The 962,163-nt window shown below is 40.2% G+C and overlaps 18 protein-coding genes and 5 long non-coding RNA genes across 74 annotated transcripts; 16 read left to right on the top strand and 7 right to left on the bottom strand.

Annotated features, from left to right (window-relative positions):
• Nucleotides 1-18,233: 18,233 nt before the first annotated feature.
• GTF2H1 (general transcription factor IIH subunit 1) lies at nt 18,234-39,460 on the bottom strand. Its single transcript, XM_048948429.1, has 15 exons — nt 39,353-39,460; nt 35,759-35,927; nt 33,696-33,888; nt 31,153-31,315; nt 29,750-29,843; nt 28,940-29,089; nt 27,889-27,968; nt 26,548-26,678; nt 24,765-24,852; nt 23,409-23,497; nt 22,531-22,648; nt 21,600-21,690; nt 20,100-20,215; nt 19,262-19,354; nt 18,234-18,698 (listed from the first exon to the last, which is right to left on the bottom strand). Exons 2-15 carry the CDS (start codon nt 35,910-35,912, stop codon nt 18,612-18,614), a joined length of 1,647 nt encoding a protein of 548 aa, XP_048804386.1. The 5' UTR covers nt 35,913-35,927; nt 39,353-39,460; the 3' UTR covers nt 18,234-18,611.
• Nucleotides 39,461-39,989: 529 nt separating this feature from the next.
• HPS5 (HPS5 biogenesis of lysosomal organelles complex 2 subunit 2) lies at nt 39,990-59,055 on the top strand. Its single transcript, XM_048948418.1, has 22 exons — nt 39,990-40,249; nt 40,638-40,748; nt 41,607-41,671; nt 42,276-42,468; nt 43,625-43,758; nt 45,060-45,275; nt 45,563-45,634; nt 45,724-45,812; nt 46,543-46,721; nt 46,936-47,094; nt 48,213-48,372; nt 50,308-50,431; nt 52,079-52,225; nt 52,951-53,025; nt 53,557-54,158; nt 55,224-55,347; nt 55,554-55,709; nt 56,177-56,296; nt 56,619-56,732; nt 57,067-57,173; nt 57,643-57,931; nt 58,351-59,055. The coding sequence occupies exons 1-22, from the start codon at nt 40,118-40,120 to the stop codon at nt 58,409-58,411; spliced, it is 3,429 nt and encodes a 1,142-aa protein (XP_048804375.1). The 5' UTR covers nt 39,990-40,117; the 3' UTR covers nt 58,412-59,055.
• A 3,063-nt stretch (nt 59,056-62,118) lies between these two features.
• On the top strand, nt 62,119-65,475 carry LOC125694779 (serum amyloid A protein-like). Its single transcript, XM_048948460.1, has 4 exons — nt 62,119-63,762; nt 64,068-64,197; nt 64,923-65,061; nt 65,267-65,475. The coding sequence occupies exons 2-4, from the start codon at nt 64,095-64,097 to the stop codon at nt 65,406-65,408; spliced, it is 384 nt and encodes a 127-aa protein (XP_048804417.1). The 5' UTR covers nt 62,119-63,762; nt 64,068-64,094; the 3' UTR covers nt 65,409-65,475.
• Nucleotides 65,476-65,600: 125 nt separating this feature from the next.
• Nucleotides 65,601-75,191, top strand: SAAL1 (serum amyloid A like 1). Of its 2 annotated transcripts, none has more exons than XM_048948439.1 (12): nt 65,601-65,770; nt 65,962-66,051; nt 67,563-67,646; nt 68,256-68,335; nt 68,727-68,786; nt 69,054-69,169; nt 70,237-70,420; nt 70,508-70,590; nt 70,727-70,915; nt 71,931-72,127; nt 72,886-72,978; nt 73,525-75,191. In XM_048948439.1, the coding sequence occupies exons 1-12, from the start codon at nt 65,657-65,659 to the stop codon at nt 73,615-73,617; spliced, it is 1,383 nt and encodes a 460-aa protein (XP_048804396.1). In that variant the 5' UTR covers nt 65,601-65,656; the 3' UTR covers nt 73,618-75,191. The 2 variants fall into 2 exon arrangements, with proteins under 2 accessions (XP_048804396.1, XP_048804395.1); XM_048948438.1 differs by having other exon boundaries at nt 65,962-66,075; nt 73,525-75,190.
• A 1,792-nt stretch (nt 75,192-76,983) lies between these two features.
• TPH1 (tryptophan hydroxylase 1) lies at nt 76,984-99,351 on the top strand. 4 transcript variants are annotated; one of them, XM_048948436.1, is made up of 11 exons: nt 76,984-77,291; nt 88,064-88,201; nt 89,138-89,321; nt 90,760-90,860; nt 91,536-91,603; nt 93,123-93,319; nt 93,813-93,948; nt 94,420-94,546; nt 95,594-95,689; nt 96,231-96,364; nt 96,657-99,351. In XM_048948436.1, exons 2-11 carry the CDS (start codon nt 88,082-88,084, stop codon nt 96,829-96,831), a joined length of 1,338 nt encoding a protein of 445 aa, XP_048804393.1. In that variant the 5' UTR covers nt 76,984-77,291; nt 88,064-88,081; the 3' UTR covers nt 96,832-99,351. The 4 variants fall into 4 exon arrangements, with proteins under 4 accessions (XP_048804393.1, XP_048804392.1, XP_048804394.1 ...); XM_048948435.1 differs by lacking the exon at nt 76,984-77,291 and adding an exon at nt 86,394-86,549; XM_048948437.1 differs by lacking the exon at nt 76,984-77,291 and adding an exon at nt 86,791-86,901 and having other exon boundaries at nt 96,999-99,351.
• A 101-nt stretch (nt 99,352-99,452) lies between these two features.
• On the top strand, nt 99,453-236,200 carry SERGEF (secretion regulating guanine nucleotide exchange factor). Of its 15 annotated transcripts, XR_007377700.1 has the most exons (13): nt 99,783-100,108; nt 100,481-100,619; nt 101,277-101,432; nt 101,742-101,836; nt 103,252-103,312; nt 103,628-103,741; nt 104,037-104,099; nt 106,947-107,105; nt 132,500-132,660; nt 172,605-172,641; nt 220,172-220,255; nt 226,752-227,987; nt 232,350-236,200. XR_007377700.1 is itself a non-coding variant. In XM_048948442.1 (12 exons), exons 1-12 carry the CDS (start codon nt 99,545-99,547, stop codon nt 226,940-226,942), a joined length of 1,284 nt encoding a protein of 427 aa, XP_048804399.1. In that variant the 5' UTR covers nt 99,453-99,544; the 3' UTR covers nt 226,943-231,254. The 15 variants fall into 15 exon arrangements, 13 of the variants coding, with proteins under 13 accessions (XP_048804399.1, XP_048804410.1, XP_048804407.1 ...); XM_048948442.1 differs by lacking the exons at nt 99,783-100,108; nt 232,350-236,200 and adding an exon at nt 99,453-99,568 and having other exon boundaries at nt 226,752-231,254; XM_048948447.1 differs by lacking the exons at nt 220,172-220,255; nt 226,752-227,987; nt 232,350-236,200 and adding exons at nt 178,676-178,730; nt 180,126-180,972 and having other exon boundaries at nt 99,781-100,108.
• KCNC1 (potassium voltage-gated channel subfamily C member 1) lies at nt 220,262-336,577 on the bottom strand. Of its 7 annotated transcripts, none has more exons than XM_048948419.1 (4): nt 335,855-336,577; nt 253,980-254,913; nt 239,586-239,774; nt 236,447-237,575 (listed from the first exon to the last, which is right to left on the bottom strand). In XM_048948419.1, the coding sequence occupies exons 1-4, from the start codon at nt 336,422-336,424 to the stop codon at nt 237,439-237,441; spliced, it is 1,830 nt and encodes a 609-aa protein (XP_048804376.1). In that variant the 5' UTR covers nt 336,425-336,577; the 3' UTR covers nt 236,447-237,438. The 7 variants fall into 7 exon arrangements, with proteins under 7 accessions (XP_048804379.1, XP_048804381.1, XP_048804383.1 ...); XM_048948421.1 differs by having other exon boundaries at nt 236,447-237,042; XM_048948420.1 differs by having other exon boundaries at nt 236,447-236,754.
• On the top strand, nt 260,878-265,959 carry LOC125694784 (uncharacterized). Its single transcript, XR_007377716.1, has 3 exons — nt 260,878-260,979; nt 263,565-263,622; nt 265,817-265,959. It is a non-coding gene; the product is annotated as an uncharacterized LOC125694784 (long non-coding RNA).
• Nucleotides 314,913-336,088, top strand: LOC125694783 (uncharacterized). Its single transcript, XR_007377715.1, has 5 exons — nt 314,913-315,278; nt 324,493-324,574; nt 334,258-334,440; nt 335,568-335,650; nt 335,981-336,088. It is a non-coding gene; the product is annotated as an uncharacterized LOC125694783 (long non-coding RNA).
• LOC125694782 (uncharacterized) lies at nt 336,263-355,266 on the top strand. Its single transcript, XR_007377714.1, has 6 exons — nt 336,263-336,358; nt 339,845-339,978; nt 345,988-346,196; nt 348,102-348,257; nt 351,284-351,489; nt 355,164-355,266. It is a non-coding gene; the product is annotated as an uncharacterized LOC125694782 (long non-coding RNA).
• On the bottom strand, nt 352,758-355,979 carry MYOD1 (myogenic differentiation 1). Its single transcript, XM_048948456.1, has 3 exons — nt 355,247-355,979; nt 354,020-354,098; nt 352,758-353,423 (listed from the first exon to the last, which is right to left on the bottom strand). Exons 1-3 carry the CDS (start codon nt 355,805-355,807, stop codon nt 353,161-353,163), a joined length of 903 nt encoding a protein of 300 aa, XP_048804413.1. The 5' UTR covers nt 355,808-355,979; the 3' UTR covers nt 352,758-353,160.
• LOC125694780 (uncharacterized) lies at nt 355,691-399,587 on the top strand. Of its 10 annotated transcripts, none has more exons than XR_007377710.1 (10): nt 356,134-356,210; nt 356,776-356,843; nt 358,799-358,890; nt 358,993-359,186; nt 361,881-362,078; nt 363,276-363,340; nt 373,768-373,863; nt 378,422-379,462; nt 393,477-396,559; nt 399,211-399,587. It is a non-coding gene; the product is annotated as an uncharacterized LOC125694780 (long non-coding RNA). The 10 variants fall into 10 exon arrangements; XR_007377712.1 differs by lacking the exon at nt 399,211-399,587 and having other exon boundaries at nt 393,477-393,573; nt 396,160-397,882; XR_007377706.1 differs by lacking the exon at nt 399,211-399,587 and having other exon boundaries at nt 393,477-393,573; nt 394,299-397,882.
• On the bottom strand, nt 359,731-363,811 carry LOC125694777 (ferritin light chain-like). The gene is made up of 3 exons (XM_048948457.1): nt 363,503-363,811; nt 361,800-361,946; nt 359,731-361,526 (listed from the first exon to the last, which is right to left on the bottom strand). The coding sequence occupies exons 1-3, from the start codon at nt 363,683-363,685 to the stop codon at nt 361,014-361,016; spliced, it is 843 nt and encodes a 280-aa protein (XP_048804414.1). The 5' UTR covers nt 363,686-363,811; the 3' UTR covers nt 359,731-361,013.
• A 282-nt stretch (nt 399,588-399,869) lies between the features above and the next one.
• On the bottom strand, nt 399,870-446,797 carry LOC125694781 (uncharacterized). Its single transcript, XR_007377713.1, has 7 exons — nt 446,697-446,797; nt 429,036-429,158; nt 427,347-427,450; nt 419,854-419,969; nt 417,473-417,544; nt 402,684-402,899; nt 399,870-402,083 (listed from the first exon to the last, which is right to left on the bottom strand). It is a non-coding gene; the product is annotated as an uncharacterized LOC125694781 (long non-coding RNA).
• A 1,487-nt stretch (nt 446,798-448,284) lies between these two features.
• On the bottom strand, nt 448,285-541,598 carry OTOG (otogelin). Of its 6 annotated transcripts, none has more exons than XM_048948410.1 (56): nt 541,495-541,598; nt 541,358-541,418; nt 541,222-541,276; nt 539,645-539,735; nt 533,201-533,293; nt 532,836-532,990; nt 532,357-532,475; nt 531,850-532,055; nt 529,854-529,984; nt 528,959-529,065; nt 527,999-528,108; nt 527,095-527,220; nt 525,936-526,044; nt 525,479-525,525; nt 524,399-524,544; nt 517,245-517,377; nt 516,139-516,316; nt 514,617-514,741; nt 513,636-513,848; nt 512,062-512,227; nt 511,632-511,706; nt 510,281-510,324; nt 509,552-509,705; nt 503,370-503,477; nt 499,269-499,407; nt 498,878-499,039; nt 497,742-497,888; nt 496,483-496,602; nt 495,601-495,717; nt 494,885-495,041; nt 493,809-493,835; nt 491,927-492,094; nt 489,747-490,025; nt 481,402-481,513; nt 480,456-480,535; nt 475,888-479,405; nt 475,129-475,297; nt 474,078-474,214; nt 472,573-472,662; nt 471,999-472,182; nt 469,005-469,225; nt 467,920-468,058; nt 465,761-465,955; nt 464,985-465,197; nt 464,008-464,112; nt 463,605-463,715; nt 462,238-462,339; nt 461,682-461,780; nt 460,886-460,926; nt 459,712-459,787; nt 458,594-458,772; nt 457,305-457,409; nt 456,722-456,841; nt 455,871-455,916; nt 451,081-451,160; nt 448,286-449,831 (listed from the first exon to the last, which is right to left on the bottom strand). In XM_048948410.1, exons 1-56 carry the CDS (start codon nt 541,544-541,546, stop codon nt 449,631-449,633), a joined length of 10,443 nt encoding a protein of 3,480 aa, XP_048804367.1. In that variant the 5' UTR covers nt 541,547-541,598; the 3' UTR covers nt 448,286-449,630. The 6 variants fall into 6 exon arrangements, with proteins under 6 accessions (XP_048804374.1, XP_048804367.1, XP_048804372.1 ...); XM_048948411.1 differs by having other exon boundaries at nt 448,287-449,831; nt 498,908-499,039; XM_048948414.1 differs by lacking the exons at nt 448,286-449,831; nt 451,081-451,160 and adding an exon at nt 451,746-451,960.
• A 2,775-nt stretch (nt 541,599-544,373) lies between these two features.
• LOC125694768 (harmonin-like) lies at nt 544,374-589,197 on the top strand. 2 transcript variants are annotated; one of them, XM_048948428.1, is made up of 21 exons: nt 544,374-544,505; nt 548,064-548,131; nt 549,633-549,776; nt 550,291-550,429; nt 557,137-557,245; nt 557,345-557,369; nt 558,088-558,145; nt 558,859-558,962; nt 560,163-560,247; nt 560,635-560,694; nt 560,873-560,929; nt 562,636-562,778; nt 563,373-563,438; nt 565,180-565,304; nt 568,042-568,115; nt 583,095-583,136; nt 583,436-583,489; nt 583,610-583,709; nt 585,264-585,373; nt 586,078-586,133; nt 587,838-589,197. In XM_048948428.1, the coding sequence occupies exons 1-21, from the start codon at nt 544,470-544,472 to the stop codon at nt 587,848-587,850; spliced, it is 1,668 nt and encodes a 555-aa protein (XP_048804385.1). In that variant the 5' UTR covers nt 544,374-544,469; the 3' UTR covers nt 587,851-589,197. The 2 variants fall into 2 exon arrangements, with proteins under 2 accessions (XP_048804385.1, XP_048804384.1); XM_048948427.1 differs by having other exon boundaries at nt 568,039-568,115.
• On the top strand, nt 568,122-575,589 carry LOC125694778 (harmonin-like). The gene is made up of 3 exons (XM_048948458.1): nt 568,122-571,337; nt 571,718-571,834; nt 573,812-575,589. The coding sequence occupies exons 1-3, from the start codon at nt 571,251-571,253 to the stop codon at nt 574,211-574,213; spliced, it is 606 nt and encodes a 201-aa protein (XP_048804415.1). The 5' UTR covers nt 568,122-571,250; the 3' UTR covers nt 574,214-575,589.
• Nucleotides 589,198-602,940: 13,743 nt separating the features above from the next.
• On the top strand, nt 602,941-669,883 carry ABCC8 (ATP binding cassette subfamily C member 8). Of its 3 annotated transcripts, XM_048947911.1 has the most exons (40): nt 602,941-603,194; nt 603,982-604,123; nt 606,304-606,425; nt 611,032-611,198; nt 613,185-613,427; nt 614,241-614,429; nt 620,976-621,140; nt 622,833-622,988; nt 625,868-626,002; nt 627,435-627,597; nt 629,211-629,251; nt 629,558-629,703; nt 633,943-634,045; nt 634,264-634,374; nt 636,049-636,124; nt 636,214-636,319; nt 640,160-640,195; nt 641,459-641,494; nt 644,448-644,546; nt 645,416-645,500; nt 646,415-646,495; nt 647,609-647,746; nt 650,085-650,210; nt 650,688-650,787; nt 651,413-651,660; nt 652,730-652,890; nt 654,032-654,101; nt 654,682-654,839; nt 656,364-656,456; nt 659,818-659,920; nt 661,109-661,222; nt 661,839-661,959; nt 662,122-662,252; nt 662,944-663,022; nt 663,890-663,998; nt 665,534-665,637; nt 666,214-666,347; nt 666,599-666,655; nt 667,681-667,743; nt 669,571-669,883. In XM_048947911.1, exons 1-40 carry the CDS (start codon nt 602,999-603,001, stop codon nt 669,706-669,708), a joined length of 4,845 nt encoding a protein of 1,614 aa, XP_048803868.1. In that variant the 5' UTR covers nt 602,941-602,998; the 3' UTR covers nt 669,709-669,883. The 3 variants fall into 3 exon arrangements, with proteins under 3 accessions (XP_048803868.1, XP_048803869.1, XP_048803870.1); XM_048947912.1 differs by lacking the exon at nt 666,599-666,655; XM_048947913.1 differs by lacking the exons at nt 661,109-661,222; nt 661,839-661,959; nt 662,122-662,252; ... (5 more) ...; nt 667,681-667,743; nt 669,571-669,883 and adding an exon at nt 660,017-661,101.
• Nucleotides 669,884-673,836: 3,953 nt separating this feature from the next.
• On the top strand, nt 673,837-682,084 carry KCNJ11 (potassium inwardly rectifying channel subfamily J member 11). The gene has a single exon (XM_048947915.1). It carries the CDS (start codon nt 673,903-673,905, stop codon nt 675,094-675,096), a length of 1,194 nt encoding a protein of 397 aa, XP_048803872.1. The 5' UTR covers nt 673,837-673,902; the 3' UTR covers nt 675,097-682,084.
• Nucleotides 682,085-688,826: 6,742 nt separating this feature from the next.
• Nucleotides 688,827-717,389, bottom strand: NUCB2 (nucleobindin 2). The gene is made up of 13 exons (XM_048947799.1): nt 717,217-717,389; nt 708,476-708,619; nt 707,038-707,145; nt 705,622-705,748; nt 702,449-702,552; nt 700,654-700,839; nt 699,945-700,035; nt 698,432-698,490; nt 696,779-696,871; nt 695,693-695,782; nt 694,971-695,141; nt 694,564-694,645; nt 688,827-692,658 (listed from the first exon to the last, which is right to left on the bottom strand). The coding sequence occupies exons 2-13, from the start codon at nt 708,617-708,619 to the stop codon at nt 692,546-692,548; spliced, it is 1,368 nt and encodes a 455-aa protein (XP_048803756.1). The 5' UTR covers nt 717,217-717,389; the 3' UTR covers nt 688,827-692,545.
• A 4,126-nt stretch (nt 717,390-721,515) lies between these two features.
• Nucleotides 721,516-782,331, top strand: PIK3C2A (phosphatidylinositol-4-phosphate 3-kinase catalytic subunit type 2 alpha). Of its 4 annotated transcripts, none has more exons than XM_048947771.1 (33): nt 721,516-721,614; nt 745,443-746,617; nt 752,024-752,130; nt 753,731-753,888; nt 756,633-756,753; nt 757,387-757,498; nt 758,044-758,123; nt 758,224-758,287; nt 760,785-760,928; nt 762,569-762,611; nt 762,699-762,912; nt 762,991-763,113; nt 764,758-764,925; nt 767,220-767,328; nt 768,042-768,184; nt 768,791-768,979; nt 769,059-769,152; nt 769,409-769,503; nt 769,823-770,003; nt 770,406-770,510; nt 771,481-771,573; nt 772,321-772,450; nt 773,959-774,095; nt 774,808-774,977; nt 775,326-775,482; nt 776,033-776,142; nt 776,734-776,941; nt 777,866-777,990; nt 778,370-778,487; nt 778,585-778,666; nt 779,126-779,235; nt 779,482-779,607; nt 780,141-782,331. In XM_048947771.1, the coding sequence occupies exons 2-33, from the start codon at nt 745,508-745,510 to the stop codon at nt 780,321-780,323; spliced, it is 5,109 nt and encodes a 1,702-aa protein (XP_048803728.1). In that variant the 5' UTR covers nt 721,516-721,614; nt 745,443-745,507; the 3' UTR covers nt 780,324-782,331. The 4 variants fall into 4 exon arrangements, with proteins under 4 accessions (XP_048803728.1, XP_048803731.1, XP_048803727.1 ...); XM_048947774.1 differs by lacking the exon at nt 721,516-721,614 and adding an exon at nt 733,991-734,118 and having other exon boundaries at nt 752,030-752,130; XM_048947770.1 differs by lacking the exon at nt 721,516-721,614 and adding an exon at nt 733,991-734,118.
• A 136-nt stretch (nt 782,332-782,467) lies between these two features.
• RPS13 (ribosomal protein S13) lies at nt 782,468-786,324 on the top strand. The gene is made up of 6 exons (XM_048947801.1): nt 782,468-782,564; nt 782,883-782,931; nt 784,172-784,250; nt 785,008-785,177; nt 785,586-785,686; nt 786,244-786,324. The coding sequence occupies exons 1-6, from the start codon at nt 782,542-782,544 to the stop codon at nt 786,275-786,277; spliced, it is 456 nt and encodes a 151-aa protein (XP_048803758.1). The 5' UTR covers nt 782,468-782,541; the 3' UTR covers nt 786,278-786,324.
• A 3,767-nt stretch (nt 786,325-790,091) lies between these two features.
• Nucleotides 790,092-961,570, top strand: PLEKHA7 (pleckstrin homology domain containing A7). 8 transcript variants are annotated; one of them, XM_048947776.1, is made up of 28 exons: nt 822,750-822,876; nt 822,971-823,047; nt 823,142-823,199; nt 899,076-899,159; nt 907,100-907,211; nt 911,817-911,921; nt 913,570-913,642; nt 914,830-914,930; nt 921,139-921,317; nt 923,283-923,768; nt 928,872-929,391; nt 931,412-931,498; nt 933,777-933,830; nt 939,348-939,416; nt 939,579-939,659; nt 940,866-941,015; nt 942,792-942,893; nt 946,457-946,565; nt 947,610-947,848; nt 948,531-948,719; nt 948,971-949,088; nt 949,924-950,003; nt 950,406-950,606; nt 953,685-953,843; nt 954,678-954,811; nt 955,572-955,714; nt 958,308-958,416; nt 960,037-961,570. In XM_048947776.1, the coding sequence occupies exons 1-27, from the start codon at nt 822,794-822,796 to the stop codon at nt 958,403-958,405; spliced, it is 3,891 nt and encodes a 1,296-aa protein (XP_048803733.1). In that variant the 5' UTR covers nt 822,750-822,793; the 3' UTR covers nt 958,406-958,416; nt 960,037-961,570. The 8 variants fall into 8 exon arrangements, with proteins under 8 accessions (XP_048803739.1, XP_048803733.1, XP_048803735.1 ...); XM_048947778.1 differs by having other exon boundaries at nt 921,199-921,317; nt 958,308-961,570; XM_048947777.1 differs by having other exon boundaries at nt 947,610-947,845; nt 958,308-961,570.
• Nucleotides 961,571-962,163: the final 593 nt, after the last annotated feature.

Here is a 962,163-nt window from a genome sequence, read left to right as displayed (position 1 = left end):
CATGCAGAACAAAAGGCAGCCGTAGCATGTAGCTGTGCTGTTCTGTATTACGTGGGGTTCGCTGAGCACCTTGTTCCGTCAGCAGTCTCAAAGGCAGATTAGGAAGTTAAGTTCTGCATCCTAGGAATTCACATTGATGCTGTGTGTGCATGGGCGTGAACATCTCATCTAGACATCAGCATTACACAACACTGTAAGTGTTAGTGTCTGGAAGGACAGAAAACAAACAACTGACAGAAAAACACCAATAAACGTTTTCTCTCAATAAAAAATTTGGCTTCCAAAGATTCTGAATGTAAGATAAGACAAGGCTGGCTGGATAGGGTACATTAAATATGTAACTAGCATAGATCAAATGGTACTTTTCACAGAATCACAGAATCACAGAATTGTTACTACTGTCATGGTGAAACCAAAGTTTTTAAGATAAAAATGTTGGTATGGTAGGACTGTTCTAATTCTGTGGCTCAGGCAAATAAAATTGGATTTGGTTTTTGGGGCATAGGCTCTAGTAAAATCTTCACTTGCTTGTGTTTGTGCTGCTTGTTACTGAGAACAGAACTGAGACCAAATCTCCATTATTTATAACATAGGGTAACTTATAGCATCAGGTTCCTCTTAGCTGTCTAGTGCCTATTCAAATACCAGAGGGCCTACAGTTGGTCAGAGCAAGCTGACTAGGATGTTTCAGTACCATTATGGTCCCAATTTGTCTTCAGTGATGGTCAGCAGATAGAAGCCTTGTTGTGTTAAAAATGAGTTACAGGTTTTAATATGCTAGTGTTAACTAGCCTGGCTTATAAAAATGTGAAGGTTGCAAATGCCAAATTTTTCTTTTTATGTGTCCTTTATGATCTTAGGAGCAGCAGTGGAAGCTCAGGAGGTGAGCAGTCATCTGGCATGATTGACAGACTCATGAAAAGAAAAACACAGAATGAGATGAGCAAATGAAAAGTATCGTTCTTGCACGTGGAAGATGGAGGCAAGGTTTGTTGTGATTTATTTTTAAGTGACTGACTTTGACTGTAGGGATGGGGTCAATTTTCCTTGCTTGTATACATAAGGAATTTTATTCTTCCTGTTATTTTTTCACTGTTACCTTCCATTGCAGTAGTGGGAAGTGCTGAAGCTAGAGTGGTGAAAATGTTTGAAATGTGTTTCCAGGGAAGATTATCCCTTCCTCAGCTTTATTTGAACTGTCCTAAGAAAACTAAAAGCTGAAGGATGAGTTTCACTTTGGCTTGCACTCACAGGTATCACTACACATAACTGATTAGCCACAGTCTGAACACCACTGGGTCCCTCTTCCCACGTTTCCATGCATTCATGTTACAATAAGGGCGCTGCTATTGCAGAGATCTCCTGTTTTGCTGCTTCTCTTTCTTTGCACTGTCATTGTGGCAAATGGGTGGGGTGGGGGGATGTGCTAGCTGATGCAATTCTCATTTCCGGGTGTTTTATACATCTGTATTTCTGCAGCCTACTATCTGTAAGTGTGCACTAGGGCAAAATATATGGAGACCTGTGTAAATAATTGTCATTTTCTGAAGATTTTATTTCCCCAGTGTCCTGTTGTTGGACCTTTTTTTGTTTTTTAAATTGCAGTCTGGTTTCTAGCTGATGTTTCAATACTCAGAACTTCCAAGTTTCATCAGTTATTCCGTTCACCCAACAGGGCTATTTATGTTTGCTAGCACAAGGGCAAAGGATTACGCATTCTATATAAAGCTAAAGAAAACGTTTTTTCTTGTAGCAGTTTCCCAAACTGTCACTGGGCAAAACAGAATACATGACTGTCTTGCTCTCTAAAGGACGGAATTTACTCATGGAAGCATGAGTCACTGTGCAGAATTCTTCAAGCCAAATCCATCCTTTTACATAATTGAATATTTACTCATTTGCTTAGGAGCTGCAGGAAATGGGACGCTCAGATAAACCACATGATCAGAGAGCAGAGTAAGGGCAGCCTGGTGGGTAGGAGTCCTTACTCAGTCTTTGCCTAACAAAGTCGCCAGGAAGTCTCAGCTGGTTCAGCACCTGCCTTCCACTGATTGTCAGAAGAGCGTAAGCCTTAACGCATCCTCACTGCTGCCTTCTAAACTGGCAGTAGCAAAACTCCTTCTGTTTCTCATGCTGTTTTTGAGTGCCTGGCAGGTTGCAGTAAGTGGAGACTTTCTATAAATTACAGTAAGGAGCCAGTAAGGGATATGAGAGGAGGGCTGCAGACTGCTGCCACTGCAGCTTGCCAATTCCAGAGGGCAGGCAGGTTCAGCAGCAAAAGGTCAGAGGCATGTCCCTATATTCCATCTGGAGCAGAGGTCTCCTTGCCTTTATTTTAATATTCATATTCTGCAGCTGTCAGTTTTGATTTTCCCAGGATCCTTCTCAGTACATCCCATGCCAGCATGATGGCTAGCTCAGGGTAAAGAGCTGTGGAGTCCTGTAAAGGCAATTTTTTTTTCCACTGGTTCTTGCCATTTGGGACACAATGCACTTAATGGGACAGTGTTGGTCTCCCCTCCGACGAAGAACATACGTCATTTGTTATTCCTTCCATAAGAGGGATGACAGCAAAGAAGATGATAATGGACCCTTCAAGGAACACATGAACAGGCTTGAGTGTTCTGTGGGCTTAGTGTGAGCCAATGAATAAAAGCAAGCTAAGTGACAGCAGAGTAAGTCTCATCACAGTATTCTCTTTCTCAAAGATACTTTCCAGCATTCCAGATTTTGCATATCTGATTGACCCTGGACACATTCAGAATTACAGCAGGTTATACATTCTCTCCCATGCAAATATGACTATGGCAGAACTCTCATTTCTATGAAACAAAATGCCAAGTTATCCTATTGGAAACTTGGCATCTGGTAGTTGAAGATACTGGGCCATATGACCAGTGTAGAAAACTGAGAATCCGTCTGAATATTACACACATACAGGCATGATGGAGAGACTTGCTGCCCTACCAGCCCTCCAGAAACTGCACAAGCAAAACGTGAACTCATCCCTTTCTCTCTTTAATCTGTTTAGGAGACAGTAGCATCATAGTCAGGACTCTTCAGCAGCATAAAGTTGGATGGGCAAGGAAGTCCTAGACAACAAAAATAGTTTGTTCCATGTTTTCCTGAGGGACACGCTTTAGTACGGAGGATGCTTCTCCTCAAAGCTTTTGCTTCAGACATCAGTGCTATAAAATTACAAAATTATAAAAATACAACTTTTACAGCTCATAGTGGTTTCTGGAGCTTGTAATACATGGCTTAGTTCCTGTAACTCTTTGTGGATCCTGGTAAATAAAATCCAGTTCTGTACCTGGAGTAGAAAAGCTAGAGAACAGGACATAATCACCTTCTGGTTTTGTACATTTTCCAGCAGATGTGGAAAATGTGTGTGCCTACAAATGACTACACAATAAATGATTATTCATTCCCTGGGAAGGGCTATGGGAGAAGAAAGATGAAGCTTAACTTACAGTTCAGCAAACTTATCAATAGAATGGAGCCAGGCAACCAGCTGCCTTCATTTCAGTCCCCCACACCTGAGGCTCTTTAAAAGAGCTGCAGCTGGGCTGGCTCAGCCCTAGGATGATAGCAGTCCTGGGGGGCGGCTGCGGCTTGTGTTACAGAGTTGAACTCTTCTGCTGTTCTGAGATGGGAGAAATGACTTCACTGTCTCTGCATAAGGTACTCTTTTATGTCTTTTTTTTTTTTTTTTTTTTTTTTTTTGTGGTGGTTGTTGTTGGTCTCTCTGTGGGTGAACGCAGCCCTGCGGGCAGATGGTGGAAGGTAGGTACTGTACTGAGAGGTTATGGGGTAGGGTTCTTAAATACCATCTATATCATATGTACTCCCAGCAGAATGTGCTGCTAGAGTGGAAATAGAACAAGGCTCCAGAAGATCTGTTAGGTTATCTTTTAAGGAGTTCTGCTTCCCAGGCTTTCATGTTTTGTTGTTTAATTTTATTTTATAAGCAGAAGGTAGCTAAAAGAAAGAAAGACACACAACTTTTTCTTAACGACCAAGTTCTCCTAGCTTACATTACCTGTTAGAAGTTTACCCCATCATCTAGGTATGTTGTAGTTCTATGTTAGCTGACTGCCATAGGTATTATGTGGTCTGTGCTTTCCTCACAGGAGTTTTTGCTGTATACCTCATTCTTTTTACAGCAAAGATAGGTGTGTGCTCTGAGGTTCTGCTGTGCCTCAGGTAGAGGTTCAAAGTGTGGTGTGGTGTGGCAGTAAGAGGGGGCTGATTTGTGGTTATTTTCAAGATGGTCATAAATTTTTCCATAGACTTTTTTTCTTCTTCTTCTTTTTTTTTTTTTTTTTAATTTCAAACCTCCCTAATTCTTAATTGAAACATGATATGCTGCATGATGACTCAGTACTGAAGGTCTAAAATATGGCAGTGTTGTCAAAGGAAGATGAGACTGAATAGTGAGAGGTGCAACCTGTGTGGCTGAAGAGCACTGACTGGTCTTTTGACTCTGTTTCCTTACATGATGACAGAGGCTTTTTTAATGTCCTCCAGGCAGGTACCAGCAGCTCTGGCAGTGGCACAGCATTGTGCAGACATGCAATGGCTCTCCTTAGCAAAAAGCTTGCTAACTGAAGAGGTAAAACAAAGCTGAGAAGTGGAATTGGAACCACAGAAGGGCAAAATGGTTCCTAAACGTGCCTCTAGTGTTAGCACACTGGATATTTTCAGGAATGTTATGTGAATATTGACCCATAGTCCTATCAATTTGTTTTTTTCTTTTTATATGCGCTTAAATTTTTAACAGGCAATGAAGTCTTGCTGCTTGCATACAGGCTGCTAACAAATCATTTCTACGTCACTGTGCTGAGCCTGAAGTTGCTGGTTTGTGGTGCCTTGATTCATGTGTTTAGATGGAACTTCACAAATATTTAGCAAATATTTGCAGGGCATAGTCCTGTTGTTTTGCACTCTGTAAGTTTTTCTTAAAGAGGAGGGTGTTACAAAAGACAGTGGGTGCCTGATTTTGAGCTGCTGCAGAAGCAGTCTTGATGCTTGCAGAATGTGTTGTTTCTCTAGCTTGGGCCTAATGGTAAAAGGATCAGCCTGTGTCCTGGGTGTGGCAAATGCATGGTATGCCACTCCTCACTGATTCTCTCCAACCTTGTGGTTTTTCTCATACTTCTATCCAGACTCAGCTGTATTTGTAGACCCTGTGTCGCTCTGGCCCTAAGCAGCAGTATCTCAGTGCAGGTGCCCTTTTAAAATGCATCAGTTTGATGGAAAAGAAAATGTGAGAGACTGGAAGATAGGATTGTGATTTCTGTGAAGTGTGTGTTTGCGAGAGTTCAGTTTCTGAATACTGTACCCCCTGAACACTCCCTACCTACTACTTTCTTCTTATCCCTTTTTTCTAATTGTGTGTCACTTCTGTTCCTACAGTCTGTGCATGATTCATGGTGTATTTGTGGAAGACCTTTGATATTTAATGCTCTGATGCTAGAAGGGGAAAGATACTGGCATGCGTGGTCTTTTGCTTATTGTGTGAGAGTGAACAATTTTTGCAGAGCAACAGGGATGTGCAGTTCCCTCGGAGCTTGTCTTTGCCCCATGAAAGCTGTAAACTGGTCTCTGGGGTGGTGGGCTTCACCCATTTCTTCTCTCGGCCTCCAGGCTGAAGTATTTGTGGGCAGTGCAATGAGAGTCAGGCAGGAAAACTTCAGCATTAGAATTTGTGAGATGAGAGGTGGAGCAGAGCCTGGGTCTCTGGTGGCCAGGGTGTGATGTGATGCATTTACATGTTAGACACAAGGAGCTGTGTCTGCTGTATCTCATGGAATAGCTTTCTGTGTGTTTGACTGCTGCCAGTCCAGAGTTCTTTCATTTTTCATCTTATCAGCTGTTTGTGCCCCCAGCGTTACGAGGAAGAAAAATCTCTCTCATTCTGCAGCTTGTAGAACTTAACAGTCTTTCTATCCCAGATTTGGTCCTGAGAAGTGAAAGCTGAAGGTACTCTATGCGTTTTTAGGATCTTCTAGGTGAAAGATACGTCCTTACTCTCTTCTTTCTGTTTGTACATGCCTAGCAGTAATGTTGTGCATTCTTTGACCAATAATCTGTCTTGCATCCCCTGTTAAAATATGTTCTCTTGCAAGCAGAACACTTGGAGATCTGGAGTCAATAGGATATTATGTTAGGGGATGATTTTTTTATTTTTTCTTTTTAGAGCAAAGACAAACCAAAAATCCCTCAGTAGCGTTCAATATCTTTTAGGGAAAGGTTACGGACAGCCAGTTAATTCGGTGTGTGACCTCAGTAAGAGTTCTTAAGCAGTAAGAGTAGCCAAAAATAGCTCCGTGAAGGTTGGGAAAGGCTTTTTTTCTGCATATGGGAACACTTTCCTGAAACATCTATACGGTAAGCAAACAAGAATGGCTAGAAAGAAAAAAGAGAATGAAGGAAGTCGGGGCCTATTTAATGTGTTCTTTATTCAAATAAACCTGTAGGAACTGCTGTTTGCCTTGAGGGTTTTTCTGCATGTGAAGGGGAGAAAGTCTGTGTTAACCTCCAACCCACGCTTCAAATATGGCTGGCCAAATAAAAGATGGATTTGAGCTGTCGATAGATGAACAACAGCAAGGGGGACCCTTATGTTTTAAAATGGAGCCATAGGCTTGTGTCCAAGTGATTATTAAGCTCCTGACTGACCCTGGAGTAGGAAAGAAAACTCAGCTTGTCAGACCAAATGTTCTCTTTCTTTTGATGTGTGCATGCTGAAACAGAGTTTACGAGAAGCTTTCATAGCAAATTCCAAAGTCACCACAAAGCACTTTAATTATTGAATAGGCAAGAGCTAACACAGCTGGGAAGGGCTCTGTATTTCTCTGCGTTAATCCCCTACTTCCCGCCCCCTTCTGTCCAAGTCCCCTTGGTTAATCAGGTTATGTTCGCCCTATTTCTTTCCAGGAGCAAGCAGAATGCAGCATCAGTTGAGAGGGAGGATAGAAAGGAGGAGAAGGGCACTCTGAAAGCAAGAGTGGGTTGAGGATGCTCCAGAAATGAAGGCTTCCCTCTGGCAGTGCTCCCAAGATCACAGCAGGATGGCTGCGGGATGTCTCTGACCTGTCGCACTGACATGTTTTATCTTCCCTCCCAGACTGTGCGCCAAAGGGCAGTGACTTTGCCTTTTGTGCTCAGCCTGGATGCATTAGTGGTCTCTGCAATCAGCAGCACCCCCCTCCCCAAGCACTCATTTGGGAGCCTGTAGGAGGCTGAGTCCGTGGGGGAGCATGCTCTGCCTGACATTTGCCTGAAACACAGTGGTTAATCCTGGGGGGAGGCTGGAGGTCGTTTCAGCACAGACAAAAGCCGTGTGTGCTGAACGCCTCTGCGCAGTGACGCTTTCTGCACTCATCCTCTTGAACACTTGGCTGCAAGCCACAGAAAAATAGCACAGATGGATCTACTGCAGTGATAGATAGGGAAACAGGGAGCCTGCATGCACACAGCCAGAATCGTTCACCTGCTGTGTTCTTGTGCTGGCAAGCCTGGGCCCTCTTTGTGTCGTGGATCCTGGAGATCAGCCTTGAGGTTTGCAGGGTCCTCAGAGTGGATTGCGTGCCTTGGAAATGCCCTCATCTCCATCTATAATGGGCAGTGCCCACCTTGAGACTGGGGGGGGATTGAGAATCAAAGCACTTTGGTGACTTGTGTATAGAATCAAACTTGTAGCTGAAATCTTTCCTGAAATGTGATTTTTTTTTTTTTTTTTTTTGATGTCTGGATCTGGACAAGCAACTCTATTTAATCAGTTTTACTGGGGGAACCAGGTGCAGTGACTTGTGTTTTTTGGGGGGCAGGATGTAGATCTGCAGGTCTGCTTCTGCGTTCTGTCGTGGGATTGAATTTATCCAAAAGCTCAAAATCAAACCCTTCTAGACTAAGAATCTCCAGGGAGGTTTTGCATAACCCTGCTTCTCTAATGCTCTGCTCCTGGCTCAGGACCAAGTGAATGTCTCAGTTTTGCCAGGAAGTGCCACGCCATGCAAGCACGCCTAATTCAGTCTTGTGTGCCAGTTTCCTTGCTCAGATCTCGTGGTGCACTATTCCACTGAGACGCAGGTATCTGTGAGAAGAGATGGTTTTTTTAGCAGCCTTTTTTGTTAACAGTGTGGATAAAAAGTGTTTTCATAGCTTGAAGCCAGGTGAATGCTAAAACATTCGTTTAAAAGCAGAAGCACTGGCAAATGCAGACTTGCACCAGTGATTTCTGGTTCTGGGATGTGATTTTACATGTTTCTGACCATGCAACAAAATGAATTGCATGCCCATGTGAAGGAAGGGTGACAGGAAATGAACCACCAGGAATGGTTTTTTGCCTGAGAAGGGCTATGGAGAAAAAAAAAGCAAGGTCTATCAAGCCATGTGCTGCTGTGGAGCCAGGCCTTGCAGGTGCCTACAAGCCATGTGGAGATTGCAGAGCCCTGCTCCCACTGCACAGCTCTTGCTGCTTTTTCACAGGTCAGAAACTATTTTACTTTTTAATTAGTACTGTTTTCTCTTTCAACAAAGTTCCAAGACTCCAGAAGATGGAGCTTTAGGCAAAGCCACAGGATTTTTTCAGACAAGGCAGCACTGAAAGGAAACTGAAAAGCAGAAACCTTGGTGGACAAAGTGGGCCAGGAGGCGCTGGAATAGTGGCTCTGTTGTTTAAGTTGTGCAGTAGCTGGTGGATATGGCTGCATGTCCCAGGGAAATGTGTGTTACAGAGGCATGGCTCACGGCATGTGCAGCAACCCAGTCATGAGGTAATGACTGGACCAGTGGGAGAGGCATGCGAGCTATATAGGTTGGTAAGTCATTAAAAAAGCAAACAAATTAAAAGTCAACGTTACGTTTTATACTTTAGCTGCTATTATTTGGTTGTAGATGAGAAAGAACTTGGAGGCTTGGGGATTAATAATTGTGATTTGGTTTTACTTGCTGATAATTTTGATGGGGCAGTGGCTCTACTGCCTACAAGCAATTATGTATTTAACCATTTAAGATATTGGGTATCTTATCCTTTGAAGGTCTAATAATGTGGAAAGCATTGGTACAAAACACCTGTTGAAGTCAGGGTGCTGAAAAAGAAATGTTTAGAAACATTAACTGGCAGCATGAATAGATTTGGCACTGTGTTCTGCTGGGTGTCCATGGGGCTGGAGCTAACTGACTACTATTAGTTGGATAATTCTAATATAAATCCTTTTTTTCCTATGCTTTTCTGCTGGACATGAGGCATTCAATTAGGGTCTTGAGAAATAAAAAGCTAATATTTTACTATGTAACTCATGGTATTAATGTCTATTCTTGTGTCTAGTTGGAGGTATCCTGCAGAGAGAAGGTTCTTGGAGGTTGGGGTTTCTTGCCTGGACAGCCAACATTTCCTTTAAACATGAGTCTTTTTAATCTGTTGCACGGTGTTTTCTTGAAGCTCTTTGTCTCCTGATTGACTTACTGTAGAAACCTCAGGCAGAGTGGTAAGCTGTTTGGTTCATGATCTTGAACCTGTGTGTGAAAGTTGTTAGATGCCTAATATTGGCTGATTCATGAAACAGCTGGATGCCTTTCTGGTAAGATGTAAGTGATTTGCTTTTGATAAAGGAGCTCTGAAAAATTCTTGGTCTCAAATGGAGGCAAAGTACTTTTCATGTGATTTCTATTCTTTTAAGATACAGCATCTCCTGGTTTCTGTGAAACATCATAGCTGCTATCTCCATTGATAAAGAAATGTCAAAAGAAAATTGATTTTCCAGCTAATACTGAGGTACCTGAAAATGCTTCTATGTCAGTCCCATAATTGGACCAAATATATTGTTAAATGCCTCCTGGATAAGCAGTTGTGCAAGGTGTTCAATAAGGAAATTGGTTTGAACTTTGTGCAGACACTTGTTCCTGCTATTATTACATGCAGATAAATCAGGGAAAAAAACAACATAATTGAATGTACGGAGTCCGATGGTTGATCTTACTGTGTGATGGAGTGGTTCCAAGCATGCACAGAAATATTGCAAAGTTAAAGATCTGCCTTGGCAGTTCCTCTGTAAAGCATATAATGCTAATAATAAGCCTGAAGGTGGTTCTAAGAGATGCTCTAGAAGATTATCCTTGGTGCAGCAGTGGCACTTTCACTGCAGCTCCTTCTGTGGGAAGAGCTGAAATGGATGTCTGTTCCCCTGAAACAAGGTTTTAAGCATTGTGGCTTTGGCAATTCCCCTAAGCACATTTAGGTCCTCACATTGCAAGTAGAAGCTAAACACTTGCTCTTCTTGAGACTTCTCGCCCATCTCACAATTAGCCTGTGAGGGGTGACAGACATAAATCCTGCAGAGGAGCCATCTTCCATGAGGCTGAGAAAGAGCTCTGTCTGACAAGGCGTTTGCCTTGATCGGTATTCCTCCTCCTCATCTCATCCCCTTTGTCTGCTATTGGGTATCCTGAGGTATGATTTGGAAGTAAGTGAAGATTTAAAATAATAATAATAATAAAACAAACCCTTAGCCATTCCCTCTGAGGCATTTTGCTGTAAAACAAACCTCCGGCAGTGACCTAGATCCACTGAAGTTTTCATTTAGTTAGATCCCATCTTGCATATAATGCAAAATAAAAATAAAAGAACAGTCTGCATTTGGGAGAAATCATCCAATTTGGGGTTGAATTTGGTAATAGTCTATTTAAAAAAAAAAAAAAAGTAGGGTGCTGACTACAGACAGCTGAAGAGCTCTTTACTGCTACCTTCCTTTTGATTGCATAAGTATGCTGAATAGCTGATGGCAAGCTTGAGAAATGGCATATCATATTTTGCAATGTCTTTTTGTTTGTTTTTTTTCTCCTGACACTATTGTTTGGTAGATGTGGATTCCAGCTTAGCTGGACAGACTGAGTGTGTGTGATTTGGGTCCTGTGCTGCCCATTTGGACGTTGACTCCTGCCAGGTGGGATCCAAAGGAGGGCTGCCCTTGGGGCTTCTGAAGAACCTGAATATATTGTAGTTGTGCTGAATCCTGTGGGAATCAGGTGCTGAAATTCTTTGTTGCAAACTGTGCCAGGCAGTGGGAGAGCTGCATGGGGCCCAGTGTCTGCAGCTCACACAACAGTGCAGCTGTCTGATTGCAGTGCCATCGGTCCTCTGTCGCTGCCTGGAGGCCTCCCTTATGCACAGTCTTTTTAAATAGAGCAGAGTTGCTGTTGCAGTAATGAAACTGAGAGCAATGTGAAATATTTATCCAGGTTATTTGGGGGGGGGGGGGGGGGGGGTTGAAAGTGAGTTATTTCAGCTACTCTATGTCCTGGTGTTGCTGCGCAGAACACACTGAGACAGAAATTGCCCTGTTAGTGCTGGGATGAGAAAGCAGAAATGGGGCTGAGTGGTGAGACCTTGTGGCTGGGGGCCCTGACCTTTGTTTTAGGCTGATCTTTTAGAACAATCAACCACAGACGGACTCTAGCAGTACTTCCTGCTGCTGAGAATTCCACAGGGCTGTGACTGCCCAGCCCTGCCTGCATTATTGAGCCCTGAGCAATAAATGGGGCAGATATTGAACAAGCGGCTGATACTAAGGAACTGACTGATCTGCTGCGTGTCTAACACCTGGGAGATTTGCATTAAGAGTTCATTCCTGGTGGGAGTAAAATGCTCCTGTAGGTTCATTAAGTGCCACATCTCATAGCTGAGCTGTGTAGTGAAGCACTGTGTGCCTGAAAGGCGTCTGATCCTAGCATCAAAGTCTGATTTCAAATAGATCAACATCCCGTAGTGAAAAAAGAGGCATGTTTGGGAGAGAGCAATAATGAACTTCAATTTGGGCGGCAGCACAAACACCAGGGCAGCAGGGTGGTGTTCCTGGCATGCTGTGTCCCCAGGCTGAGCAGCTGCTGTCCATGTTGGAGTGCTGCGGTGTGCTGGTGAGGGATGTGCTCTGAATTGGGGCAGGGAGGGAGCAGAAAACATCAGTGTTTGAACACAGTTTCTGTGTTATGCTGTCTCCATTAGGATTTGATGGGAATCTGACTAGGAGGGAAGCAAAACTGCATGCTGCTTCTGCTCAGTGCTGTGAGCTCTATTCCTTGTTTCCATGATGTTTCATGGGAAGAGCATTGGACAGTCTTGGTTAGAAGCACGAAGCATGATGCTCCTCTTGTCCTGTGATTTCCATTTTAGCCTTGGAGAGGAACAAGCTGTTGGAAAACCAGCCACTGTATTGTAATGAGCGGCAGCTTCACAATCACTACTTTATCTAGTGAAAGGCTGCCTGCTCACTATCAGGTTTACTGATGCTGAGACAGTCGTATCTGATGCTTGAGTCGGCGAAGGTTTCTTGGAGCAGCAGGGCAATCTGCAGCCCTTGTGCCTGGGTGAGCACCGTACCTCCAAACCTCCCTCGCAGAAGCCATATCCAAGCTGCTGACAGGCTGCTTGAGGGGCTGGTATGTGCTACAGCATCTCTGCCCATGCGTGCTGCAGATCCTCAGAAGCAGGAGCTGCACACACAAGTGCCAGTGCTGCAGTGCTCACGCTGTACCCTGCAGCATCTGTGGAAATGCAGGGAGGGGCTGTGTGTCAGATGAGCATCACTCACCCCTCCTACTTGCGTGTCTGCCTGCCTCCCTGGAAGTGTGCTATTTCTGAATGTAGGCCAGTGCTTCATAAGCCTGTGTCATTGTTTGTTTGTGTACAGCAAACAGCTGCAGGCCAGGGGGCTTGGTTTTGCACTCAAATGGCATCCTGTGGTAGACTTGCTGAGAAGTAGCTTTGCTCAGTGAGAGGGGTGCATCTGGCAGGTCTCCAAACATAATTGGCCACTGACCCGTATGAAGGCTGTGCTGTTCCATGGGTCACCCTTCCTTCCAGGAAGGCTGCAGAGAAGCTGGCTGCCTCTTCTGCATCTCCTCCAGACTTTGCACGTTGAGATAAAGAGTGTGAAATACAGGAGAGAAGGATTGCGTCTGTAGGGATTCCTTGTGAAAAATGACTCTTGCGTTGCTAAATAGTGATATCCCCATACTTATAGCTGAACAGGCATTTGTTTAAGGCTTGGATCCCAGCTCTCACAGTTGGTTCTTGTTCCATCACTCCAGTGTGTTGGTGTAAAGCAGTGCCAATCACCTAAGAATGGCTATTACAAAACGTAGTAGTAATTCCTGTGTTAGTCTTTGGACTGTGGTGTGTTTGCTTTTGTTGAGATAAGTTGGCCTGAAACTTGAACACAGGAAGTTCTGTACTAACATACAGAAGAACTTTCTTAACAGTAGGGGTGACAGAGCACTGGAACAAGTTGCCCAGAGAGGTTGTGGAGTCTCCTTCTAAGGAGGTATTCAAGACACGTGTGGACATCTACTCCGTGTGAAGTGTTGGAGGGTGCCTGCTTTGTCTCATGTCCAGATGCCCGTGCTACAGTGCTGTAAAGAAAGTGCATTTCTCACAGTGCCATGCTCTGTATGCTCCATTCTTGCAAAGCAGGATGCTTGGTGCTCACCAGCTGTGACGTGCGTTGGTAGAACTAAACAGCAAATCTTTGCCCCTGCCGCGTGCACACAGCCAACCTGATGGCACCATCCCTCCCCATCTGCTGCTGGCTCACTGGATGATCAGCTCGTGACTGCAAGGGGAGGAGAGCATGGTGCCTGCATATGTGGCAGGCAGGGGACTGTGGCTTGGCTATGCCCAGGCCCAGGGGTTGTCAGTTACAGAGCACGTGACTTTACAACTTGGTGCTAATTTCTGTAATTTATTATCAGCAGAAGTTGGGCAAAGGTAAAAATGGGAGGAGTCCCTAATGGAAAGTGTGTACTGTGGACTGCGGTGTCAGAGTTGTCAATTCTGATCACAGGATGTGCCATGTGTCCAATGAAACTGTTATCAGCTCTCCCTTACCTGGCTACTCCAGTCAGCTGGAGTTGGGAAGGTTGTAGCCTGGGGCAGGAGGAAGGAAACTTGCTGTGCTTCATGCTGCAGTGGGGATGCAAGTCCCCTGAGGCACCACTCCTTGTGCAATGCTGAGGAGCAGCCCCTTCACCTGAAACCTGCTGAACTGGCTAGTATCTGGAGTGATGGAGTGTATTTGGATCTTGTTTTAGCAGAAGCTATAGCCTCAAAATGCTTCCATCCTTCCCTCTCATCTCTGAAATCTGTGGTCGGAGACCTGTCAAACTGGTGTGGACTGGTAGTCATAGGGCAGAAAAGACAACGAGCATTGCTAAAGGCAGGGCACTTTCCCTTGCTGTTTAAGGATTGAAATGCATAGCTGTGGGTGCAGTTGACCCTGTGTGGTTTTTGGAGGGGATGGGGATGGTTGTTGTGTGAGAAAGGTAGCAGCTAAGGACATGTGGGCTGGGAGGATGCCAGCAAAGAGCTTCAGCCTCAGCTGTGTTCTTCTGTCTTTCACATCACTGCCTTACCATGACACTGTGCAGTTCAGTCATCCTAAACCTGCCTTGTGTCATTTGAAGGGGTGCAAAGGTAAGAGCCTCTGTACGCATTTGAGCTCTGACTGCCTGCAGGGTGCCTGCTGCATTGGCTCTACAGCCCTGGTCCATGGCAGGGAGGGCTCTGGGTGCTTTGTGAGCACTGTGCTGTCTGTCTGCCCTGCTGCTGACATGTTTGGCCCTTCTGCAGCAGATGAGAGCCCATGGGAGCCTTGACATGGTATTTTCTGTTTAGGTTGTTAGCAAGGAGAATGGTGATTTGCCTTGTTTGCAGTGTTTCATACGAGGGCTATTTTCTGGAAGTGATGTGTTCGGAGGTAGCCGAGGGAAATGCAGTGTCTTGAAAAAGATGGAGGAAATAGACAATCTAAAGGTTCCCCAGCTTTTTAACCTCTACTGCAGGAGCACGTCTGCCATTATCTGTTAGAGTTTATGGACAAACACCTCTGTAGATCCTCTGATGTCTGACTGCTGTCAAAAACTGAAGTTGCTGTGTTCTATTTCTATCAATCACCATCTTTTACTGTGTGGTTAGAGCCTGGAATCAGGTTAAGAACTGTCTCACCTCTGAAACTGTGCTTCAGACTGGGCTCCAAAGCCCCTTCACATGCTGCCTGCGGGTAGTGGGACATTTGAGTAAGGTTTTACCTTGAGAGAGACAGGAGAGGTAATGGGAAACTCAGACTTTCTTGCTGTCACCTCTGCTGCTTGCAGAAGTGACTTTCTGGATGAAGTGCTGTTTGAGAGATCTGGTAAAGGATAAGGTGTGCTTTCTAGCTAATAACAATACCTCAGGATAGAAGCTGTAAGGATGTAGTTACAGCATAAATATGGGACAATGCAGCTGTAAAAGCACCTTATTGCAAGGGGGAGGGAGGAAGTAAGTCGCACGGTGCTTTGCCTCGCTGGGAAGTTGAAGGTCACCGTCTAGAGAGCTGCTCTGAGCATGCAGGCAGCTACTCGTAGGAATGGCTCCAGGGAAACAATTTCACTTCCTTCCCTTGGCTGTTGCAGAGTTCTTGTTGAGAGAAAAAGTGCAGTATTTTTGTGGTGTGTCCAAGTATTTTCATTGCTTAAATTTACGGGCTGCAGATAAGCTAAGCCAGACTTGTGTTAATATCTGCTTCAAGTTATCCTCTGTTATTAGGAAAGCTTGGATGCGAATGGCTGACAAAGCAGCCTGTGAGCATTCCTGGAACAACAGCTGCTACATCGATATAAGGAACAAGCAGAATATTAATCCATGGAGCCTTGTCTGCTTTTTGTGATCAGTAACGGGCACAGCTGTAGAGAATAATGGTGTAGATTCCTCATGAGGCAGAAGTTCTCAACCTCTGAAAATGAAACAACTTAAGAGGAAATGTATTATAACTGTTTTGCTCCTGATATGCTCTACCAGCACGAGGGGGTGGCTGAGCTAGTGCTATGCACTGTTCTATTTCAATTTAGGCCTGAATAGACTGGGGTTTAACAGGACATCAGAAAATACACAGCCTAAGCACTAGAGAAGACTTCAGAATTCAGTAGGGTTTATTCTACAAATCTTAGATCAATGCCAATGTACAAGTTTTATGAATTCTCATTAAAAATACAAGTCAGTATAAAGATTCCAATAGTAATATAACGCATGATGATTCTGTTTCAAAACTTAAGGAATGAATCTAGGATTTGGACCATGCTACAGAGAAGGGGAGCGCTATGTAGAAGAAAGGATATTCAGTTTACCTCCCTTAGTTCAGGAGGGGCCTGTGCCTTATTGCCACAATACCTGAAAAAGCAGTATGAGTGCATAGCAGCCTTGCCTGTGCAGTCTCTAGGCAAAACTGTTGAATTCACTATCTTCCTCCTCTCCTCCCACCCCCACAGTTCTAGTAATTAAGATACATTTTGATAGCCTGACATCATGCCAATAACTTAAAGCTATAGCAATACTATCCCCCATCACGACTGCAAACAGCCTTCTGAACTGTAACGTCATCTTGTGATGCACTGAAACTTCCTGCACTGTGCTCAGCGTTTTGTTCAGTGTTCCAGGAACGCTAAATAGTGATTCAGTTCAAAGGTGAATTATTTCTGAATATAGAACTGTCTGATTTTAAAATGAAATAATTATTGCAAAGCCTCAGTGCAGCTGAATACTCACATCTGGTCGTAGCTTCAGGCAAAGTTAGAACACAAATCGGATATTTTTTGTATTCTTCTGATAATGATGAAAGCAATGATAGCTTTCACAATATAGCTGAAATTTGGCCACAATATTTCTAGATCAAATACTTTGAAATGGGAGGGAGGGGAACAAAACTACCCTTTCTTTCTGTGAACTGCCTGCACTTTTAAGAGTATCAGGCTTAATAAAGCCCTACTCTAAGCCTAGATTTTACACACACTATCTACAAGAGGTAACCTTGACGAGATGTGCACCTCTTCCCCTCATGCATCCATTTATTCCCAGTAACACTTTCACCGTGTCAAAAAAAGTGTGTCCCTCTTGCAGAGCCATTGCTTCTTGTAGCAAACCACATTACGTCACAGAGCAGGTATCATGCATCTATCTGCAGAAGCAGACCAGGAAACTGGGCTTAACAATACGCATACACTTCCAGACAGAATTTGGTGCAGACAGTGACATTTAACTGAAACTCAGCTTTTATCAAAATAGTAGCATAATACAAAAATCCAAGAACACCGGAAACAAGGAAGCTGCCGCCTTCCACGCGCCGGTTAAAGAAAAGCCCCTCTTGCATAAATGGAGCAGCAGCACAGAACAAGCACAGACTTGGCTATACAAATACATCTGCAACAATCCTCCACTTGGCATCATACGGTAATGTTTTAACATCATACCAGTGATGGCAGAACCCAGTATTAAGTCATTATGCAAGCTAGTGGAGATTTCTTCTGTCTTACTCTGCTGTGCTTGCTTTAAATAAGTATTGTCATTCTGATTTGTCTTTGTAAATGCATCTTATACTCTAACAGTCACATTTAGTTAGAAGTAAAAAAAAAAATTCAGTAGCCTGTACTGAGCATTAGTACAGTCAGGATGACAGCAAAATACAAGGATGTCATTAAACTGCATATATTATAGAAAACAGGTTCACTTTGCATTTGAGTCACGTTTAATACAAGACAAGTTGGTTTGAACGGTGAACTGGTTCTATTTGGAACAAAGTATGGCACAGCTTCCCAATATTTATGCACATTTTGTAAATAACATTTTTTCTTTGCCATGATTATCGATTCGCCAGAAACAGTGTAACAGTCAAATGGGGAGAGTGAAGGAAAACAGATTTAGGAGAAGAAATTCAAAACAAGAAGTCTAATGATTGAAAATAAGTGACTTTTGTAAGAAACTTTATTTAATTTCATTTAAAAAAAAAAGTATTCTTTCCTCAGAACAAATGCCACCTTAAAAAAAAAAAAAAACAAAAACCAAAAGATTGCAGTAGCACACACTTGCACTCAGAGGAAAACATGCAAAACGGATGGCTGAAAAAGTTTTGCGTAAAAATCCAAGATCTCAGGTGAGAGTTTGCCCCCATGTGCCTTTAGGGGCCCCAGATCATGAACAGCTTTCAGTGCAATGTTTCTTGCTTCCAATTGAGGGGGGAAACATGGCAGTAGCTCATCTGTGGACAGCTACGCTCTCCTGGATGGTTGAAGTAAAACCAGTCTCAGCTCTGTTTTAAAATAGCACTGTTAAATGGTTGCGGAAGATACAAACAATTCAACAAAAATGTCAGAATCCAGTGAAAACATTTTGATTTCTACCCTGTGCCATACATTTCTTTAAAAAAAAAAAAAAAAAAAATTAGACAAAAACAGATTTTATTAATACGCCCTCTTTAAATTTTTTATTTCTGAAAGCAGCTCTTAATGCAAATCAAAAGCAGTTCCTGAGTAACTGCAGTAAACAGTGTCTTTTAAATAGTTTTGCGCCTCAGCTCTTCTGTTTTGGTTCGCTCTTGTTCTTCTCCCTAGTTTTCAAGTTTAATCTCAGTTCTTTTTTTTTTCTTTTTCCAAAAAATGTGCAAGTTCAGTTAGCATCTTTTCCAGAAGTCCATAGGTTGCAGGTCTTCCTGCAACAACTATAAGATCTGCACATGTGCTAGGTTGTACTCCTATCCCTATTGCAGATTTTTGTTCTCAAACCTGTACAGCATGCACTCTCACGTCTTCTTCAGCATACGCCGGGACTGCCACGTGTGGAACTTATTGTAGGCTGTCTGCAGCATCTCTTCTATATGACTTATCAACTGAAAGATTAAGAGGGAAAAGGAAGTAAATGTCACAGCTACTGGAGAATATATCACCCTCCCTTTGCTCAAACATACTGTTGGATTACTCCCTTCATTCACTAGAAGTGATTTCACTAAGATCAAGGGGGTGTGCCAGATTAACAGAGAAAGGACTTTGAAGCTCTACTGTGAAGTCTGTGTTGAGGGGGTAATTCACAGTGACTAAGCTGTGAAGGTTCAGGGAAACAGCACTTGGTTGTGCTGTTTTCCACTGTTTAGGCTATGACCACTTCAAACCTGGAATGGTGGGAGACTGTTTCGAAGTAGCTGAAGTCCTAAGTCATGACAGAAGTAGAAAATGAAACATGACTTCTGCCTTCTGCTGGGTAATCTATTATTAAGCAGTGTAAAAAAGGAAAGTCAGAGAATAGTTAATTATGTAACTAATTTCTCTCTGCCAGTTTCCTAGTAAACAAATTTAAGATGACCCAGAATAAGAAGCAAACAAAGCCACCGTCCTTTGATAATTATGATTCACATCAGTAACATGCACCATTGTAATTAGAGTATTTTTCCCTTACATTTGTGCTTAAATACTGTCTCCGAATCTTTTCTTGGAATGGGCAGAGCTTTGTAAGCTGAAATCTTTCCAAGTTGCTCCTCATTTTCACAACCTGAAAGAAAGGAACCAATCTTGTAATCATTTGCACAAAACACTTTGTAAGTAATTCTGGGGCATGCTTGAAATATGTATGGTTCAAGGAAGAAAAATTCCTAAGTCATCTGTCTCCAACTTAAAAATTGAGTCCATGTTTGTTTTTGAGGCAAGTGCAATGTGCCTGAAAATGCAGCGTAGCAATGTCATCATTATTTGTCAGCAAGTAAAACAGATAAGATGTTAACAAAAACACCCTTTTTGCTTCAAGCAAAGACTGTACTGTGAGTTTTCTGGTCGCATTTTGCAGCAGAAAAATCTAAGATGAAGGCACTCTGTTCTTAGAAACAGTACAGATTTTGAAGCTGAGTAACTTTACAGTGGATGGAAGGATAAGGAAGATTTCCTGTAAGCATTACTGTGGCAGTTATGTCTTAGAGTAGAAGAAGGGGGGGGCTGTAGTTTGTATTTTAAATTGGCAGTGTTAAATCTGTGGCTGGCATACAGCTGACAATTATGTTAGAAACTAGTGAACAGCCAACTCTCCTACTGGGGGTTAAGAGGTACGCAGATGATTGTAGCAAGTAACACCAGCAGAACTGCTGATAAATGTAATGTTTTATATTGTTTTGTGACCTTTAGCTCTAAGGATGAGTAAGTGCTCACTTAACACCTGTGCGTTAGCTCTAGGTTTCACGTTAATGACAGTCATCTTAAACCATATCTGGCCATATCATAACCAGAGTCACACGAGGAGACCTTACCTTTTCTTCTAGGAATGGTGTGTTAACAGGAAAGCAGGACCAGAAGTGTCTTAGCAGTTCCCCTACTGCCACATACAAATGTTTTAATTCAGACTGAATTTCATTTGGCACCATCTCTGCAAAAGGAAAAAAAGGTTTTTCTGTATCACTCAAAACTATGATACATAAAGTGAGAAGGTAAGGCTAATGGAGGAGCAATGTAATACACATTTCTGATTAGAATCACAGAAAGACTGGCTGGGAGGGAACTTTTGAGGTGCTTCACACCTGAAGGAGGTGTGCCAGCAGTACTGGATCAGGTCAGCTGCTTATTTATGGCTAGCATGTGTGGAGGCTTGTATATTACTCAGGCAGATGTATGCCAGGCAAAGGATGGACATCGTGCTTTAATCCAGAACTAGTAAATGGGGCAGCACGGACAGTTCTATTCTAAGTCTAATATTAAATGGACTGTACAGCAGATAATGCAAGCTAGTGTAATTTTTTTTTTCCCTCTCTCACTGGCAATGAGAAAACAATAATGACACTTGTCAGGTACAACACATAAAGGAATAAGGAACTATCTTTCAAACAGTGTCTTAAAGTAAAAATGGTAACATGGTTCAAAAACAGGGAGGGTACCACAACCCTAAAAAAAGAAACAACAAAAAAAAACAACCCACAGTCATCGAGAATGACAGGAGCAGTCACCTCAACAGTCCAAGGGGAACTCTAGGATAAGGCTGTTAAAAGAAAAGGTGGTCTGGGTTGAAGGGGAATGTCAGCTGGGGAGGGTAAGAAAGCTTTGTTACTGCTTGATGACTCCACTTATTACCACTGGGAATGCATACTTTTTCAGCTGTCTGAATAGTCTTTGCTATCCTTCAGATCAAGTACAAAACAGGGAAACTATTCTAAACCCTGCCTTGTGAGAGCAGAAATTCATCTACTGTGAGATGAAAGGGAAAGGAACTCAAGGTGGCATAAATGTGACAGTGGGGGATGGAGTAGTTGGGTGGAGATAGGAGGAGGATGGGTTGCTTGTTTGTCCTTGCACTCCACAGGTAGGTCATCCTTTCAGCAAGCTGTAGATTCTAATTCAGGCTGCAAAAGTTCCACTAGTTCAAAACTCCTATCTACAGTACGCTTCCTTAGAGTTCTCTCAAAGTATGGCATTATTAAAATATAGAGAAAAACAAAATAAAAATGCTGTACACACAAAACCCATCAACTGTATGAGGACTCGGTACTGGGTGCATCCTTTCTCACTTGCTCTGTGAAGTTCTGTCACCTACTTGCCACAGCACAGTTTTAGCCAGCGCCGCCTCTTAGTTGGGCTGCTTTGCTTTTTTTGCTGTTTTTGCTTTGCTTTTGTTTCTTTAACCAGTGTTATTCCAGTTACAGTCCACCTTCTAAAATTTCATGTATCAGTGTAACATACTCTAAACGGGAGATAAAACTGCAAACTGCTCTGTAATGTAATAAGAAGTGATTGAAGTATTACATATCTCAAATCCTTACGGTTTATGGCTTGCTGTGTTCCACCCTGCATAAGTGCTCCTCCAGGTGACAGGACTGCAATTGTGCTAGTAGCATCACCACTTGAAAGAACCTGAAAGCAAAGAGGGAACAAATTTTTGCATTAAAATGCCTTAAAAATAAATCACAGGTTAGCTCTAACTGTGGAGATGCAACTGGGGACATACAATAGAAATCCTGATGAAGAGCTTACTGTACTGCAGAATTAAATGCAAGCATTCACTCATTTTTCAGAGAAAGCTCCCCAGTTAATGAACACATCTTTACCTAGTATGTGAACTGGCTGTGCAAAATGAGATGAAGTTGATCGCTACAATACAGATTGTGGCAACTCAGCCACAATTGTGGCTGCTTCTCCTAGGGCCAAATGTGGGTTTATGAAGAGGGGAAGTTCAGTTACTGGCTGGTGAGGATCAGCTGGTGGCTCTGCTGCCCTCCAGTTGCCAGGAAAGAGTGCAGCCCAAGGAAAAGCAGGTCCTGCACTTAAATGCCTTCTGGGACAACGACCCATTTAGTTATATACTGCATACAATGACTTAGGGCCATTACCTCCTGAAGTTCAGAGGGTGGGATCAGTAATATTTGCCAGTACTTCAAGTCAGCTATCCTGTATTTTATTTTATTACTTTATGCTTTCACCATTACTTCAAAAGAAGATGGTAACAGTAGAATATAACTGAATATCAGAAATGCTGCTTTTTTCAGTTCTTTCCTTTTGTTCATGTTTAGATCTTAAACACAATATTTGAAAAGGTACCCCATCTGAAGTTGTAAAATAAGCTTGACATTAAACTATTTGAGATAACAAAGTTTATGTTGAACAATTTAAACTCCAGTAGTCAAGAGACAAAAAAACTATATAGAAAGAAGATGCTAACATCAAGAAAGGAACTTCTGGAAAATTCTTACATACCTGAGTTAGATTGGGTACATATGCTTCCATTTCTTGCCTAATACTATGAAAAGAATTAATTATATCCTGACTGGTTGCATATTGCTGTGATTGAATTGGAGTTGGACCATGATAATACCTGTGAGGTGAGATAAGGAGAGAAGTATATTGATAGGAGTGTTCATAAAATGGACACCAAAATCAGTGGACAGTAGAAATGTTTCCAATTTGGGATGCTTTGCAACTGCTGACGTTGCTACCTAAACCCTACTTACTGACATAAAACATAAAATGCAGTGCCACATGGCAAGAGGGAAGGGTACGGCAGCAATAGAGGCTGCAATTTCTATCAGTGAATCTGCAAGCAAGCTCATGAAAAGCTCTGCCATCCACTGTGCTCAATTTTGGGAACAGCGTTGTAGCAAAGGACTTCACACCAATTTGAACCTCAGACAAAGGAAGTAACGTGTATGTTTTAATTGGTTGTCTTTCTTGTGGCATCTGTCCTTCTCTATGGTTCTCAAGCTTAATGGTCTAGAAAACAAGAGGACAATTACTAGAACAGTAACAGACCAGTGACCAGCTCAAACTATTCCCATGCTGCTTGTTTTGCTTGGAACTGTAAATGTACACATCACATTCATTTCTCTACTATAAGCTGCAGCAAAGTGCTGAACTGTGACAATCAGTCTCTTAAAACTTAAATAGAAATTACATGTCAAAGCCTTCCCAGCAGGTTTATAGAAACTCGCTGAAAAGCGAAATGAAATCAAAATACGAATTTAAATGGAAGTGCTTGGCTGAGTAGCACACTGGGAACTACATCTCCTGATTCTTAAGTCATAACAGACTTGCCCTATCAAATATACTGAAATAGCCAGCATTTACTGTGAACTTACCTGTCAGATTTCTTTAAATTTAGTGCAATAGTTTTAGTGCTATTATTCATTGCTAAATCTTCATATTCAATGGATTCCTGTAGTTTCACCTACAATAAGCCAAAAAAATTATAGACATTATTAATAACACAATTTGATGAGTTTGGTGTTATTTTTTTTTTCTCACTTCAGATTTTTTTTGAGTGAAAGGTTTAGACACACCTTAATGAAACAGAATTACCTGGAACAGTTTGTGTCTACCTTCCTGAGGGAGGTGTGACCAACGCTGTTTAACGTGTACAGTTTTCTACATGTTAGTCTTGGCATTACTGCTTTTTCTGTAGATTGTCACCAAAACTTGCAGTCCCTGCTACTCCCGGGAAGTGTTCTGCTATACATACACCATTCTTTGTTTTCTCTACTTAAGTCATTTACCTCTATGTAAACAGAAATAGTAATAACTTAATTGCTGGAGTCCAGGAGTATAGGACTGATGCAGCAATAATTATCCAAGCTGTTTGGTGACAACAGAGCTAGAGCATTAGTGGTGAGAGGTAACAGGACAGCGTCAATGGACTTCAAAGAATGAGAAACCTGCCTTTAGAGCCTCCTACTATTATGCTCTTTTCTCATTCCTCTCATCATCATGCTTGTTCCAAGGCTGGTATGTTTATCCTTCTAACTAAAACTAATTTTCTTGTAAGTCAAAGCTGTTGCCTTCTTCAACATTTAACATGTGTTCTACGCTCTTTTCTTAGCAATATATGAAGGCTTTGAGTCAACCTATTTCAACTGTCAATTCTAGCAAGGATTATTGAATCTCTGCAGCAATTACAGTATTTTCTCTCCACTTTGTGAGTTGCTCTGGTCGTTCCAAAACAGGCTGGTGCTCTATTTCTGTGCACTGTGCATCATCACTCTTTGTTTAACCTTCCTCCAGTTTCTAACCTTGAGATGAAGGCTGCTATGTGTCAGTTCAGTCATTCTCTATACATTTGATAGGTTAATATTGACTCTCAAACACCCTACTCCTTTCAAATGGATGTTTTCTACAACTGTTCAGGCAAACAGCAAAAATACAACTGCACAGTATGGAAAAAAATACTTATGTCTAATCAGAATTATGCTGGAAACTTTTGCTTTCAGGGGGCCCTTCTAAACAGATCAACAGCACAATACTTCAAGGTGTAGTATGTGTCTACTAACAGATGTTCTTATTCTCAAAGCTTCTCATTGGCCCTTAGTTATTTAGCTTAGAAGCATACAGAATAACAAGTATTGTTTTAGGTGCTTCTTAAAACACATAATAAACCTTCAGCAATGTTTTAAGAGACAACATCCAATTTCTTTCAACTAGAATGGCATCTAACTTTATACCTTTTTCATTGGTGGCTGAAAGAAATCTGAATCCCTGGAGTTTCCATCCGTACTGCTGGTCTCACTGTAATGGTCATTTTGTGCTTCTCTTAAAATAGAGAAACAGCATTAAGAAGAATTCACCTTACAGGAAATTTAATACACAAGCTAGAGACAAAGTAAATTTATGTTTCAAAAATGCTTATACTGTACACCAGCTTCCCCCCCTTGTGTCTTCTCTGGAAGAAGTTTATGTAGATAAATGGAACCAACACCTCAAATAATGCTTTGTCCAGGAGGAAACTAAGCAGCAGGGAGTTTCTCCCTTCCTGCAGAAATAGTGGCTTGCCAACAGTGCAAGTGGGATGTGGCAAAATCATGCAAATCAAATGATTTGCATATGTACTTACGCCTATCACACACTAGCAGGGCTATGGGAGCGTTGAGAATCTGCTGTTTCAGAATAAATATTACTTTTTTTTTTCCTCTCAAAACTGAGGAGTAGAGACATGTATTATCCAAAAGAGATTATCTGAGATCCACTGTTCCATTTGGAAAATACGAGCATGTTGTCAGAGAGCTCAGCTATACAGAAGTATTTGAGATCTCTCACATGTAAGGTCTGTAGGACCTGGATACAGTAGTAATCTATTTAGGTGGTTGTCTGTAAACTAGCTGTACAGCAGACCTCACATCAAACCCAATTCACCCCCCCCCCTTTTTTTTTTTTTTTTTTTTTTTTTTTTTTTTTTTTTTGAGTTTCACCTGTGGATTTTACTATAAACATATGTAACCAGACAAGACACTTTTTTTGGTTGTTGTCTTAATTTCAGTTGGGAAAGAAGTATTCAGAATGTCTGGTATGACACTGTTTTTAGTTCTAGGACAAAAACAATGTTGGTAACAGTGATGTTTATATTTGCTGCTAAGCAGTATTGTAGAGCCAAGGCCATTCTCAGCAATGAGCCTAAGGAGCTGGGAGGAAACAATTAGGACAGCTGACTTAAACTGGCCCAAGGGATATTCCATACCTTATGACATCACGTGGAAGGAGAGTTGAAGAGGGTTCATCTGCCTCTCTTCTGATGCTCAGGGGGCTAGGTGGGCATTGGTTTGGGGGGTGGTGAGCAATTGCTTGTGTACCACTAGTTGTATACATTTATATGTATTTCTCATAACTATTTCCCTCAACTCTATCTCAGTAAATAGTTTTATCTCAATCCACAAGTTCTGTTTTTTTTCCCCCTGGTCCTGTCTCCTATGCTACTGGGAAGGGGGAAAGTGTGCAAACAACTGTGTGTGTGGTGCTCAGCCACCTGCTGGGTTAAACTACAGCAGTCAGTCAGGGACAGGATGTTACCCCAGGTAAACCTTTAATTTGATCCACACAAGTTACATTGATGTTTTTACTTCCTCATTTGCCTTCTCCCATGCAACCTGCTATAGGAAGCCACAACAGATCCACTCCTGCAAGGTGGCAGGAGGAGACCCTGAATCAAATCTTCTCCTTGATGCAGCCTTCAGCAGGGATAAAGAGCCAGAAACATCCTTTCCATTTTTTTCTTTTATGTTTGTAGAGTAGGAGAGCAACTCAGCTAAAAATAGCACCTGTCATCTCAGACAGATCTGAAGAACTTTACAGAAAGTAAAATAGAACCTAATAGTACTTATATTTCCAGAACATAATAGTTCATTCATAAAAATTACAGGAAAGGGCTGGATGAGTAACAGCAGATGTATTTTCCTTCTGGAAATTCTTTAATTTGTTAAAAATACTTAGCTTTTAGGCAACATTGAAACTTACTGTTTTCTGAGGCCAGCTGCAAGGACCATGGCACTATGATGATTAAAGCGTTTTATAATGGCAGCATTGCTACTTTCTCTAGCAGTTTTTGAGGCATTTGATGTAGAGGCCACAGGAGCAACACCATAGCCCTATAAAGAGAATAACACTGGTTACCTCCTGAACCTAGGAGACCGTTCTGTTTTCCAGTGAGTCAGGAAGCCATGCCATCTCCTCTGAGTTTTATTGGTACTGTATCATCACCTGAAGCATTTTCTTACCTTCCCCTGCCCATGACTCCCAGGTGCTTTGGGGAAAAAACCTCCAGAGATTATTTTATTCTGCTAACTCATGGCAGTTCAGAGGTATCTTAAGAAGAACAAATAAATCTCAAAAGTATGTTTTATAGGACTATAATCTGCTGTAAATTAAAACTAGCTTAAAAAGGAAACCACCTGTACTAAACAGACACTGATAGCAAGTGAGAAGTAGCAACTGATTTATGGACTCTTTTACACTTTGTGGAACACCAGCAGCCTCCAGGCTAAGCGTCAGGAAGATGTGATAGCACTGGGGGTTCAAGAAACCTCAAGCCTTAATGCTGGCAGCATTCCCCAGTTACCAAGTGGCTGAAAGCCATTCACTTTAATCTGTACTCGGTTTCATGCTTGCAATTAACCAGCATCAAATGCAAAATACAGCAGTTTGTACAGCACTTCAAACATGCATATTCTCGACTCCTATTCTAGTTTTAGAGTGATAGCTCTGTACAGCTCAAGGAAGAAAAAGAACCTTTTGAAACAAAGCACTATTATTAATTATAACTCAAAGATTTAATTAATCAGCTGCAGAAAAATCAGTATTTCATATTGTGGTACATTATAAAAATTGTTTTAGTTTATACTTAAAGGCAGGTAACTTCAATTTAGGATATTTTTTGCAAAATACAATTTGGATAAAATTCTATACAGCATGCATAAAATTAAGCAGAATGCAACAGCAACACTCAAAGTAAGGAGAAAGGCTAAAACTTTTTTTTCCCCGTTTTGCGTTACTTTTCTGCATGTGGCCCCAGGTTCTAAAAGTTAGGAAGAAGCCAGAGAGAATCTGCTAGGGATAGGAAAAAAAAGCCATACTAAGTGAAAGAACTCACTTTGAAAAGCAAGAGGTGCTGCAGTATACCCAGCACATTAACACAGGCAGTTGGGCACAGGCTTCCTCACACGCATACAGCTGTGTAAACATTGAGTACTGAACAAGTGCAGCAGCCTTTGAAGTGACGTGTTTTAGAAACAGCATTTGTAGTAATTTGAACAGGAAGGACCCAATTTCCCCTTAAATTTGTTTTTAGCAACTACTTACTTCATCTAATGTTCTGTCTTCCAAAGCTGTTAAATCTATCATAGGGTTTTTCACTCCTTGAGACACCATTGCTTTTAACCCTGTATGGGAGCAGCAGAAAAAAAAAACCACCACAAATGTGTGGAATTATTAGATTGTTATTTAACCTTTAAAAATCAATATGCTCAAATATCACCGATTAAATCTTTCAACCCTTTATAAAGTTCCCTTTAAAATAAGCAATAAACTTGGAAAATTGTTGTAAGAGACCAGCCTCCTAATTACAACAGCTCTCATCAACTTCTGCTCATCACTGTACACTGTTCTGTATTAAAATGGAGGATGCTTTAGTATCAGTTGTTAGTAGAAACTTTTCTTTTTGAATTTGGCACCGTATTGCTTTGGGTAGAATGGTAACTTAAGATAGCTTTTCCTTGTGAAAGGTTGTGGATTCCTAGTAGAATCCATACCCTGTCAGAATTCTAACACATACTAAGGAATGGCATTAAGTGATCTTACCTCTTCATATGTCTGTATGATTAAGTAACTTTACAGATTAGATATCATCTGACTTAAGTTTCTCTTAAAAAGGTGGACAGAATAGGAACGGCAACTCCTCTGGAAAATATGGACAGGATCCACATGTTTCTGTTGCTAATCACTCCATTTATTATAAAAGCTGTACCAGCTGTAAGTTGTGCACAACCACAAAAGGAAGGTTTATGTAAACCGATTTATTCCATAGTAACTGATGGCTGAGCATAACTGAACTGTCACGATGGTAAGTTACTGGAATTTATCACTAATTTATTGTTGCATGGGCTGTGATAAAGGGTATGTCTTGCACTAGCACATGCCCATTTATTTCGAGGAATGCATTTGTAGTCAGGCTAAGAATAGCAAAGCTACAGACAATTTCCAGTCACGATCTCTGCCTCTCCCTTCAACAAGATGTCAATGGACATAAGAAAACACAGACTTCACCTTTGCAAGGTTTACTGGCTGTTGATCTTGCTCTGTGCTCTGTAAGACTGCTAACAGCCTACTGCAGCAACTGAGTGCCAAAGCTTACCTTTCTCATCCAGTTTGGCACATTCAGCAAAGAGGTCTTTTGAGCCTGTGTTGAGTCTGTCCCGGTGGAAATAATGAGACTGAAAAAATCGTGTCCAGAATTCCCTTTCTGTCATGTTATGTGGAACATTTTCTGCATATTTCATTTTCACTGTGAACAAACAAGTAATGATTACAAGGTGTTCTGCAAATCTTCATACAGCATTTTATTTTAGTATTTTCTTACTTGCTTCCTAGCTTTGTCTGGTGCTATCGTCATTCATGCCAGCTAAGTGTAAGGGAATGCAGAGGTTAAACACCAGCTATGCTATACTCTTCTATGCTCTGCTATGCTACCTAATGCTCTGAAAAGAAATGCATATCACAAATTTGAATACTCCAATTTAAACACTCACACAAGAAGTCTTATTTGACAGACTTCTAGTTATTCTCAAGATGGATCTAGCATTTTTAACCTACTGCCCAAATGAACCAGTGTCAGTGTCCAGTGTATTGGAAGGGAAGGGTGAAAATCACTCTTCCCCTCCAAAGAATTGAAATCCACGATACTCTGTACTGAGAGCCAAATCTCCACTTACAATTAAAAAGAAAAGTAGGTGGACAAATTAAAATCCTTTTGAAATGAAAACTCAATTTCATTAGCTGAAACGTATTTTAGCACATGCTTCTTCCCATCTCTCCTCAAATTAAGGAAACTTGGTAGGGAAAAATCATCCAGTTCTTTATACTTCAAGGCTTTGACTTCCTGCAGTAAAGTGGTAATAAGCAAATCTCACGTGAATGTATTTGTAAAGCAATGCACTACTCTTACCTGCAGGATATGTTCGAAATATGGATTCAATGATATCTGAAGTCAAATTGTACCTCAGACCATTGCAGCCATCTGTTTGAGGTCGTACGTCAGCCTAAGAAAAAGCACACGGGGAGGAGAAACAGCTTAAGTCTGAATATCTTCTGTAAGAGGAGAAGGAAAAGAAAATACTGGCATTCTGCAGTCAAATTCTGCTGTAGATAAATAATCTTCTTCCTACAATAATCCATAGCATATTTGATCATAAATAGATATTTACAGAACACAAAAGTGTGCATTAATTACTTTATTATACTTACTACCTAAGGGATGATTCAAGGAGACTAAATTTTAAAGATGAAAGCAAAAACTATCGAGAGGTAGTTAGTTTAATATATCCAAGTAAAAATAGGCATATGTACTGTGTATGCCTAATCTTTTGGTGTTTACTCAACAATTCATCTAGTGAAGAATCAGTAATATTTTATGGCTGTTATTCCTCTTCTTATATATTAAAAGCATCTCAGTACAAATGATAAATAACACTGAACTTGAAAACTGCCTTAGCTAGAACCTGCAACTTGGAGTTATCTCTTTAGGAATTTGTGGAGCAAGTAAGCACAGTCACATTCTCTGTAAGAGGAGAAAGCAGGTGCTGACATATTCTGGCTTTTTTCTTTTTTTCAGCATGCTCAAATTCTTGTTATTTAGGGGGGAAAAGTGAGTGTATAGCAGGTATGTCAAAAAACAATTCCCATCTCCTCCTTTCCACCCAAACCTCTGCTGTGTGCACAAGTCATTACAGAGACAGAAATGGGATGTCTGTTAACAAATTGTTATCTGTATGAGTTCTGTGTAAAAACATTGGCCTGTGGGAGGAATGTGAAGACTGTATCTGGGTTATAGTGTCTTAAGTTGTATTGAGATTCTACATGGGGTAATGTAACTGTGAGCTGGGGGAAGAGATGGAACAAGCTTTCAGATGTACAAGTTGGGTCTCTGAGCAGCTGAAAGCATGTGCCAGATTAAATAAAAACACAAACATGGGGAAAAAATAAGACCGTTTGTGTGGGACTCTTTGCAGCTTCACTTATGCAGGTGGACACTGCAAGAGATGCTTTTTAATTTATTGCATTAAGACACCAATCTAGTGACTAAACTTGTCTTTTTTTCCTATTATATGAAAGATGGAACAGCAGTTTAAACAGCACCTGTGTGTTACATCTTTAAGTTAAATCTGAGCAAGCTAAATCAATACAGTTTTGAGGTTGCAGATATGCACAATACCTTTACATTTTTTCCTCCTTGATGCTTGAGGTACCAGGAAAGAACATTCAAGTATATAGGAATAAAGTACAGGAGCAGAACTCTCACTTCCCCATTTTGTTTGCTCTAAAATGCTTTCAATGAGAGGTTCAACATACCAGAAATGCTGCAGAGATGCCCACATCCTGCTTACTAGGTGCTGCAGAATTATCCCCTGCATTCAGGCTTAAACGGTTGGCCCAGAATTCTTCAGCACTGATTACTTGGCTCACAACAAGGTCTTTATAGAGCTGAAACAAAACAGGATCTTCTTGCAGCATTCTGGTAAAAGAATGTATTGAATAGAATTGAAATGCTGCAGGATAAATCGCTAGGATTTCCATAGCTAATATGAGTTCACAACAGGAACAGAAACTAACTTTTCTTTTAAAAATGCTGTGTTTCTTAACAAGAATGTGTAACCAACCAACCTCAATAATGATATTTGTCTCAAAAGAACAAAGAAAGGGTTCAAAATCTTTCAGGGGTAGCATTAAATGCTAGAAAAAGTAACGCCTAGGAAAGCATTAAGGTGGGATTAATGTCTTGTCCTTCAATACGGTGAAGCACGTGTCTTTGCATGCCCTGGACTGCAGTCTTCTGAACCGCAAAAGCAAAATTAATTTTCCTGAACTTGAATAACAAAGGTCATATGGTAGAAAAAGGGGATTGGGACACTGCCCAATTCTTGATTAAAATCTTAAAATTTGGTACCTACAGTTCTCTATTCTAGCACAAGAGTACAGATTACAAAGTATGCATGATACCTTAAGATGGCATCTTACTGTGAGGTCTTCTGGCTATTTCTGTTGGTGACATCGCTTAACTTTCACGTGCAGCACAAGTGCTGCAGAAACATTCAGTATTGCTGCCTCCATCCACCAGGGGATAATATTTACAAAAGCTACAATCCAAATGACAACTACCATCCTTACTGTCCAAAATGCAAACAATGTATGGATCAGAAACTTCAGCTGATTCGTGTGCTTCTTTTCATGAAGCTGCATACCCAATGTGAAGCCCAGCAGATTATTTACTGGGATCCATGTATACGTATGGACAGTTAGGCAAAAATCTCAACAAGCTTAAGCATGTTTCTCAGGATATTGATTGTGAACAAAAAATAAACAATGAGGAGTCTTATGAATACACAGAACATACTATGTAGACGTGGGAAGAATGGTAATGGTAATGGTAATGGAAATGGTAGCTTTCTAGGACAAAACGTGCCTGGTGTGTTTTCGCACTGTTACTCTTCCTATTCAATTTTTCTTCTTTGAAGTACAGATTAGTGACAATGACTACAAGTTAGAGCAGCAAACAGTAGTCTGTTCAATTTGAAATAGCTCATTAGATGTTGGAGTTTTCATACACACCTCACCCCTTTCTATCAATAAATGGAGAAAGTGCCAAAGGGACTCGGAATGCAGAACCCTTCCAGAATAGGTTGAGACTTTGGGCCTCATCTGTTCCAAACTAAGCAGTAAAGTCCTATTACTGGACTTGGGATACAACTGTCAAATGCACAGACTGCATACAGAGACTCTGCCTCTTGTGCTTCCACTTTTCTCTAACTAGAAAAGCTTTTAATGCCAGAAGATAAAATACTATAAAGCTCCATTTAGGGGTGCAAGGACTCAGAGCTGAGGCTGTACAACTACTCACTATTATCACTGTCACAGAAAAGGAAGGAGCAATAAAGAAACTGTTTGGTAATAGTGCCAAAGCAGTTTGCACTGCTGTAGATGCTGACTGTCCCAGCAGTACTGAAAACAACAAAATAACTCATATCTATTAGAGCTACTACACAAGGGCTCTTGCCTGTGTAAAGATTTCCCTTTGTGAAGATTTAATCTGCCTGGTGAAGCAATATTCCTATTTTCTAGAAAAAAAAAAATCCAAAACATTTAACTTTGCTGTAGCTTTGAACTAACCTGTCTTTGAAAATGGAAGCTAGCGGGTGGAGGATTCACATGAGATGCCAGTGAAACTCATCTGGAGTGGCAGAGAGAAGTATGTCCTATGCCCACAAGGACCAGTTTGAAATGAGCATTTCAAAGGTATCTTAAAAGCCCTTCTGGGAAAATGACTTGGTTCCTGAAACTCTTTTCTTCACATTTATTTTAGAATAAACATCCTGTAGGCCAAATAATAAACTACTGCATATCAACTGAGATGCATGAAAAAAACAACAAAAACAATAATTTAGTGGAGTTCACAAGATACCAGGACAGAAGATTCATCCGGGCAGGCAGGGAGGAAGGAGTGATTAGGGTACACAGGGAGGGTGGGGGCTAGGGGGGAAGGAAGGCAACAAATTCTGGCGAAAAAAAAGTGCATAAGTGCTTGCAGCTTATTAAACTGGTAAGTATGTACTCAGGAATGCTGAAGAGACAGACTGCCACTTGGGTGCTTTTATCTCATTCAGGTATGAAAGGCTGATTGCCTTCACACCTTGAGAACGTGCCATTGAGAATGCAGGGACAGTCTCAACATGTTACAGTTATATAAACCCTGAGGACTGAAACTGAAAGTGGAAAGATTTTCACTAATACAACATCACTAATGATGCTGCAATACAACTTTACAGCTGATGGCAGAAACACACTATGGTTAAATAAGAACTAAGAAATAAGAAAAGCAGCTTTCAGATTCCCTTTACCTGTTCTTCTCCTCAAGTTCTTTATTAGCTTTCCTCTTGAATTTGGGCAAGAGTTGTTGAAGAAGGTCTTTTACCGCATCTCGCTCCTTCACTGCTGTGCTTTCGTTGGAGAAGTGAAAGTTGGTTGTGTCCCCTGCATGCAATACTAGCTGAAGCTGAATTTTAGCTTTACCTTCTGGACTGATTTTCTGGCCTAGATTGCACAGAGAGTATTAATTAGCAAAAGACAGCAAGCTTATAGTGGAAAGTCTCTTCCCTAGAGTATTTGGTTATAAGCAAATATCCACATCCTCCAATTAAATATCATTACTGTGTGTGTGAACTCCAGCCATGCAAGTAGAACATCGTCTTCCCCTTAAATTAGTATCACTGCTGCACAGTCAGCCCAAAACATGGGACATTGCCACCAGCAGCCCATCGCTCAGTATCCTTCCACCAAACCTCAGGAGCCTAGATTCATCTCTGCATTCTCTACATTCTCTGTTGGGTAAGCCAGTCACCTGGAGGCTTCAAGCTGGTACAAGTCCAGGCTGCTGCTACTGAGAGGTGACAGCCTCATGTCCCCTCTCCACCCCTTCCTGCTGCCTCTCTTGTCCTGGTGTTAATGTTTGTACAGTAACCAAAGCCAAAGAAGTGATCCACTGAGAAGCATCCCCTTTTGTTTTTCCAGCTGGATCAGTTTCCACAGAAGAACAGTACTAAGAAAGCAGGGTGGGGTAACAGGATGCTGACAGCAAAAGCATGCTGGTTTCAAGTGGTTTGCTAAGCAGTTAGCCACAGGTATTCCTAAAAGGTGATCCCAATGCCTCCAAGGTGCTGCTACACCCTAATGACTCATAAGGAAAACTGGACTTCTGCTTCCTTTTCTGTAACTAGAGGGAGAAGAGGCTGGAACAACTGTGCTTATGGATTGTAAACAACTGCATTTATGGATACTGCCTTCAACAGAGCACTGCGAACAGCACTGACCTAACTTCCAATCTTGTGCCCTTTCTGTAGTGCAACTAGGAGAATGGAAACGAGTGTCACTACTGAACAAATGCCCCCCTCCCTCCATCCCATTTTTCTTTTTTGGATTGTAAAAAGACATAAAAAAACACCTTTCATTTAAGTCATAAGGACTTCTTTGCCTGCACGCTTCAACATCTAATATATAAGCTACTTACACATAAGCTAAGTAGCTGGATAAAGCCTTCACAAAACTGAACATAATGAGTGAACATACTATTTAACTTATCACAAGTATATTTCAGAAAACAGCAACTTAGACTTGATTTACTGCATCCACTTTTGTTCATGCTGCAGTACCTGCATATTACTTCTGACAGCAATGCTCACTAAGGCTGAACCAAGCGATGCACACAACATGCTTCATTCCTTTTTTGGCATTGCAACACATGGAACATTCGTACTAATTGGAGCCAGAAAAACAGCATATAGACATTTACTGTTCAGTTGTGACTTGCAAGAACTGTGCAGCAGCAAATGCTTCTTTGGTAAATTACTGTCAGGCCAAATTACAGATGCTAGCACTTCTGAAGTTATGGTCAGCTGGGTGAAAATATAAGCCACGTTCATTTTATAAGCAGATTGGAACAGCCTTAGACACATAGCTTAAAAGACTTAATAGACCAGCTTAGCAGTTTCTGTGTTAGGTTTGAAAATCCTATACTGTTCCTCAACCCTCCTTCCACCCTTCCCTCCACAAGCATATGGCATAGATGATTTGCAGAGTACAGAAGGTCTGCTTGTGTTGAGGGACATGGTCTAGTGGGAGCTATTGGTAATAGGTGAACGGTTGGACTGGATGATCTTTTAGGTCTTTTTCAACCTTGGTGATTCTATGATTCTATGCTGTCACATCCTTAACAAACCAATAATCATTCACTATGGTCCTGATCACTGCTGCTTTATAGAACAACCCAGCCAAAGCTCCAGATCCTTGCAACCTTCCCAAACAACATATCAGTGTATTAAGGCAAAATGCTTTGGGTTGTATGTCAACATTTCTTGAAATAGTACTCACTGAAGTACCTACTGAAATAGGGAATGTCTTCACTTACATTTTATGTCTGCATACATGTGGCTGACTGTGAAGCGGTCTTTGCCTTCGGGTGCCCACGCTATCCTCTCAGCCATAAGGTACAGAGCTCCATCCTGCTTCTTCTGGCGGACCTTCTTTACAATCAGTAACACTTCTTCTGATGACGTTGCCATCGTGGCTACAAGGAGCTACCAAAACATACAGTAGAACTAATTATTATCATTATTTGCTGTAATTCTTTCACTTTTCTTGTCAAGGCACTATGGCTTGTATGTACTTGTTAATGCCCACATCATTTTTGAACCATTCCAGACAGACATGCTCCCCACTGACAACACAATTAGCAAATCTATTTTAACTGAATACTGCCAGCTATTTAAATAATTCATGTAATTACATAGCTGACACTGCTTGTGCTCCAATAAAAGACCCCCCAAACCTTACACTGATAACCAAGTTTTAATATTTCTTTACTATTCTTTGCAGATCAGGAAGAAAAAAAAAAAACAAAGCTATGCAGAAACACAAACTGCAGATCTCCTCCGGCATTTGGCAGCGATTCCCTCAGCATGAGCAGCAGATGCTAAATCATTTCAGAAGAGGGAGGGATACAAGGTATGTGAAAAATCATGGATTTTCAGTTCTCTGCACTAAAGATAGCGCAGCTGGGTGACAGCCCTGCTCTTACCGCAGTGCTTTTTGCTGAGGGCTTCAACAATATTCTGTACATTTAATGTCGGCTGGGCAGTTCCCTACCCCTCTCCCCCTGAACACCAAGGGATAAAATGCTGTATCTGCTTCAAAAGAATGGGATTTTTCACCTGTCTCACATCCAGAAGCCTATTAATACTTGCTGTAACATTTCCAGCAGTCATTATCCCTTGCTCTTTACAGCTTCACCCTACAGCTTCAAATTTCTCAAGAGAATGAGTGCACCATAAGTATGTCCAGCAGATTCTATCAACATATTGTTGCACGCCCATCAAAAAATGACATCTTTGTTGAAAATGTTTTGTCTGTCCAATTAACATATTTTGTACACCATGAACTTTCCTGCTGAAACACAGAACAGTATTTTCAAAAGCCAGTATGTTTTGTGGGTTTTAAGAGTACCTCTCGTATTTTCTGGTGCCTGCATTGTACAGCACATACAGCTTATCACACCAATATTACCCAGCACAGAATGATGCCTCTGAACATTTAAAATCAGAGGTGGGGGCATGCGGGGTTTTTATTTTTGAGATTTGGCTCTGACAGCTCGTATAGCAGCACAGCATTCTCCTCAGTACTGCAAGCCCATCATCAGAACGTGTTACGTAAAATAGCGTATGGAAAGCTTTTGTGGTGAATGGATCCTGCACTTCAGTTTCACCCCTCTGTGGCATCTATCAGCTGAAGCCTCACCCAACACTTCAACAGTGCAGATCTGACTGTGGGGGTTCCTATCCACACCACTGCAGCAGCAACCACAACAGGCCGTGCCACGCTGAGCAGCCCTGCTAATGCTGCTTTCTCAAGGAAAACCACATGGCATCATTTCACAACAGCTTCTCAGCACAATCCATTACAGTCTCCCCAACAGCACTATTATCCTTCAGTGTTATTTGTGCTCCCGTATTTTCTATCGTGGTCTCTGGTCTCCCATCAGCACCTCATCCTTACCAGAAAGAGACAGCTGCCCACATGTTCCAACAGACCAGAAACCTCCATATATGCAAGACTGAGGATTTTCACTTCTTTCTGCCTTTACTCTGCAGTCCTTCAAGGATGTTATTATCAAATGCAAAAGAGACAAAGCCACAGAATGCAAAGGAATTTAAACTGCACAGAACAGAAAGAGAAGCATTTGGGGCTCACTGTGCTGAGTGCCTTGCTTTTGTACTGTGCTATTTCACCCACCTACAAGCAGCCTTTTTTGCTGCGGCACAGAGCAACCAGCAGCAATTTCTCGCTGATAGCCGCAGTGCTGCCAGCACCATGCCTGCAGCATGCAGGCAGTGAGCACAGATCCCACAAGTGGCTCCTTCTGCCTGCTGGGATGGCATGGAGGGCATACACTCATACTTATCATTGTCATGCTCTCTTTCTCATGCAGCAACTAATAGTGGCAGCAGGATCATAAAACTCACAAGCACAGCCAGCATCACACAAAATGCAGAAAGCCACCAGCTGTCTTTTGAACAATGTATCAGTAAAAAAAAAAAAAGGAACAATAATCAGGATTTAGTGAAGCTACCATCTTTCACTAATGCAAACAAGATGGCTTCTCTTGTTACAAGAAGTACCAGTACAATTCTAAAATAGAATCTCACCCAGCTGTGAGAGCAGCACGAGGACACTCCTAGCTGCTGCTGAGAGGAAGGCCATGTCCTCACACAGCACGCTGTCTTCTTTTCTTTATTCAGACCTTAGGTACATTGTGGAGGTTAAAGCCCTCAGTGAGCTGCTCCTGCCTGCCTGCCTCATCATCATCATATCTGTGCTTGATCACTGTTCTGGAGCTTCCAGTAATTGGTGCTGCAGTTCGTGGCAGTGCTGCTCCAAGAAGCAAGGACTGCAATGTGCACAGGAGAAATTCTGCTATTTTGCAGCTCTAATAGCAATTTTAGTCTGCTGCTGAAGACAGCAGCATTGGAGTCATTCAACTGCGAATTTCAGAAGATGTTTCTTTGGTTTAAAGCATCTTCCTGAATAGGATAACCAGGCACAGGTTATTCCAAGTTCTCCAGTGACAGAATTTTTAAAGTGCTGGTTAACGGCTGGGAAGATGACAGGGATCAGGCAGCAGGCCTAATGCCCGGCTCCTATTTGTCATCGTGCCTGTCTGGGCTGGCACTGTTGGCTGCAGCCTGCAACGGGCAGGGTCTGTGCTGGAGCAAAGTACGAGGTGCTGGCTGCTGACCACCTACAGCCACTCCTCCCCAACTCTGGAAGGAGGACCACCTGAAAACGCCATCACATTCCAACAGCGAGCTTTCCTCTAACACACAGCCTCTCCCTAACCACCGCTGCATCTCACAGCTCACTTCTGAGAGCTCTCCAGTACCGCCGTCGCGCTCGGGTTCTGAGCAGGAATAAAAGCAACCCTCAGGGCTGTTACTGGCCCCGCTGGGGATGTGCTTGGAGTGGTAATCAGCCGGGGCAGGCCTGGGGTCGGCCCCGCTACCGCGATCAGCTCCCTCAGGGCCGGTACCCGGCAGTGCCGAGGGCCCACGCCGCGCCGCAGACGCGAGGCCGGGGAGTCGGGAGGCCGGAGTCGCGGTCACGTAGGCCGGGCTCTCTGCGGGGCATCAACACGGTGGCTCTACCGCAGGGCTCGGCCCGCAGCACCGGGAGTGCCATGCCAGGGGGCTCCGGGCCGGGCCGCCTTTGTGCAGGGGCTGCCGCGGTGCCGGGCCCGGCCCGAGCGGAGAAGGCGGCCAAGGGAGCCCCGGGACGGACGGGCCATAGGCCACGGCGCAACCCGCCGGGCCGGGCTCGCTGCCCACGGACCTCCAGGCGTTATCCCCAGTAAGGGCTGCTCGGGGCCCGGGGCGGCGCGGCGGATCGGCCTCGCTACCCTCACCGGCACCCGCAGTGCCCGCCGCCGCCTCTCGCGCGCCGCGCCGCTTACCGTGGGGCGGGAGCTGCTCCGGGCGGACGGGCGGGCGGGCGCTGCGGGCCGCGGGAGGCCGGGCCGGGCCCGGGGCGGTGCGGGCGCTAAGGGGGTCGGGCCGCCGCCGCCGCCGCTGGGGCCATGGGGCGGGCAGGGGCGGACACGTGACCGGAATGGGCCGCGAGGCACCGGCAGGGCGGGGGAGGCCGCGTCACGTGACGAGGACGCAGGCCGCCGATGCGCGTCCTCCGCGATCACGTGGCCGCTCCCCCCTCCCCCGCCGGCCCCCCTTCACGCTCACGTGACGGCCCCTCCCCCGCCGCCATGACAGTGAGGCGGAGGGGGGAGCACCCGGGGGCTCGGCCGCGCCGCCGCCCCCCCGCCCCATCCCGCCGCGCCCGCCTCTCCCCCCCTTGCCGCCGTCACCCGGCCCCGCCGTTCGCGGGCGTCGCTCGTCCCCCGCCGTGGGGCCCGATGGTTCCGCCGCTCCGCTCCCAGGTCGGCGCCGCCGCGCTGCGGGGGAGGGGCCTCCCCTCGGCATCGGCCCGCGGCGGGAGGGGGCGCCGCGCGTCAGCGTCACGTGGCCGGGCCAGGCGGGCGCGCGTGACGCAGCTTCCTGCCGCGCGCCCAGCGTGACGCAGCGGGCGGCGGCCCCGAGCGGCTCGCCCCGCCCCCTCCGCGGGTCACGTGCCGCGAGGCGGTGGCTGTTGACCGCTGGCTGCTGGTTGCGGCGGTGCGTGTTTGCAGGGCGCCTGGCCGTGCGCCGCTGTAACCCTGCGCACCATGGCTTCGGTGCCGGCTGCACCCACGGCACTGCCCGCAGCCGTGCCGGAGTCCTATAGCCATGTGCTGGCGGAGCTGGAGTGCTTAGACCCGCTGCTGTCTGCGCTGCGGCTGGACTCCGCTCGGTTGAAGGTGTGTGATGAGCGGTTTGCTTTTAGTTTTAGTTAATTTGCGTGTTTCCTTGCGTGGGTTGTTGTTTTAACTAAGCTCCACGCGTAATCCCTTTCGGTGTGTGCCATGCTCCCGTGTGTGGGTGCTGCAGCAGATGAGGAAGTGAAGGCAGAGCCCTGCTCCGAGCGTGTGTTTGTTGTGTCCTCGTAGGACAAAAACATGTCTTCTGCAGTTCCGTTAAGTCTCTAAGAACACCATTTTAATTCCCTGTTGGCTGTGCTGACAGCGTTTCACGAGCAGCATGCAAAGTTGGCAAGTGGTGGACTCTGAAAATAGAGCTATAATAGAAACAAAAGGTGCCTCTTGTAGCTCTTGCTCAGGTTCTGCGTTGTGCCCTTGTCTCTTGCAGTGCACGTGCATCACCGTGTCAAAGAAGTGGCTTGCTCTCGGCACCTCAGGAGGAGGGCTGAACCTTATCCAGAAAGATGGTTGGAAGCAGAGGCTTTTCCTTACTCATAAGGTATGGGGCCTTGGGCAGCCTGGTCTAATTTAATGTAGAGGCCCTGCATGAGGCAGGGGGGTTGGAGACTCATGATCCTTGAGGTCCCTTCCAACCCAAGCCATCCTGTGATACTGTGATTCTGTAACGTCCTGCACCAAATCAACCTGGGGAAACAGGCCTGGGGGAGGTGTGCTTTCAGCTTGTTGAGCTGTCTAAACGAGGTGAGATTTCATAGTGCTGCGTTGTGAAAAAGGCTGTGGTGCTGAGGTGTTGGCACAGTGTGCGGTGTAACAGTTTGCGTGGGGTTTGAAAGAGGTGGTTTGAGGGGCAGACTAGGTCCAGTTAACAGCAGCCTCAAAGTCACCTGAATATATAAGAGCTAGAGAGAAACCATTCAGTGTGACACCAGAACAGCTGACACATAGATAACATTGCTGTTTGGGTACCAGAATGTTAACTCTCTGGCTAAGTAAAGAAAAAGCAAGCTAGCATGCTTTTTTTATTTTCTGAAAGAAGTCAAGAAAGGGGGATTGCTATTTCTACATCTGGATTCTGTTTTCTGGGTTGCCCGCTCTGTAACATGGGTGCAGTCATCTTTTAGGATCAAGAACATCTCGCTTAATTCTGGCAAAGCAATGCCTGCACGTACAGAAAGGGGCTGCTTTTAAGTTTCCACATTAGAGGATGATATATGGTTGGTTTTAGAGAAAGCTCGCTGTGTGCAGACAAAATCCAAAGAAAAGCACCTGCACCACACCAGAGCAGTAGCAGCTGTTGGCTTTAATCTGTGTTATTTCATAGAGATAAAAGTTGTGGCCTGGTGGAGGTAGTACAAGAACATCTCTCGTTTGCACTCACTGCTGTATTTGCTTTCAGGAGGGTGCCATTTCCCGAGTTGCATGTTGTCTACACGATGAAGACTATGTTGCTGTTGCCACCAGGTGAGCAATATACTTACAAACCTGAATGCTGGCTCAGCGTTGTGAAGTAACTTCTAAATTTCAGATTAATGTCTATTGAGAACTTGAAGGGAGAGGGGGCAAGGTAGGAAACTAACTGGTAGATGCCTCAACAGAATAAATCTCAAGAGTAATTATTTTAAGAAGAAATTGTTCTTCTGTAACAGAATACCTATTTGAGAGCTAATACACGTGAAGATATGATGGTAAATGTTCTTCTGAGTCCATTCAGCCTTGGAAGAAAGATCTTTATTGACTTTATTGACTTGTCACAGTGAAATTTGTAGCTGGTACCGTTTACATTGTTTAAAATGTGAATATGCACTTTTCCTCAAGCTTAGCATCCTTGTTGGCAATGCCAGTCAGTATAAGAGGAGCCAACCAGAGCTGCTACTGCTGGGTAGCACAAGGAAGGACATTTCACTTCTTGAGAGGGTGCAGTCTCTAATGTAGCCAGATCTGAGGGGGGCTTCTTGTATGGGTTTCCCATTTATTTGGTGTAAGACATTTTTATCACTGTTAAAGTGCTGAATGCCTGCCTCTACAAGATTTATTCTCAACTTGTGTTTTCTTTTAAATTTTACAGCCAGGGGCTTGTGGTAGTGTGGGAGCTGAATCAGGAACGTCGTGGGAAGCCAGAACGGATATATGTTTCCTCTGAACATAAGGGCAGAAAAGTTACAGCTCTGTGTTGGGATACAGCTGCCCTCCGTGTTTTCGTAGGAGATCATGTAGGGAAAGTATCAGCCATCAAAATTAACACATCCAAACAAGGGAAGGTAAGGCATTGCTTACTTTCTTTGAGATTGAGAGGTTCCTGAGGACGTGGGTGAGTTTCTTTGTTTAAGTGATACAGAACTGAGGAAAACTTCCAGTAGCTGTGTCTGCTGGGATGAAAAACAGTCTCATAACAGTGGAAGTGATGACTTGTAAATTTGCTACCCTTGCTTTAGCCAAGTTTGTAACTCAGCAGAAAATGATTTTGAATCTAGAGCATTAAAAACTCTGTATGATTTAGCAATACAAAGAAACAGTGGGTTCCAGCAGGCTTTTCCAGAAGTTCTGACCTAAGTTTGTCCAGACTTCAGGGATTGAGCAAATCCACAGTGTGTCTTAAATGAGTTTGCTATGATCAAGGTAGAGCACAGTCTTGTAGAATTCCCTCCAGGTAGGATAGAGCAACATCTGGTTGTGCCTATTAAGACTGCTGAGTCTCAAGTGTAATGCAGTTCGTTCAGAACAAGGAGTCTATGCATTCCAAACAAAGATGACAGCATGTAGCTGTCAGATATAGAGACAGTCCACTAGAAAATGGGAGAGCAATTCCCAGTAGTTTCTTATGAATGAGAATGCTGTCTATGACTCTGTTCTGCCACCTATGCAAACTGGGAGACTTGTGTAACATGGAGCATTTGGATAGTTTGGTGCAGAGTAATTAAAAAAAAAAAAAGTGTGTTGATATGAACCACCAAAATCTGGTGGAAGTTGTTTGTTCTTGTTTTGCATTCAGTAATCCCTTAGTTGTCTCATAAGACTGTTAGCTGAAAGTACCCGTGAGTGGAATTGAAACAATTGACAGAAGTGCAGAAAGCTTACAGAGGAATAAAGAAACCTCTTAGTGTTACAAAAGCCATGCTCTTTTCATCAACAAATATCAGGATGCAATGGGATAAGATGATCTTTTTTTCTGAAGACTTCAGTAATGATCTTGGGAAGAGGATAATTTGAACTTAGGTATCTCTGAGCAATAGAACCTTGTTCTCTAAAGGGAGAGAAGAGAGGAACTACACTGACTCACTTTGTCTTGTGCTTTCTGTTCATAGTATACATGAGCCTTTTCTGAATTTTGCAATTTTTAACCTCAAATAGTCTTTACACTAAACTGATGCTCAATCTGTTGTTTTTCCTTTTTGTTTTTTCTTTTTTTAATCACAGGCTGCTGCTACTTTTGTGATGTTTCCTGTTCAGATTATAACCACCGTAGATTCTCGGGTTGTTCAGCTGGATTATTTGGATGGAAGATTGCTCATATCTTCACTTACCCGCACTTATTTATGTGATACTGAGAGGCAAGTTATTTTTTCTTTGTAAAATATTGAGATCTCCAGAGTCATGCAGGATTGCTACAGCTGGGAGGAGGTTCTGGAGATTATTTACTTTCACTTCCCTGCTTCAAGCACAGTTTAGTAGAACAGATTGCGTGAGACTGTTTCGTGAGGTTTTGAACATCTTCAGGAGTGGACACTCCACAAGTTTTCAGGGCAGCCTTTGCTCACAGTTTGCCACTCTCATCAGAGGTTTTTCTTATGTTGAAATGGCATTTCCTATATTTTAGTCTGTGCCTGTTTCCTCTTGTCCTCTTGTGTGCTGTCTGGGTACCACTGAGAACTGCCTGGCTCTGCTTGCTGTACTGTTTTAACCCAGGCTGGGGTACTTATACACATGGATAAGGTCAGATAAGATGTGCATGTCTCCATCGGCTTTCCTATTCCAGGTCGAGCAGGCCCAGCTCTCAGGCTCTTCTCAGGTGGTGGGTGCTGTAATCCCATCATCATCTTTGTAGCCCTTCGCTGGACTTGCTCCAGTATGTCCACGACTCTCCTGTACTGGGGAGCCCACATCTGACCCCAGCACCCCAGATATGTATGAGCAGTGTTGAGCATTGCTAGCTTGTGCTTAGCTTGTGCACCATGACCACACATCCTTCCCTAGAAAGCTGCTCTGCAGCCAGCTGGTGCTGTTTATCTAACCCATGCTTCCTTGGCTTCTCTGTAAAGATGTTGTGGGAGTCAGTGTCAGAAGCCTTCCTGAAGTCAAGATACACACCTGCTTTCCCCTAATGTAACAAGGCAGTCATTCTTTTGCAAAAGGCTGTTAGCGTGATTTTCCTTTCATAAGCCTGTGCTTACTATTTGTAATCTGCTTCTTATCTTTCCCATGCTTGGAAGTGATTTCTGGGATCATTTGCAACATTGCCTTCCCAGGGATCTAGCTCAGGTTGTCAGGCTAGTTCCACAGATCCTCCCTTTTGCCTTTCTCAGAGCTACATTTGCTTTCTGCCATTAACAGGAACCTCCCCTGGTTGTTATGACTAAACTCAGATGGATTGACCACAGAAGTTGTCTTCAGCATTTGCAGAATAAAGAGGCTTATGATCTGAGCACTTACATAAATTAATAAATATTTCTGTACCTGGTCTTTTATAAATTTCATGCAGACTTTAGTGTATTCATTGCAGAACTAAAGCAAAAACAAAATGAAAAATACCATAGCAGTAATTAATTTTTCACTCTTTTATATTTGAAAAATAAGACGAGATTAATGAGAGCCTTTATTAATGCAGCCTTAACAAATGCATTTTCTCCAAAAGAGAGAAGTTCTGGAAAATTGGTAACAAAGAGAGAGATGGAGAATTTGGAGCGTGTTTCTTCCCTGCTGGAAAAAGCAGTGGGAATCAGCAGCCATTAATATACTGTGCCCGGCCTGGCTCGAGGATGTGGGAGGTGAACTTTGATGGGGAAGTGCAGAGCACACATCAGTTCAAGCAGCTGCTCTCATCTCCGCCTCTCCCTGTTGTTTCTCTCAGGTAATGTGTGTGTGTGTGTGTGCTGTTGGTGATAAAGCAGCGTGGGGCTTCTAGGCCCCCTGAGAACTCCCAGTGGATTCAGATGTTAATCCTAGCTGCCCTATTACTATGTCCCCCTGTAATAATGGAACTTGATTACTAAATTAAAAATTCCAAAGCCTTGGTTCTGTAGGTGTCTGTGTAACTGCAACAGGTTAAGCCAGCTTTGGGTTTGAAGAGCTGAGGCTATATTATGAATGTGGTGCTGTTGTAGTTAGGCCTTGTAACACAATAATTTTTCTTTATAGGACAGATCCTCATTACACTAGTTCCATCTGCTCTGCACAATCTTTGTCTTTCTCCAAGCTACTATATTTGACGTGAGTATTTTTCAGCACAGCTTCCTGTTGATGAAGTAGTGTACTACCACAGTTAACTTTTGGCTGAGTAACATCTGCTTTGCTTGCAGTGAGCATTATTTGTTGACCTGGACAGAAAGAGGCGTTTATATCTTTATTCCCCAAAGTGTTCAAGTCTTGCTGTGGAGTGAAGTAAAAGGTAAACTTTAAGAGTCTTAGTTCTGTAATATTATCTCTTACGTTTGTCACTTATGAAGTCCTTGTCTAACACAGAACCTTTTCGAGCTCTGTTTCTGCAGCTGGATTGCAGAATGTTTATTAGAAAACTCATTTTCTTGTCATCTGTCAGCTATATCCTTGAATAGTAACCTTCTCCCTACCCCTTCCCGCCAACCTTCCCTCCATACTTAGGAGGACCAAAACCTGGTGTAAGCTGATCATACAGCACAGTAATCAAATGCTACAAGGTAATAGCCACATCTCCATAGTTCTTCCTCATTTCTGTTTATTCTTAGACCTCCTGTGGAGGAGGGCAATCTGCAGAAAGGTCAGAGTGTTCCTTCTCCTAGCAAATGTTTTTGTTCTTTTTTTCAAAGCTGATCATGGTGCATTTCTCTCGTGTGCTCATTCTGCCTTGATTTAGTTTTTTATCCTTCTTCAGAGGTAAAAGAAAACTAAATAGAATCCAGCCTTTCTAGCTCCCTTCTAGAAATGGAGCTCAGGAAAGTTTTGGTATTTCTGCTTTATAGCTGTTAAATTCTAGTGTAGCACTCTTAAATGCTAGTTCCTCACACCACTTGTGCTGCAGTGTATTCGACTTTTGCATCCGCTCAGGTGGGAAATAAGTTTTCAGCTTCCTTCAAGAATAAAAGGGAATCCTGGCTGACGGTTTCAGACTCTTAGATGCTTTTGTGTGTCTGGTTTTTCAGATATTCAGGACATAGCAGTTCACAAGAATGAGTTGTTTTGTCTGCATACAAATGGAAAAGTTGCACGCTTTTCCCTTCTGCTGGTGGACCGCTGCATAGAGCGCCTGATGAGAAGAGGGTTCTGGACTCTTGCTGCTAGGGTCTGTTGTCTCTTCCAAAATTCAGTTATTTCCTGCAGGGTGAGTAAATACCTCTTGAAGTATGCAGTGTAACTCCAGTGTTTCCAGTCCCTCTCTTCTGTTAAGTTCTGAAATTGATATTTTTGAAGTTTTTTAAAAGTCTGCTGGGCGTTATACATTTAGTATGAAAGTGAGCCTGTTTATATGAGCCTTTTTGATTTTTTTAAGTAGACATTAGAAATAATAATGCTTCTGCTTTACTGTGTATTTTTAGGCAAGAAAAAATTTGCCTCTCGAAAAGTTGGAGCACCTGAAGTCTCAGCTGGATGCTTCAGCCCAGCAGGATCTCATCTCTCATCTGGAAGAACTCATCTTGAAGTTGGAACCTCTGGACTCTGCATGCAGCAGTAGGAGGAGCAGCATTTCATCTCATGTAAGTGCACTGTTAGTGCTCAAAATGTTACCCAGAAGCCTTATCTTCATGGCTTATAGCCATCTCGTTGCTCACTTTGAAGATGAGGCTTTCAGTTTTACTGTATCTACTGTGCATGATAATGCTACTTTCTAAACTTAACTGGTGTAGAGAGGTATGGAATACTACTGGATTTCTTTAAGCTCTTGTATTTCTACCTTCTTTCTGTATTATTTTATGACTAGTGGCTGAGATGTGAACAAAGATTGATACAAAGAAGGCTTTCTCTACAGCTGAATTTTGTATCTTACAGTGTTTCAGTGAAGGTCATCTCAATTGTAACTAGTCTCCTCTGGTGAAAGCAGTATATGTGAATACTGAGAACTATCCTAGCTCTGTTTAAAAAAAAATTGTCTGGCTTCATGAAGCTGAAGCAGAAAGGTCTGTAGAGAAATATGCTTGATTTTTTTTTTTTAACATTGTCTCATACATTTAGCTGCTTGATATTGACTTGGGTGCCCAGAAGCTTTTCAAGAAAAAGGATGTATTCCCTAATTAATACAACCTGAGTTGTATGAGTTGTTTTCACTCTGAGTGTTTAAGAAGTGAAGCTTGAAAAACAGTAATGTAAAGGGGAAACAAGTTTAGGTTTGTTTTGTTTTGTTTCTTTTTCCATTAGCAAATAAGAAAGTCTGTGTAATTTCACTGGATGCAAGCCAAAGGATGTATGTATGTCCTGGAAGCAGGCAGTGTTGGAGGCTCTTTAGTTGTGCTACCTGGGCATGGTTAAACAGTAAAAAGAATACAGACTCCTATGTACGTGACGCAACAGCCAAGATGGCTTTGTCTCATAGTCTTGTGCTAAATACACTGGTTGTTCTGCAGCCTACTTTCCTAAGAGCAATTGCAATGCTCTTGGTAAAGTCTCTGGACTTACATACTTAGTAGCATGTGTTTACTTATCCATTCTGGATATGCCAGAAATAAGACATTGCATGTGTCTTTCCCAGATAGTGAATGATGAAGTACTGTGAGGTTGTTTATGTGGAGATTGTTTTGTTTTGTTTTTTAATTTGTTGCAGGATGTTTAACGAGAAAGTACAACTCAAAAAATGTCCAACTCTTCTCTTGTCTGACAGGAGAGCTTCAGTGTCTTGGACTCTGGAATATACCGTGTTATCAGCCGGAGGGGCAGTCAGTCAGATGACGATTCGTGTTCTCTCCACAGTCAAACATTATCAGAAGATGAGAGACTTAAAGAATTTCATGCACACCAGGAGGATGAGCAGGTGGAACTTGGTAATGTTTTTTAATGCAAATATGTTCTTCGGACGCAGTACTTATGTATTCTACAAGAATTTGATTATTTTTCTCTCTGCTTTTATTTTCCACTCTCAAGTCATCCATCAATCTGATTTGATCAGTCATCCCGCTTTCTAGTCAAGCTCTTTCTTGAAACATTGGAATGTTGCCTCCTCAGAGTGGAGAACTTGAAAAGCAAACAGAGAAAGAAAGCAAAAGGCGCAGAGCATTTCCCAGACTAGAATTTCATACTTATTTTCCACCTCTGTGTACAGTTCAGCATAAATGCTAAGATTATACTGGCTGACAATGAAGGTGTTGATTGAGTTTTGGATGAGATTTGTTTTCTGTCCCTATCTTTCCGGTAATTTCAGCTCCAGGAAATTATTTGTTAATCTTGTCTCTGGGATTCTTTCTTCAGAATTAGCTGTAGGCTTAGGAGAGGAATATTAGCTTTCTTGCAGGCTTTCATTTGTAAGGGGGATTGCCTGTTAGATACCTGTATGTTGTTATGGGAATTATATAATAGTTCATAACTAACATTTAGACTATTCAGGGACCTTCTTTTCATTTCTTACCAAATATCTGTGACTGGATGAAAGGTCAAGTGAGACAATGTATGTTCTCTTCCGGTAAAAATCTACCCTTAGCTGTTCCAGAGTTGTTGTTTGAGGAGGGAGACAACGTAAGTGCTTTGCTGGGGAAAAAACCATGGTGGGTACAGAGGGAATGGGGATTTTTACATCTCTGTCAGTAATGTAGTCCTGCTGAGTGGATTATTTCATGTTTGTACTTTTAAGTTTACGTTGGCCTTCTTAACCATCTTCACCATGAAAATGAGAAGTGAGAAAATATGCAGGAAGCCCATCATTTCTGATGTTAAAACTCTAAAATGAACAGTTGTAGTTTTTGAACGTTGGGAGTAAAAATTGTTGTGTGTGTTCAACAAGTGATAGCAAATTTACTGATTATTTCAGGATAGAAAGATTCTAGATGCCTATTGAAGCATATGTCCCTCATTTGGTATTTAAGAGAAGCAGACTTAATGAATAACTCTGTTTTCTTGCTGCAGTGATGCTGGTTTCCCTGGTCACATTTACGTAAGATATCATAAGCTTTTAGATTATTAACTTGCATGATGAACAAAGTGGCCTTTTAGGCACAATCGGTTATGATCTTCAGGCACTACTTAGAAGGCCTGTGAATTCTAATGGAATTTCTGTAACAGTATAGCATGTTTTCTGCTCAACACTGCAGGTAGTTCTGACTAGTTCTGAGTTGCACAAGTGTTCTTTTTTCTTCATTTTAATCACTTAAATGTGCAGCTTGTTCGTAACAGGAAATGACTAATCAAAACACATTGTAGATACTAGTAGGTGTATAGGAGTGAAAGGGAAATGATCAGTGGTTCTGTATTTCCTGTGGTTCTTATCAAAAGTCAGTGTCTTTAGTCATGTTTTGAAATTGCGTCAAACAGAAGAGTGATTTAGACCATAGCCATGGCTCATGGTGTTATGTTCATGCATTATTTAGCTTTTAGGAAATAGGACAATGTGAATTGGTACATATCACAATTTTCCTAACTGCTTAAATAATTACTGGTGCATTAAATCAAGTTTTTTGTCCTCTAAATGACCTGTAAGCCTATGTTTTGTGGCAGTAGTTTTCAGGCAGTTGTCATCATAGCTTGCCTTGCTGTAGAGCCAAAAGAGCATTAACAAAGCAGGCCTGCAAGGTTCAAAGTTAATAATAAAACGTTTGTTGAGACCACGTAGCATTTTTGTTTCCTTGGAATCATCACCATGAAACACTAAAAAGTATGGAAGTATCTTATGTAATTTATGTAGTAAGGAAATACTTGTGTTTGTTTCACTGTTTCGTTTTTTGCCAGGCTTCTCTTTCATGTTTCTTTGTTTCAATTCCATTTGTTAGACAGTGCATCTCATGCATCTGTGACGATTGAGGCTGACCGGAGTGAAACATTTCTCCCATTCAGCATTCCTTTATCATTTCGTTCCCCATCTCCTCTCGTCTCTCTCCAAGCTGTCAAAGAAAGGTAAAACTTGCAGGACGTTCACTCATCCATTACATCTTTCCCTTTTCTGTCCTTTGAATTTGTAACATTGTCTCCTATAGTTCATATTCTGTTCTGTAAAAATGTGGCATCTGACATGAAAGGCTTGAGATGCAGTCTAATTTGCTAAGTTACTTAATTGGCGTCAAGAGGAAAGCTTTAATTTGTGAAGAACTGCTGTGAACTTCAGTGGAGCTAAGATTTTGACCTTTAGATTTTTAAATATCTAAGAATGATTAACATTGTCTTGTAAACTGTGCTTGTTTTTTGCACTTGAAACAAATTTACTAAATGCTGCTTTGAAATTCAGCTTTGCTGGTAGTTGGATTTCTGAGGAATCAGAGAAGGCTTCTTCTAGGCTGTTATGGACAGAAGTTAAAATATGTAATTGATGCTAGATACTGTCAGAACACACAAGATATACTGTGTAGCCTACCACCTTCCTCTCCTCACATAGGCACCTTTCAGTAAATCTAGTTAATTTCCCAAGTGTTCATGGAATAATGGTAGCTTATACTTTGTTTTGTGTAGAAATCAATTTGCTTTTAAAAAGCTCATTATAAAATGGGAAGCAGATGGTGTTAAATACATAACTTAAAGAGTTATTTTCAGATGTGTATGTTTCTTACTCAAAATGTTTCTGGTCCATAATGATGGGCTGAGAAATGGCATAGCTCTCCCATGATTACTAGGTATGTGAAATATATTCTGCAACAAAAGACTGATCTGATATCAGTAGTAAGAGGATCTCAGAAGAACATTCAGATGTACGTGCACTGCTTTGAATTCCTTCAAAACCATGAGCAGTTCTTAAGAGATCAAGTACAAGCAATTATTGATAATATTTAGAACTGAACTTTCAAGTACCAGCTATATTCTACTCATGATTTAAGCACTATCATATTTTACAGTTTCCCTGTAATTCTTCACATACGTTTAAAGTCCAGTCTTTTGTTTGAAGCCTTTCTCTCGTATGCAGGAACATCTAGCTTTAGCTATTCCTTGGTATAATAAAAGATGCCACATTCTCTGAGTGCAAGTAAAAGGGTTGGCTTGGTTGGCTTGTTGGTTTGTTTGTTTGTTAGTCTTTAATGTCCTAAGCTAGTCAGAAAGCAAAAGGCTGAGTTCTCAGCTCTTGGTGACCAGGTTTTCTTTGTGGCAGTGGATTTCTGTATTCTTGTTGAGATTTCTCCTGACGTATCTGAATGGATAGGAACCGATGGCGTGATAAGAATATTTTTAATGAGCTTTATAATCTGAAAAATTAACTTCTGAGTACTGCAAAACCATTTATCACCACCAGAGGACCATAAGCTCCTAATGATGCCTTATCAGCCCTAGAGTGAAATGTCACCAATCTGTGTCTGTTGGTGTACAAATGCATGTCAAAATCTAAGTGCTAAATGTTAGTATGTGACTCTTCTTCAAGCAGCAAAACCCCCCAAGTCTTATATATGGAATTGCAAATGAAGTATGAATTCTGAGCAGTTTCTCAGTGATTTTTGATCCTTTTTCAAGAGTTGTTCAGGCTATAAAGATTTCTGAAAGTATGGTTTATCTAGAAAGAAATTGCTTGATTCTTTCAGATGTGAACTTTCAGTTTCAAATGTTTGAACTTCTGACTTCCAGTGTTTCCAGCTTTGTACGCAAAACTACTGAAAAGATTGGCACACTTCATGTGAGTCCTGATAGCAGAGGGAAACAAGAGGCAAAGGATGATGAGCAGCAGCAGGAGGTGTCTGTTAATCTGGTAGCATGTCCACAGGAAGAAAAGGAGTAAGTGCAAAACCTCATTTTCTTAGCAATTGTATTTGCTGGATGTTCTGAGGATAGCAAATCTAAAGAAAACCTACCTTTTGAGCTGAATGGGGAGCTTGCTGTGTTTCCAGCTGCTGTCATTACTCCAGTGGCTTTCACTGATTCTCCTGACTTTGAAGCTGATTCAGTCTATGAATGAGTCTGGATGTTGTGGGGACTGCACAGAGCTGTGACGAGCAAGAATGCAGTGTATTCAGCAACTCTTAGGTAGTGGTTCTGTGATGCCCATCATAGCCACGGATACGAGTCCAGCAATTTTATATCCTCTCTTTCCTGAGCAGAGAGTAAATTCTTTTTTGCCCTTAAAACTTTTTTTTTTTTTTTAATTCTGTCTATAAAATGTCTGCCTTAATGTTTGTCCAATTAAAACAGGGCTAAATTTTTTCATGTTCAGGTGATTTGCTAATTTCACCAAACCTTCATATGGTGACGCAGTTGTTTTTATTTAGCATCATCAGAAATCAACTATAGTTAGAGCAGAAGTTTTAATAAAGGCTACAGGCGTGTTATTAGTGGTTGTTCTTGATGTCCAGTATGTTGATAATTCCTATTGAGCTTCTTTAGAAATAAATGTTCCATTTTCTTAATAATGAGATTCATGTCATCTCTTGACAAATCTGAGGAAAATGCTCATGATAATTGTATATACATCATTTAAGACTTAAATTAATGTGTTTTTCTAGATCAGAATTGCAGACCCACCAGCTTCCAGAGGAGGATCATCTAAAAGATCTTAAGGATGCAACAGCAAAAGCTATGTAAGCTAAGAAAAATGTGATGTTTAGATACATTGGGTTTTAGTAGAAAAATGACTTTTTAATTATGTATGAAAGAATAATGTTGTAAATGTCTTCTAATGTTACCTTTGTTTTAGCTAGTGATTTGTTACCCCTATTTAAAACCAAGCAGAATGCTATGAGCTAGCTTAAGACAAAAGGATAGCAGTGAAATAACTTTATCCTAACTGCAAGCAAACCAAAAATAAAAATGGTAAAAAGCATAGGAAAAAAATGGAAAAATAAAAAACCAAAAAACAACACTCAAACCCCATAGCTAACAAACAAAAACCAATTCCAAAAGGAAGCTTGGGGAAGTAGTAATGATATACTAAAATCAAACATACATGGCGTGATTAGCCTAAATTCCATCTGATTCAACTGGAACCACAAGAACAGCTACTGGCTACACGTCAAGTTTTGGAGTATACTTAAGAGTTACACAAAACAGATAATATTTCACTTCTGACCTCTTAGAGCTGTCAAGTAACTTAGCAGCTTTCTGTTCTACAGAGCCAAACTGCAGGATCCCCTGGTTTTGTTAGAACCGCAGTGTATGAAAAGGGCTTTACAGGAGTGGCTTGTCTTTCTGGAAGAAAAATTTGGCAGCAAAGAGCATTCTGCTTCCTCTGTTCAGAAGAGCAAGACTGTATGTGCTGAAGAACAGAGGGAAGTCCTGGAGGAAAACCTGCAAGGAAATCCAAATGGTGGAGACCTGGCAGGCAAAGAACCAGGTTGCATAGAGGAAGACTGCACTGAAAACAAAGATGAAACCTGTGAAAGTCAAACCATGCATGAAAATGGTACTGATTTGAAGGGACTTCTGGATGGCTGCTTTCAGGTGTCCCCTCCATGTGACTTAGAACCAGATGTTCACAAAGATCTGACTGAGTTGACAACGCTGTGCTTTGAACTGCGTGTATTTTCATGTAGGAATGGTGATGCAGAGGAAAGCTCTGATCCAAGTCTGCCCCCAGCAGCTTCATGGACCTTTGCTTGTAGATTTATACAAAACTACTTCTTTCTTCTGGATTTAAAAAGACTAAAGCGGTGTATTATAACCATGTACACCAGCAGCCCTAATGTATGGGAAACATACATTACAGGATTGAAAGGTAACTAATGAAGGCTTTGTTACTAATAAACTCAGAGCAGGGTTTTGTCTGGGAGGAAAGAGGGGAGGAATAACACTCAAAGGTACATCCATGTGTTTCTTCTTTTCCTTCTGTGTTACAGTGTGATGTGGGGGAAGGGAAGGTTGATTGGTGGGTGGAAGTTTTTGTTCTGTTTTGAGGTGGTTTGTGTGTTTTTCCTTGTTGGCTCCTAGGAGAGACTGTTCCTGCCTTCTCTTTGCAATTCCACAGGAACTGCTTTTGAACTTTCAGCTTAGATGGAGTTTGTTGGTTAAAAACTGTTATAGTTTCAGAACTGCTCTACTTAGAACCAAGTATGTATTCTTCAGTAAGCAGAATAATGTAATTGGAATCAAATGTAAATGGTAATAGGCAAAAGGTGGGAGATGAGGCTTCCATGTTTGCACTGGCAATTGATGATTTGACTTGTCATTAATGTGAAACAAAACTGAATGGTTCTATGCAAGTGAGTGGCTTGTGATCACTTCACACTTTTTTTCTGCAAAAATTCTTTAGTCTCATTGAATTCACACTTCCCGATAATGTTGGAAACCAGAACTATGCCTGTTGTCTGTATTCAGCTGCTGCTTTGTGTGTTCTCTTGTAAGAGTGAAGTAGTTTCAGCATTGATTTGGAACTAGCAGAGATTAGTCAAGGAACATAACATTTGATGGTTGGTATCTTCTTCTGGGCTCCTGGGAATTAGTTCAATATTTGCATTTCTGTGAGAGCCTTACAGATAAAAGTGATGGATGCGTTCCTAGTTTATCCTCAGTGGGACTTGTGTCTGTGGGCTAATACCCATGTTCCATCACAAACAACATTTGTGTTGAGCTCTGCTTTCTGTGACATCAGTGACCAAACTGAAGCTTTTATTTATTAATAGAAGCAAATTGTTGTATATTGAAAAAATGCAGATCTGTGTTTTATCTAACAGTGCGCATATATATATATATATATATATATATATATATATATATATATATATATATAAAACTTCCCTACTCTTATCAGTGGCTGTGTAAGACGTGCACTCATTTATTTCAGAGCTAACGTGTCACAGTCCAGTGACTTTGGCAATGGAAAATGAAGATATGTTGAAAATACTGAAACAGCTGCATGACTTGGGGCCTTGGGATGATAGCCCTCTGTTGCTGGTACATGCTCAAAGGTTTGTAGCTAAGTCTTCCTTTCCCTTATCCTCCGTGCTGTTAAATGAGAGCTTTTCACTTAACGTTTTGCAGAGCATTCTGGGAATCTTTTTATGAAGATCACCTTTCAGTGCTGTCTTGAATTTGAAAGATCTTTGCAAGTCAATAATGTTGCTGTTTGGCACTGAGAATCGTTGTTGTTTTTCTTCTCTCTCTCTCTCTGTAGACTTTATGAAAAATTTGGAGAAACAGCTCTTCGGCCCTTGACCAAGTTCTACCCTTCTATTGTGCCTTCTGATATCAAGCAGCTTTGCAGGAATAATCCAGCTCACTTCTTAGCATATTTGGATAGCCTTTTGAAGTCAGTGCCAGAGGATACAAGGTAAGTGGAATGCAGAATCTCTTAATCTGTATCTTTTGTCATGTAGCTGTGGGGTTTTTTATTTGTTTGTTTTCAGCTGTTTCTGTATCTCTGATGTTCTCAAGCATTAGATGCCTGTTCATTCTGCCAGATTTAGTTGCTTTCTCAAACTGGGTTTTGTTAGCTTAGGTGCTAATTTTGGCAGTTTTTATGAATGATGCTTTGAATAAAATGGCTTTGTTTCTGTGCCTGCAGTTCAGTCTACTGAGTGTGTGGGGGGGAGGGGGGGGGGGGGGAGAATGCAACCTGTAACCCATCAGCTTGTTTTCCTGTGGTTCCCCTCAGTTCCTACAAATAGAAAACATTCTAGATCTTTCCATATTTAATTTCATATCATGGTGATCTTCTTGTCCAAATGCAATTTCTCATATTTCTATATGGCCAGTGGGCTTAAAAACAGTATTTTTCCTACATGCTTTGTTTTCTAGGTCATCTCTCCTTAGATCTCTTCTGCAGCCAGAATCAGTACGACTGGATTGGTTGTGCTTGGCGGTTTCTCACGATGCACCACAAAGGGCAAACACTGTAGATGCAGAAGGAAATCCCAGGTAAATTAGGATTTGCCCTGGGTCATGAGTGCAACAGAAAGCTGCTCTCTGGGCTTTTGGCTTAAGTTCTATATGGAAGTTATGATGTCAGTGAATCCTTGGAGCATTTTGCATGTTGCAGAATTGAGCAGAAGCAACGAAAGGACTAAATAACGTTGTCCATAATGCTTTAGAGAATGACTGCTCTTAGTGAAACACAGTGAGACACTGTCTCTCATTTGTTTCCCTTCTGTTGTGTGATACATCTGATTTTTCTCATAGAGAAAACAGAAGTTTTTGAAGAAAACATTAATGGATATAAACAGATTTTCTTATCTTCTAGGCCACGGTCGCATTTGTTTACGTGGGGATACAGCCAACTCATTCTGCTTTTGATTAAACTCCCAGCTGATTTTGTTACAAAAGAGAAGATGGCTGATGTTTGTAAATCACACGGGTGAGACAAAAAACTTCATACTTATACTCTGACCCTGAAAAGAGACAAATGAAAACCACCTGTCTGCTCCTTCCACAAACGCATTTGATTGAACAGTGTTCTATCCCTCTTTTACTATCTACCCCTAACCCTCTTTTGAGGGTGAATTTTAAGAGTCCAACTCGATGCACCATGTACCCATTTTGGATGGGTGGTATTGCTGCACTGGGTAGTATTGCTGCTGGCATTCAGGAAATTCAGTCGCTTCCATCTTTTTAAGTGAATGCTTTACTGTTGTTGACTGCAGTTCAGACTGAAAATTTGATTCCTGAAAATCTTTACTCTCCTATTTAAGATTTTGGCCCGGATATCTTTTTCTCTGCCTGGAGCTGGATAGAAGAAAAGAAGCCTTTACTAATATTGCTCATTTGGATGATTTGAACCTGTTGAATGAAGAAGATGGTTAGTGAATCTTAAGCAATATGAATGTTTTTCTGCAATATTGCAACTGCCCTTAGTCTTTACTGATCAAGTTTGTCACAACTGTTGTTTCTGTTTTTTTTTTTTCAGTAAGTGTTTTGGAAACAGTTCCACTAGCTGAGTGTACTGCAGCATATTTGAAAAACATAAATGGCTGTTATGTTCTTAAAGATGGACAAAACAATTATTTGCTTTTTGACTCAAAAAAAGCCTTAAATAGTGAAGCATTGCAAAACTTAGCATGTAATTCAGCACTGAATTTTTACACAGAGTCAGTCAAGGCAGTACGCTTCTGTACAAAATTTCTTCACTTATAATGCTGATTTTTCTTACGTCTCCAAAGGGAGAACAGAGTAGCTTATGTTCTTTTAAACTATAGACATGTTTAAAGCAGTAGGCTTGTAACAAACTGTGCTTTGCAAGTAATGTAACAAACTCATTTTGCATCCAGGTTCGATTCCAGAGACCACAGAAGAATGGAAGTTTCTTCTGCATCTTGCACAAAATCACAGCAGTGCTTTCCACAACGATGGCCCACAGAATGGAGAAGCTGTCAGCAACAGTGGTAGCCCTAGCTGGCCAAATTGCATCACTGTGGAAAATGTAGCTCTTTTATTAGCCAAGGCCATTGGCCCAAATCGTGCCTTGCCTCTGCTACAAGAGTGTGGCTTGATGCTAGAATCGTCTGAAAGATTTACTGGTGTCTGTGAGATATTGAAAATTGCTGAGAAAAGGCAAAGGTAAGATGATGCATCAGTGGAAGATCTGTGTATGCACACCATTTATTTGAGATCTTCGTGCTTTAAACTTTGTAGTTAACAGATTAAAAAAAAAATACTTCACTCTTGTATTGAATTCTTGACTTTAAAACTCAGCTGAAAGTTTTACCTCTTGAGAACTGCGTGTTGTGCAATATAGGCACCTTAAAAGGGGGGAAAAGAGGGGAAGTAGGAAACTAGATATACATGAGGAAGATTCTCTGAAGATGTCTGTCTTGCTGAGCCCTGCTGCTTGCCTTCAAAGAAGGCATGTGTGTTGCTGTCACCTCTGAAGTGTAATGGCATTTCTGATGAACTTTGCTTTATGAAGCAGAAGTGTTGTTCTTTCTGTTGTTAGCTTCTTTTTGTACTGTTTAACTTTTCCTTTGCTTTTATTGCAGAGCCCTGATTCTGTCCATGTTGGACAAGTGTGACCGGTTCTTGTGGTCTCAGCAAGCATAGAGATGGCTGGGAAAGCTTTGGGAACTGTAATGATTGTATGTTCAAGTGCCTCTGAAACTCACAGGCTCTTAAAGAAGTGAGCTTCTCTCAAAAGATTTGATTGTATTGAGCCAGTGTCCATCTGGCAGCTATCTGACTGGAAGCCATTCACAGTTCTTCCTTCTTCCTTTGGAGATGAATTTTGCACTCTAAAACTTAAAAACAATCCAGTGTCTATTTCACAATTGAGCTGGTGTATTTCTGGGATGAAAATTTATTTTCTGAGTCTGTACAACCTTAGTGTTAAGATTATGAATCCCCCAAAATCAGGTTCTGATGTATAAAACTATTTTTTGTTGTTCGTTTGCAAACATGAGAAGCTGTTTCTGAGAAACACCCAAGCATGTCATTTTTTGTTTTCCTGTAAATTGTGTTGATATTTTTCAGAACGGATAATAGTACTGATTGATAGCACTTACATTAATTCACTGTTGAACTGTAAGATATTTCTAAATTGCCCACAGCTGTTTGCAAAATGCGACTGTAGGTTTCAGCTGTGCTATTTCAATAAAGCTCAGGACAACAGTATTCCCCAATGCATTTTGACCTTTAGAAAGCAAAAACACCTCACCTTACTTGAACCCTGGAAAAAAAAAAAAAAGAAACAGCCCTGAACATTTAAAGTATTGTTCAATTGATGCCATCAAGCAGGAAGTCTTTTTGAATATCAGCTAGAATATGAATATGAAGGCTTATAAAATCACCTGGGTTTAATTTCACATCTACAGAATTTAGTTTGTATGAACATGGTTTCTGCACTAAATACATATTTGAACAGATCTTGGTGTAGGTCACTGGTTTTGGCCCTTCTCTCTGTGACGTTCTCACCCTTTTAGCAGAAGGTTGCAGTCAGCAGCTGATGTTTGCAAAAATCAGTTGAACGATGAATTAACGCATGCATTGGCACTGAGTTCTAATCCTTCCGAATCCATAACGTCAGTAAATGATTTCAAAATATTTATGAAGATCTAGGAATAATCTTATCTGTATTTGCAGCTCTTATACTGTTGGGAAATAATGCTTTTATTTTCATCAAGATAGGACTGTAGTAATACAGCTTTCAGATGGTCTGACTTTTTCATCTCAGTTGCAGGAAAGACTACTGTGAGGAGTTTATTTCACTAGAGGATATGAAGCTACAGATAGAGAGTTAGTAGCAGGCTTTCATCTCTTAATAACGTTGCTTGTGGAAAAAAGGTACTGCTAAAAAAGAAAAGTTAAGAAGTTTTCAGTTCTATGTTTTGACGTTGGAAACAGCCCAAATCCTTCTGTCAGAAACACCCCACACCCTCATGTTACACTATGGTAAGACTGTTAGAATAGAACCCAGGCACTTGCAGTGTAGGGAGGTTAAATAGGTCACGTTCTCCTACCTGCCAAGTGAATGTGCTGCTACCTCAGTGGCTTAACTGTTTCTTGCAGTGTGTCATATCTTCAGCTGAGTGCTCTTGCTGCCCTTAACAGGGAATTTTGCTGATTTCATAACAATGAAGCTGCCTTATTTCTGGACTTAACTGCTTTGCTTTGTTCTGTGTACATTGTATACATAATCTCTTTTTTGCTTCTGTGAAGTTTTTGTGCACTTCAGTACTGGTGAGGGCTGGGGTGTAGATTTTTTTTTTTCTTTTTTTAACAATAAATCATAACTTTACATTTAAAGTTTTTGGGTTTTTTTTTTCCTTAACTTTGTGTTGGAGTAGTCATGCAGCTAACATAATGGGAAGCATTTGTTAAAATCTGGTGCCTGAAGTCCTGATGACTTCAGTGAACTTGTCAGTAAAGAGTTCATTCTTGAAGAAAAGTTAAACACAATGTGAAATAGTTTCATGTCTAGAATTCAGTTGTACAGCACAATGCCATCATCAGAAGGCTCCCTGAGGGATGCCATCTACCACCTCTCATCAACCAGTCAAGCATACTTCACTCATGGTTTGAGCCTGCCTGCACTGAAACAGATGGGCTGTGGTTCCTCTCTTGTTTTGCTGGCTGTTGGTAGCAAGGACCCTGAAGAAGCAGAAATGAATAACGGGGCTTTGCATAGAGCAACTTGAAGTAGAAGTCCTTAACCTGCCTCAAAATGCAACTTCACTGTTAGAATCATCAGAAACCTACTGGTAAATGAGGTTTATTAAAGATAAACATATTTATGTGTGCAATCTGTATCTTACAAAATTAGGAAGCTTGCAATCGTTCTGCAAGCCTGGCACCAATGCTAGCAAGTATTGCGCAGAGCAGCATTACAAAAAAGAAAAAAAAAAGTGTATTTTTGTTTGGGTAAGCTAAGACAAAGTCGTCTTACTTCCCAGAAGATAGAAAAACAGCATTTGCTGCTGTGCCTGGGCTGGGAATTCACCTTACATTTCCCATTCAGAGGCTTACTGACTTAGATTGCAAAATACCTAGGTTGCGAAATGACTGCATTTACAGATATTGAAAATTGAAGGCCAGTTTGAGGGGTAGAGCTTCCAAATTATGCTTTTGTCTTAATTGTACCAGAGCACCCAAAGTCAGAAGACAGTCTTAGGTAAGTTAAATGTACCTAGCATACAGGCAGGAATATTCCACCCTTCTTTCCTCCGTGGCAGCTTGCTCATGTCTTTGTGCAAAGGTAGCAGTTGTTGGCTGCAGCTTGCTTCTGTGGGCCAAGGGCTGTGACTGGGAAAGCAATGCTTTCCAGGCAGTCAGGAATAAGCAGTTCACAGTCTAAAGTTCCAGGCCAGTTCGTATCTTGTTGCAGTTATCCTCATGTTTTTGCCACTTTCAGAAAACAGTGGTTTGATGAGAATGTGAAATATCAGACCAGGTCTGAAAACTCAGAAATGCCTTCGGTGCTCCAGAAAGTTCCTTAGGTCAGTACTGTGGGTGCCTCTCAGGTTCTGCTGAGTTCTATCCAAGTTCAAAGGAATCATTTTTCAGCAGGGACTTGATTTAAATTAAAACTGAAGAGGAGACAGAGGGGACAGCTTGCAGCCAGCAGACAAGGAATTTGGGCTGATAAGTGCTGAAAGGTGTTTAAGTCATCTGTAGGATTTAAACACAATTGTAATAAAACAGCACTGCAGTCCCTACAGTAGCTAAGGTGTATGTTAGGTATGAGGTTTGTGGATGGCACAGGCAAGTCTGCCTCATGGCTTTTGCAAAGTTTTCCTTTCTGCATTAGGATATAGATTCTCCTCATCTCAAGTTGTTCTATTCAGAGCTTATGTCCTTCTGCTCCAGGCCTGTCTCTGCAAAGTGTCTCTCACTCCTTTAAGTTTTTGTTTGGAGTCAGAGATGTCCAAGGAAAAGAAGATGGTTGCTGGTATTTTATTAGCCCTGTTTGTTACTGCACCTCTTTTACCTCATGCTCCAGCACTTCAGCCACTTATTAAGTGACAGAATTGTGAATGGGACAGCTACACATACTTGTTCTGCACATATAAAGGAACTCTGTAGTTGTTAAATCACATATGAGACTGTGTAAAGGGAGGCATTCTGCGTGTTCTGTCCAGAGCCTTCTGCAGAGGAATCATGTTGGTTGTTGATCAAGGGAAGCAGGCGTCAAGCACTTTTTGACCTGATGCAAACACAAAAGGAGGATATTGGGTGCTCAAGGTGTGAACCACACCAACAGGGCTTGATGGTTATTAATGTGCTAATCTTACAGCTGAGCAGAGGTTTGGCTATATGGTTTTGAATTTCCCCTTCATTAAAACATTTGTTTCTGCATTACTCTCCTTCCTAGCCTGCTGGGACTCCACTGAGCAACTGTGGAAGCAGGATGGCTCGTGCTCCTTAAGAGGAGTCTGTGGGAGCAAGCAAAGGAAGAATGAGCTTTCTCTGTGGCAGCATGAGAATGCACTGTTTTAAAGTGCTGCCAAGAAGGATATAGGAGCATGCAGTGGAGTTATGTTCTGTCATCTCGGATCCATCTTGTCACCCCAACACCTAGCAGTTCCTGCAGCATTTCTGGTAATGCCAGTGACCATTCCCTGTTGTGGTTTCATGCATTGGCTAGCTAAGGTCCACCGTGCTGCTCCCTTGTTCTGCATCCTCAGAAAGACAGAAGAAACTATGAAAAAAGCTCCTGGATTGAGAAAAGGACAGAGAGCTCACTCGGCCACTGTCACAGGGAGAACAGACTCAGTGCAAGGGAGATTAATGTAATTTATTGCCTATTGCTAGCAAACTAGAGCAGTGAGAACTAAAAAGCAAATTAAAATTGCCTTCCTACCTGCCTCCAACCCTCTTCTACCCTACTCCCTTTGAGCTGCACAGGGGAGCAGGGGCTGTGGACGATCCATAACGCTTTGTCTCTGCTGCTCCTCCGTGGTTGCTCTTTGCCCCTGCTCCAACATGGGGTCCCTCCCACAGGATGCCATGCTTCCCAAACTGATCCTGCGTTGGCCTCCCACGGGCTGCAGCTCTTCAAGCACTGCTCCAAAATGGCTCAGTACCATGGGGTGTGGGTCCCCTAAGGGAGCAGTTACCCCAGCCCTCCTGTCCCACCATGGGCTCCTTTCCACACACTGCTGCTCCTGCAGGGTCTCTCCATGCAGAGGCCTGCAGTAGAGCAGGAGGACAGCCTGCTCTACTGCAGGCCTCTCCTGGGCTGCAGGGAACTTTTGATCTGTCCTGCACCTTCTGTCCTCCTCCTGCCCTGACTCTGGTGGCTGCAGGGCTGCTTCTCTCACGTTTCTCACTCTTCTCCCAGTTGATTTTGTGCAGCTTTTTTTTCCCTTCAGTCTGCTCTCCCAGAGGTATGCTCAGTGTCACTCATGGTTCAGCTCTGCCCAGCAGCAAGTTCCTTTTGGAGCAGCTGGAGTTGGCTTTAATCTGACATGGGGCAGCTGCTCACAGAAGCCATCCCTATAGCCCCCTAATACCAAAACCTGGCCATACAAACCAAGCTTGTATGCTCGTGCTAAGGCACAGACCCAATCTTGTACTTCAAGATGAAGGCAGATGATCAGGCAGCTTCTCCTCTGAGCTCACTCTAGCATAAGAGCCAAAAAACTGAAGTCAGCCACAACATTTCAAACACTTCAGTCTTTGTGGAAGTTTCTCAATCTGCTTGCTATGAGGAGCAAATTTCCTGTGAAAACAAAGTACTGTACACTTTACAAAAAATTGTGTAACAGATTCATGAACTTTTAGACAGGACAAGGGCAATTCTGTGTTGAAAGTGGGCTGGTACTGGGAAATTCCCAGCCCTGGGTGTCCTTTTCAATTTCCTCTTTTCTGGGCTTTAAATCCCTTATAAATACCCTTTCTGAAAGCAGACAAGACGGGCTTCACTTCACCTGGCCTCCTGGCTTTGCCTTTCTGCAGTGGTGAGTGATACTCTGAATTTATGTGATGCATGCACTGTTTTTGGTATTTGGGAATGGGACTGATGTTTTAGCATGTGGGACTTCTCTGCTCTCATGGAAGAAGCAGCAGGGAATGCTAAAATGCAGATTTCTCCTGTGTGTCTGCCTTTGTTGAGGAGTCCTATGCTGAGCTCTTAGGCAGGCTCTGGGGTGGCTGCGTGAATGCTCCTGCAGCTGCCTGGGCACAGCTTTGGATGTGATGAATGTTAGGCCAGAAATCTCTAAGAGGTGCTCTAGAACTGCTAATCTCTCTTAATTTCTTACAGCTCTGTGTCAGGTTTGGGCAGGGAACCATGAGGCTCTGTATCTTCTTCGTGTTGCTCTCCATTGTTCTATATGCAAGTGCTGACAACCCATTCTCCAGGGGTTTCAAGTTTATAAAGGATGCAGCTGGAGGTAAGTTGTTCCATCATCACTGGTCTTCCTCTCAGGACCCAATCCCTGAGCACAGGCTACGTGCAGTCCTCCAGTCAAGGAGGTCTGTAGCTCCACATAAGGGACCCTGTTGGTCTCTGCTTTTGGGAGAGGACCTTGATCAGCCTCCACAGGCCCTTTCAGTTGGCATCTCCCACTGGAAGGCCCATTTGGACAAGTGCCTCTGTGCTCCTTGGGTCTTTCCAAGCACAGCACAAAGAATATGGCAGGCCTGGGCTCAAGCTCAGGGACACCCCTGCAGCTGAAAAAGGATTGCAGGAATAGGCACGTGCTCTTGGAGCGCTTTTTGTGGACCAAGTGGGTGCACAAACCCTCTACTGCTAAAGTCTCAGAATAAAGCTGGTCCCTTCTCTAATGCACACTACAGATCTAAATTGTCACTGCCAGCTTGCTTTGAGACAGAACTCCTCCAGCCCTTGAAGCATCAGAGCCAAGCAAAGCCTCCTCCATGTCTCCATGAAATTCTCCACAAGGAGTCCCTTTTCTTCTGCTTTGCTAACCTTCCCTCCTTTAGTAGAGGTTGATTAGAGAGGTTTTTCTGTGGAGTCCCTGGGACACACGGGGATCCCTGGGGACACGTGGGGCTTTCTGGCCCAGCAGCAGCCACGGGCTTCTGGCTGAAACAGTTGCTTGGCTGCTGCTGGAACGGGACATCAAAGTTGATGTCACCTCGTTCTGTCCTCCAGGCACACAGGATATGTGGAGAGCATACCGGGACATGCGTGATGCAAACTACATTGGTGCTGACAAGTATTTCCACGCTCGTGGCAATTACGATGCTGCCCGGCGAGGACCCGGTGGTGCTTGGGCAGCCAAAACGATCAGGTAACGGCATCCATCTCGTTAACAGGGAGTAAGTAGGGATCCAGGCGCCCCAGTCGGAGCGAAATCCTTCTCGGTACACACAAAGCTCTGCATCCAGAAGGGGAATGGAGGGAATGTTGTTCCAGGAGGGAGGGAGCCGGCACGGGGCAGGACCGCGGCTGGCAGCGGGGTCGGTGCCGGCGGTTCAGGCGTGCTGTCCTTGCAGCGATGCCCGGGAGCTCTGGCAGAGCGGTATAAGCGGCAGAGGCGCGGAGGACACCCGGCTCGACCAAGAGGCCAACGCATGGGGCAGAAGAGGCGGTGATCCCAACCGCTACAGGCCCGCAGGCCTTCCCAAGAAATATTGAACTTGCTCCGTTCCCCTGTTCCCCCTCCCTCGTGCAGACCAATAAAGAAGCTGCTGCGTTTCCAGGACTCGCTGTCATCTGCTTTATCTTGCGTTCGAGCGTCTTCTCCGGGGACGGGAGGGAGGCGAGGTGGACTCGGAGCCCCGGCCGGCAGGTGGCGCTGTGGGGGCGCCGTGGGGCGCCGTGAGCGCAGGCGCCGCTCTGGCCGCCGTCTCGTTGGTGCCGGTGAGGCGGCGGGGCCCGGCGCCATGGATCGCAACCCATCGCCGCCCTCCAGCGAGGCGGAGGAGGAGGGCGACGCGGTGGGCAGCACGGTGTACAGCAAGCATTGGCTCTTCAGCATCCTCACGCGCCTCATCGAGGTGCGGAGCGTGGGGCGGGGCGAGGGTTGAGGCGCGCGGCTCCGGAGTGGGCAGCGCGTGAGGGCCGTGAGCGGGCCCGCTGCCGTGACCGGGAGCCGTCAGCCCGCTGCGAGGGCGGGACACGCCGCTCCTTGGGCTTCTGGCGGTTCTTCGTCCTTCTCGTGGCCTTTAACCCCCCGCCCCCCTTCCAGCTCATCAGCCCCGAGAAATCCGAGCCCAGCGGGAACCCCGAGGGGATCCAGACGGAGCTGGATGAGGAGATGGAGAACGACATCTGCAAGGTGTGGGACATGTCCATGGATGAGGTAGGAGCTGGGCGGTGCGGTCGCACTTCTGCCGTGTTACCGCTGCCCTTAGTTTTATCCGTCTGAAGTCTTGTGGGAAAGAGTTGAGTGGAGGTGCGGGCTGAAGGTGTTTCAGGCGGTTCCGCCCCTCTGCTTCGGCTGGCAGCGTCCTCGGAGTCTCCCAGCAGAGCAGGTGAGGTGCCCGGCACCGAGGAAACAACGCAACAACACCTTTGTTGGTAGGAATTCAGAAGCCGTGTCAGAATGATGCATGCTGTGAACTTTCGAACGTTCTTGCGTATTTCATAGTTGTGAATGAAGTATGCTATGAGATAAAAAGAGAACATGGTGGTTTATTATTGTTAATGCAGCAAGTAGGAAAAAAAAATATTTTGAGGATGAAAGATATAAAATCAGAGACAGGAATGGCATAACAATAAAAAGTTTACTGAGAATACTGTAGGGAAGGAAAATAAATAGTACTTATAATCCAGGAGGCGATGTCGTTTCTTTTCTTGTGTGTTAAGGTTTCTGCCCGTCTGACCTGTCTCATTGCCTCATTGCCTTAAGCTGTGGAGACACAAATGCTTTTCAGGGCTTTAGTGTATGCCAAATCAAAGATACTTCAATTGTAGAAGTGGATGAAGTGTAATAGGAGATGGGAAGGAACAGAGGGGAGACCTGTGCTGATTCTCCTTCCCAAGAACCAGATTATGTAAACTCTCCTTCCAGGGTCTGGCGCAGTTGGGACTGTTTGTCTAAAATTTACTGCAACTTCTTGTATGTTTTCTGCATTGAATAATTCAGAGTCACTAAGATTAATCCCTACCGTTTCAGTATCTTGTAAAATGTTCTTCCATGGTACTGTACAAACAGGAGGAGAATCAACTCTTTGAAAGGGTTGATAACTGCAGGACAAGGGGAAATGGTTTTAAGTGGAGGGAGGGAAGATTTAGGTTGGATGTCAGGGGGAAGTTCTTTACAGAGAGAGTGGTGAGGTGCTGGAACAGGCTGCCCAGAGAGGTTGTGGATGCCCCGTCCCTGGAGGTGTTCAAGGCCAGGTTGGATGGGGCCCTGGGCAGCCTGGTCTGGTATTGAATGTGGAGGTTGGTGGTTCTGCATGTGGCAGGGGGGTTGGAGATTCACAATCCTTGAGGTCCCTTCCAACCCTGGCTATTCTGTGATTCTGTGAGGAGACTCAGTGCTCTCTTCAGATAGAACAAATGCTTTGTGTGCTTCTGAGCCCAGCAGCAATATGGAAAAGCCTTCTGTCAGTCCTGGCTTCTGGCCCCCTACTGTGATCTGCCTGAGCTGCCCCCCAGGCATCCCTCCGGTCGTGCCTTGGCTCAGCTGGCAGCAGCAGGGTTTATTCACACAACAAGATAAATACCTCATTTTTTGTAGCGAGTCATTGATGCAGTCGTTGATCTGTGAGAAAAGGTTCGATTTGTGTTCTGAAATTGTAAAATGGGTAGGTTCATTTGCTCTGTCGTTCATTTTCTCCGCAGGACGTTGCTTTGTTTCTTCAGGAGTTCAATGCCCCTGATATATTCATGGGAGTTTTTGCCAAATCCAAATGTCCTCGTCTGACTGTAAGTATGGGCTGTCAAAAACTGGCCTGTACTAATAGTAACAGCAGACACCTCTGTGCCAGCATTCCTAAACAGCTCCCACCTCCCACTGCGCTTTTGAAGAACGAGGAGAAAACACAATTTAATTTTAGGATGCTTTTTAGCACGGTGTCTTCAGTATGGTCCAGTTAGCAGCTATTTTGGTGATGATGAAGCTGATACACATCATTACTAATGGTATCAAGCCTATTATATGGCTCATCTGTAGAGGGGGAAATAAGAGTATATTGTTGTCCCTAGGGCTCTGTTATTGCTTTAATAATAGCAATGCTAGTCTAACTTCCAAACAATGTATATGTGCCTTGCAAGCGAACTTCTATTTCAAGGTATATTTGCTTTTATGAAGTGCCTGAACTGTGCTAAATATCTGAACAGTACTTGTTGTGTACTTCAGTCTAGCCTAACAACATCCCTTAGGAAATCTGTACCTATCTAGACATTGCTAAGTCAGAAGTATTTGAAAGCCAAACTGGAAAGCAGCTTTGAACCTTTCTTATGTCTTGTGGCTGTGGAAATAAAATTGTGAACTGTGTTGCAGATATTTCACTGTACTGTGCATTGACTTTTCAGGAGATCTGTGTGGGAATACTGGGCAATATGGCCTGTTTCCAAGACATATGCATGTCCATTAGTAAAGATGAGAATCTCGGGTAGGTGTGTGTGTACTTTATACATGCTAAGTACTGCTTCTATGAGCTCTCACATTGTATACTACAAAAGGAACTAAATTTCCTTGCACTGCCTTTGTTCACACATCTTTGACAAACCCTTAGTGGTTGGAAAGTGTTCAGTGAAGATGAAATGAATGCCCACTTGATGTTATTGATGTAATGTTTTATAGCCACTTGTCAAACTCTCGCATTTTCAATCTCTGAGCCTGGCAATCTTGAAGCACCGGTGATGCATGCATTGTAAGGAAGAGCTAGTTTTAATCATAGTGCACTGCTGCAGCTATGAAATTAAGTTTGGAATGTATGTTTTTAAAAAGGCATTAAAAGTTTTTTTTTCTTAATATTTTTATCTTGGATTTTCTACTTAAAGCCAGGTGTTACTGCAACGTTTGTGTGATTCAGACTCTCCAACTCTCCTGGAAACAAGCAGGTAGGACATCTCAGAAATTAACATATCCTTAGTGTAATTCTGCTCTGTTCTGAGGTCCTGGGAAAAAGATTGGCAAGCGGGCTCATAATTTTAATGTCTTCCCATCCTATCCTTTTGTCATTTCCACTTTATTCTGGAATTGATTTTCTGTGGCTCGGTTCCTGTCTTCTGTCACTTCATGCTTGTTATGTTGGATTTACACTTGTACAGCTAAGATCAGTGATCTGGCTTCTGATCTGTTACAATCTCTGGGCAATTTCTGCCTAGGCTGTTGCTGACTTGCCTCTCCCAACCTGAGGTGGCCAACATTTGGGTTGAGAGGATCCGAGACAGCCCTTCAGTGTATGACTGTGTTTGCTTTATCATGTCAAGCTCTACAAATGGTGAGTTGCCACTGAGAATGAATGTTTTGCATTCATGTTTTGCAGAAAAGATAAGAACTGCACTATGCAATTACAAAGCCACATGTTTTCGTTTGGGAGTATGAGATTTCTTCATCTTTAAAGGAAGCCTCCTGAATTCGAAAGACACCAACATAAATCTGTCCCTCCTTTGCAGGATTTATAAATACACATATATAAACTGAATCACAGAATGGCCAGGGTTGGAAGGGACCTCAAGGATCATGAATCTCCAACCCTCCTGCCACACACAGGGCCACCAACCTCCCCATCTAATACTAGACCAGGCTGCCCAGGGCCCCATCCAACCTGGCCTCAAACACCTCCAGGGACGGGGCATCCACAGCCTCTCTGGGCAGCCTGTTCCAGCACCTCACCACTCTCTCTGTAAAGAACTTCACCCTGACATCCAACCTAGATCTTCCTTCCCTCAACTTAAAACCATTTCCCCTTGTCCTGCAGTTATCAACCCTTTCAAAGAGTTGATTCCCCTCCCCTCTGTAGGCTCCCTTTAGGTACTGAAAGGCTGCAATGAGGTCACCCTGCAGCCTTCTTGTGCATGTACAGGACTCCAGCTAATTTAGCTTTTAGAATTTGAAAAATGCCAACTTCATGTTGTTTTTTTGTTTGTTTTTGATGACTCAGAAGTCATGCTTGTTCCCACTGGAATCCCAGATCTACCCGAGTAAAATGGAGGTGAGCAGGCAAAAAATACATTTTTAGGGACAAATTTTGTCATGTTTTATGTCAGAAGCAGAGGTTTTGACTTCTCAGAAACCTGAAGTCCCTTTACCAAAAAAAGATCCTACTTTATAAATGGCATGATGGGGTATAATGTATCAGTGGGCTTTCCAGCAGTCCCTATCTATCAAGCTTTTCACCTCATTTGTGCCACAAAAAGCACACGAGCGTAGCAACCCTTAGGAGATAATGAATGAAACAGATTATTTCTGCACTTAATTTATTTGGATACTTTTGTGTGTTAGCATTTTGTGAACTAATTTCTGCTCTTTATTTGCTTGATTTTTGGTTTCTTCTTTTTTGTGCAGTTGAATTGCTGGTAAAAGTGGGCGAAGTGGTGGACAAACTCTTTGATCTGGATGAGGAGGTGATGTTAAACTGGATTAAAAGTGGCACTTGTCAGCCTGTGGGACCATCTACAGATGACTCCCCTGAAGAGCTTCCAGACTTTAAAATTGTGCCTTGTATACTTGAAGCAGCCAAACAAGTCCGGTATGTGAGAGTTCTGTCTGGATTTGTAACCCTGTGTGTTAGCTTGGTAATCTAATCTGGCTTTGTTTCTTCTTTTGTTCTATGTAGCTCAGATAGCCCAGAAGGACTTGATGTTTATATGCATATCTTGCAGCTCCTCACTACAGTGGATGAGGGCATACAGGCTATTGGTAAGACACTTGAATTGCTGCATATCATGGGACTAAGAATGCAAGTAACTTCCAGCTCATCAGATGTTGAGTGAGAAGAAAAACAGTTAGCGTGCCCAGATTAAATCTGATGGGTTCTCTTTGTTTCTTTTTCAAGTGCAGGCTCCTGATGGAGGAAAAGAGACCTGGACTTTACTTTATGACCTCATTTGCCACGAGCTCTGCCAGCCAGATGATCCGCCAATCATTGTGCAGGAGCAGAAGACTGTATTGGCCTCTGTTCTGTCCGTGCTGTCTGCCATATTTGCTTCACAGACAGAACAGGAATACATCAAGATGAGGAAAAGCAAGTCATGCATTTTTGTTGTTGTTCCTTTTGCTATTTTAATGCTGTTACAGTTGAACTGATGGAGTGAAAGATGGTTAATTAATTGCTGTTTAGTAATAGGTCAGTTCAGAACGTGTAACTCAGATGCATGTTTGAATGCAGTAAGGCTCCTCAGTGGCAAATCTGAAAATCACAGGTAGTTCAAAATTCAGGTCCTGGATACCTTTGAACAGTTGTGGCATTAGAATCTGTACATTCTCTTCAGCCTTCTCCACTGGCCAAGTGCATGAGAATTGCAGAATTTGTCTTTGCTAAAATAAGAGGTCTTGCTAGTCTTTTTTCTCAAGAGGGGGAAATTCTGTACTTGAATCCATTTAATCACTTGTAACTTTTCAGTCCATCGAGAAGTCTTTAGAATTAAAAGGCTTCTTTGGGAATGTGAGTCAGCATCACCTGTAGCAGAAAGAGGTTTTGCCAGTTTTGTTTATCAAATGGGATTATCATGGTGCAAATTTAACATACAAGCTTCTTTTTTTCCCTTCTAAAGGTGCTAAGTGAGGTCTGGCTGTCATTAGGTTTGCTTGTAGTTTGGTACAGCAGAGAGATGAAAGACATAAGAGAATGGCACAGAGGGCTCCAGTCCTCACCATCCCTGCCACTTCTGCAGACAGACCTACACAGAGAGTGTTCTCAGGAGCTCAGAAGTGGGTTTGGTACACTATTGCTCACAGGGCTCTAGAAATAATTAGGCTTGCTTTAGGTTACCGTAGAGAAACACTTTCTTCTATTCCCTACCATTACTGTAAAATGCTAATAGATCCAGGTTAGCTTGCAGTAAAGAATGACTTGGATTTTAAGTTGTTCCACTTGTTTTTTTTTTGAAACGTTTGATTAAAAGCCATAACAATGTCAGAATACACATTCCTATGGCCTTTCTGTAAAATCTTCCCATCTGCCTCAGAATTGAAATTCCTTGAAAGAATTAGGAAAAAAATTAGTGTTAAACTTTCCCTTTTTTGTTCTCTTATATTAGATATGCCTCTGATTGGGAGCTTGATTCGTATCTTACAATACATGGAGGGCTGTGGGAAGAGATCTGTTGATAACTCAAAGGAATCTGAACAAGAAGAAACTGGAAAGGCTGAACTAAAGGAGGAAGATTTTCATTTGAAAATTCTGAAGGATATTTGTTGTGAATTACTTTCCAATATGTTTCAAGAACTGACCAAGGTAAGAATCATTTAAGTTCTGCTGATAGATAGAGAAGGCTCCTGGGAGACCTCATTGTGGCCTTCCAGTACTTGAAGGGAGCATATAAACAGGAGGGGGAGCAGCTGTTTGCAAGGGTGGATAGAGATAGGACAAGGGGGAATGGTCTTAAACTGAGACAGGGGAGGTTTAGGTTAGATTTTAGGAGGAAGTTTTTCACACAGAGGGTGGTGAGGCACTGGAACAGATTGCCAAGGAGGCTGTGGATGCCCCATCCCTGGAGGCATTCAAGGCCAGGCTGGATGTGGCTCTGGGCAGCCTGGTCTGCTGACTGGCAAGCCTGCACACAGCAGGGGGTTGGAACTGGGTGGCCTTTTCAACCCAGGCCATTCTGTGATTCTATGATTCTGTTTTAATGGGATGTTTTTCTGAGCAAGTGAAACGGCATTCTGGAAGTTCATTAGAGAACTGATCAGAAAGTCTGTAATGTGTGTCAGATAGCAGAGACACGTGTTTTCTGAGGGGTGTGCCCTTGGGCCAAGACTTCTTTACTATAGGAGCCTTCATTCAGAAGAAGGGACTTGTGTAAGGTGTGAGTTTTCTCACCTTATTGTATTAATGTTTGGTACTCTCAGAACTCTTCAAGTCCTACTTGCTTGTGGTTGTTTCACTTGTTCTGTGAATGAAGTACATCCTTAAGCCACTGTGTACACAGCTGTGTGTTTTTCTTTGACAGCCACTCAGGATATACTAGTTACACTTCTCATTTAATTTTCTAGGAAAATACATTAGAAGGACTAAACCAGGGACATCTAAATGAACAGACGTGTTCCTGTGCGTTCCAGAACCTCTTGCCCCTGTATTTCACATCAGTGAGTATGTGGTAAAGCATATAAGATAGCTTGAAAAATACTGCTCTTGGAAGTCCTTTGAGGATCAGGTGTAGAATAGAGGTTGGACAGGATTGCTCAGGCACAGGTAATGCACCACTTCAGGCAGTCTCATCCTCTATCTTATGGCTTTCTTCAGCCAGAGCTTTGCCTAGGTCACCAGCTAGGCAAAGGGTCAAACTGTGCTGGAATGAAAGAAGGACTGCAAAGGTCTGCCTGCTGGGAATCTGCCCTGGATATTCTTACAGAATAATCATAATGTTTGGTATTGTTTTCATGTAGGAAACTTCTCTTTATCTACTTTTAAACAATAAAATAACAGCCACCTGAAGCTGTGGAGCTGAGGAGGGAAGGCATTTACAATGGAACATTTTTTCATTATTCTTTATAATAGCTACTGCTGGCTGCTGTTGGTAGGAAGATACAGCAGTAGAAAGACTCTTAAACCTAATATGAGAGTTGTGGTCCATGCAAGCGGGCTTCTTCTTATTCTTTTGTGTACATTTGTGCTTGCAATTGTATTTCCAGGTGGAGAGCTTCCTGGAAGTCCTGCGTGAGGCTGATGGAACGCTTGCTGAAAATCTAGAAAAACGTTTCCCAAGCCTGAAGGTCCCCACCTAAAAGAGAACATGAAATACTTTTCCTTTTTTGGAAGGAAGATTTTTTTTGACTGTTTGTTACAGTGTTTCAGAAATCAGTTTTTCAGTACATGTGGAAGAATGGGGCAACTTCCTTACCAGCAGGTGGCTTTTAAGAAATGTAGCCCTGATTGAGTAAGGTATTACCTGGTCTGCATGGTGAAGGAAATTATTTGGAGTTTGGTTCTGCATCTTCCATCCTGTTTGCTCTGGTGACGAAAGACTGTTCACTTCTTGTTGCTCCTGTGCAAAATAGTGTTGTTTGAATAACTCTTGGTCCTGTGCTTTTCAAGTTACGTTGAATCAGCAAAATGAATTAAACACACAGGAGTTGTTCCTGACGTGATGCTGGCATTTTCCAAGTTGCTGCTGGCAGCAGAAAAATGAACTAATGGGAAGTCTCAGATGTCTTTTGGCCAAGCGTTTTCATGCACCTGATGAAAATAGAGTTAAATTACACAGCAAAGGGTTGTTTTTTCTTCTTACAACAGTACCTTGAACAGCTATAGTAACAAATGTTTCATCCTGCACCTTCAGAATCTTTGTGTCTGATACTGAAGCCTCTTTTGCACTACAGCGCTGAGTCCTGACATGCAGGCCCCATGCATTTCAAAGGATTGAGAATGTGCTTTCCAAAGATGTGTGCTGCAGCTTCCAGCCACAGCAGCCAGTTACCTGGAGTTAATGATGTAGGTTTGGTTTAATCCTTGGCATACTTGCCAACTTTTTGCTTTTTGAAAGTGATCTGTACTTCATTTTGGGAAGACAACACCTATCACGGTTCTTTCCTTGTTTGTGTGTTTTATGAGTCCTCTGAGAAGGACATCAGAAATGCCTTGTGAGCCTGGCTTTTCAAGGAGTTAAGGTGTTAGATCACTTGCAGTCAGTGAATTCAGTGTACAGAGTCTTCTAAGAACCATGCTTTTAATTACTTTCTCTTTAAACTACGTTTCCTTTTCACATTCCTGCATGCAGAGCAGCTAACATTCTGTGTCTGCGTGAGCAGCACATCAGCTTCAGGTGTTTCAGTAAATAGGAGGAGAAAACAATTGGTCTTCATCAGATTTGGGGTGTAAAGAGAACTAGAAACCAGAGCACAGAGAATAACAGTACCACTGTACACACATTACCCAACACTTCAGGTTTTTATAGGCTTTTAAGTATTGTGCTGGGCCATGTTTTGTTTGCCCCAAGTTTCACGTACATGTGGCAAATACAGTATCTGTGTATGCATATGGACTTGTCATCCAAACTTCAAGTTTTAAAAAAGAAAAAAAAAAAGCAAAAAGCACATTTCAATCTTTTCTTTGGACTGCCAGCAACTTCTGAATTGTTGGTGTGGGGTTTGGAGTTAAAGAGTCTGATTTGTGTTACCAAAAAGAAGTGCAGTGGTTTCTATGAATTTTTATATGCTGTGTTTATTGGAGAAAACTGGTAACTGTGAATAGGATGACAACATTTTTCATACTACTTTGACAGTTTTGGGATATTTTCTTAAACCTTCAGATTTGTAATAAAGTTTCTTTTTTAAAAAAAGAAATCCGTACGCTCCTCTTCATTCCAGGTATCAAATGAATTCATTGCCTGGGCTGCTGGAAACATCCGTTACTCTCTTAAACATGTCCTTTGTAAGGAGCAAAGTGGAACCTCCTCATCCCGTCATTGTCCTGTAAAATATGTTGTTCTTCCTTGGATGCTCACTTTAACCATCTCTTGCTGTCTTTGCTTGGCCATTCTCATGGTCTGGAAGTCAGTGCCTCTCACCCACTTGCTGGCTTGGCTGAATTAGTTCATCCCCAAACACATTGTACGTATCTTCATGTATCTTCACAATAGCCCACCACCAACTTGTTTGCAGCATTTTCCTGATGGGGTTGCCTAAGTTGGATAATAGCCTGTCAAGTAGTAGGACAAATGGGTGGTTTCCATGAATGGCAAACCAGCTGGGTCCTATCCTCTTCCACATGGTGGAAGGAACTGTAGAAGTAGGTTCATCAGCCTTGCTTCTGCAGAATATAAATTCAAATACGTTGGCATTTTTATCCTTTCTGAACTTAATGGAAGGAGACTTTAGTCATTTACCCCACCAAACAGCTGTTCTTGTGTAAGCTGTGCTGTGTGGGTGAGGCAGAGCTGTCTTTAACTGAAAGAAGTTGATGCCAAATTGTTCGTGAGGGAAATGTGCAATGTTTTTGTCGTTCAGACAGGTGTGGAAGAAACTTTGTGACATCAGGTGAGTGATGTATCTGCAACGGTGCCCATGTATTACAGCATCTTGCCAGCAGGGATCTCTCTGTGCTTGTGCTTCATGAACATAACATGCCTGTTCATTTTCTTCCCTCCGTCCTACCCATCCTTTGACACTCTGTCAAGTCAGGACTCGCTGAGCTTGCTGCTTCAGAATGGCTTTATCTGTAAAATCAGGAGAGTGGCTTTCTTGCAAACCAAAGACCGGATTCATCCTCAGTGCCTTCTGCAGAGCTCCAGACAACAAGTGGCTGTATGAAGCATTGAACTAAAGTAACAGGAACTTGGTCCTGCTTAGGCTGAGCTGCATGTGAGTTGTGGTATGAGAACACCTAGAAAATTGACGTAGAAATTGGACCACAAGGCTTGCAATATTGGTGTAATAATTTCACTCAGAGATAGGAGTATTGGTGGTATTTTTGACTCCTGTTTTGTGTCCATCTGGTATCTTAGTCCCACACAGCAATGTGCTCCTGGTGGGGCAACGCCACATATATCCAAAGAAATCTGGTGTGTGGGGAAGAAAACTGATAAGAAATGCTTAATCTGCTCCCTTCATGGTGTGAGGAGATTGTTGCTGCTGAGACAGTATTTTTGTCTCAGACCTTTCATTTCTGATAACCTAAACCATGAAACATAATATGCTGATAATTTCCATGCTTCTCCATATCCATGTCAGTCTGCTTTCTTAATTTTCTTTCATTACATGTTTAGTTCATGTATTCTTATAACTGCTAGGTAATTCCTTTTTCTCTGAGATTGTGTGTTGTTAGCATTAATTGGGCATAACTACCTTTGATTATAACTAAGCCAAGCACACACGAAATGTTCCAAATATTTGTATGTCAATCACATTCGTAGTTAGATATTGATGTGGAAAAAGTATGCTACCTTGGCTGTGTTCTTGTATATTTTTTTTGTTTGTGTGTGTTTTCTTTTTATATCTTGAAAATCCATACTCTTTCCCACTAGTTCCTTGCTCTTTATGGAGGTAGAGTTATGAAGGCAGCAGCATCTCCATGATACTTTCACTCTATTTTTGTTGTTTTGTCTCCTAGTCATGGCAATTCCATAGTGCATCCTTTGTTTTCCAAAGAAAATTAAATAGTGTCAATTTTTCCTTTTTAATGTCTGCTGTTTACTTAATTTTTTGTTCTAGATGATGATGAAATTCATGTGCTCAGCTGAACTCATTGATAAAGGACAAGCCTACGTCACCTGGGACGAGGAGCAGCCAGCTGTAATGTTATACAATTTCTCCAAAATCCTTCATGTGCAGGCAAAAAAAGAAAAAGGCATTGAGCAGCTGCTTATTCACTCCCCAGTCACAGTGCTGTGCATCAGCCATGCAGTTAGTGCCCATCACTTGGAGCTGACAAGGCGTGTACTAAGTGAACCTGACATTGCAAGGTTGGTAAAATAAGCCAGGTTATTTCCAACAGCTATCAGTGAAGGTCTTGCAATGGGAAATACTGTTCCTATTCCTTCTTGCCTCCCCAGTTCAATGATTCATCTCTTACCTTTTGTTGTTGTTGTTGTTGTTAGCAGGGAGCTAACATCTGAGATTGATAAGAGAAAAGATGTGCTTCTGAATGCTTGTGAAGAAAATGAACAATTGCAGGAAAAAAAGCTGCTGGGCTTCTTTCTGCTTTCTTTCTTCCAGTTCAGATCTCAGAAATTAGCTGTCACAATTCTGGGCAGCAGCAAACTCTGAGAACTGAGTTCTGTACAGACACCAATGCAAACAAGATTGCTTGAAAAAGAGACTGTGCTAGGTGAAGTGAGGCAATAACACTAGAAAAACTGATGAGGAAGGAGAGAGGATGTAAAACAGGAAAAAAACTGTAAGAATTATAACAAAGGGGAGAAATACCAACTGGTTGTGATGTTGAAAGAGGAAAGTATTATCAGCAGTATTGTTAGGATTCTAGATTTGCCCAGGCAGAATATCTAATGTGTGATCGCCCATTGAAAAGGTCTCATGTTGATCACATTTTGTGTTTTTGAAGTTGAATCTCTTTTGTAGTTTTTTCTACTTGCATGGCAGTGAGACAAGTTAAAGGTGGAGACCACACAGCAGGTGGGCAAGCTAATGTTGCTTGTTTTCCCCCAGTTTTGCTGACTGGCTGCAGCACAGAGGTGCAGAGCCCTCCATGATGGAGGGGAGGTGGTTTCTGCTGTTTTTTCCCCCTGCATAGCACTGGCCTTGCACATGCCTGAAGTGAGTTGCTAAGCAGAGCCCTGTAGGGATAGTGGTTGTGTTGCACTCAGCTCTGAGCAGAGCAGAATGGGTTTGAATAACTAGCTGGGTATCAAAGAGTAAGGACCTGTATTTAATTGAGGAGAACTAAAACCTGCTCTATCTAACTAAAACCTACCTCTATCACCACTCACTCCAAGTACAGATCTACAATTTTGAATGTGACTTCAGCAATTTGACATGGCACAAATTGAAAACGGTGTGACTATTACATTCTACAGGGCTTAAAATGAAAGCCTGAATCTCTTACATTTATGATAGTTTCTCTGTGCATGTAGTGTATGTTTGATAAGGGACTGCAGGTTTGCTCCTGTCATTACTGATGTCCCACGTAGTTGGCACTCACCTACTTCCTGCCCCTTCATCCATAGTCCCAAGAAACCTTAGGAAAGCGAAGGTGCTTTGACATTGTCCTGCATTGCAATGATAGCTGTCATTTATTCTGTGCTTCAGGTTAAGCAAGCTCCATTTTAATTTTGCACTGAGCTTATATCAACATTACTTACGTTGTCGTGCGCGCTGTTTTTGGTGGCAACCCTGTTTAAAGCAGCTGTAAGTTTAATGAGCTGTCTGTTAACCTTTCATAGAAAGGAAGTGCTTCTGTCGCTTACTCTAATGAAATCATAAAAATCATTTCCTGTCTCCAGCTGTAGCCCAGTCCTCCTATCTTCTGTCAATAGGAGGATATTGAGACGTACAGGAAAATACACACACGTTGATCCCAGTATGCAGTATAGTCTCGGTGTTGTATTTTAGTGCAGCAAATTGTAATTAGCCATGATGTCAGTGGCTTTTATTTTCCATTATGAGTTCTCTGTATTGCGCAAACTCTTTCATTCAACATGAAAGAGTTTCCTCATCAATCAGGTGGGAAGGCTGGGTGCAAGTGCTGTGTTTGTCCTGACCTGATTCCATGAGCTGAGAGAGTAGAAAAGAAGGAAAAACACTTCAGGTTAAGTGGGAAAAGGCCAAACTGCAAAATATCTCTATTTTGTCATTTGGGATGAGGCCACTAGAATGAGTGAATGGAAGGAGGTAAAAGAGTGGATAGAAACAGTGGGAGCAAAGGAAAGGAGAAAAATGAATGGTGAAAACTGGGAAGAGCAAGAGAAGATGTGAGCTTTGTGGGTTCTCTTGGTGGAATATGTAAGAAGGGGAAAACGAAAAAGAAACATGGCTTAATTGCCTGTGAGCTATAAAATGGTGCAGATCCAAGCAAGGTCTTCAAAGCCCCCAAAACACATTGGCTCTGAGTGATGGAGCTGTTTGTGGGAGGAAATCCCAAACCCAAATGAAGGGGTGATTTCTCCTTTTGCTAGAGCTCAGTGTTACACCAGTTGCTCTCTCGCAGTTACAAGAGTAGCAACAGACTGAAAATAACCCCGGGCTGCTCCACAGCGGTCAGCTTCTGCTTTGGAAGAGCACTTAACACTGCAGTGTGTTCAGGTGGTGGACTTGGTGGGTTTTTTTTGGTCCACGGTCTGAAGTTTGAGAGAGCATTTTTGGAAGAACCTGCTGAGTGCAGTATGGCATGAAGTGGTTGGTTGCCCTTACAGGGAAAGGCACCGCAGTCGTGACTTCCAGTCGTTCTGCCGATCCCCACGTTTACTCAGACTTAAAAGAAGTAAACTTAATTACATTAAACAAAGCATTTTCTTTGCAAACATGCTCTGGTCCCTCTTGCCTCTACTGAGAGATAACAAAAGGCTTATGAGTAACAGCTGCTGTCCTTTTTTTTGACCTGTTGCAGGAGGCTGGCAGGACCGTGCACAGGTGTAGTATGTTCACGGGATCAGAGGAAGAGCCCATGGGGGTGTTTGAAACTGGGTTTTTTGAATGTAAATCTCTACAGTAAGTTGGCAAAAGCATAAAGCCATCAAGGTGTCAGTGGTGCCTGTTGCAGGTCAAGATGATTTTGAATAACAGCAGAGATGTTGGAGCTGGAGCCTTATCAGAACAGACGAAAGCACTTCCATCACCTGCTTGTTGTTTTCAGCTCAAATGATGTAGCATGTATCAATGCAGGTGTTATTTATAGTCCAATTTACCAGCAAATCTCTGACAACTGCCTTCATCATATGAGTTTTCAGGTAGATTTGGACCTGCCTATCAGGAAATTCGTTCTAGACTGTACTTTTGTGTGTTAATAAAGAAGAAATGGGTAAGGTGAAAAAGGCAAGGAATACCAAATCTGATGGCCTTTGTGCTCTAATTCTGCTGTATGTTCTAATTAGCCTACTAATTCAGTTACTAAGTTTACAACAAAGATTATAAAACACAATTTGTTCTGGGCTGAAAAACAGATATACAAACAAGCAAATGCTCTGACCATGGAATTTGCCAGATAGTAAAAACTATTAATGAACTTTTTCCCCATCTTTCTCTTCTCAAAGTCAGTGCTTTCTTTGTCCCTCTCTAGTTCTCTTCCATTTAATACCTAGAGGTAATGTGAATAGGTGAGAGGTTCAGTGTTCATCAGGCCACTAACTGTACTTCTGCAAATTGCACCAAGCCCTGCTTGCACAGATGCAGCTTTGTTCGATCTCCACAAACTTGTCCTGATTTACACTGGCATCCTCCTGTCAGTGTTCATGGTTACGTGTCTGATCACAATTTACCACCCTAATCTTTTATCCATTATCCTGCTTACTCTTTAGCTAATGCTTTTAGCTTTGAATATTCTTTTAATGCCATATTTCTCTGAAACAGAATTGTGCCCAAGTGTTACTAAAAGCAAAGCTTTCTAATCAGGCAGATGAAGCTCATTAGTGTTGTGTTTTCAAAAAACCTTTCTTTGATGCAAACTAATTAATTTTTACCCACTGCAAAATCGTCTTAACTGTAATGGGAGCTTAAATCTAATAAGATAAAAGAAACTCTGATGGAAAAAACAGCTGTTGTGAGAACAGGGTGCGACAAACAGCTTTTGCTAATCTTGGAAATGATGATCTGCCTTGCAGCTCCAAGGCTGAACGTTCTGCAATTGCCTGTGTTTACAGTCCCTACAGGAAATTGATGGTTTTACATTGCTTGCTGTTTTTCATCCTTACAGCAGAAGGTGACTATGAATTAATTCACTTTGTTTGTGCTGACCAGTGGTCAGTGTTAGAGTTTAGACAAAACTGCACCTCCATAGTTTGTTCTGCTGTGTGAATATGAGGATTTCAGAGGCTGGGGAGGGAGCTAAAGCCTCTGTGCTGAGAACAATCCTCCAAGCTCGTTTCACTTCAAAACATAAATGGAGGACCATAAACAATTGGCTTGCAAGTAGAAATCTGGACTCATCCTCAGTTTCTGATAGTCTGATCATTTTTAGCAAGGAGGCAAAGTGCAAAATTATTTCAGCAGTCAGAACTAACATCTGTTTGGTTGGACCTTAGAGTAGACTCCTGATTTTCCTTGGCCATGCTATGTTTAAGATGTATGAAATATGTTGAATGCTTCTTTATGCTGTGACAAATCTAATGTGAGACAAACTTCCCAGATGAATATGAATACAGTAGAGGCTGAATGCTGGTGCACGCTCTTGGTAAGCCTCTGTTGTCAGAAGAGCCTGAAGAGCTCCTTTTCTCTTTTCTGAGTGGATCAAAGCCTGCTGAATCGCTTTCTGAGCTGTGCTTACTCATATCATTAGGAGGTACAAAGCTTCCTCCTTTGTTAGCTTTTTCCACCTCACTTTGAATGCAAAATATTCTGCTGTTATACTAATTAGGCCAACTGGCTGAGGTTAACAAACACTCAGTTGCTTCTCTTATCATCATCCTTATTTGTGCATTTGACTATTTCACTTGGGGTTTGCCTGTGATGTGAAAGAATTGGATAATTCTGGAGGGCTTTTAGTAGCAATGATGAAATAGTAGAGCCTGAGTCACATTGCAGACAAGCTGTGCTGGCCTTGACCCTCACTGGTCCAGCTTGGCCTCAGACCTGCCTTGTCACCACCACAGGACTCTCTGGAGATCTGCTGGTGGCACTCAGTTGCTGTGCCCTGAGTCTGCCCTGCTCCCTTGCACAGGTACAGGGCACTGCCCACCCACCTGCTGTGAGCAGTCCTAAATGGTGCTGTAGAAGGGGTGTGGATGTGTGAGCCTTAACCATCCAGCTGACCATTGGTCACGTGCACCAGCAGGGAAGAATTGGTGCTACCCACAAGCAGAACGGTACTTATAATGCTCAGGTCATGCTGCTGGAAACGCAGTATTTACCCATCCTCTCTAAGCTATGTGCAGAGTTGCAGTACATAGGTCGATGTGCCAAATTTCCCTCTTGGCTTTCCCCAGCCCTGGCTCATGGCTGTGGTTGGACTGAAGCTGTTTGCTATAATAAAAATGGGAATTTTTGCTGACTTGCACTCTCCCAGAGATCTGTCACTCCCTGCACGTTTAACCTGAGGTCGCTTGGCCAACAATGAGCAGATTTAAAAAACCAAACAACAAAAGCAGCATAGAGAGCTCTTTCAGGATTTTGGTTCCCCATCAGACAACAGTTGTGTTTGAAAAAGAAGATTAGTGATAACATTCACTGGTGAAAGCATGGCAGAACCTGGTTTCTCCCCTGCCCCAAAGAGCATCCTAACTAGCTGATGGGAGAATCCCCCTGTTGAAAGCTGAGGCTTTTAGATCTGTGCATTTTCAGACAAAATTGAAAAGTTTTTTGATTTTGTATCTGTTGAACTCCCAGTCATGGAAAAAAAAATATCTGAAACATAATGATAAGTTTTCTCTTTTTAGTCAAAGGTTGGGATACTGAGGATCAGATCAGAAAGTGAATGGAAATGAGTGCTGCTGGTTAGGTGTTGTTATGATCCATGCTTTGTGAAGATGAAAATCAAGTAGAAGAAAATGAGTTAGATTTTCAGGCACCAGGACATGACAGCATCTATAAAACAAGAGCAGAATATGAAGATGTGTAAAAGCTGAACTGAAAAGAAATGACTCCTTCCAGCACTTGAAAGGAGATTATAATTAGGAGGAGGAAGAACAACTTTTCACATGGTCTGATAGAGATAGGACAAGGGGGAGTGGCTTTAAGCTAAGAAAGGGGAGATTGAGGTTAGATGTCAGGAGTAAATTCTTTCCTCAGATGGCAGTGAGGCACAGGCTGCCAGGGAGGCTGTGGATGCCCATCCCTGAAGGGTTGGATGCCCCTTCAAAGCCAGGCTGGATGGGGCCTGAGCAGCCTGAGCTGGTGGGGGCAACCCTGCCCACAGCAAGGGGGCTGGGACAGGCTGGGGCTGAAAGGTCCCTTCCAACCCAAACCACTTTATCATTCTGTGACTGGTGGACATCTTCAGGAAATGACTGAACTCCCTCTCTTCATTATTAGTTCTGGCAAATTTAGGACTTTTTAAATAGTTTCAGAGGAATGCATGATGATGTTCATCTTCACTCTTCCCTGTGACTTCCATAGTGCTTGCCAAAATGCTCTGTGATTCTTGGATATGACTTGTTAATTAATGGAAAGACAGAGGGTTGTGATTAGAATGTGTTTTGGCTTTTTTTTTTTTTTTTTTCCTGGGGAAGGTAATTATGATAAGGGCAGACTTAGTATTAAATCGCATTAAACCTGTTTTGTTCAGGGATTTAAAACTTTATACCTTTCTCAGAAAAAGGTATAAAGTGGCCACATTGCCTCAGGCAAATGCTCTGGTTGGAAAGGGAGATGGCTGGACCAGTGAAGCCCAGAGGATGGCTGAAGATGTTTCTATCCCAGCAGTGATGCTGTAGAATTACCACCTTGGAGATTAGAGCACTTTCTCCTGCCAGTCAGGGAGAAGGGGTAATTCACACTGGTGACCTTGATGGGATTGAGCCTTAGGGCTCACTGATTCTCTCCTTCAGTGCTGCAGCATCCAAGCTGTTAATCCCATTTTTCAGCAGAAGATTAACATCTGCAGCTCATTTCTCTTCTGATTTTCCTTGGCTCTTGCCACATCAGTTATGATGAGTGGTTTTGTTGAACAAAATCACCCTCTCATTCTGCCTCTCTCTTTCCCCTAGCACTGGAGCATTCAGGAACCCCTGTGCTGCATTGGGGTTTTTGTTTTCTTTCTTTGTTTTAATCTCCATAGACCACCTCTCTCCCAGGGTTGGTGAATGGAAAGCTTGTCCTGTGTCTGGAAAGATGTAACAGCTGAGATGAGCCCCTATTTATTTTACCTATGCCCTATGGAGAGCTCTTCCCCGTGGGAGGAAAGGAGATGTGGCACTGAAGGTTTATGTTGGTCCGTTTCACAGAACAGCAAAAAAAGGAAAGTCTCTTTACTATCAAGGGCAAAGTCTGGATGTGCGACAGCCTCTCTTAACTCTTATCAGCCTAAATGTTTCCCTATGCATTTATCTACAACTGCGTTCCTGGAGCTATTTCCATGAAGTGCCAAGAAGGCATGGGACTTCTCTCTCTGCCACCCCCTCTCACTTGGAGCCAGAGGCTGCTGAGGAAAGGAGGACTCATTTAACAGGAGGAATTACGAGCGGATAATGTAATTGAAAGCCAGCTCTTGGAGCATTCACGGTTGCTCGGTGCCAGTGTGACAGGTCTCATGGCAGCCCTGCTTGACAAAACGTTGCCTTGCAAAACGGTGATGAGCTTGACCCACTTCTGAGCAGGGTCAGACCTGCACTTGATCCTCAGGTGCCGATTATCTGTCTGGAGGGCTTTGCATGTATGAGAGGCTGTATGTGAGAAATCTCTGGTGGGCTTAAAAAAACGAAAATAAAAATCACAGTATTGCCTTCTGCTGTGACACAAGGAGAGGGCTGTTTCCCTGTGCCCCAAGTTCTCTTTGTCCTCCCCAATTCCTTCCTGCTGCAGGGTCCCTCAAGGATTCTAACATCCTGCTGAGAGCCTGTGGCCTCTCTCCGTGTCAGTGCTCCTGTTCAGCAGCTCCTGTTCAGCTCTATGCCAGTTCGGATGCTTTCTGGGTCACTCTTTACCTCCTAGGGTGAGATGGGCAGCACTGCAAATGTGGTAATATTCTTTGCGCTGCACTCTACGCTTACCTGCTGGTGGCTTTGCTGTGCCATGTTGTTCTTCTCTGTCGTGGGGGCCAAGGCTACTGTTCTGACATAGTAGGTTATGCTGCTGGCTTTGGAGTGAAACACAGTTCTCATCCCAAGCGATCTGTGCGTGCACAGGACCTGGAAGCCAATTGTGGAGAGCAGAGCAGGCTCCAGTGAGCACCCAGTGAGGGCAGGCTATAATTGAGTCAGTTCATGCTGCACGCTTCTGCCTTTTCAGATCGTAGAGCATCAGCTGTGGTCAGTGAGGGCTTCTTGCTCAACCAGTGAGCTGAGTTTAATCAGTTCCACGAGATTCTGGGTGCCCAGGTTATCTTTTTATGTAATGAGCTGTTTTCATGTTAGGTTAAATTTCCTTGGCTGTTGCTGTGCTGCTTGCCTTGAAGCAGCTGTTGGAGAAAAAAGCACAGTTAAAGCGGTCTGAACTCAACTGTCTTCTGACAGTTCTGAGGAAATGAGAACTGTATTTTGTGTTTTCTTTGGAAATACTATGAGGGATGAGCTCAGCATTTTGATAGACAAGAAAACAGGGGCAACGGAGCTGGCTGCTGTCAGGGAGCACCCAGCCAGTAAAAGATGCTCACCTGCATCTGCAGGGCTACCCAGGGCGTAATGCCAGCAAGTCACAGCAGAGCGATGCCGGTCCTTGTTGCCGTGTGTGATGGGTCAGGGAGAGCCAGTGGAGCAGTCATCTATCAGAAGCACCTTCCTGAGCCTTGTTTGTAGTTTCATGATGAATGTCATATCTCATACGTTTAAGATTCTGCATAAAGGTGATACGAACTGTTTGCTTTTTGAGTCAGCTTGTATGATGGGGAGAGCTGTTCAGCGAGCAAGAAGGGAAACGTCTGGTGTAGAGCTAAGACATAAAGAAAATGCAGTACTGTGTGCTGTATGAAAAGGAAAATCAAGGCACCCGGTCATGAAATGTATCCTGTTCCCAGCTGGAATAGGTTGGCTTTTCCAGCTTCATTGCAACTTAGGGCCGTGCTCATTCAGTCCTGCAGTGTTGGAGGGCTGCACCCCTAAAGCCTCTGAGGGGTTTCGCTCCCGGGGAGCGCTTTGCCTTCAGCTGAGTAGCGCAAATCCCCTCGTTCCACGTCTGACCCGAGAGCAAACAGCGGGCACGGGCGCAAGCGGGTTGCGATGAGGGAGTGGGAGAGGAAGGAGGGAAAAACCACGGCGGGCTCCCGCTGCCCTCGCCGGGCGGCCCGTCCCGCCCCCGCCTCCTCCTCCGCCCCGCGCGGGGGGATTAGGGCCGGCTCTCCCCTCCATAAAGCGGCCGCCCGGCCGGCCCTGCCCATCCCGTCGCAGGGCGCCATGCAGGCCGTGCCCCGGCGCGGCGGTTCTCTGGAGGGGGCGCCGTGCCCGCGGGAGGCCGGCGAGCAGGTGAGCTGCGCGGGGCGGGCGGGCCGTGCTGCCCTGGGACGGAGGTCCGAGCGGGGCTGGGGGTGGCCCTTGCTTCTGGAGGAGACAGGGGAGAGGCAGACGCGTCGGAACGGGTCGGCGGTACGGCACGTGGAGGAAAAAAATGAAACGGGCAACAAAAAACAGCTGGGCAAAGGCTTGGGTCTCTTGTCAGAACAAAACTCCTGCGAAGATCTTCGGTGCGGCTGAAAAACGCGCCTGTAAGGTGATGCTGAGTTGCAGCCACCTGTAGGGTCACATGTCTTCATCCTTCTCTGCTAGGAAGGGTGTGAGGAGTGCAGCGAGAAAGCAGCCAGCTGCGTCAGGAGTACGGGTAATGGCAATCTGTGACAAATACCCGTTTAGAAGGTGTTCTGGTGTTCAGCTTTCAGATCTGCAATGTACTTTCCTTTAGACAGGTGCTTTTGGGTAATTTTAAATGTTGGATACCTACCGATACAAAGAACTGAGCTGCAGCACGTAATGCTAAGTATCCATCCTATGGGGAGTGATGTTTTCCTGGGGAGGAAAGGGAAGAGATTGCTATGGGCTTCAGGAGGAGCAGTTTTTATCCAGAAAGCACTTAATAGCTTTTTGAACTTGAAAGGCCCCCTTTGTGTGCTTTCATGAAGGCAAGTCATGTTGATGCCAGGTCAGTTAATATAGCACAATAATGATTCCTCGCCACCATACCCTCCTAAGGGCTGGCAAGTGATGGCACACGAAGGCAGGGTGTCAGGCATGATTAGAGCTCAGTTACTGATAGGGAATATAGTGAAACTGGAGGAGTTGCTTTTGCGTTCGCATTTGCTCTGGTCCTGCACCAACATGGTTGCTGCATTAATGCAGACCTGTTAGAAGTCCGTTCTTGTACTAAAAGCCAAAGATTAATGCTGGTTTAGGGCTAAAGGTGCAAATGATGTGCATCTGGCATGGCAGGCATCTGAATTTCTCTTCTGCAATTTGTTGAAATTTATGTTAGAGGTCACTGGTAGAATTTAGTGTAAGGATACTCTGCGTGGTGGTGTGTTTTATTTGTTTGCCTCTTAGAAATGTTGCTTAATAAATGATGTCACCCGACCCTAAGCACAAAGTTAAACTACTAAAATATAAAATAAGAACACACGTTTTCAGTACGTGTGGTTTGTCCCAGCTGTGCACCTTGTAACGTTACCTGCAGCTATACTAGATCTCATGAGCTGAAGGCAGTGATCCTGAGTGTGGAATCAAACCACCCTGCTTTTTATAAATCATGTCGAATAATTAGCCCCATGGTTTATGCCTTCAAAATCCACTGTGTATTTATGATGGGCACTTCATTGCTTCTACAGCAGCAGCATCCAAGTGGGGTTAGGTTTAAACAAAGAGCAGTGTCTGCACTTGGGCAAAGCTAATAACCCATGTATTGTGGGGTTTTGGTTTTTTCTTTTCTGCCTGGAGTAGCCCTGCTCAGCGCCTATTCCTTGTGATTCAGATCCTTGTTTGTTTACATGTAGCTAAGTAAGTCCAACTACATGATGATTGAAGATAATAAAGAGAACAAAGACCACGTGCCTGAAAGGGGAAGAACTGCCATCATTTTTTCCTTGAAGAATGAAGTCGGAGGCCTTGTTAAAGCTCTAAAACTCTTTCAGGTATGCAATAATTATATTTCTATAACGGATCTACTTTTTGTTTATTATTTTAAAGGTAGGTTTGGCACACAGTGGAATTAATTACATCCGTTTATTAAGGATGTGATTCCTAACGTGCCTCCCGCTTTGCACCCAAAATTATCCACAAACGTACACATATGCCTCAGAAGTTGGATGCTGGCTTAATGTCTTAAAAACTCTTCTGCACTTACAAAAAATTGGAACAGATTCCTCTTGTTCCTTCACGAAAAAGGATTGCACTCATTGTTTCTGCTGCATATAAGAAGTGGACGTGCTGATGATACACACCTGGGGTGCTGATGAGCTGCCTGCAGTGCTGCTGTCACTCTGCCTGGCTGGACTGAAGGTGGCAGAGGTAGTGCAGCAGTCCCACTGTGCTCCTTTCCTTGCTGTCCTGCAGGGAATGTGGCACTATCACTGTGCTGTCATTTGGCCCTGAGCCTGGGGGTTGCTGCATGATCCTGGTGTAAGACGTATGATTAAATCGTTTTTTAATAAAAGAAAAGTGAAGTTCATGTCTGGAAAATGACTGCTTTAAAATCCTTTGCTTGTGAGATAATTCCATGGCAATGTGATTGGCACTGTTGTGGATTTCCCTAGACCAAGTCACTGATCAGCTTCCTATGGGCAGGATGAAAGAAAAAAGGTCTGTGAAATTAAACATCCTTAGTGTGTTTCTCTTCAATGAAATGAAACCAAAATAACTCAAAGTCTTTCATTTTCTTTGGAATAGGTGGCTTTTTAAAAATCAGTTTCACCACTAGCAAAAACCAGGCTACTACCAGGAGAGCCAATTAACTAAAATACCTTCACGTAGATGGTGAATATGCTGTGTCAGCAGAATACTTTTGTTTTTAAAGAATGAAATTTAGATTTTAGTCGTTCTGCTTGAAAACATTACCTCTTACAAAACAGGAAAAGCATGTGAACCTGGTGCACATCGAGTCACGGAAATCCAAGAGACGAAATTCAGAGTTTGAAATCTTTGTTGACTGTGACAGTAATAGAGAACAACTGAATGAGATCTTCCAGCTCCTCAAATCCCACGTCAGCATCGTCTCTATGAACCCAGCAGAACATTTCAATGTGCAGGAAGATGGTAAGTACAGAGGGCAGCGCTGGTAAAGAGAAGGCATTACTGCTCTTCTCAGTGTGCTAATTTGAAACCTTTTTACTTTGTCTGTATGTGCACATGCATAGTGCTATGGGTAGCTGTCAGGTTTGTATTTCTGTGCCATCGCTGCATGGTTTGGTTGACAGGAGCAGGGCTTTGTTGCCTGGTGTCTTCTAGAAGAGCTGGCTGTTTGGCCATCTGCTCTCCTGGCTTTTCTCAGCACAGTATAACTGCTCTAAGTGGGGGTCCCTGCACCAGCAGAGACTGATGCAGGCCACTGTGATGTTGCCACATTCAGGCGGAGTCTGACTGAGGGCTGGGCTGGTGCTCCATGACATCAGAGGTGGCATACTGATATACACCAGTTAAATTCAGGTACTGGACGGTGTGGGAGAGGGGTTCTGCCATTTCCTCATGCAGTTCTTGACTTAAATACTTTTTTTTAAACGTTTTTCATAATACGTGGTTGCTTATATCAGTGTGAAAGAGAAGGTGGCTTCTCCAAAGTAATTGGAGATGCTTCAAATCTTGTTCATATTTGCTCTCTCAGAACTCGGGGCAGCACAAAATGACTGTCATATTTTTCTCAGCCACCATGCTTGGCACAGGCTAGTAGGCATGGAAAGGGAAGATCTGGTGTCTGCTGGGTAAAAGTTTCTTATTCTAGCTCTAGGAAAGGAGAATCTCAATCTGAACAATTTCCCCATCCTTACTAAGGAAACTGAGGAGCATTAGGAGAGAAAAAAATCCTTTGGTAGTTACAGTGTATTAGCAGCCGTGCCAAGAGCTTGTTAAAAGCTTTTTGCCTAAAAACCAAAACAACACCAAAAATCGCCTCCAAAGAAATGAACCCCCAAAATCCTCAGTAGTGAAATTAATTATGCATCTCTCTGAGGCTACATGGCTGAAGCTGCCTCCTTCTTTTCCTCTTCCCTCTGTAAAGCCTGATGTTTCTGGAGCACATAAGCACCGAGCAGCGTTTCTTGCCAGTGAAGCAGGATGGGAGGACTCTAACCTTCTCCACTCTGTCCAAGGAAAATCAGTTCTCTTACTCCTTTACGTGCTTTGTGCCCTGGAAGGCTGTGCACAAGGTGGCCTTTGCTCCGTGGCAGCCATTAGCTGCTGCTCTAACATTAATACTAACAACAGTCAGGGCCACTGAGAACCCATATTAACTGTTTCCTCCCCAAATCTTCTGATTTGGAGTATGCTGTGCAGTCTGTGGGCAAACTGGCAGTGACAGAGGAGGAAGTATGAACTGGAGGCTGGTGCCAGATAGGCAGCAGGCTCCCTTGTCCTGTTTGTAACCCTTTTAATTTATAGATTTTGCCTGTAACCGCCATAGCCAGACTTGAAAGTAGCATTTCCTCCGTCAGCACGCTTGGCATTATTAATAACCTTGTGGATTCCATGCGTTCCGTAGAGATGGAGAACATTCCCTGGTATCCAAAGAAGATCTCAGATTTGGATAAGTGTGCAAACCGAGTGCTGATGTACGGGTCCGATTTGGATGCTGACCATCCAGTAAGTATCTTACCCCTTCCATGCACAACGCTCAGTGAAAAGTACATTGTGGAACTTGCTTTTAAAACATGAAGCGTTTCCTCCTCTCTCTTGTTCCCTCCGCAGTGTCTCTGGGGGTCTAAGAACCTTCTCGTGGGGGTTTCATGTCCTTTCCTAGTTCAGGCAAGGCTGATACTGAATGTGGCTCCTATGCCTTTCTGTGAAGCTTGCTCATGTAGAGGACTGGGGCTGGGCCCTGAGCGGTCACATAAGTACAAAAACAAAATGCTGTTGTGAGACAGGCTTGGTTTTTCCTCTCTATTTCTTCCTTACTACAGGTGGAGCAAACTAATTAGAATTTGCACAGTACAAATGGACAATTTCTTTCGTAATTTGAAATAAGCAAGAAAGTGACCAAGTTTGTGTATGTACTAACGTGACTAAAAGGAGCCTTGTCTTCTGAATATATACTGCATGCATAAAACCACTGATGTTTGCTTTGAATTGACATATTTGCTTATTTTACAGTTAATAAACATTTCGATCTACAGCTATGAGGTTCCTCTCCATCTTATATAGTATACTTTAATATTTACCACTGAAGAACTTTCAAGTATCTTGCTTTAAATTAACTTATATACTACAGCTTGAAAACCCATTTAACTTTGCTTTTTCTTTCCTCCTTGCTCTCCCCAGGGTTTCAAAGACAATGTCTATCGTAAGAGGCGAAAGTATTTTGCAGACTTGGCTATGAACTACAAGCAGTAAGTTCAACTTCTTCCAGCGAAAGCCATCTAGGTGCTTTGAAATAGCAACAGAGTGGACTGCTACATGTTACCTGGGCTCAGATCTCACTGAGATATACTTGTCTCAGGAATCAGAGCTAGAAGGATAAAGTGAAGGGAGATTTAATGCAAGATTTAAAGGTTGATCTAGGTAATGCAAGATTAAAAGGTAGATCTAGGCCACCTTACAGCTTCCTGGGTCTCTAGTCAGTCTGAGAATCAGCTCATGGCTGCATGGGCATTGTGGTATCTGTGGCAGCACTAATCCCCAAATGGGCAGCAATGTCAGCATGGGCTTCCTGCAGTGGGGTGTGTTAAGGCACTGGGTTCTCTCCCCCCTTTTCTGGAAATGGGTGCAGCAAAGGAAGGGAGGGGGCAGCACATCTACACAGCTGTCTGTCCAGGACATGCATACGCTGCCAGGGCTGATCTCCTTTGCAAAGGAGAGGAAGGGGAGGAAAAGTTGCTAGACAGCCCATTGACCACTGAGTTATAAACTCTCTGGGCAAATGTTAATACTTGAGTTTTATTTCCTGGTTTAGAATAGAGCATGCGATGCGTAGATAAGAATTCTGTGAAATGGAATTCAAAGAGCTGCTGTCTTTAGAGATTCTGCTTGGGGGAGGGAGCTCTTAAAGCTGGAGGAGTTTCATAGCCCAGCGCTAAACATTTTTTTCTGAACATGTTTTTTGCATTACTGTTGCCTGTGTGAATATTGACACCAAATTCCTCAACTGGGAATGACTTAGAAATGGCAGATATCTAGAGCTTCATGGCTCTCTGTGTTCATGCAGCTGGCCACCACAGCATGCAGGCAGTTACTGCAGATGTGTTGTTAACAGAGCTTTTTTTGGGAAAGCAGCAGCCGTGCTGGTTATCTAGCTGGCAGTGGAGGCAATGTATGACACTCCAGTTGCTTTCAGCAGCCTTCAAATCACAGCCTTGCTCTAATCTACTTTAATCAAGATCCTAAGGGTTGATTAGGATGGACCACAGTCAATATGTTCAGGCAGACACTTGTCTCCTCTGCATGGCAGCATGATTTTTACCTAACATGCATGTTTAGTTTCTTCCACTTATTGTGCTGCTAATTTAGGGGATTATCTTTTCCTAAAATAAATAAAAAAGATAGTGGAAAGTTACTGTATACAGACAGAGAGATACTACAAGGAAGAAGATGTGTTCCCAGCTCCCAAAACAAAAGATTTTGCAGTTACTGTTTGAACACTTAAGAAACTATTTACACAACTGAAACTTTCAGACCCCCGTGAAATCAATGCAAGGATTGCTATCTGTTGATTTAGGTGGAAGAGTGAGCAGGCCTAAAAGTTCTCCAGGGCACAGACCTGATCTTACCCACGTACTTGACAGTGTAATGAAATCTTAAGCTTGACCAGCTGTCCCAGCCATATGAATGTTGAACAATAATAGTAAGTAAATGAGTCATCCTTATAAGCCATTTACCAAGGAATGTCCCTTTGTCCTCATCTCCTTGTAGTGGTGACCCAATTCCCAAGATTGAATTCACAGAGGAGGAGATCAAGACTTGGGGGACTGTGTACCGAGAGCTTAACAAGCTTTACCCAACTCATGCCTGCAGAGAGTACCTTAAAAACTTGCCGTTGCTCACCAAATACTGTGGGTACAGGGAAGACAATATCCCCCAGCTGGAAGATGTGTCCCGGTTCCTGAAAGGTAGGGTATTAGTTAGGAGAAGAACTCAAGTCCATTGCAAATCACACTGTTACTATGTGGGCACAAAAAAAAATGATTCTTGGTTTTGGCTGGGAAACCTAAAAGCAAAATGTTTGCTTGTATTTGTTCTGGTCATTTAAGAGGCTTTTTGGCCTCTCTGTTTTTAATGTATTATGTCGTGAATATATGCAGTGATGGTTTGGGGGGCCATGCTAACTCTAAAGAGACTTAGGACTGGTTAAAGTGATACCTAACTGTATTCTGTTGGTTGTAGGCATGAAATCTTAAGAAATCCACCTACGCAGAGGTAGGGACACTTCTACTGAATGTTGGCCATCCTCAAGATTAGGCCTAAATTTTCTAGTCATGCCTATTTTTCTCATGTGCTCTTAAGCCAAAGTAGTGATGTGGATCTTACCCCGTTTGTAGCAGAGATGGGAACATTATGGACTTCTACTTTAAACTAACATATTTTTTCTCCACTCCTTTTTAGAGCGCACAGGTTTCACCATTCGCCCTGTTGCTGGGTATCTGTCACCCAGAGACTTCTTGGCAGGATTAGCATTCAGAGTTTTTCACTGCACTCAGTATGTTAGACACAGCTCAGACCCTCTCTACACACCAGAGCCGTGAGTAGAATGAAACGTGTGTTTCTGAGTATTGCTACCCAATACCAAGCTACTTAAAATCTGTTCAAGAATACCAGCAAGAAAACTTATTTTCAAAGGTGCTGAAGACTTCAGTCTTTGCACTGAATGTAGTGATGTTTTAGCATATTTAAGTGCCACCTTCATAAGCATGGGATTTTCAGAAGGAGAGCATGTTATTGGAAGACTCTTGTAGTTGTCATCGTGGGCAGTTTAAAGTTCATTTGGAACTGTGTTCTTAATATTAGACACCTTCATCTGCAAACTGGAGCAGCTGTACTTTTGTAGAAATGGTGTGATGTGCTTTTAGCTAAACCTGATTTGATACTTCTTTGTATTTGGGATATTGTTCAGATAATGAAGTTTCACACAAGACGCTGTTTAGTGGTGCTACTTTTTCTCTCCATCACAAAGAAAGATGAGTTTTCTTTTTTTTTTCCCCCTCTTTTCCAGTGATACCTGCCATGAGCTCCTAGGCCACGTCCCTCTTTTGGCTGAACCCAGTTTTGCTCAGTTCTCCCAGGAAATTGGTCTTGCATCACTTGGGGCATCAGATGAGGCTGTCCAAAAACTGGCAACAGTGAGTGTTTCAGTGCCCAGTGATCCCACTTAAAGCTTGGCGCTTCATTCAGCTGATCCCTCTAGCTCTAATTAATTTGGGGATTAATTTCAACATTAGCTGCAGCAGCTGCTAGACTTGAGTCTTAGCTTTAGAGCATAGAACAAGTTTCCATGCTAGGAAAAAAATACATTTTAAGAAAGATGTGACAGGTATTTTTCTTACTTCACTTAGGTCAAGTAAGTATGCAACTTCTAGGGGTAGATAACTTCTTCCAGCTTGAAATTCTGTGGTCTGTTTCCTCCAGAAAATATCTTTCTACTTCTGAGAACATAGATTAGATATAAAAACACTGAACTGTTACTTCAGTGTGTAAAATGAATTGAAATGTTGTGTTTTCACTGAATGTGAAACTAGCATTCGGTACATTTCAGCCAAGAAATTCAAATAAATAATGCAAACTCATCTTAGTTCTGGGATAACAGTTTCTTGATACATTGACAGAAATACTGAAAGGTGAAAAGTTTACATGAAAAATAATTGATTCCAGTTACAAAAGAACTGCCAGTCACAGCTAGTGGTAAAGCTTCTGCTACCTTTAATGAGACCAGAAGTAAAGCATCTAAGAAAATGGCATTCCTTGCCACATACCTGCAGGAGTCCTGAACATCAGGAAACTGAACATCTTTAACATTTTAGACCACTAAGGAACAACCTGTATTGGATTGATGCTTTCAATTGTTGAGGTCCTGTCTATCTAATGTTTCTTTTAAGCCGAATCTCTCAGGTCATTACAGTGCTTCTCAAAACAGATTAAATTGCCACATTTCTACTGGGATGAGCAGCTTCTGTCCCAGCTATGTCATCAGACTTTCTTATTAGAAACATATAATCCTGTGGTTCTTCTCTCTTCTATTTAGGTTCCCTTCGCTTTAGATATCTGAGAACGATAGCCAAGTAATGACTTGCAGGTGTTTGATACTTCCTGAGAGTAGAAGGGCCCCCATCCAGTTCACCACAAAACCTTTGCTGAAGGATAAATTTATTTTACTCCCTTCTCTGTTTCAGTGCTACTTTTTCACTGTAGAGTTTGGCCTGTGCAAGCAAGAGGGGCAGCTAAGAGTTTATGGGGCTGGCTTGCTCTCTTCTATTAGTGAGCTCAAGGTAAGAATATCCACTGCTTACTTCCCTCTTTACTTGGCTCATACTTGAGTATTTTTGTCACTGTTCTGCCATGTTTATTTATCAGGTATAATTCTTTAAAATATTTATTCTGAAAATACCTACTGTGGGGATGACTTCTAGGTGAGTTCACTGGGGTTAGTCACAGGGCAGTGTGCTTTTGGGTATGTGCTGAGCAGCTCCTGTGCCCTTCTGAGGAAGCAGAATGGATGATTGATGTATGTTCAGTTCCAAGTAACCTGTTGTCAGAAAAAGACTCCACTGTTTTAACCAGATTCTGAAAATATTGTTCTTGTTTAAAAGCAGCTTTGACCCGTATTGGCAGAACACAATCCTTTAGAGATAACGTTTGTTATGCTTAAGCCATTGTTCAGCTGCAGACATGTTTTAAGAGGCAATGCACTAAATATGGTCTCACCTCATCTTTTTTTTTATTCACTTTTTAATCTGTATCATCTTCCTTGTGGATTCTTTTGGTGGCGATATTCCTCTGGCACGTGATAACACATGATGTGTTACTTAGCACTCGCTCTCTGGCAGTGCCAAAGTCAAGCCTTTTGATCCAAAGATCACCTGCAAGCAAGAATGCCTCATTACAACTTTCCAGGAGGTTTACTTTGTTTCTGAAAGCTTTGAAGAAGCAAAGGAGAAGATGAGGTACGCTTTTTCTTGACTTCCTGTGTTTCTCAGAGGCAGCACCAGATCCTTTCATTCTTATCACAATTTTATAATAACCTTTTATGGGGCTGGAAAGCTGAGTTTAATATTTAATTGGTCTCCCATGTACTGGATGGGAGAGATGATGAACTTCGTAGTAATTATAATGATCATTAAGAAAGTAAGTGATCTGAAAAGTCATTACTGATACTGACTGCACACAGAGGATACATTTGTCTTCTGGTTAAACTTCCTCTTTATTTTTTATTTTTTATTTTTTTTGCTTTAATAGAGAGTTTGCAAAAACCATCAAACGTCCATTTGGCGTGAAGTACAATCCATATACTCAAAGTGTGCAGATCCTGAAAGACACCAAGAGCATTGCCAGTGTGGTGAACGAGCTGCGTCATGAGCTGGACATTGTCAGCGATGCCCTCAGCAAGATGGGCAAGCAGCTGGAAGTTTAACATTCCCATCATTCGTGTTGTGCGCTCAGCAACTCTTTCTTTTCCCCACTTGTCTCTTTCTAGGCACGTAACGTCTTGTATGCAGAACTTTCCTTTACTAATGGAAGAGTGAATAGCCCGTAAAGATAATCACTTTAACTCACTTTAACTTATTTTTCTGTTTAAAGTCCCTTACAGAATGTATTTCCTTCACCTCCATTCCCTGCGGATAAAGTCCTGGTGTTGCCTTGGAGAAGCTAGCAGAGGAAGAGAGAAATCACTAGGCTGGAGCAAACTGTGGATCAGGGCTAGGATCAGATGCTTCAGAGAGTGGCTCATGAGGCAATTGTAGAACAATTTGGCACAGGGAAATGTCTTTCTGATGCTAGTAGCCTATGCTGCTAATTTTGCAGTAGTGTAGACCTCATAACATAGAAGCTATAGTAATCAGTGCTTCTTTGTGCTATTAAGTTTAAATATTCCGGTTCAGAACTTGAATGATTACAGCTCAGGTACCGGGACACAAATATCTGGAAGTTTGTTATGACAAAATGGAGGGGTCATATCTCCCTTTCATAGGGATCATTCTTGCTCCCAAAGAGTTGCAGCTGTACTGAGTGGCCTGTTTCTAGTAAAACACAGAGGTACAGAGCTATTATGTGAAAGCCTAACTGATTATTTCAGGAGATTTTTCTGTCACCTCAAAGAGTTTGGAGTTTTGTTGCTGTCCATGGTGTTACACCTGAGGGAAGACACTAAGGAAATACCATTTGCCTTTTCCCTCGCTGAATAAATGTAGCCAGGATTATAGCAAGCCATCAGGTTCTGACTTAGCACAAAGCCTAAAACCATTTCAGCATTACAGTCCTATATCCAAAGTAGTTTCACAGGACTAAGAGAAGCCCAGTGCTAAAGTAACACCAGAATTTAAAATAAGGGTCAAAGTTTGTAGTCTTGTAGACATCCCATTGGTTGCTTTATTAGCCTTGCAAACTGCATGAAGATAAATTTAGCTTCTTCCTTGCTAGGCCTGAACACTTGTATTCCCCATCAAGCAAATAAGTGAAAGGTAGAAATATCTGATGGAAATCTCCATCCCTGGAGGCATCCAAGGCTAGGTTGGATGGGACCCTGGGCATTATAATCTGGTGGGTGGTGACTCTGCAGGGGATTAGAAGTGGGTGGTCTTTAAGGTACCTTCCAACCCAATCCATTCTGTGACTGTGATCTTGTGGCTATAAACACAAATATTTATACTTTCAGCTATGAGATTTTATTCTAAAGAACTCTTTATGAATGTTGGGAAGCGGTGTCCTGCTGAATTGTCTGTATAGCATAGCAGTAAAGTTGCCTGATTTCAGGACTGCATATTTCCAAGCATCCTGTAGAGCTGTATGGAGCTGTGCTGTCTGCTGTTGCTGCCAACCCTGTCTATGAAGTTAATTTATGTATGTAGACGGTGTAATAAATTTGAATTGATGATTTGTGAAGTGCAGGGTATATTTAATAACATGCTAGACCCTGGTTCTCCATATGTGGTTCTTACAAGAAAATCCAGCTTGCAACTGTGGAGGTCGCTGGAAAAATTAACTGGAATCTTAAATACGCTGGTCCAAGTCCTTTGGGAATCGGAAAGGACTTTCAAGAACCTCTGCTCTTGGCCCTGCCCTTGTTTCATATGCCTTCTCATAAGCTGCATCTGCTTTGTAAGCCATCTTTCCAAATACATTCACTATTTAAATCCAGTCTAGATAATTCTCCTATGACTTTATTAATCCACCATTGCTATTATTTTTTTTTCTAAGAGCCTTTTGGATGCATGAAAACGTGGTCTACAGCTTACATTACACTTTTAAATATATGTTAGGAACTTCCTCATTCTGAAGAAGAAACCTTCTGTTTCAAGTAGTAAGGGAAGATGTATTGTCTGCTTCTGTGCTAACGACGACCATTCAGCTGCATTTTAAAAACGATGAGGTTGTTACAGTGTTGGAATACAGGTCTGTGTTACTTGAAATCTTTCAGCTACACTGTGAGCGGCAGACCTCACACCTGCTGCATTAGCACGGCTACTGCTGGGGAGAAAACAAAACAGGAATGGTGTCTTTATTTGCATCACTGTAACAAAACATGGCAGCGATGTGCTGCCAGCAATGTAGGGCAGGTGCGTTTTCGCGTTGTTAACAACACATACCTTCAGCTTCATACATCCAACCCTTCTGGCTAGGTAGAGTATTAACAATTTACATATTTTAAACTGTTATGGAGGCTTTTTAGTCAACTAAGTAAACGTGTACCATCCTGCTGGAAATGGGTAGAACAGGTAGAATTTTCCTTCACCACTTCAGCAATAAACACAAACCATTGTGACTGAAGCTGCGTGTTTTATACTGTGACAAGGGGTTTTCTGCACCCGTGCCTTCATTCTCTTGCAAACTGCTTCAGTGAGAAGCGATTTGTCTTCTCCCTTCTAAAGGTTTCCTCGTCTTTCCGCTGAGGTCTGCGTGACCGGCCGCGGTGCCCAGCCGGGCTGTCTGGATGCAGGCGGGTTACTTCGGGCTCCGCGTGAGCAGCACGCAGCCACGACGCCACCAAGCCCTTCCAGGCGCGGCAGCCCAACTGAAGGCGCTGCCTCTCCGACCGCCTCCGGGCGGGCGTCCACGCTGAGCCGCGGCCTCGCCCCGTCCCGCCCCGCCTCTTCCTCCCCGGCCGCGGCGAGAAGGGCGCGAGCCCCATGGAGGCGGTGCTCCGCGCGTGGGTAGGTGGGCGCGAGGGCTGCGCGCGGCCGTCGGCCCGCCCTGCGGCCGCGAGATGGCGGCGGGAGGAGGGAGAGGGCGGGCGCTGTGCGGCTCCTCCGGCCGGGCGGCGTGCTGCGGGTCTGCCCGGCCTTTGGCACGAGCGGCGTGAGGACGGGCTTTCGAGCCTTCTAGGGCGGGTAAACAGACGGGCTCTAACAGCCGATGCCCGCTGGTTTGCTGCTTGTGAGGCGGGAGGAGAGCAGCGCGCTGTGCTGCGGGCAACTGCTGCCGTTCCGTGCCTCGTCCTGAGGGCGCGCGGAGGCCGCACGTGTCGGACCTTCTGAGGAGAGTTAGGTGTCTGCCACGCCAGCCAGCGCCGAGAGCAGCCCCTGCCTGGGATCGGGGCAAGTTCACCGCCGTGCCGCGTGTGTAAAAGCGTGCCGGCACGTTCTTGTTTTGCCCGCTGTAAAGTAGAAGAATCACTTAATGATGAATAAGTGCGTCTGCTTTGCTGCTTTATGTTCCCAGACGATGCAGCGTGTCGTTCTCACCTCATTTTGGTGCGTTACGCTGGCGCAAACAGCACCATTAGCACTGAACAGGTGGCTCTCATTTGTAAGGAGGTGTTCAGCCTTGCCAGGTGTTAGCCTGCAGTCGGTCTTAGCAAGCATATTCCTGTATAGAACAGTGATCTATGGGCTGCAAGGGTGGCCTTAGTGGCAGCAGATCTGGGACGGCCCTGCTCTGTAGTTCTGAGCGCCTGTGTGATGGCTGTAAGAGTGAAGATTGTCCTTTGGGGGATTTTTGGGAGCGGGTAGTGTCAGGTTAACCCGTGCCATGTTCCCGATCAACCCGGTGGTGCAGGAGGAGAGCTGCATGCATCTCTTGTTAACTTTTTTTTCCCCATGTTATTTGTGTGTGTGTGTTTGAAGGGTGCAAACAGCTACGGACAACTTGGCCTTGGTCATAAAGAGGATGTGCTGGTACCTCAGACACTGAAAGATGTTTCCTGCAAATGTCAAGACATCAGGAGCATCACTGGAGGAGGAGGACATTCTGCAGTTATCACTGGTAAGATCATTGCTCTTGCAAGGAGTGCGTGACTTGAACAGCCAGGAGAAAATGTCTTTCCTTTCTGGTGCGGTGCTGCCACCTATATGCTGCTTCTGTGTCTGAGCAAGTTTCAATTCTTAGTTGTAAAACAGGCTCCCCCTGGGCTTATCAACTTAATACTTCGGAGAAATTCCTTTGTTTACTCATCTTCTGTGTCTGTTTAATGACCTTGTGAGGCTAATTTCTAAACCCGTTTGACAGAATAGCTTTTAATACAAAACCGTTACTTGTCCTCTGTTGAGGATGAGGAGGGAAGAAGTCAAATGGAATGTTATTCAATCTGAAGAAGATAAGGAAGAGGAAATAGCATCTGGTCTTCAGAGGGTTCTGCTGTATGCCATAGTTAACTATGGGAACAAAGGGATATGAGCAGGTGTGAATGGTATGAAATTCTCCTGAAAACAGGTTCTTGTTTTGCTATATGGGCTGTCCTCCTTGGCTCTTGACATCTGTGCTTACTCAAAAGATGTTTCTGGTTCATCAGAAGTAGCTGTCTCTGTGCGATTCAGTGTATTAAATGACACATCATTACTGTCTTTGTTGCAGGATCTCATTGCATATGTGCTTCTCTGTGAATTGAGCATGATTTTGTTGCTTTTTTTTTAATTATTTCAGGTGCTGGAGAACTCTTTGTATGTGGCCATAACAAAGAAGGGCAGTTGGGATTGAATCACACAGAAAATGTGCTCTGTTTCACACTGTGCGCTGCCCTGTCTGGCTTCTGTGTGCAAGAAGTGGCCTGTGGCTGGGATTTTACAATCATACTGGGAGGTAAGCCCATCTTTGGAGGAGTTGGGGGAGTATGGGAGTGTGGAGAGCACGCTGACAGTTCACATTGCTGTTGTTTGTGCACTCACAGGTTTTAAGCTGCTTGAAAGCTATTGTGCGTGAGCTTCAGATCTTAACTAATCATTATGCTGTAAAATCAGAAGTCTGTGGCCTCAGAGACCTGAGAAGGGGAGATGTTAGGTTTTTTTTTTTTTTCCAGTTATTTCACTGTTTTTTTGCCTACTGTAATGTTACAATACTTTGCTTTTACTCAAAGATACACTGATCACTCTCTAATGCTTTCTTTTGCAGGAGATGGCCTTGTTCTGTCCTGTGGGTCTAATGCTTTTGGGCAACTAGGAGTTCCTCAAATTTCAGGCCCGTGCTTGATTCCACAAAAGATCGAGGTAAGGATTTAAAAGGAACTGCTCTATAGCTCTGTGCATTCTGTTGCTTACAGCATTGACAAGGTCTGGTGACCTCAGTGAGCTTTTGAGCTTGACTCTTCAACTGTTTTAAAGGAGTCCATCTGATGAAGTAAATTTACTGAGTAGACAACCAGTGATGGTCTTTGACCCAGAAATGAAATGCTACAGTTGCTTTCTTTTGTTATGTGAGGGAGCTGCCCACTTACAACAGAAAGTTGTCTTTGTCCTTAGAGCTGAGGATGTTTCATGTAACACATCTTGATTACATCTGCAGAATGCCTGTTCAGGTGTTGTAAAGTGATGCTAAAGCTACCAAAACCACAGAAGTTTACTTCAGCTGCAGTTTTACCTTGAGTCTGTAAGAGACCAGATAGGTTATACGCCTGCAGGCTGTTCCTACCTTTGCTATACCTCATTCAACATTTGTGACTAACAATTTGAAGGGTGGAACATATAGAACAAAATAGGCCAGCAATAATCCCCCCTTGGAAAAAAAAAACTGTGTCCAAGTTGAACAAAATTAGTTCTGTCAACGAGCTTCCAAGGAAATAGGATGGAGAGTTAGCTAACAGTTTCTCTCTTGTCCAGTACCTTCAACTGTAAGTGCTAAAGGCAACAGAGCTGGTGCTGCTCCTGTAGGTTGTGTGGAGATCTGTGGTGATACCTGGAGGTGAGGCACCACTGTGGGTAGGGAGCTCCGAAGGTAGCCTCAAACTGTTTGCATTAAAATGCTTTAAGTGGTAAGAACTGAGACTTCCATACCAAAAAAAGCTTCTTTAGTGTTGGCTGTAAGCCTAACAGTGTAAATAAATTTCTCATGGGAATTCTAATTAATCCCTAATTTACACTGTAGCTTCTTACTTGAAGAATGCTAATGAAGTGCTTTTACATCCTCTTCGTGTAACGCAAGTGAGAGCAGAAAGCACTCTCAGACAGGAACAGTAGCCTCGTGGTCTATGCCAGTCACTGCTCTGTTGTGATTTTTGGATTTTGTGACAGTCTGGTTATTGTAGAGAAGGAAGGACAGCTATTGGTCCTCTAGTGAATAGGGCTTTCCTCACCTGATGCAGGAAGCAACAAGGGTACAGAACATCACTCCAGTGTAGTGCCTCAAAAATGGTGGCAGTGACAGTGTGGATCATTCATTCATCTGAAATATTTTCTTTTGCTTTGTGTCCTTTTAAGTGCTCGGATGGAAGTGAAGCATGGCTGACAAAAGTTAATAGGAACATCTTCTAAAAACAAACAGTAATACATTGGTGTGCATTGTGATGTGCAGGCTGGAATCGAGGGCTATTTTCACTGTGCCCCACAAATGTGTTCAGCATATTCTGCTTTTTAGAGGCAAAAATATGCTAAACCTTTTTTCTTCTTTTTTTTCTTTACTCGAGCAGTCCCTCAAAGAGAAAGTAGTGGGTATTGCTGCAGGACTGAGACATGCCCTTGCTGCTACAGGTAAATATGTTATTGTTTTCTCATTTCTGGAACACATGAAGAGCACTTTTAATGTGTTTTAATGACCTAGATGGGGTGGAAAAATTAAAAAAAAGGGTGAATTTTAGCTACTATTTATACTTGTGCAATGAGACTGTAGTTGTTGTCTAGAAGGATAACCCTGGTAAAGTTTGGTTTTGGCATAAAGAACATGCAAAGCATAATTCGAGTCAGTGAAAATGAAAGTGCTTTTAAAACTAATTAATTATTCAGTTGAGTTAAGTGATTTTATTGGTGGTGATTGTGTTTTAATCTCTGTGTGTTCACTTTGGGAAGAGAGTGGTTTGGTGTTTCAGTGGGGAACTGGCATGGCATCTCGGGCAAGGCGTGCACACCAGGGGAAAAGCCTCCCTCTGTTCTGGACTGCAAAGGAACCCTGTGAAATAAAAGGTAATCCTGGAGTCTGACTTCTTTGTCGAGGTGATAGAGCTGAAATATATTTTGCAGTGATATGTAATGTTTCTTTTTATGAAGCTGCTTGGTGTTATAAGTATGGAGCATCTGAAACAGAATCTGTACAAATTCATAATTCACAGGGAACAATGATACTGAGTCTTTTAGCATCTGTGACCCAGAAGCAGGGGTTTTCATTATAAAATTCATTATCATACAATCATACACTGATATAACTTCATGGCTGTGCACAAAATGATATCTTTTGTTTATAAGACTAATTTTTCCTTAGGCCTGGAAGATGTGAAGGCGAAGAGAGTTGCCGCAGGCTCCTACCATTGTGTGTCTCTTACAGGTAGGCCCTAGGTGTAGGTATAGAAGTCCTTGTCTCAACATATAAGGGGGTTCTGTGCTTTGGAAGTGTCTGTCAGCTTTGGCTTGGCTGATCAGTGTGTTGTGGCATAATGCTGGTTAGCCATCCTGTAGTGGTTTTGGATTCTGGGAGCTTCCATCTTAATAAGACCTGGATTCGCTGTGTTCTTTGTATTTTATTCATGGGGTCGGGTATGACACAGCCCTTAGAAATAAGCAAGGCTCTGGGCTCTTAGTGGTTAGAAACTGCAGAGATTTGTGAAAGCACTTGGTTGCATAGATTTCTGCAGCAGTGGTGCTGCATCAGGTGACCGAATGGATGAGCCCTGGCCTGAGTGCAACCCTTTGCCAATGGGAAGGAGTGTTATGGGGCTGTGTTGTGGAAGGCTGCTGTGGCTGTCTTCCTGCAACTGGAAAGTTGGCTGTGCTGTGCATGAGCAAGAGGTCTTGTTGGCTCTGCAGTAACAGCGTGCACACACCTGTGTGAGGTGGTGTAAGAGCTCCAAGCATATTAAAAGCAGTGGGAAATTGCTTTATCACTTAGACATTTGCATAACTTAGGGCATTTGTTCCTTACCCAGTGCTCCTGCTCTGGGTGCTAAGTATCTGGTTGTGCAAGTGTAAGAAAAGTTATTTATTTATTTTTATTTCTTGGCAGACCAAGAGATGGGGAAAGAGAATAGCTTTGCATCTGTAAACTTACAGTTCTAAAATGTGGGAAGTGTATTGAACTGTATGAAAACAAATCTTTACAGAACTTCAGGAGTTCTTTGCAAATATGCAGCCATCTGGTACCTCTGCCATCATCAAATGGAGTGCTGCAGAGCCTGCTTACACTTATGCAGAGATGGAATTGCATGGGGAAACGTTAGATGTGAATTACACTGAGTTCTGAGATGCAAAGTCTGTATGTGATTAGTGAAGAACTGGCAGGACAAATAGAATCTGCTTTAGCTAATTAGCACTTTCTGTGTGTTTAGAGTGAGCAGATCATTGTTTCATGTGGTTTTTTTTTTGGTTTTTTTTTTTTTTTGAGAGCAATCTATTTGGCAACAGGGCAACCACATCTAACAAAGTAGGTGTCGAAGCTTTCAATGATATGCTGGTATTGCTGCCCTTCCACCTGCATTAGCTTCTAAGGATGCTTATTTAAGTTACTGTAGAGTGTGCTATTTATTAAGTGAGCATCACTGCAGATTTTTTTTCTAGGAATTTCCTGCTGAGCAATGCAGTTCTCTTGGGCTCTGTCCCACGAGCCACCTGCTGGTAGGACACTGAACAACAGTCAGCGGGAGGCTTTTGATACAAGGGTTGAAGTGTATTGTTGCAAACGTTAATTTTTCTTTTTATCAATAAATAAAGGGGGCAGGGGGATCTGAATGACACTTTGTGTTGGAGATTTCAATCTCCAGACTTTCTTGGCCTGTGAACGTGTACTTGGTGTGTGCATGACTTCTCTTGCTTGTGCAGAATGAACTGACTTCAGGAGGCCTGGCACAGCTCGTGTTCTGCTTATTACAGGTTATGTTTTTTTTAATATGGAGGTCTAGAACCTGAGCTGAATCATTTCATGCTGAAAAGATTGGATTAATGATAAGTAGTATCTGCAGAAGGACTCATCTGAACACTTACCTCATTACTGTCAATTGGCTGTTAGGCTGTGAGCATCTCCAACTCATATTGGGGAGCCACACGAAGCAAATGCATGTTTCTGTAAATATAATTATCCCTGTGGGTGGAATCCTGGAGTGTGTACTTGCATAAATGCTTCTTCTGCAAAGGGAGTGGGGGAAGACAGTTACTTACAGAAGTCTCTTAGTAGTTGTGTAGTAGTGCTTTCAGACATGATAATACTTTGATTTTGCTTTGTGATGGGTAGTACCTGCTTTACCTACCTGTTCTTAGCTGTGTATCATATTCCTTTAGGAAGTGACTGAGCAGGATGGGGTAGGGAGCATTAGACCATCCCTGCTTTTGAGGATTTACTGAATATGCTCAAGCTGAATTCAGCAGCAGAGTTACAAGTGGAGCTGGGAGCCTGTAGCTCCTGTAAAGAGACTGGGAGACTGTTCAAGTTTCCCAAGCTCTTGAGGGGAGTTGTGTTATTTGCTGCTCTTCAGGTTATCTACTGGGCTGAGTCTAAGCTTTGGGCTGGAGGTAAAAGCTGGCCTGCAAGGACAGAGTGGGCAGAGAGGGAGTGCTCAGTGAATGACCTCAAAATACTTAAAGCTTTTTCTCTAAGATATTTTCTACTTTACTTAGCTCTCTTATAAAACTTTGCCTTTGCTGTAAAGGTGAGCCTTTGCTGAGCCTCTGATTGATCACCTGAGGTGAGCAATGAGTCAGCCCTAGGAGCACAGGTGAAGGCAATTCTCCTGTGCTGCTGGAAGGGGTGGAGCCTGGCTGCACCTCTCCCAGACCCATTTAAGGGCAGACCACAAATAGGGAAGGATCTCTTCTCGAGATCCACTCCACTGGAGTTTCCCATACGAGCCCAGGGTAGGGTAGGGTAGGGTGAGTGCACCTATCATTTCTGTTTCCTGCTTTGGTGTAATAACATCGTAGCCAAGCTCTCTGTTATACCATAAGATCTGTATATTCATTAATTGTACACTGCTATACCGTAACATTGGTATATTCATTAATTGTTCACTGGTTTAGCATTGAATGGGGTGGTTGGTGGCCCTGCATGTGGCAGGGGGGTTTGGAGATTTGTGATTATTGAGGTCCCTTCCAACCATGGCCATTCTGTGAGCTGAGTCAAGTAATGTATCTGGTGTTGTTCTGTGTGTGTCACTTTCAGCTTATTTTACTTCCTTATCGACTGCAGGTGAAGGACACCTCTATGTCTGGGGTAGCAACAAACATGGGCAGCTGGTGAGCAAAGAGATATTTCTTGTTGAGCCCAAGAAGATCGACACTCAGTTTTTCTCACATGAAAAGATTGGAGCAGTTTGGAGTGGTTGGACTCACTTGGTGGCGCAGACAGGTAGGATGTGTAAAAAGCAGCCAGATGTGGCAGCAGATCTGCAAATAGCCTACACTGCATGCAAACTGTGATCTTACTAGTATTAACTGAACACAGGAATGAGGGAGAGGGAGAAGACAATCCTGAACAAGTGTTTGCCTGAAAGGCATGGAGGGGGTCATAAGTAACCAGGGAATGGTTCATACCTGAGTCTTAGCTGAGGATCTAAAGATCTACCAGTGCACAGTTGTGCTAATCGTGTTATACTACAAGATTGAGCGTACCTTCTAGTGCTGCCCTTGCTCTTTTGTAGTAGGGTGCTTAAAATTGAATAAAATAATGTGTTCAGAAGAGAAACAAACTGAGCTGGTTTAGAGTGCCTTGCTTCTGTGGTCAAACATGGAAAGTGTTTAGAAAAGATAAGTAAAAGGAGACCTTGTTAGTTTGAAAAGTGTTATCCTAAGATGAAATGACTTTGCTGTGCATGTTTGGCTGTACCTTCCTGGGAAAAGAAAATGTGAAAGATTGCTGCATGCAGAAGACTTATAGGGTTGGATTCTTTCGTAGAAATAGATAAGGAATGCTGTGTACTGATGACATCCATGTAAAATGATGATTGATCTGATGAAGGTCATTAAAATGCATTTGCATTGCTGCTCTGTTGTGAAATACAAAGGTGGAAGAGAAAGGTAAAGCATCTGAAACTGTTTTGCTGTTACCATATGTGAATAGTATGTGCATATGTGCAGTATCTGTACTGAGGTATGAGAGTTAAGATGATCAAAAGGATTATTATATTATAAAACAAGAAGAGCAGCCAGAGTTAGATTTGCAGGTGTTACATTTGTTTTAGCTTGTGCAGACTGCCAGGTAAGGAAATGAAGAACAGATGGAAACATTTTTCTTAGAGCTGTGTCGGAGATTTAAGAGGATCTGGTCTGTCAGGATATAACCAGTTCATTAAAAACCTACAGAGGGGACACAGATCTGTTGTTATTACTGGATTCTGTAGTTATGGATACTGGTTCAAGGAGTCCTTGGTCACTGTGTGCTCAAACGTCACAGTGTGCTGAAGTGTGGTATTAAATTGGCGCTGTAAATAATGACATGGTCACACAGTGATGTCCTTGCTCTGGGAGAGAACTGCCTGTTTTAATTACAGTGTATTGTGAACTCTTGGTGGTAGGACTTGAAGAGATGCGATGCATGACTGGAAAAACAAATTGGTTAATCATTCTGTTTCATGGTGTTCGTTGCTTGACATCAAAGTACGTGAGAGAAGTGCTATGTGAAAGGCATTGCTCTTCCTGTCCTCTCAGCTGTTTGAAAGCTTTGAATGCTGATTTCTTTATTTTTTTTTTTCAGAGGATGCATACTGAAAATTTCTTAGCTGGAATCAATGCAATGTACTGCTTGGAAGCATTTCAGGCAGATAGGAATTTCTCTCAAAATGCATGATTCTTGATAATTAATGTCACTCTCACAGGAATAGAAATGGTGGAAGAAGTGGCATTGGTCAGGACAAGGTCTTGTCAACATGGTTTGCCTGGCTTCATTATTCCTTATAATAATGTATATCCATGAAATAAAACTTCCCCAAGATTTTTAGAAACTGCAGTGTTTCACTTATTTATCCATGGCCATTACAGAACTGAAGGGAATATTCTAGTAGGTGGTTTTAAGATGGGGAGGGGGCAATTCTGCTGACTGACTAGCAGAGGTACTTTTTTTTTTTGGTAAATGTTTGAAAGGGGTTTAAATGAGCTGGCTTGACGTCTGCATCAGAACTGGCCAAGTGGTGTAGTGCTGTAAGTTATTGCTGTATTTCGAATTTTAAATCTCTTTGGAAGTCAACGGACCTGAGTCTTAAATTATTTGGAATAAGGTTTTGAATGGCCTTTGGCAGCATCCAGACACAAATCAGAACCTTATGGGACTTCCAAAGGTTGCTCATCTGCCAGATGTAGTGTAAGCTAAGCACTTAACTTGCTGAAAAATCACTAATTGCTTACAGATAAACTTGCAGTTCTCTGAGTAACTGGAAATGCAGCCCAATCGAATGCTTCTCCCTGTGTGTCATTTTCCCTCCGTTATTTTTACTGCATCCTAGCAAAAGAGGAAATGGTGCTCCAGTTTGCTGCTGCTGAAGTTGCATAAAGCAGTGCTCTCCAAACGACTTTGATCACAAATCCCTATCAGTAAGAAAAAAAAAAACAACAACACAAAGCAGCAAAACTTTTTGCTTGTGCACCTCCACTCCAAGTGTACTTACTATTTGAGAGTATGCATTACTTTTACTACTGGAGCGTACTATGCAAATAATATACATAGAGGTAGAAATTAAGGGATGAATAAGAAGATGAAATGCTATTGAAAGCACTATGTAAAATACTACTTTCGATGTTTGAAATATTCATTTGTAAATTCACAAGTGTTGCCATTTCAAAATGGCTCTTGGATCTTTATGTGCAGGGTGAGCAGCGCTTGCCTGCACAACCGTGGAGCACTGAAATGGTTCAGTGTGATGGTAGAAGCAACCATCTGGAGGAGCAGTGGCAGTTGTAGTGGGTGCTGTGGATTAATACTTCTAAAGCAAGTCTGAGCAAGTTACCAACTTATCAGGCAAGAAAGAACATTTCCTAAACACTTTCTTCTTTAAGTTCTCCCTATGATGTAGACCATCCTCTTTTAAAAAGACTTGCTTTATTTTTTCTTTCAAACTATTGCCAAAATTTTTCATTGTGACTTAAAACAAAACACACAAAAAGCTTTTTTAAATTTTTTTTTATCTATTTCTTCCCTGCTACGTCCTTATGAGTTCAGCTGCTCCTGAAATCACTCAAATGCATGCATCTCTTTTAATATGCTATCTTCTATCTCATTCAGCAGCTGTGTTGAATATTCTGTTTCCAGTCCATCCTTCCTTCCTTCCAATGTCCTTAGAGTCTGGTAAACTCTCTCTTCTGTTGTCTCTATCATGAAGTAGGTCAGTTTCAAGAAGTTAATTCCTGAGATAGGAATTGCTTGACTCAAGGAATTTAAGGAGCATTTTCATAGCGTGCTGTGTTGTTCATCATCAATAGGATGGGATCATCATCAATAGAATAGGATCCTTAACTGATCCTATTCAGATCCAGTTCTTTTTAATCATAGAGTAGAGGTCTCTTTTGGACTTTTTCTGTTGCAAACTTACTTTAAAGTAACTCAGAATCCTTCCAAGTAGCTCCTACCCTTTACTGGTTCCCAAGGACGTACACAACTAGACATACTAGACCTTCATAGAACCACTTCAAAATAAGTTGCTGTTGTAATTGCTCTGTGAAATGGTCCTGGTCAGTGGTAGTTGGTCCAAAAAGATTAAGAAACTGTGCTTGTTTTTTATCAGGTATCTGATGATAAGATAAGACACTAGCAAGCACATTAGTTTATTCCTTTTTTGCTGCATGAATGCTTGTATCAAGTGACTTTCAAGGTGCGCGTTTCCATTATGGCAGCACTGTTAATGCTGCTTGGGTGAAGGATGGACCAGATGCATTCTTCTGACTTTGGACTCTGAGTGCAAGTGTTTCTCTTTACAGCTGACTGCTCTGTAATATGGTTTATTTCTTTCCCAAAGCACTGCTTTATGGCACAAGGAACACCAGTGCCATGTATTTGATACTGTTTTGAAGAACAGTCAGCTCTTTGCTTATCTTCTTAACAATGTCTACTTTAATTTGTGGTCCTTCTCTGATTGATAGACGCTTTGAATGTAGCAGCTGAAAGAGAGGCTTATCACAAAAGTTATTTATAAGAGAGTTAAGTTGTAGCTTGTAATGCTGAAGGTTCCAAAGTAGGGAATTTGGAAAAATATAGAACTGATGTGAGTTGGAGGCAAACCTAATAACAGCAAGAAAAGACCTTTAAAGACTGAAAGGTGAATCATCAACTCGTTTCAAAACAAGCGACTTCCTTTTTAACTCTGAGATCTTGTTAATAGGCCTTCTTAAGCTGCCCTGTTCTGTTATCTAAGTGTTCAGAATATGTTCTCTAGGTTATTTTTCATGTGACAGCACACGGAATGGTGGTCTGCTAGAGTTCACGTAAAGAATTCCAAACTCTTTCTCCCAGAAGGAGTTGCCTTAAGAATGCAGTTAGAATGATCTATCTGCTTCCTATCTGAAACTGCCAGTGGCTAAAAAGTCTTGGCAGAGCATACTTCAGACCCCTTCAGGTAGCCTGAATAATGTCTGGAATCCTTATTCTAAATGCGCATCTGAGTTTGTGCTCCTGCAAACCTCCCTTGATCTGACGTCATTTAGTCTGCATGAAAGCCCTGGGGTGGTCTCACAGGCTAGTGACCTACATGGTAAAACAAGCTTATCTTCTGTTTTTCTGAAGCAAATGAGAATGCATCCAAAGACTGAGAACAGGCTGATGGAATGTTTCTAATCGGAGGCTAGAAGAAGGGGCTTCGTGCTCTGTTTGCACTTGGGCTTTCTGCAGTCAGTAAGCAGCTCTCCAGCCTTGCTGTAAGCGGTGCAGTGGATGGAGCTGCAGCCAGGTGAGGTGTGCGGGCGCTGCTCTGTGGTACCGAGCAGTGCGGTGTCAGCCCGCTAGAGGGCCTCTCCAGATTTCTTTTGAATCAAGGCTCTGCTGCCTTCCTGCTGCTGGAAAGCATACATCTTTGCCTTGAAATTTTCAGCAGCTCCCTGAGAGCAAATCCTGACTTTTGTATTTTATTTTTTGCACCTTATCTGCTATACCAATAAGGCATCTGTTGTATGAGGACTCTTTTGTCCTGTTAGCTGCTATAGAGTGTTCTGCCAAAAGGAACTGCAGTTGGGAAATGACATTTTTGAACAGTGAATAGTTTAGAGATCTTGTTGCAGTCGTCTGAGTTTGAGCTCTGGTGTTCTAGAGACTGTGTTTGTTTAAAACTAAGTCAAAATGCTGATATTGCTATTATCCCTATGAAAAACGATAACGACAAAACCCCTTTCTTATTTTCCTTCTGCTTTTTAAGATCTTTTAGTGGCTGTACCTAAGAGGTGGTCTGGGTCTTTGTCTTGGTGGTTAGTGATAATACAGCAGTGCTGCTCTAAGGATCATTTGGAGTGATTGCCTTTGCTAAAGCAGCACCACACACAGCAAGGTGTGTTTACTTTCAGCACTGAAGAAATGGAATGCCAGAGTGTGTATTTACAGGCTGGTCATCAGATATATGTTCTGAATTTAGCTTGTTTAGATGGAAGAGCAAAATTAGTGCTGTTTCCAGCTATGTCAGTTTGGCCAGTAGGATGTCATGGGGCATAATCTGGTGGGGTAAGCTGTTGATTTTCTGAGCCATATAAGGATGTTGTGTATTAATTTTTATGCACGCTTGCACTTTCATATACTAATTTGCCTTGTATATATATTCATGTATGTTAGTTGAGGACTGGTCTACAAGGCTGAGAATTGGTGGATTTTCAGTTTTGAGAATAAACGTATCTGTTTGTGACCCCAAGAGGACTTGAATGTTAATGTTAGCTATCTTTTGATCTCTGGAATAATGTGACAGGTTAGATTCCTTCCTTTTTTAGATAAAGCACATAAGGAAAGGAGGAAAGGGATAAGGAATACTCTGCAATCTTTGGGTCTCCCTATGATGCTTTGTTGAGGGATGTGAGTAGTGGGCACGGTGGTGATGGGTTGACTGTTGGACTAGAAAATCTAAGTAGTCTTTTCCAACCTTAATGATTCTACAGCTCTGATGCTTGATGGTTTTTGTTTTTTTTCTTTCCACTTGCTTCAAATGATGGGAGAGTTTGTGATTATTTGCTGCCTGTGAGAAAGCAGGAAGGATTTTATGTCCATCTTCAAAGTGGCTTCCTTACGGGTAGATCTCATGTTCTGACTGATAATGATATTTCTGGTTACATTAAGTGTTTTTGGCTGGCAAGTTTTCAAACTTGAGGGCAAACCCTGAAGGTCCTGTATTTGATTATATAGGCTGCAGCATGAAGAGAGGAATGAAAGAAACACAGAAGCTTGGGAACCAAAATTCAGAGATAAAAACTTTGCAGTAAATATGGGTTCTGTGGGTAACTTACAGTATGCAGTAACAGGATTGGAGGTTCAAGGTGCATATAGGAATTGCCTTATTTCTTGCACTGTTTTCAAAGCTGCCTCCTTGCTCCATCGCCAATTTTTCACTGCTGTTTCAACTTAGGTAATTATTATTTTTAGGAGAAGCTTATATAAGCTGCTGAAGCAAAGGTTAATGGGAAGCATGCAACCTGTAACTCAGGAAGCCAGTTCTGGGCTGGAAGCCAGCTGAGAACCAGATCTTGGGGGGGGCCTGGGGTCAAATTGATGTCAGGGCTGCACCTTCTGTGGGTGCACTGAGAATTGAAATGTCTGGGAGTGCACATACATAGAAATGAACACTTACTCAGCATTGTGTGGGCACGTAAGATTTACATGTGTAAAGAGGTGTACTGACAAACTGAATTGACAAGATGTTTGTTATACTTCAACTTTTTGTGTGTGGAGTTCACCTTCTGAATTGGATTCATTTTATCTTTTCCAGTAGACACATGTAACTAAACTCTGCAAAATGTGGGCATAAATTATTATACTCTGAATATCTGTGGCAATTTACCATTTGTTTTCTGTGGCCACATCTATAGAGTTTTTTTTTTAAAAGTAATTTACGTTTTAGCAGACAGTTCCATTCCAGTTGCAAATCATCCCATTAATGCAAAAGCTTTGAGAAAGATGCAGTAAAGCTAATGAATTGAATCAAAATCCTGCCATTTTGAAAACTGTGAAGGTGAATGTCCAGATGTGCCACTATGTGGTCTTCAGCCATGTCCTTTGGTAATCCTGAATTGGGCTCCCAAAAGATTGCTTTTTGTTGTTGCAATTTTGATCATCTTTTGCCTTGCTTCCAGGAACAACCTGGTTTTCATGAATTGAGGACATTTATTGGCATCAATATTTAGAGGTGATTGGGAAAACTGAATGAAAACAGAAAGCATCAATGACTTACGGGAACTGATGTTTTCCATTCCTGAAATCACTTTTCTTGCTACTTGCTTGGCTATGGGCCAGTCTGCATCTCTGCAGCCCCAGTGCTGTGAATTCTGGGAGGGTTTGAATGTACAGGTTCAGCCAGTGTTTCCTGCAGAAGGAGGAAAAAAACAAAACAAAATGACGACAAAAACCCAGAAGACCTGAGCTGGTGACCTGAAGAGCCACATTCATCAGACATTGAAGGAGTTTATCACATTGTTATCTATTTTTGGGGTTTTGATGGGAATTCATTCATCGGGCTGCATAGAAATGAATTTTGTAGACTGTTTATATGTGGAAGATTTCTGCATGTGAGATGCAAAAGCCAAATGATACAACTTGTCTTTGGGGAAGGGTGGCAGGGGGTTGCATCTTGTGAGGGCCGCTGTAGAGCTTTGTTCCTGTAACTGCCAATTTGCTGGAGAGTCTTGGGGAAGCTCTGCTGGCAACAAATAGATCACAGTAAACCTTGGATCTCCAGTGTTTGCACTCGTGAGGCACAGCAGGTCTTGTTTCCAACAGCTATGTCTCAGCAGCACAACAGGAGCTTTCTATTACATCCCACTCTCTGTCTCTGCCCCTCTTGTTTAGTTCTGTCTGACAACACAAGCGTGCGTCTTGCATGTATTTTTTTTCCTGTTCTTTAACAGGAACTAAGTAAACAGGACCTTTAAGTTGTATCTTGCTTATGCAGCCAATCGCTTTTTCTTGCTTTATAATATCAAGCTGTTGCTACCAAGTTAATGAGTTTCTAACACACTGAACATTAAAACATTCTGGATTTTATTTTCAGAACTGTATGAATTTGAGTTCAAGTTTCCTACAAATAGGTAGAAAGGATTGGCATTTTCTTTGACTCCATGCCATGAACTGGCATCATTCCTTGGCTTCATTTTTAAACTTGTAGCTAGGGTAAGTCTATGTGTATCTGTGTATTGTTGCATCTATTTGTACTGCTCCCTGACTTCTACATGACTTTGGTAAAACATTTGAAGAAATTCTTTTTATGAATCAAGGAGCAGGCCTGGTTCAATGTGAACTGAAAGTTGTCTCTGAAATCATACCCTATCAAGTGTTCAGTTTTTCATATATTCTGTTTTCTCCATAGATATTTAGTAACGATCTTCTGAGTGATTTGTGATATCTCTTTGGTAATTATCCCTCTTTTGCTCCTCTTTGTTCTTAGTAATTTTCAATTGGTACATTAAGTAGTTATGCATACCATACACTCATAGTATGGCTTGGATTGTAGGGGACCTTAAGGATCACTGGGTTCCAACTCCCTGCATGAGAGAGTTGCCAGTCACCAGCTCAGGCTGCCCAGAGCCCCATCCAGCCTGGCCTTGAGCACCTCCAGGGGTGGAACATCTGTAGCTTCACTGGGCAGCCTGTGCCAGTGCCTCGCTGCCTCTGAGTAAAGAATTTCTTCCTAACAGCTAATCCAAACTCCCCTCTTTTAGTTTAAAACCATTATTCCTTGTTCTATCACTAGCAGACTGTGTAAAATGTTGGATCTCCCTCTTGTTTTGTGATTTCCTTTTAAGTAGTGGAAGGCTGAAATGAGATCTCCCTAGATCCCCTTTTCTTCTCTGAGCTGAACCAGCCCACCTCCCTAAGCTAAAGGAGAGGTGCTCCAGCACTGTGATCATTTTTGTGTCCCTCCTCTGGACCCAGCAGCTTTCTTGTGCTGTGGACCCCTGACCTGAACGCAGTACTCCAGAAGGGACCTCACAGGGGGTGAAGTAGAGCCCGACATCTCCCTCTCCCTGCTTTCCACCCCTCTTTCCCTTGTAAATTATCTTACGAGTATATTGGCAAATGGAGATTTAGGTGGCTTATGGAGAGTAGGATTTAAATGGATTTTAGTTAAATGTACTTCACAATAAATGACAAAGGGTGGTTTTTTTTTTTTTTTTTTTTTAACAAGAATTGTAAAACTGGAAGAAATAACTGTGATCATGTTTGCTCACTTATGTGTATGGCAGCCTATAGAATTCCTTTCCCACAGTAGAAGGGAAAGATACAACATGGAGCTTTTCTGGCCAGGTTATCTTGGCCATGACTTCCTCCTGCTTGCTTACGCCTGTCCAGGTGCATTTTACTAAATACTGTGTGACTGGATGAGCTTAGAGGGCGATTCAGTTCCTGTTCAGCAGAACACTTCAGGGCTTTTTTAACAGAGATTTTATGTGGGAAGAAGGGCTCCATTATATTCAGTTTCTCTCCTCTTTTTTTTTTTTTTTCCCTTGCCATATCATCTTTTTTGCTGTTGGAAATGATGATTGTTGTGCACCTAGCAATGTGAATGTCTGCCCTGGCTTGGAAGAACTTTGATCTTAAAAAGCTTTCAGAAAAATGAACCTGTAAAGTGTAGATGTGGTATAGATTTTGTTTAGCTCATTAGAGTGTAAGATAAATTTTTTTTCTCCCTTTTTGTTCATTTCCTTTGCTTTCTGTGGTTGGATTGCTGCAGTTTATGGCTAGCCATATATTTTGCAAACATAATAAACAAGGTCAGTTACATTAGCAAGCATGTGGAAGGTTATGAGTAAGAAGGTTCTAATGGGATCTTGCTGACAGCACAGACTCTGTATGAAGCAAAGAACCTCCTGATCCCTCATTCTTTGAAAACAGACTCAGTTGTTCACCCACAATGGCAATGATTTGTGTGACAGTGGCTTTGGATATTCCCTGCCATTTCAATTTGAAAATAAGACACAATCTCTTCCTGGTTGTGATATCTGAGCCGTATCTGGGCATCATGTCTGCTGAAAGATTTTACCTGGGCTCTCAGCAGCAGTGGCTTCCTTTTGTCTCAAAAATAAAACCTTGATGAGCTGATTGCCTATAAGAAACTGTAAATGTGGTCTTCCTTGTGTTGTCTATATCCTGAGTCAATGTCAAGAAGAGTTGTGGTTTTGGAGGGCTCAGAAGAGCAGTTTATTGGTTCCAAGTTATTTCTTTGGATTTCTTTCTCTTATTCTTTTTAATTAATGCAAATTAAACTGTTGAAATTGCGGTGATAACTGTCTTGGAAACACCTCCCATCTTACAGCTATTGTCTAATCAGGGTACAAAGGTGATATTAAGTTCTACTCAGAAGAGGAAGAATTTAGCTGTAAACGTCTCTGTCTTTCTGGTTCTTCTGCATGTTTGTGGCTGAAGTTATTGCCACTGCCTGAGCCACTTGTGATTTTGTTATACTGTCCTATTTTTTGTGTGTGTGTGTGTGTGTTAAACCACACATGTATCATAGACATTGCTTCAATCACATTATACTGATGTCTGCCAATTCACCTATATGAAGCTGAAAAGAAGTGAAGGCAGGAGAACTTGCTGCCCTATTGATTTCCATCAAACTGCTCCCAAGTTCCTTCTCCACTATATTTTTAGAGAAAGATCCAAATGTGGAGTAAGTAACTTACAAGATCACTATTTGTCATTCTGGTAGGTGGAACAAGAGGCAGTAACAACCTGAGTCTCTGCCTGCCAGCCTCACAGCTTTCACAGAATCACAGAATGGCCGGGGTTGGAAGGGACCTCAAGGATCATGAATCTCCAACCCTCCTGCCACATGCAGGGCCACCAACCTCCCCATTTAATACTAGACCAGGCTGCCCAGGGCCCCATCCAACCTGGCCTTGAACACCTCCAGGGACGGGGCATCCGCAACCTCTATGGGCAGCCTATGCCAGCACAATTCAGCTGTTTGAATTCAGCTTCCAGACTTCATGTGTTGTGGCTTCCACCATGACACCTCTTCATTAGGCTCTGTCACTCAGGAGTGAGCACAGATAGGAAGGCTGGTTTGGAGGATTCTTTCCTACATCCCCTTTCAGCTGAGAGGCATAGGACACTCCTGTCAGACTGGTATTGTGGTCTGTAGAATGGAGATCATGTTGATTGTCATTGGATTCTGAGTCTTTCTGCTTCTCATTGCTACTGAAGCCTGTTCTGTGATTGGGAAAATCTGGAATCAAGTGACCTTCATAGGGGTATTTATGTCTGCAGTCCAGGGAAGCAAAGTGAGGAATAAGCTGGGGTAGCTTAGTTTGGTTGGATTGTGTCTTGGTGTTAAGACCACTTAGGTGGAGGCTTGTTACTTTATAGGTGGTCCAGTTCTGGCTTATCCTGTTTGGCCTTGTGCAAACTACTTTGGGAAATGTATGGGAATGGAAGCTGTGCAGCTTTTAAAATCTGGCTTTACCTTGGTGCCTAGGTGTTTAGTTCAGCTTAAGCTTGACTGATGCTTATTGTTTCACTTTCATTTTAACTCATTCATACTTAAGTTGCTATAAATTGAAGTTGAAGCTTTGCACAGAGGTGAAAAGAAAGACCATAGACCAGAGAAACCTCAATTGTTGTATGGAAAAATTTGGTAGGTGAATTATGTAATGCAGACAAATCAGTGTTGTCAGCCCTCATCACATTTAACTAGAAATACACTGTGCCTTATTTGACCTGGCTGCTGATCTTTCTGGGCAAAAGAATGGCAGTTTTATTTTGAGCATTTAATGTTATCACATCACATGACATAGTTGCATATAGCAGAGCAATGACAGAATTGTCTGAAGTTTCAGCAACTCAAAGCCCTTAGTAGAGCAAAGCACTGATGTGAAGCAAACGAATGGTAAGAATGTGCACTGAAGAAATTATGTGAAGTAGGAGTGCTTTGCACCCACCATTCATGAAACAATAATGTGAAAGCTGAAACCAGTCATTACGTAACAGCAAAACTAATCTGCATGACATATGTTTTCCAGACATGATGTGTATTTATTCTGCCTTGTTGGTCTCTGAGCTGTGTGTGCAAGAGAGATGGCTGTTATATTTCAATGTAACTCATTTAAAGCTGTGCATTTGTAATGTTTTTGTTGATAAGCTCCACTGCTGGAAGGAACTGCCTACGTGTACACAATCTGTACATACATGTGCATTGATCTAGAGATTTCATTTAACCTTAGTAGCATCTTAAGACTTGCTAAATACTTGTTTTCCTAACCTTTTAAATGACACTTTTTGTATGGTGTAATTAATTATGCAGGGTTAACACTCACTAATGAATCTTATTATTTGAGCATAGGTAATGTGCTTTTTAAAAGCTTAGTGAGAATTGAGTGTTCCTGAAAAGCAGTGTCTTCTGGGACTTCTTTTTCCTAAGAAACAGAACAAAAACAAAGCAAGGATAGAGGAAAAAAAAAACACACACACACACACACACACACACACACACACACACACACACACAAAAACAACAAAAAAAACACCAAACAAAAATCCTAACCATCTGGCTTCTTTTTTTCATGATTACCTTCAAGTACTTTTCAAATAGTGGATCTGAGGTAAGCTCTGATTGAGTCCAGGAGATATATTAGCAGCTATGAATTTTGAGTACTGCCTTTGTGGTCGTGTAGGATGTTTTCTTTCCCCTTCTTTGCTACTTAGCAGATGCACATCTGATAGGCAGGTATAGCTGCTCCTTCCGTTTGGTAGCCAGACTGGTGACTTTTCTTGTTTGAATTACTCCAGCTGTGAGGAGCCATGAAATAATCTAACGTAAGCCCAACATGAAAAAATTAAGTCAGACTTTTTTTGGAGGGAGTAACCATGCTTGTATGAATGCTGGGAATGACTTTGTGCTGCTACAGCATGAAGTTGTGCTGATGTACGTATGAACACATAGATGTTTTCTAGTACTTGGGGGTTTGTTTTTTGTGCATTTGCATGCATGCAGCTGGATTTGAGTGCCTTGAAAATAGCATGACTGATGTTTATGTTCTAGCACTCAAGTCTTGTACATATACAAGTCTGATTAGCAACTGATAGCCATCAGTATTTCTTGTATTTCTTATGTCTCTTAAGCAAAGTCAGTTTTCTTTCTACTATTTTCCATGCTGCTCTGTGCCTTGATTTCCTTAAATTAAAAGATGGAGTTCTTTTTTAATACAACCCATGAAAAAAAGTCACGTTGCTTTTCTTATAAATACTGCTGAAATCCAAGCCTTATGATTAACTTGTGCTGTATGGTAGGGATGTGTACTGGTTTTGCTGACCTGGAGTTATGTTGATCTCCAGAGCAGTTTTCATTTGGCAGTATATTTCAGGCACTCGTTTTTTATAATTATATGCATGTAAGCACAAATAGGATACTGCAGGATTAATGTGCTACTCTGAGAAGTTTGCAGCCAGAAGATGAGGAGAGCCAAACCAACAACCTGAGGTCATCCCTGGTTCAAGAATAGGCTGGACACTGAATGTGCCTGCTCAGAGGCATGATCCAGGGCCAGCCCCCAGCTGCTGTGCAGCAAGCTCTGGTTGGTGAGCGAGGCTCAGTCTCAGTGGCATGAAGAATAAACACATCTCTTACCCCAAGGAAAAATTTGAAGGGGACTTTGCAGACTATGACAGTTGCACACTTGTGTTTTTGAAGAGCTCTTTTGTATAATAACAGGAAAAAGAGATGTCCAGTTTGTGTCATGGCAGTTGAAACTCAGATGGGATTTCATCTGTTTTTTTGTGGTTCGTATTTGAACATCAGCACGAAGATTAAGCATGTGTATTCTGTGCAGATCCCAAACAGCTGAGATTGAGGATTTGGGGATGCTCTGATAGATTGAAGAGCCTGTTTGGGTCAAGTCTATTTTTTTCTTTTCCTGTTTCAAGTCCAGGCTTTCTCTCTGGTTGTAAGCTCTTGTATGGAAATTTCCACGCATGTTTATTTCAGCATTTCTGCTGTTGACCATCTCTCCTTGCAGTAGGTAGGCAGAGACTTGAAATGCTGTAGGAAGTTGTTCTCACGCATGACCTTACTTGAATCTTAGCAGCTGAGGAGGTATTTGGAACTGAAGCTTGTTAAAATTGCGTGCCATGGACAACTCCGTGGGGAAACAATTGCATCAGTACAGAACAATGATACAGAAAATCCCCAAACAAAAATGCTTTCAAAAGAGGGGAATAGGAAGTAGCACCAATGGCTGTATACTGATTTTCTGTAAGACAGTGGCTCGTTTGACCTGCTATATGGGAAAGCATTTTGATTTCCTCCATGCAAAGCTTCTATCATCACTGCTTTGATAAGCCAGTATCACTCAGGCTTCAGTTTCTCCAAATAGATTACTTCATAATTATATGGCAGGTTTTTGGAGCTTTCATTCTGTTCTATTTTTCTAAGATAATCTTGATGTAACAGCAATTTTATTTGTGTCTCTTGTGACCATCTCTTGGTCTTGACCACAAGCAGCCTGATGTAGGCTATACTGTTGTTTAATAAATTGGTTGTTTTCATTTATTGATGAAAGGATGCTTTCTACTACAAGAAACTATACACTGTCATTACTGGTGCTGACAAGGAGGTGGAAGCTTGCTTTACAGTGACTTGAAGTTTTTGTTCTCAAAATTGAGCACATAAATCCAAGTCCAAGTGAAATACAGGATTCACGTGCATGATTTCAAATTTGCAGTCCAAGTGCTTTTATAAAATCAGCTGCTAATAATTTCTTCATCTTCTGAGAGAATAAAGTCTCTATCTGGAGGAAGGAAAAAACATTTTATTGCCAGCTGCTTTTTTGGGGACTTGTCTGTCTAATGCTATAGGGAGCACAGTATGTACTGAGAGTAAATGGTAACAGAGAAAAGTTTACTTTGTTCTGGGGGCTGGAGGAAGACCTGGATGATACTAAGAAGGTACTAGCATCTGATTCATGCAGATTAGAAGCCATGGGAAGGGGATATTATGTACGCAATGTCACTTTATTATAAGAAAAATGGTACAAAACCTGCTAAAGACAGGTCGATTCAGGGTCAGTGCCTTTTATCAGCTTTGCTAAATTCTTTTTCTAATGAACATAAGAAACCTTGTTTTTCTTTAGTTAAAAAAAAAAAAATCCAACAAAACATTACATTTACAAAAATTCAGGAAAAATATATACAGAAACACATTTAGGAGTATGTTTTCCTACTTACTTCTTGCATCCCAAAATATTAAGCAAACTGAAAATCATTTTGTTCTCATGTTTCTGCCTTCATAATTTGACCTTTTCAACAGCTGTTGGTTGTTATGTAGGAGTTTGCCTGTGCATAAATGTTTTCTTTCAGGCTTGTGCCTGCTGCTGATGCAACTGATTGAAGCTGAAGCATTTGGTTTGAAAGAAAATGGACAAAAAAAAACTGCCGGAAGAGAAGGGCAAGCTTGTGGGGAGGACATAAAGGTGGCAGCGTGGATTACCAGTCATTCATCTGTTTTGAAGAATCATCTTGACAAGTCACGCAATACAAAGGAGGATGTTAAATGCTGTTGTGCTTGTCTCTTCTTGCTTGCTCATTTAGTTGAAGATTAAAAACTCAACCAAACGAGCCCAAACCACTGTGGGCATACACACAAGCAGAAGCTGATAGTTGAGATCTGTAACAAACTGTGTCCAACTTAAGAATCTAGGATAGTTATTTAAAAACTTTGCAATCCACCAGAGCTGGAGCAGTGTTCATCCAAATCAGGTCACCCCATGCCCTTGGGATTCAAGTCCCTGCAGTGAGCTAATCCTGTGTAGGCACAAATTTGACATGTAAAATGGCTTTCAGAGTGTCTGATTTTTATTTATATTTTTATTTATTTATTTGAACTTTTTACTTCAAAGCAATGACTCTTCCCCACCTGGCCAGCTGCTTTAGGGCAGGAGAGAGCTCAGGGTATCATTAAAAGCTGTCCAATCTCATTGCGTTCTGCGAAGCGTGAATGTGACGGTACTGCTTCTTTCAATCAACATCCTTTTTAATGTCAAAGAAAAGAAGGCCACGAAGAGCCGAGAGCTTTCTGTTGCTTTTATTTTCATTGTTGTTCCTTTTGTGCTCCTGAGGAGATGTGTTATGTTATTTCTCCCCTCTTGCTTTCAAACATGCAGCTCTCTTGTTAACGGGCAGCACAGCTTGTGAGTTCTTACATCTTTATGTACGTGGTAATCCTGAAACACAGATATGCTGGCACTGCAAACAATCACTGATTATGTAGGTATCCAAATTAAACCTCGCTAGTATTGTTCCCCCTTTGCAGCAAGTGGCAGATTTCTATACGAGGGGCTTGCATTGCATTCGTTGTATTTATGGGTTGAAACATCTCTAATGCTAAACTTCCAGATCTAAACTTCTTCCTCTTCTGCTCCGTGTCCTATGGCTCGGGGATGTTGGATACATCTCCTGGACAGTCTTTTAATGTATCAATTGTGTAGAGTTAGAGGTCCGAGTTGCAACAAGAATGTGCGAGTTAAAGGATATTGCTAGCTGGATTGCGAGTTCTGATAGGTGATGGTGATTTTTAGGGGCATAAATGGTATTTATAAATACTTGCACCATTATGCAGACGTTTACACCTTTTCCCCCTCTCTCCTTGCAGTCTCCTTGACGCTAGGCATCTTGACCACATGTAACTTAGGGTAGAACCTGTTTTTTTTTTTTGGTTTTTTTTTTTTTTCCCTGTGCTCTTAAACTCTTTTGTGGGTGAGGAAAAAATGGGGATAGTATCCTGGAGGGAATACATCACCTCATTACTCATTATTCGTCTCTTGACTTCAAAGGACACAAATTCTGCTTCCCATCCATTTTTAGACTGCTTTGTTCCTCCTGTCAGTGACAGTGCTGCAGTTACAGCTGCTCACTGCATGAGGTGAGCAGCCCACTCTGTCTTAGTGGTTGCTGTTGTAATGGTTCAGACTCTGAACTAGCAGGGTGATCTTCTGGGAGGGCTCTGAAGGTGCTATTGTTGGCTTTGTGATAGTTTTCTATTTTGTTTTGTACTTAATTTCTTAAGAACGACACACAATTAGGGTTGAATTCCATTGCATATCAAACTCAGCTGCTTCTGGGAACGGTTAAGAAGTTTAAAACCCCTTAGGAGGGTGCAGGATTGATCATTTAAAACTGTTTTCATAATGCTACCTATTTCTTTGTAGATATTGTGACTTTTCTAACGCTACAGAATCATGCATGTCTGAGGGTTGTTATGTACTCAAATCAATGTGCAAAACTTGTGAATATTTGCTCTTGGGAGTGTGTGCTGTGAGCAATGTGAAGAAAGCCTGCTGTTCCTGCAGACTGTCATTCCAGGTTTTTTTTTGTGATGTTTCTGTGTCTGTCTCTCCACAGCATGCCCTTGAGTTTTTTGACAAGGTAAATATTAGCACTTAGAATTTAATTGCCTTCGCTTTGTTGATCTCTTTTAGACAGATGTCTGTTCTTTCCTAGATAGACTCAGGTGGTAATGGGATATTGAGAGGAGTAGGCCTATGTGGGTTCTCCAAATAAGGCAGATTTGTAAATGTTTGCAATATTGGGGCTTTAGGTAACGCTTCTTATAAAATGATGTGGAAAAGATGGCTGTACTGCATTTTGTAATGTCTGAATAACATTTTCTGTAGCACTGTACCATGTTAACTCTAGTGAAATAGGACGTGGACCATACCTGTAAAGTGATGAACATCTGAGCAGTCCGCTTACAGAGAATAAGCAGGAAACAAGACTCAAGAAAATCACTGTGTGTGAATGAAAGCATCTGCATTGTGTTTTTCAAAGTGCTGTTCAGAAATAATTGAACGTCTTTAGAAAGAAATACCTATTCACTTTTCTGTGACACGTTAGGGGAGCAGATGTTGGACTGCAGCAGCAAGGAGATTCCAGGTTAGGGAGGCCTGTATGCAAGAAAGCATATAACAGTGCAGAAGTGCATGGAGATATAAATATAGAACGTCAGTAAAGGAGTATGACTCATACTGCTGTAGTAGCACAGTGCTGAATTTATTTGCAGAAGTACAGAACAAAAACCCTATGGTATACTATGATGCATTTGCAGATAGTTTTCCATAGCTGGTTAATGTTTTATGCATCTTGTTTTTTTAGAGACGTTGCTAAATTGTGCTTTGATTTTCTTTTTTTTCTTTTTTTTCTTCTTTTTGCTTTGGCTTTGTGTTTAGATGAAGAGTTAAGTCCTTTATTGAACCTTGAATGCAGCAGATCTGTTTGCTGGGTAGAGATGAGTTAGATTTGTTTTTAATCATGTAACTAAATTTAGCCAGCAATCTGCATTTTAAGGCATTGCTATTAAAAGTCTAAAAGTGAGATATGCATCGTAGTTTGAATTTAAAATGAGCCAGAGGCACAGCTGGTGAGGCAGTCATGACTCTAATCATGAGTGGAGAGAATTGAGAAGGGAATTTTCTCATCTTGCAGATGAATGCAAAGTGGGAAAAGTGCTCCAACACCTCCCCTGCCCCCCACCCTGCTTTCTTAGCTTTGGTTCATCATTTCATGGACCTGGTCTGGTAATAGATGGCCTCCCCTTCTTTTTTGAACCAGGATCATATATCTGCTTAGTATCAACTACATGTACACAATTTTAAGATCTACTAAATTTCCTGTTGTAATTTTTCTTCCAGCTTAGAGCTTCATGCGATATTTCATGTTTCCAGTTTCTCTAAAAGCAAAACAGCTTTTATCCCAGCTAAAGCCCAAACCCAGGGGCAAGACTTAGCGAGTGTCTGGAGTGTCTTGGAATATTCCATACTTGAAAGATATTTTTTTTCCAATTTTTCAAAGCAGTGAGGCATGCAATTAAGTATGTAAATAATCATATTAACTAAATATTGCCCATCTTGATACATAACTTGGTGTAATTAGGGAAGCTTTCCCTTTTTAGCTTCCATATCTTTTTAATGAATGAAAATGAAAGCAGTTCACGTTTTTAATGGCGTTGATAGTCCTGATGATGGTGGATCTATTGGTAAATTTAGTATGCCATGTGAAACTGAGTTACCTCCAGCCTATCATAGAGTATCAAACTGACTTAGAAGGGCAGTGCCTTCTCACTACTTGCCATTGTCTTCTCTAAGAGAAAGTCACACATCCTAATGGCACTGCCTGCCTAGCAGAGTGTTTGCCATTACACTACATTATTAGGAGTCACTGGATGCTTAGTATTTTGATATTTCCAGGAGATTCTGAGGGCAGCTGGATGTTATTTTCTTATGCTGTTTAGATCCGTGTCATGTATTATAGTTCCTTCTGGTTTGTAGAATTTTCTTTCATAAATACATAATTGTCTTCTTGGCTGATTTTTCTCCTGTTTCCTTTTAATTTTTATTAGTATTTTGGGCAATAGAGGTGGGTCACAAAGAGAAGCCATTTGTTTGCTATGAGCCACTGGTTCTAGTGGTGTGAAACCCATTAGATGTCTTTTTTGTTTGTTTTGCTTTCACACCTGGTTCATTTGGTCATCAGGCTTGGGGATATCTTATGCAGCTGAGAGTGGCAGCAGTTTTTGACCCACTTAAAGCACATAAGTTTGACAAAGTATCCATAGCTGCTGCAGGAACACTGGTGATGCTTTTACGGTTCTCTTCCATTGGCATTTGTTTGCTGGCCTCTCGTTGCAGTTTTAATCCTACTTATAGGTTGCTTGCAAGCCTGGAAGCCCTCTTGAGCTGCTGCATGTTGAAGGCTCTTCTGAAGAGCCTGAAGAGGCATGTGGACTCTTCTGAACTAGAAGCATATTACAGCCTGTGACTGCAGAAGGTTGAAAATGCCAGTTGTCCTATCTGGAGGTTTCTATTGCTGACAACTCTTGGAGTGTGCTTCCTATTCTGTTGAATTTTTCTGACAGAAGAGGCACGACCTCAGCATCACATACAGATTTGTGCTTTCGCGATGTTTTTAATAGCTGCTTTAAATCAAAATAGAAAAAAAAAACACCCAGCAATGAAATAGGTTATTATGTAAAGATGCAGAAGGCTCTATGGAGGTCACGTAGAAAGGTTTGTTAAGGGGTTTGGGCAGCTCTGTTGTACTGGACTCCTGTGTAAGAGCATAAAGGGGCCGTGGAAACCTTTGTCAGTTCTGCTAATCCTGCACTGTCCCAGAACCTTGCACAGTACAGTGTTGTAGGTGCAGTAGTGTTGCCAGATTTCCAGCTGCTGAAAACAGAATGGTTAGAGGGTAAATGATTGTCCTGAAGAATGGCAGAGGTGTGTAGCTGTGGGACGATGGTTGACTTGCTCTCTGTGCTCCTTATAAATGCCAGTTTTAAATAGATGTTGCTGTGAATTTTCATGAGAAAGCAGACATTGGGAATTTAATATAGAAGATCCTATTTCAGATCTGAATGAGATTACGCATTCAGCATGGATATCCAGGCTTCATTTGCAAAGTAATTGTTAATATAACCGTGACTTAAGATAGCCTAGATGAACTCTTTCATCTTGTATTTATGAAAGCCTAGTTCCAAGCTTGTCTGCGTACTGAAGAGAGGCTTCAAGGAGATAATACTACTGCAATCATGGTATCATCTTAAAAGAGAAAAATTGATAGAAAGATTAATCAATGTGTGAAAAGGCGTAAATTTTAATGTCCCTGTCCGCTTGTTGCTTAACAGTGAAACCAAGCTGTTTCTAAAACAAAAAGGCTTTTTCCAAATATAAATACTTGGTGAAAAAATATCTATGGCTGAGGAGGCTAAGAAAGTGCCAGATGACATAATCTGCAGTCTCGGCAGCACCATAGAGCACAGTAAGAGACAGGCAGGCAGGAAGCAACTAGAGGTGCTTTATGCAAGGTTGCTGGATTTGCAAAATTCTCAGGATTGTAAACTTGTAATCTTGAGGCTGTTTTTAACTGTGTATGCTTTGTCGTAGTGTAAGGATAGAAGGCTGAACTGAGGAAAACACAGAGGAGCCTTTCTGATGCTGGATTTCCAGTGAATACTATCACACCTTCATGGTGAGGCCAATAGAATGAAATTCAAGACCAAGTGCCAGGTCCTGCACTTTAATCACAACCACCCCATATGATGCTGCAGGCTTGGGGCAGAATGGCTGGAAAGCTACATGGAGGAAAAGGACTTGGGGGTGTTGGTCAACTCTTGGCTGAACATGAGCCAGCAGTGTGCCCGGGTGGCCAAGAAGGCCAATGGCATTGTGGCTTGTATCAAATGGTGTTGCCAGCAGGAGCAGGGAGGTGGTCATCCCTCTGTACTCAGCCCTGGTGTGAGGCTGCAACTGGAGTACTGTGTTCTGTTTTGGGCTCCTCACTATAAGAAAGACTTCAAGGCCTAGGAGCATTTCCAGAGATGGGCAACGAAGCTGGTGAAGGGAGGCTGTGGCAAAGTGGTGTATGGCCTCTTTTCCCAGGTAACAGTGATAGGGCTAGAGGAAAGGCCTCAAGTTGCACCAGGGGAGATTCAGATTGAATGTTAGGAAGAATGTATTCTCAAAAAGAGTGGTCAGCTTTGAAACAGGCTGCCCAGGGGATTGTTGTAGTCACTGTCCTTGAAGGTGTTAAAGGGTAGATGTCATACTTAGGAGCATGACCTAGTAGGCAATATTGGTGATAGGTAGGCGGTTGGACTGGATGATCCTAAGAGGTCTTCTCCAACCTTAATGATTCTATGATTTTTTTGTGAAAAAAGAGAGAGTCGTGATAGTGTCTTCTGAGGTGATGCTGATCTTCACTGTTGAGGATTTAAAGAACCTTTTGGAATCGAGGCCCGTGTGCTCAGAACACGGCAAGATCAAGGTCTTAGGAAGCATCATTAGTATCTTCCAAGAACTGCCGATGTAGTATGCGTCTTTCTTTCACACAAGCTGAAGAAATTCCTCCTGCCTTTTATTCTTTCACTGTATGGAGTCTGGTACAAAATACCTTTTTCTGGTGCCTCAGCCACTTCCATGGTTGATGTACTCTGTCCAGTTGACTCATCACTGTGTATGTTTTCTCGACTTCTAATTAAAATCTGTTCTATTCTAATATTAGACCAACGTTCCTTGTTGTATCACCCTTCATTCTTAAGTAATTCATCCTGCAGCCTCCTTACTCTGTATGACTAATGTCTTTCTCAAATATTCTTAGAACATTTTAAAATACCATCTATATTATAAGCAGCACAGTAGCAATACCTCTCATTACAGTTGCTTAACACTTTCTGTCATAACTCAATGCTTTCTTTCGCTTAGGATTTTGAGAAGACTTTAACCTTCTTGGCTGGAATTTTCCACGCATTGGTGTTTGCCTCAGCCTGAAATTTCCACTTGTGATTGAAATTTTCTTGTTGGTCTGTTAGCTAAAAATGTAATTGGCATTTTGTAGAGGAGGCACTTCTAAATCAGCTTCTATTAGGTTCTCTCACAGAAAAGATATTTTGGGGTTCGTGGGAACTAAAGGAGGAGTTGGCTTTTTGGGCCAACTTTTAATCTCTTCTTAAAACAAACAAAAAAATCACCTGGTTTAAAATTTAAGGTTGATATTATCTGTGTTTGCCTACCAATAACCACCTGAAACTTGTTTCCCTTAGTTGCAAAATGGAAAAAAGTGAAATTAGTTATTTCTGCTTGTGAACAGTGAGACTGCTAAAGGCTGTTTGGTGTTGAATGTGTAAGTATTTCTATGCTGCTTTTCCAGTTAAAGAGAACAGAATCTGGGCATTGGAGGTGTTCTGCTGTAGCTAAGCCCTACTACTGTCTGTTTTCAATCCTTCTGATACACTCATGTTCTTTATTTCCACCAAATTTGCTGGAATAATTTGCAATAATAATAACGAACACACTTCAAAGCCATTGTAAGGTTGTGGAGGAGTAAAATCATGAGCATTGTACTGTTTCCAGGCCTGTTATTTATATTTCAACTTATTTGAAAGTTTAATGTAGTGCCTCAAAAATTGATTGAATAATAGAATTGCAGTAAACCTGAAGGGCACCGATACGTAAATAATAGTAGAAGGAAAAAAAAAACAAAACAAAACCAAACATACAGCATGTAGAGATGGTGGGTAAAGGAGCTTTTTCTAGTCTTCATTGCTGATAAAAGCATAATAAACAGCTGATGGCAGCTGTAGTTAGATGCTATCGACTGGTCACCTACAAGGCAGGAAAATAATTCTCTCAATGAATAACTGGTCAGATGTATCTTGGAGTTTTAGTTTGCCTTCATCCAGATCCATGAACACTAGCAGTGGGTATGAATTTAGACAAGGCAGTGCTCTGATGTGAGCATGCCCAGGATCCGTACTGTTACCTGAGTGGTTGGGGCTTCTCTGAGTATCTGGGTCCAGATGGAACACACAATTTGCATTTGGGGAAAAAAGTCAGACTGGACAGGACTCTTTCCTGTGTCCGAGGCAGTGCTACCATTGGTCTGGGAGAATCTGGATGTGTCATCACATATCCTGCTCACCTTTCTGGAGGCCTTGTGGGTTGCTGACGTCTGTCTCTCTTGCACTTGATGTGTTTGGCTTCTGAGGGTTGAAATGCTTGAAGTTGAATTACAGGTCAATGCAGCAGTGTCTGGGTAGGGCTTGAGAGCCTGTGGCGTGTTAATGATCTAACTAGATGCTACAAAAACTCTTTCTGGGTTTATCCTCCATAAAAATCAGCTTGAGTTCCTGGAGTTGATACAAAGTAGAGCAGCCTGCCTGCACATTTCTAGTCTGCTCACAGACTTCTTCATAGGTGCAGTAATCTGGTGTGATGTAAAAGCCCGAGACTTAATCTGCGTTTAGGTTTGCTGCAGAACATATTGACACAGGAGCTTTCCTGCAACACTTTTGCAGCTGCAGACGTTTTTAGCAGAGATCCATACAAACTATAAAATAAATATCGTACCCACAAAATAAGCATATACATTTTTTAAGCTACAAACTGTTTCCTCCAAGTTTTAAAGCATGCTGGTGTTCTATCAATGAAACCTTCTAGTGCTTTAACCTAACAAAACAAAACCTGTGTATTAAAAGACCTTTCTTGGGTTGAAAGCAGTGTGTGATTGGTTTCAGCTTCTCCCTAAGTGCTAGAGAGCCTCCAAAGGCAAAAAAGCTTTATGCCCTTGAAAGAAAAGGACAACTAATTTTATCCCTTAATTATTTCAGGGAAGGCGTTATCAGTGAGCTGAGAGAATGAATCTGAAAAACTGTTTGAAAGATCTGAGTGAAAGATACCACTACCAGCAGATTTGCAAGGAAGATGGATATACTTCATGTACATTTCTACAAAGTCAGAGATTTCCAGTTTGAAATGTGTTACCAGCTTAAATACCCCAAACCAGCAGTGCCTAGCTTTGTTCCCTCTGAGATGGTATAACAGCACCCAAAAAAGCCAGAGCTGTTCAGGTTTCCTGAGCTTTGTGTTAGGGCATATTAAGGAAACCCTCGGCTCTGTGTGATGTGTCTTCACTGAAGGGCAATGGTAGAAGTGAGTGTTAGAGCTGCTTTGCTTGACTTCTCACAGATTTCACACCAGGGGGTTGGAACTAGATGATCTTTGAGGACCCTTCCAACCCAAGCCACTCTGTGATTCTATGATTTGAGGAAAATTAAAATTGTTCAGCTTGTGACTTGAGGAATTGTGTTCTCAGGAGAAGTTTGAGGCTTAGCTAAAGTAAACGTGGAATTCAGGGTCAGTGCAGGCTTCCTTCTGGGCTGTGATGGGATTGCTGCTTCTAGTAAAAACCCACTTAAGAGCATATTGTTTATATTGTGTATATATAACTTTTTAAATTGGAAGCCGTGGAAGGAGAGCTTTCACCAACTTCCTTGCAAATGCACTTATGTCATTAAGGAAAAAAAAAGCTTGCACCTAGCATGTTCTTTCAAAATAGGAATGGAAGGTAAGAAGCATTACTTTATGAATGCTGTTTATTTTCTAGGATGGACTTTGGGGTGTCAGTCCTGCAGCAGTGAAACCCTTTGTAATGTGGGGAGAAGGATGATCTAAATGCTGCTGATTTCATTTAAAACTGCCTTGGTAAAAATGTGATTCCTGTGAGAACAAACTGTTGTATTTGCAGTGCTTAATGATGACTGTGGTGGAGTTCCTCACTAATCAGCTGCTGCCCTGAGGGCTATAACTTTGCTAGCAGGAGTTATGACAGAAGGTATCCTGACTTCTATCAGGAAAACAAACCATATGTTAAATACAGGACATAGGATGGATATTTCTATGGCAAATACTGAGAATAGAAAACAATCTTTTGTGCTTCAAAAACAGCTGTTTTGTGTGTGCTTCTGTGAAGCTAAAAAACAGCATCCTTTATACAAACAAATTATGTGTGTTGCATGCAGTATATACAAGTTAAGCAGCTTCACTGAAGTGGTTTCATTTGCAGCCCAGGCCACCACACAGCTGGCATTCTGCTGGAAAGTTAATGAAGTTGGAGAAACTGTGTGGAAGTGCAACTCAATTCATCTTTAGTTTTAATATAATTTTTCTTGTGCTCCCAGAAGCAAATAAGTTTCCACTAGGTTTTTGAAGCTTTAGGTAAGATGCATTAGAAAGTGGTGTTCTAGCTTTGAATTGGTATCCAGATGTTCCAGGAACCTAGTGAATAAGTAATCTCGAAATGTGCTTTGTTTTTAGAAACTGGGAAGGTATTCACCTGGGGCAGAGCAGACTACGGACAGCTTGGAAGACATGCAGTGGTTCCTGATGGGCAGGAGACGTGCACAGCATCTGAACAATCTGTGAAGCTGTTTTGTAACATTCCTATTTCCTTGTCTTGCCTAAATGGAGCATCTCAGGTAATGAAGAAATTACCATTTTTCCAGGTTTTTCTTGGGTGCATTAAGATAATCAGAACAATTTCCTAATAGAAACCTTTCAAATGCTGCAGCACAAGCCCTTGTTCCTCTTCCTGTAAGCTCAGAACTTAATGATTCAATTACTTCAAATTTCATAAAAGACTTTTGCATTAAGAAGCTGATTTTCTCTTGTTTGAACCAGATGCCAAGTTCTTTCACATATAAATGCATACTGGAGATAGCTGCAGCTTTGAAGTCTCACAGCTGGGGTGGGACCTTGCCCAGGTGTGGCGCTACTTCTTGCTGAAGCCCTCTGTAACAATTTAGCCAATGGCTGTTCTCTAGCTGATAAATTATACTGCAGCTTCTGTCTCAGGTTGACTAAGCAAGAATGAAGATTTCTCTACTTCATAACATCCTTGAGCTGTATTGGAGGGTTTCTTTTTTTTTGTATGACTGAGAAAATCACAGACGCAAAGATGGTGGGAAAGTGAATGTTGCTTAGGAACTCAAAAGTTGTTTGCTGTAGTCTGACAAATCATGCAACCCATACTGCCTGCAAACCGTATTCTTGGCTTGTTAGTGTCTGAGAAGCAGCATGTGGCAATTGGCCTGCTGGATGGCAATGTACAGGTCCCTGTGGCAGTCAGAATGCAAGGAATAAGTACAGGTTGAGGTCTTCAGCTGCAGTGCATGCACTGCTGCTCTGCCTTCAGGTTGTGTCTTGCAGCAGGACTTCAGCTAGCAGAGTCAGCCTCAGCCCTTTCCTGTCATCAGCGTTCTGCAGATGTGTGCACTCGGATGAGAAGTGGAACCTTAGAGCATAGGATATGCGTTGACAAATAATTTGTGTGGTTGGTGTTGACTCCACTGAGTCTCAAGCAGCAGTCTAACTTATTTTGAGAATGGCATCCTTGCTTTTATTGTTGGATAGCTATAGGAACACCACCGTTAAACCTGTTTTGTGCTGCTTTTCATTTGAGCTTTGGGCAATGCCTGAAGGAGTTCTCTTGTCCCTTGTACAGTACAAAGCCATGGCAGCTGTAGTTTTTGCCAGGGGAACTTAAGCTTGACAGGACGAGTGGTCCATGAAGGTGAAGGAAGGAGATGCAATCAGAAACGTTCTTTGAAAAGAAAGAGTAAAAACAACATCTCATCTTCATTCTGCTGCCCTCAGCGCTGTTCCTCCTTATACACCTGTGAGAGACTTGATTTGAGTGATTAGCAATGGCAGTGTTCTGGAGCAGGCATCATTCTTTGCAGAGCTAACAGCACGAAGATGATTTAAGAAGAGTGTGATCAAGAGCTAGCATCATTTGTACGCTGAGAGGATCTGCATTGATGGGAAAAGGAACAAACAGATAAGAGCCTAAATCACTTCACTTCAAGGTTACAAAATAATGCCAGAGTTAGAATTTATACCTAAAACTGTGTTAAGTTGCAGTGTTTATACTATGTAGTGTGTGAGCTGGTGTTGTTTTGTTTATTTTTTTTGCACACAAACTATCCTTTTTTCTATTTGTCATCATATAGAGACGAGGTTTGATTTGAGTTAAAATGGACACAGAGAGGATGAGTTCTTTTCCATGCTTACTGTGAATTATCAACTCCAACATGCACTTTGTTAAAGAGGACCAATTTAATAGCTGACACTTACAACTAATGATTTTTAATGATTGAACAGAAATTTTGAACCGTGTTTTAGTCCATTGATTCCCTTTGAACTTGTGTTAATACTGCTAAAGCCAAAGTGGAGAAACTGATGTAGAAATTAGAGGAGAGTATAAAAGGCACGCTAGTTTAAGTCTACTGTGCTGTCCTTGAGATAACCTGTGCTGTGACTTGTCTTCATACCCTCACCAAGGACTGGGGAGTCTCTCTTCTTTGTGCTGAAATGAGTATAATCTCTGTATCTGCAGTCTGTCTACCTTTCCAAAATTGAATTTTGAAGTGTTGTGGAAGACTGTTTTCACTGAGTTTGACTTCATCTCACAAATTCGTTTGGAAACGTTGACCTTGGAAATACAAGTGGATTTTTTTGTTTGTTTTTCATCCAAAACAATGGAAGAACAAAAGCCTGCACTTAAGATGATTATCTGCTAATCAGCTTTAAGTGTGCATGAACATCAGGCTCCTGTAGTCTCCTGCCTTTAACTTCCTGAAATAAGAGTCTGCGGGCCGATTTATTGTTTTTCTCTTAGTGCTTTTGTGCAAAACCGCCATGGAATAGGATGAGACACGGAGAAGGAACTTGGGGCTGTAGCAGAATCAGTTGTGTGAGGCATTATGCATGCAGTGCTCTTATGTTGTGGGGCGTCCTTGATTGGACCTCTTCAGAACATCTGACTCATCTGCTGCCTGATGTGCATTCACAGCCACTGCTCTTCAGATGAAAGAAGAATTAAATACGAATGGCCTGAAATATGATGAGCCTCTGTATTTAGCAAATGCTACAAAGACCTGGCTTAATGTTTCCTCCTTGTCAAAATGCTTTTCCAGGCCAATTTGATATTTTTGGTTTTAATAGCTATCATTTTACTGTTTGGGGTATGTTCAGCATGTCATTCACGTTGCAGCAAGCATTTGCTGCAGCAGTAAACAAATGAGAAGAAATCATCCTGCAGTGCTGAACATTTCTCACTAAATTGGATGGAAGGGAAGTCTACTGTCATTTTGGATATGCAGCACGGTTCATATGCAGCCGTGCTCTCATTATACCCTTTCTGTAATTAAAGAAAGCTGTGCTGGATTACAGCTGAGGACTGAGATCTCCAGTTTCAGTTAGGAAACTACAAAAACTTGTATTGCTGTCGTTTTTGGATACCTGAGTTCTTGGACTTAATTCCCTGCTCAGTTTCACAGTCACCAAGCCTGACTCTTGGCAGTGATGACTGAAGGGGGGCCAGTTGTGTCAGGGAACAAAAAGAAGCCATTGGCGTGTGGCAGCCTGTACCTGCCTTGCTTTTGCTGACTCTGCTGTGGTTTTGTGGTGAAAATTGCTTAAAAAAAATCTAGTCAGTGTTAAGACAAAGCCTGTGTAAGCAACAGCTCTGGAAGGGGGCTGTCCTAAATGCAGAAATCCTCTTCTGCCTTGCTAGAGTTCTTTCAGTAGCTGCCTTGTCCATCTATGAGAAGCCTAAGTAGAAAGGCTGCAGTGTAAAGATTATCATAGTATGAGCTAAGTCAGGTCTGACCCAGGGTATGGATGTTTTCCATAATGTTTTCCAAATCTATGTGAAATTATGGTTTGAAGCAAGAGGTTGGTGGAAAATGCCCTAAAGCATGCAGTTTTTCATTCTCAATTTGTCATTAAAACTGTTACAGAGAAGGGATTAACAAATCAATGCAGGCTCAAACGAGAGAAAATCAATAAGAAACTGTAGTGAACTGGAACAAAGCTATCAATTTGCAGCATTCTCTGCAAAGAAATCTCATCAGTATCTTCTTTTAAGGATGGAAAAATAATGTTAAAATGATTATTGGGGGTTAGATGAGTTCTAGTTTACCCGCCTGACCCTAGAACTTCAGGTCAAAAACCTGCTGGGTGTAAATAGTAATATTTCTTTTGTCTGTTGCATTGATGAATTGCTGGTTGGTTCTGTAACAGAGGAATCTTTTCATAAAAACAGCAACAAAAACCAACCTACTCCGAGAGTATTACTCTTAGAAGTTGGATGGAGCGCTCTCTTTGTTTACTCTTTTGTGTTAGTAGAAGTGATTTCACTAGTTCTTTTATTCTGCCTTGTTTTCTTAAAAAGAAATCCTGCAAAATAAAAGCCAACAACAACAAAAACCAAGTGTTACTTCATAAAAGTTTCTCTTTACTGGATTGTATGTATTACATAGCTGAAAAGAAAGGGTAGTCCTGGGCTGCTGGGTAGCGTGCAACAAATGGCTGAGGTGAGGGGGGTCCTGGTGGCTGTGACACTGCTTGTTCCTCTGCATGTTCCTCGGGGCTTTGCCAAGTCACTTGTCACTGTGGGGCCATAACCTCACTGAGCCAATGCTGTTCTGGCCAGCCTGCAGGCTGTTTCTGCTTGCTTTTAATTTCAGGATTTGAGATTTGATTTGAACTCAGGTCACACTAGTGATGGCTTTGCTTTTCATTTGTCTGATGTTTGCAGCTTTTGCTTATCGTTGCGGCATTGAAGCTGTGAGCCCTGCTGGTCTTGCTAGCCTTTGTGCTTATTCTGTAAGCTGCTGTAATGCTATTGCTTAAAGGAGGGTTCAGAAGAGGGAGAAGCTCGTGTTTCTTCTGTAATGCTTACAGCTGTTGCTATGCCATGTCAGTACCTTGGCACACAGTAGGTTTCAAACACCAAATTCACTAGGCAGCCTGCTAAATGGCAGGTGTCTGTCTGTTCTTTCACCTGGTACTTCATCTCCTTTGCCTCACTTCTAATTGAAATTGAAGTCATCCAATGCAGAAGCGATATCTGAACTCGGTGCTTGCTTTTAGAGTCTAGCATATTCCATGTCTCTGCCCCAGCAATCAACCAGTGCAGCTTGTTTGTGAGAGGAGGGAGAAGTGAAAGCAAAAATTATGCCTCTAATCTCATGAGGAAAGAAGTGGTAACGTGTCTCCTGCTTTAAACCATGGTGAAGGGTTTGTTTTTGGTCTCCTGGCAGCTGATAGCAGAGGTGTCACTAAATTCAGAGGCTATGGCATGTAATCAGATAGCAGCAAAGATTGCTAAGACCTGTGCTCCTGTTGCTGATGCCTTGGAGGATAGTCTGTCACAGAAGAAGCAAATAAAAACTCTAATGAGAAACTTTTGTTTTATTATACAGGAGAAAAAGGTGATAGTTCCTCAGTGGTATGTATCTGATAATGCCACCTCCAGTGTTTTATCACTTCAGCTCCAAATCCCATCTGTCCTTCTGTCTCCAGGTGTATAGCTAATAGAACTGATCCCTTCTTGGCAACAACTGTATAGGGAGCCTGTGAGGAGCTCTTAAAATGCGTTTGTTTACCAGAATATTTGCCACAGTGTTTGTGTTCTTTAGTGTTAGATGGACAAGCATTACCTTGCCAGTTCCTACGTACAGTTACTTCAGTGGAAATCCTTTTTCTCCATCTTATTTAACCTGTCCAAGGTTTACCTGCAGCTTCTGCTGTCAGTTCCTTTCACGCTTTGGAAGTGTGAAGTCACTCAAAACCTTGAAAACCTGAAACCTTGGTTTATTTCTATAGGAAGGGGAAAAAAAAAAGAACAAGCTGGGCTCTGCTGGACCTTGATGGAGATTGAGGGGGAAGGACTGAAAGCCATCTAACAAACTTTGTCTAACAGATTTAAGCCGCTTTAAGTCAGAACTATTTGATTGGTTGCTGTAACAAGATATATTGCAAGTGTACATAAGGATGCGATTCCTTTATTGCTTCTGTGTATGCCACAATGAATGCTTATAACTTTGCTTTTTGTACAGGTGAAAGCATGGGATATATTTTTAATTCTTGAGTCCTTTGCCCTTCATGTCTTTCCTGTTCACTCTCCAATTTCTTGTGGCACTTCTATTTTCTTCTCTGTGTGGAAGAAAATCCTTTTTATTCAGTAGTTTCAGGAAAGGGCTTTCTGATTTAAACCCACAAAAGTAAATTCCAGAAATAATGAACAGTGAATTGATCTTTTTTTTTTTTCCCACCCTGCCTTTTTTCTTAGCTGTTGCCCAATTTTTATGACTTAACCACTACAAAGAACTGATGAAGGCATCTCTGTTTTTTTAAAGATGCATTACTCATTGTGGTAATGGATTTAAAATGGCAAAATGGAGTACCCTTTCTTAGAGCAAATATATGAAACTTAGATGATAATTGGGTTAATGTTATTAAAAAAACAAACACGCAACCCTTTTCCAAACGCATCCTTCATGACTTCTGGGAGTAGTGAAGAGAACTTTTCACTGTTTTCAGAGCAAATAAGAACAGAAAGTGAATAGAAAGCATTACAAGGCTTTTAATTATCATAGATGTTTCAGTTTTTGGTTAAATGCATTTCTTCCTTGCCATGAAACCAATGTTGGTTGGTAGGTGGCTCTTCCTCCGGGGCATGTCACTGCAGTGGCTTTCTGTTCTGCTCACTGGATTGTACTGCTGAGGCTGACAGCTGCTGCAGCAGCAGAAGTTCCTCACCTGTCTGCGTATGATCCTGCTGAGCTACATCTACTGCTCTCTGTGGCTCTACATGAGCCCTGCTGTTGTCCCTTCCTCAGGGGGAAGAAATAGTGTTGGTGTGGTAAGGTCAACAGTTCAGACATTTGACCAATGTCTTCTCACAACTTATTGAAAGCTAACTGTGAGAAATGTAAGTGGAATGAATGTGTTTGCTGGAGACGAGTGCCTTCTTCTCAATTTGACATCTTCCACTGTTATCAAATATGTTAAATTTCTACAAAATCCATTTCTTAAAAATCTGGTCCAATTTGCAGTTCATTGTACATCCACAACTAGTGAAGATGTTTTGGGTCCTGACCTAGTCAGTGTTAGACTTCTGCACCTTAAATTTATGGAGTAAAAGTGTTTCTGAACTTGTCTGGGAGGCATTACAGTAATTTCCAACTGCTGGGTTTCATGCACTGAATCATCGGTAGCCGGTGATAAGAAACAGCCTGCCTTAGTACAATATATCATATGTAAGGGATTCTGCTGTGGATTTATGAGACAAATCTGTGTTTCTCAGATCTTGTAGTTAAAGGAATTGGCAAAAGGCCATTTTTTCACCTGGAGTGGTCTGTGTTGATTGCTATGAAGAACTGGTTCTTCATGTCTTAAGAACTCTTAAGTACTCTTCTGATCCTGCCCTTTGCTTCATGTTCCTGAGTGGGTTGTTGGACTAAGAGAACATTCATTAAAATAATTCTTATTTCCTGCAGTAATATGGGGATGCAGGAGCTTAAGTCTTACTTATGATCTGATTTTGAGCTAGTAGTTGTCAACTTGTCTTTGGAAAATTCAAACTTTGTCGTATTTGAACAGATTATTTTGAAACCGCATGCCAGTTTCTTAAGAGCGTGAAGATTGATTTCTGCTTCTAAGCGAATCTGATGTTTTCATTGGGAATGCAAATCATGTGGGTTGTGGTGGGAGGGGATGTTCTTAAGTCTTCATGAAAGAAAAATTCACAATCTCTTTTTTTGTGGTTTCGTGACATCTGTTGTGTTTTTTATTCTTAATTCTGTTTTGAAAGGACACAAAATCTTAGGCTTATTGTATCATGGGGAAATAGAAGAAACCTTAAACAAGGAAATGGAGATCTGTGATGACCGTCACTTTTTAAGTTTTGTTGTGCATCTCTAAGAGCTTTTCCAATTTCATACTGCTTATTCTATGTAGTATTTGTTTCTGGGATCTCTGCTACACAAAACCGATGTTAATAAAAATGTAGGGATGTGCAGAATTGTACTTACGTGGTTAGGTGTAAATAGAAACATGAAATGGGATGTGGTGTGAGTTCCATGTCTTTTAATCTTTCAGAGAGTGAGACTGCATCAGCTTTCTCTTTGAATCCTTTGGCTGAGAGAGGAACAGCTTGCCTTCTCTTCTTTTGTTATTTCTGGGCTGAGCGCTCAACTGTGATAGTTTGAGAAAACAGGACCAAGTTCTGAAAACCTTTAATTCACATTAGATAGATGTGATTTGTTGTGATGCACTTGTATGTTTATACACTCACTAAGAGAAACAACTCAAGCTTGGATCCATCTGTCTTTCTTGCTTATTTTCTTCTGTATTCAGTGCTGTATGTTGGCTGATGTTCAGGGAGAAAATGATTCAGAAACATTAAAACAATTGGAATGGTTTCGTTAACTTCCTATTACGTTTGAGCTAAAAAATGAATCTGTGAATCCCAGATTGGATCTTCAATCAGACTATTTTAATGCCATTCAGTTATTTTTAATTAAATTCCTAGTAAGGCAGATGTCAGAAGTAGTAAAAACACAAGTGTGTTGTTAAATGCAATTTAGTTGAAGTATAGTTGAAGAGGAATACTTGGATTTTAGAGAAGCGGTGTAAGAAAACCCACAGTTGTGTTCCATTTGTCTGAGTCGTGCCTCCCAACAATTCAGGTAATTTGCTTTCACTCGTAATTGATGTAGCAAAGATCTCTGGTGCAGGACCGCAGTCATTACACGGGACTTAGCTGATGCTTCCTGTGAGGTATTTTGTTCCTGAGTGCTTTCCCCTGTGCCTTTCTCTTGCTCTCTTGCCCAGGAGAGTTGTAGTTCCTGTTCAGACCTACTGAGAGCCATCTGGTGCAGCACCTGAACAAGCCTGGCACACAGCTCCCATTTGTCATAGTGCTGGGCCCAGCACCTGGGAGAGATGGGCTGCAGACACAGCTGTTTTGTGTTCGCAAAAATATGTTTGGTCATAAACCTTTTCATACTTCAGTGCATTATTTTGGAAAAAGTTTTGGGAAAAGCAGAACTAAAACTGCAGATAAACAGGGATGCTTGGCGCTTCGAAATTAGCAGGGCCACATTTTCCATACTCTGTGCATCCTCCTTCCTTCGCACTGTTTTTGATGAGAGAAGGAACTCATTCTGCAGAAACCCAAAGGTGTACTTTTTCCTTTTTCCTTTTTCCTCACTCATCTATTTTTCAGCCAAGGGCAGTACCTCAAGGTGAGTTGCAGTGGGGCTTTGTTTGCCCTGGATCAGCATCAGACTTTTCAGCTGTTTCAGAGCAGACCTGCCTGGTCTTTAAATAATCTTTTCCTTCCTCTGGCAGTGTAGCAGCATATTTCCCCTGCTCCCCACAGGCAGATCACTGAAATGAATAGAAGGCTTAAGGTGGTCAATAATTGTATTCTACACCTCTGCTACGTGTAGAAAAATCCCTGAATGCTTCTCTCCTGTCTTTGTAAGTGACTTCAAGCCTTGCATTGCTGGATGGAGACAAGTGAAGATTTTTAGACCAGCACCTTGAGCACATTGCCAGTGATAGCAGGGCAAACTGCCTGAGCCTGGAAGAGCAGGAGGAATGCACCAGTGGTTTTAGGTGACTAAGCAAAACTCTTTTATTAGCCAAGTCTGCAGTTAGCCCAACTGCATCTAGAAGCTGCAGAGAACCCATACTGCTTCTCTTGTTTTGTTGCCGTGCTAAAACCTGAAAGCATTCTGTCCCTGCCTTCTGCCCCGAGTCACATCCCCATAGGTAGGAAGTGCAAAATACCTGTGTGGGTGAGCTGTCTTTGAACAACAGCCTTGTTCAAAGTGTGCCTTAAGGAAACAGCCAACAAAAGTGAGAGAGCAAAACACAGATGGTTAGATAAGAGCAAGCCTCGGTACTTGGGTCTCTGATGGCCAGAGTAGAATAAAAGGGAAAAGAAAAAGAAAATCAGCAAGCATTCCAGTGTGTAGATAATCTTCTGTATAGAATCCTTTGGTATGTATTTGCACACAACACAACTCTGTTGTGATCTTGACTTAGAGATCTGAAATGCTGCAGGAGTTTCTGGATCAAGTTCAGTGTTGCTGGAAGGGCACACTTTGGTCAGTGGAGGGCTTCACAGCATCCAGCAGAGCTGTCATACAATCACTCAGTGTCTGGTGGCTGTCATATTTCAATATGTGAGATGCATTAGGCAGTGAAGATAATGATCATCTGTGAGAGGCTGGATGCATACGTTAAGGCAAGTTGCTCTTGACGGAACTGTAATAATTTGAAAACAATTTTTTTTTTTTTTTTTTTTTTTTAATCTTGAAAACCTGAAACTTTGTTTTTTGATACCAAATGCAAATAGCAAGACTGGAGACCCATTTTAGGCAATCCTTTGCTTTGAAGCCAGCTTCACAATTATGTTGTAGCTTCAAGTGTTCAGAAGTATTCTGTAAATGCTCTTGGATAACAACGTTTCTGTTGTCATTTGACAAACATCCGGTTTTACATTCACTGTGCAGAGCGTGCTTGATTAGTCCAGTTGATTTCAGATGTAAGGGAAAACTGAAGGTGATTAAGCATAGCAGGTTTTGGCACAGTGCAAGTGTTTTAAAAGGATTAAACTTATAAGCAAGAATAAGTATATTGTTTTGGTCATTTAGGTACAAGTGAGTGAATTGTCTAAACTTGTTTGATGAAAGAGTTGGTGAGAGAAGTGAAAGTTTGTTGCCAAGTCCTTTCTGATTTTTAGCGCAACAGAAGAGCGCAAGAATGAAGATGGTTTAAAATGTGTTGCCACATTGCTGTGCCCGTCTTGTTACAGCTCACAGTTCATGAGGTATAGTGCAGATTATTAGTTGATGTTCAAGCTGACATGAAATTTTCTGTATTGGATTTGAAAAATCTTCTGGAGTTGGTCCAGGGAGTTATGCATTCCAGTTAACGACTAGAAATGAAATTATGTCTAAATGACTTTCTGTGATATCTAAGTCACTGGAATGTATGTTATCATAGTGACTGAAAAATTATTTAATCATTTCAGAGAGCTTTATTTCAGTTAATGCAGGCCTCTTTTTCATTCTAATACTGATTTGGTCTCTGATCTATTGGATTCATAAGTATTTGAAATTTGAATTTTCTATGACCTCTGTCATGTTAATGTGTCCTTAACGCTTGGGAAGTGTAATTTATTCTTGTGAAGATTTGTGCAGTAATAGTACGTAAATCCTTGGAGAAAAGTGAACTTTATCAGCAATGTTGTGAACCTGAATCGGTATATTTTAATGTTGCTGAAGCTTCTCTGCGTTCTACTTTAACTCTGTTTGCTAAAATTTACTGAAGTAGTTTGCCATTCAGGTGGGAAACTTCCAGGTCTGCTCTTTAAACTGTAGGAAGCTTACTCTGCTGTTGGATAGTAGTGGTGGTCTTGGAAATACGAGTTGTTCTGAGTAAGTATTTAGCCCTTTTTTTAAACATTTTCTTCAACCGGGAACTAATTAGTGAAAATCTCACAAGTAAGATTTATTCAGCAAGGAGAAGAGAAGATTTCTGGGGCATGCAGTAGTTGCCTGCCAGTGCCTATGAGGATGTTCTTCAAGAAGCAGAGTCAGTTGAGAGGCAGAGAAACAGAGGGTACAATCTGGAACAAAAGCCTGTACTCAATGCAAGGAAAACCTTTTTCACCACAAGGATGATCATGCAGTGGTGCCCAGGGACGTTGTACTGTTTTCATTCTTAGAGATTTACGAGACCAACCTGGACCAAGCCCAGACAGTGTGGTCAGACCTAATAACTGACTTGCCTGTGAGCAAATTGGTTTAGAAACCTCCTGAGGTCCCGTCAAACCTGAATTATCCTGTTATCTATCCTCAAAAGTTGTTTGTACACATGTTCAAAATTCAGAAATACGAAGCTTCTGTCCCGTGCTGTAAGATAGCAAGCTGTCAGAGAAATGGTTTTTCATATTATTTAAATGCAAAGGGCGTTGCTCGGATAAGTTCAGGTTGCAGAAGCGATGCTTCTTACTGGGAAGGCAACCAAGGAGAGAAGGGGAAGTTAAAGAAATCAGGCTGGTTTTTTTTTTTTCCTCCTGTCAGCTGTAATACACATATTGGGTGCAGAAAAACGCATAGAAAAATTATGTAAGCAGTTCAGAGCTCTCAATGTGCCCCTTTGGATAAAATAAGGTATTCATATTACTCTGTGATAGGGTAGAAGCTGGCATTTGTTATACTGGCTCGTGGAGATGGAGGCTGTAACTGAAATAGCAGCTTGGAAAAAAAAAAAGCTTCATGGTTCAGTGGGTCTTCGTTGTTATTTTGTTTTAACCCAGCAGCTCTAACATTAGCTGTCCTCTTTGTTCTTACTCTTTTTATTGTCCAAAGTCTGCAAAGCAGAAAACGTGTCAAGGAGCTGTGTTAAACTATCTGTACATTCACGGAAAGTCAGAGCCCTCGATGGGGATGCTTGAAATGATTGTTTGCTTTTCAGAGTTTGTTCTGCCGTTTCTCTAGTTGCGTGCTCTTCTTCAGCATAAATTGCTCTTTGGTTGTATCAAATTAAGCATCTCTAGCTTACGCTGACAGATTTGATCTCATTGTGTAAGTTTTTTTGTGTGTGTGTCTATGCCCTTCTCATAGTCCCTGTTTTGAGTATTAATAGGTGCCCAGTCTGAATGATGGATACACTATTGAAATTAGTTGACTAAAAGCACAGCCTCTGCTCTTCAGAAAATTAAAAAGCCTGATGTCTGCAAGGTTGTGTTCTTCTACAAGGGTAAACAGGAAGCCGAAAGGAGACCGCATTGTTCAGAGGTGACACCGAAGCGGCTGTCATCATTAAAATGTTCCTTGGAAAAGACATGCCCAGATGCATGAGAATCAATCTTGAATGTTTCTTCTCAGTTACAGTATTACTCATCTGGAATCATGCGTGCTGCCTGCAGTTCTTTTTAGGGATCCTCACTTGTCTGAAGAAGTTCCTTTAATTTTTATTCTTAGCCTGGTGTATACAAACCTCTAAGCACAAAGCTAGTTTTTTTCATCTCAGTTAACTCGACATACTAAGTTGGCTTAGTATCCTCAAACAGCTCTGCTGCATGGCTTTTGTTTTTTCTATTTTTTGTATAGTTATGCCTGAACTTTCTACTTCAGGTTTGAATTTAATGCTTCACAGTAATTCTGTGGAAAAACACAATTCTGACTTTACTTTTGCAACATGCAAGACAACTACAAGGAATCTCTTCTGTTTTGTGTAAGAGCAGCATCACTGCCATAGCTTTGGTTTTGGCATGAACTCACTGGTATTTAAAGAGCCCTGTATTCACAAATCACTCAAAGCAGTGGTCTCCTTCTAAGAGCTGCCTCGGCTTTCCTGATTACATAGCATGTAGTTGGTATTTATTTCCCTGAAATTTCCACCTGGAGAAGACAATAAGGAAGGGAATTGCACTTGACAATTTTTTATGGTGGGTAAAGCATTTCTGTGAAGGGTTTGGGTACCTACTGCAAATGGAGGTTGGAAAGTCTGACTACAATAGAATTCATGCTCTAGAAGGCTACAAAATAAAGCCCGAGGAGCCCAAGTGTGATAATTGGCACAGATCATTGGTGTTGGGCAGTAGAATATAATTTTCTTGGAGTTCTTGGTAACAGTTCGAAGTAAGATGTCTTTTATTTGTATTCTCACAGTGACTTGGAGTATCTGTGTAGAATCTTGGGCTAGCTGGTACACAGAGGGAATTAAAAAAAGCAAAACTATTTCTCAAGGACTTTGTGGCCTGTATAGTATAAGAGATGCTTGCATGCAGGACACAGAAAGTAAACAATAGCAGTACCGTTTAGCATGCTTTGTATGTGAACCTCTTTCTGTAGGTATCCTAACAGCAGCAAAAACTCAGGAGGAGAGATGAGATGTTTGTAGTTTGGAAGGCTTTTTCAAAAATTTAAATAAAACAGTAATAATGAGAGGCTCCAAAATTGCCATCTTTCCATAGTCCAGTGCTATGAAGGATGTCTCTCACAGATTTGCAGGCTTCCCAAAGTTGTGCTGCCTTCAGAACTCCAGAGGGCTAATGCACTTACTAACATAATTGAGAAGGTTCCACCCCAAATTAAAGTGTGTTTAGGAACTGTGAGGTGGGCAAAGGAGAAGCAGTACTACATTGGCAATCACACTAGTGATATGAAAGCTGCGAAACACAAATTATTCTTATAGAGAGGGGAGGTTTTGGTGGCTAACATTGCGACCTGATTTCACATTGTTTGGAGCAGGCAGAAATCTTGAAATGCTGAACTTTGCAGAGTTGTGGATATCTCTGCAACGTATGTAAGGTGCCTTTGATGAAATGTATAATGTTGATCTATCTGGCAGAATTTACAAACTTTTCTGGTGCTGACAAAACTGATTCTTTCATGCTCCAAGGTGAAGGCTGAAGATAAGTACCTCAGTGTATGATGAGCAGCCTGTGCATTAGATGTTGTCAAGGGCTCTTGAGTTATACATGCCTGAAATTTCTATGCCAGACTGCTTTTGAGGTATGATGTGCCAAAACAGAGTTGGAATATTTAGAAAATGGTATTGCATTTTTTGTTCTTTCTGTGACAGTACTGAGCAGACCTGTCTCCTGTTATCCCCCCAGACCTCCTTGAATCTAATGCCTAGTAAGTGTGGATACAGAAGAAAGAAATAATTGGAGGAACTGTTTTGTTTCCTGTCCTCTAAATGCTTGCATGTCTGAGTTAATTTTCCTCACTGCAGCAGTAGCACTTTGCAGCTTTGCAGAAGCGCTCTGTGGCAGTGAGTTTGCCTAGCAGCCTGCTTTCAAGCCTGCAGCTGGACTTGTTTAATAGCATTTAATAGCAAAATTCTGCTAAAAATGATCAGGACGCAAGGACATGGGCGTTTTTGATGCTGCTGTTCCAGAAAAGGATGACGAGTTAGGAAAAGGGCAGCTTTTCCAGTGACAGCTTTACTAGAAGCTATGTCTATTAAAAAAACAACTTCTCCAGAGGGGACTTCTTTAGAAACCCACGTAACTTTTCTGCTGAATTGCATGCTAAGAGTCTGTTCCCATCAGGGAGTACTGGATGGCAAATTTTTGCTCTCCTGGTTTGACTGTCAGTGAGTCCTGCTCAGCTGTGTATGTGGCTGACAGGGTAATAAAATTAGACAGCTTTCTACCATGCTGTCCTCTGCCAGAAGCTGAGAAATGAAACAGAAATCACATCGTAAGAATAAGCACAGCACTTTGACTTCTTACTAAGTAATTTCCCCCCCAGATCTGACACACCTGGTGGGGGTAGCCAAGATGTGTTGCACGAATATGGCATGAGTCCATTCCTGGAGGGCTGCAAATTCCTTCTCAAATGAGAAGGCTGGTTTGCAGCATTGCAGAAATGAAAAGCATGATTTAAATTGTAGAGTCAGCTTAGAGGCAGAGCATTGGCCTTCCAGAAAAGTTATCAACTCATCCACTGAGAGACTAAAGACCAAATTAACTAAACAGACCTTCTTGAAGTGGTAGCATTTGGTTTTGACAACTAACGTAGATATCAAGCACCTTGTGTGCTTTGTATTGTGTTACTGGTCAAATGCTATTTCTTATACAAGTAGCATCCCAGTGCTTGGCCGATCCTAGGAGAAAGAAACCTGGAATGTAAGGGGTGTTGTCATTGCCTCACCACCGGTTCTCCTCACTTCCTTAAAAAAAGGAAATGACTCGGCAAGCTACAAAAGCCCTTCTAAGATATGTGGGGTTTTTGTGCTGTGTTCTTCTAAAGATGCCATCACCTGCCATTGGAAATCTGCAAATAGCACATGCATACCGCTCAGCTTTCTGGATGATGTCTTCCCCATGGCTGCTACTGGCACCCCAAGCAGCTGATCTGGCACCAGCCTGGATGCTGTGCTAAGCAGCCACCCCTGTGACTGCACTGCAGATATTTGCAGGGCTTTGCTGGAGGCGTCGGCCTCTGCAGCCCAGAGTTGGAGGGTGCACAAGTTGAATAAAGTTGTGCTTGGGCTGCAGTTTTTGCTCTGCGCCTCCGAGAGCACCAAAATTAAATCTCTTACCTCAAAAAGCCATGGAGAACCAAAATTGGATGAGAAAGCGAACAACCTAATACAATCTGAGAACACTGATATTAAGAGAACTGTAAGAAATAGCATTTTATGTCTCTAAACTATTTATAGTGTAGTCATGATGTCTCCAAAGAGAGCAATGCTATATCACCAACATTTGATAGCGGTGCTCTGAGCAGAGAGCAGAATGCAAGACAGTACAGATGGCTGACAGACTGCAGCAAATTCCAGCTAATGAAGAAATGCAGTATGTTTGTTTACGTGCAAGTTGAAACAGTTGGCTATTAAAATAGGCTTTGAATCCAGTTTTGAGCTGTGTAAACATGGATCGCCCTTACGTAACTAATATTAACATACGTTTTTGCATTTTAGAAGTGCTTCCCCTTCAACTGTATTGCTGCAGTTTGGTAACTTGGCTGTTCTGTACTCAATGAGCTTCAGCCCATGTGCAAATTAATGCTGCAAGAAACAAAAGCAGTTTATTGAGAGAATTTATGTGTGGCCTCAAATCATGAATCTATATCCATGAGGTGCAGGTTTTATGATTACTTTCTGGGGAAGAGATACAGTTTTGGTAAATTTTGCAGCACCCTGGACACATAATTCAAACAAAGGAAACAATGAGGAGCTCAACTACTTGAGCCCTTGATTAGGCTGTAATTTTGCTAGCAGTTCAAGTTGTGAATCATTGCCGAGTTTGAGCAGTGGGTTTCAGATCATAGTAGTTGTCCCTCAGCATTCTTTAAAGAGTGGCGTTTCTGAGCCAGCAGAACTGCTGTTATTTAATATCGGTGCAGTGGTGCTGTACAGTAAGAATACTGCAATCTCTTGTGTATCAGAGAGAGACAGACACGGAAGGAATAAAATGAGGAATTATTGGTACACGCTTTTCTGTAATGTATTTCCAAAGTACCTGATTTGCTTGTCAGCGTATTTCTGAGAATAAGTTCGTCTTACTAGGGCAGCATTCACCTCATTTGCTATCGTGTTTAGAAGTATTTACCTTATATTTTAGAGAGCTGTTAAAATTCTGGAGCATGTTTCACAAAGATGTTTCAAATGTAACTTTCTTGCTGCTTGTTTTCCTTGCTGATGGGTATTTAGAAACATTCACTGGTAAGCATCATTTCTAAATGCAAATGTAGCTTGCTCTTCTGCAGCAGGCAAGCCATCAGCTGTGCTCCAGTTGGCCACAGTGGGAGTGGGACCTGGAGCCGTCTGCTGGGGGAAAAGCAGTAAATAAGATGGGTTGATGTTTTTGTTTACCATAACATTCAAAGTCTTACAGTGCAAATGATGTGGCGCGTTATCAATGTATTTTATGATGGCAGAAGTTGGGAGAAATCACTTTTGTTTCCTTTAAGAGCGTGGATGTGGTTGTCTATGCAAATGGTAATCCTCGTGTGTGGATTGTATACATAGACCAAAGCATCCTCTCTTGGATATATACACATGTACGTGCATGTAGTTTATGTTCATGAGGTGGGTTTTTCCTCTTCGCAGATTGTAGTTTGATGGACAGTTGCTGATTCATGGAGGAAAGCAACCCTCCTGCCAAGATCTGGAAATCTGCCATGGTGCTGAATGATCTGAGATCCCACTCCCATGGGCATGTGCCCATTTGCAAATGAACCAAGAGTCAGCATACTAAACACAGTAATATTGAAATCAACCATTGAAACTAATGCTTCTTGCTGTGGTTTTCTTCTTAGTCTGACTCCATGCTGCAGGACTAAGAGGGAATTTAATGCTTGCTTCTTAGGTTACATCCCCTGAAGTTCTTTCTTGATTTGCCTGGTATTTATTAGTTACATAGCTTTCTGTGTGAACCAGAATCCATTCAATTTTTACAGTTGAAATTGTTTACCAGATATTCAGGTAGGAACAATTCAGATACATTCTTGGATTCCTAGAGAGTTGTTGTTTGATTAAAAAACAACAACAAAGAAACAATAACAAACACTTTAGAGAAGGAAATATAGCAGGGGTCAATAAATGTTCGGATGCTCATGTTGAGAATATCCAAATTGGCAGGGGAAAAGGAAGCAAACGTCTGTATTGTCTCTTGAAAAGATGTAAACTTTCATGCTCAAAGGTATAAAGTTATGGACCCTGAGAATAAACTTGTAAGTTTATTCTGTGGCTGTCTGCTGAGAGTTTCTGCTGTGTGCCTGTGAAACAACTGTCACTGAAGTGGACTGATCCAATATAGCAATTCCTTTCCTCTTTCTGTCCTCCCGAGCTTCACCATGTATCCTCTGTATTGTCTGCAGGAATTGAGTAGGCATGAGATTAGAGAAGTGGCTTGCTGAGGTCTAGGTTTAGTTTTGTGCCTGTGGTTCAGTAAAAGCTATTTGAAGTGTAGAATTTTATCTGGGAACAATTGTTCATTCTGCTTTGCCACAATTTTTGCCCCGGACTCCCTGAAGCATGATCCTACCAACTCTTTATTAAGCAACAAAGCATCAAAATAATCTCTTCGTTTTGCTGTTGGGACTTTTGCATGAGTAGCAGCAAAGAGACTGCATACCCTCAAATAACTGTTGTTTGCAGGTTTGAGCTGGGATAGATTTGCATCTACCTTGTTATGTCCTGCATTATTCCTGCCTGCTTGTGCAGTATTACACATAAAGCACTCCAGGAGAAGGGGTGTGCACCATCTGGCCCCAGGCTGAGCATTCCAGTGAAAGATGTGGTCTGTTTGTCACTGGTGGTGTCACAGGCCACAGGCAGGTAAAAGGTAAAATCTGCAGTAGATTGACAGCATTGAGTTTCTTCCGTGCCTGCTCTACTAAAGATGTTGCTTTATGTAAGCTATGCTCCTTGCAGAGTTCCTAGTCATAAAAATGCAAGTCTGGATTCTGTCTTCCATTTGAAGATTAGAGGTCGTCCATGGGTCAAGGTAATGAGTGATGAAATATAATTACCTTGTACATTATTATAATGACTCATATATTTATAGGTGCCTGTGGTATGAAATTTGGATGAATTGCACATTCTGATAGATGTTTAATTTTGTTTTCTCCTGCTGTTGGCTGGCATCACCCCATTTAATGGATAATCAGACTAGTTGCTGCAGAGATCTTTACATAAGCACTTTGGGGTCCGTTTTTGGGAATCTGTAGTTGATTCAGTAAATTAGTGTGATTACAATAGTGCAAATAAAAAACAGTGTTGGTTTGTGTGGCATGTGCCAAGCTACAAGAATTTTTTAGCAATATTTCTTATTCCTCTGCAAAACTGGCTGTATTGTATATGAATAAACTCCAGCAAGGTATTGAATTTGTGATTGTCCATCAAGTACCCTGGGGCTGCTTTGTGAATGCTTGTCCCCCAGGCTCTCTCCCTTGCATAATACCCTCGATAAATGATCTACTCCTGCAATCCATTCACTGCTCCAGAATGTCTGTCTCAGATACACCATTTGATGTTTAACCGTACACCATTAATGTTCTTCTTAAAACTTTTTGAATTCACTGTTTCTAATCCTAAGATTACTGATTCAAAATCCTTTGGTGTAACTGTTTTGAGTAATTCTCAATGCATGTTTCTGATGAGGAGGGGAGTTCTGCAAGTACAAAAATATTCCACTGACTTGAAACAGCATTGTGTCAAAGAGAAGGATGGTGAGACCCTTACACATCTTGTGTTTCAGTGCCTTTACATGAAAAATGCTATCACCGCGTGTGTACGGCCTGCTTGCATTGGCTCCATTCACTACAGGAGTCTGCAGCTAACCCGGGTGCACAAGAAGGAAGCATAGACATGTATTATTGTAATGAACTGCCATAAAATGTATGGGCTGGGAAAATGAATTTTTTAGCTGAGGTCTGGGTTACAGCCATTGGTTAGATTATTTCCCTCTGGAAGAAGGAAGATTACTGCTTCTTTTCTGCACATATGTAGAATGTGGTCGGCCTTCAGTTACTTGGTCTCAGTGATTTAAAAAAAAATAATAGTAAAAATCAGATCTTCTGAATCAGAACTGTCCTCCTTGATGTGAAGTGCATGTCCTGAAACAAATTTTACCTTGATCCATGAATATTCAAGTAAAACCTGAAGTTAATTGCAGGTGATAGTATCTGAGGGAGGAATTTTGTTCTAGCACATGTAAGAAGATAACTCTAATAGCTGTGCTGAGGTTTAATTTACAGGTCAACTGGACTTTGAGGTGTGGAGCCCTTCTCTGGAGAAATAAATGACTGTGGGAGGAACTGTGGCAGGTGTTAAGTGGCGCAAGTTATAAGATCAATGAGCTAACCCAGAGCAAAGGTACTAGCTCTAATAGCTTTCTCCCTTCACAGACCCTGGGGAGAAAAGATCTTTTGCATTTACTTCATGCCTAGTAGATTTAAAAGAAAAAGGTACCTTTTAAATCTCAGGGGAGCACTTTGTAGTTGTTGTTGCATTTGACATAAGTTTATGAAAATGCCTTCAGTTTAATTAGGCTTTATTGATACAGTACTTTTCCACTGGATTTACTAGGCGCTTGTGAATGTGTTGTAACGAACTGCACTGCAGGCTGCAGTATCTGATTGTCATGCCAGGAGCATCACTAGCGTAGAGCTAAATAGAGATTGGTGAGGAAAGTGGGTCAGGAAGCAGGCCTACTGTACCTGCAGGGACTGCAGAGCACAGCAGCAGCGAAGCCGAGCGGCCACAGCATGGCACTGTCCTACAGAGCATCGGGAGCAGGAGAGCTGGCACAGCTGGGAGCCTTTCTTCCTCTCCTCTCCCCACAAGCCCTACTCCCAATGCATGTACTTGTTTTGCAGCGTGGTTTTGCAGTGCCCTTTTTATTCTTTCATTCTACTCATAAAAATGTCCACAAACATATTCTTTTACCTGAGAAAATCAAAGCCACCCTGCCCTATGAGTCAGGATGCTTGCTGTTTTGCGTGAGACAGTTGCATGGTGTTGAGGATTCTGAGGCTCTTTCATACAGCATTCAGATGCAGAGGAGAAAACATATAGCATGTTGCTCCATAGGCCTTGGTTTGAAAGTTTGAGCAGGCTTTTCTGAGCATGTTTTGCTTCACTTGCAATTCTCATCCTGCTGGAGGTGACATTCAGAATAAAATTACAGTACACACAAAAATGAAGCATCTCAAGTGAGCAGTGAGACCTGCCAAAATTACCTGAAAAAATGGGAACTACTTAGATTGAATGATAAACACTGAAGAAAAGCAGTGAAACCCCCACAAGAGTGTCAGTAAGGATTTTTGCTTGAGTTTAAGAGGAAATGGTGAAATGAACCATATAAGATCATTTCAGAGTTCTGTTTCTTCTGCTGCCTCTGTTTTTCTCCATGGAGCTCAAAACAGTCAGTTTGGGAAGAATTCTGGTATATGATAGATTCCTTTGCGTCCTGACTGTAAGAGAGAAGCTAATGCAGGGGAAAATAAACTTCAGAAAAAAATTCTATTTTTCTTAGGCATAATTATTTTAACTGTATTCGACTTATGTCAAAAGAAATATCTTTCATTTTGTTTTCTTCTTGTGTTTTGCTTGAGATGTTAAACTGCAGAATTGGAAGAAAAGCCAGAAAAGCAGTTGTCTGTTTTTTAGTTGGGAAAAGATCATACCGAAAAAAGAATGTCTTTTAGGAATGTTTTGAAATATGGATCTATTTCTTAATACAGAAGAAGGAAGGCGATTCATTTCAGAGGCCTTCAGACTTATGTGCCAAGTCCCCCAAGGTTCTTATGTCCTTAGCTTCCATCGAAGCAAGGCTAAACTGGTGGAGGTTGGAAGTCTAAACATTTGTTAAGGGGAAGGATTGCCACCAATTAGGTTAAAAAAAAAACAAAAAACAAAATGGGGGTTGAGGGGGGAGGAGGAGCAGAGAAGGAAATAATTGAACTGCTGCCCCATCTTAAACTTTGGATCTCAGGTGATGAAGAAGGAGATGGGATGCCCACACCAGTTCTGGGTGTAGAATCGCAAAGCGATGTTAGAAGTGCTGGATGCCATCATGCTGAGGAAAGGTTGTACCACCCATCCACACAGGCCTCCTGGTATACAACAGGGCAGTGATGGGTGTGTGAATTGCCTTTATGAAATAAATACAGCATCAGAATGCTGTTGGTTTATTGCTCAGACCCCTTCCTTACTGTGTAGTGTCAAAAGCAAAATGTCCTAAAAAGGACAGGTTCCATTGCTATCTTGGGCTGGATCCTGTGTGTGGCAACTGATAGTTGCTTAGCGAGGCGGGGAATGCAGTCTTGAATCTACTTGGGTTCATTTTTGCTTGAATTGTTGTGTAGAAAAGTAATACATTGATATTGGTACAGTATGAAGAAAAGGTGATTGATCATGGTATTGTGATGTGCCTAGGACTTGTTTGCCTTTTCTGCCAGCAACTCTTTCTCTTGGTGGTGATGTAGACAGTTTAGAGAACTGAAAATTTCAGAAGTCTAGCAGTGTTAGTTTTATGTTTAAGCCTGAGAGTAGTTTTGCAGTGATCTACTTGGCTGGAGGTATTTAAGGGACATATGAATGTGATGCTGAGGGACAAGGTACAGTGATGGGATGTGGTAGATGATGTTGATTTGATGATCTTCAAGTTCTTTTCCAACCTACGTGATTCTGTGACTGTGATTCTATGGGTTCAGCAGAGTACAGAACACACGAGCTTCCTTTCCAGCCATGGTCACAGCAGATAAACCCTGTGAACCCTTCAGTGGCAATGACCGAAGTGGGCAGCCCCACACAGTACTGTTGCTGTTCAGCTGCTCAGGGAATTGAAATGTTCTTGTGGTGGACATTCTGCCCTGTTCTCACCTATTGCATTAAACAGCTTTTTCTAATCTGTCCAGTTTTGCATTTGTACAGTGCTGTAAGCTATTCCAGCTCACAGACCTTGAAAAAGCAAACAAACACAGAAGAAAGCAAGAATGTGCTGATGGTAGCAATGACAGGATTCCCTGGCTTCCATAGTAAAATGACTTCACTTCCAGAATATAACTTGCAGCATCCACCATAGGCTGTAGGCAGAATTGCATGGTACTTTACATGCTATCTGTGCTCAAAAGTTGTTGCTAAGCACTCAAGACTTTTAGTCTCTATTTTGCCTTTAATCACGGATATAGAGCTTAATGTGGTAACTGAAGAAGGTGATATATGGGTCACTTCGTGAACTCTGGCTGCGTGTTCCATCTTGAACCTTGGTTAAATGCTTTCAAACAGAACTTTTCAGCTTAGAATAGCAAAGTTGTAATGAAAGGATCCTGGACATTGCCACATTCATGCAATATGTTGTGACAGTTGAGATAGGAATGAGCAGGTAGTGGCTCAAATTTTTAGAACTGTGGCATAGATCATATTCCTCTGCGTTGTTTTAGATTCCTAAAAAAGCCAGTCTTTAAAGATGCTACTTGTCTTGCAATTTCCACTTAACATTTATAAAAGTAGGCTGCTGAGCTGCTAGATATGTTATTTAACAGTGTTAAATTTTAATCAGACCTCATTAAAAAAAAAAAAAAAAAGTTTTATTCTTTGGCTGCTTGTCTGGAAAGAATAGAGATCCCTTGGCAATACTGCAGGCAGACCTGTAGATGGATTTTTGTAAGTTTTTTTTTGAGGTCTCCTGAGGACAGATGTGATTTTTTTTTTTTTTTTTTTTTTTTTTCCTTCTCTCTTTTCTTCATTTTAAGTTCTCCAGGCTTTCCTTGGAGTTGAAATAACGTGTTCAGTCCTGACAGCTGATGAGCATCACCTGTAAGGAGAGATGCTGTCCTACTCTCTGACTTCAGCCCAGAAGAATTGTACTGGCTGAGCTGAAGCTTGAAACTGTATGGCATCCCTCAGTAACTGTATTTGGGGCTTCTAAATCCCATTTCCCAATTCTAAAGCTGACAGCCTGTATGGACAGCCTAGTTTCTATGAAGTGTGCTCCATGGCACTGAGATGATATAGATAGCAAGATTATGAAGAAGTGTAAGAATGAATGTGTGGATAGGCCCTTCTGATTGCTAAGAGAAGTGCTCTGAATAGATTTCTATGTATAAGAGTGTCACAAGCAGTTCTTCGAGAATTTCCTTCTGGAGATAGATAAACTTTCTGATTTAATAAGTTTAATTAGATTTTGCAAATCCCTTCCTTATTTTTGGTATTATAGTAAAACAAACAAACAAACCAAAAACAAAAAAAAGCCAACAGCATGTTTCAAAAAGTGCATCTTATTTTTAATCTGTTTAAAAAAGACACAACTCCATACATTCAGCTTAATAACTCTCTTTCATATTGAAAATATAGTATTAGTGCTTTAAAACCCACCAACCACCAACTTGAAAAATCCGCATTAAAAACAAGAACGGCCTCAGGAAATTTTGCATCAGTAAGAATTCAGAGATCTAAACTTTTGTTCTCTGTAAAAGCTTGTAATAAGAGTACTCACTCGTAGCACTGCATTGGCCGAGAATATCTTGAAATAAGCTAACCCTATCTACTAATGAAGATTCTAGTGTTCCAGTGCTTCAGATGGCTTTCACAGGTAGTGGGATATTTGCATTGTGATTTTCTCTGCGTTGTTGGAATACATTTTTTCTTTCTGCCTATTATGCTGTCAATTCTGATTCCTTGACTCCGGAGTCCTTAATATCCTTATTGTTATTTTAAATTCTTACCCTTGTGCTCAACCCTGATGCTATAAATATATGAGTAGGAGTGGCAGACTTGTGCTGTAAACTAAAATTTGTCCTCCTTGTATTTTACTTTTAGAATGTGAGTTAAGGTGATGTGAGAACTCTGAATTAGGCTAGATGTAGAATTTCCAGACAGTCTTAAGTCTTAGTCAGGAGTTAAGTGAGGAGAAAGGAAATCTATCTACTTGTTTTCATCTCCTGGAAGAAGTGAATTGCTAATATACTCAGATGTAAATGCAGTAGGTAACTTAATATATACAAATCCCTTGTTTTGTGATTTTGCATTTACTTTTAATAGTCTGCAGTGTTTGAAATGGGGTAAAGCTCTTTCTTTGCTTCCTGCTGGAGATCACAACAGTCCTTTCAGATTGAATTCCTTCTGCAGAGGTACTGGTAAATAGAGATCTATCTTTCTCCTTCACAGATTTCATTTAGAATTCTCTAACTTGCAGTGGAAGGAACACTGTACATAACAAGAGGCTATCTTCTTTCCTTTCTCACAGCCCCGTCAAGAGTTAGTTTCTTCCTACATACAGTCTTTTGCTTTGCCTCTGTAGAATATTGTTTGTTAAAGATGTCTTCCATTGTAAGAGATAGCTTATCTCCATTATAAGCTTAAATTCAAAGACTCAGTTACAGTTGTTCCTTTTGTCTTACGCTTGTGTGTTCTTCCACAGGTAAAGTTAATATCTGTTTTGCATTTTTCTTTATTAAAATGAGATCATGAAATCTGAAGATTTTCTACAGCTCATCAAAATTAATGATTTTTTTTTTTTCCCCCCAAAACAGTCAAGAATTAGATTTATAATTGGGTCTCTGCAAACCTGAGTAGCAGATAATTTCTGGAGTGCCTGTCTTCTAGTGAAGCCTGAAATGTTCTTTTCTAATGAAGCTATCTGTTATGGTGTGACAGCCATTTGGTTGGAGCTATATATATTCAACTGATGCTGAAATTATCTATTGTTTGTCATAACAGTGTGTTCTTGGAAAACATTTTATATATGGCAAGACGAGTTTAGTAACAGCCCCATTTATTTTGGCTAGTTGTGGTTCTTGACCAAATTTCTTCATTCTGTTAGCAATTGTTCAGTGGTTCTGACTTGGCTTTCTCTTGGGCAGGAGGTTACTTTTGAAAAACCTGAAAAGGCCAGTTTGAAACTTGCTCCTTGCTGAAGAAGATGTGGTAAAGCGTCTTATGGATGGTCGCTAATATTTTGTAGAAGCCTTTATTTGAATTTTTACTCTTTTTGGGAGTAGCAATTGATCACAAATTATTTGTGTAACAAAATTTTTCTTGCATCTCAAGGAAAAAAGCACGTTTCTTCATCTGAAAAAGCTGGGGAGACCAAACGAGGCAAGGTGATCACTGGTGAGGGTTAAGCTTTCCAGTTCTTCAGGTGATCTTATGACCAAAATTTTTGAAGACTCATGCTACACCATGTATTCTCACTGCCTTTTTTATGTGTTCATCAACCAACAAGTGTGTGTAAATAAAAAGAAGCAGCTTAGATATTTTCTGCTTTTATTTTTAATTTTTCATTTGTGATATTTATCGAGGTGACAATGTGTATGGAAAACTTAAGTCTCCCCTTGCAGAAGAAGGAGAAGAGGTAACGGCCTCAAGTTGTGCCAGGGAGGTTCAAGATGAATAAGGGAAAAATTCTTCTTAGAGTGGTGATGCATAGGATCAGGCTTCCCAGGGAGATGGTGGAGTTACTACCCTTGAGTATTCAAGAGCTGTGGAGATTGGGCACTGAGGATATGGCTCAGGTGTGGATGGGCCGGAGGTTGGACTTGGTGATCTTAGTGGCCTTGTCCAACCTTAATGATTCTATGATAAAATCTGGCGCAGATATATTTAGCTGTTTATTTGATGCTAGCAATTGTGAAGAAAACAACCCCATGGCTTCGTGAGAAATGATGGCAGCATTGCTGGTTGAGGTGCCAGCAGGCTGCTGCTGCCAGATGGTATGCTGGGAGTTTAGAATGCCTGCTGCCCCGGCAGACTTGTACAGTGTTTTTCTTAATCCTTTGCTGTGGCTGGGCCTCACTTCTTGCAAGCATGTCCAAGGTAGATGCGATGTGCTGTCTGACCAATGCTGCTCACTGTGCTAAGTGACAATCCTTGGTAGAAAGCAATGTTGTTGCCAGGGAAACTGCCTGGCTGCACTGTGCCCAGCAGCTGGGTCATGTTGCACTGAGGGAAAGGATTGCCTGCCCAATTCCCTTCCCTGTTTTGGTGGCTTTGAGGGCAACTGAGGCTTGCAAGGTCTCCCCCTAGTTGTCAGTGTGCTCACTAGCACAGGCGTGTTGTTCAAACCTGAACAACATGCTGAGAAGGGCAGTGAAGTGGCTGTGCGCGGCCACCTGCTCTATGGTGCTGGTTCTGCAACTTGATAGGGTGCTGGGGTTTTTCGTCAGGCAGGATCTGTGTCTCCTGTTTTACCTGTGTTTTTCCCTCCCCTTCTTCTTTCCTTACCTATGTGTGAAATGTGTGCCAGTGTTCTGTTCTGGCCGTGTGTTAGTGGCAGATGGCTGAGGGGAACCAGTGCTGTGCATTTTAAAGAGACCTGAGCAGCAGCAAAACAATTCATTGATGTGAACATGAAGTGTAAAATAATTTTCCACCATTTATGTAAAGAGTCTCAGGCTGCTGAAATGCGTGTCAGTGAGCATTCCCTGTCCCCCTTAGCAGCCCCTTTCTGTGGGAACAAGCAGGTGCAGGAAGGCAAGCCCTCTTGCTACAGCTCACCATACGTCTTCCTTGTGAGTGAACCTCCAAGCACCAGCTGTTTTGGTCTGATGGGGAGCTTTTGCCTTCCCTTGGTTGACAGGGATCACACAAGTTCTTTATGAATCAGGAAAGCCCCCGTTTTGCTTCCGGCTGCTGGGTTAATATTGCTGAATGCTAGAATAAGGCTGTGCGTTTTTATCTGTAGGTTAGCTGAGTGAGAGAGTGAAGGTGAAGTGAGGGGATGGAAGTGACGTGCCAAACAATGAACTGTGCTTGGACAGCATCTGAACAGAAGCCAGGGAAATAATTTTAATGCATTGCCTAGCTACTCATTTTTTCCCCTCCAAAAAACTCTTTTGTTATCCAAGTGTATTTTTAGTTTTTTTTTTAATGTGGTCAACATTTCATTCATGCTTGTGTTGAATACATTGTTCCTTTGGTTTTCGAGAGACTGATGCCTGCAGAGAGGGAAACCATTTCCTTAATTGCTGAGGCTGAGGTGAATGTTATTACCCTCGGTGCTGACCTGAAAGAACCTTTTCCTTCAGGCAGTCTCATGAACAATTTAGCCTTTGATGTTTCTTAGCTCCCATTGAGTCAGAGAGGAGCCTGTGAAGAAAAGCACGTAAAAAATTGTTCCTTTAAAAGTAATTCTAAGTATAATTTGTGCATTCGTTAAATCAGTTGTAGATTGATGTTTGTGTTAAAATTAGCAGCGTTTTCAGAAACCTCCAGAACAGAAACTTAGCTTCTAATTATGGGCTTCTGTATATTCCTAATAATGGTAAACTTAAGGATATATGCTAAATATTTTCCTCTGTATGGGTAAATTAGCAGTTGTAGTCTGGTTTCTTCTGCATACAAGATTTCTTGGTCTTAAATGAGGAATTGGAAAAGAATATAGAAACAATATATATGGAGTTTTAAAAAACCTGATGATTTTTCCGAGGTGGGAACGGAAAAGAAATACATTGCATGAACATTCCTTTCAGCTTTAGCAGATCTCCTCCTCATTGCAGAATACAGTGTAATATCAAGCATCAGACATCCAGAATATTTTACTCCCTTAGTTTCAGTTAAGGTGATCTCAAACACACACAGACACACAGTATGTTTTTATTTGGTCTTTTTGCTCCAGTTGCTTAGCTTAGTTTTTCTTGTGGGCTGGAGAATGTAAGAAAGAATGTAAGATGTCCTTTTTGTAAGAATTCTGATATGTGCACATAGGAAAACAAAACAAAATATGAGATGGCAGAGCTGAAAGGAGAAAATGAATAGAAAATTTAAAAGTAGTCTAGAAAAAAGAAGTGTGTAATATTTTGTTTGTATGACACTTGCAGATGCTTTGCTTCATCTCACACAAATCATATGAAGAATTCAGCAACGAGTGAGTGGCGAAAGCTTTCCTGCATCTACACTGAGTGATGCTCAGCAGCTGAGTTAGAAAGTTTTGATTCTCTGATCTAGAGAGTGAGTTATTTCTCTCATACAGTAGTACTGTGAAATTCTCTTCTCAGAAACCGGAATGAGTTGCAGGCTCTTTTGTGGAGACAGTAGGTGGGGTGGGGAAAGCTTTACTACAACAAAAATAGATACATGCTTTATGCAAAGTTGGTAATGTTGTGACGTTTAGAAATCTCTGGTTTGAAAAGAAAACAATGTGTTAAAATCTAAAAGGAATTTAGTCGGCTTATGAATAATGGAACATTCAAAGTAGGATTGTCTATTTCATCTGAATATTTCTCAGGTTATGTAGCTGTAAACACATCATGAGTAACCAAGCTCCTCCTTATCCAGTCTCTTCTTTAGGATTTCAGTACTGCACCTTGGGACTGGTGCTCTTTAACACCTTTATCAGTGACATCAATGATGGAATCGAATGCACCCTCAGCAAGTTTGCTGACGACACCAAGCTGAGTGGTGTGGTTGATAGGATAGAAGGAAGAGATGCCATTCAGAGGGACCTCGACAGGCTGGGAAGGTCAGCCTGGGTGAACCTGATGAGGCTGAGAGAGCTGGGCTTGTTCAGCCTGGAGAAAAAAAGGCAGTGGGGTGACCTCATTGCAGCCTTTCAGTACCTAAAGGGAGCCTACAAACAGGAGGGGAATCAACTGTGTGAAAGGGTAGATAACTGCAGAACAAGGGGAAATGGTTTTCAGTTGAGGAGGGGAAGATTTAGGTTGGATGTCAGGGTGAAATTCTTTACAGAGAGAGTGGTGAGGTGCTGGAACAGGCTGCCTAGGGAGGTTGTGGATGCCCCGTCCTTGGAGGTGTTCAAGGCCAGATTGGATGGGGCCCTGGGCAGCCTGGTCTAGTATTAAATGGGGAGGTTGGTGGCCCTGCATGTGGCAGGCGGGCTTGGAAGATTCATGGTCCTTGAGGTCCCTTCCAACCCTGGCCATTCTGTGATTCTGTGAAAAGCAAGGGAGCTACCTTTAATTAATTTTGGCCAGATAATAAAGTGTACTTTAGAACACTTCAGCTATTTTTGTGGTGAAATCTGCTACAGAAGATACTAATCCAGTATATGGAAACAGCTTAAAATTGTTGTATTGTTCCTCTTATCCATGGTGCTTGAGTGTGTCTGGAGTCACTGGAAGCAACACACTTCAATTCCCATAGCTGCCTGAAATTGTAGTAGCAGGGCAGCCATGCATGTGCCACCTCTGTTACAGGCAAGTAGCTTGTATTGGAGAGGCTGGGCAAAAGAGTGTTATAGCCTGTGAGGATCAGTAGAGGTTGAAGAGAAGTTGCCTTCAACCTTCTGCTCTGTGTCCAAAGGTATGTTGGTCTGAGAGCTCTAAAGTCAAAACAGCAACAGCTTTGGCAGTTGGCAAGCTGACTCTCATGTTTGAAAATGAAAGCAATGTACCTAGGCACGAGTACACATGCTTCAGTTCATTCTCAGGAGTGGTTTTTAATCTTTCCTGAACTGTGACTTTCATCGTGAGAGTAAAGCTTTCTTGAAGTTGATGGCCTCAGAACTCAGGACAGATGGGGTAGATTTTAGTTGTCATACATCTATGTTTCAGCTTTATCAGGTCTCAAAATGTCCACAAAAAGGTTTCATTATTGTTATTCCTGTTAGCTGTGTCACATATGTCACTTCAGGTTGAATGAGTTCACTGGATTTCTGAAAGATTCTGATACAGGGAGAAGTGCTGCTTCTGACTTCGGTCTGAGGCGAGGTGCCATTTCAAATTACAAATGGGTGATAAGTGGGTGTGTTTTGTAATTAGTTGTGAAATCTGGTGGGCTGCTGACTGGAATATATCCTGTAGTACTTCTCATCTGTTGCGAAAATGCTGCTGCTTGAATAAAATATGAAAACTCCATTCTTCAGTTATTGTAATTTTTATTCTAGTGGCATGGACTGTGGAATCAGATGGAGTTGAAATAAATAAAAAAATACATTATTTAAGTGACATTTTATAAATTGAAAAAGACAATAGGTCTTGTAAAGGCATTTCTGATCACATTTCCCAGTAATTTTCTGGATATGTTAAAGAAAGTGTTTTTGTCTTCAAAAGTTGAAGTATTGAAGTAAAGACAATTGAGCATGGAAGCCTGGCGGCATGCATGTGTGGAAACATGGTGATTGTACTCCTGAGCTGAGCAGTGGGAAGATAGATGAGCTAATGCAGGAAGACATTGATAGCATGTCCTCCTGTCCTCCCTACCTTGCTCATGTTAGCCCTGTCACTTGTAGTCTCAGGTATATATCAAAGGATAAAGCACTATTCTTTAGGCCATAGTACAACAGAATATTTCGGTACAAAAACTTATGGAAAAAGTTGCATGCTTGGAATGTCGATTTGGTTACGGTTTATTTGGGAAGAATTGAGTAGGTTTGTAGGAGCAGAAGGGGCATTTTAAAATAAAAAACTGCACTACCTATTCCTCAGTCATTAAAAAGATAAAAGTAAGAGGTCTTGTATCCTTATGGGGAGGAAGGCCTTTCCATTCCCTGGAAGGGAGGCATCAGCAGCAGCCTGTTGTGAGCCACAACACCACAGGATGACCAGCCCCATCTGACAGGCAGGAAAAGTTTCCAACTAACTGACCAACCAGTGAATCCTTCAGCTTGTGAGATGAGGCTCTTCTCTAGGCATACTCTGCTCCCAGAGCACTTGGATCATCTAGCAAACTTTGAAGCTGAGCAGGCTGCTACTTCCTCTCTTTTAGTAAAACAAGAGAAGTAAAGGTTATTTGAAACCAAAGCACTAGTACCTGAGTGAAGGGATTGTGCATCAAAGGTAGAGTAGAATGAAAGGGGAAAAAGCAGTGGATAATGTGTGGGTATCGTGGGGGGAGAGACAGTATAGATAGAAACATTTTACAGCTTGGCAGCTGCTAAGTCGCAAACTGTGGAGGGAATGTGTGGTCTTAAAGACCAACCCATCTGAGGCAAATGGATAGCTCTCCTGAATGAGAAAAACTGGGAGTTCTGTTGGTGGGCTCCCCAGCCTGACTGATGCTGACCGGCTGCAGTGTGCTTTCCAGCCCAGAGTGTGTTCTGACCTTAACTCTGGTAGAGCAGCAGAAAGGCTCTGTGAGTTGTTTTTTTTGTTTTCTATTTACTTTAGTACACCCATTTTTCTCGTGCTGGCGTAAGGCTTTCTGACAGCATGCTCTGGCAGTAGTCATAGCAAAAATGTTCAAGTTGAAACTTTGAAAGCTTAATGATAATTCAGCTTCTTAATAAATGCCTTTTTATCAGCTCTGTAGAATTGCTTCACTTTTTTTGTTTCTCCCCTCATTTTCTCTCTAGTCTCTTCGAGTCTTTCTAAAGAGTATACTTATTTATCTGCAAGAGGTTTTCTATTCATCTTTGATTGTGGTCTTAGCAAGTTTGTATTTATTTCCAGTAAGTTTGCTTCAGGGAACAGTACTGTTACTAAGAGCTGCAGAAACAGACAGTCAACAGTCACAAGTAGACAGAGTTACATGACACCCTGAAGGCATCAGCGCCGTTTGTGTGGAGAGGTAAAGGAGTGGACAGTCAGCAAAATTCATGGCTTGATGTGTTTGTACAAAGTAAAGCCTTGTGGAAGCTGCATGCCTTTAGCTCTGCTGGAAAATAAATGAACCAAGAGAACTCACTCCACATTCAGTTACTTGGTATATGAAAAACTTTTTCCCTTTATTTGTTTTCTTATATTTTAAGAGGAAATCTTATTGTGCTGATTTTTTTTTTTTTAAACTACAAAGTTGATCATTACATTTACAATTGTGTGAGAGTGAGTGAGAGTGGTGCTAGAAGTGAGGCAAAGTCTTGCATTCCTGAACAAGTGATGGATGATGTACTAGATAATGTATTTCCCAAAAGCATTGGGTCCAATGATGCAAACTTCAAATGGTGTTACACCATTTGGTGGTCCTGTATTTCCAGTAACCTGCTCACTTCTTTCAAAGAACGTTCGATGCTTTGGAGATTAAATAGTTTTTTATTCTCTTTGGTGAGAATATGTTTGTGCACAGGCAGTCTGTGCAAGCAGCAGTGCTTACTGAAGTCATTAGAACTGGCAGCAAGATGAGAGGACTGTCTGGTTCTGCTTGAGAGCTCCCTTAATCATTTAACAATTTATCTGAAAATTAGGCCTCCCACATCCTAATGTTGTGTGGTGAGGAACCAAGATGTTGACAATGCTGTAATAAATTTGGACTTATTGCTGGAAGAAGCAAAAAAGCTTTAGAATGAGAGTAGCGTTCCTTCTTGTTGATGATATTCTCCTGCTAATACTTTAATGCTGCCTGGTGTTCAGGATGCAGCTTTTAAGGAAGAATATCGTAGGTGAAAATAATATAAAAGAAGCAGATACTGTAAGGAGGTTTGAGGAGAAACGCACACTAGAAAAAGGAAGGTGACAGAGCCATGCAGCCTCACCTCACATTAGTGAGGCCGCTTCTTTTCAGGCAGTGTGGTTGGCAGGGCTGGCCAGGGGGCAGCTGCTGGCATAAGATGTGTGGCCCCAGCTATAGCAATGCTGCTCTCCAGTAACGGGATCTTCTAAGGGACTGTGTCTGTCTGTTCTGAACACCCAAATGAAATATTCAAAGTGAATTGTTTGAAGGTATGAATTTCAGGAAAAGTGTTATTTTTTCCTTTTAGTTCTACAAAAATGCAGGATTCCTTGCTGTTTGCAGGCTGTGAGTGCCAAAGTCTCTGCGTTTTTTTAATGTAGAAGAATGGTAATGAGTATTGCTATGGCTAGGGAAGAGCAGAGTTCCCACAATTTGTGCATTTGATTTCTTGGTGATTGTAGGCAGCTTCACTGACATATTCCAGGAAATACTCCAAATGAATTCAAAATGGTGGACTGTGAAATGTGGGGCCAAAATTGTTTCCAAGAACTTCAAACTGCAGATATGCATCCACAAAAACACATTGGAAGTAGTTGTTTAAGTAAAATTTGGTATTTTGTCATCAAATAGTGCTTGCCATTGTGCCTTGTATTCTAAGCACATATAAAGTTGTGTAATGATACGGATTTGGACAGTGTTTGCCTGCAGCTGTTGTTTAGTAGTAGAACCATTCATTTCAGTAAGGTCACAGTACTAGAAGTGCACACATTCAAGTAGATAACAATGATATTTACATGCTGTAATGATTTTTGATTTTTTTTTTGCTGTTTGCCAGTAATGGCATATGAGGAAAAGACAGACACCAAGTTGTTTTTGGTATATGTTGCATGCTTGACCTGAAAACTTCAGGTGGTCAGTTGTTAACTACTTGTGGTTAACTACTTGTGGTTAACTACTTGTGGTTAACTACTTGTGGTTAACTACTTGTGGTTAACTACTTGTGGTTAACTACTTGTGGTTAACTACTTGTGGTTAACTACTTGTGGTTAACTACTTGTGGTTAACTACTTGTGGTTAACTACTTGTTAAACTACTTGTGCTTAACTGCTTGTTCTCCATTCTTGGCTTCTTTTGTTTCATCTGTAAGGTGTTGTTTGTGAACTCAATAATGAGTAAACTAGTAGTCTCCAAAGCAAGCATCAAACACCTTGTAAGAAGCTGTTCTTTGAGCTTCATTTAGGCTATGAGGGAGGGACACTGAGACTGTAAGGAGCAAGGAAGCAATTGTGTGAATGAAACAATCTAAAAATCATTCTGAGAAAAATGGTGGTGAAGTTCCCTTGGGTAAAACTGTATATCTGGTGAAGATCCTGTTCCACTAGCTCTATTTGGATGCGCATACAGGTATCTGTATGAGTGAAGATTTTGGCCTTGTGGAGTTTTGCACTGCACAGAGATGTGGGAAGATGTACGTGATAGCAGTCAGGACTGATGTGCTTGGGAATTTTTTTTTTATCAGTCTGAAGTGATATTTTTAATTTTCACAAAATAACAAAGATTGAAGGGATTGTGTTGCAGGAAACAAAGAGGGATTAACTGACCATGACTTGATACCTTTTATAAGGGTAAGGATACCTGTGCAAGGATGAGCAAAAATTCATTGGTGACTCAGGTCTTGATTGCTATAAAGGGAAAATTTTGATGGACTTAAAGAAGCTTAGAGGGGCTGAGAGGTGCAGGGGTGAGGCAGCCTGGTTTTCCAGGATTGAAAGTGCTGATGCTTTCTGAGCCCCAGTCATAGAATCATAAAATAAGTTAGGCTGGAAGGGACCTTAAAGCTCCTGTAGTTGCAACTCCCTGCTGTGGGCATGGCTGCCACCCAGCAGCTCAGGCTGCCCAGGACCTCATCAAACCTGGCCTTGATCTCCTCCACGTATAGGGCATCCACAGCTTCTCTGGGCAGCCTGTGCCAGCGTCTCACCAATCACTGAGTAAAGCATCAAGGATGGAAGGGAACTGTTAGAAGGAAGATATAAGAGCTAATTAAAAAGTCTTCAGACACTGGAGAAGAGCCAGCTGACCTTACTGACTTGTAAAGATTTTTATCACACTTCTCTTGGCTGCATTTCTGCCATTGTGCTCAACTCTAATCCCACAGGGCATTCCTACTGGGATCTCAGCAGCTTTTTGATTATCCTACTGTTATCTGATGATGAGGGTTTTTTGGTGGTGGACATGGATTTTGCTTTGCCTTGACGTCTCAATCCATCCCCCCTCCCTTTAAATAAGCAGTATTTAATTCATTTTCTCAACATGAGCATGCTTGCCTCACAAGTAGACCCTACGGGTGCACATGGGGGGATGGTGTGATGTGAAGATTCAGTGGAAATGTTTTGACAGTTGAAGTTTTTCTTTCTTCCTTTTAATTTTGTGATTTCTGTACTTGATCTCTGTAATGATAGCTTTATGTGGGACTTAAGTAAAACTAAGAACCTTTTTTTTTTTTCCTTTTGCCTTGAAATTGTAACTGTTTCCATCTCCTACAAGCGCCTGATATCTAAGCTGCACCAAGTGAATCAGAAGTGCACTTGGGTCCTGTTACCCCCAAGAACCTGCTCCTGGATTTACGGTGCTCAGTGAGTGAGTGCATACCACAGTTTGGCACGTCTGGTTCATGTCAGCGGTGTGTGTGCAGGGACTTAAATCTGTGTGATTTAAGGCATGGAGGATGTAAAAGCAAGATCTTGGGGTTGGTCAGCTGGCTTTTTGGAAGCTATGAGATGTTTGGAAGGGCAGGATATTGACCAAATTGAGGTGAGGCTCTGAAACAGTAGATGGAAAAGCAATGGAAATGCTGCACTTTTCATTTTGTATCTTGAGTACAAGTGAAGGCAGGTTTGGAATTAATTTCAGGCAGGGAACATATAAACCACAGGTCTAGCACTCTAAAGAGTTTTAAATCTTTATTTTGAAGGCTTACTGTATCCTGCTGATGTCTTGATCTTCCTGTGGCAGAAGAGCTGTAGGTCATATTTGTCTGGGAGAAGGTAGTTTTCTTTTGGGCCCCTGTGCACTGTTTAAATTGTGAATTTTCTTGCTGTTATGGGATTTTATAATATATATTATATATTATTTACACATAAAATATGTTTTAGTGTCATTGTAACCAAACAACAACAAAAAAAATTATCCTAAATAGATTATTAGAGGGATGGAAAATGCCAAGTGAGCTGTAAGTCACTGAGCTGTAGGACATTTTCAATTGATACAGCCAACAGAAGTTTGGTGTGCTGTTCTAGGTGAGGTCATACTGGTTTGCTGCTAATGTGCTGTATTATGCTGCACTTAGCCTTGTTCTCGCCAAGGATTGTGAAGAGGTTAGTGAGCTGCTCTTATCAATCAGGAGTCAAATGATCCAGAAGAGGAACACAGAGTTCCTAGTGAAGGATCATTGCAAGCAGGACAGTTTGGCTAATTAGCTTTCTTTTATTTTCTTTTTTTTTTTTTTTTTTACATCACTAGAATTCTGCATATCAATATAACCTAGGCAGTGTACAAATCATTGTAACAATCCATTAATCAAGGGCATGGAAGAACAGTGCTGAGGGAAGGATCCCTCTGTGTTACATAAGTATCGGGCTGCAGGCTCTCAGTCACCTCATCTCCTTCCCTTAGGACTTCTCATCCCAAGAGGAATAAAATGAGCCACCTTATGGAGCTGACAATTTCTTTGCAGTGAAATTTATCAGAAGGCATGGGGTGCCATGCTGAAGGCCTATACAGAACCGCTGGGTAAAAGTACTTAAGTGCACACGTTCCTAATGGCTTTCTTCCCCAGCTCCTTTCTCTCTTGAGTTTCGTGCACTTAGAAGTTGGAAATGATACTGGCTAAAATCTGAATGCAGCTTCTTAAATACTGTATCCTCATTCTGCCTTAGAAACTGACTTTGTATGTCTTGCTCTTCCCTTGGAGAATTGATGGAGGCCTCCCTAACTTTGAATATTCTGGGAAATAATTACCCTGCAGGGAATTAACCTGCACTGTTAGGGCACTGAACCAAAAGTAGCCTGGAGATGCTTTTGTTGTTTCAGATAAGTATCCTGATGCTGACTCCTGTGTATTTTCACAGTCCCCTCTGGGAGCTCAGCTCCCTTCCCCTTCCTTTCAGCCCCTGTTCTGGTGTCCTGCTCCTTCCCCTTGGCTGCAGCATGAGGCAGCTTTGCCTGCACTTCTGCCTTGATCCTTTCCTGATGGGGGTGGCACAGTGGATCCTCACCCTGAGCTCTGGGAGTACATACAGAAGAACACAACAGCCTTGTATCAAAGTGCCACTCTGAATCTTGACTTTAATACTGTTTTGTTTTGCTGTAGTACTTAGAAAAGGCTACAGAAAGATGCTGTTGTTTTGCCTAGGTTAGAGGTCACTGTTACAAGGTCTCTGCTCACTGCTCAGGCAGCTAAAGGTCTGAGACAGTAAAATGCTGGGCCCTTGGTTGCTCCTGATTTATCTGTATGGAGGGATGCATCTTAACTATGACCATTGCTAGGCAGAAAATGGCTTGCTAACATATAACACGGGAAGAAACACACAATTTATGTATAGTTGAAAGGACATGGATTATGAGGGAGGGTTCTGGGTGAGATGGTCTCTGAGCATTCTTTGCCTGCCTCACAGGTGTTTGTGAAGTGTTTTGAGATCATGTATACAGATCACAATATCCTCATGCAAATTTTTGTCTCTGTGGAGGAGAAATCTTAATATGGGTTGTTACTGGGCTGAGGGGTTGTCCATGTTCTTTAGGCTCCCGGAATGCCTCATTCACTAGCAGTCTCTCCAATTTGGCTGTAAGACTAGTGATTTTTTTTCAATTAAAACAGAATGTAAAAGTATCGTCCAATTAGAAAGCAATGGTGTGTTTGTAAGTATCCTTGAACGTATTTATCTGTCCGCTGGGAGCACGCAGATGTCTGCTGGAATTTCTCTGCAGCACACTGGGGGTGGGGACAGAAAAGAAGTAGCCAGAAAATCACTGTTGCTGCAGTAAATACCAGGCTTCTCCTAGTGACCTGTGCTGACTGCAGAGCTTATTACATCTGATACAAGCATAAAACATCAACTCGACAGTGCTGTTCTCTGGCTGCCCTGCATCTGTACCAGCAGACTGTTCTTGGCTGATTGTTGTGGGTGGTCATGAAGAAAAGGTGCCACGTTTTAAAGCCTATTATTATGCTAAAAAAAAAAAAAAATCTGCAAGGCAGCACTGCTCAGTAAGCAGCAGCAGCCTTGGTTCACCTCCGTCTCTGAGGCTGAAGCCAGAGGCACGCTGTCGTAGCGAGCAGTGTGGCTGCTGGTGAGAGTGCTGCTACCCAGAGCTGACTGCAGTGTCCTTCGTCTGTGTTGTCTGTCTGGGGTTCCTATGGCATTGGTCTGCGTTGTCTGGTGGTGATGTTCTGCCACAAAGTGGAGATGCTCTGTGTGAATCACAGTGAGCTCCTTTCTGGGTCACGGTGCTGCTGTATGTGGTGCCCACAGCCCCAGCTCTGGGTACAGAGGTGAAGCAGGGCACTGCCTTCATCAGCCTGCAGTTGTGCCTGGTTCCAGGTTGAAATGCAGTGTTTCTGAAGGGGGCAGTAAGGTAGAGCCAGCCCGAGCAACTCTTTTGTCTCAAAGTTTTCTGGATTGGTGCTTGTGTTCAGCTATTTCCAGAGGAATTTAGCTGAGATGGGTTTATTTGCAGCTATCAGAACTGATGGTTTACTTCACTAGCAGCAGCTTCAGAATCCTCACATTTCAGCTCTGGATGAAGGCACAGGATTTGCTCTTTGCTGGGAAGCCATCATCTGTGTTTCCATGGCATCAGCCTCGAGCGAAGAGCAGCAGGGAGGGCAGTGCTGCGGAGCATGGTGAGAAGTGGTGTGTTTTCCAGTCAGGGCATAGGGCTCTGCCTGCCTCAGTACTGCTGGGTGAATGGCTTTATGCTACCCTGCTCAAGATTGCAAAGACTTTGCTTTTTCTGCTGCCTTTTCTTGATTTTTCTGGAGATGGGGCCGTCACACACCTGCATTACACTTGCAGCTCCATCTTCCCAAGTGATTTGATTTCTTGGCTCAGCACCTCCAGCCTAATGAGACTGGTTTACCTTCCTAGTATGCTGCATGAAGCTGGCACTAAGCAGTGCATCACAGCTGTGGTGCAGGTGCATAGTAGTGGCTGCAGCATTCATTTCTTATGTGATCACTTGAGACAATCTGTGTGCCAGCTTTGGCTTTTTTCCAGCTGGCACTCAAGAACAAGGAGCTGAGTACAAGTTTGGTGAATTTCTATGGGTACTTGTATGGGTTTATGTTATGCAGATTCTATGGTGATCACTGTAGTTTCACTGGTAGTACAATCTATAAAGTTACGCATGTGTAAAATGGTATATAATTTAGATGACAAGAACTCTGTAACTTAATATATACTTCTATTTTGTATTTTTATCACTGCAAATCTACTTTCAAGAAATAGAATATACTTTTTTTTCTTCCAGCTTGGTAATATGTGATTGGCAGCTAGATGCAAGGCAATGAACAGGATATAGATGTAAAGAAAAAAACCTTGAGGGTGCTCTGTAGAATAAGGTGATGTCATTATTATGTCAGACATCTGTGTCAGCACTGGCACTGCAAAAGAGCCTGATGGGAGGGAGAACCCCTGCAGCAGGGCAGTGGCTGCCCCCTAGGTGTTTGTGTTACCATCATTTGTGATGGATCTGAGAGAAAGCTCAGCAAACGAGACTGCAGGATGTGTGCTAAAGCAGCTTAAACATCTGATGTCTTCACGGCATTTCTTTGTTGTCTTCATTGTTTACCACGATGAACCTGTGCAGTTGTACAGGAATCATATGAAAAACAGTGTGGATGACAGAAATGGAGCTCTTCATCGCCCATTTGATTCCCAACTGCCTCTGCATACCTCTCATCTTGCTAAGGCTCAATCTGTATCCCTGCCATCCCTCCAATAGCCTTGTTGAATGCTTTTGCAGGCTTGTGTCCAGCTTAGCTCTCAAAGATTGAAATGTGACTATGTCTTGAAAATAAAGTCTTTTTACAAAAAAAAAACAAGCATGCTGCCTGTCCCTGCGCCCCCAAGTGGGACATATAATGAAATTTCCTTTAAAACTGAGTCATTTCAACCTTGATTTTGCATCCTACAAACAGTAGTTGTTTGTTTTAGGTTAATTTTTAATTTCCTGTCATAATTGTGGTTGTCTTCATACTGATAAGGAGAATCTCTTTCATTCATTCATACTTCTTTTTCAGATCGCATGTGGCTCTGAGCATAATCTGGCAGTAGTTGGTAAGTAGCTTGATTTTATATCAATTCTGTCACCTTTTTTTCATTTATAAGTAGCACAAGATGCAAGAAGAATGTACACATCAAACATATTGAGTGAGTAAGGGCGTTGTGCAAACCAGCTGGGAGAAGGAAAGCAGTGTATAGGTGGGGAGAAAGGAGGAGAAATCTGTAGCCTGACTGGTGCTGATGAAAATAATGCCCTTGTTGACCAGCCACTGTAATGAGAGAGAGAGAAAAAGAGAGAGGGGGAGGGAGAGAGGAGGATTGGTTGATGTAACAGCAAAATACATTCTCAGTTTGCTGTTAGAATGGAGCCATTGTAACAATTCAAACCACAGATTTGGGGTAGCATCTAAGCTTGAAGCTTGTCAAAAGTATCTTTGTTTAACAGGGAAATTTTCAGTGAAAAAAATCCTGAGTCTTTTGTTCTTTTAAGCTTGGAAAGTCTTTGGTGTTTTGATCAATGCTTGGTAGGTTCTTTAGTAGACCGTATTATAATGCTGCTGTAGTGACAATGGTAAAACTATTAGGAAGCTAATGTTACTGAAAGAACTGAATTTTGTATACTAATTCAACAGATTCTTGCTTTCATGTGAGGAGTTGATAACTGAAGCTTGGTAGTGATTGCTATTGTTTATATTTACATGTTAAAAAAAAAAAGCTCTTAACTGTGGATTTTCAGATATGTAATAAAGGTCAGCATAACCATCCTGGTTAACAGGATGAGAGAGACAGAGGAATGCTGTGCTAATCAGAGCTGATAATGAAACCAGCATTAACCATCAATTTCAGTCAGCATCCATGTGGACATTGCTGATTGCCATCACTGATGTATTAAGGTGCTAAAGGAAGAATATCCTGTATTTTCCTGAGTGCAATATGACAGGTCTGCAAAAACTGGCTATTTGGTAGGAGACCTGCATTTCATATCCTGATTTGTTTTGGTTCGGTTATTGTCAGCTTCATTAAGTGGACACTGAAGGGTTTTCCTGTATACATAATATGTAATTTTCTAATAATGACTCTAAAATTCAACCCTACATCAAACTTCTTAAAGTTCTACTTAATTTATACGACAGGCTTAAAGAAAAGTTTTTTCCTTTGTCTCCCCACTGGTTCAGTGTCACTTGCATCTCTTAATTTTCAAGTTGGTGCTTCTGAATGTCAAATGAAGAGCAATCTGAAGAATTGCGTTGTGTTTCTTGCTGAACTGATGAAGTGAAGTGTACTGCTTGCAGATTCCTCCAGTGTGTGAAAGCCAAGCTCTGAGTTTGGACAACCTTCTCTCTCCTTGTGTTCTTTTAAGCTTCCTACCTTTTAGGCTAAAATCTCTGGGGAAAAAATGGATAGAGGAGAGAAATTGTAGAAGTAAGGTATGTTAAAGTAGGATTTCCAAACACACAATCATATCATATACCGTTTAAAGCTTTGCCCTACTTCCATAGAATTCAGTGGGAAAATTATCAGTCCTAGAAGCTGGTCATTTTTATTCTAAGAACAATGGAAATACATTACTTTTTTGAACTAAAGTACTATTATACATTTTATTTTTGAATTGAACTTTTGTACAGGCTTTTAAAAGCTTGACTTTTTAGAACACTTTATAGTAGGATTTCTCCATTGCGTGTCACTCTTCATTAAAAGCAGTTAGCTGTTTTACACACAGCTTTCATTAAGTACTTCTATTTTACTGTACTGTTTCATAGTAACCTATCATTCAAGCAGCGTTTATTTACAACAACTGTATAATAAGTTTCTCTTTTAATTGGTAATGCTTGAGTGATAGACTTTTAGACTGAAATAACTTTCAGATTCAATATGAAAGGCAAACCAAAATGCACACCTTTAATATTAGAATATTCAAACTGAGATTTCTGGTTGCATATACAGATGTTTGTACCTACTTTGTTGTCTTGCCTTTTAATCAGAAGCACTTTAAAGATGGAGCAGCTAGATTTGTCATTCATTTCACAAATACTGAATCTGTGCTCCAGTCATCTTGCTGGAGACATGAACAGATTTGTGGGGCTTAGCTAGCAGGTGATTTTTCTCGTGTTACCTTATATAGTTTATATCCAGTTTGTTCAGTTATTTAATTTTCTTTTCTTGCTTCCTCTTACTGAAAGAGCAAAATGTGTTTGTTGTCTTCATTGTAATGGCACCAAGTCCTTTTTCATGGGTAAATGGAAAGAAATTTGGTTTTCATTTGATCACAAGGTTAATGTTGTAGAAGGGGTGAGGTATGTGTCTATTATTTATAAATGTATTGAATAGATTGATCTGGATAACTCAATGAATTATAGAATTAACAGAATTATAAGTAATGCTTACAACTGAAGAAATTAATACCTTTTCATGTGCTAACTTTCAATGAAAACACTTGTTTGGAGTTGTCTTGGGATTTGAGTATCTGAAAGTATTGTGACTTTTTACATGAAAAGGAAAATCCCTACTTAATATGACAGAATCTTGCACTTCTCATTTCAGTCAAGGATTAATCATCGTAGGATCCAGCCTATTTTTGGTAGAGAATATATCTATTTAACAAATTTTGGGCAACATCTCACATATGAAAAACATCTGATGCTGAGAACTGCCCAGGTACTCAGGATGAGAAAAGCTGGCTATTCAGCCTGAGTTTCATAGCTGCACTCTGCAGCACTTAATGTCATGATATTAAGACAGTGATTGAAACGTGGTGTGAAATCGAATCACAGTGACAAAGCTGAGTGCTTTCAGGTTTGGGAATCTATGGTGTTTTCAAGAATGGAAAAGTAGAAGAAAGAAGGTTTGATTCTTATCCTGAAAGCATGTGGTTAAAAATTCTATTTATGGGGAAGATTCTTACCAGGTTCCTCCTACTTGCCCCCACTATGAATAGATCTTCCTTTTCAAAAAAAAAAACAAGAAAAGATTTTTTTAAATTGATGAGAATAAAATATGCTTTAAGAGAACACTTAACGTGCCACATATGGCTCATCCCTTGCTGCTACTTAAATAATAAAGCCATACAAATAGCCATATGAATGTACAGCTGCTATAAAAACAGGCATGTATTGACTATAACCACAGAGCACAGGACAGGATTCCTCCATGAAACCCCCCAGATGCAGATGTGCTATTTTAATAAAAATTAAACCCATACATTTTATTTAGTCTTCCTTGAAGTAATTACAAGAACGGTGCTTCTCTATCTGGCTTCCAAAAATCTGCTGAAATATAATGTATCCATTTTTGGTCATCTTTTCAATCATTTTCTCACCTTTATAACATATTAAGAGTCTTTTAAAAGAAAGCTGCTGGAGGATGTGTGGGGAGAACTTCTTGTTTTAAAAACAGAAAACACAACTTTAAAAGCTTACTAGCTGGTTTGTGCACGATTTCAGTAGTGCAGTGCCTGGTACCACGTCTGCTCGGTGATTTTTCTGCTAACATAATGGGTGACTTGGGGATTTAAAGTGTTTTTCTGTGAAACTGACATGAATTCTTCAGGTAAGTTTTTTCTAGTAAGGCATCTTGAAAAGTGTTGGGAATCGTGGCTGCCTGAAATGGCTAGCATGACTTTTCCTGGCATTTTCGCACTCAGCGTGGTGAACTCTGTTTTTCTCTGAGGGTTATATTGTTTTCTTTCTTGGAGACTTCAAAACACTTTTAAAACTACTTCTCAACTTCCTTGTAAATAAGAGCCTTTCAGAAAAGGTTCAGATTTTTCTACTGTAGCCACGCTTGCTGTATTTCAGAGCATGTGTTCTATTTCAGAATTGTCTTATCTGTGACTTACATGCAAACACTGCTGCAGATACCCTGACAGGGGTGTTCACGTTCCTCTGAAGCTGCAAGATGTCATTTTGGAGTGCACAGCAATACTAAGTTTTTATAGAATAACACTCTTCATCAAGGGAACTTGAGGAAAAAAATATATCTCCTCTCAAGTGGCAGGTAGTGCTTCAAATCCCCTGGAGTAAAGTGTGTAGTATCTTTAGAGAGACCAAAAGCAGTTAATGCATCGGCTGTTAATGTTTGCTTCTTATGTCGTTATGCTGGAAGAACATAACAGTTATGGACTGGAAAACAGATGTGATCAAAATGACAAACTCAAACTGGTTGGGAACTGGTGATAAGCATCCTGAAGTGGTCACGGAAGTGGTGGCATCCTGCATGCTTTGCTCACATTCTTTGGAATGAGAAAGCTGAAGGGTTCTTTTGTTGGAGCCCCTGCCTCGTTATTAACAAGGTCAATAACAAAAACAATAATTAACATTATTTAGTGAAGTTCTGTGAGTCCAACTAAATTATTGTAAAGAGAATCAGTGGAAGAAGCACTGTAACAGACTGTGAAAGGCGTGCTTCTATGACAGAGCGAGAACCAATTGGGAGAGGCTGCTGGGCAGATCTTTGCTGTGGTGGCAGCATTATTTAGATGTTCACAGCAGCCCTCTGAAGCAGCAGATGTAGTCATTCGGTCCCAGGGGTGCTCAGCATGCTGTCACAAAGAGAAAATCATAAATTGTCTCTTTTCATATTGGCATAGCGTTTGGAGGAAACTGCAGCATACACAGCGGAGGGCACTGGTGTTCAGCAAGGAGCCTCAGTCTGATCCTCTATTGCTTTATTTATTATGCATGAAAAATCCCAGTGCAGCCAGGGTCTCTATTGTAAGGATTCCTGGCAGAGCAGCATGGAATCATGTTGCAGCATGCTGTCTCTGCACTGCTGCACTAATCTCATTCTCTCCTTATTAAAGGGCACCTGGCAGGACTTTGAGTAACCATCGCTGTTGTCGTTTTCATGGGGGTTATATGTCAGCCTTCTAAATTTGCTCCCTGGCAGAGAGAATGAATTTTGCGTGTCACTTGTCTGTTAATGTGACTTTAACTGTTAAAATAGCTCCTTGAGATACAGACTGCCTTGGTACCATTTGTTGTCAAAAGCTGCCATGCTTCTGTAATTACCTGAGTACCGCAGTTCTGCTGTTGCATTTAGATTCTGTGAGCCTAAAGAGAGCTGTTCAAATATCTTTTACTTGATGATACTTTTTCACAGCGTATTTCATAATTCAGGTCAATGAATTGTTTTCTGGTAGGAAAGAAGCTCAAAAGCAATTTGAAATGTTTGATTTCTTGTTACTTTTAGCAAGTTACACTCATGAGTCTGATTCCCTAATCTCCTGGAGCTTCTTTTCCAAGGTTAATGGTAAACCAAGCTGCCAGCTATTTCATTAATTTGTGGGCATAGGTGATGAGGAGAGAAGTGTGGAGATTTACTGACTTGAGCATCTGGAAAAGCACTTGGACGAGACTAAAGAAAGTTTTGTATCTACTAAATTGTCTGAAGTCAGTGGACACAGCGACTGACCATAGGCAAGGGAGGATGCTTTGCTGCAAAAACTAACTAGATTCACCAGATAAAATGGACTCAGGCTGCAAGAAAATTCTAGAGCTTAGAACAAGACCTGCCTGCACTGCATCTTCAGTTGTCTGAATTAAAGCCTGTGTTTGAGAGCTGCCACCTGCTTCAGGCTTTGTCATTCCGGTGCTCCATGATTTGGGGCAGTCTGACTCAGCAGGAAGCTTTGTTCGCCTCCCTCTCTTCTCTGTGTGTCTTGTCAATTTCAGTTGTGAAATCTTAAGAAGAAAAGCTGCCTCTGATTGTATTTTAGTATTACCTACCATAACAGCATCTGATTTTTTTTCTTTTTTTAATACTGCAGTATAACTAATAATACTTGGAATCAATTTCCCTCAGAGAGACAGTTTTAAAATATGATTAATCTCTGTTTGTATGTTTCTATCTTAATTTATATCAGTTGGCATATAAACAGGTAATAATGCAGTGCTTGTCACATTGCTTACAGAATGATTTCCTGTAGTTACCAGGTACAGGTTCAGAAAAGAAAAAGCCATTATTTTTTTCTGTGTGCAAAGCTCCCAGTTGTAAAAGGCCTTCACTGAACCTCACGTATGATCCTGGTGCTAGCTCACAGTTTGTGTAGAGTTAAGTTCTTGTGCAGTGGCTGTCATTACGCTTCTTGCAGGACACTGTGCCACATCCATGGGGATAACTGTGCTTCATCAAGAACCCTGTAAGAGGTAAGCATGCAATGTTAACCTCTAGTGACAGTTAAAATCAGCCAGCTGCTATGAGTAGCAGTTAGGCAAGGTAATTATCATGAGAAGCTTGGAAACAACCAGCAAATGTTAGGCACGAATTTCATCGAAGCAGAATGAGGGAAGCCCTTTCTTATAGGTATTGGTGAACAGGAATGGTTGTTCCTCCTGATTTTTGAAAATGATGGAGAATCAGGAGAGAAGGAGCCACAGTACAGATACATGCAATCCTTCCTCAGTCAGAGGGTTCGGAGGATTGATATAAGTATTTAGAAAGCAAATTAGATTTCATTATATTTGTTCACTCAGAGGCTTTTAAGTGCAGCAATTACTTTAAAATAGAATAAAAATATATCCAGCATATCCAAGGCATATTTATCTTAATTTTTAAGGAAGCAAATGGGAGTAACAAAAAGTCACCCTTCGCACTGAAGAAAGATTTAAGAGTTTGTTATTTATAAAATGGAATGAGGGAAAGAATTAATGTCTAGCTTCAGGGAGTTATCTAGAGCATGCAGGGGGAATGCTCACTGAACGCTGAAGTAAAAGCATGAGGCCAGCAGAACGGTTGAAGGCTTCAGAACTGAGTGACACACAAGTGAACTGTACTGATAATTCCAGGCTGTGTGTGCAGCAACCTTAGCGATTAGGCTGCTGCCTGCATGTTTGCATGTACTCACTGGCCAGATCCTTTATGGAGCACTATGAGTATTTTCTGTCAGTGCACCCACCAATGTATGTGACCTAGGTCTGAGAGACGTTGCTGTATGAATGCATAGCAAGGCTGGTGATGAACAGAGCTGCTCCTGGGATAGGACATGTGTCTCTGACACAGCTTACAAAGCTGGTTGTAATTGCACAGGATTAAATGCATGTCTCAAAGCATGGTCTTGTATAGCAAGGTGGACAGGGAATTGTTTCTCCAGCTTTCCACAACAAGGGTAGATTCTTCGTCTGTTCCTGCTTTGGGAGATAGGACTTCGAACTTAAATGTACTGGAAATTGTAGCAGAGAAAATCCAGAAGTACTAGTTGGCAAACATGATTGTTTTATTAACAATGCAGCTCTTCTACAAAAAAAAAAAACAACACCATTCAAGTCTGCAAGCCTGGAGCAAACTTTCAGGGTAAAAGTACAGCATTTTGATTAAATCTGATTGGCTCTAGTGAGGTATCTCCTAGATGATTAGAACAGAAAAGTCAAATCAGTGCTGAAAAGTAAAGGGTAACTTTCACAATTAGGCCAACTTGACTTTTTTTTTTTTAAACTTGTTTCATTCAAATGCTTCTTTATCTGCGGGAGTTAACAAAGTAATTGAAATTCAAAATGCTTTTGAGACTCTTTTCTCTGTTGTCCTTTTTCCTCTCCTTTTTGCAGAGTCTCTCAGGAGCATCCAGGCTAAACCATGACTTATTTTTGAAAAGTATTTTTGGGTTGTTGGATTTATTTAAACAGTGAGAAGGTGAGGACAGACAGCTACAATCAATGGGACATTAAGAGACATTTAGCACAACACGTGTAACATTTTTTGTGGAACCACGAGAAAGATTGATATGTTTATGTGAGTCAAGCAAATTAAAAGGGAATCAGGTCAAGTGCGCTAGTTGTTTATGGCACAGCTCAAACATAAGTGTAGCAAGCAAGAAGCTGAATGAAGTGAGAGACTGCTGCTACTTCAGAAGTTCTTGGTGCCTATCAATCATTGAGGAGCAACTGCCTGTATTGTATATGACATTTATGTGATACATCTATCCTTGCTGAAGATGGTAGCTGTCAGTGTTCTTAAAAAACAAAAACAACAGAAAAAACCATCCTCAAACCCTACTGATTTTTAAAATAGTATGACAAGTCCTCTTCTATAGATTCCCAGTACAGATAGGGACATTTTCCACAGCGTAGTAAGTGTTCTGGCCTAAGTCTCCTTTCCTCTACAAATCTCATGGATTAATTACCTTGAAAAGATGATACGTGATGTATTGATTTTTGGCTTGAACATAACTTACATATATTACAGCACTTATTTGCTAAATGGAATGTTTTCTAGGAAGGCATTCACATGATGCCAAGAGTTCATGTTTCAGCTTTGCTTGCTTGTCCTTCCTCTTAGTGCAGATTTAGCATCTTCCTATATCCCTACTGTGTAGCCTTGTGTTGGAAAAAAATTCCTAGGTTGCTATAAAATTATTATGATGGGAAACATTAGCCTAAGGCAGTAGGTGAAAGAGATGAAACTCCTGCATCAACTGATACAGAGACACAAAATTGCGCTTACAACTCTGCTCCTACAGATTGCTAATACTCACTTGCTCTGAGTGTGAGGGAGCCTAGCAGATATATTTGCTATTTCTAAACCTTTTTTTTTTTTTTTTCCTAAAATATCTTCAGCTGGCTCACACAATGATCTGCCATAGTGAAATTTCTAATCCTTCTACCAGCCACAAGAGTGACATCTGATGTTCTTTATGACCTTTCCTTCGGGCTTTTCAGACCCAGGCTCTGCTGAGGAACTTTGCAAAATACAGCAGATTCTCCTTTTTTGGTATTATATGACCTCTGGTACTAGTGACTTCAAAATCCATGAGCTATTCTCAAATCTCCTCTTACCTTATAAAAGTGAGTTAGGCTGTTCTCTATTCCCCGGTGTACTGCTACCAGTGAGACTTTCTGTAATGCAAGACAATCTTTTTCTGATGAGTGAAGGACATGCATGGCTAGAAGACTTCAGTTTCTATTTTCTCAGTGAGGAAGAACTTCTGTCACTCAAATTTTGAACCTGATGAGCTTGTTCTTTTTACCATGTGAATCATATTTTGAACACCTGCTTAATAGAACTTGACTTTTTTTTTCTGTTAAGGTACAGCATTAATTGCCTTCTCCTCCTTTAGGTGTTTTGTTAATGGTGTTCAAAATGTTTAGACTGTCATGATCTTAGTGGCAAATCTGAGTTGCCAAGAGACAGAACATGGAAGCAGATACTTTACTATAGACGTAGAAGATATTCTTTTAGAGGTCGCCTTCTCTGTGCTTTTGATTTTCAGTGACACCAGCTGCTGTCTTGCTGAGTTGAGACATCTCAGAAAATGGGCAGGATGACAAGCAACACAAATCCATGTAATATTTCAGTTCTGTGTAAGGAGCTCACTTGGTTTGAAAGGTACATTTGCTTTGGCTTACAACTTCCTTTATGTCTTTTTCCTTAAGCTGTTCCTCTTGTACTGTTTTTTCAGTTCTGAACATTTCAAGGTTGTCTTTTTAAATCGAGTGAGATGAAAGGTGCATCTCTTAAGGCTTTCCAACCCATTGTAGTTCTAAATGAACACATGGGAAAATCACTGTGAGATGTGCTGATGGAAAAAGACATACATATGCGCAAGGGGGCAAGGACAGTTTTGTAATGTAGCTGCTGAATTTGGTTGTATTAACCAGGAAGTTGGTAGCTGTTGCTTTTGCCAACGTGTGTATTTTTGGGTGATACTGATGTAATAGGTGCTTACTTGAACCCTCAAAATTGTTCCCTAGCTTTGATAAGACTAATTCGTACTTTGGTACTGTTCCTGCTGATGAAATACAGTAGATCAAAGCTGTGACCTTTACTTTGAGGAGAGTTGTGTAACTGAGCCCCCCAGATGGGATTATTTTAGAAATCAGTTGCACATGAATTCCTATGTTTCTGTTCTATGTTGAACAGGTACAGCAAATTTAGAGCACTCAGTGAGGCAGGCTCACTGCAGGGGCAGTTTTGGCTTTTTCCTAGAAGTAGAAGTTCGTATTTGGGGAAGAAAATTAGCAATTTTATTCCTCTCTTTTGTAGAGAGGAGGAGAAAAGTCTCACTAGTCACTGTATCCTTCCATGAGTTGCTGGACAGCTCTGTCACGGTCTCATTTGTGATCACTGAATGTGACTTCAGCCTCCTCTGTTACAGGATATTTTGGTTGGTAGTGAAAGGATTTGTACTTGATGCAGCCCTTAGGCATGCTCACTTAACCTGGAGCTTTCCTTCAGTCCCAGCAGTACAGTTGTACAAAAAAGCAGCAGGCAGGCAGAAGGCAGTTGCAGGTGTCCCAAAGATAAAAGCATAGTTCTCAGTTTACAGTATTTTTGGGGGGGTTCATCTTACCAGTTGTAATCTTAAAGTTCGCATGAAACTTTTCTATTGACCTGAAAGAGGAAAAAAAGAAATCAGAGTTTGATGCCCTTTCTATTCTAACATTCACCTTATTTTAAGCTTTTTTTTTGGCCCTAATACTCATTTCACCACCTACTGGTTAAAGGAGGCACGAATCCAAATTTGTTCTGCTTATATCCAAGTCTTGTGGCATTTGCAGTTTGTAACAGGAGTGGAAGGATGGTTTGCTGTCTCTGTGATGACACTGAGTCTTCCTCAGTCTCCCCAGGACACTGCTGGTCAAACTGACTGCCATGCAAGATTCTTCATAACTAAATTCTGGATACCCTAAAACAAGAAAGGTGAAATACTACCATATATCCTGTGTAGGTTTGCTTTGCTGAGTAAAGTGGCAGCCAGTTTTTTTTCTTTTTAAAGCACTGTAGTAAAGTAACCTTGTTCTGTTGACAAGTTCAGCATGAGTCTTGTGTAATATTTCTCTGTCTGCTTTGGGTCCTCCTCCTTCTCCCATCTGCCACCTTCTCACTCTAAAGAAAGGAAACTTCATTCTGTCAAAGCAAAGTGCCAGTGAAAAATGAGAAAGGGCTTTTAAGAGCAGGTTTTGGATGAGGCCGTTCACTGAAATCAAAACAAATTTGTGTAGTCACAGCTCTCTCTCTATAGCTGTGCTCTGAATATCTAGCAAAAGTTAAAGGCTAACATGTGGTAAAACATGGTCTCTCCAGTGAGGGATATTGAATTGAAAAAAGGAGGCAGGCAGGCAGAATTGTTCACTGAGGTCCCAGTTGCCTTTGGTTCCCTTGGCTGGTGCTTGATGCTAGCATGTTCCTTGTAAGGAAAGCAGTGTACATGCCAGATAAGTAGAGATTTCCCAGCAAGCAAATTAAAGGACAGAAAACAAATGAGCTCTTTTTTCTCTGACTAATAAGGGTAACTAGCTGAAGTATCATAATTAAAGTGGATGATCCATTTTGGAGTATACGCAGTACCTCATGTTGAAGTATCCTACTTCAGAGGCTGCCTATTTCCATACATTGTGAACTTGTTCTTTGTGAAGCTGTCACTTTCTAACTTTTAGAATTGTTTCCCTTTGCAAGATATCTTCTGCTTCTGCCTTGATGCTGGCTTGCAAATTCAGTGTGAGCAATTAAAGCCTAAGAACAAAAAAGCTGTAATCATTACAAAAACTTTGTGCATTCATTCGCGTCTCCAGGGCTGGAGCTGAAACCTGACAATTGTGTTGAGTGGCAGTGAATATGCTGAGTTTCATCCTAATCCCTTAGAAACATATGTCCACAATTGATCTTCTCGTATGCTTCTCATTGGAGAATTTTAGAGCTGTTTTTAGATCTGTAGCTAAGTAAAAGACTTTAGTCTCTGGCACGTGCAAATTGTCCATCCTTGTCAGTGAACCTGTTACTTCAGGACAGCTGCACCAGAGGAGAAGGGAGATATCTAAGATACAAGTGACACAAACTGGACCAGAATGCTTATACCTTAGGGGACTTTTCAACTTAAGTCAAAATTTCCCTTCTACTCTGAATACATAGCAAGTAGATCTCAGTGAGTGATCCTGCTTATTTCTGACCTGTTTTAGACATGCTTCTACTATTCAAAATATGATATTTAAATGTAGTGAGGGAACAGAAAAGATAAAATCTATTATATTGATCAGGATGTCCTCTCAGAAGTGGCAAGTTTTCAGCAGTCTGTGCTATGTTGTGGTCCAAATGTCAAAGAGCATGCAGGTCCATGTAATCCCAGCTATGAGCTGTGTTTATGTTAATGTAATTTCATGCTTACAGCTTGTATTTGTGGTTTCGGCTTGGGCTGAGCAGCCCTTGCACTGGGTTAGCTCAGCACAGCACTGGGGCTGTTACTGCAGGCTGCAGAGCAGCAGGGAGCTTCCACTTCACTGTCCTAGCTGCCCTGGTAGGGGTCCAGTGATGATGGAGCACCTTGTCTCTGTGGCCACTCCTCAGCCATGTAAGAACTGTTCCAGCCTTTTTCTCAAATGTAATCACAGAATCACAGAATTGTAGGGGTTGGAAGGGACCTCCAGAGATCATGGAGTCCAACCCCCCTGCCAAAGCAGGTTCCCTACAGCAGGTCACACAGGTAGGCATCCAGGCAGGTCTTGAACATCTCCAGAGAAGGAGACTCCACCACCTCCCTGGGCAGCCTGTTCCAGTGCTCCGTCACCTCACTGTAAAGAAGTTCTTGCGCGTATTTGTAATGACTTGTAAGGACAGTTAAATGTACCTGTGAGTGTGTAGGTGTACTGATGCTTTTCTGCTGGTTTAGCAGCGTTTAATTCTGTATCTTTTGGGAATATGTTGATGCAAAGGCTTCCAGAGTTACCTTTCATAATCAGATGGAGAAGGTTGGCTATTTTCCTGTCTCTGAATGCCAGGTAGCCTTTCAGTGAACCTGACTCTTCCTGAGGTATGTGTTCCCTTTCATACAGTGATGGAAAGCAGTAGTAGCTCAGAAATGATTTGGAAATTTCAATCTTTGTGCCAAGGATATATGAGACCTGGCTTTCTCCAGGAGGCAGATGCGACCTTGGGTTAACCAAGGTCTGACTACATGGCTAATTAGTAATAGAGAAAAATCTGACAGATGAGTCTAATGCGTCTAATCAGTGTGTTAGAAACTTCCCAAGTTTCTCCTTGGGAAATAGTTCCCTTGAAACATGTAGCTACATAGCTACTACTGGTGTTTTATGAATGAGGCAGGTGGATTCCAGAGCGGCCTTTATACACATCTTCTATGTCTGGTTCACAGAATAAGAATGATATAGGCGATGTAACAGGATAAACATATATGAAATGTAGATCATTCAGCTTTCAGATAAAACATAATTTCTCATTCTTGTAGAAGGCTCCTTTTCTCTGAACTGAAAGTATCTTGTGTAAATGTTGGGATTTGCCAGGCTTTTAGCAAAAGCAGAATAGAAAATTCAGCAGTAATACTATTTCATTTCATATTAAATGTATCTTTCTGAAGTCATGAGGAATCAAGGATGACGTATAGTTTTGATATGTGATAAAATAGTAACATTTGTTTAGGGTGAGAAGCAATATTGAAGAGTTGACAGTGCTACTTTAAATGATGGCTCTGCTAGTAGTTAACAAGTAATTCATCCTGGAGAGCCATATAAGCTTATTTTGTCATGACTAGTCAGATTTGCTGTGTAAAATTAAAAGGAGTGTCATTTTCATGTTCCTATTTTAGAACGTTCCGTATTCTGCCTTTATAATTTTGTCCATTTCCTCATTAGTGTTCCTTTCAGAGCCCAAACATGCCAACAGTGACACCATTATCAGCCCTGAATAAGTGAACCAACATTCTCGTTTTCAGTGATGTTTTGCTTATGACAGCTATTCTTAATTTTGCAGCTGCTGAAGACTACGGAAATATGTACAGGCTGATGAGATGGTTTTGCAACTGATGGTTTGACATCTCTATCACGCAGCTACTTTGCAAGTATTTTTTTAGGTGTTAGGAAATGTGGGGTTTCCAAAGGGTCTCTTCACTGCAGTGATGCTTTCTGGGGACAGGGTGAGCAAGTGTGAGGCAGAGCAGTAATATCGGATAGAGGTATTCTGCTGGTTTAGTATTTGCATGCAGGCGTTCAAAAGGGAGTATGAGATGGTAACTAATTACTTTATCACCAAGTGTGATGGTGAACTGCCTGCCTCCTGCACTTTCTGTGTATTCTGAGCAGTGCTAGTTCCAGAGGCTCATCTAGCTGGAGGATATTTCTTTCCTTGAAAAAGTAGCATGACTTCTTGGCCACGAGGAGCATCTCCATGTTCAGCTCAACCCCAACTGATTTTTTTTAGAACTGACTTCCCAGCTCAAAATGCAAGATCAATGCAGAACCCTACAGTGATGCAGTGACCTGTGCTTGGTTTTACGTGGGCTTTGGAACTGGTGAGCTTAGGAGTCTACCACTTGCAAAAGTGACCAAGGATGGAAGGCACAATGAGATGCAGGTGTTAAAATACTCATGTGTTGCTTCACTTACCTTGAGTGCTTGTTCAGGTTCCAAGAATGTTTTTTTTTTGTCTTTGTGCCAGTATTTCTCTATAATTCACTGTGATAAAAGTTAAGATTTGGCAGTTAATTTAATTAGTACCTCTGAGTGGTGTGGGCTTAACAGATGGTTGGTAACAGTCCTACATTTTCTTGGATGCTGAAACACAAAAGACTTGATTTTTGGAACTCCCCGCAGTCAGAAGAGAGTGACATGCAGAACCCAACCTGAATGATGAGCTGGTTGAAGTTTTTAATAATAAACTGCAGAGTTATGTGCTGAATTAGATTTTGAAAAGCCTTAGTTTCATGTTGTTTTTGATCTTTAGCACAAAATAGTTTACATGTTTCCTATTCTTCCCCCACAAAACTTTGTAAAGTTGATGGATATGTGCTTCCATAGCACTATTAAATATGTTTTAATATATTCAGGTACTTGGAAAGCTGAACGGATTTCATTTTAATAATCCAAGTACGGGTAGGTCTCGGAAGACCTTTGAGCTTCATGACCTATATTTTGATGTGGTTTTTTTTTCTTTTTGCAAGCAAAGGGTTTGCAAATTTATATTCTGACTTGTGGAATATGACATTAACCATGATCAAGAAGGCTTGGATACTTCCAAGCTGCTGATTGTATGATTAATTAGGTAGTTAAATACTTAGGCAAATAGTCTCTTGGCTATGTACTGCCGTCGTGGAAAAACTGCAAATGGCTGATTTTCATCTGCACTGAGCATTGTTGCTCAAGTATGATTGTTAATTGTTGTGCTGATCCTAATTTATCTGATAATCTTGTTAGTCATCTGGCATGTTACACAATCTCACATGACCTCAGAGTATTTTGATAGTATCTCTGAGAATATCTTGTTCCTATAAATGGAATTTCTAATAGAGGAAGTTGCTATACAACAGAGACATTACAGGGAAAATTCAGAGAATGAAGTAATGTATCTTTCAAGCGGGTTGACTGCATTAAAAGTGCTCCAACTTAACTCTTTTTTGTTTTCATAACAAATACAAAGGCAAGTAATGCTGTGGCATCTCAGAGGAGCTAAAGGTCTGATGGAACATCATGTTGAGAGGAGTCATTATTTCCGCTAGCTAAAGCTGCGAAACATGCTTATTCTCATTAAAAGTAATGAGGACTCCCTGTCTTGATTCTGTAAGTAACTTAACATCCCTCTCTCTTTCATTCTGTTGGGGAAAAAAAAGTTTAAGAACAACTGTTCTCATGCTAGACAGGCCTGTGCTCTGTGACTTGATGCTGCTGAAGTGAGTAATGCATTTTGAACGACCATGTATAAACAGAGTAACTGCATCTTAACCTAGTAGTCAGAAATGAATATAGTTTTATCCCATGATAAAAAAAAAATCTGGAGCACGTGGTTATTGGAGATGCATGTACAGGTGGCACTGCAGTGAGTATTCTGTGAAGTGAGTGAGAAGTTGTACCTTGGCTGACAGGACTGGTGCCTTCTCGCATCTCTGAGCAGAACTGAGATACCTTTGATAAGAGGCTGTGTACTTCTCCTTGTAGTAACAGGCAATGTGCATTTCAGCTCATCGTTATCAGGTGGGGAGGATATGAATGTCAAGCACAAGTTTTGACCCACTGTGCCCTTGGCATCTCAGTAAATGGCACCAGCAGAACCTCATGCAGAACCAAGAGTTTTGTCCCCTGAAAACAAGGGAATTTCTCAGTCATAAAAGCCCAGATTGACAGATCTGGGCAGCATTAGTAGAGACGGAAGTGAGAAACTTGTTTTAGTAACCACATAACAAGGAAGTTAGTTTAATGAGGCCGCACATTGTTTCAGTGGTTCTGCTCTGTGTGCATCTGTGGTTCCCACCAGAATTTGCTGTGGTTTAAGCAGAAAACTGACATGAAGTGCATCTGTTGTCTTTGATCTTTTGTGTTTTTTTTTTTGGGTGGTAGGGGGGCTGTGTTTGTTTATAATCAAGAAGCTATTGGAGAAATGAAGATATGATAATAGCCCAGGGGCTGTAAGTCATATTGCTAATGTTAGTCACATTCTGTCGATGTCAAATAACGTAGCAAGGGCATAGTGTATTCTATGTATTTATTTAGCATTATGCATAAAGTGGTTAGTAATACCTACCTCAGTCTTCTGCTTCAGGATCCTGTAGTAAGTTCTTGCTTTGTTAAATTCATGCTTTCTTCCTTCTCCCTCTTTTAAATAGCACTGTGTTTGTTGGGTCCGAATTTACCAGCTTTCTTTGTGTTGTGATAATCGTTAGGTGCTTTGGATTGACAATTACAAATGCAGTGTTACAAATAAAGGCAGTCTTTAGAAAGAAGATGTGTTGAACTTGGAACATTCTGACTTACTGCCTCTTGTCTCATGCTTTCCTAGACTTGTCGTAATGAAAGGACTTAATGAGAGAGACTTGGCTGTTGTTCCTGCTGTTTTTTTTCTGGTTGTTTTTTTTTTTTTTTTTTTTGTCAATAAATATCATTAGGGCTGCTATTCCATTGCTGATTTAAAAAAAAAAAAAAAAAAAAAAATGAATACCTTTGAAAACATATTTTGCAAAATAGGCTACTGGAGAACATATTGCAAACATGAACAAAAGGGAAGCTGCACCAAGCAGTTATGTTTGTATTCAAATTGCAGTATAAATAATTGGATTTGGGCTTAAACTGCATTGCAGAGAAACATACTTCACTTAACATGGAAAATGATTTGTTTCTTTCTGTCAAAATGAGAAGACTGGCTGCATCTTTGGCAGTGAATAAGTCAACCTACTTAGTGTTTTGTGTGTAGGCAGCATGCAGTTCCATGAGATTGCAGTGGGCAATGAAGCAGCAGAATTCAATTTGCAGCAATGACCTAAGAGGGACTATTTTTAGTAATAAAATAGGTCAGGGGACGTGGCAGTGCAAACTGATAAATGAATAGTTTTCCCCTTCACTTCTGGGGATTTTTTGCTCCAGACTAGCAGCTCTGTGATGAGGGGAAAATGAGATTTGATGCTGTCACATGATCAGTGTTAGAATTCTTCTGTTGTGAAGCAATCTCAGGAAAAGCTCCTCATTTTATTTTAGTGGTAAAATATTAGAATTATTTTGCTTAGGGATTCATGGAAGCAGAGCAGGCTAGAGAGCTGGGTGTTCTGAACCCACCCCTTAGAATTGGTCTTATTACTGTTGGAAACATTGTGTTGTGGTGCTGGCCATGTGACAAGCAGTTTCTGCTTTTCTCTACTAGCTCTTCTTATGTGTTGTTTTTTTTAATTTGTTTCATTACCACTTAGCATGAGTTCCAGAGTCCTCCTGCAGTGTCAGAGATGAGGAACTGCTTTACTCTGTACCTTTGGGTAATTTCAAAGAAGCGTGCAAAGGATCTGATTGCCCAGTAGTTCTTGTGTAACAGAGCAGTGTGAGTCTACAGTATAATCTATTGCATTTCCATACTCATTTTTTTCTGAAATTGCAATTCAGTGCAGATGAAAGCACTTTTTGTTAGCTTATATACACTGACAAACTATTTCATTAGTAATTAGCGGCATGGAAGAGTCCCTGGAAGCTCTAGGCATCAAGCAGAGCATGTTGATTCCACATAAACAGCAGAAATACCAGAGTTAGGCTTGATCCTAAAGATTGATTTTCTCCTCAGAAAAAAATAAAATGAAAAAAATAAAAATAAAAATAAAAATGAGATCTCCAGTGCTTCCTGCAGCTCATTCTCTATCAGGGTGTCACTTCTCATAACAAAGTACAGTTCCAGGATGCTCTGGCTGTTGCTGAAGCTGTCTCCAGGAACCAGTGAGCCCTGGTGAGGTGTGCTGGGCTGCCCAACTCTCCTGCTTCGGAACTGAGCAGATAGCCCTCCAGAGGCTACTTACTGCTCTGTGAATGTACAGGCCTGCACTGGTTCTCGTGTATCTATTCCTGCCTTACACTGTGTCCTCACTGGTGTGGCTGTATGATTTAGGGTGGCATGCCCTTAAATTTTTCCCTTACCATCATCTCCCATCCTTGCAAGATGTTTTTAATATTCAGACCTGTCTGGTGAGGGCTGTGAAGAAGCACTGTTCAGCAGTGTTCTGATAGTTCTTAAAATTTCATGGATAATATCACTTTGATAAGGAAGCCATATTAGATATTGATCGCTGGCAGAAAAATTTTAAGCCCTGTCTGACCTCAATGCCTTTTTTTTTAAGATGCCTTTTTTAAAAAAAATGGCAAGTTCTGTATTATCTTTTAGTATCAAAAAGTGATTAAACAGCTTAATAATATGTGTATCTACTTGCTGCGTTTTCCTACAGTCGAGATCTGTTTTTGTACTGCAAATAAACACTGCATGCCTCAGCTATCAAGTGGCTTTTTGATGGTTATTTGAGATTAGTTTCAAAAGTACAAATTCCAGTGGGATCAAAACAGTGGAGAATGTCTCAGGAACACTAAAAATTTGAGGAGGCTTTTAGTCACATTCCATAATTAGTGTCATGTAATGTGCTTCTAAGGGAGATCTTTTGCTGTCCTGCATCTTCCTTTGATCTGAAGGGGACAGCAATTCTTTTTTTTTTGTTAACCTTGTTTTGCAAAAGAAAATTCAACAGTAGCATTGCATATTAGTTTAGTTCTTTTGTCTTTCTGCCCATCCAACTTGTGGTGGGTTTCATGGCACCTCACCGTCTGTGTATTTGGGGGATATGGAGCTTGAGGGGCACTGTCTGTCAATACAGCAGTGGGAGATCTGGTGGAGAAGTCAGCCCTTTCTTGATAGCACTCAGTGTATCTTCAGATTGAGTCTAATTTCAGTCTCTTTCTTTCCAGATCAGTGTAAGTAGAGTTTTAGTTTTGGATCATCTGGCCACAGCACGATCTTGCAGATCTCATTCCAGGTGCTGGTGTTTAGGTAATGTGAGGCCTCCATCATTTGCTTATGGTATGTAGTCTTCTCTGGGGGGTTAAGGGGAGTGATTTGATGCTTTTCATCAATATTATCCCATGTATATCAGTAGTAAAATTGTAGTCTGACCTTTCCAAGCTGTTGGAAGAGGGTGGCTGTGGGCCCATGGTGTGGGATAAGTGATACTGGGAGTGTGAGAAGACCTGCAAAATTAATATGCTAGCAGGAAAATACAAAATGCATCCATGTTCTTCCTTCAGGCTCGGCTGCTTCTCAAGGCGTTGTGTTGTTGCCTGTCACTCTGAGGTGTATTGCCTCAAGGAGGCAACTTGTTTGAGAAGGCAGACAAGCAGCAATGTGTGGCTACAGGAGTAGCCAACTGTGTCCTCTGTACCAAACCACAGTGTCCTGAGGCGATCCTTGTAACTGATGCTTCTTGCTGTGCCTAAGCTGGGAAATTTAGTGGTGAACTCTGAGGCAAGTGTGGGTGGATTTGCTGATCATAAGTTATTCAGAAAACAGTTGCATATTGTGTAACTTAGTGCCTGCAGAGCAGGCTGGTTGCGGTGGGGTGACCACTGTTAGGGTCAGAAAACATACAGGGCAAACCCTACTGCAGCAGCAAGTGCATTGGCTTGCTCAACACTAGCAGTCATTGTTCAGGGATCTGTTCTATATTTTATCTCAGTTAATGAGTTTTCAGGGCTTTGTCCAGCATATGTGAAGCTGCTTGTGCATGCATAACTTCTGGTTTTCTTTGCTGGTTCTGTTGATTCACGCTCTATTTTAAGACACCTGAAAAAAGTTATTTCAAATTCTGTACATATGTCTTCAGTGCACGATCCATGTCAATAATACCACAGGCAAGATTTTTAAAGAAGCACTGAGGTGCTGTGTTTGCATTGAGGCCTGTTTTTTCTCCCTTGATGTTTGGATTTGCACACCCCAGAGTGTACCTGCTCCACATGATTTTAAGCTCAGGTACAGATGGGTTTGTGAGCCTTCTAGATGTACTTCCCGGGCTTCTTGGGGCAGACATGCCTTTTATTTTCTCCTATGTTTGTTCAGGGCTGCATGTGGCAAGATCTTGGTTCACATTTGAATTTGTAAATGCTGACGCAACAGTGATAAATGTGACTAAGTGTGGACTTGCAACTTGATTGCAGCAGTGCCAGCACAGGTGGAAGCTAAGCTTTGCAAGTTTGGCCCAGAAATGGTCTATCAATTATGAATGAGAGCACACGTGTTTTGTTGCAGGCAGGGAGGGTTTTGGATATTGTTGAAATTATTTGGGAGGAAGAAAATTGGTTTTATTCCCAGGTTTGGAGGTGACTTGAAAGGATTTATGTCAGATTAAAGATCTTGATGTGCAGAGACTTTGATTAATAGGTTCACTCAGGAATCATAACTGCAATAATTGTAATTGGAGGCAGGTTTTTGATTAAGAGTCACCTTGTAGGGTCTCTCCTGACTGCTGTCCTTCAGGAAGTGGAAACTGGAAGAGCAATTTGTGACTTTCTGTTACCAAGCTGGCACTAGAAAATGGCAGTAGCTAGACCCTGCTGTTAGAAAAGGCCTGGAGAATCAGCACAGCACTTTGTGCTCAGTTGGTTCTGGTTTAAGTCACAGGTGCGTAGAAGTTGCATCCAAAAGGGAAAAAGCTTTTTTTTTAATTAAAAAAAAAAAAAAAAGAAAGAAAGAAAAAACCCTAAGATTTCAGCATGAAGAAGTGTGATGGCAATGAGGTGGCCAGGGAGCGTTGGACAGCTTTGTCCTTCAGTGACACTTCTGAAGTTTTATGTCATGGATTTTGCCTTTTCCATCTAAAATTGATAGTGTGTTTCTGGGAAGAGTGCACAGAGCTCCTCTGAAAAGTTTGGTGGAGCAAGTGTAGGGATGTTCCTTCTTATTTCTTTTCTTTTTTTGTGCAAAATAGGTGAGGGAGCTACTGGAATGCAGAAGAGATGGGCTATGGGGCATTTACAGCGGAAAGAAAAAAGACATCTGATTGTTCTTTGGCCTTCAGTCAAGCAGCTGTTTCTTAATATTCCCTTGCTGAGGGCTTTGTCAGAGTTACTTTTAATGTCCATTGTTGAGTGTAATATTGAATAGTAGGTGAAAACTTTCAAAGTGTCTTTGACAAATTTTGAAGATGGCATCTATAACCCAAGGGCCCCTCCTGTCCCAGGTGGAAAGGGAACGTGTGAGCATCAGGCAGTGATGGCTTTCTGAATGCCTGATCTGTTTGTACCAAGTTCCTACCCTCAAAGGGAAGAGTTGAGATCCTTTCTGGAAATCTGAAGTTAATAGTACAGTAATAACTTGCTGACTTACTGAATATTCAGTCTTTTTTTGACCCAGAAAATAAATCCGATATTAATTTCCTTCAGAATTAGAAACCTGGAAAGAACAATATGTTCTTAAGCAGTATCACTGAATGACATTTAAATTTTAAATAACTTTATTCTGTAAGTGGTTAAGAATTGCAGAAATAACCAATTGGTAATACAGGCCTTGAGCAAAGTACAATATAAGAAGCACTGAAAACTGTTTCTCTGCATGATTAAGAGAGTCTGGTTTGCTGTTTTGATTTAGTGACTGGCTGAATAAATTCATTAACTGTGTATAACTGCTTTTACTTCTGGGTGGTCATTCTTCATTACAGATTTCATTACTGGATGAGGTTTTCCTAGGGATGTTCTTATCATCCATAGTTAAATACATGGAAACATTAAGGAGGCTCAGCACCTCCTTTTTACATTGGTATTTTTCATGGCGTGGTTTTTACAAACTGCAGAAAAATTCTCTTAGATTGCAAAAACCTAGGTTTTATCTATCTGTGGCCATTACTTGGACTAAAAAAGAAAATATTGAAATACTTGCCATGTTCCTTGTTACATTTTTTTTCTAAATAGTGGTGTGGGACTGGAAGACTCTTTTTTTACCTGGATGGTGAAGGATGAGCAGAGACTTGTTTTTGAAACACTGCGGAAATACGTAAAACACTTGACATTCAAGTGCTTCTGTGTCTGCATTTGTAGAATGAGAGGTCATGATATCCAGATCAATGTGAGTAAGAATATAAATATAGCATTTGCAAGAAATCAAATGGCGTAGGAGAGATCCTGAATGTCTTGGCTTGTTGTTGGAACACTTTTATAGGAAAGACTCATTTCCTGGACAGCTTGCAAACAGTATGGTCTGCAAATGCCTCTCTTCGAGGATCTCTATCAGAGCTGTGTGGAGTAGAAACACTTACTAAAGGTGCTGTTGTGTGGGTATGGTCATCCCCTGGAGGCTGCAGGGCAGGAGTACTGTGACCTGGCTGGAGGGCAGCAGTCCCTGGAAGGCCACTATGTCTGTGAGAACACCAGTGTAGAAACTAGTGTTAGGAATCTAGTGCTTTCTTAGGGGTGTTCCTGAAAGTGAGAAGAAAAGAGCATTGAGAAATTCTCAGGTTTGCTTTTTTCTTTTCTTTTTTTTTTTCTTTCCCTAGCCCGCATCTTCAGGTCATGTGTCTACAAGTAGAACATAGAGCTGTAAAAGACTGCAAGATGAGGACGATGTCATCCCTTCTCTCCCCCTCAGTTTTGGCTTTTGCTGACCCCTGTTTTGCGCTTGTATAGCAGACGGGGTAGGTGAATCCCCAAGTCAGCTTTGTGGCAGTGGAGGCTACTGTGATGTTCTGATAAATCAGTTCTTGCCGTGGGCTCTGACACTTCTAATATTACTTTGTTTTCTGTGAGAACAAGCTTTGCCTGTGTGATACCAACAAAAAATAGAAAAAGGGGAGTTTTGCGAGAAAAGAAACATATGGACATGATAGGCAGGGGCCTGAGTAGGAAGCATTGGTCCTGCTTGCGGCAATGAGAGGCAGGCACTGCTTCCATTTCGTGTCAGCCAGTGGTAGCTCCTAATCCCATGTGTGTGACTTGCTTTTTCTCTGCTTTCACCTCACAGAAACATATCTGCAATGTCAAACTCTTATTTACATCTTATTTACTGGATTCCAAAACTGAAATAATGGTCTGTGCTCCATGGTCTATTGCTCTGTGGATACAGAATGCAGAGAGCTGTCTGGTGAAATACAATTATACCACGTACATGTGGATAGTTTATTAAGCAGATGCAGGAATAAATCATGTAGCAGTAAATTCAAGATTTCTGTATTACTTTGTTTCAAAAGTCTTCATTTTGATCATTTGTATTATTTATAAACTGTATTTCAGAAAGATTAAATAAGCTTTATCTTGGTAATCATATACTTTGAGAGTGAAATGTAGCAAAAGACACAAAGGATGAAACTGATCTGAATGTAGCTGATAAATAAAGAGGCGGTGCCATCCTATTTTTATCCTGAGTTTAATCCCGTTCCAGAGTTAGGTAAGTGACCTTCACTCCATAATTTGAGAGGCAAACTAATTTTGACAGGGGTGGGAATGAATCTCTCTGGCGTAGGACTCATCAGAGTGAGTCTGAGTCAAAAGCAGTTGCCCTCTTGGCAAATAGGCTTAACAAGAAAACTTAGCTGAATGGATGAGCCTTGACAATGAGTTGGCCTTGACAGTTCAGGAATTTAGTCTGTTGTGGGTGATGAAGGCTGAGAATGGAAAGCTGCTTCTGGGGTCGTATTTAGCATGCACGGCAGAGTGTGTGTATACATGTAATTGTGTCATGTATGTGTGCATGTCCTTTAAAGAGGGCTCAGCTCTTATTTTGGTTTTCTTCTTTTTTTCCTGGTATTTCTGTGGCTGTGGCTTCATTTTAGCTAAATACTCTTCAGTACCTGCAGAATACTTTTGCACTTCTCTGTCTAGCCTGAGATGAGATTTTTTCCTTGCAGCATATGAGGCCCCTGTTGCCTCCTGACGCCTCTGGCCTGTGGTAGTGCTGCACAAGGGGCAGGTGTCCTTGCTGCACGCCAGCTGCTTCCTCTTTTACTGAGGCCTCTGGCTGCTCATTTGCCGATACGTGCTTTTATGGCTGGTTAAGGCAAATAGGAGAAAATGGCTTTCAGTCCTGGAAGACAGAATATGAGAAAGTTAGACACATTCATCATTTTCTGCAGCTCAGACTTGATATGACCTCACTTACCCTCAGCAGGGAAAAGCCCCATTTCATGCTTGTTACTTCCCACTCTTGTCCTAATAACTGCCTCCACTCCCTGCAGGATATAAGCCACCTTCTTCACAACTCAAGAGCACGGATTTTTATCTCAGTTCTAGGCAGTGTATTTGCACAGTGAGGAATGTGTATTCATTAGGGACATCTCCAAAGCCCAAACATCCTCAGGGATATCAGATCCCTCAGCCAGAATCTGGTGAGTCAGCACTAAAGATAGCAGAAGTTTTGTTATTTTCTTTTCTACGCTGAATCTGCAGTGTGTCACTACAGACATTTCTCTACTGTGAGGTTTTGATGTCAGTTGCTTGTTTTTTTTCCTTCTAATATTTATTCAGTTTGGAACTGTGTCATGGTTTCTATAATTTTAGACTGCTTCTGAGGGTTTTTTCTTTAAATCATCATAGTCGGGGAACTGCAGAAATGGTAGAGATTCAGGCCTTGGCATAACATCTTGCTTCCAGGCTGTGCGATGACATCAGGAGAGCTGCACCCCCTCAAAGTCAGTGTACTGTGAGGAGAGAGATGATATGGAAAAATGGGACAGATTCTCTTCACAACTGCCAAAATCAGTGGCAGAACGGGACTTTCAAAAGTATCTGCCATATAAGGAATAGTTTTGGAGCTATTTCAGATTGTTTCTGGCTAACTTAGCACCTAATCCTGTGTGAGAAAAGGAGAGAGACTGGGCTCAACTTCAATTCCTGTGCAGAGAGGGGTAATTTAATGACAGTTTGCTTTGTATCTGTGGGAGGTAAGCCAGATTTATCATGTTACCTTTTTTTTGACTTGAGGTTTCTTCTGTGTTTTCTCTTCTTACACTCCAATAAAAGTACCCTTTATTTAAATAGAACAAGCAAACAAAAAAGCAACCTTCCCTCCATGTTGCAAACGAGACGTTTTAAAAAGGAGAACTCATATTTCTGTTCCTTCCGTTCCTTTGTTGCAATGCTGTATATTTTTTCGCATAGGAAGAAGAACAGAGAGGTCACCTGTTGTGTGGTCTTGCAGGCTTTGTGATTTACTGGATTTCTCTCTGGGAAAAGTGCTGATGATAGGGTCTGTCCCATCCACAGGCGGGTAGGAATGCAAAGCCCCATGCTAACTGCTCCAGGAGGGCTGGGTTACAGCCAGGACTGCTTTGTGGTATGGCCAGGATGGTGACTGCCTGCAAGACAAGATCAGAATCAGTGCTTACGCTGTGTTCCCTAAGCTCTAGACAGAGCTTGCGTTATCTCAGGAGCTTATGCACAGCGACAGGAAGATCAGAGAGATGAGGAAACGGGAAGAGTTGAGACCGTTGCCTAAAATCACCTTAAATTTTTTAGTGTTGAAAGGGTCCAGTGATGAGAACAAAAATATGAACAGTTCCTGCAGTGACCATTTGTAAGAGTCTCTGCATTAGTACAGGCAGGTCTGAGGCCTGTATGAAGTTTGTCCACAAACAATGAGTGAAGTCAAACCATGGTGTATCCCCAGCCTGAGCCAGCTCTTTCTGCACTCATGTTGTATTTCAGTGTGTAACAATTAAAGCTTTGTCTTCCCACATACTTTGGATTTTTTTTAAACTGGAATTGGAACATGCTTTCTGATGACTTGGTTATAGATTCCCCCATGCAATTTCCATGAAGACTTCAATGCTTAAAGGCCTGTTCAGGCCTCTGTGGTTAAGTTAGCAGTTAACAGTCAGCACAAGGGTTTGCTGAGCAGCAAAGCACTTCCAACGTCTGCAGATGACAGCAGCAATTGATATCACTTGGGTCAGAACAGTCAGACTAGTGAACAGAAGCCTATCCCTCAACTAATGCACTCAGCTTGATCAAATGGGGTACTTACTGCCAACAGCATTTAAAAATGGATGATGAAGATTTAATGCAATGTGGTCTTCCACTCTGTCTTGCAAATGTTTTGAGAGTAAAGAAGATTAGAATTGTTTTTGAGTCAGCTGAAATAAGCAACAGTTCCTTGAATTGGCAAAAGCTCAGTGTCTGAGATATGACACAGGACAATAACAATGAAATATCCCAAATTAATATTTGCAGGAGTGTCTGCTCAGAACTTGTTCTCAGTCTTACAATTGATTTTCTCTATGTGAATGTAAATATTTTAAACTATCGCTTAATTTTCCTACCAGTCTTGAATCTAAAGCTGAGCTGCATTTCCTACACTTGGCCTCTTGGGATCTCAACAACCACAGCATATTAATGATCACCATTGTGCTGGGACTTGCCTCTTCTCTCTTATGCTGCTCCTTCTCAAGCGGCTTCTGTTTTGTCCAACAAGTTGGTAGTTTGGAACCAACCAGTGCAAGCTCCTAGAGATACATCCTAGCTTTTTACAAACCTTGAGTTACCTAGTATGGTCTGAATGTTGCTGTATATCCAGGAAAAAAAAACCTTCTTAATTGAAGATAATGACTTTAACTGGATGAGAATAACAAGAAAACAAAATAATAATGACTCATGCTAACGGTATGAGGAGCTCCCTGTTTACAAGCTTCGTTTGGCTCACTTTATTCCTTCAGTGTTCACAGCAGTGACTGCTAATGGTTTTTGGAAGTCCTCAGGTCTTGGTTACCTGAGATAGTAATAATGGGCAATGGAGGTCCCTGATTCCAGAGGGCAGGAAGGGCCTGTCCTAAAGCTGCGGTTTCTTACCCACCAAACTGAGCATCAGGAGTAGCTAGGTAACTTTGAAAATACTCACTTGACCATAGCTCTATGTTCTGAACTCACTTCAGGCATCTTTGTGTGCGCATGTGGATCAATGAATGCAAGTCATACCTGTGCCTGTGTGTACACTGCTGAACCATCATTATCCCTCATGGAGATGAACCTGTTTGTTTTCTAGCATGACTTTATTCTAGTCTGCTTTTCTGTTAGTTTCTGTATGTCAATTTTCCAAGAAGGAGAAAGGCAGTAGTGTGATTGTTTTCACTGGCTTTTTTTTTTTTTTTTTTAATAAGAGATTTCTTTTTTTAGTAACTGTTTCAGACACAGGTTGGAAGTAAAACTTGCTATCTCAGGCTCATCAGAGAACCAAGGCCAACAGAAGTAATTACTAAATTCCTGAGCTTCAAGTTTTAGAGAAATGGCCAAAGTTAGCACGAGAGCTGATGGGAAACCTGCTGTTTGACTTGGAGTGATGCAGCATGCTTCCTTGTGATGCTCCCAGCCTGTATTACTGACAAGCAGATGAGAACATGGGAGTCTTCCTGGCTCAGAAGGAGAAGCGCTGTGAGATAGGGTGAGCAGGAGAGCAAGGGGCACAGCCCTGTTCCTGGTGCTTCCCATCACTGCAAGGGGAGAAGTCGTCCTGGCGTCACCAGGGCTTGTAAGGCTTTGTCAGAATCAGAAAGGAATAATGGGGCTTAGTACCACCAGGCACTGTCAGTTCTTCCTGCCATTTCTTCTGTGTTTCTTTTTACCAGATGTCGCCAGAGTTTTGGCTTGTGATCCAGAATCCTGGAGGATCCCAGCTGTTGTTAGGATTGGGTCAAATGGAGGACTGGGGTGCCAAGTGTCTGTCACTGCTCAGGTGTGGAGATGATGTCTCCATTTAGCAATCATCCTTATTCATTAATGGCTGGAGCTGAAATTCTTGGCTTTAGCATGGACAGCATAGTGAAAAACTGAAATTTCCCTCACTCTTTAATAAACAAGAAGTAATTCCTTAAATGCTAAGCTATTTTTCTTCCTTTTTTGGGAAGGTTACCATTTCCTATTTACTCAGACTGGCTTCTGGCCTGCACGTGTGGCACCTTGCTGGATTGCTGTACATTTTTACAAGACCAACAGCGTTTCCTCTGCTTGGAAAGTGTAAATCATTATGTGCACAGCAGGACTGTTCAGAGATGGTCTGCTAACCTCCAACTCAATAGGTTACTTTTTTTCTTTAGCTTTTATGTCTTGGTTATCTGCTTTTAAGCAAAGTAGTGTTGTTTTAGACCCTCCCATTTCCCCTTTGGAAATCTGATTGACCTAGAGGGCCCTGAACAGTGGGCCACCTGGGCTGTAATTGCCTGCATTCAGAAATACAGTTGCATTTGTCATATCCAGCCAGCCCTACTTTCTCTGGTAGTTTTCCTTTCCTTGCACTGTCTCTTCAGGTTTGCTATCATCAAGAGTTTTGAAAATATATTCATGTTTCAGACTTAAATATGAACTCCATTTAATTAAGATAACATCATCAGGATAATTAAACTTCCTAAGATGGAGCAAGTAAGCCCTTGTGATTCACAGGCTGTGCCTTGTGACTTTGTGCTGCGCTGGATACCTTCACACGTGTGCCAGCAGTGTGGAGAGGCTCTCTGATGTGCACTGGCCAAAGCTGCAACTTCACGAGATAGGGGCAAGTGTCCTGAGAGTCCTGCAGAATCCTCTTCTTAGGAACGTGCTCCAGGATCTGACCAGAAATTCACTTCCTAAGGAAGTGTGGTTTTGGCTTGTCTGTAGACAGTGTTTTTGCTTAGGAGCTCTTTGGGACAGCATCTTCTCACCATGCTGCTGATGTCTCTGTCACTGCTGTACTGTAAGTGGTGGGACGTAGCAGGACATGGGTATGGCCGTGTGCAAGAGCTGCCTGCACTTGCATTATAGCACTTAGGGCAGCCCTCTGCTCTGCATTGCAGTCCCATGGAACTTTGAGGCAGATTTGGAGGGTTACCTTGAATACTCAGGCCTTGTAGTGCATGAGAGGTTGGGGTGGCATCTGTCTCTTTGATTGAAGAGATATTTCCATAACCAGGGTAAAACTTGGCTGGATGGGAGATAGCTTTCCTGGGGCTGCTGTCAGCTCTGAGCTGAAGACTTAAATGCCATTATTTTCCATGCTGATTGTCAGAAAAATGACATCTGTGTGAGCTGTGTGGGTTCCTCCTCCCTTAAAAAGCTCTTAGCATACCTCAATTTCGAGGTCAGTGAGGGATCCCATGTAAATGGAAGTAGAGCTACTTTGTACGCCATCCAGAAAGAGGTTTGCTCCTGACAACCTTTGAACCAACGTATTAAAAGAAGTATTCCTCCTTTGTAACTAATCATATAGGAAAGAGAGTTTGACTAGTAAATGTGTTTTTATGAGGGTACTTTTCCTTCTACCTCATAATCTATGCAGATGAAAATTATTCTTTCCATGAAGTACTTCTTGAAATCATTTTCTTCAGAAATAAGGGTAGATTTGGTCTGTGGCTTAAAAATTAATATTTTATACTTGAATAAATGATTACATAAGGAAATGAAAAGACTGACAACATCTTTTTTTCTGCTAATAAATACTGTGGCTAAGGATTGGCTGATTAAAAAATTTCTGTCATTTAAGTCCAAAGGCTCATTCACATACGTTGGCCATAGAAGAAGCAGACAAATGGATGTTTTGCATATGTGGATCAAATGTTTCTGGAATTCTTGATTTAACAGACATACAGATAAAGCAGAACTGAGCCAAGGCAAAATTGCTGAGTGCTATGCTTTTTTTTTTTTTTAAACTTATGACTCATTAAATTGAGGATGAATCTATGCTACAACTATCTTAATATTAATGTGAATGTTTCAGAAGAGGGCTTTCATGACAGACAGTGGAAATACATCTCTGCCTAATCCTGAAGCAGGTTCTTCTTTCCTTCCTTATAGCAGTGGCAGAGAAGCCATAAAGGAAATGGAACTAGCACAGCATACCTTGTTTTTCAGTTAGGGGGTTCAGCCTTGTGCTTCCGAGTCCTCTGCACGTTTTGTTCATTTTCCACTGGACAGAAGCCTGCCTGCTCAGGTGCTGTGTGAGCCCATTCCTTCTGTATGGCTCTGTCGTGCCCTGGGAGACACTGAATGAGCAAGAGCAGCCTTGCTTGCAGCAGCCCTGTTGTGTTACTTGTTTGTGAAGCACTTCCAGCTGGGGACAGAAAGTGCTGTGCGCTATCATTCAGCTGCGTTTGTTCTAAATAACTCTAACACTGCTGTGTGCTTTCCTTGCAGATGAGTAGAACATCTTTCAGTAGGCTGAGGGGTACCTGGACTGGGGAGTAACCACTCTGAGTAAACTCTTCTGCTCCAGCTCTTTTCTTTGCTGTGCTATTTAAATGCGAAGGAAGGTTGTTGTTGAATTAGGATTCTTGTTTGGAGCTGATATGTAGAAGTGCAGAGAGTTTTAGATGAGTAGTGATTAACTTGCAAAATGTAGCTGTGATATTTGTGGTTAAGGAGCTGTGATTTGCTAGCATTCTTTTTTGCCCCTTTCCACGAGGAAACCAGTCTCAGCAGCAGAGCTGAACTGGGGCTGAGACTGAAACCCTCACTGTGCTGCAGCTTTTTCAGTGTGATCCATTCACTTCCACTTGATGAGCTTCTGAGTAATCCTGGTGTACTCTGTAATGTGCTGTGCAGGGCTCCCTCGATGCCTTTGAGGCGGAGACAAGCTCCGTAGTACTTCCAAAGCTGTGCTGATGAAGTCAACACAGTGGCTTTATTGGAGTCACCTGAACAGAGGTGTTTCCAAGCAGCAGGTATAAGGTCAGAATATGAGCACATTCTGAGCTCTTATAAGCAGAGACTTGAGCTGATAGCTACTGAACAGAAAGATTGTAATTTATTTTTTTTGCAGTGAAAGGCAGTAACTTTCTTCCTGAACCCTTTGGGAAGGGCTGGGAGGTGTCAGCACCTTCCTGCAGCAACTGGTCAGCTCTGGCTGCATGTACTTGGCCTGTGTATGGGGCACTGGTGTTATGTGAGGGCAGGGAACATGCATGTGTGTGCAGTGTGCTTCACACCAGGGGTCAGTGCTAGGATGGGGATGTGATGGAAGAGAAGAGCTTTCCATGAAGATGCTCCCCCAAGCTGAGCAAACGCCACCTTGTGTACTTCGCAGCTGAGGCTTAAAATAGAGATAATAAATTGATCCGTGTTTTGTTTTGTTTTTAAGCTGGTTTTCGGTTTCCAGATTGGCTTTTAAGTATCTTGTTGCTATGGAGAACGAGCGACTCTCTGCTATGCAGTGGGTGCAGAGAGCAGCGCTCCTCGCAGCATGGTGCTGTGCTGCTTTGCCATCCTGCAGCTTTTTTCCCCAGGAAAATACGGCTGTGACTGGTGTGCTGCTGTTTGATCTTGTCTGCATTTGTGATTGATTTCTTCCTCCCGTGCCCTTTATGGATGTCTTTTCACCATCTCTGATCTTACTTTATCTCCCCTGCCTTTTTTCTCAATGAGGGCTTCCTTCGCTTCCAAATGGAAATGAAACTTAGCAAAGCCTTATCTTCTCTCTCCCAGATTTTATTTTTTTTTGCAATATTTACGGTCACAGAGAGATGCCAGATTTGCAGTAGGCATGGGAAAATATTTTGTAACCGATGCATCATCTCTCTGTACATAATTTTTTGAAGTGCAAGAGGCCAGGATTGTGATGCAGTATGTACAGCAGAGACAAAGGGCTTTTCTTTGCAGTGACAGAAGGCGTCTGCCAGTGAGCTCCCACCGCAGTGCAGCGGGCACAGCGACAGGCATGTCAAGAGCTGTGCATATCATGTCAGACGTGGCTCTGTCCCATGTCATCTCTCTGGCTTGGGCTTGTCCCTGCCAGGCAGTGACAGTGCAATTGCTCATGTGCCCTTCCCAGTGCGTAGGGATGTCTGAGGGGCAGAGAGGAGAAGGGGCAGAGCAGTGGCAGGGAACGTATGGACTGACGTCCCCTTGGATGTCAAGGGGAGCAGCGTGTTTTTTCAGTGCTGTTGTCAGAGCCTTGGAGACAGAGCTTCAGGTGCATTTCTGGGCTTGAATTACTGAGTGCTTTGTTTGTACTCCTTGCCTCCCCTGCTGCCAGTAACTGCATGGCTGGTTAGGGGGAAAAAAAATGAATGGCATTTGCATTGAAGATGCAGAAATGAGCAGGGAAAACTTGGAACAAACCAGAGGAAATGCTGTGAAAGCAAATTCACTTCTTTTGCTGGTGGTTGCTTGCTAGCTAGAGACTGATCCCATGATTGTGAAAGGGTTCAGCTCCCACTGGGGCTCTGAAGAGAACAGGCCGCTTTTTCGAGGCCATCTGCTGAGCTTGTGGGTGCTGCTCATTTCTGGAGATCTATGAAATGCAAAAACTTTGTCTGCTTGTTCATCAATGAGAATGCCATGTGCGTGCTGGATTGACCCCAATTTTTCTCTTGGTTTCTTCTTAATTTACTGTATTAAATTGAATTTGTCTCTGTTTTCTGAATTATCTCTGATCCCCTGCAGTGAGCAGAAAGCCTGCTCATCTCCTGCTGCTGCTCTCGGCTGATTCTGTGTTGTTCAACTTCTCTTTGCTCATCTCCAGCCAGGGAAATCTTAACTGTGAGGTTGCTCTGGCTGCCTCTTGTCCTTCAGGGCCTATATTTGCTTGAACATTCTGAGCATAGCCATGAAAGCAGTCCCAAAAAGAAGGCTCAGGTTTGCTGTAGAAAGGGAAGTTGGGAGAGTGGCAGCAGTGCCTGTGGTGTGGACTGGTGCTTGGGATGTGATGGATCCCAAGGTGCTCAGAAGCCCTGCAGGGACACTGCTCCATGAGGGAAATAATTGGTAGTGTTCTAGTAGCCTCTAGGTTAACAGAGGGAGCCTCTAGGTCACAGGAAAGCTCTGCTGTCAGGAGAAGCTCAGAGAGCTGGGGCTGTTCAGCCTGGAGAAGAGGCTCATGGGGATCTCCTCCCATGGATACCTGCAGGAAGGAGGCATGGAGGATGGAGCCAGGCTCTGTTCAGTGGTGCCTGCTGCCAGGACATGAGGTGGTGGGCACAAAGTGGAGCACAGGAGGTTCCCTCTGAACACCAGGCAGCATTGCTGTGCTGTGCAGGTACCAGAACACTGCTGGCTGCCCACTGGCTGTGGAATTTCCTCCTTGGGGATGTCTAAAAGCTGCCTGGATGTGGGACTGGGCACCTTGCTCTGGGTGTCTGTGCTGGAGCAGGGGCCGAGCCAGAGGGATGCAGAGGACCCTACCCACTTGAACCTGTCTGTGGTTCTGTAAGATCAGACTGTATGAGCTGTCTGTTAGCATGGTCTGCTTAGGAGCTGAGAGTTCAGTGATTAGAATATAGAACTTGGTGAAAAATTTGGAGGCTTTTCCAGGATTATCTGCTTATGTCTCCATGCCGACACTTCTGTATATTGCTGAGTTACTTATTTTGGGGGGGGAAACAAGGTTCTCATTACTGAAGCAGTTATGTTTGGTGATCCCTCCAAGGAGCTGAGTCAGCTGCTCCGGTCTTTTTGCATGGCTGGAAATGGAGGAGGAGAAAGAGAAGAAGGCTACTCAGTTCAGCTGGCAAATAGTAGTTGCTAGAAAAGGAACTGCATGTCTAAGAAGATTTTCATTCTGATTTTATGCACAGATGCTCTGGAACTGACATTAGGGAAATAGGTGCGTATATACTTAGCATAAATACAATTGTTGTATTTCTGCAAAAGCAGAAATGTGCTTATCTGCTGAGGCAAGTGTTGAAATGTAAATGCTCATCATCTCTGCTGGCAAGATGAGCCAAAGTGTGAGGCTGAAGGTTGTCAGGCCTTCTTACTCCTGGGAAACCAACTGAGATAAGATTTCCAGATAGAACTCTAAAATGTCAGAAAATACATAGATATGGAGATTTTCTAAAATCTTGTAAGGTAAATAGGATACTGTACTGAGCAATAACTATTTGATAAATCCGTGCTCTCATTTAAAGATGTGTATATGAAATGTACATCTGTGTATGAAGGAGCTAGTAGGTTATCCCCATTGAGTTTGTTCCTTTTCCCATTTAAAATGGGAAATGTTTGTTACTGTGTGTAGCAGGTATTGCTTCCAAGTCCTTCGCCATGACTACATATGTAGTGATCACGTGCTGGTACAATGATCATTAGAAAAGCTTTTTTCTCAGGATCCAGACCTGAGCAGTGTGGTCATGAAGGGAGTACTGTGTTGCTTAAAGCCTTGAGGACAGCCGGATGCCAAGATTAGAGCTCTTCCACACACTTTAAGTATCACAGAATGGCTTATGTTGGAAGGGACCTTACAGATCGTCTAGTTCCAAGCTCCTGCCATGAACAGAGTTGCCACCTAGTAGATCAAGCGGCCCAGGGCTCCATCTAACCTGGCCTTGAATGCCTCCACAATTTCTCTGGGCAGCTGTGCCAGTGCCAAGTAGGCCCAGTAAGCTGGAAAAAGCAAACTAAATTCTACAACACAGCAAAGCTCTGGATCGTCTCTCCTTGAGAGCCCTGAAGGTGACCCATCCAGCATTCACAATGATTTCAGTTCCTGGTCAGCTCAGGCAATACTTAGCTCACTGTCCTGAGCAAAGGGCAGATTTTAACAAGGAGTGTTACGTCTCCATTTTTCTTTTCTTTCTCTCCACATAAACTCATTCTTGCCAACTCATGCAGTAGGAGACAGTTGTGAACTTGCAGGTTTGTAAAATTTTATACATTTGCTAAACAATTGCGGCGTGAGCAGCAGCAGTCTCATCACAGGTGGGAAGCCCACAGCTGGGGAAAGAAGGGAAGGAAAAGCCCTTGAAGGATGATCTTTTCATGGTTCTTTGCTGATACGCTTGTGAGGCCGTAACCTGATGGCTCAGCAGCTTGCGGGCTGGTTCCTCACTCCGTAGTCTGTGTCAGCAGGGTGTTTAATATGACAGTGCTTTTTGTGATCCGAGCTGCTGACTTCTGGGACTGCCGAGCAGATGGTGGCTACGTGAGAACACATGTAAGTGGCTGACACTGTAGATCTTGTTTTCCCCAGTTGTCGCACTGTTTGAGATGCAATGTTTAAGATCAGGGTCAGTGTAAGGATTTCATTCCTTAGGAAAAAAAGTAGGGGAGGGGAAAAAACACCCCCAGACCAAACCTGAATAGTTTGATACCTCCTAGTTCTGATAACCTGAGCTATAGGAGTTTTCCCGAATCTTCCTGTTCAATAGCTCTGCCAAACTTCAGAGAAGACTAAAATAACACTACAGAGTAAGTTTCCTGCATAGTGTGTTATGGTGCTGTTGCAAAATTCAAGCATGTAAGTAAGTGTGAATCTGGTTTCAAAATGATACTTTGAAAGAAAATGAGGGCAAAGATTCCCTAATATCTGTAGATAAAAGCATTTGCTGTTTCTTATGATTTCCACCAAGGACAAAGAAAAATGATGGTATGGTGTCCCCTCATGATCACTTGAAAGCTGCAGAGTACTGTTGGATTCCCCTTTGGCAATCTTGTCAGACTCGAGTGACTGAAACGTGTCAAATTCTAATAGGCAGAAACAGAACCTGAAGTCAGAGTGTGCTGTCTGCTTTCTTGAGAGATGGATCTCGTGTGCTCTTAAAAAATAATAATTCTGAAAACCCAACCCTCTTTGGAAAGGATACAACTTGGGAACTGGCTGGCTAATGCACAGCATTTTGTTTTTGCAGAGTCACATTGGTTTTCTCAGTAAAGAACAAAGATTGCTAGCTGTCGAGAAATGCTTAGAGGAGGGAAAGTGAGATTCTACAGGCTTGGAAACATGGGAAACTTGGTTGGGACCAGCAAACATGGAACTGTATATGTGTGAAGGAGCTGAAGTATCACGACTGGAAGGAAATCTTTCTGAGGAAGTGAGGCTGGGGGCACTGCGCTCCAAATGTCACAGTGTCATTCTCTGCTTTCTGTAAGCTGTTTCCAAAATTTTCTGTTGGAAAGCCACAGCTAGCACTGTTGTATCTGAAGCATTTATTTTGATGTTGTGACTGTAACCGCTCAGGAAAGAGCTGCTGCCTGAATGGAAGGACATATGAAAACCACATTGGTAGCCAGTGCAGATGTCTAGGGAGCAACCAGCCCCTTAAGAACCATGGGGAGTGAAGCTGTCCTATGAACCCTCTGAGCCAAGGGGAACTGTATATCTGCTTTTTATTGCAAAAGGGCTAAATTAGTATGCTCAGCAAAATGCATAGGGAGTGGGTTGTATTTTGCCCTGCAGATATAACTAAATAATTGAATAATGACATTTCAGGCTTTTTTTCATAGTTGGAGAAGGAGCACTACCCATGTACTGTGTGTGCTGAGCCTGTCCAGACAGCTCACGATAGTCCCAACTGCTGTCCCCAGTAAGAGAGGCCTCCTACGAGGAGGTGGTTAAACAGTGCTGGTGTTGTATGACAGGAGTTTTGTAATGTGAGTAAATATCATCTGCTTAGCTGTGAGCAAATAAATCCTTTTAAATATCACGGCAGTAGGTTCCTTGGGGAAGAAACAAATGCATTGGAAATGAAAGCAACTGGAAAACATTGTAGCCTTTAAACAGAAATCTGGATTTTATCTTTTTTTTTTGTTATTTTTGTCTTCTCTTGAAAAATGCAGGCTTCACAGGTGCTGTATCAGATTTATTCAAATACAAAAATAGAGCTCTATAGGGTGAAAATGAAAACAACTTGAGTTCGAGTAAGTTTATAGATAAATGCATTCCATCAAGAATAGGGTGTTTATTCTGTAGAGCTTTGATGGAATATGTTCTTATAAGCCCAAGTTAAAGAAGACTTCTAAAGGTAAATTATCCTGAATTAGCATTCATCTGGTATTGTATGTTCTAAAACAAAATAGTACTGGAAAGCAGACATCTGAGTGTGCTAAGCATTGGCAAGGTGGGCACAGTACGATTGCTTATTTCCTTGGAAATGTACTGGCCTGGAAGGTTCAGGATTTTTCCATTATGTTAATACTCCTTGGCCGTCTTGGTGTTCAGCAATCTTCTGTTGCGTGCTGCTATGCGGTGCCTACACAGTGGGATCCTGGTTTTCTGGAGGGCTGGGCCTGCAACTATTAAGTCTTGATATTAATTACAAAGCCAGGAAAAGGAAATTGCAGTGGTGTTCCTCTTCTCGGAGGAAATCAGTGTATCTGATATTTAATTTAAAAATAACGAGCACCTTAAACATCTTGTGCAGCTGAGCAGAAGGTTTGAGGCGAGGTTTTTTCTAGAAAACTTGAAGGCCAAATATGCCAGCAGGTAGGGGCCACCCATGTTCCTGCAAGCACTGGCATTTTCTGGGAGAAGTGTGGGAAATCATCCTGTTTCTAAGTCTCTGAAGCTGAAAGCAGTGGTTTGTGTCCTCTTGTAAAGGGTATGTTGTTCCTCTTGTCACTTGTATCACCTGTGACATCGGCCTTTATCGTATTCTGCTGCAGTTAGTTGGCTTGGGGGCTGCTTTTCTTTGTGCCAGAATGGACCACTGAAGTCCTTCTGGCAGCAATATTGAAGCTGAGATAAATACAATACACTTTAGTGGGAATCAATTGAAAATATAAAGAGTCGTTCATGATGTGTGAATGCATTAAAAATTATGTATATCTTTTGTTTACAGTATGGATTCTTTGTCTTCTCTGCTTTACCTTACCGTTCTATGGCTGAGAATACAAATCATAACAGTTTATTAGTGTGCTCTGATATTCTTATCGTTGCACTTCGTTACTTATAGTGACTGAGCTAATAGACTAGAAAAGAGAGTAACAAAGTTTTGCTTATCATTTTCCCAGTGTAATAACAAGTAGATTTACTGACATAGTTAGCTGTACAGTTAATTGATGGCTGCATGTTTGGAGGCAAATTCTCTGTTATTGTAATGGTGGAAACAAATGGAATTTTGCCAGCAAACAGCTTGGCCTGTTTTCTGTTGGCTGCCTGGAAATGTGTTTTTACTTCCTCAGCCACAGTGTCTTGAAATATCTGTCTGCAGGTAAATCATGTTAAGATGGAAACTCATTTCTAGGAAATAGCGCATGTTTAGGGGTGCTGGCGAGGGATCACTTCAGTGCTGGGCTGACTGTCACATTGCTCAAGGGTGTATTCCTGGTCACGGGCCATCAGTTGCTAGTGATGGATTTGCTTGATTTGGCTGTTTGTTGTGTGCTTTTGTTTTGCTTTAAGTGGAGGTACAGTGCATCAATAAATAAATCAAAGCGCAGATTCCTACATGCACAAAACTTCAATTCAGGAAGCCGGTGTCTATTGCTGGGTGGAATGATTGTTTTGAGTAGCTGAACTAGATAAGCACATGTTGACATTTCTGTTTGTGCATAAATTCATTCTTAATGTTACATGGCATAACTGGATACAGGGAACATTAAAAGAGCTTGACACTGTCTGAACTGAGATTGTGGTGTCAAGCAGGAGGTGAAATTCACTTCATTCTAATCATTGATTAAAATTTTATTAGCAGGCCTTAAAGGCGGTGGTGGGGCAGCTCTTCAGGGATGAGCAGCCTAAACATTTGCCTTCCTGTTTCCATGGCAGCACATCATTTTCATCCTTTCAAGGCAGCAGAGATTGATCACGTTGTGTACTGCAGGGGTATTGCATTCAGAAGAGCTGCATTAACAGTGCGGCTGCTTTCCCTAAACCTTGCTATTAAATATAGCTATTTTAGATGATTGTTAGAATAAAGTGGTTGGGACAATTGTGCTTTTTTTGAGAAGGAAATTGGGGCAGTGGAGTTGAAAACAGGGGAATAATCAGCATGGGGGGAAACAATTGGTGTGACCGTGTTAATGCTCCTCCTCAATGAGGTGAGACTCTAGCAGCAATAGTTCTCAGGCCGATGGTTACTGCTAAAATGTGTGGAAGTGTTTTTGATCTGTATTGTATGGGACTGGAGTAAAGCTGAAAACTATGAATGGTGGTCATTGGCGAGAACCAGTTTTCCAGCCCAGTGGATCTTAGCCTTGGAAACACACTTGCAGGTGACGTTTTCCAGCTCAGCATCATCCATTTGGTAGCTTTCCAGGATACTTGAAGCCACCTCAAACTGTGGCATATTCATATTTTGCTGTGAACTCAACTCTGCTTGCTTGGTTTGGGGATGTTGAACTTGTCCATCAAGTCATAGATTTCTAAGACTGGGGCAGAGCATCCCAGTGCTGTGTTCACACAGGTCTCAGCTCCTGGGAGTGCAGAAAACTCCTTGTAAAAGTGCATCATTTCAGTAATGAGAAATCTCTCTTAGAAGGGTGCTTCTTTTGTCTTGCCTGAGAGACATGAATAATTCAATACGTCCCTATGCAAATTATTCCATGAAAAAACGTGCATGTGCCTGATTTTTCTCTCTCCATTTGTGTAGTGTCAGTTTCCCAGTGCTGAAGCTTTGTCAAATACAGCAATGTGCTAAAGTGTCTCCGGAGCCAATCGCAGCCATGTCTTCTCTTTTGGCATTGTGGAGGCTTCAATTACTTCTGAAACTGTGAATTTTAAAATGCTATTTTAGTGTTATCACTATAGAGGGAAAGTAGCAAATTGCCACAGGGGAAGTAGTTAAGCAATGCACGAAGATGCAGATCTCCACAATATTTTCCTTTGGCCTTTGGGATGTTTCATTTTGTGTTTCTCCGTTTGTATAAATTTTTTCATGAGGCTCTGTGAGACACGTCGAGCACTGCCGATAAAAATGGAGAGCGTTCACAGCAGCTGTTGCTATAGTGATGTGGTGCAGCCCTTTGCCTGCTGCTCAGAAAGCAAAACCACCTGCAATTCCTTAGATCCTTTATTGGCAGAGAGAAATTGAAAGAGATGGTGCTGATGTGCAGGTACCGCACAGATTCTGTGTTGCTCTGAAATCATTGCAGCTAACGTTGTATTTGTGCACAGATCTGCAGAAATGCTTTGTGGATGGGAAGAGGACAGAGACGGAACTGGACGCCGTGGTGGGCAAATGAGGTCGCTCACAGCACATAGAAGACAAGGGAGTGGTGCGGTTGATACGGTGGAAGGAAGGGATGCCATTCAGAGGGACCTCGACAGGCTGGAGGGCTGGGCTCGGGTGAACCTGATGAGGTTCAACACGGCAAAGTGTAGGGTTTTGCATTTGGGCCGGAAGAACCCCAGGCACCTGTACAGGCTGGGAGGAGTGGTCCTTGAGAGCAGCTCGGCAGAGAAGGACCTGGGGGTCCTGATGGACGAGAGACTGAATATGAGCCAGCAGTGCGCTCTGGCAGCTCGAAAGGCAAATGGGATCCTGGGCTCCATCAGGAGAGGGGTGGCCAGCAGGGACAGGGAGGTGATTGTCCCTCTCTACTCGGCTCTTGTGAGGCCCCACCTGGAGTACTGTGTCCAGGTGTGGAGCCCTCAGTACAAGAAAGACATAGAGATTTTGGAAAGGGTCCAGAGGAGGGCGACTAAGATGATCAGGGGGCTGGAGCACCTCCCCTATGAGGACAGGCTGAGGGAGTTGGGCTTGTTCAGCCTGGAGAAGAGAAGGCTGCGGGGTGACCTCATTGCAGCCTATCAATACCTGAAGGGAACCTACACCCAGGAGGGGAGTAAACTCTTCAAAAGGGCTGACAATAGCAGGACTAGGGGAAATGGTTTTAAGTTGAAGGAGGGAAGATTTAGGTTGGATGTTAGGGGGAAGTTCTTTACAAGGAGAGTGGTTAGGCCCTGGAACGGGCAGCCCAGGGAGGTTGTGGATGCCCCGTCCTTGGACGTGTTTAAGGCCAGGTTGGACGGGGTCCTGGGCAACCTGATCTGAATGTGTATGTTTGGTGGCCCTGCTAGGCAAGGGGGTTGGAACTACATGATCCTTGAGGTCCCTTCCAACCCGGGTGATTCTGTGATTCTGTGATAAATACCAAACTGAACTAAAAGCAGAAGAGGAGCTAAGTGCTTTTTAAAGCCTGCTAAGTTTTAATCCTCCGTACAGATACAAATGTTGTGCTCACAGAGTGCTGCTGCTAGTCTGGTGCTGGAATTCAGTGCTCAATCCTCAGGGTCTGACTAGTGCAGGTGTGGAAATGAATATTGACTCTTAGGAGCAGATTTTTGTCTTTGTCAGGTCATACATTCAGAAGCCTAAAATGTCCTTTAACGTGGCTTGTCTGTACCAAACTTAGTAACTCAGTTCTGCTTTTCCTATGCATTATTTTCTTTTTTCTATAAGGCCATGAAATGTAGAGTTTGGTATGAGATAATGCTACAAACCATTGGCTTTATAATGTACCCTGGGTTTGACAAATGTCCCTGGACTGCAGACGAGGAAACAAAAGCACTGAGGAGCATTCTCCTACAGAATCGCTCCATAAAGCAGGCCTATAAAGGGCATCTTTACCTTCATGATTCCCTTCTGGTTCTTTTTGTGACTGAATGAAGTAGGACAGGTTTATTTCGTATCAGTCACCATGTGAGAAAGGACAGTTAAGTAAGTGCATGATGTCTCATCTCATGTTAAATTTGAATGTTCATTTTTTCAAGTATGTTCCAAATATACAGATGAGCCAAGATTCCAGGACCCAGTAACACCTCTGCAGGGTTTTTATTCACTTTAAGTTCCAGACATGAAGAAAAACAAATATCTAATCCCATGGATGAATAAATAAAACAGAATTCTTTTACAGTTGCTTCATTATTATTTTCATTACTAACATCCATGGGCTCATGGCGAGATCACACCATGTTGTAGAGGAGGTGGTGAAAGATGCTCTGTGGCCTAAAACCTAAAAAGGCAGCAATATGAGTAGCTAAAATAGTCCAGACCAGGTGGGAAAATGTAGAAGCAGCACTTAGTGAATTGCCTGGGACTCGAGCAATTTTGCCATGCTCAGCGACTTAGTCCCCTGGTATCTGCTTCCTCTTGTGATGGTTTCTACCATTCACTGGGAAAATCTGACTGATCCCTTCAGAGCTCATGGGGGGATTATGTTTTGGCTTTCTGAGGCAGAATTCTCCATATATTATGAGAAGGTTTAGAGTCACAGGGCTAAGAGGTGCAGGGCTTTAGGGAGAGAAACTGATAGCTGAAAATGAAGGAATTAGTCATGAGTCAGGTTTCTGCTCTGAGCTGAAGGCAGCCCTTTTTCTCATAGCTTCTTTTCTCATTTCAAGGGGAAGCGATTGGTCCCCTTGCTGTTTCCATCAAGGCTTGCCTTTGCTGCTGAAATCCTGTTTAGAACTTTGCATTTGACAAACTGGGGAAGCAATGTTGAACCCAGCCTGCAGCAGAGCTGGTGCCTAATTGCATTACCAGAGAAAATCAGTCACACACCCTTGGGACTTGGGTCTGGGACCTGGGTCAGGCTGACGTGGATGCACTGGGCTTGCCTGTGGCTGAAGGGTTGAGGTCAGTATCAGGTAATCAAATGAAATCCTCAGAAGTTGAATTATGATGCGAAGTCGTCATCTTTCAGTTGTTCTCTGGAGAGCCAAAAAGATTCTTGGTAGCAAAAGTGTCTGAAAAGCATCTCTTGGAGACAGCAAGAAAGATTTTTGCCAGTGGAAGCACCAGGAGCTTTCTAAAACAAACACAAACCCTGCTCCCCACAACCTCAGCTCTGGGGAAGAAAGAAAAGAATGTGTTGTGAGAACTAATTAATTAGAAGGATCTCCTGCAAAATTTGTGAAAAGCTCTGCCTTTCATGTTGAAAAGTAAACATTTAGCTCAATCAGCAGCCTTTCAGCAGGGCGCCTTGCCTCACAGAGAAGGTGTTGAAAATCAGAGCTGCTGACATTAATGGAACCATATTTCAGCACAACGATGTAAAGACAGTTCTAAACAGTAAAGTGCTGCAAGTTAAAGTCAGCCCTGTTTCCTAAGCAGTTACTGAAATGTAGTGCCTTACCTCTAAGTTTATTCTGCATATGCAGATACTAGGAACAAACCTGATCTAGATACAGATATCCTTTATTCACATATGCAAAGTCTGTATTTCAGTGTAGGCATTCTGTAGGGCCTGCCAGTGGTAATTCTTTGGGGAGAGTTTTAAAATGCTGACACACACACAAAAAAGGGAGAGGCTCTCTTTTAGGGTAAGATAGCATATCTAAGTGTTTAAATGGTTTGGGAATGGGCCGTATCTGTTAAAGATTTCTGCAAAATTGATTTGACACTTGAAAATCTTAGTACTTGTGTCTCCTATCCCTGAGTATATTTAAGAAACCAGCAGTCAAGAGAAGCGGCATCTTGGTTTACCCATGATTGGACAGGTCTGTCAATAAGTGGTCGTGTAGAATAAGGATATCTTGGTTACTCTGTATGGTGTTTTCTTTACTATTTGGGGGATCTTAAGTTATCACGAGACTTTTGAAGTGGTGCCAAAAACAAACAAAAGCTTCCTGAGACACCTCAGCATTGTCTGACATTTGTCCTTTTCTGGCTGGTTGTTCTCTTTTCCAACATCGTAAAGAGTGAATCAAGCTTCTTACATAGACACATGGCAAGTTAGTGACAACTACGTTGTATAGCATTCATTTATTTCTATACTATATGCAAAGTGCATGTATATCATGTCAGGCCTTCTTTGCTGCCAACTGAAGCTTGCTGTTTTCACCAAGAGTATGGTTTCCAGTTCAGCTTATTGTCTATATGGCTGATCCTACCTTGAGATTAACCTACATAAGTTGCAGAGGGAAAGGGAAGAAGTTGGCTTTCTTTGTGGACACGAGAAAGAGCAGCGAGGCCAATTATGGAGATGCTCTATTTCCAGTGTTTCCATTTCCTCTCAAGACAGGAGAAAAAAGCTTTGAATTGTTTGTATGGTCAAATATTCTTGTCATAGTTTGTTGTTGTTCTGAAGAATACTTTGTTACCCCAGATTTCTGGCAGAGAAAGTCCTTCCAAAATGGTGCCAGATATTCCTGTCCTGACTCCAGCTGGTTTCCTCTTCACCCTGAGGTTATGCAGTGGATTGGATGGGACAATGCCAAAGAGTGTCTTAGGGGCTCAGCTTGCATTCTCTGTTCTGATCCTCTGACCTTCTGGAGCTGGCATGGAGCCTGTGGATCCTTCTGCCCATCAGCTGTCTTTACTGTCATTATGCCAAAGACATTTTATTTTCCATCCTCAGATGCCTGCACCTGATGTATAAATGCTGTTTTTGATGTGGCTCTTCTGCCAGGGTCCAGAAAATGGTGCTACAGCAGAACTTTCAGAAAACATCTCTGCAGTATTACAGACAGGAGAGTTTCATTTCAGGATGCTTTTCAGCTCTTGCCTTCTTCCAAAGACCAGCTCTGCTTGCTCCCTCTACTTAAGGAGCAGTTCCCAGTTCAGAATCCAGGTGTCTGTAACACTTGTGGAAGCAAAGAGAAGAACAAAGAGGAGGCTCGGGAGAGCTTATTGCTCTCTATACCTACCTGAAGGGAGGTTGTAGTAAGCTCTTCTCTCATGCAACTGGTGACAGGACTAGAGGGAATGGCTTAAAGCTGCACCAGGGGAGATTTAGGCTGGACGTTAGGAAATACTACTTCTCTGAAAGAGTGGTCAGGCACTGGAATGGGCTGCCCAGGGAGGTGCTGGAGTCACCGACCCTGGAGGTGTTCAAGGAACGTTTGGATTTTGTGTTGAGGGACATGGTTTAGTGAGAACTATTGGTGGTAGGTGGATGGTTGGACTGGATGATCTTGTAGGTCTTTTCCAATCCTGGTGTTTCTGTGATTCTGTGAAAGCATTGAGGTGTACCTAGAATGCACTTTGAGCCTTCTGCAACAGAGATATTTGTCCTTCCTAACCACAGTAACTCAAATGGTGCCATTTGCACATTTCATCACAAATTCTCTGACGTTTCTTTCCCAATATTGCTTACCTTCAAGAGAAGGCTGGAAAGAAGTGGTGCAAAAAGGAAGCACATGTATGGACTTGGGATTTGCAGAGGAGGCTGAAGGGAGCACTGCAAGGACAAATATGGAGAAGCTGCTCTGTGATGGTGGTGCTGCTCAGCTAAGTGGCAAAAGTTTAGTCCTGTGTTTTTCTGAGACACTTTTTTTGCCAACTCAATATTGAAGCTCCTTTGCTTTTCTTTTAAATAAGAATAATGGATTTGAAATTAAATAGTTTAGTGGATAAAAGTAGCTGAAACACAATGTAATTCATAAAGAATATGAAAAGGTGAAAGTTGGTAAGCTGTGCTTGTCATCTTGCCCAGAGTCTCTGTTGTTCACCAGAAAAACAAGCATGTCAAAATTGGTGTTAATGCAACTGGTCTAGGCTTTGCTTTTAATGGATACGGATGGCAGAACATTTCCCTTGCTTAATATCAGCAAGCAATTCCCCTGGACTTCACTCAGCAGTCATATATGGAATTGAAGTGATGTTTGGAGAAACAGATCCAATCCTGCCTCCTGGGCACTTTCTTTTTTGAAGCTGTCTGCTTTGATTCTCTTGCTGAGCATTTTTAATTCTTATGGTGTGATGCTCATTTTTTGCCCACCATACCTGAGATAGCCTATTCTCCCACTACTACATCTGCTATTGATCATTTGCTTAGGTTTTCCAGAACGCTTAATTGGATTTCAAATACTGCTTGAAAACTACAGCAGAAAAGTAGTGGCTGTATTCTTAGGTTTCTGGTCTTCCGAGCTATTGGTTACTTGGAAAAGGAAAGAGTTTGTGTGTCTTCTCTGATAAATAATATCTGACATAATTTGCTTGCCTGAATGATACGGCTGAAGCCTCTAAACTTTCGTTATCTCTTAAGGAATTGAATGAGCTAGAACACTTGGGTTCTGCTTTAGAGAAAGTTTTTTGCTGAAAACTCGCTGATTTCAGAGCAGCCAAACCATGTGGATGGGATTTAGGGTGCAGTTTGTGGTGAGATTGCTTTGTAGGATTTTATTATTGGGTTTTTATTTGTTTTGTAAGGTGTTTTTCTTCGATTTCTGTTTTACCTGCAATTGGAAGTTAACAGAAGCACAGCCCAGCAGAGCCAATCTAGGGTAAAAAAGACCAAACCATTGTGCTCTATCTGTGTCTAAACAAATGCAGCTTATTTTTGGTGCACGCACTTGAAGTAAACCACTTAAGCTCTATGAAGTCTGAATCATGGGATTTTTTCTTTTTCTTTTTTTTTTTTTTGCTTGCTTGGTTTCATCTCTTTTCATAACTCTGTCAAAGTCACTCTCTGTTTCCTTCTTTGAAAGGGATGTGATTAGTTCTCAAGACTGTGTTGTGTGAGGGAAATGATGGTTTTAAGTGGCAGCAGAGTGAACATCCTAGTGTTAAGACTGTCTTAAGTCATTTACTTTTTGCTCATTTTAGGTGCCTAAGTGACCCAGCTGTTGTTTTGCTTCTGAGTAGATCCTGAGTTAACCCCTTCAGACACCCAGCATGATGGCTAGTTTAAGAATCCCCATAACAGCAGACACAAAAACGGAGACAGGCAAGGCACATGGTCTGTAAGAGATTTATTAGATGTGCACTTGCACTACAGTACAGTGTGGTATAGGCACGTCTGAACCAGATACAAGTAGCCTAAATCAAGAACAACAGTGCAGCACAAAAAAGTAATCCACAAATCCTGCCCAGAATGGAAGGTAAATCAGCTCGTCCTGAATCCCTTTTTTCCAGCTATGCTATAGCTTGCACCAAGCTAGGTATTTTAAAGCTCTCACATGTACACATGCACTGCAGTGCTATCACTGTTGAAACTGCAGTGCCTGCTCTTGCAGGGAACTATTATCTGAGCCGTTGTGCTATGCTAACATTGCAGCTTGAAACTCTGTCAAAGTAAGGTAACCTAATAATTTAACTGCTGGGTTTTAATTGCTTCTATAAGGTGAGGTTTCCATAGCTGTGAGCAAATCTGCCAGTACAATCAGTACGGAGGGAACTGAGAAACTCAATGCCTGCTTCTTTCCTCAACTTTGCTCTTGTGTTTCTAACACTTCTGCCCATGACTTCTGGACTTCACCTCAAAGTCCAGTCCACCTGTTAAGCATGGGAAAAAAAAAGAAAAGCCCTCGCTTTAATATCTGCAAGCAGTTGTTTAATCTTCGCTCAGCAGTAACACACATTCATATGTGTCTTGTAGCTAGACCAAAATGCAGCCTTGCAGTTAAAGGAAAATGAAAGGGGATACGTCCAAACTAAAGCCCATTTAAGCACAAAGCTATTCTACAGAAGATGGCCAGAAGGTTTATGTGTGTCACCTCTTGGTTCTGAGTTACAGAGAATTGCATTCTCCAGAAAAGGACATGTTCAGAAACAAATCCCAGAACCAAATATTCTCTTTTATTGGTGCAAACAGCCCTTCAGGGAAAGGGAGTAGCAGTCAGACAAGAAGAAATTGGAGATAAATGTCTTTTTACCTTCTGTTTTATCATACTTATTTTTTATAAGTTGCCAAGGGCTGACAGCCTAACATGCATGATCTCCTTAAAATGACAGGCTTGTAACTAGACTGGGGTGTGGTACAAAGAGCTGCTTTCTAAAAACCACAAAGTGCCAAATCATTTCCAAAATGCTCTTCTACCTAGCTCTTCTTGCTTGAGGAGAGGATTCCTAAGAGACCCCAACGTGATCTCTTCTAATTTCAACCAACAGATAAGGAAGCACCGTTTCACTTTCACGCTGCTGCTCACCTTGCTGTCTGTAACTTCTGCCTTCCTGGTTTACACTGTGTACACAGTAAGTTGCATGTGGCTGTAGCACAAGTTGAAGGGCTTGTCAGAGTCTTGCATGTGTTCATCTCTGTACTTCTCATTATCTGTTACTTTTCCTAGGCTGTGCTGAAGATGGCCTTCAGTTCCTTCAGTTCTCGGTCTTGGCTGTAGTGTTCTAGGCTGTAGTGTTCTAGGTCAGAGCAAGTTGCAGCTGTCCCTTCCTTTTCTTTGAATAATCATTTATTTCTGTTTAAAGCATATATAAATTTGACACAGGAATGTGTTATGCCCATGTTGGCACAAATGGCTGTGGCACCATGTGGTCTGGGGCACTTAAATGACTCGTCACTTCTTGGTGTGTTTTGACATATTGCTTCGGCTGTTTTACTTTCCATGGGCATCCTCTTACTAAGCATTTAGTAACAGGCATTTTTCATTTGTTTTTCTTGACGTCACACAGAAATAGTCATGGGACTGCAGCCCCTGTCTCAGTGCTGAGGCCACGATTGCCTAGTGCTGGTCATACAGAGAGCACTGACACATGTCATGCCTATCAGTCTGAGAAGCAGGGATGGAAGCTGTGGGTAGGAACGTCACTGCCACACCTGATGTTCCGATGGAGCAGACAGCAGTGCTGCATTCAGAGCCTTATGACAAATCTCCTCACTGACAACTTTACGAGGTGTTCTTGTCCTATGCTGTGAGAGCAAAATGTAAAGATTCATCTTCTACAGGTGTAAAAAGCAAGCATCTTTAATGCTTATTCCTCTCTGCACTGCAGCAGTTTCATGTATGATATAATCCTCATGTATTGTCAGTGGGCCAGATACATTCAGCCTCGCACAGAGTCGTGAGTCCGCATTTTGTTCGGTGTTGAGGTGGAGATGCATTCCTGCTGGAAGGAATTGAAATGTTTGAGTAATACCAAAAGGAAAACCCTGTGCAGCACCCGTGAGCCTTAGTCATAAGAAGTACCACTGGCGTTTGCCTGTGAAAACAGAAATGTGAACAATTAATGCTTGCAATAGATTCACCTTTTTGCTACCTACTCACAGCAAAGCAAACACCTCCCTCTTGCAGAACTTCAGTTCTTGCACAAAAACTGATAATGTGGAAACGCAAGGAATCTAAAGTTACAAGTACATTGTTTTTAAATCCTAGAATGTAATTTTATGCATTTCTTCAGCTTTTTGTTTTCAGAATGGCAATGCATAACTGTGAAGGAGAAAATAAAATCCCTTGTGAACTAGAACTGTGATGGACCTAGGCCAGGGCTTGTCTGGTATAATGCGGAAGGATTCTTTTCAGTAGATGCATGCTAATTTGTGCAGTGAGCCACTGAGCTACTGCTTTCTTTTGCTCTGTAAAAACAAAGAAATCTCCGTTCCTGTTGTGTATTAGCAAGATGCCTCTACCACTAGTGAGTGGGCTTACTTATTTGTCTGATGCATAAAAACAGTGTATAGGCAAATGGCATCACATTTGTATGAGAATACAGTTTTTTATTTTTTATTTTTATAAGGGCTATTGTTGCTTTGTCTTTCCCTGTTTCTCTACAGAGGAATGGATACTGGTGCTGAAGGAGAAGCTATAAACTGGGCTTTACCATTTCAAGTGAAATTTGCATTAGATGTGTATCCTTCTATCCATGTGGTGCTTGCTGCAGATGTGTGCTGTGAGCCCCTGCTGGGAAGCTGTCCTCCTTAGGTGCCAGGCTCAGCCAGGGTGCTTGACATGACGGCAGCTGACTTGTCACTTGGGTACCACTATGCTGGGGAGAGAATGAGTGATCTTGGTCTGCTGTCTGGGAGGGACACTGGGGATACTAACTGTCTGGAGGCCAACTTGGAAGTCAGCATGTCTCTAGCAACTTGAGTTCATACTTGATATCAAGACATGTTTTTTCTTATCTGCACTTCAAGTGAGAGCTGCAGTGCCCATGGGTTTGCTCTAACTTTCAGTGAAGTCAGGTGCATGTTTCTGAGCATCATGGTCCTGAGAAACTTCAACAGCAGTTGGTGAGGCTGCCTGGAGGCCATGCCAACTCACTTCTTGAGAGGTGGGTGTGAGTGCAGCTCTGCAAGGAAGCGGGTGCTGCATAGCACGGGGCTGCTTCCTACTTTGGGAGGTGACATCAAATGCCTTAGAGTCACATTGTCTTATATTCCACTTACTAAACTTAGCCTGTTACAAGACTTTGCAGAATGTTTGGAGTGTTCTTGTAGTTACTTCTATGTTTCCATGTCTTTCTGCAGAAAAGAGTTGATGGTAACTGTTTCTTATGTTTTAAAATTGCAAATGTTTTCCTCTAATGATGGAATAACTCTTGCTAACGAAAATGCAGAAGCGGTAGAGATATTTCTATACTTGTATTTTGCATGATAATCCTGGATACTAGGTATCATGAAAACATAGGAAGACTTTTTATTTCTTTGTATTTTACCACTTCTTAGGGGAGATACAGTCTCAATCCTTTGTATATTACATTGTGCCTTGTGAGGTTTAAAGCGTTTTCTAGTAGTCAGAAGGGGTGGCTGATACAATGCATTTTGTTCTTGGTTCTGCCCTGGTTCTGTTTGAAGTTCTCAGATTTGCTCCTAGCAAATTGCCAGTCTCTTGCCAACTATAACTTTATCTGTGACCATCTGTAGAGTAGCACTGATTGAAAGTTAAGAGAATATTTTTTGAAATGTTGGAGTACTGCTAAGAGCGCAGAGCTTATATAATAGAGCGATGCTAAAATACTTTGATGTATCCTTAATATGCAAATTTGTCTGCTGAATACCTTAGTTCAAGATACTTGAGCTGTCTTTAAAGCCAGCTTCCTTCTGTGTATGTGTGGCTGGAAGAGTGGGAGCGGGTGCACAGAGAAAGAAAAGAAAGAGGCTTTTAAAGATCTCACTGGTTGGTCTCCAGGGCACAGTGGGTTAGAAGCAGACAGGTTGCAGCCTGAAACTAGGCAGCAGCAGTGTTTGTAGACCTCTTGTTTCCAAGGGATTTTACTTTACCTTCAGACTCATTGCAAGATGTGATTTGTCATAACCTATCTTCAGCTGTTTAAAATGATCTGCCTGGCCTAAGACAATTGGTTGGTATCCTTCTGTAATCACCAGAGTGAGATAAATTTGCTTTTGACATCGGTGTTTAGGTAAGATGAATTGCCTCCATTGACTATTAAAGAAGACTTGAGGGTACCTATCGCTAAATCACTTGTCTTGTAGGTGGTTGAAATGCACTGAAATCTCATTCAAAGCTGCTTATTTCCTAGCATTCAGTCTTCTCATCTGAAGAACGGAGTAGTTGGTTTTAAGGAGCGAATTAAACCTCCACTGCCCCAGAATCCCATCCAAGATACTGCAGATTGTTTTTAACTAAGAGTGCATCCCTCCAGCTGAATCAAGCTGTGGATTGCAGCTGTCACTGAAGTTACACTGAGAAAAGCCTGGTAGTCATTGCTGCAACCTTTTCTTGCCATCATGACCTAGGCTGACAAACTTGTAGGTTTTTATCAGTAATAAACTGAACAGAAAGAATTGAAAATGCTTGAACTGCATTTAGGTTAGCCCTGAGGCTGGTCAAGCAGTTGGACTTGGTGAAAGTAGGTCCCTTCCAAATGAATTCTTCTGTTCTGAGCAGGAAACATTTGCCATCCCCAGCCTTCTCATAGTTCCCCCCCATCAAACTAAAATAAAATAAAATAAAACAAAACGTGTGTGTATGGGAAGAAAAAGGAATTAAAATGAAACTGGCTTCCTTTGGCCAGAGGATAACCATTAGTTCCCTTTAATGAAGGCATTGAGCTCTGCATCTATTCCTTCTATGTAGTTTTTTTTTAGTAAGTGCTTCATTATTTTTGGTCTTCACTGGATTCAGCTTCTGTGCCAGTGAATCCCAAATCTGCACATTCCCTCCCAGCCAGTGCCCCATGGCCATGTTGCTGGCCCTCCTGCATGGTTCGTTAATGAGAGGGCAAAAAATGCCCTCAGTGTGTTCTCTGCACATTCTCTGACAGAAATCTAGCAGCTGGCCTCATTGTGCCCAAACCTTTCAGAACATTTTCCCCAGGCAGATGTAGGTATCTAAGGTATTGCACACCTTCCTTTTTGTGCCAGAAAGACTCTCTGCCTTTTAGCTTTTTGGGAAATGTGACTCAATGTTGATGAGAGCCCTCTTTGTGCCTTGTTATTCTATATCTGTCAGCTCCCCCCTCGGCCCTTCAGGATCTTGCCTGGCTCCCCATATATCTGTGTGTGGCCTTTCATAAATCCTAGTTACTCTGCATGTATGCCCTATTGCCAGCTTTCCCTCTCAGCCTGTCTCAGTTAACATGAAGCTTGCTGGAGCTGGATGCAGGGATGCATTTGTTGCACTTTTTGCATGCTGGGAGAATGCTTGGAGAGTAGTATAGAAGATTCAGTGTTTCTGACTCTGGCAGATATTCTTGTGGGTGGTTTTCTTAGCTTGTAAATTTTTTAAGAAGATGTTTAGGTCTGTTTCTCAATTCAAGAGACTAGTATCTGTTTCTTAATATATTTATTATATCATAAATACCTTGTTGAGCAGTTTGTAATTGAAGGTGAACAAAATTTTTGATTTCCTTTCTTTTGTCCTGTTGGAATAAGATGAAAAAAAACCCCACAACCATTCAGATGCAGTGAGTCCCCATACCAGCAAATCAGCGCACTGCATTTTAGTCATTGTACTAATTGCTAGTGGCCTCGTCACAAAAGGCTTACTATAGTCATCTTGTTAATGTAAGAGCATGTTACATTCCCTTTTCATTAAATTTGGAAGTCTTCCCACTCTCATTAGGCTTATTCTGCAGGATCCATGTTTTAGCAACTGTGCAAAAGAATGCTTTTCCTTACATGCAGATGGTTTTGAGCTTGACAATTTCCCTGAATAATTTTTATGTGATGAGCTTTAGTCTCTTTGTTAATGATGACTTTTTGCTGCTTGTTAATATCTACATAAATATTTCTACCTGGTGCCTTAATAAAAATAAAAGCGTTAACCTCTTAGATGTTCTATTCAGTGGTTGTTACGTGTGATCTGCTGCATTCTTCTTGGTACATTTCTACAGCATGTGCATTTGTGCTGTATGTTCAGCTGTTGATATTGCACATGCATGCTACTGAGAGAATTTGGAGCCTTCTAGGATGAGAACTACCATTTCTGGATGAGGTGAGCTGTATTTAGCTCACTGTGGCATTCTAGCAGTGTTTTGCAGTAGTCTATTTCCTCAAAGAGCATCAAGAAAATAAAAGCTCTTCTTTAACTCTATCTGATTTTAGTAACATTTACAAATAGTTACAGAAGAGAACTTTTGATAGAGTAATATGTAGAGACACAGGATGAGAGTGGAGTTTGGAGGAGAGTATACCTTTGGAGCAATTGGTTTGCCAATTTTGGAAAGTAAAATGATTTCAGAATTGTGACTGAGATTAAATTTGGTGAATTCTGGCTTTTTTTCTGATCTTTTGTACTCCAGAGTGGCGCTTCACGCTGTCATACCTGCTGCATATCAGAAATTACACTGGCATCAGGAACATCACTCTCTTACAGCATGGATTCCTTTTTCTTTACAGAAATTCACAGGCAATTCTGTGATGGATGAATAAGGAAAAGGAAGTTGGGAAGAAATATCCCTTGTTAATAAAAGAAGACAGGGGTTTGTTTGTTTTTTCTTCTTATGCTAGCTATTTATGGGACAGAATTTACATGTTGTGCTTTAAGAAAGAGTACTGTAGGATAATATTAATGCATGGACCATGATTTGGGATATAAAAGAGGAGATAAAAAAAGGATAATGAAGGAAAATAAGGATAATAACAGCAGTATAGTAGTACCAAAGCAAACAGAAGAGGTGTGCTGCTCGCAAGTAAGGCATGTTGTCCATGTAAAGGAAAAGGTGAGATTTCATTCCTACTCGCTTGAAAGCAGCAATGAACTATTGTTTTTCTGCCTCATGGCCCTTGTCCCTCAATCTTACAGGCCGTGCTGTGTGAATTAAAGTCACTAAGTTCAGTTTGTGCTACCAAATTTTGCTTACAAAAGTGAACTTGAAAGGTAGGAATCCCATTTCAGGAAGGGTTATTAAAATACTGAGTGATTCCTGTGGGCACTGGATAAATATTGAACAGTGTATTTACTAAGTGATTTTCAAAAGTCTTTATTCTTTTAATCTCTTATGCTATTATAATATGAAGTGATAAAGAATAACACATTGTTTTATTGTTATATTTTTATATTGTTTATTTTTTAATATTTAATTATTAAATTAAATATTTTATTTTTAAAATAAACTTTTTTAAAAAGTTTATTTTTAAATATTTAATATTTATATATTATAAACAATATATTGTTTATTTATTTCAGGAGAACGAGAACATTTTTTTCTCGCCTAAGCAGAATTTATTAGAATCTAGCCAGAAGACAATATGGCTAGTCCTTCTCCTTAAACTAGTAAAAAACTGTTGTAGTTTTTGTCTTTATTCAGTGTTTTGTATCTTCTCTTCTAGGTGGCTGTTGCTTCTCTTGGGGATGGAACGAACATGGGATGTGTGGTGACGGCACAGAAGCAAACATTCATGTACCAAAGCCAGTGAAAGCTGTTGGTTACGCAGAACAGATCTTAATTGGATGTGGGGCAGGACACTCCTTGGCTCTTTGTCAAAACTCCACGTTAGACTCAGGACACCAGAAATCTTAGCAACATGGATGTGGATGGACGTCGTTGGGTTGCGTAGCTCAGAAGTTCTTCAAGAAGATTGCCTGAGATTAACATGGCAGCTGGAAAGTGTGGAAGTTTGTTCCCAAACTATAAGAAAAGAGCGTGCTTAGAACAGCATGGGAAAAATAAAAATCAAACAGTTATTTTAAAAAATTATGTCATGGGTTCTTTGTACAGGAATTGACTTTCTTACCCACAGATAGAATGATGTTTTGCCTTGACGCAATATTGAAGAAAGAATGACTTTTTAAGAAGTCTTTGAGGAGGAAACTGCCTGTCTAATCACTTATCATTAGTGTAAAAATTCAGTCTAAAGTAAAAAAAAGATTGAGGAAACAGTGTGAGAAGGTGGAAACATGGGGCCAGCTCTGGTCTTTTATTATTGTATCTGTATGTCACGATGAGCATGTGTTGCACCTGCCAGCTTTTATTGAAGTTTTGAACTCCCAGCATCTTAAGAAATCCAGTTGAAAAGAGAAATGCCAGTGAACATAAATAGAGGCATATGCACATTTTAAACAGAAGATCAGAATTTTGAAAAAGTAGATATGATTTAGAAGACTGGCAAAAGGAGAAAATGAGGCCCTTCTGAAATAAGCTACGTGTTGATTAAACTGAGAGGAACAGCGTTTCTGAGGAATTATCTTCTGTGCCAGACATCCATTCAATATATATTCACAGGGCTGCAGATCCACACAAATTATTATTAACTTGAAAATTAAACCTAAAGTTCTTGAAGCTACTGATAGGAAAGAGAATCTTCTGAGAGCCCTTGGAAACAACAGAAGAGGTCTTGTCAAAGAGCGTAAGTCAGTTGTAGCTGCTGAGGACAGTTTGATCCAACATAGCTGATGTATTTGTAGCTGCAGCTGAATAGGAAGGCTTCCAAATACAAACAGAAACTTTTTACAAGTTCTCTAGCTTAAAAGGCAGACCAGAATGCTCCTGGTAGCGTCAGCTCTCACATCAGCTTGGCAGTCCATCTGAGATTCTGATCAGAGAGTGCCCACAATACTAGCCCCAGGTGAGTGCTGGGTAGAGAAACATATGCCTTACACTGATTGTGGTGAGAGAAAAGTGTAAGTTGTCTTCAGATACTATTAACTGCCTATGGTGAGCAGAATTTTGGAAGCTATTTATAAAACTCTTCCACGCAAATGCAGTGGATGCCATTAAACTAGATGTTTACCACCCACGATAGTTAAATTTGCTGTGGTATTTGATGTATGTCAAGTTCTAAATATAGGGAGTAGTACTGTGTGGTAAACACACCTTTTAATGAGAACTACTGTTACTAAACAGTGGTTTAATTTTTAAATGAGGGTTTGCCAGGGAGGAGGCTTTATAGAATTGCAAAGTACTAAGAGAAGGGCTGTTAGAAAATAGGATGGCAAAACTGTATTGACCCGTCAGCTAACTCACAAGGGGGAGGGAGGTATATGGGCTCTGAGGTTTTTTCTCCTTGCTCTTTCAGTGGTTACAGTTCATGGCCTCATTTTCAGATGTTTTGTCTTTCTGTTCAGTGGAGAAGAAATTTGTAGTAATAAGCTGGTTATATCTGCATTGCAGATACTGAAGGAAACTGTTAGAATAACAGAATGGGACCAACTGCAAAAAGTGCAAAATTGAATCTTCCACTCTGTGCAAGATTTAATCTTCCATTTTCTCATCTCTATCGGTTGTGGTTCTTCACAGTAATACCCTGTTCTAGACTGCTACTTCAGACGCTTTTTACTTCTCTGACCAGGCTGCTATTTATTGACTCCTCAGTACTATTTTCTGCCTAAAACAACCTCTCTGATACACGCACTGAACAGTTGCTCATGCTTTTTAGGCAGTTTCATCTGGAGTTCCTTCTTTCATTTTCCTCTGATCTGTGCACTGAATAAACATTATCTTGTTTCAGTGGGAAGTATGCTGAGAATAATTTTGTTCATTGGTTAATGATAGCTAGTATGTGACCCACAGGCCCTAGGTTTTGCTGTATTAGGCATGTTTTGGTTGAGTAAGCTGTTGGTGCAGTCCCTTTCAGAGGAATCTAACTAATGTAACAAATAAATGGGACGTGGTTATTTGAACTGGTCATTCTTTCATGCTTGCCTTTGGAAACGTGAAGAATGTTTTGATATTTTAAAGAAGAAAGTGTCTGTTTATTTGTTCCTGGTCCTGTTCTTGAGTTTCATGTTGCCTGTGTTGTTAATCTTTTCAAAGGAGGGGAGCTGCATTTTCTCTGTTTCTTTCTCTTGCCTATATATATTGAAAATGCTGGGAAGTAATATCTTGTCTTGAGAACTTGATGTACTACATACATCCTTTGCAGTTAGTCGGGATCTCAAGATGCTGCTGTAGTACAAAGAATGAATGACAGCTCATTGTAGACTCTACGTGGTTGAATGTGGAAAGAGAAAAAGTTATTCATTCAGAAACGAATGCTATGTTTTGTATGTCAGCATGCTTTGTTTGCAGAATAAAACATTGTACGGTATCAGCAGAGTCTTTCTGCCCTAAGGAAGGGAGCACACAGTGGAAGGCTTTCAGTCAAGCAAAGAAATGCTCTTTGTTGCTGCTGCTCAGGAGATATTGCTGATCGGTGTCCCAGAGAAGGTCAGTCTTTGCAAAGCAAAATGCAGAGCCAGCATGCTACACTAATGTTTCTGCAGTGCAAAGAGGATGTGTTTATGCAGGTCTTTAGTGCTAAACAAGCTTTTTTCTTAAGCAAGATATGTTCAGATGCAAATAAGTTAACAAGGTTTGTAATATTTTCCCAGTGTGTAACACTGGAAGAAGGCAAGAAGTGTCTGTTTAGCCATTCTCTCTTCCCTTCTCATGCCAATGAGGTGTGTGTGTGAGGAGATGGATGAAGTTTTGAACTCTTTGCCCTCAGACCAGAGAGATCTTAGGCTTTTGGGCAGAGGAGGCGAAGGAAGCTGCTGTACGTATTTCTCTTGTTTGAAGCCATAGGGCATCTGCAGTTGCTACACAACCAACCTCCATGTGAACCTGTGCAAGACACTTCTGTGCCATTTTAAAAAATGCTGCAAGTAGGAAGATGCTTGGTTCAGAAGTTTCTTTCTCTTGGAGGATTTGTTTAGGCCACTTAGCAGTCACTAAGTTACTTGACTTTGTGTAGTCCCTTGATTGACTTTATGCTTTTCTGCTTGGAATGTGCTTTGGTTTTGTTTTATCTGACATTTTGGAGACATAAGACTTTAAGTTGGGGATGGAAAACGGAGGAAGGAGGTAAGTTTGGATGTACAGAAGAAAGGAGACTGTGGACAAACATTTAAATGAGTGGCAGTAGAAAAAGCCTAGCATAGTCGGGTAAAGCAGGTGAAGGGAGGGCAGGAATTCAAAATGAAGGCCCTGTACAGCATTCATACTGGTGTGATGCAAGTAAGCTGAGGTACAAACACAAGCTGTTCTGCTTTCTGGATGTTATAGCTCTCCCTCTCTCATTGTTTGTTAAGAACATGAATTTTAGACTTGCTGTGAGCTTTTGTTCTTGCACATAAGGCATCTTGAAATTTCCAGTTCTCTTCAGTTGAAACGGTATCATGTGTTCTCACCTTCCAGTCTTGGAAATCTTTAATTCAGACCTGTGAGACCTGCCCAGCACATAAGCTAATCTTTTCTACTTTTCCACTAAATCCCACAAATTCTGGGTCAAACTTTTACCTGACTTTTGCGAGACTTCAAGTCAGTTTCATCGTCAAGATGATGGCAGATCTTTCTCGTTATATTGTGGTTATGATTTCACTAAAAAGCCCTCTCCATATGGCAAGCCTCATGCATTTTCTCTTAACTAGATAGTGTCTTTTAAAAGGCTCTAAATTTCTTCACCAGTTTTTAGTGCTTTTGTTATTTACTATCAGCTTATAGTTGAGAGCAGCTGAAAAGGGAAGAAAAATACTTAAGAAGCAAATGTATGACTTGCTTCCCAAAGGCTAGAAATGGCAGATAATCATCTGGTGTGGTTTAAAAATATGTACAGTAGAGAATGGGCTTTATGCCAGACTGATAGAAGACTACAGCTGATTCAAAAAATAACTGGAGATTGGAACTTTAGACATATCAAACTCTTAATTTATTTCCAAAAATAACCATGGAAGTACATGCTTTGTTCTTTTTATAATAGCTGTTGTGTTTTTCTTAATTCCTGATAAATGCTGTCATCTTGCTCTGTGTTAGAAAGAACGATTTAATAGTCCTAAAATGAAATGGTTAGTTATGGAAGTGGCCCAAAAATATAACAATAAAGGGAGGTGTTTTCCATTTGCACCTCAGAATTTGATGGAAGAAACTGGGTAGGTAAAGCTGCTGTTGTTATTTTGTAACCCTGCTAGTCAGCTATTCAGTGAACCAAAGGACATTTTCAGCTGTTTGCTAGCTTTGTTCACGGATTCATCTTTCACTCATTTCTGCATTCGCCCAATTTTAATGCAGAGGCAGTTTTTATTCATTTCTGCCTCTGTGGAACATTGAAAGAAAATATGCGACAGAGTACTTGGCAGTGAAGATGGTCTTTGAGTATTGAAACTGTGACCTGGATGGACCTTGTGCTGTGTTATGGGAGAGGGGGGAAACATGTATTTGCAGAGTTATGGGGAAGATGTTATTCAGCTTAGTTAGCATCAAGAGCAACAAAGTAATTCCTGAATGAAAGCTGGCCATGGAGATGAACATTTATTTTTTGAAACTTCAGGCATTTTTGGTTTGCAACTTGTTGGATTTTGATTCATTTTCAGGCAAGCCTTTGCAGGTTGGAAACGCCTAAGTCCAATTCCTGTGTTTGTGAGCCTCTCAATTTTCATCTTTCTCCTCTATTTCCAGACTGCTTTGTCTATAGACCAACTTGTTACTCATACACAGCACAGTCTGTATGATGACAGTTCCCTGATCATCATAATTTAAGTGAATATGAACACTTTGCTGAAAGACTGTTTTTACTGTATTATTATTATTATTATTGTTATTATCATTTGAAAGTAGAATCAAGAATTGGGAGATTTTTCATGTTCTGAAATGATTTTTTTTTTCTTTTGCTTCAAATGACAAATGAGTTTAGCTTTTGTTTTGTTTGTACTGATTTGAATGCATGAAGACTTGTGGTACTTAAATTAGGGCAGCAGAGGGGTTGCCAATCAGTAATGAAGATGCTCTGTCATTTTAACTGTGTGGGTGCTTAATCATTTTCCATAATAATACTTTGCTTTAAAGTACTAAAGGAAAGGAATCCCTGTAAGAGCACTGTGTTCTTCTGCAGACCAGGAAGCATGGTGTCTCTTACATAATCTAGTTGCTGCTCTCCTCTGATGCCTTAATTCTGAGTACGTAATTATGAAAAACTATTTCTACTTAAATTCTGCTTTTCATCTTTTGTCCTCAGAACACTTTAAAAAGAGGCAACATGGTAGAAACAGGAGATGAGGCACAAAAAATTGACAAGTCCCAGCCAAGGTAACTCAGCATGTCTACAGCAGAACCAAGAATAAAATTCCAGTCTTATGATGCCCAGGCCAGGGCTCTGCTTCAGGCCAGCGGTCCTTGAAGTCTATAGGTCAGCCTCGTGCTCCTACTTATCTCCTTGCTTTCTTCATCCTCCCCACTACCCCCACGGCTGGTTCTTCACATACTCCCAACCCTGCTGTTTGCTCACCCCACTCTTTAGACCAGTCCTGTGTCCTTCTATTCTCCCTGCACCACTATCTTCCTGCCATCCCTTCCTCTTTCCATAGCTGTTGGTGTCACATTGGCACAGCTGAGCTGCATGCCTGCAGCCATGTGTGCCCTCAGCGGTAACTGTGCCAATATGACAGCAACGCTCTGCCTGTGGCTGACTGACAAACCCCATGGCGAGCAGTAGAGAAGCCAGTAAAGCCTTGGAGCACATGCTCTTTGTATGGAGATGTTTGGGCCCTAAGTACTTGCATACAGTTTTGGGAGAGTTGAGGTCTGGAAGCCTGGCCTGCTCAGCCAGGGCCAGGAAACTCATCTTCCTGTGTTTTATGTGATAAGCAAAGCAAGTCAAGAGCTACAGTTCCTGGATGTACTTTGTAATTTGAGGCTGAACTTTAATTTAAATATCGCTCTTGATCACAAACAAGCATTCATATTCCCATGAAAGAGAAAGGGTGCACCTACACTCCTAGATGAGTGCAGAAGCTTTGGGGCTTCTGAACAGACAGGTGTTTTATGCCCAAACTCAAATAAATGAGTGACTTAAAAATAACCTACGTAATTGAAGCACATCTTCACGAAATGAAGTTAGTTTCTGGGAGTGCAGAGGCAAAGTTGTTCTCAGCGTATAAATGGAAAGCAGAGCGGGGTGCTGCTGCGCTTTGAAACCACGCAGAGGATATGCAAAGTGGCAGGCTAATAACTCTGCTTGGGATTGCCTCAGGATATCTTTCATAAGCGGCTCAGATCTCAGTTTCCTTGTGAGCGTCCTTGCCTTAGTCCTGCTCGCTCTCTGTTGTATTTCATTCTTCTCATTTGTCCTAGCAGACATTTGTTTCAGTGATGTATTTTCTTCTTGGACCTGAAACTTTAGGGAGAAAGAAGGCAATTTATGTGAAGAATCACTTTATCCAGATTAATGACTGCTGCACGTGACTGTTACCACTGTGGTAGTAGCTGGGTTCTTTGTTGGAGTCGGGGAGCAGAAACCACTCTTCAGGTCCATGCTGTCTAAAGTGGCAGCTGTGGAGAGTGCTTTGCACAGCTGGGTTGCCCAGGAAAAGAAGGGCACAGGGCTGCACATGTTTGGGGTGAGCTGCCTGTGATAGACAGCAGCCCATGTTGAGTGCCAGTTGGAGGAAGCAGTAGTATTGAGGCAGGCTCAGCTGGTTGGCTGTCCATTGCTGGGAGATGAGGTTCCAGGGGAAGAAACCCGGATGTTCACTTTCAGCAGGAAAGGGGCAGAGTTCAGCTCAGCTGCTGACTGTGCTACTGTTTTTACCTTGGCTGACATTAGAAGCATTTGGTGGCATTATTGCAAGTGTGAGGCCAGAATTCAGCCACGCATCTTAATTCTTTTATTAAAATATATACCCCCTGTGATGGGAGTGAGCATGTTTGAAGAGTTTAATGTTCTAATAACCCAGAAAACCTCTTTGAATGTAAAGCAGCTTGTATGCTGTGTTAAGTTTCTCACTAAACTCAGTGTCAGGATTTGGTGCAGCAGATCCTACTGAATGTAGGATTATACATCAACTATACATCAACTTTCCAGTTGTTGGTGCTGCTTCTATAGTGCAAGGGGAAGCAGTAGGGTCTTAAGCTGCAGAGCATCACTTGAGGAGCACCAGGTAGGAAGTGCCATTGAGTTTCTGAAGGGTTTACAGGGAGTGCCTGAAGGCACAGATACCTTGAATTAGAAAAAGGAATACTGAAAGGAAAATGGGGCTGGTAGATGTGGTAGCGCAAAAAGTAGCGCAGAATTACAGTTGCCTTAGGCCACGTGTACCCAACCTGTTCATTATAGCTAAAGCTCATATATATGCAAAGCACTGCAGAAGGGGAAGACCTATGTGGGATTTACAAGGCTGAATTGTTCATGTTCCTTATTATGGTAATGGAGCAGTCTTCACACAAGGCCCTTGAGTTCTAGCATTAAATAAAAAATGTGGGAAATCTATTTCTGTCTTCTTAATATGCTATAAGAGGGAAAGTTGTTCATTAGACAACTTTTGGATCCTGGATTAACCTGGATCTTGTCTCTGAAGGTAAGAAAATTGTCCGTTCATTGGCTGTGAAAAACAGCTTAACGACAGTAGGAGAAAAATACTTCTTAGGAGAGGGGATAGTTGACTGAAGTAGAAATTGAGTACGTACTGTTAGAAAGCTTCTTTGCAGTCCTTCATCTAATTATGTTCTAGTTCACATCATCAGCCTTTCTCCTGTTCCTAAAACACAGCTGGAGGTCTCCTTCATTCTTCTTTTGTAGCAGTTTTATGAAGACAAAGTCCAGCTGCAGTTGGTTTTTGTTGTTGTTGCTTATGGTTCAGCACTTACCGGAGCCATGAGAGTTTCTTGTGTTTTTATTTCATTTTAATCTCTACTTTCTCCAAGCTTTAGGGACGCTGTTCCATTTTCATTCACTTCCGCAGCCCCAGGTGTCATAGCTTCTGTCTGAAAGGTTTCTAACTCTTTCAAAGAGCTTCATGTGAGGATAAAGATGGATGTATCCTTCCTTCAAGAAAGTGCTTCTCCAAAATGTTGTTGACGCATAGTCCATAGCTGCCATTTCCAGGATCTAAAGTGAAACCCAATCCTATTGTGTTTCTTGGTTCTTACTGCTGCATGTTTTGTGTAGCAAATAAAGCACTACTTGGGCACCTGGATTTCTTTCAGGGTTTTGTATCAGGTGGACTGCTGTGGCTCAATAAAGAACAAGGGAAGGATGAGGTCCAAGAAAGTAAGAAACTGAATTCATTTCATCAGCTAAAAAGACAAACTTTTATTATTCTTGGGGAGGGAAAAGGAAGATACCTAGATAATTATAGAGCTTTTTAATCTTTCCTCATAAAATTACTAATGATGTGGATTCTTCAGACATTGGTTGTATCAAGTGTTTGCAGGCTTCATTTATTATCTACTAACCCAAGTTAGCGTTTTAGAACCAAAGCAATACCAAGCTTTTCTCCTACAGTTCTGTTGAGAACACTGTATTTATTCAAGGTTTTAGAAGCAAGTCTCTGGAAACCCCTGATCACTTCTGAAAAGGATTCCCTTTAACACTATACAGCAGGCACTGAAACCATGATACAAAATTTATTTCATGCTAGAATTGTTTTGCATAACATTGTGCATGCATTTTTACTCAGTACTAAATTGCATACAATGCTGTTGTCTTGTTTCTTAAACTTTGAGACAATTTATACTTGAGTATTTTCCTGATTTTTGTACTATAAGTCCCAGTTTTAAAATAACACCTTTTTCTTTTTAAAAATTCATACTGATTACTTAATATGAACAATTTATGAAGGGTCTTTACGTTGGATCTATACATCAATAAAATACAACATAACCAGAGCTGGAAAATTAAATCTAGACCAGCTGTTACTGTCAGGTCCGAAGGAAGATCCCATGTGTCACAAGCATGCCAACAAAAACAGACAGAAAATAGTTTCTTATTTTTATACACATCTAGGATTAAAAGTTCTTGATTTCCATGTCGGTGTGATGATCTGTGAAGGCGTGGTCAATATGACCCATGACTGCCTGATTGCACTTTTTAAAACCATTACTCAGTATCTCGTATACAAAAAGAAGCGATCCATAGCAAAGAAATGTACAGTTTTGTTTTACATTTTGGCTACAACAATGTATGTAAAAGTAAAGAGCTTTGAAAGAAAATATATAACTTTGCTTTTTTTTTTTTTTTTCTCTCCTTAAAGTTAATCATACATTTGCAGTGTTTCTTGCTTTTTTTTTTATTTTATTTTTTTAATTTTTGTCTTCATGCAATTCATGCTATGGAACAAAAAAAAAAAAAAAAAAAAAAAAAAGACTAAGGAAAAAAAAAAAAAGAGATCTTCTACAGTTTTGTTACGTTTTGGCCGTAGAAAAAGCCTGCATCTCTAGTACAACTCCAGAACCACGAAGAATCATCCATAAAACCTGCATGGAGCGAGTTAACTTTGTCCAAATGAGAAGGTCTTCTATGCCTGCACAGTTCCACACAGATGTTTATTTGCCATCAATGTTCATCTCCATCTTGCCTTGTCAGGTCACTCTGACTGCCTCTGTTGGCATATATTTAGCAATGACTGGACTTTCTTTGCAAAGATCTGCATGTAAAGAATACAATCAGTACTTGAGCTTCTTCCCTGTGCTTTTCACATCAAGCTCGGCATCTTAGTTTTAAAGGAAGGAGGAAAAGGTGAAATAGCTACATGCAGAGGCAGCCATATTCTTCTTCAACAGGGTTTTTTTTTCCATGCAGTCAGCCAGACTGAGACCTCTCTACAGTGTGTCTGAGTATTGCTTTCAGCTTAAGATAGGCGCCCATGCAACGTTTCATCCTACTGTGCTTGTTTGCTCAAACTCTTGCAGGGTTCCTATGGCTCAAAAATATCCTGAGAAAAGCAAAATCTTCCATCGTTGGCATGTTTCAGCATCGACTATATGCCTAACCCATTCCATACCGAGCCAGTAGATCCGCCATTAGCCACAATAAGCATAGACTAGCACGATGCACCAGGAAGGAAGCTATCTGGTGCATCTACCCTTCATCCTATGTACTGATACCATGCAGCACATTATGGCCCACCAGTACCACGTGAATGGCCTGCCTACTGTCATCTGAGTGCAATTTAGGAGTGTTGTCACCTAGCATCAGTAGTAACACCATTCCCAGCAGGTGCTACTGTGAGACATTGCATCTTCAGACTTAGTCACCTGGATTATATGCAACATAGCATAGGCTAATTGAAAATAAAGCTTTTTAGACCATTCTCTGCTACTGATCCATGCTACAAAATAGATGGGATGGGAGACCAAGAGCGTCTCACTGGACTAGGAGAGCTGTAGGGCGCAGACACTGAGGATAATCCTATCGCTTTTCCACTTATGCCAGCTATGCTGTTAAGGCTCCGTGACATTTCGTAACCTTCATTTAAAAGAAAAATGCAAAGTACAGCATTGGATCAATGACAGAATGGACTAAGAATGAGGTCAACATTGTAGCCAGTTCAATAGCAACTGCATGCACAGACATGCTAGAGTAGTATCGCTTGCAACTTGACTCGCGTGGCCACTGAAGTAAAGAGTAAGTTTAAATAAAAAACAAGAAAAAATCGTTTTTCAAGGATAGTCAGGCTGTGTAATTGATCCTACAGGCAGCGATGTGGTTGTACCCTAAAACAAAGTCAGTAGGAGGGGGATTTTTGATGTCTCAAACATACACTCACGCATACCATTCCCTGTCACCTCATGCATTTTGACTTCAGGCAGAATTTAGACTTCTGGTAGCTTTGGGGAAGGAGGACAAGAGAGAGAAAGGGAGGGAAAAAATAAAAAGGCAGCAATCCATGTAATTTACTTTGTTGCTATAGAGATACTACTCCTTTGTTTTCAGCATTAAAAAAAAAAAAAAGAAAACAAAATTGCATGCTTTTTTTTCCCCTCCCCACCCCCCGCCTTTGTCAGACATGCACGTAAACAGCTCAGCAAGTGTACGGAGAGTTGCACAAACTATGGGTGAAATTCTGTTGGAACAACAATTAAGATGCTCTCAACGTGTTTCAAACAGGCCAACAATATGCTGACGTATATTACTCTTTAGCCAACCAGCCTCTGTTTCATTCAGTAACGAGAGGCAGTTGCAGTGCATCGTGAAAACCATACATTCCTCATCCCAAAGGATGTGCCATTTGGAGTGTTCCCCTGATCCACTGGAACCACCCAAACTCGCCCAGGCTGAATGAACGCGGCCAATGCTTATCCAATACAGAATCAAGTAAAACACTTTGCTACAAAGGTAAATTTAAGAGGTTATACTTTCACATGAAAGTGTTGTGGTCCAACTATATCTTTGTTGATGATAAGCTTTAAACTTAGAAATACATACACTATCTATAACTGGCATTTACTATAACTATTGCCCATCATACAATGGCACATGGGAATTCTATACTCCATACTCAGCGTATGGTTACGTCGTACAATCTTTGAAGTTTTAAAATATTGACTGTATCATATACTATATACAGTACACCAGTGATAAACACTGATTTGAAGAGACAGACCTTTCCAATTTCCCCATTTCTTACTGACTTTTATGCATATGCATGTCATTCTTATTTTGGTTTGTACGGTTTCTTCAGCTTAAGTAACTTAAACAAAACTTAGCCTGTTTTAAGAAGGGAAGGTATTTTTTTCATTCAGTTTGACTTCTTGCCACTATATGAATGATTCTGGCCATAATGAAACTAAAATGAAATGACTCCTGAGAGATCTGTAGCTGTCAGAAGTCAGAGAAACTAACTAGTAATGATTTATTTATGAAAAGAAAGTGATTTTAGGTGAATGATTTTGCGATTGAAGACACCTGTGCTAACAGATGTTCTTATGTGCTTCTCTTCCTCTACTGAGCAAAACAGCGGTGAAGATCCAAATAATTTCCCTTAGTGCTCTGTTAAGGTAGCCGAATAATCATTTGATGTTTCTTGAGGATCTTTTGCTTCTGCATTTTAACTTTTTTTTGCCTGCTACCTCCCAGGTATTTGCTCCTCAGAGTCTGTAAAATCTGTGAGCTTTTAAAGTGGCAAACTTTTGTTGCTGTCAAATGCTAACTGGCCTCTCCTTAAAGAATGGGCTAATTTGAGGGCACTGTAGAGCGCTCTCCACTGAAGCTCACTGCACTGAAGCTTACTGCACCGATTAGGGTGGAAGTCTCAGCTGTCTAGCATAACTGCAAGGGGTAGTTACAGCTCTTCAGGCTTTTCTTTCTGAAAGAAATAGGTTAGAAACTCCAAATGCAGACATCAAGTGGTGGTTTCCAGCCCAAACGTGCATCTCTACAGCAAGCGCACTATTGCGTGCTAGAGCTATAGCTGACTTGTTCTTATTCGTTTAAAACGGTTGCTAACTACATAGTTACAGGACCCCAGCTACATACCCTTTCTTATTCCTCCATCAGGCGGGCAGGGATATTCCCCGGTTGATAAGAGGAAGCAGGGTCCATATCTCTCCCGAGTGCCAGAGCGGGTAAAGGGCAGGCCCTCATCAGGCGTAATAGCCTGGTCTATGTGGGGACAGTCTTCGTTTGCCAGCGCCGCCTTGGCCACCTCACCATTCAGTTTCGAATCTTCAAACATATAAGCAGAAGGCTATTGAAACACTATGCACTGTTTATTAGTTCCAGCTGCAAATTAAGGGGTCACAGCTAATGAGTTCTATAGCGACACTATAAAAGGTAGCACGTCTGTCCTAGACACTGCGTTCGTGTGCACTGCACCAAAATAAAATAAAGTCTGTTAAGTGGGAGGAGAAACAAAACGTGATCGCGTTAGGTGTGACAGCCGCCGCCTGTACTTCCGCATAGAGGGGCAGTTTCGGAAACGGGCCTGCAGTGGTTCCTAGTCCTGCGAGCAGAAGACCACGGTTAGAGATCGGATCATGTGCTTGCATGACGACAGATGGTGCATGAATGACCTGCTCGTCATGAAGCCTTCTGTTGCTCAGAGCTTGGGAGAGGCAGTGGACTGTGAGTTGTGTTTGTGCATTTGAGTATATTCTGTTTATGCTGATTTATGCCTTTGTGCAATATTCCCAGGGGGAAAAATCCTTGCTTTTTCCCTCCCTCAATTTACCCCAGGTGTTTGAAATATTATTTCTGATATCAGTTGTGCAGAATGGCTGTACACGTTTTAGACACACAGAGTACATTATGTATGGGAATAAGACAGCAGAACGTGGATTTGAAAAAAAAAAATCAATTTTCTGATGTTCTCATCTGAAACATGCACAGTATTTGCAATGCCAGCACGGGACACTACATATAAAAAACACTACAGCAGGCCATGAATTTAGAAAATGGATGGAGTCAAATTTATGCTTGGCTGTAAATAATGAAAATAGGTTGTCAGATTTGCCCATTTTGCTCCACACATTCCCATGAAGATAGACTGAGAAGAGTACGTTTTCTCTGTGTGACTTGTATGATATTTGTAAAACAATTCAAAGTGCTATTTACTGTAGGATTTACTTTAGAGTTTAAAGTGCAATTTGGTACATTGAGAATATACTCGAAATATGGCACAGCTCAATAAGAGTATTTTGGTGGAAGGGAGGAAAAAGCAGTCCAAGTGTGCTTTCTGAAGTTTTCCAAATGCTGAGACCCAGTAACTGTAGGCAGCATCCTAAACCTTGGTTGCACAATGCTTATTAACTAGAGACTGTAAGGCAATGGGTGGTCCTGCAAGTCTTTAGAGAAAGATAAAGTCAATAAGTAAACTTAATTCCAGTGCCTCTTCTAGATTTACATACTGTCTCATTCTGAATGCTACATGATACTGTTATTTATTTTTCAGTGACTTTGAAGCCAAGTAATAATACAAGACCAAAAGAGAAACGGCATTAGGTGGGGTTCAGAGATACAATTCCTCTGTGTCAGATGGACAAGACAGATGAATAAGAGGCAAAAGCCTTTTCAGACAACGGTTGAGCACACACACACACACAGATGTATACAGCATGTGCTATATACATCCATCCCTGTGTCACTAATTGCATTCTATGCATTTACTTTTATTTGGATGTCACTGGTTTGTCACTACAGAGAAAGAAATAGGCTGTTCTGCATATCTCACCTCTGCCTCCTTTCTTCTCCATTTAGACTTAGCCAATTATTTCCCCATAGAGAGGTAGCAACATTTTCTGTCTCTCAATATATCTCAATATATTTTAAAAACCTGAAAAAAGCTATGGGGGCATTCTGTTGTTTGTAGATGTTTGCAATGAACTGCAATTCCTTTCTGTTTGTAAGACTGGTATTAAGTACTACTATCAGCACGAAAGCCTGGCACAGCTGCCATGGTAACCGTGACACTACAGGTACCGAACTGTTGCTTTTAATATCACATAACTGTGTTTTGGGAGAACTGCTGGCCTTTCGGGGAAGAGCAAAGCACTGGGCTTCTTCATAAGCTTCGACTGCTACAGGCAGGTAGCTCTAATCCTACAAGGAACGAGGCACTGACATCTCTGAAATCCCCGCTGCCACATTTGAGCCTGGGTTTGTAAACTAAGTGGTTAGTGATGGAACGGACACTGGTCTGTTTCTGGAGCTCAAAACACCTCTGAGAAGCCTGGCTATGGGTCACACAGCTTGCTAATAGCAGCCATCGGTCCTTATGGAAGCAGCTTTCTGGCTCTATTGTGCTCACTGACAAGAAAGTTGACCTTGAAATTTATTTCTTAAGATGTGTCATACATTCCTAGCAACCTGAGCTGTAAGCTGCTCTAGTAGCCTCCTCAGGGCTCTTTAACGCTGATGAATTTTTCTGTGTGTTTGCTGCTGAAAGTCTGCAACCTTTTTGTTTTAGTTCTGTTGAATAGAAAGAGAACAAAGTAGCTGGCGATGTGCACAAATCATTAAGCTGAACCTCAAACATCCCTGGGGTTATTCCATGCATGGGCTGTGCCCTAGGGACCAAATTCTGGACAGCCCTGGTCATCTTCAAGAGCAGTTTTTCAGAGTACTTAGGAAAGAGTTAAACTACCAGCACGGAAAGCTGTGCGTGTAAGCAGATGTTGATAGAGTAGCTTTGTTCCAAACCACTCTCTGCAGCACCTAAATCAGTAAAGGCTAGACTCAGGAATCACATGATGCCTAATAACTTATCCAAATAGAGAAAACCTCTCTGATGTCATCTGTCAACAGTGAGAAGTTTTCATTGCTTTCATTAGCAGACCCACATGCTGAACAGTTTCACGTATTAAGTCTAAAGATGGAATGAAATTATATTATTTAGGTTGATTTCTTAAGTTTTGATTTGTTCTTTCCAAGATTGACCTGGGCTTTGACAGGACTGTAGACAAGGCAAAGATCCTGAAATAATTACTGTCTGGTGACTATTGGCAGAGTTATACCAATGACAGCAACTTCTAGGCACTTAAAATTGCAGACACTTGATTGTGCCCTACCAGATTTACAAGTCTTTCCATCCCCGTTATCAGAATTGAATCTAGGCTTGTATAACATTTTTGTAGGCTTGTTTAACCTTTTTCCTCTTTGTATCATATACTGTTCCGTGATGAAAAGCTAGTGTTATCATCTCTGTTTTACAGATGGGTAAAACTACCCTGCAGTGAAACGACAAGCCCATTGCTATGTAAGAAGTTATTTACAACAAAATCTTCTGACTCGCAGCATGGAACCTTATCTCCATAATCATCCTATCTGCGAATACCTAGTTAACTGCACCAGCTTAAAACATTCTCCTGCAGAGATTTGGCTTAGAGGCTGAAGAAAGTGTTCAGCAGATCTCCCAGGTGTGTAGTTCGTTTCACAGCTACATTTGTATGGTTTCCACTTGATTATTTTTTTTAACCTCCTCCTTCCTGTTTTCTCAGCCTCCATTTGCAGAAAACTACAGTTGAAATGCCTCAGTTATTTTCAAGCAGACAAAGAATTTTAAATTGGGGGGTGTTCTGAAAAAGACTTAGGGTATCTTCTTGTGCTTAATGTGGGAGAAGCTCTGGAGAGATCATCCACGCACTAGTGCACAACTTGTCTCTTTGCTCTCTCTTTGCTCATAGCATTGGTTACAAACAATTCCAAATGCACCAATTACAACTAGTAGATTATCACAGTCACCTTACTGGCTTTACTTAACTGGTTTTGTGAATCGCTCCAGGTTTACTGGCATTGTGCTAAAGAAGATAGGGCCTTCACAGGCTCAGATCAGAAACTCAGCAATTAGATAGATTTGTTTTCTTCGGCCCCACTAGGTCACTAGCAATCTCTTCCAGAAGGAAACAGACTGTCTTCCTCCTAGCCACCCTTGTTTAAGGATTAAAAGTGACAGGAACCCAGGCTGAGTATTTACAACTTCCCTGAGCAGCCTTTTGCCATCTCACAACGACTCAGGAGACTTGAAGGGCCTGCAGGGAAGGGGATTGATGCACAGGAAGGAGGTAGGAGCAGTTAAGTGAAAAACCAGTGCTAAAACTGTGAAAGCTGCTTGAAAGATGAAGATCTGTTTACTAGGGAAACATTATGTAACTGAAGTTACATTCCATCCCACCATCTTATGTAGACCTAAAAATGAATCTATACTTAGTGAGATATCAACTGTGCTCTTATAGCCCTGATCCCAATCCTGGTTTTCAGTCTATGGATAAGCTCATTCCTGATCAATTGAGAGTGTTTTGTTACTCATTTGCAGCTTGAGCATCTGCCCAATTTCAACCCACATCACTCTGCATGGCTCCTAACATTCAGTAGCTGCCAGAAGTCTCTCATGAAGAAGAATCTGTGAGGTCCCTGTCAGCAGAGACCTTTAATCCAACTGGATCTCTGAAGAAAGCAATGTTATATTGTCCATTTAATGAGTTAATTACTCTCTTGTTTTTCAGTCTTTTTACACTTTTCTGATGGTATCAAAGGACTTTTAATGTGGCAAACATTAACGATGTCATACTATACTGAAGATGGCATACTTGGAATGATGGCCTTTCCTGTCTCAGGCTAACAGAATAATATAGGAAAAGGGACGACATGGCAAAGGTGAGGTTGGAGAACTGTTGTGCTCTAGATTTTCTCAGCTACAAGGCTTTTCACTGGAAGTACACAATAGAGTAGTTACGAGGCTGCTACAGCTGCTGATGGAGAACAGAAAATTTCCAAGCTATCTTTACTGCTGTAGACAAAATGTGAAGATTTTATGTTCCTTTTTTGCATCCTGCTTCTGTAGTGCAACTTTTGCCTGATATTTCTAGGCTGAGCATATATGATTACGATGAAACTCAGGGTGTGAATGCAACTTTCCAGAAACATTTACTCTAATCTGTGGTGCAATGAAGAGCTACTGAGAAACTCCCCATTGATTTTATTTCTCTCTGCGATGTTGTGTAGAAAGACAGTAACCACAGCTCAATTCCCTGTTCTCTCAAGTCTCCTTAACTCAGATTTCACCCCTGTGATATCAAGTTGTTTCTCTTTTGGCTGCCTGGATAGTAGTAACAGGCCATTAATATTCATTGGCCTCTCAACAGTTGCATCAGTATAAGTCATTTTATTTTTCTCTAAAACTGGACTCCATCTAAACTTTTTCACAGGTTAAGGGAGGCTCAGAACATAATAGCCAATTAGGAAACAAAGAAGCTGCAGACTGAGAAAAATAAGCGTTTCTTGAATTAGTATTTCTCTATAGTGATTTCTGAGTTAACATGGAATTTATTAGCATCCAAGAAGACAATTAGAAGCAATAGATTTGATTCTCTCCCTCTAGGAAATTGCCAGAGATGTCTATCACCTATTTTTTACTGTTCTTCTAAAGTATTGTTTGTGTAACTGGGGGAGATTGTAACAAAATACCTTGGTCAGGACCTGATTCAGCAAAATAACAATTATCCTTGTGTGTCAGATCATTTTTGGCTGCAGAAATCAATTTTTATGGGCTCCAGAGTCTCATGAAGGATTAAGAAACATGGATCCCATGGGTAGAGGCTCATTTTTGTTGTTGTTAAAGCAGGTCCTTAGAGTGAAAGGGATATAACTTTATTAAATTATAAAAAAGAATTATGAAGAAGATATAGTAAACCACAGACAAAGGATGATGAAATGATGGCTTGGACAGTATGGAAGGAAGTATAGCATAGAGGAGAACAGTGAATATATGGATATAAGCCTCTGAAAATGAATAATGATGCATCAATGTGGGCATCATTGGTTTTCAAAATGACACTGAAAAAAATCCTAAATTGGTAGGCTTGGGAATTTTTCTACATTTTTTTTTTCCATGCAGACTATCTGAAAAAAAAAAAGAAAGTAATTTAACTAAGTAGTTCTGTTGTCATACCAAGTACTTACTCTTTGCATTAATACCTTGCATCAGGTTTTGTGTCACAACCTCAATGAAGTTACCTATAGTCTGTGACATTCCTTGTTCTTTTGCATTTAATAACTGTATTGTAATCTCCTCGGCTGCCCAACATGGAGCTCAGGTTGATGGGAATTGGAGGAAAGCTTCACAGAATAAAAAGTGACAGTCTGTAACATACACAAGTTGCAAGCAACGCACAGTAATAACAAATGTTAACAAACAGAGTGAAAGAGGGAAAGAGAAAAAAGAGAGAGAGAAAAGGTGAAGAACATGTAAAAGAATTAATAGATTCCTATATAACAACTCGATTTAGTTATCCCAATATTCTAAGGCCATTAAAATGCAAAAATGTTTGTTAGTTCTAGGTATCTTTATTAAGGTTTCCTGATTTTTAAATTACTGCAGTTTTTGAAAGTTACTAGGAAGCTCTTCTGAGTAGCTTTCACACTGATGGACTTTACACTGGCACAAACGAGAGCAGAGTTTAATACGCTACATGTATACGCAGAGGCCTTCCGACCCAACCTACCTCTTCAGCATTTACTCACCACCTTGTTGACCTGGGTTCCTCCAGGAAGCCGTGTCCCCCAGGAAAGGCACTCCAGTGACAGTGCTGACCACCTCTCCCAGAACTAACTGACCAACATAGTAACATCACTCCCAGAGAGTATCAAATTTGAGAGGCACTACATCTTGAAGTGAGGTGACAGTATGTTGGCTGCCTACCTACCGGTATGCTGGAGGAAATACAGGAGCTCTAATTAAGTAGATCCAGTGCATTTCGCCATTACAGATTTAGTAATGGATATGTGCTTAATGCAGTACTGATAACTGTTTCTCCTGGAAATGCTGCAGTGCAAAGAGCTCTGGAAGATCCCTCCTACTTGTATCCTGACCCTTCTGTGGATTCACTTGCACTCATTCTGGCCTTCTGAGAACCCCATCAACAGCAAATTCTGTAGTCCTCGACAGGTCAGGTACAGGTTGTAGTTGAGTGAGGAATGCTACACTCTTATAACACCGCCCTGACTGAAGAATACAGTATGATGATCTGTACAGTATGGAGGGTGTCTGAGACATGGAACATGGATGAATACAGTGAACAGTGACAGTGAGAATGGAGGAATGGTGGATTGTTTGTTAGTTCAGCTTTTTTCTCATAAACAGACAAGCAAATAGCCAATGGAGAAAATGTCCATTAGGTACAGAGTAAGAGGGATATAAGATAGTGGGCTGGGCACAGCACTATCATATCATACCCTAGGCCCTTTTTTCCCCTGTTCTTTTGTAATAATGGATACCCCATCTGACTAGCGCTATTGCAGCAAAAATGCCTTTTGTTGTATCTATCCTACAAATATCATTCATACTTAATCCAGCAGGAGGGAGAGATGCCAAGAGTACTTCTTTCATATCCCAGGATTGCATTTGGCAGTGGACGGCATGGAAGCTATGGTGGCAGGCACATGTGTTTGAAAGGGCACTCGAGAAAGATGGTTTACCACATTTACAGCTGCCTCACACTGGAGGATTGGCACTGGCTAGGCTTATTTGACTGGAGTGTTTGTTTCTATTTTCCCATCACTAAAAGTGTCTCGTGTGCTCATTAAATTATTAAGGCATGAAAAGTCCAAAGATTTATTATTTAGTTCTTGGATTGTTTTTCAGCTCAGTATAGTCCTGCTAGTCCCCATAATTATGTCTGACTGTGGCCGGGCCACAGGGGACTGTTTAATAAGATTCTCCTTTTTATTTTATTTTAATTTTTATTTTATTTTATTTTATTTTTTTTGGTTTCTCACACAGTGCCAGAGAAATGTGTCTAAGTATCTGCTATGGGAAACAACAGCGAAAGGACAGCAGTGCTGAAGGAAATCCCCAGACTCCTCTGCTGGCAGAGGGACAGAAGCCAGTTTAGAGCTGCAAGGGGCTCTTTTTACTTTCTCATTAATTACTTGTACTGCTCTGGGGCTTTGTCCAAACCTTCCTCATTAGGGATTTGGCTGTGGCTACTGCACACTTTCATTTAACTCACTGGATGGCAAAACTCTTCAGCCATTGTGGACTTGGCATGCACGTGGACCCAAAAAAAAGAAACCTGAAGTTTTGTACTTGAGTTCATTGCTCTTCCTTTTTGCTTTCAATAGATATGGTACAGAGACTGATATTCCTACTCAAATCCTAATGTAAACAAGCATGCGGTACAAGTGACAGCCACTGATTTTATCTCTACAGGAAATGATAAATGAATAATTGTGCAAGAAAATATTACATTGTATTGGTTATAATTTCTGCATTGTGTGTGATCCACAGCAGTGAGATTGCAGAAATGTTACTTGGTGAGCAAGAAAAAAGTCCAAATTATTTTCACCTATCTGTAGGCACTTAACTGAAGTTAAGTTAGAGCTGCAGTCACCTGAGATCAATTGTTGAGAAAACCACCTCTGGAGAGCAGTTCAGGTCATAAATGAGTAAATTACTCTCTGAGACTCCTAATTCTTCCTTCAACATATGGGGGGACCTCAGGCAAGTGCATTTTAATCTAAAAAAGAAGAACTGAGCATTATTACTTTTGAGTTGTTAACATTTCTGTGTTAGATCTTGAGGACCAGCCCCCATCTTCAGTAATGTTAAGATGTAATCACTGCCTCATTTGCTATTTGGAATGATGAATTCTGATGTTCTAAAGGCCAAACAGATTAAGTACAAGGAGGAAAGAAAAGCATCTTCCTGCTATCTTATATTCACTGCCTTTTTGCATATTTGGTGTGCAATGTATACAAACATCAAAGCTATCTGAGCTGAAACAGACCTAAACTCTTTGCAGTTACACTGCTATCTACAGTCCTTCCTACAGAGATGGTCAAAGACTTTATGACACAAAATCTAGCAACCTTTTTTTTTTCCTGTGGATGGAAGGACCACCGCAGTGACTGCATACCTATGCTTCAACAATGGTTTGCTATCCATAAAAAAAAAACAACACTGAAGTTCACAGTCTACAGCTATATGATAAGCAGCATAATAGGCCCGTGACAAGATCTGCCAAGACTCCCCAGCTCCCACTGAGCACTGGCACTGGAATTACAATGCTCAGCACACTTCTGACGTTAGAACCAATGCTTTGCACAAAAAATACAGGTTATTTAGGTTACAGTGACAGAAGGGAAGAAAAAGGAAACCCTGAGAAAAGAGCAGTGCTTCCAGAAGACATGACTGATAAAACTGAAATACTCCGCATTATTTCTTTTAAAAGAAATCAGCTCTATCTCAGTAAATTGCATTGAAATGGTAATTTATAATGTCACAGCTTGCTCCCATTCGTCTGCCCATGGGGTACAATGAAGTCACTATAGCAGTGTTTTTCCTCTCTGTCAGGAGTAAGATGGCCTTAACTATTCAGACAGCAGGATAGTTATGGAGTGGGTTCTGGAAAAAGTTTGAGGGGCAGGGAACTAAAACAACTGCAGAAGTTTTTCCAAAGCTAAAGATACATTAGTAAGAATAGATATTTTTCACTTCCTCTTAGAATTCCTGAATTCTAATAATATGTCTCCAAAATTTTTCAAGCTATGCAATAAAGCAGGAAATTTTGCTATCGGTACACTGTGAAAAAGTTACCAAATGTGTCTGCACAACACATTTGTATAAAGATACAGTATTCTTGGAGTACAGTTTATGTGAAGCTGTGTGCAGAATTGATCAGAGAGATGACAAGTTCTTATTTTGGCTATGTTAAAATTAACATAAGCATTTTGTGTGCAGATGTTTTAAATATACATACAGAAATAATAAAAGGCTGGGATTGGCTTCTTAGCAAAACCCAAATAACCTTCATCTCTGGTTGTGTATTACGGATACATTTTTAAGATCATTACTCTGTGGCACTAGAGAGTGTGCAGACATCAAATGAAGTTATAATTCCATTCATATTTTAATTTCTTTTCAGTGTTGGAAAACGACTTTCATTTCTTCATCTACGTCACCTTTGAGATGTAACTGTGCAGACAGCCTATACTTCAGGTAAGTGCACAGCTCACAGAAGAGAGAGCCTTAAGAGCTAAGTAACGTTTTCATAGCAAAACTTTCAATATTTGTTTTGTGTGTTTTAAGGTTTTCTTACAAACTTGTACCTTGAAGTCAGTTTGTATTTACTGAGATAAATTACTTAGAATCTGTAGGATGGTGTGTGGTTTGAAGCAGAAATCATGGAGTTTGGCTGTTGGAGTCTGTCTTCTTCTGCTTTGTTTCTATTTGAAGTTAATTTTGCCTTCCCCTTCCCCTCTTCTTATTTTGCTTTGTTATGAAGATGAAAGACACTGCAGTACAGGGCACTATGGTTGTGACTGCTGCCCAGTAGTTACATTCTACTAACAGCTTTGTCACAGACCTTTCATATGATCTTGCTCAGTTAAATTACACCCTGTATAAAATGAAAATACTGGAATCATAAAATATCCCAATTTTGAAATCCACAAAGTCCCCTGATTCCAAATCTTGGCTCCATGCAGGATCATGGAAAATTCAAACCCTATGTCTGACAGTATTGTCCAAGTGCTCCTTGAACAACAGCAGCTCGGGGTCGTGTCCACTGCCTTGGGCAGCCTGTTCCATGCCCACAGCCCTCTGGTGCAGAACCTTTCCCTAACCTCTATCTGCCCCTTCCCTGACACAGCTCCATGCTGTTCCCTTAGGTCCTGTTGCTGTCACACAGAGCAGGGCTCAGGCTGCCATGAGGCCTCCCCTCAGCTCCTCTGCTCTGGGCTGTGACAACCAGGGGACTTCAACTGCTCCTCATACGTCTTGCCCTGCAGACCCTTCAGCATCTTTGTAGCCCTCCTTTGGACACTAAAGATATCCAAAGATGAAGATCTGCTCCTTTGTGCTGTCATAGGCCCAGTTCCTCCTGGCACTATATAAACATTATCTTGAGAATTTAAGGACACCAGAAGCTATCTTGGAGAACATTTTTTTTATAGGGGTAATCTTTGCTTTCTTAATGCTACTGGTGAGGGCCTCTGAAATGCCTTTCCTCCCCTTCTGCTGCTCTCCCACCTGCCCACTGGCAGGAAGGGATAAAGTGGAGAGCAGGGAGAGTTGTTGCAGACAGGGAAGGGTGTGATAGAGCTCTTTGTGAAATTAAAACCAAGAGCAGTTATTTAAAGATACCTCCTGCCAGATGTAGATTACACAGGACTGGGCTGCTGAGAGTGTTGGGGTCTATTTAAAAATTCAATTCAAACCTACCCTAATTTCAATTCAAAACATCTTTGCTTTGCATGCAAATCACCATAGCATCATTGGCAGCAGCTGTGCAGCCGCTGGGCAAAGTTCTGCTCTTTGCATGTCTGTGCCAGGAAAGTGCTCCTTAGCCTGTGAGGAGGCACTGGGGTATGGCTGTGCAGAGCTCTGCATAGAGACCCCTTGGCCCTGTGTGTATGGACTGAGAACAGCTGTGAACTACTGACCGAGTACGGATGGGGGCATTTGGCTGTGAAGAGGTAATGATACATGGAACTATTTCATACTCATCATTGTTTTGTGAAGAATTTAATAATTCCACCAAAAATAATATATGGAATTAGTAACTTCATGTGATGCCTCTTACTCTTGAGCAGGTAAATAGGCCTTTTTATGAGTCTGAATAGTGTAATTAGATATACATAGTATGGCTGTATATCACGTAGACACCGCCACACCGAACATTTCCTGTTAAAAATTACAAAAAATATCTTGAGCAACTCAGCATTATTTCAGAAGCATTAGGTCTGAAGGACCCATTCTGAGTACCTAGCATGATGCTAACTGGTTGCCTACAGCTAGGTGGGGTTAACTAATGCAAATATTCTACAGTAAGGGGAGCATCACTACTTGCAAGTCTCTGTTTTTATATGATGTGCGGTTATAGTTTCAAGAACAAGTTAGAGCCTATGAAAGCTTCATATACATAAAGTGAACCTCGACATCCAAGGCAGTGCAGATCTTGTTTTAACAGTTAGTTCTGATCTTATTATTTTGCAATTATCTCTTGCACACATATAGATCTTTCCTTGTGAGAAAGCTGAGAGATGCAGGCAATATTTTTTGCTGCTAGTGGTGCATAATAATTATCAGAAACAGGTCTTCAGCAACAGTGTTACCAAGTCCATTTTGTTAGCTGAAATACAAGTGTGCTTTGTTACTTCTCAAAATGTATATGCTTGTACACATGTATAAAAATAGCCTCTTCTAATTAATTATTGCAGAAATAGATAAGTTGCTGTTACTATCAATATTTCATGGATATCGTGGTAACAGCTGATTTTAGAGCACTGGTGGTGGCAAAACAGTTCCACATTGAACCAAAATAACATGTATTCTCAGGATACCAGTGTGGATTTGCATTGAACTTGTAGAATTCTTAGTCCTCTAGTTCCCAGAGATGACCAGGATATGTAATGGAAGGAACTTTATAAAGAAAAGGATTTCTGAGAAGGTCACTCTGTAGCTGTTTGCTAAAGTACTCAGAAGTGAGATGTCTTACACACTTTACGAGAGGGTGGTTGGCATATTGCTTGTGGTAGAAAATGCACCATATTGTCTGTGCACTCTATCCCTCTTGATACATGATGCCACATGGGCATCACTTACGAGGAAGTTTGCTGCTTGGACATGACTCGTGATAAGCATTTGCAACCTGAAGGGAATGGATGATTAAACCATACGCTTATGCACCAAAGATACAATAGGAAAGAGACAGTCTATCAGTCACGTGAATTGTGATTGGCCTGTTGCAATGGAATAGTCTTTAACAAAAAAAAAAACCAAAAAAAAACCAAAAAGAAAGCTCTTTACCTTCTGAATGGATTTTACACAGTTGCACAAAAGGAAAAAGACAAAAGAAGAGAGAAAAGTTCCCACCAGCTCTTCCCCTCCAAAATTAGCATTGGCATAGGTGAAGTTATACACAAAGGAAAGTCTCACTTTCTTTGTGCTTCTCACAATGACATCAACATGCATGGCTATGAGATGACAAGAAAATACCTCACTCAGGATGAGTAACAAATTAGAATTTTCTTCAAAGTAAAAGAAATGATAACACAAGACCATCATAGGTATACTCTAGCTCTTTCCAAACATCCCTTGTCTAGATGTCAGTTAAAATCACTTGATTGGAGATCTGTTTTATCTAATGCAACACAGGGGAATATTCTGAATAGGCTGTAAAATGTCTACTATGCAACTCTGTTGGGACATCTGCCAAAAATGCAGTTGGCTTTGTTTTTGACATTATTATCTACTTTGAAATTACTCCATAGAATAAATAGTGATATTCCGTGGGTAGAGGTAGATTATGGGGTTGAAACAATCAAATTGGAGCCCCGTAACTTTATGTGCTATAGGAGGATTCTCATAAAACTGAGATATTCCCATAATTAACCACTAGCCATGGGATATTATAATATATTCCATGGTGACTAGTATTTTTTTCATTTCCCTCCCCCCTGGTAGAATTAGTATGATTAATTTTGCTCTGGTTTCACCTATTGCTGACATAAATCAGTATAATTAAAAGTAAAAATACCATAATATGAGGCAATCACTGTTCAGGTCAAACCAGCCAGTAATGACCAGTCAGACCTTTTCCAGTCAGCCTCTGCCGCTAGGTTGAGAGCTGTAACTCACCAACCCAAAAAAGGAGTGTGGTTTAGAAAATGTAGTTCAAAACTCTTCATAGTTCTAAATGCTAATTTCTAGTGGAATATTATAGAATAACTGGTTAACATGCCATGGAATAAACATCCTTACATCTAGTCTTGTCTCAGAATGAGTCATTTTGTATTAGTGTCAAGAATTTGAGCTGTTGTTCTACTTTGCAGTTAATCATCAGAAAGAGACGGATCGTCTCATGAATATGCATGATGGTATAGTTGTCCCTTCAACTTACTAGGCACCTAGTTTCTGTAATGAGATGTACAATATCTGCCATTTAAAACAGCTGAAAGGTCCCAATTGGGAACAAATGAGAAAGCATCTGGCTGTTTCGAATTCCAGCCCTGTTTTGTCAGAGAACTCTGTAATTGCTGAGTACTTGGCTCCTACTCTGCTCTATGAAGCATTCAGCTCTCAGGAGCCTCTGAGATGCATTACACAGTCCAGCAAAATAGCTGTAGAACTCTCAAAATTCTTCCACTAGATGTAACAGCTCTTCAAAATATCTTGAGACTTGTATGCCCTTAACCAGGACCAAAGTTTAGGCTCCTAGAGCGTGCTCTCATGCTTAGTTTTGCTGATCAGCCTCCACTTGTACCATTTGTCCCTGCAACCTAGATTTCACACATATTATTCACTGTGTGATGGTGGGACTAGAATGGATAAATGTGCTACCCATTGCTCTAAGAAAGCAGTCTGGCTGAATCTTAAATCACTACGCGGGATGGAGGTTAACGGTCAGATGGACATTCCTCTAAGAGGTTTCCTACCTGCTCTGTTAATTTCTAAAATTTCTTCTTGGGCCAGTGGGCAAGTGTCGCTCTGAGTACTGTGGTGTGGAGAGTTTACGACAGATTTACAATAATTGGGGGATCCCAGCTGGGGTGGCCTCGGGATATGCTTCTTTTTTTTCTTTGGTAGCTTCTGCTTAGCCATAGCTAAGGAGTAATACATTCCGAAATTGTTCACAATGACAGGGACAGGCATGGCAATGGTCAGCACGCCAGCGAGAGCGCAGAGGGCCCCCACCAGCATGCCTGACCAAGTCTGAGGATACATGTCTCCGTAGCCCAGGGTCGTCATGGTGACAACAGCCCACCAGAAGCCGATGGGGATGTTTTTAAAGTGTGTGTGTTCACTGGCACTAGGGTCATTTGGTTTAGCACCTATTCTCTCGGCATAATAGATCATCGTGGCAAAGATTAAGACGCCCAATGCCAGAAATATGATGAGCAGCAAGAATTCGTTTGTGCTGGCACGGAGGGTGTGTCCCAAGACCCGCAACCCAACGAAGTGGCGGGTCAGCTTGAAAATTCGCAGGATTCGCACGAAACGGACTACACGGAGGAAGCCCAGGACATCCTTAGCAGCTTTGGAAGACAGGCCACTGAGTCCAACCTCTAGATAGAAAGGCAGTATGGCCACAAAGTCAATGATGTTCAAAGAGTTTTTGATAAATTCCACCTTGTTTGGGCAGAAAGTGACTCTCATCAAGAACTCAAATGTAAACCAGACCACACAGACACCTTCGATGTAGGTGAGGAAGGCTTCGGTCTCTGCTTCCCTGTAGTGCCGCACCTGGGTGTCATTCCCGATGAATTCAGTTTCTGTCTTGTTCACAATGGGGTTAAATCTCTCGTGGGTCTCGAGGCAGAAGGTGGTGATGGAGACCAGAATGAAGAAGAGGGAGGCAAATGCCACGTACTGTGAAAAGAAAGATACGAGAGAAATGTTAAGCAGTAAGTTAAGCACAGAAGCTTTGATTCTGACAAAAAAGAGAGACAAGAGCTGTGCTAGAACTGAAGATTATACCAAGCCTTCTTCCTCTGGACTGAAGATGCCAAGTCTCACCAGCAAAGATAGCTTGACATTCAAACTTGGAGGGAAACCAGTACACAAGTACATGCTGATGTCCATTCCTCTACAGATAGTGCTTCAGTGTGAGTATGAATTTAAGCAAGCATTTGAATCTCAGAGCTTTCTTTGGTATTTCAGTTTAAGAACATAGTTAAATTGTACCTGCCTAAACTGAGTCTTTCAGGTCTTAAAGATAGTGAACACCTCCCAGGACAGTGGTCATGCAGGAGTCCTTTCATGGCACTGTGTCGGAGGTATGGTGGCTGCCTCTTGCTCCCAGCCAGGTGAGAGCTGTGGCACTTCAGATTCCTCAGTAAGGTGCTGGTAAATGCAAATGGCAGTCTCAGGTGGCCTCCACAGTAAGGATCAGAGTCTGGTTTGGCATTGTTAGGTTATATTACTAAATCCTAGGGACAGATCAAGGAACAGGCACTTACCAAACCAAGCTTTCCTGCAGTACACATGACTTCAGTTTGGTTAACCAAGTTATGCTGAAGGTGGAAGCAGCCCCCAAAGTCAGTGAATGTTTTTCTAAGAATTATTTGCTTTTTCTGCTTCAGCTCCTGCTCTCCTCATCTTAAAGGAGATCCCTTGGTTATATTCCATAGTAACTGAGGGGAACAGTCAGGATGAAATTAGCAACTCTAACGACCACACTTTCTCTGCTCAATTCTCCTTTAATAGATCAAGTAGATCACTGTATAAACACGAAGAACTATATAAATTAAAATATTATTTAAATACTCTCGTAGTATTCCATTAATTGTACTGTCCCTTTTTTAGTAGTGTAGCCAGAGCAGAGGTTAAAAAGAGCTAGTTTCTTTTAATTGTCTGCTGCCAGTAAATGCAAAGCAATAATCTGAAACAAATCACTGCCAAAGGAATAGAATAGTTAAAAATAACTTCTGCTTCATGCTACCAATGCTCTCCTGCAATCAAGAAGTTCCTCCTGTCTGCTCTTTTAGGTAGACATAGTACAAAACTGCACTTGACCTTCCCTATTAGCAAACAAAGTCAAAAGCAAGTATTTGCCAAGTTTAAGGTAAACTGTTTAATAGAGAGAGATCACAGAATTATTTAGGTTGGAAGGGTCCTCTGTAGGTCATTTGGGACAACTTCAAAGTTGGACCCAGGCATGCCTGGGGCCTTGTCTGATCCTGAGTATCTCCATAGCTGGGGCAGCCTGTGCCAGTATTTAAGCAGTATGAGCAAATAAGCTTGGAAGGATACAGAAGCAAACAGGCTTTTCTCCATTTTCAATCCAGCCTTACTTCCAAACAGATGAGAAACTTACCCACTGTCACAGATACAAAACCAAGTACCTTCCCTTGCATCAGTCTACCAGAGCATTCTTATGTAATGGTCCAATGTACATGTTAATACGTGCTAAAATCACAGCTTCATATGGTAGTCTAGGAAGATAAGCAAGCTAGAGGTTAGGGAACGTAAGAAGTAGGACTGCTGGTATCTTTTTATTGGATTGTCCTATTAGGGAAATTTCTCGAGGCAAAGTGTCTTCATCTGTAAAATAGGTTAAAAAATGATAAGTTGTGGTATGTGCTTTGTGATCCTAGGTAAACAGCTCCTATATGTTATAGAATCATAGGATCCTTAGAGTTGGAAGGGACCTTTAAAGGTCATCTAGTCCAACTCTCCTGCAATGAACAGGGATATGCACAGCTGAATCAGGTTGCCCAGTTTTCATTTTTTTGTTACTGACTTCACCAATTCTCAACAGTCTTTCTGAAAAATAAGTCAAAGAGTCTTTTGAGTGGTCAAAGTCAGTTTGTGCATGATATTGTTAATGTTCAGAGCATAATTAAGCAAGGGTTTGTTACCCAATTTTCTGAGTATCAGTAAAACAAGAACCAAAAAACATTTTTCAACAAGAATTCAGGAATATGTTCCCAGCAGCCTTGGAGCATGGCTGCTCCATTTCAGCCTGGAGCAGATTTTTACTGTAGAGTTTTGGAGCCTTGAGAATTCAGGATGCAGAAGGAAATGCTGACACTTCATTAAACCAGGTAGCACTCGCCGATAAGAAGCAGAGAGGGGAATTGAACCATTTTGCATTTTAAGGGATCTGTGAAAAGGCCCTTTTATGCTGACTCAAAAATGTGATTCTTCTCATATATGAATACATCTCCCGAGTGAGTTTTTCCTGCTTAGGATAACTGTCAGGCTGCTCTTTCACATCAACTGTGTTAAAAAGTGCTGTTTTTCTGCAGTGAAGGGAAGAAATGACCAATTCTGACAGGATATTTAAATTCTCTGCAGTGGTACATGCCAGTAGTGTTATCAGTAGAGAACATCACAACCATCCTCTCTCTTGCTGTTAGCTGTGAGCGTTCTCTTTGGTTTCTGAGGGGAATTGAAAACTTTTAGTCTCCGGTTCAGCAGAGCAGGGAAGTATCTGTTGAATGAGCATGAATGGTTCTGTCTGTATTTAAGAACATGCAGAGTTCCTTCACGCATACAGGTGTGTTCTTAAATGCTTTGCTTCTTTGGAGCTGTAGGTCTGCTTTCAAGATTTCATAAAATTGACTCCAAGCAATGTTACTGACAAGATGGATCTCAATTTCGTATTTTTTTTCACTGTCAAATTACTATCTAATCATAAAGCCTACTTTGTGTTTGAGAAGAAAAAATACTCCTAAGCCATTCCACGCTTCAGTACTGAAAGGCCCTTGATTTTAAATGTAACAATTATACCAATGTGTCCCAATGAGTATTTTTACATCTTGCCACGTCTAGAATGTGCCTTGTGCTGTCTACATTTCACAGCTCTGGAAGATATTTAAAACCTTCCTGGACACTTTCCTGTGCAGGGAGCCTGCTTTACAGAGGGGTTGGACTAGTTGATCTCCAAAGGTCCCTTCTAAACCCTATTGTTCTGTGATGCCGTGATTCTGTGAAATTTATAGCTTCTGTAGTGTATGGTTGTTTTGTACAAGCAAATTACAGTACTTCAGCAATGTACAGTCATCCAGAAATATCCTCGAGATATAGCAGCTCAGTGGTCAGGGAAGCAGATGTGCCCTGTAAGCCGCAAAGGAGACAATTGTTTTGTGACAACATTTTGGTAACGTAACATAGATTTTTTGCAGAAGGCTCCTGCCTCCATTGCCACAGGGCCACTCATAAGATGGAAACTGGTGTTCGGTGCTCTTCCTACCAAGGTATCCCACAAAAGGGACTTTAAAAAGACCAGAAAATTCTACTAAACTGCACACAGAGCAACTACTGAGCAGCCTCTTAATAAACGTCCCATTAGAGTTTCCCAGTCCTTTGGCTGATCCAAAGAAGTGCAGAAGTGAATGAGAACCACACCTGATAGTTCATTCACTGGCACCCACCTCTGGTGCATTTACCCACGATTGGATTTAGAAATTTGGAAGCCTTCTGTAAATGAATGTGTAATATATAATTGGCATAAAAATATATTAATGATATATCATTATCCATCTATCAAAAAACTAAAATCAGCTATCATGCCTAACATGATAGCTAGTCAGATCCAGAGATGAGCAAAGCTGGTAAAATCTAGTGAAGATTTTGGACTTTTATCTGTTTTCTGTCTTGGAAAATAAGGCTACCTCTTTATATCAGTAATAACAGCCCAAACCCAGATTGATTCAGTGGATTGTTCTAGTGATATTTAGTGTTTCTTAATCTTCCTTCTGCTTACATTTTACAACAGAATCTCTCAGAATCTCTAGGACCAGAATCTGCTGGGGTAAAAGAGTGATGTCATGTGCTATTGAGTTACATAATGGCAGCTAAAATGTTCTATAATTAAAGAAAATACCGTGGTAATGTGTTTGAAGTGATCAAAACTCTTTTATCTGCTTTGACACATGTGAATGATTCCTACTTAGCCCGGAGATGGTGCTTCCATTGCTTTTTCTGTCTTTAATACCAACAAAGAAAATTCTCAGATTGTCCAGAATGGCAGAAACCATATGAGAAGGCAGAAAGACTTTTAAAGGGATGTTTTGATTAAAATGTAAATTATGTTAAAATGCCTTCATTATGAAGAGAAAAAAAATTACACTTCTGCATAATTTCTGCTAATAGAGGTTCTATTTTTCAACAAGGCTATTTTGAAACATGCTAAAATGCATCATGCCCATAAAGTGGAGAATTTCACCATCTAATTTATATTGCAGCTTTAAACTGAAAGGGGAGACTTAGATTAGATGTCAGGAGGGAATTTTTCCCTGAGAGGATGATGAGGTGCTGGCACAGGCTGCTCGGAGAAGCTGTGGATGCCATCTCTGGAGGTGTTTTAGGCTAGGTTGGATGAAGTTCTGGGCAGTCTGAGCTGGTGCCTGATTTAGTGGGTGGTAACCCTGCCCGTGGCAGGGGCTTGAAGCTAGATGATCTCTTAAGTCCCTTTCAACCCAAGCTGTTCTATGATAAAAAAGCATACATACATATATGTATGTACATACATATACATATCATACATACATATGTGTGTATTTCTATATGGCCTGCTTCTCCACTGCCATATATCTAGCCCAGCCATCTTTGTCAGTGCCATGTGAATAGGAAGTTAGTTCATATATAGTAGTGTTTCACACCTGCTTTGCATTGCTGTGAAAGGTGCAAGATAACAGAATCAGATCTAGCCTCTCATGATCAGCCGGTATATTTCCATTCATTGTGGAAAGGAAACGGATGGATAAAAAACACGGATAAAGGTTGTAATACACGAGGATTATGAGACCAGGTTGATTCAGGAAAAAGTCTGAGGACTGGACCAGGTAGTATTAAATACCTAAGTGTGACTGCCTGCTTCTGAGAATCACCTTTTAAAACAGTACTTCATCTTGCATTTCTGAGACAGTTCTTATCTTGAAGATAATAGCCCACTAGAATTCATTAATATAGTGCCTGGAATTACCAGGTTTCAATGCAGAATAGGCAGTGAAGGCTGGTGTTTAAAACACTGGGAGAGAAATTAAATGATTGAGTCTCTTTTCCAGCATCTGGCTCATTTCTTGCCTTCAAGTATGTATTCCTGAATCTTTTGTACCATTGCTTATCTACTTTTTAAAAGTGAAACAGCAAACATCCTGGAGCTTGGCTTTGTCTGCTGTTTGACAGTAGCTTGATGTCCACTCAGTGTGCATGGAGACCTGTGAAGGGAAGCCTTGACTGAGTCCTTTGTAATAGAGACACTGCTCTTGGACCATAGGCAAGAGAAGTTGGTGGTGGCAGCAGGAGCCCTGCTTTTGCAAGTCAAGTTTCAGTTACCACAGAGTCTGTTTTCTAGGAAACAGCTACAAAACACACCATTCATTACTCATTCTAGAGTACGTGTTCAGTGTGAGTTGGTAGAAACTGCGCACTGCAGATGGGGACTCTTCTCCTTTGATACTGCTCAGAAACATATAACAATTCTGGCTAAAGCTAGAGAGGAGAAAAGGAACAGATGACACTCACAGGAGGTTTGCCAGACTTTGCAACTGCAAACAGAAGTATTTTCTAAAAAGTGATTCTTAATCCCTCTCATGTTGCAGGGAAATTCATAAAATTCTACCCTATCCTACCTCTGAATGAAAGACAGAGGAAGATAGCATTTTGCTTTAACTACAAGCATCAGAACATTTTCGATAGAAGTGGCACCTTGACTTTCTGCTACTCTATTCTGGTGAGTTATGGTTTTAGTGACAAAAATACTTAACCTACTAGATCATAATTATCCTGGTCCTGTTGAATATACAAAGCACAGGAGCTAAGAAGTTGTCTTCTTAGTATGAACAGGGCCTCTGAGCATGAAGTTCTCCCACAAGAGAACCAAGGACTTTGCAAGACTAAAATGGGAGCAGAAAACATTCTGATAATAAATCTTCATCTCCAAAGGAGGAATGGTGGAGCCATTAGTGCTGCAGTGCTTGCATAAATGTAAGTTATGACACTATTGAGATCCTACATGCTTCATTTTTCTATTTTTTTTTTTCTCTCAACTGAAAAGAATCCCAGGTCTGGTAACTCATGAGCTTGTTTTCTATAAAGCATCAGTATTCATCTATTTAAAGTTTGTGTCTGGAACTCCTGTTAAGCCTGCTTGAAGTTGCCAACTTTTGCCTGTCTGTGACATGAATCACTGAGCTGAGCTTTGCCTTTCTAACTTACTTTTAAAACTATATTTTAACCACTATTCACTCAAAACTTAGCTCAGATATTAACAAAATTTATAACTATAGAGAAATCTTTTTGTCACAGCTCAGCCAAAGCTTGAGTTAAATGAAAGCTACTTGAACTTTATAACATCTCTGTAATCTGTCAAGACTGATTCTCCAGCCTCACTTAGAGATATGGATCCTGATTCAAGCAAATGATTCATTCTGAATATCTAAGTAATTTTGCTGAATTTTTGAAAGAAATACTGAATCTGTATGACTGATGAAATAACTAAATGTGGGCACACGATACTAGCAACCTGCTAGTGCTTTGAAAGTGAGCAAAAGCAAGGACTTTGTCAAAAAAGCCACTTGGGCAACATTTCCTTAATACTAATCCTAATATAAGATGTGTGCAGGTCTTCTGAGTGACAATTATGAAATTGAAAGTGTTTGAAAGGGGGAAAATCCATTTGAAGGTGTGAAATAAGTACACAAGGGCACAATCAGATGTAGCTGCCAAGCCTTTGTCTCTGAAGGGACAGGTGACCACCTTAGCAGTCCATCTGTCTGTCTTTCTTCTGACAGTGGTATAATAAGGACAATCAATACAGCTCACTTCTGTGAACACACTGGTTCAATCATGAGGTTGTTCAAAGTCGTGCATCTTAGCTGAGGCTAATGAAAGAAGTAAGACTTCTTACAGATAAACTTACAGATAAACAGAGCTTGCTCTGGAGTCAGATAAACTGCTAGTCCAACTAGCAGCTCATGGATGAAATGATTATGTAATGTCCCCCAAAAATATGTGACATCTTGCAGAAAAATCTTGGAACGCTTACTGGCATGCAGACATGAAACAGCATATTAAAAAAAATGTGCAGTCATCTGTGGAAAATATGCTTAAGTTATTCGGTGTTGACATTGCAATAAGTAAATGAGAAGCAGATCTCTCAAATGTTAGTCCTAGCAGGCAGCCATGTGCTTTGAGAAGGTAGTTACAGGGATAAGCAAGACTGAATCAGAACTGGAAGTGTAGTACGTGCAGTATTTCTCTGTAGCCACATGGCCAGCCAGCTGGTCACCAGGCAAAGTTTGGAATGGTTCTTTGTAGGTCACAGGCAAGTTTTCCAGTCTTATTTAGGATAGATTCAATCTTGTGATTTAGTAGGAGCACCATGCATGGTCAACGCAGGGATGTGAGTTTATTTTGTAAGCTTTCTTGCTAGCTGCCTAGTCTGGCTAGGGAGAACTGTATAGAGATAGTATGGCGGGAGTGAGAAATGTTTCATATTGCTCAGCAACAGCTCAGTGCGAAATTGTCATCTTAACACGTATGGATTCCTTATCCAAAAGTGCCCCAAGAATTCTGCACCTAAGTATATGGGACACTGCAGAAAGAGCTGCTAGTGTTGAAAGGAAATGTTGCATTTCTTCAAGGGACTGCAGAAACTTATATTTTTGAAGGGACCTCCAAATGTTATCTGGCCATGTCCTTGTCCCAAAGCTGTCTTTGTTCATTGTCTAAAGATAGCTAAATTGGCTGTTGTTAAGGACCTTCAGTGGTGAATATTCCAAACATTCTGCAAGAAATTTAGCCCAGTACTTCACTATATTTTATCTGTAATTATTCCTTCCTAATGCCTAACATAAATCATCTCTGCTACATTTTAAGCGTGTTTGCTTTTGTCTTATCTGTCACAGACAGCTATGGATTTGGAAATTTGTAGATGTTTTCCTTTTTTTCTAAGCTAAGAGCCACAAAACATTCAAATTTTTCACGAGTCCTAGACTTATGTTCTCATATTCTCATACTTTGCTGCATAAAATCAATATAATTATTAATCTCATTTTCAGATGATGCTACAGACATTTATGCTGTCAGTTCTGTCAAATGTTCTAGAATTAAAGAAACTGAGAAGTCATTTAATCTCTCATACACTGGAGCATGACGAATGAAACTAGGCAACTTTTTCTGCAACTGCTCATTATTACTAGGTTTTTCAGTCTTTTCTGTTAGGCAACTTTGTACACTATGTGCTAGGCACAATTTCTGTTCTTAGCTGAAGAGTTTTGTAGCGATGACTGGTGGCAGTGTCAGGAGTTATGATTTTCAGGATCTTGCCTCACTACCTTTGTACTAGATGCTATTTTATCTCTTAAGAATATCACACTTCCTTCCTCTCTAACTCGCTGCCAGTCCTTCGTTGTAGGAAGAGCCATTTCTTATGCAACTCCTTAACGAGAGGGGAATTCCTGACCAGAGCTTGGCAGAATGCAACTGGGAAAACTCAAAGATTTTGCAAAATATGCTTAGTTCTAAGGTTTCCTATGGCTTAGGAGTTGTTTTTGTCTTTCTTCTTCCAGACTGAATAGAAATTGCATGTGCTCATGCTTATGATCCTGCGCAGCCAGATTAAGCTAGGTATGTATCTGCCTAAGACTCACGTTTGGAATTCAAAAGTGTGAAAATAGATGATTGGTTGACAAGTCTTACTCTCATACAAGCATGCACAAGAACTCTTCAGTTGTTAACTCAGGAATCCCTTCTACTTACATTTTTGCTACAGCTTCTGCACTGTGACTTGCCTAAGAGTGGCTAAATTCATACACTCACGATTCTAAGAAGTACAGCCTCTCTCAAACCTACATCTCATTACTGGGGTGCAGGAGGCTTTCAAAGCACAGATGAAATAGTTCTGTAGCCTCTCAGGCCCACCTCAAGTGAGTGCTGATTCACCAACATCAGATGTACAAGGAATATACACTCAAGGAATGAAATTTTTACAAGTGTGGAGCAGGCAGAATGCCTGTTGGTCTTTAACTCCATAGAAAGAGCACACCCGATTTACTTATTTTTTACAAGAAGAAACACTCCAATGTGTGAAATTGCCAAGTGCAAAACTCCACAAGGAGACACTTGAAATATGCAGTGAGTCCTTGCTCTGAATACAGAACACTCTAACATAATAAACAAGGCAGTCTTTACTTCCTGTAGATTTTAAGCCAAGATGTTTGGAGTATGTGCCAGATTGTGCTTGCATTTAGACAGCGATGCTTTTGCTTCAAGACAAATTAGAATAAGCAGCTCTCAGATCTTTAAAATGTGGCTAGGCTGGCTACATAACCACCCTTGAACAAGGTGTGAAATCTACCTGCTTGTCTTCTGTGAGCAGACTGATAGGCTCATTCAGTAGGATACTGATGGTTCCTATGTAAGACTAAGGGGAAGATTCAGAAAATATCAGCATACAGAGGTGAGCAGAACCTGCACAGGTGAAGTCCCTACTTCATTTTCTTCCCCAAAGCAATACTGTAGCAAAAATAGTTGTAAAATTCCTTGATGGAGGCACAGACCAAGCTTTTTCATATCTGACCATGGATTTTTGCAACACCAATTTCTGACTGCTCCACAAGAGATATTCCAGAGTTTTAAATTCAAGGAGTGGATGAGTTTTTTACCATCTGAGCATTCAGCTGAGCACATCAGAACTGAAGCACTCAAAATAACTCATCACTGAAGACCGAAAGCTCTGAGTGCCACAAAATGTTAAGCTCAGGATTTCCTGTTTTCACTGTAGTTTATATGGAAAGACATGGTAGGTAAAGTAGTCCTTGAAAAGCTAGGCTTCTTAGCAAAATGGATGGCAACTAGATGTCCAAACCCAGACATTTCAGTGATTATTTCATGTTAGATAAATTCACGTTGTTTGGTGAAAACCTTTCTCATCAATTTTATTTTCTAGATTATGCTTACCAGTGCATTCTAGACTCTTTTGTTGTAATGTCCTACAACTTATTCATATTATAGTTACAATCATATGTAGTATGTGCTGTAAATATTATGCTATTATATATATATAAAGTCTTATTTGCTAAAACACAGAGAAATATGCTAACTGTGTGTTTATACATAGGTCACTCTGAAAGTAATGCCAACTATTTATTTCCATGGAAATAACAACACATACAAAGAGCACAATAGCAGTATGTGAATGTTAACGGGTGCCATTTTTTCCATGTGGAGGAATTCAATTCCACACCTTTGCTTCATCCACACTTCCATGTCAGACACCATTTTGTCAGACTCCCCTTCTGCTGCCATCTGTCACACAAGAAAACATAACAGAATATAGGTGGGAAGGTTCAACCTCTACTGCCATACCATCAACATCTGCCTCTTAAGTTATAGGCTGATACAACAAAATAAGAGGCATTACTTTTGGAGAGCCCTTGTATGTTAAGTATCTAATGCCTGTCTCAAGAACTCTGGCGATGCCTGGCTGTAGCACACAGAAGGCCTGTTCTCTCCTCTGTGCACAGCCCTGCAGTAGCAGTAATTACTAGAAGAGTCCTTAGGTTTAAGAGAACCCTCTAAATGGGAAGGACATGCTACCCAGAGGAAGACAGAAGCCATTTGGGGGGACCAGAGACCTTATGGAAATGTACCTGCTATCATGAAATCACTACAGCCTCAAATTTGTACTATGACTTTTCTGTCACTGTGTTTCCTGGGCTTTTCCTCTTCTAAACAGAGAGAGGAAGGACTTGTTTCCTTGACTTCTATGTTCTATGCTACCTCTCTTTCTGTCAGACACAGCCCCTCTCTTCCCTTCCAGGTATGCCAGGGCTGTACCTCCCAAGCAAGGGCAACTTGCTGGAAACACTGCTCTCTGGAATGAGGCTTCACCAAGAGGACAGACCTGGGGCCAGACAGGGTGATTGCCCTCCTTACTGCCAGCACTCTTGATGCAGCATGGACTTCCAGGTATTTGCTTACTAGAGAGACATGGGCACTATGGATAGGAGGTGGCATCTGCTACCTGAGTGCAAGTTGATGTGTGAAGTGTAGTTGTGTGAAACCATCTGATTCCTGCTCCAAAATCTGACCACGAGTCCTCTGCAGTACAAACTTTTGTCTCGGCTTTTCCTGCTGAGGCAGTTAATAGTTTCATTTTATGGTGTTCTGCTTCACTTGTTCCCAGGAACAAGTTAGACTTGTGATAGCTTCCTACCTGCAGAACCCTCTTCTGCTGTGTTTTCATATTTATCAGGGAATGAAGGTGTTACGGTGATGATATCTGGTATTTCATCACCCTCTTTTGTCAGCATCAATTCTTCTGTCTCTTTGAAGTGGAGAGTTTTCATGCTGATGTTTCTGGGGCTTAGCTCTGAAATGTGCTGGAAGTAAACAGCTGGAGCCAGTAAGGTGGCCATTTTATGCTAGTTTGCAGCTTTGTCATTTTGTCACGTGGTCAAGTGGTGAAGCACTTTGATTCCCAGGTAGATTTCATTTTTCTCACTTCTCATAAGAAATGGCTCATTTTCTTTGTGGTAAGGTTCAGATGCATATATGATATTTAGAGAAAGACATATTTATTTTTTTTCCCAACAGTGAGCACCTCAGTCTGTTTTAAGTATCCTAGGGTGTTTTCTCAAAGTCTCTGAATAATGTTTAGACCCTTGCCTTAAGATGTTATTGCTTTTGTAGGTGAAAAACAAGGAAAATATCCTTTTGCTATACACCTTGATGGCACTAGTTAGGTTTCCTATTTTTCAGGATGTTCTGATAATTTTTCTTAGCTTAGGCAACACATCACATTTCAAAGATGCCTTTGAGAATTTCAATTTGCCTACGTAGAAAGAATTATTTTGAGCTTGGCACTGAAACTTTAGTAGGTTTTTGATTTTGCCCACAAAGCTACTACAGCTTCTGAAATACTACAGTGAGTAATGTGCCTAAGACATTCAGTCATTAAAGACATACTGCAGCCATAGAGAACTTCAGGAAGAAACCAGCCAGAACCCAAGCTGACACGGTCACCTGCTTTTCAAGGAGCACTGATGAGAAATGTGTAAAACCCGTGATACTAACCCAGCTATGGGGTATGTGCAATGACTCTCCTCTGAGCATTAGTAACTGTGTTAGCAGCTGTGAAATTCTTGTAGAGAAAAGATTTCTAGGGGTATTACAGCACTGTGGATTAATCCTGTGGTATGGTTGACCTGCTTGCAGCAGTTCAGAAGGTTTTCCAACAGTCCTTTGCAGGTAACTGCTGTAAGAGCTACTGTCTTGTCTGGTGCTGAGTTAAGGACCGCTCTCCATTAACTCCTATAGTCAGGGCTTTTTGGCTGGGACTGTAAAAGGCTTCTGAGAGAGGGAGGCCTTTCAACACTTACTGTGAGGTACATTGCATAAGCAACAAGAAAACGCTTCTACTTAAAATAATGTCTTGTGCATTCAATGTTAAATTAAACCATTGAAAGTATTAGAAAAGGAATACAAGATAAGTCATAGCCTGAACCCAGAGCTTTCTACATGAGATGAAAGGAATTTGCAGTGTTTTGAGAAGTATGCCAGCTGTGTTATGCAACTGTTTAGCTTGTGTCCTGCAGTATGCCGAACATCTTGGGGGATAATAGGATTCATTCTCTCATCTTTTACTGTTTGCTGCATTCTGGCTGTACCAGCTGTGGTCTATTTGCTTGTTTTTGGTTTATTCAAGCACATGAGCAGGTACGATGTGAACCACAGCTGAAGAACCAACTTAGTTTACGAATGCTATCCTCTGCCATAAGGGAAACATTCTTTATTTGGAATAGCTCTGTTTGGAGTATCGTGCATTTACCTGTGCTACAAAGATACTGCATAACATTGTGCAACCCTTTATACCTTGAAAGTGCTGTTGAAATGTTAATTTAAAAATCAGTCTGCAACCATTTTGTAAGACAAAACAAGTAGATTCTGTTTCTGTTTTACAGGGAAGGTGACTGGGGGGCTCAGAGGTTACGGGAGATGTTTCTCAAGTACATTGTTTTAATTTTGACTGCACAGCTACCAGTAATAATGTCTCTGGTTGGGGCAAAATCGAGGGATGCCTTTCAGAGCATATGCCTTGAAACCCAGAATTTGAAAAAAGAATGATTGTGCTTGAATTGTTTGAGATGCAAAGAGCGCCTGTTGTTTGGGTACATGGTGGTTTGTTTCCTTGTGGCACACAGGCTGAGTCAGGTAATGATTTGCAGCAGAAACATTTGCTGGCTCTTCACGTGGCCCTGTGGCTGAGGACATCTGCACTTGGCACACCTGTTGTCTCCAGCAGGAGCTGATGCAGTACTGAGTTGTTTCCCTGCTGAAGCCACAGAAGTGAACTGCAGGGTGCCGGGCTGGGCAGGTCCACAGGTCAGCTCCAGGGCTGTTGGCTTTGAGGTGCTTTGTAAGCTGTTGAGCTACTTTACGCACTTAATTTTACAAACCTAAGTGTCTTTTAAAATGACTGATGCACTGTACTATTTATGAATTATTCACTTTGCTCTTATCTTCACCAACTGGATTTCTTTTCCCCTATCAATATATCTAGGCTTTTTCCACTCTTGGCTTTTCCTCATTCACTGTTTGGAAAATGACTCTTCTGTCCAAAACAGGTAATTCACATTACTGTTGGCTATAAATCTACACTGGAGAAGCCCTAGCCCCTTGCCAAAGCTCCCCCTGCAGTCCTACAGTCTCTAAATGAAGCCTTCCATACTAATGGCCTAGAACTACCAAGTAAGTTCTGCTAAAAATTTGCTAATGAATTAAATCAATACAGTTTGGAATGAGTTCCATCTCAAACAATCAATACAGGCTCAGTGATGTATAACAGGCAGGCAGGTAAATTTCTCTAAATAAACTTACAATTGATTTTATTTTTAAAACCAAATCAGGACATTTGTATTCTTATCAAATAAGATCAACTACAATTCATGCAAATAAGCATACTCCTAGATGTGTATTTCTCAATACTAGTAGTCACTGTTTAGCTCATTAACTTTTGTTTCGGGGATAATTGCATGATTGCTTGGTCGTGGTTTGCATATTGTTAAAACAGGTCATGTTTATTCAGGAATTCCCCTTGTTAGATTGTTCTCACTAATAGCTGGTGATAGCATCTGGTAGTTAATGGATCCTTATGGTCTGCATAACTCAGTGCAGGGGATGGGACTGGCTCACACACCTGTGTCCAAGAGTAGATCTGCAGCGAGGGCCAGGAGGTGCCTTCTGAACCTGCAGTGCTGCTTAGAATGGGTGCAGCAGGGCTATGCACTGCGCTTCCCTATGTCCTGTCTCTCCTCTCTGTCCAGACACACAAAGGAAGAAGTGCCCTTGTAGTAGAATGAGCTGTCAATGCTTTTTTTTGTCTCAGTGGAATGTTATGCTGATACTCTATGCTGCCTGATGCTCAGCAGAAGGTGGCCCTGTTGGGATGTGCACCTGTGGTTATCAAAGCCACACGTGCGCAGAGGCAGCTCAGATCTGGATGAAGTGTGGCTCTGACACTGAGCCCAAGACTGCATGAACTGCTGTTCCTCATCTGCCAACTTGGAGGTGTTTGTCCCGCACAGATGACTTGTTCAGAGACACGGGGTGAGCAGGTCACTGGGAAGGGAGCAAACTATCTCCCTTCAAAAATGTGGGCAGTGTTTATAGCTGTGTTGTTTCAATAATTATGCAAAAGCTTAGAGTCTGAAATCGAATAAGGTCAATCCCCACAGCGGGGGGTTGGAAATAGATGATCTTTAAGGTCTCTTCCAACCCAAGCCATTCTACGATTCTACAATTGTAAGTTATTGAAGAGCTGAGTTGTTTGAACAGTGGTGTCAGCAATGCTGCAAGATCACGTGATGGACCAGCACAGAACTGATATGAACAACTTGCATAGAGAGTTCTCAAAAGCAAATGGAGAGAGATTAAAAATGGAAGCTACCATTGTTTTGTTCTTTGCCTTTTTCTTAACCTTCAAGTGGCTTCTCAGCTCAGTCACCCATAGTTCCTTCAGGTGCAGGGGACTGACTAGACTAAGATGTCTTTAAAAACCCATAAATATTTAGCCAGATGTCATAGGACTTAATGTAGCCATTAAAGATGCTTGGCTTATTTTCTCTGTGCGACATAAGCTTTCCTGTGAGTATGATGTTACAGTACTCTCAGTGTCCTTGTGTAATGGCTATTAGTGTGAGTCATTGCTGCTTACTCAGAAAATCCTGTTCATTCTTTTCTTCACATGCATACAAAACTCCCATTAGTACCAAAGATGAACAAATCTGTTAATAGGTGCTGCTTTAACCTGGGTCTCTGGCATATCAGATGAGTCACCGCTCTTACAAATCTTGAAATCTAGAAGTGATAAAAGGTGTATTTTATACTTCCTGCTGCAGCTGGGAGGCCTTTCCAGGGTTATTTAGAGGATTATGTGAGATGAACATCTCTTCCTTTGAGGCAGAATTCCAGAGTGGAATGTTTTGTAGCCTCACCACCTTTTTTCAACCATCAATTCCTGTTTATGTGCCACTTTGTTTTGCTCTCGTTTTCCTTCTTCTGTCAAGTGCCCTTCAGGTCACTGCGTACTGTTCTGTTATCTTTTCACTAAGTGCTCAGCAAATCTGGATATATTGAACTCGTTCAGTCTCCTTAGTCTCAGTTCCAGCCTGCAGAGATCTTCTGGTTTTAACCACAATACCATAAGAAATAAAGAAGGGGAATGCAGAAATCTCTTCAAAGCTCAATTTAAATTGGAATATTTTTCATTCGAATATTAACCCTTTCCCTGATATTTCTGTTGAAGCTTAAATGTGGTTGAAGGGGATGATCTGACATCACAAACAGGCATGTGTAAGTTGATAGCATGTTATGAGGATTTTACTTTTGAATACTGTGGTTAAAAAATCTAATTAGTCTGCCGGTTTGTCTGCCTCTCAAAGCTACTCAACAAGCAGCTCAAGTACAAGATGTTCTTGTCTGCTGCAAACTGACAGATCTGCTGCACTTCCCCAGCCCTCCCCATTGCCTGCCAGACAGGGATCTGTATGGAGATAGCTGAGCTGCCTGAACATAAAGAGTATCTCAGCTGATTCAGTGGCACATGGGTGCAAGAAGTATTGTGCAGTGCATTTGTTAGTGTCATGCCCTTATCAGTGGACTTGAATTCCTGGCTGGCTCTCTGAGGTTGAATATTTTTCAACAACGACTAGGGGGCTTCTCTTTCCATCTCTCATCAAAATTAATGGAAGCCAGGTGGCTGGACTTTCCACTCTGGGCTTTGAAAATGCCAGCTGACACTGTTACATAAGAGATTTGGGAATTGCTTGCTTTCATTGATCCCATGGGGCAGGGAACCCTGTAAGTGAGCTGCTCAGTTAAGGCAGGGGTAAGGCAGAAGATAATTGGGTCAAAGATGGGCATGCAGAGAGGTGTTCCTTATTTTGTAACACCTGCTTTATTTTCCACTTCCTCTTGTAGTGGAAGGTGGTATGTCTGCAGTTATGAAAATGAGAGGTTAACTGTTGCTCTCCTGCTGGAAGGCACACTGGGGATTCCTTCTGCTCCTGACACAATTAATTTCATTAACTCGTTTTTCTAAGGTATAAAGGGCGCTTGGGTTGACTCTTCAGGCAACAGTCTTATAGGCAGAAATTTAGATCAAGCCTCTGTTTCACCATAACTTGATAGCATTTGGCAGAAGTGTTGGGACAGAAAACAGCACAGAAAAATACAGCCTCTGGGCAGTGGTGAAGTATGGTGGCAATGGGAGCTGGAAAACATCTTGCCTTGTTTTACTATACTTGGGTGAACTCAGTCTGCAGTGCAGCCAGTCTGTGCTTGGCATTGCCATGGCTGCCTTATTTTGACCTTCTAAACCCTTTCTCTTCCTTTGATGTTATTTTAAAATGTGCAGTCAGCTTCTGTGTTGTGGGATCCCTTTCTCCTCTGGGCTTTCAAACAATGAAAGGAGAGGGATATTTCTTCCTAAGTCCTTCTGCCATTTCAAAAAGAGGAATAAACTGGAGCCTTCTGAGAAGACAGCAAGTTTTTCTTACAACACCAGGGACATATATTGCTGTATTAAAAGGAAGAAAAAATAAATTGCTGATACAAAACTAGTCTGTGTCTTGGAAGACAAAATCTTTTTGTTCTCACCCACTCTGAAGAAGATTACTATTGTGAGGAAGCAAAGAAAGATAAAATGGGGAGAAGGTGGTGTGTCTAAATGGTTCATAGTGGGTAGTTTAAAATAAGACTTCTCTTTTATTCTAGCAAATTGATTGACAGAAGCTGTTGTTAGATTATCTGGCAGCCTTTTTTCCAACGTGTGCTGCAGCACAAATACTGAGTTCTCTAAATTGCCCTCAACAGGAGCTTCACCAGTACTGCAGTGACTGTGTCTCTTGAGAGGCTGCCTGCTTTAGCTTCCAGCTGCCTGGTTTGGCTAGGCACAGCAGCACAGCACAAGCCTGCCAGCTGCTTGGCAAGAGGATTTAATACCTCATCCGTGGCCAAAGTGTAAGGAGTAATTTACTCACAAGAGCAAGTTCTGTAAGGGAATGAGGTATTTGTATAGGTTGAGTGCAAGGCTGTGCTTTCAGTGTCTTGCTTCTTGCTGCCAGTCTTCCTTTTCCTTTTTCTGGGATTTCATCCTGTAAAGCTGAAGTGAGGAGCAGCATGCATAAAGCAGGGAAGGAGCACGTGAAGAAAACAAGGAAACATGACATTGCATTAATTAGCTCTCTGCTGCTTGGCACCAAATACATACTGGGAGCAACAAGAGCAATACTGAAAAGAGGAGCAGGTAGCTGAACTGAGGAAGAAAAACTTGTAATGTTTCTTCTCCCCAAATTAGCAAAGTCAGACTAGAAATGACAACCTGTTCTGCTGCACTGGGGAAAGGACAAAAAAATGAAATCTAATTACTATGGATATAATTGGCTCGGAAAGAGATTGACAATATAGAAAAAGTATTAAAAGAAAATCTTCACCCTAATCGCCTCACAAGCCATGTTTCATGTGGTAACCTAGGACATGCCATTGCAATTACAGAGATCGTCTGCAGCCAGGTTTGTGCCTGATGGCACCTGCAGCACTGGCTGGGATGCCCTGAGCTGTTCCTCAGCCTTCCTCCTCTGCAGTGCCCCAGCGAAGGACACAGCTGGCTCTCCCTTCACACCCCTCGCCCTCAGTTGCTCCAGCTGTTCCCTTCACCACAGAATTAGATCAGACACTTTTATGCCTTTTCTGTTTGCAAGTGGCACGTTAATTTTCAGGCAGCTAAAAACCTTCTGTGCAAGGTATGCTCCTGGCAGTTTTTGATGTTAATGATGTAGAGGATCTCAGATGTACGAGGCTGCCTACCACGTGTCAGAAGGTAGTGGCCTTTTTCATCTATTATGATGAGCTTTGTAGCTTTTAAGTGTGTGTGAGGTGTATGTTTTTGGTTTTTTTTTTTGTGATAAGAACATCAATGCAACTAAACTACACTAAAATTATAGAAAAATGCATAATGATTGGAAACCAGTGAATTAGTGAAAGTTTCTACTACTGCTTGTGAAAGCTTTTCAGACTAGCGTTAGGTTTTGGTATTTAGCTGATCATCTCTGAAAACCAGTTTTTCAGAGCAGCATACGCAGCAGAAGCCACTCCACTGGCTGTTGGGCCATTTTCCTGCTGGCACTGACCGTTTGGCTCTTGCTGTTGGTTTCTGGACCTGGAAGAAGATGTAGTGAGGCAGCATGATTCCTGAGTAAAAGCCCAATACGATGCACTGAGTCTGAAATTTTGATAGCTGTGTGTATTGATTTTTATATTAGTGATTCTTTTTACTTTCTCTCTCATTTCACAGTTAGATAGGCTCTGATCCAGCAAACAGAGCTGCTCCCAAACCTCAGTCTGGTGGAACCTACTTTCACAGTGGAGTCAAGCTGCAGAGCTCGCCTCAGTTCCATTACCTGCATCTGCGGGTTTTTGAACTTGTCTAAGGAGGAAAGAAAGAGATAGTTGGAAAAAAGAGAAGAAATGGTCAGTGTCCTGCTTCTCCTTCCATACCAACCAATAGCAAAGAGTAGTAGCTTTGTGTTAAGTAGTTTTTCCCATATCTTCAAATGACTTACGAAAGAGGTAGGCTAGTATTAATTTCCCACTTGCAGACGGGGAGAACTTTGCAACAAGGATGAAACTCTTGGTTTTTTTTCTCCAGTGAAATGCACGTTATCATAGGAGCTAAATAAATACAACTCTAGACTTAGCATGGAACACAGATATGGTAAAAGTGTCCCTGGAGAGCTGGTATTGCTTTTAAGCTATGGTGGCAGTGAGCATTAAGGCTTGACTAAACATTCATTAAGTCTGTTTCTTTGAAAGTTGTGTTAAATGTGGAACAGGAGCCAGCCAACTCCTGATGTAGCAGAGCACTGTGACTTATGATGCTTCTATTCATTTACTGCATTAACAATACAACGGCAAAAAGAAAATGCAAATGTTAGTCAGCAATGGCTTTACCTTGTTCAACATGACTTGAATCTAAGACTGTTTAGAAAACCAAGGTTTGTAGTCCATCTTATTCTGTTCTTAAACAAGAACATTTTCCCACTACTTCAAAGATGTTGTGTCTCCAAAAAAAAGGATATTGCTTGACGGCTTATTTTTCCCCTGATTCATTAATTAAAGAACTAGTGAAACCGGTAAATGAAATGGGCTTCATTTCACAATGTCATTTTCAGACTTGTAACTTATTTAAAAGAACATAACATAGTTGAATAATGAAGTTGGTTGAGACATCACTTTCATTAGCTGATGGGTTGTTTTTTTTAATCCTTGGTATGACTAAATGCAGCAGTTTTTGGGAAAGTACTTTATTATATTTGAGGCTGCATTCAGGCTATGCCTCTCAACCATAGGTTTAAAATTATATACATGTGTTTTTTATCTCCCCAATGTCCACATCAGACCAAATTGTGGTAACGAAGGAGGTTAGTGAGATAACAGAAATATCACAATTGAAGGTAATGAGCCCCTTGGGAAATCAATTCCTGAGTAGCTATTACAGAGCAGTGAGACTGCTGGGAGAGCAAGGACAAACTGTACATGCATATGATGTACTTTTCAAGTCTGCTCACTGTTTTTATTTGGGGAAAATTCATATAAATTCTGCTTGCATGTGGCATACAGAATAGGTCTAGTGGAAAAAGTAGGACTTCGCAGACTGGATGGATGATCACAATTTTCTTGGCAGGCTGTCCTTTTAACTTGAGCATCAAGATATTCATAATAGACTTCTTTGTCACAGAAAGTTATATTTACAAAATAGTGCATGCATTTTTTTAATTTTTTTTTTTTTAACCTGGGACAAGAAGCCATTCTTTCTAAAGTGGCCAAAGGAAGAACACAGGTTATAGAGTTTGTCTGCTCGTGTACGCCCCAGAGGAGATGACTTTACTCTGAAGCAACTTTCCTGAATGTCTTAAGAACCTTGTTAAAGAGTAAGGAGCTAGTGACTCTTTGGATTCAGTGCTCCAATTGCAAGACTATTATTTTGGTCATATTTTCCTTCTTTCAGAGAGAACATCCAGCTATGCCAGAATCATGCTGTGGCTGAAATTGGTAGATATTCTGTGACTTGTTTCAGTGAGTGGAAAATTCAGCTTCTGGTGTCTGTGGAGCAGTAAATTGCATGATCTGTCCAAAGCTGTTTGCAGTCACTAGATTAGTTGTGAACCTTTCATTTTCAAGCCAGACTCATAAAAACTCAGTCTAGAGCTTTTTCCTTTCTCAGTTTCTTGTCATGAATTTGATTTTGAGCTTGTCGTGGATGGAAAAGTTCACCTTTTCTACTTGTAATGGATTAACTATGTTTCGTAGCAGGTGTTGAAGTGATACCAAAACTCTGAATTGCTGGGTTTGATGGAGAAACATCTTTGCCTGATGTACTGGGTGCATGTAGGTGATGAGTGAAAAGGTTGGGTATTTCATCTGGGATAAACCTATGCTCCATAATAGAACCAGTGCTCTTCCATCTGCGAATACAACAGAGAACACTAGAGACCTGCTGAAATGGAAGTTTGCTATCCTGTGAGGACAGAACTAGTGGATATTGTTAGCTAGTAGTTTGAGTTGGATAATGAGATAACAGAAATATCCTTCTAACCCACTACCCAAACCTAGAAGTTTGATCAGTTCTGTCTCTGAAGAGCACCTGTGAAACACCTGGACGAGAACATAAATAAAGCTTTCTCCCCTTCACTGCAGCCCAAAATACTGGTCCCTCATGCAGGGGAATACCTATCCTTTAAACTAGACTAGGTTCCTGACTCAAGTGGTGTGGGTCTCCTGAGGGCAGAACATGATGTCCCATACTTATGAGGGACTGCCAAGAAATAGCATCAGTGATGCAGGCAGTGAGATTCCTGGGCACGCTCAGGGCTGGCTAGAGCCAGCGATAAGGAGGAAAGCAGCCAGTTCCCGGTAGGAGGGAGGTGAGAGATTGGCACTTGTTTATTTTATTTTTTTTATTTTTTGTTGGGAGAGAAAGAGGCTGAGTTAAGGCAAAAATACATATAGAGTAAGTGCTAAGCAAATATCACGTCAAAATCCATACATCAAGTTGACATTATTGGCTTCAGCTTCAAATATTGGGTTGCATGTGTTCATAGGTCTGTGCAGTAAAGATACCTGTATCTTCCTCTGTCACCCTTCATTTTATGCTCAACTATATGTTCTTGAGAACACAGGCCCTGCAACAGCAGGGTTATTGTGTCAGTGCAGCAAGTATGGTTATGCATGCAAAGTCCAAGGCTTTTTCCTTTATTATTTTTATTATTATTATTATTATTCCTTTATTAGGTTACAGTTGGTATTATTTTCTTCCTAGCCAAAATGAGAGCATTTGACAGCAGGTAGCAAAAGGCAGAAACATCATTGCTAATACTTTGCCTGTGTGCTGATCATTTCAAGAAACTAGCAGAAATATCCAGACTTAATAGCTCTCTCTGAACTCATGTATACTTTTTAAGTTATGAAGCATCAGGAAAACAGCCTGCACTGATCTCTCACCCAATCTGATGAAAGTCACCCTTTGTAGCTGTTATATGGAGCAGTCCTGTGTTTTTTCAGCATGCTGTACCTTTGTTAATCCTTGATAAATTGGAATTGGAGATGGTGGGGAGGAGGGGTCACTGGAACAGCTGCAAGTTGTACGCACAAAAATGAATACTTGACAGTGGAAGCAGCAGCCTCTAAACAATCCTCAGACTCTGGTTCTCAACAAAGAGGTTCAGCCTCCTCTCACCTGATCCCCACCTTCTCATGCTGAATGCCTTCTGCCTGACATCATCCACCTTCTGCCATCCACCTTAAGGGAGTTGTTGGCGTGGCACACTGATGTTGCACAACGATGCGAAAAGTTCTGTATTAGCTAAATAGCTGTGTGACTCCATTTGACAAAAATGCTCTCCTTAATTTTCCTTGAAGCTGCAGCAGAATTTCCAGTGAAGCAGAGTTCAGCAGGGGAGTGCAGAGAGGGGCTCAGTGCACAATTTAAATGATATCTGTGCAGCACATATCATCACTTTTGAGGTTGTAGTGGATGGGGCAGCAGAAGAAGGTGGGCTATCTGTGAATGTGCTGTAGAGCACTGGGTATACACAGGTGAACTGGAGTGTAGATAAGTGATGGGACATATCCCATTTGCTCTTTTGTTCTTCGTATAGCTAGGAAAACTGCATTATCTTTTTATGTGAGTTCTGTGTTTATTTTCAGTTCAGCTTCTTGACAGGAGAATAAGCACAGTGGCTGGAGTGTGTTTTGCTCAGGGCTGTGTAATTCTGAACCATGACAAACGCATTCAGGCACTGTGGTGTGTACACCGATGGCCTGCATGCCATGCTCATGTTGCTCTTTGAGAAGCTGCTTTCTGCTGCTAAGCTAAGGGATGTGTGACAATACAAAAAAAGAAAAAAGCCTTTTCATATGTAATAAGGCAATGAGCAAGTCCAATAAAATGGGAAGTGAACTCAGCAAATGATGGAGTAGTAAAAATAAAGCGATCTAGCATGCTAAAAAATCCACAGTAAACAAATTGCCACCTGGTAGGTGTAGTGAGAGGTCTTCCATGTTTGCACTGATTTTTCTCTTCCTTCTCATTTTTCTGCAGTTAATTATGGTGTGGTGCACCCATAGCAGGCTGTTTAGGTGGCATAATAGTATTTAGGTGGCACAATAGTACGATGGAGCGGGTTAGTTTTACCTGAGGATGTTTAGAGATGGAGATTTTATTTTTCTGGGAGTTTTTGTGCACAATGTGAAGTGTAAACAGTTTTTATGCAGTCCATTAACAAAAAAAACGAACAAAAATAACCACCAGAGCTTTCATCCTTTCTGCCTTTTTGAGGACTGACCAGATGCTTCAAGAGCATTATAAGGTATCACGCAGTAAAGCTGCTCAGCATCTCAGTGCTTCCTATGCTCAAAGCAATTTGCATGGATTTAAGTGGCTATTGATGAACTGATTTAGAGCCTTAAGCATAGACAACTAGATAACTTAATAATTGCAAAACGTCTCTGGACTATGTACTATCCCAGACAAGCTGCAAAACTGGCTATCCCAAAAAGTTAACATCTCAAAGATCAGTATTTGCAGAAATCACAGAAAGTGAAGTGTTAGCATGCCTTACAGTGTCTGCAGCGAAAACCACCCTGAGCTTTAATGTCCCTGAGTGTTAATGTCACCTCTTGCAAATCTAGAAGCTCTGAAAGACCCACAATGGGCATCTTGTGGGCACTTGCCTGCATAATTTACAGTGTTTCTATAATTGCAATGTTTCTTCCTCCAAGCTGGACTCTTGAAACATGCACAAAGTACTGCAGAAGTGCAAACTGTGAACTGTTTGTAAGTTATTTTCTGGCTTGCAGGAGGAGTCATCTTAGCAGGAGCCTGTAAGTGTTGCTTATCCTGTTGAGATTCCATTTCCTGGACCCTTAGAGTTGGAATTGCTTTTATAAACCAGCCATTTTTCTCAGCTAGTGCTGCTGCATTATTAATGTGCTTGCCTTGCTACAGGAAGGTATTTTTCAATATGGCATGAAGTTTAGGTGATGAGCTTTCATGACTTTTTTTGCACCATAAGCACCTGCTACTAGCTGCCTTTTTAAGGTTTTATGTTTAATCTTGAAATTTACATCATCTGCTAGAACATAGTCTTGATAAATGAGCTACTACAAGTGCCCCGTTGATTAGGCTGCTCAAGCATGGTATCAGCTGCATATGTACTGCAAGGTGCTGCACTCCACGTGTGCCTCCCTGACTTTAAATTAAACTTGCCCTCCAGTTTTTCCAGAAAAGAAATTAAGACTAAGTACGTTAAGACTATTGCTAATATCAAGGGCAGATTTCCTTTGTTATTGATTAAGTAGTTACTGTTACTAGATGCACATGGCCACAAACCCTGACAAATCATTTCTAGCTGAAATGAGCTGAAAGAAATAAAAGTCCAGAGGAGTTCCAAGAGGTGGCATGCTTGCATAGCAGGAGGTTAATGGCAGAACCTGCAGGTCTGCTGACCTTCCAGGCAAGAAGGTGAGGCGTCTGGACTGCTTTCAGTTAACAGAAGTTACACAATTGCTGTAACCTTGTTATTAAAGTAGGATTTAATCTGAGATAACGTGCCTTTTTGTGCAGAAAGGAGGGAGAGTTATAAATTATAATCTCTTGCATTATACTCTGCCTCCTCTCCATGGATTTTGAAGCACTCGACAGATTAATTAAGGCATGCAACTCTCATAGGAGATCTGTAGTGCATGAAAAGCTATTGACTTACTGTACCCTAATGAGTTTTGAATGTCATCTGAGTGACTCTAGGTGACAGGGAGTGCCCTTAATCTGTTGCCAATGCAAAGAAGGGTTCAGTGGTATAAATCCACTGGAGTTAATTTAAATCATGACAGTGGATATTAATGATTAAGCCGTAGTAATGTAAAGGTTTGGAGGCATGTTTGGATACTTGTTGCGGTGCAACTGTCCTCTGCCGGAGGAAGATGAACGGCTGTGTAAACAGAGCTTGTCTCCAATTTGAATCTGGCCAAATTTTGAGGTTGTACCCAGAACACTAGGGGGTACTCTTGGCTTTTTTTACTGCATTGGGAGCTCAGGTTTTGCTGCTCCCAGTTGTTAGGGATGAGTCATTCAGAAAATTCTGACTTTGTCCAAATTTACAGGTGGTGACAGTGCCAGAAATAGAATACAGATTTGAGGGTGTTATCTGCAGGAGCTAGGATTTTCCTAAGTGAACCAAAGTACAGGGGGAACCCAGCACTCTTCCCGAGCGAATGGAATGAGACCTGCAATTTCCAAGGATTCCTTGCAAAAAGCTGACTTTGTATTCCTTTATAAGATACAAATGGATGCATTCAGGTTTTTAGAAATAATTACTGGAGTCTAATTTGAGGAGCCAATCATTCATTTCATTCCTCTATACCTGCTCTTGCCTTCTGTGGCAGACTACGAACAGCTACTTCTCGGATGTCATTTTCTTAAGGGTCTGTGAGAAAAGTGGGCCAGCAGTAGCAATAGCAGACAAACATCAGACATCCTCTGTGGTACGCAGTGAAAGACTGCATGACCTACCAACATGGGTTTCCCGTGAAAGGACACCTGCTGGGGACTGGAAAAAAGAAGCTCGATTAGCCTGGGTAGTGATGACGATCAGCACTCCTGGGAGCTGTGCCTGTGCATTAGAGGGAGAGTGTCTTAAGGTCTCCAGAGCTGTCAGGAAGGAGGCATCAGGGCGCCCAGGCAAGCAGAATGCACAGAAGGGGATCTGCAGGGTTGCTGCTCTGCCATAACGGTTGACTTGAGTTGTCAGTTTGGGGTAATGTGATGTATGCATTTAAAAAAATAATAATAAAAAAAAGAGGCCATAACAAAAAAAAAAAAAGAAAAAAAGAAAAAAAAAACAAAACCTCCGTAAAACCACTGTCAGGAGCAAATTCTAATCTTTAATCCTTGAACACAATATGTGACAGAACTATTTATATTTTTCATGCCATCCTGTCCGCCCCTGGCTCATGACCCCTTCTTTCCTGTCCCCTTGCTGTGCCTGTTGAGAGCAGCACTCCCAACTGGCTTGCATCTGTCAGGTTTTCCTGTCCTGGACTGCCCCTTCCCTTTCTGCCATTTGGTTGAGTTTTGATCCAGGGCAGTTGGAAGCCTTGCCTTCACATGCTGCTTCAACAATGCCAGGGACATAAGCTATGCTGCAGGCTTAGGGTGTGATCCAAAGCCATTTGGGCTTTTGGATCCTGTCTTTTGTTTTAAAAACTGGCAGCAAGGCTGGGGACTCTGTGCTGAGCAAGCTTGGCTTCAGGTCACCAATCTATTTGTTTTTACAAAGTACATGTAGCTGTGATGGCAGTAATCTCTCAAGCATTTTAGCCTCGTCAAGGAGAATTCTCTCCCCTCACATCCTTTATCTTAACAAATTGTGCATTGCAAGGGTGAAAATCAATTAGTATCCAAATTGTATCCTAGCTAATGTGACTGCTTCAGAAGGTAGAAGAAAAGAAGCAGCAAAACAGAGATGGTGGAAGCCTCATCCTTGGAGACGCTCAAGGTGAGGCTGAATGGGGTTCTGAGCACCTGATGTAGCTGTAGGTGTCCCTGTTCATTACAAAGGACTTGGGTCTAGATGGCCTTCAAGGGTCCCTTCCAACTCAAATGATTCTATAAAAGCAGGAGCCTGCTACTCTGGGATGTTAGAGAGAGCCCTCCAAGCTTGCCATTCCCTTGCCTTCCTCTGGTGACTGCCTGATGGCAGTCCTTTTCTCAATTCCCTTCACTTTTGTTTATTAGAAAATGGTTCTGTCTTCTATTATTTCAAAATATGGCCACTAGCCTTTCTTGGGATTTTCCAGGTGCTTCCCAAAGAGGAGAGATCTCATTGCTTTAGGATTGGAAGCCAAACCACGGAGCTCTGATATGTAGCCTCTGCACCTTGTCCCTATGTTTCTGCCCTTCCTTTCTGCACTGAGCTCACTGACATCCATAGGAGATAGAGCTATATTAACAGGGCTTCTGCAGATTTCAAATGTTTCCTGCAGCCTGTCACTAAGCATTAGCAATTTGCAGTGGAGTGATCTGGGGTTGGCCATGTTTTTGAAACAGCTCTGAGAGTATCCTAAGTTCCAGCAGCAGGAGGAGATGGTGGTGCCATTTCCCTTTGTCCCCTAAATCCAGGCAGCTGCTACTGTTCGTGTTTTTTCTTCAGGACAGACAGAAGGGCCTCCTTCTTCTCGATCATGTTTAATCAGTGGAAGAAAAAACATAGACTGGGCAACCTCTGGCTTGGTCCAGGAATTCTGCAGTGAGGCTTTCTGCTGCATTTCTGCAACTTTCTAAAAATGTTTCTCCATTATGATTTGCAGTAATTTCTCCTTCTCCTCAGACTTTTGTAGAGATCTGCTGATGATAGCAGATTGTGCAGTAGTTGGGAAAATGATCTTCCCTCCCATTCCTTCCCACTCTTGTCTTTTTTTTAATTCCAAAAGCTAGCTTAACAAAGGCCTCCAAATCTGAGTTACTTGAGGGAGAACTGAAGGGAATCAGTCATCTATTTTATTACGTAGTAAGACTGTTCCATTTTCCTCGCTTATTATTTAAAGCCTAAAAATAACTAAATATTTAAAATATTAAAGAAAAAAAAAAAAAAGCCAAACAAAAAAATGAACACAAACCTTTAAACCAGATCATGAAAGTATCACTGATAGGTGCTTGGCATGGACTATCTGTATTAAACAGAGATAACAAATCAGAATGAAGAGGAAAAAGTAATTGCTTTCATTTGTCTATGCTATTCATATCAGTGTTGGAAATTAATACATTTTACAGGATTTGGAAGGCTTTCAAAAGCCAGAATTGCAGCGGGATCATCCTTATAGCAATATCTCAAAACAGCTGCTACTAGAGAGTGGATGAAGAATGCAAAGTATGTTTTCTGATTAGTTTTGTGTTTATTTCTGTTCTATCCAACCAGTTCTCATATTCCATCTCAGCATTAAAAACTTCCTCAGGTTGATAAGGGCAGAACTGAGCTATTACTTATCTACAGAACACATTTTGGACTTAAACTGTTCTTCTCTCCTATATTTATAGCAACTCTTTTCACATAATTAGCAGATCTGTTCCATTTTAGGAGTGGATTTTCATATTCAGTGCCTAAAGCTGTTGCAGGGGAATACGAACATACCCAAAACTGATGCTTGCTCAGGCAGAACGAGGACTTGACTGTTCAGCTATTCGTTTGCATTTTCAGCTCCCAAGCAAGCAGAGGTACTATTTTTACATGTAAAAATGAGTCTGGTATATTTAAACAATAAAGGAACATGTAAGATCAGCACCAGAAATTAAATTCTTCACTTCACATTGTTGACAACCATATGTGTCATTGAAAATCGACCAGCAATGCTGCATGGCAGGCGTTTCCATTTCTAGCAAAATGCTCGTATAGTAGAAGACTATCTATAAAATCACTGTGCTGTAGTATGTATAAAAGACCAAGAGCAATGCACTGGATTTCATGTACAGCAAGATGAGGCACCCAAATGACAGAAGGAATATGTGCAGCATTTGCAAAAATTTGAGGTTCACCTCACCTTGGATCGTCATATTGAGCACACACAACAAATAAAGACTTTTCCAGCTTGTGGCCAAAACATTTCAACTGCTGATAAGGCAGAATGCACCTCACTTCAGTATGCCAACTAGGGACTGTGCAAATCATTTTAGATCTAATTGCCTTTTTAGTACATGTTTAAATTCATTCTTCACATTATGAAGCTATCCTCTCTGGTAGTGTGTTGTCTACCTCCACAGGTATATTTGTACAGTATTTGACCAATGCAGATTCTATTTTGAAAATTTAAGCACTTTTTTTTTTTTTTTTTAACTTTGGAAAACTCCTTATTTGTTTTTAAGCATTTTTAAAAATTATTTTCATTGACACACATCAAAGAGTTTGCTGAAAAGTATATATTACTTCTATGCATGTTTTCCATTGAAAATTAGAACGGTTCTTTTGCTATGAAACCAAAGGTAGGAAAGTCAGCATTCATTGTTGTGGTGTTTCCTTTTCTGACTGAAGTAATCCTTACATTGTTTTTCTAATTTTTAGCTGTCACGTATGACAGTTTTAACACCGACTCAGTGTGTGGGGTATCTTCAAGTGACACCAATGTTTTCATGGCGAAATGTTTTTTTCCCCCTCTCTCACTGTTCATATTCTAGAACTTGGCTCTTTCTTGCACAGAGGTACAGATACCCTTTATTTGTTATCCTCTTCCCTTCCTTATACTTTCCTCGGCTCCTTCTGGTCTCCTGGCTCCTTCTGCCAGTCCCCTGGGTCTGCTAATCCTAGTCTTGCTTTCCCTCAGCGCTCCCGGTCAGCCTTGCCCGCCTTCTCTCTGTTCTGAGCAAGCACTGCAGCAAAAGCTGCCCCTGCTGCTTAATTTAAGGTTCAGCAGTGCTGTGATTTCACCTGGCTTTCAACACCTAGTTAACACTCTGCTAAACGTTTCAGAACATGTAATGTAAAGCTGGTGCTGACAATACCTAAATGCCTTTCTAATTAGGAGACACGTGCTACGCTGAATTTGATAGTAAATATGTAACCTTCATGTTTTAGTAGGTATGTTACATTCTACGCTAACACGAACAATTCAAGCTAGCATTGATAACTTTCATCTTAACTGACTGGTTTAATTCTTACATTTTGGAATAGATTTTGAAGTCCTTATGTGGTATCATTGTTAGTATATGCATAGGGAGGTTGTGTTTCAAAAGCCATTTTGCTTCTCAGGAATTTGACTTGGTTGGTCTCCAGAATGACTGCAGTGACCTTGGTAATGAACCTTCCTAGAACACTGGCAGTGGGTTCTTTCGACAAGAAAACAAACTTGAAGTCATGCCCTTTCCTTCTTCCCCAGATTACTCATCTACTCAGGAAAGATACTGAGGCACCAGCCAGGTACCATTTCCAGAAGATATTTTTTATTTTTTTTTTAAATATTGGAAGTCTAAAGACAGAAATAAGTCCAATACGTGGTCCATTTGTTTAGAGTTGCCGAAGATTGGATACTGAACTGTGAAAAGACAAATATTTACTGATGTATTTTGTCTCTCATTCTCGCATGTTAAATATGTGGTTCAAGTGGAAACAGACTTTCTGGCTCTTGGTCTTGTGATTTAATGACGAGATCCTTGAATTATGTTTCCTTGAAATACGTAGAGATTTATTTATATCAATGCCTGCACATCTGCTTCTACATACCTGAGAAACTTAGCAATGTTCCACTGTTAGATAAATCTGGGATGGTGATCGTTTACCTTCTGTATTTTTCTTTGGATCAAAAATTATTTTTAAGATGTCAAAACCTTCTAAAAAGCTCTCTGTTCACTCTTAAACATGAGACAGATCTCTGTTACGTAGAATTCCACAGTGTTTTTTTTTTTTTACTGACCTACGCTTAGGTACCATAATGCCCCATAAGGCTGTCATAAATTCATGAGACAATGTACAGTGTCATTTTCCATGCTATGCTCCTCCTCACTCCCAGATCCACTTCCCTGCAAAAGCTTCTAATAGAGTAAGTACCCAGAATCAGTCAAAGTGCTTGGCCAAGACTCTGATGATGTCAAAGTTTTTTCACAGCTCTGCAACAAACTTCCTTCTGGTGGTGTTTAACTTAGTCTTTTTTAGTAATTGTAGGTAAAATATGATTCATAGTACTTCCATTTTTTTGATAGCTTTTGACAGTCCTGCTAAGACTGTAAACTAGATATGGTCTGTTTCTTCTACTGTACTATACTCAGAACTGTACCTGTCATCTCAGGAAACTGGAGAAGGCACTGTTAGCATTGAAAGCAGAAGCTATTGGGATTGCCATGGCAATAAAATGCCTCAGCCATGTCTCTCAGGGCAGGTAGGTTTGTGCCCTAGGTAAGGTCAATTGCAAAGTAGGAGAATATCAAGGGGAAATCTCTGTTACATGTTGATGAATTGTATACTGAGAAGTTGTTTACATCTAAAGCTCTTTGTTACGCTTTCATGATATAGTATATCATCCCTCAAAAATATAGTCCAGACCTTCCTAGTTTTCAGCACTTTGAGTTTTTAGGACAAACGCTCCTGTAAATTAAGATCAGCTGAAGAGGATAGTTTAGGTCTGCTTTTGGCAACAGAATTTCAGAAAGAGCTCAAGGCTTCCTTCTAGCAAGAAGGGAAATATGGCCAAGATTTGTGATTGTGCTGTCATCACTTGTATGTGGACAGTTTCTATAATGCTGATTGGAATGTGGCTTGCTTCCATTTCATCGTAAAGGAGAATCAATAACAATCAGTAAGTGTTAGTGTTCACAAGCATCTTAAGGTTGTTTGTTTGTTTGTTTGCATACTGAATGACTAGGAAAGAAGACTATTACAAAAAAGAATAACAGCCATCTCCATCAGACTGCCCATCTTTCTTGGACTGGTTGTAGATGTTCTTTGTTTGAAGGAGGAAAAAAAAAAAGGCAACAAAACCCCACAAAAAAATCACAGAAATGCAACCTCCAAGAAACACATTAATATAACATGGACCTATGGTAGGTAATGTGATTTTTTTCCCATTTAATTTTAGAAAATTACTTGTATAGTAGTGGGAAATAGACCCAAGAGATAAGATAAAGGTGCTCAAAGAACAACTACATCAGTCTCCAGCATAGGTTTTGAGTACTTTCGCCTCCTTCCTGTCTTTTCACTTTTCTATCATGTCTGTGACTTCAGTATGATACTTTGACCTACTGTGGGTCTATAGTGTATGGTTTTGAACAGAATTGTTTTATTTAGATAATGAGGCATCTGGATGAACAACAGCTGCAATTTTTGTTACTATCTGCAGACTGCAATAATGAAAGAATGTCTTCCCCGGTGTTAAAATCAACCTAACTTCACTTTCTTAGTCTATCACAATAATTTAAACCAGGGCAAAAGGCTTCTCCTCTTTCACTTTCTGTCACAAAATTGACTGAGTGCTCAGATAAGTCGCTAAGTTCCTCATTTGATTCTTGAAGTTAAGATAATGGTTTCAAGGAGGGAGGAATGTGTCTTGTATATTGTATTGTCTTGCTCTTTTTCACCTATCTCTGTAAAGTGCAATATTTTCTCCTAATTAACTCGGTTTAATTCCTGCACTAGAAGCTGTTGATTAGATAATCAAAATCATACATTTCATTAATGAAAGAAGTGCAAACACAAGTTTTTGCAACTGTAGCAACCAGGAGGCTGTCCTGATGTAGAGGGATTCCAGTGCATTAACTTAAGTTTATCGTTCCTTTTTTTTTTTTTTCAATTAGAAGATCATCTGTCCATGAAGACTCTGATAGAACAGTCAAAATGTAGGAGATCAAAGCTATAATTGTATTAATTATTATTAATTATGCATTAATACACCATGTAAGCATGGTGTATTTTGTATCTTACATTAACATGAACTACTGCAAATGGACTTGTACTTCTAAAGAGAGAATTCTACCTGCTGTAGTTGTCTCTACTTAGATTGCACTGCAAATTATCTTTTTCCAGAGACTGATAAATTGAAGACACACAGGCTTTTTGTTGAAAAGCGAGGGAGGGCACCCAGAGATTTCTTTGGAAGAAAAAAAAGGGGGAATTCTTGGCCAAGGAAATTCAAACTGTTCTAGTTAAAAACATGAGGTGGAAAGCAGGGGTAGAGAAAAAGGACTTGAGAGGTCAAGAGCAAAGATGAGGAGCTTAGGCGAAACTGAGAATAGGCAGAGATCTGAGCTGCAGTCAGAGAAGTCTGTGCAGAGTGTAGCATACTCAAGAGGAGAATCCAAGGTAAGCTTCAATTTAATATTGACAGTTGTCAGTGCTAAGCAAAGGCAGCTAAATGTATAGTGCAGAAGTAAAGGGATTGAAGCAGTAGAATGGGACTCTTCAAAAAATTTTTTTTTATGTTGAAGAAGGAAAAGGAGTCATAGAATCACATAATGGCTTGGGTTGGAAGGGACTTCAGGGATCAAGAGTGGAAGACTGCAATGAAAAGTTTAAATGACAACAAGGCATGGGAACAGGTACTGCGTTGCTGGAGGATGGGAGAGAGAAGGTGATATCTGTGTTGTGGCAGATTCAGAATAAGAGCACTGGAGGGATATTTGGAATAAAATTTAAAAGGAGAAGTTGGCCAACACAACCGAGTATGTCTTGGGCATGGTTGGAAATGGCCATGTTTGTGCATAGATCTAGGGGATAAATAGGAAAAAGTAAGTTTAGGAAGCAAAGCTAATATGTTCCTTGAGGTTCTTGGAAAATTTTCACTGATTATCCTAATCATTTGCATATAGGTACAGCTATGCATAAAGCAGAGGAGAGTGCAGAAGGAGGAAGAAAAGGCCAACAATAAAAGTTTCAGCAAGTTAAAAACAGAGTGGGGGAGGATGGAATGAGGATACAGAAGGAACAAAAATCAAAATATGTAACAGCACTGTTATTTCAATAGAGGTGGAAGACTTTGGAGTTGTATATCTTTTCTAGATGTAATCATCTTCACATAGAAGTGAGCTAGCAAGGTACAAAATTATTGTAAGTGATTCTAAATTGTGATTAACATGACAGACTGATTATATTTGATGGTGTTGATTATGGCTGTTAAAATAATTTTTCTCTGATGAAAAAAATACATCCTCATAGATTAATTGCAAGTATCCAAAATGTAGATTTATCAAATTGCATATGCCTTCTGCTTAAAAGTTCTCTCCTAAGTGTGAGGGGGAGTGGGGGAACAAACAGATGCAAAACATAATTGTTTGTTACAGAGTGCTTTGAAGGAACTCTCTTCTGGAGAACTTAGTTTGACAACATCCTCCTTGCTCCTCACTGAAGCAATATTAGGCTACAGATCATTCAAAGGAAAAATTCTGCTATCATTTTGAATAGTTCACAGTGAGTCTTTGGTTGTTTTATTGGAGAAAATAAGAAATGTTACTTGTTGTTGTGGAGCAGATTGTTCCTGTAATAAAAGGCTATAGCTGCATTGCCAGTGACACCAAGCTCTTGACTTAATGGACCCCATCATCTTCCTCATCTGCCAGATAACTCTATGCTCACTGGTTTCTCCATCACATAGGTTCTAGTGATAAGCTGTGAGCTGCATGGTTTGTCCCTAGTGGGAATCTGATCATTCCCAGCTGGAAAGCTCTGAGTTCTGTGTTTGACTGGTCTGCCAATGGAAAATCTCCTTTTCTCTTCAGGTCTGGAGCCTTGTTTTGCTAGGAACCATCCCAGCATGGTATCTAGATGCAATCCCTATCCTCAGAGAGTTTAGGTCAAAACATAGGGCAGGGACGATGTTTGGGAGTGTGAGAAAGGGATGACCCGACAGTGGTAAAACATCAAGATAGCTGCTAAGATTACAACTGAGATTTTCTTTAAAAAGGAAAACAAGCAATTTTAATATTTTTCTGCACTCAAATATCCTCATTTATTCTTTACTGCCTTTTTTCAAGCGTTGCCACATGTCATGAACACTGATTCCTGGAGTGCAAGTTTGGTCAGAGAGATCAAATTAAATTCTTATTATTAGGCATTCAGTATAATTAACTGTAAGTTTTTTAGTCCAAAATGAAATATTAATTATAAAACTTAGCGCGCATGGGTAATGATCAGCTAAGGAGCTATTAATTAGCATCCTGTACCAGGTCTGGAGCTTTGCCATGTCTTGGACAATGTTCTTGACAGCTTTGCATATTTCTTTTTTTTAAAATTTAAAACATGTGGACTTCTGTTGAGAGGTGTCCAGAATAAAAAGCTTTAAATTGAACCTAACTATACGGTTGCAGCTGCTATTTCTCCCAGGAAAGTATACAGTAGAATTCAGTTGTCATTCGCAGAAGAAAATTTCACACAAATCGCTGCAATTTTCCTGTATGAACCAAGAACTTGAGTTTAATGAAGGCAATCCTTGATGGAAGCTATTACCTTCTAATGTTTTCTGCCAGGTGTATTATTGTCAAACAACGAATGTGCATTTTTTTAGTTAAAGGCTTCTCTTTTTAGGTGAGGTTATGCGTGGTTGTATCGGAGATTTTTCATAGAACTATGATTTGTGTTGCACGTGTCTTTAACTCTTTGCAAGTAAATTAAATCTATTCAGAGTTTGAAAAACCAGTGCTATTTTGCAGTGGTATTTGATGTGTTCATTCCGACTGAAACTATCATTTTGAAAGGCCAGGAACATCCCTATTGAAAAGTGATTAAAAATATATTTATAGGTTGTACCCTACATGTTGCCTCTGTGGCCCTCTTTCAATTCCAAACTACCTGCAGATAAAATCTCACTCAAACTTTACAGTAGATGAAATGTTGGGAAGGGCAGAGAGGAGAGAGAGAAGTGAAATGCTTCTGGGGGTCTACACTGAAACACTGTTAGGTCTACAACCAAGTACAAAGTCTGGAGAAGGTGGTGCCATTTCTGCCTGTGTTGAGTGAGCACTTGTTGAAGTCAGTGTTAGTGTTGGTGTTGGTCTAGCACCTAAACAAATCACTCATGCTACAGAAGGTCTGACTTTGTCCCATAGCCATGAAAGTCTATTCTGTTTGATAGGAGGAGCTAGAAAGGAGAGAACGAGGGAAAACAAAAGAAGACGAGGAAATGATGACTTAAATGAAAGTTGGGGCAAATGTTTCTTTGGGCAGAAAAATAAATGCCCTAAATGGACTAAAAAATAAAAATTTATATTTTTGTAGTTTGCATGCTACGTGATGATGTTAACAGGAGGCTGGAGAGAACAGAAAGCATTCCCGAGTTTCCCTGTAACTGTTCTTCATACATGAATGTTTCCCCTTGTGATTTTCAAAGTCTAGAGTATTGTGTGTGTGTATGGGAACTGCTGAGTCACAGCCTGAACCTCTGATTGATCACCTGAGGTGAGCCATCAGCCAGCCAGAGGAGCACAGGTGAAGGCAATTCACCTGTGCTGCCGGAAGGGGTGGAGCCAGGCTCTAACCCTCCCAGACCTATTTAAGAGCTGGCTACCAGTGGGGAAGGATCTCTTCTGGAGATTGCCTCTACTGGTGTCTTGTGGGTGAGCCCAGGATAGGGGTAAGCCTTCTATTTATTCTCTTTTGTTATCATAGTCTACTTTGCCTAACTCTCTTGTTTATTTTGTGGTTACAACATCCTAATATTCTTTGATTATACGGTGTGTATCTGATTTTAAAATGGTAAGTGTACCCAAGTGACTTAGTCTGAGGGCATTTTCAGCCAGATTTGAGTTATATTTGTTAGAATATCTGTGGGATTTGAAGTCTCTTGCTTTTTGATAAAGTCAACTTTGGTTCGTCCGGTACTAGTGCTTCTAGAAAACATTTTAAATCTTTTCAGGACTACTTTTCTTTCCCAAGTTGCCATAATTTATCCACAAATTTCTTTAAATGAAAAAGAATTTTATCTGGATATGGTTAGAATTTTCTAGCACCTAGAAATGACCTGAGGCTGCAGAAGATATGTTTTATTTGGATTAATCTGTTTCCATTGAGTAGCAAACCTGGGCAGCAGGCACTGAGTGGGCTTCTGTCCCTTCAATTACTGCCTTGGCAGTTAGCTCTGTTGAGACCTCTGGAGTGTGAGAACAGAATTTAAAAGTACCTCAGAGATTTCCTTCACTATTTTTCTTCTACCTCCTGCATTCAAGATCTCTAATTCTTTTTAAGCTTTCTATCTAGCTTGATAAACTCCTTTGAGCCATAAGTTAGTACATGCAGAGGATTATCTAAAGCCATGAAGTATCTAGATCTTTAGTTTCCTGGAGGCTTCTGCTCCACCTTTTCCTTCCATGTGAGTATTGACATGTTGTATTTCATGTGTGGAAGGGCACTTTCAAGGCTATGGGTCAATTCTTTCTCATTAACTTGTAGCCAAAATATTTTTTTGAAAAAGTTCTGTTGGATTTCACAACAAAACTTGTAGCAAGTTATACTCTCGCTATGCTGCTGAATGACAAGGATCTGCTCCTGTAGAAGACTGAAGGCTCCGTAGTTACCATCAACTTTTTCCAATTGTTGCTAAAGAGAGCTGCCTGCATAATTGTGTTTGGTAGAAGTGCTGACAATCTGTGACTCTTCTTGGAACGAATTGGAACAAAAAAGGCATGGCAACTCTGCTACTTGGGTGCAGGCACCTTAAATATTTCTCCATTTAAAGACATTGTTAAGATCTTTCATTTATAATATTGCTTTTTGCTTAGATGCTAAATTAAGTGATGTGAGAAGGTGAAAGGTCTCCCAAATACTTGTTAAGATCTATGTTATTTTGCATATCCTGTTTTTTGAGTACAGTTGATATAATAGGTTGCAGGCTACAAGGGAAACTGTCCAGATTTCTAAACAATTAGGACTTCCATGGGCAGCAAAATCCCTCCCATAAATTCAATGGACCTAAAGATGAATAGTAATTAGAAGAAAGTACGTGCCAGACACTCAGCTGGTGGAAATGGAAATCACTCTCTTCCCTGCAGTGCTGCCAGGTTCACTTGCATCAGATCAGAGTCTGACCAAACGTCCTGGAAGACAGTGCAATTCATATAGAAAATCGGTATATGGGAGTCTGAACTTCAGGACAAGAGAATACTAAATCTGGCAGGAAAGCTGCCCTGAGAACTTCATCAGAAATGGTTCCATTGCCATAATCATGCATCTGAACCATCCAGAACACATCACGATGTACAATAAATGACTAATCACTGGTAGCAGGCTAGGGAGAAGTAATGAGTAGTGCTGAGGATATGGTTAAATAGCACTTTTTCTCTGCCTATTGGTTCACGTTAATATTATACATCTATCTTCTAAGATTATATTACCTGAACTAATAGGTACTGTTTTCCCAATCCGTGTTCACAAGCAGCCTGTTCTTTGTGTTTTCTGAGGCAGACCTGAGACTGTCAAATGTTTGCTAATAGAAGAGTTAATTTTGGAATGCAGGGTAGGTGTTTGTAACATCTGTGCATTCCCCTGACTAATGTCTCGTTGTCAGCTGATTCTCTGTAGACTTTGCCTACTTGCCTACTTGTGCCCTACAGAACTGGCTGGGCAGACACATCTCAGGAGGAAATAGAACTTGGCTGCCTATTCCATGAATTCTCTTTGATGTTACTGAAGTAACTTCAGGAGGAAATCGCTGTGTGTTTCTTGTTCTCCCTGCACTGAAATTCTGTGCCATCCATGTAGGGAAGGAAGGCCATTGCTTCAGTCAGGCAGAGCTTAATTCTGAAAAGTTGCCTTTGGTTTGAAGATTCAGTCTGAAATGCTGTGGCTTACTGAATCATCTTAAACACCATCAGCTGCCCCTCTCCAGTGCAGAGAATGTTAGACTATACAGCTGGTTACCAGCTGCAGGCAGGCTGTTATTCATAGATTGTGCTGGTCCTCTGTCTGTGCTGAGATTTGTGAGCTTGAGTTCAGAAGTCGACTTCAGTTGACTTAAAATGTAAGGGATAGTTATGGGTAACTGACACTTAAAGCTTTGAACGTTACTATTTCACTGGAGTTCTGATTATGAAAGTTATTTCCATACTCCTCGCTAGATATTTTTTGCAAGGGATGGAATAGACTGTGTGAAGTCTACTCTTCTGGCTTCAAGTATTATCCCATTTGTTCCTGTAGCTAAGCAGCTTTGTCATTTAACTTTTGCAACTTTTAACAGTGAAATCTATTTCCTTTCTAATGGGTTCTTTCCTAGCAGTTGAGCCAACAATTTAATGGAAAACTTTGCTGCTTTTCAGTGGACAAATCAGTTCTGCACAAGCTCTGTAAACAGCAGCCTATTTCTGATGCATTTCCTCTGGGCTTTGGTTATGTGACATCCTGACATCCATAAGACCACTTCCATTCTGTAGCATGGACTATAAATCTTGGAGACAGGAGTGGTTTGGGCTGTACAATGACTTTGCAGGATGGAATTAGGAAAAGCTGTGATGCTACTTCCTATGCTGAAGGTAATGCTGAGCTTTGTGGAGGCTTCTTGTAACCAGCTTTAAACTGAAGAGTTAATGCTTCCTTCCTGTCACTTCCCTTTCCTTTACAAGCCTCTCTTCCAGTGCTCCTGCACCTCTGGAGCTGTCATCCCCTGAGCATCTCTAGTATCTGCTGGAAATGCATAAATTTTTACTCTAGTTATCCCTTGTCACTTATCAATTGACTTCATAAATGAACTGGTCTGTAGATATCATGATCACGTATTTCATCTAGTGATGCTTTAAGGGATGCCTTAAAGGTTGCCTAAAATATGAAGTAAAAAGAAATGGAAGAAATGATTACTGAAAGTCATGTTATGAACAGTAAACCCAGTATAGATACAAGTTTGAGTCTGAGAGACTGCTCAGTGAAGACTTGGGCAGGGATTAGATGGAAAGCTTGGCCTAAACTCTTTGAGGGTTCCTAGGCATTGCTTCATGTGTCTTCCACTGAAAATAGCACGGAGCAATTATATTCTGCAGTGCTTTGGAAATCTTGCCTTGAAATTCTGCCCCAGAGTGATATAAAAGCTTTCAGGCAGCAGAGAGCCTGAATTTGTGATCTGTACGCCACTGAATTATTGAAGAGGGTGGCAAATTGTTTGCCTGGGTATAGTGGCAGTCCACAGTCAATAGGGAATTTGGAAACAGGTGATAAGGCTTCAAAAGAAGGCTTTGATGTAGAAAAGTGAGTTGTTCTTTGCTTTAGTTACAGTTAGTGTTAAAGCATGCTGTAGAAATGGCAGTGCTGTCTGGGGGTAAAGCTGCTGGTATAGCAGGAGGGCTGACTTGAGGGATCTATTTAATTCCTCACTGATCTGACCCAATAGATCATCTCACTGTTTGTCTGCTCCGCTTTGTCTTTTGTATGTCAGCTTACAAATGTAAAGACTGCCTTTGGCTGGTGTTTGTGCAGCCTACCAGAACAGGTTGCCAACCTTGCTTGTGGCCTGTAGACCTTTCTATGCCTAAAATAACAGTCTTGACATTATTCTTGTCCTGGGTAGTTGCATTACCGCATTGAGAATAACGTAAGACTCCAGTTGCTTCACAACTACTGATAATGGTGTTTATAATACAAGGAGTATGTGAAACTGTAAAACTTCTCTCTGTAGAAAATTGCCTAATTTAGAGTGCCTGCATTAGTGGATTCAATGTACAGGTTGTTATCAGGCAGGTTTTTATGAGATTTGTAGGCCCTGATGCTTCTGTGACGCATTTGGTGGGATTCAATTCTTAATTTAATCTGATTAAAACTTTGAAATAATCACTGTGAAGTTAAAAAGAAGAAAGCAGTGCATATATGCCTTTTTGTTCTCCCATTTTGCAGAACTTCTAAAGAAAGGCACTTGAAAAATGTTAGCATTTGCAAATATTATGAGAGATCTCTTGCATTTTCATGTAACCGTGCTGTTAGTGGAAATAGGGGATGAGTAATTCATCATGTGCCCCTTGCTTTGATATGGATTGGCTAGGCCCTAGATTTATGTAGTCTATTTTCAAATACTGTTGTGGTCTTGAGAGGATAAAAGAAAGTTTGTGAATGGAAGAGATACCAGCACCCTTTCCAGTGTGTGAACAAAATTGTCTCAAAAAATAATTGAGAATCTGGTGAGGAAAGGCCATTTCTACAGAAAGAGAGTCCTGCAGAATTTACCTAATAATTGAATACTCCTTTCGTCCTCAACCGATATATTAGAGATTTGTCTTTTACTTAATAGAAACGTTCCCAAATATGATTTGCTGGTGGCTTTCACACGACTTTGCTTTGGCTTTATTATGACTTTTTCATATGGCTTTGCTTTTGCTGTAAGGGTTATTTTATCTAGATTTCTAACTAGCACTGCAGCAAAGTGTTTACTCTGTGTTAAATATCCCAGTTTAAATGGTAGCAATAGGCCTGAAAGCTTTCTTTAGAAGATTGTACAACCAGTTCTAGCTGCATGCTCTTTAAAGTAAAAGTAGATGGTAGTGCAGAGTGATGAATTCTGAAAATGCAAATCTTGGCTTAAATTTTTAAGCCAAGAAATTAAATTAAGAAATACAGAGAAACTTTGATTCCCTCTCCCCATCCAAAGCTCTTGAATCCAGCCGTTCTCACAGAAGTCTCTTTCAAATGTTTCCACTCATTCAGTGGGTGCTGAACACTTCAGAAAATCAGGTCAGTTCCATAGGTTTCCGAATACAGATTTAGGATCCTAAATATAAGCTTGTTATTTAAAAAAAAAAAATAGGGAAGGTTTTCTTTATATAGATTGTAAAGCCACAATCAGATCCACTTGACTTATTCTATTTCCAGCTCTTATGAAGATCAACAACAATTACATTTAGTTCTTTCTTTATATGTAAAATTGTCCTTCCTTGCAGGTGAGTGGGTGTGATTCTCCAAGTCCCTCTGGTTATTTGCCTCTCCTTGCTAACAAAGTAAGCTATTTTTTTCACTCCTAGCAAACTGGAGAGTGCTTGAATTTCCTCAGCTCTGCTTAGCTTCAGAAAAGCTGTACCTTCCTTCCAGATCAAGGTCTTAACCTTACAAGGTCTCAAGCTTACCCAGGTCGTTTCTGAGGTTTATCCTTTCTGAGATCCCTAAGAGGGAATATGCATTTCTTACCCTTTCTTTCAAGGTACTCAACTAAAACCAAAGTTCAGTAGCAGAATTTGTGGCCCTTTTCCAGCCCTGCTCCAAAAGCAGCTACTGGCATTTTCTCTATCCCAAACCTAACTCCAGGTATCAACTTGGGCTGAGCCGAGAAATACCAGAAAGGTCTGGAGAAAGAACTTCTTAAAAGACAGTGTTTCCAGCAGCTGCTCTGAGGTCTGCCCCTTTCCAGCCCTACTTCTGCTGCAGACCTTTGCTTTATCTCTATGATTCATACTTGAGAGAAAAACTGCAATTGCCATAAAGTGTGATATAGTTCCAGCAATCTATTTTAATTCTTGAAGTAACTATTTACTCTTGGATGAGGACCCCAGGGAGAGCTTTATCCTAAACAGACAAAGTGATTGTGAATAGCACAGTAGTCTATGAAAGGCCATGCAGAGAATATATAGTTAACATGCAGCATACTTAATCTCTTTACTATCAAGACAATGTTTTCTCCTGAGCTGCTTTCACAACACTGAATTTTTGCTTTTATGTAGGAGGGCTAAAACAGACTATTAAGAATGTCCATCTTTTCTGTACTGCCTTTTATCCTAAAGCTTCTATCTGCAAGAATTCTTTTGCCATAAATCAGCGTATTTCTAAAGCTACTCTGGTTTAACTCAAACAAGAATCCAACTCTCAAATATGAAAGCTATACACAACACAGGTACATAAAATACAAAAATGAGTTTGGCTCACCTCTGGAATGAAAGGGAATGAACATGGAGTATGTTTATCGACAGAAAGTATGGACTGAAAGTGTGCTCCACATCTAAACAAAACTGCTGGAGGAGCTGCAGTGAGCGCTGTATGGTTGTGATCACCCTATGGGAATCTGGCATGAGCGCAGACACTGTGTTATGTGCTTTGGAAAGTATACAGCTGATAGCTGGATGCTGAGGGCCATCTGGGAGTTTACCAGGCAGAAAGGAATGGTGTGCTGGCACAGAGCTCATGCACCTGTTACTGTACTTACTGACCCACTGCTTTTCAGTGCAGAGGGAATTTGGAGAACAAGGGTGTGTGCAATGATGGCCCTGTCAGTGCAGAGAGAGTGGTCTGTAGATCTCACTTTGTGCTGCAGAAGTTTTCTTTCCTGAGGGTGACCAGCCCTGAGAATCAGATGCAGAAATTCCTCTCCCCTGTGACTGCAGGAGGGCCAATATCACTGCAGTGAGTAAGCTACCCTGAGGCCTTTATCAATAGCAAATGACTGTTTCCTCCCTCATCAGTTCCGAAAAGGAGCACCTTGGAGAGAGGCAGGCTTCAAACAACAAACTAGACAGAGCTCGAGGCTGGGTGTGAAGCTGGGACTCTGGAACAGAGTCTACTGGCAAAGCAGTGCAGCAAAATCTATTGCTGTGCCAAACTTCCGACAATTAAAATTTCATTGTCACGTATCGCAGATTCCACCTCTTAATCTTCCAAATAGGAGGTTTTTCCAAAAAACTGAATTTCTCTCCTTGCTGTCTGTGGGTCTGGAAGACTTAAAACGGAATTAATCATTTTCAGATGAGTTTTCACTGAATGCAAGTCAGCAGCGTTTCCATAACTGTTTTACAGAGACACGTGCCTCTTGAAATCACTTCACAAAGAAATACACTTTATGATTTTGAAAAGAGAATGCGTTTGTCTATTGCCTCACACTATTCCTAATAATGGAGGAACAAAATAATATTCTTACCAAAAACAATTAATGAGCAGTCTTAGAGTTGAGGGTTAGCTGATGATTTCTTCTCATTTCCAGCTCCACAGTCCTGGACTGAAGTATGGTGTGAGTGAGGGGAGGAGAGGTCTTCTGCCTACGTTTGAGCCCTGGGGGTAGACCTGGGAAGTGGCAGTCAGAGCTCGGCAGGCATCCTTGCTTCTTGCACCCCTTTGCACAAAGCATAGCTGTGTAGTGGTGGTGGTGGGTCTGTCTTTCTGGACTAGGTGGTAGCATTTGGGAATTTTCCATTGAGATAGATTTCAGTTAATTAAATTTGCATGTTCTGGAACATCTGATTTTTATTCCCTTTTGTATTATCTCAGAAAACTTCAATTCAGTTGAAGTATTTTAATCTTCTCTTAGAGAAACAGCAATTGAAGTTATAGCACTTGTGATCTGTTCAAAATGAATCAGACTTCATATGGTAGAAGTTCAGTGCTTGGTGGGAATTCTGCTGCTTCCTTTGACTCTTGCTTTTACAGTCTACTTAGAGCACTCACATTGTTTTTCCCATGATACAGAACAATCTCCTTCTAACTGTTCCATGAGTTGCTATAATCCATATTAATTTTCCCCTAATTTGGGGCAAATTAAAATTGCTGTGTGCCAGCTTTACCAGACTCCTTTGTATTCTGGGAGAGGAGGACATGCCCTAAATCTCCACCATGGTAAGTACCTTCATTTAGATCTTTAGCATTGTAGTAGCGAATATGGCTTACTAAGATTTGTTTTTTGCTCTCAAATTAGTGGTAGAAATGACCTTCAAATGCTACTTAGTTCATGGTTAGACTTGTGTTGCTCTGCATTCACTTTTTAGCAGTATCCCCCGTTGCACCCCTGCAATGCAGAGGGAGAAGCAAAGAGGAGCACTGAAAGCAGGAACACTTTTCTGCCGGAGGTATTTTCTTCCTCAAGCTTTTCCTCCAGCACTGTGTAAGCATGCCCTTGGTACTAGTATGGGTGGTGGCTGTGGCAGAAGGACCGGTCACAGCAGCACACAGACCGCTGCTGTTGGTGCGTGATGGGTGGGTTTGCTGCCATGTGATATGGCATAGCCAGCAGCCAGCCTGCAAATAGCTAGAGGTTGAGAGTCTGTACAGCTGTTCTGAAGAAAAGATGGCATTGGAAACTTAAGCCAAGTGGGTAATGGGCAAACAAGTTTTATCAAAAATACCTGCACAATTATTTCCTTACTATTTTAATGTAGCTGTGTTTTATTGGGTTGCAATCTCCATCAACTCCCCCAGTCTAGCAGTCTTCAGCATTCTTGTGGTCCTAACAGTACAGGAGCTGAGCTGCAAAAAAGCCACTGTAAATTCAGAAATTAATCATTTCATAGGAATAGAGAATGCATCTATTTTCCCAGTAAATGTTTGACTTCTTGATAAGCATATGATCTATTCTTATCTTACTGTCCTCACCTTTACCTTGATGCTTTTGCCTCACCCTTGTTTAGCTGTATGGTGAGCTTCTGCAACTCACATATTGAGATGGGACTACAGCCTTTCATGGGTAAAGCTGCTTCTTGATTGTAACCACAGGAAACAACCCTGTAATTCCTATGAGGCATATCTCATTACTGGAGAAAATGAGTCAGGGATGTTCCTCCCCAGACTTAAAAGGTAAAAATTACAACTGATCCGGAGAGCAGAATGAGAACACCTCTCAGATATCTCTCCTATCTCAAAGGCAGGCTAAAACCAAATGCTGTTGACAAACCAGTGGTTTTTACCAGTTCCCCTGTTCCAAAGGGAGGTTATTCCTTTAAATCTCAACTCTGCCACTGAGTTTCTAACAAGTTGTAATCTCCTTTTAATAATAACATTGGTTTAATATGTCTTATTAGTTTCACAGGCTCTAGTCGCTAATTTAAACGTTTGAAAACAATTTAAGAATTTCAGCAGAATAATTTAACATAAATTGAGTTTTATGTTCATTGTGCTTGCACAGTGAGTACGCCCCTTCTCCCTTTCCTCTCTCACCCCAGTACTAGCATTTTTAAAAGGACAAGAAAGCCACAATAAAAATATCTAAATGAAAAGAATCACTTAAGTAGGGCCCAGCCAAATAAATTAACAATAAAATTGAGTTACATGCCCTGAACTTTCTTCCCCTCAGAAAATGTTTCTAACCCAAGTTAACCTCTCCCCATCAGCTCCATCTGCATCTGTGTGAAAGCTACATTATGTTCTTCTCCTTTGTAGTGTTTGATCTACGGATTCTTTTTTGCATTTTAAAACTGCTCCCAATTTCAGCTTCAAGTTTATGATGTTATTAACGACAAGTGCTCTGTGCAGGGTACATCTTTAATGATTGTCTTTCAAAGCAGTCTTTTCGCTTGTATCAAACTCTTTGACATCATAATGTTTTGAGGTTTTTTTTTTTTTTAAGGATTGTTTCCAGTTGGAGAATTGCTCTGAATGTTAGATGAAAGAAGGAGCTGCTTGAAGGACAAAGCAAACTCCTTTTTCCTTCATATCAGTTAAGGATCAGTCATCAGAAGCTCTTCTCCATTAGCAATCTGCGTCATAAGAAAGCAAATTAGGATAGCAATAGTAATTGTATTAGATTCTTTGAAGTTACAATATTCCATAGCAACTTCACAACCAGTCTAGTTTCAGCGGCATTGATCTGTCAGAAATAAAGTGACTACCTCTAATTCAGTGGGGATGCTCTCTCAGAGAGGAGCAATTATATTAAATAGTACAACACGCACCCAACTTTCTAATGTTATCTTTCTTCAGTCCACCTGTGCTGGTAGGTTTTGTGTGCGTGCACTTGTGTGGAGGAAAACTAGCTACTGATCAAATGATCACATTAATTTGAACTCTCCACAAATGGAGAAAGATGTTCTCTACTCTAATGCCTAAGGGGCAATGTTAGACTTTGCAAACAGCCACAGCGTACGTAGTGGCCTCTACCTGAGCAGAACTGGGAAGAAAACTGTGCCTTTACAGTCTGACATTTTCCACAGTCATACTCTGTCCCCACTTCCCCGCTGTTCCCTGGTTATCTAAGTCAAAAGAAGAATTCCTTCAAATTTCCAAAGGGGTTGGAGTTGGATATGTGGATGGAACAGAATGCATCTCCAGAGTAGGTGAGTGAGGATGAGAGTGGTGAGGTGCTGGCACAGCTTCCCAGAGAAGCTGTGGTACCCTATCTCTGTGAAAGCTCGAGGTCAGGCTGGATGGGGCCCTGGGCAGCTGAGCTGGTGGGGGGTAGCCATGCCCATGGCAGGGGTAGAACTGAGTGGGCTCTGAGGTCCATTCCAGCTCAAGCCATTCTGTGATCCTATGAATAGCAAACTGTAGATTCTAAACTACCTTTTCCTGCAGAAGAGACACTTGCCACCTTTTTTTTGGCCATCAGTCAAAAACTTCAGTTCCAACTCATTTGTACAGTCCACTACATTAATGCGTGGGGTGATACCAGCACGCGTCCTTGTCCTCATCTGTGAATGTCAAGATCAGGAAAGCAGGGAGGAACTTCTCTATTGCTCATGTGTCTGTGCCAACATACTGGACTGGCCCATGATTCTCTGATTTTAATGAGACTGGAACTCAGCCCAGACTCAGCCACTGCAGTGAATTCAGATGATCTTTCCTGTGCAGATTTTATTTTCTGTACCCAGGAAAGTAGTTTCAATTGCATCCAGCCATTTGACAGAATAATTTTATTCACATGAAAACTTTCTCCAAGCAGTTCTGTATGGATGTGGAGACACCCAAATGGGTCCTAAGCTAAAACCTGCTATCTGAACAATACTGAATTTCAGCAGTTCAAAACTGGAGCTGAGCTTTTTGACCAGCAAGTTTTCTATTGGAAGTCTAACAGATCTTCATCTGTTCTTAAAAGCAGTGGACAACGTACTGTTAGTCCTCTTATTCCTCTCAGTTTTAGGATTCTTAAAGAATAACTGGGCACTAATTTTTTTCCCTTTCAGTGCCTGTGTGAACTTCTGTTATTGCATTTCAGGCTCCTGCTGTTTTCCATTCAGGTTGCATCCTGTGAGCAGCATTTGGAGCACAGAGTGAAAACATGTAATGACCTGACAGCAGTGGCTCAGTACCAAATAGAAATTCTAGGGCATAAATGAAGAACATTGCATTAGCCCATTCAGTGTTGAGCTTAGTGAGCTAGTACAATGTAGGAGAACGAGGAGGGAAAGCTATCTCATTTCTAATTAAAAAGAAATTCATAGCAAACACCGGAAGCATAAGGCTGGATTGAGAAACTACAAAATATTTCTTCAGTAATGGCTTTGTTTGATTATGTTGGCAGAGTTGAAATCAAATTCCAAGTCACTTTGTTTTTGCTTTTATCAAGGCAGCTCTAGCTGTACTGGAACTGTAATGAGCAGTTGTTAGGTAATCCTGGGTTCATACTGAGACCTTGCTCCCAGAATGATAACCAATTATTTCTCACCATGAAGACTGATAAATAAAATCTGAGGACTGTAGTCTTAGTTTGGGTTGGAGTTAGGTTTTGGTTTGATTTTTCTTTTTTTTTTTTTTGTTATTGTTTCAGTTGTTCACTGTATCGTGTTTGTCACAGTTTCCACCAGCAGATCTATTTCAGATGTTTTCAGCAAAGTAAAGAGGTGCAGAGTTCTTCCAGAAGATAACTACTTGATTAACTGTCACTAACACACAAGCATGTGTCCAGCAGAGCTCTCATAATGCTTGGTTAAAGACTGCCCCTCATTTCAGCAAGTTTCGTGTCAGTTCTGATGTGCAGTTGTATCAGACCAACCATTCAGTGAAATTATGGGGCTGGTAATCTTGCTTCTGCTTTCCCTTTTTTTTTTTTTTCTTTTTTCTTTTTTAATACCACACTTGGTTTGTAAAAACACAGTCATTGGTGTGTGGGGCAGGGTACGCTTGTCTCTCAGTGTTGGCAATCATTGCACTAACAAGCTGCCACCTTTCTGCATTCTGTGCATACCACAATCTGCATTGATAAAATCCTCATGTGAAGTCTAGTTTTAGCCCTGTTTTAGTGGGCTTTGTTCATGCTTAAATCCATAGGAAACTTTTATTGTTTAAAGTGCTTAAATGCACTACCTGCTTTAATCATGGGCAAGTTACAGGGGTTAGTTATCTCCATTTTTTTTTAAAGCAAGGAAATCAAAAACAAATGAAAATATCCAGTATTTCTAATTCTGTTCACTTCCAAGTGATGTATGTGAGAGCTGGAGGCAGTCACGGTCAGGATTACAGCTGCTATCTACCTACCAGCAGCTCATGGGAAACTGTTTGCCAAAGGTGGTGAGATCTGTCTTCCCTTATCCCCTTTTTTCCTGTGTTAGAAGTTCTTCCTTTGTAAAAGCACGTAAGATATTGCTTAATTTTTGCACTTGGAATACAGTCCCTGAATTCCTGGCCAAGCAGAACATCATATGTATGTTTTGTTCATTGTACTGAAGTCACAAGGAAGACTACCTGCGTACTCTCAAGGCTGGCATGTACCTGCCATCAAGACATATGAAAGATCTGTATTTGTTTAGCTCTACTGCTGTTTAATAATTAGAGGCTTTGTACATTTTAATTTACCTGGACTTTTGCAAATCTTGTGTCACTTGGTGGTGATTGGTCCATTGCTACCCTAATTTTCACTAGCTGATTTATTTTGCGCTGTGTAGCAACACAGATTATGTCAGTTTACTGGACTTGTGTTTTGCACTAAACTTGGAATGACTATATTTCTATTTTAAACTCTAGTTAGAAATACTTCTGTTGCATTTGTTTTTCTCATTCTTGCACAGAATTGCTTTAATAGTCAGTGAAATTTCATGAGGAGACTTCATAGGATCAAGGCCAGGTTGGCTGGGGCTTTGAGCAGCCTGATCTAGTGGAAGGTGTCCATGCCCATGGCAGGAGATGTATACTGTGTTGTCTCTGTCCAGTTCTTTGAGGATCTCTTCCAACTCTGACCCTTCTATAACTGTATGATCTGCCTGTTACATAGCCTGGTTTCTGCACTACAGAGAGGATAGACTTTAACAGTTAGGGTTTTTTTTTTTTAATTTTATTGACAAGACAATGGTATTTCTTTATCATCCTTTACACAGAGTATTTGAATAACTGACATTCTAAGTGGTACTGAGAAAAACAATATGTTTTGATATGTGTTCTTTGGTTTTTTATTTGTTTGACAGGTTCTGAGCTCTCAAGTTCTGGCCATCTCAGCTGCCTAACTTCAGAGCCATTTACTCTGAAAGGAGTATTTAAGCAATTAAGTTAAGGATGTGTTTAAAGGCATTGTTGGTTTAAGATGAAAATGGTCAGCAGCTGTTAGAAACAAGTCCTTAAGCCTTTATTAGAATGCATAATTAATCTCCAGACTTGATGAGAAGGGAAATAATAATTGGGTTATTTCCTGCCAGCTCTTAAGTGGCTTCATTTTGTCTAAATCAAAGTAATTAAAAGAGACTAAAAATGTAAAGTTTATGCAGAAGAGAACTGCATCTAGGCAATTCTGGTCTGCCATGTGAATGGATTTCAAGTAGAATAGCATTCTTTCTGAAAGCAAGAAAATATTACCGGTCGGGTATTTTTTCTAATCCTCTTTGGATCAAGTGGTTGTCATTGCTGTTTCTTTTGAATGGCAGGTTTCAAGCTTCCTACAGATGCTGGATTTGAGGTTCTCCTCTCTTTTTTTTTTTTTTTTTCCCCAAAATTAAAGTGATGAGGTAAAAATAACTACTGAAGAAAGGATGACTGCTAAGGCCAATCGAGTTAATGCATAGTTAACATTAGAGTTAAGACACAATCATGGATTTACAGTGGTTGAGTTGACTTGTACACCCCACTCCTCACGTTGTCCCTCCTCCATGGTTGGTTATCTAGAGAATCTCCGTATGTCCTTAAGGCAAGCCTTCCTTCTCCTTAACAGCCCTGTCAGTAAGTCCTTAATGTTAAGCAGAAAGGATTGCTTTGGTTGTGCTTGGGAAGTAATTGACTAAAGATATGAAGTAATGATGTTGTATTAAATCATGTATCGTGTTTAAACAGCACTTGTATGACACTGAAGGGAAAGAATGGAGATGGAAAGACATTCAAAGCCTATCTATGGTTTATGATATCCGGTGCACTGTTTAAAAAGGTTTACATCTAATGGTTTGGCAAGGCAGGAACACTTTGCAAATAATGCTTTGTGGAGTAAGGGTTGGCATTCTCCCAGAACCAATGGAGAGAAACTAAGCTTATATTTTAGTTTTTACAATTGGTTAAAAGCAATAAATGTGCAACAATGTTATTGCATTTCAGTGAGTTTTAGAGTGTGATAATAGATAGGAATCATCTTATATGCCCAACCAGTAACACCACTACTTCTGCACCTGAGAATAAGCAGATAAGTGGTGCTGGCCACCACTTCTGTACTGAAGATGAGGATGAACTCTTCATTGTCTGTGAAAGCTATTGATCAGAGTTCCTGGCCTGCTGATAGCTTGGGATTATCACATTGTCATGAAGCCATACTATCCTGCAGTCCTTACACACATTTAGAAACTAGCCTTAAAGCAAGAAGTATAAAATGAAATTCTGGTCCATTTTCCAATACCATACTCAGATGGCTCTGACTTCAGTGAAAGCTATTCTTTACTGTAGGCCTTTTGAACAGAGAAAAATAAAATGAAGATGGTGTGAAACCCTCTCTCTTCATTGCAACATGACAAAGGAATACATTGCCTTTGAAATCAGGAGTGCAGAATGGGATGCCACTTCAGGGAACATTTCCTTTAATTTGGCTTCTTGGACTTTAAAGATGCCCGTTGTTGTTTGGCTAAAAATGGACCTATTTTTCAAAGCTGTTGACCATCTTCCCATCTTCCTGGGTCAGAAAATGATCTTAAATACCTGTCACTAGTTCTTTAATGAGAGAAGGATCCCACTCCCGGGCTTTTCTCCTTTAACTAATGTCACAGAGCCTGAGGAGAACAGACACATCTTTCAGAATTTACAGGATTATTTGCAATAAGGAGGAATTGCAGGAAATGGGGTGGGTTACTGTGAGACACAAGGCTGGAGAGATGGAGCAGAACTGGGCCACAGGATGTCGGCTTTGTGTGGCTCTTGGTGAGGGATGGGCTGATGGCTGGAGGCACTTGGATCCGGGGAAGGTGGCACCTGGGCCTTTTGCAAGTACCCAGCATAATGCTTTTTCCTGTGAACCTAAAGCTGGGCAGGCTGAGAACTGCAGAACTTGAAGGCTGCTCCCAAAGAGCCGGGGGTCAACTCTTACTTAGATCACCAGCACATAATTCTCCTTTTCATTCCGAAAACTGCTTCAATTACATTGTTTCCTATTTCTGGGCCCTTGTCCAGCTAGGCAAATAAAAACCATGAATTAATTCTTAAGAGCAAGTAACTTTGATGTCCGGTTCACATGGCTTCAAGTTATTTGAGTTCTTTGCTTGATTGGGGTCATTTCCCAGCCCCTATCCACTAATTAGCGCAACTGCTTAGCAAAGATATTTCCCATGACTTAGTGGTAAGTCGCCTCTTTATATTTCCCTTTTAACATTCCCAAACTGATTTATTTTCAAAGATCACTACCAATTAGCACTAATCTTCCTGTGGACACTGTCAGACTTTCAATATTTTGTCTTGCTTATGGACTGCATTGAAGTTATGTTAGTTTTAGAACTACAGAACAAGGGATGCAAGGTTGTGGGATTTTTATTTCTTTTTTTTTTTTTTCTAGCATCACAGTTATGTATCTTTAATAAAGACTCTTTGGTACTGGAGATATTTCACAGGGTCAGAGAACTCTAGTTATTTCATTAAAATGAAATAGAGAGTTGAGATAAGTCATTAAGTAGCCTGTAAATCCCCACTCTTGCATGCAGACTTTCTTCCACAGTGATTTATACTAAGCTTAGCATAATCTCTTTAGAACTGTAAGTACAGTAAATAAGAGCAAATTTCACATTACAGTAGAGCTTTTGGATTGAAGCTAGAATTATGCTCAGACTAAGTCTGAGCAGCTCTGTTATGGATTCTCTGGCAGTAAGATAAAAGAAGGGAAGGAGTGGGGAGATTAGTGGTTTGGTTTTGATCTCTTGGGACTTCCATAAATCAGTAAGCCAATCTAAAATTAACATAGTAGCAGTGGTAATAGCAATGTGAGAATGTACTCAGATCCATTATCTCCTAATTCCAGTCAGTATGGAAGGGCTGAGACTGTAGTATTTTCTCAAATCGCTGTGAAATGCATTGTTGCTTTTTCAGTTTTCGTTCATACCCAGCTGGTCCAGCTGACACATCACTATTCATTCCTCCATACTTGTCTGCCTGCTTGGCTTTCCAACTGCCTTAAATATTCAGAGCATTTGTGCAGTACTGCAGAGTGGCAACTGTAAAATAACAGTGATGTCCTGGTGGCAGTGAATTTGCTTTCCGCTTTCTTTTTTCCCAAAACATTGCCACCTGTTAGACTCAAATTAAGAAAAGTCTTCCTCCAGTTTCTTTCCCATTGGTATCAAAAAATCATTGCTAACATGAAGATTTCACTCCTTCGCAAAGTAAGGTCTGAAATTTGCTCCATGATCTCCATGGCAAAATGGTTAACACTGAGCTTAATGTCACAGCCTCATTTAGATGCTCTGCAGTTTTGGAGCAATAACATACACAGAAAGGTCTAAAAAATGTTTCATTTCTGTTGTGTTTTTGTTAGATGATCCTTCTGAGAGTTAATCTGAGTTCAGCATCCTGTTTATCCTTGTTGCTGTAGAACACTGCGTCATGTTTTTCTACCTTGCCCCAACAATAATTAATTGTTCGTGGGAAATTGGATTGAATTGGAAAAATAATTATTTTGTTCCTCTTCATGTACAGTTAAATATTTTTTTTCTAACTATCTCAGAGTCCATTATGTTTTTTTGGTTTTTTTTAATGAAGTTTTCAGTAGGCACCAGCCTGGAGCTGTTGAGTGAGCAAGTCCCATCCATGAGGGTATGATAGCCATCACAAGCAAGTCTCACTCCTGTTCATCTAGGTGCTCCCCCAGTGGTGGGCATTATCTGTTGTTTGTTCTGCAGCTGGACAACTGGCTCACTGGCCTATAGTTCCCCAGGACTTCTTTTCTATCTTTGTTAAAAATGGGAAGGATATTTCCCTCTTTACAGTCCTTGGGGACTGCGTCTGACAGCCACGACTTTTCAAATATAATGGAGAGTGTCTTGGCAACCACATTAGGCTGTTCCTTCAGTACCCTGGGCTTCATATCATCATGCCCTATAGACCTTGCACATGTTCAGTCTTGTGAGGTGGTCTTGGACTTGTTCTGTCTCTTACAGTGGAAGGGATTTTGCTTCCCTGATCCCCACCTCGAGGGATTCTCCTGGCAAGTAAATAAAATATTTCCTGCTGTCCTATGGGCTACTTCATTTTCTTCCAGCAGTTCATATAGCTGAAAAACAACCACCACCATCACCATGATGTATTGACTTGATTTTCCATTAAAATTAATTGCTTCCTGTTTGATGAATGGTGATAAATTATGACCTTTGAAGTGTGCCGTGGTCTCAAGTATACTTAGAGCTCTTAGCTTTTGTTTGAAAAAGTTTGATGGATATCTGCAAGTCATTGCTTCACAGAGGCGACACAGGGAAGTAAGATTTCAGTTGTAAAGCACCACTAGAAGTGAACAGCCTGGCTGGTAACTCTTAACCGTAAGTTTAAGTGACGTTAGCTAACAGGCTGTGTATATGAAAGCACCACTTTTCTCCTACTCTAGTTAGCACCTCATCAAGATCTGGTGACTGTTTTATTTCCTTTCATCCTAGAAAATCTGAACTCAGCATGTAAAATCCACGCAAAATCAAATACGTGGTCTGGAATGCTGCCATTATGTTTAGTTAACTGAGGGAGCTCACATTTGACTTGAACACAAATGAAAAAACTGCACCTGATGTTTGAACGTGTCCTTTTGTGCTCACCCTGCTCAAAAGAACACGGTTGTGATTTCTTTCTACTGTAAACTGTAAGAAAATTACTTTGACAAACAAATTCAGTTGTCTTTTTTTTTTTTTAACATCTGGCCTGTTGTTTGTTGTCTCATGGCTTACTTCAACCCATCCAGCAAATTCTGTCTGCCTGCACATTTTCTGGTTGTCCTAAAGTGGTCTAAAGTATTTGCAGCTCTACATCACCCATTGCTATTAGTTCCTGCAGCTCCTGTCACTTTAATCTTCTTCTGTGTATTTACTTTTTAGAAATTAAACCACTTGTTTTGTTGTGTTTCTTTGTACTCCTTCTCAATCTCTTTTTTTTTTTTAATATTCTTTTTCAAATTCTGCAAAGCACTTTAGAAAACACTAGTTAAAGAGTCCATGCCAAATAAATTGACTGAGTTATTTTTTTTTAAATAGGGCAAAGTATTCAGAAGGCGAAAATCTATTTTGTTAACCATCCAGTTTTGTGTTTCAGTTGTTTCACTTTCTGACTCTTTCTCTAGTGTTGCTGAAAGCTCTGCATGCAGACGAAGGGGAATGTGTGAATGGGGAGCATGATATATCTCTAATGAGACAAATCTCTTTAAGTGTCAGAGTAGTAACATCTTACCCCCTCCTCTAATTTCCAGGATCTCTGGATGTTTTAGGAGAAAGTCAAGCCTCTTCTGCCTGAAATCAGTGGCCTCTTTCATGTTAGAGAAACTGTATGGCTGATCCCTGTGCAATGTGCAGTAAGACTACTGGGTTAAGTGCATGTTTGGGCAGGGAGCAGATGAGGGGAAATCTGCATGCAGCACATCAAATTATTATTTAAACAATTCTGGCAGAATCTGTCAAGGAAAGCAAGATAAATCAGGGTGAAGGCAAAAACAATTGTGTAAGGTAGTTTATACAAAGCGGTTGCCATTATAAATAATAGAGCAAAAAGGCATCCTCTGGAAACTTTCCAATTCATTTTTACCAGTTCAGCCTTAAACAACTGACAATTCTGTAGTACTTCGTGTTCTCACTCATTGCTCTTCCTTGCTGTGGAAATCTCCCCAGGTCCTCTTGCTTCGGTTTGGGTTGTAAATCTAGATCTTTTTCTCCTCTCTTGTTTGTTTGTTTTTGTTTTGCATCCCACATCTTAGGACTTAATCACTAAGGCTATGCTCTTTATATAGATCTCTTGGCATCCAAGGCTTGCTTCTAGCCATAACCCTACCGGCTAAACAGAAACGTGAAACCTTGATCGTTAATATATTGTTCTTCTGATCATCTTTGTTTCCCAAAAAGTGTTGCCTAAGCCAGAAGCAGAAGACAAGGCTGCACTCCGACCAGTGCCCTTCCATATGTGCAGAAAAGATGGACTGCATGCATTTAGAACACCTGAGGTGCTCGTTTATTATTGACCTTACTGTTCTGCCTAAATAAGCATGGGGTACCCCCACGTGCCCTAGCATCCTCCTCAGCAGACCTGGATGAGCAGAAGCCTGAAGCAGTCTCATGTTTTTTCATGGTGACTTCCAAGCACGTGAGAAATGGACTGTGATAGTGGTGGCAGCAGCCTGCGCCTGGCTGGCACTGGTCTGAGGACCTTTCTTCTTATAGCGCTCTGATGATACTTGAAAGACTTGGAGGATTTTAGGCTGATGATATATTGTCTTCTTCATAAATCACAGGAAATCATGAAGATCATCTGCCTTTTCCTTAAAAAGTAGGCTGCTAAGTGATTCTGAACAAAACCATAAAAGATATTGGCACCAACTTGTCATTCAGTTTAGGAGCTATGTCTGATGGCCCAAATTCACTTGGCCAGACAGATCACTGCCAACTGCTGTATTTAGTATCAGTGCAACATAAAAGTCTTGCTGTCCTAGACATCTGTCAATACCAAATGAATTGTTTGGTTGAGTATGGAGAGCAGAATACAGGTGAGCTGCTGTTCCCATTGCAGTAGATAATGAAATGTTTACAGATCTACAAGGTCAGTGTAATTAATATCTGGGGATGTCATGGGTTTCAAACCATGTCAACCCATGACATATTGAAATACTCACTAGTAACTTGAAATGCTTGATCATTTTGCACATAACTTGCATCTTCTTTCTGCTTGCAGGAGGATAGTAGTCTGATTTGTTAGGTCCAAGGAATGGCATAGATATTATCACGTTTTTAATTCTAGAGTAAATATTAGCTGATCATAATTTAAAGGCTGTTACCTCATAAGCCAAAGGGTAGATGACGGTTTATGTACTGAAGCAATGAGATGTATTTACCCTGGATAAAAGCTGGGAATGATGTTTCTCTAGATACGATGAAATGATGGCCAAATAAATAGAAAACCTGTAGTTAGCTTGCAAATTACATTCATTTTCATTAAAAAAAAAAAAAAAAATTGCATTACCTACAGTAAAATGAGAGTTAGCAATTTGTACAAGAATGGTTATTCATCTTTTGTCTTCTTTGTTTAGAAAATGTCAACTATTGAAGTTGTTCTACAATTAAAAAACTTAATCAGAGGATCATTCTTCAAACGGAGAAATCCATAATGGGATTTGTTATTAGCTTAGATACCTGCCCCTCTTGAAATCATTCTTTATTATTTAAATTTGGGAAACTTGGGTTATCCTGTACTTTTAGAATGCTTTAAAGCCCTCATTCAGTATCCATCAGGTGCCTTAAGCATTGCCTTAGAGCATCCAACAGGTAAAATATGTCCTCAAAATCACAGCCTGAACTAGGCAGTTCTCTTCTTTGTTCCGAATCAGGGCTCCAGTTGCCTTCAAATGCAGTTTTTTTTCTAAAAATGATGAGGAGGAAGAGGCCTAAACAGAAAGCTGGGTTTGGCCCATGTTTGGTGTTCTGAGCCTAATGAGGGAGGTTACACGATAGTGCTGTGAGACCAAGGAGAAGGAACAGTGAGGAGTGAAGGCTACACTGACACATGGCAGCTGTGTAATTTCAATTGGTTGAAACAGAGTTAATCCATGGGGGCTCCGTTAGCTTGGCCTTTAGGACTTTGCTTTTTTCCTCTCTTTTGCACTGCTCAGGTGGTATGAGAATGGCTCTGGGTGACTTGAGGCTGTTCCCAGTGGAGCAGCTGTTGAGCTGGATGAGGAGGGTTGTTGTGGCCACCTCTCTTGATGCAAAGCTGCACAGACTACAGTATGCTAGCAGCTCAGTAGCAGTCCTGCTGCTGATAGGCTGACATCATGGTGACAAAACAGGCAAGAGGTGACAGGAATAGCTCATGCCCATTGTGAAAGGAAATGCTAAAAGCCAAAGAGCAACACTGCCTAGGAGGACTCCCTTGTGAAAAGCAACACAAGGTCCACCTCTGCTCAGAAACTGAGGTAATATAATATTAAAGAACGTGCTGTACCAGCTGGAAATGCAGCTGTAGCACTGTTCAAGCTGAATGTCGCAGAACGAACTGGAAACCTCCGTTATGGCACCCCAGCTTACAGGGACTGCAGCTGGCAGTTGTGTGAAGTTGACTCTACTGTGGTATGATCTCACAGCAGAACAACTGGATGCTTCAAGCACAGTATCTTGTGCTAACACTGTTTGATTCTGGCCATGTAACCCTTATACACAGTGATGTCCATAAATAGCTCCATCTTACTTCTGCAAGCATCAATCAGCCATTGACTACAAAGGATTTGGGCTTCCAAGCAGTTAGTATATGTCGGAATATTTTTATGGGATGTTTAATATTGCTACTACCCGTTAGGTAAGAAAATAATTTAGTTAATACTGTGGTTATGGCAGCCTGAAATCTCTGTGGAAGAGCCCTCTTGAGATCTGGACTGTAAGAATGGGATAACTGCCTCATTTTTAAGCAGCTGTCTCCTAGCCAACACAAACACATTTCATAAAGCATATGTGGACTGTGAGAAGCTGGTAGGAAACTAGTTCAGGAGTTTCCATTCCTGCAACTTGTTTGTCTTCCATTCTTCTGGTATTTTCATGACTAAACAAACTGCTCTAGATGCCTTAGTTTCTATTCAATGGAACTTCAGTACTCTGCAAGAATTTAGTAAACTGGAATCTCGGCTTGGTGCTTGAGAATTTGCTTCCATTTTGAGAATGTGTTTCTAGAGAAGTAGGGTGTGAGTAAATGTGGGTAGTGAAAGAAATGGCACCAACCATTGCAGTCTTGATTTCTGAAGGCATTTCCTGAGTTATTTTAAAGGTCTTGCGTATGGCTGCTGGAATCTTAACTCAGAATATGAATTGTCTTTTTAAATGAAAGATATTCAGCCTAGTCTTCCTCAGCACTTCATTTCAGTCACTGAAAGTGCTTACACAGTGCTGGTGCTCTGACCTGAGCTCGCTCCTGAGATTAATGTTTATCAATATCTTCCAAGCAAACAGAATAAAAAAAAGCTTTACCTGCTCTAATTTCCATTTCATGTCAGCTTCTATTTGTTTTGGTTAGCTCATGTATGTTAATACACGTATATATTTTTATACTTTATGCTTTTATATTTAGTAGCTTCTGATTTTCATTGAGAGATTTTCCTCTGATTTTCTAGGCTGGATTAAAGATTGAATTTTGACTATATGGACAAAAATCAAATGGGTTTTATCCTAAATTAGAAGCTGCATTTACGTACTGGCAAAGGATGGCACATAAAATACGTCACATAGGACATTTAGTCAGTGACTTCCAAAATACAAGTAATAAATATCATAGACATTAACAATTGCATTCCAGAAAATGAACATTAAGTGAATAAAAAATGTACGTATGTAAGACATAGCCAAAGGTAGCCTTTGCTTACATGCTAGCAGTTCACAGTGATTTCTGTGCCACCACTTCTTGCTCTCTGCAGTCAGTCGTTACCACAGAAACTGCAACAACACATGGCACTGGGCGAGATAAAGCTCCTTCATTAAGAAAGTCAATCATAGGCAGACAAATTCTCTCCATCTTATTGCTGCCATTTGAAGGAGGTAAAACACCTGGTATGTCACAGTCTCATTGCAGATGAGCCTCTGGTAAGGAAATATTTTCAGTTATGCCCATTTGAACACCTTGGACAATACTAGTTTTACAGAAATCTTGTCTTTGTGCTGCTGTTGGATTGGAAAGAGCCCCACAAGGTAGAGCTTGAATGGAGCATGGAATAATCAGGACAGAATTAGCCACCACCTCCAGATATTCTTTTATAAATTAAGTGAAATATGCTTTGATTTTTTTTTTTTCCAGAGGGACTAAATAAATATGCATTCAAACACTCTTGAGCTGGTCACTACTGAATGATCTGAGCTCAGAGTTTCTGTGAGAGCACTGATGGAGGTGGAAAGGAGCAGATTCATCTTTGTCTGTTTCCTTAAGGCAGAACAAGAGGTTGGTTATGGATTGAAAAGCCATTGGATTCAAAGGAATTTGCTGCAGCAGAAGCTGAAGTCAGGCTATATCTCCATTAAAGTACAAGGGTGGGCAGGGACTTCTCTGCCTTTACTTTCCCTAGAACCAGCTGGCTTTAAGGAACAGGGAAGAGGTGACCATGAATGATTAACCTGATGTACTCAAGACTCTTAAGAAAGGAAAAGAACAAACTTTCCTGCTCACTAACTCAAATACCCTTTTCCTTTGATGTGAGAACCTATCTTTAGGCTTTGGCTGGAGCCACATCAAGTAAGAATGGACTTTCTATGGCAATCCCTGTGGGCTCTGCCATCCTCACAGGATCTCTAAGCAGGAGCACCATGAAGAGACAGAGAGGCAAAGGCTTTCCAGAGCTGTGATAATAATCTTTGTTGTGCAGGAATGGCTCTCTACAGGATTAGACTGTATTATCATTTGTATTTCTGGTGCTTGCTGGCTTCCCTCATCTATCTGTAGGAAATAAAATTTGTCCTGAAGGATCTGTGAGATTCCAGTGTGCATGCTATGTGGGACGGAGCTGTGCCACTGAGGGTGAGTAGTCTCGAGGTGTGTATGTATTTGGTTTTGCCACTGAGATATTAGGGATCAGTGAAGTCAGAAGTAGCTTCGAGAGCCTGGTACTTTTCCTTGTTTCTCTAAGGAAGCAGAAAAGCAGACTCTCACTGTCAGGAGGGAGAAATGACTGTTCTCACCATCGTCTCACCGTTTGCTATCCTGTGAAATGCTGATGCTCTTTGTTTTGAGAAATGGATTTGAAGTATCTCAACTTGTTTTTTAGGAAAATACTTTGCTAGACTGTATAGGCCACACTCAGCATGATAAACTTACATGGATACCAACAACTTTAGGTAGAGCTGTAATCCTGAGCTGCTCTAGACCTCTGTCTGGCATTGTTGTATAGCTTTAAATGAAGACACTGCCATCAATCAGCCTGTCACCTACCTCACTACCCACTTCTATTAAATGATTTCACTATCAGCTAAGATGGAGCACACCAGTGAGTGGCATATTATAAGTGTCTAGAGAGATTAGATACTGAAATGAGACGGATAACATCCAGGCTGCTGCACTGGGATCCATGAGCTCCCGTTATTGTGGCTGCTAACACATCCTGCTTCAGTTGGATAAAACCTACAGCTTTGCTTCTGCATTCGGTCTCTTTAAAAGTGGGTGCATGCTGAAGGTGTGTAAAACCAACCTCCTGAGAAAGCTACAATTGCATATAGTATATAAGCAATATGGTATCTAATGCTTTGAAGATAATACAGAAGCACTTTACACCATGTGCTTGACTTCATCAGATGCCTTACAAGCATTCAGCTGTGCTCTGAGCCTCTCTGTGTTCAGTTTCTCTAACCAGAAGCTTCTGAATGTGTTTTCCTTTTAGGATGGTCTTTGCTAAAAGATGACTTTAAAAATAATAATTAAAGTACCTAACAACTGCTAATAACCTAGTAATAACTGCTTGACTAAGAAAGCTGAAAGCAGAATTCTGATGAAGCGTAAGACGGTGGCCGTCTTTGAGGAGAACGTCCATCACCCAGGGAAGCTGGTTTTGATAGGCTGTAGTATGGGATTTAAAATTGGATACACAGGTATTAATGTATTGTCTTACATTTTTGTCTTATTATGATGGGAAACTGTTCTGCTGAGAAAAAGGTACAGAATATAGGCAATAAAAAAACAGCTTCAGGTCATGAATGAGCAGTGGCATTTAAACACCTATTTCCATTGGTGTTATCCTATGCATGCAGATGGGCACAAACTTAGGATCAAACAAAAAGAAATCCAGAATAATTAGAGGACTCTGATACAGGAAGTCAATAGTTTTACCTCACATGGGTCTGTATTACACAACTACTTTATGAATGCTAGAGAAACGTGTGAGGATCAGTTAATAATCAACTAGTCATACCTATTTAAAAAAAAAACTTGGCTGTTATCAGTTCATCTTTTCTGGCAGTAAGAGGAGTACGGGAATTCTGTAAAATTCCCAATAAGTTTCCTAAATTAAAACATGGAGTGGCTTAAGCTCCAAGAGGTTAATTCTAAAGGATCTATTTTCTATAGAAATACATCTTTTCTAGTCCCTATCAATGCATTGTTAGTGCAGAACAATGCCATATTTGTAGGTTTAAAAAAAAAAAGTGTTTCTCAGTTTAAATACACGCGCACACATCTATATACAGGTATGCAGATGAATGTAAATTAAGGTTCTTTTGCTTATATTAATTACCATTGAAAAAAACTCAGTCTTCTCAGTTCAGTGAGCAACCATAGCTTGACCTTGTTCTTTATCAGCACCTTTGGCTGTTTCAGTAAACAAATATGAAATTCAGGGCAATAAAGTGATAAAAGCTGTGGTATGTGTTCCCTCTACCTTGAGTGGAAATAGTTGCAAAGTAGAAATTTCAGCCCTGACGAGATGACAGGTGAGAATTTGAGCTCAGCTATACGAGCACATACAGGGTGATAGGGTCAATTATTGAACAAAATACAACTTCAGGAGAAGAGGTGAGCTGAAGAGCTTACTGTGGTCAGAAAGCCATTGCCCAAATTTCAGTTTAGCAAGGAGCCTGACTCTAATGTTCCATATGTGATGGCTGAATTCAGCTGGCTAATTAAAATAACTTTGTGTTCTATAAACACTGCAAGCAGAAACTGGGATACGAAGAAAAAATTTCACAGGGGATTTAAAACGGGTCCCTTAAGCAATCCCGTGTGCAGGCTGCTGAAGGAAGGAAAGGTGGTCTGGTGCTATTTAGCATCCGTTTTGATTAAGTAGGAAATCTCTGACTGTGATTGAAACTCTGCCAAGTGTCCCCTGAGGATCAGAGTGAAAAATGAGAATTTCAGCCTGTTGGTGACAGCTTAAAACCAAAGAGGGCAAGAAAGGTGGCAAGGGCAGCTGCTGTGCTGCTGCCACCCAGGGGTGAAATGTTCCTGTGCTGCCCTCGGGGGAGGGTGGTTCTCCCCCAGTGGTGTCCTCAAGCATGACTAGATCTGTGAACTAACATGGTTGTAGCTATTACTTTCATTGCAAGAGAAAAATACCTTTCCTCTCTCCTTTCATAAGGTGAGTCTGCCTTGGTCTTTCTCGTGGAGATCAAGCTGCCCAGCAGCTCTCTGCATCCTCGCTGTGATGGGAGGGGACTGGGCAGCCCTATGTCCCAGCCTGCACCTTTGTGGCACTAGCTGAATCTAATAAGATGCTTGTTTATTTTCTAGAGAAAAACAGAGTATTCAGGTAAGCCCAAGGTAGCATGGAAGATGCCAGGTTGCCTGGAAGTTACTCAGTCTTGTCTGACATTCTCAGTGAGAAGAATCACTGGATTTTAGAGCAGTGCTCTTTCAAACTAAGCACAAGAGATTCTCATGAATTTAGTATTCTTGCTTTTGACCTGCTGAAGAAATAGTCTTCAAAATCTTGCCGGTTATCTGCAGGATGGTTCAGAGTCCATCTTGTCCTGCTAATAAATAGTAATTTCAGTGCCAACATCAGCAGAGGCAACTGGATGCTCCTGCAGGGCTTACCTGGTATTATTTCAGAACAGAATCTTTGCTTTAGGGCTTTAACTCCTGCTGACTCTCTGAAATGTAGCTACGGTGCTGCTGTACTACCTGAAAAATCTTGTCATATGGATAATTTCAGGCTATCAGCAGAAAAGAAAAAAACAAAACAGGCAAAGAGACAGTACAAAGAATGGGTTAAATCACAGACTTCCTACCTCGTTGGTATTCCTGGGTAATAATCCACCTACGGTGACTCTACACCGTGGGCAGAAAATGCCTACCTCTTTTAAAACATAATTTATGCACTCCTTTGCCTTTTGAAAAGGATAGACACCAGCCAGATAGAAGACTGCTCTGCTGCATTAGGGCTCAAAATTAACCATCAAAATGTGTGCCTGAGGCGCAAGTTAATTTGCGGAATCATAAATGTTACACACAGACATTTGTGTATATGTTTAAAATGTTTGTGGCTATGTCCCTTTAGCAAATAGCATATTTTTCCAGTCTGTGCTACAAGGACAGAGATGCATATGTTGTTAACCTGGCACAACACAAAGTCTGCTACAAACTGATTCACCCAGTGGATTTCCTTCTGCAAGAGCTGCGTGCTGTGAGGCAGTGTCTCCTGTGTGAATCAAAGTGCCCTTGACTTGATCTGCAGTAAGCAGGAAGGAAGGTGCCTGGTATTTTTTTTCTCTGATGCAGCAGTGGCAACTGAGGAGGCTGAAAATATGAAGGAGACTTGAAAGGAATTTTATTCCTTTAAATTTTTTCTTAGGGAAAATAATGTTTTTAGGCTTAGACATGAAGGAACTGCTTGTTGAGAAGTTTCTGCTCATGGGTGCCTTCAAAGTAAAATTCAGAGCTAGAAAATTCTGTGGTGGTTGCATAAGTATTGAAATTACAGCATTGCTGAAGCCTGAAAAGCAAGCAATTGACTGGGGAACATATTTCTAATATAATTTCTTTCTGACCTTTTTTTTTTTGTTTTTTTTTTTTTGTTTCACTCTGAGTTTTGATTAACTTCACATTAATTTTAATCAGTGAACACTGGAGAAGAAAGTTTATTATTTTGTTAAACTTCCAGCAGCTTTCCCTCATTCTTCCATATAGAAAATGAGTTATTTTCCAACACCTTCAGAGACAGATCTAGAAAACAAACAGGGAGGTCAGATTTGCCAGTTTTGATCCCTTGAATAAGACAACCAGGATAAGGGCAATTACAGTCCATCATTGTATCTCATACTGAAAAATCAAATAGTGAGTTAGAATGAACTCTTTTAAATCAATGCAGTTCTTTTGAAGAACACAATGTTCCCTGAGCAGTACCAGACCCCTAGGCATTTGCTGCTTGCCTACAAGACTTACTGGGCTATCACTGGGAGGAGGTCCTGCGCACCTCTAACACTCTGTGGTCTGCGTATCTCCAAAGGAGATGTGCAACTCTTGTGTTGTCTGCTTCACTCCTTGAGTCTTCTGGGGAATAGCTACATTACTGCTTGTTCCAGCATGCTGCAAGTGACAGAAAAGGTCCAAGTGTCATTCCTCTGTGTCCCTCTTGACTGCTTTGCCTCTCATCTTGATCTGTAGCAGTACCTCTACCACCTCCAGCTGAATGTTTCCTCAGGAAGCTATTAGTTTATCCTCAGTATCTGTCTGCTGCCTTCGTGTCAGAGGGCACATAATACTAAAGATTTTCCCAGAGATAAGACCGCCCCAGCTGAGAAAAATGTATCTGATCCCACTGTGCTTTTTGCCTTCTTGCAATTGCTCAGGGAGTATCAGCGTATGTCAGCCTTCAGTGTGCACATCATCTGCTCTGACATCTCATTCTATAGGGTGTTGGGCTTCTTGGAAGAGACCCACTCTGCTTAGATGCTGCCCTCAGCTCTTACTAAGTTTGCCTGTTCTGAGAAGGATATGTGTTTTCCAGCAGTGGGCAAGATGAAAGTCAAGGGCTCATCCCATTGCCACTTCCTCCTTCAGTTTGAGATCTCTGCTCAGATTGCAAAGGTTATGAAAGTAAGAGGTTAATTCACTTTGACTGTTTTCTGGCTTTATGAGGTTCCTACAAACTGGGGCCAGTTAAAATGTGGGGTGTGAGCTTGAATTCTGTATGCTTTGTTTTGGAATATTAACTTGGGGGTGTATGTATTCTATTTTTGAACTCTATCATTACCTAAATATTATTTAGTAGTCAACAGTGTCAGTAATCTGCTAAGAGCATCCTGCATTAATTTTTCATCTGACAGAGCAAAAAGAATCTTCTGAATTTTTAACTGTTGGCATAAGTTTTGTAGATATGGCCTTAAATTGTCCGAAATTCTACTTTCTTGAATCATTAAAGCTTTTCTTTCTCATTTTTCATCAATCTTATTGAGGAATGCTGAATAATCAGAACAGAGCAAAGATAAGATTACCTTCTGGTCCGCCTGATTTATTTTGATAAGAACTTTCTTTTGAGAAAATCTTTCTGCTGTCAAAACGATGTCCTTGCATCACCTGCTTAAAGCAAACACGATCTGAAAATTCATAAAACTTTATCTCCAATTTACAGCGTATACATCAGGATACCCAGAAAAGGTAGATAAATAATGTTCTATTATCTTGATTATAGCTGAAAAATCACTTTCAGGAAGCTGGGAGTAGTCAGAGGTCACTTCTGAAGTCAGATCAAGACTTGGGGCATTCCTATGTCTCCTATGTGAGATGGTACTGCTGCTCTACGCTACCATGCCTCTTCCCTGTTGTTTCCATTGCTGTACCTGTCACTGAACCCTAGGCATTTCATATTGGAGTCCTCAGTGAACAGACTTATAAGAAGCCACGTTTTTTCATTAGACAGCATATATCCTCAGTTAAAGACTTGCCTGTTTATTCCATGCCTTCTTCTTGAGTAATGTGTGTTAAGGGCCGAGGACTGCTAACTGTCCCTAGATTTAATTTGCCATGAGAATCATCCCTGGAATAATACTTATGGGGTTAGACACTGACATTTGCCTCCTTTGGTCTGACAGGGCAAGAGATTATGGCTCCTTCTCATGTCCATGAGTACCCTATATAGTTATTATGCCAGGTTTTTTGTTTTCTTTTGTTTTGTTTTCCTACTGAAATCCCATAATCCCATTTGGTGTTGGATCACAGCTGAAAAGGAGTGAGTATGTGTGCATGTGTGCGTGGTGGTGGCCATAATGCTTGTGCAGGACTCCTAAGAGGAAAAGCTGTTTTGGCCAGGTTGGAAAGGTGACGCCTCTGCTGGTAGAGCTCTTAAAGAGATGAAATTGACTTTCTTTTTTTCATTTCTTTCTGCCAAGCTCTTGTGCCAGCTGTCAACATGTTTGACCTTCACATGCCACAGTAAAAAATGAGTGTATCAGAACACACTGTCCAAAATCCTCAAATGTCCTTACAGCAAAGACTTCTCCCGTGCAAGCACTGGTAATAATACACGAGGTTTTTCTCTGTGGAGCCTAACCCTTTTTTTATTCATTGGCAAGTTTGCAACAGCAAAATGTGCTCTTTTGACCACAAAATCTATTACTGCAAATTCCCTTCTTCCTGGCCTCTTGAGAGGGTTGCTTTCTTGCTTGTGGCACATGCAGAATGTAATGGCATATTGCTGTCATTAGAATTACTCTGATTAGGTCATTCTCACCTTGCTGAAAAAGAAGGGGGGATTTGTTGTTAGTTAACACAGTTTGAGATTTCATGCTCATGACTGTCTCGTTCCTCTGCCAGTAGGCAGGTAATCTGTCATCCTGCTTTCCCATTCCAGTGTCCCAGCGCTGTTCTTCGGCAGAGAACATTGAAGAGCAGGACTTCCCCATCCTCACAGTCATCTGTTCTTCTAATTCTAAAGCCTGTCTTCTTGTTGCTTTGTCCCGTTTCCTACATTTTCCTCCTTACTGCTTACACTGGACCTGCAATTTTCTGTACTTCTGCTTCAACACAATGTCTTTTGAATGTCTGCTGATGAGTGCTGTTCCTCCTGCATAAGCCTGTGCTCTCTGTGCTGCTGGTCAGTTATCCAGTGACAAACATTGCCTAAAAACATAATTGGTGCCGCAGACTCTGGGTGAAAGGGGCACAGCCAGAAGGACAAGATGTTGATCCCTCTAAAGGGAGAGCAATTTTGTATCCAGAAAGACCTACAGAAATTCAAAGCCAGGCAGAGAATCGTGTGATGAAAGTTCACAAGCGAGCACTTATCTTCCTGATCTACATAGAAGCCTGTGTTTTTCTCAACTGATTTGCAAACAAATAAGAAAAGCACACCTCAAACAGGCTAAAGGACTGCAAGCAAAACACATGGAATGAAATTCAGAAATAACAACACAAAGGAAATTAGAAAGAGAGATCCTTTTTTCTTAGTTTGTTAGTTATTAAAAAGAGGATTATACCCTAAGCTGCAAGTCAGTGGTGACTACTTTTAACTAGTAGAGTTTGTCATTGGAGCTAATGGCTTGGCTTGGGAGTGTTTCTGTGGCCTGTGGGCATTTTAATAGCAGGCCTGTGGCGAGGACTTACAGTGAGCACTAACAGGGATTTTGCAGCTTGATGGCTTCATGTCATCTGGAATTTGTTCTTGATTACAGCTCGCATCACAGGCAGCACAGGTAATGAATGAGAAGATTCATTTTCCATCCGTATCCAAATCTTTATTGCTTTTACAGCTTCTGGTCTCCACTAAACTTGGTACAGGGCTTGGGAAGGTATTTTCTGCTTATAAATCATCTACTGAGTTTTTCCTGAAGATCTTTCTCAGCCTTGTGCCATCTGTGTACATTGCAGCTCTTTTAGAGAAATCTTCACACCAAACTTCTGCTGTATCTGGACAAAGTTGTGCCCAGCCACGAAGCAGAAATCTTGTTTTTTTTTCTTTTGCTCAAGTTGTCAAAATGGAAGCTGGGGATGCCACAGAAAAAGGGATTTCTACTAGAAGTTTTGCAGCTATGAGAACTGGTGACATGCCCACAGCCACTGCAAGTGGAAATCGCCTGCTAGGCTGGCAGAAACCTCCTGGGCTCCTGGGATGAAGAACACAAACAGGATATCATGGTGGCTAAAAAAAGAGCTGCTGTCCCTCACGCTCATGTCTAGGATCTCTGCTTACATTGGCCATAGTTCTCACACCTGTAAACACATACATCTTCCTGCTAAAATAAATTTAGGACTGTCTTGCCAAAAAGAGAGAAGATTAAAATCCTTGATGGCTTGAACTGGACCTTGCCACTGAAGTCAAGAGCTAGTTAACTTTATGTTTGCAAGGAATGCCATAAAATCAAAGACAGCTGTGTATGCTGCTCCCACCATACAGCTACTGAGAAATACTACTTGAATGAAGGAAGTGCAGAAGGCTACTTCATGCAGATGATTATATATACAACATAGGCTGAAATGGTTTTCTTGTAGTACACACAGACAATAAGAGAACAACAAACACAGCTCCACACTTTCCAGCTTTGGCTCATATTTGTGCCACTGTTCTCAGCAAGGTTCTTTTGCATCTACATTAGCCGTAGTTCCCAGTTTCTCCCTTTCTAATAATCTAAGAGACAAGATGACAGAACAGATTAGAAAAATGCCTATAAATAATACCGTACATAAAGTGGCATTTACCCACTGAGTCTTAAATCTCTTTCCCTGATTTGGTTCTATTTTTAAAAACTTCATCTTACTTGACACTGACAATGATTCATATAAATATTAAGTATTCATTTTTAGTCCATTGCACATAAGTGAAGCTAAACTGTAATGTTCTTTGGAGTTTTACCCTGCAGGTCTTTCCTTAGGTCTGGGAAATGGGACAGGCAGATTCCTTTAGAGAATACTTTGCAATGTGACTTTATGGCCATACATTAAATGGGGTAAATGTGGTGGTTTTAAAGTGTTCAATGATGTTCACATTTCAAAATCTTTTCTTCTTATTTTGTTTTTCTTCATCGGGGTATAAAAATAAGGTGTTATACTGAATTAAATCCTAAATCCAAACGCTGTGGATTAAAACATCATTTCTTATTTATTCCTCTTTTTGGTGCCGTGGTTACATACAACAATTCTTACGATTGCATTTATTCTTTTGCTATATCTTGTTTTAATTAAATCATTTTTTAAGATGTTTTATTGTGCCAATGTTTTGCTCTTTTGACTGCATAACAAAGCTACTGAAGCACCGATTTGTTTTTCCGATATTTGTCACTTTTGAATTCTATCCCAATTGTTTCTATTATAGCAGGAGAAGATTTGATAAAGTGTTGCAAAACTGAAGAACTGCCTCTGCTTCATGAGAGCACTTTCCAAGACTCCTATACAAGGTAAGTTACAGTAGGAAGAGACTTAACAATCTACCTTTCATAGTTTCCACTAAGATTTTGGACTGGTTTTGTGCGTATCTTGAAGGCAGTGAATGTAATAGCAGGAATGCTTATTGATCACTTATTTCCATGTTATTTGTTTATGCCAGACCTAAGGCGTATGTGCTGTAAAAGGCACTAACCTTGCAAAGACTGGTTCCAGTGCTTTTCCAAGTTAAGCTTATCCTGGCAGTAGTTGAATTGAGATTGCTTTTCTTCAGTGCACTTTGAAACATTCAAAAGTAATAAAATGCGAAAGATCAATATCAGTTTAAATGAAAAGAATGTTTATGTTAAAATATTGATGAAAACGCAGCCTTCGGAGATTTTGAGAATACTTGTATTTACATGGCATGACTGCAAGGTGACTGATAGCCCTGGGAAATACAGGTCTGTTCAGAACAAATTATGCAATGTGTCCTTACGCACACTTGGGAGCTCGCATTCCAGCGTGGCAGAGCTGCCTTGGCTCTGGGTAACAATAGTCCCCTCTGTGTCCATTGAGATGATACTTTTTTGTACATTTTGTACCTTCGTTCTCCATCGAGACTGTGCAGAGACCCCTAAAGCTCACTGTGGAGCCACCTGATGACATTTGGTCACTTCGTAACAGGCACTAACTCTGAACTAGCGAGAAATTGAATATAAAGAACCACAAAACTTAAGCTGAGCGGTCTCTAGCAACATTACTACCTGTATCTGTTATCTGCTGTTAACCTTGCTGAAGTCAGCATAGAATATATAGAATTATCACATGAGACAGCTTCTTAGTTCCATATTTCTGGGAAATGCTGCTCTGTCACGTACCCACCGTATTATTTTGTGAATTCCTCAAGCTGTACAAGCTACCAATTTCACTGTCTGGATGATGCAGTTTTCTAAGTCAGGAAGTCTCTTGAGCAGAGACAGATGAAAATATGAAACCCCGCAGTTATAGAAATTTACTGAACTTCAAATTTCATATTCCTAGCAAAAAAAAAAAAAAAAAGACCCTCCATAAACCCTCCATAGCCTCTGGATTACTCTGTAAGGGAAACATGCACACAGACTGGTATCCTAGTGTTTTCAGCACATTTCTGAAAGCAGCTTATATTCTGTATGTAGTTGGCGTGCTCAAGTACATTTAAAGGACTGTGCCTGTTAGTGACAAAAAGTTGTCAGCATTAGTGAGACTGGGATAGAAGGTAGCTATTAGCAGTACTAAGGTAATTTTGGGCACATGCAGAAGCAGTACTGTAGGCAACTGGTAAGTTTTAATGTGCATCTGAAAAAATTAAGTCTGCAGGGCTTGTGCTTGGAGAATTGTAAATTAGAACTCAGATGGCTACATCCTTTCACAAGTATGGCTTTGGAAGTAAGGATGCAGGAACTAAGTGCTAAGTCCCCATGATGCAGGAGGGATGAAGGTGCCACCCCCTGCTGTCCTTGCACTGGTTGGTACATCTCATATGCACACTGTACTCTGAGAAGGATCCTAGCTTTAGGTGTTCTCCCCCACTAGTCCATGTTCATTTGGGAAACTATCTAAGCATAGTACAAAATCCTTCCACATATGGTTATTGATAACTTGGTGTTTTTATGGCAATAGCATCTCGAGGTCTCAGTGGAAATTAGAAGCCTATTGTGCTAGTTACTGCAACGCATGCATTGTAAGGGGAAGCCAAAGAATGCAAGTAACCCAGGAAAAGTTCTCCTATTTTAAAAATGGTGTACTAAGACTCAATGTCTTGTGAAGTAAAGTTCATAGAAGGTGAGGTGGGCTGAGACATAACCAAATGATGTGGATTAATGAGCTAATACCAAGTGCTGTTTGTGTGTTTGTGCCTCACTGCAAATGTTCCTCCACTGAGCTACATGAGTGAGGCCTTCCCTCGTACAGCCGGTGTGCTGTAAATGCTAGCCAAAACCCCAGAGTGGTTTCTTCAGAACTAACAGGCACAATCACACAGGGCACATACATAATGACTTTAGTTAGAACTGCTAACAAATGCTCTCTTGATAATCTGCATTAATTCAATTGCTTGCAATCATCTCAATCATCTGTCCAAATCTGTTGTTTTTTTTTCCTTTTAATTTGCTTTCTAATAAACTCACACCATGTAGCTCTGTGTATATTTCTGTTTAAATGAGATCTTGAAAGTGCAGTGTGGGGGCATGTCTGCATGAGCACCAAAGATGCCCTATCAGAACAAAGGTTTACCCTGTTGTCCTATCCCAGATATCTTTTGAAGACAGTCAGTGTGCTGGTTAGGAGTTATGATAGCTGACGATTATATACGTGTGAAGGTAAATATGTGCTTTGGAGTTGAAGACATGATAGAAATGCTCCCGAAATTCAAACATTTGCTTTCAGTCTGTGTCACACTGACTCAAAGTAAAATGGGCTTTTCTTAGTGAAGCAGGTTCTCCAAAAGATGTTTTTTTTTTTCTTCTTTGCAACAGCAAATGCACTTTTGCAGTATTGATTTCCTGCTGCATAGACATAACTAACATTTTAGGAGATCTATACATGATTAAAATTTACCTTAGGTCTTTTAATAAAATCACTAGCACCTTTGGGACTCCTTGGCAGGATGAACACTGAACTCTTATCAGCTGAACGCATTATTTCAGCATTGCTTAAGCAACGTTTGGATAAAAGTTAGCTGCTACCTCCCTTTCCTCTCAGACAACAACAACAAAAACAAGAGCAATTGACTCAATCTGGTAATGGTTGAGTTGTAGTATAGTTAGGTTGTTAGGTTTGTCCTGACAAGTGCTCTACCGAAAGAACTTGAGTTAAAATAGTTCTGCAGTATGCAGGACACATTGCCAAGAAGTGCTAAGATGTATTGTCACTAGGTTTCTTGCAAAACTCCACACTACGAGCAACGGGGAGATCCGTGCTAAGAAAAGAAAGCGGAACAGCACAATGTGGCTGATATGTTGTTTTGTTTTTGGAGTAGAGATCAAAGCCTGCTGTGAAGATGAGTCCTTTTGCCTTTAGTGTTGAGGCAGTTTCACAACTGTCCTTGTCCTGAAAAGTTTCGGCACAGACAAGGGTCTCTGGCTGGATCCCATTAACATCAGTGGTAGCTGTGTTCATGTCCCCACACAGTGGGGTTGGATTTGGCTGAAGGTCTCTTAGCTCCTCATTTGTGTCCTTCTCTGCTATAGACATGACCTCCAATCCACTGGAGGTTGTAGGTGCTCAGCATTTTTAGAGATTTCTCCTTATACATTTTCCTGAAGTCTGTTATAAATTCAGAACGTTCTGACTGAAGTTTTTCATTTAATTTGTGACCAGACAAATCACAACACTGGCCTCCACCATTCATACCTGTCAATTGCTCTGGCATAATGAAGACAGTGCAAGAATCCAAGGTGAAAAACAGAATAGGGTTAATGGAATGAGTTTTTCAAAGTGAAATCTGCAGCTGAATTTCTGATGCATGTGAAATAATAAGCAACCTGATCTGACTAGATCTTTCTGTATTTAACTGGGGTAATAAAGGTAATGCTTCAGAGGGCAAAGATGGACAGGATTAGGGATTCTGCTGCAGTAGAACGAGCTGTTATTCTGTTGGTGTATTTCTGTGCACGTTTTGGCGTGTGCGTGTCTGTGTGTGTGAATGCTGAGTAGATGATACAGGAAACTGAGTAAAGAAGATGTATTCAGTTTGGTTGTGCAGACCAAAATGCCTGATGTAGCTCATATTTGTCTCTGGGAAATCCTAAGACTCAGTAGGACTAGGCTTTGCCTTTTGTTATTTAAAAGCAAGCAATCCATCTCCCTTCTTTTTAAAAGGGGCATTCTTTCCCAGGTTTTCAAATAAGAATGCAGTTGGATATTTTAAACTGTTTTGCATTGTCAAGACACCAGGATGGTCTCCACTGAGCTTTTCCTCAATGTAAATCTAGCAGTGCTGAGGTTTGCAGCTGCTTCTGAAGTATCAACATAATTACATAAGTGCATGCCAGCAGCCAGTGCCTGTGCTGGTGGATCATGTGCAGCACACACATTGCTGGCTGTCCGCAGCGCACTGAAAGCAGAGATTTATTGCATTTACAAAGAGCCATTACAGTGCAATTTTAACTTACTGTCATTAAAGGGTCTTACATCATAAGCAATCGCTGTAAAAAGCCTCGGACTGAGATTTATTCTTCATTTTTATAGCATGATTTATTAGAGCCCCCATTATATCTTATAATTCATATCTGAAGGAAATAAAAATCAATTAGGACCTGGCCCTTTCACCTTCACCCGTGCTGGGTAGTGCCTTGAGCTCAGCCTGAAGGAAACGGGGACATTCCTGGAGTAAGGGATTGCTATGAGACGAAGACTACAGACAGCCCAATCTGGGTCCTTACTGAGCACAGGAGAGAAATGCACAAATTATCTGAGAAATGACAGCGCTTTGTTGATCTTCTGGGGAGAGGGGGTGGTTCTCCATAGCTTGAGAGATATTGCTGATTTCATGCGATCCTAGCACTGTACCTCCTGGGTACCATTTGGAGTGAATCACATATTTATATAACGCAGCATTCAGCAGAGAAAACCCAGTCAGCCTTCTAATACTGTTCTTTCCTCAGATCAAATTCAGCATATAGCATCTAAGCTAATTGCAATACAGTTGCAAAGATCTCAAAATGGCTGTTCTGTTAGTGTGATTCCACAAGAATGCACTGAAATTTCTTTAAATCAAGCCTATACAAAATGGAAACTCAGCTTTGCCATCTGTATTTGCATGAGAAAGGATTACTTACTTGATTATCAATTAGGGCTCAATTTTTCAATCTGAATACCCCTCTTGCCCTTCTTATTATGAAATACAGCACTTGGATATGATTTGATTGAGTATTAATTGAAGTCATGTGGCTTGAATGGGGATGTATTCTATAGCCCTTTGCAGTGAAAAATGCCATTAAGATTATGAAGAGCTCTGTCGATATCAGAGCTCAGTGTTTAGATGCAATGTGCTAAAGATTCTCAGGACTTTAAATGATTATGAAAATACATATTTAAATACGTACATTCCTAATAAATTGCTAACATCTATCACACCTCAGTGCTCTGGAATGGAAATACGCAATCCATTTATTAAAAAGGCAGTACGCTGCAATTAATCTGTTGTCTTGAACCACACTGCAGGAAGATGCAGTTCTATCCTTGAAGCTGCTGGAAATGCTGGCACTGAATTTCAGCAACAGTAAGGCTGCTCCCTCTCTGCTGATTTGCTACCATCTCTCCTTATGTTAAAAGAAAGGCAGTATGTATAGACTGTACTGAAGTAGTACCATAAATATACACAGATCAGTCACGTATTTTAAAAAAGCTAAAAAGATGAGTATCACTCAATGCTAGACCATACAAAATAAGGAAAAACAAATTAGGAAAATAATTTTCCTAGGCATAGTCTAATGCATCACATTTTTGTGAGCTGTTCTAAAATAGAAATATTATAAATGATCCAGAGATCTTTTTATCCTTTGACTCGTGATGCACCAACACAGAATACGGTATTTTGTTGCCTTTCATTCCTAACCAAAACCAAAACAGCAAATGTCAGGAGAAGGGCAAGGAAAATAACTGAAGACACATAGGGATGGATTAAAGACGGAAGAGCCCAAATACCATCCTGAAACCGGTCGCTGAATTCGCATCCATTTCAGTGGCACTGAGGTTACATTTCTAGAAGTATTTTGGGATTGTTTAGTTCTGAAGTCCTTCCTCATATGGAAGTCCCACTCAGCACTGTGGGAGGTGGTGGTGATAGGAAGGCATATATATGTGTATGCATATGATTGTATGATCCATGCAATCTTAGCCTTGGCTAAATCGAGTAAATTTTGTAACCTAGAAACATTATAATTAAGTAAGATTTAAAAAAATATTATGAAAATGGCAACAGATGCCGTTCTTTTTTAAGGTTTCAAAATAATAGAAATAAAATTGGAAATGGGCAAATGGATTAGAAAACAACCCTTCCATGAATTAGAACTGCTAAGCATGCACTACGCAGCCAGAAATTTGTCAGGTGGATAACATCATCCCTCTAATCTCCCTGTGAGGTTGTGACTTCAAAGACTGTCAGACTTTGCGGGCAGACATCACATCTTCCTGTGTGTTTCTGAACAACTTGAACCAAAGAAGTCATGATTCTGCACAGCTGCCACGATCAGTTTTTTTCTTCTTGGCGGTGGCTTTACAATTTATTACTTCTGAAGCCAGAGGAACAATTCACAGGAGTTATTTGTGAGTGTGCTTGTTCCCACCTTGGCTAACTCAGCAGGGACAGAGCCTGGGAGGTGGCCAATGCTTTCCAGCTGGGATGGCAGAGGCTGCTTTGGACAGCATGCAGAGGAGCCAATACCCGGCTTCCTCATGGGTTATGTAAGGATCTGTAGTAGCTTTCCCCTCGATGGGAGAAAATAGGAACAAGATGGGATTTTAGGAGCTGTGTTAATAATGAATGACAGAATGGTGGTTAATAGATGTCTATCTGTAATTCCATTATACTACAAGCGCAGGGGAAACTTCATTTTATGCAGGATTCTCATTTTTGCAGAGCTGTAATGCAGCGTGCAGTTAAAATTAGGCTGTCTGGTTAATTGTCAGTGTGCAGTGAGAATCGCTTCAGTGCAGGATTAGACATGCCTCTGCAGGGAAGCTTTGCAGAAGGGCCCAGGGAGGGACAGCAGCTCCACCGGGGCCCCTTGGAAGAACCCCCCTAGGAGAGGGGTGCCTGTGGGGAGGGGAGGTGGGGAGAGGATCTCCTCTTCCTCCCTATCTGCTCACATGTAGTGGGACCACCTGAGGCACCTGTTCCTGGAATATCCCTAGGCTGTCCTGTGGGACAGCAGAAGGAGAAGGTCTCCTTGTGCAGTGATGCTCTCCTGAGCTTGGCCAGGTTAAAGGATGAGCAGGAATATCCCCATAGCCTCTCAGCACCAAGACAGTACAGTTGTCAGGAGCTGGGACCCGTAAGCCTTTCTCATACCTACAGGATGTATTCGGTACAGAGAAATGATCAGAACAAGGTGGAAGCACTCTAGAACATTCAAAAGAAAGCTGGAAGAAGTCCCTGGGACCACCCTTTTCTCATCTCTTCCCTGCTATCCTTTTACTACCTCCTTCCTTGTGTCAGAAATTTATCTTTCAGAAATCCCCTGCCGAGGAAAGCAGGTTTGCAAAGGGAGAGAGGAGGGAAGAGTGAGTGATGTTTGCCATAAGCCTCTCTTCCTCCAGATCAGAGCCATATAGCGTATGCCAGAATGGCAAGTCAAGCTGTTGAGGACTTTCCATGGGACCCCAACCAGCTTTTGTTTAAGAACAGTTCAAGTGTTTATTTGGAAGGACTGCAAAGCTTTCCTTAGGATCCATTAATGAAGCTTAACTCTCCAATCTGAACGTGAGCACTGACATGGAATCTCAGCTGAGAGCTCCAAATTCCCAACCACTGACTAACCTAGCAGCTGTGCTTGAACACCAGCACCATCTTATCCTGCTGGGAAGGAGGAGGAAGGGGGCAGAGATGTTACATACATGCTGGCCAGATTCCCTCTGAAGTCAGTGGGAGCTTTGCTTGTGTACGAACAGCGTGCCCAGATGTAAAAATGAAGGAGACAGGGTGCTAGGAAAATATTTTCCATGCACTGTGTGTGTGCAGAGCAGCCTGCGACATCTAATGAGTGCAGAAGGCAGGAACTATTACAACATAACTCTCAGATACTCTGCTCCAGTGTTTGTGCAGCTTTCTGTGCAGCTCTGAGCAGGGTTTTCCTTTTGCATCTACTTGCAGAAAATAAATTCTCAAAGTTGCCTGAAGATGTGAAAAGATTTCTATTAAGCTTTGAAGAAATGGCTCACCAGTTTGGGTGCCTGGAATGTGAGGCAGCACTCGGCTGCCTAAGGAGATACTTTGGAAAATCTACCTGGAAGCTCACCTGTCTGCATGCGTACCTGGTGTCTTTGTAAAGCTGATCTTTTCCACCACCTTATCTGCTGTTCTGTTCTGACCTCCAGGTACCTGCCTTGGCCTCTGTTACCTAAAACATGGAGCCTTTCTGTTATGGAGAAGCGCATTACGCTTTACTAAGATGGGCATCTGAGGCAAGGTGTGATGTGAAACAAGCCACCTTCTCATAAGATTTGGAAGCCCATGCAGCAGTTTTATTGCGTTTGATCTTTTTAGAAAGAACTATATTAAGAAATTAGTATTTAGAAAACATGAATGTAATTAAACCCAGCCAGTACAAACTGCTAGTAACTGGGATCTCATGCTTTGCTGAAGTTTGTGAACAGACAAAATGTGCAGTTAGCTGATTTTGCCTGCAACACATAAGTGCTCTTCCCTTCTCCCCTGGCCACCTACGTCAAGATCTACAATGAGATCAGATATTTAGTATGAGATGGATGCTGGTGAGGCAAGGTAGTTGTAGGTTCTTGTATTTGTAAACAGTGTTCATCACAGGCCTCCAGGAATGGCTAGGTTTGAGTAAATGCTGAGCCTTCCACAAACAGTTCCTGAATGTTCATTGCATTCATGTGCCCCATATAGTCCAGAGAAATCTTGTTTTCTGCAGGGTTTCACTTAACATTCATGTATCACGTTCCTAGTACTAGTACTTGCCCAAGTGTAATAGTATAAGGATTATGTAAATCAGTGCTTATATTAAGATGTTACTCAGACGTACTGTTTGGTGTCCAGTATGTATGTTTACAGTAATCATCACTATTACAGGTCTAAGACGTATTAGGATGACAAATTTTGTGATGTAAACTTTTGACAAAATGGCAGTGTGAATCTAAATCTTTGCAAAGCTAGGATACAGTTAGCAAATGAAAGCAGCGTACACAATTGTAAGGGAGGCAGCATCATTTGTTGCCTGGCTATACTAAGGATTGCTTTAATATACCATTCACTTGTTAATGATGCTATCAATTATTTTACTGTAAATTAGCTATTGTGAGCTTGAGATCTTTTTGCAGTGTGTGTCATTAGGTTACAGGAGCATAAATCAGACTCCCATCTCTTTTTACATCCATAACCATAACGTATGGCTTTTATTAGAAAATGTTAAGTGTCTTTTAATGTCTTCTTAATGGACAGTGTGTGCATGTGTTGATGATGAAAGCCATCTTCCTTCATACAAAATATTAATGCATAGAGCCTGTGTCTCCATAGATACAAGGTAAGGAATGGTATTTAACCTATGAAATATTCAGTATATACATTAAGTTCAGAATTTGTATTTTCTATAGTTAACAATCCTTTAGGGAAGGAAGGAGTTAAAGGGAAATCAGGGCTTGAATTCTACCGCGTATGCATATGTAACTGTGAATAAATGATATGGCAACCACTGGAAAAAAAAATCTGTCTATAAAATGCCTGTTTCTAAATGGAAATACCCCATCCCCATAGAGAATTAGGAAATGGGATTTATATCCTCTTAGGATTCCAGCCTGTAGATCACAAAGAAAGACTCATTATCAGTTATATATTCTGCCCTCTAAACTAAAATACTGGAATGCTTCCAAGAAAAACGGTGTTTTAGTCTCTGTAGCCTTTTCATTGGAGCAGCTTTATCCATTTAGCCTTTGGACCATTCCACAACATCTTGGACAAGAACACTGCTTTGACCTGAGATCTATTTACCGACAGATTCCTGGCCACCAGAGATCTGCTCTTCAAATTAACGCCTGCTAATGTTGGGCTTGATTAAAGGAAGCTAATGAAGCCATTTGAAGGATGCCCTCCAGCCTTCCCTCTCTGTGTCCATGTTCCCTTGGCAGAAATCGGGGATTTGAAAGCTGCAATTCAACAGCATCATCCTTTCATGTTGTGGTAAATATTTTATTATTCCTTTACCCTCCATGCTGTTTAAAAGAATTCATTTAAAATATTCACTTCTTTGTTCAAGGAGGAAACCTCCAAAGGGTATGCAAACAAGAACGTTTAGAAATGCACCAAGATGTAAGTGCAGGCTCTGCTCCAGCTTTTCCCATTCATTCAGGCTGCAGACCTGGCGGCTCCCTGATGGAGATCTCTGCTCAGCTCAGCAGCCTTCAGCAGCTGCTGTGCCCCCCCATTCATGTCCAGGCAGCTTCCCTATCTCTGTGCCCTGTGTTTCCACTTCTTCCCTCCATCCATCCTGTTTGCTCCTTAATCTGCTGACTCCTTTGATCCTCCTCAGGAACAATGTTTATCCTCCCACACTGAAGCACCAACCGTCACCATGGAGGGCCAGCAGCAATTTTATACCTCCATAAAGGTACGTTTAGGAGAGAAGTGACACCTGTCCAAGCTGATGCCTTTCTGAAGGCACTGTCCTCCACCTATCCCTCCTGCTTACCAAGACAGATGCCTTAGGGGTTAATCCTGCTCTCCTTCTCTGAACTTGATCTTTTCTTTACATTTGACTGCACATGCAGAATCAGGCCCTATTCAATGTCACCATTCCCATATGTAAAAGCACCAAGGCACTCCTTAGAGGAGTTGGGTGCCTATTTAGGGCCATCTTTATTGCCATCTATGTGGTGAACCGATGTGTGCATTCCCTTTCCAAAACTGCTGGCACTGGGAGGGAGAGGTTGGCCTTTGGTAGCCAGGTGAGAAGCCTCCCAGACAGCGTCCCTTCACCATGAATGAACCCTCTCCTCTGATTAATACTTTGCATTTCCCTCAAGGGAAAAGACAGAGTGGGGAGGTAAGTGAGCAACTGAATTATCCATTCTCGGAGAAGCAGGATCATAAATATTTAACATGATACGTATGAGAAAAGAGAAGGGAACAGACAGCCTCTCCAGTCCAAGCTAAGCAGCTCTCCAAGCTCCCTGTTTCCATGATCCCTTTTCCATCTCATACAGGAAGAGGGCTGGAGTAGATGCCTCTCTGCTGGGGCATAGCTGACTGTGGAAGCCTGTGTATGGAGGGAAATACCTGGTGTAACAGAGATCTCCGTCCTCCCACAGGACTGCCTGGCCTATGAATGGGACCTGCCCCATGCTGTGTATTACTAGGAGCCCGCTGGAGAACAAGGGTCTCAGAAGCTCACGTAAGTACATGAGCTCATGCCATGGCATCCAGTTGGGCCCCACACATGGGACTTTCTTGAGAGTGTGGCCTGCATCCCCAGGCCCTGTGCACAGTTGTTGGGATGCCTGCTCTACTCTGCCTGTGGCACTAAGCCTGGTGGCACCGGGCAGAGGTGGGACCGAGGGGAGAAGCGTTTTGTGAGGGTGCTGGTTGCGTAGCTTACCCTTGCATATCTGGAGGAGTAGGGGTCCTCAAAGAGCGCCCAGATGCGAGGCTGCCACCGTCTCCAGAAGCCTCCAGACCTGCCATCCGGAGAGTCACTGAGTGCGAGGCGTTTTGTCATCTCCAGCTCCTCTTCGCCATCACCAGAGTCTCCGGTGCCATCTATGTCTCCGTCCTCGGCGCTGCTATCCAGGGGCGCCCCACCAAAGCTGTCCAGAGCCTCTTCGGCGTCGCGGTGCTGCCGGTAGGTCATCCAGCAGCAGGGCTCCACGTCGGTCTCATCGATGCCCCAGAAGGCCAGCTCCTCCTCGTACAGGGGCCCGCACACGTCGGCGGGGCAGTGCAGCTTGCCGGTACGGTAGTAATTCAGGATGTGGGCGAAGACGCCCGGGTGCCGGTCGAAGAAAAACTCATCCGTGCGGGGGTCATAGTCGAAGTGGCTGTGGGCATCGGGCTCGGCGATCCAGGCCAGCCGCGTGCCGGGCAGGGTGCGCAGGGTGCTGCGGTAAGTCTGGTGCCTAGTCCCTCCCACGTTGATCACGATGCGGTCGCTCTCGTCGCCCTGGCCCATCTCGTCTCTTATCAGGCATGTCGCAGCCTCATCCAAGCGAGCACGGAGGGCGGCGAGCCCGCGAGGGGACGGCTGCTCGGCGGCAGGCGCTGCGAAGCCGAGCCCCGCTCCGGGTCAGGGCCCCGCGCCCGCTCGGCGCCCGCGGCCGGGGACTGCCGGGGCCGCGCCGCCGTCGGCTCAGTCAGGGGCGCGGGGGCCGCGGAGGCTGGGGCCGCGGCGGTGGGGCGGGAAGGGGCGGCGGGGACATGCTCCGGGAGCTGCGGAGGCTGGGGAGCGGGGACGGGGCGGAGGGGGAGGTCCCTGCCGGTTGGATGTGGCCAAGACACCCAGGAGGGAGGGAGGGGAAAAAAAGAAATACTAAGGAAAAAAGAAAAATCGCGGCAGCGGCGGTGCCCTCCGGCGCGCGGCAGTGGGGCTGCGGGGTCGGAGCCGGCGGCAGCCGGGGGCGGCGGGGCTGCGCCCGCCCCGCCTGGCGGGGGCGGAGGGGCCCCGCTGGTGCTGAACGGACAGCGCCGCGCCGCCGCTTCCTCCTCCTGCGCTCCTCGCCGTGCCGAGCGCGCTGCCTGGCCGGGGTCGGGGCCGGTGCGGGCGGCGGGGACCCGCGACGCCGCCGCCGCTCCTCCCGCTGCCGCCGCCGCTCTCCGGCGGCTCGGTGCAGCCCGCCCGCTCGCTCGCGCAGGCGCGCCGCTCCCGCCCGCCGCCGCGCGCCGGGTCCTAATGCCGGCCGCGCCCCGAGGGCGCCGCGCCCGCTCCCCCCCGCCCCCCCCCCACGGCGAGAATCCGGAGCTGCCCGCCAGCGGGAGCGGTGCCCCGTGCCCCCGTCTCAGAGCCCGCCCGAGTGGCGTCTCCGGGACGGCTCCGGCGGCGCTGGGGTGAATCCCCGCCGCTCACCTTCGGGCAAAGCTGCAAAACCCCTCGTCTGCCCTGGTACGTGTCCCGTGCGGTGTGCAGGGGAAGGAGACGGGCGTGGCAGCAGCTTGGGTGCTGAGGGAAGCGTTGCAGGAGCTGTGGCAGGATACACCGGAGAGGCCTGAATGCCTGCTTCCCCTGCGTGAATGGCAACAGGTTGGTTACGAGGCTGGCGGGACAGAAGGAAGGCCAGAGGAGCTGGATGTTTGTCTGCCTGAACTGTGGGAAAAGAGCACGGAAATCTGAAGCACGGTGAAGTTAAGGAACGTGAGGCTGAACCAATGCAATGCTGTACCGCAGCCACCCTCAGCTGCTGACAGAGCCTCCAAGAAGAGCGGCCAGGCAGCAGCTGAGTGCTGGGGTTGAACATGAAAGACTGAGGTACAGGGAGGGGTCTGAGAAGCCCCAGCACAGAAAGGCCATCCAAAGTCCTTGAGAGTTGGCAGAAGGAAAGCATAGCATGAGAGGAGAGCGGTGAGCTCGAACCTGAAATTTGGAAAGAGAAAGGAAATGGAGATTGTAGTTTGTTGATAAAATGATGGTAATTGTTTTATAGTCCCACTCACCTATTGTTTCTTATGGTGATGGATCCAGGGGCCAAGGGGAAGCAGAGCAGGGCAGGTTCTGAGGGCCATGGGGGTTAATCCAGAAGAGATTTGAGGTCCACTCCCAGCCCTTTAGTCTTGCCTTCCATTACCCATATCAGCATTTCCTCTGTAGGAACATCAGTGTTGAGCTCTCAGGTGGCGGTGAGGATGAAAAGAGCCCCTTGCAGCTTCTGGCACTGCATCTTCCTCTCTGCCTGGGCATTGGCAGGAGCGTGCTGCAGGACCTCAGAAGAACCTGAAAGCGTGCGTTAAGAAATTGGAAGTTTGCTCAAAGGCGGTTTTCATGGGCTCAGGTGGGGAGGCCACGCTTAAGTGACCTGCGAGGTTTCTTTGAAGATACAAAGGCTGCAATTGATAAAGGAGAGTTGGCAGTCGCAGATGAGCAGGGTATTTCAAAAAGAGAGTGAGAAGGCTCCAAATCATAGATCTGTGGGTGAGGGGAAGCAGAGGATTGGAGCAAGACAGCTGCAAAAACAGGAAACTGTCTTAAAAGAATACATTGGAAACATAAGTTTGTGTTTATACATTATTTTCATGGGGAAAATGAAAGATAGCATCATTTCCAAAGCTTATATTGCAGTTTGGGAGGTGAAGTATCAGAAAATAAGATCTTTATTAAACAAGGAACGTAGACAGTAACATCATATTGACAAAAAAAACTTTGCTGCCAGGAGCCTGCCTGGTAGCAATATAAAATTCTGGTTTTGTTTAACAAAATATTTTTCCATGGATATAAAGGTTTGGACTACAACAGATAAAAGAAACCAAATCATTTTCAAAGATTGTCAAATTTAGGGATAACATGTTTTCCACAGAGGCTTGTTCAATACCAAACTGCATCGTGGCACTCCTGGCTCCTCTCACCCCACTGAACCATAATGGTGCTGCAACCATTCCTTGCTCTGTCTCATTCTACCAGCCTCCACCTGCTGGGATGCTGAAGGATCTCCCCTAACTCTGCAGTGTTTTCCAGGGCTGTAATGAGGTTCTGTAATCCAGTGTGTACACGAGATGAACATATGTATATATTTGTCACAGTCAGGCATTCGGCCTTTTCAGTTTCAATAGCAGTGGCTCCTCTTCTCTGCTTTCAGACTTGTGTTACAGACGATGCACTCGCTTGTGGAAGCAGCATCACCCATATAGCTCCACTGACTTCAATTAAAGAATGAATGAAAGAGTAAAAGTTTGGGTTTCATGTCAACCACCTGAAAAAAGTCCTCTGTGTATCCCTGTTGGGTGTTTTCTCTACCCAGGAAAAAGAAGTTGTGCAGGGAGGACTTTATAGGAAGGTGGATATGCATGTCCAGGAATCACCTTATTTTTCTCTTCTAGTTCTTGTCATATTTAAGTTAAATTAGCAGTTAAGCTTACTAAGATTTACTTGCTAAAAAGGAACGAAAACAGTTTTAAGAGCACTGGGAGACCTGTGTGGGAGGCACGGATTTGGTAGATTGAGCAAGGAGATCACAGTCTGGAAAAGGATTCTGGTAAAACAGCAGCAGGAGGAGGTAATGTTATCATAAATTCCCAAATGATGTTGGCCTCAGAATTGTGTTTTATTTCCCTAGCTGATACTGGTGACAGATTTTGATGGTCATCTGCCTCGAGCTGTGGCTAACCAAAGCCTGGTGTGAGTAGGAGAAAAACAGCTGTAGAGTTCAGAAAGACTTTTCAATGTGAGAGGCTGGAGCTGCACAGCTGCTGTTCAGGAGAGAATATATGTGCTTTGAGCAGCCCTATTAAAGTCACTGGGAGTGCTTACAACCTTAGCTGTTCATCTGAATCAACGCTTTCAGTGGTGACAGTGGAAATACAGCTTTGAGCCATGGATCTGTTTTATTTTTCAAACTCCTATGCAAAAGATCATCTGTCCCCTTACTAATTTTATCCTTTGTGTTAGGTCACCCTACTGCCTCCTGTGTTGTGATGATACAGGCAGAGGAAGTCTTTCTTTCACCTCTGTCTCTGGAGTCCTGACATCACCTTTGCTGACCTATGCTTCAGCATCCCCAGGGTAACAGGATACAATGAAAGGTAGGTTGTCTTCCAGAAAGAAGTCTCTACCTAATAATGCAGCTGAGAATTTCAGTGATTTCTAATCATATCTCCAAAGGGGTTGAAGGAGTTTTCTTTTCAGTGGATGGGGGGGATGACTGAGCATTTATTCCCTAATATGTCTGTATTTAGTAAGTATTCACCTTTGAGCAAAATTATAGCTTTGTTTTCTTTGATAGATCAAAATTTTAGAATGCTGTGTAGGCACGAGAAACACACAGGGAAGCTTTGCTTTATGCTTTGGTACTTTCCGAGTATAACAGTGTCTCATTTTGCATACCTGAGAGTACCTGAGGTACTTAACAAGGACATACCAACAGTAGTGATAAGTAATGAAACACTCACTCCTTAAATTTAAGCCTGCCATTCAGAGTTCATCAACCAGTTTGTACTCAAAGACACAGCTTCTTATAAAAACTTATTGACCAATTCTAAGAAAAGTGACAATATAAAGAGGGAAAAGAGACATTTATAAAACCTATGACTTTATGTACAACTACGAATACATCTGGAGAGCACATTTAAAATGTTTTAAAGCTGGGGGAAGCTGAGAGGGAGAGATTTATTTCTGAGAGTTATAATCTCAAAACAAAAAGCAGCCAGGGTTGGAGCACCGATTTTGCAATGGTCGAATGCTATAACTCAGTCTGTGCTGTCTTGTATTAAATTCATGACAATTCAACAGTATTCCAATGCAGTTCTTTATCAGTTCTAGATTACATCATGCTGTGAATTGCTGTCTGTTAATATTGATCTTTGTAAATCATTTGGAATCAAATGGAAAGCTGTGATGCACTTCAACATGCAATGTACTCACTCTGTCCTTGAAACTGATTTAAAAACAAAGCTGCACTTGCAAAGATGGTATTACTTTTCTGCAAGGTGAGATTTACCCTTTTGGACTATCAATAGTTGGATGAAAGCCTTCCATGGAAAAAAAATGAGAATGAGGGAGAAAATAATTTGTTGTTGCTTGATGTTGACTGAGGGAGACACAGAGGTGCCGCATGCCTGAAGGGCTCACATCACAGTCACAAAGCCTGATTCAAAAGAAGTCATCCTGCTTTTAGTCACAGAAATAGAAGCTGCACAGATTAAATGCTAGCCCCTGCACACTTACCTTGCTAAGTTTGGGCATTTTTTTTTCCCCTTTCTTCACAGAAGCACAGAATTATAGAGGTTGGAAGGAACCTCGGGAGATCATTTAGTCCAAACCCCTCTGCTAATGGTTCCCTACAGTAGGTTGCATAGGGAAGAATCCAGAGGAATTTTGAGTATCTCCAGAGATGGAATCTCCACAACAACCTCTCTGGGCAGCTTGTTCCAGTGCTTTGGAGGTTATTTTCATATGGTTACTTAAATTTTGCTTAAATATGTACTTCGTTTTTATCTGTGTTCTTCAAATATCGCTTGGCTTTGCTGTGAGCTGAGAACTATTTGCTGTGCTGCACCTGCTGACTGCATTTTGTTCTCTATCCGTTTGTACTGGGCTGCATTCGATTGTGAGTGAAGGTTGTTTCAAGAATCCCTTTAGGATCCTTAACAAAGAGTTCCAGTATAGAAATATCAGTATTGAACAGATGCATATCAAACTGTGAGACAAATGAAAATTGTCCTGGGAAAAAAAAAAAAAAAAAAAAAGAAGAAAGTAATATCATGTTATGTTAGAGATCATCACAGGTCTTTACTCGTTCCGTTAACTTAGTGGAGTTCCCACCTGCAATGATCTGATTTCACTGAAAGTTCCTGGGAGGTGAAACTGAGTAAATTGATGTGAGATTGCGCATGCACACAAGGCAAGGTGGCAGCAATGTTCTGCTTTCTGAAGGCCTGGGATGCTGTCCAGACCCTATTTCTCATAGGGAGAGAGCGCAGCAGTGAACACTAAAAATGGCTATAATCTGCCTGAGAGCCAGCACCTGCCTGAAAGCAGCACGTAAGTGGGCTGGGCTAGGCACTGTGCTGCTCTTGGAGCATGTATTAACCTCAAATGATTTTCATGATATACTTTACTCAAGACCATAGTAAAAGTGTCAGGATTTATCTTATATGAACATTCCCTAACATAGAAATCATCAAGAAATTATGGAGCAAAATCACAGCAAAAATCTGCTTTCAGTAACTGAAATAAGGCATGCAGCTTTGCTAATGTGATGCTTTGTTCTATGAAGGGTATAGATTAGTCTCTGTCTTCCTGATGCTGATCTAGGAGAGATCCAACAAAACAAGCAGCTGGTGATGAGGAAAAGTCAACTTACAATATTGGAAGATTCGTGTCAGCGAAAACACGCTTATAGAAGCTGCTAAATGTGTGTTACTAGGAGCTGAGTGCAGGAATCCTGAAGGCTCTAAATCTGCATGTTCAAAAGAGTAAATGCATGCACGTAGAGCTGAACTGTGTATCTCCTACCACGTGCTACCACTGCAGTTCCAAAAGTGGCTAGTGATTTGGCTTTGCTTTATTTGTAGTTGATCTGTTCTGGGGGGGGAGTCCTATGAGGTCCTTGACTTTCTGAGATTGACCTAATCAACTTTTTTTTTTCCTTCTGAAAATGAAAGTCTGCTAATGCTGGGTGACGTTTCTAAAATCTTAGCCAACTTGCAGGTGCATGAACACAGCAACAGGCACAAACCCATCACACAGACTATTTGCAGAATACAGAACAGGAGGCACTGGTCTTTTCTTGAGCAAAGTGTGCCGTTCTCAGTGCCTCAAGTACATCCTTTTCATTTGACCACATGCATGCAAAAATGAGGGTCTCTTTCTAATGGAAGAGGACAGAACATGTTGCATTATGCACAAAACACATGCTTGCCTAACAGCTGACTATTTCTCTAATACATCAAAATAATTAGAACATTTCTTTCTCTGTTTTTAAATTGAAATGGGAGGTTTACTTTTGTTGAATGATTCACTTTTCACAACTGTTATTATTTCTCAAGCTTACACTGAGTCTGCAGCAGCAACTGAAATGTTCTCAGACAAACAAGAAGGAAAATAGCCTGTAAATCTTTATTGGTATAAATGGTTCATAAAGCTGGGTGTTGAAAGGTAAGCGTAGTTGAAATAAATCTAAGCAGTGCTGACTCCAACGTTTAAAGCATTGGTTAAATCTCTTGATTAACCCAGGTCCTCACTTTTTGACATGGATCAATAATTTTGAGATGTCTCTGCTTTTCTCTGGCTTTGTGATTATTTATGTGGGCAGTGCCATGAAATATGATGTTTAATCCTGTTGAAGTAATTCTTACATGCTGCATATGGTTGTAGTTCAATAATTGGCACTAGGGGTAAAATGGACTGTGTTTCTTTTGTAAGTAAACAGGATTTATACAATACAAGTGCGAGTAAATGGAAAGCAAAATCCACCTTCTAACACAAATCTTCAGCCAGCTGTTGGGCATGCACATTTCCTGATTTTTGTTTGTTTTTGAACCTGTGGCTCAGCACTACCAGCAGTCTATTGTTCCAATGAGAGCTAGATCAGAGCTAATAGTGCCAGGATGTATTGTAGCTTTGTGCTCCAGGGAACAGGAAGATGCTCTACCCATAGGTTCCTGGCTGTGGGAAAAAGCCTTCTCTAGGAATCGCAGTGCAGAAGGGCCGTACTGGCCCAGCAGATAGTGGCTGATGTTCCTGCTAGCACACAAGATTTTCAGCAGGTCTGTATTTAAATGGTTGGCTTACTAAGCACAGTGCTATGCTTGTTCCTAAGACACGGCTTGTTTAGTCATTGTTTACTCATGGAATGATTCATGGGTGGGTTCTGCCAGGCTTTGCAGATGGACTCCCTGCCTGTAGGTATCGTTGAAGTAAAGGGTTAGGGAATAACAGGGAAGCAAAGAAATATCATGGTGGCACAAGGTGCTCAGAGTTGACCAACAAGAATTCAGAAGTGCATCCTCCTAATTTAGGCTCTGTTCTCGTGGGAAGCTGGACCTTTCTGTGCTTTTAGGATGGATGCCTGTCCTGCAACAGAGCCTGCAGGAGCATACTTACTGGCTTTCCTATGAAGGGATGAGAGAAAAGGGGTACCCAGTTTGCAAATCCATAAGGGCCAGTCTTCTGTGAAATTTTCCAGCCTGTAATTAAAAACAAAACATATTTCTACAGGTTATTTTAAAGTTGTTCTCCAGCTTACAGACATCCAGCCTATTTAAAACATAGAGAAAAATATTGCTTCCTAAAATTAATGTCAAAGTGTTTTAGCCTTTTATTTGGTTTATTATGTTAATCCCCTTAAGATCCCTTCAGCAGATTAAGAGATCTCATGCAGAAGTACTCAGTGGTGCTGTGCTTCTGTAGCTCAGTTTGACTATCGCATAAAACAAGCAGAGAAATACATCCTGAAAGGAACAGTGCATCCCAGAAAAGGTGGTGTGGGAATTCAATGAAATTACGGTCCATTCCCCTGAGTGTATGTTTATACAGTTGTTAGCAGGTGTATTTGTCCATACGTACAAAAATGTGTATAATACTCATTGGGACAAAACCTGGATGAGTACCTTTTTCAGCTTCATTTCCACATTATCTCTTATCCTAGTGATTATTTCCCCCCCATCCTCACTAAGTCTGAGTAAGAACTGCAGAACGTGTCTAATTTTTTTAGAGGTATTTTGAAGTAGTTTGAAAGAAAAAATCTTTAGACATAAAGGCTTTCATTTTTTGCCACACACAGCAAAAGTCCAAGAGGTTTGAAGAGCATTTAATCCAGTTGGAAATCAGGCTAGGGATGGTATATCAAATATGAATTAAAACTTTCAGTGTTGCAAACATAAAGCTAACAACCTTAGCTTAAAAAAAAAAAAAAAAAAAAAAAAAAAGTACAGTCTTTTAATTCACTCCAGCCAATAAACAGTCCATAGACAGCAAGTTAACAAGCAATAAGTAGTGATAGGAAAACTTCACAGATGAGTCCTATGTAGCTAGACATCTGCTCAGCCAACAAAGATTTCCAAAAGATCAGCTGCGTGTCTGGAAATGTAACCACTGGTGTCTAAAATAGAAGATAGGGAAGCAGAAGTTGTTTATTTGTTGGGTTTGTTTGTTGGTTGTTTTTTGTTGGTTTTTTTCTTTCCCATATTGTATGCTGTACCAGAAGAAAAAAGAAAGGAGGCAAAATCCAACCAACCAACAGACGAACAAACAAACATACCAGAGCCCCATGTAATGGTGGTGGTCAAGAATTGCTTGAAAGGCATATGCCTTAAGTCACAACAAAGCAAAGATATGTCAAAGTTATTTTGCTTTAGCTACAAAACATACATGCAGGAACACTACATACCTAGGAGGTATGAGGGTTAAATGAACTGATCAATCTTTCCTGTCTATCCAATAACTTGCATTTAAAAGAGGGAGCATTATTTTGTCATTCATTTCTGAGATACAGAAATTTTTTTCATCATTGATGTGCAGCAGAATTCTGAATTCTGGCTGCAAAAAGATGCCAGAGAGCAGATGAGGCAAAATGACAGATTCAGGTAAAACATGAGCAGGCAGCTCACAACAAGTAATGCAGTGCGTGCCAGTCCTGCTCTTCCCTGGAGATGGGGCAGAAATGCCTCAGAAAGAACAGATGGAAACAGCTGCCAACAGATGAACACTGGAAAGGATTCAAGCCACAGTACTTGCTGCAACTCGGGAGTTAGAGGCCTGAGCTTACCATGACAGGTATTAAGATTGTGAACCAGGCAGCTGTCGGTCAATCCTTGGATATGAGACCAGAAAAAGCTGTTACAGAATGAAATCCATCTACAAGACATTCTCCAGGATCTTTGTAATTCCAGTATGAAAAAGTAAAGTACGTCTCTAACCACAGTGGTCCAGAACAAATTTGTCAAACTGAATTCCTTCATGCTCCCAGACAAAACAGATCTGAGCTGTTGGGTCTGTAAAGTCTTGCTTACACTTCTGCATGGAGAGTTCAGGTGGATTGCATTTAAGTAATAGGAGCTTGCAATTTTTTAATCTGGTTGTCTTTCTTACAGAAGAGGATACCAAGAGAGACGTTGGAAAACTGAGCCCTGATGACCTTTGTCAGCACTTGAACCAAACAGTGCTTTCAGTAGAACAGCGTCTTCCTCTTTCGTGCCCAGGATGAAGTCAAAGCCCCCCACAGGAGCCTGTAATGCTTATAAGTGAGTTTTGCCTGGATGGAAGCAAGCCACCAGAGCTTATTTCTCAGAGAAGTCCTATGGTAAGAGGCTTCTTTAATCTGTGGTTGTACATAGTACTAAAATTAAAAGAACACTGCTAATGTATTTTTTGTGAATATGCTTGTGCCATAATTCATTCACTCAACGCAGTGGTTTCTCTTGACCTTGAGATAAGATTTAACAGGTGGCAAAAAGATAAATTTAGGAAATCCAGTGACGTAATGCTGATAATTTTATGTTGTCTTGCATATTTTCTAGCACACCATGAAGAATAAATAAATTGCAGAAGCTGAAGTGTCCTTGGCAAACAAACAAACAAAATAGCACCCTGTGATATTTTTACCTTTGCTTCTCCTCACCAAACACACTGCTCACTCCCACAGAGCTTGAAATATTAACCCAGCACGTTAATTTATTTCTTCCAGAGTTGCCCTGGCTGTTGGATTTAACCTCTCTCTTGGGAGTACTTCTAAACCAAATGGCTGACTCCATCTCTAGCTTTGTTAATTAAGCACATTACTTTGTTTCTTTTTTCACATTGTTTAATGTAATTGGCATTTGTGCAGCTTTTTAAAGCCATGTTTGGGCCTACATTTTGTACAGCTGGCTCTGATCTGCAAGCTATTTCAAGTGTTTAGTTCTCTACAAGACCGCCTTCGGAGTGCAGAACATCTGTGCTAAGTACATCCCATGCTTCCTTTCCAAAATGAAGGAAATGACTGGTGTGACACATGTTCTGCCCTGTGTACATTTGTATTTCTATGGCATTACACTTGTAATGGGAACATTGAATGTTCTGTTTGAGAAAGAGAACTTCATCTACAAGCTGCTGTGATAATGTTTGCCTATACTGTAGTCTTTGTCCCAATCACCTTTATGCAACTCATGGGGACATGTTACCATATAGACACAAAAGCCTGTGGTTTTTCACATGTAAGTGAATCTTGCAAGTCATGAATTCCTTCAGATAAGGGTACCAAAGTTGTGTCAACTGGCAAGAAAGACTGATGGAGTTACACTAGACAGACATCCAGCTCATTAATTTCAGTTGTCTTGGCATGAGAAGATATTCTGTACCTGAATTGAAGAAGTATATATAAAAATTTAGGAAAAAAATAGATCCGTGCATTGGAGAAATGGTCTCTCTCTCTTTTTTTTATACAAATGCTGCCCTCCAGTGGTCTGGAAAAAAAAAAAAACAGCACACCAAACAACAACTGATAAACACAGCGCTTATTGATTGCAGGAATGTAATTTCTGCTCACATTGTAGCAAGTAGAAAAGAATTGTACCTCTCAGTATCACTTGGATTGTCTAGGCTCCAGCCTCAGGAAACCCACACGTGGCATAAGGCAAGGTGAAGGCAGTTGTAACAGCAGGGTATTGCTTTACCAGTATAGGCCTACTGGCTCTCTTCTGTGAATGATCAGCTGAAAATAAATTCTTTCTCATTAATGGCAGAATCGTAATGCTCTGCTACTCAATGACAGTCAAAACTGCTGACTTCAAATAGAACCACATGTGAGGAAATAGTTATGAGTTGAACGAACAGGTTTCAGAGAGCATTTGTTCCCAAACGTTTGGATTTTCTGAACAAAAGCAGCCTGGCTGGCAGTCAGTCAGAGACAGTGCAGCACTCAGTGGCTGTCAGTCAACCAAGGGGACCATTCTATCCTCCCAGAATATGAATCCTGATGCAGAGTATAAATCCTATTGAGCCACACGTAAAGCACAAGTCATTCAGATTTTGTCTTTCAAATATGGCAAGCAGCATTACGATTGTTTTAGGAAAGCGTCAATGTGAAGGAATGTTGCATGACCAAAGTGTAAGGTAGATGATCTCTAGGTGTATTGCCTCCACACTTCCTTGCATGGCTTGAAATGTTCTTTCCAAACCAAATGTGAGACCATTTCTCACTATGTCCTGTTCTACACTTCCATTTTAGGTGGAGGTGGCTGCATGCCAGGAAATTCACACCCTGCTGAAGGACTCCTCCACCAGAGAATGGCACTGCAATCCTTCTGCCACCTCCTGCTCTTGTGCACGTGCCTTCTGTTATGTAAACAGTCTCCCCCAGCACTTCTGACATCTCTACTGTGCAGTGAGTTCAAACCTTTTCTCTTTCCTTTTGTCTTCTTTTTCACATAAATAAACCAAATGAAAATAGGCTGCTTTCCCCAAATTTGTGCATTAATAGACAAAAACCTAGCTATTCCTTCAATTTTTCACTCTCTCTCCTTAGAAGGCTCTTAGGTAATGAAATACTTGACTTTTTCCAACATGTTTTTCCTGGTTTATGGGGCTTCAGGTGCTGAATGAAGGCTGTGACTGTTTTTGCTGTTTCCCCACCTATTGATTACCTGTTACTGAAAAGATGAGAAAACAGAACGTTGAACTCACCGAAAGGGATTTCGGAAATAACTGCAATTTGCACTGTGTCCAGCAGATGCTGCTGTTGGACAAAGAAAACCAAACAGCTCAAGGTCAGTTTCAGTGGGTTAGGGAGAACCTGTGCTTCGGAGGACTTTCGCAGTTCCAGGTTGTTATTCAGCCCCTCAGGTCTGGTTCGTAGAGACTGGGAGACCCATCTCACAACCATGTGTTTGCAATATTAGGTGACTGTGCTGAGCCCCAGAACTCTGAATAATTCAATCTGATTCCAAGCAAAAAAAATAAATACAAAAAAAAAAAACAAAAAAAAAAACAACCAAAGCACCAAACCCACTGCCATTACAGCCTCCCTCCCTCTCTCTGATGAAGTGGGTTATTGGTTGTCAGTTTTTAATGCATTTTCATGTAAGTAATGGAAAGCTTCACTTCACAGGCAGCATTTTCCTTCCTGTTGATGAATATAGGATTATTTGTTGAGTCTTATCTGATGTTGATAAGACCCATGAGGAAGATAAGTTGGTGCTGTTTTAGAAAGAAATGTGAGCTTAGTGTCATGCCAACTGTATTACTGGGAAGACCCTGAGGTTTTTTGTAACTCTGTGGTTATAGGGTAGATCAGCATTCATTAACTTATATTGTTCAGATGTTATTCAGAAGTGTCTACATATGTGAAAGTTTTATTTCTGGGTCTTGCCCATAGGGATGTCTCTAGGCTCCTTCTGCTGGCTCAGATAGCTTTGTCAGACATTGCTAACTCCTGGTGAGACCTTGGTGGGAAAAGGCAAAGGAGGCTCTTCTGTATGACACTAGGGCTCATTTCGTGCCATTAGCCCTGAATCTCAGCTATTGACTGTCAAACCACAAGTTTCTACTCAATAACATTCCCAGGTGTACAACAGGCTCTGCACAGGCCATTGAGGGAAGGTCTTGGCTGTGGAAGAGATTTACAGGAAAGCACATGATCCAAAGGTTCACCTTTGGATGATGTTCTTCTGGAGATGTTAATACCAATTCTGTGAGTAGAATGAGCCAGCTCTCCCCTTTGCAATATTTGACCCTTTGAAATATCTCTGCAAAATGCAATCTGTAAAATGAAAACTCCCATCCCTTCCACATTCAGCAATGCCTATCATGTCTTTGAAATAGCAAGTCATTCTAAAAGAGCAGCACTGATACAAGGCAATTGCCCACTTTGTATTTATTTAATAGTGTTAGATACAGAAGATAAAATATTTTAATATTTTTTTCACATTCAGAACAGCTGCTTTCCTTTAATTATTAGTAGTTTGCTGACTTTTCCTTGGAGGTGGCCTTCCATAGGAAATGCCAGACAGCTCTAAAACCTTCACTGAAAAGTTTTCCACCCACGTTCCGTCTGGCTCTGTCCTGTCTTGTCAAATCAACTTGGATAAATGAGGACTCAGGCTTGCAGAGTCCTCAGTTCTCCCCAAGCTCTGTGTGTCAGTACAGTTGTCCAGATTCAGTCCTTTTTGGTCTTTCCCATCCTGCAGCACATTGATTCAGAATTATACTATAAGTTGATGACTTCAGAGTGTGTGTAGTGCACACTTGTGTGTTCCCGTAGGTCAAGCTAGACTGCAGTCTGTCTTGCAGGATGATCCCTACATGATCCTAACTGGGATGATAATGGATCCCAATTAAGGAAGCAACATTTGCAAATGTTGGGTCAGCCTTGTGCCCATTCTCTGCTCTGCCTGTGTCCCATGTCACCACCAAAACAAAGCTCTGAGTCCAAATGATGTCCAACTTTGAGATGTTTCCACGTTGGCAGGGCTGTATTAGCAATGTGCCATCCCCTTGATGCATGGAGTAACTTCAGACATTTATTTTAAATATATCACCTTAGAAACAGACATGAGAAAATGCACACATTTTCTTAAGTTGAAAAATAAATACAGCTGTAATCTAAAGGTATGTTTATCAGCACTGATGCCCCTTGGCCTTACTCCAGTGGATTTCTCTCACTGACATCAGTGGGAAAAAGATGGGCTCTGCACAGTAAATCTAGGAATACTTTTTTCTTCTTTATCCATCCATCTATTTTGGGATGTGCTAAATGCTTGCTCTCTGTTGTAACATTAACATCAGTATGTGGAAACTTGGGTTGCTAAAATAAATCAGTGAAATGCAATATACATGACTTCACATAGAACTGCATGTACATTGTTGAGCACAAGCACTCTGTGTCCGCTGTGCCATGCCAGCTGGACCCAGGGTGCTTCCTATTGTACCCCATGGGGTCCCAGATTGAGGCAGGGGTGAGCTTTGTGCTTCTTAGTTGGATCTTCTTAGTTCCTGACTCTGGAAAATATTTCTTGATTGCATTACTGTGCCTGTACGTTTGAATTCATGACACTTTCACCAGCCCCAGAGCACAGGGATGGCAAGGTCTATAGTACTTCTCAGTAGTGTCTTTTCCATATGGGCCTGATTGTTCACTGGAGGCAATGGAATTATCATCTATATGGGAAGCTCTGATTTGCAGGGATCTGACTGTGTTTCTTTAGTTTTTGTGAGTCAATGACACTGCCTCCAATCAGACTAAAGTGGGACTTTTTTCTGATCTTAGCAGTTGCTCCTGATTCATGCTAGTGCGAATTAGAACACTGAAATTCATTTAATTCTTATTTTTAGGGGGAAAAAATGAATGTAAATAAGGGGAATAAAAAAGGGAAAAGCTGAACTTTTACAAGCTGGACTGTTTTCTGCCCACAGCGAAGCCAACAGGAGACTCTTACAAAGCTGGATGTTGGTTAAGGTGCCGAGAGGGCAGCCCTGCCCCAGCCTCTCTGACCAGCCAAGCCTGGTGTGCCCGCACAGCAGCCCTGTGTCCTCTGTGCCCCCATTCGTCATCCACTGTGGTCACCGCCGCATGCACGATGGAGCTCATGAGTTGTTCCTTCCTTCTTCCTGTTGAAGAGGTACAAGCTGCACTAATTCCTTCAGTAATAGTCACCTAAGGGGGAATACAGTGACTGATCTGTCATCAAATGCTCAGAGCTGATGATGGTATCTGTTGTTTATTTGTTTGGCTGTTCTTTTCTCTGTGAAGTTTAAACAAGAGCCATAAGTCACAGGGATATGACAAGGATCAGGTTGTTGTGTGTGGGCTCCAGCAACTGTCCAAATGTACAGATACACCCTGATACTTGCTTATCAATGGCAATCTACTCAGAGCTTCATGTTTTTCAGTTTTGTGGCAAGCTTGCAAGGTTACATATATACACTGAATGAAACATACCCCACCGGTTATTTTTAGAGAGGCTCTAAACAAGAAGCAAATCCCTGGAGCAGTGCTGCCAGAGATGCTTAAAGTTCAAATCCAAATTAAAACTGCCAATCTTGGGCTTAAATTCCAACCTGAACTTGAGGAAAACTGTGATCTGTACCTTGAACTTTGTGACAGAAAGCGACTTCTAAGTGTTTTCTAATGCCTGAGTGTATATGAATATGGTAAAGTCACCTAAAACTAGATCTTACATGGAAAATCTGAATATTTGGGAATGTAGTTCCTGATCTTGCAAAATATTGTCGTAAGGCTTTAATTCATAGTAGCTGCAATGGAATCTGGAGAGTTTAATTTATTAGGACTCCCACCTCTATTACAGCTTTGTAAGCTCTCATCATATAATTGTGAGGTAAATGTGCTTATTTACCTCACAGACCTTCTTAGTGAAGACCACTGATGTGTAAGACTTGGTTTAGAAATCACTAGGATACCACAGGAAGAAAGCCAACCCCTTTTCAGCAATGTCTTTGCACAAGTTAACTGAAAGTGGCGCAGCTGAAGCAAGCACTTGATTTCTTTGCTGAATCAGAGCCTGTGTCTTCTTCCTGCCAAGGCAGCGATCTTAACACCATTCCTAAATGCACCAGTAACTCTAGAAGCTCTAATGAAAGTCAAGATAATGCCACAGATTTTATAAATAAGGGTCTTTATTTAGAATACTGTTGAAGACATTCTTGGCAATCACATCGTATAAATATATAAAGTTAAAGTTTGGCACAACAAACCAAGCAACATTAAATATATATATTTTTATTTTTTCCTATGTTTGTTTTTAATTTTAGCTTTCATTTTTTTCCCTTTTTCTTCTGTTTTTCTGTTCTTTTTTCTTTTTTCCTTTTTTCTTTTTTTTTTTCTTTCTTTTTTTTTTTTTTTTTTTTTTTTTTTGCAAAGCAACTCTTATTTACAATTATACAAAAAGTTTTATAAAAAGTGGTCCACAACCTTATTTTGGCCAGAACAGGGGTAATAAGAAGAAGGATCTGTCACGCCACTGCTGTTGTAGATTTCTTTTTTCCTCCGTATTCAAGAGCCAGGTTCCTATTCTCCAAAGCCCAAATTTAACATTGGCCATTTCCCCGTATGCGCTTTTATCTCTAGACATATTAAATAACTTTAGTTTAGCAACCAATAAATAACTAAGTGTATTCTGTAGTAGTACAGGTTTGAAAACTTACAGAAGGAATTTTGCATGATATTTTAAAACTGAAACAAGTCTTGAAGTCCCTTCTGCTTTAGAAGGCAAGTCTTGGAGCTTGGTTGAATGGAGCAATTTGTTCTCGGCACAGTCCGGCTGGACCTGCCTTTATAGCACTTGGTAAATCGGATTGCTGCTGCTGCTGCTGCTGCTGCTGTCCTGGGGAAGCGGGGTGCAGTTGGTGGGGGAAGGAATCTGGGCTCCACTGTCATTCAGGCTTGCTCCTTCCTGGGGGGAACAGGGACTCCCTTCAGCAACAGCTTCAGCTGGAGGCAGTATTGGACAGGTGGAGTTGTCTGTGGAAATCCTCTCCACAATGCTTGAGAGGCAGTCGAGGCTGGAAACAACGGAACTCTTCCCATGCTTTGGGTCTAAAAACAAAGAGAAATGTGATCCATTTATCCACTGTGTACTTAAATTGTAAGATGTAGATCTTTCATAAAACCCCAGCAAGCGGCTGAAGTATGTGTCTGAGAGCATGCAAAACATCAGAGGAAATGAGTATGAGTGAAGGGTGCCAGCTGTCAGGAAAGGAATTGTAATCTGTGAAACAGAGGAGAGACCCAAGTGAAACACGCTGCTACTCAGGGAGGGTGGATTCAGTCTTCAGAAAGGGAATGGGAGATTGGAATTCTGTCAAGCATCTCTCCAGTTTGGATTAATGATACCTGGTTAGAACAGGTATTAGGCTTCATGCAAAATGGGGTTAAGACTAAAAATCAGTCGCAGAGAGGGGTGTATACCTAGATGCTCTATTTGCAAAACAGGAAATGCAGCTCTAACATATCCCCTATACTTGCAAATACATTTACATGAAATCCAGTGCTTCTGCCAGCATCAGCAGCTCATTGGCTGGACAGTCAGGCTCCTTCTCCAGCCTGGCTAAGTGATTGGGGACAGAGAAGGCCACTGGCTGTCCCCATCCTCCATGCTTCACACAGCCATATTCTCAACAGCAGATACTCACCATTTGGTGATTCCGCGTAGTAGCTGCTGTCGTAGCTGTTTCTCCTGCGAGAGCTGCAAGGCGGCCCACTGTACTCCATCTAGAAAGGAGAATAATCTGAGTGAGGCTGGGGGACTGCCTATTCCACAGGTCCAGGAGCCATCTGATTTTGTATTTCAGTGGCTAATCTGTGCCATCACTCTCAGCCAAAATGCTGTCACATTTGTGTCATAGAATGAAGCAGACAGAATTAACTAAAAAAAAGGAATGGATTTACACTAGAATATTTATGTGTCGTGTTCGTACCAAAGCAAAATTACCACCATCGCTATGACTGACGCTGTGGTTTTATCAGAGATGAGGTTTTCCAGCAGTCTCATGTATGCCTGTGGTCAGTTTAGAAAAGGCAACTCAAGAGAGGAAGGGATTCTTTTGATCTAACTTTGAAAGAGTTTCCCAAACATGAGAAAGCCACTTTTCCTCTGAGAAAGCCACTACTCTACCTTCGGATTTCTTTCAGTTTGTCTTCCTACTCTGGTTTTATAAAGAAAAACCGCTAAACCCTGACCAATATATTTGTGGTCAGTATGTGAATCTACAATGAAAAGGCTATATTTTGAAGAGGGGACATTTGTAACTCTCTCCCATCTGCCAACTATTTCACAGTCCCAAGTACTCAGCTCAGTGATTATTATCTCCACTAGAAAACAGAAAAAAATCCCAGAAGTGCCCTTGTGGTCCCGTTCTCCGCAGCAGCCCTGCAGCCACCCTTGTCCTCTCCCCATAACCCAAAGCTCTAAGCCTGGGCTCTTTTTTCTGCTGCCAGTAAATGTCTGCACAGGGATCAAGTGAGAGGAAAGCTGGCCTTCTTCATGAGGGTCAAGGAAAACAACTCCCGCTACTTGGGCCATCCTCTTGTTATCCTGATGAATGACAGAAAACAAACCTTAGACTTGATCGGTTGCCCTGCGTGTTTTCCTCTGCAATTCCCACACCCAAGGGGAGCTGCCTCACTGCTGTCCTTCGAGGAACAGACAGCAGAGCATGAAATCAAAGGTGCCCAGGGGCCATGTGCTCCCAGGCAACCTCCAACAGAGCTCCCAGGCACACAGGGACTGCCTAACCTTCCTCCCAGGAACCTAACAGATTTCCTTTCTCTTCCCAGAGACCTGGCGTGTGGGGACCCTGCCTCCCTCTGCTGCTGGACTACAAGGAGGAAGGACCTCATCTCCTGCCCAGGGCACTCACCATGCCATCGGAGCAGTTGGAGCGAGGGCTGGAGGCATCTGACTCTCCGCTGTAGTGCTCCAGCACCGGGTAGTACGCATCCTCCTGCTCGCGCAGCAGGGCCTGTAGGCTCTCGATGTAGCGGATGGCGTTGCGCAGGATCTCCACCTTGGGCAGGCGCTGGTTGGGATTGGTGGAGGTGCAGCGCTTGAGGGTCTCGAAGGCCTCGTTGACCTTGCTGAGCCGCCGCCGCTCCCTCATGGTGGCGGCTTTGCGGCGGTCGGCGTTGGTGGTCTTCCTCTTGCAGGCCTTGCACGCCCACAGCAGGCAGCGGCCGGCCTGGTGGTGCCCGCTGGGCGCCCGCACATGTTCCTCCTCGTGCGGGTGCCCGTGGTGGTGCCCATGGTGGTGCGGGTGCTCCTCGGGCTTCAGCAGCCCACCCACGTGCACCAGCCGGGGGTCCAGGTCCTCGAAGAAGTGCATGTCCGACGTGTTGAAGCATGGGTCATCGTAGAAGTCGTCGGCAGCTGTGAAGGAGCAGAGGGAGCCCTCCGTCATCTCCATGGGGCCCAGTAAGTCCATGGGGGCGATTGGGAGCGGAGCGGGGCAGGACGGCGGTCGGGGGGCACGGGGGTCCCGAGGGCGGCTGTACGAGGCAGGCACGGAGCGGGGCCGTCGCACCCTGAGCCAGGCGAGGCTACCGGTGCGGGTCGCTGCCGCCACCACCACTACCACCAATACGGACCCCTTTACAGCCGCGCCGCCCCGGGAGCACCGCTCGGGGCCGTATTTATGCCGGAGCCCCCGGCGGGCCGGGGCGGGGCGCGGCGGGGCGGGGAGGGGGCCGCGGCTGACGGAGCCCCCGGAGCCTCGGCCCCCTGCGGGGTGGGGAGGGGGAGCCGCGCGCGGCGGCACGGCTCGGGCCGAGCGGCCCGCGGTTGCCGGAGTCCCGCGCCTCGCCCGGCGGGACGGCCGCGGCCGCGCGGTAACTGAGGGGGCGTCCGCGGCGGAGCCGGGGCGGCGGGGCGAGAGCGGCGACGGGGTCGGGGCTGCGGCGCGGCGCGGCCGCCTGTAGGGGGGAGTAGCGGCTCGCGGCCATCGGCGGAGCTCGGCGAAGCGGAGGGAAGGGGAGCGAACCGCCCCGTCGGAGCTGCGGGAAAAGGCTCCGGGCCCGTCCGGCGGCTCGCGGAGCCCTGCGCCCTTCGCCCCGCAGCGAGGCGACGGGGCTGCTGCCGCGTGCCTTCCGTCGGCGGCCGGGCGCGAGACGCCGGGCGGGAGCTGTTCTGTCAGAACCGCAGTGCAGCGCCCGCAGGACGGGCCCCGGAGCCGCGAGGTGTCGGGCGGGGCTCGGGCGCGGCTATCGGAGCTCGGGCTGAGGCGCGGGGCTGAGCGGGAGGGCGAGCCTTGTCCGAGCGCGCTGCGGGCACGGCGACTGCGGGAAGCGCGTGGCTCCTCAGCTGAGCCTGCGGCCGTGTCTCTGCAGTGACACACCTGAGTTACAGTAAGTGACTCTTTGCGCCTCGGCTCACGTGTGTACATCTGCGTTTCAGGTTTCTCTTTGAGCTCGAGACTCAGTTTACCTTAATTCCAAAGCCGTTGAAGAGATTGACGTCGCTTTGTGAGTAGTGTTGTGCTGCACGTGTAACGGCGCTGCGGCCCTATTGCTTGTGCAATACGGCTGTGTTGCTTCGGGCTGATAGGCATGGCGGTCGGGGATGTGGAAGAGCAGGACGGCTTTGGTAATGTCTCTTAAGGCTGCTTAAGGCTTAAACCCAGAGTCTGGGTTTGGAATATCACTTAAGCTGGGAAGTTTGGGTCTTTCTCCAATACAGAAGTACTGCAGCAGTTCAGCTGTGTGATTTCATTAACTTTATGATTCAGGGAGTTATGGATTCCACGGGCTAAAATTAGCCTCCGTTCTGCAGTTATAAGTGCTGGTGACATTCCTACTCCTTTAAAATCAAAGGCAAAGCTCCCCCTGCAGCAAAGCTGAGAGCATCTCAGAAGGTGACAGAGCATCAGTTGGCGGTCGGGCCCGTGGTCCCCACGCCTGTGGCAGCTCAGATGGGTTGTCACTATGCTGGGTTCTTCTGCTGTTCTATCATTCAATTTTTTGCAAAAATTCCCAATCTTCAGCCCTCATTTTCTACTTACTTACGTGTTTTGAAGTACAGAGATAAGAATTGTTAGTCACATTCTGTCATTACCCCAAAGATCAATTTTTTTTTTTAAAGTAGATGTTTTGGACTCTGTACAAGTTTGTTCTTTCACTGTATCCAGTGCTGAAAAACAATCCACCCCAAGGAGAGCAGCTATTAATCAGCCCTACACATGCAGAAGTGTATCTCCCAGCTGTTCTGAGGCAGAGCAGCAAGCTCATGAAAACACTCCACTGTTATTGTAGAGGCTCTTTGATACGGAAGGAGAGAACAGAATGTTTGTTTTAACCTTTACAGAACAGCTAAAGTAAAAATAATTTGTATTCAAAACAATGTTTTGTATACAGTAAGACAAAACAAGTAAAAATGATAAATAGTTGTATGGTTTAACAGCTGTGCATTGGTTGTCAAGCATTGGTGCTGGCCTTGCTGATCCACTCAAAACACGGAAACTTTCCTCAGATCATTGGTTTAATTTGTGGAAATGCTAATTTTGCTAATATTTACCTAAAGCTACAGCATAATCTGTCACTGTGAGTGTGCATCTAGGTTGTATCTGACCCCAGGACACCAGGAAAAGGCATTTGAGGACTGGCACGCGTAGTGGTTAATTTGGGCAGAGTGGTAACAGATGGTGAGACTTGGACAGGCAATACTGAGAGACTGCCAGTAATTGCCTATGAATGCTCGTAAGTGCATGAGCTCACCTAAGTGGAAAAGTCAGGAGAAAGCCATGACCAGCTGGTGAATTCTGCTCAGGATTGTCTTGCAGTGAAGCTGCCCTTGAGCAGCTTCAACCTGCTTTAACAGGGGTTAGACTAGATCATCTCCCCTGGCCTTCTGGCCTCTATGATTCTGTGAGGATGCATTCCCTGCTGCTGGCACCAAAAGTCCAGTTATCTTTCTAATATTTTGCCCAAGGATAGGTTTGTCCAAAAAGATGTTGTGGGCCAGAAAAAAGCAAAGAACAGTATTCCAAGATGCTCTTCTCAATGTTGTGTGGCCAGAGTGGAGAAGAGGAAGGATATGCCATGATCTTCTCCAAGAGACTTGAAGTGAATTCCACACTCTGGTTGCAGACAGCAGCAAGCTCCCTTTCCCTACAACCACAGGAATTTCTTACGGCAGCATTTGGAAATACACCGCTTTTGATTCCTGTTTGGAAGCCTCTGTTGCTGTAACACATAATTTTAAGCAAAGAATAGGTCTCTTCAGAGCTTCCAGTTTGAATGCTATATTTACTGCAGTGATGCTTCTGTGGCTATACTGGATTATTTGGGCTTGGCTTTGCAAGAACAGATACAGAGTGCATGTATGACCGAGCGTTCAGCAGAGGAAGAGTATCTGTACAGCTGCTCTAAATGCTGTTGACCTTATACCTGTTTTACTCTGACCCTTCATCTCATTTTCACAGGGCATGGTTGAAACAAAGCTGAGAAAAGAGCGGCAGGTTGTACTTCCTGCACTGCGAAGCATGGAGAGGATCATCCTGTACACAGCAGACAGGTACTGATGACAAAGAGATCACAGGCACATGTGCCTCACAGCCTTGTCACATGAACAAGAAAAGCTTTGGTTATCTACGGTACCTGATTTTTTCTTTTTCAGAAGATACACTGGGAAAACAGCTGGCTGTGAGATTACCTAAAAAGAATTGTCTCTTTGGGCAGAATCTGGAAGGTATTTCAGAAGAGAAAGGCCTAAAATCTGAAAGAGTACTGGCATGTTTGGCTACAAAGATAATGAGAGAAGAGCCTCTGAGAAGCACGACCGACAATATTTCAGGGAAGAAGCAGCAGCAAGTAAGTCTCACATTGAAAAGTTTAAGTGTTGGGCTCCTTGTTCTGTTGGAATTCATTTAAGATCTTCAGTACTTGAAACTGATGCCTGTATTGTAGGTTAACAACTCTTAAAGGAGACCGCTGTATATCAAACGTTGCCTACTAGCCATGGAGTTTATAACTCAACTAGCAGTTTTGGTCTGTTCATACTTAGTGAGCTATGTATTAATACTGAGAAGGACGAATTCCATTGCTCTTATTCATGTTGAGTTGCAGTCAGTGGAACTAATTGTTGAATAAGGTATGCTCAGCGTGAGGGTGGGTTTTGGAATCTAGCCCAGATGGAAATATCTGCTGAACTACTGCTGTGTTTGAGAGCAGCCACCCCAAACAGATGAATCCAGCATGTTGCTAAAAGCATTTCAAACCATTCTTGTGGCACAATGCAGTATTTTTACTGGAGAATACAGGAGATGTTTTAAATTTTCCCAACTAAAAGAAGAAAAAAAAAGTTGAGTCATTGTACTAGAAAGATGAGGAAAGCATCAATGCTGTAATCATCTGCCTTGTGTTGCAACACTAACAGAAATTAAGTGGTCTACACAGCTTTACAGCAATGGGTACTTAACTGCAGCTGTGTAAGGGAGTCAAAGCATTTACTGGGAGTGTTTCATTGTGCTTTTTTTCACCTTACTACAGTCTTCTAGCATTTATTTTCATTCTGTGGTCTATTGCTTTCATCTTTAAATTCATCCGTGCAACCTTCTCAATCAGTTACTGGTGTTGTTTCATGTACGTATGCAAAAATCTCTTGGAAAGTACTGTCATGCTTATAATATAAAATGAGGAATACAATGCAAATGCAAAGTACCATTTTTTAATATGGAACTGAATTTATTGTCAAACATTATAGGAACATTGTTTGCAGCATTACATAAAACTAAGAATCTTTCAAGGAAGCAAACCCCAAATGCATAAAATGTGGTATGTAAAAAAAAAAAAACAAACAATTCACAACCTAGCTGCAAACAGCTGATCTAGCCAGCTGCTCTTCCTAGGTGACCTTGGTAGCCAGTATAGTGAAAGAGAGGCACTCCTGTAGGAGGTGAATGGAAGGAATTTAGAATCACAGAATATCCAGGGTTGGTAAAGATCCATGAGGATCATCGAGTCCAACTCCTGACTCCACACAGGACAATGTAAGAGTTAAGCCATGTGCCTAAGAGCATTGGTCTTATTCCTGCTGTGGAGGAAGTATTTGCATCCTTCATCTTGGAGAAGTATACAACTATAGAAACAGCTGGGTTGTAAGTAAATTAATTGGACTATTTATTTTAACTGCTACTATGATAGAAATAAGCAAATAAAACCTTGCCTTAAAGCAAGTCTTTTAAAAAGTCCATTACATTGTGTTAGTATGCTAATATAAAATTTCTAATATAAAATCTGATAATATAAAACTAAATCTTTGAGTTTCCTCCCATATAGACATTTCTTTTTACTAAAGTTTTTTGTTGTTGTTTTTAATAAAAGTTGCATATACTGCTAACATAATTTGCATTAGCTAACCCTATTAAGACAGAAGAGGTCTAGAAGCTTTTGGTTTCTAGGAAGAATTGCATAGGTAAAAATGCAATGAATGCTTATCAATTTCGGTAACTAGCAACCTTGCTGTCATTTAAACAAGACAATGGAATGGGCAGGATTTTGAGCTGTGGCTCAAATGAGAACAAGGGACAGGGTGTAAAGAGGGGGAAGTGAAAAAGCATCGAGTCCCCCGAGTTCTAGTCTCCAGGCCACTCTTCTCTGTGCAGGTCTGCCTTCAGAGCTGGACCACAACGATAAGAGCTACAGCATTAAAGTACCTCCCTCCCGTTTCATTTTTGCTCCCATCCCATCGCTATTACACTGTGGCAGTGTGGCAGTGCAGTGTATGGTTGCATATATTGGCCCTATGCTGTTCCTGTGCTGGGAAAATTCTTTCTGTGGTCGCTTCAGACCCTCTGAAGCTCCTGCACACTGCTGGAGAGGCGGACAGGGGCTGCACTGCTGACTAGACTCTGGCTCTATGCCTGTTCTGAACTCTTTCTGCAACCGGTCCATAAAGAAATCCCCAAGACTATTTCTGCCATCTTGGGAACAATCAAGCCTGCGAGCATTGGTCAGGAGATCTCCCATCATCTTGATCTTCTGGATTTTGGGCCCAATAAATTGTTTCTTGATAGTGCTTGCACTATGAGGGTCTTCATTTTCAATGCTTATGGCATAAAGCTCTTCAAAGTATCGCGTCAGAGTTTTCCACTGCATCATAGCTAGTTCCAGAGCTTTCACCAAACCAACAGCATAGTCATAATTTGGTTTCTAGAAACAAAGACAGAATTACATTTATTTAGAAGAACAGCTCATCTTTCCATACTCACTGTTTCCCTGCAGCTTCCTATCAAGAAGTCACATTAGGATTTAAAACTCCTAGTCTGGAGCATTTCTTTTTAGGATTTTATAACTCCTAGAAAATTAAACCTGGAAATCTAAGGGGATGAATGCAGAGATCTGAAGTACCAACAATATAATGCAAGAAATTAGAGTAACTACTGCTTATTGCAAGTGCTTGAAAGCTCATTCCTTGCTACACACCTGGATGGTTTTAGAACAGTAATGGCCTCCTCTTTCTTGCTGATACTTCATCAAAGCTTCTGCGGCTTTTATCTCTTCCAGAGCTTGATGCAGGAAGAACTTCGAAACATTTGGTAGAGCCACGTGTGACTGATCAAAATATTCACCCTAAAAAAAAAACAAAAAAAAACCCACACCACACAGATTGTTAAGATTTGCTAGAATCCGGGAGATTTTTCCAATGGGACTTTATCTACCCACAATCACTTTGAAGACCTTCATCCAAATTTCTACAATACAGTAAGTTTGGTGTCTTTACTAAAAAGTCTGTTTACTTCTATTACAAATCCCTCTGGCTTTTAATTCTAGAGAGGTAACTGTAATACTGATATAGTACTGTTGTTTGTCTCCAATACTGATGTTCTTTCTTGTTGGCAGAGATCCTTGGAATACAAATAAATTTCAAGGCATAATCCCAGAACAGGGAACATAGGTGAAAAATAAGCTTTCAAAACTATTAAGATGAGGCAAGTGCAAAAGAGAACAAGCACAGTTTTGCATCTTCAACTAGTTCCAACACCCCTTGCCATAGGCAGGGCTGCCTTCACAAGCTTAGACTTCCCGGGACCCCATCCAACCTTGAATGCCTCCAGGAATGGGGCATCTGTGGCTAGCCTGGGCAGCCTGTGCCAGGCCCACACCACCTCCGAAGCTTCTTCCTAGCACCTAGCCTAATTTTCCCCTCTTTTGGTTTAAAGCCACACCTCCTTGTTCTACCACTACCAAACTGTGTAAAAAGCCAGTCCTCTCTCTCTCTGTATGTTCCCTTCAAGTACTGTAAGGCTGCAACAAGGTCTCCCCAGAGGCTTCTCTTCTCCAAGCTGAATAAGCCCAACTCTGTCAGCCTTTCTTCATAGGAGAGGGGCTTCAGTGGAACTGAGGGAATTACAATGTTGTGATCTACTAGTTCCCTAAGCATGCATATGCAGTACAGCACAGCTTTTGCCTCTTGGATGGGCTCTGGACTGGAGCTCTGTTATATGCTTATAGTCTAGGAGGGATACAGGACAAATGCGTGCCCTAATTCTGGAGGCACACCAGGCCAGCTGGATGGGGCTCCGGGCAGCCTGAGCTGGCAGGGGGCAGCCCTGCCCATGGCAGGCAGTTGGGGCTGGGTGGGCTCCCATTTAAGCCATTCTGTGCTTCTATGATTTCATAGGTTTTTCTGCTTCTTCCTATCCTGCTCGCCTTGTTCTGTTGCTGTGTGTAAATACAAAGTAAATGCTTCATCTGTGTTGTTCATCTCTTTAAAAAAACTTGCAGAAAAGTTATGCATGCAAGACAGTGTTTTGTTACTGTGATAACCAGCTGGGATGCCCCAACCTGTGCATGGCAATAAAGCTTCTGAGAGCAGGGCCACGCTGGAATGCTGCATTAACAACCCCCGTTGCGGTAACGAGCCTTGTCCTGCGCTCACTTTCACCTTGCTGTTCACAGAAGCAATGAGATTCCATATTTTGTAGCCACAGAAGGAAAGTTACCATGCCTGCTTAACCGCTCAGGTAAATATTTTATGTACATAATTAACTACTTATAGGATGTTAACGTTTTCAAGTTTTTTTTTTATTTAATTTATCCACCGTCTGTTCTTAACTGAGCAGCACCCACCCCACGCCCCTACCAGCCACCAGGGTCACCCACCCCCGGCCCTCCCGCCGCCTTACCAGCGCCTGCAGGCTGTAGGCGAGCTCCAGCAGGGCGCCGGTCACACCGCACAGGCCCTCCTCCACGGCAGCCGGGAAGTTCTGCCTCACGCGGCTGCCGGGCACCGGGCGGTGCACCGAGCAGGCGGGCAGCGTGAAGCGGGGCCGCTTGGAGCGCGGCTCGGCCATAGTGGGCTCCGCCATGGGGCAGCCGCGCCGCCGCGCCGCCCCGGCTGATATAGCGGCGGGCACCTGGGCCGCACCTCGCCTCCGCCCGCCTCCCGCCCGACCGGGGGAGGAGGGAGCCGCGGCGCCGCCATTTCCTGCGTGCCCGTGGGCGGCGCGCCCTGAGCCCTGCAGGGTCACGTCAGGTGCGTTAGCGGCGCTGCTCTGTTTGCATGGTGGCCCCAAAGCTAGGCTCCTTCAGCCGCCATGTCACGGAGGTGCAGCTCCGCGTGCTGTTCTTTGAGCGTTTGCTTTCAACGCATAGAAGCCGCTGGAGTGGAAATGTGGCCCAACGCCCTGCAGATGGGATAACTTTCACGTGGGATCTTGTGCTGAATCAGCTCAACCATGCGTGCTGCTTTGTGCGATGTATTCTAGCGGCTCGTTCTGCTCCCTCGCAGACCTGTTCTGAGGATTAAGGGCAGCCATGTTAGCCTGTTCCACGCTGTAATTGTAATTGGGTTCGACTGCCTGAGAGCTGGTGGTACGGGTGTGAGAGCTGCTCTGCAGAAACCTGCCTATTTCCACTTTGGTGCCTCCATCTTCCCTCCATCTTCTGCAGTACTCTGCCCTCGTTGTTTAATGTAACTAATCATATTTTAGTGCTTAGAATCACAGAATGGCTTGGGTTGGTGGGGATCTTAAAGCCCACCCAGATTGGACAGCTATGGATTTGATGGGTGGACTGTTTAATGGACAAGGAACTGGCTGTGACATTGTACCTGGAGAGTGGTGGTCAATGGTTCACTGTCCAGGTGGAGATCAATGACAAGTGCCAGTGCCTCAGGTCAGTGCTGTGACCATTGCTGTTCTTCAGCAATGACATCAACAGTGGGATTGAGTGCTCTCAGAAAGTTAGCGGATGACACTAAGCTTTGTGGTTCTGTGGTTCAGTGGACATGCCTAAGGGATGGGTGCTGTTCAGGAGAACCTAGACAGGCTCAAGCAGTGGGCCCAGGCGTGAACCTCATGAGGTTCAACAAAGCCAAAGACAAGGTCTTGGCTTTGGACATGGTGGTGCTGGTGGACAGCAAGCTGGATGTGAGCCAACAGTGTGGCCTTGCAGTGCAGAAAGCCAACTGTATTCTGGGCTGCATCAAAAAGAGCGTGGTCAGAAAGGCAAAGGAGGTGATCCTGCCCCTCTACTATGCGCTGGTGAGACCTCACCTGGAATACTGCATCCAGATGTGGAGTCCTCAGTACAGGAGAGATATGGACCTCTTAGAGCGTGTCCAGAGGAGGGCCACAAAAATGATCCAAGAGGTGGAACACCTCTATAAGGTTCCCTAAGAGGACAGGCTGAGAGAGATGGGGCTGTTCAGCCTGGAGAAGAGGCTCATGGGGATCTCCTCCTGTGGATACCTTCAGGAGATACCTGGGGAGACTTGAGAGCAACCTTTTAGTGTCTAAAGAAGGTCTGTAAGAAAGAAGAGGAACAGACTCTTTAGCAGCATCTGTTGTGATAAGACAAGGGGAAATGGTTTCAAGCTAGAAGAGAGGAGATTTAGACTGGTATTTAGGTAGGGTATTGAGACACTGGAATAGGTTGCCCCAAGAGCTGTTGGATGCCCTGCCCCTGGAGACATTGAAGGTCAGGCTAGGTGGGGCTCTGAGCTGTAGGTGTCCCTATTCATTGCAGGGAAGTTGGATTAGATGGCCTTTAAGGGTCCTTCCCAACTCAAGTGATTCTATGATTCTATAATATCAAGTGTGAAATCAGAATTAAAAGCCAATTAGTACCTCTGGAGAAACTTGTAGTTTATTTTGTTTGGTGGGCCTTTAATGTTCAATTTCTGAGCATAGTAGACTTGATCGCATGCTGTCTTTTGGAAGTTCGTATCTTAAGTTATCGCATGGCAGTGACACAAAGACATTTTTAAGGCCATATAGGAAGCATGGGCCTGCTCTGACTCACTCCAGAATTCCTTAATTCCAGTTATTCCTTAACTCCTTTTTTTTTTTTTTTTCATGAGAACACCGTTTGGTTTGTTTTCCATTCTGCATCGAACTAAAGGAAACACATGCCATTTCTACTGCAATTGTATTTGTTATGGAGAAAATCCATACAATGTAACATAGGGGTTCTTGCTACACAGGGTGAGATGGTGTCACTGATAGTATCTGGATGGTGGACAATACCATCTGTTCCAAAGACATGTGATCTCAAATCTTGGTTTTTAAGTAATGCTGTATTCTAGGAGACAAATGCTTTGTTCAATTTCTTAGTTAGTTACAACATTGCAGCATGGTCTTTAATAAGGGCAACTGTCTGCTATCTGGTGGGGGCTTTTAAGGTAGAGGAACTGCTGGTCAATTGCACTAACCATGAGGGGAAGGCTTCAGGTATTTCTTTCAAACTCTATGCTTTAGAAAAGTTATTAGTCACTTGAGACAAGTGTCCATATATTACTTTCGTACAAGTGAATCAGCTTCAGAACTTTATTCCCACGTGTCCTGAAGTATGAAGATGCCATACAAGAATCCTGAACGAACAGACACCGACGGTGTGGTGGGGATGGATGCTGAGGGAGAGAAGAGCAGATAGTTCTGTGCAAGCCATTGCACACAAGGACTCTGTAAACAGGATTGGTGACAAGACTGGCCCTCCTTATCCCCAAAATCCAGGATTATTTAAATGTGTTACGTTAGGCACATGCCTCAGTTTATTTCTATGATTTGGGATGATATTGACACAGCACATTTTAAAGCGCTCAAAGTGGTATGCCAGAGTGGGAGCCCAAGCAACCACAGCATGGTATGCAGGAGTGCAGTTCATGTTCCAGAAAAAGAAGCTCTCATACAACACACCCCTCCTATGAATTTGTTGGCTGAGAGTAGCAGAGAAGACAGAGTTATTGTCAAAAGGCTTCAGCAGTCACCTGAAAATATTTTTCTGCTGCGAGTGCTTTGCAAATATTTAATTGTATCTGGCTGCTTTCTGCCTTGATTCTCTGTCATTTGAAGTTGTACTTTGGAGATCGCATTGTATGTTCTGTAACCACAGGTAGCAAAAATTGTGGCTGTTGCTTCTGTCCAGCCACCATCTGTTAGCTGCTTTATAGCTGTGTGCTTTGTAAGTGATCTATCAAATGCCACCAAATATTTTTCATATGTGATCATTCTGTGCCCATCAATAGCAATAATGAAGATTGAAGGCTACATGAACAAAAAGCTGTAAATAAATGTGTGATATGTATGCCTGTAAATTAGCCTTCTTCATTCATAATTTTATTTCATAATTAAGTGAAACCTAAGCTCTCTGGCAGGAAATGGAGAATGATTCATATGAACACCCGTGAATTCATAATCTCTTCTATTGGACATGAAGTCACTTTACCCATTTATCCATATGCTTTGCTACGCTCAACAGGTGCTTCATTTCACTGTTTTGTCTGATCCCACTCTGTTTTATTTCCCGTTTTCCATGGAAGAAAAGCCAGCAAGACTTCTGAGTTCTTTGCTTTTTTGTTCTGTATGACTCATAGAGTTAAAAAAGCAGCCTGAAATCTGGGCTTTCTTAAAAATGGTCTTACAGTCATCAACAAAACGTGGGGTGGCCCTGGGATGACTGTAGCCCTGTGACTGAGCTGTGAGTTGGTCATTCTGGGATATATTTTCTACTTTTGTGTCTCCGAGCAAATGTGAAGTGTTCAGAAAGGTCTGCTTTGCTGTAATGGTGTGAAATCAGTATGCTTTAGCGATACAAGGTAAGAGCTTCTCAAAAGTACAAGCTAGAATGTAGTTCCTCTGAAGTATCTTGATGTCAAACAGAGCAGACAGGAGCCTATTTTGGGGGCTCGTATGTGCTGGACATTACTGTGTGACTGTGCAGTATCTACTATTTATGTATACCATTTACTAAGGCCAGATATCACACTGAAATCCTGTATGCAACTATTTGGATTCATTTTGAAGTCATTTTTTAAGTGTATTTTTCTGGAGCTTGCCTCAAATACTCCAAAGCTTTGTTTTTGTTGCTTTCCTTTTCTAGAGAATTTTCTTCCGTTTTCTTCTGTTCACCGATGCTTTTCCATATGCAAACCATATTGCAGTGCTAGAAGTCAGCTGAGGTGTGCAAGCATGTTTTTCAGTTGTCATGGAATGTCTTGCTGACCATCATCTAGTTTTCCCACTTGGCAACAGTAGCAGAATAAACTTGTGACACTGTTTGCAGCTGTGATGTAAGCTTTATCTTGGTTAGTTTTGTTCCATGGTTTTCTTTTTACTTAAGCCTGCATCACGTGAGTATGGAGAATTTGGCTGATCCATCTTTCTTCTTCTGCAATGAAGTTCTTTTGTAAAGAACTTTCAAACACTGGATAATTGAAACCACTGTGTTATTTAGAGAAATCTTTGCTGATTAAAATTGTCCTTATCTTTAACCTTGTGTATTGGAGCAGGTCTAGAAGGGCTTCCTAATTCATGCAGCTTCCTCTTTGCAGTACCTAAGTGAGGCTCTCTGTAATTAATGCTGTCTTTTCCCTTCCTGCTTAAGAGTGTACTTCAGGTAGCCTGGAGCGGAGATGAGGCAGCCCTAGCTTGTCTCTGGCAGGCTAAGCACGGGCCTTGTTGGAACCTCTGTGACTGTGCATGCTCATAGGCTCCTTAATGCTGGCTTCTCTGGTAAAACTGCACTGCAGACACTACTAATTTGTGGCCACCAGCTGTATAGCTCCAGTTTCTCTTAAGCACATGTCGCTCTTTCCAAAGTAGAGTTACTTTTTGGCAATTTACCTACACCAAGTTTCATCTCCAGTCACTCCTCCTCTGAGATACTGCAATTGTTATTTCAAGTTATATTTTAAAAAGCATTGGACAGCAGACTTGAGGCTTGTGAGTGCGATCTGTCCATGGTACATTGTAATTCCAGTCACTTTTTGGAGGATGGAGCTACTGGGTCTTAGAGCTGGAGCAAGTATAAAGGGATTCTGAGGAATTTCTAAAAACATGTGGTGTGCCCCAGGCAATGCATTACATAAGGGGTTTGTGCAATCCCCAACTGCCTGGAGTCTCTCACGGTTTGTAGCCCTTCCCCTTCTTGTTCTGCTTTTCTTTGCACAGATACGAATAAGAATCTGTGCTTGTTTTCAGACAAATGAGAAAATAAGACTTGACGTTTTGGAAGAGGCACTGCCCTTTTCTGGTACAGTTTGTGCCACTGAAGTCAGTGACTGCAGGTAATGCCTTCCAGGCAGTGTGAACTCTAGTAGGTGCACTCTATGCTCAGCAGCCCTTGAAAGAGCATCAGACATCTTTGAGATGAGCATGAGCAGATGCACTCTGTACTTGTTCACAGAGTTTGAGACTGCAGTAATATTTGCCAGTAGTAAACAACATCTTCTGATGAAAGTCCAGGAACCCTTTATTGTCTTGCTGCTCTATGTCACTGACAATCAATGTTCGTAGAGTTCCTGCTGGTACCAAGAGCACCTGCTTCCAAAATGCAGGTACTCCAGGGAGTTGAATGGTTTGACTGATGCCCTTTACTGTTTGACTAAAGAGGGAAGGCATTGAGGCCACAGTTGTGGAGAGAGGTGTGCAAGATGTTGCAGGTGTTTGCATTCACCAAAAAGTTGAGAGCGAGCCATATTCACAGTTTTTATTTGGGGAAAAGCCTTCTGAAAGTTTCTATGAAGCTGAGCTTCTTTTTTTTCTTTCTTTCTTTTTTAACTTTAAAGTGTACTTTCATCAGGTAAATGTTTTAAATTTGGGATTCATATGGGTTTGGATCAGAGCAGCCCTGTGGAGAGAGACTTGGGGGTCTTGATGGACAGAAAGCTGGATGTGAGCCAGCACTGTACTCATGCAGCCTGGAAGGCCAACCGTATCCTGAGCTGCATCAATGGAGGGGTGGCAGCAGCAAGAGGGAGAAGATTGTCCCCCTCTATTCTGCCCTTGTGAGGCCCCATCTGGCCTCACATTCAGGCCTGGAGGCTGCAGCACAAGAAAGACATGGAGCTGTTGGAGTGTATTCAGAGAAGGGTCACAAAGCTGATCAAAGGGCTGGAGCACCTCTGCTGTGAAAATTTGAGCTGAGGGCTTGTTCAGCTTGGAGAAGAGAATGCTCCGGGGGCACCTCATTGCTGCCTTCCAGTACATGAAAGGAGCATACAAGCAGAAGGGGAACCAGCTTTTTACATGGTCTGATAGTGACAGGACAAGGTGGAATGGCTTAAAACTAAAGAGATGAGATTTAGGTTAGACATTAGTTTGACATTAGACAATATGTTTTTTGCTCAAAGTGGTGAGGCCCTGGCACAGCTGTGGATACCCCATCCCTGGAGGTATACAAGGTCAGGCTGGATGGGGCCCTGGGCAGCCTGAGCTGGTGGCACAACCACCACAGCAGGGGGGGTTGGAGCTAGATGATCTTTAGGGTCCCTTCCATCCCAAGCCATTCTATGATTCTATGATTTTATGATTTAGTGGAGGTGAGTCAGACAAAACAGAAGTGGATAACTTCCTTCAAACATCTGACCTTAAAGACTGTGCTAAACTCCAGTGAAGTGAAGGTGTAGATCATTAGGATATTTATTTCCCTATCACATTTTGCCTAATTTTAATGATTTTCAATATATTATAAGGTTCTTACAGTGATAGGTGTTAGATTGTTGTCTGTTTGTGGCAAATCCTTCTGTGCAGCTCAGGCAGATTGATTTTGATTTCATTATCTTTGTGCAGAGGACCTGTTGATTTGGGCGTTAGCCTGATTTCCTCGTAATTATGAGATATAACATAGGGTGGATCTGGCTCATCTCACTTAAGGCAGCCAGCAACATTAACTGGTAACTCTTGGAAAGTTACTCTGGTCTGTAGGACTTTGTGGCATTGCCCACAGCGATGCGCTCAAGGGCTTTCCTTCTTGATTTTTAAACCACTAGCTCCCATTGCTATCGTTTGTGTAATTCAGAAATTACTGTGCTGAGCATTTAACGCTCTCACAGAACGGTTTGTTCTCCGCTTGAAATCCCACATACCAAGCGCCTGCCTGAGGCAAAGACAAAAATCTTAGCTTTGATACTCCAAAATGGGCTGCGTAAATCCTGTGCAGCTGGTCTGCGTAAAATGTGCCCAGTGACAGCACGCCACGGAGAGGATTGGAAGGGTTCCTCTTTCTGGGTCTCTCGGATGCTGGTAGGGTCTTACTGCTTGTGCTGTGCAAGGCAGTGACAGAGCGGTATCAGAGTGCTCAGTGTTCAGGGTGTGATCACATGCAGCTCCCTCAGGCATATGTGTGGACAAAACAGATGCATAACTGGGCCATGTTGCCTTCTTTTGTATATTTAGATATGCTTTGATATTTTCCAACTTTGGAGCTGTGGTTAAAGCCTCAAAGGGAATCCAGGAGTCCACAGCAGCTGAGCCTGTGTTTCTAGCACAGGGCGTTCCTGCCGTGCTGTGAGTGTGGTGAGCAAATGGTGTCAGTGATCATGAACTGCAGTGTTTGTCAACTCAGATTCTCTGAGTCTTATTTAAATGTGAAAGCCAACACAGTAGCACTGATACTTGTGCGTATTTGTGGTGAGGTCAATGACTGTTTGGATTTGAGATTGTTTTTTCTGCCTGTGCCATTCTGGCCACCAGCTCTGCTCCTTGAACTGACTCTACTTTGCTTCTTTCTGTAATATAATCCAGCTGGGACGTGGTCCCAAGTGGAAAGTGACTCAAACCAATCAAACCTCAGAAGGTCACAAATGAAAAGAGATGCAGTTCAGGGAAATAAATGTTAGAATACAAAGTTAGGCAAGTTGTGACTGGTGAATATGAGCAGCTTGTAGCAAGGCTGTGTTTTCCCCTAACAGTGCATTGAAGCACTTTGGAAAGCCTACTTTTGCTCATGTTTTATGGACTGCTCCTGGCAGTGTCCTGCAAGGCTACCTGTGTGAGTCTTGCTCTGTGCTCAGGCTGGAGAGAGCTCCCTGGTTCTCCTGAAACAGGCACTGGGGTCACTGCCAGGAGTGAGACCAAATGTGTGAAACTGTTGTGTAGAGCTCGGTGTGGCAGCACTCAGGAAGGAGAAATCATGGAGGCTTTCGTTAACCCAAACCAATCGTAAGGTGCTGAGAGTACAAAAAGGGATTTGTACACGTTGCTTCATAAATCAGCTTCTGGCAAAAAAAGATAAGAAGAAAATTTTCTTTGGAGCCAGCTGAGCCAATAACTGCTTCTGGCAGGATTCCTGCATGCTTTCCAGATCATTTTGTCATGGCCATTGATTGAAATAAAACACTGGGCACATGGACCACTGGCCAGAGCAAGTATGTGGCCATTGTTGTGATGCCTGGGCTGACAGACTTCTCTTAAGGGGCTCCGAGGGATTTTGTCTGATGTGTCCCAGAATGGGATCGTCCATGTTTCTGTGGAAGGATGCTCGTGGTCTACAATCTGTGATGCAAACAGGACTGAGAGACACGTCTTGTGAGGCAGCAGTAAGGCCGTGGTAAATGGCAGAGGGAGGGTAGTGAAGTTTGCCATGTGTAGCTTGTGACTTGTAGCTGTTTGCTTTGAAGCAGGAGACAGGAAGATTTTCTTTCCTTTTTAAAGGAAGATCGGTGCAGAGCAAAGATAGGTGAAAAGTTCCGAGGAAAACTAAACAGAGAGGCAGCACTAAGAGCAGGCCAGATCTTTCACTGGTGTATATGAGCATTACTCATACAACTTAAAGAGAGTACATGATTGAACTGAGCATGTACCAGCTGAGGACCTGGCCCATAATGTTCTTTATAAAGATCTGATTCCTCCCCAAATAGTTTTTCCCTCTCTCTTCAAAGAGGCACCTGTTGTTGGAGGAGCTGGTGATGATACTGGATTAGCGTACATGCGGTCAGCCCGCTTGGCCTCGGCCCTTTGGACCCAAAATGAACTCCAGCTGCTGTGCCCGGAGCAGGTGCTTCATCCAGCCTGAGCAGCTGTTTGAATGCACAGTGTCCTGGCCAATAGGCGGGGTGAGTCCTCTGAACTACCAGGGGAAGAGCTGGTCAGCAGGAGGCAAGGAAAAGGCACTGTGCCGCAGAGTTGTGCTTCTTATACCCAGCGTTCAGCAGGGAGACAGTGTTCCAGCATATCATGGTGGAAATGGGAAACAGTGGCTGGCATTCTGCATGCAACATGCCTGCATGACCCAGTGATGGATGCTGGTTCCCAAAATGAGAGACCAGCAGGACCCTGACAAATGCTGGATCTGTAAGATGCTGAATCTGTCTTGTCAGTTATGTGGCCTTGTGTGAGACTGCTGCTGGCATCTAACAGTTATTCAGTGTTTACAGCCATTGGTTCAAAGCTTTAAAAGCTGCCTGGCAGAGGTGAGATAGGTGCAGAGCAGCATGCAGGGTGATACCTGTGAGGTGTGACAGCCAAAACCAGCAGCAAGGGAAGATGATAAAAGCAGAGGGAAATGGGTTAAGATGCAGCCACAGGAGTGCAGGGGACTGTGCCAGGTCAGTGGAGGGTGAGGAGACGTGTGGGCATTCAGAGATAGGGAAGGTTGGAAGGCAGCAGCCAGAGTTTGAGGAAGGAGTATAGAAAGGCAATGCCAAAGGTAGAGCAGTGGTAACCTGGGGAAGGCTAGACTGAAGGGAGCAGGGCAAGGATGCATGTTTCTTCTTTCTACATTGCATATGGTTTTGGTCAGATCCTATCAGCCTGGCTTCTCATTCTGCGTGCCTCTGCTAATTGCTCAAGCAAGCTCTCAGTGAACTCCCATATTTCATTTTTCATTACAGTGTGGCGCAAACCCAGGAGAAAAACATGAATATTAGAGGCCTTTCTTTGTCAGGAAATGGGATTTCCGCAGGTGCTCAGTTGCAAATACTGTGCATGCTTCTAAGGCTTGGCATATGGCATTGCTGAATCCTGATTCAGGATGCAAGAATGTCTCGTGGCCCCTGCCATGTAAACTGTTGTCCGCCCATGTTTGGAAGTCAGCCCTCAGTGATGGCACTAGACAAGTATGGGTGAAATGAGCAGCTTGACTTCAGCACGGAGCAAGACTTGTTGAACACTGTAAGTACAGATGGCCCAATTCACATTTTGAATAATGAATATTTTGTCTTTTTGTGCAGCTAGTGGTAAGAAGTTCTACAGCCCTTCTTCAGCTCCTTTCTGCCATCCCAGGATTTGAAAGAGTGATGAAGTATTTCATCCCTTCACAGGATTGGGTAAGCTTAGTAACTGTAATGTTCATATGGAATTACATACTAAAACTCCAGATAGCCAGATGCATTGATTTAAGATCATCTATGTGGTTGCAGGGAAATTATTGCCATTTTATTTTACTTACCACTTGGATTAGTTAGGTTATCCAGCTGACTTCAGTTTGCTCTTTTGAACTAAAAACTGCTTGTCCTGCTACAGACCTGTACAGTTTCTTTCCCAGTGTAGTTCTTCTACAGGTATTCCTCCTGTATTTATTGCTTCCACATTAAAATTAGAAGCTTAGAGAAATAACGTCAAAAGCTGGCTCTCTCTACATGAAAGAAGTACTAAAGGCTTTTAGAAAAATAGATGCATTAGAAATAGGTGGTATCTGCTCATTCTGTGCTCACAGCTTTTGGGCCTGTCACTGGAAAGAAACGCTGTGTGACTCTTAAAAGTGCATGAGGTCCATGGAGAAGGCAGCCATTCTCCTGTTTATCATCCCTGTGTTTTAACCACTGCAGGCTTATAGTGGGGAACAGTAGTTCCCCACTGTCTCCTTATCTGCCCAGTGGCATGGCTGGGTGCTACACACCCCCAGTACTTCTTCACTGGGGATGGAGTGGTAAGTGTTCCCCAGCTTTCTTGCACTGTGGTATTAACTCAGCAAAGTGGAAGTTCAACTTTCTACTCCTTTTAGTGTAGTAAATATGAAAAAAAGCTCCCCACCAAAAAGACCCACACCAAATGCCATTCTCAGAGCAGCCTGATCTGCATTTAAATATGGCAGTACATATAATCTCACTTCCCAGAGATTTTTAACCACTTCAATTGTGGGTAGGATTTTTTTGAGCACCTTCCCGATGCTGATTTAAATGGAATTAACTTTGAAGATCTGAGCTGGTGTGAGGAACAGAGTGAAGCATTTTAGATGTCATAACTTATTAATTGCTGGATTAAGACGAAGGAAGAAAAGAGATTTTTAGCAGCCCTCCGTGTTTTGGGCATCTGGAAGACAGAGTGTTTGACGTCATGTGAGACCTATGTTATGCTGCTGAGGAATTTGCAATTCAAGATCAAAAATACTGTAAGTGCCCTTTTACCATACAGCCGACAATTAGTTTGCTGCCAGTAAGAAAAACAATCATTAAGTGGTAAGTGAAAGTAGTATCAGAAATGGACTCTGACAGAGTGGCAACATACAGTTAGGCTGAGGGACATTCTTCACACCTGCTGTGGTGCATAACAGTAGCTGGCTGAGTTAACCCATGGCTCTACAAGCAGAGCATTGTGCTGTGACACAGCCTGGACAGCGATTGAATTACACACCGATTAGGTCCTGGGCTTCTCTCTGTCAGTGTGGACAATGAAGAATCAGAGAAGTGGACATGAGAGCTTTAGCAGGCCTTGTGCTCTCGCAGGGAGGAGGATTAGTTTGTAAATGGTAAATTGTGTTGGGGCCAGCAGTCGTAAAACTGAGCTCTGCCCTTCTGCTGCCTCAAAGGCACAGGCTTTGCAGAAAACCCCTTCTCCCCCCTGCTTCGACCGCCTGCTGTGATCTGGGGAGGGGTGGACATGTAGACTCTGCTCCTCCTTTTCTCTCCCAAAGAAGGCAGAAGGTGCTGGTGCATTCATATGAACTTTGCCCATCACTGTCTCTTTCTGTCTTCTGTTAAAAAGGGCATGGGATTAAACAAATCAGTCTTCTGCCATTTCCACATGGTTGCAGAAGTTTGTGATTTACCTCTCTTACTGAGGTGCTGCTGGCTTGTTTACTGCCTGGTGATGGTGTCCCTAAGAGCTGATTTAACCCAAAGTATATCCTTATTCAGGAGGTCTACGACAGGTTGAAGCGTTGCAAGCGTTGCATCCTTTCCCTCTTGTTATCTGGTCCCACGTGACTGCAGAGCCTGTGCTGTGCTCTTAGCTCACCCTGCAAATGCTTCTTGCAGTGGAAGTAAGACTTCACATGTGATAACAATATTATTTGGGTTTATTCTTGCTTTGATTCCACTGGGACCAGTTGCTCTACACACAGGTGTTAAAGGTGGCAAATCCTCTTACATCCTCTTCCACTTTTCGTTGAAAAGTTTATGGCACATCAACCGCTTTGTTTTTTTTTGGAGAGGCTGAGCTTTTATTGTTTTAAGAAAAGCAGGTTAAACACAAACAGGAGAAACAACTGCATCACATGTTGTGGTTGGGAGTGCAGAGCATTTGCGTTCCATCTGATCTTGTGCTTCCACTCCCTGCACATACTGAATGCAACAGCTACTGGCACAAGTGTAAGCACAGAGATGGGCAGGAGTAGTTTGCAGTGCCAGACATTTTCCTTACGGGATCATCCAGTTTTCTGGAACCAAAGATTTCCCTATGGTAAAGCTGACATCTTAAAGGATTGTAGGAGGTAGAAGGATGTGACTGCACTTGACCTGAACTCGGTCTGTGATTCTGCAGCTATCTTGAAGTTTGCCAGTGAATAATGAAGTATATGATAAATGAAAATATGACTAATTAATCTGCAATCACAAAAAAAAAAAAAAGTCTAAAAAATCCTGTCTTTCTTTAAAAATCCTTACCTTTCAAATAAGCTGAATGCCTATTGACCCTGTATCATCACAGTGAAATTCAACAGGGATGTTCTTGCTAGCGGACTAAGAATACAGATCTGATTGCATATGTGGAAAACTATTTTCTTCTGGTATTCTTTGCTACTGTAATAAACCATACTATCTCTCCCTCTAGACTTTATCTCACCTGTTTATAGTGTTGGCATTTTTCTTTTTCAAGCTGGGAAGCAAGTAATACCAAAATACTGTAAGATTGTAAACGGGGCTTTCTGGTTATGTCATTTAAAAATAATTCTTTGTGTTCTCTAGTTGGAACTGAGAAAAAAAAACAAACATATTTCATATTCTTAAAAGCAGTAGCAGATTTACTGTAATGCACCAGTTCAGAGCAATTTGTTCATATACTGCAAGTTCCAGAAAACCCCTCAAATTCTTTCAGCTATCTAATAGATGGGAAATTACCAGTACCTCCCAAAAGGTGCTAACAACTGTGTGTGATATGTAGAAGTTGGCTTGGGTTGGTTGATTTTCCTTTTTCCTTTTTTTTTTTTTTTTTAAAGCTCAATAAAAAGTCATACATGGGATGAATTCAGCTGTTGTTCAACACAGTCAGTAGGGATTGCTTATGGTTCGCTTTCAAAAACAGAGAAATAGAGAAAAACAGAGAATTATTCTAAGTAGCCACTGTTTTGTTCAAATTTCGAAGGTATGTTATTTCGAAGGTATGTTTTAAAGAAAAACAATGAAAAATAGTCATTCAGTAGTGCTGGTACAGGATTGACAAAGGTTAACACCGCTGACATCATGCTGGAACTGCATAGCATTTTGTCAGTGGTTATTAATGCTCTGCTGCTGGGAGACAGACAGTGCCAGCTGCCAGTTGGTGTGATGCTTCTCTGTGGGTGCGCCTCAGCCTCTGCTCCAAAAGGCTGTGAGTGTCTGAGGATCTGCTCCCTGCCTAGTCATCACTGCTCTGGCACAGGAGTAGAGGAGATGGTGCTACTGAGCCATGTTCAGAAGGCACAGATGACTTGTGTTACTCAGATGTTCAAGACTAAAGACCTTTGGAAGGAAATAAACCTGGAAGTTCAGACAAACGTGAGAATTGTGTCATCAGACTTGGAGGAGAAGCCTATGTTATTTAAGAGTGCCTTAGAGTTTTGGACACCAGAGGAAAGAAGTCAGAAATGGTATGGAGTGAAGGAGAAAAGCCCTTGGGAGGAAGGAGGAGGAACTTTGTAATGGCAGAATGATGTTGAATGTGGAACAATTAATGATCTTTGACTACACCGTATTCATTATACATCCAGATTTGTAGGTTTAGCTCACTCACTTGGGGCTAGCTATTACTTTGTGTGATACCTTTCAATTACATCCACCATAAGGGAATGAAACAGATATGTAAAGGTGCAATACGTCAGTGTAGCATATCAAATTGAGAAAGGCATTTTTAGCAGTCTGTACCAAGCACAGGTTTAAGCCAATGTTAGATTATTCCTTAAGGATATTGTTATTATGACAAATCTGAAAGGAGCTAAAAGCATTTCAGTAGATGAAAAAAAAGGAAGCTTTTATTTCCTTTGCACAGCCTGGAACCAAAGCAGGATGGTCAGCTTACACAGCCCTGCTTCATACCATGCAAGCACACTGGTCAGTGTCAGCAGAATGCTCAAAGCTGTGAGTACAGAGGGACCAGCTCATCAGGCTGCTCCACATCTGTAAATGCTGAAGTATGCTAGGACTAGGGAAAGATCTGGCTGCATCCATCTAATGGGCACCAGCAGGGTGCAGTTTTTTTGTTTTTTTTTTTTTTTTTGCTCCTGTTTGGTTTCTGTAGAACAGATTTGTCGTAGATTTAAAATGCTGTGTATGTATGTTCCTACTAAAGCCCTCGCAGTGCTAACTCAGATCATGAGATTTTGAAGGAATCATTTGCGCACCAGTGATTTTTCTTAAGATAATTACGCCACTTAAATGGTAAACTAACATATGTCATCTGCATTATTTCCAGTTTATACCTCAAAAGAAGCAGGTATTTCATATGGCAATGCAGGGTCATGGAGGAGTTGACAGCACTGGAATTGAAACAAGGTATTTCAAAAAGACTGTGACTCTCTGAAGTGTGGACATTGAGAGGCAGCCCCTCTTGGTTTTGACTTTGACGCTGGCCCTGATTTGAGCAGGAGGTTGGACTAAAGGACATCTCAGCTTCAATTATTTTGTACTCGGAAAGGAAACAGTCTCCTAATTCTGGTTCAAATAATTTTATTAAGCTCCTGTGAAATCCATCCAACCTAGGTTTTATGTTACAGTTTTCACGTGGATTTTTATGTCTTTATTTACCATCTGAGGATCAGCATTATGGAGAAGATCGCAACTGTAGTTCTCGTAGAGGAATATGTAAAGGAAAAACACGAATAATACACTGAGATTGTCCAGCTGTGAAAGGCCTGATGGTCCAAGGACACTGTGATGACAACTGCAGTGCCACACAGTCTATTGTATTCTCTTTGGTACTAAGATAAAAAACAAAACACATCATTGCCTACAGGTCTTTTCTAAAAGAGAGATGAACATTTGAGTGCAAGAACCTCAAGTTCAGGAACACAATTCAATTTTTAGTTTTGCACACCAATAAATTATTAGAATTAAATGGAAAAATCCATGTAATCTGCACGTGCTTACCAATTATCTAGCTTGATACCCAAACAGTGACTTGTATGGACAACTTCGGGCAGTTTTACACAAGCAGTCTATAATCAGTTGCCTAATCCTCACTGCATCATCCCACACCAAACCAGCAGGAGCAGCAGCCGAAGAAGAGCAGTTATTCCCCTCCACACAGCACCTGAGAGATGGCATCTGAAGCATCATGGTCTTACTGGTGCAAGATAGATATTGTTGTGCTGGAACAGGCCACCAGAGCGAAGAGGGGCTGGGGCACACGCAACACCCAGAGCTGGGCCTGTTCAGCCTGGAAGAGAAGGCAGAGCAGACATCTTGTCTACCACTGCCTACAGCCACTTGCTGTGGGGTGGGGGAGTACATGGAGGTAAGGGCTGGGCTTGGACAGAGGGAGAGGGAACAAACCCACCCCAGTGGAGCAAGGGAATTTCCAGCTGGGTGCTTGACAAAAGTACTCCTCAGAGCATGCTAGGCTTTGGAGCAGGAGCCCAGAGAGGAGGTGGAATCATTTTAATGGTAGTTAATTAAAATAACTCATTGTACTTTCCAATAGCCCAAAGTTTTTTGGATAATTACAAAAATGTATCGTAAAAAATCACCTAACTCCAAACATGACTTTTTTGAAGAGCAGCTGAGAGAAAAAAAGACTGGAATTCTGTATTTCTTCAAGAAACAAGCTCTTGCTCATTGACCTCTTAGCATTTGATTACTCTTGTTCTCTGCTGGTAAATAACATTTGCAAGGTCTCAGTTGCAGACCAGGCTTTCCATTTGCAATTAGTATCTCTGGGGACCAAACAAAAGCAGAATGAACCCACAGAAGCCCCTGCTCTCTCAGCACAGCTGGGGTAGCACACTTTAGAGCCAAGCAGCCCCCACCACCTGGTATGTTTCATTGATCCTCAAGTTTTTTAGAAGTTATCCTCTTGTTCCCAGGAGAATATTATGGGGCAATCATCAAGCTTGTATTTTGTATCCTTACCTCTTAGGTTTATTATGTGATAAGTAATACTAGCATCAGAAAAAGAGAAAAGTAGCAGAAGTTAAAGAACTCCGGTAGCAAAACTAGCTGCAGGTGGCTCCTTTTCTTCTTTCCTAGCTGTGTCACTGATGAGGTTCACCTGAGCTCCAGCCCGAGCAGCCGCCTGATGCCTTGCGTCTGGTTGCTTGCGTGGAGCCCAGCACAGACCTCTGGGTTCTGTGGTGTGTGCAGGTCTGAGCATTGGGCCCAGCACTGCCCCACCCAGCTACACAGCTGCAGGCACTTAGGCTTGATGGCTGTAGGGATAAAGGCATGGCAGCTTCCTCGGCAGGACAGAGCAAGGCTAGCCCTGGTGGAAGGGAGCTGGCTTGAAATCAGCATCTAAAAGGTATGTTCTAAAGCAATAAATGGTGGGTGCAGGGTTATTCTGGTGGGTACAAAGTCAGTATGGTCTCAGGGACTGCTGCTTCAAGTTGTTGCTGGGTGGGGGACTGTATGTTGAGCTGAACTGTCGGTGTGTTGCCCCTAGTGTAGGGGGCTCCTGTTTTGTGTTGGTTTGTGTTTGTTTTTTTTTTCCCAGAGAGGATAGTATTTGTGGGTCTTTTATTACAACAGGAATAGTAAAGACAATAAGCGTTCATTTGTGTGCTTGCTGTGTAGAGACTGATAACTGACTCAATCTAGGAGAACGGTAGCGTAAGCCTTACCTAAATGAGCTGGTTTTAGAGTCCTGTATGCTTTTCCCAAGGACAAATCTTTCTTAAACATCATCTAAAACTTCATTTAAATTTCATGAGCTTTAGCATGAGAAAGGAAAACAAGTTTTCTGCCCCTCCTCATAAAGTGCACTCTCCTGTAGTTTTGTAGCAGGCATGTTAATTTGGCCTGGGCTCCTGGGTGAACTGTGGTGTTGAGTTCCTCCTAATTGAAGGTGCAAGCTTCAGCTGTGAACAAGCTGCAGAACTGTTCACACTATGAAGGAAATGCAGAAAATTCTTCTCCACACCTTCAGCTCTCAATGAAGAGTGCCTGCACAGGAGGGTCAGGCCCAAGGCTGGGAATGGGGCTGGCTGCTGGGTGGTGCCCCAGAATTGGTTTTTTTGGTTTTTTTTTTTTTTTTGAGGGCTGCAGGAGAGCAGGTGGGGTTTGACTGCAGATTTCACCTTGAAAACAGCTCTAAGGAACTTTGCTTTTTCATGTACTTGTTATACATAATGCAGTTGTGTGCAGTTAACAAACGTACAGTTAGAAGAGTGGTGTGGATAAATGGTATTTAACAGGTTTAGAGTATGAAAGATTACCATGGTGAAAAGAGACAATCAAAGATAAATGAAATGCTCACCCATGTCCTAGACTTACAGTAGAAAACTCCAAAGGAAGGGATCTCCAGAAAGAGATGCTTCCCCATGGCAGTCAGCCCTTAAATGGGGTCTAGGAGAGGTGCAGCCAGGCTCCACCCCTTCCAGTCAACAGGTGAATTGCCTTCACCTGTGCTCCTAGGGCTGACCCAGTCCTTGCCTCAGGTGATCAGTCAGTGGTTCAGGCCGTGACTCAACAGTTCCCATACAGGGAGGAAGTGGAGGAATCTTTGTAAGTAGTTGGACAGAGTATCCAGAAGCAGTGTGTGTACGGGGCTTAAAGAATGGTGTAACAAGTCAAGCTTGTGGCTGAGCACAACCATCCCAGGCTCTGAATCTGCATATGTGCTGCCATCAAGCTGTAGAACAATGTCCATAAGGATGGTTTAGGATCTTGGTCTCTCATGTTTAAGAAGGAGGGTGGCTTTCTCCTTTAGACTGCTTTTCACTTTAAAAATAGAGGGCAAGTTCCCCTGCCGCAGCCTGGTGGGGCTGAGCCGCACATCAGGCTGATCTGTGAGCTCAGAGCACATCTGATCCCTGCAGCAGTGCTGGCTGCCCGGCCCTGGGCTCCACCTGAGTAACTACATTGTGCTCGTCAATCAGGGCTGGCCATTCCTCCCTGACAGTTCCCCGGTGCCCTACTGTGCCGGGCCTGCACTCGCCATCAGCGCCTTACACAAACATGTCCTGCTTTAAAGCAGGGCCACGTGGGGAACAAGCAGCTTGCTGCCACGGAGAGGCCACACAAATTCAAGTAGGGGAAAGGAAGAGCCCTTGATCTCTGTCCTTGCCAGGCACCTGTGGGAGGGAAACAGCTCGTGCTAGATCACATTCCTTTTTATGTGGAATAGTCAAATGTGCATATGGTAGATACCTTGAGATGAGTTCTGGGCTGCTCTCACCCCTCCCCAGCCCTTCTGCCTGTGCTCCCAGGTGTTAGGAGCCTGCCCCAGCCCCTGGTGATGCCACCTGCGTGCTCTGTTCAGGAGCAGTGACCCTTCTGAGAGTCACTTGTGTAATCCTGTAAGATGCTCAATGGAGAAGCTGATAGAGTAAAGCATTTCTGCAGATGCTTAATTTTCACTAAGTGGGCCTTTTATGTGGCTAGGTGCTTAAAGTTAAGCATGTGCTTAAGTGCTTTCTTGGATCAGGGCCCAGTGCCTGTAGCTGGGGTGCCCTGATGCTCTCAAGTAACCAGTAGTGCTCGGTACCCCTGGTGAACCCCCGGGCTGGGGGCTACTGACAGAGCTGTGACTGATGAGTGCTGGGTGCTAAGTGTTAGGCAGTCTCACGGTAATGAGCCCATGAGGTTTGGCTGTGCTGTGAGCTTTGTGCTTTACCAGGGACTAGCTGAAGATTATTCTTGTGTGAAGACTTGACAGAAACATGTTGTTTATGTTGACTTCAGACTAGCTTTTATAGGATACTTTCTCTTCGGTTCAAGAACATGTGCTGCGGTATCTTCAGCTCTGATCCCAGTACCTTCCTGTTACACTGCTGGGAGGAAGTGAGCCTGTGCAGGGAGCAATTGTGATGCTAAAAACAACCTACTGGGGGCTCTTGTGGGTCAGCATTACAGTTACAGATAACTGATAACTGTCAGGTCTGATATGTACTGAAAACATGAAAGCACTGAGCAACTGCTGGGTTGGGGACATTGGGTCCCCTGACTGAGCTGCTTCCCCCAGTGGTTCTTCTGTGCCTGCCTGGGGCTGAGGCACACTGTGGGGTGTCCTGAGTTGAGCACAGCTGGTGCTGCTGGGGTCCAGAGGTCACTGCAGGAAAAGCAGATAGAGTTGTGTTTTCTGCCACTGCTATGCCACATCAAAATGGTCAGGTGTTTGTTTTACAATGGATCTGTCAAGCTGTTTGCCTCTACTACAGCAAACATGAGATTGCTTTTAGCTCAGTTTAAGTATTATGCAAATGATCATCACAGAATGGTTTGGGCTGGAAGGGACCTTAAGCCCATCCAGCCCCAACCTTGCAGTGGGCAAGGCTGCCTTGTACCAGCTCAGGCTGCCCAGGGCCCTATCCAGTCTGGCCTTGAGCATCTCCATGTGGCATTCACAGCTTCTGGGGGCTTACCACTCCCTGAGTGAAGAGTTTCTGACTTCTGATCTAATTCCTCCCTTCTTTTAGTTTAAAGACACTCCCCCTTGTCTTGTCTCCCTCCTCTTTGTAAGCTCCCTTTAAGTAGTGTCCTCCAAACCAAAGTGTGAAGTGGAATGGTGTTGGGCAGGGGATGCAGCTGGTTAGAAACATGCTGAAGTAAGAGTGAAAACTGGTTGGAAAGCATAGGGATTTGATGCTTTCCGTAGCTCCTTGTTTTTGTGACTTTCTGAATTCCTTTTTATTGTGAATTACTTGTTAATTTTTTTTTTTTTTAATTCTTGGTTTGACCATAGCTGTGACCAAAGAGAGGAATGCATTTGACAAGTGCAATAAAGCAACTGTTCCATATTTATGGCAAGTGCTGTGCTCATGCTATTAATTCAGATTGTCTGGATTCTTACAAAACTGAGTAGTGTAGGATTACCTGCCTCACTGGAACACAGTTGAAATGGATCACACTGCAAAGCAGCACACGTCTCCCTACCAACTTTTAGAGGAAAATGTGATAGTAGGGCAGGAGTGCATCTCCAGCGCACAACTGGTTTAGATGCACTTTGTGTCCAGCTATGGTTGGAAACATTTGGAGAGAAGTAATACAAGAATGCCATTAGCAAAGTGCAAAGAGGCCAACAAGAAGCAGTGCTTGGGGTGGTGGTTCTAACTGTGATAAAGGTGTCTTCAAAAGTACATTTTGTTGCTGCGCTGTAAACAAGCAACAAAGACATGAATGAGTGACTGAAGCAGTCAGTCCTTGCTAAAGGGGAGAAGTCCCAAAGTTGCAGGAAAGCTCTTGCAGAGGCAGGGAGGGCTGCTACCCCACAGCACTTGGGTTGAGGTGAGTTCAGTGAATTTTAGTACTGCAATGAAAAGCTGTTTTGTTGTCAGTGTCTCCTGCCAGGGGAGCAGCTTGCTCTCCCACTTGATCTTGGTGTTCATGGCAATGTCTCACTGCTGCTGGTCACACACTGAAGTAACTGCTGAGGAGCTGTTGCACTTATCCACAATGACTTATTTAATTGGAGTGCTTAGGATTGAATTTGACCTTCATTCAGGTCTCAGCAAGCCTCGCTGTCCCAGACAGGCTTCTGTTATCAAACCCTTGTTTGGGAAATGCTCCTCGCTGCTCACCTCCTCAGTGACACTGGGATCACCAAGTGGGACTTCTCTCCATTCCTGTGAAATTAATTTTGGAGTGGTGCTGATCACTGAATGAGCAAATATAGCTGGGAAGTTGATGCAAGATATCTTGTGGCAACTGTCTCCTAGTAACAAACACCACGTTTATTAAAATTATTAGAATTTTTTACTTTTTATCACTTCAGTACCATGGTATTAGCTTGGGCCATAAGCAGTATCAGAAAACAAATCTATAGTCACTCAGTAGGCATGAATCTGAGGCTGCCAGCAGGGTGAGCGGTACACAATGGTACACATCAACCTGAGGGTATCATTTACCATGGAATCATATAATGGCCTGGGTTGAAAAGAACCACAGTGATCACCTAGTTCCAACCCCCTGCTATGATCGCCAGGCACCAGACCAGGCTGCCCAGAGCCACATCCAGCCTGGCCTTGAATGCCTCCAGGGATGGGGCACCCACAACCTCCTTGGGCAACCTGTTCCAGTGTGTCACCACCTTTTGTGTGGGAAAACTTCCTCCTAATATCTAATCTAAACCTCCCCTGTCTCAGTTTAAAACCATTCCCACTTGTCCTATACTATCCACCCTTGTAAATAGCAGTTCCCCCTCCTCTTTATATGCTCCCTTCAAGGCCACAATAGGTGTCCCTGGAGCCTTCACCATCTGCCATTGGGTTTCATCATGCACATGAAGCAGGCTTGTTTCCTGGGTTTTGAACTTGCATCCTCTCTGCTGGAATGTTCCTACCGGTAGGCAGCATCCAAGTGGTTGCTTCTAAAGAAAATTTTCTTCAAGGACTTCAGAGAGGGTTGAACAGGAAGAGCACAGCAGCATCATGCTTGTGTAGCCTTCCTCCATGTGGACTTGCTGACTGCCCCGTGGAGCCCAGGACGTGCAGCATGTTGCTTGCTATACACTGTTCTACAGCTAATGCCAACTACAGCCCCGTGTGCTGTGCACTAATCCCTTCCCCCTCATGCATTATTTCCTAGCGCGGCATTAGCGAACTGCACGCTGATCCGCTGTTACTTCATGGATTTAGAACATAATCTGCGGGCCCTCGATGATGTAAAACAGTAACTATTGGTTTAAGTACGGGCGGCGCCATCCTGCCTGCGCGGCGCTGGGTGTGGGCGCCCTGCCAGCCTGCCTGCTGCCATGGGCTGCGAGCGGAGCGTGCTGCGCGCCGAGCTGAGCCCGGCACAATCAAGCAGGAACGATGACAGACGGGAAGAGGCTGCTCTATGGGCTGCTCTGTTTGGCCATAACATCAGCTCTGGAGACGGTACTGTCTGGAGGACTAAGAGTTTCTTTCCGCACTCCTGCCTTGCGCCTGCAGCTGCCTCTCTTGGGGCAGGCAAGAAGGAAGGGGCATTTGGGAGGTCTTCCAGGCGCCCGTCAGAGTGCCTTGGTATGAAAGTTCTGAGTCTTTATACCTGTTCTCTTGTTTCAAACCTTGTCAAATAACACTGGACTGAATGTATTTCTTCTTGCTTTGCTTCCCCCCTCTTCAAGCAGCAGAAATGCTGCATACCTGCCTCTGGAACTGCCCTTCTCGGTGGGTTTTCAAAGGGACAAGTTTGTGCTACTCATATGGAAGCATCTGCCTACAGAATAAATCATAATACAGCTCAGAGTGTTATGGAAAAGATGGGAGATAAAGGTTGCCTATGAATACCATTAGTACTAATATAAGCACGGCATTAACGCAGCCAAAGGTATGGAGAATGTGCTGATTCTGTGAGAAGCTGTGATACCATCCTGCTTAGTGCATTATTTTTCCTCCTGTGTGCAGAGAACAGCCCAACGTGTTCTGTGGCCCAAGGTGTGCTGTGACTTGAATGTTAATATCTTGTCACTGGCTCTAGATTCAGGCTTTTAAAAAGCAGTTATAAAACAAACATAATACCTATCCTCAAAATGGGCATTTATTAGCAAAGCAGGCACCTCTTCAACTGAACTTCAGCTCCTTATCAGCCTGGAGGTACTTCTCTGCCCCTTTGGCTTACATGGCCAAATCTTGGATTTTTCTTCCTGAAACCTTGTGTCTGGAGCATCTGAGCTGGCTACAGCGTGGCTGTGCTGGAGGTGAGGCACCCGGCCTGATTTTAATGTGGTCAGCCCAGGTTCCTTGCTAAAGCTGCTGCCTTCCCAAGGGGCGGAAGCAAGCCTTGCAGGTGGAGGTTTGCAATCCTGGTGCTTGTCCAGGAAACAGAGATGACTCTTAACATTTCCTCCCCATGTACTGTGGTCTTTAACTGGTTGAATTAGGAGGTGAGATGAATAATAAATGCGATTTATTTAGCTACAGATCATTAAACATGGCTCTCTAATTTCTGCCAGAGCTGCCTGTTAGGATGGGTGTGAGCAGCATTTCCCATGTTGGCTGCTCAGGTGTGCTCTTCCTTTCCCTGCAGGCTATAAGTAGCAGGAAATAAATGCCTGCTCTGCTCACAGTGGGTCTCCAGCCTGTGCTGTGGAGTGGTGTTATCTCTGAGTATATGCAATAGGTTTGGCAAAGTAGGAAGTGAGATAACGTAAAGCAATGCATACTGTCTCTGAGTGTACAGCTACCTCCCTTTTCCCCATTATCTGAACTGTGGGCCACCATCCAGGAATTGTGCAGATTGCTCCGATGAAGAAGCTTCCCACCAAACTGACTTGTGTGCATTATTTCAGCCCGAGAAATATGAGCTCTGCTTCTGGCTTACTGGGAAAGGTGGGGAGGTGTACAATTGGAATGTCAGAAAGAGAAGATGCATAAAACGATGGAATTCCAAGGGCAGAACAATCGTGTCACTCTGAACTTTGTATATTTTCATCAGTATCATAATACTAACGTGGTTTGATTCATCCTCTCTGCCCTCCCATGCCTTATGCACTTGATAACAAGATGTTTGTTCCACCAACAACGCAGTGTTAACTGAGGGTACAGCATTACTCACAGCAGAAACATGGCTGTTATGTGCAAACAGTGTTCTGCCAAGGTCAGTTTGTGGGGGCTGTAGTGAAACTGTTTCCTAAACTGTGAACACGATCCTTGGTGCTCAGCCTCCTGGAATGCATGCTGGTGCCTCCTCCCACAAGCCCCTCAGCAACACACTATCCTGCCTGAGCTCTTCCTGCCCACATTGCTCCTGTGAGACCCAACAGAAAGAGCAGCCTGCACCAAAGTGAGGTATCCAAGTGCGTTCTCATCATCACATCACTTGAAGCAGTGCTTACATCATCTTTTCTTTGTGTGAAACGACCCTTTACAGCCACTTAATGCCACTCCTTGATGCTAACAGGGAACCAGTTGGATTTCATGGCATGCAAGTCATTAATTGGTGAAAACCATGGAGCTTTATGCACTGCTTTTAGACAACACAGCCGCTGTCTGTGTAAAAACATAGAGCTGTGGAAGAGCTGTGGGCATGTAGATGGCTGCTGTAGTGCGCTATAGGAATTGTCTGTGAGCTCAATTGACCAGAGTGAGCCACAGTGATGGAGGTGCTGGTCTTTCATGGGAGGACTTGCTAGGCCTGTCTTAGGTGGCAGTCTTAGCATAAGATGAGCTAATCCCCTGGCTACAGGCCAGGTGAAGGTAGAGATACATGCTGAACTGGAAGGAAGCCTTCCTGGTGAGCCAGACCCTCTTGGACTCATTGCTTCCCTGCCTCCTCGCTTTCTTCAAGGCACTCAACTTTTGCCTGTGCTGCACAGGATCCTTGTTCAGACTTCAAAACCTAAGGGACATTTGGCTCTGGAATTTCTGGGCTTTCAAAATGTGCCTTACAGACCTGAATCCTGGTTAGCTATGCTCTGAGTGAGGGCTTGAGGATGAAACCTTTGTGGGAGTTTCGATTGCTCAGTTTCCATTGTCATGAACAGATGCATTCCTTGAGCAGAAATAGTGGTTCATTTCAGGCCTGTGAGGAGAAGGTGCTGCCCTAACTCCTTCAACTTGAAGACTTGGATCTCTGCCGCAGTGTTTCAACTCTTAGAAAACATGTACAGTGCTGTACAGCTTCCCTTTACTTTCATCAGAATCAGCTGCCTCTACTCTGGGTCAGTCACAGAGAACCAAAACTAGTATCTGAATAAACAGCCCATTCATTTGAGGACTCTTATTCCCAGCACTAGGATCCGGAACACAACCTGGGCAGACAGCTAATGAGAACACCAGAGCTGTGAGACTCTGGAGGTGGGGCAGAGAAGAAAACAGAACAAACACTTTCTTGTGGCTTGGGGTGAAGGAGATTCAACCAAAGGTTAATTGCTGTCTACACTAAAATGCTGTGAAGTATTGCTGCATGGTGTCATACAGCTGCTTCGTTCCAGCACAGAGGTGTCTGTTTCAATGGTGGGTGGCATGAGCCAATATCCTTTTCTTAGCTGCATGGGGGTGTTGTGAGGTCTCTTGCAACTTCCAAAAAGTCTCCTAAAGCTTTGGTACTGTTTAGGATGTCACCGCATGGAAGCGGGCAGTGAGCAAAGCCTCTAAGTGAGTTACCCCTCTGTCCCCTTGTTTCTCCCTCATGGGCAGAAATGTGACGATAATTAAGGAGTAGCATTGTGGTTTAACCTGGCAGCAGCTGAACACCACACAGCCCTTTGCTCATTCCCCCCCCCCCCCCCCCCCTCGTCTTTCACCAGATGAAGGAGGGAATTGAGAGGGAGTGGGGAAGGGAAGGTAGTAGAACTCATAGGTTAAGATAAAACCTTTACTAGAACAGAAAAGATAGAAATAACAGTAACAATAATAACAATTATATATACACAAAACAAGTGAAGCACAAAACAGTTGCTTGCCGACTGATACCCAACCAGACCCCAAGCAGCAGCTGCCTCCAGACCAATCCCCCTCAGTTTTTAGAGTCACAGAACTGTAGGGGTTGGAAGGGACCTTAGTCCAGCTCACTACTGAAGTAGTTTCCCTCCAGGTTCTCTACATAGGTTGCACAGGAAACAAAGCAGGTTTTGAGCATCAGTGGAGGAAGAGACTACACAACCTCTCTGGCCAGCTATTACAGCTGGAAAGAATATCATTGAGAAAGGGGAAGAAGCAAACAGAGAAGAAATACTCACCCATATTTGACGATTCAGGCTTACAGTGGAGACTCCACAAAGGAGGAATCTCCAGAAAGAGACCCTTCCCCTGTGGCAGTCAGCCCTTAAATGGGGTCTAGGAGAGGTGCAGCCAGGCTCCACCCCTTCCAGTCAACAGGTGAATTGCCTTCACCTGTGCTCCCAGGGCTGACCCAGTCCTTGCCTCAGGTGATCAATCAGTGGTTCAGGCTGTGACTCAACAGTTCCCATACACCAGCTTGTTCCAATGCTCTGTCAACTTCAAAGTAAAGTTCTTTCTCATATTCAGATGGAACTTCCTGTGTTCCAGTTTGTGCCCATTGCCCCTTGTCCTGTTGCAGAGTACTGCTGAAAAGGGCCTGGCCCCATCCATTAGACTCCTGTACATAGCTTTTTGTCACATGATTCCATATGGTATGGAATATCCCTTTGGCCAGTTTAGGTCACCTGTCCTGTTTGGTCCCCTGCCAACTACCTTTCGCAGTCATGAACAATCTGTGCAGTATTGTCCATAGTCAAATCCACCCATCAGTCTCAAGCCCATCACTATGTTGCATCTCTTCCTTGATGGCCTGAAGTGTCATGGGCCCACCGATGTAGTAATAGTTGTGTTTCCTGTTCAGATATACTTGAGCAGTTTTAATCATAGCAGCCTGATCCACCTGCTGGTTGTTTTGATTTTTGGTGGTACAACTCAGGTACGTGAGCATCTACACAATGTACCTTTACAACCATGTTCTCTTCATGGGCAGCAATATATCTCCATACTGCAGCAACCCAGATGCCTGGGTTTGCCTCTGCACTGCCAGTTGTTGTGCTTGCATTGCTGTAACCACCCCTGTAGGACATTTGCCACCAGCCACAAGTCAGAGGTAGAGCGCTGGCTGCTTCTTTTGTTCTGCAATGCCTGAAGCCACCTGGATGGCCTCCACTTCTGCAACTTGGCTCGATTCACCCTTTCCTTTAGTAGCTTCTGCAACTCATCATGTAGGACTCCGTACAGCAGCCTTCCACCACCAGCGCTTTCCCACAATGCAACAGGACTCATCAGTGAACAAGACATATTTCTTCTCATTCTCTGGCAGTTTATTTTATAGAGGAGCCTCTTCAGCACTCATCACCTCATCACTCCTGTCTGGGATTCCCTATTCAAGCCTGTTGTGTGATCAGTGCAACCCACCTACTCCACATAGCACCAGTCACAGACCCACTGGAGGTTGTAATCTGCTACTCCTTTGACTTCTGTCCATGTGTGACCCCATCTGCTATGCAGCTTTCATACTGCACGTGACTAAAAGCAATACAATTTTGCCCTGAATTAGGGCTGTTGTGACATCTCGGATGTCCCCTGCTGCTTTGTGGCTCTCTCACAAACCACATCAGCTCACTGTTGTACGTGGGATTTGAGATCATTACCTGCTTTTCCTAGCTAGTTTAAGACTTTCTGTAATTGGATTTTGCTGATTAAGCAGTGCCTGGTCCGGATGCAAGAGAGGGAAGGTTTGATATTTGTGTAAATCGGACTGTAGGTGAAAACAGATGTTCCAGTAATCAAACAGCTGTTCCTCTAATACCAATGTTCCTAGCTCAGGACTACAAGGCTGAGCTCCAGCTCTGCCATAAAGCTGCATGGTGGGGAGGACACATTGTGCTGCAATGGGGGAGGGCTTCCATTCCTCCTGCCCTCATTCAGGGGCTGTGACTGCTTTCTGCCATGGGGTTTGTTGTGGCTGCTTCCAAGAGCCATTGTGGGAGCTGCCTGCCTGAGGATGGCTGAGCCCCTCAGGCAGCTGCTACAGCACCTGATGCTGTGGGCAGGGGGCCTCCCTCTGCCTGCGGTGGGGAGCAATAGCAGGATTTCTTAGACCTTTTGAGTGTTCTTGTCTAGTCAAGATAGCTTTACCAACTTTGGCTCTAGCTTTCACTTGTTCCTGATAAAGTATCATAGACTACCGTATGAAACATCATAACCTTTAACTTAGTTATTGGAAGTATTTTGCAGCAGAGTATCAGTATTTTGTTAGTTTTGTAACTAGCAAGAGATGTTACTTTGAAGAATAGCCCTTCTGCCATGAAATAATGTGGTCTTAGTGCCCCTGCAGTGGTTGAAACTCTGCCTTGAACAAAGCACTACAAACATTCCCTAGCAGAACTCCAGTTTGATAATGGTGCACCACAGCTGGTTCATTTCTCTGGTCTTGCATGCTCTTTCCTGTTGAAACTGGGTGCCTATACAGGAACCACCTGGCCTACCTCTGTGCTATTGACTTCTGCTCAAGCAAGCGCTTGTTAAATTAATGTTGGCTCTTGACAGCCCTTTTTCATGTCCAGCTCAGGTAAGACAGCTCTTTGCTGTGATCCTTATGCTGGGTGACAGGATGCTCTGGGACAGCCCGGGGGGTTGGAGCCACGTCTCTTCCCATCTCCATCGCACACAGCTGCCTGCAGTGCCTGCTGGTTCCACCCGGGTGCAAGCAGCCAAGTGCAGATTTGCCTTCTGGCCTTGCAGAGGAGCTGGGGCTGTCTTGTTGGTGGCATGAGTGGCCACTGAAACTTCAGTAGGGCTTTGGAGGAGGGTGTGTTGCGACAGCAGTTCCGTGACTCTGTCAGCAACATGTTAGCTGGGTTGAATTCATTGCTCAGTGCTCAGAGGTGTGCTTTGAAGTGAGCTGTAGTGCTTTTGTGCAACAGGACTTGCTCTGTATTCCCAAACTGAACCATCAAGTGCCATCACTGGTGTCCCGGATCTCAGCAGGAAACTAAGTGAGAAATCTGAAGGACTGTGCAAGGTGTGAGAGCTCCATAGTGTCTGCAGTCTTCTACAGATATTTTGTGGGAAACAAATCTTTACCTTTAGTAATACTATTAAATTCACTTCCTACAAACCTGCTTTCAACTCTTTAGCTAACTCATACTGGAAATAATTGGACACACCTAAAAAAATATTGTGGTGGAATTTTGCTATGTACTGCAATGTTCTCTTCAGGTCACCCTGTTAGATAACTCTCTTAACAGCAGTTGGGTAACAGCACCTCCTCTTCAAGTGAGCTTTCCTTTCTAAGCTTTAAAGACACTGGCTGTTCTCTAAAACTCCCATAAAGTAATGTTTGTGGGGTTTATAATCCCTCACACGTAACACCAGGCTGCTGCTCAGGACGTGCTCAGAGCTCTCACTGGGGCTGTTACCCATGATATGGACCTCAGAACCTCTGCTCCTCTTCTTGGGGAGGCCAGGAGGATAATGAAAGTCCTGCCTGGTTTGACTGCAGTCTTCTGATACAGAGACCATGGTGGTCAGCTCACGTTTATGCTCTTCCCATCATGTCCAGAGCCGCAGTGTTTCAAAGCAGTACTTTACTATTCCAGTTGCAGCTCTTGCCCTGGTGCCCACAGCGTGGAAGGCACTGCCAGGAGGGTTCAGTGTTCTCATCCTTAGGGATGAGAAATTAGGGATTGCTGAATATTGACTTTGTGCTTTAGGGGCCTCAATTATGTACGCCAGTGCCTGTTCTGTGTTGTGGGTGTCTGTCAGCTTGTCCCAAGCTGTAAGGAGACGAGCCTCTGCTTTGGGGTCCTTCTAGTTTGCAAGAGACCTAACGGGAGAGTGCCAGTCTGTTCCCTGATTATTTTATAAAGGCAGTCAAGATCAAAGCACAGAGCTGCCTGCTAAGCAGGGTCAGAAAAAAATCTTTGCACTATTTTCCTCTCCAAGGCTGTGGTGTCTGCAGAATGACCGTGTCTTTGAAGCGAGTGCAAGAAGCTGAGGCACCTGGAGACTGCAGCTGGGTGTGACATGGGAGTGATGCCAAGTAAGTTCATGTCCTTAGGTGTAAGTGCAGTGAGTGGAAGAGCAAGAGCTGGGCAGCAGACATGAAAACTTGGCAGCTTGCTGCCCTTGGGCTCATCTCTAACGAGCCTGGATTGGTGCTATGTATGGGAGCTGCTGTTTCCCAGGATGAGACTCTGGGGATTGGGTTTTCTCATCTCCCTCTTTAAAAGTTCATGCTTAAAATTGTCCTGATTAGAAAGAGCCAGCAGAAAATGAGGGCAATAAGCATAAGTGGTGAAACCTCAACTTCCGGTTATGGGTTTCCTAAATTTTTATTTATTTAGTTATTTCAGTGACTCTTAGGGAAGTGGTTCTAGTTTGGAGCCCTCTTTCTAGAGAAGTTCATGCTTGTGTGTAATTAACGTTCCTGTCAGCTTGACCGCCATCCTGGAAAACAGGTGTAGAGCTGCTATAAGTAGCAAGGAGCCTCATGCTTGCAGGGAGTTCCTCACAAACTCTAAATTACAGTTTTGCTTCCTGTGCCACGACCTCAGGGCCCTGACCTGCAACTGCAGCATATTCTCTGTGACTAACAGCTGTAATTCCCTAATTATCATGCTCCATTCTCCTGCCGTGTTGTAGATTTTGTTACCAAGGGAGCAAGCGATGTTTCCTCATTCCTATCCTTGCTCTGCACACTTCCAACTGTTTTAAATCTGCCATTTGATGCAGCCCGTAAAGTCAAATGCCTGTCTCTTGTTTCAGATGCTCATTGTCTCCAGAACATATGATGTGTCTATGCGCTGGGGAGGAGGGCAAAGCAAACCTTCTGGCCTTTCTTTTAGTGAAGGCTGATGCCTTGTAGTGCTCATCCCAGGTTCGAGTACCTTTAGTAGCTGCAGTGCTTTGGTGCAAAATCCTAGACTAAACGTGGCCTTGCACTCAGCTTGCTCAGTGGTCACTGCTTCATTAGACTGACTAACAGAGCTTCTGTAGATGCTGGGAAAGAAAGGTGCATGTAAAGCTCTGAAAGCTCTGGCTGTGTGTGTGGTGTAATGGGGTGGTGTGCCACTGCCTGACATAATACTGGGGGAAACAGGTCTCTTTCAGTTAGCCTTGAAGTGGTCAGGCAGTTGGACTGGAAGATCTTCCGAAGGTCTCTTCCAATGGAACTATTCCAGTCTAATCTCTATTCTAAATAATAAACCAGCTGTGTATGCCTTAGGCTTCACTGGTGTCTGTCCTTCTCCTGAAAGGATGCTTGCAGGCTGGCTTCTGTTCCCACCATGGCCATGCCCAAGACAGATGTACAACTTGTTTTTGCCCTTGGTAGGTGTGGTGATGAGCAGGAAACCTTTCCAAGGGTTTGTCCTCCAGCAAATGGTATTTTCTACCTTGCTCCAGAAATATTGTCTAAATTGTGACAGAAATGTTGCAAAAATGTCGCAGGGTAAAAACTACTGATTACGTGGATTTGCTGCGTGCCTTCAGTCGTTATGCAAAGATGGAGGAAGTTGTTGCTTTCTCTGGCCTTTCTCTGGCTTTTGGCAGTTATATTTTCAATAACTGAGCCTTGAAAATTGATATGGGGGGGGGGGGAGGGGTGTGAGGGGACTACTTACTGTTCTCAGAAAGACCCTGTCAGATGAAATGTAGCTGTGCAAAGGAAAAACTCTTTAGACAATAAAACAAGTAGCATTGAACTGAGATACGATCTTTAAGGTCTTTAAGATCTTTTCCAACCTGAGCAATTCTATGATTCTATGATCATGGTTTTACCTTCAGCCCTCCTTAGGGGCTTTGTGCATGAGCTGGGGACCTGGAGAGCAGGGCTCAAGCACGCACTCCTGAGATGCTCAGACCATGGTGTGCTAGTGGAAAGAGCTTGCCGCCTCGATGATGGTGGTGGCAGCTTAGCAGGTGTTGGGATTTCATGGCGCTGTAGTGTGATGTGCTGGAAGATGCTGTGGTAATGATTAAGCTGTCAAATACATGCTGGATACAATGTCAGAGCAAAATTGCAGGTTTTGATGCAGTCTCGTTGTTGTTTAAAAGGGGGTTGACTGCTTCTGTGGGTAAAGTTCTGTTTTGCTTTGGTCACTCTAAAAATGTACTATGGTTCTAAGTGGTTGAATATAAAAAGCTGTGGAAGAAACGTAGCCTAACGGAGTCAGCATATTGCATCCTTATCTGCAATGGCTGTACTTCATACATGGCAGCACTCACCCTGTGATGTCATGTTGTAACTGGTTTGGGGTCTGGTGGTGGTATTCAGTGCACCCTTCTATAGCAGTAAGGCACAAAGGTTGCTGGGAGTTGGCAGTGAAAGGCAGCAGTTTGCAGTGGGTTTGGTACTCACCAATGAAGGGGAGAGAGGCAAGAGAGTGTGAACGTGCTATGCAGTATATTTGTATTGCGTTTGTAAAGCATGTGTTATTTGTGCTATTTGGATGTTGTGTATCTCACGCGTGGCACAGCCCTGAGGTGGTACAGATGTGCTGTGTGTGTCCTGTTTGTGGGGTTTGTGTGTGGCCACTGCAGGCCTGTGTGATGCATTAACTTCTTTCTTGTTCTGTCTTCCTCTGGTCCTGTGGTCTCTGTCCTGTTGCCACTGTCCCCTCGGCAGCCCTCTCCCCTGAGCACGTGTGGAAGAGGCTGAGGCACAGAGCTGCTGGCTCCTGTGGCTGCCTGGCTGTGCTGCTTGTCCTCCAGCAGCCGGAATGGTGTTTACTGTCCCCGAGCAGCTGGCTCTTTGGCGCTGGCATCCATGCACTCTGGGCGTGCTCTGACAGATTTCATCCAGCTCGCTGCTGACTGGTGCAGTGCGTCGTCATATCCTTGCTGCAGCTGTTTGGGGATGAAGAAGCCCCTGTTGGGGTGCCAGCCAGTCTGACTGCTTTGCAACAGGACACTGCCAGGATCCCTGGTGGCTTTTTGGAAGACTGGACTTTTGTCGTGTGTCCCCACCCCCTACCATTGTACCACACAGCCACACGGAGCTGAGAGTCCTCAGTGAATCCACTGAGGTAAGGCCCTACCCTGCAAATGCCTTATCCAAGCACGTGAGCACTTGTTTTTGCACAGTGTGACCTACGCTCTCAGCCATAATCCTGAAACCTATGCTACTTTTGTACAACATGCCAGTGTTGTGCTGAAACTGGAGCAAACTGCAGGAGCACGCATAGACCTGTCAAGAGTTTGGTGAGCAGGAGCTCAGCTGTAGAGAATACTGGGTTGGGGTTGCCTTGTCCAGAGAACAGCACGATGGCAGCACGTCTGCCAAAGCCAGAAGAAGGGTAATGGCTGGAGTCTTCCATCACTAGAACAACCAGGATGTTAGATGCAGCAAGTTACCCAGAAGCCAGCTGCACAGCAGTCACTCTACTCCCAGTGTGTGGAGGCCATTGCTGCTTGCTGGTCACTTACTTATGTCAGAGAAATAATATTTTTTAAGAATAACAAGCAGAATTTACTCTGCTCTGTAAATAGTTTTATAATAGCAATAAACCTGATAACTAGATAGTTAACTGGTTAACCTGATAGCTAGCAGGAGGAGAAGTCTGAAAACATCTCAGTTAAGAGCCAAGAACCTCAGTGGTGCTTTGGCTCCTCACTTGCTTGGCTATTTGTCCATTGACTCTCTGGTTCCTACAATAGAACAACAGTTGATGAAAACACAAGGCCACATCTTTGGGAAGCACTCAGTTTTGTCACAAGAGTCACAAACTCTGTTGCTGGTGCAGAATGAAGACCTTTATTGCAGATGCTCACAACCTTTTTTACCCACACAAAAACCCCTTGGTCACAAGTATATGAGCCTTGTGCATGTTTGCATCTGGTGCAAGTAGCTACCAAGCTTCTTTGCTCATATGCAAGGTCTTTAGTTCATGTCTTTCTTTGTCCCACATCCCCCCCTTCTTTATTAGTTTGAACAATAAGCAGGTGGTTGATAACCTTGTTAATATAAAGAATATATACCATTAAACATGCAAAAACCAAAAAACACAATAATCCCCATCACCTTTCCAACCCACGGTCCCAAACCTTGATACCACCCCTCAAACTAAACCCATGAGTTTTCAAACGTAGCTTCTGCCCCACAAACCAAAAATTTTTTGAGGTAGTTGTTGCATTGCTCGATGCTGAGAGACTGGCTGCACTATCCACAGTCCAGTTGCCTCCATAGGCTTCAGTTGGGAAAATACCCAGAAGGTTGTTATGGATCTGAAGAAGCAGCAGCAGATGCTGATGGTTCAGTCAAACAGGGCTTTATGACTCTGGCTGGAACCCATCGTGGTCCAACACCTGTGGAAACACAGGTATAACCTCTTCCTCCACCTCCCCCCCCCTTTTTTTTTTTTCCAAGGATGGGAAAATCTATTATTAAATCACTGAAATTACACCTTCAGAACCAGAATTATGAAAGCCAGGCAGGTGCAGGTAAGATATACAGTTGTAAATATACACATTACATTCCTAAATGCCAGAAGATATTCAGCCTGTCAAGTTGGATTATACAACCAAATACGAGAAAGCTTCCTGCATTGCCAATGTTCACCTTGAATATCTGCTTCTAGTCAATCTCTGATCCTTTTTGTAAAGAAGAGAATCTTTGGATTCCCACAAGTATCCCATAATGTTTTCTTTTAACAGAAAGAAAAAAGAGATCTGTTTATAAGTGAAAGATTGCTTCTCTTGTAAGAGAGACTATACTTCCTACTGTAGAAAATAACAGCTTTAAAATCAGGAACCTGTTTACTGAAGTGTCTTTCACATCTGCAAGGCAATGTATTTTCACCACTTTCAGCTGTGCATTTGACTGAGTATCAGAGGAATTCAGACATAGCACGGTTTTCAAACATACTTCCAATGTTGTTGGGCCTTCTCAATCTGCATACCATCATCTTTTATCTTAGAATTTCCTGGAGCATTTGAGCAACTGCTACAACAGGTAAAAGGTTCAGAAAAATACACTGCATCAATGCTAACAGCCGGAATGAGCGAGGGTCCAAACACAAGCACATGTCTCAGCAACAACTTCCCACAGCTCCAGCTCCCACAAGCTGACCATGAGCACCACTTCAGCGTGGTGCTTCTGCAAAATAATTTCCATTATTTGGCAAACCGCCTCCTGCACCTTTGTTATACTTCTTCCTATTGTTTCCGTTGCTCACCTCCATCATGCAGAAGTGATTCTGGCTGTGCTGCCTCATCCAGCAGCTTTTGGGTCCAGCTTCTTTCAGTGGCCCTAATTCCTTGCCACTGGTCAGCTTGACAGCTGATGATCTCCTGAGGCTGACCAATACAGGGTCCCTGTTTGGGTGTCATTTGTAGCAGGAGAGTCACAGTCTCAGTTGCTGGTGCAGAACGAAGAACTTCATTGCAGGTGCTCACAGCCACGGCCTCCTGCTGTTTACATCTGCTGTAAGTAGCTACCAAGCTTGTTTACTCATTTGCAAGTTCTGTTACTAACGTCTTTCTTTGTCCCACACTCAGTGCTTTCAGTCCCATCACCTCACCCTCGCAGTGTGGCCTTATGCCATGGTGACATTGGAAGACAAGAGGCCGCAGGCAGAGGGAGGTGATCGTCCCCTCTTAGGGGGGAAGATCTTAGGTGAAAGAAAACAAACGCATGACATCATGCTGAGTCTGGAAGTAACTACTGTTTAATTTACAGAGCACCTCTTTCAATGTGTTGCACACTTAAAATACACAACAAAGCCAAAGCCACCGCTGTTACAGTTACACCTCACTTACACAGCAAGATGAACCTGGTGGCTACAACCTCCTTGCCTCCAGTACAGCCTTTCAGAGGTCTTTCAGTGCTTCACCGTACACTGGATAAAAATGATGAGGGCTACTGAGCACTTGCAGAAGGGATTTCTTCAGCAAAAGTCAGGTAAGCTGCAAAGCACTGACTGTTGGGTCAAAGCATCTTCTGTGCTTATTGGACACACTGTGGGCATTTCCAAACCAGGCAAGGCAGGCAAGTGTTGGGTTACTCAATATATGCATAGCCCTGTGTCTATGCAAATGCTTTAAAATTATGGAGACTATATATATATATCTATATATCTATATATATATATATATATATATACACACGTGTGTGTGTGTGTATGTATGTATAAAAATACATAATATCTTTGAGGTACTAAAAAATACAATTACATGCTATAGTAAACATAGGTATTTTTCTTTTTAATTGTTCTTATTTTGTATTTTATTAATTTTAATATTTCTATTTTTGTTGTTTTTATCTCTGTTTTTTTTGCTATTTATTATTGTTTCTTTTTTGTTTGCTACTGTATATTGCTTTCTATTTTTATTGCTCTGTTTCGGTTTTTTTTTAATTTTTATAATATCTTATTCTTTATTTTTTATCTTTTTATTATTTATTTTTTGTTGTTTTTATTATTTTTGTTGTTTAGAACCACAGATTCATAGAAAGGCCTGGGTTGAAAAGGACCACAATGCTCATCCAGTTCCAACCCCCTGCTATGTGCAGAGTCGCCAACCACCAGACCAGGCTGCCCAGAGCCACATCCAGCCTGGCCTTGAATGCCTCCAGGGATGGGGCATCCACAGCCTCCTTGGGCAACTTGTTCCAGGGCTTCACCACCCTCTGTGTGAAAAACTTCCTCCTAAAATCTAACCTAAACCTCCGCTGTCTCAGTTTAAAACCATTCCCCCTTGTCCTATCTCTATCCACCCTTGTAAACAGCCATTCCCCCTCCTTTTTATATGCTTCCTTCAAGTACTGGAAAGCCACAATGAGATCTCCCCAAAGCCTTCTGTTCTCCAAGCTAAACAAGCCCAGTTCCCTCAACCTTTCCTCCTAGGAGAGCTGCTCCAGCCCTCTGATCATCTTAGATCCCTCCTCTGGACCCGCTTATTAATTTGATGTTTACATTGTTTCCAGTGTGTTTATTATTTATGTTTATATTGTTTATACAGTAAAAAAAAATAAACAATATAAACAAAAATAATGAATAAAATAAACAATAATAATAAAATGAATAAACAAGAAACAATAAAGCACACATAGACAACATAAAAATAAAATATTTATTTCATGGCACAGTTTGTTTTCTTTATTATTTATGTGTACTTCGCTTATTTGATTGCATTTACATTTACTTTGTTTATGTTTACTTTGTTTTTGTCTACAGTCTTCATTTTTGTTTACATTAAATTTGATTTTTTTACATTTACTTTGTTTACATTTCACTTGATTTTGATTCAACTTTGTTATCATTTACTTTGTTGATGCTCACATTAAGTGTGTTTACATTTACATTGCATTTCTTTACATTAAACGTGAGAACATTTCCTTTGTTTCTGTTTACAGTAAGTTGAAGCCTGCTTTGTTCTTGTTTACATTAACATTGTTTCTGTTCACATTAACTGTCTCTGTTTATTTTTGTTCACCTTAGCTTTCTTTACCATTAGTTTTTGTTAACTTTGTGTCTGTTAGCTTTGTTTGCATTTACTTTGTTTACATGAACGTTGTCATTACCTTAACCTCCTTCTGTTTACATTAAATTTATTTCTGTTGACATTACCTTTGTTTATGCTAACTTTGTTTTTGATGACGTTAATTTTTCTATGTTCACGTTGTTTTTGTTTACATTAACCTTGTTTTCATTTACATTGTTTACATTTACTGGTCTGTTTTCTTTAGCTTTATTTACTTCAGCTTTACTCTTGTTTACATTAATTGTTTTCAATTACATTAACTTTGTTTACATTAAAACTTCATTTACATTAAGTTCATTCTCATTTAAGTTTGTTTACATTAGCTTTGTTTTTCTATACATTAACATTGTTTATGCTCACTTTAACTTTGTTTACACAAGCTCCTATTTTGTTTACGATCACCTTGTTTTTCTTTACATTAGCTTTGCTTATGTTTATGTTACCTTTGTTTACATTAACTTTGCTTTTGTTTATATTTGGTATTTGTTTATGTTAATTTTATGTTTACATTAACTTTGTTTATGTTAGCTTTCTTTTAGTTTGCATGACATTAACATTTTTGTTTACCTTAAGTTCATTAGCTTTGTTTTGGTTGACATTAACTTTGTTAACGTTAACTGTTTATGTTAGCATCTATTTTGTTTACATTAGCTTTGTTTATGTTAACTCTGCTTACATTAGCTTTGTTTTTATTTACATTAAGTTTTTGTTTACATTAACTTTGTTTACATTTACGTTTTGTTTGCATTTACATTAATTTTGTTTTCATTTACTTTGTTTTAGTTTACCTTTAGTTTGTTTACATTGTTTGCATATGTTAGCTTCTATTTTGTTTAGATTGTTTTTTGTTTCCTTTTGTTTACATTTTTGTTTACATTTACTTTATGTTAACTTTGCTTACATTTATTTTTCGTTTAGGTTAACTTTGCATTGTTTTTGTTTGCGTTTGCTTTATGGATGTTTGTGTTCACTCTGTTTTCAGTAGTGCCATTTTTTTCCTGTATGGAGGAGTTCAGTGACGCACCTTTGCTTCTTCTGTGTCATACTGCCCTTCTGCTGCCATCTATTTCACTGCAACAACACGTAAGAGAATATTGTCAGGAAGGTTCAACTCTACTGCCATTGCACCACCACCCCCTTCTAAAACAAGAGGCACTACTTTCAAAGCAGCCCACATATATACATAAAAACAAGCATATATACTCCAACCCCTGCAAAGACATTTGCCATAACCATTCAGTGCCTCCAAAGACCCTTCAGTCACCCATGAATAAGTGCTCCACTGTCACCAAAAGCAAGGAAACTGAAAACCCCAAGAGAAAACGGCACAAAGATCTCCAAAAGTACACGCAAACAGCGCAGAGAATGTTCTTGCACACGCTGCAAGTGTGCGCACGCCACAGCTATGCTTGTTAGTCTCTTTCTTGGAAGAGAAAGTATAGCATAAATTAATCTGCAACATATGTCTCCCCATAAGAGAGGAAGGCATTCAGAATTTAGAAGAAAATTCTGTAACTGTAACAGGATCTTGTACTGTACGTGATATTTACAGTGGCCTTTTTTTTTTTTTTTTTTTTTTTACTAGACCCGTACTATAGAGCCCTCTCTGTTATCTGCAGAAGACTTTGTCTAACCGGGTATTTTATGCATCAAGTTTTACATTCCTCTTACTTTTGCTAACGGTCTTTTCCAAACAAAGACTCTTCTTTCAGGAGAATTAAGACGCAAATCTTCGTATCTGTTCCAAAGGCGGAGTGTGTCTGCCTTATTTACTTTGCTAGGACCGCTGGCATTCATGGGACACCAACAGCTGGATCTGAGCACTTCCTTTAATTGAACAGGTTTACAGTCTTTCTGCACTGAAGCAATTCTCCACATCACACAAGCCTGCATACCGGAATAAAATGAAAATTTAAGAGCGCTGGCTAACAAGACCTATAAGCTCATTGTTTAAACAAGAGGCCAATTGTCTGGGCACTTGAGTGCTCTGTTCCTCGAACATTAAACCCACAAGAGGGACAACAGCCTAATCCACAGCTTGCCGCCAGGTGGTATGGAAATTAATCTTCCACTCACCCGGGCTATTAGTTGCGGTATTTATAAAGGTTTGCAAGTAAATGAGGCGAACGACTGAAATTTTCTCCCCGTCATGGAGGGTTGTGGCAACGTGGTGATATGAAATATCAGCCTTCAGGGATGTGCCCCGTGGGGAGGAAAGTGCGAATGGAGCACAGTGCCTGGGGAGCAGGGAAATAGGCAGCTCTCAGTTGGTAAACCCCGGCTGGTCCAGGCCCAGTGCCAGCTTGCTGCCCAGACAAAGAGGAATCAAACCCAGCATCACCTTCGCTCTTCTACGAGCTGCTCATCGTGGCATTGAATTCAAATGCCAACCTGCATTATTATAACTGACAAGAAGAAGAAATCTGGGACTTTGTCATACGGATGCTCAGTTACATCTGTACAAGTACAGGGAAATACTCAGCAGAAAGCAGGTGATCAAAGTAGGGACAGAGACTTCAATAAAAAAAACCAGAACCCAGCCCACTTGAGCATCTGAAATAGTGAAATACCAAATTTTAGTCTCCTGTTGCAGCATCCTTTGCCCTTCTGTCCTTTGAGGCATCCTACATCTGCAGTTTCCTGGGTTAAAAGACGCATGTTTCCCCAGTGCCTCCACTTTTCCACTGTGTAGATTCAGGTATCCACGTGCCCTCGCCTCACATCCAGGGAGAAAACCAGCAAAAGATACAATAAACCTTTCTCACAGAAGGAGAGCATAACTTCATAACTTGTTCCCCCAAAATTTCCAGCTACGCTAAATTCTTGTTTTTCAGTGCTTTAATTGGATGAAAGGTCAAAATTCTGCAAGATAAAGAAAGAACTGAACAGCTCTGAAAAGCTTTAATGAGGGTTGTTTTTTTTTTTTTTTTTTTTTTTAATGGATCCCACAAATAGCAGCAGAGCTTGGGCTTAGAGAAACTTGAATCAGAATTATTTTGGTTCCCCATTTGGCTTGCTTTATAAGACATACAGCCAATAACTTCATAGCCTCAAACTCCTTACTATAAATAACATTTTACCATTGAAAAGAAATGTAAAGGGTCAGAGCTGTTCTTAGAGATCCATGTATCATACATGAGGCTTCTGAGGTAGTTGGACGCAGACTGAATAGTGAATTTCCGAAAATGGGAAACAATGGGAACTACTGAACAAATAAGGTGTTCAATTCATTCTGGCCCCATATTTTCCCTCCTGTAACCACGGAGTGAGTCACTGGACAGCCACACACCCACACCCAGCCTTCAGCCCAAACCTAAAGGCAGTGCAAAGAGCAAGGTCGTGTCCTGCTACCGACCTCTATTAGTTATCATTGCACTTGCCCTTCACCAATTCAGTCTCGAATCAAGACAGGAAAACCAGTTATCAGGATAAGTTGGAGTCTTGGTGCGAGGAGCTGCAAAGGACTGGCAATAAATCTGCCCACAGATCTGACTCAAAGTCACAGCCATGACAGCTTTTAATTCTGTTGTGACATCTCAGTTCCAACTTTCCAACTCAGGCACCATCCATTACGAATTCTTTGAACCTGTTTCCTGACTCCATTCAGTAACATAGCTGTACCTCTGATAAGCAATGAAAATAGTGAAGTATCCTCCTTCATCCAAATTAGATGAAGGATCCAAGACCTAAATCAACAGCCACGGTTTTCCTGAGCTGGAGCCTCCATGTCAAGTGCTAACCACTGTCTTACCACTACGAAAATGTTTAATTGGTTTAGGAAGACTTAAACTTAATTGTGCTCCAAGGAGAAGTGGGTTCCTGCAGTCCCCTGTATCAACAGTCATTTGCAATCAAAACTACAATCAACAGGACCCCCATAAATAAGCTTAAGATGATCTGCTTTTCTCAGTCCTAGCCCCTGTCTCAGTGCTAGACCTTGTCACAATCACCACAGGTATTTCTAGCAAACACTGCACAGGAATACATCCCTTTGCTGCAGCTGGCCTTTAGCTTGTTGCAGCAAATGCCAGATCAGCTATTATAGAGGCTCACTGCCACCGATTTTCTGAAGCAACTTTATTGTCCATCTTTGCTACTCACCTTAAAATAAGATGAGAGCTAAAGTCCATGCACACAGCAACTAACATCTACCCTTAAACTGCCTCAGAACTGCTCCAAGGCAGCAGACCCACACCTGGTTGAACCAGACAGACCACCACCCTAATGAGCCCAGACCAGAAAACAGAAAGCCAGTTGTCCCCAGCATCAAGGAGGCACTTAGCAACCCCAGCAGCACCTCTCATTTTGGAAGGATTGGCTTTATTGTGGTCCCTGTTATTTAGGCCAGATTAAGACCTCCGATTCCAAACCTAACTTTGCCTCCAAACAGTGACCAACGAAGGCCACACAAGTGGGAAATAGCACTCAGCCCTGCTGTCCCAGCTCCCAGAGACTAAAATGAACAGGTATCAACAGTCTTCTCTATTTCACAAATCAGACCTTAGCAGGGCCTGAAGCATAGGCTTACCCTTAAAAAACAACCAAATATCAACAGTTAGAGCTTTATAAGCTGAAGAAGGTACTACTTTACAACAATATCAGCACGTAGAAGAATTAGTGTCACCAAATACAGAATACATCTACTTCTTGGCCAAAGATGAAAGGTGAACTCTTACTTTAAGCTCTAATTTAAAGCAAACTCAAACGTTCCAGCCTCAGATTGTTTCTAGGAGAGATGGAACAGCATTTGGTAAAGTCAGCACTTCCAGAAAGCATAAAGACAATTCCCTCTCTGCATCTGGATTCTTCTGAGGGACTCCGGTGAATACAGCACAGGTTAGGGCTGGGAAACCAATAGGCATGAATTACCACTCACAACTCGCAGACTCCAGATCAAATGGGGGAGGAAGGCTGAAGGCAGCAGGGACATCTGCCACCTTTGACTCACCACTGAGACTGGAGCGAGTGGCAGCATTGGTTCTGGCATGAGGCAAGGGGTTAGAAATTTAGTTTTGCTATAAAAGAACATATTTCTTTCCCTGATACTTGATCTTGCAGGAAGCTGCTTGGGATTAGTAAAGCTGAATTCCTGCCTTGGCTGAGCTCTTGGGACATGCTGTGACAAATGCGAATAGGTCTGGGGCTATGTGCGAGGGTTGCTAAAGAGCAGGGTGGGAGAGCCTGCGTTATTTATGAGCTGGTTTTTTGGTTTTTTTTCAAAGAGAAGTGTGAGGCCTGAGGGCAGTCCTGCTCACCTTTAATTTTTCAGTGTGAACTATGATCAGACCACCAGCATTTGAATCAGTCTGGCAAGAGGGATAAGTTTTAGAGTCAAAGATCGCAATTTGCCAAAATAATACGGTCTCAAGCAGAAAGGACTACCCAATACAGTATATTTTTCTATTACTTGGAGAAGCCATAGCAACAAAGGTGATAGAGAACCACGATGACTGGGTTAAATATACAAAACAGGAAGGTGGAAGAGACAAACGTACACGTGAGAATAACGAATGATATTTAGAAACAATTATTAAATGAAGGAATTTCTTTTGAAGCAAGCAAACAAAAAATCCCAGAAACTTACAACTGAGAGGAAAACCAATTCCAAACTTCTGTCCAGAGCATACATGCTTCCTGTAACTGGAGGACACTGCCAACACAGTTGTTATCTATCCTAGATTTTTTGTAGAATACTAGCAGAAACAAACCCTGAGTCCTGCCCAGTCCCATCACTACTTCATCTTATGTGCAGAGATTGGGATGGTGCTATGAAAGCAACTGTGCCCTTATCTAACAGCAGACACGAGTAGTTTACCACACAAAATTTGCACATTTGCACTCTTATTGATCTTCCATCTTTCAGAAAGTGCTAAAATATCAAAATAAACTTTACAAGTCTTACTGCTGAAAGCATGAGGTGTGAGAGGAGCACATGGATTAGAGGGAAAAATGCAATGGGCAGGAGCTGATTTCAGGCAGAAGCCCTATATTTCACATTTGTCAACAATTACTTTTTGGAGCATACCTACCCCTAAAACACACACCCCTGTCACGTCAACCAGCAAGGAGTTTAGGGGTGTTCTTTTGAAGACTGACCTTTCATTTTTTCCACATCTGACTGCTTGAGATAGGATGACAACTTCTTTGAAGCAGCAGCCCTCAGCAATGTTACCTCACAAAGGGGTATCAACATTTCTCTCCCTTATGCAGCCACAGCTTACTGTAGACTATAGCATCACTGCAAGCTTTTAGCACATAAAGTTTGTTGCTCAGTATAAGAAAACCATTCTGTTTGATACTCAATTTTGCTTGAAAACGCATTCTGGAAGCACCAAGAAATTATCATTCTCTGCATACATCAGAAATATATTATTAGAAACCCCAGATTTTATATCTGGGTTTATAGTCCGGTAAAAGAAAGTCACCTATGCTTCTTTCTTTCTCTTTAATTATTTGCCATAGTTCTGTGCAGAAAACTTGCTTTCTAGAAGCACTTAAATGTATTTATACAGTATCATCACAGTCCTAGACAGGTCAAGTGGTACTCTGGAGATAGATGGAAATTAGGGCAGAAGTACTTGAAATGGTTTACAGTAGGAAAGGAAAAAAATTGCACACTACTCAGTCTTTACACATTCATTCACTATCAGTACAACCTAGCAGAGGACTATTTCCTTTACAGACAAAGCTTTTTCACTCTGCAGTTAAAACACAGCCCCACGACTGTTGTAGACACCACAGGCTAGAAGAAACAGAGCCAAATTCTGCCCTTTTGGAAATCCCCTTCTATGAGCATGACATTTTTGTGGCCATCTGTTCAGCGCAAAGCCAGCAATGCTTGCTAGGTTCTTTGTCCCAGCTCCCTGAAAGACCCAGCCTGGCAAGCATTTTCCCTTCACACCTTGCAGTCGTCTGGTCGTCTTCTACTATTTTTTATTTTTTTTTCAATAAAGTTCACAGTCTCCTTTGCTCAGCCCATACTTTCACACCAGCACTTCCAGGCACTGTCTTCCAAAATACGGTTCCAGTCTTGCAGGTTTGAAATCCTGTCTGTATACGCTTGGTGCTCCTGTGATGAACTCAGTAAAAGTTTGTCCCGGAGAACCTCCAAACCAGAGCCTCTCTTCCCTCAAAGTAAATTTTGGGAATACAGTGCCTGAGAAGGAGCTCTCCTCTATGCAGAGGGAAAAAAAAGCCAGCAGGAAAACCCTTGAGGAAATGGTCACCATTAAAAAACCAACAATTCAACAACCAAGAGGTGGCACACAACCCAACACCCATCTGAAGATATGGGGTCATCCGTCTATCCTTAATCAATTTCTGGAGCCTGTGATGCATCATCTGACCTACTAGAAATACTTCAGGAAGAGATTATTTTTTATTTCTGCTACTATCTCTCAAATTGTTTAGGAGAGTTCCTTCCCTCCCTACCATTCACACACCTGAATTGGCACAGCTTTCTTAGTACCACTGTAAGCAAACATCCAATTAACAGTTGACAAAAGTTGACAATCCTTGAGTACTAAGGCATTTGTAGAAGTAGATGTGCATTACAGACTTGACTGTTCTTCTAATTAGAAATAGAAAGCTCTTTGTGGCTAATACCAGGCACTTCATTTCTAAATTTGTCATCTTCAGGGGGGATAGCTAGGACAGAAATGGGAGTCCTGGATTTCTCATAACATACCTGTTTGAGTACGCTAGAAATTCAGCAGAGCCTGTTCAGTCCTTTAAGAAGGAGGGAGGCAAAAAGCACAACCTAAATGTTTTACCCAGTAACACACACAATGTCTTTCCATGGGGATGCTACAAAGCCAGCTACTAAATGGAAATGTTTGTCTTAAAGCCCAGAATAGCTGTGAAAGTTTCTCTGGAGAATCTGATTATAGCTGCTTTGGATTGTTTAAGATATACTTGCTAGGTAAGAATTGTATTATTATTTGAAGCATCCTGAAAATTAATGAGAGAAACAAACATAAGTGAAACACAATATCTTAAGACTTGAGATTTCTCCTTTCAGTCACTCTCCATTGCATAATATTCTTTATGTCCTTCATCAGTCTTTACTTGGTTACAGATGGAAAATATTAGCTCTGGTTTACAAAACATGGCCCCGTTTCCTGTAACACGGCACAGGTTGGACAAATCTGTCATTTGAGCAGTGTGTCTATTCTGTGGCCAATTCTGTAATCTACAAGCAATGTGATCCTAAACAAGGAATCTCATGTTAGCAGCCAAGATTGGAAAATCCCTGTTTAGCGTGATTGCTGCCAAAACCATCTCACTTGCTAAGGACAAACTAATTTTCAATCTGGAGATTGGGAGCTCTTGCTCTCTTTTTACATTTCTTTTATTACTACATTTAAATAAAACACGTCTCACTAAGACAGTGCCTATGCACACATGATTTTAGGAAGCACAAAACAGATTAAGAAAAACATAAGGCACAGGAAAAACATTAAGAAAAAATATTTCATTTTGCATACATCTTGAGCAAATGTGATTCTGCAAAATTTGAAAAGTATCTCAGAACAGACAGCGACAAGTCCATTGCATCCAAATAAAAGGAGAACCAGGAAGGGAGCAATAAAAGGGCAACATATGGTACAGGTAGGATAGAGAATGAGGATCTAGGTACAGGTTTAAATGAGAATCTGATGTCAGTTTTCAAGATGAAATAGGTTTATATAGGTAGCAACGAGGATATGAGATGATCGCAGCTAAGATGGAAGCAAAACTCAAAAGATTTAATACATCTGGGCTGGCAGAAGCAGAAACAAAAGAACAGCAGAAGCTACATTAAATACTTATGAAAGATCCATCAGGTCACCGGTGATTCCAGCTGAACAGAGAGCAAGAACATAGCGCTGATATTTATGAACAGGGCTGAGAAATCACTTCAAACAATTATATTCTAGTCAATCGTTCTTCTGAAGAAATCTTGGAGGAGTAAAGTACCTGAAGAAAAGGGAAGTGAATTTATGTCCTAGACAGACCTTCACAGACTGTTGTGTATATGGACACCTATCGTGTGTGTCCAATTAAGTGACTTTTTCTTAAAAACTTACCAAAGAAAGCTGATGTAACAGATCTCTTGTGGTTAGATATTAATGCACTGCCTGAAATGGTGACTTAGGAAAAACATTTATGTGAAGAACACTAAAGTTTAGCAGAGAAACTGTAAATTGAATGAGAATTGAAGCAAGACAAAATGGAAATGAGCATTTCTGAGAAGTTTGGTATCAAGCTGGAGAAAACTCGCTAGCGGAGATCGTCAAAAATAGGTACGGGACAAATGGTCCAAATATTTTCCTTCAGCATCTTGAGACAAAACCAAATTAGTCCAATGAAATAAGCTGAAGAGTCCTGTCAACACAAAGAATCTGGGAACTACTGCATGGAAGGAAATGGTTGAATGAAGGAAAAAAATGCAAAAGAATGGCCTTTTCATAACATAAAATGCAATATCAGAAGCATGAGATTAGTTGAAAGGATTGACTTTACCATTTGATACCTCATTTTAAAGCTGCAAAAATGGAGTTGTTATTGTGTGACTGAGGTGATCCTGCAATAGCTGTCAGCATCAGTGGGATACACTTAGGACAACCATGCAGCAGAATGTCACTAGAAACATCCTCAAGCAGAAACAAGGAGGCGTTCATGCTACCATGCAAGCATCAGTGATATCTCATGCAGTATATGGTGCAAGCTTCAGCTCTCCCAGTATTTATGAAAGAGGAATTTCATCTGAAATGCACACAGAGCACAGTCACAAGAATGATCCTAAGCCAACCTGGACTCAGATGGCCTCACATGCACATTCTCCAGGGTTTAAATTCATATAGGAAAATGTAGAACGAACAAAAAGAAGAGCTTCTTGTTTTAATGAAGTTGGTGAAGTCTTGTGGGTTTGCATTTTAAGTTGAAAATCACTGATGTTCATTTTCCTTTTCAGCCCTTGTAGGAATTTGAGCACATTGCAGTATCTCACAGCTGGCCTGCTGAGCTCGTGGCTTGCATTAGAGAGCAAGTAAACAAACAGGAGAAGGTTGTTTTGTCAGAGCAAGCAAAGTCCAGAACTGTTTCTCTGAGAGAGGTATGAGCAAAAGCTTCAGCACTTTAAGATGAAGTTTAGGGGGATGTCTGTCCTATGTACCCATGACAGGTCTGTATAGGACAGGAATCCCACTTTGCCACGTTACTAATGTGGCATCCTCAGAGCACAGCAACCGCTTCACTGCCCATCCAGCAGGTCAGTACCTTGCCCCACACCTTCAAACACTTGTCTCCTGCCCAATTTGATCAACACAACACATAGAAAATGTCTGTTTTCTATCCTCAAAGCTGCTCCAATGCATGACATTTTTGTCTCTGACACAGCACAGCAAAGCACAATGCAGAAATCCCTCTCAACAGAAACACACGAGTGCCAAACTCCTCCATAGGACTGCCCAGCACCTCTCTGCCCCCAGCACAGCACAGCCAGGTACACACTGCCTGCTGCAGACAGCTGCACAGTCCTGGGAGCCAGCCTGCAGGAGAGGGGAATGGGAGCTGCAGGGGAGCTTCCTTGGCCTCCTAACGAGCCTCTCTCATTCCCTGGATCTTCACTAGCAGAGTACAGGAGCTAATAATATCCCTTTGCTTCGGTTATATAGCATTTCCTCCTCTTTATGTTATTTTAACTGGTCACATTACCAGCTGCTCCTCTGCTGCATGACTGAGTCAAGAGGAGCCATAAATCAACTTCTGCTGTTCCCCAAACAATGAATTTGGTGCTTTCTCCCCTTCTGAAGGATGACAACTTTAAAAACAAAGCATACATTACTTAATTAATACCTAAAAGATTTATTTTTCTTTTTTTCCAGCTTTTTTGGAGAAGACTCGTCCTTCCCTGAAGAGACTCACAGTCACCAACATGCACAAGAAGATGGAAGCCAGAATCCCCGAGCAGAGCCATGGCCCCTGTACAGCTGCTTCCCAGCACTACCACACTGGCAGAGCCACACTGGCTGGGCAGCTGAGCTTGAGTAGCACAGGGACTGAGTGTTCTAGGATCACAAACCCAAGTCAAACCCTCCCTGTGTCTCACTGAACAAGACAGAGAAGAATGTTTTGCCTTCCACCTCCAGCATACAGTTCTGCAATGCTCTCCTGGGACAGCAGGCAGCAGTGTAGACAGCAGTGTAGAAAGCTTCTCACCCACCACATATCACAATTATCCCTGCCCCTCACCCTTTTTTCTTCTACCATTATTCCTTTTCATTTTTTACTTTCATTTTTTTGTTTTTGTTTTGATTAAAGACAAAGGCTTGCAGACAGTAAGCACCTTTCTGTCTTGCACATCCTGCTCAGAGCAGAGATCACATCCATGAGGCTCCAACACAAGACAGCCATCAGGAAAACAAAGCATTTTATGTAGCTTTCAATGCCTGTTTTCTAATAAAAGGCACAAAATACTGGTTACAGCCAATCCTAGGATTCTTAATGCAAGTGCAGCAACCGCACGTTAAAGCAGTACATAACAATTAAAAATATATGCTATAATACTCATTTTTCTTGGCATTTGATAAATTACTGTGCTCTTAATATTAAAAGGCTTCTTGTGGATAGGTTGCTGAAGTCTTTTCTCAGCAACAAGTTAGATTTCAGAAGTTAGACAGCGGCAGTAATTAAGGAAAAAAAAATTGACCTGAACATTTTTCTAATTCAGCAACTAATTTTGAACCACCGAAATTTAAGCTGCTTGCGTTCATCTAGGAAATACTATTAGGAATAGCTATTTGCTCTCTAATAGCTCTCCGTCTTTAGTTTCTTGTGAATGATAATCCAGGCTGCTTTTGCCTTAGGAACTGGGGGTTATGTTTCCCACTGACCTTCTACAGGCTTCCAAAAATAGGGAACCAGGAGAGGGATGGCTCCGAGCGCCCACAGACTGCGCCCGCTTTGCACAGGAAACGCAAAGGGGATTTCAGTTTTCCTCCTCTTTGCTAAGACGACCACAAGAACACAAACTGGTGGAAGTCAAATGTGGCATTTTCAGTCAAACAACATCATTAATTTTTGTCTTCCAAAGGCCCTGACTGGGACCTAGACTAAAAGTGGAAATAGAGGGCAGCTGGTCTGGTAGTTGGTGACCCTGCAGACAGCAGGGGGGTTGAAACTAGATGATCATTTGTGGTCCTTTTTAAACCAGGCCATTCTATGATTCTATTTTTTGTAAGATTACTTTTAACCCCATATACTACTTGTATTCAGTTTTCAACCAAAAGACCAAACATCATTTAATTCTTATTAGGAAAACCCACAACTCCTTGTAACCATTCTGTAAAAGCAAAGCCTTGCACTAAGAATATTATGATAAATTCAGCCTCGTAAATGCCACTCACTCACAAAATCACTCCGTGTTTCTGGAATAGAAGATGTGTCAGAAAATCTCCAGCAGTACATTTTCCACTGATGGCACATCCTGCTTCACCACATTTGTTTTCACTCCTGCAATGCGCTGTTAGCTAAAGCACAATGGACGCCTTCTTTTCAGAAGGAAATATTAATTGTTTTAATTGTTTGGGATTTCATATCCTATGCAGGTGTGAAAGGCTCCAGTGCCTATTCTTCCAAGTGGTGTACATTTTGGTGGTAAAACACCACTAATTATCTAGGCATAAATTACTTTTCTTTTAACAAAACGTCCTGCTGGGGTTTTATGTAGCACTGTCATTTTATTCAGATACCCATTTTGTTGAAACGTTTTCACATTATAGACCCATTACTCCCAACAGATAATGAAATTAAACAAAACTAATAGAAGCACGAGGCTGAAGGCACTAGGAACCATTTGGAATTCAAAGCTCAGCTACAGCACAGTTGTTTGTCAGAAATTACATGAACACATGAATTACTCCAAACTCATTAAACATATTCTTTTCTAGAGCCTTAAACTGATCTTTGTCTTACCCTACACCTGTAGAGATTCACATTAAGAGTTAAATCTGCTTTTAAATTGCTAAATCCCTTTCAAGATTGTGCAAATACCCCTTCTGGCCTGATGTTTATCACAATTTAGTAGGGAACTCTGCCATCCCGGTGAATGATGCAAAGAATACTTTGCTTTAAAATATTTTGGAAAAGCAGTTTTTTGAGACTTGCTGAGCACTGTGGTTGTACTAATTCCAATCCATTATCCAGATGCTCAAAGTACTGGGACAAAGAAGATCCAACGTGAACACCAGCATATGAAGGTATTTTAAGGTGATGGAAAACAAGCATCACTTAAATTAAAACTAACATCAAATTTAATTAAATTCATTGTTTGTCTAAAATAAACCTGAACACATGATATCAGGGCATTCAAGAGTGCAGGCTTGGAAGAACATTAATCTGAGCAGAGGATGAAATACCCACGGGATTTCTGCAGGAAAGGTCACTGACGGTTTGCAGGGGATAATTTCACATCTACATCTTAAGAGTCAGTGAAGACACTGCTATGGCAAAAACAACAGTTTGATTCAGAAATAGTCTAACTAGTAGCATCGTCCAAAAAAATAAGGGCATATGTATGTGAACCAGTACAAGAGCAAAACTATTTAATTGCCTTATTTTGAGACTGATGTATAGCTTAGCTTTTCTTCATAGAAATTTGAGATCTTTCCATGAATCCTGTCTCCTAATGGGCTGCAGGGGGACCTGCTGTCACACTCAGCACAGTGACTGCAACATTGTGATGAGAGGATGCTATTAAAAAAAGGAAAAGAAGTCATACTAATTGCTGCTGATTTGTTAAGACTTACTAATTGGTAAGACCCAATCAAGGTCTTCTCTAAAATAATAATAAATACATCACTGTAATAAGCTGTATTTCCACCATCTCATACTTTCAGAGAATTTCATCAGCTTACATCTTTTCATTACAGTGCTATAACCACAGTTGTCTGTAGCAACGCTATTTTGTCAAAAACATCACTCTTTTTGCCCAAATAGCTGCAAGAAACGTCTATTATGAAAACAGGTCCAGATCAAGTCTAAAAATCTCATCATTTTTCTTGTAGATTTCCTCCAACCCCTGCCCCACCAGCAGTCATGTACCCAGCACACAAGCCATGGATGGAGGACTTTGCAAGCTGTGAATCGTCATGAGCTGTCAGCAGCCTCAGCAAATCTCATGGACATCTGCGGCTTATCAAGCCAGCAGCATTTTTCCTACAGTAATCTCCACTAGGCCTGCCCCAGCTTTCATTTCAAAAGGCTTGGCATGGTATCTTCCAAAAAAAAAAAAAAAAAAAAAAAAAAATCATAAAAAAAAATACTAAATTTTTTTAGATGCAGCTGGTTTGGTGGACCGCCTTTGAAATCTGAGCACGTTGCAGAGATGTTGATATGCTCCTTGCAGTCATCTTGCAGCATGGGACAGCACTAACGGCTGCAAAAGGCTTTGTGGAGCTCTGCCCTTGGGCAAGCTGAGCCCAGCATGGAGGAGCTCTCCCCTTCCAAGGGCTTTAGGGAAGTGCTTTGCCCAGGGGCTGAGGGCTCACCAGCACATGCATGCCTACTGCCCTCCTCCAGCCATCAGTTCTGCCTGCAGGCCTCAAGACCCAGCAAGGTTGGTGTGCTTGTTACCCAGCACTTGCACTGTGCACGGTACCCAAAGCAAGGCAACAGCCTTCACTGCTAACATTACATGATGAAAGCTCAGGAAACTGCTCCATCAGAGCATGTGTCCATAAGGAGTCCCCACCCTGCTGACTGTCCCTGTTTCCATGGCCATGCTGTGGCTCTCGTCCCCTGGCTGTGCCCTGACAATTAGGAGCATTCCAATCTCTGCTAGCAGCCTCCCATAGACACATCTCCTTACTGCCCCAGAGACTCTCCTGCTGCTGCTGTGCCTCAGCTCACATTACACTGCTTTTAAAAGACAAAATAAATTAAACCACGCCACTGCTGCTCAACAGTGAAATTCGGCTTTGGTCAACAGAGAACAATTATAAAAAGTTAAAATCCTGTTAGGACTTGACAGCAACAACGCACCTTAATAAACCCCACAGATTTTTGAGGGACTCATGAAACGATCCCTGTTTGATCCGAAGCTTCACTTTATGTACAGCAACCTGGTTTTACTTCCTCTCCCTCTTCTTTTTGTTTTTTAATATACAGAAACTTGAAAGCTCTCTCATGAACTTTTCCCAATGATCTTAAGGCGCAAGTGTTCATTGAACATTTGCAGAGCCAGAAAACATTAATGCAACCTTTTACAGATGATAGCCTAGGTGCTTCTGCTGGCCTGGCACCTCTCCATGCCCAGTCATTGCAGGTGGGGCAGGTAGGTTGTGCTTCATAGCAATGGAAACAAAAAAGAATTAATGGTGTTCAGAATTACAGCTCATCTTCAGTCCCAGCTGTCCCAAAGCAGAGCGAAATAAAAGATTTAAGTTCATTGTATTTCATGGGAGCATATCCACGTTTCCACATGACATTAAAAACGTCAGAATCTCTTTCCGTCCAGAGCACACGTGTCAAGAAAGGACCAGAGCTTGTTTTTTGAAGTTGGCCATGCAGGGCTCATCACCAGCCTGGCTCCTCTTTGAAAATCATTTCAGAAACCAAATTATCAACAGCCTTCTTCCTCCCTCTCTACTGAAAACTTAATATAGATGCAGAATTATTCAAATCAAAATTCATTTTAAAACGTAAGAAAGTTTTCCATCACATTGTCTTCTCTGAACAGGGGAAGATAAATTTAGTTTATTTCTAACTCCTACAGAAAATTAACTCAATAAGCTCATCATTACTGCTTTAAAGAAAGGAACTGGTAGCTCATGTTTCTCTCTCTAGAGTTATCCAAATACATCCAAGGCAAGATTGATCACACTGGGATTGAGCTTACTTGCATCAAAGCTTGAAATGTCCAACAGCATGCATAAAATTAAAATACAGACTAACTTCAGACACATGCTTAGGTGAAATTCTTTCAGTTGTCCAAGTGACTCCATCCTATTCCATAACACAAAACTGATGACAACATTTATGCTTCATCTTTAGCCATAGATAAATAGTATTTCTAAATTAAAGACTTGCTTTCTTCAGCTAAACAGGTAGTGCCTCACTGATAAACCCTAAGAGACATGGCTATTCTTGACCAATTCAAAGGAGTGACTGAAATCAGGAGAGTTACTTTAGCACAAGCATACAGCTCAACCACAGCTCCTCGCTTTACTCAAAACATTTACCTGTCTCTAAGCTGCCATAATGTCAGCCTTTATGGAAGTAGGATCCAGACTGCCAGCAGGGGAGAGTTCACATAAAACCAGAAGTAACTTACAACTCAATGAAAATAATGAACCATCAATGGTTTTTTGCTGTTTTGATGTTTAAAGGTACATAAAATTTTCCATTTAATGCTGAGTGAAATGCAGTTCTACTGGAGGACTCTTGAACGCTCAACTGATACTTCTTGTTTTACTCACTTTACTTCTCAGGAAGAAGTTCACACGCCTCAAAAACACCCAGGAAAATACAGTTGCAGATTTAAGCAAAGCCTGTATAATTATTGGAGAAAATAGCATTTAGTATAAGGCAAAGGTAAGGCAGCCTCAAGAGTTCCGTTGTTTTCCCACCACCCCCCTCCATAAAACCTCTCCCCAAAAAAAGAGAAGAAAAAAAAAAAAAAAAAAAGGTTTTCTTCCCCAGCATGACATCCCAGAAGACCCCATACATCCAACACAACTGAGAGGAGGAGACAGGTCAACTTCAAAGCAGGCTCCTGTTGATGTATTAATGCCATATCACCTCAGAGATTTCATGTGCCAATTTCTGCAATAATTAGGCTCTGTAAGCAAAGAAGTGAAATTATTATTTTAATATTAGGCTTCCTTTTATCTTTGAACAAGGGCATTTGTTTTGGCACTATCAAGACAAACCTTAATAAACTGACTGGCAAACACTATGTTTAGCAATGAAAATGATACCCAGGCAGGGATTATAATATAAGCAATAAGGGGGAATAGAGAGATTTAGGAAAGGATGTGATTTATAATGACTTTAAGGAGGATAAGCTTCTACATCTGTGATTGCCTGATTGTATAATATTTTAATCGATTATCAGAGCTAACAGGTTTATTTTTTCATGTGAATAAAGGCTGTTTTGCTTTAGCTTACATTTATTTTACAGTCTGTATTAGCACGGATATTTTTTGTAAGTTTTGGCTCCATCACGTCGTATTCATTCCATAGGCTTAGAAATCTAAATTAGTTTGGGCTGAGGGTAGCAGCAGGGAAAGCCTGCAGTTACACCTGTTACTCTGCACAGTAGTGGAGGGGGTTTGGAGGATTTTAGACCAAAAATAAAGTATCACTCTGCTCTGACTCAGCCTCCTTTCCTTTGCTCTTGGTTGATAGGTCTCCCAGCAATTACCACTCTCCTTTCCAGGTTGGTTCTCAACTGTGTTGAAAAGTGCACTATTTACAAAAAACCACAAAATATTCTCACTGAAATGAGGGAGGCACCTGAAGCCTTTCCACTGCACACTTCTGCATCCCATTGAAGGCAAGAGGCCCTATGCAGGTAACTTACCCTCCACACTGCTAGAAGAAGTAGGATTTGGGGTTTCTGATGATCTCTGTACTGATCATTCTCACACCAACATGAAATTCAAGCAACACCTTATGTGCTGGTAAAGTGAGAAGGAATTCACAGTGCTGGCTGGAAAACAGCACAAGCATTCTGCACTTGTTGCACTTGACCAGAAAACGCAAGATTTGTATACTCCACTAACTTCATTCACCATCTGGGAACAGAGGTGATACAGCAGTGCAGCGTATTGCCTACAAGTCCTAGGCAGCTAATGGAAGCAGGCAGAAGCAGGCACTCAGTGACTTTAGCTGAAAATACTAGAAGAAACCATTTATATATTATCTATCGCACAGCTAAAAGTCTCCAATAGCAAGAGCTTTTAAAGCTAAATAATAATCATGTTTTGAAGAAACAATATTTAAGAGCCCTGTTCACATTTTTAATGCAATTATTCATCACACTGCTTTTTAAAAAAAAGCAAGCCACCATTATAGGTTATTCCTGACCATTTCCTACTTGCCAATGCTTTGTTTTCTAAAAGAAGAAAGCAAATATACAGATATGCACCTTTTCAGTCTAGCTGCCTGGCACAAAACCCCAGAAGTCAAAAGTTTGTTAAAATAAAGTGTTTCACTTGATTGAATTAGCTCCTTGAGAGCTGATTCACTCTGATAGAAACCGAGGGCTATGCAAGGATGCTGAACTTTTCCTTGGAGATGAACAGTACAAATATCCTAAATGAGTAAGTGAAACATCAGTACTGGTTCCATGATGGAAGGAAGCAACAAAGCCTGTGATAATCTAAGGCTATGCATTATTTCAGGGAATTTTGTACAGGTACATCATCTTTTATATATCTTCCAACATTCAACAGAATACTCTTAAAATCCAAGGTAAAATGACTGCTTACTTTTCTTTCCCTAAAGATCTTGCAAATGTTATTGCATAATTGCAAAGCATATGAATTTTTACCTCTAATTTTTGCATTCAAACATGTTTGCACGCATACAAGATATGCATACAAGATATTTTGCTTTTGTTGGAAAAAAAAAAAGCAGCTTTGAGCTGAATGCTCCTGTGGATATTTAAAGTAGAGCGAACATGAGATTAAAAAGAAGGCCACCCATAAAATGCTATGCAGCTCAGAGTGAAATCTGTCCCTAGGAAACTTAGTAGGGATTTCGTGGGTTTCACCTGTATGAGACACGAGTAGAGCACTTTGCTCCTGGCCTCAAGGCAGACTCGAGTGCTTGCCAGTAACAGTGCCAGTTTTACCTTTCAACACTTGATGGAGCAATTTCTCTGAATTTCCCTTTCACCAGGATCACACTTCAGCCTTCGTGCCACCTCAATAGGTCAGGTGCATTTCCTATCAGCTTGCTCCCTTGGTGCTATTAAAAAAACAAACACATACTCCCAGACAGAGAGCCCTGCAGAAATGCTTCCGACTAAGCATAACCCTACACAGAACAGAAAGCCTGGAACTTAACACTGAATTCCTTACATTTACATTATTAACTAAAATAATAATAGCAAACAAGTAAATCAGTCGGGGACTGGGACAAACTTCAGGGCTCTCTTCTGCAAAGTCTTCTAGGAACGAATTTGGATCACAGACAGGAAGTACCTTCAGGATCCTCAGCAAAGGACACTGAGAAGTTTGTTCTCCCTCCAATATCAGAAAGAAGAGATTTAGCTCAAGTCTCCCTGCTCATGTTAACACTTACAAAGCCTAGTTTTTGCTCTCACAGCAAATATTACAGGAGAGAAAGAAAAAAAAAAATCATGCACACAGCTACGAAAATAGATCAAATGAATGGGTTACACATCAGCAATAGGAGACCTCAGATTTCTTATGAAATATGGACTCCATTTTATTAAAGATATACGGTTACAAGCTACCAGAGAAATAAGGATACAGGATGCTGTGCTGAAGGCTTAAGAAAAATCCACTGTAATCAATATACTGGCAAATTACAACTTTAGCAGCAGCAGTTTGGTATCTGGCTTAGTTCCTAATCCTTTAATCTCATCAGCTACAACCAAGCTGATACTGCCAACAAATGCTATGCCATAAAAGGTGGGTATTCTCACATACTTTCCTATGCTTTGCATGATTAGTGCTTAAATCGACTTCACCAACTTCCTGAATGATAATAGGATTTGGGCAAACAGTCAAAATTTCATGGCGGCACTTGTAAGCTCAAGTCAAGTCGTCAACTAAGAAGCATCCCTGTAAGCATGTCAAGAACTCCCTTATCAGTTTGCAAAATTTACCAGTCTTGCTCTGTGAAGACAGATTCTTGTTTCATATTTTTCACGTAATGATTTGAACTCCAGTAGTAATTGCTAATGGAGCACTGCAAGTGACCCATGGTTTGTGTCCAAACAGTTCTTGAACTGGGGAGACTCATGTAAGATTGCTGACTGCTTGCCTAGATCTATTTTAAAGAAAGCCGCAAGGAGTTTCTTGCAACCTTGTGCTACAAGGTATCCATTACACATTTTGGTTAAGAGAAAGACATCTTAGAAACAGGCAACAGTCAGTTCATTCCTCAGGTGCTGAGCCAAAGCTTCTTGTATTACCACTGGAGTTGACATTCAAAAGGAGAAAAAGTTAGGAACAAAAAAAAAAAAACAAAAAAACAAAAAAAAACACACCAAAAACAAAAAACAACAAAAAAACTTTTTTTATATATGCAATTTAATTTGATGCAATTTCAAAGCTGAGAAACAAAATGTACAAGGGCAGCAAGAGAGATGGGGGGGGGAGGTGGGGGAACAAAGAGGTAGCCCTAAGGGATTAAGAGCTGCTGGACTGAAGAGTCTTTGAAAACAAAACCAGAGAGACTTCCCAGCAACATTTCAGCCTGCCATCTTGGGCCAAATCCCCAACTGGCACAAACCAGAGTAGCTTTGCAGAAGTCAGCATCTATTTATGACAGGTCAGGCTCTGGCCCTGTAGTCATGCAGAAGAGCTGGTTTGTACATAGACAACTCCTACTCGGTTTGCAGCCAAGGAGACAGGAGGCAGACGTCACATGTGTCACGGTGTCAAAAACCATTCCCTACTTCTTCCTAAACAACTTCCTAAATCAATATTATTATAGCTGCCTTTTCCGTTCTTGCACAGCCTGCATGCTGACTGGGATATTTTATAAACAAGTTCCCTAGGTAAATGAAGATTAACAATTACTCTTGTCCAGCAGTAGGAAGGTCAACACTTGTCTGATGCATGCTTGACTATGAACATGAGCACTTGTACTCCATCACTCCAGAGCTGAGCTGGACACAGCATAGTCCACTCAGCTTTTTTCAAGTCTGGGAGCGCCCTGTAAACTTGCTTGGCATGTTTGTTTTATTATTTGGCTTTAAAAAACAAACAAACAAACCAAAGAGAATGAAAACAAAAACAAAAATCCAACCACAGTTTGTATGAGGAAAAACAGACTAATGGAGTTTAAGGCAAACAAGTGAATTTTTTCTCCCCCTGTATCACCAGCAAGATACTGAAAGCTCAGACTCCCATAACTTCTTGGCTTCAAGAGTCAGAGCAAAACACCAACCCAAAATCACAACTGGGGAAATGCACATCCTCCTTGCAAACAATGCATCCGATCAGCTGAAAATTCCTGCTGTCAAAACCAAAAATTGATTGTACTCAACTCTGCATCCTAATATTTTATACTACTTTCCCCGTGTTGTTAATGGATTTCCCTTTTTCAAGCAGAAGAAGCGCTTTCTAAGCTCCTGACAGAGCAAACCTTATCTGAAAGGAGGCTGTTGTCCCTGGACATCATAGTGGCGAATAAGAAATCACAACAGAAGCTGTATCTGGAAACTATGCAAGTGATGAGCTGACACTTTATTACAGGAAGCATGCTGCTCCTGTTCAGCACCAACCCTGGCACAATTAGATTTTTTTCCCAGAAATCCAGTTTCTTGTTGCTGTGAGACAAAAGTAAATAATGACTCATTAAGTGATCCTAAGAAGAAAAACTGAATGCTTGCTCCTCTCAAAAGCATTCGCACTAGGAAATCTGATAATGTCACCGACCACAGCAGCAAACATAACTTGAAGATTTTCTAGATGCACCCACTTGGCTAAGCCAGGCAGCAGCATGCTGAAATCACCACTCTCTGGGGCTGTGAAGTCACCTTCACTATAAACCTTTGCCCTCCCTTCTTCAGAGGGTTCTGCTCCCCATGCTGTTCTAAACAAGGCCTGAATGCCTTACTCCGGGTCAGCAGCGATGGTTCACATGCTGGGCTGGGCTAACAGACTTCTCACAGTCACCAGAGGCAGATGGATCCTTCCACACTGCTTGCTATGCACTGCTCAGGGCCTGGATAACATTTGCCAAATGCAAAAGAACTCGTGCTTTCACCTGACTTTCACAAAAAGTGCGCTCAGGCAGGACTGACCCTTCTTAAAAGAGGCATTTTTCGGTTATGCTTTAAGATTTCAAAGTTTTCTGAAAGGCTTCAGTATCCAAGAAGTGATCTTGAACTGATCTTTTCAAGACAAAAAAATGCTTGACTTGGATTTTTCCTCAATGCATGACTACCTCATGTACATTTAACGTGTGTTTGTACACTTCGTTTATTGCAAAAGGTCGAGTAGTGACGTGTCCATCAATTTATATATATGGATATGCTCTTTAGAAGCCCCTGAACTTTAAACAATTTCTGCTCAACAAGCACTGCAGTGTTGCACAAAGACAGATATTCTGTATTCCTGCTCAACCAAGGAACTGCTTGCCTTTCCAACAAGCAGCTGCACTTTCTTGCAACATTTTCCTTAAGTTTACTCTTCTTCGCAGTCACCAGATGAAAAAAATCCCCCTGATAATTTAAGCAATTAAACTCTGAACATTACTAATGCTGTGACCTTATCTATAAACCAAGGTGCTGCTCTTTCATGCGTCTGACTTCATCATCACTGCGACCTCATGCACATAACTGGCTACTCAAATTGGCTACTATTAGTACTGCAGACAATAGCAGCTTCTCTTCAACTCAACATGCAAACTCTCTTAAAAGCTCCAGAACTATCGTCTGCTTAGGATGTAGGCAGCAGTTTACAGATTGGAAGTGCTCTGCTGTTGTCAGTGGCCTCAAAACAGTGCATTTTGTGGCTGTTTCAGTCTCAGCAAATATTTTCTTTGAAAAGAAACTGTATGGGAAACATTGGAGATATTTTAGAGCTCCCTGTAGGTCAGATAAACCTTCCATCTTCCTCAGCAGTTACATAAGCAATGTTTAAAAGCAGTGCGGTGGGCATCAGCCAGCTAGGAACGTTTCTTCTCACTAATTCTTTCCTCTTCTCAATTCTACTTTCCACAGCTCAAACCAGAAGAGGCCCTGAATGTCAGAGTAGCACTTCCCTGATGTTCAAGACTCCTCCATCAGCAAAGCATATGCCTGGCAAATAGCATATGCCTGACAAAACCAGCAGGCTGTGCACGGATCCACATTCTTGTCTCGTTTCTAACTCAGTCCTTTCAGTCAGATCAGCCCATACTGAAGGATGCTATCCTTGCATCCCTGCACATGGAAGACAATGCCATGCTCCTCCAGCTTGCTCTTTCACTGCAGCCATTTCACATCCAATGCTCCATACAATCCAGACTTTTCAGAGGAAAACCTTTCTAGGGAAAGCAAACAGCTGCAAGAACAGCAGGTACAACCACACATGCTCACCAGGTACTATTTTACTACACTCTTACAGCTACACCAAGCAGCATTAAAGCCAAGTCTTCAACCACTGAAATTACTTAAGCTTCACTAAAGGTGCATTGCCGATCATTATCCCTGACAACCTGCTCCAAAGGACATCCCACTGTACCAACCCATATGGGCTGCTTGAGGAAAAAGCCCACAGAAACCACCCAAATTCTCATCAGGGGCTGCTCTGGCTAGAAATACCCAAAGGCACGTGGCTGTGTCTTATGAAGATACTCCATCAGTACTATTAACAGTTTAACAACTGATCTTTCCGATTAGTAATCCCTCACTTTCATCTACAGATCACTGTTTGAGTGAATTTTTCCTGAGCAGTTCAGGCATGCCCCTGCATTGCCCTTCTCCCAGGGAGCTGCCATCCGCCACAGAGTAAGGGAAACCAGCTCAGCCCACCGCAGGGTGGAACTATTTTAAGTAATGGTGTCTGATACTGGAGGAGCATGAAATTCAGTCCTGTCATAGCTGGGATACCTAAACCCCCCTCAGAAAAAAAAAAAAAATGCTGTTGCAAAATCCTTCCCAGAGGCTTATAAACTCAACTCTGGAATTGCTCTCAAGTTGTAAGCCAGTAAAGTTTGGTTTTGTATCTCATAGCTTACTATTTCAATAAATACATAAATAAAAATCCATCTAACCACAGCAAGAGCTACCCGGACATATACATCTGTATTGCTTGAGGATTCAAAAGCCGTTTCAAGAACCACTATTGTGTGTACAAAAGCAGTACACACAGTCACAACATATGGGCAGTACTCCTGGATGGTTTATGTTGTCTAGCAGACAGGCCAGGGAAGAAAGTGTTCTGTCATAGTAAATATCTGTAGAAATACAGGCCATAAACTCTCTAGTACAAAATTTAGGGCCAAAGAGTGCCACTGATTCAGCTTGAGTCAAAGCACTAGGTAGGATAACAGGATTTCTTCTGGTACATTACATTCAACTAAGCCAGAAATAAATGAAAAATAGTATCTCTAATTATTGCTGATATTTCCTTCAGCATTACACATAAGCAGTGAAAAAACCCTACCAAGAAATGCTTAATGCCTGTAGAATTTCCAACTGGATCACAGGCAGTGCAGATCATCCCAATTCTGATGCATTACTCTAACTTTAGTTACACCATCACAGAACTGGAAAACCAAACTGAAGTGCTAACATTAGGCTGGGGGCATGACTAAGAGGGGAAAAAAAACCAACTATGCTTTGCTTCATCGTGACACACCCAGCATCCAAGTGCCCCACAGCAGCAGACCTTTTTTCCCCCCATCATCGGCATTGCCACAGAGCCAGAAAAGTAGAGCATCTCATCTGACCGTTTAATAGAGGACTGATGGCAACAGAGAAGCTGCCTAGAGCCCCTGCACCTCAAGGAACTTCCCCAGTGTGAGGCCAGATGTGCAGCTCCTGACCCCAGCACTTTGTTGACTCATGTCATGAGCCCTGGGCTATGGCATTCTCTGAGGGCCACTTCAAGCACGTGGCTGGCACAAAACCATGTCTTTTTGTGCCTGGTCTCTTTTTCCAACTTCATCCATCTTTCTTCCTGACTTAATATGCAATTTTACCTTCCCGTGTCATGGGTCACTGGCACATTCAGCCCTTGTTCAATACTGTGAGTGATCTTCACAGTCCTCTGTCCTACCCTATCAGTTTCCTTAACAGATATCCTAAAATATCTGATTAAATACATTTCTCATTCGCTGAAAATAAGTCATGTAAAAGTACAACTGAAGCTTTTTTCTGAACTGCATTCAGTTGATGTTACTAATCACAATTTGCTGTACTTTTCTGCTGCAAACAGAATGCTTGGTCAATGTAATCTGATAGTTGTGGAGGAAAGGGCAGGCCCTTTGCTGGGATAAGCTATCAGGAATCCACTGAAAACATGGAACTGAAGCAAGACACACCAGCTGAACACTTGCCCTTAAAAACAGCCCTATCCATTAGGCTAGGATGTAGAATTCAGTGGAAGGATTTTATCTTTGCATGATACTGTTCCCAGTCTTAAAAAAATTATAATCAGAAAAAAAAATAATATAAGGACATCAGGCATTCTGGAATATCATGGAGAAGCAATAACACTGCAGTGGTTTAATAGGTATTTGGCTAATACAGTGCAGTTCAGAATAGTGGATAAAGCTATTTCCTTTCACTTGACAGGGATAAACTTGTATTCCCCTTGACAACCTTAGCTCACTGCCAACTCATGGAAGAACAGACCTAAAGATTACACAGCCACACCAGAAATGAGGAATATCATTTTTTTCCCTCCTCTTTTGAAATGCTGACATGATGCCTAACACACAAGACAGAGGCAGGAGACTCGCTCACAAAAATAGTGGCAAAGAACTGCTGTATCTCCTTGTTATCACTGCAGTATCTCCCTGTTGTTGAAAAACGTGTACTGGAGGATGTGAAAATGCTTTTACATGCATGTAATGCTGTTCTTATTCAAATCTAAAATAGCTCCATTTAAACTTTGTCTTGGAGATAAGAAGGCAGGCAGAAATACTGGCAATAACCAACAGGGAAGAGTATTTGCAAATATTACTGTAATTAACAGCTGCCTCTCTGTTACTGACTACAATGAAAGCACATTTAAAGGCAAGTTAAGACAGTAACACACCAAGCTAAGCTTTTAGTAACTTTTAGGCTAGTTTTCCCATGTATTGCTTTTAGGTGCTAGAAGTCTTGATAGGTAAGCAGCTTTCTCCTTGCAGCCCTGCATTCACCCTCCACCACATTCAGGTATTGGTCGAAGGCAAATACAAAAAACGCTGCCAGCAGAAAAGCAAAGTGCACAGCTCCAGACAGATGTTTAGCATAACAGCAAACAGTCCTTTTGCTGTCCATGTGCTGTGTGTAATGTTTTTGGATTTTTGCCCCTATGTGCCAGAGATTTTTAAACCCCTGTGTTTAATGGAGGAACAATGAATATGGGTGTTTCAAAAAGGTCACAAAGGAGAAAACCCTGCCTCTTGAAAGCATAAATCAAGCTGCTACCCAGCTCCATCAAAACATACCTTAATGCTGGCAGCTCCTCCCTGTCCAGCAAGGGATCAGGGGACTACTTTGCCAGACGCTGTACAGACACACTTTCCTTATATTTCTTATGAATGAAGAAGCCCTGTTTAAAAAAAGCAAGAGCAGCTGTTATGCTGAACACTAGGCTCTTTGAAAGTTATGTGACAACTCTGGAAGGAAAAAACTATAACTCTATCCACAGAAATGTGTTGCACATATAAGTGATGAAATAGAGAAAAGAGTCGGAGGATTACTTTTTTAAACCGCTTGCACTGTGACTAATGTGAGTCCCTCTTTGGTTACTTTCCACTGAAACATCAGAGTGTAAAAATATTACCCACCTATTTGGGGTCTGCTGGATTAAGTCCCTTTGCCTGTGCCACACTATAAATAATGGTATTAGTGGCAGGGAGTCAACTGCTTGGCTCTGCAAGGAAACATCTTTTGAAAGCGTAAATGTTGAACGCTAAATATTGCAAACATTTCTTTTTGGTTCTGTGTTTTTGTTCTGCTTCAAACAATTCCTGCTTTTTGGTAATGCAGAGGGAAGAATGCTTTCCTTAAGAGACATCTCCTTTTCGCTCTGAAGGTTCCCTTTTCTCTATCCGGGAAGATACATTAAGTGAGGCCTTTTAGTCCCCACAGGGCATTGTTGCACTTTGAAGCACAGAAGATATCCAGAGTGCTTGGCAGCATTAACAGCAGGCACAGTTGTATGTGACCCATTCTTTAATGGCATGTGGCACAATCCTTGGGTGAAGCTGGATTGTCATCAGTCAGAACGTTGCTGCCAAACACCTTCAACTGAGTTTCTTCTCCTGTCCTGCAGGAGTTTTCTCTAACCAAGCACATAGCACAGATGCCATAAAAACAGGGCCTTTGCTGTTTCTTGAGCCTGTATCTTATCCTACCTTCATCTGTGCCAAACAGCTGTAGAAAAGAAGTCACAGCAAGCCAGCACTGCAGTTATGGCTGGGCTCTGTTGTCATCTGCAGGCACCTGAGCCCAGGGGAGCTAGCTCTCTGTAAATGCACCATCAGACTGAAATGGACATTGGACTGAGAGATATGGTTTGATTGTTGGTATAGTACAATTATAAGCATATATATATATACACATAAATATTATTAAATGTCTCTATATATTTTAGTGAAGCTTTAAGTTACATACTCTGTATAGAATTAAAAGTCTAACTGTTGAGAGAGCAAATGGTGCCTAGCTTGCCTGGCCTAACATATATTTTTCTGCCTTTTATAAGGATACTATTACACTCTGTAGCCTTAAAGTTGTCAGCATTCATTACATAAAAGATTCCTTATCAGGCTTTAATATTTAAATAATTTCTATTTCAAAAAGGATTTTATTTTCTTTCAGTATAGTGACTTGGTTACTTCCAATGCTATAAAATAGCACAGTACGTTTGAGTGACACATGCTTCACCTCCACATTTACACTTATCCCTCCAGATGAATCCAAATAGGGGACAGGAAAGACTCCACACTCCCTTCCTCTTAGTCTCTGCATTTGTACCCTAATTCCTGGGCTAAGAAAACCTTTAAGTACTGCAGTATAACATTTCACCTTCATCATTCCTCACTGCCACAGCAAAAACAACAGTATCACACAGAATAAGCAAACAGAAGAAAGACAAAAGGCACCTTCCGTTCAAAGAAACAAGCTAACTTTACCAGTGATTTTCCTGAAGCTGCTTAATTCCCAGGGATCAGTGCCATGAGGTAAGCTCATTGCTGTAGTCGGTATCAGTTCTTTGGAAGGCAGAAACTGGAACACGGCTATTTTTCTTCTTCAAGCTAAAGAAAGTGAATTATTGGAATAGATCAAAATGTGACCTCAGTGAAACTAGTTTTTGTTTTCCTACTGAACTCAAACTGCTGTTTTCATTGTTTAAACATCATTTACCTCTGCTGAGATTTTCATAAAATTACCACTCTCTCCCCATATAAGCTATGTTTCCCCCACGTACCTTTATTTTTTCACTACAAAAGAGATTTCAGATCACTATATCATGCCCTAAACAATGCATCAATATATACAAACAAATCCAGTGGATTTACTTTAATCATTCAAAAGACTGTTTGAAATCACAGAATGGTTTGGGTTAGAAGGGACCGTTAAGATTACCTAGTTCCAACTCTCTGCTATAGGCAGGGATACCTCCCACTAGACCATCCTGCCTGGCCTTGAATGCTTCCAGGGAGGAGGCATCCACAACCTGACTGGACATATAATATATGCATTTATATATTAATATAAATACCCAAAGGATCGAAAAAAATATGTTTTGAAATGTAGGATAAGAAAACAAATGAGGTTTCTTTGGCTTACTAACACATATGAGATTTCTACAGTTTCCCCATGCCTACAGGATACATGGAAAATAAATCCAGTTTATATAGTTTATATTTTTATATAGGTTTCAGCCTATAACCATACATATCCTACATTTCAGAAGTGCCTCCCTCTATTCAAGAGAAGTTGAATTTTTTTGGGGGGGAAATAAGTAAGTTAACAGAAACCAAGCCCAGCCTCATCTATTTAGCCAAGTGCACCACAAGACCATGTCACCTGCTGGAGAAGTGACCTCCTACCCTTGCTGGGGCAAGGAGAGATCTTGTTTCATGCCACAGGATGTGTGAAAGAGCTGATCCTCCCTCCCAGCAAGAAGAGTCTAGCTGGCACCGAATGCTGCACTGACTGCAGGCATCTCCCCCCTGACCCACGCAGAGCTGCAGCCATCACCCAGCCCCACAGGGAGGCAGATCCCCTGTACGGCTGTGCTGGGGCAAGGGCAGGGCTTGCCCTACAAGTAGCGCGGTACAGGGGCCAGCAATGCCCTGTGTGCCTTCCAAGAAGAATAACTTACAGAACATCACTGCAGCTCCCTTTCTCCTCCAATACACTCCCCGTGACAGCTCATACAAGTCATGCTAGCTCATTCTGCATTCCAGTCTGTAACACCCTCTGTTAATCGAGCTCACTGCAGAAAACATTCTCCCCTCCACTGCTCCAGGCCAAGGGATAACAAGAGATAATGCTACTGACAAAGCAAAAAACCCACCCTTTCCACACATTCACCACCTTTAAGTTCCTTCACATACTGTGCTCACTTTGGGCAGAGCTGGCAGGTGGGCCACAGCCCCATTTACACGGCGAGGTGAGGAGACATCTCGTTAGGGAGGCCGTGATAGCCGTGAACCCGGGTCACTCACAAATCATTTCCCTCCCGCAGAGCTACCAGCAAGCCCTGGCTGTGAGATGCTGCCACCCACGAAGCAGCATGGGCATTCATTAGTTCTACCCCATAGCAGGGGAGCACCGATAGCGTGGCCCGACCTCCTACGCCGGGACCACCAGCTGCTTTCTGTTCTGCACACTGGGCTGCACCTCCTCAACATCCTGCCCTGCCTGGAGGGGAGGTGCACAGCTCGCAGCCCTGACAGCCAGCGGCTGCCATGACCTGACCTCCCCTCTGCCCCGCTCTGCAGGCAGCCCTCCTGAGCCAAGTGTGCTGGGGTCCCACCTGCCCAGGCTGGTCGCTCCTGTGCCCGCCAACCAGCAGTGCCACAGCCAAGGCGGGCAGCCACAACCCCCAGGAATGTGTGACAAACACAACCAGATCCCTTTGGCAGCAAATGCCTTCCAAAACTCCAACCCGGAGGGTCAACATGGCAACATACTTCAGAACTTATTCTTTTCTTTCCAAGGCATCACTGCTGGAGCACAATGATGGCAAAGAAATATCTATGCTTTGAACTAGTACTCACAATGTCCTTTTTTTTTTTTTTTTTTTTTTTTTTTAAAAAGAGGAACAAAATTCACATCATTTTGCAAATGTTTACAAATTAAATAGAATTAAAGCTTCAAGCAAAAATTGGAGGCTTGTTCTGTCCCTAAAGATCTCTGAATATTGCAGTTTGACAAGAGGTTTATACCAACAACTTGGAAGCCACATGTTACCTGATGATCAGAAAGGAGGCCTGGGTGCATCTGAAGCAGCTGTAAGTGAGGTATGAATTTTCTCTGAGGAAAAAAGGGAAAATAAGAGCTACTGCCAGGCTAGCAAATACTTTATCCAAGTCCTCAAACACAGTGCAGCCTGATATGCGATTATGTGTACATAGCACAACCTTCTATGCAAAGGTTTTCATTCATAGAAATCTAACTACACAGGAAGAAATCCTGGCAAGGATTCTATCACTCACAGGGTACCAGTACAACCCATTGTGCTTTTTGGCAAATGAAGAGCACGCTATTTCTGTGAGGCAAAGAAAGAAAGTACAAAAAAGTAAACTGGTTTTACCAGATGGAACATGTTAACATTTAGTTGTGACTTCCGTTGGGAGATTAACTTTGACTCTTGAGGACACAGGGCTCAGCAACACCAGCTCTCATACACAAAGCTGAAAAAGGCCTCTCTCTGTATGACGAGGAAGATGGTTCTCTGGCACAGAGGCTGAAGTGACATTTCCAGAGGAAAGTGACCACCTGAGTTCTGCCAGCACCATGGTCGGAGCATCAGTGCTCCACTGCATGACCCAAAAAGCTTCAACTGATCTGAAAAGATGAGCACACCGAAGGCATTAGAGCATCATATAACATGCCCAAGGAGGCTGTGGATGCCCCATCCCTGGAGACATTCAAGACCAGGCTGGATGTGGCTCTAGGCAGCCTGGTTTGGTGGTTGGCAACCCTGCACATAGCAAGAGGGTTGAAACTAGATGAGCATTGTGGTCCTTTTCAACCCAGGCCATTTTATGAGTCTATAATCATTTCTCCAATTTGCTAATCATATCTATCAGGAAAGGGTAGAGGGGAAGGAGTAGCGCAGGGCATCCCCAGTTATTCCTTTAACTTGTGTGTTATAAAGAAATAGATTTGTTCCTCCATTGATGTTAATCCTTAGGATATTGACTATCGTGTATTAATTAAAAATTATGAAAGGATATTAAATATTAGTTAAGTATTAATTTTCTAACAATAAAATCTGTATTATCCTTAATTTAATTTACTCAAAATAATAAAATCCAAAGAGCCTTATTTTGGCAGTATGCCATACTTCAGAATAACATAATTAATTTGGTCTTAGTAAAACCTAGAATCAAAGTACAGCTGTTGAGCCATAATGATTCCTGAATCCCCGGTATCACACTGGAACCTTTTCCTTTCTCTCATTACTACAAGTTGGTTTGACATTTCAAAGTTTAAACAATAGAACAACCACTACAGTCAGTACTTATCAAAAGTCTCAGTGCTCTTTAAAACGCTGATGATCAGGACTGGATCACACCTCCCTGCCTGGTCATGCATCTCAGCCCAGTTTGCCCCAGTCTTTGACCAACACCCAGACAGCAACACCTAGTGCAACACGGAGAGTTGAAGGCTCATTTCAACCCACTGCCTGTGGCTGTTTGTCCCCATATTCAACACACCCAATGCCCACCTCTTGCTGCCATTTGCACACGGCTCATGCTGGAGTTTAACCCTACCAGCAGCAACCCACACTGGAAACTAAAATCACCCCCCTGGTGCCGAACACCCACGTTCCACACTTCAATTCTCTCTGCACAATCCCGCATTACAACAACTGCAGGCAGAAATGCGCTTCCCTTGCAGGGCTTTGAACCAGCCTTCACAGTTTATCTTTACGCTCACTCCTCGCAGCTGTCAGGCGGGTGGCGCGCAGTGGCCGCGGGCACACGCGGGAGCCCGGCGCTGCGGAACCGTTTTGGCATTTCAGCCTTTCTCCACCTAATCCCCTTTGCTGGCCGCAATCCGACGAGTGCCTCACGAAAAAAACAGATGGCAGTAACTGATACAGCCCGTAATTGTGGCCAGTTAATAGCAGAGGATAAGAGTGAGATAAGGACCAAGCCTTGTGGCCAGCTGCTGCTGCGTTAACCCTTCACGAGATCACCCCAGTGGAGCTCAGCTGCTTGCAAAACCCAAGGATGAATTACAGTTATTTCCACATCCCACCCCACCTCCATTTATTTTTCCCCCCACTCATTTTAGGACTTTCACACATATCGGGATAATGAATTTGAAGTCCAATTCCTTCCTTCCTCCTTTCAGTCAAGGATCTCAACAGCCCCTGTTGTGACCAAATTTTTTGGGAGCGCAGGTAGCCCTCCCTCCACTTCAAATAAGGAAGAGAAATTCAGTGTTCTCCAGAAGCCTGGATGAGATTTACACTGACATACACCCAGCAGAACCCACTCCAAACAAGGAGTTGCTCTAGGTTTTAATCAGTCATTAAATCCAGCCCTCCAGGTAATGAAATGTTTAAATAAAGCTTCCTTATTCCATGCTGCAAAGGGCAGGCTGACATCAGCAACAACAAACAAACAAAGAGAATAAACCTCAATACTGAGCTAGGATACACAAGGCACAGCATTTTACTGCAAATGCAAGCTCTATTCTAAGTCAAAAGATGGAGGTATTGCCCTGTAAGTTTCTGGACAGGCATTCCCACCCAACAAGCACTCACATATAACTTTAGGAGGCACTCATCACACGCTGCTCATGTTGTCAGCTTCTCACTCCAAAAGCTACAAACAAAAACACACATATTGCTAAAGTTTATTCAAAAAACTTCAGCTTGTCTATTTCCCATTTGAATTCAGACATTTTGAAGTTGTAATTTGTGGAGAGTCTTACCCAAAACAGAGTGAAGGCAAGATGCTGAAACTCCATTCAGCTTGGAGCATTGGGATTTCAGGCTTGATTTGCTAAAACAAAATGGCTTTAGTATACTATTGAAAATTCCCCTTCACAGGGGGTGTAATTATTTCACTTCACTCTAAACAGAGTTATTTTGCCAGCTCTTCAGATCCTATGCAAAAAGCCCTGACCATATGCACTCTATACAAGACCTCTGTCAGTCCAGCCTTGTTCGTGCAAAAGGGCATCACTGCCCACATCCAGCACAACACCCTCCTACATACAGCTCGTGGTAACTAAACATATGGTTTGTGCTTTTGATATTCTAGTTAAGAAAGATATCTCTGTTAAAACAAAAAGAAGTAGATATGGAATCACTTCATCATGTGCTATGTCACTGTTTTTGTCTGTAATTATCAAACTTCTCCACCTTCTCCAGCAAATGAGATTCATGCATCATTATTTCACTTGCAGGGTAGTTCCTGAGCATTGACACTGTACTTCAGCAGTTTTATTTTTACTTAATAGCACTACATTTTTATTTGCTCCCAATAACTATTTCTGTCCTATACACAGAACACACTATTGCCATTTTTATGAGTTTCTGCTAGAAATGTTGTTAAGTTGCCAAGGAGAAACACAGTGAAGGACTGGTCTGATGTTATGGCCACATTAGAGAGACTTCCAGAGAATTTTACCAGTAGTACTGAACACTATTCAGCATTTTTAAATAAGCAGAACTTCTGTACCAACCAGCCAACACTGTTTTGGCTGAAAGCAGGGTGCCAGCATTCAGGCAGGAAGCAGGCCACAGCTCAGGCACAATACAGGTCAAACAAGAAACGGTAGCAAAGAGAACTATTCAAACAAAACAGAACCAAAAAAAGCCATCAACTATAATTTTATCCCGAACCTCCCCTGGCACATCTTGGCACCATCACCTTTCATCCTATCACTGTGACCCACGAGAAGAAGCCCCCACCCCCATCTCACTACAACCTCCTTTCAGCTTACTGTAGTTAACCATCGTGTGTCTCCTAAGCCTCCTCTTCTCCAGACTAAACAATCCCAGCTCTCTCAGCTCCCTGCCATAAGGCTTGTGCTCCAAACCCTTCACAGCTTCACTGCCCTTCTCTGGACAAGCTCCAGAGCCTTGATGCCTTTTTTGTAGTGAGGGGCCCAGAACTGAACACAGCCTCACCAAAGCTGAGAACAGAGGGACGATCACCTCTTGTTCTTGTTGGCAACATTGCTTCTGATATAAGCCAGGATGCCATTGGCCTTCCTGCCCAATTACCTTTCTTCGCCATTTTTTTGTATGTTAATTTTTTTTTTTTTTTTTTTGGTAGATAAATGACAATTCAGAGCAATGAATTCTGCTGCTCAGAACGACTAAGATGATTTTTGTTAATAGTGAGAATTTCTTCCCAGAACATAATTTGTGGACTCGCTGTGTGCACTGTAGTGGCACTCTGCAGCAACACCGCAGGAAGAAGTAGCTCCTGAAAAATCACAGAGCTCATTTCTGCAGTGCCACAGAGGTGTTTTTTAGTGAGACATCCAGGGAGCGAGGCACGAGCCACATGGAACACGTGAAGATTTTGCTTAAGTACAGGCTTGGTGGGATTAGACCTAGTGTAAGTCACACCAGCAACAGCAAAGCAACCGTCACTTGAAGCTTTATATTGGGGATTGTAACGATTATACATTTTCTAATCCTGCTTCCTTCTGGTGAAACAATAGATTGCCTATGACTGTATGGCCACTGTCTGTCAATCAGTCAGGTTTCCATCACCAGCATTCCTCCCTCACCACTGACACGTTGCTTCCACTTGGCCATAAGCTGTGCACTAAACCCCTTCGTGCCATGGAGTTGATTCGAGCAAGACGAACAGCCCAGCTCATGTGCTCCTCTTGCGAGCGCAGAAGGCTGGGGTTGAACATCTTGTTTTTTCATTTGTTATAGACATTTGTTCTTGCAGCTGACCATGTGCAGGAGAATTTGCTCATGTTCCAGAAAAGGACAGCTGCGCCACAAATTACCTTAAACCTCCTTGCTCCAGGGATTATCTGGGTACAGTGAAGTGTGTGTACTGAAGGGCAAGGGTCTTTTCTTACTATAAACAGAGTTATTAACCTCTTTCTTACCAGAAGTGCTTATAAACCGAGTAATGGAGACAGTTTTTATATCACTAATTACTTCTGCCTGGTGGTAATTTTTAGGACTAGCCATCAATCTGTGCTCAAGGGTTGAATTCCTTGTCAGGTTTCTCAGCTTTCCCTCATAAATGAAGACTTTTGCTAGCCTCCTCTATATCGGGGAGACAACACACACCTCTCTGGTCTGCAGACTTTGGCCCCTTCTTTGCCACTTCACAGGAATATCCACATTACAACAATCTGCCTGAGCTTTTCCACCACCCTTTCTGAGCAATACACCTATAGCAGTTCTGCCCATCTTGACTCTTAGCACACTTGATTCTGGCATTTACACGTGGAACCACGTAAGGACCTCAGGAGCAGAAGTAGTATGATTAAATCCAAACCAGTAGTTCCATCTTAAATACTCAAGCATCATTTCAGCAACACTGAAGTATAGTCTAGACTTAACATAAGGCAACCTGCCCTGCCTTAGCTGGTACTACAGCATCTCAGGTGAAAAACCAGACAAAGCACAGTGAAAAAAGAATACGAGCCCAAAGAGACTGCCAACTTCTGACAAATCTGAATAATGAAAAATGTAGCTATACGGACCCGCAAGAAGTAACGACATCCTGACTACTTAAAATCCATTTTTTAGCCTGTGGCTTTATTCTTCTCATTTTATGTTTTCCATTAATATAAAAATAATTTATATAAGGTAACTTTTTACATTCACTTCACATAAAAACATTTATCTCTCTGGTTGGGGTCAGTGCTCTGTCTCTCAACTCCTGCTCCAATGCTAACACCTGCACTTTGACACTGCAGCAAATTCTCTGCTACTGCAAATAGCCTCAGTGAAGCCCTATCCATTTCTACCAAGAGAGGCCTTGGCTCACTCCCCCGCCAACTCAAAGCTGCTCTGCTCTCTATTTAAAGGTTCACAATAGACAAGAGCTTATCATATTCAACACACAGACATCTGTTTCACAAAATGACAATTTGCAAGTAATGAAGCTAGAACAAGAATGAAAAATAAATTAGAAATGGAGCTTAATGAGACCCCTTATATAGAGCTCTGTCTTAACATCAACAATGCAAACACTTGTGCAACTCAAATGAGTCTTCAATCTAACTTCAAACAGGACCCACCAAATGAAAATTCTGCCAATTCCCCAGCTCTTCATTTGTAACTGGATGCCAGCTATGAGGTTTGTCATGTCAGTCAAAAACCTGAGTTAACAGACATAGCATGAAAATTACAGCATTTAAAAACAAAACAAAAACATAAAAAGCACACTGCAACCTATGAGCGTTTTCTCACAAACATCTTAGAGTCACTGCTTTGTAAAGCCCAGCTGCCACCCAGCACAGGACTGAAGTCAGCCTGCTTCCATCCCAGAGGCTGGCTCATGAGTAGGTATAACAGACAGCCAGATATAGAATATACTTCAACAATCAACCACAGGTGGAAAATACAGCAATGTCCTCAACTAACTTAGAAATTAGATTCCACCAGTCTGTAACATTTAATCATAGGGTGTTTTGTTTTTTTTTTCCATTGGGTTGGTTTAGTTTTTGTTTGTTTTTTTTTTAACGATTATGTTTCTTGTTTGTTTTATAAAGGCTTTTCACTAATGGAATAAGCACTTTAATACTGTTTTTGAATAGCCTCTTCATCAAAACCAGCCCTGACAGAACTGCAAGCCTCCATCTTCAATATGATCTGACAGTATTCTCGCTGTTAGATCCAGAGCCAAATACTTCCAAGATCCAGATAACCACGTATTCTCTTGTTTTATGCAACCTTTCCTTTCACAATAGGCAGTAGCAAAAACCTCTATTTACCTATAAATCATATTGTCTCCAAGATCTTCAATAAAAAGAAGGCCAATGGCCTGTATCAGGAATGGCGTGGTGAGCAGGACTAGGGAAGTCAACCTGCCCTGTACTTGGCATTGGTGAGGCCTCATCTCAAGTACTGTGTTGGGCACCTCAGTACAGAAAGGACATGGAGGTGCTGGAGCAGGTCCAAAGAAAGGCCATACACAGGCCTTCACAGCAAGGCTTGTGAAGGGGGAGCTGGGGCTGCTTAGCCTGGGGAAAAAGGAGGCTGAGGGGAGACCTTATTGCTCTCTTCCAATATCTGAAAGGTGCTTACAACAAGAGCAGGGTTGGTCTCTTCTCACTGGTGACAGGACAAGGGGAAACGGCCACAAGTTGCGCCAGGGTAAGTTTAGTTTGGATATCAGAAAAACTCCTTTACGGAAAGTGTTGTTAAGCACTGGAATAGGCTCCCCAGGGAGGTGGTTGAGTCACCATCCCTGGATGTGTTTAAAAACCACTTGGATATGGTGCTCAGGGACCTGATTTAGCAGGGGGTTGTTAGTTAGGATAGTTTGGTTAGGTTGTGGTTGGACTCAATGATCTTTAAGGTCTTTTCCAACCTGAGTGATTCTGTGCAGCTCTAAAAAGCATATAAAAATATCAGTACATATTGTAAATTGATTGGAGCTTTTCCAAGTACTTCCTGTAGCATCTTTCTAAGAATTATTCCCATCTGCGCCAAAATTTTCACTCTGAATCCAAGTAGCATTATCACCAGGAGGCTTTTATCAAGGACATATATTGTATTACACTTCTAGAAGTCAAGGGTTAGATTCTGCTGGGAAAAATATGCAACATGAATTCCTGAAGTGTACTAGCAGCCCACAGCCACACCAAGACCATTCTAAAAATAAGTTAATTTCCTCTGGTCCAGAAAGCAGAGTAGCAACACTGGCTCCTTGCAACCATCTTACTTCCACTCTTACCAAAGAAGCCAGAATGACTATGGTCAAAGAAATTCTGGAATGAAGCAAGACCCACCTTCCAGTGTCCCTGAGCTACATCTAAGACTCAGACTTATGAAATATGCTGTGGTAAGCAAGGAGAAAGCCTCCTACCCCCATGAAAAAAGACACCAATACAAGAATACTTGTATCAAAGTATTCTTCACTAATATGAGCGGGAAAAAAGGCTCCAGGTTTTCTCATTGCTCATTTCTACTATGGTACTCAGAGAAGTCCAGGATATCGGCAGCTCTTGGCCTTGAAATTAGTTTTTATTAATAGTTTTCTTTTTACTAAGGAGTTTCGAAGACTGGTTCTTCTGGCCTTGTGCACACATACCTACCACCCTTTTCAAACCCGCAAACTCATTTCTTTTGCTAATAAAGCAAAACAGCCCATAAGACAGCAAACTCTCTCCTATCCTCCTGGTTTTCACCTTTTAAAGCCTTTTCTCCTCAGTGGAGCTTCACTGGTCTAACATAGGAGAACCACCAGAGGGAAAAAAAAAAAAAAAAAAAGGCAAAAAAGTGGAAGAAAACAGTGTTTTATAGCGTAATGGATATATTTGAACTAGAATCAAGGGGGGTCTACAAAGCAAGTCTACTTCATTGGTAGCATATAGTTTCAGACTAAGCTTTTGACTACCATCCTTAGGAGAAGGTGTGGCTCTACAAGCACTGGAAATATTCAGTCCACAGTTTTCCACAAGCCTGTGGGTTTAAAACTAACCAATTAAAAAAAAAGAAGAAAAAAAAAAAACAAAAAAAAAAAAAACACCCAGCTACTCATCCCCTCATCACAGGAAACAAGAGCATGTAATTCTGCCAGCTGGAGCACATGAAAACATCATTTGTTTTCCCTGTCCTTTCTGCACAGCGTTGTTCCCCCACATTGCAGACACAGACTTTCCTGTACAGATCTCCGTATTTCCTTCTGGGGCCCTAAAGCCACGGACAGGGCAGGAGTGCCTGACTGCTCCTGTAAAACAGGAAAAGGCCATATTTCAGCAGCATATTCTCCACCTGAGTCAGAAAGGGAGGAGAGCTCAGCAGCTGAAGGGAAAATCCCTGAGCCCGAATGAGACTGGCAAACCTAGAAGGAAGGGTCTGGTTTCTTTGGAATGACTTGCAGGCCAGGGAGGGAAGAGAGAGAGATGATTTTCCTTCTTTCCTAGAAAACTGTGAGTTCAACTGGGATGCTGAAGAGCCTGAAGTTCACACTGCAGGTAGATTTACCTCATTAACTGGCTCACGATTTAGGGAACAGAAGCTATAGGATGTGTGTAGGCATTTAACCACAGGAAGGAGCCACACAGTACCAGGATGTCAGCATCCAGCACAGAAAGTTCTAATGAAAAGCAGTGCTGGAGATTGGACAGACAGGTTGCACAGATAGGCTGCAGTTTCCCTGGCACCTCACCACGATCTATGCTGCCCAGTGACAGGATCTTTGCATTTGAGTATCCACTACAAAGTACTCGAAACCACAAAAGATATTCACGTCTAAACAACATCTCAGCATAAATCTTCCTGCCATTGTTAGGTCTTAAGGCAAAGATCCATTTTTACGTATTTAGGCCCAATGAAAAGGGAAAGAAAAAAAAAGAATAGGGCTGAAAGAGTTAAAGAGTTTATTGTGCATTTACACATTTCTAGGGATCATCTTTCAACAATGGCAGTCAAATCAGCATGTAGTCTTAATTCTCTATGGTCGAACCTTGAACGTGAATCATTATATTACAATGTACTTATTGATTTCAACAGGAAGAAATTTAAGCCCAGAAAATCAGGTTAGGAACCTGAAACTGGGCTGAGGAAAATGGAATTCTTCTGGTACTGCAAATCTCTTATGTTATGTAAAGTACATCAGAATTTTAAATACGAGATTTGACCATTTGGAAAATATTCTTATCATTTTGAAACCCACCAGAGATGGGACAATGTCAATGACCTGAAAATCTGATTAGTGCTTGTGCTTTGAATTTAAAAAAATGTATTATTTCACATATTATATATAGTATCTAGTTTTACCTACTTGTATAAACAGGCATGCACATAAAATGAAAGGTGTTTCAGTGAACTATCCAATGGGTGCAAGGAGGAAACCCCTGCGAGCGCTGAAATTCTAGTTCTGGAAGTCTATTATTATCTGCATTGCTGCAGCTTTCAGACAGTTCGCAAAGGAGACTGGCACACTGAGGCACCATGGACAAATATTTGTATGTATCTATTTATATAAGTAAAAAGAAGATCTGTTCTGCCTTCACTGTGTTTTTATAGCCTTTGTTGAGAGTGGCAGCCGAGCCACCTGAGGACATGACCCACTATATAAGCAGGCCTGAGCACTGGCACTACCAGCAAAATTTCCAAGGTGGTCTCCAGCCACCTCTCATCCAAAGTAATTAGAAGTGATTTTGCTTGAATTCCATGTCCTGTAAAAACTTCTTAAAGGGTTCTGGATTTTCTTACACAGAACAGTATGAGGCAGACATTAACTACTTTGAGCTCCAAATGGCGTGGTAACAGATCCAGTGAGCAACCAGCAAGTCACATTTCTGTGAGTAAGCATTCAACTCAATGAAATTCCCAGCTTATTACAAATACATCAGGATTAGCTGTGTCAGAGAAGATGGAAATTACTTTGTTAAATGCTCACAAGAGATCAAGGATGCTGGTAACACGTGGGTGAAAAACATTCCCATGGTGCTACTAGCTCTGATTTACATGAAGCAGATTTATCTGGGCAAACAGAAAAGGTTAATAAAAATATGCTCTGCCTGTTCCAGGCAGCTTGAACTAGAATATGCAAGTACTTGAAAATAACAAACATTTCATTGAGCAGAAGACAAACTGCAGAAAGACTGGGAAATCAATTCAGACTTCCAGTCTGCTCATGGGCTTTATCTCCAGGCCATACCCTCTATGCCTGGCCAGCAGCCCTGCTGCTTGCATGTGATGCTCCCTGCTGCCAGCAGTGCCTCCATGTCCCCCAGAAGAGTGGCTCTTCCATGTCACTACACCAAAGCCTGTGTGTACTGCACACTAGGTCCCCACCAGCTCTCATACAAGGGCAGAAACACTCAGGACAAAAACAAAGAGGTGAAATACATCCTGTTCAATTCCACACTAGAAGCAGGTTTTGTTGAAAACATATATAATTATTAAAGTTTTAAATTTCTGTACATTTCACTGTAGCCAAAGAAAAATGCATTTATGAGATACATACAGCCTTAAAAAAAACAAAAAAACCACACAGTGGTGAATGATGCGAACCCAGAGAAAATGACACTATAAGAACGCTCTCAGTTACACAAGAAAAGGAAGAATTTCATTTAAGCTGCAAATCTCATCTTGTAAGTGACCAGATGGTACTAAACTGGCACAGATGACATTAAACTGTTCAAGTTAAATTGAAATCTAAACTACATCTGGGCAAAGCACTTCAATTCTGTTCTTAATAGCTCCGTTGTTACTCCGGAGTTGATTTCATGGTTGCTTGGGAGCGAGCTCTTTGCACTGAAGTCAATGGTAATTAATAAATAAATTAATAAATAAAATTGTCTTATAGAAAAAAAAAATAAACAACAACAAAAAAAAAAAACAACAAACAAGCAGTTTCACCAATCACTTCCATCAAGTGATGTTCTATGTTTTTTTCAAAGATAAAGCAATGACTTAACTAACAAAAATGGCATTTTCTTTGAATTTTGACTGTCTCCCTTGGGAGTTGATAGAGGGCAGTATTAAAGTAACACTAGAGGAGGCAAGAACCACAGGCACCCCAGGACCTGGCACACCTACACTAGCTCCAAGACAGTTAAAACAGAGCAAGAAAAACAACTGCTGATCAGGAGCGTTGCATCTGACTTAGGACAACCATCACCAAAATGAAGCTTGACACAGACAGTCAAATGTTCAAGCTTCACAGCTTGGTATGGCCAAATTGCACACAAGGCCTCTATCTCGCCTTTGAACACAACAGCACGCATTATCTGCCACGCAGTATGGCTTCCACTTAAGGCAGAAGAAAGCAATAACTGAGTTTGCCACCAATTATTCAGTCATGCATGAAGCAGAGCATCTGAAAAGTGTTGCTGCGTTCTGGAAACATACTGCTCTTATTTGATATTGCTGTATAAGCATCAAACTATTTTGTTTTAAAAGCCGTGGTAAATTTATGAATGAAACTGTGCAAGAGGGATTTAGTAACAGATCCATAGCAAGTGTTCAGTGGTCTGGACGTTGCCTGCCACCAGGGTGGCATGAAATCATTTGATAATTAGACCATGGCTACACAGGATTAGCATACCATAAAAATATAGGGCTGCATTATTTATATTTATATAACAGATGGATCTTTAAAAAGGTCGTGCATTTTTAATGAATGCAACATCATGCCAGTGTTGACAGAAGATTTAGAAGTGCTGCAACACAGCCAAACAAAGCCTAAGAACGCTACTTTCCCTCTTCCCCCCCTCTTCTCCCACAGTGGTCATAGAGCAGAGAAATAAATATGAAACAGTGCTATGAATTTAATTCCAGAGATTACATCAAGTACAGTATTTATGAAGCATTAGCTTTAGGGATGCATTTACATTGTAGGTAATTATGGGACTCATACTACTAAGTCTACCTGAAGGGTACAAGCTCTTATTTAGGTCCACAACATAGGGCTGAGACAGAGTAGAAAGACTACCTACTACTATTGAAAATAGTAAAGGACTAAAACTATTTTGAAAGAAAAGCAGCAAAAACAGAACACGTAAGGTCTATGGGGCCAGATGACACAACTCGTGAACGCTGCTAATGGATGGAGTTCCTCAGGGCACCTCTTGTACAAGAAAGGCTGAGGTTGTTTAGCCTAGAGATGACAAGGCTCCAGGAAGACCTCACTGTGACCTTTTAGGATTTGAATTTGAAGGGATCTTATAAACAGGAGGGATACTAATTTTTTACAAGTTCTGACAGTGATAAGACAATAAGGAATGGTTTAATAAAGGAGGGGAGAGTTAGGTGAGATATTAGGTGTAAATTCTTTACTCAGAGGGCAGTGAGGCCCTGGTACAGGCTGCCCAGAGAAGCTGCAGATACCCAATACTTGGAGGTGAAGCCAGGCTGGATGGGATCCTGGGCAGTCTGAGCTGGTGGATGACAATCCTGCCCAGGACAAGAGCTCCAGGATTCTAAGATTTCAAGCCAATGCTTACGCTATAAAAGTCTTTAAAACAGAAGTACTTAAAATTTCACTGACCAAATCTTTTTCAGCTAGTAATGGTGATAAATGCAGTATGTGTTTCCAAATTCAGCTGGACAGGTAACGAATGCAGCTAGCTGTGCCTTTCCTGCTTGAAGATTTGGCAGATGATAGCAACTTTCTTTAGCTCTGGAGATACAGAGATAATTTCAGTATAGCTGTCATAATAAATTACTTTACCTTAAGACATACAGGAAAAGCTACATAAGGCAAAGTACATTGGCTAGCTCTGAAAGAATAATAGAATGGTTTGGGCTGGAAGGGACCTTTGAGATCACCCAGTTCCAACCCCCTGTTATAGACAGAGACACCTCCCACTAGAGCAGGTTGCTCAAAGCCCCATCCAGCATAGCCTTGAACACCTCCAGGGAAAGTGCATCCTCAACCTCATTGGGCAACCTATTCCAGTGTCTCAACACTCTCACAGTAAAGAATTTCTTCAAAATATCTAGTCTAAGTCTACGCTCTTCCAGTTTAAAACCACATCCCCTCATCCTGTTGCTACACACCCCCCGATTTATTTCCATGTACAACAGATACAAAGAGCACAAACACTGATAGAGCAAATGCTCAGGTACAAAACCCTGACTTTCAACACAGTCACCCTTACTAGCTATATATTTTCACCAGACACAGACAACAACCTGCATGCCATCCTTGTAGACATCTGCACCAGCAAAGGAGACCCACTGTCTTCACTGCTGAAATATACCACCTACTGTCTCCAGAAATGTTCAGCAAGCGTTGATGAATGTCAGTGGGTGCCATTTTCCCAGATTCACAGATCTAAGTCAGCTGATATGATCAAAACCTTGGTCAAAGTCTGTTCAGAAACCAGACCCAAGAGGATGACGGGCTGTCAGGTACTATTTCTAAACAGGTTAGATGTTATCATCGCACTGAGAGGGGATTTTCCCCCCCCAAATCACCCTTTGCATAGCAGCTGTTACCTCATTTTTAATTATTCATGTCTAGACACTTGTACTGGGAATAAAGAAGATGGTGTGGGCAGAGAGAATGAGAATGGAATTTTCTGAATGTTGTCTGACTTCATGGACTGCATACTATTGTAAGGAGATGCAAGTTATTTAATTTGTAATTAACAGTTTACTTTAAACTATCGACTACCAGATGCCAGTATTGCCAATTAGTCAATTTACCAAGCAGCAGTATCATTAATTACATGAATCATTACTCAAGAGGCTGTTACTCTGAGACCAAATAACATAGTAACAAGCTAGACAGTAAGAGTTCACATGGAAATACAGTGATACAAATTGTGCTTTTTAAAAGCCTTCCTTAATGGCCAATATTCATCACACTTGAAGTTCCAGGTGCCAAATCAATTCTGTTGTTCCATGAATCAAGTTGGGTAAGCTTATTTGAAGCAACGCAAGCAAAGTGTTTTTTAAAGGAGGTACCAATGAGACATTAATATCATAACATTGTAACATTCTCACACTCAAATCACTTAATGAATATTTTATTTAAATACATAAAACAGCCTGGCATTGGAAAGATATGAAGTCCTAACTTCAACATGATATAAGCCTAAGGTATTTTCATATCTGCACTAGGAATAACTTTGGTAGAGAAATCCATGTGTAGAAAAACTTATGAGAAGAATATAACCCTCAGCAGTGGAGTAAAACTCTAAGGCTTGTGAAGAACATGCATCAACCCTCAGTTTCCAGAAGACTGGGGTTCGTTCACACAGCATCTAATTTCATGTTAAGCCATAAGTTCTTGATTGGGACATTAGAGATCAGGAAAGAAGGAAAGAAAAACACTTCAGCACATTTTCATTCCCCCCTCACCTTCTTCAAGGGGGCAGAGAAGGAAAGAAAAGAAAAAAGTTTGCTGCCAGCTTCTAAAGAGGATGTTTCAAAATCTAGATTTGGTTTTGCTTGTTCAGGAGAAACAACTTCACAGTGCACCCTGTCAGGCCTGCCAAAAGCCAGACAAGCCATTTGTTTCTGCAATCTGATTAATCTGTCTCCTGAAGTCTGCTTCTGCAGGCTGCCTTAAAGACAATTACAAGAAAACCAGAAGGCATCAGCAGCTGGCAACTTTACCCTCCTGTTGCAGTTACCATAGGTGTAGATTTGCAGAAACTAGGTAAACCTCTCTCCTGTCACCATCTAGGAGATTCAAGAACCTGGTAAGCTACACCAGCAAGCTACTAAAATTCAGTACAGCTTTAAAAGCAAACAGATTGCTACACCAACAGCTTTTGCATTTATTTCCCTGTTGCTTTCACCACCTGAACTCAGCTTTCCTAACAAAAAAAGGTCACATTTTCAATACCTGCCCACAGACCCACTGGGGCAGACCTGAGGAAAGCCCCAGAGACTACATTCCTCTCCTCAGTTTTAAAACCTGGGAGTCCCCCCCATCCTCACTCCTAAAAATTAAAGATCAATTTAGGAAAACAAGACTCACCACAACCTTGTACGCCACTCTCCATGCTTCTTGTGCTTCACCCCGGTAGCACCTACGTCCTTATCTCCAGCCTTTCTATAGGGGCACAAGGACGATCCAGCTGTAGCTCATCAGCCTCAGCTCCCTCACCTGCCTCAGACTGCACCTTAACCCTTTCCAGGCTGTGGCCACCAGTGCCCATCTTTCAGAAATGTAGTGAGTCCACAAGAGCAGCACAAACATGCTTTCCTGCTTTATGCTGGTTAAACTTTCCTCCCTTCCCCATGGCAGCATGGTACGCTCCAGCCTTCAACTCCACTCCTACCCTAGCTGAGGTGGCCTCCAAAACAACCCAGTATCTGCAGGACTAGCACCCAAATTCTGGTTGGTTTGTTAACTTCTAAGGCACTGTGCCCCTCGCTGGAGAACCAATTAGTATCAACATATGGCTCTCAGAAGCAAGGCAGCCCAGTGGCAGGTGAAGCTAGCCTGGAAAGCAGGGCACCTTTAATTTAGCAGAGCCCAGGAGATGCAGGTGTAACTTCTCACAGCCTTCCTGACACAGCTGTGCAGTTGCACACAGCTGAGGCAGCCCAGTCATCAGGGTGCTGGGGCCTGGCTGCACTACTGAAAAACTGGAGTTAACACCATTATGGTAGAATGTATTTATCTTCAAGAGCACAGCTTCAATGCTGCCCACCTTGGCTACTTCACCTACATAACCATAAGGCAATATAGTGCCTCCTCTAAGCAAGTGTCAGATAAACTTCTCCATCAGTTAAGGTTGCCTTTGCTTCTGAAGATGCTGAAGTACAAATAAAGCCAAATCTTTTTCCAGCTGAGTTGCTTTGTGCAAACACCAAGTAAGGTAAATACATGTGAAGGGCTTGGATTGCTTTGAACTAACCACAGACAGACAGGCTAAGCGTCTGTGAAGGAATTTAACGCAAATCAAGGGGTAAAGGGGCTTCCTTTGTCATGCCATAAGCAGTATGGATCTTTCCTCCTGTTTCTCTCAGCATAAGCCTAATGTTTACAAATCCAGAAGCAGGGACTTAACACAATGTTTATTATCTCATTCCCGAAGTGGAAACAAATCAGTGTTCAGTTATGGTTTCTGGACACACTCTACTTTCTACTGTTGCTGGTAGAAGCCAGTATTTACTTGCACTTAAAAGCAGCAGAGAAATGTCTGCCTCTCAAATGCCTTTCAAAGTAAGTGCCTTGTGCTGGAAGCAACGAGCATCCTACCATTAGCTTGAGCAGCAAGATAAGGGCCCATGGAAGCATGGTGGCAAGACTAATTCTTGTTTTGTTCAGTCTCTCATTTTGGTGGTTGGCACTTTGTGCTGAGAAACACCTTACTTGAGAGCAAAAGAAGCAGCTTTCTTTTAATTCCTACCCTCTAAGTTGACATCTGCCAGTTGGTATAAAGAGTGGCTGAAGTTCATCTTCGCAATTTTGAATTTTAGGCAACTGAAGACTTGACCCAGCATCCCATAAACAGCATTTTCCTTCTCCTCAGTTTGTGGTTTTCTGAAGCGTATGCACTGCTGAAAAACAAATCAGTAAACACTGCATGTTGAATCACATAGTAAGGTGCTTCAACAATGACAGAAAATTAATTGTAACAAAATAAGACTCCTTGTTGTTTATTAGATATTGTAAGAATGAAATGTACAGTATAAAAATTCATATCAAAACTGTTCACAACTGGTTTTGACAACACATTTTTCTTTGGATTAACTACACAAGCAGCTTTCTAACAAGTTCTGCTGAGATCCGTTTTTACATTTTCCAATTTTAAGCATATCACTGTGCTATCTACAGTTTGATCTACAAAACTAAAGCAACTAAATTTTTGCAGCATCAGGAATGAACAGGTCAATAACATTAGCTTAGAGGGGGAAAAAAAAAAAAGAGTAGTTTGTTACAACAAAATGTTAATTGTTCAAATTGATCAACAGAATTGCTTTTGAAATTCCAAGTCTTATAATTGTACATTTTCAATATCAAACACTTGTCATATATTGATGACAAAGTATTTCTACTTACATTTTTCTTTTAGACAAACTAATAGTCCTGCTTTTTAATTCCCTAATGAATTTTCACGTCTTTAATATTGGTGTAAAACACAGTTCATTCTGCTAAAGAAATATTGTAAATATTTCGTAAGATGCCCATTTTCATTTAAAGTATTAGCTATGTTAATAAATGTAAAATGGTTTTTATTTGTTCAATCTCTGTATTTTCAGTTTGCATCATACTGTTTAGAAAAAAGAAAACGTTACTACTGATGACTAACTTAAAACTGTCTGTCTGTGCTATACATTACATGTTGGCCATACTACTTTTTACTACAATATAAAATACACTACAAAATATTGAAATTATTACCAGGGAATATTGCATATTGTTATTAATAGCAAGAATTTTTCCCTGATTAAAAAATAATATCTGTAACTTCATTTCCCATTCATACTCTATTTTGCATTAGGAAGATGATTTGAACTGAAAAATTCTTCTCATATTGTCCAATCATTTTTTCTTAGAAGACACTGAATGTATTTGCAGCATTGCAATGCATTCAAAATAGTAGACTGCTGCTAGATATACCCATGTATCAATGATTTAAAACAGGAATGGGTGCCTCGGAGCACTGGGTCAGCCTCAGAGAACAAAATAGGTGGTGTTCTTTCCCTTGAGGTGTTTCAAATATAAATCACCTTGTAAATTGGCACATATCACAAGAACTCTTAAAATAATGCCTGTGAAGTGAAGACAAATCCCAACAAAAATGATGCAAACCCATTCTTTAGAAATAGAGGAAAGTCCAAAAATATTTTTGTTCCTTTATCTTTTAACATTAAGCTGGTAAATTTTTTTTTACAGACATTCAAATTATCTTATGCTAGCAGCAGCTGGACTGTTTACTTTCCTTGTATTTATTTATTCTTAAGACCATTGGCAAGAACAGTCTGTAGGCTCTTGGATTGAATAGCTGACCCAGGTTGAATTACTAGTGCAATACAATTGCACAGTTCGTCTCTGCAGTCCAAGCTCCCTGCAGCATTTGCAGAATCTTGCGTATGTGTTGATGTTGTAGTTATATATACTTGCAGACGGGCACTTTCCATCACATGAAACAATGTTCACCTGGTAAAAAATATAAAGGATATCAACAAAATTAAGCAATTAGGAAATAATATTAGGAGTTCCTAAAAAAAAGTCTAAAGAAATTAGTCACCCCAAACCAACAGCAAAGCAATGAATAAGTAGGTATTTATTTTATCCTCTTATGGAATTCCACTGCAATTGAGTAATAAATAAACACTAAAGCATGTTGCCTAGATATGTCTCAACTTTCATCTCATTGAGCTTAATGATGACTTTCCTGTTGATTTCAGTAACAGCAGGTTTTGGCTATAAATACACACAAAGAAACAACTTCAGTTTTGAATTTAAAAGTATTCATAGCAACCGTGGCTTGAACATGGCACTGAATGTTCCCAACAACTTCCTACAGTATTAATTTCAGCAATATACTCATGTGGTGTTAATATGCTGGCAGCAGTAAGCAGGAATACAACGAAAAAGCCAACAATCATCACTGTGTTAAAACAGCAGGACGCCCTGTGACAGAAAAAGACACCAAAACTCGTAATTTTTTCAAGTTCAGTAACCAGGTTTTGCATTGCTGTTTGATGCATTTCTTAACACTGAGACTAAATTCTGTGGCTGTACAACAATTCAGTCTGCAAAACGTGCTCAGTGTCACTTTGGAGGTTACAGCTGTTATGCTATACTCTTCTATTACAGCTTTTTCAGGTGCTCTTGCACATCTCACACAAGACGTCTGCACTCTTGTTACTGCTCACATTGCCTTACTGCCCAGCAAGAGGTTGGTGTCTTCCAACCGTAAATCATTCAGTAGACATACAGATAGCGCTTCGTTCTTCCTATATATATCACAATATGCTCATGCTGCTGTCTAAAGATGAACTTCAGGAGCCAAGATTCCTTTCTTTGTTGGCATTTAAGATGGCATTGAAACACTTTCCCGGGACAGACAGAAAACTAAACACATCTGCAGTAGTTTCAACTGCAGTATATCACCGGCAAGTGTTATATTAAAGTTAACTGCATCATACCCTACTAATTGCATTGTAGGGAAAGATGAGAGCTAGGATTGCACTAAATTAACTTCAGCCTAGAAGTGTTCAAAAGTGGGGGAGACACACTCATTTTTCTTCTAAATTGGGAAGATGATTGCTGATAATATAAGGAAACACAGACTTCCATCTCTGTGATACAGAGAGATGCAGGCAGTAGCACCGTGAGATTTTTGTTTTCTTTCACCCTATTTTTCTTATTATCAAAGAAATTTTAATAGTTATTTACTTACTGGTGTGTTACTCCTGCAGTCATTCTTGCGGATAGTCATCCTAACAGTCACCTTTTTACAGAATTTTCCATCTTCCTTACCTGCAAAATGGGTATTGATTGAAAAAAATATGAGCTCAAACTTCTTAACGTTTCAGAGATAAGAACATTCCTGAATGTGTTATGGTGTTAAGAGGCAAAGAATATACCCCATACATCTCTACAAAAGTCCTTGTGACATTAGCTGTACTTTGCATTGAAGTCACTGCTTTTAAAACATTCTAGTTCACTCATTAAAATACATCTCCTTGTATCTCCATTATCTTGTATCTCTGAAAGTTTTATTCTTCATTCAGAATCCTTTTACAGAGTAAGTCTATGCTGTCTTTCACAAAATTTTGTAAAACTGATCAATTACTCATGTGAAATGGCTTTTTCAAGATGCACAACCTGCATTTTCTATTAAATAAATCAAACCTTAATAGCAATAACCAAATTCCAGTGATATAAATAAACTTTAAAATGAACACAACACCAGGATCTGAAAGTAATTAGGGCTCAGCAGAGGGAGCGGGCGGGGGGGAGGGGGGGAATTCTGCATATTTTTTTTTAAAATAAGAAAAAGAACATAGATGAATAAATTAAATATTTTATTTACATTTTCATTTGCATTCTGTTCACATTTTATCTCACAAAAGTGTTTACAAAGTATGTGATGAAATAACAAAAGATATTAAGAAATGAAATAAAAGCAATTAAACTTGACTTAAGGAGAGAATCCTGGGCATTTTGAAGAAAAGCAACGAAGTTCAGTCTAAAATTCAGTTGTCTGAAATCAGAAAGCACAGTATTTTCTCAAGGTGATCCTCTCTATGTTGAAGAAATCACATCACATTGAAGATCTGCAAGAAAAACAAATAGTTCATTCCACTATAAAAGCTTCCACAGTTCAACATATTTTACATAGCATGAAGCACTCCCACATCTCTCTATTTAGAAAACTGCATTTTCTTTCAGCTAAGCAAACCAAAGGTGTTAGCTTCAGAAAAGCCAGGGCAATTAAAGACTCATTGGTTTTACCAATGTCTAATACTGAAGTGTGACAGAGTTTTATTGCATCTTCATGCTCAATATCCAGTTTCCTGCTCTAATCACTGTCAAATCAGGTTAAACTGCTTCCAAAAGAGAAATATTTTTTGTGAATTTTTGGGGGTGTGTTTTTTTTTTTTCTTTCTTTCTTTCTTTCTTTTTTTTTCCTCTCCACTTTTCAAACAACATAAGGACTTGAGGATCTGCTACTGACTCTAGGCATAGCATAAGTTTCTAGAATCTGAAAGAAAGGACAGCAATGAACTTTCCTGGAAAGGAAATTAACATCTACAATCAGAAATAGCTGCTAGTGCTCAACTATCATTGAATTATATTTCCTTAGGTAAAAAAAGAAATTGAGAAAAGAAGAAAAAAATACTTTTGAATATAAAAAACTCACCATTGTTTTATGTTTCTCAGTCTTTTTCATGTACTTTCTTCTCTTACATTACACATGGTGTGTAGGATGCAGAAATCAGTGCAGCTGTGGCTATGACTTCATCTGGGCTACAGCAAAACTGCATCGCATTTCACATAGAAATAAATATGTAAAGTATTTCCATGTATGTATTTTAATGTCCAGTGGCTTTTAATGAGCTCTAACTATGGTATACTCTTCTCTGAAGAGCCTTTCAAAACACGTGAAAATTTTCTTGTATGGGTTGTGTTAATGAATTTCTTTTTCATGTTGAGTTGATTCAACAGCTCTGTCATTTAAAGTGATGTCAATTTAAAGGAGTAATACAGACTTCAATGGAGTATTCCTAGAATCAGGAGCGCAGTTTAATGAAAAATGTGTCACTCAGCAACGTACAAAATCACAGTCAACGCTGTTTTTCTTACAGAAATACAGAGAGATGTTTTCACAAAATAAATGCCAAGCTAACCGCATTCATACCATTTACAACTCTAGAAGTTATCATCCTCTATTAAACACAACAAACAAAATCTCCAGTTTTCATGGAGTAAGCACAGGCTTGCTATTTTCAGTAAACTCCCCCTACTACAGCAGGGAAAGAAATGAGCTGCTTCTACTAAATATGCCACTGTAGGCAAAGCTATATGAAACAACATATGCAAAAAAGTTATTTATTCAATTAACTTTAACAAGCAAAGCCATTAGTGTCTATGTTCTACAGCACCATACACATAATGGAATTAGCATACGTTTTTCAAAGACAATAATTTACACATGCAGCAAGCTAAAGACTACGCGAGTGCTTACTACCAGCAGTATATTGTTGGCTAACAACAATGCACTGCCCACGCAGTGCAAAATGAAAAATAAAACCAAACCACAACGTGAGCCATTCTGAACCATAAGAAGCTCTACTATACTGCAGCTTTTGGTATAACCGGATGACATAAGGCCTGATGCTCCTATCAGGGAGTACATTGTTGGAAATCAACAATGATGCTGTTTGGGTTGATTCTACTAATTTCAGGAAAATGTACCTTTATTACAGCTAGCATAGGCTGTAGGAGTGACTGGGCTAACAGGGAATGGGAGGAGCACTGACACAGAAGAACCTGGTAAGAATATTACATGTTGAACAGCTTCTATCAATATGAAACACTTTGAGGCTATTAGATTTCAACATAGTTGAGAAAGGAATTCAACATTAAAAAGTCTGTGTACTATTTGCAATGCATAATGTCAAAGCCAGGAACAATTCAAACATACTGCTAAGAATGCTGCATTACATTATGGCTCTATTACTTTTATTTGTTTAACTGGTTCAAGCCCAGGTATCTTAAAAAAAGTTATTTCTGATCTATGTCAGTATAATTAAGACTATCTAGTATCCCAGATTTAAGCTGCTCTCTGGGACTGCGAGAAAGAAACAGTATTTTTTTTTTCCTACCCATGTTGGTAAAAAAAACTCTTTGGGTTTTTGTGGAACTCTTGAGGCTTACAGAGAGGACTTCATTTTTTAAAATGAAAGAAAACATCACAACGATTTCCAATCATAAAGTATTTCAAAAGAAAATGGTATGCTGATAACCCTTCTCATAAAGTGTCTCACACAATAACAGTTGACTGATAGCTCTCATGCCAGATTTGTTCTGAGTCAGACTTAACTACATGATTCACTGGCCATGCTATCTATAAACAGCTGTGAAATCAACAACATGAATATACTTGTAAAAGCAAATCTCCAAAGTCAGTGGCTATTTTTAAGTGGTTAATTTTCTATTAACCACTAATTTTCTATTCTGCCTACATTAAAAAGTTTAATTTGTCTTAAATAATTAAGAGTGTGGTTATGATCCCTCCTAAATATATTAGTAGTATCTTCTGCCTTGCTGAAAATCAGAATCAGCTTAATAGAGTTTTAGCTGTGTTAATAAGTTTTGTACAGAAATTGGCTTGTCTGGCTAGTAACGCATTGAACAGTAATGTCAGATGATCTCAAAGAACTGATCTCAAAGAGCCAATCAAGAGTCAGCTAAAGAACTGGGAACAAGTGCTTAAAGCACAGGTCCATTACAATGAAAGATGAATCTTTCATCTTCAATCATAAAGATGTAGTACTATTACCTTACAGTAATTGGGAGGCAGAAAAAAAAAGCAATCTATAATTTCAAGAAGCTCTGTACCACAGCGCGTAATACGCAATAAATGAAATGAAAAAGTGTGTCCTGACTCACAGCGTATACCTCTGAATGTCATAGCTGGTAGTCACGATCAAGTCCTTCCCCAACCAGTAGGAAATACTTGCACATTTCTCCAACTCTCTCCTACAGTTTATCTCCTATCCTTAGCTCTTAGGTCAATGTTTTACCCACTTACACAAATAGAATAAGAATTTTGTACTTTTTAAAAAGATAATGTAATACTGTCCAGTAAAACAAATCTCCTTTTACACTGCTTTTAAGGTTGTCAACTTCAAGAATTAGAACTTAATTTCTACAGGTTAGGTGTTGGGCTCATTCACTGCATGAGCCCCAGTTATGTATATTTATGTACCAGGACATGAAGAAAAAGGGTACTTAGGCCATGATTTGTAGTTGAGAATTATGAAATTTAGAAAACATTCTGTAAAGAATTATTTTACTTTTTCCAGAACCCCTTTACTAGCTCTCATAGACATAAAAACAGATCTTGGTATCAGGTAAGGGTGGTTTTTTTTCTAAGTTATTTTAAAAGACATTGCTTGAAAGCTTTTGAAATGTGTCTATTAAACAGAATCCAAGACTACATCACAATTAGTTAAGTATTTACAGCGTTAACTTACAAACAGCATAGATAAATTCTTTTTTTTTTTAGCCAGATATGAAGATGTGAGTGTAGCTGAAGCATTTTTTAAGGCACATTCCAAAATATAGTAGCATTAGAGGCAGTATATTAATAATATATAAATAAATAATAATAATTAAATATATATAAATTAAAAATAAAAATAATAATAAATAAATAAATAATTTTTAAGAGTTTTACATGAGAAGAAGAAAGTACTCAAGATACCAGGGTTAGAGACTTGGCCAGCCAGAGTGTGTGTCACTGGAGTAAATCCTTCAGTGCTAAACCACTTTTTTCTGGTTTAATTGCACTAGCTTAATTAGTATTCACATAAATGTGATTGAGAAGAGCACATCTTTTGAGATCAGAATCAAGCTTCCAGGCAGTAAAGAATCAAACATATTTCTAAAGTAACAACAGATCAGACAGTCTGGTGAGTCTCAATAAGTGGAAATCTGTGAGCTTCATTAATTACTTACATGTTTTGCAACATCCTTCCAGGAATGGTACAACATAGCCTCCAACCTGATCAAGAAAGATGACAGGGAAAAAAAAGTCAATTTTTTCAAACATTTGTTCACGTGTATCTGCATGTCTTCGCTATTAGGAAAGTCTTTATTAGGAAAGCTCTACAAATTTACATTTCATAGAAATTTACAAATTTAATACAAACATATTTTTATAACCTTGCATGGGCAAAAGATTCTCTCTGAAGAACCAATCCATTGTTATCAGTAACAAAGAACTATAACCACCTAGTTACTCTAGGACTGCTCCCTGCTTGTGTACCATGTAAATGTAGAATTTGAGTGAAATGGAGCTGTTCCCTGCATACATTTGCTGGCACTTAGTCCAAAATAATTTCACAAATTAAAAGAACTGTTGCTTCCCCTGCAAATCTAGTCCCAAAAGCCTTATGTCTGAATGTTGAAAATTTTAATGATATTTGGACAATCTTTCCTGTTCTTCAACGTTCCTTACCACCGTAATAAATCGCTACAGATGAAGTCAGTTATAAAGTTATTTAACCCAGAAAATCATCCAAGTTCAGACAGCTGCATGAAAAACTAGTTTGATGTTACAAACCTCCAGAAGTGAAAATACCTTCTGAGAATGCAGCATCTCCAGCTGGTGTAAATGGGGAGTCTGGTGGCATGCTATACATGTATAGTTAGAGTTTTTCATCTTCAAATATCTGGATAAAACTCCAGGCTTTGCAAGAAATTACGAATGTCTCCCTTCTTGAGGTCAGAGAATCCTTTGTCAATGTTAATCTTTTCATGAAATCATGAATCATAGGTAGAATGTAAGCAATGTATTAAGCACTGACCTTTACACATTCGGTTTCATTAAAGGGTGGGCAGCCAACTGAAGATGCAACCAGAACTGATCCGATTGCTGTGTTTATGCATTCATACCTCATGCAGTTCGAAATCCAAGTACTACCAGGCTGTTAAAAATGTTAAGACAGAATCTATACTCAGCAACTCAGAAAAAAACAGTACTACAAATATTTTTTATACATTTCCACTGAATAAAACTTTGTCTGAAACAAAAGTAATAGAGCAAAATATGATTTGGATGCACCTTAAAGTTCTTTTAAAGTCTATTAGATCATGTAAGGAGGTTCTAAAATAGTCAAGCTATTATTCTCCAATAATCAAAATTAATTATATATATATAATATATATAATTATAAATAACAATAATTACTAAGTATCAAAATTCCTTAATCCTTGTAGACAGCTACATGATTGACACTCCAAAAAATAATGTTGAGTAAATGCAAAATTATTCCTAGTATTTAGCCAAAAGTATCTCTTCTTTGCACAGTTTATTTAGGAATGCGTGTATAGTACTATCTGGTGGGGTTTTTTTTACTCCTGAATACTTTGAGGGATTTATAAACTTACCTTAAAATTGGAAACTGTGCCATTGCTGAAAGTGTGGAGACATGATATGTTCTTACAGCTACCACAGCAAGTTGTTAAATCCTTTGGAGGTTGATAGACTTGGTTCTGCCAATATAAACAGATTATTCCTTGTATGAAACTACTGAGCAACTTGACATTTTATTAAAGTAATGGGCAGATTTCTTAGGGGTATTTTATTTTAGAGACAGTTTTAAAACAACTTTCAAAGCACACAGTTTGTGTTTGTATGCTCTGTATGTTCAGGAACCTTTTATAAAATATGAAATACCATTGATGCTAACTAAAATGAGAAGAAGATCCAGCTCAGAGAATTAACTAGTCTTTCTATAATTTCTAAATGTTAGTCTGACAGCTTACATCAACAACCATTGAAATTTTAACTTTTTACACATTAGATAACAAACAAAAACATAATTTGAAAAGTAATCCATATAATATTCCCATGGTTATGTATCATGGTTTGTAAAAAAAACTACCAAGATATCATTTCCAAATTTAATGTAGCTGTTTTCATCGCATTTAAAATTCTTCTGATTATTCTCTTCTCAGTTCTTACTGACCTAATGGCTGCTATGTCTGGCAATTTGTGCCAGCAAAACACAGCTAAAGCTAAAGATTCACAGTGGCAGTATGATATTAGTCCTTTAGTCCACTGCTACTCTGTATGGGACCCTGCTGAGCATTGGGTCTCTGCAGCAGCTCGTTCAAATGCGTGAGATGGTAACAGAGCTTGTCACCTTCTTTATTCTCAGTGAGAATAAATCTGTCCAAACCTTCAAGCCATCTCTCCATAGGGCTAGTGCTCAACTCTCCCTAAATGCAATTGCAGTTTTAAGAAAATTAAGATCAAATAAGGTCCTCCTGTCTTTCTAAAGAGGAGCAATAGTATGGTTATTAATGACTTAATTGTATCTGTTCTGTGCCTCAGCCCGGCACCTGGTATTTTATCCATTTATGGTACTTACTACTCATCAAAATGGGTAATTTATGGAGAGAGTAAATCACGTAATAAAACACTTCATGAATTTATGACATTCAACATGCAGAAACAAAGACAGCATAAACAGATTATATTCTGGGGAAACAGTGAAGGGAGAGAGATTTCAATAAACTTCTATCCAAGATAGGTAGTAAATCACTAGGGGGAGACGGGGAGGGTCTCACAGTTACTTTTTCCATCTTGTTCTCATGACTACAGTCTACTCAAGAAAAAATAGTAATTAAAAACACCAGTCACAATATACACATCTAGAATCTGAATTTCTTACAGCTTTGCACTTGACAGCACAGGCTACTGAAGAAGTGTTTATTCTGTAGTACTTAGTGGAAGGATCAATCACATTTGTACAGTAAGAAATATGGCAAATGCCATCTAGACTGTGTTCCACAATTGTCTGTCCAGGCAGCAGCACACCTCTCTCATTACTCAGGCAAACTTTGTCTCTCACTGCAAGAAAAAAAGCACACACAGAAAAAAATAAAAAAAAACCCACCAACAAACTCAGTACAATTATCTTGGTATCCAAAATATTAAATAAAAATGCTTCAAAGAGTAAAATAGGCATGGAAAAAGCTACCTATTCAAGAATTATGGGAGAGATTTTCAAATATAAACTGCTAATAATAATAGCCTAATGTTTCACTACAGTTGTCAAATTACTTCAAACATAATTCCTCATGAATTTAACATTTTATCAGCAGCACCACAAAATTGACAGTGGAGACTTCAACTGGCTTTAATTCTACTTTATGGTAAGAAGAATTGTGCCTGGTAAATGTCTATTTCTCCCCACTGATTATGGAGGGAATAGAGCACAATTAGCTCAGAAGTATGTATCTTTGTTGCAGAAATCTATGCAAAGACAGTCTCAACTGTCAGCCAGCTGCGTGCCCCACAGAATTAGTTTTCTCTGGCACTACTGGTCATGCTCCAAGACGAGCTCTGCATGGCACTGAATACCAGCTCCTTGTTCATATAAAACACGTAAGCGTATCTAACCAGTTCCCGAGTAACCTCAAAATGGGCTAATGGGGCTACTCCTAGACATCAAGTATGGATTTTAGTCTCTTGCTGGAGTTCTCCATCCAGCTCATTAATGCACAGACTGCTCAGTGAACACCACCCAACATTTCCCAAATTCTGTCTACTATTTCTGTGCACAGACTTTGCTACAGGAACTAACAGAATCCAAGGATAGGCTATAATCAACCAAGTATTTAGTGAGTGATCCTATTCTCTTGCCCTTTCCTGCTATTTGTGAATTATGTCAGTCAATTCTTTCCTCCTATGTACCATGTGCAAAGCTGAAATATCCAAATTCTAACTACTAATTTTATTTTACACTTGAAAGGGTATTTCTTTGAATTAGATTATTTCTGGACTTACCACATTTGTATTTAACACAGTTACATATATTTTCTGAACTGTTCTGAAATTGTTCATCTATCTGAAGTTTCTGTCCCTGTGGATGTAAAAGCAGAAAAAAGAGAAGTGGAATGACAGTTTGCTCATCTGTATCTTTTTACTTTAGACATCTTTCCTCTGGGATTCAAGTAGCAGTATCTCTTGATGCCCAGTAACTACTTTAGAATTCACTTTGCTCTTCCATAGTGATATTTAATTTAGTAATGAAAAGCAAATACTATATTTGTTATTTTTGTTTTACATTTGAAAAATAGGAGCCATTATCGGTGTCAGTACAGGAAACATTTAAGACAAAAAAAAAAAAAAAAAAGAAATGCAGTAGCTTGCCTTTATACAGAACTCTCCAAGCAATATGGAGTTTATTTTTGCATGGATTGACTTAACAGACACAAGTAGTATCATGCTTGTATGGCTGTACTTTTTACTGGTTTACATAGATGAAAATCAAGACTTTCCTAATACCTTGTAATATCTTGTGCCTAAGTTTCTTCATCTGTAAGATGGAAGTACTAACAACAACATCATTTGCCAAGCCATTTGAAGTTTACTAACTAGAAACCCTGAAGAAAATCTAAGTACAGTATCCAGAGAGTTTCCAATTAGATTTTTCATTAATTATTCCCTTTGCAGCATTGTTTTCTGGATAAAATATCTGATATTGACTGAGAACCTAACCCAATAATGCTAATAAGCATTTTTATAGTGCAGAACAAGTCACAGTGGAATACAACTTAAAAAACACTGTGGTGAGTCAATGATTTGAGTACGTGCTACAGATGAGCACATACTAACTTGACTATTTGTCACTATGACAAATAGGATTAACAAAACACTGATGCACTGTACGATAACTGAAGAACAAAATTATGTCTTCAAAAGCATGAAAGTAGTTCCATTCCATGAATACTCAGGGGCCACAGGCAATAAGAAAGTCTGAAGAAATAGCAGTGTCATACGGTCATTTTATTCTGCAGGACATTTAAATCTGACTTCTTAAAAAGTGATCTAGCTTCTAGTAAAACAATTTCAATGAAAGAGAATGACACAGCATTCCACATTTAACTTTTAACAAAATACTGATTGATTCCATGAGAAAATTATAAAAGAATTCTGACAGATAAGGTAGATTCCATACCAGTTTGCATTGAGGTTTGGGGATCGTTTCACATGAGCATTCTAAAACAAAACACAATTACAGAAACAATGGTTAAAAAAATCTATATACCATTTCTTCTAAACAGAGCATCAAAGAAAAAAGAAGCTCCACATTTTCGAGTCATCACTGAAGAAGCTTTGCAGCTATTTGAAATACATAACTTGGGGAGTCCAGAATTATGTCCAATTGCTAATCCATCATAAAAATGAATTCCAGCTTCTCTGACCACCTTTATCCATTTAGAAAAAATTGCAGTGCTTTATCATCTACAGTCTGTCTGAATATACTGATAAAAATATGATCATTGCAGCTTCTTTCTTCCTTGCAGTGTTGACAGTCTTCATAAACAACACAAAGCAATGGAGAATTGTGTCTAGTGCATAATAAACAGTTGCACTGCCACCCTTGTAAACTGGCAAATTCCTGACCCATAGACACTTCACCCTTTTTTTTAAGCCATAAATAAATTACTAACTGTTAAGAAAATGCCAAAATAGGAAGTCACCCATTTTGGATGGACAAATTCTACAGCATGCTATCATCCTCATGAAGCAAGAAAAAAAACCAAACCAGGCAGATTCAAGCTCTTTACCATGAGATGATTTACAATCTCATCTGTTCATGAATAAGTCACCCTTATAGAACTGGCTTGTATGCATATCACATCATCATCATTGGCTCATGTATTTAATAAAGTCTTAGACTTAAATACAAGTTGCCAAAGCTCTTGTGTTTTATTGTCTAAGGCAACTAAAATGAAAATTAGTCATTTTACCACATGTCCGAAAGGGGCAGCACTTCTCTGGGCTCCATACCTCCACCAAAGACATGCCTAGCATGCATTTGAATTCAGGACAACGATGTATTTCACAAACTAGAATTAAAGAAAAGAAAGTCCAGCAAAAACAAGGATGTCATATTTTGATGAGTAGAAATATGAATCAAGAGATACTAAATGGCTTAGTTAATGAAACCTTTAGAAAACATGTTAGTTGAATAGACTGGTGATTGAAATGTGTTAGCCATCAGTAGTGTGGAACACAGCTATCCTAAGCGAATATTTAACACAGCCAAATAAATATTTAATAAAATAAGCCAAAATTAAATATTTCCAGAATTTGGGGTATGAAGTTTGTCTCCATGATACAGATACTCAAATTATGCTTCAGACACATGATGTTTTAAAAGAGTAAGCAGATGATTGCTTGCTCATATGCAGTGAAGCTGTATCTCTAATCCACCTTTTTTTTTTTTTTTTGCACTGAACATCCACGCTACAAAATTTGCCATGTTCTCTATTACCTAAAATAACAAAATCAAGTCAAACTTACTACACTGGTAGGTAGGGCAACATCTTTCTGTAGTGTTGTCATCCACAATAAGAACTTCTCCTTCTTGACATTTGGGTATTTTATCAGAGCAAGCCCCACATGCTAGAAAAAAAAAAAAAAATAAATAAATCTAAAACACAGGAAGAAATTTTATCACTGCCTAGAAACACACGCCCATTAAGTTCCTCACAGACATATTAAAAAGAGCAGATGTACTGTAAAGTTGTTCCTCCCATACAGAAGATGCTAATTTTCAGTGCAGCTTGCCTTTTCTTTGTCATCTGCTTAAAAAAAAATAATGAATATAGTAACTGTGTCAGATCATAATAAACAGGACTTTCTCTCCACACTTTTTGTTGTGAAAAATTTTGCTGGTTTTTCTCTCCAATCAAGACCTATTTTCAGGAATGCTTCCTCTGCTACAAATACAGTATCTTTGATCCTCAATTAAAGGCAATTAAAAGTGATCCCGGTTTTATCCTCCCACTTAAACACACAGCAAAATCACAGCAGATATATTCTGTGCAAATACCAGTTCAAAGATTCATTATATCAAAAAAAGAAACAGAAGGATATTACATGGATAAACAAGAGCCAAAGGTAGAACACTACTGTAACACGTTCAAAGTGCTTCCCAAATACTGTAAATGACAGAAGTTTATTTCAGACTTCTCTTGTTCTCTTTTAAGGTTCAAATTTTTAAGGTTTCAAATTTAATCAAGATGAATCAGTCTGTGATTCACAGAATTCTATGTTCAAAAACAGAACCCATTCAAGAGAAACATATGGGATATATAATTATAAACTTAATATCATGAAGAAAACAGCTACTTGATAGCAAATAGAACTCCTAAACTGATACCAAAAGTGCCATTTTATTACTATATTAAGTTAGTAAGGACCAAATCCCAAGAAAATTGAACAAATTTGCATAATACTTTTATATCGGATATTTACCATCAAGTTAAAATAGGCCATAGATGATACAACAACAGGATACAGAGAGCCAGAGCATATATAATTTCAGTCTTTCTTTAGGGAAAACAATCAACCACAGTCGCATACGATGCATGGTCAGTCTCTCAAAGGCCAAGATCAAAGGCAAATCATTCATTCATGTAGTACATCATCAATCTTCTACTTGACCTAAAAATACTACTCAGCTACACAAAGCCACTTTATGACACTTGATGGTAGTTGTCATTACCTATGTCCTATAAACTTAATGCTCTTTTCCTTAACCATTTTCAAGCCTTACTATGCTGGGAGAGCTCAAGAAAGTACGAGTAATCTTAACTGCTAAGTTTTAGCAGATATCATCGCATGCATTAAAACTCTTAGAGATTCAACCAGCCAAGATTCCATACCACATATATAGGATATGCAGCATGTACTCTCCACCCGAGCAGCAATAAGTGTTTGATCCTCTTGACAGCTTGGCATGTGCTCCATTGGTTCACATTTTGCTGGATCACATTCTGAAACAAGCACAACAGATTTATTTATTTATGTACATCATTCCCGTTTTGTATTGCTGCATCAGTAAGAAATGAAAGAACTGAAGTACTACAGAACTTTCTATGACAGAGTGACGCACACATTCTCGCCTTGATCCTTGAACGCAGGACTCCGTTATGTCTGCACTGAGGCATATTCCAACCATGAGTTTTTAGATGAAAGAAAATTTTGTAAGCTGACATTTTAAAAATGGTTTCTATACTAAGTTCATTTTTGCTTACAAGTTGATCTATTTAGTTTACTGTCACCTACCGCAAACATAGTTGGGACAACAGGATTCTTCATTGTAGTAAGTGACCAGTTTTTCCAAGCCATTACACTCTGGGATTAGGGGTTCACATAGGCTCTGATTACAAACTATTTCATAAAAGGAAAGAAAAAAAAACATCTAAACTACTTTATGCATTTATAAATGGAGTAGTGGCAAGCAGTATTTGCAGTCTGATAACACAAATCTCTGAGTAACCACAACAAATTAGCAAAAACCCCTCAGATTATGTTCAGAATTGTCTAGCCTCACTCTCTTGAGGCAAAAATCAAGCTACAGTTGAGTTGTCTTGGAAACTCCACTTAAAAACTGCAATTCCAGTGGAAAATTCATGATAACTATATCAACCCGGATGGCAAAAAGAGTAAAACCCTTTGCAGCTTGTTTTCAAGATGAATTTTCTAACCTAAATATGAATAAAAGCTTTTATATCCTTTTTACTGCTAAATTTGTAAAACACATACACAAACATCTAATCTTTTTTTTTTCTAGTCATTACTTACATCACTGATTTGTACTTGGATGTTAAAAGTGTATCACTAGACTGTACTGCTGAGATAAATAAATGCATACCAAATAATCACAGAGCTATTTAACTCCTTTTAAAATATGTCCCCTCCTCCTACCTCTCTGATAAATCCCACTAGATTCTGAGTCAGTGATATAAAGTTTTCAGAGTTTTCTTCACAACTTACGAATTCAGATAATTACCATTCACTTCAAAAATAAGGTAACATGACAACAAACCACAGGAAAGATTATCCATGTATTTCAGTGAGCATCATAATCATAGAATAGCTTGGGTTGGATGGGACCTCAAAGATCATGAAGCTCCAACTCCCCTGCCGCATGCACGGCCACCAGCCTCCACATTTAATACCAGACCAGGCTGCCCGGGGCCCCGTCCTTTTGTTGTCTAGGAACAATTGTAATCTAATCTTAACCATTAAAGAATACTCACTACAGATCTTCTGAGGACAACATGTCTGATCACCAGGAACAAGCAAGACCACTTCGGCAAATCTCTGACAGTCAAAATTGTGGCTATCGGAACAGTCGTACTCCACTGGAATAATAGTCTCAGTGTCAACACATTTTTCCACGCAGCATCCACTCAAAGATGTTTTCCAGATGTCACCTATTGCATGAGGTGCTCCTGAGCTGTCTGTACAAGCTAGACAATGAGGACAACAGAAAATTGAAGTAATTCCTTTTTATTTCCAAAGCTATTATTAATTACAGTCCTTTATGCAATTTTGTTTATAATAAATGGCATCTTTAAGATTAGTGTTAAGTATTTGTCCACAATATGGTGTCTTCAAGTAGAATTGTAATGAGAATAAATATAAATGAACACAAAAAGAACAAAAGACATAAATAATTCAAACCATATAATTAACTGTTAACAAAGCTTCTGATTGCCACTTAATATCAGTAGTTGGATTCCTTGGCAAAAGGGGGCTAAGACTAACATACTTCCAATAATGGAGCGCATAAGCAAAAACAACCATTTTGAAGAGCATCTTCCAGCTCAGAAAAGTAAGCAAAATGCTATGTCACAAGGACACTTAATCCTTTCTCAATTGTAAAGCTAATATTTACTAAAACTCCTGAATCCTCAACTGAATAACATATGCAAAATCTTCACAACATCAGGCCAGGCATGAATTTATTAATTGTGAAGAATCTGAGCCCCAGCTTGTAGATAATAAAGAGGAAAGTCACATCAAAACATACCACATTTTTCTTCAGGAATACAGACAGCAGTGTGAGCTCGGTGAAGGATGGTCCCTCCAGCACAGACACAGCCTTCTGTCAACACCAAGCAGGTGTCTGAGTCCAAAGCAGCAACCTCGTTGTTCTGACAACTCTCTGCAACCTCACAGGCAGCTATACATGCCTGATAGGAGAAGTTTTCAGAGCAGGCAAAGGCTAGAAAGGAAAAAAAATCACTCATCTGAAGATGTAGTCACATGAGCCATGTACTACCTAAAGGAAGACACTGTTGTCTCCTTGTCAACTCGTGATGTTTGCCAACTCAGTAGGATCTGCCAACCTGAAACACTGACGCAGACCTTCCACATGAATTCAAACATAATAATATTCTGCAAGCACTTCTACTTCATTTTTCTTAGACTTTGATCTACCTAAGTTTGGTAATACAGTGTTTTTAAACATTCAAAGTTTGCAGTGGACAAAGAAAACAGTGATTGCTAAAGGACGAAGCCTAGTCTATGACTAAAAAAGGTAAATGTAAAGTCAGCATTGTTTTACCTTGAATAATAAAAAATGGGATGAATTCATGATTATATTTAGCAGGCATCCACATATATTACTCTCATGGATGAGGTTTGTTATTTTAAAGTGAACCAACAGAATTAAATTGAACATGCCTTATAATTTTAATGTAAATTCTTTGGTATCGAATGGGTATATGTCAGAATAAGTTTTTGAGAATTTACTATGATACTTCATTGGTTCAAAATAGTGTTTAAATGCCAATTGTATACAAACTACATAAATATGACTAAAAGAAAATGACTACAAATTCCAACAATATGGTTCTGTGAACAGCCAATAGGATCCTTATCTATGTAAGTCACCCAGTAATCCAATCTGGAACGATGGCAAATGAGATGATGTTCAGTTCACACAGGAGATTACCTGCTCAACTGTAAAGAACGTTATATATTAAAGTGGAGGTTAATTCTGTTCAGTTCCTCCCTGCTATAAATGACAGTAATGCCCCACAGGAAATACTTATGTCAGCCCTGTAAATAGAAAAGCTTGGGCTTTTGAAAATCACTCTATAGCACATCGATGTACAGTAATCACAAAATCCAGATGTGACTTCATGGTTCTTTCTTTGTAGGCACCACCAGAGGTCACTGTGGTATAAAAATAAGAGTATGTGTCCCCCCGCAGTGGGCGCAGTACTTAACGCTGTATATACAGATACATTTTGTAAGGTATCTTTTTAAAATGGTGTTTGCTAGTAAGAACCACACAAACTGAAGAGGTGACGAGGCTGGTTTGTTGTTGTTTTTTGTTTGTTTGTTTTGTTTTAAATCTGACCATTTTTAAGCTTTAGACTGCATGACTACTGGTTCTCTTGCAGCTTGCAGCTCATTATGACATGTCCACATGGAGCCTGTATGCAGATATTCACCTGAAATCACTTTTACCAAGGCAGCTCTTATGATTACTATGCACAATCAATTGTGTGATCTGGTGATCACTGTTGACCAACAGGTCTTTCCTTTTCCGATACTGAAACTGCAGACCTCTCTGGGTTATCATTGCATACAACTTTTCCTAGGGAATCACTGACAACCACAGATTCCATTTGGCCTTTGGGAAATCTCACGGGATCCACAAGCTCTTAGGGTTTTACTCCCTACTTTCTGTTTCATTACAAAGGTTCCCAATTACTACAATGCTTTCTCCAGTCAAGATGCAGCATTCTGGAGCAGCATCAAGCAGACTCAAAGAGCCAGCTCAAAATACTAGCGAAGTTTCTGTGGCTTCCTCCTTTCCAAAATCAATTCTCTTGTGTTTTGGCTTTATTAATGAATAGAGACTAGGATAAATGAACGCCGCACGGAAGAGGATTCAATTTCCACAATTAAATACATTGCAAGCCAGAGAGTGGCCCATGAGCAAGTCACTTTAGCTTAACTTTTTCATCTGTGAAGTGGGCATAATGAGCATGATTCCTTCTACGTGCTACTTTGAATTATATGATAAAAGCTGCTGAATTTATAATCTCAGTAACAACTTCCAAAGTATCTGAGAACTCAGGGAGCACAGATAGTTTCAGTTTATGCTAACTCTTATTACTAGGTAGGTTTTGTCTCAGCATACACTAGAGTTACACAAACATGTGGAATACTTACGGCAGTAATCGTTGCTTCTCCATTCTATACAGATATTAAATTTGTTGCACATTGCCACATAGGCAGCTAGTGAGACACATGGGTTTTGAATGTACTCAGTATCTTGAACCCAGATGTCACAGAATATCTCAGGTGGAACCTAAAGAGGAAAAAAATGAAAAACATATTTTCATAGAGACTCTGGTATGTAGCAAAAAAAATTGAACTTTGTAAATATCAGCTACAAACAGCAAAGTAAAAAGTTCTTGGCTGACAGTAAGAAAAAAAAAATCGCTAGCCTCTATTGGTCTACAAAGAGAGTCTACTGGTATTTAAAAGCAAGGCTTCCTGAGCATGAGGAAAAAAAGTGAGACATCCCTATATTCTTCTGTTTCACGTATTATAAATGCCAAAGGAACAGCTTATAGAAATTTTCCAACAGAAGACATAATTACACACTGAATTTTGTTCTTCCTTCCTCTATGCTTTTGTCTGGTTTTGGCCTCCTGTTCATCAAACTCACCAATATACAAAAGTTGAAATGATAAATGTTCTTGAATGAACACAAATAAATATTTTCTCTTTACACTTTTTTTTTTTTTTTTTTTTTTTTTTTTTTTTTTTTTTGCTTTAAGTTTGCTGTAAAGGATCTGCTCTACCCTCTCATCACTCTAAGCTGGAGCTCCTACTCTCTACAGCCTTTGAGAATTCAGGCCCTTACATTATCCAATATGATTTGGAATTGGTTAAATTACTGAATGTTTAAGTAAGAAGTAAATACTAAAATTACTTCATCTTACTTCGCTGTACATCCTGTTGGTCCAAGTGAATTTTCTGGGACTGATTTATAAATTAAATGCTATTAGCAAAACTAATAGAGATTTATTAGGAATTCTGGAATCGTCAGCTGCTTACTGCAACTCTCCTACCAAGCTGCAGCACTCTTCAATTCTTTTTATCTTGCAACTGTAGATAGAGAAAAGTATGTATCTCATACCACAGATGTGGTTACATGTAGTTCCACATTAATTAAATTATCAAGAGTACAAAAGTATATCAGAACTGCATCTCTCCCAAAATGTAAGCTTCCAAAATAGTTAACATACATAAGGATGACAGCTGCTGAAGGTCTGGTTCAACACCAGTCTTAAGCACTCTGAGCAGTCCATGACTGAACAATTAGCTTCCTGATGCCTGTCTTCTCCAACATACTTTAATGTGTCTGGCACTTGCCAGCTGTCTATAAATGTTGATGAAGCATCACTTTTGCTTAACACTGTCCTGTTGGGTAGCATCAGGTCATTTTCCAAGCTTCTATCACAAAAACCTATGTATGAACAGAAGAAAAAGCTGGTTAACGCCGCCCATGTTTATTCTGAAGTACGTTTGAAATACCTCATTCAAAAAGTGAACTTCTTTAAGAAGCTTACAGTAAGTAAGGAACTTTCAAAAAAATGTACAGTCTCATAAAACACAACAGATGTGGAAAGTCTAGTAGGATCAAAATACACAAACTGCACACAAATGACACAAAGTGAAAGTGAAGATGCACCTGTGAATTGCACATGCATGAAACAAGATCTATCACACCAGAGAGGTTCAGAGATCCCAGCAATGGCACACAACCTTCACCACGCAGTTGCACGAGCACAAAAAATATATATGTTAAAAAAAAAATGAAAAGATAAAAGAAGGTTACAAAGCACAACCACGTATAGCGACAAATGAAAAATGTAATCAGAAAAGGCAATTCTTGTTAAATTCCAATTAAGATTGACGAAAAAGCTGCCTATCTGAAACTGCAGTTCAAAAATTTAATACTCTCTTCTACTTATGCTTCTGGGCAGCGTTGTGCATAAGAGCTAACCTAGAAGTGTAACTTTTGTCACTTCCAGGCTAACATTTATAATAGCACACAGCAAGAAGAAAGCAATCTTTTCTGTATTTGATTCACACAAGGCAGCATCACATTTTGTTTTTGTTTACATTAAGGTAGTTGGCAATTTCAAAAGACTATGGAATGAAGGAAGAATCCTAACACAGAGAGAGCGATTTGGTCAACACAGAACATCCAAGTATTACAAGAGCATCTTACTGATACTTTATCTTTGAGAGCCAATAGTTATACAAAAACCGAACAACAGATCTGTCTCCCATTCTTTATTCCTCATCCCAATTGCTGATAATTTTGTAATTGACTTCTAGAAAGCATTCTTCTGATGTTTCCATAGACTTTCATGGCAATTCTAAGGATATCTGTTCAATAATTATGGGTCTGTTTGAGCATTTTGCATTATGAGCAAGCCACTGACAATCAAGGAGAATAGTAATCATTCTGAGAGTAAAATAGCTTTTGAAGCTATAAATATTAATCAATCAAAAATGTTTCTGCTTGAATGTTTTGAAGTTGTGAGCCTATACAGCACAAAGAGGAATTACTTGGCTTAAAGGGACTGCTACCATGTCTGATTTACCTTTTTCCACCTTTCTTGTACACTGACAAGATTTAACACAGCAAAACTAAAGTTTCACATTTGGCTTGGCTGGATCTGGCTGCACCTACATCACTGACATGCTTGCACTCTGTTCCACCAGTGTTACTACAGAGAAATCCCTTGCTCCCTTGGGACAACCCCCATCTCCCACATCAGCTCTTCACCAATTGCCATCTTTGCCTGATCCAGTCACTATAAAATACACTGCTGTCAGAAAAAGACCCTTCCAAGTGATACTTGGTGCTACAAATCTGGAATGGTGCCTTCATTTCTACAAAGCTGAGAAATTGGGATACGTGAATACTGCAGCTTAAAGACATTCTGAGAAAACTCAAATACAAGAAGCAGAGTAGCACAGCAAGCACAGGAGCTTCAGATAGATTAATTTACCCTGAAGAGGTGCAGAGCAACCACCTCATTTAAAGCAGGTTCTGGTGAGTCCCAGTGGACAGCACTGCACAGATTTATGTGGAGAACCCTAATTAGAGATGAATACTAGAAAAACACAGCATATTCTCCAAAGAAGCCAGAGAGGTATGCTGCCATCTTGTTAATAGGCCGCATATACCAGGACTGTAGTGTTTCTGATTCTCCCCATTACAGTAATCAAGTACGTAAAGGCAAAACAGACTTTGAAGAATCGTTTGAATCAGACGTACTGAAAAATACTACCTTCACATTCTTGTCTCTGTTTGATCTAATTACAATAACAGCCACATAGAATAAGAATGATGTTAAAAAAGACGGAAGCAATTACAGATAATAATCCAATTTCAAAATGGCAATAAATTTAAGCTCTCTTCCTTTACAAGGAGCACATTACTGTCTGCAGCACTTGGAACTCAACCAAGCTATCACTGGTATTTGATATTGAGCTACAGGCATTTGCCCTTTCTGAAACTGGCAAGATTTCCACTGTAATTATGAACTCTGTAACCTTGTTTTCCAGCTACAAATTACAGCAGATAAATTTACAGATTCAGGTGTCACACTTAAGATTGAGAACAACAGAAAAACATGCTTACAAAAGCTACTGCTCTGTTAAATTATTCAAGTTCATGGTCTTTAAAGAGAAAGTAACTACACGAGGTGATTCAGCAGACTTGAGACAGTGCAGCATTAGGGTTATTTAACCCATTACAATTACAAAAAATTCCCTTTAAAACATTTCTTCTAACAGATAAACTAAAATAGATTATCTCAAGTTAACAGTTCCTGTGAATTCTGACCTTTAGATACTGAAAATAGCACATATCACTTCCTATCAGATGGATAGCAAACACTAAATCTTTAAATGACCCTATTTGACATTATAGATTTATGCTTGACTTATTTGGGTTTGGTTACAGCAACCATGCTTGTGATTCATACGGGCTACAGTTAAAAGCAGAACTGTCATTAAAAAGTGATTACACTGACAGGTATTGAGCTTTATGTCAACAACTACCGAAATTATGAATCATTTCATGTTAATAGTACCTAAAAAATTTGCAATAATCTACAATAACTCTTTTAAGCAATATCCAGCAAAAGATACAGTTAGGAAAATGTGCCTTCCTAGAAAAGCATCTCAATGTCTTTAATTTTGCAGTTCTCAATACTTACCACATAGTCCCAAAGCTTTTGGTTCTCTGGTAGTATTAAACTCTATAATCATCACACCTGTGTAGTGAAACCACTGAATTTTGATTTTTGTTGGGGTCTCAACTGCATACATGAAGCCTGAATCCTCTACTTTGTATCCATATTTTCTAACAGTAGGCCAAGCAAATCTTGAATTTACTGTTATCTAAAACACACACGGAGAAGATTTTAAATGTCAGGCACCGAATGCTGCAGAAGAACTACTATTGGCTGGATTTTCAACAGCGTAGGAATCTAACTCATAACTAATTTCAAAAGAACTCAGGCTCATCTCCACAAAGTTATCAAGGCATTAAAGGGACCAGTGGTCATTTTAAATGCCTTGCTTTGTGACTTACCTCATTAACTGTCCTTTTATCATAATTTGACTCTGAATTTATCAGTAGTTTACTAAACTCCAAAGTGGTAACAATGAAATACCATTCCTGTCATGCCCTACTCTGATCTTCAGTATGCACATGAAAAGGCAGCTAATGATTACAGAAGTAAGATGCTATCTAAATTGCAGAGGAAAAAAAAGCCTCAAAATACTCACTTTTCTACTTAAACGATTGATAATAATTTGGTTTGATACATAGGTTAAATTCAACATTGCCAGGCACAAGGAAGTGGAATTTGAATTATTCTGTGGAGAAAGCAAAAATTTATTACCCATAGTTATAATGTATAAAAACGTATACATTAGCTGTCTAATATTTTTAGGTACTGGGACATTGAGGATTGTTTGCACATATTTTGAAGAGAGGAAAGTTGCTGATTACTGTACTTTCAAGTCCAGTCTATGAGGTTAATAGATAGCATTCTTGCAAAATATTACAAACGTAGTATTATTGCATTCACGAACTGTGTTGTATCACCCCTTATTTCTTTCATTCTGGAAAAGAAAAGATACAGGAGAATATCTGTTTGGACACTGAAAAATAAGAACTACATAGCCAAGGTGAGCAGAAATGGGACAAGGACTGGTGAATTTATATGATAAACAAATCTTAAAGAAGAAATGAATCAGAAATACATGCACATGTAGAGATTCAAGGTTCCAAAGGATTAAATAGTATTTAATACAGAGGAGAACAAAAATTCTGAAAGTCAGAAGCAGATCTGCTTTCTCCTTTCAATCATACTGGGCTTCTGAAATTAACTTTCATAAAGTACTATTCATGACCAACTCTTGAGATGAACATCTATATGGACATCAGAATTGCCCAGCTTTCATAGAAGAAACTGGGGTTAAAAGAATTTTGTAAATGCTCATGAGCAATTAACTCTTCACAACATACAGCCAACCTCTATACTATCCATTAGGATAGGATACTCTGTAATTGCATCCCATAGGGTTTCTCTCTTTCCTCTCTGAAATAGCAAATACTTGTGTTTGTCTGAAACTTGTAATGTGCAAGGTAGTCTAATTTAGTCTAACAATACTACATACTTTTAGGGCTCTCAAGATTGGTCATTCCAGTAAATTTTCCATATGAAAATACGGAAAAGTGGTGCATTTAAATACTGTACTGGTCTTGAAACCAATTTAGAGCTGAATTAATATAGGGAATTCAGGTGTGTGAATCCTCACTCTGCAAGGTATAGCCTGATGAAATGTAAAGAGAGTGAATGCTGCTTTGGAAAGTTCTTTTTAGTTCTGTGTATAGCCTCTTTAGTGCAGTAAAATTGAGTAAACCTAGATACACAAAAAAATAGAACTCTACATCAATACTTTTTACATGACAGTACTCACAAAAGTGACTAATAAACATCATCCACTTACCCTCTCACAACACTGTCTATTCTACATATAAGATAACATGGATCTGCCTCCTACCTTTCTGCTGCTTCCGAAGGAACTCTACCCAACTCTTAAATGCTGAAAATTGCAAGTATAATTCAAAGACATTGCAAAGGAGTGAATAATTTACTACAATTACATACTAGTAGTTTTATTGACAAGGATGCACTTTAGAGGAATATATGTGTAACTCATTCCCAAGATGCATCTTATTAGCAACACTCAACATCCTTCGTTAGTTGATAAATTATAATTACCATTCTACAGTCAAGGACATGGATGGTTATAGTTTCATCTTGAGTTTGACTAACAATGTATGATGCTTCTTTGAATAAAGCCAAACGATTTCCATCATATGTTACAACACTCAGATCAGAAAAAATTGTGCAACGACCTAAGGAAAAAAAAAAATTGTATTTGCTCACTTATTTTATAGTTTCTGTAAATGTAACCAAATACAAAGATATGAAGATATAGCAATAAGCTAACTAAGACCAACTTCTTTGCTGTACAGTTTCAGATATTTAGCACATTTTCAGATGTATTTTATTACTATTGCATCCCTGTAAATGGACAGCATAGTCAAATTCTACATAGTCCAATGGCACAATCCACAGCACTCTGCTATTCATACAATTTTTAGCAGCATAAATTTATAATTTTCACAACCCTAAACCAGCAAAAACACAGATGACAGTGAACCATGCCAGATCTTTAGCTTCTCTCCAGTCTCATTCATAAGGAGGGAGATCTTGTTTCAAGTTCTCTTCTTTACAGTCATACTGCTCTGTTTCAGAGACTGGAGTTCATAAATGGAAATTTACATTGCTTATCTCTGCACGACTATTTTGCCATTATGGACTAAATTCAATTTTCTTTGAGGTTAGGATTCATTGTGCCTAGTTCTACATAATTGGTAGGAGTGACTATAGCACAGCTATGCTGCTAGAGTCCATGAATTGTTAACAATTAACTTCTCAGACTGAAGTAGATACAAGGTATCCCACAAAATCCACTGCCTATATCCACTGTATCTCATCTGACAAAACAGAAGACAGGTCTAAGTCACACCTAGACAAGTCTCCTGATGTTACCAGAAGTTAGTTAAGATATTTATCCTACAGTAAAGGAACATTTTCATTTCACTTAACTAGATGCAGAACTAGAATTATAAATTTAATTAAGCAACAATCTGTACAATATAGATCTTTCTTTTCTTCACCATGGTTATAGGAGCATTGCCTTCTTAGATATGTATTAAATTGTTACTCAAATTCACTTCAAAAGAACCAAATAATTAAAACTTACATGCACATTCCCACTTTGGGCAGCATTTGTCCCCATTTACTCGAGCAGCATATCCTAAAATTCCACAGCTAGGTTGAGTTGCATTGTATGGGCAGTTTTGTGACTTATTAACTTGAATCAGTTGTCCATCCAAGCAAATGTATTTTATGCACTCATTCTCTGTGAGTGGCTAAGACATATTTAAAAGACACAAGCAATATCACAATAATGCATAGTATTTGCTCATAAAAGAGGCTCACATTCTTCAGGCACCAAATATTTATAAATCCTCATGACAACAATAGTGGAAGATTTAAGCAAAGAGCATCATTGAAAATCTGACCCTTCTGAGGATAGTTTAAAATTCGGTCCTGCTGTAAAGCGCAGAACATTTTTTTGTTTGTTTACTTTTAATTAAAAGAATTTGAGAAGAAACTAACATGGATGTGTGGGCAGGAAGGCTACATGATATACAAAGTACATGAACTACATGAAGCACTGCATTTTACCAAAACAATCCCAAACATTCCTGCAACAGTCACACTCAGAAAACCAAGGTCCAAATCACAGTGAAATATAACCCTCATGAAAATCATCATGCACAACTGAAGTTGTTCAGACTTACAGATATAACTGTAAAAATAACAAATAGCCCTACTTAATGCAGACATTTAAATCATGAGGATCAAAGTATGCCTCACACATGATGGTTTTATCAGCATATAAAAGTAACCTGGATTTATTCAAAACCAAATGCAATAACGTTATGACGTTACTTACTGTACAGGTTTGGAGAGCTGCTGTTTCTGTAGGGAAAACTGAAGCTGGCTGTGTGACTCCTGGCATGGCTTCAGCTGTTGCCAATCCATCAGCAATTGTTGTAGGCAACCCATAAAGTGGTTTGGTAGATAAATAGGCAAAGGAGGAAACTGATGGAGCTGTTGTATCATTTAAGTAGTCAGGTACTGTTAAGAGCAAACTCTCTGAAGGTGTTTGTACTTCAGATGTTATTCCATGCTTGGAAGTTTGAGTGGCCAATGATGCAGCAGCTACAGAAGAAAAAGGTTTTGTTTCAGAGGATGAATGTATGGTGAATGGTATCAGTATGCTTACATTAGAAGGAGCTGCAGTTGTGGTTGTGAAATATGGAGAATAAAATTTCTGAGGTATTTCTGAGGTAATGGCAACACCTTGAGCGTGGACAGGTTGGACATCCAGCTCTTCTGATTTTTCCGTATCAGGGAACATAAGTTCTTTTGATTTTGAAGAAACAGAAAAATAGGTGGGTTTCACCAAGGTTGTGGTGGATTTTGTTAGAGTTTCTGTTTTGTCAGATGTTGCTGATGGAACAGTAATGCTTTGCCCCGTACCTCTTATTGTTGAGCCTGAAGATACGTGTGATGAATGGGCAGTAGCTGGAAGCACTGTAGTTGCTAGAAAAGTGGAACTGTAGGCAGTGGTTGAAAGTATGTCTTGCTTTGGCAACACAACAGTTTTCTCTGTAGTAGTTTTAACCACTGACGTGGATGCTGTTGAAATTACACGTGTTAAAAAGGCACCTATGGATGGCTCACTTTCCATCACTATGGGAATTTCTGTTGTTTCAGGTAATAAAACAGATGAAGTTGTAGTTGTTTTAGGAGTTTGACTTGAAACAAGTGATTCAGTAACTGGGGCCTGCCATGTGGATTTTAGACCAGTATCTGTGGAAATAAAAGGAAAGGCATCTTTTTCGATGGTCACTGAAGAAGAGGAAGTTGCAAGTAATTCTGGTGAGGAAGGGAGAATACTGGTTCCAAATATAACGTCAGCTGTTTTTCTAGCTGGGAATGTAGACTGGAAAACAGTAGTTCTTGGTACATATGGCTGCGTAACTGAATCACTTAAAATTAACTCTTTTTCAGTTGGTAAAATAACTCGTGTAGGGTCCAATGAGATAGATAATACATTTGAATGAATACCTTTAGGTAGTGAAGTAGTTAAAGAGGATGAGAGAGTTGATTCTACTGTAGCTTCAGTTGTGCTTAATAGAATTCGTGGCTGATCAGTGGATTTTGTTAAAGTTTCTTCAGGATGCTGGTAAGTTGAGATACTGCTTTTGCTTGTCAAGGAAGGCTTAGATGTCTGATGAGCAAGTTCCATTACCATTGTAGGAGGAAGATGTGATACAGTCATAGCCTTTGTGGTCTGTACTGGAACTTTATCTCCTGTAGATGGAATAAGAGATGTCTGAGCTGCAGCAGTGGCAGGTTTTACCATAATTGTTATACTTTCAACTGTAGACTGTGATGCTGTAGGAACTACTTTAGTTTCTACTACTGGATATTTTGGTGTGGTTGTTACTTTCAGTATCGATTGTGTTAAAGAAGTTGAAGAAACTGATTGGTCTTCCAGATGCTGAGAGGTAGAGAAAGTGTGAAAAGACTTCGTTACTGGAAGTACAGCATGGGATGTATGCACAGGACTCAGAGGTGTCACTGATGCTTCTTTTCCGTATATGGACAGTGAAGGAAGAGAAATATTTAAAGAGATTAGAGAGCTTGATGGTGAAGAAGGAAAAACAGATGTCTTTGTCGTGGAGATGCTAGTAGTTCTTTCCTCTTTTGATTCATCAGGCTGTGCTGGTAACAATGTGGTTTCAGATGCACTAAGGAGAATATGTGGAGATCCAGTGAAGGACATTGTTTGAGCTGACTCTCTTTTTGTAGATATGGAAGGAAGTGTAGCAGTTTCTTTTGATGAGATAAAGGTTTTCATTGCTGATGTGGCAATGCTACCTGAATACACTGAAGTGCTTCTCTTCCCTGTACTTAAAACCAGAGGTGACTCGTAATCGGTAAATGCTTTTCCAGTTGATTTTGTTTCTGATTCAAAAGGTGATGTTATTTCAGAAGTTACCTTAACAAACAAAGGTGGCATTGTGGTAGTCTGAGGCAAAACAGGGTATTTAGTGTACAATGTAGTCAAGAACTCTGTTGAATTTAGAACTGTGTATGATGGATGTGCTGTAGTTGACACAGTTTTAAATGTTTTTTTTAATTCAGTCAAAGCTGGAGTAGCAGGAGTAGGAACTGACTCTGAAGGCCTTCCTGTAGAAAGACTGATGGGTTTTCCAACTGTAGAACTAGGATGCAGTGAATATGGAAGGAAATGGGAGCTAGATGTATGCTGCACGTGAGGTGTTACTTCAGGAGTTTCTTTTTCTTCAGTTGTAAAAGGTAACAAAGTTGTTTGCAGAGTTGTCATCTTTGGACCTAGAGTTGTAGAGAAAGGTACCCCCACAGCATCTGTCAGATGGTGAACCTTTTCAAGAGGAAGTTCTGTAATTGCCTTACCTAGTGATGAAGGCAGTGTGGATGCTGGTGAAAGTACAGTCTTAGTGCTTTGTTCAGTTAAAACAACTGCTGTTTTTGTCATTTCTGAAGATACTGGTTTTAGCAAAAACAAAGTAGTGATCACAGGAGATGATGATGTTACCGTAACATTAGGTACTGTGGTAGAAGACTGGCCTATGCTTGTTTTTGTCATTTCTGAAGTTGATGTTACGTTTGTTGATGATGTATATGAACGTACACCCAAAGGTGATAAGGTGAAATCCTTGGGCTGATACACAGTAGTTTTTTCTGTTCTTGATTCAAATGAAGAGGGTGTAAACGTTGCAAGTCCTTCTGGTTTTACTTGTGCTTCCTTTGTAGGAAGTGCTATTGTGGCTATTTCTGATATTTCCATCATTTTAGTTTTGACTGGCAGTTCCGTTGTTTTAAATGTAATGGGTGTCCCAGTAAAAATAAAAGTAGAAACTGGTTGGCCTTCTAATTCTGGGCTTCTAGACGCTGTATGTGAAGCAGTTACTATCAGAGGCTCTGTAGCCCTCAGAAGCTTAGTGGAACCACTACTGATCATTTGTATTTTTGTGGAGGTTTCTGAAGTGACAGGAGATGGAAACAACAGAGAAACATCAGCAAGAGAAGACAAGCTTACATTAGATTTTGCTATCTCAGGCAGTGTTGTAGTTCTCCTCTCAGCTGATGTCATTTCTCTTGGCTGTGAAGAAAGATATGACAAAGTTATGGCTAGAAGTGTTGTATTAGATGTTACAGCTGAAAATTTAGTTTTCTCTGTAGTTGCAGGGAGTTTCAACTTTGAAGCAAGTGTTGTTTTCATGTCCGTTGTTGCACGTAAGGGAAATGAAGTTACTTCACTGATGGCTGCCAAAGTTGTACTAAATGTTAAGTGGGAAACTGCTGGTGTTTGAATGCTGGCAGGCAAAGGTGAAGTACCATCTGCAGGTTCAATGCCTGGAATCAGACAAATAAATGGTAGTCTGACATTAGCAGCTAAATTACAGACAAAGCTAGTGAAGCTAGAAAGATTATATAACAATTTATATAGCTCTGATTTTTTCAACTACCTTTAAGCTTGTAAAATTGGTTGATGCTCAGCTGAGCATGATCCAGCAGAGCACTCAGGTGGCCAAAAAGGCCAAAAGGCATCCTAGCTTGTATCAGAAATAGTGTTGCTAGCAGGAGCAGGGAAGTAACTGTCCCTCTGTACTCAGATCTGGTCAGGCCACACCTTGAGTACTGTGTTCAGTTTTGCGTGCCCCTCACTACAAGAAAGACATTGAGGCCCTGGAGCATGTCCAGAGAACGGCAGTGAAGCTGGTGAAGGGTCTGGGGCACAGGTCTTACAAGGGAGGCAGCTGAGGAAGCTGGGATTGTTTAGTCTGGAAGAAGAAGAGGCTCAGGGGAGACCTTATTGCTACCTGAAGGGAGGTTGTAGTGAGCTGAGGGTCAGCCTCTTCTCTAGTGGTAACTAGAGAAGGACTAGAGGGAATGGCCTCAAGTTGTGCCAAGGGAGAATCAGTCTGGACATTAGTAAATACTGCTTTTCTCAAAGAGTGGTCAGGTGCTGGAATGGGCTGCCCAGAGATGTGGTGGAGTCACTGACCCCAGAGGTGTCCATGTTTAGACACCATGTTGAGGGATGTGGTTTAGAGAGAACTGCTGGTGATAGGGGGATGGTTAGACTCAATGATCTTGTTCTCAAACCTTGATGATTCTTTGAAAATTCAGAGCCAAACTCAAAAGTAAATTTCAATAAGTTGCTTCACTTTTCATGTTACTGAAATGTTTTATGAAAAATATTTCATATTGTAAAATGTTAGATTTGCAAAGAGTTAAACTATTTTAATTAAACTGCACGTTCAGTGAATCTTAAGATTTGCATAACTGAGGTCAGAGTTATACCAATTTAAGCACCATTATTTAAAAGCTTGACTAAGATATCACCTCAGACATTAATAAGCTAAATATATCATGCATATATACACAATTTTTCAAACATACAGTCTTCAAAATACACGCATCTTTGAGTGACTTCATCCAACAACATATTGAGAGGACATGCAGGGATGCAGCCTTCCACTCTAAAAGAAAAACAATATCATTTAGGTGAACAGTATCTTCTTGATCAAGTAATTAAATTTCAGGCAAACACTATTTATAGTATCTTTTTTAACAGACATCCTTGCTCTCATCACCTCAGTATTCTCCTTCAAAATGTCACTGATATGGCATACATTCTCACAGACCAAAGCTAAAGCAGGAACATTGCAATTAGCTTGTGAAATGAAAGTTCACATTGTAAACACTTACTTAAAAAATGCCAAACCTTTTTTGCAAACCAAAGTCCAAATGTCACTTTTACAAGACTTAGTGCAAGTTTCAATCCTGCTGAGAAGCACAGTGCACAGAGTACATAAAGGGAAAAGGCAAAGAGATGTGGCTGTTGCAACTCTATAGTTGAGCATGGTGAGAAAATTGAACAGGTTGCCCAGAATAGCTGTGGATTTTCCATTCCTTGAAGTGTTCAAGGCCAGTGAGTGGGGCGCTTTAGGCAACCTGATTTAGTTGGAAGTATCCCTTTCTATGGTAGGGAAGTTGAAGGTAGATTATCTTCATAGTCCCTTCCAATCCAAACCATTCTGTGATTCTACCCCAACAAAAGCATAAGGACACAACTATCTGAAACAAACATAACTTGATTTATCAGTGCACTCTCACTCTCTCCAGTTTCAAAGTTACAAATACTTGTTGTTACAGACTCTGACAATACTTATTACTGGTGGCATCTAGAAACTTCACTTACATGTAGCTGCTACAGCAGTTTCAATTCTTTCATCCTTTACTCATCTTCCAAATTAACGCTGTCCTTCTGTACTGATCCTACCTTTGGTTACTTGTATGCCTATTATTATGCAAATTATAAAGTTTTACATTTACAAAAACTTACTTTGGTACTGTCTGACAGTTTTTTCCCAAAGGATCCCTGCAGGTTTTGAAACATGGGCTTGCACAGGCATCATAATGCCATTCACATGCAGAACGTGATAGAAATTTTACATCTGAAAGACAACCAAAATCTGTTAATCTCATTTATTTCTAAAAACATACACACATCTCACTAAGAAAGATAGCTCAAGTTCACTGCAGCTCTAGAACACTCACTATTTCTACCAGCATTCTTTACAAACAAAATTAATAGTAGCATTTTTCAAACTGCGAAGCTCTTTTTAAAATGAAAGTTTACTTTTACACACAGTACAGAGTACTCTGCAACCTGTTTTGCTCTTAGCATAGATAAAACCTGCCACTGAATTTCTCATGCTTACTGTATATTACAATCACTTGAAAATAAAGCCAGGTAAGTCAGCGCGCTGCTTTCTTATGTTTTAAAAACCATGTCAACAATGAATCTGTATTTTGGGTTATTCAAACAAGATGAAAAAGATACAGATTCTGAACAGTTACTGCTATTATAATCAAAATTAAAAGCACCAGCGCCACACCAATGCACTAACACTGTGCATCACAAAAGTGGTTTGCCTGCTGTGTAAAATCAGGTGATAGAAGGTACATAACTTGTAATGCAACTGCATTTTAAAAATCAAAACAATCTGATCTGAGGTCAATTTAGGCTCTTTACTACCACATCTCTTAACAGTTCATCTTTTCAGAAGCAGTATAAGATAGAATTTCAGACTCAAAATGACTTGAGGTTTAAATCGTTTTCTTGAAATGCCTAACCGCTCCTAACATGCCAAAGCAACTCAGACATGATCACATACATAGAATTGAACAAATAAAAACATTTCTCCAAACTGAATACTTCAAAAAGAGTCAAACACTATGACAAATGAAAAAAAAAAACCAACCCCCCACCCAAAAATCACACATACCTACCCAACTTCCCTTCAGAATATCTAAAGCACATAGATAGTGTTTACTGAAATACTTCAAGCCCAGATAACTGAAACTCAAAGTGCTAATTCAGATAGAGGAAGAATTAAACTTCAAAGTGGAAATAAATGGAAGTAAAGATCAGCTACAGTTCTAATGCTTATTAGTTTATTCAGAATGAATGTAAAGAAGAAAAATAAACAGACTCAGCTTAGATTGAATATAAAGCTTCAGAGAAGCAAATTCTCAGTAATCATATGGATAACACTCACATGTTCAAATGCATTATGTTTTCTTTTTCACTACAATCCTGTCCCATTTGTGTGCAGAATGGCTCCCATGTCAGTGCTATGTGCACAGCCAAGAGGCTCTTTCAAGTCTATGTGACATAAGCAATCCATCTGGATATTGGTACCTGAACTACAACTCACTACAGCTCCCTCCCGTAGCAGCCAAGGCAAGACAGTGACAGTTTCCTTATGTCTATACAGAGAAGACCACTACCATGATATATAACAGAGTATTAAGACTGATTTTAGACCTATGTGGTTAAGAGTCTGTGAAGTCTAACTGCAACTGAACAATATTTATGTTAATGATCAGAAAGAAATGATTACTGCTTACAAAGAATTTCCACTTCTGTCTTGTCTTTTTTGCTCTCAAGTCTTGTGGCTAGCTCTTTTACATCTTCCTGAAGGCATTCATCCTTCCCTGAAGATCCTAAGAAATTGCTTTTCCCTGCAAATTTCAGACATCTGCACTCATGGATAGTTAGTTCTCTGCCATTATTAATCATAAACATCTTTCTTCTTAGTAAAAATAATTCTCTTCAAAACAAACTATAACTCAAACTCAGCTGCCTACACCCTTCTTATAGTCAAAGAATGTGCATGTTGCCATCTAGTGTTATCCTTTCAGTGGTGTTCTGTCCAAGGACTTAAACTGTCACCATTTTCAAAAACATGACTTCAAAGACAGTAACAAATGCATTTATACATAATTACATCCCTATATAAAACTAAATACGCTTCACTGAACTAATCTAACCCCTTCTAGTGAAGCCAACTTAAATAACATTTAATGGAGGAAGGGAATTATTTCTGTACATTTTGCTGACAGATGCCTGGAGCTTTGCATAAAAAGGCAGGTCGAAGTGAAAAGGTTTAATGACACATGAAGAGGATGTGTGACAAAAAGACAACATACCCAAGATTTACTGGAGCAGGTTATCATCACCCTAATGTGGACCAGCAATCACAGAATATTCTAGTGCAACCTAGGAGATCTCATTCAGATTACCCAAAGGTAAGTACACAGATCCATAACTTCTAACTCGTGCCATAAACCTCACCACTAACAGTAAAAGAAGTTCCAAACAACAAATGCACAAGCTTTGTAGAGAACATACACAAACCTCACGAGGAATGTCAGTTTCTGAGTTTAGAAGAGTGATCTTGAATTAACACTGTTAAGTGTGGAACTGACATACTTTTTCCTATTTTTCACATGAGCTTAGACTCAAAGTGATAGCCACGTTTGCCTCAAGTACTCCTGCAGATTAAGTTCATGGAGTTTGCAGGTGCTGCATGACTTGGGAGGGAATGGTGAGAACCTGCACGTAATTTGTTGCTCATGAATACCACTTTCTGCAAAGAACTAACAAAATCATGCTTTTCTGCAAATTTTGCCCCTGCATCTGCAGAACATAAGAGACAACAGATGAAATCAGGACCCTTTTCATAGAAACTGTCTTCAAAGGAGAAAAGAAAAAGAAAAATGACAAAAAACATGCTCTAAAGCCATTTAAATCTTCCTCTCACTTCCTAAACTGAAGGAAATACACCTTTTCTCTCTCTTTTGATTTTAGACATCAACTTTCATGCCAGTGAGACCTAGAGTACTGCTAATCCAATTACAGAAAATTTCACCAGTAAAACTGTGGATTTCACCAGTGTAATAGCATGAAGGCCTTATGCTACCGAGGAAGTTAATCAGCCATCTCCAACACATGCTTCCCACTTTTATACTACTTAAATTCCCCCACCAGCAAACAGTTATAGGAGCTTCGTATTCTGCGTACAGTTCACTCCCAACAAAAGAATGATACAGAGTCATGGCTCTTATATCAGGTATATGCTCCTCAAAAGTATTTGTCATGTCATTTAGAAGTAACCACGTGCATCCCAGTGAAGTCTACCAGCACTGTCTTCTATTTGGTGACAGCAAATCCTTAATAAAATGGTAAAGTATATCTTGGATGGGAAACATTCCACTAAATACGTCCTCATTTATTTTGTCTAATAGGAGCTAAACATATAAATGTGTGATGGTATTGTAGAAAGCTTTCATAACAGTATAGTATACACTTTGCCAAAGACAATACATTAAAAAAATACTTCCCAAACCTATACATAATTTTCTCGCTTCCTTGAGCATCAGAGAAGCATTCAGGATCTTCATTCCTACTGGCTTTCAAATTTAGGTCTGTGGTAATAAAAACAACAACTACTATATGGAGCTGTTGGAGAGGGTCCAGAGAAGGGCCACAAAGATGATCAGAGACTGGAGCACCTCCCCTATGAAGACAGGCTGAGGGAGCTGAGCTTGTTCAGCCTGGAGAAAAGAAGGCTGCGGGGTGACCTCATTGCAGCCTTTCAGTACCTAAAGGGAGCCTACAAACAGGAGGGGAATCAACTGTGTGAAAGGGTAGATAACTGCAGAACAAGGGGAAATGGTTTTAAGGTGAGGAAGGGAAGACTTAGATTGGATATCGGGGAAAATTCTTTACCAAGAGAGTGGTGAAGTGCTGGAACAGCTGCCCTGAGAGGTTGTGGATGCCCCGTCCCTGGAGGTGTTCAAGGCCAGGCTGGATGGGGCCCTGGGCAGCCTGGTCTGGTATTAAATGGGGAGGTTGGCAGCCCTGCATGCAGCAGGATGTTGGAGCTTGATGATCCTTGAGGTGCCTTGCAACCCAAGCCATTCTCTGATTCCTGGATCTGATAAAGAATATTATTTTTCATAACATCAGAGTCTGCTAGTGATGTTGATTACAAAAACCCTGGCCACAATTTGTGTGTTTTGACAATTCCTACTAGTTTACAAGTCCATCCTGCCTTTTTTTTATATTGACATCTACCACAAGGACAACATATGCCGCTATCAGAATTTTGATATATTTGCAACTTCTGCTATACTCAAAAAATTCCAATTTACTTTAAAAGGGGTGAGGGGGAGAGGAAGGGGGAAGAACCTAAAAACTGAACTATAGAAGACTGTATTCAGAATAAAGCTTTTTTTAAAACATGAAAAAAAAATACTTAAACTTTCATTCTCATCTGACACTTTGTTGGTTTTTTTTTTTTCCTCAGACTTCAAATAATTTGGAAGGAAGAAAATCTGATTCAGAGTTACCTCTATTTATAACAGCAGCAAAACTCTGCTTAGTAACTCAGATTGCCAATCTCTTCTGCTACAAGTTTAGAAACATGAAATCCTATCTAGCCACTTAACACACACAAACTACCAACAAACTCTGCTCATGACTTTCAAGTTTCTGCAATGAGAAATGTAAGGAAATATCACAGAAAAAAAAAACTCTGTGCCTAGCGTAAACATAATTGAAAATGGAATATAACTGCCTACCCCTCAAATACTTAAGCTTTAGTTTATTATACTGTTAGATTGATATAATCCTGTTAACGTAATTATCTAATCTCCTCCTATTTACTCACTCAGAAGCCAGAAGGTCAAATGCTTGTATTTGCAGTATAAGTAAGAAAGATTTTATAATTCCAGGGAACATCAGTTCAGTTCCAAGAGCTACACAGAAGGTGTGTTAATGGTCATAGTGGAATTTGCAGGTACAACAAGAGTTGCTCAGAATTATCCAGTATCAAGTCCAGGCCATAATCTTTGGGACTGGCAAAGCATTAGAGCTTGAACTAAACTTCAAAGCAATGCATTGTAATTAAAACAGGATAGGTTAAAAGAAGAATTATATTGGTGGAAATGTTGAAACTAAGTTGATGTTTAGCCAGTCAACTACATTATGTATGAAACCTGACTTAAGATGGAAGAGGCTTTTGTTAAAGTATATATTTTCATTTCCAGTTTTGCACAATTTCTGAATATTTCAGTTAAGGTACAAATACTACAAAGATGCAAAATGTCCTGTGTGAAGCACAAATACTGATAGATACTTATGTGCAGTGTGCATATGCCCACCTACTTCTTGAGATTTTAATGTTTGCTGAAAATTCTGACAGGTTTTCATTTACAGCCACCTAGTCTCTAAAGCACATAGCTAGCAACACTCTTCACAAAAGCTTTGCCACAGAATTTATATAAAACAAGACACATTCTTATAATATTAACCCACAGCCATATTGGAATGTGAAGTATGTTATTATCACTCTGTGAATGATAAAAATCAACTAGCTTGAGAATATGATTAAAAAAAGATAAGGAAACTACAGGTATATGCATAAAAAAAACCAGTTTCCTTCTTCCTCCTGACTTTCCCTAACTAATGATTTCTAATGATGAATTAATGACAGCTCTCGCACAACATTTGTCTCTAGAAGACTAAGGTAAGACTAAGTGTATTCTTTCAGCTTAATGAGTAATAATCCATTGGTTGTAAAAAAAAAAAAACCTGCATAGAATATTAAGTCTATTTTCTTCTGAAGATAAATATTTTCTTGTGAATGCACACTCTAGATAGTCAAATTCCATTATCAACTCAGACTCTCAAATGTTTGTGGGAAGGAGGGCAAAGAAATCTGATCATAATTAAAACAACTGAATTTACAAACTGCAGTGACTATATCTGGAAAGCACTTTCCAGTTTAGCCCATCCTATCTGCGTAATTCATAGTCAAGGTATCTGAATGTGACAATATTTACTGCTATGAAACTGAAAAAAGTGACTCGTCAGCTGACTTTCAATGACCATGTATCTATTGCTGTGATGATAGGGTCATTTAAAATTCCTCCTTTTGAACGTGCGTCACAGAGCATGAAGAAGTCTCATGAGGAACTTTCTGGCCAAGGGGATTTACTGGGCCTATTATTCTGCTCCTGATATTTATCCTCTGATTCCAGAGGAATAGCTGTTCCTGGTTCAAGGGTTTCTGATCTAATATGCAAAGCATTTACAATAGTCAGCAGGAAACCCAATATGCTTTTGCCTCGCACTCTGGAGCCGGTGTAACTTTTCCATTAACTAAAACAAATGCTGCTGTATTTTTAGACCATGTAATTACCCTACATCAGCAGGCTGGGCCTTGTGAACGTACACTGGAGAAAGATTCGAGCCCTGTGTTTCTCTGCTTATAAAATTCTGAAACCCAAGCCCTCGGATGTGGTGATTAATGAAATGCCTCGATCATTTGATCTGATCCCACATGCTGAGGTGAATTGTTTTAGTTTTCCACTGGCATAGATAGGATTTTTTTGCTATAATGACTGAATGGTAAAGACTTCACACTTGAAAAGATATACCACTCTGTGTTAATGGATGACCACTGAGAATTGGAACACGTTTTAACCTTCTTCATTCCTGTCTCAAAGATAAAAGACGAAAGGAGATATTTTTGTTACATCCAAAAAAAGTTCTTTGCTTTAAATGCTGCACGAACATCCTGGTAACAGGCTCAGCTCATAACTCTGCTGTTCAAAAGCCTCAACAGCTCTGCAATTACAAGCATTTGTCAAGAGACAACAGGCATTTGGCAATGACAAAATCTGTCATTTTTTCAGAAGTTGGAGTGTGCCAGTCAACAGCTGCATTAGGCTGTCATCATAATGCACCACAAAACAGCAGCAGATTCACAATACTACCATTAACACTTTAATTCAATGTTTTGATAACAAGAAGCTCCACGAGGCATACAGTTGGCCTCTTCTGTCACAGAAGTCAGTGCTTGCTTCAGATTTGCCTGTGCCAAGAGATTCAAACTGATCACTATAAAACAGCCAGGCAATGATTCATTTGTTAAAATATTTCACTTTTGTTCTTTGTTTTTTTTTTTTTAAACAGTTTTTATTTCAGAGAATGAAGAACTCATTTAAGAAAACCATTTTACCAAGAACACCTTTAAAATTCTTCTATCCCAACAAATTAATTACCATTAAATTCAAAATTGCAACAAAATAAAAAGCATTAGAACATAAAAGTAATAGTTACGATGATTTGGGAACTTTACATACCACATAAATGCCATGGGAGCCAGCAAGTAGTAGTTGATACCAAGGTTTGTAAAAAAAGTCGTATAGATTCACTAGAAATATCTGATGTATTAACCCAAATTGGCAATAATGCAAGTGATAGTTTCATGAATAATATGCTGTGTTTTTGCTTTACAGCACAATATAAATTATTGCGTCTCACTCTGATCTTTAACACCATCTTCACTTCAGGATAAGGCTCTTTTCAAGTTTAAAAGTGAAAGAGTATGTTTTTCCTTACTAATCTAAAACTAGCTAAGTTTGATCAGTTATGGAATCCTAAATGTATGGTGTTGGTCACTGGTTCTTATTGGAGCAACTTCTGCATCCAGCTTTGACAAAAAGTCCTAAGAACGCTGTCTACATTTCTGATCTTTACACTCAGTGGAATGTGATTACTGTTATAGGAATGGGAATCTCTCCAGAAGGCAGAAACCAAAGCAGTCTCACAGCAATCTCCATTACAGCTCCTGAATATGCAGCAGTCTAATTAACTTCAGCGAAACAGACAACTACATCCCCAAGAAGAGGCCTCTATTTCCACTGCACTTGAAATGCTAGCAGTTAATAGCTGAAAAGGCAGAGCTTTTGAGAATGGGAACATAGATAAAGCTAAAGTTGCTTTTCAGGGGAAATGCAAGATTTGAGGAATGCAGTCTTCAGGCTGTCTTTTGCACTGGATGGCATGATCTCTAGTAAGAAGGCCACAGAGTTTGCAAGGAGAACTCATTGTACTGAAAACTCTTTCAGTGACAGTCAGAGGGAAAGAAGGAAAAAAACATCATGCACAGACCTTATCTTTGAGAGAAGTATTCCTTTTCTTTTCTATTTTTTCTAATGAAATTATTTGAATGAATTTCCTGTTCCTTAAGCATTTCATCACAAAGTAAGTATGGCCCAGAAACATTGTACTCCTCTGTTAATACCCCAAACCATTGGCAAATACAGTGTAGTCATGAGGATATTTAATGGCTCATGACAAGAAAACAATCACGTTCTTCTACAGAGCTCAAAGATGATTTTTCAGGAAGAGTGTCACAAAGAGATTAACAACAGCTCCCAGTTATGTCAGGGAAAAGTTCATCACCTCTTAAAAATGCCAATAGTATTTGGCCTGTATTTCCATAGGAAGCAAACTGCTGTTAATCAAATATAAATTTGATTACCTACCCACAAGTTTCAGAAGTACTGACAGTCTGAACTCCTCTGAATGATGGTACTTCAGAAGCTTAACTGAAGACATTGAAATGTGGATGAAGTATCCTGGTTTTGCAAATGACTCAAAGGAACTATATCCTGAAAGCCATGTATTCTTGTGGATAACAAATGTTGATTTGTTGTGAAATTCTTCACTTTTTTCCCATTTAGAAAGAACAAGGGTATTACTTGAGGACAACTGAAGAAAATAATTAGGTCTCTCAGCTGCTTCAAATGAAACCAAGTTGGAATCTGAAAAACAGAGGACTCATTTATGTTCTTTAATAAACTAAACTCATTCAAATGTAACATTATTGCTATCAGTAGCATGAGCAATGTAAACAGCATTGACCTTATCAGTAAAACAGAATTTAAGGAAATATTCTATATATATATATATTACAGAATCCTAGATTAATGAATGTTTATTTTTCTAAATTCACTACAGATAACAAAATAATCTTTTTGTAACGTTTGCAATCAGAAGCATACAGCTCAAGAGCTCAGCCTTGCATTAAAAATAAATTCAAAAATGCTATTTCGCATTCAGCTTGCAGCTTTGTGTTGCATCTCTAAGCAGCCAGCTCTCCAGCCTTCCCCCTAACAACATTAACAGCAAAGTCTGTCTTCTGACAAATGTACCCACACCATACCTTACCCTTAAAGCAGTACTGTTGATTTCAAGCAAGCCCTTGTACAATCAATTGCAGAGTGGCAGATTTTGAGCCTGTTACAGGCATCTGTTACTCACAGAATTACTTCATTCTGTTTTGCTGTAAATTCTGCTCTTCTGTGGAAAGCAGCCATTAAACTAGTGTAAAATCAACTAACTCACCAGACCTAGATAGCATTTCTTAGAAAATTTTTAAAAGAGCTCAGAAAATAAATGATCTCTATTAAACAGATACTTTATATTCTCCTATAACAGTTCTGGAAGAGTTGATTGTTTTCTGAGTATAAAAACTATGACTTACTTGAAAAAACAAGACTATCTTTTTTAATAGATGTCTGCTAGTGATTGGAAAGTAATGAGACAATCACCATAATTTATAGACCCAAAACTTTCTACTACCGGTGATTTGTCTTAAACAGATGAAATACATCCAATTTGGGGGAGGTGAACAACCAAGAACACAGATAATATAAATAAGTATGAAAAATATGACAATTACTGCATTGATTTTACAAACTCCTCTATGTCCAAAAAATGAAATTCCATTCTCCTAATTTGTATTATAAGACACAAAATCCACTTGTTAAGTTCTATTTTGAGAGAGAGATTTTATACAAATAGAACACTAGGAGTGACCTTCACTTTCCAAGCCTAAAACAAATACAAGAGTACAAGTGTCTCAAAACTATGACTAATAAAAGCAGTCTGGCCCTGGATACTCTATTACACGAGCTCCTGTGTGTTCTACAGACAACAGTTAATCAAATGCCTGCTTTTTCAACTGACCTACATCCATTTTTTCTGATTATACAAGTGACAACTACACTCAGGCTGTCCAAATTCCTGATCTGTAGTAAAATTTTATTGAGGCTTGAGCGCTCTGGGGGCAGTGAAATTGGGTATGCAGGCTACTACAGCATTTAATCATTGTCACAAAGTGCTGAATAAATTCTTGTAAGCCCTTTATACTTGTCTGAAGGTGTGCAAGATTTATTCCATCTTCTGAATAAACAAGATTCATTCACTGAGAAACCTAATTCAGGATGTGAAGTAGACAAATTCATAGCACAGTACCTTTAGCTCAGGTTAGAGCCAATGGCCATCTCTGTACATGACAGTAGAAAATATGTGATGGTGACCAAGTGAATAAGAGGACTTTTCTTGTATCGCCCCTTCCTCTTCTCCCAGAGGAAGAGTGGAGGGGGCAATACACACCTGAGGCACTGGCTACAATACTGACTGTGAAGCTTGTTAAAGTTGTAATTAGGGAGGGATGATTGTTTATCAAATAAAAGTATCTGTTCATAAAGCTGAAATCATGTAATTAAAATTAGTCAAGTAGAAATTTTAGCAGACATTTAGGTGCAGAGTTAGATAAAGAGAAAAGAATTTTTTTAACCCAGATCTACACTTAGATATAAGCAAGTATTAAAGGATAGAACATGCTTTGGCTTAAGCCTCTACATTACAATCACTTTACCATGTGCTTTGGGTTTATAAAGTCCTGAAGTAAGCATAAAGCTCACTACATGTCCGGGAACAATATCATCTTCTCTCACTGCGAAAACAAAACCATTCACCAGTTTTGCTGCCATTACAAATTCTCCATTGACGTAGCTGAGAAGTTTGTATGGGCCCTTTCCCAGAGCTGTTGAGAAAAAGTTGTCAGAATTACCTTTCATGTCAAGTGTCACGAGTGCTTGAGTCCTAAATATTATGATATAGAGAGAAACTAGAGCTGAAAACTCCAGGTGCCATTTGTTAATGACAAACAAAACTACACATTTGGGAAGTATTCACACTCAAAACTACCTATCTTAAATTCTAGGGAATTGTCATCAGCTTCTCTCCCTTGTTCTTATCTACTTCAAAGTTAGATGAATCTTCAGTTACTCGGGTAGAAAAGAAAATATTTAGCACAGAAATAGCTTTCTGTCCCCTCATTGGCCACTCTGGAACATCTTATGAGGAGTACTGATGAGCTGGATAAGCAAACAGCAGGAAGTGGTATATGGTAACTATGTTTATTGCAAGCTTATCACATGTACAGCATTTCAGTATATCAACAAGTTTTTGCCAATAAAAATTCAGTAAGAAAACTAATACCACACTTTATATCTGTTACCATCCAAGTTCTTTTCACCACTAGCACACACTACAGCACAGGTGTTAGGGGCGCTGCGCTTCCAATCTGTTATAACTGCAAGAAGATCACTTAGTCTCAGATTGCACATATAAAACAAAACAGTACAAAAATTCAGAACTGCAGTCAACTCACTTAACTACACTTTAAGGGCTTAAATGTGATTCAACTTAAATTCCACTACACTCTCTATACTATCAATTTCAATTTCAAATCTTTTCAGCCATCTGTGTATCAGAAAAGGTTATTTATTTAGCCATATAATTTGAAGCTGACATGTTGCTTAAGTCACATTCATACTACAAATTGGGCTACATCTTGATACATCCTCACTAGATGAAGAGGAAGGGAAGTGGGGGCAGCTGCTGCTTAAGACAATTCCTCCCCAGGATCTTTCTCGGGCTAAGTTGTTGCAGTATGAAGTCTAGCAGAAGATCAAAACATCATGGACCATCTAAATATGCAGATTGCTCGATGAGCTTGACAAAAAGTAATTACAGAATAAACAGCAGGAATCCTGTTTGCTCGTCACATCAGGTTGGCTTGCAGTGCTTAGATTTTTTGCCATGTCTAACGATGCAGACGTTCTCCATATAACTTTGAAACAGTCTGTATAGAGATTCCAGCACATCTGCAGTAGTGCAGCACCCAGCACAAATTAGCAACTGATGTTTTATTCAAGCAGCTTACACAAATTTCGCACCTCCCTCTGAGATCAATTCTAGTAAGCAACAAAACTTGTTGCTCAAAAATGTAAAGCCAGGTCAGACATACCTAAATAGATAGTTATTCCATATCACAGAAAGCTGAATTATCTTTGTAAGTAGCTCCATCTGGAGGCTGCACAGGAGCTGAGTGGTTTGACAGAACGAATGGTTATCAACTCTGGACTGCAGTAAGCCTTTAAGCACACTGCCACTTGAATGGAACATTATATAAATTACACAGTGATTTAATTATTTAACCATTACCTATAAATGCAAAGCAACTGAGTTAATCAGACTTTTGGGAAAGACACAATATTAAAAGGATCATGAAATTACAAGCTATTAGGAAAAAAATGAACCTGTAAAACATCACATGTAAAAAATTCATCATTTGCAATTATTTTCATCAACACGGCATTCTTATACAAAACGCAACAAGAAATATAAAGATAACTTTGGTGTAAGGAAGCCAAATATTATACTGAAATTTTACCAGGTCCTTTAGGACTTACCTTTGTTGAAATATTCACAATCATAAGCTGAAAAATAGAAAGAAAGGAAAAAGAAACTGTGGGCATTCTGCATTTAACAGCTTTGCCACTACCGTTTGCTAGTTAAGGTCTAAGCCAACTGCTTGGTCAAGTTAGTTCACACATGACAATTTATTGTAACACTTATTGCCAAATTTTTTTACTACCTTAATAGAATGCTTAAATCATACTGATTTAAATATTGTTTCCCAGCAAGAAATACACATTCCTATATGTTGTCTTTTTGCGACCTCTAGTGTTTAAGGCTAAGCTTTGCTGTCTTTCCATTCTCATTAAAAACACATGCACCATTTCTACAAAACAAAACAGAATATAAACCTCTTGCTTTATAACAAATTTCGTCTGTAACCTTGATCAAACTGCATGCTCTCTTTGAGACACTACAAAATTAGAAAAGTGATTTTTTTCTTCTGTTTTTTCCTTTCTTGCTCTCTTCCAATACAATTTCCAGGTAGTCACTCTCTCCTGCCAAGCATGTAACCCAGGTGCCATAGAAAAAGGCCTCAGATAATGTTTTACCTCTCATCATTGTTGAATGGGGATACTAACAGACTAACAAAGTCCAGTGTAAAATCTTGTCTTCATTTAAAAGACTTATCTTCCACACGTGCTCCAGGGGCAGCACTGAGTCACACCTATGTTTTCGAGACCTGCTTAATAAATACAGTTCTACTGAAGATAAGTTACACAAGCTGCTAATTGCCTAACTTTGGTTTGAGGGATGTCCTGCATACCATATCCATAAATATACGGATTTTCCATGACTTTTTCTTTCACATCATGGGACAAGGAAGAAAAATTAAGTGCCTACCAGCAATATGAAAGAAGCATGCAATCTAGCTAAACAAAAAACGAACATGGAGACCAGTAAGAGGCACTCACTTGTTTTCCTATCCCCCAAGCAGCTCATTCTCATATCAATTCTGATACTGTGGCTTAGCAATTCACACCCCCAGGCAATTCAGTGTTTGATTTCTCAGGTCTAAATCTCATAAATACAACAGCAAGCAGTGGCTGTGCTAGTTAAGTAAACTTACGACACACTCTAGGAGTCCTCCAGTCTACAGAAACTCCGTGCTGGCAGCACTGATGAGCATATGCTGATACACTTGTACAGAAACATTCACAGTCTCCTCCTTGGTTACAGCCACATGTATCTGCCAAGCAGTTCGAGTAAAACCAAGTGACATCAATCTAGAAATATAAGAAAATATTCACGTAGACACAGGCAACAATCATCTCCACACAAACCTGTGATTACTTCAAAATTTTATCATAAGACTTTTAAGCGTTAAGGGCTTTAATTTAAATATCTGCATTATATACAAGAGAAATACATTATTAGAACACAAAACACACCTCAGATGCTTATGTGAGATGTTTTCTCATGGTTGCATAATATTTAAACCATAATAAGCTACTTAGAATCTTATTTAATAAGAGAAACTCAACTGACCACAAGAAAATGTATCTTAAACATTAATAAAGTTAGATATACATAAAACATAAGAAATAATAAAATAGAGGCAAAGTCAGCTAATTGTAGGTAGTCCTTGTGACAGATCTAATTAAACATTCCCATTACAGGGTTAAACAGGGATTGCTCAGATTTCATGTTCTTTATTTCTGTAGTAATGTAAAAGACTCTGGTATGGCAAATAAGGAGAAGATGTAAAGTGATTTGAGCTGAAGAGCAGTTCCTCTGCAGTAAGACAATGACTTTAACATCTCTTTACATGCGACTACAACTCACCACTGGATGGCAAGCTTCAAATGCTTCACTAAAGAGTATTCCGCATTCCTTCTTTGCAAATGGCTCTCTCAGTGGATTCAAAATGCATGGATTCTGAATGTCAGACCTGTCAATACACTTAACACAAAAGTAAAATCAAGGGAAGAAACAGCTTGTTTAATTAGTACTTTGTGTATGAGCTTACAAAATGGGTTTGTTTTGTCAGTGTTTGTTTGAAGAGATGTACAACAAAAAAACCCACATCATTTGGGAAAATTAAGAGATTCAGGTAAGGAATTAAAAGAGGCTTATCTGCTAATACAAGGAAAATGAAAAATACACAATCTGAAGAAATGTGTCATGTGTGATGCATTCACATACATACATAGTTCTAAACAAAGATTCAAGGCAGTCCTAATCTGTTGTCCTTACTCACTTGAACTGCTCCAATTTACATAGGTGACAAAGACTTGGATAACTTGCATTAGAAGGGTTAGAAATCAGGTTTTTTACCCTAACTACCAGGAAGGAAAATCTCTGTGAATACCATTGCACATAAGAAAAAAGTTCAGTATTTCACTTTACAAGATACAGAACTGTTAGTTAAATAACAAATACACACTGAATGACTGTGGAACTGTTGCTGTTCAAAAAAACCTCTTGAAAACAGAACAGCTGTAGATGAAGAATACCACACTGCATTCTTCTCTACACTTTGGTAGTGTGTAAAAAACTGATTACTTTATTCTGCTTAATGGATTATGATACCTTTAAGAACCACAGACATGGTGGTTGTACTGATGCTTGACTGAGATTTCCAGGAACTTCTGATTTCATTCTAGATAAACTGTATGATGCAAACGTCCAAAATCTATAAGCAAATATATTTGTTTTACTATGTACCTCTACAGCTGTCCAGCTGTTTCCAAATTCTTGTGAGTTTGTTAGTTCAAAATTATCTGGAGTCCTCAATTCATTTATTGTTTTCAAATCGAAATTTCCACACAACCCAGACAATTCACCCTGGAAAATAAAAACAATCATTTTCCTGCATGATATAAAATGGTATCAGTCCCAACTACTTTCAAAACATGCTTTTTATGGTTTTGTCTTCAGTTGCTCAATCAAAATTTGTCAGGACTCAACACATTTTCACCAGTTTCTGAGCCTGAGAAGTTCAGCTATTTGTGATAATAAAACAGTGGGAAACATTTTACGTCGATAGCATCAGTATTATTTCACAGAATGGCCATGGTTGGAAGGGACCTCAAGGGTCATCAATCTCCAACCCCCCTGCCACAGGCAGGGCCACCAACCTCCCCATTTAATACTAGACCAGGCTGCCCAGGGCCCCATGCAACCTGGCCTTGAACATCTCCAGGGATGGGGCATCCACAACCTCTCAGGGCAGCTGTTCCAGCACTCATAGCAAAGAACTTCCCCCTGACATCCAACCTAAATCTTCCCTCCCTCAACTTAAAACCATTTCCCCTTGTCCTGCAGTTATCAACCCATTCAAAGAGTTGATTCCCCTCCTGTTTGTAGGCTCCCTTTAGGTACTGAAGGCTGCAATGAGGTCACCCCGCAGCCTTCTTTTCTCCAGGCTGAACAAGCCCAGCTCCCCCAGCCAGTCTTCAGAGGGGAGGTGCTCCAGTCCCCTGGTCCCCATCTTTGTGGCCCCTCCTCTGGACCCTCTCCAACAGCTCCCTGTCTTTCTTGTACTGGGGGCTCTAGACCTGAACACAGTACTCCAAATGGGGCCCACAGAAGAGCAGAGTAAAAGGAGACAATTTCTTTTAGACTGAGTATCACTGAGCCTCTGAGAACGGGACTGATCTTTTGTTCAGAGAAGCAATCTGTTTGCTAGCAACTTGCAGCAAAATAACATCTGCTCCAGTCACACAGGAAATGAGTACTGAAGAAGAACGTTACCCCTGAATATATTTGTTTCTGCTATTACAGAAATTATTAAAAAGTGAATAAAGATTGCCAGTGAGAATGATTTATCTGTCAAGGCAGCTGAATACTTCTCTCCTTGACTCTACTACTGTGTTCCTATAGGATTCATGGCATTGTCTACTCTACAAACATTCATAGCATAAACTTAAGACTCACGCACACACTGCAAAGAAATGGCATTAAGAATGGCAACTTCCCCTTACCTGCCACTGATGACCCATCTGCACATGAACTGTTGTTCTCTGATCCCAAAGAATAGTGATGTGTTCATCAGGAAAATGAACAACAGTGAAAAACCCAGCTTTCCATAACTGTATTTTTTGTAGTTTGTCCATGTAACTAGTTGAGCTCTGTTCAAAATAAAAGAAGGCAGTTTAAAATGTAACATCTTCACAAAATATTCATTTGAGATAAACTGAAACATATGATAAAACAAATGACATGGATGGTTATGCATCTCAAAACTGACAGAAGGTCATGCAGGAATAAATGCTTGAACTGAAGTGCTCTGAATTTTGACCATAAACAGTGTTGAATTACCTTAAAAGTTCATTTTATATCAAATTCACAGGATGGTAATGACAAGAGAAGTTAAGGTCAAGATGTTATTGGGTCATCAGGAATGTTCAAAATTCAAATTGTCCCTGGCTATGATTTTAACTTAAATACACAACATTACATTCAGAAGGTCTTAACCACTGACATGCTTTTTTGAATACAGATAGGAATAAGTATGCATGCAGCACACTGGAATTAAGTACGTTTAGAGATTGTGATCTTCTATACATAAAGCTTTTTTTTTTTTTTTTATCAGCATCATTTTGATGCTAAATTATTTATACCACAGAATATGATGCCTGGTTTAACTACATACAGCTTTGCACAGAGCCGCATTAAGCTTCATACAAAAACAAATCACTTTTCTGTGTAGTTGGTTCATAAACTATGAATAGTACTACTTATACTAAGACTACTATAAATACTAAATATTTACAGTAATAAAGCTTGCAGTTTGGCTATAATAAAAATGAAATGCATTCCTCCTATACAACTACACTCCAAAACAGACTAAAACCTTAGTTCCAGTGGAATTAATATCAAGACTCCCACTGGCTTCAAAATAATTTTCATAGACACATCAAGGCTAAAATAGAAGAATTATAATTGTCAAATCTAGCATTTTCATGAAATACAGCCAAGATTTTGCTGAAGGTTCCCATTCAACAATGTGGATGTAATCAGCTTTCAGTGAAAAGATATTTACATCTTGGCTACTTAAGTGATACAGTCATTTTTTAGCCATCAAGATAAAAAATATTCAGAGATGTATACTTGCTACCTTTTTGCCATGTTCAAGACTGACACTTACTGGATTCCCAGTTTCATCATCAAATATTAGAGAAGATTTTCCAACATTAATGAAAATGTCTTTTCTGCAAATGATTCCAGTATTAAAGCAGTTAATATTCTGTATAACTACTGAGAAACTTGCTGAAGTGCTCTGCAGAGAAAAAAAAAGGCACTTTTTAAATATACTAATATAACTACATATGTTGTTACACAGATAAATTAGCAGAAACTTCAGCATTTATGTTAAGTATAACTCAATATCTAAAACACAGGAAAGCTTAAAAAAAAAGTGTTGGATGTGGTATGTGGCACTGATAAAAAAATGAGTAGAATGGTAGATTTTAAACCCCGTTTTGCAGAGGCTTCATAAAATGTCTCACCTTAACTAGATAAGCCTTACAGGTTCCAACAAAGTCATACGTAAGTCCATCAAATGTTCTGTAATGCCGATCCCCATAAGCAGTACACATGGATGGGCAGGGATGGAAGGTGCACTGAAACGATCCATGCTGGCAAATGCTGAAAAATGTATTACCAACAGTGGTAATATCAACTGTAACTTCCAACAAACCATTACAGCTTCTGCACTGAGAAGCAAAACCACCAAGAATGCATAAGAATGACAACGGTTTCATCTAAAAGCAGATTGAACAAATTTATTCCCTAGAATTTGTTTTTACATACGTAACTCAGGTAGCCTGTGTTCTCTCCTGTAAGAATCAGTAGGTTGACAGACACTATAGATCAGGAAAGAGCATTTATTTTGTTGAAGCAAGAAAAATGCCACCCAACATAACAATTTATTCCTTACTCGCACACACCAGAGATGTGTTTCAAGGATGAAGCTAACTATCAGCACATTTGTCTGTACACTAGCTGATTCTTAGAATCAATAGGCAATGTGTCCTATTACTGCAGTCCTTATTCACTTCCTGATTGAACAGAGATTTTACATAAACTTTTTCATAATATAGTAAATATATATATATATTATACATTATAATTTATAATTGTATGTATATTTATATGTGGTCCTATTCCATTAGGCTCCTTTAAATAACCGTGTTCTGGGTTTTTTTTTCTTATATATAGGTATTATTGTCCCTTAAGTCTAGCCTAAAAGTAGCTCAGGTTCTGCCTACATTCACCTTAAGAATCAGTGTCTCCCTGTGCATCATCCTCTTGGTATTTGAATATAATTTTTGGAAATATAAGCGTTTATAGATAATGGACAAAATTATGTCAGCTTTCCACAAGCAATTTTTTAAATGTTACATTTTAAGTTTCTAAGCCACATGAACATTTTAAAAACAGTCCTCAACAAAGACAACAAGTTGGTGCCCTGGCAGCTTTATTACAGACACAACTAGATACATGTTATAGATCCAGGCTAAAATATATATATTACATAAAATAATTTCAACACATAACTAAATTTTTCACAAAAACATTACACAATATCCTGATGAAATGAACATTCTATATTTACAACTATGTATGAGCCTGACTTTTGGAAATTTTAGGTGAAAAGTTCAGGCTGTAACCCAGCTTCTAATAGTCATTCTGTAGCAGCACCTAAGGCAGGAACCTACCAAAGCCAATGGAGAGAGGAAAAAAAAGAGATGAAAGCACATGTGGGCTGAAAAAATAACTGATGCTTCTCACGTTCTCTGAGACACATTAGAATTCAGATGCACTCTTGTGCAGAAACATTTCTCAACATGCAAAGAATGGAGAGCTCCCTTTCAGAAGCCTTAACAGTCACAGTAAGAATGAAGGGCTTCAGAGGTACATTATGTCCTGGGTGTCCTACTCTCCACATTTCTTGCATATCAAGTAAACTGATATTTCATTAACAGAGTCTAGGGAGTTCAAATTGGAAAAGCAGAGCTACAGGCTGCTTTCAGACTTTGACTAGCTGTTTTATAACAGTGCGTTGCGAAGTAGTATTATAAGTACACAGAAAGCCCAATTCAGCATCCCCCAGCAAATGAACAGCATTTTTCCTATATTCTCAATGTACGACAGCAAACCAGCACAGCTAACTGCACCACCCATGTTACATTGCACAACACAGCACCAAAATACTGCTCTGATAAGGTCAGCTGCTACCACAACCTTTTGTGTTTAATCTAGCTGGCATATTATTCAGGCAGTTGCACTGGAAACAAATCCACCCCATCCCAAAACCGCTATCTCTGATAGCAGATCAGCCTTCCAACAGTAGCTCTGCCAGTTTAAGAAGTTTGTCATTTTACTGTTCCATAGGGAAATCAGATTAGTAGTCATGCTGTTAATACTAAGTCAGATATGAATGACAATAATGGTATTTAACACCAATGCTATGCAATACCAATGCCCTATTTCTGTACACTAAATTACATAAACATCATTACAACTACTAGGAATGTTTAATGGGCTTACTGAGTATTCTCTTTGTTTACAGAGGCAAAAACACACCTTTCCCTTGCCATATAGAACATATCTATGCATATGTGTACAGCATTCTCAAAGACTTTCTCCATCTTTTATCAAGTATGTCACTTCTGAGGGAAGCAGAGCTGGCTACAGACTTCTCATCAGTAAACTACTGATCGCCAAAAAGACATTATCACTTTACATTTCTTTGCTTCTTGGATGTGGAAGCATTGAAAAACCATGACAACCTTAAGGAATTCATGGGCCTGGCCTCAGAAAAATAACATCAAGCTAAAAATCCAGAGAATTTCCAACCTGCCCTGCTGCTGCCTTTGGCAAACTCTGACACAGATAAGATATAGTAGTTCTTTCTGATGTAAGCAATAACACACCAGGTCCAACTGGTGTGAAGATGGCTTTTGAAATAATGGGGTGAATAACCCGGGTCGCTTTACCTGCCTGCCCAGTGGAGATGGCTTGTAAGACGCTTCACCAGTCGACCAAAGGGCTACAAATATCTTCTAGAGCAGATACTGAGGACCTGACGAGAGGCAGAGGTAGGCAGTCAGCACAAGGCTGGAGGGGGCATTGATATCCAGACAAGGCAACGTCTAGCCCTGACTGGACAAGCCTTCACTGGACAAGGCTGTACTGAACGGCACATGCCAGAAATAGTAGTTTACCAGGTGACATCTGTTAAATGCTCCTGGCAAGCTTAGAATAAGGGGACAAAAGGGCAGATTACTCTGCTGAGAGGCTGGAGGCTACAGCGCTACCACAGTATCTCAGTACTTGACATTTTTCTGAGACTCTGATAAGACTTAGTGCCAGCTTGCAAAATTCAACACTAGACAAAGATCAAAACAGGCAGGTCCATCAGTCAGGTATTTTTTCACATCCTATTTCCAGTGAAGCTTATTGAAATGGTAGTGTATAGTGTTCTACTGAGGGCACTGAAGGAAACTCCACAGAGTAACCTAGCTACAAGGCAGGCACCATGCACCAGGGCAACACTGGACAGTGAACAACTAGGTTTCTGCAGGTCACTCAGTGATTCTATCAACCATCACCTATTTACACCAATTCCAGTAGAAGCCAATTGATTCGTCAATTATCTCACCTACAAACAAAACAAATAAGTTAACTAACTATGCTCAGCACAATGCTCTAATCTCTCATGACAAAGATGATCAAAGGAGTGGGGCATCCCTACAGCAAAGAAAGGTTGAGGGAGCTGAGCTTGTTCAGTCTGAAGAAGAGAAGGCTCTGTGGAGACCTAATTGCGTCCTTCCAATACTTAAAGGGAGCTTGTAAACAGGAGAGAGCCGACTTTTCACATAGATAGTAATACCAAAAAAAAAGGAATGGTTTTACACCAAAAGGAGAAGACTTAGATTAGGTATTAGCAGGAAATTCTTTACTCAAGAAGGTGGTGAGGCACTAGAACAGGCTGCCAAAAGAAGCAGTGAATGTCCCATCCCTGGAGACACTCAAGGCCAGGCTGAACGGGGCCCTGGGCAGCCTGATCTAGTGATGCTGATGGCAAGGGGTTAGAATTAGATTATATTTGAGGTCCCTTTTAACCCAAGCCGTCCTACAATTCTATCATAGAAGGCCACAGGGTTATGTTTTGAGCCCTCAGAGCATTCAGGTTCTATCATAAATGTAAAAATAAGATAGAAAGCTTTGATTTCACAAATGCCATACAGGTGTACTACCTGAAGGACTTCTTTCTGTGCTCTAGAAACACTCTCCAAGAAATATTTAAAGAATCTTGATAGGCTAATAGTCAAAACCATGATTTTTCAACAAGCTTTTGTCCAAATCCAGTTATTTTTATTCCTAAACAACATATTGCTGTTTTGCTATGTAAGTCTTTCGAAATAAACTCTAAAAAATATGTAGCTACAATAGTTCTTCACATGAGAGCAATACAAAATTATGGTGGGTGGATAAGAAGAATCTAGTGTGTACTTATGAATTAGAAAGATGAAGGTAAAAAACAAAAGAGTAGTCAAGACATAGTGAAAAGTTAAAACGAAAAATAAAAGATCTGTGCTTACCATGTATGACAGGATGAAATCACTTTGTCACCTGGGAAGTACTCCTTTCCTTTCCACAAACATGGACATTCATCTGTTTCCAAGCATACATCCCCATGCTTAACAAGACTATTAAAAAAGATATATACATTCAATAGAAGTACATCCAAACCAGATACCTATATACAAAAATATTTTCCAAAGCTGCAAATTATGTTGTTATTGAAAAATATTTTAAATCTCAGACTGAGTAGGTACAGTTTTAGTAATACTTGTATGTGTAATTTGGCAATTTACTCTTACAGCAGCTATATGTTGTACCTTTAGTAAGTAAATACAAGCACGTGGGGCATTAGCTCTTCAAGCAGTAAACTTCTGAAAACATTTGTTGATGTACACGCTTTAAGACCATGAAAACTAAGGTCTTTCAGACCTCCCACAAATTTCTCCAAATTGCTTTGAATTTAGTCACTTAAATGTTCAAGGTCATGTTGGATGGGACCTTGAGCAACCTGGCCTCGCAGAAGTTGTTCCTGTCCATGTCTTGGGTATTGGAACTAAACAGTCTTTAAAGTCCCATCCAGCACAAATAATTCTGTGTTTCTATGATTCTAACTACAGCAGAATTGCCATCACAGACATTTCCTCTAGAAGTATAAATCCATTAAAAAAAAGTGACTTAATCATTGTAACAATTTGGGTAGATTTAAATGTGTATTTCTTTAGCCATCAGAATTAGAGCGCTTTCATAAAAATACTTATAAAAAAGCCTCCAAGGGAGACAACATGCACAGGCATTTGTAGATCAAGGCTAAAAAAAAAATTGTAGTTCAAGCTATAAACCTGTATTTAGAAATAATTACAACTCGTACAGAAGCAGATAAAAGCTGAATCCTAAAAAAAAATTGCTGAAAAAAAATCCAGTAGAAAAGAAGGAAGAATTCACGTCCAGCAAGACAAAAAGCAGCCAGTCTTCATTTTGAAGTAAAATATTTGTGGCTTTTAATGATAACCATAGAAATTGAAATAGCAGTATTTTATAAAAGAGAGATCTCAGATTCTACAAATAAGTCTCAGGAAATACACCAGAAATATTGAATGTTTTCATTTAGATGTTTTTTTTCTAGCTGTATTTCTTCCAAAGTTATTTTAATGCTGTTTGATAGTCAAGTAGATATCAAGATAGGACTGTTGTAATTGGAAAGACTAACACAGTGGAAGGGCAATATAGGAATGTAACAGCAAAGGGACTAGCACATATAGGATGGTATTTCACAGGAAAAATAAAGGTGCTCACCCATCTCCAAAGATCTAGGCTCACAACAAAGACTCCACAAGGGGAGTCCAATCAGAGATCCCTCCACAATGGAAATCAACCTTTAAATGGGGTCTAAGAGGTGCAGCCAGGCTCCACCTCCCCCAAGTTGCACAGATGGATTGCTTTCACCTGTGCTCCCAGGGCTGACCAGGTCTTTTCCCCAGATCAGTGGTTCAGGCCATGACTGAACAGTTTCCATACATGAGACCTACTGGCATAACAACTGATAGAACACCTTTGATGACAAATAAGTCTAATGACATGCAACTTTTGTAAATCTGAACTCTTGATAAGCTACAGCAGTAATTTCAGATTAAGCATTTCTGTTACTTAGCACTGCAATTTCAGCAAGACACTGGACCAAGGACAACAGACCAGAGGTATGAGACATCTTTACGGAGTGATGATGGGTTTTTTCCCTTCATTTCCAAGAGCAAAGATCTAGTCATTGCACTCACTGAATTTTTATTTTTTATTTTTATTTTTTTTACTCATATTAATGAATTACTCTTTTGTAAACTAAGATGCTTCTTCAGTGTGGTAATTTCTGACGGGAACATACAACTCCATAACTCTTAATGGGAATGTGCAGACATTAGCAAAAACCCTACATTAAACTGAATAACCGCAGTGCTATCCCAGGGTACATGACACGTTCTTTGTAATCCATACTTAATTCAACTATTGTGCCACTGGAAGACAATCGACTGGAAGACTGAAATTCCCACTGGCTTAAAGCTCAGGACTGAAGAGAACATTCAGACACAAAGAGCATCATACTGGCAAGGCAACATTAAATGCAGTTTTTCCCTCAGAGTGGCTAAAACAGGTGATAACAGCTTTCTCTCTTGTGAAGCCAAGCAAGTGGATAGATTTCAGTGATCTAAGAATTCACCACAAATACATGACAGGCATTGCACTGTTCCCCTTTGAAGTATCAGACATTCTTCTTGACACCCATATTTTACTGTCCAGCCCACAGTGAATTCCAAAGATACAAGGATAGCTATCGCATTTCATTGTGCCTAACCAATATTCAGTTTCATTACTGTTTTATTAACTGCATATTTATTCATTCATATAACCACATAATTAAATAGCTTTTGTAAAGTCATAATTAGAATAAATGTATCTTGTGAGTGAGATCTTCACTTTTGGAAAGCTCAAATATCTGAGGCAAAATAATAAGTCTCCAACAACATCCACCAGAGCAGTTATTAATAGTTTGCGAATATCCAGCTTTTGCCCTTGAGTAACAGCCTACTGCCAACTGATATACACAGCCATGGACACTTTTGGCCAACCAACAATTCTGCTGTCTGAGATGCCCACAAACCATAGAACAATGGAATCATTAAGGTTGAAAATGATCTCTAAGGTCATCAAATCCAACCATCAACCCATCACCACCACGATGGCTGCACCATGTCCCTAAGTGCCACATCTACACATTTCTATGCATTTCCTGTAAAGACCAATGATAGAGTGCAAGAGAGGTAAAAGGAATGAAATAAACAACATGTCTCTAGTACCAGAATACAATCACTGCACACAACTTCTCTAACAAGAAAATAGGTAAACCATTATTTTCTTTTTAAAGCATGAAATGCTGATAATGAGTATAGTGCCTGATGACTTCATTTTGGTTCACTCACTGTCTAGCTGGGAGGAGTTACTACAATCCTGCTGAATCTTTTAAATGTTTGGGGAGCTTTTTGAGATATACCCATTCCTTTCTTCTTCATATTTTATCAATAATATGCCAGGTACTTGGTAAAGTTAATTTTATATAATGCTTGAGTGGTTTTATCATGCCCTTGCTGTACCCCTCTGAGTACCAACTCCTCCAGTTCTTCAACTGAGACACCTGCACTCCTGTTGCTTCATCTTGTAATGGTAGAATTCCTGCACTAACCTTTACCACCAGCATACTATCAGTGCTAAGCAGCATGGGCCATAAAAAATAAAATTGATAAAAACAGCATTAACAACTTCGATACAAAAGGTAGGTGAGAGTAAGAAAAACAATTAAGTGGAATGGTTAAGTTTCATCTAGGCTCCCATACTCTGCAGCCTCTTTTGTAGATTCCTCCCTCTTCCTATGCATTGTCATTAACTCTTCCAAGAGGCTTCAGAGTATTTGGCTCACCCAGCTGCCTCTGCCTCCTCCAAAACCCCCATAAAGCACAACCTAATTCCAATTTTGGAAAGAATGCTGCAACACTGGAACTGAATAAGAACTTCTCCTGTTTCAATGAAACATTCCAAAATTGTATTTAAGCTCCTTACATGTTATTTGATACAGTACATCACCTTAGAAACACAGTGATATCAGATTTTTTTTGAGTTAAGTGATTCAATATCTCTTTCTTAGAGAAAAAAGCTCATTACAACTGCAGATTATTACAGCCTCCAGTTCACTGTATTTTCACAGCTCCATTTCATGAGAGCAAGCAAGAGAAAAAGAAACAGACCTAAAAAACTCTCACTATGTTAAAACAGCTCAAGTGTAATACTGTCCAAGTTCATCTAACTGGAGAGTATCCTCTGCCATCATTAATAGATGCCTTCAGAGGTGGAGAACATCACAACCAACCTGGAAACTCCATGTGATGCTACAACACTCATTCAAGAAAAAAAATGAAGTGAAAATTATATGTCTATGGTGTCTTAATGACTATAATTCATTTTGCCAACCATGAGGTGTATGTAATTTTAAAAAGCATATACTCTTGCACCAAAAGAATTATAACATGAATCAACACTGCCAATGTTGGGAGTGCCAATCACAAACCAAGTCTAAAGAAATACACGGTCACAAAGTTCAGGAAAGAAGAACTCATGTTTTGTGTTTTTTTTTTCCTAAAACTACAAAATAAAAGTAGTAGCAGACATTAACAGAAGCAGTAAATTATTATTTGCAACTGGGTCCACATGTATTGCAAGTTATTGAAAAAAAACTCAGAGTTTGTACAGAACAGCCTCTTCTATAGAAAGACTGAATTAATGAAAAATAAATACCTAGATTTGTTAAATACCTCTGATACCAGAAACATGAATATATATATATATATATATATTTATACTAATATATATTATACTAATATATATTATATATATAAATAATATATAAATATATATTATACTAATATATATATTTATATATATATAAATATATATATTAGTGTTTATTTCTGGTTGTTAAGTATTTCAGTTAAGTCAGTTTAGACAAAAATCCTTGACAGCAAATAGATAACAAAAACATAGCAGGTGTACTTCTACCATTCAGTTTTTAATCCCGGCAGAGAAATTTAAATGGATGCATTTAAGTTACCCAACTATATATTAAGTTACCCAACTATATATTAAGAAATATCAATAGCAACTAAAACTTGCATACGAGGAAGAAAAAATTTCCTTTAAGTATTATCGTTTATATTTCTGCATATATATATATATATTTTATTTTTTTTAACTCTTTGCTCTCCAACTGAAGACTCAGTCTTCAAGTTGGAAGGGCAAGTAATCTGAATCATAGCAACTCAGAAGCAGAAAACGCAACTTGGACTAATATGGCAAAGTTACAAACTGTTGTGAACAGGGTACTACTTATCCTTCAGAAATGCAGCAAGGGAGAAAATGTTATTTATATGAGATGAGAAACTGAGAAATAGAAGTGCTAATCTTAAAAACCACAGTAGCTTTAAAGGTGTCAGCAAAGCAGAGTAGAGAAATATTAGAATGTGTATTCTAGGAGATTTAATGCTCTCAGTTCTTCTAAACTAGAGGGAGACTATATGATCATAATTTTTATACTGCAAGAACTGTAACTCAGACTGAAAATGATCTCCCATAAAGTATTTAGAGCACAGTTGTGTCTGATCTATCCACTGTAGACTAAAACTGGAGTCAAGTAACATGAAGAAAACTGCTACATTTCACTATGATTTACTTACTAACTGTATTTAACTTCTATTTCATAGAAGTTGCACTAGAATGCACTCTGAGCACAAAAATAAGAGAATCATAGAATGGCCTAGGTTGAAAAAGACCACAATGATCATCTAGTTCCAGCCCCCTGCTATGTGCAGGGTCACCAACCACCAGACCAGGCTGCCCAGAGCCACATCCAGCCTGGCCTTGAATGCCTCCAGGGATGGGGCATCCACAGCCTCCTTGGGCAACCTGTTCCAGTGTCTCACCACCCTCTGTGTGAAAAACTTCCTTCTAATATCTAACCTAAAACTCCCTGTCTCCCCATTCCTCCTTATCCTATCTCTATCCATCCTTGTAAACTACCATTCTCTCTCCTGTTTACATGCTCCCTTCAATATTGGAAGGCCACAGTGAGGTCTCCCCAGAGCTTTTCTACCTCAGCAGTACAGAGTAATATTTCTGGTCAAAATCCTGGGCCTGAGGATACCATTTCCTACTTCTACTTTACAAACTGAGGATGTGGTCCTACAAACAGATTTGCAAAAGTTAAACTTTCTACAGGAGCTTCCTACTTTTTTGATTTTTGTCTTGAAAATATTACAAGCCTCTCCCTCATGTAACCATACAAATACACTACAAGATCTTTAACATCAACAGTTACTGACATTTTTTTTCTCTACTTAAATGCAAGAACTAACTTGGCTCAGGAAGCAGTGGAAAATTTTCATAATCCTAGGGCCAGTCCCAGCAAAGGAGTAGATCATACAAACTTTCTGTTCTTTTCTGAGTTCTCAGCCATACAGTGCTGCTGAAAGTAGCCACTGGGTTTGGAGGGTATCAGTCAACCTAAGTTCTCCAAGTAATGCTATGGTACATCTTCAGTAGTAATAACTACTAAAGTTACTCAACTGTGGTTGTGCACCAAAACACAATACAAAATACTACTCACCCTGGTGGGCAGACACAACCTGAAACACAAGGAAGGTGTGCTGAAAAAGTGAGGTTTAGTAGTTGGTTCTCACAAGTTCTCTCTCTGCTGAGTTCAGCATCAACTTTTGGATTACTGCAGTTAATATAAATCTGCCCAACTGGGCAGTGCTGTGCTGGGGGGGAAATAAATTGACAAACACATTAGTTCTCCACACTTCAAATTTTGTATCCAACAGTGGTCTGCAATACACTGTTCAAATAAAGCTACAAATGTAGCCACACCACCACAGAGTCTAGGCCATAAAACTTAATATGAAATATACTTTAATAGAAAAAGCATTTCTGATTTTGTAATGAGAAATGCAGTATTAGTTTTTATCTCTTACTCAGAATTTGTAGAGTGAAAGAAAAATATCTGTGAAATTAGTGTTCAAATCCTACAATGACATTTTAAGTGATAATGCTAGCCTTTGTAATCTCTACTCAAGTTCTGCTGTTTGTCATGCTCTTAAGTTCATTTACATTAGCAATCTTAAAAAAAGAGAATATATAAAAGTACTTCAAAGCACTGGGAAAAACAAGTTGCTCAGATTTAAAAGTATTTTAGACAGTTCTCAGGGATTCCATCTAACATATCATTCATTTCTACACATAGCACCATTTTGTACCAAATACAAAATTTCACAGAGATTAGAGGGCAAATATTCATTAGATTTCAAGTATAATCTCTCTGTGCTGCTTCACTCACCAATTATGTTGTTATCACAATGCATGACTCCATTACTGCAATGGCTGGAATGAAAATATAAGATATGAGGGCCAGGAAGATGTCAGATATTGTTATTTTCTGTTCAATAATGAAATGTACAGTACAAATCAATTAAAAATTGTGTAAGATTTGCATTGAAAATTAGAACTATGATAAAAGCATATGTTATCTCAGAGAGTATTGAACTCCGATCTTTTGCTTTATATGTAATATAAGATGTAGGATAATCCTTACAAATAACAACCATTGAATAGTACAAGTATTATTCTGAGGATTTAGAGTACCTGGGTTGACACAAAAATATCTCCAGAAATTTACCACTATATTGCTCCCAAAGACATTAGTGACACTAGTGCAGGAATAGCAAACCAAGCCCTGTAAATAGGATCATCATCATCATCTAAGAAAATGCAGTAACAGCAGCAAAATAAAACAAGGTCTTAAATACATACACAGTTACAGCAAGCTACTCTGCTCTATGTACTATTATACAAACATTCATATCATTATTGTAAGTATTCCTTTTTTTTTGTTTGTTTGTTTTTTTCCTTCAACAGTAGCTTAGAACCATACCAACAGCCCCACGTTATCCCACAGCTGCAGGTAAATTTCAGCACTGAATATAATACAAACATGAGCTACTGAGACTGCAGCATTTCTTGTGCTAAACCAGGGCGACTTTTCCCCAACCAAAACACAGTAAGAATAGATTGATTCCTCTCTCACCCACTCCTATCATGGGCCATTAACAAACTATCCATCTGAAAATTCCAGCCAAAATGGTCTAGCATTTTTTTATAAGGTTTGAAAATTTGATTGCCACTGTCAAAAATGTTGCAAGCAAAAGTCATGACTAAATGAGACACATTTCTTATTTTATCTGAAATCCCAGCTGCCAAATTCCAATACAAATCCACTGAAATCAACAGAAAGATGACTTTCATGTGCAGCCATTTCCTAAAAATAAAAAAAATCTGTTTGTGGACAATCACATCAACAGTGTGAGTCAGCCAATTGTTTACCATAGTGCTTAGATCAGAAAAAAGCTGAGGTTTTCTGGAGCTCTGTGTTAGTATGAATCTACCTAATGACAGCAGATTTTCATTCTAATCTGCACTTCAGCATTAAGAAGTGCGAGCACAGCAGCCTGAAAACCTAAGTTCTAAAGAAGCTCCATCCAAATATGCATAGAAACCAATGCAGGATTATTCTGTGTTCAACATTAACAGCAACAACAAAAAACTGGGTAAATAGAACGATCTGCTAGAGTTTTCAGAACAGAGACAGAGAGCACATTCTGTCAGATGAAAGAACAGTTTTATTCTCTTACCATTTACCCAAAGATGTGATGACATTGTCTCCAGGTGGATAGTCGATTCCTTGAAAATAACAGGGGCATTCATTTCTAGAGTAGGAGAAAATGAAAGTAACTCTGATTACCTCAGAAACTGAAGGAAAAAATTAATTGCAATCCCTGCGAAATCAGCAACAATCCGCAATCTTCATATAACAATGGAGACATTTTGTGTTTCTCATATGCCAGAAACAGGCAGTATGTGACAATCAGCTTTGTGAGTGCTTGATGAATTTAAATACTCCAATTGTTTTTGATCAACAAGCAGGTTCCATGTACTTAAGTTCCTGCCAATTTTGCTAATGCACAGTATCTGTGTGTTTCACATTTATTGATGTTTAAATGTCATGTAAAGGCAATGGTGTAAGACAGTGAGTGTAACTATCAGAAGTGCAACTTTACCTACCTCTCTACACATCTTTCAGTCTTGGAGTCCAAGTACATTCCAAAGGGACAAGCACAGCCTTCAACACAATCACTGCTGCATGTCTCTGGCACAGACAGTGCTTGGCAGGTTCTGCCACAGGTAGATACACAAGTACTGTACTCCTTTGTATCTTCACATGAAAGAGCTGTCCAAATGAAGAAAATCTCTCAGATTACCATGCAAGAGACTCGAGTAGCTCCCAGCAGTTTTCTGATAAACGTCTCCATTCTTTCATTCCCAATTACATGAAATTCCACTAAAATTGCTATCTTGGTACTACACTGTGTACACTACACAGACGTAAATCTACAGTAATAACAAATACAATTAAGTCTGTGCAGTTAATCCAGAATCCAGACTGGGAAAACTGAACTGTTCAAGTTTTTTCCTCTAACTCCAAAATGTATGGCTTTTTACATGGCCTTTGGAAAACATACAGCATCTTAGTGGAAATATTAGAAACTGTAAATGAAATGTGTGCGCTTTACAGGTGTTGCACATACCATCTTTTCTTATACATTCCATAAAGTTCTACATTAAAAAAACAGATTTGAAGTGCTTGTTATATTAAAAAGATTAATCTTTTAAACCCCACAAGCATGACTTTTTACATACGCTCTAGAAAATCTACACTTGCTTTTTTAAAAGCAAAAGAAAATTAAATATTTTGAAACAACTTCATTCAGTAACAGTAGGCACCACCAACTGTGCCACAAAATTTAATCAAGCTGGGTTTTTTTTTTAGAGTACATATACAGATAATCTGGCATGAGATACTTCAGCAGGACAAACTTTCAAAAATCCTCTTTATTATACATTATGACACGGATAACCAGATGACATGATGAGTTACCCAATGTGGAATTTCTGAATGTTCTTTAGATAAGATTTTCAGTCTTGCTTATGGAGCAAAGCCTATTAGCACAACACAGGTGTCAGTTAAGGGCTGTTTTATGAGTCCCTAACCCTAAAACTTCCAAAAATGCACAAGGGCATCAACAAAAGTTCATGTAAAATGAGGAAGTAAATAACATTAGCCACTCCTCTACAGGTGAAAATACTACAAACCAGAAACAGAAGTTAGCTTTGGCTATTTCTATAGTACGTATATTCTTCCATTCATCTTAATTAAAATATCAGTGAGATGAATTATACACATGTATGTCAGCAGTCAATATGCACGTTAGTGCTATTGACAGTAAGAAAACAAGATCTTGGAGATTATCAGAGTAGAAGTTGATGACAATCCAAATAAAACTGCTATGTACGGCAACAAAATTTTTCATCTGTCAAGGGTTCATTTAAAGAATTAGATTAACCTAACGTCTATGAGAAAAGGAATAAATATATTTACACAGCCAATGAATAATAGTAACACAGGTATGATGAGACATTTAAAGTCACATTTTCCTACCAAGAAAAAGAGCCTTGTCCTGTGCACCATGATAAAAAATGACAATCAGAAAATAAAACTAAATGAGTATCAGACAGAAGTGGATTAATTCAAGTCCTCAAAGAGTAATTATTATGACTAGAAGTTAAAGACAACTCACCGCAGTCTGGAACACTTCTTCTGAAATCTATTACTATTCCAAATCTTTTGCAATGATGAGCATAATGAGCCAGAGCAGAGCAAAAACAATTCTGTCCACATTTGCAAGTGTCTTTCCTGCACTGCTCAAAATAGGGAATGGGACTCAAATAAGGGTAGCATGGAGCAAAAACGTCTTTCGTAAGGATGCTACAAGCTTCCGCTGCATAGGAGGCTACACAAATAACAGATAAAACACTTTCAGTGGAGGAGTTTAAGAAGAGTTTGGTTTTTTTTAATCTTTGCTATTGATCACAGATAAATACTATTGAGATATATATATATCTTACTATTTTTCATATCAGCACAATTGTACTGAAGGATAGAAAAGTTAGCTACTCAGTTTTGAGCTTTTTCTTAGAATCATTTTAAGGTATCTGGAAAAGTACAACATGCAGGCGGTCATCTATCTTTATTCATTGATGTAGGTTAGGTACAAGACACTAGACTCTATCCACTCCCTTTCATAAAAACACAGGAGTACATATTTCTACAGTTTAAGTCATACTCAGCAGCTACTTCAGTCTGCATTGTAAAGAATAACCTGTTGTCACACATTGTATCACACTAGGTAAGGCTGCAACCACGCTTAGAGCTGCAAGCTTGGAGTGACGCCACCACAAAGACAAGAATATTAAGAAATTGTTAAATAAGCTCCAACACCCACCTTAATATCTTATTTTGGAATGCATTTAATGTGTGCTCAGTAATGGTCAAAAATAAAAACGTTACTACTAGAAAAAAAAGAGTATTTCATGTGTTTACGCAAGTCCCAAAACACACTTTAATAATGTGGCTTGTTAGAGGACTGAGCTTAATAAATCTCACTATATCTTGTCAGTGGAAAGGACTGGTTTGTTTCATTTCTCTCTTCCAGTTAGGAAAACATCACAGATGTAATGAGTACTAATGCATTTGACAATAAAAATTGATCACTGCCCACCTGACTGCAGATGAATATCACATGGATCCATTTGTGAACTATCGTGCACAAGAATGCATGCTGATAATGTTTTCCACGCATTTCCAAACAGCTGTGGAGTGCTTTCAGTTACTCCAACTGGAGATCTTTAACAAAATATAAATCAGTCACAAAAGAGACAGTGAATTTTCAGAACTGTAATCAATATCAGTTCTACTATAGCCTTCAACACAGCTAATTCAAGTTCCCTTTCCACTGCACTCATCCCCAAAGCACTAAACCATCAGGTAAAGTTTCAGACCTCTCTCTTTCTTTCCAGGCAAAAGCACAGAAAAGAAAATGATGATGTGATCTAGGATCATTAGATATTCTGCATGAAAGCTCAGATCAAATCAGACCAAGTTCCACTTTCACAGGAGTGCAAGTAGCGCTGCTGTCCAGAAAGTATGCACTCTCTTGTTCATACTTCTGCCTCCTCAGTGATACTTGATCCATTTTGATCTCTCCTCTGTCTATAATTTCATGACTGACCCCCGAGTAGCTGACTTTTCTGGCTATCAATTCTCTGAGAGGAGGAGGAAGAGGGAATGGAAATTCAATGGGCCAGAGATAAGTGCAAAAAGAGGCTCAGTTAAGAAGAGGCGTAGCAGAAACTGAAAGACAGATTTTGATCAAAATAACTCTGTACACATTATGTATAGAGAATAATCAAAACTATATCTTAAACATGGTGTGTTGCACACTAGGTAAAAGGTTGTATAGGCACACAACTAGTAACACCTCTGGTGGATGTGCTGCAAAAGACAGCAATGTCTATGGAAATTCTTCTAACCTTAAAAAATGAATTATTTGAAAACTCAGTATATTATTTCCTCTTTTCTGTTTTTTTTTAGTGCTATTTTTTCTATCAATTTTGACTCATATTCCAAATCTGAGACAGTAATTCTCCTGTTGTCTTTAAAGCTGATTATTTTTCCTTCATTAACCAAGCCTTCTGATGTATTCTAAATTCCCACTCCCCTGTCCCCTCTTCCATGAGGCTTCTTCACCCTGTGGAGGCCAATTATTTAGCCCGAATTGCCCATTTACTATGATGCTCCTGCAGCTCTGACCATCTTTCACTGCAACACTGCAAGTGAAGTTCAGGCAACAGTCAATTCCTTTTGCTGACCTGCAGGCACTGAACAAAGGAGGCTCTGTTGGCAAAAGCAGATTAGAACTTGCAGTAGAGAATAGAAGCTGAACAGACAAAGGATTGCGGGGAGGGATGTAGTCCCTTACAGAGGGCAGTCCATCTTCTGGACAAATGTTCAGATAAACTATCCCTTAGTAATGGTATACATTTCACTGTGTTTTTACATTAAAATACTCTATACAGAACTTGTTTTTGAAATTCTGTATTTGAAAGACAGTCTTTCTGTTTGCAAACCAAAACCTACTATCTAGCCAACTGACACCAAATCTCAAAACATTTTTTTAGCCATCTATTTAGCTCAGTACAGCTGATTCACCGTTATAATTGTAAATATTCATGTACTCATACAAAAAATCATCCTCCATATTTCCATTGAAGGTTCCACAAAGTCCAACAGTATCATCCTTCCACCGTCCATCAGCTTGAAGATAAAGCCTCAGTCCTTCTCTGTCATATAGTATCTGTAATCCAATGTGTGTCTTTACTTGAAGAAACACAGAGGAGAGTTTTCGTATTTCAAATAAATCTAGTGAATAAGAATAGAGATTGTTGAAGAGCAAAGGAAACCTGCCTATAACTTGCATTTTGTTCTTGTCATTTCACTTTTTTACTTTTCTTTTGTTTAATGTAAGTGACTTTTTTCGTACTCTGGCCTCAAACTCTTGATTTATTACAAAAAGTAATGTTTTAAAAGAAAAAAGTAAGAAATTAATGACAGTCAAACTTAGTAACAACGCATCTGGAGCGTTCACCAAAATATTCATACAAATTAACTAAAGAAAGTACATCAATTTCAAGATGTCAACAATGGAGACAGTATTTCCATTCACTTCTTTCAGACAACCTAGTTCTAGCAGTGGCAATGTTCTTCCTGTATTGAAGTCCCTTTTAAGGATTCCCAAACAGTCACATTTCCCCCAGACATCAAATGAACTCGTGGTTTGCATATCATCCTAAAGCGAGCACCAATCCTCACAGAACACAGCCATATATTCACATGTAAAATACTTGCTAGTATCTTCAGAGGGAAACATTTACAAACCTCATTGAAACAAAAAGAGAAATTAGTCATTAGAGAAAATCATGTTGCCTCAAGAAATAACTAAGCAGCCTTATGAAGGATGATATTTGGGGGGGGACACAACGTACTTTATCTTAACATAAGAGAAACTAGCACAGTACAACTCCTAACATCAGAGCACAACATATGCTAGCAGCTAAACTATGAAATATTTCATCAAAAATGATCATCAACAATGACTTAGCATTAGTATGTTAACAATACTATACTGTATTATTATATAATTATATATATTATATTATATATATAATATTGTATATATATAATATATTAATATACACTAACAATACTGATGATATTGCAACACACACATGGCACTAAAGCACTGCTTCAGCACTTGATAAGCATTGTACATTCATATATTGTTCCTTACCATCTGCATAAGGCAGGTTAATTTTGTACTGGTCATATATCAAAACATCTCCTGAATGAGTCAGAGTCACTTGCCTCTTGGGATCCTGCTTAAGAATAATGCTGATTGATTGGATACATGACCCATCCTGGTTCTACAAAAGACAGCAATTTAAAGATACAGTTGATTTTAAGCAGGATGAATGTTATATAAGACTGCAAGTTAACAAGAAGAAATTGAAAATTATCAGCTTTATGCTGCTTCCTGGCAGACTGCACTTTAAAAACGTACAGCATAATTGTTAAAATAAAACTAATATTCCAATCATTTCAAATGTATGTTTAGATGCAACTCTACCACATTAAGCTAACACAGCTTAAAAGTGGGATATGAAAATAAAAATGTAAACAGCCCTTCCAGGGCTTACTACAAAGACACCTGCAATTCATGATACCCACTGATCCGAAACACACTGTGGGTGAGTTCCTGTACACAAACAAAGCTGCATTATCCACACAGCAGGACACAAGTCTGATTTTGAATTCTTTTTCTTTAAAGTGTTCTGATAAACCCAGGTTCCCTTACAGCATATTCAAGGTACATCACTTTTTCAAAGTAATGAAAGATAAAACCATCTTGTAACTCATTTCTGAAAAAAAAAAAAAAAAAACCAAAAAAACAAACAAACAAAAAAACACACTCCAGCTTTTAAGTTCATTATTTCTAAGAGAAGAATTGTGGAATATATTCATAAGCTCCCTAATTTAATACTGATTTAAAAAAAAGCAGCAACATATCACAGCACCCAGCTGGCCTGACTTGCTCTTATCACCATTGCATTGCTTATTCTTCCCATAATTTCAACTCTCTAATTCAAAGAAAATATAATTTAGGAAAGCCATTAAAAAAAAATAGTGTACTTCACTCAGCAGGAAATACATTGAAAAAAATATTTTAGATTGACTTCATCTGCCTTACCGACTTACATTTTATTCTTCAGCACTCAACTGTCAACATTATCAAAATCTAATCAACCGAAATTCTAAAAGCAAAGTACTGAGGCTGATGTGCTGAAGTCTCACAACAGAAAGAAAATAGGTGGCCAGCACAGGAAAATTTTATATCAGCTTAAAGATGAAGAGTCTAATACAAGTTAATTGCTTCCATCAAAGCTGGAATCAGTTATAGCATGTGTTCTATGTGAAACTAGATATTTCTTTCCATTTGTGATTTTGGCCCATTATTTGGGTATTTCTAAGGAACTTCTTTAAGGCCTAAGCTAAGTTACAGATAGATTTATTTTCAAACCTTCAGTCACTCATTTTTAACTACAAAAAGGGTGTACTTTGACATAAAACTAATGAAATTACAGTTGGAGATGGATGATTCCTAGGATCAAAGCAAGACATAAAAGCCTAACAGCTGACAATTTATAAACTTCAGCAGGAAAAAAAAAAATTAAATAAGCAGATAGAATAGCTTGTGAGATAGTCTAAGAAAAATCCTAAAAGAAGTCCTGTGATACTTAAATGAAGTCCCAAGCTACTTAATATTCCTGCACAACTCATGTTACATGAGCGATCTTCATCTAGACAACATACCAGCTGGAATGCAGCACAAGCTACCAAATATTGAATTTATCTAGTGTATCACAGTAACAAATACACCTGTACCACATAACAGGGCAGCTAGCCAGAGAGATGATTAACACTACTTGGTTACTGTCAAAGTTTCCAGGTTAGGACTTCAAAAGCTAATTATCCTTTGGCTTTCAGTACATCTGACACAATAATACTCATTAGTGACAGAAGACTATCAGAATTTTATTATTAGAATGAAACTGATAATCAATTTTATGAGAAAAATTCTCTAGCATTGTGGATCAGGCATAGAGATGGACTGAGACGTTTCAATCTTTGACATTTCAGCATGCTACTTTCTCACCTTGCTACATCCTGGAAAAAAAAAAAAAATCAGAATCTACTTTTACCCCAGAAGGGCACACACTAGAAATAATCTTAAAAACGACCTTGTTCCAAAGCCCCTGCAATTAGCAGGGTTGCCAGGCTGCCCAGGGTCCAATCCAACCTGGCCTTGAATGCCTCCAGGGATGGGGCACACAGTGTCTCTGGACAGTCTCTGCCAGTGCCTCACATACCCTGAAGAAAAAACCTAACACCTAACACCTAAACTAAATCTCACCTCTTCTAGTTTAAAGCCCTTCCTCTTCATCCTATTACTGTTTGTCCATGTAAAAAGTCCTCATTCCTGTTTATAAGCTTCTTTTAAGTACAGTGAGGTCTCCCTAGAGCCTTCTCTTCTCCATATTAAACAAGCCCAGCCGTTCAGCCCTTCTTCATGTGATAGATGCTCCAGCCCCTTGATCGTATACATGACCCTCCTCTGGACCCTCTCAAACAGCTCCACATCTTTCTATGCTGGGGACATAAGACTTGGATGTTGTACTCCAGATGATGCCCCACAAGGGCAGAGCAGAGGGGGGACAATCCTGTCCCTTGCCCTGTTGGCAGCTCCTCTTTAAGTGCCACCCAGGATACAACTGGTCTTCAGAGTTACAAGAAGTTACCCTGACAGCTTTTATCCAGTTTTTTGTCCACCAGGACTCCCAAGTCCTCCTCTGCAGGGCTGCTCTCAATGAGTTCTTCTCCCACTCTGTACACACACCTGAGATTGCTCCAATCCAAATACAATATCTCACACTCGGTTCTTCTGGGCCCACTTCTCAAGACTGCCCAGGTCCCTTTGGATAGCATCCCTTTCTTCTGTAGCACTCACCTTGGTGTCATCTACGTAAGTGCACTCAATCCCACTGTTTTTGTCATTGATAAAGATGTTGAAGAGCACAGGTTCCGAGTCAGAACCCTGGAGGACATCACTCATGACTGGCCTCCACCTTGACATTGATCACAATCCTCTGGATGTGACTATCCAACCCATTCTTTATCCACCTAACAGTTCAACCTTCAAATTCATTTATCTCCTATTTAGAGATAAGGATGTAGTGCAGAACTATATCAAAGGCTTTACACGAGTCAGGTAGACAACATCTGTTGTCTTTCCTTTGTCCACCAATGCTGTCACTCCATCATAGAAAGCCATCAAATAGGTCAGGAACAATCTGCTCTTGGTGAAGCTACGCTGTCTCAAATCAACTCCTTGTCTTCCATGTGGTTTAACAAAGTTTACAGGAGGATGTGCTCTATGATCTATCTAGTCACATACATGAGGCTCACCAGCCTGCAGTTCCCCACATCTTCCTTTCTCAAAAATGGGAGTTATTACATTCTCCTTGTTTCAGGAAGGAATTAAATTTCTGCCTCTCCTGCTATACCTCTGCTCTAGATTCTAAGGCTTATTTACACTGACTTAGTGTGTTGAGGAAAGAGGTCAGCACCTAACTGCTGTTTCTTCTGTTCCAGCTCTGTCACTGCAAGATCTTGTACCCATTTAAAAGACGCTCAAGCACAAAGACAAAAGTAAGGCTATTTACTTTTGGTACACTGCATAAGCTCATTTTACTCTGTTCTTGATTATGCATCTTTTAAGTCTTGTGATAAACATACGCAGATATATGCAAAAATCACTGGAGTGTGATCTAGGTCTTTCTGAGGGAAATTTTTCCTTGATTGGATTTCAATCCTGAGTAGCTACACAGAAACCTCCAGGAGAGTTGCTGGGGGCTGTGCTACACAGTCCCACTGCTTGCAGTAAAGACTCACCTGTTGATGTTTTCATCAAGTAAAATGTCAAGCACCTTCAACATTAAAAAAGGCACTGAACAAAAATCCCTTTAAAAAAATCCTATCTTTGGACACCACTAGCAGTACAAACTAGATGAAGACTTTCAGCTCAAAGATCTGTACTCCTACTGACTTTCACTAAGATTTGCCTAACACGAAGTCTTACTTTACATCCCAAAAAGAGCCACTACAGCTGCCAAAATTTCTGAACATTATTAGGTGGCAGACAGATGCTGAAATAGACAGTGATCATCTCTCTGTCCTTCAAGTACCATGAATGCAAAGTGGTAAGAATAAAAAAAATGCATTCAGAATTTGAACATCCCTAAAAAATAATGCAAGTCATCCATCATTACAGAATGAAACTTTAAAATATTGAATTATAATAATAATATGGAGATATATTTCATCAGTTCAACCACCTCACCTAGACTGCTGGCAAAGATAGACATCTGAATTGCCAAACAACACTCCTATTTATTTCGTTCTCCAGCTTCTTCACTAAGAGTTTCTGTACATATCATTCAGAAATAGCAGCTACGAATACAGAATTTTGCCTACCTTTTAAGAAGCTAACAATAAAACATACAAGCTCCTACCCACAGAGCAGAGCCAAGGGAACAACTCTCCATAGTACATACATTGCTACACAATAGTACAAAAGCTGCGTTATTCCTTCATACTCAAAACTGAAGAAATGCTGTTTGACAATTATTCTCCATTTCAATGAACTGCTCCTTTCACAGCACTGCCCTTGCCAACTTTCAGCAAGTGTTTTCACAAGGACGGCCATTTCTCTCACTCCACATTTAAAAAAAAAATCCTATATTCAGATTACTTTCTCATCATACAGACTACAAAGACAGCGAGGTTGTCACCTGAAACCTAGATAAGGTTAAGCTGTGCTGATCTCTTGACTGATTCTCACTCCGAGAAGCGCTTAAACAAAATTCCACATTTTCAAATCACTTGTTGCCTGATGACAGTTTATGTCATCAGCTCTAAAGCATGAGATGACTGAACTCTTTGTGACTGAGAACTAAAAATCTCCTCAGGTATTTTCTTTCTACGCTTTTTAATCTGCTTCAATGCCATGGGACTGATAACTGAAAAGACAGTCAGAATTTTAAGAGCATACAAATCTCCAACTATTGGAAGATGAGGTTCTACATAACAAATCTTTTAGCTTCCCATTTCAATTCATTCATTTTTATAAATGGGAATCAAGAATTGTAGAATTCTTAGAGTTGAAAGGGACATCTGGCGGCCAACTATTCCAATTTCCCTGCAATGAACAGGGACACCACAGCTAGATCAGGTTGCCCAAGACAATATTTAGCCTCACCTTAAAAGTCTCCAGGGATGGGGCATCAACCACATCACTGGGCAACCTGCTGTAGTATACCTCATCCTCACTGCATAAAACTTTTTCCTTAAATCCAAGCTAAATCTACCCTCTTGGAGCTTGAAACCTTTTCCTGTTGTTCTACTACCACAGACCCCGCCAAAGAGTCTGTCTGGTGCCTACAGAACTGTAAAGCAGTTCTTCTGCCAAGTGGTATCCTTTTGATAGTTAGGCACCCAAACAGCTGCACTGAAACCCCAGGCTTTTGAATTACAGTACACACAAACTCTATCTTACTATCCTCTCACTATTTTCCTACCAATAACTGATTTAGCAGCATTTAACTCTGGAAAAGATCACCCAAGCCTCGGCTCAACTACCTGGCTGTTATGTTCAGAATACTCCATTCAAAGCTTTGTAGAAGTCTATTCTTACTAGGGACTGATCAGGTTAATTTTTTAACAGCAAAGTGAAATAGGAAGCCCACATGTAGTAAAAGCCAAAGTCTTTTTTTCCCCACCTCCAAGCCACTTGAATGCCTTAAGCACAACTCCTCACCCAGGGCAAAGAATATACAAGGCATTTGCAGTGTCAGGAGTGTTACAGATAGTTTACTAATTTGCCTCTCACCTTCCCCAACAAAAACATTAGAACTATTAAACCAAAAAGCAAGTTTCTGCCAGTTTTGGCAACAGTGTACTACAGGACAACTTAAACATACAAGTGACTGTCACAAGCTTCGTGGACTTTAACATCCTTTTTATATTGTGAAGCCCAGAACTGCGCACAATATTCAAGGCAAAGTAGCATCAGCACTAAATACTGCACGTGAATCACCTCTTGTGACCTGGTGTCTACACACTGTGTTCAACACACCCTACAATGCAGTCAGCACTCTTGACTGTCAGATCCCTTTCTGCAAAGTTGTTCTCTAGTCACTCATCTCCCACCCTGTATCTGTGTCCAGATAACCATTTAATTCTATTACTTTTTTTTTTTTTTTTTTTTTTTTTTTTTTACTATAATTCTACCTACTCTATTTTATTCTATTGAATACTATAAAATTTCTATTATGGTGAACTTTCAGTGACAGTTTCATATGACTTCCTTCTACTTAAAGGTCTTCCCTGTGACTCAGGTAGCTTTTGTTGCACTAGAACAAATAGATTTCGCTGAAATATGACTTCAGAAAATGTGGCATGACCACTTGTCTTCCCAAGGCAATGTCAAGTGTATGAACAATATAAGTTGCAGAGAAGCTTCATGACTGCAACATGACTTGAAATGCACTGAATAAAATACTATACCTTGTTGTAACTCAAAAGAAGCATACTAGCAACTTGCAATTCCAATGAAAATCTTAGTGTTCTATACCTCACAAGTACAACAGTATCATACATGTTCAGTAATCTACTCACAGAACAAGAAGTGGTCTTCAGTGTAAAGCAAATGAAATACATTTTTGACTTCTGTATTTAATATCAGAACTCTAACAAAGTAGCATCCAGAGCATCAGCTATACAAACACACATGGGTGTTCAGCTGTACAGACTACAAACTTTCAACAGTAACACAGACACATCTATACCTAAAGCCAAGAGAGTTGTTCAAAAGCTACCCAAAATTTCCTGCATCAACATAAAGTGAATTTCAAGCTGCAAGAACAAAGCCAAATGAGAAACTTATATTCTAAATGCAAAAAGAAAAAGAAAAAGAAAAAAACAAAAGCAAACTGACAGCCTCATTCTTCTTTCTAGTAGTAATAAGCAGTAAGATAGTTTTGTGCTCATTGAAAAGCCACAAAGATCCAGAAAGCTGAAAGAAAACAAGTCATCCAAGATTTGCCACAAAAACCACAGCGCGCTATTGAATGACTTCAGTGGACACCGGATGAGAACACTGGCACGATCCTTCCTATTAGTTGAATGCTTTCGCTCACATTTATTTCATCAGTGAGGACAACTGTTGCTAATAATTTTAATGTATTCAATGGCTTTGATATTGTTTCCTCCTTAATATACATCTTCCCTTCAAGATACAAACAATAATGAGGAAGTTCTAAGCCTTACCTGTCCACAGGGAGCATTTTGCAAGGATACTGTAAACTCTCCAGATGTACGACTTTTTGCTAGAATGTATTGGCAAGTGGCTTGAAAAGTGTATTCACGTCCATCAAATGTCATAAAATGAATGTCTCCCGAAACTGAACATTCAGCTGAGAAATACAACAATGGAATTAAGTATGTAGACAAAGTATTATGTATTATGAAGTGTTATTCCTGATATATGCTGTAGTTTATAAAACTGTGCTTACACTATAAACAGGAACTAGGAAAACAGTGAGGAACTGAACCCTAGCCTTTTTTTTTTTTAAAAAAAAAAAAAAAAAAGCTTGTATCTGATGCCAGGCCAAAATATTGAAGCAGTTCCACCACTGCAATGAGACAATAATGTACACTTCTTGCCTTCTGAGTGTGATGTGTGGCTCTAAAAACCGATTTCCAGAAACACTGTTTCACAACTCTTAGATCAGTGCTTGATTCTATTAATAGCTGTATAAACCATGAGGCTATGAGTACACTCTAACATGCAAAATCCTTTTAACTAAGCTCTGTAGCTTTGTTGTTTATGAGTGAAGTGAGAGTTGCACTCCTCATTTGACAAGCAACTTGGAAAACAGTTAACAGGCTTTTGTCTAATGCCTAGCTACAACATCACTAGGCATGAATACCATGAGGAAAAGCAAAAAAAAAAAAAAAAAAAAAAAAATCCAATGAAATAGTACTCTTGCACTTGGAAACTCTTCCATGAAACATATCTATAAGTCTATCAATTGGAGACCGCAGAGGAAACTTCAGTGGAATGCCAAGAACAACCAGGTAGTGTCATCTATCAGAGATGCTATAGTGACCTAAGGGCAGATGCAGTACTGAGCTAAGTTGAAAGGCACGTCTGCTGTTTAGAGCACTTATTAATTTAATCTGTGTGTGAATATGTTAATAAGCAGATACAAACAAAAAACCCAACTGTATAGAAAATACACTGGGGGGAAAATTTAAAATGAGCATCAATATTTTATCTCAAAAATTCATAGTCACTGAAAAAAGTTAAGTAACCAAGACTTTTTTTTTTACAAAAAAAAAACATACCTGGACATGTAAGGTTGGTACAAATCCATTTTCCTCCAATGCAAGTGCTGAAATAAAGGCAAAAAGGTTACAAAATAAAATCTCAGTATGAAAAGTATATGGCTATTCTCAGTTGTTTTTCCTGGATTCCAAGAGCAACAACAGAAGAAAGAAAAGTCAAAGTAATTTTCCTACTAAAATTTTTAATTCCAGATCGCTTTTAGATTTTTTTTTTTCTTGAACTCTAAATATTCCCTTACTCTCTGCAATATCCATGATTTGCTCTTCTTCTCCATTAACAGATCTATAGTTTCTTTTATATGTCTGTTAATAGCAACTAGTTGTCTAGGGAACTACAGTTTTGTATGTAGAAAATGTAGTGATTTGTCAATTTTGTCCAATAGGCCTTAAGTGCCATCTCTCCCTCTCATAACAATGGAAGGATTAAGTTTACAGTATTAAAAGAAAAAGTACTAACCAATTATTACATTCCTCATAAACCACAGAACCTATCTCAAAAGAACTGCCATGGTAATCACAAGGACAGTCCATCGGCTTGACACACAATTCATTTTCATAAATTAAGCCTAGAAGAAGAAAAAGGAAGATTGAAATATTTATAAATATCAACAGACAACTGGGAGCAACAAATAGTCATATTCCATTGAATATAAAGTTGTAGGATATAAAGTTGTAGGCTATTTTGAAGTCATTTTATATTCTATTCCTAAATTGCTTGAGATGTATTAGTAGTGTGAATCAGTAGTGCTCAATAATGTGGAAAAAAAACCCATGCTGCTTTATTTGGTATACTTGACTTTTTTTGACAGCTGAATAAATCTTTGACTCTAAGGCACTGTTTGGTCCTTATTTTACTACAGCAGGGTTGTTGTTGTTGTTTTTTTTCGGAGGGGGGGAAGATGTAGAGGGAAGGGGCTGTTTTGTTTTTCAATTATTCAACTATTAGAGATCCAGAAACTAAAAGAGATTACTAGCCCATATAAGATGAAGCATGTGACAAAGATGATCACACTTAGAGCAGACAGGGTTCAAGGATCTATGGCATATCATTTTCTCTATAATGATCAGATAGAATTACATGCATAAGAAGTCAGTAAGAAGATGAAAACTAGACATAAAAATATCGAGTGCAGAGTTTTGCTATAGGCTGAATTACCAAATACCTTGCTTGCCAGAACCATACAACAGTAAATGTCTCAGTATAAAACTTGTTTCTAGCCTCATGAATGATTTCTACTCATGCTCGCATAAACACCTGAAACTGCAGACATCCTTTGTGAGGAAAAACATAAAATGAAACCAAGCAGCAACTGCAAGAATTGGGAGGCTGGCTCCACTATACATAAAATAATCACCAGAGCAAAGCACATTTTTTACTCAACTACAGAACTCTACACCTGGAATTTGGATCTGTGCTGAAAATACTCCTACTTGCTAGATTGAGGAAAAGCCTCCTGTCACCAAATGAGATAAACACAGTAAGTTACCCATACCCTCTTTGCATAGTGTTTATAAAGAATTATTATGAATGCTTTACAGGCCATGTAAACCTGGGGAAAGCAATCAGAAAATAAAGTAGCACCAGCTAATATATATCTGAGTAGCAAAACTATTACCATCTGGACAATAGCATCCATCAATGCAAGGAAGTTCACTGTCAATACACTGTGATTGCTGATGACATGAAGCAGGACAACAGTTGATGCACTCATTGTAGGTCAGTGGTTCAAGACAGGTAATCACTACAAAACAGAAAAGATAGAGAAACAAACAGCTCTTGGGCTACTGGCCCATGACATGAATAGATGCACACGCTGATTTCAGGTATTTACTCTTTGGTAAGTCAACCGAATATATTATCTGTACCAGTAATACAATGACTTTCTAACATGCAAACAGAATATTCATATATCCATACTCTGTCTATTGCAGGTGCATCAAGAAACAATAAATCTTAAATCACAGGACAAGTAGGACCTTTCTTACAACAAAGCTGTCAGATCAGCATAGCAAACAATAGAATATTCATTAACCAACATTGCTGGAAGCACATAGGAAATGTTTCGTTCATGGATGATAAAACAATATTGTTCTTGTTTTCCAGACGGACAAATTAAGACGATCTCTTTCAAATTTACTTCTTGTGATTTCTAACATAAAGACTTCAAGTGTAATTCAAATTGATTTTTAACAGTCATGATTTATTTTACATATCAGAAATCTATGAAGTCTTGGTCAATATTTGAAAGAGTAGCCCCATGAGAAAAACATTTCAATCCTACTGATTATCAGGGACTCTTTAAGGACTAAGCTTATAAAAACATACATAATATACTCACCACAGATTACGCATATAAAAAAAATTCCTAACTTGTACACAGCATTGGAGTCCATAGTTAGGCTTTCATAGTTATGCTTTCACTGATAACTATATTTGTTCATAATAGGAGGAAAGAAAGTAAATTGTGAAGAGCAATCAACTACTGTGCAGTATTTCCAAGTACTGAGATGTCTGCATACCACATGGCTGAAAGTGCCTCCTCCATCCATGAAGAGGTTTCCCTGCTTGGGCACATGCTCTGGCATATTCAGTTAATGCTCGACACCAAGTTGCATTATCAACTGCTGACCTTACAACAAACAAAAATTGTGATATTATTTTTGTCTTTCTTTCAATCTCATGACTGCTCCTACACTGCCTACTAGCACAGTTTGAGTTCACATTAATATAGCTTTAATGTGTTTACTGAAGAGGCTAAAAGCCTTAAATGGATATGTCATTCTACTATGCTTGAAGACAGAAGATCGATATATTGGAAACCTGACGTTAAATCCATTGAAGCCAGCAATACAGCAATAAAGAGAGATGTGAATACTGGTCTGGGTTTTTAGAAAAGAAACAGTATCCAACAGAACACTCAGAAGAAGGCATAAGATTTCCACCAGAGCATTGTCATGGTGCAAGAAATGGAAATAGTTTTCTGATCTGCCTTTTAAACAGCCAAAGCTGCTTTGAAATGAGATTTTTAAATGATAGCATAAACTCAAATATTTTGTGAGCATGCAGGTAATTAATTTCAAGTTTTGGTTCAATTAATGTTTACTGCTTAGGAATGCCCAATTAATCTATTCAAAATTACCTTTCATTAAGATTCAAAATACTAATGATGTCATATATTCAGCATGAAAATAAATGCCATATTCAAGGAAAGTTAAATTAATAAATTATGTTTATTATTACTAATAAACTAATAACTGGGTCTTGCCATCCTTACACCAAACAAACAATTCCACAGAAATCTGACAGTACAACTAGGAGTGAGAAAAGCAACGCATTCTAACTTCTTAAAAGAATTTCAGATAATCAGTACACAGAAAAGAGCCACATTACTGTTGTTACCAGTTAGTTAGAATTCACTCTCACAATAAAGGACAATGTTTCTCATAATTTTCAATATTCTCTCAAAAACATTCACTTACATGCAAAGATCACTGGTACAGCTTGCCATAAAAGGAAGAGGGCTCACATATTCGTGACATTGCTCAAATGGAGGATGTAGTAGAATATTACACAGAGCATATGCTCTCTGAAATTAGAGTTGTGAAAGTTTTAAAAAGTAAACCTAAGCAGAATAACATACTAAGCAAAAACAGAACAGACCTCTCTCAGGCTGACCAGGAATCCCTGTCATCAACTAGAAGCTACAGCTAGCAACGTAGTGCTCCACATGTCAGAGTATTGATAATATTGAAACTTTATACAAGGTCATAATAATGCTAATAATATATCCTTTCCCAGAAAAGGATAGATAGTATTGCAACTAAGCCTAGACAAAATGCAAGAGTCTTCATTTTATTCAAATTAAAAAATATAAGCTAACAGAAATAAGATGCCTCACATCACCATTAGTTTCAAAGTACTTCATTTCAGGGCTATAACTTCAAAGTAGTTCTCATTTGTAAGTAATATTTTGATGTGGTGAACCAAAGTGACAGAATTTGTTGGTTTTTTTTAATACTAGTAAATAAAACACGCTCTCACTCTATTTTCATATGCCTGCTTCTTATCCTTCTTAAAGGAAGTAATGGGAATCAGCTCTGGAACAAGCTTCTAGTTCACAACTTCTCACTAATTTAAGCCAAAATTCAAGCACTTATTTTGGCTGCTAACCGGACAGCATAATATCCCCAGATGAACAAATATTAAATTACAAACTTATACAGAAGATCAGCATAGCAAAAGAGAGGAATAAACTACATGCTGTTACAGCAGCCTTCTTAATCCACCTCTCCAAAGGAGAGTTAAGAATATTTAGAGTCAAATTCTTGTAAGAAATATAGACTATGGTAATAATCCTTTCATGAGAATCCAAACCTGTAAAGATTCATGGCTTTGAGTCAGGCAAGGTGGCTCATTGAGAAAAGAGTTATCCCACGTGGGTTGTCCTTGCGGAGGATTTTCCTGCCAACTCTCCACAAACTCTGTTATATCATCTGTCAGTTTTCCTAAACAAGACACACAGTCAATAGAGTGATTTGACAATGCTGTTATACTAAGAAAACATCTGAACAAGCATACTATCATGTTAACAAGAGACAAACAAATATTACTGTAGCAATTGGACAGAAAAATAAGATGGGAGGATTGATGCCACGGAAAAGTACAGTGGAAGAAGATTGCTTACCCATATCAGAAGATTCCAGGTTTGCAGGCAAAAGTTCCACCAGGGAAGGATCTCCTGACAGAGATCCTCCCCTAGTGGCAGTCAGCCTATAAGTGGGTCTAGGACAGGTGGAGCCAGGCTCTACCCCTCCCAGTCACACAGCTGAATTGCCTTCACCTGCACTCCCAGGGCTGCCTGGGTCCTTTCCCCAAGTGCTCAATGAGTGGTTCAGGCCATGACTCAATAGTTACCATACAACTACCTACAACAAGATGAATCAGGTCTAAGTCTGAAAACATACTGGTCCTTATAAGACACAGAAAGCCCTTTAAAAGGGAATATAGAGAAAAAGTTTTAGAAGGGCAGAAAGAGCCTAACTCAACAGGTGATCTAACAAGGAAGGACATTAGGGGAGTAGGACTGTGCCTACTGCCATCTTTGAATGAAAGCAGGAAAGAAATCTGTAATAATATGCATAGATCTAAAATGCTTCTAAACAGATAGCCTAAAACTCAAGCATAATAAGGCATTCCTGAGTCACTGCAAGGGTACAATATAATTATCTACATTATCTATGTAAACATCTACAATGCCTTTTCATGAGTAGATATGTCCAATGCCAGCTTTTAACTAGGTAAGAATGGTATAATCCAAAGAGATATGGTGACATTACTGCTCAAATTATCCATAAATGCATATCATGCCTTATCTGCGTTACTAATGCTCCTCAAGATATTCAGATAAAAGTAGTATGCAGTGCATCTACTTGTGTTACAATTGCAGCTTTATGCAACTGAGATACCATGAGGAAGTTGAGAGGGTAGGGAAATGTTTGATGGCAACGAGCACAACGAGCTATTGATCTTGGAATTAACTTAAAAGCTTTTTGATTTAGAGAGCTAACTGTTTAATGGGCTGATGCTTTACAAAATTGAGTGACATGCCTTAACAGCAAAAGGAAACATAAAATAAATTCTACTTTGATCTTTGAAATTGTATTCTAAAGAAATATCGTACTTTTAAAGAAGAGGAGTGAAGAGTTAAAGAGCCCAAAGCAACAATTTCCAGAAGTTTTGATTGCCTAGACTGAAATACTTTTTAAGTGGGCCTGTTTTTGTTTGTTTGTTTTTTTCCCCCTTGTTCTTTTTAGTTCATAGAGGTCTTTATTTACAATTTATTGAAAGCCAAGACTCTTCAAGTATCTGAAGTTGGCATCTAAGGGACTGGGACTCTGAGAATCACTGGTCACTTCTGAAAGTATTAGTATAAATGAAGTTTTGTATCAAATGGGAATTGGCAATCTTCATTATTTGCTAATTAAAATTATCTATTCAATTCTAATAGTAATACCTCAGGCTTCCATAGGTTCCTATGTAAAACTGCTTAGAACGCAGTGAACATTTAAAGGCACAATTGCATTTTTTAGGTCCCAGGAATCTGAAGTGCAAATACCACTGTAATTAGTGGAGTACTCCAGATTCTAGCTATGCTTTTTAAAAGCTCATAACCCTCCAGGCTCCCATTCATACTGAATTCAGTACTGTTCGTTGACAGTATCGTCAAGAAGTGCTTCCATACAACATTTTTCGTTTCAAAAAATGGTGCATTTAAATTCAATTAGCATTGCAATTGAAAACTAAACAAAGTAACAGTTACCTGGAAAAAAAAAAAATGTATTACACCACTGAAATTATTTTGAATACTCACCATAACTAGTTTCAAGATCATCCTGCAGGACAGCATTATTGTTCCCACACAGTCCATGTGTTTTGCCCAGGTACTCTGGTGCCATTTTGATATACACTGCAGATATACCATCCCAAGCCAGAGTAAAGGCATGCTGGTGCCTGACTAGAAAGTATCCAGCTAGTTTCTGGATGTGTAAGTTTCCAATAACAGAAGGCAACTGAAGTCTGTGAAGCAAGACAGGATTAAAAAACAAAACAAAACAACACACCTCAAATAAGGAATACCACTACTAGTTACTTGATGTAATGACTCTTGACATTACTACTGTTTAGTTAGATACCTCCACCCTCAGATACTACTCTGTATCTGCACTACTCCTCTAGCAGAGGAGGGCTGGTTACAGCTGTGGTATGAATTTATTTATTTCTTTTCTTTAAGCTATAAGTAATCTTGTTTATATCTTATTAAAACCATATCATGAAATTACAACTATTGTTACAGCCTCAGAAAGGTGAGTACCATTACCCAAATCCTTTATAGGTGACTTCACTGCTCATTTTTATTTGTTCATCTCCGGAAAAGAATAAACTAACAGACCGTTTGCAAGAGTATGGAGAAGAAAGGCATTCAGGATCATTATTCACCTGTAAAACAAAATTATTGTCAAAGTTAAGACTATAATTGAATTCTTCACAGTGCATATGATACACAACTAAAACTCACAATCCCACCTTCAGCGTGTGAAAAGAATTCCACTCTTCCCAAAAATCTGAGTACAATTAGCAGTCTTTACACAACAGCAGTTGGTTTAGAAAGTACAGACAACTGTTTTCTTACAGATCTCTATAATTTTTGCAAGATTAGCTGGTAGCATACATTATGTTAGAATTACATGTACATTCTATATCCCTCTATACTACCATCTCAAGTTATTTCTAATCTACTAAAATTATTGCATCAGCATGTTCAAAAATAGTAAAAGGGAATAGAAGTGCAATCCCTACCTGTATAGAAAAACTCTGCTCATCTAATTCAGTTTGTCTCACAAGTGCATATGTGGATTTCCCAGAAAAATAGTAATAGAGTCCATCGAAAGTTTCAAAGTGATATTGACCCCACGTTCTGCATATATGATCTCTTTCAGCACCTGTGTTGTACACTAATAAAAGGAGAGTCACTTGAGAAGTACTGCTGTCGTTTAGATTTAATCTGTATTGAAATGTAACATAGAGCAATACAGTACCACAGAAGGGAGAGGAAAGGAAAAATACCAGAAGATGAAGGAAACTTTAGGCAGAAGTAATTTTTGCATCTGTGGGTTCCCCACATGCAATTACACAGAAATCCATTCTGTTTCCTCCCAACACACCTGTCTGACATCTTGGTCCAGATGCATTAAATCGACTGCAGTTGCAGAGTTCCCTGTAGACACATTCACCTCCATTAAAACACGCAAATGAACCTGAGTTGAAAAACAAGGCACATCAAAAATAAATTACAATCTTCATTCTTACGACCCTGTTCTGTTACTGATCTTTACAGACAGACGATGTCTTGGCATTTAAATTCTGCATAAGCCCAAGAGAATGCCACAGGATCCCACAAGCAGGAAACATGCTGAAAAAAAACTCCATCTTAAGAAATACAACCAGATGCTATGAACGTATTACTCATTCAGAAGGACAAATCAAAATGGCTGTGGGTTCTGACATACTTCCTGTCCGTTCATATACTGAATAAATGAAGTGAACAGTTATTATAACACAAAACAGCTCAGTGCCCATATCCTTCTTTAAAAGAATGCTACAAATAATACTGGATGTGTAAGCTCTGCCACAGACATATAGATCTTGAAATCCCAGCTATACATCTTTCAACTGTCTGCTCTCCTTCCATGCCATAAGTTCTAAGCTTCTTGCTACCAAGTTTAGACATTATAATCAAATGCTATTCTCACTCTTACAATATAATCACTTATTTTTCTAACATTTGACCTTCTAAAATTTAAGTCTACTTGGGAAAGCATTTGTATTTTAATAATTGCCTACTTTGCAAAAAAAAATCTAGTAAGTTCTGTTGTTCAGAGAAAACATTATTTGTAGTGTACGAATAAATATACTAATATGTAAAGACAGAAACTAAGCACGCAAGTTAAGAAGAAATTATTTCAGATAGAGAAGGCAGTTTAATCCTTTTTATTTCCTTTGCCTTTAAAAATACATTTGTCTTGAAAAATAAAACATGTATTGCTTAAGTGCTGTTCTGAAAAGCAGAATTTAAAGAAAAGGACCTTTTCTTCCATTTTGGTAAAACCCTGACATATGAAATGTGTTAACATTAGTTCACACACAGAAGCCCTAACGCACCTAGATTACCCCTTAAGCTTTTGAGAAATAGTAATTAAATGTGGTTTGAGGCTTTGTCAATGCAGGCAAAGCTGATTTCTGAAAAATCTATACAAACTGCAATTTATTTAAACAAAATACACTGTTTTATGATTTGATGGGTCACACCATCTTCAGGTTTTATTCTCAATGCTGACATTCATTAAACATGCATGGAAAATCTAAATATCAAAAGTAGATTCTAAACCGTTTTATAGAATGGTTGGAATGTTTTTCCATAAACTAATTGTTTAATTCCATAAAGCTAACAAATGCATCCAAACAGGTCAAGAGCTAAACACTGACAACCTACTGCTGCTGAACAGATGCTGAATTCCTCACTCCAGTAAGACCAATGCAACTTTTGTTTCATTTCTAGAATCTCACTTTATTGATGTATTATCAATAGTAATTTTCTAATCAACATATTTTAAGAGCAAATATTTAGTTTGCTTTACCTGCACTAGAGAACATTAAAGGAACCAGGAAGCCATACTTAAAAGCTTTGAACTCACTAAATTTGAAAGATAGTATCCTGTAAAAATAACCAAACTTCTAACAAGGCTCAGAAACAGTATTTTTGACAAGAACATCCAACATTTTAACAAAACATTATAAACTCCAGTTTCATTCTAATCTCCTAAATTAGCTTGTGCAAGTTTGTCAGTACACTATTGGTGTTCCCTATGGCAATTTTTATTTGCAGAAACTGCTGAGCTGGAATGCTTCCCCTGCCTGGCCAGCTTGAGCAAGTTCATGCACTAATGCAAGCACCATGTAGAAAGGTCCCTACTGAGCCACCTCATTTACATCCTCACAGTGATCAATCTTGTCACTAATACAATAACCTTATCCCTCTTGTCAAGAAGGGCAGAATAGCTCTTTCATCTTGAGTGTTGTGAGACCTGTGTAATCAGAGCTCAGGCCTCTGTTCTTGGCTTCTCTAAGACTATACCGTCTTGCCTGTCAAGCTACAATAATCTGCAATTAGACTGCAAGTCATGTTCCTGTTTGCTGTAGACAAAGTTGCTCCCTTTTGATGTTTCAGGTTGAACGATTCCCCTTTAAGCATGGCTCAGGTAACCTGCCTGAAGCTGCATTTATTTCAATTGTGGACATAGTCAGCTGATCTGTCAGCAGCAAGTTCATAGTCAGTAGCTGGGAAACAAGCTGCTTGCTTCCTTTTAGAAAGAAATCAACTCCCAGTTAGAAGTCAGTTAATTCAGTTTGAAGAGTGTTTTCTTCTTTACGAAGCCCTCTTTTATTTCCACAAATGTGATTCTAAGAAAACACGATAAACTGAGCTGTTGTGCCTGCTCATATCCCTTTCTACATTACTGCAGGGCATCTTTCCACAGCATGGAAAATTTGTGTGCAAAGCCAAAGTAATTTTTCGTTAGGTAATCAGAAGAATACAGAGTTAATTCCAATTACATTCAATGATCTTACTACAACAGTATAGGCTCCTTTAATCAGGAACTCAGAACATCTATTTCTGTTCAATTAACATTGAAAAAATTCCTCAGCTACCAAGAATAAACATCCCATAACAAAAGGTTAACATAGATCTCTGTCATGAAAGGAATGTATGCACTCTACCCTTACACTCTGCAGGTCATCCTGATAACATAACCATCATCATCACAAAGCCAAGTGTCAGAAACTCCTTTATTAAAGAAGGTGAAGATTTAGAACCATCTTACAGAGAAGGTCTGAGTTCTCTGCTCCTCTTATTCTCTCATTAAGCCTAAACATCTCTTAACTACTGAAGAGGCTGCACTCCAACCCGGTATGGACTAGTATGTTAAATAAGATCACTACAGCTCTTCAGACACCATAACCCAGTCTGTTTGCACTTTGTTGTAAATGTTTCCTCACAATCAGTGTCCAAGAGTCAGAGGTGGCTGTTTTTGTTCTGAGTAGAGATGCTTGAACAACATCATGCAGACTTGACAAAAGGATGTTATAAAATCCCTTTTGAAATACACTGTAATCCCATCCAACTCTGGCTGGCTTCTCAAGTGTTCAACACCTGGGCTCTAACTATAAATCTTGCCGATTTTGTATGGCAACTGGTCAAAGAGATCTTGCATCTTTGTACATAAATGTACTTCAGAATATCACAACATTTTGTATTCAGTTAGAGAATCAGTATGGCAATAAGGCATAATAAACTACATAGCATCTAAGGTATGAACCTATTCTGTTGTTGGCCAAGTACAAGTTTGGGTTCCCTCACCCAAAGTTTGTTCTTCAAATTTGTTCACATACTTAGAAGAAAAAAGTTCAGCTTTAATAATTCATATGATATAAGGTCCATCAGAAGAAAGCAGGATACAGGCATTAAAGGACAGCAGTCCTCCTGCAGTCCCACAAAGAGCTGAATGCAAAGGAAGCCATTATCTTAATCTCATATGAAAGTTAAAATAATAAGCCAAGAAGACACTCAAAAGTTTAAACAAATGTAAAAGCAAGCATTCAAGAACATGTCTGACATTCGCATTACCATGCATATCAGTTTCAGGGTGCTTTATTTTTAATCAAGTCAGTCCAATCGCTCCAGCAACTTAACAGTAATACACCATTATCATCAATACACCATCAATGCTTGAAAGCTTTTTTGATTGATGTAGACTTTTCATTTAGGTATTTTTCTACAAAGCATTAGAATGCAGAATTCTAATACTTACAAGCTCCTGTTACTGTTATTTCCAAGACACAGCACACACACAAAAAAATTACAAATCACTGAAGGCAGGCTTGCTTTCAGGGTGTTCAGGTTAAGATTCACTTGGGTAGAAAAGTTAAGCATGGAAGATTTATTTGGAGGAGATCTGGAAGTGAATAAGTTTCATCTAAGCTATTAAAAAGTTTCAAGCAAATGTAGACAATTGACCTGAAAATTATCAAAGCACTAAAAAGATTCTTTACTTCAAAAGCAGCAAATTTTATTCTGAAATGGAAAAGTAAAATGAAAGAAAACCATGGCATTTTGAAATCAGACTTTGCAAGAAGCATCAACCAGGCTACTTTCATTTCATAAGAGTAGGAAGAATGCTTAGAATATTAGACTATATACAATATAATATATAGAATATTAACTGTTTATATCCTCAAAAGTTTGCTTTTATTAAGAGCATAATTTCCACTGCATACTTTCCCAAGAGTGCTTTCAGATATCACTTTAACTATGGGAGAACTAACACAACTACTATTATTTGCATTATCTTTTAACCTTCAGCATAATAATAGTCTTTCAAAGAATCTGTTAGTAATGGCACAAGTCTACTGAAACAGTCTTTAGCGGGCTGCAATGCAACCTTTAAATGAGGACAAAGACCTCATTACTTCAGGATGCAAAACTTTTTCCTGAGATGAATGAGATGTTATTTTTTAACACTTCACTCACAGCTTTCCAGTTAACTGCAGATTTTCTGCTATCCACCATCACGACACATACACTGTAAGCATCTAGCAGAATCTACATAAATCTCCAACGTGGCCTCCTTCAGCATTTCAACACAGAAGTGTTTGAAGTATTTAACTTGTTAGGAATTTTCAGCAATAGTTTGGAAGTTACTTTCAGAGATAATTAGTTTTGTCACTTCAAGTTCTTAACATGCTGACCAGTTGTTTTTGTTTGGTTGGTTTTGTTTGTACATTTTGAGGTGTGTGTGCACATGCCTGTGTGTGTTTTGTTCGGTTGAGTTTCTTAGTTCATGGCATAGAATTAAAAACAGATGTGCAGAAGGTAGCTGTAGCTTAAAGAGCTATGGACAGTTAACTGCTGTCAATTGTGATTTGTGATTAACTGCAATCAATTATTGTGATTAATATCTAAAACCAAAACCTATATTCCCCAGTGACAAGAAACTAAGCCAACAATTCACCTCTTGATACTTACCTATACCTTTTGCTGTTGTTGTTCCATTGACTTAAGACACTATATTGCTTCCTAAACTGCACATACTTGAGTAATAGAACACAATAGTGAAGACACTTACTGCACACATCACATAAAGAGTTCATATCAAACATGTTTGGTTTTATCTATGCAGACATTTGTAGGAAGAAAAATACTACTGTAACAATGAACGACTGCAACAGTCAGTGTGAAATATGTCTGTAATAGTCAGTTTTGAAAAACATCTCCAACACATCTAGAGAGACAGCGCTAAACTAGGAGAAAGAAGTTGACAGCTTCCTTTTCTGGCTTAAAAAATAATAATAAAAAGGTTTGAGTATTTTATATATCCTCAGATTGGCGCAAAGCGAAACCCATGGACAGAACAACAGCAACTTGCATCTCCCTCCAGATAGAGAGGGCTGAAAAAAAACTTCAAGTGTTTAGAAAATTTTATCTAAACTCTTTCAGAAAATAGGGTTTTCTTTTGCTTTGTTTTGTTTTTCATATGTGCCTATCACAAACAGGCAACAGTGGATTCTATTTCCCACAGGGGGTTCACTGGGATTTTAGAAGGACACTTCTGAGTCTAGATATTGAACTTGCTACAAAGAGGAGAAAAATATTCCACCTGCAAGTATAGATAGTGATTTTTTTTTAAAGCATGTCTCCAACAACTTTACACTGCTAAAGCAAGGACAACAAAAATAGAAAGCTTTTATGAAATGTTTGACCAGTAGAAATGCATTATAGAGAAATAAAACAGTCCTACCAGTACCTGTAGGAGGCCTACAGGAAAACTGTGGAGGGACTTTTTATAAGGGCAATTAGCAACAACAGCACAAGGGGAAATAACTTTAAACTGGAAGAGAATAGATTTAGACTAGATATTAGGAAGAAATTCTTTACTGTGAGGGTGATGAGATGCTGGAACAGGTTGCCCAGAGAAGTTGAACTGACCCCTCCCTGGAGGCATTCAAGACCATGCTGAGTGGCCTGTAGCAGGGATTTGGATAGATGGTCCTACAGCTCCCTGCCAACCAAAACCTTTCTATGATTCTAGGAGGTTCATTCTATAGCATCTACAGAGGGCAATGAAACAATTATTTGCCATAACTACATCCTCTTTTAAAAGCTCAGACATGATGAGTTAGCTTGAAACACTTTCATTCTCCACTCTAGATTTCTTCTTTGCTTTAGTACTAGGCCTACTGCGAAGTGATTGATCTCATGATCTTTCTGCAATAGTTCTATTCAAGTAGGACCATGACTCTTAACCCTTTCAGTCACTTTCTCTGAAGCAGAACATAAAATTCATTTGTGCCATTAAAAAAATTCACTTAGCAAGAAACACAGTGAACTAAATTCTGCATTACAATCACAGCAGTAATAAATTTCTCAGGATAATTTTGTAGCACCAACTTATATATTAATTATTATTATTAACCCTTCATAGCAATAATTAAATTGTGCAGAATATCAGGGACAAATGAAGTTATTTCCATGAAAAAAAAGTTCAACTTACTGGATGATCCACATTTCATACTGTGAAGTCTTCTGTTCTGAGGCAACGATACTGTAGCAGCTGAAGCATTATGAACTGTCATTCCAGACTCCTTTAAGGAAGAAGAAAGCTATTTAAGCTGCTAAAGCCAAGAGTGGCAAAAACTCTTCCCAATCTCTCCACGAATTTACCAATTTTATAAACCTCACTCTTCATATTTAATTTACTAAAAATTTATCAAAAAACCATTACTGCATATTAAAATGTATCATCACTCCAATGTCTCCAGTAAACTACTATTAGTAGGCACAGGATAGGCAAAATAGGCACAAAGAGAGCAAATAGATTTTCAGCCTGTTAACTAAAATACCCAAAACTCATACCTACATACTTTCTTGCATACCCTATCCCATACTCTTACCCTCCCCATCAACTCTTAACTGCCTCTAGACTATCATGTAATTCACAGAATAACAATTAGCTACAGCTTAGAATAATTAGCATGACTATGTTAAAAACACATCCCTTATCTTCACAATAACCTACCTTTGTTCTAGCATAGCCTGCATCCAAGGTAACTAACATGTTTCTCAAGTCAATGTGCACATTTCTATCCTCATAAGCCTAAAACTTGTCATCATAAGTTTCTCCCTTATTATAAATGCATTTACTTTCATTTATATAGCTTATTTACTACAGTAAAACAAACACTACAGGCATTCCTATTTCAAGCCTTCATCTATTCCACCATGGAATTTTGAAGATTGAAGAACTGCAGCTGCATCATTACAATGGTTATATAAGTAACTACTATGCCACTGAAGTAAAGTACAGTTTTCATCAAAGTAAATTCAATAATAAACATGTCACTCAGTAAAATAGGATAACATTATCTACCTCTTATTGTGCACAAAGCGATAGAAATAACAATAAACATGCCCAAATCCCACCAGGAACACCAACAGCAGCATCTATGGGGTTTTAGCTAAGGATACAATCATGTTTATCATGTTTATTTGGTTTTCTCAGTCCTGTGAAGGTTTCTATAAAGCATTTGTAAAACAGCAAGTGCTTTCCATGCCCTAGATATCTATTGACACATCTAACTGAAAACTGACATTAAGAGCTACGTCTCTGTGAACATAAACCCCACAGAGAGTGTAAGAACAACCTTAGCATTGCTGTACCTCTTTCTTTTAAGACAGCTTATTAAAAGGGAGAACATGTAAAAATGGTTTGTTCTACCTCATATTCTTGATTAAGAAAAGAAACGTATGTATTTTTTTCCTATTTCTCCTGCAAATATTTCTTACAGAAGAAGTGTTAAAAGCCCCGGAAGCCACCACAGAAGGAAATGAAGCTTATTTCTGTACAATGACCCCCTGGGGGGAGCCTCAGTCCCCAAGCACCTGGTGTTACCAGTGCCTAAAGCTGTGACCCCATAGCAGCCCCACCTCATACCTCCACCAGACACGCAGGACGAGGCATCACCTCGTGCCACGAAGGACCCACCGCTGCCCCATTCACCCTTCGTGGGGCATCACACCATGGTCCAAAGGGATGAGCGCAGACCCCCCACTCTCTCCCGCTCTCCCTACCTGCATGGCCGCACCGAGGCTGTCCTCTCTCCAAGGTCCCGCGGCGTTGCTTGGGCTGCGGGCAGAACACGGCAGGGTTTGATCGGCTCGGGCAGCCCATCTCGCAGGAACCCCGCTCCACCCCGGCTGCTCTTACCTGTGGATGGGGAAGTCGTCACCAACGGGAGTCTTCGCACTAGCACCGCGCGGAGACCAAGCTGCAAAGCAAAAGCACCAGGTTAACGGCGGTCAGACCACTTTGTCGTGCCATGCTAACCCAAGTTAGGAGCTCACCCGGCGGCAGCCCGGCGCACAGCAGCGCCCCAAGGAACAGCCTAGCCTCCATGCGGACAGGCAGTGATGTTCTGAGAAGCAACAGCCCCTCACACCGACCGCTACTTAAGCTCACTCCGCCCTCCCAGGCGCAGCAGCCGGAGGGGTATAAGTGGCCTCCCGCCCTCCGCCCCAGCCCTTCCCTGAGCCCCCACCCCAGTCACCACCCCTCATCGCGCAGCCCTGCATCTGCTGCAGGTGAGGGGCACGCGCAGCGCCTCGGCTGCCCGCATTTCCTGCGCAGCGATGGGGTTGTGTATCTGAGCTCTATGCTATAACGCCTGTGTTGCTGGGTCTTGCCCTACTGCTGCTGGCTATGCACGGCTCCCGGCACCGGCTGCTGGCACAGGGGTTGTCAGTGCCTCGTGAGCTGAAGGCTCGAGGCTGCTTGCTGGAGCGACTGACAGAACTCTGTTAACAACAACAGTCGTGCTGGTGCAGAATGCAGCGTGCAGCTGATGTGTAGTGATTATTTCTGCAGCTTCTCACAGCTGCACACTCAGTCTTGAATTTAGAGCTTTTTTTCTTTTCTCTTCTGCTCTTTCTACCTTCCCTACCCTCTTTTTTTCACCCCTTTTCTCTCTTCCTCTCTCTGTTGCCTTTTTTTAATTATTATTTTTTTTTCTGTGCTTTTCCCTCTCCCATCTGCTGCTGCCTTTCCCCCAGTCATTTTGCAGGTGCACATATCCTATAACAGCAGCTTTAGAAGCTGCCCACACCGGGTGAGAAACTGCCTCGAATGAAAAGGGGCCTTTTCTGCCTGCTTTGGGAAGTCTGTTAACAGAAAGTCATTAAAAAGGTCTCTTTTCTGCCTTTGTAATTTGTCCCTGAGGATTGTATTTCTTGCTGCAACAAGTGTTTCATTTCTAATGAAATGATGGAAAACCAGTGATGTTTTCACCGAGGATTCTGTTCTCTCCTGTAAAAGTTAGAGGAAGAATGTGTATGAGAGATGAAAAGAGGAGACAGAAAAGATCCTTTTCTAAATAACCTCAAACAGAGTTTTGCAGTTGTTTTCTGCCCACGGCGCAGAGCCCTTCTCCTCTGGGCACACCACACACTTGGCTTTGGTGTGCTTTCTCTGTTCCTGACCATGTTAATGGAAGTGGAGAGAGTTCATCAAAAGTATGTTTGTGCAACAAAAGTGCAAAAAACATTGCAAAAAAATGTTTGCACAACAAACATTTTAATGCATTTCTTTGCTTTGCAAATGGGCTTGACCATTTTATTCATCTTTCCTTAATGCCACATGTAAAAATAATAACTGGAATGAGCTTAAAGCTGATTTAGGCATAATTTGATTTCCCAACATGAAAGATTTCATTACCAAAACTAATAAGCAGTCAAAATTATACCATCTTTTAATCTGGCCTATTTGAAGTAATGAATGATTCAGAACTACCTCACAAATCTCAGAACTATCTCATTATTAAGCTCGCTGTTTTGGAGCAGGGATTTTACAGAAATTATTCTTTCATCAGCTGAAAATTAGGGTTAAAAAGTCAATTTCTTTCAAATACACATAATCTTCAGCTGACAAAAGATCCATTTCTGTGAAGTCCTCTCGTAGTGATTGACAGACATCACTGACATAGAGTTCAATGTAAAACTGAAGGACGCGTACAAAGTAAGGAATGTCCTTTAAAGTTGTGCATCTCCTTCCTACTGTTGGCAAATACAAAACAATTTTATTTTACTTATGCAGGGATGAAATTATTTCACAATGTGTAAAATGCTCGGTTAGAACAGCTTTTCAGCACAGTGTGGTATTGCAGCTTACCGTAGGCAGAAGACAAGTGATTTGTCTATTTGTTGTGCTACTAAGAGAAGTTTGTTTTCTGAAAGCTCTCTGTGTTTGTACACAGGTTGGCAGTGCATTCCTCCTTCTTGTTCCTGACACCTATGTGCAAAGCAGGCAGTGGACCTACCACTGAAATGTGCCTACACAGCAAAAAGGGGCAGGAGCAATTTCCAAGGGAGCTGGTGTCACTTAACACAAATAATATATTTGTTATATGGTTTGTATTTGGCTGCTTGGATTTTTTTATTATTTTTATCATGCCTTTCTATACATCTCGACAGGTTCCCACAGTCAGGGAAGCTTCCAGTGCTTAAGTAACATTCCCTATGGAGCTAGGGAGGTAAAACTCATTCTGCTGTGAGGCTCAAGGACATGGGGCAGCTGCTCCCCTGCACTTCTGCTAGCCTTCATTGTAGAAGTCTTTATTATCAGGTACTAGATCAGGGAAGGTAGGAGGAGCAGGAGCCCAGGACAAAATGACCTACAAGAGATTAGTGTGAAAGAGCTTCCCTTTCAGGTGCTTTGAGCTTGATTCCTATCCAGTCACTCATTGTAGGCACTTCATGCTACCGATGTAAGCAGTGGTGTTTACTTTCATACGAAAACCTGTTGGCAATGAAGTCAGACTTGAACACCCAACTACGGTACAACACAATCACACAGTTCACCTAAATATGTATTACATATATTTCAGTAGAATAATTCACTGAAACAAATTCGCCTTCCATCTGTTTCGGGTGTTAGCATGCTATACATTTTATATCTTGCAGTTTGTGTATAAAGCGGAGCTAGAGGCACACCTGGCTACCAGAACCAGGGAGAAGGCTGGGCGTCAGCTCCTGCTGCGTGAGAGCAGGCTGTAAATTCATCCCGCAGCCAACAGGTCGGTGCGAGCTGAGGGAACAGCCTGCAGAAAGGGGTGACTTTTTTTTCTCTTATCTCCTGTTTTCTTTCTTTCGATTTGCCCTTAAGCAGCCGTCCCGTCGGTTCGCACTCAGGTACCCGCTTACAGCGGCCGGTACCGACAGCCGGGGCTGCTGGAGGCGGCGGCGGGCGCACCTCCCACCCCGCCGGGGCGCGGCCACGAAGGCGCAGCCGCTCCGCGCAGCGTTCGCACCCCGCGTAGCAGCGCAGCATGGAGCGCCGGGTCGCCCGCGAGTTCCGGCACAAGGTAGGGAAAGCTCGGGGCACGGCTGCTCACCTCGGGATGGGGGAAACGAAGCGAAGCGCCGCGCTGCGGCACGGCTCTGGGCTGTGCGCCGCCCGTGGGTCGGGTGACAGGAGTGGCAGGGTGAGCCTGCTGTGAGAGGGTCCCTGAAAGTGGGAGGGAGGAGAAAAACAAACAATCAAACCGCGAACAAGTAAGCAAACAAACAAAACCACCACCAGCAAAAACCATTCTTCGAAGCATGAGCGTTGATGCAGTGGGTGTTGTGTTATTTTAATAAAATCATATCGAAAGTGTAGCGCCCAGTCTGGTTTGCGGAAGGCAAAGGTGCAGGTGTTGAAGTCCAAGCCCACGGTTCTGCAGGCAGCTTCTGTTTGTTCAGTTCCTCCTTAATGCTTGGGAGTGCAATTGTGTGTGTGCAGCCATGTGCAAAGGCACTTGATGCATGGAGCGGCTCCCTCTGCCTGGCACATCTTGTATCATGTACCATCAAATAAGCCTTTGGCAGAGATCGAAAGCGCATGAGTGGAATAACCACAAAAGGAAACGAGGAGAAAAGTGATTTACATATTTAGGATTTTGTTTTTTGTAACAGTGAGTGCTGGCTTTGTTTGTTTGCTTTCCTAGGATGAGGAGTTTCTTTGAGACAGCTCCTGAAAAGAGAAGAAGTGTTTTGTAGAAATATCATCTGGTAATGAAGTTGTTAACAAGGAAATGTTAGAATGAAGTAGAGGGGCTGTAAAAAAAAAAAAAAAACAAACCAAACCAAAACAAAAAAACAACGAAATTAATTCCAAAGACTTTGAGAACCTGGATACTGAATAATGATGGCTGCAGCTGTGCAGCAAGTACTTTCAGTTTTGATATCTATTACTGTGTAACCCAGCAGAGGGTTGTGCAAGGTATCTGTAAGGGCTCAGGTTGCTAGGCGGACGGCTGCCATTCTGAACTTTAAACCCTCTTCCACCTCTTCCCTTTAACTGCTGCTGCAATTATTCATAAACTACCCCAGTCCCACCCTGATCGAGTGAGAAAGGCTTATTGTCAGCATGTGTTGGTGCAAGTACGTAGGGTTCATGCCTAAGTGAAAGCTCTTCCTCTGAGTAAGACGATACTGGAACACTTCTTTAAGTTGGTTTGTATAACCATGCTGAAGTGGCCTCTGTGGGGATTTCGATGTCTTGACTGCTTTTTTTCCTTTGTCAAAACGAGGAAAATGACCAGTTATGTACCACTCAGATATTTGTCTCTTTCATTTTTTCTCCTCGGTAATTTCAATTAATTCTCCCCACTGATGAAGCACTAATACAAGTTATATATGTAAACCTATTGGCCTGCTTTTCAGTTTTCCTTATTAGCTTTCCAAGGCCTCAAAACTCACATGGAACTTGATATTGTTCTGCAAAAGCTGACTGACACGCTGCTGCTGCAACAGCCCCATCACTGTAGTACGAACCTGTTTCACACCAAAAAGTGCTGATTTTAAACAGTAAAAATGTATTTTCACTTTATTAAGGCTCCTGAGAACTGATTTACTTTTAAGTTGATTCCACAGTGTTTTAAAAGGGCAGCAGATGTTACACAGTTCGCTTTGCAGTCTTGCGTTTCAAGTTAAATGGTGCCATATATTGAAGCTCATTCCGGAAACTGAATCAGTAAATCCATTTCTAAATATTCACTTTTACCTACAGAATCTTTCTCTATATCAGTTTTCTGATGAAAAGCATGCTTGAAGGCAAAGCTCGCAACAATTTTACAGATAGTAAAAGAAATTAGTAGACATGATTAGTCAGCAGCAGCCAGCTCTGTGTTTTGTAATTGCCAACAGCAAAACATTTCTTCAGCTAGTGAGAGAACTTTGTCGTAACTACTTTCTTCAAGTTGGTCTGCTCTTACAGTTAAGAGAGTTTACATCAGTTGCACTTTCTGTTTTAATGTCAGGTGTTACCTCTTTTCAGATAAATGTCTGTTGAATGCTTCTTTGTTTTTTATAAAGCCTGCTAGTATGCTGTGAGTCTTGTGATAGCACTGCTTTCACAGAACACAATAAAAAAACATGGAGAAGTTAGAGGCAGCAAAAATTTGTTGCACTGAAGAAAGATTAGAAGTGTATCTTTGACAAGGTTAGTAGGTACAGACATGTCTTGGCCATGGTTGGTGTCTTTGTAGACAAGTTTACCTTGTCCATGCATGTATACATGTGTAACACTGAGTATGAGATGCTCTACGCTCATCATGCAAAGTAACTTTTCATGTGTGAAAATAAACTTTGTCTATTGTCTCTCCAATGCAGAAATACATTGGGTGAACTCTTAGAATCTTTTAATGTCTGTTAATTTCCAAGAGGGACAGTGGAGTTGAACCAGAAGCTATGGTCCTGGAGCACAAATCAACAGATGTTTTATAGGAGTTTCATATAAGAAAAACAAGTAGAATGGACACTTCTTGGCTTGAAAGCTGTGGAATCACCTATCCCATGCCTTCAAAATTAACTTTTATTGAAAAATAAAGAGATACTAGAATATTTCACTTGTCCAAGTTATGTCACCGTTGATTTCCTCTTTTCTTAAATGTGGAGGCATGATCTTTAACAGATTTATGAAGCTGGAGTCAGCTGATAGAAGCTATTGATGGCCCTAGGTAAATGGCTAAAAGGGACAAAGGGAATGTGAGGCATGTATTTAGTTTAGAATATAATATAAAGCATTGCAAACTTAGAAAGCAAGGGCCTTTGTTTAGCTATGCAAATTGGTCCTCAGTCTACACCTCACAGTAATATTAGCCTTTAGGTCAAATGTAAATTCTTTTCTTAAATATTGAGCTTGTCTAAATGTGAAGCTGCTGCACTGTGACCTCTTACTGGAAGGTCTCACCAGCATCACAGAGTGTAAGTTGAATTCCTCATATAAGAATTCTAGTTTGTTGTTGTTGATATATTTATATCTATATATATCTTTATTTTCCTGTAAGCATTTGAGAACAGGCACTGTAATGTGACACTGGTTTAACTAAACGTACTATTACAGGGGGAGGAAAGAATAACTGGCAAGTTCCACCAGTTAAGAGCTGTAGCTGAGAGGAAAGGTAGTGCAGCTGTTTACGTAATGTTACAAATGAGGTACTGCCTAAAATCAGTGGATTGGAACCACAGAACATAGATTGTAATTATCTCAGAGGAATGTTTTTATCTGTGACAGCATGTGCTATATTAACGAATGGCCAAAAAGGTTTCTGAAAACATTTATTCAACAGTACAGCGATTATCAGGTAAGACTGATATTCTGTTATTTTAGAGGTATTGCACGGCCAAGAGGACTTCAATATTTACTATTTTGTCCAAGTGCTGCAATAATAAATTAAAAGAAGTCTTGTCAATTTCATTTTTTGAAGGATACTTTGTTAGAAAAACTTCTTATTTATATATTTTTTTTATTTAGAAAAAATAAAAATCCATTCCCTGCTAAAGTCTTTGATCTGTGACATAAGAATTTGTTGAAGATTTGTACATTTGACGTTTGTGGCTATTTAATCAGATCTACAGTAACGTCCTTGGATTTTCAGGTTAATCTGCTAATTGACAATGAAGCGGAGAAGGATTACCTTTATGATGTGCTGCGGATGTACCACCAGTAAGTAGCTTTATATATGTTTGTGTAGAATACTGAGAATGTTTTGGGAGTCAAGACTAAGTGCTCTTTCAGGAAGTTACAGCAGAAGTAGTATTTTTTTGTGCTTTTTAATGAAATATTATGCTTCTACAATGTAGCCTGCAGACATTAAAGGGGCATTTCTTTGTCGCTCATAAAGTTATTTTGACGTAATGACTTGACTGTTTTGGAAATGAATTTGGTTGATTAGGGGTGGACTGTGGGAGTGAAGCATCTGGATGATAGAACAGTTCTTCAGAGACAGGAAGAGAATGTTTATCAAATTATTTCCCAGTGATGCTTATTTCTTTATAGCAGAGGTTTTTGTTGAGTAAACATTTTTGCTTACTACTTAGGATAAGACTTACTTTCAACTGCTTTACCCAAAAGCTGAAAACTTAGGGTGGGAGTCTGGCTTGTTTAACTCTGAGTTATTATGATATAATGGAAAGAAACTGTAAGGTGATAGGCTGGTCACTAGTTCTTTTGCTGAACTGATTTAAACCACAGTTTCTTTGGACCTGTTTCACTGCAAATGAGATCAGCATCTCATCCATTGTTTCTCAAAGAGGATTAGAAAGTATTTTCCACTCATCATAGACGAGTGGCTCTGATAGACATCGTTTCCATTCATACCTTAATAGCATCTAAGCTGAGTGAAATGCAGACGTTTCGATCAGATGTTTGTATGGAGCTATAGCTTTTGGTGTATTCAGCTGCATATCTGATTCAGTTTCACTCAGGTCTGCCTAATTGCTTCTCCTTTCATAAAGCCTGTTGTTAGGAAAGCAGGTTGAATCAGTATCTCTTAATTATTTAAAATCTTCTTCCAGTTATAGAACTAACAACATGTATAGTATAACTGTTCCTCAGTTTCCAAAATTGCAATAGCTTAAGCAGAATTTCAGTATCTCTATGAACATATATTGATGAAGTACCAATTTTTAAAAGACCCTTTATGGAGTATTCCAAGGAAAAATTATACACAATCACTGTTGGACAAAACACATTTTTACATTTCTTCTTTGTGAAAAGCACTTCAAAATGAAAGCTGTGTAATATACATTCCTGGTTTGTATTTTCAGTGCAAATGCCTGGAAAATATTTTATGCCAGGAAATGTAAACTATAAGAAAGGGAACAGCTGGTACTACTATAGACTAAGTTTAAGTGGATGTTGTTTAAGTTTTCTTTTAGGAGCTTTGTTTAATTACAGCTGTCATCTATAGAAGTTATGTATGTGACCTTAAAAGATAAAGACAGTAGATAAGAGATGTCAGTCATTTTGAAGGAGGTATTCTTTCTGTTTGCTTATAGAAAGTTTACTTTTCCAGAGGTTATTTTGTTTTGGTTAAATGAAGACTTATATAAATAACTTTCTTAGTTGCAAGGACACACCAATATTGAAGCCACATCAACAGCAAGTTATTTAATAGTGCTTTGTGTTGATGACCCCTGCCTCTTTTCTCGCTGTGTTTTTGTAGATCTATGAACCTTCCAGTGCTTGTGGGTGACCTAAAACTCGTAATTAATGAACCAAGCAGGCTGCCTCTGTTTGATGCTATCCGCCCACTTATTCCATTAAAACACCAGGTGGAATACGATCAGCTTACGCCCAAAAGATCAAGGTAAGAGAAATGCAGAACAGTGTAGCTAACTCCAGATAAATACAAACAAGAAATATTGACTGAGTTTTAAGACAGCAGGTATTTTACTTGGAGTTTATCTATGCAGAGTTGGGCACATAGGCGCTTTTAAACTTTGCTGTGTTTTGTAGAAAAACTTGAACTACCTGAAACTTTTTGCAAAGTAGCTTAATCTAGTAAAAGTAGGGTGTGGGAGTCCAAAAACAATGCTTCTCTTTTGAAATAAACTTTTCTCATTTTTCCTGCATTTAATAAAAACAAAAAATCTTATTGCTCTAACACCCTAGGAGCACTGACAGCTTCAGTGATTGCAGTGATTTTTCTTATGGGAACTACTTTGTGGTTTTAATAAATAGACATCCATAGAAGTTTTAGTCAACTTGTTCTTTTTTCGTATCTGAATGCTCTAAGAGGAAAATAATACACAGCTTTCATATGAAATGCTGTTACTAGGAAACGTTATGCAGCTGGGCAGTTAGGTATCTTCCCGTTTCAGAAAACTGAAGGAAGTGAGATTGGATCGTTTGCACCCTGAAGGACTGGGAATAAGTGTGCGAGGAGGAGCGGAATTTAGCTGTGGCCTCTTTATTTCCCAGTTAGTTAAAGGAGGACAAGCAGACAATGTTGGACTGCAGGTAAGACAATTATATCTGTTGATACTGTGCTGTAAAAAGCTTTTCTGTGACATTAGAGAAACAGGCATTAAGAAGTGTTCTGTCATGTTTAGAAAAAGCTAGGTTGCTAGGTGATTTTTGTCTCTTCTAACAAAATATGTAAGATATGTACGTTGATGGCATAGCAAATGCCACTGGTGAATGCAGTTATTCAAATTGTTCTCTTCATCAGTTTTATTTAATTGTAGATGATAAAACCTTCTTCATCTTAGGGCTGCGATCATTTTGGACGATAAAAGGTTTTTCTGGAGTTTATACTTTGTTACTTGCAATAATTAAATGTAAGCAGACAGAGAAGATTGTTCTAATTTTGCCAAATTCTCATTAAATGTAGGACAGAGTACATAAATATTAAGAATGCTATTTCCATGTTGCGCTGATATAATTTATACACGCAGTTCAAATAAACACCTCATTACATAAATTGTACTGTGGCGGTGGCATTTTTCCCAGTGAAAATACAGAAAAGAAACATTCCCTATTTAGCCATTACAAGTATATTTCATACTGTATAGAGTTGCTTTTCCAATGATTAAACTCTAGGCATCTGAACTGTAATAGTGCTGGCAAAAAAAAAAAAAAAGTATAGGAACACTTCTTTTTCCTAATTCAGTACTTCTCCGACTTGTGCATTTGAGGTTGTGTAGTTCTATGGGGTTTTTTTGTTTGTTTGTTTTGCTTTGTGGTGTTTTGTTGGTGTTTTTTTTTTTTTTTTTTTTTTTTGTATTTCTTTTTTGTTGTTGTTGGTTTCTTTTTAGTGTGTCATTCCTTCTTCATACACAGTGAAGAGAGAAATGAGCAGTTGCTGTGGCAGTTGTCTACATAAATCTTTCTGTAGCTGATAAGGAGTATTTGAAGGTCTGTTTCCGTGTAGAACAGTTGATAAGTCTGGCTAATTTCAATTTGTGGAGTGTGAATAGTTGTTGAAAGTGTTGACATTCAAGGTTTCTATTTAATACTAGTTCAAAATGTGTTAATCATCATGATTCGATATAGTGTTTAATTAAGTTACATTTTGTAGGTATGCTTCATTTTAACCCTTAATGATATGGCTGTTACGGTTAGAGTTCTATATGGGAACTGTTGAGTCACAGCCTGAACCACTGACTGATCACCTGAGGCAAGGACTGGGTCAGCCCTGGGAGCACAGGTGAAGGCAATTCACCTGTTGACTGGAAGGGGTGGAGCCTGGCTGCACCTCTCCTAGACCCCCATTTAAGGGCTGATTGCCACAGGGGAAGCATCTCTTTCTGGAGATCCCTTCTTTGTAGAGTTTTCCACTGTGAGCCTATATCCTTAGATATGAGTGAGCATTTCTTCCTTGATTATCTCTTTCCCACCATGATAATCTTTCCAACTATGACACCTGTAAAGTACCATCCTAGCTGCATTGTACATTTGCTGACTGTACAAGTTCCATGTTTGCATATTATATTGAGAGCTTTCTAAAATGTGCATGTTGTTCTTGTTTCTTTATACACACGTCTGTACACGTTTCCTTATATACACGTGCTCTTTTGTGCATTTACAGCTATGTATACCATTCACCAATTCAGAATCAACATTGAATTAGTCCTGTCTTTTGGCAGTGTTCTCTGAACATGACCAGCTTCCTGGACACTCTTAGAAGTTCCCTTTTGGAACAAAACCTCAAATTCAGGGAACACATACTCAAAAATTCTGAGTTTATCATTGAGAGGGTGGTATATCAGACACAGTTAACATAGGCTGTAATGTCAGTAGCCTGTTCCTAAGCACGGGAGGTACCTGTGGGTCATCCAGAAAGTGACACCGATGCACTGATGTTCCAGGATTGTAGCAAGTTTGGTTGTGAGATTCCAGCTGCATCCTTCCTTCATTGCTGGGAAAAAAAAAAAAAATTAGACTAGTCATTTATATTGCTTTTTTTTTAAAAAAAGTATCTCCTGGAGAATGCTTGAAGTCATTAGTGGTGCTGAGCAGTAAAGGATTTAATGGCCGCTGTCTTCAGCTGTTTTGGTAGTACATTCATCTTAATGCTATCTTGCAGATCTGATTCTCATTTGTTTCAGACTAATGTTTGGACATGATAGTGATGGTGAATGGGATTGCACAGGAGGACCTTTGGGCTGCTCTTACAAGTTGTACTGCAACTTAGAAGCTTAGCTAGAGTTTAGCAGACGTAACAGGGACAACAAGCACAGAATATCCTTCAGACTATGAATTTGTTAGGGTTAGATTATATATATTAACAGCTGGTGCATCACAGCTAAAGTAACTGCTTGATTTCCGTTCCCTGATACAGGCTGTTAAAGATCACCTTCAGGTGCCTTCATAATAGGTGGCACTGGGCACTTTCTAAAGCCATCTGACTGGCAGGAGTTGACAGGCAGCCCATTGTTCTAAATTGCTGTCTCGCAGTAAAGCCAACTGCTACTGAAATTTCATCCACTTGTTTTATTTGACTAAATCTCTACACATTTTCTAACCAGAAAATGCCGTCTGAGAAAGATATAATGATCTTCTTTATAACATCAGTCCATTATTGTGCTTTAAAAAAAAAAAAAAAAAAAAGCTAGTTAATTTTGCAAATTTTTCTCCTTGAAGTAGTTTCCAAGCTATGTGAAAATGGCAGAATAATCTGGATTTTTTTTTCTAAGGCATTTGACCTTTTTTTTTTTTTTTTAAGCTACATTTTCTCAAAAAAGGCAAGTGCTTAGTCCTTTCATGAAGAACTATTTTTTTTCTCTTCTTTCTCAGATATAAATATCTGTGAGGATTCTGTTGAATACAAAGAGATTAGGTTGATATGAATGATGAAAGTAGAAGTAGTATACCAAATGAGAAGTTTGAAACAATGGTGTTATTGTGTAAAAGCCATTCAATTTCCTGGAAGCACTAAATATTGTATTTCTCATGTTAAAAGTTGAAAATAAAGGGTGTTTCACTTGGGAAAAAGGTTTGCAGCTTGAGTTTTGAAAGTTTGATGTCTCTTTGTAGAGAAATAGTAATATACAGTGACATAAGAGTTAGTGTTCTACTCTGCTCAATTGTGCAAACTTTTCTTTACTGCTTCCAAATGAGACATTTGGTATGGAATAATACTGGTAGAAAAGTAAGAAAGATATATGAAAAACAGGTATGAATTAACTATGTGGACGCTTTTTTTTTTTTTTTTTTTTTTTTTTTTTTCCCCCCAGAAAAAGCAATTCAAATGTTGTAACAAGAAGTGATGTGTTACATTCCTATGATGTCTCCTGTAGTTTCAGCCTAGACTGGCATTGTTCTAAGGCATCATCAGTTTTCACTGACAATAATGGAACTGTTTTTAGAACGAGTTAAGCATAGCAAGCTTCAGAAATGGAATGGCAACATAGTGAAAATGAGTGGTGAAAATATCTACGTGGGAAAAAGTCATTACTCTATGGGAGGAGAAAAGAAAAAACTCTCTTGGCTACATTTATAATTTTGTGTCTGTTAGGACAATGATGTAATGCTAACAGATACGGCTAGCTTACTTCAGAATAATGCTTTTTCCTCAAAAGTAGATTCCTTTGTGTGTCACATCACTGCAATTGATCGCATTGAATTTGGCTATTTCCTTAAGAACAATTTACTTTTCTTAAGTTTGTCTTTTTGTTTTTATGTAGGCCAAGGCTCCATGGGCTGTTGTAGTTTCTTGGCTTAGAAGCGGGGAATAAAGGACAGATTTTGAACTGTTCTTAAAAATATTTAAAAGCAATAAACAATAAAAACCACCAGCATAAGTGTGTAAGGTGAACTGAGCAGATGGAACAACTGAAGACAATAGTACATATTTGTGGTAAATTATTTTACACAAACTTTTGGTATTTTTTAAAGTGTGTAATCCAGAGAGGCCAAAGGTAGGAAGGGATGAGGCTCTGTAGGTGTTTTATTACTGAGGACTCAGCCAGTCTTCCTTTGAAAATTAGGGTCACTCACTCTCTTATTGTTTCCTAGCTTGAGCAGTAGAATCCTAAATATACTTGAAAGTCTTAATGATTTGTAGAGAATGTTAAGTCTCTGTGCACAAAGCCACAAGAGTCTGAGTTTACTCACAGCTTGTTTTTTTCTTGGCAGTACAACCGTTGCCAATGAGAAGCCTGGTCTTAAAAATGCTTTTCTTACAATGGATTTTCTGAAGTGTGGAGGGCAGTGAAACAGATCTAGATTACGTTCTCTCTTAGTTTTTGGGGCAGGGAACTGTCTTAGAGTTTCACAGTGGATTTTCAGAGGAAAGGCAATAGCTGTTAGTTAAGAATGAGTGAATGGATGTGGCTTTGAACATTCGCAACAAGACAGTTAAGAGAAGTGTCTCTCACATAAATAGAGCAATAAGAGGTGTGACACTACATTGCAGATGCGGTGTGCTTTTCTTTCTCAGATGCTCTGATTTTTGTCACAGATTGTATGTTCAGAAGCCTTCAGTGCAGAGTTAACTCCCTTCTTTCTGAAAATCTTACTGGCTTAAATGAAAAAAAGTTAAGCTCCAGGAGTGCTGAGAATTGCATGTGGGTCATTGCCCTGTCTGACAATTCCTAGGTAGTCCAGTGTTGACCACTCTGTTCATGAAAGAACAGGCCAGGCTGGATAAGGCCCTGGGCAGCTTGGACTGGTGGGTGGCAGCCTGCCCATTGCAGGGTGTTGGAATTGGATGATCTTTAAGATTCCCTCCAGCCCAGGCTATTCTATAGTTATAAGATTCTGATTGTATGATTTTGAGTGTCCAGCAGGTGGGGCAGCAGTTCCACCCGCTGTGGACTCCAGTCATCATGTGCCTCTGCAAAATATTCTCTAATTCAGCAGTCGTAGATTGCTTTTTGTTTATTTTTTCCTCCTCCACTTTGGTGGTCTTTTGAAGTTATACTGTGTTAGCTAAACATATTGAAGTGCAGTGGAGTCTGTGACTTCAAGAGATATTTTGGCACGAGGGGGAGGTTTCGTATACTACTATGTATGAAGTATTTTGCATACTACTATGCATCATATCACACTTCCCAGAAAAAGTAGAAAAGTTTGGGAAAGAATTGAAAAAGTAGACTGTGGGGTTTTTTTTTCCTTTGTTCCACTTGAACAGAGCACAGTTGGAAAATATATTTATTCCATATGAATAAAGGTAGAGATGGTGGATGATGGCATGTCTAATATCCCATCAAACAAGTTGGTGTACAAGACACAAGCCATACTGAAGACTTCCTGCTTCCTGTTCATTGTCTTCCTCTCCCAAGAATGTGGCAAAGTAAATGGTAGGATTTAGATAGAGCTAAATAGAACTGACAGAGTGCACAGAGCCAGAGCAGGAATTTCTATCTGTCTCCATCTTTGCCTTAAAATTGTCAGCAAGGTACAAAGAAGCTACTCTTCAGTGGTCTAGACTGTGACTTCTTCACTTTTTAAAAGCCTTTTCAGGCACAGATACTCCCATCAAAATTGTATGATGGAAAAAACAGTGGAAACACTTCATGATTTAAACTAGCCACAGTAGATCACTTTCTTGTTGTGACTAAGGCTGGTGGTGTTATCTTCTGTCCTACAACAGTGAAGCTGGAAAGTCTCCATGGGGGAGACTTCCAATCAAGCTGTCAAAAATAAAGTTGTCAAATAATATGCATGGATGTGAATTAAAGGAGAAGAGGCCTTTTTAAATGAAAGCTTTGCAGTGGTGCAGTGTTGCTTTATCACTAAATAAACATGAGCTACTGATACAGCTAATTCTGGTTTCACTTGAGCTTTCTTCAACTGAATTTGCCTTGGGAATAACCTTAGTTTTGTTCCTGCTGCTATTCAGGTTGCTTGTTCTTGGTCTGTTCTGTAGCTGATCGTGCTCTCTGTCGTCCATGTAGCCCAAATATGTATCACATGCATGCAGAGTAGCCTTGGGAATAAAATAATAATTTGTCTTCCGTTTGGTGGGAGCGTTCTTGTATGGTTTTGTTCCAAGTTTCCCGCTTATTTTTTTTGTGTCTTACAACAGGAGAGTTGGGACAATAGTGTGGCAGTACCATCTCCCCAGCCACAGTGTATGAAAAACAATGGGTTGCTGCTGTGAGACTCATGAAAGGATGTCAGATGAATAATGTACTCTTTTGTAACTAGTGTACATAATCCAAGAAGGTTTGAGCTACTGCAGCCCAGAATAAACTTCCATTATGCTAGTGTATGACTCTCATAGCCAATAAGATATTGCATCTGAAATTGAGCTAAATTCATTAAAATAACATAGTATTCTGAATCTAGAATCAGACAACTGGATAAGACCAAGTTTTATGTCCTAATGACCAAAATAGTTGAAAAGATATCTCAGAGAGCATGTGATAAAAACTAATTTAGCCTATTAAAACATAAAGAATCATCACTCAAAAATTGTTTGAACTGGAAAATGGACATCTGAACTTAAGATAAATTGTGAGGCAGAAGTCTGGCTCATCTTCATGCTTTCCATTGTATATTATTTCTAAAACTGTTATTCTGGCCATTAATCTATGCTATTGGTTTTGAGTATTAAGTTCAAGCAAGTACAAGTAAATTTCATCCAGTGTTTACCTGAAATCCCTAAAGTACTGAACAGAACATTATCAAACTCCTGCATTGTAATTATTGTCGATTACATCATTTCTTAGAAACTTTTACTTTCATTCACATTTTCCTTTTATCTTTCATTTGTTTAGGTTGGGGATGAGATAGTTCGTATAAATGGATATTCCATCTCATCATGCACGCACGAGGAAGTCATAAACCTCATTCGCACAAAGAAAATAGTGTCCATAAAAGTGAGACGTAAGTGGCATCAAAAATCACCTCTATTACTAAAGGTTGTTAATAGATATGCAGCGACCAGGAGAAAATGTTACTTAACGCAGCATTTCTCTTTTTCAGATGTTGGAATGATACCAGTCAAAAGGTAATAATATTTAATTTTCACACAGCCTTTTCAGTACTCAAGGTATCACTCTTGTTTATATGGATGCTTGAAAATTTGTGCCATGCATCTCTATAGCTAGTTAAAATGGCTTGTCTAGTGTGTTATCTTGTTACACAGGTCTGACTTACTATATGGCTGTTTCTTAAATGAACAAATTCTGATTTCTTTGTTAATAGTTGATGCTTTCTGAAAATTTTATTCTCAACACATCTTGCTTAATAAAGAGCTTTACTACTTCTGCATGTATACGACATTCAAGAATTGCTTTAGAGCTTAGAAAAAGATCAAACTATTGTCCTCATCCAATTTGTTGACAGTTTGACACTGTAAGTGGAACATTTGACAAATGTTGATGAAGTGTGCATCTGCATAGACATTCATATAAACTGTCTAAGTTTTTATGATTATTTTCCTTGCTATTCCTGGAGTTTCTCATTATTGTTTCAGTTGAAGAGGATTACTCAGTTTTAAATTTGGCCAGCTTTACTCACTGAAGTAATTGAATACTTTACTAGTCTAAATAATTTTATGCTTGCCTGATATTCTGTTTAAATAGCTGAGCAAAACATACAAGTTATAGTGAATGGTATCCTAAGGAATGAGTGGATGAAAAACAGAATGCCTCATTTCAAAACAGCTTTTTGAACACATTCATGTTCTTTTTTCACTGTCATTTTTAATCACTCTTCCCTTTCAGTTCAGCAGATGAACCCCTTAAATGGCAATATGTGGATCAATTTGTGTCAGATTCTGGGGTAAGAGATGAATTATGCTGTTTTCTGTGAAGTCTGTAATTGTTCTGAATCATTTTCTTCTTGGAACTTATCACAGAAGTCTTTGTATTTATTTTTTTAGGTGCCGTATCTTATTACATGTGTTTGGGAAAAAACATCTTTTGTGATATGAAATGATTCTAGAATCACTAGATAAGGAAAGGGCCAGATACAAGTGTAATAACTTTTACTCACTGATTGGTACCTTATTTTGTTTGACCAAGCCATTCTTTAACTGTATAAATATTTAACAGATGATTTGATCTGTCTTTCTTATATTGGTGGAGGAATGACAACGTGAATGCAAGTGAATTGTAGACATGTGGAGAAATACCACAATTATCTAATTTGTCTTTCAGGAAGAAAAATTACGTTAAGTAGTGAGCATTATCAAGTCTTTTTTCAAGCTTTTTTTGTTAGGGAACATCTAAATTATTATTTTGCCGTATCACTTTCCTCTAATTTTCCTTCATCCTTGTCTGGAGAAAAAGGTGGATTATTGAAACAATTTTCTCCAAATAGATGTTTGTCTTTCACATCAGTCACACTGCACTACTGTAATTCTAATTGATCCATGGAGGAATCTTAATTTGGTATTGTCAGACTTTGTTCTTAGCTTTGTGAAGTTTCTATTGGTCTTCGTACAACTTCATTCAACACAGAGTAATGCCTGCAGTTTTTAAATCTCTCTCTAGGAAGGAAAGGGCAGTGTGGCTGGTCTTGCTTCTTCTGGAGGAAGAGACAGTAAGGAGAAGAAAGTCTTCATTAGCTTGATCGGCACAAAAGGCATGGGATGCAGGTGGGTCCACGGCTTGTTAAACGAAACATCCAGGGCAGTTTGTTCCTTCATTCTTTGAGGTGATACGTAGAACATGAAGAACCACAGAGGACCAAGAAAACTTGACAGGAAAAGGAGGACATCTGTGACACGTATATATTATTAGACAAATATAAGTAACCGCGTCCCAGGTTCTGACTTAAAATTTTTAAAAAATCTCAATTTAAAAATCAAAGGAAGATCATAGTAACATCACAAAAGATGTGTTGTGGAACTAGATCTTTTAAATGCTTTCAAATTTCTAAATTTTTCAATATTTTGAAATGCTGCTCTGTAATATAGTAGGTTTTAGCATTATCTAATGTCAAATTGACTCACCAAGACTACTTTCTGTGAAAATTTTCTGAACTGAGAGGCAGTGGTTTGGTTCCTAATATTAATTTTGAATATCTAGCATTTTTCGAAATATGAGCAAATGCTTCTCAGACTTGTGTCCTTTCATCTAGTTGTGAAGATTTTGAGGTAGAAGAGAAATTGTAGGTTTTCTTTGCATGTTGCAGTGTGTAGCAGCTGAGATTAGCAAGATTTGCCCGCAAGAATATTTTCAAAAGAATAATTTTTCTTTAATATTGTTAGGAAGATAAAAAGTTTTAACTATATTTACAAAACCTGGAAGGGTGATTTGACATCACCTGCAGGATGTATTATCTACAGAAACGCCTGTTGTCTTGAGGGCCAGCATGGATTGCAGGTTGGATTTTCAACACTAGATGTTGGACCCTGATTGCAATATCCTTTTTGTTTTTGGTAAACAATCCTGAACAATAATACTGTTATACATGTACACAGTATACTATAGTTCAACAAATAATTATGCAAGCAGTTATTAATTCTTCACTGCTTTACATGCTGACTTTTCAATACCATAAGTGCCCTCAGTACCTTAGCGTTAGGACCATGTACCGTGTTAGCTTCAGCATCCAAAGCAATCTCCAGAAGCTGAATACTTTTCTTTTGATGTTGTTCTTTTAAGTATGATTTTGTGGCAAGAAGGGTAGAAAAGTATTCTCTGTACTTGCAAAGTCCAGTGCTTCATTCAGAGTAATGTACACCATAAAAAAACTTTCTCAATGAGAAAGAAGAAAACAAGACTTCTTGATTGCTTCTGTATCAGTCTATGATTATTATTTTTACAATGTATTTTTTTTAATCTTCCACCAGTATTTCCAGTGGTCCAACACAAAAACCAGGCATTTTTGTCAGTAATGTTAAGCCGGGTTCTCTTTCAGCAGAAGTGGGCTTAGAGGTAAGTATACCATTTTACAGTGTTGGTACTACAAAGAAATCTTGTTTGACATTTATTTCTTCAAGGATTCCGGATCACTGTAGAGACGTTAGCTGTTATTTCTTTCTATGGGAAAGAAACACTGTGTGGCTAGATTTCCAGTCAAAATGTTCCATGCCTTTCAAAATGTGTGGGTCAGAACAACAGTCCACCTAACTCAAAATTTCATCTCAAATAGTGGCAATTGGAAATGCCGGTGGGAGAACTTGCATGCTTGGCTGATTTCCCCTTGTGAATATTCTGCCAGTACATGTAATTATTATATTGAGAATGTTTGACAGTCTCTCATTCCAGTTAGTATGTGTATTAGTACAGAATCTGTACTAAGATTTGGATTTACTCCTTTAGGTTGGTGATCAGATTGTTGAGGTGAATGGGGTGGACTTTTCGAATGTGGATCATAAAGAGGTAGGATTAAAACTACTTAATTACATTAATATGTAATTGTCAGGTTTATTGTTGTTTGTTTGTTTGTTTTGTTTGTTTGTTTGTTTAAGCTTCTGTCTGATTCTCTTAGCTGCTTTTCATCGTGTGTGCACAGCATGTTTACCACTAAATGCAGGATAATTTTTATTTTATTTTGCAGGCTGTCAGAGTGCTCAAAAGTAGTCGTACTTTGACTATCTCTGTGGTGGCAGGCGCTGTAAGTAGTATGTTTACAAAAGCACAATGTTTGTGAAAATTACTGTGTGGACAAATAAATAGTAAAAATAAATAAGGAACAAAGCTGCATTTCATTACAATGTTTTTACTTCCAAATTTGGTCGAACTGAAGCCATTTGGAGTGGCTTCTTATTATTTCTAACTATCCACAGTATGCTCAAATACAACAGTTCCAGGAATGTGTATTGTTCATGTGAAGTGTCAGGACAATGCTGTTCACTTGCAAGGACTGGGAATTAATTTTATGGTAATGATTTTTTCTGATTTTAGAGCTTGTGTTTTGACAGATAGCTTCTTGTACTGATACATGAAAGCTTGAGTCAATTAACATTTTCTCCTGAATGGTTAATGTATTCCCTGTACAACTGTTAGATCTCTTCTCTTTATTGTGTTTATTCAACACATTGAAAATGTTCAATTTTTAATTTTCATTGTTTGTACAACAGAACAATATGCCTTTGGGTCCTGATCTAAAGTCAGCTGAAATTAATTTCTGCTGATTTCAGTGTGGCTTTCAAATAGTATTTCAATACTTTTTCTGCTTTAAACCTGACAGTAAAATGCACAGTTTTATACAACAGCATACTTAAGTTCAGTAGACTAATCAAAGAAGATACTTTATAATTACCTCACAACTGAATTAAATAGAAATAAGATTTAATAAATCATTTAGACTATTTCATAAGGGTTGTTACATGCTGTTTATCTGTATGAAGGAATCCATATTTTAATTAAACAACTCTTACTGGAAGAGACAATTGTTCAAAGGCATGATAAAATTGTTTAAAGAAATGCTCCAGGCTAGCTGATTAATCATCTCCTAATGAACATCCAAAGGATTTCAGTTCCAAGAGATGCTACAAGCTGTTAGAAAAAGTGTGTGCCATTGGCCTCATTAAAATTTTTGCTGTGGAACTCTTCAACTCCACTGTACTTCACCTCATTTTTTTCTCGTTTCTTTGGGACATGTCTCTGTACCAAAGAAGAAATGGCAATAGATAAACTTTGTTTCTTTAATCCTTTTTTGTGGTTAAGTAAAGACCATGTCACAAAAGCATTCTTCAATGCCTGTTTTTGTTTATGAGCTTTAAAACCACAGAATTTTGAAAATTCATGCATTGATGATAATTAATGTTATTTATATTTCAGTAATAACTAAGTATTTTCAACACATTCCACAATCAGAACCACTGATACACCTTTCTTGAGTAGTATTTTCTGGATTCTTATCTGTAAAGCAAATAAAATAGGACTAAAACCAGCTGAAACACATCATCTAATATAACCTCTTGCAAACTACATACCCTGCTTCATGGTATTCTGTAGCAGATAGGCGCAAGAACATTAAAAGATTATTACTGTGTGATTGTCTTTACCACTGGATTCTTTTGATGCCTTGTTCACGTTCTGTGGGATGTATTGAGTGCAAGTTGGGCATGACAACTGCACTACTGCTGCAAAGTAGTTGCCTATGTTAGCACATCATACATTACTCCAAAACTGGAGTATTTCTTTGGAGTGAAGTGCCCAATCTTCTTGTCTTTCACAAAGCATTCTTGACTGAACGTAATGGGAAGTAATGGCAAATGTGCTTCTGTGTTATGTAAGCAGTTCTGAATTATTTCCTAGGAAAATTGCATCTGTGATATCTCTAGTGACTGATTTGTGTTGGGATGCTGATTGCAGGGGAAGGAACTGTTCATGACTGAAGAAGAGAGGCAGAGAGAAGCACATCTTCGTGAGCAGGAACGCCAGGAGTTAATGCATCAGAAGCGACTGGCACTGGAGACTAACAAAATCATCAAAGAGCAGCAAGAGAAAGAGAGATTGTAAGGAATCTGTCCAGGAGGGTCTGAAAAATTTTAGCTTAGATTTGGATAGGGCAAGTAAGACAGAAATAATTATAAGAAGATTCCCAGCTGAACCTGATGTTATGGAGTCTCTAATCATGAATCCTTATTCCACTGATGTTTTGGGTTTTCAAAACCAGCATCATTCAAATAGGTGTACTGAGTTAAAGGGTTACCTTGTTCCTCAGCTGTCATACTCCCAATGCTTGGAGTATTGGGCATTGGGCATTTTCTTGATGCCATTCCCTTCTCTATGATTTTTAGTAGGATGGTAACAAATTTGTGCTCTTAGAATAACACACTATAGTACTGTCTCAGAAGGAGATAGAGAGTTAGAGTTAAATAGATAATGTGTCCTTGCTATCATATGGTCATGAATGTCCTCAAGGTTCGAACAAAAGTACGTTGAACCCTTGATATCTTAAAGACTTTATTGAAAAAAAAAAAAAATTCTTTCCCTATGTGTATGTATTTGCTGACCATATATTTCAGTAATTATATGCTGACACATTTTGTGCAAGTTCTTACTCAGAAAATACTATTTTTATCACGGTGTCCTAATTCCTGTTATAGAAGAAAAATGGAAATTTCCCAGAAGGCTGCAGAGGAAGAAGAGAGATATCGCAGAGAAATTGAGCAGTAAGTAACAGACTACAGAGGCAATATGCTGCCTGGAAAAAGAAGGGGAAAAAAAACAAACAAACAACCAGGATTGTTATGTATTAGATCTGGCCAAAAACATTCTTTTCTAATAAAATTGTATATTTAATGAAGTGTAGTATCCCATGGATCTCAATAAGAGCACCAGAAACTTGCAAAATGGGAAACTGAAAAGCAGCACCTGGAAAACACAAGTGTTATGTTGATAATAAATAATGTAAACTTCAAGTTGAATGAAGTTGAATGTTCTTTTTTAAAACTATGTTGTAAAGTATGTGTCGAACAGGTATGTACAGAACACCAGATAAAAGAATTTGTGTCTCAGAACTTGATTATTCTGCTTCTGGTGTTTAATTTTAATGGAAAGGAAGAAATGAATGTTGGAATGAAATTGGTCAAGGAAGAAACGGAAGAATGGCTGAAGAGCTGGAAAACTTAGATTTTAAGAAAAAAAATCAGATATGCCTAAATGACAGAGGTCATTAATTCTCAGTATACTTCAAGTTACATTGTAACACCATAGATTTTTTTTTTTAATTAAATATAACAAGTTTAAACATTCTTTTCAATGTGCCTTGCTGCTGACTGTGCTTCCAATTTTAAATACTGACTTTCAGTGCAGATTAAATAGTGCTTTGGCCACGTGGATATGTTTTAAATTTATCTTAGCTAAATTTGGGATCCACAAGAAAATCCAAGTGCAAATAGTATCATATAAGATCTGGTAAATTTTGGCGCCGTTTGTCAGTTTACCAGTTCAAGACAGGCTGGAGCCAAGAATAGATCTTAGGCCACTTAAAGGTATTGTATATGAAACTACAAGTTATTAGGTTATGTGGTAGCACTGTTGTGACGTGGGATTTTCAGAATTTTCTTTCGAAGTGTCAATTTATTGATGGTGGTGCCTTTCTACTTTTTTTCCTTGTTTTATGAACTGCTTTTTCCTGCGGTGTGGCTGTTTTTCTAAAATGCTGACTTTAATGTGTTTTGTGCCTCAACAATGTTTATATTTCAAATTCCAAATGAGTCATTTTTTTAGTGTAGCCTAGAACTATGTCTTTAGGAAGCAATCATCAAAATAGAAATAAGATCCAATTAAAAATTTACAACTGAAACTCTTGACTCTAGGCATGTTGTAGATACTGTAGATACTTCTACACTCCATATTTTAGTTGAAATGCTATTTTTCTAATATATACTTCAAATTTTGAAGTGGAAAAAAAAATGAGAAACAGTTCTTCAGTTAAGAAGAAACAGGCGACTTCAATTAAGGTGGTAGTGTTGTTGTGGATTCCTCTTGGCTTAAAATTTGTGAATTTGTTTATATATCTGTATATATACGTCTTAACTTAATATGAAAATCAGAGTATTTTACATAGAGTTTCCAAGTTGTCCTAATAGCCATTGAGGTATCAAAGGCCATTAATAGATAACATTAAAATAGCTTTTTTTCCCATCTGTAATGTTGGAGTGTGTAAGTAAATTCTCATTTAGTGTTTGAACGTATTTCCAGCAAATCAGAAAGAAGTCATTAGGTTCTTCAAAAAATGACTCTTAAATCACTGAAAGGATTTTGGTTTGGTGCAGGAGGCATTTTATGATGCATTAATGGAAAACAAACACACCAAGATGTACTACAGAGTAAACAATTCTAATGAATTTATGTCTGTGTTGTTATTTTTATACTTTGTATTCATAGCTGCATTTTATTTCCACATAGGATAACAGCAGAGGAAGAGAAATTTAAAAGGGAGTGGGAAGAAGACTGGGGGCCTAAAGAGCCTCCCAAACCTCTGAAAACTGTAACTGCAGAAGTGCACTCTGCTCCTCGTTCTAAACACAAAAGTAAGTAATTGATTTCGGTCTGATTCCTTGGTAACTTTTTTGTTTCAGACACATCGAGTTGTGTGGAATATATTGTATGTCTAAGCTGGGTTAGTGATCAGTTTGTGATTTTCAGAAGACTGGGAGTGCGTGAAAATTGTATTTAATAGTTCTTAGGAGGTACCCAGCTCACAGATGCTACAACTACTCAAACAATCATGGTTTTTTTTTTACAATCAGCTGCAGGGAAGAAAAAAATCAGTTAACTAAGAAATCACTGCTTGAGATACAATCTCTTTAATTTGGGGTTCAGATACAGTGCATTCCTTGTTGCTTTTGTGTTTCATTTGTCAAACTTCTCATGGAGGTGTTCTTGAATCAGTGGACGGTTTCCATTATATGTCCAAAAGAAAATAGTGTGTTTATATTTTTTATATATATGATGGTACATATATATAATGTACATGTACATAACGTGTACATAACATAATGTACACATAATGTACATAACATGCTGAATTACATACATAAAAGAGTATTTACTTCACTGAAGATGATGTCACATAGTAAGTTACAGTTTTCTTCCATTTGTCATAAGTTTGTTACTTCTGAAAAGGAAGGTATGAAGAAGGGATAAGGGATAAATGTTTCTATTCTTCTTTCTCATTTGGGAATAGTTCTGACTTACTATATTACTCATAGCACTACGTAATTTAACTTTTTTTTTTTAATTTAGTGAGAGGCCTTGGGAGGTAAACTTTGAAAACACAAAACTAATACAAGATTTGCAGTTTGAGTTGGAGTGAATGAATGTTCTTTGTTGTGCTCCTTCTAATGCTACTTTTTTTTTCCTCCCTCACTCTTAATTGAAGAATTATGTTAATTACTTAATTGAAATATTATGAAGGATGGAGATAACAGTTTTGTGTATTTTCTGTATTTTGTCTTGTACTACTTTTGGCTTGAAAGAAATGAATGCAATGTTTAACTTTCATAAAGTTCTAGATATCTTTTCTGTCCTCTTTTCACCAGAACCTGATTATCTTTTATTTTGGCAGACTTGGGAACCACTGGGATGTCTTACAGCTCCCTCACTTCTCTTTTACAAGGAGGAAGTGACTGAGCCCATTCTTAGCATCTCCCATTCTCACTCAGCATGAGGCCATGTGTTTCCCATTGCCTGAAAAAAAAAAATAATTCTCACTTCTTGTACTGAACTACAAGTCGTGTTGTATGGGTCAATATTTAGTTATAACCTTTAAGTAAACAATTGAGTAAGCAATTTAATATAATCAATGTGACTACAACAGAAGCTATTACTGCATGATGACAGTAGAGCACTGGATAAATGAAAAAAATCAAACACATCTTAAGTGGTTTTCCCACTCTTTTTCTCTTTTAACAAGTCAACTTCTTACTGTTATGACTTTCAGACCTCCTTTATTCATTTTAAGGCTGAATTATTTCATATATATGAAATAATAGAAAAAAGTCCATCTTCTGGACTTTGAGCTTTTTTGATTACTGTGTTGAAAATGAAATAATGGCATAACAATGTTTGGAGTTCATACAAAAAATGTTGTATCTGTCTGTGATGCATGCTAAGAGCTTGTATGGACGTAAGCATCCACTAAAGAAATCAGAATTTCCAGTTCCCAGTGACCTAATCCTTTGGGAAGCAAGGATACTTGTAAGCATTTGAGAAATCTGTGCATTTGTCTGTGAGCTAGTATGTGTAGCAGATGTGTTAACATCTTTAATAGACCATCTGTTAGTGGGAGAAAGAAATCCTGCTTTTTTTTCCTCTTTTTCTGTTCCCATCTTATTGTCACCTTTCTTCATGGATCCTGTTTTAATCTTTTATTTCCTTCCCAGCCCTCCTTCTCATATCTTTTTTTCATCTGTTGCAACAACTCTTTAACAAATAGTCTGCAGAGCCTGATTTGTTATCACTGGGCAGTCTGCATCAAAATTATTTGAGAGATTGAGGGGGTGTTTTTTTTTTTTTGTACACTGCAACTTTTCAGTGAGGAATTACACTGAGGTGTTAAGTTGTCCAAAGGAATTTAAGGCGCATGGAGCTTAATTTGCAGTTAAGAAGCGAAGTTGGAAGCCATAGATGATGACCAGAGAGTGTACTAAAATGGTATTAGACAAAGTAAGTAGTGGGAAATGCTTATGGAGCAAGTATTGCAAAATTTAAGGGAAACCTGGGTCATTTCTGAACTGACATTATTTTTTTCATGAGTGGGCAAGTCAGTTTTCTTTCCATGGGTAAGAAACTGAGCTGGGGGAAATATTTCATCCTTTTAGTTTTCTGACTCTTCTGGACAGTGTTATCCCTGTACAGTGTTTGCCATACTGGCAGTGCAGCAGAAGGCCGTTATCTGTTTCTGAAGCCAGACATCTCAGGACTTCTGATGACTTAATAGGAGAAGCCACCTGCACATTTATCTTTATTGCAGAGCAGACTAATTGGCCATGTGTAAATTCTAACTGCTTTCTGAAGTTAGAGATTAGAATTTGATTTGATCTGAGCAGGACTACAATCTTTTTTTTTTTTTCTTTTTTTTTCTTTCTTTTTTATTTTATTTTATTTTTATGTTTTTTTTTTTTTTTTTGAGGCAAGATACCTCATTGCTAATTCTTTTTATTTCATGAATACTACTAGTCACCCATTGCTGGTCTCTTTATTTCATGGGAATCTCCAGGTGACTTTCTGTCTCCTCATTCCCTTCCTCCTTTGTTTCTCTAGTAGATTTAGAGGGAGTTGCACATGACCAACTTGAAACAGATGACATGGATGAAGTGATCATGAAGCAGGACAAACAGGTTTGCCATCCAGCCTTAACTTCCTATCCTGATTCAGATTCTTCCTATGTTTCTCTTCCTTCTGACAGTCAGTCTTGACACTGAACTATGATCTGATTTTGCTAGAGCAATATATGTTGTCCTTTGGTATGATGAGAGGTTATGATACTGTTGTTGTCACTGCTTTCTAAAGATACTTCGACAAGAATACAAAACATATCAATCCTACAGAAACATGGATTATACTGAGAACTCTGTGTATTGTCAGTGTTTATTATGTACAATTATAATACTATATTATTTTGTCTGATTTTACTCCACTTTTTTTTTTAATGTTTATGCACCTGCATATGCATAGTTCACTGTGGGAAACAGCTTTTGTTGTCATCCTAAGCACCAATGCGTTCTGCAAGCTTGAAATAATTTGATTACTTGTTATGGTTTGTGTAAAGTAGGACTTGGACTACAGAAATCTCAGCAATGCATATGGCTGTATGGTTCTGTATAATAGTTAATTGTTGCATTTGCTTTGCTTAATACAAAATGTGTATCAGCTTAATACAAAATGTGTATCAGCAAAATAAGGGATATTTGTGACTAAATGTGCTAGCACAATTAATGAAGAAGTGGTTTAAGTACTTGTTGTATAATACTGAACATTCGTTGTGCCTCCAAATAAATTTTAACCAGTTATATGTATCAACAGGGATCAATCTGAACTAGACATCAACTTTTCTTAAAACAACAACTTTTCCTTTACCTTTTTGTAGCTTTTGGATGGTTTTATCGGTATGAAGGAAAATTTCCCACAATCCGTAAGGTACAAAGTGTGATAAGTGAGCTTGTATGCTGTGCATTTGAATTTTAATTCCTCTTCTTTCTTCTCTTCCACTTTAACACATAGAAATTTAGATGCTTTTCAGATATATCTGCCTATGAATGCACTCTTTTGAACACTTAGAACTTCTCAAAACCTGCCAGCTGCAGTGAGAATTGAGTGTATACTTTGCAGAAGCTGTTCAGCACAGATCAAAAAGTCCTCAAAATAATAAATAAATCCATAAATAATAAAAGTTTTTGAAGATGCAAAAATTCAATGGAAGTCATGTGTGCCATTTCCAGTTAAACTTCTGCAGATCTCCCATTGAGAGTGCTGAAGGCAAAAGGCTTGTGTAAATCACACACAGAAAGGAAAAGTACCAGAAAATCTTTAAGTATGATGGAATACTTCTTAAATCTGTAGAGTCACATCTAAGACATTACTGCAGTTCCAAGTAGTACTTTATTCCTGCTATTGCTTTGTTCTCTTTATTTCTTTCAATATATCTTAGTTATATCATAGGTTTCTGTGTTGTTTGTTTCTTATGATGGCTGATAGTAATTTACTGGGGTAGGACAAACTGTCAAAGAGGGCTCATAGATCTCTCTCCAAAGAACTCAGAATTTCTGAGAAGGACAGAGAAAGTATCTGAATCATCGTTTATGACTGTTTTTTTAACCTTCTAGGAGAGTAAGAAATGCCAGCGGTTTTGATCTTAACTAGAATAAGAAAATGACAGTGTACTCTGATGCCATTTCTTATTGCTAGTGACTGTAAATCATCTTCGATCTGAAACACATAAAATCCAGTATGATTAGGATCATCTGACAAAGATAAATACATTATGAAAATTCAGCCTCTTCACACAAATAGAGGATTTTTGCTGTGGCTGCTGACCAAGATAATTTACAGAGTCTCCAAATACCTTCTCATATATTAATAAAGATTCAGCTCAGTTCCTGTTGAACTCTGCTACACAATGTGGACTAAAACTTGAAAGTACCTTAACCTTTTACTTTTAGAAATACTTTTAAATATTCAAATGGTAAATTTTCTTCCTACTGAAAATTGCAAATGGATTTCCTGCGTGTGCACTAAAACCAAAATTTCACTCTGTACTTAAAATATCTTTAATAGGAAATTAACTGAATCCATGGGGAAAAAGGACAGAAGAGATGACTCATCTTGTTGTATCTGAAAGCAATAAATGCAGCTAAGATGGTCTCTGATGTTGATATTTTGAAACTCTTTGGCATGCATACTGCTTAGCGTGCCTTTAGGTTTAGTAATTTTTCAAATGTTGAGAGCTGGTGGGTTGACTACCACCTTCCAGATACATTAAGTGCTATCTATGAAATGTAGTATCTTCTAATTTATTAGAGGATGAAATTTTATCAAAAATTGTAGCTAAACTAACTAGCCCTGCATAAAACATGCCAACAGAATGTTAGTAAAACATGAGAAGCTAGCTGTTTGACTTAAGGTTGTTTTGTGGTTTTCTTTTTTATCTCTAAAAATTGTTGGTTTTCCAACAGTAGCTACACTTAACTGCAGAGCAGTAGTCAACTTACCACTGAACTGATCCAACAGGATCATGGGCTAAAAGACTATGAAGAAATCTTGCCCTTTGGTTGCATTGTGCATTCAACATTTTAGAATTATTATGTACAATATTATTTCACGCAAAAGCTGATTTTTGCTGCTGGTGGTAGGGACTGGTCTTCATGATCTGGAATTCTTTCCTGAGAGCAGTTTAGTTTCTCTGTTAATCTAGACCTCTTCTTTAAAGGTGCTTGTTTGTATTAAGGCATGCAATGGTGTGTTTAGGATGTATGAAGCATTTCTTTGTTCGCATCTATGTGTACACGAGTGTCTGAAAGCAGTCAGTCTCCTACTGATGTAAAAAAAAAATGAAGAGAGATAATAACTAACCAAACCAATCTAACTAAAGAGAACTAATCAAAACTGTTTAACTATTTGAAAAAAAGTTCTGTAATGGACCTATCTGCTCTACAGTTGTAACTTTGCAGAGGAGTAAGCTGAACTCTCAAATCTTCTCTAAGCTAAATGGCTGTGTACAGGCAGTCCAAAAGAGGTTGAATTTCTAGCAAATTGCTGAGGAAGTGCAGTTAAAAATTATACCTGAAAGACTGATTCCATACTTGCACTATACTTCAGTTTTCAAGGCAGGCACTCATGTACTGAGCTTGAAGTTTGCCATGTTTTTAGTTTATGTAAAAATCTAGCTTAAATATAATAATAATTCCCAGAAAGGAAAGGAGAGAAAGAAGTCAAAAAGTGACAGTTTTTGTGAACAGAAGAAGAATAAAAAGGAAATGGAATTTGAGCAAAGACTTGCCAAAGAGAAAGAAGGAATGCTGGAGAAAGAAAAACAACTGAAAATAAATCGTCTTGTGCAGGAGGTATGTTGTATTCTTCTATCAGGTGAAAAATTTCATTTGAGAAAAATGAGGTGAATTTTCAGTGGAATTATCTGAATTGGGCACTTGTTTAATTGTCAAGGATAACGAAGTTTAAAAATGAATTACATTTCACTACAAACCTCTGTTTCCAAATTCGATTGTTGCTACCATCAATTTTTGTTCAAATGAGGCAAAAACTGCATTTCTAGCATCCACATTTAGTGGTGGATGGAAGTAATGGAAGACAGCAGAATAGGAAGTCATTCTCAAAAGCACAGCTAGTTGTAAAACTAATCTAAATGGCATATCCTAAGTTTGAAGCCTTTGTACTGTAACTATATCTCCAATTTTTTTTTTAATACACTGGTGATATGCTTAAGGTATCTGAAACAGAACGTGAAGATCTGGAAGAATCAGAAAAAGTGCAGCATTGGGTGGAAAGACTTTGTCAGACACGGTTAGAACAGATTTCCTCTGTGGAAAATGAATCTCCTGAGGTAAAATGCTAGTTTTTCTATATGCTGCACGATCTCAAAATTACTCACTGGTTTTCTCCTAACAACAATAGCTTTTACCAGATGTAATAGAGAAAAAAAAAAAAGTCTTGTTCTTTGCTTCTCAGCCTTTATCCTAATAAAGGAAAAAGGAAAGAAGAGGAAAACTGTCAGCAGTTGGTGAATGGCAATGTAAATCTGATGGTTAGACTAGATGATCTTAGAGGTCTTTTCCAACTTTAATGACTCTATGATTCTATAGCATTTGATGTTTCCATAGCATAGAGATGATGTCATCTGTTAAAGGTCAATGCTAGTGTTTCTGGTTTGTACATTTTAGTATGCTATTGCTACAAAATAACTTAATTGGTTCATGAGCACTCTTTGGGATAGGTAGAACATGCTGCCAATAAAATTTACTAAGTGAGAGTAGAATATCCAGCTGTATTTTTTTTTAATATTCCACACAAATAATAACATCACTAATCATTTCTTTAATGCCTGCTTGAATTGCAATTAGTACTTGAATTGTGATTACAACTAACTGACATTAAGAGACTGACAAAAGAAAAAACCTCCCAAATAATCAGATCCTTTGTTTTAAGTAGTCCCCTCAGATGAAGAAAAGTTGCAGAGAGTGATTGTGCCTTAGCTACGTGCCTCTCTGTGTGGAGAGAGGCTTTCCCACCATCCTGCTGTATGGCTTTCTTCCAAGCACAGCTGCTTTCAGGAGGAACACTGCAATCTACTGAATTCCCCTGAGACTCCAAGCAATTGTAACCACACAACCACAAAGGGACCCTTGGGGAACCCTCTGAGTCAAATTTTCTACAGGTCAATATGCAGCAGCCCTGAAAAAAACAGCTGGTCTTCTATTCTTCCTACTCATAGGTTTGGATCCACTTTGTTCTTTAGTGCAGGTCTCCAGAATGGTGGAATGATTACACTAAGTTTTCTTCGGCTTTCTACCAGATTTTTGTCCCTCTTTTTGGAAAGTAAAGTTGGCACATTATGGGCTAAAGTCACTGTTGCAGAGCTCTACTCTCGTTTGAGACAAATATTCTGTATTTGCGCTACCAATTCTTCTACATTACGTACGATTAGCCTATTGTAGAACTTCTACAAAACTACTCAAGCAGTTGCACTCATATAATATGTAAAGACAGAATGCTTCTGAGGAATAGATGTAGCTGAACTGTATTCAGGTACTACAGGCCTGAACTCCTGCTTGGGTACAAGAGCAACCAACATCTATTTTACTTGGGAAGAAATGTGTGTGGTTTTTTAGTACCAAAAAGTGATTATGCCACATGAGATCTCAACGTCAACGGAAATCCATTTGGGGAAAATGGTGTCAGATTAGGCTAAGATGCATGCGTCTGTAGAACAGCTTATCTCTCTTTAATATTTCCTAAGTTGCATCTATCAACTGGAGTTTCTTACATACTTAAATCATACCACTGATAAATGTCTAAACGAAACGTTAGTAACTGTAACAGCACATATGCAATCTTTCTTTATACTTGTAAATGCTTTCTCTTAAGTTTCTGGGAGGTGAGTGGCTTATTCTGTTCAAATTGTGGAATTTGCAAGTCTTGTGTTGATCAATAGAAATTATAAAGTCCAGAGCTTCCTGAAGATTTGGATTTCATGGAACCCAAAGCTGTTTTGTTTTGATAGCTGTTTACTTTTACTTCCCCCTTCATCATTATGATCTGCTGCAAATTGTTTTCTTCTTTGTTTTTTTTTTTTTTTTTTTTTTAAATGTCTTGAAACTTCAGGGATGCCTTAAGTTGCTTTTCTTTGATATGTAAAAAAGCTTCCATAGAAACACTTCATGGATATTCTGTGTGCAAGAATCCAGGAGTTTTCAGAGCAGGAGCAGTTAGGTTGGGTGGTGGTGCAGGATTTGCCGTTGATTTCTTTAGAGCTGTTGCAGATATTAACTAGTAAGGCAGATTTTTGTTTTCTCATGCATAGTTGGCAAGTGGACGTCCTGCCGCTTCTTCCTCTGCCACATCGGTGAGGCGGTTTGCTGGTGGCTTACAGCTTCATACCACAGATCTTGATGATATAAACTTAGATGAAGTTGAGAAACATGTGGCACCAGTTCCACCACCACCACCACCACTTACTGTTACTCCAGTATCATCAGCTCATCCACTTCCTGTATTGAATGTTCCACTTTCCAAAGGTCCAGTCCTAACTGTATCACCAGCTTCCCAGGTGACCTCATTATCTGTTTGGATGCACGTGCTTCTACCATTCCCCTGCTTGGCCTCCCTCCCTGGTTCCATTACCCACTGCATCTATTGGATCAGCCAGTCTACTATTTGTAACATTAAAATAAATGAAGTGTTTCTGTCGTTTGATAGTCCGTGAATGCAGTCCAGAGGTTGTTTCATTATTTATTCTTGAAATTTAAGCCTAGAGGGCTTTGCTCTCTCCTTCCTGCATGTGTTGCAGACCCATCACGTGCAAATATGTTGGGCAGAATGCAATAGTTAAAAAGATATTTGGACGTGTTTAAAAAAGAAAATGTCAGGCAGCAAATTTAATTGAAGTTTGAGAAAAAATATCTATGTAAATCACTGCTCTGAAAGTCTTTAAAATTTTATCAGGTTTGTTTGTTAGCTGCAAAGGTTGGAAGAAGAGAATTAGCTTGAAATCAGAATACCCAACTTTTAAAACCTCAACATAGCATAAATTATCAGTAAAGCAATTTTAAATGAACAAGAGTTGGTGATCTTTCTGTAAATCAGGTTTGCTGACTTTTTACTGACACAAAAGAGCTAGAGATTTCTTCTTCAGAAAATATTCCAACTTTATTACAATCTCAGTCTAAAAGAGGATCACATATGTAAGAAATCTTGTGCCAGATCTCATTCTAGGAGAGAAATGGCAGCTGCCGCATTGCACTTTCTCTTGCACTGTGATGGGATTTGTGTACTCTAATTTGTGTACCAAAATATTATTGTTTCTTTCAAAGCAAAAGAGGGTCCTGTATTGTCACGTCTTTCCTACATGTTGTTTTTCCTGCATGGATTTATTGATTGCACTATTGTGTGTGTTGGTTGCTTGGTTTTTTTTCTTGCATTTTTACTTGGAAATACTAGATTTCTGCTTTTGCGTGATTTTGGTTAAAGTGAGAAAGGATATGCAAATTTATCACTTCTTGGGGGAAACCGGCAGATTACGTGAATAATTGCCTTAATGCAAACTACATATATTTCGTTATTATCTTCTTACAGTGCTTCCTCTTATGTGGGTTACAAGTTTGAAGTGCCAAGAATATGCTAGATCCATTGAAATGGAGATGTCGCACGTTCTTATGGATAACAAAGGTCCCTTGTTGTCCACAAATAAGTGCATGTGCATCTAATGCTAAGGGTCTGATTTTTAAAGGTAACGCAGGAGCTTCTAAACTGGATTTAACCTCAAACTCACATATTCCAATATGTGTTTCTGGTAATTATTCACTGCCAGATGTCTTTGAGCAAAAGGTCAGTAATTAAAGAAAAACACAGCTGGCAAGAACAACAAAAATCACCTAGCCTTCAGTAATTGTAGGCTAGTTCTCACTGAATATAATTAGCTGTGTATACAAGGAAAGAACTAAGCTCTTAATAAACTACTAATACTGAACTAGAGCTGCTTTGTTTATAAGCAGTATTATCAGTAACCTAGTATTGCTAATGGGGCATCAGACATGATAGTAAAATCAGAAGGTGGACAGCTTCTCCTTGCCTCTTCTTTAAAAATGCTGCAAGTAAAACATTTTGTTTGATTTCAATAATGAAACATCTTGCATTTATGCCAACCAAAGCAAAAATTAAGGAAGACTTCATGTTGTCCACCAAGAATATTTTTCTCATTTTATTCAAAACTGTAAATCTTTTTTTTGGTGCTATTTTTCCCCCAAGATCATTGTATTTCAAATTCAGCTCTTAACAAATACCTGACAAAAAGAACGAAATTTCCTGTCAAGTATGTTCTTGGCAACTAGCTATTAAAACACCTCATATAAAAGGGTCTCTTTCATAAGATTATTAGCAACTGTATATTTTTTACCTGAACCCAGTACTAAGTCTGCTACTGTTTAGGTTGTAAGAAACACCTCCCATGTTGGCAAAGTGTCTGCCGTGTCAAGCAGTCCGCTGGTATGTCATGTGTTGTTAATAATGAATGTAGTTTTATGAGTTTCCCGTGTAATGGTAACGTAAAGGAAAGGTTAAGGGTCTCACTCTGCATGGCTCATTTATTTCAAATTTGGCACTTGCAGTCATATGTCTATATCCTGTTACAAGATACCTAATGCCAGGTAGTGATAGTGACTTGTAATGATCTGAAGACTTCATATTTCAAATCTTCAACCATATACAGTCAAAGTTTGTGTGTTCCATGCAAAGTCTCTACACTGCTCACCAGTGAGCAGTGCTTTTCTGCTAAGACAAAGAGCTGGGACTGAGCTGTATGTTAAACATCATGGCTACATGCTACAAAGTGAGCTCTTTTTTTCTTCTTCATGAGGACAACTGCATTTATTTCATCAGTGTTTGCATTGATTTTAATTTAGGATGACCGGATGTCAGGTTCCCCCATTCTGAGGCACTCTTCATGTTGCGCAACTCCAAGAGAAATTATTCAGTTCCAGTGTGACTTTAACAAAGTTAATCTGTAAACTTTCTCTCTCTTCTGAAACCAGAAAGTAATACTATATTTTATGGAGTGGAAGCAACATTAATTGAGGGACTTTCAAAGAACTGGTTCCAAAAATTCTTTAAATAAATAAATAAAACAATTTACTGGAAGCAATTCAAATAATTTTAGAAGATACAGCATGTACCATGTGAATAATATCTGGAATAGGCCACGTTTCTGATGAGAAACATTGACAAGACTGTCCTGAGAGATGCTGGGGTTAAGTCAAACTAAACCCACAGGACTCAGTTTTGAACTTTTTACTTGAGCACAGCTACACTTGACGTCAGTAGGAGTTTTGACTGAGTAAAAAGTGTGGAATCAGTCACATAACTGCATGATTAAATTTCAAATGCTTCTGGACATCTGTACTTTGTAGAGTAGTTAGCATAGCTAATCTTTGTTCTTGACTCTGAGTTATCTTGAAGTTATTTATGTGGAAAGGTAATCACTACAGTCCTATTGAATTTCATCTTGTGTAAATCCATTTAGCCACCAGTCAGTTAAAATTTCATTTTAAGTTCTCTATCTTCTTGCATTTGATTTTAGCATTTTTTCTGTGGTTTCTCATTCAGTTCATTGCTTTAATGGGATGAATGCCAAAAGCAGAGATGAGATTATTTTCCATAATCTTGCTGGTGAAGCCAAAAGTTAAGGGAGAAAGTTGTAGTTGGTATTTAAGAGAAATTGTGCTTTCATTTGTTAACTTTGACAGTATCTCATTTAAAATATTTGTGTAAGACTTTTGCTCTATTAGTATCATTAAATTCATTGCCATAAACTATGTTGGAGTATTTGGTGAAATTATGGTTTATAATAAATCATGCTGTAAATTGTAATTATCTTAAATTAACCCCATAGCAATTTGCTCCAAGTCCACCTACCCAACGACATCCAGGGGTACCAATAATCTCTAAACCAGTCATGCTTCATCCTGACCCAAACCTTATGGTCAGGCCAACTATCAAATCAGAGGCCCTGGTAAGCCTTTTAATGCTTTTATTTTCTTGTGAATGTTACAGTACTGTGGGATTTGTTGTTGATTTCTTCTCAAAGAAGCAGTGCTTGTCTCATTTTCTGCTAAGTAAAAGTCATATAGACTTTCAAGTAATCGCTAATGGTAAGTACAAAAGGATATTTTTCCCGTTGTTCATAATCTAAGAGTCACATTAATGGCAGTTTTTGCACTACTGTGTAGAATTACAGAGCAATATAGACCTTAATCTCTGTAGGAGAGTGTGCAGGTGTTATTTTTTCACTTGTTTGTGCATTGATTTGCATTTTCATAATTCATGGGTCCTTTTAATAGAAATGAAATAGTAAAAAGCTTATTATACTGCTTTTTTTTCTTCTGTAAATAGTCATAAATATACTTGAAATGTATCTCTGCATCTCATTCTTTTGTTGGCAGAGAGAAAACAATGTTGGTATCTTAGATATGAATAAATGGATGGTGCAAAGTCTATTCACAGTTAGGTACTTTTTTATTTTACCAATATCTGTTTCAAATATAAATGAAGAAGAAAACCTGAAGATAAATATTATTGACCAAACATATAGCATCTTCAAGAACTGTTTTATGAGGGAAGATAAGCTATGGCTTTCTGAAAAGAAGGAAATACTGTTATGGCAAGTGGTAACTCCCACACATCAGCCCAGAAATTTCATCTAAGATAACTGATGGAGAAATCAGTAGTTACAATGTTATTATTGAGGATAATTTTGGCTTGTTTTGTTACCATTGGTGTTATGTGTCAATTATATGTATGTAGATGTGTGCATATATATGTACACAGTTACAAGAGGAGGGCTGTATATTGTAGTGCGAGCTTTTCATGTAGCGCAAAACATCACATTTGCATTCCATTCATTTAATTAAAAGCTTATGCTATATCTGACAATAAATGATATGCACAGCATTCGTAGCTGTATTTTGTGACAATGGGATGGATTTTTCTGTTACTTTCTTCCACAATTGTTCCTCTACTTTCGCAATTAAGTTTGAAAAGATTCAAATGCTATCAAACAGCTCTTCTATAGACATATTTGCTGTGAAACTTCTCTATTATAAGTAGATTGAAATGAAAAATTAAAGCAGGTTTTGTAAGTTGCTCAAGATGAGGCAGATGGATGAGCTTGAAAAAAAGATAAAAATCATTCTAGCATAGTTGTTTCCTTCAGTTGTATGCAAGGAACTTCCATTTTATTTATGTTTAGAAATTTATAACTTCTGTGCAATTTGAAATTCCATAGAGGAGGATTAAAAAGTGTAAAAGGCATAATCTACAGTTAATACAATCAAAAGTTGAAAAATAAATACCTGATATGGAAATATTAAGTGGTATGAAAATTTGGTAATACCCTTGTGCGTGATGAGAAGGTCTTGATATAAAATGGAAATATTGCTTTGTTTATTGTCATTCTGTACAGTTAGTGTGACAAACTGGCAATAAGATTCATTCTCATAGGGAAATTTCTTACCATTTGTTATGCGTCTATGCACACTGTCCAGACCGCAAGAGTACTAAAATGTTTTAGATATCAATAATCCTGATTCCTCAACTGCCTTATATGAGTTGGAAGATCACAGTTTCAGTGAGAGTAATATTCTAATAGGACTTTGAGAAAAACATCTATCTTTGAATTGTTTTTGCAGACCTCTTTGCTCTATTTATATCTTAATGCTATAAGAGTTATTCATCCTGGCTGCATTTGAAGCCACAGTAGTAGTATGTAGAATAAGACTTGCACGGACTCTGTCTTATATGTTGTGAATAGAATGCATGCATATATATTTTATATATTATATATATTTTTTTATATATGTAATGTTTGCATATATATAGTGTGTGTGTATATGTATCTATACATATATGTATTTGCAAGAATGGGTAAAACTTTCCAAATCTCCTGTTATCCAGGAGCTTTGATGACTGTTGTTACTTAAATCTTTATAGTAACTGAATTCAGGCTAGGATTTCCAGGTTTCTTAAAATTTCATGAAAATGAAATTATTTTCACTTATAAAGTGACAGATGGAAATTAAATGTTGAATGTGGCCTTGAATGCATAGAGCTCTCTGGATCAAAATCAGTTTCAACTGTGTGGCTCCATAGTGCTGGAGCGAATGAAAATACACTCATGGCAAGGCTAGTTAAGTTTTGGTTCATAGAACAGGGGAGGATGGCTGTGATTCAGCGGTAAGGTTTTCAGAGGGGCAAAACCAACATGGATACTAGTCTTCTCTCCCAGCTATCACAAACATCTGTTTTTGTGTTAGAAGGCCTTGATGCAATTGTGAATGATTTCTCTCCTGAGCTCCACTGTGGTTTGATATGGATTTTTGGAAAGGAACAGTTAATATTTAAGCTTTTCTTGCAAGATGTGAAGCTTGATTCTGCAGGACTGCAGCTAAAGTGTATCAGATGTAGCAGCAATAAGACATAGTCAGAAATTTCAGTTGTTAACCATAGTTACAACGAGATCATCTGAACAGAAAAAAATTATTCCTTGTTGTTAAGTGGCTGGGAAGGGGCTCGACAGTTTTGGGATATGGAAACGTGCACTACCTACATAGTTCCTTTATGATTTGATATCATTTTGCTATGTGTAGTCTCTCACTTGCAGTTGTGTAGGGACCATATACTAAAAAGTGCAAGTATGATTCAGTCCCAAGAAGAGCAAAAAAACATTGAGTTCTTGTTATCAGGTGATATTTGTCTACAGCAAGGAGTTAATACCTGGTTTGGCCGTGTTCTTTCTTTTGCAGCCACAAGAGATGTTTAAAAGGATGGTGGTTTACAATTCATCATTTAGATCTAACAAAAAACAAGTAAAATAACATTTTCCATGTTTTGTGTGGTACTTCTTTTGACTGGTTGCAGATTTTAAACCCTCTTTTCTAATCCTGTTGCTCAGTTTCTAAAACAGAGGACTTAAGGCAGCACTAGTGCATGAAAACTGCTAGCCTTGGTAAGATTGCAGAGTGTGCATGTGGCTCCTGTAGCCTAGACAGGAGCTTCAGGTTGAACCATCTTGTAGCTACTTACATAACACAATATTTAAGACTGTTGAACACTGATAAATGTCCTGAGATTGGGTGGTTTTTTAAAAATATATTCCTTCAGCTGTTTTTTTTCCTCTTTTAGCTTCCAGTTACAATGCTTTCAGTAATAAAATATTTTCTAAGTTAAACAAATAAATCTATTATCATGACGTGGTTGTTGGTAGGAAATCAGAGGCACTGATGGTGGAAAGCACCTATTCATATAGCATTATATATATAATATATGTGTAATGTATACATATTTTGTAGGACTTTCTACCATATTACTGTATTTATTGCCTTCCTCTGTGCAGCTTTAAATAACCATAGTGCTAAAACTTCCATCTCCCCTTCTTTGGTTGACTGCTCTGTTTTAATAGATTGTGCTGTCAAGTGAACTTTGTGCTTAAGTTTTCTGCTGCTGGTAAAGGTGCCATTTTCCATCCAAAACAGCTTTACTAGTGCAAGCTAAGTTATGTGCATTATCACATTATATGGAAGTGTTGAGGCAAAGTTGTAAGCTCACAGGGTGAACCTTTGGTAAAGCATGAAGATCAGTCATGACTTTTTCCTTCTTTTATTTAGTTTTAGTCTTTCTTGATATTCAACATGGGTCAATTAATACGTAGAATCATTACATGGGCACCTTTTCCAGATAAGTGAAATTGTAATGCAGAAGAAGGAAAATAAAAATGATTTTTTTGAGAACTTCAAGGTTAACCATTATGTATCCTTATGAAAATGATGAATTAGAGCTGTCTCATAGGTGCAGTCAAGTTAACATGTGAAATGCTAGCAAAATGTCAAATATTTAAGATTTGAATTACTCCACTGAAAAACTCCCCCCAGACAAGATTGTCCACCATACATATGCTAACAATAAGATCTTTCAAGTGTCCATTTGAGAAGATTAATTTCGATGAACAGACCCACTGAGGATTCAGGTGACTTCAGATGGCATGAGCTGAAGGCTTAGTCAGAATGGAAAACTGGATTCAACTGAAATAGCAAATCAAACTTGAAGACTTTGATTGAAACTGAGTATTAGTATGTTCTAATTCTTCTTTTCTCCTTATGTCAATCAGAGCATGCCATTGGCTTATGTGCTTTTATAAAAAAATTATTTTTCCATTCAAAGCAGCAGCATCAACTTTCATCTAGAAGTCCAGACAGTTGTTTCAGTGTAGACAAACATTTTAATCTTCTGTATTCTACAGATATTTATTCCTTTGAATGTTCTTGTAATTGACAATATTGTCAGGGATGTTCATAACTTTCCCCTGTAATGTGTGGGAGGCAGAAATAGCCCAGTGGTTTCCAGTTAGTATTGCTTGGTTTATTAGCCCTTGCTTGCATACTGTGTGCACTGCCTACACTGTAAATTTATGACACTTGTTCAGAGGATGTGTTCATTTTATCATGGCTGTATTTGTACATTTGTTGAATCCAGATCACGTAATTTCTTCATTTGTAGGTTTTTTTTGTTGTGAAGTTTTAGTTTTTGTCCTGCTTAAAAGTGGCTTTCCCAGGAAAATTTTCTTCAAGGGCAACATCTGTTTTCTGTGAGGATGACTTGGGACAAAGAGTTCAATGACTTGCTTTACATTACGTAATGAATTAGCGACTTGGCTGAGATTGGAGTCCTTTCCTCTAAGTTGTTTGCTCCAAGACCATAGATGTCTACTTCAACAATTGTACCAGAGATCTCTACAAATTCAGCTATTCAATCTATTAGTTGTTTAGCTAACTATCATTGTAAAATGTCTCTCCCAGTTTAGAAAAAGTGTTTGTAATACTAATATGCTTTCTAAAATCATGAACAATTGTGGGGTTTTTTTTCCCCACAAGATGAAATTCTGTCCTCATTGAAGCCTGTGATCAAACTGCAAATATTTAGTTCACCAAAAGTAGCAGTTCATAAGTGCAGCGCAACCAATTCTTACTTAAATACTAAGATGTGGACTCTCAATTCTCTGCAAAACTGCATACAAACAAATTTGGTTTTTGTCCTTTGTTTGCTCATGGTGTGCAACCAACTCCCTGAAATGCCGTGAAGAGGAGGAACGAAAGAGTTTGAGTCTGGTCTTACAACTTAGAGTTCATGGAGCAGAGCTGGTGATGTGCAAATCACAATGTCACTTCTGTCAGTGTAAAACAGTGCCCAACGTGATGACAGTCCCAAGAAAGGTTACTTAAAAGAACATGGCAGAACATATTATCCTGTGATAAATATGTTCAGCTCCATCAGGTGTAGAAAGGAACCAGTAAGAGTAGTAAACAGGTCCTCAAAATTGTTCCATAGTGTGGCCAGTTCTAACTGCTGACTTACTGTAAAGTTTAAAATCTCTTCTGACTGTCAGGACAGACTATTTGCTACCTTTCTGTGCTTTTCTCCATTTACAGTCTTTTTTCTTATCTTACAGAATTATGTTTTCTCATTAATAGCTAAAATGGAGTTTGTGTGTTTAATGTGAGGCTCATGCACATGTTTCTATAACTGTCTTATTTTATTCACAGGGCTTCCAGAAATATGTGGAAGACTTTGATCCACATTCAATGGTAAGGAGAGAATTCATACATCTTATTTTAATATAATATACACTGGAAAAATACAAACATCCTTGATTATGAGGCCTAGGAGGGGTAATAGTCTTTCTTGCTGGCTTGCTGGACTTTGTCTGTTTCTTCTAGACCTTATGAAAGGAAGATTTCTTACTGGAAAAAAAACACTAGTGAGTGTTCTGCTCTTCCTCTAAGACTATTCTAGAGGAGGCAAAAGACCCTTTTCACCAGTCACTACATAGATCAGCTTGTTTTACGTTGCTGAGATGGAAATAACTAACAATGTATTTTTATAGTTTACTCCAGAGCAGATTGTGGGAAAAGACGTACGCCTCTTACGCATTAGAAAGGTAAATACTACCTCACTGATTGATACTTAAAGAGTTCATATAAGCAAGGTATGTTTACAGGAAGGAATGAAAGATTAAGCAAAAATTCACAGCTTCTTCACTAAAACTCTTGTTTAATAGGAAGGATCATTAGACCTTGCAGTTGAGGGAGGAATTGATTCACCTGTTGGAAAGATAGTTGTATCTGCAATCTATGAGGGTGGTGCTGCAGACAAACATGGTGAGTAACAGTGGGGAATTTGAGCATTGCTGCAAAGTGGCTTCTTGCACTGGCTGATTTCTTAGCTGACTTCAGAGCTATAGCTGTTACTGAGAAGCTCACGTAAACTGTCCAAGGCAACCAATTCTGTCTCTGCTCTAAGAGCAGCACAAAGAGAGGTTCATGGTTTGAGAAGTGTTGATAAGCTGATAAATACATAAATTTTAAAACTGTCTTTAAGAAATAGTCACTCTTGCGGTGTTTTTATCATGGTAAAAACTGTAATAACATGGACCAAAAATGTAGAGCTGTTCTCTTCAAGGATTCCCCTTTTTCTAGTTGTATATCAAAAATCACTTATTCTGTTCATTAAAGAAGGTCAAATTTGGTCTTCATTATTTCATACTTCTCAAACAAGTACATCTGTAATTACATTAATGTGCAAAGCAGATACTAGCTAATAGCTGTAGTACATTGTTTAGCTTTGTTCTTAGTGTTACTTCCAATGGTAATTTGTTTTGTAAAATATGTCTTTACTCCCAAAATCCATCTAAAGGCCTTCTGACAGCTTAGCTCTGAAAGCCATGAGAACATGCATAACTGGAGGGTATGCTCCTGTGGGTTGGTCTCTCGCATCCTAACCTTGAGAACCATGTTGATGAACAGGTAGATGGACAGGACATCTCCTTAGATTGCCTTCTATGACTTTGTCCCAGCCACAGACATGTTCAAATCACTTTTTCTCTGAAAAGCTCTCAGCCCCTTAGTCTCTTTTTCAGGTGCTCTGTTTTTCTTTGACTCATCCCTGTTGTTGACCTCTCTTCATAGCTGAGTCTGACCCCTTACCATATATCTTTCCCCTCCTCAAACCCAGTCCCAATTAGCTGACTAGATTAGCAAACCAAAATAAGTTTAAAGAACTAGAGATGACACACACTTTTGGAAAGGAATGGGAGTCCTGTAAAGCCTTGACAAACACCACTTAGACATCCAGGTTTTTAAGTAATGCTGCTCTTAATAAGGGTAGCAGACTACAATCAACCACAGTTTACAAGGAGTATGGATATATTGCCCAGATAGGCAAACTGTTACTACAGAAAGTCTTCCTAAACTTCTTGGCTAATTCCTTTTGTTTTTGCCTGTAGATAATGCACGTGTGTTTAATCAATGAATATACAAATGATATAGTATATCTGAGAGCTTGGTTTATGTAGTTATTACACTAGAGCAGAAAAGAAGGACACTCACCCTATCCTGAACTCACACAAGCAACTCCAGTGGAGCAGATCTCCAGAAGAGATACTTCCCCCCTGGTAGTCAGTTCTTAAATGGGTCTAGGAGAGGTGCAGCCAGGCTCCACCCCTTCCAGCAGCAGAGGTGAATTGCTTGCCTCAGGTGATCAATCAGAGGTTCAGGCTGTGATTCAGCAGTCCCCATACAATGTGTCCACTTTCAGTGTTGGCTCTCACATCTAGTTAATAATAATCATCATACTCAGTACTACATAAATACCCAACGTCTGTCACAGATGTTATTTTGATAATGTGTATGTATGCCATGTTCGTCTGTCACCAGGAGGCATAGTGAAAGGGGATGAAATACTGGCTGTAAATGGCAAGATAGTAATTGACTGCAGGCTGGCAGAAGCACAAGCAACTCTGGCAAATGCTTGGAATATGGGTGGGGTAAGTATGTGGGAATACTTTTTCGTTCTACCTGTACCTCTGTGTATTGTGTATTTTTCTTTCACAATGTTGTCACATCAATAGAAGTAAAGTTGAAAATGTCAAAAGTACCAGTATGCCATATCACCAGAGTGAGCTGAAATGTGTGGATGATATTGGTATACAACAACTCTGAAAGTCTTGCCTGTAATTTACTCCAAAAATTTATGACAGCCACACATCAAGATTTGTACTTAAACACATTACATTCTGAGTGACTGTAATACTTTTATCTGTGGAATCTCTCTTTAATATTGAAAATTATTTGGATGCTGATCTGAACTTTGATAATAGCTTATCTAATCTTTGATTTCTAAATGTGCAAATAGCAACAGGGCACTTTGGCTACAGTACTGAACTGTATTAATTGGTAAAATGACCAAACATAGTATGATATTTAGAATGATTTTTTTATTTTTTATTTTTTTTGAAAGCTTATTGCAAGACCAGTAAATTTTTTATTTAATTTTAGGATAAAAATCAAACAGCTCTATCTTGAAACTGTATTTTAGAGGACCAGGCATCTCCTTAGGTTCCCTTTTCTGTGTGGCTTTCCAGGAATAGATTGTCTTTCTGATCATCTGTCTAATATTTCATGGTTGTCCATTAACCACCTCTAAAATGAATGTTTAGCAGCACACATTTCCTGTTCATTTCTGTTGCAGGATTGGATTGACTTAGTCATTGCAGTGTCACCTCCAAAGGAATATGATGATGAAATGTAAGTGCATAAGCTTTCTTTTTGTGGGGATTAAAAGACTAGTAACAACAGTTTGTACAGTATGCTTTTTATGGGACAGATAGTGCTTAATGTATTCATTTACTGTGGACTATATAACCTTTTGCATCACATGGTTGCTAATTTGTTAGTTACAAGTAGCTATCAGCAGTGGTTCTCAGAGTTCTCAAAATGTTGAATCTCAAATTTGCGTGTACATGACTACACTCTTACGCTTTTGGTTTAGAGTTGAAGGAATTTGGGGTGAGAAATTGCTGATCTCAAGTCTGGATCACTTACTATAATGCAATGGATCATAGTTTGGAATCTGGATAAACAAATGTCCATAAGCATTCCTCATTACAGCGAGATGTTTGATTCTGTGGTGTGGGCTTTTGTTTTTTTTCCTTTGGTGTTTTTTTCAGCCTTCATTTTATATTAGATCACAGTTACTATCTCTAATGGTGGGGTTGGGTTTTTTTCATTGTTTTTGTTGTTGCTTTGCTTTGGTTTGATGATTTTTTGTTTGTTTGTTTGTTTTGATAGTCAGTGCAGGTATGAAACAAGAATCCACAACATAGTGTGACGCAGTTATCAAGTCAATATAACTTGTTTTATATTGGACAAAGTTTAAAAAGCAAAACTAAGGTTTTGTTGCTTGATTAAAGCAACGATTAAAACGATTTCAAGATATCATTGCCACTAAATAAAATGGTGGAGGAAAGATTTATGGGCACTGTTAGCCCCAAATCTTGTTCTATGTAGAATACCAGTTATTGCTTGCTGTAAATCAGTGTAGTTTTACTGACTAACACCATCTGAAAACTGCTGTAAAATTGTTTGATGTTTAATAACTGTCATTATTTCTCTGTTGTTTTCATATTTTGTATATTTAGCCCTACTATCCCCACCTCAGCAGTCAGTCCCAACACACACAGAAAGGTTTTTGAAGGCAGTGCACCTGTGTACAGACAAGGGTATCTCCTGCAGCTGTAGCCACTGCAGTGTTCCCTCATGGTGAATAGCCAGACCCGGGTTAACATGACTGTCCATTTTGGGGCCGTGTTATATTTCAAGCATGTGCCTGCTTGCGCATTGCATGCTACGCTCCACTTTGTTTCTGCCACGCTGGAGTGTTCTTTGGGCTTTTGCCATGCCTATCCTACTAAAAAAAATGAGTATTTGTAATGTCCTCTGGAGATCCTCCACAGAATTGGTTCATCATCTGCCAGACTATAATATAAATAGGCTCTGCCTAAATGATTAGTATTAATCTAATGTTTTTTTGCTCATCTGTGGACCACTGCTGTGGCTTTGTGAATTCATAACTATATAAGTATTTCTTTGTTAAGGCTTGTCCAAAGAACAAGTTTTCTTTTGTATTTTTCAGCAGTGTGCTTCTGAACAACTGATCACAACTGTGTGGTTTTCACTGAATCTCACCTTTGTTGATTTGTCCCAAAATTACCCATGCTTTACAGGCTCAGTATACTATGAATGTTTTCTCTCTACTGTAATAGTTGTAAGCAGAGTCATAGATGTCTGGAAAACCAGAGTAAGGTTTCTTGTTGCATGTGGTATTTGTTTTATCAATTGCTACAATGCAAATAAAAGTTGGCCAACTGAAATCTAGTTACACAATTTTGTTCTTACTGCACTTCAGCTAACAGTATCTGTTTCTTTTTTTTTTTTTTTTTTTTTCTTAAGGACCTTTTTTTAAAGAAGACTTCCCAGGAGAAATTTGGTCTTTTCCCTGAACAAACCTGCTGCTCTGGAATTCCATAGAAAATCGAAAGTCACATGAAATACGTTTTTATTTTAAAGAAACATGAACAATTGGAATCTGCAGATTGAACTTCATATTCCTTGGGTTATATGATTAATTTCAAGTAATTCTTCAGACATACAGCAAAGAAATTGTTTAAATTGCACTTAGAAGGGCTGCCAGTGAACACAGCTTTATCTGTGAGAACTCAAAATACATATTTTTCTTTATTTTTAGAAGACAAATATCAAAAATTATCTTGCAGTTTTCCTGGAAATAGACACTAAAATTACAGATGAAGATAGATCACAGATGTCTTTTCCCACATGCAACGTTTGTGGTTACACATCCACAGGGTAGTTTGGGTGTGAGAAGGACTATATTTTTACTCTCTATATAATGATTTTCCACAGGGGATTGGGATGTATATGGGTAATTTCTGTTCTCACTGATATCCTTGTAATGTACATTTCTGTAGCCTGGTTTTGAGTTGTTTTGATTGTGAAAACCCTGCCTGTGGAAGAGCTTCTATACTAGCTATACCAGCAGTGCTAGTGTTATTTGGAATAATTTTGGTGATGCTTATATGATATAAAGAATACTCTACCAGCAAAATAAATATCAAGCAGGTAGTCCAGCAACATCACTGTGTGCAGTCAGTTATGCTAATGTATATTTCTATTGGTCCATAACAGAATTAGGAAAATTTGGGTCTGAATCACAGTCTTGTTGTGTACTTTGTGCTCAGTAAATCTACACACAACTAACTTGTGTAGTCAGAAAGCATACAATTTCATTGTTGGTGATGGTCTTCTGCTTAAGAAATTGTCTTCAGACCTTAGAATCTATATTTGCCTGACTATAAGGAAGTCTGATTACAGTTGTAGACTTAGTCATTTCTTTATATTGTCAGTGTGTCCCCTTGGAAATGCAGTTGTCTTTCTTCTTTCCTTGTATTTGCCTGTTTGTATATGGTTGCTCATATTGTGTGTAGATTTTTCTTACCTGGACTAGTAAGATCCGAAGTTCATAGTTCTTTGGCTTATCATTTTCACTCTGAAGTCTTGCTTCTTCAACATTTGGAAGCCCTCCTTTCTGTAACACAGGAAAGTAACAATTACATTTCTGATAACTCTGTGCTTATATAGAGATAAATAATTTTGTTGACTTCATTTTATTTGCAGTATTATTCCAGTATGCCAATTAGTTTGTCAGGCAGGGTACACATGTTAAACTTTTAAAAGTTTTAATTCTGTAATTCTCACAACTAATCCAGAAATAAAATTGCATATGCCAAATGGAAAAGAAGTGTTGCTTCCTCTTTGTGAATTTGTACATTGTATTAATAGCTAATCTGCTGAAGTGTATAGATTTCAGTTGTTGTTTAATAACAAATGTATTTGAATCAAAATGCCAACCTCGTAAATTTCAAAAGAGAACTCACTCTGCACAGAAATGAATTGTCATTAGTCTGAGCTGCAGTAACATTTTATAGATTTTTTTTTAATGGGCAGATCTGCTCACTTGGTAGTTGGCATGCTGCTAAGTGCAGCTGCTCCCTTATATTTCCCTTGCTACATCTTTGGATGTGTCCACCCAGAGCTGTAGACTTCAGAAACAAAAAACTAACCCAAATGCATTACAATTAGCACTAGAGGAGAAATTCAAGCAGGATGTATTCCTCCTGGTCTGGTTCCTGCTTGCCTATGTTCTGTGACCATCTGCACACTATGACAATGCAAATGAGTGATGCTATAAGATGTTCTCTTAGGAGATGCTCTAATGTTATTAGCAGCAAATAGAACCACAGTAACGCACCAGTAGTGAACTTCAGCTTGCAACCAGTGTTTGGTTGTACTAATCATTGTCTTGGAACATAAGAAACATAACACAGAAACCTTAGAGACCAGAAGTGTTTTCACTGATGCTTTTCCAGAGAGTAAAGGAGCACAGAAAACTGAGCTGCGAAATCTGAAATCTGTGGGAGGACCAACAGTTGAGTTGTAGCACAAACCTGTTTGTCTTACTTCCCAGTCTACCCATTAACTTTCTTGCTTGGATACAGCTTAAAATGCATGAGAGGCAGCTGAGGAAATAGTTACTGCTCATTACTTCATATATACCTAAGTAAATGTTACTGTGTGCATTCACCATGTGCTGAGATGACAATGTAAGGGGGTGTTTTGTGTTGTTGTTTGTTTTTTTGGTTTTTTGATTTTTAATGAAAAAGGCTATTATTTCTGAAATCTTACTTAAGCCTTCAGTCAGGTAGATTTTTGCTTTATTAATGGCTTTCATTGCTTTGGGACTAGATCACATCTTTCATTTGCCAGCAAGCTCAAAGAGTTGGACAAAGCAATACAGTTTTTGAAACAACTTCCCTTTGTGGTTCCTTTGATGGGTATGACCAGCATGTCCCAGACACAGAACAGCTGCCCATTTGAGTTGCCACTGCACTGTTTCTTGGTGGCTGTAACAGTCACTGCATGTGCCCATGCCTCACTCCTGTTCGATCAAACCAGCTGTGAAAAGGTAACAGTAGAGTAAAATGGGGCTTTCTCTTTTATTCAGCCAATGCTTTGTTTCCTTTGGGAGTATGGAAACTCTGATCTGATGCACAAAGCAGGAAGAGCTCCAAGTGTTTCACTGATGGAAGCACATATGCTTCAAACTGCTTTTAACACAACATGCTTTTTTATTTTTCATTCACTGTAATCTTGAAGAGAACATGTTTAGTTTCTCAGAACTGTTTGTTTGGTTAAGATGGCTAAGACCCACTGTCTCTATGGGATAATTACTCAGAGGAAGAGGTTTCTCAGAGCTGTTAATAGTCTTTCTTATTCTCTCAGGAATTTTTTGGCTGTGTCAGTCACAGAGTCGACTTCAGAGTACCCTGACAGTTGCTGAACTGGAGGAAGAATTGCATTAATCTTCTCTTTCACATCTGCTCTGTGAGCCTGTGCGTGCCTGTATGCAGGAAACACAAAATGAATCCTTATGGATTCATGACCAGAATCATGACACTCACTACAGAGTAGGAAATGTCATTGCTTAATATTCATGGACACTAGCATTGGGAAATCTTTGATCTGTTTATTGCTGGCATTCTGCCACTCTAAGAAATTCCAATTAGCTATTATTTATCACATAACCATAAAACATCCAAGTACATTTTAAAGATTAAAAAAAAAAAAACAAACCTATATGCATATACAAATTCATATGCTTGAGGGTGCATACTAACAGTATACTTTCTAACCAATTTCAATAGCACACGTAACAAATAATCTCAGCACTTTGCAAGTGTGATCTTTAATCTCTGAATATAAATAATCTAAACACTCTTTTGCACTAAAAACAGAACTGAGAACCATAGTTTAATGTCAAAGTGTGTATATGTGGTTGAAAAGAGCTTTGTATGCAGTAGCTGTTACATGCTTGCTGTATTTTGACCTTGAATTGATAAAACAGGCTCAGAGTCAGAGTAGCTGTTGTGGAACTCTTAGTCATCTTTCAACCCCAGGAACTGTAGTGATGTGAGCAACCACTAGAATGAAGTTTTAAGGAATTAATTTCTATCAGGTACATTGCAGCCTGGCAGCTCTAAGTCTCAGTGGCTGGAGTATTCAACTCCAACTGCGTGTCTATATGAAAAAAAAATGTGGCATCTGATGTATACATGATGTATTTCTGACCCTTTTCATTTTCTCAGATAATCTTTAGAAGTTATTCCTTCCCCTGACCACAACTGCCCACTTTCCTGGCTTAACCTCCTTTTATCTTTTGTCACCATTTCACTTCTAGATGACAGTAGATCTCATTATACTTCAATAGTGATAGCTGTTTTGTTTATGTGGTGCTTAAAAGAAAGTTTGAGAGACTGAGATATTCCCAACAAATCGAGTACAGATAGAAATCAGAAAACTTCTTCTGAGGTCTGGGAATATTCTAAACAATAGGGAAGGGAGAGGAAAAGATTGTTTAGGGAAAGCTTCCTCCTATCCTTTCAGAAGTTGCTACTTTCTGACATAATTCTGTCCCCTTTCCCCTAAGCAGTCCTGGATGCTTTAGCAAGAGGGGGACTGGTATTATGTATTGATGCTGGCAAACAGCTTGAGGTTTTTAACCATTACTGCCACCCAGCAGAGAAAATGTAAATAAGAACAGATAGAAAATGTTATTTAGTAACACTGGGCACAAAATTAAGCTTTGATCCAACTCTCCTGCTGAGTATTTTCTTGACAGTATGAAATAACTTCTGAGGGTTATCCTTTCAAACTGAATTTTTCAAGTAGCAGTCTCTTTTTGTTACCTTTCTTTCCTAGTATAAACATCAAAATTTTCAGAGGAGAGTGAACAAGGAATATTGTCTAATCAGCAACAATTCCAACAGCAAGGGAGATCAGAGAAAGAAAGAGGAAGAAAGATGCGGGTTTCCATTTTATTCACAAAGAATTGTGTTTAAGTGGATTCCTAAGTGTGAACCGTCAAGCAGGTAAGACAGAAGGAGCTGTGAGCTGTTTCTACTGAAAATCAGACAGCACTAGGATTGATAATAGGGATATTAGGATTAGCATAATAGGAATTGAGAACTGAAGAGCTCCTCAAGGTGGGTGAGATTGTTCCAGTTCAGAGCAGTCACTTATAATCGACTGTTCATACAGATGTTGTAGTTGGTTAAAAGAAACTGAAGTAATTGAGGCGTTCTGTTTATTGTTTTCACGAGTTCAAGTAGTTTTTTCCTTCACGTAGGTTGTAGTGGAAATGCTAAGTCATGGCCTGTAGCAGCGATTGATCACCTGGTGGGAAGGCAGGGCCAGCCAGGGAGCTCAGGTGTATGCAAAGTACCTCAGGGACCAGAAGGGGTGAAGCCAGGATCTGCCCCTTCCCAGACCGCATATAAGGGTTGGCAGTAGAGGCGAGGGCATCTCTTGCTAGTGATCACTCTGTACCTGAGGCCTTCCAAAGGTCAGTAGCTCTTTTCCTTCATTTCTGCTCCGCAGCTGCTGCCCTTGGGCTCGTTCTCATTTGCTGCAGCCAAAGACCTTGCCACTATGCTATTACTGCGGTACTTTCTGTCTCATTATAGCATTACACAGGGGAAGGCAGCTTCCCCATCACATAGCTCATACCTTGGGTATGTGTACATTTTCTGTTTTCAAAGAAATTATAAGTAAGTCAGCATGCTTTAGACTGATCCTAACTGAAAATTATTAAGGTATAAATGAAGAATGAGAGAAGGGCTGTTGCAACAAACGTATTTGTCATCCAACATATGTTTCAGCAGTGATTTCAAGATTCACAGGTGGGTACAGATAATCTGTAATATTTGTCTTATTCAAGGATTTGATTGCAAGATCAAAATGGGTTGAGCATATTTTGTGGTTGGACTGTTGGCAGTGCAAAGCTGTCTCAGTGTATTAAGTTGCTTAGTGTACTTGTAACTATTAAACCTGTATTACTGCAGTGTTGCAGTAAAGCTTTAATTTTTTTTCTAATTGACAATCCTGTACCTCTCACCAAACAAAAAAAGTGATATACTTTCTAAATTACAGAATTAACTGTGCTGCCTTTACTAATGGTGTGTCTAAACCCAGGTGCAAGTGACCAGATATGTCTGAAGTATACCTAACTCATTATTGATGTATTCTCTTAATCACAGAGCAATGACTCAGTGTAGTGAGCTGTGTTGTCAACATAGCAGATGAAGACAAAGTTTATATCTAATTCTAGCACGATCCATTTCTCATCTTCTAGTATCTGTAGTCTTCATGGCTCCAAAATAGAGGCAAATAGGGAAATGGCCAGTGCTCTTTGTGACGTGCTGGTATCCCATCTGATAGAACAGGAAGTTTTGCATCTGTTAAAGAATCCCTGGCCAGTTTGAGGATTGGGAACTTCCTGTTCTGGCCAGTTACATTGAGTTTGTACTGAGGATGCATCCCTGCCACATGTGAGAACTGGTTGGATGCGGTTGTTCTCATTTTCCTCACTGCACTGCTGTTATCCTGTATGTGAAAACATAGACTGCAGATGATTGCACATGAAAACTTCGGTGGCTGAACACCAGTGCATGACATCAACTTTCGCATTTGGACTGACAAAAAGAAGACATGCTGAAATTTTCCATTAACTTTTACACTGCCCTTCTTATCATGGAAAACAAACATAACTAACAGAAAACATTCTGAGACAGGCTATTTATAATCATGAGTAAAACAAAGAATTGGAAATAGTAAGAATAGGGTCTGAGAATCATGCCCTCATCATGATATAAAACCCAAAACAACATTCGTTCATGTTACTTGTGAATTCCAGTTATGGCCTCAGTATGATTTTAGCTTTATCAATCACAATTGTGTGCAATTTTGAAGCTCTTTTACTGTTTTAGCACACTGTAAATTAACCTTGGTTACAGTGAGAGCCAGGGCTGTTTTCTTCACTAAAGCTATAGAGTGAAACAGTGGAACGTATAATTGCTGTGGAAAGAAAACATCAACATCGAGGGAGTATATTCTCTTAAGAGATACATAATACAGAACGTAAGCATTGTGAGGGAACAGTGATTGTTATTTTCACAGCTAGAGTCAGAAAAAACAGATTTTCCAACTTGTTTTTTAAAGCTAACAATTCCTGAGAGCAGTTCTTATAGAGAAATGGGCAGTCGCTTTACATCCCGTAGTGCACTGAATACCTAGAGTTGTTTACAACTCTATTTGTATGATAACGGTGCACATTTATTGCATCTTAAACAGCCTCCCATCTTTATATCTTTTTTTTTCCCTCAAGAGATTTCACAGAGGAAACAATTGTGCATAAGAATAGGATTAGCTATAGTATTTTATTTTAAATGCTGCTGGAAATGAATCTTTCTCTTTTTCAGCACTTTCTATGCCAAGGTACATTTTAGAGGGATGCTGTAGCTGTACAAAGCCCTTCTATTATTCATTAAAAAACAAAACAAAACAAAAAACCTTGCAGCTTTTAAATGCAGTGCATAATATATTAATGCTAACCTATGGCCACAAAAATGATCCAAGGGATGGAACATTTCCTGTATGAGAGCTGGGTCTGTTCAGCCTGAAGAAGAAAAGGCTCTGGGGAGATCTGACAGTGGCCTTTCAGTATCTAAAGGGGGTCTGTTGGAAAGAAGGGGACAAACTTTTTAGCAGGATCGGTTGTGATGAGACAAGGGGAAATGGTTTCAAGCTGAAAGAGGGGAGATTTATACTGGATATAAAGAAAACGTTGTTAACAGTTAGGGTAATGAAGCACTGGAATCAGGTTGCCCAGACAGGTGGAGGATGCCCTGCTCCTAGAGACACTGAAGATCAGGCTGGACAGTGTTCTGAGCACCTGATGTAGCTGTTGGTTCCCTGTTCTTTGCAGGAGAGTTGGACTAGATGGCCTTCAAGGGTCCCTTCCAACTCAGTTCTGTGAATATCCACAACTTGTGCCCACCCCTTGATTCAGTCACTTAAGGAATTCTGAATTGTAAGAGTGCATTAAGAATTAAAACTATCCTAACAGGATCATTCCATAAGTCTTCTGTTACTCCTAGCATGTTACTACGACATTAGCCTAAACAGCTGAGGTTTCTGACACTGCCGAGGAACTGTACCCCGACTCCCAAGGACAAGCTGTTGATGGATCATGAACAAATAGCCTCACCCCTCTGATGGAAGCCAGTTTTCAGTCTACAAAAATAACTGTCATTGGCTGGTCTTAATGTGGGCTGAATCGGCCTGTAAATCATTGACATACATGTTGGGCTGTTGCTTTTCCTCATCTCACCTTTGAGCTAAGAGTAGCTGTCATTTAAAAATCACGGGCATGAGCTTTGCGTTGCCATGAGATTGCTAGATTGGTAAATGTTCCTACTGGTCTTGTTGAGCTGTAGCAGCAGGAAGAGGCCCAATTTTCCTGTGGCACTGATCCTGCATGTGAGCCTGCTGCACAGTTCCTCGCATCCCAGCTGGACCTAACAGTAGTACAACTGCACTTCTGACTCCTTGTTTGCTTTGTAGAGCTGTCTACATTGTTGCTTTAACTTATTGGTGACTTCTATTAGTGGAAGATTCCTGCCATTATTCTTTGCCCTGGTCCTCAAGTGGTTCTACCCCCCCCTTTTTTTTTTTTTTAATATGTTGAGCTGGTTTTAGCAGCAGTTGAAATGGAAGTCTGCAACAAAGCTGCTGTTTGATCCTCTGATGAACTGATCTTCATCTCTCAGGAACTTTAGGAGCCACAGAGCATATCTGTCAGATGGCACGTTGGTTTCTTGTCAAACAAGGACAAATTCTTGGTGCTGACTAATTTTTTTTCCAGTTCAGTGGCTGACTGCTTCACAGAATCGGTGGGAGTTAAATTAAAAAAAAATGTTATTTTTTTCATAGAAAAACATCAAATCCCAGGTGGGGAGGGGAAATTGTTATTGAATGAAAACTTCCACTTATTTCATTCCCTCAAAGTAAATAAATAAATTAAAAATCACCCAACACGTATTTAGAATTTTTCCTCTTTCTTTTTTTTGGGAAAAAAAAAAAAAAAAGTGATGGAATGTGACTCAAATTTGCAAACAGTTTTAGCTCCCCTAATGCTGCATTTTTTGCCCTATTTTAGTTTTGTCAGTGCTCACTGATTTGAGAGTTTGATATTCAGCTTCTCACCATTTTTGTGGACAACACTAACATTAAATGTTATTTTCCTGTTATTGAGAGCAAAGAGTAGTGCCAAGTTGCATTAGCTGGGGGAAGTGTTGAAGCAATCTTAATTTCTTCTTTGACAGAAACCACTTGATTCCACAACAGACTGAGAACACAAATATTCCCTGCCCAGAGTGGTGAACCTCTGGCTGATGTGAAGGCTGAGGCTGTGCACTATTTGGTGTGAGGACACAAGGCTTCCTACCACCAGACAGCAGAGTTGCACACTACATGCAAAGCTTCCAAAACAATGGATACCAACACTGTGCTTTCTAAGAGATAATAAGCTTCTGCTTAAAATTTTCATGGAAAAAAAAAACAGGTCTCATTAGCTTAGGAATTAAATTATAAACTAGTAAGTAAATTAATTTTCATTACTTTTTGTATTGTTTAATTCCCCTGAGCTTCTGAAAATCCCAAACGTAGCCTGCGTGTGGGCTGAACTCAAGAGGAAAGCTTTCTGAAATAGGACTTGTAGGCCTTTGGCAATTAGTTGGTGATAGGATGACTCACAGCAGGGAATAAACAGCCTTGGCTATGGAGGACCAAGCTTTTCTATGCATAGTTATGATTATTATTATTTTTTTTTAAAGCAAATCCAAAATGTGATATGTTGCTGTTCTTTTAAGCGCTTAGATAAATACCATACTGAGGTCTATTCAGGGTGAATGGAAGAAGTGATTGTAGGGCAAAAAAATCATTACATTGCAACAGCAGCTTTTTCAGTTATTTATACATATGTCAAATAGTGCCACAGGACTTACATATTCTAAATCCAAGTCTGAATTGATAGCTCTAATCATTGCGTAAGTTTTACTTGCTGGTTAAATCTAAAATAACCTGGGCCAGTTCCCAGGTGGTGGATAAACAAGACAACTAATGATAACTGTACTGTGCTTAATCAGAAAACAGTGTTCTGTTCTGAAAAGTAAAGATGATAAAATGAAGCTGTCTCTAAAAGTTTTTAACATAAGCAATTCAAACTTCAGTTTTCAACCCAGTTCCTGTTTTTTGAGGACTTCCTAAAGAGACTGGTGACTTCTAGCCCTGCTGTCTTTCAGAAATTAACACTGATTATATGTTTATTTGTTTGTGCACCTGATTCTTGTAGTATAAACAGGCCAAAAAGATCTTTTAGATATGAGTCTATATACAATGCAAGAATCACAAAGGCACTTTGAGTAACCAAATAACTAACATGACATTTTACTATAATAAGTAACTAAAATAACATTTACTAAAGAATACCACACTAGAGCCAGCAGGTGAGCTGTTATTGGCATGTGTTACTTCACAGCACTGTTCTCCCAAGGATAAACACAACGCTTGTACTTCAAGTACTGCACAAGGAGTACTCCAGACATTAACCATCTAAGTGCTGGAAAATAAGGTACAGTGCGGAAATTCTAAGCTTACATTTGTTTACTAAGATGGTTAGGAGTAAATAGGAAGTTGCCTGAGTCCTGATTTTTCAAAAATGACAGCTGCTTTTATGGTACCTCATGCTTTTATCAACTCAAGTATTTTCAAGTAGTTTCAAGCTAACTGAAATGGAAGTAACTGATTACTTTCAAAAAAAAAGAAAAAACAAAAAGCCTTACAGGAAGAATCAGAGCGGTAGGTGGAATAAAGAAGTAGGCAGGTAAGAAGCAAACCTTTAAGAGAAAATGCTGGCTGCTCTTCTGGGATGAGAAGTGGATGCCTATAAGAGAGGAAATGATGAGCATGACAGTAACTTCTCTGCCCAGAGGGCACAAGATGCAAAATACTGTCACCTAGGGAAAGCACTGCACCATTAGAGAACTCTTTTAATTGCTGTGAAGAACTCTCATGCAGAAGGGCAGTGGAGCATCAGGTGTAGGCTTTGTAAGGGAAATATCCTGCTAGTATGCTAGTAAGGGAAATATTCTGCAACCCTTCTGCTGGCTCACTGTTTTGTCAGGTCTCACCAAATGCTTAAGTGTTTCCTTAACACTTCAAAGCACAGTGAGTGAAGAGGAGAATAAGCCTTTTCCCAGATTTTAAGTGTGGTACTGCCAAGTCAGCTCCACTCTGACTAGATTACACTAGGAAGCTGATTTTCAGTTGAGGAGTTTGTTTGAAGCAATTACAGCTGTTTAAATGTTCTGCTGGCAAACATGCTTCATAAAACAACTTAATGATACAGGTCATGTTTTATTAAGTAGCTAAAGCCACAAGAGGTCAGAAGAGTATATAAGAGCTTGTGTGCATCATCCTACAATAATATGGCATGGCTTCCTTGGCAGCAGGTAAAGGAGAATGCCACTCTGTGCAGATCAGGTGGGTAAAATATGCAGTTTTAACATTCTTCCCATGGTTAAAAAAAAAAAAAAAAAAAAAAAAAAAGGAAACCAACTCAACAGTTGAATCATACATGTGTATATATATGTTTTTTTTCTGGTGTGGTTTTAGTGATATTACAAGTGAGTGCAGAAGACTGCCCATTCATTAATTAAATTAGAATGTTGTCACATGCTTAAAAATAAGCTGTTCTAAAACACAAGTGTTTGCCTAGTGTTTAACAGTCATTGTCCAACAAAGCTTGGGCTTTGTTTCCATTCTAAGATAGATCTACTTACTCGGAAGTTCTTTCTTCATTTTTCATGAGGACTGGCAATTAAAAATTAATAAGATCTATTTAGAGAAAAACAGCCATTTCTGTGATTGTCTGCACAGTACTTTGTTGTGCTGCTTACACTGTTTTTAATAGTTGTACCTTAGGCTATTTTTACAAAGATATTTAATTTGCTATATAAGATCAATGAATCTATGTAAGATCTTCAATTCAATTTGCTATGTAAGATCTTCAATGAATAATAGAATGGAGTTATTTATTCCACAAGAATAAAATATCAGTTTTCTCTTGTTATGATTTTCTGCATTTTTTCCCCTCTCAACTCTTTAAATGTGTTTGTGAAAGACGTAAGTTTCATCCTATTCATGTACATTTCTTTTCCTCTCTATTTCTAAGAGCAGAATTTAATAGTAAGCAAAAGGGATAGATCAGTACATCTTGTATAGCAAATTCTGAATCACAGTAAGGATTAGGGTGCTGTATTAGATTCTGATCAAGATTTCTTCTTGATTCTTGGTCCTATTAAGGCCTTCAAAATACACAGGAAAGTAAAACTTGCCTGTCCCATGCCTCAACTTCTGTGCCTAATTTTTAATACAGGTTCAGAACTTCAAAAAGCTTGTTTTGTTTTTTATCTGTGTTTCCAGATGCATAAGAAAATTAAAGCCTGTGCAGTGATCTGAAATTGCAAAGCATGGTTTTTAATGAGACCACAAAGAAGCTGTCATTTGAGCAAAAAGTCCAAATTCGGCACTCTTCTTTGTCTTCATTGTTGTTACAGTGGAGACAACATTATGGTACTGCTATTGGAAGTTGAAGTTCTTTAGTTTGTGTGCACATGTGAGTTTGTTGCTAAGAATCTTCAGTTTACCAATTTCAGTTTACTGGAAGATTTTCAGTTTGGGTTGTTGTTGTGGTTTTTCCCCAGTGTTTCCTAAGTAGTCAACTGTAAGCCAATACCCCTCCTCATTTCATCCACCACCTTTCCACTCAGACTGCTAGCACAGCGCTGACGCACCTATAGCTCTTTGATTAGTGCCTATCTGTTGAAGGACCTAAATTTGAGATACACTGGATATATACCGACACGTACCCGTTGTATTAATTACATATCTGTCACATCTGAGAATCACTGAAAAGATACATTTCAAATTCCAAGCTGTAGTGTCTCCTCATGATTTATAATTCAAGAAATACTTTTTAGAAATACTGCTCTTGATACCATGTAGTAAAGAAAGATCATCTCAAATTTCAGAGGCAATGCAGAGGCTGGAGATCTGAGCGCAGTTCCTGGATTCCTGTGGAGACTTTGCCAAACTGTTCCATTTCTGTGCTCACTTCTCCAGGCACAAAGTGAAGATACTGTTGATTCATCCCTCCAACTCTAACCCTACAATTTTAGCCTAGAGTGTAAACTGTTAAGTCATTGCTACTATTTGTTTCTCTGTAATGCAGAGCTCCTGCATTGCTTGAGGCCTTAGGATACTCTAAAGTACATGATTTTAAAATTATCTATGTTTAAAATCCACATGCTGTTTTGTTTATTCAATAATTATTAGTATAACGGAGATAAGCTTAACCAGAAGCTAAGATGAATGCTGGGTTCCATCCAAAACTTAAAATAATTCTAGTCTTCCTGGTGTGGGAGCAATTCTAACATTTGTTAATACAAACACAGGGGATTTGGCTTTTAATTATTACTATTAACCACACTGCTGTGGCCCCCAAAGAACATACATAAGAAATAATATGCCATATGCAGAAAGTTCTTTTTTTTTTTTTCCTCCTGTCTAATGGCAAGATCAGTAAAAGCAGTGTGATGAACAAAGAGTAATTTTCAGTAACTACAGGACTTTTCAGTAATTACAGTAATTTCAGGACTGTCTGTCCTGTAAGTCAGATGCTCTTTTCCTGTTTTGTGGAGCATATATAGTTCATCATTAAATAAAAGACAAGGAAACATTCCCTAAACACAAATGTTTGCATTTGGGGTCATTTCCCTAAGAGCACAGTGCTGATGTTGAGCCAGCTGATACCCTTGCAATTTGAAGAGTTACACCTGGATCTGCAGATATTGTTTGTAGGATGTGGCAGTATTAGTTACTTGGCTGAGCAACTGGTAAGTGTGACTTGGGAGAAAGAAGAGCTTGGAGATAAGGCTTTTTTTTGGCTAAGAATCTCAGCAGAGTATTTCACAGCTCATGCTGTGAGAGATGCTGGATCTCAAGCTGTGACTCAACCTGTGCTTGGAAATGTAAATAAACCAGGTACAAACTTCTGATCACAGAATGACAGAATTGCAGGGGCTAGAAGGGACCTCTAGAGATCAAGTCCAACTCCCCTGCAAAGCAGTCTCCCTATAGCAGGCTATGTAGGTAGGTTTCCAGGCAGGTCTTGAATATCTCCAGAGGAGGAGAATCCACAACCTCCCTGGGCAGCCTGTTCCAGTGCTCTGTCACCCTCACTGTGAAGAAGTGGCACTGGGGTGCCCAGAACTGGATACAGTTCTCTGGGTGAGGCCTGACCAGGAAAGGGAGGATCACTTCCCTTGACCTGCTGGCTGTGCTCCATTTAATGCACCCCAGGATCCCATTGGCTTTCTTGGCCATCAGGGCACACTGCTGGCTCATCATCAACCTGTCATCCACCAGAACCCCCAGGTCCTTCTCTGCAGAGCTCCTCTCTGCCAGGTTATGTTCCAACCTGAACTGATACTTGTGGTTATTTCTTTCCAGTGCAAGACTCTATGCTTGCTTTCAGCTAAACTTCATCTGGTTTCTTACTGCCAGCTCTCCAGTCTGTTCAGTTTCACTGAATGGCAGCACAGCCTTCAGCTGTGTCCACCACTCTTCCCAGCTTTATATCATCACTGTATTTGCTGAGGGTGTATACTATCACCTCATCAAGGTTATCAGTGAAGACATTGAGCAAGACCGGACCCAGCCCTGACCCCTGGGGAACACCACTGGTCATGGGTCTCCAATGGGACTCTGCACTGCTATTCACCACCCTCTAAGCTCAGCCAGTTCTCAACTCACCTCAACCATCCACTCATTTATCCTGCGCTTTCTCAGCTTCGTTATCAGGATGTCGTGGGAGACGGTATCAAAAGCCTTGCTGAAGTCAAGGTAGACGACACCCACTGCTCTCCCCTTATCTACCCAACTGCTGAAGCCATCACAGAAGGCTACGAGGCTGGTCGAGCATGATTTTCCCTTAGTGAATCATGCTGACTGTTCCTGATGACCTTCTCTTCACTTGCTTGGAGCTAGTGCCTAGAACAAGCCGTTCCATCGCCTTTCAAGGGACGGAGGTGAGGCTGACTGGCCTGCAGTTTCCCACATAATAGTTTCTGGTGCACGGCACGTTTTTATTGTCAGTATTTGATTAGTTTTTGTTGAGCTTTGGTTCAGCTGAGCCTAACTTCTCAAGACACGTGGGAAAGCTCAAGCCAGACAAGATCAAACCTGAATTTACTTCTTGTGGTCCGCGGTCACCGCTCATGCAGCGCCTTTACAGAGCGCTCTCCCTCTGAGGACAGCGGGCCGCGCGCTGCCCCGTTTCCCGCCCAAACAGCCCCCGGTCGTGAGGCGGAGTGGCCGCGACACTACGCGGCATCTCGGCTCCCTCAGCCGGCGCGGAACCCTGATGGCCGTCAACGGCGACAGCACACCGAAACGGGGCGGTCCCCGAGGCGGGGTGAGCGGCGGGGCGGGGCCGCGAGGGCGGCGAGGGGCGGTCGGCGGCCGTCCGCAGGTGCGGGGCGAGCCGCAGCCGCGCAGCCCGCGCCGGCCCCGCCTGGATGTGCCCGGAGGCGGAGGCTGCGCCGGGCTGCGTGCAGGGTCCCGTCATGGCCCTGGCGTTCTGCGGCGACGAGGGCAACTCCACCGCTTACAACGTGGACCACGGCGTGCTCAACAACGGCTGCTTCGTGGACGCGCTCAACGTGGTGCCGCACGTCTTCCTGCTCTTCATCACCTTCCCCATTCTCTTCATCGGTGAGCGCCTCCTCGGCCCTTCCCGTCCCGTGCCCGCCTCGCCTCGCCCTCCCCGGCTCCCCTTCCCGCCCGGCCGTGCCCCACTCCCCGCTGCGGGATGCCCCGGCCTCTCTGTGCCGCCGACCGCGGTTCGTGCCCGGGACATGGAGTAGGGCGGAGCGGCTGCGAAGCGCTGCCGCAAACCTGGCAAGTTAGCGTCGTGCGATCGGGTAAACCCGCTGCTGGCCCGTGCGGCAGCCCTGTGGCTATCAGCCCTATCAGCCCTGATAACCACAGGGGAGGGCTGCCCTAACTTGCCGTGTCCGCAGTGGCTATCATCTGATGACCTGAAACTGGGGCTGCCGGTAGGTGGCCCAGTCGCTTAACGCACGGCTCCGCCGCTGCTTCTGAGCACCTGCAGGCCGGGCCGGATGGGGTCCTGGGCGGCCTGAACTGGTGGGAGGCAGCCCTGCCCGTGGCGGGGGGGTGGAACCGGATGATTTCTATGGCCCCTTCCGACACAAGCCGTTCTATGAGTTTATGATGTGCTAAAATGTTTGGAAAATATTTAATTTGCGCAGTAAGCTGCCGACAGTATGGGAATTTTAGGCTGTGTCCTGTCTGCTTCGTTTGCTTCATCCTGTGTGAAGATGAAGAAACAAGAACACAGTTCTGAATGGATTTGAGTATGTGCATGTTTAACGTTATGGTTCTGTTTGTTTTAGTACACTTTGTTTCTTACATATAATTCCTGCATGCGGAAAAGTATATATGTCAATTTTGTAAAGAAAACTCTTTTCCTATTCAGGATGGGGAAGTCAGAGCTCCAAAGTCCATATCCATCACAGCACATGGCTTCATTTTCCTGGCCACAATCTCCGCTGGATTCTAACTTTTATCCTTCTGTTTGTGCTGGTGTGTGAAATTGCGGAGGGCATAGTGTCTGATGGGTGAGTGTATGTTTCCATTCTCCTGATAGCATTGAGCGTTTCCAAATAATTTCAGTGTGTTTCCCCCCTTTTTAAATTCTTGTATTCCCTATATTCTATTCCTTGTGATTATAAAAGTGAAATCTGTATTTTTGATGATTAACCCACCGACCTTGTATCAGAAATCCCACAGACCTTGCCAAGTATGCACACACAAAATTGACCTTAATCATTTTTAGTTCAGCTTAATGACAGTATCTTTCCAAAAAATAATTAGAGATAAATCCTAATGATTAAAGCAGATGGTGACATTTTCCTGATGTGTTTTATGTCTGAGGATCCAGTCCCACAGTCTTTGCTCAGGCTGAACTTCTATGAGCGTAGTAGATCACAACACTTCCCCCCCAGACTCAGTCCTGTTCACCATAATAAAAGGAGCAGGTCTGTTGGAGGTCATCATCTCACCCTATAGAGTTGCTTTTGAGGTTCCAGAAGGTGCAGTACATCTGTTGCCTTAGCAGAACATCTCGCATTGTTTTGATGAAAAAGATTTGTTTTCCCCAAATTTAAATCTGTTAGAGCCTTTGTTTGATTTGATTGGTACTGATTGTGGCTTGATTGTATTCCTCTCCAGTTGAGTTAGGTGTTATAGAGGGGAAAAGGCTATTATGTGAACATCTGTTCCGTGTTTCCTTTAATCCGTCACTTGTTACTCAAGTGAGGAAAATCTTTCAACAGTTAGCTGAAGGGGAAAATTACTTTAAGTAAAACAAGTGATACAGGAAAATGATTTATCGTGAAAAAAGGTAAAGGCCTGTACTGGTCACTGTGATCATTATCTTCTAAAGAAAGGTCTGATTTTCATAAACAGCATGAATTTCCATCCTGAGGGTTATGAGGTTGAAGTTGCTCGTTAAATAGAAGTTTATCCATTTACATAACTAATGTCCATTCACCATGTGAGACACAGTGCAGAATTCTGCTGTAAAAGCTGATACCATTATTATTATAACTTCTCTTCAATATATATAAATAGGATTATTTTTTTTTTTTTTTTCAGAGCCAGGTTTTTGATGTGTTTTTTGAGAGTCTTTTTCAAGCTTATCAGGATGTGGGAGGCTCAAAGCAACGTCTCCTGCCTTGAGTTTTCTGTTTTATTTTATTCTTAAAGATAATGGGAGAGTATGATCACTTGCTACTTAAATTGGCTCAGAATGCTGCTGTTCAGTAATAAGTGTCAATTGACAGGAATTTAAGCTCTTAGCTATCCTGAGGGAGTGCCAGCCCACAATTGTGCCTCCCAAGCTGTGAGCAGGCTAGTGAGCATGCCGGTCTATAAAAGCAGATTTTGAGATTCACCAGCTTTCTGAGACCAAAATGTACCATATTGCTAAGTCCTTGTGACAGTGATTGGTTGCTAAAGGCTTTGGCAGTGGGAGACAGAGAAACTGTGCCTCTTGACTGTATAAGAAACATTATTGCTTTTGTGAAAGAAGGAATAGAGGGAAAAAGGCAAGTAGGAGGAAAGAGGTGGGGGGGAATGATTGTATTTCTCTTTATACAAACTGACAAAGCTGGCTGAGAATTCCCATAGTCCCAAAGGCATTGTTTTCCAGAATACTGTCCACTCCTATGTGAATCAAAGTGTCAAGACTTTTGCTTTATAGGACAGAACTTAGAGGCATATGATTCTGTGGTAGATTTTGTTTGATGAATGGTGAGTACTGAAAACAGTGCACTGTGTAAGTAAGTTCTGTGCTGTCATGCTGTTTTCTTCTCTGAAACTAGAGAAGGAAAATCAAGCATTTTCATGGAATGTTTCTGTAGGAAATCTTAAGCGGTGCTGTCACTTGGTGTTCTCTACATTATTTGATGGACAGCTCCCAAACTAGTTTAGCTTAAATTAACTTTTCTCATTTTGGAACTGAGCTGCTTATTCTAATTTAAACAGTGTTCCCGCTAACTTCAGTAGGAAATAAGAGTGTGCACATTTCATTTTCAGTGTGGGGGAAGAGTTTGAAATCCGGCTGTGTGATTTATGAGCACAAATCCCATTGAGAATTGGATAACTTTGCATCTATAAACCATCTTAGAAAGTCCTACCTCCAAGCTGTGTACAAAACAGAATTCATAAATTTAAAAGGAAGCATTTAAATAGCTGAGATTGATTCTAATTGGTTTTTTTTTGTTTGTTTTTTTAGGGTTTCAGAATCCCGCCATTTACACCTGTACATGCCGGCTGGGATGGCGTTCTTGGCAGCCATCACGTCTGTTGTCTATTACCATAACATTGAAACATCCAATTTTCCAAAGCTATTAATCGGTACGTTTCTTGACTTGAAAAGCTTGCAAGTGTGACTGTTGGTGCTGTGCACCTGCTCCTTCTGTGATCTGTCACTGCAGTCTCAGCTTGAGTGAAGCCACACCTATACTCTGGTCTGCTGGTTGCCATTACCAGTCTCAGTTCTGGAGGGCAGTTTTCCTGAAATGGCTCATTGTTTTCAGTGCTTTTGAATTACAGTTATATTCTGTATGGTGTGTTTCCAGGGATCCATTGGGCTGAATGCTTCTTTAAGAGAAACTAGATTTGTGGGAAAAGTAGCACATGTTAGAAATCAAACTCTAAAAGCTATCAGTATCCCTCTGCTTGTCGGCATGTTATGTTTAATCATGATATAAAATTGAAGCTGTCTTCCTGTCTGTGATCTCTTGAAATATGTGAGGAGTCAGGAGAAATGAATGATGCCAGTGACTTTGATGTATTTCTTTCTTTACTGGTTCTTTCTTCTCCTTCCTAAAACATCCTTTCTGAATTGCTTTAAGTCAGGGCATTTTCCATTGGGGACATATAAGAACTGCCTCGTATTTCCTGCAAGACTGTAAATAAGCTGTAGCTAACTGTAGGAAATGTTACTGCTGACAATCACAGTTGGTGATAGGTTCTGAACAGTTGGAGTAGATTGCAGTCTGTGGAAGAATACGTGTTTAGCCTCCTGTCACCTCATTCAATTCACTTTCAGCTCATTTTCTATTTTAATGGATCCTTAGGCCTTGTTATTTTGTCTCTGGCCGTGAATCGGCGTTCTGTTGTAATTCCTGTCAAGCGTAAAAAGTCAGCAACAGTTTGATTTGAGAAAGCTTTTCAACACCAACAGACTGCATGTTGCAATATGCAGGCATCTTTTTCTGCAGGAGTCTGTATCTCTCACTAACGAAGTCACTCCTTTTTGAAAGGTCTAATTTAGATGATAAAGAATACAACAACTACAAGCAAATAAGAAACTAAACGAGGGTTTCTATCTAGGCATGGCAGCCTTCATGGTTTCTTACTTGGGACTGCTTTTCTTCTTGCACTCTTCTCTTAAGTAGGATCTTCTCTATCTTTATGACTAGGTGGGGTTATACAGTCACATTTTTGGTAAGTTGACATGCCTACTTTTAATGTCTTCTCCTAGCTCTACATGTTATGTTTTAGGAGAGCATGGCCCACGTGTTACAATCACCCCTAGAAAGCAAGCTTTCATTGTTATTGAGTTGTTTTTTGTTAATTTGTTTTCAGATGTTCAATAGAGGTTTTGATAATTCAGTGTTGTTCCCATGTTCTTGCTGTTAGATCACTAAGAGTAGCACAAGCATGGATCCAGTTGTTACCCTTTATTTGTATAATCCTTTCCTTGTAAAGATTTCTCTCACGATAATTTTGTTTGGTATTTTGAGTACTGGTGCTGGAGGAGCTCTGGACAATGTTTGAATGATAAACAAATATGTCAGTGAATGTCAGCAACTTAAATAAGTGCAATTAGTAACTATGGTGCTAAAGTTAATCATAAGAAATTTTCGTTTTGCAAGAATTTCCAAGGAAGTTAAGAAATCTAATCTTAATGCTAACTCTTAGGCAAAAAAATAAATAAATAAATTAAACTACATTCTATTCTAATTAGTTAACCTAATTTGAATCCCAATCCAGAGTCTTCATAAACTGAGTCCTAGATCTTTGTTCCGAGTATTTTTTTGTTTTTCTCTTCATTGTCATATTTTTGTGAGAATGCCAAAAAAACATTTTTAAGTTTTAATTATGTTTTTTTTAGTTGTACAAATTTTTTATTACTTAACCTTAAGAGTCGTTGTCTTTCAGTGTTAATTGCAACTGCTTTGTATTGAGAGCTGGGTCTAGGCAATGATACCTTCCTGCAAACTAGCTCAGTGTATGGAGCTGAATATAGCTATAATTAAATCTGTCAACTCACTAGAGTGCAGTGCGTGCATGAAGCAGCTTTCTTTTAGAGCCTAACACAAATAAGGTAAATGGAAGCCATGAGGAAGAATTTATATTAATCATAATTATGGTTGAGTGTACAAGAAGAGAGACCAAAAGAGGGTTCTTCTTTACTAACATATTGCAGATGAGATGTAATACTCTACACACACAGAGAAGTGAAATTCCACCTAATTTGAAGGTGTCACCTGCCTCAGCTGGAGGATCAGTGCCTGCAGTTGCACTTGGTAGCAGTATAAAACAGCAGGCTAACTGGAAACAGCATAGAGCAAAGGCTCTTTGGCTTAAGAGCCTCATTCAGAACTTACCACATTCAGTGGGGAAGCTCTCTTTTATGCAGAAACCCTTACAGATCTGTCCATTCATTTTGAACAGATACAATTTTCCAATCCTGTCAAAGGGAGCTTTTGTTGTTTGTTTTGAAAGCTTTTTCACTCTATACAGTAAACAAATCAAATCCATTTGTTGTTGTACATAAGCAAGCAAGGCATGAATATCCTGTCAACTCAGGGAATTAGCACATTCTCTTGGAGTATTTCAGAACAAGGGTTGCAAATTCCTGTACAGATCCTGCTTCTCAGCTCTGTGCCCAGGCTTCAGGCTACTTTAAAGTAGTCATTCTTTTTATCTTCTATCATAAAAGTTGTCAAGGTTTAGTGTTTTTGTTCTCTGAAGCTAATGATTGAGTCCAGGGTCCCTGTATCCAAACTGTTGGAGTGCTTTGATCTTATCTGAGCCTGTTTTTCTGTGTATGATTTTGACCTGTAACTATATTGCATCAAACATAGCTTTTCCAGGCCGACACTGATAACGTGTGACTCTCGTAATAATGCTGATTTGGGGACTTTTTGCGTAGTGTTGCAGAATAGATGCAAAACAGTTGTACAGTTTAGCAGGACACATTTTAAAATAATTCTCATACAGAAAATCTGCTAGCTTTCTTGACATTCAAAGTATGTATTTGAATGGTAGCATATGATTGCACTGTTTCTGGAGCTAATATTTGTTTTGCAGATAAACCCCAGAAATAAAACATTTGGGGAAAATTATGAAATAACAGGACTTACTATGCTGAATGAAATAGTAGTATGAGGACACATGACTTTTCTTTTAATTCAATAAGGATTTCTGCTCTTCTTTCTGTTTTACCAATCATAATAATAGGACTGCCTCCCTATTCTTGACAGTAATCTAGTTTTCTAGTTTAAATATCTTGTACCTTAGCATCATTGTTCATTCAGTCGCATCAGCAAGCTGCTGATGGCTCTCCACATTTGTAAGCTGGACTTACAGTTGCTGATGCTTTAGAGCACTTTCTCTAGTGTTGCAACAAGACACTGAGAAAGCAAATACATGTCTTTCTTGTCATTTAGAGCACATCCCAGCTGTTGTGCCATGGCACAACGTAACAGCAAAAAAAACCAAAAACCATGTAGAATATCATAACCCTATAAATTGTTTCCTTTAGAGTTGGGATCAGCAACTGGTTTATTGTGTAGTAAATAACGTGGAATGCATTTCTAAAATTACCAGGGCTTACTGCAGGGATTACACTTATCAGTAGCACAAGCACTTCTAGACAAGAAGTTCAGAAGAGCTCTAGAACCTAGAGTACTGTGTTCAGCTCTGGGGCCCTCAGCATAAGAATGACATGGAGCTCTTAGAGCAGGTCCAGAGGAGGACCATGAAGATGCTCAGAGCATGTGAAGATGGGCTGAGAGAGTTGGGAAAGTGAAGGCTCCAGGGAGCTTTTAGCAGCCTTCCTGTACCCAAAAAGCTCCTACAGGAAAGGTGGAGAGAACTCTCTATCAGGGAGTGCAGGGACTAGGTGGTGTTTTTTTGTTTTGTTTTTTTTTTTTTTTTTTTTTAGACTCAAAATGTAGTTTAGATTAGATATTAGGAAGAAATTCTGAGAGTGATGAATCACTGGAACAGCCTAGAGAATTACTGGTGTCCCATCCCTGGAGGTTCAAGGCCAGGTTGGACGGACCTCTGGGCAGATTGATCTAGCAGATGTTCCTCCTTATGACAGGAGGCTTGGAACTTGATCTTTAAGGTCCCTTCCATCCTAGGCCATTCTATGTATTCTGAAAAGTTAAAATTATATTTTATGAAGGTCTGAACATCCTTGTGAATGTATATCTGTTATAAATTACGTTTATGGAATTTGCGTTGTGCAATAAAGATGAAGAGCAGCAGCAGTTTGGAGAAAATACTTTTATGTTCCTACATACACTCCAGAGATTTGCAGGGTTAATGAGGTCAGTTTTCCTTCAAACCAAATTTGCAGCAGCCTTACAGCATTAACACAATTTGAAAAGCATCATTTATAGCCACCTTCTCTTTGAGGAAGCTTCTTCCCTTGAGCTCATAGAGTGGCTGCATTCTTACAACAGATAGAAATTTCCTTCATAAGATTTCACTTTGTAAAGCTTTCCAAGGATCACCAGATATAATGGGAAAGGAATTTGGATCAAACATTATCTTAACATTTTTGTGTCTGCAAAATTGAACAAGGATTCTGTTTTGACATGAGGATATCCACTCTGGTTTTATACATTGTTGCATTCTTTTTGAATGAGTATTTAATGAGTACTGCCTTTGTGTATTTTCGCAATTACGCAGCTGATTAATTTTATTTTCTTCCCTACAGCTTTGTTGTTCTACTGGACTTTAGCTTTCATAACTAAAACCATCAAATTTGTAAAGTTCTGTGATAATGGAGTTGGATTTTCTCAGCTTCGATTTTGCCTCACAGGACTGCTGGTTGTTCTATATGGAATGCTACTGGCTGTAGAAATAAATGTAATCAGAGTGAGGGTAAGTTGAGTGTTGTAAGCCTCCTGTCCTTTTTTTTTTCCCATGTTGCCAGGTGCTTAGTATGAAACACATTTGTAGCTGAGAGAGAGAAAATCCAGTGATAAATAGAAATATATTCGAGAGCTAAACAGGAACCCAGTTTTATTCGGTCATAGCTTAAAAATGCCAGAATCAACTGTAGATAAATTTCACCTGTTTAAGTGTATATTACAAATTCACAATTTCAATTATCAAAAACAAATATTTCTAAAACAAGAAAAGACTGGGTGAAAATAATTGTCTACTCTAAGAGGTTGTATTAGACGCACAATTAACATCTTTCATTTTGCAGGAGATAATTTCAGTAGCTGATTAATTGGGGCAAATAAAATTGCTATATAGCCTCCCAGGTGTGTGCATTTCTTTGTGTCTCCAGTCATAATCCAATCATAAGCCAAAAAAGAGGTGGTTTTGGAACCTGCTGGGTAGATAACTGCAAAGTTCTTGCCTTCAGCTGTCTCTCACCTAACTGTATGTGCAAATTAAACTTACTCTCAGGAGAGAAGAGAACTTCTTCCATGTAAATGCTCTTGCTGCTTCCTTCACCCTAATATATATTTTATTTCCAGTAATACTATAGGCAACATGAGATGTACATATGTGTCATATATATTTTTTTTCTTCATGTAATAAAACTGCATTTTAAATGAGATTTGGTCATTGTGGAATTATAAGCCACAAAGAGGAATAGAAATGGTCACTGTCTACTGTCATTTTTAATTTTTTTTTTTTATTTGGATTTAATTATTACGGGATGTCACTGGTGCATAAAAATTAACCAGCAGCATGGATTTTTTTTTACTGCCTGTTGTGTCTGTGCCAAAGTTTGGAGAGAGAGACTTGGAGAGAGAGGGGGGAACAGACTTGTTACAGCTGCTGAAGTAAAGGATTGGGTTGAATGGAGAGTCAGCAACTGCTGGGAGCACTTTCAGAGATGAGGGCATCCACAACCCCTCTGGGCAGCCTGTGCCAGCACCTCAGCTCTCTCTCCTTTAAAAAAAAAAAAAACAACCAATTAAACAACAACAAAACCCATTTCCCTGACATCCAACTTAAATCTCCCCTCCTTTAGTTTAAAACCATTCCCCCTATCACTATCTACCCTTGTAAAACGCTGATCTCCATTATCTTTATAAACTCCTGTTAAATACTGAAGGCTGCAGTGAGGTCTCCATGCAGTTTTCTCTTTTCCAGGCTGGACAAGCCCAGTTCCTTCAGCCCATCTTCGTAGGAGAGGTACCCCAGGCTTAGGATATGTGAATTATTTCTCCAGCTATGGCTAGAGAGAGTATACCAGTTGAAGCATATCCAGAAATCCTGCTAATACTGGTGTGATTTACATACAGAGATAGTAGAAGTGGAGTGAAGTGTGTGACTGAGAACTTCTAAGAGGTGTATTTTTAAGAGATGTTTCATTTTTGAAAAAAAAAAAAAAAACAACCAGCATCTGAAAAAGTTTTATCGTGACAATAGGAAATAATTAGGAATTTTCCCTTATTCGTAGGAGTTTTCAGCATTTAAGCCAATGAAAGCATTTGTTAGTGCCATATGCACTGTGGTACAGTGGTTTTCTGGACTCGGGGCAGCTCAGGTCACTGTGTGTTTTGAGCTAGCTAAAGGTGAGGCACTGTGGTAAAGAAGATGAACCACTACTGCACTGTTGTGTTTTTCTTCAAGTATACAAGTTTGTGCCTCGTAAAGAAAATGATGCTGAATGTTTAAGGTAATATATTTCTGGGCTAGATGCCTCCAATATTCCCATGGTACTGGAGGTACCTGGATTGCTATGTTGTTTGAATTTGAATGCCTAAATTCCGTGAGTACTTTTGAGAATGTAAGCCTTTGATTCCCTGATGATCTGCTGTGTCCTTATCTCTTACATATTTGTTGTAGACTTGTATTTTCTATATGAGTGTGATTCTTTTGGGGGATTTTTTTGAATTTCAGAGATACGTTTTCTTCAAAACTCCTAAAGAAGTTAAACCTCCTGAGGATCTCCAGGACCTTGGTGTTCGATTCCTACAGCCGTTTGTGAACCTGTTATCCAAAGGAACATATTGGTGGATGAACACATTCATCAAGACCGCCCATAAAAAGCCAATAGACTTGAAAACCATAGGCAAGCTTCCCATTGCCATGAGAGCTCTGACCAATTACATTCTCCTTAATGAGGCTTTTGAAGCACAGAAGGTATGTGAAGCATAGAATTGTCAGTCAACTTTCTCACTGTTTACATTTTTCACTGCTTTTTATGCTATGACTGTGATATAAAACTGTGTGAACAGTCGTATTAATGAAGTATCCATTAATATAGGTTTCTCTATACAGAAATATCACTCAGTTTTAGCTTGAACAGATAACAAAATTTCTCTAAAAAAGTATGCAGATCAAACAAATTACTAGTTAAATGCATGTAAAATCCATATGGCCTCTATTACAATGCAGAAAGTAGTTACTGACTGTACTCTCTAAAACACCATTAGCATTGTTCCTAATAAAACCTTGAAGCCATTCAATAACAGAGTCAATATTAATGAGGTCTCATAGCACTGTTCTATGATGTTGTTTGAGCTACGGTTTGTCTATAGGAGAATTTAGGGCCAAAACTACTTTAGCTCAGATTCTGCTTGGCTCCCTACTGGGAACCAAGTGTATTCAGAAATGTCTTTTGTAGCCTATTTAGAAGAAGGTAAGCTTTTCATTCTCTGTGTTCACAGGAAAACAAAACCTGTCAGTTCCCTCTCTTTTTTTCTTACTCTTCTGGCAAGACACAAACATCATTTACTTGATGCCTGTTAAGAGCAGGAAAGAAATAATAGCTTTTTTTTGTGAAGTGGAGAAGAGTACAAGTTCAGGCTTTGTAGAAGGAGTAATTGTGATTTCTGTGCTTTTCTAGTTCAAGGATTGCAGCTGATTGTCAATAAATTAAAGCAGGGGGAGAATAATGTATTGTACGTGAATACAATTATATAACCTTAGATTTTCTTTTCATATTCTGGACAGAACAAAAGGCCATCTTCTCCACAGGGATCCGGGTCAATTTGGCGTGCTCTCTGCTGTGCTTTTGGGAGACCCTTACTTCTCAGTAGCACATTCCGTATTCTGGCTGACTTGCTTGGCTTCGCTGGTCCCCTCTGCATCTCTGGGATTGTTCACAATGTTGGAAAAGGAAATAACACTATCCGCCCACAGGTACTGTCTGTACTGGATCTGGCCAGGACGGGGTTAACTTTCCCCACAGCAGCCCACATAGTGCTGTGCTTTGCACTTGTAGCTAGAACAGCATTCATAATGTACCACTGATTATTCCTGAGCAACTCTGGCACAGCATCAAGTGTAATAGTTCTCTCATTTTACTTCCACACAGCTTTTTCTTTTTTTTTTTTCCACCTTGTGTTAAAATGCTCCTTATCTCAACCCATGAACCTTTTTTTCAAGGTATTTTCTTTTCTGTTCTTTTGAGGAGGGAGAGCGAGAGCAGTGTGGTGGAGATCAGCTGTCTATGTGTGAAACCATCGCACTGTAAAAATGTCATAAGAACAGGAATAAAAAAAGTAGTGCTAAAACTGTATGTTATTGATTCCTTGTGAAGAGAGTGACTGCAATGTATTTCTGAATACTAGAAGTGTTTGCTATGTATTGGCTACTTATATTTATACCTGGGTGGTGAACATAAATGTGTTACCTACACATTTCATCAGGCTTGCATTTGGGAAGATAATCTCATTCAGGATAATGGTGAAACACTCAGAATCTTGCTCATACTGTCAGTATTTTTGGTACAGTTGTTACAGAGATTGAACCAACTGTGATTAAGTGCTTTTGGAAAGGCAAAAGGATGTTTTTATTTCCAAAATTAAGAGATGTCTGGGAGGATTAAAGTGCGCCTTTAGCATCATGATAAAATACCAAATGGTATAGGTGTGAGAAAGAATCTCTGCTAATGGCTCTGGAAGTATTTGTTTTGAAAGATCAACTGAAGCCAAGTTTTGAAAGATGCTATTTAGTTGAATGATCCCCAAGAAGAAACTTCTTGATTTATAAATATTAAAAAAAAACCCGAAAAATATCAGGAAGTGTTTTTTCAGAAGGTAGGGTTACTTGGTCCTCATTTTTGAGAAATAACACTTTTTTTTTTTTTTTTTCAGCTCCTTTATTGTTTGGTAAAAGATTGATTTCTGAAGTCTATTGACAGTGCTGGAAATACAGTTGTTCACTCAAGTAGGCTTTGGATTAGATCCATTGTAAATATTGAAATACATTGAATGCTTTTCAGAAAGAAAAAAAGCCTTAAGCAGAAATGAATTATTTATACATGTTGCAATCTTTGTCCTAATATTTGGAGAGTTTTATATACCAAACAGATTCAGTGAAAACCAGTCAAAGCAGGAAATTAAAAAACTAAGGCTATAGAGGGTATGTTGTGGCAAAGTGATATGGAAGCTTTTAAGGTTCTTGATAATTTGTTTGGAACACTTAAACGTCTCAGCTGAAATTATACCAAATATCTACCAAATATCAATATCTAGGTTATCCTGTTTAATTTTCCTACTGAAATGCCAGCTAGTACTCCCCTGTTAAAATGCTCATCTGGTAGATAGGCTCCTATTGGAGTGTCATCCAGCTTTGATATTTTCACCACGTCTGGCTAAGTGTGGCCTCGTGGTTGTAATGTATACCACTGGGGGATCACATAGCAGCAGTGTTCACTGATGGTGATAGTCCGTGAGTGACCATTAGGAGTTCATTTTACCTTTGATTAAAAGGCTCCACCAAGGCTTTTTTTTCTGTTTCAGACTGATTGTTTTTCTGGTAAGAGCCTAACGACTTTTCTGACTGAAAACTGCTTTCTCTGAATTAGATGAACTATCTTTTTAAAATGTACTAGGGTTTTCTATTTGAGCTGTTTGTAAATAGACTGGTGTGTTCAGGGAAATCTCTTACATATATATATACACATTGCTAGTCAGCTGAACCTAGTCTGGAAAATCTACACCTGCTCTACAGCTAGGGATATTATGTCTTTACTTGTAAAAAATCAGAAAAGAGAACCATGCCTTTTAAATTATTTGCTCCTGAGAGCTTCGTAGCTGTAGGAAACAAACCATTTAAAACAACGTGTTATGAAAGTAAAGCTGCTGAGAATAATTGCTTGTTTCTGATGTGCTGCTGCATTTGATGGATTTGGAGAGAATTTCCATGCAGTTGGACAGAATCAGACAAGCAAAGTAAGATGTGAGTGCAGTGGGGAGCGTCTACTTAGCCATCACTTATCCTGATCTTTCTTCACTTGACGTAGTGTAGACTGGGGGGGTACTGCAGCAAACTTGTATCTTTCAAACAGAGGTTCTGTCTTAGAAACTGAAGGCAGAGAGATAAATCTTAAGATACATTTGCTCTGTCCTTCAGGTCCTTTGTGACAAATGAAAACTGCCACAGAGCTGGAGCTCTGAGATCACATGGGTGTCACGGGTGGTATTAACTGCTTTAGTTTGTGCTACAGTTAGCCACGACAGCATCTTAAATTCTGTCACGTTCTTCATGTTTATTTATAACTCCAGTATCAATATTTATGGCCACCCCTGGAACGTTCCTGTGACACGAATTGGTCGGAGTGTTAAGCACTTCACACCAAAGAAGAGACTGTCAGAACAATAACCTTTATATTTTGATGTTAGTGTCTTTTGTTTTGCAGCATTAGGATTGGTATTTGTACTGTGAGGAGTACCTGTTGACATAATAAATAGAAATGATACATTAAACCTACAGAATCATTATTTAAAAAGAAGACATAGGAGTCAGTGTAAGAAAAGGCCCAATATTGATGTTTAAGACTATTTTAGTCAAGGGACTGTAAATATTTGGAACAGTGGCCTTTTGCTTGGCCTTCCTCTGGGCTGTGCCTGCTAGAACTTTAAAATTATATATCCTGAAGTTATCAGGCAGGTGGGATACTGAATGTCTCCAGAACCAATTTTTTTAGAACAAAACACCTAATTAGTTCTATCTGTTAGTTTCTCAAAGTTATTTGCCATACATTGAAAAGGTTCAGTAGTTGTTCAGTTATTTCTTTATACTTCCCAGAGGCTTTGTGAGTGTGCTTAGACAGTTATTGTAGTTTAGTTACACAGGTGCTCAGTCATTGTAAACTGTCACAGCCTGATGGTGCACGTGAAACTCTGCATATCTTGGTGAATAATGTCTCTGTGTGTGATGTTTATATTTATATATATATGTGATGTGTGTGTACATCCTCCTTTTCTCTCAATTTGTATGCTAGAATAAAAAAACGAGAGCTTTAATTTCCCTTTTCCTCCCTGCTTACCTATTATCTGGTGTTTTAATGTGAATCAACATTAAGTCAAAATCTCTTTGCTAGGAAAGTATGATTTGACAAAATGTATTTGTGTAAAAAATTTTTTTAAAATGAAAAAGTAGTATTAGCTGCAGAAAATAGCAGTATATGTAGGTCAGCATTAAAATTGTACTGCCTTTTTCACTGCCTTTGGTATAATACACTGTAATCTGCAAGCTTTGTGGCTGTGATAACACTAACATGATAGCAGAGAGAAAGGGATGTCTTTGATGGCCGTAATCTTTCAGTATTGCAAACATGTATGTTGTTGTGTTGGATATGACTTTTACCCTGGGTGAGCCTGTGTTCGATTAAAAGGTAATTATGGAGAAGAACTGCTAAAATTATAGCTGATCTGTGAAAGGGCAGCTCAGAGGAAATATTGTCACAGTTACAAGTTAAGATATGCTTGAGGACATGTCACACATTTACATAACAAATGTAAATGATGCTGGGTTTATCCCAAATGTGTCTTTTTTTCTTTCTTCACCCAAACTGATGACTTACGCAGTTATATTCTACTTTGAGAATGCATGCAGTGAACAGGAAACAACAGGTGGCTCTTGGTCAGTTAAGTACTAGGTACAGTTTGTCCACCTTACATGTGCCTTATGCTTAGGAGCATAGATATTAAAAAGTGTGAGCATAAATTGGAAGCATGTAATTGGCCATGGACTTGGCCACTTTATCAATTTTCTCTTTTCCACTGTTAACGCTTTACAAATAACACAGGAGAAGACTTAGTTACACTTAAAATTTTCCAGATGTGGTACGTTTTCTAAAAGTGGTACGTTTCCAGCTAAATATTAAGTCCTAGGTTGTCTTATTTTTAAAAATTACAGCATGAAGAACTTATGTTCACTGTTTCATCTTGCAGGAGTCAAAGGCAAGTTAATCTGACACGAAAGGCTGAACTTGTAAGGCTATAAGTAATCTGGAAGAGTTGCTCTTCCTTCACCACAGACCTTTTGTAGTATATAATGCTGCTATTGCCTGTTTGAATTACTGTAGAAGTGACGGTCATTTATGGCTTAAAATCTATTTAAGTCACAAATAAATCCATAATTTAAAGTCTGTATCTGAACATAACTATTGGCATGTACTGTAATCGCTCAGAAAGTTTTACATCTGATACAAATTGAAGGAAAAAAGCACATCCAGCAATTGCCTGTGTTTTCTTTAAATTGGGAGATTCCGTGTGTTTGAATGCTTTCTTGGAAGGCTTTTCTGAGTGCTGATGCCTAATTTTTAGTTCAGTGTTCCCATTCAAAACTGGTTGAAGACAAAGCACCTGGCTGAGCTGGAAATAAATTATTGAATTTATTCCCTGTTTTCAAATACGGAATTTGATGCTGAAGGAAATTTTCCATGCTGTTGTAAGGTATTGCACTGTACGCTTGCTTAAAAGAATATGGCCATGAAGAAGCCTCCTCACTTGAATAAGGAGCATTTGAGTCAACAATGACTTACAGAAATGGAATCATAATTACTAGCTTTGTGTCCAAGCCTTGGTTAGAATCTTAGTAGCTTGTAACAAATAAAACATAACCAGATAAAGAAGGGGAGCAGAAGAAATCTAGTCACATCTGTGCTGCATGGTGACAAAAAGTCCTTTGACTGGTGTCTACTTTGGCTAGTGTTCGAAGAGTCAACCACAGTTCATTTTTAAGTGATCAGATGTTTATGGAGAATGACTGCTTGGTGTCAATAGATGATCTCCTGGACATCCCATGAGATGGTTAAGCTGTTGTGTGCGTGGATCAGGCTAGTTTCCTCTCTTGAGAAGGAATGGTGGAAGGCACTGTGTCAGGAAGCATGTGCTGGGTGTGTTCTTATGTGTCTGACAGAGTAATGCAAAGGATCTTTTCAAAAGCTATTTTGTTCATTAACTGGTTTACTTATTGCAAAGGCAAACGTAGTTTTCTTTGCTTTTAAGACTATAAATTACCATAGTGGTGTCAAGGGGATAGATGGTGTGCTTGTTACATAATGGCAGGAACCATCATGGCTGTTGTAAGATGGAATAGAAAGAGATGGAAAAAGTATCCTAGAGCTCTTCTTCTTCAGGCAAACGATGTGACTTGTTGGGTTGCCATAGCTATAAGGCCTCATCCCTCCTTTCATATTTCTTGTTGACCCTGCACTCTTTTCCCCCTTTGATTTAATTCTGGTACGTATCACCCCATTCTTGACCCATAAGATAAAAAGGAAGCTAGCAGGTTATTTTTCCTGTGCTGTTTTTCTTGTTAGTGATTCGAATTGGCTCAGCGAAGGATCCCATAAGATCCCAGAGTAGCACACAGTAAGCTACAGAAGCATGCAGCTTAGAGCAGCCTTGGTGCAATTAAAGGCAGAGAGATGTGCACTCCTCTTTCAGCTGGCTCAACATCATCTTGCAAAACCACAACTTTAAAACTAGGTTTAGCCTCTGTGTTAATTTCTCAGGTGGGATTTTTATAAAGAATTAACTGCGAGACACAAATCAGATGTATTAGTCGATGAGTGTTTATGAAATGTGGTTTATGAAGTGTTACAGCAGTCTTAAAAGCTTTAACAGCACATAAACCATCTAGACTAGAAATGTGCTCAGTGGAGAGTACAGCAGAAATGGAAATGATGAGGAAGCCTGCTGGGAGGAAATAGAAGAAGGCAGCTTCCTTCTTCTGCCTTTAATGGCAGCGTAAGCCAACGATCAATGTTTTGAAGGAACCAAGAGGAGGAAGAGGAAGGAAGAGACATTCTAGTTTCAGGGGGTTCTCAAAATGAGGCTGACTCTGAACTAGTTGTGGCACTGAGCATGTCGAATAAATGCACTGTTTTCCCAGTGGATTGTAGACATGCTTCAAAATGCACTCCAGTGACCTCACAAACATCCTAGGAGATAGTGACCACAAATAAAATAAATAAGTTAGTGCTGAACAAACCTGTTAAATACCACAAACTGAGATAACGTATGTATTTCCAGGAGTTGGAAGGATGTGTTTTACAGCAAGTGGAGAAGGTCAGTTTGGCGTTTGGTAACCTTAGATGTCAAAGTGGGGTGGCAAGTTTTTCTGAAGGGTGTTAACTAGTCCTTTCTGACAGTGGGCATTGCATTTCTTTAGCAAATGATGATACTGAGTTCCTCGAAACATCCTAGAATTTTGGAAGGATATCAGAAATCCTATGAATGTCACTTTGCATTTAAATAGAACTTACTGAGCTGGCAAATTATATGACTGTCTCCTTGAACTGTTAAATGGTGAGGTTTCAAGTCAGGTTGTAAGTACTTCCAAAGTAATAAACAATGGTTATCTGCTTGTTAATTACACAAAACTGATGAGTAAATTACAATTGCACCTGATTTCTAATTTTTTAACTTTTTTTTTTTTTTTTTTTTTTAGACTAAAATTCTTGGTGTTTTCTTCATTTCATCTCAAGAGTTCCTGTCCAATGCATATGTTTTGGCTGTACTCCTGTTTTTTGCCCTACTGTTGCAAAGGACGTTTCTCCAAGCATCATACTATGTTGCTATTGAAACGGGAATCAACTTGAGAGGTGCAATACAGGTAGCCAGTGTATCATGTGGCTTGTTTTCATGCAATCCCATATATATTTGTAAATATATATTGTATCTGTAGTAGTTCAGGTCAGGTAAGGCAACTGAAAGAATGCTCTCCCAAAGTAAATTGAACATAGCCATTGCTGTTAGATTGCTTTAATTTCAACTGAGATTCTACTTTTATTCCATATGATATTTTTTATACCCATTTATTATATTTGGTAGTGTACATATAAATATACTTTGGACATAAAGATAGATTGTATTTGCAATGCCTGAAGTAGCGTGGGTCGTACCATCAAACTACTAGGTGCTGTGAAGTCTGTAATTACTGAACTTCAGATCAGTAAAATGGAGGCCTTGTAAAATGGAGTAACTGTGAACAGTCAGTCAAAGTTGTATATAGTGTACAAAAATCTGTGCCTGAAAGATGAGTAAGTGGGAGAATTAGGAGTTACATTACAGTGTGACACTTCCAATTGCACTGGCTGATATCTGTCCTTTGACATCTTGAAGGCCAACCCTATAAGTTACAGTGTTTATCCACTGAACTTCATAGACCCTCAGAGAGTCTTGATATAGGTGGACGCTTTCAGTATAATTATTTAATCCTCTTTTGATCGTGCACTTGGAAGCAGTTGTCAGCTGCCAGACTTCTGGATTACACCTATTGGTTTTCTCTTACTAGAGTGTGGTAGAAAATACCTGAAGAAATAAAAACTTAACTTAAAGCATACAAGGCACAAAACATATCAAGCAGAGGCAGGATAACTGGCTGAAAAATATGCAGACTGCAGCAACTAGAAAATAGTAAAAGGGGAATTGCAAGAAAATAATGTTACATTCCCATCAATGTTGTTTAAAAAAATCTTCATTCTGTGCACTCAGATATTACTCAGAAGCACAAATAATGCCAACAGTCATACCATTCAGGCTGGAAAATGTTTAGGCATCATTTGAAGCAGCATAATTAATGTTAATGGCACTCTCCCAGCTGGTATTTAATGATAAGTTCTTTTTTTCTGTAATTTTTCAGTTTCTTTAGAGCTTTTGTCTCTTTGCTCCCCTGTATGGATCTACACCTGTTCCACATGCCCAGTATGACTTCATGCTTCATGGTGGATAGTTGGCACTCGATCAGAAGACATTTTCTGAGTCAACGTGCCACCTATCAGTAAAATTTCATGACTGTAAAGCATGATTGTGCAGCCTTTTAGCTAACAAGCTGGTAAAAATGCCCTTTCATTACTGTGTTATGAGGTTTGTTTTGTTTGTTTGTTTATTCATAGTGCCTGGTTCTATACTAAGGTAACTCATTCAGTGTAGAACCAGACCTTACATTATTTGCCTGTGAATTAATGTTTGCTATGGGGCTAGGCTTTCTAGCCAAAATATAAGAATATTCTCAGCTCTGAACCTGGAATATAGTTTCATTCTCTTAATGATCCCCAGGGGTGCAAAAAGGCAGTACTTAGACAACAGTTATGTACCTAATTGTTCACTGTGCTTCCTGTGGGCAAGCAATAGGATACTAGCTTAAAATTTTTAATCATAACACAAAAGGCAAAACTTAACCTGTTTACATTCAAGTTCCTGAGGATTTTGGTTCCTTGACATGCTGGATGGTGCCTGTGTTTTAATTTGAATTAGAAATCTTATTTTATATCTTTATGCTAACAGTATTTCATCTATCTTCCAGACAAAAATATACAATAAGATTATGCAGCTTTCAACTTCTAACATGTCTATGGGGGAGATGACTGCAGGCCAGATCTGTAATTTGGTTGCCATAGACACAAACCAGTTGATGTGGTTCTTTTTCCTCTGCCCTAACCTTTGGGCTATGCCAGTACAGGTGAGCATGTCTTTTTGTTATTAATGTACATAGATTTGTAATGATTGTTTGCTTTTGAATTTGAAATTGAAGCTTGAAAAAAGTCTTCAAGCTACTAATATCCATAGATGTTATAGATACCATAATCCATATCTATGAGAGGACTGTAGGTATTTAAGATTTTATTAGGATCTTCATCTTGTCTGCTGCCAAGTATGTTGTGCATTTGTAACAAGGATTTATAATGTGCAGTAGCTTATATTATTCCTATTCTGTTGTTCATTATGTCTGAGGAGTTAACTGGAATATATTGCAATCATTTACCTTCTGAATCCCAGCAGAAGAGGCAAGAACAAGAAGCAGCAGTTGAAGCGAGGCTTGAAGATGCTTATTACTTGAAAAAAGCCCTCACTAGATTTGATCAGACCCTGGGAGCAAAAGGTGCCCCCTGTAAAGGCTTTTTCCCCTTCCATTTTATAAGCACTTGTGTTTGATTCCACTGGGATTATTTTAAAAAATCCTGTGTTTTCACATCTTTGGTTTATTGGCAGAGACAGTTTATAGTACTAATGAAATGATAACTTGTCTCTTTAAAAACTGGCCACAAAGAAATTTCTGCTTATAAGTGCTTGCTATCTTCAGTAATACAGTCACTAGACCAAGGATTTCTTTGATTTTTAAAAGTAATCAGAGGTATCACCAAGTTCATGGTGTATATCTCTGGCAGATAAGAGCTTTGGGATTCTGATGAAAGGTAAGCAAAGCATTTCATGACAGAATTGTTAAAAAAAATATGATTGTTACCTTCTCAGGATTACTGATGAGAGCTTTCCCAGCTGACAGATACTGTCCTCTGCCAAATCAAATGTTACCACTTACTGCTTATTGTCAGCCTTGTAGTGTGTGTATGACAAGACTAGAAGCACTTGCATTAACATTTACAGATTTCAGTACTTTTCAGATATTTCTATCCATGTACTTCTATTGAGAATATATTATTGTTCCACACATGATAAATATATAGTCCTAGGGGAAAGCCTTTTTAGTACAAAAGAGAAAATTGCACTGAGGTCTTGTTTAATCAATTGAAAATGTATAAATTTTATTGCAAAGATTCACCCTTTCAGTGGCCAAGTTAGAGAAGAATAAATTGAGCTAACAACTCCAGTAGCTAGAGAAGCTTTCCCCTTGTTTGTGAGAAGCTGAGCTTCTGTTTCTAGAATTAGTGTGTCCCGTAGTGACTGGAGTCCCAACCAGTGATGGGGTGGCAGTAAATCAAGACATCACTCTTGCATGTAGACTTTGTATTTTTGAGCATCTACTGACCGTATGCTATTCAGTGCTTTCTTGTAATTTGAGTGCCTAGTTGTCTGCCCGTGGAGAATCAGTTGGGAATTAATATCTTGATCTCTGAAGACAATTCATGTTCTGGAGGGGAGCTCTTCCAGGACTATGGTATGCAGGTCCTTGCATGTGTTTGTTGGTTTCATACCCTCATGAAATCCCTGACTACACTTGGAAGCAGATTACTTGCTCACACTGTGACTCATTTTAAGATTTGCATTTAGTTCGTCTGCAGATAGGCATCAAAAGATGACTAAGAAAAACTGATTTATTCTCTGTGCACCTTGAATTGTTCATTTGTTGAAGTGCTGATACGGTAGTGGGTGAAGTTTGTATGCTGTTCTTCTTCATGGAAGCACCCATTTGACATGAATATATATGGGAAATGATCAGCTTGTGACTGCTGAACTCTGGAATGATGGAAAATTGTGTTTCCATGTGGGTTATATGAGTATGCAAATATTGTAGGAGTCATAGATAATGGTTTATGGAAATTTCCAAATTATTATTTTTAATTAAAGGCAATGATGTACTCAGTTAAATTTCTATTACTGTGTCTTGTGATCTGACTAATTTATTAGCTATTACTATATTTTATGTAATAGAGTGTCAGTGCTTTAGATCCTTCAGGAGTCAGACATTAGAATAGTGGTAATTAATGTGAGCAGCTTGTGCATCTCTTTCCAGAGAACAAGACTCTGGCTTGCACTCCAAATCCTTATTTATCCAAAGACAACTTTTCTTCCCTAACCTTTTAACAGTTTTTTTTTATCTGAATTGGGGATTCTGACTAATATGCCTATGATGTTACTTTTTTGGGTACTCCTCAGCAATAATGTCATAAACACTGAAGGCAGTTATCATTTAAAATATATCAGTTGCATTTTAATGGTATTGCATTTTAGTTTCTATAGTAAGCAAAGAATTATGAGAATTCTACAGAGAAGGAAGGTGTTGTAGATTAGTGGGTTCCAATCATATTGGAAAAGGCAGATTCTTCCCTGGGTGTAAAAAGGCTTAAATGTCGAAGAAAGATGCTGTGTCATCTGGTCAGCTGAGAATATTTAGTAGGAAATGTAGTAAAGAAGGGAAGTAGCTTGATGTTTTACTTACAAGCATCTTAAAATAACTTTTATATTTTATTTAACTATCTTAATGTTCTTATTTTTAAGTAAAAATGTTTTAGGTAGCTGTGGAAGTTGTTGTAAAGGATAGACAAATCTGCACATCTTTTTCTACTGTTCATCACGGAGGGTCCATGAAAAGTTAAACTATGTAGCTAGCTGGAGTTTTCTAATTGTTTTGCAGTGTGAGATTAAAGTCAGAGAATCCACGAGCTGGGGAGGACTGCTCTGGGCATATTTGATCCTTTGACAGAATATTTGACTGATGAAACCGTGACAGTGATGCAGAATGTAGGATGTTTGGGGGTAGGACTGGCTGCAGTGCTGGTGGCTTGAGTGTGCTGCCTGTTTATCCAGTGATTGATTTTTGTGGAACGTACCCCAAATAACGTCAACCCAAGCCTTTCACTCATTTTCTTCTCTTCCCAACAGATAATTGTAGGAGTTCTTCTCCTCTACTACCTTCTAGGAATCAGTGCCTTAATTGGAGCAGCAGTAATCATAGTACTTGCGCCTGTTCAGTACTTCGTAGCAACAAAACTCTCACAGGCCCAGAGAAGCACATTGGTAAGCGTCCTCACACTGGCATATGATATTAATATCACCACTGATCTTTATGCACTGCCCTGTGTTTAGAATTACAAAGCAGATGCTGTGAAATTAACCAAAAGCTGATTCTCAAGCGCTGTGCAATGTTCAAGAATATGAAATGCAAGAACATGAAAAAATGACAAGCAGTAAAGATGCAAATTGTCTTTAGGTTTGTATTTTTCAACCAGTACATCTTTCCTTAACAGGAAAAAGTTAAGATTTTTCTGCCTTGCAAATACAAGTGATCAGTGATCACTGACTGAAATGACCTTGTGCAGCCGGATGGTGTCCAAATAAATCATGCAGGTTAATCTGTCCAAGAAAGTAGGAAAGCTGTATTCAACCTCAGGATGAAATGGATGTGGAAATCTATGGATGTAGCTTATTTAACACCTGAGGCCTATCTCCCGCAGCATGTTCCTCAGCTGGGGAATTTTGAGATCTGCTTAGTCATGAGTTGTGTCTTGGTTCCTATCTTGCCTGAATTGCTTGTATCACTGCTGAGAAATTTGTCTTGTCCACCTTATTCAGAACATTTTCCCCATGTTTGACAACTGTTGCAATGCCAGGGAGGCCTTATGAACCTGTAATGATGCTGGACAGCAGGATGTAGTTGTTGAAATCTCTTCTGAAACAAATCATGTGTTATGAGAAACTTGTGTGCCTTCCTGTGAGGAATGTAATGCATCAACAGTATACACTTTCTAGTAATGTAGACAGCATTCATCCCTGTATCATCCAAGCAGAGAGTCAGCATCAGAAGTTCATGCAGATGGGAAAAGAGTATGTTGTGCTTGGATTGTCTGTACTGTGCAGTGAAGTGCAGCACAAAGATCATTGAGCCTGCCTGAAAGCTGGAAGCAGAGTAACTACAGTGCACTGTAGTGCCAAAGCCAAGCAGCCCTGCTCAGAATCAGGGCTCCCTACAGAAACACAGCTTCTTGCTAATGCAGCCTGGCTGCTTTGAGGCCTGGCACCATTGTTTCCACTTCATGCTGATTTGGCAGTGCAGCGTGCCCAGTTGTAGCTTGTCTGCTTGTTCTGATGTCCTCTGTACGCATTCAGAGTGCCTGTTGAAAACCCAGCCAGTATGCTTGTCAGATGAAGTCATGAGAGGGTACAAGTGATCAGAAAACTTTCAGAAGAGTAAAATTTTCAGAACAAGGTATGTGAACTAGGGGTATAAGCCAATTGACTTCTTCAAACTCTCACCTTTGGAAGGTGAGATTCCTAATCTTTGCAAAGAACAGCAGAACATCCAAATAAACACTGTGTCCATAGATACAGCAAATAGTAGAGAATGCTTGAGTGATTACAAGAGGCTGCATACAATTTTTGTGGTCCTTATGTTTAAGGGCCAGGTGCTTTAATTATGCTCTTGAAGTAAATGTGTATGCCAATGTTGCAGGAGTACTCCAATGAGAGACTGAAGAAGACAAATGAGATGCTCCGAGGCATTAAGCTCCTTAAACTCTATGCTTGGGAACACATCTTTCACAGCAGTGTGGAGGAAACCAGACAAAAAGAAATGACTAGCCTCAAGTCTTTTGCCCTTTATACCTCTATATCTAGTAAGTCTTTTTCATTCTTTATCCACTACTTAGCTAAAGGACAACTGCATTATTAGCTGTTAACGAGTTTGCCGTTTCTCTGTTGAGATCATTTTTGGTTGCTTTAGGCCCTGATCCCATACTCCTCACTTTTATTTAGTCAGACGTTCCACTTCTTTAAGTAGAATTTTGCTTGTACAGGAAATAAGCCTAAAATAGAGAGTCAAATCAAAGCTTCATAGCATTAGCTTTTCTAAAGAGCTTTTAAGGGAGAAGCATTTCACAGGCTAGCTCAAGCCAGTACTATTCTTTCCTATAATATAACATTCAGATAGAAGCCTTTGTTGATGTTTTTTTTTTTCCCTCCTGCACAATCCAGTGATAGAAAATGCCTTTGCTTTGAAGCTCTTAACAGGCAGTCAAGTCATGCTGAAGAACATTATTTATATAATCTGTGAGATATTAATGAATTGGAAACTTGAGCAGGAAGTATTCAAAGGCTACAAGCCACCTGTACTAATACCTTCTAGACTAATAAAGGAGACACAATTACTTGGGAAAATAACTTCCGGTCTAATTAGTGTCATTTGCTCACATTTGCCCAAAAGAGGCGCAGTTGTCTGACTTCTCTGCCAAGTGATCATGTGAGTAAGAGGGCAAGACCTTGATCTCACTGAATTCTGCTGATATTGAGATTTGCATTGACATACAAGACCAGATTTTCTCTCTGGGGATCCTGAGCTCTCTGTGCTTGTAGGAGTGTTGTGTTGAAATGCTTCTGTTGCGTTTTAACATAAAGCATGAATGGATGGTTATTACTACACTGCTAACCCATATTCCTGACCCATCTAAAAAAGACTCCTGTACACAAATGTTATTGGCTTGCTTCTCCCTCTTCATCTGTTAAATAAACTGTAAATGCTATGATGTATGAGTAGTTACAGTAAGAGAATCCAGGGCACTGAGACAAACGCTGTTACAGGAAAGGGGAGAACAGGTTCATTATTTACATTTTAGTAATTCAAGGCCCATCTGAAATCAAAGCTCTACCATGCTTGGATACTACTAGAACGTCTGTCAGTCTGTTGAGGATATTCATAATTAAAGTAGGAAGCCTGAGAAAGCCAGTGTCATTATGCCTAACCAAATGGCATAATCCACCTAGTTCCACTTTCTGTAGCATTTGTGTGGAAGCATGAGGTCTTGTGCAGGTTCCCATCTGAAGTAGGCAGCCTCCATGGCAGCCCCAGTGGCATGACCTGCACAGTCTCTCCTGGAACTCCCTTCCTTGCACTGTGAAGCACTCAGGCTGCTTCCCAGACCTCATAACCAGCTCGGACTTCTTGCTGGTGTCCCATGCCTGAACTGTATGTAAGCGGAGTGTGCTTTAAAATCCATAGATTGTTCATCTCATCTAGATTGCACTGCTGGGTTCTGTGTAACTGAAGAGATTAGTTTTGTGGTAACTGGAGAAATAAACTGAAGGTATTTAGAAGAATTCTATGCGTGGATAATTGTCTTTTTTCCCTATTTCAAACATGGAAAAAATCATTATAAAACAGCTAGTAGTATTTTAACATTCACCTTGTCTGAATGGAAATTGTCTAAACATTTCTACATGTTTTCCTTTACAGTCTTTATGAATGCAGCAATACCAATTGCAGCTGTGCTTATAGTAAGTATAGACTTCTTTAAGTAATGTTAATTGCAAACACATTTTCAAGTGTCGGTGTTGAGGAAGAAGGAAAAGATGCAAACCTGACACATTTGCATTTCCACTGGGAGCGAGTGGAAGATGTTCACTTTACGTCTGTGTCCAGAGGCAACAAGGAGTATGCAGCACTCTTCCAAACTGTTAAGAGGATATAAATAATGGTTCTTAAATAAGAGAGGGTAAACAGAATGCTTGTGGAATTTGAAGTCTTTGTGCTTTTTCCTTCTTTATGACTAAATACTGATGATAATGTCTATATCTTTGTAGACATTTGTGGTCCATGCTCATCTGACAAGAAAGGCTGACTTCTCTCCATCTGTGGCATTTGCCTCCCTCTCCCTGTTTCACATTCTCGTGTCTCCACTGTTCCTGCTCTCCAGTGTGGTTAGATCGACTGTCAAAGCATTAGTAAGGTGAGAACCATAAAATGAATACCTTTGCTTCCACTTCTTGGACTACAGCTCATTTTGCAATTGTCATTTTAGAAATAACACTGTGATTATTTATCAGTGATCACTCTAAGTTGCTTCCTTACCTTGTGCCTTGCATAATGCCCTCGGCTGTAGCGTGCAGGCCAAGTTCTTCACTGGTACAATTGTCACAAACAATGTTTTGTGGTCTGCCATTACTAATTTATTGTGTAAAATGGGCTGAGCTGTGTTGATACCACATGTGACATACATGTGGTCACAAGAAAGGAGATGAAAACTTACTGAGAGTGTGGTTCTGTCAGCCACCCAGTTGATTTCTCCTACATGAAGCATGTAGAAGATGATCACAGGAAAGCATGTGTTTCAGTGTGTGTCATTTAGGCTTTGCTCTCCCAACCACCTCTGCATGTTGGACTGTTACTAGAGAGTTGCACTTAAAACAAGCAAACAAAACCAAAGCAATGACACTGTGGACATAAAAGTGGCAATATTAGGTGTGGGAGTAAGCAAATGACAGAACATCTACTCTAGAGGGGATGAATTTTAACTCTCTTATGAACGCATTAGCTTTAGCATTCAACACTTGAAATAATAACCAGTACTTGAAGCTTTTTCTCAGTAAAATGTGTTTACTAGTTTTCCATTGATTATCAGCAGCTTGGTGTTTGGAACAACAACAAAAGTCCCAACTCCTGATACTTATCGTATTCAGTGAAGGACACTTTGGGCCTCTTACTCTGTTACACTCCTTTGTGATCTCAAATATAGCTGTCTAAAATCTTGCCTGAAGTATTGGACAGATACTGGGTACCAGCTCTAGCTTAATTGTCTTTGTGCCACTTTGGAGATGGAAAGGAGACTACAGGAGGAACATGAGATTGCCCTCACTGTTTAAAAATTCCCTGACTGTGCAAAGTGACAGCTGTCTTCACTCTCTGAACAAGTGTGAAATCTGAGAGCATCAGCATCTGGCCTGAAATGTTTTGCAGGCACAGTGGTAGCCCCTTGAGCTGTGGCAAATTGTCACGCTAGGAGTGCAGCCAGCTAAGTATCTAGGGACTCATGCTGGTAATGGTCATTTATTTGGATTTGTGGATGGATATTTTTTTTTTTGTCATTGAGTTCTGTGCCTGGTAATGCCACAAATCAGTGCTAAAATGATTAGTGTCAGCAAGTAGCAACCGCTAGCCAAGTTCATGAGTGATTCTTTAGTTATCTTTTTCCTGGCAGGCTATTGCCCTGCTGTTTACAGTGCAGGCAGGAGTCCCCAGTTAAAACTGTGCAGCAGAGTAGACAGGAAGCCTGTTTTCCTGGCTGTCTTTGTCTTAGTGGTTCACTTAGTGCCACAGAGTGCATTGCTCACTAGTGCTACTGGTGCTGCTCTGGATGTGACTTCTGCATTCCCCAATAATCAGTGCAGTTCATTGGAAGCAAATGCCAGATATTTTCAGCCCATACAAACACATGCTTACTTAAATACCTTGGTAAAACAGATGCTAGAGAGCTGTGTCTGTACTAATTGAGCACAAGTAATGTCTACTTGCTGTAGCTGTGTCTTGCTGTTACACCTTGCTGCCAATAAGTAGCTGATCAATAAGATTTGATAAGGGTAATTAACTTCACGAAGCTATTACTTAGCTTTCATTAGGCTCAGATATTCTAATTGTGTTTAGCAAGTGTACAAAACAGCTTGTCCTGCAGTGGCAGAAAGGAATTGGCTGAGTGATGCAGAAAATGATCCAGAAGTGGAACAAGCCTGTGAAATGATATTAAGAAGTGTGTTACTGGCTTTGAATCTTGGGCATTTCGCAGTCACTGCTTTGTTAATATTGGCTAGAATCTCTAATGCCAGATGCTCTTAAAGACAGGAATCTCCACAAATGAACTCGCAGATGTGTCATGTGACAAAAAGATAGTGGCCTAATTGCAAAACATCATCGTGGATCGTGGTTGACACTCGGGAGAACGGTGTGATTCACAGCAGTGGCAGAAGAGATTTAAAGCTTATGTTCCACATAAGGATACTGCAAAATTCCCAACTCAGGGGGCCGAGGTGTTTGCTCCTGGGTGAGAGAGGGAACCGCTGTAAGGTCTTTAAATTTTAAACAGCCAATTCATTTATTTCTTACATGTGAAGTCTTCAAGGACCAAGGAAAACGGTGTAGAGTTTTCTATCAGAAAAGGTCAAGTAGTGAGAGTGGCATTATGTATCTTACTGAGCTTAATATGAAACTGCTGTTTTAGTCAGCTGTGCAAATAACTGTGTTTTAATCAATATCTCAAGCGTGGAGCTTAAAAATAAGATTCCCAGTGGAGATATTGGAGTTCTGGTGAAATTGCTGTGTCAGCTGGAGCTCTGCAGAGAGCACAATTTCTTTGTTTTTATTCTTCATGAGTGTACAGCAGTGAGACACTCTGAAGTAGGAGTTGGTGCCTCTAAGATTTGCTCACAGCTGTTTGTCACTGTATGTCCTCAGTGATTGTCTTGGAAGCAGTAATACCAGATATAAGAAAAACGTTAGGCAGGTTGCTTGTAGAGAAAAATCTTGGTGTTTAGAGCACAGCAAACTTGATATAAAACCGATGAGCAGGGAGCACCAACAAAACTATCAAATAGCTTAATAAGGACATGGTCTTGTTTGGGTTCGTGATGCAAGGATATGTTTTCTGTCTTTTCTTCCTCCCTTCTTTGTCGTGAAGAGGATAAGCAGAGGTCTTTTGTATCTGCTCTTTTCAATTTCAGAGCAATTACTCAGATGTTAATGTATGCCTGTAAAGAGTTCACCTGCTGCTGAGTCCCAGTTCCTTTGGTCCATTTAAGAACATTTAAAGTGTTCTGTTTAACATCTTGTTCACTGAAAAAAGGGGCCTGGGCCATTCCTAGCCCTGTGTAAATATCTAGAGACAGGCTTATCACCTCTTCCTTTGAAGTAATAGGCCTTTACATTTAAGAAACTGTGGTCTAGCATCAGGCCTGAATTACTTATTATTCTTTTATTATTCCTTTTGTCCCATCCCAATTAGTTCCTCTTCCTCTCATAAATCTCTTAGGTTGTAATACCTGTTGTACCCAAATCCACCCACTGTATCTCTCAGTACTCAGATAGCTGCAGTTATCCAAGTGAGCAGGTTGATAGAAAACCTACAGCACAACTTCTTCACTGGGCACTTCCCAGCTGGGCACAATCCCTGCTTGCAGGACACGTGCTGACTGTACAGGCAGCCAGACTTAGGTGATCTCCTAAAGCCTTTGTCCATGCACTGTTTTGGCACCATCAGAGTATCCTATGAGGCTCCTAGAAGAAACTTTCTTCCTTGTGAAGAAAGAATCCCCAGTAGAGGAATGCAAAATAAATGCTGATTTTATATAGATATAATAGATCTGCATACCAACAGGTCAGCACATCTCACTGTACAATAGTATAATTAGTCTAAGGGAAAGTATTAAAATCAGTTATTTCAATTGTTCTCTGTAGATGTATTTTAAGAATTTAGGGCCTTCTTGTACCTTACAAATTTGGATACTGATTGTCAACTTATTTCCAGCCCCTTTACCATTAAGTTCAGAGTTCAATCTGTGTAGGTTTAGAAATTCAATTTTCTTGTTTTATAAGAAGGTTAGACATAAATGTTACAGAGTCAGGCAAAGAGATCAAAATGATGTCATGATCTGTTAAATGCCATAATAAAGGCACGCTGTCTCTTAAATAATTAAATGTTAAACTGCTTGGGAAAAGTTGGTGTGTTACTCTATATCTCACCTACTGAACGCTCTTCTTTTTCACGTTACCTCACGCTATGCAGATTTCATGATTCTTAGTGCTTGTTTGGAAGAGCTGTCTGTGCACTGCTACAGTAATACAGCTAACAAATCCTACATCGGTACATGGCTTCAAAACCAGCTACTGTTGGGGCTAGTCTCCATCACAACAAGTACCTGAAAAAATCTTGTGTAACCTCTCTGATGGCATCAGAAATTGAAAGGCCCGAGAAGCCTTTGCAGAAACCACTAGAAAGTCACAGCTCTTATAAAACAATCAAGCACATTTTCTCAGCTTTGGTGCAGTAATGTCTCACTGAATGTTTTCGTAGGCCTGTAACAAGGTGAAAACAAACCACACAACAGACAGTGATTGAAGTACAAGAAGGGATGCTCGTTGCAGTGGACAAAAGTGTTGTATTGAACCAGAGTTCAAGCTGTAATTCTGTTTTTCCTTTCAGTGTGCAGAAACTGAGTGAATTCCTGTCAAGTGATGAGATTGAAGAACATGATAAATGTCCAGAGCTAAGAAGTGCAGATGCTCAGAGCAAATATCAGGCAGTGGTGAGTAATAATGTTTAATTGCAGGTGAAATGACTAGAGTCACTTTTACCCAGAGTAACTTTTTTGCTTTTCTATCTCCTACAGGTTATTACTGCGATTATAAAAACTTGTTTCAGCACCCTCTAAAGTATAGGTGGCAACACACTTGCTGGTGCTTAGGATGCTTTGCTGGTGCTGCCACCAATTACTGTTATTTCTGCCTTTCTGTTTTTTCACAGCCACTCAAAGTGGTGAACCGCAAGAGGCCTGCCAGGGAGGAGTGGAACAATTACACCTCTCACACAAGAAGACCAATTAACATCACAGAACCGGATGATTTTTGTGTAAAGGTGATATGAAGGTCACTGTAATAACACTGTTACTATAGCACATGAACAGTCGCTTTTGTATTCCAGTAAGAGCTTCAAATTCAAGATCCAGTAATTGATCTGAAGCTGTCAGATGCTTGCACTCGTACCAAAGATCACCCTCCACCTTTCTTTTTTATGCCTTTTGATTTTAACCATTGCCTGCTGACCTTTACATTGTGATTGTGTACATCCTTCTGAATTTCACTCAGCAAATTTCTGTTTGTGGTATTTAACGTCCTCTTTTCATTACAAGAATTTCTCCCTTCTTTGAAGGCAAATTAAAATTGCTCATACCGGTTGGAAACTGATGCTCTTGATCAGCTATAGAATTGACCAGAATTAAGAAAAATCCTGATGGTTGTTACACTGTTGATACTGTTTATTTAAGAAGTTGGCTATTACATTTGCATTTCTGTCATGAGAGAATGAGTAATTTTGGTTTAGTGGGACCAAGTATAATAATTGTTCAGTGCTTTCAGGGTTTTCTGGAGGCTGTCAATATCCTGCTTTAGTGCAGAAGCATGGGGGGTGGGGAGAGAGGATAATTAGATCAGATCAGCCTGGACTGATGACAAAGGAGTGGGACAGAGCAGTAGGCTCTGTGAGGAGCAATTTTAAGATCTTGTATGGAAGGTGAGGATCCATAATCTTTGGCTCCATCTGCTGTCATCGTTGTCACAGGCTGCACTGGGGTCAAGGAACTTCTGCAGCAAGTGCTTTCTGCAGCTTGTGCTCTAGAAAGGGCATTTTTTTGAGAGAGGACTCTTCTGCCTGTTTTTGTTAATCTAGAGGGAGGAGCACTGTATTTTCTTTTGCTCATTTTTCAGGTTGTTTCCCGAGATGATACAGCCATCAAGGCTTTCTCTCCAGCAGAAATAAAATTTGAGGGTAGGGTAGAAGTGTCCCATTTCACTCTTTTCCTGAATCAAAATTACATTGCTGGAAGGCTCTGAGAGCTTCAGTGCTTCTGAAAAGTTAGAGAAGAAAATCCTGTAGAAGTACAGAGCTGTAAAATTGTCTCCTCTTTCCTGTTTTTCACAGTATCAGGTGGAAATCTCCAGCTAGAGCCCTGAACAGATTTGTTTCTTTTTATCTTTTTAAATGAAAATGTTGGTTATATCTAACAAAGCCTAGATTGTCTGAGAATCGTATCAGAAATATAAAGGAAACAACATCAGAAATGTAAAGGCAGCAACATCTAATTTCTGAGCACAGTTCTGCAGGTCTCCTCAGAGTTTGGAATGCATAATTGCAGAATATGCTGCAGTGTGTCTAGGCTGACATTCAGTGCTCTGCAGAGAGCAAACCATGACCCTCTATGAAGCTTAGTCATGTTGGAATCATTTCACTTATTTTGTGTGCTCATCTTGCAAATAACAAAACAAACCCTAATAAGAAACTTTGTTATTCCCCTGGGAATTTTCCACAATTATCTTATTATTGTGCTTGCTTGAATTCAGAGATTGTAGCACAAGAGAATGCAAGCCTTTAGAAAATCAGTCACTTGAAAATGTTTCAAATGTTTCCTGTGTTGAGAAAAAGCTAACTGTTCTGATATTCAGTGTGTTGAAACCAATGGATGTGTCTCTTCGTTGAAAAAAGTCAGTCCTAAAGCTGGTTTTCTCTTTCTTATTTTGCTCTGTCTTGGTATAGATTACAAATGGGTTCTTCACTTGGACACCTGAAGGTCCTCCAGCATTGTCCAACATTGATATCCGAATCCCTCAAGGTACAAAATGACATCAAGTGTACAGGGTAAGATGGTGTTCCATGAGCATTTGGAAAATCTGAAGCTTTATATGCTGCCTTCTCTTGCAGGTCAGCTAACGATGATTGTAGGACAAGTTGGCTGTGGTAAGTCATCTCTCTTGTTGGCCATACTTGGTGAGATGCAGAAGATCTCTGGCAACGTATCCTGGAGCAGGTAGTGCTATTTAAAAAATTGAACCTGAGTTGAATAGTAATGCACAAAAAGACCGACATCTGTCCCAGGAATCTGTGGAGTCAAGGATTTTGTAGTTGTACAGTCCAGAGGAAAAACCTTGCCCTAATGGCAGGTGAGCACTTCAGAGAGAGCCCCTAGCTAGGATAAATCGTCATAGAATCATCATTATAGAATGGTTTGGGTCGGAAGGGATCTTTAAGATCATCTGCTTCCAACCCACTGCTGTCGACAGGGATACCTCTGTCTAGATCAGGTTGCTCAAAGCCCTGTCCAGCCTGGCCATCTCTATCCACCATGAAATAGGTGGACATTGTGCAGTCCAGCAGTGTTAGCAACATCATACTTTTTAATTAGAAGTGATCAGCTGAAATGTGCTGCTACAGAATGGCATTTCTGCTTTGAGGCCCTGAGCCTGGGACCTTGAATAGCGCTGTGAAGAGATAACAGCTCACCAGATGTCTTGGGCTGTGCATTTAGGTGTGTGCTCCAGTGTAGCACAGGTTCAGTGCATGAGAAACTCAGAATGTTTTTGTAAGTGGCAGTGACCTCAGGATAGTCCCCAGTTGCATCCTGCTTATGCATTGCTTGATCTGATGAGAGGAAGATAGTCATGGCCTTCGTTCCCAGCACAGCAGCAGTGCTCCAAAGCCAGATACAGTCTGTCCTGGGCTATACTTCTGACTTTAGCCTTGACCGTGAAAGGAGGAAACAGTGCTGCAGTCCAACGGCTGTGCTGCCAGAGCTTGGTCTTAACCCTTGCACTCAATGACAGATTGCATCATGTATTGCAACCCCTAAGTATATTTTTTGATAATTGGTGCCATCTCTAGTTCATAATCTGACCAATGTGTGTGAACACTTTTGGCTTGTTTATATGAGGCTGTTTACTAGATTTGCTAGTTACACAGACTACGCTTTGCCTTTAGGGATGCAGTTATTTGTAGGTAAATGTTGACAAACTGCTGAGAGATCTGCAGTTTATAGCTAACCTGCTGTTACTGCGGGAGAATCTAAAGAAACAATTTTATTTTCAGCTGAACAGGAACAATTCAGTTGGAACTGAGTTGCAATACAACCCTAAGTCACTCTGATTGACAGAAGGCTATTGTTACTTAATGGTTTCTGTGCTGATTCTGTGAACTTGTTCTCACAAATTCCTGGAGTGTTTGTAAAGACATTATTTATATCTAGCCTTTGTGCTTATGCCAGTCACACTGCTCAGAACTACCAAATCCCTTGGTAGTACAAGGGGGGAAGGTTCCCTGTCTTATAGCTGTGGAAAATGAAACAGAGGAAGGGTGACCCTTTTGGCTTGTGAGGGTGTCAAGAACGGGAGCCGAAGTTGCAGAATATCCTTTAATGCAAATTTTGCTAAACAGAGAATCAGAGTATAGCTAGGAAAAGCCTTACTGAGTGAACTAATTACGTTTCAGCAAGGCTGCAATTTTTTGTGTATGAGATTACATGAGTAAGAGGAGTAATTTGATTGTCTGATACTAAACTAAAGCAGATGACATGATGGTTCTGACTAGACTGTTTTTAAATAGCACTTGTTATGAAGTACATACTTCTAAACAGCATAAAGGTCAGAATCTGTTTTCATACCTTTTATATGTGTCAAAGTATCACAAGGTAAAATTCAGTTGTTATCACATTAGCCTGGCCATCTGTCCAACAAGCACAACAGGGCGTGCAGCTGAAAGAATCTTAGCACCGTAACTGCTGGCAACACTGGCACAGATGATTTTTTCAAGTCACCTTTCAGAGCTGCTGTCATGTGCAGTGGTAGAATCAGATTGATGGATATAGTTGGTATAGGCTGTGCACCTGTGTGCTCCCTTAATTTGATAAGAAAACATTCATGCCTGAGCAGGTGTGTGCCATATCATCATAGATGCAAGGAGAGTGATCTTACCAAGTAATCACCGGGCTGTGTAGCCTTAGATGAAGCAACAGTGTGTCACCAAAATCATTAAGATCCTTGTTACAGTTCTTTCATTGGCATGAAACAAACACTTAGCTTCAGTCATTCATGTTACAGAATGGTCCTGCATTATTTCACTCCAAGTTTCTGTCCCCTTCCTTTCCTCCAAGGTTGCAGCTATGGATGTGAAGGATATACCCTGCTGACATGTCACTCTGCACCCAGGAAATCTGGGTGCTATTCCTGGCCCTTCCCTTGGTCTAATGGATAACCTTGTATAAATCTTCTTCCCTCCTCTGAGATTCCACGCTCTGTTGATAAAACAGGATTAACAGTATATCAACTTTATTTGCTTCCTATATAATGGTTTATTTCAAAACCTTCAAATGTAATAACCTGTTACTGGAATAGGAATCAGCTAATCAGACGTGAGCATTGGCTCATTTTGTATTTTATTTTGTTATTTGTATTGCATTGCATGCCAGGAATATCCAACTCATTACTGCCCATTTTCCAAAGCAGGCTGAGAAGATGTGTGGCATGAATATATTATAGTGTGGTCAGAGATTATAAAAATAGAGAAGACATGATTACATTCTGAACAGATGGCAAATAGTATTGATTTGACTGGTTATTGAGTAAAAAATAGTGTACCCCATGCTGATTTCTTCTGGGTGGTATCTCACTTTAAGAAGCACCATTCCAATTCCAGGGAGCAGTCTGCAGTGTCTTTTTGGAAAAAGTAACATCAGAAGATGGAACTAAATGAGAAATAATGAGCACAGTGTTACATCATTTGTTCCTAAACAAGACATCTATACTCTCATGTGAGTCTTATAATGTGAGGGAGCTCGTGGCTTCATTAAGGTTGTTTGCAGTGGATTTCTTCCTGCTGTACTCAATATGGAGCTGTCTCTTTGTTTTCGTCAAATGACAGCACAGATGTGATTTTGATGGCTAAAAAGTACATCGATTTTTATGAACATGTTTTTGTTGGAACTTTCAGAAATGCCCAGACACTTAATTTCATTTTATGTAACTTCGTACACTGCTAGCTGTCTCTCAGATTCTACAGTAGACTGAATTCAGATACAGTCATTTTTTACTACGTATTCATTTTTCTAAATGTTTTTCAAGCCAGCCTCTTAAACTGCAGGTATAGTTCTCCTTCCTGCACACTTACAATCAAGTAGCGTTAGCCTGAAGTTTCCTTTAAAGCATGAAGAGCTCTGTTCTTCCTTGATTGTGTTCCTGTTGTCGAACACAGATTTTTCACATTTTTTTCAGCGGAAGTGATTTTGCCTTCAGTAGTAAATCTGGTTGATCATTCAGTCAGACAGCCCTGCCTTTCCATGAGCATCTTTGCACATGCTCAGAAATCACAAAACACAAAGCAGTTCATCCCTCAGACCTGCCCACGGTTGTTTCTGCAGAGGCATCCCCGAGGATAGCGCAGCTGCAGAGTGCAGCACAGTGCAAGTCATCTGCAGGTGGGATTTTGTTTTCATGCTGACCTCCAAAGGTGCATTTCCTGTCATGGAAAAATACAACATCACAAATTATCTGTTTGTTTTCCCTAAAAATGTAGTCTACTTAATGGATCTCTGTTCTCATCACACTACAGCTTCTCAGCTCTGGTGGCACCTCCAGGAAAGAATCAAGGTGAACTCACTTGTTGAGTCAAATTAAATGTTTGTAAGGAAAGAAAAGGTGCCAATTTTTTGGACTGCTGAAATCAAGTCAGTTTCTGCAGAAGGAACAGATGTTGCACTGCAGCTCTGTGATAAATACTGTTTGCAGTGTGTGCACTAAATGGAATTTAATAGCTTTCCTTTCTGGGGCAGATTGCTTCTGCTTACTTAAGTAAACAATTTTGCTTTCTGTTTGTGATGCAGCTGCACTTCTGACAGCGAGATGGGGGAAGATATCAGGTATGGTCTCACATACGCGTGTTGCTCTTCTGACTGAGTTCATCACAGTAGGAGGAACCAAAGATTCCTAAAATCCCACTTCAGATTTTCTGAGTCGGGATTCTAAAACTCATTGAAACTTTCATTGCTTTACAATGCAGTTTTTTAAACCACCAATGTGACTCATGAAAATAGGAGTTGGGTTTCCTTTATGAAGATGTTTCCATTTTCTGAAAATCATATCCTAACTTTTCTGCATGTTTTTGAAAATCTCACTCTTGGTAATCAGGTAATTTCCTAATGCTGCACTTGAGAATATAGTATCAAGTGTTGTTTTAAAGGTTTGATTTATTAAAGCAAATTCTCCTCTTTACCCTTCTCTTCATTGTTTGCATCCTGTCCTGAGTTCATTTTCAACTAGCATTCCTCAGACACACACAAAACGGGAAGTGTGAGAAGCTGCAGATCAGTCCATCTGTTGGCAAGGGATACTTGGGTGGAAATTATTTCTACCTGATTGATACAGCTCAGCTTATATTTCGGGAATGCTTAGCAACTTATTAGAGAGCAAATTCTTTTGATGTTTTTCTGTCATTTTCACATGGTGCACCAACCTAAATCTCATGGCTAAAGGGTACTTGGAAATCTTGTAGCTTTTTCTGAATAAGAGAAACAACAATTTTTGGGATGAATAAAAGTGAAACCATTTGAACCCATTAGGGTACAAAAGAAATATGATCAGAATTAGACATTCACAGGTTTGAAACTGTTGAAGAGGTACAACCAAGTAAGGTAACACACAGAGCTGTGTAAGTAAGTACATTAAAACTGTATGTATTGTGTAAGTACATTAAAAAAGCCATGAAAGGTTATGTGAAGCAATTGCCTACTTTATCATAGATTCTGCAAGTCCCTGCATGTTGGCTATAAGCTGTAGTGTATTGCTAATGTGTAGTGGCTTTTTTTGCACTGGCATCTCATAGAATGCTTCTGGTGCTCTCAGAACAGAGGTGGGTTGTGGTTTTTTTGAGCTAAAATTGTCTGAGATCTTGAGCATTTGCTCACAGGTGTTGAAATACTTTGTGCAGTGTTGTTTAACGCTTGTCAAAACTGGAGCTTTAACCATACCAGCTTTAGGTCTGTATGACTCTAGCATAGTTAAGAGAGTAGTTAAATTGTTGTGTTTTTAGTTACAACGTAGGGATAGCACCCTAAGGCATTTTTGGATTGTCTAGAATTATTGAATTGAAAATAATAATAACAATCTGTATCTGTTTCCTGCAGCCCAGAGAAAGAATCTCCTGTTGAAATGGAATTCAGGTACAGCACTTTAAAAACTTAATGGTAATAGTCTTCAGAAGTGATTGCTATTAATGAACTGTTCTTCTTTAGAAGCCAAACATGTCTGTATGCAACCACCACACTACTAGCAGTGACCTCACCATTCAGTAATGGCAAAAGCATTTGTTCCTTCATAATCAGGGCATTCAGCATGAAAATGTTCCACATCTTAGCATCAGGCTGAAAATAATAGAAGCATATTTTTTTCTTTATGTAAATGCAACAGTAATATAGGAACAGGGCATGTTTTGCTCATGTCTGGAGAATGCTCAGTTTTGAGTTAATGCTACAAATTCCTGAACTGTGCAAAATAACCGTGATAAAATTGTAGTCATCAATCCAATGCACACAAAAAAATCTTCCACTGTGCAATATTTCCTCTTGCATTATAATTCAATTTAACTTCCATTATAACTGCATGTTTGTTTCCTTTAAAAATCACCATCATTTTAAAGTTGTTGATGCTTGCTAGAGCACTGAGGTTCTTGCATGAATGTCCAATGACTAATCTTATTTTCAGTTCTGAGCTTACTGGACTTAGCAAGATGATGTGTGAGGGTAGATAGATAAGTAGCTTCAGACAGTCCTGACACTGTTGGCTCTGTGTTACTAAATTAACGAAGAGAGTTGATCTCGTGAAAAAAGTCCTCTCCAGGGTGACCAGGGAGGGTTTCCCTGATTATTCTAAGGTTGGGTTTTGCTGTTTGCATCCTTGTGATCGTTAAGAGGCTATGCTCAGTATATCATGTGTTATCAGAGGAGAAATATTACACTCCACTAATGAAAATATGATTGTTTATGCAGTCCTGTGAGGTAGGAGGCAATTAATTCCACCTACAAAAATAAATTCCTTCTAAGTTTTTGTCTGCTAAGCCATTTGTTGGCCAGCCATAAGTCTTCCAAGCATGAAATATTAGGTAGAATGAAGGCAGCTTTTCAGAGGAAAAACCTTGCGTGCTCCATTTCAGAATATTTTGTTCTCTGAATTCGTGCCTCTGTTTATCTCACAGTTTCAGTAAGTTCTTTTTACTGTGTGCTCACTGTGAGAAGCACTGAAGACACGCTGTACATTCCTTGTACAATCAAACTCCCTTCTCATGTAAAAAGCATGATGTCTTCTCTGCCTTGATGGGTCATCCCAGCGTCAGTTTGCACTTCAGATTATATTAGGCAGATTTACTAAATTCCTAAATTGTAATGAATTTTGCCCAGTTCCGTGCTTGTTCCCCAGTTCCTTGCAGTGCAATCAGTAGCCTAACAGCAGAATCTTAGCCAGAATATGAGTGGTGTATGCAGGCATTGTGATGGGTCTCAGCATGGAGTGAGTGTGACTGAGTGTAGCTCTGAAAGAAAGAGAACTGCCTAGAAAACTTCTTAGACCTTTTTCCTCAAAACTTCAATATTCATTTTTCAAAGACAAAATAGAAATATCTTTTTGATTGTTTTGAGAGTTAATAGCAGGAAAGACACAAAACACAATTTGAAGCAATAAAAAGAGGGGAAGGGAATAGACATTCATCTTGGAATGCTCAGAGCAATTTTGTCTCAATCACGGAGTTGAGCACTGCATACTAATTGAAAAAATACTTTCCCTCCTGAGTCAGAAATTAGTGCTTTCTGAATTAGATTTTGAGGATTCGGGCTGAGCTGCATAGGGGTTTGTGTGTATGTGTGTGTGTGTTCATCTGTGTTTCATTTTCCAGTAAGAGAATTCACAGAACAAAATTAAATTTTAATGAGCAATCAGATTTTTGAACTGGGAAGCATGCTACCAAGGTAGCACAACTGTGTTCTTCCAGATCATCAGTGAAAATTGGATCCTGTAACGACGCCTAAGCAAGCTTGGGGAAAGGCTAAAAAATGAGCAGGGCAAGTGACATTACCTCCTGATAGGAATTACCACAAATTATAAAGCAGTTTTTTTTCCTCCACCTTGTGGTTCGAGTTGCATTCAGGTCTAAGTGGAACGAGGCTGTCTAGCAGACAAAGGCTGTGCGGGGTGAGAGGTCAGAGCTTTCTGTTGGATTAGCTGATATCGCTGGGAGGAAAACAAATACACTTTCAGGCATATGATCCTTCCTCTGGCCCTTTTCTGGAGAAACAATGATGTGCCAATGAGTTTGTCTGTTTTTCCAGCAGTATCAGGTGTTCTAATAAAGCATCGTGCCTTTCTCCCAGCTCTGCCATCTGAGCCCTCAGAGCGCAGATAGCCACAGAAACACTGTTAGCAGGCAGATACATTTTAAGTCGTAGTAATAATAACACAGATTAAAGAAAATCTGCATCAAGAGATCTCGTTTGCCATCTTCTGAACAGCGTTCCTTTTTGTGGCATGATGGGGGCAATTCCACAAGCAGAGATTTAGCAGCTTGTTTTTGTCTGTGTCCTTGTTTTTGTCTTCACAGAGACAAATAAATAGAAAAATGTGAACCATGGAATCCTTATGACTCAATTTCTCTTTTGATAGCGAGGAAAATAAATGTGTTCGGGGGAGAATTGCCTTTGCTTAAGTGTGGAGTTGTTATATTTTTTAGATACATTTTTTTAATACATTAGAAACATCGTCTTGGAACACCTCTCCTGAAATGTGCTGCCTAACTGGTGTCATCTGCTATGCATTTTTAATTAATCTCTCCAGACAGAGCTGGGATTCTGTCTTTTGTAATTTTTATCCTGTCACCTGCACTGCTCAGGTTTAAGGAGTTAGCTTCTGCAAAACACTCTCACAGCAGAAACAGAAAATGAGGGAGCAAACTGACAGCTCTCAAGTTAGGTGTTCAGTTGCAGTGTTCTGTTGGAAATCGTCCTAAAGAGCAAAAAGGAAAGGCAGCATTTTTTGAGATTTGTTACTGTTCTCTACACAAAAATAAAAAAGGTTTCCAATAATCCCTACTGCACTGGTAAGCTGGAAACTCCTGTTTTGTTTTTCCAGGAAAAGAGGATCAGTAGCATATGCATCACAGAAGCCTTGGCTGCTCAACGCCACAGTGGAAGAGAATATCACATTTGAAAGCTCTTTCAACAAACAGAGGTAATAGGGTTCAGCCCTGTTGTGTGCTTTCTTCTTTTAGCTAAACTGTGGTGCTGCATACTTCTATACCTTCTACACTGGCACACTGGCCCCATCCCACTCCAGTAACAAACAGTTCACCTGTCTGAACATGACAGAAGGCACTGAGTCCTGGACAGCCAGCTTGGACCACGATTTTCCTGAAGGACACGAGACAGAGTTCGGTCTCACTTGGCCTGGAGTGTAGAACTACCTTGGTTTCCAAGGGCCGCATTTGTGCAGCATGCAGTACTTTCTCCTTATCCCTAATTGGCAAGTTTAATTGCCTTGGTCAGTGGTAGGTTGTGAGCAAGGGTAACGTCTGTTAAGATTTCTGTATTTGGTATACTGTGAAGGATTAATGGGCTGCCTTTTTATTCTGTGTAAATGACCACAAAGCATTCTAAGAGACTTGGAAGTTACTGTGGGTGTTCCATGATGTTCCCCCTTCTCCCCACCCTAAAATAAGTAGATAGCCGCTCATTCACATCCTGCATGCGTTTTCTTTGTTTGTTTTTACCATGCTTGGGTATTAAAACAAGAAACAAAGCTTCTGGTTAGAAATGCATCTAAATGCCAAACAGTAATGATATAGTATAGAAGAAGCTATTCTTCTTTTGCCTGGTTTTAGCTATTCAGTATTTGTATTTGGGAAGATTCTTTTTCTTAGCTGAAATGGTATTTGCTTGCCTGCAGTTGAAAGAGATCCCATTAGAACAATTAGTGGCTAACAAATACATTTTCCACCGTGTGATTTTTCCAGCTGGTTAACTTTGTTCCTCTTCAGGTAGGAAATGTGCTTCTGTAGCAGTATCTGTGTGGATTTTGCATTACCTTTTTTGTTCCCACAGGTACAAAGCAGTAATTGATGCTTGTTCCCTCCAGCCTGATATTGACATTCTCCCTCACGGAGACCAAACTCAGATTGGAGAGAGGGTCAGTAAACAGCTACAGGCTTCTATTTTTGTTTTAGATATGTAGAGGTTTTTTATTATTTTCTTATGTTCTTAAAATCTTACCAGCTATTTGACAAGAAAGGTCATCTTTTGGTAAGTGTACATTTGAGTCATTAGTCTGAAAGCTGGTTGCTTGGTAAACAAAGAGACACTGTCATTTATGTGAGGTGCCATGATTTAAATGTGCTGCTATCAAAGTGTTTGACTAATTCTGCTGACAGCACATATTTTGCTTTATTTGGGGGTAATCTAAAAATAAGTGCCAATTCCATCAACAGTACACCCAGACACATAGTGACACTTGCACTCACACAGCAACAACAAGGACACGTCTCCATGCCTAATTGCCATACTGACTGCCATGTTAATTTGCAGAGCATTAGTTCTTTCTGTAGCTAAGTGAATGTAGAACAGAAAGAGAAAAGTAGAGGGATGGGATGAAGTGGCAGGGCGGAGGAGCAGACCTTCTGGTAGCAGAGCTGGCTTGTGAGAGCTTATGGTGTTGGTAAAACTGCAGCTAGATTGCAGGAGCTACTGATTGCAGTTGTGATACAGAGCCTGATGGAACTAACACGGTGTGGTGACGTACAGGTGTAAAATGCAGATAGGATGTAGCAGACTTCAGATGCTGGTTTAGACTCCCTGCAGAACATCCACGTGCTGCCTGCACCATTGTGCTGCCATCAGCCATTAAACATTTCTCACTCCTGATCCATATAGAGCTCAGATGGCCTTCTCAGGCTTCTCCAACAGTCAGCATACTGTTTTCCCAGCTCCCCTGCAGGCCTACAGTTATGAAATATCTCTGAATTTTTGTTCAGATAATCAAATCAAAATATAAATATTCATTTGGTGTTCTTCTAATTGATGTTATGTTTTCCTGCTTATCTCCAGGGTATTAATTTGTCTGGAGGGCAGCGCCAGCGTATCAGTGTGGCAAGGGCACTGTACCAGCAGACAAATGTTGTGTTCCTGGTGAGTAGATGCCATTATGTTTATGCTGCAATCAGAAGCCCAAGATGTAAACATTTACAGTGTTTCATGGGAGGCACACAGAACATTGTGCTTCACTAAGCTAAGCTAAACGTGCGCTGTTTATTTTATATCTGTTGTCAGCTAGCCTGCAGGTATGGAGTGTTTTGTAAATGCTGTGGACAGGCAGATACTAGGATACAAATTGAAAGGCTGTTGCTTACCCTCTCTCTGTTGAAGTTTATTTTGAGTCTTGTATTTATCCAGAAATCTGTACCCAGAAGTTTGGTGGTCTCAGCAATATTTATAACATTCCTAAGCTGTCTCAGGCATAAAATGAATGTTGTCTTGTGTCAGAGGTGTTTCCTTTCTGCAACAAACTAAGCTGTCTTCCCGCCCTGAACTGCTCTTTGTGTATCCTGCCCAAATTTCAGCAGATATACTATGGAAAAGAGTGGGAGCAGGCTCTAAAAGCCCAGTAGGTTAAGTGAAAAAAAAAATTATAGATGATGATACAGATTAGCTTATTCCTAAATTAATTGCTTGTAATGGGTTGTTTTAATAAGATGAAGTTAGCATAGGCCATAAATCATCTGATGAGGATCATCATCATCATCAAACAGATCAGTACTTTTCCTTTTGTGATGCTTTGTTAAAAAAATTTCATTATAGGGATTTAAAAAATAATTTAAAAAGTCATAAGAGGGAGAGTATGGGAAATAAAACTGTTCTATTTGTCACTGTCTCTGGAGCAGTTTAGATAACATATGCCATCAGTACACACTGCTTCATTGTCTTGAGTCGTACAGAAATCACAGACTGCAATTACCAAGGCTGTGAAGTGCATCTTTTAAGAAGTGCAGTTTCATGAAGGCCTCGGGAAATCTGGCATTTGCACAGCTGATGTTACTGTATGTCTGAGTACTCACTGCAAAGACAACAACAGACTGCCTGCAGCTCTGGTGGGAACTTTCAGAAGACTTCTCCTTTGAACAGTTTTGATCTTCTGATGACCTCTTTTGATTGTCTGTATTGATCTAACTGCTTTTACCAGTAATAACATGCACTAGTTTCCTTAAAGCAACTCACAAGCTGGCCTTTTCTTCCTCATGACAGGATGATCCATTTTCTGCACTGGATATTCACCTGAGTGACCATCTCATGCAAGAAGGAATCCTGAAAATGCTACGAGAAGACAAGCGTACAGTTGTGCTGGTGACCCACAAACTGCAGTACTTGCCCCATGCTGACTGGGTAAGAAAACTCATTATATATATATATATATATATATTTTTTTTTTTTAGGAGACAAGGAAGTGGCACAAATATGTCTTCTACAAAGAAGACTCTCACTTCGTCTTTCTACCAAGTGGTAGTTTAGTGAGAAGAGTCACAATTAAGGTCTTGCAGAAGTTAGACAGTGAGTCTGGAGTGTGTGATTTTGGAATTCCTGTTGTAGAACACCTTAACAGGTCTGATTTTCCTAGAGCTGATACTTGATGATCTCATGAAAATGGGCTGTGTCTAACATACAAGCATCTCAACCCATTTCTAACATGGTAAAATTTTGTTCTCAGAACAACAAAATGTTGGAGTGACATATTTGCCTCTGTCTGTGATGTTACCAGGAACTTGTTTGTGGTATCACAGAAAAAGGTGTATTTTATGATGTTTTTGGTTGTTGAGACGTGTGGAAATGCAAGGAAAAATGGCATTTCCTTAGGTTTGATAGCAGTAGATAGCACATCAAAAACTCTTCTTCCCATTGTGTGATGACGGAATTTTAAGAAATAGGCATTATTCACTTCTGTTTCTTTGCTGCATCTTGAAGTTTACAGAAGAAAAAAAATGAAAGCGTGCTTCCTGTAGCAGTTTGCAGTTACAAATGATAAAGGTAAAACAGACCGTGTAGGATAAGGAGATTTATTTTGTTGGAATTCTTTTAGTTTCTTGGCTCACCATTGCACTTCTCCTGCAGTTACGTAGCCACAACACCTCGCCCAAGATTGATTACTGCAGTGCTGCCTCCCAGCAGGAATTCTCAGTCATTTGCAGCTCGCATGGACTATAGAAGCAGTTATTTTGTGTCTCAAGCAATAATCATATTTCAGCTACTTTCTGTGATTCATATTGGCCTGCTGTAAAGCTGCAGATGGCCATTAATCTTGTTCTGGTCATATGTTTAGTGGGAAGCATTTATCTTCTACTGTGTCTGCTGTGACCTTGGCCCTCGGCTGTACATCTTTAAGAGTTAACACTGTTCTCAGTGCAGTTCTGCTTTTGCTGCTGGTGTCTCTGAGTGCAGGAATTTTGTCTTCTTCCTCTCCATCTGAAGTCTGCCTTAGCTTTTTAATGTGCACAGCTATGTTCCTGTATCCAGTATCATCTTTCTCATTTTATTTTCCAAATGTCAGACTCGTTTCTAGGTGTCTCTGTTTTATGAGTTTATCAATGAGAAGGTTTTTATTACCTTCTAAGTAGGCTTCAGTAATGTTTCATGAAATAGACTTTCAAATACTCTGTAGGACAGGAAGGGTTTATATTAGTTAAGTTTATTAATAATTACTATTTGTTAATAGAGAATTGAGAATTTTTACCAAAGCAAAGGTCTCAATAAACCTCAGCAAGTTTTATACAGCGCAGTGCAGATAAAATATTTTATTTTGGTTTAGTTTAAGGAATTTTAAATAGAAATATCTGAAACGTGTGATGGCCTTCCTATATGTGCGTAGCAAAACCCTTGTAAGAATTTGGAGTCCCATCTATTTCAGGACTTTGTGAATAAATGGACCACAAAAAGACCCATTTGCTTTTTTGTATTATTACTTTTCCTCCGGTGTAAAAATTCTCACTAATAAATGAAATGCGCTTCCTATTTATTTCCATCTAAATTTCTCAGTTTCTAGGGAGAAAATAAACACCGCATTAACCATCTTCTAATGATGTCATGTGAGTTTACAACCCACACGCCTCATTTTCCAATTCTCCTTGTCAGATACAAAGTTAAGGTAGTTGCATTATGTGTACAACGTGGTTTCGCTGATACAAACCCGGAAACCTCACTCTTCAGACTTTGTCTTGTAGACATAAGTTTTTTTTACACTGTGTCCACCGTTTATGCTTTTAAAAGCTTTAGGGATTCAAAATCCTGAGCTTTTCCTTATCAGGCCCATGGTATCAAACAGACGGTGGAGCCAGTATGCTCATACCTAATTGCCTGAATGAGGGCAACACACGCTGCGCAGTGTGCTGCTAAAAGCCTTTTCCTTTTAGGAGGCAAGAGAACTCTAACATCTTATCTTGCTAATGACTTGTATTTAGACAGCAGTGCTTTCTACTGTCTGCTGAAGAGGACCCCATTCTTTTTTCCTACTTAACAGCAGCCTTCCTTTTGGAAAGTGTGAGGTGGAGGAAGCTCTGTATTTTTCAGCCTGTCAAGTAGAAGGGATGAAGTTGAGAGATGACTAGGCTGATTCTAAAAGGCAAATTTGTTCATAGAAATACTCTTTTGAAAAATTCTGACCAAAACCAGAGTACCCTTAAAATAAAGAGAGATGTATGTGACCTCCCAACTTCTGTTTCTGACTTCTTAGATAATAGCGATGAAAGATGGCTACATCCAGAGAGAAGGAACACTCAAGGACATACAGAAATCTGAGACTGAGCTTTTCGAACACTGGAAGACACTAATGAATCGACAGGACCAGGAGCTGGAGAAGGTTTTTGTTGGGTCCTGTCTAAGGAATACTAAATTGGGCCACGTAATGGGAACAGCATTGTTTAGGCGCAGTGCTGACAGCTGTTTGTGTAGGATGTACTTGAATTTACCAATTTCATTAGGTGACGTTTTTTCACATTTGCATGTAAGAGGTTCTCCAAATCACTTTTTCTCTTTAATACTACGGCACAAATGGACAAGATGTTAGTGTTATTTCTTATTAATTTAGAACTATCTGTCCAAGTCGAGAGCCCACGACAGAGAGCTGGGATTGACAAACTGCAGTGAATGTCAGTTACATAATGGATGCCCTTGGTTTTATGCCAGCAGTGGCACATCAGTCCTTTGTAACTGCATGATGGAAGATTCTTGCTTCCTTTGTTTTTCATTGATGTTCTGATTGAAAACAAATTTCCTCACAGTTATTCATGTTTTGATGAATTCTGTGGTTGAAAGCACGCAAACCGTTCCTTTTTAGGAGACTACAATTGAAACTAAAACTGTTCTGGAAAGAACAAATCTCCGGAGGACTATGTATTCCCGTGAAGCACTGTTGAAAGATGATGAAGAAGATGAAGGTAAAAGGGCACCCTTTATGCCCAGCACCACTACATTACTGTTTTACAGTTTAATTATATTACAATGAATTAACAACTTTCAAACCAGCAGGAGAGTCCTTGGTGTTCAGGTAGGTTGTGGTTTCTAAGAGTGCTGTTTCCATTGAGTTTATCTCTGGATTAATGTTTTCAAACCATCAGAAGTCATAGCATCTGTCAAACTTTTGAGGGATTTTTAATATACCTAAAATAATTTGATAGCGAGAGATGAATTAATTTTGACTAATTCATGTTGGATGAGCTTCAAACCTGTCAACAGCTGAGCACACTTGTTTAAGGTTTTACATAGGAAAAAATCACTTCCTTTTTTAAATCAAGCCAGCACTTCTAAGTTGCCAAATGTGGCTGAAGACATTGAACAACTAGTACTGTGCTTAGTGCATCTTCTCAGCACGTATTACTTATTATTATAACTTTAGCAAGGTAATACGTGCTTACCTGAGCGAATAATTTCACCTGAAAGCCTTTTTGCTGTATGATAACTTGTATTTTGAAGTTGCCACTTGCCAGCTCCTGTGAAAGGTGCGTAAGAGGAAGTCAGTGTGACTGTACTCTTTTTTTCTATTTACTTTTTTGGACATTGCAGAAGAAGCAACAGAAAGCGATGATGAAGACAACCTGTCGTCTGTGCTACATCAGAGAGCAAAGATGCCTTGGAGAGCATGTGGGAAGTACCTCAGTGCAGCAGGGATACTCCTCCTGCCACTGCTGGTTCTGTCCCAGCTGCTGAAGCACACGGTGATGGTGGCCATTGACTACTGCCTGGCGCGCTGGACTTCAGATGCCATTTCTGAGAAGATGGAGGTTGAGCTGAAAAACTGCTCTCACTGTGAGGTATGAGATACCTTGCAGAGCCCCTCCTCAGGTGTAAGCAGTGCTGAACTCCCACACTCAGCCTCTGCTCAAGATTTGTCTGCAGTGTGCTATGTTCCTAGTAATGGAGCCACTCCAGAGCATTTTGGACATTAATGCATTTTTGGGCACACAACACAATAAAGCTAACAATTAAGTTGTGTGCATTGTTGTTCTCCTGTTGCCAGACTGATTACATTTTCATCATCTAGCTGATATCCCTACTCTTTGGTCTCTAAAGTGATTTTGATATTACTGTACTTCTTTGTTTTCCCCATACGATAGAATTCTCACTACAGTAGGGCATTCAGGTTCTGTAATATATGAGGAACCTTGATTTTTATGATCACTACCCTGTTTTCCTTGTTCTCCAGATAAATTTCACATGGAGCTGACCTCAGGGTTACCTAGCAGGGTTCTCTGTGTGTGCAAAGTTGTAGCAGAGGGATTTTGTTAGAACTGAGATTGCTTTCTTCGTGGGAATTGAGTGCCTCTGAATAATCCCACACAGATGTTTGAGAGGTTCATGTCTGATTTCACTGGGATCATTTTTTCTTCTCTAAAAGTTTTCTTCTCTAAAAGCTTTATTGATGATGGATTTTAATATGAAATTAATATTTGAAAATAATAGCCTATTCTATTCCATTCTATTCTATTCCATTCTATTCTATTCTATTCCATTCCATTCCATTCCATTCCATTCCATTCATCTCACTCAAAGGATAGGCCCAGTCACCAGAGCCATAGCAAATGCTTTGAAGATGTTGTTTTTTTTCTTGAGACAAAATTTTCAAAATTATCAATCAGTTCTTTTTGTAGTGTTCTATCATTGTAAATTTTGAATTTCTCTTACTTTCCTGCAACCAGTCACTTCTCCAAAGGATAAAAAAAACTTGGGCTTAACGTGAAATCACTGGAAATTTAATTTTGGGAAAATCTGGGGAAGAAAGAAGGATTTACTCCTTACATTTTTTCAGTCCTGCATTTGTTTTCATTGGTTTTTAAGTTTAATTTACAGTGAATAATGTGCTGCTCTTTCTTTGTTTCTTAGGTTTTCAACCACTCTCCATATTCAAAAATTTTCAGCATTCTCTGCTGCCTTGGGATTGTGTTATGTCTTGTCACATCCATAGCAGTGGAGTGGACTGGCTTGAAAGTCACCAAAAAGCTGCACGCTTCTTTATTGAATAAGATTATTTTGGCACCAATGAGGTATTCCTCTGATTGTAATACAAACAATTGTCATCATTCTGTATTCCTTATTTCAAGGCAGTCTCCTTTTTCTATAAAGTGGTCGTGATTCACGTTTTATAATGCATCACTGAAGGTCACCAAGTATCAAACTACTGAGCAAACTTTGATAAATGGTACCCAACCTGCTCAAGTTTGTGGACGGTGGTCAAGTGCCTCTCCTGTCTGACTGTGGCTGCAGATATTTACTTCCTAGCATCTTTTATTTCTCTTTGCTGTTTTAATTAAGGAGAAAGCACGATAATTGCAGATGCGTGGTGCAGTTCATGCAGAGTGCGTGTCATAATCTTAATCATGGAAGTATTTACTGTCAGCAGTGATTGTGCAAGCCCATGAAAGTCAGGGAGCCTGGATAAGTGTCATCACAGGCATCAGTGGAGCACACTGGGATTGCACAGATAGCAGGAAAGGCCTTTGTCCTTTGTGCATTTTATTTCCAGTGCTGCCACATTACAATTGTAGCTTTATTCAAACCTGTAAGTGTTGAACATTTGGAAGAATACTTATTTTAGTGTTAACCAAATTTAGCTCAGAAGTCATGAGGAAAGGATAAATATTGAAAATATTGAAAATGTCATTAAAAAAAAGCAAGCACTTTTTTTTTTTCCCCCCAAGACAGAATTAGACTTTAGATTCATCACAAGCTAGGGGACAGTTAATAACTACACAGCAATAACGAAGTTTGTATGTTGGATGGGCAAGTGTAAAGGAAAGGACTTGTGATGCATTATGCCAGCAGTTGTTCTTATTATGCATTTTTATTCTCAGGAAAAAGTCAAAACTTGGGATTGAGCTTTGCTTGCATTTTTCATAAACTTGAAGAGCTTAAAATTGCAAACGTGAAAGCAAATGTAATCATGTGATTTACATAGGTTGGGCAGTAAAGGCAGCTGAGGAGACATTTGTTGTTGTTGGGGATGGTCAAGATTGCTGTTTTATTGGGGAAACTGTGCTTATGGGGAAACATGAGAAACTTTGCCATGTTTGTTGATTTACTGCCTTGTGTTTGTAGCACAGTGCATAGCTTATGAAAGACAGAAAAGAAATTAAGAACTAGTTTAGTATGGGTGGTATGATTCTCCCATTCATTGCCTCATTTCAGGTTTTTTGAAACAACACCTCTGGGAAGTATATTAAACAGATTTTCAGCTGATTGCAACACCATCGACCAGGTACTCAATACATACATTTGAGCTCCCATGATACCTTATTTTTTCAGTCTGAAAAATTGCATTCTCTTATTTAGGTGAAATTTGCAGGTAATCTATAATGTTGAATACTGCATTACTTTGCTTCACAGCTTTCTGGATTCCAATGAATTCCTCAGCTTTAAATGCACACTGGAAAAACATTTATTTAATTAAGATATCCTGCAGTCATAAAAAGCTTTGCTTATTTTTTTTTTCCATCTTATAGAAAAGGGAAGAGAAAGTAGATCAATATCAATATCCTTAAACTAAGAGCACCCACTCATTTAAAAAGTAGGTAAACCTGCTCCTTTCAGATATGCGAACAAATGAATTGAGAAAAAGGCAAATGCTGTTGCTTGAAATATTAATGACTGAAATTCAGATTTCCATGTTTATTCCAGGCTGCAATGCTTTCCCAAAATCCAGCGGTAAATTCAAAAGCAGACCTGTATGTTTAATGTTTCAAAGCTTCGATTTTATATATTTATTTGTTTGTAACTGTGGGAGTCTTATATGCTATGCATTTATTTCTCTGATTCTGTGTACTTCTTTATGTACCCAGCATATTCCTGCCACCCTGGAGTGTTTGAGTCGCTCCACTTTGCTGTGTGTATCTGCTCTGGCCGTGATTTCGTACGTCACACCAATGTTTCTCATTGCCCTGGTTCCCCTTGCAATCATGTGTTACTTCATCCAGAAATACTTCCGAGTCGCATCACGGTGAGAATATAAACCTGTGTCATTCTGGCTATTGCAACATCTTTTGCAGTGCATGATGGCAGATTTGCAAAGGGCCTTTATTTTTGTCAAAGGCATTGTCTTATCTGAAGGTGAGCAGAATCCAATCTAGTAAAATTTGTTGTTCTACAAGTGCATTTTGGCTGCAGCTCTTTGAACCAAACTTGGGAGGCAGAAGCAGGTCTTTGTCCAGGATGAAAGTTTCTCTCAGTTCACATGACACAAGGGAGAGCTCATCGCAGCCTTCCAGTATTTAAAGGGAGTTCATAAACATAAGGGAAATCAACTTTTTACATGGGTAGATATTGATAGGACAAGGGGAAATGGTTTTAAACTGAAGGAGGGGAGATTGAGGTTGGATGTCAAGGGGAAGTTTGATACTGACACAGGCTGCCCAGAGAGGTTTGTGGATGCCCAGTACCTTGAGGTGTTTAAGGCCAGGTTGGATGGGGCCCTGGGCAACCTGGTCTAATACTTGATCTAGTGCCTGACAACCCTGTGTGTGGCAGGGGGTTGGAACTTGATGATCCTTGAGGTCCCTTCCAACCCAGGCCATTCTGTGATTCTATGTAAAAGAAAAGAAAGACGAATCAATTCTGTCCTCCCCAGGGGTTGCATGTTGGACATGTCCAAAAAATGTGGGGACAGAACAGAGAAGTTGATATTTCACCTGCCTGTCCAATTGAAAGCAGAAGTCCATAGAGCCAGGCAGAGAGGCTGCAGAATGGAGCATTGCCTTGCTGGTGCTGCCCTTTGTTCCTGGTGGTTCCTGCACATGGAAACATCCTCACTTGTTCTGAGTGTCTTTTAGCATTCAACAAGTTAAAAATATTAGCCACATCTGTGATTTTCTTCTCCTACAATTGTGCTGCTTCCCTTGTGGTGGTGTTCACCAAGCATTTGCAGCAGCACTGCATTTTTCCTTTTGTGTATGCATGGATCGAGAAGGACTCTTTGCAAGCAATTCTTAGTTCCTCTTGGAAGGACATGAGTCTAAATAGAATTTCACCCAATGTGTACTTCCACTGTCTTGATGACTAAACATGAAATTGAGAACTGCAAGTTCTCATTTACAGGGTCTGTGTATTGTTAGCTCAGTGTGAAGTTGTGCTGTCCTCTGGGGGTGGGGAGAGAACAAAGATGAAGTTGCATTTTGCCTTCTGCTTAGCTGGAACTCCTACTTGCAGTATCTCATTAAATTCATATTCAGCATTGAGCCACAATTATGTTTAAAAGAATAAAATATTGAATATAAGAATTAGTAACAGGAGAGAAGAGAGGGAAGGCAGTGAAGGGGAAAGATCTGTCCGGAAGTCCAGCACTGTGTGTAGTCGGGTTTAAAGAGAAAAGTCCTCCTGGGGACTTCATTCCCTGCTTAGAGACCTGCAGTGCTGCATTGCAGCCCATCTGAATGCTATGTGTGTCATTATTGTGCTAATGTTCCCAGGAGAATAACTGGACAACAGAACTGACTTTCTACAAAATTATTTTCGTGACCCTCTGTAGGGACCTTCAGCAGCTGGATGACAGCACTCAGCTCCCATTACTTTCCCATTTTTCAGAGACTGTTGAAGGCCTGACCACCATCCGAGCCTTCAGGTACGGTTTTTTAAGAAAACATTTCTTACCTCTCTTCTGAGCGTCCTTCTTTGGTTCTGTTCTGCAAGTGTGCAGGTGCAAGTATTTGTCATTGGAATCACCCAGAAATCCATGGTCCCCAAAGCACTGTTAAGGGAAAGTGAAACACCGAGGACTAAATATTTTGCATGTGAAGGAGCTACTATAGAAAACCAGGCTAATGTACCTTCTGCTTGTACTAACCCTGCACACAATCGCACGCAACCTGAAAAAAACTTTGTGGGTAAATGTGATTTAAGGAGCTAAATTGGCTTGCAATTACCGCAGCGTGTGTTGTGGCAGGCTGTGTATTTGGACAGTTTCCATGGCACAACGAATATGCAGCAACATGTTATGCCAGGATAATCTGTGTATGGGCCGATGTCCTGGTAAGATAAACTGTGCACGCTGGTAATTTCAGAAGCTACAAGTTATAGTTCAAGGTTGCTAGCTGAAAACGTGGTTGTTCAGATTGGTTTTGAAAATATGCAACTTGGAGATGCAATCCTTATCATCTGTTCTGATGCATTTTTCTGCCAAGGTGAGCTCACAGGAGCAGCCTAGGAACACCTGATAACGTGCCTGAGCTGTGTATCAGTTACAAAATGGCAGTTGCTGATACTCACAGAGTTCCAATGAAGCTACTGCGGCGCTCACCAGCTGCTTTCTCTCTGCACTGGTGCTATTCCTGGCTTTTCCCAGTTGATTCAAATGCAGTCGAATGTCTTCCACGCCCATCTCATCTAGATATCTACACATTTTGCCAGTTAATTATTGCTGTTACTGTTCTCTCTTTGAAACAGTGCTGCTTATTATTCTTAACCTGCAGATTTAATTTTATAATACAATTAATGCAAAAATTAGACTATTTTTAAGCAATTCTAAATAGGATATAAACAGCAGAATGTAGGAACTACCAGGACGAAATCGTGTTTCTTTTTGGCTGAAGATAGCCTCCTAAAGAGAGGTAGAACAGCATAATATTTTCAAATTACTATTATTAGATATTTATTTTAAGTGCCAGCAGTGTTCTGTAGTTTGTAGCTATGTCTGCGTTCACTTTTAAGGAAATTCAATTTCTCTTTTAATTCTTGCTTTTCTCATTTACCTTATCTTTAGAGTATTATGACTGTATATTTTCAGTTCTTGACGCAGTAAATTCTATTGAATACCATCTGGCTAATGCTCTCAGACAGTTGGACCATTCCCTCTTGGTCCTTCCTGTCACCTTGAGATGAATTCCCCCTTTAAAGAATTTTTTTCTGTGCTCTTTTTTTTTCTTGTACCCTGCACTAACGATGCATCCGTGACCCAAGCAGCTATGTGCTCTGTGAGTCCTGTACTCCATCTGCCTGCCAGCCTCCTGCATCAGCTGCTAACCTGCCTATTTATAGGCCTGCGAAGCTTCTCGGCTGCCTAACATATTAGTGGGAGTGCAGTTCAGACTTGCTCGCTTGAGTGGCCCTAAAAATAACGCTAACTCAGGAATCTAGTCATCTAGTTAGGTGCCAGTTGTTCCTTAGTTGCTCTCCATCCTGTACTTACTGAGAATGCATAGGGAAAGAAACACACAAAAATCCAGAGGGAGATCAGAGAGACAGCTACTGCTGCAGCTATAAATACACCTTCAGCAGATGCCATGGGCTGATATATAGCTTGCAAGTGTGTCTGGCACCTCAAATAGCATTGGTGCTAAGTAATCAATAAATTGTAAATGTGAAGGGTTTCTGCAAAGACAGGGCTGTACTTGGAGAAACCGGAGAAGCTGGGGATACCTTCTGTGGACAGATTCTGGTATTTCTGCAGTGCCCCACTGACAACAGTAACTTTGTCTGCACCACTGCTCCGCACGCGTACTTGTAGGAGGTACCAAAGTTAAATAGGGGGGGTTCTAGAAGCAGCACGGCCGTCTCCCAGTGGTAGAGCTCTGAGGGCAGCGTGTCCTGTGGACAGGCAGGGCCCTCCAGCTGCAACATGGTGTGACGTGAGTGCTTGCTTGCTTTCAGGAGTGACCTTTCTACACTGTCCAAACACACCAATACATGTGGAGCCAGCCCAGGCCCTTAGCAGCCATTTTCCGTTACATACAGCCAACACGTCTGTTATGTCTGGACACACGGCTATACTATGTGAACTGTTACTTCATTTGCACAGAATCATGCTTTTTTGTCTGAAAAGCATAAACCATTTACATTGGAACTTTATTACACTGTACTCAAAATAATGGTTTGGATATCCTGCAGCAGACAAATTTGAAACGTACTTCATCGTTATGCAAAATGTATCATTCCTTCCTATCAGTGTACCAGGAGCTGAGTTTATAAATAAGCAGTGCTTGTTACAAGCATCATATTGAAGGATGTAAGTAGGGCAAAGTTTATAAAACAGTCAGCTTACAGATGCATAATCTTCAGGCCTACAAACCTCTGTTACTACCCTGAAAAAGACTTTTGTGATACCTTTCCCTCATTATTAGATATAACTACTGACACCTTTCTTAAGATCACACTAAGTTATACCTGTGCAAATAAATATGCCCAGCTAAAAGAGGTGACTGGTGGACTTGCGTGCTGGCCAAGACCCCATCTAAATATGTGTAGCCAGGAGTCATCACCTTTCTTATTGGTTGTGTTCAAGGCAGAATTCATTCATGCAGCTTTTGTTATGAGTGGGTGCAGATCCACCATCAGAAGCTGTAAACAAACCCGTTTGCAATTGCTCTTAGTTTGTGTTCTCTGGCTAGTTCATTTCTGAAGGTAGAAAATTTGGTTCTTTCCCCTCTGCTGCATTTAGTTGGCTTTTTGTTTTCTGAAGTGCTCCATTCATTAGCGATAAGGATAAACATGTAATTAACACTAGAGCTTCCATGACCAGAGGACTTTAAGTTTATGCTTTAAAAATGGAAGAGACTGTAGGCACTACAGCAATGTGAGCTGAAGTTTTAAAATTTAATCTGAGAAGAAGAACTGCATTCTACGTGCACTCATACTTCTTTTCACAAGTACATGCATGGCCTATTTCTGTTTTGTTTTTCATTTCAGGTTTGTCTTTCTCACAGTTGCCGTGTAATAAAATAATTAGAAAATGCCCCACGTTTCAGAAGTCGTGCATGGAGTTCTATCAGTGCAATAGAGCCCGTTTACTCCTGAAGTTACAAATGTGTATACGTATGTCAAGTACAAATCTGTGCATGATGTTCCTGAACTACGGACTTAAGCTTCTGAGTCAGGCTCTCCATGAACACAAACCACTCTAAATTAATTTTGCTTTCTGTTTTACCAAGACCCAAGGCCTGACTGTTTTCTGATCGGTTTTGATTGCTGTTGTTTTTGCTTTTTTTAAGGTATGAAGCTAAATTTCGACAGAAGCTTCTTGAATACACAGATTCCAACAACATTGCTTCCCTTTTCCTTACAGCTGCTAATCGCTGGCTGGAAGTCCGCATGGCAAGTACTTTTATGTTTAGTTTTTCTCTTGTATACACAGTGAATTGATTTCACTTTATTCCAAGCAACCTAAGAAAATGTCCAACTGTTTTGCAGCCACATTTGAGTTTTGATGCTGTACCCTTACCTCTGTGTGTATCTGTAATGAACACATGCCCTCCCATCCAGAAGTCTGAACAGAGTGTGAATTTTTCCTGTAACCTGTTGCTATTTCTCCAAGACTGGAATAATTACTGAAGATCGCACTGGCTCCTTTGTGTACAGAAGAGTATCAGGAGATCTGGTGTGACAGTGTTGCCAGTTAGAATGCCTTTGAGAAACGTCAGTCACTGCTAGCAGGCCTTTGCCTTGTTGCTCCACAGGAACGTTTCAACATCTTTGAAACTCTTAATAAGCAGAACGATGTAGGCAAATTTCTGCTTGGTTTGGGTCCTCTGAAGAGTGCCAGAGATACTCAAGTGCCCATTTCCTTAGAATTCTCCAACAAAGTGGCCTGGCATTAAAAAAAAAAATACATTAAAAATAAATCATTGAAAAGTAAATCAAGGAGTTTTGTGTTGTGAATGACAGGATGCAGTACTGCCATTAATAGTTCACAAAGCATAGAGGAGTGCAAAGTACACATATAGAAGAATAACAGCTTCCCTCCTACAGAGGTCATTTTCTAGTCTGTTATATAGTTTTACTCAAAGACTTCTCTGTGAGAAGTTGAATCACAGTTTTAATTAAAGCAGCAAAAGCCATCCTGGAGAGACATAATCTAATAGTTGCATTCTGTCCAAGAACAGCTTGTTTAAACAAATGTGATGGTTGCACCCAGAAGAGACTACAGTGCTTCCCAGCTGTCTCTCATTAGAGAGGATCTGCTCACAAAGGATCATGTGGGCATTTCTCTCGCCTACCTCAAGTTTTTTCGGCCATCTCCATCATATGCTTAACATACCTGTATTGACTTTTCTAGAAGATAGGAGTGTTGGTACAACTCCAGTCTACAAAAGCATTTCCAAACAACACATCTATGCTAACAGCAATACAAATAGGTTCTCAGGCAAGGTCTGTATAAAGTTACGGGGTGTTTTCTGCCTATATGTTGAACTGTGCAATGGGTTTGTGTTTTGTTATGCAGTTATGAGAACGTTGTCATCATTGTTAGACTTGTAGTGATGGAGCTTATTCATGTTCCTTCAGGAGTACATTGGAGCATGTGTGGTACTCATAGCAGCTGTCACTTCTATTACCAGTTGCCTGTATAGTAAACTCTCTTCAGGACTTGTAGGCTTGGGACTAACCTATGCTCTTATGGTAAGAAACTTAGGACCCTTCTTGTCTCTCCCAAACATGTTTTTATAATTCTTCAGGGCACAGAGATGAACAGGAAGATTGAAGGTGTCTATACATCTCTCCGTGGGTACTGTAACATCACTGAAACCATGTGTTAACTTCAATGCACATTCAGAGGTTGACATATTTGAGTATATGCTTTTTCATTTTCTAGATAAAATACTCACTGAAACAGTAGTTCAAATATGTCAATAAAAATATGGCCAGGCTGCATTACTTTTGGTATTATCTTCCATTGTGAAGAATAATGTTTCAGTGCATCACTTGTAATTATGTCCCAGTACATCGTTCTGGACTGTCAAAGTGTTTTATTTAGCAAGATGATGTCTTTTCACCTGTCTTTGCTTTTTCTCTTTCTCTACTCGTATCCATAGTACCAAAGTCTCTGTGCACTGTAGTTAGGAAGTTTAAGCCAAAGTCATTGTCACCCTATTGATGTGTACCATTCTGTTTGTCCACCACTTCAGCTTGTCAAGGCTGAACAGTTGTTGCTTTGGAGAAATATAAGCTGCATGCTGGTCAAATGATGCCAACTACTAAAAATCTGGAATTTAGGAGTTTATTTGCTTTACATCAGGTGTCTAACTATCTGAATTGGATGGTTCGTAACCTGGCTGACATGGAGATCCAGCTGGGTGCAGTGAAAAGAATCCATGGCCTTCTCAAAACAGAAGCTGAAAATTACGAAGGGCTTCTTTGTAAGTGCAGTTTTGTGCAGCATGCAGAAAGAGCTTGCTGAAATTTTAATGATTTTGCAGTGTATTACCATGAATAACTTAGTAAATCACTTAATGAGCTGATGAATTTATCATAGAAAGGTTGTTGGTTTATTTTTTCCTTCCCTTGTGATTCTGGTGTAGCGTCCTCACAGATTCCTCAGAACTGGCCAGACAGAGGCGAGATCCAAATCCAGAACCTTAGTGTCCGATATGACAGCAACCTAAAGCCAGTGCTAAAGCATGTCAATGCTCACATTTCTCCAGGACAAAAGGTAAGTAAATGTAGTGAGTTTGAAAATATGTTTAGAGTAGTACACCATAGAAACCATAGCTCTGGAAGGATATACCGCTGTTCATTTTAAGGACAGAATTACAGATATATTCTTTTTTCTGTAAAGGAATGTAGTGCACTGGGAAGAAATCTGCTGCGTGTCTTAGTTTTTAGAAGTACATTATAGTGAGAAGTCAGAACTACACACCATATGTCAGTATCCCAGTGCCCTGCTCTCAGCACACAGTGACAAAAGAAGTGACAGTGACCCCATGCTACACTGACCTACTTTCCATCGTTCCCATGTCGCTCCCCTGCCCTTATTCCCATCATTTCTCTATCGCTTGGCTGCATCTCTTTGCTCTCTTTTTTTTTTTTTCCTTCTGAATTCTGTTTGCCTGCGTCCTTCCTGCTCAGCAAAGCCACCTCTGGATTCTGTCCTTTGCTGGCAGCACTGGCCAGCTCCTTTCCATCACTCTCCAATGGTTCCTGTACACAGGACTGGCCTTGATTTATAACTAAACGCTCAGACCTGTAAAGACAAAGAGACAGCTTAGAGACTCTCTTGTAAACAGTTCAGTCTGATGGAACTGTTCAGTGGATTGGAATAGCATCTCCATCCAGTCATCTTAAGTGTCAAACACACTGCTCATTTCCACTCAGCTGATGTTCATCTTCTTTCTGTGTCACAGATTGGGATCTGCGGCCGAACAGGCAGTGGAAAATCTTCCTTTTCTCTTGCATTTTTCAGAATGGTTGACACTTTTGAGGGTAAGATTACACTTTTTCTGTATCCGTCAGCTTAGCTTCTGGAGATACATTGATATCCCTTTCTTGAATAGCAGCAGCTTTGAAGTGCAGTTTTGGAATCTGTGAGATATACTGTCTGGCCACCTTTGAGTAAATGTGTTGTCATCTGCCATTTAACAGTTGTGCCGTTGATGAGTTGGATCAATAAAAATTCTCAGTCTCTGTAACAGAAGAAGTCCAAGAGTGACAGAGGGTGACAGTGCTGTTAATTCCCAACAGCAGGAGCAAAGAACAGAATGAGAAAATGTTCAAGTTCCACCAAGGATCTGCACACAAGGCATAATAAATAGGACTCACTGGGTCTGGAAGACTTGTCTGCAGTCAGGCCTGCTGCCCTGGAATTTCCTGCCATACTTCTTTTGGTGTTCGCTACAGCCACCCACACACAGAGTGCCTTCCTGTGCATCTTAAAAATGATGTCCACAGGGCAAAGCCAGACAGTTGTAGCTGTGGATAAAATTTCCAAGTGCTCAGTAGTGATTTGGCTTCCTGAAACAACTGTTCCCCTCTGTAACTAGTCACTGATTTGAGGTAACCTCTTACCTTGTCGTTTGCTATGTGTTTGTGCTGGTCAAGCAGATAAGTAACATTTCTAATCATTCCTTAAAATTTACAGGTGTACTTTACATTCTTTATGGCTGAGGCTTAGTGTTAAGAGATCTGTGCTTGTTGCTGAATCAGAACTTGTTTTGTTATTGAATAAAGGGATATGCGACTCCAGGTTTGTTCCTGCTGCAGTGTACTGCAATGGAAAGTGAGCCATGTCTTTGTCAGTGGCTGTGTGGCATGACCAGCAGTCTAGCAGACTGTCATTTTTCTTTTGCATAGGAAGGATTATCATTGATGGCATAGATATCGCTAAGCTCCCCTTACAGACGTTGAGATCCAGGCTGTCAATCATTCTCCAAGATCCTATTTTATTCAGCGGAACAATCCGGTAAGCATTAAGCACCAGCAATAAAAAACCAGTCACTGTGTGCATTATCCCAACGACTTGTACAGAACTGCTGATAGCAAGCTGTTTGATTTGGGTCTCCTTTTGGAGGATCGCTGGCTTTTTTTTGGTGCTTTTATCCACCCCTGCCAGAGTGCACCTCCTCACTGCCTGTGCCTGCTTAGTGCGCTGTCAGCACGAGGCATGCAGTGCCTGGGAAGAAGAGAAAGTAATTATTTATTCCTTTAGGATTGAGTTTAGTGCGTTGATCCATAACTATACAGCCATTCTTGAAATCCTCCTCCGTGTTTTTGTATCTGCCTGCCTTATAAAATGATAAGAAGAAAATGCAGGTTTAATGCAGAGAAAAGGAAGCAATAGAACAATATGACAAGTACTGTAGGACTTGTGGGGTTTTGTATCCCGGAGCCTCTATCATCTTTGCTCCTCTAGCCAGCCATTCTGTCATCTATATGATCAAACAGCTTTTTGGGCTCTTCTTTTTTTCTCTTCTTTCTTCTTTGAGTTGATAATGCAGTAGAAACAATGAGCAAAAAGCTCTAGTTTCCAAAAACTGCCCCTTCATATGTCTGAGACATTTGCATTAGAAAGGAACAGTAGGTCCTCAGTACAGAGTTGCAGCACCTGCAGCTGTAGTTTCTGCATGAAAAGTCATTGGAGTTGAATGGAAATGATACAGGCTTCTGAGTTTGCTGACTTGAGACTAATACAGGTCCCAGGATTATCTCCTGAACTGGCTGAAATACAGCATGATTCCTTCGTGGCAGAAGACAGAGTGGCTGTATCCCTTTGTTTTAATCGTTCAGCTATTCAGAAATACATTTAGGTCAGCATTGGCTGTTCACAGCACATACAGTAGCAGTAAAAAGTAAAACCAAAAAAAGTACACATGGCACTGAATCATTTATTTCTGGTTATTGCTCTGTATACAAATATGATCCAAGAGTCACATTTGTGGCTATCATTTTTGGGCCACAGCAAACTGCAATAATATTCATCCGTTCATAAATCCATGGTTTATTCAGTTGTGGTAAAGACTCACGTTTCATAATGCAGTGTGAAGCTCGATGGTTGTTTAGCATTTCCGTAGCAGTAAGGACCAAAAGGACATATAGAATCTAAAAGGAGGGATGGTAGAATTTTTGCATTAAAAAAAAAAAAGAAAAAGCCTGATTATATTCAACATTTCTTTCCTCAGAGTTTTTTGTAATAAAACATAATGATTTCTTGACTTAATTCCGAATAAAGTAAATTCTGCAAGGGGAGATACCTGCAAAACAGGACATTCTTTCCCATTCTGCTGAACTGGGGAAGTGGCATTTTGTTCTTAATCCCAGCAGTGTAAGTACAGACCAAGTCTGCTTAATTCAGAGGATTTATACCAATCAGAGATATGAATTAGGCCCAGATCTCCAGCATGATTCCAATTATTTGCAGGTTTGTTTCTAAGCACACTGAAAGAAACACATTGTAGAAGTTGATGCTGACTGATATTCTTGAATTGCACATAACTGTAGGTTTAACTTGGACCCTGAGAAGAAGTGCACTGACAGCATGCTGTGGGAAGCGTTGGAAATAGCTCAGCTCAAGCATGTGGTGAAGGCACTGCCTGGAGGCCTAGGTAATGAGACCTCCTGCTGGAGAAGACTGCTTTTTCTGTTCCCAACGTTTCTGTTTCACATTTTACTATTTATAAGGAAGGCAGTTACTGAAGAAAAAGCTTTTTAGGTTTATGGAAAGTGGAAAAAAAATGGTTTCTTGCAGGCACAGGTGCTAGATCCATCTAACTTTGGTGGTGGATGCCCCAACCCTGGAGACACTCAAGGCCAGGGCGGATGGGGCTGTGAGTGTCTGATGGAGCTGGAGGTGTCCCTGAGTTATAAAGCCTTAGAGTGGAAAAAAAGGATGGAGGCCACTTGGACAGGGATGCAGTGCTCTGGGTTGCACGTGGCCAAGAGAAATTTACTCTTAAACATGGTTGGCTACTTTAATATCTAATAAAGAATACGTTGAGTTACAGTGAGTCAGAAGTTATGGTTGTTTGGAACAATAGATATAAGCAGATAGAACTGGGTCAGCATCAGAAAATATTGGATAATTTTGACAGTGAGATATCTGCCCTGCTCTGACCTGTGCCTCTCATAAACACACCTATGTCCACAGCATAGAAGTGATGTTTTTGCTGTATCCTTTCCAGATGCTATTGTCACAGAAGGGGGTGAAAACTTCAGCCAGGGCCAAAGGCAGCTGTTCTGCTTAGCGAGGGCTTTCGTGCGGAAGACCAGCATCTTCATCATGGATGAAGCCACAGCATCTATTGACATGGCAACCGTGAGTCTGAAGTGTTTCCAGTTCCTTGTTTTCATTGAAGTGGGTGACAGCTGTTACATGAAAAGAAAAATGGGGAAGGTGATACTATCTATGCTGTAACTAACTTACACCATATTTACTGTGGACTCATTTAGTTCTGCATTATTGGTAACTCATCTAACGTGCTTTTAAATCCTTGTACTAAGAATTGAAGAGTTATTGCAACATTGTTTGCATTAGGAAAGTGAAGTGTGTGTTGTTTTCATTGGCAGTTTGATTTCCTAAAGCAAACAAAGCTTTGGAAGGTCAGCTGCAGTCGTCAGTGGAGGGTAAGTTGGTGAGCAGAGAAATTTCCCCAACATGGTGGACAGGACGAGTCAGGAGGTTAGAAGCCTTGAAAACAGGGTTGAAGAAATAAGGACAAAGAAAAGACATAGTGGATGATTGCATGAATTGCCAGAAATTGTTGGACAGAGGTTAAACCACACAGCAATAGCACACTGAGTGGATGTCAGCCAAATGGAACAGTACATTCTTAAGATTCTTCCTTGGTTATAAGCTTCAGTGTTCTTCATAATGACAGTATTCTGTAAGTGAAGAATATAATGAAGGTGGATTATTACAGCAGTCAGAATTTTTAGTTCTCTGAAATGTGAGTGGGGTGTTAGTAAGGTTGGAATTACACCATACAATTGAAACACATTTTGAATTTTGAACACAGTTAATTCCTTGGGATATGCGTGTAGTGAAAAATTAATAGCAAATAAAGATATCCGTTCTAGTGACATCTGTAGGCAGAGTTTGGTACACGACAATGTGTTTCCTAAATAGGAATGGATGAGTACTTGCTGAGTGAGAACTATGCACTCTCAAACTATCACAGATTCTTCTTCACTGCATACCAGGTACAGTCCCATGCTTCTCCCTGCACCTCATGGTGTTAGATGTCCCCAGTGTGCTGGGACATTCCTGGGCTTCCAGCAGGGTGAAGAACATACCATAGAGGGGCCAGTGTGCAGGCAGCCGGGCAGCACCCTGAATTTGTCCTCAATTTCCTTCTCTATGAGGTTGCATTTGGGTAGCAGGCCTTTCTTTGGGAGCCAGAGCACAGCCCATTTGTGGACAGCACGATGGCACTGAAGCCAGGGGCAGTGAGGGCAGCAGCAGCAAACGGGGCCACCTGGGGGCCAGGCTCTGACCAAAGTTCTGCCGTGGAGTTCATTTCTCATTTCTGCTGCAAAGGATCAATGAAAGCACGGAATGATCAGTGGTTATTTAAACTTTCCTAGTATCTATGTGCCTGTTTGTGTAACTTCTGCTCTTTGAAAAGCAGCAAACGTTTTCCTTTTCGTAGGAGAACATACTCCAGAAGGTGGTCATGACTGCGTTTGCTGATCGTACTGTGGTTACAATAGCAGTAAGTAGTCTCTGCTACCATTCTGATCCAAACAAGAATTAGAAATGCTGCATTTCTTCATTTTTGTCAGTGTTAAGAAATCTGTTAATTTGGCCACTACTCTTTTGTTTTTAAATGAAGTGCTTAACCATCTAAACAGCTTTCTTATTTAAATACGTACAAACAGCTTCTTAACCACATTGCTCAGTGCTGGGTCTGATTGCCTGTGAAGACAATTCAGCGTGTGGTCTGTTTCCTGTTACGTATCTTAGGCTAATTTCAAATGTAATGTGACATTGGCTGTTGTGAAATATGAGTTTTCTCAAGGCACAATAATGGTTTAACTAAGGAAGAGGAAAATTACTTGATTATTTCTGCCACTGGAGGGATCAATTTTGTTTCAGTATTTAAACAAGTGAAAGAGAATTTTACTGACTTATAAAAATAAACCTTCCATCCCTGCTTAATGTGATCGAATTTAGGTTTGCATACTCCTGAAGCGATTGTACAAAGCTCTCAAGTATCTATAAATAAGATTGTTTATTGACCTGAATCAAAGCAGCTGGCTTGACAAATATGTCAGAACTACACATCTCTTTTAGTCCTCTATTTTCTAAAAATACATGTATTGCAGGGAGGTGAAATAAAGTAAATTTGCTTCTTTACATTTAAAAATAAAGCCCGATTCAAGAAATGTATGCTCAAGAATCTTACAGCATCTTTTTCTTTTCACTTAGCAAATGTATAACAGAAAACCTGATTTATCTCATGGTACCCAACGTGCAATTATAAGAAAAGCAAATGAATAAGAAGCATAAAACCTTCTGATTTCTCTCCATGAAAATACTGAGCGGTGCTGCACTGGAATGTGAGATTTCATTCCCTCCCCTGACTGCAGATTGGATTAACGTCGCACAAAGACTGCAGCAGGCATGAGATGTGTAGATGGTATTGGTGGTTATTTTATGGAACACCTGGCTAGGAAGGCAAAGAAGGAAGCACAAGTCCTGTTTTGACATGAAGGGTGCCCAGAATCTGATTGAGAACCTTATGGCTGAAGAGTGGCTGTGTAAAGGGTGCTGTAGAGTTCTGAGATAAAACAGCCCTGCAGGATTAATGCAAGCCAAAACTGCAGTGCAGTTACATTCAACACTGAAAAGTGGAATTCCATAAAAATGGAGAAAAATGAATGGAGAAAGGGTAGAGGAACAAAAAAGAAAAAACTTAGAAGCAAAGAATTTGATTGGGATAGTGAAAATTACTGAACAGTATGAGTTAAAACAATCCAAGGCCAGTGCATACTATTTTATTAGGAATGGCTCAAATAAGGGAGAAGCGGAAGGTACGGTTACAGATGTGACCACTTGCTGTTATAAAAGTTGAACCCACAGCCAAATGATAAAAACAGAAATGATGTGAAAATAAATAAGGGAGGCTAACAAAACAAAGAGAGAGAGATTGAGAGCAATGTCAAGAAGGCTTTGATAGTAGAAGCAGTACAGGGTTGGGAGAACTCTGGAGAGCAGTACCACACACACTTGCCCCATTCCCATGTTCCTGACTGCCTTCTTGTGGCAACACTCAGTGACAGGACCCTGGGCTAGGGATGTCCTTAAACTCAACCCGTAGAACCTTTCACACTCAAGTACCTGTGTACTTGAAGTACTTGAGTACCTGCGTGGCTCTTTGTCTTCATATTTGTCTGCTGTGTTTGCATGGTAAATCAGGATGAAAAGTAGGACTACGTGGTCTTAAACTGGATAGGAAGATTAATTTCTGGAAGGCTGTCATATACAGGAATAGATTTGGTGGATACCCTGAACTGGTATGTTGTTTATTTGTTTTCAGCACCGCGTGCACACGATCCTGAATGCGGATTTGGTCATTGTAATGAAGAGAGGGCTTATTTTGGAGTATGACAAACCCGAGGTTCTGCTGGAACAAGAAGACAGTGTATTTGCTTCTTTTGTACAAGCAGATAAGTAATTTAAAAAAATTAAGCATTTTAAAGTACAGCTGTATTATTCATTTTCTAACAATGTAAAATACCTATAAATGTAAAAATGTAAATACTATTTCATAATAAATCCGAACTTTTCCTTTTATAATAAAATGAGCAGTGTCTCCACCTGAAGCATTAATAAATTATCCATGTACCTTTCTTTTTTGTATACAACTATTCTTTTTTATTTTGCTACCAAAGAATCATGAAGTAATTTTGACCAAACCTGCACAGATGAAATATGACAAGATACAACATCAAACAGAAGCGTGGCCAGCATGGAGCTTTTGTGTAACTCTTAAATCTCTCTTGTCATTTTGTTACTGTGTGATTTTATATGCATTGTAGCCCCACCATAGATAATGCTTATTATTGACTAAATGCAGAAGGAAAAAATAACATACCAAAGGTATTTCTGGAAAGCTTATTTGCTCTTTTAATGATACGACTATGTAAAGCTTTAATATCTAAATATAAAATCTATAAAACATTTCATTGCGGTTCGTTGATACTACTTGTGTCTCTTGGTCTCTCCCTTAATGTCTTTAAAAAATTAATCACAATTTGATTTCTTCAGGTTTTCCTAGGCTGCCTTGCACCTACCCCTATTGAATTATATTATACTGATTCCCAAGGGCCAGACTCCCTCCCAGATAGCGAGGAAGCTAAGAGGAGGGAGGCTGTGATGAAGTATCAGTATTTAATGCACGCCGTTTCCAGATACAGCAGTTAATCTCTAAATTATCCCTCCAGAGATGGTAAACAAAAAGCATTAAACCTTTCAGTGTAGCTCAGAGCCCTGGGGACTTGACTCATTCTCTGCTCCTTTCACATACTTTGCCCACCGATACTGTGTCTGGATTCCCTGTGATCCTTACCTATAAATTATGTATACTTAAGAAAACTTGTAATCACTGAAACTATCATGGCTTAACTGGACAGCTGCTCCTGCCCTGTCACCTGACTGTAACATTCGTTCTAGCAGTTAAAATGGCAGAGTTGCAATGAGAGATTAAAAGGAATTCTTCACTGGTATTCTTTTCACAGCAACTTTTGTTTCACATCCTTTTTTGTCCTTTTCCCCTTTTTGAAGAGCTCAGCATTTGGGAAGTGGATTGTGGATTGATTTTAGTTTTTTGTTTTTGTTTTTTGTTTGATTGGTTGATTTGTGTGTGTGTGTGTGTGTGTGTGTGTGTGTGTGTGTTTGTTGTTCCTCTTTAGCCAAATGAATTAATATGGATGCTGTTTTAACAGTATTTTCTAGATGCACACTATCAAGAGATACATGATATATATAATGCATTACTTCTCTTCTAGAACCACAGCAAAGAGTAGGGAAATGGAAGAACTGTTGCTGCTGTAGGAAATACTATTACCAGTTTCACAGGGGATGTGGTTTAGTGGTAAGACTTGAGAGGTCTGGTTGATGATTGGCCTCAGTGATCTGAAAGGTCCAACCCAGATAATTCTATGCTTCTATTACTTGCGTGCTATCTAAGGGCTTTAAACTGGGCCCAGAGAACGGGAGAATGTGGCTTGTGCTAACACTACACTCGTGGTAGAAGTGGGGAGGCAGAATGCAGTTATGCAGATAAAATGCATGAGTTCTGATGTCGTGACTGTAGATGGAGAAAATGGGCGGTTAAGAGAGAGCTCTTCTTCCAGGGTATCATTTTGCTGGGCAGCTTCAAAGAAAAACCAGCTGCTGAAGTATTGGTGTGTGTTCACCCTGAGGCACTAAGCACCTATTAGGCCTAGTGGGGGCAGAAATTGAAGACAGGTAGCTTTCCTTCCAGGGTAGCAGAAGGGCACAGCAAGTGCCAAGCAGGTTGCTACTGCAGCTACCCCACGGCTGCCCCATGCTGCACCACGTGTGCTGTCTCCTTCCTGCCCAGCACTGGCAAAAGGCAGGAGCTCATCCCATAAAGGCTTAGGAAGACACCATTCTGCAGAGCGTCTTGAACCTCATGCTGAACAGAGATACCCTCAGAAACTTTACAGTCATCTATGGAAGATCCCAGAATGAAATGGCAAGAGGTAAAATACAGGACAGTGAGGTTTCATACACTTTTAAGAATGTGCCTAGGATCAAAGACTGCAGTTTGGCATAGCTCCTATTCTATGGACTTGCATGGAAAGGAAGTGAGAAGAGGAGCCAACATATCATGGACTTGGAAAGTGGAAGACCATATTAGAACTTGAAGTATTAAGACATAAGATCTCAAAGAGGAAATGACTGGTTTCTGTTGTAAATGGAGCTTAGATGTCATAAGGCGTCACTGCAGGAAAATAGCATGGTAGAATTAGTTCATGCCCGAAGTTTATATATCTTCTTAATGGTAGAACGCTGCTGGATAAACGTGTGAACAAGATGCCTCTTAGCCACCGCTTGGCTCGAATACACTGCACGTTTCCTTAGTGTATTTTTACCTAGTCCCTTTATATGGGATCCAATCCCAGGGGTTTTCTGCCCCTAACTCCAAAGGGCTGAAGTCTCAACAGTGATCAGAAGCCATCTCCAAGGAGGTTATTCTTTGGTGGGATCTCTAAAGCCCCGGAAGATGGAAGGCTCGCTGCTGTTATTGAGTCATTAAGCCTGCAGCGTTGATATAGATGGTCCAGAAGTTATTACCAAGGAAGACTCACAGATACGTTAGCATGGCAATAAATCAAAGTGCTGTATTGAAATGGGAGAAACTCGTTCATTTCTCTGGGCTGAGGCTTGGCTCGATCCCAAAGATACTGGTGGGATGGGCTGCCCATGGTGATGAAAACAGGGCTTATTCCACCCTGATGTCATCTATAAATTAATAAAAATCTTTATAACTTTATCCCCTCACTCTACCATGGCAATATAAATCAGGAAAAGTCAATTAGGTATAGTTACTACAATTAGGAAAAAATGATAAGAAAAAAAATTTTGAGATGTAAAACCTATTTTGAGGGTTCAAAAACTTACCCTTCGTGACTACCCCTCATGATTCTGTACACAGCCTTCAAGTATGGGGTTTTTCCCATGAGCCCAATTTGTCATGCAGTACTTAACACAAATATGTTGGCTCACACTGAAGATCTGTCACTTTAAGTATCTGTTACTTGATCCACAAAGACACGGCTTCTTTCATTCTGCTCTAGAAATTCTCCACCAGAAGCCACTTGCTTTACTGTCCTATCTCAGCCAACAAGAGGTGAAGGCAAGAGGAGGTAAGTGGAAAATGACAATCTCAATAAAGAACAGAAGTGGAAACAAGGGAACGCCCTTCTAGCCCTGTGGAGTTCGGGATTCCTAAACACAGCGTGCTGCGTTCACACAGCACTCCTTGTTGCACTGGGCTGCACAGGTCATGCCATCATCAACCAGGCTGTGAAGCGGTTCACCATTCGGTAACGTGTTAGAATCACAGAATCGTTTGAGTTGGAAGGGACCTTTAAAGGCCACCTGCTCCAGCAGCCCTGCAGCGAGCAGGGACACCTACACTAGATCAGGTGCTCCGAGCCCCATCCAGTTGGACTTTGTCTCCAGGGATAGGACATTCAGCACCTCTCTGGACAACCTGTGCCAGTGCCTCACCACCCTACTGTAAAAAGCTTCTTCCTAACAACCGCGTTCTTTAAGCCTCTCCCCCAAACACATTTTTTTGATTCTATATTCATGCAGTTGCCGCCCTCTGGAGGATAAGGTACAGAATAAGACGATGAGAAAAGAGAAGGGAAAAAAGGCACCAAAGGCACAGCTGCCTCTTGTGTAACTATTTCCATCACTGTGAGAGCGCAAATCGTCACCGCTGAGTACTGAGTGATGGAGCAGAGCCTCTTTACGGTCACTTTAAAATGCTGGAAACCGCTGCGAGCTGCCCTCAGGCGGAGAACCGCACTTTTCCAGATCTCCGGTTAACCCTTACGCCCGGGGCCGGGGCCGGCACCGGCCCTGGGGCCGCCCTACCGAGGGCGCGACCGCTCGAGCCCAGCCACGCGCGCCGGCTCTCGGCCTCCTCGGCTCCCCCTGGTGGCCGCGGCCCGGCCCGTCACGTCCCCGCTGCCGCTCTGCCGGTCCGGCTGCGGCGGGGGCTGCGGCGGCGCCGTTCGCCCGCTCGGCCCCGTGGCGCGGCCGCCGCCCCCGCCCCCGGCCGGCAGCGGACATGGGGCGGCGCTGAGCGGCGGAGCGGCGGCGGGGAACCATGCTGTCGAGGAAGGGGATCATTCCCGAGGAGTACGTGCTGACCCGGCTGGCCGAGGATGTGCCGGATCACGCCCGGTACCGCGCCCGGGAGCGGCGGGCACGCTTCGTGGGCAAGAACGGCGCCTGCAACGTGGCCCACAAAAACATCCGGGAGCAGGGCCGGTTCCTCCAGGACGTCTTCACCACGTTGGTGGACCTCAAGTGGCCCCACACGCTGCTCATCTTCACCATGTCCTTCCTCTGCAGCTGGCTGCTCTTCGGCATGGTCTGGTGGCTCATCGCCTTCGCCCACGGAGACCTGGACCACGGCACCCGGCTGCAGCGCACCCCAGCCACGGAGATCCCGGACGGCTTTGTGCCCTGCGTGACCAGCATCCACTCCTTCACCTCCGCCTTCCTCTTCTCCATCGAGGTGCAGGTGACGATCGGCTTCGGAGGGCGCATGGTGACGGAGGAGTGCCCGGCCGCCATCCTGGTGCTGATTGTGCAGAACATCGTGGGGCTGGTGATCAACGCCATCATGCTGGGCTGCATCTTCATGAAGACCTCGCAAGCCCACCGCCGTGCCGAGACCCTCATCTTCAGCAAGCACGCGGTCATCGCCCTGCGCAATGGCAAGCTGTGCTTCATGCTGCGGGTGGGCGACCTCCGGAAGAGCATGATCATCAGTGCCACCATCCGCATGCAGGTGGTGAAGAAGACCTCCAGCCTGGAGGGGGAAGTGGTGCCCCTCAACCAGATCGACATCCAGATGGAGAACCCCGTGGGGGGCAACAGCATCTTCCTCGTCTCCCCGCTCATCATCTACCACGTGATAGACAAGAACAGCCCCCTCTACGACATCTCCCCCTCGAACCTTCACCACCACGAGGACCTGGAGATCATCGTCATCTTGGAAGGGGTGGTGGAGACGACTGGCATCACCACGCAAGCCAGAACCTCGTACCTGGCGGATGAAATCCTCTGGGGCCAGAGGTTTGTGCCCATCGTGGCCGAGGAAGATGGGCAATACTCTGTGGACTACTCTAAATTTGGTAACACGGTGAAAGTGCCCACCCCTTCGTGCACTGCCAGGCAGCTGGAGGAGGACAAGAGCATTATGGACACAGTGCCATTTTCCCCTAGAAGTACCATAAGGAAGAGATCTATCAAGCTAAAGCCCAAGTTCACCATATCTGACGAGCCTTCCTGATGCCTTTGGACTGGGAAACTGTGCTAGGGCTTTGCGTCTGAAAGATCTCATGAACTCAAAACACTGAGGTGGCCTCTATTACTTTTTAAAAAAATTCAGGTCGGTAGCACAAGGTATGTTCTGCTGTTATTTATTGCGGGGTAAATGTAAAGCTAATTATATTTTTTTAAAGGTGCAAAATTTCAGGCAGCACTGGGAGTAGGAAAATCCCGATCTGCAGCTTTAAGTTTTGGTTCCGACTGTCATGCTGAGTTGCACGATCATTCTGCATTGATTAATCTCTAGGTAACTACGTATTTTCTCAAAAGACAAATGTTTCTATATCCTCAGAGATTGCAGTTCTGGGGGTCTTGCAGTGTCTGTCTTAAAGTCGGTAGTTTTTAACTGCTCTTTTCTAACTTGAACAGTCAATATCGAGAAATAAAGTATTAATAATTAATGAAGCAGGCTGAATTTAAACAGTAACAAGAAGGTCAGGCAGTGTAGTGCGGCACAAGAGCAGATCTGGGACTGTCTGTGTTATTATACTCAATGTCTTAAATAAATGGCTGGGTTTGCTGCATCCATATTGTATTGTATGGAGCCACTCCTACCACATGCAGTACGAAATGTATTTGGACATTTCCTTTTGTTTATTTTAAAACCCTTTACACTTCCAGAATAAAACAGTCAAGTGTACCTTTTGGGCTGTGTGTTCTTGATAGGAAGCATTGCTTTCCCCTAAAAAGAACAGCAGAAAACGTGCAACTGAGGCTAATCATAAATAGGAAACATTCTGTATTCTAATTGTCTAAATGAGAAGCAACGTCCCCCTCTCACATGGCAGTAGGGACACCCAGTAGGAAATGAATCTCTGCTTTAGGTTGGAGTGAACTCTGCTAGAGAATGAGGGACTATAAATAGAATCCGGTATTTTGAATGGGAGGGCAGTGCTGAATCCTGGAATGTATCTGCATGCGGCAGACAAAAGCTTTTACTCCTCTCCCTTTTGTAAAAGCAGAAGCAGAGGTTTGTGCAGCAGGAAGGAGGGCTGTGCAGGACAGCATGGTCTCTCTTGGGATGCCGGTCACAAATACTACTGCTGAGGAAATGGTTTCCTTTCCATTCACATCCCGACCTCTGCACAGCCGGTGCCGGTTTAGCTGAACTCAAGAGCAGAGGAGCCATGTTCACCCTGCCAGCCCCGCCGGTGACAGCAGGAGTGGTTCCTCTCTGCACACTCCTCTGTGTGGGGATGGCAGCACCAGCAGCAGCTTTATTCCTGTGCTATTAAGGGGTAGCGGTAGCATTGACTGCAGTATGCTATTAACAGGACAAACTGCCACTCAAAGAATACAACGTTCTGTAAACAAAGCCTAAATAAGCTTTATGGAACTGACCTGATGTCTGACTACAGTTGTTTTCACAGAGATGGCAGCAAATCCCCTCTGAAGGGCATTGATTGAAGGAGTTCCCTGATCAGATCTGTGTGTGCTCGGTGATCCGTCTGAGCGATAACACGGCCGCATTTTTGACAGCTGGTCAGTGTAACAATGGGACTGATGTTCCAGAGAGCCACAGAACTTCCCTTCTGACTATAGAACACCTCCAGGAATCTAATAAAATGAAATTGTGGTCAGGTAGAATCACAGTTTGATTTAAAATGATAAAATTGTATCTATATTTTCAATACTTTTCTATTTCAGATCCACGAATGTCAGTGTCAGTGTTATCAGACTGCAGTTAGGTGAATAAGTATCCATTCAATTTCCAAATGCCCCACACACCAGCACTGTTGTGTTTCACAATGAAAAAGCAGTGAAACTAGCATTAGCAAGTAGTTAGTAAAGAAAACAGGAAAAGGCATATTTTACATTTGTAATAGTAAAAAAAAGAAACCTTTTTTTTTATCAAATAGGGAATGGTGCAGTGCCTTTGTGTATTACATTTATTCTCTGAGTCCAGTTGACACATTATGTTCCAGCTTTCCCTCTTTCTGCACCAGTTCCATCACTCATCGACAGGCACTGGCAGCAAAGCCAGTTGCTTTTCCTCAACACCTTTGTTCCTTTGAAAGTTCATTGTTCTTTATCCCTGTTCTGTTTTTACAATGCTCACAGATACAATTCTAGCATTAGCTTTCCATGGACTTAAACCATCGGATTCTCCTCCGTTTCCAGAGTGCCTTGCATTAACATGTAAGATACATTCAATGTTGTCACATAAAACCTCTTCAGATGGAGAAGTATTTGACCTAAATGTGAAGCAATTTCAGCAACTATTTTCAGGCCCTGATGCAAGCCTCCTTTTCCCTCAGGGAGATCTGTGCTACAGAGAGGTAGAAAGTTCTCTTTGTGAGATGGAGAGGGGATGGGTAGAAGGAAAGAGCTTGCCTCTGCTGGGCTGCTTTCAGAACCAGCTCTTATGTCACTCCCTTTACAAGAAGCTGCTCAATTTTCTGAAGTTTGGACAAAAAAGGCACGATCATATTAAGAGGAAGGCAGGATTTGTTCTATTAAAATAATTAGCTAATTATTTCAGTCCATTTGTTGGTGACTTTGAATCTCAGAAATCTTGTAATTTTAAATTATTCTTTCCTCACTTTCAACATTCAGCTGTATTTCAGGGGCAGAGCAAGGAAGAAAAAGGGGCACTGCATATTTTGGAGGGCTCTTTCATTTTGCCACGTACTAAGTACTTGAGAACAGAAATTTCAGAGGATTTTCATGAAGTTGCACTTATGCTGACCACCCACATCCTCTGTATGATGCATTCTGAAGAACACATCAGTGCTGTCTTCTGAGGTAGAAAAGTCCTCATTCTCAGCAACGAGCAAAGCTGCATTTTCTGTAGCTGAGGTTCAACGTGAGCAAGCTTTTGAACTTGCTACTCTTTTTCTGATAGGTGGCATCCTGGGGTCCTGCTGAGGGAGCAGTTTGGGGCGGTGTGCTGCAGTTCCTACTGCTGCTCCCTCCACACTTCCTCTGCACAGAAACCTATGGGAGGGAAGCTGCGGATGACGTGCTTGGGGGTTGCCCTGACTGGGAGAGAACATGGACAGAGACAGTGGGAAGCTTTGAGTTTTGTAGTGACCCACTGCTCGATTTCTTAAGGGTGTGGTGAAGCCAGCCGTGTCCATGCAAATTGCTTTTCATGTGCTATGGAATCTAGAGACCATTACCAGCTTATACACATGGTTCACACTGTTTAATGCACTTAGTTTAGAGGTCGATAAGAGGGACAAAAGAATCGTGGGGTTTATTAATAAGAAACAGAAGCTGAAGAACATTTGTTTGTCATCGTTGTAAAATACTTGCAGTGACAGCATAGCCATGGGGCATATCTGTTTTATGTTGCGTTTCCTAATGAAATCAAGAGGCATACGTGTAAGAAATTAGAGGACAACAAGGTTTGATTTGGTCTCCTTATCCCCCTAGGCATACGATAAATATAGTATTATGGCAGTGCATTTCAGCAGGAAAACCTCCCTGTGAAGCAGATAAAAACTAGAGGTGAACTCAGCAAGCTGGGTATTATGGCAAAGGAGGGTCAGAGACACAGATTTTAAATCCACCAGTGACGTGGTGGGAAGATGTCAAGAAGCAGTAAACTGTTTTCATTTGAAGTGATTCATACCAGCAAAGGTGTGAAGATGCTGAAATGAGAGAACAGAGATGTTAAAGTAGATGTGAGAGCTTCACATAAAAGTGTTTAACTAGACCAGTGCTTACATATTAGGATAGATAAGCAGAAGGGTCAGTGTCAAAATTCAGTCTGCCCTGAGAGGTGAGTGGAGGCCAGCCATGATCCTCATTGCTCAATCTGGACAGTGGGTAAATACTGCTGTGTGCTGGGCAAGTTACCAGTCACAAGAGAGCCCTTCTGGAGGCAGCATTTGTGGTGACTGATTCTTGTGGCTAGTTACTTATTAATAGTTAATAATATCAAACTAATGAAAAATTAATAGTCCTCTGAAAGCTGAATTGGTTTCCTCGTGTTTTCCTTCCTCTTCCACTCTTTCTTTGTATGTCAGTCGCCCCTACTAGGTAATTATTGCAGGCCAGATGGCACAGCTTACTTTCAGTGTGGGATAAGGAAAAAGTGCTTAGAGAAATAAAATATAAAAATAAAGTTGATATTAGAGAACAATCTGTGAAACTGCCAAGCTTGCAACTGTCAGTTATTTCTTGTACAAAGCATGGAAGAAAATTCACCAAAGATTATTTCCTGTTAATTTTACAGGTTGCTGCAGAAGGAAAAGTGGTTTAGTTCTTCAGGTATTGGTTGAGAGAGAAGAGAAGAAATGCTGCATTTTAGGTTTCCTGGTTATTATTGACACACCTTTCTCTCTTCCTGTACTCAAAGTCATATAGGTGTTGCCACTAAAAATGGAAAGGATCAGTGTTCTTTGTAGTTCATGTTCCTGCATTGCCCTGCATTCATCAAATGGCAGATGCTCCATCCCAAGATGGATACCTTGAACACAACAGCTCTGACCCAGAAGGCAGTAAAAGAATTCCCACCTATTTGAATGCATTTTTGTATCAAAGGATCTGCTGAAAGCCTTTGGTGCAGCATTAAGATGGATTCAATCAGCACTACAGATGTCACTCAAGAAAAGCTGCTGTTTGAGGTGGGAAGACCCTTACAGGAAGGAGGCCATGGGGAATCCAGACCTGGGACGCGTGCTCAGTGTGGCTGGTGACTGCCTAGCTGCCTGTAACACATGACTCAGCGTACTATTTTTGATTCAGCAACAGGAGAAAGATATGTGATACAAACCTCCACCTCCCCCTCTCCCCCACCCAAGTAGAACTATTAAAAGTGCAGAAGACATTCTTGAGAGGCTGTAGATACCACTGCCTCAGTCTTGCTTGTAGCACTGCTAGGTGCCCATGGAAGACAGCACGGCACACTGCCTGTTTTTTTTGCTTACACTGCTATTTTGATGCATAATGCAACTTTAAAGAGTCATCACAGGAAAATGACTCATTTAAAAAAAAAATTCTTCAAAAGAATATTAAAACTGTGCAGCTCCTCTTTGCCACTTGCCGCTTTCTGCTTTTGTACCTGGCTTACAGAGTTTAAATGCAGAAGGCATATCCACAGGAGGCTACCTCAAGCTGAGCAGCTCTAAGTCAGCAATCCTATGTGAATTGGTGGAGTCAGAGGTGTTATGGTGGTGGCCTCGTAGAGGGATGCCCCCTCTTTGCTGGAGCTTGCCCTGGCTGGAGGCATTGAGTATCCTGACTCATCCCAATGCCACACAGCGGTGGCCGTGAAGTCACCCTTTTCCTTCCCTGGATATTCTTTGTATGTCTGCCATTTAAGTGGCATTTGTTTCCTCTATCCAGGACATGGTAGACAAAATGTGTAAACAGCATTTTTATTACTGTTAGTTATGATAGTTATCCTTGAGCAGAGCTGAGGCACAGAGAAATATCGCTGCATATCAGGGTGGCAGTAGAAGTCCTTATCTTCAACAAGTCTCAAATCAGGCCCCCATTTTAAATCCTAGGCCTTTAAATCCAAGAGTTTGCCAGGTTCATTAGCACTGGGATTTTTCTCTTGGGGTTGACTCCTATTAAGTTGATGGGAGTGGGCAGCTGACCCAAATAGTTTCTGATGGCGCTTTTATCAAAACATGCTGTTTCCTGTACTTTATGTTGAAAGTCTTTTTCTTCTCTAGCAGCCTATAGGAGATTTTTGCTCTGTCTTGTAAGTAAAAGTCTTAACTTTTTTTCTCTGATGTGGGGGATTATGTCAATTGTGCATTTTGTATATGCCTATTGATTGAGGAACTTGAATTGCTTGAACGTTCACAACTTGGTTTGAGATCTGTTGTTTGAGCTCTTGCTGTCTCCCAGGCAGTGTACCAGTATTCTCAATATCTTGCCTATTCCCCAGATGCAATTCTCAATTGTTGGTAGCTCCATTCTGGCTTTAAACTTGAGGGAAGACTCCTGGTAAAATAACATGTGTTTCAGAGGGCTGGTGGAAACAAGGACTGGGGAAATGAGTAGGAAGATTAGTATGTTTCTCAGACAAATGTATGGGTTTTATAAGAGCAAGATGTGCCTAAGAACAGCTTCCTTACAGAACATCACAGTAAATTCAGATCTTGAAGAAGCTAAGGAAATAAAGAAGTTGCCTTCTCTAGCCAGTTCTAACGATGATTTTGTAATGATGGCAAGCACTCTGTAGGCATGCTGATTGCTGAGTGCATAATGGTGATTTGATTTGGAGGGCGTAATGGTTGGCTTTACCAAGGATTAGTGAATGAGGATATGAAGATAGCTCATGCTTGTTGAGCATTCATCTAGAACAACAGGCAGTAAGCAGATATTTTTCGAAAGACAGAAATGTCTATAAGAAGTAGTCACTATCTTTTCACAGATTCTCATCTATTGGACGTTGTCTGGACATCCTAGGTTGAAATATTTAGACTCAGCATCTGTGTGTAATGCATTCTTAAATGAATTATTTATATGGCTCTACAAACTTTTGTAAATATGATCATTCAGTTGGTAATATTGTTGTTTGTTATTCCTGCTAAGTTGTTATTCCTGTGCTTGATTTTTCGGTTTATTTGGTTCACTGCTGTATAGAGTCTAAAAAGCTTTTGTTGTGTTCTTAGACAGCATCTGTTTAAGGAAAAATGAAAAATAACTGTTTTGTAATTGGCCTGTGATTTGCAGTCAGAACTCTTACAATCTCACCATTACAAGTATTTTCTGTAGTATTAGTTCTTTCTACAGTTGTGTGCATCTGCCTTCACTGAAGAGAGCCTGATTCCTTTATTAAGTGGAGATCAGTGAAGTTTTAAAACATAGATTTCATCAAAAGTTTGTTCTTTAGTAGTAACATTACATGTGATCCTATATTTTTTGCCTCACTTTTCTGTAGTTACTTAGGAATTGATTACAAGAATGGTCTGGTTTCTGTTCCTACTTCTCTGTATGTTGGAAAATATTTTCTAAGGAGTAGCTTCTTGTTGACCAGAAGAACCAGAATTACTTTTTTTTGTTTTGTTTTGTTTTGTTTTGTTTTTTAAGAGAATTTTTAAATAAATAAATGCTATCCTGCTTTAAAACAAGTAATTTCCAGAGGGTTCTGTGTGGCTCTAATTTGCAGCCAGAGATAGCTTATTAGCAGCTTGTTAAGAACCTGCTAGGTTCTCCTAGCGAATAGGAAGAATTACAGTGATTTAAAATAGCAATTACTTTTTACTGACTTGTCACAAAGGGAATGAATGTACCTATACACAAATCCATAGTACTGCCAAATTAACATCAGTCCAACGATACGTAACGGTATGTTCTCACTCCCCTATATTCAGTGGTTGCTGGTTTTCACATCAATTCACAGAAAAACTGCTCCAAAATATTCTAAATTCAGCAGATGCCTTTTTTCTGACTCTAAAAAACGTGGAAGCTGTTCAGAGAATGTCTGATTAAAATCTGCTGGAACATACATTTAAATTCATTTTCAGAAATAAAGCTACCGCTGATCAGCATCGGTTGACAGGTTTGATTTGATCCTTCAGGAGTTATAGGGAAAAGTAATGTTTGCATTTCAAGTGTAAGGAGTGCTATTCAGTGCATAACTGTGGGATGGAAAGTTCAGTGATTTCCACATTCCTATGACATATAGAAATACATAAAAAGGTAACCACTTTTAGTTAAGGCTCCAATATCTATAATAACTCTGAAGAATGTCTCATCCTCTCATCCAACTGCTCTAAAATAAATCTAAGTAGTTGCTAAATACAAGTCAGATTTAAACTAATACATTTTTATATAATAAATAATAAAACATTTTACCTGCAAATTTGAGTTGAAAAGCTTTTTTCACACATTGGTGTGCTGCTGGATTAATATCCTCTGATCCTAGCATATGCAAACTTCAAAACTGTCTTACTACGTGTACTTTGTATAAGAATTTCATCTCTGAGACAACAGGGGACTGCTGAAGAAAGAGAAAAGGCTCCATTAGAAAGCTGCTGAAATAAGATACTCCTGAGACATTAAGCTAAGAGTGTTTGTTAGGATTCACCTGCTAGTCTTGGAGTCCTCAATAACCTTTCTCAGTAAGGTCCTGAACATGCATGCATGGTCATTACTGCACGTAGTAAGAATAGAGAAATTTTGCTCTTTGTTAAAGAATGGTTGTTTCTTCTATGTATGTATGTATGTATGTATTTATCCCTCCATCATCTCAGCAGCAGGAATAAGACTGAAGGTAGGAATTATGTATCAACATAAGCACTTACCTTGAGCAGGCTATTTCCAGCCCACTCATCATCACTTCTACCAATCAAAATATCCTGTTACTTCGCTAAAAATAAGAGTGAAGAGAAAGCACTGTAGTTTGACACTAAGCTAGTTAAGAAGCTTTACCACTGTACACTTGTCCTGAGTTTGTTTCTTAAGTACAAAATGTAAAATTAATATCATTTTCTCAATACTAGAATACTACAGTATGAAATCAGATCTTGAGAGGGGAAAGTGAAATTGCTTCTGTCAATGGGGAATGCCTCAGAAAGCAAACTAGTGCTAGAGTGGCTGAATTAAAGATAACAGTGTCAATTTGGAGCTCTTTAACGTTTAACCAACAATTTCACACAAATTCTGTAGTAGGGAGTAAAACATTTTTCTCTCATTTGAAATAAAACTATTCCGGTAAATCCATTTCAACTTCTGTTTATACTGGTTGTTGGAACTTCTGCAAAGAGTCTCAGTGGCAAAATGACATGCCAAGAGAATACATCAGCTTGAGCACACTGTGGACTAATTCAATAGCAAACTGGGGCTCAATCGTGCTTGCTCAGTGACTACGAGTTACACCTTCCTGTCCCAAATGGTTCTGTGCATCTGACAAAAATAATTTCCCTTCAAGTTAAATTCAATAGTGTCCTATAATTGCTTTGCAGGGAAAGGACCTAAAAATGTACTATACGTTTCTGGAAGTCTTAAAAACATAGATTTTTGTGATGAGTTTTCCCAGGGCTTTCTGCGTTACTTTGGAAGCAAATTCTTTTTTGTCAATCATGAAAGCTGTAGGAATTATCTGAAGCATGGCTTTTATGTGGAAACAATCATTTCAGTTGCCCAGAAACTCCTGGCTGACATTATGCTTGACTGTGTCTTTCTTCAGAAACTGGGTTTGAATCACTTCAGAGATAGGCATGTTCTGTACTCTGGCTCACAGACCAAGAACAGTATCTGTGGCTTTTAGTAAACTTGTGTAAACAAAAGGCCCAGATGATATAGTATTTTCTAATGCCAGATAAGCAGATAAGAATGTGAAAAGGAGGTCAAAAACTCAATTATATAGAGCTCTTCACAGCCTTGGTGTTTATATATTTGGGTATTTATACAGGAAGCATTTATACAGTCTTGCTCAGTCTTACTCAGAAATGCAATAAGCATGAGGCGTGATGTTCTTTTGGCAGCCTAAACACAACATACTTCTAGTTCTTTATATAAGAAAATGAACACATAATAGTGCAATAATTGTTCAGGTGCAGGGCTTCTGTAACAAAATACGTAACTACATGCTACATTTTCCTTGGAAATTAATCTGACTCATGAAGTTTCTTTACTAATGCTTCTCACAGTCCACAGAACAGCACAATTTAAAAGGTGGTGAGTTATGAAGTATAAGCACTTTTCCTGCTGCAGAAGAAACAATCTACTTAGTTTCTGGTAAAGCAGCTGTGTCATACTACTCAAAAATAGCTTCGCATGTGTTCAAAAATATACTTCAAAAACTCAAATAATTATGCATTTAATTATTTATTTATGTTATGAAGCATTTCTTAAAAACTCTAAAACCTTTCAAGTCTGCTCAAGGAACGTGGTTCCCAGATTTCTAGATTTAGGAATACAGATTAAGGTAGTTTGTGAGAAAGCCTGTGAAATGTTACGAGGAGGAGCACTTTCTGATCCACTTCAGCATCATCCTCATGCATCTGTGGATGTGAAGCTGACTGTCCACAGCATAGCTGTTTTCTGCAAAAAGGTGCCTTACTGAAGGATGCAGTGGCCACATGCCCTGAAAACAGGGTGGCTTATGAGCAGAAGAAGCAGACTTGCTGCATGTTGAGCCAAAACAAGTAGAACCTTCCTGAAAGTTCTCTATTTGCTCACTATGATTTTTTTCTTACATCTACCACCTTAAAATAAATAAAGTGAGCACAAAACACAGAACCCACCCAACAAAACCTGAATGTTCTCTGTCTGCCTGGAAAATAATTCTTTGAAGAAAGATATCCAGGCCAACATGTGACAACACTTAAATCATTCAGCTTCCTAACAGATGTGTTGGGTGTACAACCTGAAGGAACATAAGCTGTGGATGGCAGCAATTGAGAGCCCAAATACATGTGACTTTCAAGATAGCACCCAAGAAGTATGTTATCTGTTAGTGATCTGTGATTCACAATATCTACTAAACACTACTGTTGTTTGCAAAGACAGTTGAACCCTTAACTGTTGGCAGATAACAGTCACAGTAGTAACCAGACTCTTCTTGGAAACCTTTATCAACTTGGTGTCAGGTGAATGCAGGTAGCCTTTTCTGAGTTGGTATACAAAGGCTGTCTTATTCCTTTCTATTGTGACTCCACTGTGATGGCTGAGTAGCCTGGAAATAAGTGTCAGTGAAGCTGTTTCTCTTCATGCATGCTGATTTTGCATTTGTACACACGTGCACATATGAGCTGAACCTTAGATACGTGCATTGAAGACAGAAGTCGTTACATCTAACATTTTCTTGTAGTTAAGAACATAGCAAAGGGACTTGCACCATGAATATCATATGTGAATATTAAATTCTTGATAAATTTGTAATATTCAGTGATTAAGAAGTGAACACTTACAGCATAGATTTTCATTCTTTCTCACTAAAGAAGTAAAATGCATAGAAAGACTGTATTTAATTAAAGAAATGTAAAGCTATTGTAGGTGAAAATGAGCTGTGGCCTTATGGTTAAGTAGTGTAACACTGACCATAGCCAATTAAACTAGAGAAACAGGGAAATGTTATCAAAAACCTAAGGCATGTTTTGACCACAACACTCTATCCCTTTATCCTGGTTCTCATAACATCATGATGTTATCAGTTCATTTGACTATTGGTAACTGTTCTTCCAGGCAAGCTTTAAAGACTGAACAAACTAGCCTTCCTAAACTGGCTCTGATGTATACAGTTCTTACCATTAGGATTTCCCCCCAAAATGCTGATACGAAACAGCTTACCAACTACTGCTGAAGAAGCTAGTCCTTAAGCAGCACTGGGAATGACATGACTTGGTATGTGCATCTCCTAGCTGTATTTTTGACAGAAATGTTGCAGCATTACCTTTTTTTATTTTGCTGTTTGATGAGTAGAATCCTATGCTAGAATGACAAGGGCTTTCACCTATAAACACAAACAGTGTCCTTTCCTGATTCTCATCTTGGGCTTTTTAAAATACGAGGTGATTCACATGGTGTTGATATCCAGATGTGGTGGATTGTACTTGGAGATCAAGTACGGTATGGAGATGTCTGTGTTCAGGAAAAACACTGTTCGTTTAGTTCTTACTTTCAGAGTCTCTTCAGAAAGGAAACAGCATATTTTAAGAAATCTCTAAGGGTGGAAAGAGCCCTTTTAAAACATGGCAGCTTTAATTTGGCTTCTGAGGGATCATTCAGTCCTCACCCTCCTGTTTTATTATGCCACCGGACTGCTTTTTAACGTGCTTTTGAGATTAGGATTACTGAGCACTCTCGAACTCCCTCTAGTGGAAAAAAATGGTATGTGACTATACATGATTAGAAATCACTCGATTTTATAACAGATGCTGTGTCACTCCCCCGTGGTACTAAATGCACTGGCAATGTCTGAATAGTCTCCAGTACAGATGCAGTATAGAATTTCGCTCATTGCTACTAAAGTATACGGAGTCTTTTTGTGAAATTTCCATGCATACAAGTTTGCATAGAGTATCAAAGTCATGGCTGAATAATACTTCCTCTCCTACTATGGGGGCTCTGAATTCATGAAGCAGGGTAGCTTGATATGATACAGATGGTAGATGGCTGCCTGTGCCTCCATCCTGCTTTCTCCAGTGTCACCTGTTGTGGGGAACTTAGAAACTGATGCCCTCTTAATGTGCTGTTGATAGTAATTATAGGTTAGTGGGAAAGTGTAAAATGATGTATTAGAAGGGATACTGTATGCTCCCTCCATCTATAACACAGAAATGGCTCTATGTGCATTTGCCTAGAAGATTGCTCTAGTGAACTATTATGTGTTAAAGTAATGCAAGTCTGAATGAACGTAAGCTGTTTAAAATGGCAGCTGAACAGCAGCCACGATGCAGTCATTCAGACTGAGAGTCTCTTGATATGATGGAAAAGATGCAGTTTGTGGAGAGATCAGCATTGTAATGCTGCTCTATCTGTGTATTTGTCAATGATAAATGTACCAGGTTTAGAAACTTGGGTATATCTGGGGAGAAACAAACAATTAAAAAAGAAAACCTCTTTCCATCATGATATTTTGCTTTACTGTATAAGCAAGAATGCAGGCTGTTTAACACATCATTTAAGTGCAGCTTTTAAGGCATTAAAACATAAAAAAATAGGGCATTAGTAAATTGTTTTGGTGCTTGCTATCTGCAATTGTGTAAATTACGGGACTCAAGCTACTTCTCTATTTCCTACTAAGTAGCAAAATAAAATCTTTTAGAAATGTAACCTAGGTCTGCTAAGTGCTGCTGTGTTTCCAGATGGGACTCATCTTTCAGTGCTATGACTACCTCTTAATTTTAGCAACAGATATTTGAAGATGCAAACAAGAAAGGACTTCTAGAGTAAACATTAATGACAGCTCCTGGCATTTGCTTACATTACAAAAGGATACTCCATACACCTCAGAGCTTCCTTTCCTTGAAGAATGTCACCATACGTTGTTTTTTTTCTTATTCAGTGTGTGCTTACCAACACTATGCTTACATACTGTACACAATGGAAGCTCCATGAGCCATCATGTCCCATGCATCTCTCCAAAATACACACTATCCCTGCAATTCTGACATCCTGAAATGGCTGATATCTGGATTTGAAGACAGGATCTGTAAATAAAAACAAGCAACCTATAGCAAAATCTGCTACTATAACTCATGTGGTATTTCTACTTTTCCAGGATTTCTCTTTTGAACTGGAACATCTCAGGGAAGTATGTGAAGTTAATACCTAGTTTCTCATGGTGGTGCAGTTTCATTAGTTTTTTATAAATACAGGAAGTGTAGCATTCAAATACTTAGTGAGTGAATAGCTATTGTGGTGATGCAGCTGGTGTCAGGAAGAATAAAAGATGTCTATTTGTTTGTGAAATATTTTTACCTCTTTCCAGAAAGCACGCAACAAACAGGAAGGCAAAAATGAGCTTATACACAAGATCTAAGCCACAAAGACTTCGTATGCTTGTGCACAGCCTAAAGCCTGCCTGGCCATACCTGGCTGGATATGCACACCCCCTATGCAAACCCAAAAACAATGCAGTGTCAGCACCTTGAAACATCAGCTGTTCTCTCTTGGGAGCAGACTTGGGGCTGCATTGAGTCATGCCCCTCTCTGGTCCCCAAGCCAGTGGGCCGACAGGAGGAAGCAGAAGGGAATGCTCCTTGGCCGTGGTGCTGCCTGCTGGCAGCAGTTGCCTCATTCTGACCCACTTAAAATAAAACACTGTAAGTCTGTGACTGCACTGAGATTCAGTTTAATCCAGTTAAAAACTAATCAGTACAAACTATGGACTGGGGCTTTTTTTCTTACATATATATTGCACTGCAAGATAAAAATTTATACACCACTGACCAAATCTTACCCCTTAATCCTCCTACTGAAATCCCAGCCAAGTACAGAACAAAATATCTGCACATTTATCTTGGAAGTGATGCCTCTATGAGGTTACATTCAATTTTCCTGTAAATCACCTCCTAAAGGAAAAACAGAGTACAGGTCAAAGCACTGGTGCCCATGATATTCCAGTCCCTTGTTTATCTGCAATTGTAGCATTCTACTTTCCAACATAGCTGTAAGTGAAGTTTTTAAAAATCTTTTAAAAAGCTCCTGAGAAATCCATACCATAGAAGAAAACATGCTTTAAGTGGATAATGTAATACTTTCAGTCTCTGTTGTGGACAAGAGAATCTAATGAAAGATGTCATCGTTGAAAACAAGCTGTGTTAAAGAAGGGTCAAATCAGTTACATGCCCCAGGTGTAGGTAGGACTTTAGCATGTTGCATAACTTCTAAGTCAGATGTTCCTTACAGTGAGATAAAGTTTATCTCAGAATTAATCCTCAAAAATAATTTGATTATGCTCAGATTGAGACCTCGTTAGCTTAGGTCTGAAGAATAATGTCCTTTCCCCAGAGGACAACAAGATGGGCAGTACCAGGTCAGGCCTGTTTGCTGGTAGACCAGACCTGACTGACCATCTTCTGGGAAAATACCCACTCAGTCCTTGCTATCTATGCAGACATGTGGAACAGATAATGATTCATATCAGATTCTGAATTGGACAGACAAGTATGAATTTGTAATTTGAACTCTCATCTCAAAAATGTTTAGGCAGCAAATTTAGTGTCTGCTCAGTAGGAGACTGAAGTGTTACTGTGAACTAAGGCATTGACTTCCTCACAATTTAGCACAAACATCTGACAGCTGGACTACAACTTTGATCATTGTAAGAAATAAATCCAATCAGTAATTCTAAAGTTTAGAAAACTGCCTGTTTTTACTTCTAAAAAATGAACCTAAGTTTATTGTTAAAATGCAAGCCTATCAATAAAATTAACACTGACAAGAACATTTAGGTACCAGACAGCAATGGAATGAAAGATATGCATTATTTTATGCTGAATGCAGCTCAGTGGTTAGTTGAAATGTAAAACTGGGAACTCTTGTTAACTCATGATGAAATAATAAATGAAAACTCTGGCTTCTTCTAGGCATCTGCTTCAAACACAACTTACATTACCTTGTGGCTAGCATGAGACGAGTTCAGCACCCATGTTACAACAGTTCTTTATAAAATTCTCTGTGTATTTAAAAGTAAATAATGTAAAGGGGATAAAATACTTTTCTTCCATTTCAGGGAGAGTGAGATTCTTAAAACTGAAATGTAACGCTGCAATGAAAACAAAGCTTGAACTGTGGCAAGCACTTGAGAGCATATGCTGCATTACCTATAGTAACATTAGTGATGAGGCAGATGTAACATGAGGGAAGAATGATTTGTATGGTAGAAATGCATTCAAAGTTTCAGTCCTTGATTCTCTGTGAAAACTCCTGCTGCATCACTCAGTCTTTGTAAAATTTCATGTGGTACAAGGAGAAGGAAAAATGTTCCCTCCTTTTTTTGTGATGTTAGAATCACTCACCCTTTGTTCTCCTCTTTCCTTGCTCTGCTCCTGATTATTATGCTTACAGCCCTAAAGCCAAGACTCTGCACTGGGAAATGATGTTACTCTGGTTGTAGTTGTAACTATGTCTAGTTCTCTCAAACAGTTGTAGAAACATACTTCAGCCTCCTGACAAAGATATAAACTGATGTTAGAATTACATGGAAGTAACAAACAGTGGCTTTTTGAAACTAAAATTAGAAACAAATTAAGATACTGACAACTCGCAGAGAGAACAACAACAAAGTAAATCTAATTGCTGGACTGGTAGAAATGAATGAAATGTGATGTCATAATTAACAAGATTAAACAGAGAAAGAAACCTAATCTATTCCAGCAATGAGTTTTGTTACATTGTGTAAAGAACATGAATATGCTCGATTCTGCTGCAAGAAGCATTAAGCATGTAAGGAATATGACTAGCCTCTATCAATCACAAGTCTTCAGTGAGAAACTTAAATATCAAATATCAATACAAAACTTTAACTGCCACCTGTCTTTGAGTTTGCCTAAAATGTTTGACTATTACTCTGAAAGGAACATCTTTTCTTAGGAGATGCGTGCCTATTTCTTTGCTCAAAACCCAAATGATCTCTTTGAATGACAGTGTAAGCAATTAGCCACAGAAGTGGAAGAAAATACAAAGGATGCTTGCCAAGGTGTGTGTATATCAGTTCAGAGCCAACGTTATACAATCAGAGCAATCCTTTTTTTTTTTTTTTTAACAACAACAAACAAACACAAAGCTAGAAAAAGAAGGAGGCTTTACACTCGGTCTGAAGTGGATGACAAGGAAGGACAATCACACAGCTTTTTGACATTATAGCGAAACCCACAGGAAAGACAACTTTTGCTGCTGAGTTTTTGTTTTGTTGTTGGTTTTTTGTTTGGTTTTTGAAAAATCTTGGCTTATGATATGAGGGAGCTATCCTGGTTCTGTACCAAAATAATACAATCAAGTAGCACCCTTGTTTTAGACATTTCAGAAACCTACATCAACTAACTGCTGAAAGACAAATACATATTAACAGTGAGACTCTTAATAAGTCAAAGATTCATGTCTGAGAACAGCTTTTAGAAGCACATGGTGCATTTTGAAAAATCTGGTATTACCACAAGAGGTAGGAAAATCTGTGCAGAAAAAGACAGTGAGTCTTGTTCTGTTTTGTACAAATTTCCATCAACATAAAAAGCTTATTTAATCACATGCAAAATTTTGAGATCACTTGGCACCTGATGAAAGAAACGGACAAAAGAACTATCCCCAGAGCCAAATGAGTGAGCCAATGCTACACAGAATTAATCTTAACAAGGAGAGTTCAGACCAATCCACTACAAGTACAGTATTCCTTTTGAAGGCTTACAGTGAAATTCTTAGGCTTCTGTAAACATGAAAAGTATTCACTGTTCCATGCAATTGTTTGTGGTGGTTAAATTTTAGAAAGTGCAAATTTTCTAAAAGTTGAGAGTAAGAATTTTCAGTTTTATTTGGTCTCAAAAGAAAGGGGTTGGTAGTACTGGGAACGGTAGGCCTTTGTCTATGATCTGTTTCCCTGTACTTTGCTTCTCAACATTTCTGGAAAGAGTCTCTACATAAAACAAGACCTAACTTGATATTCAGTTCAGTTTGCTGCTGCTTCTCAGAAAAGGTAGCAATTCATGCCTAAACACACAATGGCAGACATCTCCTCCCTCTTTTCATAACAGAGAAGTCCAAGAGCTGAGTCCCTTGGCCATAAAAACCTTTAATAATAAGTTTCCTTATTTTTTTTCCTCCATTATAGCTGCTAAATAATCCCCACTGCCTTTCTTACTGATGTACTGGAGAGAAAATTGATTTATGATTCAAGTCTGATTGATATTTAATCTCTAACATTCCCAGTGATTTTACAATCTGGGAAAGAAAGTGGAGAGTTCATTACCCTTTTTTTTCTTTTTGTGTCCCTCTCCCTTTCCTGCCTTTTACCCTCCCCCCAAAATAATAAAGATGCTATAAAGTTGAGGCACGAGTGGTTAAGGGTGAACTTGATCAGTTCTAGCAGCTGGTTCTTGGATATGTCCTGGTGGTAAAGGCTGATCACCTCCTGCAGGATGTTTTGGTGCTTCTTCAATTTTGTGTTCGCCAGCTGTAAAACAGGAATAAAACTGCTTAAAATTTCTCAATTAAATGAGCTCCATATGTGAGAAGTCTCTAAAGTAATGTTTCTAGTGTACAGACAATCAAATTGAACCACCTGTTTTTATTTTGTAATTGGAAGACTAACAATGAAATCAGATTGAGTTTACCCAACAGGCTGCAAAATGATTATATTCAGGATTTCTTAGATTACTAGTTGCTTCTGTTTTCAGTAAAAATGTTTTTATTTATATAATCTCTTTTTGGATACTAATCTGTTCTTTCTAAAACATACTACATGTTTATGAAACCTTTAATCCTAACATAGCAAGTTTTAAAAAAAAAAAATGAACAACTTGCTTCTGTATTTTAATCCTTACTGCGCTGACAATCTTTACAACTTTCTCCCTTTGCCTCCCTCAGAATGCCAGCTTTCATAGTTGGGACCTCCTTAACTCAGACAATGAACAGTGAATAGTTTTGGCTAATAAAATGAGAGCTTAGGATACTTGTCTAATGACTTTACAAAAACTTTTGTATTATTTTTGTGTAAAGTTTTAAGAACGCTATCAGTTATTGCCAGTGTTAAAAAATGTATCACTGAACCAAGTCCAAGGAATCTGCTATCACAAACTGTGTTTTTACTGAGGGAAGACAAAGAGAAGCTATTGTAACTAAGGGATATAAATTGATATTAGCCCCAAGCTATGAAGCAAATGAAAGACAAAATGAAACTGATGTTCAAATTCCGTTGTTTCTTGCTTTGCACAATAAACTGAGTACCTTGAGGATATAATTCCAGGGTACTCAGCAAAGTGAGCTGTAATCACTGAAAATGGCATTTCAGGTTTGAAACCTCACTGTTGGCCCCAAAGGTGCTGTTAAGTCCTTCCAATATTCAAAAGGCTGACTGAATACAGCCCAAAGATTCATGTTCAATATGTTAAAAATTCTTTGAGCTGTGCTGATAATGTTAGCACATAAACATGGAAGCCAATAAAGTCACTTTAGTTTCTAGATGGGGAAGAAAATGTTTGCATGTATGGAAGAAGAGAACTAAGAAGTGTTAAAATATACCTGACCACTTTTTTGTTATCAGTAATCACATGGAATGATTTATTGTGACCTTATTGTCTGTGCACGTTGAAGCAATTGGTTGCTCATGTTGTCTAAAACTTGTCACATCGTGTTGTGCTCAAATGCAGATAAACTGACCAGAGAGGACAGACATGATGAAAGCATTTCAATGTTTTGATTTGTTTCCCAGTCAGGGACTGGGACCACAATTCTGGATTACAATCTGAAATTCTAGGATACAGCTAAGAGAGTAACAGCTAAGAGACAACTTTCATCTAGCTGCCTAAGTACTGATAGCCATTAAATGATAGGTGCACCAACATTAGTGCTTGTGCAGACATCTTGGGATCAGGAGCATGCTTGTACAACAAGCAATGAAGCTTAAATTACTGTAATTTCACATTCTTGCTACTCAATTGAGGTATATTACAACATGTTTGCACAAGGCAAAATACATTGAATGCACCTATCTCTGGTAATGCAGCCATAGGACATTAGACAGGCGTGGTCATTTGTATGCCCCTACTCTTCTCTGAATATCAGAGATATCCTAGATCTCACTATTTTTAGACTGACATGCAAAACACTCCAAAAAAAATGCAATCTTTTCTCTGTCCATCTGATGCTATAAGTCAGAACTTTTCTTTTTCCCCTACAAATATAAAATTGCTGAGATTTCAGTAACATTTTAAAAGGCTTCCATACTTCTACCTTAATAACACTCCCTACAGAGATAATTAAAACCACACTATATTAAGAGTTTGAACAGAAAATGTATTTTTAATGACTGTAATGTCGGAGATCTTAAAGTACACAAACTTTACAGAAAGATACATACGGGGCTGGAATTTCAGTTCTCCAGCTGGTCCTGCAGGCGGATTTGCTTGCTGCAGTTTCTTTTGTTCCATCTGTTTTACAACCTGGTGAAAAACAAAGTAACACAGTTGAAAAACTTCACTCTGTCAACTTTCTCTGATATGAGTGAATACACACAGGAAATATATGCACATCATTACGTTGAGTCTTTGTTAGCGGGAAAACTACTGAGTTGAGATGCTTTCACTGTTTGCTACAATCTGAAGTAATGGATCATGACATGGTGCAGTACTACTGCTGTTTAAAATTCAACTGAGATTCCTAAGAGAAATCAAGATGAAAGATGCTCCAGAGCTGGGGACTGTCATAAGTCTTTACATGTATGAGAACACGGAAGGGAGAGAAAAAATACTGTTGTGTCAAGTGTACCTGCTGAAGCTCTTGTTTCTGAGCCTGAAGCTGGTCATGCTGCCTCTGTAGTTCCTCCTTCTGTTTCTGAAGTTCTTCTGCCTTCTTTCTGAGTTCATCTTCCTGCTGAGAAATATGACTTTCAAATTCCTTCAGTTCATCCTCAGTGAAGAGCTGCTGTTGATCTAGTGTCTGCAAGAAAACACAAACAGGAATACTTGGGTAGGAACGTATATCTATTTTGATTATCTTTCCACTGAAATAATTATTAGCTGAATTTTACAGTTCACTAGAAGACACTAAATCATAATGTAAAGAGTTAGTATGTTCACTCAAACAGTAAAATAGCTATTTCTTAGCTATTTTCTTAGCAAGATTCTATTACAAGTTCAGAGGTAGGAGGAAAAAAAATCCTCTTGCTTCCAACTGAGCTCATATTTCCCCTTTAAAGTGATTCATAAATGAAATGTGCATTTTATCTTTGAAAAGCACGTGGATCAAGATCTTCTAGGATCCACGTGGTGGCAGTGCAACACTGTTTCTGTTTGAGTGTGGACCACAAAGATTACATCTGCACTGTATTAGTCTGTTACATTTTGTACATTGCATTTAGCTAGGGCATTTAACCACACGCATACCAAAACAGGACTGAAAAAAGGCAAAGGTCAGACAAGCCATTTGGTTTCCTGATTAGACTGATGGTAATAGTACAGCATGTTGCACTTGGAATACATTCTCATTACCTCCCAGCTATCTGGCTCCAAAAATTCTTTTTTTTCTGTAGCTCGTAGGAACTCTTCCAAAGTTACTAATCTGTCCTTGTTGATGTCAACCTGTTTGAAGCAAAAAATTAAACTCAGGATGGGTTTTGGTAGAGAAAAATACATAAATACATAATATCTTACATAAATATCTTCAAATACAACCATTTTATTTTTAAATTATCCCATTTTCAAATGAATGCCTGTAACATCCTCTAAAGATGTTTCTTATAAGCTCACATAGTTTAATAAAAATGGAAATAAAAAGTAAATCCTCACGTTTCATTTGGCAATTAATCGGAAAAACCTGTGGCTGCAGCCCCAGTGCTTCATTGTAGCATGCCTGATGTTTTTGAGAAAAAAAAATTGTAGCTTTTTGATAATAACAGTGTAATTCTGAGTCAGAGCAATCTCTACTGTTGGATAGGGAGATTTCAAAACAAACAAAGCTGAAACTGTGTCAGAAACCCTTAAGGGGAATAGAAGAAATTCCTTCCTTCGTGAGTAAAAGAAGTCCAGGCTTGCTCCAATCCTCAAGCTTAAGAAATAAAGTTGAATAGAGAAAAAATACATTCAAAAAAAGAGTGATTCAAAACATCCTCTTCCCTTTCCTCTGCCTCCTGAACAAAAAACTAATGAGAACCAGTAATGATACTCAGAGTCATAGATAATGCCTTGAGCTCACGACTCTTTTGAAAGCACAAAAACCTGAAGATAGTGCTTTTCCTTTGTCCTTCCACAGAATGTTACCCTATTGCCAAGTGTAAGAGGACATTCACAGTCCTCCCTGTTTAACAGAATTCACTGGGAATTTGTATTAAATCTGAGTACTTGCAAAGTGAGGCTATAGTACAAATCTTCCTCTGGAATTTCTTTAAATGAAAACAGATCCAGTCTGCAGGCATTTACATCGACCAAAGATAGGGCCTGAAAATTGTGGCTTTCTGATCTCAGCACTAATAACAGCGTTGAGCCCTTTTGCTGTACTTAGACAATCCTTAGTATTAGGACTATTTTTTTTTTTAATATAGTAGGAAAACATCAGGTTTGTTAAACATTAGTCTGTACCTCATTCATTACATGTTCTCTCATTCTCAGCCTCTCTTCTTCCATTTCAACCATGTCATCCTCTTCATTTTTCGGATCATAAACCTTTTCTAGCTGAAATTCAAATTTAGAAAATGTTATTTTGGAGAAAGGACTGCTCATTCAAGTGATTGATCTGGAACAGTAGTTTTTGAGACAGATGAAAATGTGAGTTCATCATTTTTCCAAGCATGTGTACAAGTGTAAATCACTTCTTTTACCATAGTACTTAAGTAACAAGTGAGCACGTCATCATTGGTAAGGAAGAAGTTCCCAGTTAATTCATGTGGTCTGCTGAAATTCAATGCTTTAGACACTGACCTCAGCATGCAGTCTGCATTCATGTTTGATTCAACGCAAGTTGAGTTTCCAGAGTTTCTTGAACAGGAAAGAGCAATTCTTTTTTTTTATCAGAGCATGCTGTCCACAGCGTAAGCATTCAGGATATCACAAGATAAACTGAGTGCTAAGCTTAACTGTCCACTTCTTTTCTTAAACAGTGTCCTGGTGAGTTCACACATTTATTTGCTTCTCTTTAGTTTTCTAAGCAATTTAGCTTAGCTTTCTTTGTCATAAGTAAAAAGGCCCCAGATTATTAATTTTTAAATCACAACACTGTGAAATGCTGGGACACACTCATCAAAAAAGACTGCCGTACATTTTTGTAGCACATAAAGGGATTACAACAACCAGTACGTACCGTTAAAAAATAGTATTTTGAAAATTTCACTTCTACAGTAGTTCAGATTTGTAATCTTGCATGTGTATGCTAAAGCACATTTACTCCCTGATTCATGAAATCTAAAAGGAATTCTAACTAATTCTAAAGCTCATTAGTGCCAGCTATAATATTGGATCTTTGCATGGGAAGCTTTTCTTTGTTACAACAAGACAGAACCTACCAATAAAATGAAAGCCAACAGTTTACTAACTGTTTCTGTAGTATCTTGATGCCACTCTGGGAGGCAAAAAAGTACAAATATTTTTACTTTTTAAGTGCAGCTTAAAGAAACTAAGGATTGCCTGCTTTACCAAATGTACCTGTGATCCAAAGTAGCTAGATGTAAATAATGTGAAATCCCTGCTGCCACTTCTACAGTGTGCTGTCCATCATTGTACAGCAATTACATCTGATGAGGCAAATGAATTCATTTTGATTCTTTGTCAAGAAATAGAACCTAAGTATTTTCAAGTGAGTGTGACCCTTTTTCTCTCTCTATATAAGGTTTATGACTGGCACTGAATGTGCACAGCTACTCAGCTTCAAAACCTACTAGACCACATTGAGCCAAAGCAGATTTGCGGCTCTACACTGCAAATTATACAGGTATACTGTCCAGAGGATTAATAATGAAATCTCAATTGAACTTCTGGCAGAAGACTGTATCATCTATAAATACATGTCTATTATCTGAGTCCTAAGATTGAAATACTTTATTTTTCCAGCTTTTGTATATTTTTACAATTGCGTATAAATATTAAGGGTGCTTAAATATCAAAATAAATTGTTTTATTTGTAGTCCAAAACCTCCATATGCATTTGAAGAAAAAACAACCATTCCTTCAAATATTTTTTTAAACAAGTGAACCTTCAGGTTGGTCTTTTTTTCTTTTTCTTTTCTTTTTTTTTTTTACCTCTTTTGTAAACAGAGCTTCCAATTCTTGCTCATCCAGGAAACGATCATTATTGACATCTAAAATAAGAAGTGTTGAAAATACATGTTAATTATGGACAGAAAGTCTCCATGGATTAAGCATCAATGCATACATCCCACATAGATCAAAAATACAGTTTATCACCACCTTTCACTACCTGGCTGTTAACAAGTGATTGAATAAGTCTGAAGTACTGCCCTTTGTCCTCAGCAAGCTGAATTAGGTCACAAGACTGCACCCAGTGCAACTGCCAAAAAACATAGCTGAGAACAATTCGTCCCAATTTAACAACTAAATCTGTAAACAGACCCAAGAGTAACAGAAGTGAAAGGAAAAATATTGTTAGCCAACAGTACAACTCCAAAATAACAAGAGAATTTTGTAAAAATCTACATAAACATGCAATGCTTAAAAAAATAGCAGTATAAAATTAGTCTTGATGACCAATGCAAATAAGAGACTACTTGGTAACAATACACTTTGCATGTTACATTCAATTCTGAATAATGTTATAAAACCTCTGAAATAGAAAGGGAATGGCTGCTTCAAATGACTATTATTATGCAGTATTTTTTGTTTAATCCAAAGTTTTTGATGCCCTAAGCTGCCAAGGAAAAGGTTATTTTGGCTACTGCTGTTTTGATATAACATGCATAAAATAAGTACCAAAAAATTTCAGACAATTATGTTTCATGATCTCTTTCTAGGAAGAAGAAATAAGGCTTTCTTTCTATATATTTATAAACCAAAATAAAAGACTAGACTTAATCTGTAACACTTAAATTATCATCATTGGCATTGGTCAAATTCTTTGTACCATCTAACCCTTAACAGCCCAATAATAACAGGTTCTGCTTAAGGATACTTGATTATGAAGCACTGATCAACATTAGACAGCTACATATTCAAATAATCTCATTTAAAGCAAAATGCCTACTGAGATGCATCCTTGTCTCAGCTACTATTTCACTGCTTCTAACTGCAGACTGCTCAAAAAGCGTTGAGAAGCACTTTGGACTTTGTATTTTTTAAGGCAGTGTTAGAAGCGTCAAGCAATTTCACAAGTTCCAAGACCACTTCAAACATAAGGGGTGTCTGGTACTTCTCTGCAAAGATCTGAAGAAAGCAGGTCTTCCTCAACACACCCCTGAGGTCTTATCCTTGGTCTACAGTGTATGAGCAAAGTTATGGCTGTGGACAGACCTGTAAATACTCTTACTTCACTGAGCAACTACTTCTGGTTATTGCTGTTTCATTTTTTGAGCATTTAAACAAAATTCCGTTTTCAACATGTAGGCCCCATTTGACTCCACAGTAGATGTGGACGACAGCAGATGTTTTCTCCTCTATACCTCTGGATTCACTCAACTTGCTTGAGTTCTAAGTCTTTTTCCCCACATAATGCAAATTTGCTGAACATATCTTTTGCTGAGGACATAAAAGAAAGTCACAGCGTTTGCTAATTAAATTAATGTTAAACAAAATCTCTTACCGTGTAATTTGAAGAATGTTTTGGGGTCAAACTCATTTGGATCTAACCCATCCGCTTCTTCCCATACCTCTTTCAATTGATCTTTGCTTCCCTATAAATTGGTTACAAAGAAAAATATTCAGAAGATGATTAAGTGTACTTTTACATTCCTTTGCATTCTTGTATTACAGTTTCTCCAATTTCTCTGACAGTTTTTTTTTTTTTTTTTAATTGGTAATGTTCAAAATATAATCATTATAATTTCCTTTAAGTCAGGTCACATACTTTTACTAGATAGAAAGGCCCAAGGAAAAAGACAAGGCAAAAAAAAAGGTATATTCTCAGGAAAGGAATGCCTATAATTATCAGTCATGGATACAGATTCATCTAGAATCAACAGCTGAAGTAAATTCAATCAGTTGCTGCTCCTACAGCAAATTGTGCTGTGATGCAGTTCCCTGCAGGAATCCCTACATTTTCAAATACCCCTCTTTTCTCTTTTCATGAATTTTAGCTACTTTGTAAATAATAATTCTGACAGTAAATAGAATACAGAAATAAAGGAAGTATATGTGGTGGGTTTTCTAAAGCTCTCAGCACTACTCCTGTTCTCTGCTTCTACGTCAGTGAAAAGAAGCAAATTATGAGAAGAAACATAATACATCCTTCTCATTATCAACTGGAAAGGAAACCCTCCTTCCAAACGCATAAGAATAGACTGTAGCCTTACAGGATGGTGAACTTTAGGGTGATCTCCATGTTTCTTTTTCATCTCTTCAAATTTGGATTCTTCGCGCTGCCTCTTTTCTTCATCCAATGTTTTTAAATACTCCCTCCTCTCATGTTCTTTCATCATTTCATATTTCTTGAATTCCTCATGGCGGGTTTTATCGTAATTCTCCAGATCACTTGTAGCCTGTAAATATAGATATTATGTACACATGAAAACACCACGTGATTATGTTAATGCATGTCATACATTACCATGTGAAAAACCATCGTCCAGGTACATGGACAAGGCTGTCCATATTGCCACTCCCCTCTTAAACATGAAGTAAACTTGGTGGTGGTCCTTCTTCACTTGACAGCGAAAGAAAATCTTTCCTCATTCCTTCTGTTACTTTCAAAGAACTTAGTTTGCAAAAGTTTGACTGCTTAGAAATCTTTTGCAACTACAGTTCAGTAAGAAAGCACTGAGGTATTCTTTCTCATTAGTTAACAATAAAGTACGTCCTGGGCAAAATAAGCATAGCATCAAATAGTATAAGAATTTCTAGTTTACCTTTCCATTACTAATGCAGTATTACAATGCTACTATCCAGCAGCTTATTACAGATTAAATCAACAAAACCATTTAAATGGAGAGAAAAGTGTGAGAATTTCTGACATATATAAGATTTAAAGCTGTACCATTTTCAGCTCAAGTTATTGAAAGTTATAGTCTTCTAGTGCTTTTCAAAGTAACACATTCGTACCTGATAAAGTCTTTCTGTTATCTGTAATTTTTTGATCAATTGGACCTCCTCATAAATGATTCTAACACCTCCACTACCCCCCATTACCCATTACAATAGGTCAATATCTTTGCCAATATGAGAAGAAAAACAATGTCCTAAGAGAAAGAACTGCCCTGCTGAGGATATGCTTCTCCTAACCAATGAGAATTTTCTCAGCAGCGATGCTCTCAGAAACAGCAAGAAACTTTACTATATATGTAAATATATATAGAGTAATTTTACAGAAAAATTGAGGTTAAAATTTCCAAGGGTAGAAAAATCTACAAGAAATGAACAAAGCTTAAAACAGATTTTATTTTTAAAGAGTCTTCCCATTTACTTTGAAAATATAAAATGCCTTCTCAGAAACGCAGTGTTGTCATACAACTGAGACTTAAGTCCTCTTTTTCCCTCTCAGGAAAATATATTTTTTCATAGCAGTTGAAAAAACCTATTCCACGCTTACTTTAACTGTACTGTCTTAATAAACACTGACTGGAATTTAAAAAAAAAAAGTGTCACTTGTTGATGCTATTTGGACATTGAATTCCATGCTCAATATATGCAACTTCTGATACTGGTATCTTAATTCTGCTCTCCTTCAGATGTATGTATAACAGATCCCCAAATTCAAATGACTACTTTAGGGATGACTATGTCAATCTGTCAGACTAAGTGTCTGACACTTTGAAATCACTTTGAAATAGGTTTGGGAGGGATGTGCTTCTCTTAATACTATGTTTAATTCAAATTATTTCAGAAAGCTGTTTTTTATTCCCAAAGTTGGCCATACTGGCACATGAATGCAAATCCTGTAAGGATGCCATGCCAAAATGTATGGTCTCTTTAGCAACAAAGCTTTCAAGCGTGCCATGCAGACAACTGACTTTTCTCTGAAACAGAAAACTGCAACTCATTCCTTTAAAAAAGAAAGAAAAAGTATATATAAAGCATTGGCCTTTAACAGACGAAAAAATGTAATTAATGCAAATAAAATATAACCCCCAGCACTTTCTATTTAGCACTTACTGCTTTGATCAACATATCTAAGTCCTTAGGCTCAAACGTGTCAGGATTCTGATGGTTCAGGTGCTCAAACTGTTTAAGGAGAGCCTGATGGTCTATGCCAGTATCTGAAAGAAGGAGGCACAGGTACAAACATAAAACATTAAACTAAGTTTGAAAGCAAGAAAATCAGGAATTTCAGTACTTTCACATGGTGTTTGTGCCTTGAGTGTCTTATCTATGTTAGTACTTATAAAGCAGATTTACCTGAAGGAGATCAGTACACTTGACAGCAATTTGCACTGTACTCCTTCTAGTGTGCCAGGTGTTGCACTGCACACAATAATTTAATATACTGAGGTTGCCTTTCAGCAAGGAAATGTACAATCAGTTGAGCTCTACAAACCAAAACATTTCATTCTTCTTTTGTTTATAAAAATTAGATGTAACTTCAGCTATTACAGCTAACAACTTGCATCTGAGAATTGTAACTCTTCTAACTTGCCCGGTATATTTTGCGAATGAAACATTCACTGTGTGTGTGTGATGTATAGATAGATAGATAGATAGATAAACAGATAGATAGATGTGGCAAGATACATGGTTGAAAATGAAATCTGATAACCCGAAATTCAAATCTCATTTGTGCAAAACAAGAAAAATAGGACAGCAGAGAGCCAAGTCCTTTGTCTAAAAGCTGCAAACATTTCTCCTTTCTTACAACAGGGACATCCAGTAATATCAATACAAACTGCATTAACAGTAAAGTACATTTCTACAATTACAAGCTTTTCAGGTGTTCCTTTTTCTGACTGTTAATGCTAAATAATAATGTTATCTTAAGCAGCATACACTTTGGTATGTTATGGGTAACAACTGTGAACAGCTTTTCCTAAATGGGCAAGTAAAAAATACTTGATTTGCCTTAAAAAATAAATTAAAGGAAAAGATAATTCTGAACTTGTTATCCTATGGCAAACTATTACTCTCACACTCAGTGCTTTATTCATATTTATTCACAGAGCAGCAAACATTGTCTAGGGCACATTTATCCCTGATGAGATCATAATTTTTGCTGAAATATACACGCCTTAGTCTGTTTATGGAATGTTTTTTGGAAGTGTAGTATTAGAATATTTTAAAAACAAACAAAATAATAAAATCCCCCCAAATCTATTTATGGAGAAACAGCTCATTCAGTTTGACAGTATTTACTTGTCACATTATTGCATTATCTAAGAGTTGATCCTGGAGAAAGTCATCCAACTCCTAACATTCTTGTCCTGTACTAGTCAGTCTAGCAGGATCTTGGTACAAATGTTTAAAAACACATCTGGATCAAGACTGAATATATGAAAAACATATGTCCAAGTCTGTTGGACCTGATCCATATGAGTGCAAATAAAGCTGGTCTTAATCAGATAAAGGACCAAGATATTAAGTTGTACCACATGGAAAATATTAGAAGAACAAATACAAGGAAATCAAACAGCTCTACCTGCTGTTACTACAGAATGCATTTTTGTACGGGTCCCAAGGTGCTGCATAAGCACATAGATGCAGCTGTACTTTGTAGATAATCTGGCCATACAATTACACGTGATGTGAAATATTCAGTGGCAGGGCCCACTATAAACATTACAAAATTATTCTGAATTACATTGCATTACATTAATAGCCATTTGAATATTCTGAAAAGGTACAATCTGCTCTGGTTCTTTCCAAATATAATATCACACTTACTTACACAGTGACAGAATGTGTAAACATGCTTGATCTGTGGTGGCTGCTGGAGTGCTTGCTTGCAATATAAGCACGAGATTAGGCTCCTGGCAGCTAAAAAGCCACTTAAGAAAAAAGAACCACAGGGTCTGACAGGTATGTGAGGCAATGCACTCACTTCCTGTGGAGGTCTGGTGTGCACTGTCCAACTACTGGTGGACTGTACTCTCTGAACTAAAACTTTCAGAAAAAGAAAGCAAAGGATAAAAAGGTTATATTGAAGTTCTCAGCAAACTCTATATTCTTCATTCACTGTATTATGATAGCATCTAAAGCGTTCATTGGAAAGGTACTGTACTAAAAATTGCTCCTTTCCCAAATTAATCTGACTTTTTTCCTGACTCCAATAATATCCCCTAGACATATATGCATACATCTGCTTCTTTGGCCTACTTGCCACCTCTAAGACTGGCTTAATGGGATTAGGATCCTTCTTCTTGGAGGACTTCGAATGGATCCAATACCTATTCCAGTTAGTGGGATCCCCCCTGCAACCTGCTAATGTTTTTAATGAGCAAGAAAACAATCTGCTCAAGCAAATTCAGTACTTACATCATCTTTGTGAAAAACACCACTTTGAAAACAAGAACATGCAGTCCATTGTTATGATCTTTATCTCTGGGAAACTAATTCATTTCAAAAAGTGATACTTAAAAAGAAACTTGCAGATTTTGTTCTAAGTAAAAATCTTAAAACTTCTTCAGTAAAAAGTAAAAAGAGATAGTATGTGTTATTTCCCAGCTAAGTACACATCTAACAGATTATTTAGGAACATGTATACTTAATTCATTTTAACAAACTATATAAGTTTGAGTGATTTAATTAATAACTAAAAAATGCTATGGATAAGTTTTTGCACCCTAAATGTTCCTCTTTACTCAGGACCTTCAAATTGCCTCAAAAATAAGAAAAATCATCTTCTGAATTTGATATAAATCCTTATATCAAACATTTGATATAAATCTGTAAAACACGCCTCTTCCTACCAGTAAGAACTTAAAAAGAAAAAATGAAAACATAATGTCAAATGACTATTAATTAAAAAAAACCTACCTGAAATACATGAAACATAGTCTTGTATTCTAAAACAATCAAAATGTGGCTATTTCTCAGTGAGTTATTTGTAAATTGATGCACTACAAAAATACCCCAAAAAGCTGAGAAAGGATTAGATGTATCTGAAAAATCCACTGCCCAAATCAAGTTTAGCTATTTATAAAATACAGATGGCTTTTATTTTCTCCTCGATTTCCTATAAAGATACATATTTGTTGTCCATAGTCTAGATCAAAAAGGACACTCTTACTTTCAGATAACAGTTATTACTACTGACATCAAGGACAGCGTAACTTAGATTTTGTCTAGCTTGTATTGGACAGGTGCCCAGTTCACCTTCTTAGATTTTGTATTCTTACCTTGAACAGAATCCATTTTGGCTTTAATTAACATTCTTAATCTTGCCACCTCTTGTCGCTTGAGTTCATCCAGTCGTGTTCTCACGTGGTGGCTTACTAAGTCAAGCTCTCTGCTTAGTTTTCCACTCTGTCAAAAAACAAAACTGATCTATAAAAACATAAAAGAAAGCAGCCTTTACTATTCCCATTGTATATGAGCTGCAAGACAGCAGACCAATTCTAGCTTTTCTCATAATGTAGCCCATACGTACGAGGATCTCAGAAGTCTTTCAATGAACATACTAAAAAAACTTTAGGCCTATGGTTATAGACACAGAGCAGAATCCAGAAAGGTTTAGAAACTCTCTCCAGAAACAATTGTTCCTTTTAAAGAGCACAAGCTTGACCCTGCAGCAGAAATACCTTCTGAGGTTCACAAATAATACATTTCTTGATCAAACATTCTCAAACTAATTCAAAAGAGCTGCAAGCTGAACGCACAGTGCTTTTTCTTCAGCCACTGATGACAGCTGTAACACTTGAGAGAAGACACAAGCAAGGCAACAGCCATTAATATGCACTGCACGAATATTTATCAGGCTCTGGTAATTCATAGTAATCTGCAAGAGTAACCCTAGTTATACACAGAAGAAAGCGGAATTGAAAGCTGCCAATGGCAACATGAGGGATTAAAAGAAATGCAAAAGGCAGGATTTCCTCTCTGTCGCTTTAGGCTGTTTCCTGCCTGTCTCGTGCAAAATTTCCAGCTCATGAAAGGAGAACGTGGAACAGCTACCATACAGAGCCACTGGAGTACAAAGACAAAAACACAATGAGGTTTTGGGAACGTGTGCTATTTGGACTGGTATTCAAGAAAGGACAGCAGCAGAGAATGCCAGAAGTCTATCTTAAACCTGCTTCAGCACACTGATGTTGCTTCCAGCACAGCTTCTCAATTTCCTCAGACTAGAAAATGTGACTTTCTTGTCATTCCCTTCCATGACTTCATATCAACAAATGATGCACCATCTTCACTTCAGAAGGCATATAAACCTCTGTTTGAAACAGTGCTCCAAATCACCCAGCAGGAAAAACTGAGTGAGACCTAGGCTTGCAGCTTTTTTGTGGTACATCAGGATGTATCTACCTGTGCTGAACCTCAAACAGCCTTTTAAATAGATGGGCAGAAGTCAGAAACCATGCATTTGAGTACTTTTTATTATTATTATTCTACGGGATATTCTTTAACTAACAGAAAACTTGCTGTTCCTTTACTAAAGACAAAGCTCAGAAAGAGATAAATACGTAGGTAAACAGAAAACGTGTCTCACAAAATATGAGAGGGGTCTGGAGATTTAAAATATATATATCTAACATCCATCTTGCAGGGTTCATTATGACAGACTTAATTAGCCTCAATTAATATATTCAACTTACCTTTATTTCTTCTATGTCAGCAGTCTGGAGCTTCTCCCTGAAATGCTTATCTGTTTCCAAGACATCAATTACTTGTCTGAGATATTCATCATAATAGAGCCCTGTATCCTTCAAAAAAGAATGTTAACTTTAGAATAGAATATACTGCCAAACAATACATTTCGTGTAAATACTATCATATAACTGAAATCCAATTCTCAGCAATACAAGCATTACAGATCTTTTATATATTTTCTACTTTTGTGATCTGCATCTTTGCCTTGTAGGAAGCTAGAAATAATTTGTTTCAGCAACAGATGACAAAGAGGAGAAAGGCATTGAGGAAACTACGTTGTATGCAAGCATCTATCGCGTTAGCATAGTGGGGCTTTCAAACAGTGCAATTCATTAATTATAAGAATTTAAGAGTGGTTCAGAATACTGCTGTTCTTTTCTTCCAGATGCAAAAGAATGTTGAGACTATTTGCTGCATTTCCTAGAAAACCTCCTTTAAAGGCAGCCACCTCCAGTCTGCCAGAAGCAACAGCCAGAAGTTTTACTTGGCTTTAATCAGCATATCTTTCAAAAAAAGAAGCTGATAGCCTGTTTGGGAAACATTTAAAGCAAAGATAAGATTACTGAAACTGCACTAGTTCATCTGCACTTGAGGACAGATAAACCAGAGCTACACCCAGGACTTAGCCTACTAGATCAGCTAAGATTCCTGTGGCATATGCTACACTCTGATTTTTCCTATGTTAGTGTGGTGCAAATTAAACACTCTCCAAAAGACCAATCCAGAGCAAATACAACTGTGCTAGACAGAATAATTCCATTCCGGAAAGAAAGAAAGTCTGCTTCAACAAAAGAATTTATTTGGCTTTCATAGCACAACATCGCTGTTCAGCTATTAAAAGCTGATATCGGAGATTTGTTTCCTGACAAAAACAGTTGGCACTTAGGAAATTTGAGATCTCAAACTCATCTTTATTTGATGTGCTTGTAGCACTCACAAACACAGTATGTCTGCTGTTGAAAAAAATCTCTATTTCTGAAATGTAGTTGAATTCTCCTAATCAAATATTTTCCTTTTCGATTGGAAGCAATGAACTGGAAACACTGAATGGAATTTCCTAAGCCACCACTCAGTCAGTCACTTCAAAGAAGTCCTGTGAAAAAATAAACAGTTCTTTCCACCGTATGCTGGGGAATTCAATTCAATTTGCTATCTCACCTTCAGCAGCTCAGAGAAGTGACAAGAAAATAGAACAAATATAAATGGAACCCCACCCCAGCAGAAAGTAGCATGTTTGATAATCCCAGCTGATATTCCTTTCTTCCCTGAATACAGCTCCAGTAGAAGACATCTAAATTTCAGGATAGGAGCTTTCTATAGCTGGACTACTAATAATTAAAACAAACTACTTATCTCACTGAAGATTTATTTTATTACACTTACTGGATTTTCTATCTTCTCTCCTTCCACGTGACCTTCTCCTTTGACTTTTGTCTTATCTATGTCTATAGGTACAGCTTCCAAAGCCACTAGGAGACATGGTATCAGCAAAATACATTGTTGGGGCAGGAGAGATCGCCACTTCATCTGAAATGAGAGCAAGTCACAAAAATTATCAAGAATGTTGTTATCAGACTGTTTGATTAGAATTATTTGATGTTCCTATATGACACCTGGAATAACCTACTTTCCATGTGTTCTGCTATTATCAGGGAGCACTATAACTCAAAAAATTAAATATAGCATTAATTTTTAAAGGCTTTTATGACACAAGCAGATTAGCTGACCGTTGTGCACACAGCAATGTTGCATTGCAAATAGAAAGAGGTGTTCATGTACTTGTTTAGGATGGCCAAGTCTTGGATAAATAATACCAGAGTTTTTACTCTGATTTGTCTTTGCTGAAGTAACTGGCAAATTCTTACAGATAATCACGGGCACAGAATCAGATCCTAGTGTAGTAATGCTTACAGTTCTTAGGCTTCAGCAGTGAAGCAAGTGCTTAATCTGGAGCCAAGATCCTCTCCAAATTTTATTTGCAAGACAAAATATTTTATAAGCCAGATTGTCTGTTTCATGTTGACTGAGACTCCCAAAAGAAGCATTTGATTGAAAACAGATTCATTCATTCAAAATCTATTAAGATAAAATACATTAACAGTGTGAGTTCAGGCAGAAAAGTAAACGTGGTAATGCAGCATCTAACTGTAAGTCTTTCTCTGAAGACAATTCATCCAGTGGTGTGAAAGTGCAGTCTTTGGCTATGCTACAAAAAACACATTGAGAGCATCAGATTCAACATCAGCACTACTGTCAGTTCCCCATTAGAAACTCAGACTGACTTTGCCATTCATTTAAAACAAACAAATCTCAAACTAACAACAGCAAAAATAAAAAGCCCTCGAACTCTGTCATCCTGAACTGTGCTAGAGCTATCTGCTGGGTTTGTATCTATTAGTGGAACAGCTCATTAGTATGGGTAATATTAGAAAATTAATATATGTTATGCAGGAGATCAGCTCCTTTAGCAGGCAGACAACCATTAACCTCCCATCACTTATTGTTACCTGTCTTGCACAGCCAAGGTCATCTAATCTTGTCCTCTTTTCTCCAAAAGTAGATTGCCATGCCTGGTGTTAAAGACACTCTCTGAACGCTGCTGCCTGTTTATTTATTTGTAAGGTGTTGGTTCATTTCCAAAGCAGACTGAGGTGCATTTATGAGTAAGTCAGATTTTGCATTTTACTTGCCTTTTCAGATGAAAAAGTAAGGCAAACACTTGGCGTCTGTCAACCTTGTGCATTTGAAAAATAACTAGGAGAAACCTGAACCTTTGAAAGTTTCTGGTTGAATAACCAGGACAATAACTTCTCTAAACAGAAAGTATTATAGTAAAAAAAAAAAACAAAACACACAAACAATACAAAAAAAAAAAAAAAAAAAAAAAGCTGAAATTCTGTAGGGTATTAATGGGGCATGTAGGCAAGAGAAGGGACCTGAGATGGGCAGCTGGAGCTGTATCATCCTCAACTACCCTGCAGTAGTCACAAAGCTTGTCTATCAAAAGGTGTAATCAAACTGATTGCCACTGGATATTCTAGCTTTCAGTGGGATTTCTGCTCACAGGTAATTTAGGCTCCTTTGAAAGTACCAGCCTCTGTAATTATGTGCTGTTATACACAATGGGAAAGACTGGACAATACCACAGAATGTTTTTACATCTATTTGACGCAATACACGGCTCAAAAACAAAAAAAAAAAAACAACAAAAAAAGACTACCTAGTGCCCATGAGACAGTTTTGTTTCAGGTTGTCCACAGGATGGCTTTATCATCAGCATTTTGATAAAATAGGCCAAAAAAATTCCACAAGTACTACAAAGTGCCCTGTCATGGGTGCCTTGCTCTAGCCTATTATTAACTACTATTTTCTTCCTGCTATTTAATAATTTAATAGAAACATAAATTTTGCCCAGCTGACTTTAATAATCCAGTGGTTACTTTGTAAACAATATGTGAACAGAGCTAATGTTACAATTTTCATCCAGTTTTCATCTGGAAACCAAGCAGTTCTAGAGAAAACCACGCAGCTCACCTAGATGGAAAGGTATTGCAACTCTAGACTGCTCTTATCAAAAATAAGCAACCTTAAATTTCCAAATTAGCTAAGCACCACAATGCTAGGAAGATAAATATTCATACTTTATAAAGAGAACTACTCATAAAGTAACCCTCTAGGGGTGATAAATACTGTACTTCATAAACAAAGCCAATATTTTGGGGAGGAAAACAAAAAATCAGAACTTCTCCAAGCAGAAAGTATATTAAAAAAATCAACAAACTCTTAGTGAGAGGTACAAGAATGAGGTAGCAGAAAACAGAGCTACCCATGTACTTGTCTGGACAGAAAAATAGAATAGGAAAAGAAAAAAAGAAGTAGGCTGTCTGCCAGCAACCTTGATCTTGATCCCAGTAAACATAATCAGAAATTCCTATCAGCTTCAGTGGAACAGAATCAGGCACTGGAATTACAAAGAGCTATGGCCTTTGAAAGATACGTACAAAATGCAGCTTCTAAAGCTTGCAACACGAGCACAAGCAGTTCAGTATGGCATTAGTGCACCTATTTTACACAGCTTCAGACATACTTCTCATTCACTTAATAACCATTGTCCAGAAAACAGCACAGATGCAGCTGATGTCTCCATCACCTTAGCAAAACAACAATTATTTTTTAGATCAGTAGTGTCTGTGTCAAATTTTCAAAGGCTGAGATGGGTGAACTCATACAGTGATACCAGTGCACAGTGCCTGCAGATGATATGAAGCAGAACAGCACAGTGCTGTAAGTGTTGTTACACTGCATGTCTGTACCTGCCAAACCAACGTGTGCTGTGATGGGTAACGTCATCATGAACACACACTTGCAGAATACAAAAATAAGCTGACCTACTCACACATTTGCTGCACTCGTGTTCTGTCTGATATGCAAATAATTAAACCTATGTGAGCAACAGTGCACACACAGGATGATAGCAATACTCTCAATAGTCATGTCTGTACCATGACTCCCTATTTTAATGCTGTACGTGGGAGATAACAACACTCTTCACAGGAAGTGCTGCCTTAAAAAACAGAAACAAAATGGGTGATACAATAGATCTCATGATCCTCATCTTTCTAAGAATATACTAAACTCCCTACTAGAATGGGAATATTACAAGTAGATACATGAAACATATAAAGCACTCCCTCGGAACTTTCCGCTAGCTCTCTCAACAATATACCTTGCCTTACAATCTTGCAGTTTAAATAATGTTCAATTTCACATATTTTTTCCACCTCTTTAAAAATGATTTGAAAAGATATATGTTGATTAGCTCACCAATTCATTAATAAAATACTTAAAATGTGTGAAATAGACATAAACAGATTATTATTCTGTCACATTTTTTGTTCAGAAACACCTGACATAACAGTACCTTCATGTGCTTTCAGGAAGACTTGATGCATGACTGCTGTAAGTTATCATACCTTAACCACAGACAGAAGTTAATGAATCTAAAGGTAATGCATCTGCTTCACAGCATCTGTCTGTAAGTTAAATGGGTATTAGCACTGCTAAAATATGGCAACAACTTGGAGCAACAAGTGTAAAAGTCCCTTTCAGCTCACAAGGCTATGCTAAAACACTAGATTTCGTAAAGACATGCAGAAAACAAGGTGGGAACAGAAATAGCTAAAATCTGCACTGCTTTTTGCTGTACAAGTTATCTTCCAAATTACAAAAACATCTGCATAGCTTTCTTCTTGTATGAGATTTAAGCACTTTAATTAATACATAAGCACTCTTTTCCATCACTCCTCTTGCAGTAAATGTCCCTCCCACACAAGACAGAAGAGTTTTCCTTTCATTATTTTTTCTGATTCAGATGTTCAGTTTTTCTCTATCCATCACTAGCAATTCCCAGCAGGTTTCAATCTGCAGTGCTTTCCTCATCTTTTACTAGAGTACACCCCCCTTAGTTTGCTCTGCACAAGAACATGCTCTCATTTTTTGAAGCGTTTACTTAATAAGACTGCACATAAATACAGCTTTACTTCATATTACTGAAGTACATAAAGATGGCAGAATCCTTTCTTCTCACCAGTTCAGCTGTTTTATTAAATGAGTCACCCAAATGATGGGAGATGCTATATGGGAATGAAAATACAAATGTTCCAGTTTGAAAGAAGCAAATACTATTTACAAGGCAACTATATCCAGAAGCAATGATGGTGGAGAAGCAAAAACACATATATACATATACACAGATACACAGCCTGCTCTTACACATGCACAGCTCTGCTGTAAGTAAAGCCTGAAAAGACAACTGTTTTTTCCTTTTTGTGGCAATGTTAATAGTCCATTATTTTAAAACCCGTGTGCACACAAATGCACGCACATGTTTATATGATACTTGCCTCCAAGGAACTACAAACATTGTTTTAGAAAAACAGTATCAGTTTCTATGCAGCTACCTTGCAAACTGAAGAATGCTGAAATATAGGTCTTGTTTTCAAAAGGAACCTGCTTGATTTTATCACTTCTTACCAGGAAAGCTGGCTCAGAAGATTTATGAAACTAACATGCAAGCAAAAACTTATATTGAATTCAGTGATAAAACTCTTACACACTTCAAACGCAAAGTAAAGCAAAACAAAATAAACCTACTATCAATACAGCTTCCTGTACTACAACGAAATACACAGAACAAAATACAGCAGCAAACGTGGAGTGTCACTGATCCAAATCCATTTTGTATAAATGAGGACAGCAATTTTGCCACTTCTGACATAAAAACCAACCTAATTTCCAGTATGCCACCACCTGCAACACAGGTATTGCATGGAAAAGTTTGCTTTTACTCTCACCTCAAGTAAAAAATCCTTTCAAGAAGTCTATGGGATCATCCACTAGTACATGTTTTGCTCTAGACAACAAGAAATTATTAAACACTTACTGCATCAGGACTTCAGTAGCCTTTTTCCTCTTTGGAGAGGAAACAGTATATAGCCAACAGGAGTAAGTTTAGAACTAACAGGCCGGTAACGAGCGGCATCCCCCAGGGGTCTGTCTTGGGTACGGTGCTCTTTAACATCTTTATCAATGACATCAATGATGGAATCGAGTGCACCCTCAGCAAGTTTGCTGATGACAGCAAGCTGAGTGGTGCAGTTGATAGAAGGAAGGGATGCCATTCAGAGAGTCGACAGGCTGGAAAGGTGGGCCTGGGTGAACCTGATGAGGTTTGCACTCAAGTGCAGAGTTTTGCACTTGGGCCGAAGGAATCCCAGGCATCCATACAGACTGGAGGGAGCGGTCCTTGAGAGCAGCCCTGCGGAGAGGGACCTGGGGGTCCTGATGGATGAAAAGCTTAACATGAGCCAGCAGTGTGCCCTCGCATCTCAGAAAGCAAATGGGATCCTGGGTTCCATCAGAAGAGGGGTAGCCAGCAAGGACAGGGAGGTGATTGTCCCCTTCTACTCTGCTCTTGTGAGGCCCCATTTGGAGTATTGCATCCAAGTGTGGAGCCCCCAGTACAAGAAAGACAGGGAGACGTTGGAGAGGGTCCAGAGGAGGGGCCACAAAGATGATCAGGGACTGGAGCACCTCCCCTACGAAGACAGGCTGAGGGAGCTGGGCTTGTTCAGCATGGAGAAAAGAAGGCAGTGGGGTGACCTCATTGCTGCCTTTCAGTACCTAAAGGGAGCCTACAAACAGGAGGGGAATCAACTGTGTGAAAGGGTAGATAACTGCAGAACAAGGGGAAATGGTTTTAAGTTGAGGGAAGGAAGATTTAGGTTGGATGTCAGGGGAAAATTCTTTACAGAGAGAGTGGTGAGGTGCTGGAACAGGCTGCCCAGAGAGGCTGTGGATGCCCCGTCCCTGGAGGTGTTCAAGGCCAGACTGGATGGGGCCCTGGGCAGCCTGGTCTAGTATTAAATGGGGAGGTTGGTGGCCCTGCATGTGGCAGGGGGGTTGGAGATTCATGATCCTTGAGGTCCCTTCCAACCCTGGCCATTCTGTGATTCTGTGATAACATGGAGCCATGTAAAATAATTCTGTGATAACATGGAGATGTAAAAATATTCAACCACTTAATGATAGCTGCCATCATTTTCTAATTCACTTGAATTTCTACACATTTAGGAATCCAAATGTACCAAAAGTTCTCGCTCTTGTTTTATAAAGAACACAAAGTATCAGAAATGTAATAACAAAAATGGACTACATGTTTCCTGAATTACCTATGATGAAGACATATTTACAAGTGTAAAAGTGTTCTAACAATTTTATTTCATTTTTCCAACTGTCAAACCATGCATATAAGAATCAAAACTACTCCTGTTGAAAATTAACATGAATTTTGCCCCTAATTTCATTTGATCTGTCTTAAATACTCAGCAGTGTTTTAAGCTACAGGTAAGAATATCCCTATGCAGAAGGCATCTGTCTGTCTGTTAGGTATCTTACAGCAGCTTCCCAGCATCTCTGCTGCTTGCTGAGCAAACGAATAGGGAAGGACTTTATTAAACAAACACCACTGTTGCACAGGAGTTCATATCAAGGCAACATTGATACAGGCTTTCAACTTATTAGTTAAGGATTTTATCTTTCTTTTGTAAAGCATGCTTGTTTAGTCAGTATATCACTAGAAGTATGGGTCAATATTTTCACACTTCCAACATTTGAGTTGATACTAAAACATTCTACATTTTTTATTATCACTAAGAACTACCATTCTTCCCTTTCACAAATCCAATTTAAATCATGTATGTATCACATGGGGGCAGCTTTAGACAAAAAACTTTTAACTTGGCTTAATATGCTTCAAAAGTTTAGGTTTAGCACTATTGCCATCACTATGCAGCCAAGATACAACAAGTCACCCTTATTCTCATTCAGCAATAATCTTTTCACAGAATCATAAGGGTTGGAAGGCACCCTTTGTTGTTGTTGTTGCTTAGTTTGTATTTCCTTGAGGGTTTTTTTCTCAACATAATTTCACATACCAAAATAATCAGTTGCCAACCTCTATTACAGCATCAAGGCAGAAGCAAATTCACACCTGATGCCTACGGTATACCTTTGCCTAAAATTGCTAATATAGGTTTGAAGAAGACCAATGGGCAGTATTAACTGATTGATAGCGTTGTGTCACGTCCATCTGTCCACCCATTTTTTATGTTAATTAACTTGGCTAGAAGTGAATGAGATCTACATAGTTCTATTACAAAACATTTTTTTTTTCAATAGACTTATGTTATTACTTCTTACATATAGTTATCTTTTTAAATTATAAAATAAAGTATTCCCGCTGTCCAAAAGATTATAGCAGCACGTAAAAGGGAAAATAGAGAATCACAGTTAGGAGTTGCTGTATTTAATCAGATTTATAGTTTCAGTCCATGGCAGATCTTGTGCTGTGACTACAAGATCAGTGTGCAGCAACTGATGGTAAGAGATATAAGTGGATCTTAAGCATTCACACAAACATGGGCGTTTCTCAAAATCTTTCCTGAGCCTTAAGCAGAGGTCTATAAAAGTTATAATTAAAGGTGCTTTCAAATAAATGTTGAGTGTCTTTTCGTAGAGTCATGAAAAGGCTTAGACTGGAACGGGTCTTAAAGATCATTGAGCTCCAACCCCCTGCTGTCAGCAGAGTTGCCACCCACCAACAGATCAGGCTGTCCAGGGCTGCATCCAGCCCCGTCTTGAGCACCTCCAGGGATGGGACACCCATAGCTTCTTTGGGCAGCTGTACCAGGACCTCACAGCCCTCTGAGTAAAGAACCTCCTACCCAGACTGAGGAGTAGAAAGCCTTCCTGTGCTCACCAGGTTAGGTGAGAGAGACAGGCACTGCAGAATCTGGGTAGAAGTGTTTCTATACTGAGTCACCTATGGGATTTTTGTTCAGTGTGTGAGAAAAGTAGATGCCAAACAACACGCAGCAACTCTCCAGGCTAAGCTCAGCGCCATGATGCATTCCTGCTGCCCTAGTTTTGGTGCGGTGATGGTCTGATCTTAGAAATGCCGGGCTTTATTTCTCTACAGAAAACACAACTCAGACAACAGAAGGTATTTCTCGCGTTCCTCTTTATCAGCACGATTCCACACTATCTGAATTATTTTTGAGCTAGCACTACAGAATCTTACTAAGTTCTTGCAGTAGTACTCTAGCAGGCACAACGTCAAGCATTTCTAGCGAGACTATCCCCGTCCGTGGCACGAAGCAGCCGTTTTCCCGAGGTTGCGCAATGCCGCCCATCGAGGCGCGCCGCTGCCAGGTGTGCCTCAACTCCCCCCGCTGCTTTGAAGAGCGCCGCTCGCACGCCCACCCGCGGGGCTGCCGGCGCGTTACTTCCTGAGGACCAACACCTCCCCCCTCCCCGCCACTGCTTCAGCCCCGGAGGCGTCGCAGAGCCCCTGCCTCAGCGCGCCGTTCCGCCGCGTTACCGTTATTTTTAACCTGACAGGAGTGGCGGCCGTTAACCGCCCGCCGCGGAGGGCGCCCCCCCCCCGGCCCGGCTCGGCCCCGCGCGGCGGCCAGCGGCTCTCCTGACAGGAGCTGCCCCGCGGCCCGGCCTCCGCTCCGCGCCTCCCGCCCGCCGCAGGCCCGCCAGCGAAAGGGCGATGTTACCTTGCGTCCCGGCGGCGTGAGAGGAGCCGCCGCCTCTCAGATGGAAACCGCGCGTGGAAGTGAGGAAAGGGAATCGCTCCCGGGGGTCCCGCCGAGGACCTGCGCGTCACGATGCGGCAGCCCGGTGGCGTTCCGGCGGCCCGGGCTCTCGTTTCCATGGGGACAGATCCCGCCCCCGGGAGCGCAGCGATTGGCCAGCCCTGACCCCCTCCCGGGCGTCGCGGAGGGCTCTGATTGGGCGGCACCGCGCGCGGCGGCGTGATAGCGCGGAAGGCGGTACGCCGCTCTGAGCGCTGAGGTACGTGGCGGTCGCCGTGAGGCGGGGCCGCGCGCTCCTGACGTAAGCGGGAGGCGGGCTCGCGCTGCGCGGGAGGCGCTATAGCTGTTAGGCCTGGGGGTTCGTGTGCTGTGTGGGAGCCGGGTGGCGGGAGGAGGCTGTCGCGGGTGGGCGCTCTGTGAGGAAGCGCTGTGCCGTCCGGCCGCGGGCGGAGCGTGTGTAGGAGAAGCTATTTTTAGAGAGTAGTTAGCGGCTGAAATTTCTGGAATAAACCTTGATCTTAGTTGTGTCAACAGCGTGTTTTACTTCTCTGAGCTTGCAGCTTGTTTTTGAGCAGAGGCATTGCGTACGAATTCTTGGAGAACTCGTATTGCTGTGCAGAGTGTTCCTGCTCTGCTGGCTTACAGAGTACCTGAAAGTCACTTCTGAAGAATTTGTTGCAGCACTTAATACAGATAAGAAAAATACAGGGATTTGTGTGGTCCTGGTGAAATACTTGTGCTGCCATCAGGTTTTCAGTGCTTGCTTACAGTGGGCATTGAAATTCCAGAGTGGTTTTGGAAATCATAGCTTCTGGTTTGAGCGTGTGGGAGAAAAATGGGAAAGTAAACTGTAATAATGGCATCTGTGGTAGCAGACAGCTGTTAAAGCAGTAGGGCTGGTGCTGCTCAGGCCTCCCCTCTCCTAAGGAAATACTGTTTGTTACTATTCAGTCTTTTTCCACAGCATTTTTTGCTTCTGAAACAGGTCTGATGGTCAGCCAGCATTCTTTGTTAGCTTGTAGATGACTTTTGAGACGTGGAAGTGCTGGAATTCACTGAGCGTGAATTCACGTGAGCACTCAGCGATTGCAAGTGGCTTATTGCAATAGCCGGTGTAACCTCATTGATGGAGCAGCTGAGGCAAGCATGAAGTGATACTTTTAGTTGAAAGCATGCCAAAAATATGCGCAAGAAGAACCTGCAAGATGGCAGCTCTGTGTTCTCTGTGGTTTACCAGAGCGTTGCACAAGGAGAGCTGGTTGGGACCACTCCTTTGGACTTGTCACAGGCTTTTCAAATATGACTAGTTCTTGGCAGGGGGACTTGTCCTGACTGCGTGACTGGAACCTAGTGCCAGCACCTACATGCTGTCAGGAGAGGTTCCTGCTGTATGCTCACGCAGGAAAGGGCTGGTGTTCTGGCTCATGTTTCTCTACAAGTGACTTTAGCCTGCTGGGAATGCAGTCATCCTTGCCTTTGCAGCTTGGTTTAATGTTAGAGCATGGCTAGGCTTTCATGATGTGGCTACATGAGTGCATTTTACCCCTCTGCTTGCTTTGAAGATTAAGAGAAAGAAGTCTGTGCATCTTTTTCCCAGCAAGTGTGCCAGTTTAAGGAGCTCCCACCAAGTCTCCCTCCAACCAACCTCATGGTGCTCTGCCACACTGTTTTGTGTTTGAATAGATGTTTGCAGGACTGCAAGATAAATCAGTTTGTTGCTGAATGTTTAAAACATATGCTGCTTTTTTTTTCTGCCTCTGCTGGGAGCAGTAAAGAAGGAAATTAAGGGAGAGAGATGGAACCAATATTGGCATCGAAGGCAAAGCTTTATGGAAGCGTGCCCTTGATCTGATGGTAGTAGAGGACATCTAGCGCAATTTTCTCTTGTGTTGCTCTATGCTGAGCTGATCTGGAGTTCTTGAGATTAAAATATCTGTGGGCAACTTACACAAACAGCCTTTAAACCATCAGGGTGCCCAGGCAGTGTTCCTATTGCTACTGACCTGATCAGTTTGTGAGATGCCCTGGAATACAGGCAAATGCATCTTGGTGTATGCTGACAGATTAAAATACATTCACTTTAATGCATTGTCCAAGCATGTTATATTATGTGCTCCTGTTTTATTTCTATTTCCTGCTTTCTTCTATTATGACTTACAAGATGGTGATAAATATTATAATAGATACTTCTTTTTCCAGCTATTGCTTTTCCCCCCACGCTTAATTCCTGTATTTCTGTGGGGGATTTTTGGGTCCCTTTAGCTCAGATCTCTACTGACTCTGTTCCCTTAGCTTCTAAAGCTGTTTGGTTTAGAATACGCTTTTTAGATTCTTAACTGTTATTTCAGTTTCAACATGCAGGAAGTTGCAAGGTTTGAGAACTGCTTAGGATTTCAGTATTGCAAAGGAGGCAGTTAATTTAATCTGATATTGAGAAACATTTTCTTAAATGTAGCATGGCAGAGTAGGAAGACTGTTGTAGGCTCTATCATTGCTATGTTTATCTGCATTATGTTAAAGTAAACGGGTAGAATATGAAGAGGGTTCCTGGATACTAGTGTGCTTATTTATTATTTTATTTAATAGAAGGTTATTGATATTTAGACTTGTATCAGCAGAGCAGAGAATTAGGTAGTCACATATCTCTGATGTGAGAGCCCTAAATTCTCACTCCTAAGACTTTCTCTTCTGTGTCTCTGCTCTGTGAAATGTAGAGACAGATGCTTCTTTTGCCATTAACAGTGGCAAATATTATTTCTTCAAAGTGGATAGAAAGGCCAACAGCTTCTGTTAGCTTCTGTTTTAACCACAGCCAGCTGGTAATACCAAAGCTGTCTTAAGCAAGTGTTGATGCTACTTAATTTCACCACAGTCTGTGTGCTGGAAGCAACAGTAGTGACAGTAGCCATGTTATAGGCGTAGAGTGCTTTTTCAGTTGAGTTAGGAAAACACAACTAGAAATGAAGGGGAGGAGACAAGCTTATTCTCTGTGCTTCTCTGACCACAGTAATGATGTTATTGAAAAAGTCATGCTTAGCTAGCACAGCATGTGGTTTTCTGTGATGTGTACAAGTACCTGCCAGCCACTGAAGTGAGGCTGCTGAGTTAATTTTCTGTTTCTCAACAGCAATGAATTTAATACATATCACCACAGACTTGACATGGAAATGAAACAGTAATGGTAAATTTAAGAATGTTGTGGTTAAGTGCCTAATTTGTCCAGTGTAGGGAGGCTGTGGATTTCATATGAAAATGGCAGGCAAGAATGCAATCAATCTACTGCTGAGACTCTACTGTGCCTCTTATTTGCTTGAGCAGGCACTGATTTCAGAAAAGTTGTGTGAGGTTTCTGTTAGCTTAGTGTATGGGCAAAACATTTTGTTTTTCTTTTGTATTTAGGCCTGGAATTTTTCCCCAGTTTGAATAAGTACAGCTCACATCCTCCTTGGTAAATACTATGCAGGTTTATCTGTGTATGTAAATAGTTGGAAATGCTTTATCTTTACTAATTTGTTAGTTAGGGTCATATTCTGACTTTCTGGACACTGTTCTATACAAGAGTTATATATTCTGGTGGGTTGGCTCCTGTTGTTACAAGGTTAGACTTCCAACAAAATTATTTCCTTACGTTTAAGCCATGGTACGAATTTCCTCAGTAAAACGTAAGCCTTACTTTAGCAGGGTTCTTAAATGAAAACTCAGTGAGCTTCAGGCTGTAACCAGTGCTTCACAAATCAAAATGAGCTGTTTTTTATATATAATTTCTTAGTCTGCCTTTCCCTTAGGCAGGGAGGAATATTTGCCTCAAAATGTGCCAGATCTTTTGTTGTTGCACCATATGTTGGTATTCTTACTCTAGTAGATAGTATGTGGATCTCATTTATTATTTACAGTACAACCGAGATGAATTTACTGACAAATCTTCCTATTCTAGAACTGCAGTTGCTTTGTGTATTAATTTTGGCTACTACAAGCCAAATAAAATGTAGAACATAAGACTTTGGAGAAGGCAACTCAAAAGCAGCGACTTAGAGTTGAAAATTGCTGTCACTTTTAAGGAGATCTTCCAGCCTGGGTTGAAGGGGTATTTCTAAGTTGTTGCCTTTTAAGAAAAGCCCCTCCATCATGACAACTGTTCTGAAACACATTTTAAGATCTCTGCTCCCCGTAGTAGAAAAAAAAAAGCAAGCAACAGGTCTTGTAGTTCTAGAAATAAATAACCAACAGCTGAAAGTTGTTATCGTGTCTATCTTCTCTCAGGTCCTATGCTGTTGTAAGCCTTGCTGCTGCTTGGTATGGAGATTTCCATCACTGATTTGACTACTTCAGGGTTGTGTTCATGCTTTCTCTGATCAGCTGGTAAGTACTGTATCTTTGTTTTCTGCACATACTACAGCTACTTCATTTCAGACTGTTTTAACTGAAGGGTGGAGAATTTCTGGGTGAAGTAGATCCTTGACTATCTGTTGCTGTGCCAATGCCCCTTCCCATAATCAGTGGCCCATCTGGTGGTTTGGCTGCAGCCAGGGGGTGGGATGTGTGCCTATCTGGTGGCTGGGAGTGCCTGCAGTTTGGTCTTGGTGGATCTGCTTCTGGTTATGTCATGTGATTAATTGGAACAAATTACTAGGTGAGTTGTTCTGGTTAGTCATTAGAGGCCTCTTCAACCTGCTTTGGTGTTATCACTAAATTACATGTATCAATAATGTATTTATTGCATCTCCTGAGGAGCGTTTTGTTAGACTTTGGAGAGGTGGGGATGAAATCCATCCTCTAGCACTAAGGGGAAAAAAAAAATACAATAAAGATGAGTTGTCCTCATTACTGTATTTATCAGGAGCAGGAACTCTAGGACCCCTTTATTTTAGGTGCTGAACAGCTCAGGCACAGAATTAGACATCTTTATGGAATTTTGTAAATCTACGCCCATCCTATGTTATGTCATCTTCTGCTTGTCCATTCTTGGGCTTGTGCTGAGTTGTCCTTCTGCTGCGGATTTTGTTGTGCAATATATTCACTTTCAGACTGGCTTTTAGAGTTTAAAATGAAAAATGTAAGATTTTGTCTGTTTCTGTGTATTGTAAGTGTAAAGGAAAGTTCTATGAATGTAGAGTTGGAAAGGAGGAGGATAAATATTTTCATGACATAAAATTTTATTTACTGAATTGTAATATGGGGCTACTCTAGAACAAAAATATTAGTCTGATTCATGAGGCTACTGTTGTAATTGGATGTGTTTTATAAATGCTTAATTAGATGCATCTGTTTTAAATCCAGCAACTCTTGCACAGAAACTTGCCGGTCAAATGACTTTATCTGGGAACAGACAACATTCGTGCCTTGGTACAGCAAAACTTGTGTTTGTTTAGGTCCATGCCTACTTCTGAGTATCCCCTTGCATTTCTATCAAAATTATAGAAGATGTATTTCTAAACAAGTCAGTCAGTGACTCGGGGCTTATGGGTTAGGAGTAAGAGAAAAATGGCTTCCTTCACTATTTTACCATTATACTAATTGAAAAGAGACAGCTTTTGTGTTGTAGAGGAAGATTATCTACAAACACATTAACTAAAACCTGGTAAAAATGCATGGTACTGCAATGCAATGTGATCAGAGAAATGGTTACAGACTCGTCTCCAAAATATTTATGCGTAGGACTGAGGCAAGACCTATAACATATTCTGAAGAAAAGAACAAAGTAAATTGAGGAAGGGAGCTAAGTTTGGAGGCAAAAAATAAGTCTAATTTCTTTAGAAATAGAGGAAAAAACATGAATACTAGTACAGTGCGTGAGGATAGCTTCCGTCCTATGGTGATGTAAGAAAACTGTGAAGAAGACAGAAGAGGAATGGTACCTTGCTTAAGGAGGTAAGACATCTGAGGTAATGCAAGTTATTTTGCTGCTCACAACAGAATAGAGGGTGGCTTGGAAATGAGATGAGATAATAATGAATAGCAATAGAAAAAAGAAGTCAAAGGTAGGCTGCTGTGGTTGCAGAAAGAAGTGTGTCATTTACAGCTCTTCTGGGGCTTCTGATTTCCTTTAACGGAAACGCTAGAAAATAGAACAAATTGATTGTAGTTAAGCATATGCAAAATACATATCTCGTACCAGTCTAATGCTGAACAAGAAGTGGTATAAATTTCCCATCACCAGAAAATCTATTTTTTTTAATTCTTGGTGCATTCTTAAACTTTCGAATCATCTGCAGTTCATATAATACAGGCATAGTAGAGGTGAGTAGCACCTGAGGATCAGGCAACATCTGAATGCCTTCCAGATATTTGCAAGATTATAGTATGCATTTTTAAAAAGTCTGTCCTTGATATTTACTTCTTTCCTGTCACAGAATCTGAAATAAGGCTTGCAGGTCTGATCCTGTGTAATGAACGGCATGCTGTAGTTACATAGACACGTTCACAGTTTCTCATAATACAAGAAAAAAGGCCATCAAATAAACGGTTGGGTGACAGATTCTGAAGTATGTGCTATGAGTGTTTTGCTGGTTTGACATGTCTGCTCTGTGAAATTATCCTGCTGTATGGACTGGGTGGTAAATCAGAGTTAAAGTATAAGCTTTTTAACTGCTTTGCTGAGAAAGATGTGGTAGGGTCTAATGTGTCTGAGATTAAAGTTCAGCACACACTCTTCACTTTCCTACGTGTTTTGTGCAAAGTACAGTTCTACTCTTACAGGTGGAAAGTTCTATTACATTGCATTATGAATCATGCAAACCAAAGGTCTTCATTTTCTATCAGCTTTTAAATTAACGGTGTTTAGACCCTGATGTATTGAAGTACAAGCAAAATAAGAAGTGCCATTGGCAGAACTTCAGGTTGTTGTTAAGCATACAAAATGCTTAGCTGAAGAATGAGCAGTTGCTTTAGTAAGAAAATCCCAAAAGAGGGGGAGAAGCACCTCTGAGTGCGAGGAGGTGCAGTTGTGTTAGTAAGTACGTGTGTGCACGTGCATATGATAGCAGGACTGAGTGTGTGTCTGCAAATGCACTCGTGGGAGTTGTGTGTGAATGTAAAGAGGGATCAGTGTGAGTGCACACTCATGAGCAGTGAATGGAAGCACAAGTGTGAGCTAGCATGCAGGTGAAAGTCTGCATTAAGAGTGTTTTTCAGGGAGTAAGGAAGCTGAGGATTTAAACCAGAATTTGCCACCTTTCATTTTTGTACGCTGCAGCCATGCTTGTGCAGAAGCATTTCCCAGTCCTCTGTGTGTCTGCAGCCTATTTGTTTTTACCTGCTGTTATTCCACTGGGAATGAGCTGAAGACTCAATCTTCCTCTGAAACCATAATAGGAGTATTTGTGGTCTCCTGGCTGCTTCCTTAATTTTTCCAGGCATTCCATACCATAAAGCGAGCCCCTTTTTGTCTGTTGTTTCTTCTGGCTACCCTGGAAATTGACGTGCATGTTTGTCAGCACTGTTCTGTGGTTTTGGGAGTTGAAAGAAATGAATTGGTGTTCTCATAACAATGAATTAAACTGTAACTGTATGCTTCCTCACACTGGGGGAAAAAATGAACACGCTTTAGCAAAAAGTATTGTTGGTGTCCTTGCTGGGCCTCTGCATTATCTTGTTCCTGAAAAACTTGCTGAGGAAATTTGAAGGGGAGGATATGGTTTGCTCCATCCTGTGTTGGGTCGGATCCATCAGGAAACATTTTGTCTGCATTAGAAATGAAATGCTAGCTCTTCAGTAGCAGTATTGTGAGCAAGAAGTGTGAATAATCTGTGGCAGCAGTGACTTGGTTATAGAAAGGGAAACCAATTCTCTGATGAAACTTTAAAAAGGGATTTTTGCAGAAGGTGTGGCAGAGTGTTTTTCATTGATGTGCATAAACTCTAGCTAAACACACAAATATTTTAAAAGTAGTTTCACTCTTTACCTCTCATAGGTTGTACTTCATCAACTGTCAGTCTTTATTCTTTGTCAATTCCAACACGTATAATGCTGCGCTACAGATATTTTTCCTTGCCTTAAAAAATACTCATAAAAATCTGACTGGGTGAGAATATTTGAAAAAGCATGGTATGTAATTATTTTTTTCTGCCAAGCTGTATGTTTAGAAAATGAAGATGCAGACTTGTACTTACTGTAGATGAATGAAAATAAATCGTAATAATCTTACTCAAAAAAAAGCTACATATCCTGGAGCAGGCAAAAGGACAGAGCAGTATGGCATTTCTTTGTATAGGTTGATCTTTATTTCAGAAGGCACAGCCTGTACAGGCATTGCCTTTGGCATCAAACTGGTCATTTTACTGAATATATCAGATTGGATGAAAAGTTCTGTGACCCAGGTGGGTTGCAGATGGGCATTTGGAAGGAAAGGGTATGGAAAACATTTTATGGATGGAAAACCAGAGTTGCTGCACGTTCTTCCAACTAATTGTTGGAAGACCAATAGCAAATCAATTATGCAACTAAGTAGCCATCATGCTGTTATGACTTACACACTGTTTCTGCTTACGGTTTAAATACAAAATATTTTACAGTAGTTGCTATTCATATTTATTGTGTGAGATAGGTGACAGTCAAGCCAAGAGTTTTGTAACTTCTGAAGCAAAGAAGTTATTCTACATTGTGGACCAAGCACCACACGGGGAAACAAGAAACTAGAAACTTTATTCCCAGTTGGTGGATACAGTTTAAGACAGAGAATTGCACTGTGACCCAATGCCTAAGAGCTTCCTAGAAAGGTCAGTTAAGGGCTGCTTACTTTTCTGGTGTTGATGTTGGAATAAAGATAGCTAATGCTGTCTGTCTTCATGGAAACTGTTGCAACTACTGGAAATGTTTACACTTGTGAAGGGTAGAACTGATAGGAATGTTTGTGAGACATGCTGACTTATGAAATGGAGTAGAATTCAGTGACAGTTCTTCTGGGGTTTACTTCCTTTGTTACTTTTTCTGGCCTAATTCTCACAGCACTGCCCTTCCATATGCTGTGCTCTCCACCAACTAAAATGTAATGTGCAGTGTAAAAGCTTTTGTTAGCAAGACAAACTGGTTTGCCTGAACAAGTGGCATCTGCTGTGTTATCAGAGCTTTTTTGGCAATCGCATGCCGCAGTTGTATGACTTCATCTAGGAGACTGTTCAAGTTTAGTTGCCTCATTACTGTAGGATCAGCAGGCTTACCTAGCAACGAAACCTTTTCATATCTAGCTTCTCTCAGCCTCTCCTCAAAACTACTTGTGCAAAAGAACACATGCAGGCCCTGCAAATACTTTGAAAGGAACATTCTTTCAAGCTGCCTTTTTAGTAATGACTGCAAACATAGAGTTCCTCATAAGACTCAAGTTTTAGGCAAGAATTGATGTCTTCTGTGCGTTAAAATGTTTTGACTTTAGTGATATCACTAAAGGTTAGTACTACTCACCATCGAGTTATTTAATTGCTTGGGGATTTTTAAAGCCAATAATAGATCTTTGTAAATCCTAATTTATAGCAGTAGCCCAAAGCTTTTATTCCCAGTGCTTAATGGTTACAGAGTGACATGCAGCTTAAGCATGGGTTTAATAAAAAAAAAAAAGCTTTCAGTACAAGCTCCACCTCTGTCATCACATCTGTCTGCTTTTTGCTATTAGGCAAGCAGTGTCTGTCTTTCAAGTCCTTTATTTGCAGAGGTGCTAGCACACATGTACATGTAATATTAACAAACTAGTTTCTAATATGTGATGTCACAGAAACAGTTTGTTTTTTTGCTCTAGTACTTTGGTTTTTTTTCTCCCTTCTCTGAAAGCAATACAATGATTTTTGAGATTGCATGTAACTGATTCCAGACTTCCAGGTAGTCTTAGTAGTGAGATAACCCTGTTCATTTTAGTGCAAATAGAAAATGTGTGAAGCTTATTTTTCATTAAAACCAGATTAAAGAAGGATCCTTAACTGCTTTCAATGTAAGTCCTCTACAGCTGTCAGGCTATCTGCCATTTTTCTTAGAATGTTGTATGATGACTACAGAACTCATGAAACTGTGGTATTAAGGAAAAATATAGAATTGAGAGTAGGATTTTAGCCTGACTATTCCAAAATGTGGGTTCTGTGATAGCAATAATTTCAGGGCAGCAACAAAACCCTTTCAAATCTGTGTCCTAGCACTTCAGTGGAAGCTGCAAGAAAATACTGTATGCATAATCAAAGCCATCTCGGGAGTTCTCTAGGAGCCTAGGAAGATGATAGCTTCTATGTTTTTGGTTTGTTTGTTTTTTTTTGTATTTTGGGGCTTGAAAAAAATTCCACTTCTATTTGACTTTAGAAGAAAGTATTAAAGTTTCTTTTAACCAGAGAAAGATCGGTGGTCATCAGTACTGCATATTTTCTGCTGCTTTAGAAAGTGTAGTAGCAGCAAATAAATGTGTAATACTTCACCACATGACATGGCTGTTCTGTAATCATAGAATGAGTTGGGCTGGGAGGGACCTTAAAGCCCATCCAGTTCTTATTCCACTGCCGTGGGATGGTTGCCAATCACTAGATCAGGCTGTCCAGGACCCCCTCCAACCTGGTCTTGGGCATCTCCAGGGAGAGGGCAATTACAGCTTCTCTGGGCATGTTAGTCTTAATTTAAATTTCAAATCTAGAAAGGCTACTTGTTTCTAGAAGGAAAAAATGACTTTTCTCACTTAGACCTTGCAGATTTTGGAGGGCTTTTAATATCAGGTAGGAGGTTAAGAAAGATAATAATAATTTGAGGACCATAGTTGGACTTGTTCCTAATTATATGAAACTAGGAAAAACAGGATGGCTTCGCTAACAGAGTGTAAACAAATAGCTGGAGACTCTAGCTGTTAATTAGGTTGGCATTTTAATAGTCTCTCACAGGTCAAAGATTCAGCCTGGTACCTTTAGGGGGTGCCAAAATGCTGCAGGTAGATTCACCATTTGATTCTAGAGGACTAACGCAAAGGTAATTTTATTCTTTTCAGGCTCTTCTGCAAATGAGGCTAAAGGAAAAACATAAGCATGATCTTGATTTTCTGCATTAATGCTGCAGTAATGTCACTCCTGGCATGATGAGGTATTTCTACTCTATGGAGCAGGCATTCTAATGGAAATATTCTATTGGAAGCAGTATTTGTTTTAAAGCAAAAGGTTTTTCTGTTTTAATGGAAAACCATTTGCACTGCTCCATACTTTCACCAAACACATGCATTAACTTGAATACTTGCTGCACTGTAGCATATAAGGTATTGTAGTCAGAATTAGTCTTTGCCACTACACTGAAATGCCATACTCTTATCTGTGTTCTCATTCATATCCTTCAGCTACTCTTCACTGTGTTTCTCAAGGAAAGGTCTGTTGCTATTTAGAAATTAGTATTACATTTATACTTAGAAAATAAGTAGTTTTCTTAATGCTAATACTAGGTTTGCAAGTGCTTCAGTACTGCTCAAGTACTGCTCTTAATTAGGATGAATGCTGTATTTTTTTTTTTTTTTAATGACCTGGTGTGTCACATTGTAGAGGAGTGACTGTAGATCCTGAGACTTGATGACCAGGTGATTTCTCCAACTGACTTCTTGGAAGGTGAATTTTTTCATAATGTGTTCTGTACACCCATACTTGGGTTCATAGAATCAGAAGGTTGGAAAGGTCCTACAGGGTCATCTAGTCCAACTGTCCACCCATCACCATTGCTGCTACAAGCTACTAAACCATATCTTGTAGCTCCTCATCCAGATAAACCTGGTCCTGATAAGATTCCTTATAGATTTAGTAGGATTATTCTGACAGGTGAGGAGCATCTATGAAGACAGAGTTAATAATGAGACTGTGTGTGATATGCTCATGAGCAGTCCTTGAAGTTCTCAGTGAGCAGGTGAATTCATAAAAATTCATAAACACACACTTTCTTCTCCCACGTGCACACTCTGTCTTAAGTTGTTCAGGTGAGTTGCAATGTGTATTAATACTGTTCACTTGTCTGCTGGGTGCTAACTACTGCTGTCCTATCTAAAAAGTCTTCCACTGAACTCAGAGATCAGTTTCATTAAAACAATATTCAGTTTTGTCCTTTGGATGCATGGATGCCTTTCTGTGTGTTAATGTAAGCAACAAATGCAAGCAGTAATAATGTGTATATGTACTAAATAATGTGTTCTCTTGTATGCAGTACCCTACTCTTACATAACCATAATTCCTAAGCATGAGATGCTATTTACCAACTAAAGCACCTTGGCAATGATTTCGAGCAATTTGAATTACTTCCACTGCTTCCAGCATCCATTAGATAAAATCTTGAGTTTGAATCATTGAGCTTTAACCTGGTAACCAGTTTTACTGATGTCCTCCAGGAAGCACATTGTGAACTTAACTTCCCCTGTGGAAACTACAAAAAAAATTGTACACCAAAATACAATGATTAAGGGCCAAGCCCATAACAGAATCAGACTGGGACAGAAATATGAAAGCTGAGCTCACTGAATGCCTTTGATACGGCAGTTTCTTCAGTGTTATATACTGTGTGATTATGAACAAGTCTATGGCAAAAACAATTGTTCATTCTTTCCTAAGGGTAGAATATTTCACTTACAATGCTTTAAAGAACTGTGAAGTCATGTTAGTAATGAACGTGGGGTTACTACAGGGAGCCTCATGCAGTTAGTTTGTGTCAGGGTTTGGGCAGATGGGGAAGACAAGAGTAGCCTTTCTCATGATAATCTGCCAGAGATCACTGTGGAAGTCTCGTGCTGTAGAATTTCTACATCTGTTGCTGATTTTATTTTCTTTTAATTCTTTGACACAGGGCAGTTCTAGCAAGTAGTTGGTATGAAGCTTTATCATCCTCTGTCTTTGGATATCTGATTAAGCATGACTTGCTGTAATTGGGATTTTAAATACCTGATTTGCCACAAGTCTTCCCAATTACCTCTATTACCTTTACTCAAGGACTGGTAGCTGTTCCCAGGTATGCATCCTGTTGTCCACAGTTTTGCCCTCAGGTTATTCTGGCGTCATGCTTACATTAATTGTCCTTGCCATTGTATACTGTAAACTATCCCATGGTACCTGCAGAGCATGTTGCAGCATTGTCACAGATTCTGCATGTGTTTTGTAACCTGCACTCCATTTTAAGAAGGTTCAGAAGCTTATTTCTATTTAAAGCTTTCAAATGATACCAGTTGTGCATATGTACATATGCATGTACATATGTGCATATGTACAGTTGATCAGTCATTCCTATCCAAAACTATTTTGTATAATTTCTTCTATATGTAAAATAAAATCACAAAATATTAGCAGTGAAGATGGTAGTGAAGTTTAGGGAATCTTCTGTTCTTCAGTTCCCTGGTCCAGCAGCTCTTCTGGATATAATTTCCTTAAAAATTGTGTAAATATGAACTTGTTTTCTAGGAATTTGAAATGCCTGCCCTGACCCACTGCTGTAGAGATGTTTAAATTGTGTGGGACTTAACAAATTTTCTGTGTTAAATAGTGTTATTAGCAATAGTATTTTGGCTGCTTGTACCCAAATCTTCACTTACTGAAACAGGACCTATTTCCAAAGAAGTTATCTGAAGATTGTCCTTCTGCTAAAAATTTTTAGCATGTTTTTTTCTGGTTGCAGATGAGAATGTTGTTTGATCTTAAAAGTAACTCGTGTATGTAGCTGAAATAATTTTGTGGCTTTTGGAAGCTGTATGTGGACCTGCAGAGTGAAAACCTGGAACTGTTGCATAACAGTGAAACAATAAAAACATAACAATGGCCAAAGTTGTTTTTTCTTTCATTGCCAACACTGATATCCTGTTTCTCACTGGAAGATCTCCACAACTAAATATTGGTAACTTGCATCTGGAGGTGTTAATTCAACAGTAAGTAGTAGGTGTTTAAGCTTGAATAAACACTCAGAGCAAGCAAAATGAGGATTGATAACAAAGTCCAAAATTGCCAAGAAAAAGCTTTGTGAGACTAATGTAGGAAATTATGCTGAATGCTCAGAAGGCATGTTTTCACAGAAAATGTATTTTCCTTTCTTTAGGAGTAGAAAAGAACCTGTCTCCCTCTGCTGGTTTTAGAGAAGAGAAATAAGTGTACAGACAAAAAAAAATTACGGCTAAAATTTTGATTAAAAACTACCGGAGATTCCACAAGTAGTGGTTGAAACTTCTTGTTTTTAAGAGCTGTAGTCACCTTGGTGATGTTAGAACTTTAGCTGTCTTGACTACTGGAAAGTGGTAGATTGCTGTAGCAGTTCAAGCTAATGGTTTCTAAGTATATTTTAAAACAATTTATTTGTTTGCATCATTAATGAAAAATGATTAAAGATTATATTGTTTAGCTTTGAATTCACACATCACCTGATGCCATAGCTTTATGACTCTAATGTTAGGCTGCTTTTCAAGAAATCTAGATGAGTAATTTTCAATTCCTGCATGGTCTGAGTTAGGGTATTTCATGGATATGCCTTTTTCTTTCAAACCTAAGTTCCTAAACTACTCTGTCCTTACAAGTCACAGGCCATGAGGCTTTTCAGAACCACAGACCCAAGAAAAGCTACAGTTTGCCACCTGTGACAACTGCCCAGGGTTTCCTTGACTCGCATGGGAACTGTGGTGTTGAAGCTGAGTGCTTTAGGATGGAGTGTAGGGCTGAAATGCAGCTGTGGGCTGTGCAGTGCCATTGCCCTAGACTGCTCTGGGAGGCAGTGAGAAGCCCTGATGTGGTCTGTGCTAACGAGAGTGTGCAACAGGATGCGGGTGAACTTCATGCTGCATTCCCACCCTGATGAACAAACATTTGGGAATTTCCTTGGAATAGATGTGCATAAAGTAAGCAGCATGTTCTGGTATGCAAAATGCAATCTGCTAAGAGATTTTTTCCTTGCTGGGATACGCTCTTCCTATTTGCAGAGGAAGCTCATGTGTCCTATTAAAATTCCCATGCTTCTACTAACAATTTCTCATTCTCAGAAAGGATGCTCTAACAATAGACACCAAGTTTATTGCTTCCAATTAGTGAAGGGCAAGTAGGAGTTCCAGTAGTTATATTGAGGCATTCATCTGTTAAATTTGGGAGGCTTACGTAAATGTGTTTCAGGCTGAGATGAAAACGAAGGCAACTTTCTTTTGAAAGATGTTTGTACTTCCATATGTTGTCTTTGCCAAAGCATTTGTTTATGTTTTCATTGCATGTAGTTGGCCTTTTAATCTGGATACACATAAAACTTCTTTATCCTAGAAATTGTTTTAAAAGGCATCTGCCAGCTGCAGTTTATGAGATTGCCAGTTAATCTCAGCATTAGTCTGGTTATTTACACAAGGTGATTTGCTTTTTGCATGTGTTACATTGGAGTTCTTTTGTGAAGTCTGAGTATGAAGGGCAGTGGGCACAGCACTTATTCTCCAAACATTTGAACAAATGTCCTCATGTTTATTCTGCCTGTAATATATCATTTAAATATCAGTAAGAATGTCAGTAACATTATATGGATTTTTTTTACTGCTTTCTTCTGTACCAGATGTTATGGTCACTAAGCTCCTGAAAACTCCCAGGCCAACTATGACACTGGAACAGTGTATCAGAAAACATACATAGTAACAAGATAGTGAGACTGCTGGGACATGCACCTTGTGCACTGTGTGTACAGCCACATATTAGTAACTTCCTGTGTAAGAAATACTTTCAAGCTGACGTCGCGCTCTCATGCGGTGATGTGCAGTCTGTAATTACCCACTGAGAAGGCAGTCTGCAGGCTATGCCATTGTTCCCTGTATTGACTCAGCTGGGGGTAGCGTCCTTCTTCCTAGAAGCCAGGCTCCCAGGGCCGGGCAGTTCTCTCTCTGGAAGCAGAACTGTTTTCCCTCCCCATCACTAAAAGCTAAGCTGTGGGGAACACTGCTGCTTGCCATCTGATATTGGACAGCTGTTTCTGAGGGCTGGCTGGTGCTGCTTCTGGAGCACAACTGTGCGTGTGGTGTAGCTGTCATAGGAGCTATGGAAGCAGGGCCAACAGTGCTGGCATTGGGGTTGCTCTTCAGTTTAAGGAGTGTAAGCAAGAGAACGGTGTATTCAGTTTGTCTGTAGAAAATTAGTGGCTGCTTCATGAGAAGTACCCTAAGAATGTGTAAATATATTGAATAAAGGATCGCTAAGAAGGTTGAGCTGAAATTTTAAAATACATGCTAAGTACATGGAAAAATTCCTATTAATTTCCCAAGAAATGCCTCAGAAGATTCTCTGGTAAACAAGCATGGAGATGGTCTGAAAGTCTGCAGTAGTCAACAGAAGGGACCAAATCATCTTCCTTTTTGCTACTTCTGTGGTTCCTATTTGCCCCAGTGGCAAATGATGTTATGGTGCACTTACTATATTGAATTGTCATGGTCTGGTTGAAATTGCCAGATAAGATAGCTGCCTTGTACTCATGCTGAACAGATCAACGCACGTTTTCTTCGTGATGGATTCTCTAATGTGGTAGGTTCTAAGTGGATGCTTTTCACTCGTCTTCTGTGTTTAATCAGGTGTTTTGTATTGTTTGGAACTTAGTGTACGAAGTCTCCTTAGTAAATGGGACCGGACTATTTGAGGCGGTACCCGCTGACTGGGAGTTACTGAATGGCTGGCAGGAGCGTTCGTGCGGAGCGCCCGTGAGCCAGCAGCCATCCAGAGGGGAGCAGGTGAGGCGGTGTCCGGGCGCGCCCCGCCCATCTCCTTACAGCGAAGCCCCGCCCCTCTCCCCGCCCCTGCTGCGCTCCAGCGGTGGGGGCCGGGGCCGGAAGTGGGCGCGCGGTGGCGGCGGCGGCGCTGCGAGAGGGGGGCGACGAGCGGGGAGCGTGCAGCCTGCAGCCTGGCGGCGGGGGCAGGAAGCGGAATGGCCGTGGGGCGGCGGCGCTGCTGCGAGGTGGGTGGCGGGACGCGGCTCCGCTCCGCGCCCTCCCGCTTCTCGCTCCTCACGCCTCGGGGGTCGCGGCCCCGCGACCCTCGGCCTCGGCGCGGCGCCGTCCGCTGTCCTGGCGGGTCCGAACGCGGCTGGCGGCGCTGCCCCGTCGATAGGGGCCTGCGGCGGAGCGGTGCGGGCGCAGCCGGCGTTCCCGTGAGCGCGGGGCTTCCCGCAGGGGGTGGCGGCGGTCGGGACGGTTGGGGGCTGCGGGAGCGCGGGTACGGAGCCCCCGATAGCAGCTCTTGTTGGCTGCCTGCGCGGTGTTACTTTGGGACGGAGCTGAGGGTGGAAGAGAAGCTCGGCGCTGTTTGTGAGAGTTCGTCGTGCGGTGAGCGGGTGGTGGGGATGGATGGTCTGCGAAGTATCCCGAAGGGAAGAGGCGGGCGGGGGGGTGAAGTAACCGCCAGTGGCTCTCTGCCCGCGGGGTTTGGGGCTCCTGGGGCCTGGCCCAGCGCCTCAGCGCTGCCAGTGGGCCTGGGAAAACTTCCTTTGTGCTGCCCGGCATGGGCTGATGGACTGCAGCTGGGGGCAGAGGATGCGGCGTCCACCGGGTTCATAAAAAAAAGTCAGAAACAAGTTATGGCGAAACTACCGAGAATAAGTGGACAATAAGAGGAAGTTGCATAGAAGGTAAAGGCAGCGGGAGAAAGTGCAGGGAGAAGAAGCCAAGTAACAAATGTTTGACGTTGCGGCCTTCTGTTGAATAAATTAGAGCCTGGCCCTCTTTATGCTGTGTTGTGTTTGGAAATCTTTCACATAAAGGTAATTGTATTTCAAATATATTCATATATACACAGGTCTCAAGAAAGGAAAAAAAAAAAAAAAAAAAAAGCACCCTACTTTTTTCTTGGTAGTTTCATAAAGTAAAAGTGACCTACTTAATCACAGCGTACTGGTACTCCTGGTTCAGAACCTGAGGTTCCTCTTTTGGGATATTGTTATAGTCATGGACGTTAAGGCTCATCAATACAGTTAACCAATGTATGTAAGTATACACTGGTGATCTAGTGTTTGTTTTTTTATCTTTTTTGGTTAGCTCTGTACAGCAACAAGGGAAATTGAATGCCTTAAGTAGAAAATGACACCTTTCAAAATGCCAAGTAAATAATTATTTTCTGAATATGTGCTCTATCTGTTTCTTGCTTCTCAAACTGAGTGAAATTGCAACTTGTGGTATTCTTTAATCATATACTGCTATTATAAATTTGTTCCTGCTCTGTAGCTGAAGAAATTCAAATTCAAAGCTTACTTATAAATATAAATATGCTGGGGTGATGTTTAGGATTTTTTGTCATGTTAGGTTTAGGGGTGGGACTAAATGTAGAACACTACAGGACTAATTAGAAAAGCTAATGCTATCAAGAGTTTGAATGTAATTAGAGAAGGGTTGCATATTGTGTGTGTTTTTAGTCCTGATCAATCTGAAAGTTATCCTGTAGGAGCTTTAAAAAAAAAAAAAAACAACAATGAAGTAATATTGATTGGTAGCATGCTGTAAGCATAACATATCCTGTGTTGTTTTGAGGTCATGACATTGAGATAAAGATATTCTGGTTTTGAGTCTGCGAGTAATGATTGCCTCTTAATTCACGGTTAGTGCAGAAGTTACTCCAGGATGGATTTATTTTTTGACTAACACAACAAAATTACAAATGAGTGAAAGTAGCACAAATGTGAACTGTTGGCTTTGCAGCAGTGTATCTGTAAATATATTCCTTTACCGTAGCTGTGGATGTGTAATTACTTACCAGAACCAGAGTTCAGTTTTTATCAGCAGTGACCAGTAACATCAGTCATCCATCTCATACAGCATTCTTCCAGCTCCTTTGTACATGGGAAGGCTGCAGCAGTGTCAGTTTCTTCAGAAGAATGCAGAAGTTGTTTCCAGACTGGGCAAGTCAGCAAAGGAAATGTTTCTAAGCATGCCAGTGCTATATAAACCTCATTTGTTCTATAAGTGATTCAGAGTAAAATATCTCCCTCAAAGTTCACATTAAAGAAAAGTCATGGGAAATATTACTTTTATCTCTACTTTTTAGTAGAAATGGAATCTGCACTTACGTACTGCAGAGTAAGTTCACTTTGTTCCAAGCGGTAGTCACTTGGGAATGCTTTTATGGAGAATTTGGAATAGAGAGAGGAAGTGTGTCTGCACATTTCATGTAGCTCATACTTTCAGGTGCTTAGCATTAAAATTACAATGTCACATTGATCCATTTAAAGAAGAAAAAGCTGGGAAGTCTGCAGTCTGTAGCACATAAGGACCTTTAGATATCTGTGTTGAGACTGTTGCCAGGTCAGGTCTAGAAACTGGTTGCTGCATGCTGACCTTGATGAACTAACTCAGTGTGCGCAGAGTTGGTAGCTGATTGCTGCAGTGGTGGCACTGATGTTGGTGTTTAGCAGACACATCAAGAACAGGTGAGTGCTGTTTGATACACTCTTTACTTAGGTTGTCGTTGCAGCAGCAAAGTACAAGGTGCTGCCAAGTTTACCTGAGGCCAGTGAACAACTCGACAGATTCCTGGAGGAAAAATCCAACTTGGGTGTTAAATATTAGAGAAGTTATCTCAGGATTCAGGAAGCCTTTGAGCTGCTAATTAGTGGAAACTGGAAGAGTATTTTGAGGAAAAGTTATCAGTACTTGTTTTGTTCCTGTGCACTTCTGAAGCTACCCATAGAGACAAGGACAAGATATAGTTATGGTCTGACACGATATAACCATCCTGTCACCTTTCTATCTACCATTGTAGTGTTTTGTTTTTGTGCTTTTTTTGTTTGTTTGTGAAAGTAATACATCTTAGAAGCATTTTAGTATGTACAGCTAAGACGTCTATGTAAACAGTGTATCGGCTTGGTCAGTGATCAACAACTGTTTAATACTTTCAGACATACCAGGTTGGTGACTGAGAAGCATCAACCAGTTGTAACTGAAACTGTGCAAGTTCCCTGCCTTCGGGGGAAGCTTGTCTGCTGAAGCAAGTGGCAGAAGTAATTTGGCTCCTGCAGCAGAATTGCATTTAGTTAGACTGGTAGCCTGGTGCCAATACAATGCTGCAGAGGTAAATCCACACTAGAATTGTGATGGCAAGGTCTTCTCTGTATTCTACTGTTCTACTTTTTGCTGCGTTAAAGGTGCATACTGTTCAGAGTTGGAACAGGGCAAGAACTCTGTGCCCACAGTTAGTGCCCACAGTTAGTGCAGAAGTTACTCTAAGATGGATTTATTTTTTGACTAACATAACAAAATTAAAAGTGAACAAAAGTGGTACAAATGTGAAGTACTGGCTTCACAGTAGCACGTCTGTAAATATATTCCTCTACTGTAGCTGTGGATGTGTAATTACTTACTAGAACTGACTCTGTTTTGAGCGAGAGGTTGAGTAGACACCCTCTGAGGTCCTGTCCAGTCTGTTGTTTTCTGTGATTGTATATATGTGGCATTTTAGAAAGAAATTATTTTGCAAATTGTGGAGTACTGAGTGAATTATTCAGACGGGAGTCAAGTTATTTGGAGCATTGGCATTGCTTAAAGAGAAGCCATGCCCTAAAGCACTAGCTAATATTGATTCTGTGTGGTGTATTTCTCATTATACGGGGGTTTTCAAGTGCACTTTGAAAGGAGAGATTGATGGGAAGAGTGCATGAATCGTATGGCAGATCTGGAGAAATGCACAACTTTAGAAGTGGTTGAAAAGCAGAAGAAACCATTTAAAAGTTCTTAAAATAAACAGGAGTGGATATGAAAACATTATTCTGTAAGAAGAGATGTTGCAACAGTACCAAAATTCTTAGCCTTTGTCTAACAATGCTGGTAATAGGCTTGGCTGTAAGGGATGGAAAAAGTCTTGACTGAGTGCAGTGGAGTGAAACAGCCTGGGATGCCATCAGTTTCATGATTGCTTTTTCTGGTGTCTGCATCTATGAGGTTCTGTGCAGGAGCAGAATTGCAGGTGTAGTGGCAGAGAGTGAGAACAAAATGGGGTGAAATACAAAGATACAAATGTCAGCTGTAAAACTACTTACTGACAAAGTTGATGTTAAGTTTCCTGTTGATATGTGTCCTCAGCCTTAAGGACATCATGGAACGATTCAAGTATTTATAAAGATTCTTCCAGTAATAAATCTGTGATGTCCAATAATGTAAGCTTATGCTGCTGTTTTCTTCAGCCCGCTATTGGCTGCCTTCAGTTGCTTGATTTTACGCAGCCTGGTGAAATTTAATTAAGATCTCTATCTCTTCAGCAGACAACTGAAATGGTAATTGGGTTCAGAATTTGGAAGGGGGGTGTAACAGCATGGATATGCCAAAGAAGCTCACGGACTTGCCGTACCTGATCTGTGTGTATCTACATCCACTGCTGGAGTGGCTTGCAGTGGCTAGGGGTGCGAGCTGCTGGTTCAGGAAGGGGAAGAATGTATTGTGGCCATGAAAAACATCTGTAGGTAGCTACAGCCGCCTATGTTGGCATTTGGCTGGAACACTGTGGTGGGTGCTGTCTTGGAAATGTTGTCTGGGAACATTGGTCAAAAATCCTGATTGAACAATCTGACAAAGGGTGCCGTGTCTAGAATCTTCTGCATAATGCCATGGGTGATAACTGACCAAAGTAAATGAGTTCTGAAGTGTTCTCAAAGGCGCTGAAACAGCTGATGCTGTTTTTTGTTTGTTTTTCAAGATACTTGTTGCCAATGTTGAAAGACTTCAAAGCATTCCTGGAGGCTTCCTATTCTGGTATTAGAAACACCGTATTCTTACTTAGCTGTTAAAATCAGCAGCTTTGTGATGAAATTGTGCTTTCTGGATGGAAGTGAATTTTTCAAATCTAAATGAAGATGTGTGGTTGTTGGTCTGTACAGCTGTTTGGGCATTTAGAGGCTGAATGACTGGAGCAAAACAGAAGGGAGCACTGATCCAGAGTTAGTGCCCAATTAAAAATCACACCCTTATTTAAATTACTGTAACCATCTTTGAAGATTCTCTGGACAGGATCTGAAATGAAATGGATTCAACCTTTTCAGCCAACAGTTAATCTCATCTCCAAGGAGGAATCTTCCAGTTTTGCTACAATAAGTAACTTCAAGGAGCTGCTAACTTTTGGTGGAGGTACAACACAGTAGAACTATAGTGCAAACATTGATCTTTCAGGCTACTTCCATACACCTTATTGAAACACTTGGAACTAGTGGTATTTTTAGAAAGTGGATGTCTTGTCTGTTCCAGAACTTGCACATCTGTCAGTAAATTAAAGAATGTTTCTTTACATCTTATTTGCAATAATTTACATTTTGTATCAGGTGTATCTGAAGCACGTAAGTTCTTCCAAATTAAAGCAGTAGAAAGATGTGGGTTTTTTCTTTTTCTGTTGGTTGTTTTTTTTTTTAAGAGACAAAGCTATCAATCTGATTTTACACTTATTGCTTAGGCTATTTATTTGACTTTGAAAGTCTTTGTAACAAATAAACAGTTCACTTACTTTGAGGAGAATGACCATGGAAAAGGGAATAGTTTCAAGCATGGAAAACCACTTAATACCAAAGGCATGCTTGATGTGCAGCCTGTCACACCAGCAAAGAATCTGCTTTTTTCCTAATTTCTAATGTTCCTGGAGACCATTATGCTATTAGATGCATGGGAGGGATAAGCACTGGAAGCTTAATGCATATTCAAGAATTAGAATATCTGGTGTGTTAGCTGCTATGTGTACATGAAGCAGAATAAAGCCTTTGTTCTCTCAAGCATTGCTGGGCTGATTTCTCTGCTTTTTGCTGTATTTTCTGTTTTCAGCCACTTCATGCATAGTGATCATTCTGTCAGAATCTTTTCTCAGTTAACATTTTGTCATACTTCCTTCCCAGTGCTTCTCCCACCCCCTCCAAATTGCCCACACTACAAGTCTGTAAGTAACTCATCTGGTTTACTTAATTTGATGAAATATCTGTTCCGTTTTCTCACTTCCTAGCAATCTGTGAATGCATCTGGCTAGAATAGAGGGCTTTTGAACATCAAAGTTCCTGTGTTTTTTCTTGGTAAGGAGTTTTCCTGCTGTGGCAAATGTGTTGCTATGAATTCCTTTCCAGGCGATTAGTACTTTCCATAGTATATTACTGCCTTCTTATTTTGCTGAAGTTTTCCTTGCTATTCTGTAGAACTGCTGCTGTTTCTGCTACTCTGCTAATTCTTAAGTCTGCTGACATTCACTGACAGAAAGATGCTTACAGTCTGTTTTAGTTAATGGCAAAATAACCACAGGGAGTTTTTGTGGATACTGCTCTTGTTTTGAGGAAGCTCTGCTTGAAGGCTTTATAAGGAAGGCAGGAAGTGGTCTGACATGTTATCATTGCTTCTGTATTTAGTGCTGGAACTCCAAGGAGTTTGTGCACCCATGTGCGATAGCTGTAACGTGTTTCTGAAGAATGAAGTACAAATAGTATGAACTCTGTGCTTCTTTATCACTGGAACAAGCTATAAATAGAATGCTAAAAGCCTTATTGTCATGCTTTTGCTTTTTGAGAAGAAAATGTTTGTGCAGCTCGGCTTAAGTGGAGGAGTAACGTGTCCATGAGCAGATGGTGAGATTACCTCTGCTTGAAGTGGCGGGATTTGTTTCTGATAAAGACATTCCCTGTTCATTTAGATAGGAAACCTATTGAATTAGTCTCTGTCGTGGCAGAGATGTAATGTCCTGTATGTTCGTTCTTTCTAAAAGTCTGTACATTTCTCATTAGCAAAAACAGCTTCATGGTTCAGTATGAATGTTGAAGCAATGCGTATGTAGATACGTTTCATTTTTATGTAAGCCTCTGAAAATGAAGATGTTCTTGAAATTAATTTCAATCCTGTGTAGAGGCTTTGATCTGAAGGAGATTGCCAGACATCTTCCTGCCTATCTCTTAAAAGGAGCACTTGGCTCCTTTGAAATTCTGAGTAATGAGCATTGCTCTATTAAATAAAATGACATGGCAATACACAGATACTTGACTGAGTAAGAGAATTTCACACTCTAAATGTCTGAATGCATTTAAATGTGTGTGTTCTAAAATACCACCAAGGAAGTGCTACGTTCAGGGAAACTGCATGGCTGGAGTCAGAGGAAGAGGTCTGTGGGTTTCTGCCCTACCGCGTCTGATCAAATACTCAGAAAATATTGTATTTGAAGTGTTTGTCTGATTCTTTACGGATTTGGGAAGAGAAACGTGCCTTTGAAGGTGATCAGATCAACTGCTGAAAAATTTGTTTCTAAGTTGTTGCTTAGCTTAGTGTGAGATAGTCGAAGAGAACGATCCTAGCTTCAAAGATATTCCTTTTAGTCCTGTATATGCCTTCAGCTGTTGCAGAGGTCTGCTGATTTCCCAAAGTACTGCCCCTAATGGTTCTGGTTGCTCTTTTTCCTGCATCTGTAGTTAGAACTGAAACCTTCTGAGTGCTTGGGTAGTTCCTTACTTTGTCCCTTCTCTTTGTAGATGGTGAAGAAGTTTAAATATTGCTAGCAGTCTGCCTTTGAGTTTAGGTGGCTGGAAATTCAGAAGTTCAAAGTGGAGCTTGTCTTTTTAAGTGAAAATGTTGGCTGCTGCAGTGTAGTTAACATTAGAAGGTAGGCTTGCCTTTTCTTTAGTAACCTTTATGTCTAGGGAGCTTCTGATCTTCTCTCATGTAAATGTACTGTTTAAAACTGGCATGCAGGATGAGGTTTTGCAAAAGGTATTGTAAAGTTATCAGATGTTTTTCAACAGTTGAAAATTAAAAACTGCAGGCAAATTTATACATGTCTTAGAAGTGTTGGAGGACAGGACTTAAATACAAACTGTGTTTGAGCACAGAGCAGTGAACCTTTACCTGTGGGCATGGCTTGCTGAAACAGAAGCTTCTTGAGAGAGGGAGGCTACTTGGTGAGCACAGAGATCAAAGCTGTTCATTTCAGTAGAAAAATAAGGCTTCCTAGATCTTAAGGAGCCCAAGTTATTGTTCTTTGGTTTATATATGGTTACTTTGAAGGCCATGTAATCTCTATGTCTTTTCTCCTTTAGAAAAATCACTTGTTCTCACTGCTGTTGTTATCAGTGAGCACCAGAATGCACTGATAACATTCAAAGTTATTGTCCAAATAGTTCTCAGCTGTCTTAGCAGGTGTGATCATATTTCCATTTGTTTGTATAAAATGCATGGAGAAGATCCAGCTGCTGTTGAGAATCCTTAGGCACTCCGTGCTGCTGCTCCTTGGAAAAGCCAGGTAGGAATTACTACGAGAACTTCATAAACTGGGAAGAACAGGGTGTTCTTGCTTCTGAAAATTTGACATTGGAATCTTAGCCAGCTGGGAGCTAATGAAGAGATTAAATCCTGCCTAGATATCCAGACAGTCTGAGTAGCTGGTGCAAAGCATATTAGGCTTCTCATTTGAATGTTGTCTGTAGCTAGTGGGCTTAGACCTTCTACAAAATACATCTTGAAAAGAAGATGGAGAGAGAGTTGTGTTAGCAGGAGGATAGTAACTAAGTGAACGTTGCTGAAGGCTGCAGCTGTGCTGTAATCCAGGCTGGGACGTGCCCTGATGGTAGAGTAGCTCAGCAGCACTGTGTTCCTCATGAGTTCCCTGGTTCATTCAGCACTCAGCTGTACCAATGGGCAGCAGGTGGGACAAGACTTCTTTTTAGAGGCAATAGTTCTGGCTGTGATGAGTCGGCTGGATTTGGCTCTGGGCAGCCTGGTCTGGTGGTTGGTGACCCTGTACATAGAGGGGTTGAAACTTGTTGATCATTGTGGTCCTTTGCAACCCAGGCAATTCTGACTGTGTGATTCTAACTGTGCAGCCTAATTCAGTGAGGGAATGGATCTGGTGTCTGCTTTTTACCATAGATTTCCCCTGCACTGGCAAGGAATGAATTCTATTTCATGGAGTGGATTTATGAGTCACTACTAAAACTCCTCTTCAAGACTTTATTATCCAGGACTTCAGTTGTGTGATTTTCAGTTTTTGGTTTTTTTTCTTAACTATGTTGGTCAGTCACTGTTTCAGTCTCTGTTCATCAGCACTTTTCTGAAATACACAAAAGAGAGCAGAAACTTCAAAAACGTGAAATGTTTCTTGAGCACAGTGTGATTTTGAGATATGTTGTACACTGTGGCCTTAACGCTTTCTAAGAGAGCTATTAAAAAGTTGAGTTTTAGGTTTTAATAGGGAAGTTACATTTGCTAGTATTCATGGTCTGAGTAAACTTAATTCTTTAGCTAGCTTGCATAGCTGCTTTGTTTTGTTTTTCTCTTTTTCTTATACTAGGCGGTAGCTCTGTGTTTTGGGAATTCTCTTGTTTAAAACAGTAGAGGGTTCCTTTTAAAGCTAGAATAAACCTTTCCTCTCCTAACTTATATCTAAGGGGTATAACACATTGATGTGGAAGGATTATGGTAGCTTTTAATTTTAATTTAATAAGTAGATGGTAAGCAACTGAGTTGTCTGATAGTACTGTGGGATTTAGTCCAACTGAGGTCAGAAAAGCATTGTATTCTTGAGCTGCCAGGGCAACTGTTCAGTTTGAGGTATGCCTTTCAGTGCTTTGCACTAAAAATATTCCTATTTCCTAAGGGAAATCACTTGACCTAGGAGCATGTTGTGGGCATTACAGATACAAATATCATTTCGTTTGTTTGTCTACTTTTTGATACAGGCTGAGATGTTTTAAAAATTGTTGACTTCTTACTGAAACAGGCTTTGTTTAAAATTGAAGAAGGGGGAAGATCTGGTAGTAGAGGGGGGAAAAAAAAAAAGCTACTTTTCCTTGAAGTCTTTTGGTACCTACAATCAGTTCTGGTTTAATCTTGATTTTTGAGTGATTTGACCTGAGTTTGTTTTCAGTCTTATCTGAAATATAGAATCTTTTATAAAGATGTCTATCCTTCGTACTATAGGCGTTGAAATGAAGTAGATCAAACAAAAAGTTGGCCAGAGTCTTCAGGAATTTAAAGAATCTGTTTGAAATCTGTTAAGAATTTTGCTGTCTGTGGCCAGTCGACAGAAGTACAGTCAGTTTGTCTGAAGCCACATATCTCTGGTCTGATTCAAGGAGGAAAAGAATGTCTGATTGGTGTGGATAGAAGACAGTATCTATATATTTAATAATTATAACATTTATTATATATTATTTCATGCAGATACTTTTTTTAATTATTTGTAAATTACTGCACGATTTAAACCCATGATGATTTACCTCCAAAGGGCACATTTAGTTCAGTGTTTGAATGAGGATTGCTGTTTACATAACCCTCCTAGCAGAAACTCATTATTCACGATTTTTATCTTGCTACTTGATATGCAGCTAGCTGTTGCTGGAAGACAGCTTATCTCCTGGAGTCAACTCTATCCCAACTGTGTTTAAAAGCTGTAGAAATAATACTGAGAACCAGATGGTTCTTCTGGTGACCTGTTGTAAAATTATCTTAATACAGAGGCATAGATATTGTGGTGCATGCAGGAAGCAGCATAATAGCACCAAGCACAAGATTGGAATTGGAGGAATGCAAGATGTCATTTTCTTGGCAATGGCCTTGTGAAAAGTAACCTTCCAGAGTTTCTTCCCTTACATAAGTGAATGACACTTCTTTTAAGGAGCTGTTAAAAGAATTAATGACAGCTGTACTTGAATAATCTGTCTCGCTTGTCCACAAAATGACATTTTCTAAGTGCAAATTCTGTGCTTAGGTGGGTAAAGTCAAATCCAAAGGAAGTGAGGTTCTTCAGCCGTTCGGTCTTTTTTTATTCCTTTCTTTATGGCCGTCATAATCGTGGTGTAGTTGTCAATTTGCTAGGCCTGTCATTTCTCCAATGTATGTTGAAGTAAACTGAGAGGCCTCTAGATTGTGTGCTTTACCAATGCTGGAATTTACAGTATTCAGGAAAAAAAAAAATCAGAACAGTCTTTTTTTTTCCCTCTGAAATGGAAACTGATTAAGAGTGCAGAATTGCTTCAAATCTGAAGTTGATTAAGTACCCAAATGCATCTTTTTCAGTCTGAGGTTTAGTGGCACAAATGTAAACAAAGCACTTACTCTACCTACCTGTAAGTACCAATAAGAGAAGTAAATGGGTCTTGTGGAATGCTTAGCCTGTGAATGTAATTCTGTGACTTCTCTTAAGTTGTGTTTAAAAAAAAAAAGTGATGTCTTTAAACATTTATGCTCCAAGTTTCTGAAGGATGTGTGCAACCTTGTAATTTGGTGGTATGCGGCTTAGTACTTCTTTGCATATAATTTCTTTTATGCTTTTTCTAATGTTTCATTTCTTTTCCAGAGCTGCTGAACCTATTCTGAAGCCAAAGGTAACCTAGCAGTAGGAGGGACTTGTTGCTTCGTTAAATGGACATTTGCCCTCACGGTATGGCCCAGTTATCCAGTAGCAATGGATTTAAACAGCGCTCATCACCTTCTTTGGCAACTGCAAGGTCAAAAGACGTGGACAAAGAGGAGGCACTGCAGATGGAAGCTGAGGCATTAGCTAAGATGCAGAAAGAAAGAGGTATAGCTGGTAATAAACAAACTTCTCGTTCTTTAAGCAGCACTGGGCAAAAAACACAGACACATAGCAAACACGACCATGATCTCATGGTGTTTCCTGAGTCTGATGCCAAGAGAATGGAAGATAAACTAAGTACCATTGACATAGAGAAGCTTACTCGTGCTGAACTGGAGAAACTGCTGCTGGATGACAGTTTTGAATCTAGTAAAGTACCTGCATTACCAGTAACTCCTATTTTGACCCCATCTCTGTCTTCACAATTTTATATTGGGCCTACTGGTCAGAGAGGACAGTGGACACCTGGGATACCAGCACCTGTGACATGCACTTTACCTCCTATTTACCCCTCAGCTTCTTATATAAAACAGACTGGCGTATTTCAGAATGGATTCCATCCGAGTATGTCCTCTTATCACTCTAGAGAACCTATTTATTTTGGTCTTCCAAGGCAGTCGCAATACATTTCATATCCACTGGCAGCTACTACACCTTTCCATCCACAAGGAAGCCTACCTATATATCCTCCAGTACTTACACCAGAATTGGCAAAAGTATTTGACAAAATTGCAAGCACCTCAGAATTTCTGAGAAATGGGAAGTCAAGCACAGACCTAGAGATGACTGCTATAAAGTCTGCAGTTTCCAGCCTACCAGCCTCAGAAAAATGCAGAGACATCAGTAAATTTGACTGGTTAGATTTGGATCCCCTCAGTAAACCAAAAGTGGATAGTGTGGAGACTTTGTATAACGCAGAGGATCACGGAGAGCTAGCATCAGGTATGACAGCCGAAGATCCGTGGGATGCTGTGCTGTTAGAAGAGAAGCTGTTAGTAACTTGTCATCTGGAAAGAAAACTAAATGGGAAATCTTCTGGAGCAACCGTTACAAGGAGCCAGTCCTTAAACATGCGCACAGCTCAGCTTGGGAAGCTACAAGGCCAAACATCACAGGTGTGTAAATCAATATTTTTAAGTAGTGCTATAAGGATAATGATTAGTCACAGTATTTAAGGACACTTTAACATCTGTTTGTGAAATACTATCTGACTTGTCCAGGCAATGTGATGTTACTGACATATGCGTGCTTCAGTGATGTTTTAAAAACTTGAGCATTAGTACTGAACGAAATCCTAAAGTAAATACTACTCTGTTATCTTTCCAAATTTACCAAGGAAACTGCAGTTTTCCCACATGTTACAGAAGAGAAATGAAAATAACCTTTACATCAATGAAGTATTTAAACCATATTAATAAATACTTAAACTCCTGAGGAAATCAAACAAGGCTGCAAAGTAAAGGTGGCGAGGTAGATGTTGACAGCTTTCATCTTGAGCAGGCTCTATCTCAGACTCAGAAAAGTGGTGTTTTCACCTTATATTTCAACCTGTCTGCTTTGTTTTTCTTAAAGAAAAAAAGGTGCTGTAGTCAAAACCATTTTCTGCTTTCCCTTGCACAGGATCACTGTTAATTCTCTTTTGTAGACCATTCCTCCACTCTGTTTAATGGAGGGATGCTAAAAATATGGTAACCAAAACTTGTAGATAAATATGCAGTTCTTGAAGGTGGGATTCTTTGTGGGTGTTGATAGGTCAGAAACTCTGTATTTGTGTGCTAGAAAACCATCTTTGTGGAATGTTAGTTGCCTCGGGTGCAGAGCAAAAGGCTCATCTCTGCTCTAGGACCACAACATCTTTCAATAGAAGTTCAAGACAAAAGTATCAGCGGACCCTCAAGTTATGATGCTCATCTTTTTGGACACAAAGCATAGTTTCTGTGGAAACTAAACTGTACAGCATGTGATCATGACTTTATTGGCCGTATTGTCCAGGTAATTATGCCTCCAGAAGTACACCCTGCCCTTGCCCAGTAGAAATCTGGGAAGTGAGGGTTGATTATTTAGCTTTTCCTATATTTTTAAATTCCTCTTTATATTCCTGAAAGATGTATCTTTAGAAAACATCAGTCCCTTCACTATGAAGTAAATATGAAGATCTGTGCATTTAAAAAAATATATATTTTTTGATAGAGTACAGAGGCTGGAGAAGTTTTCAGTGGAAAAATCCACACCCTGGCAAGGATGGTAGTGGCAGGAAAATGACATTTGTAGAGACTGGCTGGAGGCAGGGATTAAAAGATTTGTTCACCTTGGAGACTTAGAATTGCACTGTTTCAAATCTGATTTATTGTCTTTCTAGGTGTTTTTAACAGAGGAGGGACAAGCTTTAAAAGTAACTATTACCTATCAAGGGTGCTTTCCAAATTGCTCCTTAATTCCTCAGTCCCCAGCCTGAACTGGACTATTTCATCCCCACCCCCCAAGGAAAGGAATATTTGTAAGGCTGATTCTTTATGTCTGAATTTCCATTAAGGTAGAATTTCTGGCCACTGCTTTGGAGTATTTCCTGTTTTTCTAGACTAGTTGTCAGTGTTCTGGCACACATCTACTCGAAAGCCTAGGAAGAAGAAACAAAAAAAAACCTTAGAGGAAAAAAAAAATCCTTTGCTTTTCTTCTTCTGCATCATTATTTTTAAAATAGTATGTGAAGATCTTGGATCTAACTTCTTTTTTTTTTTTTTTTCCTGTTCCTCTTTCCAGTGTTAAGCTGTGAAATCTGAGCTCAGTTATTCGCTAGTGTTTGTCTGGAGAGGCAGGTAAATTCGGGCTCTTCAGCAGTTTGCTTCTTCACTTTGTCATTTTATCCAGTGGTGTGCATTGTCTGTCTTCCAGTGATGTTTAGTTGGTTGCAGTGTTACTACTGACAGTTTGTACTGGTTGGTGCTTCTGATGTGCTGTGTGTGGAGCCTGATTGTTGCTGAATGCAATCTCTTTTCTCTGTGAATTCCAGGATTCTGTCAAGAATCAGAATCTAGAAGGGTCTTACTTGCTCATAGGTCCATTCCCATGCGATTTGCAGAAAACTACCCAGCTCATAAAATGCTTAGACTCTGCCTTCAGTGCTTTATTTTTTAACTCTTGCCACCTCCCATTTAAAGGCTATTACAGCCCCTCACTGTTGTTGTTAGTCCTCTGAGTTTCATTAGAAATGCATTCCTAACCAGTTCTTGGCCAGTTTTCTTAATAGGATGAAACAGCAGCTATTAAAGAATGATTTTGATGTTGAAGATGACTTACGAAAATCTTAATTCTGTGTATGAGAGCATATATACCACGTGCTTTATGCAGGGACATGAATAAACTCCTAACAAGGGGAGGCCTTCTGCTTCATATATCTTTATTGTATTTGCTTTATTCATGATGACATCACATCAGCAAATGTTGATCCTGTGATCAGTTAATGTATTTGAATCTTTTTCACCATCTTTTTCAGACAGGTTCTTGGTTTATGGCAGTGGATGCCCAACTGCAAGCTTGTGATTTCCTTCCTACCTGTGTTCCTGCTTTTGGTGTAATATTCCAGTTCTAGCCTCTATTATAAACCTACCTGAGATTCCAAAGCTGGGATGTTTCTGCTTCTTGTCTAAGCATGAGTCTCTTAGATTGAGATACTTCCACTCAACATGTTGCTTTTGCTTGTCCTGTGCATACTTACTTTTTCTTCTGTAAATAACATTTCAACATGCATAGTATGAATTTGAGCTATTTTGCCCTTAATTTTGGCAATTTTCTTGTACTTTATCCCACTGACCTCCAGCAGTACATTTCCTTCAAAGTATTTCCTGAAGTCTTGCACCTTACTAGTATGAATCACTTTTTTTCTGAATCACCTTATAGTTCACTACTCCTCCAGCCAGAACCATTAGTAAGAGTTTCCTGTGATAATTTTGGTTCCGTAATGTTATTTTTAATCCCTTGAATCAATAGAAGGATTTGAGTTCTATTTCGTATTCAGTAAAGTATCCATGCATCCCCTTTAAATGCTTCAGTGTTCATCTCTCCTTTCTAAAAGTGGAGGCAAAGTCATTATGTCCTATTTTAGATGCTGTCTTCTCTAGAAGTTGAAGCTGAAATCTTTTGACTTCATATTCTTGTGGGGTCCAATTCAGTTTGACTTTTGGTAGTGCACTGAACAGCTTGTATCAAACCTTGAGAGAAGTTGTATTTGCAGACCACTTCTATTTTTGTAGGCTGTGCTGAAATGAGGCATTTTTCTCAGACAGCTGTTTATTTGTTTTGGCCTGAAGTGCCTTCCTTACAAGTTATTTCCTGTGACTGCAAGTTCTTACACCTCTTAAATTGGCTCATCTAGAAGGTAAAGAAATTCAGATCTTGCTTGTAGCCTAAGGACCTCATCGATCACCTAATTAGTCCAGTGTGTGTTAAACAAATTCTTAGTTCATTAGAGCTTGTCCTCTTGAAATTATCTTCTGAAAAATGATCAAATCTAAGTAGTGAAATGTAACTTAAGAAAAACAAGTAGGTATTTCATGTTCTTGATGTCATGCTAGGAGGTAATTCCCAACAAAACAAATCTGTAATAGCCTCCAGTTTTTCTTCTCATTCAAATGTGACTCTCAGAACGACTATGGATAACCAAATAAACCTTTTTTTCTTGGCTGGTTGTGTTAGAACATATTGTACACAGGCAAGCTTAGCCAGGGTGAGCAACTGCCTTGTAGTTCCCTACACTTGTCTGGGTTCAGCAGCCAACTAACCTGCAAATCTTGTTATTTGTAACTTGTCACACAGTGTAACAAGGGAGTTTTGTGGCCAGTTCTGACCAGCAGTTGGTTGACTCCTTATCAAAGGTGTTCACCTTTCGCTTTGTTTGCTAGCTTCCCTTTTCCTTGTTGCTATTGTGTAACTGTTTAAAGAATTCATGTTGTAGAAACAATAACGCAGGCTTGGCAGCAGGTTTTATGTGATCAGAAGTGTTTTTGTTTGATAGAACTTGTCTGAGAGGTTAGAATGAAGCTTTCTGAGCTTAAGGTATCATACCTGCATACCTGTTCATGAGTCTCTTTCTGGGTCTTGTGGCTTCCCAACTTCCTGTGGCTAATCCCCATAATCCCCAGCTGCAAAGGATTTATCCCTTTGAACTGATCAGTGTTCACAAAACTGACATTTTAGCTGCAATAAGTAGATTTAAATGCACTTCAGATTACAAACATTGGGTGCATATATATTTTCCCTTCAAAGTTAATGGTGTAATACTTAATCATTGTAATTTAATTAAAATGAGCACTGAAAGAAAAAAGATCTTAACTCTGCGTTTGTTTCACATTTGACTCCTTCAGTCTGAGTTGCCAACGTTGTCAGGTTGTACCTGGCACAATCTAATGAAATGAGATGCTCAGCTCATTTTGTCAGCTAGTAACAAACAACCCACATTCTGGTTAAGTAGTTCTCTATTTCTTTTATCTTTATGAAGAAATGATTACGACGATTTTCAGAAAAACAATAGCATGATCTGCTTTCTTTCTGGACTTCTGGTTGGATTTCTGTAACGTTTCTGTAAGCATTGCAAAAGCTCTGCATGCAGAAGAATTGGTTGGAAGGCATCATCCTCTAAGTGTGCCATGCTCCTAGGATTCCTTAGGATCAGCTTATTCTGTGGAGCAGTTGCCTGGAGTTCCACGAGTGCTTCAAGCTGCTGCTGACTGCTGGGCTGTGAGTGGTTAGCTCTACCTCAACCCTGCTGCCTGTTCCAGCTCGTGCTGGCATCTGTATGGCTATTTTGTGTATTGTATGTATGTGAATTGGATCAGAAACAAGGTTGTATTCAAAGCTATTGCACTTGTAAAAACAACAAGAAAGCTCTGTTTGCTACAGGGTTTATTTTTTTTCAAAATGCAGATCACTTTTAGGAATTGTTTTTGGGCTGGATACTTTAAGGGAAGATGGTTTGCATTCATGGGTGTGTGGGGAGTGCTGGGGACATAAGAGATCAAAACAGCACGAATTTGTTACCATGAGATTTCTTCTGAGTTTGCATTCTGAATGCTGCTTTAAGTATGCAGTTTATCTTGTCCTGCTTTGTAGGTGAAGCTAGTCATGGTTAGATTTGATGTGTAATGGTTCTTTGTGGGGCTCCATACTGAAGGCTGAATGGCAGAAGTGGAAGAAAAAAAGCAATTTGCTCTCCTCATCATGTTCAGCAGAATCTGGCCAAATGCCCGATGTCATTGCTCACTGCTGAGAGCCCAGGAGCTGTTACACTTGTAGCTTATTCTTAACTAACATTGATACTGTCAGATAAATAAATTGCTTTCTTTGAAGAAGTCTTTGTTTCAATGAATCTTTATTTTTCAACTCGGTAGTGATGCACATGTTTCCCCTTATATAAATAGATATAAAACTGATAATAGAACTCAGTTGTCTGAAATTCTGTGTACTGCATGTGGCTTTGTAGGCTCCAGGAATGTTTGCAGCTATTTAAATACTGTATTATCTTTGAGTTGCAGAAAGACAATGGGACCACTGGCACGCTGACAGAAAATGTGCTTCTCCAAGAAATTGAAGGGCAGAATCAAGAACTGTCAGCTTTTTCTCAAGCAGTTACAAAGTAAGAAATTACTGGAAGTAGCGTTCAGAAGAAGAATCATTACTACTTTTATATTGGAAACACACATAGTCAGGAGGACTGCTGCTAGTTTTTTTTTTTGCTTGATGAAGTAGACTTTTTGTATGTATTTTTCCCTTTGGTTATCCCAGTTTTTCTTGTTTTTTATTGTGATTTTTCAAAAATGTAACAAAATCCTGAGAGTGTTCAGTAGTATGAAGTCTCCTTTTTATTCTTCTGATCCTGTGACTTTCCTTAGTCACTTTCCTCTCACTGTTTTTTTCCTGGTTTTGCAAAGCTTTTTATTTCTAACCTTAGAGTATTTTCTGTATCTTCATTATGTCTTTATCTCCTTCTGTTTTTCAGTACAAATTCTTTTGAAATAACTCAGTCTTTATCTTAACTGATAGGCTTTGGCAAATCCCATCACTCATTTGTCTTTCTAAACCTTAAATGCTCTTTTATATCACTTCTACCACTGGAACTCTGTAGAAAAAAAGCTAGCAAGAACAGACAAAATCCCCTGTGTTCTTCCTGCTTTGCTCAGGTGGTGAAATTTCTTACGCATGGAACCAAAGGAGATGGAACTTGATAACTTGGTGTTCCTTCTGTTAATTTTACTTACTGCTGCAATTTAATGAGTCGCATCTTTGTTTTCTTCCTAGAGAAAGACAAACTAGGAGTCATGCCTCACCCATTCAAAATCCAGTAAAAAAATGGGAAATTAGAGTTCTTTGAATTTGTTGGTTAAGTGCTTTGTAAAACAGGAGTGTAAAAGCAATGAGAAGTCACATACAGTTTGCTGACAACACTGACAAATATTTCAAAATAAACCAGGCTTGTTAGAACAGTTTCTAGTTACGTTTAATTGCTGCCCTTTCTCAAGACCCAGCACTTAAAATATTTCTAAACTTATGGCTGCATAAATAAAGGGATCCTTTTTTTTTTCCCCTCACTCACACTCTTGTCAGGAGGCAAGAAAATGAGATAGGTGATTGTTATAGATGACTTCTGCTCATAATCTCCTATAATGCTGCTTTAACATTAATGGATAGTTAAATTCTTTTGTCCATGTTAAATAGTAGAAAGTGAAAAGCAGGTTATCAGAGGACTGTATTTCTTACTAGGTAAACATGTTTAATAATGTTTGTATCCTAAAGAAAAGCCTTACCTTAATTCAAGCCTCTCTCAACTTCCAGAGTTTAGATGCTGCTCAGAAATTCAGATTAGACATCCACAAGTTCAAACATGCAAAGAGTTTGGTAGTCTGTTGTACACAGAAGAATTTACTTTGTGTTCTAACTCAATTGCAGGCAAATGTTGTGAATTAGCTTTTATCCTGTAAGCTACATGGAAAACGTGCCTAACTATAATCTAGTTCTTTTTCCTACCTACTTTTGTATGATTCCTCTACCTACTATTGTATGATTATTGTGGGCAGTGTTCTGTTGAGAGTAGAAAAAATAGAATGCTTTTGTATACATGGTTTAGGTAGGAGCAGTAAGTGTTCTTTACTGCTCTGGCTTGTGGTTATTACTGTGTTCTTTTGCTTTAGTCATAAACTTATCCATTGCAATGCTTCATGAACTTTTTCTATTTACAGATTGAGGACCAAGTTTCCTTATACCAATCAGCAATCAAATCCAGGCTTTGTGCTGAGTCCAATCATGCTGCAAAGAAATATAACTGGGGAGAGTGCCAGTATCAAGGTTTCTATAGAAATCAAAGGATTCCAGCAGCCAGTAACTTTTACATGTGATGGTATGTTTCTACTTTTTAAACTGGAATTTGCTTGTAAGGCTTAGAATGGCGGATTGAGACTGCATACTTGGTGTAGGCCAGTGGCTTTTTAAAGTCTTGTAATCCCAGGTATTGGTTACAGGGATTGCTTGCGGGGGATGTGGAAAGGTAGCTGAAGGAAGAACCTAAATGTGGGTCACTGACTCCATCAGAAAATACTTAGAAGCTGACAAATTGGAACAGTTTTCAAAAAAGAAAACCAAACAAGCTAGAAGTGCTGTTCTATCCACAGCTGGGAATATTAATACAGCTTTTCAAAAGTTTGACCTACTTTATGATAATTGGGAGAGAAGGGAGGGGAAACAGATTCAGAACTTTCATCAATTTTTTTATTCAAACGTTTGCTAGGATACTTAAAGCTATTTCAGATTACCTGAAAATACAGACAAATTGCTGTTGGGAAGTAAGAATAAATGCTGAAATTATTCTAGCTATCATGAGATCAATGTATGCTTGTCTACATGTATCAAAATGATGCTGGCTTGCTGTACTTCAGCTAGCTGGCCCAGTTTGTGGGTAATGAGGCATATTAGTTCGGGATGGAATTTAGAGGCTTGCCTTGTCCTTGGACATAAATTCATATTTGCAGTCAACACTGCACAGCCTGTCTGTATTAAGGCTGTAACTTTGGATGCCATCAACTTATGTCAGTTCTTGGTGATTAAATAAGTGCTGCTGATAATAAATTACCTCAGGAGCAGCTTACAGCTTAGTCTGTACATTGCTGTAATCTCTTAGGCTTGGTGAAAGCTCCCATTCCCAGGCCAGGTCACCTGGCAGTAGGTCTGTGCTGCAGCCCTTCTTATCATACACCTCTGTTGGGAAGCATAGACCCCTTAGAACTGGTTGTTCTCAGAAGATATGAAATTGCTCTACTATTCCCTTGACCTAGAAGCTGTACTGAAAAACAAGCTCCTAATGCATAAATATTTTCATTTAATGTTAATCTGCGGAACCTTACAGTTATTGTGCTTTGATTTAATACTCCTCTGTTAAGTGTAGCCTAGGAAGGGCTTATGCTGTTTATCTGTACGTTTGCTCTTCACTAATATTACAGGCTTAATCCTTTCCTACAAAAAGTTTTAGTAATGTAAAGAATTGTTATAGCTGTGGCCCTTTGTTTCTAGAAATTAGTGAAACCTTGGAACGTGGTTTATTCCTAGCCTCACTCGTGCCTCATTCTTTGTACTGTCTGCTCACATCCTTTTTTTCTCATTCTGAGACATCACCAATAAACTTCAAATCTTTCATCCCTAGCATTTGTAGGCATCTACAAGCACTGTAGCATATACTGTTACTAGACATAGGTGTATTTAAAGTTGCCCTCTTTCTCTAAGTCCACCTTTTCTTGGTAAATTCTTGCATATTTTAGCTTCCTAATGCTGGAGTAGCTTCATTATGGCTTTCAGTCCTGCTCAGATGGAACTGTAGCTTTTCACTGTCCTTATGGCTCAGTGTGTAGAGGGAGGGAAACAGGCCAACTGCCGAGTTCATTTGGGTGTACCTTTTGATCTGTGTATTAGACTTTATAGGGAAGTACAAGTCTACTTGAGCAGTCGTGTCAGAAAGAAATGAGCCGCTTTCAATAAGATAGAGGGGGTAAAAAGGTGGTAACGTCTCCAGTTAGTTTGTAATGCTTCACAACACTGACAGACCTTAAGCAGAGACCTTAAACAGAGCCTGAGTACAGCACATAAGCTGTCGCTGCACCTTTTTATTCCATCATTCACCATATTTTCTGCTGTTCTGAGTTCATACTTACTGTTACTTGTTGTCAAGCTATACTCATTCTTCATTCACCAAATACCATTGTGCTTATAGTAAGTCATCTGATAGTGAGATGAAGCACTTGTTTTCTTACAGAAAATATGGTTTGAATTTACCTGTGTATCCAGCATAGTAGTAGCATCTCTTATGAGTAAGAAAATTAAGATTAGGTCAATGGGAAAAAAAGAAAACTCTGAGGGTACTGCTGAAATAAAATAAATGCTTCTGTATAGTGTTTTTTTAGGGAACTTTGAGGAACTTTGACATCATTGGCAGATGATTCAAAGGCAATCAGAAAGTAGGTAGGGAGGCATAAGGAATGTTTTTTAAATAAGCTTTCTGTGTTAAAACATCTGTCTTCTCTTTCTGCAGCAACAGCTGGTGCCTGTAGGAGAGTGAATGTGAGGCTTGACTGAGGTTATTTCTTTTGCTATGCGTTTGTTGGTTAGAAAGGAAAATTGACTTTCAAAACATTTGATACCTGACAAAAAAGCTTTGGTAGTTAAGAGTTGTATTTTGCAAAAGCTTGATAATGCTTGCTAAGATCATTGATCTGATCTCATTGTGAAAGCTGCTCTAGATAAATTAAAAGGGAAAAGATTTCCAGTACAATTTCTCTCTGTTGCAGTGGGCTTTAATTTCCTCAAAAGTAACACAAATACAGAAGTTCTGTCATCAACTTTTAAGATAATGGTTTTTGAACTTCAGAGCACTCTAGAGTCATTTAATCATTTGTCATCTTTGTTGTTTAAGACAATCTTATTAAAAATAAATTTAAATGCTTTTCTTGTGTAAAACCTCCTGCAAAATATATAGTGAGTTAAGTGGTTTTGTACTTCTTGAAAAATGGCTACTCTGTACCCAAACTACTCTAAATATGTTTAGCATCATTTGCAATACACCTATATTTAACTTCTAGATGTCATTTCTTTAAACAGTGAGCTCTCCTGTTGAGCTTATAATAATGCAGGCACTTTGCTGGGTGCATGATGACTTGAATGAAGTGGACATTGGCAGCTATTTCCTGAAAGTCTGTGGCCAAGAAGAAGTTTTACAGAAGTAAGCCAAAGTCTTTCTCGTTCATGTTTAACTTCATACTTTTTAATGGCACAGTTACTGGCAAATTTATTTTTAATGATTAAATGCGTGAAAGTAGAAATCTTCAAAATGTAGGTACACATTTTGCACGAAGAACAGAAGTCTTTAGAGCTCCTGTGGGATGCAACAGACTCAACAGCTTCCCAGAAATCTGTTCTAAACTGCTATCTGTTGTGTGGAATACAATTTCTTCACATGCAGACTTCTAGAGCATTTCTGTAGATGGATGGTTTAGTTTTCAGGTCCTTTAAATGTCAATAACCAGGAAAAACTCTACTGATAACTTCTAATAATCCAATTTTTTTTTTTTTCCAAAGTGATTGAGTGGCAAATCCCCATTCATTTTCTGGGTTAGAATGTTTGGTTTTGGTGTTAACCATAGCAGTTAAGAGCTTTAGCAAAAATGCTGGTACCTGTAGTAGCATGCTAAAACTTCCACTGAAGAAAAACGCCATTGAGCAGTATGATGTGGAAACTCATTTACCATTTCCTTATTTTGAGCTCAGTAGGTTGCTTTTAATATTCCACATGAGTTCTCTGAAAAACACTGAATATTTTTGGTGTAAATAACTATAGCTTTCATTTGTTTTACAGTAAGCACTGCGTAGGAAGCCATGAATACATTCAGAACTGTCGGAAATGGGATACAGAAATTAAACTGCAGCTCGTGACCCATACTGAAATTTGCAGAGGTCTGGCACGAACAGTAAGTACCTTCTAAACTGCAGTAGCAATTTAATCTTAAAGAGTTTGAGAGTTTGCATTAAAGGTGATGGATCTGAGATGAAATCTGCTTTTGTAATTAACCCATCAGTAAATCTGTATGATGTTGGGAATTGTGTTCTCCTCTCCTAAGAGCATGTGAAACATGGATAATGTGTCGTAAGACCAATTACTGCAGCTGGAAAAAGTGCACAGGTTTTTTATCTAAACTTAAGGCCTTAAAGAGAAGCAGCAGATTTCAGAGTTGAAGATAAGCTGAAGACAGTTTTTGAGTTAAATTAGATGTATATCTGGCAACTGAAGAGAAAGGGAGGGAGGAACAGAGTTGGACACTCAGTAGCTGTTTCTCTTCTTTTCCACTGTCTCAATGTGAGCGTTTTTTGGAGGCTATTTGTTATTTCTTTTCAATTTTGAAGAAATAACTTCATATCTTTCCACTTTTATTCCATTAACAATGAGATGTCTAAAACATTATTATAGATGACAGGAAGTTGGAAACTATACTCAATATATAATATTTTACTGCAGGAAGAAGATGACAGAACACCCATAGACCTAACCAAACACCTCTACAAAGTAGAGAAGCCTTTCAGAGAACCTAATATAAGGTAATATGTAGGTTTTTTTTCATTATCAAGTTAATGCTGAATTTCTGACCAAGATTTTAATGCTCTTACGGATGTGCTTAATAGTTACTGTATCTTGCAGATCTTCTGTTGAAGAGCTTCTTGATATCTATCATAAGCAAACTGAAATAGCTCTGAAAAATGAGGTAAGGTCATTGCAAATTATTACTGAATCAAAAGTAGCATGGGAATTTTTACTGATAAGGCAGTTGGAGGAAAAAAGAAATTGCAGGTGTTCTTGGGAAAACTGAGATCTGAACAAGAAGTCAAATGTGAATTTGGAATAATTGGTTTTTAGATTGCTTTTTAAAATTTTCTTTCTGGCTTTTTCTGTGATCTTATAATTACCTAATCATTGCAATGGCAGTGTGTCTTCCCAGTCCTAAGGTGCAAAATAACCTTTTCCTCAGAAATGCTGGAAAAGGTGAATTTAGGGAAAAAGGTCTGTATCTTGACTATGTCAGTTGTCGTTATTCATGATACATTGCCAACAGATCCAAGTCTATACAATTAAGCTGTAAGGTGTATAGTAGAATTCACATGTTTGGAACACAGAAGTTAGTTTTACACAAAGCATAACAACATCTTACTCTGCAACTGGACTAATTTAAAAAAACCACAGTCAAAAATAGTGGGTATTTCACTCTAACTTGAAACAGCTTTCTGTGAAATAAAGTAATTTCCCTAATGCAAAAGTCTAGCTGAAGATAACCTACTTTGCTCCTCTGATGTCCTGGTTTCCACTGGAACAGTGTTAATAGCACACTGATGCTCTGAGTGATGGGAGTGTGATGCTGAGCTGCCTGCCAGGTTAAACCACAACAACCAGCTTAGGTTAACTCCTGATGGTAATTTAACTTGGAGACTGAAACCTTGAATAGCTTCTTTAAGAAGTACGTTTCTTAAAGTTTCTATAAGGAGCAGTCTTGAAATGAAAGACTTGGTGGAAATGAAAAGTATTATAATTAAGTCTGTTTATTAACTTTGTAGGAATGCAAGTCTCAACAAGCTGCTCTCCACTATTTACATATTCCCTCAATACCATTAGTTCATCAGATTTTTCAGTTCTCTTGATGTTTAACCACATTCTCAAGGATAGTTTCAAATGCGATCTTATTATAGAAGAGTGAGATGTTAACTGCCCCTTAATATGATGATGTTTTTGTTACTTTGCTCTTGCAGCTGCCTCCGATTGCTTATTTAACTGTTCACATGTTGAGGTGAGAAATATAAAAGGTTGCACTTCAGACTTATGTTCTGCTCTGTCTACAGAGTCTTTTTGAAGATGAGAGATGCATTTTGTAGGCGACAACTAAGTCCAAATATCAAGAATTATTGCTTTTAATTTTTTTACTTCCTGAAGTGACTTTCAGTACATATTCAGTAGCTGAAGTTCGTTAATCAAAGCAAAGCAGGGTGAGGTCTTCAGTAAATGACTCATAGGTAGCCTTTGAATTTGCATCTGTGGACACATTCAAATGTAAGCTAGTGTCCTTGTAATAATTTGAGAGCTGGTGAGGAAAATAGTAGTGGAGATTTTGCTTTTCATATGCTGAACAGCTGTTGTCTTCAAGTCATCAGCTTGGAAAGCAGGCTTAAACATTTACAGCATCTTCCAATTTCTAGAGTTATTTTCTTACCAGTGCAAAGTTAATTGTTGCCAGGTAACTCCCAATCCAAAAACTTCATTATTCAAATGGCTGTTTTGTTATCCATTTGCATGAAGGTCACATGAGAGTGTGTGCGTGTGGAGGGAATCAGTTTATATCTTAGCAAGAGAATATTACACCAATTCCTCCTACTCTAAGTGATCATAAGTGATGGTGAACAGAAGCTATACTTCAGGCCTTCAGAAAGAAAACAGAGATGTTATTTTGAAGCAAATATTTTTATTATCCGTATGTATTTTAGATGAAGACTGCTAATATTAAAACAAAATCTATAATTCTTTGGATTTAAATTAAGGGGTTTTTTTTTGTTTTTTTTTTTTTTTTTTTTCTGAAGAGAATATTGGGAGGTTATGTTGAAGTGTACAATTCCCCTTCCTTTTCACCCTCAGGATGGCAGTTTGCAATTCTTTGATTTCGAATCACCATTTAGGTTGAATAGTATGCACAGCAAAGAGTTGCAAGCAGTGTTTTTCAAACAGTAGGTTCAAGGTTATCAAAAAGATAAATATGTTCTGTTACAGAAACTAGAAGATAGTGTAAATATAGTTGGAATCCATGTGTTTAAAAGAACTGAAATTGAGAAGCGTTTTCTTTAGTGTGATTCTTTCCTCACACTCCTTGAATATCCTTTTTTTAAATCTGCTTTTTAAAAAAAATCACATGGGAATTTGAGCTTAGTATCTCGTTAGACAATATGTGCCTTGAGCTAAAGGGAAAATCTTTGTATTTCTTGGGGCACCATGCTGCACCCTGTGCTAGCTTTATGTTTACAACATTGCTAACTGAGCTATAAGGAAGTTTTCAGTATGGCAGCTTTTTGTTTAATCACATTGTTAAACTACAGGTAAATGTAATTGAGAAATGCATACCATCATAAAATCTTCTTGGCAATTCTTTCTTAAAAGTAATAAAGCAATATTGTGTTTTGCAGTAGTGACCACCTCAGTCTGTTCTTTCTTACATTTCTTATTAGAACCAACATAAAGCAGTGGATCACTTGATTAAGACTGTCAGAAAAATCTGTTCAACATTGGATGGTGTAGAAACTCCTGCAATAACAGAATCTGTAAAGAAGCTGCGGAGGGCTGTTAATCTTCCAAGGATTAAAGACACAGAGGTAAACTTGCATACTATAAATTACATTGTGAGGTGTGCTTTTTAAAACCAAAGGATAACATTTCATAGTCTTTGGTAGTTGCAAATACTATCAACAATTAAGAATTATATTTTCTCTTTCTTTTTTTAATATTTATTGCTATTTTACCTGATAGTTTCAGTGGTTTTTTTTATAACATTCATTTGCTGTTAATGTAGTGATCACTTGGAATCCAACTTGAAGGTATTTTTAAAATACTCTTTTCTAGTTCTGTAACTACAAATTTTGGGTCACAGCAACTGCTGTTCAATATTACCAAAGGAAATCCAGCTGTCCTCTAAAATCAATGCAGTAACGCTTAGATGAAGAATTAACATAATGTTTTGGGGTTTTTTTGTGCAGTACTTATAGGGAAAGCAGTGTCATGTTAAAACACTAGCAGTCCCATCGCTGGATTTCTGAGCATATGGACAAAAATGAAATCTTACCAGCAGTGCAGATTTTGATGATAGAATTGGCTTACAGTTAACTTGAGCACAGCTGGTCTCATATCACTTACTCGAAAAAAAAGTCACTAAAGGGAAGAATGTTCAAATAAAACAGCTAAATAGTCTTATAATGCTATTTCAGGCCATATTAAAAGGAATTGTGATTCCTCTGCTGTTTTCTTGCATTTTGTTGTTGTTGTTGTTGTTGTCTACAGTTATGTATTTGTAATACTAAGCTGAAATCTTGCAAAATCATAGACTGAATAAATACAGCTGTTACCAACTGTTCTCTTGCAGAGAAATGCAGAACATTTATGTGAAAGGTTAGGGAAATTCAAGATATATAAAGTTTCTGCCTTTTTTTTTTTTCTTTTAAAGATGAAAGTTTTAAGTTTCTGACGTAACTTTATGTTGACAAGTTGTTCAGTTAATGCATGGAAGTTGTAGGTAGAGCTTTCGTTCTTCTTTTGTTGTGACAGTTATCTCAGCTTTTAGGAATTCAAAGTTTTCCTTTAAGTTACCAATTCAGTTTTCATTAGAAGTTTTAGTTCTTATCACAAGTTGAATTTGGCATGAAGTCCTTCCTTACTTGAAGGGAGTAAATTCCCATGATTAGTTTGACGCCTGCAGACTTCAGCAGCGTCCTTGATGAGGCCAGACACTGCTGTAGTACTGTATCATGTTTAGACTCCCATCTGAGCAGACCAAGGAGCAAAAAACAACAGATATTGGCAATACCTACTGCTCAGCTTCCTCAGTTTGACTTTTTTTTAATCTTAACTACTCCTACAAAAGATGCCTTTCCAAAACAGCTATTTGAGCTTAAATTGATACATAATTAAGCTACTGGCTTCTGCTCTCATCTCTAACAGCCCCAAGTTTTCTCTCTACTGAGAGAAGCTTGAGTACTCTGAGCAATATTCCAATGTACTGAGCCTTGTAAGATATGTCAAGATATGTGACCTAACAAAAGGTTTTGAACTTGGTGAATAATTTCTGCATGATGTAGAACTTGTCGCACTATCAGTTATCATGAGGAACTTCAATTGAATAAAGAGATGTATTAAATGAACACAAACACGGTCCTAATTCAGATGTTTAATAATTTCTGATCAAGTTGATTCTTAAGGGTAGGTTTCTTGGTATTGGAATTTACTCTGACTTACTGTGTAGGTACCCCTGAAATGTGGCGATGATTCTAGCAAGAGCTCGTCTGGTGAGTAGAGTTCTTCAGTTTTATTAAAAGTGACTTCAAGGTTACTATTTTAAGGAAGATATGCATTAAAGATCGCTTACAATTTAGGCTCGCTGCAGCCTGAAAGTCCTCTGAAAGTGAGTATAGACCTGCTGACAAGAGCAGTTGAGGCCCTTCTGCGACTCCACATGAATTCATGTAGCAGCAGTTCTGCAGCAGTTTCTCCAAAAGATAACACTACCAAGGAAGCGTGGACTGCCACAGAACATCTCCAGTTCACAATATTTGCTGCACATAGAATTTCTCCTGATTGGGTATCCAAGTAAGTAATTTTCCAGTTGTAGAAAATCATCCCTTTATGGAGTTCTTTTTTGTTTACTTTACTTTGTTCTTTGTCCAGTTTTGAAAAATACTACTTGATTTGTTCTTTGACCCATAATGGAAAAGATCTCTTCAAGCCTGTTCAGTCCAAGAAGGCTGGCGCATACAAGAACTTCTTCTACTTGATTAAATGGGATGAACTGTAAGTGACTTCACAATACTAACTGCCCCTGCAAAATAGGTTGGTTTTCTTAGCTATACCTACCTAACTGCTGAATGCACTCATTCAATCAACTCTTGCTCCTAGTTCTACCCGAAGTGTTGAAAGAACAGCAAGTGAGGCTTGTGACCAAAATCAGAGATACTATTCTGAATGGTATTTGACCTCTCATTTTAAAAGTGGGAATGGAAATGCTGGACAATTGCCCTATGCCAGTGTATTTATAGAGTACAACTATAATGAGTTGGGAAGATTGTAGGATTCCTTGTAATGGGAATGGCTTGCACTGCTTAAGGAATGATGAATAAAGCTTGTTTTTTGAGCAGTTCTCAGATTTTCTAAATAGAGAAGAAAAGAAGCTGACTTCTATTGACATTGATGATGGATAGTTTTTTGTTCCAAATATATCACAGCAATTTTGTATCTAATTTATAAATCTAATTTAAAGTATTTCTATAAAGTGATCAGATGCAGAAGTGCTTAATCTGTCTATAGCATATGAGAATGTTTTGAGCTACTTAAGCTGGATTTCTCTTTTTGGAGCAGGGAAAGAGAGTAGAAAGGTAGAAGGAAAGGTATGCAGAGAAGAGACACAGAACAGCAGTTAATATCTGAGAGGGGAAAATATTTTTCATTATACACACTTACTCTTTTTGACTTAGTAGTATGAGGCAGTCTGTCATTATTGAAGAGTCAGGTGAGTTGCATGTTGCCCTATACCTTGTTTCCTGACAATTTTTAAAGCTCAGAGATGGACTCTGAATAATACTCTGAAAGCCTGCAGGGACAAATTATCGTAGACCAGAAATGAAAGCTCCAGGTTCTGAAATACCTGACAGCTGAGACTGCTTGGACTGCCTTTTTTTTTTTAAATGATGCAATGAATTAATTGTCAGATCTTTTGCTGACAAGAGATAGTGTATTGAAGTGAAAGATGTTAGACAGATTGCTTGTAAGCTGCTTAATATAGTTTGGGTGTTTTATAGTCTAACTGGCTTAGTAATATGCTGTGAATACGTACCAAAAAATCAGTCTATAAGTTACAGAAAATTAAAGAACACTTCAAGCAGTGAGAAAGTGTCAACAAAACTCTGGGTTGGAATTGTACAGTGAGGTGTATACTCCTCAGCTGCAACCTTTATGATTGCCAGCTTTGTACTGTTTGGTGAATTTAACTTACAGTAGTTCTTAAGGGATTGTTTCACTGGAATGGGATACTGTTGTCAGCTTGCTCTCCAGTCAGATGTGAGAGTTGAGGAGGTGGCTAACACAGAATTGTATGGTCCTGGTAGTGAGCAGAGTGGGAAGACAGGTTATGCTGGGTTGTGCAGTTCTGTGCAAGGAATGTGATTTAATAGAAGAAGATTAAAGAGGCTTGTTCTACTGCCTATTAAAAAGGGTTGTTCTAAATCTAGCTACCATACAGAATTGTAGTTTAGCAGATTTTATGAACTATTGGTGCAGAAGATATTAGAGTGGAATGTAATTGCACAAAAGTTTAGCATTTGTCCTTCGGTAATTTGAAAGCAAAAGGCATTGACTGATTATATGAATGACAAGCCTGTAATTTACTAATAATTGGTTTTCCTTCTATGACTGATTTATTTCAATGCTTTTATTTTATAGAATAATTTTCCCCATCCAGATTTCACAACTGCCTTTGGAATCAGTCTTATGTCTGACTTTGTTTGGAATCCTAAATCAAAGTAGTGGAAGTTCTCCTGATTCAAATAAGCAGAGAAAAGGCCCTGAAATGTTGGGTCAGGTTTCTCTACCTCTTTTTGATTTTAGGCGGTAAGTATCCAAAATATGGGTAAGCTTATTAATGTGATTTATTCTATATAAAGTTTAATTTGCTCCCGTAATTATAGAAACTGCTTCTTTGCTGCTGAATGTATTAGAAAGTGGCAAAGGTAGCAATCTTAAGGGGTATTCATATAGAAATAACACCGTCAGTTAAATATGTTATGGTATTTTCTTTTAACTGGTGGAAAACTTACCTGCAGGGACATGTTGAATGTTTGAATTAAAATGTTGGAAATACTACTGCTGACCCATCATAATGTGGACCAAAAGAGGTCATCTTAGCACCAAGGTTTGCAAGCATGCAGCAGCTGAGGATGTAATCACAACATTAATGAATTCCTTCAAGGAATCCACTGACATTCAGATCAGGATCTGTTCCTTCTAAATCATCCGTGGTTTAAATATCAATGGACATCACTACCTGCTGAACTGATAGCCTTCCTTCTTCATTGAAAGAATGCAGTCTTGATGAGTGTGGCATTTCATGAGTTTTAAAAGTATGTTATATTGGCCAGAGGCAGTTCAGTTGTTATTCGTATATATTTTAGCAGATAAAGTGCAGACAGCCAGTACATGAGTGATAGAGAATGCAAAAGAAAGTGTTTGCAGCAAGCAATGGATTCAGTAGGAATAGTGTCGAGTGCAGTGCAAAATAGAGCAGAATCCTGACAGCAGGTAAATGTATTATCCTTCCCTGTCACTGGATGAGAAATCTGCCAGAAATTGTTTTGAGATAGGAAAACTAACTTCTTCACTCACTTCTGTTTGTAGCTCTAGATATGGTGATGGCTCAAACTGTTATAGATAAAATACTTTTAATCTAAAGTCTGCAGTATTTATAAGTACTATTTTTTTTAGAGGTATCTCTGTCTTGGCTGTAAAATATTTGATGCTGTGTGTGTTTCAGTAAGTTTATATGTGTAGGAGCCAAACTACCAAAGGATTAAGTTTGATTAAATGTATCTTACCTTCTGGAAACATGAATTTTTCTAGTCTGATAATTGAATGGTAATAAATAATCCAGCAAGAAAGAAAATCAAATTACTGTATTACAAAGTTTTAAAAGATGTGTATTTTAAAACATATGTATATTTTAAAATAAATATGTACTTTCACAAATAGGCAGAACAAACCATTCCTGCTATTAACCTGTAAAAGTAACGGAGATCTCTCTGGTACTTCTTCAAGTGCAGTTGCAGATCCTCTTGTGCTCTTTTATCACTCAAAATGGAAAGTTTTCTATAATTTTCCTCAATTGAGCATTCCTGGATTTTTCCTTCTCCTTGAAACTTCCATTACTGGATGTATTCCAAAATGCTAATTGTTCTGGTAGCTGGTTCATGAAACTTCAATAAATAAGCTTGAACCGTGGATACCACAATTAGGCATAATGTTACAGAAATGATCACTGCGTTGCAAAACAACTTTGGGAATTACGCTTGGAATTTTATTTTTGTAAGTGATTCTGACTTCCAGATCCTACTAGAAGCTCATATTATCTACTTGTCAACAAAGACCCCCAGTCTTTCTTGGTCTCCTAGTACTCTGTACAGCTTATGTCTTTACGTGTGTTTTGCATTCTTTGCTTCTACACGGCGCTCTGTTTGTTCTATTTCTGCTTTCATATGCTGATCATTCCAAAAGGCTGCAGCTATGTAGCAGTTTAGGCTTTCCTGCACTGCAAAGATAGCTTGCAGTTGCTTTCTGTCTCCACTGAGAACTCAGTCTATTTTCACAAATGATCTTTCTTTCAGTCTTCAATTTAAATATTTTACTTTGGTCTCCTAAATGCCACATTTCATAATATGTGATTACAAACATCATTTTTATTTTAATTTAAATTGCAGAATTAGTCTTATTTCATGCTGCACCGTATTGTCATAGTAGCTAGCCTGGGGAGAGATCTGTATTTTCTGTTTATGTAGAGTGCTGCAGTAAGGTGTGTTGCACAAGAGAATGCTGAATGGCCTGTATAGGGCAGCTGTAGAGTTGCTAGAGTCTAATATGCTTACAGTCTAGAGAAATAAAGTCCAGATTTGTGTAATTAAAGACATGAGGCAAATATTTTAGTTGCAGTTGGAGGTAGTGTTGCTAGTGGGCAGGAGCTAAAAACTGTAGCTAACTAAACCAAGGGAAGAATAGAAAGTCATAGATAGGCTTTAATATGTCCAACTTGTTTTCCTCATGGCAACCATTGGGCTTTGTCAGATGGTATTTTAATAACTAATACTGTTGAAGCAAACAGACTGTGGCATAATACCTCTATGTGCTTTTTCTCTCAGATTGCTGTCTTGTGGGACAAAGCTCCTGCAACTCTGGACCTCGTTACATCCGAGTCATGCTTCAGGGATGGCCAGTAAGAAAGAAAATATGGGAAGAATAGTACTGCAGGTTATATATGATTCTGATTTGTCCTGACTCCATTTTTGTGAATATTGTGGCTAATTTTTACAGGAGTGGTAATAGATTGTTTTGGGGAAAGTGTAAATATTAAATCATATTTGTTAGCCAGTATAGAATAGCAGTTATTAAACTTTAAGGACAAAGAATGGAAAGCTGCTGTAAACATATGCATTTACAATCATTCTGGTGAAGTTGAAAAAAATTGGAAATGCCTTGGTCTTAGATATCTACTTATCAGTACTGACAGAGAATATCTTTTGAAACACAGTCCGTAGAGATGTGTGTGAAAGAGGAATTTCTTGGAACAAATGGTAGCAATTCCAGTTTCTTTACAGAATGCAAGTGCCTCTCATCCTCAATTCAGTGTTCAAATTTCCCTAAGAGAAGGTACCTTGTTAGGCATGGCTTCACAGTCCCAACATGTCATTAGAGGTGATGGTTAGATTGAAACCACTTGGTGTGGGGTTTTTTGGATTAATCCCAACTCCAAGATTGGATTGTAAAACAATGCAGTTGTCATACAGTTAAGGACAGTAGTTATGTAGAAGAAGTAAGATTGGGAATAAAAATCAGTAACCATGCCTGAAAACTATTACACATGCAGATCTAAGGAGCTGAGATTCCCAAAAACCTGATGCTGCTGGAAGGGGAAGCTCTCTGCACTTTTCTTAGGAGGTTGTTGGGTTGTTTTTTTTTTTTAGGTTGATTTTCCCTCCCATGCTTTTGATATTGAATATAAAATTCCTCAAGCTGCAAAGACTACTGTGCATCATTCCATAGAAGCATTAGAAAAACCACTGAGAGAACGTCTCCTTGCCATTCTCTCGAGGGATAACACTATTGGGTACGTTCATCTCTTTGTAGCTCTGGTCTGTTTGTACAATGACAGTGTGCAGCTAGAGTGTAGAATGCTCATTTATTCTTGAGATTATTTATTATGCTTATGTTATATTTTTGAAGATCTGTGGAGATTTAATCAAGAGATTGAACAGAACCTGTAAAATAATGCTGCTGACTTTATAAATTTGTTTGTATTCTCTGCAGCTAGTGCTGTAATATTCTCCTACTACTCTGACTGTCTGTTGTTTATGCCTGTTCCCACTTGGTATTTCTTCAGTTGTAAGAAGAGTTGGCAGTTTCAGTGGAGGCTGTTCATAGTCATGAAAACATTTCTAACAGGTTTTCCTAGTCATCCTGCACCAACCTAATGTTAACTGCCAGTTTTTTTTCTGACTGCACTAAAATCTATTCTTACTTCGTGCAAATCACAGCTTTGAACAACTGTTTCCATGATGTTTGAGATTTGCTTTGGCTCCTCTTTAGACTTTTATGGAGGAAGTAGCCATTTTACAAGTCATGTAATTTAGTGTAAAATTGTATACGGTGACGCATTGGGGTTATGTGTGTGGTGTTCAACTTGCACTACAAACTGAAATTCTTTTGTTTGCAGGCTATCAAAAGAAGATAAAGAATTTTTGTGGGAGAGGAGACATTATTGTCATAGTCATACTAATAGCTTACCAAAAATACTGGCTAGTGCCCCACACTGGGACTGGGCAAGTCTTCCAGAAATATATTCATTACTTCAGCAGTGGCCTCCTTTATCACCTTTAGCTGCACTGGAACTACTTGATTCAAAGTAAGAAAACAGAGTAAAGTTTTGTTTGTATGTCACACAAGCACAATAAACTTAATGTGGATGTGTGGTGACTTTCTAGGTTTGCTGATCAGGAGGTGCGAAATACAGCTGTGAACTGGATAGAAACATTAAGCGACGATGAATTAACAGATTTCCTCCCTCAGTTTGTGCAGGTAAGATTTACCATTGACACCATAGTTTTGCTCTTGAAAATGCAAAGGAGTCCCTGGCCACTAGTTGTGGAAGTGCAATTGCATACGTCTATATAAAACCTCAACTAATGCACTGGGTGGAAAACAATGTAAGTAGATGGCTGCTCTGTGAGTGTCCCCTCAGTTTGTTATGGTTCTATCAGTGCCCTAGTCATAACATCTGTTTTCATCTGGAATTAAGTTTAGACCCAATTTATTTCATTTTCTTTTCATTTAGGCATTGAAGTATGAAACCTACCTGGACAGTGCTCTTGTCAAATTTCTTTTGGCTCGGGCATTGGGAAATATTCGAATAGCACACTACCTTTATTGGTAAGATACTATCTGTTCCATTATGTGTGTAATGTTTGTTGTAAGAGCAGTATTTTCAGAAAAAATACTCTGTCTTAATATGCAGGTTCATAATAATGCATGGTACATAAAATCGAAAGCACAAAAAATACAAATCCTGTTGTTTTGTGTTGGTTTTTTTTTTGTGAAGAAACAGTGCCCCTACAAAGTACAAATTTAACTTCTCTACCATATACTTGTATGTTTATAATACCTATTCATTAAACTAAATAACTGTTTTAGTACTGCATTGTTCACAGTATCTTCTATGTGAAAATTTAATTCAAGTCTTTTATTTCAGGCTTCTTAAGGATACATTATATGATCCAAAGTTTGGCGTAAGATATGAGCAAATTCTTGGAGCCTTTCTTTCAGTCTGTGGGAAAGGACTGAGAGAAGAGCTGGAGAAACAGACCAGGCTGGTGCTGCTTTTTGGAATGGTAGCAGAAAAAGTAAAGCAAACAAGTGTATCTGGTCGACAGGTATGTATATTAAATGTTAGTATTGTTACAGAAGATAAAACTGAGTTTACTCTCAAAGAAATTCACTTAATTACGTTTTTAGTCCAAATTTGATAAAATTATATATATAAAATATGTAGGAAGATCTGTGAGTCTCTCTCTGACTTTTAGCAAGCTAATGGGTTAAATAAGTCAATGTCTGTCAAATTTCTTGTCAATTGAAGCATAAGATTGTGTGAGGTGATGGGATAGGAAGAAGAATGATTTCTGTGTATGCTAAGCTGGATTTGGATTTAAGGCTATTACTGCGGAGGAATGATCCAGCTATGTGAAAGAACAGAATATCTACTTACGTGCTAATTACAAGCTAACATTTTGATAGAGTGGATCTGTTTTAATCTGAATTATTTTGTTTGTTTGCAGACTGCCTTACAAAGTGGAATGGAACGTGTGCAGTCATTCTTCTTGAAGAACAAATGCCGTTTGCCTCTCAATCCCAGTCTTGTGGCAAAAGAACTAAATATTAAGGTATAGGGTTTTTTTTGTCAAAGTTACACATAGGCAAAGCTTTTGCAAATAGCAAAATTGATTTACTTTCTTGAAAGGTCTTTACATTAGTTGGAGAGTTTTAATTAAAAAAATTCTGATTGAAAGAGAGAGTAAAATTAAGAAAAATTATATAAATACTTATACCAAGGAAAGGTACTGTTAATAAATAATTAACAGTGATTATTTCTTCAGATTTTTTCTGCTTTGAGACCAGTAATTGTGGCTGTAGGAGAGGAATACTCAAAAGTGTATGAAAAGGTCTTGTTTCCAGTAGTAATCAAAAGAGAAAAGTGAATGACGCTGTAAAGATAAAACAAAGAGTGAATACCATGAAATCAGTGAATGTGCCTGTTACTGCTTGTGCCAGGGAAGCAGACAGTAGCTTTATTTCATTATAAAAATCCAACCAATGATATTGTAGAAGCTGACAAAATTATTTTTTGCTGAACTCTGCAAAGTTTGACTGTTGCTTTGACAGTCTTGATTATATCATTGTGCATAACTGAGTACCTAAAGGTCCGTGACCATGGGATTTAATCCAGTGTAAACACAGAGTTTCTTTTGCTTTCCTTCTCTATTACACGTGTTTATAATTAAAATCATGAACATGTACTTGAAAACAGGTAAATCAGAATATAGTGAAAGGCACAAATATCCAGTTCTTATAGTCTTAAGTTTTAAAAAGTTGCTGGTAAAATATTTATCCTTGTTTTACTCATTCTTCTATTTAGTACAAAACATTACTGTGCTGAACTGTTGGCTTTTGTACAGGAATTGAACAAATACCAGCCAAAGGGCCCTTTGTTCAGAGGAAACACATTTGCCACAATTGCAATGTTTTTAGTCTGAATATGCACATTGTGTCATACGTGCTTGTTGTCAGAATGTCACGTTTCCTGAACTAGCTGTGCTAGTCCTTTTTGAGTAGTAACACTAAATCTTCTTGTAGGCGTGTTCCTTCTTCAGCTCCAATGCAGTGCCTCTGAAAATTGCACTGATAAATGCAGACCCTCTGGGAGAAGAGATTAATGTGATGTTTAAGGTAGGCCTTACACGTGTGTTGGAAAAATGTTAAATTGTAAAATACCAATCAAAGAATGACTAACTTCAGCATAGATCAGTAAGCTTAGATACTTTGTAAGCTTGTTCTTGTATATCTAAAACCATCTCATCAGTTCCACAATTAGAAAGAGATGTCTGCAAATGGCTAGTTTTTTTCAGAAAGCAGCTCAATTTCATAACTGTACAACAGGAAACTTCCAGCTGAGTGCTGGCATGATACCACGTAAATGAACGTTTCAGAATCTTGCAAGTATCCACAAAATTTCCTCTTTGGGTGGGAAAAAAAACGTATCTTACACATGATGCATCTATCATAACTGCTTAATACTTCTTTAAAGCTGTGTGGGAGAGCTGGTAGTGGTAGGAGTTACTGCTGCTCTCTTTTAAGGACAGGTATTCCAGGGAAAACTGTACTGTCGCGTCTTCTCAGAGAGAAGCCATAACCTTTAATTATAAAAAGGAATAAGAAGAGATGTAGCATTTTCATAAGATATCTTTAAACATTACAATTTCAGAAGCTAACTAACATCTGAACAGGTTGTAAAATGTGAAAGTCAGCATACTGCATGTGAAATCTTAGCTTGTAGTCTCTCTATCTACGTGCGTAGCTGTAAGGAAATAAGCAGGTAATGTATCCTGCACTTTAAATGTAAAGCAATTCAGATCTCCAGTTCAGTTCTGCTGAAAGCATATCATGTTTCTGTTTAACTTCTGTATTTCCATTAAGGTTGGAGAAGATCTGCGACAAGATATGTTGGCTTTACAGATGATTAAGATCATGGATAAGATCTGGCTGCAGGAGGGACTGGATCTACGAATGGTTATCTTCAAGTGTCTCTCGACTGGAAAAGATCGAGGTGCAACACCAGATGCAGTCTATAATTTCTGTGCTTGTCTTTCACACTGCCTAAATTTTTGTCATGCTCACAGAGGAAATTGTTACTCAGACGGGCTCTGGAAACACTGGAAGGCCAAAAGCCTTCTTTACAAGGAAATTCAGTATTCGAAAGTCTAGAAAGTTGATTTGTTTGGAATTTCCTCGTGGCAGAGTTGCATTTAAATGTTTCTTCTCGAGTCCTGAGATTCTTATGCATTCTACCATAGATGAATAGTGGCACAAATGTCACAATAAAAGTATAAGGTTTTTCCTGATATCCTTACTGCAACACAGGACTTCAGTGGTACAACAGCAGTTTTGATTATGCAAGTTTCTCATGGAGTAAGAAAAAATTCAAGTCAAAACTGAAATTCCAAGATATTTAGAATCTGTTGCAGTTGAGTCAGGGAGCATAGAAATGTGCAAAAAGAAGGAAAACTAAACTTAATCCCTTTCCCACACCCCTCACAGAATTACTGGCTTGTGCTACTTAGAATTCCTTTGGATTATGAGATTTTTAAGTTAGAAACTTTAACATTACAGAGCTCTGAGTATAAATACTGCCTCACACCTTGGCCATGCTTAATGCAAGTTAAGTCCCTAATTCTCTATAGATAGCCAATAGGAAACAGGATCTTTAAAGAGGGTCAGCAGAAATTTATCTCTTCAGTCAGAACAGCGTGATGAAAACTCCCAAATATATATGAAGGAGTTGAAAATTCAGGTTGGTGAAACTATACCAAAAGCTTCAACTTATGGAAAGCTTTTGCTTCTTAAAGAAGCAGATGGCATTTCTTCATACTTGGAGTGATGACTTGACTGCATAGCATGTTCCATTTTTTGTTGGTTCTACTATTAGTATCCCTAAAGTACTTGAAGGATTAAAGTAAAAAGTAGAAATAGACATAAATTGCAGGTTTTCTTATAGTAGCTCTTGCCAAGATAGAATTCAAGCTGTTTTAACAAAATGTTTTATGTTTATGATGTAGCTCTACAAATATTTCTAGTAAATGATGTCTCCAAAACAAGGCCACATGTAAATCCCACTTTGCCTTTATGAAGGCAGGCTGGTCTATTTCAATGCTCACTGACCATGAAAAGTTAGTAGGCTGCTAGGCAGTGTCTTTGAGAAATGACACTATCCAAATATTTTCCAGTTATTGGTTATAGAGCAATACTAGTTTATGTACTGGAGAGTAATTAAGCGTTGATGCTTTGAGTAGAAGTATAATATATGTGTATTTTATCAACCATAACTAATTGCAGTAAAGTAAACCTAAATTGAATCTCTGTGTGCCTCATGGCAAAGCATTATTATGTAGTCTGCAGAAATGCTTACTAGATTAATAGCACTTCTTACATCTAGCTGGATTTTGGAATAAGCTAATCTTAAATTATGGAATCGATCACTGCTGCTAAACTTTATACCAAACAGTGAAAATGCAATATAACTTATGGAGATGATATTTTGTTGTATTTTATGTAAAGGTATGGTAGAACTTGTTCCTGCTTCGGAGACACTTAGGAAAATTCAAGTGGAATATGGAGTGACAGGTTCTTTTAAAGACAAACCTCTGGCAGAATGGTTGCGGAAGTATAATCCTACGGAGGAGGAATACGAAAAGGTAACTTTTTTTTTCTTCTTTTTTTGAAGGCATTTTGAAATGAGATAAATAAGGATTGCTCTTGGGAGAGCAGGTTTTCTTCCTCATCTTACATTGAAGTTGTTTTTTTTCTTAATCTTTAGGAAGCTTAACTTTTTTCCTATTCTTCAGGTAGAGTTAATGAAATTCCTTATAAGATCTGCTCCAAAAGTATTGCCTTCTGCTGTATTATGTTGGCTCAGAGGCAGATGTTGGTGATATGACAGTAGAGGCTGAACCTTCCTGCCAATATTCCATTACATCTTGTTGAAGATAGGAAGGAATGATAGCTGCTCTTCATTGTGGTTTAGGAGCAGTGGTCTCTTGGGACATAGGATGCCAAGAATAAAATGCTTCCTACTCTTTACGGTGCTATTAATATGCACTAGAGAATAAATCTCATGTACCCTTCCCTTCCCACACACTACTTACACTTTGTCATTTGCCTTCAAATCCTCCTTTATCTTGCATTTATTTAAAAGAAAAACGAAGCACATACATTTTTTTTCCTGGAGATTATGAATTTCTAAAGATTGTTGCAATGCTACCCAGAGAACACTGTGCAGAAAAAGGTAAATCTTAGGATTCGTTTTATCTGCCTTGAATTTTTACCCCTGTTGAATGTATGAATGCTGTTTCTTCATGGATGTTTATTCTCAATTCACTTTCTTTTTTTTTTTTCTTTCCTTCCCAGGCTTCAGAGAACTTCATTTATTCTTGTGCAGGATGCTGTGTCGCTACCTACGTGCTGGGAATTTGTGACCGCCACAATGATAACATAATGCTCCGAAACACAGGGCATATGTTTCATATTGACTTTGGGAAGTTTTTGGGTCACGCGCAAATGTTTGGTAGCTTTAAAAGGTATTTGCCATTGCTAAGCAGAGAATGAAGTGTGTTTAAGCATTAGCATTTAAATTCCTGTTACATGCTGTCAGACATCTTGTGTTTGTGTGTTACGGCTTCTAGAAATGGGGGATGAAAGGCATTGTAATTTAACCTGCCCTCCAAGTGTTGCTCCAGGAGATTCTGAAGTAGGTCCGTGTGAATGTGCAGGAAACCCGAGCAGCTGAACCCAACCTAGAAAAGTAAAGTGGTATTAATGGGTTGTTTGATATCAGTACCTGGGGATGGGAATGGGAGTGGAGGGAAAAACGTGACAAAGTGAATAGAGCTTATAAGTCACCTATGAATTATGTGCTTTTTGAACAGGGATCGGGCTCCTTTTGTGCTGACATCAGATATGGCTTATGTCATTAATGGTGGTGAAAAACCCACCATTCGCTTTCAGTTGTTTGTGGATCTCTGTTGTCAAGCTTACAATTTGATAAGGAAACATGCAAACCTCTTCCTTAACCTGCTTTCCCTGGTAAGCATTTTTATTAAAGTTAGTTGAAACTCAATTTGTAATGCTGGCTTGTTATTAAATCCTAAGTTCTTTATGCTGCAGGAACTCCAGATGTATTCCTTTAAAAGCAGAAATACCAGATGTATATTTTTAGGAAGGTTGTATGTGATTATTTTTTTTAGGCTTTTTCTCTTTCTCCTTTTCCCTTTCCTTTCCACTTCCTCCTGAGAGTTTAAAATTAAGATGATACTATAAATTACTCTGTAAAGGGGACATGATTTAGTGTAGGGTTAGGGTAATATGGTCAGGTTGCAGTTGGACTTGATGATCTTTAAGGTCTTTTCCAACCTGAGCAATTCTGTGATTCTGTGAAAGCTTTGTTAGCTGCTTTTAACTCAGCAGAAATACACAAGGGAATAGCTGCTGACTGAAAGTAATTGTTGACGACCTCTGTTAGCATTAAACAGTTTATCGCAAATGGCTTCAAATGACTTTGAGGATCTAAGACTTTAATTATTTCAATGTAAAATCACATTTTATTTGTTAAAACTGCAAATTAATTTTCGGGCAGATGCTTTCTTCTGGGTTACCAGAACTAAGTGGGGTGCAGGACTTGAAGTACGTCCAGGATGCTCTCCAGCCTCAAACAACAGATGCAGAAGCTACCATTTTCTTTACAAGGTACTGGCTGTGAGGGAACAAAAATATCCACCAGCATCATCCTTTTAGTGGGAGCTCTCTGCTTCGGATGAACGTGCTAAAGATGTTGCAAAGTTGGCTGTAGAAGTTGAGTAGTTAGGTTATGCAACCAAAGAATACCCATCACATAACCAGTGAAAGATAAGATATCTTATCTTTGCAGATCTCTCTGCAAAGATAAGATCAGTTTCACGTAGGATTACTACCTGTGCTAAAATATTTTGCCTGTAAGAATAATCTTGTGCAAAAGGATTGCTTGAAATAGAGTAATTCTGTTCTGCTGTTTGAGAGTTGCATTTTGAATGCATCCCAGATTGCTTAATAGTGGTGTACGTGTTGATATCCTTGAAATGCACACAGTATAAAGAAGCTTTCCCAAAAGTGCTTTTGCCCACTGGGGAGGGAGGGATGGCACTTCCAATAAGAGCAAATCAGTGTGTGCATGTAGTGTAAGTGACTTGTTGCTGTGTGTTACAGAATGTACTATTCTGTCCCACTTTAAATGGGCCTGGAGTAGAGTAATGAGGAGGATTTTGTGTGTTCTAGAATTTGAAGTTACTTTTTCTACTCTAGGTTGATTGAATCCAGTCTGGGAAGTGTTGCCACAAAGTTTAACTTCTTCATTCATAATTTGGCTCAGCTGCGTTTCTCAGGACTGCCTTCTAATGATGAACCCATCCTCTCATTTTCTGCTAAAACATATTCTCTTAAACAAGATGGCCGCATCAAACAAGTGTCTGTATTTACATATCAGAAGAGATATAATCCAGATAAGCATTATGTAAGTATGTGGAATCTGTTTCCACTCTGTGCAACTATACTTTGTCCCATTTGTTTTTTTTTTCCTGTTGCTGTTTGTTGTTTTGGACTGGTCAGCCCAAACTAAATTTTCCTCAAGTTGACTTAAAAAGTGAGCTAACATATATCTATTTCCAAGTTGTATTTCCTGCAAATGACTTAAACTGGGAGACACCACTTAGGTAAGGTAAAGCTTAAACTGAAGAAAAGCTTTGTATTGAATCACTGCATTAGATGAATGTATTTGAGTATTTCAGTTCTAAGCCAGGGCAGTGTTTGATCTTCCAGGAAGCTGCTGAGGTAATGTAACGTCCTTCTGTTTAGTTGCACATTTGATTAAAATACACATTTGACTCATTTATTAGTTCTGAATTTAACTGAATTTAATTTTCCGTGCAGTTTCTCAGTTTTCATTTTTCCTTTCTTAATGACATGAATAACTGAGTCCTGGAGATGTATCTCAAGCATTTGAAAAATTTCCTTTTATATATTGCAGTGTACCAGCGTTTGCTTAGCAAATTGTTGCTTTAAGAGTCTGGACCTGTAAATTTTCACAGTAGTTCCTGCTGTGTCTAGATGTATTACAATTCTGTACACCTGATGCAGAGTATGAACTTACAATGAGGTTTAAAATGGAGAATGCAGACAGCTCAGCCTTAGCTACTTTTATCTCACTGTCAGATGTAGATCTACTTTATGGGAAAATCACCTAATGTTACTTTGCAGTAACATTTCAGTAGGGCGATTTATAATTCAAACTTCAATGTAAAATGCAAACATTGGGAAATTTATGTGGGAGAAAGATTACTGTAGTAAGAGAAAGTTGACTGTTAGAAAAGAACAGTATTGAAGTCAATTCTATAACATTGCTACTACTTTCTGTCTTTTTAATGTGCATTTTTGGCAGATATATGTGGTGAGAGTTTTGAGAGAAGGACAAGCTGAGCCAACTTTTGTTTTCCGAACATTTGATGAGTTCCAGGAGCTCCACAACAAACTTGGCATTCTTTTTCCACTTTGGAAGTTACCAGGGTATGTGTCTCACTCATTCCTCGCTATTATAAAGAATGATCCTAGTTAGGGTAGAGTTGAAGATAGCTGAGACAAAACTGCTGAGCAGTGAACTTGACCTCAAAGGTGGCAGTTAAGGGAGAAAAATATGATCTTTAAGTTTGAAGGAGGAGAACTAGAGGAGCTACTCTGCCTTCAAATTGTGATTTATCATTTGTAACAATTAACCATAAAAGTTTCCTTGCCTTTCTCTAACATCATTATATGTTAGGATGCCTGTGTCTCCATTTATGATTGATGTCATAAATAGATGTCAGCACTTCAGGATGGAAATTACAATGAAATTTAACTGTACTACAGAAAAACTAACTAAAAAGGTCATCTTGTTCTTCTCTTACAGCTTTCCTAATAAGATGGTTCTGGGAAGAACACACATAAAAGACGTAGCTGCTAAAAGAAAAGTGGAGCTGAACAGCTACATACAGAGTCTGATGAACAGTTCTCCAGAGGTGGCAGAAGTGAGTTTAAGTAACTTAAGCAAATCCAAGGGAGGCTTTTGGCTTCTAAGTGCTCAATAACATTTCATCTAATATGTGAAATTTCTTCCAAATTTAGTGTGATCTTGTCTATACATTTTTCCATCCATTGCTTCGCGATGACAAAGTGGAAGGAATAGACGGAATAGCCAGGTCTACAGGTAAGTTGTGTCTGTGGGGCAGGAGTGGAGTATTTCTAAACTGGGTGACTATAGTATGGCACTTTTAAAATGCAATTTCTAAAGAGTCTTTGGAAATTAACTGGAAGTTTTCCTCTTTGAGAAGCGTGTGCATCTTCCTTTCCAAATATGGTTGCATACAATTCCAAGGAAGTAAAAAACATGCCAAGAATTACAACAATATATGTGATCACTGGGCTTGCTTATGGCTTAAGTAAATTGTTCAAGTTTTGGCTCTGATTTTCCAACAGTCTTAACAAGTGAATCCAAAAATCTTTAAAACCTACTGCCTTGCCATCTTATTGGGGAATTAAAAATGTAAATCAGAAAGTGAACTTAGTCTAAACCTTGCATTTTTTTTTAAGCTGTATATAATTCATCAGAGCAGTACTGATGAAACGTACAAGTATTCACAGAGGAAATAATTGTGTATTTTTTCAGATGCAAGTCCATCAAGTCCTACCTCAGGCAAAGTGGGTGGAGAAGTGAAGCTATCCATATCATACAGAAATAGCACTCTGTTTATCATGGTGATGCACATCAAAGATCTGGTAAGTAAGACAGGAGAGAAGCTCACTGCCAAAAACTGTTTTATCAATTGCCTTCTTCACTGACAGTCGATGTAGGAATGATGGGACATACCTCTCTTCCTCCAAACTCTCCCACTGCAAACTAACCTCAGCTGCTGGTTTTGATCTGCTTGATGGTTAAGACCAGCAATTTGAAACTAGTCATGTAGGCATGCCATAACCAGTTTTCTAACTCATCTTCTAACAAGTCTTGGTTTTGGATTGCAGGTTACAGAAGATGGTGCAGATCCAAATCCCTATGTAAAAACATACTTATTGCCAGACACGCACAAAACATCCAAACGCAAAACCAAAATCTCCCGGAAGACAAGAAATCCAACTTTCAATGAAATGGCAAGTTAAATTTTTTGTAGCGACTCTGTATAGTTTGCTGTCATCTTTTATTCTAAGCAGCAATAAGCAGAAATCTTGTCTAAAAACACTCTGCAAATATATATATAAATTTAAAATGAACTTGTTTCAAAAACTTTGTGCCCTGTTAAAAAAATAAAATAAAATGTATGTAAATGTATGGTTACACATAAGGAGAAAATTCTTAGACTGACTTTGAGGAGTGATGGTGAGAAGTGAAGGAGTCTTAAAACTAAAGATTCTTCCCTCAATTCTTTGATTCAGAATGTGGAAAAGAATAAATTCAGAACATTCCTACTACAGGTAAACAGTACTTCCATCTAAAAACATTGGTTCTTTTCAACAGTTAAGAGCACGTAATAAAATATGCGTGTGCTTCAGCCCAGCCGCAGAAAAGCTGGCGTATGAATGGTCATGATGTGCAATTCAGACATCATTGACGAGGCAGCCAGAAAAAGGAACCATCTGTATCACTTCATTTGAATAACCAAAACTCCTGACTTCTTACCTTCCAGCTCGTGTACAGTGGATATAGCGTGGAAACTCTGAAACAGAGAGAACTTCAGTTGAGTGTGCTCAGTGCGGAATCCCTACGTGAGAACTTCTTCCTGGGTGGAATTACACTCTCTCTGAAGGACTTCAACTTGAGCAAGGAGACTGTTAATTGGTATCGACTAACTGCTGTACCCTATCTATGAACTCACTGCTACACCTGAGTAAGAATGGAACAGTTGCATTCACTTGTGCTTTGTGCATCTTCTGACTTGAAAGTAACTTGTGCATCTTAAAAATAAGAGACTCTGCATTTGAACAGATAAATTGGACCAACCTTCGTGTAGCCTAATTTTGGAGGATTTCTAGAAAAAATTGCTGGATTATTCTTATGCAATGTTATCAAAGCATTATTTTGAACCTTTCTTAAGAGCTGCAGGTAAAGGAAGGGGATTTTAAACCATCCGTGACAATATGATGAACAGTTTGACTATACTGGTTGCTTAAACCATAACTTAATCATTAGGCCTGTGGATATAACACATTTTTGCTTTATCATTTCTTTGTTTTATGTCATCCATGGCGTGATGCTGGAGGATATTAAAGAAACTACATATTTTTAGGACTACTCTCATGCTAGTATCTAGATACTAGATATCACAGAGGCTGTGATGGGTAAAAGTTTTGGTGGCTTCATACATGCCTGTAGAAATGAAGGTTGAAGGGCTGGAAAAAATCCTTAGCATTGCATTTACTCCCAGATGAGTGCATCTCTATGATTTCTTGGAGTGAGTGCCAATAATGGAATTTGTAAATAATGGTGCCTTAATTCAAATGCTTCTCTTTACCTCACTTCTGGTATTTAAATATGTATGTATACGTGTTAACTTTCTGCTCCTCAAAGAAGGAAAACGTTCTCATGTTTGATAACCTGCAGGTCCTACTGGGAGGCTTCTTCTGAGATGTGTGCATTACAAATGACATTGCTTATGCTGATCTTCATAATTAGTGCAACTTATGATAAATATTTGTAACCCCTCTTCTATCCATGATCTCCAAAAGGTGAACTAAGACTGGCTAAATGCGATGCCATAAGAAATGCACCCAGCTTTTCAGTGTTTTGAAACACTCAAATTTCTAGAATGACAGTAGTGCAGTGGATTGAATGTAGAATTGATCCAGACAGTAAATTGAAGTGGCACTTACCCCTAATTTACTTACCTGTACTTCCAGGATAAAAGCGGCCACTAGGCAAAAAGCACAACTGCTGGATGAACTGCAGACCAGCTGCATTAACAGAACTTTATGAGAGACAAATTCCATTGCACTTTTCTTTCTTCTTTAGTTGACAGCATCACTGATTCTCAATTCTAGTTCCACTTAAAAAACAAAACAAACTCCATTCCAAGCAGCACTGAAATATACTGTGATAGTGGGGTACAGATATCGTCTCCTGTTAATACCCTGGGTTACTTAAATAGGTTGCTTCTGCACTGCAGGTATGGAATCCTTGTTCACCTTTACTCAGTGTTGAGCGGTCATATTTTGTCTAGACAAAGCAACAGAGTTAACATGCACACTTCAGTAGTAAACATTGATGCATAATTTGAGAAAGGGTCAGAGATCATCAGCACAGGTTGTGATGAGAATGGATTTTTAATGCAGAACATGTGGTGGCGAATGAAGACACAACACGGGGAAGTCTTCTGTCTGCCCAACACTAAAAAGCTTTTTCAGAGCCTGGTTTTCCTTCCCCCACTACTGACCAATCTCCCTTCACCACAGAAGCGAGAAGTAAACTTGAATCTCCTGGTGCCTACAACGCTCGTGGTCCAACCTCTTAGCAGTTACTGCAATTAAAAAGCTGAGAGCGTCGTGAATGTTAGAAGCTGGGTCGCTGCAGCTGGGCACTAACAAGTCCCAAACCCCGGCTGTAACGAGCACCTTCTGCCTATCTGTCTCTTAGAGCCTGTCCGTAACGTTCCGTGTGCCTAACTCGGTATTTCCTGCTCGCCCCGTGCTTTTGAGACTTAACTCCATTCCATCCTTAGAATCACCGGTCACTTAGCCACAGGAAGGTAGCCTACTGTTTTTGTGAAACGTTCCGTTGTGAAATAAGAGGAAAGCAATACGTACTGCCTTTTTTGCAGTTTGCTATGAAAGCACAGTGTCTTACAGCACAGAACACAAATAAACCCGAATCATTTAAAACCATGCTGCGCTTCTTATGGTTCATCTGGGCTCCGGGGAAAAAAAAACTACTACTGTTTTGCCGCCCCTGATTGGCTGGCGTGTAGAGAGCTGTCTCGCCGCCCCTGATTGGCTGGCGTGCGGACCGTGGGCGGGGCTGGCGGCGCCTACGTCCTTTCCGGCGGAAGAAAGGCCTCTCCCTCGCGCCGTCCCTTCTTTTCCACTGCCGCCATCATGGGTCGCATGCACGCTCCTGGGTGAGCGGCGGGGGGACCCGGCGGGGGATTGCCGGGGTGCCGGGGGGCGGGACGGGCTGAGGAGGAGGAACGGGGAGGCTGCCGGGCAGGGCGGTGCGGCGCACGGGAGCGGAGCGGGACGGTAGAGGGGAACGTGGCGGGAAGGGGGGGGCGGTGGTGCTGGCGCTGAGGCGCCTGGGCTCCGCCATGGCGCTGCGTGGGGAGCACCGGGCTCCTGTCGGCGGCACGGCAGCCCGCGGGCTTTGTAGCGGGCGGCCTGGGAGCTGGGGCAGCGCAGCCGGGCCCGCCTCGCTCAGAGCGCCTCCTTTCTCCCTACAGGAAGGGCCTGTCCCAGTCCGCGCTGCCCTACCGCCGCAGCGTGCCCACGGTGAGTAGCTGCCCCGGAACGCGCTGTTGGGCTGCGGGGTGACAGAGTGTTGTACCTGCGGCCTTCAAGGTACTCTGAAAACGTGGATCGTTTGCTGGCCTGCTGATTCTAAGGGCAAAAAAAAAAAAGATTCTGCTGTGCAGCTCAAATGATTGAGGTGCTGCTGGTTTATTTTTAGCGTGTGTGCTGACTGTAATCGGGTGCTCGGGGCTCTAACTTCAAGTAATCCCAGCGTGCCATTGGTTTGTTCAGGGTCCTGTTAACTTACACTTAATATTTCCGGTGAACTAAGCCGGTAGCTGCTTCATTTAGCTTGATTTGATTGGCTTGGAGGATGCGCGTGAAAAAAGAATAATTTGTGATGAGCATGCGTGGGGCTGTGCGTGCTGAACAGGGGTTAAAACAGGAAGATGGAATCAAGGCTCGAAGAACAAACGTAACGTAGAGCCACTCGAAGCACTAATTATGTTTTCATCGTCTCAGTGATCAGGATGCTCGAATGTTATACTTGTTTTGAGCATGCTTTGCAGTTGTTTGTAGGTGTAGCAGTTCTGAATTACAATCTACGCAGCGTTTCCAAATGTGTGCTTTAGTGTGTGTTTCTATTTCATGATTTGATGGTATTAAAAGGGAGGTGAGAGGTGGGAAAACTCTGAAGCTTTTGTAGCTTGTACAGAGAGCTGGACTTACTGAGCTTGTTGGTGTTGTTTAGCCCCATGCATAAAAAGCACAGAAACGATGGTTCCAGCAACAGTTTAAAGTACAATAGGACAGAAAAAGCACAGTGCTATCAGAATAAAGATCAACTTGTGTATTTAAAATTACTTTGTCTACTTGAGGTCAGATTTTTGCAAGATTTTTTGTAATTGGTTAACAGGCCAGATGGCTCTCAGCTTTGGGTTTCTGACCAAGGCCATAGTGATTTTTCTCTCTAAATTTACATTCATTTGCCAAGTCTGACAATTAAAATAAAGTAGTGGTAGAGCAGCTGTTTGGAGGCTGTGTGCATTCAATTAAATAGGGTCTTTTTTCCCTCACCTCTGCCTGCCCCCACTGTTTTCACGTGGATGATGGGTTTGGTTTGTAGGACTTCAGTATGTTTCTGTATCAGTAGAAGCATGGTTTCTCAGTTGTTTTCTTAAGCAGTACAGAACAGCTGTTTGTATCGTGTATGGATGGCTTTCATAGGCTGCCTGAGCTTCTCTATTAAGCACTGTACATTTGTTCTATTTTTCTTTAGTGGCTGAAACTTACTTCTGATGATGTAAAGGAACAGATCTACAAGCTTGCTAAGAAAGGCCTGACTCCCTCACAAATAGGTAAGGTTTATAAATAACTCCTAAATGGAAGTGAAATACCTTTTTCTGACTGTGATAATGTAATTGTTCACTCAACCTGTGCTAAATAACATGTCAGAGAAATACAGACTTTGTGCTGTACCTATGCATGCCTCGAGTAGCAGCAAGCCCATGTTAAGGAGATGCTGTATCTGCCTGGTAGAACATTGCTCAGTGCTCGGGCTCCCTCTAAAGCTCTGCTTACAGGTGCTACAGCTTTGATCATGAGTTCTGTGGTGCAATTATGTGCTATGTGAATTATTGTATTTTTTTTTTTTAATGATAGTTTTGAGAGTATTAATGATGTCTATGATGTAATAATTGTTTGGGCTATTTTTTATTTTATTAAAGAACGTTTAAGAATGACAAATTATTGTATTAAGAGCTGGTAAGCATGCATGCTTACTGGCTTTCAGGGATTTAACTCCTCAGTAATGCATGGAATCTTTGTTACCCATAGAGGAAAGAATGATTGAGTACTTGGCTTGATTAAATCCTGCTGCAAACTTCCAAACAGTACTGAAGCACTTACTGTGCTGTCTTGATATATTGGTGTGTGGGTCAGTTGTCTATTGCCTGCTTTTTGCTTCTGCTAGGTGAATTTTTCTTACTTATCATCTGCTGCTATTAACAGTTTCTACTGGAAAAGTTTAACCAATATTCAGAGAGAACTTTTGTTGGATACGGTAGCAAGATGTGTTTATGTAAGGTCTGATGAAGGTGTGAACCTTTGTTTCAGGTGTCATCCTGAGGGATTCCCATGGTGTTGCCCAGGTTCGCTTTGTAACAGGCAACAAAATTTTGAGAATCCTTAAATCAAAGGGACTGGCCCCAGATCTGCCAGAGGATCTTTATCACTTGATCAAGAAGGCTGTTGCTGTTCGCAAACATCTTGAGAGGAACAGGAAGGTGAGTGCTGATCTGAAGTGGAAGCTTCACTTTGGTTTCACAAACAATACAGGAGCTTCTTTATAACTGCTTACATGAAATGCTGAAACTTACTGCAACTGATCCTAGGCATCTGGGGAGCAAAAGTTAATTGTACTACCTGTCCATTGCCTCCTCTGAGTGAATTTAATAGTTTGGGGAGGTCTTTTAATGAAGGACTTTGTAGTGCTTGTGTGAAGGAGATGAAAAGCATTGCTTAAGCCAGGTATTTCTTGTCCTGCTCTGAAGGTCCCAATCTCATCGCAGTTTGGCGGTGGGGATGTGGGTTTTGTAGCAGTAGTGTTGGATATTTGACTTCACCAATGCTTAGGTGAGATGTGTGTCGTCTAGAAACAAAAGCAGTGACTGTGCTACAACTTTCTTTTAAAGGATAAAGATGCCAAATTCCGTTTGATTCTGATTGAAAGCAGAATCCATAGGCTGGCTCGCTACTACAAAACCAAGAGAGTGCTGCCACCCAACTGGAAGTAGTAAGTCTTCTGTTTTGTGTTGCTGTTTCACTGAGGTCTTGTAGGGCTGGCAAATGCTGTGCCTGGCCTTGTTGGCAAGAGCATCGGGAGCACATTATGATCAGATGTTCACCTAAGGCAGCAAAGAACAGTTATTCTCATAAATATGAGCTGGTAAATCTGTTGAACTTACAGCTGTGTAAAAAATGCGTTGAGAAATATTGAAATGTCCAACATGTTGAAAATACTTGAAAAAGCAGTCATTGGTAGCTGTCCCTTCTTTAGGAAAAACCAGCCAGCATTGGAGAAAGCTCCAGTTGGAGTGTAGGCAAGCTTCTCTTTCTGAAAAGGCTCAAGTGCAGCTAGCCAGGTTTTTAAAAATAGAGTTTAGTTCTGTTATCGTATTTCTGTTCTAAAAGAAAGAATTAAATCTTCCTTTGTCCCATACAGAATTGTATAGAGGTTGTGAATAAGCTCAGGGCTGATGGTGCTTAGAACTGAAGTGGTGTTTCTGGGAATTAGTTTGTAAAAGCCACCCCTACAATTAATGTTTCTCTCTTTTTCTCTCTGTTTTTTAGTGAATCATCGACAGCTTCTGCCCTGGTCGCATAAGAGCTGACTATGACTTACTGAAAAAGAATAAATTTTGGTTAACTTTGTGTTGTCTCTAAGTGGTTGGTGTCTTACAAACATTTGCCCTTTTCAGGAAGCTGCCTGTGAATGGGCAGCTCTCAGACTGGAGCACGAGTGTGGCAGCATCTTCCATATTGCTGTCCTGCTGTTGCAGATCTGAACAGTGACTCTCGCTGTTCATTTGTGTGGTTTGTCTGCTTAAGCTTGATTTTTAAGCACATAGCCTCAGTTTAGAAAAGTGATACAATCATTCATTGTGTTTATTTAGCTAATATGGGGCCATGCTTGTGTATGTCCTGCAGGAAGAACTGAGCAAGAAAACAAGGACAGGAAGGAGAATTGGAAGCTTAGAAAAGGTGGTGAGGAAATAATTTGGCAAGAGAAGAGGGGGAGGGAGGGGAACCAGAACTGAAGAGGGTATGGATCACTGCAGGTTAGTGTGGATCCATTCCTTTTGGGGAGGACCTATGCAGACCATTTCAGGCTCAGTTGCACTTCTCATAACCGAGAGCATGGTCTGAGTAGCTGTTGCTGTCACTTGTAAGTAATTTTAGGGATCATCTCTGAGGTTTGAGTAAGCAGAACAATTTAGTGTTCCTCAGCTGTTAAGTCTTCACTGAGGTAGTTCACCTAAACCCAAAGGGCTGTTGTGCACTCACCATTACTGAAGTTGTGCCTCCAAATTCTAAATAGCTGTGACCAAGAGAGTCATCTTTCTGCTGAAACGTAGAAGGTGGGCTGACAGCTTTTGCCTCTCCTAGGATGAAGCTGTAAGTGGAGGTTTTAATAAACTGTTGTAGTTGTTGCTTCTAAATCTTGGTGCACTACTTGTCTTTGCCATATTAAAAAGCATTTAAGTAAATATAAATCAGACTAAATGAGACCTACATTTTTGTAAGGTGTAGCAGCTACTTGCTAAATTGTAACGATTAAGCTGGTACTTTCTGGATCCAATTTTGCAGAAAGATATTTCCTTTGCCCTGGTCGTGATGCTAAATACAGCATTTGGGATTAGGACAGTTCTAAAGAAAAGCTCTGCACTCTGACTGAACTCTCTATCTACCTGGATCTGAGATTACCAGCTTCTTTGAGCTGTTGAAATACATGCTCTTATTTAATGAGTAACTGGAAAGTGGTGAGTTGAAAAGCTGCTTTATCTCTGTTTGCAGCTGACAAGGCAATATGAGTTAAGCTTTCTCTTTCTGTCTCTTAATCAAAATGGCTAACACGTCCAAAAACCAAAACCTTAAGAAATTTTCAGTCAAGTTCTTAGTAATGTGGCCTTTTGCTGCAGTGTTTTAGAAATGAAAGAGACAGAGCTGTTAATTCACAAAGCATCTTCCACTAGAAGAAAGCAGAAGAGCAGCTCTTACAGAATTTGATGCAAATTGCAGTCTGAACAGTCGTCGGATCCTATTAGTGTAGTAACAGCTTTTCCTAAGAGTCTTTGCTAATGGTTTTCCTTCGGTGCTGCTGGTGTGCACCCATCAGTCTCTTATTGTGATCTGTTAACTGTTCTTACCCAGACAGTTCTGCACATGCTTGCAGTATTTGTTGCTCTGCATTCACTACCTGTAAGTAATTAAAATACCAGCAGATGGCACTTTCAAACACTTGTTCTCCTTTAAAAAAAAAGTTGTGTACTGCAAACAGTGCCACCTAGTGAGGAAGTGCCAACACTGCCAGTCCAACCCAGCAAAAGACACTTAGTATTGCAGTTCTAAATTTGTGTGGTACCAAATGATAACAGTGGTTTTGAGCATAGGATTGAGGTTCACACAGCTCTTGCATTTTGCACTGCTGGGATATTTTGGTCTCTGATTCTTCTGTCCACCATTGCTTCCAGCACAAGCATCCTTTGCTTACGAGAGAGGCTGGACCAGGTTGCACCATGTTCCTATGTCATCTTATGCACTGGTACTGTGTGTTGCGTATCCTGCCAGGAGAGGGAATGGCTGAGCAGCTTACAGTGTGTACTGACAGGAGTGGAAAAAAGGGGGAGTGCAGTGTAAATGCTGTACAGTTGTGTCTGGGATGAAGTTATGCAGTGAAGATACTGCTCTCAGTGAGAAGAAATCCCCATGTTGAAGATACTCCTGAGGATAAAGAAAGGTACACTGCGTTTGCTGGCTACAGAACGTAGCAGTCTCTTGCTGAAAGAACTGTAATGATGTTTGTGCACATATATTTCTACTGTTCACATTGCTGAAGATTCTGTGTGCTTTTAAGTCATACACGCTGGCTCAAGTACATGGTCTGTTCCCACGATTGTCAGTCCCTTTTGCTCAGCCAGGAGTGGTACTGCTCCAGGCCGACTCATTTGCCCTGGCAGTTGCTCTGCTCTGCTCAGCAGCCAGCAGAACATGGGCAGTGGAGCCTGGCCAGATGCGTGGCACCACTGGCAGGGATATGTCCTCCTCACACAGGAGCAGACCTTGCAGAGCGTGATGCTGATCAACGTGTTTGGAGGGATGTGATCCTGTGTCTGAAGAGAAGCATGTGACCAGGGAAGCCTAGTCCTGTGGAAACATCAGGTAAGGTTAGTCTCTGGGGCTGTGTTACAGGACTGTGCCTGGGTGTCAGATTTTCTCTACCACATCCAAGTACCTGGACAGTTTGGGACTTGTGATTCAGCTGCCCGGGTCTTACGTATGTTACAGCTGCTTGGCAGTCAGAGAAGTCTTTCCTTCCTCTCTGGATAAGAGCATTATAATTTTCCTTCACTAGTGAGCAATTTACTAGAGTAATAGAATTAAATCCAGATGAACCACAACAAACCATCTCTGTCTCATGGTTACCTCCAGGCACCACCCGAGCAGACTGTGGTCTGTGGGCTTGGGGCCCCACTGTTCTCTTCCTTGCTGTGCCTTGGCTTAAGTTTCACAAGTTGTGTTCCTGTTTCTGCTTCATACCTAGCAGTCTTGTCTGACCCTCCAGTGTTGTCCTTTGCCTCCTGCTGTATTTTTGCTCTCTCAGCCAGTACAAATCTGAATGATTGTTTTTTTTTTCCCTATTCCAGTATGAGGTTTTCCTTGTGTTGTGCCAGGGCATGCATCAGAAAGGAGCACTCTGTTCTTGTGGAACTTGGCACACAGCCTCCCTTGCTACCAGCTCCTCTGATGCAGGGAGGCTTCTCTTTTCTTCAGAGAAAAATAGCTTCGGGGGCTCTTGAGCCCCAGTACACGAGGACTCCTCTAATGCACTGCAGCTGTTCTCTGACCTGATGTGGTAAGGTTGGTTCACAAAAGCCTCCCTTGTGTTTCCACTCTTGCAATCTGTCCAGATCATTCAGGGCCACGGGGTGTATGAGAGGCTTATTTCACGTGGCTGGTAAGCAGCTACGTTTGAAAGTTCACTGCTAAGGTACCCTACCATCTTGGAGTGTTAAGAACGGTGGTGATGCTTCAGAACCATGGCTGGGACATGAGAAAACTTGTTTTCCTTCTGTTACAAAGTTCTCCATTACATGTGGCACACAGGGTAGAACAGAGTTCTTTGAAATATAGGTTGCTTTTTCCATTCAGATTTTCATCTCTTTCTATTCCAGGTTCTTCCTTGGGAGCATGAAGCTCCCCTCTGTTACCTTTCATTGGCCTCACCCTGCACCTGACTTGGAATAAGAAATTATTCCAAGCTTCTCTGCTAGCCTGTGTTTGTCCAGGACTAATAGCTGTGTACCTTAGTTCCCATTAAGGAAACTTTACTGCTTTGTAAATCAGTCAAGCCAATGCTCTTCCATACTTCTACATGACCTGAATGTAGCTTAGCTTGGATTGAGTCAGTGGGGTTCACCTAGAGCAGCATTCAAATGCATGAACAGGATACATTCTCATCACTCCTTCAATTCATCCTGCAACCAAAAAGGTGAGTCTTTATTCTTAAATAAACAGGTGATAGCCACCACAAATTGTGCCTTCATTTTTAGAGTGAGACTGGGAGGTGTCTGGTAGGATGGGGAAAAATTAACTGGACATGGGCTGAAGGAAAGATTTGATGTGGGCACATCTGGAGGACTTTCAGTTCTGAGTATCTGTTCATCACCAGTGTTTCTGTGGTATATGACTAGTTTCCTTGTGGATGCAAACAAGAGCTTGTATGAAAAAATAAGTCGTTCTCGTAGCTCGTTTCAGTAAGGGAAATTGAGCACCAGTTATTCTGCTAAGTCATTACTGCTGCTGGAGATAGTAATTTTCTGTATCTGAAAAGGGCTAAAAAATGTATTATCCGAGCTATAATACTAACAATCATTAAAATCAGAAAAGAATTGGATTTATGAGCATGTAACTGGCAGTGTATGCTCCTCTGCTTTTTCTGGAAAATTGAGCTTCTGAAGTTTTCAGTTTCTATCAGTGGGCTTTTGACAGTATTCAACTCAAAATCAGTTCATGTGAGTTAATTCCAAATAGCAAACTATGGATGAAAAATATATAATGGTTTTCTGAGTGAAGGATTGTGTATCCCTGTCTTCCACTGTTTTCGGTGTCACTCACAGCTTGTGGAAAATAATGTAGTTATAAAGCACTGCATGTAACCCCTTGGATTGCAGGGCCCAACTCCTTGTTCCTGCTTAAATAAAGAGCAGTAGGGACCCTTGAACGCACCGAGAGCAGTTTTGGGACATGCACAGCTCTGGGGTAGTGGTTCTGGTTTAGACCAATGGTGCCTCCCTTTCATGCCGTTGTTTTGTTTCTTTTTCAATGCTAGGATCAAACTAGTGGACAAAAATGCGCTCTGTTGCTGGGAAGTCCCTCCAGTAACTGCATCGTTTGCATGACAATACATTGTGGTGCCCTGGTAACGTCCCCCTGCCAGTACCTTGGCAACAGGAGCAGTTCAGCAGTGCTCGCTGCACAAATGGGATGTCTGTGAATGTCCATTTCTTGCTTCCAAAGGATTTCTAGACACTTGGATTGGATAAATGGAGGCTTCCCTCCTTCTCCATCTTCTCATGCTTTTGGGATAAATGTTTTTTCTGGTCAGCCCTTGTAAGGATCGGTGTTGCTGACAAGCACAAGTTCTTTCCTGCCACCTCCAGATTTACTGAAGACGTTAACCAGTGTAGATTTAGTAACTGGAGTTGCATCACTATAGAAGTATAACATGAATGGCGTAGCAATATGTATTGGGAACAGCAATAAATGGTGATGCTGTCCTGCAGGACTTGGTCTCTGGCATAGCAGCACTGGCAGGTAGTAGCACATGGAGGCTTGCTCAGGACATAGGACAAAAGGAGGTGAAGTGTGTTCTGTTACATCAACCTTCCAGCTTGAGGTACAGTGTGACAAGTAATTATGCTGGCTGTGCCTGAGGCAAGAGGTGTACCTACATTAAAAGATCACCCGTGTTTTCTAGTGAGTGCTGGTTTTACAGGCTAATATTTTATTCCCTTTGAGGCTGCTCACTCAAGACCCCTTTTCAGGTCAGAATTCTCCTTCTTCAGAGCCAGGAAGGGGCTTTCAAGTTTAGTGCGGCTGTCAGGGATCAATCTCTTTTGCAGTTCCTTCAAGTTCTTTATGATGCAGATGAATAATTTCTGTAGATTCTGAGTCCCTGTGTTATGCCAGAGTGGGAAGAGAGTGGCTGGTGTTTTGAACTGTAGAAGCTGGGTGAAATAACCAGTGACAGCCATTAAAAATTGATCAAGTTAAACGAACTTGGGAAAGATCCAAATCTCAGAGGATCAGTTCTGATGGTGAAGGCGTTGAGATTTGCAGGATAGGGGGTGGAAGCATATCTCCCAGTATAATATAAGCTGTTGGACACTGAGGCACACTAAAAGCTGAGAGCACTTGGGTTTTTTGTTTGTTTTAAACAATGGAAAAACTAACTTTTTTTTTTCCTAAAGTAGAGTTTGTCAGCTTTTGACAGTCTTATCAAAAGGAGGACTATAATAACATTTCAGAAACTGATGACAGAGTAATTCCTATCTTGTGTACCGTCTATTCATTTACAACTCAAACTCGTGGTACAAGTAAGTCCTTAGGTATCACTTGTAGAATCAGATCCAAATTGTGTTTTGTTCTAGCATTTCCCCATTCAGCCATTTGGAAAGCAATACAAAACATATTTAAAAGTAGTATTTTGGTAGTTCAGGTCAAGCAAGTTCCTCGAAAATGTATGTGATTAACAGATAAAACCCCCATAACTGTCCTGTGATGTACAAGATGACTCCATATTTCAGTGTTCTCCACTTCCAGTGCTGTTGTGGTGATGTTTGTGAGTGTGGCAGTGTTGTGTTATGACCGTGAGTAGACAATTGCTGGAGAAAGTGTTTGGCTTCCTGCAGCTCCCCAAGTGTGACTGCAGCTCTGATGCTATTATAACACCTCTGTAATGGTGTCTAGCTTTTATGTAGTGCTTTTGGCCAAGGAATTGCAGTGCTCTGGATGGGAATAGAGTACCACTGTAACCCACCCTTTACTGTGAGACAGGCACAAAACAGGAATATCTTGGCTGGGGTGGGAGGACTACTAAGTATGGTGCTCTGATGTCCTGAACGCCAGCCCTGAGTCCTTGTGAGCCCATAAGGTTACACTTTAAACAAAGGTGGGTGTTTATATGCAAATGGAAGATGTGGAAGTGGTGCACAGCGCAGCACAGAGGCAGTTTAAAGTGGCACAAGGGGATGTAAAGCATGACACTTAGTCCTGATGCAGGATACTGTAGTGTGACTGGGTGAATGATAGTGGGCAGTGGTTGATGCCCCTTTTTGCCTTGATGGATGCTTAAGTTTAAGAATGAATGTAGTAATTCCCCAATCTCTTTCAGTCTAGAATGTGGAGTCGGCTGGGCCTAGCTTCCTTACATGATAGAGCTCAGGGAAATGGACCCAAATGTTGTCTCAGAGCTTTGTCTCTCTGTGCTGCTGTGGGACACGGAACTTCATGCTCAAACCACCTCAGAGCAGGACATGATGTGTTCTCCTGTCAATCTTGTCTTTCTGTGTATTGCAAACTATGACAAAGGATACATAGGGCAGGAAAAGGTAGAAATTTAGTACTGTTGTATAACTAAGACTGGTACTGGGCTTACAAGTTTAGTAGTAAAATACTGTGCAGTTACAAGTATTCCTTCTTGCATCCTGGCTTTTAATCTTTAAACATGGAGGTAACTTACTAGTGGTGTTGGAAAGCAAGCCCTGTCAGCATCAGACTATGGTGTAGTTGCAGTGCATACAAAAATATTGGCCATCAATATAATTTGTCTTCCTATTTCTTCTCATGTGAACTAGGAATGGGAACTTTCTTCTCCCTATATATTCAATAGGAGAATGTAGCTGCTATGAAGAAGTTTTTGGGTTAGGAATATAGTCCTACGGGTCTGCACTGTCCACCTTCTTGTCTCAGAAAAATGTGACAGACTGTGGATTATGATTGTGATGCGTATTTTGAGCAGTGACTTTATTTCTGCTCCCTAGGCCTGAGTACTTCTGCACTTAGTGAAGAGCAGAGACTGATCAGAAGACATGTTAAAGTACCTGTGGTTCTGGTTTTGTATTGGGACTTTCTCTGATGTATGCCAAATTCATAGCTGGGATAGTCTGAGTGCTATCTCCTCCATCATTGTACTTCCAAGCCAACACATCCTGGTGATCTGCTAAAGGCACCTCATTCCCAGGCTAGAAGACTTTCTCAGCAATAGTAGTACCTGTTTCCATATTATCTTTCCCCAGAGGACACAAAGATGTGATTACAGTAATCCTATGACCCTTCCATCAGTCATACATGCAGCACTCTGTTCAAATGCAGCTTTACTTGCTGCAGTGCTATCAACACACAAGTTAAGAATCAGTTTAAACAGAAGCTTTCCAATTGAGTTGTGGGTGTTTACTTCTCATCACCAGGAAATTGTTCTGGTTTCAAACAAGAAACCACAACCCGTTTGGTTGTAGGACAAAATGTCTGTCATCCCAATGAAGCAAGAAACTGGTGAATGTCACTTGTGGAGGTCGGTAGCTGGACTTCATAGAATCAGTGCAAACCTTTGTCATGTTGCAAATGCTCCCTTTGTTCATATTTTTCTGTACAGTCCTGACACAGCTTGTCTTTTCTATGATCTTTGTGAGTCTCCTGTTCTCTTTCTCTACTTCTTGGGGTTTTTTTCTGGTTGTTGTTTTTTAAACAATGGAAAAACTGTATTGTTTATTCTTAAAATGAAGTCCTTGCCATCAAGCTCAGTTCTGACAGCCTTGGCAAAGCAAGGACTATAAATTTACAACTGAAGAAGACTGGTTCTCTGTGCTTCTCTTCAGCATCTCTATGAGGAGTGTAAGTGGAGTCACAACTGTTGTGCCAACAGGTGCTTTTGATGGCTATGATTTCATTGGCAGTCCCACAGCCTGGACTCACAGGGAACGCAATCTTTCTTCCTTTATTGCTCTAAGCTGAGGTAGATTCAACACCTGCCTTAAATTGCAGGAATCTCTTTGTGGAGGAGAAGGAGGGGGGAAAAAAGTTTTATCACTAGTTTACTGACTAACCTGGGAATGAGCTGTCTCACAGCTGTTGGCATCCAGGCTGGCTTCTGGTGGTGGGAAACATGCACAAATCCATGGCTCAAAAAAAAGCCGATCCTCACGCATGTCAATATGGGCTTCACTATACCTTGCTCAAGATCACATGAAGAACTGAGGTGGTTCTGCTGCTTTGTGTGCTTAGCATCTGCACGTGTTTGAGGCTGAGTGAGCAAATGGCAGACCCATACAGCTCTGGTAGGCACTGACTTAATTCCTGCTTGGTGACATTTATCTTTTCAGTTAGATGTGGTTCCTGACTTTTTCATGAATTCTGGATCTAGAAATAGAGGCACAGACATGCAGATTAATTAAGAGCCTTTTGGCCCCTAGTTTTTAGTTTGTCCTTGGGTTGGCCCACTCCTGTTTACTGCCTGGTTATTGTTGCTATTATTCTTGTTTAATGAGATAACCTAAATAATCTCATTTCAGTTTCACAGATCATTAGATCCAACAAGCTTATTAATAAGGCATTTGTGAGCTCTTTATGCTCACTCAGCTGTTTTCATTCCCCAGGAAAGAACCGTGCTGAACACTTTGTGGTGGAATGTGTTTCTTCCCTCCTGTGAAGGGTCACCTTTCCATGCAGCCAGTAATGCACAGCAGGTGCAGGGCTATTTCACTCCACTGGCAGTAGGATGAGAGGGAGCAGGGACATTCTCATGCCTGCTTTGCAGTGATGATCAGAGGCAAGGAAACACTAGGGGGACCATGTAGTTCATTGCTTCCCCATCTTTTTAGGCAGCGTGTTTACCCGTGCAGCCACTTACACATTCTTCACACGCCTCCCCAGAGTGCATTGGTCACAGCCTTGTGCCCCATGCCTCATTTGCTCTTGTTAAGATCCTCACCAGTGAGGCACAGAGTGCGGTGCAGGTGCATCTGGCAGCATGGCAAGGAGCAAAGGTGTGCGTCCATGGTTAAAGTACGTGCGGAGTCCTGCTTACCCTGCGTGTTTCCCATTGGTACTGATAACCTGCAGCCTCTCTGAGTGCTGTGGCTTGGATTCTGCTGTTATTTAGAGCTACTGAAGGGCTGCTTGGCTATTTGTACACGTGCTGCAAGAGTGTCGTTTCAAACAATGAGCATTCCCTAAGGAATCGAAACAGTCAGTTATATTATGCTTTTGTCAACAATGGAAAACACTCCTGTTTTCCTGCAGAAATATAGGATTAAATGTAAAGAGCAATGAATGCCATGCTACCTTTGTTAGGGTGAATCTGTAAGTGGAAAATGTGAGCTCTTCTATTCACAACAGTGACAGCTCTCATGCTCAAACTGTCACTGTGGTTTGAAGGTAGATATCTGTTGCTGACTGAGAACAGCAATCAAACAGTGAAATGGCCAATGGAGAATGGTTAGAGAAATCAGCCCTGTTTAATGAAACAATGTCCAACAATGGTTGGACAAAGTGGTGTGGGCCAGCACTGGATGCTTCTCTGCTCTGTGAACCTACTGTACCTCTGCTGCGACCTACCTGTACTTGAGATGTAAATGGGAAGAACTACTGAAAGTGACTGTCGCTGTGGGCTGCAACCTAACAAGCCACGTGTGGCACGCAGACAACAGCCTGTATTACTTTTAAAGCTGAAATTTGCTACAAAGGCAAGATCCAAATCAAACAACAGCTGATGAAGTGTTAGTGTGCAATGAAACCATTTTTCTTGTGGAGAAAAGCCTTCTGCTCCACATGGTTTCACTTTGGACCTGTCCTCACTACTACAGTGCTATGAAGGTCAGCTTAAAGCCCTGCCTCTTGTGCAGCTTGCATTCACCTGCGGAAGTATTTAGCTTGATCCCTTCAAGGGAATGTTGCCTTGAGACTCCCTTAATGCAGCAGTGGGGGGCACAGGCTGTGCATTTCCCTTTTCGTACCAGTGTTGCTTAAGCAGGATTAGGCATTTTCCACCTCAGCCCTTGTTCCTCACCTTTTCTGAAGTGCCTGCAAAGTTACCGATGCAGCAGGATGGTAAATTGGTGTGAGAACAAATGTAGTTTGGCAAGAAAAAGGAAATTGTATATTATGTTGGAAATCAATTGGAGGCATGTTTGGTTTTTCAATTAGAGTTCTCTGGTCTGGTTTACTGTGTCACTACACAAACAGTTCTGTGGAGCACAGGTAGGAACAGATCTCTGCCTAACAACAGAGAGGGGCCGTATAGAGTTCACTTTCATGGGTGATGGCATGGCCAGAAAAAGTGAGCTACCCCAGGCCATCTGCAGTACATGATGGCACTGTCACCTCGGTTATGCCCATGCTGCAGGGTGGCACTCAGGGTCGCTTCCAGGCACAGTTGTGTTGTGTGCTGCCCAGTCTCTGCACTAACCACACTGCTGCGTGCTGCAGCATGAGCTGTGTTCTAACTGTCCTTACATGCTGATTTGAAGAGCAGGGAATGAGCTTAAGGGGTAGATAATCCGAGCAAACACTGTGATGAAAACAAGTCCCTTACCTCAGCTATCACTAAAGACTTTTCTGTCCTCCTAAATCTCTGTCTTCGCTGTCCTTCAACAGCAGCAGCTGCTCTTCTGACAGAGTACAACTGAGGGAATTAATTGATCTGTAATGACAAGTCTCCTCTTAGGAGCTGGCCTTCTGTTCTTTGTAAATGGATGGCAATCTGTAGCTGACAACAGACCCTTTCCTGTACGGAAACAACCGTGCAGTTCTTCTCAAACTCCCCTTCACACTACTCTCTGTGAGCATCTATATGAGAATTCTCTTCTTCAGACCTCAAGACGTGCTACACGTTTTTCTCAGTTTCTTTCAGATCTGTTGGTGTATAGGATAATTAAGTGCTTCGGTATCTTGTCATAAAATGCCACTTTTCAGAGGAATTGTCTTAATGAGCTTGTTTTTCAGTACAGCAGAGGCTCATTTATTAGCCCCATGTATATTTTTAGAGCGTGGCATTAGTCAGAAAAGCCCATTAGATCGTTATGTGAGTGGCTGAATCAGCAAACTGTATCTGCTGCTATCCTGTCAAAGCAGTAATGTGAACATTATCAAAGTGATTAAAAGCCATTCATTCATTTTGCGTTTGAGTTGACAAGTTCATTCCTGTAGCAGCATATGCTATGAAGCCGTATGAAAGGAGATCTAAAAGCTCATTCAAGCTAAAGATCTACCTGTGTGTGACAGATGCAATCAAAATATGCCAATTGAGTGAAATCTCGGACGCATGTGTTGTGTCATGTGGCAGGTTGTCAGTGGCAAAGCAAAACGAGTCTTAGCCTGGAACCCTTTTTAAAGAACGTGCATCTTTGTGATGTGAGTTTAAAAAAGAAAAAAAGTTGTGCACATTTGAACATAGCAAGATTTCTGTGACTGTCATCAGCCTTCATCTCTGGAGCTTCAGAGCAAAAATAGCGCTGCTGGTCTTTGCTGGAGTGTTGTTATGGGATGCATTTGACCAGTGGGTTTTCTGACTCTTGGGTCCCCTGTGGTAGCTGTTGATGGTGAGTATTTCAGATGCTCTTCTTGGGCTTGGTTGGAGGAGGATTACATCTGTCCTGGGTTACTTGTGTACAGAGGAGAAGCTATGTGAAGTATAAATATGCGTTGACATTGTTGTTAAGACATTTCAGAGAAAGCAGATTGGACAGAAGGGTTCCATTTCTTGGGGCTGGCATGGCACAGTCCAATCTGACTCTCTTCTCTTGTGAGCCGTTTCCAGGGTGCTGTTCCTCCAAGGAGCTGCTGCTCCAAAATGCATCACCTCAGCCACAGCAGTGCCACCTCAGGGCTAGGTAGGCTGGCCATTGTGCACTTGAGTGTTGTGCCCCAGAGCTTGTTTCAGCTGCTGTATTACGTGAACTGATACTTGGTTTTGAAGGCAGGGCTTTCCCTCGTGGTTGGCCCAAGAGACAATTTAGATGGTCTTTCCACTTGAGAAGCCTGGGGGTTATTGGAGTAAACTTGCATGATTTGGAGCACTGTCACAAAACAGGGTTATTGCTTATTGAAAGTAGGCTCTGCTTTGTTTTGTTCTGGCTGGGTTTATCTTCACAATCTTAATGTGACTTCTGGAAATCTGTATCAACATTAAAGAGGTGTGAAATTTCAATGATTTGTAAGGTTTCATCTGGAAAAATGAGGAAGATGAGACCTGTTTGGAAACTTCTTGTCAAAAAAAGGCTCTAAATGCTAAATCAAGACCTAAGAATCTGAATGGCACTTGGAGCAGTTTTTAGTGGGAATAGTTCAGCTTCTTTTGTCTAACTGAAAACGTAACAGGAGAAATTAAAATGAAAAAGAAGTCTCAAAACTAATTGGCTGGAGTCAGAGATTTGTGTGCAGATATGGTGGTGTTGAGTTCTGCAAACTGTGCATGGAGGAAGGAAAAGGCAGGAGATGGGAACAGCAAGTCACTCTTTTGTGAAGATCCAACACTTGCTTTCACTTGCGATCACACCTACATTCATGTGCTGATCAGAACAAAGTATGGAATGAGTCCCAAAAGCCCTTGCTCGTGATCCGCTGAGTTATCACACTACATTGTGGGCTGATATGTACCTGTTTATGTACATTTGCCCTTTAATTTTTGATTATTGATCATGCTATGCACAGTTTAGTCTACCATGGTTATCATCATGCGTTTGCTAATACGAATTATGCCCATGTCCATTTTGCTAATGAGTTTGCTAATATGAATTATGCCCATGATCATTTGTACTCACTCTGGGAAAGTAAAGGAAGAGCATCTGGTTTACAAATATGGTGTAAATTCAAATGATGAGATAATCGAGGACTGAGAGACAGAAATAAAGATCTTTCATTCTGATGAGCATGATCTGAATTTCTGGGAGGCACTTGAAAGCTCATAGAATGACATTTAGCTTTGGTCTGATAAATGTATCCCAGAACAGTTTAGAAAAGAGAAGTGGAGCAGCACTGCTTTCTGTGTGAGATCTTGGTGTTGATACAGGCACGAGGATGGACAGCTGGATATTTTACGTCTGAGAAGGTGATGTCTAATGATTGCTTCTAGTGTCTTTTGTCTATCAAAAATCTGAGCATCCGTTTCTATTGGCAATTTGTTACAGTGTGCAACCTTTGCCAATTGGATTGTATTACCACTAAGCTGTGGTACGTAAAGCATCAATATTTCACTTTAAGTGTCTGCCACAAGAGTGCAGTGTTGGTGTAATAAGCTGGGAGTGTGAGCTTCTGGTAGCCTAATTCTTCCATCCAAATGTACACAAAGTACTGTGAGAGAAGTTCACATGTGGTACAGCAAATCTCCTGGGAGTTCAGCTAGATTATGGGATAAAAATGGGGACTGGTTCTTACTTTCAGGTGTTGAGTTTTAAGTTTTACAGGCAATTGAAATGACTGTGGAATCTGTGTGGAATTGCAAGGGCTTATATAAATTCTTCCACGCTGTACTGATGGTCCAAATGTTTGCTCTGATACTCGCTGGCACGAGCACAATGAAATCAGTGCTGTAGCACTATTATCCCAGAGAGAGTAGTTGGTGATGCACATATATTTGTGTGCCGTATAAACAGTTCTGTAGATTCACAGTAAGCACAGCTTCCAGTGAGGTGAGATTCCTCCTGACTTCTCCAGAGCTGGGCTGATGGAGTTGGAGCTGACATATCTTGAAACACCTGTTACTGGATGCTTAGGAGAGGGAAATGCTTCGTGGCAATTTTAGGATGTTTTTTCCACACCCAGGTGGCCTTTGGTGATCTCCAAGGAGGAGATCCCACAGCCTCTGGGCAGCCTGTGCCAATGCTCTGGCACCTGCACAGCACAGTGTTCAGCGGGAACCTCCTGTGCTCCACTTTGTGTACACTGCCTCGTGTCCTGGCAGCAGGCACCACTGAGCAGAGCCTGGCTCCACCTACCTTCCTGTAGGTATCTACAGGCACAGGAAAGATCCCCTTGCAACTTCTCCAGGCTGAACAGATGCAGCTGTCTCAGCCTCTTATCTCATCAGTGAGAAAGGACCAAAGCATATCTGAGCTGATCCGCCAAATGACTGCACTTTGCCAAAACTGAGCTTCATTTTGGCTAAAAATAGTTGTCTTTCCTTATCTAACAATGTTATGTATCTACCATGCCTTCCACTTCCGAAATGTTATCGCAGCTGCAGTGTCCTGCAGCCTAAATTTAGAACTATTCATCCTACTGAATTTTCCACCACAGTATATGGATGCAGAGCAGCAGCTTTGCAAAAAAAAAAAAAAAAAAAAAAAGGTAAGAAAAGCATAATACAGTGCTTATGTTGAAGCTTCATGCTGTCTTTTGTTTGTTCCTTATGTTAAACAATGGCTGCAAAATGTGTAGAGATTTTCCTGTGTCTCAGCTGTTGGTAGTGCTTCTTTTTTTTGCTACTTACAAGCATCCTTGACAGCCTTTTTGTAAAACAGCCTCTTTGAATACTGCACATGAGTCACACAGGGCACAAACTGTGCTGTCCAAATGTACCTCAGTGTAAGAGGTCAGGCTGCAGTGCTGCTTATTGCTGCAAGTTGAACTGGAATGTGAAGTGTGGCAAGAGGAGACAAAGGGTCTCAGTACTTCATAGATACATGGCTTGTCCTGAATTTCTACTGTAAAACAGTTGTAAGCTTCTTTGTCATCTATCTAATCAGAATGTCCTTCAGAGACTAAAATATCTATTGACAGAATAGGTGAGTAAGCCTCTGTGTTTAGTTAGAAGGTGGCTCATCTGCTGATAAAAATGAGCAGAGTTCTTGATACGGTCTTAGTTGCTGTTAGATCTGGTTAACATCGAGTTTGTCTTGGTGCTTTGCCAGTTCTTTTCTGATAACCAGCTAAAAAGTTTGGCATTGTTATATGGAAAGCGAGTTTGTAGAATGTAGTTGCTTTTTCACACTTAACTAGGAACGTGGAAATCTCAAGGGACTTGTAAATGAACAGTAAGAGTGGTTCCCTATCATCTTTGCAGTCACTTCTCTTTTGGAAACTCCATCAAATCCATTGGCACCGAGAATCAAGTTATTTGGTTGGATTCCTAAGCACTGATAGAACTTAAGAAATCCGACAAATTATGGGGGGGGGAAGAGTATTTCTCTGACCTTTTGAACTTCAAAATGCAGCTCCTCATGGTTGCCAAGCCAAAGCAGTTATTCTGTGCAGCTCTGTGGTGTGGGCAGTGCTTAAGGGGGATTTCACGCTCACACATCCTCCTTGCTGGTGAGAATGGAGGCTCCTGCCCAGTGTGGGACTCAGCTTCCTTTTCCCAAGAGGGCTGGCTCTGAGGCTGCCATTCTTCCCTCACATCCTGCTATCTGAGATGCAATTTTGTTGTCATCCACAATTTCAGTGCTTTTCAGAGCACTGCAAATCCCTTGTTAGAAGAGTTGTCATAGAAGTCAATTTTACTGAGAGCAGTCATAAGAGCTCACAGGCGTGTTGCTATTTCAAACTGCCAGGATCAAGTGGGCTCCCACCACAGCTGCTTCGGTTGTGCTTTCTTCTTAAAATTCATGTGATTTAAAAAAAAATAAAAAAAATAAAAAAAAGTTTCTTCTTAAATTTCAGTTAGGATGAAAAGAAATAAGGGGAGAACTGGATCTGAGCATCCTCCCTGGGAAGCAATGTCATTTTATCTAAAGCCAAATTGTTCTCATCAAAAAGGGATTTAATGTTGATTTGCTTTCTGAAGGACCAGATGGGTTTGATGCCTGTCTGAGCTTAGTTGTGTCCTTCCATGTCTCCAGCCACCTCTGACCCTGCTGCTCGGTGTTTCTTCACCAAGAAACCTGCAATCTCAGCTGCTACCTACCTCGCTCACGTTGTTTCCAATTCTGATGTCTTAGCTCTCAGGATAAGCCTGTAAATCCTAGTTCCATTTTGCTGTTTTCTGCTGAGAAGGGCACAGTGCCATTTTTCAACAATTTGGCATTCTTGGGGAGCTCTCATCTGTAATCATCCAGGCTAACTCTTTGGAAAACAGCCTTGGTAATTTCTTTCATAAGAAGCAATTCAGTTTCTTAATGTAACTAGCTCAAAGAGTTCTGTGGCAGCTCACAGTTAAAGCAGCCATTGGGAACGCTCATTACTTTGTTCTTTATCACAGTGATGTTTAGTCAGACATTAAATACACACCACGCTTCGAACTGGCAGTTCTCTTTGTGCATTGTGTGACCCCATACCTGCACCTCTAATCAGTCTGTGGGAGTGCTCGTGTGTCGCGCTTCCTGAGATTAAGAGCAGGTCTTGGAGGGAAAGGGACTCGGGATCAGAGATTAATAATCAGCCTTTTGTTGCCTTTGCCATTCGTCCATTTCAGAATAAAAGACATAGGATGTGAGGGGAGGGAAGGCAGAATTTCAGGCAGCGTGATTTATTCCTGCTTTATTTTTAGATTGCTTTAAGTATTTCAATCAAAAATCAGACGGTTGGTAGAACAGGAACCGTGGGATGCCTGCTCACAACTGGATCAGAGGGAGAAGTCCGTTTACAGAAGGAACGTTCCTGTTCCTAAATACAGATCCAGATCTGAACTTGTGCAAAGCCTTGAGGTGGGCTGTGGTTCATATTTCTCTGGTTGGTGTTTGCCATTGTCGCAGCCAAGGGCCCCTGCTGAGCTCAGGACTTCCTTTTGCTAAATGCTTTATAGGAGACAGGTTCACAGTATGAGGAATAAGGGCGGAACGAGCCCAGAAGAGGAAACATTATTTTCCTTTGTATATTTGTGAGATGACAGCTGAGTTGCAGGGTCGCTCTGAAAGTCAATGAAATATCTGGGAACTGAACCTTTCCTATGCATAACCAGTAAAGCCAAACTGCAAATTAAATCTGGTGGGGAGAGAAACCTTTGTCTCCACCAGACATGTTTGTATAAGAACGAGGGAAAGCCTTGAGCGAGTGTGGTCACAGGCTGTGTGCCTTGCTAAGGAAGTGGAGTTAACTTTATTCCTACATGTCTTTGTAGTAGCATAATAAAGGCAACCTCAGGCAAATCATTCCTGTTCCCATTTATCTAACATACATATTTTAAGACTTACTCTTGTGTTTTACCTGCTTTGATAATGTCACTTTCATTGCTGTCTTTGTCCTCTGCATCCGCTGTCGCTGAGAGCAGCGCGCCAGGGTGATGGGAATTGGGGCACGGATCACACTGCAGCTATCAGTGGGAACTGTGTTCACGCATCAGAGGGAGGACTTCAAAATGTGGGCAACAGAGAGATTCTTGATGTCCAGTAGATACAAAGCGCACTGTATTTCCTTCAAGTGATCATCTTGCATTGTCCTCACAGTGTCAAGCGAGGAATAAACTCTTCTTTCAAATTTACCAGTGTAAACTTGCAGTAGCTGTGCTGGATGCCTGTGGAACCTGATTTGGAATATCTGCTAGTGTTGTGTCACCTTAGTACATGTATCATCTGAATGCTGTAAGGGAACAGCCTTGCAACAGGGGAACTTTGTAGAGAAAAGCTTTAAATAGTACTGGCTCTTTCTTCCTGCTGCTCAAAACTTTCCCTGGGGCTATTATGCTGGATTGTTAGAGAGTACAGTGAGTGCATGTCCTGTATGCCAGCAGGTAAACTGGCTTAATTTCAATAAATTGGCTTCAATAAGCAGCAGCAGCAGGCTGTATCCTTTACTAACCTTGGAGCTGATTAGTATGGAAGCTGCGTATTCATCTCAGAAGGTGCCTGGTAACCCAAAAATAGTTCACACCAGCGTTATTAAGCAGAAAGTAAGATCTTGGAGCGACATTCTGAGGCAGTCTCAGGTAGGGCTGCACAGACATGCCATTGAGTGTCCCTCTGGTTTTACACACGTGCACCAAACCCAGACTCCATAGTGCTCTGACTTGGTGACGCATACATTCAGTTATTGTGAACATGGCCACAAGATCTTCTAAATCAGACAACTCAGCAAGCCCTATTCCCTGACCCTGGGTCTCAAGAAGAGGAACTGCAGCCTGCCTGCATCTCTTCCACAACATTGGATGGAGCCTGTGGTGCTCCATTCCTGCTAATTTCTCTCTATCTGGGATGCTCTCAGTCACACAAGAAGTGCACGTGCTGGTAGAAAACCGAGTGCTGCATGGGGAAAATTTCAGCAGAGGGAAAGCTTTGGGATTTTGAGTTCAGTGCCACCACAACGGCTACCTTGAGCAATATGCTCCCAAATTACAGGTAAAGTACTGATGCCATGACCTGGCATAGGTGCGGGCAAGTTGGATCAATTTAATGAGCCTCAGTGGTGCGTTTGTGTTGGGATGTGGGTGAGCTTGGATGGACTCCAGAATTGTGATGGATGAAGACCATGTCTGAAACAGGGACACAGGCAGCTTGAGCTGTTGGACTGAGGTGGGGGATATCAGCACAAACTCTGCCAGTAGATCCTCAGTGTGCACCAGGAGTGTTTTGCTGTGGCAGTTTCCTGGATTGGTGAAGTAGTCCTGTTGTACAGAAAACATTGAACCTTCTTGTCCCTCAGCATGTAGTATTTTATTTTTCCAGGAATGTTTTTGTGAGTGTGCCTACCTAGCAACTTGGCTCTGATCTCACCTCTCCCTTTCTCGTTCAGAGGAAGACAATACAAGTCCCACATCCACAGCAAATCTGCTTTAAGAAGGCAAAATTTCTGTTTGTCATGGCAAGGAATTTTGGCTGGAAACAGCTTTGTGATTGTATCTGGGATGCCTGTAACTGCCCAGTTCATGGGCAGTTGCTTAAAGTCTGTGATAAAAGGCTGTTAGCCTATGTTGATGTGTTACTAGTGAGGCTGGGCCATAAGCCTGAGCTTCACTGCATACAGCTCCTTTATATTGGCATCTGTCCATAAGGCCCAGCAGTGCAAGAAATCCACATTCTTCGGTCATCTGATTTGCACACCAAATTTTTTCACATAGAACTGCTTCCATTGGCTCGTTAGAAACTAGCTCAAAACCTATTTGTTTAGGCAGAGAGGATATAGATACAAAGTGAGTAGCAGACCAGGGTTTCTGGACTCAACTCTGTAAGAATCAGTGTGTTCCTTTAAAAACAGATATTGTGAACGTAGGGCATAGGAAACTGGGAGAAATGCCAGCAAAGGAAAGAATGAAGATTAATGCAGGCAGGTCATAGGTAAGTTCTTCACATTTCCTTAGCAGGATGTCAATATGTTAACGTTATTTATGAATTTATATAGGATATTATTATAAAGGCTGCCAATAAGAGGCTGTCATTTTTACCCTAAACTGTAGCAGTTCTTACGTTTCTGTGTGTGGCTTCTGCTGTACAGAGCTGCTACTGTGCTGAGCAGCCTTCATGTGAAGAGAATACATTTCTGATGGGATTATGTTGAAATTGCCCCACTTGTTTCCCTTTGGGCTTATGTTAGATTTAAGATTTGGCTTCTGGATGTGAAAAACAGGCAGACTGATTTGCTGAATTGCTTCCTATTCCCAGGAAACATTTCCAAAAAGTAGAGATGGGATTCTTTTAAAGCTCTTTTTCTCACACCCCTACATAGAGGAGTGAACTCCAGGTTTGTCCAGAGACAAATCTGCCACATTAGGATAAATATTAGCACCTCTCACACACCATGCCCCAGTTTCCTATGGATGCTCCAGTTTTCCAGTTGTAGCCAATTACATCCGAAACGAATGCTTTGTCCTACTTTCACTAAAATAACACCTTACTTTATGAAGTGCCCATTATCTCAGGTTCTTGCAGAATTGTACAAATGACAAAAATACCTCTTTAATACCTGTGCGTGCTGCTGGGAGATGGAGGTGGCAATAGGAAATGGAATTTGCAGTGACAATAGTAATGATGAAAAAAAAACCTCACGGAGTATTGTACGTTGAACTTAGAATTAACAGGTTTGAAGATGCTTGCATTTTGCAGTGTCTGAGATCGCGTACTGAATCGGAGTCTATAAGTAAAGAAAGAATCATTTTCTGCTCTTTTCTGTCCCAAATACCTTTGATTTCAACATAAAAGCCCTGATGGGTGTTGTCAGGATTCCTGTGGATTTCTATGACATCTCCCAGTAAAAATCCACTGTTCTAATGGTTTTTAGCTATGGGGTTTCTTCACTTTTGGTCGAATATTATCAGCTTAATAAAAAAGCTACTGTTCTGTCTTTATTTGGCAGACTGTGTCTGCCAAATGAAAGTTCCTCACAAATTAATTAAAGATTACTTCCCGCTCTGCCCGGCGTTCCTCAGCAGCAATACTGCCAGTTTTTTTCAGAACTCATGCATGACCTTCTCAGAGAAGCTCTGTTGAGCAAAAAAACAAAAAACAGCCCAGCAAACCCCAAACCTTGCCATAAGCATACCTTTGACTCAATGCTACTCAACATAATGCAGTTCCACTTCTTACTTCTTCATTCATTGGCGAGAAAGGATTATGCTTAATCCTCTCAACAGCCTCATATTTGTGATGTGCTGGCATCTTTTCTGTACATTGTGCTCTGTCAATTATTACAGAGGCTATTAGAGAGATATGGGTATAAGACATTTCAAATTGTTGAGCTGGCAAATGTTTATTCTAAGTGGCTTTTGATTCCTGAGGAAATTCCAAGAGGGTTTGAATTGTTCCTTTACTGTTTGCCTTGTATGTTAATTTTCTGTGGTGTGCTGGGTTGTTTGTTTGCTTTTGGCAGAGGTACACTAAATATTTGTGCCAGTGAAACTGTTCTAGAGTAAAAATGGCACCAAATGTAAGTCAAAATGTTTTTCAAGTCAATTTACTGAAGCTCAAGCAAAGTTGATGAATTATCCATGCTGCAACCATTCTTGCGTGGCTAAATTTCTTTCCTTCCTACCCATGTATGAGTGGTGTTATCCCTCTTCAGAGATAGTAGCTGCTGTAGGTGGCAGCTATAAAAATGGCATATAGTTTTTTTTTCAACTTGAGGTTTCAAGTAATGCTCAGAGGAAACAATATGACAAGTTGTAGAAGTCCAACAAGAAGGATTTTCACTGTAAACAACAGAAACGTTGCTTATTCTTCAGTACGAAACTTAATAGAATTTCCTCAGTATCCAATCAAGTTTTTAGGATGTGGGAATTTGCTGTTCAGAATTGAAACCATTACTTTCTTCTTCTTCTCTGCAGAACAATCTGTATATTGGTCCTTGATTTAAAAGTTCTTCATTATTCCATGGCTACCCCTGGGTCCCAAAACCTGAAATTCAGTTAGACTTCCACTGTGTGGGTTTTGACTTGAAGAACTGGAGATAGAAGGAAGGGAAGCAAGACAAGAGTTATCCAGCAGACAGAGCACTGGCCTTGCACACAGGAGACGGTGTTTACCTTTGGGAGTCTGTGACTTCACATGAGTTACTCCCCATCTCATCTCTGTTCTTGCTTTTTGTCTACCTTGTCCTTTTGGTGGCTTTACTCTTCTGAATAGGAATGGTCTCTTAACACCTGTTTGCCAGGCACATTGTAGCAGCACCTTGATTGTGATTAAGGTCTCCAGTCATTGCAATGCCACTACAGTTAATGGCTTGCTCAGCCTCCCTGCTGCCAGGAATTGTGAGTATGTTTCCCTGGACTTTTGTTCCTGGAAATACTATCTCCCATCTCTCCTTTGTCTAAGACAGTGTTGTGTCTTGGGAATGGATAAGGTTTGCTTTTATCTCTTTCACTTTCCTTTTGTGCTTTGTAATGTTTTCTTACCCTCTGTGGCAGAGAAGACATTACATAGCAGTGACCGTGCCAGCCCTGCTGGGACATACGGTTCTCTCTGTGAGCTTCCAGCCATGGAAGCCACGTCAAAGCATGTATGTTAGCTAATGTGTAACTAGCTGCTTTCTACTGCTGTTCTTTCTTAGCCAATACTCTTTTTCTTTTTTTTTTTTTTTTTTTCCTTTCCTTTTTTTTCTTGCCAGCACTTTAGTGTTTTCATTTCCTCCTTTGCTTAGCAATATTGGATCTCTTCGATCATTGGATCCAGCCTACTGCTATCATAGGTACAACAGCATTCAATTCCTTTTCTAAAATGGCTAAGTTCTATCTTAAGAACAGCTAGAATTGCTCCCAGTGGATGTCTGTTTTAAACCCTTCGTATTTCACACTTGTAAGTATTATTAGATTTCATCTGTGCTAGTGTACCCAGGATAGCAGAGTCCCATATTGAAGATGCACCATGTGACAAGGGGAAGTTTTGCTGCTGGGCTTATTTTCCCCACTTTTCTAAAAGCCATATCATAAATCAAGAAAATATTCTGTAGCTGTGCCTGTGTAGCTGTATGTGTGTGATGGGGATGGGGTGTGGTGGTATTTTTTTACTCATGTTCTTAATAAATGTACTGTATCTTCAAAGCTTTGTGGAATAGACAGAGCCTTATTTGCAGACAACAGTCGTACTGTTGCGACTGTGTTGTTTTTGGAGATATCTTAAGATACTAGTCAAGTATAAAGGAAGGATTTGGTTCAGGTCAGTTGTGGAAAAGAAGGGAACAAGGGAGGCAAACATTTAGGTCCCTTGAAGATGGAAAAAAGACAAACATTTGAGTGCCTCAGGTCACTTGCAAGGACAGGAAAATGCCACACAAAGAGCCAGGGGAAAAACAGCAGTTTATTCTCATGCATGCAAGTTGGCCATTTTTAACCCTTTGTATCTTCTCCCCATTGCTGTGCTGCCGGCATGGGAAAGTTGACCAACTAGGACCGGCAACAAGCTGTGACATGTGATCTTGGCTCTCCTCAAACATAAATTGCTTTGCAGTCATAACCGGATCCTGCTCAGTCACGTGCCTTTGCCCTTGGTCAAAACAATACATGTCTTTTTTTCAGACTATCTTAAATCATCTGATGTGTCCCCTCAAGGGGAAGATAACACTTAACCAAAGAAGTTGCTGAATTGATTTCATTGCATTGATCCTTCCTTACGTGAACAAAGCCTTACTAAAAGTATTAAAGAAATCGTCCATGACCTTTGGTATGCATCTGACTTTTTCCTGTTGCTTGAAGAAGCCTTTCAGTGCTCATTGCTTCAGGGAATGGGAAAGTAGGAAGCTCACTGACAACTGTTTTCCGACACTAATTTGCTGCCTCTTCGGAGGACAACGGCTTTCACTGAGAGACTTTCCTTCAGGAGCTGAAAAGTAGGTTCTGGAAATGTCATTCTTACAACAGGATGAGGATTTTCAAATGACAAGGCAAATTCATGACAGATAAATTCAGTAAAAATCACTGAACTTATTCAGGCTTAAAATCTGCCTGAATCACATTGCATTAAGTAGGAACTGCATTTCCTGTTCTGCTCCCCCTTACCTGTCTGAAAGCCTTCTCCCTGTCTTTCAGTCTTAGCTGCTCTTTGCTCTCAGGTCATGCGGCACCCTTCGTGAGATATGATTACAAATATTTGCACTTGCTGTACCAACATATATTGCATTGATCACTAGGTTCAGTGAAGCTTGTGTGTGAGTTTGAGGAGGCTGCATCTTTAACAGCAGCCACAAGAATGAAACCTGAGCACAGAATCACAGCCCGTGATGGTACCATGAGGCCTTTCCAATCTTCACAGGCAACAGTGATGCCCAGAATACAGAGGAATTCAAGTGAGTTGTCTTTAAGGTGTGCAAAATAGTTATGAAGTTCCAAGACCTCTTCCCCATGCATCTGATATCTCTGCTGGCCATACGTTATGGAAGACACATAGCACAGATTTCCTTTCAGGAGAATGGAAGTAAGTCAGGGGCCTTTTAAATGTCTTCACTAGGGAAACAACCAAGTGTGAGACCCTGGTGAGATGGGCAAATCTCTAGAACTGAGCGTAATTGTGTTCCTAACAGTAAAAGTTGGACTGAATAATGCTGTATGCTCAGATGAGATAAGTTGCACATCAGTTGTCAAGGTGAAAAGAACTTCAGGCAAACTTGGGCTTTTTTTTTTTTTTTTTTTTTTTTTTTTTGCTAGTACTGATTACTTGTGTTTAATTGGTTAACTCCCTTTGGTTTGATCTCTCAAGTCAGTAATGTGATTAATATTAGAAGGATTTTAGACGTACGGTTGGAATGTGCTGTGTTTTACATGCTACTTCTGCTCGCAGTGTTAGACGCAGGTGTATTCTGAAGAGGCTCATGCCAAATCATTGCCTTTTATTTAAGCAGCTATGTTGGCTGCCCCTTCCCGACACAGCTCCATGCCGTTCCCTCGGGCCCTGTCGCTGTCACACAGAGCAGAGCTCAGCACTGCCCCTCAGCTCCTCTGCTCTGGGCTGAGCCAACCAGGGGACCTCAGCTGCTCCTTGTATGTATTGCCCTCCACACCCTTCACCATCTTTGTTGCCTGCATTTGGACACTCCCCAGTAGTTTTACATCCCTCTTGCGCTGTGGTGCCCAAACTACATCCAGTGCTCGAGGTGAGGCCACACGGCACAGAGAGGAACAACCCCTTCCTGCAACTGCTGCTGATTATTTTGTAATTTGCATTTCCTTCATCTAGAATGCTGTGAATACATGAGTCTCTGAAAACATCATTCGTACTTGATATGCGTTTACACGGCGTAACTCAACATTAAGTATTCACAAGAAATTGTGTTTGTCACAGCTGTGGTAAAGCAGCAGTATTGCAACTGGGGACAGTATTGGGCTGTGTGCAGTCATTTATCCTGGGTATTTGGAGAGCTGCAGTATACCAGTTGTCTGGATGCGTGGCTTCTATTTTGCACTGATGTAAAATTAATTACAATTCCTGATGCCGTACGTGCAGCTGTTTTGTCTTGAGAAAAAGAGAATCACGTTGGGGCAAAACCTTAAATGGAACTCAGAAAGACAAAGGGTGCTGGCACTTGTGTTTGCAAGTAACTCTGCAAGTAGAACAAGAATCAAAATCTTTATTGGTCCAAATGCAAAAAACAGTGACTGCAAGAGGAAATCTTTAGACGTAACCTTCTAGAAAACTGGACTTAATTACATGTAATCTTAGGCTACAATACATTTTAATTAACGTAATGCCTCTTTCTGCTGCATGTTGATTTCTATAAATACCATCTGTGTATACGATACTTCTGAGGAAGCTGGCATCGTGTTGAATTCTGGTGATCTTTCTCCTGGGCAATTTATTCCTCTTTGCTTTTCTTTTCTTTCCCACTTCCCAGCGGAAAGCAGTCTCCATAGTGACCACCGGTACTTATTTTAGCCAATCTACTTACCATGCTCAGCTAATGAAGAAAAATTATATTGAACTTTAAAGTCAGCTAATTAATAAATAGAACATAGCAATATTTTATATTGTTCTTTGCCTACGATGCTGCCGTGAACTATCAAGAACCTTATTTATTTATTTATTGTTGTTAGTGCATTACTCTAGATAAACAAAATATAAACTTCTCTTTTTTTCACACGGAAGGTGGTGATGCACTGGAACAGGTTGCCCAAGGAGGCTGTGGATGCCCCATCCCTGGAGGCATTCAAGGCCAGGCTGGATGTGGCTCTGGGCAGCCTGGTCTGCTGGTTGGCAACCCTGCACATAGCAGGGGGTTGGAACTGGATGGTCCTTGTTGTCCTTTTCAACCCAGGCCATTCTATGAATCTACAGTTCTCTTGTATCTTTTCTTGTGTCCCAAGCTGCACTAGAAACCAGGTGTGAGGAAAGCGTGAGCAATTGCAAATTGTGGATCTTTTTACAGGAGTGGGAAAGATGAGTTAACGGACAAAAAGTTACAAGACATTAATAGCCAAAGCTTTGCTTTTCCTGAGTTCTCATTTACTGTCCAAAGCAGAAATTCCCATGATGTAGAAATGAAAATGCTTGGCAAACAGATGGTTAATTTGAGAAGAAAGATACTTAATTCTGTAGTATTTATTGTACCTGATTTATCTTTTTCCATACTAAATGTCCTCTCATGAAGTATTAGTCTGCCCTTAGAATTAATGGAGCTATTCATCATCATCATTACTGTTATATCAGTTTTTATCACTAGGAATAATATTTAAGTATCACTGCATGTAGAGAATGAAAAAAAATTAGTTTGAGAGAATGACCATTGTTGAAATCTCAGTTTCTCAAACCAATATTGAACTAGTTAAACAGACATTCAGGATCTTTAAGAGATGTAGTGATAGTGCAACAATGGACAAGAGAATTGCATCAGCATGCAGGTCCCACATGGAAATGTGAGATCATCTTGTTTGCTCCTTCTGCTGACGGAAGTCTGTGGTATGGTCTGTACTTTCACAGATGTGTATTTCAGAAAGCTGAGAGAGAGAAAGAATGACAGCTGACTTCAATAGCGTGTAGGACTGGTAGAGATGGACTGAAGGTGCCCAACTGTCCTGGTGTTCCAGCACTTTTCATAGTGTTACTGATGGTAATAAAAGTATTTGAACTTACAAAGTATAGAGGAGAGCTTCAGACCATGTCAGTAAGATGTCAGTCATGTTTTAGAAATGAAGAAGAGCTGTTTCCAAAGGGAGGTGATTTTGCTATTTAATCTTATTATTTACTCTGTCAGATATTCTTGGAGATGTAAATACAGCATTGTCCCCGTATGTGAAAAATAAGGGTGAAATGGAGTGAAAATAAGAGAAGAGACAAAGTTTCTATACCACTTGTTCTTTCTGTCTTCACTTCAGAGAGGACTCACTGGGAAGGAAGCACACTTAGCCATTTAACTGGATAGGACATTAGCAGAGGGCTTTCCTACTCTGAGAAGTAATGAACCCGTCCAATGCACATGCTGATGAGCTTTGGTGGCTTTTTGAAGCAGTAATCTACACTACTTCATTCATTGTAAATGTTTTGCATTTAGAGAGTGCATTTCAGCCAGAGCTTTACAAATAGTCATTAAGCCCCGAAACACTGGTCTGGAATAGATGAATAAATTATATGGGGAAAGTAATCATTAGGAACCACTGTTGTTTTGTCAAATGGTGTACAGTTTTCATGTAACCAAGGACTTAAGTGCAGCAAGTCCTTGACACCTATTTTCACTTTCCTATATGAATATTCATGTGGCTTAAGTTAACACTGCATCCCTGCATCCTGTCAGAATTCAAATTCATCCTCCTCTAATGGAAACTGCTCTGTGGCACTGCTACAGACAATAGTTGGCATCAAATAAAATTGCTCTTTGTTCCAAAACTATGGTTTCAATTCAGTGGTTAATCAGATGCTGACAGCAAACACTCACGATTTCCTTTACGTCCACGTGACAATACAAAAGACAATTGATATGTGACTAGCAGAAGACTCACTCTCCACATTCCAGGCAAATTGGTTTCTGTCAATATACCAATAAACAGCTAGCCATTATATGTCTCATTTTGACCTGCATTTCTTCCCCTTAGTGAGAAAAAGTTGTGCACTGGATGCTCTAACAGATGTATTTTAAAATCTGCAAGTCTTACACTTGGCAAATGCTAAAGTTTGTTCTTCAGACCTTCCTGGAACGTTAGAACTAAAAGAAGAGATGCTTCCAGGGACGTATGGTGGGTTATTAAACAGTTTCTCCTAAACATCCAGCCTGAATTTGATCTGCTGATTTAGTTGCTGGGTTTTTCTCATTACATTAGCATCAACTTCAAGGAAACAAGTGCAGTCAGGGTGGTCATATTAAGAAAAACATAGGCAGAATGGTACCCTTTCTGCACTCTTGGCACCGAAACTGAAATTTGAGTGAGTGGAGCTGGATGTGCGCTGGATCCTGCTACCAGGTCACTAGAACTTGGATGTTCACAGAGCACGTGAGCAAAGCTTGCAGCATCCTGCCTCATCCTGTAACTGCAACATGGACTGTGGGCTATCTGCTTCTCTTGATCTCAATATAGCTACAACTGAAAATCATAAAGCTGATTTCCCATGCACCGTACTTCAATTCTTATCAGAGTTTATTTGATGATATTATCAGTAACAGTCGCTGTTTTTCTGCACCCCAGGAGGGGGCCTGTGACAAAAAGTAGAATTGTTCACATGTTTTTATCTGATTTGCTTTAGCAGCAACAACAACCTCAGAAGCAAGGTTAATTGGAACAATGACCTTCAGCTGGGGCACTTTTTGGGAAATTCACAAGAAAGTGATGAGGATGGCCTGAAGTGAACACGTTAGCTTATTCTCAGTCTCTGGGAATGCCTCAGGTCATGCTCCCCTTCCTAGAGCAGAGCTGCACTCTCCACTGGGGAGCTGGAACCTCCCCCACAGATTTGCATGTAATGGAAGAGTTGTGATGTTTTCTCACAAAAGGCTTTGTTTTCACCATGCCATTGCCTAACCTGAGTCAGAAACGTGTCATGTAAGGATTCATTTGCATATTTTCAAAATTAGTACTGCTTTTACACTGTTGCCATGGGACAACTATGGCAGGAAATGAGCAGCACACCCACATAATTACTGTTGACAGAACACAGTTCCGATTTTATCAAGTGTGATCCCTACGTGATCTGTTGTTAAGGCAGTCATCAACATCTCAATGAATGAAACACTGATTTGCATAGTGTGCAGTGCCCAAAAGAAATGTACAATTGTTATGCTTGAAAAACAGAAGATGTGAAAGACAACTGCTTGACTGGGATGGTAGGAGAGTGATTATTGCTGAGTCTCTGAAGAACAATTAGAGTTGGTTTTTATTAAATTTGCATGTTATGATTATCGTTGAAACTGAATCAATATGTAAATCCAGATTACCCTGACCTAGGAAGATAGTGAGAAAGATGATGCTTTACAAAACAGTCTGTGGAAAAACTGCAGTGTTGAGCCAGAAACCTGAATGTATCATTTTGGAAACGGCTTTGCTTCTGTTCTTTTCCTAATCAGCTCATCTACTATTTAAATTCAATTTCAGAGGATTGCGTAATTAAAAAGCAGGATATAATTTATCATTTGCAAAGATTGCATCCATTATATATCTAAATAATAGAGGTTATTTATAGCAGTCTCATAACAAACTTACAGAGTTTTACCCATTAATCAATAACAATGGAAAGATGTCGAAGTACAAAACTGAATCAGGTATAACAATATTCCAATTGCCAGAATATAAATGGCTGAAATGCATAATTCTTTCTCCTTATTTCCATGGTAGGTTACTTCAGTGATTAAAAGGAAATCTATTTCAGGTGGGTTTTATTGAAAACAGTAACACATTTGTATGTATTCAAGAGCAATATGGAATAGTCTTAGTCCCTAAGCAAAGGGACTATCGAATAAAAAACAATAATTGGTTGAAAGATGATGCTGCAGTAAATGAAAAACGTTACTTTTCTTAATTTGTGTGAAATTAAGGAGTTAATGAAACATTTTTTTTTAACAAAATGAACCTATACTGCTTATTGATTTCCACATGCGTATTTTAAAAAGAGGGAATGAAAAGGTGTGACACACGTATAAATGCATGAAACTGCCAAATAGTGTTTTGCAGCCTCCTGACCTGTAAAGTAAGCTGAGGCACCAAGTCTATTTTGGTCTTTTCTGTGGAAGGCCACCCACATAGGCTCTAGAGGAATGAAGAATATGTGAAGGCTGAAAGAAGCATCTGTTCTTTAATACCTTGGCTCAGACAGGTAAGATTTAGGAGATCTTCCCAAGAGCTTGCAGAAAACTCATATTGCCTTTCTGTTTTAAAAGTTACCTGTGCAATTCTGAATTCTCAGAGACTGCAGCCCAGGTTTGTGCAATGTGAGCTGGGTCACCAGCGTCAGCACACATCCCTGCTGCTTCCGTATGTGAACAGATGTCTTCAGGCAGCGCAGCTCCACGCTGGGAGAATGTCCTCTCTCAAACCCTTGCAAATCTCCCAAATCCTCCTGGGGCTCCCTGGGGATCTGCATCCCAAAGCCTGAAGTGAAGAGCTGTTGCAGAGGTGGGTTGTGCATGTGCCCAGCAATGCAGGGACGCTCTATGCAGCCATCCTTCTCATCCCCATGCCAGGTGCTGTGGCCCTGAGAGCCACTCTGCCCCTGGGATATGGGAGCTTCAGCAGGCAGTGATACCAGCCTGAGTCCTGGGTGAGGCCTTTGGGCACTCCTGCCCTGAAACTGCTTTACTGCAGAGAGGGAAGATTATTAAGAGAACAGAATGACGAAGAGAGAACGGTGGAAATTATTTTTCCACCTGCAAGGCTGCTGTGGATGAATCTGTACCAGAAATTGAGGCAGAACTGGGATAGTGCCGTTTTTATCTATAGCAGATTTGCAGCTTACAGTGTTATTTTCTCCCTTTCTCTTCTGAGAAGACCATCTTTTCTCTTTAGTTTTGCTGTGTGTGATTGTTTATTCGTTTTCCTCCTTTTCTAGGTGAAAGAATGTTTTATTTCTGTCTCACCCTCTTTTGGGCAAGGGAGGAGATGTATGGAACCCTGCAGTATTTGGGGGCAGGGAAAAAATAGGAGAAATCTCTCTTGGATTTTATTTTTGTTTCATTTTTGTTTAAAATATGCTTTTCTGTTACTATAGCTACTGGCTGTGTCATGCTCACATACAGGTGCTTTATTTTATCACCTCATCTTTAGAAACAGATTGATCATTGTATCAAACCATCGAAGCTCAGGGGTAGAGGGGATACAGGTGCATAACAGGAGACTGGAACACCACAGACAGACCTGAGTCCAGCACAGGAAGAGAAAAGACAGATGCGGAGGATTGGCAAGAGGTCACGTTTTCTAGGCTTGTAATGGAAAGCTGGAAGAAATAGAAAAGAAGTCGGATATTGGGAAACCTGTGAAGAGGTATGTGCACTGTAAGAAAAATGAAGCTTGGACAGCCCTCAGTAATCTCCTGCTCCTGGAGCCAGAAGGTAACCAGAATCTTAGAATCTTTTGCAAAGGAGTCTTTGAAAATGGAACAGTGGGAAGAGATTGCTTTGCCTGGCAAAAGCTCAGTTTGAAAGAAGGCTGAAACCTCGGTGAGTTATGAGCCTGCTGAGAAAACAGCACCTCAGGAAAGGCTGGGCAAAAGACACTAAAATTGAATCCTGTCTGGTGTTTTGTGCAGATATTGCTATCGAGGGGACTCCAAGGAGGCATTTTGGGTGTTTTAATGCAGACAAGGAGGAGACTGGATAGTGAGCTCGTGCTCTTTACTTTAGAAAAAATGTCATAGCAAAGAGTACTGATGGTATGTGATGTTGTGCTGCCCCGGGTGCAGTAGCAATTGCAAAGATGGTAAATATGGTAATGACCGTAGCCAGAGGTGCTGGAAAAGGGTAATATCAGCCATCAGTGATTATGCAGAATAGTGGGCTTGAAGCTGGGAAAAATCTTTGGCTGAGATGTGCCACACATTGGAAGAAGGAGGGAGAACTGCTTGGTCATTGAGAAAACCTCAGTGAATTCGACAGCAGGATTCAAAACTGTAAGCTGTTAGTCTCAGAAGGTCACCTAGAGACATCTAACTTTGAGTTTGTCCCTTTTCTTACAAGAGCGTCTCCTCTTCCCACGCAAGTGCCTACGGCTGTGTGATGACACACTTGAGGTGTCTGCTTTGAAATGAACCAAACGCTGACAGTCGCAGATGTATAAATATTGAGCTGAGGGCTTCTCAGGGTTGCCAGACATACAGCATCCTTTGCCAAAAGAATATGAGAAAGACCCTCGACTCATCCTTATAAAAGCCTTGCTTACATTACTGTGAATGACTCTGTACTTTGGCATGCAATTGCTCTTCTGCATTCTTCATGCATTTTTCTCTTCTACAAATAAGTTGAACACTGAGCAGTCAGATCACTACAGTCACTGATGTTATTTTGGAACTATGTGTACGATGACAAAATTGTGACTGTTTCTTCTTTAGTTTAATTATTGATTACCAAATATATTTTGGTTCAAGAATTTCGGGCACGAGGTATGTGAATTATTGGGACTTTAGGAAATGAAATAGAGAGAAAATGAAGAGGAGAACTGATAAAAGTGTGTTAAATATAGTAATCATAAAAGCTGGTGTGACGGGAAATTGTAAATTGGCAGAGTCATTAGGAAATGTATTCATTCATTTTTGCTTTCAGATGCATTTTTGTGCATTTTAGGGGACAAGCTCAGCTTGGTTCCTGAAATATAAATCTTCTGAGCCATGGGATATTCAGGTAAGTGAGATAATTGGATATATTCAAACATTAGCATCTAAAAAGTAAATCAGCTGGATGTCTTTACAAATGAAGGAGACTTGTACAGGAAACACAAACAGGTAAAATTGTTTTGAAGACACCTCCTGGATTCCACAAAGGTGCTTTTAGCACAATTCTAAATACTAACAGTGCTTTGCAATAGAAAACCTTTTAACTGAGTACAATTACCATTTTTCTTAGTCCTTGGAGACTTCAGCACGTTTTGGAAGGAGAAGCGTGGATTTGTTATGCAGCACGAGCGTTGCCTTCTCAATGTCATTTTCCCATCTGTCTTGCTTGCAGCGTTACAGCCTCAGCTGATCCTCCTGTGCAGTCATCAGTCAGACCATGCAGCACAGTGATAGGGTGAGCCTGAATAATACTCTCGCACAGTATCTGCCATGCTCCATAATGTCCTCGGAGGAATTGTGCTTACAGTTTGAATTTGTTTATATTCTTTCCATTGCCCAGGAATATGAATAATTCTTTTTCCCATCGCTGGAATTCCCTCAATAATAGATTTGATATTGTTTAATCTTTCTATATGAGATATATTTCTCTCTTTTGGCTGACACTAGTCCCAGGGAAATTTAGGGAAACCTCTTAATCTACTGCAAGAGAATCAAGCTCTAAAAATCTTATTTTTTCTAAACTTACAGTCATAGGGGCTGGAAGGGACCCCTGGCAATCATGTAGTGCACAGGCAAATCTGTTATTGTACTATTTGGGGATTATTAGTGTTGTTACCTGAGATGATTTTTTCCCATTCCACTTTTGAAAGTTCAGTAGTGAAAACTGAAATTTCCTTAATTTGAATGAAAAACCATAGCTGTTCCTCAGTGAAATTCCTTTTTCAGTTGAAACAGCATTGCAGTTTTGGCAAAACAGCATCAGAGATTTTTCCTGGAAGACACATTTCCCTTAATTCTCTGAGATCTGTCATGTTTCCCTATTGTGTGATTAACATATACTTGTGCCCGTAAGACTGTGTTTTGATTTCTGGTCTCTTAAGCACTTGTCACTGCTGGATGGGTATCTCACTGCACAGTCTTGAAGAACAATTCAGTTGCACAACCTCTGAACGTAATGAGAAAAAGAATTGGGCAAATGGCTCCAAAATGGCCTTTGCAAATTAATCTGTCTCACTATGAAACTTTTTGTCATTTTAATTCTCAGCTGTGCTGAGCAGAGCTCACAAATCATGCTGAAAGGCACACTGCACATTTTACTACTATAGCTTAAGAGTTTTCTTAATCAAGATTTATTTATTCAGACTCACTGCTTTTCAAATGCTCCACCTTTGGCCTCTCACCTTTTATAGGTTGTGCTTGTCCTTTAAAAAAAGTCATTCCCAGTAGGCTTTTCTGTGTACTGGAGTTTCCCGTAACAGCAGCAGCTTTTGACCTCTGAGACCATCAAATTCAATTATATTCAATTCTCAGAAGAATGGGAAATAGATCATTAAAGTACACAGCAGCATGAAATCCAGCTGTGATTCTGTAACTTCCTAGACACTGGATATGATTGTGACTTAATCATGCTTTCAGATTTGTTGGTTGGAGATTCTTACATAGTGTTTCCAGTGTTATTTCCAGATTCCTATTGCATCTTTGGTTGAGAAGTTATAGGTTATGAAGGGTTGAAAAGAGCAGGGAAACATGTTGACCTGAATGGGGGCAGAGGGGAATAATGTAAAAGTGGGCAAGAACATAAACTAGATTGGGATATTGGCACTGAAAGGATGATCAATAAAGCTGGATTGTAAGGAAAAGGGCTGAAAAGAAAGAAATGAGATAGAAAGGATGCTTGTATTCTATTGTTTGATTTTATTCTGGAAATAGCAAGGTCTGCATACAGATTTTAGTGTATGTTTTAAAGTATGTCACTCTCGAGGCAGAAAAAAACTTAATGGAAGTTATATACACAAAACAGTGCTTCCTGGGATTGCAGACAGAGCAAGTAACTCTAGGAATGCATTCAGATAAAGCTGTCAAATGTGGGTTCAAACATGCAGTAATATTCAGGGACCTTAACAGATCTCTTTCAGTTACCCCATTATCAACAAAGGAAGCCTGGAAACTCTTAGCTTTTATTAGACCCTTCATTTGTTGAACAGCATATTTCACTTCTTTTAGCCAAGTTCCTGCTATTATGGCCTGGAACTCCAATTTAACCCCACATAGCTTATATCAGGTAGTGCCCCATGAGAGGAATGAATGAGATGCAACAGAAAATGAATGTGTCTGAGATCAGCCAGGGAGGACTAGAACCAGAGCTTGAGCGTTAGCTATATGCAGGGGGAAAAAAAATCAGAAGAATTTGGTAATCTTCTTACTGAATGATGCCTGGAGGTATTCTTGCTCCACTGCTCTAAATCACAAACCTGCCTCCCGATGATGAGGCCAGCAAAAGTTAGGTTGTAAATGCCTAAATTTAGATTACATTCTCATTTTGATCTTAAATTTATATTAGAACTCTCAAGTTTCTATAACACAACATGGCTTTTAAACACTATATCTGAAATTAGGAAATGTAAGTACCTGCAACATATGCCTACAATAATGCATCAACTCAAAATTTGGTTATATGGCAAGGATCATAAATTAAAACAGGGCAGTTTCTCATTTGATACAAGGGAAAGCGTTTTCACCACAAGAACATAGGAACAAGTTTCCAAGACAGGCTGCAGAATTTCTGTCTTCTGAGGTTTTCAGGTCCTGAGAAATTTGGTCTATAACCTGTGCTGACCCTGCAGAAGGTTCAGATCTTCCATTGTGAGAACTGAAGAAAATCAATGACACAGGAACCAAGTTCAAAGCAAACAAAAATATATACTTCAGGTAACATGAGCATTAGGAACACTTTGCCACACGCTATTTGGTGGTCTAGTGGCCAAAGCACGATGGAGTTACCAGCTAAATTTAAAGAGCTTATGCATGAGAGAGTGCTCCATGGCACTAAGTTCATCTTTCAAAGCAGGAGGCTCTGCTGGGCAGATTTAACATGTAACGACACTACTGAAACGTGTGTTTGTTTTACTCCTGTAGTTGCAAGAGAACCAAACTTACTGCGGGTACTTTGTTATGTGATAACTTGCTTCTCATCTCAGCATTGCCAGAGAGCCTCAAAAATGATAATGTTTCAAAGAAAAGCAGCACAGAAGTTTTGGGCTTACAAGTTTTGAATGAAATTCTGATGTAAGGCAAAGGGTTGGAAGGCTCCTTCATCGTGGAGGATAAACCAAACTGAATTGTTGGAAGAGGGAAATGTTGAGGATAAGCATCATGATGATGTAACATCAAGGTTGTTGTTCTGTCGAAGTTAGAAGCAGTTCTGCAGCTGTGGGACTCTGACAGACTTTCATAAAATCTCTTCCAAGGTAGAATTTGAGCCCACGCATCCTCACATGCAATCAAACCATTGTCTGGTGTGTATCCTGCATTGCGTCTCATAGTACTGCACATTCTGAACCACCTGGCCTAGAACCGTATTATCCTCTCCAGAAGTGGCTAAAGGGGCAGAGGATCCCATCCCATCCCATCCCATCCCATCCCATCCCATCCATGGCGGTGCCCGGTGTGCCGGCTGCATGACCGACAGGAGCTGCCGTTGTGCTGGAGAGCTGACAGCCTCCCCAAGGCTTTAAGCTCTTACGGCCTTTTCCCCCCTCGTGCTTTTCCATCGGCGGGCTGCATCCCGGGACGCAGCGCGAAGCCCACACCCGCCCTTCCCGTCCCGCCGCCTTCTGGCGAGCGCCGGGAGGCAGCGCGGGGCGGGACGCGCCGCAGCCACGGCCGCCCGCGGGGATGCCGCCTCTCCCGCCGGCGGACAAAGGACCGCTGCCGCCTCCGGCTCCCGGGCCCGCCGCCCGCCTCCTGAGGCCGAGAGGCGTCGCCCCCCGCCCGCTCCGGGGGTGGCGCTGCAGAGCAGAGCCGGGCACTGGGCGCCGAGCGCCGGCCGCCCGCACACCCCCTCCCCGGCCGGCCGGCCGGCCGCGCGCACGGCGAACATGGCGGCGGCGGCGGGGCGGGACGCGCTACCTGAGCACTGGTCCTACGGCGTCTGCAGGGACGGTCGCGTCTTCTTCATCGAGTAAGGGGGCGGCGGGAGAAGGGGCGGGGGGGTGGCCGCGCGCCCGCCCGCTTCCCGCCGCTAACAGGTGCGCGTTTCCGCCTCTCCCCCGCAGCGACCTGAGCCGCAGCACCACCTGGCTGCACCCGCGCACCGGGGAGCCCGTCAACTCGGGACACATGATCCGCTCCGGTGGGTGCCCGCGTCCCCCGCCCCCCTCCTCCCTCCACCGCCCCGAGGGTCGCGGGCCGCGCGCTCACCGCCCGTCCTGTCTCTGTCCCCGCAGACCTGCCCCGCGGCTGGGAGGAGGGCTTCTCGGAGGAGGGCGCCAGCTACTTCATCGAGTGAGTGCCGCGGCCCGGGGCTGCGGGCCGCCTCCGCGCGGAGGGGTGCGGGATGGGGAAAGTTGGGCGCGGGGCTGCGGCGGCTCCTTCAGCGCGCGCGGCCGGCAACAGGTTTCCCGCGGCCGCCTGCTCGGTTGCTTAGTCTTTTTTTTTTTTTTTTTTTTTTTCCCTCTCTCCCCCTATCTTCCTGGTAGTGATAAGCGCGGCTCGCGGCAGGTGGAGCGCTCCCCGGCCCCGCGCCGGCTGTGTGGACGCTGCGTGTGTGGGCGCGGGGAGGGCGGCGACGGCGGCATCGGTCCGGCCTGAGGGCGCCGCTTGTGTGAGGGGCGGCAGCGCGGGGCTCGGCGCCGTGTGAGCGCAAACTCAGCGCCCGGTGCGGCGGGAGCGGCGCGCGCGGCTGTGCGCCGATGTGGCTCGCGCTGAAGAGCCCCCCCGTGCCTGTATGGCTGACGCAGAGCCCCAGCTGCGCTTTGGTCCCAGCTGCTTTGTGTGGAAGGCTTTTTGTGTCCGACGGCCAGAAAACTTTTGGTTTCTGACCCGCCTCTGCACAATGTGTTGTCCTAACTGGTGTTAATAGTGTTTTTCAGCTTGAGGTGGAGTTGCTTCAGAAAATGAAGCGTTTATTACTGAAGGGAGTGCGTGTTTTACACAGCAGTCTGATAAACTTGGCCATTCTTTGAAGAACTTCTGTGAGAGAGCAACAGCAGTTTTGGTGCAGCCGAACATTTTCCTGTCCACTTCAGATTCACCTGACATAGCATCTTTTGCAGCAGTGATGCTTCTCTGCACACTGCTCCTCTCAGAGGCCCTGGAGCCACGTGGATTTTCTCTGCTTTCCTCTTTTTCCCATGAGCATGCTCAGCCCCTCTTTTGCTCACATGAAGTCCAGCGTCCTTAGGCAGGGATTTCCATAGCTCACTGCTCTGTTCATCGCTCCTGTGTTGCTCCCACGTGACGAGTTCTCAGCTTACAGAACAGAAAGGCTGCTGGTCCCTTAGTGCATGATTTCACATCTCGTCCTGTTCCGTTTAATAGCACTCCAGTTCACAGAAAGCATGAGCTCTTCATTAACTGCCTCTTTTCACTGGTGATAGTTTGCAGTTGGGTGTCATCCGCAGACATTTCATGAGCACGCACTCAGTTCTTGCTCCTTAATTACTAATTTATTGAATGGGGCTGGGAGGAATGCTGTGAGCCGCCTTTCTCTCTTGCCATAATTTCCACTTTAAATGTGAGCTGTTGTAGTCTCCTTTTTGATTTACTTCTTTCTCTCTCTTCTAGGTCTTATATTAGTTGTAATTTAATTAATTTTGTGTGGGACGTGGTGTCAAATATTTAAGTATGTTGGCCATCTCCACTTACATAACTTAATTTTTAGAATGGCAGCAATCAAAATGTTAGGCTGAGTGTTGGATGTGAGCTGTCTTTGAATTTTAAAAGTAATGTTTGATGTCTATTTACTTCCATGTCTTTATTCTTTTTGCCAGTACTGTGGGCAGTCCTGAAGAAGCATATAGTAAAACAAAAGTTGCTGAGCACTTCTCTGCAGTTTTTGAAACATGAAGTCAGTCATCTTTGTTGCAAAAGTGCTTTATGGACTTTTTGGCTTTCTGGCTTTAGAAACTTCTCTGCTTTCTGCATTAGAACTTGTTTGCCTTTTTGGGAAAGACACCTACACTGACAGCGTGTGTGAGTGCTGCCGATTGACTGATGCATCCTGATCTTTATTTTCTTTTGCTGCTTTAACTTTTAGGACTGTAGTTTGCACAAGGAAGTCATGTAAGAGGCTGCATTCTGGTTCTTCCCACTTCTGCACATCCAAATCTTTCTGAGTGATTTTCTCTGTACTGATTATTTTTCAAGTTTTCTTGATAGCAGCAAATCCTACTAGTGTAGTCCTGCCTTTTATCCTAGAACCACTAAATAAATGATGTAGAAACTGATCTTTTGGGGTCTCCACTTGGTGGTTTAGATAAAATCTCGCTTTTGCAGCTTATTTGCAACTTAGATAGCTTGCCCCAAGGAGAAGAATGGGGTAACTTTTGTATGGTTTTAAGTGTCTTTCCATGTATACAAAACCTCAGCATCTTTGTTACTGTTAATCAGAAAGAGGTGTTAACATCATTAGTTCGACTCAGATAGTACAGACATCAATTGTGAGAGATTGCAATGTGGTCATCTTTGCCTCTGAGCTGTGAGACCTGTATCATCCCCTGTGACATATTTTCTCTTTTCTTTGAGTGACAAAAATGTGTGGAAAACAAGTATTTCCTAACAAAAAGTGGTTGGTTGGCTTGGCTTGCCAGCCTTTCATCCATTTTAAGAGGAATGCTGATTTAGGATTGGTCAGAGGTTCAAATGTTTCTTTGCCTAACAGTATCGCAGGCATTTCACTTTCCGGCTTCAAGTGCCTATGATGGCTTGCACTACTCATTCACCTCTCTCCTGTTTTGTTTTCTCTGCTAATGCTTATGAAATACATTGAGTACCTTGGGCAAGTGCTTTGTGTTGGAGTCACTGCAGGTAGAATGTTGCTAAACATATACGGGATTGAATGAGCACTTGCAACACTTGCTGTGGTTTGCTTCAGGTTGCTGATAGGAGCTGGTAGGCTTGGCCAGCAGGCTTTCTGGGGAAGGAGAAAATGCCACATTAATACTGCATGTCACAAAGGTAGTATTGCATTCAAGTTGTAAAGTTAGGAATAGGCAAGCAGCTGTCAGCACTGAAATAGCTGAAGTTGACCTTTTGTTGATGGATTTCCAAAATCAGTTTTTCACAGGATAATATCTATTTTGGTCACTAGTTTGAGTAGCTCTTAAAACTCACAAAAGTGCCTTTTTTCCCCTCTCTTGTATATAGGAAAAAAGCATGGTATGTATTACTTGGATATAAATCTATGTCTGATTTAGTGGGTGGTAACCCTGTGTGTGGTAGGTGGGTTGGAACTGGATGATTTCGAGGTCTCTTCTAACACAGGCCATCCTATGAAATACCAAAAATGGGAAGAACACCGAAGTGGTGAGCAGCAAACTGAAATCTGTGTTTGTAGCTGGGATTCTGCTCTGTCAAACATATATGCAGATACCGTGCTGCTGAAAACCATGCAGGAGCTTGGATTTGCCAGCTGCTGCTGTAGGTGATCCCCAGCCATTTGCTCTGCTGTTAGGGACTCTGAGGATGGTTTCTGGCTAAATGGAAGGACTGCGTGCTCTAAAGTGTTCTGGAGAAACTTTTGGGGGAAGAAATGTGGTTCCACAGCAGTAGTCAAGGCTGTATTTTGGCTAGATGTCTGTGTGCAGCAGCCTGCAGGTTACGATTCGCTGCTGGAACAAAGCGTTGCCACTGCGGGGACTGGGCTTCATCGAAGTAATTCGTATGGGAGGTGTGAAATTAAGAGGTGGAAGAAAAATGCCGGAATTGGATTTTGTGTTAGGATAGGAGGGGAGAAAAGCCGTGCAATTCGGCAGCAGTACCGGGCGGTCTGTAGCGGCATCTGCTGGCTCACGGGTGCGAGGTGAGAGCCGGGGAGGAGCTGCCGGCCTGGGGCCAAGCCTGCCTGCCTGCCTTCTTGTCCTTGCCGGTCTATTAGCCAACACGTGGCCTATTTGGGCAGTGTGGAGAAGAGCTACATAAAGTAAGCTGTACTGTCTGTAGCGGTTTCTCCGTCTCTTGTTGCCCTTTGGATCTCCAGCTTGAGCACACGACTTTTTAAATTAATTTTGGGTGGTGAGCAAAACTGCACTGGGAATATTGGGCGTGCTGGGTAGGTACAGCAGCTGTGTTTCATTCAAGTTAGGGCAACACATACATCTCATCCTTGTCAATGGTTAAAATGAGAAATCACTCATTAAAAAGTCAAGTAAACGCTGATAGATTTGTACTCAGGCAGAGGTTGCTAAAAATTGCAGACAGCAAAAGAAATACTTGGAAGCTCTCAGAGAAGGGAGGGAGCGAGGTTGGTGCAGGGTGCCCTCTATAAGCAGGCTGGGAACTTTGCACAGGGAGAATACCACGTGTGGTTTGGTTCTGTGGTGTATGTGAAGAGGAGCATTGTGTGCATTCCCTGGTGGGGGGGGGGGGGGGTATGAGTGTATAGGGGGAGGTGCCAGTTTTTGTTTGTTTTTAAAGCGTGGCTGCACCAAAAGGTATTTAGCTTGGTTTGTCAGCCCCTGATTGCCTTTCTTCCAAAATACACATTTAGTTGTTGGGAAAACTGAACTTTGACTACCTGAGGAGGGAAGTAAGGGTAACACATTTAAAGCATAATTCCTATTAACTTCAGATGCTGTTTGAGTGTTGAGTGCTTCTGGTAAATAAAGGAACATTCTTTTGTTCTGTTTCGGGTTATACAACTGACTTATGTCTGTAGCTCAGAAATATGGGTAAAGCTTGGTTCCAGAGCTGCTGGTATCCACTTTGCACCTTTCTTTCAGTACACTTTCTTGTATCTTTAACATGAGTCAGTCAGAAAAACTTCAGCCATTTGTTCCTCATTCTCATTCCTTGCAGAGCAAGGTGTGCTTCTGCATTCTCTGAGATTGTGTGTGTGACCACATGTCTGAATCAGGTATATTGTAGTGGGGGGTTTCAGTGGTTCTGAAAGTCTTGCTATAATGTAAAGATGAGGAATATACGTAATTGTAATACAGGTATAGCCCTAGTTTTAAAAAATAGCTTTTTGAACCCTGTGTTACATTTTAGACTGCTTCTAGAAGCTTATGGTATGTCTGCCACATCAGGTGAGCAAACAGATAATCTATTCAACACTTAATTTGGTTTTGTTTATTGCAAATATATACATATATGTAATTTAAAATATTTGGTACAGCAAAATCTTGGTTTTAATAAGACATATTTTGCTGAAGGAAGTTGCTTCTTCAAGTCTGCCAGCAGGCATTGAACTCTCCAGCAGCTGGGCGTAGTTTAAAGGATTACTTATTTGCAGACAAATATCTCATATAAGATGTTTTTGTATTTTATGATGGAGAAAGTGAAGAAGTACATTTTCCAGATGAGCCTGGCAATACTAAACAGCCTTGTACTAAACAAGTGCTTCAGCAAAGGCAGAAGTGTGTGCTGTGAAGTACTTGGGTGCAGGCTTTTCTCCCTGCTTCTGTGCCCTGCGTTTCCCAATCCTTCTGTTTGCTATAGATGGATTATTCTAAAATGTGTTTTGATTTCTCGACTGATCAAAGTTGGCCATCATCTCAAATGTTTACACTTCTTTGCTACAGATGAAGTATGTTGCATTAGTATCGTACTGCTGCAACCTTGCAAGGAGCAATAATGCAGTGTCACATTTACTAATATCATATCTGATACTATCCAGTATGGCTGTTCGTTCAAATTTGCTGCTGAATCAAATTTAGTTTGACTTTGCCTCCTAGATGTGCTTCTTAAATTTTTTTATTGTTATGCCCTTGGCTTGGTTAACAATAAAGGATGGAGCTAAAACCTCATCCTGCTTGTAGCTTAATTGTCTTTTCCTGCAGTGTTATTAGACTATTTTAAAAAAGTCTGCTCTGAGGTACTGCTGTCCTTAGAAACAGAACTGATCTGAATGCAGATTGCTAATTAAAGAAGTTAAAATCCAAGAATAATCTGGTTAAGCTCCCAACCTTTTTTTTTTTTCTTTTCTTTTCTTTTCTTGATTGTGTGCCACGTATGCTTGGCAAGAACATCGCTGACTTGTCTGGACAGGTGGAAAAGTGTGCTATCAGTAGCAGGAACATGCATTTCTTCCTGGAGGTTTAAGCCCTTACGTTCCTTGTTGCTTATCTGTATTCTAAAGGTTCTATCTGTAGTTTAAAAAAAAAAAAAAAAAAAAAATCAGCAACAAAACCTCAACCAAATAGTTGTGAATGAGTTTTGGATACACTCAAATGAAGTATTGGAGTAATACTAAATTTAATTTACGATGCTATGTCAAGCATTATGATGGTTTGTATTCTCTTCCTGGAGGCCAAGCTAAGAACAGAGTATTGAGCTTTCTGTGAATAATGTCAGTACTGCAACATGCCAATGATTTTTCCAGGACCTTTTGTGGTGAAATATGACAAAGCAGCAAAGCTGCTCGTAGTTTTCTACTTCATTTCATCTGAAAAAATGTAGAGTTAATGGCTTTTTGCAAGTTGTGTATTTGTTTCAAAATGCCATATTTTCACAGCTGTTTTCAAATTAGCAAAATGGCGGAGCAGGAACTTTCATGTAAGTGGTGTTTCTCTGCCCCTTTTTCTGGGTGGAAGAATGACTCCTTTTCATTGACTTAAGATGTTGGTGTCAATGGAATGGAGAAGAACTGGAGGCACTGTTTGTTTATCAGCCACTGTAAATCAGAGGTCAAAAGGCCAATGGCAGGTGTCTGTTTCTTTGTTTTTTAATAGGTATGTTTAAAAGCTGATTTTTAGGCGTTTGAAATGTGCGTTCTGCAGATGAATCTCTGAGTTCAGTGCCTACTTTGGATCAAAGAGGAAGAAATTGGACTTAACAACATAGATCTGCTCGGAATGTTAGAGCATATCAGCAGACAGAACTGTACTAATGGGTGTGATTCACTGACTGGTAAAGCAGCATTAATCTCTTCAGTGTATTTTTCTGAAGATCAGGCATCATTACACCAGCTGTTTGCACGGGAGTTTAGACAGCAAGCAGTTGTTCCACAGAGGATGCATTGGTTCAAAACCACGTTGAATTGCCTGGACTGAATTAAAATTAACTGCAGTTAACTGCAAAGTAACGAAAGCCCCTCTTTCTTAGATGACAGCTATCATCAGCTAGTTGTTGTTTATTGTTGCTGTCTCAGGATATCAGCTCTTATAAATGTAACTGGTTTTATTTATTTATTTTTAACTGGTACTTCACATACTCTTAAAGTAGTTATTTACATTGTAAAAAGAGGTTCTATTGCTGACACACCGTTTCTTAAGTGAGATTTTTTCTGCTTGTTTTCCATTTAAGACAATGGTTTTGTCAAGTGACTGGGAGCAATGTCTTTATTTCCTTCCTCGCACGTCTTTGGAAGATGCTGTTCTTCAAGTGCTACTTCTGTGCTTTTCTTTTCTAGCGCAGGCATACTTGAATACCTGAAATATTTTCAGAGAGCGATAAGATTTATTCCTTCAGTGCCTGTGTGCCTTGGCTCAGTATTCAGTTGTGAATAGTCTCAGCCCCTTCCTTTTGCTCATGGAATTACTCATGCAGTGAGTCACAGCTGAAGCTCATTTACAAAAAACAAGCCCACAAACAGAAAACTCACAGTAACTTTTTAACTTCTCAGATGTGAAGTCACTGTATAAAACTATTAAAAAAAAAAAATAGATTACAGACACCAAGTTAGGCTCTGGTGTATTTGTTTTTATTCATTTTTCATTGTATTTAGCCCTTCCAGTTGAAATGCAACGTGATAAATCTTAATTTCATCAGGTGCTAGTATCAGAGTAACAGATGTTCCTCAGTGTCAGTGGCTGTTTATTACTTTCTCTTAAAACTGTCTCGTTTGGGAAGCTGGGTGTCTACAGCTCCAGCAAAGCCTTTCTGCAGAGTTGCATTTCTGTATCCTGGAGAATACTGAGTTGTCTGAGAAAGTATTGGAACCACAGAATGGGGGTAAGAAGACTGAATTACCGAGGGGTATGACAGTGCTGTTTGACAGTGAAGGAAAACAGCAGTCACTTTTTTTATTTCCTGTATATTTCCATGGGTGGCATTTTCTTCAGTATGTGATTATTTGGCATAAAATTCAGATTTTGCTGATGGATTCTTATTGCAGTTGAATGTCAGTGGTGATACCCACTATCTGTTGGGGGGGAGCTGTCATACTGATGCAGGGGAGTCCTTGCCAAGAGGTTTACAAATCATACTAAGTTTTGTATTGTGGTGGTAGCTTCCCTTTCTGCTAAGTGTGAAGTGCTGCAAGTGTTAGTGGCTTTGGGGATGCAGAGAATGTGTGATGAGCAGCATGCGCTTCCTGCATCGCTGTGGTTGGAAGACAGCTGAGCTGTGGATGCAGAGGTTAGTTAAAGCACTGCCTGAAATCATTTACAAAGAAACAGCCACAGATTGTGTTCTTAAGTCATGTCTAGAATGAGGCTACAAGGATTTTTGAATTATTGATGTACAGAAGAGAGTTCTATCTGTGTAGGAAAATGTGACTTAAATTCGTTTAGGCTGTCTGGCAGCTATTTCCAGAGTGGCTTCTGTAACCATGATGAGGTATGTTATGCTTTTTGTGTGGGAATAGGAAGTTATTTTTACAAATAATGGCCTGCAAGTGAATATTTGTTTGCTTCCTGTAGAAACAAAATGTCAGACATTTTATTCTCGATGAATTTTTAAAGATTTGCATGATAAGAAGCGCAATCAGGAGGTCTGCTAATGAGCTGAGTAAACTGATGGTCCAAATGTAGGTAGTGCAGTTGGTTTAGGAATGAAGTTCAACACAGACAGTTCTTGTCTATTTGTAGAATGTAAATGGTGAATTAACCTTTCCTCCTTTCATCTCACCTTTAGCTCTGTAACTGATAATGAACACGTTTCCACCTGTTGTCAGGTCTGCCTAATGGTTTGGGGTGAAACTGATTTAGAGAAACTGACTGCAGAGAATGCTGCTCTTGGTGAATTTCAGCATCCTGTTAAGACATGTAAGTGAAGAGGTAAATGGAGCATGGTTCTGTGTTGGATTAATTGAACAAAATTATGTAGTATTCTCCTAAAAGTATTCTGGTTCTGCAGTCGCATAGAAATCTGTTTGCTGCAAAGATTAGAAATTGTACTTCTATTGTACTACTCACTTTTGGGTTTTATTCATTCAGCTCAGCTGCCTCCTTGCCAATTAACTCAATATTCCATTACATTTGGTTGCTAAAGCTTGCGGGGAGAACACTAAATTACAATATGAGGCTTGTCTTCTGGGGATGTGAGCACAGCTATGAAGGTATGGCTTCTGAGTGCTACCATCTCCAAAAAGTGCCCATATGAAGAATTAGAGTGGAACAGCAGTGTTAGTGGAGCCCATATGATTACAGCTGATTAGAAGGTAGTATGCTTGCTGTTCCATAGGGTCCTGGCTTTCCTTAGGTTCAGCTGTGCTCATCAGATACAAAATAAATGGTTAGGAAACATCCAGTCCTGCCTTGTAGGGATGGATGTGTGTAAGAGCAACCAGCCTTCCTGCAAGCTTTTATCTACCTGTAGGGTAGACACAAACAATTTCTGTCTAAAAATCAAATAAATTACTTTTTGTATCAAGTGGAGATGGTAGAATGTAGCATTAGTCAGAACTGCCATCTTCATGAGCAAAACTACTTCTGTCTGTGAAATTTACCCAGCTTGACAGTTGAAATAGTTTCACTTACATGGACTCATTTGTGTCAAATAAGAAATCCTTCAGTGGGCATTTTGTGCTAGATCTGTGTTTCCAGAAATGGATTTGGTGATCTGGAATAGAGGTCTGAAATCAATTTTGTTGATCCACAGAAAACTTGTGGATCCCAGTTGAATTTCATTTGTGAATTGAGCTAAAATAAAATGTGTCTTATCAGCAGGTGAAGAAATAGATTTTTAATTGTTGCGATGGATTTTTTTTTTTCTTTTTAATAAGTGCTTCAGATCATTGTAAATAGTAAATCTTGATGTGTTACGTTCCAATTTTGGGCTGATTTTGGGCTTCTGTTCCTACCTGGTCATAAATACCTGGTCATAAATAAGAAAAAGGCACTTAAGTGTTTTCCTGTAGTTCTTCTGAGCTTCTGACATAGCTGAATAAGAAAAGGAAATCTTTTCACTGTGCCTGCCCGGAAACTAAAGCACTGAACAAACTTTGGAAAGTAGTTCAGAGGTACAAGAATTACCTATTCCCCATATGTTATGGGCAAGTTAACTTGTTAAAATGTGGTTTCTGATACTGTACGATAGATTTATATAGGAGAAATTTGTGCAGGATTGCACATGAACTCCTAAAAGCATGCCATTGCATTTCATTTGCTATAAAGGGGGAAAAAACCCACCAACAACTAACCACAAAGCCCAGAATTTTAAATACGTAAGAAAACTGTAAAGTTTTGTGTTTCATTTTTTTTTTCCCCCATGTAGGACAGCAAATGCATTTATAGTGGCTACCATTCTTTAAGGGAGATGGAAATCTGGTAAGATTAAAACAGAGAAATGATACCCACTACCCAATCAGTTGATGTTTAGATGCTTTCAAATGAGTCTATGTTAAAATGCATTTATAATGATGCAGGTACCACCTCCTCCTCCAAAAAGAAAAGCACTAAAAATTCTTCAAAAATCTCAAGCAGCACAAAGTGTGAGGGTTTGTATAGTAGGAGCTTTTCTTCCTGTCTCATACTTGGTAAATCCTCTCAGAAGTCAGCACTTGCCATCTTCTTAGAACAGCACTACCAAACGTGCTGCCCACTGAGACAGATGGCTGTAAGGGAAATAGCTCTGCTTCGGATATTTTTCTGGATGCTGAGAAAAAGAGGTTGTGTCTTAATCAAAAGCTTTGAAAAAATAGGAGCAGTTCTAAGTCTTTCTTGATATTTTTGCTGTTTCAGCTGTTGAAAGGTCAGAGAGATTTGCAGTAAGCTTTTTAGTTGTAGATGTCCTGTTAATTTTCCTTTGTTTTTTTTTGATGTCTGGACCTTTAACACTGACTGGGGTAAAGACTCTTATCACTGACTGGATAACTCAGACTCTGGTAACTCTTATGGTGAAGCTTTTTATGGAAGCTATTTAATTGTGAGGATGGATGCTTTTTCCTCAACAACTCCAACAATTAGAGGAAGGCATTTGTACCTAATCTGAAATACCACAGGAGAGGAATGTCTGTAAAAGCTTTCTAGGTCTTAGGTTGATAGTCCCTTCCCCCAGCCTTTCCCAAAGGTGTTAAAACCAGTTTCTATAGGGCACGAAAAACAGGTTTGTCTTTCAGTATTGCTTCTTTGGAAAATAAAGAAAAACCTGTAGGAGACAAACAGTTTTAGGGATGGTCTGTTGTGGAAAGCAAGTGCTCGTGTGCTGGAAAAAAGGCAGACCAACTCACTAAAGGGGGCTACTGCTTAGTAGGTACTTATAATTTAAAAATAAAAATTAAGATTTGTTGTAAGCGTAAGTGTCTCCTTGTGCTGCCTGCTGAAGAGGCTTAAATGTCACAGCTCGTGTATGGTCTTAATGGCTCAAGATAGCTGGAAACAAGCAAGGGACCTACAGCACACAGCTCAGTACTTGCATAAACCTAGAACTGCTTCTAGCCACAATGTGGATGCTGCTACTGATGAGAAACTGTTCCCATTCCATCAGCAGTGCTGAGACACGGACGCTCCTGGCTTGAATAGTCAATGCCATTTGTTTAAACATGCACACACTGAAGTGAAACTGTAAATGACAGACAAACCTTCTTAGCATTCAACTGCTCGAGGATTATGAGGAGGTACTTCCTGTAGGGGTTGGGAAACGGTATTCTCTGTCTGAATGGGTGAACCGGTGCCCCAGAGAGGAGACTTGCTGAGTGAGTCAAGATGGGTGGGTACAGAAACTGAGCACTTCCTTCCAGGAGCAGAAGACAGCCAGGCTCAGAAAGCTGCGGACACCAGGGACAGCACTTCAGTTGGTGGTCCGGGCTGGGTTATGAAGGCAAGAATGTTGTTACCATGTGCCTGAGGGAGGCTGGGTGAAGAGAAGGCCTGCAAAGTTGCTGCACTACTGCTTGGTGTCTGAGGTGTGACATTACAGCTACTCTGAGGTAATAAGGAAATTTGGTGATTGCTTTTTCTCTTCTTCTCCAACCCATACTGCTCCATTTTTAAGGGTGTATGTACATGTACTTGTGTTCCCCAAGCAGTGGAGGAAAGTTAAGTAAAGCTGTGTGGAAGACCTCAACTTTGGCAGGTGGGCATCTTGGTCAGGTCTCTGTTCTTTTTCTTATGGGCTGGCTTTACTCAGTCTGATTGCTAATGTTTCCTTTTAGGTAGTAAGATTGCAGTGTAGTAAATAGACAGGGAAGGATAACTCTGCAGGGGGCTATTGATCTACTGATTTCAAGTGGAGTGAAAAAATTCATTGATCATGGAAAGAAAAGAGCTGTTGAACTGTTTACACCTAGAAAATCTCAGCTTAATGACTCCCAATTTTCTTTGCTTTGAGAATCTTTACTGTAAATGCTGTGTAAGCAGAGTGATAGGGATAGCTCAGGTCCCTCTGGTTTCCCACATGATTGTGCTGGGCTGGGGAGCAGCCTGACCCTTCTGCTGTGTAGCTCTGAATTCTCCAAGGAGCTCTGCAGTGTGGTCAGTGAGCTTTGTCCATAGAGCCTGCTTGTATGTTCAGTGTCAGCAATGTGTTTCTGTGGTCGCTCTGCAGTTTGGGGCGGGAAGGGATCCTAGAGTGCCATGAAATCAAAGGACATGGGGAAGTCCTTTGCAGGAAGGCTTGTGTTGCACCTGCACACAAAGTGCTCAGTGAAACCTGTCCAAAAAATGATTTTTAACTTTGTCTGTGCTCTCACTCATGAAGTGCTGTGGTATTTTCACTAAAGCTTAAGCAATAACTTCATTTAAATATGCATTGCTTGATAACAAGTGTTTCTAACAAATTTCTCTCTTAACTTGAAACTTGGAAAATGCCTTTTTATACCCCAAGCATGGATTGTTTCTGTATGAAAACAGAAGTGTCAGACATGCACATCATCAGAGTGTTTTGTTCTTTTTCTGAGGTTGAATGAGGTTGAATGTTCCACTAGAGATTTTGAGGCTTTGATTGAGGGCTGATCGTAGGCTGTGAAGGAGTGAAGTATTTTTCTTTGCCGGTCATTAATTATTCCACAGAGGTAAAAATATGGATTGGATTCTCACTTCCTCTTAGAACCAAATACTTTTTCCTATCAGGCTTAATGCTCTCTGAGCTGCCTGTTCCTTGCAGGAAGCTGTAGGGAAACGGGAGAATGGCTTGGGCAGCTGCAAAGCAACTGTGAGCTGAAACCCGGTACTCCTGTGCTTACAAACTTGAACTGTGTTCTGAAAAAGTGGAGTAACACCTTTTGTGGCAGGACGATGGAAACAAGTAGCTGGTGACTGCTGCTGAATAATCTGGCGTGCCGCCAGCCGGTCTGAATCCCCATGGCTTGGGAAAATGCAACCAAGAGCGATGGGCTCAGGAATGCGCCCGCCACTGTGCTGCATTGTGAGTGCGGGGCGAAGGCCCCCCCCTTGCCGAGCATCGGCCTGCTGGGACCTGGCTGTGCCTGGAAGGCTCTCCTGCTGCCCCTCTGTTTGCTTGCATGTGAGCTGCTGTGCTAATGGCGTTTTGGCAGATGGAGAGTTAAAAAGCTGCAGAAATAAAACCTGTGCAAAGGATGCTGCATTCACATAATGGAACGGCGACCTTCGCAGTCACGCTTCTTGAACAGAAAAATATGTAGTGCGTTAGCTTAGCTCTGTGGGGAAACACATGGCTGTGCTGTTGTTTATTGGTTGTTCCTCTGGCTTTAGTGGCGCACCACTGAGAATCAGCAGGGCCTGTGGGGATGAGGAGGCAGGCTTGCAAGACGTTTCCTATTGTTGGAGGTGTCAAAATGCACAGATTCTTGAGCAGCAAAACTGCTTTTACGCATGCTCTTTAAAAGGCAGGAAGTAACAGACACTCCTGTTCGGTTCCTGGAACAGCTTTCCCAGGAATTTGATTACCCACAGATTTACAAGAAGGACCAAAGGTTCCCACTACTTACAGTAACACTCAAAGAAGCAAGCAAGCAATGAAGAGAAATGAAGTTCAAACGTTTCTTCAGACTTTGGACAGCATCTGCAGTTTTGGTCCCATTTCTTGTATTCCTTCGTATCTCAGTTTCAAAGCAAGCCCTGAGAAAATACTTTCTTATGTTAATTGCAGTTGAGGAAATTAGGGCTCTGCAGGCTTCAGCTGTGCCACAAGAGGGCATTCCTGGTGCTGGTTCTGCTACCGCTGGGGCATAGATGGCTTTGGCATGCGTGCCTGTGGATGAATCCTTCTTGGGGAAAAAAGACTGAAGTGATGTTTCTTTTGTCTAAACTCCTTAGTTTAATAACTTAAAAAGGAATAGTTTGACATCTCTGTTTTCATAGTTAACCTGGAATTGTTGGATGTCTGAGAATTCAAAGTAGAGTGTTCCCTGATTTCTGCACCTGGTGAAGTTTCAATCAATGATCCACCTGGTAGTGATGAGAAGAATTAAATCAGGCAGGGCAAGAATATGTTGCTGGAACCAGAAACTTTTTATTGTGTGGTTCAGCTGGCTGGTAAGAACAGTGTATCCATTTGTTCTGTCATATGGAAGACTGATAAAAAGGGAGGAAATGTAACTGCAAGCACTATAAGCACTGCAGTCTGAAGTACTGCACCTAATGCAAGATACAACCATGCAAGCATTTTGTAGAGTGTGCACTTTATCACTGTTAATCAGCAAGATAGTAAGTGGAAGAAATAATTGGAACTGTACACTGTGCCTAGTAAATTAGGCTCACCATTTAATTTGGAGGTGCTCATTCTTTGTAGGAAGTCTTACAGCCCTGTACGTATTGCTCCTTCCCCTTGATGCCTGTGTGCCTTCACTTAATCAGGTGCAAGGCCTACAAGAGCAGTATGGGCTCTTGGCAGCTCAGAGGGCACGCTGAGGCTCTTCGGTTGTTCACCTTTATTCCCAAGTCTCACCGTCACGTGATGAGGGTCCTCTCCACTCATAAAAAAAGAACGCAGGAGCAGAATGCCAGGAGAGTTTATCCAACTTGAAATACCTCTGGTTTTGAGCATCCCTCGGGAAATATGGCAACAGGGAGGAGCGCAGAAGCCAGATGAATTGTTCTGGCAGGTTGGATTTGTTACGCCAGCTCTACTAATCTTCAGGGGCTTTCCGATCTCACTGAACGCTGAGCATAATTGCGGTAGGATTTGGTGTGTTTGCTTATTCCAAATGGGGAGATTGAAGCCTTGTAAACCATTCCTCATGCTCTGAGATTGGTGGGAAGGCATTTGCCAATGCTACACAAACAACTTAAAAAATTTGAAAAGTTGAAGCAAAAATTCTCTCTGTAGCGAAGCATGGATGATAGTCTAACATACTTTTTGCACAACTAAATTCACACACAAAGTAAAAAATCAACAAGAAACAAACAAAAAACCCACCTTATTTCTTTAATAACAAACCCATGTTATTGATCTCAAAGCATTGAAGTATTTTCCAGATTAGAAAAAAGTATTGGGTCTCTCTTTTCAAAAAATTAAGGTATGGAATACCTTTTTAGCCATCAGTCACTTGGCATTTTTTGCTGTAGTTAACATTCTAAAATAAACAGACTTGTAATTGAAATTTGTTATTAAATCATTCCTTTAAAGGTCAGTAGTTTGCATCAGGAAAACAGACGCTTCTGTTTTGTTGTTCAGTTCTGCAGCACATCTGCATGGTTATTCAAAGGATGGCTGAAGCTTTCTGAATACTTGTGGAAGGGTACAGTGGCACTAATGATTTTCTTACATCAGTTGAATAACATGAATGCTAATTTTTAATAATTCTGTTTGGTTAGACATGCAGTGATTCATCATGAAAAGCATTCATTCTTCTGCCAATGTTCTCTATAGTTCTTCTGCTAGTTCTCTATTGGGATTTCTTTTTTATTGAGCTGTGTATTTTTCCTGAGGAGTATGTGCCTTCGTACGTGGTGTGTTTATCTTTGTAGTTTGCTTGCAAAAGATCATTCATATTATTCCACTGCTTTCTTTTCCCTTCAAAAGAAAACTTACCTTATTGGCTTTATTTTCTTTATTGTATGTGAATACACTTGCAATGTATGTGCTTCAAAAAAAAAAAAAGGAAACTGAATACGTGCTGGAAGAAATTGATTCTACGATTCTATGAAAGGATATCCTGCCTGACAGATTTTTCAGCTGGGTTCTGCAGTGCTTCTGTGTCTTCTAACAGTTTCATTTTGAGGCTGTTGTGGAATTTTAATCTCGTTGGAATGAGAAAGTGCGTGTGCTGGTAGCTTATTTTGTTTACTCCTTAAGAGCAATGTTTTAGCTGTTAGTAAGACTGTATTAACACCCAGTTCTAGAGCTGTTTAGCTTGGTTCTGCATGCAAGTGCAAACATAACTAGCTCCAAACTAAAGCTCTCTTCCTTTCAGTGTTGGGACAACAATCCAGAGTGTAAAAAGCACTGGAGATTTGGGTTTGTATGCGACTTGAAAGAAACTGGAAAGACGTGAGTTAAGGCTAAGCTTCTGCTGTCTGTGGTTAGCCCTGTGTGGATTCATAAACCGTGTTTGCAGAAGAGGTACTGTCATAATTGGCACCAAGTAATTATTGTTTTGAAAGTTTTAATTGAGGCTTTGCTTGAATTACTCATGAAAGCTCTGCTGCTCTTCACTATAAATCCTAACATGAATTGGTGCTAAACTGCAGGAAAGCTGGTAGAAATCCAGAGCTGTACACCTATGCAACAGATGTATGTGCCTGTAGACACATGCATGCCTTGGATCTCGTATAGCCAATAAAACACTTTTTCAAAACCCTTTGTGCTCTAAATCTAGAGTCTGGGGATGATGACAAGCTGTGCTAGCTGCATTTAAAAACAAGCATACCCTCCCTCTTCCCACACAAGCACGTGTAGAAATGACAGGATTGCTCATTTCCATCAGCACAGCACTACAGAACTTGTATCCATACGTGCAAGGGGGCAAAATGCATTAGATTTGTAGAAAACAAGACGCATTAAGTGCCATTTTGGGAGTTGTGCTTCGAGTTGTAAGGGCTTACGGAGATGCTGCTGGAAGTCTTTCCAGTGGAGCCCTGTCCAGCATCCAAGCAGTAGATTCCAGGGACGTTCCATGAGAACTTCATTGTTACTACAAATTGCTAAAGCTGGTGCATAGCACAATAGAGGGCCTGTTGCAATGTGAAATGCTTGCAGTCCGCCTTGTCGACACGACAATGATGACTTTTGTTCATAGTCTGCTGTGAATGGCGCTTCTCAAAGTAACCAGGTTTAATTTCTGGTGCTGCCTTTTGGCTTTGGAAAACAATACCTTTGGTTAAGATTCATTATTGATTAGAATGTGCTTAACAGACTGAATATTTTTCATAACACTCTACTAACTCAATGTGTAACCAGTAAAAAACCTTGTTTGAAATGTTCAAAGTCATACATGGTTCTTACGCTCCTGCACTGTTAATAACAGTGGATGGTATGTTTATATACAGTCTCAGAAATGATACTTTTCACAGGCACTAATGCAGGAGAGGGAAGGAACTGGTGGAGGGATGTGAGTGAGAGCAACTGTTCCTGAACATATAACGTTTGGCCACAAGCTTTTTTTAAGGCACTGTTAGGGGATTCGTCAGCAGATTGCTGGTCTGTAAATGACTAAATCCTAGTCCACTCTTTATTTCTGTGATTATTGTATCACTTTCTGTAGGGAAAGTTATTACCAAACTAAACAACATGGTGTTGCTGGATGTCTCCTTTGTGAATAAAGCTGTCTGTTTTGTGGTTTAAAGCCAGAGCCAAACCTTGGCAGTGTTCACTTGGCCATGTTGCTCCTGGTATTACTTGTGGTGCTTTGGAATATACATATCATGTACTGCTGCTCTCCATTTTTCTGCTGCAGAGAAAATTGGTTGGTGTACAGAGTGCAGTGTCTTACCAAGGGCACTGTACTATAATAAAATCCTTTGTATGAGGTGTTCCAGGGTTTTGACAAGGAGAAGGCAAGGTGAAATACCTTTATAACTTGAAAGAAATATCCATTTGACTTGACCTAAATTTTTTTGCATGTATTCCTTAAAATGCATGCAATACTTGAATGGCATGCAATTACTGAAGTAGTTGAACAATAATAGAAAATTAAAACAGCTTATATTTCAAAACTTTTCTTGCTTTAGAAGTCTATTCTACAAATATTTAGTTGAATAATGAAGTTAATGCTGCTAATTTTTTTTTTTTTAATGTTACTCAGCACATGTATGTGTTTTTTTCAGCTCTAACTCCATGCTTTTTATTATAATGGACATGAAGCAAGATGCCTGCACTGCCAACGCCCGAGGTATACATACTGTTATAGATAGTGGCAGTGGCACTTACAGGCTTGGTTCTCTGATGGTTATTGTGATGATGCGATGGTATTTTGTAATCAAGCAAATGATGGCCGGGTTGGTAATGAATATAGATGTTATTTAGTGATAGTTCAGCTAGTGACTTCAAAAGTGTCTTTTTTGAGAATAGGTAATTTCTTCAGTAGTTAATGTTCAAGCGTGTCATGCCTTATGGTGTTTGTCTAGCCCTTTTGTTCTCGAGCTAAATAATGAACTTAGATTCTAGGTCACATTCACAAGTTTGAATCTTACTGGAATGGAGCTTGTGTGAATACTTAAATTATCAAATTGGTAAACTATTCACTTTTAAGAAAATAGTTACGGTGATATTCTTCCAAAGCAAATAGGTTAGAACAGGTTAAGGTGCTGCTGACATACGTGTTTATCATGTCTTGCCACCATTGCAGTGTATTTCTTTACGCACGAGGATCTGCTAGGTCTGCATAATTAATTCTGCGTAATTGCTACTGGAGCTGAAATTCTGTGTGATCATAAATTCGATTGCAACACATGAATATAATTAACCCTCATTATGTGTGCCTTGTGAGTTCCATTCAGTTAGTTGATTTTGTAACCGTCTGAATAAAGTTGTGGAGATCCTGTTGTATTCAGCAACCACGCAAAGGAAGTGAAGAAATGTGTAAGCAGTGATGTGATTGCTACTGGGTAGTGCTGAATAGTGCTGGAACTTGGTGGCTCACGCAGGAGCATCCTGGACAAGAACCCTGACAGCCTTAGTAATGGAGGAATAGTTATCATCAAGTCAGAAAGGTACTGACTAAAACCACAGGTACAAGTAAATACGTAGAAAATTGCTGCTCAGTAGAGTAATAGATGTTTTATATCATTTCTTTATGTTAATTCTTTAGATACAGATCTGTGTCCATTGCTCTCCTAAAGTGTTTGCAGGAATGGTCGTCTTCTGAGCTGGAAGTGAAGGCTGACAATCAAAGAGCTTCATATCTTGCCTGTAGCCAAGATGTTGACCTTCAAGTTACACATCTCAGATCCCACCACCCTCCTCGCTGGTGTTGTAAAGCCAGTGAGTTCTCCTTGCCTACAAGGCTTTGCCAGAATGTGTGTGCTGTCTTTTGTGATGGCATTCCTACCCAGTTACCCATGCATAGAAGAGTACTGGTGAATATGTATAAAAATAGGAGGCAAAAATTGTGTGGGAAGTAGAGCAAAACTGTTAAGAAGCATATGTTTACTTGCAGACTAGCAGATTAGCATACTTGAATGAAATGCTGAAAAAAAGTAAAGGTTTTATTCCGTTATCTTTTGCTTTTATTTTTTTTTTTTCCAGAAACTACGTTCTCTGAGCTAAACCAGCAATCTGTCTCCATCCTCTCCTTTTATAGGAGCTTTTAGCAACATCCTTTCAAGTAAGCTGAGTGTGCTGATGGTTGTGCCTATTCATAAGTGAAGTTTTAAGGGATAGATAATGGGAGAATGCCAAATAATGGGCTGCTTAAATGAGTGGGGAAAAAATAAATTTCTTGAAAACAAGTGTATTCACAATTGCATAAGAATTGGGCATGTTGCAGATTCATTTTATCTGTTATTAGGCTCTTGACGTGCATTTCTACTGCAGTCGAATTTTTGTCAGACACAGGAAATGTATTAAAACTGGATTTTACTTTTACGTAGACAAGCATTTTGAGAAAGAGTGAAGGTTTTAGGATGTGGAGGTTGTAGCAAGTCCTGTGAATGCCAGCATAGCTCCAGATTTTTTGTAAAAGTCTATAATGAATAAAAGTGGAGTAAAAGACAAAGGTATCGGGGGAATTGGCTTCAAACCAGATTGGTTCTAATGGTGTCCCCTTCCTTAATGTTCTTGGGTATTCATAAAGTAGTCTGATCCTGAGGGCTCTTACTGGCTGATCAGAAAATTACTTTCTTCAGTATTGCTGCATTCCTGTCCCAACATCTTGCCCAGTATAACTGTCTGCTAAACATGCTGCCATAGCACTTCCTCAGCAGCATTTAATATATAAATATGACTATATTTAATTTCATTGTCTAGTACTATGTGTAGCTATTGACTTAATGAGTTATTTAAGTCATATGTTATTTAAAGAAATAGTTAAAACCTCGCAGGTTTTATGAGGGAAACTTCCAGGTGGTCAGTGGGTGTGCTATGTAGTTGTATGTGTGTAAGAACAAATTCCGTGTGACTTGAGGGTATTCAACTGCACTGATCTTTCCTGAAGAACATATAAGTATTGATTTAATAAATTATTTTGGATTTAGTATTTTCAAATTTCTATACTTGCAGATGTATTTTCATACTAGGCTTCATAAATACAGATGCCTCAAATAATTCAAGAGCTTTTTAATGCTAGTGCAGTTTTAGGAAAATAAGCAAAGCATTTGTGAAAAATCAAGTAGGATCAGTTTTAATGTGCTTCTTAATTGCTGACCTTTACTGTATGAGAATTGCAGTTTTGGTTCTGCCTTTGGCATCTCATGTGCCATGTGCAAGTTTATCTGCAGAGGCTGTTTTAGAATCACTCTGTTTTCACGTGAGACTGTTGCTTTGGGATTCATTTGTAGGCAGCAGAAGAAAGGCATTTCTGGGGCAATTTCAGCTGTCTTAAGGCAGATATATGAAGTTGACTGCATACATTGTTCTCCCCACTTCCCTTTCTTAGCTCTGTGAAATGCAGCGGATGACTGGCTCAGGAGTTGATGTTTAGAGATATCACAGGTAAAGCCCATGCTATGTCTTACCTGGAAACTTAATGCAGTTGCTTACTGTTGACTTAGGCAGCCGGTACAGATACAGGCTGGAGAAGTCACTTCTGTAGTTGTTTGAGATAAGGAACTTTTCTTTCAACAAAAATCCTTATATTAGTACTTGTCAGTTTTTGAGCTTGGTGAGTTAGGTACAGAGGAGAGATTATCCCCTTGTTAGCCAGTGTTTGCAGCTTCCTATTGTTTCAAAATGAGTATTTGCTCCTGTGTTGTAGCATTATTATTATTATTTAATGAAGGTATTCTCTGGGATTAAGCAAAGTTTTCTTCCTCAGCTAATTCAGATATCTTGCTGTTTTTCAGTGTTTGGTTTGACTGTAAAATGTATTCTGCCTGCATTCAACTAAACCATTCAACAAAGACCCTAGTTTTGCTTCTCTGTTGTGAACTTTCAGATTTGAAAGCCCTAACAAAATGCTGTCAGCAGGAGTACCTAAGTGAAAGACAAAGAACAAGAGAGATTCAAATCAGCAGATCCATGATAAAGCATTGAGGGTACTTCAATCCCTGTTTCGGAAGTAAGATGGTAATAAACTTCTTCAGATTATAGAAGCCAAGGACAAGAATAGTATATCATAGAATCATAGAATGGCCTGGGTTGAAAAGGACCACAATGATCATCCAATTCCAACCCCCTGCTCTGTTCAGGGTCGCCAACCAGCAGACCAGGCTGCCCAGAGCCACATCCAGCCTGGCCTTGAATGCCTCCAGGGATGGGGCATCCACAGCCTCCTTGGGCAACCTGTTCCAGTGTCACCATGCTCTCGTGTGGTTAAAGGTATAACCTGAGGCCTGCTGATTTTGGTGAGTTTTGGATTATTGTATGACTGAGCTCACCTGTTTGATCTAGAGGGAAGATAAATCCTATCAGAGCTGAGTTCCAGCTGAATTGCTTGCTCTTCACCTCACTGCATGGCTGCACAAGCTGCAGTGCTGGCGCAGAGGCAGTGTTGAGAATGTAGGAGGTGGGACTGTGCCTTTCAGTAGCACTGGGACCTTTGTTGGATGCATGCCCTGTAGAAGATTACACATTCAGTGGAACTGCATGGCAAATGAGCGTTAAGTAGCACGTCTTAGAGATTTAGGACTCCCAATAGATGGCACTCCTTAAGATTTAGCAATTGTCCTGGAAGGGCTGCTTTATATAGTTACCTAATTAATTACTTCAAATGGTTATTTTTTACGTTCATTTTCTTAAATACCTCTTACCTCCGCTTAGCTTTCTACACCTGTCACATCAGTTACAGGGAAACTATAATAGTTCCAAGTAGATAAAACCAATGTAAGATTAAAATGAAATACTCATAAGTGTGAAAGCTTACTGTGGATTTCATGTGAACTTTGAAATGAAATTAGTATGCCAAAAATCCTTGGCAGAGACAAGAAGAACTAGCAGTTTGTTAAATGATAGCTATGTTTAAGCTACATCAGAATAGTTTTAAGCTTTGGTTTTTAAAATGGGCACTTCACAAATACTTTCAGATAATGGATGTGTTGTGCCGTTTCGAATACAAACATTCATGGTTTCAACATAGTTTAGGCCTTAAAGTAGCACTTGCAGAGACTGGTTTGTGTAAGGATGCATAGACACCCAGCTCACTGAGTGACAGCTGTGGCACATGGACTTTCCTGTAGACATGTGTTAGTGCCTGGTGTTTCTTTTCTAGCTACCTTTTGAGATTTCTTTTTCAAAATCTTTGCAAAATGCCAAACAGTTGTTCTGGTGTGTGGAGAGTTACTTTGGTGAAAGTGGGGTGTTTTGTCCCTTTATTCCTAACAATAAATACAAAGGAACTTTGAAATCTCCAGCTGTGGTGGGAGGATGTGGTTTGTGCAGGGACACCACGTACATTCCATTGTATGGAATGTACTTGGTGTGACATTTAACAAAATGTGTTGCCTAACAGCTTCAAAAACGACCAGCTTGGCTCTAAAGATGTGAGGAATGAGAGCCCAACCTGCAAGATGTCATGGCTTTCCTACTCCTCAAGAGATGACATTTATGCTAAGGTAGAATATGGGATTGTGCTGCAGTAGTGTTGTCCAAGAATCTGTGGCCAAAACCAAGTTACAGGCGGCACGCTGCTGCGTATCCCTGGAAGCAGAAGGATTGCCTGACTGCATATAGCTCCTGGTGAGCAAATTGAAGCGATTCGTCTGAATAAGTAGCATGAATTGCTTTTTGTGCTTTAAATGTTTTATGTAGCCAGGTTGAAAATTGCAGCTAATTTGCGATCTGCTGCAGTCTGCTTCCTATGCTAATGTGGTGTTATTTGCAATGGTGTCAGAAGCCTGTTGTTGGGTTTATTGGTCTTTGTGGTATTGACTAGCTGCAAAATTGGCTTCATAGATGGCAAACAAACTCATATTTCTAAATTAAGGTGATGAATTTGGATGCTGACCTACTCCTATTACTCAATGAAATCGAACAAATAGCATAGGATTTGTGACTTTAATGTTACTGTTAGATAAGAAATCTTATCATAATATTTGTTAAGAGGTGCATTGGACGATGTATCTGATTTTGTGTATGGGGGGGGAGAGTTGGTAATAATTTTATTTTGAGAAAGAAACTATTTAGTTAACACGAGGAGGTGATTATGGCATAATAACCACTGAGAGATGATTACAGATTTAAGCTCTGCGGTATCAATTGTGTAAATAGAAGGGCACTGTTTATGTAAGGGTATTTTGGTATTATTTTTTTTTTATGGAAAAGATAGATTTCCTAAAGATGAGCTGACCATGCAATCTATATGGCATTTCTTCCTTGCTAGAAATATCACATTGTAATTAATGCAAGATTGTGATGCTGGATGCCTCCCTTTTTTAATGAGGAGCTGGAATTTTTGATATTACAAAAATAGTTCAGAAAGAAAGGATAAAATCATAGAAACAAATTTGTTTTGATTTAAACAAAAATATACTTTTACAAATGGCAGTTGAGCAGAGCATAAGGATTAATGTTTTTTAATATGCTTTGGAGAATATAGGTTTAAGCCAGGAAAATTTCTTGATGAATCTGTAGAATGGAGTTGTGTAGGGTTATGTCCAGGATTTGCAGGCATTCTTGAGGCGTAGAGGAGAGAACATACTGAAATAAAGTGTAATAAAAACTTTTATCCCAGCTGGTTTTAGAGGAACATAGTGTCTTTTTAAAAGTGGAAGCACCTTACAAATCTTCATGTTTCAGAGAGCTCGCTGTTTGCACCTCTCTTGGATAGATAATTGAGCATTAATAGTGTAATTTTACTTTTGCTTTTCTCTCTTTATGGAAGCTTCATCCTTATTCCAAGCAGGAACATTGAGCTCCTTGAAAATAGTGGAGTGTGTTAGTATGCTCTTATTCTAGAGACTGCAGCTGAAGCACCAACGGATCTCTGTATGTGAGGAAGGTCCTTTTGGAAACTACAGAGGCTGATCCTTGTTCAAACTGGTTTCTGACAGACCTGTTTTCTGGGGATGATAGGGACAAGGAATTTTTAGTCTACAGAGCATGGTGAGGCTCCTGTAATGGTTTTTGTTAGCCTATGCTTTTCTGCAAGAGCTTTTCCTCATCAGTGAACCAGCTTATTTTGGTGTACTAAGTGATGTTTTTTAGCTAAAGGTCATCTGTCCCTTTTGCCCACTTTCCTGATACTGCTTGTGTTAGAAAATTCAGGAGGATAGACGGTTATGTTTGTTTGCTTGCATGTCTTCTGCGTTTCTATGCTGTAATGTAGAGGAGACGTCAAGATAAGGAATGCAAATTATGTAATAAATTGCAGTGCAAATGCTAAGTGATGGCCTGAAGCAGTGATGGAGCACCTGGTGAAAAGGCAGGGCCAACCCAGGGGAGCTCATGTATGCAGTGTAACTCACTGACCGGAAAGGGTGGAGCCAGGATCCATCCCTTTCCTGCCCTCATTTAAGGGTTGGCAGTGGAGTAGAGGGTATCTCTTGCTGGAGACCCCTGCCTGCCTGAGGCCTTCCAAAGGTAAGCAGCTCTTTTCCTTCCCTTCTGTGTTAATGGCTGCTGCATTTGGACTGCTTCTCATTTGCTGCAACCAAAGACTTTGCCACCCTGCTATTATCATCCCATGACAATGTTACATAAATAGTGTTCAGCCTCTTCACCAGGACCCCTAAGACCATTACTGCTGCAAGGGTTTATTCCTTCTCAGCTGCAGGAATCTGCATTTGCCATTGTTGTATGGTATGAGGTTTCTATCAACATATTTTCCAGCCTGCCAAGAGCCCTCTAAATGGCAGCAGTGTCCTCTAGCGCTCTAGTGTTGCTTAAAACTGTATTTTGTAGAATTGTAGAAGACTTGGTAACCTTGGTTTTTGGTCAGTTCTTGCATAGAGTTCCTCTTTAGTTCTTTGTTTTTTCTTGTGAATAAGAAAGCACAATAAACAACCACACCTTATAGACATCTCAATTTCAGCATCTTACTGCACTGGAGCAGAGCGCTGTGCTATTCTGTCTCAGCTTGCTTGTATAAAATAATGCAAGTAAGGAATTTAGCACATTTGACAAACATAGATGAATGCTTTTTTGTAAAAGACTTTTGTGTATGTTTGAAGAATGATAAAGAGCTCCCTTAGAGAGACATGTATGTGCTAAAGTATTTGTAATTAGACATTTAAGCTTACAAAAAAAAAGTTTTTGTTTTTGTTTTTTTTTAAATCAAACTACTGTTTCTGAACTCCATTATTGTCAGTGATGCTATAGCAAATCCATAGCCATGTTAGAGTCACAAATGAAAATCTGGGGGCTGAAGAGTGAGAAGTTGTGAACTCTTAATCCAAGAAATAGTCACTGTCCAGTTAGAGCTTTCTTGGAAGTTTGAAGCAGTGGAACAAAAACTTAAGTGTAACAGGCTATTGTGGATTTAAAGGAATTGTTTTCAGAATCTAAGGAGTTTTTTCTTCTTTTTAAAGTACTACACAATCTAATGCCATCATGTCTCGGGAAAGCCGTATTCTTTTCCCAGCAGGCTAAAATGTGACTTGAAGCCTTAAGGTTTTGCTGCCCTCTTGCTCTGGTGTAAAGCTTTGTTATCTCTCACTCGCTGCTCGTTTAAAGGGCAGTTAAGGAAAAAAAATCAACACAAAAAAAACAGAGTTAAATCTTAGTTTGTATTTAGCATAGCTAACTGTAGCAGGTTATCTTCTCAGATGCTACAGACCAAAGACTTCTTTTGCATATTCTTGATTCAAAAGAAAGTAGGTTCTCTGAGTTTTTAAAGGAGTGAACTTTGCCAAACGTTTTGGAGCTGGAGTAGCTTAATTTGTCACTCTACTGCTATAGTAAGTGGTGGTGTGAGGTTTTAAAATAGTTTTGAATTAAAATAAATAAATAAATTCCACCACATTGCATTATTATGGAAATGGATAAACTGACAAATTTTTGAAGAGATGTACTTAAAATGACAAAGAAATAGTAGAAGATCCATCTGAAAAAAAGATGAAGGTAGCTAAATTAAGCATTCCTTTATCTTCCTTATATTAACAGAGTATGTTGCAATATTGTTTTATGTGATAGTCCTTTACTGCTGTAATATATGTAAAGGTAGTTATCACAGTGCTACCTACGAAAACTAAAATCTCCTTAGCAGCAGTGAGCAGGTGATTTTCTTTGATGTAGCAGTTAACTGGAATCCAACATCCTCTAGTATATTCCATTTTAGAATTATTATTTCCTGTACCTACCAGATTGTGTTAGGAATGAAGAAATTTTGGGAATGCTGTTTTAGATTCTGGCTGGTACTAACTAGTGGCAATCCACTATCTGTTGGCCATCCCTGTTGTTTGATGTGGGCACCTTTCCCTTCTCTGGCATTTGTGTTGGTTTGTTTGTAAACAGAACAGCAATATACCCTACCAAACGAGAGGCTGCTTGAGGTATGTGTTGATGCCTGTCTGCAGTGTGCACTGGGTTGCACGGCAGCCTAGCTCATGTACCCTTGTGGCACAGCACAAGCCAGCAGCACCAGTTCTGAGCCAAATGCAGCACAGCCATGGCTGCACAGTGACATGCCCCGGCCATCAGAGCCTTGCAGGGCTCTCACCAGTCACTGGGTCACATGCTGGCTGGCCTTGCTTCAGCTCAGCATCTTCTGCCTTCTGCTATGTTCTATAGAACAACGTGCCCTAGCTGTTGTAAATGACAGGCTGCTTGATTTGTCCTGATCTTTGCTCCAGATACAGAAATTCTGTAAATCTGATGTGTGATATGCTTGATGAAGTCATTTTGAAACAGGTCTGTTTAAAATATTTCCCTTTTTTTGTATTTTTTTTTTCCTGGAATTACATGTCACAGTGCATGTGGGCATTGAAGTTTATCTTTTTCACTGCCGTGTTCTGATGGTGGCTCATGCTTGGGATCCTCTGCTTACTGAGCAGCTCACTGTCAGGTGAACAGCATGTATTATCTCTGCTTTCAGCTGCTAGCTCACGCTTTGGATCTGAGTTTGGATGTTATACTTGCTTTTCAAGCCTGCGAATTGCTTTTACTTCAAGTTGTGTTTGATGAATTATGCCCTAAATGTTGAAACTTTGATAACTGAAGAAAGTTTCTATAAAAAAAAAAAAAAATCTGCTAAACCATAACAATGAGAGATGAGTCTGGAGTGAAAAATAATTTGGAAAAGAAAGTTTGTCTTGCCATACGTACCTCTTTTTTGATTTTTTCCCCCCTAATATGACAGATTGTCATGCAGTTCCACTTGCTTCTTTTGATGGTTTTAGGCTTTCTATCACATTGTGGCCACGACAATTTCATTACACGTTTGAAAAACTGCTGAAAATAGCAGAATTCGTGTTTTCTAATAACATCTGGGGAATTTCTTCATATGACTTCAGTGGACTTCATCGTGTTTCTTTCACCAAATCTCACTTAAAGGAGCAAAAGACAGTAAATTATTTCAGCACTCTTATTTTTACTATGCTTTAGTACACACAAGTGTACTAGGTTGAAAAATCTGTTACACCTCTTACTTTAGATAAAGAACTTGGCTTTTTCCTCTGGTGTATTCTGTTTATTGGCTCTAGTAATGAGGCAATCCTTTTCTGGAGCTCCAGCTGGTCCCAATCTTTGCTGCTCATTTGAAAAATCCTGCTAGCAGAGACGATGTGGTAAAGCTCTGCCTGTGTCTTTGCCAGAAGGAAGAGAATGGAAGGTTTGTGGAGCAATAATAATTCTATTAGAAACAATAAATGTTCAGGAGATTTAGACTTTAAAGCGACTTCATCTTTGATGTGGTCTCTGTTTGCTGTACAGTGAGTCTATTGCTTAAAAACCAAGGATGCTGCTGGTTTGCTTTAATCTTACTGCGAACCCTCAAATAAAGATACAGTCGATCTTTTCACTCACTGTAATCTGAGTCTGATTTGAGAAAATTGGTGTTAACCTTGCTTTTTACCATAGTGGAGGTAGAATTGCCAAGTTATGGTTAAAGAAACTTACTCACTCACTGCTGCTTTTGGCTTTTATGTCCACATGCAGGAACATTCCCTTGGTGTGTCCAGGAATGCCAAGTTGTGCAGTTCTGCTGTATTCCAATACATACTGCAAGTTAAGCTTCTTCTGGGACTAACGCAGCCTTTCTGATTGCATGGGTTAAAGCTTTCATTTGTGTTTCTGTCAGCTGCTTTTTTGCCTAAAGCAGACTGATTTTTTTTTTTTTTCCCCCTCTTTCCTTTCACTTTAAATGTTTGTTCTTTCAGTCTTTATTAACATCTAGAAATAGGGTGCGTGCTAGTTTATCTTCAGTTTGATAAAGTCTTAAGATTGCTTCCTTTAAGTAGTTGGTGACTAATCAGAGATAGTGTAAAACTGCAAATTGTGTGATAAGTATTCAGGTATATATTTAAGCAGAGATGGTCAAAGTGAATATGTAATAAAGCAAAATGCACTTTTGATGTTTATTTTCTATGTGGTGTTATCACAGAGAAACAAGTGGTGAGGCTTGGTGCACTTTTAAAGGCACAGACAGGTACGAAACTCATGGAGTTGAGTAGGAAACAGCAATGGCACTGCTCTCAGGTTTTGACTCTTGTTCTTACTTGTCTGCCTCTTCTCCTCTGGGACTTAACTCTTAAGCTCTTTCTAACCTGGTCTGTCTGTGGTCTGGGTTACCTTATGTTCTACTGAACCATTATCAAAAACTTGGATTTTGTTGGAACTTGGCTGTGGAACAACTGTGAGTGCAACTGCCATGGCGTGTTGTGAGGGAGACATCAACCTTTTAAAGAGTGAGGTGATGGGCTGTTGGAGGTGGGATGGCAATTCCTCACTTCCAGGATAATCTGGAAAGTGTGAATGCACTATTGATAGTCTTTAAGCAAAGTCTTTCCAAGCTTGGTCATTTTTTTCTCAAACCTGTTCTTAATCAACACAGACTTAATTGATATAATTTATCTGTACACCAAAATCTATGCAAGTGTAGATGGAATTTAGATTTTACAGCTTAAAAAGTTATGTAGTTAGCTTTCTCTTTGTCGTAGATACTTGTCCTTTGTATCGTGTGGAAGGTCAAAAATAGAAGAAGCAAGATTTTCAGAATCCTTATAAGCAGTTTTTAAATTACTGCTACTTGTAAGGAAATTACGGAGCCTTTGAAGTCACAGTATCATCCTGCTTGCAATGTAGAGCCTCTTAGAAAAGACAGAACATAATGGCAAGTCATTCTTTGTGGACCTTTGGTGATGCCTCAACTGCATGGATTCTGCAGTTGTCACTGACTTTACAAAATGAAGGATACAAATGGTACAAAATCTGATTGGACATATAGGGTAGTTGCATTAATTATCACTTGTCTAAATACTCATTAGTGTGGAATCTCCTGTTTCTTGACCAGTTCTATGTGTGAAGCAGTGTGATTCTCCTATGTAATCCTGGGAGTCAAAGATGATTCCATAAAGTTGTGTAGGAACGCTGATGTAGAGGCAGAAAAAAATAATAGTAACTTCTTTTTCTGGAGCAGCTCAGATTTCCCTGCATTGCATGGAGAACAATGGGTGTTGTCATTTAGTGCTGCATCAGAATGGTTTGTGCTGCCATCATGAGGAAATCTGTTACTGCTTCTACACTGTGGTTCTTGTGTATTGTGTGATCTTAGAGAATAAGGGTTTGTACGGTCCCTGATATTCCATCTGTAATTGCTCTGTAGGACCAGATGTGCCACGCATGAGGGAAGTGTTTTCTTGGTCTAGAGAAGTCAATTTGAGTTCTTTTTGTCTTCAAATACCTCTAGAGCCATTGTGATTTCAGATTGAGCTTCTTACACAAACATTCTTTCTTTGCCAAAAGTCTAAAATGTGTGAAAGCTTTGTGTGGCTTCATACCTTTTCTCTGTGCAGAAAAGTAGCTTAGCATGCTGGAACTGCTTTGGCTTCTTTCTGTACATTCACTTTCTGATGTCATAACAGTCCAGTAATCATCACATGCATACTATGTGTAATCTCCTCCTATTTTGTTTAAATGACATCACAAGTAACACAGATGCCACTGTTCAAGGTTCATTTCTATTAACCTGTAATTGTATCAGCTGTTGTGGTATATTGCTTTTTTCACTGTTCTAGTCTAAAGACTAATCTGTCTCTTTTTCTCCTTTTTAAGGGAGAAAACCCTTCAGGTTGCATAGAGTGACCTTGAAGTAAGTTTGGGATCTTTAACTTGTTAAATACATGGGGGAAAAGAATGTGTGTTTGTTTGAGGCAGAGGTGGTCCTGTTCTGTGTGGTCTTTGTAGGATGTTTATCAACTATTTACTCTTAGAACTGGAAAGTGATGTGCAAATGCTGTGTGCTTCTGCCAGCAGTCGCATGTCGTTGGGGACTGTAGGGGAAAAAATTCATTGCCATCTGCCTCGTGCAGTTTGTGAGATTGCACAACGTGGGAACGGGTGTCAGGTTGTACAGGTAATTAGTGATAGTTCTGGATAAAATAGAAGAATGAACGTTTGTCAGCGCTGCACAGCTGCCAGGCAGGGGCTTCCCTGATGTTGCTCTAAGCCTTGTACGTGCTTGTTTCTATTTTTAATGTACCCCTAGGAATGTCTGGGACAACATTTGCTGTTATAACATTATGTAAATATTATTTCAAAGCGAGGCTAAGCTACTGTTAACTAATGTGATGATTTCAGCTTAAAATATTTTGTATTAAGCAGAGATTGGTATTAGCTTTTAAATTTTGTGGGCACCTGCAATTAAATGTAAAGCGATTAAAAGCAAGCACTGAGGTAGAAGGGACTGTCACTTTGCTAGGACTCCTTGTTAGTTAGGTTTCAGTGGAGGTGGTTGCCTGGCATTTATTTCCAGAGCACTTCTTTGCATGTATTTTCATTTCTCATCCATTAGGTAAATAAGAAGTAATGGGAGCATTTCTCAGCTTTGTAGGTTGTGATCCTGAAGTGATGAGTAGAATAAAAGCTTGGGGAAAAGTTTAATTTCTCACATGTATATGTGACCTGGAAAGGTAGCAGAAGGCTTGTAGTTTTCCAAATGTTTTTTATTGCATCCCTCAATAATAGAACGTGCTGGTTTTGCCTTTTTTATGTTGTATTTTGTTTCAGTCGAAACCTTCTTTTGTAAAATGTGCACTGTATGTAAATACAGTGTATATATAAAGAGAGACCTCCTTGACTTTCTGCCATGCCTCACGCATTGCTCCTTTGAGCGCAGCCCAACTACAAAGGCATGGAACAACAAGGGTCACGGGAGCTACAAAGAGCATTTCAGCCATGAGAGTAAACTCTTAGCAGCTCCGCAGTGCCTCCCCCCTCCCCTTCTGCTCCAAGTATGGGAGGCATTTCTGCTGTGCAGTCATAAACCATGGCATTTTCACAAAGGCTTCTCTGTGTATCAGCTGCATAACAAAATTGATGTTACGTACGTAACACATCTTCTGGACTTCGACAGAGCTGGCAGACGCTGTGTTGAAGCTCTCAAAGAATGTGGGTTGCATAATATATGATTTTACATGAACAACGTTTTAGAGGAAAAACAAACCAAACCTTTTCTTGCAGCTAGATATATTAGGAAGAGCTTTAAGGCAAATTTAATAGAAACAGTGTGGCCTACTTAAATTAGCATAAGATGTTAGATAATTATTTTAACATGGGGTATTATTGAGACCAAATGACTTCATTACCGGGAGCAGTTACAGTGAGATTTTTGGTTGGTTCTTGAGGAAGTTTGTTACAGAAAAGTTCTCAACAGGTTGGAGTGGTTGGACCAGAAGTCATCCTGTGATGAGCAGTACTTTGAAGGCAGCTTTAAAAAAAAGAGCAGAGCAACTCCTGATAACTCAGTTACTTTAAATAAGTGATCATTGGAACGTTTCAAGGTTCTTTTAATAAATGTACTATTTTGCAAAGCAAAAGAGATGGTTTTTAATTCACATATCCGAGGAGAAGTTTACAGATGTAATCCACCCATCCCCAAAAGGAATCCAGTTTTGTAAGGCCTTCCCTTAAAATCATTCCTGCACTAACTATTTCTGCTCTGCTTGGTTTAATTAGTCTGAGGAGGGCTATTTTTTTCAAAGATAATAATTAATTTTGCCTCATATAACAAGGTGATTAGCTTCTTCTAGATGGGAGGAAACACAGAAAGTGATTGTTCTCAAATAGAATTTTGCAAAGCTGCTGTCATCAGAGCATCCAAAATTGTTGAGTAAGGACTAACATAACAAATTCAAATAATGCAGCTCTGTTAAAACGTTGGCTTCCTGTTTCTAGGAATTATTACAATATTATATCCCAGTTAATAGCTTTGGTATTGAAATCGATTGCCTTTGTCTTGAAGCATACACTGGATGTGGTCATATTTGGGCATCGCCAGGAGTGAGAGGTAGTGCCATCAGTGCAAAATGGACTAATACCAAGTGCACAGAGCTTTATAAGTTGCATCGCGTGAGCTGATTTCCTTTTGTTTCTCTTCAGCCAGTTTGAAGTGCTGACATTGGTGTACAAACCAGAGTCCTCTTTTTGTGCCCTCTCCCTGCTGCCTGGTAGGAGGAACTACTGACAGTGGGAGGTGGGTGTTCTGCTGTGCTCATCTCCTCTCCTTCCCTAGGCAGAAGGAGAGGAGGGACTGATGGAGTTAATGAATCTTTCAGCAAATGGGGAGAGGAGAAGCGTGGTTGGTTTATAATGACTGCGCTTCGTTTTTGAATACTTAGGAATGCCTCGGATTTAATCATGAGAAAGGTTAATGACTGACTGAAGCTGATGGTCTGTAAACGCTTCTATGAAAAAGTATTGTCTTAGGTTTGTATTGGTGCTGGTTCCTTGCAAACAGATTGCAGTGGTTCTTTTGAAACCTTCTATTTTCTCCTGCTTTTGGGTACTAAAATGCCTCAGACAACATGAAGCGTTTTGTGCCAAATTCTTGCTAGCCCTGCAGCTTTAAATGTGCTGTGTTGATTCGGTACCATGTTTGTCAAAGTTTGTTTTGTGGTTAGAATACCTGCTTGGAAGTTGAATGCTGTTATCTGGAATAATTTAGCAAAGCTACTGTGTCAGTGGATGCTGGGTACTCCTGGAACAGACTGTTAGCACCACCTCTCTCCCAGTGCTTGCATTCCATGTTTGTGAAGGATCTGACAAGAAAGGTAGGATCATTTCTTGGTCATTGTGGACTTTGTTTTCAAATTGATGATTAATTCTTATCAAAGTGAATAAATATTGTCATTATTTCAAAACGTTTGAATATGTTTTGTTAGGAGGATGAAGAGTGGAAGTGTTTGTAATGCCTTGTAATCCAAAGTGATTAGGTTGCTTTGGCAGTCAGAAGTTCAGTTACAAATGAAGTCTTGCCTTGCCTTGTAATGGTGATATATTTTCCAGGTTTGAGTTTACTTATGCATTTTTTCTTAGGAAAAGTAAAGTTTCTCTGGTGAAGCACTTCAGATGATTCAGACGTCTGCAAAAAAAGATTCTTGCTTACAACTTGAAGTTGTGTCAAAATACAATCAGTGATATTAATTTGCATCTGGGATGTTTGTGTGTGGTTTAAGGTACGTCCTAGTTATGTGCTTTGTTTTGCGAAGGAGTGTCTTCTGTGTTCTTGGAAAACATGTGGCCCTCTTCTCTTGCACACTGCCACCCAAGTTTGGAAGTTTGCTTGCTTGTGTTTGGGGTTTCCATAGATCTCAGTGATCTTTTGGAGTTCTGTGCAGACTGTTTAGTCTTTAACAGCGTGACTGTGATTAAAATATGTATTGTATACTTCATTATTACATACTTCAGTTTCATTTCTTCAGTTTCAAGATTGTGTGTGATAATGGAAAAGAAAATAACAGAATTTAAAAGATTCGCTAGCATTACTTTTTTTTGGAGATTAAAGTGACAGAGCAAAGGATATGCCAGAATTAAATAAGTTCTGTTACCAGTATAGAATGTGGATTTTAAACAACTGGCTGTTCAGAAATAGTCGTATGAATATCCAAATTTTAGAGAACACAGTGGATTGAAATAATTGAGTTTATAGAGCTGAACCGCCATGTGGTGACACGAGTTGACCAAGCAAAAGTAAAAGTTGGGCTAAGCGAATTAAAGTTCTTCAGTGCAATGAAAAAATACAAGTACAATTGAAAGTGCCATCTGTCTAATTAAGCAATTAAATATTCCTTCAAGGAGATTGGGGTGACGTAAGCTTGATTAAAACTACTGCTCAACGTTTCTGTCTCATAAGCGAAAGGCATCTTCTCTGCTTCTGGTAGTCCAGGTGTTCCTCTGGGGGCAAAAAGGTAGAATTCAGTGGATAGAACCCAATGACTGACAGATGAATGTGATTTCTTTATTTTCAAGTGCTCAGATTACAATATAGTAAGATTATCATCACTTAACTTTGAACTGATTTAAATATGAAGTTCTCAAAATAATTTTGTAGCCTTAAGGATGATGTTGCCATCCTTCCTATGTCTGATGCTTTATTTTTTTCATCCTCACAGTGACCTTCAACTGGTTTTAATATGTTGAAGTCAATACTAAAAATGTTTTATCAAGAATATTTCAGGTGACTGGTAACAGTGAAATTAACTGAATGCAAGCCAGCACTGGCTTAGAAGCCTTAATTAGGAAGGCTTATTTTGGAATGGCTTTCGTTTGTCACTGACCTCAGCAGTTTGTACACTCTCCATTTTTATTTTTTTCACTCCTGCTCTTTAGAGCCATATTGAATTCTACAAACTGGACTTGAAAATGAAATGAATGTTTGATTTCTATCTGCATCACTGTTCTATAAGCTGGTATTTGATCTGAGCAATTGTCAAGGCATTAGCTACAGTTGATCTGTTAGTATGAATGTGTTCCTCATAGATATCAGGGCTGTTACCATAAAATGCCTTAGAGTTTAAAAAAAATAAAATCAAATCCAAAAGGACACAATGACAGTTCTCCCATTCGATAGACTTTGTCTTATTTATGCTGAAGACCAAAAATAGTCTCTACCTGCTTTATTTGTAGCCCTACATGTGCACACTCCCTACTCTGGGTCTTCACCCAGAGGCAGCAAAGCGAGGCTTGGATGCTGTTAAGTAAGCATCTGCTTGGTTGGTATTAATGAGAGTTGGATCTGTTCTACCAGGGAACTTAGTGCATTCTGGTAGCTCAATTAAATCGAGATTTGTTAGGGTCATGGGAGAGAGAAACCCAGAGCTGTCTTCTAAATGCAGAGTTATTTTTAAAATTGCTATCATACCAGCATTCCGCCTCGTACGTATGTTCCTGGTGACTGTATTTTATCACTCTGATACAGTTTGTGTGCATCCCTGTTTAATGAAATATCACATTTCCTGCTAGCTTTTATCAAAAATGTATTCCTATAGAATTTGTGTCTGCCAAAGAAAATCTAAGTTCAGTTACGTTGCTTATTTTTTGGTCAGTGATTTCACCTGGAAGTAATTTTTTTTTTTGTCTCTATCTCATATAATTTATTTTTAAGCAAGATAATCCCATCTCAGGCCCTGCACTTATTTATTTTTTTGTATACAGAAATGTCTTCAAAAATGTATTTATGGTTTTGGTGGTTGTTCAGAAGAGGTATTTCAGTTTTAGGGATCTTGAATTCTGCTGTACAGCAATGACTCTGTAACTCTCCTTGAACAGTGTGGAATACATGGTAATTCTGCAGCACACGAGATTTATACTCTTCTATTTATAAATGTAGTTCCCAGAAAATGGATCTATCTTGCCCAAATAGTATCTGGAGGCAGTCAGTACCTGGTACATGTCTTAAATATTTTCCTATGTAGAACTATAGGGAAGTCTTGCACACGTTGGCCAATTAGATAAAGTTCTCTGAGGAACTGGCTGGGATTCTGGTTTGTTTGGGGCTGCTTTAGGGTTGTGAATTTTTCTTTGTGTGTGTGTTTTGTTTTGGCTTGATTTGTTTTGGAACTCTCTCCCCAGTTCCTGGCCAGTAGGATGCTGGCACGCTCCCCAGCCCTGCTGCAGCCTCCCTGTGCCAGGCTGCTCGATGCGCCCTGAGCTCGGCGCAGTGCAGCACTGCCCTTGGGTGCTGTGAGCGCTGCAGTGCTGGGAAGAGCTGCAGCTCTGTCCTTCAGCTACCCCATCCAAAGCCAAGCAAGCAGCTCTGACTGGTGAAGTGCTGTCATTGGTGCCTACTGCTGTGCACCTATTGCTTTCCTGACCTATTGCTTTCCTGCAATGGTAGTCACTGCTGTAGTCTACCAGCAGGTGAAAGGTTGCTGGGAACGAGCCTGGCAGTGTGGCTAGATGACATGTTTACTCCATACCCAGAGTAAAGGTCGTGGGGGTGGTTTGGGCTGAGGAAGGGCAGCACTTCCTATAATGCTGAGGATGAGAACATCCCTCCAGAGCTCACTGGTAGCTTACAATTCCAAGACATGTGATGCAAGCTGTACACAGGTGTGGAATAACATCTGTGTATACCCGTCTGTGGGTAATGCTCAGGTTAAGCCCCAAAGCTAATAGTTTCCAGCCACAAGTTACCTGCAGCTCTGGTTTCAGCTGGCATTGCTGTTGGAGGGGAGGGCAAGGTCACAAGGAGGGTGCTTAGTCCAGTCAGTGTCACACCCAGTGAATCTGCAAATGTGAGGTTTCATTACTTGCTCTAGGTTCTTTTACAGCCTAGATATTCATCTTCTGTTCCAGAAGACATCCCAGTGTTTTATTGTTGACAAGAGGTGATTTTCTTGTTTATCCTGCAAATTGGTGTGGACTGATCTAGCCAGCTGCAGGGCAGAACAGCCTGGCTAAGAACATGGGACTTGGAAAAAGTAGCAAATTTCTTCTTGTGAATATGGGTTTGCACTGCTATAGTTCTGCCTTTCCCAATTCTGAGTAGCTTTCAATTCCTCCAACACAGAGGATAATCATTTGAATTGGAAGGGACCCTTAAAGGTCATCTAATCCCTGTAATAAATAGGGACATAATCCCTGTAATAAACAGCTACATCAGGTACTCAGAGCCCCATCCAGCCTGACCTTCAATGTCTCCAGGATATGGCATCTGCTATCTCTCTGGGCATCCTGTTTCAGTGCCTCACCACCTTTATTGTACAAATAGTTTTTCCTTATATCCAATCTAAATTTCCACTTTTAGTTTGAAACCATTTCACCTTGTCCTGTCACAACAGGCCTTGCTAAAGAGCCTGTCTCTTTCTTTCTTATGGTCCCCCTTCATATACTTGAAAGGCCTCAGGTCTCCCCAGAGCCTTCTCTTCTCTGCACTGAACAGACACAGCTCTTTCAGCCTGTCCTCACAGGGGAGATGTTCCATTCCTTGGATCAATTTTGTGTCTCTCTTCTGGATGCACTCCAACAGGTCTGTGTTTCTCCTGCACTGAAGACTCCACATCTAGATGCAGTACTCCAGGTGAGGTCTCAGCAGCGTGGAGCAGACGGGCAGGATCACCTCCCTCACCCTGCTGGCCACGCTTCTTTTGATGCTGCCCAGGATATGGTTGGTTTTCAGGGCTGTGTTCATTGCTGGCTCGTGTCCAGCTTGCCATCCACCAGTACCTCCAAGTCATTTTTGTCTGGTCTGTGCTCTCTTCAGCTTGTACTGACAGTGGAGGTTGCCATGACCCATGTGCTACCTTTTTTCTCTTAGTGGATGTTGATGGGCAGGATGCTGGCCGTGTTGATTTGCTTATGGGTCAGTGGCTCATTGGGGACCTTTGGTCACAGTGAAGAGTTGTTTGGCTTCCTCCTGAACGCTTGCTGAACAGTGGAAGATCATACGTCAGTTATCTGAAATCTAGATGAATATTGCAGCCCTCAGCTCTAGCTCATGCACTTCCTGTACTTGCTGTCATGGGTAATTGTGAGAGTACATGGCACTCCAGCTGCCCTGTGTTGTTTTCTGTCATGCTTGGTGAGCCACTGTGGCACAGCCTGCTGTAACTTGAGTCTGGAGGTCCTGCAGGATGTGACAATAGCAGAATGATGACAGTCTTAACGTGGGAAGCCAGAGGAAAGGTCTGGGTTCTTGAGTATCTAAGGGAGAGTAGATGGAATGGAGCGTTAAGCTACTTGAAAGTGGGGAGTGACACCATCTGAGGAGAGTGGAAGAGGCAAGGTAGTTGCTGTGGCACCTCACTTGAGGCTCAAAGCCAGAAAGGGGTGCTTTCAAGTGCTAGTCATGAAGTAGAGCCAGGCAGAGAAGGCAGGGGGTATAAGAATTACATAAATAGAATCCTTGTCAGGAGATGTATTTTTTTATTTTTTTATTTTTCCCTTGATGTGGAACTGGAATCTGTCAGAGCTGTGGAGGTTGTGCAGGACACGGCAGTATAGGAAGGGGATCATATGGAGAAACTGTGGAGAAACTCCCATTTCTTTGTAAAATCACAGAATCACAGAATTGTAGGGGTTGGAAGGGACCTCCAGAGATCATGGAGTCCAACCCCCCTGCCAAAGCAGGTTCCCTACACCAGATTGCACAGATAGGCATCCAGGCAGGTCTTGAACATCTCCAGAGAAGGAGACTCCACCACCTCCCTGGGCAGCCTGTTCCAGTGCTCCGTCACCTCACTGTAAAGAAGTTCTTGCGCATGTTTGTGCAGAACTTCCTATGCTGCAGTTTCCAGCCGTTTCCCCTTGTCCTGTCTCCACTCACCACTGAAAACAGTCTGGCCTCGCCATTCTGCCCCCCACACCTTAGATATTTATAGACCTGGATCAGGTCCCCTCTCAGTCAAAATGTGCACTCTTAGTCGTGCAGTCAGCTGTTGATTACTCTTAGACGTACCTATATTCACTTCTATTTGAAGATCTTACTGTGATGATGTAAAGCCAATGGAGGCTGAGGATGGGTAACAGACAGCCATCTTTATGTAGGCCAAATGGGATGCTGAGCTTAACACGCTTGTCAGTAGGCCTTTGTGGGTAGTGCCTCCCACATGATGTGAAGCTGCTTTTAACAGAAAGGCACTGTGTTGGAAATAGTTCCTGGAGGTAACAGAGAGGAGGGAAAGAGGGGCTGGAGGAGTGGGAAGCTACTGAAAGTGGGCAGGGAACAAGGTATTAGGTGGATGGCTAAAGGAGTACCTGAAAGGAGGTAGGTGGATGTGTATTTTGCTTTGAAAAGCTCAGTTTAATTGAGGCCTGAATGCAAGCATCTCCTCAAATGCTGCCTGTTTTCTTTTAGAGGTTGCATGCTTTTCTCTATTTTTCCTGATGTAACCTACTTGAAAATAACAAGAAGCCTGCCTTTTCTGCACCTTCTCTAGTGACAGTAATCATTACATCGTTACAGTTTTCTTCGGAAACTAAAGTGAAAGAACCTTCAGTCATTCCAATGATGAGTTACAAAGCCAGAGATGTATTATCGTTGAACCTAGTGTCCTGCTGCTGAAAAGAGAGAAAGCCATCCTTCAGCAACTGCATTAGACACTGATTTCTCACATGGACATTTTCTCTCAAGTTCTTTTCAAATCCACTTTGCTTCCTATGTTTTTACCATTTACCACCTCTGGATACTTTCATTTTCTGTGTGAACACCCAATTAGTCTTTGACTCTTGAATTTTGGGATTTTGGTGATAGTGTTCTCCATCAGTTACAGATTTGCCGTTCTTCTACAGTGCTATTGTATGTGTCCCTATTAATATGTTTTCTATGTGAGATAAAAAAAAAACACAATCAAAACACCATTATGTCTTCTAGGTACCTTTCATTATGTTGGATGTATTTTGTCTAATACTTTCTTTGTATGGGTCACTTATTTTCAAACTCCATGTAGTTTTTTTCCCTACATTTTCTGTATCCTTTTTTTCCCCCTATTTTAGTGTCTGGAGTATCTCTTTTCAGACAGGGAAAATATCAAATATAAAATATAGGAGTAAATTACTGCTTTATGGTATTGATTTTACAATAAATTCTGCACAGCACTTCATTTTATTTTTTAATGAATACTAACATTTTATATGCATTTTGATATATCATCACGTAACTGTCTGCAGTGTGCTTAGGTTTGATGGAGCTTATGATCTAGATTTTATGAAGTTAATTTAGATTCCAACAATGAGGTTAGTTTCTGTTTCTCCTTCAATCTGCCTTTTTACATTAAACTTATTTTCCATTAGTTTACCAAGAATGTTACTTCTCTGAAATACTGAACCTTTTTAATTTGTTGTTTAAAAAAATAATTATATTGAGTACTTCTCTCCAGTCTTTCAAGCAATTGCTGCAGTTCCTCTATGGCATCCATTTTCATCTAGCATGGTTAAATGGTGTAACAGCTAACAGGTCAGTTGCTTTCAAGTAGTAAGGTCATTGTAAGTTCTGGAACTTACAAATCTGATGCCTTATACTTGCTTTTCTTGTTTAGTTTTGTTCCAGCAAAGCCTTTAAGTGCAATGTGGCATGCTATGCCAAACAACCCAAATGTGCTGGGTTTTTCAGAAGTTTGTTTATGGGTACTAAAGTACAGGCACCAAATGCAGACAAACAGAACCGCATTTGGAAGGAAAGCTTTTTGTCTCCTTCATGGTGATGGCTGACAAATGGAGGTGAGTCCCAGCTATAGCCCAGTGGCACATGTGAAGAAGTGACAGGGGCACCTGATAATGTCGAGTAGCCCTCTGTGGGGGTTTTCTCTGTGGTCCTTACCAGATTTTCCCATCCCTCTTCCATCCTGTGCCTCACATTCCTTTCCTGTTTCCAGTTACGATGCTTACAGGTGAAGGATTCTGTGTCTGTAAAGTTCACTTTAAATTCAGATTTCGTTTGCATATTGTCAGCTTAGATATTCTCATCTTTAAATGCTACTTAATGCTCTTTACCCATTTAAAAACTGTATTGTTTATACCACATCTTAAAAAGTAAGTGGCTTTTATATCTAAATTGAAATTTCAGACCAAGAAGGCTTCTGTTTTGTTAGAGCTAGGAGCAGGAGACAAAAAGAAGGCTCTCTTCTGAATATTCCCACACATCCTTTCCCTCAAATACTACAGCCGTATTATCCCTTCATAAATCTTTAATCAAAGGATTTCAATACTTAATTACAAAAAAATGTAACCTCGCATCATTCCTCTGCTGTCAGCCAGTATTTTCCTTGTTATGTGGATAAGCCAGGCGTTAAGGTTACTAAGTGATTTTTGCAGAATGGTGTGGCAAGTCAGAAGCAGGCCCTGATTTATAAGCCTGCAATCTGCTGACTTGACACTAAGCTGGCAAATCAAATGGGAGCCCCCGAAATCCTGGCTGGGACTAAGGAAAACCCTTCTGAGATGAGAATTACTGGATGAATGTGCTAATGCTGATTGCTGCTAAGCAGGCACCAGATAAAAGGTGCGTGAATATACAAGATGGAGACCAAGGTGACTTAGGGACACATATATGAGGTTGCTGCTGTGTCTGAATGTAGCAGGACATCTTGTGTGGCCTTATCCCACAGCCCGTGTGGGTTATGATAGCAGTGGGTTTTGGAATTCTTGCTCCATAGAGACATAATATTTCTGATAGCCATTTTTCAAGCGTATTTGTAGAAGTTCAGCTGATAGCAGGCATCATTTGTGCTTGACCTGCCTTGTGTAGTTTCTTCTGTACAGCAGGGAGAGGTGTAAAAACTGCTAAGTGATGTGTCCAGCAGCCTGCACGTGTATCCATTAGGCTTATAGAAAATGTACTTCTGTGGGCAAACCTTGCTGTGCTTGTGCTGTTCTGGCACTTTTATGGTACTTGAGGAATTGGTGCCCGAAGCAGCGGCCTGTGCTATCCGTGTGTTCATGTGAGCACAGTCACCAGCTGCTGGTGGATTCCTGTGTTGGGAACAGTCAGCTACTTGATAGATCTCTGCGTGATTGTTAATTAATCAGCGTTCCCAATTTGTTGAGCACCAACTCCTCGTTATGTGTTTTCTGATTGCTGCTCCTGTTTGTTTTTCCCCTACTGTTTCATCTCCATTTGAAACGTTGATATCATGTTGCAAAATAAAAGTGCCCTTTTTTATACCTCGACACCTAGTAAGGTGAAACATCACAGTGCTGTTCAGACTATGGGAACAGCTGAGTGTTCCAAATCAGTAACAGAGCGTCTCAGCGAGGTTGGAGTTACTTTAAGGTGCATTAAAGATGAAAGAACAAGTTTCCATTATTTTAAGTCAGGTGTTAGAAGTTATCTGAAGTTAGTGACAAAGTTTTGCACAGGTTTCCTCATGGCTGAGATATTGATTAGAAACTTGCAATAAGCCAAGTGAAATCGATTCAACCGTCTTCCAAAGCTGAGAGACAAAACATAAATAACATGTGGGTGAGTTAAATTACCCATTTTAATGTTCTCCAGTGGGGGCGGAACAGGTAATGAAATGCATTTTGCATCTGTTCTAGTTACTATTCTGCTAAAAGGAAGCAAGTCTTCACATGAGAGCACCGTACCCCTGCTTTGTGCTCAGCAGTGCAGGTAAATAACCCCATGGTTATGTTTGACATTGGCCATGCTGCCCGGCCGCTCACGTGCCTTCCTGCTTGGTAAATGTCTTTCCCCTTCCTGAAGAAGGCATGCACAGAATGAACTTTCATGTAACTCATTATTGTACTTGATATCAAAAGAAATGTTGCTTTTGATATTTCTTTGATTTAAACTGTAGTTAAATCCTGCAGGGGTGCAGACAGATAATTTCATTTCTCTATTCAGTAGCTGAAGTAATGTTGCTCGAAATCCCGGCTCTGATTCTCCCCTCCTGCCTTCCCGTGTTTGAAAGGGTAGCATGGTGCAATTCTTTATTAGCAGAGGAAAGCTCCATGTGCTTTTTAATACTCCTGTAAAGTGCAGAAATGCATTCTGACGGTGCTTATAAAACAATCGTGTGCATCGTAGGTTTAACTGAGAATTTTAGAAGGATTGACTGTCGCTGTGCTCAAGGTCACGGCTCTCATGCATTTCCAAGGAAATCCTCGTCGCGGGCTGAAATCGCCTTCCACCCGCAGTCCCGCTCCTCGTTAGCCGATGGGAGGGATTTGCGGCATTGGCAATAAGTTGTGCTGCCTCCTGGGCGGCTGCCAGAGCCGGGCTGCTGCTGCTGGAGGCGGCCGGTCGCTTCCTCCGCCTGCGCGGCACCGCGCTGCCAGCGGGAATGCGGTGCGGGGCTTCGCGTCGAGTCGGAAGCGCCGGGCTGCCCTTGCCTTGCCGAAACAGTTGCGTGTCGACGGCGTTGTAGTACGTGATGTCACGAGGGTGTTGGCTTTGAGGAATTTCGCTACGGAGGAAGCAGTTTTGATAATGCAGGCAGTATTTTCAAGACCTTTGAATATGCTCTTGGTTTCTCTTTAGTTAGCTCGGAGCAAACGTACAGATGGATACGTGCACACGTTTGTTTTTGGTAAGGAATTAACATGCAGAGCGTTGGAGCCATCTAAGTGGATACAGTACCTTGAAGGCAATGTCGAGTCAGTCTGGATTTTCGAACTCTGTGCCTCTCCCAGGATACCCATTCTACCAGGTGCCATGCAGGTATAGCGTGTTTTAAGTTTTATTTTTTCATGTGCTGCTGGATGGGGCTGTAGGATGCTGCTTGCGTTTGCAACATTGTTGTTTAGATTTGTTTGCAGGCTGAAAATGAATAAGAAGACAGAATGAAGGTGATGAATAACATAAATTCATTTTAAGTGCTTTGTGCCTGAGTTTATAGTTAGGTTTGCATTTATTTTAAGCAAGATTTTATTTTTAAACACTAAATGTTTTTAGAGCTTTTCTACCTGGGAGAATCAAGCTGTAACCTTGGAGATTTATAAAGTGAATTATGCACTCTGGTTTTTCAGTCATGTACTGGGAATTGGGTATCTATGTTGCTGAGAATTGGAAATCACACATTTCTAGGAAGTATGAGTCATGTTAAGCATTTTCATGCAGAATGGCATAAAGTGGGTAAACAAAAGTGCTTAACTGCCATTATGCTTTCAGGACAGCAATTCACAAAACGTATGCATTGTGTGCGTAAAAGTGATAGATGCTTGTGATAAAGCTTAATTGTATGGGCTTCTTATTGCTTTCGTTTTGATTCAGCAGTCCTATTCTACAAAAAATCCTTCCTTCCAAGGGTTGAACAGTCTTGTAGAGTGGGTTAGATTCTACCCATGCAATTACCTTTCCTGCTGTAGAAGGCTGTAATGTTGCATAATAATCAGTGGGAATGCATTACAGTACTTTTTTTGGCTGAGGTGTCAGGTTTCTGGCACACCTTAATCAAGGAATGTTGATCTCCCTTTATTATGTCTAAATCTGAAGTCTCTGCCTCTTGTGCTGCAACAGTAACATAGGGAAAAATCTGAGTTGGAACAGGAGTTTTCTGCTGTTACTTGTCTTTCTATATGCATTTAAAGAGTAACATGAGGGAATAAGTTAATAATTAACACGTTCATATCCAGAGACTGCACCTGGCAAATGGATGTTGTGAACTGTGGAATATAAAGTGGCATAGATTAGTTTTGTAAGGCTGCAGTGATAGCCTTTTGGGAATGGAAAGAGTGGTAGCTCTGCATATTGTTCATTTGACCACTTTCCTGTGTATTCCTTGAAGAAAACCCCCTCACTTACTTCCTTATTTATTTCTCAGTAGTACTACCAGGTTGTCTGGTCAAAGGTAACAGCAGAGTTTTATTGAAACCAGAGTTAGCTATTTAAGGTCAACCACAGTGGTTGCTTGTAGCAATATATTTTTTTTCCTTTCTTTCTTTTTCTTTTTTTCCATCTCTTCCCAGAAGTAATCTGTGAGCTGCTCAGTGAAGCACTCAAAATGCTTGGACCTTACCACCCAGCTCCTGGGGTTTCTCTGTTACCTTCTGGGCAGAATGAATGAAGGGCCTTCTAAGTCCTCACCTCTCTGGAAAGGGAGGAACTAAAGTTACTGAACTTCTGGCTCCCTGTTGTTTATTGACATTTGGAGTTTTGAATTCTCTCCTTCTTGTTTCTCCCTTGGTTTTATAGGCAGTTACGTTGCATTTCAGTGAAGCTTTGTTCGATAATTCTCAGATGATTTATGTGATACGCAGCTTAGATCATTAAATCCAGTTTTAAAGATGTAGAATTGTGTAGATATATGTATTTCATTGCAAAGTCATTCTTACTGATTTAGTATAGAATTAATATAAAACCAGAAACTGTACATAGCGTGCAACCATGGATAACTTGACAGATCCAGCTATGTACAGTTTTTTTACCTGCAATCATTTTAGAGCTTGGCCTCATGCGTAGAACATTCCTTCAGAAAAGTGATATGTGGCCATTTCCAACTGAGGTGCGATAAACTTTGCAGACATGGAATTGAATTATGATTATTTCAAGCTAGTAACTAGTTAGGCTCTGGTGAGTGAAGTTTTTCCAATGAGACTACTGTTTATCATAAAGGGCTTGTGATCTCTGTGGAGCAGGGAGGATTAATATACATTATGCTAAATTCGTATTTTGGCATGTTAATCTAATATGGCTTGCATCTGGGATGGTGTCAAGTCAGCAGTTCCAAGTCTTGAGTTTTGGAAAAGTTCTGTTTTCAGAAAACTGCCTTTTGCATAGGCAAGCTTTCCTGCCTTGGAAGTGACCAAGGAGCAGTCTGCCATACTGAGTCACTTGGGGTAGCACTGCCCTTGCTTGCCTGTTGCCTGCAGAATGCATCACTGAGCATCACTGGCTTGGTGGCTGTCATCTCGAGCCATATTGCGACTCACTTCGGATACCCATGGAGTGCAAAACTGGAAGTTCTTGGCAGCATTTCCATATTTGAGAAAAGAACCAAAATAATAGCATTTATGTTGAGTTTGACAGTTAAGCTTCTTTCTTGGCACAACATAAGGGATCTGATCTGAACAGTAGTGGTAGAAAATATTCTGCATGATTGAAAAACACTTCCTCAAGTAGTTTATAGCCTTTGTTTTTTATATGATTGGTTCTTAATGTAGAGATTCAAAGAAAATATCACCATCTGTGAGTTCTGTAGCTTAAGATAAGTAGCAGCAAGTGTAAAGTCAGTACTAGTGGCTGAGCCTTAGCTGATTAGCAACAGTGTGCCAGTTAACACACCAGCTCCCATCTTATGTCAGCTGGGATGGCACTGGCCAGGTAGCTTGCATCTTCTGCAGCTGCTTGATGTTGTAATGCTAATTTTGTGTCATATTTCAGATAGGACAGAAGTGAGACTATTCAAAAGATAGTCTTTGAAAATATGCTTATTGTGTTATGATTTTCATAAACCTTAATCAGTAGAGATTAAGAACAAAGTTTTTTCTGGCAGGACTTGCAAGACTGCACTCGTGCTTTTTTTTTTTTTTTTTTTTTTTTGTCATGCCAGTTTTAACCTGGCATGACAAGAGGTCTTTCTTATAAGAACCTTTGTTATTTCCCTTTGTTCTAAGCTGCCAGTGGTTCTTGTTGGTAGCTTCATGAGTTTTCCTTTAGCAAAGAGAAAAAGAAGGATCTAGTGTGTGAGCCACGTTTACCAAATTGTCAATACTTTCACATTAGCCTCAAAGAGAAACACATTCAGAAATATTTTGGAGTAGGAGAAAAGTGTTTTGAGTAAGAGCTTCATAGCTTTTCTTGTGCAGAAAAGTGAGATAACCGAAGTCCCAACCCAGTCTCAGCCGTAGAGCAGTTGCTAATGTTTGTGTGAGGTCACTGATGCTAGGCTGGTGGACTCTAATGCTCTTAATGAGTTTTCTTTTCAGGCAGAATCTTTCTGACACACACATCTAGAGGTCAAGATGCCCTTGTTGTACATATAGAATCCTAGAAAGGCCTGTGTTGAAAAGGACCTCAAAGATCACCTCGTTTCAATCCGCCTGCTGTGGGCAGGATCGCCCACCACCAGGCCAGGCTGCCCAAGCATACATGTGTATGACTGGAATATAAAGCCACATAGCGTGTGGAATTTATGGTTTTCAGTGTTTCATTCTCACTAATACTTCTTAGGGCTTATTACATTTGGCATAGTCCTTTGGCTTAACCATATTCAAACCTTCTGCAGCCCTATGAAATGCTGGAACTTCACCTTTGAGGAAAGGTGGTAGAATCCAAATTCACAAGAATGGTGCTGCTCAGGTTGAGACATACAATAATACTGAGTAAATAAAGCAACTAGCTATCCGGGGGAAAAGGAAAACTTGGAATGTTGTGAATTGATGGTAAGTCTCTTAAAGTTCATTCAGAATGTAGTGTTGCAGATCCCAGCTGGTTGTAGCAATATGGTAAATAAGTTGTTGTAACTGAAACTAAGCAACAAATTGTAAGCACTTAAGTGAAATGGGAAAGAGGTGTTGCAGCCAGAAGCTGCTGTCCACTTCAAGTGTTGATACTGAATTAGCAACTGTTCCTTCAGTGTGAAAGAAAATACTAAAATACTTCTTTGCTTCTTTATATAATCAAGTCTGTGTTGCAAAGGCCGTAGAAGAAAGCCATTGCTTTTATAAGGAAACAGAGCAGTTGCTGAGCTTCCTTTGTAGCATCATCTGTCAAGTTTGGTGGAACTAAAATCTCTGAGAAATAATGAAGTCAGTGAATGATGGTCAAGAATAAAGTGAAGGCCAAAAATTACATTTAAGTATTTGCTTACTTTAAGTATTTGCATTGCATTAGCCAAACTCCTGGCTGACTATTGAATGCAGTTGTTCTGAATATTCAGAAGCATGCATGTGTATGACTGGGATATAAAGTTGCATTTTCTTGGAATAACTCAATCAGTTGAGCAAAGCTTCCTGTGCCTTTTGTTTGCTTTTCATTCAGTCATTCCCTTTCCCTGTAGGAGGAAGAAGAGAAAGGGGAAGGCAAAGCCATTGATGAAATATATTCAGAAATGTAGTATGCTAAATTGTAGCTGGTTTTAGAAGCTATTTCCCTATATAATTTGATTTTTATATATGCCTGTAGAATCTTTCTCACTGGGGAGAGGGAGATTGGCATCTGTTTTTGGATGGGTAAAAATTTATTTTTTGGGATTTGGAAAGAACTGGCGCAGATAGCTGGTGCTGCTCATGCTAGCATTCTCATTTAGGGCTAGAAAGGAATGCACTGAATTCATGATTGAGAGGGAATGACCAAAATATGAAGAAGAAACTTTATATAATTTATATTCTGCAATATTTGAAATGTGGACAGGCTAGTTTTATATTTAAATGGTTTAAATGTTATATAGTTGCTTTGCAGGCAAGTATAGAGACTGCTTTTAAATTGACTCAAACCAAAACAAAGAGAAGCCTTCTTTTTTCCCCAAGGAGCCTCATGATTAGAATGTCGGCAGTTACTTGGCCTTGATAGGATAAACAATGCATTAAAAAGCTTCACGTAATAAAAAGTAACTCATTAAGCAAGATTGAACTTGAAAAAAGAGTTTTGCTTGCAGGGAATAAATCTTAAGTACAGGCTGCTCTCTGAGAAGACAAAATAATAGGAAAACTGTTAGAGAAGAAGTTGATTGCAAGATTACTACCTCTAAACTCTGTTGAGAAGATCCAAGCATGAAACTGGGACTGAGAGATGTCAGTTAAGGTGCAGACTGCAGCTCCTGTATGGTTTTCCTCAGGTGCTCCCTTTGAAAAGTAGCGCTAGGTAAGAATGCTTTTCTTGTAGAATGTGGCTGCTATGGGAGGTTTCTTCTCTCTTGTTCATCTCATTCCCTCCTTTTTACCCCCAGTCTATTGTGTCCCCCTTTTTTAATCTCCCCAAGGCTGTCGGATTTGAATGGGAAATGAAAAGCCTGAGTGCTGTGCAAGCGGTCATTGAGTAGATGATCCAACACGCCTGTGTTGTGACCTACAGGACAAACTTTGGAACAGCAAGAGTGTCTATGCTATATCAGTGTTAAACTGAGCACTTGCAAGATTGTTTGCAGAGCTGTGCTGCTGGTTTTACCTCTGCTGAGGTATACTGGATATTGCCTTCCTTAGGCATGCGTGTCACTTCTGGCTTGCTTACCATGCGTTATCTTCTGGCTCCTCAAGTCCCTTTCCACATTCCAGGCATGGCTCGCATTACACTTGACAGTAAGGGTGCAATCACATGAATGCATGACAGATTGCTGCAATTCATTGTAACTCATTCTGTCAGAAAAGAGAAACTGTGGAAAAATGTAAGCATTCTAACAAAGCTGTCTGTTAGCCTCCTTAAAAGGAGACAAAGGTATGAACTGCATACAATGCAAAGTAACAGCTCTGATGTGAACTATTTGCTTTCCGAATTAATTCTTACCGAAACTTTGAATATTTCTTTGTGTTTATTTTGTCATATCTAGTATTTCAGGCTCTTGTGCACAGAAATGTAATTGCAGTTCTTGTTCTAATGATATTGATATTTGGCTGGCAGAACCAGTTGCAACAAGCTCTGCGTTACTTTTTTCTTCTAGCAGCTATTTTCTAATATATCCTTTATTATTTTTTCTTCAGAAAATGTCTGGAGATCTCAATGTAGCCGTTTGTATTTTTGTTATTCTATGGATTTCTGAAAAGGCAGTTTGCTTATTTTTGAAGACTTTTGCCGTATGCATGTAAATATATACTAAGTTGCTGTCCTGAGTGATAATGGCTGTTCAGAATTCTGTTTGGTTCTCCCTTCAGTTACCACTTCTACCTCAGCATTTGACTAAATGTACTTACAGAACAGAGTAAAAGAATTATTATAGTTCTTACCTCAGTCGTGTGCTTCCCCAGAGTTATGCTGTGGATGCTCGTCTTAGAGGTGAAACTGCCTGGGTAACCTCCTGCATCCCTTAGAACTCCTTGCAGGGGTTTGTCTTCAGGGTTGACTTGGTGTGTTAGGAGGTCCAGGTTATGCAGCAACAAAGGACCATCCAACAGTTCTGGGAGTTTGTGCTTTTAATGCATTGTTTTTAATCTTCACTGTCAAGACTAACTTTGAGCCTGCTTTACGCACAGAACCTTCCATTCTTTCAAGTATAAATAAAGGAAGCTGTTGGCTTGTAAATGGCAGAGAAGTCCTGATTTGTGAAGTACTTGGTGAAATATGAACTGCAGAATTTGGTTAAAATTTGGTTTGGAGAAAAAAAAGCTGGAGCAATGATAGAAAATTTCTAAGGCATAAATTTGCACGTTTTTCTTCATGCAAATTCAGAAGTTCTTATTAAAGAAGAAATGAGGACATTGCAGTAGCTTAAATGTGTTGTTTCTAAAACAATTAACTATAGGAAAATTATAACCAATACAGTGATTTGTGTTTAAATTTGGATGTGTCAACTAAGACTGAATTATAACAAATTGTTAAAATAGATAGCATCTATTCAAATAAAGTGTAGATTATATTTAGTCTCACTTTCTATGCTGCTGTTTTGACCAGGGTATGATTAATGACGTTGCGAATCCAGTTTCATGAGTTCTGAGATTCATTTGAAGGACGTTTTTCCTGCAGAAAATAATCATGAATTTGAGCACTTAATAAATGAGTACTTACATATTCTAAGTTTGTTTGGTTGTTTATTTTTTGCAAAAAAAATAGATCACTGCTTCCTTGTTTGCTGAGGAAAGCCACCTTAAATTAAAGGCACTTATTTGAAATAGATGTGGAGTCCTGTTGACAGGCAGATGCCTCTGTACACTGCTCACAGGACTGCAATGCAGATAGTGTTGATGCTGCTAACGTTTTTAAAATTTACCTCAGGTTTTCAGCTCACTTAGTGGTTCCATTTATTCATAACTTGAGGTAACACCTAAGTGTTACTGAATACATACCATCACACTGAAGAGGACTGCAGTGGCTGAGTGCATGTTCTCATGTGGGGGGGGGGGGTGCCTGGGCAGTATGTAATTATGCTCCAAGTTGTTCCTGCTTCCCCAACACATCTCTCAGACACAGCTGACTTCAAGTGGAAAATTGGGACCTTTTGTAAGAAATTAAGGTCTCATTTCCAGACATGTCTGTGCGTTGGCCCTCTTCCCTTGCAGATTCTCAGGTGTTTTACTATTATGTTTTGCTTACAGTGTCATGATTGATGAAAATTCTGTATTTATCTAGTCTACTGCTACCTCCTGTTCCCTTTTACCTTCCGAATTCCTACAGTGCCCTCACTTTGCTGCCCCTTTCATTGCTTAAAAACTTGTATCTGCCTTGTAGCTCTGCTAGGTGACTGTAGCTTCTTAGTGCTCTGTAGCATGTTTCCTCCCTATCCTGTCCTTATTCCCATCTATGTAATCCATGTTTTACCCCCTGCTTTAACTTCATCACTCTTTTTCGAAAATGTGTTCCTTGGCTCTCCTGTTAAACTGCATCAAGTTAAAGCTTGTCTTACTTGCTTTAAGACATGTCATTAGTTCTGTCCCTACTCTGGTTTCTTGCCAGGTTACTCCCTTTGTTTAAGTTTGTTCAAATGTAGCTGTAGTAAAATGATTCGTTTTACTTTTGTCTGCTGTGTGCTGGGTAAGACTTCTAGACTAGAAGTATGGCGTGATTTACAGTGCTTGTAGCTCCTTATATGTGTGAGTAATTGTTTCATTTATTACTGTTCTGAAAAGTTAATTGTCTTCTGTCTTTCTCAGCCAATTGTTTTTCCTGCTTTCCTTTCTGTCCTCCTGCCGTCTTCCACAGAGTTTCACTTCATTTTCCTACAGCCTGTTTGTTCCATTGCTTTGAAAGAAGCCTGGAGGAAACTAAAAGACAACGTAAGAGCATTGCTCATAATTGCGGAGTCTTTTAACTGTGCCTCTGTTTTCTGTTGGCAAGATGCAAAGAAAGGTGGGTTCCAGGTGATGTCAGAGGTCCGGAAACATTGTTCTTAAGAGTTTCTCTATTGTAAGTTGTTCACACTAATGAAAAGAACTTGTGTGCGTAAGGATTAGAGAAAAGAACGTACATTATCTTGCAGGACAACTGGATTTTAATTAGAGTGATTTTTCAGGTGTGTCTGCTAAGCACCTCTGCTTTAACTGTGGCTGTTTTGAGCTGCTGTGGGATGTCTGAAGAGTGTTGGTATTGCTTTCGGATGGGGAAAGAGGCAACCCAGTTTTTGTTCAGATTCTGAGCGCGGAAGAATGCACATGGAAGGATTACGAGCAGGTTTACTTTCTCTCTTCATTGTGTTACTGTAGGTGGATAAGAAATCTTGTAAAATGTAGAATATTCAATATGTAGCTTGTGTCAGTTTGTAATCCTAAAATCTTCATGCAGAATTGAGAATTGTTCAAACTGATGAGCTGCACTGGTCTGTTAATATCTACTAGTTTTTAATGTTCCTTCATTGGCAACATGCTATTTTTTTTCTTTTTTTTTTCTTTTTTAATGGATTTATTGCTGCTGTCTTTCAGATTTGCCCTATTTCTATGTGCTGAAAACAAGACAAATCTGCAGTGCATTTGCCTAATGTAAACCTTCCTATGACTATGCACCAGGGTCCATGATTTCACTCAGTTGTGCTTTCTCTCTATATTATTTTTCTGCCCACTCTCCCCCTGCTGGGTCATGATTTGCTGTATTTCAGATGCTAAAAGCTCCTGAAGACAAGCCCTTTCTTTTTAAGCCCAAGCTGTTCTAAAGACGTCAGTTGCTGAAATGTCATAATTTTCCAAGTTTTAAACTGAAATTTTCCTTACAACTAAGCTGTTGGGTGTTTGAAATCAGTGAGTTAGGATAGTTTCTTGTGAAACCAAGAATGTTTCTTGTGAACCACTGCGCTGTTATACCAGTGTTCAAGAAGAACAAGGAAAAAACAATCTGTGGGACTGCTCTATTAAGATGTGATGCTCTGAGTTCTTCATGTGATGAGGTACTCAGTCCTGGGGCCACTTTTCAGTTCAAAACGTCATTGTCTGTTTCCAGATGACAGCCATTGCTTCCTTTCTGCTCTTGATATATTCTGGATTCAAAGTTGCCATGAAAGGGTTCAGGTTCATCATTTGCACATACTGTTGTGCTCTTTTATGGGAAATTCTCGTGTATGCAGAATCTGAGGAAATCTTCCTTGACAACTGTAGGGTAAAGAGAGAAATAGGAAATGCCTTTAGGACCAAGGTGACTGTTCAGTCCCTGGACAGATGTCTGTAGGGGGTGCTGCATGGCCCTGCATTACTATCACAAAACGTCCCTTGGTCAGATGTTATTGGTAAATGTTGGTGTTTGCCTAAGAAAGTATTCTCTAATGAGAAGATGTTGCCAAATGGTGAGAGCAGAAGCAATAGCACAGATGGTATCTAAAGATGTAAGGAAAAAAAAATATCCATTTCATCCTGAACACCTCTGCCATCATTCTTCCCATCCAACTTCTTCGTTTGGTTCTGTTCTTAATGATTTAAGAATGTTTTTAATTTAAATGTTTTTATTTAATGGAGTCTTATCTTTGTTGCACGTTATATACTTGCTTACACGTCAGACAGTGTATGGATAGTTGTCTTTGCTGCCCACAAGGATCTCTAAGGTAGGCTGTCAGCAAACGAAGATAAGTGAAATTCAACCTGACAGGAAATGCCTGTGTGATCACAGGGCAGTCATGAAGAGTTCTCTTGAGGATTTATTTTTTTCTTTGATTAGTAAAGAGCAAAAGATTTTTAACTATAGTTGTGAATGTGTAGCTGAAAATACCTGTGTGTGTGGATGAGGACATTGGAGGGTACGTCAGAAATACACTTCAGAGGCAAATAGTTCTGTGGTGTAAATAGCATGGAACTCCTTCTGTAGGTGTGAGATGTGTTAAGTGCTGAGCACACCTTAAAAGCGTAGTGTTTTTTCTATTTGCCATATTTGAAGAAATGGTTATAATTTTAACTTGGAATTTACTTTCCCTAAAATTAGAACATGAACATGTGCTGAGAATTTTCACCCTTTTAAATCTAGTATATTATCTATATATTAAAATCTATATTTTGCTCCTTGTATGCTAATTGCCTTGTATGACGTGTACTGATGGTTGTAAATTGGAATGTTCTTCTAAGGTCTTTAAAGAAAAACAGACAATGCTTGAAAAAGTTCCCATACCCCTTGGGCTAGAAGTCAGAATTCTGGTTGATATTAATTTTACTGGTATCTGGAAGCTATTGTTTCTGAGATGTTGCTTCTTTCTACTGGTAAAACCAGTGTTTGTCTTCCTGAAATGGAAGGAATTAAATCTTCTGTGCATAGCACAAATTGCAGCATTTACAGAATGTGATGAATTGCCAAACACAGGGGCTTTATAATTCAATAAATAAAATCAGAATCACTTTTACTGGATTGTTTTTTGAGTTTAATATTATGAATGCATATTGACAGTTGATCCTGGCTTCTATCACTTTGTAACTTTATCAAAAACTTAAAAATACTAAGACTTTGATGTAAGAGAGATGCAGAAATTGGCTATTGCTAGTAGATGAGCTCTGTTTCCTGGAAGAGAGGAAGGCCAAAGAGTACAACAAGAAAATCATTCTTCATATCCCATTTATGCATTATGTAGATAGTATATGATTAAAGTAGAGGTGTAGGTGCTGAAGATAGCCAGCAAAGCGTGTAGAGTGATTTAAGCTAATAAGCAGTTGGCAGGATGCAAGCTTACTCCTCTATTTCACATGTGACTTTCAGGAATGCTTCGTTTTCAGTTAGTTAAAGGTATAGTAAATCTTGCTCGAGCTAAGATCACCACTTTTTCACCTGATTTGGAATGCTAGTTAAGCCTTACATTGGAATAAATTCTAGTACCAACAAGAAAACAGCTGAGAAATATAAGCTTGTATATGCATGCATCTTGTTACTTTTACTACCATTCTAAAGACTACGAGTAACTCTAAAACTACTATCACAATGTCAAATTTTCAACCTGGATTCCAGTCTTCTTGTATTGTGCTGCACTTCAGTCTTAACTGTTGCCGAAGTGAAGCCTGCAATCTTTGCTTTAGGTGTTCCATAACACCAAGAACTTGTGCATCTGTGTACGTCTTCCTGATAATGCCAGCCATCAGTGATCAGCTCTTGGACAAATATCAAATGCAGGTGCTTTGTTGAAAGGCTTGGATTTCTCTAGTGATTCTGGCAACTTGTATCACTATGTACTTTTGTGACAAGGATTGGTTACATTAAAATGTTGTACAAACTTGCTTTCAAGCACCATTTTTCTATTATTATCTGTCTTTACCAAACATGTCTAGATTAAGATGTTGATTTACACAATTCCCTTAGTACTCCAGAATCATTTGTCCCTTCAAGGAAATTTCTTTTAGTTTGATATCGGTCACAGTCTACAACTCTTGATCATTAACTTCTATAGCATGACAGTTTAAACAACGTAAATACAGGTTATTAATGCCATAGATTTGTTATTTACTTGTGGATTGTATTTTTTAAATTAATATACACGGAACATTCTGTGTATGTGCTGGTTTAGAACATTCTGTAGAGGGCTGCAAAATTGTGTGCATTAGCTTAGATCATGACTTGCTTTTGTTAAATGTGCATTTCAGAAAGGCAGTCAGCAGTCAGTGTTGTTTGGAACAATATGCAGAAAGAAAGGCCTGCTACCTTGAACTAATAAGTAATTCAACAGTTAACTTTACATAGAAGGATGTTTTTTAGGTAAAACAAAACAAAACAACAACAAAACTTGTGTTTTCTAAGTAGTCAAGTTGACTTTGTCCTTTGCTGCTGTATTGAGTACCTTAATGAATTCTGGATGGAGATAGAAATGATGCCCTTGATAAGAAATTTCAGGTGAGTAGGAATCCAGTTAGTCGAAGATTAAATACTGGGACAAGAAGAACTTTTTTTTTTTCAATTTCTAAGTACCATACCTAGCAGCGTGTACTATTATTTATTTCTGCCTCTGTTCTTTTAATGATTTAACAGTGGTTTAGATCCCTTCCCAAAAGTCTTAGGGATGCTGTCTCTGTGCTGACTTGAGGCTTCTTGAAATATTTTGGTCAGGCTTGTGAAGTATTTGTGGTGTCAGTGAAACCGTATGCTTAGTTCAGACTTAAGTTCTTCAAACACTCAGTTTTGTGTTCTCTCACACAATTTTAAGTTCCCATCATCTTTTCTAGAAAGACCAACTAAATGTTTATCAAAAGGCAGTGTAATGCTGCCTTTCCATCAATACAAACTTCTTACTGGTCAATAATTATTCTTTCTCTCTTTGTTGAAAGTATGGTTTTGTTCTCCTCATTAAACTTGAAATATTTCAGTATTAATGATTTCCAAGTGTCCTTCTTCAATATTTGTTCTGGTACTTTTCCACTGGAAGGTATTTCCAGATTGGGTTTAGATGTCCTACTCAGGCCACCCTGTAATATCAGAATAAATAACTTTTCTTTATTCCTTTGCACGTTGGTTCTGTTGCTTTGTTTTGGTTTGCAGCTCATCGCGTTGGCTGTAGTCTGTGCTCAAAATATTCATCTAGGCTTCAGATCTTGGAAGATTCACCTTTGTTCTCATTTGTTGTTTCTTACTCTTCTGTGAGCTGACTTTTTAAAATTGTATTTGGTCAAGCAAGGGAGCGAAGGTGTTGTCTGTTCACAGATACTAACTGTTGATTAGGGTAGTGTACGTATGTTAGAAGGGTAGTAATCTCTCCTTTGCTCTGTGTTCTAACCTGATGTTCCAAGTATGCTACAACTAGCGGCAAATGATAAGATGATCGAGCTGTATGCATTTGCCAGCTTGGTGAAAAACATTTTTATGTGGTCATACTAAATACCTCCTGAAATTTGTGCTTTCTAGTAGTGTGGAGTAGAATTACCACAGTTTGTTCCTCTTTTGTTCCCTTGTGTTTTTATTAGGGAATCTAAATATATTTTCTAATATCCGAGTTTAAGAGTTTGCAAGGTCTGAAGCATGATTGATTTATTTCCAAAACAATATGTAGAGTATCGCTAAACAAACAAAAAACCCAACAACAACCAAACTGCAAAAAAACCTCAAAACCCCGAACCAAAACCCAATCACTTAGAAGAGCATTGTGTTTATTTTTCCCCAAGGCTGAGGTCTTGCATGCCATTGGGAGCAAATGGAAAAGAGCAGGATGCTTGAGGGAAAGCTATCGCTTTTGAAATCTGAAATTGGTATTTCTACTTCTTTAATGAGTCGAATTTTGCTTCACTTGAAGTGTCAGCAGAATGAATGGCAGTAATTAAGATTTCCATTGTCTTCTGGAGGCGAGCAAGAAGGGCTTGTTGTTGTCATGGGGACAGCTGAGTGGCAGCTTCCAAGTGAGTAATTGCTGCTGAGAGCAGTGGCATGAACATTTGCAACCTTTCAGAGAGGATTTCAGGACAAAATGAAATTTATTCACCCCACTTTCAAAACGCCTGGTTTTGAAACACTAGAAGTGTTTCCGTGTAGTCTTTTTCTTTCACATGATTCTTCTTAATAATTATGTGAAATATCATGTCTAATTGCTTTTCCTTGTCCTGCCTTGATTGGAAGGACCCAAACCTGACATATGTGGTCAGAATATTCAGTGCCCTACAGGCCCTATATGTTGAATTTTTCTCTAGCACTCTTTCAGGGCATGGGTATGTATGCATTTTATCCAGGTGCATGTCCTATGTCTGTCTGCATGGTCTGCATATACAACATTGCATTTACTGTATTTTGATGACTTGTAATTTTTTTCAGGTAACAAGTTTTAATGGATCGTTTGTGAGGACATTAGCATTGGAGTGTGAGGAATTCATTGCATGTACAGATTCTCTTAGAAAAGTTTCCTTAGAATTACACTTGCTTTTCAAAGCCCACAGATCCTATTTCTGAATAGTGGAAGGTAGGCATTTACTGAGTGAAGCTGTGTATTCTTGGTTTTGAAGTCTCCACAAGCATTTTTACCACTGTTGGTCCATGATTTAAAGAATATCAAGGGAAGTAAAATTCACAAGTTGTAAGGGTGCATGTAGGCTGTGCTTGGCATTAGGTAGTGATGCTCTAACCAATGTGTTGGTCTCACCTTACCATATAGAAAATGGTAACCCACCTACGTGCATCCTTTTTGTCATTCATCTACTTGACTTCAAATCTGAATTATTTTCTAAAGTCATGGGAGTTGTTACAGGAAAAATATTTTAAAGCTGCCGTTTGTTTCAAATTTATATAATGTAGTGACATCAGTTTGATTCAGAATCCCTTGAAGTAAGAATTTCAGATGATAACTACAGTGCGTTAGCCTGTCTCCTTGGCTTTGTGGTCTTCTGAACGCTGGTAAGCATAGATTAATTCATAGGAGAGCTTCTGGTATATCAGTAGCTTACCAATAGTAAAATGAATTGAAGGTCTCTTCTGGATTTTAACTGCTTTGTTCTGTCTTTGAAGTGCTTCTTGGATTCATTTGTTGTGACGTATTTATTCTGAAACGCGCTTTAATTAAATACATAACATTATAATCAAAACCTGCATGATTTTCCTGAATATGCAAAGGACTGACTTTGTGAACTTGCAGAGTTTTAATGTTTAGGGAGTCTGCCTACCTTTTAATAACAAAAGCAGGCATGCTGCTTAGGTGGCCATTGTTTCTAGTGCTGCAAACACTGAGAAATACAAGGGGTCCTGTTGGAAGCATTTGTACATTAAGCTTAACTTTTAATGGGTTTTCACACTGTAGTAGCTAAGTGACATGTCAGTTTTTTCATGTTTCATTTTTACTGATCTGTTTCTCTCTTAAGTAGCTGAAATAGAATCAGCAGTGTAGTTTAGACTTTCAAATGCTACTCTTGAGAGGTGTCAGCTATGCAAAGGCTATCATAGTGCTGGGTTGGAAAAGGTGCTGTTCTTTGGAACTTGTGGTTTCTGTCAGTGCAGATTTTCCCTTTCCTGATGAAGGTAACATGCTTTCTGACAAATCATTTAAACTGGTAGTTTTTAAAAATTTATTTTAGAAGCTGCTTAGTACGTGGGCTTTTTTTCTTCCTGTCAAACTTCCTCTTGTATTATGAGCATAATGCATGTTAGAAGTTGTTTGCATTAAGGTGAGTTTTTAGTGTAATGAGTAACTGGAATAATATGTGATACACTGGTTCAGAAAACATAACGGGTGATTCTGGTTATCTTGGCTTAAAGACAGTGAAGAAGAAAATGTATAAGAAGAAGTTTGTCATTTAAGGAAACATAAATGCAAGGAAAGATTTCAAAGCTAAATTCCTTTTCATATGGTGAATATATGGAGTATGAGTCACACCTGCTTGGTGATCCAGTCAGCAGGTGATACAATCTTTGCTTGTCAGGTAAAATGACCCTATTTTCCATTGCATAGTGCCTGTGGCCCCACATCTTTGCTTAGTCCTTGATAGGAAGACTATTTCTTGCCAGTTGAAATATCTATGAAATTAACAATGGAGAAAAGCGTTCGCAATTCGAGATAAGCCTTGCATCTTACAAGTCCCACCCCATTGTAGTAATTCTTAATTTACGATGAGGAAGAGTTATCTTCAGGTGTTTGAAGATGGTTAAGTAACATTTATGGTTTCAGCTATAATAAGTTCTATTTATGCTTTTTAGAAATATTAGCTGTTAAAGTTCGTTTTTCATAGAAATTTCCAGCTAGAAATCCTGAGTTTCTGTATTACAGTCTTTTCTCTTTGGTCATTATGACCTTTCTAGTAAAAGGAAAAGATGAGAGAAGGAAAACAGCCCATTATTTAAAAATGGTATTTCTGGCACAGAGGAAGAAAACAGGCTAGGGAAGGAAAACTGTGCTAGGGCAACATTGTTCTGTAACTTAAGGGAGTGTGTTCTGTTTCTCTTTATATGCTCTGGTGCCAGCCTGTTGCAATGCCTGATGGTTTCTTGTGAATGAAGACTGATAGTGGAAAATATTCTTAAGAAAGATTAAGAAAGATGAGACCTTTAGCTCATTTTTTGAAGATAATATACACCTGTGCAGTCTGCCTGCACCCAGTTCAGGATTCGTGTAGTGATCCCAGTGGTGTGACAGACTGGTTGAACTAAAAGCAGTGCAAAGGGGAAGTCCTGCTTGGAGGTGAACAGTTCTTGGAGAATGGGGTGAGAGAGCCTGGAGCAGAACGTGTGCAGGGTCGTTAGGATATTTGCAGATAAGAGTGTCTCATTTATAAAACAACACTGCCAATAAGGGCTCTCTGGAAATTGAAGGTGAAAAGTTTTTAAAAGTCTGTTGGATTATGGAGATTGCAATAGAAGCAGTGTTGTGAACACTGAATTGAGAATCCTATCTCAATTATTTCCTGCTAATTGGTACCACTGAGATTTAATTTGCAGAAAAAATGCTGCTGCTCATGTTCCACATCCAGAGTTCTGAATATCTTCATTTTAGAAGGTCTGTTCCATTTGGAATCTTATAGGTCAGTTAATTTCTTATTCTTGAATTTATAATTGTGTTCTTGATTATGAAATCTGTGTAATTATATGTGTATGTGAATATAATTGTAATAAAGTGATTATAATGCAGTTATAGTATTAGTTATTGTATGAAGAAGAGGACAGGATATTTTGTGAGCTGGGAACAACCTGTACTTCCAGCCCAAGGGAATAAGAGAGCATCTCACTTGTAGAGGATTAGGACACAAGGACGATCCCTCTAATGCCTATGGGACTGTTTTATGTGCTGGAATTTGGTTGCTTGTGGCTTACCTTAGGGAAAGTCCTGTGAATTATGCTGTGTGCATTGCACTGCTGCTTTCATGTCAAAGGATGTGCGACTTGCTAGTGTGGTCTGCTCATTACTTTGACAGAGAGGAAGTTTAATGGAATTCAGATGAACAGAAGCAAAATATGGGGCCTCAACTTTAGCAATAAGCTCCACAAGGGCTACAGTGGTGCTAGAGCCATGTAATGCTGTAATGATCTTTTATCTTAGGGACTGAGGTAGCCTGAGTAAGCTTTTAAATAATTATGTAAGGTGATGGTAGTGATAGCGTGTATTTCAGCTGTCTTCAGTGCCCTTTTTGTCAATTCCCACCAAATATATGGACGTATCAATTCTACAGGTGTGTAGTGGAGTCAAGTTGTGTAAATTATGAATGCAAGTATTAATTAAAAGTTCTTGAGTGTTTTCCTCTTCTTTTGGGAAGCAGTTGGGAAAACTGACTTCTGCACGCATCTGATACATGCCACTTAGCATTAGGTGGAGGTTCCTAGCTTCCAAAAATAGCTGGTGTTACATGTCATGTATGTAGATTCTCCTCTCTGCTGAAGAATCTGCTCTGAGCTGTAACAGGAAATATCCTTAAAGCGGAACTGAGACTCTTACGTCTGTGATTTTGTGGCTAGGGTAAGATCATCTGACTGTAACGTCACCACTCTTTTTTACTTCCTTCAGGTAAGCTTCCAGAGAGGACTATAAGAACTATACTGCGATTCTTGGTCCTGCTGCAAGGTTATTTTTGGTGTCCTCCAATGACTGTTCCCTGTGAAGTGCAGGGAGCCTGCCTCACGATTGGCAGCAATGCAGCGGGTTGTTCTTTGCTGCACACAGACTCAGCTGGTGCGGTTACTGCTTGGGGTGCTTTGTCAGTGGGGGAGCTGGGGATCCCTTGTTGTCAGGAAGTACTCCAGCTCGGTGACTGATGATGGCTAACAGTGAAATATTTAAGTTATGGGAATCTGGTTTTGGTGAAACCACTCTTCAGAATACCTGCTGAGAGGAAGTTCTCTTTAGATTCTTAATGGAAGTAGGAGTGTGCATTGGAATCTGGATGGAGGAAAGTGGGTCCCTTTCAATTCCATCTCAGAAGGTGAGATTGTGATGCCTTTTTTTCTCTTTTCTATTTCTCTTACCCTTTGTAGGGCATGCTGACTAGTCAGAAATGGTACTCTTAGAATGTCAATCAGTTATATTGCTTGTTACTTTATTTTCATCCTATTCACAACAAAATATTTAGAGCTGCTAGTTTCTTTCCCTAAAGCACGGTTAGCTATTTCCAAGTCAGAACACCAGCAGCAGGGTTTTTTCCACAGCAATTCTCAACTGTCATTTTCTAATGTATCAATAAAATAGCTTTCATCGTCTATTTTCTAGTTCTCATACAGAAAAAAAACTGGCATTCATGTCAGTATCAATATCTGAAGGTGAAAACAAAGGAAGGTATGTAGGACCAGGCAGTCCAAGGTGCCAGAATCTTCGGGTTATTCTTTTTTAATACTTCTTTTCATGTCCTAAGAATGCAGCTTCTTACTCTCTCCCCTGTTAATGTCATAGGAATGTAATATATGCTCATGATATTTGCAGAATTTGTAAACTGTCTGAAAATAATTCAGAGATATTGATACTTAAAGTATTGACATAAAATATTTAACATGCAAGTCCCAGAACTTTGGGTTTAAAACAGAGGTGCTGTCTGCATCATACAAGATGAAAACAATTATTTTTCCTAGAGATAAATTATTGTTATTCAGAAGCAGGGCATTCTCTCTCCTCTAATTGCAATTTGACATTAGTTTGTATTAGATTGTATTTGTGTCTTTACAATGCTGTACTTTGAGTTGAATGAATACTGCCACTCATCCCTTTAGGAGTTTAATTTACTGTATTGATGTGACTAATTTAGGTTCTTAGATTGTTTTCAAAGCAGTTGACTGCTGCAATGTGACAGTACATGATAGCACAAAAGCAAACACAATATGAGGCATCTGGGACTGGACTTGATGTTTTGGCGCGGTTATTTATAAGCCAGTCCTGCATGAATTAAAATTGGACTGGAGGATCTTTTTCCAACCTGGGTGATTTTATAAGTAAAGTGCTAGTGACTAGCAAGTAAGTAATTGAGCAGAAAGATTGTCATTGAGTAGTACTGGAAAGCTAAGCTCAGTGAGTTTAGCTTTGAAGACTTACAGAGCTGCAAGTTTTTCAATGGCGTTATTGCTTGAGTTTTGTAAAACTGCTCTGGCAGTTTAGTCTTGTCAAATAACTTTTGCTGAACTTGATTTCTGGTCATCACAATGCATTAGAATTTATTACATTTCTGCAGGATTGTATCCTGTTGTATGCTGTTTTACCTGACAGCTGTGAAGAACACCAGTAAAAAAGGCAACCTTCTTTCCACAACCATATGCCTAGTACTTGAAGTAGAAAAAAATAATAGATGCAGCTAAAATGTTGTCTTTGGAATAAAGAAGATTTTGTGTTAGATACAAATATTAAGAAAAAACAAACTTCCATGCAGGTTTTCTGTCATTTTGCGAGCAATTTAACTTGGAAGGCAGCAGTATGACTTGCTCACCTTGATTCAAGAAATTCTAGGCTGTCCTTTCCATTGTGCTTTGGTTGGAATTTTCTGGGAGGACCAGGGTAGTCCTTTCTGCTCTCAAAAGCAATGAATGATATTGCTTTTATGTACTGCACCCAGGAAGCTGCAAATGAGCTAAAGAGTCTAAATTGGCAGGCACTTGTCTGTCTTTTCAGGGTCTTCAATGTTAATGAAACAATGAATTTTCAAAAATAGAATTACTCAGCAAGGTCACACAAGAAATCTACTTCAGAGCTAAGATCTGAATCTGTCTTCCAAATCCCAATGTAGCCGTGCCAAAGCCATTAACTTTTTTTATCTGTTACTGATACAGAAAAACTTAACACCTTAAAGATTTTACAAATGTAGCCACTTTCTCTTTTCTTGTGGGAAAAGCCAGTATCTGTGTAGAGACCTGTTCTAAGTCCTGGTCCAGTGGCTGAAACAGATACAGTGTCATCACTCAATGAATTCAGATTGCTTCAACTTTATAATGGAAAATGGATGAATTTAACCTTTAAGCAAAATCACTCTGTGAGTTAATGATGACTTATTCTACCAAAAAAAAAAAAGTCATTCTGAAGTATTATTAATGTTTCCTGTGCTACTTACAGATTGGTTTTCTTTCTTTTTTAAGTACTATTACCCAAGTGCTTTAAAGTGAAAAGAAAGTTAATTATGTCTTATGAAGTTCATGCTAAAACTGTTTAATACAGTGTGGCACTCCTTCCAAGATGTTGAAAATGGATCATAGCTTTTGTTTCCATGGCAGTAATGTCCAATGTAGTTTTGAAGAAGAGGGGAAGATCCCTAGAGTTACTGAGAAAATCACTGCAGTGTTATTGCCTGCTGGTGCTTTAGTGGTATGATTATGTGAAGTATACAGTGAAACTTCCTTTGGAAAGAATGGAAGGGGCTAAATTACACACCTAAGATTAAAGCAATTATCGAAATGCATTTCCTATCATTAGTAAATTAAAATGGGACTGAAAAACAAAAAATGAAGAGGTGCTTTGCCACTTGACCAGACTGATGTACATGTAATGTTCATATATAGTATGTAGCTTTTTTTTTCTGTTTTAAAACTCAGAATTGAACAAAACCACTTTAACTACAGCGCCAGACTGACCTGATCTGGGGCGTGCAGCTCTGCTCACTCATGCTTTAGAGCACTTTATTTTTAATCTCCCTTTTCAAGGGGAGAAAAATAATCTTTTAAATTTCCCAAGTAGCAAAGGATTATTTAATCAAGAGATTACCAAGTTTTCTGCAAGTGCAAGATGCACAGTTTTCTAAGTCATTCGGTCATTGTGTGTGTTAAATGATTACCTAAAGAACAAACATTTCATGTTGAGTTACTTCACCTACCTTGCTGCCAAGTTTCAGTCACATGCTTGATAGAGGCTTACTTGGCATTGAAAGCAGTTAATATAGGATCCAAAAAAGTTTATGGAATTTCAATCTCTAACCCTGCCCAGCACTCCCTATTCTCCCCAGGCCCTGTCAGCAAGCTGAGAGCTTGCTCATTGCCTCATCCTCTCTCCTCAGCCTCGCTTCTGCCTGCATGCCCTTCAGGCAGAGGAGAGGCAGCAACTGACCAAGGGAGGCCTGCAGGGCGACCGAGTGGGGCCATGCTCTGTCCTGTGGCTGGAAACAGCACAGGGCAATGGGGATCTGAGTGCTGAGAGCAAAAGGCTGGCCTTCTGTGGGCACTGGCTGGTCCTTGTATTATGCAGGTGAGAAACTTTTCCCTTCTCACTGATGTAAATGGTGTAGATCCCTTGGCTTTGGTCTTATTCTAGGGCACGTTTGTCTGATAGTCAGCCACACCAGCTCTACTGCGGAGGCCCTGGCGATAAAGCAGCTGCCATTGTACACTTAGAGGCATTATCAGCATCTGCTTGGTGCTGACGGCAGTGAAGCACTTGTGTGGGTTCAGCACAGTGGAGCTACAGGACGAGAACCAGACAAGCAACCGTGACTTGCTACTCAAGTGGTGCCAGAGGAATGCAGCTGATAGCCCACTATATATGGTGGTATGCTGAGGGCTGTTGGGTTTTGCTGCGGCCTTGCTCTTGGAACTGAAGTTAAGGAGCCCGATTTCATCTCCTTTGCCAATTTTTATTTTGGCTGTTATATTCGCCCGTTGATTTCCAGGCTTATTGTGAAAGGTAGTGGTTGCTTCATTCCTCCAGTTACTTTGATAAATAATAGCACTCTTCATGTGTTTAAGGAAGAAGTTTTAATCTTTCCCAGAGGGACAATGTGGTTTCATGCAGAGCCTAATTCAGAGCTGATTTTAAAGCATGTTGTCCCCAGATGACATTGCTGCTGACAATGCATATCAGTGTTTGTTGCTATAGATGAAACTTCCTTAGTATTCCATACAAAACCAATAAAGTAGGTCTTAAAATGTTTGCTAGCTAAAGCTGTGTTTGAGAATGAAATAGTGGAAATGTTTCTTTATACATTCCTTGCACTGGTCTTCTTAGCCAGTAGCTCTTTGTATTGATATCACCTTTGTTTTCTGCAAACTCTTTCTGAGTTGGATGTTGGCTCCATTAGTGTATCTACTTTGAGGCATTAAGAACATTTAAATGTTTCTTCCATCACTGCATTGTTTTCAGTTCTACTGTCTTCCTTCTATTTTATTTTAATGTCTTGTTCTGAATTTTTCACCTTCTAAAAGTGCGATGAGAGTGTTGTTGAAATTAAACTGAACACTGTGCATGATAAGAACTTTTGTTAATTTATGTTTGGCTCTCATAGCTAGACATTCAGTATGCTAAACTCAGCACCAATACATTGTGCAAGTAATAGAAATGGTTATTAACTGTTGGAGATTATATTTTGACTGGATGTGCTTTGATTACTTTACACTGGGTTTGGGGGTTAAGGAGGAAATACTGGATGGTGAAAAATAATTCATTCACTCTTGGATTTATTCAATTGATTTGCATTTAGCAGAGATAATTTGGGCATTACACACGGCAAAATAGTTAATTTTCAGAACAATTTCCTTGAATTTCTGCACTGAATAAAGTAATGAGAGTTAAAAGTAGTTTTACAGAGTTTGGAACTGTTTAGTATGCTGTTATGGTTCCTACTGGTTTGATTGTATAAAACTTGTCTAGCACTACTGTGTATGCCTTAGCATATTTACCACTGTACAGAGAATGCTTTAAATGAATTCTGTGGCAGTATTTCTGTGGTTGCTTGGAAATGTCTCAGGAGTTTCTATTCTTACCTGACTGGGAGCCCCCGAGGACTTCGACATCTCTGTAAAAGGATGAGTTTGCTCTAGGTTATTTCTTTGATTTGGTTTTGCAACTGATACATCTATAAATCCTTTTATATGCTGAAGAGTTTTTTATTGAATTAAGAATGCATTTCTGGATAATTTTATAATCTGTTTAATCTAAGAGGAGAATAATCTAAGAGGAGAATATTTCACATTTACAGCTCTTAATTCCCAAAATATCTATCTGGGATTGGTTTTAGGCTATGAATCCTGATGCATCTCTCACTCCACCGAGGGGATGTGTTTCCACCATAAGGCTGCCTGAACATTTGGATAAATGGCAGTTTAGTAATGTTTTATCAGCCTTATAGCTGTGCCCTCAGAATCATGCTCTGTGAGGTCTGAAAGGCCGTGGTTAACACATAAGACCTTGTAATACCATATTAGTTCTCTGCAGCTACTTTTTCTTTTTGTAAAGTGACATTAGCCTTTGACAGTGAAAATAATCCCTCTGGGTAATGTCTGAAGTTGTATTGAAGGGCAGTGGCAGCTATAGTGCTTTCTTCTGGCTGTGGGATCCCCCTCTCCATTTGTGGTGCAGAGAACGGTCCAGCTAAAGGGCCTTCTGCTCATCTGGGTTGCGGAACATCAATTCAGCTGTGAGTTGGTATGGGATTGTGTGTAAAGTGCAGTAGGGACCAATAAACTCATGCTTTAAGGTAATGGCTTTCCTATGCCAAGGCATTTCAGTGCTGGGACCTCTGTGGAAAGGAAAATAACCAGTGTCTGTTTAATTCGAAGCTGTGAAGTGCTTGTCTGATAGAGTCTGTTAATTTGTACTTTCTGGGGGCAAGCAGTTCAGGTATTACTAGCCTTCTTTCAAGCAAAGCTTAATGTTTCATGCCCTTCAGCAGTATTGTACTTGCTTTTATTCTCAAAATTTGATGGGGAAAAATACTTTCCCTTTCAAATACATTTACTTTTGAAGGAGATGTGTCATATTTTATCCAATAATGAGCTGCACAAGAGTGGGGAAGGAGGAACTCCCTTTAAACAATAGAGAGTTCTGTAAACCAAAGGGAATAACTTCATTGTTGTCTTTTTTTTTTAAGTTTATGACTTAAGCTATCCTTGGAGTATGCATATGGAGTTTGAAGTGTTTCAGAATTAACCACAAGATTTCCTGGAACAGCTTGGTGCCAATGGAGGCCCTCTTAGGAGTGTATGTGCCGGTGAACACGAACGGCCAACCCACAAGAATAGGTGTGTGCTGTGGGAATTGTGGTTTCTTCCTGCTAAACTGTCCTTTAGGGGAATGGAATGCTAATATCTTTGTTTATTCTTCAGCCTGATGTCTGAAGGAGATGGAGTTGGTAGGATTGTGCTTAATGCCTCAAGAAGGTGAGGTGGAGATGAAGGGTAGTAGTGAGACAGAGCCATGAGCATTATGAAATTTTACTGCAGGAAATGTTTGGGTTGAAACATAGGCTAGGTAGAAAGCAGCCACAGGAACCCAGGCTGTATAAATTCTCTTCTTTCCTGGAATTGCATGTAAATGCACTTAAATCAGTGTCAGCTATGAGAGCAGACCAGCTTGCTCAGGTCTTCCTACCTTCTGGTGTTGTGAACTTCCAAGGATGGAGACTGCACGCTCCCTCTGGGCAGCCTGTAAGTGCTCTACTGCCTGCACCTCTTTGCGTCCTCAGGGTGGAAAGGTTTGGCCTATGCACTGATGTCTTTTGAGGGGTCCAAAACTGAATGCATTCGCCAGTGCTGCATTTTTGATATTGTATTCTTTAATCCTGTTCTGGATACTGGTGATTGTGCAAGAAAACACAATTTGAGTAAAATTGTATTCCTCTGGTGCAGGTTATGGATAAGCATTTCCATCCTGTAGAAGGAAGAATATGAGTGTGTTGGTTTTTTTTTTGCATTTTGTCTGAAGTTACCCACAGCAGCCCTGTAAGGTCTGTCCACTGACGATCACTTAGTCACATTAAAGCATTAAAATTAATAAATAATAGATCAGAAGTGTATGTGTCTTAAAGAAATCTGTGTTCCACACAGTAAAGCCAGCGAAGAGAAAGCTGGTTTGGAAGTGATGCAATTCACATGGCAGAGAAATGAAGCTTTTGAATGCTTTTATTCTGTTTTTGTAGCTGCCATGTTAAATTGTTTCAGCTTTCTAGTTTGTATAGCTTGGTGCTTGGATGAAAGCTGAATGCTGAAAAACTTGTATTTGCTTTCATGTTTAGAACAACGCAGATAATCGTGTCTATTACTGGGTAAGCCTTTGCATCAAAGGGAAATGTATTCAAGTAGGACTGATGAGGGTGTTCAGCCTCCTGTGGTAGATTTACCCGGTGTGCATACAAACGTGTCTTTTTATTTTAATCAGCTTTGTTATGGCTTAAAGGTTGAGATATATAACATATTTGTGTAAAGCTTCCCCTAAATGCTTCTTCCAAAATAGTTTGCTTATCTGGCAGAGCTGGTTGGGCTGTTCCCTCACTAAACTCTGAATTGCAGTTCACTTTGGAATTTAATGGTGAGCTGCTTTTACTTAGAGTACTGTAATCCTAATACTCAGGAATATCACCACTTTCTCTCCTCTGAATTAAAGTTTTTTATTTGCTTCCAGAAGAATCGGTGGCAGTGTTGCTCTCCATGTGATTCTCTTTTGGTAGGATTGGTTCACAGTGACTTCTATGTGTAACTGTTCTGCAGCTCAGCTACAGTTCCACAGTTATGTGAAAGGCCACATGGCCAACACTGCTTCTCCAATAGTCTTATAGTAAATAGTAGAATTTCGCAATGATAAAATAAGGGCCTGCTTTCCAGTCTCATGAATGGCCTCAGTGCAAAAAAAAAAAAAAAAAAAAAAAATCCCAACAAAAAAACAACACAAAAAAACACCAAACAAATCCACACTTCCTAAAAATCTTTGATTAAAAAAAAATCCTTGCCTTCCAAGTGAGCATCCATCTTTAGAATTTCCAAATCCAATTGGCCTGTTGGGACCATCTGTAGGAAGAGGGATGAGAACTAATCTCAGAGGGACCAGTTGTCTACACCTTTGTAGAAACAGCTGTGCCAGCATTGGAGTTGATGACTGGGAGAGCAGGAGAGAGAGATCCATCTGTCTCATAGGTACACGTGTGTGTGTTGGTATATGTGTAGGCATACACATATATGAATGCATGTATCACCAATACATGTCTTTATCTGTTGGACTCCTGTTTCCATTTCAAACTTTGGCATAGGTGTTCATGTGATATCTGTAAGAAACATACAATCAATTCAGTTTGCCATTCATTGTCATACTGCTGTCATTTCATTGTTTGACTGAAAGTCAAAGCTGGTTTTGTTAGTCACAGGTTTCCAAATGCATTTGTATATTTTTGAAGGCACCGACTTTTGTTTATGGACTAACCTCAAATACGTGAGTGGGAAAGAAAAGAACAGCCCTAACTGAGCTCCAAGTCTGAATTAGGATGATATAGTAGAATAAAATGGTCTTCTACGTTTCTGATTTTCTTTTGGTATGATCAGAGAATTTTTTTCTTTCCAGCTTCATTTTTAGGGGCAAATACTAATTTTCCTATAGGTTCAAAAGTAAAGAAATAGAATCACATCCTACCTTCCAGGAGTTTCTTCTCATCTAAGGATTTCCTGCTCTTAAGAACTTTCATGTTTCTTTCCTTAATTTTAAGTTACTGTAATACAGGTTATTGGGTTAATACAGTCCTGATGGTGTCTTATGATATACATCAAAAGGATTTGTGAATCAACAGTTGACTTCAGCTGTATTATTTATGGAGCTCTGCAGTGATCCTATGGTATGATAGCGTATTCATAGTTTTATCTGTTCTTTTAATGATGGAAATATCTGTGATGATTCCTTGGCGTTCTCCGTGTTAGCTTATCATTGACCTATTAGTAACCAAATCTTTCCTGCTCCTACTGATTATCTCTGGTAGCTCCCTAAGGGGGAAAAAAAAGAAGATCCAGATCCAAAGAAACTTCAAGTTCCCTTTTAACCAAATTGTCAGTGAGCTAGATAGAAAAAGGACAACACATGAGAATGTCTGTCAGTGTACTGCCCATTTATCTGTTGTTCTCAAAGTTTTCTTGTCTATATTTATGAAGAAAAATGGACAGATGTGATACAATTTAGAATTGTGGAAGTCATCCTTTCAACTGTCTTTAGAAACATGGGCTTTTGTATTGACTGATTGTAGTCACAGGCACAGCTGCTCAGCACAGTTACAGAATTGTGTTCTAAGCAAGTACAAACTCATGATCTTCTAAGGAGGATTGTTTATTCCATGATTCTTCTGTAAAAGTTCATAGGTTAAGTTGCTAATTAAACGATAGGGGAGGGTGACAGTTTAGAGCTTACTAAATTTAGTGGACCTTGATTTCCATGGAGTGAGGATTTTACTGCTAGTCTGAAGAGGCACTTTGTTATTTTAAACTAATGTCCAATCTTGAAAAAGATGTTTGTGGTGTGTGCAGTTTGTAGCTGGTGCTATTGCTTGTGTACTAAAATCAGTTGGTATTGATCCAGATTCTTCCAAATTGTTTGCATTACACTGTGTTTCTTCTTTAAAGAAGGACTTCGTGGTACCAACTTTCTTGGTCTAATTGGTCTTTTCAACCAATTCTCAACACTAATATAAAAAGGGCAATGCTGAAAGTATTTTGAAGCTACATATATATTTTAGAAGTGTGTTATGCAATGAAACAAGCCATGTGGGACTGCTGGTCAGGTTAGACATAAGCACTTTTCCTATTTGGAGAATGTGCTGCTGACCAACATGTCTTCCATGCTTGATTCTGTTGTCAGCTGCCCCAAGCAGTGTCTCCCATAGAAGCAGGATGCTCACCATTGCTGTTGTGGCTGTATGGGGCATTCAAGATAAAACTGCTCATGTTTGCCTGGTCTTGCAGGTAGGCATAAGGTGCTCAGCCAGCAGGGAAAAATGTACATGATACAAATGGCTTGTAATAATTTGTAGGTTAGTCCATCCAATGACAACAGGAATTATTCTTGCCATCTATAAATTTGTTGTTAATGTCTTGTAGACTTGGTCAGTAATTCACACATTTCAAGGTTCAGCTGTGTGGGCATTTAAATTAATTTAGAAGCAATATATAAATTTCTATGACGTCGTATGTATGTCATCAACATCAGTCATGGCCAGAAATTTATTAAAATTTGGCTTTGACTCAAACACAGAATGAACTGAGGAGAGAAATAGGTGAAGTCGTGTTGACTGAGTTCCTCAAAAGGACCCGTGTGGTTATCTGGCTTTGCAAATTATGGGCCTGGAAAACTGAATTGCAGTTGTAATTTTTTTTCTTTCTTTCTTGTTTTCTGTGTTTAAATGGGTTACATTTCATGATCTGAGTTATGTTAGTGCAAGCAAATGGTAGGCATTGTTAAATTTGCTGACTTGCTTCATCAGTAATACTTGAGAAATCTTGTAGGCTGTGCTCTGATGGCAAGCAACAAGGCGTCAGCAAGGATCAGTGTCTGTGTGTTGCTCTCCCACTCACCCAGGAGCTGAGCTGGACAGGAGGTGAGCTGTGAAGGAAGTGAAGCTATGGTACCTCTTTATGCTTTCATACGTGGCTTTCGTAGGGACTAGAGTTTGCCAGGGGAGTTAGCACAGTGCTGTGCTAGTACAAGTTGCGTGGCAGTGAGGATGAGGCATCGTGAGCTTTTCCAACTTTATCCAGATGTATCAAGGCTCCCTCTAGTGAAAAAGGAACAGGAGAGGCATGAAGAGTGGTGACAGCATATCATGTCTCTTCATTAAGACTCGCTTGCTGTGCCTTTTATACATGGTGGATTTCTGGACTTATTCTACAGTTGCTATTTGGAATAAATATGGGTGATGAACTACCAAGAGGCCTGTTCATCTTGTATCTATGAAAAACAGTGGTGCCAAGGCTTGGGAAGGATAAATAGTTGTCACTGTAACAAGTTTCCTAGGTCACTGGCACTGGAGATGTTATTACTTTTGATTAAGCAGAGAAATTGCTGCTAAGCCAGTGTTTGAAAAATGTGAGAAGAGGAATGTGATCTAAATCCAAAAACATAATACCAGATCTTGATTTCTTCATTTAATTCTATTAAAAACAAGGCACTTCTGATGTCTTTGGACTACATCTATTTAAATACTGCTGAAAAGGTACAGAGGCATTATAAGAACTGAGTACTAACTGGGGAGCAAGATGGGGGGAGGAGCACAAACTGATGGAATGGTGTAAATCATGTGGGAAGGAATCCTTGGATTCCCTGGATGCAGCCCCTCCTGTTCAGCGCAAGCCCAGCTTCAAAGCTGGAACCAATTTAGGATGAGATTGCTCAGGGCCTTATCTAGCCACTCTGAATATTTCCAAGGATGGAGATTCCATAGCCTTGCTAGGCAACCTCTTCTAGTATCTGCCTGCCTTCATTGTGGATAGAAATCTCCCAGCTCCCTCATTCCTTGTTATGAGGCATTCAGCATCTATACTATAGATTGTTTTGAATGGTATTGCTTGTTCTTAATGGTTCTTATGAGGCAAAACATTTAAACTCTGGCTTTCCAAATTAACATAAACCATTGTGTTGTACAAAGCTGCTGCTTCTCTCCTCCTAGCAGGTCCAAAGATTGCAGAAAGTTTTTGTTTTGTGTGTGTGACCTCATCTGTGAAATTCCTATCTCTGCATTATGTGGTAACGTGGCTGCGCTTTTCTGTTCCTCGGCTCTTACCATTCAAAGGGGAAAAACTGTTCCAAAATGGAGAACTTGCTCGGGAATTACAGCAGTGGAGGTAATTCATCTTCTGAAGGGCTGGTGAATTTCTTTCATGGGAAATAATACAAGGCTTAAAAAGTGCAAGTATGGTATGATGAAAAACTTCGTGTCCCGATTAGCCCTTGAGCACTTCTGGAATAGAGTCCTTTTTCTTACTCTTAATTATGGAGTTATTAATGACTAAAAGCCTGCAGATGAAAATTTGTTGACAGTTTGTCAGCCTCTGGAGAATAAAGCTGACAACGTGCTTTCATTTTTACAGCTGACAACCTAATTATGTCCCTGTTGGTTGCTGCTGCCTATGGATTGAAGGTTAAATGGGCTGCTTTGGATATGGCTTAAAACTGTTTGGGCTGTGTGATGAAAAAGAAATTTGTTTCTGCTATTGTTTATTTATTCATTTGTTCAAAAAAAATCTGCAAGTTCCTCTTTCTATCTTTGCACATATGCCCAAAATTAGAGTAATGCCTAATAAACTTAAGTGAAAGTGCTGTCTCTTTATAATACAGTGCTCCTTGTTCCTCTTAAAAGAAAAAGATGGCTACTTTGTAGATGTTAACACTGCAGAGTTGATGTAAACACTTTCTCCGGACTTCTGACTTCATGGGAATGCTGAGGAGTTTGCTTCAAACCTCTGCCACAGACTCAGTTCGTTGCTGGGGCAATGAGCCTTGCCCTGCTGCGCTGGGTGCTTGGTGGCCTCCTGTTCCTCTCTGTTCTTAATAGCTATAAGGCTGTGGTTTTGTAATGGCTGGGGCTGGGATAAGTCCTTTTGGTGTAATATAAGGTGTCACTGCTCTCATTTTATCATGGGCAGTGTTTATTATATTGCTTCTGTATTTATGATGCTGCGTAGCAAGGCATGTTGGAAAAGGAGTGAAAGGTTTACAGTGCAGAAAGCTTCCTCTGCTCTTTGTGGTTTAAGTGGACTTCCTGAGAGCAATATCAGTAAGAACTGAGAGGAGACTCAGCCACTTGGGTTCTTTGAAGGTCTGTCTGAGCTGATTACATCTGAATGTTGTGGATGCATGTGCTGGTTGATTTTTAGGTATTCTCTATGCTGTAGGAAGGCTGTTATCTTTTTAGAGTGCATTGACTTTGAAATCCTAAAATATTTTATTTCTAACTGTTTCTTAAGGAATATTTTGCTATGCTAGACTGTTAGGTCACATCTATAAGACCTGACGTGGCTCAGCATTACACATCTTCTCTAAAACAGAAAAATGCACACGTTTTTAGTTGTTGTTGCTTTTTAATAGCCTTTATATTTTATAATTTTGTATTTTTGCTTTCTTGAATACTTTTAAGCTTTTGTTTTATTTGATGGGAATTCTAGTTTTGGATGTTTGTACTTAAATGTTGTTAACTCCTGGTGTAAAATTTCAGAACCTTAAATAAATGAACTCGTTGTTCACAAGTCCATCCTCATTCCAGGGCTCCCAAATGGTGCATAGTGCACAACCATAGTAATTAAGAAATATGATCTTCCATATTTTATTTCTTTAAGATTTGTGATTTTTGTAGACTGCTCCTTTGGACAGAGCTTCAGAATAAGGGGCTTACTATGTATGGAGAACTGTGGAAATTGCCTTGTGTCTTCTCTAAAACTAATTCAAATGACGTATTTGGGAGGAGAAAAGACTACTTGTATATCTTGAAATAAACTTTCACACTGTATTTCTGCATTATATGAGTACAATTATGCAGATAGATGAATGAATTAATAGACAGCCTTTAATGGACAATATTATTTAGAGGGTAGGAAAACACGTGATAGAAGTCTGAGGGGAAAATTGATTCAAAAAAAAAAAAACAAAACACAATTTTAATTCGACTTGGATGAAATATTAAGTAATGTTCTTTTATCTAAGGCATGCAACTAATATATACCATACCAGGGAGAAAAGAATGCATGTAATAAGTGACTTCCACAAAACATCAACATCACTGAGCTCAAAATATTACATATTTTGTGGCACTTTGAACTGTCCAACAGCATATTAGTATATGTCACTTGTCTTCTCTGTGATATTTGCAGAAGTACAAATGAATAATTTGCTTTGTAGTTTCTGTGTTGGTGTTTAAACAATCTGGTTACAATCGGATCTAAATAATCACAACTTCAATTGCATCTCCATTAGTAAGGTTTGCAACTAGGTTACTGCTAAAACATTAGCCTGTTTAATAATTAAAAGGTATAATATGCCGTTGACGGTCAACGAGAATGGAGCAAGAGGCTTGGAAATTACCTAAGAGAAATGCTAGAGTAGCAGAAGTAGAGCATCAATATACAGTTTTGCCTTTTGGGATATCAGCACTTCAATATTAATTTTCTACTTTTCAGTTCAGCACTTCAATATTAATTTTTTTCTTTTTTTCTTTTTGTTTTCCTTTCAGCCATAATCAGCAGACCACGTCATTTAGACATCCTGTGACAGGACAGGTTTCTCCAGAAAATATTGAATTTATTTTGCAAGAAGAGTAAGTAGCTCTACACCCATGGCAAGAATCCTGAAATAGTGACACATTTACTTAGAGTGGTTTAGTGGTTTGACAATTCGTCTGGTACGTGGGGTAGCAAAAATGTCATACAGTTGCTTGATGCTTAAAAATATACTACTTCTTGTGACAGTGTATTTTTGATTGTAGCTATGTTCCATGTTGGGACTAGAGATGGAATCTTTCCCAGATCTTTAATTAAAGAAAAAAGAAGAAAAAAAAGGAGGCATTTTAAATAGGATACCTATATAAAGTTGAAGTGTGGTTAAGTACCATCTATATATAAGAGAAATCTCAAACATCTTCACGTAAGCACTGAAATGCTTGTACTGAAACTGGAATACATAAAAATATTATTGTTTTCTGTTGTAATATCTCACATTTCCTTTGTTTTAGCTTTTTTACGTTCATTGCGTCTTGGGCTGGTGTTTAATTGAAAATGGTTGCTCCTGCATTCCTCAGTTTATTCTGCAGACACAGAATCATGTATGTTGGTTCCCAGTGTATTTCCTTCTAGCATCACCCATGCTGCATGCTAGTTGGCTCCTGGAATCCCCTCTGTAACTGGATGACTAGGTATCTTTCCTATACAAAATCCAGAACTTCAGTGCTTCTTCACTTATGAATATATTCCAAAGAAGAAGAGAAATAGAGCAACAACAGGTATTCCCTTTTCCATCCTGGTCTTACAACACTGCTTCAGCAGCCACCAGCCCTCACTTGCGTCCCTGCATCACAGAGCATAGACATCATGCTGTAAAATAGCCTCTTGTGGTGGTTTGTAAGGCTGCCTTTGTGAGTTTGAGTGCTTTATATTTCAAACTATGTGACACTAATTTAATTTACATTTAATTTAAACCAATATTGCATTAAGAGCACTTAAGTGGTACTGAATTCATTGGCCTAAATAGAGAAGGAAATTGTGAGGCTTCCAGGGGTCTGAGGCTTTTGTGACAATGTTTTCTGTTGTGAATCTGAGGAGGAAAGAAGAGGTGGAGCACAACAATATAGCTTTCTGTGCAGAGATTTAGGAAGGACCCCAGGAAGTGTTTCTCAAATAGTTTAGTAAAACCTGAACACTAAACAAACCTCCCTCCCAAGAGCCCAAAGCAAATCCAAGGGGTCGTCTCTTAAGGCCCATGCTGTGAACCAGCACAAAATGGATGAATGTGTTCTGCTGGGAGATGAGAAGTCTGTGAGCAGGTGCAAAGAGTTTGAGATAGCTACTTAGAAGGAAATCACCCTGCTTAGTGACATGCACATGTCTTGTTGATTGGGAAGGGACAGGCTCTTTTACAGGTACTCAAAGAACCTGCTCCGGTCATTTAGTGAGGAAAACAGGTATCTTGCAATGGAGCAACACTTAAGGTCAGTATAAACAACAGACACTATACATCTGTGTTCTGACTTCCAGCTGTTAATGGATCTTTATTTGATCTGCTGGACAAGTTTGATCAAATTTAGTATGGAGAAAACTCATATGTTTGTGAAGGAAAGTAGGTGTTTGGACAGAACTCCTTAGGGTGCCTCCCTGAGTTACTCACACTTCCATGTGTTGTTTCTGGTTTTGTAATCATGGTAGCAGAGAAAGTATTTGAAGCTGAATTGGAAGAACAACTGATTGCACATGGTCTTATTGATCTACAGCTATCAGAAGCGTTTTCATAGAAGAATTGAATGTGTTTATTTGGGGGGCAATCTGATAAACAGGCATAACTTGTCATCAACTTCTTGCTCTGAGGTGGTGTCAAAAGTAGAAAAAACAATCTTTCAGTGCAGCAGAATTAGTAGAGACAAGTGGGTTTTATTTTAAGTGAAGAGGGAAGGACTGCAGAGGTATGTATATAGAAAGATGTATTTGTAGTGACTTTTCAGAGAACTGTCTTTGTGAGAACAGTTCTCTAAGTTTTATTATTGATCTGAAGTACACAGGGTGTTTTTAAAATTAGGTATTTTTAATATGTAAGCAAAAACTGATTTAAAGATGGAAACCTGAGATCCTCTGGTTTCTTTGATTTTTATTTTATTTTTTTTAATTTTTATTTTTACTACTCCTTCCAACAGTGTAGTTTTTACACAGATGCTGTTCATTGTCGTCATACCCGAGTTCCTGTCAGATGCTCTGCTGACATATGCAGATGTCTCTTTCCCTCAAGGATTTGTGTGGGATCAGAGTCATAGATTGCATTTTAATTTGGAATCAGTGTGGTAGATCATATCTTGTGATGAAAGGTTTTAACTAGCAAGACACAACTGGAAAGTTTTTACCTGGATTTCCATTATCTGAGGTAACTCTTTCCATCATCTGATCCTTTTGAGCAGGAGTACCTTTTTTCTGTAGCTCAAGAATCCTGTCTGATATAGCAGCACTCTTAAGAGCTTCATATACAGCAGTTTCTTCTTCAGTGATGTTGTGACGTGATTTATTCTTCACAGTTTGATTTTAATTTAAGATTAGGGCTAAAGCCTGGAATAGTCACTAGATATTGACTGGGAGTAGTGGGGAGACGTTGGCAGAAACTTGTTCAGGTTGCAACAAAAGTCTTTATTAAGAGGAAACCTTAAACATCAGAAAAGTATTTTACAGTAATGTAGAGATGATGGATGCATGCTCAGGCCGTTCCTCATCCAATCAACATACTGGCAAGGAAAGAAGATATTTGTAAAATGATGTCATTGAATAATTTCAGCCTCGTGTACTTATGACTCAATTATGAACCAGAAGCCCTTGACTCAGTTGATCAAATGAGAACTGGGCGCTTTCAGCAGATAGCTGAGATTGTCCCTCGCTGGCGCTTTCCCAAGTAATTTTGCCTTTTAAACAATATCACATCATTCTTCCTGCTGAAGCCAGAATGATTTCTTCAACTCCGTTGTAGTTGGAAAACAAGGACAAAGAGTATTGCTTAGAACTGGAACTTTTTAATTGCATGACTTCTTTGATCCTTTTGCACTTCTTTCTTCTTGGCAGTTCTCGTAATTAGATTTTTAAAAGTATCAGCATTTCCTGACCTATTCTTAGCTAAGACAATTATTGAATCCCCACCTTTCATTCTCAAACTACTGACCAGGTTTCAACACATTGTTAGTTATGCATTTCTTTGAAAACCTCATGGTAGAGTTGCTTAGGATAGACACATGCAATTTTTGGATTTTTGTTATTTTTTTCTGTAAACAGCTATTCATTACTTTATAGAGAAAGGAAGAAATAGGTACTTACAACATATATCTAATTGCATCTGTTGCTAAACACTAGAAGTTGTGTATTAGAAATTTTACAGTGCTTTTTATTTTTAATATATTTTTTACATTACGCTTGCAAATGAAAAAACAGTACTTCAAAGTTAAAAAGGATAAAACTTCAGTATAGAAATGGAGAAAATACATATGTTATGCCTGAAATTCAATGTCTGTTATCCCTTTTTGCCTGTTTTTTTGTGCAACTGATAAAGTCTGTGTATCTCTAGAGAGAAAAGCCATCTTGTCTATTACATTTGGTTACTATAGCAGCAAAAGTATCAGGTGAAGAGATGAGAGGAAACCCAAAAAGCACCAAAATAAACATGTCATTTTTTATTTGTATAGAAATATGAGGACAGCTAAATCTCTTATTCAGATAAAAAAAAAAAAATTATTAATGTAAGAGCTGGATTGACATGATGTTGTTTTGTTCCAACAAAATAAACTTTCTGAGTTACTGGTATGGACGTGGATCTTTTCAGTTGACTAATCTTTATCATCCTTTAGAGAAAAGGAATTTGTTTTCTCTCGAGGACTGCGTTTTCAATATAAGCTACTGGTGTAAAATCCCATTTTGTTCAATTTTTTAAATAAATCAAATACTGTCAATGTGATTCTCTTTGAGTTAGTTTTATGTGATTTTTTTTTTAGGCATCCTTGCACAGTTTAAGTAGAGTAGGAAGTTCCTTGATAGAAGGGAGATATTAGAGCATATATATATGTTAGAATATGGAGTTATTTTCATGTGCTTTATAAAGATTTACAAGGAACTGGATTATGTTTGTGCATGTACACTTCTGTGGGAGGCAGCAAGAAAACTGACCAGAACATAAAGAAAGCCAGCACTATGAAGAGAATCTAAACAGATATTATCAAACATTGGCAGTAGTGATTCTGAACTAATGCATCTAAATGCACAGGGCTAATGCTTTATTCCCTCATTTTTGAAGATGAATCTGCAAGCACTGTTAGGTTGATGTTAACTCTGTTACACACACAGAGATGCTTCAGGTAATTCTATATAATTTATATATTTTTCTTTGCTATTTAAAACAAACTGAGAACACTAATTAGCTATTGAGAGACTTGACCTTGAGATTGATTGTGATCTGATTTAATGCAAGTCTGTTATACTATTTTAATCTTGAAAAATGATGTAAAAGTATTTTAAATTCATTTTAGTACTGTTTTATGTCTTCTGTTATGTCTTAGGTGCTTAATGTTTGGATCATCTGTGTTTGCCATCAAAGACATTGTTTTAGGAGAATGTTTGTTATTTTTTTTCCTGTTCCAGTTGACTCACTGTCTCTTGCTGGCTATTTGTGTTTTTCCATGACAACAACCTTGTATGCTTTTATCTTTTTCTCCTTTATTTTTAAAATTTGTTATTTTTCAAGTTGAAGTTCTTCATTTATCTTGATGATACTAACAAATGAAAGCTTTTCTTTATTGACAGTGATTGTTTTCAGTAACAAATGGAAGAGAAATCATTAAATGGTAAAATGATCAGTTCTTAGAAACAGTGGATTTGTTGTTCTGTATTACATTACAGTTTTCTGATAGTTCAGAGTGATTTCTCTGATAGGTCTTGTTATTTGTATAAATCTTGGCTTTCTCTGTAGTTCTTAGCTTCCTCATTTTCTGTTGTTTAATTCCTTTTTTTTTTTTTTTTTTTTTTTTTACTGTGTCAAGTTTAACACCACAAAACAGCATCTTGTTGAACAGCAGACATGAACATGTCATTAGTCTGTGGGTGCCTACACCGATTTGCACTTAAAGCCATTCTTCCAGGGTGGGGGAGGTGATCATTTCTTTTTCCATATTTTCATTGCAAAAATTAATTTCTAATTTGTTGAGACTAAAGTTTTAGTTTTAATTTTTCTTCTCCCTAAGTTGGCATGTACGTGCTCTCTCTATCTCTCTCTTTCTCTCTCGCTCTCTCTCTGAAATAGCTACTCTATGAAGTGAAGAAACATATCCTAATCAGATTGTCTGCAGGCTTTTCACTTTACAGGTTTCCTGAGTGTGTATGTTAATTGTTGCTTGGTGGTGAATGGACTTAACCCAGCTGGTGACTGATCACGAGTGGTGCTCCCCAGGGTTCTGTATCGGGGCTGGTCCTGTTTAATATCTTAATTAATGATCTGGATGAGCGGATTGAGTGCACCCTCAGTAAGGCTGCAGATGATACCAAGGGAAGAAGTGTTAATCTGCCTGAGGGTGGGGAGGTCCTACAAAAGGGATCTGGAGAGGCAGGATCAATGGTCTGAAGCCAACTGTATGAACTTTCAAACCAACTACTCGTTCTTGTGCTTTGATCACATCAATCCCATGCATAACTACAGGATGGAAAGCTGTGGAGGAAAAGGGCCTGGAAGCATTGGTTGATGCTTGGCTGAACGTGAGTCAGTAGTGAGGCCAAGAAGGAGAGACCTTATAGCTCTCCACAACTTCCTGAAAGGGCATGGTGGCGAGGTGGAGATCAGCCTCTTTTTCCCACATCGGAGTGGTGAGATGAGAGATAATCACAGAATATCAGGGATTGGAAGGTACCTGAGAAGATCATCTAGGTCCGGTCAAACAGGAACACGTCCAGGCAGGTTTTGAATATCTCCAGAGAAGGAGACCTCGCAGCCTCCCTGGGCAGCCTGTACCAGTGTTCTGTTATGCTCACCATGAAGTTTTTTTCTCATATTTATGTGAATATGTTCCAGCTTTCCCCCTCAAGTTGCTCTGGGGGAGGTTCAGGTTGGATACTAGGAAAAATTTCTCATCAGGAAGAGTGGTGAGGTACTGGAACAAACTGCCCAGGGAGGTGGTGGAGTCACCATCCCCAGAGGTGTTTAAGAAATGTAGATGTGGCACTGATGTGGTTTGGTTTAATTCTAAGAGGCAGGGTTGAAGGCCTTTACTCTTCATTAGAATTCATCTTACTTTGAAATGCCTACTCTGGTTATTTGCCTGAAGCAGGGAAATAGGACCTTTTTGATAAGCAAATATTAGGAAATGGCAAGTATTGTGCTTTTGCAAGTAAAATGTGCTCCTTGTAAGCGTGTGTTTTCTGTCTGTTCTGAAACTTTGTAGAATAGAAAAGCAACTAGTGCAAGTCAAAAAGCAGGTAAGACTGACTGATAAGAAATAGTTTGGTCAGGTGACGTTTCACATGGGAAGCGTCTTAATCTGTTTGCTGAAAATGGGTATTACTAAAGCTGATGAATTGCTGAAATAGGGCAGCTGGTCCCTAAAAAGTACAGCAGATTGGCTCAAATTCAGGTCATGAAGTGCTTGCACACTGAAGGCTGGCCCAGGATTTTAGGTGCTTGGTGTAGTTCGTTCTCCTATCTTGGTCCTGTATTTACAAAGAGGGAATTTATGCCAGATAAAGCAGTGTATGAGGGGAAATAGGTCAAAGTTAAGGTATTAATTCCTTGCAAGATGAGTTAAACTGTAGACAGATGTGGAAGAACGTGGTTTGTTTGTTTTTTTTTTGACATCAATTATAAAAGCTTTTGGACAGGTGATTGTGTTGTAGCTGAGAGTGCAACGGAAGGCAAGCAACTTGTTCTTGCTTAAGCTAAAGCTATATTTTGGGCTACTACAGTCACAAACTTCTGTTCTTATGATTGAGAACTACTCACAGTTGCTCTGTTTCCTGCTGAAATTGAGGATATGATTGAATCAGCAGCAGCTATAGGAATGCTTGTTGTGGCTTATATTGTGTTTTGTTTCTTGCGTTTGTTTAAAAAAAATGGAAAAAAATCATAGTTTGTTAGTAGGTGTTTTGGTTTGTTGGTTTTTTGTTTTTGCTTTTTTTTTTTGCAATGAATGAGTTAATGTTCCCATAATACAATTTGCTAAAGTGTTCTTAATGATTTTTTGAAAATACCACACGCTCAGCTCACACGTTAGCGTCAAACTTGGCTGCTGAGGCTTCTGTTTGTAATCTCCATAAGGAATGCCACAGGATTTTGTATTTGTGTTTGCCCTCATTTCTTCATCTGGGCAACTGTACTGAATTTTTACTTGTTGGACAGGTTCTTACTGTAGAATTCATCTCCCTGTGCTTTAAATGTGCATCTGCATCTGAGCTCGTTATCCAGATTTCTTGAGTACTTTATGACTCCTAGGTATTTATTGCTTTCAATATGTACCATGAATTCTATCACTTCAAATAAAAGTATTTTTATTTTAATAACTCATATTGTAGTATAATTTGTTTTTTTTTTTTAGTTGAAGATCAAACATTAGATTAGCCTCACCTTTAATTTAAACAACAGACCACTAACTGCAAAGTGTTTGTGACTCCTGCCTCTTCCTCCTTGGTCTTGTTTCTTCCTCACCTTTGCAGCCAAGCCTTTGAAACAGGCATAGCATTAATCTTCTCTTCTCTGAATGCTGTTGGTTGTAACTTGGTTCTCTGTTGGATTTGAAGACTTGACGGGTTTCTTTCTACTGATACACTGGAAAATGCCAATCATCAGATGTCACTGGCAGTATATGCTTGAGAAATACCCCAAATCAAAACAATAGGGAAGGTGCCACGGGAGCTGACACATGGAGAATGTTTTCCTTGTGACTGGACCAGCCTGTCATTTGATTATTTAGAATCTCAAGTATAAGAAGGCAAAAATAAATGTTTGATACAATATACTTTAGAGTATCTGTTTGTTTTTGTTTTCTAGACAGAATTCACCTATGTCCAAGCAACAAATAAACCAAAGACCTTCAAGCATGGTCAGTGAATCATCCACTGCAGTAACTATGTCTGCTGTTGATACAAAGCCTGGTTCTAAGGTAAAGGAAACAGACTGTTGTTTGAATTTGGTGATCAGAACTTTGCTTGCTTTTAAGACCAATGCTGATGTGTTTTATCATTAATTATAATAGGGCTCTGAGTTGGGCTAGAGGACTAGTACTTACCCAAGTACTCGTGCATTTGAGTTTACATTTATCCTCATTATTCTCATTTTCGTAATGCCAGCATTAGTGGGAGAAGGCTTTATTTTTTCCACTTTTAAAATGGGTGAACTTGGTGGGGACCTGATGCTCTGCTTTGATATGGAGATTTTTTGAGCAGTGTGGTGTCTTTAACTGATTCAGGCTCCTACTTCTGCCAGTAAGCGTGAATCCAGCATGAAACCAATGTGCTCCGCTGCTCTGTTGTGATTGCACTGATCTAATCTGGTTTTTCTGCAAACAGTAAAAACAACAATTGACTAGATACAATGTACAGGCCCACCCACGTGACAGAGGTGGTTTATGGGAGACGAGAACTGCACAGCTAGATGGAGGGAAATGCTTTTTTCATTGCAGCTTCGGAAAATAACCACAGTCACCTCCCAAAACTTCAACAGATCTGTTTATGATCTCTTCTGCTACTTTCTTTGCTGTCCAGTAGTAGTGTGGCTTTGCATGTTTCTGCCAGGCTGCCAAATGTGGCATTTTTAAAAATACTTTGCAGCTTTAGACTTTGACTGGACTTCTCATAGAGAACTTGCCAGTACTTTTCTTCCACACCAACTTTGTTTATGTGAACTCCTTCCAGCTGTGGACCCTTAATAAGTACTTCATTTTTTATTAAGACAGAAAACTAAGGTATTTTTCATATACGCTTTGATTCATCATTGAATTCAGGTTTCCAAGCTTGAAAATGCTCCCTATGTTCTGTAGGATCAGAAAGAAATGTGTTAAATTCCTTCACAACCCATCAGAATTGATTCAAGTTAACCAGCCACAAGAAGAAAAGCTGTAAAGTGAATAATCTGTGTCCTCCACTTTGAGGTTATTTGTTAGCATGCTAAGAGTAGATTTTAAGAACCTTTCCTCAGTTCTCTTCAGGTTTCTGCGAGTTCTATAATCAGTGTCTTTATAGAGTGAGTTTCCAGGCACAGGTCTGGGGCACAGTCGTGAAGCCAGAGTCACATTGTATTTACCACAGCTTCTTGGTACCTATAGCTGGCTATCACCTTTTATGAAATGCTTCGTGGTTTTGTGCTGGAAATGCTATAGTACTGACACTCTGTCTGCACACGGTTTGAATGCTGAAAGAGACAAAGCCTACTGGTTTCCTGCTTCGGTATTCAATTCTGAGCTTGGGAGTGAATCAAATGTAGGAAATAAAAAGTGGTTGTTTTCAAAGAGAATTTTGCATTCACTCTACTACAATGTCTGTTGTATACTGCACAACAAAGAGGAGCGTGTTGGAAAACAAACAAGCAAAACTATCACAAACTAAAACCAAGGCTGTCATTGTTTTATTGATATGTGTATAAATGCATGCCTTCATTTCCTAAGACACCTGGGAATGGGTAGTTTTGCAGAAACGTATGTCAGTCCTTAGGGTGAGCCTCACCCCCTTCACGCTGGTATTGTCTGAATAAGTCATGTGAAGACTTCAGACCAGTTCACCTTTTGAAGCTTAAGGGGTATGGAGTTGAGGAAATACAAATCAAAATGGATGTTGATGAAAATCACTCTCTATCACAAAGACAATTGATTAAATTACAGAAGCATGTTTCTCCATTGTGAACCATGTTAAAAGCTGTTCATGTTGACTATGAATAAAGGATATTGGAAGAGTAAAGGACTACTACAATTTGAGAATAATTTGGAATATAGTCAGTTAGCAAATGCTACTATTTTTGTCAAGGCAGAAGTGTAGTGAATAATACTGTCATGTAATTTTTACTTACTAAGTGCTGTGTGTCTGTTTTTGGTAGTTTCTGTCCAGGAGAAATAGTTGAATTGTTGTTAACATTGATAGTTGCTTATATTTTTCCAATATGAACAGCTGAGAATTACAACAAGTAAATAAAGAACGGGTATAGCAGCTGAGAGAAACTGATAATGGTGGCAAGTGTGCAGTGGAGCAAACTCTGCGGCCATTTGGAGCTGGAATGTGGGGATTAGGTCAGGGCTGCTTCAAAGGAATGTTCATTATCAACAACAGGAACTCAGAGTGTTTCAGTTCATCCTATTTGAAAAATAAGAATTCTGTCTAATTTTCTTAAAGATACAGAAAGAATTGATGAATTAATTTGGCTATAGAACATCTTGAGTTTGTTGAACAGAACAGGTTAGGACATAGAGCTAAATACTAATATATTTTTGTTTTTTAAGTGAAGTTGTGCATTCTCTTGTGTTTATGTGTGCTTCTTTTTTCCCATCAAGATAGTCTTTTTTTTTTTTTCAATTTAGAAAATGTCTTCCAGATGAAATGCTGATTACTTTTTTTGATTGTCCAGTTTTAAATATATATATACATATATACATATATATATATATATATATATATATATACACATATATATATAATATAATTAACAACTTTCCTTCTCAGCTAGATGTTACTCTAATGGAGGAGAGGATGAAGCAGTGATGAAAAGGAATTTGAAATTTTGGCTCTTGATATTTTGCTTCTTTGTGGAAATGTGAGTCACTCACAAACAAGTCAGTGTAACAGATGCGTTGAAATTAAAAGTGACTTCCTTGTCTTCAGCTGATCTGACCTGCGTGTCTCAACACGACAGTGGTATCAATATTTCAAGTTAGGAAAAGATCACTCCAGCACATGCAAAGAGTTTTAAAATTACACTTTTTCTTTTAAACTGACTTCTTACTGTAGCCAGTGAAAGCAAGATATGAAGTTGTTTTTACTCTAGAACTGAATGAAACAATTTATGCTATGGATAATATGAAAAGTCTAAATTAGGTGGAAGAATAGTTATTTCTACTGTGATTTTTGGTATGAAATATACAGCCCTAGAAAGGCTTACCCCCCTCTTGTCTAATAACTGTTGTGTTTTGGGTTTTTTATAAGTTAGTCTGATGGTAGCTTTTCTGCATTTAGTAAAATTGAATGAGATCAAGGAATCCAAGTGCTTGATCATCTGCTCAGAAAGCTGGTGCTGCTGGCAGCCTGGCCTGTTGGGTGTGTGCTAGCCTTTGGCAGCTGGGTTGTTCAGATATTCTGTGTAGCACTGGGCCACAGGTAAACCTTGTTCAGCCTCTCAATGCAATGCCAGCTGTGCCTAGGAAAGAGCCCACACTTGGCACTCTTCCTGTCTCCCCTGTGTCAGTGTCTCTCACAGTGATGATGGTGACGTGCAGCTCACCCGCGTCTCAGCAGAGCGGAAAGCACTGTGCTGCTCCCTGAGAAACAGACCTCAGCACACTACCTAGTAAAAACTGTTCTTTGTTATCTGCTTACAAGTTACACGTTTACATGGCTGCTTTTTATGCTGTGGCACCAAAGCAAGGAAATTACTGGGTGGTTTTGTTTTGTTTTAACTAGTTATTGTCATTATCTCAATTCTGCATTAAGAGTTGTGCTCACATCTGCTGAAATGTATGAAATTTAGTATAGGTTGGAAAAGCCTGGCCTCAAAGTGAGGAGGATTTTTCTTTGTGTACTCATACATTGCTGGAGCGTTTTATGATGATATGTGCTGACTTCGAGTCCAGATGTTGCCTGACAGGAAGAAATAGTGCACTGAGGTTTTTCTATATCATCTTTTGCATATGACAAACATGCTTATTTCTAGAGCTGCTGTTTGTTGCAGCTGACAGAGTAGCAGTTCCCTGACCACTCAAAAGGAGGGGTTTGAACTAAGATGACATCGCAGGGTTGTTTTAGGAAGGAGGCAGGGAGTGAATTTGGGCAGCTCTTTCCTTGGAGAGATTGGGTGCAACTCTGAGGGCAGTTTGTGCACCTTGGGTTCCTAAGCAATTGCGGTAGCAAGCTGCTGAGATTGGAAAAGAACAGGCAGATCATCCATCTAGAGAGTTTTGCTCCTTTTTGCACAGACTTTCCCTGCTCCTTTTTGAAATTGGTTTGCTGATGTGAGTCAAAACCAAGGTTGCATTAAAACAAAGCGTTACATAGCCCTTATTTTCTCTTTACTACCATCGAGGTCTCTTCCTTAGCAGTCATGCTGCTACATCTTCCCCTTTTTGCTTGCGGGGTTAAAGTCAAGCATTTTATTAAACTGTCTATGTATTTTGAATTTAAATGGGAAAAACAAACCACCAAACATAGAGCAAGCAACTAAAAACAAGATTACTATTCCTGAACACAAACTCCTATGTGTTGTAGAGGGATGCTTGCATGCAGGTGTTGTTGTGCACTCAGAAATACTTTCCAAGCACAATAAAACTTAGTGATTCTGCCATTCAGACTGGAGCCACCAGCACTACTGCTGTTAACACACCATCCTGACACCAATGTGTTGATGAGAGTGGGAAGTTGCTTTTGCTGTATGGTAAATATTTTTGTCTGTATGCTTGCCCTTGGAAATTCTATAGTCTGTTAATGTGTCATGACTTGTTACAGGGAAGTTATTTTAAATATGAAGTGTAAGAGCAGTTTAAAAAACACTGCTACTGTATACTTCTGTACAGGTAATGAAGGCTGGAAATAAAGTTCATAGCTTTGGAAAGAGGGAACAAGCTATCAGGAGAAATCCCAACGTTCCTGTGATAGTAAGAGGCTGGTTACACAAACAGGTAAGCATGCAATCATCTGTTTCTGTCCACATGCTGTCAGATAACTGTAAAAACTTAAGCCCTCGTGCTGGTTATGCTGGGCAATGTTGGGAACACCCATGAGCTTTTGTAACAAGGGACTTGTGCTCAACACATGTGAAAACAAGGTTTTGCATACACATTTGATACAGAAGTGGAAAAAAGTGATGAATGGACGCTGCTATCCTGGTTAAATGTTTAAGCTATAGCTTTGTTGTCAGTGTCTGGTGATTTCCACTGTTTTATCCTGCTAGCTTACTGCCATGCTGATCTCAGTCCCCTTGAGATCTCATCTTTAACCTGGGGTTGGGTGTGAAAGCCATCTGCTTTCTTTGCCCTTAGGCTCTGGATCAAAGGCTTGAGTCCAGTTCATTTGCCTTCAGAGCAGAGGGAGAAGATGAAGGTAGATAGGGCCTCATGCATCACACATTGCTGTCACCAAGACCAGTGTCAAAATAAAGGCAGGATTATTGAATTTTGCAGTTACTGCATCTTGAAGCTGGCAGAAGACATCTTTGAATGCAGAAAGTGAAAAAAGCTGTTATATAAGAAAACTTGCTTCTGATTTGATAATAACCTGGTGGATGCTGATGAAGGTCTAGCAGCTTGTTTAAGGGACGAGTAGGAAAAGTCTAAAGTCTGAGTCTTAAAGGCATGATTCTACATGCCAAGGAAAAAGTTGCTGACAGCCATTCACTTCCTTCATGAGATCCATGTTCCATTTGACATCCACTAAGTGAGTCCATTGGTTTTCAGGGCAGAGGCAGAACTATGCTGAGAGCACAAAAAAGAAAAGGGAAGAAAGTCATCACATACTTAATATGACTGGAAAAATAAGTGAAGTAAATAGTATCTATAGTGTTCATTTAGCTATTTCCTTCTGTCCACTTACTTCTACTTGCAAGCACTTAAAGACTAAAGATGCTTTCTCTGCAGTTGGTCTCATCAAAGCCTTCAGTGTAATCAGTTGTACATGCTGAGGTTACATTTTGGCAATTTTACAGGCTTCTAAAATTAATTTATATGTAAATATTACTCATTTTGACAAGGTGATGTATGTTATATGGAGACATTTGTCTCCACAGGCATATTGAATTATACTTCATTAAAGTCTGTATGTTATGCATCCTGGTCTATTTCCTTAGGAATATTTATTAAATTACATTTTAGGCATGGGTAACGTATGGAAAATGGACTGTAGAATTACAGGAGATCGTTGTCTTAAACTTGAGGTCATATTTCACAGTCGTAGGGATTTTCATCTTGATCTGAAGGCAATCCTTGTTGGAGTTTGTGCTGTCAGGATGCATACCTTTGTTTCTTTATTACAGGACAAAGCTGTCCAATAAAAATATGCACTGTTTGTTTATGGGGTTTATCTGAACTCTGGATGCAAGTTTAATTGCTTAGTGGAAATGAGCAGTTTGAGTATTCTAACCTGATCATTTTATAGTTGGATGCTTTACTTCTTCCTGAGTTATACAATATTTTCCTGAAATATAAAATGGTTGTTTTTGTAATTAGTGCCATACTTGGGTGGATTTCTGGTAAGCTATTCACTGATACAGCACTGCATGCTAAGCTCTTATTGTCATCAGATGAAAAATGTATCACCTTTCTTCCGTTTCAGGACAGTTCTGGTATGCGATTATGGAAAAGACGATGGTTTGTGCTTGCTGATTATTGTTTGTTTTACTATAAAGGTGAGTAGATAGTAGTAGCTCTTCTGAGTTGGCCTGTAACAGTTTACCTATTCAAATCACACTGCAAGTATAAGCTAGTTGAATGTTTCAGGTACAGTTAGGTATTCCAACAGAATGCACCGTAAAGCAAGGATTTGTCCATTCCTCTTTAAGGAGTGGCAAATTTCAAGCCAGAGGTGGGGACCCAGGGGGCTGCTGTATGATGTTTTGTCACATAACTTGTCTTTCCTATATGCCAAGGCTTACGTTACAAAATATTTGGCAGCAATACCAGTTTAAGATTTTTTCCATCCATGTTTGGAGTTGTTACCTACCTCCTTGTGGCTGTGTGGCTGATTATGATAATACAGTGCAACCAGATCAGGGCATCGATTCAGCTTTCATCCAAGTGATAACACAAGAGTGAGAAATCCTGTAGTCAGTATTTCTACAGGTTAAACACAATTTTACTTTGAATAGGAATAATGGTATAATATTACATAAGGTTATTTCTAGGTTTTGATTAGGATTTTACAATTTTTGGGAAACGTAGAATATTAAGCTCAAATTGATGTGGGCACTATATTTCTCCTGCTGTTTGCTTAAGAGTTGATAGTAATAGGGGCTTTTTCATTATAATAAAATGCTAAATGGAAAGGCATTTCTGTTACATGGCCTATCAGAGTTCATTTGTCAAAATAAGCTTTGTTCAGGAAGTCTGCTTTTGCCCAAACCAAATTAAACAAACAAAAAACCCCCACCTACTTTATTATTAAAAAAAAAATATTGCTTCTTTAAAAATGAAACATTTTTCTGTGTTGTTGCCATGGAGTCACAATGAAATTTAGACTTGAGAGCATCCAAACATCAAACCAGAGTCCAAAAAAGGAGGTCAGATCAGGCTCTTTGGGGCTTAATGCATTCATGCACTGAAAACCTCCAATGGTGGAGATGACACAGCCTCCTTGGTCATCCTGTCACACTATTTCTCTGTCCTCCTGTAGAAATTTATTTTCCTTATATCCATTTTAATTCTCTCACATTCAGACTTCATGCCTATTGTCTGTTGTCCTTCTGTAATAGACCACTCTGTGTCCATAATGGAGAATGTATTGATATTCCACTGAAATGTGCAGTGAATTAGTGGTTGTTGTTGTTGTTGTTGTTGTTGTTGTTGTTGTTTAAAATTATTCTTTATTATTCTGCAGATAGCAGAGAAGAATCTGTGTTGGGTAGCATACCATTGCCCAGCTATGTAATATCTCCTGTTGGACCTGAAGATCGTATAAATCGCAAATTTTCTTTTAAGGTATGGGTGCAAAGCTTAGCAGCTTACCATATTTTATAATGCTTATTTGCATTAGAAATCATGATGTTGTTGTAAGCAAAAATATCTTCTTTCCTATTATGATTATTTTTCAAAGGCACTTTGTCTATTGAAATGTCACGTAGCACTTTTCTGTTACTTTAAATTGTTTTTAATATATGTTACTATGTATAGATGTCTTTAGAGCTTGATAATTAGAAATTCATGTTAAGTTGTTTCACTGCTTTTAGATATTGAAAGAGTTGACATTTTTTTTTCTTTATAGGGTGGTTGATCTTATAATAGACTGATGGCTTTTTTAAATTTTAATTTTATTGTGGTTTCTTTAAAAAAAAAAAAAAAAAAAAGCAGCTCAGTTTTCATAGTTATAAAACAGCAACACTGACTTCTGATATATAATTGCCTCCTTTCAAGTGAAGAAAGAGTATGCAATTTCTCCTTTCTTTTTTGGAAGTGATAATTGTCCTAAGGGATGTTGAGTAATTTTCTGCTTTTTTTTTCTTCTTTTTTTAAGGTAAAAGCACTCATTCAATGCAGCTTTAATGTTCTGGGGTTTTTTTTGTTGTTTTTTGTTTTTTTTTTAATTAAAAAGAAATTTAATTGTATGATTTCAAATTCTATTAGCTCTTATAAAAATCTATGGAGGAAGTGAAAAACAAAATTCATTCCTTCTTAACAGTAGAAAATCTTACCTGATTGTCCAAGTTGCAGCAGTAAGGCAAAGATCAGCAATGTCAGTGTATGTTTGCAAATTTGTTATGCTGGTATTTGGAGAAAAAACCTGTTCTGCTGTGTACTAAAGTGGCAGGTGAGCTATATTACTAAACCAACAACTATTTTTTTTTTCATTTTTTAGCAGATGTAGTTTAAGAGATCTGAAAGAAATCTTTCTCTTTATGTATTTGCTGAAAACATCTGTTCAGCTTTCAATTTTTTTTTTAGGTGTTTTTAAATGGTAGACTACCTTTTGTAGTAGCATTAGGATTTATTTTCAAGTGTGCAATGATTTGAATTTTATTAAATGAATATTAACTTGAAGTGTGTTTAAAAAAAGACCTGCTGCTCATTGTGGAAATATTTGTTGTACTTTTTCAAATATATTGAACATGAGATAGCAGGATAAGCTACAGAGGATTCTTTGTTAAAAATCATTTTACTCCAGTTTTGAACAAATGCGATTCATGAAATTCTCTTTGAGCCTTTTTTGAGGCGGAAGCACATGGCGCAAAATGAGGACCTAATGCATACTTAGGCTTCTACATCTATTGAATAAATCTTAGTGCAGGTTGGGAATGGAGGTAAAATAGCAATAGTATCTGTTTGAATCTTGCTGTTTTATTGTTTTGAAAAGATTCTTTTTAATTTCATGGGAGGGTGTTTGCTAATGTGTTAATCGAGCGTGGTTTAGGATTGTTAACCTTCAGCTGACTATCAGTCATTAGGGAAAGAATCTTAATGTGTGTGTGCATGTAGATACGTGTATATATGCACACAGAGTGGCTTTGGTTGGAAGGGACCTGAAAGAACATTCAGTTCCAGCCCCATGCTATGGGCAGAGTTGCCACCCACTAAATCAGGCACTAGATCAGGCTGCCCGGGACCCCATCCAACCTGGCTTTCCAGGAATGGGGCAACTACAGCTTCTCTGGGCAGCCTATTCCAGTGCCTCACTACCTTCTGAGTAAAGAATTTCCTCCTAATATCTAATCTAAAAATCCTCTCTTTTAATTTAAAACCATTCGTACACACATATAGTTTCCAAATGATACGTTCTGTAGGCAAGCTCTTGGTCACCACTGCCGAGTTGTGCCTCTTTCTTCCTGCAGAATAGAACCCATGGTTATGACGTGGTTAAATATATTCAGAAGCAAGTGCAGACTTCTCCTGATCCTTCCAAGATATTATACATATGTGAGCTGTACTAAATCTTTAATCTGAATCTTTTCTAAAGATTAGTTTGAGCCAATAAACTGGGATTTTCAGTTAATAGAGAAGCAAGCACTTGCAATGCAGTTTCATTTTATTTAGAACCAGCTCTTAGGGCAGTTGGCAGATTTTGAATGATTCCTGCTGCCTGGCCCCACTCGATACCAACATTCAGCGATGGCAGCCTTGACTGTGGTGGGAGCACGGCCATGATGGCATTCCATCACTCACCAGCCATTACCTTTATCTAATCTCAGTGTGCTTCGATAGCCAAAGCACAGACGGACATTCTGTCTCAGTGTAGCACAGCCAGAAATAGAAAACTCAACGGGAGTAAGCCTGAAATAAAGATAGGACTTTCTCACATTTAAGTCCCGAATGAGTAGGAGAATGCGGAGCATCACTTTTTGCATTTGGCCTGTCACTTACTCTGGTTGCTGTAAATTGTTTGCTACAGTGGAGGTTTCAGTTTAAATGGCTTTTTTAAGTGGCAGTGAGTTGTTGAAGCTTAGTAAGTGTTCAAACTCTGAAAATGTTGTTTTGTAAAACTAAGAGGAATTTTACTTAGCAAATACATGAATGTTTTTGGTATATGATGCAGTTAGAAGACAAATTCTAAAGTATGTGTTTACTAGTAAACTAGTAAAGTATGTGTCTACTTTAACAAGTAAAACATTCCCTATGGAAGTTCTTCTGCCTTTCCATCACCTCCAAAGGACTCATGCATTTTGTGTCGTCTTTAAATACTTGGTAATGACAGACCTGTAGAAAAGCATATGGCTGTTCAGATGCATTCAGAACTTATTGGAAGTGTGGGAATATGTGTATTAAACTGCTCTGATCAGCAACTTCGCTTCTAAGTATCCATCTTGACAAGCTTTTCACACTGTTTATTTCTCCCAAGCAAAGTCCTGTGGTTACCACTGTCGTTAATTTGTGTGGTGACCCTTAGAACTTAGGATCTTTGCACATTCAGTTCTGTAGCTAATATCTTAGAAGTATTAATTAATGGTTCTATTTCTTCATATAGTAGTTATCTGCTGATACAGATGTGGGATACCACAAATGCTGTGTTTGGACTTCGCTGTGAAAAAATTCACATGACATTCATATATAGCTGGAAATATTCCTTGTGACAAATAGAGAATGTACTGTGCCTCTTAGTAATACAATTTTACATATAAATATTAGCAATTCATAGAAGATAATGTAATTGCAGTCTCTTTAGAAGTCTTCCTGCTCTCTGTCTGGAAAGATACTTTAATTGATTTTATATGTTAAAATATGAGAAACTCATTTTATAAATCTGACGTTAATGCAAATTGTTGAAAATTGGAAGCGTCTGCTCTAAAGCTGCAAAACTTCAAGTAAAGCCAATGTATGCAAGTGGATGTCAGTATGTATATGCACATCTTGCCACCAGATAAAGTCAGTGAAATGAGCTTTGATGCTCTGTGAGAGATGTGAAGTACACTGGAGCTAAAACCCAAACAAATAAAACTCCTTTTTACTTCGATACTATCCTTTGCGTTTTTTCAGAGGTTTAGCCAGTCAGTGTGGGGGCTCTCAGAGCCAAGGAAGCCAGGCCAAATCATTACTCCAAGAAGATGCTACTCTACTGTTTGTTCAATATATTTACATTATTGATACTCAAGACAGACTAAAGCAAATATCTGTTCACTGCTTAGACCAAATGGGACAGGACAATTTCACTGGTTTTCATTAAAAAAAAAAAAAAAAAAAAAAAAGTGGAAAAAGTGTTCCTCTTGCCATCCCTCCATTCTGTGAACTCTGGCTTTTTCTTTCCTCAGAGCAACTTGGAATAAAGATAGCAGTTGTAGATACTTATTCCTGTATACTTATATTACTATAATCTTTTATTGAATATTTTCTTTAGAAACATGAATCTTTTCACAATTTTAACTTAACTTTTTGTCCCTGTCTTATTTTATTGATACGCTTTTGGGGTTTACTGTCCATTTCTCCTGTGCATTTTGGGAGAGAGACTGCTTCCCTTCTCAATCTATCCGCATTAAGGCGTCTGAATGCATGAATAGGTACTGGTATTACTTTTCCCTGTTGTGTACTACATATGTGTGGCACGTGCTGTGTTTTAGGCTTGTTCATGTGCTGTAGTCATCCTAATAGCTGTGGCTTTAAAAACAAGCAAGCGAAAAAAAAAAGCTGGCTTCTGTGTCTACTAGGAGTGACAGCTACAAGACACGAGCAGAAAGTGGCTTTCTACTTATTACACATGCTACTAATAAATGACTGTAACTGAAACGTATCAGAATTTTCCTTCCACTGATTTAATATATTGTGAACTTCAAGATGACGGGTCTGTTGGTAACAGCAAGCCATCTCTGTTTTCCCTTCTGGAGCAATCAATGGTTTTGGTTGCGATAGCTTCAGTTTCTTATAGGAGAATAGTGCAACATGCTTTGTGTTTTTATTCTGTTTCTCCATTGCCTTTTAAGCAATGCTTTCAGCTGTGTTCATTGTGCACCACTGAAAGGGAGCATGAAAGGCAAATGAATTATGTTGAACATAACATACAAGTGAAATAAATCCATGTATTTCTGGGGGTATACAGTCTCCAGTTTGTTAACCAAGGTCCCGTTGTTGGTTTATTATGTCTGTATTATTTCCATCAAGCTTGTAGCCAGAGAAGGTTAGGATCCTACTGGTGCATGTATCGTCTAGAGTTGCTTCACTTTAGTATTCTAGCATCTTCTCCTTTAGATTCAAAATGGTGTATATAGGAATTATGTAGACATAAGGTCTAACTTGAAGTCACTGATTTCTTTTTTGTCTGGAGCTGCTTTTCTTGCTGTGTTCTTGCACTGAATGTTAATTATAAATTGCAATGATTTAAGTTCTTCCCAACCAAAATTTTTTGGAACACTTATGGTATTTTCAAGAAGGCAGAAAAGCAAGAAGACTCCCAGCAGTAAAGAAAACCCAAAAAACTCAATCAGCCAAACAAATGAAAATAAATCATTTGGTTCCTAAATATGGAATTGATCACAGCTACTGTTTCATTTATGTAAACGCTACTTCCTTTTGTTAAGTTAGGTTACCTAATGGTGGGAAGAGAGATACCACCTTGTATTCTGTTATCTGCTACTGGAGGTGGGAAGCAAAGGCTGTGGAGCAGGAAGAGAATCTTGGACTTCTGTTCAGATTTTTTTTCCCTCTTCCAAAAAAAAAAAAAGATGCTGTCTTAGCCATTAGCTTTTTCTGTTATAGCAGGTTTAGTTTTATTAAAAGCAATGTAAATAATTTTATTTAGATTTTTTTTGCAAGAGCTTTCGTGTTGAGCATACTTGATTCAGCTTTTTGAAAAGAAATAAGGAAATCAGTCTTTTCCTACTAGTTTTGTTAACAAACGTGAAGAGCATGTGAAGTGCTAAACAGCAACTACATCCACAAGGTAATTTGGAGGAAATATTAGTCTTGAAACGTAGTTGTGTGACATAGTGATGTTTATACTATCCCTTATACAAAGGTGGATAAGGTTTGATTAAATTCAATTAGCCTAGAGTTGCACAGACATCCCATTTCAGACATGATTTTGTGCACAGCACTACTACTTAGGTGTTTGATATGTTTATTGAGAAATTTCTGAATACCTGTAGTCTTCAGTGGAATTTCATGGGACATTTTGATATACAGAGATGCTTTTCAGTATTTTATGCACTTTAGTAATTCCATCTGTATTGATAACTTCCTCAGTAAGTCTTGTGATTTTGCAGCTAATACGGGGGCTCAAGTGCACGCTTCAACAAAAAGATCTTAACAGTTCTTTAAGAAGCAGTTTAATTGCTTGAATGGTAAAATTTTTGTCTTTGTTTTGTCTGACTAAATTGCTTTATGAAGAAAGCTGTGGTGGTTTGCTCACTTACACGTGTCTCAGTGAAAATTAATTTAATTTGTTTTGTGTGTTATTGGCAGTAAATGGAACATCAATTAAGAAAAATTTACCTATTTACATCCTACTATGAGAAACAGAAATGCTGTACTTGTAGCCTAATAGTGTGGGTAAGAATTTCAGTAAAATTTAGAGAGTGCCGTTGGTGTTTGCTGCAGAGCTACCAGTTGTGGCAAGATGATAATTTTACCCTAACTTCAGCCAAAGAATGCTGAAAGTTTTACTTATTTTAAAGATATCAGGAAAAGTTGCAATAAACATTCTGGAGAGAAAACAGCAGTGCTGTCCGATGTTGATTTCTTTGTGTTTTGTTTCTGTTTCTTTTTCTGACAGGCTGTCCATACAGGGATGCGGGCATATATTTATAATAAGAATTCTGTTATTGGCTCTCAGGCAGAGCATTCAGGGATGCGGACATACTACTTCAGTGCAGATACCCAGGAGGACATGAACAGCTGGATTCGGGCTATGAACCAAGCTGCCCTTATGCAAACACGCTCTTCACTGAGAAGGCAAGTTCCATAGGCCAATTCCTAGCTTAGAAAACAAACTGGGTGGTGATTTCTGAAGGGGAAACTTGTAACTGTGTGCTATGAAACCTATTTCAATTTTAAAGAAATGATTCTTCGTAATTTCTGCAACTTGTTCCTGTTGCAGATCAGCTAGTTAGCAACAAATAGACTGTATGCCCCCGTTCAATGACACGGATTTCTTTTCTATATACGTATTTTTAGGGAATTGAAGTTACAATTGTTTGTGAGAAAAATTCATACGCGTGCAACAGCCAAATGGCAGCTGTAAGGAAGGTAAATAGAAGGGAAAGAACAAAAAGCAGTGAGTCATTTCAGCTAAGTGTTTAGAACTAGGATCAGAGCCCTCCTAAGAGGGAAAAGAATGTTAAAAATGAGTACATTACAAATGCACAGAGCTATGTTTATTAGCTAATTTATGCAGACATTAACTTGCTTATTTTTGGATTAATTTGATGGCCTTTAGTATGAGTTAAATGTTTTCCTCAGTCTAGAAAAAAGTGCAGTTTTAAAAGGAGGATGTACTTTGGTTCTTTAACAGTGCTTGAAGCACTGTGCCTTCATGGGCTTCCAGTTTTTCCCTTTTCTTAAAACTGATATAACTTTCTCGATTAAGTTTTGACTTTGGTGTGATTCTTTCCCTTCGAGCCCTTGTGAAAGAAGCCTCTGTTGTACTGTGAGATAGCCCTGCTTTTTATCTATGGCACTCTGAGAATTGAAATGTCATAGTGCAGTTTCTCAGGGTATCTTGCACTAGTGCTTGCTTCTAGTAAATATAATACAGTATAAGCAGAAGTCTAACATCCTAACATAATCTAACAACATGGACTTTTACACGCTATATGATTTTGGTTAAAATTTTCTGGAATTAATTTTAATTTCGAATAATGTGAGACCTGTTACTTGTTATTCTTTATGTCCTTTATAAGGATAGGAGTAATTGAAAGAAAAATCGTGGAAGCCTGGCACATTAGAAGTATTGATAGTTCCAAAATCATCACAAAATCATAGAATTCTTAGAGGTGAAAGGACCAAAAGGTCACCTCATCCAACTGCCCTGCAATGAGCAGGGATGTCCACAGCTTGATCAGATTGCTCAGTGCTCTCCTAGTAGACAATTTTACGACACTATCAGAGTGAGGTGAAAACTATTGTTTTGTGACATTTACTTGGAAATCCACCTTCTGTAAAGCTTTAAGGAAACATAGCTTAGAGAAAATTAGAGTGATGCTACTATTAAACTGTTAGAGGTAGGGAAGTTTATGACTATAAAGAGATGAAGAAAATGGCAAATGTGTTGTGTGTCAAAAGCAGTGTAAAGCTTTTTGGACCCTTAGACATTTTGTAGTGCATTGCAAATTTTGTATCAGGAATTCTGGTATGGAACTTTTGAAATATTTGGATGATAAAGTAACATGAATGGCGTTTTAGGGAAAATTGAGATTTAATTTAACTTTGTTTGGGAATAGCAAAACTAGTTTTCATAGACAATGGTAGTACAGAATCAAATGTAGATGGTCTGTCCTCTTGCCAGAAATTACTAGTCCCTAGGGCATCTATGAATATATGAAAGACTTTTTTTTTACTTTAAAATGCACAGTTGGCAGTTGGTTTTCTGTTTTTTGGCTTTCTGTGCTTCCTAGAATAAGAAGATATCTTTTTCTATGGTTGTTTGTATGTAGTATTACACAAGTTGAACAATTTTCATACAGTATTAATATTTTCAGTTATTTTACAGCTGCATATAAAAGATTCCTGCCGAGATAACTTTCATCTGACTGGGATAATAACTTGAGTTTTGTTGACCATATCTGTCTTAACATCTGTCAAATTCAGTACAACCTAGAGAAGGTGCTTTTCTAGCTATCCTTTCTAAAATATTAACGAGAGTGCATCAACTTCTGACAGCTAAACGGTGTTCATTACCAACATATATTTTCTTTTCAGAGAAACTGAAAAGGCGGATCAACGAGCTGTTCCCCAAGTCAATCATGTGGATGCCTGTAATGTGTGTGTGAAGGCAGAGATTACCGACACAAAAGAAAGTTATCAAAAATCTGCTGAAATGCTCGGATATGATAAGCGTGAGGAGATAAGAAGAGAGAAAGAAGAGGAGGAGCGTTATATCCACAGAAAAGAAGCTCTAGAAACTAAGAAGGGAAAGGCTAAGCATGCGTTAACAGAAGCTGATTCATTATTTCCAGATTTAACGAATGCACCACGATCCCAAGTAGCTCAGTCTGTGCCCATTGAGAAGAATGGAACGCTTCCTAGTTCATTAAGTATGAGTGCTGGCCTAGTGGAGCAGAATGGTACCGGCTCATATAAAAGAGGGTTTGTTCCCAGGACAAATCCAGATAAACAGATTCAAAGAAAAAGTAATATGGCTCAAGTGGAGCACTGGGTAAAGGTCCAAAAAGGAGATACAAAAAGGTTAGTAACAGGCCCTGTCTGTAAATAGACTGCCAAACAGAATGTTCCTAATATAAAGGAAAATATGCATTTGGAATATATTCAGTGCAAACTGGAACAATACAGAGGCAATATATAACAAAACTTGCTTTCTCTTTCCTAGTGCACAATGGTATTTTTCAGGTGTTTATCTCATGGGAAAGTCAATATAGGATTGGCTAATCAAATTCCTCTAATCTTGTCACTATGTTGTAAATTAAAAAGGTGAGATTAGAGTGCCTTTAAAAAAGAAAAAACAGCAACACAGCTTTTCATCACTGTTGATACTTAAAAACTTCTTTACTGTTTATTTGCTGAAATAGAGGAGTAAGAAAAGGAAGTGGAGACTTCAGTTATCTCTTATTCATAAACATCTACAAAAGGTGAAATATAGATTATCATTCCACTTAAAAGCAAAAAAAAACCCATAGAATGCTGTTTTTTCTTGTGCTCCTCTTCCCAACATCCATTTGTTTCTATACATCAGATCGCTGCATTTGTGGTTAATGCGCGTGTCACATATTGAAAAGTCTCTGTTCATTTTGTTAATGAAAAAATCCTAGGATGCTCTCATGGTTTCCAGGATTCTCTTTTCCCTATTCAGTCCCTGAAAATTACAGAAATCGTGCAGAAAGCTGGAATGCACTTCTGGAATTTGGAAGTCTCTCAATTGCATCACTAGTGCATGGTGATGGAGTGATGGTTATATGTGTCAGATGTCAACTTAGGTCAAGTGGCAAGAAACACAGCTCAGCTCTGTGCTGCATGTGAGGCAGATAGGGGTAGCTGACTGAATTACTGTCTTAGATATTTCTTAAAATCTAATTGTAATATAGAACAATAGGAGATACTTGCATATGATTTTAGGAGGAAAAAACATTTTGGACTTCTTCCTGAAAAAATATAACATTTATGGGGGGAAAAAAAGGATTCGGTGTGTTTGTTCTGTACATGCACAGAGGTATCAGTCTAAAGTGATCCAGAAAACTATCAAGCTACCCAGTGCTGAATGAAATTTTCATCAGTGCTTTTCACATCTGAAGTGTAGGCAGTGAACAGCCTTGACTGATATTGAAGTAAGCACTGTTTTCTCCCCTACTGGTCATAGAATCATAGAATCATAGAATCACCAAGGTTGGAAAAGACCTAAAAGATCACCCAGTCCAACCGTTCACCTATTCCCAATAGCTCCTACTAAACCATGTCCCTCAACACAACATCCAGTACTGGTCTTTCCAGTAAGATTGACTCGGGGTGTGTACCAGGCACTGTGCTGTGTGGTGGTGCTGCTGTAGGTGCCCTAGATAAAACAGCTGCCTCAGCTGGCACCACCAAACATGCAGGGAGCCTTCAGGGGTGTAACTGCAGCGATGTAACCAAAATCTGTGTCTTTTAGTAATTTATACAAACTTTATTTCCATTGTGTTTTAGCTCAGGTGACCTTGTTTTCCTTCTCTTCCCCTGACAAATGGCATTACGTTCTTTGCATCTGAATTGCATGTTATTTCGCAGAGATTATTGGCTCAATCTTATACGTGGTGTCTGTTGAGGTTGTTGCAGTGCACTGAAGTGATGTTTATAAGTGGTATGGCAGTTGTCTGATGTACTCTTGATTTCAGGATATAGAAATTTAGAATAGAGGTGATCATTTCAGTGAATTTCCATTTTGCTTTTAGCGTGAGTGGAGCACTTAATTTCTTACTGCTTCATGGTTACAAATAAAGAACCTCTTAGGACTTAGCCTTCAGAATTTTTGAATACAAACTGAGTACAGTTCTTCCCCTGGCTGAGGTGTATGAAGATGCAGTGTCTGCCAGCAAGCCGACTATGACAAGAAAGAGCTCTCTTAGTTATGTGTCTCATACAAATACATCAGCTGTTTCAATAATTCTTTGCAGGATTGCACTCTTTGCATATTTAGATCTCTCAAATAGGTATTTTACTTCCTCTTTTTATAAAGCACTCAGAATTGTTTGCTGAGCTAACAGATGTTAACTGTCAGTCACTTCAGAGGTGCATCTCTCCTTGATGGCTAACTGTTAGATGCACTGTGGTCCAACGCTGTCACCCAAACCCTCTCTGTTCTCTTCAATAGGCTACTTCAGTAAGGTTCATCTCAGCCTCCAGGAGAAATACAGAGTTTGGAAAGATGCTTGAAAGGCATTTTAAATAATTGAAAGCCAGAGCCAACAGCTATCTAGAAATTACTAGTCTCTGACTGGATTTCAGTGTGTGGGTAGATATAGTGAATTCACTATTTACTTGCACTAACAAAAAAAATTCATCTGATAAAAATAAATGTAAGATTTCTGAACAAAATGAAGTCATGTTGAGGAATTTTTTTTATTTTTATTTTTTCAAATACAGTAATAGAGTATTAAACATACTTTCTTGTGCAGAACTTTGTGTTCCTTTCTGAGTTAAGGAAGAAACATTACATGTCTTTGTCAGTTTCTGTGTATTCTCATGAATGCACATGGTGTTTCCAGTAATGGTATTTGTTTTCTTTTGGACATTTATCTTTGTTTTTTACAATACTGTCTGTGTAATTGCTTCCCACTGCTGATGTTGAACAACTTCCATGCTAAATAGTCTTGTAATATGGCATCAGGCCCTTTTTTCACTCTTCACTGTCTGCTTTCCTTTTTAGATTATTTATACCTTATCATTCAAGAGAATGAGAGTCTCAAGACTGTTCATTTTACTGTTGGTCTCTGAGAGAAGCCATTGTTCACTGTTCATAAGAGAGTAATTTGAGTTATTTGAGGACATTGTTCCTTCCCTTTTCTAGAAATTTGTATGTCATCTTGGTGCTTGTTTTTATATAACACACTGTTTTTAAGGGTCTGAAATCTTGTGTAGCAGATGTGCCACCTGACTAAAGCCTATTTGTTGTCTTAGCTGGTGGTTTGTCCCTGCTTCATGCCATGAGAAATTACAGTCTGCCTGTATCTACGCAGTTGCATCAAAGGAGCATGACTTTCTCCATGCAGTGTGCAACTTTCTTCTTTTTTATAGCATACAGTGCTTTTATAGGCTTCAGTGCTTCCTACTGCTTGAAACATGGCTCTAATCCAAACTGTTTTTAATTCCTCTCAGACTTTATTTTTTTTTCTCCCTAAAGGATCCCCTCCCCCCCAAAAAACAAACAAACAAGAAACAACTTGGGATGTTGTTTTCAGGCTGCTTCTGCTCCTACAGCTGCTAGCCCTGTTGACTTCACTGACTAACAGTAATTGCTGCTCATCTGAACACCTCACCCTTTTATGACTGATTAGAGCATAACTGCACATGGATGGTTTGCAGCGTACAGAACTTGGTGGTGGCTTTGCGAGGACTTCACTAGGGTGGAGTATAGGAACAACTGGCTTTTGGAAGAGCCTCTCCCCTTTTTTTCCACAGGAAAGTCATCTTCATGCCTGTTTCAAATGTATTTTTGAAGCTTTTGCTGCTCCTAGTTTTCTCAGTTCTCATTTCTATCTGGAGAAAATACATTTTTAATAGCTGCTTTGATCTTCATGTGGAAAGAATTGGCAGCTTGAAATATACAAAGTAATGCAGAGGAGGTTACTTGACCACTAAATGCTGATTTTTGAGTTGCCTCTGTTCCATCCTACCTGCTTATTTTACCTGTATTTTGGAATTCTAGGTAACATGTGAGAGAGCAGAGCTTTTAAGAATTTGTAATCCTCTGTGCAAAGTACAGCTGTTATTCTGCTTTCTCATAAGTAACTGTATGGACCTTCTCAAGAGCAGTGTTTCAACACAGTCCAGCAATGCCAAATCCTTCAAGTAGAAACACACAGAGGCAACTATTGAGCAACAGTTACGGATATCAATTCTTTTTCTTCCTGCTTCAGCTGTGCTTCTCTTATTCCTGGATGCTGGACAAAGATGCTCCTTTTCAACCTGCCCTTTTGTTGGCATGGAATTCCTGCAGTTCCCTCTGTACCAGATCTCATTCTCATGCAGAGAGTGAAGCCTACTGAGTGAAGCGAGGAATCTGCTCTGAGTTTAGGTTTTTTTGTTTGCTGTTTCTGTTTGTGAGATGATTTTGTGTGTGTGTGTGTGTGTGTGTGTGTGTGTGTGTCTGCTTATTTGACTGATTTTGTTTGTTTTTGTTTGTATTGTTACTCTGGCAAATTTAGCAGAATGGTTTCCTGTTTGGGAATGCTAAAGCAGGAGATGAGTGACTGCAAGGAGGAAACTCATAAATGTTTAGTGGTAGAATGAGAAATGAGACAAGCAGGTTCCTGTGCATGAGGCTATGGAGACATTTTGAATTAGATCCTTCTCCTACTTTTAAGTACACTTTATCAAAACTTCCCCCAAATTCTGTCTCAAATCTCTTGGTGGATACAGAGTGATTTCTAGAGTTTTGGAAGCAGTACTAATACCAAGATGTAGCGACTCTGTTTATATTCTAGTTTGTCAGTAAGTTTTGGTGCTCATCCTTGTGCTGCTTAAAATGGTAGTAGAACTCATAGCATTTGATCAGATGAAAGTAAATCGTACCGACCTGGGAACTTGGAGCTCATTCTTAATTTTTGTTCATGTTAATGAAGCAAAAAATGTGTAAGACACTCATTCCATGGTGAGTGAGATTTCTTCTCACACTTGAAGGTAATTGTTTGCAACAAGCTTGTATTTGCTGTTTGCAGACTGCACCATCTGGTGGTGAGGAGGCTTTTGGAAAACATACTTATTTTTAATTTGAAGATTTTCTCTTTAAAACTAACAGTAATTTCTCTCTTTGTGTTTTGACACTCGTTTTGGTCTAAGTAAAGGTAATGCAGCTGTCCCTTATGATTATCTCTACTAGGTCATTCAGGTTAGACACAATTAAAAGCCTCTGTTTATACTGTTTGCATCCATACATGAATTCAGTGTAATGTTTTTTTTGCAGTGTAGATTTCATTAACTTATTAATAGTTTCTGTGAACTTTTTTTGAAGGAGTTCTGTATTTGGAGTCCTGTAGCTAATGTCATCCCAGAGTTTATTTTGTTTTTCTTCTACTATAATTTTTATTTATCAACCACTCCTTGTATGCTAAAGTTTTCCTCTTTTCTTTCCCCCCTTCCCAGCCTTGCTTCTGATCTGACTCTCACACGCCAGGGTCCCAATCCACCTTTTTCTGAAAACTATCACACTTTGCCAAAGAATACCAGGCAGCCTTCAGGGAGCTCACCGCCACCACTGAGTCGCAATTTGCCGAGTGACTACAAGTACGCACAAGATCGTGTTAGCCACTTGAAGATGTCCCAGGAGGAAAGGAAAGCAAATAAGGACGGAACTGTTTGGCAGCTTTATGAGTGGCAGCAGAGACAGCAGTTTAAGCATGGCAGCCCCACTGCCCCGCTTTATGTAGGCTCTTCGGATTTTATGGATCGGGGTAAGTCAAAAAGTTCGTTGGATGTTCCACGATCAGTATCTGTTCCACCCTCTCCATCTGATATTCCTCCACCTGGACCTCCAAAAAGCTTTCTCCCGAGGAGACCGCACACTCCTGCAGAAAGGCTTACAGTTAAACCATCTGACGAGAGACAGACTGTAGACAGTCCTTTCGCTGGATCACCTAGGAAGATTCAAAGTAATGCTCTAAAGGTTTGTATGCAGCATAACAATAATTTCAAGCTATTTTACATGTACTGTGATATGTTGATTGTTTAATTTAGTAATTTTTGTTGCATCCTGCCTGAAAGCTCTTGCAAGCTGTGAGAGTTAACACAGTGGGTAATTTTCTCCTAAAACTCATATCTTTGTGATTATCTCAGATTCATTTGTGTGTGTGTTTTTGGAAAGGCAAATTAGCGACTCATCTTACTGACTTGGAATATTTTCATTCAAAATGTGGGAGGTGTGTGTGTGTGTGTATATAAAATATATACAAATTGTAGTGTTTCAATGAATAGTGTGGAGAATAATATGAAAGACAGCAGGATGAGCACAGCTTTGATTTATACTTACAGTTGTGGTTTTAAGTGTTTGCCATTCTACTTTCTCTTAACCTTTTGCTTGTATAGTTGGTCGTATAGCTAATCCAGCTGAAAGCATCGCTTTTTTATTTTTTTTCATGCATTTGACAGTTTACATGCTTTGCAGAGTTGATAGCTCTGGACTAACTACAGTCAGGTAGTGTTGGTCTTGAACTTTAACCTTCTGCAGAATTTAAGTGTGATTGACTGTAGGCATTTTTTTAACCTCTTCTCCAGAGATGACAGAGGTTTTTTCACTTAGTATTTTGTGTGGCTCTACTTGTCTGAGAAAACTAGGGAAATTAAGGATTGAATCAATGTAGAACTTGCTTGTCTTGGTAGAACTTACACTGGAATAAGTGGAAATAAAAGCCTCTGCATTCAGCCAATTCTTTAACCTCAAACATGAGCTCTGTTGAGGAAAGTATTTGCCAAGAACGAGTCTTGTACATTCACAAAATCAGCGTGAGTTCAGTACCGTGAATTTCAGTTGTGTGCCAACTTCATCATGCACAGCAGATTTTTCCTAGTATATGCTGTGTAGCTGTCAGATGTCTTTCAGCATTATAATTCTGAGTTGGGGAATGAAGCAGTTTGGAAGCAGCGTTGAAAATTATAAACTCTTGTTATATCCAACATTAGTTTCTCTACGTTGAAATTGAAGCAGCATTACATCCCCTATGAGGGTATGTTTAGTAGTCTCCTTCCTTCCTGTGTGGTGTAGCTGCATAAATTTTACTTAGGAAATAAAACTCTTTTCATGTCACATTGATTTTTATATGAAGCCGTATATGGAAACAAAATTTCACTGCCAAATTTCTCTGCAGAGGTTTCTTGAGGAAAAATGTTTGTGTTCTTGTATGTAAGCACACAGCATCATTTTACATTTAAATGTGTATGTCTACAGAAGTTTGTGATACTCCCCCTTAATGGAACGCTTCATTTAATTCTACCCACAAAAACAAACAAACAAAAAAAAAAAAAACAAAACAACAAAACAACCCAGAACAAAACAGCATTCAGTGAGATTCAGACAGGAATAAAAACAAATCTTCAGACATTTGGTCTGCCTTTAAGAAAGCCATAAGAGCTTGGCATGAAGGGAAAGATGGAAGAATGGATGTGAAATGGGTACTTATAGTATAAGCAGAACGAGACAGAAGAAATCACTTAATACAACCTGGTATTAATGGGACCCCTTGCCACAAGGTGTCACTCCTGTCAGTGGAGAACTGCTCCATAGCTAAAGGAGGACATTCACAGTTGTTACTGTATGGTGCACAAGCCTGCTGTTTAAAGGTGTTAAGCCAAGCAGATTTTCTCTAGGAGACAATACGTGGGGGGGTGTGGAAAATTTTGAGCGTTCTTTTTTGACTTGGTGAAAACAGCTTTGCACATGCTTCTGAAGCTGCTTGTGCTGCCAGAATCCACTGCCCTGTCCATCATCACAGGTTCTACATTTGTTGTATTTGTTCATTTATAAGTTCCTCTATAATTATTGGAGGATTCGGCTGGCCCCTGGTCTAAGCATGGCTTGGATTCGAACAGAAAATTTATAGCAGAGGTGCATATCTTCAGAATGCTCCCTCTAGTACAGCATACATCTCACTTGAGACAATGCTTATAATTCTGCCTGGGGCTTCTTACAGAGCTCAACTCACATTGATCGACGCTCGATGCCAGCTATGGGCTACATGACCCATACTGTGAGCGCACCAAGTTTGCATGGCAAGTCGGTAAGTTGAAGGAGCAATTTCTTTGCCTTTCGTGTCATCATTGTGTTGTAGTTAAGTTTTAAAATCCTGCTCATTCCTAGTTGGGTTTTTTGTTTTTTTCATTAATTAAAACATAAATAACTTGAATGTGAAACTTGAACTTAAGCAGTGTGTAGGAATAATAATGCCTGTAGGGATTTTGCTCTTATTTGTGTGTGAACAGGAGTGAGCTATTATTACAGGATTCAACTTCTATTATGTTTATTTGACCAAATGCAGAGTTAATGAAATAATTGCTTAACCATGTCAAGTAACTGCTTTCTGGGCACTGAGGTGAAAAACATAATTACAGTTACTCTTCCTGAAGACTGCTAATTTCCTCTTTACAATGTGTCTAAATACCTGCAGCCTGAAGAGCTAACATTGCTTCTCATTCGATTAAGGAGACATCAGGCTAAGTTGGCTAGTATACGAAATTACACAATCGCACAATTACTGCAGCACTTGCCAACTAATTCCACCTATCAGGTCAGCTGCTGCTTGGTTCATCTGTACCGTATGACATTTTGTGACTCTGCAAACGCTTCGTCAGTGGCATGCTTGGGTCTGTGCTTTCTTGCCCATTCTCTGGTATTCTGCAACGCCCAGATCATTTGCAGTTTTTCTCTGCTATTCTTGCTGTCAGAAATAAGCATTTGAATCTACAGAGTACCAGTGCATATGTTTCAAAGTGTTATGTATACTTCCTCTTTGTACTATTTCTGAAAATGCTGCATTTTCAGAAATGTGTGTTACAAGATTAGATATGCTCATTCTACAGCAAAACCATTTCTTCGTGCTGCTTTCATGGTGAGATTGGCTCCCTGTACCATGTGCTGCTACACCTGCAAGTTAAAATGCATCAGCCAGTTTGTATCTTCATATGATCTTGTAACTATCAGTTCTGCAGGTGAACATTATCTCATAAAGATTCGTGGGCACCTTGAACCATGAACGGTGCTCTTGATTGCATTGATGTACGAAACTTGAATGTGGGATGAAACAAACGTTTTTGAAGAGCACATTGATTTATATTAGAGCCTCAAAAATAGGAATAAAACATGGTGACTCTTTTTGGAATTGGTGAAGACTTTATACTGGCCTAGAATTCAAGGTGTTTTTTTTAATTTGGAAAAGTTTACTTTCCTTACCTCACCTACAGAACAATTGCATTCAGGTGGTCTATAATAATAAGGACTTCTCCTTAAAAATGGGCATACTTTCTAGTCAAAGCCTCGGGCAGATTCAAAAGGTACTTTTGGAGGTACAATAATTTAGGTGATGGCGTCTAAAGAAATGTAAGTGGACTATGTCGATTTCACTGCAGCAAGGGTTTTCTTTCCTTTGTTAAATACACAGTCTCGTTGGCACAAGCTTGAGAAAGGTATAGTTGTACCTTTCTTCTAGTCTGACTTTTAGTGAACTCAGAGTAGGAAATTGTCCGAATTTCAGCTGTAGGAACTGGAGGAATTTTGGCTTCTTACCAAGTCCACTTGTAGCAGTTAAGTTTTACTTCATTATGTGTCACAAACACCTCTTAGGAAAAAGAAGTAACTTTCAAATGATGTCTGTGTATGCTTTTCTTGAAGAGATTCTAAGGAAGATATTACTAGTTGAATGTACCTGTTTGACTAAACTGACAACAGTTGGGGTGAGCCACTGAAAAAGAGGGATCAAGTTGAATGCTCAATTCACTTAAAAAGTGAAATGGATTTTCCAATCATGAGTGAGATCTTTAGTGTTCTATTCACGAAGCTTATTTCTTGCCTTTCTTAAATGGAGTGCTTATCTTAAGACGTATGTGAAACCAGATCAAAAGTGTTCCAAGTATTTTTATATACTGGCTTCTACTTATATGCGCCATTCAGTTAGGTAGAAAACTTCTCCTAGAGATATATTGTGCTGGAGGACAACTCCATCATCTTTTTGATGAAGGGATAGCCAGCAGAAATTGGACTTGAAAAAAATAAATGAAAATGTATTGTTTATGTAGTTGTGTATCATATTAGTGGTGTAAAAATCAAGTCTATCTGTTCAAAGAATGAACATGAGGTAGTAATGATCTCAGGAAATATTTTGCCCATTTTTTCAGCTGTAAATAGCAATATGCTGGTGGAGCAAATGTGCTTTGGATGTTCTTCCTACCCTGTTATTTTGTTTACTTTTTCATCATTTTCTTTATATTTCCAATCTATTTTGAAGTTATTTTTTCAAACCTTCAAATGTATTGTATTTTTTTTTCCTATGTACTTACCTGAAGGCTGATGACACTTATATCCAGTTGAAAAAGGATTTGGAGTATTTAGATCTGAAGGTAAGCTTCTATAAAAGTTTGCTTTCATTGTTTTATAACCTAGCTGTCTTTGTGTGCTATCTTTACACCTCCAGGTTTTGGAATCATTTTTCTTTCAGAGACTGATACTCTGTGTCTTTTGCTCTCGTTGTGCTTAAAATAGTGTGTGCTTACAGTGGTAGCTGTAGAACAGACATGGAAACAAAAAATGTTGATAGTTCGGTTTCTAGTTAGTATTTGCATCAAGGTACTTCAGATGGGTGGTGTTTTGTGGATTTAAAAGAAATGAGATTACAAACTGCTTCAAAATGTTTTTGCTGTTGCTTTAGAGCCAATATGAAGTCAGCTGCCCTAAGTTAAGAGAGAAGTTATTTCAATTCAGCTTTTATCTCTTTAAATCTACACAAGCTGACTTTTGTTTTTATAATAGGCTACATTTCTAATGCATTTTTTTGTGAAAATGTGGTGATTAATTGGAAGCTTTCGTTGTTTTCATGTTCTGATGGCTAAGAGATCTATATATCAGATCTACATATTTATTCATGCGTACATATAATTTGCCCATGTAATAATAGGTGATATTTCCTAACAATGAAATAAAAATATAATATGGTGTTCAGCATCAGGCTGTCTGTCTAAATGAAATTACTTCTGTATCTGTTACATCTGATAGTTGGCAATTTGAAAGCAGTTCTTGATACCAGGTATTTGAAGGAAAAAAATCAAACTGCATAATCGGTGATTTTGCTTAATAAAGCAGTCTACCCCATTCCATGCTGTGTAGCATGTCTTACCATATACAAATCACATGGTGTTCCTGAAAATAAAGGTGAAGTTTGACACCCTATTATCCTTGTTTATTTGTCTGTAGTTATCACTGATGCCAAGAGGCTTTGCCTATGTGCCACTAATGAGCTGCTGGGACCACTAGTATGGCAACTTCAATTTCATCTGCTCTTGCATGGTTGAATATACAACCAAATATATCAATGGAAAATATTAGCAATACAGATATATATATTGCATCATATTTGCGGTGTATGTAGACGAAATGATCACGTATATAAACTGTTATAGTCATGAACATACAAATGTAAAATCAGTTGGACGTGTTTCACTTCAGGCCTTGTTCTTGATGTGTTCTTGGCTGTGCCAAATGTAACTGCATCCCAAGCCTTTGGCTGAGTTTTGTGACATTTCAGTTTAGGAGGCCCTACAATTTTACAGGTCATGAATAAGTACAGTATTCTGCCCATCCTAAAGCGATGACTTTCACTGTTACAAGGACCATGTTGTAAGTGCCTGAAAATGTTAGGTGCTTAGAGGAATTAATAGGATGGGTTGTTAACTTTTTAGTGGATTTCCTGCAGATTGATCTGTTGCAGCCACGGTATGAAGAGTTGCTTGGCCCCGAGAGCTCCCCTTGTGCCCAGAAAAGCAGCCAGAAAGAAAAAATGTATGGGGGCAACCTGATCTTTATGCAAGAAGAAACGTAGTATTACTTCGAGTTTCCTTTTGACAAATCTTGACAGTCAAAGTGTCAAGTGATGTTCCGTAAGAATCATATAATATTTGAAGGTGGCTGTTTCTTTCTCAGATACTTTCATGCTCAAAAGAATAACCTTCTTTCGGTGGTGATCTGAAAATGTAAAATTCAGATAGGGGTGCTGAGAGATTAAAATGATCTTGTGAAATTTGAGTAGGTGTCTGTGTTCTTATTGAATTTGTGCTTTGCCACTGAGTATAGATTATTGAATTCACAGTATGAGGAAAGCTAGTATCAATGAAACAAAGCAAATTACAAATTGATTTGATAATGGTGGAATATTGTGAATTCATGATTAGTATACAGGGTGCCTTTCATTGAAGACACTGAAGGCTTAGATATAATGCCCTTTATTTCAAACATCAATTTTGACTTCATTGGCCTGAGTTGGATCTACTCCAATGAAACAATTTCAAATAGGATTAAAAAATTTAGAGCTGAAGTCAAATGTTTTTACTTCATTATCTCTGAAGATGTTTCTTCCTAGATATTTTGAAATATAACTTGTCAACATGGAATAGCGATTAAACATTCAATTAACTGCTTAATTCCTGCCATAGTATTAAAACAGGTTGCAATAACTCGTTACAAGTCATTTAGTAATTTGTCATAAGTCAGATGTTTTGTCCCCAGAGAAACCTCAGTCTTATCCTACTTTACTGATCTATTTTTGATTATTATTTAGAAGCTGAAAAATATTATCTTAGAAATATTTTGGTGTTAATACTACGATGGTATTGTTCAGCATTACAGCGCTTTGTCATAAGAGTGGTATAAGTGAAATAGATATGCTTTACAAATATTAATCAACGTCAGGATTTTTCTCCTGTGTGCAAACAAGTTCTGACATTAAAAAAAAATATAAAAAAAAAAAATGCGAGGGCCTTCTATCCTTTTTCACTTACAAAATATGGGTATATAGGACACAACAGAGATGTTGTATGTCTATGCTATAACACAACCATGCTTTTTCTGCACATGGATTTCCATGAATGTGTTATAGCTTTTTTAAAATCCCTTAAATGAAGGTGGAAAAGTGTGACCCTATATAAGAAGAGCAGAAATAGTGAGTGAAAGATTCTTTCCCCACAAGTCTCTGAGATGATGTTGCAAACAATGGTGGAACGCAATCAGGGAAAGATTTTCCCTTTCCAAGACAATGAAATAAGTTTCAATCAGGCTAAAGGAGTTCTGGACTGCAGTTGCATTTTCAGGAATGTCTGTAAACTATCTGGGAGTCTTACACAAAACATGAATGAGTATGGCTTGCTGAAGTGCAAAGTTTGTGCTTCTAAGTACACGTTGTGCAACCATTCTAAGCCAATCTGGGTCCCTCTCCAGTTGCTCAGCACTGGTGCTGCTTCGTTCTTCTGCAGCCACGCATGAAGCCGTTTTGTTTGTACTGCTGTTGGAAGAGGTTGCTAGTACAAGGTTGTGCCACACAGGTGCCTAAGGAAATGCTGCCCAGCAGGTATTTGTTATGGGAGTAATGGTAATTATGAGTGCGATTGTGATGGCTTTGTTCATAAAGGGTTTGACTGCATTGCTCCAGTTATCAGCATAGAGCTCTTGGTGCAAGAGTTGTTACGTTCTACAACACAGAAAATGTCTTGCCATCATCCCTGGCACTTGTTAAACTGTGATTGTGCAGTGTGTTGGTATGTGTGCTTTGCGAAAGTAAAAAACAAAAGTCTTATGGTTGAATGAATGATCTACTGAAAATAATAACACTGATAGGTATCTAATTATAGTTTCCGTAATGGGAAAATATATAGATTCTAAACCTTGAGGGTCTGTGTGAAAGAAGAACGTGAAATTGCTGCTGCTTATGGAGTTTTGTGTGCTAAGGTTTTGTTTCTTCAGTCTTTACATCTATAACAAGCTATTGTTCAAACTTGTGTTTAAAACAGATAGAAAATAATGGACCTCTGATCAACATGATTTACAAAGTGCTGAAGAACTCAGCACAGGGGTTACTTTCCAGTATACATGTAAGATTGCTTGCATCCAAAATGCGTTCATCCCATTGCTTTTTAAAATAGCAGTCAATGTGTATGTATTCTGGCTTTTGCAGGTGTCTTATAGCAAATAGTAGAACTTTCTGTAAGATTTTTTTTTCCTCTTTTTCTTCTTTGTTTTCCCCACTGCCTTTTGGAGTCTGTGTGTGAAGTTATGGCTGACCTCAGTGTTTGGTTTCATTTTGTCATGAAAATGATTGCGTCAAGCAGCGAGTCTGATATGTAATTTGGAAAGTGTGAAAGCATGCTGAATCTTCATTATGTTCTCATACTGCTTGAAAATCAACAAAATCTGTATAGCTGTGATTATGTAATTTTAAGTCTTCAGAATTGGTAGACTGTGTTTTTTATGTTAACTTCATTGCTTTGAAAAAGGCTTTTGCATTCTGTTAGTTTGCAGGTAATAAAATTATTATTTGTTATTACTTGGACATGTTGACATTTCTTCCTCTATGTAATTATTTCTTACTATTATACATAGGACCTAGCACTTAAACAATTCCATTTACTACCTTTGAAGACAGGATTTTTCTTAAACGTATTTACTGTTGAAAATATTTGAAAATCAGAACGTAACTTTTGAGAGACAGTGAAGTGCTTTTTGATTTTGGAGTGGGGAAGTAATAAATGTGTAACTTTCTCCACGTGAAATCCCACAATAAGTATGTTAATGGAGCCTGCAAAGGGGAGGAGATATTAAACATCAATAGTTATTGTAACCCTGTCTTAAATGTAGTTTATCTGAAAATACTCAGCCTGTAAAATGAGAAAGGAAGTTGTATCAAAGATTGTTTTCCACATGCAGTAAAAAATAATTACTTTCAGAAATCAAGTGTGATCCCGTTAAGTTAATTAGGAAGTTGCGTTGCTTAGGTCTACAGACTGCCAGTCAGCAAATATTAAACTGTTTTTCTCCCACTAAAAAAAGTAAAACAAAGGAAATCACACCAACCAAAAGACTGACAACAAAAACTAATATCCCTACCGTTTCAAACAACAAAAAATAAATTTACCACTTATGTTATTCAATACAATAATTAGGTGATCTTATATTCTTGTGTGTATTTGAGCACTGTACTTCTCAGTACCATGTGTTCCTTTGGTAAGGTAGGATTTGATTTAATGGACCTTTAAAAGTATTCTAATTGAATAAGTAATTAGTATTCTAACTGAGTAAGGCTTTTAAAATTGTACAGTTCATGAGCCGTACTATGTGACCATTCTCTTAGCTTTGTTTATTCATCAAAAGTGTCAAATGTAAGCACTGGAAGTAATAAACTTTTCTACAGGGGTAGACATGCCTTCATCTTAGGCTTGCTGGAAGGAAGCAGTGTGATACAGTACAGTCTGTATTAATTTAAAAACTAAGTTACGTGAGGAGGTAATCTCATGAGAAATGGAACATGGAAACAGTGATTTATGGAATGAGAAATTAGAAATATTATAAACATATCAAAATAGGTCAGTGACGTTTGAATTTCACCCTGCAGTTTTACAGCAGTCTGTCTTTAATAAAATTCACCCTGTGCTGTGGAAGAGACCGTCCTTTGTAGAATGAAATAGATGCCAGGAAGGTATCTTTCAGTCATCGATTAATGCTGTTACTCTTGCAGTTGCACGTTCTAAAAGAACTATTTAAGTCCCCATGGGCTCAAGAAAGTTATTAAAAGCAAAGAGATAAAGCTGTTAGGTTTTGCAGGGACAGGACATTTGTAACCACCGACAAATGGGATTATGCTATTTTGTACATTTTTAAGCTACTCCAAGAGTTATTAAATAGCATAGTATCATTGATAATCTTTTCTGGTTACGTTTTTGAGAAGTGCAATTTTAAGAGACTTATATCCAAGATTTTATTTCTTATTCATCTTCGTTGTTGGACTTGCACATTTAACAAAGCTTTTGTTCTCATGGCTGAAACATAGTTTTAGTTTGCAACAGATTTCTCAGATCTTTCAAACCTGTTCCTCCTAGGTGTCGGGACGTGACACGCTCAAAGAGCGAAGTACGAAACCCGTCAAGGTTGCAGAAAGTGATATTGATGTAAGTATCAGCCACTGCTTCAGAAACTGGTGTTGTTTTGGCCATTTGGTGGTACTGCTAATTGTTTGCATTTATTATTCTCTTTGGGATAAAATATTGTTAGTGGAGACTTTTCGTCTTAAAAATCTCATGTTGCATATGGCAATATGGTTTTATTTTCAGGTCAAGCTGAGCGTTTTCTGCGAGCAGGACAGAATTCTGCAGGATTTGGAGGACAAAATAAGAGCTCTTAAGGAAAATAAAGTAAGAGCAAAGAGATTTCAATAAACTTAAAAATATTTATAAAATATGGAATTGCAAATAATACCAAATTACTGGATGCCGCTTGCTTTGTAATAATTTTCTTTGAAAATGTACATCAACTTTTATGTGGAAGTTTTTTTTTATGGTAAGATTGAGTACCTACTTTTAGAAAACATTTTTGAAGATAAGTGTTTTAGAACCATATACAATTAATCTGGCATTGTTCACAAATGAGGGTGTATACACAGTTCTGTGTGGTTTTGTTTAATGTCTTATGATTCATGTAGTGGGAGGCAGTCATGTTTCATTTGCAGTTCTTCCCACGCGTGCAAGCACTGTTTGCATAAACAGCAGCATGCTGTGTGTGGTAGTGAGATTCCCATTTGTAGTCATTTGGGAACCATGCTGGTTTATAGATAGTTTTGAGCATTGTTCTGAGGTTTGTGACTGAAATTCTGGAATACTTCTGGACAAGTTTGTACTTGGAACCCTCTTACTTCCTCCCATGCCCTATCGATTCATAGTTTGAACAGTAAACAATACCAGAAGTGTCTTCTCCAGAAGTGTCTTCCCTTGCATGTGTTTATGTGCTTCCCTCACAATGAGCTATAGCTGTCAAAGAGGCTAAGGCCAGGTGGTTCAGAAAAAATGCATTCTGAAGTGGAAGTGCCATCTGAGTAGATCCTTCAGAGAGCTGTTGTGCAGAAATGCCCCACTGTTACTTCTGACTGAATGCATCAGGCCTCCTTAGTGTTTAGGTAGTGTTTTAATCCCTCACGTGGCTGCTTTAGCTATAGCAATAAGTGAGAAGTTGTCTATAAATAAACTGTTAATACTGTGGTGTGCTAGGGCTATCACAGTTCTGTGCTGCTTAAGGAGATTCTTCTAAAATTGTAAACTATAGTTTTGCACAGACTATAAACAGAAAAATTCTCACTGATTTGTGTTTTCCACAGGTTTGACAATTTAAACAGATGCTATAGAAAATATTAGAAATTTTTAAGTGATTAAGGCTCCTGCAGTGTTTCATTCATTTGCATCTTAGTCTCCACAGTAGCAGGGCAGTCCTAACCTAGTGGCTTAGAGGGAACACTGGAAGTGAAGAGTACAGCTTTTATATTCAGAAAGGTAAATTTGTTTATTAAGTTTGCCATCAATGCTGTAAGCTTACTGTTGTCTGCTTTTCTGTTCTCTGCTTCTTCTTAGGACCAGCTGGAGTCTGTTTTGGAGGTGTTACACAGGCAGATGGAACAGTACAAAGACCAACCACAGCATGCGGAAAAGATTTCCTACCAGCAAAGACTTTTGCAAGAAGATCTTATACATATTCGGGCTGAAATATCCAAGGTTTCAACGGTATGTATTTCAGGTTGTTTTCAGAAAACAGTAGCTAAGATGCCAATCAGAGGAAAACTATATATTTTAAAAAAAAATCCTATTGTGAACTGATTTTGTTAAAGTGGAGGATACTAAGTCAGAAAAAAGTTGTATATGAGCTACCACTACAGCTATCCTCTTCGATGCACTCCCTTCAGAAGCTCAGAATTTCATTTAAAAGTTTTGCCTGTTATAAATAGGCCTTAAATTGCAAATCTTTCAGCTAATCCTTTTCACAGTGCACATATAAATGTGAGTCTATGATATTTTTCCAAGGGAGAAGGCTTGGGTCTGTTTGTATTTCAGTCAAAATTTACTGTTACTATTACAACTTAATATTCAAATGCAATTTAATCTTGTATTTTTCTTAAATAAAAATATTTGTAAGAATTGGTGATGAAAGAATAATATAAACCTGGGTGCTGTGTGCTCACTGTATTAATCTTATCTCTCAATAAAAACAGGGTCTGCTCTTCATAAAATTGCTTGAACACCTTTTCTGTAGTAAGATCTGAACGTTGAAATGCCAGCAGGAATTAAATGTATGTGTACAAGGTTTTCTGCCTGCAGAAAATACAGGTGGTCTGTGAAAGTTCTTCACGTTTAATCTGCCAAGTAGCAAGTCATTGTGAGAATAGCTGCACTGGCCCAGTCCAGGGTTTCTTCTCATGCAGTGTTAGAGCTTCAGCAGTGGGCGTAAGGATGTGTTTTGGGAAGAGTAAGGTTAGGAGATGGGCAGTATTTTCTGTGATAATCAATCCAGCTTCTATTTTCTGATTTAAAAAAAAAAAAATAATTCCTGAGACCATTATTTTATGTCTGTTTAGTAATCCTCAGCATATCTAATTTCCAAGTCCGCTTTCCTGTTCAATTCGGCGAACCGTTTGCATCTAAAACATAATTTGACCAAGTATTGTATAGATCTGTTCCCCAGTGTGTGGTCAGGCACTTTGTTGTTTGTTCCGAGCCTGACTCGCACTTGTTTCATGCAATAGACCCTTGTTTGTGTACAAGGGTGGGGAACAACCAGTCATTATCCAATGTGTCAGTGCATCTCATGGTTTTGTAGGCCTCCAGTATTTCTTCTGCTCAACTCCTCAGTTATCTCTTTTCCAAACTTCAGAGGAAAGGAAACCTTCTTCATCACTCTGACTTGAATTTTCACAGTTCTGGGTCAGAAAGCATCCTGTGGTGTCATGGGTGCTGGAAATAATGTAACATAAAAGTGATTAGATAGTTTTATTTTCCAGGTGTCTGCATGTTTATTTGCTTGCAATGACATTGAAACACTGTAATCAGAACTTTAAAACTTTAAACTTTGTATCTTAAAATATCATCTCTGGTTCAGGTGCCTGTTTGAATTTGTGAATTTGTTTGTAGTAGAGTGAGAAGGTAGAAAGGAACTAGAATTTGCTTCCTTCATAGCATAGTAGAATGAGTAGAATTAAACTGTAAACAGCAGTTTTACGCTTAAGAAATGGTTTTGTGTCTGTAACCTAGCAAGAATTTCTTAACTAGGGATTAACTAGGGATTAACTAGTCTTGCAATCAATAAAGCATTTTGAAGCGTATCTTCAAGTTTATATATGTGTGTATATGTATATTTGTATAAAATACAGGCTACAGAACAGATTTTTTTGCTTCTCTTTATAAAGGCAAAAATCCATCTTAACAACACTCAATTGCTCAATTAGAGAATTGATAGTGATATCCTGTTTCATTGTAATTGTGCTAGAGTATTATCTTTGTTATTAGGAAATGGAAAATGCCTGGAAAGAATATCTGAAACTAGAAAAGGACGTGAGCCAGCTGAAAAAAGCCTTACAGGAACAAATGAATAGTTCATTGGTATCTCAGGTGAGTCTGTTTCCAGACACTGGTTTACTTGTGAGAAAATTATCTCTGAACTTGAAAGCTATCACAAGAGAGATGCTCTGTAACTTTTGCATTGTATTCAGCTGTCACATCTTAGTTTGCAGAGTTCCGAAATCTTAACAGCATTGCTGTGCACTAACTAGCTATCTTCTGGATGTCTAATAGTTTCTCATAAGTTTCCTATGCAAGTTTGTCATTTTATTATGTTTTCATTACATGCTGACATCTTGACATTGATAACATTTAATTTATAAGACTATGCAGGACTTCTTAGCCATACGTTTATTTGATCTGACATTGTTGGATTCTTTATCCATTTTTAAGAACATCAGTTTTGGCTTGTTATTGTCATTACTTCCTCTTTGTCATGCCTTCTCTTTATGGAAGTTTTATCTCTGCAGATCGTTTCGTGAAGTGGAATAAGTGTTTAACAGCATCTCAGTTTTAAATCAATTATTCAATTTTGAATCTTGTAGAGAAGCTTTGTTTGAAGCAGATCTATTCTCTTTGCTGAATTGGATGTGGCATATGAGATTAATTCTGCATACCTGCTTATAACTGATGATTTTATTCTTAGGACCAGGAATACTCTCCACGTTGTTTTTTCCATGTCTGTGCACAACAGCTGAATTTTAAAAGACAAAACATAAGAAACAAAGCCAATGTGTTCAATTGGCTGAAACCTTAGCATACTTTTCCAAGTATACTGGATCAAAAAACCCAACATTTTTAATTTACACATTTGCAAAAAGCATCAGATCAGATGCAAGTTAGTATATCTGTTTTCATTATTAATGGATAAACTTGTATCAAAACAAGAGGTGTAAAACCTTCTTAGATGTTTCAATCTTTAGATTCCATTTTCAGCCACTTTTAAATTTGGTGTTTTTATTTTTGTTCTGTGTTTGTAATCAGTTTCTAGAGCCAGAATCTCATTTATTTGAGCTCAGCTGTAGAATACATTGCTCCAAAACATCGCAGAGGTATTTTAGAATAAAAGTCAGGTCTGTATGAAGTTCAGTTGATTAACAAAGGGGATGTTCTACACAGAATGTATTTGAACAAAATACTTTAACAAACAGTTTTTGGTTGTGTATTGAACTCACTTAAAATACTGCCTGTGTTGCAAGTGATGTAGCAGTACAAGTAGATGGGCAGATGGTTTACACAGAACAAATGTTAATTTAGTTTAATTAGCATCTCGTACCAACTTATGCATGAACATACTTATGCATAGGATGTGTTTCATGTGTGCATATTGATATATGTATGTGTGTATATCTATATGTATATATACACACATAAGCACACACACAAATATACATACTTGTTTCTGAATATTTGTTTTGGAGATATGAAGGGGAACTGATTTTCCCAGAAAGTCGTGAATATTCTCAAAATCATATTCCTTCAAAGAAGTATCATTAAAAGTACCCAAAATCATTACAGTCTTTAGATTGCTACCTGGCTGTGAATAGGCTCACGATTATTTATCTGGCATTTTGCAGTAGCATTAGGTAAATAAACACTACTGAAAAAATTATGCATTCTCCATTAAATATTACTAAAAATTCCATAAAATTGCAGCAGTGTGTTGCTATAGAAAACAGCTGATGTTATTTATACATAGCATTGACAGATTAAAAACTAAACGGTTCAAACTACTTGCTCAAAGTAAATCTTACTTTTAAGAGTGTAGCTTTGTTGTCTTTTGTTTAAGAGTCCCACAGTCAGGTATGCTGAAATTAACATAGAAGTATTTTTTTAGTGATAACCTCTCATTAAGTGTTTCTGCTCTAGTTTCACAAATCATTCTAAATTACGTTTCTATGTGAAGGAATTTAGAGAAACTGACACATCTCACCAAACTAACTTTTCATGCTTGCCTATAAGGTACTTTTATGCCCTTTGGTAAACAGCAATCCAGACTTTCATAATTCAAAAATAAATTAATCTTTTTGTATTTTAGATCTACCCCATTTTTTGGTTAAAAAGATTCTCTTTGCATCGAGATTTAAGTAATGGTGGGAAATAATATTAGAAGATCTCACGGTTTGTGTATATTGCTGACCATGCAGTTTCTCCGAGTGATTTCAGAAGCAGGATTTTTTTTTGTGCATGTGGGGATTTTTAACCAGTCTTGAGACGTGATCACTGTAAATCCATCATTCGGTTCCTTGTAGAGTGATTAATCTCAGAAAAACGTAATGAAATGTGCAAATTTATAGTTTGTATCCTGACAGTCTTTCAAGATATCCCATCCATGGAGTGAGATTACTGCAGGCAAATAACGTTCTCCATCATTTAAATGTTTGTGTTCTTGACACCCTGTTTGCTGATCTATAACTTGACTGGACGTATTTTCTGAGCTAAAACAGAAAGCAGAAAGCAATTCATAAGCTTTCTCTAGTTCTGTGAGGTGTAAGAGCTTTTACTAAAGTTTTTCTCTTTCAGGTTTATGAGATTAATTAGTTATTTTGCAGCTCCTGGCAAGTGATAGATTCCTAGTGTTGCTAAGGAGTTTGTAAACAATTCCTAACTAGTGTTGCACAACATTCTGCCTTTATAAAGCCACGTGGAAAACAGTATTATTTATTTTTTTCTTAGTGCTGTTATTTTTTTTTTTTTTAAGGAAGAGTTATTAGGCATTGATTCCTTAGGAAAAGTAATAGATTACAGTAAATTAACAACATTACTTACAACCTGTGGAGGAAAAAAACAAAACAAAACAAAAAAATAACCAACAAAAAAACCACACGCCTTGAATAGCTGTTTTTACCTGTGGTTTATGATTGCAATAAACACGTCTGAAGTGATGGCTTCAGTAGCCACAGCCTCTAGCCACAAGATACACAAAGGCAGAGTCCAGGGGGTAGAGAAAGCTTCCCATTCTTGCCTGCTGGGAAGAATTAGTAGAACAAACAGGACACAAGTTGAGACTTAAGAACATATTATATCCAGTAGGCTTAACCATCCAAGTATAGAAAGAAATTATATTTGTCATTTCTTCTCAGTTAGTTTTGGTTTTATATTTAATTCATTACAGGCTGTTAGACAATTTTATAGCATTATTCATAGAGAGCACATATTTTTTGTTTTTAATATCGGACATTTCCTCTAAATCTGCAATTAATAAATCTGCAACCTTAGCATCCTAATCCTTAGCATGCTAAAGGATTTAAGAAAAGTTCAATTTAAAAGTCTCTGTAAGCTCAGTTTATGTAGAACCAGGATTTTGTAGCCTGAATAATATTGTAGGGAACAATATAGAGATGTCTCATTCCATGTCTTCTCTAGGAAATCTCCCAAGACTCAAAATGCTCTAAATTCTATGGATCTGTGTGCAAGATATGTTGGTCTGTGGGTAATGTGGTTTTTGCTTGTTTTAAACATTAAAATAATTGTGTAACCTATTTTTATGCCTGTAAGTTCTCATGTAAGTTCTGAAACATTAGTTTGGTTTTGGTAAAAGAAATAGAAATCCATTGTAATTTAAAAAGGGATATAATTTTTTGTCCTTTTTTTTTTTTTTTCTAAACTATCAGGAGAAAACACAAATACAAAAAGACTTGTGGAGAATTGAAGATGTTACGGCTGGCTTGAGTGCAAATAAAGCAAATTACAAAACAATAGTGGACTCCATCAAGAATCCAGGTAAAGAGAACATAATTAAAATGTAAAATATATATATATATATACAAATGCAGTTGAATCTTTGAATCTATGTGAATACTTGAGAAGTATGTTCCAGAGCAGAAAACACAGTTCTGATAATTTCTACATTGGAAATCTCTGTATCTTGAGCACATTGTTTTGGCATTTCTTTGGTTGAGCCAGCAAAAAAGCATGTGTTTTTTCTGTTTGACATACTGAAGCATAACAAGCCACAAAAAAGAGAACAATAGCAGTGGGATTAGTTATGCAGGTCACAGAAATAGCTTCACACGTACACCAGACTCATACCAAAGTAGTATCTGTTCTGTATGTTGTCTGGGAGCTCCTCTCTGTGCTCATCTGCTTTTTTTTTTTCCTCTTGGATTCTGCACGACTGCCCTTGCCCCAATTGCCTTCCCCCTTTCCTCTTCAGGCAGGTGCTTGGTGGGCAGGGCAGCAACATCAGCTATGAAATAGAAGAAAGAAAAGAATGTGTGGTCTGCATTTCAATTGCTTTATTATGTTTCAAATAAAAGACAACGCTGGGATACCAAGAGGCTGTTAATGCCTCTTGTAAATTTATGTTGTATTTTGAGTGTCTTTGCTTACCATTTTACACACGGAAATTAAATTGTTCTTGGTGAGATTTTATTTAAGGTATGGCTATTGGTGCTTATACCTTAAGCACAGGTATGTATATCTAGCTCTGTAGCCAAAGGATTATGAGGTAGGGAGCCATATCCAGCCACTGTAATGATTGCATATGACGTGAACTTTTCCTCCTCTCCCTCTTGCCAAGGGATTTGTTTGAATGGTATTAATGTATATTTTTATTTTTAGCCTGAAAGGTTATTTGATCCTCATCAAGAAAATGTTTCTCATCCCTGCCATAAGCCAGCAGTTGTAGATTTTTATATCAAAAAACCCTCAATTTATGTTGGAAATAATTTTGAGAGCTTAATGATATTGATTTCTATTTGTATGAACATTGTTGACAGATAGAAGAAACACAGAATCTAACAGATATGCATATTTCTCCCCTAGAAAGAAAAACAGTGCCTTCATTTTCTCAGTCTACAGTGCCTTCCTTACCGGCTTCTCTCACAACCGTGGAGAGCAAACCTTCAGTTCCACAAAGCCCTCCATCCAGCCTGGTCAAACCTTCCCTAGAGGTGAGACTGTATCCACAGCCTTACTTCCAGGCCAGAACGCAGCAACAAGTACCACAGCTGAAAAAAATTGAGCCACCTCTTCAGTCGCCAGTTAGGCTAATGCCAAAGGTTGTAAGTACTGCTGTTGTGAGCCTTGTTCTCCGCTGTTTCCATTTGCTTCTGACAGAAAGCTTTCATGGTTGCTAAGTGCATGCAATGTAGAGGCACAGCAAAGGGAGACTTAAGGGTTATAATCAAACTGAGCAGTAACAAATACACAAGAGTGTTTAGAATCATAAAATCAACAAGGTTGGAAAAGACCTCCAAGATCATCCAGTCCAACCGTCCACCTATCACCAATATTGCCCACTAAACAGTGTCCCTCAGTACAACATCTAAACATTCCTTGAACACCTCCAGGAATGGTGACTCCCACCTCCCTGGACAGCTCATTCCAGTGTCTGACCACTCTTGGAGAAGTATTTCCTAACATCCAACTTGAATCTCCCCTGGCGCAACTTGAGGCCATTTCCTCTAGTCCTATGTTAGTAACCTGGAGGCTTACTCACAGTAGCTATATAGTGTTTTAGAATGTACCATAGCAGAGCCTTCCTTGCTGTTTAGTTAATTATGCCTTTTGGTTCACTGGTTATTTGCTTTCTTGGGTCTTGTTTGCTTTCAAGAACTCAAGCTTCTGGTGGACAGAGAAGAGCATGGTAAAGCAATTACAAATAATTTGTATAATGTTATGAACTTTCAGACAGTTTATTCCAGACCAGACTGTTTGCCACATACCTGTGCTTTTTCTGACCAGGAAGATGAAGCACCGCCCAGACCACCTCTTCCTCAGTTATACAGTCCTGAAGATCAGCCACCAGCTGTTCCACCACTCCCAAGAGAAGCCACTGTCATCAGACACACGTCAGTGCGAGGCCTGAAACGTCAGTCAGATGAAAGAAAGAGAGACAGAGAACTAGGACAGTATGTAAACGGAGATTATAGGGTGAGCACTCATCGACCATCTGCACTGTAAGGAACGTGTGAACCAATAACAGACAGTAGTGTCTGTGAAATATGTGTACTGCTAGATCTTGTAATGAGAGGGAAGAGAGAGAAAACGGAAGAGATCTGTATGTTACAGTAATGGCAGAGACAGATTCAGTAATGCAGAAACAAAATTGCTGGGATTTGTTTTAAGACTTCAGACTTGCTGTCTGTGATGTCATTTGAGCCAATAAATATCTTTCCACACAGGTAGAACTGCGTTCATATGTGAGTGAACCAGAACTAGCAATGATAGGCGGTGACCTCAGCCAACCTTCCAGTGGTTTTGTAACTGTTGATAGTGGATACCAGACATTGCCTACTCGTGGTAAGCCGGGAATTAACACAGTTGATTTGTAACAGAACTTCTTGCATAGGAGCTTCTCTCTTAGGATTTGCTGGAGACGATCTTTATCTTGAGGTTGTTATTTTTAGGTTAACTGCACAGTGCTGGGAAGTTCTAGAGAATCTGTGATTTTAATGGTGCTATTATGGATTACCACCCTTTGGCAAAGGAGCTTCGTATGTAATTCTTAAAGAAACAAAAAGCATAGCGAAAAAATGAATTTAGCAGTTAGAATATCTCCTGTATTCACAATTGCTTTTCCTTATTATTTCTGTGTTGTATTCACAAACTCAAGTGATTTTTTTTTTTAAAGTATGTGTATTGAAATACATGTAGAAGTCAGTGAAATGGAAGCAGTAAAGAATAAAAATGCGATGCCTCCAAACACTAAATGTGACTTGTCACTAGGATCTCATTGTGCTAAAGTCTTTTCACCATTTAACAGATGAAGTTAGAGAGGATATTTGAGGAAAAGTAGTTTGTTTTTTTATCCCTATAACTCTAAGCACTGTTAAGGTTTGTTCTTCTTCATAGATGTGATTATTTGTAAAGCATATATGTTGTTGTACAGCTGAGTTCACCCCATACTTCATTTAATATATGTTTAAAGTATCAAAGTATCATAGACTTTTGTGTTTTGATCGTTAGTGACTCAAAACAGTTGTGGTTGAAATGAAATTTCCTGCCTCTCATGACCTTCTGAACTGAAGAAAAAAAAAAAAGAGAAATGTGAACTAAAATAATGAAAATATCATAAGAAAAAAGAAAAGTATCTGGCACATCTTGGTTTTAAAGCATTTTCTTTTTCCTTATAAAGGCTTGTCTGGATCAACTTCCAGATTGCACCAGTCATCTACCATTTCATCATATGCAACTCTTCGAAGAGATAGGTCCAAGGTAAGTTTTAAAAGAACATCTGAAGACTACTGTCTTGATCTTCCAAATTTTTCTTAAATCCAGAGTATACGTTGCATAGCTGGAGATGGGATTCTAATGCCATGGGAGAGGACCCATCTCCAATGATTTAATTCTATTTATTTTCTAATTCTCTTAAATGAATCAGGAAGTAGAAAGGCAACTTACTACGTTTCTAATAGATCAATAAAAACAAAGTTTGGAACCAAAATCACCTGTACTAATAGATATTATAACATTGAAATATTCAAATTAATACCAAGCGATAGAGCAAAATCATCTTAATTTAGAAATAAGGTGGGCGAAAGATGCTGCTTATTTGTGTGCTCCTTATAAACTTATTAATTCCAACACATTTTTTTGTGTGCCTTATAACTTCTTCAGGAGAGACCAAAGAGTGCCTTGGAACGTTTATACTCTGGAGACCACCAAAGAGGCAAGATGAGTGCAGAGGAACAACTAGAAAGAATGAAACGACATCAGAAGGCATTAGTTCGTGAACGCAAGAGAACCCTTAGCCAAGGAGAAAGGCAGTCTGTTTCATCTCGGTCTTTCATCAGGCCCATTTCTGCAGACATAGGCTCAGTATGTTAGATATGCCTTAAAAGGACTAAACTAGAAATACCTTTGGATTTATTTTTTTTTTTTCCTGGCAAGCACTTTCACTTGAGTGTGTGTGATGCTTCTAGTATAATTAAATTAGTGTTATACAGTATAAAATGAGTTCAGACAGTGCAGCTAACAGACGGTTGTTTTTTTTACTAGTAGTTACAGTATATGTAGCAGATTTGGCAGGTAAGTTGGTCAGGGGTCAGTGTGCTGAGTGGATGGAGGTGAGACTCTGTTAGAGCGAATTCAGAGATGTGATTGTTTTTTTACTAGAATTGTATTTAGAAAGTGTAAGAAACTTACAGGATTTTCAAACTGCTTCATAATGGAATGGGCCTTTTAGAATGTTCTTACCACGGTTATTCTTCTTTTAAATTCACAAATTAGGCTGCAAGATAGCTGTGCTAATATTAGGCCAAGCAGGTTGTGTGGTTGGTTTTTCTTTTTTGTTTCTGTTTTTAAGGAGAAATGGATAATAAGTTTTGAAACCTAATCACACTCATTAGAAACTTAAGATCAAATTTGTTTCAGTTGCAGCAAGTCCTCCTTTAAAGCTCAACATGTAGAATATTCTAATAAGGCTCAAATCTAAGCTGCTGAAGAAAAGAATTTTTGTTGTGTTCTGAGATTAAATGCTGTACAGAATCGAAGTTTGTAATGATACGTTTTGGATACTAACCAAAGCAATTCTAATTGGTGAAGCTACCCAGTTGCTCACTTGGTGCTAAACCAAGATTGTACTGTAATTGCACTTACGCTGTAGCCTTTTAATTTATTTTTCATTTGGTCCACTGGAGCTTTAGAACGATCACCTTGTTTTACCTAATTCATTGCACAAGATCTCTTGCTTTTAGATTCGTCACTCATCATACCTAATGCCTCTTTTTGTTTGCTCGTTTTGTTTTTAATTTGCAGAATTTTGTAGTTATTTTAAAATTTCTAACTGGACTACTCAATTTTTACCAGGCTTAATTGCATTTAGTACATGTGTGTCAATTGCTGGCATTTAAACCACCCCTTATAATATTCAGCCTTTCATTCCCACCGCTCAGTAACACTATTTTACAGCCAGTTCTTTATATTTACTTTCCCAGTAAATACGAGTGCACAACTCGGAGACATCCATCTATTTTGCCTTCTGTTTTGCAATCACAAACTTATTAAAGGTAGTACGTAATACTTGGGAAATATGGAACTACAGTAGAACCATTATTTTCATATTCTAATTAGAGGAACTAAATCTGAGCTTCTGATGTTTCCGAAGTCTGGCGTAACATACACAAGTTGAATTTAAACATTTTTGTGACACTCCTTATTAACATTTGTGACAAGTACTTTATCTATAGATTGGGTGCCATCTTGGTCTTTTTCTTGCTGTAAAGAATTAAAATTGAGTCTTTCAGCCCTAGCAGTATTTTGCAGAGATCATCTCTTGTACCTACAGGGCTTCAAAACGCAAAAAGCATGTTCAATAGCACAATTACTTACAGCATTGCAATTATTTAGCAGCCAAAATGGCAAACAGTTAAATGTATAATTGAAATGCTGCTCAGTATGTAACATTTGCTTAAAACATGCATTGTATGTGTAACTCGAATTTTTAATCAGTCAGCTCGCAAGTGTAGAATGGCATTTGAAGTATGGATCACAGTACATGGGCTCATTTGTTATATAAAATGCCTTTTTAATGTAAAAGTGCAACATCAAAGCCAATAAAAATTCTGCTTTGTAATAATAGTTTGATGTTTTTCTTACCTACATAACATAATTTGAAGATGATTCTGTGTATTTGAAGTATACTATGTCAATCAGGCCTGGTTCGAATATGAGTAGAATAACAAGTTTGCAGTGTGAGAACAATAAAACATTTTTCCTCCTTTGAATTCCGAAAAAGAAATCTTAATTTTTGAGATGAAATTGCCTTCTTAGGTATATTAACTTCCTTAATATACATGGAGGACATGTGTCTTTTGAGTGAATATCAAGAGCTTGTGCATGAATAGGTTTCAAGTAGATTTAATAATGCAAGTAGCATCCTGGAGGCTAAGGGCTTCATATAGAGTTCAAACTTCAACCAAAGCAAGCCAGAGATGTAATAGAAATATTAGACACTTTTATTAGACGTAATGGCATGCTCTCCTACTCAGGAGGTCATCTTATTGTTTCTGTCCCTTTTCTTCCCCACTGCTTTTAATATGTTTCAAGTCCGTATGGTAAAGTTGCTGATATCTGCTGGATGGGGCGATGCTGCAACAGAGCTTCGTTTTTTGATATTTATGAGCAAATGCATTGTTAGGGCTCTTAAGCTTGAGTTTCTATGGAGCTGTATTGTATGTAGCTGTGAAGGGGCTGCTAAGCAATAATGTGGGAACTCTTAAAATTATGCTGTTTAATTTAACTATGCTCCGATTACGTTATTGCTAAATATTTATCTTGTAAGGAGAATGTGTAAGGTTTTTAATTTTTGCAGGTAGCTGGGTTAATAGAGTGTAAAGTAGCTTAGGAGTTATTAAAGTTACTGTTTGAGTTTCAGACAAGTTAATGCTAGTACTAAAAATACCAACCTCAATCACTGAGTCTTTTTCTAGGAAGACATGTAGAGTTAACAGGCAGTGATTCTCAGCCTGCAGTATTAATGTCCTTTCTGTGTACTGATTTGCAGTGGCACAGCACTGCCTGGTTAGAGTGCCTAAGACAAGGCTAGCACTCTGCATACTTGCTTGTACTGACATCTGTACTTCTGTGGATGTTTGTGCTGGTGCCACGTTCATCAGCATTTGTAACATTGTGGTTAATATACTTGACAGAGTTTAATACAGCTGCACACTGTGTATAAAATTAAACAGTACTCTGAAATCCATTCAGCGTTGCTATATCTCCCAGCCAGGAATTGCCAGAAATACAGCAACATTTTCTCTTTTTCTATCAGTTAAAGAGTTTGCTCTGTGGATTCTCTCAGCAAAATAGCCTTTGCAGACACAGTTATGTACATTGCTGAAAGTTGAATTTGTCAGTATGGTTGAACACTATTAATTGTTTTGTATCTATTACCAGTGGAAGCGAGAGCAAGAGTTTGATTTGCAGCTACTTGAGAGGGCAATTCGTGGAGAAGACAAGGATGAAAATGAATGGTTAAAAGTTCAGCCAGTAGCAGTAGCGGTGACAGAGACAGACCTGGAGCCTCAAGACTACGATTTAGACATCAGCAGAGAGGTAACACTCATAATTTTGCTTCCTATGTATTCCCCCTGATATTAACCTTAAGTTTTATGTAGTTCATTTTCACCTTTTATTTCAAAAGTGAGCTGGAAGCTCAAGCTGAAAGGAGTCTTCTGGGTATTGAAATGAAAGCATACTTTCGGCCTGGCTCTTGGGGTGTCTGTAAGGTTTGTGGGGAGAAAAAATGGAAAGGTTGGCTCTACCTTGTGAAATACATAGGCTTCATGGGGAAAAGAGGTAGTTAGGCAATGTTATATGAGAATTAGAAAAAAATAAGATGACAACATAAAGAGTATTTAAAATAAGAAAGTGCTAAGAGGTAAAAGCTAGTTCCACAGAGCTACCTTACTCTTGGTTTTGATATGGCAGAAAAGGTTCTGCTGGCTTTTCGTGTGACTTCTTGTTCCCGGGGTGAGATTTGCTTTCAGCTCTGGTATCTGAGCGCAGTATTTGTTTGAAATGCGATTGAGCCATCTAGTGGAAAGGGAGGAGTATAGCTAGTGGAAGGCAGAGGTATGTGCTGTTATAAGTGCTACAAGCAGTGTCCTAGTTTGGGCTCTAAAGCTGAGCTGAAGAAAGGCTCCCTATTGATTCAAATTTCTTCTGTAATCCTCTTTAATATTTGTTTGATTTATCTTCTAAAAGAAGGGAAAAAGACACTGTTAAAAGGGCATCAGCTCACTTCCAGAGGGAATGTTTAGAAGCAGGTACATGTATTGACAGTGCAAACCTGTGCTTTATTGTTTTTACTATATTCTTGTGTTAAGAAGATTAAATCTCAAAGTGTTTAAGTCTGGGCTGATAAAACTTGATGCTTTTGTTCCACAGTTGTCAAAACCTGAGAAGGTTGCGATTCCGGAACGTTATGTTGAATTGGAGCCAGAAGAACCTCTTTCTACAGAAGAACTGGCAGCAAGGCAGCGTAAAGCAGAGAAGATAAAGAATATTCTTACTAAATCAAGGTCGGTTATTTTTTGATCTTACACAGAGGTTGGTGTTAAACACTGGAATCTAACTTCATGCAACAGTCTATTTCCTGTACAATTTAATTACGTGAGCAGGGAAAATGCACACAGAATGTATGTATTGTACTTAGCATACTTAAAGTTCCTTTTTAAAGCCAAGTGTCAGAGATTCTAGTTATGACAGATTTTGCATATATCCATTTTCTTGTTTGGAGCACCTTAAAAGTTGTTACTACACAACCTGTAGGTGAGAGTGGGGAGAGGCAAAGGTGCGGATCCAGCCAAAAGCAGGATAAAATTTGGCTACTTCAGGCTAACGCAGAGGCAGCTGAAACATGCATTTTCATGAATGTGGTTACCTCAAGTAACTGTAGTCTCCTAGAAAGAATGTAAATGAGTCTGAACATGAGGACCATCACTTCCTCTGGACAGTAACAAGAAAGGTTATGAACAGATACAAAGAAATAACATTTTTATAGTGCTTTCCTGTAAATAACTTGTTTACTACAAAGGACTTTCAGGTGTACTTAAGGCTAAGCAGAAATTGTGACTGATATGTTAATGGCTGCAATTACTTGTCTTTGTTTGCCATAGTTAAATACAATATCTAACACTGCTTCAAAGGAATTCAGCTGAATACAGAGCTTGCCATATGAGATCCAAACACTACTGTATGCACTGAAGCTTTTTCTTTTCTGCACAGTGGGCTCTTCTTTATGTTTGTAAATGTTAATGTTGTTTTGCACTTTCCTGCTAGTATGCACAATCTGCAGCCTACTGTTGCCCAGGACAAGCACAACTCAGTTGATTTAGATTCACAGCTCCAAGAGCAGGAACGCATCATTACCATATCATACGCTTTGGCTTCTGAAGCCTCTCAGAGGAGCAAGGAGGTAGCAGGTAATACTTAGTTATTTACCAACTAACAGCTGTGTCTTATATAAGCAGCTATCTGCTCATAAAGTTGTGTGTGGTTTTTGCTGAACTCCTGGCCTAAGAGAACTTTTTAGCAATTCATATTCAAAACATTTATATTCAGAATAGCAGTGTGCTGTCTATAGATAGCATGAAGAGAAGTTAAGGTTTATGCTGAGCATTTGACATTCAGTGGGAGAATATACTGTGATCAGAAAGTTTGGAACTTGAAAACTCACTCCACTAATAGCACTAAAAAGTAATAGTTCCAATGAATTCCCTATAATTACATGAAATGAGCTATTTCTGTACCCATTTTTAAAAAGTAAATTGGTCCCTTATTTTTTAAAAAATGGACTTATATATACACACCCTTCTAAATATATATATATATATATATATATATATATATATATATATATATATATATATATATATATATATTTAAAAGAGAGATGCACTGGTTTCTGTGATTCAAAGTATAGTAGAACCACTTGCAGCTTGAGACAGCAGGCTAAAAGTCTTAAAATTGGTATTGGTATATTTCTGTTTGGTGATCAAGATTAGGGACCAGAGCAAGACAAGCACGCATGAACTCTGCTTGATGTCTGGAGATTACTAGACCTGTTGCAATATGTTAGTTAAGATGATAATTTCACTCTCGATTGCTTAATGGTTGAAATAAATAAAAAGTGTCAACAGATTTGTATGGCACGGTAACAGATGCAGCAGTTATTCTAGCCAGTACCTGGGCAGCCATTTATAACTGGCACTGCTCACTGTTCCAATGGAGAATAGAAATAATGGAGTCTTAACTATGATGGAGAAAAGTGTGCCCATTTCTCATCTGAAGCTGTCAGTTTAAATGGATGACACTTGCCACAAAAGCCCTCAAGACTTTCCCAGTAAAGACAGATTATTCTAATATCCAGATACATAATGTGCATCTGTAATAACAGACTGTGGATTGGATATGGCTGTATACTCACAGATTCAGTGGCAACTGAACCTAAGGGGAATGCAGTTTTCAGGGGAAGGGATACGTTTTCAAGTTAAGAATCTTGAGACGAAGGAGAGTTTCAATGGGTGATTTAACTGACTTGAAGGAATAAAAGTGGTTCACTGGGGAGGGTAGACAACAGAAATAAACAGAATTGTAAGGTCCTGGGAGCATTTCAGAAATAGCTTTTCAGATCCTCAGTCTTCTCCACAGGCAGTCTGGTCCCAGTTCTAATAACGAGGTCCTTGGTACTGTAACACTGACTTTCATGTTTTGGTTACGGAGTGGGACTTGGGTGTTTCAGGAGGTATGAACCAACACAGCATTTTGCCATATGAGTTCTAGCTTCTTCTGGGGAAAGCTAACACTCTTGCTTGAAATTATTCCAAATTTTGGAAATTCTTAAAAAAGCAATGAAGCAGCCAGAGTAGTTTAATTTTGACTGATGGTGTGCAATCCGTAAAAAGAAGTTAGGATTTTGGATTATGGGGCATTTTATGATAATCTAAAGTGATTTAAAATGAAAATAATGTGATGCTTCGCACAGCTGATTGCACATTCTAATTTATTCCAATTTTACATATTCCTTCACATTTTGCTCTTTGAATTTAAAATATATATTTTTTGAAGTTGCTTTTTGCCAATGAAGCAAACTGTAGCTGAAAATCCAAACCTACATGTCCAGATTTTGTATCAAGATTTGCTTTGAAAGAGACTCAGGCTTAACTCCTTACATTTTTCTTCTGTGAAGCAGATAACTAACGTTAGGATGCTGTGATAATGCACTTCACTTTCAGTATAGATTGTGCATTTGTCTAATGCCTGTCACGTAGCATTGTAGAGTTCCTCTGAGCTAGTAGGAAATCCACCTCCCAAATAGAAATCCTGCCAAGAATCTGAAAGATTAAAGTAAGATGTACACATTTTATGAATTCAGTTCCTGAATTGTGTTTTTTTGGAAACCTTTAGCCTTCTAAAATGAAAAAGCAGAATTTAAGACTGTTTCAGAATTATTGTCTTTAAATTACTCTGCTTTATAGACAAGAATATTTTTATTCTATTTTATTTTTTATTTTGAAGTTTCAAGCTGAGATCTGAGAATTGATTTATTGTGCACTGCATTACATAAAAAGTTACATATATCTGTAAAATATTGTTTGTGATTTTCTTAATTTCTGCTTTTTATCTGTAACCAATGGAAAGCTGAGAACCTGTACAACCTCAGAAAAATCTCAAAACCAAATTATTAAACAGCAGTGCCCTTCCAGATCTGATTTTAAAGGCAGGATTTGATTGGGGTGCACGAGTGTTGTGTGTTCCTTAGTACGTTCCAGTCATAAGATAATTGTCCAACTTCTCATCAGAAGAATGTTCATTTGCATAATTTAATGTGACTAATAGAAATCCAATTCTAAAGCAATTAGAAATGTTGTTTGTGTTCCATGTAACTACAATAGTGTAACACCTCACTGCATTACTAATCAGGTTCCTTATTCATGTGTTAGAGAATTGAGGTGGCTCTGTTTTAATGTGAATGTTTGATTGTGCAGCCTAATTCCTGTATGTGATCCCTTCTAGCTCAGCAGTTGACCTATCCACCCAAAGCACCCTCACCTTCTGTACCACAGCCACCTCACTCTCCCTTAAGCAATGGATTTCACTACACATTTGTTTAAACACCTTAAAAGTAAGAACTAACTGCTCTTGACACGTCTGATTTACCATTGTATCTTCGCTGTGGCTTGCTGAATTTTTAACCCCTAAATCAGATCCAAATCAAAGCATGCATCCATTTTTCAGAAAACTTTCACTCTTGTATAATAAATATTGCTTCTAATGAGCTAACACAGCTAATAGTCTTCAAATAACTGCTGTAGCTTTCCAGATGAGGAACTTCCATGTCCTCACTGTGGTGAAGGAAAGAGGCGTCTACACTCTTGGTAGCGTGGGGCCAGATTTTCAGCCACATTTGTACTCCTATGGCAAGTGTTGCATACAGCTGTGGCTGCAGCTGAGCTCTGAAGGCAGTTTTACCTGCATGTGACCTGTATGTGCACACTTGCTGCACAAGAGAATTGAAAGTGCAACCAATGTTGTGTATACGGGGGGAGGGGGGGAAGGATAGTTTATGGGCTGATATCTAAAAGTACACAGGCCAAAACTCATGTCTTGTTTGAGATGAGCTGAAAATTTGGCCCTATATAACTATTTCTGCAATACTGTGACTGCTTTGTGTCTTTGTGGGTTTTTGTTTTTTTTTCTTTGCTGGATTGGGTTAACAGAAGTGTTAATTTTTGTCTCTGACTTGGTAATTTTGACATTTCAAGTGTTAAGATAATTTTGTTGTTCTTATAAAGTTATATAAAGAAATACTTATCATCTCTTCTCAGTAGTATTTGCAGTGATTTTTCTATTTGAAATAGAAGAACCTGTCAATATTATAATGCCTAACTGCTGGATGTGCTGTAGTTATAGCACTTGTGTATCTGTAGTTTCCTTCAGAAGTGTTTTCATGTTCCTGATTTCCTTTGGACTAATTTTGTTAACTAATTCTGAACAAGAACTTAAAACAGAGATGAAGCAGTAAAGCAGGTGGATTGAATGAATGCCTTAAATAGTGTTAATCTTTAGATACCTTTGTTTTCAGTTTCACCAATCTGAATCAAGTTCCTCTGCAACAAATACAAACTAAATAAAAGTGAGCATGTTCCAGAAAGGCCCAATGAGGCACTGACCTGTCTCCAGAAATGCTGCAGTAAATGAGAGTAGAGCGAGAGAGAACGTGCAGAGACATTCAGAGCAGTTCTACAGAACTTGGTGGAAATAGCTATTTGTGTTTCTGGTTCTGTTTATCTTTCTGAGAACCAGATTCTAAGCGTCTCTGCTATGACTAACAGTTGACCCTGCTAGGATATTGTCAGGTTTGAGCATGGACCAGGTGAGCTTCCAACCAGAGGTCCCTTTCAAACTCAACCTGATTCCAGGCAGACTTCACATTTATCATATGTCTGTATAAATATACGTGTGTGTGTGTGTGTGTGTGTGTGTGTGTGGTGTGTGTGTTTGAAAAATGACCAAGAAAATAATTGCAATAACCAGCAATATGCAGGGGACCCAACGTTTTGAGTGTGAGCTCAGTGGCATCATGTGACAATGGTTTGCTTAATATTGTCAGTACTAATCTTCTTTCTTTCTGTCTATCTTCAGGACGCTTTAATCCAAACATACATTTCCTGAAAGTGCTTGCTGCTTGGCATCAGTGCACTCGCTTTCATATTTAACCATGTTTTATTTTACTTCACGCCAGCCAAAGCAGTAAGTGAGCAATGATGTAAGAGTCGAAGGCAATCCCACCCCAGTGGCGCCATGTGGAAGAAAGAGGAGATTGATTACGAGCACTCTGTGAAGGCATTCACTGGCTGATCACAGGTTCTTTCTTTTGGAAATATGTTCAGAGAATAATGGGGGATTTTCTATGAAAATGGAGAGAATTGCTTAACATCTTATTTTGACTTCAGTTTAGTTCAGACTTTTTATGTGAATGAATGGCACTTTTAATAAACTCTGTAAAATACTGACAATGTATTTTTAGAACAGAATGTATTTTGGAATTTGTTTAAATCAGGGGCTGAATTCATTTGAAGAGGAACTACTTGCATAGTTGTTACGAGATGCTGTTACTTCCCCCTCAGGCTCAGAAGCACAATGTAAAGTTTTATGGAAAAAAATGCAAGTTGAACAATCCTAGAAACATGTTTGTAGGGTATGGGTAGAGCTAACCCCACTTGAGAGGTTTGCTGTAGGGGTGTTTTGGGCTGAGTACCTTAGCAGAGTTAATCACCCACCCTTTTGCCCATGGAATAATACATTGCAAGGAACTTGTGGTTTGATTTCCTAAATCTCAGTGTAGCTGAAATTTTCCATGAAAGCCATCACAAAAACCAATTTTGAACTCCTGTTTCCTTTTTTGATTGCGTATGATTAGCTTGCTGGTATTGATACACAGCATGCTACGTTGCTCCTGACAGTAGTAACAACCACCTAGCAAAGTATATATATTTTTTGAAAGTTGAGATGTGGAAGAAGGAAACTTTTAAATTAAAGTATGTCACGTAAGCAATAAGAAAAATAGGATGTGTCATTTTACTGGTAAATATATATTTTTTCTTCAGAATACCTATTCAATAAAAAGTACAATATGACGTATTGACTAGTGTTTATGCTGGAAACAGTAAAACTGATGTAATGTGGCACCTGCTAATTTTACATGCAAGTTCACCTCATGCTTAACTTTGCCAAACTTTGAAATTCAGCGTTCTACTTATATGGCAAAGGGTGAGGTGGCTACGAAAGGAGAAAAGAATATGAAATGAATGGGTACAAGTGCTTTACCTGGAAAAAATAAAATAAAATGCTGAGTGCAAGATATGCAGAAATTGCCCCATATTAGGTAGTTGAGTTCAGCTCTAGATAAAGAACAGCTGAGAAATAATTTGCAGTATTTTGTGATACTACTAACTTGTTTATATGCCATATTCAAGTAATAGATACAAAGCCCTGGAAACTGATTGAATTTCAAGTTTCAGACTTTGAGTCAAATCATATTATCTTAACACTGTAGCCGGAAATGTTCTTTAAAATATATATTTAGCTAATGTTATCTATTTTACCTCAATACTGCCAGTATCGACTTCAAAACCTTTTGCCAAAATAATGATTTATTTTTGCCTTTATAAAAAAGTTTTGAGAGCGTAAATGAATATTTTGCAAGAAAACATTAATTTAAATGTAACAGTTTGGAAAATGGTATATGTACAGATTAAACTATTAACATAACTGCCTCCTCTTGCCTCTGCCTCCTGCTCTTACCAGCATCTGTACAGTTTGACATCCCGCGTTGTTTGTGCTGTTACCACATCTAAGAGTAAATCCCATTGAAGCTCCTGAATTTTGCATTTTCTTCATTGGAATTTGAATCACGTTCCCCCTACACCAAAGATTCATAATTCCTAGAAATATTTCTTACCATTTGATTAAATCTCTTTTATTCTTGATTAGAACGGTTATTCAGGATGCTGTCCTAAATACAACTACTGCAACACTGCCCCTTCTGTTTTATAGATGTGTGTTTGTCTGACACATTCGTAGTCCCTGAGTGCCTGGTGATTAAGGTACCCCAAGTAACTCCATCTAAACAGTGGCTCCCTCTCCTGCCAGATGGGGTGCTGGGGGTCCAGCTGACCCCACAGAGTGACCTGCTGACCTACAGCAGCTTTTGCTCTCAGTTCCCTCAGTGGATGTGAGTTCGAGAGAGAATAGTGGAAGTGTTTAATGCTTCTGAAACTTGATACGTAGAACAAAATGCAGAGGAGCAGTTGGTATTTCTGTGCCTTAGTGTCGACTCCAGGACCTCGAGATGGAGCATTTAGGAATG

Source organism: Lagopus muta, chromosome 6, assembly GCF_023343835.1.
Source record: "Lagopus muta isolate bLagMut1 chromosome 6, bLagMut1 primary, whole genome shotgun sequence".
Classification (NCBI taxonomy): domain Eukaryota; kingdom Metazoa; phylum Chordata; class Aves; order Galliformes; family Phasianidae; genus Lagopus; species Lagopus muta.
This window is presented reverse-complemented; position numbering and strand designations above follow the sequence as displayed.

Coding starts and splice junctions, on each gene's coding strand:
- NUCB2 (XM_048947799.1), bottom strand. CDS start 708,619: ATGAAGTGGCGATCTCTCCTGCCCCAACAATGTATTTTGCTGATACCA. Junction 698,491..699,944: donor AACATTCTTCAAATTACACG/GTAAGAGATTTT, acceptor TTCTTATTTTAG/ATGTCAATAATGATCGTTTC. Junction 692,659..694,563: donor AGAACTGAAATTCCAGCCCC/GTATGTATCTTT, acceptor CCTGTTTTACAG/CTGGCGAACACAAAATTGAA.
- GTF2H1 (XM_048948429.1), bottom strand. CDS start 35,912: ATGGCAACGTCATCAGAAGAAGTGTTACTGATTGTAAAGAAGGTCCGC. Junction 31,316..33,695: donor GAACTTGAGGAGAAGAACAG/GTAAAGGGAATC, acceptor TTCTTTTACCAG/AATGCTGCAAGAAGATCCTG. Junction 29,844..31,152: donor GCATCTCTGCAGCATTTCTG/GTATGTTGAACC, acceptor GCTTTTTCTTAG/GCTGACGTACGACCTCAAAC.
- HPS5 (XM_048948418.1), top strand. CDS start 40,118: ATGGCTTCGGTGCCGGCTGCACCCACGGCACTGCCCGCAGCCGTGCCG. Junction 52,226..52,950: donor TGTCCACAGGAAGAAAAGGA/GTAAGTGCAAAA, acceptor GTGTTTTTCTAG/ATCAGAATTGCAGACCCACC. Junction 54,159..55,223: donor ATACATTACAGGATTGAAAG/GTAACTAATGAA, acceptor CATTTATTTCAG/AGCTAACGTGTCACAGTCCA.
- SAAL1 (XM_048948438.1), top strand. CDS start 65,657: ATGGATCGCAACCCATCGCCGCCCTCCAGCGAGGCGGAGGAGGAGGGC. Junction 70,916..71,930: donor ATACATCAAGATGAGGAAAA/GCAAGTCATGCA, acceptor CTCTTATATTAG/ATATGCCTCTGATTGGGAGC. Junction 72,128..72,885: donor TGTTTCAAGAACTGACCAAG/GTAAGAATCATT, acceptor TTAATTTTCTAG/GAAAATACATTAGAAGGACT.
- TPH1 (XM_048948434.1), top strand. CDS start 86,827: ATGTCTTCATCCTTCTCTGCTAGGAAGGGTGTGAGGAGTGCAGCGAGA. Junction 89,322..90,759: donor TTTCAATGTGCAGGAAGATG/GTAAGTACAGAG, acceptor TGCGTTCCGTAG/AGATGGAGAACATTCCCTGG. Junction 93,949..94,419: donor CCTCTCTACACACCAGAGCC/GTGAGTAGAATG, acceptor CCTCTTTTCCAG/TGATACCTGCCATGAGCTCC.
- MYOD1 (XM_048948456.1), bottom strand. CDS start 355,807: ATGGACTTACTGGGCCCCATGGAGATGACGGAGGGCTCCCTCTGCTCC. Junction 354,099..355,246: donor CCAACTGCTCCGATGGCATG/GTGAGTGCCCTG, acceptor TCTCCTTTCTAG/ATGGAGTACAGTGGGCCGCC. Junction 353,424..354,019: donor CTACGCGGAATCACCAAATG/GTGAGTATCTGC, acceptor CTTTGTTTTTAG/ACCCAAAGCATGGGAAGAGT.
- SERGEF (XM_048948441.1), top strand. CDS start 100,067: ATGTTCCCAGACGATGCAGCGTGTCGTTCTCACCTCATTTTG. Junction 104,100..106,946: donor CCATTGTGTGTCTCTTACAG/GTAGGCCCTAGG, acceptor TATCGACTGCAG/GTGAAGGACACCTCTATGTC. Junction 132,661..172,604: donor GCCTAAATGGAGCATCTCAG/GTAATGAAGAAA, acceptor CTTCTTTTTCAG/ATCGCATGTGGCTCTGAGCA.
- KCNJ11 (XM_048947915.1), top strand. CDS start 673,903: ATGCTGTCGAGGAAGGGGATCATTCCCGAGGAGTACGTGCTGACCCGG.
- PIK3C2A (XM_048947771.1), top strand. CDS start 745,508: ATGGACATTTGCCCTCACGGTATGGCCCAGTTATCCAGTAGCAATGGA. Junction 764,926..767,219: donor CCTCTTTTTGATTTTAGGCG/GTAAGTATCCAA, acceptor TTTTTCTCTCAG/ATTGCTGTCTTGTGGGACAA. Junction 769,153..769,408: donor TCCTCCCTCAGTTTGTGCAG/GTAAGATTTACC, acceptor CTTTTCATTTAG/GCATTGAAGTATGAAACCTA.
- KCNC1 (XM_048948419.1), bottom strand. CDS start 336,424: ATGGGCCAGGGCGACGAGAGCGACCGCATCGTGATCAACGTGGGAGGG. Junction 239,775..253,979: donor TTTAGAAATTAACAGAGCAG/GTAGGAAACCTC, acceptor ATATGTTTGAAG/ATTCGAAACTGAATGGTGAG. Junction 237,576..239,585: donor TGATGGAGGAATAAGAAAGG/GTATGTAGCTGG, acceptor TTTTAAATGAAG/GTTACGAAATGTCACGGAGC.
- ABCC8 (XM_048947911.1), top strand. CDS start 602,999: ATGTGCCCGGAGGCGGAGGCTGCGCCGGGCTGCGTGCAGGGTCCCGTC. Junction 629,252..629,557: donor CAATTGCAGCTGTGCTTATA/GTAAGTATAGAC, acceptor ATATCTTTGTAG/ACATTTGTGGTCCATGCTCA. Junction 661,960..662,121: donor AAATTACGAAGGGCTTCTTT/GTAAGTGCAGTT, acceptor ATTCTGGTGTAG/CGTCCTCACAGATTCCTCAG.
- RPS13 (XM_048947801.1), top strand. CDS start 782,542: ATGGGTCGCATGCACGCTCCTGG. Junction 782,565..782,882: donor GGTCGCATGCACGCTCCTGG/GTGAGCGGCGGG, acceptor TTCTCCCTACAG/GAAGGGCCTGTCCCAGTCCG. Junction 784,251..785,007: donor CCTGACTCCCTCACAAATAG/GTAAGGTTTATA, acceptor CCTTTGTTTCAG/GTGTCATCCTGAGGGATTCC.
- LOC125694768 (XM_048948427.1), top strand. CDS start 544,470: ATGGAGCGCCGGGTCGCCCGCGAGTTCCGGCACAAG. Junction 544,506..548,063: donor CCCGCGAGTTCCGGCACAAG/GTAGGGAAAGCT, acceptor TTGGATTTTCAG/GTTAATCTGCTAATTGACAA. Junction 560,695..560,872: donor CGAATGTGGATCATAAAGAG/GTAGGATTAAAA, acceptor TTTATTTTGCAG/GCTGTCAGAGTGCTCAAAAG.
- LOC125694778 (XM_048948458.1), top strand. CDS start 571,251: ATGGAATTTGAGCAAAGACTTGCCAAAGAGAAAGAAGGAATGCTGGAG. Junction 571,338..571,717: donor TAAATCGTCTTGTGCAGGAG/GTATGTTGTATT, acceptor GATATGCTTAAG/GTATCTGAAACAGAACGTGA. Junction 571,835..573,811: donor TGGAAAATGAATCTCCTGAG/GTAAAATGCTAG, acceptor TCTCATGCATAG/TTGGCAAGTGGACGTCCTGC.
- OTOG (XM_048948410.1), bottom strand. CDS start 541,546: ATGGAGGCTAGGCTGTTCCTTGGGGCGCTGCTGTGCGCCGGGCTGCCG. Junction 532,991..533,200: donor TGGACCAAGATGTCAGACAG/GTGTGTTGGGAG, acceptor TCCTTTTATTAG/TGTACAACACAGGTGCTGAA. Junction 527,221..527,998: donor GAGGCACTTTCAGCCATGTG/GTATGCAGACAT, acceptor TCTGTTTTGTAG/TGATTACCTGTCTTGAACCA.
- LOC125694779 (XM_048948460.1), top strand. CDS start 64,095: ATGAGGCTCTGTATCTTCTTCGTGTTGCTCTCCATTGTTCTATATGCA. Junction 64,198..64,922: donor TATAAAGGATGCAGCTGGAG/GTAAGTTGTTCC, acceptor TCTGTCCTCCAG/GCACACAGGATATGTGGAGA. Junction 65,062..65,266: donor TGGGCAGCCAAAACGATCAG/GTAACGGCATCC, acceptor CTGTCCTTGCAG/CGATGCCCGGGAGCTCTGGC.
- LOC125694777 (XM_048948457.1), bottom strand. CDS start 363,685: ATGGCGGAGCCCACTATGGCCGAGCCGCGCTCCAAGCGGCCCCGCTTC. Junction 361,947..363,502: donor CCTACAGCCTGCAGGCGCTG/GTAAGGCGGCGG, acceptor TTTTTTTTTTAG/GGTGAATATTTTGATCAGTC. Junction 361,527..361,799: donor ACTGTTCTAAAACCATCCAG/GTGTGTAGCAAG, acceptor CTTTGTTTCTAG/AAACCAAATTATGACTATGC.
- PLEKHA7 (XM_048947776.1), top strand. CDS start 822,794: ATGGCGGCGGCGGCGGGGCGGGACGCGCTACCTGAGCACTGGTCCTAC. Junction 939,417..939,578: donor TTGCAGAAAGTGATATTGAT/GTAAGTATCAGC, acceptor TTTTATTTTCAG/GTCAAGCTGAGCGTTTTCTG. Junction 953,844..954,677: donor ATTTAGACATCAGCAGAGAG/GTAACACTCATA, acceptor TTTGTTCCACAG/TTGTCAAAACCTGAGAAGGT.